Source organism: Heterocephalus glaber, unplaced genomic scaffold (genome assembly GCF_053883595.1).
Source record: "Heterocephalus glaber isolate CG9 unplaced genomic scaffold, H.glaber_assembly_v1.0 deba00001733, whole genome shotgun sequence".
NCBI lineage: Eukaryota > Metazoa > Chordata > Mammalia > Rodentia > Bathyergidae > Heterocephalus > Heterocephalus glaber.
The window spans coordinates 13,555,273-14,472,907 of NW_028258444.1; the positions used below are offsets into that span (position 1 = coordinate 13,555,273).

A 917,635-nucleotide genomic window follows, 5' to 3' on the forward strand; every position below is an offset into this window, starting at 1 on the left:
ATTTCTGTCCTGCTAGAAATTTTAGTCTCATTCCTATTAGTCTAGGAGCTACCTGGGGCAAGAGGACATATCTTTGTTACTTCATGTTCCCAGATACAAAGTTAGCTTCAGGGAGAACTGATATGGAAAAGTTTTAGATAACTTAATAGATTAAATATTAAGGTAGTTGTAGAAGCAAAATAAGTAATGTGTTCTTTTAAGATTTGCTTTTCCCATAACTCCTTGTTTAAGGTGAGGATTATTTGACTCTAACTGTAACTTCATTAACCTAACAAAGTTACCATGCCAGGGTGAATTTACAATGTATATGTGCCTATCTTGGGTCTGTGACTTGTGAATAGGAACTGGGATTGTATTTACACATGAAAGACCACTAGGGATAAGATAATGGCTAAAAAGTATATAAAAAGGGAAATGCTGATCAAAAGGCGCGAGGATACTGACCAGACTGGTTTCTGGCGTTCCCGCCTGCTCACGAGAAGAAATTTTATTATTTTATCCGAATTCTGTGTCTCTGTGTATTTGTTTCCGAGATTTCCGTAATAGAACCAAGATGTGCAATCCCCAAATATGAAGGCTGTTGGGAAGAAAGCACTGAAGAAGTAGATACAGGAAATCTCTCTGCTCTCCTTCTGTTTTCCTAAAAGCAGGACCTAGATTCATCCAGACAAAAGATATTCTCCTCTTGTCTCTACTGGGCACAGCAAAGGTTAATTACTGAAGTTTTCTTTAGATTGTCTTTATATACAGATAAAATCAGAGGAATCTACATCAACAAGATTTACTAACCAGCCTTTATCTTCTATTTATTTGCCTTCCCATAATTTGCTATCCTAGAGACTCTATCCTTTCCTCTTGTCACTTCTCTCAAAATTTACAATTCTTTATTGAAGATGACATATAAACTGGAATCCAAAGCTATTTCTTGGAGAACAAATCATTATCTGTGAAATATACATGCTAATAAACTTCCATTTGTTTTTCCCTTGTTAGTCTGTCTTTTGCTGTAGGAATGTGTTCCAAATAAGAACCTATTGTTGAAGAAAAAAATTATTATTCTTCCCACACATCTATATGTATTAAATGGATAATGAATGAGTTAGTGAATAAATGTTGTGAAAGGAAGAATGTAAATATAAAACCAGGTACCTGGGAGAACAGAAGAGATTTTTAACTAAATGCTTCAAAGTAAACTTTTTGGAAAAGGCGATGTTTTCTCTAAGCTTTGAATAAAGGGGTTGTGAATTAAATCATGTCACCTCCCCAATTTATCTGTTGACATCCTAATGGCTAGTACCTCACAATTCCACCTTACTTAGAACTAGAGCTGCTGTAGATGTAGTTAGGAGGAGATCATGACAACAGAGTTGATATACATACAATTTGGTAAGGGATCATATAATTAGCTAAAAGGAGGATGAGTCCTAATCTGTAGGACTGGTGTCTTTAGAAAAAAGGGAAATTTCAGATACAGACACACACTTAAGGTCAGGTGAAGATGAAGGTAGAGGTTGAGTAAGGGAGTCAGAGTTGAGGGACTGTCCAAGCCCACCATCAAAGCATGAGCAGCTGAGAGAAATAGACATGGAACAGATTTTTCTCCTCATAGCCCTCAGAAAAAAACCAAGCCAGCTAACATCTGATTGCATCTTCATTCCAGAGCAGTGGGGCAATGCATTTCTGTTGTTTGAGACACTTGGTTTATGGCACTTTGTATGGCAACTCTACTAAGCTAATAAAGAAGGGAACCATTTCTTCAGTTAAATGCGAGTGGCACACTACAGCTTGAATAAAGTCCAGAGCGGGAAGAAGGACGAAGGTCTCCTAGGAACAGCTGATTCTCCCCGGAGTGCAACAGACATTGTATGGGTCAGTAAGTAAATATAGTCTGTGCTCTGTATCCATGAGTTTCACATTCACAGATTCGAACGATCTCAAATCTAAAATACTAAAGAAATTATCCCCTAAACAATGTAGTCTAACAACTATTTATATAACATTTACATTGTAGTAGTGTCTTACTTTCTCATTGCTGGGGCAAAATACCCAATGCCCACAAGTTAAAGGATGAAACGTTTATTTTAGCTCACAGTTTGAACAGATTTCTGTCCTTAGTTGGCTGGGTCCAAGGCTTGGTGGCGTGGCAGAGGGGAATGGCCGAGGAGAAACAGTTCATAGCAGGGTAGGTAGGAGATAGTGAGCTGACCTTCTTTCTTTACCTTTATAGTCTATCCAAGCCTCAAGTCTATTGGTTGGTGCCACCCACACCCAGGAAGAAGCTTCCCTCTCCACTAATTCCATCATCCACATCTATGCTATCAGTTGACTAAACCACTTATTGCTTGCCCATATTTCAGTTTCACTCACCCCATGATCCAGCTACCTCCCAGAAAGCCCACCAATGAGAGTATGAGTCTTTGGTGGTGGTGGTGGTGGGGACTTCTAGATATAAGCCATAACAATTAGGTATTATAAGTAATGTAGAAATACTTTAAAGTATACAAGAGGATATGCATAGTTATATGCAAATTCTGTGCCATTTTATATAAAGGAATTGAGCATCCATGGGCGATCCTGGAACCAACACTCCCCTCCCCAATAATAACAACAAAAGACTTAAATGTCAGAAGTTAAGATAATTTTTCCTTTATTTTATGTAATGAGATGTTTAACACCTAGTTAAGCTGTAGAGATTCATCAGTTACCATCCAATCATTTATCTAATCAACAAGCACTTACTATGTGATGACTGCTTTGATCAATTGCATGAGTATTGGGTAGGGGGAGAGAGACAATAACTACATAAAACCAACAAATAAATGTCATATTGAGATAATTTTCATGGTGGGAAGAAAGGGCAATAAGTGAGGGAGGAGAAATGAACAAATAAATACATTCCAAATACTAATTATCAATTGAAGCAAAATGAGCCAGGCAGTGTAAGAACAGAAAGAGTTGGGTGGAGCAAAAGTAGGCACAGATGGGTGCATTATGTGAGGACAGTGAAGAAAAATGTTTTGTTTTGTGGTGTTTTACTTTATTTTGTTTTTCAGTAGTGGTGATTGAATCCAGGGCCTTCCCAATGAGCTGCATTCCCAGCTCAGTTTTTATTTTTTGAGACAAGGTCTCACTAAGTCACTTAAATTGTCCAGGCTCAAACTTGTCATCATTCCATCTCAGCCCATCAGAGTGTGGGATTTACAGGCCTGTGATACCAGGACCAGCCAGGGATAGGTGCCATTTGGGCTTAGCAGGAAGTAAGGAGTAAGTCCTACAGTATTTGGAGAGTTTGTTCCTGGCCTGGAGATATGACTAGAAGTCGGTGGGTGTTGCCTTACGATTTTGTAGGGAACAAGAAGGAAGCCAGTGTAGCTGTTATCCAGTGAGCAAAGGAGAGAGATTTAGCAAATGTAAGTCACAAATTTGGGGGGAGGTAAAAATGTGTGATGATGAGAAATAATGAGACTTGCTAACAGTTGGCTCTGTTCTCTGGGATTGCACATGCAAAGCAGACCACTACGAATTTAGTACCCTTCCTGACCTGCAGTTGCCAAGAACATGTGCTGCTACTTCAAATGCTCACATTCAGCTGTTAGCACACTCAAATAAATGGAAGATCTGATGATGCATCCAACCTTTCTAGTGAAGAAAAGCAATTTCAACACTCCTGGGTGCATGGTTAGTAATTCTAAGTGAAAGTGCTGGATTTTTTTTACTTTGGGAAAATGATGAATTATTAAAAATCACTCAGCTTCATTCTTCTTACCTTGTAACACATTTTTTATGCCATTTAATGCACAGGAGCCAGGAAAATTCTGCAAATATTATGTGTAGGAAATGTTGCAAACATCTTAAGAGTCAAGTCAGCAAGACAGATGATTGAAAATTTACATAATTAGAAAGCATGGTCAGAATTTAAACAAATCATTATGGGCACTGTCTCCACAAAAAACCTTAAATCTCCCACCTAGATTCAAATTAGTGCAAAGGGAAGAATGTCACCAAATTACACACAAAACTTGAACTATCATAATTACTCAGACTTTACTCAATAACTTGGCCAATTTTAAATTAAAGAGAAACTGCATTTTGCAGGTATCCTTGCCTATCATTTGATTAACATTTACAAATAAAAATTAGTTCTCACAGCTCTCTGGTGAGGCATGAAACTTTTTTTCTATTTGAAGATAGGAAAATTTACAAGAGTCACTTTAAAGATTTTTTTTTAATGATTGCAGAAAATATCAGTGATAAGGCAGGAAATTGAACTCAGTCTTGGGCTCTGATTGAGAGGAAAATATGCATTTCCAACTTCCCAGAAATTTGAATTCTAGCCATAGTGACACATCTTCCCTAAATTGCCTTTTTTCAAAAGGTTCCTGAGAATATAGGAAGGAACCTCACTGCCCTCCCTTACTCCTACTCTTACATAAATTGAGCACATTCCCATTAGAATTTATTTTAGGTTCACTGGGAAGGACTAGGTTTTTAAATTTGAAGTTTCTATCTAACTAATAATTATATGTAAAAAGAATACCTGCTGGAAAATAGAAAACATTTTTAAATATAAAGACACTACATATAGCTTTTGTCTAGGTGAAATTCAAATAATCCTTTCTCATTTTTGACTATATTCCTTTGAATAATGAAAGCAAATGATTTTAAATTCTCTATGACTATCTCTCTCTTCTATGTAGAAGGTGGGATTTGGGAGTTTGAATTAGAAAGATTGTACAGCTAGGACAGAACTTAGAGTCATCTAGTTTAACCTCTTTACTTTAACAACCAATGCCCAAGGATTTCAATATTTTGCCCTGGGTGACATGTAAAAAGCATTGCCCTGAAATTTAATATGAGTTTAAGACTGTGACTTGAAGTTTTCTATTCAAAATGAAATATTTAAACTCTTAAGGAATGAAGTAAAGCATGAACTGCTCAGTCCTGGTCTACTATGGCATTGTTTTCATGAAGTAGTTCAATAATGCCTCCAAGGAATATGTTTGGCATGGAAGTGCTTACTAAATGTTAGCTGTCATTTTTAAGAAATAGTCTTCAACTGTGTGTGGTGGCACATGCTTATAATTCCTACTACTTGGAAGCCTGAGATAGGAAGATCACAATGGAGGCCAGAATGAGCAATTTAGTAATACTCTGTCTCAAAACAAAAAACAAAAAGGCTGGGATGTACTCAGTTGTAGTGCAACCTTGGGTTCAATTCCTAGTACTGCAAAAAGAAAAGAAAAACAAAATGAATAATTTTCAGCTGTAGAGTTTCCCTGAGGAGTGAGGGAGTCTGAAAGTGGCTGAACACTTGCATGCTCAACAGGAACACTACCAGGAACCCCTCACATGCTTTTCTAGAGACTATGGTCTGCATCTGAGCTGGAGTCAAGGTAAAATCTGGCTTATCCAAACACTGACATTATAACCAATCCTTCAAATCTTGCAAAATTACACAAAATGTGTCATCTCTAGCTGTAGAACAAAGAAGAAGAAAAAAGGGAGACTATTTCTGGTTCTAGACTTTCACTCATTGTATTCTGCATGATTGTCCCCATATTTTCATAGCATATATCATGGAAGTTAGTTGATCATTTACTTAAACTGTATTCCCGTGGAAGACTTAATTCATTAAGAATAGAGATTGTATCTTTTGGTTAAGTGGTGTTTCTCAGAGCCTATCTTGGGGCATAACATCTAGCAGACACCCAGGAAATGCAGTTGAATAAATGAACACACAGGTAAATTCAGTGACCTTAAGCTGTATTGTAAACTTGATGGCTTTAGAGCCACCCAGTGAATTAGGAAAGCACTCTTCTGGGTGTGTTTGGGTGGGTTATGGAAGTGTGTCCTTAAATACTGTATCTGGTCCCTAGCCAGTTCCTCTCTGGCACTGTTCCTCTGCACTGCTTGCTGGTCACATGAACTAAGCAGCTTTTCCTACCATGACCTTCTATCATGATGTTTCTGCTTGAAGATGACCATGGACAGAAGCACCTGAAACCATGAGCCAGACTAAACCTTTCCTCCTTAAATTGTGGGTGCTACAGCAGGGTTTGAATGCTGCTTTGTTTTATGAGAACAAATATCCTCACACTTTTGCATCCTTTGTGTCTACCTCCGCACTTACTGGTGACGGCATGGGAAGCTTGATCTACCTTCTTGTTGAGTTAACTCAGACCATGTTGAGCAAGAGACTTGCACACTGTGAAGAGTTGCGAGCTCAGGTGATGGAGGTTAAAGCTCTCCCAGGAATGGGCACCACTATAGATGTCATACTGATCAATGGTCATTTGAAGGAAGGGGACATGATCATTATGCCTGGAGTAGAAGGGCCGATTGTAACTCAGATCTGAGGCCTCCTGTTACCTCCTCCAATGAAGGAATTGTGTGTGAAGAACCAGTATGAAAAACATAAAGAAGTAGAAACAGTGCAGAGAGTAAAGATTCTTGGAAAAGACCTGGAGAAAACATTGTCTGGTTTACCCCTCCTGGTGACTTATAAAGAAGATGAAATTCCTGTTCTTAAAGATAAATTGATCCATGAGTTGAAGCAAACACTAAATGATATCAAATTAGAAGAAAAAGGAGTCTATGTCCAGGCCTCTACACTGGGCTCTTTGGAAGCTCTACTTGAATTTTTGAAAACTTCAGAAGGGCCTTATGCAGTAATCAGCATCATCCCTGTACAAAGAAAGATGTCATGAAGGCCTCCATGATGCTGGAACATGACCCTCAATACACAGTAATTTTGGCCTTTCATGTGAGAATTGAACAGGATGCACAAGAAATGGCTGATGGTTTAGGAGTTAGAATTTTCAGTGCAGAAAGTATTTATCACTTCTTTGATGTCTTTATGAAATACAGACAAGACTACAAGAAACAGAAACAAGAATTTAAGCACATAGCAGTATTTCCCTGCAAGATGAAAATCCTCCCTCAGTGTATTTTCAATTCCCAAGATCCAATAGTGATAGGAGTGACTGTGGAAGCAGGTTAGGTGAAACAAGTACCCAACAAGAACTTTCTTGATGTCAGAATAGTAACAAGTATTCAAATAAACCACAAACAAGTGGATGTTGCAAAAAAAGGACAAGAAGTTTGGGTCAAAATAGAACCTATCCCTGGCAAGTCTCCCAAGATGTTTGTGAGACATTTTGAAGCCACAGACATCCCAGTCAGTAAGATCAGCCGGCAGTCCATTGCAGCCCTCAAAGACTGGTTCTGAGATGAAATGCAGAAGAGCAACTGGGGGCTTATTGTGGAGCTGAAGAAAGTGTTTGAAATCATTTAATTTTTCCACATGGAGCAGGAATTGAACTAATGCAATATTATATTCTAATACCACCAAGACAAGACAAAAAATGGAACAGATGTTTCTGAAAAGTGATGGATTTAGGTGTAAAAAATGTTTTCCATGAGAAACCAAAAAACTTACACTGGTTTGACTGTGGTCAGTTACCTGCCCCTAGTTCTTGTGAGCCGGTTCTCTCACCCTGCTCACCCCATCTTTCCTCCCTACTTGGCTGCTGTTTTAAAGTTTGCCCTTCCCCAAATTTGGATTTTTATTACAGATCTAAAGCTTTCTCAATTTTATATTGATTAAATCAGTTCTGCAGCATTTGATTAAAAAATAATAAAAAAATAAATAAATTGTGGGCGCTGAGTGTTGTGACCCAACAATAGGAAAGCTTTTGGGTGATAACCAGAGTAACCTCAGACCCTTTCTTTGCAGACTGGGACTGGGGTAGGCAAAAGGAGGAGATGGAACTATTTGTTGAGTATGGCTTTGTTCCGTATATTTTCACAAGTTGCTTCAGGAAAGAGTGGGCAGGAAAATGGACCAGCTGCTGTCTAACAACTATGTGCATTCCACTTAAGGCACTGAATTTGTTTCTTGCTTCTTTTTCCTACTGTTCATCTGGGAGTGCTCAAATTTGAAGTCATTTTAGTTAAGCACTAATTAACCAATTAGCAACTATCAATTTTTTTTTTAAGTTCTCGCAGATTCATGGCTTCTTTTCTACGTTAAATTTCTATTTAAGAACTATGTATTGGCTTATGTATATGCAAATCTTATATTTGTAAACAGACAATAAGTAGAAAATTCTTCCAATTTCCTCCTGCTTTTAAAATCATAGCCTCTGCCTATATCTCAAGGTCCTTGACCCTCTTGTAAGTAGTATCATTTTCTCCTCCTCAAAATCCTCCCCAAACTGACCAAGAAATACAGGTCGAAATAAACTGCATAAGAAGTTAGAGATGGAGAGGGAAGAGACACAATTTCTAGTTTCTCTTCTTTTTGTAATGTATTATACACTTAGACTGATGATAATACCTAGCTCAAAGATAATTGAACTAAAAGTGGCAGCAACCCTTTCCTGGGAGTAAAGCACATGTTTGAGGAAGTTTTCTCTTTCCTAACTCATTCTAGATAGGGCAGGGTTCTGGTTGCTCTGCCACTTATCATAATAGTAATAATTAGGTTAGATAATACATATAAATTGCTTTTCTCTGATATTTAGCTACATGCCAAATTAAAAAGTAGGCTGTCATAGTATTCACTCAACAACCATTTATCGCTGATGTGATGTGAAAGATTATTTTTATCCTAATAGAGAGGGATAAATGTGAGACATTTCTAGGTAAATGGATGTACCTTGACACCATACTTTTAGGTGAAATAAATTTGACGTACATGTTCAAATAGTGCATGGTTTCTCTGGTGTGAGAAACTGAAAGGGGAAATAAGGACCCTGATGTGTAATAGATATTGTGAAATAGGAAGTTAATGTTCGAATGGAAAAGAGAACTAGGGAAGGGAAAGAAGGAAGAGAAAAGAACAAAAAGAAATGAAGGGAAAATGGAAACAAAGGTTTTGTAAATAAGGAGGGAATGAGAGGTTGAAAGGAGGAGAGGAGAATGGGAAAAAAAGAAGAATCAAGATATAACATGTAGAGGTACAAATTCACAGTGATGAATGCAAGCATTATGTATGCCTAAAATGTACTAATAAAATTAATTAATTTTTAAAAGAAAGTATATTAAATTCATTCCCAGTTTTGTTTCATTTTTAACTGTTTTTACTTTTATCTTTCACTTTTAAAAATTCATAATAAAACAAGTTGTTCTCCTAAAAAAAGATTATTTTTTCCTCTAACTTTGAAGGCCTTGTAGCCCCAGAATTATTCTGATGATTGTGTTAGTCAAATTTGGTTGTTGCTGGGACAAAATACCTGACACTTGCAACTTAAAGGAGGAGATATTTAGTTTTGGCTCATGGCTTCAGAGGGTTCATTTCATGTTTGGCTGGCTCCAAGGAAGAAATTCATGGCCAAAGGGCATATCAAGAACAGTTGCTCAATCTATGGAACCTAGGAAAAAGTGGGAACAGGAAGGAACATGCTCTCCAAAGGCATCCCCAGAGACCTATCTCCTTGAACTGCACCCCAACTCCTAATAACACCTTCAGCTATGAACGCCTCCATAAATTAATCCACTGATGAGAATAGCACCCCAATGTTCTTAACATCTTTCAAAAGTCTCATCTCTGAACATATGAAACTTTTGGGAGACATTGTAGATTTGAATCATAACAAGAATAAAATATTGTATTTATTGAAACAATTTCCCATACATGTATTTCCTGCAGAAGGGGTCCCCTACATTGTAGTCAGGACTCAGACAATTCAAGCGCATCATCATTTATCCAGTTAATTTAAGTATGCAGAAATTCTGATTGTATTTATCAGGGTGATGTGAAGTTAGACTAGAATTATTCTCTAACTGAGAAGTTGTTCACTATAGTGAATTCTTTGACTAATATTTGAACACCTTTCTGTTCATGGGGACTCCTTTCTGTGTAAGAATGCATGATGTCTCACTGGAGAAGTAGAAGTCAGAGACTCTCTTCTTGCCAGCCAGCAGCAGCCATGTGATTTAGGCTTGTACAATCAGATGTTCTCGGCTTGAACTTTGAATGTTGACACAATTAGACAAACAGATAGAAGTCATTGTTACTATATATTGATGTTCCCCCAAAATTTACATTTTGGAACCTAATCCTCAATGTGATAATATTAAGGACTGGATCTTTAGATGATCAAATCTTGGAACTCTGCGCTTAGGAATTGGATTAGTGCTCAAGGAGACTTGAGAGATTCTGTTAGCCCTCCTGTCCTGTGAGGACGTAGTAACAAGGCACCACTTATGAAGCAGAGAAAGCCTTCACTAGATATTGAGCCTGATGGCACTTTGGCATCGGACTTGCCAGCTTCCAGAACCACAGGAAATAAATTTTTGTTTCTGACAAATTACCCAGTCTAGGGCTGGGGATTTAGCTCAGTGGCACTGTGCCTGCCTCGCAAAATGCAAGGTCCTGAGTTTGATCCTTGGTACCCAAAAAACAAAACAAAAACAAATTATCCAGTCTATGGATGATATCTTTGTTACAACAGCCCAAATGGACTAAGACATATGACATACTATGTCTGGGAGTAAGGTTGTGATGGCACTTGATCATGGACCTCTCAGATGCAAGAACTATGGTAACAAATTGAAAAGAAAATGTATACTAAGTTCAGTAAGTGCGTATTTGGACCTATCATGATATTTTTAGAGCTTGAGTCCAGAGCAATGATTTTATTGTCAGCTCTAACAAATTTGAAGCATAAATATGACCATTAAAAAACACCCACACACACGCCGCCTGCTGTGCAAGCTCAAGGACCTGAGTTCCATCCCCAGTACCAAAAAAAAACAAAAAACACCCACACACCAAAAAAGGCCTCTGAGAACTATTTTATTTAATTCTTGACATATTTAAACTAGAAAGTATAAGCGAATAAAGTTGGAAGCATAATTCTATAAATCAGTAGCCAGTGACAGCCATTAGAAGGCACGCAGACCCCATGTCTCACTTCTCTAGCCTCAGTCTTTAACCTGTCTATTCTATTCTGTGAAATAGAAGAATGGCAGGTTATGAGTTCTGTTTCCTCAAGGCTAACGTTAGCCCCTTTAAAAGGTAGTAGGGTAAGGAAGACGAGGGATTATTAGGTAGCCTTCTCAGTCAGTTGTTGAGAGAGATCACATCTTAAACCATATGAAACCATCAGTTTCAAACAGGGATTGTGACACTTAGGATGGAAACTGTGTTTCTGGAGCCTCGCCTCCAGCAAGACAAAGCATCTCTGGAAGGCTCAGCTACTGCCTCACCTTCTACCACATGAGAGAGTTTGCTCATCTTATCTTTAAAGTCTACTGTACTTTTGGTTTTGTTAGCTATCATTTAATAGTTTACAGGAATAAACTGGTGTTAAGAATAGGGTTCAGCTTAGAAATCAGGAAACAGAGGGGGCAATGGTAATATTAGGAAGGAGGAAACTAGCTTTAGATGTCATGTGACACAGAATAGGGGTACCTAAAGTGTTGGAAGAGCAGAACTGAGCCCAAACAGAAGATGTAGGAAAACATCCTCCATTACCACATCCAGTGTCTGCTGTGAGAACTCCTTGAACTGCGTCTCTCAGGTGGAAGCATGACCAAGCTGCAACTGCACTACTCCAGTTCTCCGTTTGGATTTCGATCTGAAATGTCCCCCAAAGGCCATGTTCTGAAGACTTAGTCACCAGCCTGTGGTGCTATTTGGAGGTGATGAAATCTTCAGGAGGCAGGGCCTAGTGGAAAGAAGTTACGTCATTGGGCACAAGCCGACCCTTCCTTTCTCCTATCTCTTTGCTTCCTGACTGTGTGAGGGGGGTGGCTTTGCTCTGTTATGTGCTCCCACTACATTATCACAGGCCCAAAGTCATAGAGCCCAAGTGACTGTGGGGGGAGAGTTGAGCCAAAATAAATCTTCCCTCCTTTTGTATATCTCAGGTATTGTGTCACAGCAAAGAAAAGCCTAATGAAACAATTTTCCTACCCCAAGGAGGCTCTAAGGGAAGCTGAATGCTTCTTGGAGTTCACCTTGATCATCTGTCATTTAATGGAAAGCAAGACTAGGAAGACCAAGATGGCTTGTTCCCAGCCCTTCTCACCAAGAAGCTGAATGAATTTGAACGTGATTCTTAAGCTCCCTGAAGCTTCAGTTTTCTTATTTATAGTAAGAGGATAATTACACTGACCTGTAAAGTTTTGAAAACTAACAATATTTTCCTTGCTTGTTGGTGCAAAGTGGTCAATCAATTATTGGCAACCAATATTATTGTAGTTGTTGCTGTTCTCGTAACCATCATCATCATATCTGTCTTGAGGAATCATGGGATGTTTAGGAAGCTTTGTGATTGTGGACTTCGGCTGTATGGAGAGATTACATGGAAAACTTTCTAACTAGTGTTCCATAATATTTGATGGAATGGAGCCATTTCCTCCAGAAGGGATGAATAAACTTCACCTTGTTCTCAGAAAGGAGTCTGTGCTTCGCTTGACCTCCAAAGACAGTTGAGTGTGATGACATAACATTACACAGGTTATTTCTCCTAACATAAACCTAGGGGAAATGGATAAATTCTGTGACAATGTGCAAGGAAGATTACATGAGATAAAATGTAGGAGGCACATGAGGGGATTCTGGAGAAATAGCTATCGAAGACAGCTTCTTCCCTCTCCTGAGCACTTCCAGGGCACTCAGCTCTTCAGAGGCAAACAAGTGTTGTGAGATCAAATAACCAATAAAGTTAAAAGCAAGAAATAAAAGTAGGTATAATTATGTAAGTGAAAGGTTTAAAGACAGAAACTGTCATTTTGTTAAAAACAAAAGATTTTTGTATTGTTTAACAGCAACCTACATGAAATAAAGTAATAATAAAACACCTTTATGAAAAAAGAGACTGATGGATAAAGAACTACTAGGCAAATGCAAACATAAAGAGACCAGGTACAGCAACATTAAAATCAGTTGAAATGGAATTTAAGGTTAAAGGAACTAACCAGGTTAAAGAACAGCATTACATTTTGGAGGGAGTCAGCAGAAAAGGAATCAGAGAATGGAGCAAAAGCATTATTTGAATAAATAGAGAACAATAATTTTCTAAAACTGATGAAAGACATGAAGTCATTTATTCAAGAATTGCTATGAACACTTGTTGTAACAATAATAAATCATATAGAGGTAAAACACAGTAAAACTTTTAAAAAACCAACAAAGATAAGAGAAAAGCATTATGACAGCCAGAAGAAATATGAGTATTTTAATACCAAAGAGAAATGACAGAAGCTGAAGGACAATGGAGTGATACCTTTCACAAAAGTGAATAGCACCCAAACAAGAGAAGGGAGAGGGGATGGAATTTAAAAGTTCTAGGGTTCTAGCATGGCTAAGGATGTAGAAAAAAGTAGTCAATTATTATACTGTAATAAGACAAGTTATCATATATGCAGTGAATATATGCCACCTACCAAAACATGGATCAAAGATAAGACTGAAAACAAAAGATAGAAAAAAGATCTATAATATAAACACTTTTTACAAAATTATAGCCTCATCCATCAGTTTGGCTTGCAGTGTAAGACTGTAGGGGAAGAAGCAACATTGGAGATCAAAAGAGACATTCCAGAATATGATCCACTAATACAGTGTAGGGAAAACAGACAACTGCATCTTCTCATAGAGAACATGGTTGAAAAACTGCCACTGACAAAGAACAGTTGTTGGAATCAGAATCAAATATGGTGTATTAGTTAGGGTTCTCTAAAGGAACAAAGTCAATATGAAATAGATCTATGATTATACAAGGGATTTGTTAGGTAGGCCTAGAGGATAGAAATCAGAAGAGTCCCATTGGCTGGCTGCCAGTTCAGAGACAGAAGAATCTAAAATGGCCACCTGTGTGCTGGAGAGCTGGAGGATTCATTAGCAGATCAAGATCAAAGGCCTGGAAGATTAGCACAAAGTCACTTATGAGAGTCTGTGCCATAAAATTGAAGTCTGGGTCAGAAGGCTGAAGAGTCTATTCTGGAAGGCTGAGGGAACTGGAGACCAATGTCAAAAAGCAATGGTGTAGACAGGAGCTCCTCCAAAAAAAAAAATGGGAAACACTTTGTTTCTTTGTCCCTTTTTATTCTGTCCAAGTTACAACCCTATTGGCTTTGGTTAGTACCACCACATTTGGGGGGGTTTTATCTCCTCAGTTTCCAGGCCCACATGTCAATTATGCACAGATAATCTGCTAGAAGGTCCTCATTCAAGTTCAAATTGACACATCACAATTAACTATAACATGTAGGATATGGCAAACTTACTGCTGGTAGTCCCTAAGCTTCTCTGTGCCTTTAATGTGAGTTGATTTTATATCTGGGCATGGTTCATGATGACTATTTTTCAGACTGTTTCTCACTAGATCCAAACGGGGTCCAGGCTAAAAAACCTTGGGTGCTAACTTATACTCAGCAGCAAGATTTTATATTATTCCTAGACTCAATATATTTTATATTATATGAAATTATATATTTTATGTTACATAAAATTATATATTTTATATTATACATAGACTGATTTCTGGTGAAGGACAGGGCTGAAGGTTATGGGACTTACACAAAAATACTTCCCTTGCCTTCACACAATTTATATAGCTTGGTCTGGGGAAGAACAGCCTATATACATTTCACTTTTGGTTGGCAGACCAATTGAAACACAAGGCAAAAGAATGGTAGAAGGAAAGGTATATAAGGCATAAGATGCTAAGTGTCCTGAAGATGGTTTAAAACTAAGGCAAAACTAAAGTATAAAAACAAAGAATTCAAGTTTCTTTTTCAAATATATGACGAGGAAAACATGACTTCATATCTAGTGTCAGAATTACCATAAGACCAAAGTCAGTAATATCAGATTTCCATGGGTCCTGCTAGTCAGGGAATCATTCATCCCCATCCTTGCATTTAAGTACAGTTTAGATATACTTTTAAAATTGTGGTTTAACAACAACAACAAAAGATATAGATGATCAAATTATAAAATATGTAGAGATTCCCATTAGGCCCTTGCTTCACGCAGCTTGCTGTAGGAACTGGATTGCCTGACATGTGCTCTAATTTTTACATTCTCTAAAGAGTCTTCATTCAGTAAGTGCTCATCTCTTTGGAGAAAACACAAACACAGGGCTCTCACTGTCTTCAAATAACTGCTATGCTGATTCAACCTAACAGCACAAAAGTTAAAACAAGCTGCAGCTTCTCTAACAGCATCCTGAAGACCCATCCTCTTTAGTTCTGCATATTGCTCCTTGTCTGGTTGCCCAGGGAGAATAAGGATTTGGAACAAGAATGTCAATATTTTTCATTCTATGTCTCTGTGTTTGTACAGAAAGGGAAGGGTTTGTTAATTAGGTTGGTTTACCAAGCAGGATATTTTTTAAACTGTGGATTATGGTGTGTGTGTGTGTGTGTGTGTGTGTGTGTGTGTGTGTGTGTGTGTTGTCTTTGACAAATATTAATTAAAGGCATCCTCTATGCCACTGGGGATATAGCAATAAACAAAAGATCTCTGACTTCAGGAAGCTTAGCTTCTAGTTGAAAACAGACAATAAACAAATGAAGAGATAATGTATGTGTTCGAGGGAGATCAGTGCTCTAAATAATGTTTTAAGATGGTAATAGAGAGTGAGAGTGTCAGAGAATGAAGGAATTACTATTTTTCTGTAGGTGGTCTGAAAAGAAGCCATTTATAAAAATTTGAGCAGATACATGAAGAAAATAAGAAAGCAAGCATTAAGATATCCGAGGAAATAGCAAAGGAAGACAAATCCAGGGGAGTGCAAAGCAAGTGAAAATGGGGAGGAGCATGCTTAGCAAGCCTAAGGAAGGAGGCCATGGTGGCTAGGCAGGGTAAACATTAGAGGCAGAAAGGTAGAGGGCAAGAGATGAAAGGAAAATTCACAAAAACCTTGTAAAATGTAGAAGTTATATCTTAATGAGGAAAATCTAAATTATCAAAATAAGTACCTACATTTAGAATCAAATTATCATTAGTTGACTTAAAATTGAGCTCCAGAACACTGGGCTAGTATTATTCCTAGCGCTCCTACCTACAGTTAAGATAGGTTTCAGAAATTTTGAAAAAGCTGATCATTGAGTTCTAGGTTCCTATTTTTGAAGTATTTTATTATAACATAGCTGCCTCCTAATTACCTATAAAATGATAAAAGGTCATTTTTGAAATAAAAATTACAAATAAAGGACAAATATGAGCCATATATTTCAAACATATCCATAATAAATACTGGCATAAAATCTCAGTTTTATAATTTAGGACATTTAAGAAAATTTTACTTAAAGTCAGTGTAGAACTCAAATGATGAACAAGGTAGCATGTAGCTTTAAGTAAACACAAAACTCTAATACATAGCATGTAAATATTTTCAATCAATAAGTATTTTTTAACATTCCTATTTGCAGCACTATCCTACTCCCAAGGAAGATGGTTGGGGAGGTTGGAAAGGATTAAAAAGCAGAAAAGGACGGGGTTTTCATATTTCAATAAAAACTCCTATCAAGAAGCAAGAAGGAAATTCCATGAACAAATAAAGTAACTTCCTTATAAATTTTTTAAGTCTTCTAAATTTTTTATTTGCTAAGATATAGTGAGAGAGAATCATTCTTTACTTCCTTCTTTCTTAAACCCCAAATCCCATTCCAAGTGTAAATATTATACCAATGTCTTAAAAATACTTCCAGAATCTGATTACTTCCTACAGCTCTACTGTTGTATAACAGCATGGCTCAATTTTTTATACATGGCTGCTCAGTTTTAAAGCCCTCTTCTTTCACTTTTGGTTCTATATCTGGGATAGTGAACAAGAAAGCAAAGGTGTCCCCCCTTTGGACAGGAGTGAGAAGTTCAAACTATGAGTGGGAACTCTTAAGCCAGCCACACTCTATGAACACCATAACACACCAAGCCAGTTTGCTTTCCCTCCTTTCCTCTAAGGGCAGATTTGGTCTTCATGAACCACATGCTTCCCAGCCTTCCCAGAAGGGGTCTGTAGTTTCAATCTAAGGTTAGTCTCTGCCTGGAGAAGTAGTGGTCAAACAATTAATGTGATCTGTGGATGTCTGGTGGGCATGTGAGGTGTGGGATACTAGTTTACAAGGGTATTTGCTGTGCAAGAATCAATCAAGGACACTCAATGATATCTTGATACAATTAATGAATTCTTCTCACAAACATTTTCCTGTACAGTATAATGATAAAATAACACATTTCTAAGGACTACAAGTAGTAATGCTGATCCAGAGCTTACTGCTCTAACATCAACATTGCTCTCAAGTTCTTTATTAGTCACAGTTCAGTTTGAGAATCAGAAACTACCCTGTGTATTTTAAGTGGAAACTGGCATGATGTAGGAAATTAGATGTTTAGTAAATTATTGGGAGTTAGTCTAAAAAGTAATTTCATACATTGTGGGTTGTCTCTTCATTGTTCTTCACACAAAGAATTTTACTATCTACAATATATAAAGAACTTTAAAAACCAGACCTCCTAAATTTAAAGACCCATTCCCAAAATGGGCATCTAAAATGAACAGACATTTCTCAGACAAAGAAGTAGAAACAGCAAATAAACATATAAAAATATGTTCACCATCACTGGTCATTTGAGAGATGCAAATGCAAACAACACTGAGATTCCACCTCACTTAAGAAAGAATGGCTGCTGACTAATGTCCCCAAGCACCAAGGAGCAGATCCCCACCCTGCAACAAGGAGGAGAGCATCAAGGGCACCAGCAGCACACACCCCCCCACCCCCATTGAAATGAGAAGACATGTAAACAAGTCTCAAAACCAGACTTCCAGATCACCTAAAGCAACCCCAAAGGGAAATGAGATGGAACAATCTGATACTCAACTACCTGGGCTCCCTGAACTGGCAGCGAAAGAGGATCAGCAAAACATGAAATCAGAAATAATTTCTCAGATAATAGCAGAGATTGTACCCATAGTGCAAGACATGATTGATAAATCTAGAGAGGACACAGAAAACAAAAAGAGAGGAGCTGAGGAGCATGATGGAATCCCAACAAATAGAATCAAAGAGAAACAAATAGAAACAAGTAGAATCCATAAAACAGATGCAAACAGATTTCCAGGAGATTAAAAACTCCATTGAAAGTTTATGCAGCAGAATGAGCCAATGTGAGGACAGAATTTCAGATATAGAAGATAAGATTGCAATTGGTGACCAGGAAAAGAAAATTTTCTTTAAAATAGTAAGGGACCAGGAGAAATCAATCCAGCAGCTGCATGATGATGCAAAGAAGAATAACATAAGACTGATCAGAGTCAAGGAAGAAACAGGAGTGCAGACAACATAAAAAAACCGCTCACAGAAGTGATGGCAGAAAACTTTCCAAGCAGGGGAAAAGAACTTGGGATAGAGATAAGTGAGGCATATAGGACTCCAAATAGCCTTCATTAAAAAAAATCTACACATAGGCATATAATTGTTAAGATTCCAGAAACCCAACAGAAGAACAAAATTCTACAAGCAGTTATAGAAAAGAAACAAATTACATACAAAAGAAAGCAAATCAGAATGCCAGCAGACTTCTCAACACAAACCATCAAGGCAAGAAGAGCTTGGAGTGACTTATTTTAAGCCCTAAAGGAAAACATCCTCCAAACCAGACTGATATACGCTGCAAAACTATCTTTCAAAGTTGATGGAGAAATAAGATACTTTCATGACAAAGAGTACCTCAGGAACTTCATGAATACCAAACCAGCACTCCAAAAAATTTTAGACAACATCCTAGGGAAAGACAATGAGGATCACAACCACAAGTAGCCCAGCAGAATGAATCCACTGGGCATGACAATGAATTAAACTCAAAGGGGGAGAATCCAACAAAAAGAAAAAGTCATGACAATGATAAGTCAATACATTTCTGTTATAACCATCAATGTTAAAAGTCTCAATTCACCAATCAAAAGTAATAGACTGGCAGGATGGGTCAAGAAACAAAATCCAACAATATGCTGCATACAAAATACACACTTAATTCAAAACGAAACTCATAGACTGAAACTTAAAGGGTGGAAAACAATACTCAATGTGACCTGAACACCCCCAAAATCAGGAGTAGCTATCCTCTTTGCAGATCAAGTGGATTTCAGACCAACACTGATTAAGAGAGACAAAGAAAGACACTACATCCTTGTAAAGGGAACAATCCAAGAGGAAGAGATGACAATCATAAATATCTATGCACCAAACACTAGTGCACCCAACTATATAAAACAAATACTAACAGACATGAAAAGTCATATGTGCACTAATACAGTAGTAGTGGGGGACCTCAATACCCCACTATCACAAATAGATAGATCATCTAGAGAAAAAATAAGAAATGAAATACTAGAACTCAATCTAATTCTTGAGCAAATGAACTTAATAGATGTTTAAAGAGTGTCCCACCCCACAAAATTGGAATATATATCTTTTCAGCTGCACACAAGTTATTCTCCAAAATAGACCACATACTTGCTCATAGAACATACTTAAGTAAGTGCAAAGGAATTGAAGTTATGCCCTGTATATATCAGACCATGGTGCAATGAAATTGGAGATCCATAGCAAAAGAAACTGTAAAAGTTTCATAAACATGTGGAAATTGAACAACACACTTCTAAATAACCAATGGGTCACAGAGGAAATTAAAGAAGAATCAGACATTTCCTTCAATTAAATGACAATGACAATAGAACATATTGGAATCCATGGGGCACAATGAAAGCAGTCTTGAGAGGGAAATTCATTAGTGAAATTGACTTGCAGCCACAAGACTACATTCAAGGTAGCCTAAGAAGGCAAAATAGAGGCCAAGTGAAGCAGTTCATGAAATCCAGCAAAGCCTTTCAACATCCAAGATGAATCCCTGACAGTGGAAAATCTTTATACCCTTACCATACCTACCAAGATTCTGGGATATGAGACAAGGTATATTAACAAGTACCTTCTCAACCTGAGTGATTCTCATGTTTAGGAACATTTGAGGAATATTGTTTCAGATGAACAGGATAAGATTTGTGATACTTGATCATATTCCACATGCATACCTAGATAATATTTTTAAAGATATGATTAAAATAATTGAAATAAGCCATACTTTTATCATTTAATTTCATGGACCTGATTCTACTCTGAATTAGAAAGCAAAATGATTTCTACCTCAGGTAATTTTTCACTCCATAATGCCAAATGAAGAAACATTTCTCTTCTCAGTTTTGCTCTCTCTAGTTCTTTGTGCAATTGGGACAATAAAAATGACAATTTGATGGCTACACTTTATTATAAGAGCTTGCATAGTACTCTCTCTGGGGATATTTCAAAGTTATGTTCCATTCAGATTTTAAAATTTATTCTTTTTTAGTTTTAAGGCAGGGAATACTTTAGCATCACTCTAAAGAGAAGAGAAATTTCTCATTTTGGAGAGGGAAAAATGCTTGTTCTCTTTTTGTCTAAAAAGACTTCCACTGAACAAATGTTTGTATGGGCTTCTGAGATGTATTAATATATATACACATACATATACATTAAAGTGTTCAATTAAAACTAAGTGTGCATTAAGAATTTGAAAGAGAAGCATCAAATTAACCTTGTATACTACCTTGCTCATAGTGCCTTGAATATTGGCTAAATTAATAGAAGAAATTACTAATACTGACTCACTTTGCAGAGGGTAAACATATCAACAGACATTTCCTGAAGTTAGTGCTTCCCTGAGATGATTCCAAGATTTCTTTAATTGTGAATTGCAATCATGCAATTATGTAAGCAACACTATAACACAAATGTTAGTGACTTAACATAATAAAATTTAATTTCTCATTCACCATCCAATTGAATGTTCAGTAATCAACTGTCCATGTAGGGATTAGGAATACAGTTGATACACTGAATGGCACCATCATCTTCTACAACAGGGGACAGAAAACATTTTATATAAGGACCAAATAGTAAATATTTTAGACTTTTGATTTTGAGGCAAAATCAAAGATATTACCCAATACATTTATAAAAAGAAAATAATTTTAACAAATATTATTTTGAAGAAATTTAAAATATAATAACCAAATACAATTCTTTGTAATGCAAATCTACTGATGAGAAAAATTAAACTATATTGTTGGTGGATATACAGTTTTGCTTAACTGAGATTCAAAATTAGGTTCTTGATCATCAGAATAATTACATATATCCCTTGGTAAATGCTGACCCATAATGAAATTTAATATATTTTGTCCTTTTAAAAATGTCTTTTGACAGAGATAAATACTGCTATCAATCTGTAAGCATACAGAATTTTTGTTTGTTTGTTTGCTTGATTTTTGAGGCAAGGTCTTACTATGTAGCCCAGGTTGACCTTTCTCACAATCGTCTTGCCTCAGCTTCCCAACTACTGGGATTACAGGTATGAGCTGCCATGACTACCTTACACTACACACCCTACATTTGTCCCTTAGAAGGTATTTGGAGGATTCTATTAGATTGTTCTCTTGAAATGTGTCATTACATTGCAGACAAATTATTTCCAATTGAGGACTAGGATAAAACTCTTCAATTTAATGATTTTGAAATACGGATTTTGAAATATGGAAAATCCCTTTGTACTTTCATTGAAGTATCAAAAACACTGATCGAGTCATGCAGAAAACACCAAATCAGCCCACTGCAGACAGGCAGGTCTGTGGACGTGGTCCCGAGGTCGCCAGTCTCACGGAAAACACCGAATCAGCCTGCGCCCTGGCAGCAATCCACTGGACGGGCCCCCACCCCCACCCCCGCCCCGCTCCTTTGGGCTCTTCTCTGTACAGCCACCTGGTTCCACACTACAAAGACGCAGAGGACACCGGACCACCAGACCACTGCGCTGGAGCTAATCAAGTTCTCAGCTTTTAAAGAATTCCTGCCCAGAGGTAGGGGCTTCTGAGCCACCATCCCACTGGTCCTGGTCCAGAGAAAGGGGCTTCTGGGCTGCCAAACATCCCGCCGCTCCCGGCCCAGAGGAAGGGGCTTTCAGGCCACCGTCTCTACCGCCGCTCCCGGGCCCTGGCCCACCTCTCCCAGCTCAGAGGAGGTGAACCATGCCGGAGCCAACAGCACCCCCCCTGCCCCCCCCCCGTCGAAATGAGAAAAGACGTAAATAAGTCTCAAAACCAGACTTTCAGATGACCTACAGCAATCCCAAAGGGAAATGAGTTGCAACACTCTGATACTCAACCACCTGGACCCACTGAACTGGCAACAAAAGGGGATCTGGAAAAAAGGAAATCAGAAATAATTTGTATAAATGCCAAATAGTTTCTCTGGTGTGAGAAACTGAAAGTGTAAATCAGGACTAAAATGTATAATAGGTAATGTGAAATAGGAAGAAAAGGGGCAAAGGGGAAGAAAGTGCGAGGGGTAGGGGAAAGGAAAGAAGGGAATGGAATTAAAATGAGAAAATGGAAAAATAGGAGCAAAATCTTTGTAAATAGGGAGGACTGGAGGGGTTGAAGGGAGGGCTGGGCAAGGGTGAAAAATAAGAACCAAGAGAGATTATGTAAAGTTGCAAATTTCCAATGATGAATGTCATTATATTGTATACCTAAAATGTACCAATGATTAGAATGAATAATCGATAATGCAAGATAGCAAGAAAAGGTCCAAAGGGGTAGGGGTAGTGGGAGGGGCAAGGGAAAAGAAAGAAGGCAAAGAAAAAATGATGAGAAATGGAAAAAATGGAAATAAAGTCTTTGTAAATAGGGAAGGGTGGAGGGGGTGAAGGGAGGGCTGGGAATGGGGAAAAAATAAGAACCAAGATGCATCATGTAAAGGTACAATTCCCAATGAGAAATGTAATTGTGTTGTATACCTACAATGTACCAAAAAAGAATTTAAAAAAAAACAAAAACACTGTTGGGATGATAGTCTGAACTAGGAAACATATCACAGCAAATATGTGCTAATATGGAGATTTTATTTCTTTTTTAACCTTTACAGCATAGAAACTGTATAAAGCCGCTTGACATTACTTGTTAGTCAAAAAGAATTAGTGTTTATGAATAATACTTCATAAAGTTTTACATATCATTTCTATTTTTGCTTTGATATTTTAGGTTGCATTCACAAAAGATTATAATTCTGTAGGTAAGACTGCTTTTCAAGTTATTTACAACCTGCTAATAATGGCTGAGTGCAGTCTTCCTTGTTCAGCAAAATTTCAATTTTGACTCTGAGTTTTAAAATGATTATAAATAATAACAAGAAATTCTTAACACTTCCAAAGCTTTGATTTTCTCTGTGGTAGGGCGTGTCAAGCTATCCAGCTTTTTCTTCTGACAACATTTAATGGAATTTACAATGGGTTCACTGCTGATGCTTCTGCTTCAAAAACACATTATAATTCAAGCATTTTCTACGAAGTCATTACTGATAACTGCACACATTAAATACCTTGCTTTTCACTATCATTGTGAATTTTTCCAACTAAACTCCTTTTTTCTGCTTCACACATATTTTTACCACCATCACCAAGAACACATCTTAGGAGATTTTACTTCAGGGTGTGCTCAACTAATATTTTCTCAATTTCTTTGAAAATATGTTTGCCTATAGTTGTTTCACATAGAGGAATCAGTAACTGCAAACTCAGGATGGAAAAAAATATAAGCAATAATAGTATACATGACAGCTACTTATCGGGACGTAACACAAATCACTCAAAACTATTTTCCATATTTGAGGTTGACTATGTTGCTCCCAATATCCTTAATTCTTTGAGCAATTTATTTTCATCAAAAGGCTAATAGTTTGAAATACATTTTCTCTGGATCCATTTCTTTGGTACTGTAGTTAAACACAATTTAATTCACTCACCATCAGTTAACAGCATTGTCTCCTCAGCAAACAAAGGAGACACTTGAAAACTCACTTAGGTTGCAACCTCATTTTCATCTTTTTACTTTTGTGAGGAAATTGTAACTTTTAAAATTTTTTCTAATTTTTTTGGACATCTCTTTCCTTTGAGTCAGGAATACAGTGATAAGTTCTTAGGTTGGAAGTATCAGTGAGTATATTTTTTCATTTTCTATTGTTACCGTAACAAATTACCACAAACAGTGACAACACAAATTTGTTGTCTTATAGTTCTAGATACAAGATATCTAAAGGAAGTATTACTAGGTTAAAATCACTATATTGGTCTGGCTGTCTCCCTTCTGAAGAATTCAAAGGATAATTTATTGTTCTGCCTTCCCCTCATTGCAGAGGATTCCCATTGCCCATGTTTCCTAGCTGGTAATTACATTACTCTAACCTTTGCTTCTCATCATCTCATTTCTTCCTCTGACTGAGTCTCCTGACACCTTCTTTTAAGAACTATTGTGATTACATTGAGACCACTGGCTTAAGATCTCCTTGCAAGATTTCTTAACTTAATCACATCAGCAAAGTCCATTTTATATGTAAAGTAACATAGTCAAAGGATACAAAGATCATGATATGGACAACTTTGGGGAGGCTCTTATTTTGCCTATCATAAATATAATGTCAGTGAATAAAAAACATACCATTTTGCCATCTAATTTGATAGGAAAAAGCCACATTTCATTGTTTCTTAGAAATGCACCATTTGAAGACTATGTATATCTTCCTGTCTTTTCTTTTTTGACCTGACAGGAACGTAGGTGGTTAAAAAGACCAGAATAAAATAAAATAAAATTTTATGATACAATGATATACATAGCTCAAATGCTGCTAAATTATCACTACATCACCACGGTGCATTGTCAGCAAAGTACAACAATGAAAATATCACATATCTTCTCTATGGCAACTATTCCACATTTTCATTATAGTATAAAGTGGCTACATATAACGTGCAATTAAATGCAAACATGGATATGTTCCAGTCAAACTTTGTGACGTTGAAATTTAAATTACATATAATTTTGTATGTCATGAGGTAGTATTCCTATTTTCTAAAAAATAATTTAAGAATGCAAGATCGCTTTAGTTTGGGGGCTAGAAAGACATAATTGAGCCAGATATGAGCAGTAGTTTTCTGTTTCTTTAAGATTTCAGAGTTCTCCACTGTAGGATATTTTGTGGGCCATGCCTATAATTATAGTATTTTACTTCTGTTCACATTCCACAAGCTAAAATATAATCAAGTGAGCATACAGAATGGCAAGGGAAGCCTAGAAATATAGTTTTTCTCTATATTCAAGAAAATGAACATGGATATTGATGAACAATGGCATTTTTACCATAGTTTGCTCAATGACATGATACTCTATATAGAAGACCCCAAGAATTCCACCAAAAGTCTTCTAGACTTAATAACCCAATCCAGTAGAGTAGCTGGATACAAGGTCAACACACAAAAATCAATAGCTTTCCTCTACACGAATGACAGACTCACATTGAGGCGATACTGTTAAGTGTAATAAATAGGACACACATGTGTAAATACCAAATAGTTCCCCCAGTGTGAGAAACTGAATGTTTAAATAAAGACTAAAAGGCATAATAGATAATGTGAAATAGGAAGAAAAAGGGCAAAGGGGAAGGGGAAGTGTGAGGGGTATGGGCAAAGAAGGGAATGGAATTAATTTGAGCAAATGGAAAACTGGAAACAAAGTCTTTTTAAACAGGGAGGGATGGAGGAGTTGAAGGGAGGGCAGGGGAATGGGGAAAAGAACCAAGAGAGATTATGTAAAGGTGCAAATTTCCAATGATTAATGTCATTTTATTGTATACCTAAAATGTACCAATAAAATTAATTAAAAAATGATTGCAATACCATAGTCTGCTCTTTCCAGTGACCAAATTTTTGTTTTCTCCTTTTTGCACATTTATGATTACAGTCACTTCCAGTTCAAAATCTAGGGCCTCAGCATGATGCATGTTCTCTCCTTCATATCAGCTATAGATCCTCACAGTGTAATGACCTGTGAATTTAGTATCTTTCCCTGATAGACATCATAACAAATATTCTCCTTTAGAAGGGATAAAAATGGAGACGCAGTGTTCAGTAGCCGAAGATAATCCAGTGAGCAAACACTGTGAAGGTTCCCAGCCTGAAGAGCTGGGGAAGGTCTGCTCCCTTACTCCAATGACTTTACTTTCTGAGAGGTTTTTTCCTAATTTGTTATCCTCCTTGGTACATCTGTAGTGGTCAATGACTTAAGGCCTCATAGCTTTGCCAGTGCACTGCCTGCCTAAAGATTATTAATGCTCATTAGTTATGGCTCCTCTAGCCCACCCTCATGGTTTTAATCTCCACATTGAAAAATTTGCAAAAATTTGCCTGGAGATAATACCATGTACCTGTAACCACACCATGAGGATTTGAGTGTGGATTGTCACTGCTAACCCTTATCTTGACGTTTGTTTCATGTATTGGGAGCTTGATTTCCACATGTAATGGTATTAAAGTTGTAGGAGCTTTAAGCAGAGGTGTAAGCCAAGTTGAAAGCAACTAGGTCCTAGGGCATCACTTTTGGAATGGATTGCTATAGTTCTCTAAGGACCAGGTTAATTTCCACATGAGAAGTCTGTTAAAAACAGTAAGCCTGGCCTTTCCCCGCCCTCCTGCTTTCTCTTTAGCCTTGTGCTCTCTGCTGCACACTCTCCACTGCCTGATGGTATCCCCCAGAGGCCCTCATGAGAGCCAAGAGGAGGCTAACACTATGCACATGCACCCTAGAGGTGTGAGCTAAGCAAACCTCTTTTCTTTATAAATCACCCAGTTTCAGGTGTTTTGCTATAACAATACAAAATGATCTAAGAAAATAACCAGTTGCTTTTCAGACATTGATCTCAAAGCAGCTTAATTTTATTCCTTAACTCTCCATCTTTTCTTAACTAAAAGTGACCAAAATTATTAAATCATTTTAAGGTGGCTAAAAATTTCTATGAATATGATTGCTGCTGCTGAATATTCACTTTGATTCAGAAAATATTGTTTACACAAAGGGTTTTCCAAGCACGTGACTTACTGTTTGGGATCTAGAAGCCATATTTACAGATAGCTGCAATACTCAGCAAACTCAAATTTATAAATTTTTCTTATTTTGTCTCATTTCCAGTTACAAAGAATCCAGCTCTTTTCTGAAGTCATCTCTTTCTTGTAGTAGTTTTGAAATTCAGACACTAGCTAGTATGAACTATTAATATTGGTTTCCAACCTGTTCCCCTAGAGCTACTGTTCAATAAGCACATTGCCTGCCTCACAAAGTATTTCTGGCACCACATTTTTGCAAATTTATTTTTCACAGCATTTTCAGCTTTTTGATCATTTTCCTACAGAAAAGCTACTCTCCAATTTCTACTAGAAAATTAGATATTGGTTAAACTAAGTTATGTAGCAAACAACATTAATTAGTAGCTTACATTTTATTATTAGTAGCTTACATTTATTTATTTGTCATCTATGCTAGCCTCTGATTCGATGTTCATAGGGCAGTTTTCTGCATGGTGATTCAGACTCTAATCTTAGGGAGGGGAGTGGTCAGAAAAGTCTAGTCAGCAGGAAGGCATATATTTGCCTCAGCTGAAGGACCCAAAGAGTGGCAGAGGAAGGACACAGGCAGATGTTGTGTTCTCCCTCACAGGGAAACCGGCATGGCGTGCGAGATGCCCAGGAACTACGGAGAACCCCTGCGTTAAAGGTGTGCAGCATCACTCTCCTTCTTCTGGTTATCACTTTCCCTAGAACTTGCAGAATTGGGTTTAAAGTTCAAGAAAAACTTTTCAATTTCTTTTGTTTTATTTTAGAACTTATAAAATTATTTATGTCATGCTTTGCTTCATGTTTTATTCTACGATTAATCTTATATTTCTTTTTTTTTTTTTGGTACCGGGGATCGAACTCGAGTCCTTGAGTGGCAGGGGGCGGAACCACTGAGTTAAATCCCCGGCTCTTGTATTTTTATTTTCTCACTTAAAGCCACTAGTGTATTACTAAATGAGATTTTAAATAAATAGAATGTAATTTCCTTGACAATTTTATATGTTAGCTACTATTATTAATGAAAACATGCTATGCATTGAGCTATATGTCCGTGTTTTAGAAAATGAGGTGTAACATGATGAAGTTAATAAGTGTCAAAGCAGGAATGTGGATGCAGATATTCAAAAAATATTTACTTTTATTTTAACAACTTTCAGGGCTTTTAAAGTACTTAGGGGAATTTTAGATAATCTCATTAAGCCTTTGCAAAAGCCCTATGAGTAAGAAATATTGTTAATTCCATTTTATAGGTGAATATACTCATTTCCAAAAGATACCTGAGTCTACTTTCTTGGGTTTCAAAAGACCCATCTTTGTCCAGACTATTGCTGAGGGAAAGTATATTCACTTGATTATGTAGTCAAATGATGAAAAAATATACTGATTGCTGGGTTTTGTCCCACAGGCCTGGAAACTCATGAGAATCAGTTTCTGGATCTCTGAGGCCTTAACATTTGCAGCTGTAAGAACTTTGTAGCTTATTGGAAAGGCACAAGACTAGATCCTCAGGGTGAACAGCAGAGAGTTTAGGAAAGATAGGCAAGATTTATTGATGGGTGCAGTATGATTATGTGCAGATTCGGGTCTAAAAATGTGGTCTCCTGCACTTTAGATTTCCTAAAATGCTGTGGGGCTCTCAGTTATAATTTGTTCTATGTATATATAGGAAATAAAAAATTTTGCTTGCAAGTAGCCAATAATTCACATATATATAACAATTTATATGGCTGGTTTAGCCCTTCCATTACGGAGTTGAGTAGTTGCAAACAGCAGCTTTGGCTTCAAACCCACTTTTGGTCAACTTCGCGGATCCCATGTGAGTGAGCAAACACTTTTTCAACCCTTTTAGGAAAGCATGCGTTAAAAGTCGCCTAAGAGGTTTCCATGGTCTTCACTGTTCCTTACTCCAGCATATCACTTGGATCAGAATAGGGTCCAAAGAATTTCTCTCTAGAGTAGTGATTTACCAAGAGATGGAGGGGCAGGGAGGGGAGAAGAAAGGGAAGAAAGAAGAATTGAGATGTGTTCTGTACATGTGCCAACTATTCATAATGAATGTAATAATTACCTTCTGCAGACGTACTAATAAAAATGAATAAAGTGATACATAAAATAGTTCATACATGGTGAAGTCAAGGTAGAAGCTGTTTTCAGGAGTTAAATAAAAAGATAAAATTCTGGAATGGTTAAAATGTGGCACATACAGAATAACAAAAACTAATATTTAGAAAATGGGTTAAATATATCAATAATTCTATATTTATTGTTAATCATCATTTGATGAAGGACTTTACTAGTATCTTGCTCTATGTAGAGTGAGAATTTAACCAAAGTGATATAATCCATTTATATTGACTTTTCTTTGCAGTTAAAATGTTTCAATTTATTAAAATAAAATCAACTGCTTTATTCACAGCAAGGCAAAGATATCTTTAGACTATCTGTTAGAGATGATGAAATGATGTACAAAGACCTGTGCTGAGAAATGTATTTACTACAGACAAAAACTCAAATTACTAGAAAAATTCAATTTGAAGCAGAAAATACATGCTATTGGATTCTTTATGGAATAGTAATATACCACTGAATCAAATGTGATTTTACATGGCATTGAATATGCTCTTAGAAAGATGATTTTATAAACCCAGTTGGGAAGACATAATTTGAATATAAATATACTCTTATTTAGCATTTTGCAGTTTTTATGAATTTCAAATATATCAGAAAAGATCACTCGGTGTATTGGGAAAAATACATTTTTCTTCTCTATAAGATGGAGATGTCCAGTAAGGGAGTTTCAATTTATAACATCAGATTCTAAACCAAATATGTTGTTGGCTAAAGATATTTCTCCTGGCATACAGTGTTTGCTTCTGGACATTAAACATACATAGGCAGGTGAACAACTAGAGACCATCTGGGAAGGTTCAACTGAACTCTTTCATGAGGACAGACTGAACGAATTGGAAAACATTTAATACTGGAAGAAGAGGGATCTAGAGTTTGTCAGTACAATCCAATGAGTAGAATCAGGACCAACATTTCATAAATTAAGTTGAAATTTAAGAAAAACAGATTTCCAGTGAATAGTCAGACAAGCTCAAATAGAGGATTCTAAAAATGCCAGGTTGTGGGGAGTTTCCCATTTCTAGAATGTACATAAGCAGTTATTTGGAGAGACAGTGATCTTAATTTTAAAGAAATAGAAGTGATCAATGGCACATATCAAAATTCTTTATAATAAAAGTTAAAGTATACAATAAAGATACATTGAGGAAGGGATTAGCAGAAATTTGTTAAAGGATTTCTAAAAATTGTGCATTAAATATCTCATTCTAATTTGTATGAATGTCAGCACACAGTATGTGAGGCTAGGATATAAGTAGACGATGATAACATCTACATGAACTGGCAGCTCACACACAATCAAATAAATAACTGGAAATTTTTAACTACAATCATTTAAAGAAATTCATTTAAAACAGAAATGTACCACTTTACATACATAAAAGAAATACGATAGAGGACTAAACTTAATATTCATTGGTAGCAAATTTATTTTAAAACTAATTCCATACATTGCTAGTGGCATTGTACATTTGTACAGCTTTTGAACAAGCAATAAAACAAGTTAAATAATATCATACAGTGTTGTTCATAACTTGCTTCATTAAATCTACTCTTGATGAAATTGTCTAAGGAAATAACTTACATGAGTTACAACAGCATTTGTAATAATGAAAGAAAATAGAAGGAAATAAACTTTATTTCCAACATATCAATGAAATATCTACCCATCATTAAAATTTCATAGAAATCTAATAATTGTACTCGCAATTGTATAAAATGCTAGCAAAGGTAGAAACAGAATAATACATACTACCACTTCAACAATATAAAATATGAAGATATTTGAATAAGCAAAATACAAAAACAAAAATAATAACAATGATTGTTAGATGAAAGTGATTTTTTTCTATACAATTTACCTTTAAAGTTGTACTGTATTTATTTAAATAAATAGCTAGGAATGACAAACTCTTGGGTATTACTATATTTTTTATGAAAGTCTTGCTTCCATAAAACTTGTAATATTCATACATGTATATGAAAAACTGCTTAGTTTATTAGTATATATTGAATAAAATTGTGTACATTTATAAATAAATCAACATATATTTATACAATGGAAAAATAAATGAACATTTACTTTGTAAATTTTTCCAAAAGCGTCAGAAATAAGCTACATTATTTTGAAAACTTGAAATACATGGAATAACATGATAACATTAGCAACAGTTATACATCTGTATATGTGGTGCCCTTCTTCCATAGTGGAAATATCCCGTTTTAATTTGATGTTTATAATTCCCATGCATTTTAAAATACTAACACACGTATACATATATTCATCCACAATACATAGGTTTTTCATGTTTTAAAATTTCACAAAATGTCTCTGTTTACTTACATTCTGCATTTTTTTTCTAAACTTTTCTGAGACTTATATGCAAATTTTTTAGTTTCATTGCTATAGAGTATTCCACAATGTAAACATACCACATTTTTGTTTGTTTTTTTGGACCGGGAATTGAAGTCGGGACCTTGCGCTTGCGAAGCAGGCGGCAGAACCACTGAGCTAAATCCCCGACCAATACCACATTTCGTTTAGTGGTAACTTATTGACATTTGAGTGGTTCCTGACATTTTGTTGATATAAATGATGGTGTTAGTAATGTCTTTTCTGTGTCTTCATGAGGATTTGTCTACATCTGGGCTGTTCAATTGAACTTTCTACAATGATAGATATGGAGACCGTTCTGTGTAGGCGACCCCGGCTACCGTGCCCCACACTGGGTCGCCACTTGTAGCTGGCTCACCCATGCAGCTGGCCTTGCTTCAGGACCCAGAGTTGCTACTTTGTTCCACCTTGAGCTGGGAGCGAATGAGGATGAATAAGAGACACGGAGTCAGCTTAACACGTAGGCAGCCAGAGGTCTGTATCTCTAGCAGGCAGAGGAGCCCCGAATCATGCGCTCACCTTGCTTTTATCCACCCAAACAGGGGCACAAGCAATCAAAGTAACACAGGATTCATGTGGTCTCCAATATTCATCAGTACATTCACTGGTAAACAACTTAACCTCAGCCGCCTTAACTTTTCCCTCATATGCAATCACCCTTGACTGCAGCCTTCTCCTTTGTGCTCACAGAGGAGCCCAGTTGGGCCTTAATTCTCCACTGGTCCTTCACATTTCTGTCCAATACATTGCAGTAGTCAGTAGGCACTAGCCACAGCGTGGCCCCTGAGCCCTTGAAATGGGGCTCATGCAACCTGGGACCTGAATTTTATTTCATTTCATTTAAGTTAACCTTAGAAGCCACGAATGGTTAATGACTAATGTATTTGTCAGGTAAGGTCTATATTCTACACTTGGGTCTATATGCTGGGGTATGAAGGTTGTGCACAGCCTCAACTTTGGACAGGAAACTGTCCTGCGAAGTGATTTTGGAGATACTGCTGATGTTACAAGTTCCTCTTCTTTCATATTTTTACCAAAAATTGATGCTATCACAGTTTCAAATTTTGTCATTTTCCCCAATTTTGTCACTGTATGTTACAGATACAAACATTTACTTGATTTCTAGTGAGCCCAAGCAAATTGTCATGTGTTGATTACTCATTTTGGGCTTTTCTTTCTTGTGAAATATCTGTGCAAATTTTCTGTTCTTTTTTGTATGGGATGCTTTATATTTTTTTTCTTTTTAAGAGTTAAAAATATATATGGAGAGATAAATACAGATATGTATAGATATAGCATATAGAGATACAGACAGGTGTATAGATGGATTCTGACTGTTTTTTTTTAAATTAATGTATATTTGCAGTTCATAACAGTGATGTTTATTTTTAGGGAGAACATATCTTGATCATTTTTGATTCTTTTGCTCTCTTTTCCCTTCCATCTCCACTCCCTGAGATCCTTTTTCCCATCTCTAAAAAATCTGCCTTTTTGTTACCATCTTATTTATTTATTTATTTATTTATTTATTTATATTTTCAGTTTCTCATGTAAGAGAAACCATATGACATCCAACTTTCTGTGTCTGACTCACTTTCCTTAACATTATGGTTTCAAGTTCCATCCATTTTCCTGCCAATGACATGATTTCATTCTTCTTTATGGCTGAATAATATTCCATCATGTGTACACAGCCCTTTTTCTTTATCTACTTGTCCATTGGTGTGTATCTAGAATGTTTCCAAAATATAACTATTTTGAGTTGTGCTTCTATGTAAAAATGGACATGCATGTATCACTGTACTATGATGTCTTTGTTTTGGGACTATACCCAGGACAGGTATAGCTGGGTCAAGTGGAATTTATATTCATAGTTTTTTGAGGAGTATCCATACTGATTTCAATTATGGCTGAATTAGTTTACATTCCCGCCAACAATGTTGAAGGATTCCTTTTCCCCATAACTTTGCCAGCATTTGTTACTTTTTGTGTTTGTAATGATAGCCATCCTGACTGGGGCTATCAATGTAGTTCTAATTTGCATATCCCTAATGGCTAAAAATAATGAAAATTTTTTCATGAACTTATTGGCAATTTGTACTTCTTTTGAGAAGTGTCTATCCAGTTTATTTGCCCATTGTTTTTATTTTGTCATTTGTTTGGGGTAATTTTTTTATTTTTTTATATAGTCTAGATGTCAGACCTCTATTGGAAGAGCAGCTGGCAATTATTTTTTCACATTTTGTAGGTTGTTTGTCCTTTGCTATGCAGGAGCTTTTAAATGTGATGTAACCCCATTTATTGATTTTTGATACTATTTCCTGTGCTATGGGTCTATCTGTTCAGAAAGTACTTACCTGTGCCTATAGCTTCAAGTGTGTACCCTATGCTATCTTCCAGCAGTATCAAAGTTTGTTTTTATATGTTTTTGATAAATCTTGATTTTATTTTAGTACAGGATGAGACATATGGATCTCGTTTCAATCTTTTGCACATTGATAACCAGTTTTCTCAGAGAAGTACCATTTGTTAAACAGGCTATCATTTTTCCAAAGTATATTTTTGGCTCCTTTGTCAAAAATCAGAAGGCTGGTTGTGTATGGGGTTGTTTTGATGTCTTTTCCCTTAGGCTATATCTTTGTGTCAGTAGCATGCTGGGTTTGTTACTACAGCTTTCAACTATAACTTGAAATCTGATGTTGTAATACCTCCTGCTTTGCTCTTTTTGCTCTCCTTTGCTTTGACTCTTCTGAGTTTTTTCTGGCTCATTTTAATTTAGGATGTTTTTTAATTCTGTGAGGAATGTTGTCAGTAATTTAATAGGGATTGCATTGAGTGTGTAGATTGCTTTTGGTAGTATGGCCATTGAAACAATATTGTCTGCCTATCCAAGAACAAAGTATGTTATTCCATTTTTGAACACTCTCTTCAATTTCTTTCTTCAGAATTCTGTAGTTTTCATTATAGAGATCTGTCACCTCCTTGGTTGGCTTGATTTAGGGTTGAATTTAAATTTTTTAAGCTATCATGAATAAAATTGCTCTGTTAATTTTTTTCTTGGTGTACAGGACACTATTAATTTTTGTGTGTTGATTTTGTTCCCTGTACCATTTTTCATAATGACATATGTCAGTATCTTTCCAAGTCTATGACTTACATTTGCATCTATTCCACATAGCACACATGAACTATGATTCCAAGATGGATGTATGATTTTTTAGTCTATTGTAAAACGTGTTGAAGACAAGAAAATTCTCCTAATATTTTTCATAAGATTATTTTACTTTTCATAAACAAATCTTTCACTTACATGCAGTCTGTTTGTATGAGAAGAATAAGCTTTTATGCTTTTGTTTTCCCATAACCAATGTGCACAGTCTCATTTATTCATTGTAGCATCAGTTATCTAAATATGCATGAGATGGTTCCTGTGGTCCTCTCTTTCTGTCTCTCTCTGTCTCTGTCTCTCTGTCTCTCTCTTTATATTTCAATGTTTAGATTCAGTGTTGACCTTATGGGGAAAATTTATTCTTGATGTGGTTTACATCTAATTTGGTTTATGACCAGAATTGTGGAAAGAATTGTTTCTGAACCGAAGTTCCTCTCCCTCCCTCCCTTCCTTGCTCCCACGTCCTTCCCTCCCTTTCTCTCATGACATTTTTATGTTATTTGCCATCTGTGTATATTCTGTGGTTACATGTGTGCAAATTTTTTTGCCATCTATCTACACATCTATCTCTTATTCAGTAAGAACTTAATTCTTATACCTTCATGCTTTTGTCATATACATAGTAGTGCAAATCATATTGTCCTCAAATATAATTCTTCTTTCAAACAGTGTTGGCTATTCTTGGCCATTTGTTTCTCCATAACAGCTTAGGGTCACCTTTAAGGAACTTTTTCCTTGTTAGAACTCCTGGGGAGAACTGACATTTTTGTGATAATCTTCTTATCCATTACTTCATTTAATTGAATCTTCTTTGATATTACATTTTTTGGCTCTCACACTGTTATTGTTACCATCATGTCTAAAATTATGTGGTATGAACATTCTTCCTACTCCCCACCTCTCTTGCCTCACTTCTCCCCTTGTCTGTTCTCCACAGGGTAACAAAAGCGATCTGTAAGATTATGGCACAATTATGCTCAGAACCATCTAATAACTTTCATGTCAGTAAGAACAAAACCTCAACCCCATAACTGTGGGCTAGGAGGACCTCACTTGGTCATCAGCTGCTTCTCTGATGGTATCTCCTTCATGCGAGCACTCAGTGGGGTCACTCCCCAAAGACACTTCTAAGCATGTTCCCTCCTGAGCCCTGTGCACAAGGTTCCCTCTGCTGGTAATTAGCAGTTCAGGTATGCAGGTGGCTCATTCTCTCGCTTCATTTAAGTATTTACTCTACTGCCCTTTACCTTAGGGAAAGTTTTTGGCCACCCTAGCTAAACTATCATCCCTGTCCATATCACCATCCCAACCCAGGCTAATTATGCATCATAGCACTGTTACTATCAGACATAGTGTCTATTTGTTAATTTTCTCTTCTCCTCTTGAGCTCTATGCTGCAAGAGTAGGCAGAAAGTGAACGTTTATGGCCTATTCACATTGCTTACTGTGCTGCCTGGACACTTCACAGTAACTCTGTGACAATAAAGTTAGCACACTTGGTAGGCTCATCACACAGGGCAGAGCAGCATGTCTAGAATATGGTGGACCCTCAAAAATGATTTGTTGAATGCAGGTTTGTATTTTCTTCATATAGTCATACATTTCTTTTGAGAAACATATTCTTAATTTTTTCCATACAATTATATCTCACATTTTTTTCTGTTTTCCCCTATTTATGGGTGTGGCTTTGTGAAAGAGATAGAAAATTGTTTAAAAGAACTCAGCATCATTTCTACCTTTCCATGTAACACACTCTTATTTTACATCAGTATTTATTTCAAAGTAGCTAACACTGAAAATAAATAGGAGAGCATGTTTTAAATGAAATATTTTGCTAGTGACAGTCATATATTGTACCATCTGTCATTCAGAATAAAAAAATTCAGAATTGGTCACAAAAACAATCTTATGAAAAGTGATTTAATCTCATAACAGCAATGTGGCCTCCTGGCAAACAGAAGGAATATAAGACACTGCAACTCAGTCTATTCTCTGCCAATTTATGTCACCACAGATCTGGAACCACTATAACCCAAGATACTCTTGCTTTTCCACCTGCATGTCTACCAAGTAAGGGCAATTATTCTGCAAGAGATGGAAATTCTTTTATGGAAGACATTGAATTCTAGGGTGGAAAACAGTGCATCAATAATGGATGTCAGTAAGAACACAATGAGCCAACTTCATTTCCATAGCTACTTCAGAGGCAGAGAGCCAGGCACCACACTGAACAGTATGTGGAGAGCTTATTGTTCCTGTATGCCTTCAGGAGTCCTTTCAGCATGAATCTCTCTGAGGTCAATTTTCTGTTGGACCATAAACACTGTACATTTGCAAAAATAAAAGACAAAAGGTCTTGCTCTAAAAACAATTGTTATCATCAATGCTTAAGCACTAGATCAGCAAAACTGGGACCATGCAGGTGTCTGTGGGATCTGCTGACTTTCTGAAGAACTCCTAACTAGTCAGCAGTGTGGAGTCTTGATAGATGAGGTAATGCTTAGTGAACGGAAGCTCATTTTTTATTCAGTACCTGTAACTCCGGCTTTGTTCAACTGAATAACTGCTGTACTTCAGCACTCAAGGGTATTAACTGCTGTTTTAGAGCTTTGATGTACTGTTCATTTTGTAAGGCAGTTGAAGGGTGTCTCAACTTTGGCTGTAGATAGCCGCATTACTGGGCAGATAAAAGGGGTTCCATGATACTGCAGTGTAACTGACCACACCCAGAACTCTCTTTACTGGCATAAAAGTAAAACAGCAACATGGCAGCCTTTTAATTAGGTACATAAATGATAGAGGTTAATCTACATTACTTACTAAAGAAACATATTTAAATGTTCTTGGTTTTTGTTGGGTTTTTTTCCCTTAGAAAAGAGGAAACAAAGAAAATATAGTAAGAACCACTTCTACCAAGACTTGAACTTAAAGGAGCTAAGCAACTTCAGATTAAATTCATGCTTCTTAGTTCTCCCTTTCCAACCCTCACATTTTTGCCAATTATCACCAGTGAGAAACAAGGTATTAACTGCCTATTTTTCAAGGGACAAAGTGTTTAATAAATAATTGATTACTACTTGTAGGAATCTGCAGATAAAACAATAAATTTTCCTGGGGGGTGGATATTCTGTTTAAAGTATCCCCCCCCCCTTGAAGGGGAAAAATTTAATGTGAACAGATTTATTGATTTAATGGCCCTGAGAAAAGCACTGTCATGTTTTCCTCCTTCCTTCTCAGCATTGTAAGAGTTTTCTTTCATTCAGTCATTTGTGAAAAGCAAGAGTCTTCAAGCTATCAATATGCTCAGAACACTACAAGGATTTAAAATGATTTAGACTATGAAATATCAGACTTGCATGTCCTTCCAGAAAGACATATCTACATAATGAATATATGTGTGAATGGATGTAGATGTATGAGTCAGTATACACAATTCTTACTCTCATAAAAACAAGTAAAAGAAGTATTTGCTTCAGGAGTAATCAACATGAAATATTAAATCTATATAAAGAAAAAAATAATGTGGAAAAAAACTTGAAATTAACAGAGATACTCTCTTGGACACTAAACTGCTACATACCATGGTAATATAGTAAATGAAAATAAACCTTATGTTTTGCCGAAAATTTACAATAAATAAAATGGCTATAAAAATTCTTTATGATAAATCCAGAATATATAGAGAAATACTTGAATTTACACATGCAGTGAATATTATACATGCCTAAGTGTTAACACATAAAATTTTCTTCATTCAGCCCATCTTAGGTTGTTTCCATAGCAATGGTGACAGGATAGCTAAAAATCACTTTACCATTTCCACAGCTTTGTAGTGGTCATCTTCTGTCTATTTCTATTTTTTTTTTCTGAAGAAAAAAATGCCTCCACACAGCTAAATATTAATTTAACAATACCTTTTCATCCTAGTCCAAAACATAAGATTAGGCCTATATTGGATTAACTTCCCTTATGGATTTATATTTATGTTTCCCTCTGAGATTCTGGTGGAAATTTAACATGGAATATAATAGTCCCCTCTAACTGTGAGAAGGATTTATATATCCACATGTGAGGGACCAATTCTTGAAAGCATTCCCAACCTTCACACATCCCCCTTCTTATGTTTATCTGTCAGAATTCTGGCAGGAAACAGATGGCACATTTAAGATGGCTGATTAAAGAGTTTAACAAAGGGATCATTTATAAGGATGAGACTGGAAATAGGAGCAAGAAATAGGGCAGGGACTTCCCAAGGACAGGGCAGTGAGAGCTGTTACCATCTGTAGGGCACAGCAAGCCAGTAGAAGTTATCTGAATCTAAAGCGGGTGGTTGGACAAAGAAGGTGTTTGTGGGAGCTGTAGCCCTTGGTAAGGTGACGCAGACAATCATGGCAGTGACCTGGTAAGAAGGGAGCCAGTGGAACAAATGTCCAGATTTTACCTTGGGTTGCTGTGCTACCAGTGTCCCCACTGCAGTGTAATTGGGGCCAGACCAGAACCCAGAGGAAAGAGAACCCATTAATACTTTTTTATATAGGTCAGCTTCTCTGATGAAGACACAAAAGCAGGGAAGAAAAAAATGAACTGAGGATTTAGAGAGATATCCATCTCATCCCCTCTTAACGCATATTTATTGAAAATCACTCTTCATCTTGGAAACAACAGAGTGGGAGTTTTTCATCAACAGAACTAAAAAGCAATTCATATTTTGAACTATATGTGGAAAAGAGACACAAAGACTCATACATGTTATAAGGTAAGAGAAATATTTATTTAATTTTGCACAAGAACGAGCTCATACTGAACGAATTCAATGAAATAATATTAAGTGCAGTAAAACAAGGAAATAGGAGTGACTTTTCTTGTTAGAAAATATTAAGTAACCATGCCTGTGCATTATTTTTATGATAACAATAACTTGTTTCAGATTTCTTTTCAGAGTGTGTACTGTACATAACATGTTATAGCTTCTTTGCTTTACTTCTGAAAATATAATTCATTCACTGCCTTACATTTTACTTTTTGCAGTGAAGAACCTACTGATTCATGAAGAGTCTAATCTAGGAGAACTTCTGCACCAGTGAAGCCTGAGGCTTTCAAAGATCTGATGGGCTCAGGCTTCCTCTCTGGACAGCAGAGTGTCGTCATTGGTGTTCCCACCCATTCTTCTATAAGGGTGATGTTAGATTCAGTAGATGCAGGTTATGATCTAGTTTTGCACAAGAATTTTCCTTTTGTGATTTTTCTTAAGCTCCACAAACATCATAATTGAAAGTTTAGTCAGCTGTTAGCAAAGCTGCACTTAGCTGCCCACAAATCATCCAATTTAAGGTTTAACTTTTGTTTTGGTCTTTTCAATGAAAGGACATTCTTGAAACAGAAATCTCCCATCAGATAGTTAATTTCACAGCTCCTGAAGGCACTGTGGATCCACTGAGCAACAAATTTGGCCATTCTGGAGAAAGAAAGGTGATGTATTAATTTTTCAGCCATCAGTAAATGTTCACATTTATTGATTAATACATACAAACCTAACTGTAGAGTTTATTTCTGCCCTATTGACAATTGATTGTATAGCTTTTCATGACTACCATTGCAAACTCTTATGCCCAGTTATATGTGGCATGTGATATAGCATAGATGTGTAATATAATTATTCTTTTATTAGTTTACAATAATATTTAGTATATTAAATACTAGGTTAATTGCTAAATAAAGCAGATTTGGTTATTAACCTCACAGGACAATGTTTACAGTTTATTAAGGGAGAAAACAAGTAAGAACCAAGCAAAAATACAATCAGAAATTTTGAAAGGTGCTGGAAAGTGTTATGGACTGAATGTGTCCTTTCAAAATCCTAATCCTCCATGTAATCCTATTAGGAGGTGAGGCCTTTGGGAGTTAATTGCGGCATGAAGGTGGAGCTTTCATGAATGAGAGTAGTGCCGTGTAAAAAGAAGTGAGAGAGCTGCTGCTTCTCTCTCTGCTATCTGCCAGGAGATGTGACTATCTATAACATCAGATCTGCCAGCCTCTTGATCTTGCACTGTGAGAAATGAATTTCTCAGCCTCCAAAACTGAGAAATGAGTTTCTGTCATTTAGGCCACTGAGTCTGAGGTACTCTGTTACAGCACCCCAAACTCAGACAAGAGAAAAACAATTAGGCGGTGTTATGAAATGAACAAAAGACTGTCTACTTAGATTGGTGGCCAGGGTAGACTTTTCTGAACAGGTGATACTGAAATCAAGATCTGAAGAGAGCTGTATGACAAGGTAGGCCGAAAGCACAGGGAATGGCATGAGGAGAGACTCTGAAGTGACAAACGTTTTTGTGGTGAAGAAACTGAAAGAAGGTCTGGATGAGAATTTTAAGTTAGTGGAGAAAATAATATAGAGATGAAATGGAGGAAAAAGACCGGCAAAGGATGGAGATATATATATATATATATACATATATATATATATATAAAATTAGTTTTTATAATACAGTATCAAAATAATATAAAGTACTATAAAGAAGGAAAAATTCTATACTGTCTTCTTTGCTTCTTTGTACTCTTACTTTTCTCAACCAGCTAATAACTAATAATGATAATGTGAATGCCATTATTATAATCACAGTGATGATAATTTCCTTATACTTCTTGAGTATATACTCTGTGTGAGACACTTTGCCAGGAATTTTAAATACATTATCTAATTTCAACCTCACATCATACCCAGTAGGATCACTATAAATAGTCACACTTTTTAGTTCAAAAATTGAAGATCAAGAAGCTTAAATATCATGTCCAAAATCACACAGTTAATAAATGATAGAGCTGTGATTAAAACTTAGGTTAGTCTGTCGCTAAAATTCATCCTCTATTCTATATTTTCTCTCAGATAATTGACTTTCAATGATTGAAAATGTATTATCTTTTAATATGATAAAATAAAAAGTATTTTTTCTATAAGATACAATTTTAAAATAGAAAATGTAATACTCTATCCTTTATTGAAGCACACCAAATGAGGGGAAAATCCAGTCTATATCCAAGAAGAATATTGTCAATTGAACCTAGTCCTCATCCTTCCTAAATGACTATTAAGCAGAATTATTATTCCGGCAGAAAGAGAGCCCCAATTATCTGTAAGATCTTTAGTGGCATTTTAAAGCTTTGGCTTCCTGCATTGAGGCATAAGTTTTCTAACCATAACCTGGTTTCATGATCTCTCTTAATCCATTGGCCCAATGAGGTGATGAGTGTGCTAGCCCCTGAAAGAATCCATTCTTTAAACAGTATGGCATTTGAATAGAAATAGAGTTAGTAATCTGTGGTGCCTTCTGACACTGAGTATGTGAAGGTAGCATCAGAGCACCATGAGGCAAAAGCCCTTGGTATTGCTCCTGTAAGTGTGTTTTATGAAGGCACTACTGGTATTTATTTTCCAAAGTCTTCCAGGGGCTTTTCTCTTATTTCACATCAATGTGTTCTGCAATTTACAGGACAAATATTCTACAAACTATATCATTGGCAGCTCCTTAATTAGGCAAACATACTTCAAAAAGGAAAGAGTAATAAAACATCCCACTGGGGTTCCTGTTTCAGTAATGGAATAATTTCTTATGTAAGCCTAAATGTTCCTCTAAATAACAACTACAAAATCTGGACTAAATATTAAAATAACAATTGAAAGCAACAGAGAGAGGCAGAGTGACACTAGAGGAGTTTCAACCCTGAAAGAAGGGTAATGTACTGTATGAGATCCAGTTTTCCTCCTCTTTGGGGCACTGCCTGGGTCTGTGCATCTTAACTCAAGCAGAAAGCCACAATCTTTTAGGCTTGACAAGTCAGAAGACAGATTGGGGGCTAGCGGAGTGGCTCAATGTTGAGGGGGAACTATCTCTAAAGAATGAATCAACATATATCTCCCCTCAGATCCTTGGCTGGTTCTCAAACTGCAGAAGAGACTCTGAAGAGACATTAGAGAGCCCCAGCTGAGAGGCTGAATGGATGATGCACAATTTTTATCTTAGCAAATAAAATTCAAGAACATTTTCAAAAAGGTGAAAGGGAAAGTCCTACCCTTTTATAACTCCTATTCCTCAGTTCTAATCTTATTGAGGAGAAACTTATTCCTCAGTAAGTAACTGGCACACATGTTGCACAGTCTCTTAAGAGGCATGGTGCATCTTTTAGAGTATCCATCACAGTTGTAATATTGTCTTTATCTGTGTCATGATGTTCATTTAATGCAGATAATAACAACCAGTACTTATGGAGTACTTACTCTGATGTGTTGAGCATTGTATGAAATTAATGTGGGTTGTCTCACTTAATTCTTATAGCAACCTTCTGAAGTAGGTACTGTTACATATCCCTAGTAGGTATTATCATGTCCATTCTTCAGGTGAGCAAACTGAGTAACAGTGAGATTAAGGAAGGCCCTCCAAAGTGATATACTTAATGTGCTTCACCACAGTTCGCCTCCAGGAAACTTGAATTCTTAGGCTGCATTCTTGGCCACTAGGCCAGTGCCATCGAGAAGAATACTCTGAGATGGCAGAAATGTTGTCTACCTGTGCTAATATGATAGCCAGTACGCACATGTGGCTGTTGAGCAATTGAAATGTGGCTAGGCGACTGAGGAACTAAATTTTAAATTTTATTTAGTTTTAATTAATTTAAATGGCTTGCATACTACTGTTTCTAAGACTTTATGTTTTTTATTTAGTTTACTGTAGATACTACAATTATTACTAGGAAGTAGAAAGACTACTAAATTTAATTTTATAGGATAAGAATCAGAATGCTTCCAAATTTGTTGCTATTTATTGACTAAAAATGAGTAACTCAGAGGAGGAGGGAGAAGTAATAAAAAAAATCAGTGCTCTGAAAACACTGAATTTTAATGAATGTTCACCTCCAATGCAATATCTAAAGCATTTTTGCATGAACTTTAGTTTTTAAAATAGCAGAAAATAAATGTAATAAAATAATTTTTTTGTAAACAGAATAAATTTCTAAAAATTGAACATATCGTTACAATCTATGTTTATAAGAATGCAAACGGCATGAAATAGTAACTTTTAGAATCAACACTTACCTGACAAAAAGAAATAACTGTAATATTAAAATACACTTTCTGGAATACATAATACATCCCTACCAAGAGTCAAAAGATTGTAGTAGTTTTATATTACCTCATTCATGCTCTGTACTCTAGAAAAAACCCTAATGTTTCCTGCTTGTTAGTAAATGCATTTTTCTAGCTAGAAGTACCTGTCTGAGCTATGTTTGGGATAATTTTCATGCCATCTCTTGGTATATATTTTTATTGTCATTGCTTAGGACTGTAATCTATCAGATTAAGGGTGTAAAAAGACTCAGTTTTTTTTGATAATTGAATATCAGAAAAAATTTCCTATTGGTCATTAGCACTCAAGTTTTGAGACATGCACTGTAAAATGTACTCCTATTAAGCATATATTGAACTAGCACTGGATGTACATTATTATTAACTTTTAGTAATAGTTACTTTCAAATTTGCTAATGTACTTTCAGAAAATAGCAGCAAATGTTCACTCAAAAAGCTTTGCTTGATTGCCAGATTACACTGATTGAAAGAACTAGAAATTTGGGTCTGAAAAAGATAAAAGAGGTGTCTCAAACCCTAAATCATTTTATATTTCTTTTTCCTGTTACACCAATCCATTGCAATAAGAATTTACACTAAGTGAATCTGAATTAAATTTCTCTATTAAAAAAATTTATAAACTAGAATGTTCACTTAAAAACCAGAGTAGATACAGACATGCAATGCTGAGAAAAATCTGACATTTTTGCTTTGTTGCTATAGTTGTTTTTAGGCCTTTACATTATTTATCTAGTTTTAGTATTGATCTTAAAATTATGAGTATGAAGTACAAAGGCCAATAAATTAAATTTTATAAAAATAATGATCAGAATGCTTTCAATTTGGTCACTCTAAACTCTATCTACTCTGGCTGCATTATCTATATTTTTGTTCTCATTGAAGTAAAAGTCATAATGCTTGGTTTTCCTATGAGGATAAAAAGAAAAATCTTTATAATGATTTTTCATCAACTGCACAAATAAAATATGGTAAACACCGATCTTAAGTTCTTCAACTAAATGTAACTGACCCCAACAAACTAAGAAATATGGCCATTTTGCCTTATTGATTTCCACTTTAGAAAATGTAATGTATCTACTTTGTCAATATATTTTACAGGCTTCATAAAAGAACTAGATAAAAATCAATAAAATAATATTGTCTTTCATCATCACAGAAGAAACATGAAGTTTAGTGCTGTGGATTTTTAAAAGATGTGTACAGTTAGAAATATTAAGGCAATTTAAGTAAGTTGTTTCTAGTAATCATTCTGGTTTCAGTCCATGCACTCTCCTTCTCTCACAATCTACAGCAGAGGGTGCACTTGACAATCATTTTTGATACTAATTAAGCTGAGTGGCATTCTTCCCACCTCTGTTTGAACAAGAAATAGAAAAAGAAAATGCTTCCCATTGTCCGGGTTAGCCACATTCGCATCTCTGAAACTGTGTGGAGCTGGCCAAGTGCTCGATACTTGCACGTAATGGGCTTTACCTTGCACTGGCAGAGAGTACACTCTGTGCCTTGTTTGATCCAAGAGGACCCAGTGAAGCGAACCACATTCATTTCATCCAGGCAAGTTTTGGTGATGTCATTGCGGATGGTGTCTGCCTGGCAGGGGTCTGTGACACAGCGCTGGCAGCATTCATTTTCTGGGAGGACACTGAATTCACACTCCACATCTGGGCAAGGCAGGGGCCAACAGTCGACTTCCCCTTGCTGTAAGGAAAATAGATGGATCAGGGCAGAAGGAGAGAAAGGGAGGGAATGGAGGAAGGCAGAGTGCGATGTGAAGAGAATAGTGTTTATGGCATATTCAGTTTATTTGAGTGATATTTATACTTAGACCTTCAAAGCCCATGAATCTTGCAGGCAATCTACGAAAGTCCTATCAGAGCCCTATCTATATTGCAGTTGGATTTTTAAACAATCTTCAAGGATTAAACAAGAACAACAATAAAACAAAAGCCACAACCATTTTTCTGAAAGCAATAAAATTTGCATCCCTCTACCTTTCCCTGACAAATTAATGTGGAAGAGGTTTCTATTTAACTTCTTGATGCCATTTTCATCTTTTTCCTTCCAATTTCTCTTTTATTCCTTTCTCAAAGAGAAAATTTTGTCTACATACAAAGAAAACTTGAAATACGAAAGGGATTTGACAGTCCCTCTTTGTTCATTTATACATTTTTCAGTACAGTGTGGTAGTTAGGGAGGAGCAGCAACTTGATTAGCTTTGGGATCTACCCAGGAAACGGGTAGAGCACACTTTTGTTGTGTCTGGGTAGGTCATGAAGGTGTGGCCTTAGGGACCCTTGGTCTCTTCCTTTCTGGCACTGCTGTCCTGCTCTACTTCCTGGCTGCTTTGAACTAAGAAGTTGCTCTGCCATACCCTTCCTTGGAGCCACCTCACTATGGGGCAAATCCTCTGACAAAGTAAGCCACCTAAATCGTTTATCCTTTAAGTTGTGAGTGTCAGCTATTGTGTCCCAGTGACAGGAAAGCTTATATTAAAAATTGGTACCAGAAAAATGGGGTCATTGCTGTGATTATTTCTGAACATGTGGTTTAGAAGCCTTTGGAACTGGTTTATGGGAGAAATTTGGAAAACTTTGGAGATGTTGGCTAGGGAAGCCTTAGAATGCTTCAAGCAGAGTCTGATTCTGGTTGTAGTACAGAAGACTAGAATACTGACAGAAATGCAGACAATAAAGGCCAGGATCAGGAGACTTCAGTTAGGAATGAGGACATTAGCAATTGGACTAGAGCCAATGTGTATTATAGTCTAGCAAATATAGTCTACATTTTGTCAATGTACTGAGACTTTATGGGAGACAGAATAAGTCTTGAATTAATTGATCTGAAAGAGGAAATTCAACGGCAGCCCAACAGTCAGGCTGTGCCCTGGATACCAATGGCTGTTTTTAGGATTTATAGAGAGAATTTCAAGCAAAACTCAGAGCAGAAATATTTAAATATTGGCCCAAAGAACCACATATGACGTTGGGGCCAAAGGAAGTGTTTTTGATGAAGAGATTAATGCAATTAAAAAGAAATGTACTTTCTGCAGGGGCAAGAAGAAAGATGTCTTGAGGGTATTTCAGGAATAGCAAGATTCCACACGTCACATGCCTAAAGGTCCAAAAGTGTAAACTTTTCACTTGAAAAGAGTCTGTGGGACCCCTTCTAAAGAAGACCTGCCTGGGGAATTGGTTTCCCAAGATTCAGTTCACTATGTTCATCCATCCAGGTACTCAAAGGCTACTGCAGCCATTGGCCAAAGGGCCCTGTTTACAGACTGGTCTAGTGGCAGACCCTAGCCTTGTCCACATGATGCTGGCTTTATAGGCATGCAGATACAAGAGTTGTGGGCTTAGTGAATCTTCCACGCAGATTTCAAGGAAAGGTTGTGGAGGCCAGGAAAGGGGCTCCTGAGAGGACAATGCATGAAGCTGTGGGAATGCAGCCAAAGGTGCAAATAGAGATTTCAGGAGGTTGGAGATGTTAGGAATGTGTAATATCTGAAAGGAAAGCTCCAGACTATGAGCAGAGACAGCCCAAGAGATAAACCATGTGGGTTGAAAACAGAAAAGCCATAGGGGTATGGCTGTAACTCGCATTTCACCACTATGTAGCCTGGATGCCATATATAGAACTACAGGACTTAACGTTTGCCTGTTGGGTTTTGGTCTTTCGTTGTATCCTTTCTACCCTCCTATTCTTCCCTTTAAGAGTAGGAAAGGTTACCCTACGCCACTGTACCTGGAGATTATAAATTTTGGTTTTTATTTTTACAGAGATTTACTGCTAAGAATTTGCCTTGAGTCTCAAAAGAGATTTTGTCTTGGACTTTCAAAAGATGCTAGGACTGTTGAGACCTTGAGGAAGGGATGGTTGCATTTCTTGTGGTACACAGGACATTAGTACTACATTATGTGCAATTATGAACTTACAAATGTCTTTATTTGGAGATTAAGGATGATTTAAGGGGATATGTTTAGGTAGAAAGTTGAGAAGTTGACTAGGGGTGAGCTGTGGCTGGGAGGAGTATCAACTTGATTGATTTGGGGGATCTTTACTGGGGAATGGTGTGGAATGTTTCTGAGTATTTCTTTTTTTAAAAATTCTTTTATTGGTACATTGTAGGTATACAACACAACTACATTTCTCATTGGGAACATGTACCTTTACATGATGCATCTTGGTTCTTATTTTTACCCCATTCCTAGCCCTCCTTTCACCCCCTCTACCCTTCCCTATTTACAAAGACTTTGTTTCCATTTTTTCCATTTCTCATCATATTTCCTTTCCCTTCTTTCCTTTCCCTTGCCCCTCCCACTACACCTACCCCTTTGGAACTTTTCTTCCTATTTTGCATTATCAATTGTTTATTCTAATCATTGGTACATTTTAGGTACACAATATAATGACATTCATTGTTAGAAATTTGCACCTTTATATAATCTCTCTTGGTTCCCATCTTTCACCCTTGCCCAGCCCTCCCTTCAACCCCTCCATTCCTCCCTATTTACAAAGATTTTGTTCCTATTTTTCCATTTTCTCATATTAATTCCATTCCCTTGTTTCCTTTCCCCTACCCCTCCCATCTCCTTCCCCTTTGCCCCTTTTCTTCCTATATCACATTACCTATTATACATTTTAGTCCCCATTTACACTTTCAGTTTCTCACACTAGAGAAACTATTTGGTATTTATACATGTGTGTCCTATTTATTTCACTTAAGAGTATAGCCTCAATGTGCATCCATTTAGCTATAAATGTCTCTAATTTCTCTTTTTTATGGCTGAGTAGTACTCCATTTTATAAAAAAAAAACCACATTGCCTTTATCCAGTCTCCAGTTGATGGGCATTTGGGCTGTTTCCAAGTTTTAGCTATTACAAACTGTGGTGCTATGAGCATGGTTGCACATACATCATTGTGGTATGATTCTTTTAATTCTTTGGGGAAGATCCCCAACAGGGAAATAGCTGGATCAAATGGGAATTCCAGTCCTAGTTCTTTGAGGTATCTCCATACTGATTTCCACAGTGGTTGCACCAGTCTACACTCCCACCAGCAGTGGAGCAGGGTTCCTCTTTCCCCACAGCCCCACCAGCATTTGTTATTGGTGGATTTCATGATAGCAGCCATTCTTTCTGGAGTGAGGTGGCATCTCAGCATTGTTTTCATTTGCATCTCTCCAATGACCAGTGATGTTGAACATTTTTTCATGTATTTATTTGATATTTCTACTTCCTTGTCTGAGAAATGTCTGTTCATTTCAGATGCCCATTTTTGGATTGGGTCTTTAAATTTGGGAGGTCTGACCTTTTTAAGTTCTTTATAGATTCAAGATAGTAGACCTTTGTCTGAGGAAAAGCAGGTGAAGATTTTTTTCCACATTGTGGGTTGTCTCTTCACACTGCTGGTAGTTTGTCTTGCTGTACAGAAGCTTTTTAATAAGTAATCCCACTTGTTGATTGTTTGTGCTAGTTCATGGGCAACTGAGGTTTTGTTCATAAAATTTTTTCCTACACTGATGTCTTCAAGAGTTCTACCTAACCTCTGTTTCAACTGGTTCAGTGTTTCTACTTTAATATTTAGATTTTTAATCCATTTTGATTTTAATTTAGTGCATGGTGAGAGATATAGATCTAGTTTTAATCTTTGGCAAGTTGAAACCCAATTTTTCCAGCACCATTTGTTAAAGAGGCTATCTTTCCTCCAGTGAGGGTGTTTGGCTCCTTTATCAAAGATAAGATGGCTGAGTGTGTCTGGTGTTGTTTCTGCATCTTGTAATGTGTTCCACTGGTCCTCAGGTCTGTTTCTTAGCCAGTACCATGCTGTTTTTATCACAGTAGCTTTGTAGTATAATTGCAGGTTGGGGATTGTGATACCCCCTGCCATGTCTCTGTTACCTAGAATTGCTTTTGCTATTCTGGGTCTTTTCTTGTTCCAAATGAATGTTTGGATTGTTTTCTCAAGGTCTGTGAAGTATGCTGGTGGGATTTCAATTGGAATTGCATTAAATCTATATAGCAGTTTTGGAAGTATGGCCATTTTCGCTATATTAATCCTTCCTCCCCAGGAGCAGGGGATGTCTGTCCATTTTCTGATAGCATCTTCAATCTCTCTTTTCAGAGTGCTATACTTTTCAAAGAAGAGGTCTTTGATTTATTTCATTAGGTTGATTCCTATGTATTTCAGTTTTTTGGATGCTATTGTGAAAGGAATTATTTGCCCTATTTCTCTCTCAGTGAGTCTGTCATTGTTGTAGAGGAAAGCTATTGATTTTTGTGTGTTGACCTTGTAAGCAGCTACTTGACTGAATTGGGTTATTAAGTCTAGAAGACTTTTGGTGGAGTTCTTGGGGTCTTCTACATACAGTGTCATGTCATCTGCAAATAATGACAATTTGACTTCTTCATTTCCTATCTTTATTCCTTTTATTTCTTTCTCTTGTGTAATTGCCATGGCTAATGTTTTCAGAACTATATTGAACAAGAGTGGTGATAGTGGACATCCTTGTCTTGTTCCTGATTTTAGTGTGAAGGATTTCAGTTTTTGACCATTTAGTATGATGTTGGCTGTTGGTTTTTCATAGATGGCTTTTATCAGTTTGAGGTAGACACCATCTGATCCAATTTTTTGTAGGGATTTTATCATAAATGCATGTTGGAATTTGTCAAATGCTTTTTCTGTGTCTATGGAGATAATCATATGGTTTTTGTCCTTGGCTCTATTGATATAGTGTATTACATTGAATGATTTACCTATGTTGAACCATCCCTGTATCCCTGGGATGAATCCCACTTGATCTTCTTGATGATCTTCTGCATTCTGTTTGCCAGTATCTTATTAAGGATTTTTGCATCTATGTTCATTAGTGAGATTGGCCTAGAGTTCTCCTTTTCAGTTGGGTCTTTCTCTGCTTTGGGGATCAAGGTGATGCTTGCTTCCAGGCATGAATTTGGGAGCATTGCTTCCCTTTCAATTTCATTGAAGAGTTTAAAGAGTAGTGGCAGTAGTTCCTCTCTAAATGTCTTGTAGAATTCAGCAGTGAAGCCATCAGGGCCTGGGCTTTTCTTAGTTGTTAAGTTTTTAATTACGTTTTCAATTTCATTGGTTGATATTGGGTTGTTTAGAATTTTTAGGTCTTCTTTGTTCAACTTTGGTAATTCATATGTATCTAGGAATCTGTCCATTTCTTCTGTGTTTTCCATCTTATTGGTGTATAGGTTCTGGAAGTAGGTATTGATGATCCTCTGGATTTCTGCTGGGTCTGTTGTAATTTCACCCTTTTCATTCCTAATTGCATGGATTTGGGCCATTTCTTTCCTTTATCTGATAAGATTGGCTAAGGGTTTGCTAATTTTGTTGATTCTTTCAAAGAACCAACTCTTGGCTTCATTGATTTTTTTGTATCATTCTCTTAGTCTCCATTCCATTGATTTCTCTTCTGGTCTTTATAATTTCCTCCCTTGTATGAGCTTTGTGGTTGTCCTGCTCTTCTTTGTCTGGAAGCTTGAGGTTCAGCATCAGGTTGTTTAATTGGGCTCCTTCTGTTTTCCTAATATGTGTATTCACTGCTATGAATTTCCCTCGTAAGACTGCTTTCATTGTGTCCCATAGATTCCAATATGTTGTATGGTCATTGTCATTTAATTGAAGGAACTGTCTAATTTCTTCTTTAATTTCCTCTGTGACTCATTGGTTATTCAGAAGTGTGTTGTTCAATTTCCACATGTTTATGAAATTTTTTGAGTTTCTTTTGCTATGGATCTCCAATTTCATCACACTATGGTCTGATAATACACAGGGGACAACTTCAATTCCTTTGCACTTACTTAAACATGTTCTATGTGTGAATATGTGGTCTATTTTGGAGAATGACCCATGTGCACCTGAGAAGAATGTGTATTCGATTTTGTGGGGTGGAAGACTCTGTAAACATCTGTTAAATTCATTTGTTCAAGAGTTCGATTGAGTTCTAGTATTTCATTACTTATTTTTTGTCTAGTTCATCTATCTATTTGCGACAGTGGGGTGTTGAGGTCCCCCAGTACAATTTTATTAGTGCATATATGACTTTTCATGTCCATTAGTATTTGTTTTATGTAGTTGGGTGCACTAGTGTTTAGTGCATAGATATTTAGGATTGTTATCTCTTCCTCTTGGATTCTTCCCTTTACAAGGATGTAGTGTCCTTTGTCTCTCTTAATCAGTGTTGGTTTGAAATCTACTTGATCTGCAAAGAAGATAGCTGTGAACCCTAACTCCTGTTTTTTTCTGGGTTCCTGTCACATGGAGTATTGTTTTCCACACTTTAACTTTCAGTGTATGAATTTCCTTTTGAATTAAGTATGTTTCTTTTATGCAGCATATTGTTGGATTTTGCTTCTTGACCCATGCTGCCAGTCTGTTTCTTTTGATTGGTGCATTGAGACCATTAACATTGATGGTTATAACTGAAATGTATTGACTTATGATTGCCATAACTTTTTCTTTTTGTTGGGTTCTCCCCCTTTACATTTAATTTCTTGTCATGCCAGATGGGTTCATTCCACTTTGCTTCCTGGGGTTGTAATCTTCAATGTCTGTTCCTAGGATATTGTGTACAATTCTTTGGAGTGCTGGTTTGGTATTCACGAAGTTCCTAAGGTGCTCTTTGTCATGAAAGTATCTTATTTCTCCATCAATTTTGAAAGATGCTCTTGCAGGGTACATCAATCCGGGTTGGAGGCTGTTTTCTTTTAGGGCTTGGAATATGTCACTCCAAGCTCTTCTTGCCTTGATGATTTGTGTTGAGAAGTCTGCTGTGATTCTGATGGGCTTTCCTTTGTATGTGATTTGTTTCTTTTCTCTGACTGCTTGGAGAACTTTGTTCTTCTTTTGAGTTTCTGAAATCTTAACAATTATATGCCTATGTGTAGATTTTTTTTGATCAAGGCTATTTGGAGTCCTATATGCCTCACTTATCTGTATGTCAAGTTCTTTTCCCCTGCTTGGGAAGTTTTATGCCATTACTTTTGTGAAGGGTTTTTTTTATGTCATCTGCACTCTCTCCTGTTTCTTCATTGACTCCAGTCAGTCTTATGTTATTCTTCTTTGCATCATCTAGCAGCTGCTGGATTGATTTCTCGTGTTCCCTTATAATTTTGAAACAATTTTTCTTTTCCTGGTTATTAATTGCAATCTTATCTTCTATATCTAAAATTCTGTCCTCACATTGGCTCATTCTGCTGTGTAGACTTTCAGTGGAGTTTTTCATGTCCTGGACATCTATTTTCATCTGTTTTATGGATTCCATTTGTTTCTTATGTTGGGATTCCATCATGTTCCTGAGCTCCTCTCTAAATTTATTAATCATGTCTTGCACTAGGGGCACAATTTCTCCTGTTATCTGAGAAATTATTTCTGATTTCCTTTTTTCCAGATCCCCTTTTGTTGCCAGTTCCATGGGTCCAGGTGGTTGAGTATCAGAGTGTTCCATCTCATTTCCCTTTGGGGTTGCTGTAGGTGATCTGGAAGTCTGGTTTTGAGACTTATTTATGTGTTTTCTCATTTCGACTGGGGGGCCGGGGAGTGCTGTTGGTGCCCGTGTGGCTCACCTCCTCTGAGCTGGGAGAGATGGGCCAGGGGCCGGGAGTGGCAGTAGGGATGGTGGCCCAAAAGCCCCTTCCTCTGGGCAGGGAGCAGCGGGATGTTTGGTGGCCTGGAAGCCCCTTTCTCTGGACCAGGAGCAGTGGGATAGTGGCTCAGAAGCCCCTACCTCTGGGCAGGAATTCTTTAAATGCTGAGAAATTGATTAGCTCCATTACAGTGGTCTGGTGGTCCAGTGTCCTCTGTGTCTTTGTGGTGTGGAACCAAGCGGCTGTACAGAGAAGAGCCCAAAGGAGCAGGGGGTATCCCCGGATTGCTGCCGGGGTGCAGTCTGATTTTTTTTTTCCTCGCGACTGGCGACCTTGGGACGGTGTCTGTGGACCTGCCTTTCTGCAGCGGGCTGATTTCATGTTTTCAGCACAACTGTCTGAGTATTTCTTGATGGGTCAGGCAGGTGTAGCCTTAGGATCTATGGCTGACCTCTTGCCCTTTCCTTTTTGGCACTATTCCCTGGCTCTGCTTCTTAGCCACCATGAACGAAGAACCCTGAACTTCTGCTGTCATATTTCTGACTTGAAACCTGTTGACACTGAGTTAAACCTCCTGAAACCATGAGCAAAATAAACCTCTCCTTTAAGTTGTGAGTATCAGATATTGTGTCCCAGTGACAGGAAAGCTGACTAATTCATATAGGGACTTTGAAATCCTCCAAAAACAAACAAACGAACAAACACATGCTTATGAACTGATTTTAGCCTTTATTATTCCACATGGGAAAACTGCAAATTTTATCTTTTTAAACATGTAGTTCCCACCCATCTCCTATTTTCTTTATAATTCTGAATCTCATAGTTTGAAAGATAAAAGAATCCTCAGGCACTGAAACTGACCTTGCTCTTTAAATTCATTTTTTGGTGGAAAGTACAAAAAAGGAAGCAACAAAAAAGCATTGCCTTTAAAATATGTTCTCACAAATAGAAGGGAATCTGGTTATCACTTCAAAGTAACCCATTCTGGGAAACTTTCCACTAAACAGTCACAGAAAGCAATTTCCCTTTTCATTCACATAATTAGAAAGGAAAAAGAAATTTATTCAACTGAAAAAATTGGTATTTTCTTTATCAAGTTTTTATTCCTCTTGTTTCCAGGAAGAGTTTCACAAATATATACAGAAATCAAACTTTAATATGTATAATAAATACATATGTAATAAATATATCCATAGAATGTGCAAAACAAAGTGCCCACCAGAATAGCACTGAACAGTTTTAGGTGGAAAATATATGGTTTTTGTTTGTTTGTTTGTTCTTTTAAGCCTGAAGAATGGATAGATATAGATAGAGTTAACAAAAATTTTACTCGGAAAAAGAATGTCCCCCCCACAAATGCCATTGTTTTACTCATAACTGTTTTTTTTTAAGTAAGTATAAATTGGATGGGATGGCGAAGAAACAGTCTTTTCTTCTCCTGAGCTATGGAAATACTCTTGAAAGAGACATCACCCTCAGAAAAAGCATATGCAAGATAGTGCACCACATCAACTCCAGAATGTTTTTCTCTGGTCCTTTATTTCATCTGAATCAGGCTCATATTTTCATAACTGCCAATACTATGGCCCAGTACTTTGTATTGGTGGGTAGGGAGGGTAAGGTTGCTTTCCTGTTTGTATTCCAAGCCCATTTCATACAGCTGAACTTACCAGGCAACGGCACTGCTGGCAGTTCTGGACCCAGGTGTCCCCACTGTCGTACAAGGTTTCCCCATTTTGATGGAGGCACTGACTGCTAAGCCTTGGGTCACATTCAGGGCAGCAAAAAAGATCAACTGTTGGGTTCTCACAGTCACAGACCATTCGTCGACACATAACAAATCCATTCTGTAGGAGAAGGGAAAAAGCAATACCTGAAACTGTCATTTCTCAGTATATTAATGTCATTTGAAGTTTGAGATAATTCATAGTTTTTACCTAACATAATAAAATTTCTTTAAAACTCCTTTTTGTAACTAACACATAGAAATTACTCAAGCTGGAGAACTGTCAATTTTCTTTCTACACAATTTTCCTCAAATGACTTGACCAGAAGGAGAGTTCTGATTGGTGTAACATAATCACTACATGGTCCGTGTGTGTGTGTGTGTGTGTGTGTGTGTGTGTGTGTGTGTGTAGGTAGTATAGTAATTTGAATATGAACCTAAATTTGTTTAGTGTGAAGGTAAGTATGTATTTGGTAGCTAGTCAGTAAGTTTTACATATTGCTAAATTTCTACAATATTTTTGACATTATGTTTTGTACAGACTATTACTGATTTCTTTCAGAATGGTATTATTCATTTAACTATAACTTAAGTCTATTATTAACTGGGTATAAATAATAGAAACTTCTCAACTGAAGTATAGACGATTTTGATATTTTTAACTCTTGGGTCATAGTTTGTCTACTCTGGCTTCATTTATGCATTTGTTCAAATATAATATTATCACTATAGAACAATTAGTATAGTTAGTAAGAAAATTTTATCCACATGTGAATGGATAAATACATTGCATTATAATGGTATAATGGAATAGATATATCATAATATGAATGAAAATTTATAACGATACTGAGAGAAAGAAGCCAAACACAAAGAGTATGTACCGTAAGATTTCAAATAGTGATACATGCAAGTAATCCCAGCACTCTAGGAGGCTGAAAGAGTATCATGAGTTCAAGCCCAGCTTAGGAAATTTAACAACATAGCGAGACCCTGACCCAAAACAGAAAAAGAGCTGGGGATGTAGTTCAGTAAGGACTCCCTGAGTTGAATCCCCAGTACAACCAACAAATAAATAAATAAATATTTCATTTATATGAAGCTTTAGGCAAAATTAATTTAATCTATAGGGACTGAAAGCAGTATTTGTCAGGTCTAGAGGTGCAGGACTAATTAGAAAAGGACAGAGGGAACATTTGGGTTAATGAAAATGTTCTACTACATTGTTAGCCTGCTTAAATCCGTGTATGCATTGGTCAAAACTCACTTAAAATATACGCAAATTACAACTCAAATAAAATTTTTTATTTAGACTAACCTGACATGAGCACACAGAACACCGGTCATTTTCTAGCACCCAAATTTGACCACTGTGTTTGACTTTCCCATCATGGATGCAGTCCCCTGTGCAGTTCTTTCCATGAGGACACCGACAATCATAGCCACCATCCAAGTTGAAGCAAATGGTATCATTGGCACAGCTGTGCCTCCCAGTCCCACATTCATCAATATCTAGGCAAGAAACATTAGCAGTGTGTTTAGAACACATTCAGCTTCAAACAACTGCAAGCAGGCAAGTTGTCTCCTGACATAAAGCATTTAACTATCAATTAATTTTCACCTTATTGGCATGCATTTCCTATTAAATGCTGACTAACGTATTGTGAAAAATCTGGGGATTTCACAGGAAAATATTACTAAAGTTTGATATTAAAAGTCAGATAACCTTGGCTAGAATTTCAACTTTATTTATCTCAGTAAATACTATTAGGCTTTATGAAACATTAATTTTTTGAAAGTAAGACTATAGCTCAATTTATCACACCAAAACAGCTTGGGTAGTAGACACTCTAAAAGAGCCCAAGCTATTTTACTGGAGGTATCAATCCTAATGTTAAATTGGTGCTTACAAGACATCCCTTCTTAGTGGGAAAGAAATGTCATGGGACCCCTGAGGCATTTTATTCAATTTCAAATTCTGGCCTCACAGCTGCTCCACCCCACATATGAACTCTTTGCAGTGTTCTACCTAGTTGCTCTTCCCATACAGTCCAGGTATTTTCACACTGTCCTTAGAACCTTATGCTCACTCATGAAGGGCAAGTGACCATCTGCAATTATCACCTCTGTCAGAAAGACTCCACTACTTCTTAACTTTCCATTTCACTTTATCATTTCATCCTCTGCCTGACTCAATTGGCAACTGCCAATTCTTCACCTGACCTCACCTATCCCATGGCAATCAAAGCCTCTAGCATTTTCATACAGATGAAAAGCAAACATATCTTGACCCACAGATCAAGTCCATAAGAGGAGATGAGATTCATTTTATTTACCCCATAATTTAAAGGTCACAAACCAAAATACATTTCAGAGAGATTGTATGAGCAGCAGTAAGCAGTTATTTCCCATTTCATCTGTTTCCTCTAAGTAAAGGTCAAGAAAGAAAGAATTAAATCACAGCAGAAGCAGGTTAGAGAGAAGCTGGAATGTATACTTTTAACTAGGAGAAGTGTACACTGATTTTTCTTGAAGATTTTAAAGATGGAGTTTATTAAATATCTTTCTTCAATGGCTTGATTTTAATATTAATTGAAGACTTGGATTACTCCAGATTATAGCTTGGCTGTATTTAACCTTAAATATTTATCTTCTGTCATAAATGTAGCCCTGAAAATAAGCCAGGTGATATACTTTCTATTTGCCTTCATTTTTAATTAGTTCCTATCTCAACAAAATCAATGAATTGGGACAATGGCTGAAAATATTATTTATACAGTGAGCCTCATTATATCTTTATTTGTCAAGGGTAACATTGTTTATAATTATGGACTATGGTCAAAAAGAAAACTGTTGGTTACCATGCACATATACTTTAAAAGATTAAGTACTATGTTAATACATATTTTTTTCAGATCATAGAAAATTTTCTTTGTGATTAAAATGCAATTTTACGGCCGGGGATTTAGCTCAGTGGTTCCGGTGCCTGCCTTGTAAGCGCAAGGTCCCAAGTTCGATCCCCAGTACCAAAAAAAAAAAAAAATGCAATTTTATGAGTCAACTCTGTATTTGGCCTACATAAATATGGTATATTTGATGAACTGATCTTTGTTTCCATTTAATATTCTTAGAATTAGGAATTATAGTAAGTAGAGAAACCATGAGCCATAATAATTTGCTTTCTTTGACCAAAAAGTGTACCGATCCCCTTAACTATAATGTTATTAGTCCACTAGTGGCAAAGGCTGGATTTTTGCAATCATTTCATTTTGCTTGATGTTTACAAATGAAAGCTCTACTATAAGATAATGCTTTTTTCCCATAAGGCAGAAAGAGTCCTCGGGCTTGCTGAAAAAGACAAACAAGGGAGGTCCAGGCACATGAAGAATATGAGTTCTTAAAGACAATACATTTATCATAAAGAAATGGAATAAAATGCCGTTCAAAACAATGACTGGCATGCAGTTGCCCCACTTGGGGAAGTGCATAGGTAGCAACTGTATGATGAACTAATTATGACTTCTTGTTCTCCAAGGGAATTTAAACTAATTTGAACTTTTTCCTTTACTTTTTCTACTTGTTATTTATACAGTGTTATTCTACAGTTTCACAATGTAGAATCTTTTCCCAATTGATTAGTGTTTCTGCATTTTAGAATGCATTTTCGCATGTCAGGAGTTTACATTCTACTTTGAAAACCCACCATGATATGTAAAAATTATAACTTTACAAACTCTTTTATAAGTGAGTACTGAAGAAATAATGTTGATAAGTCCATTGGTCAAATCTCAGTTCTCATGTAACTTGATTTTAGAAGCAGCACTTGATAATTTGAAATAGGAAAAAAAGGTTCAAAGGGGTAGAGGTAGCAGGAGGGGAAGGGGAGAGATCAGAGTTACAGACTGGAATCTGGAAAGAGTCCACATATAGATTGTGTTTAAAACTATAGGAAGAGATGTAGATAGAGACTAGGCTGGAGCTCATCAGTGGCTTGGGAAGAAAGAGTCACTGAGATCAAAGGAGAGAAAGGTGTGTTTCCAGAAGAAGCACATACAACTATCTACAGTACACAGTACTCAGTAGTGTGATAAATGACTGTTACTGTTTTAGGTACTTATCATAACATGCTGTGCTTTTCATCTTTTAGAGCATAATCGTACTTATATAAAAGTTTACTGTAAAAAAGTGTGTTGCTATGCCAGTGGTAGCCTCAAGTATCTCGTGTTTAACTGTGTATTTGGATAATATCAAGGGGCCATCACAGATGATTGACATATACCTTCTCAGTTTGCACTTAGAAGTTGACGCTCTGCATGGTACTTTGCAATACAAATGGATGAAATTGCCTAATAACATATTTCTCAGATTATATTTCCATCACGTGTCATATAACTGTATTGAAATTTTAATTTAAATCAATTTGGCCTCTGTGGAGTCTACTAGCTAATTAGAATTTTTTTTCAGATCACTATTTGTTCAATATTAGTTTTGAAAATCTTTCTAAAACAAATCATATCCTTTGATGTCTTGTTAATGCTTGAGATGTTTTTTTAAATTATATGGAAAAATGTTTAAGTATTTTTCAGTTTTGCTTTGGTTGAGTTCTATTATATTTGAATACTATTATAGTTTTTCCTCTTGCATTGCTTTTCTTTGAATAATTTTAATTTTTGTATATGTGTGCGTTTAGTGAATGATAATAAAGTTAAACATTTTTTTAAAAATCTGGTTGATTCTATACATAGAAAAAAGAGTAAGAGCTTACTAGAGAGTGGAAGAGAGGGAAAGGATGAAAGTATATGTGTTCAGTTTAAGATGCACTGAGTGTACTTTCCTCTGGGCTTCTCAGTGGAGTTGAAGAATGTAGGCTGGAACTCAGAAATAGGACTGGGCCAAAATATAGATTTGGTGTGGATATGCTTTCATCATTCCCCTTGCCACACTCATGTTCAAACTACCTATAAGGCAGTTAAAGTTAATTCCCCTTTACCATTCCAACTGCCATTAATACCAACATACTTAGCAAAAGTCCAAATACAAATACTGGGTACTCTGAGAAACCTTCTTTGATGTCATAGAAGTAATAACTGCTATCTTTCTTTCCTTAGAGTACCACATTTATTTTTTTTTCTCAAAATTATATAACTTTTGGAATCATTTTACACTTTATCTTGTGGATTTTTCATTTTTTAAGGAACTCACTACTTTATATCTTATATGACAACATAGTTTATCTCTTCTACAAGCTGAGAGAAGTGACCATTTCTACTTCATATTTGTATGTAACAGACACCTGGCAAAGTGCCTCAATATATCTGGACATATCTTCAGTAATTACTTATTGAATTCAATTTCAAGTTGTTTCATTTGTGTCTTTTTTTCTTGGTTTAGGTCAAGAATTTTCTGTATTTGGATTCAATAGAACAATTAAAAGATTATAGTAATAGTGGTGCATGCCTGTAATCCCAGCACTTGGCAGGAGTAGGCAGGAGGATCATCTCGAGTTCAAGGACAGCTAGGCTACATAGTGAGTTCAAGGCTAGTCTGAACTACATGGTGAGACCCTGTCTCAAAAAACAACAAAACAAAACAAAAAGATAATATCACGTAAATATCAGTTTTGTGGTCTTCACAAGTTTATACAAACTTCATGAAGCTTGAAGATCATCCAAAAATTGAAGAAAGAAAGGAAAATGTGGACATGAAGACAAAATGCATTCATATTTAAATGAAATACTGGGTTATGTCCTACAGGGAGACAAAATTTTAGGCACAGTAGAAATGATGATATAGACTAGGAAAGAGGCATCCTGGTATGTTCCCTAGGGATTAAGTGTCTAAACCTCTAGGATAAATAGATGAGCAAGATAACACACAATTTGTATGAATGCAGCTTATAAAAATTTATGTGGTAGATCATACAACTGTAGCCTAAAAAGTAGTGAAGCAGTACTTATTCATGTTTTCAAGTAGCAATCTTATAGTTCAGAGTAATTGTAAATTCACTGCTGTGGTTTTGTCCACTATGTATTACTTCAAAAAAAAAAGCAACAGAAAAATGGCACCTTCCCAGATATAATTGTACTCTTAGAATTGCATTCTTCGAAATACTAATATTACAATTCTCCAAATCACTGAAATTGTAGTAAATGGATAGTTATTTAGTCTTTTAGTCTTTTTAAAAATAACATAGATGGGATCTTTGAAAAGACTCCAGGGCATTTTATCTTCTGAGAGAGCAGATTTTTAAAAAAATAATCTTTATAAGTCCTGTTGGTACATGAGAATAGAATTTTCTGCAAGAATAATGGCTTTTTAAAAATAAAACTTTCTGTGTTCATGGAACTTCCTTGAAAATCCTTTTTGGGTATCTTATAGAATCCATTATTTTGCTATTTTATATTTATATTTGCCATGTATTATTTTAATGTTTAGCTTAGTTGTCATTGTTACTTTCTGGATTGAACACTCACAAGTGCACTAATTACGTTTTATCCTGAACACTATATATCTGCAAGTGTAGTAGCACCTCAGTTCATGAATGCTTCTGATTGCAAACAATTTGGTTTGCAAACAAAACATTTGGCAAAATTTTGATTCTGTTTGCAAACTCTGCATCAGGTGACAAATATGACCATGACCATCTTCCTCACACAAACACAAATGCAGCATCTTCCCCAAAGTCTTAAAACAAAATTTGTAAACTGAGGTACACTGAATTGTAAATATACTCTTTATATATTCACTATATTTCATATCCATATCTAATTCTAATTAAAAGATTATGTATCTATTTTCCATTTGGCAAATAAATTCATCATCTGTTATGTGCCAGTAATTTTTCTTCACATTGAGACACAGTAGCCGACAAGCAAATAAATAACTGTATACTATAATTTCAGGAGAACTAATCATTTCCATGAAGAATACTGAAGCAGGGTGAGTGAACAGAGTGTCAGTAGTGGGAGACTACTTCAAGTTGGGAGTTCAGGTGAAGCCATTTGTTATGGCTCATATCAACAATGAGCTCTAGAACTCTAATGCACTCAGAGGCAGGTCTTTAGGAAAGTGATTGGATCTGAGGGTGCAATAGCTGACTTGCTGTTAGAAGGGTGGGCCTGCTTTGAGGCCATTTGTTTAGGGGCATGACCTGGAAGGGTACATCTGACTCCCTAGCTCTTCTTTTTGCTTTCTGCTTCCTGGTCACCATGAAGGGAGCAGTTTCTTCTGCCTGGACCCTTCCACCATGCCCTTCTTGCCTTGCAGCCAGCCAACCATGGACTGAAAATGTAAGCCAAAGTACACCTCTCTTCCTTTAAGTTGTGGGTGTTGGGTATTGTGTCTCAGCAATGATAAAGTGACTAATTCACCATTCAAGAAGAAACCTAAACTAAATGAAAGAAGAACTATATGCAAAATCTTGGAAAAGACTACTTCATGCAAAAGGAAAAACACATGCAGAGGAATTAGTTTGATATATTTAAGAAATGCTTATTCATTGAGAGAAAGCCAAGAGAGAGTATTATTCCCAAAGCCAAGTGACGAAAGTTATGTTTTGAGAGAAAAGAATGATCAATTGGAGCAAATGGCTCAATGGTCAAACAAAGAGACAGTAATTGACCAGTGATTTTATCAAGATGGAAATTTCTAGCAATCTTGAAAGCAAAGGACCAGCTGGAGCAGTGGGAATAAAGCCTCAGTTTTAACAAAAAGGTAGAGATAACAAGTAGAGAAAATTCCTTCAAAGAGTTTTGTTATAAAAGAAGCAGAAAATGGATGTTTGGAGAGTTAAGTGATGTCAAGGGAAGTTTCTCTGTTTTTGTTTTGACTGCTACTCTAGAGTGTATGTGCATGCAAATGATGCAGTAGGAAAAGAATATATAATATTATAGAAAAGAAGGTAGAAATATTGGTTCAAAGTCTTCAAGTAGGTCAGAGGGTATGGGATCCAAGGTACAATGAGGAAGTTTTTTTTGACAGGAGAATAGCCACTTCATCCAATGAATCAAAAGGGATGGGATGCATCAAATGTGAACATAGATGACAGAAAGCTAATATGGATCATAGAAAAGTGAAGTAATTCTCTTCTGATTTCTCCTGTTTCTCAGATAAATATGCCATTGATAGAGAAAGAAAAGAAAGGAAGCAGTGCCCAAAGTTTGAGGAGGTGGAAGGAGGTATGAAGTGGTTGTATCAAGAGTTAGAGGGGGAAGAAATTAAGAAAATAATGTTAGAATTCTAGAAACTGTTGTTGGTCCTTATAATAGGCAGCTTCTGAGATTGCTCCCAGTGTTTCTTGCCACTTAAGAGTCACACATGTATGCAATTCTCTTCCTTGAATGTGGAATGCACTTACTTGCTTATAACAAATCAAATATGGGAGAAGGTGTGGGGAGACTCTAGCTGGAGGAGTGCTTGAAATGATTGTGAAAAGAAAGGGACCTTAGAGCAATAGTTCCCAGGCTTCTGGAATGCATGGTTAAAGTTTAGAGCAGATCTTCAGGACAACAGTCAGCAGAATCAACAATAAATTATTCTCAGAGATGTTTGTTTTGGCTGTTGTGTCCCCTCTGCCCCAATAAGATCGCTTAAATGAGGTCAACAAACATCACATTATAAACCATCCCATTCCTTTCCTGTTCCCTGACCAAAACTCCTATACAAACGTTGTAAATGCTTTTCTTCTACATCTTTGTTCTCATGTCCTTGAGTTACAAATAGCCTCAGAGATCTTAGCTCATTGCTGTTTCCCTGAAACTTTGGAATAGCCTCTTTAGGCCTCTCATTGATTGAACTAAGTCTCATCTCTGAGTAATCTTTCATCCTTTTGTAGTCACAGTCACATACTGTGACAAGAAGGGACACTGTATCTGACATTAGTTTATAAAATATGTCATCGCTTTTGATATAGATTATAAAAAGATTGTGCCTTCCACCTGAAGTTCTATCTTGGATTGCTTACTTGAGGGAGTAAGACATACTTACACATCTTCAGCAGCAGTGTTGAGTTGCCCTACACGAGTCACGTTAGAAATACATTATCCTAATTCCACTGCACACAAGGCTTAAAAGACCTCAGTTCTGTACAAAATTTTAACTGCAATCTCATGAGAGACTTGAAGAAGAGTCACTCAGCAAAGTTATGTAAAGACTTCTGACCCAGAGAATAGGTGAAGTACTATTTTGTTTTCAGCTGCTAATTTATGGGGGTAATTTCTTATATATCAATAGATCACTAATACATCCCACTTGAAATTTGTGGTCATATATTTAAAAGATAGTGAATGCAGTAATAAATTTAAAATAAGGCAGTTAGAAGTATGTTTTCTTTTCTATTAACACTCAAATGGATAGAAAAAAATAACATAGGTTATCCCTAGATGGTAAGTGAAAAAAGATGAGGTAAAAGGGAAAGATAAAATGAAGATGCATTTTCAGCTGTAACCTATATACTTCTGTATGATTTGCAGTGTTTACAGTCAGCTTATAATCATTCTGTGTATGATTTTTAAAATGTCAATTTTGATACAGCACCACAGAATACAGGCAAAGTAGCTTATCAGGGAAAAGCAAAATCACATTGTTTGATCTGTCTCCAAACTTCAATCTGTGGCATTCTACACAGGGCTGGAAATATTCGCTCTGGAGTATTCACAAGTGCAAGATAAAGCCCTAGGACCATAGTTAAGTGTCTGTTGGCAAACATCAGGTTTTAGGCTCTGGTAGGATAGCAATATTTCTGTTTTTCTGTGGAAATCCTGATGAACCCTATGCTCAAGTTCTATAGCTCCTTCTACTGCTACTGGTAAAGCCTCCTGGAAGCCTTGGTACCTATCACCCGAGTCTTTTTTTACTTTTCTTTGTGAAGAAAACCTTTTGAAGCCCCAGGATAAGAGACATTGTAACATTTGGGTATCGAATATCTTAGGTCAGATTCTCAAAGGCCTTCATTGATGGTGTACCCTATTGTTCTCTTTTTTCTCCCAGGCTACTACTGCTTCTTAAAGGTGTAAATACAAATGAAGAAAAAAATGAGTTCCTGAGTTTTGTTTCCCATGGCCATGCCAAGAATTCTGATGGCAAACTCTTCTGCTGATAATAATTTTCCTGACAGTTGTTCAGTGGACTCTGCCTGGTTTCTAAAAATTATGCACCATAGTTGAAGTACACAAGAGAAAAGCTGTTGTTAATTCACTGAAAATAATTAAAAATTAATCATAACTGCATACAATGTGATTTAATTTCTTATTCTTATTACATTAAAAACTTCTTGGAAGCAGGAATGATATCTTATGTATCCAGCATTCACAGCCACTAAACATTTCTTACTTTGCAGCCAAGCAATGTGTGAGGAAGAGCCCAGCATGGCATGTACATTCTCCTTGGCTACATCATAGTAATATTTCCTTTATTCTTATTTTCCTTCTATCCTGCTTTTCACATTTATTTCCTTTCTACCTGTCTTTGGTCAGATTTTTGCATGCTTCCATTTCCAAAAGTGTATATGATAATATAGGTTGCATTCTAAAACAGCTTTTCACAGTTGAACGTCTCTACAAAAAATGTTTTAGTGTCACAAATTTTATCTAAAAATAGTCTATCATAATTAATAAGCAAAAGTTTGATATTAATATGTTTTCAATCACTTTGTTGTAAACAAATATTAAAAAATCAATGACTTAAGGATTAACTGATGTCTACTATTTTTTTTTTTTTTTTGGTACCGGGGCTCAAACTCAGGACCTTGCAGTTCTGAGGCAGGTGTGGCGCCACTGAGCTAAATCCCCAGCCCAGTTAATGTCTATTATTGACATCTTGCTGTATGTTGTTCAAGTTAAGAGGCATTCTTGAACTCTAGGTCTTCTTGTACTGACCTTCACATGATTCTCCCCCTGGTGAAAACATCCCATTGTCATGGTAGCCATCTCTGCACTCACAGTGGTACCATCCTGGCAGGTTGACACAATTAGCACGGCTGTCACACTGAACAAAGCCATCAGAGCACTCATCGATATCTGTTTGACAAAGAAAACAGAAATTGGGTTTTATACAACTCTTTCAAAGAAATGAGATTATTCTCCTGCAAGGTCACTCTAGTTTTAATGTCAGTAAATCTTTGAAATTGAGACAATATGAAATCACCAAAGTCACCCGGTTGTTAAAAGCTGTGCAGAAATAATGTAGTAGTTCTAGTAACAGGAGAAATGTCTAGAAGGCTTTTCTGTTACAAAAGCCATTCAACTGTAAAAACTGGTAACCACTGGTGCCTCCCACCAAGTATAATATTTCTAGTTCTTCAGGACATGCTCTATCTAGGCCATACTTTTCCAGTTTCTTTAGGTTAGGTATGAGTACTGATAAAGCTCCAATTATGAATGGGTCCAGAATGCTGCGCTCACTTCAGCTTTATATGGTCTTTTCTTCGACCCTAAATGATGCAGAAAATTAATTGTGCCATTTCTTAGTGCTTGGACAAAAGAAAATAGGTTTGAGATTTAAACTTTAGAAGTGAGATTCATTGGAATAAGTCCATGAAGGGATACTTAGAATTTCATTTTAGAAAAATTCAGTTTTTTAAAGTGACTACTAAAAACCTAGAGATTTCTTCACTGAAGCAACATTCCAACTCTAGTTATCCTTCAATTTAATCTTTCTTTCTGCCTTAATGTAATTGTAAGGTTATCTCAGTCCTCATGAAATCAACATATATCTCAATTGTTACTTCTCAACTTATTTTATCTTTTGTTACTCCTAATCCAAGCACTACATATAATTCCACACTGCCTTACCCCACCGCCCACCATCTACATACAGTACAGCACCCTTCCTTGACTATAAATACAGTCTCTGAAGTTTAACAGAAATGCTATGTGCATTATATTACTTTACTGTTTTGAAGATTGGAGATACAAACATAATGTATTTTCATATATAGTTTAAGCATTATTTTATTATTTAACTATTATTACTAGGCAGTACCTTAGAGGGTGAGTACAAAAATATATGCTTCATTCATTAATTTAGCATTAATTGTGTATTGAATACCTGCTATGTGCCAAGAACTCAGTGCTGGGAGAGAAAAGGATGTACAAGATTATAGCAATTTGTGTCCACACTGAGTTTATAATGTATTTAAATTGTTTTATTTTTAAGAAAACTAAATATATAAAAATCTGAATTACAATCCTATAGCACAGTGTTTCCAAACATGTGATGAATCTGTTACTGGTGGCATGGTATATAGATGACAGTGGGAAAATATTTTATTTTAATGACTATATATTTATTTTTCTGGATCATTTCCTTTTATAGCAAGTGATATAGTACAATTATAAAATTAGATTTAAATTTTAAAAGTGAAAGGAATTATAGAAATAATACCAAGTAAATATTGGTATATGTGGTATAGGAATATGACAAAAATTATTAAGTTTTGAGAACATCATACAGTCTAGGGAAATTATTGACATTTCAGGAGAATTTGCTGAGTAATTTCTTATGTACTGAAATGGATTAATTCATGTCAAATATGACTAAATTTTTTAAAAAACCTATATGTCATGGCTTAAGATTACATATTTGTACTATTTAGGTTAGGGAAGAAAACTAGTTATATATGTGAAACTTCATTTTATACTTTTATATTGTCTTGTTAATTGTCTTGTTTTGAGGGATTGTTTTACTATTTTATTTCAGCCTTTTGAGATAACTGTATATTACCATGCAATTGTAAGAGATAATACAGAGAGATCCCATTTACACTTACCCAGTTCCACCCATTGGGAACATCTTGAAAACTATATAGCACAATATCATTCCCAGGATACTGACATTGACACAATCACGATATAGAACAGTACTGTCATACAAATGTTTATCCTTTTACCTTTTCCCCACCAATTCTTTAACCCTTGCTAATCGCTAACATATTCCCCACTTACACTATTAAACTTTTCAAGACTATAATATGAATGTAATCAAACAATATATAACATTTTGGGATTGCCTCTCACATAAATCTCTATGGATTCATCTAGATATTTAGGTGCATCAATAGTTTGTTGTTTATAGAGGAAGATGTACTGGCAATTGAACTCAGGGCCTAGAGAATGCTAAATAAATGCCCTGCCACTGAGCTATATCCCTAGGCCAATTTGTTCTTCTCTATTGCTGACTAGTCTTCTATGGTACAGATGTATCATAGTTTATTTTCATTATTCTCCCACTGAAGTGGATCTAGGTTGTTCCTAAAATTGGACTATTATTTTGTCACATTTATTTTATTTTTAAATGACATATAAAACTGTATGTACTTATTGTGTACAGTCTAGCATGCAGTAGGCTCTGAGTTCAATCTCCAGAAACACACACACACACACACACACACACACACACACACACACACTACTGTATACTATATGTTTAGGTGTTTATATACATTGGGTAATGATTAAACCTAGACAATTATCAAATGCATTATCTTACAGTTATAATTTTTGTGGTAAGAACATTTAATATCCACTCAGCATTTTTCAAGAATACAAAATATTGCCATTAATTATAGTCACCCTGCTAGAGAATAGATCTCTTAAATATATATGATATACATATAAATTTTCCCAACTGCTCCTCCACCATAACCACCCCAGACTTTGGCAACCACTGTTCTACACTCTGCTTCTAATAAGATCAACGTTTCTAGATTCCACATATGAGTGACGGCAAGAGTATATGTCTTTCAGAATTTAGTTTATTTTACTTCACAGAATGACCTCTAGGTTTATTCACGTTGACATGAATAACCAAAATTCATGCTTCTTTATGAGTGAATAGTTTTTTCCAGTATGCATATATGCATTTTTTACCATTCATCTACTGATAGACCTTTAGGTTGATTCCATATCTTGGGTACTGTGACTAATAGTGCAATAAACATGAGAGTGCAGATATCTCTTTGACACATTGATTTAACTTCCTTTGGCTACATACCTAGAATTTGGATTACTGGATCATATGATAGTTCTTCCTGTCTTCAGTTTTTTTGAAGGACTTCTACAGTGCATTACATAGTGTGTAAGGGTCCCCTTTCTTACACATCCTGGCCAATATTTCTGTCATTTATTATAACCATTCTAACAGGAGTGAAATGGCATGTCATTGTGGTTTTGATGTGTGTCCCTGAAAATTAGTGATACAGAACATTTTTACATCAAAAAATGTAATACACTATAAAAATAAATAAGTAAATGTAATGCACTATATCAATAGAGCCAAGGACAAAAACCATATGGTTATCTCCATAGAAGCAGAAAAAGTTGGACAAAATCCAACATGCATTTATGATAAAAACCCTACAAAAAATCCGAATAGATGGTCTCTACCTCAATCTGATAAAAGCCATGTATGAAAAACCAGCAGCCAATATCATACTAAGTGGTTAAAAACTGAAATCCTTCATATTAAAATCAGGAACAAGAAAAGGATGTCTGCCACCACCACTCCTGTTCAATATAGTTTTGGGAACATTAGCCACAGCAATTAGACAAGAAAAAGAAATAAAAGGAATAAAGATAGGAAATGAAGAAGTCAAATTGTCATTATTTGCAGATGACATGATACTCTATATAGAAGACCCCAAGAACTCCACCAAAAGGCTTCTAGACTTAAGAACCAAATTCAGTAAAGTAGTTGGATACAAGGTCAACACACAAAAATCAATAGCTTTCCTCTACACGAACAACAGACTCACTGATAGAGAAATAGCACAAACAATTCCTTTCACAATAGCATCCAAAAAACTGAAATACCTAGGAATTTGAAAAAAACTGAAATACGAAAATAGGAATACGAAAGAAATCAAAGACCTCTTCTCTGAAAACTATAGCACTTTGAAAAAAGAGATTGAAGAGGATATCAGAAAATGGAAAGATATCCCTTGCTCCTGGATAAGAAGTCTCAACATAGTGAAAATGGCCATACTTCCAAAACTGCTATATAGATTTAATGCAATCCCAATTGAAATCCCAGCAGCATATTTCACAGACCTTGAGAAAAGAATCCAAAACTTCATTTGGAACAAGAAGAGACCCAGAATGGCAAAAGCAATTCTAGGTAACAGAGACATGGCAGGGGGTATCACAATCCCCAAGCTGCAACTATACTACAAAGCTACTGTGAAAAAAACAGCATGGTACAGGCAAAGAAACAGACCTGAGGACCAGTGGAACAGATTAGAAGATGCCGAAACAACTGCAGACACACTCAGCCATCTCATCTTTGACAAAGGAGCCAAACACCCTCACTGGAGGAAAGATAGCCTCTTTAATAAATAGTGCTGGAGAAATTGGGTTTCAACTTGCCAAAGACTAAAACTAGACCTATATCTCTCACCATGCACTAAACTAAAATCAAAATGGATTAAAGATCTAAATATTAAAACAGAAACGCTGAATTGGCTGGATCAGAGATTAGGTAGAACTTTTGAAGACATTGGTGTAGGAAAAGATTTTATGAACAAAACCTCAGTTGCCCATGAACTAGCACAAACAATCAATACGTGGGATCTCTTCTCATTAAAAACCTTCTGCACAGCAAGAGAAACGACCAGCAGTGTGAAGAGACAACCCACAATGTGGGAAAAAATTTTCACCAGCAATCCCTCAGACAAAGGTCTACTATCTCAAATGAATAAAGAAGTTTTTAAAAATTTAAAAATCAGACCTCCTAAATTTAAAGACCCAGTCCGAAAATGGGCATCTGAAATGAACAGACATTTCTCAGACAAAGAAGTAGCAATGGCAAATAAATACATGAAAAAATGTTCAACATCACTGGTCATTCAAGAGATGGAAATGAAAACAATGCTGAGATTCCACCTCACCCCAGAAAGAATGGCTGCTATCATGAAATCCACCAATAACAAATGCTCCAGGGCTGTGGGGAAAGAGGAATACTGCTCCACTGCTGGTGGGATTGTAGACTGGTGCAACCACTGTGGAAATCAGTATGGAGATACCTCAAAGAATGAGGACTGGAAGTCTCATTTGACCCAGCTATTCCCCTGGTGGGTATCTTCCCCAAAGAAGTAAAAGAATCATACCACAGTGATATATGTACACCCATGTTCACAGCAGCACAGTTTGTAATAGCTAAAACTTGGAAACAGCCCAAATGCCCATCAACTGGAGACTGGATAAAGAAAATGTGGTTTTATAATAAAATGGAGTACTACTCTGCCATCAAAAATGAGAAATTAGAGGCATTTATAGCTAAATGGATGCACATTGAGGTGATACTCTTAAGTGAAATAAATAGGACCCACATGTGTAAATACAGAATAGTTTCTCTAGTGTGAGAAGCTGAAAGTGTAAATAAGGACTAAAAGATACAATAGATAATGTGTAATAGGAAGAAAAGGGGCAAAGGGGAAGTGGAAGTGGGAGGGGTAGGGGAAAGGAAAGAAGGGAATGGAATTAATATGAGAAAATGAAAAAGAGGGCAAAAAGTCTTCAAATAGGGAGTGGTGGACGGGTTGAAGGGAGGTCAGCGGAAGGGGAAAAAATAAACCAAGAGAGTATGTAAAGGTGCATATTTCCAATGATGAATGTCATTATATTGTACACCTAAAATGTACCAATAAAAGGATATACCAAAAAAACCAAAAAAAAAAGAAAAAGCTTCATCTATAAACTATTTGATAGTGTACATGTTCCTATTCAGTAAATATTTAATAATTAAATTTCATCTAAAATTATGAATTGAGTATATTTTGTCTATGTAATGTCTTGGTTAAGATATTAGCACCTGGGCTGGGGATTTAGCTCAGTGGTTTCGCTGCCTGCTGCACAAGCGCAAGGACCTGAGTTTGATCCCCGGTACCAAAAAAAAAGATATTAGCACCTGGTTTACTTCAAATATAAATACATTATTTTTACATATTGTATAATGAAGGAAAACAGTAAAAAATTCAAATAACTTATTTCTTGGGTACTTTCTTTGGTAAGTTAAAACCTAATTTTACATTACCCAGTAGAATTAGATACACAACAAATAGCAAACCTTGGGGGTAAAAATGTTATTTTATTCCATGTAAGAACTACCAAACTGAATAAAAGTATTCAAAAATATTAGTACAAGTGGTGAAACTCCTACGATTTAGTCTTACTCATAGAGACCTTAATGAGGTACTCTTTTTTATATAAAAAACTAAAAATAAATTTTATAACAAATTATATTCCATCTTAGAAAGGAATTAGTTCCTTAATTCCTTAGGGACAATTAGAACTTTTTCAGTATCCACATTTGGAATAGTCAGCTAGTGATGCTGTTATAATGCTGTGCCACGGTGTACCTGAAAGGTGTTCAGCCATCCAACGACAGTTATGAATAGCAGTCACACTTTGGGGATCAAAATCAACCTAGATAATAAAAGTGGAAGGCATTCCTGAGGATATATTCTTCCTGGTGGCATGTAAAAGGTCATTTTATTTACAAGGAAATAATTATAAATCTCCTCATGTATTTTGTTTTTTCTACTATAATAACATAACTATGAACAATAATAAATGGACAAATGTTAAATCCATACCTAAAAATAGACCTTAGTAGACCCTTAAACACTCTCCCTTTTAAAATGAGAAGCCAACAGTTACTACTCTTACATATACAAATAAAAAAGTATCCAATTGTTTCTTTTTTTTTTTTTTTTTAGTATGAGTACACTATTTTTGGAAGTAAGGTCAAATAATGAGTACACTGTCTTTCATACTATTCATTGTTAATAAAAATTTGACATCATTTCTCATATAAACATAGTACTGGTTCTATTTATATCACTATCCCATGCACTGGTAGTTAAATTATATTGATAAACAGTAGGCAATTAAAGATCCTCAAAATAATTAATCAACCCTTGATTGCTCATATAAGGGCTATTTGCTTTCTAGATTATCTGAAGCATTTTTTAAAATCACAAGGTCATTTCTCTCTTTTTTTGAGCTTCTGCATATCTGCTTTCAACATTTAGTGTAAGTGCTCAAGGAATACAAACTCATTTGATAATTATATTACTTTTAAGAGCTGTGCAAGATTTGGTATGATGTTTAAAATTTCAAGTAAGGCATATTTTCTCATATAAGCTTTTGAAAGTACAATATGAAAACATATGTAAATAGACTTTACAAGTCATAAAATCTTCAATATAAGCTGGATGATAACATTGCAGGTTTAGTGAATATTATTTTTGTCATTTTATAGTTCATATGTATGAAGTTAATGGCCTGTATTAAAAATGGAAACAAAGTCTTTGTAAATAGGGAAGGGTGGAAGGGGTGAAGGGTGCACACGGAATGGGGGAATGGGGAAAAAATAAGAACCAAGATACATCATGTACAGGTACAAGCACCCAATGATAAATGTAAACATATTGTATACCTAAAATGTACCAATACAAGAATTTAAGTGAAAAAAAAAAAAAAGGAATATTTAGATCAGGGATAGAAGTGTTTTCTGTAAAGGGGTCAACAGTAAGGATTTATTGCTTTGTTGATCAAATTTAGCTGTACTGTGGTAGTGCAAAAGAAGCCTTAATGACACATATGCAAAGAGGGGTCACTGTGGCTTCTTTTACAAACAATTCTAATACCAGAGCATATAAAAACAAACAGAGAATGATATTTTAGGCCACTCTTTCCTGCTTGCGTTCTCTGGACCTCTTGCACTAGAATCAGGTAAGTGTTCAGTTTAGATCCACAGACTGCAGTCTGCTAATTTAGATCATCTCTGTGTCCTCTTTGCAAAGTTCTGATGGTTTCAGTTTAAAAGTCTTGCACTTGTTTTGTTAAGCCCATTCTCAATTATTTTTCTTTTTAATACTACTGTAAATGGAACTATTTCCTTAAATTTATTTTCCTCATCAGTGTGTAAAAACGGTTTGCAGTTGATTTTTATGTCTTTATCTTCTTTCTGAAATGCTGCTAAACTCATTTATTAGTGCGGGTAAAATTGTTTTGTAGGCTTTTTGCTATTTTCTACATGCAAGTTTTAAATTATCCAAATAAATACAGTTTTACTTCTTCCTTTTTAAAAAAAGGATGGATATAATTTTTTCATCATATTATTTAGTTCTCACAAACACAAAATGAAAAGTATTCTCATCCCTGTATCATAGACAAAAAAGGAGGGACAGCAAGTGCATCACTGCAGGGCACACAGTCGACCAGAACTGTTTTACCTCCAAGGCCCCTATTCCCCTCAGAGCTGCCTCTCAAGGCCAGCACTTAGCCAAGCAGAAAGAGTCTGTCGGTTAGAATATCTCAGTGTGTATTTTAATCTGAGTGAACCACAGCTCTTTAGCTTGCAAGCTATGAAACTTTGAGTATGTTATTAAACACCTCTGAGTTTTCTGGTTTTTAATTAGGAATAGTATTCTTTTTTTAGTAGTCTGTTGTTAACATACAAGGGCTCACAGGAAGCCTCACCTGGTTTATAATAGGTGTTTGATAAATGCAAATCCCAACCCCAAGTCTAGATGCAGTCTCTTATCCTTGTGAGTCTGTTTTTCATTAAAAAAATTATAAATGTTTTAATTATAGGAAATAGCGGAAATGTAGAAAAAAAAGCGTATCTTAATTGCTTCAGTTAGTACACCAGTCCTTCCCCCGTGCTGACATCAGGTAGGCCAAGTTCACATTCCACATGTCCGGGGGAAAATACCAGAGAGAAGGTCAGGACACTCTGGCTTCATATTATTTTACCATTTCTATACAGTCTTTACATATCCTATCTCCATTGCTTAGAATGTTCTTCTTTCACTTTCTCATCCTTTTGCTTTATGAGCGTCTCATCTGTCTGCATCTCATATTATGATCAATTTCCTAAGGGAAGCTTTCCTTGACTCTAGAAACTGTTAGATCTCCTACTACTCACAGTTTTGTATTTTCTTTATAACACCTACCATAAGGCTTTTTTCCTGTATTCTGGGGGGCTGAAGGGAACTATGTTTGCACAAATATTATACTGATTTAATCCATATAACTTAATTCTGGAAAAAGTCCCTATGTATTCCCCCCCTTTCAAAAGTATCTTGACTTTGGGCTTTTTGTCTTTCCACTTAAACTTTAGATTCCGTTTGTAAATTTCTTGCCCACAAAACAAAATTAAATTAAATTGTATGCTTTAAAGCAGTGAAACAATGGTTTTGAACCTAGAATTCTGTACTCAGAATAGCTGTCAACTATCTATGAATGCAGGATAAATATATTTTAAAATATGTGTTTCAGATTTTTGTCATTGCAACAAAAATACCTGAGAATCATCTCAAGGGAAAGGTTTATGTTGGCTCAAGTGTTATAGGTTTCAGTCCATGGCTTTCAGGCCTGTGATGAGGCAGAAACACTATGGTAGAAGGGCATAGCAGAGGGAAGCTGCTCATCTCAGGTCAGTCAGAAAGCAGAGAGAGAAGGAATGAGCACATGCTGGCGGGCGTCCTTCTTCTTCAGTTTTAGTTCCATCTGAGACTCAACCCTATGGGAGGGTGCTGTTCACACTCAGGGAAGGCTTCCTCACTCAGCTTGCTGTCCCAAGTTCAAATGATTTCTGAAAGCACCCTCACTGACACACTCAGAAGTTCGCTTTAATAATTTTCTAGGTACTTCTCAATCCAATTGAGTTGACAATCAAGATTACCCAGTACAATACATAATTCCTTGCAAAGTTTACATCCTATGTACTATTTAAAAAAATATTTTACTGACAAGGTAGCCTAGTAAACAAAGTCTATATCAAAATATAGAAATACCTATTAGTATTTCAACACTCTCTCCTTTGTGAAATACAGGCACACTGTACTTGACTGCATTTTACTTTATTGAGTTCTGCAGATATGTATTTTTTACTAACTGAAGGTTTGTGGCAACCTGTATGGAACAAGTCTATTGGTGCCTATCTTAGTCAGTTTCTTATTGCTGGGACTCAGCATTCAACACCAACAATTAGAAGAAAAAAGGTTTATTTTGGCTCCTGTTTGTTTGCTTGTTTGGTTTTGAGTTTCAGTCCAAAGTTGGACGGCTCCAGGGAAGAAGTGGCATGAATGAAGGGCCTGCTGCAGAGAAAATCTGCTCACCTCATGGCATCTGGAAAGCAGAGAGAGAAAGGAGAAGCCTGCATACACCCTTGCAGGTCACATCCCTAGTTACCTTCCTCTTCCAAATGGGCTCCATTTCCCAACATCCAGCTAGGATTTGCAGGGACATCTAGGTATAAACTATAACATTCCCCCTGACTACCAAAAGACTCATGCACATTTTTTAATGTAAAATACATTTGCCCCATCTCTATGACTTGCCAAATTCCTAACAGTTTCATCTCTTCTGAGACTAAACACAAATTCTTGGATGTGAGTCCCTGTAAAAATTGAAAGAAATTTAAACACTGCCAACATACAATGGCATCATGTAAACATTCCTATTCCAAAAGAGAGAAAAGGGGGATTGAAAGCAGAGCAAGACTGAAACCCCACAGGCAAACATTAAGACCTGTAGTTTTGTGTCTGGCACCAAGGCAAGTTGTGGTGGGATGCAGGCTCCGTACGGCTTGGGCTATGGCCCCATCTGCCACAGCCCCTCTTGAGGTGGCTTTGCTTATTGCCTGCTACATTACTCAGCCAATATTTCATGTTCCTAACATATCCCACTTTCTGGTCCCTCCCACTGCCTTTTTTTATTTTACCCTCACTGCTTTACACACTGACTTCTCAAGAGCACAGTGCCTGGCTTCTGACACCTTCTTTTTAAATGGTCTCCCTTACCCCATAACTGTTGCATTCTGTGGGTGGCTGTAAAACTAGTACCACATGTATGACACCAAGATCTGTTGGCAGTTCAAGCAGTAGCCAGGCTCCCTTGAATCATGAGTGCAGAGATCTCTGAATGTCTGGATAGCTGAGCATTGTGAACCAAATCCTTGTGAACCAAATTCCGAATTCCTTAGGCAAACATTCTCTAGACCACTCTTCTTGATCAAGGTGCCCTGGAGCTTCCTTTTGAAAGTAAAATCTTTCACTTTTACACCACTGAGCCTCTGAATGTTGGGGTTCTACTGATTCCCAGGATGCTCTCAAGGGATCCCTCTTATTGTCTTGGATGCAAACTACTTGGCTTCATTTTAATGTTAATAATTTAATGTTAATCTTTTTTGCAACCAAGCTTTCCTTAATTTGTAGGTGATTCTTTTCTGGTGAAACTGAAATCTTTTCAAATCCGTGTTTTGCTCTCAATTTTCAGCACATATCTGGCTAAAAGCTACCAAGAGTATCCATGCCACAGTCTCAACATTAGGGTGCCATGAAGTTTTCCCTGCCAGATTAATTAGTCTTTTGCCTTTAATCTCAGTCCCCTGCAAAGTCTCACAGTATGAGTAAAATGCAGACAAGTTTTCTGCCAAAGAATAATACACATGGCCTGGAGTCCAACTGCCAACAGAATCCTTGTTCCTAGCTGAACACTCCTGAGCCTGATTTTTACCATCTCTATTTTTATCAGCATTCTGGTCTTGCCCCAACCAGAATCTCCCATCAAGCTTGGCTCACGGCATTCTAGGAGTGCTTCTCTAGTTGGCATCTCTAAACCTTTCCAAACTCCTCCTATGAACTAATTCCAAAGTCCCCTGAACCAGATGGTCAGGTATATTCACAGCAATAACCCCACTTCTCTGGTACCAAAATCTGTCTTAGTCACTTTCGTGTCAGTGACACTCAATATCCAAGCCATAAAATTAAAGGAGGAAATGGTTTTTTTTTTTAGGCTTTAGTCTAGTGTAGGTTGGCTCCAAGGCATATATGGCATGGGAGAAGGGCTTGCCTGGAAGAAAGGTGCTACTCTCATCACACTGCAAGCTGACAGAGAAAGGAGCAGCAGGGTAGCAGGGAGGCAACAAATACTTTTCCAGGTGTAGCCTCAAGTGATCTGCCTCTTTTGATTAGGCTCCCTCCTAACATCAAGCCAGCTGTAGTACCTCCATAATCCCCCATCCATAGCTACCTCCCATAAGCTGCCTTCTCTGAGGGTGTGAGGCTTTGGGAGCATATCCAGATATAAACCACAACTGTGCTATTTTTTCCAACAGCTCAGATAATTGTTAGCATTTTTAGCAATAAAGTAGTTTTAAAATTATACAATCCTTTTGCACACTTGAGAGACTATAGTACTGTGTAAGCATAACTTATATGCATAGGGAAACCAAAAAGTCATGTGACTAGTTTTAATATGATATTTATTTTACTGCAGTTGTCTAGAACCAAATCTGTAATATTTCAGGTATGCTAGTACTTTCTTCACTTTACAAGAACACATCATTCTCTTCTTACATCATTAGACTCTATATCTTGGTATTTTTGGAGACCTTATCATCTTCATCTCCAAAGGCTTTAGTTCTCCAGGGAACTATCATCAGGCCTCTTTTTAAAAAATCTATTACATTCTAAATTATTTCACCCAGTACTAGCACTTTAATATCCAAATGCCACCAATACATTGAAAATTAACTGTAGTGAGTAGAACAGTGTCCCATAAAATATCATGTCTACTAGGAACCCCAAAATGTGACCTTATTTAGACATAGTATTTAAAGATATAATTAGGTAAAAATCTCTATGAGAAATCTTGTTGTGTATAGGATAGGCCCTATATCCAATGACTGATGTCTTTATAAGAAATGAAGACACTTGAAAAAGAAAATTAAAAATTTATAGAAAATTGGGGCCAGGGATTTAGCTCAGTGGTTCTGCAGCCTGCCTCATAAGCACAAGGTCCTGAGTTCGATCTCTGGTACAAAAAAAAATTATAGAAAATGATTAAAACCCAGAATAGCCAAAGAAATCTTGAGTAAAAAGTATCAAACCGGAGCTATACTATCTCATTTCAAAATATACTACAAAGCTATAAAAACTAAAATAACATATCACTGGTATACAAACAGACTCATAGACCAATGAAACAGAATGACAAAGAGTCCCAAAATAAGTCCATGCATTTATAGCCAACTGATTTTCAGAAAAAGTGTCAATAATACACAATAGGGAAAAGATAATCTCCTCAATAAATAATATTGATAAACCTGGATGTCCACATGCAGAAAAAAATGAAAATGAACACATTTCTCCACATACAACACAGAGTGGATCAAGGTCTTAAATGTTAAGACACCAAAACTATGAAACTTCTAGAAGAAAGCATAAAAGAAAAGCTCCGTGACATTGATCAGGGTGATAATATTTTGAATATCACCTCAAAAGTACAGGAAAAAAGGAAAAAGACAAATGTGATTATATCAAAGTGAAAAGCTCATTCAGAGCAAAAAGAACAGAGTAAAATAACAACTTACAGAATAGTAGAAGACATTTTCAAACTATACATCTGATAAGGAGTTAATATCCAAAACATGTGAGAAACTCAACTCAATAGCAAGAAAACAACCTTATTATAAATTGGGCAAAAGATGCAATTAGACATTCCTCAAAATAAGACATACAAATAGCCTAGAATTATATGTAAAAAAGCTCAACCACTAATAATGTGAAAAATTCAAACCCAAACTACAAGGATATATCACCTCATTCCTTTGAAACTGACTATAATCAAAACAAAAGATGGTAAGTGCTGAGGATGTGAACAAAAGGTAACTTTACACACGGTTATTGGGAATGTGAATTACTACTGTCATTCTGCAAAACACCCTAATTTTGCTCTTCCAGCCTCCAGAACTGTGAGACAATGAATTTCTTTTCTTTTCTCTTTTTTTTTCTTTCTCCTCCTTTCTCCCTTCCTTCCCTCCTTTCTTCCTTTTCTGTTCAACTATTCAGTTTGTGATTCTTTGTTGTAACAGCTCAGAAAAATAATATAGTATGTCATTTACATTTTCATCCCAGAACTCTGTACTCTAGTCCAAACATACACATTCAATTTCTGATTCAATATTTCCATTTGGGGAGCCCCGCCTTCATCTAGAGCTTCTCTCCGAGGGTCGGCCGAGCAGCCTGAGGCTCCTCAGCTGTGTTCCGGTTCCTGTCCACGGCACTGTGAGGTCCCAAGAGCAGCTTGGAGCCCCGCCTTCATCCACTGCTCGCTTAGCCACTCCGGGGCCTGCAAGGCCCAATTCCAACCCCCGCCCCACCTCACCCCCGCCTTATGGCTCTTCTGCTACCTGGTCCCTCACTACAGAGGCACAGGGGATTATACTTCACATAGTTAAATGTGATAGATTAATAACTACCACAAATTGTCATTTTCTAAGCTGTGCTTGATGCTATGGTATTGCTGATTGTAATATCTGGCCTAACATATTGTGATTGATCTAATCAGTTTCTCTTCCTGGTTTAAGGAAAATAAAATAGCCTGAGAGTCATTAGACCCTCAAAACCTAAACACAAGCCATATATGGAAGACACCTCTGAAAAGCAATCATTCCACAAGGGTTTTAAACACAAGCAACAAAGATACCTGCATTAAGCAATTTTGAAATATCAACCCAGGAATTAAACCAAGGACAGTACCAAAAACAAAAATGAGAAGACATTTAAGCAAGGCACAAACGCAGGCTTCCATGCTACAAAAAGGAAATTCTGGGGGAAAAGAGGTGGAAAAGTCGGATAATCAACCACCTGGACACCCTGAACTGATAGCACAGGAAGTAACAAAGAAGATGCATGAGGCTCTAGAAAAATTCAAAGCAGAAATAATCTCCCAGATAACTACAGAGATGGTGAGTAGAGTGAAAGACATGATTAGAGGCTTTAGAGCAGAAACAGACAAGAAAATAGATGAGGTTAGAAACATGCTGGAAGCCATGAATACCCAGGATAAGAAAGAAATGGAAACCATGATCGCCCAACATAAGAAAGAAATGAAATCCATGAAACAGATTCAAATAGATATTCAGGAAATTAAAAACTGCACTGAAAGCATGCAGAGCAGACTAAGAATCTGAAGACAGAAAATCAGATATAGAAGACAGGATAGCAGGTAAGGACCATGAAAACAGAGATTTCTTAAAAATAGTAAGGGCACTGCCTCCTGTGCAAGCACAAGGATCCGAGTTCAATCCCCAGTACCAAAAAAAAAAAAAAATAGTAAGGGACCATGAGAAATCAATCCAACAGCTGCTAGATGATGCAAAGAAGAATAATATAAGACTCATAGGAGTCCACAAAAAAACAGGAGAAAGTACAATTGACATAAAAAAAAAACTGTTCACAGAGGTAATAGTAGAAAACTTCCCACACAGAGGTGGAGAACTGGACATACAGATAAGTGAGGCATATAGAACTCCACCCAGCCATGATCAAAAAAAATCTACACCTAGATATATAATAGACAAGATGCCAGAAACCCAACAGAAGAACAAAATCGTACAGGCAGTTAGAGAAAAGAAACAAATCACCTATAAAGGAAAGCCCATCAGAATCATGGCAGACTTCTCAACACAAACCCTCAAATCAAGGAGAGCCTGGAGTGAAGTATTTCAAGCCCTAAAAGAAAATAACTTCCAACCTAGACTGTTGTATCCAGCAAAATTATCTTTCAAAATCGATGGGGAAATTAGATACTTTCAAGACAAAGAACACCTGAGAAATTTCATGAACACCAAACCAGCACTCCAAACAATTTTATGCAGTATCCTAGAAAAAGACAATGAAGGTCACAATTCCATGAGGGCCAACAGAGAGAAGACATCATGCAAGGTAAGGCACTAAAGGAAAAGGAGGAAAAATAAGAAAAGAGCCAACAACAATAAAACATCATGGCAAGATGTCAATATCTCTCAATTATAACTATCAATGTTAATGGCCTCAATTCACCAATCAAAAGAAACAGACTGACAGAATGGATTAAGAAGCAAAACCCAGCAATATGCTGTATACAAGAAACACACCTAACTCAAAAGGAAATTCATAGACTGAAAGTAAAAGGATGGAAAACAGTTCTCCATGTGACAGGATCCCAGAAAAAAGCAGGGGTAGCAATTTTATATGCAGACAAAGTAGATTTCAAACCAAAACTAATTAAGAGAGACAAAGATGGTCACTACATCCTTGTGAAGGGAACAATCCAAGAGGAACAGATGACAATCCTAAATATTTATGCACCAAATACGAATGGCCCCAACTATACAAAACAAGTATTAATGGACATGAAAAACCAAATAAGCAGCAACACAATTGTAGTGGGGGACCTCAACACCCCTCTATCACAAATAGACAGATCATCTAGGAAAAAAATTAACAATGAAATTCTAGAACTGAACCAAGCTATTGAACAAATGGACTTAAGAGATGTTTACAGAGTGTTCCACCCCACAAAATCAGAATACACATTCTTTTTAGCTGCACACCGGTCATTCTCCAAAATAGACCACATGCTAGCTCATAGGGCAAATCTAAGTAAATGTAAAAGAATTGAAGTTATCCTCTGTATATTATCAGATCATAGTGCAAGAAAATTGGAGATCAATAACATAAGAAACCGCAGAACACCCACAAACACATGGAAATTGAATAACACTCTCCAGAACAACCAATGGGTCACAGAGGAAATTAAAGAAGAAATTAGACTGTTTCTACAAGTAAATGATAATGCCAGTACAACATACAGGAAATCTGTGGAATACAATGAAAGCAGTTCTATGCGGGAAATTCATAGCAGTGAATGCCCATATTAGGACAACAGAGAGAACTCAGTTAAATGACCTAATGCAGAAGCTCAAGCTCCTAGGAAAAAGAAGAGCATAACAAACCCAAAGCTCATACAAGAAAGGAAATTATAAAGATTCGAGCAGAAATCAATGCAGTGGAAACTAAGAGAATGATACAAAAAAATCAATGAATTGAAGAGCTGGTTTTTTGAAAGAATAAATAAAATCGATAAACCTTTAGCTAACCTTATCAAAAAAAAAGAAAGAAAAGACTCAAATCCATTCAATTAAGAATGAAAAAGATGAAGCCACAACAGATCCAGCAGAAATTCAGAGGATCATCAATACCTACTTTGAGAACCTGTACTCTAATAAAATGGAAAACACAGAAGAAATGGACAGATTCCTAGATACATTCAAATTGCCAAAGTTAAATGAAGAAGATATAGGAATTCTAAATACCCCAATAACAATGAGTGAAATTGAAGACGTAATAAAAAATTTACCAACAAAGAAAAGTCCAGGTCCTGATGACTTCACTGCTGAATTCTGCAAGAGCTTTAAAGAAGAACTATCGCCATTATTCTTTAAACTCATCAAGGAAATTGAAAGGGAAGCAAGGCTTTCAAATTCTTTCCTGGAAGCAAGTGTTACTTTGATTCCAAAACCAGGGAAAGACTCAACCCAAAAAGAGAACTACAGCCCAATCTCCCTAATGAACATAGATGCAAAAATCCTCAACAAGATACTGGCAAACAGAATACAGAGGGTCATCAAGAAGATCATACACCCTGACCAAGTTGGATTTATCCCAGGGATGCAAGGATGGTTCAACATCCGTAAATCAATAAATGTAATACAGTCTATTAACAGAGTCAAGGACAAGAACCATATGATCATCTCAATAGATGCAGAAAAGGCATTTGACAAAATCCAGCACCCATTCATGATAAAAATGCTACAGAAAATTGGAATAGAAGGTCTTTATCTCAATCTGATTAAGGCTATGTATGAAAAACCAACAGCCAGCATCATACTAAATGGTCAAAAACTGAAAACTTTCACACTAAAATCAGGAACAAGACAAGGATGCCCACTATAACCACTCTTGTTCCATATTGTTCTGGAAACATTAGCCATAGCAATTAGACAAGAGAAAGAAATAAAAGGAATAAAGATAGGAAAGCAAGAAGTGAAACTGTCATTATTTGCTGATGATATGATACTTTACATGGAAGACCCCAAAAACTCTGTCAAAAGCCTTCTAGACCTAATTGACAGATTCAGTAGAGTAGCTGGATATAAGGTCAACACTCAAAAGACAATAGCCTTCTTATATGCAAGTAGCAGACCCATTGAGAGAGAAATTCGGGGAATAATTCCTTTTACAATAGCATCTAAAAAAATGAAATATCTAGGAATCAACCTAACAAAGGAAGCAAAAAACCTCTACACTGAAAACTACAGCACTCTGAAGGAGATCGAAGAGGATATAAGAAAATGGAAAAATATCCCTTGTTCCTGGTTAGGAAGAATCAATATAGTGAAAATGACCATACTTCCAAAACTACTATATAGATATAATGCAATATCAATTGAAATTCCAGAAATATACTTCACAGAACTAGAGAAAACAATCCAAAAATTCATTTGGAAGCAGAAGAAACCTAGAATAGCAAAAGCAATTCTGGGCAACAGAGACATGGCTGGGGGTATCACAATCCCCAACTTGAAACTATACTACAAAGCTACTGTGATAAAAACAGCATGGTACTGGCAAAGAAACAGACCCAAGAATCAGTGGAATAGATTAGAAGATGCAGAAATAACTCCAGACATACTCAGCCATCTCATCTTTGACAAAGGAGCCAATCACCCTCACTGGAGAAAAGATGGCCTGTTTAATAAATGGTGGAAAAACTGGATTTCAACCTGCCAAAGATTAAAACTAGACCCATACTTATCACCGTGCACTAAACTAAGATCGAAGTGGATTAAAGAGCTAAATATCAAGATAGAAACAGTAAACTTGCTGGAAGATAAGTTAGGTAGAACTCTCAATGACATTGGCATAGGAAAAGATTTTATGAACAAAACTTCAGTAGCGCAGGAAGTAGCACAAAGAATCAACAACTGGGACTTCATCTTATTAAAAAGCTTCTGCACTGCAAGAGAAACTACCAACAGAGCTAAAGGACAGCCTACAATATGGGAAGAAATTTTTAGCAGCTGTACCTCAGAAAAAGGTCTGCTATCTAGAATATATAAAGAGTTGAAAAAAATCAGACCCCCCAAATTCAAACATCCAATTCAAAAATGGTCATCTGAAATGAACAGACACTTCTCAGACAAAGAAGTAAAAACACCAAATAAATATATGAAAAAATGTTCAACATCACTGGTCATTTGAGAGATGCAGAAGAAAACAACACTGAGATTCCACCTCACCCCACAAAGAATGGCTGCTATAAAGAAATCAACCAATAACAAATGCTGGCGGGGGTGTGGAGAGAAAGGAACCCTTCTCCCTTGTTGGTGGGAATGCAGACTAGTGCAACCACTGTGGACATCCGTTTGGAGATACCTCAAAGAACTAGGACTAAAGGTCCCATTTGACCCAGCTATTCCTGTACTGGGTATCTTCCTCAAAGAATTAAAAGAATCATACCACAGCAATATATGTGCACCTATGTTTATAGCAGCACAATTTGTAATAGCTAAGGTTTGGAAACAGCCCAAGTGTCCATCAACTGGAAACTGGATAAAGAAGATGTGGTGTTTGTTTTTTTTTTGTAAAATGGAGTACTACTCAGCCATAAAGAATGAGAAACTAGAGTCATTTATAGCTAAATGGATGCATATTGAGGCCATACTCTTAAGTGAAATAAATAGGACACACATGTGTAAATACCGAATAATATCTCTAGTGTGAGAAACTGAAAGTGTAAATAAGGATGAAAATGATTAAAATGAATAATTGATAATCTGAAATAGGAAAAGGTCCAAAGGTGGAGGGGTGGTGGGAGGGGAAGGGGAAAGGGAAGAAAGGAAAGGAAAAATTATGAGAAAGAAAAAAAAATGGAAACAAAGTCTATGTTAATAGGGAAGGGTCGTGGGGGCGAAGGGCGCATAGGTAATGGGGAAAAAAATAAGAACTAAGACACATCATGTTCAAGTACAAACACCCAATGATAAATGTAAATGTATTGTATACCTAAAATGTACCAATTAATATATATCAAAAAATATTTCCATTTGGATACAAAATTTCTCCTATTGAAGATACCCAATTCAGAAAATGGCAACACTATCCAGTTATTCAGGTAAAAATGGCTACTTTAATTCTTTATCTGTTTTACATCCCTTATCAAATTCATCAGCAAATCTTATAGGCAATGCCTTCTAAGTATGTCCAGAGTCTAATAATTACTTCCAAGTATCTTCATGTTGCCATTCTAACCCATATTACTCTCATTCCTCTGAACTACTATAGACTCCTAATTAATTTCCTGGGCTCCATTTTTAGCTCCTGCAGTGCATTCTGGATCCACAGCAGCCAGAAGATCCTTTTAAAATGTGTAACAGATTGTGGCACACCTCTGCTCGGATCCTATCTCCCATTCAAGGAGAATTCTAAGAGGGAAGTACCTTGGGAAAAAACTGTTGTTCCTAACAACTTTTTGGTTCTCAGGCAATGGACTACATTTCCCAGAAATCCTTCCCCATGTGTAGATTTGTGTAAGAGTTAACAACAGAGAAATTTCTGAGATTTACCAGAGAGAGGTAAAGCCTATGCCATTATTCCTGGGAAGCAATCAGTGTTAGAAGGTCTCTCAAACTCTGGCTTCTCCGTAAGTCCTAGCGCTTAAGTCAGGACTGATTGGCGAATGCTTTGTAGTCTGGCTGAAACCTTGAAGACCTTCACTCTCCTAGATTTTTGCAATACAAGGTCTAATTTCCCTTAGCTCCTCCCTGTGGTAAGATCTAACTTCCAGATAAAACTTCTCATTCCTATGATACTAATAGTGCTTCTATATTCCTGACTCTAGTAGGCATATAGAATAGACTAATACAGAAGATTGAATACACTGGAAGACATGATGGAGAGTTGATTTTAAATAATAAATATATAACAAAGAATAAAATAAAAATGGTTGGGGCCGGGGTTTTAGGCTCAGTGGTGCCTCCGCCTGCCTTGCAAGCACAAGGTCCTGAGTTTGATCACCAGTACCAAAAAAAAAAAAAGATTGACTTAAAATAAAAATGGTTGTTAATTAGACACTTCAGGAGCAAGAAAATATTTTAAAGGTAAAATGCTATGTGTATACTTGTCTTTCTAGTAGTTAATATTTAACTAGTCATAATGATGTGAACATTATGGATTTTTGAATTTTAGATGAAATCCATAATTAGAGCTTGGGATCTTTATTTATATATACCGAATAGAATTTAAATATCAGCCATGGCAATGTAAATAAGATGTGAGAGAAGTTGAAGATGAATGGGAAAGACTGAAGGTGGGAAAGTCAGGAGACAGAAGTTAGGGTAGGAGTAAAGAGCAGACCCAATACTTTTATCTTACATACTAGTGAATAATAAAAAAAGAAAACTCTGCAGTTGATAAAATTAGAAATGAAATCAGAAATAGCTGAAGAGTTAAAGGGTAATCAAAGAGGAATGAAACTGGTGATGCAACTATATTAGCATGAAGGGACTATGGAGGGGTGACAGTATGATTGCTATAAGTCCCCATGTATCATAGCCAACCATCTACTTACTGGTACTGTTTAAACTGACTAATTAACCAAAGCATAGCATGAACACATTAAAAGAATTAAAAGTTATTCCTCCTGCAACTTGTCAATGGGATTGAGGAGAGAATTAAGCCCTAATGCCTGAGGTGTCTTGTGTAAGTAATGAATTAACATATATCCTGAGCATCTAGTATGCGGCTAGTCATATGCCATTTTTGGAGATGAGAAAACAGTCCCTCAGGTTGCTTTCTTGTTCTGAGTTGAGGTGAGGATTTCCTTTTAACAAAGGCTACTACAAAGTGAGCAGGCTGTGAATTAGAGGATTACTGTGTTTCAGTCCAAGCGCTTCTATTAGAGAGGAGAGGGTGAAAGTACAGTTGAGCTGTCTATGATACTAAAGGGTATAATGGCCATTTCCAAGCTCTCTCTCTCTCACTTTTCTCTCTCATGGATATATGGATATATATCTATATCTATATCTATCGATCTGTATGGATATATGGATTATATGTGTGTGTGAGAAACAACATCATACATTTGAATAAATACTTCTGGTTTAACATGGAAGTAAAATTCCTGTGATATATGAGCAAAATATTGAACAAAGGGAATTCTGGAAACTTCTTAAAACTTTAAAAATCTTTGCAGCTTTATATACATTTTATAACACTTAGAGTTGTACACTTGAAATATTCTATTAATTTAACACATATATATAAAATGTCTACCATCTAAAATATGATATACACTATCAGAATACATTCTGAAGTTCATACTCTTATAAAAGGATATAGCATGAATATCAATAACTCAGATACAAGGTAAACATCATGAGATCTAGAGATGAACAATTACATGACTTTATAAAAACAGCATTACCTCACTCTGAAACTTATCAGTAAAAGTTCAATGAAAGTCAAGCCACTGGAGTAAAACATGTCTAAGCAGAAGCTTCCAGGCTTATTCACAAATGCTGGCAATCACTTAAAAAACTTACTCATTTCTTACATTTGGATCAAGTACCTACTTTTAAGGAAGGCTTTCTTTTAGTATCAGATGATGTGATCTTTAGGGCCCTAGGAGAACATGAATGTGAACCATCTGCTACTAGTTCAGTAATAATAATAATAATAAGTAGACTGCTCTTAATCAAGGTAAAAACATAAAAGCTTTAATTCCTGTGCTTCCCAGAGCCACTTTCTAATAGAAAGGATTAAATTGTCTACTTGATCTTCTTTAAGATTATTTCCAGAAGAAAGAAGCTGATTTTCTGAAGCTATCCACTAGGAATAAGAGGGCTAGAGTGTTTTTGTGTAATAATACACTGCAAGATTTCTAGTTACTAATACAGCACTACAAAAGGCTTTATACATTGGATGTGTTCACTTACTGGTTATTCAGGAAAATGGGCTTTGAATGGCACACCAGGAATAGTAAGATGACAGCCAAAATAGCTATTCTGTATTTATTTTCAAACTAACTGACAAACCTATATCACAAGAAATACTGCTTTGAGTGAAATGGGTTCACAGATGCCAATAAACAAAAAAATGCAGTATTATAGTTTCTATATTTCTGAATAAGAGTTCTTGGCTAGAGCTTTGGAGTGGGTCCTAATCATAAAATGTACTGATGAATGGCTTCTACTGGCTTTGAGCAAGTGTCATATGCCTGACAGATTGCCTGTTTTCAGACCATTTTATTACAGCAACCACTTCCATCTCTGCTCAAACACTCATTAACTTGATGCAGGATTTTAGCAAGTAAGGAAACATCCCATGTCTCCCACATAGATAATTGAATAGAAAAAAGACCTAAAAGAAAGCAATTGAGCAAACCAATAACTCCACCAAATTACAATTAGGTGAAACAGGCTGTAGGATTTTTAAGGCAGGTATGCTCTTTAATGGTGCTCTAAAACCTCCTAACCACAGAGACCAACGGTGACTGTCTTGCCTGTCAATATGAAGTCACTTAATCAAACGTTTTCCAGACTAATTATATTTTTTGTTCACTTTAACACCCTATTTCTTCATGATCAATCAGATCAGTTGTGCAATCCAATTGCATCACTAAAGCAACCCCAAATGCTAGATGAAAAGGTTTCCAATCCTGAGTGTTTGATCTTACAGGCTCAGCCTCATTCTGCAGTTAGGTAATGTGTTTAAAAAAAATCCTTTAATTCCCATTATTTTTGTGATTTTTTGATATAATAAAAGGCATGGAAGAGGGAAGCTAACATAGTTATTTGATTACTAACTCCTAGGTTATCTATTTTCTGCACCTAATTTCCTTTATATCATAATGTATATACACATGCACTTTTTTTAGGTTTTCATTGTACTAAGAGAAATGACACAGGGGGAACAAAAGGAAAACAACTTCTGTATGAACAAAGGTGCCACAAGCTCCTTGCAGTTTTCTGTGGCAGAACATGTTTCTCAGGAGCATGTCCTGCTGCTGCTTAGTGGCAGACTGTAACTGTAACTCTAACTGTAAAGAGGAGTGGTAAGAAGTTTGTCCTAGTGGCCTCAGAGAGCGATTCAACAATATTACGCACTTGGAAATCTAGTTTTATCTATACTGCCTCAGTATTCAGCAGCTAAGGTGAAGGAAATGATCTAAATGTACAAGGATGAAGGAGTGATTAAATAAATTATGACATGTATAAAAGGGAATATTATGTACTTCCTCAAAATTATGTTTTTGAAAATTCTTAATGACAGAAAATGCTTCTGATAAATATGCAAAAAGTAGAATCAAAATTATGCATAAAATATTATCATAAGTATGTAAATAAGTATCTTATTCATGAATAAGATAGCAGTTATCTCCAATCAGTAACATTACAGATGATTCGCATCTTATTTTGTATATTTTTCTACATTTTATAAATGATATAAAATTAAATATACACTGCTTTTATAATTTAAAAAGATTTACACAAAAGATATTAGAATTCATGAATAAAATCAGAATGAATTAGCAGAGCAGCTCATATGTACCCCGTAATAAATGAGTGTCTCAGTAAGGGAGGCAAGGTCCTCTTCTCTCATCTTGCACTGTGTGTGCCTCAGATGCTGTGCTCTCAGAACTGTCCTGGCTCTCCCAGTCCTCACTTCCTACACATGGGTGGACTCTTCTCCCATTACGTGTTTGCTAGCAAGCTTCCCTCTTTATAAAATACACATTCCCTTCATTAGACTCAGCAAATCATATTTTCAAGGCTTTTCACTGGTCTTATTTTTCTAGGATGCCATTCTAAATTCTCTGGGTTCTAATTCTCCTGCTGTATATACTGCTGAACTACCAGTGTGTTGATTGCCTATTCAACTTATCAAAGCAAAATGTGAGGCTTTATAGGACCTGAATTATGCATCATTTTTTTTTCTTTTCTTTTCTTTTCTTTTTTTGGTCCCTCTGTTTCTGGAATATAACCTGGTACACAGTAGGCTTCAATAAATATTTGTTGAACTCTGATGAATTCATTCTCAACAAACTGGACTGAATCATGAGTGGGATGCATCTGGATTTATAAGTGGAGTTTTCAATGCAATTGAAAGACATTAATATAAAACATATTGAAGCATTTGTATTTCTTCAGAGGAAATGTTTCTTTAGTGGGTTTAAAAATATAAAGAAAGTGTTGGTCTTCTTAATTTTGGGCGACAGTGACTAGAGCAACATGGAAGGATCTTTGGACTTTAAAATCAAAGAGAAAATTCAAATGGGCAAGCCAGAAAGATTAAGCTACTCCCCCATTTGGTGGTTGTAGGTCAGAAAATATAAAGCACATTGATAGCTGTTGTATTATTTTTACTTAATCAACACTTTTCTTTCAGAGTTACACTAACTTCTTTGAAATTTAAATCTAAGATTTTAAAGATACATTGTCAACCTTAAATTTGTCCCACTATTTAACTGAAATATCTCAAATATAATACATAAATATAGCTACAATACACAGCTATAAAATTAAGCATGCTCTATTTCTAACTTCCTAGAGAAAATGATTAAAAGTAGAAAAATCTGTTAAATCACCTCTATTTGTCTCCCAGGGACAACTATGCCCAAACCATGGAGATGGCCTCTAAATCTTTCCATTCCAATCTCTCTTGTGCCTAGAGAAGAAATTCACTAACTAGAAAAGTGAAATCTACTGGATACACAGGGAAAATTAACGATGAATTATATCTCATTGACTGTACATTTTTCTACTCACATATTTGATTTCTAGTTATATTGAAGAAAATAGAGTCATAGAACCTGCTATAAAGTACTAAATATCCAGAAAGAATAAAAACAGTAGTGACAGAGATTGCTTTCTAACAGCTCACAGAAATCTCTTTTTTCTTCGTGGAGAGTCAGCTAAACTGTGGAATATGAGTGGGCAAGGCTTCAGAAGCAGGCACACTGCCTCCACCCTCTTTATTCCCATTCTGCTGGCTGGATACAACTGACAAGGTCACAGAAAACAGAGGAAGGGGAGGGAAAGGCAAAAGCTGAGGGTTGGAGTCCCCAAATTTTGAACCAATCAGAAACACTTTGAACAGTTATGTAAGAAATAAATTTCTATTGTGTTTAAGTCGTAATGGATTTTGACTATTTGCTATGGATACTAATGCTCCTTCTGTGGTTGGAATGTGGCCCCTGAAACTCATGTGGTGGAAATGTATTCCCCAGTACAACAGTGTTGAGAGGTGGGACCTTAGGTCATGAGACTCAAATAGATGATATTACCTGGTTCTGTTACACAAAGGTGCTTATTGTAACTAATCACCAGCAAAATGCAAATCAAAAATACCATAATTAGACAATACCTTATATACTTGTTAGGACAGTTATTAATTATTAAAAATAAACAAAAATACATGTTGGGGGATGAGAATATGTACTGGTATAACCATCATGGAAAATAGTATGGTGGTCCCTCAAAAAATTAAAGATAGAGCTAACAAGACCCACCAACTCCACTTCTGGTTATACAAAGTAACAAAATTTAACATGTATGAGAGATATCTCCCCTGCATGTTCATTGTAGCATTATTCACAATAGCCACATGATTTTTTTCATGAAGTTTATTAGTACATTTTACGTGTACAATATGATGACATTCATCGTTGGGAATTTGTACCTTTACATATTTCTTGGTTCTTATTTTTTCCCTATTCCCTTGCCCTCCCTTCAATTCCTCCACTTCTCCCTATTTACAAAGACTTTGTTTCCATTTTTTCCTTTTCTCATAATTTTTCCTTTCCCTTCTTTCTTTTTCCCTACCCCTTTAAGTTCCACTTCCCCTTTAGATCTTTTCTTCCTATTTCACATTATCTGTTATATATTTTGATCCTTATTTATACTTTAAGTTTCTCACACCAGAGAAACTTCAGTATTTACACATGTGTGTCCTATTTATTTCACTTAAGAGTATGGCCTCAATGTGCATCCATTTGGCTATAAATGTCTCTAGTTTCTCATTCTTTATAATAGCCAAACTATTGAAACAACCCAAATGTCCACCAATGGATAAACTATGGTACACAATGGAGTATTATTCAGTCTTACAAATGGAAATCTTGTCATTTGTGACATCATAGATGGATTGATGAATTGGGAGGGCATTATGTTTAGTGAAATAAGCCAGATACAGAAAGGTAAATATTTTATGATCTTACATAAACTAAAGTAGATTCAGCAAAGCAGAATAGTGGTTGTCTAGGCTCAGGGGAGGGGAATAGGAAGATGATGATTAAAAGGTACAAAGTTTAAATTATACAAGATATATTATTTCCAGAGATCTAATATATAGCATAGTGCCTATAGCTAACAATACCATATTTAAAATTGCTAAGAAGGTAGATATTATTGTTATGTTTCAGATCTGACCTTCAAAGGGCACCAGCCCTGATGGGACTATTGTGCAGTGGTGGAATCTTCAGGAGGTGGGCCCTGGCTAAAGAAAGTAAGCTATTGGGGGTATTCCCTGGAAGAGTACATTCACATCCTAGCCCCTCATTATTCTTTCTTGGCTTCCTGGCTGCCAGGTGGTACACAGCCTTCTCTACAACACACTTCCAGTCTCAACATGTTCTGCTTCACCCAAGGCCCAAACATTGCTCCACCAATCATAGACTGAAACATCTGAAACTGTGAGCCAAAATGAACTTTTCCTTCTTTAAGTTGATTTATCTCAGGTGTTTTGTCACAGTGATGGAAATCTGACTAGCCCACTTATGGTAAATATTCTTACTAAAAAACAAAAACAAAAAATAATAAGAAGGGCAGGAAGAAATTTTGAGAGGTGATGAATATGTTTATGGCCTTGACGGTACTGTGATTTCATCGGTGTATACTTATCCACAGACTCATCAAGATGTATACATTAAATATGCACAGATTTTATGTATCAATATTACCTCAATTTAATGGTGAAAATATTCTCCTAGCTAACTCAATATCATATCCTATTTAAACTACTTCATACTATGTTTCACACTTACAATGCATGAGAAATCCAAGTATCATTTGTGGTGTACCCTTCTTTTTTATTTCTTTTCTCTTGAACATGGATGTTATTTTTCCAGATGCATATGCAATATATACAAGTCGTGTATGTTCACATCTACATTAAACCATTCATACACCAACTATGACTGAGAAGTTGCTGTTTATTAGATTTTGGAGATACATGAGAAAACAGGCTGTGGGTCATGATTCTGAGAATCCCGTAGGGTAGTAAGAGAAGCACAGTTGTATAGGAAGATATAACTTGATACATTAATATGTGTGCTTCTTGCTTTTTCCTTCTCTCTCTTCATTCAATGGCCTTTTTTTCTCCCAAGGGCCTTCTTTCCCCTCCTTCAGTACTCCCTCCAACTCACACAGAGAAAAACTGAATCACTCATTAAGAAAACAGCAGCAAAGACTAGACAATTTTAAAAAATAATCTCAAAATAGCAGTTGTAGTGGTGTTTGGAAAAATCAGGAAACAGATTTATGAGAGGTAATGCTAAGTCTGGAAATATATCTAGAAGACTATCTGAAGGTGGCATAGACAAGACCTAATACCCGACCTACCTTGGAGGAGCCCAAAGTGACACTGCCTTTTAATCACCAGGTAATAACTATGAAGCAAATTAAAGTAAATGTTTTGATTATTCCTAAGACAAAGCACCCTCTTACACCATTACTACCAGAATCTTTTCAGATAAAATGGAATTATCCTAGATACACAAACTGAAGGGATCCTAGGAGAAACAAGTTGCATGTGTAAACATTCATAATTATACTTTTGGAAGACTAGTCACAGAAATGACTGGTCTGGTTGTCAAAAATCAGGAGCTCAAATGAGAAACTGAAAGTGTAAATAAGGATCAAAATGTATACTAGATAATGTGAAATAGGAAGAAAAGGTCCAAAGGGGAAGGAGAATTAGGAGGGGTAGAGGAAAGGAAGGAAGGAAAAGGAATAAATATGAGAACAAGAAAAAATGGAAACAAAGTCTTTGTAAATAGGGAGAGGTGGAGAGGTAGAAGGGAGGGCAGGGGAAGGGGAAAAAAATAAGAACCAAAATATATCATGTAAAGGTACAAATTCCCAATGATGAATGTCATCACATTATATACTCAAAGTGTACCAATAAACTTAATGAATAAAAAAATCAGGAGCTCACAAGACAGAGGTTGGAAATAATACTCTAATTTGCTGTCAATGATGCAAAAGTATGTATTTATTAAAGATTATCTTTAAACCACTTGATTAATTTATACTTAATTTGAGTAATTCACTCACTACATATAATTTTATGAGATCTTTAGGCACCAAAAATACAATTTTTTTCAAAAGATTAATGTTACTAAAGGGTTAGTTAGTAAGTACTAAGTACTTTTCTATAACTGTTCATTCTTCAATATGATAAATGTTATCTCTTATAGCCTATTATTAGTAAATATGATCTTAAAGTACTATGATTATCTACTGGAAAGTTTCTAAACCCTAAAAGTACTACAAGCTTCCACATATTTTCTTCAAAATAATATTTTTTTCTGATTAATTATCTCAAACATTCTCTGCACTCACATTAACTAAACTTCTTGAATTTCACAGGTCCCATAAAATGAAGATAATTATTCAAAAACTTGCATGCAATTCTTGCTTTTTTCATGTGATCCCTGGTTTCAGGGATCCCTAGTTTTAGTCATAGTTACTATTATTACTAGCAGCTCTTTTCATATTATATAGAATTCTTCACAAAGAAGACATTTATCAAATGATTTTTGGTATATGACATTAAGAGTGTATGAAAAAAAATGAAGATAGAACAAAGAGGATTCAGTTACTTGTGTTTACATTTTGAAAAATCATCCAGCAAGTCTCCACATTCATAATACTGCTCCCCACCCCCTTAGTCTCAGTTATTGCCATGACTTTTAAATTTTATTTTGCCATAGATCAAGAATCCCAACTGTGCCATAAAATATGACCTATAATTTGGGATTCTCATCTCTGAGATTTTATTTGGTCAGCTTCTATTATCTACTCTATTTATCTTTTCATTCAGTTGGGCCAAAGAGGGTTGATCAAAGGTGAACATTTCCTATGAGTCTCTTCACCTCTATCTCCTCAGTTGATTTATGCCCTAAAATAACCCTTGACATCAAGAAGGCAGATGTCTAAGAGAATAAGTCTGCTAGTTTTAGATTGCCTTTTGATTTCATAGCCACATCCAAGAAACCCTATTAAATACATTCTAGAATTTCTACCCCAGTGAATATATAAATTGTTCTTCTTTAACCTCAAAATAAAAACCCAAAGAAGCACTAAAACAACTATTTCTGTAACTAATGAACTAAAAAGAAACATTAAAATAACTATTCTGTAATTCCATGGTGCATGAATGAAAAAAAGAATATAGTGAGCTACATACTATGAATGTTGATAAGAAGAAGCGTATTTTAGAAAGTAAAATCATAGAGTAAGACTATGAAGAGCAATGAATTGGACAGTGTGAAAACAGAGTTTAAATGTTTCAAGTTAGAGTATCGATTTTCATATATACAGTAATATACAGTATTCTACACACACACGCATGCACACACATACACAGAGGTTTTTTTTTTTTTCTTCTGGAATGTAATACCTAAGCATCTTAGCTAATCTATGCATGCTATTTCTACCCAAATATGATGCAGACAGGTGCAAAATATTTTATGCTTGACTAGTCTTTAACATGACTGAGGTACAAACAAAGCAAACGAGTTCAAATTGTAGCTAGCATGTACTATATGTAGGAAACTATGTTACGCTGTTTAGAAGAATTGCACATTTGAATTTTTGAATGGTTCCCATCTTATTCTCAAGTGGCAGGTCCACTAATGGAGCCATAATATGTTGATATCTACCCTGTACAGGGCATCTTAATCAGCCAGGATGCCTGTCAATAATAAAGATCAAAAGACCATAATGGGAATAAGTCAAATATAAAACAGGAAAAACTACACTATATACTATATGATTCTATTTAAGTAAGTTCTAGGGAATACATAGGAATGTAGTGACAGAGGGCAACCAGTGGCTTCCTGGGGACAGAAGAGGGAAAGTTAGAGTGAGAGCTTATAAAGGAACAGTCAAAAAAAATTGATTGTGATGTTTTCTCAGACACAAAACATATATCAAAATATCGAATTTTATACTTTAAATATGTGTAGTTCATTGTAGGTCAAATTTAAATTAATAAAGTTACTAAAATACATACAATAAAAAGTAGTATATATTCTCAGCTCCAGGCACATAATCAACCCATTTGTTAGAAATTTTTTTTTATTTACTGGTACATAACTGTCAGCAACTTAACAATTTCCAAGTACTCAAGTTAACCAATAGTCCCTTAAAAAGGATCCCAAATCAGCCTTTGGGTACAGAAATGGAGGGGAAATGGAGGTGGCATTGGTGTGAAGTGAGACTTCATGGGTTTAGGGACACAAGTATTAGAATGGGAAATTACTTAACAGGGACACATTACTGTAGCCACACATTAAGAAAGAGAAGTCTTACAACAATACAGGTTCAGGAACACAGGCTGTGTAGCCTCCTCTGCAAAATGGAGAGAATATGCAAAGGAGTGCCTCAACTCTGAAAGGTAACTGAACTCAGTAGGTCAGTGTTGGGGCAGTCATTGCCAGATGGTGCTAAAAGCAAAGACAACTTTATGGAGTCTGTGGCAGCCAAGTCAGAGCTGGTTGACACTCAGGAGACAAGATAGTGGGCAGCAGACTGCTCATCTTATTTGAAAATCAAGGAAGCTGGGTGTTCCCCAGGTGACACCATCGTGTACTTCAAAGACTCTCTGCTACAAATAGAATTAGCTGCTTAGTTCATGTAAGAGAAGAGTGGACATAAGAATCACACAATTGAATCACAATAAACTTTTAAACTGCAATAAATCCCAGGCTCACTTTACTAAACATTTCAGAGGACAGCGTGGCAGGAGTCTAGGAAATACAGACTCAATCCCCCAAAAAGAAAGCTCCATGGGCTGCCTGCTGTGTGATTCAACATGACTGAGTTTCTGAGCAGGCCATCTAAGCAGCGGACAAACCCAGCAGCAACTCTGCCTGGGGATGGATAACACAATATTTATCTTTCAAAGCCAGTTTCCCTTATTTTACCAGTGGGGAACTGATTAAAGAAAGGATGTCTAGGCACCAGCCACTGGGGACCTAGGGGGTTAAGCTGTTAAGTCTCTCAGGCTTTAGGTACATGCGAGGTGCCTGCTGCTTCCAGATCTGCTCTGCCAAGCACAGCAGTTAGAAAGAGCCAGTCTGTAGTATTGGTAAGTTCCCCAAAGCGCAGCAGTTAGAAAGAGCCAGTCTATAGTACTGGTAAGTTCCCCAAATAAGTTCTTGAGCTTTTTTTAATCTTCAAAATATATAAGAAGGGAGATGTACAGTTTCTCTAACTTTCTGATATTAGGCCAGCATAGCTGGCATGAAAAAAGGGCAAATAAGGTGTCTGCAGACCAACCAATAAATTCCAAACATCATATTGGGCAGTTGATGCTGTCGTTCAGCAACAGGAATGGGTACCATTTCAGGAAAACAGGTGCTTACCTGAAGGATCTGGTCTAAAATTCTGTCTGGGACTAAACTATGGGTAGAACTTGTCCTGGGGGTTAAGGAAGTACATGAGATCAAGATATATGAGCAGTGCATAGAAATGAAGCAAGTACTAAACACTGCACCTGGCAGAAAGTCTTCATAGGTCAGTAGCCCAAAGAGGCTAGGAAGAGAATAAGAAACCAGATAAAAAAAAAAAAATGACTGAAACTGAAGAAGCAGAAGAAGTGGAGGAATCCACTTGGGGAGGGGGATTCCTCTACTTTACGAAACAGACTGGTCACTTTTATTGCAACCTAGAGTCTCCTCTAATGGATGTAGGGACTGCATTAAAGATGCTAATCCAGCTGAGATACATCTCTTTAGCAGTAACTCAGTTAACAAGTCACTAAAAATAAATTTGCTAATGTCATAAGAGACATTTGACATTTGCAGATGTCATAATTATTCTGGAAAAAATGTGGAGACAAAGAAGTTTTGGGGTATAGGGTGTTCAATTGTAAGTTGTCACTTGCAGCTTGCTCAGCATGCTAAGCACTGTAAAAGCAGATAATAAGCTCCTACAGATCTTTCTAATTGTCCTGAACCCAACATTGAAACAGAGCTCCTAACCTGTACTTTGGGGAGGTTGTCACTTTACCTTTCTGCCTTGCTTCATTTTGGTTACAGGTTCTTTACTAAACTGCAATCTAGTACATCACAAAGGGAATACTACTTCCATTAACTGCCAAAACAACATGGCTAAGTAGGGGGAAAAAAACCCCCACTAATGTCTTTTGTTTGAATCTAGCCTCTGTAAAGCTGTTTAGCAGTGAAAGTTAGAAAAGGGTAGTAACATGGTTTGGAGATGGAAGTTAGCTAAATTACAGAAAGGAAGACCATGGGGACAAAATATGGAGACAGTCATGCTTGTTGCAGAGAGGATTGATGGAAAAATCCTGAGGAGGTAGGAACTACACGACTTGGTGACTAATCGCATGTTGAGAGTAAAGGAAAGAAAACAGCAGAAGATCATTTTGAACAATGTTAAGCTATGAGTGCTTATGAGATGTTTAGGTAAAGATATCTAATTGGCCACTAAAACTCAGGTCTTGGATTCAACAGAGTTTGGAATCAAAGTTCCGACTTGAATAGTCTGAAATATACTGATGTAAATGAAGCCATGGAAATAGATGAGAGGATGGAATTGCTAGATGACAGTATGCAAGAGAAGAAATAAGACTAAGAAAGCAGAATTAAAAGATGAGAGGAACTAAGCAAGAACAGTAAAAAGAAGCAGTAAAAAGAAGAAAACACTTCAAAGAAAAAAATTGTCAACAGTGTCACACTGGTCAAAATAAAAATAGAAGAGATGACATTGGATAGTTATTCATATAGGAGTAAGAAGAGTATAAATTGAAATAAATTGAGAAGTGAAGGAAGGTAAAGAAAATAAAGACAGTAAATACAAATTTACTTTCAAATATTCAACTATTAAGGAAAGGAGACAAGTACCTTGAGTGGAGAGCAAAAGCAAGAATTCAAGGGCTTTTTTAAGGTTATAAAACATGTGAATATTTATAGGCTGAGGAAATGTAACCAGTAAAAAGGGGAAGATTGATGATACAAAATGCAAAATGGATAACTGACTGAGCTTTAATTCCATTTTACCATTTCTGGCTGCATGAAAAATTCCACAAAACAAATTATTTTGTTCTCTCATGTTCAAGATAAAAATAATACAGAAAGTAAAAAAAATGAGATCTTAGAAAAAAAGATGGAAATTATAGGTGGATTTATTTCTTATGGAGCTTCTGATACCAGAACTTTAGGATTTAGGGAAATCCTAAATCCTAAATTTAAAGGAGAGATCACACCTTTAAAGGGACAACCATGTAAAAAATGTGTAAGTGTATTTATATTAATGCCAGTAAGTCATAATTCATCCATATTTTTTTAGAAAGGATGGTCCTGTATAGCTGAAGAGTGAATAAACAGATCATCACATGTACCATTCAAGTGCACACTGCTGAATAATTACAAGATAAGAAAATCTATTAGCTACTAAAACTGTTATACATAACTCAGTCTTTCTCTGCTTTTTTGGAAAAATCTTACTCTGCCCTGAAGCCATCATTATAAATATTAATTCTCATTGAAAACACAGAACTGTCAGTTCATTGATACCTTCTAGTTGAAATGGCCTTTTCTATTTTTTTGATGTGCTAAGTAATTTGACAGACAGATTAGAAAAAAGAAAAGGTTAGTGTCACAGATATTATAAAATGTAGAGAACTTCCAATTTGCTTCTGGGCCCTAAAAGGCTATGACTATTTCTGGTTTAAAACTTTCTACCCTGATTATAGTAATCTTATTTTAATAAATTTACTGGGGGTCAAGAATATAACATATATTGATATGCACGTGTGGGACAACTATCTAGCAAAGTATATAATTGAGATGATAACACATTTTCATGATTTAATGAACTATTTTGTGTTAACATAGGATGGAGCATTTTTCTTTTTATAGTCATTCAGCTGTGTCATTTTAGTAAAGAAGGGATGTGATAGTTGACTTAACAATTCAAACTAAAATCTGTCCTTAAAGTTAGTGAGCTAAAAGCAAATTCAAGTCAGTAGGAAATTGCTGTTAATACATTTAGTGAGTTGCACCTGCAGAAGAAAATAGTAGAAAGTTAAATGTGTATTTTTTGTAACAGGGCTGCACAAAATACATTCAATAAACTCTTTATGGAGGAAAACAACACAAGAGAACAACAAGAAGAAAAACAACAAGAGAAATATTGAATATGACTTACAATTATCATTATCAAAGCAAGAGCTAAATTATATACATATTTTAACAGTCTTCCAAGCTGATTGTTTCACTCACTGCTTACACAGTGTCCTCAAGAAAGTGTCGTATTTTATTAGGAAACTATGTTTGTGAAAGAACATTGTGGATATCTTCAGTATGCCAGGCACTGGACATAAATGAAGGCATAAAAGTCTGTGCCTGTTGAACTGACTGTCTAATAAAATACACACAATATGAAATGTGTGTGTATAAAATTCTGTGAGGTCTACCTGAAGAATACAGAACTTGTTAATAATCCATTTCATCTATTTTAGATACAAGTGATACTTTTAGGCTGTGATAATTTGGTTTTTCTAAATCTATGTTGCAACACATTTTCAGATTATACCCTGCTTTTTTTCATCAAATGCTACAGAAAGAAAGCCTGTAAATATCAGTCCTATGCATTTGCTGTAGAATGAGGGTATTATTGGTTTTATCCCCAATATCAATTCATATCCATTCTGAAGCACTATTTTTGTACTAAATGCTACAAACAGATTTGCAATCTTGAAGGCAGTGGGTGTAAAACTTTGGATTATCTAACTCAAAATCCTAAGGAGGAGTAATAAAAGTGAAAAATTTTTAACTCACCCCTAGCCTGATAAAGCCCAAATCCTAGGAAACAGTATCTCATAAACTACATTTTCACATCCTCCACAGGTGGTCTGGGGTACCTTAAAGTTAGCAAGCCACTTTCTAACCTTTATCACTAAGGAACCAGGAACATTTTCCCCTCAGATGTGCTCCCTCAGAATATTCTTCCTCAGGTCTGTAAGATGTCCTTTCTTTATTTATGTTTTAGCCTTGAAGAGATTTAGTATCAAAATTGATGTTCAGCTCTAACAACTGTCACATTTTAGTTAAATCATTAATTTAAATTCTAATTAATGAATTTTAATCCAATTCATTAATTTTAAGTTTCACATAATAACAACTGTATATGTTACTGTGAAGAAAATGTTGCCAATTAAACAATGACACATCATGGATTGTAAGACGCATTCTGATTTGGGTATGTTAAAATTTGAAATGTGTGTATCTTAGAATTGAAAGAAAGTCAATATACTCTTAGCCCTGAAGTTTAACTCTTATTTAAAACATTTATCAAAATAAAGAAAAGTTTTGAGAAATGAACGCATTTGCTAGCAAGTTCTGTGGAGAGGGAAAGGTACTTTTAAACAGAAGGAAGAACAAGTGCATAGACACAGGGACCGGAAACTCACAACCTGGTCCGGAGAGTTCTCAAATCAGACTGTGTGAGTTCCAATATCTGCCTTAACACCTGCCAATGGAATGACATTAGGGCAAACTATACTGAAATATCACCGGGCTTCTGTTGTCTTAATTGTAAAACAGAACTTTATGCCTGGTTCGTAGGGTTGTAAGGTTTAAATATGAGAATACAAATACAGTGTTGAACACAGTGGCAAACATATCAGACAAATTCTCTATTATAAATTACTATTATTATTATTTTTCTTCCTAAAAGGAGCAGTCTAGTGAAAGAAGGAATGGGAAGTGATGAAGGTGGAGTGGCAAGTGATGACAGGATTTAGTTTAGAATTTATCTCCTAGATGAGCTGAAGTCAACAGCAGCAGAATAGAGATGGCTTTGATCTCCATTTTTGACCAATTACTCCAGTACCAGATTGGATAACAGATTTGCCCTGAGGGACCACAGAGGCAGTGAGAGCATTCAGGAGGTCGTGCTAAGGGTTCAGGTGAGAGATGACTATGACGATCAGGATGGAGATTGGGAAAGATTCAAAAGATATCTAGGAGGTAAAATTATGTAACTTGACGGCTGATTTGATGTAGTGAGCAAGTAATTAGACGTCAAAGATATTTCTTAAATTTTTAGCACACAGAATTATTTTTAGAGAGAAGACACATATTTTAGAGGTTCACTGTAACTTTTGCCCTTGAGAAAATTAAAAATTCAAATGGAAGAACCTTAGAAATCAAGAGATAATTAGCACTCACACATACCAATAATACAGAGACAATAACATCAGGAAAAAGCAATAGCATACACTATAGGTTATCAGGAATGGATGATGTTAATTACGAAAAGAAAACAAGATGTTAACCACAAAGTTCGTAACTTTTTCTTTGACATCTACCCAAGCAGATGTTTGCCACACAAACAGACAAAAGCAAAAGCAATAGGGATTATCATAATTTGATATCTATTATAGGTATCTTTAGCTAGGGTTTGTCCTATAGCTGGAATCAGAAGTCTGTATTCAAACCTTGGCATTGGCCACTTGATAACTTTGACTTAGGGTAAATCAGCTAACTTTGCTAATCCAGCTTCATCATCTGCAACCACAAAGATAAGGATGTTTATTTTGTACTATTTTTGTTAAAAGTATTTTGAAAATTGTGAGGTACTATACTTACTATATTGTATGGATTGTTTGATGTAAAGTTTATATCTCTAGTGAGAAATGAAAACTGTATATGTTTCTGTGAGTCAGGATAAAAAGTCTTTAAAGTATTTTAGTTTTAAAATTTAATTCAACTCCAATTTACCAGCACCACTTATATTTATAAGAAATTTTAATATCTTTTTATTTGTTTTTAGATACCTCAGCTAAAGATATCTAATACTAATAGGATTCTGTTTTTATTTTTTTAAAAGAGCAAATAGAAAGGAAGTGAATATACTTTCCTTACTTTAAGATACAATTCTGATTTTATTTTAAATCAAGACTTTAAAATTGTTCCTGAAGTAGAAGTCAGAGCTGAAGATTTAGTACTGTACTGTAGTGAATACAGAATTTTTCTAAGTAATATAAGGTAATAAGAAAATGAAGAAGAGAGGAACGAATATTGGAAGAAAGACCAAAGAAGAGAATGATGAAAGGGAGTGATAACCTTTACGTGTACTTGAACACAGATTAGACATACAAAGAAGGCAAAAAGTGAATGCATTTTCATTACTGTTCATATTGCATTTGTTGTTAGTTTTTTTATCATAATTACCTGGCCTGTACCCTATTACTTTGAGCACAAAAATACCATGCCTATGTTTTTAGGTCTAAATTGGGCTGCAAAGCTGCATACTATTTCCCTGATCCAGACAGTGATCTTACAACAACATATTGTGAGATACAATTACTTCTCTTTACAGATGAAGGCTTTTCTACAATCCAAAGCCATTTAGTAAGAAAAGTTGGGAATGTTGTCAAAATGCATTTACATGTAGGCTTTTTTTAAAGTTGAAAAGGTCATCCAGGTAAACAGAAAGAACATACATATATACAAACTATAAAATCACACTAATGGAAACCATAATTAAGTTCAAATTTGAATACCAGATAATTGCAGAAATAAAAGAAAAAATATGGGTTTAGTTGCTCTTCTTGTCAAACCTAGACACATTAAAGCTTTAATGATGAAAGGAAGACTGGAAGGGAAGACTTAATTTGATATAAATTAAAAGAAATACCATGTAGACTAACTTGGTAGAAGGAAATGTAGTCTAGTTTGCATAAGGGAAAAGCTCAAACCTAGCAGATTATAATTGCATGAAAGAAAGTGTAAAAACATCACATAATGAGAGGCTAACTTTAAATAATTTATTTTCAAATTATGGATTATTTAATAACAAAAATTGTGCATTTCTTTCTGTGTAATCTTGTTATTCTCCTATTTGAGATGTAGCAGTTCTATTCAGACCAAATTTTGATTTAAGATTTAACATCATGCAAATAAAACACAATATTGAGAGCATGAAAGCATAAAATCCTTTGGATTTTATTAATCTTGATAAAGGTATTATATTTTATACTTTCACAGTTTATTATTTTTGTCACAATAATATTTAAAGGAGAATAACTGAAAAAGAAAAGTAATATGACCTGATTCTTAAAAGGTAGAATTTTAAGTCAAGTGTATTGGTGATGCCTATAATTCCAATTATTGCAGGAGGTTAAGGCAGTTAAAGGATAGCTTGGGTAACTTTACAAGACAGAAAGATTCTGCTCCCCCATCCACCAAAAGAAAAATAGTCGGGGAACATAATTTCCTGGTAGAGGTAGAGCACTTGTCTCCCTTGCCCAGTGCCCTGAGATCAATCCCCAGTATTAAAAAGAAAAACTAATTTGAAGGATTTGTACATAACAACAATTAGTAAAATTGTTTCTAACATATGAATCCTGATAGAATTTACTTTTACAAAGCTAGACTGCCACTTGGTCATTTTTGATTCTGAAACATAGTGCGTGTGTGTACACATTCATAGTGTATGTGTGTGTGTATATATATATATAGAGAGAGAGAGAGAGAGAGAGAGATTATGTATCTACTACACACAGAGAGCATGCTGTAATATAGTTAGCTTGCTAGCTAGGATTCATATCTGCAATATGTCTAGTTTGAACTACTTTCTTTACCTAATCACTATCAAAATAAATGAAAATAATTATAATTTGAATTTATAAATGGCTCTATTTCATAGTTCAGTAGATTTTTTTATATTTAGACTTCAATTTTTTAAAGCACAGACACTATGTCCAAGGGATTTTAGATTTTGGATCCCAGAAATCATATGAAGCAATTGAAATACTTACTGAGATACTAAAAGCAGTCTAAGATTAATCACATTTTGAGCTGTGAAAAATTTTATGAGACCATATTCATTCTATTCAGAGAAGACTTTGATTATCACTCTATTTGAGAACACTATTTAACTCGAAAACATTTTTCTCCTTAAAAAGAACAAGGACTGGGAAATTAGTTACAATTTCTACCCAGGGATTTAAAGGCTGATTTCAAGGCACTTCAAGAGGTTGAGTTAACACAGTAGAAAAGTTTTTCTGTATAAATTTCCTCCTGACATGTTTCATGATAGAACAAACCCCATCTAAAAAGCAGGTGAGAAGTTTTTTTATTTTAATCTGAGCAAAAGTGTGATTGCATTTTTTTAAAGCACCCTGTCTATGGAAAACCAATTTACTTCTATTAATGAAAAGGAAGCACAATGTGATTGAGAAAGTAATACGGAATTATAGTTCATTAATTCTTCAAGTATGCAATTTTCCAGGCTCCTGATCCCCCACTGATTTCTGTACACCCCCATAGGTCCCACTAAATGTAAGCATAAAGAAATTTAATTGTATTGCTATATCACGTGTGGTGATATTGGTGCTCCACAATTAGGTGAAACGTTGCAAAACGGATTTTTCCAGTGACTGCTTTACCATGAAACCCTGTTAACATTTCTTTGCTGTCAAAAATTGATCAATCACAGACCCATTGACAACTGAGATTGTGACAGTCTCCATTATGTGGCCAGTGCCATCAAAGGAGATGATACTTGTAACAATCAAAGCAGATAATTCAGTACACTTACTTGAGCATGATGAATTGGACGGTGCATGCCTCAATCTTTTTTTTTTAATGTTACATGCAATGTATTTTCTGGTTGGTATCTGCCATGAAATAGGTCAATGTCTATTAAAATTTAAAATTAAAAAATCTGTACTAATTGTTAAATACAGTTAAAAGTTTGACTGCTGGCTCAAAGACTTATATCCTGATTTCCGCCTTTTACATGTATTATTTTTTAAACATACAATGATCTTTTATTAATCTCATTGTCAATTTGTCCTTGAAGCTTAAACTACTTCGTTTTCCACATCTCAGACCTGGGCATAATTGTTACTGTGAATATAGCGTCAATTAGTGAATACAAGTACATGTGGTCTGAAGAACTGAAAATGCTTTATATCCAAACCTCATTTAGCAAAATGCTGTACTATACTACTGCTTTCTTGCCTTGTAAAGACAGCTGATATTTCAAGCCACTCATGGAAACTGCACTGACACTCCTATTTGGGTTCTTCCAGAAGGAATCAAGGTCAGAACAACCCTATTGTGCTTTATTAATAGGCTCAAAGCAAGGCAAAGACTTACATATTAAGAGAAAATGCCAGATAGAATCTTATAAAGAAGGGTTCTGAAAACAGATTTCTGAACAAAAGCCATTTTAGAAGCACAGAAAAATCTACCACGGAGGTCAGACTTTAAATAGCCCTTGCAAACATTTCCTCTCTATACATGATGGGGTAGCAAATGTGGCAATCTTTAGTTTAACCTATTCACTTCCCCCTCTTTGTGTATTTTTATGCATAGTGTTACCTTTGGGACTTAGCAGTGTGAATGGGCCTGTCTCCAGAGCACACAATTCAGGGACAACTCAGTAATTACCCTGCACTAATAAACTGTCTCAGAGCTCTGATAAGCAATGATAAAGTTGAAATAGTAAATGGTTCAAATCTGAGAATGCTTATTAAGAACCCAATTAGATAATCCATCTTGGTTCATATAGTTAAAAAAAAAAGAACCCAATTAGGTAATTGCTGATTTTTCACAGGTTTATTGTCCATCTCCTTTGATTTAAGCAAAACATGTACAGTGATTTCATCTTAATCATCAGAGTATATTCAGTATTGGAAAGAGTTCCTGCCACATGGGACACGTTCAATAAATATCTATCAGATGAATGAATTAATTTTACGCACAATGTTGATACTTCCATATTTGGTAATATCTTTACTGAAAGAGTAAAATGATACTTGAAGCACTTCAACTTCATATGCACAAGATGAAAAGTTCTCACCATTAGCCATAGGCAAATCATTTCTTGGGATCCGGTGGCTAGAAGACAAGTAAACTGCACAAAAAATTTGATTATAGAATACCACTTATCTTGATTCAGCTGTAAAACTGCTTCTAAATTTTCAACTTTAGTACGAATTTTACCTACTATTTGTGCCTCAGTATTAACCATAAGAATTTCATACTCAGGGCTGGGGATGTAGCTCAGTGGTACCACACATGCCTGGCAAGAATTTCATACTCAGTATGTAGATTATAAATGCCCACTCACAAAAACAGTAAACAAACAAACAAAATGAAGAGGACAGTGAGACCATAACAAAACGATATGACTCATTACTAGTAGACCAGCACATTGCTTAAAAAAGAAGTAATTCTGAATAGGTTATCAAGGTCATTTCTTATTTTCCTCCTCTTAAAAGAAGTTCTACTATTTACAGCCCATTATTACTTATCTAAACATAATATTCTATACCTAAATGATCAGATATTTGTTATTTTTGATAAAAATGATTTTGATTTTTTCTTAAGAAATATCAACATATAGCTTGGCAAATTAAAAATGTGGTAGGAATTGATTTTTAAAAATATAAAAGGCTTCAATATTCACCCATTTTAAGACATTTTCTGTAAAAAATATTTCAATGTTATATATGAAAAAGCTAGAGTAATATAAGGCAGATGGGAGATTTACAGTTTAGCTGATAGAATGGAAAGCACAGATTCCAGCAAAAGCATCCAAAATGACTATCAACAACTAGCTGAACATGATGCAACCAACAGCTTATGAAAGAAATTAGTTTCTACAGCCAACTGCAGACATATGACGTGGCCAAATTCCTCTTCCTACTCCATTTCCAATAGGCCATGGTGGAGAATAGACCAGATTTTGAGATTTTTCTATAGTATTCCCAGATTGGCCAAAAGAAAAATAAAAGGCTGTTCTCCACTGATTAGGGAATGGTGGAGACAGCAGCTGGAGAAAAACATGAAATAGGAGATGAGCACACCAGGCTGACACTGAAGAGTAGTGTGGGTGCACAGCCAAGGCTGACATGAAAATCCAGAGTCAACCCACAGAACGGGGACCTTCTAGCTCTCACACTGAACATGTGATGAAATCCCATATTACAAGACTCTCCCTTAGCTCTCCCCTAGGCCCAGCAGGTCCTCAAGTCAGAGGAAATTATGGATTGGAACAAAATCCTCAATACAAGAAATAATTCTCAGATGGGGCAAAAGGAAATCTAATGGGAAATCTGAACTAAACTTCCCAAGTGTGTGTAAAATATCAGGAAATGGAACGGAAGCAATGCAAAAACAAAAACAAAACTATATACAATAATCAAAAACAGCACAGAATGACATAAAATACCCAGTCTAGAAGAAAGTAGTGTAACAAACTGAAGAAAATATCCTGCATCTGCTTTATAGAAATATACTCGGAGTATTAAATAATAAAAGATTCAAATATCAGACAGTAAAAAATGAACAGAAGAAGAAAAGGAGGGGTCTAAGAGAAGGAAAATTGATGACCAAATCATCTTTCTTGAAGCAAAGTAAGAGCAATAAATAATGGAATATGTTCGTATAAAGTTCACAACTTAAAAGCAAGACTTGCAATCATCACTGAATATATAGTGGGAAGGAAGAAGGAAATAATTAGAGTGAAGTTAATAGAATGACTGGCAAACATAACTCGCCTAAAGGTAACTGGCATCTTTGAAATAGACATCTTCATGAACCAAGAGGAAATGTTTTAAAATATTGAACATGAAAACTAACCACAATGCAGAAAAATTTTAATTGTACATAGGAAGACCACACCATTTTGCAGAAATGTGATACAGAATTGCTCAACACGGGGACATTCTGAACTTAGATCTTTGCATGGCTGGCTTTTTGAGAGCACAGCTACTGCTCACTATGAGGTCTTCTTGGACCATGTAAACAAGAGCCCTTCGAGTCATTTGCTTTTACATCAAGATTTTTTTGAATTTTATTTTGCTTTGTTTTTAATCCTACATTCACCCTCCAAAAAAATCAGTGCAAATTAGGCTTACATGAAGAAGAACTTAGATTTCATAAATATTGAAAATGTATAAATTTAAAATGAACAAAAGAGGGGAAGGGGATCAGAAGATGGAAGGAGGTAGGAGGGAGGAAAGGATAAGGGATAAAAAGGAATGGGGATGTATTATACATGTACCCTCTCCAGCCAAGTAATGTAAGCATTGTGTACAGCAAACATGTACAGAAAAGGGGAGGGGATCCAGAGCTGGGGGAGGGAGGAAGGGAGGGAAGAGAAAGGGAATAAAACAGGAATTGGGATGTGTTATGTATATGTACCAATTTCCCACGAGGAAGGTAGACATTATGTACTATACACATGAACTAATAAAGTAAAATAATAATAAAAAATTCTGAAGGTACAGGTAAAATGTTCATCTTTGACATCAGGGACCTTATCAATATTGTCTTACGATGAAAAATACAACCATTTAGTATTTTTCTTCCTTTTAACCTTAGAGAAACTTTAAAAATATACCACATATCTTGTGGCAAAAACCACTAAGCACCTAGTTATGTCACCTGAAATGGAGTTTGGAGAATTAAAGCAAAAAAGCCACCTAATCTTATTGACATTGTAGCAATGTAAAATGGTATTTATGTTAAATATCATTATAAATTCAATTTTTATGTATAAATCAGCATGAAGAAAAATACTAGTTAAATCGAGAGATGCTAGTGCCTTACAGATTTTGCAATTAGTTTACTTCTTCCTCTGAGAATATACTTGCCCCAAATATTTACATAGCTTTTTGTCTTACCTCTTTGAGATACATGATAAAATTAATGAGGCTATCCTCAGATATCTAAAATTGCAATCTCCAAACACATCTATACTTGATGCTACCCCTTAGCTTTGCCTTTCTGATTAAGATAGGCAATGTATACTAATTTTTAGAAAATTTAATAATGAACGCTCAACATGGAGACACTCTGTACTCTGATCTTTTCATGGTTAGATTTTCGGAAGCCTTTATCATTCAAACTATAAATTTTGTAAAAATTATACTACACATCCGCTTTGCTATATATGTCTTATCTAACCATGCTGTGTATTACTCATATATCTCATTCATTCGTGGTCTACCTGTTCTCTCCACAATGTAATTGTCTTGTGGAGAGGAATTTTCACTATTTTCTTCATTGTCATCTCCTTAGTGCCTAGTATATTGACTTTCACAAACTAGTGATTGTTTAATGAACAAATGATTTGAGCAAAAGAAATTAGCATAGGAGAGGGGTAGAGGAGAGCGCCCCAGGCCGCGGCCGCCCCTGGCCCCCCGCTGGCCCCGCGCCTCCGCCTCTGGAGGTGCTCGGCGCTTATCGGCCCCGCGCTGCAGCGCGTCCCGGCCCTCTCGGCAGCCCCCGGCGCCCGCGGCCCCCGCCCGGCCGCTGGCCCGCTGCATGCCGGTCGCACACGTCCCTGGAGCCCGGTTTAGGGCGGGCGGTGGCGGAGCGGCCGGGCTGGGCTTGCGGCGTCGCCTTGGCTGCGCAGCTCCGCCAGAAATACCGGCTCCTGGTGTAGGCAGGGGCGGCGTGGGCAAGCCGGCGCTCACCATCCGGTTCATCCAGATGTGAGAATTCAGAGATACTTCGCACCTTTTCTTCACTTTGGAAGGTGTTCTAAAGAGACCATTTATTAGAGAATTGACAGGTCCTATTTTGTAACAGATTACGATCCAACCATTGAAGATTCCTATACAAAGGCCCGGCTGGATAGTTTGGATACAGCTGGACAAGAGTTTGGAGCCATGAGAGAACAGTGTGTGAGAACCGGTGAAGGCTTCTTGTTGGTCTTTTCAGTCACAGATAGCGGCGGTTTTGAAGAAATCTGTATGTTTCAAAGACAGATCCTCAGAGTAAAGGATCGCGATGAGTTTCCAATGATTTTAATTGGTAATAAAGCGAACCTGGATCATCAAAGGAGGTGACACAGGAGGAAGGACAACAGGAGGAAGCACGGCAACTAAAGGTAACATACATGGAGGCGTTAGCAAAGATTAGGATGAATGGAGATCAAGCTTTCCACGAACTTGTTTGGATTATAAGGAAATTTCAAGAGCAAGAATGTCCTCCTTCACCAGAACCAACACTGAAAGAGAAAGACAAGAAAGGCTGCCACTGTGTCATTTTCTGAGAATCCCTTCAGCTTCAGCTGTCAACTGCCAGGGAAAGCCCTCGTCTCCTCTCCCTGCCCTGTGGTTTACATCATGTTGGTGCCTTTCTAGCCTTAGACAAATGATCCCCGTGTTAGCCTTAGACCAAGAAGTCGACTAATTCTTTCCACGAAGCTAATACAATGGTCCTTTCCAGATCAATTTAAAGGAAACACTAAGGCTGCTTCAGAGATTACCTGATTCCTTTAAAATACTGTCTAAAATACATACATAGACACCTTTTTTTTAAGGGCTTAATTTTATTAGGGATGAATCAGTTTTGGAACTGAAGTTATTTGCCAAGCTGAAGTCATAGGTTGTGAAATACTTTTTAATGTCTGGAATCATATTGCTGACTGGTACTCTAAATAGAAACATAAGGAGGTTTTTTTTAATGTGAATTTTTGCCTATCCTTAAAAACTTTGATGTCAACTTTATCTAAACTTAAATATACTGAATGGAATCTACAAAAGTGAGACATCTCAGACCTTTCTTGATGCTACAGGTTTTATTTTCCAGTGGTCAAAAATACCAAAATGTCTTGTATTTATGGATTAAAAAATGGCTTATGAAACCTTTGTTATTACTCCTCCTCTTGAAGATGATAATATTCCATATGGCCAAATATTTGGACCCATTCTGGACTTAGGCATTGTACTGTAGTTTCTTAATATAATGCTTTTCACACTATTGCTAATGGTAAGAATGAGTAATTTCTGTCTATCTTCATTGTCAAGTATTTCTGGTTAAGGGATTCAAAAAAGCCAAAGCTTTTTGTTTGATAAAATATAAAATGTGGAATTGATCTTTCCAGAGTCAGAGAGGATTAATGTTTTTGCTATATACTTTTTTACATTATTTGCTTACCAAACTAGTTAACAAGCATTTTTATATGTTTGTAAGCATATATGCTTTCCCAGCATACCCTGTGTATATGTAAAGATAAGTATTTAATTCTCATTGTTCACTTTTAACTGACAAAGAAAAAAATGGAAACTGCAGAAACTGTGGTAGAAATTTGACTTGCCAGTCTGGTCCTGGTTGTGTCCACCTCCGGCCAGTCATGTCCCTACACCAGAAACCTTCCCAGTAGAGAGACAGAGAGAGCAGCAGGACAAAGCTGCATTGCTGTCAGGACCCCCCACTAGGTATTGACTGCTGTGTCAAGTATTGTGTGTAAAACTTTTGATTGACGATTTAGTATAATTGTGGATGGCTTCTGATTTTGTTTTTAATTCTGTGGATTGTGTTTAAACAATTCAAAGTTTATTTCTGATGATGAGATACTAAGTGGTATAGCGTAGTTGTCACTTTATTGAATGTGTACAACTGTCCCATGAAGTTTATAATGCTGACCTTGTATAGCTTCAGGTGCTAGAACTAAAATTCATCTGTTATCACAAAAAAGAAATTAGCATAATTAAGCATCATATTAGCTACTACTCTCAATCTCTTTTTAACTTACTTAGGATGTCAGAGTTTTAAGTAACTAGAGATACCATAACTGAAATTTGAGGATTCGTGTTGAATCAAGTATTTGCAGCAGGTAATTCTACTAACACTTGCATTTTTGCTTCTTCGGGGCTTAGAAGCATTTGAACTTTCTGACTTGCTATATCTTTTCTACAAGGTGCTGACATCTGCCTATATACCCTGTTAGCAGACACATATAAGTACAAGAGTAATCTAGAAGGAAATGTGGTAAGAGTAAGTCTTGGTTTATTGTCTTTACTTTTGGGTGTGCAGTTGGCTATAATATCTTGGTCTTAATGGAACTGCATTTTGCTTGTTGAATTCAGTGGGGCTGGAGGGACAGTGAAAATGCAAACTTACTCTGACAAGGCAGTAAGGATTTCCAGTCTTCTTCCCTGAAATGCATTACAACACTGAGCATAGTGTCTGCTATGCAGCTCTAGCTCAATACATCTTCATTCTTCCCATTTCATACAGTTCTCATCTCTCACCTTCAATAGGCCCCCAACACTTCTCTGTATTCTCACTTTTACTCCCTTCCAATCTCTTCTCCACACTTACACAAAATGGTGTCTGGGTAACTCAAATCCTGCCATATTTAAAACACTGAATTGGAAATAAAGATCAAAATATTAATAACACACAAGCCCTACTAGCATGGCTTCCCTCTTCCTCCAACGCCTCAGCACACACAGGCTTCCCTGACCCCAGTGGTCACCCTTCTGTCCCTGGAATACACTATGCTGTCTTTATCACTGACTCTTTGCACAAGATGTTAGCTCTGAGCTGAAAACTCTTCCCCTCCATTTCACTTACCCTTCTTTAGATCTCAGTTCAACACCACTACCCCAATGAGGGATTTTTCAGATTCATGAGTAGATCACATCCCACCTTCCCACCCTCAGGCACAATGTGAATGGCAGATTTTGTAGCTGTGCTATAAACAGCAGGCCTAACTCTTGTGTAGAACTTTTCAGAATCATACTTACTAATTATTAGTGGATTTTTTGCTAGGTCTTTTTCCTTATTAAAACATAAAGATCTTGAAGTTGAGTATTGAGTCTTTCTTGTTGTTAAATCTCATGCCTTCCCAATCCCTATACTAACAACAGGCTTCTGTTGAATAATTGAATGCATGGTTGTCATCATCACTATTCCTACCCCCATCACTTTACCGTGTAATTCCCAGGTAGATACTTTTCTTATGGTTTACCTAGAGCCTGCCACCCTAAAACCAACTCCAATTGGACTAATACACTTTTGCTTATGATATTTAAATAACATTAACCTATTCCCCTTGACTGTTAATAAATAACCTGAAGAAATCTAACATGCTTTTTAAAATTCTACCTAGATCTCACCATCTGGAGTTCATTTTTATTCTTTGAACTTTGTGAAGCCTTGTATGCTCTAGAAATATGTGTATTTCCAATCCCCTGCACTGTAACTTAAATTTCTGAGAGACAAAATCTGGATTGCACTTATCTCTGAATATCCTGCAGTACCAGATATCATCCCTTCAATAAAGGTTCAATAAACATCTATTGAAACACATTCTTACATGAATTCGGTTTCTCTCTGATTCCATTTCATACTGGTCTTAAACTTTTCCTTCTGAGCTTCTATATTACTAGTATTTTAAAAATTTTCTATTTTACTAGTATTTTCACTAACTTTTTTTAAACATTGTAATTCTTTTTTTTATTAATAAATTTTGTTTTATTCCATTGGAGCCACAGCTTGCCTTTTATAAACATTTTAAAAATATACAATTTCTAATTTTAAATATGTAGAAACAAAATATTTTTATGTTTAAAATAAACCACTCACATTTCATCACAGAATATTTCAGGTATAGGTGACAGAAAAAAATAAAAAATTTTAATTCTGTAAGAACTTTAAAGTAAATAAACTTATTAAGACAGAAAAAGGCCTGAGGATGTGAAGAGAAAGTTGAGAGCAAGGAAAATGCCCTAAAGCAATGGGAGTGCCCACCGCAGTCATAAGAAGGCTGTTCCACTTTCTTCTACACTGATTTAATGTGATTCAGATGTTACAAGTGCATATGTTTATTTAGATAAAGTTTCTATCTTGTACATTTCCCAAAAGGATTATAACTAATTTCTTTTTTAAAAAATTAACAAAAATGTTCAGGAGAGTGTAAGGTACCCTAGGTAAGAGAGCCTCCTAGAAATAAAGAGAAAAGGGAGATATGCAGAGTTTTTAACATCCAACAAAATGGTGCATATAGCTTTTCCTATAGAAAACAGATTTTTTTTTTCCTGGTTTCAATTCCAAGAGTATTTATAAGAGAAATGTCTTATGGTGGCAGTCAATGCTTTATTATTATTTTGCAAAGGAATAAAAAAAAGTCTTCAAAAGCCTACTTCTGTCCCTTCTAGGTTCAATCATAACTTAGTTTTTTCTCAGAAGCATTTCTCAGAGGCATTCTTTGGTTTATTACTTTATTCAATACAGGTTTGGAGCTCAGAGAATGCTAGAGTTATGAATTTTGATATCCTTTTGATTGTCATTCTCTAAAACATAAGAAATTTGAAGTGCTTGATCTAAGTTCTTTCCAATTTGAATTGTCTGGCTAGTCCCTGAATTGTTATTTTGTTTTGTTGATTAAGAAGAGAACATATTACAAGTGTATGGGCAGCCAAGCTGACAAGTGTTAGTTTAAAAAACCCCCAGAAGTGTGAATTAGCTCTCAGAGTTCACTTATTCTCCCAGGTGTACCATGGGGCTACTTACAGAAAAGATTAGAATTTTTTTGAAAAACTAGCTTGAATCTCAAGTGCATGGAAAAGTATGTACCTGGAACCTCAACTTGGTGCACCAAGAGACATAAAGGCAATCATTTTGTTCTGAAACAAATGCTAGCACTCAGCACCCTGGCCTTATATATGTCCATCAAGAACCTTAAAAACAGATTAGATAGACTGATTTTGAATGGAACCATATTCTGATAAATCCTATAAGATGTTAACTCAACAATTTACATTCTAACTTTGCCGATATCTTACCATATAATGTAGAATTATTTAGTACTGCCCCTTAAAGTTAAAGAATGTCTGCTAAATACAAGGTTAGTTTTAACACCATTTAGTTTAAAACACGTTTTTTCTCACTGTATTAAATCAACAGGGTCAATTGTTTTTTAAGGCCCATTTGGTATTAGAAGACAAAACTTTTCTGCCACTTTCTGGTTGTGTGAGGCAAAAAAAAAAAAATCTGTTAACACTTTCAAGCCACAAATGCCCCATCTCTGAAATGTCAAGTGCTTCCTGGGAGGGTCACATGACATAATAAATTTTGTAGTTCTATGAAATCACTAAGCCACAGTTAAAATACTTATAACATGATTTTTAGGGGTTATTTATATTTTTAAGTTATTTAGAAGACTTTTTTGGAACCAAAAAATACATTCTTTGCATGGAAAACTGGGTTTGAGAAGGGTTAAAGAAAGAAAAATAGGATAACAAAGAATTAAGACATATTATGTACACGTACAAATCCCTATAATGAATGTGATCATTAAGTATCACAAATATGTACTAATAAACGTTTAAAAAATAAAATGTTCTATAATAGTGTCTGTGGAGAAAGCAAGCCTCTTCAGAAGTGAATTTGAATGAAGTCTGTACCACTTCATATTATGATTAAATCTTTACTAGAAACCCTGTCCTGACATAACCTTGAATGCATAACATCATTCTTCTGTCATGGGTTTATCATAATATGTGCCTCGTTTCACATATCTGTGGGCTCTGAGATTAAACACCACAGAGATGTTTCTAAGTACTCTAAGGGACAGAAGCAGGAGAGATGCCCCTTGCATGGTGTGTTAGTTACTTTTCTCTCGTCTCTGATACAAAATACCTGACATCCTTAGTTAAAAAGGAAGGGATTTATTTGGCTTACATAGAGGTTTCAGTCCATAATCAGTTGGCTCCAAGGCTGGGATGGCAAACAAGCATCACAGAGGAGAAACAACATGGCACACACAAGACAGCAAAGGTAACAAGAGAGTTTAACAGCATCTTTCTACCCCGTTTATCTTATTCAGACTACCAGGATTAGGGTGCTGCCAAACCAATCACTCACATGTAATGGTTTAGTAATCATACTCCGTTAACCCCAGCATCACACATTCCCGATTCAACTAACTGAAAAAGAAAGTCCCACATTATCTGCATGAGACTTCGGGAGGACATCTAATCACAAACCATAACACACGGACTTCAGATGCTCCCTCCAACCTCCTGCTCTCACATATCAGGATCCTGTCACTCAGAATAAAGTGGCCTACCAAGTATCTTCGGATGCTGCACAGAAACTGGCTCATCCCAAGGGTGCAAGGTAGAGCAACCTCATTGATTGTCTCCCAATACAAAACATTCCATACCCAACTTTTAATAACTGTGGCAATAATCTAGGATAATTAAATCTAAAAATAACTTTAAAAATTCAGCATCAAACTATTAATACCATAATGATCCCAAGGCATGCATTTATTCTTCTGATATATTTTAGTCTTCCAAAATAACATCAAAAACAATTTACTTTTAAATCATAGCACTTCATATTCTTAAGCCAGATTTATTGTTTGAAATCGTTACCCACTTATAAAATATAAATTCTTGTCCAGATATATCCATACACTAACATAGGAAACAAAAACCAGAAGGCTTTGGGTTTGCTGATTTTCTCAAAATTGCCTCTAAATTCTAAAAATCAATATAACGAAGCCTCAGGGCGCTTTATTGTTTGTTAGCTTATATTTCAGTTCATTTTGTATAACAAATGTGTATTTCTCAAATGCTCTTAGAAGTATAAAGAACTTGAGTTTGTGCATGAAACTATTCCAATATTTTGAAGCCAGTGTAGAAGAGAATATGGATGCAGCGTGGTGAGTGAAGTAAAACCTTCACATGGTAACATCATTTGGAGACAAACTATTAAAGTGTAAATATTTGCATGGAGCAACTAATTTCAACCTCCTAATACTTTAGTCAATTATATAAATGATTCCATTTCTCTTCAGGTGATTTTCACATATACATAACTTCAAGTCTCTCAGTAAATAAAACTTTTCCTTAGTTCTAGACTAAAGCCTAAACATAAAAGCCATCAGTTTTTACTTACCAATGTGGCACTAATGGAGAGCTACTCTTGTATATGTAATTAGAGATAAAGTAGTTAAAACTCCTCCATCTTACAGAATTTAATTTAAAAGCAAAAAGGCAATTCCATTTTACAATCTATACTGCCCACTTGATAAATGGACACAGGCAGAATGAACCAGTGAAAGCTTATAATTTGAGTCATAACTGAGAAGTTATGTGTTTAATTAAGGATCTTATTGTAAGATATACTGCTAAATATCTGAAAGCTTTCTTTCTATGATTGTTTAAACACTAGCAATCAACACACCAATTAGAGAAGAAATGAATCTTAGGTTTAGGGTAACTTTTAACACTTAAAATGTTATGTGTAGAAACCATCAGGTGACTCATTTTAACTACTTTGTAAAGACTGAATTAAAGGGTGAAATATATACTCTTTAAAAATTCAAAGTTCTTTTTGAAGTGAAAGTTGGGATTGTTTAAAGCTTTGAAGCCATCTTCTCCTGGAGAGATGACAATAAGGTAATAAAAGTCTATTGAAAAATGTGATCGAAAATATTATCTTAATTTGAACATAGAGGTCTTAAAAATACATTGGAAGTTTGAATGTGGGCAAAGAAAGAAACAAGATCAAATTAAAGTTTAAAACATGTAAATATAACTGATTATGGCTTGAATTTTTTTTAATTCACAAAAAATTAAGCTCATGTTAAATAACATTATAGTGGGCACTTTTGAACAAGAGTGTGGAAAAAGTATGGAACAACTTATCCTACAATTTTTCCAAAATATTTTTAAGGCTAATTCCTTCCTCCTTTTCATTTAGGTCCCAAAGAGGTGAGAGTTAAAAGCTGGGATATAGGAAGTTTGGTAGAGATAGCTATTAGAAGGTTAATGACACAGAAATGGGCATCAAGTAATTATTTTGAAGAGTGGAAAAAAAAACATTCTAAGGAATGGTAGCTCTGTATTCCCTTTTGAGGTTTGTATGAATGAATTCAAAGAGCAGCTATTCAAAAAAGCTGTGTTTTTCTCCAGCCATGGTCAGCTTCTCAGGAGCAGAATGGAGGGGGCTAAGGACTATATTTGACAATGGCTAGTGTTTTGGTGGGCAATAAGATGTACAGAGAAAGAGCAAGAAAGTTAAAGGTATTCATAAAAGAGGCTTTAGATTGATGAAGCAGGCAAAGTGGTATTACTGATGAAATAATAGGAATCAGGTTGTGTATTAGAAATATGTTCAGGTAAAAGCATTGATAGTTCCCAAAAAGTTAAACAAGTAGTAATAGAATAAAGATACTAGAGTATATGAGATAGAAAGATGGAAAATGGTGTTCAGAGTAGAAAACTTGAAAGATTTGTGGAGTGATGTCATTATAGGTAAAGACAAGATCAAGGTTATAACCATAAGAGTATGTAGCTGAGGCAGAATGAAGGAGGTAAAATAAAAACCTGAAAAGTTAGGCTATTGGTTGGGTTATGCACATGCATACTGAAAGAGTCAAGGGGGTATGTTGGAAGAATACAGGCAATCATATGTAGAAATTTGCAATTAGCATTCTTGGAGCAATTTAGTGATTTAATGACACCCTGCTTGTCTCAAAATAGAAATTAATAAGGGCTGGGAATGTAGCTCAATATTAAGGCCCTGGATTTAATTCCTAGTACTTCAAAAAAATTTCAATTAAAGAAAGGAAGTGAACAAGGAAGACTGGAGGGTACAGGCAGTGACCTTGTAATCTGTGTCACTTCTAGTTCTTGGCATTTAGAATAGTAATGTGGACACCTTAGACACTGATAGGTGAGTAAACAAATAAGTAAATGAATTACTTATTAGGCATTCACCATGTCATGAACTATGCTAATTATTAGTGGAAAAGCAAAGATTTGGGCTATTATTACCTTTCTTCATGAAGCTTTTATTCTATAAGGAAGCTTGATTGTAGAGAAAGATGACATTAGAAAACATGAACTACTCCCTAAATGTGATTCAAAATGTTGTAAGCATTCAAAGATAAAAGTGTATAACCAGTAATCCTGACAAATCATTCTGATTGGATTAAGAAATACCTAGCAGATTGGTGGGACACACTTCTGGGTATGTCTTTCTGGTGGGTCATGGAGGTGTGACCTTGGGTACTATACCTGGTCCCTGGCAGCTTTCTCTCTTACACTGTTCTCCTTCTCTGCTTCCTGGCTACCATGAACTAAGCTTCTTTATTCTGCCATGCCCTCCTACTGTGATATTTCTGCCTTGGAGCCAGCTGACCGTAGATTGAATTCCCTGAAAATGCGAACAAAATTAAAGCTCTCCTGCCTTAAATTTTGGATATTGGTATTGTGTTTCAGCACACCATACAGAGTGATAGTGTCCCCATCTTGGATCACATATCACTTCTTAGGAAAGGTATGAGGGTACTTTCCTAATACATGAGAAGTCAGGTATCCTATTATATACTTCTGTAGTACCTTCAACTCTAATCACAAAGGTAGTTAAATAATTATACAATCAACTTTCAAATTTATATTTCTTCTCTTAAAAACATAAGCCCGATGAGGATTTGAGAAAGGCTCTGACTTTCCTCGCTCTGTAAATTCAGCACCTATTTACAGATGACTAGAAAACTGGCCTATCTGGAGGACAGATGCTCAAAAACAGAGAAATGTGCAAGAAATGTCATATAAATGTTAGAGATTTCCTTAATATTTGTTGACAAAACAATCATGAAATTTGAGATCTCTTATTACAGGACACTCCTGCATCAACAAGTCCATCATGGTTTATAACTAACCTTTTCAGTTTCTTCTGTAATAAGTAACATTCTTTTATTATATGCCTGTGCCTTATTCATACATGTGTTGTTGTTGTTGTTGCTGTTCATGTTGTTTGGGAAAATTAGAAGAAATAATTTTTTAATTCATGTTTTAGAAATTCTGTTTCTAAACAAAATATTTCATTTTTAGAATTCATTTTTTTGTGGTTCCTTTTCTAATAATTTCAAAGGGATTTATTTTCAGGTTTATTTTTCCTCTGCCTTACTGAAAAGCCAAGTCACTAAAAAATTTGTGGCTAACTGCTGTAACAGTTACCAGGGAATTAGATGAAAGCAGATGACACAGTGAATCACAAGGCACAGAATCCATTAGCTCTCTGATAACTTCTTTCACATACTGTCATCAGTGGATACACCCATATGGGGTCATTCCTCTGATCCTTATTGTCTGCTGAGCAGAGTGATTTCCATGATTATCACATTCTGTCTTCTAAAGACCATTGTCATGATTTTTTTATATAGCCTGATAGATTTTTGTGACTTTGACTGTCCAAACACTCTCCCAAATCAAATTTTATTTGCTCACAGTAAGTTCTTTTTTGTTAAAACACATTTGCAAAATTGAAAACATTCCTCTCCTTCTCATGTACAGCTGGTGAAAATATTATCATGGACATTTCCCATCTGGAGGACTTGGTAGCATCCAATGCTTATACAGTTTGACTTAATAATTTTACTCTTAGGAAATTATCTTATAGAAAATGTTATTACATTTGCACAAAAATACACATATGATGATATTCATTGCAAGCATTTGAAATAGTAAAAGATTGAAAATAATCTAAATATCCATTAATAAAGAGTTGAATTATGATACATCTACACATACATAAGAGAATGTTATGAAGTTCTTAAAAATGAGGAAAACTAAATTTATTGACTAAAAGATTTCTAATGTGTGATGAGTAAAAATATCAAGTCAAAGGATAACATGTACATTACCCCATTTGCACAGCATGTAGGTATGTATAATGCATAGATGTGTAAACACATTGAAACAGCTTGTAACAGTTACTTCTAATGCAAGGAGAGTTTTACTTTTTTCTTTTTCTTTTTCTAAACTAGAATTGAATAATTCTTTGTTGTGGTCTGGGCACTGTAGCATGATCAACAGCAACACTCATTCCTAGCCTCTCTATATTATAAGCTCTCCCTCCCTGATTATGACCACCAAAAATGTCTCCAGACATTGCCACATATTCTGTGGCAGCTAAGCCACCTGCAACTGAAAATCACTGTTCCAATGACTGTTGGGAGAAGCAATGGATTTTGAAGAGTGATGATATATTTGCAGTTGTCATATCAAATACATCTCATATATATTTTACACATACAGAAGACTTCTTAAAGCAAGCATTTCTTTGTTGCTGTTCAACTTTTCCAAATGGATTATTTTCACAGGCTCTGTTCAAACAGAGTAGTAGTATTTATCCTACCTATCTAATTCTCAAGCTTCTCCCACATTTCTGTAAAGGCATTTAAAATAATTACATACAATTCACTAAACAACTATGATAAGAAACTCCATATGATTATCTTGTTTTGAAAGTGTCTTAAGGCAGTTTCTTCTCTAACAAAATAGGGATAATAATTTTCCCCACACAGGGTTGCCAAGCTAAGCACAATAACACATATTGAAGTGCCTAATTTTTCCTTATTTGACTCTACAGCATGCTAGCATCTAAATTCACAAGTTGTAAGGGTTTTATTTTGAGGGCACAAAGGTAAAAATGCTGCTCAGTTTGTTTCCCTGCCATATTTTCAGTGCCTAGAAGAGTGTTCTGCCCAAAGTTGGTGTTCAGTACATGTGCAGGAAACAACTAAAAGCCTAACAACTTTATATGCAGTCTAAATGAGCTATGATCTCTTACACAACACCAGTTGTTGAATGAGATATTAAATATTTTAAGTATGAAGTTATATACATAGCTATCCCTAATCAGAGTGAAATAATACACAAAATAACTATGATTCTAATTATTGATGAACAAAAGCAACTTAAAAACAAATTTAATAATCATTTAAACCATTGAATATATATCATTTCACAAAACTGTTAACACATACAGCATTTTATATGTATTGGCAGAGGCAATTCTTTAAGATGTGTCTTTTCATCTGTAACAATGCTGGGTTGTTGGTATGCTTCATAGAATCAGAATTTAAAAAACTTCTTATTCACAGTCTAATTCTATTTTTCAAGTAGCATAGGGATAGATGGCAACTTTTATTTTTAAATAATTCCAATATAATAAAGGGCTAGATTTTTATGATCCATCAAGTCACCAAAAGAAATCTTGGAGAAAAAAACTCCTGCCTGGGTCTGACTGGGCTTTTGTGAAACACTTTGATGGTAACTTGGTGAAAGATTTAGATTATGAATGATAAGCAAACTTTAGATGCTATAAGAGTTGGTTTAAATTCTCAATATCTGTGTTAGAGTGCTTTACCTAAATGGAGTAGAAAGTTACATATGCGGGCTCATCTAGTTATTACTGATAAGCACCATGGTTGAGTTAGTCTTATAAATTCCAAGCCTATGCCTTCTCTCTGGGGCCTCGGGAACAGCTCCCAAGCTATGCTTCACTGCCAAGGCTGGGGGCTCTTCTGAAGGAAATGTTTCTCCCCTGATCCTGTACCTAGGTACTCCTCAGACTGCCAAAATGAGCTCTATCCACTAAGTGGACACTGTCGAATATGCTTTTCTCGGAGGATCTTCCCTTTTATACCACTCATCAATAAAAGTGGTCAGTGTGTTAGATCTGAAACAACTACATGTTTCATGGAATTAGGCAAAAATCGAAAGAGAATGTAAGACAGGTCTAAATCTTAGTGATAGCCATATTTATATGTTTTTTCTTTTTATTATAGTAAAAACATATGTAATACAAACTGCAATTTTAGCCATATTCAAGTGTATAGTTCATTGTGGCTAACAACATTCACAATGTTGTATACCCCTCATTACTATCTATTCCGAAGAGTCTCATCACCCCAAATGGAACTTGTACCCATTATACAATAATTCCGGATTCATCCCTTGGTAACGTCTAACCAAATTTCTGTCTGTACTTTCTTTAAACTAATTTTAATAATACTTTAAAAATTATTTAGCATTTGACATTTGCCAGACAGACACTGTGATAAGTAAGCACTTATATGAATTAGCTCACTTAATGCTCACATCCACTGTAAGGGTAATATTATTCGCCCTTTTCATGGAGGAGGAAATAGAGATTAAGAAAGATGGAGTCACTTGCTCAGTATCACACAGCTTGTAAGGCAGAGTTGAGAGGGTGAACTCCAGCATCCTGACTCCAAAGCTCACACTTTGACCATGATGCTGGGCTACTTACATTCTGGAAACTTTCTGAGTTCTAACCTTAATGTTTAGGCTCCCTCCACTCAATCAGTGTACCGAAAACTAGAACAAAACCACCAGAATTGCTGGGCACCAGAGTACTCCTTTTATCTCATACAATTCAAACAGAAGGATAAAAAGTTTGCTCCAGGCAATCTTTTAAGAACAAAGAGGCATTACTTTTAAGCAATGCTTGCTAAAAGTATATCCTTTAAGCTTGCTCTTAAGTAGTATTCCCGACTTTGTAATAACAAAGGAAAAAAAAATTTCTTACTGGGATGTCTTTTTTAAATTATTATTATTATTACTATTTTTTTTGTACCAGGGATTGAACTTGGGTCCTTGTGCTCAGGCGTCGAAACCACTGAGCTAAATCCCCAGCCCAGTCTTTTTAAATTCTAACAGAAACTCTATAGAGACCTAGTCTTATGCTGAAAATTGCCTTCTTGTTCCAACCCTGTATATACTATACCTTTCCCATCAAATGCTTATCCCTGTTACTTGAATGTTGATGTTTAATTTTAGTCTCCCTTTGTTCATGTACCTGTTCTATCCAAGAAATATCACCTTTACCCACTTCATACTTCCTGGACTGAATCACATTAATATCTCCTAGGTCATAGTTTATAATATACTTACCCAATATAACCTATAAGTACTAATTTATTCTTTTTTGCATATACGTGAGTAGGAAAATTTCTCAAAATCTGTTGAGAGCTGTTATTGTAAGTCATTAATTAGGCATATAGTTATTTCCTCTGTCAACTAAGAATAACTGCTTCCTTCCAACAGCAGTTTCCTGGTTGTTAGAGCCAACATCATTCATTAGAAAAAATGTCATATTGCACTTTCAAGTCCCACTAAATGCCACATGCATACATTTTCCCTAATGTGGTCCTGGTTCATCATTTAAGAGATCTAGGCCATGTAGGTTATATTCTGCTGAAGGTAATAAGTGCTTACCCTTTTCAACAGAAGTTTTTAAAGTACCTTGTTTAGGAATATCATAATAGTTATTTCCTTTAGCTAGATATAATCCTAATTTTGTTTTAGCTATAGAAGCCATTCCATAAATTACTAGATTGACTGCCATGAATCAGTGTCAAGCTTCATAAAGCCTTAAGATAATGTTCCTGTGCTTTAAAATTAATAACAACATAAGATAATTTCAGAGAAGAAAAAAATTGATGAGAAGATAGGAGTTGAGAGGAAGGAAGATTATTTCTGGTTGAATAAAATAATGAGAATTTCACAGAAGAGTATCTGATATTTGGATGGTAAAGTAGAGAGGGGTAACAAGGGCGTGTAGAAGGCCAGGCTTAACCATGAAAGTCAAGAGGCTACCATATGCCTGCTGGATGACTTTAGGCATATATTTAAACTTACTAGGCATTAGTTTTTTAAATTACCAAAAATAATTATATCCATTTAAGAAGATTTTTGTCATGATTAAAATGAGTTAATGAATGTAAAACAACTAGCACCAATTCTGGCATATGGTATTAGGCAATTTTAAAAGGGAATGAAAATAATAATGGATAATAGAAAAGTAGTATATATCATGATAGTATTTTGGCTTTGGAAAATATCTGCATGGCTTCTTTGGTATGAAAGTTGATGTTTCCTCTCATTCCTCCCAGGGCTTGGTAGATAGTTTAAAAAATGACTAGATAGAGACAAATTAGATAAATGATAGACAGACACAGACAGGAGGATTTAAAGATTTAAAATCTCCTTTTCTCTCTCTCTCTCACGTACGTATATATAATATATATACATATATGATATATGTATAATATATCCATATACATGTATATATTATATATATACATAATAGTGCTATATAAAGAATGAGCATATCAGAGCATACTTGCCTTATTTACTTTCTCATTGCTAAGGCAAAATATTCAACACCCACAAGGTAAAGTAAGAAAGGTTTATTTTAGCTCACAGCTTGTACAGGCTTCAGTCCATTTTTGGCTGGCTCCAAGGCAGAGTGACTTGGTGGAGAGGCATCACAGAGGAGAAACAGTCTGTGGCATGGCAGGCAGGAAGCAGGAAGCAGCAAGCCTACCTGCTTTCTTTCCTTTTATATTCCATGCAGGCTACAAACCTACTGGTTGGTGTTAGCCACATCCAGGCTGAGATTTCCCTCTTCAGTAAGTCCATCATCCATAACTATGCTAAACCGATCAGATCAGTGGAGTTATCCAGTTATCACACCCATAATCCAATGTCACACGCCCGTGATCTGGCCACCTCCAAAAGCCCCATCTACAAAGGCATGAGACTATGGGGGGTATCTAGCTATAACCCATAACGTTTCCTTTCACCTGCTTTCTTAAGGCTTTTGATTAAAGTACAGGTCCATATTCATTCTTATTCAGCCTTATAATTATATTTAGACATGAATACTGAGAAAATTGGCAATGGAAACTCTATCACTTGAGAGTGTACTTTCACACATTTAATCAGCTATTTGCTTGCCTCCTAGGTTTCACCAGTAGGAGTTTATCCTGAGTCTTTCCCCTCTAAATTGCAACTGCTGGTATTACAGTCCCAGAATTCATGCTTCTTGGGAATAATTTCTTCTGAGGTTGCCAAACCAGATAATATTTGGAGTTAACAGTCACTTAAAAGGTATTAGTGATGTTTTTTTGTCCCCACCTGCTCTCTCCCTGTCATTTAGATACAATGTTCCCTGTGCATTCAGTCATAAGTAGAAAGCCTCAAAGAAAAGAACTGTTTTTAATTTTCTTTATCTTCACACATGTCACATTGTGATATGTATGCACAGTAGTCTAATAAAGGTTTAATGTGGATAATTTGGTGCCTATATTCCACCAACTTTGCTGTCATTTCAAAGGCACTTTATCGTCTTATGATGGAGCAGGAAACCAAATGTCAGAGCAGAAGGAGCACATATTATTTTAATCCAATAGCTGTGGGCACAATTCCTTATTTTTTATTTGTTGGCTTTATAGCCAGGGCAAAGTGTGAAAAATTCAGCTTCTTCATCTCTTAGTAATAACTATTTTAGAAGGTATTATAAAGATTAAAGGGTAAGGTTATCAAAACAGCTAATATTCACTGAGCCACTACTGTAACAGTTTATGTACATTAATGTAATCTTGACAATCAAAAAGGCATTATTAGTATCAGTCCATTTTTCAAAAAGGAAATCATAACACATGAAAAACAAATGTTTGCCCGAGACAACAAAGGTAGTCAGTGGGAGGGCCTGATTTAGACACAGAGAACCATCCAAAACCACTCCTAACTCTTAGCCAGTATGCTACATTGCCTCTTTACTATTAGAGTAAGGGCCCTCCAACATGCAGTTTGAAGTACTTGCTATAGGAAGAAGTGAAAAAGACGAGTCTCAGACACTCTCAATAAACTAAAGTCAACTAGTAGTCCCAGTACAGACATCTTGAGTGTCCCTGTGAACGTTAATTGAGATATGTCAACTTGATTTGAGTAGATAAGTAGAATTCTGGATGTTTCTGTGGATAATTGCCATGTAGGTCAGCAAACTGATGGGGGGAGGGCAACTAGGATGTGGGTGGCATCAATCAATAGGTAGCATCATGGAAGGAATGAAAAATAATGGAAGGAATGTATAATAATGCGTTCCTATTTGAAAGAGTTACACTCTTTACTATTACCTTTAGAACTTGGTCTCCAGTTTCTTCAGCCTTCCAATGCAGACATTTATGTCATTTTACACAGATTCGTACAATTGACTATGGTGAGTTACCAAGTCTCCATCCTTGGACTTCTACTGGATCCTCTGGTTCTCCAGCACACAGCAGCCATTCTGGATTCTTTTGTCCCTGATCCTATAGATGGCCACTGTCACTTTCTCACCTCTGATTCTGTAAGCTTACCTAATAAATCCCTTTGCATAATTATATACATTTCATAATTATATGTATTTTATATATTATATATAAGTATATATTTATATTTTATATTGGTTCTCTCCCTCTGGAGAACCTTAACTAATACAGTCCCTAATATTTGATCCTCTAGACTCTGCTTAAACACATGGACTGGTCCATTCCTTTTTCATATGGTTCTTGTGATTAGTGAATTTCTTACTATGAAGCTTGCCTTCTGGCAAACTTAATAGTTTTGCTCTCCAGAGCTACATAGAATAATTGAATCCCAAATCCACACATTATTTTAGCTGTTCATGCAGTTAAGGATAGCTTTCACAATCACATTTCAATTTCCTTATTTCATTAATTTCCTGAATAAACATCAAGGATTTATTCAACTACCTTTTTATCTCTACCAGGATTTTCATGTACAGAAAAAACTTTTCCCCATTCACTCTCCCATTTGCCAACACTCTTTTAAAAGTATTGACCCAAAGTAAATATAATATACAATTATGAGAGTAAGTACTGCAGAATTCAGGTAGACTATTATATTGTTTCATATACTGTATTTCTATTCATTTAGACTATCTCAATTTTTTGAGAGGTAGCATATTATACTTTTGATTCATACTTATATTTATATCTCACTAATATTCATGGACTTCTTATTATATGAGAACTATAATATCAAAACCTATGAAAACCACAAAGTTGTAGATTCTACCTTTATTCTATAAGAAATGCACATTCTAGGGGAAAGAATGGAGAAAATGATGGTGGGGGGAACAAAGAAAAACTAAAGAAAATAAGAAAACCAAAAGGTAGGAGCAAAGGAGACAAAATGTGGACCAAAGATGGAAGAGATCAGAATTAAGAATATAAAAATCTGGGCCGGGGATTTAGCTCAGTGGTTCCGCTGCCTGCCTCAAAAGTACAAGGTCCCGAGTTTGATCCCTGGTACCCCCCCACCCCCAAAAAAGAATATAAAAATCAAACAATGGGAGAAGTAGTATGGCCTTAGGGGCTGAAAGCAGATCATCAGGAGTCACATTTAAATGTCTGTTAAGTCTCATAAGGTTATTGGAGCTCATTCTCTTGTAGTTTGAATTATGGAATCCTGATTTTTATCTCGTCACATTGGCTCTCCTTCCCAATCTTTGACTCTCAAACATTTGATTGGCTTTCTTTGACTTGACACAAAACCTACATTTGCTATGTAACTGGATTCTGCTATACCACATTTTAGTCTAAATCCAAAAATGTACTTAGAATATAATTTGTTTTCAAAAATAGTGAGTTTTAAAGGAAGAGTCACAAATCAGCTGGATAAAGCTGATATATGTATATCCCAGTGGCTTCTTCCACTTACATGATCTTACATGATCAAAAAATGTGGAAACTAATCACACATAAGAAACCTCTAAGAAGTATGATTATGTTCAGAGAATTAAAAATGTAGTAAAGAGAAAAAAGCATCCTTTCTCCAACTCTATTTCTAGTGAATTCCATGAAGCTCAGGTCACTCTGTTCCTTCCTATGTTTCACTCCATTTTCATTCTGCCACCATGACTTTCACCTCGGTCTGCACATTTATGACCACAGTTCAACACTCTTAGAAGTCACTGCATATTAACAAAATCATACCTACATCTAAAATGAGTGATTTTCTTTTAAATTCCAGCATTAGTATCTATATAACATGAAAATCTACTCACACATGACTTGAAGGTAAAATATTAAATTCATAACTAAGCTTGTTAAGATATTGAAATTTCTATGTGGCACAAGACGAAGCGGAGGCTCGGATTTGGGTTTTTTGATGCCACATGGTTGACAGCGAGAGGGCCCGGTCCTATAGAAGGTCCAAGGCTCCAACAAAGTCAGGTCCTTAAAGGGCTTACCCCTCAGTTTGGACCAACACACCAAGATGTACATACACACAGACACAGAGATGCACACACACGCTCCACCAGTACAGAACATTAGGGGACACTATTTTTGCATGAGCTTGAATGAGAAGAAAATAATGACAGTTCTAAGGTTAAAATTTATATGACCTATATGGCATGCCACTTGGCAAAGAAATTAATATAAAATATGCACAGCAATATTCCTGGTATACCTGCAGAAGCAAAGCCATATCTCTCTAGGTGGAAAAGTCTTCAGGAATCACAAATAAAGATTTAATGGAAACAATTAGGTAAGACATGAAAGTACAAAATGTACAATGAAACACTACATCATGGGCAAGAATCCATAAAAACAAAAGGCAAGTAATAGAAAAATATGATAAAGACTGTAATATAATATAAATGTTTAAAATCATTAAAGACATAACAAAAGGAACCAAAAACCATAAGAAAAAAGTAATACCTAAGGGGAAAAGAATGAAAAGTTTTTAAAAAGAAATTCCCAGAAATTAAAAATATAGTAATTAAAAATTTATAAAACTCATTAAGTTAAACAAAGAATTAGACAAAGTTAAGAAGACAACTGGAGACAAATTTGAAAAAATTACAAGAGGCACAGCATTGAGAGAGAAAGAGATGGAAAATACAAAAGAAACTGAAAATACGTAAGAAAAATAAGGTTCAGTATGTGTCCAGCAGAAAGTCCTGAAAGAAACCAGCTGTGGTAGTGCATACACTTGTAATTCTAGCAATCTGGGAAGCTGATGCAGGAGGATTATAAATTGGAGCCCAGCCTGGGCAACACAGTGACTTACTTGTTTAACAACAACCACACCAAAAGCTGAGAATGTAGCACAAGGCCCTAGGTTCAGTCCCCAGTACAAAGGGAAAGAAAATTCCCAGAAGGAAGAAATAAAAAGGAGGAGAAAGAAGCAATATTGAAGGAGACAGACATTTTCCAAAATTGGTAAAAAAAATTTTGACTCCTCAAAGTCGATCATCTAAAGGAGTCCCAACGAAAATAAGTGAAATTGAATTCATACTCAGAACAATGTTTTGAAGCCGTGTAACCCAAAGACAAAGGGATCTTAAAAGAAAAGGGGAATTTAGAGTGAAGAAAATCCAACCATTTTAAATGTATTACAATTGAATCGAATGCAGACTTTTTAATAGACAGTTCTGAACCCCAAAAAGCAATGGAATACTTTCTTCATAGTGCTTAAAGAAAACTTAAAATTCTATGCTCTACCAACCTAAGACAATAATGTCATAAAGCCCTTCCTGGACCAAGACTGAATTTGCCATTAATATATTCACTCTAAGAGACGACTGAAGCGTAACCTTCAAGAAGAAAGAAAAGAAATGTACTAGGTAGGAGGAGCAATGCAAGAAGCACAAGTAATTTAAGTGTAAATAAAATGTTGCATATGAATATATTTTGAGTTAGAGGAAAGTAAGTTCCAGATAGCTGATCATGTCTTTATCCATTTCTAATGTCTCCCTGGGATATCATTTCTATATTTTCCACCACAGATCTGATGAATAGACCTTCATCAGCTCATCTATGTAATAAATACATAATTTTAGAATTTATGAATTAAAAAATCATAGAATATTCCCAGCCAATGTCTGAGGGTAACCAAAGAAAGAGAAAAAGTGTTTCCCTAAGATTTACATTTCCATTGGCAAAACAGATTTTACAAATTAAAATTTTACTTCAAGCATGGTAGCAGGCCTTTTAAGACTTGATTTCCTATTTGAGCCACTCCAAGAAGACGTATCATAACATGATGTCCATGATACAGTGTTAAGGGGCAAAAGCAATGGTTAGGGAAGAAGTATAAAGTAAATTTACTTCTCATTGTACCCTTTTTGTCCTTTTAAATTTTATGCCATGTGCAGATACTGTTTGTTCAAAATATATTGAAACATTTGGTTATTTTACACAAAATAAAACAGAAACCTAAAAATGACTTTATTTGATTTGCTTCAAAAAAAACCGAGGGGATATTGATTCTAGGGATTCAAAGGCATAATATAAGTTAAACAAAAGGTGATCCATTAAAAAATTATCAATATTTTAGTGCAAAATTCTTTTTCAAATTCTTAAATTAATCTCCTTGGCCTATTTCCTTGGAAACATGATCTCTAACAGATTGAAAGTTATTTTTTCCCCTTACATTAAGGCCATGATGTGGCCTCATTTCCAGTGTTAATTAAGTAGACCTTAAAATAAAAAAGTTTGAAAAATGTCCCCATCATGGTTGTTATCTATTAGACATGATTGATACATGGAAAGAGTGAGCAACATTTTTTCCAGTTAGCCTGGGGGACTTGGGAGAATGACTTTGAGATTTACCACTGGGAACTTTTGACTACTTTTGAATAGTACAAAGGCTTAAGTTTCCATAATACATTATTTTTAAAGATTTGCATTAGAACTAAATATAGCAATTTTAAATAAAAGTAAAGAAGATAAATTTTGAATTAAGCATTTTAAACTATTAAGATGTAGAAAAATTATAGTTAAAGCTAGTTTATGAATGAAACAAGAAAACTAGAAACATGTAGTGCAATAACCATTACTGCAATTCTTTCATTTGTAACTTTTAGAGTATCTTCAGCTAATTCAAATATGTCTAAAAACCTTCAAAGACTTCCATATATATATATAATTTAACTTAAAATCTATATAATCATATTAAGTATCATTTACTATTTATCAAATCCTAGACATGACATTATGTGTTTTCATATAATCTCCAGAACAAATCAATAGATATTACTATGTTCTCCATTATATACAAATTGAGACATAGTAAAATAAAATAACATGAAAAAAGTCACAGCTGGTGGGCAACAGAACTTAGGATTCCGGTTGAGGTCTCTGAATTCAACTCTTATGTACTTGACCATGTTAAATGCCTCAAGGAAGACAAAAGTTTGGCATAACATTAAATAATTAAAGTCTGATCAAAAGAGGTGAAGGATAAACAACATAAACAGAAGAGATGTCTTAAGTACCCAAGTTAACTCATGTTTGGAGTATGGCCAAAAACTTTGGTGAAACTGTTTTTGTTACCTTAAAATTTTTTTAATCTTATAACAGGAAGAATATCATTAGAATCTAAACTCCTAATTCATATGAACTTAATACCTATATATTCATCAAATGTAATTTAATCACTTTATCATTAAAGCCTGAATTTCAGAATTAAATTTGTCTCAGCAAGTATGCATGAAGATACCCTCTTAGGCAGAGTAATAGATTCCTTGCATAAAGTATGTTAGAAAATCCAGCCAATGACCTGCTCTGTATTTCTTCCTTTGAGAAATCCAGATTCAGAAAAGTGACTTTTACAGATAGTGACACAACAGAAACAAGGCTTTCTTTATCCCCAATTTTCTTTATTGTAGTAAAATTAAAAATTATTCCTGTATAGGTGTTTCTTTAGCTACAGAAAAATCATTTCTGTTCCTAAAGTCATCACAAATTCTCTACTCAAATTCTCCTATTTTATCCCAAAAAGATATGTATGTTTTGGAAATGGTATTTCAGAGCCATTTTGGTGAGAAAAAGTATGCTATATCAGAAATGTTTTGAGAATTTTCTCTTGCTTCTGAATTTTTTATCTCCCAATATACAATGATATAAATTAATGTACACTTCTGAAAAATGTAACTTAAATTCTTAGTGATCATGAAATTAAGTATATACTTTTGATGTTGAGAAATGGGTTAATTCCACCATATCAGGAAACTTAATAGTTTGACAATGATAATAAATGTTAACTGTACACACTACCAGGAAAATAATATTTTTTTTGCTAAAAAGGATTTTTAACTACCTATGCTATAACATCTAATGTATATCAATACAATAGTTATATAAACTTTTTAACCAACTTCAATCCATCTGAAGTTATTTTTGAAGTAAAGCAAAGCTCGTATTTGCTTCATGCTTCATTTTGAAGCTACATATATTAAAAACCTACAAAAACACTTAGGAATGCAGCTTAAATTTATGTTCATTTAACTACTTACTAAAGATAATTAAAATCTCATCTTACGTTTTGATCTATGGCTAAGAAACCCATTATTTTACACACAGGGCAAAAAAGCAGCCATTTATCACCAAAATATTCGAGCTCTTCTTTCATACTTCAGCATATATTTTTTCAGCTTTGCCATTTGGTACCAAAATTTTCCCAGTTATAAACACTGTAATTTGATTTAAATCAGTGGTTGTTTATAGGAGACTGTAAAATCTTTTGGTGTTATGCCTTACATCATTACTGAAAGATTTACTTTTAGTATAATAAGACAGCATTGCATATTAATTAGGTCATCAGACACATGTTTCCTGAGGTTTAGCAACTGTGTAATAAATACAGAATGGCAGCCATAGACCTGTTAAGTAAACTTCAGTACATAGACTTCTAATATTTTTATTGAGCTATCCAAGAAATAATCACTCCACTAAATCCAAGTTAAACACCTGATGGGATATTAGGGTGTTTAATTAAAAATGAAATCATGCTGTACATGTGGATGGTTTTGCACAGTGACTGAAAAGTCCATAAAAATTAATTTCATTCAGTAAAGAGCATACAAATAGCTCTTTCATGAAGTTAGTACATGAATTCAACCATTTCTACTAAGACACACACAGTGCAGAAACAGACTAAATAACTGATGGAGGAACTTCTGGGGAGACCATCTCAACTAAAGTAGCAAGAGCTGCTAAAAATCATGTACATTAATACTGCCTTATCAAGAAAGAGTAACCATGTGAGGGCTCAACAGATGGTCACTGGGAGCACAAATCAGTCTCCTTAAAAGTATCAGAAAGTTTCTAATTCCAGCAGGCAAAATCCAGACCATCTTTACACTTGAAAATCCTGGCAATCCTGATGCTTTCCATACCTTGGGATGAAAAAATTGTGATTGTCTTCAGTATTTAAAACCAGGGTTATATTGCAGTTGAACGTGTGGACATAACAAAAAGCACAGACCTGGCAAAGGATGGTAGAATGACGAATTCTTGGGCAGACAGAATGGCATAGGAAAAAAGGAAGGAGGAAGAAGAGTGGCAAATAGGGAAAAGAAAAACATTATACTAGGAATGAGTGCTAGATTGCAGATATGGATCTATAATGATATATCTTATGCAAGTTAGTTTACTTTTCTGTGCCTTAATTCATAAACCTGCCATATAATAATGTATGGCTAGATGTCCCTGAAGGCATCTTTAACATTCAAAAATTTTCCAGAAAATATCGAAACTACTACATCATTTTCATAAGCATTTAAATGATAAGTCACACCTTTATTTATTCACCAAGTATTTATGGGGCACATAGTAAAGTGTGGGCATAATACTGGGTCCTGAAGATACAAAAGTGAACAAGATTCACCCTGTAGACCTAAGATGTTCATTATTGGAATGGGAATAAGGTGAGGAGATAGGAGGACAAGAGGGTAAAGCTGGGTGAATAGGGCCTTATCATGTCTAAAATTGTGGCCCTGCTGGCTCATCTGCGATCTCATCTACTTGGGAGGTCGAGGGAGGAGAATTGCAAGTTTGAGGACAGCCTAGGTAATGTAGTAAGATCCAGTTTCAAATCAAACAAACAAACAGCTGGGGATGTAACTCAGCAGTATAACACTCCTGTATTAGGTCCCTAATATGAGAAAAGTAAGTGGCTTTTATCCTGAGGGCAATGGAGGACATTGAAGTTTTGTTGTCTTGTTTTGTTTTTGTTTTTTCTATATAGAGTGAAATAATCAAAATCATGTTCTGATATTCTGTGAGGATTTTGAAGGAGACAGACAAACCTGAGACCCTGAACTACTGTGGGGTCAGCCAGAAGGAAAGAAATGGACCCCAGAAAAGAGATGCAATTAAAATGACTTCACTAGATGTGTTAGGGGGCAAGCATGAGATTATTTCCTGATAGTGCCCTCAACTTGGTGGATAAGACTGTTATTCATGCTGGGGATGTAGCTCAGTGGCACCTCACTTGCCTCACAAGCGCAAGGTCCTGAGTCTAATTCCCAGGAAAAAATAAATAAATAAATAAAAAGACTGTTTTTCATTGACATAAAGAATACTGATGAAGAATCTGGTTTTGATGGGAGGAGGGGAAGAAGAGAGGAGGCAGAAGTCATGGAGGAGATGATGGATTTGGTAATCAGACTTAAAGTCTCAAAAAAAAAAAAATAGAGTGGGAGGCATTGGATACAAAGCCTGAGTTTGGGAGTAGGAAGATCTTTGTTTTCAGCTGCCAATTCTGACTTTAGGGCAAAAATGTAATCACCATGAACTCAATATTTTTATATGTAAATGGAAGAGAGCTGTGAAGAGTAAGGTTATGGATAGAAGCCACAAGACACTGAGAACTTAAATAACTAAACAACAGAATTAGACTTCAAGTCTACATCTCTTTTCAAAACTCTATCCTTCTATTTAGGGTCAGTTTGGGATTGTCTTCATACAGACTTGAAGTTCAAGGACAATTATACAGACAAAGCGAAATATTCCAGTGGGTTATTTTATTTCAGTCTTAAATATTATATTGCTAAGATTAAGTTGCTGAAATTCCAGATTTTCATAATGTCATCATTTGATTTTTTCAAGAGGAAGAATGATATTCAGAATTGGACATGGCCAATGTTCATCCAAGGTTTTTCAAAAGAGCCTTTATTCAAAATTGCATACAATTATCTTCACATCTTCAAAAGGTCCTTAAAAAGCCAGAGTTTTACCAGATATTAAACCAGAAGTAGCATAACATACTGTATGTAAGAAACCTGGTCACCACAAGTGTTGATGTATGGCAGTCTACAGTGTACCTTGATGTGTGCACATGTATTGCAGAGGCCCCGCAATACAAATTCCAAGGACCATTATATTAAAGATGCTTGATTTTTGGTCAAGTAAATTCTATGATAATTAAACACCAAAAGCATGTATATCTAATAGGTTCACAAGTTCTATAGGTGATTCAGATGTGTGTTAAATTTGGAGAACTTTTAATTTAGGAAAGGATGCTTTTAAAAAGGTCTTATAAACTGGGCATGATGACAAATCTAATCCCAGAACTCCGAGAGGCTGAAGCAGAACGACTGCAAATTCAAGCCCAGCCTGGGTAACTTAGTGACTTAGAAAGATCCTGTCTCAAACGTGAAAAAAAGAAAAGAGTCAGAGATGAGCTCAGTGTGAAGACCCCAGGTTCAATCCTCCTACAGCAAATAAATAAATAATAAATAAGAGCCCTATGCATTAGTATTACAGGTAGTATTATTATAGATAAGCCAATTAATCACTGAAGCTTCAAAAACATTACTTAGAGGAACTTATAAAAAAGAGATGATCTAGTGATGTAAGCCCATCTGCGAGTATATTTCTTTGCACAGTCTATTCAGTAAAACTTTTACCTCCCAAATGGAGTAGAACATTTCCTGTCTCATATTCTGATCAGTGTTTTATTAAGCCGGATGACTGCAGGTGGACTAAGTGAAGCACATGCACTACATCTGTGACACTAGGATTTAAGAAAAACAGTATGGCATGATAACAATCATCACTATTGGCAGAGATGTTCTCTCAGGGAGAATAACCAGACTCTGAGGTCATCTCCTACTAGAACTACTTAAACAACAGCAATCAAAACTAACACTGATATGATTTTAATTAGGATCTAATATTCAGAACACACTTTTTGACCTTAAGGTATGTTTTTCACTTGACACAGCATGTTACTTTGGTGTTATAGCTATATTTAGGCTGTATCTTATTTTGAAAATAATTTTAAAGTTTCTAGTATTAGTACCCATCAGAAAGCCTAAGTTCAGAACGGGCTTAGATGATGAATAGAGAATAGAAGATTTTGTTTTCTAACTAAACAATAATAAATTACTGAAAATTCTCAGTATGGGTTGAGATGGTTGGTCATAAGCTTAAACTCTATATGCTTTATCATAGATTTCAGTAAAAATGAATGTCAAATGTGTACTAAGAATTACAGTCATGAAATTTGGGGCTACCCTCCACATCCTCCTGAAAAAGCTCAGTATGTGTCTAGTTAGCTGAAAGCCTCCTCAGACTGACTTTGGGGAATCACCCAGTAAATACGGATCACTGAAACTTCCCACCTCCTCCCTCCTAGCACTCCCTTATTAATAGCTCCATGCTTTGAGAGCCCACTTGAAACATTATTTTCCTCATGGATTACTTTATGCATTGGCGTAAAAATTCATTTTCTAGAAGATGAAATGATACTCTTACCCGTTTCACAGCTGGGTCCTGTGAAGCCTTGTGGGCAGGCACATAAATTAGCAGCAATACAGGCCCCTCCATTTCTACAGCCATCTTTGCAAAATGCTAAAATAATTCAGATACATGAATAAGTCAGATAAAATAAATCAGATACATGATTTTAGAACTTTAGAAGTAAACTGTTCAATAATCTCCCAGCACAACTTTTATTTATTCCTTGAAGAGAACATACTAAATTTTTAAAGCTATTACAACTTCATACTAATATAACATTTCCCATATATGTACAAAACTTCAACACAATTAGTAAAACAGTATTCTTTCCAATGTTAAAGGAATATTTCATCTGTAAAATAAAATACTTACATTTCTTTTAACAAAAAAGTAATCTTATACAATAAGAAATGCAATAAAATTCAGATTGTATCTCATTGTAGCAATCCAACTTGAAAACAAACCTAAAAATGCCAGCTAACCCAGACAGAACAAACCAGCATCTAGAGAATGAGACTGTGAAACAGGAAATGATTGATCCCATGAAGCACTGACCATTCTAGAGACTTGCCAAAGTTCAAAAATATTAGAGAAGTAACCCATCTTTCAAAAAGTTCTCAGCAAGTCCTGGTGGCTTAGAAGTACTCAATAGTCAGTCAGAAGACCTTGCTATAGTGATCTCCGGGGAAAGTCTGGCATTCTTCTGCTAAGAACAGGTCAGGGTGTAGGATCAAAGACAAAACTACTGAAAGCCTAATGCATTAAAGTGGTTTTGGAGGTGTGGATAAAAGTTTTTTTCTGTGAGTAGGAAAAGGCACTAAGATTCCAACCACTGCAAGGGTGCTTTTTCGGGATGTGGTATCTTCAAAGAAGCACACCAAAGAGAGAAAACATGACAGATGAGAAAAATCAGAGAAGGTAAAAACAACAAGATGAGTGATACTGAGCTCCTTATAAGCTTCTCTTTCCAATTCATCTTATTCTTTGGGCTATAAAATTCAGGAGCTGCTTTTCTAATGACAAGGTCTGTCATGAATACACTAAACCAGCTGTTCAAGGCACTGGAGCAAAAGTTTTCTCTAGTTGTCTTGCATGTACTTTCTCCAGTTAGCTAGATATACTTTCTTAGGGTAATAAAATGTAGAAACTTGTAATTTTGGTGCTGAATTAAAGGATGGGCCCATGGGCCATTTGGCTCTGTTGATCCTAGGTCTTAAATCTGTCTTTATCCTATATAAGAAGAATACTTGGTTCAAAGAGGATTTGCAAATGGAATTAGACTTAATATTAAATATTAAGGAATGGATCATACAAACCAAGTTTTCTTGGCATGATTTACAAGGTTGCAGCCTACTGTTACAGTGCAGAGATCTATAATGCAGTGCCTACATTTACACTACCCATTGCTCAAAGTTTTTTCTTCCATTTCCAATACAGATTCACATAGGAACTAGGCTATTCTGGCAACCTATAGTCCAAACATCCAAGAAGATGCTTAAAAGATATACAGATGCTTAAAAGTTCTTCTTTCCCCAAATATAAGAATTATCTGTCTACAGATGCTCACAATTTTAACAGTTCTTTTTTTGAATAATAAATAACATCAATAATCAACAAACAGAATCATATCAAATTAAAAACCTTCTTCACAGCAAAGGAGACAACCAATAAAGTGCAGAAACAACCTACAGAATGGGAAAATATTTGCTAGCTATTCTTTGAACAGAGAACTATTATCTAGAATTTATAAAGAACTCAAGAAAATAGATGCCCTAAATAAAAGACCTAATCAAAAGATGGGCAATTGAAATGAACAGGCACTTTTTAGAAGAAGTATAAATGACCAATAAACACATGAAAAAATGTTCAACGACTCTATCCACTAGAGAAGTGCAAACTGAAACAACACAAAGATTCCACCTTACTCAAGAAAGTATGGTGATCATTGAGAAATCAACAGTTCTTTATTTTGTAAACTTTACTTTTCGTAACAAATAGGATGCAGAGTCAAAAAGAAATATGAGTAATAAACTTTAAGGCTTCCGGATTAAATCTTAAATTCAACAAACTCTGCGACTATCCAAATGCCTTCAAAAAAGTCTTGTGGTTTTAGTTATGCTATTTGCACAGTTTTCCAAGCAAATCTTTCTGAGATTTGGACCACAAAAGGAAAAATTCTTGTTTATGTGATCTAAAATAAACAATGGTTCTACAGTTTGGGAAATCCTTTGATCCACTGAAATCTGACTTCAATGTATACCTGTAGAGCATACCTTTATGAGCTATTCCATTACTAATTGTTCCTTGGTCTTTCCTACGTCCCATATAGAAAGCATCATAGTAATTTAATTATAGTCAACTCTAAGATAAAAGGCACAATATATTTAAGGCACAGGATGATTTACAGTTTAAAATGCTTAAATTGGGTAAATCATTTGGCATAATAAGGAATATGAACATTATCCTATGGAATTTGGTAGAGTTTTCAAAATAAACCTCTATTCCTTTTACCTCATCTGATGAAGAGAAAGATAACAGTGGTGAAAATGTGACCTAATAGTTAGTGGTGAACTACAGCTGAAATATCCATTGATGGAAATGAAAATCTGTGCTTAGTAGGACATGTAAAAGAATTAGCCACTGACATTGACAAGCCAGGTAAAATGAGAAAATACATGTAGAGATTCCATATACACAGTTAATTAATCTTTTACAGTAGTACTCAACAGTTCATGACAGTGTGCAGAAGCAAAATTGTTGGACTGACCCAAAATGGACAGTAAATGATAGTAGCATAAAAATTGGTCAATTTTTCTGGCAGAAAAATAGCTATCATCATATATTCATATTTGGGCTCAAATAGAAACATGTAAAGCTAGGATATGGGTAAAGTTTCCAAAAAATGAAGATCTTGAAGAAGATCAAGAGTTGTAGAAGGAACAAAGGAGTTTAGAGAAAGGCAATAAAATGGTGAAATTTGAAATGTTAAAAGAGAGCAGTTCTGGACAAAAATGCCCAGAACATTCTCATGGATGGGGTTTTGTAAAGAGAGATATGAAAACCTCCTTGGCTGAGATAAAGAAAGAGGGGCAAAGGAGCAGAACTGTTTGGTATGAGCCAAATTTTAAAACTCTCAATTAATGTGAAAAGTGTCCCCAAGATACAGAACCATGACAAAAAGGGATAAAGAGATGGATTACATTATACATAATGGAAGAGGAGTTGGCATTTAAGCACCTTACCTTTGCATGTGGTTCCATTCCCTGTATATCCAGGCTTGCAAACACAGTTGTGTCCTCCCACAGTGTTGAAGCATAAAGCATTTTCATCACAGTTGTGCTGATTTGTGACACACTCATCATGCTCTGCAATAAAGAATATAATATTGTTACTTGAGGTTATTTTTCAAAGGCCAATATTTTTAAATGCAACTGTAGCTTAGTTATTACCTGGTAATTCTTTTAGCCACAGCCATATGCAAATTATAAACTAAAGAAGACTTCAGATTTTGAAGTACTCTATACTTCTTCAAAAGTACACACAATTTACATTTCCAGAAACACGAAATACAAAAAAATTTGGAGAAAAGACACACAGTGGTAGGATGAAATAGATGGGGATTAATTCTCAGAAGAATACTGTAAAGTCACCTGTGTATAGTCTCTGTGTTTAATACTTGGGGAGTTATTCTTCTGAAATAGATCTGCCACCTAACTCTTCCCTGTAACATGTGAAGGGTAACAGAGAAGGATGAGGAACTTTATTGTTCCATGAGTCCTGACCTGAAGGATAATGGAAATGAAATTCTGAGAGTTGGTGCCTGCATTAACACCTGCATCCATACTTCCAAATATAAATACACTTATGCAAACTGTTGGGGAATATTGGACCTCTTTAGCAAGTTCCTTACCTCTACAAAAGAAGTGTTACACATCTATTTAATAAGACAAAGATGCTTTTATAAAATGTGCAAATACAAATGTTAAAATATACAACTAATACCATACCTCTTCTACCTGCTTATAACCTGATACTTTGGAAACTACTGAATTATTTGATCCTTTCAGAACTGCATGAGAGAGCAGAACTAGTATCATTATCACTAGTTGATGAGTAAACTCAGTTTATGTTGCCAGCCCAAGTTCACAGAAATATTAGGTAACTTCAGAATTCTAGTGTTCAGCAAAAATGTAAATCTAAAATATAAATCTAGTAAGTATGAGGAAGAAAACAAAACTAACACCAAAGTCGAGATGAGTAGGAAATAAAAGGTGTAAAGAAGCACTTTACCCATCTAAAATTACTAATGTGACACTGCTTGTTACTTGTTATTTTATATAAATATTATTTGGGCCTAAAATTAAATGCACATTTTAATGATATATTGATTGAATTATTAATTCCATATGATGTAAATCATGATTTATTTTTCATTTTAGAACACTCTGTATTCATGATATTGCAATGGTAATGTATCTATAACTTTGAAAGAAACTGCTCTTGGCAACAGTAAACGTTAGACTAAAAGAATTTACTACAACTAATAAAATCGAATGTCTTGTGTTTCATTTTTAAAAAATAAAGATTAACATACCATTGTGACATTTTATGCCTCATGCTATAGGGGTAAAGGGTCATGACAATTTTAATCATATCCCTACAATAGAATTCTTAGAGATTGTTTTAATAATTCATCAGAGGAACAAGAGATTTTAAACACTAAGGCTTTAGAATTGCATGAATGGACACCTTACTATCCAATTACTGGCTGGTTTACTCAAAAATATACAATATTCCACCCTTACTCTCTAATATCAGAACATTTCAGAGGTTTTTTATTTTTTTTAAATAAATTCCTGCTTACTATTGGTACCTTAGAAATGACTAGATTACACCTGGGCCTCATAGTTGGAACTACACTTGGAGCTATAAAATGTCAGAGGGACCAGAACAGACACCCTCCTATCTTTGGATTCTGCTGCCTGGAACAAAATAAATCTACACCCAGAAGTCTGTATCTGCTGCCAATTTTCTTCCCAATGCAAGTGAAAATACTGCAGTTAATCTATAAATCTCCATATGGACAGCCATACTCCCTTTGAAGACAGTTGCTGATTGATTAGATGCTGTTTTCATCCCTGCTTTGGTTTTCTTCTTAATTAGACTGTATTCACTGGTTGGAAGAAGGGCCTAACAAGATTTAGTTTAGCATTCAGTATGATAATGTTCGATAAATGTTAAATAATTACTCAACCTAAGACCTGATTTCCTCTGTTGTCATTTACCCTGTAGTTATTGAAATGAATGAATATGCATCTAAGCAGTTCAAAAGTAGGGACAGTTTGCAGGCTTTTAAATGCACTCCTGCCTTTGTATATATTGCTCCCCATGCCTGAAATGTTTTTCCTTTCATGTTCTACTGGAAAACTCTTACCATATTTTAAAATTATACTAAAATATCACATCATTTCTGAAAATACCTTTGTTTCCTCCTCCTGCAAAGTTTTGGACTACTGTATTTTTTCCCAGAACCATACAGCAGGCTCTACAATTCTGCTATTTTGTAATTTACTACTTCTTCTTGGTCTTATATTTTCAAGTCCCAACTTGGGATAGTAAACTTTTAGAAAAGAATTTTGAGTGTTCTTTGTATTTCATTTCAGTATTCAAAAATATTTCCTAAACAAGTGATTGAATGACTGAATGGATAAGTAAACCATGATTGAAACTACTTCTGCTAACACTGAAGCCAACCCAAATTTCTTCAGTTATAGACTAGATGGCAAATAGCAAGTATTTTTGAAAATCCAAATTATTTTTACAATGATTTTACTATAATCATGTTTGATTTGACTTTGAATATTTCAAAAATTAACTAAGCAGGACATCTTTTTTACTTTAAATTTTTTCGCATTACTTAGAGTTAGTTATAGTTACCACTAAAATAAACTATGACCATTGGAAAATTCTTCAAAACCTCCTATATATAACAGAAGAATTAAGTTTAATTTGAGAGTCCTTCACAAAACAGAATGTAAATGAAGCAATGAGAAAACATTCTGTAAAGTTGTCTCAATAAATAATTATTGCTGCTTCATGTCCACTTTGTTTGTTTGTTTGTTTGTTTGTTTGAAGCAGGATCTCTCTTTGTAGTTCAGGCTGGCCCTGAACTCACTATGTAGCCCAGGCTGACCTTGAACTAATGGTGATCCTCCTGCCTCAGCCTCTCAAGTGCTGGGACTATAGGCAACCACGCCTGGCTCATTTCCACTTGTGATCAACTATTAATTTCTTACCATTTTTCTGACTCACACATACATGATTACTTCTTTAGCATTTTCAATACATAGTAAGTAAAATAAAAAAATAAAGATGAAAAATTCTTGGATAAAACTTAAATCAATATTACGTTCCAGTGTTTGAGAAGAGCATTCCAGAATGCAATAATGAATGAATTCCAACATTTGTTTAACATATATTGAAACACAGATATTCAGACCTGATGTTCAGAATCCATGAATGCTATTTTCAATAAGCACTGGAGAAAAATAAACATGGGAAGAAAATATCATTACTCAATATAGTACTAAACAGAAGAAATTTGAGTATGCCTTTATACTATATTTTATGTAGAACCCATAATCTTATAAAGACAGCTGGTAAAGATTTACTCTGTGTCATAATTTCTTTTTTCTGCATTTATACATATAACATAAAATTGATTTCATGCCAACAAGGTTTAATATGGTAAAAGTCCTCCACCGAGTGTAAAAAATAATATACACACCCGGATTTTTCCAAATGCATATGCTATCTATAACAATGATACTTCCTTTTCACTGATTAGCTCCTAAGACTGATAGGTTAATGTATCCAAACCATTTTCAGACTACATACCCAAAATGTCTTCAGTGATAATATAACGGTTGGCCTTAAGTTGAGCTTTAAATTTAGTATTGGTAATACTAAATTATTGATTTTTAAAATGTGCTGAGAGGCAAAAACAGCCCCTCTGAATTTCTCATAGTTTTCGTCACCCTGATACTAACACTGACATATAAGACAACATAGCACATGTTCTATTCAAGAATTTCAACGTGATACAAAATACACATACTGCCAAAATTAGGGATGGAAAGTTATCATTTAAATACATCTGCAGTCTGTGGCCATACCACTCTGAACACGTCCAATCTTGTCTGATCTTGGAAGCTAAGCAGAGTTGGACCTGGTTAGTACTTGGATGGAGATAAATACATCTACATTTATACTTAATTAAATACATTTTTCTTCAACATATATTGTATTTTAGGATCTTCTTGGGACAAGACGATTATAAACAAAAATAGTTACCCTTCAGAAACCTTACAGTTTAATTGGAGATATAAGACAAAAACAAATGCCTTTAGTATTCACTATGAATACTAATAAAATAAAGCAGTAACTTTTATGTACAGAAGGTTGTAAGAGATCAAGGGAGTAAGAAGTCATTTCTATTTGGGCCAGGTAGGAATCCAAGAATGATATTATGTAGCATGAAATATTTGACATGGACATTTTTCACATGTGTTAAAATAGAAGAAGGCACAGGTTAAAACTAAAACACTGGTAGTATACTTTTTATTTTTGTTTTTGGAATATTATAGCTCTTAAAAATTTGCAAGAACCTGAATGATTTACAGTAATTATAACAATGATTCAGTGCTTACTACATACCACATACTTTTAATACACATTATCTAATTCAACCTTTATATTAATTAGGAAACATTATCATTAGTTTACAGAAAATCAAACTTGGTGTGGAGAGGTTAAATAATTTGTCCAAGATTGCAGAGCTAGAAAGTGTTAAAAGCTGTGAATCACAACATGATGTCAAAAAACTAGCCTGATCACTAAGCAGTAGATTTGCCTAATGTACTTGATGCTTCTATTTTCCTCAACCCCAACCTATTTTTTATCCTAATATTCTTTGTAATTAACCATAGGTTTTAATGTTTACACAGTTGAATCGTTTTATGTTGTTTGTTCAGTCTTCTATTGCTTCACAGTTATAAAATTATAATTTCATTATGGTATTTCCCACTATTTGAACCCTGTCCAACAAGGGTCTTATTAGAGTCACAGAAATTTATATGGCAAAAGACTGAGGTAACTTTCTGTTCATACTGAAATCCTTAGTGTTTTCAAAAGATTGAGAGAAGTTTTTAAAAGAAAATGAAATAGCAAATATAATCAAGTTCCAATTTCTACAAAATAAAGTAACCAGCTCAGAGCATTAATTTTTCCAACTCAAAAATTTCTTCACAGGCCACAGATTTAGCTCAGTGGTTCTGCCACCTGCCTCACAAGCACAAGGTCCCAAGTTCGATCCCTGGTACAAAAAAAAATTTCTTCGTATAAATCTCTTGTTTGTCATAGAGTTTGTACTATAACTACACATCTCATTGATATGGTTGAAGATGGTACAGTGTTGGTATTATAGTTTGTTACTATCAGTCTTTGTTTGATACTATTATTGTTGCTGATTTTACTACTTTAGTGAGGGTGACATATTACTGATATCAATTAGTTTTTTCTGTATGCCAATATCCAGATTGTCTGAGGGGTCATAAAAATACTATACTCTGTTACCAAAGAACTGATACTGGGCCAAACAGGCTGCAACCTTCCCTCTCTAATAAACAGAGGTGGTAGGATCATGGCACAGACCTAAAGGCCAACAGCTAGCAACCCCTTGAGGACATGTCTGAAAAGTAGTCATTACCTAAAGAGGTCTTGGTATTAGCAATAAAGTTACCCACCATAAGCAATTTGCTAGCCTCTACATAGAAAACAGATAAACGAAACAAAAAATAGAAAATGAGAAAACACAATCAAAATGCTCCCCAAAGCTCCAAACTCTCCCAAAAGAAATCCAGGGGGTATCAAGGGGGATACTATCAAAAGCCACACAGTTGGAATAACTGAAATGGTAGCAATGCAGTAACAAAACAGATGAATAAGACTCCTAGAGATTTCAAGGCAGAGATAACTTGCACAGATAATTAAAGAGATAATGATGCTAGTAAAACAAATGATTAGTAAGTCCAGAGAAGATACTGATTAAAAAAAAAAGAGGAGCAAAAGAAAGACATAAAAATGATGAATACCCAATATACAAAAGAACTATAGTCCATAAACCATATCTAACAGAATTCCAGGAGGTTAAAACTTTAATGAAAGTATACTCAGCAGAACTGACCAAAGTGAGGACAGAACATCAAACCTAGAACACAGGGCTGTGTTAATGATCAACTAATGAGATATACATTAAAAATAACAAAGGATCATGAAAAATCCATCTAGCAACTGCTAGACAATCCAAAGAAGACTAACTTAAGATAAATTGGAATCCATGAAAAATCAGAAGATAGCACAAAGGCCATAAAAAATCCTGCTTACAGAAGTAATAACAGGAAATATTCCAAACATGGAAAAACAAATTGACATAGAGATAATTGAAACATATAGAGCCCCGAATAGCCATGATTAGAAAAGAACTAAATCATGGCATATAATAGTCAAGGTCCCACAAATACAACACAAGAACAGAATCTAAAAGCTGCTAGAGTAAAGGAACAAATCACCTATAAAGGAAAACATCACAATTACAGTAAACTTCTCAACACAAACCCTAAAGTCAAGGAGAGGTTGGAGTGAAGTGTCTCAAGACCTAAAAGAGAACGACTTCCAATCCAGATTGACAAATCCCACAAAATTGTCTTTCAAAATTGATGGAAAAATAAGATACTTCCAAATTAAAGAGCACTCAAAGGAATTTATGACTACCAGACTAGCACTCAAAAGAATTCTCAAGGATATCCTAGGAAGAGACAAAAGAGTAACAATGCCAAAAAGCCCAATACAATGAATCCAGAAGGCAGGGTAGGCAATTAAATAGAAGGGAAAGAAAGAGAACCAAGGGTATGAAAATAACATAATGATAAGGATAAGTCAATGCCTATCAGTTTTAAACATCAATGTGAATGGTCTCAATTCATCAATAAAAGAAAATAACAGATTGGCAGAATGGATCAAAAAACAAGATCCAATAATATGCTGCATACAAGAAAAACATTTGCAAGGCATGGTGGTGCATACCTGTAATCCTCTCACTCAGGAGGCTGAGGCAGAAAGATCTCTATGAGTTTGAGGCCAGCCTGGGCTACATAGTGAGTTCAAGAACAGCCTGAACTACAGAGTGAAATCTTATCTCAAAAAATAAAAATAAAAAAGAAACAGATTTAACTAAAAAAGAAATTCATACACCAAAAATCAAAGTGTGGAATTCAATATTCACGCAACAGGAAACTAGAAGCAAATCAAGAGTAGCTACCCTGATCACAAGCAAAGTGGATTTCAAGCTAAGAGTGATCAGAAATGAAAAAGAAGGTCACTACAAACTGGTTGAAGAAGTAATTCAACAGGAAGAGATAACAGTCATAAGTATATATGCATCAATTATTAGCAAACCCAACCTCATAAAACAAGCACTAGTGGACAAGAAAAACACTAGTGGACAAGAAAACACTAGTGAACAAAAGCAGTGGGGTCCTCAATACCCCACTGTCACAAATAGATCAATTAGAGCAAAAAAAAAATCAACAAATGAAATATCAGAGTTGAACCAAAACTCTGAACAAAAGATTTTAAAAGATATCTACAGAGTGTTCCACCCCAAAACAACAGAATACACATTCTTCTCAGCAGCACATGGGACTCTCTCCAAAACAGACCATATACTTACATCATAGAGCATGCTTAAGCAAATGCAAAAGAATTGAAATTATTCTATGCATATTATCAGACTGTGGTGCAATACAACTAGAAATCAATGGCAAAAGATACAAGAGAAACTACACAAACACATGGAAAATACATAATACTCTTTTGAGTAATCTCTGGGTCACAGATTAAATTTAAGAAGAAATTGGGTTCTATGATAAAACAATAATTTCAGTTTGACATACCAGAACCTAAGAGATGCAACAAAAGCAGCCCTAAGAAGGAAATTTATAGCAGTTAACCTCCACATCAGAAAAACACAGCAAACTCAAATAAATAAGCTAATGATAGACCTTAAGATCCTAGAAAAACAGGAATAATACAAACTCAAAGCCAGTAAAGGAAAGGAAATTATAAAGATCAGAGCAGAAATTAACATACTTGAGACTTTTAAAAAATACAAATAATCAGTGAATCAAAAGTTGGTTCTTTGAAAGATTAAACATAATTTTTTTAAAACCTTAGCCAAACTTATCAAAACAAAGAAAGAAAAGTCCCAAGTCCATGCAATTAGAAATGAAAAAGAAGTCACAATGAATTCTGGAGAAATCTAGATGACCTATAACTACTTTGAGTAACTATACCCTAATAAACTGGAAAATTTACAAGAAATTGAGATTCATAGGTACACCTGAAATGTGAAAGATGAATCAAGAAGATATAAAAATTGTATATAATCCAGTATCAGTCAATAAAATTGAGGAAGTAAAAAAAATATATCTACCAACTAAGAAAAGCCCAGGTCTTGACAATTCACTGTCCGATTCTACCAGAACCTTAGAGAAGATCTGATGCCAATATTCCTCAAACTCTTTAATGAAATTGAAAGAAAAGCAGTACTCCCAAAGTCAGTCTTGGGATCAAGCATTACCCTGATACCAAAACTAGAAAAGGATCAAACCAAAAAAGAGAACTACAGGCCAAACTCTTTAATGAACATAGATACAAAGATCCTCAATAAGATTTTGGTAAAGACAATGCAGTAAATTATCAAAAAGATTGTACAACATGACCAAGTAGAATTCATCCCAGGAATGCTGGGATGGTTCAACATATGCAAATTAATAAGTGTAATACATCACATTAATAGAAGCAAGGACAAAAACCACATAATCATTCTAATAGATGTAGAAAAAGCATTTGACAAAGTCCAAAATCCATTCATGATAAAAACCCCAAAGAAGGCCAGGGATTTAGCTCAGTGGTGCTGCCGCCTGCCTTGCAAGCACAAGGGCCTGAGTCTGATAACCGTACCAAAAAAAAAAAGAAAAGAAAAGAAAACTGGAATAAAATGTAGTTATCTTGATCATATAAAAGTCATCTATAACAAACAAATAGCCAACATCACACTAAATGAATAAAAGCTGAAAACTTTCACTCTAAAATCAGGAACAAGACAAGGTTCCCCACTATCACCATTCCTGTTCAATATAGTTCTTGAAAAATTAGCCAGAGCAACAGACAAGAGGGAAAAAAATTAAAAGAAATATGGCTAGGACAGAAAGAAGTTAAATTATCATTATTTCCAGGTGACACAATCCTCTACATAGAAGACATCAAAAACTTAACGAAAAAACACCTAGAATGTATAACCAAATTCAGTAGTGTAGCGGGATACAATCAACACTTAATAATCAATAGCATTCCTATACAGCAACAAACTCACCGAGAGAGAAAGTAGGGAAACAATATCATTTATAATAGCATCAAGAAAAATGAAACACTAACAGCATGGTACTGGCAAAGAAATAGACCTGAGGGTCGGTGGAATAGATTAGAAAATACAGAAACAACTCCAGACATACTTAGCTACCTCATCTTTGACAAAGGGGCCAACCATCATCACTGGAGGAACGACATCCTCTTTAATAAATGGTATTAGAAAAACTGAATTTCAACCTGTCAAAGGTTACAGCTAGACCCCTAATCTTGCACCATGCACTAAACTAAAATCAAAGTGAATTAAAGATCTAAATATTAAAACAGAAATACTAAACTTGCTGGAAGATAAGTTAGGTAGAAATCTTGAAGACACTGGCATAGGAAAAGACTTTATGAAGAAATCCTCAATAGCACGGGAACTAGCACAAAGAATCAACAACTGGAATCTCATTAAAAAGCTTCTTCACTGCAGGAGAAACCACCAACAGAGCTAAGAGAAAACCTACAACATGGGGAAAAAAATTTAGCAGCTGTTCCTAAAGGTCTACTATCTAGAATTTATAAAGAACTCAACAAATCAGACCCCCATACAAACATAAAGATCCAATTAAAAAATGGGCATCTGAAATGAACAGACATTTCTGAGCCAAAAAAGTAAAAGCAGCAAATAAACATATGAAAAAATGTTCAACATCACTGGTCATTCGAGAGATGCAGATAAAAACAACACTGAGATTCCACCTCACCCCAGAAAGAATGGCTGCTATCAAGAAATCGGCCAATAACAAATGCTGGTGGGGTTGTGAGGAGAAGGGAACCCTTCTCCATTGTTGGTGGGAGTGCAGACTGGTGAAACCACTGTGGAAATCACTATGGAGATACGTCAAAGAACTAGTACTAAAGGTCCCATTTGACCTACCTATTCCTCTGCTGGATATCTTCCCAAAAGAATTAAAAGAATCATACCACAGCGATATATGTGCACCCATGTTTATAGCAGCACAGTTTGTAATAGCTAAAGTTTGGAAACAGCCCAATTGTGCATCAACTGAAGACTGGATAAAGAAGACTTGGGTTTTTTATAAAATGGAGTACTAATCAGCCATGAAGAATGAGAAACTAGACACATTTATAGCTAAATGGATGCACATTGAGGCCATACTCGTAAGTGAAATAAATAGGACACACATGTATAAATACCGAATAGTTTCTCTGTTGTGAAAAACTAAAAGTGTAAATAAGGATCAAAATGTATAACTGATGATGTGAAATAGGAAGAAAAGGTCTAAAGGAGTAGGGGAAGTGGGAGGAGTAGGGTAAAGGAAAGAAGGGAGAAGAAAAAATATGAGAAAAAGAAAAAATTGGAAACAAAGTCTTTGTAAATAGGGAAGGGTGGACGGGGTGAAGGGTAAGCAGGAGAATGGGGAAAAAATAAGAACCAAGATACATCATGTAAAGGTACAAGATCCCAATGATGAATGTAACTGTATTGTATACCTAAAATATACCAATAAACTTACTGGAAAAAAATTAGACTTCATCATTAAAAACAAAGAAAAATGAAATACTTTAGAATTAAACTAACCAAGAAAGTGAAAAAACTGTACAATGAATACTATAGTACTCTGGAAAAGGAGATCAAAGAGGATATCAGATAAAGGAAATATATCCCATGTTCTTGGATAGGCAGAACCAATATACTAAGTCCCCAGCTTATGAATGAGCTCCATTCAGGGACAATGTTCAGAAGTTGGATTTGTTCATAAGTCCAACAAAGTCATTCTTATATACTTTTGAAACAAATATGCAATGTAAACCTTGTCCTCTTGCTTCCAGACATCCTGGGCTCTGATTGAGCACTGTACATCTGTACACTATCACACTCCACAGTAAGCAGACGGCAGCACAACTGTGACAGTGTCTGGCAGACAGGGGAGCTATTTCTGTGTTTTGTTCACATGTATGAATGTTCGTAATGTGAGGTCTGTTCATATGAGTGAAAGTTCACAACTCAAATGTACATAAGTTGGAGACTTACTTGTATAGTGAAAATGGCCATACTTCTGAAATTGTTAGTCATATTTAATGCAATGTCAATCAAAACACTGATAGAATTCCTCAAAGAGCTAGAGAAAACAATCTTGTAATTCATATGGAACCATAAGAGACCTAGGATAGCAAAAGCAATTCTGGGAAACAAGGACAGGACGGGGGGATCATAACCCCAGACATCAAATTATACTACAAAGCTACAGTATAAAAATAGCATCATATTATGAAAAAAAACCCAGACTTGAGGACCAAGAAGTACCAAATTAAGTACTAGAATAGAAGATGCATGGGCCAGGGATTTAGCTCAGTGATTCCGCTGCCTACCTCGCAAGTGCAAGCTCCTGAGTTTGATCTCCAGCACCAAAAAAAAAGAAGATGCAGAAATAACTACAAGCATATTCAGCTACCTTATCTTTGACAAAGGAGCCAAACACCTTCACTGAAAGAAAGATAGCCTCTTTAATAAACTGCGCTGGGAAAACTGGATTTCCATATGCTAAAGATTGAACCTAAACCCATATCTCTCAGCATGAACTGAACCAAAATTGAAATGGATAAAAAATCTAAATATTAAAACAGAAACACTCTGCTTGAAGATAAAATAGTAAAGTCTTGAAGACAGAGGTATAGGCAAAGACTTTATGAACAAAACCTACTGCACTGAAAATATTACAAAAAATAATCAAATGAGAACACATCAAACTAAAAAGCTTCTGGACAGCAAAGAAAACCATTAACAGGGTGAAAAAATAACCTACAGAATGAGGAAAACTGCCAGCTATTCTTCAGACAGAGGATTAATATCTAGAATATATGAAGAACTCAAAAGATTAGACCCCACTCCCATTTAAAGACCCAAACCAAAACTGGTCATCTGAAATAAATAGATAACTTCTTAGATGAAGAAGTACAAATGGCCAATAAATATATTTTAAAATGTTCAACATTTCTGGCCATTCAAGAAATGCAAATTCAAACAACACTGAGATTCCATCTCACTCCAGAAAGAATGGTTATCATCAAGAAGTCAACCAGTAACAAATGCTGGTGAGGCAGCATGGAAAAAAGAACCCTTCTCTATTTTTGGTGGGAGTGTAAATCTATACAATCACTATGGAAAGCAGTATAGAAATTCCTCAAAAAACCAAAACTAGACATTCCATTTGACCCTCCTAGTCTCCTTCTAGGTATCTCCCAAAAGAATGAAAGCATCATATCACAGGGATACATGCATACCCATATAGCAACACAATTTCTAATAGCTAAATCTTGGAAACAAAACATATGCCCATCAACAGATAATGAATAAAGAAATGTGGTATGTATATACAATGGAATAGTACTCTACCAGAAAGAAAGATAAATTTGAGACACTTTTAGGTAAATGAATGCACCCAAGACCATAATCCTAAGTGAAATTAATCAAACACAGAAGTTTAAATATCGCATTGTTTCTCTTCTATGAGAAATACAAAGTATAAACAATGAGTAAAATAGAACATAGATATTAGGAAGTAGGAAGAATTTGTTCAAATGGGAAGGGGAATAAGAGATGCAGAAGGGGAGACAGAAGGGAAAAGAGACTTGAAGGCAGAAAAAAAAAAGAATTGAGGGAAAAATAGAAATAAAGCTTTTGTAAATGGGGAGAGGAAGAACCATCCCTGGAGAAAGAAGGGAAAAAGGGATGAAAAAAGAATTGAGATGTGTCATGTATATGTACAAATGCCCCATGATGAATGTGTTCATCATGTACTGTAAACATGTACTGATAAAAAAATTTCTTCAAATGCAACATTCAGTTTGGCAAACAGATGCCTCCAATGTCTGGGGCCAGTGTTCTGACACCAGTGGTCAGGTTCCAGAAGTGCTCACTGTCCACTGCTCCTGGATAATTCCATTTGACATGCTCAGTAGCATCCTCAATCATTGGACTAGCATCTTTATTCTCTAGATTCTGCTTTTCTGCTAACAGTACATAACTCCATGGCTCGCCCACTATCCTCAGAGAAACTTTCTTCTCTTCTGATGGACTTCTTAGCCATTAAGATATATTTCTGTATATATTTTTCTTTTACTCTTCTGCCTAAATCTAGAAATAATAGGGAAACAGTTCCTAAAATAATATACAAAAGATGTTTCACTTTCCCTGACTTGAGTGTTTCCTGGGTTACAAACTTCACATGAGTAAATTCACTCTTAGATTGTGGCAAGGCATGCCCCTAATCATAGAGACAACCTACCTTTGGTCTTAACTATTCTCTGATTATTTGAAGCTTGAGAATTTTCTTTAGGCTTAAGGCTAAATAAGTCTTGGAGCAAGGAATTTCACAGAAGTGTACATGTCTGTTCAGAAGCTTAATAACAGCATTGAACTACATGTTTAGAGAAATAGTTTACTTCAAAAATGTATAGCTTCTTAACCATTTTCCTCTTACATTTCTGTAGACCAGATTGCTTGCCATAAGATATGAATGAATTTTGCAGAAGCCCATCTATATTCTTAATCTTATGTGTCCACACCAAAGTAAATATGTTGTTATCTGCATTGGCCTGAGAAGAGCATCAGAAATACATCCCATCGATCTGCAGTCCTGAGACTGCCTTGTGCTTTAAAAAGACTGACAACAATTTTAAGAACTCAGACAAAATATATCATCTCTATTCTCTCAAACTAAATCTTTGAACTTGCTCCTAGATCCTTAATGCCATCATAATTATCCTGCTCCATATCTCTTCAAAATAAGTACAAAGTTTAATGTTCTATATTACACCTCCACAATTCTAAATGCTTCAGAGTCTAGAAGAAGGAACTGGAAATCATTCCTTTCTTCCCCTTACTTTCTTCTTTTTCACAGATACTTAGTGGTCTGTATATGAAGACAGTGTTTGCCACCACCAGTAATACAAATCTGTGCAATCGAAACATTTGTGTCCTAATGATTATTCATTCTTGAAGGACATTTTCATAACCCATTAGATGATTTTAAATGTCCTCAATCAATGAGTCTGTATTCAGAACATATCTAATTGTAAAGGATAAAGTATAAAAATTTAGAAAATTATGTACTATTTTAATGAGCAATAGAAGGAGGCAGTGTGATACAGTACATGTTCTGCTTTTCAGGTAGGTTGATTTTAGAGTCATTTTGTCCTAGTTATTATGACCCTGAGAAAGTTCATCAATCATCATTCTACATTTAGAATGAGGAAGTCACAACCTATATTTGACAACTATCTTAATTAATATGCTTCAATGATAATTATAAAGATCCTAGCATACTTGGTTTATTTCCTTCTTGTCTTTTCACTGATATGCTTAACCTACTTTCCTAATCTTTGTTTGATCAGAATCTTAACAACCAGAGCACACTCAAATTTCCTCCCCACCCTTCAATAATTTCACAAAGTAATCCAAATTCTGATTTTATGGCAAAAATTTTTTGTTTCATTTTGTATTTCATGAAATAATCTTTGTCTGTGTACACTGTAGGAAAACAAAAGTCTTGCAGCTATCAGCCAGATAATCTAGATTTGTTCTCTCAACATATTTTTGTAGTTTCTGCCAAATGGTTGTAGTGCTCTGAAAGATGCATGATCTGAGGCTTGTGGTATCAAGAAACTTTTAAACTATCAGAGGGTTGGTGATATGAACAGGTAACTGTTATATAATGTAGAAATTGTTTAGTGCTATAAGAGAAAATAATAATCCTAATAACACTAGCTAATTCTTTAGTCCTTAATAAGTACTGTAAATCACTATGCTAAGTGTTCTATATATATTATTCCCTTTAAGCTTCACAAAAGCCTTTCAAGTTGGTACTATTACTATTTTTCATTTACAAATGGGAATAGAGAGCTTTCTTAGAGCAATTATGTATCTTGTCCAACATCATATAGGTAGGAAGGGACAAAATCACAAATACCTTCAGTGCTTTTAAAAACTGAAATCTATAAACAACAACCTGGTATGGCTTAAAGGACTCAGAGAAGAAGACTGACTGAAAGGTCATGGAAAGAATTACATGGGAAACAGGCCAAACAGGGATTGAAAGCTGGAGAGGGGCTGGTTAACATATAAGAGTGGAGACAGGAAAAACCACAGTATGTGGAGAGAATACAGGTAACTTTGAAATATAAAATTATCTAAGAGTAAACAACCATGGCACTCTGACCTAGACAGTCAGTCCAATACATTTAAAAATCATAGACAATTTTCACACTTGGATCTGATACCATACACCTTCAATCTTCCAATTATGGAAAACAGAACTGTTTCTCAGATTTTAGGTGGATGCTACTAAAGAGCAAAAGAGATCCATCAGTGTTTTCACTTGGGGATTTAATTTTAAAATAAACTTCATCATAAATTTTTTCTTTCCTAGGCCTTGAGTCTCTACCACAGCAAAATTCAAGATAGAGTACTATTTGCTCTTCCAAAGGATTACAAGTAATTGTTCTTCAATGTACTGGATGAAACATAAAAATATGTATAAAATATCTTTTGTGCACTTCTATTTCATGCATCTGTGTGTCTCGTTTGAGAGGATTTAACTATCTGAAATTTTATAGCTAATATCTTTTAATATTTTTTAATAATTCTACTTACAATGATGCTAGTGTTATAAATATATGTTAAGGTTACTCATGTGTAAGTAACAATTATACTTATTACAAGATGAATAAGCAGAATCCCATCCCCGTCTTCAAGATATTTATAGATGTTATTGCCTCATAATATGAAATAGTCTCTTTATGTGTGTGTGTATGTGAGTGTTTATATGTGTATGCATAATGCATGTATATGTATGTATATGCATCAGTTATTTGCGTATAATTTATCTGGAAAGAGGGAAGAGAGAGCAAGAAAAAGGTAATAAGTTTAGCCAGTTGGTTTTGTACTGTTGTTGAATGGCAAGATTCAATTTTGGAATATAGTAAAATCTTTTGTCTGTTATTTTGAAAGTCAGCTTCCTAATATTCAAAAAATACTTACTCTTTTGATAATGTGGCTGAAGTTCCTCTTCATATTACTTTTTTTCTAAGAATCTGAAATGGTTTTTATTCTTAACCTCATTCTGAATCATTCACTTTTGCTTGACAAGATTCCTTCAAATGCAGTAATACGTTTCTCACTGTTCCTTAAAGAGAGGGGCTCTGGCCCCAAGGAATCACTGAAAGTTTTTAGAGGAGCCTGAGTATGCCTTAACCTGCCGACTTATCATTCATTTCCCCTGAATATTGTGCACTTACCTCAACCAGCTAATTCTCGTCTCCTTAGAACTATCATTTTTCCTAAGCCCTTGGCCTCAGGGATCCCAAACAGATTGCTGCTTAGCTAGGCATAGAAATTTAACCTTAAGACTACAAAGTGTCTAGGTTACTGTAGTTTAAGGAGCATGTGAATAAAAGTAAATGAGAATGGATTCATATTCTAACTTTCTTTACTTTCCCTTTTCACTTTACTACATCTCTGCTTCTTTCATTTGCTTCCCAATAGTAACCTTCCCTTACATTCTGTCCAACTTACCTTTACTTTCTTGTATTCTTCAACAATATCAATAAAATCTTAAAAAACTGAAAACTGTAATCTTGTAACTAACTGCAAGTGAATACTTTAATCACAGTCAACAATGTTCTTCTCTGGGGAAACCAGCTGCTCTTTGTATTCGCCACTCTTATTCTCCCCTCATCTAATTACACACATCTCCCTCATCACTGCTCCCCTCCCTCCACACACCATGGACCCAGATCTACTACAACTGGGAAGTAGGAGTAAAGACTCTCTTTTTGATACTATTTAAACATGTCTCATATATTTTCCAACAAATAGTAAAATCCATTTGCTCATTCAAAATGTCTTTTTAAGGTAAAGTATTATGAAAAGAAGAAAAGAAAAAGGAAAAAAAAAATCTGCAGATACCAAAGAAAGGACTTAAATGAACCTCGGTGGCAGATCCAGTTGGACCACCAAGACATGTTAATGTTCTTGCTTCTCTGTCTGCTAGTCTGGCCTCCAGATTCTCCTCCAGTCTCAATCCATTGTTTACAAAGACAAAATGATAAACTGAATTAAAGAGATTTTTTGGAGAAATTTAATTACCATTTTAATTATGGTGTGAAGTGCAGGGTTCTGTATGAGAGTGAATTTTGTCAGTTGAGCTCTAAATCCAATTTGCCCCACCCACATTTGGCTTACCAATTGTGGATGTATTCCCCTTCCTTAGTTCCTTGAAACCACAGCTAAGGTTTCATTCCTGATTCTAGGAACATAGGTTAATTTAGTTCACTCCCTGTTTTCTTAAACCATCTTTTAGCACCACAATGTTGTCCAGGTTCAAGAAAAGAGAAGCAAATTAGGGCTAGGTCAAACCAAAGGAAGTATACCTAGAGGTTATTTCAGGAGTGAAGAAGTAGCACTTTTTAGCTTTTTTAAATATTTCATTTATTTATTTTTATAAACATTTTATTAGTAAATGTTTGCAGTACATAATGTTAACATTTCTTATATTGAGTTGGAGCACATGCATAACAAATCTTTTTTTTTGCAATAAGTTTATTGGTGCATTTTAGGTATACAGTGTAGTTACAGTCATCATTGGGATCTTGTACTTTTATGTGATGTATCTTGGTTCTTCTTTTTTCCCCATTCCCCTGCCCTTCCTTCACCCCATCCACCCTTCCCTATTTACAAAGATTTGTTCCCTTTTTTTTCCTTTTCTCATATTTTTTCTTTCCCCTTCTTTCCTTTACCCTACTCCTCCCACTTCCCCTGCTCCTTTAGAGCTTTTCTTCTTATTTCACATCATCAAATATACATTTTGGTCCTTATTTACACTTTTAGTTTTTCACACCAGAGAAACTATTCAGTATTTATATATGTGTCCTATTTATTTCACTTAAGAATATGGCCTCAATGTGCATCCATTTGGCTATAATTCATTCTTTATGGCTGATTAGTGCTCCATTTTATAAAAACCCCACATCTTCTTTATCCAGTCTCCAGTTGATGGGCAATTGGGCTGTTTCCAAGTTTTAGCTATAACAAACTGTGCTGCTATAAATATGGGTGCACATAAATCACTGTGATATGATTCTTTTAATTCTTTTGAAAAGATACCCAGCAGAGGAATAATGGGGTCAAATGAGATCTCTAATTTTAGTTGTTTGAGGTATCTCCACAGTGATTTCCACAGTGGTTTTACCAGTCTGTACTCCCACCAACAATGAAGAAGGGTTCCCTTCTCCCCACAACCCCACTAGCATTTGTTATTAGTTGATTTCTTGTTAGCAGCCATTCTTTCTGGGGTGAGGTGGAATCTCAGTGTTGTTTTCATCTGCATCTCTCGAATGACCAGTGATGTTGAACATTTTTTCATATGTTTATTTGCTGCTTTTACTTCTTTGTCTGAGAAATGTCTGTTCATTTCAGATGCCCATTTTTGAATTGGGTCTTTATGTTTCAGTTGGGGTTTGATATGTTGAGTTCTTTATATATTCTAGATAGCAGACCTTTGTCTGAGGTACAGCTGCTAAAAGTTTTTTCCAACATTGTAGGTTTTCTCTTAGCTCTGTTGGTGGTTTCTCTTGCAGGGCAAAAGCTTTTTAATAAGATGAGATCCCAGTTGATGATTCTTTGTGCTAGGTCCCGTGCTACTGAGGATTTGTTCATAAAGTTTTTTCCTATGCCAATGTCTTCAAGATTTCTACCTAACTTATCTTCCAGCAAGTTTAGTATTTCCGTTTTAATATTTAGATCTTTAATTCACTTTGATTTTAGTTTAGTGCATGGTGAAAGACAGGGGTCTAGTTTTAATCTTTGGCAGGTTGAAATCCAGTTTTTCTAACACCATTTATTAAAGAGGATATCTTTCCTCCAGTAAGGATCATTGGCCCCTTTAATCAAAGATGAGGTAGCTAAGTATGTCTGTAGTTGTTTCTGCATCTTCTAACCTATTCCACTGATCCTTGGGTCTGTTTCTTTGCCAGTACCATGCTGTTTTTATCACAGTGGCTTTGTAGTATAATTTCAAGTTGGGGATTGTGATACCCCCTGCCAAGTCTCTGTTGCCTAGAATTCCTTTTGCTATTCTAGGTCTTTTCTGGTTCCAGATGAATTTTTGGATTGTTTTCTCTAGTTCTGTGAAATATGCTTTTGGGATTTCAATCAGGATTGCATTGAATCTATATAGCAGTCTTGTAAGTATGGCCATTTTCCCTATATTGGTTCTTCCTACTCAGGAACAGGGCATGTCTTTCCATTTTCTCATATCCTCTTCAATCTGTTTTCTCATTTCATTTTCATTCTCAATGTAGAGGTCTTTTGCTTCATCTGTTAGATCGATTCCTAGATATTTCATATTTTTGGATGCTATTATGAAAGGGATTGTTTCCCTAGTTTCTCTCTTGTGTACAAGAAGGGTATTGATTTTTTAATGTTTACCTTGTATCCAGCTACTCTACTCAATCTGTTAATTAAGTCTAGCCATCTTTTGGCAGAGTTTTTTTGGGTCTTCTATATAGAGTATCATATCATCAACAAATAATGACAGTTTATCTTCTTCCTTTCCTATCTTTATTCCTTTTATCTTTTCTCTTGTCTAATTGCAGTGGCTAATGTTTCCAAAACTATATTGAACAGGGATGGTGACAGTGGACATCCTTGTCTCATTCCTGATTTTAGCATGAAGGTTTTCAATTTTTGACCATTTAGTATGATGTTGGCTGTTGGTTTTTCATAGATGGCCTTAATCAGATTGAGATAAAGACCATCTATTCCAATTTTCTGTAGGGTTTTTATCATGAATGTGTGTTGAATTATGTTGAATGCTTTTTCTGCATCTATTGAGATGATCATATGGTTTTTGTACTTGATTCTGTTAATATAATGTATTAAATTTATTGATTTATGCATGTTGAACCATCCTTACATCCCTGGGATAAATCTGACTTGGTCAAGGTGTATGATCTTCTTGATGACCCTCTGTATTCTGTTTGCCAGTGTCTTATTGAGTATTTTTGCATCTATGTTCATTAGGGAGATGATAACACATTTTAAACACTTTTTAAAATCACCTTTCCCTCCCCTGCCTCCCTTCCATCATTTGATCCCCTTCTCATTTAAGAAAGCTCTCTTCCCCTAATTCCTAATATCTATCTTCCATTTTGCTTTTCATTTACAATTTGGGTTTCACATATAAGAGAAATAATGTGACATTTAAGCTTATGTGTCTGATTTATTTCATTTAAAATTAACACTTCAGGGTAAGTCCATCTTCCTACAAATTACTCATGTTTATTTTTTTTCTCCATTAAGTTTATTGGTAAATTTTAGGTATACAACACAGTTACATTCATCATTGAGATCTTGCACCTTTATATGATGTATCTTGGTTCTTATATTTTCCCCATTCCACTCCCCTCCCTTCACCCCATCCACTCTTCCCTATTTACAAAGATTTGTTTCCATTTTTTTCCTTTTCTCATATTTTTTCTTTTCCCTTCTTTCCTTTACCCTGCCCCTCCCACTTCTCCTAGTCCTTTAGACCTTTTCTTCATCTTTCACATAATTAATTACTACTCAGCCATAAAGAATGAGAATCTAGAGACATTTATGGCTAAATAGATGCACATTGAGGTCATACTCTTAAGTGAAATAAATAGGACACACATGTGTAAATAGCAAAGTTTCTCCGGGGCGAAAAACTAAAAGTGTAAATAAGGATCAAGTGTATCTTTCTTTATGGAGGAGTAATTATAGGCCACATTTTCTTTGTCCATATTTCCTGTTGATGGACATTTTCTTTTTCTTTTTTTTCTTTTTTTTTATAGTGTCAATTTCTAGTTTTTATTTTCTTTTCCAGTTGTTGAGTATGTTGAAAAGGGATATTTTCCCTTGAAGAAACACAGATATTACTAATATGTTAAGAAGTAGTCCTCAGTCTTAAAGCAATTTCCACATTAGACTCCAGATTTACTATAGATAATATCAGATTCCTAGGCATAACTATTCTTCTAGAGGACTTCATTGAAAGCATTTTATGCTACATGGATTGTTTTTCTGTGAACATTCCCAGTGATTGGTACAAACCTTTGCCAATGAATGACAAATTTACATACACATCATGTCAGTCAGCGATATTTTGCAGCTTTAATTGCTTTAGCTTCAGGCATTGATGAACATTTTCTTTATCCATTTATCTGTTGATGAATATATAGGCTGCTTCCAAGATTCAGCTATCATGAATTGTGTTGCTATAAACATGGTATGCATCTATCATCATAATGTGATGTCTAAGTCTTTTACCCAGAAGGGGAATATCTGGGTCAAACAGAATTTCTAGTTAATAGTTTTTGAGGAATCTTCATGCTGATTTCTATAACAGTTGTACTAGTTTGCATTCCCACCAACAATGTAGAAAGGTTCCTTTTTTGTTTGTGGCCTCACCAGCATTTGTTATTATCTGGTTTCTTGAGAATGGTCATCCTTTCTGGAGTAAGATGGAATCTCAGTGTTAATTTTCTTTCTCTAATGGTCAGCAGTGTTGAGCATTTTTTCATGTATTTATTGGGCCTTTATAATGCTTCTTCTGTGAAGTGTTTATTCATTTCACTAGCTCATTTTCTGAGAGGGTCACTTATTGGGATGGTCTTATGTTTTTGAGTTCTTTATATTCTAAATATTAATCCACTGTCTGAGGCATAGATTGCAATATTTTTCCCATTCTGGAGGATTCCTATTCTCTCTGTTGGCTGTTACTTTTGCTGTTTGGAAGCTTTTTAATGTGATATGGTCTCATTTGTGGACTCTCTGTAATATTTCCTGTGCAACCTGAGTTCTGTTCAGAAAGTCTGTGCCTACACCTATAACTTCAATAGTTTTACCTAATTATCTTCCGGCAGGCTGTTTCTGTTTTTTTTTCCTTTTTTTGTTTAATTTCATTTATTGGTACATTTTAGGTATACATTACGTTTACATTTATCATTGGGTGTTTGTACCTGTACATGGTGTATTTGGTTGTTATTTTTTCCCCATTACCTGTGCACCCTCCACCCCCTCCACTCTTTCCTATTTACATAGACTTTGTTTCCATTTTTTTCTTTTCTCATAATTTTTCCTTTCCCTTCTTTTCTTTTCCTTTCCCCTCCCACTTCCCCTACCCATTTGGACCTTTTCTTCCTATTTCAAATTATCAAATATTCATTTTAATTGTTTTAATCCTTATTTACATTTTCAGTTTCTCACACTAGAGAAACTACTCGGTATTTACACATGTGTGTCCTATTTATTTCACTTAAGAGGATGGCCTCAATATGCATCCATTTAGCTATAAATGTCTCTACTTTCTCATTCTTTATGGCTGATTAGTACTCCATTTTATAAAAAATTCAAGTCTTCTTTATCCAGTTTCCCGTTGATGGGCACTTGGGCTGTTTCCAAGCTTTAGCTATTACAAACTGTGCTGCTATAAATATGGGTGCACATAAATCGCTGTGGTATGATTCTTTTAATTTTGGGGGGAAGATACCCAGCAGAGGAATAGGTAGGTCAAATGGGACCTTTAGTCCTAGTTCTTTGAGGTATCTCCATACTGATTTCCACAGTGGTTTCACCAGTCTGCACTCCCACCAACAATGAAGAAAGGTTCCCTTCTCCCCACAACTCCACCAACATTTGTTATTGGTTGATTTCTGGATAGCAGCCATTCTTTCTGGGGTGAGGTGGAATCTCAGTGTTGTTTTCATCTGCATCTCTTGAATGACCAGTGATGTTGAACATTTTTTCATATTTTTATTTGCTGCTTTTACTTCTTTGTCTAAGAAATGTCTGTTCACTTCAGATGCCAATTTTTGAATTGGGTCTTTGAATTTGGGGTGTCTGATTTTTTTCAGTTCTTTATATATTCTAGATAGTAGTCCTTTGTCTGAGGTACAGCTGCTAAAATTTTTTTCCCACATTGTAGGTTGTCTCTTAGCTCTGTTGGTGGTTTCTCTTGCAGTAAGTGTTCGTATTTTAACATTTATTTACTCAATCCATTTTGATTTTGGTTTAGTATATGTGAGAGTTATGGGTCTATAGTCAATCTTCCACATGTGGATAGCCAGTTTTCCACCGCCATTTACTAAAAGGGAAATCCTTCCTCCAGTGTGTTTATGGGCATTCAATCAAAGATCCAATAGTTGATCAAATAGTTGATAGCGGGGGTTTTTCCTGCATCCTCTGTTCTGCTCCTTTTATCCTCTTATCTGTTTTTGCACAAGTACCATGCTGTTTTTATCACTGTAGCTTTGTAATACAACTTCAAGTCTAGGATTGTGATGTCTCTCACTTTGTTCTTGTAAGGAAGGATTGCTTTCCCTGGCTTTTGTGGATTTCTTCTGGCTACAAATAAATTTTAGGACTGTTTTCTCCAGGGTTTTTTTTGAAGAATGCTTTTGGAATTTTGATTGGGATTATGTTAAATCTGTATACCAATTTTGGTAGTATGGCCATTTTGACTATATTAGTTCTGCCTATCCAGGAACTGGGGATATCTTTCCATTTTCTGATGCCCTATTTGATTTCCTTTTTCAGAGTACTGTAGTTTTCATTATAGAGATCCTTCCTTAGTTAGGTTAATTCCAAAGTGTTTAATTTGTACTGGGGCTATTGCAAAAGGCACTTTTTCTAGTTCTTTCTCAGTGGGTTCTTTACTAGTATACAAGAAAATTATTAATTGTGTGTGGTGTTTTTGTATCCTGATACATTATTAAATTGGTTATTAACTCTAAGTGTCTCTTGTGTATTTTTGGAGAGTCATTAATATAAAGGATCGAGCGATCTACAAATAATGGTGAACTGATTTCTTCCTTTCCTGTACAATTCTTGCCTAATTATTCTTGCTAGTGTTTCCAATACTATGTTGAATAGAAGTAGTGATAGTAGACATCTTTGTGTTGCTCCTGATTTTAGAAGAGAAGCTTTCAGTTTTTCCACACTTAACATGATGTTGGCTGTAGGCTTTTCACAAATGCATTTTATAAGATTGAGATAAGGTCTTTCTATATTAATTTTCTTCATTGTTTTTATTATGAAAGGACGTTGGATTTTATCAAAGACTTTCTCTGCATCTAATGAGATGATCATGTGATTTTCTTGCTTCTATTATGTAATGTATTATTGATTGCATATGTTGAACCATCCTTGCATCCCTGGGATGAAACCTACTTGCTAATAAGGTATGATCTTTTTGATGATTCATACTCTCTTGCTGAGGATTTTTGCAACTATTTTCATTAAAGAGATTGGTTGATAGTTCTCTTTTTGGTTGAATCCTATTCTGGTTTTGGACCCAGGGTAATGCTAGATCCCAGGAATGACTTTATAGTACTCCTTCCTTGTCAATTTCATTAAATAGTTTGAGGAGTATTGGTATTAGATCTTCCCTGAGATTTTGTAGAATTTAACAATGAATCCATCCAGAACTGAATTTTGCAGAGCTAATGGGTTTTTTATTGCTGCTTCAATTTTATTGCCTGCTATTGAATTATTCAGAGTTTTTAAGTGTTTTTGGTTCCATTTTGGTAATTGATATGGATCTAAAAACTATCCATTTTTTCTGAATTCTCCAATTTACTGGCATACAGGTTTGCAAAGTAGTTATTAACAATCTTTTTTTTAATTTTGACAATGTCTATTATGATTTTTCACCTTTTCATTTCTAACTGCATTAATGTGAGTATTTTCTGTTTCTTTTGGGTTAGATCATCTAAAGATTTGTCTATTCTTTTGAAGAACCAACTTGGATTCATTGAACATTTTTCTTTTGTCTCAATTTCATTAATTTTTGCTCTGATCTTTTGGTACCTTGAGTTAGAAGCTAGGATTATTCTTTTTTTTTTTTTTTTTTTTTTTATTCTTGTTTTTCTAGGACATTGAGATGCAGTTAGGCCATTTGGGCTCACTCTGTTTTTGTGATGTGGGCATGCATAGATATACACTTCTTAGATATACAGATGTCTTAGGTCTGTTTTCCTGTATCCCATAATTTCTAGCATGTTGTACTGGCATTATCATTTAGTTCTAGAAACTGACTTATTTTTTCTTTGAACAGATGTGGTAGCAGCATTAGCTCTAAGGCCATAGCTGGTGGAAGCTTAAGAACAAAACGAAAAAAGCCACCCTGTGGTTTTACCCTAGGAGCAACTTTTTCACAATGAGATAGAGTTGGAGAAGAAATCTAAAGCAGTCCTCATCATATTGCCAGACAGTTTAATCAGGCACCATTTTGTAAAGGGGTTGATTGTGTGGGACTGAGCCACAAAACACCTATACTACAGTTTCCCTCAAGGACTGAAGTGTGATCCTACCATAGAGACTAAGTAAAAGACATCCATGTGAGACAGATAGTGAGAGGATGAAGGCTAGGCATAAACCCCTTAGGATCCCCTGAGAAGTTCAAGCTCAGGCCAGAAAGAACATGGGGCCTCCATTCTGTAATGAGAGTCCTAGTTCCAGGGAGGGCTAGATCTGAACCTTCAGATCTAGCATTGAGTCCAGTGGTCTACTTGAGCCCCTACTCTGTTACCTACATCCAGTGGAGACCAGTGATCTGATTGCAACATCAGTGGGGAATCTTCTCAGCTTTGACAGTTTCCATAATCTGGAGTTTACAGACAGAGGGACCTCTTGAGCAGAGAGGTAACCTCACAAACCTAGAGGCAGATATGAATGTGATTTGCTGGATTCCAAAGACTGCAGGTCCTGGAAGGAAAACATTCATTTGGAAATCCAGAGGAATTTTGTTTTCTTTTTACACATTTTTTCAATTGGTTTTATCTTTTTTTTTTAACGGGGGTAATATTTGAAGTTTTAGCTCCTATTTTTCTTTTTTCCCTTTATTATTATTTTTTGTTGTTGTTTTCTTTACTTGTTAGATTTCTTAAATTTGGTCATCTTTTTCTCTCTTTCTTTTCTTATCTCACTCTCTTTTAATATTTCCCCTTTTTCCTTTAGCTTACTCTATTTTTTTCATATTTCTTTTTTGGCATTTTGGGTTTTTTGGGGGGGTTATTTTTATCTAATATCACTAATTTCTTTTTATTCTTTAACAGGATACTTTACTACACTTACATTACCTTCAATTGCATAATTTCTCAAAATATACATTTTTTATGAACCTATTCCCTGAAACCTATTATTACTAGTATAATCATTATACTTTATGAATCTATGGATACTTAACAATAACATGTTAAGGTTGAGCACTGTTCTACTTACTGTTATGGAGGTAAAGTTATTCTGTTGAATGGATTTTACTGTAGATCAATATCTAGTTTGTCTAACTGTTTACAATATAATCATAGATCTAATGCCAGTACTCCTCAAACTCCTTTTTATGGTTATGGGGCATACATTATTGTTTCTTAGGGTGTGTCAATAACAAGTTTGTATTTGAAGCTACTGTTGTTGTTGACATTACTAAAATAGCCAAGGAGACATAGTTGTTGCTATAAATTAGTTTTCTCTTCATGGAAATATCTAAATTGCCTAGGGGTTATAAAAATTACGATGGCCCATTCCCAAAGAACTGGGCACTGAGTCAAATAAGCTGAAACTTCCCAATCAAATAAATGGAGGTGGTTAGCTACTGGGGCAAAGGCAGAGACCAATAGTTAACTATAGCCAGAGAATATCTCTGAAAATTACAAAGTAGACAATAACTAAAGAAGTCTCAATTCTACCAACAAAGCTATCCACTATAATCTACCTGCAAATGTTGGCACAGAAAATAAACATAAAATAGAAACATGAGAAAAACATGGTCAAAACATGGCTCCAAAAACTCCCAACTCCTCAAAAGCTGATCCAGGGGGTATCAAGAGGAAAAAATCAGAAGTCACACAGCTGAAATATCTGAAAGGGTGACACTGGAGGTAACAAAACAGATCAATAAGGTGCTTGGCAAATTTAAAGAAGATATAACTAAACAAATATTGATCTTAAGAAAGAAACAAAAGATCAGCCAGTCTACAAAAGACACTAATAAACAACTAGCAAAACTAAAGAAAGATGCAAAACATGAATGCCCAGCATAGAAAAGAATTGTATCTGTAAAAAGTTCCAAACAGAAATCCAGAAACTTAACAAAGTTTTTGAAAGTATGTGTAGCAGAAGAGATCAATGTGGCCAGGTAGCAGGGAAGCCACTCCATCCAGCTCGTGCCCATGGCAGTGATCCACTTAGCTGCACCGGTGCCCACAGAACCTCCCCCCAACCCCCCCCCGCCTCTTGCCTGTACCACCACCTGGCTCCACACTACAAAGACACAGGGGACACCAGACCACCAGACCACAGTACTGGATAAGTTGGAGGGATCATCACCTCCCATCAGAACCTGGACTATCTTCAGGGGAAGGGCAGCTGGAACATGCAGTAGAGCCTTGCAGAGTTCAACCCTACAGGAGGACAGGGAGCTCAACTTGGGACTTGCAGCCAGAAATCTGCCTGAATCACACGGGTCTGCAAATGGCTTGCTGAGACTCATTGAATTATATTTGCACACTGCTGCCCATGATATCTATTGTGAGAGCAGAGACATACCTAGAAGGAGGCAATTCATTTTCATTTTTATTTTTTATTTCCAAAATTAGTATTATTGGTTTGGTTTTTTTCTTTTTTTTTTAACTTTTTTCCTACTGTTTGCAAATTTTGTTTTTCTCTTCTTTTTTTTCTTCTTTCTTTTCTCTTTCCATTCCCTATCTCTCACACTCACTCTCTTGCTGACCCACATTGCTCTTCATCTCCCTTCTGGTTCTTGTTCTGGCCTTAATTCGTATTTCTTCTTTTTCTTTTCTTCTGTCTTTCCTTCTCTTGCCCTTGTCCTCTGGCCTCACTGCTAATCTTCCCCTACCCTTCTACATATCTATCCCTCCCTCCCCAACTCCTTCTAACTCCCAATCCCGAGGGTAAAGTTGCCATATTGAAGTTTATTCACTATAAACATATGTTGGGTTGGTCCTCAATTTTGATTTAATTCACACAGTTAAAGGTAATATATTAATAACTACCATAAAATGTCATTTTCTAAGATGTACCTGATGTGATAGTGTTGCTGATTGCATCACTTGGGCTAAGGTGTTGTTATCGATCTAGTCAGTGGTCCTTCCTGCCATAATGAAAATGAGATAGTCTCAGAGTTGTTAGAGACTCAAAACCTAAAGACCAACTATATCTGGAAAATACCTCTGAGAAGCAATCATTCCATAAGGGTTCTAATTACAAGCAACAAAAAAGAAATTTTGAAGTATCAACCAAGGAATTAAACCAAGGACAGTACCAAAAACAAAAATGAGAAGACATTTCAGCAAGGCACAAACTCAGACTTCCACCACACCAAGGGTAAATTCTGGGGGAAATGAGGTGGAAAAGTCCAATAATCAACCACCTGGGCACCCTAAACTGATACCACAGGAAGTAAAAAAAACAGATGAATGAGGCTCTAGAAAAATTCAAAGCAGAAATGATCTCCCAGACAACTACAGAGATGGTGAGCAGAGTGAAAGACATGATTACAGGCTCTAGAACAGAAACAGATAAAAAGAAAGATGAGCTCAGAAACATGTTGGAAGCCATGAAAGCACAGCATTAGAAAGAAATGGAAACCATGATTGCCCAAGATAAGAAAGAAATGGAACCTGTGAATCAGATTCAAACAGATATTCAGGAGATTAAAAGCTAGACTGAAAGTATGCAGAGAAGATTAAGGGAATCTGAAGATAGAATATCAGATATAGAAGACAGGATCCTGGTTAATTGACTGTGAAAACAGAGATTTCTTAAAAATAGTAAGGGACCATGAGGAATCAATCCAGCAGCTGCTAGACGATCCAAAGAAGAATAACGTAAGATTTATAGGAGTCCTGCCAAAAACAGGAGAAAGTACAGTTGACATAAAAAATCTGTTCACAGAACTAATAGTGGAAAACCTCCCAGACAGAGGTAGAGAATTGGACATGAAGATAAGTGAGGCATATAGAACTCCAAATAGCCACATTCAAAACATATCTACACCTAGATATATAACAGTCAAGATCCCAGAATTCCAACAGAAGAACAAAATTCTACAAGCAGTTAGAGAAAAGAAACAAACCAACTATAAAGGAAAACCCATTAGAATCACAGCAGACTTCTCAACACAAACCCTTAAGTCAAGGAGAGCCTGGATTGAAGTATTTCAAGCCCTAAAAGAAAATAACTTCCAACCTAGACTCTTGTATCCTGAAAAACTATCTTTCCAAATTCATGGGGAAATTGGAAACTTCCACAACAAAGATCACCTGAGAAATTTCATGAACACCAAACCAGCACTACAAGCAATTTTGAACAATATCCTAGAAAAAAACAATGAGGGTCACAACTCCATGAGGTCAAACAGAGGGAAGCCACCAGGCAAGGTAAGCAACTAAAGGGAAAGGGGGAAAAATAAATAAAAGATCCAACAAAAGTAAAACATCATAACAAGGAAGAATCAATATCTATCAATTATAACCATCATTGTTAATGGCCTCAATTCAGCAATCAAAAGAAATAGACTGACAGAATGGATTAAGAACCAAAATCCAACAATATAGTGTATACAAGAAACACACCTAACTCAAAAATAAATTCATAGACTGAAAGTAAAGGATGGAAAACAGTTCTCCACACCACAGGAACCCAGAAAAAAGCAGGGGTAGTAATCTTATTTGCAGACAAAGTAGATTTCAAAACAAAACTAAGAGAGACAAAGATGGTCATTACATCCTTGTGAAGGGAACAATCCAAGAGGAAGAGATGACAATCCTAAATATATATGCACAAAATACAAATACCCCCAACTATACAAAACAAATATTAATGGACATGAAAAATCAAATAAGCAGTAACACAATTGTAGTGGGGGACCTCAATACCACACTATCACAAATAGACAGATCATCTAGACAAAAAATTAACAATGAAATTCTAGAACTGAACCAAACTATTGAACAAATGGACTTAAGAGATGTTTATAGAGTGTTCCACCCCTCAAAATCAGAATACATATTCTTTTCAGCTGCACAAGGGTCATTCTCCAGAATAGACCACATGCTAGCTCATAAAACATGTCTAAGTAAATGTGAAAGAATTGAAGTTACCCCCTGTATATTATCAGACCATAGTGCAATACAATTGGAGATCAATAACATAAGAAACCACAAAACCCCCACAAACACATGGAAACTGAATAACACCCTCCTGAACAACCAATGGGTCACAGAGAAATTTAAAGAAGAAATTAAATAGTTTCTACAAGTAAATGAAAATGCCAGTACAACATACAGGAATCTATGGGACACAATGAAAGCAGTTCTACCGGGGAAATTCATAGCAGTGAATGCCCATATTAGGAAAATAGAGAGAACTCAATAACCTAATGCAGAAACTCAAGTTCCTAGAAAAAAAAGAGCATAACAAATCCAAAGCGCATACAAGAGAGAAAATCATAAAGATCCAAGCAGAAATCAATACCATGGAGACTAAAAGAAGGATACAAAATATTAATGAATCAAAGAGTTGGTTTTTCAAAAGAATAAATAAAATCAATAAACCTTTAACCAACCTTACCAAAAAAAGGAAAGAAAACATGCAAATCCATGCAATTAAGAATGAAAAAGATGAAGTCACAAAAGATCCAACAGAAATCCAGAGGATTAGCAATATCTATTTCGAGAAACTGCACTCTAATAAAATAGAAAACACAGAAGAAATAGACAGAGTCCTAGATACATACAAATTGCCAAAGTTAAATGAAGAAGATATAGAAATTCTAAGCACCCCAATTACAATGAGTGAAATTGAAAATGTAATAAAAAATTTACCAACAAAGCAAAGCCCATGTCCTGATGGCTTCACTACTGAATTCTACAAGACATTTAAAGAAGAACTACAGCCATTATTCTTTAAACTCATCAAGGAAATTGAAAGGAAAGCAAGGCTTCCAAATTTGTTCTTGGAACCAAGTGTTACTTTGATTCCAACATCAGGGAAAGACCCAACCCAAAAGAGAACTACAAGCCAATCTCCCTACTGAACAAAGATGAAAAATCCTCAACAAGATACTGGCAAACAGAAGACAAAGGGTCATCAAGAAGATCATACACCCTGAGGAAGTTGGATTTATCCCAGGGATGCAAGGATAGTTCAACAACTGTAAATCAATAAATATAATACATTCTATTAATAGAGTCAAGGACAAAAACCATATGATCATCTCAATAGATGTAGAAAAGGCATTCGACAAAATCCAACACCCATTCATGATAAAAATCCTACACAAAACTGGAAGAGAAGGTCTTTTTCTCAACCTGATTAGGGCTGTCAATAAAAACCAACAGCCAACATCATACTAAATGGTCAAAAATTGAAAACTTTCATGTTAAAATCAGGAACAAGACAAGGATGCTCACTATCACCATTGCTGTTCAATAGCGTTCTGGAAACATTAGCCACAGCAATTAGAAAAGAGAAAGAAATAAAGGGAATAAAGACAGGAAAGGAAGAAGTTAAACTGTCATTATTTGCTGACTGTATGATACTTTACATACTTCTACATAAAAAACGCCACCAAAAGACTTCTAGACTTAATTGACAGATTCAGTAGAGTAGCTGGATACAAGGTCAACACTCAAAAAACAATAGCCTTCTTGTACACAAATAACAGACTCACTGAGAGAGAAATTAGGGAAACAATTCATTTTACAATTGCATCCAAAAAAATGAAATATCTAGGAATCAATCTAACAAAGGAAGCAAAAGACCTCTACACTGAAAACTACAGCACTCTGAAAAAAGAGATCGAAGAGGATATCAGAAAATGGAAAGACATCTCTTGGTCCTGGGTAGGAAGAACCAATATAGGGAAAATGGCCATACTTCCAAAACCACTATATAGATTTAATGCAATGCCAATTGAAATTCCAATAATATACTTCACAGAACTAGAGAAAATAATCCAAAAATTCATTTGGCACCAGAAGAGACCTAGAATAGCAAAAGGAATTCTAGGCAACAGAGACATGGCAGGGGTATCACAATGCCCAACTTGAAACTATAATACAAAGCTACTGTAAAGAAAACAGCATGGTACTGGCAAGGAAACAGACCAGGGGATCAGTGGAATAGATTTGAAGATGAAGAAACAACTCCAGACATACTCAGCCACCTCATCTTTGACAAAGGAGCAAACCACCATCACTGGTGGAAAGATAGCCTATTTAATAAACGGTGTTGGAAAAACTGGATTTCAACTTGCCAAAGATTAAAATGAGAGCCATACCAATCACCACGCACTAAATTAAGATAAAAGTGAATTAAAGATCTAAATATTAAAACAGAAACACTAAATTTGCTGGAAGATAAGTTAGGTAGAAATCTTGAAGACATTGGTATAGGAAAAAAAAAGACTTTATGAACAAAACCTCAGTAGCACGGGATCTAGCACAAAGAATCAACAACTGGGATCTCATCTTATTAAAAAGCTTCTGCACTGCAAGAGAAACCACCAACAGAGCTAAGAGACAACCTACAATGTGGGAAAAAAATTTTAGCAGCTATACCTCATATAAAAGACTACTGACTAGAATATATAAAGAACTGAAAAAAATCAGACACCCCAAATTCAAAGACCCAATTCAAAAATTGGCATCTGAAATGAACAGACATTTCTCAGACCAAGAAGTAAAAACAGCAAATAAAAATATGAAAAAATGTTCAACATCACTGGTCATTCAAGAGATGCAGATGAAAACAACACTGAGATTCCACCTCACCCCAGAAAGAATGGCTGCTATCCAGAAATCAACCAATAACAAATGCTGGTGGAGTTGTGGGGAGAAGGGAACCTTTCTTCATTGTTGGTGGGAGTGCAGACTGGTGAAACCACTGTGGAAATCAGTATGGAGATACCCCAAAGAATTAGAACTAGAGGTCCTATTTGACCCAGCTATTCTCCTTCTGGGTGTCTTCCCAAAAGAATTAAAAGAATCATACCACAGTGATATATGTGCACCCATGTTTATAGCTGCACAGTTTGTAATAGGTAAAGCTTTTAAAACAGCCCAAGTGCCCATCAACTAGAAACTGGATAAAGAAGATTGTTTTTTTAATAAACTGGAGTACTACTCAGCCATAAAGAATAAACTAGAGTCATTTATAGCTAAATGGATACATATTGAGGCCATACTCTTAAGTGAAATAAATAGGACACACAAGTGTAAATACCAAATTGTTTCTGTAGTGTGAGAAACTGAAAGTGTAAATAAGGGTTAAAATTATTAAAATGAACAATTGATAATTTGAAATAGGAAGAAAAGTCCAAAGGGTTAGGGGTGATGGGAGGGGAAGGGAAAAGGAAAGAAGGGAAAGGAAATACTATGAGAAAAGGAAAAAAAATGGAAATGAAGTCTATGTAAATTGGGAAGGGTGGAGGGGATGAAGGGCACACAGATAATGGGGATAAAATAAGAACCAAGATACACCATGTACAGGTACAAGCACCCAATGATAAATGTAAATGTATTGTATACCTAAAATGTACCAATAAAAGAACTTAAGAATAAAAAATTAAAAATTAAAATAAAAAAAGAAGAGATCAATGTGAGGAAAGAGTGTCAAATCTAGGAGTGAATGTTATGGTGGATTATCAATTAATGATAGACACTTTAAAATCAACATGAGAACATACAAAATGGATCCAACAGCTGCTAGATGATGCACATAAGACTAATCTAAAATTAATTTCATTTTGTGAAAAATAAAAAAAAAACACAAAGGGCATGAAAATCTGTTTCCAGAACTAATAGCAGAAAACTTTCAAAACACGCAAAAAGAATTTAACAGATAACTACGTGAAGCTTATTACTTCAAATAGTCATGATCAGAAAAGAATCACTCCATTGCATATCATAATTACAATATCAGAAATCTAACAAAAGAACAGAATCTTTGGGCCAGGGATTTAGCTCAGTGGTTCCACCACCTGCCTTGCAAGTACAATGGCTCAAGTTCGATCCCCAGTACAAAAAAAAAAACAAAGAACAGAATCATAAAAAATGTTAAAGAAAAGCAACAAATCACTAATAATGGAAAACACATCACAATCATAGCAAAATTCCCAACAAATCCTTAAAGGTAAGAAAAGCTTGGAGTGCAGTGTTTAAGGAAACAAATTTCCAACCTAGACTAGTATATTCTACAAAATTATCCTTCATGGAAAAATAAGAAATTTTCATGGTAAAGAGCACTTAAAGAAATTCATAAGCACCAAACCAGCACTCTAAAAAATTCTCAACAATGTCCTACAAAGAGATGATGAAGCTAACAATACCAAAAAGATCAACATAATGAATGAATGAGGTAGGGTGGGGAAACAATATAATGATAAGCCTAAGTCAATATCTATCAGTTATAACTATCAATGTGAATGGTCTTAATTTGCCAGTTAAAAGATACAGATTAGTAGAATGGACAAAGAAACAAAATCTAGTGCTGTGTTGCATTAAAGAAAGACATTTAACACAAAAAGAAATTCATAGACCAAAAATCAAAGGGTGGAAAACAGTATTCCATGCAACATAAACCTGAAAACAAGGAAGAATAACTATCCTCTTTCCAGGTAAAGTAGACTTTAATCCAAAAATGGATCAGAAGAGGCAAAAAGGATGCTACACTATGGCTAAAGGAACTATACAAGAGAAAGAATTAGCAATCATAAACATATATGCACCAAAAATACTGCAAACAACTTCATAAAATAAAAACTATTGGACATAAACAATTAGAGAAATATTAATACAATTACATGGCAGAACTCAATACCCTACTACTATAAATAGATGAACTCATTAAAAAAATCAATAAAAAATATTGGAGTTGAACCCAAGCTTCAAAGAAATAAATTTGATAGATATACACAGAGTATTCCATCCAGCAACAACAAAATATACATATGTTTTGACAGCACACAGAACTTTCTCCAAAATAGACCACATACTAGCCAATAAAAAAAGCTTAAATAAATGAGAAAGAATACAAATTTTAGCAAGCATATTATCAGATTACAGTACAATAAAACTAGAAACCAATGCCAAAAAAACCATAGAAAGTATGCAAATGCATGGAAATTAACAATACATTCTTGAATAAATAGTGGGTCATAGAAGAAATAAGTGTTCATAAATTAAATGATCCCAATACACCATATCAGAACTTATGGGACACAATGAAAGCAGTAGTAAGAGGGAAGTTTATAACTGTGAATGCACATATCAAAAACAAAACAAACAGGGTGAGCCCAATTTAAAGACCTAATGATTCATGTCAAGGTCTTAGACAAACAAAAACAATCCAAATCTAGAGCTAATACTAGGAAGGAAATAATAACAATCAGAGCAGAAATCAATGAAATTGAGACAAAAAACCCCCATAAAGAATGAATGAATAGAAAAGATGGTTCTTTGAAAAAACAGCCAAAATAAATAGACAAACCCTTAATCTTACCACAAAAAAGGAAAGACACAAATCAATGCAATTAGAAATAAATAAGGTTAAATCACAACAGACACACAAAAATCTAAAAATTTATTAGCAACTATTTCACAAATGTATATGCCAAAAAATTGGAGGACTCAGAAGAAATAAAGATACATATAAATTATCAAAACTAAACCAAGAAAACATAAGAATTCTGAAAAATCTAGTAAGATGCAATGAATCTGAAGCAGTAACAGAATAACACTACTAAATAAGAAAAGCCTCGTACCTGATGAAATTCACTGCCAAATTCTGGAAAAGCTTTAGGGAAGATCTAATATCAATATTCCTCAAACCCTTTAATGAAATCAAGAGGGAAGGAGTAATTCCAAAGTAATTATTGGATGCTAGTGTTACCCTGTGTCCAAAACCAAACAAGGCATAGAGATTAAGACATCACACTACACAGATACATGCATATCAATGTTTATAGCAGCACAATTCATAATAGTTAAATCCTAGAAACAGCCTGTATACCCATCAACAGATGATTGGATAAAAAAAAGTGGTATCTATATATAATGGAATATCACTCTGCTATAAAGAATGACAGATTTGAGACATTTGTAGAAAAATACATTCACCTGGAAAATAGAATATTAAGTGAAATAAACTAAAAACACAATTTAAACAGCTATGGTATCTCTCATTTGAGTGAGGCAAAGTACAAACAAAAAGGATAATAACAGATGGATACAAGGGGACAAGGAGATGGACCTCTTGCAATAGAGAAGTGGCTCAAGGAAGAAAACCACAAGTAGTGAAAAAAAGGAGGGAAAGGGAAAATAAGTAGAATAACGATATGCCATGTAAATCTTATTTAATGCCATAAACCTCAATTAATGTAGACTTTATATGCCATAAGTCATAACATGAGCTAAAATTAATAACATCAACAAGATTAAAAAATGGAATAGAGGAATTGTTGGAGGAGGGAGGGGGAAGGAGGAAGAGGATTAAAATAAAAGAAACAAGCTTTGGTATGTACACGTGACCACTCCCCAAGATGACTGTAAATTGCATGAACTGCAAACATGTACTAAACCAAACAAACAAGGATCAAACCAAAAAAAAAAAAGTACAAGAGGCCAATTATCTCTAATGAAGATAGAAGCAAAATTCATCAATGAGATACTGGCAACAGAATGCAAAAATATCATTAAAAAGATCATGACCAAGAAGGCTTCAACCCAGGGATTGGATGGTTCAGTATATGCAAATCATTAAATGTAATACATCACATAAACAGAAGCAAGGATATAAATCATGTGGTCATCTCAACAGATGGAGAAAAAAAATCCTTTGACAAAAAGCAATATCCAGGGCCAGGGATTTAGTTCAGTGGTGCCGACACTTGCTTATCAACCACAAGGTCCCAAGTTTGATCCCAGCTACCAATAAATAAATAAATAAATAAATAAATAAATAAATAGTAACATCCATTCATTCTGAAAAAAAAACACTGATGATAATATATATGGAAAGATCTTATTTCCATCTGATAAAAAAAGACATGACAGACTGATGACATCATATTAAATGGGAAAAACTGAAAGCTTTCTTCTAAGATCAGAAATAAGACAATGAATAAGACTATCATCACTCCAGTTCAAAAAGTCCTCAAAACATTAGCCTGAGCATTCAGGCAAGAGAAAGAAATAAAAGGGATAATTTTAGGAAAGGATGAGGTCAAAGTATTATTTGCAAATTATATCATCCTCTATTTATAAGACCCAATAAACTCTACCAAAAAACTCCTAGAATTAATAAGCAAATTCAGCAAAGTAGCAGGATACAAAATCAACACAGTAATTAATAGTGTTCCTATACACTAAAAATAAACTCACTGAAAAATAAATCAAGAAAACAATATCATTCACAATAGCATATCAAAAAAATAAATAATACAATACAATACAATGGCATATTAAAAAATCAACCTAACCAAGGAAGCAAAAGACTTCTACAATTAAAATTAAATGATTCTGAAAAAGAAGACTGAAGAAGACAACAGAAAATGGAAAAACATACTATGCTCCTGAATAGACAGAACACAGAGATATTCCTCATTTAACCACCTGTTTAACGACAGTTCAGACTTTCAACCGAGGTGTGCTGTTCAGACTTATAACCTCTCTTTTTCTCTTTTTTGTATAGTGCTGTATATCATAGAGCCTTTTTAAATAACTTTTTTGTGTAATACATCTTATTCATACAATACTGTAATTTTTGCTGATTGCACTGTACAATATAGTACTGTAGCTTTGTGTTCTGTTATATATTGCAGTACTGCATGTAAGAGTTATGTAAATAAAATCAAAGTCATCAAGTTGGTGTATCCTTGGGCCATTTCTTTGTTCTGAATATTTTAATATACATATAGAATTCTCATTTAGCAGCCAAATCATTTAACAACCTAGCCACAGGTATGTAATTTGGTTGCAAAACAAAGAATGCGTGTAGTCAGAAAGGCTATACTTCCAAAACTATACTTCCCCCAAAATATATATATATATATATATATATCCTTATCAAAATACCAAATACCAACAGCATTCCTCATAGATCTAGCAAGAACAACTCTAAAATTCATAAGGAACTAGAAGAAACCCAGAATAGCAAAACCGATGATCCTGGGCAGCAAAAAGAAAGAAGGAAGCACCACAATTCCAGATATGAAGTTATATTACAAGGCTACAATGACAAAAACAGCATGCTATTAGCACAAAAGTAGATATGAGGATCAATGAAAGAACAGAGGATGCAGAAAAAACCAAAGCACATTCATTAGTTGATGTTTGACAAAGGGACCAAAAACATAAAGAGGAAAGATAACCTCTTTAATAAATGGTGCTGAGATAATCAGATATCCAATGCACAAGATTGACTCTAGACCCCTGTACCTCACCATGTACCAAACTAAAATTAAAATGAATCAAAGATCTAAATGTTAAAACAGAAGCATGTAATCTGCTAGAGGGTAAAACAGGTAAAACTCTTGAGGTCATAGATATAAGCATAAACTTTCTAAACAGAACTTCAATAGCACAAGAAATAATACCAAGAATCAACAAATGGGATCATATCAAATGAATTTCTGCACAATAAAGGAAGCACCTAACAGAGTGAAGAGACAACTGATAAAACGGGAAAATAATTTGCCAGCTACACCTTAGACAAAGCACTAATATGTAGAATTTACACAGAATTCAAACATACTAAACATCCTAAACTATAAGACCCAAACAAAAAATGAGCAACCATGTGCATACATCTCAGAAGTACAAATGTCCAATAAATACATGAAAAAAGTTCAATATTGCCTGGAATTAAGGAAATGCAAATTAAAACAACACTGAGATGACATTTTACTCCGCTGTCATGTACTAATAAAAAAAACCAATAAAACAAAAAAATTAAATGTACAAAAAAAATCAAAAAATAATAAATGACAAATGCTAGCAAGCCTGTGGGGAAAAAGAAAGTCTTCTACATTGTTGATGAGAATATAAACTTGTACAACCGCTATTGAAATCAGTATGGATATTCTTCAAAAAACTAAAAACCAGAAATTTTATTTAAGCCAGATACTTCTAGGTATTTTTCTGAAATACCTTATAGGTATTTTTCTGAAAGAGTTAAAGTCATCCCATTACAGTGATTCATGCACATACAAATTTATAGCAGCACAGTTTATAATAGTTAAATCTTGGAAATAGCCTATATGTCCATCAACAGATGAACAGATAAAGAAAATGTGGTATTTATACACAACGGAGTACTACTCTGCCATAAAGAATGAAAACTTGATGCATTCACAGGTAAATGGATGCATCTTCAGACCATATTTTTAAGTGGAATAAATCAGAGACAAAAGCTTAAATATCACATGGTTTCTCTTATATGAGAAACCCAAAATATAAATAAAGAGCAAAGATAATAGGAAGTAGGGGGATCTATTTCAAATGCGAAAGGTTAACAAGAGATGGAGGAGAAGGAAAGAAGGGAAGGGAAAAAGGGTGGGATAAAAAGAATTGAAGGAGGGCCAGGGGTTTAGCTCAGTGGTGCCGTTGCCTGCCTCGCAAAGGTCCCAAGTTCGATCCCTGGTACGAAAAAAAAAAAAAAAGAATTGAAAGGAAAAAAAAATGGAAATAGAGCTTTTGCAAAAGGGGGAGCCAGAGTTGGAAGGATCAGGGAGGGATGGATGGGATAGGTGATGAAAAAAGAATTAAGATGTGTTATGTACATATACTGACTCCCCACAATAAGTGTAATCATTGTGCATCCCAAACATGTACTCATAAAAATTAATACATAAATTTTTTAAATAAAAAGGTAATTGAAAAATCAAAGGAAATAAGAACTTCAATTGTAATCATGTTTTATCTGATATTTCTATAAATTTTCTTTTCATATTTAAAATGATGTGATTTTTGCAGAGTGAATATACACATATTTTTATGTAGTCTGTTCATATGCAAACATACTCACTGTAAACTTATTTCATATAGCATGCAGTATGATATTTTAAAATATAAAGCACACTATGCCATATCTATGCTTTGAACTTCCCTGTTTTCTCACATTTTGAGTATAATCCAGTCTTTGCTATGGCTGCTGCACGCTCTCTCCCCCACGTCCATGCAATCATCTCCCACCTCTTTCCTCCCAGTCACATTGGCCTTTCTGGGTTCCTTGAAATAGACAAGGCATTTTGCTATCCCCTATTGCTGAGATACTTATTCCTCATATTTTCATAGCTCACTCATTCACTCATATCAGGAATCTGCTTGGAGGGCTCCTCCAAAGGGAAGCTCTGTCTCACATTTATTCTTTACCTGGATTTACTTTCAGTGCACTCATTGGTATCTAATGTTATTTTATATAAAATCATTTGCTTATATATTTATAATCTGTCTTCCTCGTTATAATAAAGGTCCCGGGAGGGCAGAGACCTTACATTGTCCTCTAGTTTTCTTATACCACCTAAGAGAATTTATTACTGGTAAAAAAAAAAATAGAGAAAATTTTAAAACAAATAAATTGGACCTCAGAGGTTTCATCCTTCAGGAGAGTTTTTACTGGTCATATGAAGAAACTGAGGCTCAAGCACATTCAAAGAATTATCAAGGTCACAGTAAATAAGTGGCAAAATTGGACCTTAATTATTTTTATTGCCAGTCCAACCAACAACATTTTTGGGGGGTACCAGGGATCAAACTTGGTTCCTTGTGGTTGCAAGGCAGGCGGCGGAACCACTGAGCTAAATCCCTGGCCCCAACCAACAACTTTTACACTTGATTTTAGCCAAAAGGCTGAGAAGCGATTAACAACAACTTTTGATTATAAATCAACATGAAGCAAAGGGATACTCACAGTAAATTTCAACCTTACATAAGGAAGTGGGAGGGGAAGGGGAAAGGAAAGAAGGGAAAGGAAAAATTATGAGAAAAGAAAAAAATCGAAACAAAGTCTATGCAAATAGGGAAGGGCGCATAGGGAATGGGAATAAAATAAGAACCAAGATACATCAGGTCCAGGTACAAGCACCCAATGATACATGTAAACATATTGTAAACTTAAAATGTACCATTGAAAGAATTTAAGCAAAAAAATTATAATTTTTTAGAACTCCATTGAATAAAAAAAGCCCCACATCTTCAGCCATTCATCAGTTGATGGGCATCGGGCTGTTTTCAAGATTTAGCTATTACAAACTGCTGCTATAAACATGGCTATGCATATATCCTTGTGGCATGATGCTTTTCATTTTTTCAAGAAGATACCAAAAAGGGGAATAGCTTGGTCAAATGGAATACATAGTTTTAGTTTCTTGAGAAATCTCCACACTGATTTCCACAGTGGTTGCACCAGTCTACACTCCCAGCAACAGTAAAAAAGGGATCCTTTTCTCCCACCACCTTGCCTGCATTTGTTATTGGTTGATTTCTTGATGGCAGCCATTCTTTCTGGAGTGAGATGGAACATCAGTGTTGTTTTAATTTGCATTTCTTGAATGACCAGTGACACTGAACATTTTTATATATTTATTTGCCATTTTTGTTTGCTCATTTAAGAAGTTTCTATTCAGTTCAGATGGCCATTTTTTTGTATTAAATTCTTTTATTGGTACATTGTAGGTATACAACACAATTACATTTCTCATTGGGAATTGTACCTTTACATAATGCGTCTTGGTTCTTATTTTTTCCCCATTCGTAGCCCTCCCTTCACGCCCTCCACCCTTCCCTATTTACAAAGACTTTATTTCCATTTTTTCCATTTCTCATCATTTTTCTTTTCCCTTCTTTCCTTTCCCCTGCCCCTTTGGACCTTTTCTTCCTATTTTACATTATTGATTATTCATTCTAATCATTGGTACATTTTAGGTATACAATATAATGACATTCATCATTGGAAATTTGCACCTTTACATATTCTCTCTTGGTTCTTATTTTTTCACCCTTGCCCAGCCCTCCCTTCAACCCCTCCAATCCTCCCTATTTACAAAGATTTTGTTCCTATTTTTCCATTTTCTCATATTAATCCCATTCCCTTCTATCCTTTCCCATAGCCCTCCCACTTCCTTCCCCTTTGCCCCTTTTCTTCCTACTTCATATTACCTATTATACATGTAGTCCTTATTTACACTTTCAGTTTCTCACACCAGAGAAACTATTTGGTATGTACACGTGTGTCCTGTTTATTTCACTTAAGAGTATTGCCTCAATGTGCATCCACTTAGCTATAAATGTCTCTAATTTCTCATTTTTTATGGCTGAGTAGTACTCCATTTTTTTAAAAAAACCCACATTTTCTTTATCCAGTCTCCAGTCGATAGACATTTGGGCTGTTTCCAAGTTTTAGCTATTATAAACTGTGCTGCTATGAACATGGGTGCACATATACCACTGAGGTATGATTCTTTAAATTCTTTGGGGAAGATCCCCAGCAGTGGAATAGTGGGGTCAAATGGAACTTCCAGTCCTAGTTCTTTGAGGTATCTCCATACTGATTTCCACAGTGCTTGCACCAGTCTACACTCCCACCAGCAGTGGAGCAGGGTTCCTCTTTCCCCACAGCCCTGCCAGCATTTGTTATTGGTGGATTTCATGATAGCAGCCATTCTTTCTGGAGTGAAGTGGAATCTCACCTTTGTTTTCATTTGCATCTCTTGAATGACCAGTGATGTTGAACATTTTTTCATGTATTTATTTGCTATTTCAACTTCCTTGTCTGAGAAATGTCTGTTCATTTCAGATGCCCATTTTTCAATTGAGTCTTTCAATTTGGGAGGTCTGATCTTTTAAAGTTCTTTATAGATTCAAGATAGTAGACCTTTGTCTGAGGAAGAGCAGGTGAAGATTTTTTCCCACATTGTGGGTTGTCTCTTCACACTGCTGGTGGTTTCTCTTGCTGTGCAGAAGACTTTTAATAAGAAGACATCCCATTTGTTGATTGTTTGTGCTAGTTCACGGGCAACTGAGGTTTTGTTCATAAAATCTTTTCCTACACCGATGTCTTCAAGGGTTCTACCTAACCTCTGTTCCAACTGGTTCAGAGTTTCTATTTTAATATTTAGATCTTTAATCCATTTTGATATTAGTTTAGTGCATGGTGAGAGACACAGGTCTAGTTTTAATCTTTGTCAGGTTGAAGCCCAATTTTTCCAGCACCATTTATTAAAGAGGCTATCTTTCTTCCAGTGAGGATGTTTCTCCTTTGTCGAAGATGAGATGGCTGAGTGTGTCTGGCATTGTTTCTGCATCTTCTAATCTGTTCCACTGGTGCTCAGGTCTGTTTCTTTGCCAGTACCATGCTGTTTTTTTTTAATCACAGTAGCTTTGTAGTAGAGTTGCAGGTTGGGGATTGTGATAACCCCTGCCATGTCTCTGTTACCTAGAATTGCTTTTGCTATTCTGGGTCTCTTCTTGTTCCAAATGAATTTTTGGATTGTTTTCTCGAGGTCTATGAAGTATGCTGCTGTGATCTCAATTGGAATTGCATTAAATCTATATAGCAGTTTTGGAAGTATGGCCATTTTCACTATATTAATCCTTCCTACCCAGGAGCAGGGGATGTCTGTCCATTTTCTGATATCATCTTCAATCTCTCTTTCCAGAGTGCTATAGTTTTCAGAGAAGAGGTCTTTGATTTCTTTCGTTAGGTTGATTCCTAGGTATTTCAGTTATTTGGATGCTATTGTGAAAGGAATTATTTGGTCTATTTCTCTCTCAGTGAGTCTGTCATTGGTGTAGAGGAAAGCTATTGCTTTTTGTGTGTTGACCTTGTAACCAGCTACTAGACTGAATTTGGTTATTAAGTCTAGAAGACTTTTGCTGGAGTTCTTGGGGTCTTCTCTATAGAGTATCATGTCATCTGCAAATAATGACAATTTGACTTCTTCATTTCCTATCTTTATTCCTTTTTTTTCTTTCTCTTGTCTAATTGCCGTGGCTAATGTTTCCAGCACTATGTTGAACAAGAGTGGTAATAGTGGACATCCTTGTCTTCTTCCTGATTTTAGTGTGAAGGATTTCAGTTTTTGACCATTTAGTATGATATTGGCTGTTGGTTTTTCATAGATGGCTTTTATCAGTTTGAGGTAGAGACCATCTATTCCAATTTTTTGTAGGGTTTTTATCATAAATGCATGTTGGAGTTTTTCAAATGCTTTTTCTGTGTCTATGGAGATAATCATATGGTTTTTGTCCTTGGCTCTATTGATGTAGTGTATTACATTGATTGATTTGCGTATATTGAACCATCGCTGCATCCCTGGGATGAATCCCACTTGATCAGGGTGTATGATCTTCTTGATGATCTTCTGCATTCTGTTTGCCAGTATCTTATTAAGGATTTTTGCATCTATTTTCATTAGTGAGATTGGCCTATAGTTCTCTTTTTCGGTTGGGTCTTTCTCTGCTTTGGGGATCAAGGTGATGCTTGCTTCCAGGAATGAATTTGGGAGTATTGCTTCCCTTTCAATTTCATTGAAGAGTTTAAACAGTAGTGGAAGGAGTTCCTCTCTAAATGTCTTGTAGAATTCAGCAGTGAAGCCATCAGGGCCTGGGCTTTTCTTAGTTGATAAGTTTTTAATTAAGTTTTCAATTTCATTGGTTGATATTGGGTTGTTTAGAATTTTTAGGTCTTCTTCATTCAACTTTGGTAATTCATATGTATCTAGGAATCTGTCCATTTCTTCTGTGTTGTCCATCTTATTGGCTTATAGGTTCTGGAAGTAGGTATTGATGATCCTCTGGATTTCTGCTGGGTCTGTGGTAATTTCACCCTTTTCATTCCTAATTGCATGGATTTGGGCCATTTCTTTCCTTTATCTGATAAGATTGGCTAAGGGTTTGTTAATTTTGTTGATTCTTTCAAAGAACCAACTCTTGGCTTCATTGATTTTTTTGTATCATTCTCTTAGTCTCCATTCCATTGATTTCTCTTCTGGTCTTTATAATTTCCTCCCTTGTATGAGCTTTGTGGTTGTCCTGCTCTTCTTTGTCTGGAAGCTTGAGGTTCAGCATCAGGTTGTTTAATTGGGCTCCTTCTGTTTTCCTAATATGTGTATTCACTGCTATGAATTTTCCTCATAAGACTTCTTTCATTGTTTCCCATAGATTCCAATATGTTGTATTATCATTGTCATTTAATTGTTGGAACTGTCTGATTTCTTCTTTAATTTCCTCTGTGACCCATTGGTTATTCAGAAGTGTGTTGTTCAATTTCCAAGTGTTTATAAAATTTTTTGAGTTTCTTTTGCTATGGATCTCCAATTTCATCACACTATGGTCTGATAATATACAGGGGATAACTTCGATTCCTTTGCACTTACTTAAACATGTTCTATGTGTGAGTATGTGGTCTGTTTTGGAGAATGACCCATGTGCAGCTGAGAAGAATGTGTATTCTGATTTTGAAAGGTGGAAGACTCAGTAAACATCTGTTAAGTTCATTTGTTCAAGAGTTTGATTGAGTTCTAGTATTTCATTACTTATTTTTAGTCTAGTTGATCTATCTATTTGTGACAGTGTGGTGTTGAGGTCCCCCACTACAATTGTATTAGTGCATATATGACTTTTCATGTCCATTAGTATTTGTTTTATATAGTTGGGTGCACTAGGGTTTGGTGCATAGATATTTATGATTGTCATCTCTTCCTCTTGGATTCTTCCCTTTACAAGGATGTAGTGTCCTTCTTCATCTCTCTTAATCAGTGTTGGTTTGAAATCTGCTTGATCTGTAAAGAGGATAGCTACTCCTGCTTTTTTTGGGGGTTCCTGTCACATGGAGTATTGTTTTCCACCCTTTAACTTTCAGTCTATGAGTTTCCTTTTGAATTAAGTGTGTTTCTTGTATGCAGCATATTGTTGGATCTTGCTTCTTGACCCATTCTGCCAATCTATTTCTTTTGATTGGTGAATTGAGACCATTAACATTGATGGTTATAACTGAAAAGTATTGACTTGTCATTGCCATGACTTTTTCTTTTTGTTGGGTTCTCCTCCTTTACATTTAATTTCTTGTCATGCCAGATGGGTTCATTCTGCTTTGCTTCCTGGGGCTGTGATCCTCAATGTCTGCTCCTAGGATATTGTGTACAATTCTTTGGAGTGCTGGTTTGGTATTCACGAAGTTCCTAAGGTGCTCTTTGTCCTGAAAGTATCTTATTTCTCCATCCATTTTGAAAGATAGTTTTGCAGGGTACATCAATCTGGGTTGGAGGCTGTTTTCTTTTAGGGCTTGGAATATGTCACTCCAAGCTCTTCTTGCCTTGATGGTTTGTGTTGAGAAGTCTGCTGTGATTCTGACGGGCTTTCCTTTGTATGTGATTAGTTTCTTTGCTCTGACTGCTTGGAGAACTTTGTTCTTCTGTTGGGTTTCTGGAATCCTAACAATTATATGCCTATGTGTAGATTTTTTTTGATCAAGGCTATTTGGAGTCCTATATGCCTCACTTATCTGTATGTCAAGCTCTTTTCCCCTGCTTGGGAAGTTTTCTGCCATTATTTCTGTGAAGAGAGTTTTTATGTCATCTCCACTCTCTCCTGTTTCTTCATTGAGCCCAATCAGTCTTATGTTATTCTTCTTTGCATCCTCTAGCAGCTGCTAGATTGATTTCTCATGTTCCCTTATAATTTTGCCGCAATTTTTCTTTTCCTGGTCACTAATTGCAATCTTATCTTCTATATCTGAAATTCGGTCCTCACATTGCATCATCCTGCTGTGTAGACTTTCAATGGAGTTTTTCATCTCCTGGAAATCTATTTGTATCTGTTTTATGGATTCCATTTGTTTCCTGTGTTGGGATTCCATCATGTTCCTGAGCTCCTCTCTAGATTTATTAATCATGTCTTGTACTAGGGGCACAATCTCTCCTGTTATCTGAGAAATATTTCTGATTTCATTTTTTTCAGATCCCCTTTTGTTGCCAGTTCAGTGGGTCCAGGTGGTTGAGTATCAGAGTGTTCCATCTCATTTCCCTTTGGGGTTGCTGTAGGTGATCTGGAAGTCTGGTTTTGAGACTTATTTACGTGTTTTCTCATTTCAACTGGGGCAGGGGGCTGTTAGCACCTGCACAGATTACCTCCTCTGAGCTGGGTGAGGTAACACAGGGGCCGGGAGCAGCAGTAGGGATGGTCACCCAAAAGCCCTTTCCTGTGGGCTGGGAGCAGCCAGAGGGATGGTGGCTGGGAAACCACTTCCTCTGGACCAGGAGCAATGGGATGGTGGCTCAGAAGCCCCTCCCTCTGGGCCGGGAGCAGTGGGAGGGATGGTGGCCCAAAAGCCCTTTCCTCTGGGCTGGGAGCAGCAGGAGGGATGGTGACTGGGAAGCCCCTTCCTCTGGACCAGGAGCAGTGGGACAACAGCTCAGAAGCCCCTACCTCTGGGCCGGGAACAGTGGGACTCAGTACTTTGGTCTGGTGGTCTGGTGTCCTCTGTGTCTTTGTAGTGTGGAACCAGGTGGCTGCCTGTCTGCAGTGGGGTGATTCGGTGTCTTCTGCGTGACTCAGGCCCTCAGTAGGGCGTGCACAGGCCTTCCTGTGTGCAGGGGGCTGATTCGGTGTATTCTGCGTGACTCGAGATTAAGTCTTTAAATTGGAAGGGTCTACCACATATTCCTCTGCTGGGTATCTTCCCAAAAGTATTAAAAGAATCATACCACAGCAATATATGAGCACCCATGTTTATAGCAGCACAGTTTGCAATAGCTAAAGCTTGGAAACAGCCCAAATGCCCATCAACTGGAGACTGGATAAAGAAGATGTGGGTTTTTTTATAAAATGGAATACTACTCAGCCAGAAAGAAGGAGAAACTAGAGACATTTATAGACAAATGGATGCATATGGAGGCCATCCTCTTAAGTGAAATAAATAGGACACACATGTGTAAATACCAAATAGTTTCTCTGGTGTGAGAAACTGAAAGTGTAAATAAGGATTAAAATGAATAATTGATGATGTGAAATAGGAAGAAAAGGTCTAAAAGGGTAAGAGAAGTGGGAGGGGTAGGGGAAAGGAAAAAATACAAGAAAAGGAAAAACTGGAAACAAAGTCTTTGTAAATAGGGAAGGGTAGAGGGATTGAAGGGTGCACAGGGGATTGGGGAAAAAATAAGAACCAAGATACATTATGTAAAGGTACAAGTTCCCAATGATGAATGTAAATGTATTATATACTTAAAATGTACCAATAAAAAATTTAAGAAAAAAAGAGAAAATGGAAGGGAAAAAATAAATAAATTGGAGGGGCTAGTTGTTTTTCAGTTTTTTATATATTCTAGATAGTAGTCCTTTGAGAAACAGCTGGTAAAATTTTTTCCCACACTGTAGGCTGTGTCTTCACTCTGTTGGTGGTTTCTTTAGCTGTGCAAAAGCATTTTAATAAGATGAGGTCCCAGTTGTTGATTCAATGTGATATTTCCTGTGTGATCAGGGTTTTGTTCATAAAGTCCTTGCCTACATCTATGTCTTTACGTGTTATACCTATTCTGTCTTTCAGAAGATTTAGTGTTTTTTTGTTTTAATATTTAGATCTTTGATCCATTTTGATTTTAGTTTAGTGCCTGGTGAGAGATATGGGTCTAGTTTTAAATTTTGGTTTATTTTTATTTTTCTTCCATTCACCAAGTGGGAACCCTAGTGTGATTTTGCAAATCCCAGAACGTGAAAGCTAACAGGGTGTAACAGCTGGTATGTCCCATGCTCATCACATTCACTGGTCTGAAACAGGGCAAATGACACAATTACCTGTTGTAATTACTGCTGCTGACAATGCAGTTCTTCCTGGTGAATGCTTTATGAAATTCAGAACTGCTTTACTTGTCGATCCAATCAAAGCCTCTTCCTATGTATTTTGGGAAGTATTTTGCTAAATAAACATTTAAAATTAGAGCTCAGATCTAAACAAGCATTTATTATTAGGTGTAATTGTAGTACTATGCACATAATCTATTTTAATCTAATTTTGTGCAAAGAAATGGGACTCTTTCTAACAAAGTTTTGCTTTAAATAAAAAATCTGTTCTCACTAATTATAAAGATACTAATTGTAGAATATGTCATAGATAAAGCAGATACAGTAAAACTAAAATCAAGAGAATGAAATAAATAAAGCATCCACCAAAATCTCTGACCTACAGTGGTCTGCTGTACACCAAGTGTTACTGATTTTATTTTAACTATAAAGACACTTGAGAATACATGCAGACACAAACAATTGTAATAGTTGACTGCTCTGAATTTGGCTGCCAGCCAAAATCCTTCACAAGTTATAGGTAGGCTGTCAACCTAAAAAATAAGAGGCATAGGGGCTTAGTTGCCTGCAGATATAACTTGTTTCACCATTCTTTAAAAATAGAAAAGAACAATTACTAAGTTCCTTTTCCTAATTCTTGTCTGAGATTAACAGACTAAATAATTCAACATAGTATAAAAAGCAGTCCACTTAAGAGAAAGTATTACAAGATCTTTTGAAAGTACATTCAAAGAAGACACTTCCCCCCTGTAAATAAAAGCAATATGTTAACAGAATTATATTAATAAACAGTTGATTTTTACTTTTCAAACAAATGATTTAATGATGCAATATATTCCTGAAAGCCATACCAGAGGGCCACTTATCATTAAATGGAACTAATCATGTCCTTATTGGGTTCACATGTTCTAACATAGTTTGGCATACTCAGCATAAATGAGTGAGGAGGTCAAAAGTGAAGGGCACATGTTTCATAATTAGTGCTGAATATGCATAGCAATGAATTGCAAAGATGAGAAGAGAAGCCTGATGTGTGCTTCAAATACACTGTGAACTGACACAGAGATCCTCACAGAATAGTGATACGAAATAGTTGAATCCATCTCAATCTTTTATTTTAATTTAATTTAATATTCTGGTAACAAAGATAATAAAATCAGAGCAAGTCAGTGCAATTCAAATACCAAGATGGCATGCTACATGAATAGTGGAGAGTAAAGGGAACAAATCTCCACAGATACTTTATACCTTAATGTACTAAAAAGAGGAAATTTTAAATTTTAAAATATGATGTGGAATGTTAGTTAACAGTGTAATGAATTCTATATCACTTTTGGTAGAGAATGCAATGGTTGCTGAAGAATTGTAGTATAGCCAACCTCATGGGAGACGGTGGTAAAGCATTTAGGTACTACACCACAACACAACCCAAGTCAAAATGTGGCTTCACAGAAGATCTGATAAAGGTGATTAGATCTGCTCATATCCAAACTCCAACCCCACTGGGTTCCCTTTCTTCAGATTTGCCCTTTGCCATTTGTCAGTATTTTGTTTTGGAGTCTATGAACCTGGTCATTACTGCATCCTGATGTTTTTCTCCAGGGTCTTCATCCCTCAGGACATCATGAGGCCTTCTCTCAATATATAACCCAAAAATGTCCCCTGGTATCTGGCTTTTCATAGCACCTATTTAGCTTACATAATATTCACCCACTTGCTTCTTTACTAATCTTCTACCTGCCTACCTCCCATCTCCCAGATGAAAACATCAAGAAGGGCATGAGGTGTGTGACCAGTACCATCCCAAGCCCGGAGCAGGCCCTTCACATATACAACAGTTGAATTATTCTTCAGACTGAAGGATGTTTTCCTTTATGTATTACTTTTTCCATATTTCATAACACTAAATATACATCTAGAGATGAGTGACTATACAGTCAAGGGATAAGAATAATATCCTCTCTGTTCAATGTAGAATACAGTAACTGTATAATATGAAGCTTTATTTAAATGCAACTACATTTAAGAAGATATGATATTATAAAAAGTATGTCTAAATTTTAGTACAAAAGAATCTAATAATATAATTTCATTCTACTGTATTCATATTAACTATGAGTGAGAGCTATTTCAATATAAATGGTCCAAGTAGTCACTTTAAAAGTGAATCATGAAAGGGTATAATTTCAGTTCCAGCATTTTAACAGAGTCCACTATAAAGGAAAAATAGTAGGTTTTCATAGTTTGATGTTATTTTCAAAAAAAATCATTTGGAAATCACCTCAAGAGAATTTTGGAAATTAAAGTGCTTTTAAGAATATTTTCCCATTGATAGGATCATCTAGTCAATAGAACTATCTAAAGCTACATTGATTTTTGAGGATTAAAGAAGATGCAGTTAAAGAAATACTGTATTTAGGAGCATGATGTAGAGTTGCATTGCCCCTGTAGTAATGAATCAGCAACAAGAGCAACACAAAAATGTCAGAGGCAAGTTTGTTTGGAAATGTATAGGATGTCACCTTTACAGTTGTATTTATTATCACAAGGTCTTTATGGATGACTTCCACATTTAAGAGATGGTTTTGGCACATAAAATAAAATAATGCATTCATAACACGCACATTCTTTGGTATTTCTGGGTTAATAGATTATTTCTCTTATTCATTTTTATTAATATCATGGTAATTAACTCAAAAAGAAGAATGACAATATTTATTAACAAATCACTTTCTCCTGACATGATCAACTTCAGAAGCTGGCTTGCACTCTGATATTAATTTGCTGGCAGTGTCATAATTTCAATATACTACAATTATTTCCTGACCTAGAACTACACATGAAAAGTTTTCAAATATCATTTTGCTCTAGAAATTTCTTTTCTAACCTGCCTTTGTCCTTCTAAAGAGATTCTCATAATTAACACTGATTCAACTGAGAAAGGGCATCTCTTTCAGTAACAGACCTAGTGGTTACATATCATAATAAAAAGTGCATTGCTATTACTTTGTCCTATGTTACTAATAGCATAATTAATCATGTTGAGATACTTCATTATCCCTACAGAAGTAATATCTACTTGCATATTTTGCATATTTAACATTCTACTACTTTGGAGATATACAATTTGTGCTTGTTTAATAAAGTAGAGTTGATATGAACAGGAAAATACCCCATTATTAAGCTGGCATTTATATTCAAATGTAAGTTTAGCTACTATTTGCAAATACTTACAATGTGCCAAGTATTGTAACATATGAGTTACTTTGTTCCTATGAAATTATTATGCTCATTTTATAGATGACATAAATGAGGCATGAAGAGGTTAAGTGAACCTCTTCATAGAATTTTAAGTGAAGAAACTAGGAATTTAAAGTTGACTTTGTTGAATTTAAAGTTTCCCAGATGTTTTCATAGGATACTGCTTTCATATTCAATTATCTTTCATTAAATATCTACATTTCATTAAAAAAATTGACACAGTTAGAGGTCAGTGTTTACACAAAAGACAAGCAACTCCTAGTAACCTGTTACTCATTACAAGCATAACTTACATTCTCTTCTACGGTAGTCGAGACCCAGAGTCTAGACTTACAGATGTCAAACTTGGTAACTAAAAACTCAATAAATCTTGAGACTCTCAGCTTTCATTTTTGGTCTCTATTATTACACTAAAACTTTAGGACAAATCCCTGCTCAGCTCTGCACATAGGCATCTAATCACCCAGGGACAGTCTGTATTACAAGCTTTATTACCCCTAGATTTCCCTAGCATACCTCATTGCTCTCATTACTCTTCAAGACTGAGAAGACTAAGATATGAGTAACAATTAATTTTCAGGATTTTGAAGGACATCCAGTTTTTAGCACATAACACCCCTACCCAGTCCCTCCAACTGAAGCTCTTACTTTCCTCCATTACAAGGCCAGCTTGATTTTATCAAAGTTGTGCCCCCCTTTGTTTTCTCTTACTTTATAATTAAAGATTATTCCAGTAAGTTTGTGAATGCCTCAGTTTTAATTTCCATTATCACTGAAGTAAGGACACATGCTACTTGGAGACAGAGTAAATTGAGAAGATATAACTAAACTAAATTTGTCTTCCTCATTTGAAATCTTACATCTTATAAAAAGCAAATATGTTAATTCTTAACTCTTCTACAAATCAACTCCAGCCAGAAGGCAAACACTGTGGATTGACTTACCACACAGCATTATTCAACATTCTGGATCCATAAGTGGAGCTTCTTTGGGGTTGTACTATGGAAATTACCTTTAAGAAGTTAAAAGTCTCCCAATATTGTATGAGGGCAACTTTTAGAGAAATGAGGATTAACTAACACATATCAACATAACAGTTATAGGAATAATAACTTGAGGGAGAATAAAATAATAACAAATGTTATTCCCAGAAATTAAGTGATATTTTTGACATTATTTTGAGGGCTGTTACATGGAAAAAATAGACTTACTTTTCTGTGCTCCAACAGGGGCAAAATGAGGGCTTTTAGCGAAGCAGAAGCAGTATTTATTCCATCATAACTTGATTTATATTGGCATCTTTGCCTAAAATCCCCTTTCTTTATTCAACTGACCAAAACTCTTTTCTTTCTGGAACACCTTATTCACATTACATTACTTTCAAGAAAATGTTTCTTATTGAGACACTCCCCAATACAAGTCTCATCTTAAGAATGCTAAAGCTTTTCAAAATTGCTTTTATTTGTTATCAAAACTCTCCAACATGGCTAAATACTTTAGGAATAGGGTCCATACCTTTTAGAGCTAAATGACATAGAGAATATTAGATAATACATTTGGAGAACAGAGCTTAAGTAAAGATTAGGTGGAAATTTATAGATTTAAACACATTCATTGAAAATACATGGCTTTCAAAATGAGTAGACCTAGCCATCAGTATTTATTAGCCATGTGATTTTCGGCAAGAAAATTCCTATGTTTCTTGCTTTACATTATGCAAGGTGTATAATAATACCAAACTTATGGCATTACTTTGAAGATTAAAGTTACATAATTTAAGTGTCTAGAACCATGTCTGATACATTCCAGGCACTCTAACATTAACACTCCCCTTTGAAAAGCCAAAAGAACAAAGTGAGGAAGAAATTAAGCAACATTCAATTAATTGCATTAACATACAAAAAGGAATAAGAAAGAGTCTGATGGTGAAGTTTAGAAAAGCAATATCTCAGGAAGCAGAATTTAGTAGTCTTCTTTCATTATCTGGGTACACTGACAAAATACAACAGTATCCCAGTACCCATAATTCCTTGTACATAATTCCCAGTACATAATTCCTTGCTCCAATTATAATTCAATCATCCCTATAGTTTTTGTACCAAAGAGAATACTATACTAGGCCACAGAGAGCATTAGAGCATTCTGAATTATAATAGTAAATGGGACTACTACTGAAAGCTGTTTATAGAAAAACAATTAAAATGGGAAAAATAGGAGATGAGAAAAGAAAATAGATATATGGCCTGATAAATAAATTGGAGAAAGACACACACACACACACACACACACACACACACACACACAGAATCAGAACATGCAGATAGGTTTGTAAAAAGTCAGAATAACTTAATAAATACAATGAGAAAGAGATGTTTGTTTAAAAGGCAGTGGCAAGACTTCCAGGAAGATGGTGGAATTGTGAGCAGCAGAGAAGCAACCTCACTGACATTTGGAATCCAGGCACTAGAATATAGCAACATGAGGAAGAGAAAGAGGAGGGAAGTGGTTCCCTGGGACTCAGCAAAGACTTGAAGCAAGAACTGGTGGCCACAGAGAAAGTGAACAGAGGGACTGAAACACAGAAAAGGGAGGTGGAAAGTGATGCTTTCTCCCTGAGCCCTGGCTCACAGTGTGGGGGTAGTCAAATCTGGAGACTGGTGTCCAGAGGTCTCTATGGAGAAACACACCAGTAGAATGGAGCAGTAGACAATTCAGACTGCAGCGGTTGATAAGTTATTCAGGTTCAGATATGCCCCAGGAGAGGGTGATTGGCTGGTTGCCATTTTAGAAAGGGGCCAACTGAACTCAGAACTCAAAGTAGCAGCAAATTGCCTCCATCAAGTAGTAATGGTGTCAGGGTGAGATGCAGCTGATTTCAAACCAGCAAGAGGTCAGGGACCTAAGCTCAAGCCATACAGGGCCTGAGTTCAAGCCAGAAGTGACCCAAGTTTAAGGTGGCACAAGGAGCCACTCCGGGTGTTGTGGGCTGAAAAACACAGGTCCCAGCCTCACAGCCAGAAACCAAAGGAAGCCTGAACTTCAATGGAACTAAAGGAGGAGATTTTCAGGATTATCCACCACCCTGCCATAATTCTACTGTGGGCTTGTTGGGATCAATCAAAATGGATTTGGGCTCTGTCTGCACTTTCTGCTAACAAGTGACAGTAGAGACATGCTGTGAAGTGGAGAATTTTTTTCTGCTTTTCTTTTCTGTTTTATTTTTACTTATTCATTTAATTTATATATTTTCTCCTTTTCCTGAATGTTCTTGTTTTTAGATGAATGTGAATATAATTTTTAGTTTTTTGTTGTTTCTTCTATTCATATTTCTGTTTCTTTCTTCTTTCTTTCCCTCTTGTATTCTTCACTACTTCCTGAAGCATGCATAAACTTTCTTTGTCCAGGAGCCTTGCTTCTAATAATTTTCTGTTCTATTTCTCCATTTTCCCATAACCTCTTTAAATTTTCTCCTCTGAGGGTAAAATTGCCATATTGAAGAGATATTTACTGTATACAATTTTCTGATTTGCTTTACATTTTGTTATATAACTACAAATCTTGTTCATATGGTTAAAGGTGGCAAATTAATAGTTACCACAGTTTGTAATTTTCTAGGGTGTGTATGATGCTATTGCTACCACTGATTGTACTACTTTAGCCAAGGTGAAACAATTGTTCTAATCTGTTGTTCTTCCTTGTATGCCAAGAAAGATTGGCTGAAGGGCATAAACAATACTATAAGTCTGTACCAAAGAACCAGGAGCTAGGCTAAATAAGGAGACATTTATCATCCCCAACAAATTGGAGAGGTAGGATCTTGCAAAAGATTCAAAGCTCAAAAGCCAGCTACACCTGGAAGACATTTCTGAGAAGTAGTCATTTCCTAAGGGTCCTTAATAATAGCAATGAAAATATCTACCATGAACTGTTTACAAGCATTAAAGGCAGGAATTAAGCTTAAAAAAAATAGAAAATGAGATGACATAGAAGCAAGGTACAACTGCAGACTTCCAACTTGCCAAAGGAAAACAAAGGGGCAATGAGGTGGAACAATTCGAAACCCACACACCTAGAGTCTCCAAAGTGGTAACAACAAAGTAACAAAGAAGAGAATGAGGTTCTAGAAAACATCAAATCGGAAATAATTCTTCACATAACTTCAGAGATAATCACTATTGTGAAAGGGATGATTAGTGAACCTTGAGTAGATACAGATTTTTTTTTAAAAAAGCTTAAAAAATGATGGAAACCATGAATGCCTAACATAGGGAAAAAATGGAATCCATGAAGTAGATTCAATCAGATATTCAAAAGATTAAAAATTCTATTGAAAGTATCTCAGCAGAAGAAACCAATGTGAGGACAGAATATCCAGTCTAGACAAGAGGATTGTGGTTAGTGAACATGAAAAGAAACATTTCCTAAAAATAGCAAGGGAACATGAAAAATAAATCCAACAGCTACTAGGTGATGCAAGGAAGAATAACATAAGATTGATCAGAATCAATGAAAAAGCAGGCAATAGTGCAAATACATAAAAAAACTTGTTCACAGAAGTAATGGCAGTAAAATTCCAAAGCAAGAAGAATTTGACATACAGATAAGTGAGGCATATAGAAATGCAATTAGCCATGATCAAAAAAAATTACAAGACATATAATAGTCAAGATTCCAGAAATTCAACACAAGAACATAATATTAAAAGCTATTAGAGATAAGAAAAAAATAACCTATAAAGGAAAGGCCATCAGAATTATAGGAGAGTTCTCAACACAAACCCTTAAGTCAAGAAGACCTTGGATTGAAGTATTTCAAGTTCTTAAAGAAAATCTCCAGCACAGATTGATGTACTCTGCAAAACTATCTTTGAAAATTGATGGAGAAATAAGATACTTCCGTGAAAATGAACACCTGAAGAAATTCATGACAATGAAACTGGCACTCAAAAATGTTCTGAAGGACATTCTAGAGAGAGATCATGATTACAAGTTCATAAATCGCAACAAAAGAATCCCCTAAGCAAGACAAATAACTAAACACAGGGGAAACAAAGGGGCCCAGCAATAGAAAGACAACATGATAAGAATGAGTCAGTACTTATATGTTATAACATCAATGTAAATGGTCTCAATTCACCTATCAAAAGAAAAAAGCTCACAGAATGGATCAAGAAACTAGATAGAACAATATGCATCATACACATTTAAATCAGAAAGAAATTAATAGACTAAAAGTCAAAGGATGGAAAACAATACTCAATGCAGCAGTATTACGGTTTGTGTCAAGCCTCATGTGGTCACAGTGCTTTTTCAAAGGTGGCAGAATCTACAGTGTGTGATACTGGGATTAAGGGTGTGTGGTTACTCAATCAGTCCACTGATTGGTTTGACACTGCTCTGATCTCCATGGTCTAGACAAAATAAAAGGAGCAGAAATACACTGTTAAGATATCTTGATGCTTTTCCTACCTTGTGGGTACTAGGAAATGGTGCTCTATACTGAGATGCCCCTCTACCATGTGCCATTCAGCCTTGGAGCCTGCCAACTATGGAAAGAAACCACTACAAACTCTAAGCTAAATAAACCTTTCCTCCTTTATCTTTGAGTGTGGGGTATTTTGTCTCAGCAAGGACAGAAAAGTAACTAACAGAATTTGGTGCCAGAGAAGTGAGGTTGTTGCTGTGACTATATCTGACCATGTGGTCCAGGAGGAATCTGGACTGCCTTGTGGGAAGAGTTCGGAAAGGTGTGGAGATGCCTGCTGAAAAGTAGAGTTACAACACATTAGTCTATACTGTATGTGATATTCTGTTCAAAGATCATAAAGCTGGAAAAGACCAGACTCAGAAGATTTTGACTAGAAAGAAGGACTGCATTGGTGGTTGGACTTCAGACAATGTGTGGTATGCCTTGGCAGGAAGTTTATTTGCATTTTGCTCATATCCAGATACTTCGCCTGAGACTAAGATGGAGGACGGTGAACTAAACAATTGTGCAGAAGAAATTTCAAAACAGTCTGATGTTGGGGCAGTGGCAGTGGCTACTGTTGGGGACTTTTAGCCAGACTTATGTTGAGAATCAAAGCAAACATCCCACCAGAATGACTTAAAATGCTTTGAATTTGGCTAAAAGTGAAGCTTCATATAAAGTTGCAGCCTTAAAGGATAGAGAAGAGGAGATTTTGATTGCTCAGAAGGAACAGGAAAATAGAAAGTATGGCCTGAGGGCATCACAAGACTCTACCCTTTGTAGCCTCAAAAATGGCAAAAGTGAAAGACTTTGCTTTGAAAAGAGAGCCCCAGAGCACCATGTTCTAGAAAGGCAGAAGCCTAGGGAAGTTGATTCTTGGGATTTACTTCATAGGCACTGGACCCTTACAACCAAGAGACAAGAAAGCCTGGCTACTGCTCCAGCTGGCAGTAGACATTGGGATCATCCATATGGTGCTTATTTTAGGTGCATGCAGAATCCAAGAGTTGTGTAGTCAGGAAGTCCTCTGCCCAGATTTCAGAGGAAGGCCTGGGAGGTCAGGCAGTGTGCCCATAAGAGGGGGTGTGTGAAGCTGTAAGTGTGAATCCAAAGGTGCTGTGGAGACCCCAGAAGTTTGGAGAAGCCAGACACATGGACTGTGTGAGGAAATTGCAAGGAAGAAGCAGAGCTGGCCCAAGGGAGAAGCCATGGGAGCTGCAACCACCGGCAGTGCTGGGGTGGACCCACCCAAGCCCTTTGATATTCATATTTTTCCCAAGACTGCCTTGGATGCTGGAGATGGAACTACAGGACTTAATGTTTGCCCTGCCAGATTTTTCACTTGCCTTGGTCCCATTCTTTTGTATCCCTATGTTTGTAACTTTTGGAATGTAAATGTCTATCTTGTGTCATTGAATGTTGGAAATGTTTAACTTTCTTTTCATTTGTACAGGGGCTTGAGGCTGAGAGTTTGCTTTAAATCTCAAAGGAGGCTTTGGACTTGGATTTTTCAGCAATGCTGAAACTGTTAGGAATTTGGCAAATCTTAGAGATGGACTAAATCCTTTTTTGCATAAAAGGATAATTGTGAGTCTTTGGGGGGCCTTGGGTAGACTGTTACGGTTTGTGTCTAGATGTTCCACCTAGAGCCTCATGCAGCCATAGAGCTTTTTCAAAGGTGGATGAATCTATAGTGTGTGATGCTAGGATTAAGGATGTTTGGTTACTACTTCAGTCTGTTGATTGTTTTGCAACGGCCCTACTCTTGGTAGTCTGGGTAAAATAAAAGGAGTAGCAAGAGGCTGTTAAGGTCCCTTGTTGTTTTTGCTACCGTGTAGGTGCCATGAACTGTTTCTCCTCTGCGATGTTTCTCTGCCTTATGTCACACTGCCTTGGAACCAGCTGATGATGGACTGAAACCTCTACAAGCTTGAGCTAAATAAACCCTTTCTCCTTTAACTTTGAGTGTCAGGTATTTTGTTTCAGCAATGACTGAAAAGTAACTAAGACAGACAGAAACCCAGAAAAAAGCAGGGATAGCTATTCTATTTGTAGACAAGGTGGATTTCAAGCCAAGACTGATCAAAGAGATAAAGAATGTCACTACATCCTAGATAAAGGAACACTCCAAATTGAACAAATAAAAATATTATACATATATATATACCAAATATAAGCACAAACAACTATATAAAAGAAATATTAATGGATATGAAAAATCAAATAAGCACTAATACAATTGTAGTGGGGGAATCTCAATACCCCACTGTCACAAATAGATAGATCAACTAGACAAAAAATCATAAAAGGAAATATCAGAATGGAACCAAATATTGAACAAATGGACTTAGCAGATGTCTACAGAGTATATTACCCCACAACATCAGAATACACATTCTTTTCAGCTGCACATGAGACGTTCTCCAAAATAGATCACATACTAGCTCATAGAACATGCTGAAGTAAACGCAAAGCAATTGAAATTCTCCCATGCATATTATCAGGCCACAGAGCAATCAAACTGGAAATCAATGGCATAAAAACCCACAAAAACTTCATAAACACATGGAAATTAAATAACATTCTCTTGAACAACCAATGGGTCACAGATGAAACTAAGGAAGAAATTAGACAGTTTCTACAATTATATGATAATGTCAATAAAACATACCAAAACTTATGGGATCCAAAGAAAAGAGTCTAATGAAGGAAATTTATATCAGTGAAGTCCAAAATCAGAAAAACAGAACAACCTCAAATAAATAATATAATGTTAAAGCTCAACCTTTGAGAAAAAAAAAGAGCAAGTCAAGCCCAAAGCTAACATGAGGAAAGAAATTATAAATATTAAAGCAGAAATATAAATATTAAAGCAATTGAGACTAAGAAAACAATAAAAACAATCAATGAATCAAATAATTGGTTCTTTGAAAGAATAAATAAAATTGAAAAATCATTAGCAAAGCTTATTAAAAAAAAGAAAGAGTCAAATCCATGCAATTAGGAATAAAAAGAGTGAAATCACAGCAAATACTGCAGAAATCCAGAAGATCATCAATACCTACTTTCAGAACCTGTATTTTAATAATATGGAAAACACAGAAAAAAAGGACAGACTCCTAGGTACATCTGAATTACCAAAGCATAATCAAGATGATATAAAAATTCTAAGTAGACCAATATCAGTCAATAAAATTGAAGATATAATTAAAAACCTATCAACAAAAAAGTTCAGGTTGTGAAAGATTCACTGATGAATTCTACAAGAAATTTAGAGAAGATCAAATGGCATTAATTCTCCAACTCTTTAATGCAACTGAAAGGGAACCAACACTCACAAACACATTCCTAGAACAAGCATTGTCCTGATTCCAAAACCTGAAAAGGATCCAACCAAAAAGGCGAACTACAGGTCAAACTTCCTAATGAACACAGATGTGAAAATCCACAATAAGATACTAACAAACTGAATGCAGCATGTTTTGAAGAATATTATACACCCTGACCAAGTAGAATTCCCAGGGATGCAAAGATGGTTCAACATATGAAAATCAATAAATGTAATACACCATATTGACAAAGTGAAAGATAAAAACCACAGAATCATCCTAATAGATGCAGAAAAATCATTTGAAAAAGTTCACTACCAAAAATTAGAATAGATGATTTGTCCATATGTATAAACCAACAGCTAACATCATACAAAATGGTCAAAAACTGAAATCCTTCACTCTAAAATAAGGAAGAAGATGAGGATATCCACTATCACCACTCATATTCAATATAGTTCTGAAAACATTAGCCAGAGCAATTAGACAAGAGACAGGAATAAGGATAGGAAAGGAAGAAGCTAAATTATCATTCCTTCTGGATACCATGGTCTTCTACATAGAATAACCCAAAAACTCCACTAAAAGACTTCTAGATATAATAACCAAATTCAGTAGCATAGCTAAATACAAAGTCAACACTCAAAAATCAATAGCATTCCTGTACACAAATAATAAACTCACTCACAGAGAAATTAAGAAAACCAAAATTTTAACAATAGCATTAAGGAAAGGAAAAAATATGAGAAAGAAAAAAATGAAAACAAAGTCTATGTAAATAGGGAAGGGTGGTAGGGGTGAAGGGCGCATAGGTAATGGGGGAAAAATAAGAACTAAGATACATCATGTTCAGGTACAAAGACCCAATGATAAATGTAAATGTATTGTATACCTAAAATGTACCAATTAATATATAAATTAAAAAATAGCATCAAAAATATACAGGAATCAATCTAAAAAGAAAGTAAAAGACCTTTACATTGAAAACTACAGTAATTTAAAAAAGGAGATTGAAAAGGATATTTGAAAAATGGAAGTATATCCCTTGTTCTTGGGTAGGAAGAAACAATATAGTGAATATAGCCATACTTCCAAAATTGTTATACAGATTTAATCCAATCCCAATCCAAACACCAATAGAGTGCTTCATAGAATTAGAGAAAACAATCCTAAAATTCATTTGGAACCAGAAGAGACCAAGAATAGCAAAAGCAATTCGGGGACACAAAGGCAAGGCAGGGAGCATCACAATCCCTGCTTGAAATCATACTAAAAAGCTACAGCGATAAAAGCATCACTTTACTAGGAAAAGAACAACAACAAAACAACAGACCCAGTATAAATGGAACAGATGAGAAAATGCAGAAACAACTTCAAAGACACTCAGCCACTTTATCTTTGAGAAAGGGGCCAAACACCTGGGGCTGGAAAAACTGGCATTCCACATGCTGAAGATTAAAACTATACCCATATCTTTCCCCATGCACTAAGCTAAAATCAAAATGGATCAAAGGTCTAAATATTAAAATAGAAACACTAAATCTGCTGGAAGACAGAATAGGTAGAACTCTTGAAGACATTGGTGTTAAGTAAAGACTTTATGAATAAAACCTTGATCAGACAGGAAATATCACAAAGAATCAACAGCTGGGATCTCACCTTACTAAAAAGCTTTTGCATAGCTAAAGAAACCACCAACAGAGTGAAGACACAGCCCACACTGTGGGAAAAATTTTTTGCCAGCTGTTCCTTAAAAGACTAATATCTAGAATATATAAAAAATTCAAAAAATCAGATGTCTCCAATTTAAAGACTCCAAATGGCCATCTGAACTGAATAGAAACTTCTTAAATGAACAAACAGAAATGGCAAATAAATGTATAAATATGTTCACCATCAGTGGTCATTCAAGAAATGCAAATTAAAACAACACTGAGATTCCATCTCACTCCAGAAAGAATGGCTGCTATCAAGAAATCAACCAATAACAAATGCAGCCAAGGTGGTAGGAGAAAAGGATCCCTGTTTCACTGTTGCTAGGAGTGTAGACTGGTGCAACCACTGTGGAAATCAGTGTGGAGATTTCTCAAAAAAACTAAAATTATTTATTTCATTTGACCAAGCTGTTCTCCTTGTTGGTAACTTCCTGAAAGAATAAAAGCATCATGCCACAACGATATAGGCACATCCATGTTTATAGCAGCAGTTTGTAATGGCTAAATTTTGAAAACAGCCCAAATGCTCATCAACTGAAGAATAGATAAAGAAAATATCAGGTTTTTTATACAATGGAGTACTACTCTGCCATAAAGAAGGATAAACTTGAGGTATTTCTAGGTAAATGGATACTAAAGTCACTATAGGAGGGTCAAGTCTCTGGATTCTATTTAAAAGTTATGTTTTTATAAAGCACACCAATTCTTGCCGTTTTTTTTCTTTATTTCCCAGAATTGCTTTTGCTGTTCTTGGTCTCTTCTGGTTCCAAATGAATTTTAGGATTGTTTTTTCTAATTCTATTGGTATTTGGATTGGGATTTGATTAAATCTGTATAACCATTTTGGAAATATGGCTATTTTCACTATATTGCTTCTTCCTACCCAAGAACAAGGGACATTTTTCTATTTTCAAATATCCTTTTCCATGTCCTTTTTAGAGTACTGTAGTTTTCACTGTAAAGGTCTTTTACTTTCTTTTTAGATTGATTCATATGTATTTCTTTTTTTGGATGCTATTGTTAAAATTTGGTTTTCCTAATTTCTCTGTGAGTTTATTATTTGTGTACAGGAATGCTATTGATTTTTGAGTGTTGACTTTGTATCTAGCTATGTGCAACTGGTTTCTGTGTTCTACACTGTTTAGATAACTTACACTGACATTGCAATGCTTCAGTTGCTGTTTTGGGAATGTGGTTGCATAGCAACAACCATATGAGACTGAATGATTTTCCAGATTTTATTCTGATTTTTTATAATATAGTTAACATATTATTCACATTTACCTAGCTGAGGAAGAAGACACACAAATTTGGTATTACATATTATAAAGCATCAACAAAAAAACATAACAATAAGATGGATGCTTTCCTATTCAGTAAGACTCTAGTTTCAGAATATTTCTTTCAGTTGTCAAGCATATGTGGAATCCAACATGACTGGCGTGACAACATAGAACTGAGGGTGTTCAAACTCAAGAAGTGAAATAGTATACTTGCTCACTTTCTGAAGTGTAATAGGGTTGGAGAAAACTGTGCTCAATTCATGGAGGGGGGAAGAAAAACCTGTTCCAGAGATACCAAATCCTATTCTCACTCTCACAATATTCTCTTGGAATCAGATTTAACTGAGAAGGAACATTATATTCAGCTTCACGCAAGGCTGTTACACATTTTCTCCTTAACAGGTTGCCACTGATTAATTTTTCATATAAGATGATACTATTAAAGCCAGTACCATTCAAATAAATATAGTTTTAATAGTGGTAAGTACATAATATATATTCAAACAATGAACAAGGAACAATGTAAAAGAGATCTCTCTTTGCCTGCTAAAACATATTTCATTTCCCTCAGCTTATTTGTTAAGGCATTGTATTTTTAGAAGCAATAACATTAATTATCAAATTCAATCAAATTTTAACTTATGATACAGATAGATTTAGACAAAATGATGAAATGACTGACTTTCTGCAAGGAATTTGTTATGGTTGTGTCTATATGTCCCCTCAAAGCCTCATGCAGTTTTAGATGGGGTCTTTTTAGAGATGGCTGAATGTAGAGTGTGTGATTGATTCATGGTGCAATGCTAGGCCCAAGGGCCCTAGGATTAAAGGTGTGAGTGCGACCCACCCTAAGGAGACTGAACAAGATTAAAGGGGCAGGAAGAGCTGTGGTTCTCCCTTGTTGCTTTTGCTGTCTCCCACCATGATGAACTGCTGCCCCTGTCACGTGCCACCCTGCCTGGACCCAGTTGATTGTGGACTGAAACCTCTACAAACTGTGAGCTAAATAAACCATTGCACCTTAAACTTTGGGTGTCAGGTATTTTGTCCCAGCAACAAGGAAAATAACGAAAATAGCCTCCCAGGAATGCCCAGTGTTGATGAAATTGTCTGTTAGTCCTGATGCACTACATAAAAAATAGAAAACAATTATAATGAAGAAAAGAATCTACACGTAGGGTGACAGAGCTGAAACATACCAAGTTCTGGCATCTGAAAATCTAGTCATGACCCTGGAATTTAAAAATTATAAGGCCTTATATTTTTTTTTTTAATTTTGGGAGTTATACTTTTCTTCTGTGTGAAGTAGGGATAATATTGTCTTTATTTCCTAATTCATAGATTTTTGTGAAGGTAGAGAAGAATTATCAATGAGGTATTTATTGCACTATCCCACAATACATTTATGAAATCACCAAGGAGGCCGGTAGGTAAGTTTAATGGGCTGGTAGTCTATCATGTAGGCAAGAGTTCCACTACGATTCTTAACTGGATAATGTTTCTATCCAACCTCAAAAGACTTAGAGAAAATACATAATTCATTAAAAATCAATAAGAAAAACATCAGCAGCAAAATTGATAAAAAAGATCAAAGATATGAATAAGCATTTCACAAAAGAGAAATAAAAGTCCAATACACATATGATAAAAAGATTTTCACAAATTCCACTTATGTATATACAATAATCAAACTCATGGAAACAGAGTAGAATGGTGGTTGCCAGGGGTTCAGGTAGGGGAAATGGTAAGTTACCATTCAACAGGTATAAAGTTTCAGTCAAGAAGAGTAAGTCCTAGATATCTGTTACAACATGGTGTCTACAGATCACATGTTGTATTGTGCACATAAAAATTTGTTAAGAGGATAGACCTTATGTTGCATCCTTATCACAATCTTTTGAAAAAGACATTGAAAATTGACAGATATTTCACATTACCTATTATACATTTAGTCCTTATTTACACTTTCAGTTTATCACACCAGAGAAACTATTCGGAATTTAAAGGGGCAAAGGGGAAGGAAGTGGGAGGGCTAGAGGAAAGGATAGAAGGAAATGGGATTAATATGAGAAAATGGAAAAACAGGAACAAAATCTTTGTAAATAGGGAGGAATGGAGGGGTTGAAGGGAGGGCTGGGCAAGGGTGAAAAATAAGAACCAAGAGAGATTATGTAAAGGTGCAAATTTCCAATGATGAATGTCATTATATTGTATACCTAAAATGTACCAATGATTAGAATGAATAATCGATAATGCAAAATAGGAAGAAAAGGTCCAAAGGGGTAAGGGTAGTGGGAGGGGCAGGGGAAAGGAAAGAAGGGAAAGGAAAAATGATGAGAAATGGAAAAAATGGAAATAAAGTCTTTGTAAATAGGGAAGGGTGGAGGGGGTGAAGGGAGGGCTAGGAATGGGGAAAAAATAAGAACCAAGACGCATTATGTAAAGGTACAATTCCCAATGAGAAATGTAATTGTATTGTATACCTACAATGTACCAATAAAAGAATTTAAAAAAAAGATCTATAAGGAAACCAAACAAAAAAAAAAAAAAAAGAAGAAAATTGACAGATAAAAGGAAAAGAGTTCCAGTGATTATAAGAGCTCAGAGAATCAGCCTTCTCATACCTTTCTAATGAATGTGTAAACCGGTACAAACTTTCAGGGGACAATTTGATATTATTAATTTGGAGTTTTAAAGTGTGTAGAATTTGGGCTAATAATTCTTATAGAGTTACATGCCAAGAAAATTACTACAGAAGATTAAAATCCTCTGTAATAATCCTTGTACCATTTACTATCTGTAAAAGTGAAATTTTGGAAAGAATTTAACATTTCTACCACATAAGATTGGATAAATAAATTCCAGCTTATGTTACAGAAAGTTATAATGCCATAATTAATTATGCTGTAAAATATTTATCAACGTGATAAAATATGCATACTAAATTGATCACTTTAATAAGAATAGAAAACAATATGATAATGTGATTCCAATTTAAGCAATAAAGGTACACAGGCATTGCATGCATAAATAAGACATTAAAAGTATTTCTAACATATTTACAACAGTATCTCTAGGAGATCAGATATTAGAGGATTTTAATTTCCTTCTTTAGGTTGCCTGTAGTTTTTGTACTGGTTGAAACTATTTATTTATAGGTGGGTATAGTTTCTCAATTTTACCAAAGGAGGGTGAAGTAACTGGTTAAGTTTCCCAATTAGTAAGTAATAGATGTATTTATATGCTTCACTTCCTAACTCCCAGACAATGTTTATTCAACATACCATACCTTTCAACCCTCAGTTCACATCTATCCTTTATAATTTTATGCTAGCAAATGATCATAGCACATTGCTTCTAACTCTGATAATTGTTTCATTTTGTCTTTTATTAATTTTAATTGAATGATAAATGAATATGTTTCTATCTCCCTTCATGGATTATAAATAAGAAGGCAAAACTCTTATTTATATTTGTATTATCCACAGGATCAAGCATATGTTTTCCATACAGCAGTTAATAAATATTTTTTTAAAAAATCAAGCCACAGGGCCGGCGATTTAGCTCAGTGGTTCCACCCCCTGCCTCTCAAGCGCAAGGATCCAAGTTCGATCCCCAGTACCAAAAAAAAAAAAAAAAAAATCAAGCCACACACTATTGGAAACTTCTTACATACACATTAACTCATTAATCCTTACATCAAGCATGATGCAATTATTATTTTCATTTCTTTTTTATTATTTTCATTTCTATCTTAAAGAAGAGGAAATGAAGGCACTAAGAGTTAAGCACCTTGCCAAAGTTCACACAGTTAATTAGTTACACAGACACAATTCAAAAGCAGGTGATAAATTACAAATTTGGGGTATTTTGTAAATATTTTTAGCCTCAGTTCCTTCACATATAAACTAGAAATAATAATAGTACTGATGTGAAAGATGATTAAGAAGAAGATGAATATAAAGTATCTAGCAATGCATCCCACACACGGTGAACACAAACAAACACATAAATAATTGTCAGCTTTCCTTATTAGCATAGTGCCTTATATGAAAGTGCACAATAATTCATTGTTTATATACCCTCAGAGCCTGGATTTATGAAATCATGCTGGAAGATTACACCAAAGTGCAATATCACATGTATATTATTCTAGTCACCTAGAAGGAATTTGAGGCAAAAAGAAACCAAGAGAATTGAGGGAAATATCAAGGAATGGGGATAATGGGGCCCCTAACAATTCCATCTGGGACTCACAGCGATATGTAACTTAATGGACCCGAAGCTGAAGATGGTGAGACACACTTGATCAAACTTCACAACTACAAGTTGAGTTCACATGAATTCTAGTAATAGTTTTGCTTTCCCTAAAATGATAGAAGTTCTTCTTTTTATTTGAATAAGGGTTCCTTGCATAAAAAATCTTAGAACTTCAGCAAGTTATCCAATCTTTTAGATAAATTTGTCATCTGATGAACAAGGATATTGGTTGTATAGAGAAGGAAATGACATAAACCTTGTTTTCAAATAACATGTAATTTAACGGGGAATGACAGATTTGTAAATAACTAACACATAATCATACAACTTTAATTAAGAGCTATAGAAATGCAGATAACGAAATCTATTGAAAATGTCAAACTATACTAGTATTACATCCACTTGTTTCATGTCATTGGCTGCTAAATTAGCTTTCACTTTCTAATGAGAAGAAATGAAAAAACTTTCAGGTGTGACCATCATTATTAAGTATGGAAAATGAAGAACACTTCAATAAGGAAAAAGAAAGGTAAAGAAGTCTGTCTAGCCAGTGAAAACTGCATTAGAAAAGATATTCTCTGGGAAGAGTATAATAAAAACTGCCATACTGGGATAATGGGGTCCCGATGTCCAATTGAGTGAAATAAAGAGAGTAATGTTATGAGGCTAAAGAGAAATGCTGTTTTCAGCTGGTTTTCTTGTTACTGCTTGACACACTGTGGGACTGGCAGTCAAGAGGACAGGTGGTGCTAAACTACTGCTTTAGGCAATGCAACCGTTCAGTTTTCTTCATTAAGACTGGAAGGGAGGAAAGTAGACTGCTGCAGGTTTTGAGGTGACCCCATTGTACATGAAAGAGAGGCAGAAGCAGACTGGAAGATTATGGGCCTGGATTGTAAGACTAGCACACGTTGGAAGCATGAGGCCTTCTCCCACTGTAAGCATTCCAGTTGTGCATTTACTTAAATCCTTGTAAAGTTAAAATGCCTTGAATTTAACTGCTGGAGTCTTAAATGATCAAGAGTCAGTCGCTTCCTATTTCCCCTCTTCCTCCTCCCATCTTCTCCCATGCCTTTAGCTTGCCCCAGTTTCAGAATGGGGGCTGCAGCCCGTTATAATTGCATTTGTATTACAGTGTGTGATAGTCTATCAAGTTCTATTTGAATAATTTTGCAAAGCCAAGGCTCAAGCTTATGAAAGAAAACAAAGGCTGTAGAAAGACAGAGCCAAAAGTATACACAACTTTGCTGGGTTGAATGTTATTTTGTAAACAGTTGTGGGACTGCATAACTCTGTAATCATAAAACTCCCCTAGCCCCACCTGTGATTGAATGTGAGTAAACAGATAAAGATGCTTGTTAGTTCTGGGACACTAGATAAGATCTGTATCAGCCATAAGGTCCCAAAGTAAATTACTCAACTTTTTGTTGGAAACTGATATTCAGGACACCGCTATCTACAGAACAATCTACAAACATCTGCTGACCATCAGTACTGTCAGCTGATCACTAACCTTTGCTCCTCTTCTGTAAATTTCACCTGTTAACTTCCCCTGCAACCCCCTATAAAAAGAGCCTGGGACTCTGGGCTAGTCGTCTCTCTAAACTACTTTGCTTTGGGAGTGCCTTCTGGCCAGACTAAGGTCTGTTTTACTTTCCAACTTGTCCGGTGTGTTCCTTCCCGGGTGTTCTTTGCTGCAGTCAGCTCCTGGGAGCGTTTGGTAAGGCCCTCAGTCTTACACAGTGAAAAGTCACTGAAGTTTCTAGAGAAGGAAATGACTACTCTGCATTGTAACATAAAGCTAGTGGCAAAGATGAGGTTATAGGGAGGGGAAAAACTACAGATAGCAAGACAGCAGAATAACTTAAATGTCTAGTTTCATAAAATGAAGGTTTGAACTGAGATAGTGGAAGTAAGAATAAAAACAAAGCCAGTTTACATTTCTATAATGCTTTTAACATAGATACTGAGACAGGAGATTAGGGTGTGGCAAAGCTTTTTGGAAAAGTAAGTGTAACCTGTTAATTACAAAATCCCAGGACATGTGTGCAGAACAGTTCCCAAAACCTGAACATGGACTTCTGAGAACTTGAGCAGGTTTTTGATAGGATAGCCTGAACCTGATATCAGCCTGAGGAGTGGATGATACAAAAAGGATAATCAACATTGAGTTTTTGCCACTGTGTCCTCACTTCATGGTGGCCTGCCCTCACACTGAAGGGTGCCCTTCTTTTCCTACTTTTACCTGGCACAAACTTGCTCTCCAGAGCCTGTTTCTTTTCCTACTTTTAAAAAAACTTTGCTACTATTTGTGCTTGTCTTGACTAATTCTTTGCTCAAGACAGAAAGAACCTAGAAACCACATCCGAAGTAGACTTCAGCACCATGAAACCAGGTAAGATATTTGGCTTAGGCAGCCAGGAACAAGTAAGGTCTGTGGGCATATTTTTTTCTCTCTCTCCCCTAGGCTGGGGAACCCAGGAGTCTTCTCAAGATGCTGTTTCCCAGCATGTGGGGTAGGGGAGGAATGGATGACCTCTTTGTTTTCTTCTAGCCCTTCTTTGTTTCTTCTAACAAAATACAGGTAATTTATAAGCATGCATGATGGCCTGAGCAAAACAAAAGAACAGCTAGTAAAGCTTAAAGTGTCCATAAGTGAAAATTAGAGTTGTCCTTATTCTTAGGGTTTTCAAATACATTTTTTTCTTAAAAAAACAAAGAGGTTTCTTTCTCTACTGCCTTAAACAAAGTATGAAAGCTTTTACTATTGGGGTAAATGCAAGAGATACTTTCCCAAGTGGCTCCATCCTGCTTAAGCAGAGCCACCAAGTGTCTCAGCAGTGGCTCAGGGAATCCTTGTGGGGAAGGATTTCACCCTGATCTCCGGAAGTTTCAAAGGACTAGGTAGAGTCATCAAGTGGCTCAACCCCCTCTTCCTAAGGAGTTAGTGGGCCCTAGAATGGAGACAAAAAGCTCTCAGAAGGATTTTTCTTCTATGCTTCTATGAAAGATGCTGGGACTTTAGACAGAGATATCTGTCTAGTGAATACTGTCTAGTGAATATCTGTCTAGTGAGCCCTTTGTGGGCTCAATTCTGGTCTCCTCCTTTTGCACGGAATGCTCTCTTAAGGACCTGAGACCTAGTTCTAGGTAGAGCCATCAAGTGGCTTAATACCCCTATGCTCCTATAAAAGATGTCAGCATCATCCTAACTTCAGACAGAGATGTATATCTAGTAAATATGAGTTCACAAGGGATGCTTTGGGAACCCATCAGGTCTCCTCCTTTTGCACGGACACCATTTTAAGGACCTGAGACCAAGCTGACTCTCTATATAGGTCCCAAGACGCACATGAGAAACTGCCTAACTTCACCACTTCATCAATGGGAATGGTTTGACCTTGCAATTTAAAAAGGAATAGCTTATCTACTATTGCAATATGGTTTGGGTTCAATATGAACTAGAAAATGGTGAGAGATGGATACAAGGTGGCAATTTAAATTAAAAGAGTGTTTTTCAGTTAAACTATTTCTGCTTAAAACATAGAAGGTGGAGTGAAATCCCTGATGTTTAGACTTTTGCTACCCTTTATCTCAGGAAAAGTCCAGAAACTATGGTATTTGGGGAGTCCCCCAAGGAATGATCCTTGTCCTTGGATCCCCACCTGTCTCTCAGGGATGTATGAGTCTCTTCCATCTATTTAATGCAGAAACTTCAAATGGGACTCCAGACACTTATGACCCAATTACTAAACATGGCCTTTTCTGGGTTCAACACTTGAGATCTTGAAGAGGGTCAAAAGAGAAAAATTATATTATATTATATGAAATTATAGCTGTCTCAACTGGCAATGCTTTAAACTCACCCAAATTGTCTGAGGGAAAACTCGAGGATGATCAAGTGCAAGAAGTCTGTGCATTAGGTACTGACTATAGCAAGCCACTGCCTGGGACTTGCTCTGAGTGTGAGGCAGTCAACGTAACTAACTCATAGCATTGGCTGTATGATGGTCATTGCTCCCAGAGAGGGCCTAGGCCAGGCAAAGGAATCTACAATCCCCCTATCCATGGATATTACCATCTCCTATGAGGAACCCTGGGTAATGCTGGGTGTCATGGTTGAACCAACTCAATTACTTCATTCTGTTTTGATATCCTTCTCTGGAAAACCCTCCTCTAGATCTACAGACATAGTTGGGGTTGAAAGGAGTCCCTAGTTAGAGATTATTTTCTCTTGCTCTGACATGTCACTTTGAAGACCAATTGTTTAACTATGAATTTCTAATTGTCTCACAGTGTTCTACTCCCTTGCTAGGAAGAAATTTACTAGCAAAATTGGGAGCAATTCTCAAACTCTGGAAAAGGCCAAAATGGATTTTACCTGTTGGGATTATACCAGGTCTCCCTGATCTAATTAGCCAATAAGAGGATCCTGCTATATGGTATAATAAAACCTTAAGAAAATCCTTCCTCTATATATCAGAAAAGAGAAAAATTGTTTGGGGAATATTGAACTAAAGGCTAGGACAAGAACTCTGCTCGGCAGCATACTTTTCAAAAAGTTAGATGGAGTGGGTGCTGGATGTTCACCCTGCCTGAGAGCAGTAGTAGCTACAGATATGCTACAGGGGAAGACTTTAGGACAAAAATTAAAAGTACTGACTCCCCAACAGGTCAGCACTATTCTGGAGACAAAAGGTTATTTGTGGTTAACAGGGAATGGTTTGCCAAGTATCAGGCCATGCTCTTACACACTGTGAGGTTATTATAAAAACTGGCATTACTCTTAATCCTGCCTCTTTGATGCCTACAGGCCCAGAAGTTAGCCACTCTGTGAACAAGTGATCTCCCAGACCTATGGAAGAGCTCGACCAAGAGTCTTGATCTCCTGCAAGGCAATAAGACACAAAATAAAGGAAAGATATGGAAATAAGACAAACAGAAAGCGAGGAAGTGGGAGGGGCAATGCCAAAATGTGGTGAGGATGCTGAGCATGTGGTGAGGATCCCAAGAAAGCAGGACCAATGGTATTTGTTGATTATACAAACATGAGTAAAACTGGATAGGAGGATATGCATGGCACCCAGTGATGTCAGCTGACACAGGCAAGACTTGTTACTGGATCTTCCTTTTTGGCTAAACTCAAAGCATTTTAAATCATTCTACTGGGCTCTTTGCTCTTGATTCTCAACATAAATCTGGCTGAAAGTCCCCAACAGTAGCCATGTCACTGCCCCAATATTAGACTGCCTTGAAGTTTCTTCTACCAGATTAATTAATCCACCGCTTTTCATCTTAAGTCTCAGGCAAAGTCTCTAGACATGAGCAAAATACAGACAAACTACTTGCAAGGGCATAAAACACATCATCTGGAGTCCAGCAGCCAATTCAGTCCTTCTTTTCACCAGAAACCTCCTGAGCCTGGTGTTTACCAGCTTTGTGGTCTTCTGAGCGCTAACCAGAATCTCCCATACAATACAGCATAAGGTGTTGCAGCTCTACTTTTTCAGCCAGCATCTCCAAATCTTTCCCAACTCTTCCCCTTCTCACAAGCCAGTTCCAAAGCCTTTTGAGCTGCATGGCCAGGTAATGTCAGAACAACAACTCCGCTTCTCTTCTACTAAATTTCTGTCTCGGTTATTTTTCTCATTGTTGAGACAACACCTGACACCCAAAGTTAAAGGAAGAAAAGTTTATTTGGTTTACAGTTTGTAGAGGTTTCAGTCCATAATTGCCTAGCTCCAATGCAGTGTGGCTTGGCAGAAGAGAAACAGTTTATTGTGGCCAGAAGGTAGCAAAGAAACAAGGGACCTTAACAGTGTCTTCCTGCCCCTTTTATCTTATACAGACTACTTAGGTTGGGTAGCACTCACACCCTCAATCCTAATGCCCTTTGGCCTAGGATTGCACCATGAATCAATCAATTACCCACTCTAGATTCAGCCACCTCTGAAAAAGCCCCAACCAAGACAGCATGAATGTTTGGGGGAACATCTAAACACAAGTAATAACACCCCCAGTGGCAACAATGACACAGCCTGATATTGCCCCAAAAGGCTTCAGAGATTCTCTGGTGTTTGCACATGTTCCTCAAATTTTATGTATATTCTTTGAACCACCTGTACCTTTCCAGGATATTCCTTTAAAATTGACAGCCACAATTTTTCCTATTATTTTCATTAAAAAGCTTTGGAAACATATACACATATATACAAATACATCATGTTCCTTTCTGTTAACAGGAAACAGATTCAGAAAAACTGAGAGTTGTCTGTGATTGCAAAGGCTGCTGGGAGGAGGTTGCACAGGGATATTACCACTCTTGGATGACAGTTGTTTATCACTGCACTCACCAAATTCTACCAAGAAATTTGGGAGGAATTATTGCCAAAGGAGGGTAATACCACTAGTTGTAATGTACAAAGAGAAAGTAAATAAAATAAATTAGCATCATTAATATGGCCAAACTAAAGCCTACAGCCCCAACACCATTGCCCAACTCTATTTGCAATGGATTTTATAAACAGCATCATTCTTCCTTCACCAATTAACTCACAGTGAAATCCTGCTCAGTGATATGTTCCATTGGATGGACACATTTAATTTCTTGAAATATCCTGTCACCCTCTTACAAGCCAATAACTGCTATTTTCTTTTAAAGGCTATTACTTCCATCTTAAATCTATCAGAAAACAGACTGGCTGTTATAGACTAAATGTTTGTGTTCTCCGATAATTTACATTTTGAACCGTTAGTAATATGGCTGTCTTTGGCGATGGAGCATTTGAGGAAAAAAATAAGGTAAAATGAAGCCTTAAGGGTGTGCCCTGATCCCACAGGACTAATGTCTTCATATAACAGGTGCTCCTTTAACTGAAGGATTTACAGGAAATACCCAAGAAGCACTATTTAAACTGCTGTTTCTTGACAGCTTCATCTCTGGCTGAAAGTGGAAACTGCTTCACAAGCCTAGATACCAATGAAACTGGAACAACAGAATTGCAACTCACCTGTAAGCTGACAGGGCATAGGGCCTGTCCTAGTAAACATATGCTTATCTCTTGGCTTTTGTTCTATTCTTTAAAATACTACTGTTACTGAGCTGAGTGTGGTGGCACAGGCCTGTAATCTCAGCACTATGGAGGCTGACACAGAAGAATTACCATGAGTTCAATGCTAGAGTGACTACATAGGGAGACCTTGTCTCAAAAACAACAACAATAAATTCTGCTACTTCTCTGGGTTTAAGAAGAATTTTTTTTTTTGAATCTTCCAGTTTATGGCCACACCTCCAGTAAATTCAATTTTTTTTTCTTTACCATTGTTTCTCTCTTTTGTTAACTAGACTCCCAGAGCAAGCAGATGACTGATGCCAGTTTAGTGGACATCAAGCCTCTGGCCCTAAAGTGGGAGTCAAGCCTCTGGCCCTAAAGTGGGAGTCAAGCCTCTGGCCCTAAAGCTCTGGTAACACTTAGTAAGAGATACCAGACAGCAAAAAGCTTTCTCTCCCTCCTTCCTCTCTTCTCCCCACCTCCCTTTGTGGGATTTATGAAAACACAAGGAGAGGCATCTGTCTACAAGTCAGGAAAAGAACCTTATCCAAAGTCAAATAGATCAGAACACCAATCATGGACTTCCAGCCTCCAGAAAAGTGAAAAAATAAATTTCTGTTGTTAGTATTTTGTTATGGCAGCTCAGACAGACTAATAGATGGAACATTAAAAAACAAACATCCAGCATTCAACAGTTTCACCTCGATCTTTCCTAGTTTATCAAGAAATTTTATGTGTTCCTTGGCCTAAACAATTTGACCTGCTATGAACTTTGTGATAAATTAAGTTTGTAGGAGTTTTAAAAATTAGCCAACTAATACTAATACTATTAATGGCATATAAATTATTTTTGTATCTTTACCATTTAATGTTTTATAATTTGGCAAGAAAAACTAACAGAGATGAACTGAAAATTTAGGTGGTTCTGGGGTTTATTTACATGTGACATGTGGGAGTAGGTACATGATTCATACAGAATCCAAAGCTTTCATATTGTTTTTTTATTAAAATATCTATAACAAAATAATCTTATCTATAAGCACTTAATATGAAAAATTGTGAGTTGTGAACTAAAAATGCTCCATTACATGTACCAGACAGAGTGAATGCATAAGGCTGACTGGCAACAGAATTCTGTTATTTACTTGACCTATAGCTTACTCTCTAGGAATTCTGAGTCTCAGTGACTGGAAAAGAGGGCTGTGAAAAAGGGAGAGAACCTCTTCTAAGAGGGCTATTACTATTTTAGCAGAGATGAAGCAACACAGATCCAGAACTAATAGATAACTTTCAGAAAATCTGCTGGAAATCCCATTTTCTAATGAAATCTTTTGACTGTTTAAGTGTAGAATCATTAAAATGCCCCCAAATCCAAATAAATCCTCACTGCGTGCCAACTGAGACCCACAGGCCGCTAATTTGTGGCTTAGGCACAGCCTTGCTGGCACAGAGCCTTCCTGAATTGAAAGGTCATTCTCAGCAGCCCTCATTCTGAAGGCCTGTGAAAAGACTGGTTCCCAACAACCACCTACATGTATAAATAAATTTTAATAGTATTTTCAAACTTATTATCGGCCAACTTTCTTCATGTTAATACATTCAGAATCTCTTTTAAAAGGAGGAAAATAAGAAACATACTATAATATTCAATTTTCTGCTTGGGGGATAAATGCATTTGATTTCTGTGTAACTTTATGTGCTTATATTCACTCCAAGCACACTAGGAAGATGTTTTAAAAATAATAAACATTTCTAATTTTTACAGCAAAATCAAACATGAAAAAAAAACTCGATCATTAAAGTGAGGAACTGAACATAAATATAAATTGAATCGTCCTCCGCTGAAAAGACTATCCATCTAATTCTTCCTATAAACACAAGAATTATTCCACAATTACTAGTTCTCTTCAATCAGGAAATAAATGGAAACTGGGAATTATTTTTAAATGTTGCTTCATACAGTTCAAAAGTGTTAGTGTTTTAGTTTACCACTGCTGTAATAAATTACTGTAAACTTAGTAGATTGGAAACACATACACTTATCTTAGAATTCCAGCGGTCAGAAATCTGACAGAAGTCTACAAAGCTAAAATAAAGATGTTCACTGGACTATACTCCTTTTTGGAGGATCTAGATTCTAAATCTGTTTCATTGCCTTATCCAGCTTCAAGAGGCCATCTATATTCCTACCAATGGACCACACTCAATTTTTAAAGCCACTAATCAGGTGACAACTCTTCCATAACCATATGGTCTTCTGACAACTGTAAAGAGAAGTTCTATTTTTTCTTCTTTTCTTAATTATCTTCTTATATTCATTAATTTTATTGGTACATTTTAGGTATACAGTATGATGACATTCACCGTTGGGAATTTGTACCTTTACATGATATATCTTGGTTATTTTTTCTCCATTCCCCTGCCCTTCCTTCAATCTCTCCAACCCTTCCTGCTTACAAAAACTTTGTTTTTTCCTTTTGTCATATTTATTTATGAGAAATCTTTTCCTTATCTCTATTTATTTCTCATATTTATCCCTTCTTTCTTTTCCCCTATGCCTCCTACTTCCCCTTCCCCATTAGATCTTTTCTTTGTATTACATGTTATTTATTATATATTTTGATCCTTATTTTCACTTTCAGTTTCTCACACCAGAGAAACTATTTGGTATTTACACATGTGTGTTCTATTTATTTCAGTTAAGAGTATTGCCTCAATGTGCATACATTTAGCTATCAATGTCTCTAGTTTCTCATTCTTTATGGCTGAGTAGTACTCCATTTTATAAAACACACACACACACACACACACACACACACACACACACACATTTTCCTTATCCGGTCTCCAGTTGATGAGCAATTGGGGTGTTTCCAAAAGTTTTAGCTATTAAAAACTGTGCTGCTATGAACATGAGTGCAAATATATCACTATGGTATGATTCTTTTAATTCTTTTAGGAAAATTCCCAGTAGGGAAATAGCTGGTTCAAATAGAATCTCTAATCCCAGTGTTTTAGGAATCTTCATACTGATTTCCACAGTGGTTGCACCAGTCTACACTCCCACCAACAGTGAAGCAGGGTTCCTTTTATCCCACAGCCACACCACCATTTGTTGTTTGTTGATACAATGACAGAAGTCATTCTTTCTGTGGTGAGGTGGAATATGGCATTGTTTCCATTTGCAACTCTCAAATGACCAGTGATGTTGCACATTTTTTCATATGTTTTTTTGCTATTTCTACTTCTTTGAAAAATGTCTGCTCATTTTAAATTCCCATTTTTGGATTGGGTCTTTAAATATGGGAGGCCTGATTTTTAAAAATTCTTCATAAATTCTAGATAGCAGACCTTTGTCTAAGGAACAGCTGGTAAAAATATTTTCCCACATTGTAGGTTGTCTCTTCATGCTGTTGGTGGTTTCCTTGCTGTGCAGAAGCTTTTTAATAAGATGAGATCCCAGTTGTTGATTCTTTGTGCTAGTTCACATGCAACTGAGATTTTGTTCATGAAATCTTTTCCTACACCAATGTCTTCAAGAGTTTTGCCTAAACTCTCTTCCAGATGGTTTAATGTTTCTGTTTTAATATTTAGATCTTCAATCAATTTCTATTTTAGTTTAGTGCATGGTGAGAGATACAGGTCAAGTTTTAATCATTGGAAAGTTGAAACCCAATTTTTGCAGCACCATTTATTAAAGAGGCTATCTTTCCTCCAGTGAGGGTATTTGGCTCCTTTGTCAAAGATGAGGGGGCTGAGTATGTCTAGAGTTGTTTCTGCATCTTCTAATTGGTTTCACTGATCCTCAGGCCTGTTTCTTTGAAGTACCATGCTGTTTTTGTCACAGTAGCTTTGTAGTACAGTTTCAAGCTGGGGATTGTGACATTCTCTACATTGTCTTTATTTCATAGAATTGCTTTTACTATTGTAGGTCTCTTTTTGTTCCAAATGAATTTTTGGATTGTTTTCTCAAGATCGGTGAACCATGTTGTTGGAATTTCAATCAGGATTGCATTGAATCTATATAGCAGTTTTGGAGTATGGCCATTTTCACTGTATTGGTTCTTCCTATCCAGGAGCAAGAGATATCATTCCATTTTCTAATATCCTCATTGACCTCTTTTTTCAGAATTCTGCAGTTTTCAAAGTAGAGGTCTTTTACTTCCTTCATTACATTGATTCTGAGTTATTTCATTTCTTTGGATATTATTATGAAAGAAGTTTCTCCTGTAACTCTTTCAATGAATTTGTTGTTCATGTACAGGAAGGCTGTTGATTTTTGTGTGTTGACCTTGTATCCAGCTACTCTACTGAATTTGGTTATTAAGTCCAGAAGACTTTTGGTGAACTTCTTGGGGTCTATAGAGTATTGTGTCATCTGCAAATAATGACAATTTGACTTCTTCATTTCCTATCTTTATTCCTTTTATTTCTTTCTCTTGTCTAATTGCTATGGCTAATGTTTCCAAAACTATATTAAACAGGAGAGATGATAGTGAACATCCTTGTTGTGTTCCTGATTTTAGAGTGAAGGATTTTGATTTTAGTATGACGTTGGTTGTTGGTTTTTTATAGATGGCTTTTCTCAGGTTGAGATAAAGACCATCTATTCCAATTTTCTTAGGGTTTTTGTCTGAATATGTGTTGGATTTTGTTGAATGCTTTTTCTGTGTCTATTGAGATGATCATATGGTTTTTGTTCTTGGCTCTGATAATATAGTGTATTACATTTATTGATTTTCATATGTTGAACCATCCCTGGGAAGAATCACAATTGGTCAAGGTTTATAATCTTGATGATCTTCTGCATTCTGTTTGCTAGTATCTTCTTCAGGATTTTTGCATCTATGTTCATTAGTGAGATTGGCCTATAGTTGTATTTTTCACTTGGGACTTTCTCTGCTTTGGGGATCAATGTGATGCTTGCTTCCAGGAATGAATTTGGGAGTACTGTTTCCCTTTCAATTTCATTGAAGATTTTAAGCAGTACCAGCAATAGTTCTTCTTTAAATATCTTGCAGAATTCAGCAGTGAATCCATCAGGACCTGGGCATTTCTTTGTTGGTAAATTTTTAATTACATTTTCAATTTTGTGGATTGATATTGGGTTGTTTAGAATTTTTAGATCTTTTTTGTTCAACTCTGGTAATTCATACATATCTAGGAATCTGTCCATATCTTCTGAGTTTTCCATCTTACTGGCATATAGGTTCTCCAAGTAGGTATTGATGATCCTCTGGATTTCTGCTGGGTCCACTGTAATTCCACCCTTTTCATTCCTAATTGCATGGATTTGTGCCTTTTCTTTCCTTTTTTTTGATAAGGTTGGCTAAGGGTTTATCAATTTTCTTTATTCTTTGGAAGAACCAACTTTTAGCTTCCTTGATTTTTGTATCATTCTCTTAATCTCCATTGCACTGATTTCTGCCCTAATCTTTATAATTTCCTCCCTCGTATGAGCTTTAGGTTTGTCCTGCTCTTCTTTTTCTGGAAGCTTAAGGTTCAGCATCAGGTTGTTTATTTGAGCCTGCTCTGTATTCCTAATATGAGTATTCACTGCTGTGAATTTCCCTTATAAGACTCCTTTCATTGTGTCCCATAGATTCTAATGTGTTGTATTGGCCTTGTCATTTAATTGCAGAAACTGTCTGATTTCTTCTTTAACTTCATTTGTGACCAACTGGTTGATCACAAGTGTGTTGTTCAGTTTCCATGTGCTTATGAAATTCTTGCAGTTTCTTTTGCTATTGATCTCCAATTTCATCACACTATGGTCTGATAATATACAGGGGATAACTTCAATTCCTTTGCACTTACTTCAACATGTTGTATGAGCTAGTATGTTGTCTATTTTGGAGAATGACCCATGTGCAGCCAAAAACAATGTGTACTCTTACTTTGTGGGGTGGAACACTCTATGAATCTCTGTTAAGTCCATTTGTTCAATATTTCATTGTTTATTTTTTGTCTAGTTGATCTATTTGTGACAATGGGGTATTGAGGTCCCCCACTACTACTGTATTTGTGATTATTTGATTTTTCATGTCCATTAATATTTGTTTTGTATAGTTGGGTGCACTAGTATTTGGTGCATATATATTTATGATTGTCATCTCTTCCTGTTGAATTGTTTCCTTTAAAGGATGTATTGGCCTTATATGTCTCTCTTAAGTAGTGTTGATTTGAAATCAATTTTATCTGCAAGTACAACTACTCCTGCTTTTTTCAGGTTCTTGACATGTAGAGTATTGTTTTCCCCCTTTAAATTTCAAGTCTTTTTTAATTAAGTGTGTTTCTTGTATGCAGCATAATTTTGGATCTTGCTTCTTGACCCATTCTGCTAGTCTATTTCTTTTGACTGGTGAACTGATATTATTAACATTGATGGTCATAACTGATATGTATGACTTACCCTTGTCATTATTTTTTTCTGTTGTTGGATTGTGAAGCCCTTTGCATTTAATTTCTTGTCTTGCCTGATGATTTCATTCTGCTGGGCTTTTTGGCATTGTGATCCTCATTGCCTTTTCCTAGGATATTGTTTAAAATTTTTTGGAGTGCTGGTTTGGTACTAATTAAGTTCCTCAGGTATTATTTGTCATGAAAGTATCTTATTTCCTTATCAATTATGAAAGATAATTTTGCAGGGTACATCAATCTGGGTTGTAGGTTGTTTTCTTTTAGGGCTTGCAATACATCACTCCTGGTTCTTCTTGTCTTGAGAGTTTGTGTTGGGAAGTCTGCTGTGATTCTGATGAGCTTTCCTTTGAATGACATTTGTTTCTTTTCTCTAACTGCTTATAGGATTTTGTTCTTCTGTTGTTTCTGGAATCTTGAATCTTGACTATTACATGCCTAGGTGTAGATTTTTTTTTTTAATCACAGCTATTTGGACTCCTATATGCCTCACTTATCTTTATTTCAAATTCTTTTCCCCTGCTTGGGAAGTTTTCTGCCATTACTTGTGTGAGCAGTTTTTTATGTCATTTGCACTATCTCCTGTTTCTTCATCAACTCCTGTCAGTCTTATGTTATTCTTCTTTGCATCATCTAGCAGCTGCTGGGTTGATTTTTCTCATGGTCCCTTGCTATTTTTAAAGAAATTTTTCTATTTCTCGTCACTAATTGCTATCCTGTTTTCTATATCTAATATTCTGTCCTCACATTGGTTCATTCTTCTGTGTAAACTTTCAATGGAGCTTTTAATCTCCTGGATATCTGTTTGTATCTGTTGTATGGATTCCATTTGTTTCCTATGCTAGAATTCCATCATGTTCCTCAACTCCTCTATTTTTTCTAATGTGTGTCTCCTCCAGAGTTATTAATCATGTCTTTCACTGTGGACACAATCTCTGTTTTTATCTGACAAATTAGTTCTGATTTTATTTTTTCTAGATCCTCTTTTGTTGACAGTTCAGGGAGTCCAGGTGGCTCAGTATCAGATTTTTCCATCTTGTTGCCCCTTGAAGTTGCCTTTCATGATCTGGAAATCTGGCTTTGAGTCTTGTTTTTACATCTTCTCATTTGAGCAGATGCATTCTGCTGCACCTTTGTTAGGGTGACTCTACTTGCCCAGTGGTCTTCAATTCTCAGCAAGCCTCAGAGAGGACCTCTCTCTGCTGATCACCACAGAACCAATTCCTGGGTTCAGAATGATAGCCTTCTGGATCCCTGTGGTGTGCAGGCAGGGCTCTTGCTGGGGACTGTGCAGGCTTAGTGATCATATCTGGGCAGGCCCACCTGTGTAGCTGTTGTCTGGGAGGACCTTTGGCAGGGGTCTGCCTGCCCAATCTGCTGTTGTCTCCCACTGGCTTTGGCTGGGGCCTGTGCACCTGTGCTGCTGTTGTCATGCAGGCTTCTGGCTGGGATCTGCACTCACTTACTGATGGACTCTAGACAGGTCTCTCAAGGAGTTCTTTTCTTTTAAGGACTCAGTGATTCAATGAGACCCACTTGGATAATCCAGGATAATTTCCCATTTTGAAGTCTTTAATCTTATTTAGAGTTGAAAAGTCCTTTTTGCCATGGAAGGTCATAGAATCAGATTCTGGGAATTAGAATGTGGACATCTTTGGAAGAAGCATTTTTCTGTCTAATTTAACAAAAACACAAATAACTTTTACTTATTGAGTGCTTATGTTCCCTCTCTCATGTTAATTATTTAGCATGTTTCATCTCATTTAATTTCAACACAATATAAAATGTATGTAATATTCCATTTAAAGATGAAGAAACTGATGCTTAGGTGTTAAGTAACTTGGTCAAGATCACACTTAACATGTAGTAGAACAAGGATTGAAATCTAAGAAGACCAAGTGAGCTATTACCCACAAGTTACAATGCTACAAAATCTTCAAGAAGAAAAGTGAGGCAGGGAAGTTTCTTATTTGGTGGACAAACTAATGAAAGGCTGTATATGGGCCTCTTAATCAGTTCTTCCCTTATTTTTATTATTATTGGTTTACTCTATCATATATATGTAAATCTTTTTTTAAATGCCTCATTTATGATTATGTCTTTGTTCCAGAAGATTTCAGAACTTGTTCTCATTAGTCTGCATTGAAAATTAGTTTTCATAAAAGTGTCAATAATGACAAAGTATTCTGTGCCTATCACCTTGGTTCTAGGTTAGAAGCATTGATATAGGGTGTATGATGCATGGACCTCCAAATAATATAAGGGAAATAACTCCCAACCTGCTAAATGTCCAATATGCTGAGTAAGTGTTCTCTAAAATTAAAGTATGAATTTTAGGAACAATAGAGATTAAGAGTAGGAAGAATTCATTGAGAGAAAGATAGCCGCTGTCTAAGATAAAAGGGCACTCAGAAAGTGTGTAGCCCATTAATCCTGCTTCTCAAGGGAGTTTTATAGAGGAAAAAACCATGAGTTGAAGTGAGCATAAGGTGTGACAAAACTATAGTCAACTAAAAAGATTACAAGTATAGTTGCTTAGGTAATATTGATCCAATAGAAAATCCAAGGTGAATATGAGGTGGGACAAAACTATGGTCAATCAATAAGATTACAAGTATAGTAACTTAGGTAATAGTGATTAAACAGGGATCAAATGAGGAAACAAGTCATGTAGCATCTGTACATGTAATGAACTAGGACTTTTCTGGGAAGGAATGGACTAGGAAGGTTTTGCTTCCCCACCCAAGGTGATTGATGCCTATTTAGAATATCAGTCATTGCTCTTCATCCTTAGGGAAAGTATATAGGTATAGTGAATTCTCCTTGTCTGGAAGCCTGGCCTTCAATGAATGTACCTCCAGCCATAGTTGTAAAATGTTATTTTCTATATTTACTTCTTAGAGGGCCCAGCCCTGACTGACTGCCTATAATATTTTAACTAACTTAGCTGTCTATAATAGTATCATCAACTTGTCATCAAAAAAGAAAAATAATACACAACTTAAACAAAATAAAGCATTAACACTTCAACAGACACATCTTCATTAGATATGACTGACTTGCTAGAATGGTTCAGAAAAATCTTAGAATTTTAGGCAAGACATTCTGGTTTTATTTCTCACAATTCCATCAACCCTAAAATATTCTTATACAGCAGCCTATAATTTTGTACCTACTCTTCCTGTTTTATAAAAAGTTTTCTTTCACTTCTCTTACTTCTTCCTCTACTGAAATGTTGGCTCATCCTTAAAACCTTAATTTGAATGTCATTTTGTCATTGATGTCTACCCAGGATTCAACAGATTACCCACTGTCTCCTCTAAGTTCCCCAAAGCTCTTTGTATGCTTCTTTATTATAGATTGTACCACATTGTAATGATTTTCACTACCTCTATTTATTACATAGAATAACCATATCCTAAACCCATATCAAAGCTCTAGTGTAAAGAAAACTGAAAGAAATGTGTGTTATTTTACGAGTTTTTATAGTCACACACAGTTCTTACACAAAACATTTTCACTATTCTTAACTCCCCTCTAAATCTTCAACATGGTGATATCTTTCTGTAATAGGCTGAAATAGGTTTGTTATCTATACATAATAGTCAATGTTTGTAGTAATCAGCCTCTATAATGGTCCTTAATGAACTCCAAATCTTGATATGTATGCCTTTGTGTAACCCTCTTTCCTTAAATGTGGCCAGGACCTAGTCATTTGCATTTTTTTTTTTTTTTTGGTACCGGGGATCGACCTCGGTTAATTAATAAGACTACAAAAAGATAATATAATGTTGGATTAAGAACAAACAATGATTTTCATTCTATTAGTAGCCTTTGTCTTTTTAATGAACCAAATTGCCATATTACAAAGGCTCACCTGGCAAAGAGTTAAGGTCAATCTTCTATCAACCACCAGAAAAGAACTGCTTCAGCCAACAACCACATAGGCAAATGTGGAAATAAATCCTTCCCCAGTCCTTGACCACACATTGCTTACATACAGCCCTTTGAAGGACTTTGAAGCTGAGCACCCAGCCTTGTGATGCCTTGAATCTTGACCCACAGACACTAAAAGATAATACATATTCACTGTTTTAAGCTGCTATGTTTGGGTGGGTATGTAGCAGTAGATAACTAATACAATGTGCTCCCACTGATTAAAGAACTTTAAGAAAAAGGAATCCTCTTAAATAAGATCAGAAGTTATGTAAAGAAAGTATCAGTCATTACAATAAGTAGCAACAGATAGGGAAAGGAGTCCATATCCAAGAAGTCAGTTGTGCTGTGCCTTACCCCAGCAGGAGTATATAAGAGAGATATGGCTCCTGGTTTGGGAGTATAATCTGTCATGGATGTGACACCCTGGAAGTACCTTGGATTGTGGAATAAAGGAGAAAGGCAAGACAAGGCAATGTCACCAGGAGGTTACACAGATCTAATCTTGCCTGATTAGATCAGCAGCAAAACTGAAGATGAACTCTGTCCCATGAAACACTCAAACAGTGAGAAGGCATAGGGAAGGTCACACTTTCATTCTGCCTAATTTGTTAAAGCCAACAATTAAGAAGAAATGAAATGAAAGGCATCTGTTGAGCATCATCTTTAGCAAGGCTGTCCTCTACAGGTGTCTGTTGCTAAGACACCACTATTATTATACTCCTGGAATGTATAATCTTTTTATTTCTCTGTATGAGTTTTAAGCTCTATGCTTTTTATATAAAAATCCTGAAATAAAACTCAAATAATACATTCATTTGTGTCAAAGATGAACAAAGGTTTACTGATTAACCAAGTCTAAATAGGTGAGGCTTACTAATGAAGCAGCTCCTACCATTTCAGTGCACTGGTGGGCTTGCATAGAGCCAGGCTGTTGTAAACTCATAACACTAGGTTTTCTGATGATTGCACCAAGGATGGATGGGTTGCATGTTGGACCTGGATATGACAGCTGCACTGCAATACTACACAGAAGCTCTCAAGAGCCTGAAAAGTGCTATATCCATTGGAGTTGCTGGGCTCTCCTACTCACTGGCAGATTCACAGAGCACAGACTCCTTTCCAAGCTTTTCATTTTTCAAAAGGCAATTTGCTTTCCTGAGCCTTTGAGCCTGTTCCTTTCTGAGCTGACTGCTAATTGTATGCATGCACATATGTGTTTCAGAAAGGAGTTAAGCACACTGCCTTGGCCTTCTCACTAGCTGTGCAGACATAGCTCACTTCTTTTCTCCGTGAATTTTCTAACCATGTCCAACATTCCCTAAACATTAACCCCTTTTGGTAACTATGTTATACACTCTTCTAGAAATGCTTCCTGGATTCTATTTGTTTATAAACAGCTTTTCATCTTTGAGTCCTGGAGCCTGGTATTTTATTTTTGTGATCATGTTTTTATTTCTAAATTACTCAATAATAACTACACAATGCAATAATATGTGATGAACTACAGGAGATAAATGAGGCATCTTTTAGTTTTAAGGTGCAAACTTTAAAATTTAAAAACTATAGTTGTCTTATTTTAATTTCTTATGAAAAAGCTGACATATGCCACAATTTTATTATAGTTTGCAATGCTGATTTCAACAAAACAAAATGTGGAGTGGTTGTTCACAAAAATGCAAAATCTTTTCCAATAGTCATGGTGACTAGTGGCCAGATGGTAGGATTATCTAATTGTTGATTGGGATTCTGTAGAAAAGAAATCCACATAAAAGAAGCCAGACTCATAAAAGTTGCCCCACTTGAGAACCAACCAGAGTCTGATTCTTCTAAGGTCCTCTTCTCTACTCTGGGCAGATTAGTATCTGCAATGGAGGCCCTAGAAGTAACCATTGAACCTTGCTGTCCTAGGAAGTACAACAGATCCTCAAGAGTAGGTTTCTCTAACCTCCAGAAAAAATGCTATTCAGTTCCACCAACATTTCCCTTTCTTTTCTCAAACCTCTATTCACAGGTACACAGTAAACACAGTTGAATACACAAGAACAGTTGTGTCCATCGCTCCACCAAAGCTATCTACTTTATGAAAATGAATGACTCAACTTGAAAGCAACCAAGGAAAATCCCCCAGGTAGAAGGATCCCTGAGAAATAAGACATTTCTTCAAGAGGATAGCTTATCTGATCGTAATAGTACCAATAATAATGAGAGTAATTAACATCTATTAAACACTTCTAGGATAGGTATTTTACTAGAGATAAAGTACCCAAGGCATTCCACAACTAAAATAATTTTGTTTGCTTGGGAAATTTGAGAACGCTGATATGTTTTTTCCCTTCTTGTTCTTTGTCTTTGTCATTGTTCACTGGGCTTCTTATAGTCCCCCGATCTCTATGTCATTGCCCCTAGTAATCTCAATTTCTTTACCATTTATAGACCTGTAATTATCATGGTACATGCACAATGACTTATCTATTTTGTTCTGAACTTGTGATCTTGATAAATCCATTAAGAGCTATTTTTATTTTTAAATTTTTAAATTTTTTTTTATATCCTTTTATTGGTACATTTTCGGTGTACAATATAATGACATTCATCATTGGAGATATGCACCTTTACATACTCTCTTGGTTCTTATTTTTCCCCCTTCCCCTGCCCTCCCTTCAACCCCTCCATCCCTCCCTGTTTACAAAGACTTTTTTCCATTTTATCGTTTTGTCGTATTAATTCCATTCCCCTCTTTCCTTTCCCCTACCCGACCCACTTCCTGCTCCCCTTTGCCCCTTTTCTTCCTACTTCAGATTTTGTATTATACCTCTTAGTCCTTATGTACACTTTCAGTTTCTCACGCTAGAGAAACTATTTGGTACTTACACATGTGTGTCCTATTTATTTCACTTAAGAGTATCGCCTCAATGTGCATCCATTTAGCTATAAATGTCTCTAATTTCTCATTTTTGATGGTTGAGTAGTACTCCATTTTATTTTAAAAAACCACATTTTCTTTATCCAGTCTCCAGTTGATGGGCATTTGGGCTGTTTACAAGTTTAGCTATTACAAACTGCGCTGCTATGAACATGGGTGCATATATATCGCTGTGGTATGATTCTTTTAATTCTTTGGGGAAGATACCCAGCAGGGGAACAGCTGAGTCAAATGGGACTTCCAGTCCTAGTTCTTTGAGGTATCTCCATACTGATTTCCACAGTGGTTGCACCAGTCTACACTCCCACCAGCAGTGGAGCAGGGTTCCTCTTTCCCCACAGCCCCACCAGCATTTGTTATTGGTGGATTTCATGATAGCAGCCATTCTTTCTGGAGTGAGGTGGAATCTCAGCACTGTTTTCATTTGCATCTCTCGAATAACCAGTGAGGTTGAACATTTTTTCATGTATTTATTTGCTATTTCTACTTCTTTGTCAGAGAAATCTCTGTTCATTTCAGATGCCCATTTTCAGATTGGATTTTTAAATTTGGGAAGTCTGATCTTTTTAAGTTCTTTATAGATTCTAGATAGTAGACCTTTGTCTGAGGAAGAGCAGGTGAAGATTTTTTCCCACATTGTGGATTGTCTCTTCACACTGCTGGTTGGTTTCTCTTGCTGTACAGAAGCTTTTTAATAAGAAGAGAACCCACTTGTTGATTGTTTGTGCTAGTTCATGGGCAACTGAGGTTTTGTTCATAAAATCTTTTCCTACACCAATGTCTTCAAGAGTTCTACGTAACCTCTGCTCTAGCCTGTTCAGCGTTTCTATTTTAATATTTAGATCTTTAATCCATTTTGATTTTAGTTTAGTGCATGGCAAGAGATATAGGTCTAGTTTTAATCTTTGGCAAGTTGAAACCCAATTTTTCCAGCACCATTTATTAAAGAGGCCATCTTTCCTCCAGTGAGGGTGTTTGGTTCCTTAATGGAAGATGACATGGCTGAGTGTGTCTGGTGTTGTTTCTCCATCTTCTAATCTGTTCCACTGGTCCTCGGGTCTGTTTCTTTGCCAGTACCATGCTGTTTTTATCACAGAAGATTTGTAGTATAGTTTCAAGTTGGGGGTTGTAATACTCCCTGCCATGTCTCTGTTACCTAGAATTGCTTTTGCTATTCTGAGTCTCTCCTTGTTCCAAATGAAGTTTTGGATTGTTTTCTCAAGGTCTATGAAGTATGCTGCTGGGATTTCAATTGGGATTGCATTGAATCTATATAGCAATTTTGGAAGTATAGCCACTTGTGCTATGTTGATCCTTCCTACCCATGAGCAAGGGATGTCTTTCCATTTTGTGATATCCCATTCAATATCTTTTTTCAAAGTTCTATAATTTTAAGAGAAGAGGGCTTTGATTTCTTTTTTTTAGGTTGATTCCTAGGTATTTCAGTTTTTTGGATGCAAATGTGAAAGGAATTATTTGGCCTATTTCTCTCTCAGTGACTTTGTTGTTCCAGTAGAGGAAAGCTATTGATTTTTGTGTGTTGACCTTGTAACCAGCTACTTGACTGAATTTGGTTATTAAGTCTAGAAGACTTTTGGTGGAGTTCTTGGGGTCTTCTATATAGAGTATCATGTCATCTGCAAATAATGACAATTTGACTTCTTCATTTCCAATCTTTATTTCTTTCTCTTGTCTAATTGCTGTGACTAATGTTTCCAAAATTATATTGAACAGGAGTGGTGATAGTGAGCACCGTTGTCTTGTTCCTGGTTTTAGTGTGAAGGATTTTAGGTTTTGACCATTTAATATGATACTGGCTGTTGGTTTTTCATAGATGGCTTCTATCAGTTTGAGGTAGAGACCATCTGTTCCAATTTTTTGTAGGGTTTTTATCATAAATCCATGTTGGATTTTGTCAAATGCTTTTTCTGTGTCTATGGAGAAAATCATATGGTTTTTGTCCTCGGCTCTATTGATACAGTGTATTACATTGATTTATGTATGTTGAACCATCCCTGTATCCCCGGGATGAATCTCACTTGATCCGGGTGTATGATCTTCTTGATGATCTTCTGCATTCTGTTTGCCAGTATCTTATTAAGGATTTTTGCATCTATGTTCATTAGTGAGACTGGCCTAGATTTCTCCTTTTCGGTTGGGTCTTTCACTGCTTTGGGGATCAAGGTGATGCTTGCTTCCAGGAATGATTTTGGGAGTATTGCTTCCCTTTCAATTTCATTGAAGAGTTTAAACAGTAGTGGCAGTAGTTCCTCTCTAAATGTCTTGTAGAATTCAGCAGTGAAGCCATCAGGACCTGGGCTTTTCTTGGTTGGTAAGTTTTTAATTACGTTTTCAATTTCATTGGTTGATATTGGGTTGTTTAGAATTTTTAGGTCTTCTTTATTTCACTTTGGTAATTCATACGTGTGTAAGAATCTGTCCATTTCTTCTGTGTTTTACACCTTATTGGCATATAGGTTCCGGAAGTAGGTATTGATAATCCTCTGGATTTTTGCTGGGTCTGTTGTAATTTCACCCTTTTCATTCCTAATTGCATGGATTTGGGCCTTTTCTTTCCTTTTTCTCATAAGTTTGGCTAAGGGTTTGTCAATTTTGTTGATTCTTTCAAAGAATCAACTCTTGGCTTCATTGATTTTTTGTATCATTCTTTTAGTCTCCATTGCATTGATTTCTGCCCTGATCTTTATAATTTCCTCCCTTGTATGAGCTTTGGGTTTGTCCTGCTCTTCTCCTTCTAGAAGCTTGAGGTTCCACATCAGGTTGTTCAATTGGGCATGCTCTGTTTTCCTAATATGATTATTCACTGCTATGAATTTCCCTTGTAAGAACCCTTTCATTGTGTCCTATAGATTCCATTATGTTGTATTATCATTGTCATTTATTTGAAGGAACTGTCTGATTTCTTCTTTAATTTCCTCTGTGACCCATTGGTTATTCAGAAGTATGTTGTTCAATTCACATGTGTTTATGAAGTTTTCGTAGTTTCTTTTGCCATTGATCTCCAGTTTCATCGCATTATGGTCTGATAATATACAGGGGATAACTTCAATTCCTTTGGACTTACCTAAATATGTCCTATGAGAGAGTATGTGGTCTATTTTGGAGAATGACCCATGTGGAGGTGAAAAGAATGTGTATTCCAATTTTGTGGGTGAAACACTCTGTAAACATCTGTTATTTTCGTATCTTCAACAGTTTGATTGAGTTCCAGTATTTCAGTACTTGTTTCTTGTCTAGTTGATCTATCTATTTGTGACAGTGGGGTATTGAGGTCCCCCACTACTATTGTATTAGTGCTTATATGGTTTTTCATGTCCATTAGTATTTGTTTTATATAGTTGGGTGCACTAGTATTTGGTGCATAGATATTTATGATTGTCATTTCTTCCTCTTGCATTGTTCCCTTTACAAGGATATAGTGTCCTTCTTTGTCTCTCTTAATCAGTGTGGGTTTGAAATTCACTTGGTCTGCAAAGAGGATAGCTACTCCTGCTTTTTTGCAGGTTCTCATTGAATGGAGTATTGTTTTTCACCCTTTAACTTTCAGTCTATGAGTTTCTTTTTGAATTAAGTGTGTTTCTTGTATGCAACATATTGTTGGATCTTGCTTCTTGACCCATTCTGCCAGTCTATTTCTTTTGATTGGTGAGTTGAGACCATTAACATTGATGGTTATAACTGATATGTATTGAGTTATCATTGTCATGACTTTTTCTTTTTGTTTGATCCTCCCCCCTTGCTTTTAATTTCTTGTCGTCCCCGGCAGATTCGTTCTCCTGGGCTTCCTGGGGTTGTGATCCTCATTTTCTTTTCCTAGGATTTTGTGTAACATTTTTTGGAGTGCTGGTTTGGTATTCATGAAGTTCCTAAGGTGCTCTTTGTCATGAAAGTATCTTATTTCACCAATTTTGAAAGATAGTTTTCCAGGGTACATCAATCTGGGTTGAAAGCTGTTTTCTTTTTGGGCTTGAAATATGTCACTCCAAGCTCTTCTTGCCTTGATGGTTTGTGTTGAGAAGTCTGCTGTGATTCTGATGGGCTTTCCTTTGTATGTGATTTGTTTCTTTTCTCTAACTGCTTGTAGAATTTTGTTCTTCTCTTGGGTTTCTGGAATCCTAACTATTATATGCCTATGTGTAGATTGTTTTTGCTCAAAGCTAGTTAGAGTCCTATATGCCTCGTTTATCTGTATGTCAAATTCTTTTCCCCTGCTTGGGAAGTTTTCTGCCATCACTTCTGTAAACATTTTTTTTTTATGTCATCTGCACTCTGTCCTGTTTCTTATTTGACTCCAATTAGTCTTATGTTATTTTTCTTTGCATCGTGTAGCAGCTGCTGGATTGATTTCTCATGGTCCCTTGAAATTTTAAAGAATTTTTTTCTTTTCTTGGTCACTAATTGCAATCTTGTCTTCTATATCTGAAATTCTGTCTTCACATTGGCTCGTTCTGCTGCATAGACTTTCAATGGAGTTTTTAATCTCCTGAAAATATGTTTGCATCTGTTTTATGGATTCAATTTTTTCCTATGTTGGCACTCCATCATGTTCCTCTGCTCCTCTATTTTTTTCATCTGTATCCTCTCTAGATTTATTAATCATTGTGCACTATGGGCACAATCTTTGCTGTTATGTGAGAAATTATTTCTGATTTCATTTTTTCCAGATCCTCTTTCATTGCTAGTTCAGGGAGTCCAGGTGGTTGAGTATCAGAGTGTTCCATCTCATTTCCCTTTGGGGTTGCTTTAGGTGATCTGGAGGTCTTGTTCTGTAGCTTGTTTACCTGTCTTCTCATTTTGATGTGTGTAGGGGGTAAGGTGGGTGTGTGTTCCTGGCACCCACCTGGGTCACCTCCTCTGGGCTCAGAGCTGTGGCACACCTACCCGCGAGCTTCCTCTATGCTGGACCCACAGCATGCCTACCCAGAAGCCTCCTGCTACCTAGGAGCTGTGGCACGCCAATCTGGAGGTCTCCTCTGGGCTTGGAGCCGCAGCATGCCTACCCAGAAGCCTCCTGTTGCCTAAGAGCTATTTTTAAATAGCTGATAATGAAGTTGTTGTCCATTTACAGAAGAAAATGATTATTGGTCCATATAAATTATTTTTGGAAAAAGGCAGAATAAAAGAGATTATGTTTATTGCTATCTCTCCATAATATTATCTCTTTAACCACATTAAGCAAATTACTTTCTCTGGCACTTGTTAGAAAACTTTAAAGAAACTCACATGGCAATTCATTGAGGAAGAACCATGCCTAATTTACAACAGACTTAAATTTTTGCCTCAGTTTCCCAACAGTAAATAATTTTCCATAACCTTTTGTACCTGACAGCAGCATCCAAAACTTTTAGATCCTAGATAGTCAACAGTATGAGACCAGAGTAAAGAAAGTTAATATCATAAAATTGGGTCAGGGATTTAGCTCAGTGTTGCCAATGCCTCTTCCCAAGCACAAGGTCCTGAGTTCAATCCCTGGTACAAAAAAAAAAAAACGTTCACCACTCTTCTTCTCTAATCAGCAAACTAAATAAACAAAATGGGACTGGCAACTTTTTAAAACTCAGTTATACTGATCATGTTAGAGAAAACCAAGTGACTTCAACAATAAGATCATAAAATATAAGCTCTAGGCATGTTCAAAGCTATAAAATGTTAAGTACTTTCAGATATGAAACTCCTTGGGGAATACAGAGGGAGCTTGTTCAACAAGTATCTGCAAAAACTCTTTATACTTAGACACTTTGTGGATCTCCAATATAATGTAACACAGACGAAAGGATCACAAGGCCCTGGGATAACAGAAGCAGCAAGAGTCAGTGAAAGCATATTGAGCAGGCATCCAGATACCATAATTTGAGCAGTCCTAAGCAACCCTCTGCTGCCTCTGCTGAGGCTCAACCAGACTCTGATTCCAGCTTGACCATTAGAGAATCACATCCCCAGGTTAAAGTGAAAGTGAGGTTTTGACTAGAGAAAGGAGAGAGGAGAATTTAATGGGGGAATGGGGCTTAGGAAGAAGGACTCTTTTAGGGGCCAAAGGACAATAAAAAAGTGTGAGAGACGGCATCATTCACTATGCAGGGCCTACAAAAATTTGTAGAACATGGAAATTAAAAAGAAAATGTGTACCTTACAATTTTTATTGAGGAAATCTAAAGCAGAAATTCTCAATTATGGTATTGTTGACATTTGGGGTCAAGTAATTGGGAGGGGCGTCCTTGCCAGATATCCTGTGTAGAGTGAAGATTAATGATTCATTTGAAAAGTAAACAGAGGACAGTGTCCAGGACAAATGACTTCAGCAAATTAGTTTCTTCCTCTAGAAGATATCTAGGCTATGAAAAATACTATAGTATATTTAGTAACATCCCTGAGTTCTGTCAGATGCCAGTAACAACAACCCCATCTCAGATGTGATAATCAAAAATATCTCCAGACACTGTCACATAACTTCTGGCAAGTGGGAAGGCAAAAAACCAATTTGATAACTACTCCCTTAAACCATCAATTTACTTCTCTTATAGCCATCCAGCCTTCCCATTTTCCTGCCTCCACCCTAAAGAACTGCAGAACAGTAGGAAGATGACAAGTAAATCAACAAAAAAGAAGAATTAAAATTCCTTTTCTTATTGAAATAACAGATAAAGAACAGAATCAGAACAGAGAGATATGTATCAGGAAGATTTAAAATGAATGTTTCTTCGCAGAGATGTTTATTCTCTGATGCTCCTAATATTCCTGATTCTATTTTTCTTCAGATGTTTCATTCATAGTCCATCACATAAGACCAATTCCAAGAAGATAATCCAAGTAGAACTCAAGAAGATATACCAGTTTGATTAATGCTTATGTAAGTGAACTAAGAAAGCCATTCTCCAGATAAGTAACCAAGAAACCCTTATGCATAAAGATTAAGTTACTTTATAAAGATCCTGAGGATTGGGCTTCAAATATATTGGTTCATAATCTAAAATCTTTACCCACCTCTTCTCCTTTCCTTTCCTCTCCTTTCCTTTCTTTTCCTTCTTTCTTTTCTTTTCTCTCTTTGTTCTTCCCATTCCCCTCTCTCCTATCCCTTCTTCTTTCCCCTCATCTTTTTTCCTTGTAGGTATACCTTCTCCTCTTCCTCTCTTCTTGTTGGTATACTCAGCCTTTCTTGCACAAGAACAGAAAATAATATGGGAAGGAGAGAAGTTATGAAATATTAATTGGGAAAAAAACTAGTACTTTCATTGGAAGTAAATTATATTAATGAGTTTATAAAAGTGCACACTGCTGTACCATTTGTGCAAATAGCAGAACTGAGTCATTGATATAACTCTATAATAGAGTCAGAGGCCCAGAACATGGTGATCTGTATCTCTCTTAATTTCTGATTTAGGATTATTATTACAAGATTCATACAAGAATTCCTCTTGCAGTTGAAACTAATGAAGTGAAATCTATAAGAAAGGCAATTTAATTACTGAATGATAAAAATGAATAATAATATATTTCCACATAAAATATGAAACTTTTACCTTTACATTTGCATGACTGAAAATTAGATAGTGAATATAATAAAAACTAAGGATAAGAGGGCTTATCTTCTGCATTTTGTCTCTCATTACCTGTGTAATTATGGTTAAAGCAGCAAATCTCTGAGCCTGTTTCCTCATATATAAAAATAAGGAGATAAGACTAGACTGTCTTTAAGAATTCTTCTATTCCTCAAATTCCCAGTAAGCACTAGGAAAATCTAATTCAAATTACCTGAAACAAAGTTTTTAAAATGTCCAATTCTACCAATTACAGAATGTAATTACATAATTTCAACATTAGAACTACAAGGTTATAAAAGCAAAAAGGGCTTCTTTTATCGAGCAAAGCTCTTGACTATAAAGTAATGGGTATTGCTCTTGGAATCTTCTTTAAATTAGATGACTATGATTAATTTTATGTTGCAATAAATAACCTTGAGAATCTTCTAGATATAGAGTTGAAAGTGTTAGTGACAGAGGGATCCTAAGGATGAGTGAGGGGCAGGATGCAGAAACAAACATATTTGGAATCTCAAGCTACACACACACAAAGAAAAATTCAGAATTCAGCCAAACACATCCCAGTCTGGCTCTGCGGTGTGTCGTGGAATTTATTCTGGATGGTCTTCCACTGCAAGTGTGTGAGTGTCTGCTACTGAAATTCAGAGAAATAAAATCTTTACCAGAGAAATAAAGCCCTACTCTTGTCTTATGGGAACTCTTAAAAGGAATAACTAAGGTGCCTTCAGCCACAAGGCCTTCAGCCTTCAGTTGGCCTTCAGCCAACTCTCCCAAGGAAGTCACTGCTTTCAGTTTTTTCCACAGAAGCTAACATCAAAGCACAAGGGGTAGGGATGGTGGACTGCCTCAACATAAAGAAAAGTATTGGAAATGCTCATCTGACCCTGGACTATAAAATACAGTAAAATCCACTCATACTCCCTAAAAAATCCAACTCTTGAGTACAGATGTAAATTCTCAAATTTGTAGATCTAGTCATAGTAGACATGAAATTTAAGGGCAAAAAATTTTTCCTTTTTAACTGGGAACATAGAAACAATGATGCTAGTTGGAAATACTTGTGCCTCATTCCTCATCATCTGCCAGATTCTGAAGTTCTTGGCTGGAGCACAAAACCCGTAGCCTGAACAGCCTTTCTTAAAATGACTTCAACTTTCATCTGCATTCCTATTCCTACAAAGGAATACTTTATTTCCATCATTAGGTACTTTGGAATCCTGTGGAAAATTCTAAGAGTTAAAAACCTGCAATTTGTAGGATTTTTTTTGGGGGGAAAGGAGTGTTCAATAAGAGAAGTAAAACCTAAAAACAAATATCACAAGTTATAAATGTCGGTCACTGGGGGTGCAACCTGGAAGGGTGTATCAACCTCTAAGTCAACTCCATTCTCTCCCCACTTCCTGGTCACCATGATGTGAGCAGTGGTGCCCCACAGTGGGCCCTTGCACCATGCAGTTTCAGCATTTGAGCCTGCCAGTCATAACTGAAACTTCTCAAACTGTGAGACAAAATAAACCTCCCCTCCTTTAAATTGTGGGTGTTGGGTCTTTTGTCCCAGGAACAGAAAAGTGACAAAGATATCACTCTCATAACAAACTGGGACATTTTATTTTTCATTTATATATTATGATGTTATTTTAATATCATTTTTATGTTGAAAACCATTTTTAAGACACTCTGCTACTCAATGTGATTAAATTTGTCTAAAGAAAAAGTGTAGAATTATTCCCATACTGTGAAAATGTTTAGGATGAATTTAAAAAGTAGGAACTTTTAAATTCATTGGCATCTTTATATTAAATACCTTTTCTACTTGCAAGATATCTTTGTTTATGACCCATAGGTTGGGAAGTCACTTTTCATTATTTTCTATTTCTATTATTTTGTTTTTATAAATACTGTATTTGAAACTAAAAGAAAATCATTCCTTCTATTCTGACAAAGGGACTATCAAATAATACACTGTATGGATATTAACATAAGTGCATAAAGTGACATCTTTATTACAAATGTGTACCTTTACTAGGGAATGCCATAGAGGCTCATATCCTGGAAACCTCTACTAATGTCCATCTGATAAAGAAGATAAAATTGAAAGAATGAAAAGTGAAAAGTATAACACCTTTGTTCTCAGTTTTATGATTCTACATTTTAAAATGTTATTTTTATCTCTTTTCTACTTCAAAAAGAGAAATTCAAAGGCATGTTCTACTTCACACTCATAGTTCCTCAAATCCCATAGTCATCAACTTACTCTTCTAGCACCATTTGTTTTCATATTCAATATAGAGTAGAAGTCCAGAGAATATAAGGAGAATAGGCTGTATTATCCTGGGACCAACTTCAAAGATTACTAACTCTCAGGTATTCCTGAACAGAATTCTGGATGGTACTGAAGGGAATGGTATCTCACAAAATAAAATTAAGTGCTCAACTGAACTTCCCTGAGTTATGAAGTTCAATTCTCTTTAACATTCTCATTTCCTAGAAATCCAAGAATGTATTTCTGAAAAATATATTACTTACATGACTATTCCTCTACTCAGAAACCTACTATCACAGAAAACAGGTACTGTTCAGACATTGTTTCTCAGGTTGGCTTTAGTAATTCATACAAGATTTGAGCAAGTACTTTTGTAGGATAAATTTAATGTAATATGGGATTGGCTCTTTATTTTTCTTTGTCTTCCTAACAAGGAGTCTAAAACATACCAAGAGTAAGAAGGTATTCTTTTCTTTACAACAGGTTCAAAGTTAATTACTGAATCAAGAAGACATGATTTCAATCATTTTTGTGGAGTATTTATGGCATGCATATTAGAAAATTACAGTTAAAAGAAATTTTAAAAGTAAAATTAAGGCATAGAAATATTTTATTTGATAAATAGCCAACATTTACCTGTGCATGAATAGTCGTCAATTCTGATGTATCCAGCTTTGCAGATGCACATAAAGGAACCTGGAGTGTTGACGCACATGGTATTCTCGCGACAGTAATGGCGCCCTTCAGCACACTCATCAATGTCTGTGAAGAGAAAGTACAGCAAAGAGGTCAACAGGAGTAGCTAATACTCTACAATTTCTCTATGAGTTCCTTTTGTGAGGAAAGAGGAATATTTACTAATTAAACAGCATTTTAAAAATATCTCCTTTAATAAGAATGTTTGATGTTGAGATGTTAAAAACCATATAAATTTTTTTCAACAGCTTTTGCTAGAGTTTCAAAAGGTCTGTATATTTAAATTTTCCTCATTCTGAATATCCTTTGAAATTTTTGGTGCATTCATCTATTTCAGTTTAATAAAATGAATCAGAAAGTAGATGGTGCTGCCTGAGCATCTTTGAATCTTCAATCACTAAACCTACTCTATATGCTTTCAAATTCTCTGGTTATTGGCATACTTGGGGAGACACTGAAGGAGGTAAATAGTCAGAATTTAAATGATTTCACTTACAGATACAAAGCAAATAACATGTAGTTTATTAGAAATACAGGTTGAGATATAGCTACACTAGTAAGTTTCTGAACAGAAATGAAATGATAAGGTCCTGATACAGATGAAAATTCATAAAATAGTAAAGATGTGATATTGAAGACATTACACAGTAATTGACACACCAAGTTTTCAGCATAAAAACTAACCGTTAAGCCATAAGAGGTACGAGTACAAATTGTGAAGAATGTGAATTTTGACAATAAAACTGTCCCCATTTTATAGCACCTTTCTGCATGGAACATAAAGCACTTTGAAGGTATTTTATCATTATATAATATTCTTTATTAAGAGTTTTCATGTATTTACAAGACAATGTATTTCTCCTCCAAAAGTGTACTTCATCGAATCCTTGTAATGGTTCCATAAAGCAACACTGACCTCATTTACACTATCAACAAAATTGATCAACTGTAGGAGATAACTAGGTGGTCAGCCTCCATAGGCCCATGTCATTCATATAACCCTAACTATGTGCCCAGTCTTGAGAATCTCAAAAAAGTAGTGGAAACCATCCTAGGAACCTGCATTTTAGAACTATAGAGCTCTGAGTAGTCATCTATGCTAACTAATTTTACAAATGGACAACCTCAGGCTTAGAGATATTCAGTTTTTCATTCACTCAGTCAATGTAAAAATCCCAAACTTTATCTTAGTGTGAAGAGCTCTTCTGGTTTAGTCTCTACTTTTCAGCTCCACATCCTATGACCTTTGTCTCCCTTCTCACTCTAGGTTCTGGCCACCCTGAGCTTCCAATCATTCTCTGAATGGGTCAGTTCTTTCATGTTTATGCATCTTTCCATATGCTTTTCCCTCCTCATATATCTTCTACTTATCTCCTGATATTACTCCAGAGGATGTTGTCTACCAGTGGATTTATCTTTCAAGAAAGGGGTGGGGATTTAGCTCAGTGGTGCCAACACCTGTTTTCCAAGCACAACAGTCTGAGTTCAGTCTCCGGTCCCAAAAAAGAATATCCTTCCAGTGAAAACTTCCTACGCAACTTCAAGTTTCCCCATGTAGTGTTCATTTGGGACTGCAAAAGTGTTTCCATTATTGATTTGTTAATTGTATTTTATTAATTAATTTTTGTAATCTTTCTCCCTAACAAACTACATAATATTCTGAAAGGGTAAAAGATAACTTAGTCTCTCTCTCTGTCTGTCTCTGTCTCTCTCTCTCTCTTTCTTTTTGTTATACTAAGGATTGAACATGGGCCTTAAACATAGTACACAAGTGCTCTCTAACATTGAGCTACATTTCCAACCTCTTTATTAATGTTTCTTAAATTTGTCTATTATATTAATCTGGAATGGTTCTTAACTAGAAAAAAAATTCAAAAATTTATTTTAAAAATCTCTGGGGATTCAAAGTCACCTTGTGCAAAAAGAACAATACAGTTGACATTATACAATCTGATTTTGAAACAAACTATAAGCCATAGTAATCAAAACAGCATGGTGTTGACATAAAAATATGCCCAGAAGAATGGAATAGAATAGGAAGCCTAGAAATAAGCCCTTACATCTACAACCAAAGGATTTTCAACAAAGATGCTGTCTCAAAAGTAATTAAGACAGAATTTCAGAAGACAGAATTTGGTACTAGAGAAGAGGGGTCATTGCTATGACTATACCTGATTATGTGGTTCAGAAGCCTTTGTGACTGGCTTGTGGGAAGAGTTAGGAAAGGTTCAGTGATACCTGCTGAAAAAGTAGACCTGGAAACACTGTAGGGTGTACTGTGTAGGAGATTCTGGTCAGAGATCAGAAGACTGGAAAGCTCATAAAGACCAGGTTCAGGAGGTTTCTGCTGGGAAGAAGGACTGATGTGGACTGCAGTTTATGGGTGTTATGCCCTGGCAAAAAATTTGTCTTGCATTTTGCTCATATCAGAGACTTTGCCTGAGATTGAGATTAAAAATGATGGACTAATTAATCTGTCAAAAGAAATTTCAAGGCAGTCTAATGTTGAGGCAGTGGCATGGCTACTACTGGGGGCTTTTAGCCAGATTTATGTTGAGAATCAAGAGCAAAGAGCTGAGTAGAATAATTTAAAATATTTTGAAATTGACCAGAAAGTTAGTTCCAGTAAGGTTACAGCCTGACAACATAGAGCAGAGGAGATCTTGATTGCTGAGAAGGAACAGGAGAATAGAAAAGATGGCCTGAAGGCATCACAAGAAGCAGCGGGACTCTACCCTTTGCAGCTTCAAAATGGTAAGAGTGAAAGACTCTGCTTTGAGAAGAGAGCCCCAGAGTACCATGTTTTAGAATGGCAGCAGCCTAGGGAAGTTGTTCCTCATAGGCACTAGAACCCTACAACCAAGAGAGAAGAAAGCCTGGCTACTGCTCCAGCTGGCAGTACACCTTGGTATCATTCCCATGGTGCTGATTTTGGTTGCATGCAGAATCAAAGAGTTGTGTGGTCAGGAAGTTCTTTCCCCAGATTTCAGAGGAAGGCCTGGGAGGCCAGGCAGTGTGTCCATGAGAGGGGAGAGTATGTGAAGCTCTGAGTGTAAAGTCAAAGAGGCAGTGGAGACCCCAGAAAGTTGGAGAAGGCATGAATGTGGATCATCCATGGAAAGCTGCAAGGAATGAGCAAACCCAGCCAAGGAAAGAAGCCATGGGAGCCTCAACCACAGGCAGTGCCATAGAAGCAGGGCCACCCAAGCCCTTTGAGGTTCACAACTTGCCACAGATTCTTGGGGATGCTGGAAGTGGAAATGTGGGATTTAATGTTTGACCTACTGGATTTTAGTCTTGCTTTGCTCCCATTCCTTTGTATCCCTCTGTTTATAACTTTTGGAATGGAAATATCTATCTTGTGCCATTAAATTTTGAATGCATTTAACTTTCTTTTCATTTGTACAGGGGCTTGAGGCTAAGAGTTTGCCTTAAATCTCAAAGAAGGCTTTGGACTTGGATTTTTCAGCAATGCTGAAACTGTTAGGACTTTGGCAGTTCTTGAAGATGGGCTAAATGCTTTTCTGCATAAAGGAATATTCATGAGTCTTTGGGAGGCCAGAGGTGGAATGTTATGACTTTTGTTTAGATGTCTCCCCAAAGCCTCATGTGAATGAGGTGAGGATTTTCCAGAGGTGGCTAGATGTAGAATACCTGAGACTGGAATTAATTCACAGTTCAATGCTAGGCCTGAGGGCACTAAAATTAAGGATATGAGTACTACCTGCCCTATGTAATCTGGATAAGATAAAAGGGGCAAGAAGATGCTGTTAAAGTCTGTTGTTGTTCTTGCTGCTTCCCTGGCCATAAACTGTTGCCCTCTGTATATGTCACACTGTCTTGGACCCAGCCAATTAAGGATTGAAAACTGCACAAACTATGAGTTAAACAAACCTTTTCCCCTTTAACATTGAGTGGCAGATATTTTGTCTTAGCACTGAGAAAAGCAACTAACACAGATGCTAAGAACACACACTGGAAAAAAGAATCTTTTTAATAAAAGATGATAGGAGAATTGGCTACCCACATGCAGAAGAATAAAACTACATCTCTATTCTCATCAGTTACAAAAATCAATAAAAACTTAAATATAATAAAAAACCACTAGAAGGAACCAGGGTAAATACTTAAAGATACTAGTACAGCAAGTGATTTTATAGGTAGGACTGCAAAAGCACAGGACAAAAAAATCCCTAAAACTGACCAGTGGGTTCAATTTCAACTAAAGAGCTTTCACACAACAGAGTAAATAATCAACATACTATAGAGACAACCTACAGAAAGGAAGAAAATGTTTGCAAACTATTCACCTGCTATCCAGAATACATAAGGAACTTCAAAAATTCAACCACAAAACAAAAAAACAAGTTAAAAATAAGTAATATATCTAAACACACATTTCTCAAAAGAAGGCAGATAAATGGTCAGGAAGTATATGAAAAAAATGCTCAATGAACAATGAACAATCCTCACTTCGATAAAACAAATATTATCAAAGAAACTAAAGATTTTTTAAAAGTACTGGTATGAATTTGGCAAAAAAAGGAACACTTGTATACTTTTAGCGAGAAGGTAATAGTGCAACTCATTATGGAAAACAGTATGGAAGTGCCTCAAAAAGTTAATAGAAGTATCTTATAACTATGCAATCCCACTTCAGGTATAAAGGAAATAGGCTCAGTATGTCAAAACCATCTGCATTCCTATGTTCACTGCAGCACTATTCAAGATAAACAAGAAATAGAAATCAACCTAAGTGTCCATCAACTATAGGTGGATAAAAATGTGAAAACTATGTATACTCTGTGTATGTGTGTGTGTGCGCATGCACTACTATTAAGCCAAAAAAAGAATAAAGTTCTATCATTTGTGACAATATGGAGGGAACTGGGGACCTTTATATTAAGTGAAATAAGTCAAGGATAAAAAGACAAGTACTTAATGATCTCACTCCTACAAGATCTAAAAATGTTGACCTCACAGAAGTTGAGAGTAAAATGTTGGTTATCAGAGAGTAGTAATACAGCTGGGGGCCTGGGATGGAGAAAGTTGAGAAAATAGGGCTAAGCTTCATTTAGATAGGAGTAGAAGTGCTGGTGTGCTGTTGCATATTAGGATAAATTTACATAGCATTGATGTACTATACATTTCAAACAACATAGTAAAAAGGATTTTAAAAGCTGTCAACATAAGGATCTATCAGTATTGATGATACTAAAGTCCTATGGAATGAAGTAAAGCAAAGAATTGGGATTACTACTGTTAATATGGGCTTATTTACATTCGCAAGTTGGTGTATACTTTAGCTGATAAACATAAATAGGGATAATGTGTGGAAGGCTAAAAGCTGGCCTTCTATAACTTTATCCCACAGGGATGGGAGATACTGACTTGGTCAGTTTTCTACTATAGATATTTTTCCTTTAAGCTATCTTATGGTCAGGAAAAACCTTAAAGTAGGGACATAAAACAAAGGTAATGAGCCTATTTAATATGAAGTCTTTTAGGAACTTCAATGGTTTGGATTTCACAGACACGCTGCATGTATAACCAAGAAATATGAAAAGGCAGGCCTATCACTTAGGACAGTGCTGTGAGAGAGAAGAAAGTAAAATACAAAACAAAAAATACCATCACAACACTGTACTTTCCTTATTTGATTTCCCATGCCTTATCTTCAGAGGAGGACATCCCCAAAGAGCTGCATTTATGTACTAAAATTATAAAGTTATAAATGTCATTTTCATTTACATGTACAGATACTCACAGGCACAAAAATGACATGACTAAAAAGTAATCTGGTGGAAAATCATGTTCAAACTTAGTCCAGAGTGCATTTTAGTTCTAAGCTTTAATTTGAAGACTTAAATTAGTCCAATTCTCTTAATTCAGCTGAATTCTCCACAAACTAAATGTCTCTATGAAAAAAACACTTTGTTAGAGTTTTGGTCATATACTGATGGCTCAAAAGGGTAGAATTACAACAATGATTGCATAGTATCAGAGACAGATTTTGCCTCAACAAAACATCCTACTAAACAGAAAGAACTATACAAAACTGGGATGGGCTGCAAAATGTAAATATGTAAACATGAGCTGAGCATGCTATGGACTCCAAGATTCAACTGAAGAGTCATTGCTAGACGATGTGGTCCTTAATGTTTCTTCCAAATTTTACTTCAAAGGTGTTATAGTACAAGAAAAGAATGATCACATCATTGTTACTTCATCCAGTTAAGTGCTTTCTAATTTTTAAGACAATATTTCACAAGGTACATTTTTTGAGAGAAGTAGCTCCACAAGAAGTTCCTGGTTCCTTGAAAATATAGTACTGTATGGTCAAGTAAGTTTCAGGACCACTATCTTACTGTAGTTGTTCCTTTTCCTGTCCTAAAAATTTACAAAATATATCAGAAAATTACAAGCTCTAAGATAGCCAGTTGTTTAAAAAATATTCATTCATTTATCTAATAAGTATATAATGGGCATGTAGTATCTTCCAAGTATTGCATTAGGTAACAAAGACAAATTCTAGCTGGAGAAAATAACACATAAATGCCAATTGATGAAGTCATGTGTACTATATAACAGAAACATATACAATGTGCATTGAATAGGAAACAATAAACTCCTTTTTTAAACCCAGTACTTGGTTGTTCTAAACTAAGCACGTAACTAAGATGTTTATTAATTCATAAAATATCTTATCTTGATTGTATGTCTCTTATCAACTCTTCAATCGTATTCTTTTACCAACTCCTGTGAGATGTATATGTCAGTGTCACCTCCCTAGCCTGTCCTTACAAATTCTTTAATGTCCCCAAATCACTACAAAGAAGGTATCTTCTTTACATCTGTTTTTTGTTTGTATTCCTAATGTGAAATATAAATTTGAGAATGTATACTTATAGTATGAATAATTTCATAATTCTGCTCTCTCTTCCAACTATAGGAGCTAATAAGATATATAAGAAGCCAGGACTTATTTACAAGAATAATAACATGAGGTCCTACATGCTAAATGAAAAAATTTTTTTTTATTTCAGTCAATAAATAAATCCTAGGAGGACTGGTACTCAGAGAAAGGTTGGTGACTAAGAGTGGAGGCAACCAAGGAAGGTTTAATGGTTGTGTTGGGCTTTAGGTAGATTTTAAAGAGGTAGGCTTACAATCAAAGACTTGCATAATTAAGGATGAGCTGCCATAAAAGTAAATTACCCTTCTATGATAATCAAACATGAGCTGGATACTGCACAGATTCTAGTGTAGGGAAGACAGTAGAGGCTGCAAAAGAATGAAATATTGAAGAATAGTTGAATAAACTATTTGATTAAAGTTCATACAGGAAAATAATAGAAATACAGTTACATGATAGGAGATATAATGCGGATGCACTTAAATATCTAACAAATATAAGGAGGGCACATTATTTACAGTGATATGAAGACATTAAAGCATTAAAGCATTGGAAGGAGGGGATGGGGTGTGGACAAATATATCTCATGGGAGTTGATAAAATGGTATAAATGAAGGGTTGATAAAAGAGTTACAATCAAGGTGAGAAGACCATTTATCAATTAATAAAAGCTGAGTTTTAGGTGATTACTAAATATAAAGTAATCTACCTAGCAACAGTTTCTCCATATTTCTTATCAATATCTGAAAATATCCTATTATGTGGTAATATGTCTGATATTTACCTATTTCCATTAGAACATAAGATTCAGAAGGGAACAGAGCTCGTCCAGAAAAATGACTGGCCATAGTTAAATATCTGTTGAATGAATCAGTAAATCTTTTCATAGCTTTTCTGCTGAAAGGACAAAGGGGAAGTACTGTCCTTCACACTGTCTTGATGTTAGGCTGTCTTTGGCAGGGATCCCATTGTCTTCTGCTGCCTGCACATTTACCTCGACAGGGGATTTTTGTATGAGCAGCAAACATAAGCCATCCTGGTGAAGCAGTCTTTTAACAGAAGAACACAGAGGTGGAAATAAAGAAGCCTGGATTCTGGCCCTGGTTCTATTACAAACCTGACAATCATTTCATCTCTCTGGACCTCAATTTCAGCATCAAGGAATAATTTTAAAGTCAGTACCAACCTCCAAACTTTGAAAAGCTAACAAAGAGAACACAATCTACATTGTTGTAGTAGTTTCTGATTCTTCAGGATTTTGTAAGATATGCAACATATTCCACAAAACTTAAAAAGACGTAAACTCTATTTCTTATACTTGCACAACTTCTTTTGCCCCAGGGGACTTCAAGCTTGTCTATTTTAAAAACATGAATTTATAAATTCTCTTTTATCCTATGTGAAGGCCAAGGCCAAATATGTAATTATTCAGAATCATAGATTTTTAGATCTGAGAAGAATTTTAGAAATTATCCAACCTAATCTCAATAGTTTACAATTTAAGAGTCAGAAGCACAGAGAAGAAAGAGACAAATTAAAGAGGTGGCAGGGTTCAGATCCAAAGCATTTGTGAGTCACATTAAACAATCTGGATTTTATCCTATGTGAAATAGAGAAGGTTTTAAAATGGGATTAATAGACTCACATCTGTGTTTTTGGAAGATCCCTCCAGCATAGATTTAGGCAGTTAATAAGCAGCATGCACAAGAGGAATATTTTTAGACCTAGGTCCAAAATTAGGGTTCTGTTTAGGCTATGTACTCACCTTTAGGCTAAGCTTAGAGGCAGCATGTATTCAGACATGATACCTGCAAGTCTCTCTTCTTATGAGACACTCTACCGTATTATAGCTTGGATGTCAGTGCTATTTTTTAAAGCACTGTGTATTTCTAAGGCTATAGCATTTATCTCAATTTTATCCTGTAAAAGGATTATATTAGCATGTTAATGAACACTAATGCTTTCTTGCTTAGCCAATGAAATATTGAAGTCATACAGCTCAACTGCAAGGACTCTACATATTGAAGAATAATACAGATCTATATGGGTTATTGCTAAGTCTTAACTCACCAGCTGTGAAATACTGACGGGGCATAGTTGGCAAAGAGATCAATAACTTAATTCACAAACCGGGAAATAAGCTAAGTTCTGAGAAACTTAATTCTGGAAAGAGATTTGAGAGTAACATTTGGAAAGATAAGAGAATTCATAAAAATATAAAATTTGCAAGTCTAAGTAGGCAGCTCAGTGAAAAATCAGTAAGAAATAGATTAAAATGTCATTTACAAATAAGCTATCAGTGAAAGGAATTACCAGCAATCGTATGTTTTAAAGTCAGTGGCATCAATGAGTTTGTCTACCAAAGATTAATTTTTATGTATTAAAATATCCAAGGGTGGAGGGGGTGAAGGGAGGGCTAGGAATGGGGAAAAAATAAAAGCCAAGATGCATCATGTGAAGGTACAAGTTCCCAATGAGAAATGTAAATGTGTTGTATACCTAAAATGTACCAATAAAAGAATTTTTAAAAACTAAAACTAAAAACTAAAAACTATATCCACCAGAATGTATAACTGAAAGATAACTGAAACAAATCATCTTTTCTCTGATATCTCAAAATAATGGTCTTAAATTTTCTTCTTTCATTTTTTATATTGTTATTGTAAAATGTATGTATACATTCTACAAGAAGAGTAAAAGCTCTGCATTACATCAACATTCTTGCTAATCATAATAGAATATATTATTCCTGACTTTAGGATTCTTGAATTAACAAGAGGAAAATCTGAGACAGAAATGAGAGTGAATCATAAAATAATACCTACAGGGAAGATGAGAACTTTAAATATTAAGAAGTGCAGAATAAACTAATGTATACATTATCTATGTCATAGTTCCATACGTCCAAGGTGTCAGGATCCATTCTTCAGAATTTTGGGGAAAAATCATTTCACAATTAAATTATTAGTGCTGTCTGAGGCATCAATGGTCCCGTGATGCTGTGATGGTTAAGGGCAAGACTACATCAACTGAAGACATCCTGGTTCTTTAAGAACTGAGTAGTAATACAAAAAGAGAAAGATTTCACTTGGGAAGGGGCAAATTCTTTATCAGCTTACTCATATCATCTACTGTTACCAGAATGTTTTGCTCATCTCACCATCCTAATCAACACAAGATCCTCATCGACCTAAGATCCTCATCCTCATAGGATTACCACTGCTCTCTGAGACATCTGATACTCTCTCTGATTATAAGATCTTTGTGTATTTAGGATTATTGCTGCCCTCTAGTCATTTGATACTTCCTATGAACCCAATAAATACTGGGAGGCTTGGAGTTTCTTTGTCTTTGTCCACTCTGAGGAACTGACCCCCCCCCACTTATACTTTGAAACTGCACAAGTCGCTATTGTCTTTTTTTCTTTAGCCTTCACTGTCCCCATTTTCTAGGCCATCAGAGGACTGATGGACCTCCAATACTAAGGTACTTAAACACCCTCATCATAGTCTCCAATACTACAGATGCACTATCTGACCTTGCAGTATCTGACAAGAGAGAAAAATAATACTAAATGTAATGGAAGTTGATAAGGCGCATCCCACCCCAAAAACAAAGTGAGGATCCAGGCCTAGTCTTGCAGCAAAGAGAAAGTGATATCCATGCACAGGACTAAAAGAGAAATAGAGTTATCCAGATGAGATGAGAAAGAAGAGAACATTGCAAACAGGAAAATTGTGTAGAAATGCTGGAAATTGAGAGAATTTGGCATAATTGAAGAATAGCTAAGCATTCAAGGTTGCTAGTTAAAATAATCAGGGGACTATTTTGTGTGGAGGTCCTGGAAACTACATAAAAGTGTGGTGCTGCCCCATGATCACTGGTAAAACACTAAAGTTTTATTAGTCAATTTTTAATGTATCATATGTCCACATGGTATGAAATTTAGAAGATCTGATAGACTGTACAGTGAAAGTAAATATTCACTCTCAGCCACTCAGCTTTCTCACCCACCCACTCCTAATGCCTGGGACAAGAAGTTGTATGTTCCAGATGGTCTATCCTGTACAAGCATATGGAGAGGGGTGTGGAGTGTGTGTGTGTGTGTGTACTTTTCTTCTGAAAGGTGTTTAGCAGGGAAATGAGACTATATGAACTATTAAGCAAGATCTTTTTAGCTGGAAGGTAGAGTTTGGATTAGAAATGAGTAAAACTAAGCTAGGAGGAAGTTCACTTAATAGTTTCAATTTTTGTGTCTATGACAGTTGTGTTGAGGGAGTGTAGCAGATTTTTTTACTGCATGTGAACTAAAATTGCTTGTATTCTGGAATTGACTGGGTGCTTCCTGACTAGAAAAAGAAGCTCTCAAAGATGATTTCTTCCTTTTTCACTTGAACATGTGAGTGGGTCTCTACTGGTGAAAACTAGAAGAATGCATTTGGGTTAGAGAAGCATGGTTTTTGATATGTTAAAATTGAGCTCTTCATGAGATATTGAAGTAGAAATGTTCATGAGGCAGTGAGATATGTGGGCCTAGAGCTCACTCAGGTGTCACAACTGGGCTGGAGGTCAAAGTTTGAGAGTCAGTTACAAGGACAAGGTAATTAAAGTCATGGTGTTATACAGCATCAGCCAAGGAGTAAGCACAGAATGAAGAGGAAACAATTAAATTGGAGCCCCAGGGAATTTAATTTTTAATGTAAAGTAAAAGAAACTGGGTAAGATAGCTCAGATAGGTAGCAGCAAAACTAGAAGACTGCTGGAGGAAGACAAATGTCAAAATAATGGTCAACCATCACTTTTTGAACACACTTTCTGTCTTTGGGGAAATCACTGTCTGCCCAAGATAGAAACCACAACTCAAATGTTTCATTTCTAGAAGCTGGTATCGGGGCCTGTGATATAGTACTGCTAACCACATGTAAAAATTTAATTCAGAAGATAATTTCATAAGCAAGGTTGTGAAATCTAGTGAGGATGGTGGAGAAGGCATCCAGCATTTAGGGAGGTAGCAGCAGCTCCTGAAGTCTGATCCTGGATGCCATCAGGGAAGAGTAAACAGTATGTATGTGAGTTTAGGTGTTCACATCAAGAGGCAAAGTTAGTAGGGTTTGTACCCAGAAGGCATAGCTGCTGTCTTAGTTGAATTCCACCTACACCTAGCCTTTAACATATACTATAACCTACCTAACATTCTTCAATATATTTCTTTTCTGCTTAAACTATCAGAGTAAATTCTGTTATTTGCAAATCAAAACTTTGATCCATACAGCATAGTATCATCAAGACAAGGTAAACGAAGGAGGGAATAATCAATACAATTGATTGTAACCTACAGATCAAGCAAGATACACACTGGAACTTATCTGCTCTAACAACACAGAAGTTATTAAGGATCTTTGTGGAAGTAGTTTGGAGGGGATATGGATGAAAAACCTAGACTACAGGAGATAAAGGAGAGTCTCTGATACAAAGAAATGAAAATACTGAGAACAGATAATGGCTTCAAGAAATTTAGCTATAAAGGGGAAGAGGAGAAATAATATAAAAGCTAGAAGGGTTGTGGGCTTAAAGGAGAAACTAAGCATTTAAATGCTGATGGGAATGAAAAAAATAGAAGTTAAAAGGGGAGTTTGGGGGATTAGTGGTTGGAGCAAGTTTCCACTGAGGACAGGAAGACATGATGTTCAGTGCTCAGATGGGCACATTGTTCATGAAAGTAGATGTTTCTCTTCCACTGAAACTAGGGAGAAAGAAGAGAGGTGGGAATAAACTACATGGATTTATGAAATGAAAGCAAGAGATTGAGGAAGTTATTTTTTGTTTTTATTTTGTTGATAAAGAAGTTATATGCAAAATAAAATACAGATAATAGGAAGCAGGGAGATATATCATTCTCAAAGGGAAGGAGATCAAAAGATGGAGGGAGGAGAGGGAGGGAAGGGAAAGGGAAAAGGGGTGAAAAAGGAATTAGGATATGTTATGTACATGTATGAACTCCACACAGGAATGTGAACATGTACTGCAAACATGTACAAAAATAAAAAAGGAAGAGAATCAAAACATGGGTGGAGGGAGGATGGAGAAAAGGAAAAAGGGATGAAGAAATGAACTAAATTGTATTATATAAATGTACCAACTTCCCACAAGGAATGTAAATAGTATATACTACACACATGTACTAATAAACTAAAATTTAAAAAGAAGATATGTGCTCAGAAAAAGAGCATATGTAGGGGCAACATTTTTCTGAGAATGGCTAAGGTTTAAAGTAATCATTGTAGGAAATAAGGTAATTCTGTACTGATGCCAATACTGATGCAGTAATTACCAAGTAGAAGACAGGGCCTGCCTGGATGGCTGAGTATGAAGTACAATTGCATGGATATCAATCGACTCAATTTATAACATTGTGCTTTTTACAGTGCACTTTATATGCATTACATGTTAAATCACAATAACCTGTGACCTATGAAGAACAGATAAACCCTGGGATTTAGCTCAGTGGTTCTGCCACCTGCCTTGCAAGTGCAAGGTCCTGAGTTCAATCCCTGGTACAAAAAAAAAAAATAGAACAGAACTATCTAGTTACCCCCTTTCCATAGCCAAGGAAATCTGCTAAAGCTAAAAAGTTTCTTGGATGGCATTTATAAATTACAGATTGGCAAATCTAAAGTTGAATTCCTTGTAATTACCCAAAGTTCCTCTACAACCTGCTCCCCATCTCTGCACTTTAATCTACTAACACTTCTGGACAAATGCTTCCTGTTGGAGAAAACCTCCAAAATGTCTCAATCTTTCCTTTGCTTACTCTTCTCTGCCAACCTAAATTGGATTCACACTTCAAGGCCCACATGAAGTTCCAATTCCTCCATAGTAGTTTCTCTAGTCTCTTTGGCCATGGGATTCCATCTGGTCTCTATTTCTGCACTTTTTTTTGTGCTTATTCATGCCTGGTTAGTTGCTGTCTGGGCTGAATCCAACTTACTTGAAACTAAAGAACAGACAGGCTTATTTGAATGACTGCCTTGTCATGTTGGAGTTGAATATTCAAGTTAAACAACATTCTTTCCAAGAAGGCAGATTATTATTCTTAAATATTAAAAACTAATTTAACAAATATATATTTATTTTGCCAGAAAACAAGAATTTCAGTCATAACAATATCCAAATTGGTATCCATACAGTTAGTAATCTAAAAATTACATCAGTGCTAACATGAAAGACATGTTGCCACTCCAGTTCCCTATCATTTGTCTATATATAAATCACTGACTAAATTCCATGGATAAATTTGATAATTTTAATCAATGTTAATGTCAATTAGGAACTGTGACCTCATAACAACTCAGTATGCATAAACATATGTTTCTACAATTTCAGTTCCATTTCTTCAACAACACATTTATATTTGGGGCATTATCAATTTAAAAAATCTATTTGGGGAGCACATTCTTTACATTGAAGAAAAATTACTTTAAATTAGAATTAAAGCTGGATTTGAATTTAAAGTAAAAATGAATATCTTCTTATGTATTTTATTAAAATCCAAGAGATCTATTTTTACATCATACCAATGAGTAAGAGATGCTTCTTCAGTAACACTTTCTGTTCATTAAAGGCAACACCAATTTCCTGTCTGTGTAAAACCCAGAGGGCTCTTTTTGTTATGCAATATTGCAGTTATTGGCCCAAACAAGCCACGTCATTGCCCATCAAATAACACACATCTTCTACATCAGATTCATTGAACTTATACCTACTTCCTACAATCCATTCTTATCAGTCTCCTAAAAATGTGTTCCTATATCTCTTCGGTATAATAATAGTGAAACTAACATATACTCCAGTGTCTGTTGCTTTGACCATGTTGCTTCATTGTTCTTCACACGATCATCACATATGTTTACAAGTGCTCTCAAATATAATCTTAGGATCGCTGATTTAAAGTTAGATTTGTTTCATTCTTACAATCCTAACATATTGCTAGCTAAAGCACTTTGCTTTTATTAACCAAGCCAAACCTTCCAGTTCCCACCTTAAAATGTTTTTCTAGATGTGTTTATGCACATCATAATCTTAATATATATTAGAATTGGTTCTTCTTTTTGAAAGCTGATGAATAAAGAGAGAACAAATTATAAAACGAATACTAATATTTATGTTTCATTTCAAGCAACCAATTGCTAATTAACTGTAGCACTTTTAGCAAATATAACTATAACATGTGATTTAAATTTCTTTGAAGGAAAGATAAAGCCGGCACTTATACTTTAATCTTTCTGTATACCTGACTTTACACTTAATAGAGTTGCAAAAAAAAAATCTTTTCTATTGCTTAAAATTTTAAAAATTGTTAATCATGTGATGCTTTATATGTCACTTCAAATGAATTCCTTTTAAGGGAAAGTGAGTTTTTTCCCAAATAATTTGCATTTCTCTGATGAAATAAAAATGATAATGAATGACTGTTTCATATAAGACACCTGCAGAAGACTTGTTTAGAATAAATTGCTTAATTCTAACTATTTTCTCTCTAATATTAATAAACAATTCCATGCATAGGTAATTATCAAACATTTTAACTACTTACTATTCATTTACACATATATGCACACACAAAATGAACCCTCATGGTTACATTTAAAGACTTGTCATAAAATTTTAAAAATAGAATAAATTATACATGCTTGATATCCAAGAACTAGTTAGGATATCATTCAGAGCAAAAAGGAATTTGGCTTATAAAGTAGCTTGGTTTTGGAAATTTGTGGTAACTTAGTTACTGAAGTAGATAAATGTTATGAAAGTTGCCTTCAAAATAAGACAATATCATCATATGAACTTTAAGAATGCTGTTCTTTTAAGTTTCCAATAAATTAATGTTATAATACTTCAGTTCCAAAAACAAAATCATGTTGCATAAACTGCCTGACACACTGGCAATAATAAATATATGTGAAAAAAAAACAATTTTAATGACAAACTTTTATTAAGGGCTTATTTTTCTAGAAAACATTTTTATATACTTAATCTTATTTAAAGTCACTTCCATTACAAACTCATGAGACTAAACTCTCCTTAGTAGATGAAAGGATTGAAGCTCAGAGACAATAAGTAATAGACACAATTTCCCACAGTTAGTAAATATCAAAGGTAAGAATTTCATGTGTAAAGTTCTTTCCATAACAACAGAACTGCATTCATTTACCAAAAAAGATATTTTTATTGGATCTGTATACACACTTTATGTGAAATATAAAATCTATTAAATTTTCTAACATATTTTATGAAAATAATTATGTGTTTCCACATATCAATATTCAAACTATACATCCTGGTATATACTAGAATAACTCTTTATGTACAAGGATGTGTACAAAGTAAGTTATTTGATCATATTTATTTTCAGTACAAATATAATCAACCAGAAAAAGAGTAACAATTGTACATATTTCTTTAACATTGAAAGCAGTGAGACCCCAGCCAGAAGCCTGCCCTGACAGCAGTGGCACGGGAGCATAGGCCCCAGCAAGAACTCTGCCCAGACACCAGCAGCTTGGGCATGCAGGCTTCAGCCAGAGGCCTGGCAAGATACCATCAGTAAGTGCATCCAGATCCAAGCCGGAAGTCTGCCTGGATAAAAGGCAGCATAGGGATCCAGCAGGCCATCACTCTGAACCCAGGTATTGGAGGAGTGGTGAGCAGCAGAGAGAAGACCTCTTGAGGCTTGTTGGGAATTGAACCCCACTGGGAGAGCAAAGAGTTACCTTAACAAAGGCTTAGAAAACTGCATTGAATGAAATGAGAAGACATCTAAACAAGTCTCAAAACCAGATTTCCAGATCATTAATGGCAACTTCAAGAGGCAGTGAGATGGAACAATCTGAAATTCAACCACCTGGACTCCCAAACTGGCAACAAAAGAGGGTCTGGGAGAAATAAAATCAGAAATCATTTCTAAGATAAAAACAGAGATTATGTCCATAATGCAAGACATGATTAATAAATCTAGAGCTGAAACAGAAAAAAAAAAATAGAGGAGCTGAGGAACATGATGGAATCACAGCATAGGAAACAAATGGAATCCTTAACAACAGATGCAAACAAGATAACCGGGAGATTAAAAGCTCCATTGAAAGTTTACACAACAGAATGAGCCAAAGTAAGGACAAAATATAAGATATAGAAAATAGGATAGTGATTAGTGACCAGGAATAGAAAGATTTCTTAAAAATAGCAAGGGACCATGAGAAATCAATCCAGCAGCTGCTAGATGATGCAAAGAAGAATAACATAAGACTGATCGGAGTCAACGAAGAAACAGGAGATAGTGCAGATGACATAAAAAACTGTTCACAGAAGCAATGGCAGAAAACTTCTCAACCAGGGAAAAAGAATTTGACATACGGATAATTGAGGCATATAGAAGTCCAACTAGCTGTGATTAAAAAAAAAAAACTACACCTAAGCATATAATAGACAAGATTCCAGAAACAACAGAAGAACAAAATCCTATAAGCAGTTAGAGAAAAGAAACAAATCTCATTCAAAGGAAAGCTCATCAGAATCACAGCAGACTTCCCAACACAAAGCCTCAAAGTCAAGAAAAGCCTGGAATGATGTATTTCAAGTCCTAAAAGAAAGCAATCTCCAACCCAGATTGATGTGCCCTGCAAAATTATCTTTCAAAATTGATAAGGAAATAAGATACTTTCATGACAAAGAATTCCTGAGGAACTTAATACCAAACCAGCACTCCAAAAAATTTTAAACAATATCCTAGGAAAAGACAATGAGGGTCACAATTCTACAAGCCCAGCAGAACGAAATCATCAGGCAAGACAAGAAATTAAATGCAAAGGGGGAGAATCTCACAACAGAAAAAAATCATTGCAAACATAAGTCAATACAAATCAGTTATAACTATCAATGTTAGTGGTCTCAATTCACCAATCAAAAGAAATAGACTGGCAGAATGGGTCAAGAAGCAAGATCCAACAATATGCTACATGCAAGAAACATACTAAATTTAAAAAAAGAAACTCATAGACTGAAAGTTAAAGGGTGGAAAACAACGCTACACATGACAAATCAAAAAAAAAAGAGGACGATCATACTTGCATGTAAAATATATTTCAAATCATTACTAATTAAGAGAGGAAAAGAAGGTCATTACATCCTTGTAAAGTAATCAATCCAAGAGGAAGAGATGAAAATCATAAATATATATGCAACAAATACTAGTGCACTCACCTAAATAAAACAAATATTAACAGACATGAAAAAATCAAATAAGCACCAAGAAAAGAGCAGTGGGAGACCTCAATACCCCACAGTCACAAATAGGTAGATCACCTAGACAAAAAATAAACAATGAAATACCAGAACTCAAACCCTTGAAGAAATGGGCTTAACAGATGTTTACATAGTATTCCACCCCACAAAATTAGAATATACATTCTTTTCAGCTGCAAATGGGTCATTCTCCAAAATAGACTACATACTTTCTTATAGAATATGTTTAAATAAGGGCAAAGGAATTAAAGATATCCCCTGTATGTTATCAAACATAGTATGATAAAATTGAAATTCAATAGCAAAAGAAACCACAAGAATTTCATAAACACATGGAAATTGAACACCACAGTTCCAAACAACCAATGGGTCACAGAGGAATTTAAAGCAAAAAAGTCTCCACAATAAAATGACAACAATCAGAATCTATGGGACACAATGAACACAGTCTTATGAGGGAAATTCATAGCAGTGACTATTCACATTAGGAATACAGAGTGGGCTCAAATAAACAACCTGATGCTGAACCTCAAGCTTCTAGAAAACAAAGAGCAGGACAGGCCCAACCGAGGTCCTGAATCACGCGGAAGATGCCGAATCACCCCACTGCAGACAGGCAGGTCTGCCCATGCCTTACCGAGGTCCCCAGTCCCAAGGAACACACGCCGAATCAGCCTGCTGCAGACAGGCAGGTCTGTGCCCGCCCTAATGAGGTCCTGAGTCATGCAGAAGAAGCTGAATCACCCCGCTGCAGACAGGCAGGTCTGCCCATGCCCTATCTAGGTCCTGAGTCACACAGAACACACTGAATCAGCGCACTGCAGACAGGCAGGTCTGCCCACACCCTACCGAGGTCCCCAGTGGCTCCGAACACAGGCCGAATCAGCCCACTGCAGACAGGCAGGTTTGTGCACGCCCTACAGAGGTCCTGAGTTGCACAGAAGACACCGAATCACCATGCTGCAGACAGGCAGCCACCTGATTCTACACTACAAAGACTCACAGGACACCAGACCACCAGAAGAAGGTACTGAGTCCCACTGTTCCCGGCCCAGAGGTAGGGGCTGCTGAGCCGTTGTCCCACTGCTCCTGGTTCAGAAGAAGGGGCTTCCTGGTCACCATGCCTCCTGCTGCTCCCAGCCCAGAGAAAAGGGCTTTTGGGCAACCTTCTGTCACACTGCTCCTGGTCCAGAGGAAAGGGTTCCGCACCCACCATCCCTCAGGCTGCTCCCAGCCCACAGGAAAGGGCTTTTGGGTGACCATTCCTACTGCTACTCCCGGCCCCTGTCCCACGTCACCCAGCACAGAGGAGGTGATCCGTGCAGGCGCTAACAGCTACCCGCCCCAGTGGAAATGAGAAAACACATAAATAAGTCTCAAAACCAGACTTCCAGATCACCTACAGCAACCCCAAAGGGAAATGAGATGGAATGTTCTGAACAAAACCACTTGGACCCAGTGAACTGGCAACAAAACGGGATCTGGAAAAAATGAAATCAGAAATAATTTCTCAGATAACAGGAGAAATTGTGTCCCTGTGCAAGACATGATTAATAAATCTAGAGAAGAGCTCAGGAACATGATAGAATCCCAACATAAGAAAAAAATGGAATCCATAAAACAGATGCAAATAGATTTCCAGGACATGAAAAACTCCATTGAAAGTCTACACAGCAGAATGAGCCAATGTGAGGACAGAATTTCACATATAGAAGATAAGATTGCAATTAGTGACCAGGAAAAGAAAAATTGCTTCAAACTTATAAGGGAACATGAGAAATCAATCCAGCAGCTGCTAGGTGATGCAAACAAGAATAACATAAGGCTGATGGGGATTAATGAAGAAACAGGAGAGAGTGCAGATGACATAAAAAATCTCTTCACAGAAATAATGGCAGAAAACTTCTGAAGCAGGGGAAAAGAGATTGACATACAGATAAGTCAGGCATATAGGACTCCAAATAGCCTTGATCAAAAAAAATCTACACATAGGCATATAATTGTTAAGATTCCAGAAACCCAACAGAAGAACAAAGTTCTCCAAGCAGTCAGAGAAAAGAAACAAATCACATACAAAGGAAACCCCATCAGAATCACAGCAGACTTCTCAATACAAACCATCAAGGCAAGAAGAGCTTGGACTGGCATATTCAAAGCCCTAAAAGAAAACAGCCTCCAACCCAGGTTGATATACCCCACAAAACTATCTTTCAAAATTGATGGAGAAATAAGATACTTTCATGACAAAGAGCACCTTAGGAACTTGGTGAGTACCAAACCAGCATTCCAAAGAATTTTACACAATATCCTAGGAACAGACATTGAGGATCACAACCCCAGGAAGCAAAGCAGAATGAACCCATCTGGCATGACAAGAAATTAAATGTAAAGGGGGAGAACCCAACAAAAAGAAAAAGTCATGGCAATGACAAGTCAATATGTTTCAGTTATAACCATCAATGTTAATGGTTTCAATTCACCAATCAAAAGAAATAGACTGACAGAATGGGTCAAGAAGCAAAATCCAACAATATGCAGCATACAAGAAACACACTTAATTCCAAAGGAAACACATAGCCTGAAAGTTAAAGGGTGGAAAACAATACTCCATGCCACAGGAACCCAAAAAAAAGCAGGAGTAGCTATGCTCTTGGCAGATCAAGTAGATTTCAAACCAACACTGATTAAGAGAGACAAAGAAGGACACTACATCCTTGTAAAGGGAACAATCCAAGAGGTAGAGATGACAATCATAAATGTCTATGCACCAAACACTAGTGCACCCAACTATATAAAACAAATACTAATGGACATGAAAAGTCATATATGCACTAATACAGTTGTAGTGGGGGACCTCAACACCCCACTGTCACAAATAGATAGATCAACTAGACTAAAAATAAGTAATGAAATACTAGAACTCAATCCAACTCTTGAACAAATGAACTTAACAGATGTTTACAGAGTCTTCCATTAAACAAAATCAGAATACACATTCTTCTCAGATGCGCTTGGGTCAATCTCCAAAATAGACAACATACTCACACACAGAACATGTTTAAGTAAGTGCAAAGGAATTGAAGTTATCCCCTGTATATTATCAGACCATACTGCGATGAAATTGGAGATCCATAGCTAAAGAAACTCAAAAAATTTCATAAACACATGGAAATTGAACAACACACTTCTGAATAACCAATGAGTCACAGAAGAAATTAAAGAAGAAATCAGACAGTTCCTTCAATTAAATGACAATGACAATACAACATATCGGAATCTATGGGACACAATGAAAGCAGTTGTACGAGGGAAATTCATAGCAGTGAATACATATATTAGGAAAACAGAACGAGCCCAATTAAACAACCTGATGCTGAACCTCAAGCTTCCAGAAAAAGAAGAGCAGGACAAACCCAAAGCTCATACAAGGGAGGAAATTATAAACATCAGAAGAGAAATCAATGCAATGGAGACTAAGAGAATGATACAACATATCAATGAAGCCAAGAGTTGGTTCTTGGAAAGAATCAACAAAATTGACAAACCTTTAGCCAACCTTGTCAGAAAAAGGAAAGAAAAGGCCCAAAGCCATGCAATTAGGAAAGAAAAGGGTGAAATTACCACAGACCCAGTAGAAATCCAACGGATCATCAATACCTACATCCAGAACCTACACACCAATAAGATGGACAACACAGAAGAAATGGACAGATTCCTAGATACATATGAATTACCAAAGTTGAACGAAGAAGACCTAAAAATTCTAAACAACCTAATATCAACCAATGAAATTGAAAATGTAATTAAAAGCTTATCAACTAAGAAAAGCCCGGGCCCTGATGGCTTCACTGCTGAATTCTACAAGACATTTAGAGAGGAACTACTGCCACTACTGTTTAAACTCTTCAATGAAATTGAAAGGGAAGCAATACTCCCAAATTCATTCCTGGAAGCAAGCATCACCTGGATCCCCAAAGCAGAGAAAGACCCAACCGAAAAAGAGAATTATAGACCAATCACACTAATGAACATAGATGCAAAAATCCTTAATAAGATAATGGCAAATAGAATGCAGAGGATCATGAAGAAGATCACATAACCTGATCTAGTGGGATTCATCCCAGGGATGCAGGGATGGTTCAACATATGTAAATCAATCAATGTAATACACTATATCAATAGAGCCAAGGACAAAAACCATATGATTATCTCCATAGAAGCAGAAAAAGCATGTGACAAAATCCAACATGCATTTATGATAAAAACCCTACAAAAAATTGGAATAGATGGTCTCTACCTCAAACTGATAGAAGCCATCTATGAAAAACCAACAGCCAATATCATACTAAATGATCAAAAACTGAAATCCTTCACACTAATATCAGGAACAAGACAAGGATGTTCACTATCACCACTCCTGTTCAATATAGCACTGGAAACATTAGCCACGGCAATTAGACAAAAGAAAGAAATAAAAGGAAGAAAGATAGGTAATGAAGAAGTCAAATGGTCATTATTTGCAGATGACATGATACCCTATATAGAAGACCCCAAGATCTCCACCAAAAGTCTTCTAGACTTAATAACCAAATTCAGTCTAGTAGCTGGTTACAAGGTCAACACACAAAAATCAATAGCTTTCCTCTACACGAAGGACACACTCACTGAGAGAGAAAAAGGGCAAATAATTCCTTTCACAATAGCATCCAGAAAAACTGAAATACCTAGGAATCATCCTAACAAAAGAAATCAAAGACCTCTTCTCTGAAAACTATGGCACTCTGAAAAGAGAGATCGAAGATGAGATCAGAAAATGGACAGACATCCCCTGCTCCTGGGGAGGAAGGATTAATAGAGTGAAAATGGCCATACTTCCAAAACTGCTATATAGATTTAATGCAATTCCAATTGAGATCACAGCAGCATACTTCATAGAACTCGAGAAAACAATGCAAAAATTCATTTGGAGCAAGAAGAGGCCCAGAATAGCAAAAGCCATTCTAGGTAACAGAGACATGGCAGGGGGTTTCACAATCCCCACCTGCAACTATACTACAAAGCTACTGTGATAAAAACAGCATGGTACTGGCAAAGAAACAGACTTGAGGACCAGTGGAGCAGATTAGAAGATGCAGAAACAATGCCAGGCACACTCAGCCATCTCATCTTTGACAAAGGAGCCAAACACCCTCACTGGAGGAAAGATAGCCTCTTTAATAAATGGTGCTGGAAAAATTGGGCTTCAGCTTGCCAAAGATTAAAACTAGACCTGTATCTCTCACCATGCACTAAACTAAAATCTAAATGGATTAAAGATCTAAATATTAAAATAGAAACTCTGAACCAGTTGGAACAAAGGTTAGGTAGAACTCTTGAAGACATCGGTGTAGGAAAAGATTTTATGAACAAAACCTCAGTTGCCCATGAACTAGCACAAACAATCAACAAATGGGATCTCTTCTTATTGAAAAGCTTCTGCACAGCAAGAGAAACCATCAGCAGTGTGAAGAGACAACCCACAATGTGGGAAAAAATCTTCACCTGCTCTTCCTCACACAAAGGTCTACTATCTCGAATCTATAAAGAACTTAAAAAGATCAGACTTCCCAAATTTAAAGACCCAATCCAAAAATGGGCATCTGACATGAACAGACATGTCTCAGACAAAGAAGAAGAAATAGCAAATAAATACATGAAGAAATGTTCAACATCACTGGTCATTCGAGAGATGCAAATGAAAACAACACTGAGATTCCACTTCACTCCAGAAAGAATGGCTGCTATCATGAAATCAACCAATAACAAATGCTGGCGGGCCTGTGGGGAAAGAGGAACCGTGCTCCACTGCTGGTGGGAGTGTAGACTGGTGCAAGCACTGTGGAAATCAGTATGGAGATACCTCAAAGAACTAGGACAGGAAGTCCCATTTGACCCCACTATTCCACTGCTGGGGATATTCCCCAAAGAATTAAAAGAATCATACCACAGTGATATATGTGCACCCATGTTCATAGCAGCACAGTTTGTAATAGCTAAAACTTGGAAACAGCCCAGGTGCCATCAACCGGAGACTGGATAAAGAAAATGTGGTTTTTTATAAAATGGAGTACTACTCAGCCATAAAAAATGAGAAATTAGAGACATTTATACCTAAGTGGATGCACATTGAGGCAATACTCTTAAGTGAAATAAATAGGACACACATGTATAAATACCAAATAGTTTCTCTGGTGTGAGAAACTGAAAGTGTAAATAAGGACTATATGTATAATAGGTAATGTGAAATAGGAAGAAAAGGGGCAAAGGGGAAGGAAGTGGGAGGGCTAGGGGAAAGGATAGAAGGGAATGGGATTAATATGAGAAAATGGAAAAATAGGAACAAAATCTTTGTAAATAGGGAGGAATGGAGGGGTTGAAGGGAGGACTGGGCAAGGGTGAAAAATAAGAACCAAGAGAGACTATGTAAAGGTGCAAATTTCCAATGATGAATGTCATTATATTGTATACCTAAAATGTACCAATGATTAGAATGAATAATCGATAATGTAAAATAGGAAGAAAAGGTCCAAAGTGGTAGGGGTAGTGGGAGGGGCAGGGGAAAGGAAAGAAGGGAAAAGAAAAATGATGAGAAATGGAAGAAATGGAAATAAAGTCTTTGTAAATAGGGAAGGGTGGAGGGTGTGAAGGGAGGGCTAGGAATGGGGAAAGAATGAGAACCAAGATGCATTATATAAAGGTACAATTCCCAATGAGAAATGTAATTGTGTTGTATACCTACAATGCACCAATAAAAGAATTAAAAAAAAAAAAAAAAAAAAAAAAGAGCAGGACAAACCCAAAGCTCACACAGGGTGGAAATTATATAGATCAGAGGAGAAATCAGTGCAATGGACACTAAGAAAATAATATAAAAAAATCAATGGAACTGAATAGTTTCTCTAATGTGAGAAACTGAAAGTGTAAATAAGGACTAAAAGGTATAATAGATAATGTAAAATAGGAAGAAAGGGGGCAAAGGGGAGAGGAAAGTGGGAGAGGTAGGGGAAAGGAAAGAAGGGAATGGAATTAATATGAGAAAATGAAAAAATGGAAACAAAGTCTTTGTAAATAGGGAGGGATGGAAGGGTTGAAGGGACGGCAGGGGAAGGGGGAAAAAATAAGAACCAAGAGAGTATGCAAAGGTGCATATCTCCAATGATGAATGCCATTATACTGTACACCAAAAATGTACCAATAAAAGGATATACAAATCAATGAAGCAAAGTTTGTTCTTCAAAAGAATAAACAAAATTGACAAACCCTTAGCCAACCTTTTCAAAAAAGGAGACAAAAAGGCCGAAATCCATGCAATTAGGAATTAAAAGGATGAAGTTACAATGCAACCAGCAGGAATCCAGAGGAACATCAATATCTACTTTAAGAACCTATATGCCAATAAGATGGAAAACATTGAAGAAATGAACAGATTTCTAGATAAATATGAGTTACCAAAATTGAAAGAACAAGAACTAAAAATTCAAAACAACCCAATATCAGTCAAGGAAAAAGAAAATGTAATTAAAAACTTACCAACTAAGAAAAGCCCAGGTCCTTATGACTTCACTACTGAATTCGAAAAGACATTTAAGAAGAACTATTGCCACTAGTGTTTAAACAATGAAATTGAAAGGAAAGCAATACTCCCAAATTTATTTCTAAAAGCAAGCATCACCTTGATCCCCAAAGCAGAGAAATACCCAATTGAAAGAGAACTATAGGGCAATCTCACTAAGGAACATAGATGCAAAAATCATTAATAAGATATTGGCAAACAGAATGCAGATGATCATCAAGAAGATCACACACCCTGACCAAGTGGGATTCATTTCAGGGATTCAGGGATAGTTCAACATATGCAAATTAATAAATGTAATACACTATATTATCAAAGCCAAGAACAAAAACCACATGATCAACTCAATAGACACAGAAAGAGAGTTTGACAAAATACAACACCTATTCATGATAAAAAAAAAAAAACCCTACAGAAAATTGGAATAGATGGTCCTTATCTCAACCTGATAAAAGTCACTTATAAAAAACCAACAAGCAACACCATACTAAATGGTCAAACACTAAAATCCTTCATGCTAAAATCAGGAACACAACAAGGATGTTCACTAGCACCACTCCTGTTCAATATAGTTCTGGAAACATTAGCCACAGCAATTAGACAAGACAAAGAAATAAAAGGAATAAAGATAGAAAATGAAGAAGTTAAATTGTCATTATTTGTAGATGACATGATATTCTATACAGAAGATCCCAAAAAGTCCACCAAAAGTCTTCTGGACTTAATAACCAAATTCAGTAGAGTAGGTAGATACAAGGTCAACACACAAAAATCAATAGCCTTCCTGTACACAAACAACAGACTCACTGAACAAGGAACTAGAGAAACAACTCCTTTCCCAATACCATCCAAAAAAAAGAAATAACCTAGGAATCAATCTAATGAAGGAAGTAAGAGACCTTTATTTTGAAAACTACAGCATTTTGAAAAAAGAGATGGATGGAGAGATCAGAAAATGGAAATATATACCTTGTTTTTGGATAGGAAGAACCAAAATAGTAAAAATGGCCATATTTCCAAAACTACTATATAGATTCAATGCAATCCCAATTGAAATTCCAACAACGTGCTTCATAGACCTTGAGAAAACAATCCAAAAATTCATTTGGAACAACAAGAGAAATACAATAGTAAAAGCAATTCTATGAAACAAAGGCAAGGTAGAGGGTATCACAATTCCCAACTTGAAACTGTACTACAAAGCTACTGTGATGAAAACAGCATGATACTGGCAAAGGAACAGACCCGAGGATCAGTGGAACAGATTACAAGATGCAGAAACAACTCTAGATGTACTCAGCCCCCTCATCTTTGACAAAGGAGCCAAAAATCCTCACTGAAGGAAAGATGGCCTCTTTAATAAATGGTGCTGGAAAAATTGGGTTTCAACTTGCCAAAGATTAAAACTAGACCTGTATCTCTCACCATGCACTAAACTAAAATTGAAATGGATGAAAGATCTAAATATTAAAACAGAAACGCTAAGCCAGCTGGAAGAGAGTTTAGGCAGAACTCTTGAAGACATTGGTATAGGAAAATATTTCATGAGCAAAACCTCAGTCGCACGTGAACTAGCACAAAGAATCAACAATTGGGATTTCATGTTATTAAAAAGCTTCTGCACAGCAAGAAAACCACCAACAGCATGAAGAGACAACCAACAGTGTGAGAAACTCTTAAGAAACCATGCAGGATCATCAGTCTCACAAACATATTCCATGTGATTCCAAAATGGAAAAAATATTACTGTTTAATTTTGAGGGCCTAAACCTGATCAACAGCTTTGTAAATATAATTTTTTTATTTTTCATTATTATATTACATCTCATTCACCACAGAATATGTAAACTAGCACCAAGTACCAAGAAGCATTTATATGCTCATACATAAAGACTTTTTTCACTGTTGGCATAAAACTAAAAGCCATCAAGAAAATCAAATAATATGGATATTGGAAGTGGGGATCACACATAAAACCATATTCCTTTTCTTTATGTTGTCTAAACCAAAATTCTTAACTAGGAGGAATTTTACCCTTAAGTTGAAATTTGGCAATGTTTTCAGATATTTTTAATTGTCAGAACTGAAAGTCCAGGCAGGCACACCTGTGCTACTGGCATCTAGTGGGTAGAAACCAGAGATGCTGCTAAATATCCTAAAAGGCACAGAACAGCCCATCACAACAACAAATTATCTGGTCCAAAACGCCCACAGTACAAGGTTAAGAAATCCTGGTTTAAACTAAAACCACTCTGATACACAGGAAAATACAACCACTGGTTAAATATTTCATGTTTCAAGGCAGGAATGTATTAACTAAAGACTCAAAAGTAATGACTCTTTTGCTAATCTATCCTTAGAACCACATCAATATAGAACTAGAACAATCTTTCTCAAACTTTTATGTGGACAAGAATCATCTGGGAAATGTTTAAAGCTTTGAGACCCAAACCTGACTTACTTAAAACTAACTGTTTGCATCAACGAAAGTGCATTTTTACCAAGCTTCTCAAGGGATTTTGACACAGCTGGAACCATACTCTAAAAAACAATATTAGAGAACTGAATTGTAAATTGCTGAAAATAAACTGAGAATGTGAAAAAATTCCTCTCCAGATGATCATAAGGCTGAAAAATGTTGGAGGGAAACTAGATTATTAAAATAATAAATTAATAAACTCTATGCCCTAAAGTATTGCTTTTGAAATTTTTGCATGCATAGGAATCATCTAGAGATCTTGTTAACAAGCAGATTTTGATTTAGTAAGTCTGAGATAAAGTATAAGATTTTGCATTTCTAACAGGTTCCCAGGTGGTGGCTCACATTGGTGGGCTGGTCCACACATTCTCCAAGAATATTCTTTAAAAAATATGAAAAGAGTACAAGAAAAAGGACTACTAATTTTAACAAAGCAGAAACCATCAGTCACAAGTCTTCTTTCCATCTGTATCTGGAAAATGGACAGAGATTATAAACGTTACCCACTGCTAGAAAATTAGATCATGAGAACAGGAATGTATGAAGGTTTTGTTCAAGGTTATATAACTAGCACCAATTTCTAGGCATGGCACAAAAAATATGTGCTCAAATATACTGTGAATAAATGAATGTTGCAAAAAGATGCTCTATCTGAAGTCCAATGATAGAAGCCAACAATAAATCAAATGCCCAATCAAACCCACCACAGTGAACAAAGTATTTAACAAATATTGTAGATAAATCACTAATTATGTTATTATTTCCATTCTATATATCATCCAAAGTAATCATGAACTCCAATAGACTTGAAATATGGGTATTATCAAGAGGTGTGTACATTTAGGAGGAAAAATAAGCTGGCCATGAAAGTCACACAAAAGTGGTATGTGCAGTGAAAGGACAGTATATGAATAGTATTAACCAATTAAGCAACCGCTTCTTCAACTTTTTTCTCTAAAAAAGTTCCCATCTCCAAAATATGAGAAATTTTGCATATTTTGCATGAGAAATCATGCCTACAGAGAAATCCAGAAAAGTTTCACTCTGTCAAGTTTGATTTTAAAATGTAAATGCCTTTCATATCAGAAGAGACCCTTGCTTCAATTAAAAACAAATGCTCCCTTGCCTCTGATTTGAATATTTTCACGGTGTTTAAAATTAAAAATGACTGGTCCCACTGCTCCTGGCCCAGAGGTAGGGACTTCTGAGTTGCAGTCCCACTGCTCCTGGTCCAGAGGAAGGGGATTCTGGGCCATCATCCATCCTGCCACTACCAGCCCAGAGGAAAGGGCTTTTGGGCCACCATCCATCCTGCCACTCCCAGCCCAGAGGAAAGGGCTTTTGGGCCACCTTCTGTCCCACATACCCCAGCCCAGAGGAAGGGTCTCCTGGGCCACCTTGCATCCCACCACTCCAGGTCCAGAGGTGGGGGCTTCTGAGCCACCGTCTCACTGCTCCTGGTCCAGAGAAAGGGGCTTCTGGGCCACCATCCAGCCTGCCACTTCCAGCCCAGAGAAAAGGGCTTCCAGGCCACTGTCCCACCTCTCCCAGCTCAAAGGAGTTGAGCCAAGCAGGCGCCAACAGTACCCCCTCCCCCCTGGGTTGAAATGAGAAGACACATAAATAAGTCTCAAAACCAGACTTCCAGATCACCTACAGCAACCCCAAAGGGAAATGAGATGGAACACTCTGATACTCAAATTCCTGGACCCACTGAACTGGCAACAAAAGGGGATCTGGGAAAAATGAAATCAGAAATAATTTCTCAGATAACAGCAGAGATTGTGCTCTTATTCCAAAACAAGATTAAAAATCTAGAGAGGAGCTCAGGAACATGATGGAATCCCAACATAAGAAACAAATGGAATCCATAAAACAGATGCAAATAGATTTCCAGGACATGAAAAACTCCACTGAAAGTCTACACAGCAGAATGAACCAATGTGAGGACAGAATTTCACATATAGAAGATAAGATTGCAATTAGTGACCAGGAAAATAAAAATTGCTTCAACATTATAAGGGAACATGAGAAATCAATCCAGCAGCTGCTAGATGAGGCAAAGAAGAATAACATAAGACTGATTGGGCTCAATGAAGAAACAGTAGAGAGTGCAGATGACATAAAAAAATCTCTTCACAGAAGTAATGGCAGAAAACTTCCAAAGCAGGGGAAAAGAATTTGACATACAGGTAAGTGAGGCATATAGGACTCCAAATAGCCTTGATCAAAAAATCTGCACATAGGCATGTAATTGTTAACATTCCAGAAACTCAACAGAAGAAAAAAGTTCCACAAGCAGTTAGAGAAAATAAACAAATCATATACAAAGGAAAGCCCATCAGAATCACAGCAGACTTCTCAACACAAACTATCAAGGCAAGAAGAGCTTGGAGTGACATATTCCAAGCCCTAAATGAAAACAGCCTCCAACCCAGATTGATGTACCCTGCAAAACTATCTTTCAAAATTGATGGAGAAATAAGATACTTTCATGACAAAGAGCACCTTAGGAACTTCATGAATACCAAAGCAGCACTCCAAAGAATTTTACACCATATCCTAGGAACAGATATTGAGGATCACAGCCCCAGAAAACAAAGCAGACTGAACTCATCTGGCATGACAAGAAATTAAATGTAAAGGGAGAAAACCCCCCAAAAAGAAAAAGTCATGGAAATGATAAGTCAATATGTTTCACTTATAACCATCAATGTTAATGGTCTCAATGCACCAGTCAAAAGAAATAGACTGGCAGAATGGGTCAAGAAGCAAAATCCAACAATATGCTGCATACAAGAAACACAATTAATTCAAAAGGAAATTCATAGACTGAAAGTTAAAGGGTGGAAAACAATACTCCATGCAACAGGAACCTGAAAAAAAGCAGGAATAGCTATCCTCTTTGCAGATCAAGTAGATTTCAAAGCAATACAGGTTAAGAGAGATGAAGAAAGACACCACATCCTTGTAAAGGGAAGAATCCAAGAGGAAGAGATGACAATCATAAATATCTATGCACCAAACACTAGTGCACCTAACTATATAAAACAAATACTAACGGACATGAAAAGTCATATATGCACTAATACAATTGTAGTGGGGGACCTCAACACCCCACTGTCACAAATAGATAGATCAACTAGACTAAAAATGAGTAATGAAATACTAGAACTCAATCAAACTCTTGAACAAATGAACTTAACAGATGTTTACAGAGTCTTCCACCCCACAAAATCAGAATACACATTCTTCTCAGCTAAACATGGGTCATTCTCTAAAGTAGACCACATATTCGCACATAGAACATGTTTAAGTAAGTGCAAAGGAATTGAAGTTATCCCTTTTATACTATCAGACTATAGTGCGAAGAAATTGGAGATCCATAGCAAAAGAAAGTGCAAAAATTTCATAAACGTGGAAATTGAACAACACACTTCTGAGTAACTAATGGGTCACAGAGGAAATTAAAAAAGAAATCAGACAGTTCCTACAATTAAATGACAATGACAATACAACATATCGGAATCTATGGGACACAATGAAAGCAGTTGTACGAGGGAAATTCATAGCAGTGAATACATATATTAGGAAAACAGAATGAGCCCAATTAAACAACCTGATGCTGAACCTCACCTCAAGCTTCTAGAAAAAGAAGAGCAGGACAACCCCAGAGCTCATACAAGGGTGGAAATTATAATGATCAGAGGAGAAATCAATGCAATGGAGACTAAGAGAATGATACAAAAAAATCAATGAAGCCAAGAGTTGGTTCTTTGAAAGAATCAACAAAATTGATAAACCCTTAGCCAACCTTGTCAGAAAAAGGAAAGAAAAGGCCCAAAGCCATGCAATTAGGAAAGAAAAGGGTGAAATTACCACAGACCCAGCAGAAATCCAAAGGATCATCAATACCTACATCCAGAACCTACACACCAATAAGATGGACAACACAGAAGAAATGGACAGATTCCTAGATACATATGAATTACCAAAGTTGAACGAAGAAGACCTAAAAATTCTAAACAACCTAATATCAACCAATGAAATTGAAAATGTAATTAAAAGCTTATCAACTAAGAAAAGCCCGGGCCCTGATGGCTTCACTGCTGAATTCTACAAGACATTTAGAGAGGAACTACTGCCACTACTGTTTAAACTCTTCAATGAAATTGAAAGGGAAGCAATACTCCCAAATTCATTCCTGGAAGCAAGCATCACCTGGATCCCCAAAGCAGAGAAAGACCCAACCGAAAAAGAGAATTATAGACCAATCACACTAATGAACATAGATGCAAAAATCCTTAATAAGATAATGGCAAATAGAATGCAGAGGATCATCAAGAAGATCACACGACCTGATCTAGTGGGATTCATCCCAGGGATGCAGGGATGGTTCAACATATGTAAATCAATCAATGTAATACACTATATCAATAGAGCCAAGGACAAAAATCATATGATTATCTCCATAGAAGCAGAAAAACCATTTGACAAAATCCAACATGCATTTATCATAAAATCTCTACAAAAAATTGGAATAGATGTTCTCTACCTCAAACTGATAGAAGCCATCTATGAAAAACCAACAGCCAATATCATACTAAATGATCAAAAACTGAAATCCTTCACACTAATATCAGGAACAAGCCAAGGATGTCCACTATCACCACTCCTGTTCAATATAGCTTTAGAACCATTAGCCATGGCAATTAGACAAGAGAAATAAATAAAAGAATAAAGATAGGAAATGAAGAAGTCAAATTGTCATTATTTGCAGATGACGTGATACTCTATATAGAAGACCCCAAGAACTCTACCGAAAGTCTTCTAGACTTAATAACCAAATTCAGTCAAGTAGCTGGTTACAAGGTCAACACACAAAAATCAATAGCTTTCCTCTACATGAAGGACACACTCACTGAGAGAGAAATAGGCCAAATAATTCCTTTCACAATAGCATCCAAAAATCTGAAATACCTAGGAATCCACCTAATGAAAGAAATCAAAAACCTCTTCTCTGAAAACTATAGCTCTCTGAAAAGAGAGATTGAAGATGATATCAGAAAATGGAGAGACATCCCCTGCTCCTGGGTAGGATGGATTAATAGAGTGAAAATGGCCATACTTCCACAACTGCTATATAGATTCAATGCAATTCCAATTGAGATCCCAGCAGCATACCTCACAGACCTTGAGAAAGCAATCCAAAAATTCATTTGTAACAAGAAGAGATCCAGAATAGCAAAAGCAATTCTAGGTAACAGAGACATAGCAGCGGGTATCACACTGCCCAACATGCAACTATATTATAAAGCTACTGTGATAAAAACAGCTTAGTGCAGGCAAAGAAACAGACCTGAGGACCAGTGGAACAGATTACAAGATGCAGAAACAGCGCTAGGCACACATAGCCATCTCATCTTCAATAAAGCAGCCAAACACCCTCACTGGAGGAAAGCAGGCTCTTATAAATGGTGCTGGAAAAATTGGGTGTCACCTTGCCAAGGGTTAAAACTAGACCTATATTTCTCACCATGCACTAAATGAAAATCAAAGTGGATTAAAGATCTAAATGTTAAAATAGAAACTCTGAACCAGTTGGAACAGAGTTTAGGTAGAACTCTTGAAGACATTGGTGTAGGAAAAAATTTTATGAACAAAACCTCAGTTGCCGATGCACTAGCACAAATACTCAACAAGTGGGATCTCTTCTTATTAAAAAGCTTCTGTACAGCAAGACAAACCACCAGCAGTGTAAAGAGACAACCCACAATGTGGGAAAAAATCTTCACCTGCTTTTCCTCAGACGAAGGTCTACTATCTTGAATCTATAAAGAACTTAAAAAGATCAGACCTCCCAAATTTAAAGACCCAATCCGAAAATGGTCATCTGAAATGAACAGACATTTCTCAGACAAAGAAGTAGAAATAGCAAATAAATACATGAAAAAATGTTCAACCTCACTGGTTATTCGAGAGATGCAAATGAAAACAGTGCTGAGATTCCACCTCACTCCAGAAAGAATGGCTGCTACCATGAAATCAACCAATAATAAATGCTGTTGGGGCTGTGCTGAAAGAGAAACAGGGCTCCACTGCTGGTGGGAGTGTAGGCTGGTGCAACCACTGTGGAAATCTGTGTGGAGATGCCTCAGAGGACTAGGACTGGAAGTCCCATTTGACCCAGCTATTCCCCTGCTGGATATCTTCCCCAAAGAATTAAAAGAATCATACCACAGTGATATATGTGCACCCATGTTCACAGCAGCACAGTTTGTGATGACTGAAACTTGGAAGCAGCCCAGGTGCCATCAACTGGAGACTGGATAGAGAAAATGTGGGGTTTTTTTGTAGAATGGAGTACTGTTCAGCCATAAAAAATGATAAATTAGAGACATTTATGGCTAGATGGATGTGCATTGAGGCGGTGCTCTTGAGTGAAATAAATAGGACACACATATATAAATACAAAAGAGTTTTTCTGGTGTGAGAAACTGAAAGTGTAAATAAGGACTAAATGTATAATAGGTAATGTGAAATAGGAAGAAAAGGGGCAAAGGGGAAGGTAGTGGGAGGGCTAGGGGAAAGGAAAGAAGGGAATGGAATTAATATGAGAAAATCAAAAAATAGAAATGAAGTCTTTGTAAATAGGGAGGAAGGGAGGGGTTGAAGGGAGGGCAGGGAAAGGGGGGAAAAATAAGAACCAAGAGAGATTATATAAAGGTGCAAATTTCCAATGATGAATGTCATTATATTGTATACCTAAAATGTACCAATGATTAGAATGAATAATTGATAATCCAAAATAGGAAGAAAAGGTCCAAAGGGGTAGGGGTAGTGGGAGGGGCAGGGGAAAGGAAAGAAGGGAAGGGAAAAATGATGAGAAATGGAAGAAATGGAAATAAAGTCTTTGTAAATAGGGAAGGGTGGAGGGGGTGAAGGGAGGGCTAGGAATGGGGAAAAAATAAGAACCAAGATGCATTATGTAAAGGTACAAGTTCCCAACAAGAAATGTAAATATGTTGTATACCTAAAATGTACCAATAAAGGAATTTAAGAAAAAATAAATATATAAAAAATTTATAAAATTAAAAATTATTACAAATGACTGGAAATTGCTTTCAAGTCAGAGAAAGCTGAGGGTGGGCATCACGGAGATTAAATGACAAATGAGCCCAGAAGAACTGCTGGGACAAGTTTACTTGTGTCATTTTGTAGAAATTTTTAGAACTTCCATATGAAGAGTCAATGGGAATAGGAATGATTTTCTTGGGGGAAATGTCATTATTTCCTCAGCATCGTAAGTATGATCCTGAAGGCCTAAAAATACTTTACTGTTTTCATACATTAATCTTCAAAGCTGTTTTATGTGGCAAATTTTTCACTTGGTTAGATGGATAGATGATCCCATTCAAAGGCCAATTCATATTTGGAAATATCAGATATCCATTCTCTCTCTCTCTCTCTCTCTCTCTCTCTCTCTCTCTCTGATAGTTAATTGGGCCATGGGTACAGCAATGTGGTCACACATTATCTACGAATGTCTGTGGAAGAGATGAATATTTTTACATCTTTAGATTAAGAAAATCTGTCCTTAATACAAGTGAGCCTCAACTAACCACCTGAAGGCCTGACTAGAATGAAAGACTAACAGAGAAGCTTCACCTGCCTAACTGCTTGACTTAGGACTTTGATCTTCTCCCCTCAGATTCATTTATACCATTGGTTCTTCTGGTTTTCAGGCCTTTGGACTCATACTGAAACCAGACTCCTGGATCCCCAGCCTGACAACTGCTGATCTTGGGACTTCTGGGCCTTTATTATCATGTGAGCCAATTCCTTATAATAATAAATCTTATCAGTTCTTTTTCTCTGGAGAACCATGACTGATACAGTATCCTTGAACATTTTTTAATTTAAGAAATTCTATCATAACATACCACAGAGAGTGCATCATTAACTATAGTTCTGAGAGCTACAGTGTCGGCTAGGATTCCCTAATTAATCCCATAAGGCTCAGTTCTGTTAGCAGCTCTGTTAGGAGTCCTCCCATTAGCTCCAGTGGGGACTCTGGCACTGGGTTTGCAATCAAAGAATTCAGCTCATTCTACATCTTTCTCTTAGTATCTCCTGGAGCAACTCTGTGAGACTATCCTCATTTTACTGTTAAAAGAATCCTGTCAGACTGTTTCTGTATTTCATAGTTAATGACATGCAGGTATGAGCTATGTCAGAAATTCATGACTAAATGAATTAGTTGTGAGATGGAAAGCAGCTAAAAAGAAAGGGAGAGAGATTAAGGAAGAAGAAAGAGAATGGAAGGAAAAAATGAAGGGAAGAAAAAAAGAAGAGGGGGAAGGACGATCATATGGGATTAACTCATTATAGTACATATCTCTAATGCCAATGAGCTGCTTTCTGGATGAACTACAAATTTGTCCACTTTTTAGAAACATTTGATTTTTTACACAGGTGTGTTAAAAAGTCTTTCTAAAGAAAAATATATATTATTCTCACTTTAAAAAAAGAAATAGCTGCCTAGTAAGTAAATTAAAAGCAATTAAAAAACAGGCAGGATTTAATGATAGATATCATGAGTTTGAATCCTATGTTTACTGCTTGTTGTCTGGGTAAATGATTCGGGGCAAGTCATTTGATCTTCAAGCTCTTCCGTTTTCTCCACTAGAAAATAGGAGAATATAATAATGTGTGTATCAAAAGACTGTTGGATGAAATAAGATGACACATGTGAAAGGTATTTTTAATACTTCCAATAAATTGTATATTTACTAGTAATTGATGTTGCTTTTTGTAATAGTCCTACTGGCAACCTGTAACAGTAAAGAACACATCATAGAAAATAATGTATTAATTATTTGTTTTTCAATAAGTTATGTTCATTTTATTTTTCATATAGTCTAGAATTCACTGAAATGCAGAACAAGAATGAAATAGAAGAGGTATCGTTAACCAAAACATAGCATCAAAAAGACAGAAATGGTGGAGAAAGGAGCAATATTTCTTTGATCTGAATGGGAAAATAAAAAAGAAAATAGATACTGAAAGTGGATACCTAAAAATAATTTATAGTTTATGTTCAAGAGATTGCTATATTTGGCCCATAGAAGGTGTAAAAAATAGTGTTTAAGGGCCGGGGATTTATCTCAGTGTTGCCACCACCTGCCTCGCAAGTGCAAGGTCCCGAGTATGATCCATGGTACCAAAAACAAAAACAAACAAAAACAAACAAAAAATAGTGTTTAAGATTTCAACCTCCAGGTTTAACTGGCACTTAGACATTTCAAGTTCAAGTGAGTTGGTCTGCAAATGGTAGATAAGATTTAAAGTCTTAGGTAGAAATTTAAAATGTTTGATAAAAGAAATGGTAGAGAAGGGAAAACTAGGTGTTGAGGTCCATTTAATATGCATATCACTTAGCAGCATACATATAATTTAATAATGTTAGGAATGAATAAATTTCTTTTAAATTCCAATGTATAACAACTTAAATTTTTTAAAATCTTCTTTTAGCTACAAAAATCAATATCACAATTAGACTTTCTTAGGTACAATATAAAAACAGCTCGATAAGTTCAATTATCTTGAGTCAGTCTTTAATGATGTAGTAGCCTAAAGGTACTCATCTGTTCAGCACATCTCAGCACTTCACATCATCAATAAACAAATATTTCTTAAGCCTGATAGAGCCTCTATTTTAAAAGTTTAAGAGAATTCAAAGAAAATAATCGGTCTATGACCACAAGACAGTTGCATTACAGTTACTGGAAACATATACAGACAGCCATATCTGAATCCATTAATAAATAGCACATAGTATATAATAAACAGTATATAATATATAGCACAAAGTATATAATAAATAGCATACTATGTAATAAATACCACATAGTATATAATAAAGTATACTACAGTTGAACTATTGGAAAAAAACAGGACAGAATAAGATACTAACTGTTTAATCATATAAATAAAAGAGGATTTGAGGAATTAAATATATGCATATTAAGTTCATCGGGAAATCTTCAAAGAGAAGATGACTAAATCACAGATGATTGAACCAAAAAGCAAAAGCTATTCCTCTCAGGTTGTATTTGTTTGTTAGGGTTGCCATAACAAAGTATCACAAGCTGGGTGATGTAAGCAACAAAAGTTTATTGTCTTACACTTCGGGAGGCCAGAAGTGTGAAACTGGTGTTGGGAGAGTTGAACCCTTCTGAGCTTGTGAACAACAATCTGTCCCATGGCACTCCTAGAGCTGCTAGAGCACTGCTGTTGATGGTTGGGGCTTCTTGGCTCATAAGCCAAGCCCAGAAATTCAAACACTGCCTTCTTGTTAACATGCACTTTTCTTGTGTGTCTGTGTTTAATTCAACCCACAACATAAATGAAACATCACACACAAAGCAATTATAACAATAGCTAAGCATGCTCTGCTATGGGAAATGAAAGAATTGCTATATAGGGCCAGATGACACAGGGTCTGGAAACTCTGGCAAAGGAGCTGCAGCTTTATGTGGTGAATAACAAGAAGGCATGGTAGGGCTCTGAGCAGCCGTCACACCACTCCTACCTTGGAAGAAGGGGCTTCCGGGCCACTGTCCTGTCCCGCTGATTATAGCTCAGAGGAAGGGGCTTCTGAGCCACCGTCCCATCATTCCCAGCTTAGAGGTTGTGGCTTCCAGGCCACTGTCTATCCTGCCACTCCCGGCCCAGAGGTAGGGGCTTCTGAGCCGCAGTCCCACCTCTCCCAGCTCAGAAGAGGTGAGCTGCGTGGGTGCCAACAGCACACCCCCACCCCCTGGGTCAAAATCAGAAGACATGTAAATAAGTCTCAAAACCAGACTTCCAGATCACTTGCAGAAACTCCAAAGGGAAATGAGATGGAACACTCTGATACTAAACCAGCGGGACCCACTGAACTGACAATAAAAGGGGATCAGGAAAAAAAAAATCGGAAATAATTTATCAGATATCATTAGAGATTGTGCTCCTAGTAGAAGACATGATTAATAAATCTAAAGAGGACCTGAGGAACATGATGGAATCCCAACAGAGGAAAAAAATGAAATCAACAAAACAGATGCAAATAGATTTCCAGGACATGAAAAACTCCACTGAAAGTTGACACAGCAGAATGAGCCAATGTGAGGACAGAATTTCAGATATAGAATGTAAGACTGCAATTAATGACCAGGAAAAAGAAAAATTGCTTCAAAATTATAAGGGACCATGAGAAATCAATCCAGCAGCTGCTAGACAATGCAAAGAAGAATAACATAAGACTGACTGAAGTTAAAGAAAAAACAGGAGAGAGTACAGATGACATAAAAAAAAAACTCTTCACAGAAGTAATGGTAGAAAACTTCCCAACCAGGGGAAAAGAACTTGACATACAGATAAGTGAGGCATACAGGACTCCAAATAGCCTTGATAAAAAAAAAAAAATCTACACATAGGCATATAATTGTTAAGATTCCAGAAACACAACAGAAGAACAAAGTTCTACAAGCAGTCAGAGAAAAGAAACAAATCATGTACAAAGGAAAGCCCATCAGAATCACAGCAGACTTCTCAACACAAACCATCAAGGCAAGAAGAGCCTGGAGTGACATATTCCAAACCCTTAAAGAGAACAGCCTCCAACCCAGGTTGATGTACCCTGCAAAACTATCTTTCAAAATTAATGGAGGAATAAGATACTTTCATGAAAAAGAGCACCTTAGGAACTTTATGAATACCAAACCAGCACTCCAAAGAATTTTACACAATATCCTAGGAACAGACAATGAGGATCACAACCCCAGGAAGCAAAGCAGAATGAACCCATCTGGCATGACAAAAAATTAAATGTAAAGGAAGAGAACCATACAAAAGGAAAAAGTCATAGCAATTATAAGTCAATATGTTTCAGTTATAACCATCAACGTTAATGGTCTCAATTCACCAATCAAAAGAAATAGACTGGCAGGATGGGTCAAGAAGCAAAATCCAACAATACGCTGCATACAAGAAACACACTTAATTCAAAAAGAAACTCATAGTCTGAAAGTTAAAGGCTGGAAAACAATACTCCATGCAACAGGAACCTGAAAAAAAGCAGGAATAGCTATCCTCCTTGCAGATCAAGTAGATTTCAAACCAACACTGATTAAGAGAGATGAAGAAGGACACTACATCTTTGTAAAGGGAACAATCCAAGAGGAAGAGATGACAATCATAAATATCTATGCACTAAACTATAGTGGACTCAACTATATAAAACAAATACTAATGGACACGAAAAGTCATATATGCACTAATACAATTGTAGTGGGGGACCTCAATAGTCCACTGTCACAAACAGATACATCAACTAGACAAAAAATGAGTAATGAAATATTAGAACTCAATCAAACTCTTGAACAAATGAATTTAACAGATGTTTACAGAGCTTTCCACCCCACAAAATCAGAATACATATTCTTCAAAGGAATTGAAGTTATCCCCTGCATATTATTAGACCATAGTGTGATGAAATTGGAGATCCATAGGAAAAGAAACTGCAAAAATTTCATAAACACATGGAAATTGAACAACACACTTCTGAATAACCAATGGGTCACAGAGGAAATTAAAAAAGAAATCAGACAGTTCCTACAATTAAATGACAATGACAATACAACATATCGGAATCTATGGGACACAATGAAAGCAGTCTTATGAGGGAAATTCATAGCAGTGAATTTGCATATTAGGAAAACAGAAAGAGCTCAATTAAACAACCTGATGCTGTACCTCAAGCTTCTAGAAAAAGAAGAGCAGGACAAACCCAAAGCTCATACAAGGGAGCGAATTATAAAGATCAGAAGAGAAATCAATGCAATGGAGACTAAGAGAATGATACAACCTATCAATGAAGCCAAGAGTTGGTTTTTTGAAAAAATCAACAAAATCCATAAACCCTTAGCCAGCCTTATGAGAAAAAGGAAAGGCCCAAAGCCATGCAATTAGGAAAGAAAAGGGTGAAATTACCACAGACCCACAAGAAATCCAGAGGATCATCAATACCTACATCCAGAACCTACACACCAATAAGATGGACAACACAGAAGAAATGGACAGATTCCTAGATACATATGAATTACCAAAGTTGAACGAAGAAGACCTAAAAATTCTAAACAACCCAATATCAACCAATGAAATTGAAAATGTAATTAAAAACTTATCAACTAAGAAAAGCCCAGGCCCTGATGGCTTCACTGCTGAATTCTACAAGACATTTAGAGAGGAACTACTGCCACTACTGTTTAAACTCTGCAATGAAATTGAAAGGGAAGCAATACTCCCAAATTCATTCCTGGAAGCAAGCATCACCTGGATCCCCTAAGCAGAGAAAGACCCAACTGAAAAGGAGAACTATAGGCCAATCGCACTAATGAACATAGTTGCAAAGATCCTTAATGAGATACTGGCAACTAGAATGCAGAAGATCATCAAGAAGATCATACAACCTGATCTAGTGGGATTCATCCCAGGGATACAGGGATGGTACAACATATGCAAATCAATCAACCTAATACATTATATCAATAGAGCCAAGGACAAAAACCATATGATCTTCTCCATAGATGCAGAAAAAACATTTGACAAATCCAACATGCATTTATGATAAAATCCCTAAAAAAATTGGAAACGGTGGTCTCTACTTCAAACTGATAAAAGCCATCTATGAAAATCCAATAGTCAGTATCATATTGAATGGTCAAAAACTGAAATCCTTCACACTAAAATCAGGAACAAGACAAGGATGTCCACTACCACCACTCCTGTTCAATATATTTTTGGAAATATTAGCCATGGCAATTAGACAAGAGAAAGAAATAAAAGGAATAAAGATATGAAATGAACAAGTCAAACTGTCATTATTTGCAGATGACATGATACTCTATATAGAAGACCCCAAGAACTCCACCAAAGGTCTTCTACACTTAATAACCAAATTCAGTCAAGTAGCTGGATACAAAGTCAACACACAAAAATCAATAAATTTCCTCTATACAAATAACAGACTCACTGAGAGAGAAATAGGGCAAATTATTCCTTTCACAATAGCATCCAAAAACCTGAAATACCTAGGAATCAACCTAATGAAGGAAATCAAAGACCTCTTCTCTGAAAACTATAGCACTCTGAAAAGAGAGATTGAAGATGCTATCACAAAATCGACAGACATCTCCTGCTCCTGGGTAGGAAGGATCAATGTAGTATAAATGGCCATACTTCCAAAACTGCTATATAAATTCAATGCAATTCCAATTGAGATCCCAGCAGCATACTTCACGGACCTTGAGTAAACAATCCAAAACTTCATTTGGAAGAAGAAGAGACTCAGAATAGCAAAAGCAATTCTAGGTAACAGGTACATGGCAGGGGGTATCACAATGCCCAACTTGCAACTATACTACAAAACTACTGTGATAAAAACAGCATGGTACTTGCAAAGAAACAGACCTGAGGACCAGTGGAACAGATTAGAAGATGCAGAAACAACACCAGACACACTCGGCCATCTCATCTTCCATTAAGGAGTCAAACACCCTCACTAGAGGAAAGATAGCTTCTTTAATAAATGGTGCTGGAAAAATTGGGTTTCAACTTGCCAAAGATTAAAACTAGACCTATATCTCTTGCCATGCACTAAACTAAAATCAAAATGGATTAAAGATCTAAATATTAAAATAGAAACGCTGAACCGGCTAGAACAGAGGTTAGGTAGAACTCTTGAAGACATTGGTGTAAGAAAAAATTTTATGAACAAAACCTGAGTTGCCCATGCACTAGCACAAATACTCAACAAGTGGGATCTCTTCTTATTAAAAAGCTTCTGTACAACAAGACAAACCAACCAGCAGTGTGAAGAGACAATCCACAATGTGGGAAAAAATCTTCACCTGCTTTTCCTCAGACAAAGATCTACTATCTTGAATCTATAAAGAACTTAAAAAGATCAGACCTCCCAAATTTAAAGACCCAATCTGAAAATGGGTATCTGAACTGAACGGAGATTTCTCAGACAAAGAAGTAGAAATAGCAAATAAATACATGAAAAAAATGTTCAACCTCACTGGTTATTCGAGAGATGCAAATGAAACCAGTGCTGAGATTCCACCTCACTCCAGAAAGAATGGCTGCTATCATGAAATCAACCAATAACAAGTGCTGGTAGGGCTGTGCTGAAAGAGAAACACTGCTCCACTGCTGGTGGGAGTGTAGGCTGGTGCAAGCACTGTGGAAATCAGTATGGAGATACCTCAAAGAACTAGGACTGGAAGTCCCATTTGACTCCGCTATTACACTGCTGGGGATCTTCCCCAAAGAATTAAAAGAATCATACCACAGTGATATATATGCACCCATGTTCATAGCAGCAGAAATTGTAATAGCTAAAACTTGGAAACAGCCCAAATGCCCATCAACTGGAGACTGGATATAGAAAATGAGAGGTTTTTTTATAAAATGGAGTACTACTCAACCATCAAAAATGAGAAATTAGAGACATTTATTGCTAAATGGATGCACATTGAGGCGATACTCTTAAGTGAAATAAACAGGACACACATGTTTAAATACTGAATAGTTTCTGTAGTGTGAGAAACTGAAAGTGTAAATAAGGTCTAAAACGTATAATACATAATGTGAAATAGAAAGAAAAGGAGCAAAGGGGAAGGGGAAGTGGGAGGGGTAGGAGAAACAAAGAAGGGAATAGAATTAATATGAGAAAATGGAATTAAAATCTTTGTAAATAGGGAGGGATGGAGGGGTTGAAGGGAGGGCAGGGGAAGGGGGGAAAAATAAGAACCAAGAGAGATTATGTAAAGGTGCAAATATCCAATGATGAATGTCATTACATTGTATATGTAAAATGTACCAATGGTTAGAATGAATAATCGGTAATGCAAAATAGGAAGCAAAGGTCCAAAGGGGTAGGGGTAGTGGCAGGGGCAAGGGAAAGGAAAGAAGGGAAAGGAAAAATGATGAGAAATGGAAATAAAGTCTTTGTAAATAGGGAAGGGTGGAGGGGGTGAAGGGAGGGCTAGGAATGGGGAAAAAATAAGAACCAAGACACATCATGTAAAGGTACAATTCCCAATGAGAAATGTAAATGTGTTGTATACCTAAAATGTACCAATAAAAGAATTTAAGAAAAAAGAAAAGAAGGCATGGTAGACTTTTAAATAGAACAAATGGTATTTTATCAGCATTAATCCAGTTAATCGGTATTAGCTATGTAGGAGTAGGGAGAGACAATGGGGACAGAATGCCTCAACAGAAGATGAGAGGAAGTGAATAAGACATCTGGCATCAAAAGTCAGAATGAAAGATAGTGAATGAGTTTAAGAGAAACCGTTCTCTCAATAAGGAATTACAATCTGGGTGTGGTGGTAAATTTCTGTAATCCCAGCACTCTGGCAGGCTATAGTAGGAGCATAGGAAGTTCAAGTTCAGGCGGAGCAATTTAGCAATTTAGCAAGATTTTTAAAATTTTGAGCTGGAGATGTGGCTCAGTGTGAAGGTTCTGGGTTCAGTCTCCAAGTACAACACACACACACACACACACACACACACACACACACACACGTACTCTCAGGAATTATATACTTTGGAGTGAGTATCAGACTGTACCAAACAACTTCCCATATGTTTTTAATTTGAAAAAAGGCTCATAAAGTTTATTAATTACTAGTAAGTTTTCAATTTCTGTAATTATATGTGATATGAAATTATATAAACAATTCATTTATGCAAAACACACTTTTCCTATTTTTATTGTAAAACCAAAGGTTTAGATAGGGAAAGCACTAGTGATTTTAAGGATTTCATGAATCAGAAAGAAAACCATCTGCATTATAAGGCACTTTGGGGCTGATATACCTATAATCTCCAACAACTGTTATCCACTGAAGAGAAATGTACTGAATAGACAACTCTTGAAGACACTATCTGAGACACGATGCCAAAATGAGTCTAACATAATACTGAAAAGTAGAAGGTGAAGAAAGAAGATACTGTCAACATAGAAAAAGCACCCATAATTTTCAGTTTAAAAGCATGTAGCAAAAAGCTATTCTGAAAACATGATGTCCAACCTATTTTTGACAGCTTTTATAGATTATATGTACTGATATGAAACCAAATGAAGGGTAAAGTAAATTAAAATTTAGTAAGAACTTATAGGAAATGAAAGACACAAAATGGAGATAAATATATAATTTCAAAAAGAAAAGTTATACATATATGTGTGTAACTGAAATTGGCTAATATATTTCCATATATCTTAGATGCTTTATGTCTCTGTGGCACACGTGCCATGCAGTCACAAAATCCCAACATTAAACTGTGTTTATAAAAATCAGAGAAATTATAAATCTTATTCAAGGACAAGAAGTTATCCACATGGCCAAAAATACTGGAGAGAAGGAACTAATACTGTGTAAAAGGACAAAATGGGGTGAGAAAGAAAATCCTTTCTTTAACTGGGCTTCCTCTTACACCACCGTTCTCTCACTTGCCTATCAGTGCAAACACCTAAAAGGAATTATCTTCTTCAGTTCCATTTTTTTCCTTACATAATCTTCCATGTATGCCACATTGCTTTTATTACCAACTTTGAGTCACAATTATTATTTCTAACGTCTCCAGTGCCATCTGTGAGGTTCAATGTGAGGGAAATTTTTCAGTCTTTATCTTTCTTAATCTAGTGGAAGCTGTTATGTTTTCACTATGCCACTCACAAATTCATGTGTTGGAAATTTAATCCCCAAACGCATGTGTTAATGGTTAAATGACATCGTGAGAGTGGTGCTACAGGTTCGTGGCTTTATGAGAAGAGGAATAGAAACCTGAGCTGGCATGCTTACTCTGTCTGGCCATGTGATACCCTCTGATGTGTTATGATACAGAGGGTAAGCAGATGCCAATGCCATGCTCTTGGACTGCATGGTCCCCCAAAATGTGAGGCAAATAAGCCTCTGTTATTTATGAAATGTCTTGTCTGCAGTACTTTGTTATAGCAACAGAAATTGGACAAAGACAGAATTCCACATCTTAAGACCTCTCGGTTTCTATAGCATAGACTTCTCTTCTCTTTTCTCCTACATTTCAGCCATAATTTTCCTGTCTCTATTGCCAAAGCATCTTTTCTGCAAAATGTTCAAATGTTGCTCCAAACTTTGCAGGTAATCTCTTCTATGTCCTCAAGAACCATTTATGCACATCAAAGCATCTCAGATTTTATGTCCAACTTAAACTTATCTGAGGGCCACATCCAAGTATACTAAATCAAATGTCCCAGAAATACTATAAACCCAACATGATTTTCTACCCGAACTATTCCTTAAGTGAAAAGCACCAATATCTGCCTATTTCTTAAGCTATAAACCAGGGAATCAACCTCCAAATCTCTGTCTTCATCATCTAATATCACCAGTTAATCATGAGAACTGGCTGGTTTTAGCTCTCAAATGCTTCCACATGTGCCTTTTTAAGGCAAGTTGTCACTGTCTCTCCTCCACTAGCCAATCTCCACTGACCCTGCATTCAGTCTGTTTCTCATACATCCTATATCCCAAGTGATTTATTTAAAACACACACATGATCACAACATTTCTCTACTTAAATCCTTTTTTTAGCTTTCTCTTGTTCTTAGCATGAAACCTTTCTCCTTCAGTGTGACATTCAAGGTTCTGCTTCCCATCGAGCACCTCTCCCTTGCTCTCTCTCCAGCTACTGGCTTTCCTTCTGTTTTAAAGGATGTTTCTTTCTATCCAGAGACATAATTTATGTAGCTGTTTCTTCCTCCTGAGAGATTCTTTCCCATCCTACCTTCTAAGGCTAGATGATTTTTATTTACCTTTCAGACTTCAGAATTAAACTCTTTTCTTGAAGTAAAAATTTCCCTAACACCAGCTCAACTACTTAGATTAGTTTCCCTGTTAACATATTTCTCTTTCAGAGTACTTGCCACATCTGCAGTTACTCTCTGATGTAATGATCTTCCTTGCCTAAGAGAATATCAGTCATGCATATTTCCATTTATGGCTTCACCTCTAGCTCTAGCCTTGCACAAAATAGGTACTCAATAAATACATGTCAAACAAATAAATGAACTCCAACGTTTATCAATGCTGTAGTAACCCTGATCAAGCAAACCACAGTAAAAATCAATAGTCTCATTTAGAGCCACATCATTAAAACAACTCCAGAAATTTAGCAAATAAAATTTATGCCACTTAAAAACTATTACTTGCTATTTTTATGTATAATGATAAGTCTAATTTTATAGGCTCTACAAAGCCAGAGGTTAATACATGTCATTCCACAGTACATAAACACTTTTAAAAAGTACTGATTCTAAGAAGTCAAAACACCCTCAAATTAGAAAAGGAAAACCGAATATGAGAAGAATATTGCAAAACTTATTAAAACCAAATACTATTCAATTATATGTAGCATGGAATGAACGAAAAGTATAATAATATTGAAGCCCTAATATGGAAAAACTTCAGGATCCCTACAATAAATTCGAAAGCTTTTCCATCATTCTAAGTTTTTAAGATTATATCTTTAAATGAAAAATAAATAGCATAAAATTGGAAAACATTTTTCAGTAATATATTCAAGATGGAAAACAGCTGTCAATTGATGCTACACAATTTACAGATAAAAATCAAGTGACCTAGTCTTTATGATTAAACAAATTTTAATAAATTGCATTGATAAACAATTTAAACAAAGAATATGGTGTAAATCTCTAGCTTCTTTCTTTAGATTATTTCTTGTCTCATGAGAGGGCCATCCACACATTGCTCAAGTTCTGTAACACTTTGGCTCCCCTGGTTCCTCTTTTTAATTCTCCACCACAGTTAACTATCCGCAAGCACTGCCAGTTTCTACTTTCAAAGCATACCATTAATATGCCTCCCTCCTCTTCACCTTCTCTGTCATTTTCCTAATTCTGGCCACCACCACTATTGCTTTGACTACTGCAATAATCTTCCAACTATTTACACTTCTGTTCTCCCCCACCACACCTCACCCTATCGTTCCCCTACCACAGTGCAGTTACCCTCCCTTTTCCATCCAAATGGGACTGTGCCATTCCTCTACTTGAAAGAAGTCTAAAATCCTTACACCTCTCCCTACTACCTGGCCCCAGCTTAATTTTCCAACTGAGTCTTATATTTTGCCTCCTCCACCATATTGTCCTTTTTGCTATTTCTAGAATATTTCAAACTTGCTCCCACTTTGAGCCTTTCTATTTGCTATTCCTTTTGGTTGGAATGCTCTGTCCCATAACTGTTCCCTAATCATCAAGTCTTGGGTCAATCACCACTCTCCTTGACTTTTGCCCCAAAGCCTGACCATTCCATTGAAATTAATCCACAATCAATCTGCAGCACATCATCCTGTTTCATTAGCTTCCTATTATTTTCCGCTGCAATTATTTTCTCTATTTCTACAGTTACAAATATCCTGCCACCATGCCAAACTTCAGAGCATAGGAACTTATTAGTTTTGTCCACCATTTACTGCCTAGTGCCTAGAAAAATGCTTGGTACATAACAGTTGCTCACTATGTTTATTATGTAAGTGAATATATCTTAACATCAACAGAAGAAACAGCTCAAGATAAAAAATATGATCATAAAATAAGTTTCAGAAAGACTTCTATGAATGTATCAATTCATGATACCAGTGTGGCTTTGTACATATTAGAAATTTCAAATATTATGATAAAAATACATTATTTTAGTAAGAAAGTTCACTTCTGCACTGTATGTGAATAAACTTCAGTAAGTAAAAAATATCTCTTATATAAAATCTTTTTAAATGAAGAATTTTAAATAAGTGTTCATTACAAACGGGAGAGGAAAGCCAATGTCCTGCTTTCAGCAAAAATAAAATGGTTCCTTTAGGATTGAATCAGAAGCACTGAAAGAAATGATTTAAAGGTCAATTTTTAAAAAAATGAATGTCAATTTAAGGCAGAAAAATATCTACTTAAAACTATGGGAAACAATAGAAGTTGGTTTCCTAAGGGCTAACAAATCATCCTGTATATAAACAAAGGTTACAATTTACACTTGAGGCTTTCTGTTTCTAGGGACTTATACTATGTGCTTGACATTTGGAAGAAGTAAATCTAGAATCCTCCAAATCCTCCAAACACCTGAACACTACCAAATCAATGTTCTCATCTACAAGATTCATTAGTCTCACAAGTAATGGTAATGATTTAAATCTATGTCTTGGGGAAGTGATAAATATGTCTCATGAACTTTTGAGGTCTGTAGGAACAGTCAAAGCCAAAGCTAAATGAATTTTATAGGACTGTTGACTGTGTTTGAATTGTTTCCATGAGAGAATAAACTAGGGTGGACATTAGTTAAAAATTTTAAGAGTAACTGGGAAATGATTTACTAGATTGGAACTATTTACTAAATACCACCAAGCATAAATATAACCACTGAGATTACTTATAGTAGTAGACAAAAATAGTGGTAGGCACTTTATCTTCATGTTTATTGCCTTTGTTACACAACATTGTCTGGAAAAATCTAACTACAATCCTAACTGCAAGGCACAGTAATCATGTCAATATGTGAGCTATCTGTATATCTAATTATGAAAAAAGAAGACAATTTCACAGTGGAAGTATTGTTCTAATTCAAGAAACCAGCCATATTAACTTATTAGTGTGACATATAGCAGATAGCTGAAAAACTTTAATTTGAAAGATAATTATTTTAGCTGATTAATATGCTTCAAATTAAATTCACTGCTTTTAATGGGCCCATCAACTTGACAACCTAGGAAATTAATAAATTTTGCATGCAGTAATCCTAGAAAATTTATACAGCTGAGCTACACATCATTATAAAGATTACCTTCACAGTAGGCATTGTCCTCCCGAAGAGCCCTAAAACCATCTCGGCAGCTGCAAACAGCCCTGTCGTTCAGGTTTCTGCAAACCGAATTCTCCATGCACTTATGCCTCTCAGAACAAAAGTCATAACCTATAGGGGAAAAAAAGAAATTTATTAAGGTAAATAAAACTATGACCAAAGAAATAAACTTTGCCTCTGTAACTTTTATTTTAAAGCCATTTTCCCTAAACAATTTTTTAAAAAACTAATATCTTCATCAATGTTAATAGGAGAATTACAGGCTATGAGTACCAACTCAACTCAACTCCTACTTCAACTTAATTCCATGTATTGTTTTTTAACTTTGTGAATGTGATCTAGTCCCTATATTCTATATAGCTGCAGTATATCTGAAACAATGAAAGATTCTAAGTAAAAAATGAAGTGTGACAATAAAAGATAACACTATCAGAAGATAACCTAGCTGAGGGTTTAGCTCAGTGGTGCCGGCGCCTGCCTCACAAGCACAAGGTTCTGAGTTCAATCCCTGGTACCAAAAAAAAAAAAAAAAAAAAAAAGAAGATAACCTGAACATTACCAATACCTATGAGCAAAAGTAATAAAAGTATATGAAACATGCTAATTGTACAGTTAAGAAATGAAACATAATTTAGCATCTTTTAAAATTTTTTCTCAAATGTGTTAATAAATGAAAATGATATCACTTTAATTTCATCTGGATATATGCAAGACAAAGTATGGCCATTCAAAAGAAGAACATTTTTATGAATTACAGAGAATTCACAGATCCCTGACTCTTCATAAAAGCAGAACTTTATAAACAGTGACACCAATCATGTGCAATTTCTCAGAAATTCTTACTCCTATCTGAACCTCTTGTTCAAAGATCATTTAAGAGGCTAAAATAAAAAGCCTGAACACTGGAATCCATATTTAATGGAAATTACATGATTATATATGATTCAACAAATTTTTAAATTGCCTAATGCACAAGTTATCTATCTAGTTTTACATTGTCAATGGACTGCTATTTCAGTCCATGTATAGAAAAGGATAAAAAGAGTATATTTCATGTATCTTAGATGAGTTATCTCTGAGTACGTAGAGCCAAGAAAAAAATCTTTAACTTGAGAAAATCATGAAGATGGAAGTTCTAAATTGATTCGAATTATTTTTAATCAAATTGTTTGCCATTAGGATTTCTTGGTGTTCACTGATTGGATGATGCCTAAACCAACTGTTTTGAGTATAACTCCAGAGTTAAAACGTATCTCCTGTAAAAAGTGAGGGTGAGAGCTGCAAAAACAGAACAAAACAAAACAAAAAACAAACATAAAACCATGATATACAGTAAAATATTCTCGGCACAATTTAATAAGCCTTAAGAAGGACAATGTTCCAAAAATTCGGTAATGTCACTAAAAAGGGATAGAAAAAATCAAACAGATTAGTGATTTCTATAAAAATAAAATGAAACATAGATGCATGAAGACCAGAAAAATACAGTCAGTAACAGCATTTAATATAGTCACTTGGCAACTTCTCTTGACAAGATTCTTTACAATCTAAATTCTGATGATTAAGGCTGATTAGAAGTAAAATTGTTAAGAAAAGTTAAAAATATTTTCTCTTAAGGTCCTTTTATTTCCTTCATTTTAAAGTAGCTAAGTTGAGATCACATTTCTTAAGATGTATTCCACTGTATTTTTACAATGCCTTTAGGGGGAACAATTTCAAATAAAAATGCCTCTTCATTACCTATCTCATTACCTCAGCACATCATCAGATTTAAATTTAAAAGCTTCAGAGATAATTTCATTTTTATTCTAAATTAAAATAAAGTTAACTTGAAAAATTATCCACTCATAAAAATACATAAAATTACGAGGTTAAATTATAAATAGTGCTAAATCTCTGTATAATTTTACCTGTAATGTTCAAACAACTTTTAGAGGACCATGACTAAGAAAGCTATTGTTTCTGATGTATTTTTATTATTCTCTTCAGTTTACAATTTTCAAAACTATCTTTCAACTTTTCATTTTGCTGATTTCTCTCTTCTCCCATTTCTAAGATTCTACCCAATATTTTCTATGCCATTATGTTTTGAGTCCTGCCTCAGTAATGGGGAGATCCTGCCTCAGCATCTGACGTGAGGCACACACACATCATGTGGTTAATTGCTGCAAGAATTTTCCAAGTGTAAGATAAAAATGTGATCTTGTTTTCATTGTTTTAGGTAAGAGTTAGAAAGTGTTTTACTTTTATCAGATAGGGTTTTAATTAAGCCAAAGACTTGAAAACAAAAAATTCCAATCAGATTCTAATTTACTATATGCAATGTCAGATAGCTATTTTGATTTACACTTTTAACAAAAAAGTTGATTGATTCTACAGAATATTTTACTACTTAGATATAAAATGTAAGATCAAAGAGCTAACTACTAATGGGTAAAAATTTCAGATTTAATTGAAGTAGGTTGTTTTTAATCTACAGGGAATAGCTTCAAAATACCAGAGTGCAAGTTGACAATACAGTTTATTATCTTCATAGCTGCATTTTTATTCAGAGTGCTTACCTTTTGGAGTTGGCAAACCTGAGTTTATATCCAGACTATGCCACTAACTGGCTGTGTAAATTACTAGCTGTGTAAGTAAAATAACCTTTCTAAGCCTTCAGTTTTTCTCATCTATAAAATAAACTCTACCTTATAAAAATGTGAGGTTCAAATGAGATCACCTATATAAAACAATATTATACTATTTGTTAATAACTACAGCTATTAGAGTATTACTAATAAGCTAAAATAAATATATTAAGGTCCATATCATATAAGAAAATTCGAATGTTTGTTATAGACAAGTAGATGAACTTATTATGTAACACAACCTATTTATTTCATTTCTTCCTTCAATTTTAATATCAAAGATATCAAGTACTCCATTCTTTTTGGAAACTTTACAAATGTACATAAAATTAGGTGTTTACTATAAAATTTAGACTTTTAAAATGAGATGTAAATATGCATTTCTCCTTAACTGGAAAAGTGAAGTAGACACAAAAGATGACAAGTAAGAATAGTATATACAATTCTAATGCATGCTTATCAGGAGAAAGAAAATATAATAATTTATTGTGAATATTTGTCGGTTTGGCTCTTTGGTATGTATTCCTTATTTTTGAAAGGAAAACAAAAAAAACAAGTTATACTTTGGATGAGCCACTCCCTCTTATGGTTGGTCCAGTTGCTTACCGGATGAAAATGGACTCTACCCCTCAATGGGATAAAACCACATCAACCAATACATTTCAAAAGCACAACTTACTTCAATTCCAGCTAATGAAGACCACTGAAACTCAATTCTGGAACTTTTTTTCAACTCAGGTGATTAGTAAAACATTTCTTCCTCCTACCTAAGGGGTAAGTACCAGCATAACAATAATACAAGCATTAGAGATCTACTTGAGAACACATTGACCCTGAAGATAGTCACATCAGACAAGACAAACTGAGAGAGATGCCTGTAAGTAAAGACGCAGGGTTTGTGTTTAAATCAAGGGGCACCCGAAGCCAATACATCTTCTCCTTTGAGGGCTATACACTTCTTTATTTGGAGAAGGGGGGGCAGAACTGATTGCTCTGCCATTTGCACATAACAGAATATAAGTGCTGTTTACAAGATTATCCCATTCCAAAGTACACTTTATGTAAGTGTATCACATAGAAAAATGTATTGGCAATGGATTTCTTTTAACGCATACAAGAAATAAATGAATATTGCTAGTAATTGTATTATTTTATAAATGCCATTGCTTAGGAATAAAACTAAACTTTTAAAAAATGAGTTAACACTATAAAAATGTTATTAGTAATACACAGATAACAAGAGTCATGAAGGTGATAGATAATGGGGGAATCTATGATTTATCTTGAAAGGAAAAAAGGAAAATGATCTATATCGAATCAAACTTCAGCATGTGGAGGCTCCCTTAGTTATAATTAAGAGGTGTGATGAAGTAAATAAAAAAGCGAGGCATCTAGTGAACAGTCTTGCAAACAGGGATGGGGGTGCCAAGGATGAAGAAATGGACAGGGAAGGAAGGCAAATATAAAGTCTTATAAGACATTTCTGTATGTAAGAGTCCTTTCTGTATCACTGAATCTCTGCCATGAAATTTATTATTAGCTTTCTTGAGCTGGCTCTCAAATACAACAAAAGTGAAATCTTTCCTGCTACATTTCCTCTGACTTAATACTACAAAATATAGCCAGCTGCAGGGCACCTAGAAAACAGTCTTGGTGAGATTTGATTTTGTGCCTAACAATTTGGAGCCTTATTTCAGGGCACAGCTTGGTTTCTAACCACTGGACAAGCCTCTAATAGAAAGGTCAACATTTTCATCTCATGCTTTACCCTAAGAGAATACCTACTAATCATTGTTGAACAACTTACTTTTTCAGATGTGAACACACATGTTTAGCACTAAGCAGACAGGGCGGGAAATTGGAGGCAAATTTTATTACAGTTGAATTTGTCACATCTGTGTAGGAGTTGAGTCAAAATTTAAGCCTGGGGCGCTGGTCTTGGTTCTAGTTTGGAAGTCATTGAATCCCAGAAGAACTAATTTATTCTGCATATCTGAAGTCACTTCTTTATTTTAAATAATGCTAAATACTCAGCTTCACAAAAGTTCTAAAATGTGAAGAATTTACTTGGATTGCAGTAGCCTATTCATTGTTCATGTATTTAAATAAAATGGTCTACAAACTATTTTTCAAACAAAAAAAATTTTTAAATGCTAAATGTTTCAAGAAGGATGAACTTGTCCAACTTTAGTTTGAGTATCACCTAAGCCAGTGGTTTCTGGCTGCAAACAAAAAGGACTTTATCATGTAATTTTTAAAAACAGTGATGCCAAGGTCCCTCCTCATATCAGTAATGATCAGAATCTCAAGCAGAGGGGGTCATTATATGTTTCATTATTGTTTTCTTAAGTGTGTTATGTAAGCATATTAATTTGTCAATGGTAAACAACTTATATCAAGCACAATTTCTGTAGCTAGACTTTCTATTTCTCAACTTGCTTTTTGTAATATGTTAGGTCTCTTTTAAAACAAAATGGATGTGATCTGGGCTTCTCTTGACATGTAAAAGGCACTATTTTACTTTCTTTCCTCAATATTGTCCTACCTAATCTTGACTAACTTCTGTGTTATTCATCTCTCCAATCTCTAAATAGTCCCTGGGCACCTGTAGTGAATTAAAGATGGTAACAAATTCTTAGTGCTCCTCTTATCCATGGTGTAGTTTAATTTTTCCTCCCCTTGAATCTAAGCTTCCCCATGACAGCTCTGACCAAAGAAATATAATAGAAGTGATGCTGTATGAGTTCTAGACTTCACCTTTAAAATCCTTAAGCCACCATTTAAGAAGTCCTGAGAGTACACAGAAAGGGAAGGAGTCCTGGCTGTGACCAGACTCCCAGCCACTCCTATCAATACGTCCAGTATATAGGGAGGTCATCTTGAATCTGCTAGGCCTGCCCAGCTTCCTACTGAAAATCACAAAGTAATTCCAGTAAGCACCAACAGAACCACCTAGCCAAAACCTATGTGAATTTGTAACCCACAATACTGATATCTATAACGAAGCAATTGTTTTCAGTCACCGAGTTTTGAGACAGCATTATGCAGCAATAGGTAACCACTCCCAGTATATTCCCCTTACCTGCAGCATCTGCACATCTGGAGCATATCAGAAATGTATATTCTTGAGGCCTAAAGCCAAACCTCCTGAATCAGGACCTGTATTTTTTTAATTTTTATTTTACAGTGCAAAGGCTCGAACCCACAGACTTGTTGGGCAAGTGCTATACCCCTGAGCTACACCTTCAGTGAAGGGTCTGAATTTTAATAAGATCTCTAAGTTATCTATCTATACATATAAATTCAAAAAGCACTAGTATACAATGTCTTTGGTTGTTTACGACTTTCTAGTGAACCTGAAAAGTAGGAGTCCCAAATCAAAGGACTAAAATGAGCTTTCTTGATTCATATCAAACTCCACTCATGCTTTGTGCAAAGCACTCACTCAGGCACTCTGAAGGTGAACATCCTAATAGCCCTCATTTCATGTCTACTTGATCATGGCTCTTTTTGAAGTGTTCCTTAGTTTCTAAAAGCCACCATGAAAACTCCCTGAAGGACAGAGCAAGTTTTAAGCTACTGCATAATGCCCAAAGAGTTTCACACAGAACTGAGATTTGAAACTCTTCACTAAACAAATGGAAATGGAGCTTTAGTAACACAAAACAAAACAAAACAAAAGCAAAGTGTATCATGCTGCTAGAAGTGGGGTGGGTGATTTGATGTCTGTTTTTTATAGATTAGGTTAAAAAGAAAAATGGAATAATTAAGTTTCTTATTTTTATTTTTTTCTATGTAAGGCGGACTTTGCATCAGCCTGAAGGACATAATTTACAGAAGTGCTAGAAGGTTATTTAGGGCAGCTAGTTATGCAGTTCTATCTATATTCGTCATGAACACCAAATACTCCAAAAGTCCTACTAGGTATGAATGTATAAAGACAAATAAAAACCTGATGCTCCCTCAACTTGCATAGTCTGCTGCAGAAGATGGACTTACAAATACATAACCTCAGTATAACACAGGAAGATAAATGCAATTTCATAATGAGTGTGCATCTTAATGGAGTTTCATATAACTAAGGATTTACTTTAATGCTTGAATCTACAATAAGATACAAAGTTTAGAGACTTTCAATGGAGAGAACTCATTGCCTCTTCATTTTTTAATATCTTGAGTCTTGTTGTTTTCTTATATTGAACCACAACTTTTAAGTCTCTTCTACTTATTTGTTCTAGGCCTAAAATCTTACAGTCAAAAACAACAACAAAAAAATTGCATTTCTGATAGCCTCTGTCTTCTCAGTAGTGTATAAGCGTATAAGTAAAGAAGAGTTAAAATAGTGAGAGAGGGATTTGAAACAACCATAATGGAAAGTGTCCTAGGTCAGTTACAAAAACTTAGGAGAAATTAAAAACAAACAAAAACTTCTTCCTAGTCAACAGTCACCATTAACAAGATACTTGTCTCAACAGTGTTGTATAAATTTCTTTAATAAAGTTCTGCACATTCAGAACCAGCGCTCAAAGAGAGATTTAGACAGGTACATATACCTAGAAGAAATGCCTGAGAGCATCTTGGTTTTAATTCACTTAAGCAGATACATCATGACTATCTATCAGGTACAAAATTTAAGAAGAATTTAGGAAAACACTACTAGTCTTTGGAAAAATTTGCTTATAAAAATTTCCATTTCAGTTTTTGATTATTTAGTATGATATTGACTGTTGGTTTGTCATAGATGGCTTTTATCAGATTGTGATAAAGACCATCTATTCCAATTTTCTGTAGGGTTTTTATCATGAATGGGTGTTGGATTCTGTCAAGTGCTTTTTTTGCATCTATTGAGATGATCATATGATTTTTATCTTTGGCTCTGTTGATATAGTGTATTACATTTATTGATTTGTGTGTGTTGAACCATCCCTGAATCCCTGGGAGGAAACCTATTTGGTCATGGTATATAATCTTTTTGATGATTTGCTGCATTGTTTGCCAGTATCTTATTGAGGATTTTTGCATATATGTTCAGTAGATAGGCCTGTAGTTCTCTTTTTTGGTTAGGTCTTTCTCTGGTTTTGGTAACAGGGTAATACTCGCTTCCAGAATTGATTTGGGGAGTACTGCTTTCCTTTCAATTTAATTGAAGAGTTTGAAGAGTAGTGGCATTAGGTCTTCTTTAAATTTCTTGTAGAATACAGCAGTGAAACAGTCAGGACCTGGGATTTTCTTTGTTGGCAAGTTTTTAATTACATTTTCAATTTCATTGACTGATATGGAATTATTTAGAATTTTTATATCTTTTTTTAAAAATTAATTTTACTGGCACAATTTAAATATACATAACAATCACATGCATCACAAGGAGTTTATACCTGTACATGATATATCTTGATTCCTCTTTTTCTCCCAATCACCTTCCCTCCCTTCAACCTTCCCTTCCCTCTTATTTGCAAAAGCTTTATTTCCATTTTTTGCCTTCTTTTCTCATTTTTTTTCCTTTGTCCCCACTTCCCCTATCACAGTTTCCTTTCCCTTTTGAACAATTTCTTCCTATTTCATATTAACTAGTATACATTTTGGTCTTTATTTACCCTTTCAGTTTTTCACACCAAAGAAACGATGTGATATTTACACATACATGTCTAGTTTATTTCACTTAAGAGTATATCTTCTTCATTCAGCTTTGGTAATTCCTAAGTATCTAGGAAATCTGTCCATTTCTTCTGTGTTTTCCATCTTATTGGAGTATAGGCTCTCCAAGTAAGAATTGATGAGCTTTTTGGATTTCTGCAGGATCCATTGTGATTTTACCCTTTTCATTCTTAATTGCATGACTTTGAGTCTTTTCTTTCCTAACCAACAGCTAACATCATACTAAATGGTCAAAAACTGAAAGCTTTCACTCTAAAATCAGGAACAAGACAAGGATGTCTACTGTCACCACTCATATTCAAGATAGTTCTGGAAACATTAGCCAGAGCAATCAAACAAGAAAGAAATAAAAGGGATAAAAGTAGGAAAAGGAAGAAGTTAAATTATCATTAATTGTGGGTGACAATATACTTTACATAGAAGACTCCAAAAACTCCACCAAAAGACTTCTAGATTAACAACCAAATTCAGTAGTGTAGCTGAATACAAAGTGAATACTCAAAAATCAATAGCATTCCTGTATACAAACTCATGGAGAGAAATTAATGAAACAATACCTTTCACAATAGCATTTTAAAAAACAGAAATACTAAAGAATCAATTTCACAAAAGAAGTAAAATAACTTTACATTGAAAATTATAGTACTCTGAAAAAGGAGATTGCAGAGGATATCAGAAAATGGAAAGACATCCCTTGTTCATGGATAGAAAGAACCAGTATAATGAAAATGACCGTACTCCCAAAATTGTTACACAGATTTAATGCAATCCCAATCAAAATATCATTAGCATGCCTCATAGAACTAGAGAAATAATTTCTAAAATTCATTTGGAACCAGAAGACACCTAGAATAGCAGAAAGAATTCTGAGCAACCAAGGCAAGGCTGGAGGCATCACAATCCCTGATTTGAAATTATACTACAGAGCTACTGTGATAAAAACAGCATGGTACTGGAAAAAAACCAGATGAATGGAATAGATGTTAAGATGCAGAAAGAACCCCAACACTCAGCCACCTTATCTTTGACAAAGGGGCCAAACATGTTCACTGGAAGAAAGATCACCTCTTTAATAATTGGTGCTGGAATAACTGGCTTTCTAGATGCCAAAGACTAAAACTAGACACATGTCTCTCACAATGCACTAAACTAAAATCAAAATGGATCAAATATCTAAATATTCAAACAGAAATAGTAAATTTGCTGGAAGATAGAATAGGTAGAATGCCTGAGAACATAGGAGTAGGCAAACACTTCATGAATGAAAACCCAGACTGCAAGGGAAAAACTACAAAGAATCAACAACTGGGACCTCATCTTATTAAAAAGCTTTTGCATAGAGAAAGAAATCACTAACAGAGTTAGAAGACAACCCACAGATTGGGAAAAAATTTTAACCAATGGTTCCTCAGACAAAAGATTAATATCTAGAACATATAAAGAGTTGAAAAGAAACTGCCCCCCCATTAAAAAACCCAATCCAGAAATTGGCATCTGAAATGAATACACACTTCTCAGATGAAGTAGAAATGGCAAATAAATATATGAAAAACTGTTAAACACTACTAGTCATTCAAGAAATGCAAATGAAAACAATGCTGAGATTCCATCTCACTCCAGAAAGAATGGTTGTGATCAAGAAATCAGCCAATAATAAATGCTGGTGGGGTTGTGGGGAGAAAGGAACCCTTCTCCACTATTGGTGGGAGTGCAGACTGTTGCAACCCCTGTGGAAATCAGTGTGGAGATTCCTCAAAAACCAAGGATTAGAGGTCCCATGTGACCCAGCTGAGTCACCTTCTCAGTATCTTCCCAAAAGAATAAAAAACATCATACTACAGCAATATATGCACACCCATGTTTATAGTAGCACAGTTTGTAACAGCTAAATCATGGAAGCATCTCAAATGCCCATCAACTGATGAATGGATAAAAAAGATATGTTTTTTTTAATATATATAGGAGTACTGCTGAGCCATAAAGAAGGAAAAATGAGACTTTCTAGGTAAATGGATGTACCTTGAAACCATATTCTTAAGTGAAATAAATTGAACACATATGTGTAAATATCACATTGTCTCTCTGGTGTGAGAAGCTGAAGGTGTAAATAAGGACAAAATAGATATTGTGAAATAGGAAGAAATAGTTCAAAATTATACTGAATGTGAGATACTTTAATAATTAAAATATTTTCTGCAAAATAAAATATTTGTGTATTACTAGGAAATGAGTTGAGAGCTAGATTAGCAAATGAAAATATATTCTTCTAAGATCATGATACAGCATATTTACCATTGTTATTCTCATTACTTTTGTTATGAAAAATTTTATTTTCATAGAATGGTTTTTATATTTTCTTTATTAATATCTACTTGTATTGCACTAAAATAAAAAAATTTAAAATTTTAAAGTTTCTAATAAATAAAAATCACTAATAAGTGAATTTGATAGCTACTTTTTTATCTTTTCCAATTCAACATATATTAAATATAACTGTTAATTAAACTTTATGCCATTGAAGTTATTTGATGTAAATTCATTTCACTAAAATGATCTGAGAAATAATTTTAACATAGTCAAAATGTTTGTGTAACATAGTAATTGAAAATCATTTTTACATGGCAAAGTTCTTTCCATTGTACTGCCAGTGTATGTATTTGAAAAATGAGCCTAATTTATAAATTGAGAATTGAAGTACTGATCAATAAGCAATCTAGATATGTTATGCATCAAATAATTAGTTCTTCACAATAAATTAAAAATTAATCCTTGTTTTCATCATGATCAAACATATTGGATATATTAAATCATATATATAATAAATATCTATTGAATGCCCCCAAATTTTTCTATTTCATATTATTTGTACTTGTTTACTACAATAACTCTTACATGTAAATCTTTTTAAACATATTTTTATTTTTAATTGACACATCATAATTGTGCATATTTTAGGGGTGCAGTGCAACATTTCAGTAAATGTATACAATGTGTAATGATCAGATCAGTATAACTGAGATATCTGTCACCTCAGATATACACCATTTCTTTGTGTTAGGAATCTCTCTACTAGCCATTTTGAAATATTCAATTAATTTTTGTTTACTATAGGTTTTCCACTGTGCTACAGAATATTAGAAATGATTTTACCTATCCAACTGCAATGCTGCACCCATTAACCATCCAGATTCCTCCTCTCCCTTCCCTGCCTTGCCAGGCTCTGGTAACCACTATCCTATTCTCTGCTTGTTTGAAATCAACTATTTAGCTCCCACATTTAAGTGCAGATATGGGGTATTTGTCTTTTTGTCCTTGACTTATTTCACTTAACATAATGTCCTCCAGACTCATCCATGTTCTTGCACATAAAACTTACTTTGTGGAAAAATCTTACCTTTACAAACTTTACAGCAGCTATGAGACACGGTAATCTGACGGGACTCTGGACAATCCAAGTCTGGACAGCCTGAACTCTCAACAAGCTTCATGGTCTGGTCCTGTTAGCAGAAAAGAAGTGCCTTGAATTTTGTAATTATGAGTTAATTAATAAGTTTCCAGATTCACTATCTGACAAGGATCCTCAAATATGACACAGATATTTTCATTCTGAGATATTCTGCACAGGTAAAGGGCTCACTCCAGAAAGGAGTGAACCAAAAACCCAACAGAAAAACCTTCAGAATGGAGAAGCAGGCAGCCCTGGAGGAGCACCTACCACACTGCACCCATGTCTGTAATTTGGCAAACATCTGGATAATAGGGAAAATTTTTTGTAACTTTTAGGACACATATACATATCCAATGACAACTGTTGTGAAGATATAGCTTTCATTGTATCAAAAGCTCACTTTGAAAATAACAGTAAAGAAAACTGAGCTTTCTAAACATGTTCATTTCAAAGTTCTTTTATAAAGTTTTATTATACAGTCTCATAGATGACTCCAATAAGGAAGAATACAACTATCCCATAAAACTACAAAGGAAAATAAAGGCAGGAATTATGTCTCATAAATTAACATCTAGCACATTTTCAGGCACAGAGTTGGCACTCAAAATTTCTTTGAATGAATGAGTAAATCAATAAGAAATCATTATACTTCTAGAAACTGATAAATTCTGTGGGAATCAATATAAAAGGTTTTTTAAAAAGTAAAACTAGAAATTCCATTTGTCCTAGATATCACCCTTTCAGGTATCTTAGCAAAAGAGTTAAAGACATCATGTTACTGTGATACATGTGAACATGTTGCCGCGGCACAATTCATAATAGCTAAATCTTGGAAGCAGCCTATATGTCCATCAACAGGTGAATGGGTAGAGAAAGAAAAACAAGTAGTAGCCCCCTGTGAGCCTTTTCACCAGCCCTCTCTGCACTGTGTGCAGTGTACTTGTTTTCCTATCTTTAATTGACCCACACTCACTCTGCAGAGCATACTCCTTTCCCTACCTTTAATAACTTTAATAAATGTAAAACTTTACTACCTTAAAAAAAAGAAGAGGGAGAGGGAGAGAGGCCTGGGAATGTAGCTCAGTGGTGCCACACCTACCTGGAAAGCATAAAATCCTGAGTTCCATTCCCGGGGAAAAAAATCAATTCAAAAAAAGACACAGAAAAAAAATATGGTATTTATACACAATGCAGTACTACTCTGCCATACATAATGAAGGATAAGCTTAAGTTATTTGTAGGAAAATGAATGCACCTTGAGACCATCATATTAAGTGAAATAAATCTAGTACACAAGCTTAAATATCGCATGGTTTCCTTTGTATGAGAAACCTAAGCATAAATAAAGAGCAAATTAAAAGATGGGTAAATGCTGGGGATGTAGCTCAGTGGCGTCACACCTTTCCTGGCAAGCACAAGGTACTGAGTTTGATCCTCAGTACAAAAAAACAAAAACAAAAACAAAAGATGGATAATAGAAGATAGAGAATTAGATCTTTTTCAAGAAGGAACTAAGATGAAGGGAGGGGAAAGGAATGAAAGAAGAACTAAAATGTGTTATGCACATGTCCCAATCCTCCACAAAGGTTTATGCAGCAAACATGCAGGACAATTATGTACTGCAAACACGTACTTACAAAAATTGAAAAAAAACAAGGATCATTAACAATGTTGTAACATGCCTACCAGTCCGGAAGTAATAACATAATTCTTGGAACTTGCAGCCTTTCTCTTTAGTTACTGTTCAGTAGCTTAGATTTTTAGATATAATTTCTGTAAGAATTGCCTTCATGGAAGAAGTACACATTTCAATATCTGCCTTTTCTTGGCTTACTTAACAGAGGATTTTTTCCGAATCATAACCTCTTATCAAAACAGTGGCAGAAGGCATGTATACATTGGACTTAAATGGTAGTCTTTCTTTGCTTTGGCAGTATATCTCTTCCAGTAATCTCACATTCAAAACCACAGTGCTGTTCTGTGTTACTATTAAAGTCACAGACCCCTGGGACATATTTTCAAGGCCAGAAAACTGACAATAAAAGAACAAACAGGGACTGGAACTGACAGCCCAGTAAATGGAAGCATGAGAGTCCTGTCAATTTTCTAAAGTTGTGAATATAGGAGGTAAGGGGCCTGAAGGGAAAAGAAACAATAGAAGTCCTTAATCTCCAGAATTTAGATAAGAACTACAAAACTTTGGTGATCTGATGGAGCTGTGTTGTCCAATCAATACCTACAAGCTACATGTGGCCCTACAAGTTACATGTGGCTCTCCAAGGCTGTAATTGTAAAATACAAACAAAATTTTGAAGGCAGAGTATAACAAAAGAATGTAAAAAATTCTTAGTGACTTTTATATTGCTTTTATGTTTCAAATGGTGTTTTAGATAGATAGATTAAATATAGGAAATTCAGATCAACAAAAACTGTGGTTGTACCTTGCATCATATTTGATGCACATCAGACATGTCTGATGCATATCAGACAGCACAGTGTTTTGAGAGAAGGAAATAGTGCTTTTCTTTGAACAAAGAAAAGGCAAAATGATTCTATTTATTTCATGTGCACCTGGATGTTCTCTATATATAAACCTATAACTAAAGTAATTTAATCAAATAATTGTATACAGCACATTTAAAAATCAAATAAGCACCTATCCCAGTAAATTCTGAAACCACACTTATATTCTAGAACATATTCTTGCCAAATGAAAACACACATACACACACACACACACACACACACACACTGAAGTAGAGAGACACGTAAGATGCCCTCATGATTCTTAAATCTAGAGCTGATATTTCAGACTAAGAGATTAACATTAGCAACCAGCTGACAAAAGTTTCTGGCTGTCCTCAAAGTAACTTTTTCTGTGATTCCCTTTTCTCATTTTGGAGACTAGCTCTCACTTAAGTTTTCCTATCCTTATATCTACAGAGGGACTTGCCCCACTCTACGGACAGGTTTGTAACTTGCATCATATTTCTACTTGACAGCACAGTGTTTCATAGCATTGGTGTAGTGCTGGTGATAGAGAAAATTCCATCTTGAAACACAGGTTCAGTAATTCAATTTAATGTTTCTATGCCTCAGTTCTCTTATCTTTAAGATGTAACCTACATCATAGGAAAGCCAATTTAAAACCAAAAAGAAGCAGTCTGAATATTTAATGGGCACAAAGAAACCACAGCTTTCATGTTCTAGAAATGAAATCTGTCACTATCTTTCCTCTTTATATATCCTCTTGGCTTATCCCAAAGGATTTCCAAATTAAGATGCATAAGGTAGATCTTCTCTCAGCCTTGATTTGTACTAAAAAAAGTCTGGGATTTTTCCTTTCCCCAATTCTTATCATAGGGATGTTCATTGTTTATTGGTGGTACCAGCAGAGTAACTCACTTATTTTATTTTCTATATACACTCTACACACTAAGTAACCTCCAAATCCATGTTCAGGAGGAATGTTGTTTATTTGTTTGGATTTTTGAGACAGGGTCTTAAAACTCTATGCAGTTCAGGCTGACCTTGAACTCACCATGTAGCACTGGCTGGCCTCAAACTTGAAGTGATCCTCCTGCCTCAGCCTTCCTAGTGAGGGAATTATAGGCATGCACCACCACACCCGACAGAAGGCAATTAAAAAGTACAATAAAAGATTAAATGTAACCCTAAAGCAGATTCTTTATATAGAGACATTTCCCTTCTGATATAAAATCATTTGAAATACAATAGGTTCAAGAAATATAACATAATAAAAGGCAAATATGAAAAGCATTGTGAAACATACTTAGTTTTTCAGTTTACAGGTCAGGGAGCAGAGTTCAAAAGATACCCACTGGCCTTAGAAACATACTTCAAGAGACCACAGCAAGTAAGATTTTAAAGAATTCCTATTTAAATAATTTAAAGAACTCCTATAAAGAGATTAAAATCAGTTACCCTTTATTAGGTAACTTTGTTTTGTTTTTAATTGAACTGAATGTTATTTATCTCACCTGGGTTATAATCATGAGTGGCAAGGTGATTTTAACTTTGCCTTCATTGTCCTCACAAGGGCAAACAAGTTGCTGATTTGAATTTGGAATGTATGAGACAACTTCATAAAAGTTTAATTGGACAGAAAAACATTTTTATCTATCATGAAAATTTATTTTACACCATCAATTTACATTTCTGAAAAGGTAATGTGAATTCCTTTATATCAGAACTATCACTGATACTTTGAATTTTTTCTTGCCTTAAAATTTGAAAGCTGCATTACAAGGGCGAACTTTTAAACATTTGCTACATTTGTATAACTGAAAAAAATTGTGAGAGATGCATGAAGAGACTTACCTTGCACACATAGAGAACACATACTCCAGAAGAAGAATAGACTGTATTTCGTTCTCCTTCAAAGTAAGTTCGTCCTTGAAATTGGCATATTGCTTTAGGGTAAAAAATACATATATTGATATTTTATTAGGAAAAACAGCCTAGAAGTATTCATACTATTTTAACAGTCTTTCACATGTTTTTTCTTATACCCTTTTCCATGTGTTCGAATAACTATGAACCTAAATTAAACCTACTATAATGTACACATAAACTTAAAATAGCCAATGTAAATTAAGTTAGGGTGAAATGAGGTATAAAAGGAATAATGAGTTATTATGACTTACTTTAGAAAGTCACACCAGGACTATGCAGGAGGAGTGTTCAAAAGCATATCACGGCCAATTACATGCTTGATAGATGATGTCCCACTAGGGACATATTAAGTAGGCACTTAGGATGGCAACACAATACAAGAAAGGTTCAATTTTTATAATATACCTTTACAGAATTTTGAAACAAAAATTAGAAGCTATTTTAAATTTAGTATGTACATATAAGCTTTATGTTTTATAGCTTAGAATTACTTTAAATGTATACAAGTTGGGATACCCCGTTAAGGATCTTGAGATGATTTAAGCTAGACCTGCCTTGTTTTCTTTCCAACAATATAAAAATTTAAAGTATAACTTCAGATTCAATGAAAAAAAGTTTTAATTAGTTACAATGGATAGAGTGCAAATTTTTCTGAAACTCACAAAATATTTACAATTCACACAGAAATTTAGCCAACGAGGTATTTGCTTACTTTGAAATGAATATTTCACATTATCCATGTTGGCATATCTCCTAAACGGATGGTTTTACCCTGAGGCGAATGAAGCCTAATCTTCAGGTTTCTTCTCTGGCTTGGGGCCCTTCTAAGATTCTAAACTAATATTGATCTTATAATTTCATATTATTTAATCTTTGAAAGTACACCCAATATTGTAAATGCTTCAGTTCCCCATAACATCTAGATCCATCAAGATAATTAGTTCAAAGGCTAGTAGAAGTGATCATCTGATACACTTTATACCTCATATTTATTGAATCCACCTTTTATTTTAACCACAAAGACTGTAAAAAAGGAAAGTATACACTTCCCTTTCATGCTGCTAAATGAATAGAAGAATTTCTTTTCACTCTTTAGAATCTGTAGCTCCCTACTACCTTTAAAAGCATCAACTTGTCAAAAATAACTGATAACAGAAATTATGTATATTTTATTGCATAAATATTAATATTCCAGGTATAACTCAACTTCTCATCTTCACTGAAAAATCCACTGATTATTTAAAGCCATACATTTAAATAATGGAAACCATAAACATTTTAAAAAATCCATCTTTCAACTGATCTCCTTACTCAGCTTTTATTAACAAATTTGATTGCATGATATATCTCTACCAGTGAATTGATTTTAAATTTTCTGGAGCTTGCTAGAAAAAAAATACAACCTACTTGCATAAATTATATTACTTAAAGGCTGGCAGCAACTTCCTCACTCATGAATATTCAAAATGAAACTACAAATATGTCAGTTGCATACTATCTATCATGTCATGAATTAAAAAGTATGTGCATTTACTTAATGACCTGATTGACTGCAAAAATATCTCTCCAATATACAATTAGGAGTGTGATCTTTTTCTTATGAAATTCAGTAAACCCAAAATACCAAGATCTGACACATTTCATGTTTAATTATACTTAATAAGTACTACATTTTATAAGATAATGAGAAGAAAAAAACCTTTTTTACTTCTATTCAGTACCTGCCATTCAAAGGCTTCTAAGCCTATATTATAGGACTTGATAACTGCAGCCTATTCAAGACAATGAGCATGTAGAAAAAATAAATGATGATTCAAATCTTTCTTAGAGGGGAAAGGATACACAACTATGAAAAAAAAAAAAACAAGGGTAAATTCCCCCTTTACAAAGTCTTAGGATAATTTAACATTCATGCAGAGCAGATGGACCTTCTGTTCTAAGCTCTTAATTCAGAAGACTCAAACAGGCAACCTGTGGAACAATAGGGACCAAATGGAGCTTGGCAAACAGGGAGAAAACACAAAAATGAATGAGGTCACAATTCTTCATTCCCTTTCAAGCAATAAGCACAGTAAACTTCACTTAGGGAAAACCCAACGTGAGTTTGTCTCTCTCTCTTTTTGTTTTCATCAGTTGCCATTATTCACAACAATTCCAAGGTTTATGTGGAAGACTGATGTCAGAAGGTTGTTGTTTTCCCTAGGTTCTATATGGGGAAAATGTGAAGAAACTCAGGAAAGCTATAATGATTCCTGAAAACAATGTAAGAAATAATAAAAATATCTTTAGAGTGGCTACAGCAATTTTCAAAGAGAAAAATTAAAGGAATGATAATCATATTAACCTATTTATATACTTAACAAATAGGCACTGAATTCCTACACACCATATACTCTTCCAGGTACTGGGATTCAAAAATGAATAAGATGTGATTCATGCCCTCCCTACTGAGTAGGACAGACTCACACACAGGTCATTATAACAGAAGCCAAACTGAAATGTTATAATTAATGAACTCATATGTTATAGGGAAACAAAAGAGGTTGAGTGCTGAGTTTCTGGAAGGGGACACATGAATCACTGGTAGGGAAACAAACAAGGGCTCTTCAAAGACCCAGACTCTCTTAAGAGCAGGAAGTCATCATCACCCTAGCTAGGGGTATGGAGCAAGAAGACAGTATGATTTTCTAGAGCCCAATGTGAGCCAGAGTTATGGAGGTGGGGCTGCCTAGGGAGTGATGTAATCATGATGCACAGCTACTGCCTGAGATGCAGCCTAGTGCAGAGAAGGAGCTTGGAAGAAACATGCCAATCCTCTCTCCTCCTGCCTTCCAATTTCCTGCCAGTGCTTCCCACTGGCAACCTACACAAAGCTAGCTGTCAAGGAGACCAGGGTGATGGCTCCTACAGAAGTCAGGATCTGGGATTACACTGTAAGAGAGACATGGGAACCAGGAGTATGATGTGTTCAGGAAAAGTAATCCAGTGAAAGCTATTAAGTGTTCTCATTTAGAAGGATCGGTTGTTAAGAAGGCCATAAGAGATGGGAAACAGAGCAAATAAGTTTTGAAGAGAGAAAACAGAAACACTTTTTAAATGTAGTTATACTTCAAGGAAAAGTCCAGACAACTTATCAAAATAAGACCCATAGGCAGCCAGTCTATAAAATGAGGAAACTGAGCCATAGGAAGATGGAGTTTCTAAAATGAAGTGGGAAAGCAGATCAGTTCTATGTCCTGATGTCAACTAAGACTGCCCATGTAGGTATCAGGGTCAAAGTCTCAAGTGCCATCTCTAGAATTCCCTAACAGAAAAGTATCTTCCTGCTTATTTTCCCAAGTAGAGCAGAAATAAAAGAAATCACTTATCAAAACAGTGAATGAATAATCATTTTACTGTGATTATTTCTTCAATATAATTGTATTCACATATTCATAGCCAGAGGCTTCATTTCTTTCTTAACTTCGTTGTGTGTTTATAAATGTGCATGCATCTGTCTATACAGCATTAAGTTCTTTGTGACATAACTGGATTCCTAAGCCTCAAATCATTTGCCAACTTAAATCAGAATTATATCAACTGGATTATATTTTCAAAGCTCTATGTTGAGTGATTGATGACTATATTGCATATATTTCATTAAATGAAGATCTAAAGCTTTATATATTTTTATACATGAAGCTTCTTGGGAAATATATATTAATTCATTCATATAGACATTTTAAATTGCAGACTGAGTAACCAGACCCCATGTCATCGGACAAACCCATAGACTTAAGGCTACTCTTTCGTTTTTACTACTGACCAATGTCAAATGCTCACTTTACTGTGACTGGTAGATGATGTTGTTTGTACAGCTCCAAGGGGTATCATTCACATCATGTTCTATGTGCATTATGTCCCCAGAGCTTTCCATCCTGTTCAGGCATTAAGCACAAACATTCATAATAACTTGGGGAAATTAAATAGGATGAGATAATGATAGATGTTTGTCTTATCAAAGTGATGTTAAACATTGAAAATCACATAGTTATTAGTACAATAATTATGAGAGAATCTGCAAAAGCGGTTATATCAATTATCTTCTCTCCACTTTTTCCCATTTTAACAATGTAAATACAAATTAACAGCAAATAGGAAGATGTGATAGCACAGATGCAAATCTGAAAGTCACTGGTTATTAAAAGTGAAAAATATTTCATCACATAGATTGAGAAACAAGTAAATGAAATAAACTGGTAAATTCTGAGAATTCTACATTATACATTAAAACCCTAAAATACTGGTCATTAATACAGAGCTAGCAACTGCAGTTAGCTCTAATGAGATTTCAATCAACTTCTACCAACTTTCATGCAGAAAATTATTCAAATTTATCGAAAAATATTTTAGAATATATAAGCAAAAAGACATGTCATATTTCACTTCTAAACATTTCTTTACTCATTAAAGAGTTAACTTTTCCTTCCTACTAGTATATTGAAAATATATGCAGCTACTTTAAATTTCCCAGCTGGAATCAGTATCTCCAATTTTGTGATCCAACACAAAACTGAAAGATATAGGTCTTAAAATAAAACCAGTAACATTCACTTAAGACATGAGACTTATGGTTTCTTTAGTGTTCTTTTTGAAATACCAAATATCAGTGATCTTTGGATTGATTAAGCTGTATGTTAAGAGAAGAGATTTGTAGTCTCAAGGCACATCTATTTTCCTACAAATGACTCGTTAATCCTTTTTTTTGACAGAGTAGCACTCCATTGTGTGTAAATACCACATTTTCTTTACCCATTCATCTGTTGATACACATATAGTTTGCTTCTCAGATCTAGCTATTATGAATTGTGCTGCTATAAACATGGGTATATATGTATTATTATAATGTGATGCCTTTAACATGTTTGCAGAGATACCTCAGTAGTGAATAGCTGGATCAAATCAGACACAACTAAAATACAGATGAAGATCAAAATAAAAAACAAATAGTAGGGCCGGGGATTTAGATCAGTGGTTTAGCTGCCTGCACAAGCGCAAGGACCCGAGTTCAATCTCTGGTACCAAAAAGTAAAAAAAGACAAATAGTAGGAAGTGGAGAGATAGATCTTTCTCAAATGGGAAAGTTGATCAAGAGATGGAGGGAGAAGGATGGGAAGGAGGGGAAGGAGATGAAAAGGAATTTAGATGGGTTTTGTACATGTACTAAACTCCCCACATGGAATGCAAACACTACATAGTGAAAAAATGTATTAATAAAAAAAATTTTTAAGGGAAAAGTTTTACGCGATTATTTATCAAGTCTTTACATCCTTTGATAGGATTGGTAAAAAACCCATGTATAATGGCATTTTGAGCCAATGTGATAGCTATTTGTTAGTATATACAAATGAAAGTTGTTGGAAGAGAAAATATTTAATGTAATTATGTATATTTTTATCTTTCTGATGTTTTTTAAAGAATATAAAAGTGTGCATGAGGTAGGCTGAGATACAAACAAAAAATCCAAAAGTGTTTCAATATTCTTAGAAGGTAACAGTCAACTCTGCTGCATTTATCCAGCCCAAAGTCTTTTTTTGTAATCTGGACTCATTTGGAGTCAGCTGTTAACAATATGGTTATAATAAAATCTGATCACTCACTGATACAAATTAATCTCTATCTTTCCTCAATAATGTTTAAATCTCTACCATAGCACTGAAGATAATTTCTTTTTCTCCACTTTGTTATACACTTTTTTTTATCTTTCCCACCCAAGGACAGGAACAGTGTCTTATTCATCTTTAGATCTCATTCAGCACCCAGCACTGACCCTGCATAATAAACTCTTACATTTTGTTAAAATTTTTGTAAATTTTCTCCCAGATTTCTGGCTGAGGAAAGTAAGTGCATGAATTGTCTCTTAACCTCACTTTTCCCTTTACGCTTGGTCTCATCTTTGGATTTTATTATCTTATAATAGAGCTTCTACAGGTTGAGTCTCACAGAAAGATTTTGACTTTTCTGTAAAATGACCAAGCCACCTGAAATAGAAAGTGAGAGACTAAGAAAGTGGCTGGTTAATGTCAGAGTAGTAATTTACTAACATGACTAATACAAGTTAATGTGCTCGATGAAAATCCTCTTGAACAACTGGATAACAAAACTTTTTCCTTCTCTTCCCCTCACTAACACCAATATTCTGAGAGTCAGTGCTATTTAAAATGAACACAAGTTCAGAATGCTTAAATAATTCAAATTCATTAATTATACATGTTTGCTTCCTTTAACTAAATCTCACTAATTGTTGGGGAATTCAGTTGTTTGCAAAACTAATATTAGAGTTTAGGAAATGAAATAATGAGAGTAGTTGTTACAACCCTCCCTTCCAGTTTATATATAAATAATGCCCTTGGGCTTCTAGAGGACCAAAGTGTGCTTCTCCTAGGAAGGCTTAATTTAGGTCAGTAGCCTATTCTTCAAAAAAGAGAACAGGCCCTGAAATACCATAAATCGAGCAGCAGTCAGGGCTTAAAAGGCAAAGGAAGACAAAAATAACTTCCAGAATAGATCCAGAGGAAAAATTCAAATATCCTGTCGAGTTTGGCCTTTGAGTTAGAGGTCCTACATACTGGGAAATCAAAAATTGTACATACAGAGGGTATCAGCAAAAAGGCAAAGTCTTGCTGGCAGGAGGGATTCAGTACTTTTGATTTTAACCTAATTTTACCCTTTACATTCCAACCTAAAGTATATTCTGATTCTTCTGATTTCACTACCTTTCCATCACTAGTCTTATTCTTCTTTTTTATTCATTAAGTTTATTGGTACATTTTAGGTATACAATATGATAACATTCATCATTAGGAATTTGTACTTGTACACGATATATCTTGGTTCTTATTTTTTCCCCCATTCCCCTGCCCTCCCTTCAACCCCTCCACCCCTCCCTATTTACAAAGACTTTGTTTCCATTTTTTTCCTTTTCTCATATTTATTACTTTCCCTTCTTTCCTTTCCCCTACCCCTCCCTTATTCTTGATACTGCTTCATGTACCACAGAATAAAGTCTTTAAAAAAATGCAGTCAATTAATTTAGTTCCCTCAGAAAAAGAAAAATAAATTTAATTAATGGGGTAAAGACTTGGAAGAAAATATAATATTGGTATTAATACCCAAATATTAATAAAGAGCCAAAACATAAACACTCAGGAGTTAAAAGTTTTCCTTATCACTTTTCCAAGAAAACATAATGTACATAATATTTTCAAAAGCTTACCTATCGCCAAAGTTAAAGCCAGGACTAGAATTGATGTGATCATCTTACATATCTCTTTTTAACCACTAAAACTCCAGTGAGTTCCTTCAAAACCAGGTCGAATCTTTAGTTTAACCTTGTGAAATGTTTTTTCAAAACGACTGGCATCTTTTACCCTCATGTTGTTTTGATGTTTTAGTGAAGATGTTCAACCTAAAACGCTCTGCGAGTGTAATAGAAACCACACATTAGTACTCAGTTAAGCAATGCCGTGTGCTGCTCCTGAAACAGGGACTGTTCCAAAACAGCCTGAGGTGTGCAGGTGGAGAAAGAAGAGGGAAACTGCATCAGGAGGGGAGAGCGGGCTCTATAAGGGCATTTTAAAAGTGGTTTCCTGGGATTTATATTAACAACCACATCTACTGTGCAAAGATTATGAGCCAAGGAAGAGAAGCAGAGGTTTGATTAAGGAGTAGATTCTATAGAACAAGGCAAGAGAAGGAAAACACAAGGAGGAGGGAAGTGAGAGCAGAGGAAGCAGCCAGTAACAGCAGAGTTAAAGAGTGCACTTGAGATGTGGCAGGACTGAGTAAAATAGAAAACAGCGAAATGAGAAACAGGACAAGCAAAACAATTTCATGAAGATGCAGAATGAAAGTGGCCAGGCCTGGAAATGAGAAACACTCCCTGAGAACCTTCTGTCCACCAGGGAGTGTAGTAGGAAGGAACCTGAACTGTCTTTAAGGAACATTCTGCCTAGTGTGGGTGACAATAGGGAAACCCACAAATGGATTGCACTGGACTCAGACAGGAAGAACAATGCTTTGCAACAGTGAATCAGAACTGCTTCCCAGAAAAGGAACACTGGAAAATGAGCATGATGCAGAAATGTCATAATAATAAATCAGGGAAAGACTACTCATACTAAAGAACAGAATAAAATCATAATCGTAACAATGCACTTCAATGAGGATCTTAATGAACATTCAGCTGAGAAACCTACATAAACTAGAAGTGATTTATTACAAATTGATTTTACCTATAGTCCCAACTTCTTGGGCCAATGGTTCCCAAGTATAGGTGCACGTTAGAATTGCCTAAGAACATTTAAAATTCTCTATGGCCCCAGCTGCATGGTAGGCTAACTTAAAAAGAAATCTCTGAGGGTAGGATTTGGGCCTTTTTTTAAGCTGTCCAAGGATACTTAAGTTGAAACTATCTTATTATGCAGAGAAAAAGAAACTAAGAAAAGAGATAAATAAAATTAAAATTTGAACAGAGACAATCACATGGATATTCAGTAGAAATCTTTTCATCTTACAATATCTGGTCCATTGTTTGAAGTTGAGAAATAATAAACAACAGTAAGTGTGAAATTTAAACATTTCAATTTTCTTTCTTTTTTTTTTTTTTTGGTACTGGTGATCAAACTCGGGTTCTTGCGCCTACACAGCAGGCAGCGAAACCACTGAGCTAAATCCCCAGCCCTAAACATTTCATTTTTAAACACCCTAAGATATATTCGTGCAACAACGTTTTTATGTACAACATTTTCTTTATTTTATGTTTTATTAAATTGTACTTTTCTCTCAATGAATGTGTTATAATTGTATATATTTATGGGGCATAAGGTGATATTTCATATATGTATACAATGCGTACTGATCAAATCAAGGTAGTAGGCATTTACATTTACTTATCATAAAACATACATAGTAATAGGCTATTATAACAGAACTCACCCTGCTGTATTCTTCCTGTTTGGAAACTTGTCCAACCTCCCTCTACTCCCTCCTCCTTTCTTGCCTCCAGCAGTTATTATTCTACTCTCTTCTAATTTGAGGTCAACTTTTATAGCTTCCATATATGAGGCAAAACATACAGTATTTGTCTTTCTGTGCTGACTTATTTCATTTGACATAACGTCTTTCACTTCTATTCATTCTGGTGCAAATGACAGATATGCCATATTTTCTTTACCCTCACCTCTGTCATTGGACACCTTAGTTGATCCCATATCTTGGCTATTATAAATAATGTTGTAATAAGCATGGGCTTGCAGGTATCTCTTAGCTATTCTGATTTCATTTCTTCCTGGGTATATATGCAGAAGTAGAATGGCTAGATAATACAGTAGACATTTTTCGAGGAATCTCCATGTTATTCTCCATTAGCTATACCCATTAACATTCTTGCCAATAGTGTATAAGGATCACAAGTTAGACCCCAGCCTGGACAACTTAGCAAATTAGCAAGACTTGCCTCAAAATTTTTTAGTTTTTTTCCCCTTTTTCTCCACATCATCATCAGCATTTGTTACTTTTTGTTTGCTTTTCTCACTGCATAATGATATCTCATTATGGTTTCAATTTTCATTTCTTTGATTATTAAAAACAGTAACCATTTTTTCATATGCTTGTTGGTCATCTATTTTTGAGAAATGTATATTCAGATTATTTGCATACTTTATGTTATTTATTTTATTGTTGTTGAGGTTTTTCATTTCCTTATCTAGTTTAGTATTAATACTTTGTAAGAAGAATGGTTTGCAAATATTTTCTCTCATTTTGTAAGTTGTCTCTCCACTCTGTTAGTTGGTTCCTGCACTGTGCAAAAATTCTTAGTTTGATATAATCTCACTTGTCCATTTTTGTTTTTGTTGTCCGTGCATTTGAAGTCTTATCCAAAAAATTTTTGCCTAATACAATATCTTGAAGTGTTTCCCCTATGTTTTCTTCAACTAGTTTTGTAGGTCTAGATTATTTAGGTCTTAGATCCACTTTGGGCTGATTTTTGTATAAAATGAGAGATTGGGGCCTAGTTTCATTCTTCTGCATACAAATATCCCAGCACCAGCACCATTTATTGAAGAGGCTTTTCTTTTTTCAACATGCGTTTGGTGTCATTTTTGACAATGAGTTGTCTATAGATGCATAGATTTACTCCTGAGACTTCAATTCAGTTCCATTGGTTCTTTCATCTTTATGCCAGTACCTTGCTGTTTTGATTACTATAGCCCTGCACTATGTCTTAATGTCAGGTGTGATGATTCTTCCAGCTTTATCCATTTAGTTCAAGGTTGCTTTTTATTTAAGGATTTTTGTACTTCCAAAGGAATTTTAAGATTGTTTTCTTCTATTGCTTACTGTTAAGGCTTGTATCTAGATGTCCCCTCAAACCCTCTTGCACTCATGGGTGGGGCTTTTCCCAGCTTGCTGAATCTGGAGTGTGTGATAATGGGACTAAGGATCAAAATTAGCATAGTTTTGGGTGTGGCCGAAGGGGTTTACTGAAGAGAGAAGCCCCACCCTGGGTGAGGGTGCACCACCCAAAAAGCATGTAGCCCAAATGGGATGAAAGGGAAAGGCAGGCTTCCTACTTTCTGCCCCCTATTTTCTGCCTGCACTGCCATGGACTGCCTCCAGGATCCAAAAGAGATATCTGCACTCCATATTGATTGCAGTGTTATTAATAATAGCCAAGAAATGCAACCATGCTAAGTGTCTACCATGGATGAAAAGATAAAGAAAATTTGATTATACATGGACACTCACACTCAAACAAATATATATGTACATAACTCACACAGAATGAAATACTATCCAGTCTTTAAAAAGACAGCGATCCTACTATTTGATTTAATGTGAGTGTGCCTAGAGGCCATTATGCTAAGTGAAATAAGCCAGACACAGAAAGAGAAATACAGCATGGCTTTACTCATATGAGTACAAAAGTTAAACAGAGGGTAAAAGAATAGTTGCCAGGGACTGTGGACAGGAGGGGAAGAAATGGTAGAATGTGGGTAGAAGTGTATAAAATTTTGGTTATAAGATGAATAGAATTTTGAGATTTACTCCATAGCAGTAATAACTATTAATAATGCTTACTATTTGAAATTTGCTATGAGAGTAGATATTAAAAATTAAAGATCCTACTCAGTGTATTCAACAAACTACTTTTTTATAACTTCTTTAATACTTAAAACACTAATTATTACCCATGGAAAGGAACAAAACCTAAATTAATCAACATTCTCATCTTTATCATCACTAGGGAATCATATAAAAGACCAAATGCTTAGTTTCCATGGGACAATAATTAAATAGAGCACATTTTGCTGACTGAATAAGATTAAAAAGGCCAGGCAGCTTTGGCTTCACACAAACCAAATTCTTCACACTTGAAAAGTCTGAGAGGACTGAAAAGACCTATCCATTTACCAATTAAAATAATCAGAATTTAAGATCAACTTTCCAAATTAATTATTCAAGCTATAATATCAAATGCCAAAGAGCGAATATTGAAGACTAGTAAAGAGAGGAGAAGCGAACAAAGCAACGCTTAAAGTTCCTATTACTCCACTTTATGGGAATTTTATTATGGTAAATTTCTTACACGTTCATAAATAAATTAGAGACTTATGAAAGACAAAATCTCTGACAGAAACAGAGATTTTGGCATTAAACATATCACTTAATCTTGCATAATGAAATCAGTCCATTCAACAAACAGATGATTCCAAAAGAATCAGATCTGATACTTCATTACATGGACAAGGATTTGATCAAAGACTGGCAGGTAATGGCCCCCCTTGAAGCGGCCTATTCCTTCAGTTCAGTTTCTCCCAATGGATTTAGTTAAAGGCAAACAAATTTCCTTGGGAATTCCATGCAACAGGAGCTAATGTAAAGGTGAAAAGATAATCCATTATTACACATATTCAGTATTCTTCAATGTTATCTCCATTTCTCTCTACATTTCCTTGCCTTTTTTCCAAAGTATACTTATATCCAGAAGAATGTAAGTTTTTGTCATTGCCCTATTTTTTTTTCTGATTCTATTTGAACACACTTTTGCCATTTTTTTTTCTTCTGGCTTTCATCAACCTGGACACATGTACCACAGGTCAAAAATTAGTGAATGCTTAAGCAAGTGTCAAATAACACCTATTCTCACTATACTTTTTTTTCCCAACATTTCCATCTCCTATTGAAGAAACTATTTTGTCACATCCTCAGCAGTAAGAAAAAATTTATGTCATATGGGGATTTTCATATGTACTTCCAAAATGTCACTATGATTAACTAAACCATAAAGGAGGTAGAAAGGAGAGGGGACTGGTGAGGGCATTCTTAAAGCAACTGCATTCTGTGACCTGAGAAGAGATGATGCCATCACTCCCAAAGGAAACAGAGAAAGGTAAATAATGCTCCTCCTTCCCACAAAGGAGAAAGACTGATATATAAGCACTATCTTGCATGCTATGGAAAATTTGTCATTTGGTGAGGTTACAAAGGACAGAAATGGTGCAAAATATTCTCAAACATCAAGAATATCACTACCAAAGGGAGCAAATAATAAATTATGTAAACCATGAAAAACAGGAAAATAGAAGGAACAAAATAATGGGAAATTATTGAATACATATGCCAAGACGGGGGGGGGGGGAGACATATACTAAGCTCTATGTAATGGGCAATCCAAGAAAAGTCCTCTCCTTCACAAAAAGTAATGTCATTCTTCAAAGGGAATGAAAGTCACTCAGCAGAGATTACATTTTCCTTCTGCATTTTTCAAAAATTAAATAGAATTAACATATATATTGCTAAGGATAAAATAAAAAGGGGATGTATATTCCTTTATAACCTTTACAACAGATGGTGCTTAGAGAAGCCCATAGTTACCTAGCAGATGTGGTAGACAAGAATAGAAAATTTTTAAAAATTATACAATAGGAAAAATTATTTTAAGACTTCTATAAGAAGGTAGCAATTTTAGTTATTTCTTGATACTTTAATGCTAGAGGATTCCCTGACAGGAAACAAGCAGTTTGATGCACTTTATAAGCCTGTATGTTTCCATATGAGTATATTGCATAATCCAAGCAAAATCAAAGAATTCTAAAAATCAGTTTACTCTACAAAGAGGTATGGATTACCAAGGCTAAACTACATTAAGGGAAGATAGGGTAATCACAAACTTGCACTACCAGAATACTTGCTGAATTCAGGTGACCACTGATTGTGGAAAACAAATCCTCACTCTTTTCTCAGGTGCTGCCTTCCTGGGTGCCATTGTTGTCAAAAACAATCGGCCCAATCAAAGCTTTCAGGCAAGTCTCCCTCTACTGTGTTTCTACACATACAGCCTTGAATACAGCACACACATCCACAGAGATAAGCTTGATGGAAAGTGCAGAAAGAGTTGAAATGCAAAACTGAAGATAACAGGTTATGAGTGCAGTTGTCAGATGCCTTAATTGGAATTCTGCATTACTAAAAGTGATCCAATATCAGAAAGTAATGATAACAATTATAAAATATTTGGGAAAGTATTTAGCTTCTGTCTAAAACACTACTGACAGGAGGAAAAAGTACATATTGGGATTTGACAACAGCCTTCTTGTCCAAAAGATAGAGAGCTCCAAAGAGAATCTCATAGAGAAGATTAAATTACTACAGAATTTTATAAAGAATTAATTGACTAATTAAGTAGCCTCTGTGTAGGTCAAAGAGAACCAATTGGAAAATTGGGGTCATTAAGGAATGAGAAACAGGGTAATAGGAACTAAAATATAATTACAGAGTAAGTGAAAGAAGAAAAAACTAGCAGACATATTAACAAATATTGCTTGGGTTTTTTACAAATTATTTTTTCCTTAAAGAAAACCATAGGCCAATTTTGATTTTTTTCACTCAATCACATATTATTTTTATATTTTGCGTTAGAGAGCCTGATTGCCTCAAGGGAATGCCCCAGCTGCAAGCATCAATCCCTACGAGATAGCAGTAGTTCATATACTTTTCACTGAAATTTGAGGCAAACTTCATCATCTTTTCTAATACTGTCATGAAACTCAGCTGTTTAGCTATGTAATTTGTACAAGCAATTCATTCTAACTTCATTTTCAAAAAGCAAGTCTATAAACAACAATAATTATTATAGGATTGACTTACATTATAAATTAGCAGAGTTAGCAGTAGAAAAAGACCAGGAACTCAGTTTTATCAACATAGCTAATGCCACATGCCTAGTTGTTTTCATACTCATAAAGTTATTTTATATACATCATATAAAATAACCACCTAATACTTACAATAATATTTTTTAACTTTGAGTTGGTTTATTTCCATCACATACAGTATATTTTTTCCAACAAGACTATGTACATTCAATATAGACTATTTCCAGCAATAATTACTGTCTTTCTAATTTCCTTTCACATATACTTTAGTACAAAGCACTGAGAAGGGTAAATGTTTTTCTAGCTATAGAAGCATTTTATCATGACCTTGTGTGTCTTCAACATTTTAAAATTTTATACAAAAAGTATATAGGTGGGGCAGGGGATTTAGCTCAGTGGTTCTGCCACCTGCCTCGCAAGCGCAAGGACCCAAGTTCGATCCTTGGTACCAAAGAAAAGGATATAGGTGGACAGAGTCCCTTTTAAGTACAAGTGTGAATCTATATGAAAACATGGTATATTTTCTGCTGTACATTTTAAAATTATAATTTCTCACACATTACTGAAAAATAAAATATTCCTTAAAATGTATAAAACAGATACACAAAAACCTGCCCAAAATTTCATATAGATGTACTATAATAATATTTAATAATATTAATAAGGGCTTATTTTGTTCTAGCAGTATGGTTGACAGAGATCCTCTCCTTTAAGTTCACAACAAATAAAGGAATAATGAAGTAAAATTGAATTTAAATGATTGATCCAGGTTCTCAATTTTCAAAAGTGACAGACTAGAGCCCAGTCCAGATCTCCCTGCAGCTTCTGTTTGCCAACAAATGTAATAACATTCTTAGAAGACCAGTGAAATTCAATTATAAATGTTCTGAAAAATGTCCAAGACTCAGCACTTAGTTTCCCCACTATCTCTCTAATTGTTCCTCTTCTACATTCACTAAATATGTGTCTTCTCCAACTTTCCGCCTCTAGACTTCGACTTCATCCTTTTCCCCTGAAAATCTTTTCCTCTGTACATGGCATATCATTCTGACATCTACCTCAACAGAAACTGCTGGTGACACAGACTCTTCCTTTAAACTGTATCCAGTCAGCTGCCAAGTTGTGTACTTTCACAGTAGCACCACACACACTGCCAGCTCCCAGTTTAAGTCAGCATTAATTATTTCCTAAATCACTTTAAAGATGTGGAGAATAAAATTGCATGTCCTTATCACAGCTTCTTCCGCATGTTATCTCCCACCACACCTCTCAGACTTCCTTGCTCCACAGTCCTGAACTTTTGAAGTTCATTGCACCCACAGTCAATCACATACCTGCCTTATTGTCCCCAGTGCTTATTATCCCCCTAACAGGCATATGGCTCACTCCTTCACTTATTTCAGATCTCAATTCAAATGTTAGCTCCATACCCATATTCTGATTGTTTTCATTTATGGTACTTTTAACTGCACATTATTTTAATTTATTTAGTATTTATGGCTTGGGGGTGTAAGTCTGTGGTGGAATACTTGCCTGGTATCTAGCATGCCCAGAGCTCTTGGTACAATTTCCAACACTACCACTACCACACACACACACACACACACAAAAGCACAAATCAAATCAATGTATTTAGTGTTTATTGCTCTCTCCCCTATAAACAGAAAACTTTACTGAGGCTAGAGACTTAAGCAAAAGATTTCTACCAGTTTGCTTCCCTACTTCATCTCTGCCCTACTCCTAGAACACTGTGTCATTTGTTGACTAAATGGATGGGCAACCAGCTGGATAAATTCGGTTTTCCATCAATTCTCTTTTCCTCACTGCTTTTACCATTCACAGTGATGTCCTTGGGGTTCAAATAACACCAAAAGAAAACACAGGGTTGATAAAAATACAAGGTATTTTAGGGAAGAGTGAGTAGGTGTGTGAACTATGAATAGTGACCTAGGACTTGGTTGTGGTGACCTAGGCTACTCAACTGTTTCACACTCTCTCTCCTCAAAGAATAACAGTATTTAGTCCGACAGCTGCTTTAGAGATTTAATAAAATAATACATATGGTAAGTATATACAAAATGGTTTCTGTAAGGGCTAGTAAATAGGAAGCATTCAGTGCCTATAAAAGACTTGCTTATTGCCAGTTTTCCATCCTTGGTTTAGGACTTTAAATGTTACAGTTAGAAGTTTGCATTTGATTTACTCCTAATGAATAGTTTTGCTAAATTTTCTCCTAATGAATAAATTTTGGTATCATGTTACTCCTCTCATATGAAATTTCTAGTCCACATTTTCCCTTCTCAAAAGGTTATCCATCTAGAGTTACAAAAACTAGCTCACTCTTGAGAGGGGCTGGTAGAAGCCATTTCTGTACATCACGCTGTATACAAAGACAAATCCAAATGAATTTTACTATTAAAATCATACCAAGAGAAAACTTAGACATTTGTACCTCAAGTTAGAGAAGCTAACCTTTAGAATTAATGACTTTTTATTCTTATCAATTTAATAACAAAATTTAAATGACAACATCCAGTGTTGGTGAGGAAGTATGGTAACAAATCTGGTATAACTGGATACAATTTGGTAGTCTGTGGCAAAACTATTAAAATTCCCTGGCTCACATTTTACCCTTTAAAGTATGTACTGTAAAGAAATAATACTATCCTTAAGGTGAAACAAAAGATACACCTTTCTTCTGCTTCTTTGTTGCCTAAATGGACATGTTGGAATTATTTTTACCTCTCTCTCCAGATTCTATTTTCAGACAAATGCCAAGTATTGTATTACTATAAGTCTTTCTTTTTATTCATTTTCCCTGCTACCTCCCTTTCCTTTAAGTTCCCTTCATTTTAATCTACACTACTGTACAAATTTTCTAAGAATAAAATTTACAGTGTACCATAGTTCAAACGACCCTATATGACAAGGATTTCTAGAATCACTATTATTAGAACAAATACGATTAGAGGTATAATGGAAAACAAAGTAGTTGCTACTTACAAAAGATCTGAATAACTACCTGCGAAAGGAAAATACCTAAATAATCATTTGAACCAATAATTGAGCTTTAAAATAAATGCACCAAAATCAGAAGCTTTCCTTTAAATAATAATTTATTTAAATATAAAGTAAAGTTCTGTTCCTTTAGTAACAAAACCATGTAAAATACTGTGAAAAGCACAGCAAACCTACTCTTTTTCCATAAGGATTCATTACTGACAACACAATGGGAGAGCAAACAAAACAAAATTCAAATCTCTCTTTTCTCCCTAAGTAAGCTGGGCAAGTGAATGTTATGCATCCTTTGTTCTGAATTCCAACCTTTCTGATGCACTGTGATTCTCCCTTTATCCACCCATGCCTCTCAAATCTTCCCCTCACTGTCAAACTCACTGGTGCTCTGGAATTCTAATTCCATCTCTTCCATAGCTTCAATCTCTTGGCATCTTGACTTTCACTGCTCCTCAATTTTCCGGCAATAATACCACTTGCTAATGAACCTCTTAAATGATAGCTATATATTCTGTTACTGCCATGTATACGTTATGTATATCACAAAGTAAATACTCTGTACCTCAGAGTCAGAAGACACAGTTTTCACTTTTCTATCCTCACAATAAACATCTGCTGTTTGAGGCTGTGTCACCAAATTGCCTATCACTTACCCATGCAGAGCAAAAGTAAGCAAACATCATTACACACTCCTCCTTATTCATTGCTAATTTTGAAATCTGGGTGACAGTCTCTCTCTTCATTCCTTGTCTATAACATTCTGGGAGATCCTGACATCCATGTGATTGACTTATTTAGAACCCTGGTCTCTGGGTTCCTTAACACCCCCACCCCAACACAACTTCGCCTGTATAGTCGCATTCAGTACTTCTCACCACTCAAAACTACTCCAGCTCAAAATGCTGTAAATCATACATTCTACTCTCCAACTCCATCTATTTACATTTCCAAGTGGCCTTCTCAACTACTCCAAGACATTCATTCTTCCAAGTCTTTAGCAATTCCTGTTTCATAGGAACTAACTTCTTCCCCACTGAAGATCTCTCAACTACCCTGATGCTCTTCTCTAACATAAATCTCTTAAAATCTGTAAATTGGATCAGTTTTTGCTGGTACTATAAATTCTTTATCCACAAAGAAAAATCCCAGCTATGAATGAATCAATCTACTTTCTTCATGCCTATATCTTTAACCTCAAAAAATTAGAAGAAAATTGGATAGCTAGATGGATGAAGAACACAACTCCTGGTTAGCCACTTTACTTGGATTCTAAAAATTTTAACTATGTATCTTAGAAGTTTTCAATCCATCTCTACTTTACCTCTGATTCAGCCTCTTCTCCCCAGTAATTCCTTAGGTCTTACATCACAGTGAAACCAAAACCATCAGACACAGATTCAATTCCTTCAACTTCCTTTCTAGCAAATCTATACACTTAACTCATCAGCATTTGCCAATTTCTTCTTCCATCTTGTTCACATAAAAGAGGTGTCTCTCCAACAATGGTCAAATTTTTCAGTCATGCTCTGATTCCTATCCTTTCTGCTCAATTTACATAATTAATCCTTCCCTTTTATTCTGATTATTTCTCCCCCTCTCTCACTAATGGACACATGCCATTAATATTGAAATACTGTTACTTCCTATTTCATCTGTTAAAAAATAATCCTTGAATCTTACATGTGCTTCCAGTGACTGCTCCATTGCACTTCCCATTACCTCCCAAATTTACTGCAAAAATACCACCACTTCTCCCATCACTCCTTGTAGCCCACTCTAATCTATTTCCTTTCTGGTCCACCACAGGTCCTGTCAATAAAACAACCATATCTGATAACAAATGTCAGGTAGCATCATTTCCGTCCCCACTCACCTTTTGTTACCATGTGTCACTTTCTCCTTCTCAGTCTTCCCTTAGTCTCATGATACAGCTATACTTCTGGTTTACCATATGATTTTCTGGCAACTATTTTTAGGCTATTTTACAGTCTCATCTACATCTTAAATTTTAAAAGGAGATATAGATTTAAATAATTGGTTCTTATCCTCTTTTTCCCTCATTCTAATCTCTAAGTGACTCTAATAATTCCCATGGCTGGCTTCAATTAGCATCTCTCTATAGATACCTGCCACAGTTACAACTCCTGCTCAGCCGTTTCTTCTAGATTTGACTTATATATCAAATTATAATATTTCCTAGTAGTTGTCCATAGAGATCTTAAATTCAATATGACTAAAACTAAACCAAAAATCTGATTGCCCTAAATTGCTCTCTAGTAAACAGCATAATCATTGATTCACTTTGTACAAGTCTGAAATACAAAATTCATTCATGATATTTCTCTCTCTCACCCCTAAAATCCAATCATCATAAGCAGCCTATTCTGCCTCCTATGTATACAGATCCATTTACTTCTCTGCAATTCCACAGCCTTTTCTTACTATAAGGCCTCTCAATTGAATTAGTATTAATCGCCATGTGTCCTCCTGCTTTTTTCCACCCCAATTGCTACAGAGCTACAGTACCAACCCTCCAAAACACACTACTGAATCATATCATACTAATGTTTAAAACCCTTCAAATGTTTCTTAATCTTTGAGAGTAAATACCAAGGTCCTTCCATAACCAGAAAGGCTCACTTTACCTGGCTATTCCTCTTCCCTCCACCCTCAACACAAATCCCCTACTTAGATTCAAACACCATTCATTACCCTCAGTTTGTGTTGTAAAGATACAATACAACATACATCAAATCAGAAAATATTTTCTTTTCAATGAAGATACCTCGTACTGGTGTACATGTAAAGAAACAAGCACTTTCACATGTTGCTCAAGTGTAAAGTGGTGATATCACTAAGGACAATTTAGAAATATGTATCAAAATTCTACAAATTTTGTATAACATTTAACTTATAAATTTCCCTTTTTATATTGACCATGACATAAAATTGTAGAAGTATTTTTATAACAATGAAATCTGGAAGCAAGTGAACATTAATCTTTGCTTACCTAGTAATACCGAAATATATTTTCTTTCATCTGAGAAGAAAGTCTCTTTAGATACAGAATATTTATACTAAATATCACTACAACATAAATGAAGATTCATTATTGTGTTTAGTACAGTCTAAAAAGCCTGTTCCAGTTAAACATTTTTAGTAATTCCTGATGTACTATTGCTGGATTATTTGGAAAACTTTTTATCCTGGAAGTATTCAAAACCAGGAAATTGTCTTTCACTTGCCTGAAGTGAAATTCAGCAACATTCATGACAAAAGAAAAAATTTAGAAATGACAGTTCCTTTTACTGTTTTTAGGAAGTATGGTTTTCTAAACACAATTAATCTTGTCAGATGCTGCCACACATAACACTTAGTTTTATTAAGTCCTCGCTTCAAAATGTAAGAAGAATAAACTTGATACATTGAAGAAAAGTACAACAAATTATTCTTTTTACAAAGACACATGAATAAAGTGATCTAAACTTAATGTTAGTATATACAGATGATATAAAATGGATTAAAAATTTTTGAAAAATAGGCTAAAATATGGAAGACCCTCATGCAGTAAACAATTTAACAAGCATTTGGGCATCTATTATGTGTAAGATGCTGTACCAAGTGAAATACCAAGATAAATGACAGATTCTTCCTTGTGTGGAACATAATAACCCAATTTATTCAATATAAACTCAATTCAGCTTTTACAATGAGCTAGAACTCCTTCAGAGACTTCACTCTTCAGTTGCCACTCTCTCAGAACCACTGACATACTTACCTTGAGATTGAATCTGAGGAGTTAGCTACTCTGACCACTGCATTTCTGGACTCCTGTAGTACTCTTTAAAGGCAAACATTTAAACACCACGTTTCTATTCTGTTCAAAGGAAAACACTGTCCAAAAAAGTAAAACTTCTTGCCCTTAACACAGCACATGTTGCCTCAACCATGGCTGATCTCAAACATGGTGACAGATCCTTAGTTCCTCCAAAATCTTGCTTCCTGAACATGCAACCTGCACCAAAGCTAAAATAGTACCAGAATAAGAATCAGCATCTTGAATCTGGGAAGCCCACCATCTTTCATCAATCTTTCACATCCTGTCATTCTAGGCCACAGCTACCCAAATCAAAATCAATCTTAGACACATCTCTTCAACTTTCATCCTCATATCTCTCTGGCTTTCCTTCCTACCAATCCCCAGTCATCCTTACAAAATGCAGAGGACTGTAGAAAAGCCAATAAAATCTCCCCTCTCTGTTTCTATTTCCATTTCAATGTGATTTTACAGTTCCTTATAACTTGATTTGGCTGGTTAAAATATAGTAGAAGTAACAATGTCCAAATTCCTAGACTTTGCAAAATTTAACTTTCTTAGAAGTCATCAACCATCCTATGAAAAAGCCTAAAGTCAACCTGCTAGTTGAAAAACACACTGAAAGACCAGTCATCTCAGCTTCAACAACTGAAGTGACCATAATCCAACTAGATAAACTGACCCACTGACTACAGATACAGAAGCAAACCTTGTCAAGATTAGACAAGCCAGGCCAAGACCAAAAATCAAAACAAACAAACAAAATCCCACATAATTCAGTTCAAATTTCAAATCTGCCAAACTAATTTTTCAGACTGATTTTAGGGATGTTTTTCTACACAGCAAAGCCAACTGATAAACATCATTTTCAATCCTTCATCTCAACCACTGTCCATGTACATCCTCCATAATCAAATACCTCACAAAATTCACCCTCCATATCCCTGCTCTGATTAAAGTTTGAATTTTCAGTGAAGACAACGCTCCCTTCTCTGAAGCCATTTCATGTAGATTGTTTATTTCCCACACCACCAACATGCTTGAAATAGGAAGGAGTGTCACTTTCAAAACAACACTCACTCTCAGAGAAGACTCCACCTTCCTATGATATTTATGACATCTACTCCTTACATCTGCATCTACTCTTACACCTACTACTACCTCTCCTCATCCACCTATCTATGCCAAAGTCACTGCAGAGTTTGAAACCTAAAAACAATCTTCCTCTCCATTGAAAGCTGAGATTTGTCTTGAAAAACTGAATGGAAAACATATTTTCTGGAAAACTTGTTGAATGCTCACAATCTAAGTTTGCTTGACTCCTTACCTCTTTATACACAATAAATTTCATCCCCACACCACTTCAATATTCCATTTTGACAACAAACACTTCAACTTGTCAAGACCCAAAATTACTCTACCTCTGAAATATTTTAAATCATGAGACTTCTTTTACTTATATATATAAAAGAAAAAACAAATAAGAATAACCACAAAATAGTTCATGGTAGCCATGAAATCTCTTTAAAAGGTACCAGAATCATATACATTTAACTATGATTTTAAAGCCATTTAGGGACAGATAATTCTCAAGATATTTAAAAACACTGGAAACATCAATAGAACAAAATCATCCAAAGAAATCATTAAAAGAAGTGTGACAGTACATTTGCTTTCCTAAAAAATTTATGCTACTAATCAATAATCAAAGTACTATAATAATCAGTGACATTAGATACAACAAAGTATTGTAGAATCAGAATCAGTAATAGGGAATAACAGAAATTCTTATTACATATATATATGTAAGTATTTAGTATAAGATAAAGGTGGTACATTGGTCAGAGAACAAAAGGATTATTTTACTATACAGTACTGGAATGACTGGTTAACTTGTTCAACAACAATGAAGTTAACCAGAATTATTATCCTATGTATACACAAAAAAATTCTCAGATTGTATAAATTTAAAAAGAAAAAAGAGGAACACTTGGAAGTTAGAAGTAAACCTTTTTTTCCTTCAAAGTATTTAGGAAAAAACTAAGGCTCAATTACATAAATTTTTAAATCTTTTTGTTGAAAAATACTGAATAGGAGAAGTAACATTATAAAAATATTTTCATTATACCAAAAATTAGGTTTTATTTTTTTAATTGCCCTAAAAATCAATATGCAAAATTACAAAGAACTGAATAAGACATGAAAATTAAGTTTAAAAATACAAATTTCCAACAATCACATAAAAACAAATTCAAATAACCAAATTTCTACCTCCATGTTAGACTTTTTCCACAGATCCATGTGTCCAACTACTTGCTTTATATTTCCACTTAAATGGCTAACATATGCCTCAAAAAGAACACATCTAAATTGACCTCTTGATCTTGGCCATTTTCTTAAATCCAACTCAATTAGTAACATTCCCCAACTCATGGAGTAAAAACTCTCTGTCTTTTTTAATCCAAAACTGTGGGGTCACCCTTGATGTTGTTCTCTTACTAATACCCATCTCCGACAACTGAAAGCTTTTGTTGGCTCCATCTCCAAAACATCTAGAATTTAACTGCTGTGCACTGCTTCCACCTTATGAAGCTACCATCAGCTCTTCCTGATAGTTGCAAACACAGACCCACCTTATCTCACTGAAAATATCTAATGTACATCCCGTTGCCCTTGGGTAAAAATAAACTTTTGAATCAGACAATCTGGCTCTCCTGTCTCTTCAGCTGCATCTCTTGGCAAGACTGCATGGTAGGCAGCCTAGGCTCCTTCCAAAACATGCTACCTCTTATACAGAGTCTTCACATTTTCAATTCTCATGGTCTGTAAATTTCTTCCTTCCCCTTTTTCACTAGTTTAATGACATCTGTTCATCACATCTCAACTCCATCATTTTCTCAGGGATATTTCCTATCATCTCCCCACTAGTTGAATTTCACTTATAGGCACTTATCAACACCTTAGTACTGTAATATTGTATACTTGATCATTACATAATTAATCTCTCTCATTGACTTAATTATCAGGTCCATAAGGACAAAGAAATTTCACTTTGTTCACCACTGCATCCTGAGCCTACTTCACAGACAGTGCTTAGTAACTATTTTTTTAAATGAATGGAAACTATAAAGAGACTCAAATGAAAGATGCTTGATTTCAACTTTATCATAGTACACTACTACTTGTAGGATAATTTCAGGCTGTCCAATTCCTAAATTTATTTCTACTCGTATGAAAAACTCAGCAAGACCATTAATCCAATTCTCACTTGCCCTTCACATTTACTGATTGTTTCCCTCTGCTATAACTCCCTCAGCATTTGGGAACAGTGGTCTGAAGGGACAGTAATAGATTAAATAAATCAATGAACAAGTACAATGTCCATCTTGTTCTATGCTAATCCACCCCCTCCCTTCTTCGAACTAACAAATAAAAATGACCTCTCTGAGACTCAGAGCCTGAGAAATGCTGACAGTGGACTGCAGGCATAAACACAAATAGTAAGTTCTTAATACTATTTGCTATGAGATGTCCTCATTTATGACCATTTATTAAGACTAATCTTTTATTCATTTAAAAATATGATACATACCTATGAAATAGTGTGAAAAAAATGGATTACCAGCTATATTTTTCTTCTTCTTCCAGGCATAATAAAGAATTAGTTTTCCAAATCTAACAATGACAACTCAGTCAAAAGAAAAAAAAAGAATCATGGTTCATGTTTTCTGACAAATGATTCTACAATACACTATGAAGGCCTGAATCCAGTTTAAAGAGCATGAATAGGTTGAATGAAACCCAACAGAATGTGCAGGGCCATCTGTCCACACTTGCTTTTGTGCAGACTCTAACTTCTCCTACCACATCATCTTTAAAATAACCCCAAGAATCCAAGTTCCTTGGAACACAATTCTAAGAGCATGGGAGAATTTTCTGAAGAAGGAGATTTAAGCTTGTGGAAAGTGCATTGTACTAAAGTTTTCTCATACTGGTTTGTTTTCATTAATATTATCTTACAAGGCCTAAAATAAAAAACCAAAGATGTCAGTATATACGGAGCACTAATAGTTACAAGCCAGATGAGAACAGTTTAATTTAACAATGAGATAGTACAATACATCCTAGCAGAACTTCCCAGTATAAACTAAAACTACATATTCTACGCAAAATAGCAAGTTACTAAAGATCTGGGAAATCAGATAGTTGTGAATTATTCCACAAGTATTTAGAAAACCATCTCATCTAATAAAAACGGAAATAAAAAATTTAAAGGTTTTAGAACCACAGAAGAATTTTACATGATCACTGACTTTCAACAATTTCAGTTAATAATCCAGGTAGGTCTGGGGCTTCAGCACACTTAATTTTTAATTCAGTGTGTTTTCCCTGTTTTCTTTACCAAACCAAACAAAATCCAATCCGAAGACATCTGTCCTTGAAATTTATTTTTCCTGAGCTAGCAAAATCAACAGTTTCTGTTCCTACATAAAAGGTACTATAAATTAATAAAAAGTTGTTCTTCCTGTAAGAGACATATTTCATTTTAATAATAAACACTGGATGACCTACATTCATTTTTTCTTGCTGGCAGAGTCCCTTAAGATTGTGCAGGTGAGAGGCTGGGAGCATGAGTGCACATGCTTGTTTCTGTCTGAGACTAGCTGCTTCCCTCCTTGTCCCGAGCCCTCTTCAGCATCACCCACAGTACTCTGCTTACAATGTTCTAGGTTTTTTCTAACCTGCTTCTCCAAACTCTTCCAACCTATCCCTATAACCTATTTCCAAAGCTACTTCACATTTTCAAGTATTTATTATTAGCAACAGCCACATTCTTTGCTGCCAATTTTTATAGTATTAGCCTGTTTTTTGTTGCTAGTAACACAATAGTGCAGATTGGGTAAGTTGTACAGAAACAAGATTTATTTTGGTTCAAAATTCTGTAGTCCAGGTCAAGGGGCCACATCTAGTGATGGCCTTCTTGCTGGCAGTCATGAGATGGCACAGGGCATCACACAACAAGTGACAGAAAGCAGCATGGGTATATGTTCTCCCTCTCCCTCTCCCCTTTGCTCTCATTCTCACTCTCTCTCAAACTACCAGGATTCAATCATGGAAGCTCCATTCTGATGACATTATGTAATCCTAATCACTTCCCAAAGGCTGCAACTCTAAACACCATAGTCACATTAAATTTCCATCCTCTTAATATTTCACAATGGGAATTAAACTTCAACTTGATTTTCAGAGGAGCAAATCACAGCATACTCTGAACACATGATACTTACTGTCTCCGGAACATTACAAACTTTCATTTCTCCATTCACTCTGAATTTCTTTCATTATATATTGCACATCATATGAGGAAGCATATGAAAATTATGCAGCTTTTCAAATTGTGGTGCTGCCATTTTACTATCTAGGTTATTTTGAAGTAAGCAAAATAAACTTCACTTTCTTCATCTGTAAACTGGGAGCCATTGTGAGATGCAAGAGGGATGATTCATGTTACATTCTAACTCAGAAAATACTGCTATAATTTCTGCTTAAAACATAAGCCCTAAGATATGTACCCAGAGACCTTACTGCATGCTTGAGATCAAAAAGAGGGAGGGACAAAAGCTACACTGAGATTCCAGATGGCGAGGATAGCACACCCACTGGCTAACCCTTTGCTAATCAAAGTATGCCCCATGCACATGCAATTTTGGCATCATCTGAAAGCTGCTTAGAAATACAAACTCTTGGGCCCCACCCCAGAAGCTCTAAATGAGAATTTTCATTTTAACAAGATCCCCAGGTGATTCGCATTCCCATTAAAACTTGAGAACCCTGAGCTAAGAAGTGTGCTCCTGCACACAGGCCACATAGCTCATCCAATAAAAATTGAAGTCTCAGCAAAATTACCAGTATATGTGTTATGGACCATTGAGGTCACTTGCCCACAACGAAAATCATAAGTGGTGTGTCTATATATTTTCTATTGTGCTATGTGGATTTAAAATCCTCTTTCCTGTGTTGCTGAGTATGTTGCACAGTATTTGCATGGCATCTCTTTATAAGTTTAAAGAATATTTATAAGAAAGGGACATTATGCAGGGAGCCTAGAAATTATTTTATTCCTACAATGTAACTAAAATTTTTTATACTTTATACTCGGAGTCGTTCTAACTCCAAGCTCTGAGCCTCAAATCCTAAAAACCTAGTGTGGCCCTATGTCTTTATTCAAACTTAGAGGTCATGTACCCAGGTCCCTATTAGAGACATTCCAGCAACTGAGGTGAAAAGGGTATGGACAGGACCTGCTGCATTTTAGAAGTAAAAGCTATATACAATGTGAACATAATGTGGGTAGAGTATGTAATGTGCCATGGCAGCGGACTAAAGCAGCCATCTGATGGGTAGTTTACTAATTTCATGTTCTTAAATTGGATGAAGCTCCATTCTTACCACCACCAATTCCAGGAAGAATTTTTTAAGTAATTTTGTATGTACTTTTATAGTTAAATACTTGGAGCTGGGGATAGCTGCTACATCACAAGAAATATGCCTAAATTGTAATCTTTGCAACCACCTTTAAACTAAAAAAAGAAAGATATTCTCTATCCTTTCCTTATGCTATATGCTTATATCACTATGTTTTCCTCATTTAATTCTTAATCCATACCAATTTTATACAATCTGTAAACATGTACAGAAAAACAGAAACCACATACAGGATTCAAGGCACCCTATGGAAGTTTGGTACTGCTAAGTGGTTATCTTGCACTGTTTGTTGGGGATCAGGACACTGTGGCTTTATTCTTCAATGGACAGTATGATGTCCATTCAACATTATTATGAAATTCGTCTATCTAAATTACTACTTTGCAGATAATTGCCAAAATTCTAAGATGCTTTAAATTGCATATATCTTATTTTTCTTTAATCTGATTTCAAAATGCCATTACATGGGATCTCTATTGAGAAGAAAATAAGCTCAATTTTTAAAGTTACCTACCACACTATAGATAAGAAGCTGCATTTTCTGTCTAAGTATTTTTTTTGTCTTAAATTGAATCTCATATGAATGATGTCTAGATTATTGCTCTTTAGTTTGGTACAAATCTGAAATCATCTCACTTGTTTCAAAGTATTGCACTATTAAGATTGAGAAGTAGCTTTCCAATCACCTAAAATGTCACACTTTTGGTCCTCTGAAACAGTGCTAGACAGCTTGACTTAATTATTATTACAGACAGATTTGCATAAAGCTTTCTTCTAAAGAGTTTTAGGCCATTTAAGCAATGTCATTATATGGGCAGAGAAATTCTTTTGAGAAAATGTAATGGGGCATGAAAAATAATAAAATTCACAAAATACATTTATTTGATGATTTTAATAATGAAAAAAATTTACAATTCAGAATGAAGAACCAGAGGCTGAATGTTCTCCATTAGTTTAAAATAAAACATTATTAAATAGACACAACATAATATCTCAGAATCACAGAGAAGTATCCCATGCTATGTCTTCTGGAAAACTACTTTCATTTCAAAAAACATTAATTCAATATATTTTTATGCCATCCTTGAATGTATTGAAGATGCAGAACAGCAATTAATTTTAATAATACTTCCACATAAGCTTACCAGACAATACTGTTAGTAAAACAAGTACGTTTGGGCTTTCACAGACATCTCTCCTTAAAGGATCTTCCATGTATTTTCAAGGAGGCTTGGGAAAAAAGGAAAACAATCCCCCTAATGTCCTTTCAAAAGATCCAGGGAGACAGGAAACTGTTGTTCTCCGGTTTCTCTCAGCACTGCCCCCTACTGCTTCTTACTAAAGGAAGAAAATATCCAGGACCATGTATTTACAGAGTGATTTAGCAAAAGTAGGCAACATTTAAAGTGCCATACGTTTTTCACCTAGCAACATCTGCCTTAATAACTTACCCTATAGACAAAGCTGTATATAGTGCATCAAGATCATGTATTAGTAACATCCTGCAATACTGTTTCTCATCAGAAAAGCAAAAAAAATTGCAAGAAACCAAATGACTTTTTGGAAGAAAGAAATTAACAAAAACATGCAGTGGAATAATATGTAACAATTTCGATTGATATGGAACATCAATATATTATATATTATTAATAAAAAGAAAGGCAAATGTATGACATAAATTGAAATACAAAAATAAAAAGCCTGCACAGTCATATGTGAGTGGATGTATTAAAAATCATCTGGAGAGATGGACAAGGTCTAGAAGTTTAAGGATGGGAGAAAAAAGAAAATTTTACTGTTTTATCCTGCATGGTTTGAGTATTTATTATATGCATGCGTTGTTTTTGTTTTTTAAATTTTTGTCCTTAAATTCTTTTATTGTTACATTTTAGTTATACAATACATTTACATTTATCATCGGGAACTTGTACCTTTACATGATGCATCTTGGTTCTTATTTTTTCCCCATTCCTAGCCCTCCCTTCACGCCCTCCACTCTTCCCTATTTACAAAGACTTTGTTTCCATTTTTTCCCTTTCTCATAATTTTTCCTTTCCCTTCTTTCCTTTCCCCTAACCCTCCCATTTCCCCTACCCCTTTGCACCTTTTCTTCCTATTTCACATTATCAATTATTCATTTTACTCATTTTTAATCCTTATTTACACTTTCAGTTTCTCACACCAGAGAAACTATTCGGTATTTACACGTGTGTCCTATTTATTTCACTGAAGAGTATGGCCTCAATGTGCATCCATTTAGCTATAAATGTCTGTAGTTTCTCATTCTTTATCCATGCATTATTTTTAATTAAAATGTTAAAATGACCACGGTAAGATCAGGAAGGAAGATAACAGAGTTCAGCAATTCATAGTATTCAGAACTGGCATACAAGACATAGCAGCTCAGTCCCTGCCATACCATCACCACCCTGTGATTCCACACTATCTTTTCCTGACACTCCAGCCCTGCTATAAAGCAGATAATTAACAGTAGATTTACATTTTCCTAAAGATCATTAAAATATATCATGTGGTGTCTTGTGGTAATTAATCTGAGGAACATACTGTTAATTATAATTATTCTTGTTTATTTTTTTGTATTAAATCATTTTATTGGTACATTGTAGGTATACAACACAATTACATTTCTCATTGGGAATTGTACCTTTATATAATGCTTCTTGGTTCTTATTTTTTCCCCATTCCTAGCCCTCCCTTCACCCCCTCCACCCTTCCCTATTTACAAAGACTTTATTTCCATTTTTTCTATTTCTCATCATTTTTTCCTTTCCTTTCTTTCCTTTCCCCTGCACCTCCCACTACCCCTACCCCTTTGGACCTTTTCTTCCTATTTTACATTATCGATTATTCATTCTAATAATTAGTACATTTTAGGTATACAATATAATGACATTCATCATTGGAAATTTGCACCTTTACATAGTCTCTCTTGGTTCTTATTTTTCACCCTTGCCCAGTCCTCCCTTCAACCCCTCCAGTCCTCCCTATTTACAAAGATTTTGTTCCTATTTTTCCATTTTCTCATATTAATCCCATTCCCTTCTATCCTTTCCAGTAGCCCTCCCACTTCCTTCCCCTTTGCCTCTTTTCTTCCTATTTCACATTACCTATTATACATTTAGTCCTTATTTACACTTCCAGTTTCTCACACCAGAGAAACTATTCGGTATTTATACATGTGGGTCCTATTTATTACATTTAAGAGTATTGCCTCAATGTGCATCCACTTAGCTATAAATGTCTCTAATTTCTCGTTTTTTATGGCTGAGTAGTACTCCATTTTATTTTTAAAAAACCACATTTTCTTTATCCAGTCTCCAGTTGATGGGCATTTGGGCTGTTTCCAAGTTTTAGCTATTACAAACTGTGCTGCTATGAACAAGGGCGCACATATATCACTGTGGTATGATTCTTTTAAATCTTTGGGGAAGATCCCCAGCAGTGGAATAGCAGGGTCAAACGGGACTTCCAGTCCTAGTTCTTTGAGGTATCTCCATACTGATTTCCACAGTGCTTGCACCAGTCTACGCTCCAACCAGCATTGGAGCAGGGTTCCTCTTTCCCCACAGCCCCGCCAGCATTTGTTATTGGTTGATTTCATGATAGCAGCCATTCTTTCTGGAGTGAGGTGGAATCTCGGCATTGTTTTCATTTGCGTCTCTCGAATGACCAGTGATGTTGAACGTTTTTTCCTGTATTTCTTTGCTATTTCTACTTCTTTGTCTGAGAAATGTCTGTTCATTTCAGATGCCCATTTTTGGATTGGGTCTTTAAATTTCAGAGGTCTGATCTTTTTAAGTTCTTTATAGATTTGAGATAGTAGACCTTTGTCTGAGGAAGAGCAGGTGAAGATTTTTTCCCACATTGTGGGTTTTCTCTTCACACTGATGGTGGTTTCTCTTGCTGTGCAGAAGCTTTTCAATAAGAAGACATCCCATTTGTTGATTGTTTGTGCTAGTTCACAGGCAACTGAGGTTTTGTTCATGAAATTTTTTCCTACACCGATGTCTTCAAGGGTTCTACCTAACCTCTGTTCCAACTGGTTCAGGGTTTCCATTTTAATGTTTAGATCTTTAATCCATTTAGATTTTAGTTTAGTGCATGGTGAGAGATATAGGTCTAGTTTTAATCTTTGGCAAGTTGAAACCCAATTTTTCCAGCACTATTTATTGAAGAGGCTATCTTTCCCTCAGTGAGGGTGTTTGGCTCCTTTGTCGAAGACGAGATGGCTGAGTGTGTCGGGTATTGTTTCTGCATCTTCTAATCTGTTCCACTGGTGCTCAAGTCTGTTTCTTTGCCAGTACCATGCTGTTTTTATCACAGTAGCTTTGTAGTAGAGTTGCAGGTTGTGGATTGTGATACCCCCTGCCATATCTCTGTTACCTAGAATTGCTTTTGCTATTCTGGGTCTCTTTTTCTTCCAAATGAATTTTTGGATTGTTTTCTCAAGGTCCATGAAGTATGCTGCTGGGATCTCAATTGGAATTGCATTGAATCTATAGAGCAGTTTTGGAAGTATGGCCATTTTCACTATATCAATCCTTCCTACCCAGGAGCAGGGGATGTCTGTCCATTTTCTGATATCATCTTCAATCTCTCTTTTCAGAGTGCCATAGTTCTCAAAGAAGAAGTCTTTGATTTCTTTCATTAGGATGATTCCTAGGTATTTCAGTTTTTTGGATGCTATTATGAAAGGAATTATTTGCCCTATTTCTCTCTCAGTGAGTCTGTCATTAGTGTAGAGGAAAGCTATTTTTTTGTGTGTGTTGACCTTGTAACCAACTACTCGACTGAATTTGGTTATTAAGTCTAGAAGACTTTTGGTGGAGTTCTTGGGGTCTTCTATATAGAGTATCACGTCATCTGCAAATAATGACCATTTGACTTCTTCATTTCCTATCTTTATTCCTTTTATTTATTCTCTTGTCTAATTTCCATGGCTAATGTTTCCAGAACTATATTGAACAAGAGTGGTGATAGTGGACATCCTTGTCTTGTTCCTGATTTTAGTGTGAAGGATTTCAGTTTCTGAACATTTAGTATGATACTGGCTGTTGGTTTTTCATAGATGGCTTCTATCAGTTTGAGGTAGAGACCATCTAGTCCAATTTTTTGTAGGGTTTTTTTATCATAAATGCATGTTGGATTTTGTCAAATGTTTTTTCTGCGTCGATGGAGATAATCACATGGTTTTTGTCCTTCGTTCTATTGATATAGTGGATTACATTAATTGATTTTCATATATGGAACCGTCCCTGCATCCCTGGGGTGAATCCCACTTGATCAGAGTGTATGATCTTCATGAAGATCTTCTGCATTCTGTTTGCCAGTATCTTATTAAGGATTTTTGCATCTATGTTCATTAGTGAGATTGGCCAATAGTTCTCTTTTTCAGTTGGGTCTTTCTCTGCTTTGGGGATCAAGGTGATGCATGCTTCCAGGAAAGAATTTGGGAGTATTGCTTCCCTTTCAATTTCACTGAAGAGTTTAAACAGTAGTGGCAACAGATCCTCTCTAAATGTCTTGTAGAATTCAGCAGTGAAGCCATCAGGGCCCGGGCTTTTCTTAGTTGATAAGTTTTTAATTACATTTTCAATTCCATTGGTTGATATTGGGTTGTTCAGAATTTTTAGGTCTTCTTTGTTCAACTTTGGTAATTCATATGTATCTAGGAATCTGTCCATTTCTTCTGTGCTGTCCATCTCATTGGCGTATAGGTTCTGGAAGTAGGTACTGATGATCCCCTGGATTTCTGCTGGGTCTGTGGTAATTTCACCCTTTTCATTCCTAATTGCATGAATTTGGGCCTTTTCTTTCCTTTTTCTGAAAGTTGGCTAAACGTTTGTCAATTTTGTTGATTCTTTCAAAGAACCAACTCTTGGCTTCACTGATTTTTTGTATCGTTCTCTTAGTCTCCATTGCATTGATTTCTCTTCTGATCTTTATAATTTCCTCCCTTGTATGAGCTCTGGGGTTGTCCTGCTCTTCTTTTTCTAGAAGCTTGAAGTTCAGCATCAGGTTGTTTAATTGGGCTCGTTCTGTTTTCCTAATATGTGTATTCACTGCTATGAATTTCCCTCGTACAACTGCTTTCATTGTGTCCCATAGATTCCAATATGTTGTATTGTCATTGTCATTTAATTGAAGGAACTGTCTGATTTCTTCTTTAATTTCCTCTGTGACCCATTGGTTATCCAGAAGTCTGTTGTTCAATTTCCATGTGTTTATGAAATTTTTTGAGTTTCTTTAGCTATGGATCTCCAATTTCATCTCAGTATGGTCTGATAATATACAGGGGATAACTTGAATTCCTTTGCACTTACTTAAACATGTTCTATGTGTGAGGATGTGGTCTATTTTGGAGAATGACCCATGTGCAGCTGAGAAGAATGTGTATTCTGATTTTGTGGGGTGGAAGACTCTGTAAACATCTGTTAAGTTCATTTGTTCAAGAGTTCAATTGAGTTCTAGTATTTCATTACTTATTTTTAGTCTAGGTGATCTATCTATTTGTGACAGTGTGGTATTGAGGTCCCCCACTACAATTGTATTAGTGCATATATGACTTTACATGTCCGTTAGTATTTGTTTTATATAGTTGGGTGCACTAGTGTTTGGTGCATAGATATTTATGATTGTCATCTCTTCCTCTTGGATTCTTCCCTTTACAAGGATGTGGTGTCCTTCATCTCTCTTAATCAGTATTGGTTTGAAATCTACTTGATCTGCCAAGAGGATAGCTACTCCTGCTTTTTTTCGGGTTCCTGTCACATGCAGTATTGTTTTCCACCCTTAACTTTCAGTCTATGAGTTTCCTTTTGAATTAAGTGTGTTTCTTGTATGCAGCATATTGTTGGGTTTTCCTTCTTGACCCATTCTGCCAGTCTATTTCTTTTGATTGGTGAATTGAAACCATTAATGTTGATGGTTATAACTGAAACGTATTGACTTGTCATTACCATGACTTTTTCTTTTTGTTGGGTTTTCTCCCTTTACATTTAATTTCTTGTCATGCCAGATGGGTTCATTCTGCTTTGCTTCCTGGGGTTGTGATCCTCAATGTCTGTTCCTAGGATATTGTGTACAATTCTTTGGAGTGCTGGTTTGGTATTCACGAAGTTCTTAAGGTGATCTTTGTCATGAAAGTATCTTATTTCTCCATCCATTTTGAAAGATGGTTTTGTGGGGTACATCAATCTGGGTTGGAGGCTGTGTTCTTTTAGGACTTGGAATATGTCACTCCAAGCTCTTCTTGCCTTGATGATTGTGTTGAGAAGTCTGCTGTGATTCTGATGGGCTTTCCTTTGTATGTGATTTCTTTCTTTTCTCTGACTGCTTGGACAACTTTGTTCTTCTGTTGAGTTTCTGGAATCTTAACAATTATATGCCTATGTGTAGATTTTTTTTGATCAAGGCTATTTAGAGTCCTATATGCCTCACTTATCTGTATGTCAATCTCTTTTCCCCTGCTTGGGAAGTTTTCTGCCATTATTTCTGTGAATTGATTTTTTATGTCATCTCCACTCTCTGCTGTTTCTTCATTGAGCCCAATCAGTCTTAGGTTATTCTTCTTTGCATCATCTAGCAGCTACTGGATTGATTTCTCATGTTCCCTTATAATTTTGAAGCAATTTTTCTTTTCCTGGTCACTAATTGCAATCTTATCTTCTATATCTGAAATTCGGTCCTCACATTGGCTCATTCTGCTGTGTAGACTTTCAATGGAGTTTTTCATCTCCTGGAAATCTATTTGCATCTGTTTTATGGATTATATTTGTTTCTTATGTTGGGATTCCATCATGCTCCTCAGCTCCTCTCTAGATTTATTAATCATGTCTTGCACTAGGGGCCCAATTTCTCCTGTTATCTGAGAAACTATTTCTGATTTCATTTTTTCCAGATCCCCTTTTGTTGCCAGTTCAGTGGGTCCAGGTGGTTGAGTATCAGAGTGTTCCATCTCATTTCCCTTTGGGGTTGCTGTAGGTGATCTGGAAGTCTGGTTTTGAGATTTATTTATGTGTTTTCTCATTTCTACTGGGGCGGGGGGCTGTTAGCGCCTGCACAGATTACCTCCTCTGAGCTGGGTGAGGTGGGACAGGGGCCAGGAGCAGAGGTAGGGATGGTGACCCAAAAGCCCTTTCCTGCGGGCTGGGAGCAGCCTGAGGGATGATGGCCGGGAGACCCCTTCCTCTGGACCAGGAGCAGTGGGATGGTGTCCCAGAAGCCCCTTCCTCTGGGCCAGGAGCAGTGGGACAGAAGGTGGCCCAAAAGCCCTTTCCTCTGCGCTGGGAGCAGCGGGAGTTATGGTGACCGGGAAGCCCCTTCCTCTGGACCAGGAGCAGTGGGACGCCAGCTCAGAAGCCCCTACCTCTGGGCCGGGAACAGTGGGACTCAGTACCTTGGTCTGGTGGTCTGGTGTCCTCTGTGTCTTTGTAGTGTGGAATCAGGTGGCTGCCTGTCTGCAGCGGGGTGATTCGGTGTCTTCCATGCGACTCAGGACCTCGGTAAGGCGTGCACAGACCTGCCTGTCTGCAGCGGGCTGATTCAGCGTGTGTTCCACGCCACTGGGGACCTCGGTAGGGTGTGGGTAGACCTGCCTGTCTGCAGTGGGGTGGTTTGGCATCTTCTGCGCAACTCAGGACCTCAGTAGGGCATGCACAGACCTGCCTGTCTGCAGCGGGCTGATTCGGCATGTGTTCCGTTTGACTCCTTGTTTATTAATATATTGCCAGTTCAGTATTTTTTCCACTGATTTGGCATTTATCAGTTTTTATAATATTTAAAAGGAAGCAGTATGCCAATTGCCTTTTTGAACAGATTTTTAAAATATAAGCATAAAATTCATGATAGTGTTGGGGAAACCTACAGGATTATCTTGATGAAATCTCTCTTCAATAAAACACTTAGCTATTTGTCTTTAGTGAAAATACTCCTCATCATAAATAAGCTCATTATCATAAAGTAATATACAAGTGTACTTGCCCATTTTACCATACATACACATAGAGTAAGAAAAAAGTGTGAATTCTATGATTTATCCCCTATTATTTTAAATACTGAATTAAACAACTTAATGAGAAAGACTGAATTCAGACAAGATTGTACACATGATTAACAGTAATACTATTAGCTTTCAATTCATTTCACTGTTTTTGTCAGTGTTTTTGTTTACTGTGTTAGTTACTTTTCTCTAGTTGCCGAGACAAAATACCTGAATCCAAAGTCAAAGGGGAAGGGGTTTATTTGGTGTATAGTTCATAGAGGTTTCAGTCCATAATTGGCCAACTCCAAGACAGAGATGACAAACAGGCATGACAGCAGAAACAACGTGTCATGCACAGGGCAGCAAAGGCAACAAGAGACTTTCATGATGTCTTTCTGCCTCTTTTATCCCATCCAGACTACAGGGATTAGGGCAGTGCTAAACCACTCACTCAGCTTTAGTGGTTTAGTAACCACACCTCCTTAATCCCAGCATCACACATTCCAGATTTAGCTACCTCTGACTGAATGAGGCTTTGGAGGGACACTGAGACCCAAATCATAACAGTTACATAATATTCTTTAAAGACCACTGAATTTCAAGAAACATTTTAAAAGTATTCCATCTACTACATAGAAAAATACATTTCTTTTGATTGCTTTTTCTGCCTTTTTCGTTACTGCATAATCCCCCCCTCTCTCTATTGGCATTCTGGTCATATAGCCCCTTGCGTCTCTATAATGCCCACTAATTTATGATTATGTTCATGCATGAGAGCCTTGGGCATATACTAGGTACTTTCTATGCTTCTACTATCCTTGTAGAGACAGCTATGTTTATTGGTTATTTTGCTCTAAAATTATTTTCTTTTTCAAATTAACCTAAATAAGTTATATAATTTATATTTCCCCTTTTTTTAAAGAACAGAGTTTCTTGATAAATTACATTAACTGATTTTTGTTAAAAGTCATGAAGACATGTTCAGAAGTCTCCAACTCAGTTTTATTAGTTTATCATAACTTTTGTTAAAATCCCCAAATACTTGAGTGGCTATCATTTAAACTCTGCCTTACTTCACTATTCATTTTGTCATCCATATTAATATGCAAATAAAAGAATTAAACCTCTCAAACTATCATTTCTTGTGAAAAGCAAAAAAATTGTTCATTGAAAAAACATATATATAATAATATTTGCTTTTATTTTCTGTTATTTAAAGTTAATGAACAATAGAAATCATGAGACCAAGGAGAACTAGCTGACTTAAAACATGTCCCTGTTTTTTTCCTTTCGTTATTAAAGGTAGGCTAACAACAGATCATTAGGTAAAGAAGAAATCAGATGATTACTGACTTGATTATCCTGAGATGAAAGGGTATGTGAGAAACAAATTACTAAGCAGATTTTGACTAATGGCCTGAGCAGATGTATACTCTTTTGCACAGGATGTTGTAAATCCTGTTGTTTTTGGAAGTGTTCATGGTAAGCTTTCTTAAAAATTACTAAATACTTCTGAAATCCAGCACACTTTTTTCTAAGCTTTGTCATTTCTATTGCGTTTTTCAGATGTAAATTTGATGTTGGATAGCCATTCCCTGTACTTTTTAGTACCACTCCAGAGGCAAAGAATCATGACTAAGAAGTCAGGCTGTGGATGAAATGACCAGGAATGCAGAATAAAATACACAAATCTCAGCTTCATACAAACTCTTTTAATACTGCTTTTCCAACTAAAATTGGGATTTACCTTGTCTTTGAAGGTTAATGACTGGTAACTAGGTCACTGCCTAAATCACTTTTCCCTTTGGCCCCTCAACAGTACTTTCTCTTGCATATACTGGTGTGCTACCATACAAAGGAAAAAATTAGAGATATTCTCTATTTTATATATAGGTTTATGTATTGTTGATGTTTTTACTGTGCTGTTTTGAACAAAATAAAGAATTCTGTGTTGAGGCTAAGTTCTTAAGAAAAATAAAGTTAATGAAAGCAGCCCATAAATACACCCACGTACAGCATAATAACAGTGAAATCAATGACAAACTACAAATATGATAGAGGTTGTCTCTAAACAATTCCTATCACCTAGTGATGGTGTAGTTGTCATGATGTCATAGTTCAAAATGTTACTTGCCAGTTTGTGGTGACACTGATGTAAGCAAACCTATTGCACTGTCAGTCTTATAAAATAGAAGGCATATAATTATGTATAAGTACCTAATACTTTATTATGATTAAAAACTATGTTACCAGTTTAGATATTTACTACACTATATTTTATCATCATTTTATAGTACACTACTTCTTTTTATTTAAAAAATGTTTACTGTTAAACAGTATGTTATGTTATACCAGCAGCAGGTTCACGCATTTTATGTTTAGCCCATCTCTTGACTCATTTTCTCATATTCTTGATTGAATCTTGTGTTGTTTTATTCACCTTGGCCCTAAGAGCAATAAGCCATACCATATTTAAATACAACATAGCTTAGGAAAATAGAAGGTTTATGTAAGTACACTATGATGTTCGCACCACATAGGTTTATGTAAGTACACTATGATGTTCACAAAATGATAAAATCACTTAATGATGCATGTCTCCGAACATGAGTCAGTCATTAAGCAATGCATAATTGTATGTGAAAAGATGCTCATCTTAATTAGTCATCTGGGAAATACAAATTCAAAATACAATACAATACCATGTGCCAACATCATTTATCAGAATGGCTAAAATTAAAAAGATCAAAAATGCCAAGTGTTCATGAGGGTCTGGAATAACTGAACACTACACACTGTTGGTGAGATTATAAACTAGTATAACCACTTAGGAAAACTATTTAGCAATGTGGTTTTCACACAAAATAAAAAAAGCTTTATCCTGTAATGGAACAACTCCACTCTAAGGTATATACTTACATGTACAGAAATTCATGCATACATAAGAACAAAAAATATATAAAAATGTTTTTAGAACTATTCATATGGCCAAAATCTGTAAACCATTTAAATGACCTTCAATGGGAGACTTCACTAAATTGCATAATCTCAATCCAAACAAAATATACACCTCAATAAGTGAATGATAAGCATCTAGATCAAAATGGTGTAACAGGTATAAATGACCTAAATCTACATACTTGATCTGCAACAAAATGTGTATGAATCTCACAAATGTGATTATGAGGGAAAGAAGCCTAACACACAAAAACAGTGCATAACATATGAGAAATCATTCTGAATGTCAGCCTTCATCAAGACATACCCAAATTGCTGAGGAAGAGAAAGCCTTAGGAAACTAATACTGTGTATCAGAAATCAGTATCAGTAATACTATTTGATCTTAGTAAAGTCACATTTAACTTCCCTGGTTTTATCATTCTTCCATGAAATGGGATAATGAAATACTAATTCCTCCAAAGCAAAGTCCTGTTTCAAAGATCTCATGAGGTCCTGTGTAGTTTTAATTGATATATGCATAAACATGCTTATAGCAGCACAATTCATAATAGCCAAATCTTGGAAACAGCCTATATGTCCATCAACAGATGAAACGCTAAAACAAAAAGTGTTATTTATACACAATGGAGTACTACTCTGCCATAAAAAAGAAACTTGAATCATTTGTAGGAAAATGGCTAAATCTTGATACCATAATGTTAAGTAAAATAAATTCAACACACAAGCTTTAATATTATATGGTTTCTCTTATATATGAGAAACACAAATTATAAATAATGAGCAAAATAAAAGATAGCTAATAGGGAAATAGACTTTTCTCAAATGGGAAGGGGATCAAGAGATGGAGGGATGGAAGGGAAAAGGGATGAAAAAGGAATTACACGTACTAACTCCACACATGGCATGTAAGCATTATTTACTGTAAACATGTACTAATAAAAATAAAGACCTATGACCCAATGAGATTATTTGACTATTTTATATATTATCAATAAAAACATGAATAGCCCTTTGAATGAAAACAATAATAGCTAATATTTTTCTAAGCCTTTAAATCTATTATTTATTTAATCTTCACACAAACTGCAAGTAGATATAATTATCTTGACATTATAAATGAGAAAACAGAAGCTGTGAGGGGTTAAGTGATTTGAGCAAAGATGCCCAGCTAATAAGTTGTAGAGCCAGAATTCAAACCCCAAAAACCTGACTTGTAGCCCACAGACATAACTACGTAATATCCAAACACATTATTAGAAGTCCTTTTAATATAAATAGACAGGGCTTTTAAAATTAATTTTAAAATAATATGATGTCTAATCCCCACAGAGCATATTAAAGTGTAGTCTATATTATGTGCTGAAACTGATGTTGTTCAATCAAAAGAATGGTTTTAATATATTCAAATAAATCTGGCCTCTACGAGAAAATGCCACTTAAACTATTACTACCAGGCAAGCATCAACTAATTATGATGATCATATTCACATCACATTCTCCTCTAGTAATGGAGCAGAAATTTGTCTCCTTCCTCCTCTTCCTCCTCCTTCTCTTCTTCCTTGCATAATCTTCTGTAAAAGGTATCAGTCAGATTCTCTTCAAATTCCCTGTTTTCATGAACCAGTCTTTCTGTGAAACTGAGCTCTGTGTATAAGCCTTAATCTACAATCCACTGAAAGAAAATAAAGGAAATCACTGAATGCTTTAAAATGTTTTCTAATTTCTGTTGCTTTCAATAACTTTCTATTCACAGAACGTAAGTGTTTTCTAAAATTATTCTTTTTTTAATCCGAAATTTTATATGCTGTAATTATCTTGACCTTATCCTATTTCAGAGTAGAAGTCACTCCAAACATTTATACTTTACATTTTATAAGGGAATCTTGAATTTCTGATACTGCATTTCACTGTGCTGGTTGAGAGACCAAGACTGAGATACAGGACATAGACCCAGTAGTGGTTGACTAGAGAAGACGCGTGACAAAAGCAAATTCAGTGTACATGACATTCTGCTTAGACTCATCTAGAACTGCACATGGCCTTCATGTAGAGTAATTCTAAAAGAAGTAGGCTAGAAAGCACCACAATTTCAGATGGAACTTCTGTGGGACCTCTAAGGAATTATGTGTTCCTGGACCAATCATGGAGTCCTCTTATTAGGAAGATGAAAGCAATAATCTACCTATAGAGTTACAGAGATCAAATGAGAACCAAAAAAATGTGCCTTCTCACCTGCAGAAGTGATACAACTTTGCTGTCGTTGTGATTATTATTATCTTAAAGATTTGGTATTTGCATTCTTGACTTTGAATTTTATCCTGGGTTTAACTGCATGTCAGCAGCTGAATGGTAGAAGCAGGAAAAGTGAAGCTCTTCCTCCCACTACTCCTTATGTATATTCAAATAAAGAAAAGGGAAAGGCTTCGTTCTCTCTGACTTCTTTTCCAGAACCACAAATGTCTTGCTGTTCATCAGTGTTTATATTCAGATAAAGGGTTGCAGCTGAAGTTACTGAGTGAAAATAGAAAGGAGCCTACAAAATAGGTCTGCTCATAATTGTGCAAACAACTCTGGTGAAGCAAGCCTGAAAGAACTGAATGAAGAACACTGAAAAGTGACCATGTGCACATGCTTGTTAGGTTCATTTCAGTCTGACAGAGTAACACTGAGAAGTTAGGGGATGTGTTTTACCCTCCAGGGACCTTAGAAACAAGAAATAATTAATCTCTTTAAACAGTCTTCACTGAAGGATATATTTTATAAATTCTATGTCATTAGAAAGGCAATTAATCAAAAGAGTTTCAAAGAGAGAATGAGTGCAGGAGCTAGTGTGTTCATGCGTTAAAGGGTCCAACACCTTAGAAGTTAACTTCTACTCTGATAAAATTAAACTCTCCTAAATTATGAAATGGTGCTAAGAATTAACAGAAGGAATTAGACTATCTTTCCTCAAATGGAACAGATATATACCAATAGAAGCATGGTGGATGTGTGTAACTATTGGTTTCTCCATTGTAAACATAAAGAAAATTATGCTTCCTCAGAAAGCCAGTCAGGGGATGACTGTTTAGACTTATTTTTTAAGTGCTATCTGTCTTGTACAGAACTTTTCAGCAACAAATTTACTAAAATATTGTTAGTTGCTCCTTTTTAAATTGTGCTTTGTAGAGACTCCTCAAATAATTTCTACTAAGTATTTGCTATGTGAGATATTTATTTCCTATATAAAAAATTTATAAGTGTTTACTGAAATATCTCACAGCTCTACTAAGACGTTAAATTCATTAAAACTAAAAGCAACAAACAGACATAAATCCTGTATGTCCATGATATATCATTGAATATAACCAAAAAAGACAACTACTTTATTATGTTTTAGCCACATAAAGTGATAGAACCAAATAAATTTGAGATTTTTTAAAAATCAGTGATGTTATAATCTCCTCACTCATTAATTCCAGCATTCTTAGCTCTTACTATTTTATATATGAGGCAAACATAGGCAATTTTCCATCACTAACACCAAAATTTAGCAGAAACACTCTGCATTCAATGAATCTCAAAATATTTTAACATTTCATTAAGTCTAACTGCATGCTTGTTGGAAAGATTTGAAGTATTAGTATGATTTAATAGGCAGTTTTCTGCTGTAACAGAGACAAATGGTAAAATCAGAACTGAAATTCACCACTTCTGACTATGCAGCCATCACCATGGTCCGTTATTTCAATCAGCCTTTATCTAACAAAACTGACATCACTTAATGCAAATCTGTCATATTCACTGATAACAACATAGAATTATGAGAGAAAAGAAACTAAAACAAAGGTTATGATTTCTGTTACTGTTGTGCTGTAAAATTTTATATATAGTCATTCGTCCTACCTACAAACAACTGTAAAGACAACAGCAGAACATAACCTTTAGCTTCTAATTATCAGAGAAGTTCAAATAAAAGCTTAGATTACTACTCACTAAAGAAGTTACCTATGAGATGTGTAACAAATATCCCAACCTTCCTGGTTCCTCCAAATCTACTTGGTTAGGCTAACAGAGTTTCATACAATGGGCTGGCTTCAATGTAAAGTCTAATACAATTAAATATAAATGAGCTCCCAAGGGAATTAAATCAATGTACTACAAAGCAGTATCCTGATTTTTCTCTGATAATTTGTTACTCTCACCAGCAGTAGGAAAGCATACTGTGTAAGCAAGAATAAGGTTAAAGAAAACAAACATAAAACCCTAGCAGAACCAGTTGTTAGGTCCCTCTCCCCCTTCTTGCGCCACCACATGCTACTCCTCCGCCTCCTCCTCCCTTCTCCTGTCTCTTTCTTTGTTTTTTGCTTTTTTTTTTTCATATTCCTTTGGACAAAAAAAGTAAAATATTTTAAGTGCTTTTTTAAACAATAATTTAAGTGAAGTCTTTATAAGTAACATAGATGAACTGATTTGTGTCACTGAATGATCTAGAAATTATCTGAGAATAGCTACAGATGATTCTAAGCATTTCCTGACATCAGAAGTGAACTGTATATGAAATATGACAAAAGGCAGAAGAACTCCCTCCCACAGCAGTATGAGCCTTTTATTTCTGAATATAGCTACGGTTCATGTACACATACAACAATCCCATAATAATATGGAGTTATTTTATTTGGGCTAAGAGAGCAGTGTATTATCTGCTGTTGAGGGTCACTTTTACTATGACTGTCCTTGGTTACTGTGGCTGAGTGTGAGCATTCTTTTTCTATTTAGGAGATCCTTATATTAAGTAGTATAATAGGCTAAATGCTTTTCAGTAAGTGTTTTTTACAATCCTTCCTATTAACATTTCTATATGGAATAGATTTTTCCAAGAAAAATAATTGTCCTACTAGAATATAAGAATAGCATTTTAAAGTGGAAAACAAAAATAAAAAAAGCATTCTTCCCATGTACATCATCTCTAAAAGCTATGTAGCTTCCTCAGATTAAATCAATGGGCTACATACTTATTAATACAAAGATTTAGTTTTTTCCAAAAAAAGTATGCATCATAAAAGTTATGCTCACATCTGCACTCCTTACAGCACTTGCCATCCACATATGCAGGAGCTGATTTAAGCGGGCAGTCAGGAATTGGACAGATCAGAGTTTCACACTGGATGGTTCCATTCTAAAAAGCAAACAATATTTAAAGAATTTCCAAGTATAAAATTGGTAATCTTCAATAATTTTTAAATCTCTTTTCTTTATTCTTTTTTTTTTTTTTTGTACCAGGGATCGAACTCAGAACCTTGTGCTTGCAAGGCAGGCACCAGAAACACTGAGCTAAATCCCTGGCCCTTTAAATCCCTTTTTTAAATTTCAAACTCTTCACATAAAATGTCATAACTTTCTTTAGCTACTATACAGCAATATACGTAATATAGAGACTTATGGTAATACAAATTGGGTTATAATACAGTTGGTGATTGGTTTCCATCTTCTATCCAGCAACTGATCCTAACTGATCTATAGTCCTTATCTTCTGTAGGAGAGTGGATAAAGACATAGGTAGAGAAAAGGACACCATCGAACAGGAACAGCAGGCCGAGAGCAACCAATGATCTCTAGATTAATCACAAGGTACCAAATTGACCCCAGATTAATCACAAATTGAACAGCAACAAACCAGGAAATTTCTAGAATAGCTACTGCCCACCTGGAAGTATCAGTCTGAAGATCTAGAATCTGCAGATGACATTTAAGCTTGGACAAGTTACTCACACAAGGGAAGGGAGTGCTGGCACTCAGCAAAGGAGTTCACAAACTCCACACAGGAGCTGGCCGCTCAGTCTTTCCTAGTTGTCTTACTGATTTCACTACACCACACTCTATATTTTACTCAACTGAATTTTCAGTCCTCATCTAACAATTTAAGAAGGCATTACTGCTTGTAAAGTGTTATAATTTTGGTTGAACATACTATGTTGCTAAAAAAAAACCCCACATCAATTATTTCTGAACTACTTTACTAGTTTGATTGTTTCTAACACAGAACATTCTGCTTTTGAATAACTTGGATAAACATGGGGAAATTTTTAAAAGGGAAATTCAATTCATTCCAACTTTTTTCCAGAAAAAAAAATGGATTTTTAACCAAATTAATTCACATGGATTTAAAAGTTCAAAACCAAGCTCATTTTGAACTTTTTCTTTGAAAATGAACCCACAGTTTTAGAATAATCATACACTGAAATATTCTACTTTATTAGTGAGCAATTAGACAAAAATCATTTTTATATTCTGTAATATGTATTCCACTGTAGTAGTAGTAAACTATTAAAGATTTGCTCATTCATTTAAACTCAATTATTTGTTTATATTGCTCAATCTGAATGCACTATTTAATGTTGTACATGATTTAGTTTCATTAAAATGCATTTCATAAAAACATGAAAGGAAAATCCCTAGAAACATTAAGCACTATAGGAGAGAATCCTTTGGGAATCACCTTACTAACCTAATTTAAAATGCTAACTTCATGTGTTTACTGATAAACTTAAACTTTATAGCATCTCTAAACCATAATCATCTTTACCACCCAGAATGTGTTTTTAATAATGCAACACACGATTCTTTAGATATGACCAAATTTGCTGGCACCTAGTGTTGCATCTTGAGGAAATGGGTCTTGAAATTTTCATGATTACATTGTTTTAATAAATTTTTAAAGAGTGGGGGTTATCTGAGCTCCCTTTGTCTGAACACAAACGGAAGCCATACCAAGCATGTGCAGTTCTTACAGCCGTCTGTCCAGGACTCTAATTCTCGGTAGGTGGTTCCCTTCATGGTGCAAGTTCTCTCACAATAGCACTGATCCAGTCTATTCATTCGCTGTTCAGCTCGAGACAGCTGTAGCACAAAAGAGGAGTACACATTGTTCACCAATCCAGCAACACAGAAAGGCAAAAAGCTCCAGTAGGCATCTAATTTTTAAAGTGTACAGCAGTAGTGATGGCTGTGCCCATCAACCACTTGCTATAAACATACTTAAGCCTTTAATTAAACAAAGGATTTACCTTTCTGCCTTTTGTGAAAAATTTGCTCCCTGCCTTTAAAACAAAAGGCATAATTTATAAAGCAAAAATTGGAGGCTAGTTCAAAATAGTTTCAACCACAATGCAGAGAAGCATTTTCCATTTTAAAGATATGTTTAATTTCATAAATATGTTTACTCAAGGGAAATAATAAAATTTCGAATTTGTATGGTGTAATAAATCATACATGATATGACACACCCTCCATATAATCCATAACCACAATGTAAAATTTTAAATTTGGTGAAATTGTCAGTAAACCTGACAAATGCTCAAGACATAGTGACTAAACCTACAATAGTAACAAAGTGGTAGAAAGCATTTGAGGAATCATTCCCATGATACAATTATAGTGTCCATATTTTTTAGCCTTCCTACTTCTTTGCTTGTAATGAAAATCTAACTGGGAATGAATAATAATAAAACAAAACTAAACAATAAATCTTGTAGTTAGCAGTGGATAAAACAAGTAATCTGCTTCGTTCCTGATTTACTGAATCATTTGTTGAATACATGCCTAGGGTTTAAACATTTATAAGCCTTTCCCTTGGGCAAGGATTTAGATTCAGTCATAGCAAACTGTTACAGTTTAAGGAATGCCTCAAAGATGAAAATCCATGTTTATATGAGGAACTGTTGGAAACCTCAAGGAGTTTTTACTCCTTCACTACATTTCTCAGTAGCTTTTACCTTGGCTGATGTTTTGGCTAAAATATCCTGCAGCTCCATGATTTTCTGCACAAGTCCATGGAAGTCATTGCAAGTTGGACAGGCTAGGATTACAAACCATGACATTAGTCAAGTTTTATTCATAAGGGATTCAATATGGTTAAGTCTAAACTGACAACAATTATATGTGTACTCCAATTTCAATATGACATTCTGGACAAAATTAAGCAAGAAACACACTTTTTATCATATCAGTGCAAAAACTAATAGACTTACTGCGATTAAGATCTGGGCACTGGGCAATAAATCCTTGGGGCATGACAAGTAATTGAACATCTTGCATGATACCCTGTGTGTGAAAAAAAATTTTTTAAAGACATTATTTTCGTTTACCCAAATTATGTTCAATATTCAAGTTCATGAAGAAAAACATTAAATAACAGACTTGCTAAAATCACTGAGTAAAGAGTCTTTTTAAATTTATTTCCACTTTATACCAATAGGGAAAGAAATTCATCAAGCAGAATTAATGATTGCCCATGTAGTCTCTTATTGATAATAGTTTTAAAGCCTTAAGATTAAATATCAAGGTAAAATTAAGTGCCAATAGTCATGTTGTTTGGAGAAATTATTTTTAGTTACCCACTGAAGTAGGATTTGAACATGACCTTTAAAAATTAACCTGACAATCACATCTGGCTTCAGTATCCCTGATACTGATACCAATTTTGAAATAACTATAACCACCTAAAAGAAAAAGAAAAACTGAGTTACGAAAGCAATGCTCATTTGAAAATTTCTCATTTTTCAGTGGGATCTTTTAAAAGTAATTTCTCAGTTCAAAAAAGACAATAGATTTATTAAAGGGCTGCAGTAAGACTTAGTGGTGAATCCTTAGGAATACAGAAAATTAAGCATGAAATTTGTTAAAATGTCAGCTGGAAATGGGCTGTTTTAAGTAGAAGGTTTCATCACATGTTTCAAAGGCAAAATTTACATGCATCCTTAGTTATTAAGGTATAATTAGCTTCCAGCTTGCTGGACTCTTAAAGCAAAAGCCAGTGGTAACTCAGAAATAATCTCATTAGACACAGTTAAGCTGTCTCTTTCATCCACCCCCTCCCCACTTCCTCACCAACTTTATGTATTGCCTTTAATTGATACTTCACTTTATTCTTTTGAAAGACACAAACAAAATGTCTAATGACAGCTGTGAACTAACCAACAGATTAGGAACCCAATTTTGATTGTATCTATAAAGATTTACCAGTCAAATACCAGTCTGTGTATCTTCTACATTTTTAATGTAATTAGTAGCATATGTCAATGTGAACGATAAATATTTTAGTACACTATGTGACAATCACTGGATCTGCTATTTGCTTGAGTTTGGATTGAGGAGATACACAAAACTGACTTGTATACAAACTCTTATTATGCAGAAGTAGCAACATGAAAACAAAACTGCTATATATTGTTACATAGTTTTTGCACTGTACAACTCTAGAGGTTACCATTCACAGAGTGCAATAAAGATGATAACCCCAGAGATGGACACGTATGTACTCTGAGGCCACATCTGGATTCCACAGAAAAATTATTATAATTAAATAGAGGAGAGATTTGGAACTCACAGCACACATCTGCCACCCCTTATATGGGAAAAAAGCATTGATTTTTAGAATTTGTAAGAATGGAGTCAATTCCCTACGTGTGGCACTTACTAGTTGTCTGGCTTTGGTCAAGCTACTTATCCTCTCTGAGCAAGTTTATGAATATGCATAAAAAGACAAAAGGGGCACTGCATCAAGAGCAAGGCCAGGGCTTACTTACCAGAAATAAAATATTCAAAGCACCTGGTTGAGAGCTAACAAGGTTTAAATAAGTTTTAAAAACATCTTTCTAAAATTACAAATTTTTCTTATAACACAATTTTAAATTTATTAGTACCTACTTTCTCATGAAGTTTATGAGTTGAGCATATTATCTATCAATCTTTTATTTAATAATCATTCATTAATCCATTTCTATAATGCAGGTACTGTTACAGTCCTTGAGAGAAAATGGTCACAAGACAGGCTTGAAGTCAAGCAATTCTTTGGACTTTATTTCTTTATCCTTAATACATCAAAATTAAATGGGACGCATTTTTATCCTTTCCAAAAATGAAATTCTATGGAGTGTTTCTAAATACATACTAAAGAGAAAGAAAATGGACATTCTTTCTCACTTTCTGGAGTACAAAGAGACCATGACAGAAAAACCTCAAATCCTGAATTTACATCCCCATAGAAGTCTCACAAAAGGTTACGTTTTAGTGATGGAGAGTTTATTTGTATGTTAACACTTTAGCTCTTTACTAGTTTGAATGTTTAATTTCAAGAACAAAATGTTAACTGCTCCAATAGCAGCCTTGTGATCATCTCTTTAATGGTTAAAGATCAAACTCATTGAGAAGTTTTCTTGCCAGCTAAATACATGAAAAACAGAAACAGAAAACCAATTAAAATATATACAAAGTAGGAGATTCCCCAGCTGGTGGCTGGAGCGATTCCCTGTTCTTTGGTGGTGCTGCCCCTGGATGCCCAGGGAAGACTGCCTGCTGGGGAAAGGGAGGACTCCAGGGTTGCTGGCTGCTGAGCTTCAGCCTCAGAGCCACTAGAGACTCAAAATCTAAAGACAAGCTCTATCTGGAAGACACCTCTGAGAGGCAACCATTCCATAAGTGCTCTAAATAAATCAACAAAGATACTTACAATAAAGAACTTCAAAGTATCAACCCAGGAACTAAACCAAGGACAGTAACAAAATAAGAAGAAATTTAAGTAGGGCACAAACTCAGACTGTGACCCCACAAAAGGCAAATTCTGGGAGAAACAAGGTGGAAAAGTCTAATAATCAACCACATGGACACTCTGAACTGATAAAACAGAAAGTAACAAAACAGATGAATGAGGCTCTAGAAAAATTCAGAACAGAAACAATTTCCCAGATAACTACAGAGATGGTGAGCAGAGTTAAAGACATGATTAGAGGCTCTAGAACAGAAACAGATAAAAAAAAAAAAAGATGAGATCAGAAACATGCTGGAAGCCATGAATACCCAGCATAAGAAAGAAATGGAAACCATGATCTCCCAACATAAGAAAGAAATGGAATCCATGAAACAGATTCAAAAAGATATTCAGGAGATTTAAAATTCCATTGAAAGCATGCAGAGCAGATTATGGGAATCTGAAGATAGAATATGAGATAAAGAAGACAGGATTGGAGTTAAGGACCATGGAAACAGATTTCTTAAAAATAGTAAGAGACCACAAGCAATCAATCCAGCAGCTGCTAGATGATGCAAAGAAGAATAGCATAAGACTGATAGGACTCCACAAAAAAACAGGAGAAAGTACAATTGACATTAAAAAAAAATGTTCACAGAAGTAATAAAACTTCCCAGACAGAGGTGGAAAATTGGACATACAGATAAGTGAGGCATATAGAACTCCAACTAGCCGTGATCAAAAAAAAAAAATCTACACCTAGACATACAATAGTCAAGATCCCAGAAACCCAACAGAAGAACAAAATCCTACAAGCAGTTAGAGAAAAGAAACAAATCACCTACAAAGGAAAGCTCAACAGAATCATGGCAGACTTCTCAACACAAACCCTCAAATGAAGGAGAGCCTGGAGTGAGGTATTTCAAGCCCTAAAAGAAAATAACTTCGAACCTAGACTGTTGTATCCTGCAAAATTATCTTTCAAAAATCGATGGGGAAATTAGATTCTTCCACAACAAAGAACACCTGAGAAATTTCATGAACACCAAACCAGCACTCCAAACAAGTCTAAGCAACATCCTAGAAAAAGACAATGAAGGTCACAACTCCATGATGCCCAACAGAGGGAAGCCACCAGCCAATGTAAGAAACTAAAGGGAAAGGGGGAAAAAACAAGAACTAAAAGAGCCAACAATAGTAAAACATCATGACAAGGATGAGTCAATATCTATCAATTATAACTCTCAATGGTAATGGCCTCAATTCACCAATCAAAAGAAATAGACTGACAGAATGGATTAAGAAGCAAAATCCAGGAGTACATGGCGGTCATCCGAGGCCTCAGTTCACACGTGGTGCCAGCAGAGTCACCTTGTCCCTGCTGCTCGTGTTGCGTCTACTGTTTCCACAGCCAGCATGAAGTTGCCAAGTTTGAGAACACCACTGAAAATTGAGGAAGGAGGCCAAAAAACGGGGTCACAAGAAGCCTAGGAAGGACCCGGGAATTACAATCAGTGCTCCCTTTAAGGAGGCTCTTCTTTGGGAAGCTGAGCTAAGAAAACAGCAGCTTGAAGAATTAAAACAGCAGCAGAAACTTAATTGGCAGAAGGAACAAGACCGGAAAAGAAAATTTGAAACTAATCCTGCTGATGAGCCATCTAATGTTGAATCTGTGGAGAAATTTGGACAAAGCAAACCTAAGAAAGCCAAGCTGAGCAAACAGAATCCGAAGACAATACATTGTCAGGAACTTAAAAAGGTACCATAATCTAGGTGATTGAGGCCTCAGATATTTTGCTAGAGGTATGGGATGCCAGAGATCCTCTTGGTTGTATCAGGTAGAAGAGGTGATTGTCTAGAGTGGACATAAAAAGCTGGTACTCGTATTAAATAAATCAGATCTGGTACCAAAGGAGAATTTGGAGAATTGGATCAATTATTTGATGAAAGAATTGCCAACAGTGGTTTTCAAAGTCTTTACAAATCCTAAGGATAAAGGGAAGATAATCAAGGTAAAGAAGAAAGCTGTTTCATTCAAATGTAAAGTCTGCTTTGACAAAGAGGGCCTTTTGAAACTTCTTGGAGGTTTTCAAGAGACTTTGGGCAAGCCTATCCAAAAAAAGCAGGTTGGAGTGACTGTTTTCCCAAATGTGGGGAAAAGCAGCATCATTAATAGTTTAAAACAAGAATGAACATGTAATGTTGGTATATCCATGGGGCTTACAAAGAGCATGAAGGTTGTTCCCTTGGGCGAACAGATCACAATCATAGATAGTCCATGTTTTATTGTGTCAACACTTAACTCCTCCACTGCATTTGCTCTGCAGAGTCCAGCAAGTATTGAGATAGTAAAGCCATTGGAGGATGCCAGTGCCATCCTGTCCCAGGCTGATGCTAGACAGGTAGTTCTAAAATACAACGTCCCAGACTACAAGAATTCTCTGGAATTTTTTACTAATCGTGCTCAAAGAAGAGATCTGCACCAAAAAGGTGTAAGTCCAAATGGTGAACATGCTGCCAAATTGCTGTGGTCTGAGTGGACAGGGTTACTATTGCCAACCACCTACACTCTGGACTCCTCCTCCACATTTTAATGAGAATATTGTGGCAGACATGAAAAGGGGCTTTAATCTGAAAGACCTGGAAAAGAACAAAGCACACAACATACAAGCCATCTAGGGCACTTCTTCAGCCAATAGCATACTTTTCTGGTATTCCAGGCCTGAAAAATGGAATAATGGAGGAAAAAGACATACCTGAATTGCCAAAACTGAGGCAACAGGGGAAACAGGAGGAAAGTGGGAACAGTGAAGATAAGGAAAGGATCTCAGACATGTCCCCTGTAGAAGAGACAAGTGAGGCACTGCCAGAGGAATCTATACCAGGTGAACCATCTACAAGATCTTTTATTATCTTAGAAGAAAAGACTAAAGAGGATGATGCTTATGACTTCAGCACAGATTACGTGTAACAGAACCTTATCTTTTTATAAGGATTTTCCTGACATTTCAGGTTAAGTGCCAAAGTGTTGTATGTATGTAATGTGCCAGTTTTGGTATGGCATAAGCTGTATAAATTTTGTGAGTATGTATCATGTACACATTAAAGCAATTAAAGAAAAAAAGCAAAATCCAGCAATACACTATATACAAGAAACATGCCTAACTCAAAAAGAAATTCATGGACTGAAAGTAAAAGGATGGAAACAGTTCTCCACATGACAGGAACACAGAAAAAATGCAGGGGTAACAATCTTATTGGCAGGCAAAGTACATTTCAAACCAAAACTAATTAAGAGAGACAAAGATGGTCACTACATCCTTGTGAAGGAAACAATCCAAGAGGAAGAGATGACAATTATAAATATATATGCACCAAATACAAATGCCCCCAACTATACAAAACAAATATTAATGGACATGAAAAATCAAATAAGCAGTAACACAGTTGTAGTGGGGGACCTCAATGGCCCACTATCACAAATAGACAGATCATCTAGACAAAAAATTAACAAAGAAATTCCAGAACTGAACCAAGCTACTGAACAAATGGACTTAATAAAGGTTTACAGAGTGATTCACCCCACAAAACCAGAATACACATTCTTTTCGGCTGCACATGGGGCATTCGCCAGAATAAAACACATGCTAGCTTATAGGATGTCTAAGTAAATGTAAAAGAATTGAAGTTACCCCCTGTATATTATCAGACTATAATGCAATAAAATTGGAGCTCAAAAACATAAGAAACTGCAAAACACCCACAAAACATGGACATTGAATAATACCCTTCTGAACAATCAATGGGTCACAGAGGAAATTAAAGAATTAAACACTTTCTACAAGTAAATGACAATGCCAATACAACATACAAGAATGTATGGGACACAATGAAAGCAGTTCTAGGTGGGAAATTCATAGCAGTGAATCCCCATATTAGGAAAACAGAGAGAACTCAGATAAATAACCTAATGCAGAAACTCAAGCTCCGAGAAAAAGAAGAGTATAGTAAACGCAAAGCTCTTACAAGAGAGGAAATTATACAGATCAGAGCACAAATCAATGCAATGTAGACTAACAGAATGATAGAAAAAAATAATGAATCAAAGAGTTCGTTTTTGAAAGAATAAAATTGATAAACCTTTAGCCAACCTTATCAAAAAAGGAAAGAAAAGGCTCAAATCCATGCAATTAAGAATAAAAAAGGTGAAGCCACAACAGACCCCACAGAAATCCAGAGGATCATCAATACCTACTTTGAGAACCTGTACTCTAATAAAATGGAAAACATAGAAGAAATGGACAGAGTCCTAGTTACATATGAATTACCAAAGTTAAATGAAGAAGATATAGAAATTCTAAACACCCGAATTACAGTGAGTGAAATTGAAAATGTAATAAAAAATTTACCAACAAAGAAAAGCCCAGGTCCTGATGGCTTCACTGCTGAATTCAACAAGATATTTAAAGAAGAACTATCACCATCATTCTTTAAACTCATCAAGGAAATTGAAAGGGAAGCAAGCAAGGCTTCCAAATACATTCCTGGAAGCAAGTTTTACTTTGATTACAAAACCAGGGAAAGACCAAACCCGACAAGAGAATTACAGGGCAATCTCCCCAATGAACATAGATGCAAAAATCCTCAACAAGATACTGGAAAACAGAATGCAGAGGGTCATCAAGAAGATCATACACCCTGACCAAGTCAGATTTATCCCAGGGATGCAAGGATGGTTCAACATTCGTAAATCAATAAATGTAATACACTATATTAACAGAGTCAAGGACAAAAACCATATGATCATCTCAATAGATGCAGAAAGGTCATTTGGCAAAATCCAACACCCATTCATGATAAAAACTCTACAGAAAATTGGAATAGAAGGTGTTTATCTTGAAGTGATTAAGGTTATCTATGAAAAACAAACAGCCAACATCATACTAAATAGTCAAAAACTGAAAACTTTCATGCTAAAATCAGGAACAAGACAAGGTTGCTCACTATCACCACTCCTGTTCAATAGACTTCTGCAAACATTAGCCACAGCAATTAGACAAGATAAAGAAATAAAAGGAATAAAGACAGGAAAGGAAGAAGTTAAACTGTCATTATTTGCTGATGATATGATACTTTACATAGAAGACACAAAAAACTTGGCCAAAAGACTTCTAGACTTAATTGAAACAATCAGTAGAGTAGCTGGATATAAGGGCAACACTCAAAAAACAATAGCCTTCTTGTACACAAATAACAGACTCACTGAGAGAGAAATTAGGAAAAAATTCCTTTTACAATAGCATCCAAAACAATGAAATATCTAGGAATCAACCTCACAAAGAAAGCAAAAGACTTCTACACTGAAAACTACAGGACTCTGAAAAAGGAGCTTGAGGAGGATATAAGAAAATGGAAAGATATTCCTTGTTTCTGGGTAGCAAAAACTAATATAGTGAAAATGGCCATACTTCCAAAACAACTATATTGATTTAATGCAATGTCAATTGAAATTCCAGCAATATACTTCACAGAACTAGAGAAAACAATCCAAAAATTCATTTGGAACCAGAAGAGACCTAGAATAGCAAAAGTAATTCTAGGCAACAGACATGGCAGGGGGTATCATAATCTCCAACTTGAAACTCTACTACAAAGCTACTGTGATAAAAACAGCATGGTACTGGCAAAGAAACAGACTGGAGGATCAGTGGAATAGATTCGAAGATGAAGAAACAACTCCAGACATACTCAGCCACCTCATCTTTGACAAAGGAGCCAACCACCCTCATTGGAGGAAAGTTAGCCTATTTAATAAATGGTGCTGGAAAAACTGGATTTCAACATGTCAGAGATTAAAACTAGACCCTTACCTATCACCATGCACTAAGCTAAGATCAAAGTGGATTAAAGATCTAAATATTAAGACAGAATCACTAAATCTGCTGGGAGATAATTTAGGTAGAACTCTTGAAGTCATTGGCATAGGAAAAGACTTTATGAACAAAACCCCAGTAGCACAGAAACTAGCTCAAAGAATCAACAACTGGTATCTCATCTTATTAAAAAGCTTCTGCACTGCAAGTGGAACGACCAACAGAGCTAATAGACAACCTACAACGAGGGAAAAAAATTTTAGCAGCTGTACCTCAGACAAAGGTCTACTACCTAGAATTTGTAAAGAACTGAAAAAAAATCAGACCCCCCCAAATTCAAAGATCCAATTCAAAAATGGGCATCCGAAATGAACAGACATTTCTCAAAGAAGTAAAAGCAGCAAATAAATATATGAAAAAATGCTCAAGATCACTGGTCATTCGAGAGATGCAGATGAAAACAACACTGAGATTCCACTCACCCAAGAAAGAATGGCTGATATCAAGAAATCAACCAATAACAAATGCTGGCAGGGGTGTGGGGAGAAAGGAACCCTTCTCCATTGCTGGTGACAGGGCAGGCTGGTGTAACCACTGTTGAAATCTGTATGGAGATACCTCAAAGAACTAGGACTAGAGGTCATATTTGACCCAGCTATTCCCCTGCTGGGGATCTTCCCCAAAGAATTAAAAGAATCATGCTACAGTGATATATGTGCACTCAAGTTTACAGTGGCACAGTTTGCAATAGCTAAAGCTGGGAAACAGCCCAAGTGCCCATCAACTGGAAACTGGACAAAGAAGATGTGTTCTTTTTATAAACTGGAGTACTACTCAGCCATAAAGAATGAGAAACTAGAGACATTTATAGCTAAATGGATGCATATCGAGGCCATACTCTTACGTGAAATAAATAGGACACATGTGTAAATAGTTTCTCTAGTGTGAGAAACTGAAAGTGTAAATAAGGATTAAAACAAATAATAGATGATTTGAAATAGGGAAAGGTCCAAAGGTGTAAGGGTGGTGGGAGGGAAGGGGAAAGGAAAGAAGGTAAAGCAAAAATTATGAGAAAAGAAAACAATGAAAAGGAAATCTATGTAAATAGTGAAGGGTGGAGGGGGGTGAAAGATGCACACATAATGGGGAAAGAAATAAGAACCAAGATTCATCTTGTACAGGTAGAAGCACCCAATGATAAATGTAAGCCTATTGTATACCTAAAATGTACCAACAAAAGAATTTAAATATATATATATATATATATATATAAAATTGTACAAGTCAATTTTTTTCTTTCACACCATAAAAGGTATGTTTTTCCAAACTCATTAGGAAGCATTTATATTTACACTTTACATTCAGACTGTAGCAAATAGATACCTTAAAATATCCATGTGCATTATTTCTTTGCCCCAACCAAAATGTTGTGCCCAAAGGCAAGTCTGTGGAGGGCTTTTCCATGACTCTTTCATAAATTCTGTAAAAAAGAAACATCAGACAAGGAATGTGAATAAACAGTCATTTCATAGAATCTTACATTTCCTGAAATGAGAGCATTTCACTTACTTATTGCAGTCTATGTGTAAAATCAAATGGGAGGCACTGATAGCTAAGGAGAGCCTGTGCCACTTGTCATCAGCCAAAATGTAAGGAAATACTTCTGTGTGTGGATGGTGACTGCCTGAGCGGTAATGAAGTCTGATTTCATTCCGGTGACCACTGCTTTCCAATTCCAGATACCTGCACAGAAAAGAGCCACATGGGACACATTGAAAATAGAGGTCAAAACCAAATAAAATGATCACTGTCTCCAGAAATTTGGAGTAGATATACTGTTCCCATTCCTCCCACTAAGTACAACCAGTCATTACACATAAAACAAACATGAGAGGCCCACTGGGACACCAGCAGCCCCAGCATGCAGGGCCCAACCAGAGACCTGCTGGGGCCCAAGCAGCTTGAGTGTGCAGGCCCTAGCCAGAAGCCTGACAGGATAGCAGTGCATCAGGGGATCAAGAAAGCCATCATTCTGAGCCCAGGAATTGGTGTAGCGGTGTACAGTAGAGAGAGGCTTCTCTGAGGCTTGTTGAGAATTGAAGCCCACTGAGAAAGCAGAGTCACCTCAATAAAGGTCCAGCAGACTGCAGCAGTTGGTGAGTTGTTGGGGTCAGACTTGTTGTGGGGGAAGGGTAGCTCAAACCTGCAGTAGAACTGTGCAAAGTTCAAACCCAAAGGTCAGGGAGCTTAATTCCACCCTTGCAGCCAGAAACCAGACTGAACTTGAGAGGACTACTGTTGGCTCACTGAGATCAGTCGACACAGGACACAGATCTGTATAGTATCCATGTTGTCCACCAGGGACAACACAGACATACCTTGAAGGAGACACTTTTTTCTTTTCTCCTCCTTCATTTCTTGCCTTTCTTGTTCCTGTTTTAGTCTTGTTTTTTTCTCAATTGTTCTTATTTTTATAGGAGCAAAAATACAGTTTCTGTTTTTTTCTATTGCTGTTAGTTTTGTTCTTGTTTTTGTTCCTTCCTTCTCTTTTCCTGTCTTTACCAGTTTCCCAAAGCTCGCATGATCTCTCTGTGTCCTCTAGCCTTACTTGTAACCTTTCCCTGTCCTTATATTTCTCTACCCCCCAACTCTTTTTAAATGTAGCCAGAGGGCAAATTCAGTATATTGAAGGGCTTATTTACTGAAAATATATCTCTCAGTGGTTCTAGATTTTTGTAAATAACCACAAGTCTGGTTCATGTGGCCAAAGGTGCTAGAATAATAGTTACAACTGTATGTCATTTTCAAGGCCATGTTTGATGATATTGTTGGTATTGATCATATGGTGACCTCATTTTTCTAATCGGCTGTCCTTCCTGGAACACCAAGACTGAGATTGCCTAAGGGCAATTACAGATTCAAAACCCAGAGGCCAACTAAACCTGGAAGACAATCTCCAAGAAGTAGCCATTACTAAGGGTTCTAAATACTAGCAATAAAGATACTCACAATAAGCAATTTTCAAGCAGCAACTCAGGAATTAAACCAAAAAAACAACAACAAAAAATAAAAATGAGAAGACATCTAAACAAAACTCAAAACCAGACTTGTAGTTCACCAAAGGCAACTCCAAGGAGCAAGAGATGGAACAATCTGAAACTGGAAAATCTGGACTCCCTGAACTGGCAATGAAAGAGGATCTGGAAAAAATGAAATCAGAAATGATTTCTCAAATGGTGACCAAAATGAAAGACATGATTAATAACTCTAGAGCAGACACAGAGAAAAAAATAGAGAAGCTGAGGAAAATGATAGAAACCATGAATACCCAGCATAAGAAAAAATTAGAGAGCATAAAACACATTCAAGCAGATATCCAAGAAAATAAAAATTCCATTGCAAGTTTCCACAGAAGAATAAGTGAATGTGAGGACAGAATTTCAGATATAGAAGACAGGATTGTGCTTAACAAACACAAAAATGAAGATTTCTTAAGAATAGCAAAGGACCATCAGAAATCTATCCAATAGCTACAAGATGATGCAAAAAAAGAATAACGTAAGATGGACTGGAGTCAGTGAAAGAGTAGGAGATAGTGCAAAAGACATAAACTTTTCACAAAAGTAATTGCAGAAAACTTCCCAAACAGGGAAAAATAATTTGACATAAAGATAAGAGAGGCATATAGAACTGAAACTAATTATGATCAAAAAATCTACACAAAGCCATTTAATAGTCAAGGTCCCAGAAATCCAACACAAGAAAAAATATTAAAAGCAGTTAGAGAAAAGAAACAAATCTCATTCAAAGGAAAGCTCATCAGCATCACAACAGACTTCTCAAAACAAACCATCAAGTCAAGGCGAGCTTGGAGTGAAGTATTTCAAGCTCTAAAACAAAACAACCTCCAACTCAGTTTGATGTATCCCGCAAAACTCTCTTTCAAAATCGATTGTGAAATAAGATGTTTTCACAACAAAGACAACTTAGGAACTTCATGGATACCAAAACCAGCACTCCAAAAAATTCTAAACAATATCCTAGGAAATGACAATGAGGGTCACAACTCTATGAAGCCCAACAGAATAAATCCATCAGGCAAGGCAAGAAATTAAATGCAAAGGGAGGAAAAAAAATCCAACAACAGGAAAAGATAATGACAAGGATAGGTCAATACCTATCAGTTATGACCATCAATGTTAATGGTCTGAACTCACCAATCAAAAAAATAGACTGGCAGAATGGGTCAAGAAGCAAGATCCAACAATATGCTGCATACAAGAAACACATTTAATTAAAAAAAATTAAAGACTGAAAGTCAAAGGATGGAAAGCAATACTCTATGTGACAGGAATGTGAAAGAAAGCAGGGGTAGCTATCCTATTTGCAGACAATGTGGATTTCAAACCAATACTAATTAAGAGAGAAAATAAGGTCACTACATCCTTGTAAAGGGAATAATCCAAGGGGAGAGATGACAATCATATATATATATATGCACCAAATACTAATGCACCCAATAATATAAAACAAATATTAATGACATAAATAATCAAATACACACTAATACAAGAGTAGTGGGGACCTCAAGACCTCACTGTCACAAAGAGATAGATCAACTAGACAAAAAAAATCAGCAACAAAACTAGAACCGAAGCAAACTCTTGAACAAATGGACTTAATACATGGTCTACAGAGTGTTCCACTCCACAAAATCAGAATACACATTCTTCTCTGATATACATGGGTCATCCTGCAAAATAGAACACATGTTAGCTCACAGAACATGTCTAAGTAAATGCAAAGAAAGCGAAGTTGTCCCATGTATAATATCAGTATACAGTAGTGTAATGAAATTGGAGATCAATAGCAAAAGAAACAATGAGAACTGCATAAACACATGGAAATTTAACATCACCTTCCTGAACAAGCAATGGGTCATGAAGGAAATTAAAGAAACTAGACAGTTTCTACAATTAAATGTCAATGCCAATACAGCATACTGGAATTTATGGGACACAATGAAAGAAGTCCTACAAGGGAAATTCATAGCAATGAATACCATATTAGGAAAACAGAGACAACTCATATGAACAACCTAATGCTGAACCTCAAGTTTTTAGAAAAAGAAGAGCGAGACAAACTCAAAGCTTATACAAGGGAGGAAATTATAAAGATGAGGGCAGAAATCGATGCAATTGAGACTAAGAGAATGATACAAAAACTCACCAAATCAAGAGTTTGTTCTTCAAAGGAATAAAATAAATTGACAAACCTTTAGCCAAATTTATCAAAAAAAAAAAAAAGAGAAAAGGTTCAAATCCATTCAAGTAGGAATGAAAAGGGTGAAACTGCAACAGATCCATCCAAAATCCAGAGGATCATAAATACTTTGAGAAACTGTACTTCAATAAGAAGGAAAACACAGAAGAAATGGACATATTCCTAGATACATAAGAATTACCAAGCTTGAACCAAAAGGATATAAAACTTCTAAACAACACAATATCAATCAATGAAATTGAAAACAACTAAAAATTTACCAAAAAGAAAAGCCCAGGTCTTGATGTCTTCACTGCTGGATTCTACAAGAAATTTAGAGAAGACCTGATGCCACTATGGCTCAAACTCTTTAATGAAATTGAAAGGGAAGCAATACTCCCAAATTCATTCCTAGAAGAACCCATTACCTTGATTTCAAAAGCTGAGAAAGACCCAACTGAAAAAAAGAACTATAGGCCTATCTCCCTAGTGAACATAGATGCAAAACTCCTCAATAAGATACCTGCACACAGAATGCAGATCAGCAAGAAGATCATGCATGCTGATCAAGTTGGATTAATCCCAGGGATGCAAGGATGGTTCAACATATATAAATCAATAAATGCAATACACTATATTAACAGATTGAAAGAAAAAAACATACGATCATCTCAATAGATGCAGAAAAGGCATTTGACAAAATTCAACACCCACTCATGATAAAAGCCCTGCAGAAAATTGGAATAGAAGGTCTTTATCTCAATCTGATTAAGGCTATCTATGAAAAACCAATAGCCAACATCATACTAAATGGTCAAAAACTGAAAATCTTCACACCAAAATCAGTAACAAGAAAAGAATGTCCATTGTCACCACTGCTATTCAATATAATTCTGGAAACATTAGCCACAGCAATTTGAAAAGAGAAATAGGGCCTGGGGATTTAGCTCAGTGGTTCTGCCACCTGCCTCACAAGCACAAGGTCCCAAGTTTGATCCCTGGTACCCTCCCCCCAAAAGAAAGAAAGAAAGAAAGAGAGAGAGAAAAGAAAAGAAAAGAAGGAAGGAAGGAAGGAAGGAAGGAGAAAGAAATAAAAGGAATAATGATAGGAAACAAAGAAATTAAACTGTCATTATTTATGGATGGCATGATACTCCATACAGAAGACCCCAAAAACTCACCAAAAGTCTTCTAGACTTAGTAACCAAATTCAGTAGAGTAGCTGGATACAAAGTCAACACTCAAAAATCAATAGCCTGCTTGTACACAAATAACAGAACCACTGAGAGAGAAATGGGGAAACAATTCCTTTCACAATAGCATCCAAAAAAAAGAAATATATAGGAATCAATATAATGAAGGAAGTAAAAGACCTCTACTCTGAAAAACACAGCACTCTGATAAAGGAGATCAAGCAGGATATCAGAAAATAGAAAGACATCCCTTGCTCTTGGGTAGGAAGAACCAATGTAGTGAAAATGGCCATACTACCAAAACTGCTATATAGTTTCAATGCAATCTTGATTGAAATTCCAATAGCATATTTCACAGAACTAGAGAAAACAATCCAAAAATTCATTTGGAACCAGAAAAGACCTGGAGTAGCAAAAGCAATTCTAGGTAACAAAGACAAGGCATGGGGTATCACAATCCCCAACTTGAAACTTGACTACAAAGTTACTGTGACAAAAACAGAACGGTACTGGCAAAGAAACAGACCCAAGGATCAACTCCAGACATACTCAGCTTCCTCATCTTTGACAAAGGAGCCAAACCCCCTCACTGCAGGAAAGATAGCCTCTTTTATAAATGGTGCTGGACGAACTGGGTTTCAACTTGTCAAAGATTAAAAGTAGACCCATATCTCTATTCATGCAGTAAACTAAAATCAAAATGGATCAAAGATCTGAATTTTAACAGAAATAATAAACTGGCTGGAAGAGAAGTTATGTAGAACTCTTGAAGACATTAGCATAGGAAAAGATTTCATGAACAAAACCTCAGTCACGTGTGAACTAGCACAAAGAATCAATAACTGTGATCTCATCTTATTAAAAAGCTTCTGCACAGCAAAGAAAACCAACAACAGAGTGAAGAGACAACCCACAATGCGAGAAAAAAATTTTATCATCTGTTCTTCAGACAAAGATCTACTATCTAGAATATATAAAGAACTGTAAAAAAATCCGAACTTGCAAATTTAAAGACCCAATCCAGAAATAAGTACCTAAAATGAACAGACATTTCTCAGACAAAGAAGTAGAAACAACAAATAAACATATGAAAAAATACTCAACATCATTGGTCATCTGGGAGACTCAAATGAAAACAATGCTGAGATTCCACCTTATTCCAGAAAGTATGGCTGCTATCAAGAAATCAACCAATAATAAATGCTGGCCAGGTTGTGGGGAAAAGTGAACTCTTCTGCACTCTTAGTGGGAATGTAGACTGGTGCAATCACTGTGGAAATAAGTATAGAGATTCCTCAAAATACTAAGATTACAAGTTCCATTTAACCCAGGTATTCCCCAGCTGGGTATATTCCCCCCCAAATTAAAAGCATATACCATAGCAATATATGCACACCCACGTTCATAGTGCCCCCGTTTGTAATAATTAAAGCTTGGAAACAGCCCAAAGGCCCATCTACTGGTGACTAGATAAAGAAGATACATTTTTTTAATAAAAAGAAATACTACTCAGCCATAAAAAATGAGAAACTAGAGATTTATAGCTAAATAGATGCATATTAAGACCATACTCTTAAGTGAAATAAATAGGATACACATGTATAAATACCAAATTGTCTCTATGGTATGAGAAACCGAAAGTGTAAATGGAGCCCAAGTGCATAATAGATAATGTGAAATGGGAAGCAAAGTTCAAAGGGGAAGGGGAAATGAGGGGATAGGGGAAAGGAAAGAAAACAAAAATATTAGAAAAGAATGAAAAAACGGAAACAAAGCTTTTGTAAATAGGAAGGGGTGGAGGTGTGGAAGGGAGGGAAGGGGAATGGGAAAAAAAGAACTAAGATAAATCATGTATAGACAAAAATTCTCAATGATGAATGTGATCATAATGTATGCCTAGAGCACCCAGAAGGAAGCTACCCTGCCGCCATCCAAGGCTCCTAGGGAAGAGAAAGTGAGCCAGTCTTAGCACCTGGAAGGAAGCTCCCCCACTGCCATCCCAAGCAACTAGGGCACAGAAGCTGAGCCAGTCCCAGAACCCGGAAGGAAGCTCCCCCGCTGCCATCCCAAGCTCCTAGGGCAGAGAAGGTGAGCCGCATGAGTGCCAGAAGCACTCCTCCAACCGTGGAAATGAGAAAACACATAAACAAGCCTCAAAAACAGACTTCCAGATCACCTACAGCAACAATCTGATACTCAAGCACCAGGACTCTCTGAACTGGCAACAAACGAGGATCTGGGAAAAATGAAATCAGAAATAATAGATAACAGCAAAGATTTTGCTCATGGTGCAAGGCATGATTAATAAATCTAGAGAGGACATAGACAAAACAATAGAGGATCTGAGGAACATGATGGAATCCCAACATAAGAAACAGATGGAATCCATAAAACAGATACAAACAGATTTCCAAGAGATTGAAAACTCCATCGAAAATCTGCGCAGTAGAATGAACCAATGTGAGGACAGAATTTCACATATAGAAGACAAGATTGCAATTAGTGACCAGGAAAAGAAAAATTGCTTTAAAATTGTAAGGGAACATGAGAAATCAATCCAGCAGCTGCTAGACGATGCAAAGAAGAATAACATAACACTGATTGGAGTCAATGAAGAAAGAGGAGAGAGTGCAGATGACATAAAAAAACTGTTCACAGAAGTGATGGCAGAAAACTTCCCAAAGAGGGGAAAAACACTTGACAAACAGATAAGTGAGGCATATAGGACTCCAGCTAACCTAAATCAAAAAAAATCTAAACACAGGCATATAATAGGATTCCAGAAATCCAACAGAAGAACAACATTCTACAAGCAGTGAGAGAAAAGAAACAAAGCACACACAAAAGAAAGCCCATCAGAATCACAGCAAACTTCTCAATGCAAACCCTCAAGGCAAGAAGAGCTTGGAGTGATGTATTTCAAGCCCTAAAGGAAAACAGCCTCCAACCCAGATTGATGTACCCTGCAAAACTATCTTTCAAAATTGATGGAGAAATAAGATACTTTCATGATAAACAGCACCTCAGGAACTTCATGAATACCAAACTGGCACTCCAAAAAATTTTAGACAAGACCCTAGGAAAAGACAATGAGGATCACAACCCCAGGAAACCTAGCAGAATGAATCCATTGGGCGTGACAAATTAAACACAAAGGGGGAGAATCCAACAAAAAGAAAAAGATATGACAAGGCTTTTAAAACTCTTAACTTCATCTCCCTTATGAGCATATAATTCAATCTTATTATTGTACTGATTAGTACCTTTCTGATTCTAGAGTTGCCCACCATTCCTTATGTTATACTGGCTATTTATTATCTTCTTATGTCTACTTTTTAATTGGGTTGCCTATTAATAAGCTGTAAGAGTTCTTTATATATTCTGGTCATAGGTTATATGCATTGTAAATATGGTCTGTTTAAGGACTACTTTTCATTTTAATGATGTTATTTAAGGTTCTAAGTATTGATGGAATCTCATTTATCAATTTTTTTCTTTTATACATCATGTCTTTTGTATCCTAGGTAGTTCTTGCCTACCCTGAATTTATAAATATTTTCCCTTATAATTTCTTCTTAAAGTTTCATAATTTTAGGCTTTCTTATTTAGGTTCACAGATCCCTTCAAGTTATTTTCATGTATGGAAAAAAAAGGTTGAGGTTAATTTTTTATATACAGATACCAGGTGTTCTAGTGCCATTTGCTGAAAACATTATCTCTTCCTCCGCTCTTGAATTGAGTTTATATTCTATAAAATGCTCATGTTAAATAATCTTTCAAAACTCAGTGGACCATATATGTGTGGTTCTAGTTCTAGATTCTCTCTTTTATTCCAATGATCTATACCTCTTTCCTTACACCAACACTGCCTTGATTACTGTAGCTTTAGAAGAAGTCTTAAAATTAGGTACTAAACATCTTCCATCACTGGTTTTGTTTTTGTTGTTAACTTTTCTAGGTCCTTTGTACTCCTACATAACTTTTAAATTTTAATATCCAATTCTTCATTTATAGCAAGTAAACACAGACCTGAATTTTTATATATACCTTGTGTTTTCTAATCCTGCTAAATTCAAGTACAAGTTCTAGGGGCTCCTAGAGATTCCTTAGTATTTTCTCTGTAGATGATCATTTCATCTACATATAAAGATTTTGCTTCTGCCATGCCAATCCTATCCTAATTGTGTCATTTTATTGCCAGACTATTTTGGTGGGGACTAGGTTTCAAAGTTTAATGGACAGATAAAGAGTAAGCATATCTGCCCTTGTTCCCCACCTTAAGGAGATAGCATTGTATCTTCTCCATTTGTATAAGGCATTCTCACTGGAAGTATGGAGTACATGTCTTTAATCTGTTGAGAAGTTTCTGTTCTACTTCTAGTCTCCTGATAGCTTTTATCATGAACAGCTGTAGAATTTAGTCCAATACTTTTTCTCCAACTAGTGACAGGATCATATGGCTTTTTCCTTTCCTCTGTTAAAATGATGACTTTTGGGGATGGATCTTCCAATGCTGAACCAACACTGCCATCCCTATAACAAAACCACTTTCTACATACTGCCAGATCTGACTTCTAACAGTTTGTTTTGTTAAACAAATTTCTATCTATGTTCATACTTTTTTCTTCTATTATCTTTATCCAGTTTTAGGATTAGCACAATGTTGAGTTCCTAAAATGAGGGGAGAAGTGTTCCTTCTTTTTTCTGCTTTAATTGTTTGATATAATTTATCAGTTAAAATGTATATGAGCCTACTGTTGTCATATAGGTAGGTTTTCAAGCTAGGAATATACTTTCTTTAATAGATGCTATTCAAATTTTATATTTCCTCCAGAGTTAGTTTCATTAATTTGTCTTCCAAGGTACTTCTTAGAAGTTGTCAAATTTATTTCAAAACACATTTTTGTAATATGCTTTCTATATACTTTTAAATTCTGTAAAATCTGTGGTAATGTCTCCTAGATCTTAATATTGTAATTTTAAAAATGTATAACTGATATAGTGTAACAGGAAGAAAAGGTTTAAAAGAGCAGGGTAATTGGAAGGGGTAGGGGAAGGGAAAAAAGGGAAAGGAAAAAATATGAGAAGAGGAAAAAAATGGAAACAAGGTCTTTGCAAATAGGAAGGGTGGAGTGGGTGAAGGGAGGGCAAGGGAAGGGGAAAAAATAAGAACCAAGAGACTCATATAATGGTACAAGACCCAATGATGAATGTAACTGTATTTTATACCTAAAATGTATGAATAAAGTTAATGGGGAAAAAAGGGAAAAAAATAATGTATACCTAAAATGTACCAATAAAGATAATTTAGAAAAACAAACATAAGAAGAATCTAAACATTCCAGTGAAAAAGACAAATTTTGGTGGAGAAAACAGAAAAATCAGCTAGGGAACTCAGGACCCAAGGAACAATATGGTAGTGAGTTCCCAAGAGATCTGTTTTGCCTGATATATCCTAGACTTGGAGCTGAAGAAGCCAATGATTTGGATATACCAATGAGTGCAAACCAAAAATATCCCCAAAACCCTTTCTTGCTTTAACCAAAGAAACTATAAACAATCCAAAAGTCCTTCAATGAGTGAGTGGAGAAAAAAAGGTCTGTGGTACATCCATAACAGGAATACAATCCAATAATTAAAAAGGATGAGTAAGTAGGAATTTAGAAGGAGACTGATCAGAGAAGTCACTTTGGAGCTACTGCAAAAAGTCTATAAAAACTGGTGGTACTGAATCAGGGTAGTTGTGCTAGATGTGGTGGCAAGTGCTTCTATTCTATACATATTTGGAAAGTACAGCTGACAGAATTTGCTGATGTTGAGTGCTAACAAATGAAAACATAGTGGAGTCAGGGCTTTGCATATGATCTTTTAAACTTGAGTGAGTAGAAGGTAAGTGCTGTTTATTTATCGCAATAGAGACTCTGGGAGGAGCAAGTTTAAGAAAAGAGAGCCCAGATGTGGAGAAAATGAAATATTTCCATACTGTTGGTGGCAATGTAATTAGTACAAAAATTATGGAAAACAGTATATAGTTTCCTCAAAAAGATTAAAAATAGAACTATCATAGGATCCAGCAATCCCACTCCTGGGTATATATCCAAAGGAAAAGAAATTGGTATGTTGAAGAGACATCTTTATTCCTATATTCATTGCACCACTTTTCACAATAGCCAAGAAATAGAAATAAAAGGTTCATCAACTGAGGAATGGATAAAGAAAATGTGGTACCTATACATAATAGAGTACTATTAAGAAATAAAAAGAAGGAAATCATATTTGTGACAACATGGATGGAATTGTAGATCATTAAGTGAAACAAACCAAGCACAGAAAGACCAAAATCACATGATTTTCACTCATATGTAGATTGTAAAAACATGTTGATCTTAGAGAGACTGAAAGTAGAGAATAGGGTAGAGGGGAGATGGAGAAAGATTGGTCAATGTATACTAAATTACAGATAGGAGAAAGAAGATCTGGTTTCTACTCAATGCTAGGATGACTATAGATAATAATAATGTACATTTCAAAAGGTAGAGGAAAGAATTTTGAGTTTTTTCCATAAACAACTGATAAATGTATGAGGAGACAGATATGCCTAATGAACAGATGATTACATAATGTATATATACAATATTGAAACATCACATGGCACCATATCAAATATAATCTTGCTTTTTACCTGTCAATTAAAATAAATGTAATTTAAATATTTAAAAATAAAATACAATTTGGGAAACAGAATAAACTTAGATAAGATAAACACTAAAGAGGTTATATAGAGAGAGGACAATTATTAAGTCTGAGATGAAGAGCAGTCAATAATGAATGTAGAAGCCACAGGCATATAGATCATACCAAAAGTCCTAAGACATAGAGATATCTAGGTAATTACCAGAGGTAAAAGAAGAATGCCTTGATATTCTGAAGAGGAATCAAAAGAGGAACATAACAAATTTGACCAGTGAGATTAGAGAAGAAAAAGTGAGAGGGATTTCAAAAGCCTAGTGATGAAGCAAATGAGAGAGAAACAGACAGACAGAGAGAGAGACACAGAGAGAGATATCAACTGTGTCAAATGCCACTAATAGACCAAGTAAGATAAAGACTTAACATCTGGATGAGTGTCTCATATTTGAATCTATTTTTAGTAATTTTTAGGGGAGAAAATTTGCTTTTTAGGAAAAAATCTGTAAAAACAAATGACAGATAATGAGCACAGATACTTTGGGAGGAATGGGAGGTAGATTCTGAGAGATACATATTCAAGGAAGATTCTTATTTTTATTAATGAGAGATGCTATCCATACGTGTATGCTGCTGAGGATAATTCTATAGAAAAAATATGCCATAATTAAAAGAGTGAAGAAATTGGAATTTTAAAAATCCTACAGTAAGACACACATCAACTGGATTTTAATTGTTAAAAGTAAAATTTGCTTGATGGAAAAGACAGTATAAACAAAATCAGGCAACAAATGTCATTTTATGAGACAAAAAGTAGACATCAGAAGTTGATGTCCAAGACACATGAAGCAAATCTTAAATTACTAAGAAAAAGTAACTCAATCAATTTACCATTCTTGTTAGCAAAAATCAAAGATTAATAATGTCCATTGCCAATAAGAACATAGGGCAACAGAAGCAAAAGATGGGGAACTGAAATGAATATACATTTCTCAGAAGAAGAAACACAAATGGCCAATAAGTATGTGAAAATCTGTTCAGCACTACTAACCATCAGAGATATACAATTTAAAACAACACTAAGATTTCATCTCGCTCAAGAAAAAATGGCTAGAAATCAAATAATAGCAAATGCTGGTGAGGCTTAGGGGGGAAAAAGGAACCCTTCTACATTGTTGGAGGGAATGCAAATTGGTGCAACCATTATGGAAATAAGTCTGGAGTTTCCTCAATAAACAAAATGAGAAATTCTATTTGATCCAAATATTCCCCTTCTAGGTATCTCCCCAAAAGAGTTAAAGACATCATATTAAGTGATATATACACAGCTATGTTTAGAGAGCACAATAGCTAAATCTTAGAAGTGGCCTATATATCCATCAATAAATGAATGGATAAAGAAAATATGGTATTTATATACAATGGAGTACTACTTTACCATAAAGAAGGATAAACTTCAGTCATTTGCAGAGAAGTGGATGGAACTTGAGACCATGATGTTAAGTAAAACAAATAAGACAGTAGCTTAAATATCACATGCTTTCTCTTATATGAGAAACTCAAAATATAAATAAAGAGCAAAAGGAAAGATAGATAACAGGAAGCTGGGAGATAGATTTTGTTCCATATGGGAAGGGAATGAGGACATGAGATGAGGTGGTAGGGAGGGGAGGGAAAAGGGATGAAGGAAAGAATTAAGATGAGATATATATATATATATATATATATATATATATATATATACACACACACACACACACACACACACACAACTCCCCACAATGAATGTAATCATTATGTACTGCAAGTGTGTACTAATAAAAAATAAGAACAGAATAAAAGGACATGGGGCAACTGCACTCAGACTCATGATTTGTTGGAACATAAATTGACATGAGCATTTTAAAAAGCAGTTTTGAAAAGCCATTCACATATTAAATGTGCATATTCTAAACCAGTAATTCCAGATCTAAAATCTATCATACTAAATTCATGGTAGAAATAAGCAATGATATATGTAGGAGGTGCTCACTCAAGATTTACTTAACATAGTTAAAAATTTAAAACTATCAACTACACATCCAGAGAAATTACGATACCTCAATATTCTGGAACACTGTACTGCTCTACAAAGGAATGTGGTTTTGACAGAAAACAATATCATAGTACACCAGTAAGTAAACAAAAAATTGCTGTTTATTCTCACTTTTCTGGGTAAAACTCTGTGCATACTGGTTTGGCAAAAAAAAGGGGCCAATTTGATAATATCAAAATGTTAACATTGGGGAGGAAGGGGCTTCTGGGTTGCCGTGCCACTGCTCCCAGCCCAGAGGTAGAGGCTTCTGGGCCACTGTTCCACCACTCCCAGCCCAGAGAAAGGGACATCTGGGCCAACATTCCACCACTTCCAGCCCAGAGGAGGTGAGCCATGCAGGCATCAATAGCGCCACCACCACCAACACCAACACCCCTGTCGAAATGAGAAGACACATAAACAAGTCTCAAAACCAGACTTCCAGACCACTGGCAGAAACCCCAAAGGGAAATGAGATAGAACACTCTGATACTCAACCACCTGGACCCACTGAACTGGCAACAAAAAGAGTACCTGGAAAAAATGGTCAGAAATATTTTCTCAGATAACAGCAGAGATTGTGCACATAGTGCAAGACATGATTAACAAATCTAGAGAGGACACAGATAAAAAATAGAGGAGCTGAGGAACATGATGGAATCCCAACATTGGAAACAAATGGAATCCATAAAACAGATACAAACAGATTTACAGGAGATTAAAAACTCCACTGAAAGTCTACACAGCAGAATGAGCCAATGTGAGGACAGAAATGCAGATACAGGAGATAAGATTGCAATTAGTGACCAGGAAAATAAAAATTGCTTCAAAATTGTATGGGACTATGAGACGTAAATTGAAGAGCTGCAAGATGATGCAAAGAAGAATAACATAGGACTGATTGGAGTCAATGAAGAAACAAGAGAGAGTATAGATGACCAAAATATTGTTCACAGAAGTACTATCAGAAAATTTCCCAAGCAGGGGGGAAGAAATTGATGCACACATAAGTGAGGCATATGGGACTACACCTAGCCTTGATAAAAAGAAATCTACACATAGGCATATAACTGTTTAGATTCCAGAAACTCAACAGAAGAACAAAGTTCTACAAGCAGTTAGAGAAAAGAGAAAAATAACATACAAAGGAAAGCACATAAGAATCACAGAAGACTTCTCATTGCAAACCCTCAAGGCAAGAAGAGCTTGGAGTGACATATTCTAAGCCCTAAAGGAAAACAGCCTCCAACTCAGATTAATGTACCCTGCAAACCTATCTTTCAGAACTGATGGAGGAATAACATACTTTCATGACAAAGAGCACCTTAGGAACTTCATGAATACCAAACCAGCACTCCAAAAAGTTTTAGATAATATCCTAGGTACAGACAATGAGGATCACAATACCAGGAGACATAGCAGAATAAATCCATTGGGTGTGACAAGAAATTAAATGCAAAGGGGGAGAAACCAACAAAAGAAAAAACTCATGACAATAATAAGTCAATATGTATCAGTTATAACCATCAATGTTAATGGTCTGAACTCACCAATCAAAAGAAATAGACTGGCAGAACAGGTCCAGAAGAAAATCCAACAATATGCTGCATACAAGAAACACACTTAATTCAAAAAGAAACTCATAGATTGAAACTTAAAGGGTGGAAAACAATACTCCACGTGATGGACACCCCAAAAAAAGGCAGGAGTAGCTATCCTCTTTGCAGATCAAGTGGATTTCAAACCAACATTGATTAAGAGAGACAAAGAAAGACACTACATCCTTGTAAAGGGAACAATCCAACAGGAAAAGATGACAATCCTAAATATATATGCACCAAACTGTAGTATGCCCAACTATATAAAACAAATAATAACAGACATGAAAAGTCATATATGCACTAATACAATTGTAGTGGGGGACCTCAAACCCCACTCTCAAAAACAGATAGATCAACTAGACAAAAAATAAGTAATGAAAGACTAAAACTCAATTGAACTGTTGAAGAAATGAACTTAGATGTTTACAGAGTGTTCCACCCCACAAAATAAGAATACACATTCTTTTCAGCTGCACATGGGTTGTTCTCCAAAATAGACCACATACTCGCTTATAAAAAATGTTTAAGTAAGTGCAAAGGAATTGAAGTTATCCCCTGTATATTTTCAGACCATAGGGCTATGAAATTAGAGATCCATAGCACAAGAAACTCAAAAAATTTCCTAAACACATGGAAATTGAACAACACACTTCTGAATAACCAATGGGTCACAGAGGAAATTAAAGAAGAAATCAGAAAGTTCTTTCAATTAAATGACAATGACAATACACCATATCAGAATTTATGGGACACAATGAAAGCAGTCACACAAGGGAAATTCATAACAGTGAATACACATATTAGGAAAACACAGCAAGCCCAATTAAACAACCTGATGCTGAACCTCAAGCTGCTAGAAAAAGCAGAGCAGGGTAAACCCAAAGCTCATATAAGGGAGAAAATTATAAAGATCAGAGCAGAAATCAATGCAATGGAGCCTAAGCGAACAATACAAAAAATCAATGAAGCCAAGAGTTGGTTCTTCGAAAGAATCAACAAACTTGACAAACCCTTAGCCAACCTTATAAGAAAAAAGGAAAGAAAAGGCACAAATCCATGCAATTAGGAATGAAAAGGGTGAAATTAAAACAGATGCAGAGGATCATCAATACCTACTTTGAGAACCTATACGCCAATAGGACAGAAAACACAGAAGAAATGAACAGATTCCTATATATGTATGAATTACCAAAGTTAAATGAAAACCTAAAAATTCTAAATGACCCAATATCAATCAATGAAATTGAAAACTTAATTAACAACTTACCAACTAAGAAAAGCCCAGGTCCTGATGGCTTCACTGCTGAATTCTACAAGACATTTAGAGAGGAACTACTGAATTTAAAAAGGAAGCAATACTCCCAAATTCATTCCTGGAAGCAAGCATCACCTTGATCCCCAAAGCAGACAAAGACCCAACTCAAAAAGAGAACTACAGGCCAATCTCGCTAATGAACATAGATGCAAAAATCCTCAATAAGATACTGGCAAATAGAATATAGAAGATCATCAAGAAGATCATACACCCTGATCAAGTGGGATTCATACCAGGGATGCACGGATGGTTCAACATACGTAAATCAATCAATGTAATATACTATAACAATAGAGCCAAGGACAAAAACCATATGATTATCTCCACAGAGGCAGAAAAAAGCATTTGACAACATCCAACATGCATTTATGATAAAAACACTACAAAAAATTGGAATAGATGGTCTCTACATCAATCTGATAAAAGCCATCTATGAAAAACCAACAGCCAGTATCATACTAAATGGTCAAAAAATGAAATCCTTCACACTAAAATCAGGAAAAAGACAAGGATGTCCACTACCACCACTCCTGTTTAATATATTTTTGGAAACATTAGCCATGGAAATTAGACAAGAGAAAGAAATAAAAGGAATAAAGATAGGAAATGAAGAAGTCAAGTTGTCATTATTTGCAAATGACATGATACTGTATATAGAAGACAACCAGAACACCACCAAAAGTCTTCTAGACTTAATTACCAAATTCAGTAGAGTAGCTGGATACAAGGTCTGCACACAAAAATCAATAGCTTTCCTCTACAAGGAAAACAGGCTCACTGAAAGAGAAATAGGGCAATCAATTTTTGCACAATAGCATCCAAAAAACAGAAATACCCAGGAATCAACTTGATGAAAGAAATCAAGGACCTCTTCTCTGAAAATTATAGCACTCTGAAAAGAGAGATTGAAGAGGATATCAGAAAATGGACAGACATCCCCTGCTCCTGGGTAGGAAGGATCAATATAGTGAAAATGGCCATACTTCCAAAACTACTATGTAGATTCAATGCAATTCCAATTGAGATACCAGAAGCATACTTCACGGACCTTGAGAGAAACAATCCAAAAATTCATTTGGAGCAAGAAGAGACCCAGAATAGCAAAAGCAATTCTAGGTAACAGAGATTTGGCAGGGGGTATCACAATGCCCAACTTGAAGCTAGGCTACAAAGCTACTGTGATAAAAACATCATGGTACTGGCAAGAAAACAGACCTGAGGACCAGGGACACAGATTAGAAGATGCAGAAACAACTCCAGACACACTCAGCCATCTCATCTTCAATAAAGGAGCCAAACACCCTCACTGAAGGAAAGATAGCCTCTTTAATAAATGGTGCTGGAAAAATTGGCTTTCAACTTGCCTAACATTAAAACTAGACCTATATCTCTCGCCATGCACTAAACTAAAATTGAAATGGATTAAACATCTAAATATTAAAATCGAAACACTGAACCAATTGGAACAGAGGTTAGGTAGAACTCTTGAAGACACCAGTGTAGGAAAAGATTTTATGAACAAAACCTCAGTTGCCCGTGAACTAACACAATCAACAAGTGGGATCTCTTCTTATTAAAAAGCTTCTGTACAGCAAGAGAAACCATCAGCAGTGTGAAGAGACAACCCACAATGTGCGAAAAAAATCTTCACCTGCTTTTCCTCAGACAAAGGTCTACTATCTCGAATCTATAAAGAACTTAAGAAGATCAGACCTCCCAAATTTAAAGACTCAATCTGAAAAAAGGCATCTGAAATGAACAGACATTTCTCAGACAAAGAAGTAGAAGTAGAAATAGAAAATAAATACATGAAAAAATCCTCAACATCACTGGTCATTTGAGAGATACAAATGAAAACAATGCTGAGATTCCACCTCACTCCAGAAAGAATGGCTGCTATCACGAAATCAACCAATAACAAATGCTGGCGGAGCTGTGGGGAAAGAGGGACCCTGCTCCACTGCTGGTGGGAGTGTAGACTGGTGCAACCACTGTGGAAATGAGTATGGAGGTACCTCAAAGAACTAAGATTGGAGGTTCCATTTGACCCAGTTATTCCCCTGCTGTGTATCTTCCCCAAAGAATTAAAAGAATCATACCACAGCGATATAGGTTACCTATGTTCATAGCAGCACAATTTGTAATAGCTAAAACTTGGAAATAGCCCAAATCCCCATCAACTGGAATCTGGATAAAGAAGATGTGGTTTTTTAAAATAAAGTGGAGTACTACTCAGCCATAAAAAATGAAAAATTAGAGACATTTATAGCTAAATGGATGCACATTGAGATGATACTCTTAAGTAAAATAAACAGGACACACATGTGTAAATACCAAATAGTTTCTCTAGTGTGAAAAACTCAAAGTGTAAATAACGTCTAAAAGATATAATAGATAATGTGAAATAGGAAGAAAAGGGGCAAAGGGGAAGGGGAAGTGGGAAGGGTAGGGAAAGAAGGAAAGAAGGGAATGGAATTAATATGAGAAAATGAAAAAATGGAAACAAAGTTTTTGTAAATAGGGAGGGATGGAAGGGTTGAAGGGAGGGCAGGGGAAGGGGGAAATATAAGAAACAAGAGAGATTATGTAGACGTGCAAATTTCCAGTGATGAATGTCATTATGTTGTATACCTAAAATATACCAATAAAATAATATTTTTTAAAATGTTAACATTAATTGCCTTAGGAGAGTACAACTGGGGGAAAGGATATAAGAAAACTTCATACATACATACATATGCATAATGTTTATGTATATAATAGAGTAAAAATTCATACATGTACACATGGCACAAATTCCATTTTAAGATGATAAACTCAAGTAGTTAAAAATATAAATCATGTTTAGAAATTATAAAGAATAAAACATCTTTTACTTTTATCCAAAAGCTACCAACTAAAGTGTACTTTTTAAATTTATTTTTAATTAACATGTAATAAATGTATATTTATAGAAAACTGTGATATTTTAATACATATATGTGATATGTAACTATCAAATCTCAATAACTAGCATATCCATCAACTCAAATATTTACCATTTCTTTGTAATGAGAAGATTCAAAATCCTCTCTTCTAGTGATTTTGATGTAATAAAGTACTGCTATTTACAGAAACCCTACTGTGTTATAGAACATGAGAACTTATCCTTCCCATTTTATCTCTCTATCATATCCTTCCCAGCCTCTGATAACCACTTTAATCTTCTATGAGATGAACATTTTTAGCTTTCACGTTTGAGTAAGAACATACATTCCTTGTCTTTCTGTGTCTGACTTTATTTCATGTCCTTCAGATTCATCCAAGTAGGTGAAAATATCAAGATTTCATTCGTTCTTATGGTCTAATAATATTCTATATCATATTTGTGCACTACTAACGCTTCTGTCTAGACAACCCTCCAAAGCCTCACATGAGCATAGGTAGGGCTTTTTGGAGATTGTTCTAAAGTGTGTGATGCTGAGATTAAGTTTGTGATGGTGGGATTAAGGGTATGTGATTACTAAATTAATCCACTGATTGGTTCAGCACAGTTCTAGGTATGGATAATGGGAAGACCTACCCTTGGTGGTCCAGAAAGCAGGCTGTCTGGATGGACATAAAGTGACAGAGAGAAGGCAGGCCTACTACTGCTTCTTTGCTACTTTGATGCCTTCTGCCCATTATGAATTGTTTTTCCTCTGCAATGCCCTTCTCCCATGCCACCCTGCCTTGGTGTCAGCTAACTATGAACTGAACATTCTACAATCTGTGAGCTAAATAAATTTTTCCTCTCTCAACTTCAGTTGTCAGATATTTTGTCTCAGCAACGAGAAAAACTAAGACATGTACAGTGTATAAACACTGCATTCATTTATTTATTTATTTATTTATTTATTTTTGTATTCACTCATCCATAAGCATACACTTAGGTGATTGCATATCTTGGCTATTGTGAACAGTGCTGCAATAAGCACTGGAATACAGATATTACTTTGATATACTGCATTACTTTTCTTTGCATATGTAGCCAATAGAAGAATTTCTGGCTCATGGTTAGTTTGTCTTGTTTGGGGAGCTTCCACACTATTTTCCATAGTAGCTGTACTAATTTACATTCCCACTAAGGATATATGACTTCATCTTTTTCCACATCCTTGTTAACATTTGTTATTGTCTTTCAAATAACAGCCATTCTAAATGAGCTGAGATAATACATCCTTGTGGTTTGGATTTCCATTTCCCTGATGATTAGTGGTGCTGAGCATTTTTGAGATGATAATTTTTATGAGAGAACATGTTATCTTATTGAGATCAAGGGTTTATTATTTAATCAATTTAACTAATGAGTTTTATCATGATAGAGAAGTGTTTGCTTTTTAAGAAAATTAACATTAGCAAACATACCACTCCATTGCTACCTACCTGTGAATTCTTAACATATTCAGGCAAGAACTTTATTGTTGAAATAGATGTTTTCATAATATCCCCTAGATATTATTAGAAATTATTTTATATTGAATTGCTAAACTTGATAACAATGACAACTTCACAACAATAAGGATTACTCTCTGCCCTACAAACAAAAATAACCCTTTAGAAGGTGAACATTTTAGCAAAAGTTGTATATTCATTGCTATCAACCCTCAGGTATTTTTTAATGTAGATGTAACAAAAAGTTGTGAAGAGAAAAATAAATGATATAAAACACTTAGGAGTATGGCCAGCATATGGTTAGTATTAATTAATATCTAATAGCTCTCATTAACAGATGGGAAGACAAGTTGAAAGGAGTCAATCTATAAATTGATGATGAAACTTTTGAAATAGAATTCCTTCATAACCAGTCACTATCAAGGTATGCAAAATCACATAAACACATAAGACTACATGGAAATATGATTTTTTAAAAGTATTATAGTAAATGTTGGGAATATTTTGATCAATGAAAATTTCAGGAAATCCACTCTGCCTCATTAGGCAGAGTCTCAGTAGAGACAGGTCTTGCTCTCCACCCCTTCTGCCATGCTACCAAGGTTCAGCAGAGCTGAGGGATTAAATACCAAAGCTCTAAAGCCAGGTTTCTGGGTTGACATACAGCTATCTTTCAAGATGGTGATGCAGTTACTCCATTATAAAATGGAGGTACACATAGTACTTGCCTCATAGGATTTTTGTGAAGAGTTGAATGAGTCAATTTAAGAAAGCACTCAGAATAGTACTCAGTACACAGAAAACATTCAGTAAAGATAGAAAATATTAGCTGTAATTTTCATAACAAAAAGCAAAGAGTGCAAATCCTCCCTCTTCCTTCCCTTGGTACAGCCAGGACCAGGCCCCTGACACAACCTATCGATCAGACACTCTTTCCTGAGACTCACAATATTGGTGGAGTGCAGTAAGTAAGTGTATAACAGTTTCCTTGTACTAGTGGTGGCAGCAACCTGGTCAGCTACACAAAGATCACTGTGGGTCTTGCTTCCTATTTGCTGGCCCATCACGGAGCCTTTTAGTTTTTTCACATTCCATATGCTGATGCCCCAGCCCTACATCAGTTCTTCAAATTGCCCTCCCATCCAATATCTCTGAAAATCACCTTACTACCAAGAGCCTCTACTGATACATTAAAATTATGATGGGGGAAATATACAATTGGAAAAAAAAACTATGAACAGTTTTTAAACTAATTGTCTGAGTAATGGAGCTATTTCTAACCTCTTTAGTATTTTTTTATTTTCCCTTTTATCTCTAATGAGCATCAACTTAATTGCTCATTACTAACCTTAAATAAAAAATATTATTTTAGATTCAAGGAAGGTAATTTGACACACTTGAACAGATCATGTTTCCCTGATCTGTTATTCATAATTTTGAGAGCACTGACTAGATTTAGAAATAAATTTCACCCTTTGTTTTGTAATAATTTATACCCTTGTTATTCAAATATTCTTTGCATTGGCAGAAATATAAACTAATCTTAAGATTAGGTTTCACAGAAATAGGCAACAGTGGCAGAACATCATTCATTTTAACAACCTCTTATAACAAGTCAAAGGATAAATATAAGGCCTCATCTCATCTGACAAAAAGGTTGCACACAACATAAACTGAGAGATGTTCTGCTTCCTTAAATTAACCTTAAAAAGAAAAATGATCAGATCATTGAGTACATTAAGCTCCAACATCATTGTAAATTTGTCACCTAAACAAAAGTCACATGCAGTTCTAGTCCCAAATATATATATATATATATATATATATTTTTTTTGGTACCAGGGATCGAACTCAGGTACTTGTGTTTGCAAGGCAAGCGACAGAACCACTGAGCTAAATCCCTGGCAAAGTCCAGTTTCTTAAGGCCAATTTTCTAAATAACAAGTAATTTCACTGAGCAGGTTCAAAACGTTTTAAGTGTAAGAACCCAAAAAACAGGAGACAAAAGTTATAGGCAAAAATGGGAGATTAGTCCACTTTTATAGAAACTAGTTAACAGCACGGGTAAGATAGGGTTCTAATATAGCCAACAAAGTATGAAAGCAAAGTCAGTAGAGGACCAAAACTGTGAATTAGGCAGCTTTCTTCATTTGTTATTAAAAACTGTTTCTCCTTGCTACTTCCAGTGATTACCTCAGATGTTAACAGAGATGTGAGAACAGGGAAGAAAATGCACATTTCTAGCATCCCTGATTAAAACCATATTGATCCCATTTGTGTCAGTTTCTTTATTTTTAATGATATGTGGTTATCTTTAAGGCAATATAATTCAGAAACTTTAGAGGCCACAAAGTCTCTTAATCTTGTCTCCAAAGTTTACTAACTGTGATAATGGGCAAGTAAATCTCTCAAAGCCTCAGTTTTCTTCCCTACCAATAAGGGATAAGAGTTGTAACCTTATATAATTATTTTAAGAATTAAATGAAATAGGAGATATAAGTGCCCACACTGCACAGTTCGCAGCAAAAAATAGCCATTCAGTCAGGGAACCATTCAGCCTGTGCCAGTGAGGCACATCCGCGGATGCCGCAGAGGGCTCCACGGTCACAGGGAACCCACCCCATCCAGCCCATGCCCCCAGCAGTGATCCACTTAGCCGCGCAGGCACCTGCAGGACCCGGCCGACCCGCTCCTCTGGCCTCTTGGCTGTACTGCCACCTAGTTCCACACTACAAAGACACAGGGGATACCAGAACACCAGACCATTGTACTGGGTAAGTTGGAGGAATCATCACCACCCATTGGAACTGGGACTATCTTCAGAGGAAGGGCAGCTGGCACCTGCAGTACAACCCTGCAGAGTTCAACCCTACAGGAGGACAGGGAGCTCAACTTGGGACTTGCAGCCAGAAATCTGCTTGAATCACATGGGTCTGCAACTGGCTTGCTGAGACTCATTGACTTGTATCTGCACACTGCTGCCCATGTTGTCTATTGTGACAGCAGACACACCCTGAAGGAGGCCGTTCATTTTCATTTTTATTTTTTATTTCCAAAATTAATATTATTGGTTTGTTTTTTTCTCCTCTTATCTTTAATTTTTTTCCTACTCTTTGCAAATTTTTGTTTTTCTCTCCTTTTTTTCTTCTTTCTTTTCTCTTTCCTTTCTCTCTCTCTTACACCAATTCTCTTCCTGTCCCACATTGTTCAGCTCCCTTTTTGTTCCTGTTCTGGCCCTCATTCAGATTTCTTCTTTATTTTTCTATTACTCTCTTTTTCCTTCTCTCACCTGTGTCCTCTGGCCTCAATGATGACCTTCCCCTATCCTTCTACCAATCTATCCCTCCCTCCTCAACTCCTTCTAAGTCCCCATCCTGAAGGGTAAAGTTGTTATATTGAAGAATTTATTCACTGTAAACATATGTTGGGTTGGTCCTCGATTTTGATTTAATTCACACAGTTAAAGGTGATAGACTAATAACTACAACAAAATGTCATATTCTAAGATGTACTTGATGCTATGGTGTTGCTAACTGTATCAGTTGGGCTAAGGTGTTGTTATTGGTCTAGTCAGTGGTGCTTCCTGGTATAATGAAAATGAAATAGTCTCAGAGTCATTAGAGACTCAAAACTTAAAGACCAGCTATATATGGAAAACACCTCTGAGAAGCAATCATTCTATAAGGGTTCTAATTACAAGCAACAAAGATACTTACAATAAGCAATTTTGAAGTATCAACCCAGGAGTTAAACCAAGGACAGTATGAAAAAGAAAAATGAGAAGACAATTAAGCAAGGCACAAACTCAGACTTCCACCCCACCAAGGGTAAACCCCAGGGGAAACGAGGTGGAAAAGACCAATAATCAACCACCTGGACACCCTGGACTGATAATCACACAGGAAGTAACAAAACAGATGAATGAGGCTGTAGAAAAATACAAAGCAGAATTAATCTAACAGATATCTACAGAGATAGTGAGAAGAGTGAAAGACATGATTAGGGGCTCTAGAGCAGTAACAGATTTAAAAAATAGATGACCTCAGGAACATGCTGGAAGCCATGAATACCCACCATAAGAAAGAAATGGAAACAATGATCACCCAACATAAGAAAGAAATGGAATCTATGAAACAGATTCAAACAGATATGCAGGAGACTAAAAACTCCATTGAAAGTATCCACAGCAGATTAAGGGAATCTGAAGATAGAATATCAGATATAGAAGACAGGATCGCAGTTAAGGACCAGGAAAACAGAGATTTCTTAAAAATAGTAAGGGACCACGAGAAAGCAATCCAGCAGCTGCTAGACGATACAAAGAAGAATAGCATAAGACTGATAGGAGTCCATGAAAATACAGGAGAAAGTAAAATTGACATTAAAAAAACTGTTCACAGAAGTAAGAGTGGAAAACTTCCCAGACGGAGGTGGAGAATTGGACTTACAGATAAGTGAGGCATATAGAACTCCAACTAGCCATGATCAAAAAACAAAATCTACATCCAGACATATAATAGTCAAGATCCCAGAAACCCAACAGAAGAACAAAATCCTACAAGCAGTTAGAGAAAAGAAACAAATCACCTACAAAGGAAAGCCCATCAGAATCATGGCAGACTTCTCAACACAAACCCTCAAATCAAGGAGAGCCTGGAGTGAAGTATTTCAAGCCTTAAAAGAAAATAACTTCCAACCTAGACTCTTACATCCTGCAAAATTATCTTTCAAAATCGATGGGGAAATAAGCTACTTCCACAACAAAGAACACCTGAGAAATTTCATGAACACCAAACCAGCACTAAAAGCAATTCAAAATAATATCCTAGAAAAAAACAATGAAGGTCACAACACCATGAGGCCCAACAGAGGGAATCCACCAGGCAAGGTAAGATAGTAAAGGGAAGGGGGAAAAAATAAATAAAAGAGCCAACAAAAGTAAAACATAATGACAAGGAAGAATCAATATCTATCGATTATAACCATCACTGTTAATGGCTTCAATTCAACAATCAAAAGAAATAGACTGGCTGAATGGACTAAGAAGCAAAATCCAACAATATTCTGTACACAAGAAACACACCAAACTCAAAAAGAAACTCACAGACTGAAAGAAAAAGGATGGAAAATGGTTCTCCACACAACAGGAACCAAGAAAAAAGCAAGGGTAGCAGACCAAGTAGATTTCAAATCAAAACTAATTAGGAGAGACAAACATGGTCGCTACATCCTTGTGAAAGGAATAATCCAAGAGGAAGAGATGACAATCCTAAATATATATGCACCAAATATAAATGCCCACAACTATACAAAACAAATATTAATGGACATTAAAAACCAAATAACCACTAAGACAATTGTAGTGGGAGACCTCAATACCCCACTATCACAAATAGACAGATCATCTAGACAAAACATTAACAAGGAAATACTAGAAGTCAACTAAGTTATTGAATAAATGGATTTAATAGATGTTTACAGAGTGTTCCAGCCCACAAAATCAGAATACATATTCTTTTCGGCTGCACACAGCTCATTCTCCAGAATATACCACATGCTAGCTCATAGGACATGTCTAAGTAAATGTAAAAGAACTGAAGTTACCCCCTGTATATTATCAGACCATAGTGCAATAAAATTGGAGCTCAAAAACATAAGAAACCACAAAACCCCCACAAACACATGGAAACTGAATAACACTCTCCTGAACAACCAATGGGTCACAGAGGAAATTAAAGAAGAAATTAGACAGTTTCTACAAGTAAATGAAAATGCCAGTACAACATACAGGAATCTATGGGACACAATGAAAGCAGTTCTACATGGGAAATTCGTAGCAGTAAATGCCCATATTAGGAAAACAGAGAGAACTCAGATAAATAACCTAATGCAGAAACTCAAGCTCCTAGAAAAAGAAGACCATAACGAATCCAAAGCTTGTACAAGAGAGGAAATTATAAAGATCAGAGCAGAAATCAATGCAGTGGAGACTAAGAGAACGATACAAAAAAAATCAATGAATCGAGGAGTTGGTTTTTTGAAATAATAAATAAAATTGATAAACCTTTAGCAAACCTTATCAAAATAAGGAAAGAAAAGACTCAAATCCATAAAATTAAGAATGAAAAAGGTGAAGTCACAAAAGACCCAGCAGAAACCCAGAGGATCATCAAAACCTACTTCAAAAACCTGTACTCTAATAAAATGGGAAACAGAAGAAATGGACAGATTCCTAGATATATATGAATTGCAAAATTTAAATGAAGAGGATACAAAAATTTTAAACAGCCCAGTTACAATGAGTGAAATTGAAAATGTAATAAAACATTTACCAACAAAGAAAAGCCCAGGTCCTGATGGCTTCACTGCTGAAATCTACAAGACATTTAAAAAAGAACTATTGACATTATACTTTAAACTCATCAAGGAAATTGAAAGGGAAGGGAGGCTTCCAAATTCATTCCTGGAAGCAAGTGTTACTCTGATTCCAAAACCAGGGAAAGATCCAAACCAAAAAGAGAACTACAGACCAATCTCCCTAATGAGCTTAGATAGAAAAATCCTCAACAAGATACTAGAAAACAGAATACAGTGGGTCATCAAGATGATCACACACCCTGATCAAGTTGGATTTATCCCAGGGGTGCAAGGATGGTTCAACATTTGTAAATCAATAAATGTAATACAGTCTATTAACAGAGTCAAGGACAAAAACCATATGATCATCTCAATAGATGTAGAAAAGGCATTTGACAAAATCCAACACCCATTCATGATAAAAACCCTACAGCAAATTGGAATAGAAGGTCTTTATCTCAACGTGATTAAGGTTATCTATGAAAAACAAATAGCCAAGATCATACTAAATGGTCAAAAACTGAAAACTTTCATGCTAAAATCAGGAACAAGACAAGGATGCTCTCTATCACCACTTCTGTTCAATAGACTTCTGGAAACATTAGCCACAGCAATTAGAAAAGAGAAAGGAGTGCCAGGGATTTAGCTCATTGGTTCCGGCATCTGCCTCGCAAGCACAAGGTCCTGAGTTTGATCCCCGGTACCAAAAAAAAAAAAAAGAAAAGAGAAAGGAATAAAAGGAATAAAGATAGGAAAGGAAGTTAAACTGTCATTATTTGCTGATGATATGATACTTTACATAGAAGACACAAAAAACTCTACCAAAAGACTTCTAGACTTAATTGACAGATTCAGTACAGTAGCTGGATACAAAGTCAACACTCAAAAAACAATAGCCTTCTGTACACAAATAACAGACTCATTGAGACAGAAATTAGGGAAACAATTCCTTTTAAAATAGCATCCAAAAAAAATGAAATATCTAGGAATCAAACTCACAAAGGAAGCAAATGACCTCTACATTGAAAAACTACAGCTGTCTGAAAAAAGAGGATATAGGAAAATGGAAAGGCATCCCTTGTTCCTGGGTAGGAAGAACCAATATGGTGAAAATGGCCATACTTCCAAAACTACTATATAGATTCAATGCAATGCCGATTGAAATTCCAAAAATATATGTCACAAAACCAGAGAAAACAATCCAAAAATTCATTTGGTACCAGAACCAAGAATAGCAAAAGCAATTCTAAGCAACAGAGACATGGCAGGGGGTATGACAATCCCCAACTTGCAACTATACTACAAAACTACTGTGATAAAAACAGCATGGTACTGGCAAAAGAACAGACCTGAGGATCAGTGGAAGAGATTAGAAGATGCAGAAGCAACTCCAGACATACTCAGCCACCTCATCTTTGACAAAGGAGCCAACCACCCTCACTGGAGGAAAGATAGCCTATTTTATAAATGGTTCCGGAAAAACTGGATTTCAACCTGCCAAAGATTAAAACTAGACCCATACCTATCACCATGCCCTAAACTAAGATCAAAGTGGATTAAAGATCTAAATATTAAGAAAGAAACACTAAACTTGCTGGAACATAAGTTAGGTAGAACTCTTGAAGTCATTGGCATAGGAAAAGATTTTATGAACAAAACCTGAGTAGCACAGGAATGTGCACAAAGAATCAACAACTGGTATCTCACCTTATTAAAAAGCTTCTGCACTAACCCTGCTGCAGACAGGCAGGTCTGCCCATGCCCTACCGAGGTCCTGAGTCACACAGAACACTCCGAATAAGCCCGCTGCAGACAGGCAGGTCTGTGCTGGACCTACAGAGGTCCTGAGTCACACAGAACATGCTGAATCAGCCCGCTGCAGACAGGCAGGTCTGTGCATGCCCTAGGGAGGTCCTGAGTCACATCGAAGACGCCGAATCACCCTGCTGCAGACAGGCAGGTCGGCCCATGCCCTACCAAGGTCCTGAGTCACATAGAACATGCTGAATCACACCGCTGCAGACAGGCAGGTCTGCTCATGCCCTACTGAGGTCCTGAGTTGCACAGAACAGGCTGAATTAGCCTGCTGCAGACAGGCAGGTCTGTGCACCCCTTAGTGAGGTCCTGAGTCACGTGGAAGATGCTGAATCACCCCACTGCAGACAGGCAGGTCTGCCCATGCCCTACCGAGGTCCTGAGTTGCACAGAACATGCCGAATCACCCCATTGCAGACAGGCACCCACCTGGTTCCACACTACAAAGACACAGAGGACACCAGACCACCAGACCAAGGTACTGAGTCCCGCTGTTCCTGGCCCAGATGTAGGGGCTTCTGAGTCATCGTCCCACTGCTCCTGGTCCAGAGGAAGGGGCTTCCCAGTCACCATCCCTCCCAGCGCTCCCAGCCCACAGGAAAGGGCTTTTGGGTCACCATCCCTACCTCTGCTCCTGGCCCCTGTCCCACCTCAACCAGTTCAGAGGAGGTAATCCGTGCAGGCGCTATCAGCCCCCCGCCCCATTCAAAATGAGAAAATACATAAATAAGTCTCAAAACCAGACTTCCAGATCACCTACAGCAACCCCAAAGGGAAATGAGATGGAATACTCTGATACTCAACCACCTGGACCCACTGAGCTGGCAACAAAAGGGGATCTGGAAAAAATGAAATCAGAAATAATTTCTCAGATAACAGGAGAAATTGTGCCCCTAGTGCAAGACATGATTAATACATCTAGAGAGGAGCTCAGGAACATGATGGAATCCCAACATAAGAAACAAATATAATCCATAAAACAGATGCAAATAGATTTCCAGGACATGAAAAACTCCATTGAAAGTCTACACAGCAGAATGAGCCAATGTGAGGACAGAATTTGAGATAAAGAAGATAAAATTGCAATTAGTGACCAGGAAAGGAAAAATTGCTTCAAAATTATAAGGGAACATGAGAAATCAATCCAGCAGCTGCTAGACGATGCAAAGAAGAATAACATAAGACTGATTGGGCTCAATGAAGAAACAGCAGAGAGTGGAGATGACATAAAAAATCAATTCACAGAAATAATGGCAGAAAACTTCCCAAGCAGGGGAAGAGAGCTTGACATACAGATAAGTGAGGCATATAGGACTCCAAATAGCCTTGATCAAAAAAAATCTACACATAGGCATATAATTGTTAAGATTCCAGAAACACAACAGAAGAACAAAGTTCTCCAAGCAGTCAGAGAAAAGAAACAAATCACATACAAAGGAAAGCCCATCAGAATCACAGCAGACTTCTCAACACAAACCATCAAGGCAAGAAGAGCTTGGAGTGACATATTCCAAGCCATAAAAGAAAACAGCCTCCAACCCAGATTGATATACCCCACAAAACTATCTTTCAAAATGGATGGAGAAATAAGATACTTTCACGACAAAGAGCACCTTAGGAACTTTGTGAATACCAAACCAGCACTCCAAAGAATTTTACACAATATCCTAGGAACAGATATTGAGGATCACAACCCTGGGAAGCAAAGCAGAATGAACCCATCTGGTAGGACAAGAAGTTAAATGTAAAGGGGGAGAACCCAACAAACAGAAAAGGTCATGGCAATGACAAGTCAATATGTTTCAGTTATAACCATCAATGTTAATGGTCTCAATTCACCAATCAAAAGAAATAGGCTGGCAGACTGGGTCAAGAAGCAAAATCCAACAATATGCTGCATACAAGAAACACACTTAATTCAAAACGAAACTCACAGGCTGAAAGCTAAAGGGTGGAAAACAATACTCCATGCGACAGGAACCCCCAAAAAAGCAGGAGTAGCAATCCTCTGCAGATCAAGTAGATTTCAAACCAACACTGATTAAGAGAGACAAAGAAGGACACTACATCCTTGTAAAGGGAAGAATCCAAGAGGAAGAGATGACAATCATAAATATCTATGCACCAAACACTAGTGCACCTAACTATATAAAACAAATACTAATGGACATGAAAAGTCATATATGCACTAATACAATTGTAGCGGGAGACCTCAACACCCCACTGTTACAAATAGATAGATCCACTAGACTAAAAATAAGTAAGGAAATATTAGAATTCAATCGAACTCTTGAACAAATGAACTTAACAGATATTTACAGAGTCTTCCACCCCACAAAATCAGAATACACATTCTTCTCAGCTAAACATGGGTCATTCTCCAAAATAGACCACATACTCACACATAGAACATGTTTAAGTGAGTGCAAAGGAATTGAAGTTATCCCTTGTATATTATGAGACCATACTGCGATGAAATTGGAGATCCATAGCAAAAGAAACTCAAAAAATTTCATAAACACGTGGACATTGAACAACACACTTCTGAATAACTAATGGGTCACAGAGGAAATTGAAGAAGAAATCAGACAGTTCCTTCAATTAAACGACAATGACAATACAACATATCAGAATCTATGGGACACAATGAAAGCAGTTTATGAGGGAAATTCATAGCAGTGAATACGCATATCAGGAAATCAGAACAAGCCCAGTTAAACAACCTGATGCTGAACCTCAAGCTTCTAGAAAAAGAAGAGCAGGACAACCCCAGAGCTCATACAAGGGAGGTAATTATAAAGATCAGAGGAGAAATCAATGCAATGGAGACTAAGAGAACGATACAAAAAATCAATGAAGCCAAGAGTTGGTTCTTCGAAAGAATCAACAAAATTGGCAAACCTTTAGCCAATCTTGTCGGAAAAAGGACAGAAAAGGCCCAAATCCATGCAATTAGGAATGGAAAGTGTGAAATTACAACAGACCCAGGAGAAATCCAGAGGATCATCAATACCTACTTCCAGAACCTATATGCCAATAAGATGGACAACACAGAAGAAATGGACAGATTCCTAGATACATATGAATTACCAAAGGTGAATGAAGAAGACCTAAAAATTCTGAACAACCCAATATCGACCAATGAAATTGAAAATGTAATTAAAAATTTATCAACTAAGAAAATCTCAGGCCCTGATGGCTTCACTGCTGAATTCTACAAGACATTTAGAGAGGAACTGCTGCCCTTATTGTTTAAATTCTTCAATGAAATTGAAAAGGAAGCAATACTCCCAAATTCATTCCTGGAAGCAAGCATCACCTTGATTCCCAAAGCAGAAAAAGACCCAACTGAAAAAGAGAACTATAGGCCAATCTCACTAATGAACATAGATGCAAAAATCCTTAATAAGATAATGGCAAGCAGAATGCAGAAGATAATCAAGAAGATCATACACCCTGATCAAGTGGGATTCATCCCAGGGATACAGGGATGGTTCAACATACGTAAATCAATCAATGTAATACACTATATCAATAGAGCCAAGGACAAAAACCATATGATTATCTCCATAGACCCAGAAAAATCATTTGACAAAATCCAACATGCATTTATGATAAAAACACTACAAAAAATTGGAATAGATGGTCTCTATCTCAAACTGATAGAAGCCATCTATGAAAAACCAATAGCCAATATCATACTAAATGGTCAAAAACTGAAATCCTTCACACTAAAATCAGGAACAAGACAAGGATGTCCACTATCACCACTCTTGTTCAATACAGTTCTGAAAACATTAGCCATGGCAATTAGAAAAGAGAAAGAAATAAAAGGAAGAAAGATAGGAAATGAAGAAGTCAAATTGTCATTATTTGCAGATGACATGATACTCTATATGGAAGACCCCAAGAACTCCACCAAAAGCCTTCTAGACTTAATAACCAAATTCAGTCAAGTAGCTGCTTACAAGGTCAACACACAAAAATCAATAGCTTTCCTCTACACCAATGACAGACTCACTGAGAGAGAAATAGGGTAAATAATTCCTTTCACAATAGCATCCAAAAAACTGAAATACCTAGGAGTTAATCTAATGAAAGAAATCAAAGACCTCTTCTCTGAAAACTATGGCACTCTGAAAAGAGAGATTGAAGATGATATCAGAAAATGGACAGACATCCCCTGCTCCTGGGTAGGAAGAATTAATATAGTGAAAATGGCCATACTTCCAAAACTGCTCTATAGATCTAATGCAATTCCAATTGAGATCCCAGCAGCATACTTCATAGACCTTGAGAAAACAATCCAAAAATTCATTTGGAACAAGAGGAGACCCAGAATAGCAAAAGCAATTCTAAGTAACAGAGACATGGCAGGGGGTATCACAATCCCCAACCTGCAACTCTACTACAAAGCTACTGTGATAAAAACAGCATGGTACTGGCAAAGAAACAGACTTGAGCACCAGTTGAACAGATTAGAAGATGCAGACACAACACCAGATACTCAGCCATCTCATCTTGGATAAAGGAGCCAAACACCCTCACTGGAGGAAAGATAGCCTCTTTAATAAATGGTGCTGGAAAAATTGGGCTTCAACTTGCCAAAGATTAAAACTAGACCTATATCTCTCACCATGCACTAAACTAAAATCAAAATGGATTAAAGATCTAAATATTAAAATAGAGACCCTGTACCAGTTGGAACAGAGGTTAGGTAGAACCCTTGAAGACATCGGTGTAGGAAAAGATTTTATGAACAAAACCTCAGTTGCCCGTGAACTAGCACAAACAATTGACAAATGGGATCTCTTCTTATTGAAAAGCTTCTGCACAGCAAGAGAAACCACCAGCAGTGTGAAGAGACAACCCACAATGTGGGAAAAAATCTTCACCTGCTCTTCCTCACACAAAGATCTACTATTTCGAATCTATAAAGAACTTTAAAAAATCAGACCTCCCAAATTTAAAGACCCAGTCAAAAAAGGGGCATCTGAAATGAACAGACATTTCTCAGACAAAGAAGTAGAAATAGAAAATAAATACATGAAAAAATGTTCAACATCATTGGTCATTCAAGAGATGCAAATGAAAACAACGCTGAGATTCCACTTCACTCCAGAAAGAACGGGTGCTATCATGGAATCAACCAATAACAAATGCTGGTGGGGCTGTGAGGAAAGAGGAACCCTGCTCCACTGCTGGTGGGAGTGTAGAGTGGTGCAAGCACTGTGGAAAGCAGTATGGAGATACCTCAAAGAACTAGGACTGGAAGTCCCATTTGACCCCGCTATTCCACTGCTGGGGATCTTCCCCAAAGAATTAAAAGAATCATACCTCAGTGGTATATGTGCACCCATGTTCATAGCAGCACAGTTTGTAATAGCTAAAACTTGGAAACAGCCCAAATGCCCATCAACTGGAGACTGGATAAAGAAAATGTGGGGTTTTTAATAAAATGGAGTACTACTCAGCCATAAAAAATGAGAAATTAGAGACATTTATACCTAAGTGGATGCACATTGAGGCGATACTCTTTAAGTGAAATAAATAGGACACACATGTGTAAATACCGAATAGTTTCTCTGGTGTGAGGAACTGAAAGTGTAAATGAGGACTAAATGTATAATAGGTAATGTAAAATAGGAAGAAAAGAGGCAAAGGGGAAGGAAGTGGGAGGGATAGGGGAAAGGAAAGAAAGGAACAGAATTAATATGAGAAAATGGAAAAACAGGAACAAAATCTTTGTAAATAGGGAGGACTGGAGGGGTTGAAGGGAGGGCTGGGCAAGGGTGAAAAATAAGAACCAAGAGAGATTATGTAAAGGTGCAAATTTCCAACGATGATTGTCATTATATTGTATACCTAAAATGTACCAATGATTAGAATGAATAATCAATAATGTAAAATAGGAAGAAAAGTTCCAAAGGGGTAGGTGTAGTAGGAGGGGCAGGGGAAAGGAAAGAAGGGAAAGGAAAAATGATGAGAAATGGAAGAAATGGAAATAAAGTCTTTGTAAATAATGAAGGGTGGAGGGGGTGGAAGGAGGGCTAGGAATGGGGAAAAAATAAGAACCAAGATGCATTATGTAAAGGTACAATTCCCAATGAGAAATGTAATTGTGTTGTATACCTACAATGTACCAATAAAAGAATTTAATACAAAAAAAAAAAAGCTTCTGCACTGCAAAAGAAACCACCAACTGAGCTAACAGACAACCTACAATGTGGGAAAAAAATTTTAGCACCTGTACTTCAGACAAAGGTCTACTATCTAGAATATATAAGGAACCGAAAAAAAATCGGACCTTACAAATTCAAAGACCCAATTCAAAAATGGGCATCTGAAATGAACAGACATTTCTCAGACAAAGAAGTAAAAGCAGCAAACAAATATATGAAAAAATGTTCAACATCACTGGTCATTCGAGAGACGCAGATGAAAACAACACTGAGATTCCACCTCACCCCAGAAAGAATGGCTGCTATCAAGAAATCAACCAATAACAAATGCTGGCGGGGGTGTGGGGAGAAAGGAACCCTTCTCCATTGTTGGTGACAGTGCAGGCTGGTGCAACCAGTGTGGAAATCAATATGGAGATACCTCAAAGAACTAGAACTAGAGGTGCTATTTGACCCAGCTATTCCCCTTCTGGGTATCTTCCCAAAAGAATTAAAAGAATCATACCACAGCCATATATGTGCACCCATGTTTATAGCTGCACAGTTTGTCATAGTTAAAGCTTGGAAGCAGCCCAAGTGCCCATGAACTGGAAACTGGATAAAGAAGATGTGGGGTTTTTTATAAAATGGAGTACTACTTGGCCATAAAGAGTGAGAAATTGGTCATTTATAGCTAAGTGGATGCATATCGAGGCCATACTCTTAAGTGAAATAAATAGGACACACATGTGTAAATACCAAATAGTTTCTCTAGTGTGAGAAACTGAAAGTGTAAATAAGGGCTAAAATGATTAAAATGGATAATTGATAATTTTAAAAATGGTAAAAAATGTCCAAATAGGCAGGGGTGAAGGGAGGGGAAGGGGAAAGGAAAATTATGAGAAAAGAAAAAAAATGGAAATGATGTCTATGTAAATAGGGAAGGGTAGAGGGGGTGAACGGCACACAGGTAATGGGGAAAAAATAAGAATCAAGATACATCATGTACAGGTACAAACACCCAATGATAAATGTAAACTTATTGTATATCTAAAATATACCAATAGAAGAACTTAAGAATAAAAAAATAGCCATTCAATACATGTCATTATTATGATTTATTGTTCCTATAATATAACCATGCTTCCTATTTAAACATGAGCAAATTTTCAGAGTGGAGTTTAACTTAAACAGCATAGATCTCAGTTGCATAAAGTACTTTAGTGAGAATCACAAGTCAAAATGGTATTGTCTGAATATATCCTGCTATGATTTACATCTAAATTGTCCCCACAAAGTCTCATGTGCTCAGAAGTGGGGCTTTTGGAATGTAGTTGGATCATGGGAGTCTATATTCCTCAGTGGATTCATCCATTAGTGAGTTCACAGCTGAATGAGCTGTTAGGAGGTGGAGTCTGGCTGGAGCAGATGGGTCACTGGAAGTGGGACCTGGAAGGGTTATTCTTTTCCCTGGCCTCTCCTTTGTTGCTTCTGCTTCCTGGCTGCCATGGGTTGTGCAGCTGTCCTCTGCCATCTCCTCCACCATGACCTTTCTTCCTTGGAGCTGGCTTACCAGGGACTAAATCCTCTGTGACTGTGGGCCAAATAAATCTTTCCCCCTTTACCTTGTAGATATTATGTATTTTCTCCCAGCTGCTGGAAAGTGACTAATACACATCCACTGATCAAAAGTTCATAATTTCCTGAGGCAGACCATTTCATTTTTCCTAAGAAAAAAGCCCTTCTTTATACTAAAGGATAAATGAAGGAAGTTTTTTTAAACAATCTTATAAGTTCAGTTATTCTAGGAAGTCTTTACTATATTATGGCATTAAAGCATGACATACAACACTACAGCTTAGTGATCCTAAATAATAAGCACATTAAAGAGTAAAAATTAAGTTTAACCATTTCAAAACTACTAAGAACACTATTATAAAAGTCTTGGTGCAAAAAGAATATAGCAAGATTAGTGAGAATAACAAAGCTTCTATATAGCTAGAGGCCAAAATTGTATCACCAAAGGAAAAAAGATCAGTAGTAAATTGAACTAATTCATGATTGAGGCCGGGACATTCAACATAATGACTTGAACAATAATCTCCCCATCATATTACTGCACATAACTGAGCCTGAAGTAAAAGTAAAAATAACCACTCATAAAATGGAAGTAACTTACTATTATTAATAAAACCAGTAAGATACAAAGAAATTCCAAGAAACATTACTTTGAATTATGATTCTGGAGAGAAAGGGGATTTAGAGGCATTGTTTGTATTTTAAGAATATTAATTTGAGAGAGATCTTATACAAATGTTGAGAAAGAATAAATATCATAAACCACTAATTATAATTGAGGTATTCCACAACACAGTGATAGACATGAAAATTAGGGAGTTAAAATAGGATGTTGAATAAAGGGTAGCAACTACTTCTCATTACCTCAACTCAGTTGTGACTGAGACCAAGCAGGCAGAAATTCAACAGACATAGAGAGAAAGGATTCAAAGAAGAGGCAGGCTCAAGGAAGATGAGGTATCCCTATCTTATCAAGGATGAATACAAGAGTGAGCATACTGTTGTAAAATTGAGGAAGACTCACTGGAGAATATTGGATGCTTTGATTACCTGAAAATGCCTATAGGAAGGTGCATTCGGCTTATAAATTTTGCAAGGAGTTCACAGATATCAGAAATGCATTCATAGACCCCAAGCTAAGTATGCCTATCTTATAGGACAAAAAAGCAGAAAGAGTGAAAGGCATATGGCTAATTTGGAATATACTTGAATATATGTATGTATGTCACAAAAATTGTGTATATTTATGTAAATCAATATAACAATATTGATCCATAATGAACAATATAACACTTCTGAATGTATTCTTTGCAGTCTTTTTCACGTAACCATACACTGTCCTTCTTTGTCAATGAAAGCGTGGCCACATCCTTTGTAATGTATGCATGGTATTTCATAGTACAGTTCTATCATGAAAATAAATCACTATATAAAATATAAAAACGTCCAATTCTGATTACTGTTTTAAGCTTTTCATTCTTAATAAAAATGCTTCAATACATGTTTCTTCATACAGTTGTATAATTATCTTCTAGGAATAAATTATTAGAAATAAAACTGTTAGCATGAATGCCTCTATTCTTGGTGTTGGAAATACAGAAGTAATCCAAACAGATAAACATACCAGGCCTTATTAAGTTACATTAGCATAAAATGAATAAGTAGAATTTATAAAATAAGTAGGTTAATGAAAATAAGTAGAGAACATTAAAGCAGAAAAAGATAATGAAGCATATGGGAAGGTGATATTTAATATAGGATGTTCAGGAAAAGCCTCACAGTGAAAGTGACATTGTATGAAACCCTTAAGGAGAAAAATGACCATGAGGAAGTGGCCTGCCTTGGGAGTTCAAGGACTATTAAGACTATACAGTTATAGAGGAATGAGCAAGGGCAAAGTAGGAGGAAGTAAGGGCAGGAAGGTATTGGAAGGCAGGGAGACAATTTACTTAGGGCAGTGGTAGCGAAACTATGGTATGCATACCACAGTGGGCTGTTTGTATCACTGAAAGCTCTAAAATATTTGCCATTTCAGATTTAGGGGCAACAGGATGACTTCAGTAGCCAGATATAGAAAGGCTCTTTCAGAAGATTCTTTGATTGGGTTCAATATGATCAACATGGCTGAAGTTTCAGAAATCCATAGCATGGATAGCATGGAGCGTGAAAAATTGCAGGGATGAATTTGAAGGTTATTTACTAGCAGTTGCTTAGACCAGGAATGGTGATGAGAATATCAATTAAAGAGCAATAATTTTTTCAGGATTAATGTGCAGGTGACAGAAACAGGAATCAAGAAAATCTTCAAAGATTTTTTAGCTTGAGCAACTGGAAGAAAGTTGTTGCCATTTATGAGAGGGAAAAGATTTGAGTTTGGGCAACAGTAACTTTGAGAAATAGATTACAAGTCTAGTTTCTAACATGCACAGGTTAATATTCCAAGTAAACATCCAAATGAATATGTAAGTGAGTCACTGGATATTTAATTTGGAGTCCAAGAGCAAAGATCTACACGAGTAAAATTAAGAAGTCATTGTTTTAAAGAGGTCATATTTAAAACCAATTTCCCAGATGAGATCACCTTGGAAGTAAATAGATACTATAAAGAGGCCTCAGCATCAAGCTTTGGAATAGTTCTACATTCAGACAGCAAGAGTGTGAGAGACATGAGTCAGGAGACTGAGTAGTAAAACTAGAAGAGTGTGAGCTACAAAAGCCAGGGAAAGAAAGCATTTGGAAGGAGAGAATAATCAATCTGGTGAAATAAGGATCAGAATTCTTTTGGAGGAAGACTCAGAATACAAGAACAGACTGAGTAACATGGACAGCAGTGGTGACTTTGACAAGATAGCTTTCAGTGTAGTGGAAAGAGCAAAGTATGTTTGAGTTCAATAAAGAATGAGGTTGAAAAAAAAAAAGGAATGAGGTTCAGAGCAGGTGCAGTAGCTAAATGGGAAAGTGAGATCAATCAAGACCTTAGTTTTTTGCTGTTGTTGTCTCTGAGACCATAAATATTCTAGAAGATTTATATGATGAAAAAGATGCAAGAGAGACAGGATAAAGAAATGACATCAGGAGTTAATTCCAGAGCAATGTCCTTGAGACAAGGGAATTTTCTTTTTCACACTTTGGAACAAATTATGTAAGTATCTGTTTCCTGAAGATCTGAAGAAGCATTAAAAAATAATAATAAATCAAGGGACTGATGACTTTAGGGTAAAAAAGATAAAGGGAAATAACACTCTGACAAATTGCCTGTTCCCTGTCCCACTCAATAATCAGATTTCCTGTAGTATTTTTAGCTAATATTTTAATTTGTTTTCATAGAAAATTACTTGCTATATCCAAATATTAATCTAACAGCAAAAGGTTAGATGTTGGTATTCTTTTATATTTTAATGTCTTCTTGTTCTATTATTCACTCTTGGTTAATTATATTGTTATTTGTGCATTCTCTCCTTGGCTTTTTAAACAACCCACAATAATTACAAATTTAAAAGATTCACTGTGATATTTCCATACATGCATACATTGTGCAATGATGATGTCATCTGCTTATCTTCTACCCTCTCCCCACCTCTTCACTCCCACCCCTCTACACCCTTTGAAATAACATTTCTACTTTGAGGTCAACACTTTTCTTTTTAGTTTCCACATATGAAATGGGATATGCATTACTTGTCTTTCTCTGACTGGCTTAATTTGTTCCAGTTCCACCCACTTGCTGCAAATTTAAGGATTTCATTTTTCTTTTGGCTTAATAAAACATAGATAACATAAATATCTTTTATATATAATATACACATACCACATACTATATATTATATATACACCTTTTTTTTTTTGTTTTGGTTTGGTTGTTTTGGTACTGGGGATCAAACTCAGAAACTTGTGCTTGTGAGGCAGGCAGCGGCACCACTGAGCCAAATCCCTGGCTATACAGCATATTTTTTATCCATGCATCTGTTGATGTGTACCTAGGCTGATTCCATATCTTAGCTATGGTAAATAGTCCTGCAAAATCCATAGGTAAGCACATATCTCATTTGTATGCTGATTTCATTTCCTTTGGATATGTACCTAGGAGTGGGATAGCTGAATTGTATAATAGTTTTTTCATAATTTTATAAACATGCTCTCTTTATAATGGGTGTATTAATTAACATTTCCACCAACAGAAGTTAGCTTTTTTTTCTACATCCTTGGGAGCACTTCTATTTTTTTATTTTTTCAGTAATAGCCATTCTAACTGGGGTGAAATGGTACCTCATTGAGATTTTGATTTGCATTTCCCTGATTGGTAATGCTGTTGAGCATATTTTCATATATTTATTAAACATCTGTATTTCTTCTTTTGAGAAATATCTGTTCAGATAAGTTGTCCGTGTTTAATTAGATTACTTAAGGGGGTTAAGGGTTTTTTAGTTCTTTATGTATACTCAATATTAATCCTCTGTCAGATGGATAATTAGCAAAGATTTTCTCTCATTTTCTATGCTGTCTGTTCACTGTGTTGATTGTTCCCCAGGCTATGCAGAAGCATTTTAGTTGAATAGTTTTGACTTCAAGTTCACTTTTTCTGAATATAGGATAGCTACACTTGCTTTTTCTCAGGTACTTGTTGAATGCAATATTGTTTTCCATCCTTTCATTTTTAACTTGAGGGTTTTTTGGTTTAAATGTGTTTATTTTATACAGTTTACCATTGGATTTTGTTTCTTGATGCATTCTGCCAGTCTGTGTCTTTTGACTGGGGAGTTGAGGCCATTGAACACTCAAAGTGAGCCAATTAACTTTGAGTATTATTACTGATAGATATTGACTTGTTCCTTTCCGTGCTTCATTTTCCCATTGCTGATTCCCTGTCTTTCCCTTCTAATTAACTGCTCAATCTACCTGATGTATTCATTCTCTTAGCCCTTTTGTCATACTTAGCTTCACTGCATCTTTATAGAATGTCCTTGGAGGGTTTGGAGACATTTTATTGGCTTGGCTTGTCATGGTTCCTTTTTTTCTTTTTTGGTACTGGGGATCAAACTCAGGACCTTGAGCTTACGAGGCAGGTGCTGGAAACACTGAGCTAAATCCCTAGCCCATGGTTCTATTTTTTATTTGTTTTTGTTTTAGACCTGCCGATTGATTGTAGAGGAAACATTTGTTTCTAGTATTGAGACCTCTTTAGTTAATGGATAATAGACATTATACTCATCCTTGAGTATGTTTTGGAGTGCTAATTTTGTGACCATGAATTTATTTACATATCTTTGCCATGAAAATATCTTATTTCTCCCTCATTTTTGAATGATAGTGTTGAAGCATATATCAGCCTGGGTTGGACAGTTTTCTTTAGTGCTTGAAAAACACTTTACTCTTTGCTCTCCTGGGCTTTTAGATCTGTGTTGAGAAATTTGCTTTCATTCTAATGACTTTAAATATTTAACATTTTAACATTTTATATGTTAAAATATAAACACAATTATACTGGGGTACCTCAATACAGCACTATCACAAATAGACAGATCAACTAGAAAAAATATCAGTGAAGGAATATCACAGTTGAACAAACCCTTCAAACAAATTGATCTACAGAGTGTTCTACCCAACAACAACAGAACATACATTCTTTACAGTGGAACATAGAACTTTCTTCCAAATATGCTACAAGCTTAAGGAAATGATAAAAAATGAAATTATATCATCCCTATTATCTTATCAAAGCAAAATGAAACTGGGAAACAATGAGCAAAAAAATTCAGAAATTATGCAATGCATGGAAACCAAACAACATACTTTAAAATAAATATTGGGTTACAGAAACAAAACAGTTTCAAGAACTAAATGATAATGCCTGTACAACATACAATAATATATAGGACAAAATAAAACCAGTCTTAAGGAGGAAATTCAGAGTTATGAATGCCCACATTGCAAAAACAGAGGGATCCCCAATAAATAACCTAACAATGTACCTCAAGGTGCTAGAAAAACAAGAATAATCCAAACCCAAAGCTAGTACAATGAAGGAAGTTATAAAGGTCAGAGCAAAAATCAGTAAAATTGAGAAAAAAATACGAAGAATCAGTGAGTCAGTTAGTTCTTCAAAAGAATAAACAAAAGAGCCCTTTAGCCACTCTAGCAAAAAAAGGAGAGAAAAGACACAAAACAATGCAATTAGAAACGAAAAAAGTGAAATCACAATAGACATTATTGAAATCAAAAACTTTAACAACTGCTTTGCAAATCTGTACACCAATAATCTGAAGAATTCAGAAGAACTGGATAGATTCATAGGTCCATACGAATTACAAAAACTCAGGAAGATTTAAAAACCCTGAATAATCTGAAAACAAGCAATGAAACTGAAACAGCAATTTAAAAAAAAGAAACCTAACAACTAAGAAAAGACCAGGTGTGGTTAAATTCACTCACTGCCGAATTCTACAAAAAAACTTCGGGGAAGATCTAATACCAATGCTCTTCAAGCTCTTTAATGCAACAGAAAGAAAAGGAGTAGTCCCAGAGTCATTCCTGGAATCCAGCATTACTCTGATTCCAAAACCAGACAAGGATCCAACCAAAAAATAGAACTACAGACTAATCTCTTTAATGAATGTAGGTACAAAGATCTTCAACAAGATACTGGTAAACAGAATGCAATGAATTATCAAAAAAGATCATATATTATGACCAACTGGGCTTCATCCCAGGAACATGATGATGGTTTCAACATGTACACATCAATACAGTACAGGTAATACATCACATAAACAGAAGCAAGGACAAAAATCACATGATCATTTCAATAGATGCAGAAAAGCCTCTGACAAAAATCAACATCCTTTCATGATGAAAACACTGACAAGAATAGATATAGAGAGAGTTCATTTCAATCTGATAAAAGCCATTTTTGAAAAACCTACTTCCAACATCACATTAGATGGGGAAAAATAAAAAGCTTTTTCTCTAATATCAAAAACAAAACAAAGATGTTCACTATTACCACTCCTATTCAATACAGTACTCAAAACATTAGCAAGAGCAATTAGGAAAGAAAAAGAAACAAAAGGGATATGTATAACACAGGAAGAGATCAAATTCTCCTTATTTGTAGATGCTATGATTATCTACATACAAGACCCCCAAAAAATCCACCAACAGGCTCTTAGAATTAACACATTCATGATAGGGCTCTAATTTGTATGTTTTGCTGCTGGGTGGCTTGAACCACTAGTAGTAATGCAGGACTATTCCACACATGACTATACCACTTGTGTCACCAGTGCACAAGCCACCCAATGGGACAGTCATGCATGTAACACCAGTGGTTCAAGCTGGCTTAAACGTGTTAGTAACTACATTCAAGCATGTAGCAAGATACAAAATCAACACACAAAACCCAGTAATGTTCCTGTACACTAACAGTGAACCCACTGAGAAAGAAATTAGGAAAAAGTACTATTCACAATAGCACCAAGAAAAATAAAATGTCAGGGATTAACCTAACTAAGGAAGTGAAAGATCTATACAGCAAAAACTACAGTACTCTGGAAAGAAATCAAAGTGGACATCAGAAAATGAGAAGCTATCCCATGCTTCTGGATAGGCAAAACCAATATGAGAGATGCAAATGAAAACAACGCTAAGATTTCACCTCACTCCAGAAAGAATGGCTGCTATCAAGAAATCAACCAATAACAAATGATGGCGGTGTCCACTGGTGGTGGGAGTGTAGACTGGTGCAATCACTGTGGAAATCAGTATGAAGATACCTCAAAAAACTAGGATTAGAAGTCCCATTTGAACCAGCTATTCCACGAGTGGGTATCTTTCTAAAAGAATTCAAAGAATCATACCACAGTATATATGTGCACCCATGTTTATAGTGGCCCAGTTTGTAATAGCTAAAACTTGGAAACAGCTAAATTGCCCATCAACTGGAGACTGGATAAAGATGTGGGGGTTTTTAAATAAAATGGACTACTCCACCACAAAGAATGAAAAACTAGAGACATTTATACCTAAATGGATGCATACTGAGGCCATACTCTTAAGTGAAATAAATAGGATACACATGTGTAATTACCAAATTGTCTCTTTGTTGTGAGAAACTGAAAGTATAAGTAAGGATCAAAATGTATAACAGATAATGTGAAATAGGAAGAAAAGGTCGAAAGGGGAAGGGGGAGGGGGAGTGATAGGGGAAAGGAAAGGGAAAGAAATAAATATAAGGAAAGGAAAAAATGAAAAAGTCTTTGTCAATAGGGAGGGGTAGAGGAGTAAAGGGGTTGAAGGGAGAGCAGGGAAATGGGGAAAAAAATAAGAACAAAGATATATCATGTAAAGGTACAAATTCCCAATGATGAATGTCATCATATTGTATAACTAAAATGTACCGATAAACTTAATGAATTTAAAAATATATATACATAGTTGAAATGGACATATTTCCAAAACTGATATACAAATTTAATCCAATCCCAATCAAAATATCAACAGCATTCATTACAGAATGGGAAAAACAATCTAAAATTCAAATGGAACCATAAGGGACCCAGAATATCAAAAGCAATCATGGGTAACAAGAGTAAAGCAAGAGGCATCACAATCCTGGACATGAAGTTATATTAGAAAGCTACAGTAATAAATGCAACAGGGTTCTGGCACAAAAGCAGATGCCAGCTATTTCTCAAACAGAAGATTCATATCTAGAATACATAAAGAACTCAAAAAAAATAGACTCTCCCAAAATAAGAAACCAAATCAAAAAAAGAACAAGAGAAATGAACAGTCATCTCAGAAAAAAAGAAGTACAAATGGCAAATAAATACATGAAGAAATATTCAACCTCACTAGTCATTAGAGAAATGCAAATTAAAACAATTTTTAACTGTGAGATTAAATCTTACCCCAGAAAAGATGTCCATAATCAAGAAATAAAAAATAACAAATTCTGGTGAGGATGCAGGTGGAAAAGGAACCTTTCTACATTGTTGGTGGGAATGTAAACTAGTACAACCACTATGGAAATCAGTATGAAGATTCCTCAAAAAACTAAACTGAAATTCCATTTGATCCAGGTATTCTCCATCCAGGTATCTTCCCGAAAGAGTTAAAGATATCATATTGCATGTATTCCCATGTATAATTCATAACTAAATCTTGGAAGTGACCCTATATGTCCATCAACAGATGAACAGATAAAGAAAATGTGATATTTATATACAATGGAGTACTAGTGTGTCATAAAGATAAATGTGAGTCATCTGTAGGAAAATGGATGCACCTTGAGACCACAATGTTAAGCAAAATAAATCTAAACACAGCTTAAATGTAGCATGGTTTCTCTTATATGGGAAACTTAAAATATAAATAAAGAGCAAAATAAAAGATGGATAATAGGAGGTAGAGAGAAAGATCTTTCTCAAATAGTAAGGGGATCAAGAAATGGAAGGACAGGGAATGGGGAGGGAATGGGGATGAAAAATGGAATTAAAATGTGTTATGAACAAGGACCAATCAAAGAATACAAACATTATGTACTGTAAATATGTACTACTAAAAAAACTTCATTTTTTTTAAAAGTGTATTTTTTATTCTCCACATATTTGCACAATTTCTAAAATTCTCATTTTCTAGTTTAATTCAACTGTAATCAGAAAAGATACTGTTTATAATTTCAATGTTTTAAAATTTGCTAACATTTTAACAAATTTGCTTTGTGGACTATTTTATACAGTCCATTTTAGAGAAAAAATCCATGTGCTAATGAAAGAGTGTATATTCTGCCATTGTTGGATGGAATGTTCTGTGAATGTTAAGTTTGATTGATCTGCAGCATACTTTCATTCTGATGTTTCTTTGTTATCTTTTCTTTTCTTTCCTGGTTTTGGGATCAAGCTCATTTGATGACAGGGCTTATTGGAATCTTCCACATCACTGTATTAGATCCAATATTTCATTAGAGATTTAATACTGATTTTTTAAAGAAAATTGGGAGCTCTCCTATCTTTCACCATGCACTAAACTAAAATCGAAGTGCATTAAAGATATAAACATTAAAACAGAAACACTAAACTTACTGGAAGGTAAGTTAGGTAGAACTTTCAAAGATATAGGCATAGGAAAAGATTTATGAACAAATCCTCAGTAGCACGGGAACCTGCACAAAGAATCAACAACTGAGATCTCATCTTATTAAAAAGCTTCTGCACTGCAAGAGAAACCACCAACAGAGCTAGAAGACAACCTACAATATGGGAAAAAACTTTTACCAGCTGTTCCTCAGACAAAGATCTACTATCTAGAATACATAAAGAACTGAAAACAATCAGACCCCCTAAATATAAAAACTCGATTCAAAAATGGGCATCTGAAATGAACAGTCATTTCTCAGACAAAGAAGTAAAAGCAGCAAATAAACATATGAAAGAATGTTCAACATCACTGGTCATTCAAGAGATGCAGATGAAAACAACACTGAGATCCACTCACCCCAGAAAGAATGTCTGCTATCAAGAAATCAACCAATAACAAATGTTGGCAGGGCTGTGGGGAGAAAGGAACCCTTCTTCATTGTTGGTGAGAGTGCAGACTGGTGAACCATTGTGGAAATCAATATGGAGATACCTCAAAAAACTAAGATTAGAGGTCCTATTTGACCCACCTATTCCTCTGCTGGGTATATTTCCAAAAGGATTAAAAGAATCATACCACAGTGATATGTGCTCACTCATGTTTATAGGGGCACAGTTTGTAATAGCTAAAACGTGGAAACAGACCAAATGCCCAACAACTGGAGACTGGATAAAGATGTGGTTTTTCTATAAAATGGAGTACTACTCAGCTATAAAGAATGAGAAACTAGAGACATTTATAGCTAAATGGATGCACATTGAGGCCATACTCTTAAGTGAAATACATAGGACACAAGTGTAATACTGAATAGTTTCTCTGGTGTGAAATACTAAAAGTGTAAATAAGGTTCAAATGATATAATTGATAATATGAAATAGGAAGAAAAGGTCTAAAAGAGTTGGGGAAGTAGGAAGGGTAGGGGAAAGGAAAGAAGGGAAGAGAAAAAATGGAAATAAAGTCTCTGTAAATAGGGAAGGGTGGAGGTAGCGAAGGGAGGGCAGGGAAATTAGGAAAAAATAAGAACTAAAATACAACATGTAAAGGTACAAGATCCCAATGATGAATGTAACTGTATTTTATAACTAAAATGTACCAATAAAGTTAATGGGAAAAAAAAAGAAAACTGGGAGCTCTAATATTAGGTGCATATAAATCTGTAATTTTTACATCTTCTTGATGAATTAATTCCAAGATTACATAGCAACGTTCTTGATTTCTTATTAAGGTTTTCATCTAAAAATCTATTGTGCCTTTCGTTGGATATAAGTATAGCCACCCTTGCTTACTTTTAGATTCCATTTGCTTGGAATATCATTTTCTATCCTTTTTTTTCAGTCTGTGTGTATAATTACCAATGAGGTATCTTATAGGAACCATAGCATCAGATTATGTTTTTCAATCCATTCAGTTAGTCTGTACCTTTTATTGGAAAATGAAGACCATTTACGTTCAGTAACTACTGAAGTACGGACATGTGCCTGACCTTTTTTTTTTACTTTTTCCTAGTAGTTTTAAATATTTTATTTCTTTCACATTAATCATTGTGTTCTGATAGTCTATTGTAATGATAATGTTTCTTATCTGTGTATGTACTTTCCTAGAAGGATCTGTACTTTCACATGCTATTATGATGGTAGTGATCTTTCCCCTTCTTTTGGGTGTAAGATGCCCTTAAATGCTTTTTTGTAGTGCTGGCCTAAGATAACAAATTGTCGTAGTTTTTGCCTATTTTGGAAGGTTTTATTTCTCTTTCAATTCTGAAGGATATACTTCCTGGGAATAGTAATCCTGGTTCACAGTTATTTCCTTACAGAACTTGAAATGTGTCATTCCATGGCTTTTACGGCTTGTGGTGAAAAATCTGATATTAATTTAATGGGAGTTACCCATAAATGTATCAGGTATTTTTCTCCTAAAATTCTTTGTTCCATACTTTTGGAAGTTTGACTACAGTACATCATAGTGAGGGTCTTTTCTGGTCACGTCTATTTAGAGTGTTATAGACCTATCCATAGACTAGGAAAATTTTCTGCTATTATTTCATAAAATAGGTTTTCTACATCTCTTAACTTTATTTACTCCTCCTTTCAATATTCCAGTGATGCAGATGTTTGCTCTTTTAATAATGTTTCAAATAGATCTTAAAAGCACTTTTCATTCTTTCTTTTTCTTCTTTTTTTTGTGTCTGAATGTGATATTTTGAAAGATCTCTACTCATACTGTGATGTTCTTTCTTCCCATTTACCTAATCTGTTGTTTGGACTGTCTGGTGAATTTTTTTATCTGACTTATTTTTCTCCCTCAAGAGGTTTATTTTCCAGGTACATTACAAGTTCAAGGTAATGAACCCAACAATTATGCAATATAATTACTTTATAACAACTTAACTGCACATAATGCTTTAAAGTAGGTTTAGATGAAGTTCTCAAACACTCTGGTATATGTTGTTTAGGAACTTCTATTAGAAATAGCAGGAATTGATTTTTTTTTTTGGTACTGGGAATCGAACTCAGGTCCTTGTATTTGCGAGGCAGGCGGCGGAACCACTAAGCTAAATCCCCAGCCCAGAAATTGATTTATTGAGCTCTTCATTTCCAAGATTTCTAATTCTTCTTCAAAATCTCAGTTTCTTTGCTGAACTTCTCATTCATATCTTGCATCATCTTCATAATGTCATTTACTTATTTATATTCTCTTGGATCTCACTGAGGTTTTTTAGATCATGTTTTTAAATTATTTATCAGGTATTTCATCCAATTTGATATATAGTACATATTCGGAATAAGTTACTAGGAAGGATCTTCAGGAGGTATCATATTACCTTGCTTTCTCTAATTTTCCTTATTTTTTGTGTTCCTATGTTGAGATTTACACCTACTTCTTCTTTGTATACAAATCTCATTTGTGCTTTCTAAGATGACAGCCTTTGGTTCTCTTTTCTAAATCAGAAAAGTTTGCCTTTATTCATTAATAGTATTATAGTCATCATATTTTTCTGATTCCAGTGCTTGAAATTAGAGATTATTTATCTTGCATCCTCATTATTTATTATTAAAGAGTAAATGTGGTTTAGACAACATGTTGTTGATATATGTAATATATTCACTAAGATATAAGAATTAAATAGAAGAGTGCTTTTGTTTATCACTTGGCTTTAAATTGTTTTACATTTGAATGTGTACTTTATAAAAATACTTTGGAAAAATTATTGAGGGATGTGTGTATATGTGTATGCACTGGTATATTATCACATTTTGTAAATACTACATAATCTTTCTTTAACTATGTATTTTGCATTTTAAATTTCTAAAATTTATGCACAGCTCTTAGAAAGGATGGATCAAATACTTTATCATACCCCTAGATTTATATTCATTTTTGTCTCTAAACCTGTCAAATACTAAATCTCCCACTATTATTTTAGCTATTTCTCCCTATTTCTTAACCATTTCTGATTTACATTTTTGTTCCATATTGTTTTTGTTATTTCCATAGAACAAAATTGCACTCACAGTAACTCTAATTTTAGTTTAGTGACTTTTATCTTGAATTATTTAATATTAATATTACTACTTATACTTTCCCTTTATTAGATTTCCTTTATTTATTTTCTCTCTTTCCTTTATGTGAATCTTCTTTTTAGGTGTGCTCCTTGTAGTTTAAACCTAGACCCATGTTTTCTTTTAGAAGAGTTTTGATCTTTTCACCAGAAAAATCAAACTTCAAAAGGTACTTATCCCTTGTTGTTGCTATGATTGTTTATGTTATATTTTCTCCTTATTTTGTTTCTTATCAAAAATTTAAAATTTAGAAAAAAGTGAAAATGAGAACAACTATGGATTCTAGATATTTTTTTAAAGATTTATAAAAAACTTTACGTCAATAGATTTGAAACATATTTAAATAGGTAATTCCTTGAAAACTACACAGAAATTAAATATAAACATATATAAATCATTTAGAAACACACAATTCCTTAAATATAACACATAAGAATGAACTGAATATAAATATATATTTTAAAATTTAAATGTGCAATTAAAGTCTTCTCAAAAATATTACTCCTGCATCAGATGGATTGATTGGTAAATCCTTTTAAAAATTTAAGGAAAAGGTAGAATCAATCTTTCAAAAATTCTTCCAGAGATTATCAAAAAAAGGAAAACACCTTCACACATTTATGAGGTCCAAACCTGACAAGGAGACTCCAAGAAAGGAAAATATTGAACTAATTTATTTCATGAAAACAGATATAAAAGGCCTACATAAACATTAGCAGATTTGAAAGCAGAAGGACCTGAGTTCAATCCCCGGTACCAAAAAAACAAAATAAAACAAAACATTAGCAGATACAATTCAGAATGACACATTAAAAAAAACTGATCCATATATTTCATAAAGAAGTGTGCTTAAGTCTTTAAACTTACTCATTTTCTGAGTTTTGAAAAGCAATAGCAAGAAATAGCAAGGGATATTCTTTTCCTCAAGTAGGTCTATTGGGAAAAATTTTAAGTCAATGACTCAGTTCGTGAGTACTGAGGAATAGGGCATCTCAGACAAGCAGGAATGGATGCTTCCAAAAGAGCTAACAAACTAACAGCCCAACACAGTGTTAGCCATCTACCTAAGTATTTACTATCAATTTTTTAAACATTAATTGCGTACAGAGACCTGCTCAGGAATGGGTTTTATTGTATTTTTAAATGTTTTATCATTTTGAATATTTAAAATAACATGTAAATCCTTGAAAAATGCAAAATTTCAATCCCCTAACAAATCCACCATATTTGCCATATTTCCTACTATTCTTGTTTTAAATATATGGATGTTTTATACATAATTGTACAATGTAGCTGGAATTTTATTGTCCACTTTACCTTAAAGCATTTGTGTTTCTGTATAAATGTAATATTTATCAATGTTTACTATTTATTACATTCAATTTGGTAAATAAACTATAATTTACTTATAAAAATATATATAGCCAAATGAGATTTCTACTAAAACATTAAGGTTAGTTTTTTCATTTAAAATTCATTCACCATAACTCATCAAACACTGCTAAAAGAGAAAAATTAAATGATCATTGTATTAACTATCTTTTATAAAAGTACACATTCATTCATTAGTATTAAATACCAAAGAATAAATGTGAAGTTCCCTTATATGATAAGGAAAAATTAAAACTTAGCAAAAATAATAAAAATAACTTTGACAAATATCATACTCAATGACAGAATATCAAAACCTTTTCCTGTGAGAGAATCTCACAATGTTGGCTAGCACATCTCCCTTCCATGTTGAATTAACTAGCCAGTGCAATAAGAATGGAAAAGGCATAAAACTGAAACCAAAAAGAATCACTGTCTTTAAATCTGTACTCAGATAATGTAACCAAGTACATGGGAAAATAATAATAACCTATAAATAATAATTAGAATCACTAAATAAATTTGGCAAATTATCTGGATAAAATATCAATGTGGCAGGCAAGAATTCTACCACTGAACCACCAAGCCGAGATTAAAAGATCAATGTGCAAACTTAACTTTATTGTTAACAGACAGGAAAAGAAATTTTAAATGATGCCAATTAAAAAACATCAAAGTATCACATATCCAAGAATAAATTTAACAGAAAATGTTCAGTAACTAAAAATATATGAAACATTACTGAAATTAATGAATCCCTCATATGTATATGTAAATCATGAGCCAATTTTATATACAGATTTAACGTAATCTCAATTAAAATTTAAGCTCTTTCTAAAATTACAATAAAGGTAAAAAGTACAAACATTTCCAAGATAATCGTTAAAAGAATAACAAAATTTTGACCCCCTGCCAGCACACAGGAGGTGAGCCGCTCCCATCACACAAGAGGAGGCTTCCAGGCTGCCATACCACCCCCACCAGCACACAGGAGGTGAGCCACGCAGGTGCCAGCAGCACCCCCCCGACCCGTCAAAATAAGAAGACATGTAAACAGGTCTCAAAACCAGTCATTGAGATCATCTAGAGCAACCCCAAAGAGAAATGAGATGTAACACTCTCATACTCAGCCACCTGGATTCCCTAAACTGGCAACAAAAGAGTATCTGGAACAAATGAAAGAATCAGAAATAATTTCTCAGATAACAACAGAGATTGTGCTCAGAGTGCAAGACATGATTAATAAATCTAGAGAAGAGCTCAGGAACATAATGGAATCCAAAAATAGGAAACAAATGGAATTCGTAAAACACATGCAAACAGATTTCCAGGAGATTAAAAACTCCATCAAAAGCCTACACAGCAGAATGAGCCAATGTGAGGACAGAATTTCAGATATAGAAGATAAGACTGCAATTAGTGACCAGGAAAAGAAAAATTGCTTTAAAATTGTAAGGCACCATGAGAAATCAATCCAGCAGCTGCTAGACGATCCAAAGAAGAATAACATAAGACTGATTGGAGTCCATGAAGAAACAGGAGAGAGTGCAGATGACATAAAAAAACTGTTCACAGAAGTGATGGCAGAAAACTTCCCAAGCAGGGGAAAAGAACTTGACATACAGATAAGTGAGGCCTATAGGACTCCAGCTAGCCTTGATTAAAAAAAATCTACACATAGGCATATAATAGTTAGGATTCCAGAAATCCAAGAGAAGAGCAAAATTCTACAAGCAGTGAGAGAAAAGAACCATATCACATACAAAGGAAAACCCATCAGAATCACAGCAGACTTCTCAATGCAAACCCTCAAGGCAGGAAGAGCTTGGAGTGATGTATTTCAAGCCCTAAAGGAAAACAGGCTCCAATCCAGATTGATGTACCCTGCAAAATTATCTTTCAAAATTAATGGAGAAATAAGACACTTTCATGACAAAGATCACCTTAGGAACTTCGTGAATACCAAACAAGCACTCCAAAAAATTTTAGACAATATCCTAGGGAAAGACAATAAGAATCACAACCCCAAGAAGCCCAGAAGAATGAATCCATCGTGTGCTACAACAAATTAAACCCAAAGGGGGAGAATCCAACAAAAAAAAGGTCATGACAATGATAAGTCTATACATATGAGTTATAACCATCAATGGTAGTGGTCACAATTCACCAATCAAAAGAAATAGACAGGCAGAATGGGTCAAGAAAGAAGATCCAACAACATGTGGCATACAAGAAACACATTTAATTGAAAAAGAAACTCTCAGTCTGAAAGTTAAAGGGTGGAAAACAGCCCTGCATGTGACAGGAACCCAAAAAAAGTAAGCAGGAGTAGCTTTCCTCGTTGCAGATCAAGTGGATTTCAAATGAAAATCTGAAACACTCTGGTCCCAAGAATTTCAGATAAGGGACACCAACTTGTATGTACAAATCTATTGTGAACATATGTTTGCATTCCTCTCAAGTAAAAATTTAAGGACAGGACTGTTGGCTCTTAATCATAATACAAGAAACTTCTATATTGTTTTCCAAAATGGTTTTATCATTTTGCATTCACATTACTTTCACAGTATTAGAAAGTTCTAACTGGTTCACACCTAAGGTGACATTTGTTCTTTTAAAACTTTTAGCTTCATCTCCCTAATGAGTGTATAACTCAATCTTGTTATTGTACTGATTCAATCTTGTTATTTTCTGATTCTAGTGTTGCAAACCTTTTTGCACTGTACTGGCTATCATCTTCTTGTGTCTACTTTTAATTGGGTTGTTTATTAATGAACTGTAAGAGTTCTTTATATATTCTGGTCATAGGTTATACACATTGTAAATATGGTGTGTGTAAGGACCACTTTTCATTTTATTAACGATGTCATTTAAAGTTCTAAATTTTGATGGAAACTCATTCATCAATTTTTTTCTTTATACATCATGTTTTTTATATCCTAGGAAATTCTTGCCTACCCTAAATTCACAAACATTTTCCCTTATAATTTCTTCTTAAAGTTTTATACTTTTAGGCTTTCATATTTAGTTGCATAGATCCTTTCAAGTTATTTTTATGTATGGAAATAAAGGGTTGAGGTTAACTTTTTATATACGGATACCAGCTGTTCTAGTGTCATTTGCTGAAAACACTATCTTTTCCTCAGCTCTTGAATTCAGTTTATTATCTATAAAATGTTAATATTAAATAATCTTTCAAAACTCAGTGGACCATATATGTGTGGTTCTAGTTCTAGATTCTCTGTTTTATTCCAATGATCTATATGTCTTTCCTTGTACCAACACTGCCTTGATTACTGTAGCTTTAGAGGAAGTCTTAAAATTAGGTACTAAACGTCTTCCAACACTGTTTTTTTTTCTTTTTTTTTTACTTTTCTAGATCCTTTGTACTCCTACATAACTTTTAAATCTCAATATTTAATTCATTTATAGCAAGTACACATAGACCTGAATTTTTATATATACCTTGTGTTTTCTAATCCTACTAAATTCAAATACAAGTTCTACAGGCTCCTAGAGATTTCTTAGTATTTTCTCTGTAGATGATCATTACATCTACATATAAAGATTTTGCTTCTACCTTGCCAATCCTATCCTAATTGTATAATTTTAATGCCAGACTATTTTGGTTTAGACCTATGTTTCAAAGTTTAATGGACAGATGAAGAGTAGGCATATCTGCCCTTGTTCCCCACCTTAGGAAGAAAGCATTGTATCTTCTCCATTCATATAAGGTGTTTTTGCTGGAAGCATGGAGTACATGTCTTTGATCTGAGAAGGCTGAGAAGGTTCTGTCCTACTTCTAGTCTCCTGATAGCTTTTACCATGAACAGCTGTAGAATTTAGTCCAATACTTATTCTCCAACTACTGACAGGATCATATGGCTTTTTCCTTTCCTCTTTTAAAATGATGACTTTTGGGGATGGATCTTCCAATGCTGAACCAACACTGCCATCCCTATAATAAAACCACTTCCTACATACTGCCAGATCTGACTTCTAATTGTTTGTTTCGTTAAACAAATTTCTATCTATGTTCATACTTTTTTCTTCTATTATCTTTATCCAGTTTTAGGATTAGCACAATGTTGATTTCCTAAAATGAGGGGAGAAATGTTCCTTATTTTTTCTGCTTTAAATGTTTGATATAATTTATCAGTTAAAATGTATATGAGCCTGCTGTTGTCATACAGGTAGGTTTTCAAGCTAGGAATATACTTTCTTTAATAGGTGCTATTCAAATTTTATATTTCCTCCAGAGTTAGTTTCATTAATTTGTCTTCCAAGGTACTTCTTAGAAGTTGTCAAATTTATTTCAAAAAAGACTTTTGTAATATGCTTTCTATATCCTTTTAAATTCTATAAAATCTGTGGTAATGTCTCCTAGGTCTTGATATTGTAATTTTTAAAAATGTATAATTGATATTGTGTAATAGGAAGCAAAGGTCTAAAGGAGCAGGGGAAGTGGGAGGGGTAGGGGAAAGGAAAGAAGGGAAAAGAAAAAATATGAGAAAAGGAAAAAAATGGAAACAGTCTTTGCAAATAGGGAAGGGTGGAGAGGGTGAAGGGAGGGCAAGGGAAGGGGTAAAATATAAGAACCAAGATACTCATGTAATGGTACAAGATCCCAATGATGAATGTAACTGTATTTTATACCTAAAATGTACCAATAAACTTAATGAAAAAAATAGAATAACAAAATTTGGAGAATTTATACCACCATATCTAAAATTATATAAAATCATAGTAATTGAAACTGTGAAACTGACTTATACATCTCAAATGTAGACCACTGGAACTGGATAGTTTAGAAACAGGTCCACACAAATAAGGTACCCTGCTTATAGCAAATCTGACATTTCAATATTGAGAGGGAGCCGGGGATTTAGTTCAGTGGTTCTTCTGCCTGCCTTGCAAGCACAAGTTCCCGAGTTCAATCTCTGGTACCAATATATATACATTATAAAAATTTTATTTTATATATATATAGAAAGAGAGAAAGCGAGAGAGAGGAAAATATCAGTTCTTTAAGAAAACTGTGAATGATCAATTGGATATCTATGTAAAAATGATCTTTGAAATAATTTCCATCTTATATTAATCACCCATGAGTACAAACTATGTGCAATAATACAGAAAGTTTGAATTTCTTGAAATTAAGGACATCAGTATGGAGACCGGATTCATTCCATAGCAATCTTGTTGTCAGCTCCAAAGCTATTCAGCCTCTAGTGTCTGCTCCAATTCAGGTGATGTTAGTGATATATGAAAGGAAGAAAGAAGCACAGCCCTACAGTAACTGTCCAGGTAGGTGTTCCCTGATGTGTGGCAGGTGAGAAAGGATCACTATCACTTTTTCCTATTTTCCAAAACTCTTCAATCTTTGTAATTTATTACATATTCCTAATTTTAGATGTGCCATAATGTTTCCATGATTTTCAGGTTGCTATATGAGAAGAAAATTAGAACAGCTTGATTATTTAAATATAAACATTAGTGGTTCTGTTTTAAATAACTTTGAGATGTGTGTATATAATGTAATAATGAAACACTTTTGATTGTAAGAGATTTATTAGCTGAAATATTGTTTCACTTTAGTTGGAAGATGAAACTCCTATCCAAGTGTTATTTAAAAGATTTGCATGTGATATTAATTTCTTTCTCCACTAAGTATAAATGTCATTCTATTTCTCTACAGAAAGGACTGGAGTGATCCCTTGGATATGTGATATATTTTAGCACTCAAGTAAGTTTTAAAAGATACTGTATTTAATACACTATTCAGTACCTGTCAACTTTAATAAGTAAAGATCTAGAAATATACCAGTATAGATCAATACAGTCACAGACCACAAGGAAATAACAAGCCCATTAAGCAATCATTAAGTTAGCTGCTTATACATGTAAGATATAAGATACTGTGCACTTAATTTCACTCTAAAGTATGGCTAATATGTTACTTTTTCATATCTGACTTTGGTTAGTCATGTTAAGCTTTGATTTTTGTGAAAAAAAATACAATTTATCTTTTTTGGATGCAGATTTATCTGTCAGCGGGTGTTAGATTAGCTCTGCCTGAAATGAGTGGTAAGAATTTAGTAATGTCTTAAATCCAATCTACAAATGAATTAAATATTATGTATGTTCACAAAAGACTGTACTAATACATGCTGGGTGGGGTGGCACTGCCTCTTTTCAGCACTTTGAGAAGCTGGGACAGGATTACAAATTCAAGCCCAGCCTGGACAATTTAGTGAGTCCTTGTCTCAAAAAATGAAAAATTTTAAAAGGGCTAGGGATGTAGATCAGTGTAAAGGTCCTGTGTTTAATCCTCAGTACTGCTAAACAACAAAAAAGTCCAGATATCTAAGTGGTTTTACAAATCTATTAAGAAGTATGTGGATTTGAACTTTTGTAGAACAAATAATTTGTTTAAGAAGAAAACTATATTCCCAAAATGGTAACTTTTCATCTTTTCCTTCACCTAAAAAATGATTTATGAGGCTTTTAAGGAATATATCCATCTGGAGTGACCAAGACTCTCAAGGCCCAATGATTTTAATTGGTTTCAAAGCATCTTAACAATTGGCTTTCCTAAGGTTCTAAAAATCAATAAAAATCCTGTAAGCTGATAAGGCTTGGCCTGTATAGGAATTTTCAGTGCTTTATAGGCAACATATTCTGAAACTATGCACAGGCAATAAAAGAAAAGCACTGAGGCATATAAGATAACTGAAATTCTAGGCAGACTATGTGTGAAAGAAAGGAATTAGTCACTGGGGAGAGCGAGCTGTCAACACTGCAGCATATGCTTTCTGACATGCTTCGAAGGTCTTCCCCCTCTTTCAGAATGAATAAGAGTTGAGAGAAGGTGAGGCAATCCCAGCACCCGGGAGGAGGCTCCCCCACCACCTTTCCATGCTCCTAAGGCAGAGAAGGTGAGCCAGTCCCAGCGCACAGTAGGAGGCTCCCCCGCCACCATTCCATGCTCCTAGGGCAGAGAAAGTGAGCCACACAGGCACCAGAAGCACAACCCACCCTCTCGTGGAAATGAGAAAACATGTAAACAAGCCTCAAAAACAGACTTCCAGATTACCTACAGCAACCCCAAAGGGAAACAAGATAGAACAATCTGATACACAACCACCTGGACTCCCTGAACTAGTAACAAAAGAGGATCTGGGAAAAATGAAATCAAAAATAATTTCTCAGATAACAGCGAAGATTGGGCTCATAGTGCAAGACATGATTAATAAATCTAGAGAGGACACAGATAAAAAAATAGAGGATCTGAGGAACATGATGGAATCCCAACATAGGAAACAAATGGAATCCATAAAACAGATGCAAACAGATTTCCAGGAGATTAAAAACTCCATCAAAAGTCTACGCAGCAGAATGAACCAATGTGAGGACAGAATTTCAGATATAGAAGATAAGACTGCAATTAGTGACCAGGAAAAGAAAAATTGCTTTAAAATTGTAAGGCACCATGAGAAATCAATCCAGCAGCTGCTAGACGATCCAAAGAAGAATAACATAAGACTGACTGGAGTCCATGAAGAAACAGGAGAGAGTGCAGATGACATAAAAAAGACTGTTCACAGAAGTGATGGCAGAAAACTTCCCAAGGAGGAGAAAAGAACTTGACATACAGATGAGTGAGGCCTATAGGACTCCAGCTAGCCTTTATCAAAAAAATATTTACACATAGGCATATAATAGTTAGGATTCCAGAAACCCAAGAGAAGAACAAAATTCTGCAAGCAGTGAGAGAAAAGAAACATATCACATACAAAGGAAAGCCCATCAGAATCACAGCAGACTTCTCAATACAAACCATTAAGGCAAGAAGAGCTTGGAGTGGTGTATTTCAAGCCCTAAAGGAAAACAGCCTCCAACCCAGATTGATGTACCCTGCAAAACTATCTTTCAAAATTGATGGAGACATAAGATTCTTTCATGATAAAAAGCACCTTAGAAACTTCATGAATACCAAACCATCACTCCAAAAAATTTTAGACAATATCCTAGGGAAAGACAATGAGGATCACAACCCCAGGAAACCCAGCAGAATGAATCCATCGGGCGTGACAAATTAAATGCAAAGGGGGAGAATCCAACAAAAAGAAAAAGTCATGACAAGGCTTTTGAAACTTTTAACTTCATCTCCCTAATGAGTATATAACTCAATCTTATTATTGTAATGATTAATATTTTTCTGATTCTAGTGTTGCACACCTTTCCTTGTGCTATACTGGCTATTTATCATCTTCTTGTCTACTTTTTAATTGGGTTGCCAATTAATGAGCTGTAAGAGTTCTTTATGTATTCTGGTCATAGGTTATATGCATTGTAAATATGGTCTGTTTAAGGACTACTTTTCATTTTAATGATGTCATTTAAAGTTCTAAATTTTGATGGAATCTCATTGATCAATTGTTTTCTTTTATACATCATGTTTTTTGTATCCTAGGTAGTTCTTGCCTAACCTAAATTCATACACATTTTCCCTTGTAATTTCTTCTTAAAGTTTTATGCTTTTAGGTTTTCATATTTAGGTGCATAGATCCTTTCAAGTTATATTTATGTATGGAAAAAAAGGGTTGAGGTTAATTTTTTATATACGGATACCAGCTGTTCTAGTGCCAGTTGCTGAAAACACTATCTTTTCCTCAGCTCTTGAACTGAGTTTATATTCTATAAAGTGTTAATGTTAAATAATCTTTCAAAACTCAGTGGACCATATATATGTGGTTCTATTTCTAGATCCTCTGTTTTATTTCAATGATCTATATGTCTTTCCTTACACCAACACTGCCTTGATTACTGTAGCTTTAGGAGAAGTCTTAAAATTAGGTACTAAACGTCCTCCAACACTGTTTTTGTTTTTGTTTTTGTTGTTAACTTTTCTAGGTCCTTTGTACTCTTACATAACTTTTAAATTTCAATATCCAATTCTTCATTTATAGCAAGTATACACAGACCTGAATTTTTATATATACCTTGTGTTTTCTAATCCTGCTAAATTCAAATACAAGTTCTAGGGGCTCCTAGAGATTCCTTAGTATTTTCTCTGTAGATGATCATTTCATCTACATATAAAGATTTTGCTTCTGCCATGCCAATCCTATCCTAGTTGTGTCATTTTATTGCCAGACTATTTTGGTGGGGACTAGGTTTCAAAGTTTAATGGACAGATAAAGAGTAAGCATATCTGCCCTTGTTCCCCACCTGAAGGGGAAAGCATTGTATCTTCTCCATTTGTATAAGGCGTTCTCGCTGGAAGTATGGAGTACATGTCTTCAATCTGTTGAGAAGTTTCTGTTCTACTTCTAGTCTCCTGATAGCTTTTACCATGAACAGCTGTAGAATTTAGTCCAATACTTTTTCCCCAACTAGTGACAGGATCATGTGGCTTTTCCTTTCCTCTATTGAAATGATGACTTTTGGGAGTGGATCTTCCAATGCTGAACCAACACTGCCATCCCTATAATAAAACCACTTTCTACATACTGCCAGATCTGACTTCTAACAGTTTGTTTTGTTAAACAAATTTCTATCTATGTTCATACTTTTTTCTTCTATTATCTTTATCCAGTTTTAGGATTAGCACAATGTTGATTTCCTAAAATGAGGGGAGAAATGTTCCTTATTTTTTCGGCTTTAAATGTTTGATATAATTTATCAGTTAAAATGTATATGAGCCTGCTGTTGTCATACAGGTAGGTTTTCAAGCTAGGAATATACTTTCTTTAATAGGTGCTATTCAAATTTTATATTTCCTCCAAAGTTAGTTTCATTAATTTTTCTTCCAAGGTACTTCTTAGAAGCTGTCAAATTTATTTCAAAACAGATTTTTGTAATATGCTTTCTATATCCTTTTAAATTCTGTAAAATCTGTGGTAATGTCTCCTAGGACTTGATATTGTAATTTTAAAAATGTATAATTGATATTGTGTAATAGGAAGCAAAGGTCTAAAGGAGCAGGGGAAGTGGGAAGAGTAGGGGAAAGGAAAGAAGGGAAAAGAAAAAATATGAGAAAAGGAAAAAAATGGAAACAAAACCTTTGCAAATAGGGAAGGGTGGAGGGGGTGAAGGGAGGGCAGGGGAAGGGGAAAAATATAAGAACCAAGATACTCATCCAATGGTACAAGATCCCAATGATGTATGTAAATGTATTTTATACCTAAAATGTACCAATAAACTTAATGGGGGGGAGAATGAATATGAGTCAAAGAAGAGGCAACAAGTCTTACAGGCCTCCCATGGAGATGACATTTTCCTCTTAGGAAGCAGATAACCTCAAGTGCTCCCACCTGAAATGGTCATAGGGCATCCCTAACTAGCAGAAATAGAACCTAAATTCTAGCTATTATGAAAATGTCAAAAAGCTAGGGATATTAGTTTACAGTTTTACTATAAAGTTTCTAGGAAGAGGCAATTATAAAAATTTTAAAAAGCAAAATAATTTGCCCAACTCTGCTGACCATGACGGCTTTATTTACATTGTAATAAACTCAAAAGGCCCTGGTGATGGTCTTGAAATAAAGAAGTAAATTGTGAGGGTGAAAAGTACTTGGTAAAAACTTTTAGTATAAATGAAAAAGTCCTATACAGAGAAGATATATCACTGTTTTCAGAACCAATGGAAAGCAATAAAACTAACCCTATCATTAGACGTCTTCAGTATTGAAGAAAGTAGAAAATGCCGGCTACTGTCCTAAAAAAAAAAAAAAAAAGCAGATAGAGAAATTGTCAAGACAGTGCTTAGGAGACCGACCAGGTTGTGGTGCCAGGCACCCAGGTTCGGGTGTTGATTCTTGTGCTTACTGTAACCTTCTGAGACGTGACCTCTCATAGACCCACCTCCTTATCTATAAAATAGGAATAAAAATGGTACCTTACCTCCCATATTCTGATGAGCTTTTAATGAGATTAATTCATGTCTGGTGTTTCCACCTGAGACAAAGTAGGCTCTTAATAAATGTTAACCCTTACAATGAAAACAAAACATTGTGATGCACTTCAGAAATATGCAGCTGATATCACAACACCAGATATAAGAAATTCTGCACTTCTCAGTCACTCCAGAAAATACTTATTAGCTTCAATATGGCAAGCACTATACCAGACATAGAGACTGAAAGAAAAAGTGTAGGTCCTCAAAGAACTTTCCATCTCATCATTTTCATTATTTTCCCAAATAGACACTGCTCAGGATGGTGATTTGCTGTAAATGTAGGCCTCCCTTTCTTGTATTTCTGCCAAATTCTTTTTCCCATTAAGTTTATTGGTACATTTTAGGTATAAAATACAGTTACATTCATCATGAGGATCTTGTACCATTACATGAGTATCTTGGTTCTGCCAAATTTTTAATTTTGGAACCCCAGAAATAATTTATATTGTTTTCATATTTTTAGTTCATATTACTCTACGAACTTGATTGTAAGTAGAAATGGAAAGTTTAAAAATAAGCAGTTTTTCTTAATGTGATTGAACAAAACTCTTTTTTTGTTTGTTTGTTTTTATTTGGTACCAGGGATCGAACTCAGAACCTTGCACTTGTGAGGCAAGCAATGACACCACTGAGCTAAATCCCTGACCCCTGAACAGAACTCTTTTAACAGATCTTGAATTCTATTAAGCTGGATGTTGGAAAGACTGTGTCAAATATTTATGTCAGATACTGGCTAATAGAAAACAACTTTATTTTTTAAATGAAGAAAACATGCACCTAACCTATTAATAATGCTGAAAAAATGAAATTGTTTACCAATTAAAAAATGAAATAAAAAAATTTAAACTATAAACAGAAGAGTCAGATAGGAGAAACTTAAAACTATCTCTGCAAAATTTGCATCTAATATATCTTGTATGAATTCTAATTTGCTTTTATAAAAGTCTGTGATGTTTCAGTTCAATAAAAGCAATACTGTATACGAAAACCTATCAAGATAAAGGTAGAAATGCTAAGCAAATCACCCTCATGGAAATAAGATGTTATTTTGCCTGTATTTCATTCATTACACATGAATAAATTCCAAAAACATAAGATATAGTAGTTAATTTTAAAATGTCTTATGTAGGAAATGCAGATATGCATTGAAATTAAAATATAAAAAGTTTGAATTATGATTTTATAGGAATATACTTTTACATAAATGCATATTTCTCATATGTGATACTGCTAGAAAATGAATGTGAGTATAATAATGTGTCATTTTAATTTTATCATTGTATTCACATCACTGAGAAGCAACAGTATCTACTATAGGTGGGAATGGCCAATGGATGTTAAGGTATGTAAAGGTCTGATGAAGAGGATACTGAAATAAAATTGGAATATCTTCTCCATAAAATACAATCAAAATAAAGGAAAATATAATGGATACCTGGCAGCTCAACAATGTGATCAGGTGATTAAGGTTAACAGTATCCATGGTAGGACACATTGACACTGTACCTCCAGATTGGTGTAGTGAGAAGAGTCAACATCATTTCTATGGATATCCTGACAAGAATGCATGGCCTGAGTGATGAGTAAACATCCTATAAACTGAGACTGAGGGTGATCCCACAAGATGAAAGACCTATAGTTCAAAGGCCATAAGTATACTAGAAACAGGGTCAGGCTGGAATTGCTCCTGACTGAAGGAGATGATGATAAATGACAACCAAATGCAATGTGTATTCTTAACTAGAATCAAAAAAGAAAAAGATACATTGTTCAAATAGTTGGTGAGATTTGAATGAGGTTTGTAGATTGAATGATGCTGGAGTCTAATGTTCTTTCTTGATTGGAAGGACAAAGAAAATTATATGAATACATAAGAAAGTATCCATGTTTTCATAAAATATTTTCTGGAGTACTTAAACATGATAAAGCTTCTCATTAGTAAAAGGCACATTGAAATAAGATATGGAGGGTGATGAAATAAATGAGTTAAAAATATTCCCAACAAGGGAACCTAGTAATATTAAGACTTACTTGTATTTTTATTGTAAATTTTCAGTAGGTTTACAACTATTTAAAAGAAATTTTAATTAAAAGCAAGCAATCTAGGAAAGCTGCCACATATATGCAGAATACATATGACTGACAATAAGTTGATATCCTTATAATACAAACAGGTGTTACATATAAACAAAAAAATACACTCATAAAAATGGCAAAAGATATTTGTAAATGATTTATCAATTCTGAAACACCAACAACTAACAAATATACAAACTGTTCAAATTCATTAATAGTTGTAAATTTTACAAATTAGTCATTTTTCAGATGTTATATTAGCAAAATATTATCTTAAATATAATACTCAATGCTTGAAAGTATATGTGTTTTAACTATAAGTATATGTGGCTTAAAGTTTAAGTGTGCAAATAGGTAGTTTGAAGTTTAAGTCAAGTAATTTGTTTTCTTGTAGTTCACTCAAAACACAGCTTACTCCCCTTTCGGTGCTATTCAGGGCATTTACTCGCTACATTAAATTAATACTCAGTAATTCACATATGCTGCAGGCTAGTCGATATACTCAAGAATATGCCATTCCATAATCAAATGTTTTACAGTAACTAAGTCTTAAATAACCAAAGGCCAAAATATAAAGGAAAGATGACAGCATGTCAATCATCAACTTTCAAAGTGCTCATGGATAAAATTCACTGAAAAGAGAGGGAAAAAATGAGTGGCTTTTACTCAGCTCTTATGATACAAATCAATACATGGTTTCAACCACAAAAATATAAGACTGCTCTCCAAAACCAAGGAAATTGAAGTATACACAACAAAGGAAATAAGATTTTTTTAAGTAATGGAGATAACATATAACCATCATCAATAATCACATCAAAATAATATTTTACCTGGACTCTTTAAAAAGGTTTGCTCTTAATCATAACTGAATGAAATAATAAAACAAGTTTAAAATTACCTGAATTATATTTCCTTGATAATAAATGGTAGAAAGATCATTATCATTTTAATAAGCTTTTTGTGAAATTATTTTAAGCAACTGATCAAGGACCTAAAGAGAATTTGGGAAGTTTAGTCTTCATACCAGGAGACTTAAAGGAGACGTTTAAATGCAAAAGAATTAAAGTTCAGTAGATTAAAACAATCCCTCAACATTCATCTTGGAAAAGAATATTGAAATGTCAATGTATAGCAAATTAAAAGAGTATTAAATTTGTCAGTATATTAAAAATACTATTATATTCTGTGTTGCATTTAAAGACACTTTGTCACAAAGACAAAAAATAAATAAATTTAAATACCATGGAAGAAGTTACTTTTGATACAAGACAAAATACATTTATCAAGTAATGTCATAACTTAAAAGCCTTTTAGAAATTACAAACTATAACAGAAAAATAAAGATCCTACCTTGCTAGGAGCACAACCTGTAAGATTTCTAGGAACAAATCTAGCAAAGTAGCTATATGTAGGAAGATAAAAGATGATAAAAAAATAAATATACTATATCTCTCTATAAAAAGACTAAATATCATAAAAATGTTAATACATATTAGCATATAAATGTGAGGCAATTCCAATAGGAATCCCAATGTGATTTTTATATAAATTAACAAATGAATTCTAAGCTTTATACCAAAAAATGAAGTTTCAAACAGTAAAAATGTCTTAACAGGAAGAACAAAGAGACTTGAACTTTTAGATATCAGGTTTTCTAAAACTATAGTGATCAGAATGGTACGGTTTTTCTGCAGAAGTCAACAAAAAGATTAGCAGCTATATTATGTTCATGTACCCACTCACCAATATGACTGTAAACTGCATGTACTGCAAACATACACTTAAAAAAAATTAGTAGAACAGAATCCAGGGCCCAGAAACAGAGCTGTCAGCATTGATGGAGATTTTATCACAAATCTGTGAGAAAAAACTGGGTTATTGGAAAAATGACACTAGCACCACCAGTTAAACAGCTGAATTGTAGATAATTACACCTATATCTAAGTCCAAAACATCAGTTTGTTTTATTAGGTAGTGCTAAAGGATATTTAAATAAACCATTCTTTGAATACTTAAAATGATACTTAAATGCAGGTGTATTATTATCACAATTCCAGATCCCCCAAGCAAAATATTAGTAAAAGACTATTCATCAGTATTTACTTCTATGCCTATTTTATAAAATTAATTGCAAAATTAAATACATGTGCTGCAGTATCTGCTCTTGTACTCATGACATAAATTCTTCAACAACCAAAAACAATGTTCAAACGCATTTTTCTTTTTAAAATCTATTTTATTAGTACATGTGTGCAGTACATGAAGTTTACATTCATCTTAAGGAGTAGATAAATGTTCTTAACATATCTTGATTCTTTTTATTCCCCTTCTCTGCCCCTCCACATCCCTCTTTCTGTCTCTAGATCCCTTTTCCCCATTATTATTGTTAATTATTACTGTTGTTGTTGTTGTTTTAGTTCATGTTTGTGACATACAACGATTACACTCACTGTGGGTATTTGAGACAGGTATGTGATGCATCTTAAATATTTTTATGTCCCCTTCCCCTCCCTACTTCCTCCTCACTCTTGGTCTCTTGGACCCCTTCCTATCTGCAAAAGATCTATCTCCCTGACAGAGGTTTATTGATCTTTTATTTTGCTCTTTATTCATACTTTGCATTCCTCAAATGAGAGCAACCAAAATCAATAGCATTTTTCTTACTTTGAATGGTCACCCCAAATCATGCTAAATTTGGTTTCATTTTGTGTATGTGACCACAAATTTCTCAGACAGAATTTAAATTTTTTCTTTTTTTTTTTTTTTTTTTTGGTACCGGGGATCGAACTCCGGTCCTTGTGCTTGCGAGGCAGGCGGCAGAACCACTGAGCTAAATCCCTGGCCCCAGAATTTAAATTTTTTATTGAATTTTCTAATGGATTTTTCTTTTCTTTTTGAGAGGAAAAACATTCTTCTCTCTCTAAGTTATTAACAAAATCCCAACCTTCAGAAATAGAACTTATTGATTTGGTTACATATCAATTAAGAAAATTTAGTATACAAAAAACACATAAAAACTTTAAAGTAATGAAAGATATAGACAATAAAAACTTAATATCCATATTAAATGGAGTTCATTTAAATCAATGAGAAAGGAAGAAAAATGAACCGTTTAGATAAATACACAAATTATAAAATAAAGACATGTATGAGTAGCAAATAAGAAAAGAATTTAAAACTCACCAATAAAGTATTACTTTTCAGCTACTATATAGGTATATATAGGTATGAATTTCTAAATTCATTGTTGAAGAGAGGGTAAATGGGTATTTTGCTGATGAGACTACAACATATTAAGATTTACATAAAATCTGTAATTCATATATATAAATAATATGAAATTTATAAACATGCCAAATTTCATACCTATATTTACATCTTCATCTATAAATCTATTCAATACCCTAAAACCCAGAAATAAATTCACATCCAGTACATATAGAAATAGCCATACTTGTTGATGATAGTCAAGGTCCATTCTAATTCATCACTTTCCTGTTTTGATTGTTCAGTGCCCACAGCATACTGATTACTATACATTTTAAATATCATCCATGAGTATAACATATTACATTTGAGTAGTGTGGTTCTTTGAATTTACATTTTTTAAATGTGTACTTTGAAAAACTATAATATGAAAAGAGTTGTTTATGTAAGAATATTACTGGTACAAAAATAAACCAATTTATGAAACAGAAAAGAAAACAAAGAATAAATTTTTAACATAAATGTAAATTTTCATTTCACATGACAGTGGGAAATGTTAAACATGATGCTGTAACTATTGCCTATTTGAAAAAATGTGTAAAGCCTTATTTCATACCTATATTAAAGTAAATCCTGATCTCAGGATAGGAAAAATTACTTTAAATGAAGACAGAACTATAAAAATTAATAAATTGAAATAGCAACCAAGTAATATGCATAAATGACTTACATTTAGAATACAAAAATGTTTTTTAAAGAAAAAAATGACATTTACAAGAACGTTTCAATCCTCAAGGAAATGAGAATGAGAGATAAATCCGTAAAAATCAGACATGTCAAAAATGGTAAAAGAGGAAATAATAAAGTCACAAATGGTAGGCAAAGCAAAAAAGCTAAAATAACAACTTCACATTTTCCGTTCCCAAGTAAACTACTTAGAAACTTTTAAAATCATTAGAAATATCTGTTAAAGCCAATAAACAAAAAAGCAGCAGACTGATCATTCAAAGCTACATGGACCAATTATGTCTACTGAATAAGTCTCCTTTACTATCATTTAAAAAGAAATGACATGGCAGGCCAGGGATTTAGCTCAGTGGTTCCACCACCTCTCTCACAAGCACAAGGTCCTGAGTTCAATCCTCAGTACCAAAAAAAAGAAAAAGAAAGAAATGACATGGCAACACAGAAATGAGAAGCATGAAAATATTCAAGCAAGAACAGCAAGTTGCTTTCCTCAAACACAAGAGGTTCATTCCTCAACACAGTTGTATATTCAACAACAACACACTGGCAGTGTTTCTTGGAATAAAAAGAACAGATGTGAAGGACTTATGAGAGGGCTCTAAGACACCTGAGACTTGAAAGCTGGACATGGTCAAATAGGATGGAGGCCTGGAACTATTCCTGGTCCTCTGCAACCCTTTCTAAGGAAGTAAATACCAAAAAATGTGCCATGGGAGTAAATACGGGTTAGTTAGTCTATGAGTTGCAGCAGCAGCAGCCAATTGAATCATTCTTTGTCCCTGCAGAAAGAGTGGAAATTTGACAGGAAGGAAAAGAATGGCTTGCTTCTTTCAGCATGAAAGAAAGGTCTGTACTTCATGACGTATGTCAAAACATGGACTTCTTTCCATACGTTCACCTACATACAAATTTGGTACGTATAATAAATACAACAAATCCCATTTGTTTCCTGAGTCTTAACTTTAATTCAGTTTCTTTGATGAGCACATCACATGCCTGGTTGGTGATGATGTATATGTGTGCCTAACACATTAGAATAGATGCATATATATGGCAACTTTCTTAACAATAGGGAATGGCATTAAAATATACATTAGAGATGCAATTTTGTTAGAGACAAATAATGATATAGAAACACCTTATGAGAATAAATTATAAGTATTTTTTTAATTACGTAGAACTTGGAGTTTGGAGTTTTAATTTATGAATCCTATTATCTTTAATGTTGTTTATTAAATAAAGTATAACCAAAAAGTAAAGGGTGCAATAGCTTTTATAAGAGTTTGTTAATTTCACCCACAATAAGCCAAGTCATCTTTTAGTTCAGAATCATTAAGCCAAGTAAATACTGCCAGCAAGTTTAATTTTTATTTACTAATGACAAGAAGGAAAAATGACTTAATTCATGAGAAGCACTCACAAATACAAAGATACATTTTATCAACCTCATATGTAACTACATTCTTACCCAGAATGTATAATAATTAATATTAGGATAGTAAGAAAAAAATGTCATTTATTTCACTTCAAGTTTATTAATACAGAAGATGATGGTGAACTATGACAGTTTTATATTTATTTGTAAAGTTATTACCACAAATTATTTCCATGTATACTATTTGCAAAGCATTCAAAGTTGGATGCATAATCCTCGGATATCAGGAAAATTCTAATAATAACACTGCAAGAACAAACTTACCTATCTACTTCCCAACATTATTTTAAATAAAGGAGAAATGCTATAAAATACACAACACAGTCTAGATAACGCCACCAAATATGCACCAACAGAACACTAAAAATTTTTATTTATCCTGAAGAAACTACAGTTTTGGAAAACATTAAAGAAAGAAACATGCCTTTTGAAATTGAGAGGAAATTTCTCACTTAGTTTTACTGATAAACATACTTTTGCTTTTATAATGAGCCTTTACTTTTTTCATATTTCTCTTCCTCTATTGCTTGTATAAATGGATAAGTGAATCAGTGTCTTGGAATTATTTCTCTATTTTCTATTCTTTGCCTTTAGAAACAGAGTACTGTAGTCAGAAAACTGTAATGATAAGAAAAATGTTTTGACCATTCTGAGGGTCTCAGTTCTTGCAGATAAATGCTCTATATTATTTTCTGTTGTTTTTAGGTAATGACGACAATGGCTAAATATACCTACAGCCAAGGTTTGACTTATACCTTCTTCTAATTCCTAGATAATGTGATCATCTGCCCTCCTCCTTCTGTCTTGCTCTCAGCTCACTTCAGATCCCCCAGAATCCAGAGCACATCCATTAGTTTCAGGTGTCCAAACCAACAAAGTTGTGTGATTAGGTTTCCAGTTTAACATAGTGGCTGGGATATTGCAGGAGAGCTCATTACAGGTGTCGTTATCCTCTAGGAACTTGACTTACAGCTGTTTCGAGGCAGTGGCTTCCAGTTAGTGAATGGCTCACACTACAGCTAATGACATTTCAGAATAGATTAAGCACCCTGCATCAAAATAGCAGCATGAACATTCTCCAGGTCCTATTGTCTACCCTGATGAAAACTTTGAGGTGCCTTTCATGATATCTGGTGCACTCATGAGGATATTTCTTTTGAGCTTCACTCATTTCTTCTGTCAGCAAATATTTACTTAGCATCTAACCATGTAGGACAGCACAACAGATGTAATCAAATTTACATGTTTAATGCACAAGCCTTAAAATCTTAAAGAAATTGTGATCAAATACATAAAATTTTACACAATCAAGTTTATCTAAGAATAGAATTTAAAGGCTGCATCTCAGAGTGAAAATAGTGGTTATCTTTAGATGCCAGGATTACAGGCAGTAGTGTGCTAGTAAATGTTTGATAATTGACACTGTTCACCAGAGAAATAAATCTAAGATATTGGCTAACTTATCCATTGGTATAGGGAATATAGTAGAAGGAAAACATGAAAAAAACAAAGGATTACTGAAAAAACTGTATTTTTAAAAGCTGTGCTTTGCAGCCTTTGCTGGTTTATATATTTTGCCAATTTTCATATCACAATCTATTTTCAATCTACCAAATTAATATCAACCAGTTCATAAAGTTTTAACTACTGAAAGCCAGTATGTCAGCTGGCTCCAGCACACCACTGATTAGATGAGCACTATTTTCTTTTTTACATTTCTCTTATTTTCTAAATGTCTTCAATGATAATAATGGTTTCCCCAAGGAACAGACCCTCTCTGCTGTGCCTTTTAAATTTCTAATCATGGGATCTATAACCCATGCAAAAAAATTTTAAATTTTAAAATGTCTTGCTAAATATTTGTTAGTGCTATTTCACTAAGCAATTGTGATCAAAAGATGTAAATGATGTTTTTCATGTCTTAATATGCAATTACTATGTATGTATACACATGAGACATTTAAATAATGATGTACCTTATATATTAGAATGCCAATAGGAATGACACACATTGTATAAATGCATTGGAAACTAATGAAAGTACTTTAATATAAACTGGAAAGATCAGTAACAGATTCATGGAGATAGGAGTAGAATTTTAAAATAGCAGGATTTGGACAAGCTGATAAAAAGAAGAGGTGACACAGAAACAGTGAGCAGGCTGGGCCCTGTATCCTGCATCTATACTCCTACCTTACTCCATTCCTGCCAGTGCTGCACTACTTCCTCCCTTCCCCCTATTAGGCTTGAGAGTAGACTGCATGATAGCCAAGGACTCATTGCAGTTAGTGTCAGTGGAGATAAGACTAGAGTCAAGAGCTGGTATAAGGGGGAGAGTGATGGTCTCACATCATTTCTAATAATAATATTAATGTTTACTTAGTGTTTGTTCTCTTGCAGACACTTTGTAGTCCCACAGAGTCTGAATTCACAAGTTCTTGCTCTTGAGCTTTCTACTAGACAAGTAAGAACATGAGCTCAAAAGAAGCACCCTAAGCACACCACCATGGCACTACTCAAGAAGAATTAGGAAAATGAGCCTCCATTGGCATGGCAAGCAGAAGAGATCTTATTTTGAATTAGAAAACAACACTACTGGACCTGCACTAATCACTGCCAGTCAGAGGTGAATGAGTTACATAGAGAAAAGCAAGTTATGTGGAATACCAAGGTTTCATATAGAAGAGACTACTGGCATACAGAGCAAGAAAACTTGATTGTACAGGACTGTCCCACCCATTACTACAGCAAATAAAGGTCCCTACGGGATGCACTACTGCTTCAATGACTGTTGCACCTAGATGCATGTTAAGGATCATTGTAGATTTGTTTTTGCTGAAGTACACTGTGGCATAATGCTACTAGTCAACAGAAAGCCCTCTGAACTTGTTTCCTAAGGATTCTCACTATATTTTGCATAAAAGTCCATAGGAGAAATATGTCTCAGTACCAAGAACAGCAGCATTTTCTGAATCATTTAACTAGGTTTCTATTTGTTTTCTCTTTTCTCAGATTTACTTGCTTTATTTTATCTTGTCTCATAGATTTCTCTATAAATCACTTGTTATTTTTAGATCTAAAATATCTCCTCAAAGTCTCATGTATTTAGAGGGGCTTTTGGAAAACAACTGGATTAAAGGGCACTATACTTATTAGTGAATTAACCCATTGATGAGGCCATGGAGTTGATGGTACAAGGTAGGGCATATTTGGAAGGATGGATCAGTGGGGTGGATGTATTCTTAGCCCCAGGACCTTCCTTCCCACTTTCTCTGCTTCCTGGCTGCCAAGGGTTGAGGAGCTTTCTTGCACCACAGTAAAACACCACTTCTGCCTTCTAGCCAATCAACCACAGAGTAACACCCCCAAAAAGTATGAGCCAAATTAAACCTCTCCTCTTTTAAGTTGTGAGTAGCAGATATTTTATCTCAGCAACAGGAAAGCTGGCTAATACAACACTTGAATTTTTTATGAACGAAAGTAGAGAAAAAAACAAACAAAAATGTCCTGGAAATGATGAACCTTTTAAAGAGTTGAGTGGGGATAAATAACTAAGGAAACAAAGATAACTTCAGCAACAATAACAAGAAGGAGAAAACAGTACAAAGCATAATGCATGGTCTGTTGGGTGACAGGAGATTAGGAGATATCACAGTGCACTGGTAAAGCAGGAGACTCAAAAATCAGATAAAGTGGGTTTGGCTCCTGAGTCTGTCACTAACTAGCTAGGGGTTGCTGTGAAAAAACAGGCAGAAGAGAACCTTGCCTAACGATCTCCCATAGACACGGAGATGGCACAGTACACAGGTTCAACAGGCCGGCTCCATAAACATAAACCCTGAGTTTAAGCCCCACTCTCACTTACTCTTATGGACTCTTTCATAATATAACACTTCTGAGTCATGTGTTTCACATCTGTAAAATGAGAATAAGAGTGTTGATCTTGTGTGCCTAGGGAACTTCTGTGGACTTTTTATCACTCTTAATTTCAAGTACTGTATATGGATTTATAAATGAGGAACCTGAATTATAAAAAAAGTGAAGCAAGTTGCATAAGTGGTAAAGCTTGCTCTGGAATACAGAGTCCATTTCCAGGTCTACACTCTTAACCACTACTGAATACTAATGATAAAATGAACTAATGCAGCACTATGCCTGGCACACAACAAGCCTTTAATGACTGTTAGCTTACTCTGAAAGTGAAACTAAATTATTTTTTATGTAAATAGATACTATACCTCAATTTGGCATTTGCTCAGCTAAATTTTATCAAATTTATGGAAGCTACAAAGAGGAATAAGTAAAATAAATTATAGACATATAACTAGAAAATGTGGGAGCTGAGCACAAAGATCTGTGAATTATTATATTCACCTCACTGTGGTATTATGCATTAAATTTAAAAATTGAGTTAAAAATAAGGAACTGATTAAACAATATATGGCATATCTATACACATAGACAAAAATATTGTATTAAAATATAACAGAATTCCATTGGTTCCTTTTTTATTATCAGGTTTGCGTGAGTTTTCCTATATCGTTGCACTTGTCATTTTACAAATTTTCTACAAAGAAAACATGTAGCTGTAATAATCTGGAAATTATTTTAACTAAAATAAGAGAATACAAAGCCTTACATATAACCCTAATAAATCTACATCATAGAATAAGAAAGGATCTGCCTGACAGCAAGTCATTTGATGAAGGTCACACAGTGCTTCACCTACCTATATCTTTACAACATTTAAGGTGCTAAGAAAAATTTCAAACGACATTAGCAAATGTAGTTGGAAATATATACAGAGTAAAGAGGTCTGCACTTGTCAGGCGTGTACAGTTACTATGTCCAATTCTGGGGGCCAACAGACACACCATCTGGAACTCATATAAAGGAGGGCAACAATGAAGTTGTTCTAATGAACAATGAATGAAGTCTGATCACCAAGCCTAAAGAGGAGCAGGTGGAGTTACTGATTACTACAGAAGCAAGAGGGGTAAAAAAGAAGTGGCAGTGGCCATCCCTTGTGTAAGAAATGCCTTCTGGTTGAAAGCTGAGTGGGTTCCATGTCTTTACCAACAGGACAGGGAAAGAAAACTACAGGGAAAAAAATCTAGTGTGCAAAATAAAGAGAAGATCTTCTTAGTAAGAAGAGATAATCAGCAATAAATCAGATTGGTCTGCAAAGGAAACAATCTTCATTTATTATACGTGACTCATGTTACCTAAAAACACAATTGTAGTGGGCAGAGGCCCAATGCTGCAAGCACAGCTCACAGGATCTCCACCACCTGAAGATGAGGTCCATCCCATACCCGGGATCAGGGGAAAGCCCTCGTGACCCCTTGGAAGCAGAACCTCTCTCCCTTTCTCACTCTGCCTCAAAGGTCTTGAGCCATCCACCAGGATGGCACCCTTCCTTCAAACATATGGCAGGATGTGGGAGGAACGGAAGCTAAGTGAGGGGCCTGGGAAATTCTCCTTTGGAGTTAAAGGTAGAATAAGAAGGAGGCCCCCAGGCCTAGAGAGCAAGGCAGACAGAGTGTGCCTAGCAACCTTCCTCTGTAAGTCAGACTTGCTATATTTTGCTCTTCTCATATATTTGTGTTTGCCTTTTAGTAATTAGCAAAGATTTGCACAGTCCCAGGCTACCTCACATCTTAAGAAAAAGAAAAAGGTTTCTGCCCACACTTGAACAAGATCATTAAAGCTGTTATACAGGTAAAGCATATTAGATACATAAACTCATTATGCTTCACAACATACTAAGTATTATTATTATCCCAGTTTACAGAGACACAGAGGTCATATGACCTGCCCAAGATCCAGAGAATACAACTGTGATCATTCTTTCTGGAAAGAACCATTTTAAGGTATGTAGTCTTATTTTGTAGCAATACATGTATATATCAAGCATCATGAATGAATTTCTTCTTCCTCCACCCTCCTTCTCACCCTTACACCCATCAGCTTTCTTAATTACGTTTCTACATATGAAAGAAGGTGGAAGATACTAAACAGCAATTTTATTCAACATACATCCAGGAATACAGCTCTAACTGCTGCAGTCTATGAGGTAGAAAAGAAGTTACCTGTCACTGATTAAAATTGTAAGACTATTAGGGCCAGGGACTTAGCTCAGTGGTTCCGTCTCCTGCTGCACAAGCACAAGGACCCAAGTTCAATCCCCAGTACAAAAAAAAAAAAATTGTAAGACTATTAAACTCTAAACCCAACAATTTCCCAAAGAAAGAGAATTTGGTACTTTTCTGGGCACTGCTTCAAATTAAGAAGCAGTAAGCTTAGCCTTAACACCGATGATGATACCTCTTGAGGAATTTAGGAATGAACAAATTTGTCTCAGGAAGTGTGACTTCTGTGTGCTCTTAGCAGCCTGAAAAATGATGGTTTCCTCTACTTTTATGCAGATCTCAATTACTTCTGTTTGTAATGTTGCACAGCGTAGCAAAATAACTCTGTTTAAAACTCATCATGTATATATCATAGCTTCCTTTGTTTACTTCTCTTTAATATATTCATTTAACAATACAGTGAAAACACAGGAAACCCAAGCAGTCACACTTACCTATGATCCAAGTGGTGAATAGAAAGAATAACTCCTGAATTTAAATGCATCTGTTTCAGGGTCACCAAAACAGTAAACTCATGTTTATTTCTCAGCTTCTGAAAAAACTTCTCAGCTGTAGCAGTGGATGCCTTTATGCTTCTGGGAATATCTAAAAAAAAATACATAAATATTTGTTAAGAATAGACTGCAATTTGTCTTTATAAAGTATATTTTAAATAAAACATCTTTGAAAAATCCAAAGTATAAATTAGAGACAAAATTAAAGATAGATAATAGGAAACAGGGCAATAGGTCTTTTACGAATGGGAAGGAGACCAAGAGGAAGCGGGAAAGGGGAGGAAGGGAACAATTATGATGTGTTGTGTACATATACCAACTCCACGATGAATGCAATCATTGTGTACTGCAAACATGTACTAATAAAAGTAACAGTTTTCAAAAAAATTTACCAAGTGGTAACATAAATATCAAGGTTTACACTCTTGATAAATTCAACAAGATTTTATAATATTGATATTATAAACATATTCAACAATATTTATTATATATATATCATATATCTCATAGGACATTGGAATCACAGGGACTAAAAGAGTCTTGTTTCAGGAACCTTTCTGAAAATGTCACTTTTGAGGCAAAGAATCAAAGAAACTTATTTGAAATAGTGCACTTCCAGTTTTCTCTTTACATGCTTCCTGTATGTTAGAAACCACAGCCAAATCACTATGATGAAGAGAAAGATGAACTTCCTAGAATAGGCCCTAACTGACCACACTAGAGCCATTTAGCTTTTCCACACCTCCTGACAGAAAAGTGAATTTAAATCTATGTGCCACTCTTCACATTGATGTCTTTAGCATAAGACTTGCCATAAATAAAATTTTATAAAAATTTTTTTAAAAAAAGATCAGTGAAATTAGTTACTCTCAGCCTTCTGTGTAGTGGATGAAGCAATAAGATTAAATTGCCCCACCACATTGCATAGACCTTAATTCCCATTCCCTTCTTTCCAGGCTTAGAGAAAGTCTAACCAAGGAAGGTTTGCCTGGCAAATGAGAAACTTTTACTCTGAGCTTTCATATGATTTATTCTTCCATTTCAACCTCAGAACTCAGAGGAGTAAAAGGATATGGAAGAAATAGGTAGGGATAGAAATGGATTTACTGCACAAAAAAACCTTATCACTTAAACAACCCACTAACTTTAAGCACAAGGTTTTATTTATAGTATGTGCAATGAGTTGATGGAAATCAGCAATGTAGTTTGTGTAGTGATTAAAAATTATTCTCCCTTTTTCTATACTTCAGACTAGATAAGCAGTTTTCAATAGGACAGGACAACCCTTCCTGTTCAGGACTGTCCTGTACATTACAGAGCAGTCAACATTCCTGCCCCACCCAAGGAATGCCAGTGGCACCCAACCCTCATACATTGCAAAAACCCAAAGTACTCCCACACATTTCCAAACACTCTCTAGCAAGCAGTGCAGCAAAAACCTAGCAGAGAATCACAACCTTGTTAAAATTGAAACTATAGAATTAATCCAAAGTTCCCCACCTTTCTAGGCCCACAAATGTATGAAACGAAAATGTACTTACCTTATCTCTGTTCATGACCAGGAATTACAGAGGTATAAATAAGTCTGTGAGATACCCATAAAATAGAGGGAGGAATAAATAATCCAATGCATTGAAAGAAATGCTATCATACAGGTAAGTCCAAAGTGTTACCTGATCACACGAGGAAAAGTAGCCAACAGCATCTGGAAGCAAGGCTCACAAAGTGGATGGCATTTGATCAGGACTTAACCCAGTAGAGAAAGGAAGAGAATTCTAGCCATAAGAATACCTTGTGAAAAGGAACAGAGATCTGAGCATACATGGCTTAGCTGCAAGGGGTGAAAAGAAGGTCCTGCTAGATGGGGCAGGATAGGAAAGTTGGAATGGATGCAGCAGGACTTTGTAGCCTAATATAATGGATATCTGTTGATTCCATCACCATAACAATTTACCTCCTTGGGGTAAAAAACTCAGACAGAGTTTGCCATTGAGAAATAATGCCTCTCTACTCTCAATCCTTGGCTCCTCTGTGCCAGATTTAGTCATATGACATACCCTATTCAATCAGAACATCATATATCCTTGTCCACAGTAATTAGTTCACGAACTCAGGGCAATGAACTCAGGCCCACAATTTCTGTTCAAAGTTTTGGGAAAAAAGAAACTTTCCTGTAGCCAAAAAGGAACATCCATATATCCACTCAATAGTCACCAAAATGTAACAATAATGTACAATTCCTACCATGGTTAACATAACAGTTTCTCCTCAATCTCCATGAGATATAAAATAGCTTTGGAGAAGATTCCATACAATTCCCCCTAGTTTCAAATCTTTCTACTTCTTCAAGGAAGCATACAAAATGTAATCCTCTGAGAATGATTATATCTAGTGTGAACTTTCATCCACTCTAATTTATACAGAATCTTCATCACTTCATTTTAATTTTGTCAATAAAAGCAAATTAAATTTAAATTATACATATTTATTATGTTTCTCCTCTTTTTAGGCAGGAAGAGCTTCAGCAGTATCTTTTGCCTGGCTAAGCAGGATGGTAGATGAGGTTGCAAATGAGAGAAGCAGAGAAAGGACCACACTAAACACACAAATGATGATCAGATCCACAGAGAGACCTGAGGATGTGGCACAGAGGATGTGAGCAGTTGGTCTATTTGCAAGAGAAAAGGAATTTAGAAATGTGTGCCAGCAGCCTTACAAGGTGGAACATTAGAAAAAAGATGCTTAAAAAAAGGTTTAGGTAATTTTTTTGTTTGATACTCATAGAAGAACCTCCATTAAATCTCCTTATTATTCTCCATTGCTTTTGGAGTCATATTTGTGGAAAGAGTTAATTGTTTTTGTTTTTAAATTTGATTTTCTTTTTAGATTAAATAACATGTAAAGGTTAGTCTTAAAATAAAAGGAAGAAGGGCCTACAAGGCTAGATTATAATGAGTATCACTAGTAAAAGTATAAGTCACTATGGTAGAAAACATGATGAAGGAAACTGTAGGTGAAGGAAAACCATTTTTAAAACAGAACAACCTGAATTTTGGAAAAATTTCTGTGGTCACATGGAAGATTATTTGAAGAAAGAAAAGGAAAGGAAATAGGGAAAACTCTTGAGAAGTTTGGCAATTCAAGTGATCATCTGCATTTATATTATATTTCACATATTTTAAACATCATTTTGATAGCCCTAAACTACCATTACCCAATCAAACTGCTAGTTTTAACTTTGACTGATGACAGTGTTAGAGAGCACTGGACCTTGCACTGCTTGTCAGGCATCTCCATGAGGGAAGGGCCAAGAGAACACCGAGGATCCTGAATGATCTGCCTGAAGATGCTTAGGGAACCTGCAGAACACAACTAACCTTGGGATGGTGAGTGAGGTGCTACCATGCCTCCACCCAGTTTAGACCTGAAGTGTATTCATTCAAATAGGGCCACAACTCCAAACAGCATCACTTACCCCACTCATCCTCCCTGTCCCACTCTTTGTCTTCCTGTTTTGCTCTCTGTTATGGAAACAGAATGGCGAAGAAAGAAGAAAACCTCCAGCATGAACATGGCCACTAGAACGCCCGTTTAACACCTGCTCCAGTGATAAGAAAAATACTATTCTTTCTTTCAATTCTGATTAATCGAGTCCATTGCACACATGTTTAAAAACTGGGATTTGCCTGGGCTTCCCACCTGTGTTGGAATGAGAGTAAGGGTGGCAGGCCAACAGTAGGGAGGAAACTGGACATGACTCCTCATGCTTCAGGATGGTCTCCTCACTTGGCCCTCCAGGCCAGGGACCCATGACACAGATGAAATCTCTCAGGTTCTCTAGGTCAGTGATGGCAAACCTTTCAGAGCTGTCAATGATACAATGACCTTGTGGTAGCACACATGCCATCAGCTCACCACCAATGCAGAAAGAGTACCTAAGAATGTACAAGTTATGATGACATAATTCTCAGTCCTTCATCCATAGAACATATCTGCCACCAACTTTTACTTTACCCTAATAATATTTACATGTGTCTCTCCTTACAAACATGTTTTCAACTAGTCATGTCTGAGTCCAGCGAGGACTCAATGTGGGCCTCAGAACTCTGAGAGGCACTGGAATTGATGGGAGCAGTGAGTCTCAGGAGATAATTAGAAAATAGAACTTAAAGAACCTGGGCACTGGTAAACCACATCAAAAGGTAAAAGAAAGGGAGAAAAATGAATTCAGTCGAATACAAGTTTCTAGCTTGAGGGACTGAGTGAAAGTAAATGCAGTTAGAGCATGATGGTTCCAGAAATGGTCATTTTAAATTGTTATGGAACATTCACATGGAAGTGCTCAGTCTGAGGCAGGCACTGTAAGATCAGAATCCGATCTTACAAGAAATCAAAGTTGGCAATATAGATTTAGAAGTCATCATAATGTGATATCTGAAGTCCTTTCCTGAGTAATTACAGGAATCACAGGAACAAGAGGAGGATAAAACGATGAACCATAGAAACCCTAAATTGGATCCATCCTGCCACTCCTGGCCCAGAGGAAAGGGCTTCTGGGCCACCATCCAGCCCGCTGCTCCCAGCCCAGAAAAAGGGGCTTCCCAGCCACTATTGGTCCCGCCACTCCCAGCCTAGAGGAAAGGAATTTTGGGCCGCCATCTGTCCCACTGCTCCCGGCCCAGAGCAAGGGACTTCTAAGCTGCTGTCCCACAACTCTCAGCCCAGAGGAAGGGGCTTCTGAGCCACCATCCCACTGCTCCTGGCCCAGAGGAAGGGGCTTCTGAGCCACCATCCAGCCCCCATTCCGGGCCCAGAGGAAGGTGTTTCTGAGCTGCAGTAACACTGCTCCCAGGCCAGAGGAAGGGGCTTTCAGGCCACAGTATGTCCCGCTGCTCCCGGCCCCTGTCCCACTTCTCCCAGCTCAGAGGTGAGCCACGCCAGCCCCAACAGCACTGCCACCCCACCCCCGGTCAAAATGAGAAGAAATGTAAATAAGTCTCAAAGTAAGACTTCCAGATCACCTACAGCAACCCCAAAGGGAAATGAGATGGAACACTCTGATACTCAACCACCTGGACTCCCTGAACTGGCAACAAAAGGGGATCTGGGAAAAATGAAATCAGAAATAATTTCTCAGATGATGGCAAAGATTATGCTTCTAGTGCAAGACATGATTAATAAATCTAAAGAGGAGCTGCGGAACATGATGGAATCCCAACATAGGAAACAAAGGGAATCCATAAAACAGATGCAAATAGATTTGCAGGACATGAAAAACTCCATTGAAAGTCTACACAGCAAAATGAGCCAAAGTGAGGACAGAATTTCAGATATAGAACATAAGATTGCAATTAATGGCGAGGAAAAGAAAAATTGCCTCAAATTTGTAAGGGACCACGAGAAACCAATCCAGCAGCTGCTAGATAATGCAACGAAGAATAACATAAGACTGATTGGAGTCAAAGAAGAAACAGAAGAGACTGCAGACAACATAAAAAAAACTCTTCACAGAAGTAATGGCAGAAAACTTCCCAAGCAGGGGAAAAGAACTTGACATACAGGTAAGTGAGGCATATAGGACTCCAAATAGCCTTGATCAAAAAAAATCTACACATAGGCATATAACTCTTAAGATTTCAGAAACTGAACAGAAGAACAAATTCTACAAGCAATTAGAGAAAAGAAACAAATCACATACAAAGGAAAGCCCATCAGAATCACAGCAGACTTCTCAACACAAACCATCAAGGCAAGAAGAGCTTGGAGTGACATATTCCAAGCCCTAAACGAAAACAGCCTATAACCCAGATTGATGTACCCTGAAAAACTATCTTTCAAAATGGATTGAGAAATAAGACAGTTTCATGACAAAGAGCACATTAGGAACTTCGTGAACACCAAACCAGCACTCCAAAGAATTTTACACAATATCCTAGGAACAGACATGGAGGATCACAACCCCAGGAAGCAAAGCAGAATGAACCCATCTGGCATGAAAAGAAATTAAATGTAAAGAGGGAGAACCCAACAAAAAGAAAAAGTCATGGCAATGATAAGTCAATATGTTTTCAGTTATAAGCATCAATGTTTGGGTTCGTTTGTTTGTTTGTTTGTTTTGGTGCCAGGGATCAAACACAGGTTGCCCTGCGCAGCAGGGGATGAAACCACTGAGCTAAAATCCCAGCCCAACCATCAATGTTAATGGTCTCAATTCACCAATCAAAAGAAATAGACTAGCAGAATGTGTCAAAAGCAAAATCGAACAATATGCTGCATACAAGAGACACTTAATTCAAAATGAAATTCATAGACTGAAAGTTAAAAGGTAGAAAACAATACTCCATGCAACGGGAACCTGAAAAAAAGCAGGAGTAGCTATCCTCTTGGCAGATCAAGTAGATTTCAAACCAACACTGATTAAGAGAGACAAAGAAGGACACTACATCCTTGTAAAGGGAACAATCCAACAGGAAGAGATGACGATCATAAATATCTATGCACTAAACAGTAGTGCGCTCAACTATACAAAACAAATACTAACAGACATGAAAAGTAATATAAGCACTAATACAATTGTAGTGGGGACCTCAACACACCACTGTCACATATAGATCAACTAAACAAAAAATAAGTAATGAAATACTAGAAATCAATCAAACTCTTGAACAAATGAACATAACAGATGTTTACAGAGTCTTCCACCCCACAAAATCAGAATACACATTCTTCTTAGCTGCACATGGGTCATTCTCTAAAATAGACCACATGCTCACGCATAGAACACGCATAGAACATGTTTAAGTAAGTGCAAAGGAATTGAAGTTATGCCCTGTCAAGGCATAGTGTGATGAAACTGGAGATCCTTAGCAAAAGAAACTGCAAAAATTTCATAAACACGTGGAAATTGAACAATACATTTCTGAATAACCAATGGGTCACAGAGGAAATTAAAGAAGAAATCAGACAGTTCCTTCAATTAAATGACAATGACAATACAACATATCACAATCTATGGGACACAATGAAAGCAGTCTTATGAGGGAAATTCATAGCAGTGAATATGCATATTAGGTAAACAGAATGAGCTCAATTAAACAACCTGATGCTGAACCTCAAGCTTCCAGAAAAAGAGGACCAAGACAAACCCAAAGCTCATACAAGGGAGGAAATTATAAAGATCAGAGGAGAAATCAATGCAATGGAGACTAAGAGAACGATACAAAACAATCAATGAAGCCAAGAGTTGGTTCTTTGAAAGAATCAACAAAATTGACAAATCCTTAGCCAACCTTATCAGAAAAAGGAAAGAAAAGGCCCAAATCCATGCAAGTAGGAATGAAAAGGGTGAAATCACAACAGACCAAGCAGAAATCCAGACGATCATCAATACCTACTTCCAGAAACTATACACCAATAAGATGGAAAACACAGAAGAAATGGACAGATTCCTAGATACATATGAATTACCAAAGTTGAACAAAGAAGACCTAAAAATTATAAACAACGCTATATCAACCAATAAAATTGAAAATGTAATTAAAAATTTATCAACTAAGAAAAGCCTGGGCCCTCATGGCTTCACTGCTGAATTCTACAAGACATTTAGAGAGGAACTGCTGCCACTACTGTTTAAAATCCTCAATGAAACTGAAAAGGAAGCAATACTCCCAAATTCATTCCTGGAAGTGAGCATCACCTGGATCCCCAAAGCAGAGAAAGACCCAACTGAAAAGGAGAACTATAGGCCAATCTCCTAATGAACATAGATGCAAAAATCTCTAATAAGATACTGGCAAATCGAATGCAGAAGATCATCGAGAAGATCATACAACCTGATTAAGTGGGATTCATCCCAGGGATACAGGGATGGTTCAACATATGCTAATCAATCAGTGTAATACACTATATCAATACAGCCAAGGACAAAAACCATATGATTATCTCCATAGATGCAGAAAAAGCGTTTGACAAAATCCAACATGCATTTATGATAAAATCCCTACAAAAAAGTGGAATAGATGGTCTCTACCTCAAACTGATAAAAGCCATCTATGAAAAACCAACAGCCAATATCATACTAAATGGTCAAAAACTGAAATCCTTCACACTAAAATCAGGAACAAGACAAGGATGTCCACTATCACCACTCTTGTTCGATAGAGTTCTGGAAATATTAGCCATGGAAATTAGACAAGAGAAAGAAATAAAAGGAATAAAGATAGGAAATGAAGAAGTCAAACTGTCATTATTTGCAGATGACATGATACTCTATATAGAAGACCCCATGAACTCCACCAAAAGTCTTCTAGACTTAATAACCAAATTCAGTCAAGTTGCTGCTTACAAGGTCAACACACAAAAATCAATAGTTTTCTTCTACACGAATGACACACTCACTGAGAGAGAAATAGGCCAAATAATTCCTTTCACAATAGCATCCAAAAAGCTGAAATACCTAGGAATCAACCTAACGAAAGAAATCAAAGACCTCTTCTCTGAAAACTATAGCACTCTGAAAAGAGAGATTGAAGATGATATCAGAAAATGGACAGACATCCCCTGCTCCTGGGGAGGAAGGATTAATAGAGTGAAAATGGCCATACTTCCAAAACTGCTATATAGATTCAATGCAATTCCAATTGAGATTGCAGCAGCATACTTCATAGACCTTGAGAAACAATCCAAAAATTCATTTGGAACAAAAAGAGACCCAGAATAGCAAAAGCAATTCTAGGTAACAGAGACATGGCAAGGGAATCTCAATCCCCAACTTGCAACTATACTACAAAGCTACTGTGATAAAAACAGCATGGTACTGACAAAGAAAAAGATCTGAGGACCAGTGGAACAGATTAGAAGATGCAGACACAACACCAGATACTCAGCCATCTCATCTTAGATAAAGGAGCCAAACACCCTCACTGGAGGAAAGATAGCCTCTTTAATAAATGGTGCTGCAAAAATTGGGTTTCAACTTGCCAAACATTAAAACTAGACCTGTATCTCTCACCATGCACTAAAGTAAAATCAAAATGGATTAAAGATCTAAATATTAAAATAGAGACCCTGAACCAGTTGGAACAGAGGTTAGGTAGAACCCTTGAAGACATAGGTGTAGGAAAAGATTTTATGAACAAAACCTCAGTTGCCTGTGAACTAGCACAAACAATCAGCAAGTTGGATCTCTTCTTATTAAAAAGCTTCTGCACAGCAAGAGAAACCACCAGTAGTGTGAAGAGACAACCCACAATGTGGGAAAAAATCTTCACCTGCTTTTCCTCAGACAAAGGTCTACTATCTCGAGTCTATAAAGAACCTGAAAAGAACAGACCATCCAAATTTAAAGACCCAATTCAAAAATGGGCATCTAAAATGAACAGACATTTCTCAGACAAAGAAGTAGAAATAGCAAATAAATATATGAAACAATCCTCAATATCACTGGTCATTCGAGAGATGCAAATGAAAACAATGCTGAGATTCCACCTCACTCCAGAAAGAATGGCTGCTATCATGAAATCAACCAATAACAAATACTGGCAGGGCTGTGGGGAAAGAGGAACCCTGCTCCACTGCTGGTGGGAGTGTAGACTGATGCAACCACTGTGGAAATCAGTATGGAGATACCTCAAAGAACTAGGACTGGAAGTCCCATTTGACTCCGCTATTCCAGTGCTGGAGATCTTCCCCAAAGAAGTAAAAGAATCATACCACAGTGATATATGTGTACCCATGTTCATAGCAGCACAGTTTGTGATACCTAAAACTTGGAAACAGCCCAAATGCCCATCAACTGGAGACTGGACAAAGAATATGTGGCTTTTTAAAATAAAATGGAGTACTACTCAGCCATAAAAAATGAGAAATTAGAGACATTTATTGCTAAATGGATGCATATTGAGGCAATACTCTTAAGTGAAATAAATAGGACACACATGTATAAATACAAAATAGTTTCTCTGGTGTGAGAAACTGAAAGTGTAAATAAGGACTAAAATGTATAATAGGTAATGTGAAATAGGAAGAAAAGGAGCAAAGGGGAAGGAAGTGGGACGGGTGGGGGAAAGGAAAGAAGGGAATGGAATTAATATGAGAAAATGGAAAAACAGGAACAAAATCTTTGTAAATAGGAAGGATGGAAGGGTTGAAGGGAGGGCTGGGCAAGGGTAAAAAATAAGAACCAAGAGAGGTTATATAAAGGTGCAAATTTCCAATGATGAATGTCATTATATTGTATACCTAAAAATGTACCAATGTTTAGAATGAATAATTGATAAGGCAAAATAGGAAGAAAAGGTCCAAAGGGTTAGTGGAAGTGGGAGGGGCAGGGGAAAGGAAAGAAGGGAAAGGAAAAATTATGAGAAATGGAAATAAAGTCTTTGTAAATAGTGAAGGGTGGAGGGGGTGAAGGGAGGGCTTGGAATGGGGAAAAAATAAGAACCAAGATGCATCATTTTAAGGTACAAGTTCCCACTGAGAAATGTAAATGTGTTGTATACCTAAAATGTACCAGTAAAAGAATTTAAGTAAAAAAAAAAAAAAAAAGAAACACTAGATTGGTGGCACAGCAGGAACAGAATATATAAGCTACACACACACAATGCTATAAATATATTATACAGCACTCATCATTCAAAATTGTAACATATTTTCCCCTTTGAACTCACACTGCACTTTGTTCTCACAAAGCTCTGAAAATACTACTTCATTTTTTAATGAGTTAAATAAAAACCATGAAACAATCCCATGTCCAGCCAAAGACACCCAGCAATTTCTAAGTGAAACAACATTTTCTGGTCCAGTGTTCATTACACTGTATTTCACTGCTTCCTCATCATAGCATCTTTTACCCAGGGTAAACTGCCAGTCATACGCAGATTCCAGTAAGAGACAGAAAATGGTAATTATATAAGACGACATTTTTAGTTCCTTAAGTAGCTAGCTTAGTAGTGATTTTAAGAAAGATCACTTTACCTATTTGCATTTGTGCTTCCCAGTTTGTGAAATTAGCATTCCTGCCTTCTCTTCATCTCAAGAATTACATAATGTTAAGAGAGACATCTGAGTTCCACTGACTATTAGTGCAAGATTCAATTCTGGTACTGCCCAGAAAATTAAGTAAAAAGAAACACAAAAGAATAAATTTACTTCATTTTTGTTACCATTAAAATCTTCAGATTAAATTACTTCAGATATAAAATAATTAAGCAATTATCAACAAAGTCTCCTGTTAACAATCAAATATATAAAAATAAAATATAGTGGTTAAAAGAACAAACTTTCAACCCAGAAAAACAAGGCCTCAAAAATTACATAGTTTATTAGCTGTTCTTGGTATGTAGTTCTCTATCAGGATTTTAACACTTGTCATTATTAATCTTACAATCAGTGAGACTGCAGAGCCCTAACAGCTTAATGGTGATTTTATGAGTTTATTCTCATGCTAAGTATTCCAAAATCAGCCAAAAAAAAATACCAGTTTCCAAATTCAAAAACTGACAAAGTTTTTTAGCCATCAAATTATTCTCTTTTTTTGTAGCAAATGTGACATTCATAGAGGTTATCTTTTTTAATTAACTTTATTGGTACATTTTAGATATACATTATGATCCCATTCATCATTGGGAATTTGTACCTGAAGATGATATATCTTAGTTCTTGTTTTTTTCCCATTCCCCTTCCCTCCCTTCCACACCTCCACCCCTCCCTATTTACAAAAACTTTGTTTCTGTTTTTTCCTTCTTTTCTCATATTTTTTCTTTCCCCTTCTTTCCTTTCCCCCTCAATATAGAATCCTTCCCACCACTCCCTGTTTCTAGAAGACTACAAATGGTCATTCTTTTATGGACAAAGATCAATGCAAACTGAAATTTTCTTCAAAGCATGGCAGACAAAGATCATTTGAATGATTTCTTCAGAGGAAAACAGGCTGAGAAAAGAGGCCTTGAAAAGCAACTACCAAGTTCTATAGAAAACCTTATCAACATAGCCATGCTGTATTGGATCTTTTAAATTGGAGAATACTTGAGTTTAAAACTAAAATTTATTCAATGCTTTCTGTTTTTATTATATGCAGAGCCTGAAAATCCCATTAGAAAAAATAACTAGTAGTATTTTAAAGCAGTTATTAATAAATCATGAAGCAACTCAGAAACAATAACATCAAAATACTCAGTTTTAGTCTTGGGACTACTAGGATGAAGTGATGACTTCAAGGTGGATATAATAACAATTTCTAGGGATTTGAACAATATGCTATCTATTCCCCTTATACATAGTTAACAGAGAAAAAGAGGAAGAGGAAAAGATGGGGAGAGAGAAGGGAAAGGAGAAAGGTAAAGAGAGAGACTTATTTATTTATAAAATAAACTGTAATTAAATGCAATTATGTATGTAGTAGCGATATGGGTGTTTACTGAAAATAGGGTAGGATGGCATTTTCTTTCTTTGGGCAAATGCTTCTTTGCATCAAGGTATAACTGATAATATGCACAACAATGTATATATTTAAAGAGAATAACAAGATATTTTGATATATATAGTGAAATAGATACATTTATCTAGTGTCATACATACATCCATCAATATAGTGAAATAATTACCACAATCAAGCTAACATCTCCATCATCATCTCACACAGTTGCCATTTTTAAATATGTGGTAAGAACATTTAAGATCTACCTAATTGAATCTCAAGTACAAAATACAGTAATAATAACTATACACATCACACTGTACATTTGACCTCCAGAATTCACTCATCCTGTATGAATGAAATTGTAGCTTTGATTCATATCTTCCCATTTTCTGAATTATCTAGGCAATAACTGACCATTTTACTCTCTGTTTCAATGAATTCAATTCTTTTAGATTATAAATGTAAGTGAGATCATATAGTGTTTGTCTCTATTCATGGCTTATTTCACTTAGAATTATGTCCTGCAGATCTGTCCATTTTGTCACAAATAGAATTTACTTTTCTTTTTAAGATTGAATAGTATTCAATCTTGTATATTTACACCTCAATTTCTTTATCCACTCTTCCACTGATGGACATCTACTTTTTTCTCCATAGTTTGGCTACTGTGAATAATGCGGAAATGAACACAGAAGCACAGATTTCTCTTCAAGATACTGATGTCTTTAACTCTTTCAGGGAGATATCAAGAAGGGGAGCAATTAGGTCAAACGAAATTTCTAGCCTTAGTTTTTTTAAGGTATCTCTATGCTGATTTCCATAGTCATTGTACCCATTTACAATGTCACTGACAATGTAGAAGGGTTCATTTTTTTCTGCAGCCTTGCTAGACTTCTTATTATTTGATTTTTTTAATTCTTCCTGGGGTAAGACTGAATCCCAGTGTTGTTTTAATTTGCATTTCTCTAACGGCCAGTGATGTTGGAATTTTTCAAGTACTCGATTATTTGTACTTCTTCTGCAAAATGTCTATTCACTTTGCTTGCCAATATTTTGATCAGGTCTTTTATTTGGGGGGGTGTAATTGTTTTTACTACTTTATATATTCTATATATGAGTCCTCTGTCCAAGGAATAGATGGCAAATTTTTCCTGTTCTGTAGGTTGTCTTTCCACTCGGTCTTTTTCTTTTGCTGTGCAGAAGATTTTTAATTTAATATGACCCCATTTGTTTATTCTCAAAGGTATATGCATACTCCTGTTTATAGCAGCACAATTCATAATAGTTAAATTTTGGAAACAGCCTATATATCCATCAACAGATGAAAGAATACAGAAAATGTGGTTATATACATCATAGAGTACTATCTTGCCATAAAGAAAGATAAACTTGAGTCATTATAGGAAAATGAATGCACCCTGATACTATAATGATAAATGAAATAAATCAGACACACAAGCTTGAATATCACATTGTATCTCTTATGAGAAATCCACAGTAAAAATAAAGAGCAAAATAAAAAATAGATAATAGGAAGTAGGATGAAGAGATGGAAGGAGTAGGGAGGGCAGAAATAGATAAGGGATGATAAAAAAGGAATTGGGTTGTAATATGTACATCTATCAACTCCACATAAGGAATGCAAACACTATGTACTCCGAACAGGTACAAAAAAAGAAAGAAAGAAAGGAGGTCAATAGATAGGTGGATTAAAGGATGGGCTGAGGGGGGAGAGAGGGAAGGGAAGGAAAAGGGAATGAAAAAATGAATTAAGATGTGTTATATACATGTACCAACTCCCCACAAAGAGTGTAAACATTATGTACTACATATATGTACTAATAAAATTTTTAAAAGGTGTGACTTTTTGAAGTATGCTATCATTTTTTGTTTGTTCACTAAAAGTCAATAAAAAACTTCATTAAAAAAAGAAATGTAATTACCATTGTAACAGTGGTGAGAGGTGGACCTTTAAGAGGTGATTAGGTCACGAGGCCTGTGCCATCATGAATTAATTAAGCCCAGTATCAAATGAGTACATTAATTATAAAGGGGAAGAGTTCATCCTGTGACCCTTACCTCTCCTTTCCTCTCCTCTTTTCTTTATGCTCCTCTTCTCTCTGTCTTCCTGTCTCTATGCCTGTTCCCTACCACCACCATGTGATATCTTCCACTGTGTTATGACATAGTAAGAAGGCACCACCAGATGGAGTCACTCAATCTTGGACTTATCAGCTTTCAGAAGTATGAGCCAAATAAATTTCTATTGTTCATTTTTTAAGATAGTGATTTCATTTCCTTTAGAATTAATACACATGAGTGTATTTTGTGGTAGCTATATTTTTAATTTTATGAAGAAGTGCCATACAGTTTTCCATATTGGCTATACAAATGTACATTCTCATCTACACCACAAAAGGTTTCCTTTTCTTTACCTCCTAACTGACATTAGTCATCTTTGTCTTTTTTGTAACAGACACTCTAACAAGTGTGAGCTGATATTGCTTTGTGGGTTTAATTTGCATTTTTCTCTTTATTAGCAATGGTACTGTTTTTTCACATACTTGTTCACTGCATGACTTCTGTTAAGAAATTCCTTCACTCATTTTTCTTTCTATTAAGCTTCGGGAATCTTTACATATTTTATATGCTAACTCCTTATTAAATGTATGGTTTACAAATTACTTCTACTCCATAAATTATCTCTTCTCTTTCTTGTTTCCTTTGCTATATAGAAAATCTTGTTTTTTGATGCATTCCATTTGTCTATTTTTTGCATTTGTTGCCTGTGCTTTAGGGATTGTATTCAAAAACTATTACCCATATCAATGTTAAGAACATTTTTCTATGTGTTTTCTTCTAGTAGGTTTTACATTTGTTTTTAATCCATTTGAAGTTGACTTTTTCTATATGGCATGAGATAAAGGTCAGATTCACTCTTCCATATGTGAATATCTAGTTCTCCCAACATGATTTATTGAAGAAACTATCCTGCCTTTGGAAACTTTATCAAAGATAAGTAGACTCTAAGTGAGATTTAGTTCTGTACTCTATACTGTTCTATTCCTCTATATATCTGCTATTTATTCTAGTTACATTACTGTTTACTATAGCTTTGTAGTTTATCTTGAAGTCAAGCAGTTCTTGGTTCTTTTGCTTAAGATTTTTTGGCTGCTTGGATCCTTTCATGGTTTCACGTGAATTTGTAGGACTATTTTTTCTACATCAGTGAAGAAGGCCATTGGAATTTTCATAGGGATTGCACTGAGTCTGCAGATCATTTTGGGTAGTATGGACATTTTAACAATATAAATTCTTGTAATCCATAAATGCATATATGTCTTCAATTTATTTCAGCAATGCTTCTTAGTTTTCAGCATATAAGTCTTTCACTTTCTTGGTTAAATTTACACCTAGATATTCTTTTGTGGCTATTATAAATCAGACTATTGTCTTAATTTCTCTTTCAGATACTTCATTGTGAGTGTACAGGAATCCCTAAATATTTTCAGTATGTAAAATAGTAAAAGTAAGAAAGATTTTTTCCAAATTTCAATAACAAAACAATAGCAAGCACTATTTTCTTCTTCTATATTAAAAAGTATCACTGCAAGTGCCATCATAAATCAAATGAGTCTCCTCCTACTGCAGTGTGCAGAAACATGAAATGATTTTTTCCCACATAACTGGACTGATAAAAATGCCATTTTTAAATTTAACTATAAAATCTACCTGATCCCAGACACAGAATGTTTTACTTAGAATGTTCCAAACTCACCAAGTTATCATTTTTCAGTCTTTATGATAAGTTACTGTTTTCAATTCAGATCAGAAAGACACTAAATTAGAACTATTATTAGAATCACTGTCCATTGCTTTAACTCCCCCTTCAATATATTCATGATTTCGGAGCATATAGTTTCCTTAAAGTTGTTTTATTAGTATATATTTGTAGTGCACAATATTTACATTCATTTTAGGGAGTAGTTACAAATATTTAATATATCTTAATTTTTTTTATCCTTCACTCATCTCTAAATCCCCTTGCCATCGGCAAAATAGACGGTAAACTTTCAAGGCAAAATAATAGTAACAATCTTTAAAGCCATTAAAATTTGGTTAACACTGTACATATAGATTGCAAAGTCTTTAAACACGAACAATTTATGGCAACTTTTCATACTAATTGGAATTATATGCTTCATTATAATAGAAACTGCAAATTCAGAAAAAGAGGTACAGAAAAACCAAGATAGTTGTGGTTATAATTACAAGTGGCTCAACATGAGAACTCATTTCTACCAATTTACTACACTAGAAAATATCAAAAGTAATTCTGGCTATATATACATATTAATATATATTAATATATTATTTATATATATATATATATATATCTCACTGAACCCACCAAATTCAAGTGGCAGTGCCAGGATGCTAACCCAGGCCAACATGATTCCTGTTACCACACAATGGGGTCCTACAACATCACAACGATGCTCATGTCAGGGAGTAGTTAAACCCTTATTTTACTTTAACTTTTATAAAAATGTATGGTAAAGATAAATAAAATTCTCTTGATTTTAGGGTGAATTGGTCTTTTTAGTTTACAAAATTATTCCTGCCACTCACAAAATCACTGAAAAGTGAGATTCTGACCTTCTGCCTAGTTCTAGAGCCTAGGCTTTCCCAGGGCACCTGGCTTCAGTACTTGCTCCTCTAGGGAGGATTACAGCCTGCAGGGTGCTGGACAGCACAGAAGCACTGCTGGTTACCCAGTTTCCCAAGGCCATTCATTGGCCAGCTCTCAGCAGACAGTTGTTTCTAACTGGGAAGTTCCTGAATGTGTGGATACTGTCCCCACATCTTGAGCTTCTCATGGAAATTCACCCTCCCCCCAAAAAAAAGGTTCTTAAGCCTCTTAAAGATATGATAAGCCCACTATGGACAGCATCTGCTTTTGCCCATGGCATTGGTCCCTAGCCAACTCAACACTAGTAGATTTCATGCCCTGGCCATGGCTATCTACCAACTTCAAGCCTGCTCTGTTTTGTTTCCCCTCTGGACATGCCAGTAGAGGCACCAAGCAACTGACCAACTGGAACATGGACAAGGCCAATGCCCTGGAAAAGAAGGTGTTAGGAGCACAATGCAGCAGGACACCACCTGCAGCACAACCATCCACCAACTCCAAGCTGGCTCTACATTTTGCTTCCCTTTGGCATAAGGCAAGAGAAGCACTGACTGACTCACCTGATTCTGAACCAGGACAATGCTTGGACCAGAGAAGGGAGAAATCAGAACCAGCAAGTATCCACATTAGGTCCAAAAGTCTGCTTGAACCCCAATCCCATGGCCTACATCCAGAAGAGACCAGTGGGCTGATTGCTTGTCCCAACTACCAATGTGAGTAAGGACACTCTTTGGCTTGGACAGTTACCACAGTCTGGGATGAATGAACAGAGTGGCCTCTGGTACAGGGATGGCACCTTACAAACCCACAGGCCCTACAGCTAGGGAGGGACAACTGTGACTGGCTGAATTCCAAGACTGCAGATGCTTGAAAAAAGCCACTCATTCAAAATCACAGAATTCTTTTACTCATTTTAAAAACTTTTATTAATTATTTCTGTCTTTCATTGGTTTTGGGGGGGTTGGGGTTTTTCTCTATTTTTTCACTCATCTCTTTTTATCTTTCCTCTTTCTATTTCTTCTTTCTCCCTTATCTTCTTTTATCCTATAGTTTGCTTTCTATTTTACTTTTTTTTCTCTTTCTTATTCATTTTTATCTGTGACTGTTTTCTAATACTATGAAGCATCTTTTCCTCCAATGGGACCCCCATCTCATTTTTCTCTCCTGCTTCTAATTTTCCATTGATTAATTTTTCAAATGTTACTGTTTTATTCTCCAGTTACCATCTCCTATACTTTTACTACTTTTATTAATAGTTAATAGTATAACTATTAAGATTTATGAATCTTTAGATCCCTAGTTAACTCTATGCTATCATTGCTGAAAACTATTCTATTTTTAGTGGAGGTAAAGTTGTTCCATTTAGTAGATATTTACTTTAAGTCGATATTTGGTTGTCTTAGTGTTTATACTATAATTATAGATCTCTTTTCTATGGTAAGGGTGATACATTAATGGTTCTTAGGGTTTGTCAATATCCAGTTTGCCTTTGATGCTATTATCATCGCTGACTTTATTACTATAGCCAATAACATAGTTGTTACTATTAATTGGTTTTGTTGGAATGCCAGTAATTGGACTGCTTTCATGTCATTAACAATACTGGGGCTTATTCCCAGAGAACTGGGTATGAACCAAATATGCTGTAACCTCGCCTCTCAAATTAATGAAGATGCCAGGATCCTAGGACAGAGGCAAAGGCTAATAGCCACATTCAGAAGGCATCCCTGAAAAGTAGACATTAAAGAGGTCTCCATGCTAGCAACAAAGCTTTCCACTATAATCAATCTACAAGCCTTATCTCACACAAACACACACACACACACACACACACACACACACACACAGAAACATAAGAAAACAAGGCAACAAAATGTCTCCAAAATATCCATATGGTACTGAAGGGGAGGAAATGCCACATGGTTTCTATTTTATGAGAAACCCAAAATATAAATAAATATCAAAATAAAAGATAATAGTAAGGAGATAGATATTTCTCAAATGGGAAGGGGATCATGAGATAGAGTGAGGAAAAGGACAGGCAGAGGAAGGGAATGAAAAAAGAATTAAGATGCTATGTACATGTAGCAACTCCCCACAAGGAATGTAAACATTAGGTACTACAAACATGCACTAATAAAAAATACAAAATAAAAAAGAGGTCATTATGACTAATGATGATGACAATGATGACAAAAAGACAGATGATGATATCATCCATAATACTAATAAACTGTATTCCCTTGGTGATCTTGTTTCATTACCTGGAAACAGAAGTCTCAACAACAAAATTTGAACATATGTAGAAGATTTAAGAATCAATAATTTGCTAGACTTGTATTTAAACCAACCCAAAATGTTGTATCAGATTAAACCCATATTGAATGACTAAAATTTGTAGAATCATGACTCAATATCTTAAATATATAAGGAAAACTAAATTTGCAGCTATGATAATTTATAGAATATAGTTCTGCTCTGACTAAAGCCACAAGAATCTGAAATAATTGAAATATTTGAATTTCTTTTTTAAAAACACTTGAGGTTTCACTGTTCTTACTCTTAAGGGTACATGAAAAGACTGAAGTGCATTTTCATATACTGACATCAGTTACTGGTATAAACTGATATTTAAATTAACAAATTATACCTTAATGTTAAATTTTATAATTTCAATAATTAGGTAATCTGTCTTTTCAAATTATCCTATATATACTGCCTAGCTACATCAAGAAAATATATATAATTAATATTTATATAGTGTTTCTCTATTAAGAGAGTAATTATAAATGAAAAGAGAATATACATAAAGTAATTTTTAAAGTAAAACTGAATCAAAAGTAATTCCTTTGTTTTCTTTGAGGTGTGATCAAGTGTTCACATAGTTCCTAAGAAAGAAAAAAAAATCTTTGTATAAAGCTATCCACATATATACAACTGTTTTGATTTGGCTATAGTAGGAAATTAGTGTAAAAAATGAGAAAGAAAGCAAAAGGATCTACGTGGAATTTCTATTATATATCATTAACATTTTATTGATACTAATTAATAGGAATAATAGAGAAATGTAAAATAGTTTTGCATGAATAGAATATAAAGGCTATACATAGTGTGACCTAAGACTGCACAAGCAGATTCTAGCAGAATCTTTGCTAAATAGCCAAAGAAATACTACATGGTGCTCCATCAATTATGCAAGGGAGAAATGCTGAAATGCACAATTTCATCTTTCTCCTAATAGGCCAATTTGACCTGAGACATCAATTCTTCCAGTTTGTTCTGCTTTTATCCTTCTTTAATTATAATAATCAAGTTACTTCAGAATAACAAGACACCAAAATATCAGTTATCATGATTAATTACCCTATAAAATTGAGCTCCCTTTTTATCTACTATTATTATTTTCACTATAAGAAAGTAAACAACATTATAATGTACCAAAGAACATGGAGCTCACTTCAATCAATTTCTCAATTCAGAGTTTCAGACATTAGCCCTCATGTCACTTTTTGCCCTTGTTTCCCCAGGATCTGTATCTTCTTTGGTTTCTTCACCAGTTATGATCATAAGGGCAGAAAATCAGAAGTGATATTTAGAATTAATACTTGTTGTTCAGAGATTCAGTTAAAAAGAGTGGTGGGAATTTGTGCGTACTCTAAAATAGGTCACTTCCAAGTCCCACTAGCTTGGTCCAGTCTACAAAGTTGAACTTATGCTTCAGCTTCTCAGTCTGGAACTCCACACACTGCTCTGCACACCCAGCTGCGTGGATAAGGCTATGATGTTCTGTCAAGATTTTGCCAAATCTCTTTGTTTTCCCTTAAGAATAGATGAATCCTGCTTTTAAAAAGTGCTAGAATGCCAAATATATCAAATGATGCTTCTTGAACTTTGAGCTTTGAAGAATTCTGAGCTTGACCCATGCACCAGACTGGACAACAACCCCCAATTCCCACTCATCCACATACCCTGCCCTATGCCTCATGATACCACCCTCTTGAAGTTTTTCCCACCACTATGAGTTTTTCTAAACAAAATTCATTATTTCAATGGTGATACGATCTTTGCATGAAGCACAGAAGATTCACTACAATCTAACCTGGACTTCACTTTACTAAAAACTACATACTCTCCAGTGCTGTTTATCCATTAATAGGAGCCTCCTATCTTAAGCCACCATACTGGTTTGTGTCTGTCCCATTACAAGGGACTATTTCCCACTAAGTATCTAAGGATTGTATCCAGTTTTCTGCTCACTTTAATTAATACATTTAATATGTGATCAGTATATACACTCCAAAATGATCATATAGAGGATTCTTCAATGAAGATCAGTAATACTTCAATACCACAAAATGTTTATCTCATTGTGGCAGAATGCTAATTGTCTCCCAACAGCAATAATTCCTTTCTTTGTTTAGTAATAAAACTACTTTCATGTGGACAAATGTTTGCTCACCTAAAAACTACACTGCCCAGTATGTTTTGCAGCTAAAGTGGCCAAGTGTCTTAAATCCTGGCCATTGGCCATTAGGATATAAACAAAAGTAATAGATGCCACAATCCAGCATGTATGATTTAAAAGGGAATTGATGGTCCTCCTTTCTTCCTTTCCTTTACAGATACAGTGGGATTAAAACAACTTCTGCAATAAGAACAAGGTGTCATGAAGTGGAAGACAAATGAAAACATGAGTTGTACAATAATCTCAAGTATTAGAACTGCCTGAAATTCCTGAAAGGCCTGCCTGCCTCTAGACTGTTATGTGAGAGAGAAATAAACGTCTTTTTTATTTGAGCATTGTATTTTTAGGTCTCTTTGTTACAGGCATTTGTCCTATTCCTTAAGTAATACATCTCAAGTTTCCCATGACTCATTCTGGTGTTCCTGTGGGGTATCATTCTTTAAAATATAGGTCAGCTAACCTTTTCTATATACAGTAATGTCAGATAGTAAACATTCTAGGCATTGTGAGGTGCACAAATCTCTGTTGCATAGTCTTTTTTCTTTCTTTTTTACAAAAACAGGCCCCAAAATTAGCCCTAGGTAAAATTTCTAGGAGTCCAGTAGTGTGCAGCATGTAGAGATATCCCTTCTAAAGTAACAGATAGGTTGTTGCATCTGGATCCCCCAAAAGTCAAAAAGGAGGCACAATCCCTAGTGGGCCTGTTTGGATTTGGGAGGCAACACATTCCTTCCTTAGGTGTTTTACTCTGGCCCATTTACCAAATGACTCAGAAAGCTGCTAGTTTTGAGTGGGGCCAAGTACAATAAAAGGCTCTGCAATAGGTCCAGGCTGCTGCACAGGCTGCATTGCCACTGTGAAGATATGATTTAGCAGATACAATGGGCTAGTGCCCACATGGATTCAAACCCCACTGTTGGTACCAAATTCCGTCATGGTTACTTTTCTCATTGCTGAAACAAAACACCTAAAACTCACAGTTAAAAAAGCAAAGCCTTATTTTGGCTCACAGTTTGTAGAGGTTACAGTAAATAATTGGGTGACTCCAAGGCAGGATGACATGGTAGCGGGCATCACAAAGGAGAAATAGTTCATGGTGGACAGAACCAGCAAAGTAGCAAAGAATCAGCAAGCAACAAGCAACAAGCAGTAACTTTCTGTTCCTTATATCTTATCCACACTACCACCTTTAGTGTGGGTAGCACTCACACCCAATGTGGGGCAGGTTTTCATCACAGCATGAAACATTACCAGTGTTACATCCTTGATCTCAACATCACACACATACACACACACACACACACACACACACACACACACACACACACACACTAGATCTAGCCACCTCCAAAAAGCCTCACCTATGACTGCATGAGACTTTGGGGGAATATCTAGATACGAGTCATAACATTCTGCCCCTGGACCCCCAAAGACTTATGAGGATCCCTTTATATAAAAGCCATTTAGTCCATCTCTAAGAGTTGCCAAAGTCCTAATAGTTTCACCATTGCTAAAAAGTCCAACTCCAAAATCTCCTCTGAGATTTAAGGCAAACTCTTAGCTATGAGCCCCTTAACAAATGAAAAGAAAATTAAACACTTCCAACATACAATGGCACAAGATAAACATTACCATTTCAAAAGATAAAAAATAGGAAGAGAGAAAGTAATTGAATCAAAGCAAGTCCAAATCCAACAGGGCAAACATTAAGTACTGCAGTTGTGTGTCCAATATGCAAGGCAATCTGTGGCAAGATGTGAACTCTAAAGGGCTTTAGTGGCTCCATCCCTATGGCATTACCAGTGGTTGTAGGTTGGGTGGCTTCTTTCTTTGGTTGGCTTTGCTCACTCCTTGTAGCTTTCCTTGGACTAACCACATTCCTGGCTTCTCCAACCTTCTGGAGTCTCAACTGCACCTTTAGCTTCACGCTCACAGCTTCACACATTGCCCTTTCATGGGCACACTGCCTGGTCTCTGAAGCCTTCTTCTGAAATTTGGGTGGAAGCTTTCCTGACCCCACAACCATTTACATTCTGCATGCACCTAAAACTAGCACCACATAATGGCACCAAGCTCTGCTGCCAAATGGAGCAGTAGCCAGGCTTCCTTCTCTCTTGGCTGTAGGGATTGAGTGCCTATGAACAAAACCCCAAGAAAAACCTTCCCTAGACCACCATAATCCTGGATCATAGGGCTTTGGAACTCTCTTCTCAAAGCAAATTCTTTCAACTTTGCAACCTTGAGGCTCAAAAGGCTGGAGTCTGGCTACTTCTTGTGATGTCCTCAGGCCATCTTTTTCATTGTCCTGTTCAATTCTCAGAAACCAAGTTCTCTGCTCTATCTTTGCAATCCACAGTTTTATTCGAGTCTCCTTTCCAGACAACTCAACATGTTTTAAATCATTCCCCTGGGCTCTTTGCTCTTGATTCTCAACATAGATCTGACTAAAAGCCCCAACAGTAGCCGTGCCACTGCTTCAACATTAGACTGCTTTGAATTTCTTCTGCAAGTTTAATTAGTCTGCCACTCTTAATCTCAGTCTTAGGCAAAGTCTCTGGAAATCAGAAAAAGCAGAGAAATTTTCTACCAAAGCATAGCACACATGGTCTTTAGTCCAACAGCCAATCCAGTCCTTCTTCCCAACAGAAACCTCCTGAGCCCAGTCTTTACCAGCAGCATTTCTGTCAGGATTCTAGTCTTCTCGGCTCTGACAAAAATCTCTCATCAAGTACAGCTTAAGGCATTCCAAGGCTGCTTCTTCAGTCAGAATCTCCAAATCTTTCCAAACTCTTCTCACAAGTGAATTTCAAAGTCTCTTCAACACACAGTCAGATATAGTCACAGCAATGATCCCAATTCTTTGGTACCAAATTCTGTCTTAGTTACTTTTCTCAATGCTGAGACATAATACACAACATTCAGAGTTAAAGGAGGAAAGTTTTATTCTAGCTCCAGCTTGTAGAGGTTTCACTTCATAGTCAGCTGGCTCCAAGGCAAGGTGGCATGATAGAGGGGAATCAAAGAGGAGAAACAGTTCATGGCAGGCAGAAGGCAGTGAAGCAGTAAAGTAGCAAAGAAGCAGCAAGCAATGACACCAGCTCTCTTTCTGTCCCTTACATTCTGTCAAGGCAATATGACCTTAGGATGGTTAAAACTCATACCTAGGCTTAGCCTTCCCATTATCCACACTCAAAACTATGCCAAACCAATCAGTGGACTAATTTAGTAATCACAAACCCTTAATACCAGCATCACACACTTAATCCCTGCATTACACACTCTAGATCCAACCACTTCTGAAAAGCCCCACCTATTACTGCATGTGACTTTGGAGGTACATCTAAATACAAGCCATGACAGTGCCACAGTTTACTGACAAATGGAAGCAACAAATAAAGATAAAGTGAAATTATTTTATTTCTGTGACTAGTTATTAGAGAGAAAGTCCAAAAGGTATGGAAGCAGAGTAGGAAGAAGGTAAATACTGTCTTCTCACTTGTTTCCATCACTGATTTGATATGCATATTTTGGGATATATCTTATCTTCTGTTATTCTGTGCTGTTTTCCAAATGCAGGTATCAATTTGGTTATTATCTTTTTAGTATAGTTATCTACATTCAGAAAAGAATAAGTGAGGCTGTCTTGTTCATTGATGGCTCTGCCACCTATTTCCATGCCTTTTCATAATGGGGAGTATATTGTTGTCTGCGTAAGTAACTAAGTGAAAAGTACAGATTTATTTTACCTTCAAAATTTCTTGGTGTTGCCACCTATACAATCTTATAATTTAAAAGGTGAAGTGGGTGATAATCCCAATTAGTTAACCAAAATACCATGAAATATTTTTAAACAAGACTTTATATTTTTATATATTAAAACCAACAGACTGTCTTTTCACTTGGAGAATAAGAACTGCCAAGTCTGTTTGATAATCCTAGATTATTGAACAGAACACAGTCCTTTCTAAAAGAAGCATGTTTCTAGAAAAAGAAAAGAGCACCTAACTTACGGCAGGTACAAAATTTCCCCTCTAATAATTAAATTTATACTTTGGGTGTTTTCTTAGAAACATATAAATTTTCAAAATATAAAAAAAATTCCTAATTGAATAATCTGAAACACCTTCCAGAGCCCAATGTCAGTGCTGCCAGTTATGGTGATATCAGTTCTATCACCATATTTGGGGTGTTAATGAGTTGGCCTACACAGAATGTTCAGAATGCTTATCAAAAAATGTTTTTCTTTATCTTCTGCTATGTTAGGTATAATTATACAAAACAATTCATGGAAAAGAATGGCTATTCCATAAAGCAGTTTTCAGACAATTTTTCTGTATATTTTATACCCTTAAAACAGAAGAGCATGGAGCATTAAAATAATTCTGGAATTATATTTCAATTGGGATTTAACATCTCATATTCCCTCTTACTGACAATTCTCTTTCTTTCATGGTAGTTTGTGGCTCTGAAGGTTTACTATACACTGTCATTATTTTTTCAATGTTGCACTTTGTTCTGGTTTACATCTTTCTGTTTCTTGTCTAATCAGTTTATATGCCAGCCTTACATCCTCAGAAAGACTGATTTCCATCTCCTTGAGGGCAAGAACCATATGTTGTACTTCTCTCCTACCACAATAACTACTACCAATTTTATATCTCAAGACAGAGAGAAGAGTCCAATAAATATTTGCAGAATGAAACTGAATGAATTTTCTATCCCAAGGTTTGGAAGATAAAACAATGTGCCTACTTTGGCTGTGTAAAAATAAGTCTCTCCTTTCCCCTCCTAATTCTCTGCTGAATCAAACTTAACCACCCTAGACTTTGTGCAGCTCTAGGCAATACCTGTAATCTCACAGGCAAACACAGTTTACCCTGCACAAAGGTTTGTGGAGAGGTCCTGGGAGGCATAACCCATACTAATTACGAGGTCCAACTATCTCATTAGTCCAGGCTAGGGGAGTTGTTAGAATTTAAAATTCTTTTTGAAACCATAATATCTGAGTAGAGTTTAAAATGAGCTAGTTTTTCCCATCCTAGCATTTCATATCTGAATACTATTCCAACTCATACATTTTTTCCTCTTCAGTTCATATTCCACTTGCACAAAATTGTTTTCTTTACAGAATTTGGAAGATAAAATGACAATTTCTACTTTATTACATGTAGACTGTCTCTGAATTAGATATAAATTTATGAAAGATATAATCTCCATTTCTTATTAGAAATTAGACCCAAAACTCAACATTATATTTCCTACTTAAACACTAACATCCAATGATTTATCCACACATCCCCTTTCCCTCTCTTAGCTATTCAATCTCACATTCACTCATTGGACTAGACACATGATCTGATTTTGTTTTTCCTCTGATTTTTTATTTATATAATTTATGTCATTGTCTCTTGTTTGACAAAGTGTAAAGATATAAATGCAATATATAAATATGTATTGTGTGAATATTTGCATGTATGTACACACCTTTTTACGATGATTAATCTATAATTTATAAATGTGGCTACATTCTAAAACATCTTAGGTGCATCAATTTTTAGGGCCTTGGCCGGTATTTTTACACAGAAGCAATATTGTACCTGATGGTTAGGTGCTCAGAAAATTCAATCAAGAATAGCACTTTGTAGCCAATTTAAATCCAATAAATTTTGGTTTCATGAAGCCAGTAGGTTGAACCGGGCAACATTTTGCACCTGAAGGGGCAGTGGAGAAATCTGGAAACCAAGATGATATAGAAGAATGAAATAGCTGAACAAACTATAGGTTAGTTACTGAAGAAGGAAGCCTCCAGTTCAATATCAAAGTCAAAAAAATAAAGATGAAGATGAATCCAGGCTTGTTCAAGTTGGGAAATCCACACACAGGATGCAAGGCATGAACATATGAAGTAAGACACACTCGTGGACCTACCAGTATTTTATACTGCTGAAACATAAGGTGAGTAGGAGGGAGGGAGTGGGGAAGTAGAACGAGTCTAGACAAGTGGATAGGAACAGATCATAGTTCTATGATCAGCCTTTTCAGAGACATTGTGTTACTCAAAGAACTTCTGGAACAGAAGGAAATAAGAACAGAAGCCTAGTCACATGAACTGGGCAAACAAGAATGGAACATAAGGAACAGCTCTGACTCAATCAGCATGTAGCAACACAGAGCTTTTCTTAGAAACACCAGATACCAGTCATTAGCACAGTGAATTACAATCAGTTCTATCCCCACACTAAACAGGTGAGGTCCCGATATGTTCCTTGTCCTGCTACGAACTGGTTCTGAACCTGGGAAAATGGGCATACAGGGCCTCAGTTACCCAAGCCTAGATGTGCTGATATAGTTCATTTCAGCTTGGCCTCCAGGTAAAACTACAGTCACACTTCCCATTTAGAACTCCAAGAACGTCTTCTCTCTGAACAGCACCTGCAAGGAAAAGGAGACTCTCTTTCTAGGCCACATTACATGACAGGAACCAGAAAAGTGGCCTGAGATGCTCCAGGCAGTTTTAAAGGAACAAAGGGATGAAGGTTTAGAAGACACTCAGGGACCCAAGCACTGATGAAGAAAAACTAGGATATCCACAGCTGGTGGGGATTAAAGAGAGGAAGTCCTAGGGCAAAGATGACCTCTAATGGAGAGCCACTGGCATGCAAGAGACCTCCCCAGGTTCAAAGTAGTCTTGGAGGTACTACCCAGGTCTTCACATGGATGAGGGTGAGGAATTTGGATAAGTGTGTTGTGAAAGCTGGGGCTAATATTTTTCTTCTTTTGAAATATAAATGTTTATTCCTCTAGATCTAAAAGAGATTTTTAAGGAGGTAAACACTGTACTTTAAGAGGAGGGATATGAGGTAGCAGTAACAGTGATAGACCCTGCTGTTCCTATGGAGCAGAAGTCACTTTTGCAACAACTCCAGAAGTCATAACCAGCAATCCCCTCAAGGGTATGAACTATTCCTATTTTGCTCCACTGTATATGTGGCATAGTTCCTGATGCATTAGGATAGTTCCTGATGCATTAGGATAGTTCCTGACACACGTAAGGATTCTACAAATAGTTCTTGAATAAATAACAAAGGTTACCATTCACTGAGTGTTTACCATATAAGACATTTTTCTAAGTGCTTTATTTTTATTAACTAAGTAGGTACTATTCATGTGTTTATTTTATATAGAGATTAAGTTACTTGTCTAGGTCAGAATTCCTCAGTCTTGGCACTACTCTCCTTTTGGATAAGATAATTCTTTGTTGTAGGGATCTGTCTTCCTTTTAGATGATGTTTAGCAGCATCTTGGCTTCCAGTAGAATCCTACCCATGATAGTGAAAATCTAAAATATCTACAAACACTGACAGATGTTCCCTAGGAAACTAGTTGAGGACTACTGCTTACATTTCAGCTGATAAGTGGTACACCAGGATTTCAGCCCTGGCAGTCCACTTCAAACACCGTGCTCCTAACCCCTACACTTAAGCTGCCAGATGAGCATATGACAGCTAGCATTTAGTGACTGCTTTACCATGAGCCAAGCATCATGCTGAGAGCCTCCTATATCGTTTCAAATAATTATCACCACAGCTGTGCATCTAGATAGCTACCTTTGAAACCAAACACTATAAAAGAAGAATTTAAACAGCTGTTTCCTTAACAAGTTGATTCTTATCTGTCAGACACTTCTCCACATAATTTTGCCAATATTTTTCACAAAATTTCATTTTGATTTCCTGATTCTAAAGCTCTGACTTTTCTGTCCCATTTTTGTTATCAGCAGTTTTCTTACAGAGCTAAAAATAGATTAAATTGTCTACATTAAAATCAATTATGATTTCTATGCAGTATTAAAGACTTCTATTGTCCCTGTTTTATCATAATATCCTAAAATCATCTTAGAGTGAAAGCACAAATCATTGGAGAACATTTTCCTAAAGATGCTAGATCTAAGAGTAAAATGGCCTTTGTAAGACCTGTACAAGGGGATGCTTGACTGTGCTACTGAGCAGCCTATTATTAAGAACATGACCAAACTACAATCCATACAGCTTACCTCTCTTATTTTAAACATTTATCTAGAAACCAAAGTCCAAGAGGTTCAATTTCAAACCTTCTACCTGTATTTGAGTATTTGGATGATATAGCATGAAAATATACATCATTAAAGGTAATCAAACCCATTGAGAAATAGGATACAAGAATTTGTTATTACAGTGCTCCCCAAAGCACAAAAGGAATGTCTAAAATTATGTCAGCACAGAATGTCCTGGAAAGTTCATAAGAGCATTTCTGTTGTTCACTATATCAAGAAAATCTGTAATTATTGCTCATGTGTAACAGTTGTAAAGAAGGTTTTTGTACATAAAGACAATATGAATTACTTAGGTAATATACATACTGTATCAGTCATTTACTGCATAAATGGACCAATGCTTTGAACAATCACATTCTTGTTTTTATTTTTAACTGACACAAAATTTGTACATAGTTATGGGGCACCATTATAATGCTCCATGTATACATTATATAACTTTCAAATCAGGGTAAACATATATATCTCCTCAAAAAAACGATCACTTTATGGAGAAAACATTCTAAGTCCTTTTTCCTAACTTCTTAAAAAAGAATATACAGTACATTATTGCCTTCTATAGTTATTCTACTAAGAATAAGTACTTTTAATAAATGTATACACACCAGAGTCAGTGAATACTGAAGTTCTATGAAAGTTCTATCATTTTCTAGCTTACACAGATTATTTAACCTCTCCAGGACTTAGTTACCTTTGTTACCATCTGGAAAATTGAAGTAATAGTAGTACACACGGTTGTTGTCAAGATTAACATATATAAAAAATTTAGAACATGCTTGCAACATAACAAGTACCATTTTAATATATCACACAAATACACTTATGTAAGCACACACATATTTTGATAATCTGCATTCAAATTAGTCTGTAATATAAATAAATAGCCAATCCCAAATGTCAGATAACGGGACAGCACTATTTCTTCCTCAGTTCTTCTCGCACAGCTAAAATGCTTACACATTTATTACATTTTATGGGTGACAGAAAAATCACGGGAAGAGTAGAACACTTCTCTAATAGATGTGGATATGAACAATCATTTCAACATGCACACCATCAGTTTATAATTATAAATGAACCACAATTATAAATGAGTTCATCAACTAAGTGTGAATATGTTGAACTATGAAATTTTCTTCTGCCAATATGGGAGCATAACTTCAACATATGAGAAGGAGGAGGACCTGGTGACTGCAAGATGGCAATTTACAGAGTGTGATGAGGGGATTTAATTTTGTGCAGCTCCCACACCTCCCCACGCATGCTTCAATCTGTGCCATGTAAGTGAATTTATACTACATTTCCTATGCTCATTATGATCTTTGTAAAATTTTTCTCATTCCTTTATACCATCTGTAAAGGATTATTCTCTATCATTGTACTAATTATGCTTCTGAAGAATATTTACATGTCTCTTTGGTAACCTTGGTAATCCCAAACAAAAAAATTTAAAGAATGTAATGTATTATGGTCACTATTTTAAAAACCTCTCTCTCTCTCTCTCTCTCTCTCTCTCTCTCTCTCTCTCTCTCTCTCTCTCCCCCTATCCATACACATATGTTTGTGGGTGTGTATGTGTTTTCATGTTCCTTACAATGATGGCAATTAAGAAAAATGAAATTGTAAGAATCAAAAATGATTTGGGTTTACAAATGATATACAACAGAACTCATAAAAATATATATTATTTGTAACAATGTCCCATACCAATGTTGTAAGCATCTGCATTTCTCTTCATTAATATATAAAACCAGGAAAATATTATTCTCTTCTTTCTGAAAGAGGATATTCAGTTTTCTGCAGAAATACTAATATGACATGAGTATCTGCAATAATCTAATTTTAAATTTTTTCATGTATTAGAATGTTTTCTCAAACACAAAGTCTTCACTGGAGAGCAATCATTCCCTCAAGTTTGCTGGCAAGTTTGTGATCAGGGTGAAAAGTTTACATACTGACCTTAGTGAAAAAGACCATAAAAATTCTGCTCTGCAAATCCATGATAACACTATTTGCCTGCCGTCAGGCAACATAGCTTTGGATTGCTTTTCCAACAGTTCTGTTAGGTTGCGTTGCTAAATCCAGCCTTTCTCAGTTCTTTTCATAACCAGTGGCACATATTAGCAAGACAGATGCCTGAGGTCAGGTTTCCAGGATTCAATGTTACGTAATTTGTGTTATCCTTCAACCTCAACCCGCATGCCTGCTTCATTCTATCCACACTAAGTTACTTGCAAGCCACCAAATGCACCAAGCTCTTCAACTCCCCATGTCTTTGCAAATGCTGTGTCTTCAATCTGGAATGTCCTTACTTGCGACACTGGCCCATAAAATTACCACCTGTCTAAATGCTTCCCAAGTTCCAGTTCAGTCAAACACTGCCCTTGATTGACAAGGCAGTTCTGAAGAGCCCATCAGAGTTGGTGGAACTGGAGATTTATTCCTAAGACTCAATCTATTGACAGCCATCTCCATTGCAGATGTTACCAGCACTACAGAGCATTTATTTGATTTTCTGTCAGTCTCCCTCACCACACTGAGCTTCTTGAGAATGGTACTCAGGTTTTATCAAACCCAGTCTAACTCATTTGTTGACCTAATTTAAAACTCAATGAATGTGAGTGGATTAGTAACAGTCCCCATTTACTGAGAATTCACTTGGTACCAAGATTTCATGTTTTTAAAATCTCATTCAACAATTTCATGTGAAAGTGACAAATGAGAAAACTTAGATGTCTTTTATCATCTTAGAAGGCTAAGTCACCAGTGATAAATGGCCAAAATGAAGAAATTAATAACAGAATGACAAATAAAATCTTTCTGGAATACTGGGACTAGTGACCAGCCATTGACTCTCTTTTCCATTTTCAACATTTGCAATCTTGTTTAAACCCTCAATATCCCACTTCTGGACTGTTAACATAGACTCTTTTTTATTCCATTAAGTTTATTGGTACATTTTAGGTATATGATACAGTTACATTCATCATTGGGATCTTGTACTTTTACATGATGTATCTTGGTTCTTATTTTTACCCCATTCCCCTGCCCCCCCTTCACCCCCTCCACTCTTCCCTATTTACAAAGATTTTCTTTCCATTTTTTTCCTTTTCTCATATTTTTTCTTTTCCCTTCTTTACTTTCTCCTACCCCTCCCACTTCCCCTATTCCTTTAGACCTTTTCTTCCTATTACACAATATCAATTATACACTTTGATCCTTATTTACACTTTTAGTTTTTCATACCAGAAAAACTATTCAGTATTTACACGTGTGTCCTATTTATTTCACTTAAGAGTGTGGCCTCAATGTGCATCCACTTAGCTATAAATGTCTCTAGTTTCTCATTCTTTATGGCTGAGTAGTACTCCATTCTATTTTTTTAAAAAAACCCACACACACATCTTCTTTATCCAGTCTCCAATTGGGCTGTTTACAACTTTTAGGTATTACAAACTGTGCCACTATAAACATGGGTGTGCATATATCACTGTGGTATGATTCTTTTAATTCTTTGGAAAGATACCCAGCAGAGGAATAGCTGGGTCAAATGGTACTCCTAATCCTAGTTTTTTGAGGTATCTCCATATTGATTTCCACAGTGGTGCACCAGTCTGCACTCCCACCAACAATGAAGAAGGGTTCCTTTCTCTCCACGGCCCCATCAGCATTTATTATTGGTTGATTTCTTGATAGCAGCCATTCTTTCTGGGGTGAGTGAAATCTCAGTGTTGTTTTCACCTGCATCTCTCAAATGACCAGTGATGTTGAACTTTTTTTCATATATTTATTTGCTGCTTTTACTTGTTTGTCTGAGAAATGTCTGTTCATTTCAGATGCCCATTTTTGAATTGGGCATCTGAAATATTTGGGGGTCTGATTTTTTTGAGTTCTTTATATATTCTAAATAGTAAACCTTTGTTTGAGGAACAGCTGGTAAAAATTTTTTCTCACATTGTAGGTTGACTCTTGGCTCTGTTGGCAGTTTCTCTTGCAGTGCAGAAGCTTTTTAATATGATGAGATCCTAGTTGTTGATTCTTTGTGCTAGCTCCCGTGCTACTGAGGATTTGTTCATAAAGTCTTTTCCTACGCCAATGTCTTTGAGAGTTCTACCTAACTTATCTTCCAGAAAGTTTAATATTTCTGTTTTAATATTTAGATCTTTAATCCACTTCGATTTTAGTTTAGTGCATGATGGAAGATAGGGGTCTAGTTTTAATCTCTGGCAAGTTGAAATCCAGTTTTTCCAACACCATTTATTAAAAAGGCGATCTTTCCTCCAGTAAGGGTGGTTGGCTCCTTTGTTGACACAGACTCTTGGCCTCCCTTCATTCCATCTTTGCCTCCTCAAACCCATTTTAGAATGTTGTTTATTAAACTGCATATGCATAAATGCATTCCTGAGTCTGAAGTTTACCTATAAGAATTGTATCATTATGCAGCTTGTTAGACATAGTAATTTTTTAAATACTATCATTAATAATACACTCTCAAACATTTGGAAAACCAACTTCTGAAGGACTGTCAAAACTTCAGTACCTGCCTTTGTGTTCTTGTTTATAATTTCATTGACCTTAATGGTCTTATTTTAATTACCAGACAAATGCATAAAGATACATGTAGCCAGGGCTGTAGCTCAGCAGTGCAGTGCCTGCCTGGCAAACGCAAGGCCCTGAGTTTGATTCCCAGTACCAAAAAAAAAAAGGATACGTGTAAATAACACACATAAAAGATGGTTTCAGACCAAGAGATAGGCAAATTACATTACTGACTATTATAAGGAGAAAAGTTTTTCAGTATTAACAGCAAAGTAATAGTGGAACTAAGTCACTGAATAGTACATGAAATAGGTTTACAAAAGCCTGCATGCTTTTTACCACATTCACTTTGTAAACAATAATTTAGATTTTCAGCAAAATATTATATTTTAAGCTAATAGTGTTTATTTCTATTGGCAGATTTGTTTTTAAACTTGTTTTTCTTTATACTGTTTATGTAAATTTAAGGAATAATGTAATACAAATAATTTAGGGACATAATATGAGTCAGAAAGAATTTTTTCCATTAAAATAGGTTTATACAATGCACATGGTTAAGAAATACTGACTAAACTATCCCAGGCCTTTCATATAGTGGCCATTTTGTAGAAAAATCCAAACTAGCCCAGAGTAGGTGCAACATACATATCTATTAATTTGAAGTTGGCTTGTACTTTCTTAAGTGAGGCTCTTTTCTTCTTTCTAAATGGAATAATATATACGCTGGTGATTTTTAATAAATCTAAGTAAGCAATGAAGCATTAGTATTGTTACAGTTAAATATGAAGTTTCTCCCAAGACTCATGCATTGAAGGCTTGATCCTCAATACAGCAGGCCTTTTGGAGGTGACTGCATCGTGAGGGTTCTAATGTCAGCAGTGGATTCATCGACTGATGAATTCATAATTTATAGGATTACTTGGAGAGCATGGGAACTTAGAAGGTCAGATCTAATCAGAAGAAGGAGATCACTGCGGGTGTGGGTCAGAAGACTGAATCTTGGGCTGGAGATTTAGCTCAGTGGTGCCTCGCCTGCCTCACAAGCACAAGGTCCTGATTTCAATCCCTGGTATCGGAAAAATAAAAACAACACCACAGAAGACTGAATCTTGTCCCCAATCCCTTTCTCTTTAGCCCTATCATCCTTTCTCCTTCCTTGCTGCAATTAAGTGAGCAGCTCTGCTCCCTCATGCTCTCTGCTGTGATGCTCTGCCTCACCCCAGGCTCACAACAATTGATCCAGTCAACCTTGGACTGGAACCTCTAAAACCATGAGCCAAAATAAACATTTACTCCTCTAAGTTGTTATTCTTAAGTATTTGCTACATCAACAAAAAGCTAACACAAACATTCTCTAAAAATAAAAAAAGAAAGGTCAACCATTTTTAAAAGATTTCTAGCTTAAAACAAAGTGTAACACTGGGAAGTCTAAAGTACTGTACAATATGTAGCAAGTGATTTTCTTTCCTTTTTTTTCAAAATATAAATAGACCAAATACATGAAGAAGAGATATCTTTTAAAATTCTGATGATGGTTTTCTATGTCAGTTGTTTTTATGTCCAAATATGAGGAGATACGAAGTAGTTGAACAACATGGTATGGCAAGAATTCCCCTAAACTTGATATTTTTAACATTTTAAAAATAATTTTCTTTGACGGGCTAACCATCAATTGGGCAAAAGTCATAATACTTGTATTAAAATTCACCAGTTTAAAATTCAATAGATCAATTCATACGTGTGCACTGGGCAATACCTCAGAAATCTGTTAGCTGGAAGCACAATGGATAAAAGAGAACAGAAATTGGCAGGCTACCTAGTATGACATTCAAAATTGCTACAATACTCCCTGATTACCAGAAGTAATTGAACTTCTTTAAGTGTACCCTATGGTCCTTTTCACAATCCTTACTTCTATATCATATACTTTGCCTCAATTTTCTATACATCAAATCCTTAAATATCATATGCCTTCAAGAATCCAACTGAATGGTAATACAATTTACAATTCATTCCAATAGGTTAGTCCAGCCTTTCTGTCCCAGCCTTAATACAATAATGGCTATCAAAATTACTCTCTACTACATAAAACTATAACACTGCAAATATACAAAGCAACTACTTTTAAGCATTTGATAAGAGATACCTTATGCATGTCCTCCTTAAAAGAATTTTGGTTTTCTGCCTAGGAGCACTTTACAAACTGAGACATAGGAAAGAGCATGAAGCTCAAAGGGACAACAGCAGTCTTTACTGGATGGAGATAGAAAAAAAAAAACGTGCAGAAAAGCTCCAGAAGTTTTCCCAAGGGCTCTCTCAAGAATACCATGAATTTCCTAAGTTTGGCCAATGGCTTAGCTGTATGCATTCAAGACAAGACTCTAGTCAGTTGGCAGTGAACAGCTCCTAGGTATATAAGCTGAATGGAATTCCAGGGGTGACATAGTGATTGATATGTTGGATTATAACTACACAAACTGAAGGAACCTCTCTGAACATCCAAAGAATTCAATCCCAGAAAGACCATGTCTCAGGAATGGAGCCACTCTGGCTCTTCCACCTACCTTAGCAAATTCTAAAATCAAGCATAAACAGAATAATGATAGCTAGTAAAGTAATTGCCTACCACAAAAATCTCAACACTCTTTATAAGAAGATAACAAAATTCAGTAGTGTATAAAGGACCTACAATAACCAAAACCTTGGAAAAGAAGGGAGGAAACAAGCAAGAAAGGGAGGAACTGTGGGAAGTTGGAGACCTGGAGTATTTATACCATCTGATCTCAATATTTACTGTTAAGTCCCCATTAATCAGCACAGTGTGGTATTGGAATTACTCGGAGTTTAGAAACAGTGGTATACTTATATATCAACAAATTTTGACAAGACTACCAAAGAAATGTAATGAGGAAAGGATAATGTTTCAATAGATCATGCTGGAAAAAATAGATATTCATATAAAAAATCATCCTTGAATTCCATCTCACACCATAAAAACAAAAATAAATTCAAAATGTATTATCAACCTCAACATAAAAGATAAAAATGACAAAATTTCCAGAAGAAAGCACAGCATATCTTTGAGAACCTTTGGGGGAGGCATCAGCTATAAAATAAAAATAGATACATTGCATTTCATTAAAACAGAAAGCTTCTGTCATCAAGAAAAAACAGGAAAAATTGGAATGATGCAGTCAAAAGCCAAGGAATGTCAAAGATGCCAAAAGTCAACAGAAGCTAGGAAGAAGCAAAATACTTCTTCAGAGGAAGTGTTGTCAACAACTTTATTTCAGATTTTTGGTGTGCAGACCTGTGAGAGAATAAATTTCTTTTGGTTTAAGCTGCTAAGAGTGTTGTAATCTCTTACATCAGCCCTAAGAAACTAGAACATCTGTTTATCAAAAGACTTCATTAAGAAAATAAATACAAAAACTACACAATAACAATTTTCAATAATAACAAAAAACTAATAAAAGGTGAGTAAATGAATTGAACAAAAACTTCATAAAAGAACATATATAAAATACAAGTGAGCACACAAAAACATATTTATCACCAGGGAAATTCAGGTTAAATTTAGAGATCCTACCACGCCTTCATTAGAATGGCTAAAATAAAGGCCCTATGACACCAGATGTAAGGAAAAATGTGGAACAGCTGGGTCTCTTGGATACTTCTAGTAAAAACATAAAATGTCATGACCACTTAGGAAAACAGTTAAGTAGCTTTTTCTCAAGCTACTTGTATACCTAGCCTATGAGCCAGCAATCTAACTCCTAGGTATTTACCAAGACAAATACTGTAAAACCATATATCCCAAAAAGTCATACAAGAGGGTCGGAGGCTACAGTTCAATGGTAAAGCACTTGTCTAGCATGTGCAAGACTCAAAATTTAATCCACAATACTAAAAGGAGAGAGAAATGGAGACAAATTCTGACATAAACGTCCAGATAATTCCAACTTTGTCCCTTATTGAATATTTACCTTTAATCCTTTATATTTTCCACCCAAAACTGAAAATATTGAGTCCCAAAATTCAAGTGAAGTTTCCTAATTGTAGGATAAGTCACATGTCTTTACAAACTAGAAAAATTCAAAGTCTTTAACTACTTTATAAACTTCTAAAATTGTGATTAAATAATATAGGCTTCAAATTTTATTCTAAAAAGCTACCTTTCCTAATATATTTTTGTATATATCAAACGAGACTTTTCCTATCACAAATGAGTTTATGCATAAAAGATAAAGACTATTAACTGAAGATAGTCCTGCCTAATCAAGTAGTATGATTCCTGACATAAAGTTCACTAAGTGCATGAAAAAGGATAGGAAGAGTAGACAGCATTTAGAGCTCTTCTGTTGAAGACAGTGCAGTAAAATGTAAGATACAAAATAGTATTCAGTGGTTAGATCAGTACACTAGCCACATAAGGCTAAATTTAAAAATTAAAACTCAGTTCCTTACTTACACTAGCCACATTTCAAATGCTTAACAACCACATTTGATGGTGATTACTACACAGGACTGCACATTTCCATCACATCATTCTATTGGACAGCTCTGATTTAGAGAAAGAGATGAGAGCAGCAGGCTTTTCTAAGGGAAAGCCTACATTATATGGAAACCCAGTATTCTGAAGTGAAGAAAATGGCCCAAAAGCTAAAGATTAATATTTGGAACTTTTTGATCCAGAGATTTTTTTCATAAACAAATGTGCATGCACACACATGAACATGCACACATACATGCATGGCCTTAAAGCAGAAACTAAAAAATTAATTAGACTTAATTTATCTACTCTAAAGTCACATGAGAGTTACCACTTTGAAGAAACTGGATCAGCAAAATTCAATTTGCTTTCTAGGTAAAAATCTTTGAGCCTTGGTTAGTCTCTACTTATGAAAAGGTTTTGATCTTCAAAGCTCTTAAAATTCAAGACTTTAGAAAATGACTTGAGCTCCATGTTAAAGCAGTGCTTATTATGGACTTATAAAAATGATAATAAAATGAAAATGAACTTGGAACATTTACACCTAATGACCATATGGACTAATGATTGAGGTAGATCCCTTCAAATTACTGAGTTGAGCATATATATTGTTTAAGTCCATTTAAGGGACAACTTATATGCCAGATGTCCGCAAAAATGCTCATATAGCATCTGTAGTTCATTATGCAAGTATGTATTTAGAGATTGTTGACCCCCAAAGACCACAAAAGTTCCTTTGGAGCCATTATAGTTAATGATGCATTTAAATTCACAAAAAAATTCCACCACTGCCAGCCAGACTCTGGGGTTGCCATCAACATGGACATTCTGCTTTAATGAAAATTCCAGCACAGCAGAAGGGAATAGCTTCTTTCATACCACTGTGGTCTAATCATATCAAAACTTACTAAGAGAGTCCTCAGTTTATGGATCACTAGCAATATTGATCAGCATCGCTCCTCTGGAACCATTATCATTTGTCATGTCAATATTATTGCTCTTGCAATCTACTGCATTCTAAGTTGCTGCAGCAGTGGAGTACCCTAGGTTCCAGGTGAAAAAACTGTAGTTTTTCTTCCATATTTTCCCTTTCAGTCAATATACTAGAGTATTATACCTTGCTGTAAACAATGAAACCCATTTAACATGATCAATGAAAAATAAATCACAAAACATTTTTCCAGTTTTTCTCAGGCAAGTAGCATCTGTGTGTCATTATGCAAATATATATTTATACTTGACAGTTTTATACATTTTTCCTACAATGCTCTTTCAATTTCCATTTGAGTTTTATATTTATGATACATATAAATGTTATCTGGTTGTCTTTAAGTTAAGTTATAACTTTCCAGAATTAAAAACATCCACCTGTGTATTGTGGTACTCTCATAATAAATAATGTTCTGAAGCCTGTATCAGTCACTGGTCTTTTGGGAGTATCTTGTGGAAGTGTTAGAGAGTACAGCTGATTATTGACAGAGAAAGTTTTCTTCCATACTATACAATGACTGATATAAAAAATCAGAATATTACATAACATTCTATGCTTCCAATAGCTCTAGGACTAACAGATCAAAACAGAAAAAGAACTGCAATAATGGGCTGGAAACTCAGCCTATACAGTCACCATCAGGGTTATTGGCTAGGCAGTAGCTCACCCTATGCCAAGTTTCCCAGCCCAGTAATGATGTAAAGAAGGTTAACAGTGGAATACTTGAATCCTTATTTCCATGAAATAAAAGTATTAAATTATTTTCTTACCTGTATATATGTTTCATATCTATTAATTCTATCTTCCAAACTAAGGTGTGTGCTCCTTAAGCATTGTGATATATATATATATATATATATATCTCCTATAATAATTTACTTTTTAACTCCACTGAGATTAATACACTAGATTTAACACAGTGGATTTATTTCTATTTTCTTATGTGTAACAGGGATAATATTGTATAAATTATGAATGTGCCTTTCTGAATGCATTCACCTCAGCTAGCCTAAGCATCCTGCTGCCTGGCAAGATTTTGGCTCAGTACAAAGTAAGCCTAGGTAATATTCAACTTCTATAATTTAAAAATAGGATTTTGCAGAAAGGCAATAGCCTTGCAAGCCTGCTACTATCTCTAGAGAGAATTTTATAAATTTCTCGATTTATTCCTTGAATATATAAGGGCCAGGATTGTTGAATGTGGTTCAAAGACTTTCTTAGTGGCATATTAAATGTACCCCTTCTACAAATGACAGAAAACGAAGTGGAAATATGAAGATAAAATGATAATTGTCTTTAAATTTTCTGATTCTTACGAAACTGGAAGGAGTTGTGAAGAAAATAAAAAAGAGAGGAAAGAGAAGAGATTTTCCTGTCTTGGGGATTTGGTCTAGAGATAGGGAGTTGCATTAATTAAGAAAGAGTATGAAAAAGACAAAAGAAAATTCATGCCTACTCCCTATGTAAACTTAGTAAGATGATGGCTTTTCAGGCTGTGCTATATCAACTTAGGTTATAGTCACATCAAAGTAAATTCAGACATGCAGCAGGCTAAGAAGGTATATTCTGAGACAGGTTTCCCAAGGTCTGGTTGAGAACCTTGCCAGAGAGAGCACCAGAGGAACAGTGAGGTGGCTTTATAAAGAATGACACAAAGGGACCAGCACCCAGACTAGACTCAAACAGGAGTTAGAGACAGACCACAAAAGGCTCCAGACCAGTAGCAGGAGCCAAGATAAGGTAAACAGCCAGCAGATACCAGGTTTTGACCAAGTCAGCAAAAGACCAGTACACAAGTTACAGCAGCCATAAACTGAGCCTCAAGTGCCAGCAGAACATCTATCAACAGGCAAGCAAGAAACATCACCCCAGTGAGCAGCACAGCTATACATAGGACATTGGTCATCTTCCTCTACTTCCCTGCCAAAGAGCCAGAGGACACTCCTCCCAAACATCTCATGTCTTTGTGTTAGGTATGAGGTCACTAAAGCCATACTGTTCTCCTCATGACACAGTCTCATTTTAGAAGAAAGAAGAAAGAAGGAGAAGGAGAAGGGGGAAGGGGAAGGGGAAGGGGAGGGGGAGGGGGAGGGAAGGGGGAAGGGGAAGGGGAAGGGGAGGGGGAGGGGGAGGGGGAGGGAAGGGGGAAGGGGAAGGGGAAGGGGGAGGGGAGGGGAAAGGGGAAGAGGAAGAGGAAGAAGAAGAAGAAAGGGCAGACTAGCTGATAAATCTGAGTATTGTTTTTTGTCTGTTTTTAATAAAATAGACTGATCACTACTTTTCCTTTAAAAAGAATACAAGCCTCAACCAGTGGTCACTGGACAAAAATAATTTCCTAAGAGCATATCTCAATAATCTTTTAAGGCAGAGGTCACAAGCCAGTTACCTCTTAGTGTTTCATCCTTTCCACATATGTAAACTTCAAGTTGAACAGCTATAAATCAAATCCAGACTTTGCCATTTCCCAGTGACCTAACTACTCCTTATAATTCATATCCAGTTCACTGAACTCTTGTGTGTTACCTGCCTTTCCCGTGTAAGCAATTATGTTGTGACAATACCTTAAAATATTAAAATTATTTAGATCTGTTTCTTTCTGTTGTATTTTCATGTTGAAAAAAATAACACAAATTAAAAGAGAGTTTTAAGATTAAATGAATGTAAGATTTCTTGGGAAAGACACAAAATACTTAAGCCATAAAAGAAAAAAATTGATAAACTAGACATCATCAAAATTAAATATCCCTGCTCATCAAAGGATTCTATTAAGAAAATGAACAGACACTCCATAAAATGGGAGAAAATATTCACAAGTCAAATATCTGACAAATGATTTGTATCCTGAATATATGAAGAAATCTACAAAGCAGCAATAAAAAGATCTTTACACCCACTAAATTGGATAAAATAAAAGACTTCAAATCACACATGTTTGTGAGGCTGCAGAACAATTGGAACTCTCATATTTTTCCATATGAGTCAGAACAATACAAAATGGTAAACCATTTCAGGAACTGCCAGTTTCTAAGAATATGCCTAAAGACACTTGTACAGAATATTTACAGCAGTCTTACAATAACAAAATATTTATTAACAGGAAAATGAGTTATCAAATTGTGGTATATTCATAAAACACAATAATAAGCAATAAAAAGAAATGCATTATTTCTTTTTACATGGATAAATTTCAAAGACATTATGTTAAATGAAAAAAAACACACAAAAGAATACATAATGTTTGATTTTACTTATATTATTATATTAAACAACCCATCCCATAAAAGGTGAGAGAGTAATTGTAGAGAATGGGGCAGAAATCTGACTAGAAAGGGGAACAGGAAACTTTCTAGGGGCATGGTAATGTTCAGTATCACATTTGGAGCTAGGATTATCTGATTTATACAATTATCAAAATTTGTCACATTGCACTTCCCCCATGACAGACTGCCTTGATATAGGCCCAAAGTCACTGAACCAAGTGACTATTGACTAAAACCTCTGAAATTATGAGCCACATTAAGGCTTTCCTCCTTTAACGTGATTTTTCTCGGGTATTTGGTCATAAAAGCAGAAAACTAACTAATGCATAAAATTGGTACCAAGAAGTAAGGTTGCTCCTGTAACTGTACCTAACCATGTGTTCCAGAAGCCTTGAGAACTGGGAGCAATCTGGAAAGGTTTGGAGATGCAGGTTAAATAAAACCAAGAATTTAAGCAGAGATTAATAGCTTATTTTAGTATGAGCTCATAAGACCAGAATATGACTAGGAATGTCAGACCCAACTCATTGCAGGCTTAAGGATGTAAAAGTGTAAACTAGTTTGAAATTCTTTACTTTGAAAACAGAGCTCTGGGGTACCCCGTTCCCACTGGGCCTCTAGAGAATTGTTTCCCCAAGTTTAGTCATCTGGACACTTAAGAGGCCACTGAAGCTATGGTTCAAGGGGACCCAGCTACTGCTCCTCCTGGCAGCAGACTTTGGTGTTGCTCATGTTGTGCTGGTTTTGCAGATGTGCAGAATACAAGAGTTATGGGGTCATGGAAGCTTCAACCAGAAGGTGTAAGAAGTCATATGTGGCAGGGCTAGAATCCCTGCAGGCAGCCTCTGAGATGGCAGTGCATAAAGCTGTGAGCAAATAGCCAAAAATGTAGTGGAGACCCCAGGGCATTAGAGATGCCAGGAATGTGAAATGCACAAATCTTGAGTATTTATTTTGGTTCGTTTTTTAAAATCAGACAGAATAGATTTTATTTCCAAAATTTTCAAAGATACAAGGAAGGACATTATGACAATAAAAGGGTAAATTAACAAGGAAGATATGATGATTAAAACCATAAATGTACCCAACATCAGAGAATCCAAGTATATACAAACATTAATTGAACTGAAGGGATGAGTAGAGAACTTTACAATAATAATAAAACTTGCAATATCTCACTTTCAAAAATGGAGAGATCACAGCAGAGCCAGCCCAAAAAAGTGCCCATGTGGGCTGCCAGTAATATCATATGAGTAGGACTGCCCTTTGGAGTATACAGAGCACCAACATGTTCCCCAAATGCCAGATATGGAATCACAAGATTTAACATTTTCCCTGTTGTGTTTCAGTCCTGCTTTGGTATCATAGCTCCTTTGGTATCATGCTCCTATGCCATGTATATATATTTTTTTTTTGAGTGGGAATGTTTATCCTTTGCCTATCCCACCATTATATGTTAGAAGTATGTGTATGTGACTTGTTTATTTGACTTTTAGAGGAGCCTACAAGCTAAGAGTTTGCCTTGAGTCTCAGAAAAGTCTTTGGATTTGGACTTTTTAGCAATGCTGGAACTATTAAGATTATGAGAACTATTAAGATTATGGAAATATTAAGATTATGGGGACTCTTGGAGAAAGACTGAATATATTTCGCACTATGAATAGCCATGAACCTTTAAGGAACAGGAGTGAAATATCATATCTTTGACAAAAATGTCTTCCCATAGGCTTATGTATTGAAGGCTTGGTCACTAGCTCATGTTGCTACTGGAAGATGACATTTTAGGAGGTGCAGCCTAGTTGCAGGAAACAGATCAATGGGGACAAGCCTTTTAAGGGTATATTTGGAACCTGGGTCCTTTCCATCTCTCTTTTTGCTTACTGGCACCATGGTAAGATCAGCTTTCCTATACCATATCCTTCTACCATGATCGACTGCCTCACTGTAGGCCCAAAAGCAATGGGTCTAAGCAACCATAGACAGAAACCATAAGTCAAAATAAACCTTTGTAAATTTATTTTTTCAAGTATTCTGTCACAATGATGGAAAGCTGATTAATACAGATCCATTTGGTCTATAGTGCTTTTTGATTCCTCTGATTCCTTATTGATTTTCTGTCTCGTTAATCTATCCATTATTGATAGTGGAATATTAAATTTTGTTTTGTCTACTTCTCACTTCAGTTAATGTTTGTCACAGAAGTGGGTACTCTAATGTTGGGTATATTTATAATTGTTACATCTTCCTGGTTAATTGACACTTTTATCATTATGATGTCCTGTCTTGTCTCTTTGGACAGTTTTGGAACTAATACCTATTTTGTTTGATATTTTAAAAACTTAGCAAACTACAGACTCAAGATTTTTGCACTTAATTGCATATTTCAATGATAATATAAATAAAAAAGTAAACAGAAATACTTTTATATGATAATGATAATTTTGAGAGACAAATCTACTAATTTAGTGGTTCTGAAGAAATATTTTTAATTTTTATTTTAATGATTATAAAATAATGCAGACTTACAAATAACTCTAACAATACAAAAATGAGTTAAGTATAAAGGGAAGTCTGTAAATGGAAAAGTACTAGAAATGAAGTGGCAGGGATGTCTATTCCATGCACTTGTTGCTAATTTTACAAAAAGAAGGTATCAGGAGACATTTTGCTTTGCTCCAAAACAATAGTATATTAATAGTTTTGCTAACAAATTGTTTATTTAAATATTATTTGTTATAATTTAAGTTTGAAGATTATATTCAATTAGTATTAACTTTCATTTATCAAAGAGGGGATCAATCTAAACAGTAATTTCTTCTACTATAAAAAGTTAATATCAGAACCATATACTGAAATAATCAAATACGCTCAGTTGATATGGGCTCTGAATAAAATAAGCTTCTGAAACCTAGGTTCCTCAGAGTTTCTGAAAATATTTACAAAAGTGAAAACAGGGCAAATAGCAATACAATGAAAAAAGTAATTTGAAATGATAGGCAATGTCATTAAAGCCCTGGCAATATCATTAAATAAATCCTACTCCCATAGGGACTCCAGAAATCCTTCGCAACATTGATCATAATATAGATATAAATGCTAAAGAGAACATCCAAAGTGATCAGAAAGCATAAAGCAAAACTTAGGAGAAGAGTAGTGCTTCCAGATGAAGGGAAGAAATAGGAAAATGTGATTTGGTTCCTGGGGCAATCTGAAGAATGTGAGAATCTAAGCTTATCATACATATAATATATTTTAAATATCTATATTACATGTATATGTTTATATAATGAAGATAAATTAGGCTAGGATCCTATGGATATTTTATTCATCAAGATACACACTTCCTATTGAATCCAAAGAACCAACAAGTGAAACCTAAACAGTTATTGTTTATAATAGAAATGCTAACTTTATCCAGTAAGCACACTGCTGCCCCAGAAAGCATAAAAAAGAGCTGACTGAGTTAGTGTCCCAAACTCACCCATTCATCAATACTCCTCTACCATAAATCAAGAGGAGTAATGAATTCACATCCATAAATAAATACTAAAAGCCAAGCTTTAGATAGAATTTGGTAAGAAACTTGGTAAAATCATTTCTATACATTTTCTTTCAGAATAATACTGAAGCACTAATGCACTAAAGCCACAAAAAAGCCCAAATTTGGATTCTTTATTTATTATTGTATGTCAGTAACAAGATATGCACTTGCAAAGCTATGAGTAAAGGGTTAAAGATAGAGCGTAGTAGTAAAGTGTTTGCCCAACATGTGTGAGGCCCTGGGTGTGATCCTCAGCACAAAAATAGATAGATAATCAAACATAATTGGTATATGGCACTGTTAAACTGAACGATATAGATGAAGTCAATATTACCTTTTTTCAATCTTTTTTAATATTCTGCTCATGACTTTGCTATCATTTCTACTTCTTACCAGTAATGTGTTTGTATAAAAATATATCTATAAACAAAATTAAACTATAACACCAAATATAAGCGTGTTTCAAAATCAAACTGCAAAAATGCAGGAGGGAAGAAGGGTTGACTAACATTTATAAACTCCATTACTCCTAACAAGGGACAATGGCTATTTCAGTTTCCAATGTTGGCAGCAATCTGCACCAGCAAGACTCAGTTCCAGAATCAGCAGTGACCAGGTCTATTCATGTATCACAAACTGATGACTGAATCTGTTTGATGTGTCTTATGACATAGCTTGTTCTTCCATAATACCTATAATGTTATGAGGACAGATTTTGCTCTGCAAAAACATTTGATCTTTTCTTTTTAAGCACATTTTACTCTACCTTCTCTAATTAAAAACAAGTTCCTCTGCAGAAAGAACTCAGAATATTTATTTCACATTTCCCATGGTCCTCTCATATTTTTACATGAATGACTCCTATATCCATTCAATACAGTAAAACAGACATGTATTCACTGTCAACATCAACAGAGCATTTTATTAACTCTTTATTTGGAAGAGACTTCTGGCTGAATTCTATATCTGAATTTAATGATTTGAAGAATTCCTTTCTATGAATTCATATTTTAATATTCACTTTTCAAAAATTTAACAAATTATTTTCCTTATCTAATTCTTCTACTAAGGTGGTATAGTAAATGAATCATTTGACATAAGAATCATATTAGACATAAGACTGAGACGGCAAGTTTCTACAGCCTAACTGGCACTTTCCCAAATTCACCCTCTGACTTTACTAATTTGCTGACCAAAATAACAAAAAGTAATCATCCATTAAATAGGTGGATTCTCCTCACTCATCACTTTCCTGCCTGGTCAGTGATTCACAAACTGAACACTCATTTTTTTCCCATTAGTCCCTGAAACATGTTCTAATTTGAAAGTATGTTATCAAAGAACAATTTAAATTACACTATTTTCAGTGAAAATGTAACCAAATTATTTAAAATGGAACTCATGGCAGCAAAAGCATGAAAATGCACGATAAGACGCTTTGTTGTAGAAAGGCATCTATGATAAGAATAATGAAATTTTTGTGGCAACTTTTAAAAATTTGACCTCAGTCATAGACTTCAAGGTGAGTGGCAATAAGTACACATCTATTCTGTGTCCTTTCCTTCCTCCGTATAGGCTTTATTTCTTGTGAATAAACTTCTTACTCAGCCATAAAGAATGAAAAAGTAGAGACATTTATAGCTAAATGGATCCACATTGAGGCCATACTCAAGTGAAATAAACAGGACGCGCATGGAAATACCAAATAGTTTCTCTGGTGTGAGAAACTGAAAGTGTAAATAGGAATCAAAATGTATAACAGATAATGTGAAATAGGAAGAAACAGTCTAAAGGGGAACTGGGAGGGGTAGGAGAAAGGAAAGAAGGGAAAGGAAAAAATATGAGGAAAGGAAAAAATGGAAACAAAGTCTTTGTAAATAGGGAGGGGTGGAGGGGTTGAAGGGAGGGCAGGGGAATGGGAAAAAAATAAGAACCAAGACATATCAGGTAAAAGTACAAATATCCAGTGATGAATGTCATTGTATTATATACCTAAAATGTACCAATAAACTTAATGAAAAACAAATAAATAAATAAACTTCAACTTCAAATAATTCTTAATTTTAATTCATAATATAGTAAACTTATACAATGTGTAACTTAAAACAGTGTCCTGTATCTTTAAGGTTACTCTTTACCATAGAAATTAATGACAAACTTCAGGAAAAATTTAATGAGGGTACCACAGATTTGAGTTAATAATGTTAAAAGTCCAAATAAAATGAGTTCCAATTTCTGATTCTTGAATTTAATTTTAAGGAATTTGGTAGTCTTTGGTATGCATTTTTTTCAGAATAATGGTCAATTAATAATGGGAGTTCTGGGCTGGGGATTTAGCTCAGTGGTTGTGCCACCTGCCTCGCAAGCGGAAGGACCCGAGTTCGATCCTAGGCACCAAAAAAAAAAAAGAAAGAAAGAAAGAAAGGAAGAACAAACAAACAAAAAATAATGGGAGTTCCCAGACAAGCCTTAGTCCAAATTATTTGGATTCAAATTTGGACTCAATATTCCCTTCTCTTTGAGCCACTTTAAAGCATTTCTCTCCTTTATTTGTGGTATGGTGCTTCTTCACCAGGAGTGAAAATCCCTCTGTTTTCATTTTAAAGGCAAAAGTGAAAAGCCATAGTCAGAGCTTTTTTAAGTTTCTTGAATTAAATTATCTATTAAGTATCCAATATAAATTCACTCTGAACATAAGGGAATTGAAAGTATTAACAAAAGAAATAACCCTAATACTTACATTACAACAAACTTTTAAAAGTCAGTCTCAGAAGGAAGAGCAAATATTTGAATAATAGTATCATAAAATAAGTCGCCTCTCTGGAGTACTCATATGTTTTAAATAAATCTATATTTATAGTATAATTAGCAACTTCATGAAATGCAAGCAGAATACTTCAGTGAGTGACATTTTCTCCTCAAATAAAGTTAACAGGCTCTCAGGGAACATCCCGGCTCAAAATTCAGTTTTAGGAACACAGCATCTCCTTGGTAGCCTAAACCAAACATTTTTATAGGCCTTTTAATTTTCTTTTTAACAATGTGCCAGTCTCCAGGAAGAACTCTTCTCAGTTACAAATATATCAACAAACAAACAAATATGTAAAAAAACAACCCATAGTGAGGATATTCAGCTAGCAATTACTGCTGGAAATTTAAATAAGTTCTAAAAATATAGGCTATGCTCCACTCTGAAATGCTTAATCTATTTGGCACTTTTTCTGGGATATTTAATTATCCATCAGTACAATGTGTTTGACTGTATGAACACAGAATTAGACATAGTGCTTGTCTAGGAGAGTCTCAATTTAAATAGATAAGCAAATAGATTAAACACTAAAACATCAGTGCATGGAAGAAATAAAGTGGATCACTACCATTAGGAATGGGTATTTATAAAACATGCAGTGCATAGCAGTGTAGTAAAAATCAGGATATTATTCTAGCAAACTTCAGAGTATTAGAACACTCTCACACAATTTTTAGAAGAGAATTGTTTTGACAGTTTAAAGGACTTTCAGATAAATGGGAAAATAGGATGTTCAAAAGTTACAGTAAAAAAGAAAAGTTAATTAAAGTGAAGAGAAAATAATTTACTTTCAGTTGGAGTTTGTGAACTTACAAGTCATTTATTTTAACTCCCATTCTCATTGATTTATTAAAATATTTTCTTTATTCATCTAGTTACTACTTGAATATATTACAAATATTTGATGAATGAATGGTTGGATGGATGGGTGGTTCATAACACAAAACACTTACTTTTGAAGAACTTCATGAAAAGCATTTTTTGTAAACTGACTCTGACATTACAGATCCTAGTTTCATGCTCTACACGAGTGATGGTGAAAATGAGAACCACAGAGGCAAGTCGCATAAGTAATTTTAAATTTCTAGTAGCCACATTAAATACCAAAATAAATGGGTAATCTTAATTTTAATAATATACTTCTTTGACTCACTGTATCCAAAATAGTATTTCAACACATAATCAGCATGCACTATTAGTGATTTTATGGTTTTTATGCATTTTTATACCTGTGTTGCATCTCTATTTGCACAAGGCACATTTCATGTATTAAATAGCCAATTGTGGTTAGTAGTTAACATACTAGACAATGGTTGGAAAACTTGACTGAAAATCAGAATCACAGAAAACTGTTCAAAATATAGATGCCTGGGATTTATCCTCAGAGGTTCAGATTCAAAAAGTTTAGGTTGCTAAGGAAGACTTTTTAACATGGCAGTCAATAAATAATTTTCCATCAAGCTGACACTTGGGAATCAGTGTTCTAGAACACAAAACACAAAACTCACTGTAGGTCCTCCCCATGCATGACTGTTCTTCCAATACCAAAAAGAAACTGTCACATAATTGTCTTTTATTCTCCAAGCTAAAAGTTCCATGTTCTTTCAACCCTTCCTCATCTGGCATGGTTTCCAAACCTTCCAACTTCCCAGTTGCTGTTCTCTAGATGCACTCCAGTATGTCTGACTTACTAGCAATAATGAAGAAGTATCACAGCATAAATAATCCAAATTAATCCTTATCTGCCTTTGAAATGTTTTTCAATAATTTAATAAAATGTTGAGTGTCTCTGTTAAAACTTTGAAGTCACAGTCCTTCAAACTAAAATTTTTAAACTCTCAATGACAAGAACCATTCAGGATGTGCGACTTCTTCAACATGTTGTATACTTCATTGTGTGCTAGAAAGAGATGTCTCAAAATGATTGAGAGCCCTAAGTAATACAGAACTAGTTTTTCCCAACTCTCTCAAGCCTCTCAACTTTCCTAAAAAGAGAAGACAGTATTCTGATTTAAAAGAAGGGTTTACTCAGACTTTTTTAAAGTTACATAAACATAAAATATAATATTGTCACCAGAAAAATTGGATTTTCTATGAATAAATGGGCTCAATTCAATGCCAAAAGTATTTACCCACTGATGAGTACTCATAAGAACATTATGTGTGTTATAATAGTAGGACAGGAGGCTATAAAAAGGAACAAAGCAGAGTAGCTAACAGATATTTATAAAGTTCTTACTAAATACCAGGTACTTGTGATAACAGTGAATTCAACATTCTATTTTCTTCCCCTATCCCTCTTAAATTTCCCCCTCACAGGTTAAAAATTACTCTATCAAAAGGAAACTCACTGCATATGAGGTCCTGGTTTATGTTGGATTTTGTTATAAAATTATAGATCTTGCTTCTATAGTTACCACAGTTTGTCAGTTTATAGGCTGTGCTTGATGTTATTGTTATTGCTAATTGTAGTACTTTCACCAGGATGCCATACATGTTGTAATCAGTCGTTCTCCCTTGTTATGACAACAGTGATTGTCTAGGGTCATAATCATCACCATACTCCAGTACCAAAGGATCAGGTGCTGAGTCAAATAAATAACAACTCCTCATCCCTAATAAATTGGGAAGGTATGACCTTAGTACACACACAAAGACCAAAATCCAGCTACACCTAGAAATCATCTCTGAGGAATAGACATTTCCTAGCAAAGCTTTGATACTAATGATATAGCCACCTACATAAGAAACTTACAAGCATCAACACAGAAAATAAATTAAAATTAAAAATAAAAAATAACAAGACACAGAAGCAAAATGCAACTCCAGACATCCAGCCCACCAAGGACAAATCCAGAGGACAATGAGATAAAGGAAATTAGAAGCCATCCACCTGAACTTTCTGAAATTATAGGAGTAGAAGTAAACAAACAGATACATGAGGATATAGAGAAAAATCAAATCAGAAATAATATCTCAGGTTAAAAAAAGAGATGAAATCATAATAAAGGACTTACGCAGTGAATCTAGAATAGACATAAATTTAAAAAATAGAAGAGCTTAAGAAAATGATAGAAACCATGAATGCTCAACATAGGAAAGAAATGAAATCCATGCAACAGATTCAAACAGGTATCTAGGAGAAGGAAAAATTATGAGAAAAGGGAAAAAATGGAAATGAAATCTATGTAAATAGGGAAGGGTGGAGGGGGTGAAGGGCACATAGGTAATGGGGGAAAAATAAGAACTATGATACATCATGTACAGGTACAAGAACCCAATGATAAATGTAAACGTATTGTATACCTAAAATGTACAAATGAAAGAATTTTTTAAAAATATCACTGAAACTTTACAAAGCTGAATGCATGAATGGAAGTGAGAACAGAATATTAGACCTGGAAGACAGGATTGCAGTTAGCAATCATGGAAAGAAAAATCTCTTTTAAAAATAGTGAGGGATTATGAAAAATCCATCAACAGCTGCAAGGTAATGCAAGAAGAACAACATAAGATTGACTGGATTCAATGGAAAAGCAGGAGTCAGACTAAATGACAAAAAAAACCTGTTCACAGAAGTGATTGCAGAAAACTTCCCAAACATGGAAAAAGAATTTGACCTACAAATAAGTGAGGCATATAAAACTCAAGACATATAATAATCTAAACTAAGGCATATAATAATCTACACCAAAGCATAGAACAATCAAGATTCCAGAAATTCAGCAAAAGAACAGAATATTAAAAACTATTAGAGAAAAGAAACAAATCACTTACAAAGGAAAACCCATTAGAATCATAGAAGACTTCTCAACACAAACCCTGAAGTCAGGAAGAGCTTCGAGTGAAGTATTTCAGATCTTGAAAGAAAACATCCAACCCAGATTGATGAACCTGCAAAACTATCTTTCAGAATCAATGGAGAAATAATCTACTTCCATGACAAAGAAAAATTAAAAAATTCATGACCACCAAACCAGCTCTACAAAATGTTCTGAAGGATATTTTAGAAAGAGGTAATGAAGGCCACAATTCCAAGAACACCAATAGAAAGAAGCCACCAGCCAAGACAAGCAATTAAACAAAGGGGAAAAACAGGGAACCACAACAGGAAAATAATATAACAAGGATAAGCCAATGTATATCCTTTATAACCATCAATGTATGTGGTATCAATTCACCAATCAAAAGAAACAGACTGGCAGAATGAATCAAGAAATAAGATCGAACAATTTGCTGCATACAGGAAACACATTTAACCCAAAAAGAAATCCATAGACTGAAAGTCAAAGGATGGAAAACAATACTTCATGTGACAGAAACCCAGAAAAAATAGGGGTAGCTATCCAGTTTACCGACAAGATCCACTTCAAGCCAAGACTGATCAAAAGAGACAAAGAAGGTCACTATATACTTGTTAAGGGAAAACTTCAAGAAGAAGAGATAACATCATAAACATATATCCACCAAATTCCAGCATATCCAGCTAAATAAAACAAATATTAACAGACATGAAAAATCAAATAAGCACTAACACAATTATAATGGGGGAATCTCAATACTCCACTGCCACAAATAGATCAACTAGACAAAAAATCAAAGTAGAAATATCAGAACCAAACCAAACCTGTGAAGAACTGGACTTACAGGTCTATAGTGTTCCACCACACAACATCTGAATGCATATTCTTCTCAGCTGTGCATGGGATGTTCTCAAAAATAGACCACATACAAGCTCACTGAACATGCTTAAGTAAATGCAAAGTAATTGAAATTATCCCATGCATATTATCAGACCACAGTGCAATGAAACTGGAAATCAACAGCAAAAGAAGCCACAAAAACTATATAAACACATGCAAATTAAATAACACCCCCTTGAACAACCAGTGGGTCACAGATGAAATTATAGAAGAATTTAGAGTTTCTACAATTAAATGATAATGCCAACACAACGTACCAGAGCTTATGGGACACAATGAAAACGGTGCTCCAAGGGAAAATTATAGCGGTGAATGCTCACAACAGGAAAACAGAGTAAGCTCAAATAATAAACATAAAGTTGAACCTCAAACTTCTAGAAAAAGAAGAACAATGATCTGGGGATTTATCTCAGTGGTGCTCCCACCTGCCTCACAAGTGCAAGGAGGAGGAGGAGCAAGAAGAGGAAGAGGAAGGAGAGGAAGAGGAGGAAGAAGAGGAAGAGAAGGAAGAGGAAGAAGAGGAAGAAGAAGAAGAAAGAGGAGGAGGAGGAGGAGAAGAAGTCAAACCCAAAGCTGAAATTAATGCAATGGAGACTAAGAAAATGATACAAAGAATCAATGAATCAAAGAGTTGGCTCTTTGACAGATTAAACAACATTGATAAACCTTTAGTCAACCTTATCAAAAAAGGGAAAGACTTTTGAGACCCTTTATTCTAATAAGATAGAAAACACAGAAGAAATAGACAGATTCCTAGATACATATGAATTACTAAAGCTGAATCAAGAAGATATAAAAATTCTAAATAAACCAGTATCAATCAGTCAACCAAATTGAATATGTAATTAAAAATCTACCAGCAAAGAAAAACCCAAGTCCCAATGGATTCACAGCTAAATTCTACAAGAAATTTAAAGAAGATCTAATCTTGTACTCCTCAAAATTTTTAATGAAATTGAAAGGGAAGCAATATTCCAAAAGTCATTCCTGGAAGCACGTATTACCCTGGTACCAAAACCAGAGAAGAATCCAACCAAAAAATAAAACTAGGTCTATCTCCATAATGAACATAGATGCAAAAATCCTCAATAAGACACTGACAAACAGAATGCAGCAAATCATAAAGATTATACACCATGATCAAGTATGATTGATTTTGGGGATGCAGGGATGGTTCAACACATGCAAATCAATAAATGTAATACACCATATCAACAGAGCCCAGGACAAAAATCACATAATCATTTCAGTAGATGCAGAAAAAGCATTTGACAAATTCCAACACCCATTCATGATTTTAAAATAACCTACAGAAAATTGGAATAAATGATCTTTATCTCAATCTGATAAAAGCCATCTATGACAAACCAACAGCCAATGACATACTAAATGGTCAAAAATTGAAAGCTTTCACTCTAAAATCAGGAACAAGATAAAGATGTCCACTATCACCACTCCTATTCAATATAGTTCTTGCAATATTAGCCAGAGCAATGATACAAGAGAAAAAATTGAAACAAACATGCATAGGAAAGGAAGGAGTTAAATTATCATTATTTGCAGATGACATAATCCTCTACCTAGAAGACACCAGAAACTCCACCAAAAGACTCCAAGAATTAATAACCAAATTCAGTCATGTACCTGGATACAAAGTCAACACTCAAAAACCAATAGCATTTCTGTATACAAATAACAGCCTTACTGAGAAATAAGGGAAACCACAATGCCTTTCACAATAGCATCAAAACAATAAAATATTTAGGAATCAATGTATCAAGGAATTAAAAGATCTGTACATCGAAAATTGCAATGCTCTAAAAAAAGGAAATAGAATAAGAGGATATCAGAAAATGGAAATATTCCCTTGCTCATAGGTAGGAAAAATCAACATAGTAAAAATGGTCATATTCCCCAAATTGTTATGCAGATTTAATACAACTCCAATGAAAATACCAATAGCCTACCTCACAAAACTAGACAAAATACTCCTAAAATTCATTTGAAACCAGGAGAGACCTAGATAGCAAAAATAATTCTTGGCAATAAAAAGCAAGGTAGGAGGCATCACAATTCTTGACTTAAAATTATACTACAGAGCTACTGTGATAAATACAGCATAGTAAATTCAAAAACAGACCCAAGAATCAATGGAACAGATTAGAAGATGCAGAAACAACTCCAAACACACTAGCCACCTTATCTTTGCCAAAGGGGCCAAACACCTTCACTGGAAGAAATACATCCTCTTTAATAAATGGTGCTGGAAAAACTGTCTGTCTACATGCCAAAGACTAAAACTAGACCCATGCCTCTCATCATGCACTAAACTAAAATCAAAATGGATCAAAGATCTAAATATTAAAAGAGAAACTCTAAATCTGCTGGAAGAGCAAATAGGTTGAACTCTTGAGGACAGAGGTATAAGCAAAGACTTTAGGAACAAAACCCCAGTGACATAGGAAATATTACAAAGAATCAACTGGGATCTCATCTTATTAAAAAGCTTTTGCACAGCAAAAGAAATCACCAACAGGGTGAAAAAACAACCAACAGAGTGGGTAAAAAAAAATGTTTGCTAACTGTTCCTCAGAAAAAAAAAACTAATATCTAGAACATATAAAGAACTGAAAAAATACCCCCCCAAAAAAATTTAAAGATGAAATCCAAAAATGGGCATCTGAGATGAATACATACTTCTCAGAGGAAGAAATACAAATGGCAAATAAATACATGAAAAAATGTTCAACACCACTGGTCATTCAAGAATTAAGATTCCATCTCCAGAAAGAATGGCTATTATCAAGAAATTGATCAATAATAGATGCTGGTGGGGCTGTGGAGAAAAGAAATCCTGCTCCACTTCTGGTGGGAGTATAGACAGTATAACAAGTACGGAAACCAGTGTGGAGATTCCTCAAAAAATTAGAACTAGCTATCCCCCTTCTTGGTAGCTTCCTGAAAGAATTAAAAGCATCATAGCATGGTGGTATATGCACACCCATGTTTATAGCAGCACAGTTCGTAATAGCTAAATCTTGGAATGCCATATGCCTATGAACCAATGAATGGATAAAGATGTGGTTTTTTTATACAATGGAGTACTACTCAGCCATAAAGAAGGATAAACTGGAGACATTTATAGGTAAATGGATACATCTTGAGACCATACTCTTAAGTGAAATAAATCAAGCACTCATGTGTAAATATCACAGTGTTTATCTGGTGTGAGAAACTGAAAATGTAAATAGGGACCAGAATGTATAAAAGACACTGTGAAATAGGAAGAAAATGTTCAAATGGGAAGGAACACCAAGGGGAGGGATAAAGGAAGGAAGAGAAAATTTAAAAAAACAAGAAAAGAAAGATAAAAGCAAGCAAAGCTTTTGTAAATAGGGAACGAAAGAGGGGTTGAAGGGAGGGGAGGGGAATGGGAAGATAAAAATAAGAATCAGGATATATCATGTACAAGTACAAATTCCATTTAATGAAAGCAATCGTTATGAATATCTAAATTGTACCAATAATATTATTTCATTAAAAATTTTTTAAATAAAAAAATTATGGAGCAGTGGCAGGAGTGCTCTTGCAGGATGCTGTTGGATATAAAGTCTTTGTCTTTTGAGTAAAATGGGGAACCACTGGAGGTTTGGGGCCAAGCAGTGAGAAGATCTATATTACATGTTATGGCTTAATATGGAAACAATGTTAAATGTCCCCCAAACCCAGATGTGCTCATGGTGGGGCTTTTGGGATGTGATTGCATCATGGAGGTGTGATACTCATCAGTGGATTAGTTCACCAATGAGTTTATTGCTAAATTCGAAGTTTGGAGATGGAGCCTGTCCGGAGAAGGTGGGTCACTGAGGTCATTACCTGTGAGGGTCGACCTCCCCCTCCCCCCTCAGTCACTCACTGCTTCCTGTCATCATGCCAATGAGCTGTTTCTTCTTTGCCATGTCCTTTTGCCATGTCACCCTGCCTTGGGGCCAGCCAACCATGGACTGAAACCTCTGCAAACCATGAGCCAAAATAGACCTTTCCTCCTTTAGTACTGGGTACAGTGTTGGGTATTTTGTTTCAGCAATGAGAGAAAGTATTGTAACTAATACTGTAAATATATATATATGTTCTATCATCCCTGCTAGGAAGTAAGATCCATCAGGGCAGGGATTTTTAAACATTTTAAAAGGATCACTGGAAATTATGTTAGACTGCAAGGTAATAAGAATGTACACGGGGATATCATAAAGAAAGCTATTGCAGTAATCCAGATGAGTAATGTGGTGGCATTGACCAGGCAGGTAAGAGAAAATGAAAGGGCAGTAGTCATATATTTATATTGAAAAAAAACCTTTGCTATAATATAGTTTGGTGGTTATTTTAAAAGGAGAGGCTAAGAAAGCACAGAAAAGGAACAATAATTCCACCAACATAAGAATCTGTAGCCAAATGGCAAGTTAACTGAGTCCTGCATGATATGTAAATGTTCACCAGGAAAATGAACAAGGAAGAACAATCCAGAGTTAACCAGCAGAATTGCTGTTGGCCAGGGAAAATATAGAGAATAACCCATTTTCAATGGAACTTACATTCTCATTAGGGAACAAGAGAGTAAATAACTTAAGAATGAAGTCACAGGTGCTACTGGAATCAAAATTGCCAGAGGACTTTGAACTGTAAAAATAAACAGTAATGATAGCAAGATATTCTACACATGGTAAAGAAATAGCAGGAAGTGAAAGAAAAGTGACTCCCATTTACAAAGGGACTGAAAGACCATCTTAGACCCTCTGTCAATATTACACTGAACCACCAAAGTTCCCTGAAATCTTTCCCTCCATCTCCAGGCCCCAACAACAGTCCAAATAAATACCTTTCCAAAAAGCACCACGGATGCACAGATGGAACTAGATTTTAAAAAATACTTCTTTTAGTCAGCTATTCTCTGACTCTTCTTCTGCTGGTTTTATCTATGGTTCCCCCACTTGTGAAACACTGGTACAGCAGTGTAATATACATGCTCTCCTATCCTAATATGGCATTCATTCTCACACTCCTTAACCCAAATGCAAATATCCACTTCTTCCTAGTAAGCCCAAATACAGAAAAAAAAAGAGAGATCAAAAAATTCTTCAGAGTCAGTTTCTCCCTAGCATAGTTTACCTTCACCTATCCTCCTTTCATTACATGGAAGTTTCATACCTCAAGTCCTCCACAGAAACTAGCACTTCTACCTGAAAGCCCCTAAAAAATAGGGCATATAATCTGTTGTTGAGATGATTCCAAAGTAAAAAATAATAGACAATATTTATTGACTGCTTAGTAAATGTCAGGCACAGTTTTATTCCTACAGTCTACACCTCAACTCTAAGGAGCAGTACTATTATCATGCCAATTAAAGAAAAAGTAAGTAAAGAGATGAAGTTTTCACAACTAGTAAAGAAGGAGCCAAGACTGGAGCCCAAAATTTCCAATTCTGGAGCACACACTCCTAAACACTGCAGAACAGGACTGTGAATTCATAATTACCTCTATAACTTTTTTCTTTGTCTATGGACCATTTGAATGTGACTTTTCTCATAGCAGTGACTTATTGCACTTATTGTATAAGTTCCCTTTGTAAGAGCAGACATACCATTGCCTAGGTTTCTCAGTCCTTTCCTGAATGAAGATTGTCATCAAGGGAACCATCAAGAACAACTCAAGGAATACATGACAAAGAGCTCAGTGCCTGGCAGCAAGTCAGACAGAAGAAACAGAAGATGTTTCCATTTTTTTCTTCACCCCAAACTCTGTCTCTAATCCTTTTTACTTATAGTGGTCAATAACTGAGTCTCTACAAATATGTTTTTATAATGAGGGAAAAGTTACTATAACAAAAATATCTACTAATAAACTGTTTGAGAAATATCTCCACATAACTGACAGCCAAGTCAGTTAGACACATTATAGACAGTTAGGCAAGGATGGGTCCTCCAGACAGTCAGCACAGAAGACACTGTGGCCTGAGACTCATTCACTGAAGGCCAGGCTTCAAGAAAAAGAGGAACAACTATATCCTCATACTTCCCCTAGGGATGAACAGCAGTGATTGATATTCTAAATAGGTATCAATCATGTTAGGTGGGGACCAAAACCTCTGGAGCCCATTTCTTCTCAGGAAATCCTTGTTCATTCGATGTGTGCTTGCTAGTAACTTGCTTCCCCATTCAATATCCATTGAATCAATATTACCTAAGTGACTATACTTGTTGTAATCTTATTGGCTGACCATAGCCTTGTCCCACATCATACCCACCTTGTGATTTCCCATTGGATCAACATTACCTAAGTGACTATACCATACTTTTAATCTTATTAGTTGACTATAGTTTTGTCCCACTTTGAACCTGTCTCACCTCATGGCTTTCCTCAATAAAACACCTTTGAGAAGCAAGGCCAGTGGGCTACTCACTTTCTGGACTCCCTTCTGTCTCTCTTAGAAGGAAGCTATTTTCCTCTCAGTAAATTCTTCCTACTCTTAACTTCCATTGTTCCTAGAATTCAGTCTTCAATTTAAGAGAACACAAACTTGGTGTGTTGGACATCTAGCAGGTTGGGAATTACACTATTTCCCTTATATCATTTGGAGGTCCATAGATCATACACCCTATATCATATCATTAAGACCAGCATATCTCTTTAGTGTCAAACAGAAACAGAAATCTAGCTGAAGATGAGAAACTTTATGAAGTCCATAAAAGCAATCTAGGAGAGCTTAGAGCAATCTAAGAGAGCTGTGTGTCAAATGACACACAAAGGAAATGATAAATGACAATCTGATAAGAGGAAAAATTAAAAATTTGACCAGAAAGAGAAACACTTCAAAACAGAATAATTTCACATTAAAGACTTATAAGTGAGGGCTCAGTTAATTTGTTCTTTAAAAAAGCACACAAACAAAACAACAATAGCAACAATAAAACCCACATTTGAATTTTTTTACTGCTTCTTCTTATAGTTAGCTCATAGTTACATAATGTTATGGCTTATACCTAGATGTCTCCCCAAAAGCCTAATGTGTTCATAAGGTGGGGCTTCTCCAAAGTGGCTGGATCTAGAGTGTGTGAACATGGATTAAAGGTGTATGAGGCCAGGGGTGTGGCTCAGTGGCACCACACCTGTCTGGGAATTGCAAGGTCCTGAGTTAGATTCCTGGTAACAAAAAAACAAAACAAAACCAAAAAAAAGGTTTGTATCTTTAAAAAAAAAGGTGTGTGAATGTGGATTAAGGTTGTGATAACTAAATCAGTCCACTGACTAGTTTAGCATAGTTCTGGTTGTGAATATTGGGAAGCCCCACTTGGGGTGTGGGTGGCATCAAGCAACAGGCTTATAGCCTGGAAAGAATATAAAAGGAAAAATGGAAGTCAGGCTCGCTGCCCTCTGCCTGTTATGCCATGAAATCATTCTCCTCTGCAAAACTCCTCTGCCACGCTGCCTGGTCTTGGACAAGATGACTATGGACTGAAACCTCTACAAACTGTGAGCTGAAATAAACTCTTCCTCCTATAACTCCGGGTGTGACTTATTTTGTCTTAGCAACACAAAAAGTAACTAAGACACATGATTACCTACATTTTGTCATATATAATCTAGGCCACAATAATTTTCATAGTTTCTAGTCATTCTTAAAGAAAAAGTCCCAAATTCCTTTATTTATTTATGTGCAATGAAATTCTGGTTTTGATTTTACCTTCTGTACCCTATTGTATTATGATCCCCATCCTTAAAATAGAGGAAATACAATAATCACTTGTTAAATTGACTTGAAATGAAATCAACAGAAGACACAAGATACTATAGGCTTTTACTGTCTAATACCCAAGTTACAAGTTAGCACTTTATAGGTAGTGAATTATGGGGAAATAACAAGAATGGAGAAAGGGTAGGTGTCTACAAGAACAGGGCCTGGAACTAGCATGAAGAGGTAGAAGGAAGAATAAAGGCAAAAAAAAAAACCTTTACTGCTGCTGTTTTTAGGGGTACATTTCAACCATTATATTCAAAGTCATCCATTGGCCATAGCTTGTCTAGAAAACTCCAGATCCTTCCAAATCAAATCTACTTAACGGCCCCTGGATTTCCCTGGCACTTTTCATTCAAGTTCTGCTTGCTCTTGTCAACATTTTTTTCACATCCACTGGATAAATTCAGCCCATTCTATTGACAAAATATTCATGCTTTCTAATTTTACCCCCTCTCCATCTGGATTAACCTTTTGGGGGAGGAAGGCTTTGTTTTTAGAAAAAGAATATAAGCAAGAAAACCTAATGCTTGATTTTACTCTGTGCTCAGAATTAGCTCATAGTTAAATGATAGGAAGAATTCCTTACAAACTCAAGATTTACTATGAAGACTTTGAGTTTACATGTAAGAATCTATTTTAAGTCCTGAATGACTAAGATAATTTTAACTGTCGAGATCAAGCTTCCAACACCCTGCAAAAACACCCTGATGCATAGTTGAGAGTTGGAGGGCTAAAATAAAGTTCAATTCAGTTATAAGATAAAATAATGACAATGCTCAAAAGACGTATTTGTTTCCTATTGCTGCTTTCCAGCTTCAAGATTGCATCACCCTAACACTGACTCAGTTCCTCCACTTATTACAGTTAGAAGACCCTTACGAATACACAAGATTATCCAGGATAATCTCTTTATCTTAAAGTTAGCTGACTAGCTGATTGGACTCTAAGTCCACCCCCAAACTCAATCCTCTTTTGCTACATAGCATGACATAGTCACAAGCTCTGAGGATCAGTATTTGGATAGTCGGAGGATTATCATTCAGTCCATTCAGTCTGTCCCCTGACCACCAAAGATTCACATCTAACATACAAATCCACTAATGTTGTGATGGCTAAACTTAATTCTAAACTTGTCTGGGTTAAGCAACTCCTGAAAAGATGACTGGACTGTGGGGCACTACACTCATGAGTGGATTAGTCCACTGACGTTCAGAACTAAATGCACTGTTAGGAGGCAGGGCCCAGTTGGAGGTAGGTAACTGAGAATGACTTTAGAGGGAATATTTCTCACTGGCATTCTGCTTTCCCACAGCCATGAAGTGAGCAGCTTTTCTTTGCTCTACCATACCCTTCCACTGCAATGTTCTTGCCTTAAAGGTAGCCAACCATGGACTGAAACTTCTGAAATCATAAGACAACTTAAACTTCTTCTTTAAGTTGTAGGTGTCAAGTAATTTGGTCCCTGTGATGATAAAGCTGATTAATATACATGTCATCCCAAAATACCCATAAAATCTCAACCCATTAGAATATCAACTATAATTACAAAAGTTCAACTAAATTTTAATCAATTTAAATGTCCCAGGAACAAGACATCAGCAATCAAGTGCTCATCCTTTCTGAGAAACATCAATTTGAACAGCTATCCAGACATGAAAATACCACCACAAGAGTTAAAGAAACAATGGATTACAGCACTCAGATGTAGTGCAGAAATAAGAAAAGACACATTGAAAAGAATAGGAAGGACAGTTTTATTTTCCCCATGTTACCCACAGGCAGCATAAATGAAGAGACATAATTTTTACTTGAGAGAAGGAAAAAGAAGTAAGAGCCAGACTTTATCAGAACTCCAAACTAGGCCTGCCCCAGTGAAATTCAGCATTAGGTCCCAATACCACAGACAGCCCACTCTAGTACCTACAGACAGCTTCCAAGACCACCGTGGCACAGGACCAGATTATGCAGTCCCATGCTTAGATTCAATCCTCAGGCCCACAACGTGGATTGAGGCAACAGGTCTGACCAACTACTGACACAAGTATCAGAACAGCTTCCCCAAGAACTCTAGCAATAAGTCCACCCACAGACCATATCAGATGGCCTGCTCATAAATCTCTGGACTTCCTGAATTGGTAAAAGACTTTCCCAGACAAACCTAGCATACAAAGATTAGAGTAAATCCCTACTTCTTCAAATATACAGACATCAATGTCAAGTAATAAGAAACATGAAAAACCAAGGAGATATAACACCATCAAAATACCCCCCCAAGTACCTAACCTCAAAGAAATAGATATATATGTACTGGCTGGCAAAGAATTAAAAACAATTATCTTGAAGAAGTTCAAAGTGTGAAATAAATATTGAGAAATCAATAAAATCAGGGAAAAATAAAAGGTCAATATGAGAAATGCAATGGAGAGACTGAAACTATTTTTTAAATAAAACAGAAATTCTGGAGGTGAAAATGCAGTGAAAGAAATGAAAAATGCAATGGAGAGTAACATCAGCAGAACTGATCAAGCAGAAGAAAGAATCTGTGACTTCAAAGACAAATTATGTGAAAATACACAGGCAGAGGAGAAAGTGGGAAAAAACTGAAAAGGAATAAAGAAAGTTCATAGGATTTATAGGACAACAGCATCAAAAGGAAAAATTTTAGAGTTGTAAGAGCTTGAAGAGAAGTGACAGAAAGAGGACTAGAGAGCTTATTTGCATAAATAACAGCATAAAAATTTCCAAATCTGAGGAAATATATAGATATCCAGGTAGAGAAAGATTGAAGTTTAGAAGGAAAAAAGCTTCCAACAAAGAACACTGTACCTAGCAAACCTTTCCTCCAAAAATGAAGAAGAAAGACTTTCCTAGACGGACAGAAGTTGAAAACTTTCAACACCAGACATTTCTTTTGAGAAATCCTAATAGATTTTGTTTAAGTTGAATGACAAGTATGCTAATGAGTAACATGAAAACATAAAAGTATAACTCACTAGTAAAAGTAAGTACAAAGTCAAATTCAGAATACTGTCATACTGTAATGGCATTATGCAAATCACATATCTTTAGTGCAAATGATAAAGATAAAACTACTAAATATTATTCCAGCTACAATTATTTGTTCAGGGATACATAATATTTAAAAGATATACGAGTTCGATCCCCGGTACCAAAAAAAAAAGGATATAAATTGTGACATAAAAAATATAAAATGTGGGAAAGGCTTAAATTGTAGTTTTTAATGCAAACAGATTTAACCTCTTTTAGCTTAAAATAACTTGGTATAAAAATAACTAAGATGTTACCTAGAATTGCTTTTGCTATTCACGGTCTCTTCTTCTTCCAAATGAATTTTTGGATTGTTTTCTCAGGGTCTGTGAAGTATGCTGCTGGTATCTCAATTGGAATTGTATTGAATCTACATAGCAGTTTTGGAAGTATGGCCATTTTCACTATATTAATCCTTCCTACCCAGGAGCAGGGGATGTCTGTCCATTTTCTGATATCATCTTCAATCTCTCTTTTCAGAGTGCCTTAGTTTTCAGAGAAGAGGTCTTTGATTTCTTTTGTTAGGTTGACTCCTAGGTATTTCAGGTTTTGGGATGCTATTGTGAAAGGAATTATTTGCCCTATTTCTCTCTCAGTGAGTCTGTCATTGGTGTAGAGGAAAGCTATTGATTTTTGTGTGTTGACCTTGTAACCAGCTACTTGACTGAATTTGGTTATTAAGTCTAGAAGACTTTTGGTGGAGTTCTTGGGGTCTTCTATATAGAGTATCATGTCATCTGCAAATAATGACAATTTGACTTCTTCATTTCCTATCTTTATTCCTTTTATTTCTTTCTCTTGTCTAATTGCCATGGCTAATGTTTCCAGAACTATATTGAACAAGAGTGGTGATAGTGGACATCCTTGTCTTGTTCCTGATTTTAGTGTGAAGGATTTCAGTTTTTGACCATTTAGTATAATATTGGCTATTGGTTTTTCATAGATGGCTTCTATCAGTTTGAGGTAGAGACCATCTATTCCAATTTTTTGTAGGGTTTTTATCATAAATGTATGTTGGATTTTGTCAAATGCTTTCTCTGCCTCTATAGAGATAATCATATGGTTTTTTGTCATTGGCTCTATTGATAAAGTGTATTACACTGATTGATTTTCATATATTGAACCATCCCTGCATCCCTGGGATGAATCCCACTTGATCAGGGTGTATGATCTTCTTGATGATCTTCTGCATTCTGTTTGCCAGTATCTTATTAAGGATTTTTGCATCTATGTTCGTTAGTGAGATTGGCCTATAGTTCTCTTTTTCAGTTGGGTCTTTCTCTGCTTTGGGGATCAAGGTGATGCTGGATAAAGAAAATGTGGGGTTTTTTATAAAATGGAGTACTACTCAGCCATAAAAAATGAGAAATTAGAGACATTTATACCTAAGTGGATGCACATTGAGGTGATACTCTTAAGTGAAATAAATAGGACACACATATATAAATACAAAATAGTTTCTCTGGTGTGAGAAACTGAAAGTGTAAATAAGAACTAAATGTATAATAAGTAATGTGAAATAGGAAGAAAAGGGGCAAAGGGGAAGGAAGTGGGAGGGACAGGGGAAAGGATAGAAGGGAATGGAATTAATATGAGAAAATGGAAAAATAGGAACAAAATCTTTGTAAATAGGGAGGACTGGAGGGGTTGAAGGGAGGGCTGGGCAAGAGTGAAAAATAAGAACCAAGAGAGATTATGTAAAGGTGCAAATTTTCAGTGATGAATGTCATTATATTGTATACCTAAAATGTACCAATGATTAGAATGAATAATTGATAATGCAAAATAGAAGAAAAGGTCCAAAGGGGTAGGGGTAGTGGGAGGGGCAGGGGAAAGGAAAGAAGGGAAAGGAAAAATGATGAGAAATGGAAAAAATGGAAAAACGGTCTTTGTAAATAGGGAAGGGTGGAGGGCATGAAGGGAGGGCTAGGAATGGGGAACAAGTAAGAACCAAGACGCATTATGTAAAGGTACAATTCCCAATGAGAAATGTAATTGTGTTGTATACCTACAATGTGCCAATAAAAGAATTTAATAAAAAAAAACTAAGATGTTTCATGTAAATCTCATGGTAATCAAAAGCAAAGGTCTATAATATCTATACAAAAGATAAAAAGTAAAAAATCAAAGCATATCAGTAGGAAAAAAACACCAAATCACAAAGAAAGATGCAGGTGAGAAAGGAACAGAGGAGCTACAAAAGAACCAAAACAATTAACAAAATAGCATTAGTGAATCCTTACCTGTGAATAATCACTTTGAAGGTAAATGAATTAAATTCTCTAATCTAAAGATAAGTGTGATTAAAGATTTTTTTTGATTAAAGATATTTTAAAAGATTCAACTGGATCCTACCTATAAAAGAGTCATTTTACTTTTAAGGACACAAATAGGCTACAAGTAAAGTGATGGAAAATGATATTCCATGCAAGTGAAAAATATAAAATATCAATAGCTATTTTTAACTCAGATAAAACAGATGCCAATGCAAAAACTGAAAAAGCAGAAAAAGTCACTGTGTATTATTAAAGGGGTCAATTTATCAAGAGGATATAACAATTATAAATGTAAATGCACCAAACACAAAATAACAATATAAATATAAGGGAATATATAAAAGCAAATATTAATAGATTTAACATGAGAAATAAACTGCAAAATTATAATGGTATCAGACTGCAATAATACACTTTCAGCAATGAACATATCATCCAGACCAAAAAAAAAAAAAAAACTCATTAAGGAAATGCTGGACTTGAACTATACTTAAGACTACGCAGACCTAACAGATATGTACAGAATTATCCAAAATCAGAATATACATTCTTCTCAAGCAATAAGGGAATATTTTCTGGGATAGATCATATGTTAGGCCAAAAGAATAAATTCACAAATTTTAAAAGATTGAAATCACATCAAATATATTTTCTAACCACAATGGTATTGCTATGGCTTTAGTATATGTGTCACTCCAAAATTCATACGTTGGAACGTAATACCCAAAGTGATAGATTACAGTCTTTAAGAAAGTGATGAAATTATGAGTATTCCACCCTCAGGTATGGAATTGATGTTCTTATAAAGAGATTGAAGGGAACATCCTAGGCCCATTGTCCCTTCTGCTATATGAGAATATATTAGAGGTTTCACCCAGGAGAAATGCCCCTCAGTCCATACACAATCTACTGGTGCCTTGATTTTAGATTTCCTAGCCTCTAGAAATGTGAGAAATAAATTTCTATCATTTATAAATGATTCAGTCTAACATACTTTGTTAAAGCAGCCAAAGACAGGTATAAAATGAGAAATCAGTAACAGAAAAGTTTTCAGAAAATTCAAAAATACATGTAAATTAAACAATATTTAATTCAACTAAATGAACAATCAATGAAGTTAAGATGGATTTTTTAAAATATCTAGAGATAAATGAGTATATATGCAACATGCCAAACCTTACAGGATGCAGCAAAAGCAATTCTAAAAGGGAAGTTTACAGGAAAAAATGCCTACATTAAAACAAGAAAGATCTCAAAAAATAACTTAATGTTACACCTCAAAGAACTAGGAAAATAACAACAAACTATACCCAATGTTAGTAGGAGTGAAATCATAAAGATCAAAGCAGGAAGAAATAAAATAGAGAGTAGAAAAACCAATAGAAAAGATAGATCAAACTGAGAGTTGTTCCTCTTGTGTCAAGATAACACAACTGATAAAATTTAAACTGTACTAAGAAAAAAAAAGAGAGGACTTCAGTATATAAAATAAGACATGGAAGAGAAGACATTACAATTGATCCCACAAAGGTACAAGAGATCGTAAAGAGACTACTACAAACACAATATATGAGAACAATCTGGGTAATCTAAAAAAAATGGGTAAGTTCCTAAACACAACTTATCAAGACTAAATTAAAAGAAAATCTGAACAGACCAGTACCAAGTATGGAAATTGAATTAGAAATAAAAAGTCTTGCTCAAAAAAAGCCCATAACATGATGATGGCCTCAGTTTGAGTTCTACCAAACATTTAAAGAATAACTAACACCAGTCTTGCTCAAAGACTCCCAAAAAACTGAAAAAGAGAGAATATTTCTAAACTAATTTCATGAGTCTAGCATTAGCTTATATCAAAGCAAGACAAAAATAATATAAGAAAATTATTAGTCAATACCTCTGGTGAACAGAGATGCAGAATTCCTCAACAAAATACTAGAAAATCAAATTCAACTCCACATTAAAAGGATCATTTACCATGATCAAGTGGGACTACACCAAAAACGCAAAAGTGATTCAACATACATAAATCTATAAATGTGATATATAAATTACTGTCTAAGGAAAAAATGTGTGATCATGCCAATACATGCAAAAAAGACTTTTGATACAATTCAATATATATTTATGCTAAAAAACTTCAACTAATTAGGTATAGAAGAAAGGTATCACAACACGGTTAAGGTTACATATGACCAAACTAAAGGTAACATTATACTCAATATTTAAAAGTTAAAAGCTTTTCATCTAAGAGTATAAATAAGACAAGGATATCTAATCTTGACAATTATATTTGACAGAGTATTGGGGGTTCTAGTAAAAGCAATTGAAGCAAGAGGAAAAAAACCCAAGTTGAAAAGGAAGAAGTTAAATATTTCAGTTTGTAGTGGGCATCTTATATATTTAAAAATCCTGAAAAATGTACCCCAAAACTGTCATAACTAATGAATAAATTAAATATAGTTGCAGGATACAAAATAAATATACAAAAATCTATATTTCTGACAACAAATTATCTGAAAAAGAAATCAACGAAACAATATTATTTATTATAACTGTGGTGGTATAAATTTATCCAAGGAAGTGAAAGACTGTGAAAACTATGAAATTTGATGAAAAAAATTGAAGAAAAATCAAATAGAAAGATATCCAGTCCTGTGGTTGGGATTGAAAATATCCCCCAAATGCTCATTAGTTGCCAATGGGCTTTGGAAAGTGACTAGATCACGAGAGCTCTAACTTCATCAGTGGATTAACACACTAAAGTGATTATAATCTGATACCATCACTGGGAGGTGAAAGAAATAGGAGATGGGGTCCAGTTGAAAGAAAGTCAAGGAGAGGGGACCTTGGGATCTATTCCTGGTCCCTCACCCATTCCTCTCTGGCTCTTTCCCCTTCTTTCTGCTTCTCAGCTGCTGGGAGGTTGGCAGTTTTCCTTCACCATGATATTCTACCCTGCCCCAGGATGACAGAAATAGAACCAGCCTACAACGGACTGAAATATCTGAAATTGTGAGTCAAAATAAATCTTTCCTCCGTTAAACTGTTTATTTCAGCCATTTGTCACAGCAACAGAAAGCTGCCACATCCAGTATTCATGGATTAGGACAATTAATTTTGTTAAAAATAACTATACTATGCAAAATAATCCACAGATTCAATACAATTTTTACTAATCTTCCAACAATATTTTTTCACAGATATTGGGGGGATCCTAAAATTCAAATGGTACCACACACAAAAAAAAATGCAGTAGCCAAAGAAATTTTAAGCACAAAGAACCAAGCCAGAGGCTTCATATTATCTGTCTTCAAAATACACTACAAACCATGGTATCAAAACAGCATGGTAGTGGAAGAAAAAGAGACACATAGACCAACAGAACAAAATGGAAAGCCCAGAAATAAATGCACACATTTATCATCAGTTGATTTTCAACAAAAGTGCCAAGAACATACAATGGGAAAATGATAGTCTCTTCAATAAATGGTGGTGGGGAATCTGGTATCTATAAACAGATGTGAGAAATCAGACCCTTACCTGACACTGTACACAAGAACAAACTCAAAATGGATTAAAATTTTAAATGTAAGACCTGAAACCATAAAACTAATGAAAGAAAACATAGGAAAAATCTCTGAGGCATTGGTTAGGAGGATAACTTTTTGAATATCACACCAAAGGTACCCACGACAAAAGCAAAACTACAGGGATTACCTTAGACTAATATGCTTCTGCACAGCCAAGGAAACAAGACTGAACCTACTAAATGAAAAAAGAAAATTGCAAACCATACACTTCACAGGAGTTAATATCCAAAATGTATAAGAGGCAAAAAACTTAACAGCAAACAAATTTTTATAAGACCAACCACTAAATTGATATTTCTCAGGAGAATATTTAGAAATAGCTAATAGGTATATAAAAATTGTTTATCATCACTAATTATCAGTGTAATTTAAATTAAAACCACAATGAGACATCACCTAAAACTGTTAGAATGGCTGCTATCAAAAGGACAAAGGATAATATAGTGGCTTCTATCTAGATGTGCCCTCAAACCCTCATGTGCTCCCATGTGGGACTTTTTGGAGGTGGTTAGCTCTGGGACGTGAGATTGTGGATTAAAGGTGTGTGAATATGGATTAAAGGTGTAATAGTTGGATTACCCCAGCTGATTTGTTTAGCATTATTCTGGAAGCCCCTCCCTGGGTGTGGGTGGCACCAATCAATAGGTTTGTAGCCTGGATGGAATATAAGGGGAAAAGAGGAAGGCTCACTGTTTGCTGCCTCCTGCCTGCCCTGCCATGGAATGTTTCTCCTCAGTGATGCCCCTCTGCCATGTTACCCTTCAGTAGAACCAGCCCACTATGAGTTCAAGGCTAGCCTGGACTACACATTGAGACCCCGTCTTAGAAAAAAAGAAAGAAAAAATAAAGAGCCAGGCATGGTGGCACATACCTAAATCCCAGCACTCGTGAGGCTGTGTCAGGGGACTGCTGTGAGTTTGAGGCCAGCTTGGGCTACATAGTAAATTCAAGGCCAGCCTGGATCACACAGAGAGACCCTGTTTCAAAAAAAAAACCAAAAAAACAGCCCACTACGAACTGATACCTCCAAACTCTGGGCTAAAATAAATCTTTCCTTCTTTAACTTTGGGTGCCCAATATTTTAACTCAACAATGAGAAAAGTTAACTAAGACACATAACAAACATTGGCATGGATGTGGAGGTAAAGAAATCTTTGCACATTCCTGGTGGCAATAACATTTAGCACAGCCATTATGGAAAATAGTACAGCATGTAGAGACAGGTATCCCTAGGTAGGGCTAGAATAGGAAAGCTGACCTAGAGGTGAAAGTAGGGCAGGGACTCAGGAAACCAAGCCTAAAATAGCCCTGTTGCATGACCCCACCCCAGCATTAACCCAACCAGAACACAGTTCCCTGCTCATGAATAAGTCAAGGTTGGTGGTCACAACTTCAGGTGACAAGAGGCTTCATCAAAAAATTAAAATAGAAAAGGGCCAGGGATTTAGCTCAGTGGTTGCACCTCTTGCCTTGCAAGAAAAAGGTCCCAAATTCGATCCCCTGGTACCCCCCCCCAAAAAAACAGAAATACCCTGTTATCCAGAAATCCCACTTCTGAGTATATATTCAATAGAAATGAAATTAGCATTCCAAAGAGATATACAAACTCTTACATTCACTGCACAGTTGTTCACAACAGCCAAAATATGGGATCAACCTAAATGTCTATCCACCAATAAATGAATAAAGAAAATGTAGTATATATACATAGTGGAATATTTTTCTGCCTTAAAAAGAAGGAAATCCTTTCATCTGTGATGATGGAAGGACCTAGAACACATTATGTTAAGTGAAATAAGTCAGACACAGAGACAAATATCACATGATCTCACCTATCTGTGGAATCTAAAAGTGTTAAGCTGATTAGTGACCTTAATTTCCCTTTGCCAAGTAACACAAAAGTATCAGGTTTTCAAAGACATTTCAAAATATGATCTTTTGGAGGACCACTCTTCTCCCCACCACAATTTATTTTTGTATAATAATAACATTTCAGTTCTACTAAATTAATATAGTCTAAAAAATGGAAACAAGGTCTTTGCAAATAGGGAAGGGTGGAAGGGGTGAAGGGTGGGCAAGGGAAGGGGAAAAAAATAAGAACCAAGATACTCATGAAGGTACAAGATCCCAATGATGAATGTAACTGTATTTTATACCGAAAATGTACCAATAAACTTAATGGGAAAAAAATAAAAATAAAACATAACTAAATTAATATAGTCTACCATGTAACTTGGTCCCTGCCTTACTCACTTGCTCCATTTAATATCACAACTTGTATATCTCCACCCCACTAGACTCTCTATCGTCTCAAATGCACAATGCTCATTGTAGGCTTGGGACCTTCTCTCATACTTTTTCCTTTGCTTGTGTTTCTCTTCCTCCACGAACCCTTGCAGCCTCTCTTCTCCAGACTGCTCTTATATAAGACCATTTCCCTGACCTCATGACACCCCAAACTAGAATACAGATCCCCATTACACCCTTACTTTTTCACATACTTTATCTTAATAATTAATTATTATTTGTACAGTTGTTTAATAGCAATTTTTAAGGCAGTACAAAAACAAGGTTGTGTTCTACCTTCTTCATTTGCCTTAACACCTCATAATATAGTAGTGGCACAACCATAATCTATATGAATGAATGAATGAATATAACTTGTTTAACATTTAAAACAATGTTCATTATATAATTTTTTATTACTTAAATTCTTTTATTGGTACATTTTAGGTATACAACACAATTACATTTCTCATTGGGAACTTGTACCTTTACATGAAGCATCTTGGTTCTTATTTTTTCCCCATTCCTAGCCCTCCCTTCACCCCCTCCACCCTTCCCTATTTACAAAGACCGTTTTTCCATTTTTTCCATTTCTCATCATTTTTCCTTTCCCTTCTTTCCTCTCCCCCGCCCCTCCCACTACCTCTACCCCTTTGGACCTTTTCTTCCTATTTCACATTATTAATTATTCATTCTAATCATTGGTACATTTAAGGTATACAATATAATGACATTCATCACTGAAAATGTGCACCTTTACATAATCTTTCTTGGTTCTTATTTTTCACCCTTGCCCAGCCCTCCCTTCAACCCTTCCATCCCTCCCTATTTACAAAGATTTTGTTTCCATTTTTCCATTTTCTCTTATTAATTCCATTCCCTTCTTTCCTTTCCCCTACCCCTCCAACTTCCCCTTCCCCTTTGCCCCTTTTCTTCCTATTTGTTCATTATATAATTAAGGGTACTAAAGCTCAAAGAAATTAACTACTTTCACCACTGTCACACTTCTACATAGGTCTATCTGATTTATAAGCTCTCTCTTAATCATGGTGCTATTCTACTCTTCTGGGGTACCGATGGCCATCTCCCCTAAATTCACAGATGCTTACTAACCCTCATAACAAATACAAGTACTCACTGCCATCTCACTTTCCTTAATGCAGTTACCTTTGCCTCCCAAAATCAATGGTCCACTAACCAAATGTTTTATTTCATTCCTGTTTTCGAATACTGGTATGAGTGTAGACCTAGGAACACTTTTTTCTTTAATCTTAAGTTCTTTAAAAATAATTACCCCATTTATTTTAAATTATCAACTCAGTATATGTGCTGCCAAAGCAAGCACTAAATTATCAACTCACTCAGGAAAAAAATCTTTAATTTTATTTGCTTCTCTTTGGGGGATCAATGGGATTATAAAATCTATGAACACTTCAGAGGAAATTTTTTATGCCAACAGATAAAACTATCAATTTTGGGAACCTGGCCACATGAATTGTTAAAAATCAAAGATCTAAAAGTCATGCTAACTTCGCAAGAAAGTCCTAGAACTTTGATTCTGAACACTCACATTCCTGACCTTTAATGTTTTTCCCCTGATGAAAGAATATTATGATCAGTATCTTCAGAAAGTATTTCCTAGACTTTAAAACAAGGTAGGTAAAATCCTATATAACTATACTATTCCTTAAGAGTACAGAATTCTTTATAATCTTTTGATTGTCAGTCAGCACTCACTCCTCAATTCTTTTGAAAGCATAAAAAGTATATTTTTGTGGCTATGTGTCAGATTATATTGCTAGAAATTACTAGAAAATATTGATGTGCATTCTAAACTATTACCTAGACCCTTTTTCTTTCAAATATTGTTGTAATTGGCACAGATCAAAAGCTGCATTCATTAAGGAATGATCTAATTTAGCATTAATTAAATTTCTTATTAATTAAACTTCCTATGCAACTATAAATCAAATTCAGCAATAATAAAAACATTTTACTGATTTATGGTTGCCGTTACAGTAAGAAAAAATGATAAGATTTTGAAATATATTTCCATTTGTTTATTATGCCATATAATAAAATGTCAAGTAATAGTAGATTCACATTTCATAAAAATTTACAAAATTATTGTTTCATAGATTACTAAATTGCATGCACCTCTGAAATCACTAAAGAGAAAAATGTAGACAAAAGGAGAAGCAATACTAAGTAAGTAAAAATCATTGAGAAAGTATATGTTGAGATTTCTTTAAAGCTAAGACACAGAAGAAGATGGTTTTATTATTAGAAGAAATTTCACAGCTCAAAAATCTCTTCTATTTAGAACATATTTGATGCCACAAAGAAACTTACATGATAGGCTCATGAAATCTGAGAGCATCTCACAGGTTTGGTAATTTGCTACTATTCCTGCTATGACATTTTACACACTACATAAAATATCTGCAGCGCCCTCAATTCACTATAAATGGAATCTATAAAATCTTCGGAGTCTGAATGCTTTTGTCTGTCTAAAGCACATGGAATCTAATGAAGCAGACTCAGAACTGATTTCTTGACAAAACCTTCTCTCTATCCTAATTGCATAGAAAAAGACCTTTCCAAGGTAATGCAGAACAACCACAAAGAGTCAAAGATCCGCTTGTCAATTTCACAATCCAGATCTTAGAATAAAAGAAGTCACCACAGCATAATCAACACATCAATAACCTATGAAAATACAGCAGGCAATAAATACTTAATGACTGATCGGCTAGTGAAATAAAGTTCATAATTTGGCAGAAAATGAAATTCCACATATTCAAATCTTATAAACTATATTAGAAAGGCATTTACTCTATATAAATATTGGGCTTGGTATCAATAAGGAAAAAAACACAACCAACTCATTAATGAGCATTGATATATCTAGTTACTGAAGATGATTTAAAGACGAAATAATTCATGTGCCTCATATTTTTGGAATATAATGTCTACCATGAAGAAGCTGTTAAATGATATAGAAATAAATGTTTTTAAAATATTTTTAAGTGACCAAGAAAAGACATTGGCCCATTAAAACTATTTCCTACAAAATTTTAATTGTCTAGTATCTAATTGTTCATTTGTCTCATAAAATGTAAAGTCTGGAAGGTTTCTATTTGTGACAGTTCACAGTCTTCACAGGTAGTTAGCAAATCTAATAAAATTTTAAGAATCTTTGGAAATTTTAAGATCACATCAATACCACTTATTAGAAACTTTAGATTCTGTACAGCTTTCCAGTTATTCAAATTGTCAGTCCTGGAATAACTTTGTTTCCATTTCACAGAGATAAAAACAAAATAATACACAGCAAAAACACCAAAAACTTAACTCTAATGACATTTCTATTCAAATCTGAAATCTTGCTGACAGTTGAGTCTCATATCCTTTATTAGATTTGGTCATTGTTTATAAATGATTGAATATCCAAGCCTCACCCTCAGGAAAAAAAGAAAAAAGATCTTTAGGTAAATAAAACTTCGTAATAAATATTTGTCACAATAAAAATACTAATGAAAGAGAAAATTAAAATGACAATTACAAAAAAGCAGAAAGCTACATTTCAATTTCTTATAAGGGCAAACTTGCTTTCAATAAATGCAACACATGTAGATTTCCTTCTTTCCCATCTGTGAGCTTTGGTGTTACTGTCCATGGTGACACATACTGGCTAAAACTGGCAATGGCACCACTAGAGAAATACTCAAGTCTTATTTTATTTCTATTTCTGGGTAGCAGATTTGCTGGAGTGGTTGTATTTTGCATATCCAACTCTTCAGTAATTATAAGTTGCACTCCTTTTTTAAGCCATGGCCCCAAAATGGTAAAAGAAAAACTTGGGTGGTTTGGGGGACAATGGTTTGGTTCATCAGATATGCTAGACCAATCTCCATTCTCTTTTGCCCTCACCTATACCTTACCTATGTGAATCTAGCACATATTTAGCTACCTTTAAAAAGCTCATATTACAACATTTTTTCATGAACCAAGCAATCTTCAAAAGCTTTGCAAAATCAAAGTGGGAGGCTTATTGCTTTGAAATTTGCTTCCCATGTGCAACACATTTAAATATACTGTAATTTGAAATGATAACATCTGGGCATAGCCAGTGTCCACCGACTTCAAAAAAGTTTTAAAATCCTAAGCATAAAATTAATGGTGACAAAGGTATGCTTCCAGATTAACATTTACTTGAAATATTCTCAAAATATTTTAAAAGAATATCATTCCCTTTTTCTTGTCATTGGTGCAAAAGGGAGACTGACAATCTTTCCATGCTAAGTCTTGTCACAAATTTAGTGTGTTTGTGATATACAGTACAGAAAATACTGAAAGCCATTCATTTTTTTTCAGAAAACTACCCCCCATAAAGAAAGGTCTTGCTGCAGGCCACCATTGTCCTTAAAACTTTCAGGGATAAAGTCTTAACTAAGATTAAGCTCTCTTATTTCCTACCTAAATCATTTTCGCCCAAATGAGATGTTTGTGTTATAATTCATTGTTCCCCAGACTCCAAAATCAACCATCTGCCGTCGGAGTTTCTACTCGGTAATTAAAGGATTACCCATTAGACTGGCAATAGTACAAGTGAGAAGGAGGAGGTGGAGGAGGAGGGTGCAGGAGAGGAGAAAAACCAAGCCGCTTGAAAAGAGATGCGGCTGTTAGTCTCCCTGGCACCTCGCACCATAGCTCAGACATGATCATCCATGAGGCAGCACAAAGTTAGGAGGAGCAGCCAGGCCGACTCCTCCCGGGGTTGTCGGAACTGCACCCGCACCGGGGACTCGCACCGGGTCATACCTTGAAAGAGAAAGGCTTTCGTCCCATTATGCAGCCCGGGGACTTGGCGCACTCCAGCCGTGGACTCCCCAAGTTCTAACTCTGTTAAGACGTCAATCTGTAGGGAAGGGTCCACCCCAAGGCCCCAAACTGGTGAGAATGGGGAGGAGGAAAGGGAAGGAAGAAAAAAAACACTCCGTTAAAATACAAGCCTCTTCCTCCGGGGCAGCAAAGACCCGCGTGTTCGCGACAATATTGAGAGGTGATGACGAGAGGCGACTCCCTCCTCTGCCGCGGAAGCCTTACCTGAGATCAGCAGCCAAGCTTTAAATAGCGGTGCGCCCAGTCCCATTTCCATGACCTACTTTAAGCCCCTCTCTGTGCAAAGTTCCCCCGCAGCCCCGAGACCTTGCCTAGGGACGCGATCCGCCTCGCGCTCTCCAAGGCGAGAACAGAAAAAATCCAAATACGAATCCACCTCCTACTCCAAGATTCCCACTCCAGACCTACTTGGGGTCCGGGAAAAGCAAGGCGTCCCCACCAGCCCGGAGGCGGGAGCCACCCTTTCCCCGCCCAGGCACCGAGACCACTCACCTGCTCCGAGACCGAAGATCAAACAGAATGTTCTCAGTAAGACCCGAGACTCCATGGTGTGGATGTGCTCAGTCCATCGTCTCGCTCTTGAAAAATAAAAATGAAAATCGAAGCGGTTCTTGGAATCAAGAGGGGAAATAGCGTTTGCGTCTCCTGCTGCTGTCTCAGATTTATTGATTAGGAGGATTAACACGATTGGGTTGCCTAGGAAAGAAAAGGGCGGCCCCCTCGAGCGCGTGGAGAACTTAGAGCCTGCGATGCGCTCATCGTTCCTACACCGAGCCCAGGCGGCGGCGCAGGCAGAGGGGTCCCAGGGAGGGGTCGGGCTCGCCCCGGACCTGCTCCGCCCGGGAATTGGCGCCCGAGCCGAATCTACGCAGCGGAAGAAGCGCACGCCCGGAGGAAGGGAGGCGGCCCCGCACCCCACCGTCCTCCCCGCCGCCCGAACCTGTTGTAAAGGCAGAGACAATGGAGAGAGCGCCGGGAGACGCGCGAGGAGAGACTGCTCCGAGGAGGAGGGCGGGGCGGCCGGGGGCGGGGAGAGAAGCAGGAGGGAGGAACCGCTAGGGCGAGGCCCGCGCCCCGCGTCCCTCTCCCGCACGGGCTCCTCGCTTCTCAGTCCGGTCCCGCTAGCCCCGGAGCCTCTGCAGCCTCTGTGCTCCGCTCGCCCTCCCTCGCTGACCCGGCAACGCCAATCTCCTCTCGTGATGGAAAGATCAAGATCAAGGTGCGAAGTTGATAGGCGGTCTTGCTCTCATCTCTCGATTTCGGGAGCTTGTCTTGAAAGACCTCGACCGAGGACCACCCAGCCGCCGGAGGCAAGGCTAGGACAGGCGTTCGCCCGCCCTTTAGGAAAAGGAAGGCAGGCTGCGTGCACTCGTGCACTGGGCTCTGGAGCAGCCCCGGAGCGCAGGGCACCTCCTCTGGGGTGTAGGGAGGAAGGCAGCCAAAGCACGCTAGACTCCCGAGATGGAACTGAGGCTGGCAGAGATGCGTGGCGGCCTGGGACACGGAGGGGGCGGCTACTGGAGAGGTTCTCGGCTCGGGGCGGGGCGCTGGAGAGCCTCCCGGGCTCTGGGAGCGCAGAAGAGAACTTAGCCAGTAGCTGCTGGACAGCTCCGGGACCTCGTGCGCCCCCTGCCAAAGCCGAGGCTGAGAACCCAGGGCCTTAAGACAAACACAAAGCGGCAGGAGTCGAAGGGACAGACCTAGCATAAAAAGGGTGGCTACATGATAGGTAAGTGGGTGGATGAACAGACAGAGACAAGACAATAGCAGAAGGAAAAGACTGAGTCCGGGCGCGAGAGAGGAGCCACCCCCATCACCAACCACACTCACGGCCTGAAACATTTACGGACTATAAAAGTGGAGCCATTTGTGATCTATTTCTTAGCAGACAAAAAGTATATTCAAGTCAATGGCACGTAATACTTTTCAACATAGTCCTAAAAACTTCGAGGTAAATTTTTAGTAAAGACATCCCACTTCCATCTTTGGAAAGGTTAAGAGTTTCAAAAGTGATTAAAATATTAATCTCTACAAAGACCAATTCAGTTCCTTAACCTCCAAAATAGTGTTCAAACTAGTTCCAAAGTAGTGGACTCTGACATCTCCAACTGGATTCTACAAAGCTACAGTTAGCAAAATGTTCACTGAATAGTCCCAACTGCTTAATTCTATAACTAATTTTCTAAAACTTAAGAAATATTCCAGTACAGTGGACCAGACTGACATACAAAACAACTTGGGTTACAACCGAAATTTTAGTTTTAACTTACAAACAAAGTCTTGAGTTATGACCTGAATGCTGGCTGCTTATGCTTCCAGATGGTCTCAGACACAGATTTAACCCTTAAAGAGTTCTGGAAGGAACATTACAACATCCTTTCCTCTGTGGGGGTTGAGAAATGCTGGGTCAGTGTCTCTCTAAAGACACTAAGATCTGCCTGTATATAGGAGAGATACTTTGAAGGCTGTGTAGAGGAGCCTGAGCCTTCAGCTGACCAGCTTGAGTTACAACCAGCCCTTGCAAATGAATTGAATTCATAAGTCAAGGGTCCATTTTACTTACATGTAATAAAAAATGGTTACAAAAATTTCAACGATTTTCAAAGCTACACCAAATTAGATGAATTCAAAGGAAATCATTCCTCCAGGAATTAAAGATTTGTCTACAGCAGTACATCCAAAATACTAAGCTGTAATAAATACTGTGGCTACAAAAGTTATACAAAATAATTTTTAAATAATGCTATTATTTAAAGTTTTATTGGAAGTGAAAGTGAGAAAATATAAACATGCATATACACAATACGTACATGTAGAAGTTCTTCTAACGTGGTTGCACTCAACTCATAAAATTAGAGATACTCTCAATTATCCTGACTCACCATATGCTGACACCTGGTGGATACTGGGTTTGTTGGTAGTACCACACACACAACATGCTGCCTCCAGAAGACTGGTATTTTGTACCCCAATTATTCCATTGAATGTGCTATTTTAATTACCTGACCCACTTAGATATTATGGAAATCATTAAAATATGAGTACAGAGGGGAAAGAGTTGTTTAGGTGAAACTAAAGTGTAAAGTTTGGAAAACCGTAATAAAGGTGAGTCATTATATTAATGCAAGGACTCTCAACCATAGAAATACTGACATTTAGGGTATGCATAATTCTTTGGTGGAACTTTTCTGTGCCTTGTAGGATCATTAGTAGCTTTTCTGGTCTCTGTCTACTAGATGCCTGTACATTCAGCATTCCATTGTATCTATGTGCCTTTTGACTCTTGCTCTTTTTGCTACTTTTTAAATTGATGTGCTAGGGAATACAATACATATACCTATCTTTTCATATTCTACCTGAGAGTCTCCATGTTACTACTTCAATTAGAATATAAAAACGTTACCATTCTTTTAGGTCGTGGTTTTCTTATGTATTATATAGACAAATACTGAATCTCTTTTAGACAATGTTACATTTTTCTTGCAATTATGGCGAGAGGCATAATACCCCTTCTCACTGCTCCCCATCTTCCCCATATCATTTTGCTGTTTTTCTTGTTGTTCTAATCCCTGGAACCTGTGAATGCTACCTTGCATGGGAATTTAAGGTGGATGGAATTATGACTCTTGATCCCATGAACATAAAATAAGGAGATTCTCTTGAATTATCTGGGTTTGTCTAATCACAAAGATCCTTAAGTGTAGAAGAAGGAGGCAGAAGACATCAGAGCAAAGTAATGTGTAAAGAATTTGACTTAATGTTGGTGCATATGAAGATGGAAGAACACAGGACTACAAGTCGAGGAACCTCTAGAAACTGGAAAGGATAAGACAAACGTCTCCTTGAGAACCTCCAGAAAAGAACACAGGGCTGCCACTACCTTGATTTTAGCCCACTGAGACCGATTTTAGATTTCTGAATTAAAGAAGTGTAAGATAATAAGTTTGCATTCTTTTAATGGTAATTTGTTAAAGTATCCATAGGAAGCTATGTATTAGCCACAAAATGAAAAGGTCAGTTAAAACAGTTGACTCTTCTGGCCTTGAAGGGATCCCCTCCTACCATAAACACTTATCAAAGCTAAATAAAATGTTCAGTATTTTCTATCCATAAATAGATTTAAATTAAGAAAGGAAAAATCCCCAGATACTAGAAAAAGAGAAATAGCCAGAGACTAGCAAAGAAAGCAATAGCTGATACAATGATACAGAGGTAGGATACAAGGTTTCAGGTGCTAAGAGAGTAGAGATGTTAACATCCATATCAGATCTAGAAACAATGAATTATTATGAATGTCAGAAAGGGTAAGGATGTTACTAATCTCTCTGACAAGTATGGGAAACTTGGAAGAATTATCTAATCTATGAAAAATAGCCTTAAAAACTTTGCATATTGACCCTAGAAGTGGCAAACATACTTGTCAATTGCACATGACCATAAGTGGAAAACAAAAATCATCTGTAATATATGTCAAATCTCAAGTACAAGGCCCACAATTATACTTCCCACTGGTGTAGGAATTCTAAAATTAGAATCATTATAAATTTCTCAGGGTCTTCTGAAGAAGCAAATACAAAACATCTGAGCGTGATATAGTGGCACATGCCTGTAATCTCAGCACTCCAGAAGCTGGACAGGAGGATTACCTCACATTCAAGGCCAGTCTGGGGTACATAGTGAGTTCAAAGCTAGTGTGAATTACATAAGGAAACTATCTCAAAAAAACAAAAACTAAAACTAAATTTCTCTTTTCTTTTTTTTGGTACTGGGGATAGAACTCAGGACCTTGTGCTTGCAAGGCAGATGGCAGAACCACTGAGCTAAATCCCTAGCAAAACAAAACTTCTCTTAAGTGACCTTTTCCAACCTGTGCCATTTAAGAGGAAAATTTCTGCTTAGCAATAATAATAACAACAACAATAATAAAATACCATGAAAGATACCCAGGAAACACACAGAAAAAGAGAATTAGTATCTCATGAGGTCAGAATATCACTTTTACAATGTGATAGTTTAAGTATTTTTTAAATGATTGGAGATATCTCTAAAGGCACAAAAATGAGATATTCAAAGAACACAACCGTATAAGAAAAGATCAGGCATATCACAAAATAAAACAAACAACTTCTAGAAATAAAAGCATATGTAAAGTACTACTAGCTTTTAGTAACAACTATTAGCTATAACAAGCAGAAGTAAAAATATAGCTAGCAATATTGAACAAAAAATTGAGAATGAAAAAATCATATCTCAGAGTATTATTGAGAACATGGCAAGACTGATTTTTTAAAAAAGAAAAATGTGACAGTTAGAGATCCAACACATTACCACTGAGAGATATGGAATAAGAGAATAGAGAGAATAGGAGTGGACAGTGTTATAGGAAATATTTATACAAAAGTTTTCAAACATTAAAGAACGACATGAGGTTCTACTTCTAGAATAAAGACACTTTATTTCCACTGAATGCCATCAAACCTGACAAAAATGTATGGAGTTTTTGAGGACTCTGAAAATTAGATAGTAGCAGGCAAGCCGGGAAAGAAGACCAGAGTTTGAAGGACCACTCTTCTTGCAATATTTCTAAGAAATAGACCACTACCCATGTCATAGATTGTCTTCCGGGTGATACTCATACAAGACAGATCAGAATAGAACTATAAAGTCTTTAAGCCATATCAAAAGAAGATGAGACAAAACTCTCAATCTAAACCCAGTTGGATCACCTGTATACCTAAATATTTTTAATTCAACATTTTCCATAGTACTTAACAAAATTCAGAGTCTCATGACAAAATCTTAAGATATTTAAGATATACTCTGAAATCATTTGGCATGTGAAGGACCAAGAAAAAGTCAACTTATATGAGAAAAAGATAACTAATATATGAGGACATAAATGTTCTGAAAAGGACATTAAAGAAGCTATTATAAAAATGCCACAAAAAATAAAGGCAAACGCTCTTAAAACATATGATAAGACAGAAAGTGGTGTCAAATGAACAGATGATATAACAATGAAGTAAGTGAAAATTTTGGAGCTGGAAAATACAACTGAATTTTTAAAAATCAGTAGAGTGTGCTCACCAGCAGAATGGAGATGACTAAGGAGTCATCAAAATATCAAAAGGAGAGGAGAAACAGTACAGGAAAAAGAAATATTTCAAAAAATAATGGTTTATCCTCATCTTTAACAAAGGAGCCAACCACTCTCATTGGAGGAAAGATAGCCTATTTAATAAATGGTGTTGGAAAAACAGGATTTCAACCTGCCAAAGATTAAAACTAGACCCATACTTATCACCATGCACTAAACTAAGAACAAAGTGGATTAAACATATAAATATTAAGACAGAAACACTAAACTTGCTGGAAGATAAGTTAGGTAGAACTCTTGATGACATTGGCATAGGAAAAGACTTTATGAACAAAACCTCAGTAGCACAGGAACGTGCACAAAGAATCAACAACTGGGATCTCATCTTATTAAAAAGCTTCTGCACTACAAGAGAAACCACCAACAGAGCTAAGAGACAACCTACAATGTGGGAAAAAAATTTTAGCAGCTGTACCTTAGACAAAGGACTGCTATCTAGAATATATAAAGAACTGAAAAAAAGTCAGACCCCCCAAATTCAAAGACCCAATTCAAAAATGGGCATCTGAAATGAACAGACATTTCTCAGACAAAGAAGAAAAAGCAGCAAATAAATATATGAAAAAAATGTTCAACATCACTGGTCATTTGAGAGATGCAGATGAAAACAACACTGGGATTCCACTCACCACAGAAAGAATGGCTGCTATCAAGAAATCAACCAATAACAAATGCTGGCAGGGGTGTGGGGAAAAAGGAACCCTTCTCCATTGTCGGTGTGAGTGCAGACTGGTGCAACCACTGTGGAAATCAGTATGGAGATACCTCAAAGAACTAGGAATAGAGGTCCCATTTGACCCTGCTATTCCCCTGCTGGGGATCTTCCCAAACGAATTAAAAGAATCATACCACAGCGATATATGTGCACCCATGTTTATAGTGGCACAGTTTGTAATAACTAAAGCTTGGAAACAGCCCAAGTGCCCATCAACTGGAAACTGGATAAAGAAGATGTGGATTTTTATAAAATGGAGTACTACTCAGCCATAAAGAATGAGAATCTAGAGACATTTATAGCTAAATGGATGCACACTGAGGCCATACTCATAAGTGAAATAAATAGGATACACGTGTAAATACCGAATAGTTTCTCTAGTGTGAGAAACTGAAAGTATAAATAAGAATTAAAATGATTAAAACGAATAATTGATAATTTGAAATAGGAAAAGGTCCAAAGGCGTAGGGGTGGTGGGAAGGGAAGGGTAAAGGAAAGAAGGGAAAAGAAAAATTATAAGAAAAGAAAAAAATTGGAAATGAAGTCTATATAAATAGGGAAGGGTGAAGGGGGTGAAGGGCACACAGTTAATGGGGAAAAAAATAAGAACCAAGATACATCATGTACAAGTACAAGCACCCAATGATAAATGTAAACATACTGTATACCTAAAATGTACCAATAAAGAATTTAAGGAAAAAGATTAATGGCTTAGATTTCCTCACTTTAGCCAAAGACATAAACTTACAGATTTAAAAAGCTCAGCAAACTCCAAAAAGACATGCCTAAAGAAAGCCAAGGGAATACCTCATAATAACTATCAACAAAGAAAATCTATCAACAATGAAAAATTTCAATGCATTGGGTAAAAAAGACACATTATATATAGGAAAACAATAATTGTAATGAATCATGACTTCTCATTGAAACTATGGAGAGGTAAGAGGTAAGTGGAACTTTTTTTAAATGCTCAAGGAATTCTGTTGTGTTCTGAAAATATCCTTCAGTAAAGATGAAAGAAAACTATCCTTCAGCAGTATAGATGAATAACACCTTGAAAAACTGGTTTCCAGAATAACTTCTCTAAAAGAATTGCTAAAAAAAGTTCTTCAGACAAAAAGAAAATACCAGAAAGATAACTGGCATATTAGAAATGAAGAAAAAGCAAAACTGATACATACTATAATAATAATATTAAACTATTCTTCTGTTAAGTCCTGTATAAATTATGTTTGATAGTTTCGTTAGTTTTCTATTGCTGTTGTAACAAGTTATCACAAACTTGGTGTCTTAACACAGCACAAATTTATGATCTTACCATTCCATAGGTTATATTTGACACAAGACTCCCCAAAATATTGATGTAGGCCAGTGATGGTGAACATTTTAGAGACAAGTGCCCAAACTGCCAACCAACTGTATGGCAAAGTGTGAACACTGCAATTAAACCTAAATAGTGAGGTTTTAGTTTAGAAAAAACTACTCATACATTAACATCTTTTGTCTTAAAAGGGAAACAAATAACACACATGCCATAGGTTTCCCACCACTGACTTAGGCTAAATTCCATTCTGAATGCTCCATAGGAAATCCACTTCCACACCTTTTCAACATCTAGAGGACAGAGAAAAGCCCTCAGAATGGCATTCAGTGAAGGGGATACTGCCTCCTGCCTGACCACAGGGGACCACTGAAGTTGCCAGAGAAAGGATGGGTGGAACTAGGACATAACTGCAAACAGGAGGAGTTCTGGAATCTGAATGGGATAGACAAAATAGATTCCATGGAAAAATCACAACCTGGAATTTGAGGTTGCTTCCTGTCAGGAGAAGGAGTGCCTGCAACCCATCAACATTCTGAAAACACCTGAGTCCCCAACAGTGTACTGTGTGTGGTTTTTGCCTTGGGTTGTGTGTGTGTTTCTTTGATTTTGTGAGTGGCAGGCCTTTGTATATATGTGTGCATGGTTACAGACGTGTATAAATTTTCCACTCTTGCTTATATAATGTTCCATGTAGTTAAGCCACACAGGCCAACTTCAAAAGTTGTTTCTGGGCATTATCTAACCTTGCTTGACTGTTAGTTCAGCAGTTGGATACACTCTCCCTACCTCTCCCTTCACCTCCCATCTAAAATTTGATCCTTTTCTTACCATAATTACTTTCCCCTGTACATCTCCTTCTAGCTCAAGGATTTTCCCCCTTGCATTTATTTTCTTTCTTGTTTTTATTTTTTCTCTCTCCTTTTCAATCTATTCTTCTGTTTTATACATAAACTATTAGGGTTAATTAAAATACCCCAGTATCTTAACATCTCACATTGGTCTTGCTTCATTAAGGGTTGTTTCACAGGACTTCTAAAATGAGTGTCTCTGTTAGGTCACTAGTTGGATTCACTCTCCCTTTATCCACTTTCACTGTCCACTTAAATCCCTTCCCCATTCTCTTCCCTCACTTCTGCTCTCACACACTGAAAACCACCCCTATGCTCTCTTCTTTTTTCTTGTTTAAGAGTATATGTAAAGGCTCAATGTTTATGAACAACTATATAGGACTGCTAACTATTGTTTGTGTTTCTACAGTTTGCACTGACCTAAGGGTCATTGCTTAGGTCTTTATACACTGAATACAATCTCCATAAACACTGTCCTACTTATAAACTCCTCCCTGTGGTCCTTTCCCTCCGCTCCCACACATAGCCACTCAAACACTTCTTCTCCTCCCTTCTAAGGTATAAAAATAATAACCCTTCTTCTCCTCCCTTCTAAGGGTATAAAATAATAAAGTCAAAAACTATATTCTCTCTTTCTTTTTAGTCTTATGTTTTTCTCAATTTCTCTTCTATTAGTTTTTTAATCTTTTTTTTCTTTCTTTATTCTTCTACTTTACAATACTTGCTCTACCATTACTAAATTTTTGTATTCCTGAATATTTGAAAGAGCAGAAAACTTGCTAAACAAGATCTTATGTATCAATATATGAGTGGTTCTTCAGATGTTGATAGTGCCGGTATTTGTTCTCTCCATGCAATTCAGTGCTGAGGATCTCTACTAAACTGGCAGACTGTTCTAGCTCAAATGACCTACAACATTCAACACAAAAACACATGAGTATAAGAAAACAAGGCAATAAGATGCCTCAAAAATTATATAATTCCTCAAATACGAGATAAGAAAAAAATGGAAATAAAATCTTTGCAAATAGAGAAGGGTGGAGGGGTTGAAGGGAGGGCAGGGGAATGGGGAAAAAAATAAGAACCAAGATATATCATGTAAAGGTATGAATTGCCAATGATGAATGTCATCATATTGTATACCTAAAATGTACCAATAAAATTAATTTAAAAATTATGTAATTCCCCAAAAACTCATCTCATGAGTACAAAAGTGAAGGAAGTTTCAGGCAAAGAACCCAAACACCATATGGTTAAAATGTTGTCAGAGACAGGGTTAACAAGCAATTGATAATATGTTCAATGAGCTCAAGAGGATATAAAGAAGCAGAAAATGGATATAATTAGTAAGATGTTCAATAAGCTCAAAGAAGATACAAACAACTGTCTGAATTTTAAAAGACCATTCAAGATAAGAATTGATTGCATTAGTAAATACTTTGTCTTAATTGCTCTCCTCATCACTGGGACACAATACTTGATACCCACAAGTTAAAAGAGGAGAGCTTTATTTTGGCTCATGTTTCAGAATACGACAAAGAAATAAAATTGACAGAGAAATAAAAACCTTCCACCACAAGACAATCTAAAGAAATTTATGACTAACAAACCAACACCCCAGAAAATAATTGAGGGAGAGCTAAACAGAGACAACAAGACCAACATCACCAAAGACCCCAAAGGAAATACTGAGAGAGTGGCTAAACAAAAGGAAAATGGAAAGGAATCAGCACTGAAAAATAATACAATAACAAGAATAAGTATTCATTGATAATAATACTCAATGTAAATAGTCTTAATTCCTCAAACAAAAGACAGAGATTGACAGATTAGATCAAAAAACAAAACTCAACTATATGTGACCTGTAAGAGATATACCTCATTCATAAACAAACATACAGACTGAAAGTGAAGCAATGGAAAACTATACTCCATGCAATAGGAGCCCAAAAGCAAGCAGAAGTAGACTTTTTAATTTCAGGCAAAGTGGACTTCAAACCAAACTGGTTGAGAAATACAGAATGTCACTACATACTAGTAAAGGGAAAAGTTCAATGGGAAGAAATAATAATTCTAAATATGTATGCACCCAATTTCATAAAAAAATATTAAAATAGACAGACACCAACACAATCATAGTGGGAGACTTTTAACACTTCCCTCACAACAGGTCAAACAAGGGAAAATTCAACAAAGAAATCAGAATTGAACCATACCACTGAACAAATGGACCTAACAAATATCTACAGTGTTTCATACAACAAAAGTAGAATACACATACTTAGCAGCCCATGGAACTTTCTCCAAAATTAGCCATATCATAGGCTACAATGCATGCTGAAATAAATACAAAAGAAATCATAGCATTCCTGTACAAAAGAATTGAAATAATCTTTTACATCCTATCATATCAAAATAGAATGAAACTAGAAATCAACACCAAATGAAACTATGCAAACACATTTACATTAAATAATTCATTCCTGGGGGCTGGGGATTTAGCTCAGTGGTTCTGATGCCTGTCTTGCAAGCACAAGGACCTGAGTTCAATCCCCGGTACCAAAAGAAAAAAATTTATTCCTGAATAAACAATGGGTCACAGAAGAAATCAAGGGAAAAAACAGTTCCTAGAATAAAATAAAAATGGCAGTACACAAAAACCTCTGGGACAAATGGAAGCAATTGTAAGAGGGCAGTTCACAGCTGTAACTGCTTAAGAAAAATAGACCATTATATATCAAGGTCCTAGAAAAACAAGAGCAATTTCCCTTGCAAATTTTATAGAATGGAAGAAATTATAAAGATCCAAGCAGAAATCAATGAACTTGAGACAAAAATATACAAAGGATAGGGCCGGGGATTTAGCTCAGTGGTTCCGGCGCCTGCCTCGCAAGCGCAAGGACCCAAGTTCGATCCCCAGTACCAAAAAATATATATATATACAAAGGATAAAAGAATCAAAAAGTTGGTTCTATGAAAGGGTAAATAAGATCAATAAACCATCAGCCACATGTACCAAAAGAAAGAAAGAAGAGATCACATATCAATGCAATTAGAAATGAAAACATGGAAAAAACAATAAATAACAATGAAATCCAGGGAAACTATCTTTAAAAACTCACATTTCAAAACATTGGAGAGTGTAGAAGAAGTAAATTTCTAGCCACATAGGACTCACCAAAATTGAACAGAGAAAATATAAAAATTCTGAGTAGACCCATAACAAGCAATGGAATTGAGACGGTAAAAAAAAAAACCTTCTACTAGGAAAGAAAAATCAAGCATCAAACATATTCACCAGTAAATTATACCAAAATTTTAGAGAACTAATTCCAATATTTCTCAAGTTTTTCCATGAAATTGAAAGGGAAGGAGCACTTCCAAACTCATTTACTGAAGCCAGCATTACCCTGATACAAAAACCAGACAAGGACTCAACAAGCAAAGAAAAATACAGGCCAATTCCAAATAATCCTCAAGAAGACACTGGAAAACAGAACATGGAAAGACACCTGGTGTTCCTGGATAGTCAGCATCAATATTGGCAAAATAGTCATATTATTGTACATGATATATAGATTTAATGCAATTCTAATCAAAATACCAACAGCATTCTTCACTGAACTTGATGAAACAATCCTAAACTTTATATGGAACTAGAAGACAGCCAGGATAGCCAAAGAAATCCTGAGCAAAAAGAGCAAAACAAAAGGCATTACAATACTGATTACAAGTTATATTACAAAGCTACAGTAATAAAAACAGTATGATATTGGCACAAAAATAAACAGGTAGACCAATGGAATAGAATCAAAGACAAAGAAATAGCTTCATGCACCTTTAGCCATCTGATCTTTGACAAATACAAGCTAAAAATAAATACTAGAAAAAAAGCCTCTTTAACAAAAGCTGCTGGGAAAACTGGTTATGCATGTGTAAAAGAATGAATCTAAATCCATATCTCTTACCCAGTACTAAAATCAAATCAACGCAGAGCAAAGACCTAGATATAAAAACAGAAACAGTAAATCTGCTGAAGACAGGCATAGGCAAGAACTTCCTGAACAAAACCCTAATTACACAATAAATAATTCCAAGAATCAACAAATAGCATTATATCAAATTGAAAAGCTTCTGCACAACAAAGTAAATAATCAACAGTATGAAAAGGCAATCTGCAGAATAAGAAAAAAATTTTTTCCTGCTAATCCTCTGACAGAGTATTAATATCTAGAATATATAAAGAACTCAAAAACATTATACCCCAAAAAGAAAAAGACAAAGTCAAAAAATTGGCAACAGACATTTCTCAAAAGAAGAAATAAAAATGGCCAATAAGTACATTACAAAATGTTTAGCATTTCTGCCATATGAAGATGCAAATCAAAACAATATTGAGATTCCATCTTACTCCAGTAAGAATGGGTATCATTAAGGACTCAAAAACAACAAATGCTGATGAGCATGTAGAGAAAAGGAATACACGTACACTGTTGGTGAGAATGTAAACTAGCAAAACCACTATGTAAATTAGTATAGCGATTCTCTTAAAAACTAAAAACAGAAATTCCACTAGACTCAGCTATATCTTTCTTAGCTATCTTTCTGAATAAGTGAAAGTATCATCTTACAATGATACATACAGACCCATGTTTACAGCAGCACAATTCACAATGGCTGAATTGTGGAAAAAGCCTAGATGCCCAATATATATAATATATATTATTCAGCCATGAATACAGATAAATTTGAGTCATTTTTAGGAAAATGCATCTAGACAATATTAATGTTAAGGGAAATAAATAAGACACAGAAATTTCAGTCATATGAGAAGCCCAAAATATAAATAATTTAAAGAACAAAACAAAGGAAAGACGATCGGAAACAAGGAAGTAGACTTTTCAGGGATGAGGAAGGGAAGAGGCATTAAAAATGATTGGGATAGGATATATATGGTCTAATTTCTCACAACATGTAACTATTATGTATTGCAAACATATACTAATTAAAAAAGAGAATTTGAGGTGATGGGCATGATAATTGGCTAATTTCACAATGTATACACATATTAAAGTATCACATTGTACTTCCTAAACATGTACAATTATTTGTCAATTTAAACAAAAAATTTTAAAAGAGTAAAAAGTTTTGGGCAATAAAATTATATAAGAAAAGTAGAAAGTGCCCGCAGAGCTGCGCATAGGCAGAGCCTCACAGGCGGAGCGCCCCAGGGTGACTGAGCCCAGCTCTGTCCTGCAGGCCATGGCAACTTGCGACAAGGAGCTGGTGAGGACACCCTGGGCACACCCACCAGCCACCCGCGGAGCCGATCCAGCACCTGCAACAACAGAGACCCCCTCCTCTGGCCTCATGGCTGTGCAGCTACCTGGTTCCACACTTCAGAGGCACAGGGGGACATAAAGGCCATTGTCCTGAGCTGGAGAAGTGAACAACAGAAAGAGGGCCTCTCTCAGGCTCCCTGATGAAAACTGAAGCCCACTGGAAAAGAGAAGAGAATCTCTGCAATAAAGGCTCACCAAACCACAGTACTTGGTAAGTTGGAGGGATCATCACCTCCCATCAGAACCTGGACTATCTTCAGGGGAAAGGCAGCTGGAACCTGCAATAGAACCTTGCACAGTTCAACCCTGCAGGAGGACAGGGAGCTCAGCTTGGGACTTGCAGCCAGAAATCTGTCTGAATCTCATGGGTCTGCGACTGGCTTACTGAGGCTCAATGACTTATATCTGCACACTGCTGCCAAGTTGTCTATTGTGACAGCAGAGACATACCCTGAAGGACGCGCTTCATTTTTATCTTTATTTGTTATTTTCAAAATTATTTTTTGCTCTTATATTTAATTTTTATTTTTTTCTACTCTTTTCAAGTTTTTCTTTTCTCTTCCATTTCTCTGTCTCTCTCTCTCATTCTGTCATTCTCGCACTGTCCCACATTGTTCTTCATCTCCATTTTGTTCCTGTTCTGGCTCTAATTTGGATTTCTTCTTTATTTTTCTTTTCTTCTCTTTTTCCTTCTCTCGAATGTCAGTAGTTTTAAAGGAAAAGAAATACAGTTTCTAGCCTTCCTATGGCTGTTAGGTCTGTGACTGGCTTACTGAGACTCACTGACTTATAACTGCACGCTGCTGCCCATGTTGTCTATTGTGACAGGAGAAACATACCCTGAAGGAGCCCTTCACTTTTATCATTTATTTTTTATTTTCAAAATTACCACTATTTTTTTTGCTCTTATTGTCAATTTTTTTTCTTTTTCTACTCTCTTAAAAGTTTTATTGTTCTCTTTTTTCTTTTGTTTCTCTTTTGTTTCTCTCTATCTCTCTCTCACTCCCTTGCTGTCACACATTGTTCTTCATCGCCCTTTGTGGACCTGTTCTGGCCCTCATTTGTATTTCTTCTTTATTTTTCTTTTCTTCTCTTTCCTTCTCTCACCTGTGTACTCAGGTCTCATTGCTAACCTTCCCCTATCCTTCTACCAACCTATCACTCCCTCCCCAACTCCTTCTAACTCTGCATTCTGAAGGGTAAAGTTGCTATATTGAAGGGTTTATTCTCTATAAACATATGTTGGGTTGGTCCTTCATTTTGATCTAATTCACACAGTTAAAGGTGATAGATTAATAACTACCACAAATTGTCATTTTCTAAAAGGTACTTGATGTTATTATGTTTCTGATAGTATCACTTGGGCTAAGGTGCAGTGATTGATCTAATCAGTTTTCCTTCCTAGTATAATGAAAATTAGATAGCCTCAGAGCCATTACAGACTCAAAACTTAGAGACCAGCTACATCTGGAAGACACCTCTGAGAAGCAATCATTCCATAAGGGTTGTAGATACATCAACAAAGATACTTAAAATAAGCAAATTCAGAGTAATGACCCAGGAACTAAACCAAGGACAGTACCAAAAACAAAAATGAGAAGACATTTACGCAAGGCACAAACTCAGACTTCCACCCCACAAAAGGCAAATTCTGGGGGAAACAAGGTGGAAAAGTCTGATAATCAACCACATGAACACCCTGAACTGATAGCACAGGAAGTAACAAAAGAGATGAATGAGGCTCTAGAAAAATTCAAAAGAGAAATAATCTCAGAGATAACTACAGAGATGGTGAACAGAGTGAAAGACATGATTAGGGGCTCTGGAACAGAAACAGATAAAAAGAAATAGATGAGCTCAGAAACATGCTGGAAGCCATGAATGCCCAGCATAAAAAAGAAATGGAATCCATGAAACAGATTCAAACTGATATTCAAGACATTAAAAACTCCATTGAAAGCATGCAGAGCAGATTAAGGGAATCTGAAGACAGAATATCAGATATAGAAGACAGGATTGCAGTTAAGGACCATGGAAACAGAGATTTCTTAAAAATAGTAAGGGACCATGAGAAATCAATCCAGCAGCTGCTAGATGATGATGCAAAGAAGAATAACATAACACTGATAGGAGACCACAAAAAATAGGAGAAAGAACAATTGACATGGAAAAACTGTTCACAGAAGTAAGAGTAGAAAACTTCCCAGACAGAGGTGGAGAATTGGACTTACAGATAAGTGAGGCATATAGAACTCCAACTAGCCATGATCAAAAAAATTCTACACCTACACATATAATAGGATCACAGAAACCCAACAGAAGAACAAAATCCTACAGGCAGTTAGAGAAAAGAAACAAATCACCTACAAAGGAAAGCCCATCAGGATCATGGCAGACTTCTCAACACAAACCCTCAAATCAAGGAGAGCCTGGAGTGAAGTATTTCAAACCCTAAAAGAAAATAACTTCCAACCTAGAATGTTGTGTCCTGCAAAATTATCTTTCAAAATCGATGGGAAAATTAGAGACTTCCACGACAAAGAACACCTGAGAAATTTCATGAACACTAAACCACCACTTCAAAAAATACTAAGCAATATCCTAGAAAAAGACAATGAAGGTCACAACTCCATGGGATCCTTACCAGGCAAGATAAGACACTAAAGGGAAAGGGGGAAAAATAAGAAATAAAAGAGCCAACAATAGTAAAACATCATGACAAGGATCAGTCAATATCTATCAATTATAACTTTCAATGTTAATAGCCTCAATTCACCAATCAAAAGAAACAGACTGGCAGAATGGATTAAGAAGCAAAATCCAGCAATATGCTGTATACAAGAAACACACTTGACTCAAAAGGAAATTCATAGACTGAAAGTAAAAGGATGGAAAACAGTTCTCCATGTGACAGGAACCCAGAAAAAAGCAGGAGTAGCAATTTTATATGCAGACAAAGTAGATTTCAAACCAAAACTAATTAAGAGAGACAAAGATGGTCACTACATTCTTGTGAAGGGAACAATCCAAGAGGAAGAGATGACAAACTTAAATATATATGCACCAAATATGAATGCCCCCAACTTTACAAAACAAATATTAATGGACATGAAAAACCAACTAATCACTACTACAATTGTAGTGGGAGACCTCAATACCACGCTATCACAAATAGAAAGGTCATCTAGAAAAAAAATTAACAATGAAATTCTAGAACTGAACCAAGCTATTGAACAAATGGACTTAAGAGATGTTTACAGAGTGTTTCACCCCACAAAATCAGAATACACATTCTTTTTGGCTGCACATGAGTCATTCTCCAGAATAGACCACATGCTAGCTCACAGGACATGTCTAAGTAGATGTAAAAGAATTAAAGTTATCCCCTGTATATTATCAGACCATAGTGCAATAAAATTGGAGATCAATAACATAAGAAACTACAAAACTCCCATAAACATGGAAATTGAATAACACCCTCCTGAACAACCAATGGATCACAGAGGAAAATAAGAACAAATGAGACAGTTTCTACAAGTAAATGATAATGCCAGTACAACAAACAGGAAGCTATGGGACACAATGAAAGCAGTTCTATGCAAGAAATTGATAGCAGTGAATGCACATATTAGGAAAACAAAGAGAACTCAGATAAACAACCTAACAAAGAAACACAAGCTCCTAGAAAAAGAAGAGCACAACAATCCAAAAGCTTGTACAAGAGAGGGAATTAGAAGGATCAGAGCAGAAATCAATTCAATAAAGACTAAAAAAGTGATACAGAAAACTAATGAATCAAAGAGTTGGTTTTTTGAAAGAATAAATAAAATTGATTAACCTTTAGCCAACCTTATCAAAAAAAAGAAAGAAAAGGCTCAAATCCATGCAATTAAGAATGAAAAGGGTAAGGTCACAAGAGACCCAGCAGAAATTCAGAGGATCATCAATACCTACTTTGAGAACCTGTACTCTAATAAAATGGAAAACACAGAAGAAATGGACAGATTCCTAGATACGTATGAATTGCCAAAGTCAAATGAAGAAGATATAGAAATTCTAAACACCCCAATTACAATGAGTGAAACTGAAAATGTAATAAAAAACTTACCAACAAAGAAAAGCCCAGGTCCTGATGACTTCACTGATGAATTCTGCAAGACATTTAAAGAAGAACTATCACCGCTATTCTTTAAACTCATCAAGGAAATTGAAAGGGAAGCAATACTTCCAATTTCATACCTGGAAGCAAGTGTTACTTTAATTCCAAAACCAGGGAAAGAACCAACCCAAAAAGAGAACTACAGGTCAATCTCCCTAATGAACCTAGATGCAAAAATCCTCAACAAGATACTGGCAAACAGAATACAGAGGGTCATCAAGAAGATCATACACCCTGACCAAGATGGATTTTTCCCAGGGATGCAAGGATGATTCAACATTCATAATTCAATATATGTAATACACTATATTAACAGAGCCAAGGACAAAAAACATATGATCATCTCAATAGATGTAGAAAAGGCATTTGACAAAAATACAACACCCATTCATGATAAAAACCCTACAGAAAATTGGAACAGGTCTCTATCTCAACATGATTAAGGCTATCTATGAAAAACCAACAGCCAACATCAAACTAAATGGTCAAAAACTGAAAACTTTCACATTAAAATCAGGAACAAGACAAGAATGCCCACTATCATGACTCCTGTTCAACAGACCTCTGGAAACATTAGCCATAGCAATTAGAAAAGAGAAAGGAATAAAAGAAATAAAGATAGGAAAGGTAAACTGTCATTATTTGCTTATGATATAATACTCTACATAGAAAACCCAAAAAACTCTGCCCAAAGACTTCTAGACTTAATTGAGAGATTCAGTAGAGTAGCTGGTACAAGGTCAACACTCAGAAAACAACAGCCTTCTTATACACAAATAGCAGACTCATTGAGAGAGAAATTAAGGAAACAATTCCTTTTACAACAGCATCCAAAAAATGAAATATTTAGGAATCGATCTAACAAAGGAAGCAAAAGACCTCTATGCTGAAAACTACAGCACCCTGAAAAAAGGAGATTAAGGAGGATATAAGAAAATGGAAAGACATTCCTTGTTCCTGGGTAGGAAAAACCAATATAGTGAAAATGGCCATACTTCCAAAACTACTATATAGATTTAATGCTGATTGAAATTCCAACAATATATTTCACAGAACTAAAGAAAATCCAAAATTTTATTTGGAACCAGAAGACACCTAGAATAGCAAAAGCAATTCTAGACAACAGCAGAGGGTATCATCATCCCCAACTTGAAACTACACTACAAAGCTACTGTTATAAAAACAGCATGGTACTGGCAAAGAAACAGACCCGAAGATCAGTGGAATAGATTAGAAGATACAGAAGCAACTCCAGACATACTCAGCCACCTCATCTTTGACAAAAGAGCCAATCACCCTCATTGGAGGAAAGATAGCCTATTTAATAAATGGTGTTGGAAAAACAGGATTTCAACCTGCCAAAGATTAAAACTAGACCCATACTTATCACCATGCACTAAACTAAGAACAAAGTGGATTAAACATATAAATATTAAGACAGAAACACTAAACTTGCTGGAAGATAAGTTAGGTAGAACTCTTGAAGACACTGGCATAGGAAAAGACTTTATGAACAAAACCTCAGTAGCACAGGAACGTGCACAAAGAATCAACAACTGGGATCTCATCTTATTAAAAAGCTTCTGCACTGCAAAAGAAACCACCAACAGAATAAGTGACAACCTACAATGTGGGAAAAAAAATTTACAGTTATACCTTAGACAAAGGACTGCTATCTAGAATATGTAAAGAACTGAAAAAATATCAGAACCCCCCGAATTCGAAGACTGAGTTCAAAAATGAGCATCTGAAATGAACAGATATTTCTCAGAAAAAGAAGTAAAAGCAGCAAATAAATATATGAGAAAAATGTTCAACATCACTGGTCATTTGAGAGATGCAGATGAAAACAACACTGAGATTTCACCTCACCCCAGAAAGAATGGCTGCTATCAAGAAATCAACAAATAACAAATGCTGGCAGGGGTGTGGGGAGAAAGGAACCTTTCTCCATTGTTGGTGGGAGTGTAGATTGGTGCAACCATTGTGGATATCAGTATGGAGATACCTCAAAGAATTAGGCTTAGAGGTCCCATTTGACCCAGCTATTCTCCTTCTGGGTATCTTCCCAAAAGAATTGAAAGAATCATACCACAGTGACATATGTGCACCCATGTTTATAGCAGCACAGTTTGTAATAACTGAAGCTTGGGAACAGCCCAAGTGCCCATCAACTGGAAACTGGATAAAGAAGATGTGTTTTTTTTATAAAATGGAGTACTACTCAGCCATAAAGAATGAGAATCTAGAGACATTTATAGCTAAATGGATGCATATTGAGTCCATACTCATAAGTGAAATAAATGCAAATACCGAATAGTTTCTCTAGCATGAGAAACTGAAAGTGTAAATAAGAATTAAAATGATTAAAATGAATAATTGATAATTTGAAATAGAAAGAACAGGTCCAAAGGGGTAGGGGTGGTGGGAGGGGAAGGGTAAAGGAAAGGAGGGAAAGGAAAAATTATGAGAAAAGAAAAAAATGGAAACAAAGTCTTTGTAAATAGCGAAGAGTGAAGGGGGTGAAGTGTGCACAGGTAATGGGGAAACAAAATAAGAACCCAGATATACCATGTACAGGTACAAGCACCCAATGATAAATGTAAATGTACTGTTTACCTAAAATGTACCAATAAAAGAATTTAAGGGAAAAAAAGAAAAGTAGAAAGTAATAGAAACTCATAGAAACATGAATAAACACAAGTTGGTGATTAGTTTTATTTTTATTTTGTTTTCTGTTTTTTGGTTTTGTTCCAGGGCTTGAACTAAGGACCTTGCACTTGGCAAGACAGGCAGCAGCACCACTGAGCTACATCCCCAGCCCTTAGAGTTTTATTTTGAGATGATACAGAAAAAAGAAATTGGAACATATTTGGACCTGTCTAGATTACATTTTCTTCTATAAATAAAGTTCAAGATTAAGTCCAGTTTCAGTCTCAAGCCTGTTTATAGCATCGAAAATGTATACTCTATATATAATGTGTAACTGAACATATTTAAATTTATAAAATATTTAATAAAAATGGAAAAAACAGTATAAAAACCCACTTCACATATAACAAGGTACGCTAAAGGATAGAAAAAAGATATTCTATGTGAATATAAGTCAAAAGAAAGTTGGTATGCCTATATTCTTACAAGGAAAAGTAATCTTTAGATCAAGGAAAATTATTAAGACTAAAGAGGTATATTATTAATAAAAGGGTTGCTTCATAAAGAAGACATAACGATAAAAATGATTGTACCTAAGAGAAAGGCTTCAAAATATATAGAACATTTGCCTAGAGAAATAGTGAGAGAATTAAAGGACAAAACAGACAAATCTACCCTTATATTTGGAAACTTCTAAATTCCTGTCTCTTAATCAATACCAATGTCCACTCCTATATAGGTTCAATGCCAAATTCTACCTAACATTTAAAGAAGAAATAACGCCAGTCAATACACAATTTCTCCAAATAACAGAATAGGAGGAGGGTATTTTTTATGAGACTAGCAGTTTTTTTGTTTTGTTTTATTTTTTGTACTGGGGATCAAAGTCAGGACCTTGCGCTTGCAAGGCAGTCATGGTGCTACTGAGCTAAATCCCCCACAAGCAGCATGCTTATACCAAAACCAAACAAAGACAGTATGGAGGAGGGGAGAGGAAGGAGAAAAAAGGAAACAGAAAGAAAAGAATTAAGGGAGAAGAGAGAGAGAGAGGAAGGAAGGGAGGGATAGAAGAATGAGGGGAAAAAGGAGGGAAGGAAAGAAGGAGGGAGGAAGGGAGGAAGTGGGAGGGAGGGAGGAGGGAAATAAAGTAGAAGATAGGCACAAAAATACCTTTAAACATACAAAATGTGCATAATGAAACAAATACTAAACTGCAACTACATGGGTTCATTATAGGAATGCAAGGTTGATTATTTTAAAATTAATTCAATCTACCATATTTATTATAATTTATAGAAGAAAACTCATGTGATCACATCAACTGATACAAGAAAAGCACTTGACAAAATCAACTAGTCATGATAAAATCAATATTGTTGTACTGAGTGAAAACAGGAAGGAACTTCCTGAAACTAATAAGCACAGCTAAAAATATCCTATGATGAGTCTAATAAGATAACAATGTATTGGAAGTTCCAGTCAAAGAGGTAAGAAAAATAAAGTCTTTCACAGTAGGAAGGAAGAAATAAAATTTTCCCTATATGATATGGTCACCTCATTTGAAAATTCCCACAGCATCTATGAAAAAACTATCTGAATTAGTGAGTTTAGCAAGGCTTCAGGATACAACATAAATATAAAGAAATCAGTAATACTTCTAAATATTAGTGAGGAATAATTGAAAATATAATTTTAATACCCTACACATAAGCAGTAAAAAATAAACACTTATGAAGAAATCTAACAAAACACAGGCAAAACTTTACACTGAAAATTACAGAATTTTGCAATTAAAGGAAGTGGAGTTAAACTGGACCTAAATGGATGAAAGATCTACCATGCTCATAAATAAGACAATATTATTAATCTTCATATTGATCTAAAGATTCAAGAGAATCTCTATCAAAATTCCAGTAGGATCTTCAATTGAGGAGCTAATTATAAAATTAATCTGGAAAATAAAAAGAAAGAGAAAAGAGAATTTTTTTGAAAAAGAAAACTAGAGGAATCCCAATATCTGATTTCAATACTACAATATGAAGTTATATTTACCAATATAATGTGTTATGAAGCCAGACACACAAATTAATGGAATAAAATAAAAGAGTAGAAGAATAAACACACAATTTTTACAACAGTGCCAAGATATTTTAATGGATAAAGAATAGTATTCTTTTAACAATGGTCTTTGAATAATTGGACATCTCATAGTGGAGGGAGAGAGGGAAAATAGGAATCCTGACCCTGTCATGTACTATATACAATAATTAACCTGACATGGATTATAAACTTAAGTGTAAGAGCTAACCTCCAAAACTTTTAAAAGAAAATCTTTGTGACTTGGAATAAGAACATTTTTCCTGGGCCAGAGATTTAGTTCAGTGGTGCTGCGCAAGGTCCTGAGTTTGATCTCCAGTATCAAAAAAAAAAAAAAATTCCTAAGCAGGAAACAAAATGACCATATACTGAAAAAAATAAATTGATAAATAATATTTCAAATTTTAAAACTGCTAGTTTTTTAAAGATACCATTAAGGTAATTAAATTTCAGGCTACAGAAAAAAAAATTACAAAAATATATCTAGTAAAGGACTTGTATTCTGATTATATGAAAACTCATAATTTAGAAATACCAAAAGTTTTCAACTAAAAAATAAGATGTTTAAATATGTTCTTTACCAAAAAGAATAGTACAGATGGCAAATAAATAACTGTACATGAAAAGTATGCCAACATCAGTAGTCATTAGGGAAATCCAGATTAAAACTATAGTAATACACGTCCTTACTGAAGTGGCTAAAGCATAGCCTGACAAGTCCCAGGACTGACAAGATGCAATATGTCTCAAGCTCTCATTTTTTGCTAGTGCGAATCAAATGTACAGGCCTTTTGGAAAACTTTCCAGAACTTCTTATAAAGTAAAATATTCATGCTAGGTTTTTGCCCTAAATAAATGAAAACCTTATCTCTTTACAAATACCCAGTTTTGTATGTTTATAGTAGCTTTACTCATTTTAACCAAATGTTAGAAACAGCGCAAATATCAACTGGTGTAAAGTGTACTAAATTCATACAATGAACTACTATTGAGCAGTGAACAGCAGGAAACTACTAATACGTGCAACAGCACCTTCTCTCATATTTTGCTGCCTATTACAAAATCTGTGATAACAGTTGGTGGTTCTTGAATTTTTGTTCTTCCTTTCATTTACACATTAACAATCAGAACTTCTCACTTTATATTTTAGGGCATATGGCAAAGAGCCTCAGATTTACTTAACCAAACACCCACCATGATACCTCCCTTACACTACACGTGGTTTGAAAGGACCTAAAACTTGAAGATTTTATCTGTGAAGCTTTGCCAAAACAATAGGACAACATAAATAACAATAATTCTGGAAGCAGAATTAGAGCACAAATAGATGAAAGGAGATGAATATAAATTTTTAAAACATGAAGAAAAACTATTAAAGAAACAGAACTATTAAGTATTATATAGAGAAAGAATGAAAAGTATGAAAAGATAATTTCCATAACTTTTTTTATAACTTTCTGCTTATTGACAGAAGAAAGTGAAAGATGCCTATTTGGAAGACAAGGGAGAAGATATGATTTGGTTTGTATTCACTACATATCTTGAACTATTCACACAACTCAACTGAAACACTGTAAGGAAAATATAAGTGTATCTTCAAACAGTTCTAGAGAAATCAGGGCAAAAACAGAAACAAGCTAGAGGCTGAGGCAGGAGGATCTCCATGAGTTGCAGGCCAGCCTGGGCGACATAGTGAGTTCCAGGTCAGCCTGAACATAGCAAGACACTGTCTCAAAAGAAGAAAAACAAAAGAAAAGAAAAGAAAGAAGCTAGACTCTCTGGGTCAAGTTCCCATCCCCTTTCCAGGACCATTCACAGCGTCCCTGTACCTGCTATCACAAATAGTGTAAAAACGCTTATCTCACTCAGGGCTGCTGAGGATCAAGTCTACTTTGGCATGAAATGTGAACGCGGAAGCTGGACCGGCTAGGTGAGAGGAGCAGCTTGAAGCTACGCGGTCTTCCCGGGCCCCGCCCACACCACGGTGAGGTCTGCTTAGCCGCACAGGCGCCTTTCAAGTCCCAATTCTCCCCCACCCCCACCCGTGCGCCTCCTACCTTCCGGCTTTTCTGCTACCTGGTCCCACACTACAGAGGCACAGGAGATTATAAAGACCCTTGTCCTGAGCGCCACAAGATCGAGCAGAAGATAGTAACAGAAAAAGGGCTTCTCAGGCTCCTCGATGAAAACTGAAGCTCAGCGGAAAAGTAAAGAGAATCTCTACAATAAAGGCACATCAGACCACTGTACTTGGTCTGATGACTTGCTGAGACTCACTGACTCCTATATGCACATGGATACCTACGTTGCCTACTGTGACAGCAGAGACATACCCTGAAGGAGCCCCATAAATTCTAGTGCTATTTGCAAAAAAGAAAAAAAAAATTGTTTTTTCTCCTATTTTCAATTCTTAATTTTTACTTTCTCTCTACTCTTCAAAGTTTTACTTTTCTTTCTTTTATCTTTTTTTCCCCTCTCTCACTCATTCTCTCACTGTCCCACATTGCTCCTCATCTCCCCATTTATTCCTTTCTGCACTGAGCTCGGATTTCTCACTTACTGTTTTTTTCTTCTCTTTTTCCTTCTCTTGATTATCATTAGGTTTAAAGGAAAGTAAATTTGGTATCTAGCCTCCCTGTTGCTGTTAGGCAATTCTGTTCACATCTTTGTTCTTTTATTCTGCCATTTTCTCTTGGCTTTAACAACTTCTTAGAGTTTGTGTGATCTTTCTGTGTCTTCAGGCCTCACCGCTAATATTACCTATTCTTTCTACCTGTCCCTCCCTCCCCAACTCCTTTTAACTCCCCACCCAAAGGGGGAAGATGCTATATTGAAGAGCTTATTCATTATAAACTTATGTTAGGTTGGTCCTCGGGTTTAATTTAACTCACATAGTTAAAATTGATAGATTAATAACTACCACAAATTATCATTTTCTAAGCTGTGCTTGATGCTATGGTATTGCTGACTATGTCTTTTGGGCTAACATGTTGTGATTGATCTAATTAGTTTTCCTTCCTGGTATAAGAAAAATAAAATAGCCTCAGAGTCATTTTCCAACCTAGTATAAGGAAAATAAAATAGCCAAACACAAGCTATATCTAGAAGACACCTCTGAAAAGCAATCATTCCACAAGGGTTCTAAACACAAGCAATAAAGATATCTACATTAAGCAATTTTGAACTATCAACCCAGGAATTAAACCAAGGACAGTATCAAAAACAAAAATGAGAAGACACTTAAGCAAGGGACAAACGCAGGTTCCATGCCACAAAAAGGAAATTCTGGGGGAAATGAGGTGGGAAAATCTGACAAGCAACCACTTGGACACCCTGAACTGATAGCACAGGAAGTAAAAAAGCAGATGCATGAGGCTGTAGAAAAATTCAAAGCAGAAATAATCTCCCAGATAAATAAAGACATGGTGAGCAGAATGAAAGACATGATTAGAAGCTCTAGAGCAGAAACAGATAAAAAAAATAGATGAGATCAGAAACATGCTGGAAGCCATGAATGCCCAGCATAAGAAAGAAATGGAAAATATGATCACCCAACATAAGAAAGAAATGGAATTCATGAAACACATTCAAACAGATATTCAAGACATTAAAAATTCCATTGAAAGCATGCAGAGCAGACTAAGAGAATCTGAAGACAGAATATCAGACATAGAAGGCAGGATTGCAGTTAAGGACCATGAAAACAGAGATTTCTTAAAAATAGTAAGGGACCGTGAGAAATCAATCCAACAACTGCTAGATGATGATGCAAAGAAGAATAACATAAGACTCACAGGAGTCCCCAAAAAAACAGGAGAAAGAACAATTGACATAAAAAAAATCTGTTCACAGAAGTAATAGTAGAAAACTTCCCAGACAGAGGTAGAGAATTGGACTTACAGATAAGTGAGGCATATAGAACTCTAACCAGCCATGATCAAAAACTATCTACACCTAGACATATAATAGTCAAGATCCCAGAAACCCAACAGAAGAACAAAATTCTACAGGCAGTTAGAGAAAAGAAACAAATCACCTACAAAGGAAAGCCCGTTGGAATCACAGCAGATTTCTCAACACAAACCCTCAAATCAAGGAGAGTCTGGAGTGAAGTATTTCAAGCCCTAAAAGAAAATAAATTCCAACCTAGACTGTTGTATCCGGCAAAAGTATCTTTCAAAATCAATGGGGAAATTAGATACTTTCACAACAAAGAACACCTGAGAAACTTCATGAGCACCAAACCAGCACTCCAAAAAATTTTAAGCAATATCCTAGAAAAGACAATAAAGGTCACAATTCCATGAGGCCCAGCAGAGAGAAGGCACCACACAAGATAAGACACTAAAGCGAAAGGGGGGAAAGTAAGAAATAAAAGACCCAATATCTGTCAATTATAACTATCAATATTAATGACCTCAATTCACCAATCAAAAGAAATAGACTGGCAGAATGGATTAAGAAGCAAAACCCAGCAATATACTGTATACAAGAAACACACCTAACTCAAAAGGAAATTCACAGACTGAAAGTAAAAGGATGGAAAACAGTTCAGTTCTCCACATCACAGGAATCCAGAAAAAAGCAGGAATAGCAATCTTATATGCAGACAATGTAGATTTCAAACCAAAACTAATTAAGAGAGACAAAGATGGTCAACATCCTTGTGAAAGGAACAATCTAAGAGGAAGAGATGACAATCCTAAATATATGTGCACCAAATACAAATGCCCCCAACTATACAAAACAAATATTAATGGACATGAAAAACCAAATAAACACTAATATAATTGTAGTGGGGGACCTCAACACCCCTCTATCACAAATAGACAGATCAACTAGAAAAAAAATTAACAATGAAATTCTAGAAATGAACCAAGCTATTGAACAAATGGACTTAATAGATGTTTACAGAGTGTTCCACCCCACAAAATCAGAATACACATTCTTTTCAGTTGCACAAGGGTCATTCTCCAAAATAGATCACATGCTAGCTCATAGGACATATCTAAGTAAATGTATATTATCAGACCATAGTGCAATACAATTGGAGATCAATAACATAAAAAAACACAAAACTCCCACAAATACATGGAAATTGAACAACACCCTCCTGAACAACCAATGGGTGACAGAGGAAATTAAAGAAGAAATTAGACTGTTTCTACAAGTAAATGATAATGCAAGTACAACATACAGGAAATCTGTGGAACACAATGAAAGCAGTTCTATGCGAGAAATTGATGGCAGTGAATGCCCATATTAGGACAACAGAGAGAACTCAGTTAAATAACCTAATGCAGAACATCAAGCTCCTAGAAAAGAAGAGCATAACAAACTCAAACCTTGTACAAGAAAGGAAATTATAAAGATCTGAGCAGAAATCAAAGCAATGGAGACTAAGAGAACAATACAAAAAAAAAATCAATGAATCAAAGAGTTGATTTTTTGAAAGAATAAATAAAATCAATAAACCTTTAGCCAACCTTATCAAAAAAAGGAAAGAAAAGGCTCAAATCCATGCAATTAAAAATGAAAAAGGTGAAGCCACAACAAATCCAGCAGAAATTCAGAGAATCAACAATACTTACTTTGAGAACCTGTACTCTAATAAAATGGAAAACACAAAAGAAATGGACAGATTCCTAGACACATATGAATTGCCAAAATTAAATGAAGAAGATATAGAAATTCTAAACACCCCAATAACAATGAGTGAAATTGAAAATGTAATAAAAAAACTTACCAACAAAGAAAAGCCCAGGTCCTGATGATTTCACTGTGGAAATCTACAAGACATTGAAAGAAGAACTATCACCATTATTCTTTAAATTCATCAAGGAAATTGAAAGGGAAACAAGGCTTCTGAATTCATTCCTGGTAGCAAGTGTTACTTTGATCCCAAAACGGGGGAAAGACCCAACCCAAAAAGAGAACTACAGACCAATCTCCCTAATGAACATAGATGCAAAAATCCTCAACAAGATACTGGCAAACAGAATACAGAGGGTCATCAAGAAGATCATACACCCTGACCAAGTTGGATTTATCCCAGGGATGCAAGGATGGTTCAACATTCGTAAATCAATAAATGTAATACACTATATTAACAGAGTCAAAGACAAAAACCACATGATCATCTCAATAGATGCAGAAAAGGCATTTGACAAAATCCAACACCCATTCATGATAAAAACGCTGTAGAAAATTGGAATAGAAGGGCTTTATCTCAACGTGATTAAGGCTATCTATGAAAAACCAACAGCCAACAACATAATAAATGGTCAAAAACTGAAAACTTTCACACTAAAATCAGGAACAAGACAAGGATGCCCACTATCACCACTCCTGTTCAATATTGTTATGGAAATATTAGCCATAGCAATTAGAAAAAAGAAAGAAATAAAAGGAATAAAGATAGAAAAGGAAGAAGTGAAACTGTCATTATTTGCTGATGATATGATATTTTACATAGAAGATCCAAAAATCTCAGTCAAAAGTCTGGGAGACCTAATTGACAGATTCAGTAGAGTAGCTGGATACAAGGTCAACACTTAAAAAACAATAGCCTTCTTATATGCAAATAGCAGACCTAGTGAGAGAGAAATTCGGGAAATAATTCCTTTTAAAATAGCATCTTAAAAAATGAAATATCTAGGAATCAACCTAACAAAGGAAGCAAAAGACCTCTACACTGAAAACTACAGCTCTCTGAAAAAGGGGATCGAAGAGGATATAAGAAAATAGAAAGACATCCCTTGTTCCTGGGTAGGAAGAACCAATATAGTGAAAATGGCCATACTTCCAAAACTACTATATAGGTTCAATGCAATGCCAACTGAAATTCCAACAATATACTTCACAGAACTAGAGAAAACAATCCAAAAATTCATTTGGAAGCAAATGAAAGAAACCTAGAAGAGCAAAAGTAATTCTAGGCAACAGAGACATGGCTGGGGGTATCACAATCCCCAACTTAAAACTATACTACAAAGCTACTGTGATAAAAACAGCATGGTACTGACAAAGAAACAGACCCAAAGACCAGTGGAATAGATTAGAAGATGCAGAAACAACTCTAGACATACTCAGCCACCTCATCTTTGACAAAGGAGCCAACCACCGTCATTGGAGGAAAGATAGCTTATTTAATAAATGGTGTTGGAAAAACTGGATTTCAACCTGCCAAAGAGTAAAATTAGACCCATACCTATCACCACACACTAAACTAAGATCAAAGTGGATTAAGGATCTAAATATTAAGACAGAAACACTAAACTTGCTGGAAGATAAGTTAGGTAGAACTCTTGATGACATTGGCATAGGAAAAGACTTTATGAACAAATCTTCAGTAGAACGGGAGCTAGCACAAAGAATCAACAACTGGGATCTCATCATATTAAAAAGCTTCTGCATTGCAAGAGAAACTACCAACAGAGCTAAGAGACAACCTACAATGTGAGAAGAAATATTTAGCAGCTGTACCTCAGACAAAGGTCTACTATCGAGAATAAACAAAGAACTGAAAAAAATCAGACCCCTCAAATTCAAAGACCCAATTCAAAAATGGGCATCTGAAATGAACAGACATTTCTCAGACAAAAAAGTAAAAACAGAAATTAAATATATGAAAAAATGTTCAACATCACTGGTCATTCGAGAGATGCAGATGAAAACAACACTGAGATTCCACCTCACCCCACAAAGTTTGGCTGCTATCAAGAAATCAACAAATAACAAATGCTGGCAGGGGTGTGTAGAGAAAGGAACCCTTCTCCATTGCTGGTGGGAATGTAGATTGGTGCAACCATTGTGGAAATCAGTATGGAGATACCTCAGAGAACTAGGACTACAGGTGCCATTTGACCCAGCTATTTGACCCATTTGATTCCCTACTGGGAATCTTGCTCAAAGAATTAAAAGAATCATACCACAGCGATATATGTGCACCCATATTTATAGCAGCATAGTTTGTAATAGCTAAAGCTTGGAAACAGCCCAAGTGCCCATCGACTGGAAACTGGATAAAGAAGATGTGGTTTTTCTATAAAATGGAGTACTACTCAGCCATAAAGAATGAGAAACTAGTGACATTTATAGGTAAATGGATGCATATTGAGGCCATACTCTTAAGTGAAATAAATAGGACACACATGTGTAAATACAGAATAGTTTCTCTAGTGTGGAAATTGAAAGTGTAAATAAGGGTGAAAACGATTAAAATGAATAAATGATAATTTGAAATAAGAAAAGGTCCAAGGGTTAGGGGATGTTGGGAGGGGAAGGGGAAAGGGAAAAGGGAAAGGAAAAATTTTGAGAAAAAAAAAAATGGAATCAAACTCTGTGTAAATAGGGAAGGGTGGAGGGGGTAAAGGGTGCACAGGTAATGGGAGAAAAAATAAAAACTAAGATACATCATGTTCTGGTACAAACACCCAATGATAAATGTAAATGTATTTTATACCTAAAATGTACCGATAAATATACATATAAATAAATTAATTTAAAAAAGAAATGTGAATGGTAGTTCTTCCTGTTGTCACATCAACTATTCCACATCAGGGTTGGCCTATTTCTGTCATCCCCTTTGTGACTCTGTTATCACAATGCAAAATAATGTTAATTAAAGTCAGTCCATAGAAATACCACAGATAACTGGAAATGTGCATAAGGTTAACTACATAACACTCTGTGCTAGTTCTCGCTGGTTAAAAATACGTATGTAACATTCTGAGCACAGGACTAAGTTACTGGCTTATCAAATGTATGTGTCCAAGAGCCATGAGTCATCGATTCAAAAGCTGATCCCAGCATGCAGCCCTTATTTTTAACTGCCAAGAGTCAAAGCATGGTGGGTGCTGGCTGCTTTTGCCCGTGCATTTCAGTACTTAATGTTCACCTGAATAGAATGAAGCATCCACATGGACCCAGCTGGTCTGCTGGCTTCTGGCCTTGTTTTAAGGTTTTCTATTAAAGGATAGGGCATTGCCTACCATTAGCAGATGGGTAACCCTCTGCTGAAGGGCTAAAGGCCAGAATACTCTCTTAGTGATACCCAGAAATCAGCCTTGCTTATATCGGATTTCTCCCATCATCCTGTAAACCTAACTCCACAAATAGTAAATATATGTCACTAATAATTCCATTTTCAAAGGAAGATTTTTATTTCATTCTGCCTCTGTTATCATCAAAACTAAATCTCTTTTTCTAAGGCTATATTGTAACCATCACCTCAAACAAAATTAAGTTCAGGCCTCCAGACATAGCAATTGCAAGTCATTTCTGACTCATTTTCTAGGTCTTGCTAGTGCTTAGCTATTGTCAGTAGAATCTTCATTTCAATGAACATGTAGTTGCTATAGAAAGTCCAGACCAGTTTTCCTGAATGCATGGCTTCAGAACAAGATAAGTTTATGCTTGTATCTTAAAAGTCTGGCAGGGACTCAAACTCAGCATTAGCTAAGCCAAAGTGTCTGTTCACACATATCATCCAGTCCTCTGACAGAACAAATCCCCCAAAAGTTCTGTACCCTGCCAGAGCCAGCCTCCCTCTCCAGCTTTACTGCCTTGGCCAAAGGCAGGAACTGAGCAGGCAAAGAGAAAGGCAGAGCTGCTCAGTGAGCAGGTAAATAGGCGGAGGGTGGACAAGTGGCACAGAGGGGGTTCAGGTCATCCACATCCTTCCCCTGTCTAAACTGACTCAATATCTCAGCTTACAGTACGGGACTTATTGGGAAGTCTGGCCATCTTTTAAAATTATATAAGCAAAAAATGTGAAAAGTTTTCAGTTTGCAAACCAAATCACAGACAAGTCAAGTAATTTGTTCAGAATTCCACAAGTAATTCATTCAGAGTCTTCAGTCTCATTCTCCTAATTTATTCAACAGATAATTGCAGAGGTCCAATTATGTGATGAGTACCATGCTCCATGCTTCATATCATAGAATCTCAAAAAAGAGTACAAGCACCACTTTGATTAAAGAACCCTTCTGAAGGGACACAGACTAATCCAAAAATATACCTGCTGTCTACAGATCTTCCAAAGAAACAATGCACCACCACAATGGACTTCCATGACCACCTAGACGAAGGGTATCTCAAGGTTCCACCTACCTGTCTCTGACCAAATTTCTCATTGTATTTGCCCATCCACTCTGCTGTAGCACTTTCTGGCTATTCTGTAGACCATTCACCACCTTTCTATCTCAGGAACTTAGCACATTCAATTTTCTCTGTCTGGAGTGCTCTTCTCTTACAAAGCCATGGGGCTTGTTCCTCCATCTTTTCCATATATCCCCATGTCAGCGAGGCCTTTCCAAATGACCCTATTTAAAACTGAAACTCCCTATCTGCACATCCAGTACTCCTTATCTGTAAAGATAATTTTATTTATATATTTTATTGTATATCTGCTTATTTGTTTATTGTCTATATCCCCTACCCCAAGATACATGCTCCATTTTCCACAGATTTTGTTCACTACTTTATTTTTTTCACTGCTTTATTTTTAACACCTACAGCAATGTCTGACACAATACAAATTTGTTGAATACAAGAATAATGTATAAAAATGCACCTCATATATACGTATGTAACATACAATAGGCATTCAAAGAATGGTAGCTATTATCACTTAGGATTTACAAGAGTAAAAGTGTGCAAGCTGTTTTCTAGAGGGCAGCCTCCAAGGATGCAAAATCTCTAACTTCTACAGAATACTCTAGCTAGTTGCTATGAGATGGAAAAACCATGCTTCTTTAATCTCTAAATCCCTATTATACATTCCAAATAGGTTCAACAAGTGATTTTTGATGGAGATCTAAGTTTCTGAGCAAAAGCTCATGTGTAAAACTTTCAGCAATTTTGTAACATAACTTTTTAGCAATGAATAGAAATTGACAGATTATTTTCACTTGTTATTTCAGTATTTCAGGTTCTTATTGATTGTACACACACACAAAAAAGAGCTTCAAAATACAGGATAAAGCACCAACATTCTCATTTTGTCTTGATTCCTTTCTCTTCCACAGTAAATTAAATCAATGTGACTGGCAACTATTTTGCCAACATTGCAGATATATTTTTAAATTTTTTGCTTTTCTATTCCCTTTTGCCACATATCAAATCATTTTTCCTTTGGTTTACTACAATTTTCCTTTTTCCTTCTGCAGATGATATGTTATTTTAGTTGACAAAACTCAGGTGTGTAAAAATGTAACTTTGTTTTCTACATCTCATATTCAAGACTTTTTCCTGATGAAAGAATGATTATTGTTTATGGAATGTTTACTATGTAGCAGACATTGTTCTAAGAGTATTAACTCTCTAATTCTCATAATCATTCCATCAGGTACACATTTACTACAGATTAGGAAAGTGAGACACACGAAGATTAAACATGCTCACCAGGGTGATACAGCCTATAATGGGAGAGCTGGAATTGACAATAGGTAGTATGACTGCAGAGTTGATTCTCAAAACCACTCCACTCTGTCTCTTTACAAGGTGTAAATGTGGTGAATTACAGGCTTATTCTATAACTTCTCTGTTTTTTCACGTCACTTCCAGTTTAAAATCCATGCCCCACCCCATCACCATCCCCAACCATGCATGCAGTTCACCATGACTGGTGGAGAAGTTACTTTCTCATTTTTACCCCACCAGGTTTGGATACACTACTGGTGTCCAAACTTCCCCTTACACTTCAATCATTTGCCCTCTTCTTAGGTATTCCTCTTTCAGAGCACAATATAATTGTTCCCTATGCTCTTCAATTATAGCCACAGCTTTCCAAGTTTGATGAAGCTTCCAAATATCCAAATAGCAATGTCAAATAGATTCATGTCAAGAAGAGAGGTTTGGTTAGCCCAGAGAGGAAAACTGAGACGATGGGAAGAGATCTTACTAAAATTCATCATGTCCCCCAGTTTGGCAGATTCATACACAATATTCACCACCACCAACACCAACACCCACTCTGCTGCCCAGAAAGGTAATGTCTTTGTACTTCTCCTGCAGGATGTACCCGTAAAAGGTGCCCTGCTTTCAGTTCAGCTGCTTCCACTGTTGGAGCTCAGGCTTATTGGAGCCACGTCCTTTAGGAACTAAAATTTTTTAAATTATTGTTGGTGGTGGTTTTATTGCTTTTGAGTTTTTCTTAAAGAGATTATCTGTTATTCTTTTTGAAAATTTCTTTTTATTTCCATGACTGGCTATGTTCCACTTATGGGTTGGAATTCTATACAGAAAAAGGCTTTTTTAACCATCTTCTATTTTCTATACTGAACATTCTATTAAGAAAAGGACTTGTGTCTATCTTATTCATAAGATTAAGGGCCAAACAAAGTACTATGCAAAAAGTCAGAGCTCAATGCATGTGTATTGTTTAATTGTGTTGAAATGGAATTCCCTTTCTTTCTTCTTATTCAGGTGTACAGTGGTTCCAAATGCTAGTTTGAGAGGATCTCAGAACAACATATTTTACTAATTATGTAAATACATTTATCAAATATATTAATAAAAGCACACTACAATGTAAGTACTGAAGACTTGCTTTCTAATGCATCTCAGTAATGGAATGAGCCTATTCCAAAGTATGTGCTCAATGTCTTGGTTCCCTATCTAATCCTTGGAGATTGTTCATCATTGGGTAAGATATCTGGCAAAGTTATGAGGATACCACATAGCTAAGAAAATATAGGCCTGATTAGACAGATTTACTTAAATGTTTTCTAAGTTGTGAGCATTTGAAAAAAAGAATCAGTATATGAAGACCAATCTATGAAGGTGTGTGGGTAAAACAGTTTCCTAGAATGACTATAATAGAGGTAAAAACATTAACAAAACTGACAACATCCCAAGTTTCTATTTCAAATTCTTTCATTATCCAATTGAAGAAGTCAAAGGATCTTCTCCATCACCACCATCAGGCCTCCATCATCATCATAACTATAATATCAATATATACAAAGTGGCTGTAAGTTTTCAGGCACTCTACTTAAAATCTTCATGGATTATTTCATTTAATCAATCATTACAAATAGCCCTTTAAAGTACATACATGCTGTTGTTCCAATCAAACTGTTACTGATGAAATCAAAGTCAACCCCAACACTAGGAAGAGACACAAATGATCCTTGCATTTAACAATTTGATTTCAAAACCCAAACTCTTTTTTTTTTAATTCTAGAAAGGATGTTATTTAAACTCATTTGGAACTTCATATACTAAAGAAACTTATTCATAACACACTTTCAATCTGTGCATTCCTAGGGCTGCCATAACAAATTACCACAAACTAGATGGCTTAGCCAACAGAAATATATTATCTTATAGCTCTGGAAGTTAGAAATCTAAAAGCGAGGTAATGTTAGAGTCATGCCCCTCTGAAGCTTCTACAGGAGCATCTTGGCTTGTCTCTCTCTGCTTCTGGGCCCCGAGGCATTCATTGGTTTGTGATAGCGTAACTCAAATTTCTGACTTCAAGACACAAAATCTTAATCAGTTCTTTATTAAACCCTTCTGAACATCAATTTTATCAACATTTTTTTCTAACAAACATTAAATACATCAAGTCCTTCTTGGCACCACAATTCTATTATTCTAAATAAAACATTCCCAAATTAATCTTTCACGTATTTAGTAATATACATAATCATATAATCACAATTTCGCTAAAATAATTTAGCATAAGTAGTCAGCTGTCACTTAACAACTATTAACATTATTTTAATGTTAAAATAACAATAAATAGCTAATCAAGTACTTCAGGCATCTGATTGGCATCTCTATACTGCTCAGAAAGGACAGAGAAATTGTGTATGGTTTTCCCATTCCACATCTGGGGACACTGCAGAGCAGACAGTTGCACTGTTTTAAAACAGACTGCCTACAGGATGTGAGATCAGCTGTGTGCCTGGTCCTGCACCTATACAAGCATGACAGCTGGGATCCCCAAGCCTTCTGCTGTGAATTTCCATATAGACTCAATGATAGCACAACTATCACTAAAAAGACTTCTTCATGCCCTTAGGACAGCATCCTAAATTCTAAACCTGGTCTACAGAAGTGTGTCTCACACTCTCTGTAGTGACAACGAATTATTTTTATTTATTTATTTTTTTAGTTGAGATATTTCTTTTTTTTAAATTATATTTTATTTTATCCCATTCCCCCCGCCCAAGCCCTCTCTGCTCCCTAAGAAGAAAAGCTTCGTTTCCATTTTTTTCCTTCTATGTATAATGGATGTTGGGAAATGGGAAAAAAGTGTTCAAATGTGAAGGGGAACAAGGTAGGAGGAAGGGACAAGAAAAAAACATGAAAATAGAAGGAAAAAGTAATTTCTTTTTAAATCTCTAATCCATTGTAAATCAAAAGATTATTGGACAATTTAAAATTTATGTTTTTAAAGTATAACATAAACTTTTAGAAAAATAAATTTAAAAAGACATACAAACTCAACAGACCTAAAATTGCATTTCAATAAACCTAATTACAAAAACATAACAGGAAAAAAATTAGAAAAATTATATACACTGTTCATCAAAAATGTGCATTTAGGAGAATAAAATAGAGAATTATTGATTATCCTCATAACTTTTGTCATTCACTTTTATTAAAAAAAAAGAAGTTATAAAGGATATAGCAATTCCAAGTATTAAATTGCTTTGCACACACTTTGTTGAACATCATGTTCATAACTAGTTGAGCTTGTTTCCTGCTTGTTAATACATCTAGGTTGGATGATGACAATGCTATTCTCAGGGGATAACATACATCTACTTCATTTATTAACATGGATAATATAGAAATCAGTCTCACAAAAGTAAATTGACAAGAATGGAAGAAAAGAAGTAACAGCAAGTTCAGGATATTTGATTTTAATTTTTATATAAATGATGCTGCATTTCAAAATCCTTCTCTAATCCTTTATCTGCACACAATTACAACAATGTATCCTGTAATGTCCATGATTAAATTTCTATTAACTTTCAAAAATTAAAAGGGATCCACTATTTTCTCATGCATTTTAATGAAAAGTAACATTCTAAACATTCTATCAAATCTGCAGGTTCTCAAGTGACATGTCTCACAGATGTGTAATGCCAAGATTAAGTATGTCATCAATAATTTTGGTTAAGTTATGGAACATAGCTAACAAAATATGGAAATTGTTCTTCTGCTCTCCAGATCTCAATTTTATCCTTCAGATTTACCTATCATTGAAAAGTATTGTACATTCCTTCTTTGCACCAATATATTTAGATTACTGGCAGCATCAGAGATATCCGATACTGTCTGATATAGTATATTGGGATAAACTGATCTTTTATTTTGTAGAAAGACAGACTTTCTGCTGTGGTTTAGATATGGTCTGCAAGTGTCTTCAAAAGCTTCAGGTATTTGAAGCTTGGTCCTGAATATAGCAAGGTACTGGAGGTTGTGGGACTTAAAGAGAGCAGAATAGTGCAAGGTAATCCAGTCATTGGGGGTGTTGCCTTTGGAAGGGATTAAATTAATTCTCCTGGGACCCCATTTATTTACTATTAGAGTGAGATGTTAAAAAAAGAGCAAGACTGAACCTTGAGTCTTTCTTCACTCTTATTAGCCACATTATCCTTTCCAAATATACTATTGCCCAGACACCATCTGCCATGAAAGCCTCTCCAGAAGCCAAACACATGAGGCCACTTAATCTTGGATTTCCAGCTTCCAAAACTATGAGCTAAATACACTTCTTTTCTTTAAACATTACTCAAGCTAACATATTTTATTATAGTGATAGAAAAGTAATGAATACAGGCTCTTTTGTATAATCACTGTAACTCAGCATGCAAAAATTGCTATGATCAGCTTATACATCATTCCTACCATCATATAATGAAGAGACTAGAATTTAATATATTAGTCTTTATGTAACTTAATTTTTACTATGTCATTAAGCATACTATTTAGTTCAGCTAATATTGTTCTCAGAACAAGACTTTCTCAATAAAGGAAGTAGTAGATTTAAGTTACACTCTGACATAAGCCTCTTAATCTAGGTATTATTCCAGAATGTTTTCCTATAAATGCAATTGCATGATTCTCTAATCTACCTATAAAAGTTAAGCCGGAAACCCCAATAGTTAATGATCACATGCCTAAAACTGTAGTATTGTCAAAATGCTGTAAGAATTTCCAAACATTTGCTCTTCATTTATCTCATGTGGACTCATTATACATAATTTTAAACTGGCATCATACTTTGATTGATCTTGGTCTACAAGACCCTACAGAATCCATCCCTCTCAGTTCTCCAGCTTCATTCTCACACCACTTCCCCTCTCACTCTTTATACTCTGGTTACATACAAATATACAATGTGCTCTCCCTCTTCATATCTTACATTTCTTACCTTAGAACTTGTTCTCACTATAATTGTTTGTTTAATATCTGTATTCCCTTCTAGAATGTAACCATAAGGACAAGGCCATATCTACCTTCATTTATCATCAAATCTCCAAAGCTGGGAACATTAAAGGTGTCCAATATTCCCTAACTGACCTTTTCTATCTGTTTACAGAATCATCTACAAAAATATCTTATATCTCTAATGAATGTCACCTCATCCCCTGACTAATGAGCTTTCACTTGTCACTCCCTTATACAAGTCAACACAAGCACATGGTGAAACCATGAGCTGAAAGATCCCTCTTTCTACTGTATTCTTTAAAACTAAAGCATTGAGTTTCCATCTCTGTTATTCTATCAGTTACAAAGTTGTTTTCTCATCTATCTTTCCTTTCAATATACTATCTTCCATAAGCAGAAATTCCTGTTCACCTTCGATGTTGCCAAACAGTGCCTGGTTCAGTGTCTTAGTCTGTTTAGGCTGCTGTAATAAAACACCATAGACTGGGTTACTTATAAAAAACAGAAATATATTGCTCACAGTTTTGGAGAATGGGAAGTCCAGGATCAAGGTGCCAGTAGATTTGGTGTCTGGTGAGGGCTCACTCTCTGTTTTATAAATGGCAATTTCTAGCTGTGTTTTCACATGGTGGAAAGGGTTGATCAGCTCCCTGAGTCTCTTTCATAAGGGAACTAATCACTGGGGATTTAGCTCAGTGGTTTCACTGCCTGCTGTGCAAGCACAAGGACCCGAGTTCAATCCCCAGCACCAAAAAAAAAAAAAAAAAATAAGGGAACTAATCTTATTTATGAGGGCTCTGCCTTTAGGATTTAATCACCTCCTATTGACTCCACCTCTTAATGTTATCATTTTGGGTATTTAGTTTCAATATATTACTGAAGGGGAATACATATATTCAGATCATAGCACCTAGTATACATTTCAATATATTTTTGCTAATATAATGAAATGAATGAGCTTTAAGTCTATTTCCCAGCCATACAAAGTCAGTAGTGAGAGGCAAGGGATCAGGAGGCAGGAAAATAGGAAAGGGAAAAATAAAGACGATTATATGTGAGCTGAGGGTTAAAAATTAGACAAGATAGCAGTAAAAGGAACTCTTAAGGGTAAATTATGACAGAGATATGAGAAAATGTAGGCTTAAAAGAGTCACAAAATCATTGAGTTTTCTTAATTTCAATGTTCTATGAAACCTTATCTTTTCATCTTATTTTCTTTACTTAACATGTTAATCAGCTTTCCTTTCACTGGAACACAATACCAAACACCCACAACTTAAAAGGAGAAGAGCTTTAATTGGCTCACCTTCAGGGGATACGGTCCATAGTGAGGGGGTCCCACAACAGAAATATGGTGCAAGGGCATGGAGTTACTTAGTTCATGGCAGATGGGGAGCACAGCAGGGAAACAATGCTACAGAGGAAGGGCCAGGGACCAAGTATAGCAACTAAGGTCACACCTTCACGACCCACCAGAACATCCAGAGTGCCTTCTGCTAATCTGCTAGGCATTTCTTAATCCAATCAAGTTGACATATAAGGATTAACAGTCACACTCGAGTATCTTTTTCATTTATTTATTCATTTCTTCAACTATCATGTATTCAGAAGCAAGTTTAAGGAAGGTATTCTTGGTTTGAGGAACAGGAAGATAGAGAATTGATCTGGTGAGCAAATAGGATACAGCACAATCAGATGAAAAATAAGGACTTATATGGAATACAATAAGGTACGGAAGAAATGCATCTAAAATCACTAGACTTGCATGTTTACTGATCAATCATTTTGTCCCCTGAACCAAAGCATGGCTTAATAATTTGCCAGTCTTTTCCTGAAATGAGTTCACAGATGCTAATCCTTGAAATGATAAAATATTCTGTGACTTGGAATGTTTCTTCCTATTTGTCAATATTCAAATTTAGAGTTTTGCCTTTGCTCAGTATAAATAACTGCAAAAATACCTAATATCTTCTACCATAAGACATCTTATAAATTTTACTAAATAGGTTAGTGATTTTTCACATTTTATAGATTATTTTATTTCTACTTTTCTGCAGCAGAGATTAATTCTGTTCTATTTATTATAATAAAGAAAGTAGAGTTCTGTATTTGTTAATTATACTTTGCCAACAATTTGTCTTAAGTTTTGACAAAGTTTCATAGTAGCCTAAGGGCATGTATCTATCTTAACCTGATTTATTAGGATCAATATTTGCATTACTGCCCTTTCTACAGAATTTCAATACTTGACATCTGAAATTTTCAAATGTGTAGGTGATTTTTAAAATTGGCAATGTCATTAAAATTAATATATCATTGATAAACCCGAATGCATTTAAAACCATTTAGTATTCACAAGTTAAATTAATGTTTATTTAAGTTCATCTTTATACCATAAGTTTAGCTTTTTAAAAATAGAGCTCAATTACATTCTGGTTTGTAAAACATCATTGTAACATGACATAGAAGTAGAAACTAACTGCATCACACATTGAATTTTCAATTAAATATTTATACTATTTGTTGTCTTATAAGAGTTGTTTTAAGAGAGGGGGAAATCTGAATACCTTTACCTAAGAAATAAGTTATAAACCAAGCTAGAAGCTATGATGACAAATATGAAAGCCTGATTAAACAATAGAAGGGAGCTAAAAAATATATTAAGATGTAAATGTATAGATACCAGGTATTAATCAAAAGGTAAACATTTGAGGTTTATTCTCACAGTTTGTTCTCCCATTTAATTAGTGGGGGTTGGCCAGGAAAAAAGACAAAAATGGTAAAGAATTTAGAGGGCAGCCTTATGGAGAAAGGAAGTCTTCCTCTACAGTTTATAGAACACAGGCAGGTAGAGTCTTTCTGTGGTGATAGAAAGTCTACTTTAGAGTGAGTAACTGTCAACCAAAGGGTGATATGGTAAGATTAAAATAATGTCATAAACAGCCACTAGTTCAGTTGGAAATCCTAATTTGGCTATAAGACATATATTTACTTGAGCTTTACTTGAGATACGTTTTTCACATTCTGCATTTAATTATGTAATAAATTAGCATGTATATTGATATAATAAAGTAGTATCCATACTGATAATTAAATATAAAATTCATTTTAAGGCCAATGAAAAATATCACAGGATGGTCTAAATCTCCCCTAGACACAAACCACATTGTCATAAGATCATGACCATCCCATGTAGCTGATGTAAAAGCTCTGAAGCCACATTCCCCAAACCCCTTCGATCACATGCTCCCTTTATAAACATACACCCAAGAAGATCTTATTTGTATTCATAAAACTCACTAAGATTATTGCTGAGTTTTATTTTCTTTAGTTCATATTAGGAAATTGTACACCACTACCACCAGTAATTTGATACTACCACCAACACCATTCCAAGGCAAAAAGGCTTCCACCTCAAGGCCTAAAGAAAGCTTTCAACCTTGCTTTAATGGCAATGCAACATCAGTATAAACAGGGAGGGAGTAAACAACTGGTTACTCTAACACCTATCATATCTATACCAATGAACTCTCAATTTGACAATAAACAATTATATATTATATAACATTTGTAAAGTATTTTGCTATGTTTATTTTGTAAAGTATTATGGTCGGGTTATTTTGACTAGAAAAGATAAAGCTTTTATTGCGTTATGAAGGAAGAAAAAACTGCAAAAGAGTTCAAGATTTCCATTTAGGTCAAAGTAGTTAAAATTGTGACCATTCAGTAAGATAGGAAAAGGGGTTATCAGGACACCTCTTCATTTTGATAAATTAGAAAGCAAGAAGATATCATTTACTAAAGGCTAAAAGTTGTGCCATTTCACAAAAATCATCCAATGAGGCAATTCTTGATGGTTGCTAAATATATATGCTAGTGTAAGCTAATATGAAATACATAGGAAAGTTTCTTTTTAAAAAAAGACAATGTACATTTTAGTTCAAAATATCCAGCTGAGCTAAGATTTAGAGGCTTCCTTAAATTGACAGAAAGTTTATAACATCTCCAACTCCTAGTTAAGTGATATTTTGTCAATAAATGATGAAAATTAACATGATTATGCCACCACCCCAAGCGCAGAGGAGCAGAGCTGTACCCAGTGCAGAGGAGGTGAACCTTTCAGGACACTGTACCACCACCCTAATTGCAGAAGGGCACAACTGCCCCCAGCACAGAGGAGGTGAACCTTCCGGGTCACCATACCCCTGCACCAAGTGCAGAAGAGTAGAGCTGCCCCCAGCACAGAGGAGGTGAACCTTCTGGGCGACCTTACCACTGCACCCAGTGCCAAGGAGGTGAGCTGCGCAGGCGCGAGCAGCACACAACCTCCCCCCACTTTGAAATGAGAAGACATGTAAACAAGTGTCAAAACCAGACTTCTAGATCACCTAAAGCAACCCCAAAGGGAAAAGAGGTGGAACAAACTGATACTCAATCACCTGGACTCCCTGAACTGGCAACGAAAGAGGATCTGAAAAAAGTGAAATCAGAAAAAATTTCTCAGATATCAGCAGAGATTGTGCCCATAGAGCAAGACATGATTAATAAATCTAGAGAGGACACAGATAAAAAAACAGAGAGGCTGAGGAACATGATGGAATCCCAACATAGGAAACAAATGGAATCCATAAAACAGATGCAAACAGATTTCCAGGAGATTAAAAATCTCCACTGAAAGTTTACAGAGTAGAATGAGCCTATGTGAGAACAGAATTTCAGATATAGAAGATAAGATTGCAATTAGTGACCAGGAAAAGAAAAATTTCTTTAAAATAGCAAGGGACAATGAAAAATCAATCCAGCAGCTGCTAGATGACCCAAAGAAGCATAACACAAGACTGATCATGGTCAATGAAGAAACAGGAGAGAGTGCAGATGACATAAAAAAAACTGTTTCCAGAACTGATGGCAGAAAACTTCCCAAGCAGGGGAAAAGAACTTGACATACAGATAAGTGAGGCATATAAGATGCCAACTAGCCTTCATCAAAAAAAAATCTATACATAGGCATATAATAGTTAAGATTCAAGAAACCCAACAGAAGAACAAAATTCTACAAGCAGTTAGAGAAAAGAAACAAATCACATACAAAGGAAAACCCATCAGAATCACAGCAGACTTCTCAATACAAACCCTCAAGGCAAGAAAAGCCTGGAGTGATGTATTTCAAGCCCTAAAGGAAAACAGCTTCCAACCCAGATTTATATACCCTGCAAAACCATCTTTCAAAATTGATGGAGAAATAAGATACTTTCATGACATAGAGCACCTTAGGCACTTCATAAATATAAAACCAGCACTCCAAAAACTTTTAGACAATATCCTAGGAAAACACAATGAGGACCACAACCTCAGGAAGCAAAGCAGAATGAATCCATTGAGCATGAGAAGAAATTAAATGCAAAGGGGAAGAATCCAAAAAAAGAAAAAGTCATGACAATGATAAGTCAATATGTATCAGTTATAACCATCAGTGTTAATGGTCTCAATTTACCAATCGAGAGAAATAGACTGGAAGAACGGGTCAAGAAGCAAAATCCAACAACATATTGCATACAAGAAACACACTTAATTCAAAAAGAAACTCAGACTGAAAGTTAAAGGTGGAAAACAATACTCCATGTGACAGGAACCAAAAAAATAAAAGGAGGAGTAGCTATCCTCTTTGCAGATCAAGTAGATTTCAAACCAACACTGATTAAGAGAGACAAAGAAGGTCACCACATGCTTGCAAAGGGAAAAATTCAAGAGGAAGAGATAACAGTGGTAAACATATATGCACCAAACACTAGTGCGCCCAAATATATAAAACAAATACAAAGAGACATGAAAAATCAAATAAGCACTATTACAATAGTAGTGGGGGACATCAATACCCCACTGTCAAAAATAGATAGATCACCAAATAAGCAACAAAATACTAGAACTCAATCAAACTCTTGAACAAATGAACTTAACAGATGTTTACAGAGTATTCCACCCCACAAAATCAGAATACACATTCTTTTCAGCTGCACACAAGTCATTCTCCAAAATAGAACACATACTTGCTCATAGAACACGTTTAAGTAAATGCAAAGGAATTCAAGTTATCCCCTGTATATTTTCAGACCATGATGAAATTGGAGATACATAGCAAAAGAAACCACAAGAATTTCTTAAACACCTGGAAATTGAACAATACACTTCTGAATAACCGATGGATCACAGAAGAAATTAAAGAAGAAATCAGACAGTTCCTTCAATTAAATGACAATGACAATACAACATATTGGAATCTATGGGGCACAATGAAAGCAGTCTTACGAGGGAAATTCATAGCAGTGAATACGCATATTAGGAAAACAGAGTGAGCCCAATTAAACAACCTGATGCTGAACTTCAAGCTTCTAGAAAAATAAGAGCAGGACAACCCCAAAGCTCATACAAGGGAGGAAATTATAAAGATCAGAGGAGAAATCAATGCAATGGAGACTAAGAGAACAATACAAAAAATCAACGAAGCCAAGAGTTGGTTCTTCGAAAGAATAAACAAAATTGACAAACCCTTAGCCAACCTTATCAGAAAAAGGAAAGAAAAGGCTCAAATCCAGGCAATTAGGAATGAAAATGATGAGATTACAATGGACCCAGCAGAAATCCAGAGGATCATCAATAGGTACTTTGAGAACCTATATACCAATACGATGGAAACACAGAAGAAATGGACAGACTCCTAGATACCCATGAATTACCAAAGTTGAATGAAGAAGACCTAAATATTCTAAATAACCCAATGTCAATCAATGATATCGAAAATTTAATTAAAAACTTACCAACTAAGAAAAGCCTGGGTCCTGATAGCTTCACTGTTGAATTCTACAAGACATTTAGAGAGGAACTACTGCCACTACTGTTTAAACTCTTCAATGAAATTGAAAGGGAAGCAATACTCCCAAATTCATTTCTGGAAGCAAGCATCACCTTGAACCCCAAAGCAGAGAAAGACCCAACTCAAAAAGAGAACTGTAGGCCATTCTTACTAATGAACATAAAAATGCAAAAATCCTTAATGAGATACTGGCAAACAGAATACAGAATATCATCAAGAAGATCATGCACCCAGACCAAGTGGGATTCATCCCTGGCATGCAGGGATGGTTCAACGTATGCGAAGCAATAAAGGAAATACACTATATCAATAGAGCCAAGGACAAAAACCATATGATCATCTCAATAGATGCAGAAAAAGCATTTGACAAAATCCAACATAAATTTATGATAAAAACCCTACAAAAAATTGGAATAGATGGTCTTGACCTCAATCTTATAGAAGTCATCTATGAAAAACCAATAGCCAAGATCATACTAAATGGTCAAAAACTGAAATCCTTCACACTAAAATCAGGAACAAGACAAGGATATCCACTACCACCACTTCTGTTCATATACTCTTGGAAACATTAGCCACAGCAATTAGAAAAGAGAAAGAAATAAAAAGAATAAAGATAGGAAATGAAGAAGTCAAATTGTCATTATTTGCAGATGACATGATACTCTACATAGAAGACCCCAAGAAATCCACCAAAAGACTTAATAACCAAATTCTCTAGACTTAATAACCAAATTCAGTAAAGTAGCTGGATACAAGGTCAACACACAAAAATCAATAGATTTCTTCTACATGAACAACAGACTCACTGAGATAGAAATAGGGCAAGCAATTCCCTTCACAATAGCATCCAAGAAATTGAAATACCTAGGAATCAACCTAACAAAAGAAATCAAAGACCTCTTTTCTGAAAACTACAGCACTCTGAAAAGAGAGATTGAGGTTGATATCAGAAACTGGAAAGACATCCCTTGCTCCTGGGTGGGAAGAATCAACATAGTGAAAATGGCCATACTTCCAAAACTGCTATGTAGATTCAATGCAATCCCAATTGAAATTCCAGCAGCATACTTCACGTACCTTGAGAAAACAATCCAAAAATTCATTTGGAAGAAGAAGAGACCCAGAATGGCAAAAGCAATTCTAGTTAACAGAGACATGGTAGGGGGTATCACAATGCCCAACTTGAAACTATACTACAAAGCTACTGTGATAAAAACAACATGGTACTGGCAAAGAAATAGACCTGGGGACCAATGGAACAGATTAGAAGATGCAGAAACAACTCACACTCAGCCACCTCATCTTCGACAAAGGAGCCAAACATCCTTGCTGGAGGAAAGATAGCCTCTTTAATAAATGGTGCTGCAAAAACTGGGTTTCAACATACCAAATATTAAAACTAGACCTATATCTCTCACCATACACTGAACTAAAATCAAAATGGATGAAAGATCTAAATATTAAAATAGAAACACTGATCTGGCTGGAACAGAGGTTAGGCAGAACTCTTGAAGACATTGGTGTAGGAAAAGATTTTATGAACAAAACCTCAGTTGCCCATGAACTAGTGCAAACATTCAACAAGTGGGATCTCTTCTTACTAAAAAGATTCTGCACAGCAAGAGAAACCACCAACAGAGTGAAGAGAAAACCCACAATGTGGGAAAAAATTTTCACCTGCTGTTCCTCAGACAAAGGTCTACTATCTAGAATCTATAAAGAACTTTAAAAAAATCAGACCTCCCAAATTTAAAGACCCAATCTGAAAATGGGCATCTGAAATAAACAGACATTTCTCAGACAAAGAAGTAGAAATAGCAAATAAATACATGAAAAAATGTTCAAGATCACTGGTCATTCGAGAGATGCCAATGAAAACAATGCTGAGATTCCACCTCACTCCAGAAAGAATGGCTGCTATCAAGAAATCAACCAATAACAAATGCTGGTGGGGCTGTGGGGAAAGAGGAACCCTCCTCTACAGCTGGTGGGAGTGTAGACTGGTGCAAGCACTGTGGAAATCAGTATGGAGATACCTCAAAGAACTAGGACTGGAAGTCCCATTTGACCCAGCTATTTCCCTGCTGGGTATCTTCCCCAATTAAAAGAATCATGCCACAGTGATATATGTGCACCCATGTTGATAACAGCATAGTTCATAATAGCTAAAACTTGGAAGCAGCCCAAGTGCCCATCAACTGGAGACTGGATGAAGAAAATGTGTTTTTTTATAAAATGGAGTACTACTCAGCCATAAAAAATGAGAAATTAGAGACATTTATAGCTAAATAGATGCACATTGAGGTGATACTCTTAAATAAAATAAATAGCACAGACATGTGTAAATACTGAATAGTTTCTCTAGTTTGAGAAACTGAAACTGTAAATAAGGACTAAAAGGTACAATAGATAATGTGAAATAGGAAGAAAAGGGGCAAAGGGGAAGGGGAAGTGGGAGGGGTAGGGGAAAGGAAGAAGGGAATGCAATTAATATGAGAAAATGAAAAAGTGGAAAGAAAGTCTTTGTAAATAGGGAGGGATGGAGGGGTTGAAACGAGGGCAGGGAAGGGGGAAAAATAAGAACCAAGAGAGATTATGTAAAGGTGCAAATTTCCAATGACGAATGCCATTATATTATATACCTAAAATGTACCAATATAATTAATTAATGAAAAGAAAATTAGCATAATTATAAAAATTTAAGCAGGGATGAAACTCAATAGCACAGCACCTGCCTGGCAAGTATGAGGTCCTGGGTTCGATGCCCAGTACCAAAAAATAAAAAAATAAATATTTAATCAAAATCAACTAACTTTTCTTAAAGGAGTTCTATGGCCAAGGTATATAAGAGTGATGGCAAGCTGCACTGACATATATTTCTAAGATCACCTGCCTCTAAGGAAGGTGTAGGTTAATCAAGGAGACGTGTAAGTATACACAAGAAAACTATTAGGCAAAGCAACATTGATTCTATAGGAGAAATATTACTTGATGTATTAGAGGAACACAGAGGATATAGGCAATAGATTCATTGAAAGACCAGATACATTTTCAGAGAAGGGAGGATTTGGTCTAGGTTTTAAGGAGCAGGGGAGGAATGGTCCAGATGGTGGCACACCAGAGGCAAAAGTTTTCTCCCTGTCACTAGGCAAATGAAAATCTAGTTTAGATACAGGAGGTTAAAATGTCAGATATAAGGATAGGAAGCCAAGTGAATCTCCATATTTTGAAAGCCACACTGATTCTGGACTTTATTTTTAAAGCAACAGGTAAATTGATGAAAGCCTTTAAGCACATGAGTGACTCACTTGAAAAGCAACTTTAACATGCCCTTTAATGTTTTGTGCGAATAAATACTACCTATATAACTGACATGCTTTCGTGTTTTAAAACTCTATATAAATGCTGCTGCAATCAAGATGCTGAAGAGACTTTAAATCCTCTCAATTATAACATGATGGCCCTGAATAATAATCATTTACTGAATTTGGTAGAATACCTGTCAGGGTTGCCAGACCACTGAACACAATGCAGTAGGTGATCATAACATTCCCAGAAACCACAGAAAACTAAGAAGTGTTTGTACTTACAAAAGGAGATGTAAAGAAAACTATTTTCTTATGGTTAAAACAGCACCTTCAAAATCTAGGCAAATGAATGTGTATGGCTAGGATCACTCAAAACAAATCCATCAAACGTCTACGACTCTTTCTGGATCACTAACTTACAAAAGTAGCAAATCAAAAGAATAAGTGCAAAAATATTCTTTTAAATTCTCTGAGGTCCTTGAAGATTAAAAACAAAAAACAACAAAAGCTACATGATAAAAAGAAGTGATAGTCTCTGAATGACTATACAGAGGAGGGGCCTTATTCTTACTCTTACTTCCCAATAATCATTGTTGGATTATAATAAGAGCTAGAAATAAAAATTACTGTGATTTGGGATTGCTTATTACCACACCCTGACTAATGTATGTGCCCAAAATTTTATAAAGTCAGAATACAAATTATATTCTAATCCTCTTCAAAGCACTTCACCAAAACATCATGCTATAAATACAATCAAATTTTCAGTACATTAAAAAGTAAAGCTGCAGAGAAATCACCTAAGGGATAGGGATAGAATCATTAATAATTATATTTGTAATGTTTTCTTTTCTTTGCCAAAGTAGTTTATTCCATACTTACTCTGAGAAGTTTTTATAATCAATCACTGGCCTATTTAGATATTGGTGAAAATGAGCTAACACGGGACCATTTAGGAACTTCCCTTAAGTAGGATGCTATACCGAAACATCCATCTTTACCCTAGGTAGAGAGCTATAGTTTCACAGCTCTCATTATTTTCTCCACACACTTGGTTGAAAAATTCAAGATATAAAAATATAACAGCAGGATGAAGAAATTAAGTTGACTTGTAGTTTCTGCTTTGAACTTTTCCCATTTTCAAATTTCCACAATAAATATTGTCTTAGTTTATTTCGTATTTCTCTAACAAAATACCATAGATTGGGTAATTTATTTAAAAATAAGAAATTTATTTCCTATAGTTTTGAAGGTTGCAAGTCCCAGAGCATGGCACCAGCATCTGCTGTGTGCCTCCAGTTGCATTACAATATGGTGGAAGGGCAAATGAGCTAGCGGCAAGTAACCCAAGCCACTCCTCTGAATTATTCTGCCCCCCTAGAATTCTGGATCTGTGGTGGAAGGCACAGCCCTGAAAACCTCTGAAATGCTTCCAGAGTCACTCGCCTACTGCCTGAATAAATAGAAGCTGGCTGGCTCCCTTCTATCTATGCGAATCCTTTCAGTAAACAGTTGGTAAGCCACATCCTTAGTATTCACTCCCAATAAGCTTTTTCACTCTTTATAAATCCAGTTTTTCCAAATCTTCCTGTTCTGCTTTTCTTTTAATTATAAATTTCATTTTAAAATCATTGCTTTGGTTTCTCATTTCACTAAACGCAATTAAAAATAGCCACAGAGTGACCTGAATGCTTCGCTGCTCAGAAATCTCTTCTATTAGATATTTTAGTTTGTCACCATTAAATTACGTCTTCCATAAAAGCCTAGGACAATGGTGGCAAACCTATGGCACATGTGTCTTAGCCAGATGTTTGCTATCATTGAAAGCTCTAAAAGTTTCCCTATCACTGGCCTAGGACATGGACATAATTCTGTGAACTTCTTTGTAATTGTGTGACAAGGATGGTCTTTATCTCATTGTTCAAAATCTTGCCTCTCTTTTCTGTCTGAGACCTTAGCAGAATGGCCTTAATTATCTGATTTCCACTAGAATTTCATGTGATCATGACCACATACGTAATCTCTAAAAAGTTCCAGACTTTCCCCAGTATTTTCTTCTTCTGGTTCCTCAGTAGGATCACCCTTAACACTATTTTCACAGCAAAACAGGCTTTCCCTAGCCTGCTCTTCCAAATTCTTCCAGCTTCTACCCATTCTACTTCCAAAATCTCTTTCACATTTGCAAGATTTTGTTATAGCAACAATCTTACTCTTGACATCAATTTTTTGTCGTATTTAATTTTCTGCTGCTTATAGGAAAATAAAATACCAAAAACTGGGTAAATTATATGGAACAGAGACTTGTTTCTTCTAGTTCAGAAAGCTAGGAAGTCAAAGATCAAGATATCACATCTGGTGAGGGCCTTCTTGCTATAACACAGCAAAGAGAATCACATGGCCAAAGAGTGCACTGAGAGGAAACGTTATCTCTCCTGTGGTCACCAACCCAATCCCATAATGACAGCATTGGCACATTCAAAAGAGTGAGGCCACCATGGTCTAAATACTTCCCATTAGGCCCCACCTCTTAATATTATTGAATAGACAATTAAACCTTAATATGAGTTTTGGAAGGGACAGATATTCAAACCATAGAAAGTAAGTCTTAGTTTTATATTTATTAAAAAATGTTAATTAAAAATTCAGATCTCAGACTATGGTTAAGAACAAAGATGAATACAACTACTAACTTCTCTCCTTTCCAGTCCAAAAATAATAGTTTGAAACAATTCTGAGGTAAAGGTAGTATTCAACGTTGTTTCAAATTAAAAATTGTGAATTTTTCCAAAGAAATTCCAAACATCTAAATGTACTACAAAATTTATGAACATTCATACATTCTAAAGAAAAGCAATATGATTATCATTGAAATCATAGCTATTTGAAAATAAAGGCCAATGTATCTCCTTTGCAAAATTTTAAATGATGTTTAGAGATCTTAAAATGGTAAGAAAATGTTTAAAAGTTAATATTTTGAGGATTAAAAATGAGAAATCTTCTTAGAGATATTTTAGAATAATAAAGTCTAGAGGTTTTAGTCTAGGAGGGCTCCCTCCTGTGTACTACCCCCCCCCAGGTCTTGTTAAAATAAAAACTTGCTTTGGTGCTCCTGTATGTCTGCTCATGATTTATTTCTCAGGTAGTGTGATCTCCAAAAGTCCTGAAAATCTACATAGGATATTTATCCTGAGAAGTGTTGGCAGAAAAAATAAACAGAGTTGTTAACATCAGAGTTCCAGGGACCTGCAGCCAGAAAAACCAGTGGAGGAGACAAAGCACCTGGCAGAGTTGACCTACAGTATCCAGCACAAACTGGCATCAGACGGTGATGGCCAGCAGCACATGGCTGTGTCGACAGTTGGCATTATCTATTGTCATCTGGTGACATCACGACTGCTAGCGAAGCTGCATGTTGCCAATTCATAATTTCTATCTGAATAAAGCAAAAGAACGCTAGCCTGACTGGCAACATTTTGGTGATCACAAAGAGACACCTTCTTTTTGAGGATCTTCAGGAAGAGGACCTGCAAAAAAAGATCAGTGCAGACCTTCTTCGTGGATGACAGGTGACCGCCTGAACCTTTACTTCAGCATCAGCCACAACTGGTAAGATCCTTCCCTGGCTGTGTGTTATACTGACTATTATTGCACTCTAGTCTGTTGTGATTATCTTTCTTGTGAGTCTGTCAAGTGCTGTTATTTTCTAAAAATATTGAGGGTGTGCTATATGAAAGAGCTCTGGTATTTTGGTACTTTGACATTCATTGAAAATAATCAGATCCCCCAAATTCAAAGACCCAATTCAAAAATGGGCATCTGAAATGAACAGACATTTCTCAGACAAAGAAGTAAAAGCAGCAAACAAATATATGAAAAAATGTTCAACATCACTCGTCATTCCAGAGATGCAGATGAAAACAACCCTGAGATTCCACCTCACCCCAGAAAGAATGGCTGCTATCAAGAAATCAACAAATAACAAATGCTGGTGGGGTTGTGGGGAGAAAGGAACCCTTCTCCATTGTTGGTGGGAGTGCAGACTGGTGCAACCACTGTGGAAGTCAGTATGGAGATACCTCAAAGAACTAGGACTACAGGTCCCATTTGACACAGCTATTCCCCTGCTGGGTATTTTCCCAAAAGAATCAAAAGAATCATACCACAGTGATATATGTGCACCCATGTTCATAGCGGCACAATTTGTAACAGCTAAACCTTGGAACCAACCCAAGTGCCCATCAACTGGAAACTGGATAAAGAAAATGTAGTTTTTTTATAAAATGGAGTACTACTCAGCCATAAAGAACAAAAAACTAGAGTCATTTATAGCTAAATGGATGCGTATTGAGGCCATACTCTTTAAGTGAAATAAATAGGACACACATGTGTAAATACCAAATAGTTTCTCTAGTATGAGAAACTGATAATGTACACAAGAGTTAAAATGATTAAAATGAATAATTGATCATTTGAAATAGGAAAAAAGGTCCAAAGATGAAGGAATGAAGGGAGGGGAAGGGGAAAGGAAAAGAGAGAAAGGAAAAACTATGAGAAAAGAAAAAAAATGAAATCTGTGTAAATAGGGAAGGGTGGAGGGGGTGAAGGGTGCACAGGTACTGGGGAAAAAAATAAGAACCAAGATATATCATGTACAGGTACAAACACCCGTTGATAAATGTAAATGAATTGTATACCTAAAATGTACCAATAAAATGTACCAATAAAGTGATAAAAAAACCTAACCAGAAAATAAATGCTGTTCCTTACCATGACAATGGCCAGTGTCATGCCAAAGTTTATACTTCACTACAGATATTCCTCATTTAATACCCTACCTGTTTAAAGACTATTCATAATTATGACCGAGGTCCACTGTGCAGACTTAGAAGCTACTGCTTGGATTTACAACCTGCATTCAGACTTAGGGCGCAGGAACATGAGCATCAGTGTAAGACCTCATGGTGGCTTCTTCTACTTCTGTATTCAGTTCTATATGCAAAACTCCCCAGGTTTCTCAGTGAGTATACTGCCTATATTATACTGTCTACAGTGCATTCTTAAAAATGTATGTCACTATGTTAGAACCAAATGTTTAAAGGTTCCCAAAAGTGGAATGGCAAATGAGTGAACTTCCACCATGCTATCATTAAGTTGATGAAGCAAAAAAGAAAATGACAAAACAAACGACAATAATGAGATTCTTATCAAAAGCTACACCAAGGACCTCTACTTCTAGTTTTTCTATTTTTATTTCATCATCTCCCTTACCCAGGTCTTCTCCATCTCCTAATCATAATTCCAGTGATAACATTAATGAGGACTTTGAAGGATTCAGTGACTAAGATGTTAGCTTGAATGTCTTTTTTGTACAGTTCTTGTTTATAACACCTCAGTGTCTCTTTTTTGTACAGTACACCTTGTTTGTACAGTACTATAATTTTTGCTGATTGTATTATACAGTGTATAGTACTGTAGATTTACCTTCTGTTATACATTACAGTTATGCATGTAAGAGTTATGCAAATAAAAGAAAAGTCATCAGGTTGGAGTTTCCTTTGTTCTGAATATTGCAATGTACATACATTATACATTTCCTCATTTAGGGACTAATTCATGTAATGACCCATTTGCAGAAATGGAACTCAGTCATTAAAGGAGGATTGTCTATATTCTCTTGCTCGGTGGCTACTCTCTCATGGCAGTAAGGCAAGGTGACTGATTAGGGCTGGCTCTTTTGATTTCTAGTTTTCAAGATTGATTATTTTCCAGTTAGGTCTTATTTTCAGGGCAACACAGTATTTGGAAGGATCTGATTGTAGTGTTAACTCATTGCTGCACTCCTGATGAAAAAGAACACTATCCTTAAAAAGGCTGTTGAAGAGGCCGATGGGCTGGCAGCCAACACTCAGACCATAATGTTCAGAGGTCTGGTGAGGAAGCAGTACCCTATACAGACCCCAAATGGGACCCTGAGAATTCTATCCAGAAGGGGAGAATGAAGCATTTTGTAACTTGTATTTCATTAGGAATTGGAAGGTGTCTAGTTAAACCTGTCAATTATGACAGAGTTAAAGAGGTAGCACATGAAAAGGTTTTGTGTTTTCAGATCACTTTCCAAAAGCCTTCCAAAAGTGTACTAACACTGACCCAGCATCCACAGAAAGCACAGCTTTAATGGCTATGCATTTTATAATAGTCTTCCCCAGATATTAGGAGGAAGTTACAAAAGTTTGAGGCAGGACCCCAAATTCTGTTGTCAACCTTGGTGAAAGAGGGCTTCAAGGTCTATAGTAACTGGAGCCAAGGAGAAGAGGCAAAGAAAGTGAAAGGATTAGAGAAAAGGATGCAACTAATGGCTGTTCTAATTCAGCCACCACCTCAGGGTAACTAACAAGCCCCTACTAGACTAACTTGTAAGTGTTGGGTAGAAACCAGTGTACACATTGTTGAAAGGAGGGCAAAGCTCAGGATCAAGTGAATTCTGAAAGGAGAATTGGCCCAGACTGAAGGAGTGTGAGCATCTTCCAGGCTCCACTACACTCAGAAGACATCACCATCACCGTGGAGGAGACTTGGCAACCAATGGCACGGCAGGTAAAGAAAAATAATTGATTTTCTTTTGAACACTAGGACATCTGTTACATAAACTGTGTCTAATGTTTTGTTTAGCTTATGTAATATGTAGTTCATCAAGTTCTGTAGCCCTTACATCCAATCCCCATTACCTAAGTTCTAGTAAGCATATAAATTCAAAGGGTATGCAGAGGCAGAACAAGGCTTTTGTGGGAATGATCGGCTTTTGAGGGAATGATTGGCTTTTGCTACAGCTAATAGATGCCTGGGTTCATCTAACATGGAAAAGTCTTTTTGTTACCCTTTGTCACTCTAAGACATATCAAGTAAAAATAGGAGTCCTTACTCAAAGACCAGGAGATGGCCCTTGGCTGGTACCCTATTTCTCCTGGTATTTATATGCAGTTTCAATGGGATGATCTGATTGTCTAAGAGCAGTGGCTATAATTGCCCCCTCATGAGATGTTGTCTTTGCAATGAGATATAAAGATAGCTATGAAGGGAGAATATGTTTGGATAAGAATATTGAAAGGCAAAATTTTGTTGAAGGTTTAAGTACAGAGGATTTTCAATGGTTAAAGTTTATCAGAGGAAATTTATACATGTAGTGAAGTAGGTTATGGCTTTGGCTCAAAAAAAGCAGCCCAGACAGTGGATCCAGGAAGGTTGTTGGCTATGGCAACAGATCAACTTCTGGAGCAGTGACCTCAGTGCTCTATTAAGAGAGGAGAGAGTCTCAGACTCAAGGTTATTAAGATTACCACAGGGTGTTACTCTTTGCCAGTTGTGTAGATCCACTTCTGTAGGGAGTCTGTGTCAGATAAATCTATAATCCTTTTCCACTCATATGGATGTTTGTCTCTTAGCAATGGTTTTGTGAGTTATTTCAGTAATCTGTCTATATTCCATTCTGGCATTTGGATAGTTCCTGGATGGTCATGCTGGGGTTGTCTCTAGGGAAGCATTAAGGCAATACTGTTGGATCTGTGCAGTGTGTTTCCCTCCCTAGTATTCATTTATCTCCTATACTATGTGGGGCTCCACCATGTCCTTTGGTGAGACGTTGCCAAGGAGGGCAACAGCACTTTGGAGGAGTGGAGAAATGCTTAAGCATATTGGGTGTCCCACACCAGGAAGTGCTAGGGCTTGGGAGAGTGTACCAACCAAGAGGCATGAGCAGGCTGCTCCTACTTTCTAATTGTCCAAGGGCAAAGATGATTTTCAGTCCCATGGAGTTCAATTCCTCAGCCTTTGGTTGAACAAAATGATACTGGCTGCGAGATAAAAACTGGGTGTGTGTGCATGCTGTAGGAAAGGAGAGCTCTTTCACAAGCAGTGCAAATTTCTCACTTTCCAACTGGTGAGGTTTTTGCATGGGTGAAAAGATTACTCTGGGGGTTTTTTCCCCATTAAGTTTATTGGTACATTTTCGGTATAAAATACAGTTACATTCATCATTGGGATCTTGTACCTTTACATGAGTATCTTGGTTCTTATTTTTTCCCCTTCCCTTGCCCTCTCTTCATCCCCTCCACCCTTCCCTATTTGCAAAGACCTTGTTTCCATTTTTTTTCCTCTTCTCATATTTTTTCCTTTCCCTTTTTTCCCTTCCCCTACCCCTCACAATTCCCCTGCTCTTTTAGAACTTTTCTTCCTGTTATACAATATCAGTTATACATTTTTAAAATTACAATATTAAGATCTAGGAGACATTACCACAGATTTTACAGAATTTAAAAGGATATAGAAACCATATTACAAAAATGTGTTTTGAAATAAATTTGACAACTTCTAAGAAGTACCTTGGAAGACAAATTAATGAAACTAACTCTGGAGGAAATATAAAATTTGAATACCACCTATTAAAGAAAGTATATTCCTAGCTTGAAAACCTACCTATATGACAACAGTAGGCTCATATACATTTTAACTGATAAATTATATCAAACAATTAAAGCAGAAAAAAGAAGGAACACTTCTCCCCTCATTTTAGGAAATCAACATTGTGCTAATCCTAAAACTGGATAAAGATAATAGAAGAAAAAAGTATGAACATAGATAGAAATTTGTTTAACAAAACACACTGTTAGAAGTCAGATCTGGCAGGATGTAGAAAGTGGTTTTGTTATAGGGATGGCAGTGTTGGTTCAGCATTGGAAGATCCACCCCCAAAAGTCATCATTTTAACAGAGGAAAGAAAAAAGCCATATGATCCTGTCACTAGTTGGAGAAAAAGTATTAGACTTTTCTACAGCTGTTCATGGTAAAAGCTATCAGGAGACTAGAAGTAGTCTAGTAATCTTCTCAACAGATTAAAGACATTTACTCCATACTTCCAGCGAGAATCCCTTATATAAATGGAGAAGATACAATGCTTTCTCCTTAAGGTGGGGAACAAGGGCAGATATGCTTACTCTTTATCTGTCCATTAAACTTTGAAACCTAGTCCCCACCAAAATAGTCTGGAAATAAAATGACACAACTAGGATAGGATTGGCACGGCAGAAGCAAAATCTTTATATGTAGATGTAATGATCATCTACAGAGAAAATACTAAGAAATCTCTAGGAGCCCCTAGAACTTGTACTTGAATTTAGCAGGATTAGAAAACACAAGGTATATATAAAAATTCAGGTCTGTGTATACTTGCTATAAATGAAGAATTGGATATTGAAATTTAAAAGTTATGTAAGAGTACAAAGGACCTAGAAAAGTTAACAACAAAAACAGTGTTGGAAGACGTTTAGTACCTAATTTTAAGACTTCTTTTAAAGCTACAGTCATCAAGGCAGTGTTGGTGTAAGGAAAGACATACAGATCATTGGAATAAAACAGAGAGTCTAGAAATAGAACCACACATATATGGTCCACTGAGTTTTGAAAGATTAACATGAGCATTTTATAGAATATAAACTCAATTCAAGAGCCGAGGAAGAGATAGTGTTTTCAGCAAACAGCACTAGAACACCTGGTATCTGTATATAAAAAATTAACCTCAACCCTTTTTTTCCTACATGAAAATAACTTGAAGGGATCTATGAACCTAAATAAGAAAGCCTAAAAGTATAAAACTTTAAGAAGAAATTATAAGGGAAAATATTTATAAATTCAGGGTAGGCAAGAACTACCTAGGATACAAAAAACATGATGTATAAAAGAAAAAAATTTATCAATAAGATTCCATCAAAATTTAGAACTTTAAATGACATCATTAAAATGAAAAGTAGTCCTTTAACAGACCATATTTTCAATACATATAACCTATGACCAGAATATATAAAGAATTCTTAGAGCTCATTAATAGACAACCCAATTAAAATGTAGATGTAAGAAGATGATAAATAGCCAGTATAGCACAAGGAATGGTGTGCAACTCTAGAATCAGAAAAATACTAATCAGTACAATAACAAGATTGAATTATACACTCATTAGGGAGATGAAGTTAAAAGTTTTAAAAGCCTTGTCATGACTTTTTCTTTTTGTTGGATTCTCCCCCTTTGCCTTTAATTTGTCACGCCCAATGGATTCATTCTGCTGGGCTTCCTGGGGTTGTGATCCTCATTGTCTTTTCCTAGGGTACTGTTTAAAATTTTCTGGAGTGCTGGTTTGGTATTCATGAAGTTTCTGAGGTGCTCTTTATCATGAAAGTATCTCATTTCTCCATCAATTTTGAAAGATAGTTTTGCAGGGTACATCAATCTGGGTTGGAGGCTGTTTTCCTTTAGGGCTTGAAATACTTCACTCCAAGCTCTTCTTGCCTTGAGGGTTTTTGCATTGAGAAGTCTGCTGTGATTCTGATGGCCTTTCCTTCGTGTGTGATTTGTTTCTTTTCTCTCACTGCTTGTAGAATTTTGTTCTTCTGTTGGATTTCTGGAATCCTAACTATTATATGGCTATGTGTAGATTTTTTTTGATTAAGGCTAGCTGGAATCCTATATGCCTCACTTATCTGTATGTCAAGTTCTTTTCTCCTCCTTGGGAAGTTTTCTGCCATCACTTCTGTGAAGAGATTTTTAATGTCATCTGCACTCTCTCCTGTTTCTTCATTGACTCCAATCAGTCTTATGTTATTCTTCTTTGCATCGTCTAGCAGCTGCTGGATTGATTTCTCATGTTCCCTTACAATTTTAAAGCAATTTTTCTTTTCCTGGTCACTAATTGCAATCTTATCTTCTATATCTGAAATTCTGTCCTCACACTGGTTCATTCTGCTGCGCAGACTTTCGATGGAGTTTTTAATCTCTTGGAAATCTGTTTGTATCTGTTTTATGGCTTCCATTTGTTTCCTATGTTGGGATTCCATCATGTTCCTCAGATCCTCTATTTTTTTATCTGTGTCCTCTTTAGATTTATTAATTATGTCTTGCACTAGGAGTAAAATCTTTGCTGTTATCTGAGTAATTATTTCTGATTTCATTTTTCCCAGATCCTCTTTTGTTGCCAGTTCAGAGAGTCCAGGAGGTTGAGTATCAGATTGTTCCATCTCATTTCCCTTTGGGGTTGCTGTAGGTGATCCAGAAGTCTGTTTTTGAGACTTGTTTATGTGTCTTCTCATTTCCACGGGAGGGGGTCTTCTGGTACCCATGCAGCTCACCTTCTCTGGCCTAGGAGCTTGGGATGGCAGCGGGGGAGCTTCCTTCTGGGTGCTGGGACTGGCTCAGCTTCTCTGCCCTTGGAGCCAGGGATGGAGGCAGGGAGCTTCCTTCCGGGTTCTGGGACTGGCTGAGCTTCTCTGATTACTCTGTTTTGTATGTGATCATGGAATGTAGGTTCATATACTCCAGGATTATAACTTATCATCAGAATAAGGATAAGATTCTCTCCTGCTGCAATCAATCAGGACTTGAGATAAAGGCTTCTTTCAAATTACACTTGCTGCTCTCAGTACTGGATGGTACCTAGCATGTATATTATACATTGCTGTATATTCACAGGTATCAATGTGCTAGTCACAGTCATCCACTCATGAACCCTGGAGTTGTCTCCAAAGGCCATTTCAGCTTTGACATCTATGGTCCTACAGGCCTAGAGGAGAGAGTCATATAGTCTGTCCTCCTCACATTCACCCTGTTCCCTAGTTGTCAGTTTTGATGCAGAAGAGGTCTTATAGGCAGAAAACAAATGTGGCATTGTCAGATAAGGAAGGTTTGATTTTGAAGAGCTCAGACTCTAGATATGCTAATGTACTGTTCTTCATAATCAAAGAGCTATCTAGACTAAATGTGTTTCTGAGCCTAAGTATAATTACTGTGGGCTCCATTTGCAAGAACAATAAAAATGGAAGTGACTGCCAATTTGTTAAATCTGGTCCAGGGGTTACTGGGGCTTAAAGTAGCTACCAGTAATTTTTGGATTGGGTGGGACAGTCCCCTGAGGTATGGCCATAGAGGCATCTCTAAGGTCAAGTTTCTGCTCCAACAGAATAGGGCCAGTTTTAAGAGGATGATGGTGAAAGCTCTCAAAGTACAAGAGGTATTGGAAAAAGTTTGCCCTTATGAAAAAGGCCAAATGTAGTCTTGGAAGATGCTTCTAGACCAGAAGCACCTGGAGGAGAGGGATAGTTGTTATTGCAGAGGGTCAAGTTATGATGGCACCAGCTGAAAAGAAGCTCCACTAAGTACCCTTTAGGGTACCTATATCTTTACACTGTTGGTAAAGTTCATATCTTCCAGAGCATAGAACTTCCTCATTGAGTTGATGATGATGCAGGACTTCCAACCTGTGTCTCCAGAGGAGGAGCCAGGCCATCACATATCACTGGAGACGCTCACAAGAGATTTTCATTTCTCTGGTACTCAGGGTCAACTGGACCAGATCAGTTACAGAAGGAGTTACAGAAGATGGACCTTCACACTTCAGCTCCCCTTAAGATTAAAGAGGAAGAAATCTCTTAGGGAGGACATGAGACAGAGAAGCACCTGATTCATTTTTCCTCTGCCTGCTAGAGGAGGGTGTGGCTTACCCAGCAGCTGTCTACCCCTCACTCCTTCTTCCCTTTGTTCCACCTTCCACCTCAATGGACTGGGACAGTTTGCTTCAGTGCCCTCTCTGGCCATTTGGTGGTATCCTCCCTGGCCATCAAATCACCATCTTCCACTCCAATATGAATCCAGTCAGGCAATGTGGTGCCCCAGCTCACTCCAGTCACTTTGCCATACCCAACATTAGCAAGCCTTCTAGAAGATTCCCTGGTTTAAATCCCCACTCTCACTGAAACAGGCTGGCAAGCTGATACATAAGTAGCATTTCCCAGGCACTTCTTGGGTTTTAGTCCAAGAGGGCTTCCTCTTATGTACTAGCCCTCCTGGCTACAGCATGGGCCCTGTTAAAATAGACCTGCTTTGATGTTCCTGTAAAAAAAAAATAAGTCTAAAATGTTTTTCTCTCTTCCAGATTGAATAAAAACATAATTCTGGAGGGCCAGGGATGTAGCTTATGGCGTTGCACCTGCCTGGTAAACACAAGGTTCCATCCCCAGAACAGGAAAAAAAAAAACCAGGAAAACATAATCCTAATTGCAGTAAATGCTTCAGTACTTTGCTCAGATGTCACCTTTTCAATAAGGTTTTCCCTGACCACCTCTTTTAAAATTTCAAACTACACCACTCACTTATTCCTTACTACTTTTCCAAGAATTTTTTCTATATACCATTTAACATCATCTAACTTCCACATATTTTTCTTTACTTATCCCATTTTCTCTCCTCAGCAGAAAGAAATCTTCACAAAGACAGGATTTTTCTCCTTTTTATTCACTGATGTATTCCTAGAGCCTAGAACAGTGATTGGCATGTATTAGTTACCAAGTAAATATTATGTGGATATTAAATAAAAGTGAAGGTATTGGATATACTCCTGGAGTTTGAAAAGAGGATGTGGCTGAGGACATAATTTAATTAGTCATCGGCAAAGATGGCAAGTGAATAGATTGGAAAAATGGAAGTGAATAGATTTAGTAAAAATGAAATTTTGAGGCGAACTTGTCCTCACAATATTTATTGGAAGAGCATAATGACAAAAATAATGCACTCTTCTGAGTGCTAAAAATTAGACACATCATCAAAATTTATAAAATGAAAGCATCAAAATGATACACATGTGTAACATATTTTAGGAGCCTGAATCAATAATTTTTTAATTCATTTCTAACTGCATTTTGCTTTTTTCATATTCAGAGTTATCTTGTCATCTCAGCAAATGAAGGACATGTATGCCTTCTCATCCTTCTATTTACCATCTGATCTGAAACAACAATCATGAAACACTAATAAGGAACTGAAAGTCATACTTTGTGTCCTTTTTAAAGAATTGCCATCTCTATTCTTAATCTTCTGTGACCATTTAATTGTACTGGTGAGTGGCAGGACATTTGGGAATTGAAAGTAATATATACTTGGAAGTAAATGAAGACTGCAATTCAGTATCTAATAATGTGAAATGTATTCTGAAGCTTCTACAAAAAAAATAAAATAAATGCAGAGCCCAAGGTCAGACAACACTTTACTGAGAATCAGCCATTAGAATGCAGAACAGTCTCCTCAAAGACTCTGCTGTCTGCATTTTGTAGGAACAGATGTGAAAAGCAGGAAAAGTATTGTAAAATAACCACCACCACTCCTGGGTAATTTGTCTTAATTGCACATATGAAGTTGTCCATCCATTGTACTCCTTAAATGGCACCACTCATCAATATCTAGTTTGTTTCAGTGTGATGAAAATACAGTTGCGCTATGCAATGCCTAGCTTCAGAATAATCTAAGAGCTTTTCAAGCATCTTTAATGCATAGTCAAAGCCACCACTTTCCAAAATGTAATATTTCATCACCTATTATATGTAAATTTCTAAAATCTGTATTACATATTTCAAGTATGCTTAAATCAAAGTTAAAGTACTGGAAAAGCCAACATAATTTCACAATAACATGTAATAAAGGGTGCTGACAAAGCAATGATTGGCAATCAACAGGCCAACCTGGATTGCATGAAAACTGAATAACTGCAGGTGTAAAGTGATGAAGATCAAACTGAGAAAGAACTTAACATTTTGTAAAGGAAATAGATGAGAGAAATCAAATGAAGAAAAGAAAAAGTGTAAAGGCAATAAAGTTGATAATAAACAATCAACCTGAATAATAAGTGGAATAAAAACTGAGGTAAATGAAATGGGTTCAGGATCTCAGTTAAAACAAATTACATTAATCAACCATCACACTAGCCCACATTTTTTAAAATGGAAATTATGATAACTGATGTGGGAGTAAAAGAAAGAAGAGAACTCTGGAGTATGGTGGGAAATAATATAAAAATAGCTCATTTTTATGATTTTTGCTTAGTGACTTTTCCAGTACAATATCTGGGACTTTCTTTGTTCTGTCAACCTGCCTAACACCCTTCACTGCATCCACCATTATAACCACAAATGTCTCCTTCCACATCTCAACAAAATGATTTTCCTGAAAGAGATCTGTACGGAGGATGGAATTAAGAAAATGACAAAACTTGAGATGTTTCAAGTCAAATTATAAGTCATTTAACATTCATAGAATACCAATAACATAATATCTTACATTTAAGGTCAGAAGACATTTTAAAAGTCCTGTTGTTCAACCAAGCATTCATTCTCAAAGTTCCGCTAAAGCATCCCTGCCAAGTAGCTAGACCAGTTTTACTGAAACATGTCGATTGATAGAAAAAACATTATCCTAAAAATGGCCTATTTCACTTTCAAATATCATTCCAACCTACTATTTATTCAATTCATATATCACTCAAACTAAACATTTTACCCACAATATTTATCAATAAGAAGACAGAAAAACATCAAAGTGACTAGGCATACACTACAGAGAATCTCATTTTATTGATCAGAGTAGGGTACCCCTGAGAATTACTATAATTTAAAGTTCCTTGAGTGATTCTAATCTAAGTATGCAACCAGGACTGAGAATCACTGTACAAAACCTAAGTTCAGTCCACACCATAATAGAAAATGGCAGAGAATTCTTCTAAGATGTTCATCTGACCACTCTTCATTTGATTCCTTGATAATTATATAGGAGAATATGCAACCTTGCAACATAGAAACAGTATAAGATTTGAATTTAGACAGACCTGGCCCAACCACTTCCTAGGTGAGTGACCTCATCCAGGTTGTCTAACTGTTCTGAGTCTTCATTTTCACATCTGTAAAAAGACAATAATAACTACTAGTCAAAGAAGATAACATATCCCATATGGCCAGTACAGTGCTACCATGTTCTTCTGAGCCTTCTGTGGGTAAATGTGATAGCAGAATGTAGATGGCTTCATGATTACCACTCTGTGATGTTCATACCTGACATAATACTTTCCTGTTAAGTGGGGAGGCCTCCCCTCATTAGGGCCTATGACTTGCTTCTAACCAATACAATATGGCAAAAATAATTCAAATTAATAGTTATAAAATTATCCCTGGTAGGCCTGATTTAATCAGATGAAAGTCATTAATACAGTCACGGCTCCCCCATAGCACTAGAGACTGCAAGCAGGAAGGACTCTCTTGTGGGCTTGGGAAGTCAGGGCTCATCTTACAGAATCCTCTTCGCCAAGTAACTGCGGATGGCCTCTAGGAGTTACAGGTGGCTTCTAGGGCTTGAAGACATCCACCAGCCATCAGCCAGCAAAAAGACAAGGTTCTTATGACTTCACAGAAATGAACTGAGCTAACAGCCTGAGTGAGCTGGAAGCAGAATTCTCTCTGACAAGCCTCTAGATCAGAATGCAGCCCAGCCCACACTGCAAATGAATGCAGCCTATGAGGCTCTGGGCAAAGGACCCAGTTAAGGTGTACCCAGATTCCTGAGCCACAGAAACTTTGAGATAATTAACATCATTTTAAGCCACTAAATTTGAGGTTATTTGGTTTCCAGCAATAAAAAACTAATACTGTTATCAAACATTATTTTTATTGGGATGTTTTAAGTCTTTTTCTCTTAAAAAAGATTTTAAAGGATAATTTCCTACTCTACCCCAAAATCTCTACCTGTACCAAATTTCCTTCAGAGTGTGGCTTACAAAAAAATATATGCCATCATCATGATAGAAATGTATTCAGGCAGAGAGAATTATTGGATACTAAATCTAGGGTGACGTAAGTGATAGAAATTTAATGAGAAACATAAAGTTTACAATTAAATTTGATTATTCTCTGTTTCTACACGATGTTGCAGATCTTCTCTATTGGGTTAGTCTGGCATCTAGAGGATAGAGAAGACTCCCTTTATCCACATGTAAAGTAACCCATCCAATCTGAAGTTTGATTTAATTTCAAAGCTTGCAAGATAAATTTTGGAGAGTTTTGTGAAGCCAGAAACATTTCTATTATAGTTTTTGTTAATCTATTATAGTTTGTATTCATATTTGAGTTACAAAAATGACCTCACTACCCTTATGTTAACTTGAAATATTTATATGTTCATGCATGACTGTGTTAGATTTCTCTTACCAATGAGATAAAACTGAGAACATGTTTTTCTCTTTCTACATTTGCATGGGCAAAGTACATTTAAAAGTAACACCACCCAATTCATTTCCAAATACATCATGAAGCGCCATTCTGCTCATTAATGATTTTACGTAAAACTATATACATTGTCTATCTTTAACTTCCAAAAGGAGCCTTTCCAATACTTTCTGTCACATAGAGAGGATTAAGGGAACCTCTCCTTTGACAGATGCTAATAGTCATTCATTGCTTCCCTTTCCTTTTGCATGCCATCCCTGATTCCCAGAGTAGACAGTGTTAAGACAAAATAAGTACCTGTTACCCATCCTCCCTCTACCTCTCCTGTTGCTCACTTTTCCCAGGCTCTACTGATCATCATTCAACATTCAGATAAACTTTTTTAGCAACACATAAGAAAGAGAACATTTACTATTTGTCCTCCTGTGTCTGGCTTAATTCGCTTGACATGTTCTCTGGTTCCATCCATTTTGCTGCAAATGATAGGAAATCATTCATTTTATAGCTGAGTAAGGTTTCATTATGTATGTTACTTATCCATTCACTCGGCGATGGGCATATAGGTTAATACCATTGTTAAGCTTCAGTTTTATCACCAATAACAAAGGATAAGTAAAAGTTATCTAGATCTTAAGAATGTTGCCAAAAATCATATTGATATTAATGTAAACAGTACTCAGAATGTAGTAAATATGCAAGAATTATTAATAAATTATTACTAATATTAACACAAAATGCTAATGTATAAACCTATATGTTAGATGTAACTGAATTGTTATGAGTTGAATTATGTCCCCTAATAGATACTGAAGTCTTAAGTCCCCATGTAATTATGACCTTATACAGAAATCATCTTCGCATATGATCATGTTAAGACAAAGTCATTAGAGTGAGCCCTAATTCAATGTGACTGAAAATGAGAAACTTGGACACAGAAACTAAAGCTCAGGGAGAATGCCATATGCATGTGAAGAAAGAAACCAGATGATGCATGTATAAGCCAGTGAATGCAGACTGTCGGAAAACAAGCAAAGCTAGGGGAACGGCACGGGATAGATTCTTCTTTACAGCCCTTAGAAGAAACCAAGTCTCCCAACATCTAGATCTCAGACTTCTAGACTCCAGAATTGTGAGATAATAAACTTCTATTGTTTAAGACACTTAGTTTGTGGTCCTTTGCCATGGCAACCTTCACAAGCTCAAAAACCACACTTTTTCCATAGTCATGCAATCATAAGCTGCATTGATTTTCAGGGATAGTTGATGGCAGCACAAGAAACATGACACTCAAAAAAAACCTGTTTATATGTGGATCTTAACGGTTAGAAACTGGGAAGTATTTCAAAAGACATAGGAAAGAAAAAAAGAATAATTTGAAATTTATGCAATAATATTTTAATGGAATGAGGAAAAAAGTCTAAGAAAATTTTTCAAATGTTAGAAATGAAGCAGAATAATGAAGTGGGTTAAAAGTGAAGTGTATTTTCCTAATAAAATGATGAAATTACAAACATTAAAGTTCATTAAGAAGATAATAAGAGTTGAAAAAAGAATACATTGGGACATACCTTTTCAGTTTTAATTCTTTAGAAAATATTATAAATTGTTATATTTGTATATTTCATCATTACTTTTTAAGTCTTTCAGTTCCTTAAAATTTCTTAGTAAAGAATTGTCAGTAAAAAGATGGGGAAGAAGATGGTTTTGTATTGAATTTGAATGTATTATTCATTTAATTACAACCTTCATATAACAAAGGTTTCCTAATGTAGTCTCATGTAAAATTAATAGACATATACTCAGTGAAACCAAATGTTTAATGAGCTACAAAGTTTATTAACATTTCTATTTTATTTATTTTTAGCTTTATTAAAGCTCATCTATTGCCCACAAGCTTGTGATGCACATATCACATAATAAAAAGGAAAAATTAAATATAAATTCTTATGTAGCAGAATTTCCTACAAGCATATGAATGCCAACATGCCTATTTTATTTCAGAATTGAAAGATTTTAAACTGAAGATTAAAGCTATTTGCCTTTAGTTAATCTTATGTTTATACACAGAAAGAGAGTGCAAACAAGTGCGAAAGTTGCCAACAGACTTAACAAATGACATACTTAACATAAAAATTGGTATAATCTCTGCAGCTCATGGATAGCTCTACTGCTCAAATAAATGCGTCTCACATCTATTGACTACTGGCTAAAATGATTAGGGATTAATTCTCCTGAAAATACAAACATTCTTAAAGAGGAGTAACACTTTAAGCTACTCTCAGGGAAAACATTTAAAATTCCTACCTAAGTGCAAATTTTTATAGCTACTAAGTGGGGGGCTGGGGAGTGAGGAAAGGAAAGGAGCACCCACTAGGGAAGTTGGAAACACCAAAACTGACATGTGTCAGTTTCTGGCAGTTACTTACATCTATTTAGGGTTTTTTTTCAAATAAACATCTTCACCCTGCCACCATTCCAATGCTCCTAGGGCAGAGGAGGTGAGCCAATCCCAGCGCCCAGAAGGAAGCTCCCCACTGCCATTGCACCACTCCTAGGGCAGAGGAGGTGAGCCAAGCAGGTGCCAGTAGCACCCACCCCCCACCCTGAGGAAACGAGAAGACATGTAATCAAGCCTCAAAAACAGACTTCCAGATCACCTACAGCAACCCCAAAGGGAAATAAGATGGAACAATCTGATACGCAACCACCTGGAATCCCAGAGCTGGCAACAAAAGAGTATCTGGAAAAAATGAAATCAGAAATAATTTCTCAGATAACAGCAGAGATTGTGCCCATACTGCAAGACATGATTAATAAATCTAGAGAGGACACAGTTAAAAAAAATAGAGGATCTGAGGAACATAATGGAATCCCAACACAGGAAACAAATGAAATCCATAAAACAGATGCAAACAGATTTCCAGGAGATTAAAAACTCCATCAAAAGTCTATGCAGCAGAATGAACCAATGTGAGGACAGAATTTCAGATATAGAAGATAAGATTGCAATTAGTGACCAGGTAAAGAAAAATTGCTTTAAAATTGTAAGCCACCATGAGAAATCAATCCAGCAGCTGTTAGATGATGCAAAGAAGAATAACATAAGACTGATTGGAGTCAATGAAAAAACAGGAGAGAGTGCAGATGACATTAAAAAACTCTTCACAGACGTGATGGCAGAAAACTTTCCAAGCAGGGGAAAAGAACTTGACATACAGATAAGTGAGGCATATAGGACTCTCGCTAGCCTTGATTAAAAAAAAAATCTACACATAGGCATATAATAGTTAGGATTCCAGAAATCCAACAGAAGAACAAAATTCTACAAGCAGTGAGAGAAAAGAAACAAATCACATACAAAGGAAAGCCCATCAGAATCACAGCAAACTTCTCAATGCAAAAACCCTCAAGGCAAGAAGAGCTTGGAGTGACGTATTTCAAGCCCTAAAGGAAAACAGCCTCCAACCCAGATTGATGTACCCTGCAAAACTATCTTTCAAAATTGATGGAGAAATAAGATACTTTCATGATAAAAGAGCACCTCAGGAACTTCATGAATATCAAACTGGCACTGCAAAAACTTTTAGACAATATCCTAGGAAAAGACAATGAGGATCACAACCCCAGGAAGCCCAGAAGAATGAATCCACTGGACGTGACAAATTAAAGGCAAAGGGGGAGAATCCAACAAAAAGAAAAAGTCATGACAAGGCTTTTAAAACTTTTAACTTCATCTCCCTAATGAGTGTATAATTCAATCTTGTTATTGTACTGATTAGTATTTTTCTGATCCTAGTGTTGCACACCTTTCCTTGTGTTGTGCTGGCTATTTATCATCTTCTTGTGTCTACTTTTTAATTGGGTTGTCTATTAATGAGCTGTAAGAGTTCTTTATATATTCTGGTCATAGGTTATATACATTGTAAATATGGTCTGTTTAAGGACTACTTTTCATTTTAACAATGTCATTTAAAGTTCTAAATTTTGACGGAATCTCATTTATCAATTTTTTTTCTTTATACAACATGTTTTTTATATCCTAGGTAGTTCTTGCCTACCCTAAATTCATATACATTTTCCCTTATAATTTCTTCTTAAAGTTTTATACTTTTAGGCTTTCATATTTAGGTTCATAGATCCTTTCAAGTTATTTTTATGTATGGCAATAAAGGGTTGATGTTAAATTTTTATATATGGATACCAGGTATTCTAGTGCCATTTGCTGAAAATACTATCTTTTCCTCGGCTCTGGAATTGAGTTTATATTCTATGAAATGTTAATGTTTCATAATCTTTCAAAAGTCAGTGGACCATATATGTGCGGTTCTATTTCTAGATTCTCTGTTTTATTCCAATGATCTATATGTCTTTCCTTACACCTACACTGCCTTGACTGTAGCTTTAGAGGAAGTCTTAAAATAGGTACTAAATGTTTTCCAACACTGTTTTTTTTTCTTTTTACTTTTCTAGGTCCTTTGTACTCCTACATAACTTTTAAATTTTAATATCCAATTCTTCATTTATAGTGAGTATACACAGACCTGAATTTTTATATATACCTTGTGTTTTCTAATCCTGCTAAATTCAAGTACAAGTTCTAGGGGCTCCTAGAGATTTCTTAGTATTTTCTCTGTAGATGATCATTACATCTACATATAAAGATTTTGCTTCTGCCTTGCCAATCCCATCCTAATTGTGTCATTTTATTGCCAAACTATTTTGGTTTAGGCCTATGTTTCAAAGTTTAATGGACAGATGAAAAGTAGGCACATCTGCCCTTGTTCCCCACCTTCAGGAGAAAGCATTGTATCTTCTCCATTCATATAAGGTGTTTTTGCTGGAAGCATGGAGTACATGTCTTTGATCTGAGAAGGTTGAGAAGGTTCTGTCCTACTTCTAGTCTCCTGATAGCTTTTACCATGAACAGCTGTAGAATTTAGTCCAATATTTTTCTCCAACTACTGACAGGATCGTATGGCTTTTTCCTTTCCTCTGTTAAAATGATAATTTTTAGGGGTGGATCTTCCAATGCTGAAACAACACTGTCATCCCTATAATAAAACCACTTCCTACATACTGTCAGATCTGACTTCTAATAGTTTGTTTTGTTAAACAAATTTCTATCTATGTTCATACTTTTTCTTCTATTAACTTTATCCAGTTTTAGGATTATCACAATGTTGATTTCCTAAATTGAAGGGAGAACTGTTCCTTTTTTTTCTGCTTTAAATGATTGATATAATTTATCAGTTAAAATGTATATGAGCCTGTTGTGGTCATATGGGTAGGTTTTCAAGCTAGGTATATACTTTCTTTAATAGGTGCTATTCAAATTTTATATTTCCTCCAGAGTTAGTTTCATTAATTTGTCTTCCAAGGTACTTCTTAGAAGTTGTCAAATTTATTTCAAAACACATTTTTGTAATATGGTTTCTATATCCTTTTAAATTCTGTAAAATCTGTGGTAATGTCTCCTAGATCTTGATATTGTAATTTTAAAAACGTATAATTGATATTGTGTAACAGGAAGAAAACATCTAAAGGGGTAGGTGAAGTGGGAGGGGTAGGGGAAAGGAAAGAAGGGAAAAGAAAAAAATATGAGAAAAGGAAAAAAATGGAAACAGTCTTTGCAAATAGGGAAGGGTGGAGGGGGTGAAGGGAGGGCAGGGGAAGGGGAAAAAAATAAGATCCAGATACTCATGTAATGGCACAAGATCCCAATGATGTATGTAACAGTATTTTATACCTAAAATGTACCAATAAACTTAATGGGGGAAAAATCTTCACATTTAAACTATAACACAGAAGTCAGAGATCTCAACACTGGGAGGTCTTGTGCAAATAACCACAGTCTAATGTTAATTTATACAAACATTTATTGAGAACTTACTATGTAGCAGATACTAAGCTATGTTTTATTGGAGATACGAATATAAAACAGACACAGAAGCCAAGTTTTCAGAAGGTTACAATCTGGCAGAGGTAGAAAAAAAGTTTAAAAGTCACTGACTACTTAGGCAGGCAGTATGGCCTGATGGGTAAGCATATGGACTCATGAGTTAGTCTGGTGGGTTGAAATATGGCTCCACCTTACAAGTTATGCAACCTCTACAATTCAGTCCCTTAACTGTGCAATAGGCATGGACTGTTATGGAGATTGAGTTAATACATGAAAACCACTAAGCACTGTACACACAGCAAATAAAACACAAAAATCATTTGAGAAAATTAATTTTTAAGTGCTAATGGAGTTCAGAGATAGAATTTGATGGAAAAATCAAGGACGACTTTTCAAAGATAGACAACATAAAGCAGACAGTAGTAATGACCCTCTCCACCTCCCACCATACCTATCATACACAAGAGAACTTTGCTACCTTTCCAGAGAGTGCTTCTGCCATTCTGTCACCGATAAGTTCACTTCACACATGGATAGTACTGTAACTTATTCTTTCCCTTTTGTTTGTTCATTCTTCTTGGTCACAGTGAGAACAACATGCACTAAAACTGTCATTTTATAACAAAAATATGCCAACATTCCCACACACAGTCTTTGCAAAACTGTCAGGGTGAATTTTTATGACATGAGTGTCATAAATATTCTTCCATATTCATTTACTTTTAATATATGAAGAAGTAAGCTCTTGTCTGCTAAGGGAATAAAGTACATGAGATGGATCTGGTTCATATCATAGTCTCTATTTCTTAGGATGTCATGGATATTGCTATAGTCAAGATTCAACCAAAAAAAATATTCAAATAGTTCAAAACAAATCAAAATAATTTACCATACCTATACAAAGTAAAAAGGATATTGAATTTTTTAAATATTTGTGCTTGGTATACAATTTACTTGAAAATAAGTCTTTCTTTTAATTACATAAAACAAACTTTTAAAATATTACTTTGTTAGACTTAATTTCACCCAGAGCAATAGATATAGTTGGATGAATATTTAATTGTATCCCCCAAAAGATATGTTGAAATGCTAGCCGTATGCCTCATTCATAGCCCATACCTGTGAATGTGATCTTATTTGGAAATAAGATCTTTGCAAATATAATTAAACTGAGGTCATACTGGATTAGGATGGGCTCTGATCAGATGACTAGTATCCTTATAAGAAGAGGGGTATTTGGCACAGGGACAGAGTGACCAACGCACAGGGCAGGAGGCCATGCAGTGATGACGGTGGAGGTTGCAGTCATGCAGTTGCAAGCCAAAGAATGTTCAAGGCTGCCTGGAAACACCAAAAGGTAAAACAAAATAAAGAAGCAGTCTTCTCCCAGAAACATCAGAAGGAGAATGGCCCTGCTGACACCTTGACTTCAGATCCAGAACTGTGATAGAATAAATACATATTGTTTTAAGCTACTGATTTTTTTTTTTGTATTTTGTTGTGGCAGCTCAAACTAATACAGTAGCCAAATTCATTCACTCAGCAACACCTATTCAGTCTTTGCGCTGGGCACTATACCAATGGCTAGAATGCTGTGTGAGCAACACAGCAATGTCTCAGGGCTTCCAGACCTTTCGTTTTTGCAGAAAAGACAAACACTGAACAAACAAAATATGCCATTCATTCACTTAATGGCATTTGCAAACATCTTAACTCAAGTACCTCTCATATTCTCTAACACAATAGCTTTGCTTTCTTTATCATGTTTATACTACTTGAAATTATTTTGTTTTGGCCTATGATTATTGTTACTCTCTCCTTATTCCACCCCGAGTCTTTAGAAAAGTACATAGCATATAGATACCCAATAACCACTGAATGAATAAAAGAAAAAATGTAGAGAAGAAGAGAATATGTATCAAGATGATGTGACTTTTACTAAAATATCAAAATGGGGAATGATGTTTGAGCATAGAAATGAATAGGAGTTTCTGATTATTCATTAGGGGATAATAAGAATTAATTTGATGGGCTGGTGATGTAGCTCAGTGGCACCACACCTTCCTGGCAAGTGCAAGGTCCTGAGTGTGATGCCTGGTACTGAGAAAAAAAAAAGAATTAATTTGAAGAGACGTGGAAGGATGACTTAAGTAACAGTACTATGAAATTCTATGCAGGAAAGAACAGTATACTTAAGAAATCCACAGGTCAAGTGGACCCCAAAGAGTGAAGGGAAGGGCCTGATCAAAGTCTGGTATAGAGGGCATGGACACATCATCTAAGGGATAAGACCAGGCCAAGCATTTCACTTTGTCTTGGTAACAATGGGAAAGCTTTGCAATTTTCAAAAGGAGGGTAAATGATTCTATTTCACTTTTACATTTTTTCTCTGGTCCTAGATACACATAGGGCTAATATGAAGGAATGAGTTAAGCATTACTACAAGAGTCTGGATGGATCAGGAGCCGGGGGCGGGTTACAGAAAGGAAGTAGCCAAGAGCACGTGGACAGATTCAACCATCATGGCTTTAAAACAAAAACAAGAGACCGTGATTGTGATGGATTAGAAGTAGAGGAATGAAAGCTAGGGACAAGGCTTCTAGATCATGCCATTGGGTGATGATTATTTCTGATGAGTAACTGGTCGAGAAGCAGGGAGTAGGGGATGGGAAAGAGTTTAGTTTTGACCATGTTGAATTCAAGCTCCAGTGAGATATCATCTGCAGATGCTGAGTACCAGAATGAGCCTCTACAGAGGCTCCTGAGCTGCACATGGATGTGAGGAATCATAGACCCACAGGTAGTAATTAAAGCCTTGGAGACTGATGAAAGAATTTAGGGAGGAAAGCAAAAGTTCTTGGGCTTTGTCTTGAGAAACTGAAGTATTTGGATATATCCTTAATTTCTTTACAATCTATTTGTTTTTATTTTTTTCCTGACCTTAACCTCTCCATTGCCTGTTTTTTTTATTAAACACATACTGAAAGACACTAAATATTTCTTAATTTTTTTTTTTGGTACCAGGAATCGAACTCTCGGGACCTTGCACTTACAAGGCAGGGGCCAGAACAACTAAGCTAAATCCCTGCCACTTAATTTATTATTAATCCCTAATGGAAACTGCAAAATTTAAGTTGCTTTAGATGTATCTTCCTTTTTTCCCATTTAGGTTATTGGAACATTTTAGGTATACAATACAGTTACATTCATCATTGGGTTGAATGTTCCTTTAAATGATGTATCTTGGTTCTTATTTTTTCCCCATTCTCCTGCCTACCTTTCACCCCCCCTACCCTTCCCTACTTACAAAGACTTCGTTTCCATGTTTGTCCTTTTCTCATATTTTTTCTTTTCCCTTCTTTCCTTTTCCCTTCCCCTCCCACTTCTCCTACTCCTTTAGACATTTTCTGCCTATTTCACAATATCAATTATACATTTTGATTCTTATTTACACTTTTAGTTTTTCACACCAGAGAAACTATTCGGTATTTACACGTGTGTCCTATTTATTTCACTTAACAGTATGGCCTCAATGTGCATCCACTTAGCTATAAATGTCTCTAGTTTGTCATTCTTTATGGTAAAGTAGTACTCCATTTTATTTTTTTAAAAATGACATCTTCTTTATCCAGTCTCCAGTTGATGGGCACTTGGGCTGTTTCCCAGTTTTAGCTATTACAAACTGTGCCACTATAAACATGGGTGAGCATATATCAATGTGGTATGCTTCTTTTAATTCTTTTGAGAAAATACCAAGCAGGGGAATAGCTGGGTCAAATGGGACTTCTAATCCTAGATGTTTGAGGTATCTCCATATTGATTTCCACAGTGGTCGCACCAGTCTGAACTCCCAACAACAATGAAGAAGGGTTTCTTTCTCCCCACAACCCCACCAACATTTGTTATTGGTTGATTTCATGATAGCAGCCATTCTTTCTGGGGTGAGGTGGAATCTCAGCATTGTTTTCATTTGCATCTCTCGAATGACCAGTGATGTTGAACATTTTTTCACATGTTCAACATATGTTTGCTGCTTTTACTTCTTTGTCTAAGAAATGTCTGTTTCTTTCAGGTGGCCATTTTTGAATTGGGTGTTTATATTTGGAGGGTCTGAGTTTTTTTAGTTCTTTATATATTTTAGATAATAGACCTTTGTCTGAGGAACAGCTGGTAAAAAAGTTTTCCCACATTGTAGGTTATCTCTTAGCTCTGCTGGGGGTTTCTCTTGCAGTGCAGAAGCTTTTTAATAAGATGAGATCCCAGGTGTTGATTCTTTGTGCTAGTTCCCGTGCTACTGAGGGTTTCTTCATAAAGTCCTTTCCTATGCTAATGTCTTTGAGAGTTCTACCTAACTTGTCTTCCAGCAAGTTTAACGTTTCTGTTTTAATATTTAGATCTTTAATCCACTTCAACTTTAGTTTAGTGCATGGTGACAAATAGGGGTCTAGTGTTAATCTTTGGCAAGTTGAAATCCAGTTTTTCCAACACCATTTATTAAATAGGCTATCTTTCCTCCAGTGAGGATGGTTGGTTCCTTTGTCAAAGATCAGGTAGCTGAGTGTGTCTGGAGTTGTTTCTGCATCTTCTAATCTATTCCACTGATCCTCAGGTCTGTTTCTTTGCCAGTACCATGCTGTTTTTATCACAGTGGCTTTGTAGTACAGTTTCAAGTTGGGAATTGTGATACCCCTTGCCATGTCTCCGTTGCCTAGAATTGCTTTTGCTATTCTAGGTCTCTTCTGCTTCCAGATGAACTTTTGGATTGTTTTCTCTAGTTCTGTGAAATATGCTGTTGGGATTTCAACCAGGATTGCATTGAATCTGTATAGTAGTTTTGGAAGTATGGCCATTTTCACTATATTGGTTCTTCCTACCCAGGAACAAGGAAAGTCTTTCCATTTTCTTATATCTTCAATCTCTTTTTTCAGAGTGGTGTAGTTCTCAATGTAGAGGTCTTCTGCTTCCTTCTTTAGATTGATTCCTAAATATTTCTCTTTTTTTGGATGCTATTGGGAAAAGGATTTTTTTCACTAATTTCTCTTTCAGTGAGTCTGTTACTTGTGTATGAGAAGGCTATTGATTTTTGAGTATTGACCTTGTATCCAGCTACTCTACTGAATCTGTCAATTAAGGCTAGAAGTCTTGTGGCAGAGTTTTTTGGGTCTTCTATGTAGAGTATCATATCATCAGCAAATAATGACAGTTTAACTTTTTCCTGTCCTATCTTTATTCCTTTTATTTCTTTCTCTCATCTAATTGATGTGGCTAATGTTTCCAAAACTATATTGAACAGGACTGGTAATAGTGGACATCCTTGTCATGTTCCTGATTTTAGTGTGAAGGTTTTCAGTTTTTGACCATTTAGTATGATGTTGGCTGTTGGTTTTTCATAGAGGGCCTTTTTCAAGTTGAGATAAAGACCATCTATTTCAATTTTCTGTAGGGTTTTTATCATGAATAGGTGTTGAATTTTGTCAAATGCTTTTTCTGCATCTATTGAGATGATCATATGGTTTTTGTCCTTGGCTCTGTTAATATAGTATATTGCATTTAATGATTTACGTAGGTTGAACCATCCTTGCATCACTGGGATAAATCCAACTTAGTCAGGGTGTATGATCTTCTAGATGACCCTCTGTATTCTGTTTGCCAATATCTTATTGAGGATTTCTGCATCTATGTTCATTAGGGAGATTGGCCTGTAGTTCTCTTTTTTGGTTCAGTCTTTCCCTGGTTTTGGAATCAAAGTAACACTTGCTTCCAGGAATGAATTTGGAAGTATTGCTCCTCTTTCAATTTCATTGAAAAGTTTAAAGAATAGTGGTGATAGTTCTCTAAATGTTTTGTAGAATTCAGCAGTGAAGTCATCAGGACCTGGGCTTTTCTTTGTTGGTAAATTTTTAATTATGTTTTCAATTTCACTGATTGTAATTGGGGTGTTTAGAATTTTTATATCTTCTTTGTTCAACTTTGGTAATTCATATATATCTAGAAATCTGTCCATTTCTTCTGTGTTTTCTATTTTATTAGAGTACAAGTTTTTGAAGTAGGTATTGATGATCCTCTGGATTTCTAGCTGTATCTTTCAATGATAAGCTTATAGCTACTAAATAACTTGGTATTTATTCTTTACATTTGTTAGTTCCAAGTAAGTTTTAGATAAATAGTCCCCATATAAGAAATCAACTTGCTTTGAAATATTCAAGCTTCCTATATAAATATCTACATTCAAACTCAAAAAAATTTACTGTCACAAGTTTGAGTTTACATTGACTTCTCACCTTTGAACCACCCTTTCTTTTTCTGATATGCTTTTGAATTACTGAGAACTTCATGAGAAGTAAGTAACAGCAATGACTTAATACCATGACTAATTCACACAACCAACTTCAGGTCATCAGCATGTGAAAACACATGCAGGAGGCAAAGACACATACAGAGTTTTCTTTCCAGAAACTGTTTTGAAATAGCCAATATTGGGAACTGTTCATGGAATCCAGTATCTACTTAATTCAGAGAAAGAATTGCACATTTTAAAATGCTTCCTTGTTATCTACAAAACAAAGGCTTATTTCTAACCAACTAATCTTTGAAGAGTCTTAATTTTAAAATTTGTGTATTCTGTTCCCGTGCATCATTTCTGATTCAACAATTGATCATAAACTACACTCTTTCCCATATTTTCCTTATTAGTTATAAAATTATCACTGTTAATCACATAGAATTATAGAAATTTTAGAAGTATAAGGGTCTGTAGAAGTCCCTTGGTTCAATTTTATTTCCATTAGTGAGAAAACAGAACTTCAAGTATATTAAATAACTTCTCCCTGAATACATAAATAATATGGCAACCTGCATAATTTAGTTTTATTTTTCTTTAGTTCAAACCAGTGTGCTACAATTTATAGGAAATAATACATCTTTCCATATTTTGGAGGAAAAATTGTGCCAAGCTAGACATTGTCTATCATCACACACACATTTTATCCTACTGTACGTTTGCTTCACTTTAATAGAATACATGAAACAACTTCCATTTTATCTTTCAAAGATTACTGGAACCTTATAGTATATACTATATACTATATTTATATAGTACATAAGGTCTTACCAAAGAGTATCCATGCCTTTTAACTCAAAACTTTCCTTCTATTTCTCACCCTACAATATCATATTTAGAATATTCCTTTATCCCAAGTAAAAATAAAATCTTTATTTTTCTGCTGAGTCTATCTGTATTTTTCCTTAACATATGCTATCAGCATTTTAAAGGGAAATCAAAAAAATCCCCTACTCCTTCAAAATAGACATTTGGTTCACACTGTTCAAGAAATTTCACTAAATAAAACATTTGTAAATGCCAGATATTCTAAAAATAGGTGATAAATATATTTTTCATCTCCTCTTGGAGTTTACCATATTTGCTTCTCATTTCTCAAAGAGAACTTTGGAAAAAGTGCCATCTTCAATTCATGAGCAAGGAAAAACATTCATGTTCTAATGAATGATTTTAGACAGAAGTTTCAAAGACTAACAGGATATCACTGTGAACACAAGCAAGGGAAAGGAATTTTTGGCTAAGTAGAAAGGAGACTCAAAATATACAGAGAATGTTTCAGTTTTTAAACTTTGTTTTAGTGAAAGATATATTGCCAGTAATCTCCCTCAAAGTACTCTTGCTCACTTCAAACACACTTATCATTCTTGCCACTTACTGAAGCAGTTCTGGAAGTCCTCTTCCATGAGAGTCTTTATAAGGTGTGATAAAAAAAATATGGTGAATGTTGCTGCCTAGCATCAGCCAATGGAAAGGCAGGTTGCGAAAAACATTATAATGTGTCCTCATTCATCTTATTCATTGGATCTGGCCCCATATGACTTCTGGCTCATCGTCAAAATCAAAATGACTATGAAGGTAAACATTTTGAATCAAGTAAGGGCATCAGGCAACTATGACAGTGTACCTAAAGACAATCTGAGCATATACATTTATATGACAAGAGAAATAGGTATATATTAAAGACTCTTTCATGTTCTCATTGCAAACTGAATATAACCCAAATTCCTTACTATGTCCTGGAAGCCCCAATACCATCTCAACAAGTTCCAGGTCATGATGTCCCAGACAATCTACATCCAACTGCAAGACCTTTGCTTTAGTCTTTCCTAGATCCTGGAATATTCTTATCCTGGATCTTCACCTGGCAGAGTAGCCTTCTCTGACCATCCTGTCTGTACATCCCCTACCATTTCCCTGCAGGGCATTTGCAGGGAAATTATTGCAATTTTACAAGTTTATTGGCCATCACTCCCCACTAGGTTATAAAGTAAATGAAGGAAGGAGCCTTAATCTAATTTACCACTAGATCTCCAAGCACATAAATCAGTGGCCAACACACTGTTGATGCTTGATGAATAGGCATAACGGAAGTGAAGTTGATATAGGTCTAATACTTTCTACTATATCTTTTATTCACTCAACTATGCTTATTGTCTACTTGCTTGGAATACTTAAGATTAAAATTTTAAAATAGAATTCCTCAAATTCTTAAGAATAGAAGGAAACACAAATCCTACAAACATAAAACTTTAGTGTCAAGTTTGAACTTAGAGGACATCAACTACAGGTTCTTTGTCTTACACAGGAGGTAACTAAGGGCCAAGGTAATAGTGATTTTCCCAAGAAAACACATTTTCACTGTGCTTCTAGAAAAGAAGTTGTTAAACCAGATCCTCCATGGAATATTTAAAGCACTAACATAGACGTTTGCTTCCCACAAATAAAGTGAATTCTACTACCTGTATTATAAATTATTAATATTATTACATTAACATTACTATTAGACTACTGCACGAATATAACATAGCATTTTGTTTACTCGATATGTGAATGAGTATATCTCAAACAAGCACCAAGTCCTTTTAACACCAAGCAATTAGATCAACTCAGTCACCCAAATAAACTAAATTCCACCAACTCATTATCAGCTGTTCAAGTAAGCTGACAATAAAAATAAAGACTGCAGCCTAAAATTGTTGAATCAGTATTACTGCAACATATATAATCACATAATGAGGCAATCACACTGAACTGCTTCTTTAATTCTGTGTATAAGTTAAGCTTTGTAATCCATCACACGGTGTCTGTAACAGAGTTATCAATAAATACCAAATTCAATGTGCTACGGGCACTAAGTAACCATCAAACATCACTTGGACAAATGGATGAATGATTGCAGGAAAAAATAATTCAGACATCAATTCAATTCATGAACCTTGAATCACCAGGTCTGTACTGCTCCACTTTTATTAGCTGTGTTTTGTGCAGTTTTATGCACAGCTAGATCTTTCTAACCCCATTCAGGGACTCAAAGAACCCTTACATTTGGGGTTTATATAAAGTTAGAGTAAATTCTAAAATTTTGATATTTTTATGAACACTTCACGTGACCCAAACCCACCACACCAGGCCTATCTATCCACTTTTTAAAGATATTCACAGCCATGATTCTTTTAATAATTTGTAGGTACTTAGCAGCAGAATATGTGGGAAATCTTTCCTATTAAATAACACATAAAGCCTATCAGCAGCAATTTTAGCTTATCAAGCATAAAAATACTCATTCTTTTATTTTAAGAATATAGTAGCCTTTTGGAATAGAAACATTTCATCTTTTGACTAAGTCTGTTGGAGGTAACAAATTTGGTAATTTTTAAGTATTTTTAAAATGCTTCAGATTTCACCCAGTGGAGCTTTGTTACCGTACACTTTATACATTGAAAAGTGAGAGGTTTCTGTCTTAATATTTATATCTTTAATCCACTTCGATCTTAGTTTAGTGCATGGTGATACGTATGGGTCTAGTTTCAATCTTTGGCAGGTTGAAATCCAGTTTTTCCAACACCATTTATTAAATAGGCTATCTTTCCTCCAATGATGGTGGTTGGCTCCTTTGTCAAAAATGAGGTGGCTGAGTATGTTTGGAGTTGTTTCTGGATCTTCTAATCTATTCCACTGATCCTCAGGTCTGTTCCTTTGCCAGTACCATGCTGATTTTATCACTGTAGCTTTGTAGTATAGTTTCAAGTTGGGGATTTTGATACCCCCAGCCATATCTCTATTGCTTAGAATTGCTTTAGTTATTCTAGGTCTCTTATGGTTCCAAATGAATTTTTGGATTATTTTCTCTAGTTCTGTGAAGTATATTGTTGGAATTTCAATTGGCAATGCATTAAATCTATATAGAAGTTTTGGAAGTATGGCCATTTTCACTATATTGGTTTTTCCTACTCAGGAGCAAGGGATGTCTTTCCATTTTCTTGCATCCTCTTCACTCTTAAGTGAAATAAATAGGACACACATGTGTAAATACTGAATAGTTTCACTAGTGTGAGAAACTGATAGTGTAAACAAGGGTTAAAATGATTAAGATGAATAACTGATAATTTGAAATAGGAAAAAAGGTCCAAAGATGAAGGAGTGAAGGGAGGGGAAGGGGAAAGGAAAAGAGGGAAAGGAAAAACTATAAGAAAAGAAAAAAAATGGAAATGAAATCTATGTAAATAAGGAAAGGTGGAGGGGTGAAGGGTGCACAGGTAATGGGGGAAAAAAAATAAGAACCAAGATATATCATGTACAGGTACAAACACCCAATGATAAATGTAAACGAATTGTATACCTAAAATGTACCAATAAAAGAACTAAAAAATAAAAAAGAAGAAAAAAAGAAAAGTGAGGGGGAAAAGCAGCAGAACAAGTAGAGGGTAGGAGGAGGAAACAAAACAAGAGATTCCGGCTCTCCCACCACTATAGCCCTGAGATATTCTGTCACTGCCTGAAGCATTATAACTTGACAAATTCCCTTTGCAAAAGTCCTTATTGTGCCATAAACTGCACAATTAGAAGGTCTAAGATAATCCTAACATATACAGTATTTCACATTAAATTGGTAAACCACGAAAAGCTGCATGAACAGCAGATACACAATACAGGTTCATGACTAAAAGCACAGGTTCTGGAATCACAGGAACTGACATTTGGAGCTCAGCCTCCCCTCATCAGCTGCCTGACCTTTGGCAAATAACCCAATTTCTCTAGGTCTCAGTATCTTAATTTGCAAAAGCAAAATAATGGTACCTGCTCTATTTCACTGTTATATGAAGTATATAAGTGCTTGATGGACCTGGCACACAGTAGGTCTTCAAAAGATGTAATTAGGAGTATTGGTAATAAGAATATAAATGAATTAATACATCAAACTCCAACTAAAAGTGTGAATATATCTGCTAATGTGCATTCAGAAATCTTAAACTGAACCATAGCTTTTCCACCCACTCGTGCCAGTAAGAGCCAAACAGAAACATAAAAGTGAACCACAACCTGTTTTCTCTTCTGCAAGAGTTTTCTAATTAGCACATTAACTAATTCACTCCTTACAAATGTGCAATTCATAAACACAAACTGTTGTCTCAGACATTGATAACTTAAGTGATTTTATGAATGTAAATGCATTACAAACCCATTGTAATTAGACATGATTAAGAATTACACACACTTACTTGTTTTCTCTTGATGCTTGGACTATTTTATTTAATAAATGTCTAACTTCAGTAATATTATATTAGGGGATGCATTAATTAAAATGTTCAATATTTTAGGTAAAAATGCAATTTTCATTAAATGGACCAAGTATGGTCAAAGTGAATCTCAAAAATAACTTGCTCTCAAATTTTAAACCTGAGTCTTCTAAATATATTTCATACTTCACTTTTTTATTTTTCAGATTTAGTGAGTCATAGAAAGTAGTGATGAAATTTGTTCTCTCTAATCCAATTTAAACTATGCTTTGCACCTAAAAGGGCTCAAAATCATTACTATAAACAGATTCAATTGCAAATTTATTTAGAAACTTTGGGAAGTATTAACTCCCAAACACTGATACTAAAAATACTGAGAATAAAATTAAGGATTCAATTAAACATTAAAATATTTAATTTTAAAAATCAACCTATAAAAATCAATCCTATATGTGTTTTTCTACATAAGACTAAACAAATTGAATGTTTAAAACTAGAATTAACCATTCTGAAGACACTGCCATGACAGCAGATTGATAAAGTTAATGTTGGCTTTGCTGGTCTATCATGAAGAAATTCCCTGGGAGCAGATGTGGTGCTTATTTTTAATTCCAGCTACTCAGGAGGCTGAACCAAAAGATCTCAATTTTAAGACCAGCCTGAGGCTCTCAAGTGTGAGAGGTACAGGAATTATTACAATTATTATTTTAGGCTACTAAAAATATCTAATGACTTAACCAATTTACTGATTTTGAACGCCAAAACTACGGTACTAAAGAACATTAAAATTCTATCCAAAAAGAATTCCTAAATTATTTTTCACCTAAACTATGTTTACCAATTTTTATTTTTCTTTATAAACAATTATTCAAGTAAGATAATGTAAAAAGCACCTATGTTTTCTCATTTCAGGTTATTTATTGTGTGCTAACTTCTGTTATCAGCTGTTCTATGGCTATTACGGACCCCTCTACGGTTATGTATTAAATAATGGCACATCCAAAAATGACAGTCTTACATTCTTTCTTATAAGTCACCTTTATATATATATATATATATATATATATATATATATATATATATATATATGTATGTATAGAAAGTGGAAGGGAGAGATACTTTAAAAATAAAATACATTTAACCCCGGGCTGCTAGATTACAAATCATCAGAAGAACTACAGCGCCATCTTGTGGAATACGATATCTAGTTAGTGAAACACTGATTTCATTAATTTTAAAAAGTGATTGAATTTATTAGCTATGAACTCTAGTTTCATTTAATGTTTTTCTATTTTAAAACACTTTAGTCTATCAAACATCAAATGACAATATTTTTCTAGATATGTATAATACCTAAACCAGGTGATTTATGTTAATATTCTGCGTAAAGAAAAAAAGATAAGTTTACATTTGAGGTTACCCAGGAACCAAAGAAAGAATCTGAACAAAGGTGTGAAAAAAAGTTGGAGGTCCTGGCTTTTCCATGCTTCTTTTAAAATTGAAAGTAAATAAGAAAACCATTAACGTGGCCAATACAGAATTTCTGAAAAACTTATTAAGGTAGCACATCCTTTAATAGCCACAATTACAAAGAAGGGAGGTGTGAGGAGAAACAAGACTGAGTAGATAAGATCAGAGAAGCTATATCTCTTTGCTTCTTCTTAGTTCAACTAATGGAAAGTTATTGAGAGGTTACAATGTGCCAAGCACTTGATAGCCCTGGAAGTAAAATGACTAGCTAGACGACAAATTGTAGATGATAAATAGAGTAGATGATAGATAGATAGGTGATAGATAGATAGATGATAGACTATATGTATATGACTATATATGAGATATATACATATATTATACATATACATATATATATATATACACACACACACACATATGTCTTCAAGACACTTAAAAACTGTGACTGCATAGCCTCAAGAAATGCTAAGTTGGCGAAATGCTCAGGAAGGCTAGGGGGATCCCAGGCCAGTCTGGATTTTAATGATATCTGCAGGTCATTGAACAGAGGGGAAAGAGAACGGGGACCTTTTTCATCCATTCTCCCAAAGCAGTTGGTAGAAGCAAGGTCAAATTCTACATGAACTCTATTCTTCAACAAACTTTTCAAAATATGTTCTAGATTTCTTTTCTTTCCTTAAATTATTTTATTGGTACATTTTAGGTATATAATATTATACATTTACATTTATCATTGGAAACTTGTACCTTTACATGATGTATCTTGGTTCTTATTTTTTCCCCATTCCCCTGCCCTCCATTTACCCCCTCCACCCTTCCTTATTTACAAAGACTTTGTTTCCATTTTTTCCTTTTCTCATATTTTTCCTTTCCTTTCTAGATTTCTGTGTATCCCATCCAAACTAAAGAGCATGTGTAGTATGAGATACCCCCATTGCAGAATTAAACACCACCTCCCCCTTCTGTGCCACCTCCTCATTTGAAAACCAACTATTTAAGAATCACTAATAATAATTACTGTATTTACTTGCCAGCTTCTCATAGAGAACTCTAAGTTCTTTGAAAATCAAGACTATCTTATTCATCCTTTTATACATACTTAATATCAGTAACAAGCAAATATAGCACTCAACACATGTGTGCTGAACGGAGCTACTTCTATCTTACAGTACATTTGTGACTGGCTAAACCAATAATAAGCTCCTGAGTAAGAAACATAGGGATGTTTCTTAAGGTACCCGGGCAAGCGCTAAACAATGGTGCCAATTTATTTCTAAGATTGTCATTTACAAAGCCCTGTTTGAGGGTTTTCAGTCCTAAATCTAACTAATTTTATCACTCCACCTCCTAACCAAACAATGGCAAAAATAAAAGAAATGGTATTTCTTTCATATCTATTTTTTCATTTAGGAGTGAGGACTTCAAGTAATTTTTTCTAAAGTTTTATTTCTTTAAGCAAAAAAAAAAAAAAACTAAAGAGGCAACTACTTAGATGACAGAGACTCAAAAAGAATAAACCAAAATTAATAATTTCCAAGAAGATACTTAAATCTCCTAGTATACTATACTTGCTCTCCATTCCCTCCTCTTTGTGTCTGTTTTATTGTTATCTAAAACGTTAACAACTGGTTACAGAAGACTTAGCAGCAGCCAAATAGAAGACTTTTGTTATAAGTGATCAACAAAAAGCAATTTTAATTTTATTTGACTAATCTTTACTTTCATATTTATGTTTTTGTTGGGGGGAGTTGGCCACATTTAGGCACCCATTTTGACATATTCATTATCAATACACTTAACTGCAAAAGTAAACAAAAATCATTTACCAACTTTTAACCAAAGAGAGGATGCAAATATTTCTAAAGAAACCACTGCTAAACAAAAAGTTCAGAATATCCTACACTTGTTGTGTGGCTGGATGCCAAAATAGGAAATTTATCAACATTATTTTGACATATGCATATGGATCAAGAACCTACTCTAATACTGTATTTTTTAGGTAAAAACCAGCTATTTTATAAACTGATTTGCAATGAAGAAATGCTTCAGTAGTCATTAAGATAAAAAAAAAGTCTGATGTGAAACAATTCTTTTAGTTTTCTACAGGTTCAAGGATTCAAGTCTCACATATAAAATGCATTGCTAAAAAGAGGAAGTCATAACACACTGCAGATATCCCTAATTTAAATTGCCATTCAGACTTGTACACATGCATGAAGCTCATATTGAAATCTATTTCTTAACTCCTATTTTTAATGAAACAAGATAGCTATACAAAAAGTCCAAGCATATTATCTGGTATTTCATTATTTCTTTCCCCTTTCTCTTTAAATGCAAGAGGACTGTGAATACACTTCTAATTTCTATAGCAAAATATCACTTACCTGCATCTCAGCTTCTCCTGTGAAAAATTATTAATACCATCTCAAGTTAAGACAAAATGTACAAAAGATATAAATCTCCTTTCACAATATTCATCAAACTGAAATCTAAATAAACAAACTTTGTTCAAATCTTGTTGGTGTTATATACTTGGCAGTAAAAAACTGCTAAGGTGAACAAGTAGTTTTATTGATAGCATTTTTTAACTATGAGTGTGCTCAAAGTATTGGCTTCAGGCTTTTAATAATAGATTACAATTGTCCATCCATATCCTATCTCATTCTTCATCAAAATTCAGTTTCCACCCAGGCATGGTGGCACATGCCTATAATCCCAGCTACTGGGCAGGCTGAAGCAGGAGCATCCCAAGATGGAGGCCAGATTGGCAATTTAGCAAAACTCTAACTCAAAATTTAAAAAAAATAAAAGGGTTAGAAATTATACCTCAGAAGTACAATATCCTGAGATTCTATCCCCAGTACGGAAAAATTTAAAAATCAGTTTCCTAAAAGAAAATCGTATTGTACCAAACAAAAATTCTAGTAATGGCTGGATGAGAATTCTGAGTTCTTGTTGAAAAAGGTAAGAATAGTGTCTTTAGCAGCTCTGAGATAGTTAAGTCAAAAACACCAAGGAAAGCTGTCTTTTTGTGATTGTTATTTTATTGCCCTTTCTAGCAATTTTCCACTTGAATACCTTTTACACTTGTAATTTAGTCACACTTTATTCTTTATTGCATTTCAATTGGTGAAGCAAGTAACTTAATTGAAGACCTGGAAGCACCAAGAAGTCTGGTTCTGGTTCCAGTATTGATTTAGCTCTTGATTCACCATTAATTGAATTAAGATAATAACCTGATTAATTTTAGGACCATGCCACCATAAACTCTTCTGCTTTATCTTTGAGTTTTCCCTCCTTTCCACTGCTAGTGTTCAGAAAATATTCAGGAAACTGAGTTTATCACAAGTAAAACGGTTTCCACTAAATCATCCAATATTCCATAGAATTCAGTATAAAAATCACCATAAATTTTCCTCATTTCCACAAACCATGCTTATTCCCTTCTCACCACAGTTCTAATCGCCTCTTATGAAACCTGTGAAATTAATTTCTTCTGGTTTCAGTCACTCAGTTCATTTCAGTGAGACCAAGTGAGCCAAGCACTAAGATCTGGAGGACTCTATCACTTAAAAACCAACATTTAAAGGTCAAGAAGGGAATCCAATCAAGGGGAAAGCCTGTTTCAATTTGTCTTGAGAATAGGAGCTCAGTCTGTAGAGATACTGATGGTTGTAAAGGAAGCAAAATACATTGGTAACTACACAGGCACAGAAGCAAGGGAGATTTTTCCTCTATCCTGATTAATATGATAGTACATTATAGCAGTAAGGAAAAGAAGGTGTAATGATGATGCAAGACAGAAAAAGATAATTATGTCAGCAAACTTCTTGGGAAAGTGAAAGAAGTGTGATCCAGAGCACAAATAAAGGGATTCTTTTACACAGGGACAAAGACACCTTCATTGTAATAGAAGGGTACCGATGTGAGAAGCTGGTTGGTGGAAAAATATCTGCTGACTGCATCTATTTTCTCAGCAAGATAAGAAGCAAACTCATCGAATGAGAATAAGGACTAAGGAGCAGGAGGTGTAAATTTGAGAAGAAAGGAAAAGGTGTGACATAGTAATCTCTATGAGGGAAAAATGAATTAATAAGGAAATGGGAACTGCAGTCAAATGAATTTCAGGAAGGCATTAAAGGTCCACTTGAGGAAGACAGGTCCAGAAAACTGTAAAAAAAACAGTCAATTAGAAATTTTTCTCCAATCATCAGCTGCAAGCTTGAGAAACATTTGAGTATTCACTATGTGCCAACCACTGTTCTAAACACCTCATTTTTATTAATGCCCTTGAGCCCACAGCAACCCCTGGAATAGACAAACATGAGGAAACTAAGGCATGGAGTTGTTAAGAAACTTACTCAATACCACAAAGCTAATAGTGCATGTACTCAGGATTCAAGGAGTTTGGGTCCATGGCCCACACTTTTAATCCCTAAACTATACTACATTCTGCAAATCATGGTGATGAGCCAGCATTGGTGTTCTGCCATTTGCACAAGGCATAGTGAGGCAAACAAGCTGAAAGTGTTTGCAAGTAATTGGACAGTGAGCTCTATGATAGATAAGGGGGAAGTGAAGACATAACTGGAATGGACACGAAAAATGATGACAGTCAATGGAATGGAAGCCCCAGAGTAGTCTGAAATTGTCACAGAGGCAGAAGCTAAAAAAATAGAAGTATGGTGGTTGGTGACTGGATATTAGAAACTGAGAATTTGAAAGTGGTTTGATGTTCATAACAATAAAGTCTGGTTGGATCATGAGAATTGGCAGCTAAGCTCAGGAGGGAGGACTAAAAGATGGTAATGAAAAAAGTCAGTGAAATTAAAAAAAAAGAAACAACCCAGGGCTGGGGATTTAGCTCAGTGGTTCCTCCACCTGCCTCGCAAACGCAAGGTCCCGAGTTTGATCCCCGGTACCAAAAAAAAAAAATCCCTGAGGTTGAATGGATTAGCTATATGAACCAGGGGTAATTATGGAAAGAAAGAATATTCACCAAATAAGGGACCCTGAAGAAATTGGTAGATTACTACAGGATGGAAAGATCAGGATAGTCAGGTGGCCTTGCTCCAAGTACAGGTTCCAGCTCTTCCAGTTCACCAGGAACTTTCCTGGCCACATCCTGGGCCCTTGTGAGCTAGTGATTTTGAGATAGGAGTAATGATATGATATTTTCCAGATGAATCAATGAAAAGAATGATACCTGCTACATTTCCAGGCCTACAGGTAGGTATAGTGATGTAGTTATTACATATTTTAAAGTTTAAAAACCATGAATAATAATGCTAATATATTTGTAACTTCATCTCAGAATAAAATGTTTTGCTCACATTCCCTGAGGCAAATACAGTATCTTCAAGGCATTTTCATCTCATTTTGGTCTACCTTAATTCCTTAAGGTAACAAGTATATTTCCTATCTCATTAAATCTAATATCTTCTAAAAGCTATTGCTAATTCTCTGTGATCAAGAAGAATTCTAAGTCCCTGAAAGAGCCCAGTGGGTAATATCTCTCAGATGAGAAAGCTGTATATCACAACAGTCTTAGCAATCAGGGAAGGATTGGTACTGTAGCATAACCCTCTAATAAGAAATAATCTCTTCCATAGAAATGGCCACATTTCCCACTCTATTTCCAAGACTTCTGGACCTAGAGTATGTAGAATCACAGTACTTCATAGTCAGGAGAAGACTTAAAGATACTTTAGAAGTAGTTAAATACTCATAGAAATCTTCTTCTTTGACTCATGTGAACTCTTCACTCACAGTATGCATTAAATTAATTTCTGTGTTTATAGCTTTACATGACAGCAAATACTGTAAATTTTTCTCCATTTTAAGAAACTGGATGTATACAAAATTTGTGGCACATTAGTGACTTCAAATAGCATGTGCAAAGACAAAGGCATAAAAATTATACAAAAATTAACAAAAATAATTGAGAAGCTGAAAGGAATAAACAAATGTGAGGAAGAGAAGAAGAGAAGTGGGTCCCCAGGATCCAGGAGGAGGATCTGAAAAGAGAATTGGAGCCCCTGTGGAAAGTGAAGAGAGTCTCCAACAAAGAAGAAGGAGGTAGCTCAAGACCACAGACAAACAGTGACTACTGGCAACCCTAGAGACCTCCACAGAGAAATGCGCCAGTGGAGCAGAGTTGTGGACACAGGGAACTGCAGTGGTTGGTGAACTGTTGGGGTCTGGACATCCCCCAGGAGAGAACAAACTGCTGATAGCCATCTTGGAGAAAGACCAACTGAGCTCAGAACTCAAAACAGCTGCAGGCTGGCTCCATCTAGCGGCTTCCAGTATCAGTGTCAGAGTTCAAGTCAGCAGGAGGTCAGGGAACCAAATTTGAGCCAGTGGGGGCCATGCAGACTATTGCAGGCTCCACAGGTCCAGTTCTAGCCTCATAGCCAGAAACCAGCCTGAAATTCAGTTGAACTAATGGTTCAGGCTTGCTGTGATTATCCACTACTCTGACATAAAGCTATGGGTGGCTTGCTGGAATTAATCAATTTGGATCTGTAGTCTGACCACATCATCTACCAGGGACAGCAGAGACACACCTTGAAGTAGATTTTTATTTTCTTATTTTCTTCTTCTTTTTTTCATTTCTCTCTTTTCTGGTTTTTTTGTTTTGTTTTGTTTTTCTTGATTGTTCTTATTTTTATATGAGTGTTAATATGGTTTCTAGGTTTTTTGTTTTTGTTGTTTTGTTCTGTTCTTTTTTTTACTCTGGTACTGGGGATAGAACTCAGGACCTTACACTTGTGAGGCAGGCACAGTGTCTCCGAGCTAAATCTCCAGCCCTGTTTTGTTCTGTTCTTTTTTTATTTCTTCATTCTCTCTTTCTTTCCCGTCTTCTACACCAGTTTCCCAAACTTTTCATGATCTTCCTTTATCCTCTAGCCTTGCTTTTAATCTCTTCCTTTTCTTCTTTCTCTATTATTCCCCCGGCCAACTCCTTTTAAATTTTCTCACCTGAGGATAAAAATCACTATATTGAGGGCTTCTTTCCTGCATACAATATTCTAATTCATTTTAGATTTTGCTAGATAACAACAAATAGAGTTCATACAATTGACGGTGGCAAATTAATACCACAGTTTGTCAATTTCAAGACTGTGTTTTGTTTCTATGGTTATTGTTGATTATATTACTTTAGCCAACCTGACATAATTGTGCTAATCAATTTTTCTCTCTGGTATACCTAGACTGAAATTGCCTAAGGGTCATAAAAAATACAATAGGCCAGTGCCAAAGAACCAGGGAAAGAGCCAAGTAGCCAACAACTTCTCATCCCAAAAAAATTGAAGTAGGATCTTCTAACAGAGTTAAAACCAAAAGCCAGCTACATGTGGAAGATATCTCTGAGAAGTAGTCATTTCCCAAAGATTCTAAATACTAGCAATAAAGCTACTCACCATGAGCAATCTACATGCATCAACCCAGAAATTAAACAAAAAACAAAAAAAATAGAAAATGAGAAGACAAACACTTAAACAAGATGCAACCCCAGTTTTCCAGCCAGCTGAAGGAAAACCCAGGGTAAATGAGATGAAACAATACAAAAATCACCCACCTGGACTCTCTGAAATGGTAACAGTAGAATTATCAAAGCAGGTGAACAAGGCTCTAGAAAAAAAATCTAATCAGAAATAATTTCTCTGACAACTACACAGATGGTGACCATAATGAAAAACATGCTTAGTGATTCTAGAGCAAATATAGATTTTTTAAAGTGGAGGAGCTTAGGAAAATGATGGAAAAGATGAATGCCCAGGATAGCAAAGAAATATAATGCATGTGCTCCTGTCCCGCCACTCCCGGCCCTGAGGAAGGGACTTCTGAGTCCCTGTCCCATTCCTTCTGGGCCAGAGGAAGGGGCTTCCGGCCACCATCCCTGCCACCACTCCCAGCCCAGAGGATAGGACTTCCGGGCCACCATCCCTACCACTGCTCCCGGCCACTGTCCCATCTCTCCCAGCTCAGAGGAGGTGAGCCATGTGGGTGCTAGCAGCACCCACCCTGCCCCCCAAGTCGAAATGAGAAAACATGTAAATAAGTCTCAAAACCAGACTTCCAGATCACCTACAGCAACCCCAAAGGGAAATGAGATGGAACCCTCTGATACTCAACCACCTGGACTCCCTGAACTGGCAACAAAAGGGGATCTGGAAAAAAAATGAAATCAGAAATAATTTCTCAGATAACAGGAGAAATTGTGCTCCTAGTGCAAGACATGATTAATAAATCTAGAGAGGAGCTGAGGAACATATGCCAACGTAGTAAACAAATGGAATCCATAAAACAGATGCAAACAGATTTCCATGAGATGGAAAACTCCATTGAAAGTCTACACAGCAGAATAAAACAATGTGAGGACAGAATTTCAAATATAGAAGATAAGAATACAATTAATGACCAGGAAAAGAAAAATTGCTTCAACATTATAAGGGAACATGAGAAATCAATCCAGCACCTGATAGATGATGCAAAGAAGGATAACATAAGACTGACTGGAGCCAATGAAGAAACAGGAGAGAGTGCAGATGACATAAAAAATTCTTCACAGAAGTCATGGCAGAAAACTTCCCAAGCAGGGGAAAAGAACTTGACACACAGATAAGTGAGGCATATAGGACTCCAAACAGCCTTGATAAAAATAAAAAAAAATCTACACATAGGCATATAATTGTTAACATTCCAGAAACTCAAGAGAAAAACAAAGTTCTACAAGCAGTTAGAGAAAAGAAACAAATCACATACAAAGGAAACCCCATCAGAATCTCAGCAGAATTCTCAACACAAACCATCAAGGCAAGAAGAACTTGGAGTGACATATTCCAAGCCCTAAAAGAAAACAGCCTCCAACCCAGATTGATGTACCCTGAAAAACTATCTTTCAAAATGGATGGAGAAATAAGATACTTTCATGACAAAGAGCACCTTAGGAACTTCGTGAATACCAAACCAGCACTCCAAAGAATTTTACACAATAGCCTAGGAACAGACATTGAGGATCACAACCCCAGGAAGCAAAGCAGAATGAACCCATCTGGCATGACAAGAAATTAAATGTAAAGGGGGAGAACCAAACAAAAAGAAAAAGTCATAGCAGTGACAAGTCAATATGTTTCAGTTATAACCATCAACGTTAATGGTCTCATTTCACCAATCAAAAGAAATAGACTGGCAGAATGGGTCAAGAAGCAAAATCCAACAATATGCTGCATACAAGAAACACACTTAATTCAAAACGAAACTCATAGACTGAAAGTTAAAGGGTGGAAAACAATACTCCATGCAACGGGAACCTAAAATATAGCAGGAGTAGCTATCCTCTTTGCATATCAAGTAGATTTCAAACCAACACTGATTAAGAGAGATGAAGGAAGACCACTACATCCTTGTAAAGGGAAGAATCCAAGAGGAAGAGATGACAAACATAAATATCTATGCACCAAACACTAGTGCATCCAACTATATAAAACAAATACTAACGGACATGAAAAGTCATATATGCACTAATACAATTGTAGTGGGGGGACCTCAACACAACACCATCACTAATAGATAGATCAACTAGACAAAAGATAAGTAATGAAATACTAGAACTCAATCAAACTCTTGAACAAATGAACTTAACAGCTGTTTACAGAGTCTTCCACCCCACAAAATCAGAATACACATTCTTCTCAGCTGCACATGGGTCATTCTCCAAAATAGACCATATACTCACACATAGAACATGTTTAAGTAAGTGCAAAGGAATTGAAGTTATCCCCTGTATATTAGCAGACCATAGTGCGATGAAATTGGAGATCCATAGCAAAAGAAACTGAAAAAATTTCATAAACACGTGGACATTGAACAACACACTTCTGAATAACCAATGGGTCACAGAAGAAATTAAAGAAGAAATCAGACAGTTCCTTCAATTAAATGACAATGACAATACAACATATCGGAATCTATGGGACACAATGAAAGCAGGCTTACGAGGGAAACTCATAGCAGTGAATACGCATATTAGGAAAACAGAACGAGCCCAATTAAACAACCTGATGCTAAACCTCAAGCTTCTAGAAAAAGAAGAGTGGGACAACCCCAAAGCTCATACAAGGGAGGAAATTATAAAGATCAGAGGAGAAATCAATGCAATGGAGACTAAGAGAAAGATACAAAAAAATCAATGAAGCCAAGAGTTGGTTCTTTGAAAGAATCAACAAAATTGACAAACCCTTAGCCAACCTTATCAGAAAAAGGAAAGAAAAGGCCCAAATCCATGCAATTAGGAATGAAAAAGGTGAAATTACAACAGACCCAGCAGAAATCCAGAGGATCATCAATACCTACTTCCAGAACCTATACGCCAATAAAATGGAAAACACAGAAGATATGGACAGATTCCTAGATACATATGAATTACCAAAGTTGAATGAAGAAGACCTAAAACTTCTAAGCAACCCAATATCAATCAATGAAATTGAAAATGTAATTAAAAACTTATCAACTAAGAAAAACCCAGATCCTGATGGCTTCACTGCTGAATTCTACAAGACATTTAGAGAGGAACTGCTGCCACTACTGTTTAAACTCTTTAATGAAATTGAAAAGGAAGCAATACTCCCAAATACATTCCTGGAAGCAAGCATCACCTTGATCCTCAAAACAGAGAAAGACCCACCTGAAAAGGAGAACTATAGGCCAATCTCACTAATGAACACAGATGCAAAAATCCTTAATAAGGTACTACTGGCAAATAGAATGCAGAAGATCATCAAGAAGATCATACATCCTGATCAAGAGGGATTCATCCCATGGATGCAGGGATGGTTCAATATACACAAATCAATGTAATACACTATATCAATAGAACCAAGGACAAAAACCATATGATTATCTCCATAGATGCAGAAAAAGCATTTGACAAAATCCAACATGCATTTATGATAAAAACCATACAAAAAATTAAAATAGATGATCTCTACCTCAAACTGATAAAAGCCATCTATGAAAAACCAACAGCCAATATCATACTAAATGGTCAAAAACTGAAATCCTTCACACTAAAATCAGGAACAAGACAAGGATCTCCACTATCACCACTCTTCTTCAATATAGTTCTGGAAACATTAGCCACAGCAATTAGACAAGAGGAAGAAATAAAAGGAAGAAAGACATGAAATGAAGAAGTCAAATTGTCATTATTTGCAGATGACATGATATTCTATATAGAAGACCCAAAGAACTCCACCAAAAGTCTTCTAGACTTAATAACCAAATTCAGTCAAGTAGCTGGTTACAAGGTCAACACACAAAAATCAATAGCTTTCCTCTACACCAATGACAGACTCACTGAGAGAGAAATAGGGCAAATTATTCCTTTCACAATAGTATCCAAAAAGCTGAAATACCTAGGAATCAACCTAATGAAAGAAATCAAAGACCTCTTCTCTGAAAACTATAGCACTTTGAAAAGAGAGATTGAAGATGATATCAGAAAATGGACAGACATCCCCTGCTCCTGGGTAGGAAGGATTAATATAGTAAAAATGGCCATACTTCCAAAACTGCGATATAGATTCAATGCAATTCCAATTGAGATACCAGCAGCATACTTCATAGACCTTGAGAAAACAATAAAAAAAAATTCATTTGGAAGAAGAAGAGACCCAGAATAGCAAAAGCAATTCTAGGTAACAGAGACATGGCCGGGGGTATCACAATCCCCAACCTGCAGCTATACTACAAAGCTACTGTGATAAAAACAGCACGGTACTGGCAAAGAAACAGACCTGAGGACCAGTGGAATGGATTAAAAGATGCAGATACAAAGTCAGACATACTCAGCCATCTCATCTTCGATAAAGGAGCCAAACACCTTCACTGGAGGAAAGATAGCCTCTTTAATAAATGGTGCTGGAAAACTTGGCTTTCAACTTGCCAAAGATTAAAACTAGACCTATATATTTTGCCATGCACTAAACTAAAATCGAAATGAATTAAAGGTCTAAATATTAAAATAGAAATTCTGAACCAATTGGAACAGAGGTTAGGTAGAACTCTGGAAGACATTGGTGTAGGAAAAGATTTTATGAACAAAACCTCAGTTGCCTGTGAACTAACACAAACAATCAAAAAGTGGGATCTCTTCTTATTAAAAAGCTTCTGCACAGCAAGAGAAACCACCAGCAGTGTGAAGAGACAACCCACAATGTGAGAAAAAATCTTCACCTGCTTTTCCTCAGACAAAGGTCTACTATCTCAGATCTATAAAGAACTTAAAAAGATCAGACCTCCCAAATTTAAAGACTCAATCTGAAAATAGGCATCTGAAATGAACAGATATTTCTCCGACAAAGAAGTAGAAATAGAAAATAAATACAGGAAAAAATGTTCAACATCACTGGTCATTCGAGAGATGCAAATGAAAACAACACTGAGATTCCACCTCACTCCAGAAAGAATGGCTGCTATCATGAAATCAACCAATAACAAATGCTGGCGGGGCTGTGGGGAAAGAGGAACCCTGCTCCACTGCTGGTGGGAGTGTAGACTGGTGCAACCACTGTGGAAATCAATATGGAGATACCTCAAAGAACTAGGACTGGAAGTCCCATTTGACCCCGCTATTCCACTGCTGGGGATCTTCCCCAAAGAATTAAAAGAATCATACCACAGTGATATATGTGCACCCATGTTCATAGCAGCACAGTTTGTAATAGCTAAAACTTGGAAACAGCCCAAATGCCCATCAACTGGAGACTGGATAAAGGCAACGTGGTTTTTTTTTTATAAAATGGAGTACTACTCAGCCATAAAAAATGAGAAATTAGAGACATTTATACCTAAGTGGATGCACATTGAGGCGATACTCTTAAGTGAAATAAATAGGACACACATGTATAAATACAAAATAGTTTCTCTAGTGTGAGAAACTGAAAGTGTAAATAAGGACTAAATGTATAATAGGTAATGTGAAATAGGAAGAAAAGTGGCAAAGGGGAAGGGAGTGGGAGGGATAGGGGAAAGGAAAGAAAGGAACAGAATTAATATGAGAAAATGGAAAAATAGGAACAAAATCTTTGTAAATAAGGAGGAATGGAGGGGTTGAAGGGAGGGCTGGGCAAGGGTGAAAAATAAGAACCAAGAGAGATTATGTAAAGGTGCAAATTTCCAACGATGATTGTCATTATATTGTATACCTAAAATGTACCAATGATTAGAATGAATAATTGATAATGTAAAATAGGAAGAAAAGGTCCAAAGAGGTAGGCGTAGTAGGAGGGACAGGGGAAAGGAAAGAAGGGAAAGGAAAAATGATGAGAAATGGAAAAAATGGAAATAAAGTCTTTGTAAATAATGAAGGGTGGAGGGGGTGGAGGGAGGGCTAGGAATGGGGAAAAAATAAGAACCAAGATGCATTATGTAAAGGTACAATTCCCAATGAGAAATGTAATTGTGTTGTATACCTACAATGTACCAATAAAAGAATTTAAGGGGAAAAAAAAGAAACACAATGCATGAAACAGATTCAAGCAGATATACAGGAGGTTAAAAATTCCATTGAATTGCAGCAGAATGAGCCAATGTGAGGACAGAATATCAGATGTAGAAGACAAGATTGTGTCCCCATTGAAACTCTAACAACATAGTTCACAAAACTAGAGAAAATAATTTAAAATTTTATTTGGAACCAGAGGACACCTAAAATAGCAAAAGAGATTCTAGGCAACAAAGACAAGGCAAGGGGTATCACAATCCCCAAGTTGAAACTATACTACAAAGCTACTGTGACTTTAAAAAAATAATAATAATAAAAAACAGCATGGTACTGGCAAAAAAACAGACCTGAGGATCAATGGAACAGATTAGAAGATTCAGAAACAAAACCAGACGTACTTAGCCACTTCCTTTTTGACAAAGGAGCCAACTACCCTCACTGGAGGAATGATAGCATCTTTAATAAATGGTGCTGGAAAAGTTGGGTTTCAACTTGCCAGATTAACACTAGACCCATGTATTTCACCATGCATTAAACTAAAATCAAAATGGATCAAAGACTTAAATATTAAAAGAGAAACACTAAACCTGATAGAAAAGAGGTTAGGGAGAACTCTTGAAGACATGGGCATAGCAAAAGACTTCATGAACAGAACTTCGATTGCATGTGAACTAACACAAAGAATCAACAACTGGGAGGATATCATCTTATTAAACAGCTTCTGCACAGCAAGAGAAACCACCAACAGATTGAAGAGAGAACCCACAATGTGGGGAAATAATTTTACCAGCTGTTCCTCAAAGGTCTACTATCTAGAATATATAAAGAACATTAGAAAATCAGACCTCCCAAATTTAAAGACCCAATCCAAAAACAGGCATCTGAAATGAAGAGACATTTCTCAGATGAAGAAGCAGTAACAGCAAATAAACCTATGAAAACATGTTCAACATCACTGGTCATTTGAGAGTTCCAGAAGAAAACAATGCTGAGATTCCACCTCACCCCAGAAAGAATGCCTGCTATCAAGAAATCAATCAATAACAAATTCTGGAAGAGATGTGGTGGAGAAGGAACCCTTCTCCACTGCTGGTGTGAGTGCATACTGGTGCAAGCACTATGGAAATAAGTATGGAGATTCTTCAAAAAACTAGGATTAGAAGTCCCATTTGACCCAGCTATTCCCCTAGTTAGTATCTTCCCAAAAGAATTAAAAGAATCATACCACAGCAATATATGTGCACCTATGTTTCTAGCAGCCCAGTATGTAATAGCTAAATCTTGGCAACACTCCAAATGCCATAAACTGGTGACTGGACAAAGATTTTTTTTTTTAAATAAAACGGAGTACTATTCGGCCATAAAAAATGATAAACTAGAGACATTTATTGCTAAATGGATGCACATTGAGGCGATACTCTTAAGTGAAATAAATAGGACACACATGTGTAAATACAGAATAGTTTCTCTGGTGTGAGAAACTGAAAGTGTAAATAAAGACCAAAAGGTATAATAGATAACGTAAAATAGGAAGAAAAGGGGCAAAAGGGAAGGGGAAGTAGGACGGGTAAGGGAAAGGAAAGAAGGGAATGCAATTCATATGAGAAAATGAAAAAATGGAAACTAAGTCTTTGTAAATAGGGAGGGCGGATGGATTAAAGGGAAGGTAGGGGAATAGGGAAAAATAAGAACCAAGATACATTATGTAAAGGTTCAAATTTCCAATGATGAAAGTCATTATATTGTATACCTAAAGGGTACCAATAAAATTAATTTTTTAAAACATACAAAAGGCATAAAACCCTCAAAATAAAAAGAAGTTAAATTATTATTATTTGTGGATAACATGGTACTCTACATAGAAGGCACCAAAAGCACCACCAAAAGACTTCAAGACTTAATAACTAAATTCATACCCATAGCTGGATACAAAGTCCACACTGAAAAATCAAGAGCCTTCCCATACATGAATAACAAACTAACTGAGAGAGAAATTAGGGAGACAACTCTTTTTACAATAGCATCCAAAAAAAAATGAAATACCTAGAAATCAATCTAACAAAGAAAGTAAAAGACTCTACATTGAAAACTACAGTGCTCTGAAAAAAGCAATCAAAGAGGATATCAAAAAATGGTAAGATATCCCTTGTTCTTGGGTAAGAATATAGTGACAATGGCCATCCTTCCAAAACTGATTTAATGCAATCCTGATCAAAATTCCAACAGCATATCTCACAGAATTAGAGGAAATAATCATTTGGAACCAGAAGAGACCTAGAATTGCAAAGGCAATTCTGGGCAACAAATGCAAAGCAGGGAGTATCATAATCCCTGACTTGAAATTGTACTACAATGCTATTGTGCTAAAATATTTAAAAACCCAGCATGGTATGGGCAAAAAACAGACCTGAGTGTCAATGGAACAGATCACAAGATGCAGAAACAACTCCAAACACACTCACCCATCTTTCCTTTGACAAAGGAGCCAAACAACTTCAGTGGAAAAAAGCCTTTTTAATAAATGGTGTTGGAAAAAATGGGTTTCCACTTGCCAAAGATAAAAACTAGACCCATATCTTTCACCATGAATTAAACTAAAATTGAAATGGATCAGAGATCTAATTAGACAAGAAACACTAAACCTGATAGAAGAGAAGTTAGGGAGAACTCTTGAAGACATTGGTGTAGGAAAAGACTTTATGAACAAAACATCAATTGAATAGGAATGATCACAAAGAATCAACTACTGGGATCTCACCTTATTAAAAACTTTTATATAGCAAAAGGAACCACCAAAAGAGTGAAGAGACAACCCACAATGTGGGAAAAAAATTTTACCAGCTGTTCCTCAGGCAAAGGACTAGAATATGTATAGAATTCAGAATATTCATATAGAATATGTTTAGAACTCAAAAAATTCAGACCCCTAAATTTAAAGACCCAATCCAAAGATGGACATCTGAAATAAATAGAAATATCTCAAATGAACAAGTAGAAACAGCAAATAAACATATGAAAAATGTTCAACATCACTAGTCATTTAAGCGATGCAAATTAAAATAACACTGAGATTCCATCTCACTACAGAAAGAATGCCTGTAATCAAGAAATCAACCAATAACAAATGTTTCTGGGGCTTTGGGGAAAAAGGGACCCTTTTCCACTGTTGGTGGGAATGTAGACTGGTACAACCACTGTGGAAATGAGTGTGGAGATTCCTCAAAAAACTAAAACTAGAGGTCCCATTTGACCCAGCTATTTCCCTTCTTGGTATCTTCCTGAAAGAATTAAAAGTATCATACCACAGCGATATAAGCACACCTATGTTTACAGCAGCATAGCTTGTAATAGGTAAATCTTGGAAACAGCCCAAAATGCCTGCAATAATGAATGGATAAAGAAGATGTATTTTTTAATACAATGGAGTACTACTCCACCAAAAAGAAAGATAAACTTGAGATGTTTATAGGTAAATGGATGCACCTTGAGAGCACACTCTTAAGTGAAGTAAATTGGGCACACATGTGTAAATATCGCATTGTTTCTCTGGTATGAGAAACTGAACATGTAAATGAGGATGAAAATGTATACTAGATAGTGTGAAATTGGAAGAAAATGTTCAAATGATTAGAGGAAATAGGAGGGTGGGGGAAAGAAAGGAAGGGAAAGGAAAAAAATGAGAAAGAAACAATGGAAGCAAAGCTTTTGTAAATGAGGAGGGAAAGAGGGGTTGAAGGGAGGGTAGGGGAATGGGAATAAATAAAAATCAAGATATATCATGTACAGGTACAAATTCCCTATGATAAATGTGATTATTATGTATACCTAAAATCTACCAATAAACTTATTTAAATTTTAAAAACCCAGTGTTATGACATACTTTATTCAGAAACCCTCAGCTGCCTCCTACTGTGTAGTAAAATAAAGTCAAACTATCTAATGTGGCATCCACACTCCTCCAGGATCTTAGTGTTTTCTCTGATGATACTTATAAAGAGTCAAAACCTCTTGGATTCTAAAATCAAACATGAGGAAATAATAAGTAATCAAAATTACCCCGAGAAACTCCTTTGACAGATGTTCCATTGGTTCAACACAGCCAGTTTTTCCTATAGCACTGGAACAGTTTCCTGTTTATTTTATTTATTTATTTATTTATTTATTCATTTATTTATTTTTGGTACCGGGGATCGAACTCCGGTCCTTGCACTTGCGAGGCAGGCAGCAGAACCACTGAGCTAAATCCCCGGCCCTTAGTTTCCTGTTTCTTTGGTTGAGCACCTGATGAAGTAGTTGGCTTGCTTTTAGGGTCAATTTTATATGAAAAATGTACATGTGCTCATCTTTAAAATTAGAATCACACTCTGTTCAGTGATATTCTGGTACTTATGAGGTCCCCTGAACGGTGACAAACCTAGGTCTCCCCTGTCATGCTCACTCTCAGCAATCATTGAAAGCAATGATGGACAGTGTTGTCAATATTATTTAAATTGCAATTTTACTCCTTTTTTATTATTCTGAGATTATTAGTTTGCTTCTGTTTTGCTCAAATGATGGGACTTCACTGTGGTGTCACTGATTTTTTTCTTTTTTGAGACAAGGTCTCCCTGTGTAGTTCAGGCTGGTCTTGAACTCACTATGTAGCACAGGCTGGCCTCGAACTCACAACAATACTTCCACCTCAGCCTCATGAGTGCTGGGATTATAGGCCTGTGCCACCATGCTCAGCTGTGTCACTGATTTTTTTTTAATTATTTCAATTCTTGCCTTTACTTCTTCCTTAAACTTTGAAGATAGGCATCATGCCATATTCCCATTTGTATCTTATACTGCAACTGTACTGAATTACCCTGTAAATATTTTCTCAACAAATCAAATTTGCTTTGATTTGTTAATAACAGTTAACTGGAAAATAGGTTGCTTTTTAACAGAATATACCTAATAAAAATGTTATTTCCTGTTTTATTAAAAAATATACTGTAAAGTCTTTCCCATTGCAATTATTTAAAAGCAGCAATTATTTTTTCAAAATACATCAGTTTTTAAATACAATAATAAAATGACATCAGTAAATGCCAGTAGGCACAAAGAAATAGTTATAAGGAAATATACATGTTAAAATATATGTATATTTAAATACACACACATTTACATTCAAAAATAAGAATAATTCATAGTTCTTAAAGTAATAACAAGGAAATAATTACTGTAATTTCATCATGATTGTGTGGAAGTCACAAAAATATTGATAGCATTTCTGTATTAGACTATGTAAGGTTTACCAATATTATGTAAATATACCTTATAAACAACCAAAAACACCCCAGAAACCTAGAATCGATACCAGAGTTATTTAAATATTTACCTTGGGAAAATACAAGATATCCAGAGCCGCCTCTGGGGATTAACTTTAAAAAGCTACTCAGTGCATTTTGAGGACCATACAAAAATAAATTTCAGACTTGCTGCCATATCCTGTAGATACCTGTATTTGATTCTTCCTGAAATCTAGTGACAGAATTTATGCGGTAGGATCCCAGAGCGTTCACCTGGCAGGCTGGAGAAACCATCTTCAGTTGGGGTAATGCTAGTGGACATGCTCCAGAAGCACCTAAAGGGAAGCTATGAGGGTGACCACACGTGGTGTTACACCGCCTGGCTTCCCTGGGCAACACTCTCTGGACTTTGAGAACGTTCCTGGGAACGTTGATCCACGAGGGAAGGGTGGAACTTCCTAGCGACTACTAGAGGGTTCAAGGGGATCGCTGCTTCCCGGCGCCCTCTGGGGGCTGAGAAAGGAAATGCCTCAAGCAACGATATGAAGTTCATATGCAGAAGGGCAACCAGACCCAAGTACTGAGGCAAAAAGGGATGGATCCAGGGTATTCGAAGTTAGATTGAGATGACTTTTGGGTCTCTGATGCCTAGCATGCTTAGTGGAGAATGATCTTCCTATCTGGATTTCTAACCTTTCACACACACCCAAGGAATTACGTTATCCTGAAGGAGAAAACCAGTATATCAGAATGAGAAAATGATACAATATGGACAGGCTTTAGACTAGACAAACTAGTATTCAAATTCCAACTTTGCCATTTATTAGCATGAGGTGATATGTACTGCTAATACACAATTTCCACTTGTTATCCTCAAGTCCCTCACATAAAATGGCTGTAGTGTTTGCATATAACCTGTGCACATATGCCTTGTATACTCTAAAACATCTGTAGATCACTTATATTATCTACCACAATGTAAAATCATACTTAAGAGTTCTTATACCGCATTGTGTAGAATGAGGACAAGAAAAGATCTCTACGTGTTCAATATAGATGCAATATTTTTAAAAACTATTTTCAATCCAGGAATGATTGAATCCATGCATGCGAAACCAGAAGATACAGATGACCAATTGTATTTAATCCCTTTCAGCTCCAGTTTCCTCAGCTGGAAACTCAAAGTACTTAGAATCAAGAGATGATTCACATTAGAATGAACAGAACACATTAGAATGAAGTTTCTTCAACAGAAGGAACTTACACTTGTTTTAAAGACAGGGTCTCACTACATTGCCCAGACTGACCTTGAATTCGTGATCCTCCTACCTCTGCCTCCTGAGAGGAGAGATCACTGGACAGTGCTACTATGGTCAGGCTCTGTTATTTTATCTAACCTGATGCAATTGGAATCTCTGAGACTTTTCTAATTAGTGCATTTTTGCAGTAAATAATGATTGCATTCATCACGGGGAGTTGGTATATTTACGTACACATCTGCATCCTTTTTTTTATCCCTGTCCCCATCCTTCCCTTCCCTTCCATCCATCTCTTGGTCTCAGACTCTTGAATGGTGTCGTTCAGTCCTGTTCCCAGCTACCTTTAATAAAATCTGGCATCTCTGTCAAGATCAACCTCGACTCTAGAACAATAAGAGCCAGATGTGGTGAAAAATGAGATGGCTCAGAAAAATTTATTGTTCCCAAACCTGCTATTTTGTACTTTGAGCATAGATTTTTAATTGTTCTTAGGCACATAAGTCTATGGCCTCCACAACTAATCTGCTACCAACCCTAGCAAGTATATGTAAATGGAATTTTCATCTGCATAGCTGGTTCATTCAGTTTCTGTAGGTGTCAGAATCAGCAGAATGAAGAGCAGATGTAGTTGGCAGGGCCAACCTACACATGCCTAAACCCTGCCAGCTCCTCTCCCTGGTTCTGGCCCCTGCTTATGGAATTGCCCTATGCTCCTTAGTCTCCAACATCAGCCACAATACGGGTCCCACTTTCATTATTTTAATCCCATATGACTCTAACATGTAGAAGGCTTCCCTATCTTACCATCTTTGCATTAGTCCTTTGAATATTGGCTTTGGCTATATTTAAACTATTATACCTCAGGTCAGGTTTTAAATTTTGGTTGTCATTAAAGTCTATTTTCTCCAATCATCACCCCCCAAATATCCCACCTTTGCCTCAGGTTGTTCCTCAAAAATTCATCAAAGACTAGATAGCTATGGTTACATTTTACAAGAAAGAATGAGTACTAGAATTATTGTCTGGGAACACTAAACTAGCATTCAGATTCCCAATAGGAGCAACGGCTATAAACACAGAATCAATTAACTCCACTAGCTTCTGTTAGTTAATATTCTCACTAAGAAAAGTCCCAGAGACACATAGAAATGACTATTAAGAGTTTCCCAGTCTCTAATCAAGAAATTAGTTAATAAGCAATTTTAAGCAATATTATAGCATTTAATCTCTTCATGGCACTTAGCTTGTTTTGAGGGTTTGTTTTCTTCCTGTAATAATGGATTTCTACTTATCCTTTTGCATTATCCTCTGGATCCTTTTATGAACAAAGGCATGCATTTCTAGATAGCAAGATGGGAGCAGGTAATGGAGAAACTGATTAGTGGCACTAGAACTCCAAGGGATACTAAATGGTTCACCCAGATATTACACTAGAATTTAGACTTCATGAAAAATGTGTCATAATAGCTGGACATTGGTACTAATCTTGAAGTATTACAGAGTACCTCTCCTTTCCTCTCCAGGCTCAGCACTCTACTTTTTACAGTGGTACCTTAGTCCACAAACTTAATTCATTCCACTATTCTGGTCGAGAACTGAATAAAATTTCCCCATAAGATTCAGTGTAAATAAGGTTAATCCATTCTGAACCATATGTATTTTTAACCACAAAAATATGAAACAAAGTACAGTACATGACAGTATGAAAAGAGAGACACTAGCCTTGCTTCTGGTGTGGAGGACAGGAAGGTTGGTGGGAAGAGGTTTGGAGGGAGAGTCTCCCTCTATAAAGACCTCAGGGAGCTCTCCTTCAGCAGTTTCCTCTCTTCTTTATCTCTTAGCTGCAAGGTCAATTTTGACACACACACACACAAAATCTCTAATGTCACTTGTCTTTTCCTGTACTGCATAACCCTCCAGAAATGAGACCACATTACCGCTCATCAGATTCAATACTCTGTTCTTTACACTCTGTTATGTCGGGGTGCTGCTTCTCAAAGAAATCCTCTCACTCATTCCATTTTTCTATAATTGATTTTATCACATCACTGCTAAGCTCCTCCCTGTCTTCCTCTTCCTCAGTGGAGTCACCCTCAACAAGCACCTTCTGCTGCTCACTCTGGAGTTCAGCAAGTTCTACTGTCGTCAGCTCCTCCTAGGGGTCCTCAATAAGTGCCTCCATGTCTGCACCATCAACATCCAGACCTATATATAATCTTCCTGATGGACACAATCTCCTCTGCTACCTGTGCCTCAGACCTTTTATAGTCATGTCCAGTGCCACAGTTTCCTCCAGGCTGAGTTTAGGTTCCGGTGTGTGACATCTTCCCAGGCTTTGTCACTTCCCAGGCTTTGTCAATGAGGTTGATGCAGTGGAGGATACTGAAATGTTTATTCTGGAAGTCTTTCAAAGACATCTCTTCGGTGACATTAACACACCTGGTGACAAGCGCCTTTGTGTACAGCTCCTTGAAGTTGCAGATCACTTGCTGGTCCACGGGCTGCAGAAGAGGGGTTGTGTTGTGGAGGAATTTGATCTTTATGAAGTCATACTTAATGTCCATATCATCCACCAAGGCTGAAGCATGTGCTGGGGCATTGTCCATCAGAAGAAGGCACCTTTCAAGAAGCTGGTTGTCAGAAATGTATTTCTTAACAGTGGATGTGAACATCTGTGCAGCCATTTCATGAACAATTGCCTTGTGACTCAAACTTTCACACGGGTCCTCCACACGACAGGCAGTCTGGCCTTGTTCACATTCTGCTCCTTGAATGCACAAGGAGTCTGGGAACGGTACACTAGTAGTGGCTTAATCTTGAGGTCAGCACTCCCATTCACACACAGAAAAGGGTCAATCTGTCCTTCATGGGCTTGTACCTCGGCAGTGCCTTTTTTCCTTCATGATATAGGTTCTGTTCAACATCTTCTTTCAGAAGAGCCCTGTTTTATTGCAGTTGAACACACATGTTGAGTGATGTATCTTTTTACCTTCATGAATTCTGCAAATTTTTTCTCGTAGGCTTCTGCAGTGGCCTTATCAGAACTGGAAGCCTTACCATGTCTTATCACACTGTGGATCCCACTTCTATTGTGGAATTTACCAAATCACCCTCTACTCACTTAACGTTCATCACTTGTTGCACTTGGAGAGGGGTTTTCTTGCAGTATCACAGCTTCACTAACACTATCACCTGCCAGCTCTTTCTCATTCAACCACACTAACAAAAGTTTTTCCACCTCTTCTAGCACTTATGTCCTCTGCTTGGTTATCATTGTTACTCCTTTTGTCACATCAGCTCCTTTGATAACATCTTTATTCTTCAAAATAGTTGAGATTGTCAACTTCCCCATCTTGTACTCCGAGGCCAGATCAGTCACACAAGTACCACGTACATGCTTTTCTACAATTTCCCTCTTCAGTTCAATGGTTATTTTCTTTGAAACCTTCTTACCATTCTTGCCCTGCAGTCTCATATCGCCTTCATTACCACTCTGCACTTTCTTTTTGCCACCATGCTTGCTCTGTAATTTCCTTGCAGCCATGCTGGATTGAATAATACTGTACAGTACTGTATGTGCTAAAAAGCACCAATAAAAGCTCACAGCAAGTGTGCACAGGTCTATGACCACAATCTGAACTAGAGAAAGCCACGACCATGTGTCAGAATGGAGAAGATCTTGCATTTGTGTTCATGCAAAGAAGACAGCTGCAGTCATGTTTGCAAGCTGATGGGGAGTACTTGAACAGAAGCAAAATTTTGCTGAACCCTTCCATTCACAAACTGAATAGTTCATGAACAGAAGTTTTTGTGAACTGAGGCAATGCTGTACATTCTTATTGATTTATAAATTAACAAATCAATTGAGGGGGGAATTAATTTATTTGCCTCGATGTTTGTCAATATTGCTATAAAAAAATGTCCAAGTGTTGGGGCCGGGGATTTAGCTCAGTGGTTTCTCCGCCTGCTGCTCAAGCTCAAGGACCAGAGTTTGATCCCCGGTACCAAAAGAACAACAACAAAAAAATGTCCAAGTGTTGTGCTGGTACATTCTGTCTCACAAAATCAAGCAGTGTCTCTATCCAATCTGAAATAACATAAAATTTGTCTCACCATTAAATTATGATAATTAGTCTCCAAATTACTTTGAGTTAAACATCAAAGCACTAGATTCTAGAAAGGTAACAACAAATTTTTCCCATATCTACATTATAAAATGGCAACTCTGAAAAAATATTTTTTCTGTGAGTTTACCATTTCCTAATGTCACTGTCATCAAGTTTTGACATGATGTATTTCAGGCACCCAATGTAGAAAACAAACAGTTATTAAATGTCCATAATGTCTACTTCCATCAATGTCTTAATAACAGAATAATGTTCATGTGCCTCCCTAGATTCTTCTCAGAAATCAGGCAGTTAAAGGTATGTTTATTCATTTTTACAAATATCTTTCCCTACTCTGTCAAAAAGAAGAGCATAATTCTGTCGAATGATATCAGAACTGCGCTTCCTTATGCCATATTATGTGACAAGATGTAAGTAAAATGAATTTTTTATGAATACATTATGAGTGGTTATGTTTCCAGGGTTGCATAAAAGAATATTTTAATGACATACATTTTTCTAAGTAACCAAAAGCATGTTGTTAATTTCAATAACCCCTAGATGCAATATTAAGCAAATTTAGTGTCCTAGCCCAAACTCAATAATCCAAGCACACAAAATACTGATGTACCAGCATGGTAAGCTCAGTTTAGAAAATTATTCCTTTAGGAAATTATGTCAGCCAGTACAGATTCTTTTTTCAGTGATTCAAGTATTTAATACTTTATGAATGGAATTTATATTTTAATATTGATTTTTGTGGTACTGTAGATTGAACCCACAGACTTCACCCTGAGCTAGATTCCTAGCCCTTTTACCTCTTATTCCTTTTTTTTTTTTTTTTTTTAATTTTGAGACAAGTTGCTAAGTTGCCCAGGCTGTGCTTGAACTTGTGGATGCTAGGATTACAAAAATGAGCTACCATACCTGGCTTCAAATTTCTTAAAGTGATACCAGTCACTGCACATTCTTTAGATATAAATGAGTACATCCAATTACTTTATTAAGTGATATAAAGTAACTCATTATTTCAGATGATCAACTTATTTACATAAATACTGAAACCAAAAATTTTACAATTTTACAAGGAAAATAGTAAAAATAAAATTATGTATTATATGAAAATGTTTCCCAAATAATACTATATTTAAAAACTAGGTAAAATGTTTGTGATGGTTAATTGACTAGTTGTCAACTTGAGTGGGGAACACCCAACTGAACTGAGTCAGCATGGTTTCTGGGTTTGGAAGACTCTCTTAAGGAGACCTTAAGTTGTCGGAACGGTGTAAAAGGAGAACGAAAGCAAAGGATTTCAGCTGATCTTCCTTGGAAGAGCTTCATTTCGGCTGCTTTTCTTCAGAAGAGTTTCAGCAGTTTTTATTCCATACTGATATTCAACATTTACTTTTAAATTACTGTGTGACTTGAAATATCTGTAAAATTGATTTATTCTTAGGTAAAGCAATGAACTAACATCTCTTGCCCAAAATAACTAAAGTAAATTAATTATATCAACAACTTTTTAGAGAACACATGACTACAAGTTTTCAAATGTCAAGTTTTATAAGATATAAAATAAAATGTCTCAAGTGCCTTAAGTAACAATGTTCAATGTTATTTATAATAAAAAAGACTTTAAAAAAACACATAAAATATTAGTGTTTATCTAAATGATGGGTGACTATTTTCTACTTTTCACTTTCACTTTGTAGTATTGTCCAAATTTACTAAAATGTGTGCTTCTTACTTTTATAATTAAATGAAAAACTATCAGACTTCTAGCATTTAACACTGTTGCTGGTAGCAGCCAACAAAATACACTTTCTTCACCAAAATAATAAGAAGAATGCTGAAAAACAATGAAAGGACAACACTGATAATTACGCTTAAGATTCAAGTGCAATGCACAGCTGTTTCCCACTCACCAATTTTTTAGACTAACAGAGTGGTTTAGTGACCAACATAGGTGCCTGGGAGTCACTCAGTCTTGGGTGTTTCCCAAGAATACTCTAAACTTCTAGGCAAATTATAATGGGAGGAAGTCAGTTAATCTCATACAAGACCTCCAAAGGAAAGACCCATAGGAGCTATGAACATTTTGGTAAACACAGAAATTATTAGCACTGTTTTTTAAAAAGTCAGTTTCCTCCCTGGGGGGAAGGAATCAGAAAAATGTGACAGTGTCACAGAACTAAATACTATGGAGGCTAGAACAATAGCAAGTGTGGCAATGACCTTGAATTCAATATTTTGCATAAAGAAAAAAATAAGGCAGCAAAATGCTAATGACATTTACATTCAATTAGCATTTTCATGACTTTTTGTTATTTCATAGATAACCTAAGTAATTTAAATGCTTGTTATATTAATATAATACGGCACACACTGTTAGAACTTTTTTTAATCTAATGGAATAAATCTCATTTTCTTCCTCCTTTATAGGAAACTTAATTGGCATTTAAGCTGTTTTGAATTCTTTCACTTTTCAGAAGTGTTATTGTCAAATCAGTCATGAGAGAGTTCTTTTAGAAAACAGGAAATGTATGAATACTATTATTATTTCTCATGTCATAGAATGCAAATAATTACTTATCTTTAAAACACAGATTGGATAATCTCAGAATTTGTTATTTAGAAAATGTTAATATGAAATATAAGAAAGGTATCTTACCATATCCATGTTCAGATTATCTTTCATTTAAGATTTGAGAATACACTTTGTTATTATGTTTGATAAATATGTCATATGTATAGACATATATAATTGGAGAAATATAATTAAAAACTAAATTTTCTCCCAGCCCAGAAAATCTCTCTACCAACATAGTAAAGAGAGCAAACAGCTTTATTATTGAATAAGCATTAAACTGAAGGTGATGACATCATTGGCAATTTGTTAAGATTACAAAAAACAAACAAAGTCTTACCATTTTTATACAGCCAAAGCAGACATAACCCATTCCATATGTGTTCTCAAGAACAACCAAAAGTCGTGAGGTAATAGAACTCACCAGCCTCATCGGTCCCACATAGTTCTTCCTACATTTACCTGGTAATCAAGGTGATCATTTATCTGTGTTACCCTAGTGGCTTTATCTTGATCAAAAACAAACTTCTCATAGCTCTTTGGGTGATGGTAGTTTTGCAACTTCAAGCAAGGCACCTTCCCATAAAAGAGGTAGGTGTGCTATCTTCTTGGGTAGTTACATTCAAAGAGATGACCCCTAGGTCTTGGAGAAAGACATTCACAGGTCATAAAGCTGACCTACACACTATGTAGTTTTCAAAGGCAGGAGAAAGTACTTAGAGCTACAAATTTTGTAAAGTAAATTCTCAAAGAAAAAAGAGAAAGAAGTCTCATCCCTATTTTCAACAGGAAAAATTAAGCCTCTTATTTTTTCATTTTTATTTGTCTTTATAATAACTATAAAATCATGTGTGGAAAACTATATGAAAACTATCTTTTATATACATTTATATGCATACACACATATGGACTCTACATTATGTGTTATTATTGTATCAACGTTGAAACTGTTGGTATTACATGGCTTTAAGGAAAATGTCCTAATTCTTGAGTGATAATGAGGACATACTTAGGAATGCAGGGGCACAGAGCTGCAACTTACCCTTAAATATATCTCCAAAACAAACAAACCTAAATATACATATATGAAGTGAAAGAAAAAGTAAAATTAACAACTGATGTGCTTAATTGATGTTACACAGGTGGTGCATTCTCTACTTTGAAATTTTCTACATAAAATATTTATATATAATCATCCTAGACAACCAGGGAGCTCTTTCATATTGGTATGAATAACTTTTAAAGTATAAACAAACTTACATACTAACAGAAAAATCTATTTACTAAATTATTATCAACTTGGAAAGTGTTCATAAACAGTGTAAAAATATCCAGCACCATCATCAGCTTTTATAAATCTTGAGGCAACTCTTGTTCTGTAACATTTGTGTGAACTTTCAAAGCAGAAGTAAATTTGTGTATAATTTCAAACTGAAATAATTAGGAAACTAAACAGTGAATGTTCAAAGCACTCTAATAGTTTTTTGCAGTAATGGAAGAGCTTTGAAATCCTTAACCATAATATTCCTGTGGCCTATTACAATGATTAAAGCTCTCTTTTTAAAAAAACTTCACTTTCTAGTAATCCCTATAAGAATGAAATAGGAAGAAGAAATTTGTATAAAAATCATTAAGCAGAAAATCTTTAAGAATTATACACTGCAGAAATTTGCTTCTGTTCTTTTCTCCCTTTCCCTAAGAAAGGACTGAGGTTGTGCCAAGAATTTTTTACTATAAAACATTATGATGCCAGTGTGGCTTACACACCCATACAACATCTGGTATACTCAGTAAAGAGAACTGAAATAAGGAAGGTCTGCTAAAGATGTAAAGCTTGAATGGTCAATACTTAAATCATAATTTATTTTAATGATAATGAAATCCATCTAGAGATATGAACATATAATTTCAAATCCTTATTAAATGCTTCAAACAGTGGAAAGAACAAAAAAAAACTGTATTTTCCCACCTTGAAATTTTTGTAATCATTATTAAACTTTCATTTTTTGTGCAACTCCAAAATATGCCTGAGAGATACTTTTCCTCTCTTGCTATATATGATTTTATAATAATTTCTATAGATCTTCACTTAGTAGAAACATTTTTCAAAATGTTTAAATACAAGATAGTTCTATGAATTAGCTTCTTAAACCTCAAGTGACCCAACAATTCTTCAAACTGAATGTTAGATGAATGTTAAGTGAATGTTAGATTTGTGAAAAAAGAACAAATTTAATCATATCCCTTTTGAGTTTGTGTTTCTTTCTCACATTTCTAAGATTGTGGCTACTGTACTGAAGTTTCAAACTCTAAAGATCCTTAAGCATTAACTTAAAACCTATTTTACATATCTCTGTAGTAGGAAGGCAGACCATGACCACATGGTCACTCTTCCTATACAAAGGTTTCTTGGTCCCTTTAGAATGGAATGTTATCCAAGAAGGCTTAGTCATAAATTTTCTTTCAAATGTTCTAACACAAGTACTCCTTGAAAAATAATGACTATATGACCAAAAATTCTCTAAGCCATAGTACAAATGGTCTACATTTATGAATATTCAAAATATCTTACTGCTTCAAAAGCAGAGACAGCCTATTTCATCTAGATGTCCCCTTCCTTCTCCAGTCCATATTAGTGCTGCCCACAAAATATTTCTGGTTAAAGTCCTGGGCATCTAAAAGGCCTATATGAAGTTACATATGACCATGTGACATGCTTTGCCCAATGAAATTTGAGTTTGAGTACTCTTGCATTATAGGGATTCATGTATTCTACATCTCACCTCTAACATCCCTGCAGCATCAACCTAAATGGCTTCTGTTACAATGAAAATGGGTCTTACATTACATAATTCTTGGGGAAACTCTCACCTGTGTGTTTGAGTATCATTGTAGTGTGCTCCATCTACATGTGAGAAGTATGAGCCTCCAAGTTCTGAAGAGCTAACAAGTGCCCAAGATTTTTGAACCTTGATTTGGACTCAAGCCATGGTCAGTGAGGGGTCTACACTCAAGCACACCTTGGCTGGAGTCTGTCCATTTTACTTTGCATTCCTCAGGACTCTTCATTTCCTTCCCAACTGGAAAAATCCACTGTCCTCCATGTTCATCCATCCTTCCAAGTCATCATCTAGAACCTCCTTCTCCCTCCCTCCCTTTTCCAAGCTTAATCTTTCAAAAATCAAAAAGAAATGTTCTTTGTGCAAGCCTTGGAAGCTTCAAGCTCAAATTTGGTAACCAGTTTCTTAAATCTTAGTTTCTGCCTCAAGCAGGGTTTGGGTAACTTCAAGTAAAGAAAGGCTAAAACTCAAGCAATATGTTGAGATACAACATTGCATACATACTTGCATTGAATTCCCTAAGGATAAAGATCTGAATGGGCATCCATATACCAGTAAATGTATGGGCACACTAGGCACCATGACACCCCAATGTTTGACCCCAGGTCAGACATTGATCTCTGGGTTTATCTCTTGAAACCCGAATGTCAGGGTCACATGGAACAAAAGAAAATACATTATATATAAAAGGGTGGCTACAGCCACGGTTGTTCAAAAAGGTAGCTTTCCTGAGAAGGGACCTATAGATAAGCCAGCCTGCCAGACACACTGGACTCAGTTCATTACTATTATCTGGAACCTCTTTTATAAAGGTAGCTATTTAACTTCTATATATAATTAAAACTTTTATTTCACTGGCCTGAAAATCCATTTTCTCTTGATTGGTATGGAGTCTCCCACAATGGAGTGTTCCCCAACTCTTAATGGATACTGAAGTAGTAAAAGTGAACTCTTTATACCCTACCAATGGCCACAACAGAGGGTGACAAAATATCCAAGCAAACAGAAGCAGAAAGAAAATATAAAGTAGCATAGTGTATAAGCATATGTTCACATGCCCCCCCACCCTTTTTCAGTACCAGGGATCAAACTCAGGACCTTGCGCTTCCCAGGCAGGCGCAGCACCACTGAGCTACATTCCTGGCCCACATGCCTTTCAGTTTCAAAAATGCTTCTGCATAACTTACTAACAAAAGCTATCTTATGATTACAGATTTTCCTTGTAGTCTATGAATCTTATTTTCTGGATCTACAAAGTGGAAACAATGACAGGCTCTAGGTTAAATAGTTGTGAAAGTTACATGAAATAATGTAAAATTTTTTCATGAAAATTTCTGAAAAAAATAAAATAATTATAGAACATTTCATCAATTTAACTTATCATTCAGCCCAATAATCACATAATATGCACTTTTAATATGACAGAAAACATATTAAGTGCTGGGAATACAAAGATAGATAACACATAGTCCCTACCATTAAAGAGTTGACCATAAAAATGGGTAAGACAAATACAGGAAAAATTATTTCAATAAAACATTGTAGATATGTGATAAAGATATGCATGGAGTCTGAGGGTGTATAAACTAAACCATTAGTCCAATTATTGGGTGCATGAAAACATCCTAGAGGTAGTGATATCTTAAATAATGAAGGATAATCTAGAAGAATCTACAGGTGAAAACCCTTAATTTACCATATTATGAAGATTAAATATTAGCTCAGATCATTAAAGGCTAGGTTATTTGTACCTTGCTAATTCCTTATCAGGTGAAAACATCTTTAGGAAGGGACCATCTCTCATTTATTTTGTGTGCCGTCTGAGTCTACCTGAATATCTCTTCAAGGGATTGGAATCAAGTACTCTGTACACAAATGAAGGTGCAGATAACTACATATATAATTACAAAGATTTTATTGTTACCATAATGTCACAGAATTACAAAATTTTATAACTGGAATTAGAATTGCTCTCCAAGTAAATTATAAAAGTAATACTCTAAATAGTACTTAGCTATGTAAGGGTTTCCATAAATTGGCTTGTTGACACCATAAGAGGCATCAAAATAGGATGTTAGGGGAGCTGGAAATTTACCTCAGTGGCTCCGCCGCCTGCCTCACAAGCACAAGGTCCCCAAGTTCGATCCCTGGTACCAAAACAAACAAACAAACAAAAACAAAAAAAAATAGGATGTTGGTTGATATTTACATTGGGAGAGGGTGATGGCCATGGCATTAGCTCCTAAATACCGTCATCAGCCAACCACTTTTGCTCATGAAGTCACTGGAGGAAATGCCGGCCTGAAGCACAAAATTAGGCAATGAAATACATTTTTTTTAACAAGGAATTCAGATCCACATTTCAACCTAAGACCCCAGTGTGTCTGCCTGAACTATGTGAGGATTCCCGCCACAGTAAAGAGGGCAGAGGTCTCTGAATCCAGAAGCTAAATAAAACATTTGTGTTCTTGAGGTTTGAGAGTTCTTTATATATTCTAAATACAAGTCCTTTACGAAATAACTATTTTGCAATTGTTTGTCTCCCACTTAACAGTGTTTTTGTAAGAACAGGAATTTTTTTCAGTTTTTATTTTTTAGTAGTACATGTTTGCATTATATAATAAATAGGAATTTTTGTTTGTATTTTCTAAAAAAACTTTGCCTAATACAAAGCCACCCAAACTTTCCCCTATGGTTTCCTCTAATATTTCATGGTCTTTTATATATCTTAACATATCTTATCTATATTAAGATACATGCTTTCTTCTAATGTTTCACAACTCTTTTCATATGTCTTACCAGTTTCGCCCTAAGTATATAGAAGTTATAAATATCACTGAAAATATTTAACTTCAATTTCTGATTATCCATTGATAATATAGAGAAATATAATCTATTTTGGTATATTGATTTTGTATCTTGAAAATTGCTAAACTAACTTACTTGTTCTAATAGATTTTTGCATATTCAACTGAATTTTCTTCATAGATTATTAGGTCTTCTGCAAACAAAGACTGTTTTACTTCTTCCCAATCTTTCTGAGTTTTTTCTTGCTAACACCTTAAGTACAATCAATGTTGAATAAAAGTGCTTTGGACAGACATCTTTGTTTTTCCTAATCCTATGAAAAAATCATTCTCCATTAAATATGATATTAGTAGTATTTTTTCATTGATGTTCTTTATTAGGCTGAAAAAACCTCTATTCTTATTTTGCTGAGAGTTGGGAAGTAGGAATGGATATTTGTTTTCATTAAATGCTTCTCCTACACTTATTGAGATGGTATTCTTTTGACTGTTTAATGTGGTGATTTATATTAATTGATTTGATTTTCAAATATTAAACCAAGATTACATTTCTAGGATAAGTGGTAATGATATATATTTTACATATATTGATGGATTCAATTGGCTATACATTTCTAGAATTTGTGCATCTGCATTTCTGAGAAATATGGATCTGCTGCTTTTTTTTCTTGTAATGTCTTTGTTAGTTTTAGTATCAGAATAATGCTGGCTTTCTAGAATAATATAGCAAAAAAAGTCTCATCCTCTTCAATTTTCTGGAAGTTTGTGTAGAAATTTACTAGTTCTTTAAATAGATGTTATAATTCACCAAAATGAAGCTATCTTTGCCTCCCCAAAATTCTCTTTGTAGGAAAACTTGAGTTATAAATTTAATTGCTCTCATAGGCATAGGACTACTCAGGGGTTTTTTGTTTGTTTGTTTCTTCTTGTGCAATCCTGAGTACTTTGTGTCACTAAAGACATTTGTCTATTTTTACCTAAGTATTTTATTAGGATAATTTTGCTTATATTCCCTTTTGTCCACTTTCTATCTGTACAATAAGCAATTGTGTCACTGCTTTCATCCCCAATATTGGTCATTTCTGTCATTCCTCTTTTTTCTTGATTGATCTGACTACAAATGTATTAATTTTACTGATCTTCTTAAAATTTGTAATTCTTCTAAGTTTCTCTATTTTTCATTTTCTATTTCATTTTATAAATTTCTATTTAAATTTTTTAAATTTCTATTTTTAATTTTTTTACTTCAATTTTCTATTACAATTTTTTAAAATCAGTAGCTTTCCTGTACACCAATAATGAATCCACTGAGAAAGAAATTAAGAAAAAAATACCATTCACAATAACACCAAGAAAAATTAAAATACATAGGAATTAACCTAACTAAGGAAGTGAAAGGCCTCTACAATGAAAACTACAATACTCTGAAAAGAGAAATCAAAGAGGATGTCAGAAAATGGAAAGATATCTTCTGTTCCTAGATAGGCAGAATCAATACAGTCAAAATGGTCATACTTCCAAAATTAGTATACAGATTTGATGCAATCCCAATCCAAATACCAAAAGCATTCTTCACAGAAAAGGAGAAAACAATCCTAAAATTCATATGGAACCAGAAGAGACCCAGAATAGCAAAAGCAATCCTGGGTAACAAAAAGCTGGAGGCTTCACAATCCTGGACTTGAAGTTATATAACAAAGCTGCTGTGATAAAAACAGCATGGTACTAGAAAAAAAAAAAAAACAGACATGAAGATCAAGGGGATGGAATAGAGGATACACAAACTTTAAGTACATTCAACTATTTGATCTTTGACAAAGGGCCCAAAAACATGCACTGGAAGAAGGATAGCCTCATTAATAAATGGTGCTGAATCCTAATCAAAATCCAAACAGTACATCTCATAGAATTAGAAAAAACAATCCTAAAATTCATTTGGAACCAGAAGAGACCTAGACTAGCAAAGGCAATTCTAGGCAATAAAGGCAAAGCAGGGAGTATCACAATCCCTGACTTTAAATTATACTACAAAGCTATGGTGTCAAAACAACATGGTACTGGCAAAATAACAGATCTGAGGATCAATGGTACCGACTAGAGGATGCAGAAACGACTCCAGACATACTCAACCACCTTATCTTTGACAAAGGAGCCAAATACCTTCACTGGAAGAAAGATAGACTCTTTAAAAAATGGTGCTGGAAGAACTGGCTTTCCACATGCCAAAGATTGAAACTAAACTCATATCTTTCACCATCCACTAACCTAAAATTGAAATGGATCCAAGATGTAAATATTAAAACAGAAACACTAAATCTGCTGGAAGAGAGAATAAATAGAATGTTTGAGGACATAGGAGTAGGCAAAGACTTCATGAACAAAACCCAGACTGCATGAGAAATACTACAAAGGATCAACAACTAGGACCTCATCTTATTAAAAAGCTTTTGCACAGCATGAGAAACCAACAGAATGAAGAGACAACCCACAGAGTGGAAAAAAATTTTTACCAGCTATTCAGATAAAAGACTATTATCTAGTTCCTTATATAAAGAACTCAGAAAAATCAAGTCCCCCAAATTTAAAGACCCAATGCAAAAATGAGCATCTGAAATAAAAAGACACTTCTCAGATGAAGAATTTAAAATGGCAAATAAATATATGAAAAAATGTTCAACATCACTGGTCATTTGAGAGATGAAAATTAACACAACACTAAAATTCCATCTCACTCCAGAAAAAATGGCTGTGATTAAGAAATCAACCAATAACAAATGCTGAAGGGCCTGTGGGGAAAAAGGAACCATTCTCCACTCACTGCTGGTGGGAGTGTACACTGGTGCAACCGCTGTGGAAATCAGTATGGAGATTTCTCAAAGAACTAAAACTAGAGATTCCTTTTGACCCAGCAATACCTCTTCCTGGTATCAACCTGAAAGAATTAAAAACATCATACCACAGCGATATAGGCACACCCATTTTTATAGCAGCACAGTTCATATTAGCTAAACCTTGAAAAAGCCCAAATACCCATCAATTGGATAAAGAAGATTTGGGGTTTTTATGCAATGGAGTAATACTTTACCACAAAGAAGCATAAGCTTCAGACATTTATAGCTAAGTGGATGGACTTGAGACCATAGTCTTAAGTGAAATAAATCGGACACATATGTCTAAATACTGCATTGTTTCTCTGATATGAGAAGCTGAGTGTGGAAATAAGGACTGAGATGTATAATGGATGTTGGGAAATGGGAAGAAAGTGCTCAAATGGGAAGGGGAACAAGGGAGGAGGGAGGGAGAAAGGAAGGAAGTGACAAGAAAAAAAGTGAAAATAGAAGGAAAATATGTAAACAAAGCTTTTGTACACAGGGAGGGGAGGGTGTCTGAGGGGGGAATGGGATAAAATAAAATTTATATTAAAAAAAGAAAAAATAAATAAGTGGTGCTGAGAAAACTGGCTATTCACATGTAAAAGACAATCTAGACCTATTTCTCCCACTATGCACTAAATTAAAATCAAATGGATCAAAGAACTAAACATTAAAACAGAAACACACTTCTGAAAGATAAAAATAGGTAAAATTATTTAAGACACAGGCATAAGCAAGAACTTTCTAAACATAACTGCAGTTGCACAGGAAACAGTACCATAGTACCAAGAATCAATAATTGTGATCATAACAAATTTTAAAGCTTCTGCACCAACAGAAACAGCCAACAGAGTGAAAGAAAATCTACAGAAATGCAAAAAATTTTTCTCCAGCTCTTTCTCAGACAGTGGGTTAATATTTAAAATATACAAGGAACTCAAAAAATTAGACCAACCAAAAAACAAGATCCAATCAAAAGATGGGCAAGTGGGCTGGGGATTTAGCTCAGTGGTACCGTGCCTGCCTCAAAAGCACAAGGTCCTGAGTTCGATCCCTGGGGAAAAAAAAAAAGAGGTAGGCAAGTGAAATGAATAGACACTTCAAAGTACAATGGCCAATAAATACATGAAGATATGCTCAACATCACTGGTTAGTGGAGAAATGCAAATTAAAATAACGCTGAGATTCTACCTTACTCCAGAAAGAATGGCCATCTTCAAGAAATCAAATAGTAACAAATGCCAGTGAGGCTGTAGGAAAAAAGGAACACTTCTACGTTGTTGGTGGGAACATAAACTAGTACAACCACTATGGAAGTGGGTATAGAGATTCTTCAAAAACCTAAAACTAGAAATTCCATTTGGCATAGCTATTCCTCTTCTAAGTGTTTTCCCAAAAGAGTTAGAGACATATTACAGGGACACATGCACACTCATGTTTATAGTAACACAACTCATAATAGCTAAATCTTGAAAGCAGTGTATATGTCCACCAACAGATGAATGAATAAAGAAAATGTGGTATTACACACAATGAAGTAGTATTCTGCCATAAAGAAAAACTTAAGCCATTTGTAGGAAAATGGATATACCTTGACACCATAATGTTAAATGAAATAAATCAGACACATGAGTTTAATGTCACATAGTTTCTCTTATATGAGAAATCTGAAATATAAACAAAGACCAAAATAAAAGATATATAATATAAAGTAGGGAGATAGATGTTTCTCAAACAGGAAAGGGATCAAGAGATTGAGAGAGAGGAGACAGGAGGGAAAGGGGATTTTAAAATAAGTAATTAACATGGGCTGGGGATTTAGCTCAGTGGTTCCACCACCTGCCTCACAAGTGGAAGGACCCAAGTTTGATCCCTGCTACCAAAAAAAAAAAAAAGGAATTAACATGTTATGTATACATACCAATTCCTTACAAGGACTGAAAATATTATGTACTACAAACATGTAGTACCAAAAAAATTACAAATAAATACAATAAAATTTTTGTTCTACTTTTATTATTTCCTCTGTTGAACTTACAATGGGCTTATTTCGCTTTTTCTAGTTGCCTTAAGTGGAAGCTAAATTCCTTGACTCAAAAACTTTCTTTTCTAGAACCCAGCTACTACATGGCCTTTTTTTTTAACACCACAAATCCTAATTAGAAACTTGAGATTTTATAGAAATTTAATGATAGTAATTACATATATGGATTAATTTGAGCAGAATATCTAAGCTTCCCGTGTGTCTATGTTAAATTATAATTAACTGTCTTTTACTATCAGCTTAACATTTGGCAGTTTCTAGAACTGTTAAAGCTATTTACAAAAAAGGGTGGAAACTTTTCAACTCACATTCTCTCCTTGATTGCTATATTTTAAATTAATTCTTTGCACCCAATTAAAGTATTTTATGAGTAATCTTAGTAGAATCTCTTAATTATAGTATCCCAGTAGGATAAGTTATTTATCTGTTTTCAGTTCTGAGCTTGGAAGGAAGCACAGTGTATGTAACTAAACCACACGTTCACTTTTGTTGCTTTTTTTTCCTTCCCTGTAAGCTAACTCAGAAATTTGTGGGTGTGAAAGAAATCTGTGAATCACAATGGTGCAGAGGCCAACCAGGCAGTACATTACCACTCACAGTTGTGCTTTTAGAGCTGGACTATACCAGTTGTCCTTGTGCCAATGGCAAATATTATGTTTGTACCTTTTTTTTCCTCTCCCTGATTCTCAGGTTCATACTGCTAATGCAAATGTTCGAGTAGATGTTCTTTAAAAATAGATTCAAGTGACACATTCTTTTACCAAAAAAAATAACTTTCTTTTCTAAGATTTAATGAATAAATTTCCCCTTCAGTATTGAATTTGAAGCATACCAAAAACTTTGACATGCTGTTTTCATTTCATTTAATTTAAAATGTTTTATAACTTCCCTTTGATTTCCTCTTCGACTAATGGGTTATTGAGGCATTTGTTAAGTGTTTAGAAATAAACATGGACCCACGCCCTCAGCAGAATGCTCAGACCCATGGGCTGGTCCCTAACCACAACTTCACAACTGTGGATTCCATGCCTTGGTTCAGCCACCACCAAGTTGGATCTGGATCTGCATTGTTTCTCCACTACATGGGACAGCAGAAGTCCCAGCCAACCAATGAAACTGATCTTGGACAAGGAAAACATCTAGAATAGGAGATTCAACATGGCAACTAGAGGAGGAGTCACATCACAGAAGCTGAGGAAAGATCCACTGAGAAAGAATGATCTGGAAAAAATGGAAATAAAGTCTTTGTAAATAGGGAAGGGTGGAGGGCATGAAGGGAGGGCTAGGAATGGGGAAAAAATAAGAACCAAGATGCATTATATAAAGGTACAATTCCCAATGAGAAATGTAATTGTGTTGTATACCTACAATGTACCAATAAAAGAATTTAATACAAAAAAAAAAAAGAATGATCTGGAAGATTCAATATTATTGAGTAGAGAAAGACCCATGTCGGAGAGACTCGGAGAACATCAAAAAGAAACACAAAGAGGAGGAAAATCTATAATAAAAGAAAAGAAACATAAGAGATGGATTAACCAAATACAAAATAGTGACCATGTCTAAATTCTGCTTTAAAAATTCCAACCCAAAGAAGACTATTCAGAGACAACCACAGAACATTACACAAGGAAGAGAGAACCTCAGGGGAACTGAGAGATGAGTGGCAGTTGGAACCTGCAAGGAAAATATGGGATACTGCTTCCTAGTGCATTCCACAGTACTATACACAGTTGGTGAGTGATCTCAGTCCAGCACCTGATGCTGCAATTGAGGAACAAGACCTGTCAGGGACATAACTAGAAAAGGGCTCAGCATTTGAACCTGGATCCCAGAGCAGACCCTTGGCTCCAAACCACACTCCATACTGTCAAGTTCCCAGAATGGATGAGGGAAGGACAGCCACAGGAGGCAGCTGGCAGTTGGAGAGCAGGCTGGAGGGAGTCCTGCTGAGGGGCTGGAGCTGAACATGGACTCTGCTTGTGTGGTTGGAGGCCAGGTTCTGCCTGAGTTACACAGGATTGGAAGGTCACACTGACACCCTGTCCCTGTATGTGGCACCAGCACTGTTTTGAGGGTGGACTGTCACCATAGACTTCTAGTGCGAGCAGAGTCACATCTTGGTTTAAACCCTGCTCCTTATTTATAGGAAAAGAGCAGTGTGTCCAAAACAATAGAAAACTTTATTTTTTTTTTTTTTACTGTTTTCCTCTTTCTGTTCATTTCTCCCTCGCTTTTATTTCATTATTTGGCCCCCTCCCTTTTTTTTTCTTTAAAGAGCATGTGTGTATGTTTCTCATATAGTTTATAAAAGGTAAGGGAATTTTCCCTTGTCCTTTTTTATTCCTTCCACTTTTATCCATATCTTTTCACTTGACTTCTTTTTCCTGCTTCTTATCCTTCCTTTATTTTTCTTGTTTCTTCTCTCCCTATCCTTCAAAATAGATGGAGAAATAAGGTATTTCCATGAAAAAGTCCAGCTCAGAAGACATATGAGTACTAAACCAGCTCTTGAGAAAATACTTGAGAAAATTCTTCATGAAAATCATGAAAAGGACACAGCTAAAAACAAAGTAGTGAGGTAGATGGATAAACAGCAACAAAAAATGTGAGGAAAAGAAAAAAGATTCACCAACAGGTAATGAAGGCAATGATAGTAAATAACCAAAACATCTCAGTAATATCTCCCAATGTTAATGGCCTCAACTCAGGTTAAAAAACACAGGTTGGCAGACTGGATGAGAAACTAGAATCCAACAGTCTGTTGCATTCAAGAAACTCATCTGATCCAAAAAGATATTCATAGATTAAAAATTAAAGGATGGGAAACAACATTTCATGTACCAGAATACTGAAAACAAGCAGGGGTAGCAATTCCAATATCAGACATGGTAAACTTCAAGCTAAAAGTGATTAGAAGAGACAAAGAAGGTCACTATATACCACTTAAGGGAACGACCCAACAAGAAGAGATAACATTGATAAACATATATGCACTGAACACTAGAGCACCTGACTTTATGAAACAAAAGCCACTGAAATCAAAATATTAAATAAACAATAACACAAACATAGTAAGGGATTTTAACATCCTACTTTCACAGAGAGATATATCAACTACACAAAAAGTCAATAAAGAAATACCATAGCTGAACCACACCCATAAACATATGTATTTAATGGATATATACAGCGTATACTAGCCCTCTACAACAGTATATACATTCTTTTCAGCAGTAGATGGTACTTCTTCCACAATAGATCACACACTAGTCCACAACATCAGGTTAAGTAAATATAAAAAACTTAAATTGCCCTGTGCATACTGTCAGATCATTGTGCAGTGAGAACAGAAATCAACAACAGAAGAAATTTCAGTAAAGCTTTTGCTCCTGGGAAATTAACATCATATTCCTAAACAACCAATGGGCCACAGACGGAATCAAAGAAGAAATTTTTTAAATTTCTGGAATTTAATAACAGTGACTATACAACTTAATGGAACTTCTGAAACACTGTGAAAGAAGTTCTAAGAGGAAAATTCATCATAATCAATGCTCACATTAGGAAAATAGAGCAAGCTCAAATAGACAACCTCATGAGAAATCTTAAGATACTTGAGAAACAACAACAAACCAGCTCTACACCAAATTTGAGGGAAATTATAAAGAAAAGAGTGGAAATCAATGGAATTGAAACCAAAAAAAAGAACTGTAGAAAAAAAATGAATTGAAGAGCTGTTTCTTTGAAACAGTAAGTAAAACAGGTAAGACCTTAGCCAGACTCACCAAGAGAAAGAAAGAAAAGACTCACGTCAGTGCAATTAGAAATGAAAAGTGAAACACAATAGACATTATGGAAATCCAGAAGATACTAACTACTTTGAAAACTTATATTCCAATAAATTATCAAATTTTGAAGAAATGCACAGACTCCTAGACACATACAAATTACCAAAGTAACCTAAGAAGACATAAATATGCTTAACAACCCAATAACAAACAATGAAATTGACACAGTAATAAAGATTCCACCAGCTAAATAAAGCCCAGGATCTGATGGATTCACTGCTAAATTCTACAAAACCTTTAAGGATGTTACATCACCAATATTCTGCAATATCTTCAAAGAAATTGAAGGGGATGGAGTGCTCCCAAATTCATTTATGGAAGCCAGCAGTATCACCCTGATTTCAAAACTAAAGACTCAACTTTAAAAAGAGAACTATAGGCCAATCTCCTTAATGAACATAGATGCAAAAATCCTCAACAAAATATTAGCAAATAGAATGCAGCACATTATCAAAAAGATGATACATTATGATCAAGTAGGTTTCACCCCACAGATGCAAGGATGGCTCAATATACATATATCAATAAGCATAATAGGTTACATAAACAGAACAAGGTCCTATTTAAAACTATATAGTCATATCAATAGACGCAGAAAAGATAAAATCCTTGAAGAAAACAGGTATAGAAGGACAATACCTGAATATGATAAAGGCTAGTTATGACAAGCCAATAGCCAGCATCATACTAAATGAGGAAAAACTAAAAGCATTTCCCCTAAAATCAGGAACAAGACAAGGATGTCCACTATCACCTCTTCTATTAAACACAGTACTTAAACATTAACCAGAGCAATTAGGCAAGGAAAGGAAAGAACTCAAATTATTATTTGCAGATGACATGAAATTCCACATAAAAGATCCAAACTCCACCAAAAAGAAAAAACTCTTAGAAGTAATAAACAACTTCAGCAAAGTAGCAGGATACAAGATCAACACACAAAAATCATAACCATCTGTGTACAGCAATTAATGAGATGAGAAGGAAATTATGAAAACAATATCATTCACAGTAGCTTCAAGAAAAATGAAATACTTAGTAATTAACCTAGCCAAAGAAGTGAAAGACCTCTACAAAGAAAACAACAATAGCCTGAAGTAGATGATTGAAGAGGCATTAGAAAATGGAAAGATGAACCCTACTCCTAGATAGCGATAACCAATATTGTCCAAATGGCCGTACTTCCAGTCCCAATCAAAATACCGAAAGAATACTTTACAGATCTAGAGAACACAATCCTAAAATTCATATGGAACCAAAAGAGACCCAGAATATCAAAAGCAATTTTGGGCAATAAGACCAAAGCAGGGGGCATAGCAATACCTGATTTCAAGCTATGCTACTAAGCAATAGTGATAAAAATGACATGGTATTGGAACAAAAACAAATATGTTAATCAATGGAACAGAACTGAGGATACAGAAACTTCCTCAAATATATTCAACTATTTGATCTTGACAAAGGGGCCAAAAGCATGTGTTAGAGGAAAGATAGCCTATTCAATAAGTGGTGTTGAGAAAACTGGTTATCTGTTTGCAGAAAACTAAAACTTGACCTTTATCTCTCACTGTATACTAAATTAAAATCAAAATGGATCAAAGACCTAAACATTAAAGCAGAAACATTAAACCTATTGGAAGATTAAAAAGGTAAAACACCTGAAGACATAGCTGTAGGAAAGGATTTTCTGAACAGAACTTAATCACACAAGAAGTAGCAGCAAGAATCAATAAATGGAATTATATCAGACTAAAAAGCTTCTGTACAAGAAAGAATCAATCAGTACAGTGAAGAGACAACCTACACAATGGAAAAAATTTTTGCCAGCTACTCCTCAGACAGAGGACTAATTTCTAGACTATACAAAGAACTAAAAAAAAAGACAACCTAAAATTGTTCCAGTCAAAAATGGGCAAGAGAAATGAACACACACTTGATAGAGGAAGAAATATAAATGGTCAAAAAATATATGAAAAAGTGTTCAACATGACTGGCCATTAGAGAAATGCAAATTAAAACAATGCTAAGATTCCACTTTACTCTGCAAAGAATGGCAATCATTAAGAAATCAAACAATTACTAGGCATGGTGGCACATGACTGTAGTCCCAGCACTCAGAGGCTGAGGCAGGACGATTGCCAAGAGTTTGAGGCCAGCCTGGGCTGATGAGTTCAAGAGGAACTACATAGTGAGACCCAGTCTCAAAAAAAAAAAAAAATCAAACAATAACAAGTACTGGCATGGCTGTGCTGAAAAAGGAACACTCCATCATTGTTGGTGGGAATGCAACTAGTACAACCATTACAGAAATCAGTATGGAGATTTCTCAAAGAACTGAAGTTAGAAATTTCATATGACCCAGCTATCCTTTGCTAGGTATCTTTCCCAAATAGCTTAAGTCATCATACTACAGCGATACACACATTCCAAAGTTTATTGCAGCAAAATTTGTAATCACTAAATCCTGGAGGCAGCCTGTGTACCCATCAACAGATGACTAGATAAAGAAAAAGGGTATCTACAGAAAATGGAATATTACTTGGCTATAAAAAATAGAAAAATTTTAAAAATAGAAAATAGAGAAAGTTCAGATCTTTGTAGGCAAATGGATGCACCTGGAAAATATATACACATCCATTCAAATCTGAATGCCTGAGAGCCAGAGAAACGGTTTTCCCAGTTTAATGACAAGCCTGCAAATGTGACAGGGGTAGGGAGAAGGTGTTGGTGTAAGTCCCAAATTCAGAAGGCTTGAGAATTTGGCGCTCTTATGTCTGAGGGTAGAAGACGGATATGCAAGGTGAGAGAGAAAATTTGCCCTTCTGCTTTTTGGTTCTATTCAGGCCCTCAACATATTGGAAAATGCTCACATTAGTGAAGGCACGCCTCTATTCAGTCTCCTGATTCAAATGCTAGTCTATTCCAGAAATACTCTCACATTTACACCCAGAAGTAATATTTTTTTTTAACCAGCTATCTGGGCATCTCTTAACCCAGTCAAGTTGACACATAAAATTGACTATCACAGTATATAACCACATGAATACTTGTGCACAAATACTTATAGTACCTGTTTGATAGCTGAAAACTGTAACAACCCAATGTCTATAAACAGGTGAATGAATAAGCAAACTGCAGCATATCCATGTGTATTAGTTACTTTTCTTTCATTGCTGAGACAAAATACCTGACATCCAAAGTTAAAGGGGGAAGGGTTTATTTAGCTCACAATTTGTAGAGGTTTCAGTCCATAATCAGCTGGCTCCAAGGCAGAGTGTCACGTGGCAGAGGGGAGCCACAGAGGAGAAATGACATGGAGTGCACATGGCAGCAAAAACAACAAGGACTTTAACAGCATCTTTCTTCCCCTTTTATCTTATTCAGACTACAGGGATTAGGATAGTGCCAAACCAATCACGTGTAGTGGTTTAGTGATCACATGCCCTTAATCCCAGCATCATATACACTGGATTCAGTCACCTCCAAAATAGCTCCATCTCAGTCACATGTGGCTTTGGGGGGACAACTAAACACAAGCCATAACACCATGCAATGGAATATTACTTAGAAATATAAAGCAATGAGCTACTGATTTACTATAATATAGATAAATTCCCAAATTATTATGTTTTACAAAATAATTCAGACTGGAGTTCCTGTTCTTTTATTCCATTTGTGTAAAATTCTTGGGAAAGGTTATGAGCAGAAATTTCAATCAAAGAAAAATGTAACAGTGGACTTCAACTCAACACTAAGACAATAAATCACCTAATTTTAAAATGAGCAAAGGACCTAATAAGATATTTCTCAAAAGAAGATATATAAATGGCCAATGGGTATATAAAAAATGTTCAGCATCACTGATAAACAGGGAAATGTAGTTGAAACCATATTAAGATATCACCTCATATTTGTTAGGACACATATTGCCAAAAAGATGAAAGAGGGCTAGGGAAGAAGTTCAGTGTTAAATGCTTGCCTAGAACGTGTAAGGCCCTAGGTTCAAACCCCAGCACTACCCCTTCCTTAAAAAAGGATGAAAGATAAAAGTGTTGGCAAACATGTAGAAAAGGGAAGCCTTGCACATTGTTGATGGAAATATAAATTAGTGCAGCCATTATGGAAAACAGTATTGACCTTCTTCAAAATTTTTTGGGGGTGGTTACTGGGGATTGAACTCGGGACCTTGTGCTTCCAAGGTAGGTGGCAGAACCACTGAACTAAATCTCCAGCCCCCCTTCTTCAAAATTTTAAAAAGAAAATTACCATACAATCCAACAATACCAATACCAAGTATATATTCAAAACATATTAAATCAAGTACATGGAAGGAAGTTCCCCTGCCACCATCCCACACTCCTAGGGCAGAGAGGCTGAGCCGGTCCCAGCACCCAGAAGGAAGCTCTCCCACAGCCATCCCACACTCCTAGGGAAGAGAGGCTGAGCTGGTCCCAGCACCCGGAAGGAAGCTCCCCGCCGCCATCCCATGCTCCTAGGGCAGAGAAGGTGAGCTGCACGGGCACCAAAAGCACACCCCCCCACACTCAGTGGAAATGAAAAGACACATAAACAAGCCTCAAAACCAGACTTCCGGATCACCTACAGCAACCCCAAAGGGAAATGAAATGGAACAATCTGATTCTCAACCACCTAGACTCTCTGAACTGGCAACAAAAGAGGATCTGAGAAATATGAAATCAGAAATAATAACTCAGATAACAGCAAAGATTGTGTTTATAGTGCAAGACATGATTAATAAATCTAGAGAGGACACAGATTAAAAAAATAGAGGATCTGAGGAACATGATGGAATCCCAATATAGGAAACAAATGGAATCTATAAAACAGATACAAACAGATTTCCAGAAGATTAAAAACTCCACAGAAAGTCTGCACAGCAGAATGAAACAATGTGAGGATAGAATTTCAGATATAGAAGTTAAGATTGCAATTAGTGACCAGGAAAAGAAAAATTGCTTTAAAATTGTAAGGGAACATGAGAAATCAATCCAGCAGCTGCTGGACGATGCAAAGAAGAATAACATAAAACTGATTGGAGTCAATGAAGAAACAGGAGAGAGTGCAGATGACATAAAAAACTGTTCACAGAAGTGATGGCAGAAAACTTCCCAAGGAGGGGAAAAGAACTTGACATACAGATAAGTGAGGCATATAGGACTCCAAATAGCCTTGATCAAAAAAAATCTAGACATAGGCACATAATAGTTAGGATTCCAGAAATCCAACAGAAGAACAAAATTCTGCAAGCAGTGAAAGAAAAGAAACAAATCACAGACAAAGGAAACCCCATCAGAATCACAGCAGACTTCTCAGTGCAAACCCTCAAGGCAAGAAGAGCTTGGAGTGATGTATTTCAAGCCCTAAAGGAAAACAGCCTCCAACCCAGATTGATGTACCTGCAAAACTATCTTTCAAAATTGATAGAGAAATAAGATACTTTCATGATAAAGAAAACCTCAGGAACTTCATGAGTACCAAACCAGCACTCCAAAAAATTTTAGACAATACCCTAGGAAAAGACAATGAGGATCACAACCCCAGGAAACCCAACAGAATGTATCCATTGGGCGTGACAAATTAAACACAAAGGGGGAGAATGCAACAAAAAGAAAAAGCCATGACAAGGCTTTTAAAATTTTTAACTTCATCTCCCTAATGAGGTTATAATTCAATCTTATTATTGTACTGATTAGTATTTTTCTGATTCTAGAGTTGCACATCTTTCCTTGTGCTATACTGGCTATTTATCATCTTCTTATGTCTACTTTTTAATTGGGTTGTCTATTAATGAGCTCTAAGAATTCTTTATATATTCTGGTCATAGGTTATATGCATTGTAAATATGGTCTGTTTAAGGACTACTTTTCATTTTAATGATGTCATTTAAAGTTCTAATTTTTGATGGAATCTCATTTATCAATTTGTTTCTTTTATACATCATGTCTTTTGTATCCTAGGTAGTCCTTGCCTACCCTGAATTCATAAACATTTTCCCTTATAATTTCTTCTTAAAGTTTTATGCTTTTAGGTTTTCATATTTAGGTTCAAAGATCCCTTCAAGTATTTTCATGTATGGAAATAAAGGGTTAAGGTTAATATTTTATATACGGCTATCATGTGTTCTAGTGCCGTTTGCTGAAAACACTATCTCTTCCTCGGCTCTTGAATTGAGTTTATATTCTATAAAATGCTCATGTTAAATAATCTTTCAAAACTCAGTGGACCATATATGTGTGGTTCTAGTTCTAGATTCTCTGTTTTATTCAAATGATCTATATGTCTTTCCTTACACCAACACTGCCTTGATTACTGTAGCTTTAGAAGAAGTCTTAAAATTAGGTACTAAACATCTTCCAACATTCTTTGTTTGTTTTAACTTTTCTAGGTCCTTTGTACGCCTACATAACTTTTAAATTTCAATATCCAATTCTTCATTTATAGCAAGTAAACACAGACCTGAATTTTTATATATACCTTGTGTTTTCTAATCCTGCTAAATTCAAATACAAATTCTAGGGGCTCCTAGAGATTTCTTAGTATTTTCTCTGTAGATGATCATTACATCTACATATAAAGATTTTGCTTCTACCTTGCCAATCCTATCCTAATTGTGTCATTTTATTTCCAGACTATTTTGGTGGGGACTAGGTTTCAAAGTTTAATGGACAGATAAAGAGTAAGCATATCTGCCCTTGTTCCCCACCTGAAGGAGAAAACATTGTATCTTCTTCATTCATATGAAGCATTCTCACTGAAGTATGGAGTACATGTCTTTAATCTGTTGAAAAGGTTCTGTTCTACTTCTAGTCTCCTGATAGCTTTTTTCCATGAACAGCTGTAGAATTTAGTCCAATACTTTTTCTCCAACTACTGACAGGATCATATGGTTTTTTCCTTTCCTCTGTTAAAATGATGACTTTTGGGGGTGGATCTTCCAATGCTGAACCAACACTGCCATCCCTATAACAAAACCACTTTCTACATACTGCCAGATCTGACTTCTAAAGTTTGTTTTGTTAAACAAATTTCTATCTATGTTCATACTTATTTCTTCTATGATGTTTATCCAGTTTTAGGATTAGCACAATGTTGAGTTCCTAAAATGAGGGGAGAAGCGTTCCTTGTTTTTTCTGCTTTAATTGTTTGATATAATTTATCAGTTAAAATGTATATGAGCCTGCTGTTGTCATATAGGTAGGTTTTCAAGCTAGGAATATACTTTTTTAATAGGTGCTATTCAAATTTTATATTTCCTCCAGAATTAGTTTCATTAATTTGTCTTCCAAGGTACTTCTTAGAAGTTGTCAAATTTATTTCAAAAAAGATTTCTGTAATATGCTTTCTATATCCTTTTAAATTCTGTAAAATCTGTGGTAATGTCTCCTAGATCTCAATATTGTAATTTTAAAAATGTATAATTGATATTGTGTAATAGGAAGAAAAGGTCTAAAGGAGCAGGAGAAGTGGGAGGGATAGGGGAAAGAAAAAAGGGAAAAGAAAAAATATGAGAAAAAGGAAAAAATGGAAACAAAATCTTTGTAAATAGGGAAGGGTGGAGGGGGTGAAGGGAGGCCAGGGGAAGGGGAAAAAATAAGAACAAAGACACTCATGTAATGGTACAAGATCCCAATGATGAATGTAACTGTATTTTATACCTAAAATGTACCAATAAACTTAATGGGAAAAAAAACATATTAAATCAGTATGTTGAAGAGACATCTTCATTCCCATGTTCATTTCAGTATTATTCACACCATTCTAGATGTTGAATCAAACTAAATGTCTATCAACAGATGAATGGATAAAGAAAATGGGGTATACATACACAATAGAGTACTAATGAACCTTTAAAAATAAGGAAATTGTGTCATGTTTAATAACATGGATGAAACTGGAATACACTGTGTTAAGTAAAATAAGCCAAGCACAGAAAGGCAAACACTTTATGATCTGATTTATACATGGAATTTTTTAAAGTTAGACTAACAGAAGCAGAGAGAAGAACGTGGTTATCAGAGGCTCAGAGTTGGGAGGATTTGGGAGATGTTGGTCAAAGAATACAAAATTTCAATTAGATAAAAAGAAAATAATTTTAAGAGATCTATTGTACATCATAGTGGCCATAGTTAATAGCAATATGTTGTGTACTTTAAAATTACTAAGAGAGTTGTAAGCAATTGCCTGTAATCCTAGTTTTTTGGGAGGCTGAAAGAGAAAGATTAAATTTGAGGCCAGGCTGGAAAACTTAGCAAGACTTTCTAAAAAAGGGATGGGGGGGGGGGTTGTAGCTCAGGACAAAGGCCCTGGGTTCAATAACAGTGGTGCCAAAAAAAATTATTAAGAGATTGTATGTGTTTTCATCACAAAAAAAATGGTATGTGAGGTAATGCATATGTTACTTAGCTTTATTTAGACATTCCACAATGTCTACATATTTCAAAACATCATATTGTACACCATGAATATTCAAAATTTTATGTCAAAAAAATTAAAAACTAGTGGAAAAGCAAATCAAAGGAAAGCAGAAAAGTAGCTAAAGAAGGGGGCAAGGAATAAAGAGAAGAGTCACAAAGAAACTTTTGAGAGTGATTGATATTTTCATTTCTTCAGTTGTCACTATATTTTCATGAATATATAAATATGCCAAAACTTATACAATTTAAATTTGTGTTTCATTAGATATATATGTCAATTATCTTCAATACAATTGTTAATATTAAACACAATTTTTAAACTGGGGAGTGAAGGAACTCAGATTCTGGATTATCTGGCTGGAAGTATGCATGGAATACCAGGTCTGTTATTTAACATCACCACAAGAACTACTTAACTATAGTCCAAACTTCGAAGCATTTGAAAACCCATTATAATACATGATGATATTAGATTATTGGATGGCAAAGAAGGAAAGCAAAGCGAGTGAAATGTGAAATAAATATTGTGGGAAGGCTGTTCTCAGAGAAAGGTTCCTAATAATTCTACTGGATTGAACTGGAGGTAGAGAAAGATGTTTTAAATATGTCAGGGACATGTAAGTTCTATTTGCACAACTGAAACCTCCTAGTAGAATGTTTCTACTAAGGAATAATCACACATAAATACTGTAAAGCTAAATAGAACCAGATTATGAATCCTGAGTACCTTGTCTATATTCTGTATGACTTTTGTTTATCTTGGAATCAATGGGAAGCTAACAAAAGTCTTTATGTAGAAGGTAACAAACTAAAGCCATGAACTTCGGAGTCAAACAGTCCTCATTTGAATTCAAGCTCTGCAATTGCACAGCTGTGGAATTCAGGAGAATTTTTTTAGCATGTTTCTTAGCCTTGGGTGTTTCATCTATAAAACTGTTATAATAGTATCAACCTATCAGGGGTGATGTATGGATGAGAAAACATGGAAGCCTCTAATACAGTGCCTGCAGCCAACTAAGGCTCAACATGTAAGCATATCATGATTATTTTAAGAGTAATAATATGTCATTGGCATATAAATCATTGGCATATAGCATGGTTGTAGGATGGAATAAACAAGAGGGAAACAAATTAGTACTAAGCAAATACAGTATTGCCAGCTGCTTAGCAACTGATAACAAGTAGAGTAAACTGTTACTGTTTCTTCAGGAAGATGATGACATTCTACTGGTTACTTGCTACTCCCAGTTACAAAGACAGGGTCTCTGACCTCATGGAAACATTCTTGAACTTCTTTGTAGAGACCATTCAGTCCTATGAAGATGACTGGATATTTGCTTAGTTTCTTGGACCTGTAGCAACAGTTCTCTAAATATATTTTTTAACACATAAGTATAACAGACAGGAAGCCAAACACACATATGAAAATTGGCAAATAGGTTTTCCCCCATGCTTCTTCTGCTATGCATGTCAAAAGGCAATTATTTTACACAGGCATGACTCAACTCCCAGTGCTGTGTCCATCTGTTGCTTCCTCTGAGAGTATCAGCAGTTTATTAAGTGTCCCAGTCTGATCCCTCACCAGGCTTCATGCCTGTCTTTGTAATACTCATGACCTTGAGTTCATGATTTCTGAAGTTTCTCCACAGGGTTTCTGATTCATGCAATACTATTTGCTTCTCAGTCTTGAAAGAAAATGTGTTTTGAATCAAGATCTGGATACTCTAAATTGTTTCTCAGAAATCTAAATTCTGTTGTTTACATCAAGCTTCTAATATACCTGACTTGCTGAATTTCCTTTGGAAAATTCTATTATACTGGCATCCAAAGCCCAAATGCCAGCACTCTACTTAACACCAAATTTCTACTACCATGCTCTACATCCCTTGGGAACTTGGTGAGGTAATTGAAATAAGAAATAGATAACTAAGACTATTGTCTGAGCCACATGAATATTAAGTAGTTTTACATTTTTGTCTCTGTGTTCCTAATTGCTTGAATTTGAAAATTCTTGGGCTCTACAACTTAGTATTTTGTAATCAAAGCATAGTGAATAATAGAAGTCCATTTCATGATGAATTCTATTAGTCAAGATTCTTTCAGTTAGTGACAAAATCCCTTTTTCAAACTAGCTTGCATGTAATGGAGACTTCATTAGCTTAAACAAGTTAAAACTTCTCAGGTTCCAGCTTCCAGGATAGCAGGATCCATGCCCTCATAAAGGCTCTCCCTCTCCCTTACTGGTACACCTACCTCTTCTAGGCATGATGGGTAGCTGCAGCCTCTACATCACACTATTTTGGCAACCTCTCAGATAGAAAGAGGCTTTCCTTTTAGTTCTGACAGACAATTACCAGGGACATCTCTTCCTGAACTAAACATTAGGGCCAAAGGACTGGAGTGCTCTAATTAGTCAGACCTGGGGCATATGTCCTCTTCTGCATCTGGGAGATAGGCTTATCTATGCTCAGGTCATATGGAACAGCTCTCCTCAGAAATGGATGAGAGATATGATAAGGTACTAGGCAGACAATACCACTGATTTTTTTCCTACAGATTTTCAAGAAAATGAAAATGTTCTCAGAGACATATCTGAAAGATACTATACAACAAAGTGTAAAATTAAATACACTCGAGTGTCAGTATGTAGAAGACAAACTGAATTTGTGCCATAAACAGATAACTCTGTCAAAGAAAACCATGTGGACAAGCAAGGTTCCAGCAGTTTTTGACCATTTGCTTGCCATACATACCACAAAAACACTGCCAATTTAAGCTTCTTGAAGCACTGTTAGAAAATTTTCAGTAGCTACTCAATACCTACATAATAAATCAGTCATCTTGGCCTAAAGGTAAACAGAATTATGTTTAAATTCAGTCAATAATACATATAAGAGATGATCAAAATATACAGTGAATGTTTACATTTTAAAAAGACACGTCATTAATCCCTCTAAAAATACTCCCCCTTACTTCAAGTACATTTATCCCATCCTTCTTGCCACTTTCTAAGCAGTTTTGGAAGGCTTCTTTCATGTATTTACTAGGTGTGATTAAAAAACATAGTGAATGCTGTTGCTCAGTGCTCTCCAACATAAAAACATTACTATGTGTTCTCATCCCCCTTATGCACCGGATCTGGTACCGTGCAACTTCTGACTCTTTCCTAAATTCAAAATGACCATAAAAGGTAAATGTTTATAATCCATTCAGGACATGGAGGCAGCCACAATAGCACAACTCAATACATTCATAAAAGAAGACTTCCAGAATTGCTTCAGAAAGTGGCAAGAATAATGAGATATGTGTGTTCAAAACAATAGAGAGTACTGCATTAAAATTAATTTTTAGTCAAAACATTCACCTATTATGATCATTATACGATCATACCTCGGATCGTTTATGGCCCTAAAGAATTATCTAGTCTCTGTAAGCTTCAGATCACTAACTTGTAAAAATTAAAAAGTAACACCTACTTCAGTGGGTACTGGAGAAATAAATGATCCTATCACAATATCTGGCACACAGCAGATATTTAACAAGTAAAGGGTATGCCATTAGTATTACTGTTCATGTATTTCCCATGCAGGAATAACCTCTTTCCATTATGCCCTTCTCAAATTCTCCCAATACTTTCTTCAATCAATGTGAGTTTGCTTATATTGCTCAAAGGCACAGATTCTGACTACTTTATTTTCTATTACTAGATCTCCAGGACCTAGAATTGTTACCTGTAACATAATAAGAGCTCCATAAGTACTTCTAGAATGAATGGTCTGCCTATCTCCTACCCTAAATCACTGACTCACTGAGGAGATGACCTTTGTTTTATTCATTTTATTACCCAAATTCCTACTTCACAGCCTAGAACTAATTAATATTTGTTGAATAAATGACTGAATAGGTAAAAACCAAACATTTGCCTCAGTACTCCATTTTCATTTGTCAAGCAATAATATAGTCATTAATGAACATTTTAATGGCATTTTAATGGCACTTATAATTATAATGTCTAGAATTTTAAGCTCCATATTTATAGAGAAAAAAGTACAAGTATTTTACCTTCATATTCAATCAAAACCACATGCAAACCAAAGTTAAAAGCATAAAAAGTAGCATTTATATTATTCAATGGCCTTTAAAAACGTAGATTGCTCAATGACTTGGAGTGCATTTTTCTTAAATCCATCTGCTTTTCAATCCCAGAACAATAAATAGTAAATAGCATGTATTTAATAAAACATTTCTGCAGTCAGGACACATTATTGAGTGATTAATAAAATGTGCCTTTTAGTATATATGATATCATCAGCTTTTTAATGAATTTCCAAACCACAGAAAGTTTTATAAATTCCAAATTAGTGAGATTTTCATGAAAGTTATTAGCACACTTGTCCATCTAAGAACTTACTGCACTTCCTGGGACTTTTAATTCCCTTAGTGAGGCAGCAGTTACAGTTTTGTTTTATTGGCAATTTAATAGATCAAAGATGCATTTAACTATCATTTAAGTCATTCCTAAAGTATTTGCATATTGAATAAGCATGATAAAATAAAAAAGAGATTATATGTTTTCACTAAATCCGGATAGGACCTTGTATGTGCACATGGCTTTAACCAGTGTTAATAGATTTTCTAAAGGAAAAATAGGACTTTCTACCTCTAAAATTCAAAGGACCCTTTCAAGACTTACTAAAAAGAAGGCTCACTCAACTTTGCTAACATCAAATAATCCATTAAAAACAACATCTTGATGTATTAATATATGAGTCAAAAACATCTGTTATCCTGTTTGGCTTAAAATATACATTGATTTGAAAATAAAGTAGAAAGTTGTAAAAATGTGTGCTTGTTTCAAAGAAACAAATTAAAGAAATGTGTTTAGTAAACTATTAAACACATTTTTTATAGTCTTCTAAAATTTAATGGGGTTTTTAAAATAAAGCTCAGCAAAATCTGTTTTTGTCCTAAAACAGGATGAGATAGAGACTTTCAGCAAGGAATTCTGACCTGGAATCAACTGATTTAAGTGAGTACTCAGGAAGTTCCTGAAATTGTGGAAACTAATTTCAAAGCTTTGTGAGTCATACAGACATGAGTTCATTTGGAGGAGCATTTCTTAACATTGGCACTATTGGAATTTGGGACTGGATAATTCCTTGTTGTGGAGGGTTGTCCTGGGTACTATAGAATGTTTAGCATCCTCCCTGGCCTCTGCCTACTAGACGTCAATCTAAGTCATTACCAAAAACAACTCTTCCTTGAACTAAGCACTAGGGTTTAGTTCTAGTCAGATCTGGGGCAGGTGTCCTCTTCTGCATTCTCCCAGAAGACACACATCCCAGCACAGACCCAATTGTGACTATCATAATACACCCAGGCATTACAAACGACCTTGGAGAACCACTGATCTACAAAGAGTGTCTGTAGCTTTCATCAGATTCCCACACAGGTCAAGAAGAACTGCTTTAGTGTACAGAACAAAACACTTAGTAATCTATTCATTGGGTGAAAGAGATATGTGTGCTGGTCTGGCCTTTGGGATTTCCCCAGAATTTCATCTAAAAATAAAACCCATTGCTAGTCCTCTCATGTCAGGGTTCACTCCATCTTCACCTTTCTCCTTGAGAAGTATATTATCTAAAGATCCTTTTCATTAAGAGCCTTTGTTTCAGATCTCCCAATTGGCAGATGGTTTCAGAAAGCCTAAGGATTATGTTTAAAGAAGAGTCTTATAAACCTTCTAGTTTGGTTCAAGACAAGGACCTCAGCTGGTTCATCTTGGTGTAATTCACCACCACCCAAGCCAGAGCATGACTCAACATGTGTGTGAGTGGACTGTGAAATCCATGATATTTGTAGGAGTTTGTTCTTAATTAAAAGATTGATAGGAACAAGATCATTCTGCAGTCACTGCCTCCCACAGTCCTGATTTTCTCTGCCTACTTGCTCTAAACCTATTGCATCAAAGATCCACTCCAGAGAGAACAGAGCCTAGTGAGCCTGTCCCATGCCATTAATGTGGACCCTTGGAAGTGAACTACCTTTTTGTTCCATGAAATTTTGGCCCCATTTGCTGGTCACAGTATCCCAGAAGGCATGTAGCAAGCCTTGTATCTTCATCATTTCCACTAAAACTTTTATGAAATATGGGATAATTCTGATGCTCTCCTTCCCTTTTTTCAACAAATCCATGGATTTCAACCTGCTTTCCTTTTCCCTCTAAAACTTCTACCAAAGCCCACTGTTTGATGTTCTTTTCCATATCTAATTCTGCAGTAGGAAATGCTCTCTCCAGTGCCCATCTCCTACTACCACCTCCCCTACAACTCACTTGCCTATCTCACAGCAAACTAAAGATGTTTTTCAATCTAAGTGTTCTATGAGAACACTAAAAGAGAATAACAAAAACATCTTAATGAGGGGAGATACAGTCGGGCACCTATTATGATAGTTAACTGCTGTGTCAACTTGAGCAAGAAATGTCCAACTAATAGGATTAGCATATTTCTGAGTATGCCTGAATAGATTTACTGAAGACAGAAGAGCCACTCTGAGTATGAGTTGCACTAACCAATAGGCTTATATCCTGAATGGAATAAAAGTGGAATGAAGAAGGAAGGCTCACTTCTGTTTCTTTGGAGGAGCTCCAGTCTTCATCTTCAACTTGGACATTGTCTCCCGCCTTCCAGTGTAGACTCTTCAGCCTTCTAGCACAGATTCTTTGGCCTCCTTATAAGGACACTACAGTGAGCTCCAGGACTTCAACCTTTGACTGGATCCTTCCTATCTTTAGCATCCCGTCAGGCCTTTTGCACTCTTCCACACCTGACTCTGCAGGCAGCCATTGTAAGCCCACCTTATAAAACTTTATATATTTATATATCTTATATTAAATCTGTTTCTGTAGTGAGCACTGACTGATACACTTACAAATGCCTCAAAACATTTCTAGCTAGTCTATAACTCCTCACCACTTTTTTAGATGTTAAATTTTATGTTTATATTTATATAGATAGAGCTCACCAAATTGATACCTTTTTTAAAATTCCTTCTCTTTCTAGATCTATGACTTCCAAATCCTAGGCCATACAACATGAAGACTATACCATCTGGAAAATTGCAAAAGTACAGATTCCAGTTCCCAACCCAGATCCAATGATGAAATAAATCAATCTAAACATTTTAAATTGCTTAATAGGGAAGGGGAAGGGCAGTCATTTCCACACAGGGACCCAGGCTTATAGAGATCCAAATCTTTAACATAGGGCTTCCAAGGTCACCTAGATTATCTCTATCCCCTTTGTAAGAAGAAAGAGTATGGAGGAGCATGTGTAGGTGGTGTACATAGGTCAGGCCGGGAAGTGATGTGTGTTTCATTGGCTAGAACTCAGTAACATGGACAAAAACTCCAAAGCTGACTTCCAGCTGACATTTTCCAAATGTTGCCTTCCTGTATTCCCAGAACCAAGAGGAGGGCATGGATTTCTGATGAACAGCTAGAAATCTCTATGAAAGGATTTGAGACAGCTCAGATTCTTTTAGCAGGCCTCCAGAATTGGTCTGATATGAAGAGGCCACCATCCAGCTATTAGACATTACAGCCATTCATGTATCCACTGCCATCTTGAACAGCTACATTCTCATGTTCTCATCATCACCAGTAAATGGTTCTTTCCAGTCTTTCAGAGGCTGGAGCAATAGAAATTTTACAAGGATGAATCTGATTAGAAAAGTCCAAGTCACACTGCTTCAGCTCAGAAAAAAAGGGGAGCTAGAGAAGCAAATCTTCTCATTGCATCTTGAGTGAGGCAGGACTCATAAGACTAGACATTGACCAAATACTTTCAGGATATTAAAAAAGTGCTAACCAGAAAAAAAAGATAAAATCCTTACCATAATAAGAGCTTAAAATGTGAGGCAAGTTGCCAGGAACACATAAGAAATAACCCAAAATATATCAGGGATTAGGATAAATGTAAGACAGTGATTGCCAGATTGAATTTTAAAAACTAAAATTTAGCTAGTTACTGTTTACAAGAGATATCCTAAAACATAACGACATAAAAAGATTAATAGTACAAGTATGAAATATTACTCAAAAGAAAGGTGCTGTAGCAAAGGGACTCAAAGCACAACAGTATCAGGAAAATTAAAGAGGTTTTCTGCGCAATGACAAAAGGTTAAATTCAGTGGGGATACTCAATAAATCTTAACTTATATGTAACTGTTAGCACTATCATTAGATCCCCTTTGATTTACTAGTTTTCCAACACTTAAAAAAAACTTCAAAATATATGGAACAAAATTTGACAGAACTATATGCAAAGAACTTACCAAATCCTCTATAACAATGAGATTTTATCATAATTTTCTCAGCAGCAACTAAATCAAACTTCAATAAGTGTATGAAGATTTGGCAGTACCACTAAGCTTAATCTCCTTTCTGTCCTCTCCCTTAGCTGATTTCCTTGCTACAACATGAAGAAATTTTAAGGAATTTCTCCAGACTTCCACTACCATATTTACCTATTGCCAGCATCTGCACCTATACCTTGCAGTCTCACATGCACCATACATAACTATCTGTGCTCCTATGCAAAAGGCAGTTCCTACCCTTGAACATTAGATCCTAAATGTTTGAGGCTCCTTTCTTCTAAAGGTCTCCTTTTGCTCCTATTTTATTTTGCAGGAATATTACAATTAGCACTCTCATTAGGACCTCATCTCCCCTATAAGTAATGCCCCTTTCTCTGCTACCCTCTGTTTTACTAGTTTTCCAGTAAAACTACATGCCATTTCCCAATCTCCCTCCTCTGATACTCTCAAATCTAGTCTAGTGAGACTAGTGCAGCCATCACTCCACTGAAATTGTTCTCGTCAGAGTCTCCTACGTATTGTTAGAACCAACAGTTATTTCTAGGTTCTGTCTTACTATATTATTATCAGCAATGACCCAGTTGTTCACTCCCTCCTCTTTTATTCATTTCTTCATTGGCTTCCAGGACACAACCCTTAATGTTCCTTTCACCTCAAAAGTTGACTCTTCTTAGTCTCTTTCATTGGTTCCTCATGTCCTTTTGGTCCTCACAACATTGTAGAGCCTCAGATCTCAGTCACTGGTCCTCTTCTTTTGTCTGCCCATATTCATTTTCTTGGCAACTTCAACCAGTCTCAGCGTTTAAATGCCATCCATATGTAAATGACTTCCAAAAGTCCAACTCCATCCCTAGGATCCTCTCCTGAAATCCAAGTTTGTATGTACAATTACCTTACTCCACATCTCCACCTGTGAAGCTCACTGTCATCACAAACTCAACATGTCTAAAACTTAACTACTGATGTCCCCTGCGAAAATCTAACTCACCCATAGACTTCCCTGACCCAGTTAATGTTCCATTTCTCTGGAAAAAAACCCACACCAAAACCTTCAGGTTATCACTGAATATCCATCTCATATCACCTCTGTCTCATATCACCATTATTTTGTCAGAGAATCAATTAGGCTCTATCTTTAAAATATATCCAGAACTTAACCCTTTCTCTCTGTTAATCTGTAACAACCATGGACTAAGTCACCATTATCTCCCTGTGGTTTGTCATGTTATTCTTCTAACTTGACTTTTCCCTTCCATCCTTCACATTTCAAACCATTCTATAGTATTTTTTGTACCAGAAATCGAACTCAGGACCTTGTGCTTGCGAGGCAGGTGGCAGAACCACTGAGCTAAATCCCCAACTTAAACCATTCTAAATGCAATAGCCACAGCAACCTTTTAAGAATGTAAACACACATGTCACTATCCACTCTTCCCTCTCTGAGGGAAAGCTAAAGACTTTATAATGATATAGTCCCTTTATTATCTGTTCTTATCTCTTACTCTTCTCTTTGTTGTTCACACCTCTCCAGTCACACTGCCTTCTTGCTGTCTTTTGACCTAAACATACTACATAAACTCCCACTAATCAGCATCTCTTTGTCTATATACTCTGTCTTCCCTCTTGAGTTCTTTGCACTGGCTACTCACTCTGCCTGAAATGCGCTTTCTCCAGATACCTACATGATTACTGAGATGGCATGCAATGAAGGTAGAGTTTTCTGGACAGAATGAAAAACCATCAGGAAGACCTGAAGCCAATCAAGGCAGTATGAGGAGAAAGATGCACTGAGAAACAATTGGAATGAGATGATGGTGAATGATGAAGTTGAAGAATTATTTCACACAGATCTACTTGGAAAGTCTCTCAGTTCTTCGACCTCTGCATCACCAGTGACCTTTCTCCTTACTCTATGAGCCACCCATCTGCATGGTTCCATCACACATTTCATGAACATTAGACAATGAATTACTTTTAAAATTAATTTCAAACATTACATAGTATTTTCTCATTAACAATTATCCTACCTGCATTATCTCTTCCCTTGTCTAGCCTACATCCCATGGTCCAGCATTTTGGTCACACCCTTTCTAAAGATAATCAGTTTCCTTATTCTTTATCCCTCCATATTATCTTCCCAGGAAAATTCCAACTGCTAACCTACCTTCTTCACATATGCACTGGCATCTGAACATTGGTAGGGAAAGTCATATATATAAACTTACTTTTTGTGCCTTAAATTCACATTACAGATCACAAATGGATACTCAATAAGACTCAAAAATCCTACACTACTTCTCTAATGGGCCCACTTTCCTACCTTCTTTTCATTTTATCACCTTCTTCCTCTAACCTCTCAATCCCTTCCTCAGCCTTCACCTTCATTCTTGGCTAATGACACAGCTTCATATTTCACTGAGAAGCCACAAGAGAGCCTCTACCTGTACCTGCACTGTTCTTCCCTACATGTCCATGGAGGAAGAGCTCTTTCCTCCTGAGGAAGGCCCCTTCTGCACATGTGCACTTTATCCAATCTCTCGAGCTATCCTCGAGCCTGGCTCCTTCTCTCCCTTTCCTATGTTGTCATTAAACTCTCCCAGCTAAATCATCCTACCATTATCCTGGTATTTTCTAGCAGCTTGGATCTGCTGAAGGAAAAGTACAGTTTCAGGACAAGAAAACAAAATTTGATGGTGATGAAAATGGTACAGCTGGACCAGTGAAAAGAGCAAGAGAAGAAACAGACAAAGAAGGACCTGCCAAAACAACAGAAAATGGTGCTGGAGACCAGTAGTTTAGTAAACAATTTTTTTATTCATCTTAGGTTTTAAGCTGCTTTTAGTCTTTGGAAATTTTTAAAAAGAAAACTAAATTAGGTCCACTTCAATGTTCACCTGTACAAAAGGACAATTTTTTTGTTGTTTTAACTTGTCTTTTTGTTGTTGTTTTCCACACACATTTTTTTTAAAGTATAGTTCTAAAACAAAAAATAAAAATAAAGTATAGTTCTGCTTGTGTTCAGATGATTCAAATATCAAAAGGAAGATTCTACCACTAAATTGCCTTTGTAATATGAGAATGTATGAGTATAAAATAACAAAATATATACTATATTAAAAGTAAAAAAAAACACTTGTGGGATAAAGGGAAAGCAGTTCTAAGAGGAACTTTGTGGCTGTGAATGACTAATTAGAAAAACAGAGCAATCCCAAGTAAACAACCTCATGATACATCTAAAAGTCCTAGAAAAACAAGCTCAATAAAAATCCAAAACTTGTACAAGGAAAGAAATTTTAAAAATCATAATGGAAATCATGAAATTAGACTAAAAATAAACAATAGAAAAGATCATGAATCAAAGTGTTGGTTCTTTGAAAGGATAAGAAGTAGGATTCATAAACCCTTGAGCAAACTTATCAAAAGAAGGAAAGAAAATCCCATTTCTATGTAATTAGAAATGAAAAAGGCAAAATCACAACAGGCACTGCTAAAATCTAGAGGATTATAAGAAACTCTTTTGAAAACATATTCTAATAAGGTGAAGAATCTAGAAGAAAATTACAAATTTTCAGACAGGTTTGACCTAACAAAATTGTACCAGGAAAATGTAAAATCTGTGACTAGACCAAGAACAAGCAATAAAATTGAGGCAGTAAGAACACTCTACTAACTAAGAAAAGCCTAGGACCTGATAGGCGCACCACTGAACTTCTCGAACTTCAGAGAACAAATAACACCAATACTTCTCAAACTCTGCCATGACTAAAAGGGAAAAAAACCACTGCCAAACTCATTCATTGAACCTATCATTACCCTTATATCATAACTGGACAAATACTCCACAAAAAAATACAGGCCAATATCTTTAATGAACATAGATGCACAAATTCTCAACTAGATACTTGCAAACAGAATGCAACCAATCATTAAAATGTTATACAACATGACCAAGTCAGGGATGCAGGCATTCTTCAACATACATAAATCAATAAACATAATACACCCCATTAGGGGAAGGATAAAAATCACCTGGTCATTTCAAGAGACGCAAAAAAAGCCTTTGAAAACTCTAACACCCATTAATGATAAAAGCCCTAAAGAAAATAGGTAAAGAAGGATATTACATCAAAGGACAAAAGCCATTTATGACAAACGCACAAACAACATCATATTAAGTGGGGAAGAACTGAAAGCTTTCCCTCTAAAATCAGGAACAAAAGATCCATCCTCACCACTCCTATTCAATACAGTACTTGAAACTTGCCAGAGCAATCAGAAAAAAGAAATAAATAAAAGGGATACGAATAGGAAAGGAATAGAAAAGCAACTATTTTTATTTGCAGATGATATGATTCTTTATATTGAAGACCTAAAAACTCCACCAGAAGACTCTTGGAGCTAATAAATAAATTCAGCATAGTGGTAGGATACAAAATCAACACACAAAAATCCATAGTGTTCCTGTACCCCAATAATGAACCTATCAAGAAAGAAATCATGAAAACAATCCCATTCATAGCAGCTTCAGCACCAATTAAATACCTAGGAATCAACCTAAGCAGTAGGTGAAAGAGCCCTACAATGACAACAACAGTACTCTGAAGGAGATTGAAGAGGACATTAGAAAATGGAAAGACATCTCATATCCCTGGATTGTAAGAATCAATATAACCAAAATGGCTATATTACCAAAAATAATACACAGATTTAATGCAATTCCAACCATAATACCAACAACATTCTTCACAAAACTAGAAAAACAAACCTAAAATTTATTAAGAACCCAGAGATCCAGAATAGCCAAAGCAATCCAGAGCAAAACAAAGACGGAGCCCTTACAATTCCAGATTTCAAGTTATATGACAAAGCTACAGAAATAAAAACAGCATGATACTGGCACAAAACAGACTTATAGACCAATGAAATAGAATAGAGCACAGAAATAGCCCCCATACACCACTAGCTGATCACTGACAAATGGACAAAAAAATGGACACTGGAGAAAAGACAGCCTGTTTTACAAATGGTGCTGGCAAAACTGGTCATTCACATGCATAAAAATGAATCTAGACCTACATCTCTCACCAAATGCTAAAATCAAATAAAAATAGATCAAATATCTATATATAAAAGCAGAAACACTGAATGTGTTGGATGATACAATACATAAAACACTTGAAGACACAGGCAAAGATCAGGACTTCCTGAACAGAACCTCAATTATATAAGAAAGAAAATCAAGAAACAAAAAATAGGGTTATATCAAATGTTAAAAGCTTTGGCAAAACAAAGGGAAGAATCAAGAGACTAAAGAGATAATCTACAGAAGAAGAATAAAACTGTAGTAACTACTCCTCTGATAGAGTACTAATATCTAAAATATATAAAGAATTAAAAAATAGACCCCAAAATACAAAAGACCCATCAAAAATGGGCAATTGAAATGAACAGACACTTCTCAAAAGAAAAAGTACAAATGACTAATAAGTACATAAATGTTCACTACATTTGGTATTACTGAAATGCAACTCAAAACAACACTGAGACTTCATCTTATTCCAATAAAAATGGCTATTGTCAAAGATACAAAAAACAACAAATGCTAATGAGGGTGTCAGGGGAAAAAGAAACCTTCTTTACTGTTGGTGGGAATACATACTAGCACAACCACCATAGAAATCAGTGTGAATATTTCTCAAAAATCTAAAAACTAGAAATTCCATTTGACCTAGCTATATCTTTCCTGGGTATCTTCTCAAAAGAGTTAAAGTAATAATATTACAATGATACATATAAAACTATATTTATAGCATCATACTTCATAATAGCTAAACCTTAGAAATGACTTGTAGATCCATCAAGAGATGAATGGATAATGTGAATGTGGTACCTATAAACAATGGAGTATTACTCAGCCACAAAGAAAAACAGTTTGACTCATTTGTAGGAAAATGGATGCATCTTGACAACATAAATGCTAAGTGAAGTAAATGAGATGCAGAAAGTTAAATATTGCATGATTTCTCTTAGATGAGAAGAGCAAAATAATGGAGAGATGGAGCAAACAGGTAGGTAGACTTTTTGGAGATACGGAGGGGGTCTTTGGAAAAGGGAAGAGACAGAAGAAGGGGTCAAACTGTTTAGATATCACATCTCTCTGGTATGAGAAACTGAAAGTGAAAATAAAGACCAAAAAGAGCAAAAAAATATTGTGAAATGGGAAGAAACTGTTCAAAATTATACAGAATGTGAGATACTCTGTGAATAATAATGTTTTAAGCAAAAAAAAAAAAGGTATAGTATTATTAGGAAATGAGCTGAGAGATTAGCAAATGAAAATATACTATTTTTATATCGTGAAACACAGCGTATATACCATTGTTATTCTCTTATCATTTTTGTTATGAAAAGTAATTTTTTCATAGAATTACTTTAATATTTTCTTTATTAATATCTACTTTATTATATTAAAATTAAAATTAAATAAAAAATGATCAAGATATATAGCGATTCCCCAACATGAATGTAAATATTATATACCACAATCATATACTAATAAAAATATGGTAATATTATTCTCTCATCCATCAAGTGTTTCCTATTTCACTTAAGAGTTAAGATCCAAACCCCTTACCTTACACAAATGGAACTGTCTCATCCCCTGCCCAACTCTACACACTCTTCCCCTTTGCTGACCAGTGTGTGTTCCCTCAGGTCTTTCCTCAGTTCCTCAGACTAGTACACTCCTCTGCTTTAAAGTATTTGCAATGATCTTTCTTCTACCTGAGAAGTATCTCCTACCGTATCTAATTTCTTCTCATCCTTCAGGAGGAACCTGAAATGTTACTACTCAAAGTGTGCCCCATCCTTACTTTGTTTCTCTTGCAAAGCTTATTATAATTTATATTCAGATTGTCTGTTACTGAAATAGAACATGGGTTGTGTGGGCAATAATCACATCTACCTTGTTCACCATAATATTCCTATAGTGTAGCATAAAGCCTGGCAGAACATATAGCTGTCAAATGAATTTAATAAGATGCAGAAAAGTAGAAAGGGAACGCCACAATCATCTATGTTTCAAGGTTATCAAGCTAGGGAAATTCTGCCCAATCCCCTGGGAACATTCAGCAATCTATGTGAAGTATAGACTACTGCTAGTCTCTTCTTTGATTGGCAATAAGGAGACAAGTTAGGTCATTTCAGGTGAGAAAGGATGGCTTGAAATGGAAGAAAGGGTTCATGTAATATGGAGAAGAAATGCTTGATATTTTATAGCTAACTATAGTTTGTGATAAACTATATGGGGGAAGGAGACAGAAAAAATATGAGGTCATTTCCCGGTTCTCCAGCCTACAGACAGCAGAACACTTCTCCATTCATCAGGTGAAGCAATTCCCACAAATCTCCTTATAGGTAGGTAGATACAGATACATAGATATAGATATCTGATTGATTCTTTCTCTCTGGAAAACCCTAGTACAATTAGATATGCATACTAGAAGGAGTCACTAAATCCTGGAGAAGGAATTGGAAGTCAGCTAGAAGGAATGCAAAGGAAATAGGAATTACTGGCAAGAGAGGGTGACAATCTGGAATACATTAATGGCTATGGGATGGACAGAAGGGAACAGACTGAAGAGATGTTAAGGGGAGCACAAAGACAGACTCAGTAATTAAACACAGGGAAATGAGGCAGGAAAGAATCAAGCTGATTCTCATGTTGCTGAACTCAGCCACTGCTTGTCCTATTTTGCTATTTACTGAAACAAAGAAATTATGGTAAAGATTTGAAGTAAAAAAAGAGCCTATTAAGATATCTGTGAGATTTTCAAGTCACAATGTGTGCTTTCTAATTTTAAAAATAACCATACATATGCTACAGTAAATTATTTGGGAAAGAGAGAACATGGAAAATAAAGCAAGCATCTTTAATCTCACTGTCCAAAGACGACCACAGTTAATATATGGGTATATGTATAGCCTTTTCTCTAAACCTGCACACACCTCTCAGAGCATGCACACACACCACACACACACACACACACACACACACACAGATTATGAACGTATTATCTTGTAATCTGTTTCCTAACAAATTATGGGTCATTGTAATAGATATTACTATACAATATTATTTTTGATGGCTGCACAGGCTTTCATTATATAATTTGCTAAAATTGATTTAATCAATCCCATATTGCTATCAAAAATATGAGAATATTTTTAGGACAATGAGACTTATGTGTATGTTACTATACATTTGTTGAAATGTACAAGAGTAAATCCTAATCTACACTATGGACTTTGTGCAATGATGATATGTCAAAATGGGTTTGTCACACGTAATAAATACCACTCTAGTTCAAGATATTGATTATGGGGAAAGCCATGTGTAGGGGTCAAAGGATTATGAGAAATCTCAAAACCTTCCTGTCAATTTTGTTGTGAACCTATACCTACTCTAAAAATAAATTCTGATATAGAAAGAGAAATGCGGGGGGAGGGCTTGTGTTACCAAGTTGCCTTCCAGAAAGTTTTTAAGAACATACACTTCTACTAAGAAAGAACACGAGTTGATTTTTGATTCTTTATTCAACACTACCCATATTACATTTCATTCCACATCTCCATTTACCCCATCCTCAAAGATGTAAAAACATTACTGGATGTTTCTGTCAACAACATCTACATTTTCTAACCACTATGTAGTACCAAGTTCATCTATCTTTTGATTACCAGCAAGTTGTATATCTGAATTGCCATGCTAAGTTGTATGCCATGCTACTTTGTCTTTATTTAAAATTTCAAAGAAATTCCCACATGGATCCCAGATGTTGACCATTTAATCCAAGAAGGTGTTTCCTCATTACACAAGTATGGTATGGGTCCAAAATATTGGCATTGTTTAATTTATGAATTACTTAAAATAACTACATCGCAAAAAACAACGGTTCATGTGTGAGTCATAAATTAAACAATGCCAATTTTTGATGTGTTCCACATTTGTATAATAAGGAAAACACCTTCTTGGATTAAATGGTCAACATCTGGAACCCATGTGAGAGCTTTAAAAAATTAGTGTTGGATTTTCTTAAATTTTCCCTGTGTAGAAAGAAATCCAAAATGGAGGCAAGTTTTACAAAAATGTCCTGCATCATATATTCTTGCAAGTAGTACGTTGCTTTAAATGAATTCAACCTCATTACTGAGAACACCTAGAGATTCTAAGTCTTTTGATTTTGTTTACTCTGGATATTCTTATCTTGTAGAATACAAAGGTAGCTGAATGAATAGTTGTCCTCCAAAAGGTATGCCTTACCCTAACTGCTGAAACCTGTGAATGTGACCTTAATTGAGGAAAAAAGGCCTTCCAAATACAATTAACTGTAAGAATTTTGAGGCTGGGGATTTAGCTCAGTGGTTCCACCATCTGCCTCACAAGCACAAGGTCCTGAGTTCGATCCCCGGTGCCAAAAAAAAAAAAAAACCCAAAACACCAAAGGCAAAAATCTATGAAAAAGAATAAGCTAGATTTAAGAATTCTGAGACATGGCCATCTTGAATTCAGCTCTAATCCAATGACAGGTGTCTCTATAAGAGAAAAGAACAGAGAAATTTGAGACACAGATACACAAGGGAAAACCCATTGAGGGAGACCATCTAAACACAGGAGCAGAGACTTGGAGTCATGTAGCCTAAGTCATGAAACCATAGGAGCTGTAAGAGGCAACTTTCTAGATCCAATGGAAGGAGCCTGACCCTTTTAGCACTTTGAGATTTTTGGCCTCCACACTGAGAGAATAAATTTCTGTTGCTCTGACCCACCCAGTTTGTGATAATTGTTACAGCAGCCCTAGAAAACCATAACGGTTATTCAATGTCCAATTGAAATGGAATTCATAACAATAGCATTATACATACATTATGAAATATTATATACTATATCATATTCAAATTCAACATGCCTGATTTTTTCAGCTCCCAATTAACATCAAGGATTTGATGCTTCTGCTTTGGCTTTAAGTAGCATTACAGGTTTTCCAGCTCAGCTCCCTTTTAACTTTGGAATGTTCTGATCCCAAAAGGCTTGCTCTATACTTATCATTTAAGCAACTCTAAGAGAATATCCATAGAGTTGTGAGAATGCTAAACTAAATGGACAAATCGGCCTTATTATCTCAGCCCTCAAAGTGGTAATAGATGACAGATCTCAATGACTGTGATGCCTGTTCACTTTGTAGATGATAATACACACTCAAAAAATGTGAATAAAGTGTCAACCTGACTGCAAAGCATAATTACAAAAAGTAGAACATTACCACCACATTATTATGCTTGCTGCTGGCTGTGCACTGAAATTGAAGCATGTACCTATACCCCTTTGGACTTTGAATGGATGGGGTATATTTTGATAAGCTTCATGGTGGCTTTTTTTTTTTGGTACTGGGGATCGAACTTGGGTCCTTGGGCTTGTGCAGCAGGCGGCAAAACCACTGAGCTAAATCCCCAGCCCCTCATGGTGGCTTTTTAGAAGAAATTTTTTCCTTTGGTATAGTTGATGCTCTTTGATATTCAACACCACTGAAAGTATAACTCCAAACTTCCTCAAATTTTTATTCTGCTTTATTTGGTGAGGGTTCATTTAGTTAGGAAAACATTGTAATAATCAGGTTATTTTTCTAAGTACAAGTTCCTACTATCATTTCTTTCATGATCTGTCATCTCCTGGCCTTTTCCCTGGTCCACCACAAGAAGAGAAAGAACTATAAAGGAATATTACCCAGCCATTATAAATAATTTCAAGTAATTTTTAATGACATGGGAAAATGTTCTGTGTACAGAGTAAAAGAAGCCATAAAAACTGGACATACACTATGATCCAAGTTTATTTAGGTACATGTATTTACATATACATGTATTCAAAAATGAAAATTTTTCATAGACCAAAGTTGGCTAAATTACAGATGGTGAAATTACACATAATTTTACATTGTTCACTATGTTTTCAAGTTTGCTTCTTCATAGCCAAAAGGAATTTAATTGAAAAAAAATGTTTAAATTTTTAAAAAATTTATTATAGTGAAAGATTCTTTGCCATTAATCTCCCTCAAAATATTTCCCCTCACTTTGAACACATCAATCTCATTATTGGTTTTATTGGTTGGAACTTTCTGAAGCAGTTCTGGAAGTCTTTTTTTTTGGTACCGGGGATTAAACTTGGGACCTTGTGCTTGCGAGGCAGGCACTGGAACCACTGAGCTAAATCCCTGGCTGGAAGTTTTCTTTCACGAGCATCTTTAGTTGCATTGTGGCTGCCTTGGTCTTCTGAACCATTTCAAAACCTTTCCCTTTCATGGTCATTTCACTTTAAGGAATAGCCAGAAGTCACACAGTGCTAGATCCAGATCCAGTGAGTAAGGTGGATGAGAACACAACATAGTGTTTTTATGAGCCTGCCTATTCCATTGGATGGTGGTTGGGAACAGCTTTCACTGCTTTTTTTTTTTTTTTTGCAGTACCAGGGATTGAAGTCAGGACCTTGTACCTACAAGGCAGGTGCAGTGCCACTGAGCTAAATCCCTGGCCCTGCTTTTTGTTTTTTGTTTTTTTAATCACACCTTGTAAAGAAACTCAGGAAAGAGGACATCCAGAATCTCTTCAGAAATGGCTATAATAATGGGTAAGTATATTTGAAGGAAGGGTATTCTGGGAGGCATTAATAGCAATGTGTCTTTTAATGTAACAGTTTTTAATATTTAAACATTTGCTGTATATTTGATCACCCCTTGTAATGTAATGTAACCCTAAGTAAGAGCTGGAAATTAAGAAACATTTTGCGGGACAAGTACTATGTCCATATGATAGTTGCTTACTTCAGCAATGGTTTGAAATAGATGTAAATTAATCCTGCAACCTTTTCCTTGTGCATTCAAAAACACTCATTATGCTGATTTCCCCTACTTGCATTAATTTGCTTTTTCTTCTCTCTTCCTCTGAGGCTGAGAAGATAGAAAAAAGCAGCCAGGATGCACTGTGAACAAAAGCTACCACATTCTTGCCTCCTCTTGGGAGCACTCTGGCCAGGAGGAAGGACAGCATAGAAAACAAGAAATGCTGAGTAGTTTGTACTGTCTGAATAGCACAGAATTTAAGAAATCTCCCGCTCCAAATGGAGAGCTGGAGTTTTTGGAGGATGTGAGATGTTTTGCCGCAAATTCACAGGATCCCAACAACAACAACATGGAATATTTCAAAAGTTGTTTTGTAAGAAGACTAATTTATAAGCTCCTTGAGAGCAAGGCCTATGTTCTTCTCACATTTGCTGACATACAGGTTAGAACACTGCTTCATACAGAGTGCCCAATAAGTGTTGAAATTTAGAAAGAAAAAAATATTTTGTGAGAGTTCACATAGTTACAGATGCTGTGTCTGACAAGCTTAGGAACACAGTGGTATAAGCTTCCTTATGCTAATGGCTAACATGGCTGAATGGAGTTGCAGGCCACCAAGCGATGGCTGGGTCGTGTTGCACAACAGGGAGTAGGGAGTACATAGCTTTTAAAAGGAAGCATCATAAAGGGAAGTGAAAGGGGCCAGAAAGAACAAGTATGGACAGCTAGGGATTTAGCCCAGTGGTTCCACTGCCTGCCTTGAAGCAGAAGGTCCCGAGTTCAATCCCTACTACAAAAAAAAGAAAAAAAAAGAACAAGTGTGGATTGGACAAGCATATTTATGATTTTGTATTTGAAAAGTAAAAAAGGTAAGTGTACTGATTCTCAGGGTTGGGGTGGGAGGCATGGGTGTTGAAGGAGTGTCTAAATATGTGTTCATATCCAAAATTTTCTGGAAGGCATGGCATCATCATGTGTATGGATTCTTAAAGTCTGAGAACCACTGGATCAAATAAGTGGGTTTCTCATTAAAGCCACCTTATTACGAAGAAAGTAGACCACCCTTTAGACATGAATGATCATAGTCTTCATTGTCTCCAGAGGATCATCCCTAACCTGTTTATATATTCCCAACCCTAAATATTTACAAAGACTTAAGAATTAATGCTCATCATGTATTTTCTTATCTGCTTAAGATCCATTTGACAATTTCTTTTGAAAAATTTGAAATGTTTTGACCTCCAGCATTCTATGGTCCTGGTGCTAAATTAATTAGAGCACTATTTGTCTAGAAAGGTGACAACAAACATGCTAGTATATATTTTCCTGACAGGTCATTTAAACAATTATAACAAATTAGCCCATTTCTCCAACCTGGGTAATCAGATGGCCTTGACAGGCTTCTCTCATTCAAGTTTTAAGTTATTATCAAAAAACACCTACCACAGACAAGCCCTTAACAATTTACTGCTGTTTATGGCTTCATAGCTGAAGACTTGTAATTCCTTGCTTTCCTTAAACTTCAGAAATCTCATAGAAAATATTGAAGAGGAAAAATCCCTCAATTACAAGAATGTAAAATATAACACGCTTTTTAATTTCTTTAGTAAATCTCAGTGCAATTCCCAAAGTGCATCTTATAAGGCATCTCATAGCTACCTGAGTACATTCCACAGTGCTATGCATGCCACAGGTTGGTAAGATTTCAAGATTTGAAACTTGACAAGGTCCAAATCCCATTTATTAACCTCATGACCTTGGAAAATCTGCCCAACTACACTCTCCCTCTACTATATTATCTAAGTAACAAGAATCCTGACAGTAACATATATTTTGCACATCACAGGGTTACTGCTGTGGGGACTGAGTTAATCCACTGTGCACATTTATAGAGAAAAAGAGTATTGAAAGTCATTTTAAAATGGCTTTTAAAATTTAAATTGTCAGCAGATTCCTACTCCCACTCCCCATGAGGAGCTAAAACACACTTCTAAGATGACTTTTTAAGTAAAAGGATCATGTGATTGACACCGGTTAACATACACCATTTCAAATTCCACTCATAAAAATAATTTCCTGATACTGATTAAAACAATTATCCTCTGAAATACTACTTTTTCTAAACACCAAAGCTTCAAAGTCTATGGCTGAACAGGTAAGCAAATTAGGAGCCACCCTCACCACACAGCTTGCTAACAAAATGCCATATAATGAACTTCTGGTAATGTTTCTTGTCCACAGATTAATGACATCTTAATTCAAAACCACATCATTTCCTTTTTCTGCTTCATTTCCTTCAAAGTGAAATGTAATTTTTTTTCTTGGACTTGGATTTATTTCTGGATTAACTAAGCAAATTGTTACAGAAATGTAGTTTTACTAAAATACTATTTCAGTCAAAAAACATAAACCATCTGTGAGGTGTTTGTTCATATATAAAATAACTCTATATACACCTACATGTATATAGATAGATAGATAGATGTATGCATATGCAGTGTATGTCAACTACATAGAAAACTGAGCCTGCAAGTAGAAGTACAAACAGAAGTCATCCTAGATTCCATCAGTATTGTGTTTGGAAGTTCAACTGGGAACACTTTAAGGACTGTGACATCACGGCTTTCTTTATTCTTAGCCAGAGGTCCCAAACTACTTGGCACAGATGTTGTTTGGCCAATACCATATCTGAAAAATCACTAAACTCAAACATCTATCTTTAGTGAGCCATGACCTCTATTTATCTGATAGGCCCTTAAAGGAATTTATTTAACTTTGCTAACTCTGTAGGCCTATTCCTACACAGAGATCAAAATAGGTAACACCCTCACTGATGGCCTCATTCAGTCCTGAGACTTGGAAATTAAAAATATCAGTTACATTCAGAAATTCTAATTTTCTTCTTGGGACTATTTTAAAATATACGTATTCTGTGTATGTATCTAACTGTGGCTAACTGTGTTTAGGATTCCTGAGCTGTTAAAACTCACTGAAGATGGATACCAAAAGAAACCAGAAAATGGAGAATCTTTTTAAACATATTCTTGTGGTATGAAAATATGAACTAAAGTCCAAATTTTACATTATTTAAAAAAATAACATATTATCAATGGTTTTTCTTCATAAAAAAGAAAATGAATATTCTCAATGCAATATTTAAAGAGAGACTAGTTTCTACTAACGTATTTTAATGAATATTTACATACATATACACAAAGAAAGAGACACACACACATATATACATATACTCAGAGCAGGGCCTGAGCCAAAGCTTCCTCTTATTCTTTTCAGTCCCAACGTACTGTATTTCCTGGGAGATTCTATTCCACTAACAAATTAAGCCTGAGTCTAGGGCTAAATAAGAGAACACTGAAGTAGATTTCCCAAAGCATTAGTTCATGCATCATTTCAAAGCTGTTAGGTTTTAGATATCGGTGAGGCACAGGTTAACTGGCTTTAGAGTCCAGACATTATTGGCTGTATGTTCTTTTAAATTAACTTGGAAGAATGCTTCCATTCAGACAGCTGCAGTAAGTACACCTTTGTCTCCAACTTCTTCCTCAGAGCACAAATACAAGGCACCCTGCAGTGAATTTTCTTTTGGTGGCAGTGCCTGTGAACTCTCCTGGATTAGTCTTTCTGCAGGTTTTGGAGAATTCTCCCCCCATCTTGGGCTTGAGTGCTGTTGGGAGATTTCCCATACTGAAGGGCATGGAGAAGTGAAACTCAGAGCAGATCGTGAGAGGGGATCCTCTTGAAGGCTTACTTCTGGGATACACCTGTTGGAAAGCACTTCCTTTTCTTTGGAGTTCCGCCACTTCATCCTTCTGTTCTGAAACCAAATTTTCACCTATTGATAAAATAATTGCACAAAATAATCACTTATTCCAGGTCATTTCACTTTAGCATTTTATTTTTTTTTATGGTTCTGGGGATCAAACCCAGTGCCTCACTCCATGCTTGGCAAGTGCTCTATCCTAGCTGTACCCCTCAGCAGTTTATTTTAGCATTTTAAATTTCAACTGCTTCTACTATCCTGTCTACAGAATATCTTACTTAAGTTCCAACCTGGAAAAGACCTGCAGCTCTTGACATGGATACCAGAAATATCTGAGAAAGTAATATAATATCACACACACACACACACACACTCTTCTAAAACAAAGCAACTGTGGTAAACTGGTTACATTCTTTAAGTCTGATGCCTTTCAAAACTGATTTACCTTTCTTAGGTATTTTGAAATATCATTTATTCTGTTCTAAGTCATTTATTCAAAGGACATGTATCTACTAGTAAGAGTAGCTGAGAATTTATTTTGTGCCAAGAATCAGGCAATATATTCTAGATGGATTTATAATTTGACCCTCACAGTGATTATAAGAAGTCTTCAGGCCGGGGATTTAGCTCAGTGGTGCTGCCGCTTGACTTGCAAGCGCAAGGTCCCAAGTTTGATCCCCGGTACCAAAAAAAACCTCATTTCACATGTAAAAAATCCTAGGTTTAGAAAAATTAACCAGCTCAAGGTCATATAAGCTAGTAAATGAAAGCATTTAGACTAGAATCCATGACCGTCCAACCTCTGGGCCCAGACTCTTGTAAGTGTGCAGACCTCATCAGGAACTTTTTAAAACTAAATTAAATATATATTTTATAATGGTTTGATAAGTTATAAGCTTTATACAGGTCCCAAGTTTAGATCAATCCCAGGATTTACCAAACTATGGTAATTAGGCTCAATAAATAAAAATAAATTGTATTTAGGTCAAAAATACTTATGATGGTGGTTCCTGATTTGAATCATACCTTCTCCCAAAGCACCCAGCCACTCTCTTATAATCCACTACGTACTCAATGGTCCCTGAGCAGCAAACTTCCCAGTTAACTTTCTGATCCCCTGAGAGCCAATCACATTCTTTTCTTGTATATTACAATACATCCTTAACTAATAATTTAATTTCTACTAAAAGAAACTGGAAAAATTTTTACCTAAATAATTATTACAGTATATCAACCAAGTGAAGGAAAAAGTTCAGAAATGGGCCCTCCCAGATTAATGAAACAATTTCCTCATTCTTTCAATCTAACTGTCAAATCTTCAGAATGACTGAAAAAGATATCTACCTCAGGCAAATAAGTGTGAAAGACTGCTGTCCCAGTTATGTTCCTGTGATTAAGGATTTTTATAATAAAACAGCTATAAAGTGCATTTGGTTCTATTCATGAACTCATTTATTATCTGCAATGGGCATTTAAAGCATGTCAAATATTTCTAATGGGTTTCCATCACAAGATTTCAGATAGATTAAGTAGCTAACCAGGAAAACAAAACAATAAAAGTTTTAGAAGAAAATAGAAGAGATCATCATTATATTTTGATGGAGACAACAGTTTTCTTACTCATGTCATCAAACACTGAGGCCATGAAGAAAAGGACAGAGCTGACTGTATAAAAATGAGAAATTTCTGTAGAAACATGGATAATATAAACATGAAAAAGTTACAAAATACTTAAAATAATAAAAACATGGAGGCAGAGATATTTGTTCAGCTAAAGTCGGAGCAGCATTATTTGCAAGAGCAAAACAGTGGACACAATCATATATCCATCAACAGATGAATGGTTAAACAAAATGTGGTATAGTCATACAATGGACTGTTACTCAGTCTTAGACAGGAAGTAAATCTTGACTCATGCTACTAGATAAATGAACTTTGAAGATATGCTAAGTGAAATAAGACAATCATAAAAAGATAAATGCTGTGATTTTACTCATATGAGATTTACTTAGAGAAGGAATTCACAGAAACACAAAATACAATGGTAGTTGTTAGGGGTAAAGAGGAGGGGGAAATAAATTACTGTTTTTATGATACAGACTTTTTATTTTATAAGATGAAAAAGTTCTAGAGGTGAATAGTGGTAATGGCTGCACAACAAAGTGAATGTATTTAATGTCACTGAACTGAACACTTTCAAAACAGGTTAAAAAGGTAAATGTTATGCTATATATATATATATATATATACACACACACACACACACACACATATATATATATAGGTATGTATATATATACCTACCTGTATATATATATACATATATACACCCCAAAACTTAGGATTTTTTTCAATATCTGTAACAGGAAAATTTAACTTGCCATAATATTTCAAATATTTTGATTAACATCCAAAATGCTGCTATATATCAACAGAAAGACAATATGGCAGAAAAATATTGCATCCATGAGGCCATTTTACAGACTACAAATGGCCATTAAAATGATTAAAAGCCCTTTAGTTTCCTAAAATAGCCAATACCATTGCCCAAAAAGTTGGCAATGTTTTGTTTTGTTTTATTTTCTTGAGAAGGTCTCACTATGTAGTTCAAGCTGGCCTTGAACTCACTATGTAGCTCAGGTTGGCCTCAGATTCATAGCAATCTTCCTTCCTTAGCCTCCCAAGTTCTGGGATTACAAGAAGTGTGCCACCAAACCCCACATTGGCAGCTTTTTAAAAAAATGATAAGTGGTGAAGAGTTTGCAGGAAGTTACTATTTGTTAATAAGAGTGAAAATTTTATATAACTCAGTATACAACTCAGTATTATTTTTGGAAAGAAATTTTTAATCTATCACTATTTAAAATATACATACATCTTAACATGTAAATCCCACTCCTGGTTCCCAATCTTACAAAAATATTTTAAAAGAGAACAAAGAAATTCAATAGTAGGCCAGATGTGGTGGTCCATGCCTGTAATTCCAGAACTTTGGGAGGCTGAGGCACAAGAAGCACCAAGAGTTCAAGGTCAGCCTCGGCTACACAATGAGACCCTCAAATGGAAACAAAGTCTATATAAATAGTAGAGGGGGTGAAGGGTGCACAGGTAATGGGGAAAAAATAAGAACCAAGATACATCATGTACAGGTACAAGCATCCAATGATAAATGTAAACGTACTGTATACCTAAAATGTACCAATGAAAGAATTTAAGAAAAAGAAATAAGAAAGAAATTCAGTAGTAAAAATTGGAAGTAACGCCAAGTTGAGAGTGGCTAAATTACTTATGATACAGCTATACAAGGATCTATAATGAGACACACAAAAAAAGAATGAAGTAGATTAATATGTACTGACATGGAAGAATGCATTCCATAATATTTGAATGGGGGAAACAAAGTACAAAACAATATGCACTGTCAGCAGCATTATTCATAATTGCCTGAAATGGGAACAATACATATGCCCACCATCAGTAGAATGGATTGTGTTAGACCATGTAATGGTAATATGACACAGCCATGAGTAAAAATGATCTTATTGCCACATGCAACATGAAGGATATCACAAATATAATTTAAGTAATAGAAGCCATACACAAAAGAATATATTCTGAATGATTCAACTAATAAAAGCACAAAACAGGAAACATAACCTATATAGTTAAAAGTCAGAATGATGGACTAGCTAATAGCTAGGAGGTGATCTTTAGGAAGATTCTGGCTTCTACTCTTGTATGAGTGCACTGAGTATAATTATACAGATTAATTTTAGCATTCAAGAAAAGCCAAAATATATGCACAGTATGACCCCATTATTTTAAAGTATATACATACAATTCTGAGTCTCAGCTTCTTCATTTATAAAATAGGGGTAATAAAAGTATCTCATAGGATCTTTGCATCCAACATAAGTCCACATAGTAAGCATTAAGTGTGTGCATTATTGTGGTTGTGCATATACAACCCATATATAAATGTATTTTTTAAATAATACATTATGCTTCAATAAATTCAAATGAGACACTTATAAACAACAGTAGCAAACAAGGCATTGAATTGGAAAGAGGTAACATAAGTTTTCATTTTTAATTTTACCAATTTTATTTTTGTTTCAGTTTGCCACAACAGATATCATGTACTAATCATGTAACTGATAAAATGGAAATAATAAAATGCTTACTTACTTCTGAAATGTTCCACAAAATTCAGTATAACAAAAAAGCACTCATTCTATGGCATTTGATTTTAAAGCCAATATATGTGCCTTATACACAAGAACCAAAAGTTAGCAAATAAGAAAATCACTGGATTTCTTTGAATGAGGAGATTATGATCATCTCCCCACAACTTTTATTAAAATATAGTTATGCATTTGCTTTTCAAGAGTGGCTTTATAGACACACACACACACACACTATATATATATATATATATACATAGAGAGAGAGAGAGAGAGAGAGAGATTGTTTTTCATATCTTCTTAGAGCACTGACAGATGGAACCTAGCTACTTTTCATCTTTCAACTTCTACTTCAAGTTATAAGGCTCCCCAACCTCTGAAACCTGCCCTTTTTTCCCCAACTTTGTGGCTTCTTATCCATATCTGTGGGATTCATCATCCTCACTGTGCCCCAACAGCTCTTCTAAGGATCAGGAAGTTCTACCACCAGGCTTCCTAGCAGTGTGTGGACCATTCATAATGCTATTCTCTCCAGAGATGGACTAACATAAGGATCCAGTCACCCTTACTGGACAGAGTATCAAACCTGCCAGGCAATACCCCTTATATTAGTATATGATCATATGCTGTTATCAAACTTTTAATGAGTTTCCACTGGGTGTGTAAGTTACTGGGGTGCAAAGAGTGTGAATTCCTCAACATTTATCAATATATTCTCTTACTGCCCACCTAGTATGGTGTTTTGCACACCACAGACCATCAGAAAATAACTACTGATTTATCTGTTATATACACAAAATTGCATATATAACAGGGACATAATGCCAATAATTGTTCTTGTTCTTTTAAGTGAGAAACTGAGGCACGGTGCAACCAACCAGTTAAGCACATGGGCTTATTAGTACCAGAGAGCAATGAGAGCAGACGATCTAGATCAATTACCCTCCACCACACCACACACTGCATCCTACTACCCAAAGAACTGAAGGTGGGGAGGTGGGTGGTGTAGACAGATCATTTCCCTATGGAAAGGAAGAAAGGTTAAGAAGAGATTCTCACAATAATAACTGGTTTTAATAAGGTCCAAAGTTAAAAAGCAAGGACATGGTTAAGACAGAGTCTCCGCTAGCCCTTCTGTTGTTTTATGCTAATTAGAAATTTCAGGTGAATGTAAGCTATACCAAGAAACCCAGCTTGACAAGCAGAGTACCAGCTCCCTTTTGACAACTATCATCACCTTTGGCTAGATGCCCTTCCTTGTACAGTGGGCACCCTGCACTACTGTATATGGTGGCTCTAGGTTAAGGAAGACACAAGCCCCAGAGTCAAGCTCCTGGAATGAGAATCCAGCTCTCAAACAACTTTGCTATATACGACACTGGACTTGTGTTCTTTTCTCTACAGGACTTCATCTAGAAAATGGGCCTAATTATAGTGCATGGTGACTACAAGGAGGATTAAATAGGAAAATGTTAGTGCCTTATATATTATTATTTATATTGTGAGTCATCAAAAAGCCAGAAAGTCTCATTCTCAATTATATGAAATATTCAGCAACAAGAAAGGTAAGTGTTGCAAATGTGAAATGACTTAACTATACATGGCATAAATCCACAGTGCAAAATAGTGAATCCCATTTAAAGGTACCACTTATTCATGCTTTGATTTTGGATTGAAAATGAAGAAAAGTCAGGAAAATTGGTTCCTGCATCTGAAGGAAATTATTTGGCCTGCTTCTCTGAATATGGAGAAAAAAATAAACAAACAAAACACCAAAAACCCACTATGATTTAAATTTTACATCTTTATCATTTTTCTTCATTTTGGATAACTTAATTGGCCCAAAGGCAAAAACCAAGACCTCTTAGCAAATAGATCTACTTCCAAATAGGAATTATCAGATATATTTCCACCCACTAAAAATTATAGAAAACATTGCAAGAACATCACAGGGTCCAGCACCAGGCTCAGCACAAGAAATATTTGCCAAATTAATGGATTCCATTGTATTACTTCTAAAGTAAGGAGCAGGAGACATCTTCCTAGTAATTAGTACCTGTGATTCCTTTAGTCCCAAGTTGATGGCAAGTTTCTTTCGGTCTGTTTTGCTGATGTATTTCTGCTTCTGAAACATCTTTTCCAGAGCCTTTCTCTGGTCCTCCGAAAACACAGCTCTCCTTAAAATGCCCCTCCGAGCTTTGGAATTGGAGTCCTGTGTCAGCAGAGGCAGCACATTCTCTTCTCCTGGAGACACGTAGAATACAAAAGCTCAGTCAGTGTTAGAGAGAAATCTGTCTTTCCTGGGACAGTACAGTATACTCCTCCTCTGTACCATGACCAGACTATCTTGTCTTGGAACAGTACTTCCTAATCTCTTCTTGATTATGATCTGCTTGAGGATCTGTTAAATGCTCCCTGCTCCTCAGTGGGAGGAGAGGAGTACATACACCTGCTTTCCCCACTTCCTGTGCCATGTCAGAAAGCCCACAGTCCCAGGTTACAAAGTGCCAGGGCAGAAAAAGTAGTAGGTGGTTTCAACACTTCAATTTTCAGTCTTCACACTCCTTAATTGTTTTCAACAAGTTTTTGAATATGTACTATACACCAGGCCCTCTGTCCAACACTGCACGTTGAGAAATAAAAGATATATTTTATTGCCTTTGTTACTCATAAAATTTAGTAGAGAGAATTCATTGAAATAGCATTACAAGTGTGATGACGTACAAGATGTGATCAGAAAATATGATTAATATTTAAAATTTAAAAATTTATTATAAGCTGGGTGTGGTGGCTCATGCGTGTAATCCCAGCACTCAGGAGGCTAAGGCAAGAGAATTGCCATGAGTTTGAGGACAGCCTGAGCTACATAGTGAGTTCAAGGCCAGCCTGAACTGCATAGCGAGACCCTGTCTCAAAAGAAAAATATTATTATAGTAAAAGACCATATTACCATTAATCCCCCTTAAGATACTCCCTCTTGCTTGAAGCACACTTATTCCATAGTTCTTGCCACTTTCCAAAGCAGTTTTTTAGGTCATGTGTAGTTATACTGTTGCGGCTACCTTGATGACCTCAGTCTATTCAAAACATTTACCTTTCTTGGTCATTTTGACTTTGGGGAAGAGCCAGAAGTCACAGTGCCAGATGTACTGAATAAGATGAGGACATATTGTAATGTTTTTAACAGAAAATGCCACAAACATTTATTTGATGTGATCAAAAGACACAGTGAATACTTAAAATTAAAAATTTATTATAGTAAAAATACATTGCCATTAATCCCCCTTCAAATACTCAAAATACTCCCCCTTGCTTTAAACACATTTATCCCTCACTCTTGGCAATGTGTCTTTTACTATAATAAGTTTTATTTAAACATTCTCCAAACTTTCTGTGTTGGGGGAAGATACACTGAGAGCACAAAATAAGCAATTTGATCTAAATCTGATATGGCAGAGAAAAGCTTATCTAAGAGTTAAAGGGAGAGATGGAGGACTCTCAAAAATCTCCCACAACCCTAATGCCACTGATCCTCAATTCCTTGAGGTCAGAGACATTTGTTATTCTTTTCTGCCTATTGTGGCTGGCACAATACTGGTTCCCATTTCTGACAGCTTATATGAATTCATCATTCATTCACTCATCTTGCTTGCCAAGTACTGCAAGCAAAATAATGCACTATGTCCCTAAAATGTTCATGTTTTAATCCCCAGAACCTGCCTGTCTAGGGGGAACTAAGATTGCAAATGGATTTAAGGTTGCTAATCAACCGACTTTGAGATGAAGAGAGTATCCCGGATCATCCAGGTGGGCCCAAAGTAATCACAAGTGTCTGTATAAGTGGAAAAAAACAGCCAACTAGGAGATCATAGACATTTGAAGATGCTACACGTCTGGCTTAGAACATGGAGGAAGGGACTGTAAGCCAAGAGATACAGGTAGCCTGGAGGAAGGACCACATTGCCTCTTTCTTAGCTCTGTAACTCTCCATCCCTTAGAAATACATAGCCCCTGGGAGGCAATCAAGCCCAATTTTTTACATAGGTCCACTCTCAATGATGTTCCCTTCCATTCAACCTCATACGGGACGGTGGCTATTTCCAATACTGTGGCATTAAATCTTTTGCTTGTCTTGTGCCAATATCACTATCTTGAAGTCAGGTTTTAACAACTGAATTCCTTATTCTTTATCAGAGATTTGAGAAGTTTTATGAAATACTGGTCAATAATAAAAATATTCTGAATAGCTCAATATGCTCATCTTTTTCTAAATGCTTTTTTTCTCTGAATATTCCTTAGTAAGAAGACCTTAGAATTGCCCTTTCGTATTATTTCACAGAAATGATTCACTGGCTGAGACATCTCTCCAGGAATCTTCAGGACAAAGGACTATAGAGTATTTAGGGATTTGTAACTTTATAAGAAAAAGAAATTGAGTCAGGTCCATGATGCAGGCCAGTAAAAAACTATCTGAAACAACACAGGAGCTTAGTGTATGTTGGCTGCTTTGCATGTACAATTGAAGAGTCATGCATTAAAATCTAAATCGAATATTAACCTTAGAACTTTAGGCTCTGTCTTATGATTAAGGCTTCATGAAGATCAGGAAGCCAGGGACAGCTGAAAATGATAATCAAGCTGACTGATTATTATATGTGTCATAAATTGGTGGCATACAACTGAAAGACCTTGGAACACTGATAACTTTTACTGTTAGCTTGTCAGAAAAACATGTTCATCCCTAAAAAGAAATATCATTTCATGATGTTAGAGCACTAATGTGTTATTTAAAATGACTGATTTTGCTAAATAAATTGAAGAAGTCTGTGTTGTGTAAAAATAAACAAAGACAAATCATTGCTAAGAACATAACTGGGTTTGGATCTGAGCACTTACTATATGACCTGGAGCAAGCTGAAAGTCCCTTTCAGCTGGTCTTATAAGGCTACTTCAAGAATCCAATGAAATAGCATATAGTATTTCAGTGCCTCCCCCACATTAAGGATCCCACAAATTTACTTCCCCTAGTTGGATTTCATTTAGTCCTTGCAAGAATCCTTGCCACAGCTCTCACTCACTACAGATGAAAAGGTCCCCACAGTGCTCAAAGTCCAAAGCTGCACAAAGGACTCAGAGCCCAGTTGGCACCAAGAACTTCTGAATTCAATTCTTGACTCTTTTCCCTGCATTCTGGCATTCTTAACTTCTAAATGTATTCAATCTACCATTACTACAGCCATAAGTATTAAAAGTTAGGAGAAAAACACTAAATATCCAAATGTAAACAAATGTATAAGTAAACTATCCAACCAGTAAAACTTTAAAAAGAACCATTAAAGATGAGAACTATAAAGATCAGGCAGAAACAAATAAAAAATTTACATTATATTTTTTAAAGCATGATAAATAGGATAATGCACTACACAACTAAATAAAATGCAGAAAAAAAAGATTGAAAAGGCAAAAATTAAACACTAGGACAGGCTATTATAGAATTATGGACAAATAATCATGTCCACTACCTCATTTTAAGTTTGGTTCTATTTTATAATGGAAACAAACAAATATCAATAGCAGCCCTTTGGGAATAATTTGGCAGAGTTGCTGCTGAGTGACAAGCAAAGGTGAATTCAGTCCATCCTGAAGGTAATAAGAAGCCAAAAAAAGATACCAACAGCCAACTACAGTGAGATGAGTACCACAGGCCACAGCAGAGAAGGCATATGGAGCACTGGATAAGAAGCTGGTGAGTCTGGGAGGCTGACAAAGCAGGTCCTAAGAGACAGACATTAGGAGAAGATCAATTCCTCAGTTGACAATCTTGGGTAAGACAGGCAGAAGAGTGACAACATTTGAAGACAAATGTGAAACGTGATGAGTCTAGGAATCTCACACAGCCTGCTATTTCCAGGTTGCAGGATATGACTGGGAAGAACACAAGAGATAAACTGGGAAGACAGATTAGAGCCAAAGGAGACTAAAAAAATGTAGGTTATAATTTGACAAGGGAAATCTCTCCAGATCAAGCTAGCATTTTAGAAAGGCAAATATTTTGAGTTGTTAAAACTCACATACTGAGTTGAAAACAAATTCAAAGACCTACAATGGTAGCAGAAAAAAATCTACATTTATTATTTGTAAGTCGTTTATTAGTAAGGCTCATGACTTTACTCAATTTAACCCCTTCTTCACCAACATCTCCATGTTAAAGTAAAACAATAAAGAAATGAAATTCACTTAAATGCTCCTGAAATGTCTAATAGAACCCCATAGGTTTTCCTAACAGTTTTTTTTTTTTTGTACCGGGGATCGAACTTGGGACCTTCCACTTGCAAGGTAGGCGGCAGAACCACTGAGCTAAATCCCCGACCCGCTAACAGTTATTTTGAAGTAAAGAGAAAGCAGATTCTGTCAAGGAAATCTACAAATACATTATTCTCATCAACGTCAGAAATACGTACTAACATTTTGGGGGCACACATGGAAACTAGAGCTCAATCTCTAATGGGGAGACCTGGAATAGCTGTGAAGGTTAAAATGTTAACTCATGGGTCTGGTTCTCAGATTTCAGTGCCCTAAGATGAACAAGAATACAGGAATGAATAAGCAAGAAATATGACAATGATAAGGAAGATTGCTTTCTCCCTTTGCTTTTCATTGTTGTTGTTTTGGTACTGGCAATCGAACTCTGGACCTTGTGCTTGTGAGGCAGGCAATGGAACCACTGAGCTAAATCCCTGGCCCTCTCTCTTTCTTTGTTAATTGTCTAGTTTCCATTCTCCCTGCTTTCATATACAAATTGTGCTTGTTTCCTTAAAGTGAAGTGCCCTGAGCTCCTACAAGAAGGACATTACAATGCTGCCATGATTACCATCAGTACTCCTCCTTTGTGCTCCCCATGAGTCTTCTATGGGCTGTTTCTGGATCTAAGGACCACACAGATGAATCTACACCATTTTCATACCTTCCACACCTACAAATAGGTGCCCAAATTTACACCTGCAGAACACATAGATGAACTTCAGGAACTTCCTTTCCTTCAAAAATCTCTTATGAGCTACTGAAAAACCATGAGCAACAAACACCTCCAACCATCCTTAAATTTATGACAAATGTCCCATTTGTATAGAAACTTCCCGGTGACAATAAATAATTTTTTTAAAAGTAGATATGAAATACAGGGCTAGTAGCATAGATGAGGCTTTAATAGCTGAGGCTACCAATTCAAGATGCCAAAGGCTCTATCAATTTGAGAAAATCATTATTAAAACCATTATTTTATAATACATCTTCCATACATATTTGGGACTCCATATGTGCTTGGATATGTGCCAACCTCATACATCATGCAATGTAATCTTTACAACAATCCCCAGAGGTAGATATCACCAGCCTATTTTCCATAAGAACAAAGAGAGGTTCCAGAAAGTTATAATGTACAACTGAGAGCACATACCAAAGCAGACTGAGGCCCTTTAAAATGACATCAAAGATTTTCAAAGTTGTAAGGGGACAGGCAAGTAGAAGAGAAGTAGGGAGAGTCATTAAAATTGCACAATTATCTGAGATAGAAAACTTTTCAAAGTCATGATTCTCTGGATCCTGAGATGCTCCCCCATTGCCATCCTCCAGATAGTTTCTGTGAGGCACCTAGTGGAGGACATGACGAACGGAGATGTTCTATGCATGCACAGTATTGCTGGGAGGAAAGGTGAGGAGAGACAGAGCAACCAGCACTGGAGAATCAGGGTAGCCATTACCTCTTCCTTATTGCCTCAACCTCTAGAAAGCAAGTTTGACTGCTGAAGACAGGGCAGTGCTTAGTTATAGCAGCCAGCCAGCCCTTCATAATAAAAAGAGACTTTGTCATTTCTAGAAATCAGCCCATGAGCAAATAGCTATAACTCTTTCTTGTATTTCTACCACAGCAATCCAACAGAGTCCTATCCCACAAAGGGTGCACCAGTATTCCATGCCATGTGTAGACTCACCTAGATTCATCTGAATCTCTGGTTTTCTAATTCCATTTGGGGCAGCTTCTTTTGTCCAATATATCCTTTCACCCAATGATTCAGGAAGCCCTGGGAAGGTTTCTGTACCACACATGCACCCAGTTGCCCTTAGCCGCATTATAGCTTTTAATCCCTGCAGTGGTCCTGGTCCTTCTCTCTAATCCTGTTCCATTCCAGGCTCTGCTCCCAATCTGGAATAGTCTGGTGTCACAGCAGGCCAACTGTTGCTATAGATAACCTACTCCTAATAAGTCATGTTGTCTTATGTTTGCTTTCTGCCTTTATAGGTTTTCATATTTAAAACTAATTCATAACCCAGTGCTTCTCTGGACTTGTAGGAAAGAGACAGTATTAAGTCTATGAAGCAACACTGAATCAAAGCCTTCTAGTAAAAATATTTAAGATTATTTTAGGACCAATCAAGATGGAGGCTACCAAACAGCCCTTTCACAAATAATAGCTTCTCAGAACTGGTCAGCTAAAATGCCATCAGCTTCCATTAACTGTTTCCTCAAATGTATGTTATCTCAAGCCTTCAAGTCTGTGTCTTTTCTGCCTTGGATCACTTCTCCTCCACAGTTCTTGTCTGTGGGCTCTTCTTTTCACACAGCAGCATTCCTAATAGTTATAACTTCTCATCTCCTACTTTCAGGATCTTCTTTAACATGAAGAGCTTCCTTACCCTTCTTATGTTCATGTGTGCACATGCATGTGTGTGTATTCGTGTTTGTGCATGTGTGTGTGTGTACGGTGTAATTTCAACAGATTTGAACTCGAGAGAGAGAAGTTTATCCTGCAACCTCTACTATTTGAGATGCTATGTTTATATTTATCGCATAGCCTGATTTGCTGTATTTCCCTTACATCAACCCCAAAGTTAACTTCCTCTAAACTCTATTTAATGGTTCCAATTTTATTCCTTATATGTATATTTTATACAGTGTATCTAATTTGAAGATAACTATCATGCACTCCCTATCATTTCCTATGTTCAGGCCAACTGTTCAGTTAATTTCAGAATTTCTGACTGACAGTCATAGAGAGCTTTCCTTGTTTTAGTTGACCTCTACATCTTGACTAGTTTTTCCATGAGTTTGTTGAATGTACTTTTTAAAGTGAGTCTTCAGAACTTAATAGGTATAGGCAATCTGACCATTTCAAAGTTCAGGACTGTCATCTCCCTCATCTGTATAGACTACTGTTAAAAGCACAATCTAACATCCTCACAGTCTGTCAGGACATTCCCTTTCCTGCTTTGCTCTACCCAACCTATTCTCTCTTTCCCTTATTTTGTATGTGTATACTTCTTTAATGAGAAGCCAAAATCAGCACTTTACAAGCCATTCTATTACAGTTCATGTTATTCTCAGGCAAAGGAATTAAGACAAAATCAGGGACAAGCACTTTATATTGCTAAGCAGCCCATCACCCTCTGGACTAAATAGCTGGGGGGTGGGGAGGACTCCATTCCAGGAAAGTTACTCCAACACTTTCATTGTCTCTCTAAAACTGCTGAATAGAGCCATCAACTTGGAAAAACTATTGTCTTTGAGTCTCTGACTCCTTTAAACATTCCCCTTGGTTGAGTGAATGCCATTTATCTATGCAACACCCGCCCTTCACTTTCAAGAAGTCAATACCTATATTCACCTTTTGCACAAATTCCATTATGTTTCAAACAATATAATTAGGCTTCTTCATTAGAAAAAAAGCATCCCTTTGAAGCCTTTACTGTGGTACAGTTTAAATACACACACACACACACACACACACACACACACACACACACAGATTGTGTGGGGTTTTGTGGGTTTCCATATGTCAGTTTCCTCAGCCCACTAACCACTCCAGCTGAAAGCAGTGAAACAAACAGCCAGGTCAGGTGGCAAGAATACTAACTAGAGAATTTTCCATCTTTGACAGTGAAACTCACAGAACCAACCTAAATTCACAACAATAAAAATAACTGTCACTTCCCTTCAACAAAACCCTAAAGTCAAGCATTCTCTTAAATTTAACAAGAAAGTGAAGATGGCAAAATAATCTCAAACAAAAGAAGTAAATTCATCTCCCCAGAAAAACAGAGTAGTTTGTCCCACAGGATTATTTTCCCTGCTCAGATTTTTATGATGTTGCTCCAAACTGAAGTGTTGTCTTTTAAGGTATAAAAGTCTTAAAAGGTCAAATTCAAGTTGGGTACTTGAAGACAAAATGAAATAATTATCTGATTAACTCAATTAGCTAGCCTACATAATTAAGATGCCTGTATTTTTCAAGATTGTTTTTAAAAAGTTATTATCTACATTAATCTCCACAATTTTCCCTTTATTTTAGCTGAGAAATGTGTTATTTTGAAAAGAACCTGATGGATATAATATCAAAGATTTTCCATGCACTGCTTTAGGGGAGGGGAAAACTTTTACCACTGCCTTTTAATTTTCCCCACTGTAAGAATTGAGCTTAAATAGCCTATTAAACCATTTATTGCATGTGAGAAGGGCACTGAGTGAATGACTGTTTCCACACTGCAATAAGGAGTTGATCATAAATCTAAGAAAAACAGAATCAATATTAAACAAATGAATCATGTAGAGTCAAAGGGGTATTTCAATTGCACAATTACAAGTTGATCTGATTCTATGCTTTTGGAGAGTGAAGTCAACACTGTTAAGCAATGGTGAGGGCCATCAATTTCATCAGTTATTAAAATTTTTAGAATAAACTTTAATTTTGGCTGTCTGATCTGAAACTTAATACAAGTTGACTTGGACAGTTCATTTTCCTTCTTTCGTACAATGGAAAATAATTTAAAAGCTTGGGCATAAATTTCACTCTTATTATTAAAAAAAAAAAAAGAAGAGAAAAAGAAAATCTAGTAAACACCTTTAGAAAAAAAAGGACTGTACAGATGTAAACCTCATTAACTGTTCCTTGGTAGCATGGTTATTTATACAAACTCTTTATTGAAAGCATAATTCCACTATTTCGTTAGTAGCTCCTGCCAATATGAATGAATATTATAAACAAGAAAATAAGAAATTCATTTTAGAGCTGTAACTAATAACATGAGACACAAATGTTTATTAAAAACACTTGTGGTTACCTGAGTTCAATCCCCGATACCAAAAGAAAAAAAACACTTGTGATATCTTAAACTGTTTTTAAATGCCAACTTTAGAAAGGGAGACAGACCAAGTGCAACATTTTCTATCCTTGACCTGAGCTGTGCTGACTTTCTACTTTTATGTTTATTTTAAAAAGATAAACATGGGACTTTAAACCTCTACGGAAAAACACCACAACTTACAACAGTGATGCAAAAGGCACAAAGTAGGAAGGATTAAAACATAGATGGAAGAAAGTGAGACCTATTTAAAGTAATCTTTCAAGCAGTTGAGAAGATGAAGTTATCTAGGAAATATCTTTAGCATTACTTTTATGTATTCTAGCAATTACATTGACTCAACTTTTTAAAGACTTAAAACACCACTATAAAATAATACACACACTCATACATACATAGGTGAACATTCACCTGTTGCCTGGAATTTTTTGCACATTTCCACTTACCTGAATTGTACTGCCAGAGATTTAAAAGTTAAATATTACATCAAAGTGAAATAAACAAAACTAAGTGTGAAACCTCTTTCAATCACCTCTCTTAAAATCTAACACTAAAGACTTAATTCTGCAGATATGCCATTATGATACGATGTCAAATATTCGGGTTTTAAGTCTCCACTGATGAAGTCTTTGCCTTCTACTCTAATATATGGTGATAAATAGCTCCTTAATTTGCACAACAGTTTTCAATCACCCTCACAGCAGACCACCTTGAAGGAGCGAGTAAAAGGTTTAGTCATGGTTTCTATTTTTCTATTTGAATTCAATACATTCTAGTTAAATGGACAATTAATAGGTCACTTCAAAAATAGTAGTGTATCAGTCCTGGTTAATAAACAATCCCCACAGTTGATAATGGGACCTATGTATTCAGCAAGTCCCTGTATACACTCAGCTCATCCACTAAATCCCTTTTCAGGTGGACAGGGTTATATGGGAAGATGAGCTAGAATGAGTCTATAAAAGTCAGTTTCATTCACTGCTTTATTTTTCAGTCAAGTGCTTTAAATAATGTCCAGAAATTCACTTGGAATGTGAGACAGGAGAAAAGACTGGCACACAGAGCCTCGCTTTATGACCATACAAAAGGGCAACTGACCCTTGCCCAAGCCTTTTCCATGTGAAATGGTTCCTAAAGTTCATCTGCAGAGTGAAAAATCGTGGTGGGGTCGCGTGTGGATGAGTCAAGTGAAAGTGACGATTGGTCACGGGTCTGTCACCCATTGTGGCCAGGTCCCAGCCTTGTAAAGTGCTCTGTGGGAAAGTATCAGCCCCCTAAAGAGATGCTCAGAAACTTGCAGCTCATTAAACCGCCAACATTTGCTGCCTCACTTGTCAGGAAACATTCTGTTGACTGCTCTCCTGAAACATTCATAAAACACAGACGCAGAGGCAGCAGGGATCTGAATTCAACTATGATGGAGCTCTGTGCTTCAGCCTGACTCAACACTTCGCTTGTCACCTAACAGAGCCATCGACCTCAATAAATGTTTTTTTTTCTTGGGCAGCTGAAATAAACATACCTCTCCCCACTAGATGTATCATAAACTCAAATTCTCTGCCTACAAATTCTTATTCTAACTAGACATCTCAAGACCAACATGAATTTTACCTTCAGATAAAAATGAATCTTTGTGTGTGTGTATGTGCACCTGCACCATGAGTTTTGGAAAGTTTGTCATTCTCATTCCACTTCCAGACACTATGAAAATTTTACTTTCTTGACGTCTAAAGTTCTCTTGGAAATCTTTCACACAGCTATGGTTGGTTTTTTTCAAGATGATAAACAAGAGACATTTCTCTCTTTTTATGATCTTGACAATTTATAACTATGTTCCACAGACATCTCATGACTTTCTGTGTCACTTTTTAAGCTGGCGGATGTTTTACACAACACAATTTCTTCCTTTTCATTTTTCCCCTCTTCTTTGGAGGAGCGTTGCTACATGTTTCAGAAAGAGCCAAACTGGTCCCTGTGAGATCTTTTATGTCAAATGGGAAATAAGTCGCTTTCCTTGGTGTGTCAGCTCTGGGTTTCAATGCTATTAGAAACCACTCACAATTGCTCACTGTGCTGAGGTTTGATAAATCTCTGGAAACCTCCTGAATAGGATCACTGTGATTTTTAGTGAGGAATTAGCTCATTGCCATTGCATTACCAATTAGCTTCCCTGAGCACATTAAATCCTGCTGCTTTGGTTTACAGAATAGCTGAGACATTGCTGATGAAGCATTAAAAACTTACTTGGAAAGGCAGTGGGGGATGCAGGACGCCGACAGGACCCACCACAGCACGCGGAGTAGAATGGCGGGGTACTCAGAAGAAAGGGTTTGGAAGGTGCTGTGGAGAAAGCATTGATCTTGTTGATTAGCCACTTCTTTCAGACAATACTCAAAACTCTGGTTCCTTAAATTCATGGAGTAAAAGGACTTCATTTCCTAAGACTTTACTCAGTTATAACTTGTACTGAAATCAAAGTCATTTTAAATGGCCGTCACTGGCCAAAGTGCTTACCAAATAATCGCATCAAGATTTGGAAGATATGGTAGAAAAGACTCAAACTGTCATACACCACCGCTTGCTAGTTCATTTTCTGTGGGGTCATAATCATAAATAGTAAATATTTAATATTCATGGATTTAAGGCACACTACAGCAACACTCTCTGAGAGAATAATCTGTGATGATGGAGGTGTCTGGTCTGCCTTGTCTAACATGGTATGTACTAGCCACAGGCAGTGACTGAGCTATTGAGGTGAGCCTCATGTGACAAGATAAGTGAATGTTTAATCCAAATGAAATAGACTTGTGACTAGGGATTATATTAAATAGTACAGTTCTAAATATTATACTTACCAAAAAATAATTTTAATGTTATATGTTTACAATGAATTTTAAAACATATTATATCACGTTATTATTTATGTTCAGGTCATTTGAAATATATAGTTACTTGGAATCCCAAGTTGTTAATGGTTAATTTACTGCATGGCTCTGTAACAAAGAGTGGGGTTTCTGATCTTATTACTTGCTTTAAAGTATCTGAGAAATAACATTTTATCTCAAGAAAATATAAAATTAATCCAAAAGCATTTGTCTTTGCAGTATAGTGAGTTGCCACATAATTCTGTTTGTCTCATTTTATCAAACTATGTTACTCATAAATTTTCAAGAGATATGTGTGGAATACTTATAGTTACTCTTGTAGTAAAGGTATGAAAAAAAGACTTTTTGGTGTCTAAATGTTCCACAAATTTTTTGAAGTTTCATTGTTACTATGAGTTGCTCTGATATTTTTGACACAATACCATCACAGAAATGATAAATCACTTCATTTGACTTTAACATTTAAGTGAAATTTTGACCTCCATTCTTCAGTAGATGAAAAATAGCTATAAAGAATGTCATGCATTGTGAATAATAACTCTCTCCTTTATTGAGATCTCACTATGTGCCAAGATTTGGTTAAGTGCCTTAAATACACCGTATGCTTTAACAATGGGTTTAGTACAATATAAATGCAGGTTGAGATTTCCTAAAGGTGGGCACTTGATTTCATCATTACATACCCAGCAGAGTACCTAGCACATTATAAATAGTCCAAATTTCAGTAACTGAACAAATGCTCTTATAAACTAAGAAACAGAAAAATTCTCTGGTTTTCTTAGGGATAAAATGAAAATCAAAACTTAATGCCCAGCCGCACGGTGGTGTACACCCATAATTCCAAGATTTTGAGAGACAGAGGCAGAAGGATTACAGGTTCAGGATCAACCTAGGCAACTTAGTGACTTCGCAAAATCCTGTCTAAAAATTTTAAAAATGTTTAAAAAGGCTGGGGATGTAGCTCAGCCTTGGATTCAATCCCCAGTGTAGAAAAAAACAAACAAACGACAACCACAGAAAGCCAACACACCCTAAAATATAGTATCTATGAAAACTTTAAAATCTAAAACAGGAGTTAAAATAAAATTTTTTTATTATTCTCCCTTCATATTCAAATGGCAACTTCTTAATAACATTAGAGAATACTGCTTTGATATGATTATATACCTTTTCAAAGAACACCGTAATTTCAGACTTGAATTTATTCAACTGAGAAGTATGGACTTATTTTTAACAATTTCTTTAAAGGATGTATCAAAACAAGGTAAAGGGCCAAATAAAAAATGTATAGTATTTCAAGATTCTGAAAACCTTAAAATTGCAAACTTATCATAAATGCAATTTTCTTCCTATAATACAATGGAAAGTTGACATAATTAATGTTCTTACTTTTTTAATATTTGGATTTCCAAAGAATAAAGTGTTTGTTTTAATACTATTTTGAAAATATGGCAACAAAACAAAGGTATAAAAGGAATATTTGGGAATTCAAAAGTTCAGTAAGTTTCTTAAGTTTTACTACCACAGACTGTTCTAATATTAACTGTAAAACTATCATAAAGATGATAAATCATTTCATTTGGATTTTACATTTTAAAGTACAAGAGGATGGCAATATTTAGGCAGATTTACACTTCCATTACTATAGATCTATAAAATGCTTTTAAAAATGGAAATATATTTCTGAGCATAAAAGTCGCTCACTGTAATAACTTTTCTGTTACATAACATATTTCTCCTTCAAAATAAACATTCTACAAATAATTAAGTCATAGTTATTGTACTGTTAGGGTCACTCTTTTTTTTTTTGAGGTAGAAGAAAAAAAGAAAAAGACCCACCAATATTACATTTACATATATAAAATTAAATATTAACCAAGTTAGCTGGAAATATCAAAGAAAATTTGTTTGCAAATTGGTGCTCAATGTAGAATATAGAAATTAAGATTATACGACATGCTATGATACCATCAAAATAATAATGCAAAGTATACATAAATTACAAATTTTCTTATTCTAGCCAAAATCTTTCTCAATTTACTTCTATAGCCCTAAAAATGGAAAAATAAAATATTTTTTAAAAATTTTTACTTGAAACAAGTGATCACTTAAATTCATTTTGTGATGACTGTGATTTGAAGCGGTCTGGTTTTAAAATTAAATCTAACCAGAAAACAGGTTTAACTGAACAGTCTGTTATATTGCTATATATTACCCTTTATGACAGCTGTAATCAAAATGACAGTATCATAATCTGATTACAAAAATGTAATCAAAATCTACAGTAATAATTCTAGTTTTGGCCAAAGAACGGGCTTTCATGCTTTGTGACATGACCAAGCTGGGAGTTCTATTGTGTAGGATTTTTTCAACACTTTAAATCATCTTTTGACACACATATTTACACAGATTAGTCAATTCCTGATTGCTATACATTAATACACCTTGTTTAAGCTGATTTATGTGGAAATCGCTGTGAAATTCCAATTAAGTGCTCCTTTTTTTTTTCCCATGCTCCTACTCTGACATAAGTCAAATGCTAATCCATCTGAGCATGTGATTGCAGGAGTGCTAAATGGTCAAAGGAAATAATCATTTAAAATAATGTAATGTATTTAAAATGCATGTTAAACTTTTACCATTTGTAAAGTTTGTATTTTTTTAAAGTAATAAGCAAAAGAGGAAATTCAAGCTTGATGAAAACAAAGTGACAAGTTGACAGATCTATGAAAACTTTGCTAACTCTTACAAACTACTTTGAAGAAGTTCTTAAAAAGCCAGGAGGAAAAAGGCAATTTAATTCTAGATGATAAGTATTTTAAACCCCATCAATGCAATGTAGATGTAGTTACTCAATAATTTACCATGCTAGGAATGATTCATGAACAATAGTTATAATGGTAATATTTAAAGAGTGTTCACTATACTTTAGGCTATGAATTTAATACATGCTTTCTCTTTCACACACCCATTAGTATTCAAGCTCCAAAAGGACATGTATCTATAATGTGATTATAGCTACTTTCAGCAAATATTAAAAATGAGCAAGAAAAACAAAACAGGTTTTAGTATGATTTGTTATTAGACATGAGGGGTGGGGATTTCATGGAGAGACTCCTGCCAGTTATTCAAAGCTACAGCCTGGAAAATGGACACATCTACCAAGATTTCCATGAGTTTTCTCTCAAATGACCAATCCAAAGGAAAAAACTACACATGGTGATGTTTCATAGCATGATGTCAGGTTCTATTAGTACAACATTTTAAGATACTGCATATCCCACCAACAAATACAACTCCCAGTTTCTGTGGGAAAATGTTGCAAGTTACAAACAAAATGACTTAAAATTTTTGGAACTAAATCAGACCCTCTCCGAATTCAAAGACCAAAGTCATGCATTCACAGGAAAAAAAAAAAAAAAACTCCATGAACTTTCCACAATTCTTAATCATATGTTCTGACCCATTTGAAGACAAGGATTCAAAATATCTTTCAATTATTTTGAATATTTAGTTAGGATAAGAACTTACAGCCAACATAATGGTGAACTGGCCAGCCTTTTTTCTAAATTTAAACAGATGTAAGTATCCCACCGCCAAGAATAGTTATAAGCATAGCTACAGAGAAATGACTTGCAAAGCTCTGCTGTCTAAAAAGCAAGTTTTTAAAATGTCTTTTGTGATTTTTATTCTTCTTTATTGATGGAGAAGAACAAGAAACCAACTTTTTATTAAGGCAAACTGTGCCACTGATTTGTGATGTTGCAAAGAAGAATACTAAAAATCACTAATATAACCTTGACATAAATTTTAGAGGCTCATTGCAATGATGTGCAGATTGGACAGTGTGTCATGAGGCACAACAGAAGGTTCCAAGATGTTAATGGTGAAAAATAAAACCTTTTGGGGAGATAATAACAGGGAACGAAATAATTTCAAAAGGAGAGGTTTAATAACTTCTTCGAGTGCCAAGCACAGGGTCCCTGGGAATAATGCAATCTAAAACTTTCAACTTGAAAATAATGCAACTGAACAAATTATCTGGAGTAGGTGGACCCAAATACAAAGGCTGAAAGAATGGCAAACATCTGCCTTGACTAGTTAGACCTGAGAAATAGTAAATATCTAATGAGGTTTGATTTATTTTATATACAATCTAAAAATAATTCATTTATGTGATCCAACTGCAAGCCTTGCTTGCAATCAGCAGGGAAAATAAATTAGGTAAATCCATCCATTATCCTTCTATTCATCAGAAAACACGGAAGTATTTTCTGACTCAAGAGTATTTTACAGACAGAACACATAGGTCTTAACGTTTTAGCACAGATCGATCATGAGAAAATAAATGTCTACTTGCTTAATTCTGTTCTTCTAATTAAAGGCAAACAATATGTATTGTCTATCAGGTGCCAAGTATTTCACTGTGTGCTAGAACTACGGGGATGAAACAATGGTTTTCCCTCCTATAAGAATTTGTTTTATAGTCCTTAACTTACATACCTGAATCTGCTTTTTAAAACCTCAATTTCTCAGTGCTCCATAATGAATTTTGTTCTGTCAAACCTGATATACTCCACAAGAAGATGAAATTTAAGAATTTCATTCTGTGCATTTCCCTAATCAGTAGTTCTCAGCCCTGAATACATATCAGAATTATTTGAACAACTCTTCAAAGATAAAGATTCTTGACCCCTACACAAATGGACTGAAACAAGACTGATTGTGAGTCCCCTATCACAGCAATTTTTCAAAAACTCCACAGGTGATTATAATGTCTAATCAGATTAAGATCACTGGAAAGACCATAAAACAATGACTGATACATAGCAGACACTCAATAAATGTTAGCCTTCACTCCTGCCAGTATTATATCATTTGAGATCAGCACGAAGACAATATATAAAATGAATCAATATGGTCTAGACTTCTACTAAAAGCAAGTAAAAAGAAAATAATAATTAGAAAGGCTTGGTCAAAGGAAGTTTTAAGCAGAAGCAAGATCATAATTTTCACTTTCATTTGGAAAATACTTGGGATGAAAAGGGAAAGAAGGCATTCCAGGAGGAAAAGACATGAACAAAGAAAAGGAAGCAAAGATGGTGGGCAAGAGTAGAACAGGTTAAAAGGACCAGGCTGGCTACTGGGTCAAGGTGAAAGGTCTGAACATTAAGCAGTGTGGCTAGAAGTTAAATGTGGCTGATGGAATGATGTCTTAGGGGCCAAAGTGAGTGTTTGCATTTGATCTGAGGTCAAAAAGGATAACTTAGGTTTTCCTGAATAGCATGGTGATATGAGAAGATACACTTTACAGAAAAATTCACCTGGCAGCGGTGGTTGGGGCATAGTGCAATAAGGAAGGGCTAAAGGGAAGACCTACTGTAGTAACACCATGCTGTAGTAGGTAGCCGTAAGCATTCGTTTGGACACTTCCACCAACATCACCCAGTCCATCCTCACAACATCAACCAGTGGGTAGGATCTGGCTTCTGGGTGTTCAGGGTCATCATTTCTGCTGCTTCGACCCTGAAGGAGTTTACACAGACAGCTCTGAAAAAATGAGCTAAAACTGAGTCTGTGTCCTATTCTTTATTGTTATAGTCACTGTCAGAGAAGAGATTATACTATTAAAAGAATGATAACTATAACTTTCAAAAACTCTACTTCTAAAAGCCTTTGTAAAGGTTCTCTGAGTTCCCAGGTATATACAATTCTATGTGATTAATTCCCAGCCAAAGAGACATAACATAGCAGGAACTGTGTATGCTACTGGTTGTCCTGCTTTCACATTGTAGCATATTTTAAATGCCTGCCAATTATTTGGTTCACCGGTCATTGAGAAATCAGGTCTCTTTCACTTTCTCTTGAATTTGAGATGTTGTTTTTGACCTACTCTTTGAAGTTCCAGAATGTTCAAAATGCCCACAGGTCCAAAGCTGTGTGGACTTTTTGGAACATTTGCTCTCAGAACTCTCCCTTTCAAAACCTAGCCACCATGCTATAAGACACTTGGAGAGTTCGAGTGAATGAAATGCTCCTGCTGAGCACCCAGTCAACAGCCAGCATCAACTATCCATGATGTGAGTGGCCATCATGGACTTGCAGCCCAGTCCAGCATTCAGGTAACTGTAGCCTCAGCTGACATCCAACTGCAAGCCTACAGCATTCCAAGTATGAATCACCTATGAGAGAAAATAATGATTGGGTTTTTTAGGCTACCAAATTTGGGGATGGTTTCTTACATCACAATACCCCATTTACCAAGATTGTGCTTATGGTGGGAAGAAGTCTTTCACATCTTTTCCTCTTCCTTATCAACGAGCTATTGAAGAATGTGCTTGAAAGTCAACTGCTGACTTTAATCATCTGCTCACATTGTTGGTTTGTTAGTTTTGTTTTGTTTTGTTTTGTTCTGAAACAGGGTCTCACTATGCAGTTCAGGCTGGCCTTGAACTCACTATATAGCCCAGGCTGGCCTCAAGCTTGCAGCAATCCTCCTACCTCAGCCTCCTGATGTTCACATTTTTAAATAAGGAAACAAGAGGCTCAATGAGGTTATGTGAATTGCTTAGGGTTGTACAATCAGTAATAAAAAGAGGCTAGGCTTCAATGTAGACTTTAAAAATTATAGAAATGCTGCTAAAACCATCTCAGAAAACTATATAGTACTTTAAAATTTACCCAATTTGCCATTTATGTTTTGGAGAAAGCACTGTCAAACTTTTATTACAAAGGACCAGAAAATAAATAGGCTTTCTGAGCCAGGAGGCCTCTATTGCAACTATTCAATCTGTAATGTAAAGCATCAATAGAAAATAAGTAAACAAATAGGTGTGATCCTGTTCCTGCTTTAAAGAATCAGGCTATTTGTTTCAGACCCAAAGTAACTACAGAATTGGCTCAATACACTTCTGCTTAATACAGCCGCAGATTAGTCTATTTAAAAACTGCCAGCAGTCATAGTTTTATTCTCTGTACATAAATTTTCCCAAAGAATAATTTACTGACTCCACATATTTTAATTTAGAAAGCATTAGAGATTTAAAGTTTTGAAGAACAAGAAATTTGGAGACTTCTCAAGACGACTTACAGAAATGTACCTATTATATATTCTATTTCTTATGGTCACTTAGAATTAATAAGATTAAAGTTGTATATAACACAATGCCTGAACATGTGAAAAATGAAAAACCTAGTTCATTCCTAGAATGTTTAGAAACAAGAAGACAAAATATTTAATTCAAACTTTCTTTCATTTTTCTGGTTCTGAAAGAAAAGTCTAAAAAATTTATAGAGGCTTTTTGATCTTTGACTTCAGAGAGAATTTCAGTACCTCAAATTTACTGTTCACATAACTCACAAAAATATGACCCTAAAATATTCACAACTAGTAGCTGGCTGACAAAATGAATAATGTTATTAAAAATGAAATCAGTTATGGTAACTTTATATAAAATGATGAATCACTCAGCAATGCCAAGTTAAGTATCAACTAGAAGCTAAAAAAGAATTGAAAGGGAGAGATTTCATTGAAAGTGGAAACATTACTGAAAGTAAAATAAAACATTTTGAAACATTTTATCCAAACAAAAGTCTGGTAAGCATGCTATGTGTTATGGCAAAAACCCAATTTCTTACTAAGAGTATAAAACAGAAGTATGATTTAATGAAGCATTAAATGAAGATTCTAACAAGCCTTCCTAGATAAAAGTTGTATTGTTCCATTTTACAATTTGCCTTTTCACCCTGGCAGACTCAGCTGATTTAAAAATTATACGCTTTCCTTGTAAAAAAAAAAAAAAAAAAAAATCACCGTAAGTAAAAGAAAACTTTAAGTGTGGCAAATCAAATTCCCTTAAAAGAAGTAAAATGGATTTTAAAGTTATGGACAATGTCAACAACAGAAATAAGGTGACAGAAAGTATGTTGTCTGAGGAGTAAGTGAAATATTGACCTACCCACCCTAACATAAAAACAAATTTGTTTAACTATTTTAAAGATGGTAACATTTCACTTCTGTGAAAACTTTCATAGCCAAAGAATCTCAAAGCATTTTATAAACACAGCTATTAGAAATTGTGCAAAGTCCTTCACTTTTCTATCACTGTTTAGCAGCAAATTTAACCATGAAATATCCTGATACAGCAAAACAAAATTTTTTTTCTAGTGGATAACAAGACAAAGAGAAAGAGAGACCAATGAACAGGTTAGGTTTGAGCATATGAGCCACAATAATGGGAAAAAATATATAGATAAAGGACTAAGGACACAGCTCAGTGGTATGCACTTGTCTAGCATATATAAAAAGGTGCTAGGGTCACTCCCCAGCACCACACACACACACACACACACACACACATACACATATATAAATACATACACATAGATAAAATCACCCTTGATAATCCTTTTAAATTCTTCACATACGGCATTTTCATGTAGTATAACCCTGAACCTAATCAATCTTAATGTTCAAATTCTACATATGACCAAACGTACCTCTTAATCCTCAAATCCCTAAAGTGAATAAAAAGTTCTAAAATATTTCTATTTTCCTGTTAGATTACTCCTGTTTGATTATTAAACTCAGTAACTTCCACACAAATTACCAGATTGATGTTCACTTGTTAGAGCAAAGTAGAGAAGCATGTGTTGGGTGGGACGGACAGGTACTAAAGTTGGAGGCAAACTGAATGCACCATAAATTGCTAGTCCATTGTACAGTAGTTCCAGCTCAGACATTATTATGTAAGAAGTATGGCTCAGTACCAAAGTGAAGGGCATGCTCATTAGTTCTATATTTCTATTGACTACAAGAATTTCTCCTTGAACTTCAAAGTATTAACTTTTGGATCACATAATACTTTGTTCACGAAATGAATTATGTAAAAGTTAGTGATATAAGTTAATGTGATTCAGATCTTAAATGTCCCCCTAAAGTCGCATGTCTTCAGAGGTGGGACTGTAGGTCATAACTGGATCACGAGGGTGCTCAACTCAGTAGATAAACAATCCACTGATGATGCGTTCATAGATGGTAGGGCCTGGGTGGAGGAGGCGAGTCACTGGGGCCATGACCTGGAAGGGTGTAGCTTGTCCCCAGCCCCTTCCTCTTTCTCTGCTCATCCTTTGCTCTGTTTTCCAGGTGCCATGAGATGAGCAGATTTCCCGTGCTACCATACTTCTGCCTTGTAGCCAGCCAGCCACAGACTGAGACCTTTGAAGCCATAAATCAAAATAAACCTTCCTCCTTCAGTTTTGCTGTGCTATTATTATTATTTGTTGTTGTTGTTTTGGTAATGGTGGGTTTTGTTTTTTGTTTTGATACTGGGGAATCAACCCAGGCCTTTCACACTGAGCTACATTCCCAGCCCTTTTCTATTTTGTTTTTGTTTTAATTTTGAGACAGAGTCTCACAAAGTCATTCAGACTAGGCTCAAACTTGCAATCCTCCTGCCTCAGCCTCCCATAGTGCTGGGATTACAAATGTGTGCCATCATATCCAGTTACCTTAAATTGTTTATGTCAGGTATTTCCTCTTTGCAACAGAAAGGTGACTAATACAATTACCTACAAAGACATATTCGTACAAATATATTAAGAACATGGTGTTAGGGGTATCTACAAATTCTGCTGAAGGATGGTTGGGGTGATGGCCAGAACCAAGAACTGCTGAAACAGGTCACACCATTGTCCTGATCTGAATCCCCAACTCTTACTGTTCTGATTCAGGGTCAACATGATCAACATTCAAGGTAGTGAGGTTCTAATTTGCCAAAACAAATCTACAGCATTATTTAGCAACAAAAATGGCAAATTCTAACTCCAATCAGATCAAACAGTCTTCAATTTGACTGGAAGTCCTGCTATAAACATAGATACACTTTCTTCCTTCCCCAAGAGCATAAAATGTACAAGAGGCTATTTTATTTCACACTTTCAGTGTATCTCAGTGAAGAGGAATAAACTACCATTTTGAACATAAAACACGAATGCAAGCAGTTTCAGACAGACTCAAGGATTAATAGGTGAATAGTATGTGGAACTGGGAGGTAGATAGGAAACCAGAATACATATTAAGTAGTAATGGTAGGAAACAACTCTACTTTGGTGATAGAAAAAATACTATGGATCTTCCATTTCTGTACTACACAGTTCAATGTACTTGGTAAAGTTACTGTTTTAAAAGAGCATATCAACTCCATATTAGAGCAAATCATTATCCAGAATGAATATTTACTTTCCAATCCGTTTGTGTCCAGCAAAAGAAATAGTTTTAGTAAACACATTTTAATGTTAAACATTTTCTAAGAGGTTTTAAATAACACATTATTAAAAGCAAAAACTATCTGTTCCACTTATTTTGAAGAAAACTGATGGAATAAACCACCAACTATAAAATTCACGGCCTTCTCTTAACCAAGAGACATTTAATTTTTTTAGCTTTTTACATTTCAAGAACCTCTTTTATATACAAAGACATGAATATTTTAATCTTACAGAATGTTTTCCAACTAATGATATTAGTGAACTTCTGAGAGAGGAGCTCCAATAATTAGAAGCTTACTCACAAAATCTCTTGGTTCCCACTAATAAACTATTATAGGTCTAAGACATTTTTAAAAATGGAGGTGATCTATTCATTACCCACTAGTGCACTACATATGTCCCTCTCAAGCCTTCAGCAATGCTTTGATTTTTTTTAAAGCTTTTAACATACTCTGTAGAAACAACCTGCTAGAACACAGCTTGGAATGCTCCTTTTCTTGCTCTACATACTTAGACTTATCAATTTTCAGGAATGAAGTACTGTCAACTATATCCCTCATGCAAAGATGTGTTGCCCTTTAACTGTTACCATTTTCGGATATTTCACAAGTCAGTTTGTTTGTGGATGTGCTCAGATATAAAATCACAATCTGATTTATTATGGTGATTAAAAATGTAATTAGTTATCCTATTACCCCTCATTAGTTTCAAATAGTGAAAGACTAATCTTAAGCAGAAGGCTAAAAATGTGTTACATTTTTGTTGTTGTTTTTCCAAGTCCACAGATTAAAATTTAAAGTGGTGCTTGAAACCAAAACAAACTTATCAAGTGAAATTTTTTTTTATCAAAGAACTAGAGTTCTATTAGTTATCTTGCTGGTCTATTCTTTTTTTTTTTTTTTTTTTTGGTACTGGGGATCAAACGAAGGACCTTGAGCTTTCAAGACAGGCTGCAGAACCACCGAGCTAAATCTCCCGCCCTTTGCTGGTCTATTCTTAAGTTTCAAAAAGCTAACAAATCTGAAAATAACTGGTAACCTATAAAGTGGTACCCGACATGGAATGTAAGCTCAAGGACAGAGATAATCGTGTCTTGTTCAGTGATTAAGCCAATGGTCTAGAGCACAGCCTGACATTTGTTGAGCAAATGAAACAGGTGGTGTTATAAATATTAGGTAACCAAAATGCATGCAGTGTTATAAATCCTTTAAATTTGACTTGAGGTTATATTCTACCAGTGCATTTAAAAATAACTCTGGGGTTTTCTTATGCAACATTTAGACTGGTCCACTCAACAAATTAAGGTTGAGAGAAAAGTGGGTAGTCAATACACTAAAGTTTTTTTTAATCACACTTTATGATCCCCTCCCATGTTAGTTCCTAAATGATATGGATTGGTTATTATTATTCTGAAAGAAATATTGTTATTGTTTGAAAACAGCAACTTTTCTATCTTGCTTAACACTCTCTAAAGAACATCAATCACTATTTCATCCTCATCCAATTTCCAGGTGATCCCTAAAACTGTCAACACTCATTATAACTTCCTAACTCTCCACTGCAATAAAGGAACTCCCACAACTTTTAGTAAGGCAAGAATCTATCATTAAATAAAACTGGGGTAATATTCAGAAAATTACATTCTTTGTAAAATTAGAAAAATAAACGAATGTAAATTCTTGTTTTAACAGCATATTTGTGAGCATAACCTTACAGGTGTTTTCCTTTTCCAATATTTTTCTAATTTCAAAAATCAGATACACTCTGTACAAAAATGCTTTTTGAAATAAAGGGCAGTTTGTCAAATGAAAATTAATCTAAGAGAATATCAAACCTTCAATTAGGACTGAATAAAATATTTGGTAGTCACTTTCACTGCATTAGAATATTCTGAAAGAAAATATAAAGTCCTACACTCTCTTAGTTATTCAAAAAATTATCTTTGTATTTGCTCACTTTAATAAATATACAAGAATGAATATGTTCTCAAAAATAAAAAACAATGTAACTTAAAACTTTTACCCATTAATTACAATATTTTGCAAGAAATAAGTATATGAAATGAGTTTTAGGGTTACTGAACTATCTGCATTTGATTTCCATACGTTTACTTAATCAGTAAAATATGCAGAGATTTAAATTAAGTGACCTTTCATTGCTGTGAAGCCAATATTAAGAATTTAGGAATTCTTAAAAATAACTTGCTATGAACACAATGTCAAGCCATAACGTTTGCAAATAGCAAACTTTCTTGAAAATGTTTTTATGAGACATTCTTTACTATATTCTTGTCTATATGAACCTGCTTTATACACTTTTAATTCTCCTAAAACTTAAAAAAAAAGTGGTTCACTTCTAAGGCACATAAACTTAGCTGTTTATGTTCCGAGGGTGCAAAAAGCCTTCCTACCATTTAGGGTTTACACACGTGAATGAGACCAATGTTCATATAATTATATTCGTTCCATTCTGTTAGTAACCGTTTCAAGCTGAAAGACCAGGACAGGTTCTAAACATGTTAAATTCTATAAAGCCATTAGCAATAAATTTGATCCGGCCGTTTGCTGGGACAATGGAAACTGCTGAAAAAGCGTCTATTAGTCATTCCAGACAAACCCATTGGGATTAAGAGTAAATTAAGACCGTCTAAGGACGCAACATCCCCCCAAAAATTAATCCAACTGGATCTCAGTTTGTGAGCCTCTGAGAAAACTTTTCCATTTTATCATCGCTAATTTCGACATGCTTCTATAAACTTTACCATTATAATATTTGACTCAACTGTCCTCCTCCTGCCCACCTCACGAGTTACGTTTTATACAGTAATTAGAATAAACCTACAGTGCTCATCTTTTGATAAATGTCCACGTATTGGTGAACTCCGTACTCCCGTTGCCAATCCAGCTGTTTTTATCAGCTGGACACCAAGTACAATCGCCCTTGACTTCTGTTACTTAAGGGATACGAAATGCGAAGGTAAAGAAAGCCAAAGCCTTTTTGCCACTTCCCTTCCACAGACTTCGCGCGCCTTCGGGACGACCCCCAACCGTCGCCACAGTGCGTGGCAGCCCCGAGGGACGGCGCGCGCGGTCCCTAGGCAGAGCCAGCGGGCGGCGACCGGCGCCGAAGCTGAAAACCCTCGGGACCCCAGCCCGGGCGTCTCGGACCGCGCGCCTCTTCAGCCAGGGCGCCTTCACAGTTCTCCACTAGGGCCAAGCATCAAGGTAACCCCACCACTTTTTGAAAAAAAGGTGACAGAAAAGAAACTGGAGAACGGGATGGAGCGAAAAAGAATCGCGAAAAGTAGTGGTTTCCTCGTCGCTCCCGCGCGGCAACTCCTCTAAAGCTCGACGCGCTCGCCTGGCCACCTCAGGCCCCGGCGTCGGGCGGGCTCACCTGGGGCCGACGGCTGGAAGGCACAGTCCCGGTCCCCCGGAGCGCGGCCCGGCAGCCTCGCGCCGTCCGCCGAGGGGCTGAATACTTGGAACGCCCACCGCGTGCCGTAGGACGGCCCGGCCGGGCTGACGGGGTCGGCCGCGGGGCACAGCTTGAGGGGCACCGGGCTGGCGGGCAGGGGCCGGAGCTGCGCGCCCCCGCCGGAGGCGGCGGCGGCGAGGGCGGCCGCGGGGCCTTGCGGCGGAGGCGGCGGCAGCCCGTGCGCCGGGTCGCTGCCGGCCCTCAGCAAGTTCTCGATCAGGAAACTCTTGCCCAGACTGCCGAAGCCTGGCGTGGCTGGCAGGTTGAGGAGCGCAGAGGAGGCCACCGCGTCCCAGTAGGCGCCCGCGTGGGCCGCCACCGCGCTGGGGAGCATGGTGCGCGCCGCGGACCCGCCTCTCGCTGCGCCGCGGGCCGAGCGCGCCGAGCCGCGCGGCGGAAGGAGCCTCAGACGCCGCGGGCGTGGGACGGTATTATTTATTTTGCGTTGGGCGTTCTTGCAAGCAAGGGGAGGAGTGAGGGTGGGAGGAGGGCTCTGCGCCCCGGGACTGCGTCGTTGGCTCTGGCAGCGCCGGAGTCTGGGTGCTGCCGGTCGGGGTTTTTCTAGAAGGACGGAAGGTGCGTCCAGCCCATCTACTCCAGTCACCCGGCCCGCTGTGACAGACGCGGCCCACAGTGAGGGCATCCCGAGGGGAGTCGGTGCTGTGGGGAGGGGACTTGCAGAAGGAGGTGGGCGTGGAGGCGACGTGACAGGGGCGTGCCTGTCCCGGGAAGGCGTGCGAGCCGCGGCGTCCTGCGGCCGCTTACCGCCGGGCGGGCGCGAGGTCGGGCGGCGGCGGCGGCGGCAGAGGCAGAGCGCGCCGCATACTAGACGGGCAGCCGTGGGCCTCCCGTGTTCGGGTCACCTGAGGGACCGGCAGTCACCCGGGGAACCTGAACGGAGCAGCTGAAGGGCTGCGGTCGGTCGTCAGGGAAAGTCGACCGTGTTACTGGGACTTGGGATTGTACCACAGAAAAGTTTTTTAAAGAGTGGAGTATTTGCATATTCTCTGTGGCTCCTCTATTTTAAGGGGAAAAGAAATGTGAGTTTCTTGGGAGATCTCAAGAAACTTCTCAATTTTCAGCGATTTACTTCAAGTCACTGTTAATAAGATTTGTTTTAAGGATTCTGGAAAGAGGTGCCCGGCAGCGCCTTCTCTTGGGATGAGATGACCTAATAAATTTTGATCTAGGAAGGAGATTGTAGTTAAGGGTTGGTTTTGCCCAACCATCCGGGGAAGAAAAGCCACTACCAAGTCCTCTTAGCCATTTACTGTTGAGTACTTCTCGGCAGAGAGATGAAGCATTCTTTGTAATTACAGCATATCTCTGTGTCTGTCTCCCTCTCTCCCTCCCTCTCCCTCCCTCTCCCTCCCTCTCCCTCTCTCTCCCTCTCTCTCCCACTCTCTCCCACTCTCTCCCTTTCACCCCCCATCCCTCCTGAAATATTAAGTATTTTTAATGTATTAACAATTTGCTAAGTGGAGACAGGCAGGTGAAAAGCATGTTTTTGTGTATGTGTAATTAAAGGCCTTTTAACTACAAGGCAACATCTCATTTTGGAAACTATCAATGGAGTGTTATAACTGTGACTTTTTTTGTCAGTTAACACCATTCAGTGCCACTTTCCTGCCCAAATTTAGACTTATTTATTTAGAATAAGATTTTATAAGGATATCTGCAAAGTTTAAAATCACATGTAGTTTCTCCCTTTGCTCTAAAAATAATGTCGTCCTTGGCTTCAATTTACTTAAAAGGTTGGCTGGAGTTAACAGGCTATTGATATAAATTTTCTTTTAAAAACTCACCTTTTGGTAAATTGGTTGATTGATTTTTCATTTACATTAGCAATGTCCAAAACTTTTTTAAAGGTCAACCCTTTCCAAAGATTACCATAGGTAGCTAAATTAATAAAAGTAGAAATGTTTTCTGATCTGATGGACAATTTTATCACCTCATGCTAAAAGGGAGTGAAGTGATTTTCAAGACTGATGTATACTATCAGGATTCATTCACTTACTAATTTACTAAGCAGATTTTACTAAACATTTAATGTTTACTGAGCATTTGCAGAGGCCCTGGGAATATGTGGGAAGTTGTGGTCCTTGCCTAGTAGACATTCACAGCATAGTGGCAGGAGAAAACCAAATAGTGTTTGAGGGACAACTTCAAATTTGAAAGGTAATGTATAAGAGAAAACTTTCCAGCGTCTTCAAAGTTGAATACTGTAGTAGTTGGGAATAGGATGTAAAATGGTAACATTTGAGTTGAGCAGAGAGAAGAAAGAGTACGTGAGCACTCCTCCTCCTATCACAGGCGCCATTTTGACAAAGTGTATGCAGCCAGGCACAATACTAGACACTATACACATATATGCTCATGTATTTCCACAATAATACTGAAAAGTTGATATTGCTCTGTTGTTACTGAAGGGACACGGATAATTTCAGTAACTTTTCCTAAGGCTGCACAAATGTCAGAGTGATGAGGCTGGCTTGCAACCCACAGTTTTGCTCTTAACCATTAAGTTCAACTGTTTCCCTCCTCATGAACTCGGTTGCAGTGCTGAATTGTGTCACCTGGCTATCACCTAGATACACATGAAGGTGTAAAACAAATATCCCTTATTTTAAGTGGAAGATAGCAAGGAAGATTTGAGTTAAGATTGGCTATTGGATCAGCCAGATTGCCTGCTACAGCCAGATAAGAAGGAATTAGAAAAATCTGGACACAAAATGATGTGATATTTAATGAAATGAGTGGCAAAAAAGAAGGAAGTGGAAGGGACAATCTTGTAAAGGCTGAATCTGTAAGCCTGGATGATGATATAGAGCAGTTCACAAATAGAAAGAATTGTGTACTTCCCACAGGACATTTGCCAATGTCTGGAGATTTTGTTGGTTGACAAACATGGGTAAGGAGTGTTCTACTGGCATCTAGTAAATAGAGGTTAGGGATTCTGCGTAATATTTTACAATGCACAGGACAGCTTGCACACCAAGGAATGATCTGGCTCATAATGTTGATAGTGCTGAGGTTAAGAGAGCTTGGTTATGAAGGAGGAATGCAGGGTCACTTCCAGTTTTCTAGTTTGTTAACTGGGTAGTTTCTGTCTTACAGAGACAGGGGCTAACAGGAAGAGTAGATTTTACATGGGGGAATGAACAAAAAGAGATGGAGAGAGGAGCTCTGGTGGTTTATGGAATCTTTGAGAGAGAATATGTAGTGATTACAGAAATGAATCAAGAAGAAAATGCCAGGGAATGCTAGTATTTAAGGGGATAGTAAAAGAAAAAGGAACTATGAAGGTGATTAAAAATAAACAGCCAGGATTTGAAGACAGAAACAGCTATGGTTTGGATGGTGATTAGGCCATGAGAGCTCCGCTGTCATGAATGGATGAATGCTGATTATAAAAGGGCTTGAGGCCGTAAGTTGGCTTTGTTGATGGCTCTCATATTGTCTTTGCCCTCCTCCTGTGGGATGATACAATAAGAAGGCTCTTTCCAGATGCCAACACCTTGATGTTGAACTTCCCAGTCTCAAAAAATGAGAGAATAAATTTCTTTATAAATTACTCAGTGTGTTCTTCTGTTATAGTAACACAGAATGAACTGGAAAATGCAAAGGGGAGAAGTTTCAGCAGGAGGGGATGGCAAACTTTGGTATTAAAAAAAGCTATATGTGAGATAGTTTCTTTTTGCCTTTGCACAGACCTACAAGGCTGTGTTATGGCCAATGAAATAAGGATAGAAGTGATTTATTTATCTCTCAGTCCTGTCCTCTTGTACCAATCTATATGGTTTTCCACACTCTTTATTCTTCAGTGGCCAGATGCCAAGGTCCAGCTGAGGACTATAAGTCCCTAGGAGATGGTAGAGCCACAAATGAAAGGACTCTGAATCTATCTATCACCACATAGAAGACCAATAAGCAAATATATGTGTAGAAATGACATCAGTGAAAACTAACTTGTATCAAGTAATACCATCAAGATTTAGGAGTTGGTTTCCACAGTTTATCCTGGCCTACCTTAATATACTATATAAATGTCTCAGACCAAACATAGAAACCTGATGCTTGGTGAGTTGGGCAAGAACTTCTTCATGGAGAGGAAGGGAGGAACAAACCAGTTTGTGAAGGGGTGAAGGCCAGTAGAAGATAAGAACATGACAAAGTAGAGATGGAAGAAACAGGAGAAATGCTAAAGGGTGTCAGAGTAAGAGAGACAAGTATATTTATAGGATGAGAGAAAAGAGAGTCTTTGAGGGCCAGGGGAACTTGTGATCCATAGTTCAGGAGGGATGTAGCATGTTTGGTCCTCGCATGAGCAAAAAGGGGGAAGAATAAATGGATTCCTAGAGAGTTGTTGGTAGGAAGAAGAAAATGGTTTGAGTCTTGGCCTCGTGACTTTTATTTTCTTGGTGAAGAAGCTGTGGAGAATAGAAGAAATAAAATAGCCTCAGTGTTATGAGAGATCTGGGCTCAAAATTCACCTATAGAACTTACTATGTATAAGAGGTAAGTTTCATTTGGGGTCAGTTAATGAGTTCCTTTAGGGCCACATGTTTAGGGCCTCTCATTCTAACTTTGGGCTGAATCATATGATTTGCTTTGACTATAGGATAGCAAGGAAAGGCTTGAAAAAACACTGGGGTGTTTCTTTTTCCTTTCTTGAACTCTTCCAATTTCTGTGAGAATAAACCCTGTACAAGATGAGAGAACTCATGAAACACAGAGGAATTGATCCAACTGTGGCCATCCTAGCCCAGCCAGATCCTGGCTTTGAAGTATTCTTGCAGAAAGAAGAAGAGAGAAAGGAGAGAAGGGAGGAAGGAAGGGAGGAAGGAAGGGAGGAAGGAAGGGAGGAAGGGAGGGAGGGGGGGGGGAGAGAGAGAGAGAGAGAGAGAGAGAGAGAGAGAGAGAGAGAGAGAGAACAAACTTGTATCTGATAAACCTCTACAGGAAATGCACAGAATAGCAAAACATATTAAATGACTCCTCAGGGATACAATCTCCAAAAGCCAAACTGGGACATTCTAGTCAACAAATAACTGATTCATGGATAAATAAATGACAAGAAAAAGGAACAGGGAACTGTTACAGATTGAAAGGGATCAGGGTATAGATCAATAATATGAAACAGATAGACTTGGAACCTAGTTGGAACATATATTGGGGACATTTGAACATTGATTTAATATTTAATGGTACTGAGAAATGTGTTGTATTTAGATGTGATAATGGTATTGTAGTTGGTTTTTTGAAAGTCTTTAAACCAACTAAAAGCAAAAGAACCAGATGAATCTCTTAAACTTTAATGCAGAAAAAAAAATGTGATAGTTTGACAAAGCTTACTATTAGCATTTGTTTTCCAGTAAGCTGTGTAAAAATTTCATGGACTCCAAAGCCTCATAAATAGAGTTGACTATAGATCAAATCCAGGATTAGATTTTTTTATGTAAATCCACACTATGTCAGTAGTGTCAGGTGGTACTAAACATACAGGTTCAATGAAAAATATGTGACAGATACTTGGATTTCGGCAACTTTATTTGTGTGTATGTATATGTGTTTCAGTTTAAAAATCTGATTCTGCCTAATTTGATTTAAGATATATGTTATACTTTGAAAAAAAATTTTGAAATAAAGTGTTTAGTGTATAGCAATATAAATTAAAATAATTCTAAAATAATTGCAGATAGAATGGTATAACTAGAATTTGTTTCAAAATAATTCACCAGGTTTGGGAAGTGATAAATGAAACAACACAAGCAATAGGAAGTTTGTGATTGTTTAAGCTAGGAAATGGTATATTGGTTTATTAAAGGGTTCTCTCTGCTTTTATATATTTTTTAAGCTTCCATTATAAAAATTAACCAAAAAGTGCTTTATCTCTCACCAGTTATTTCCCAAAAATAACTACTAATGATTCACTAACAGTTTCCTCTATATCTTTCCAAAATTGTCCATGAACACTCAGGCAAATCCATGTCTTATCTACTGATCAATATATATAATTTTTAAACAGTGGAATCATACTGTGGAAGACAGATAAAATTAAATGAAATAAATTAAGTCCCACTTTGTCTACATTGTACCAGACATTTGAATATTTATATAAATACATGTTTAATGGATTTGGAGGGCAGGAGTTTCAGCATCTCTAAATCTAGCCTAGAGTGTCAGATTTGACTTTTTATATTGATATTAAAAATATAAATATTTTTACACTGATAAAAATCCTCTACAGAATACATATTTTGGGGCTGGGGATTTAGCTCAGTTTTTTTACTGCCTGCCCCACAAGCTCAAAGTCCCAAGTTCAATCCCTGGTACCAAAAAAAAAAAGTGAGTCATGGATAGACAGGCCTTTTACACACTTTTCCTCTTCAGCTGACAGTTTAAGATTGTGCTTAAGAATCTTTTGAGACATTTAAACATACTTTTACCGAAAGATCCTTAAAATCCTCATTTGGTATATTCTGTGAACCTCTATATAAAATATAAACCTTACATATAGTGTTATACTTGATAACAATTTGATATATGTCATTTCAAGTTATGGCTGTTGATGAAGCTGATAGGGATAATGAAATGTAGATCCTTACTAATTTATGTGATAACTAGAAGTGCAAAATCAGCTTGATAGCATATCGTGTTCAAAATAAGCATATAATAAAATAGCATATAATGTTCAAAATAAGAGGTTTTGTGGAAACCTTAGCAAAAATTTTTTTTCTCATCAAAGCCTAGCAAGAACATTTATCTTCAAAATATCTCAAGCCAAAATTGTCTTCCAGACTCCATTGCTCAGATCTTGGTGCTGCCTGGCTACTGGTATAGCCCTTGAACAGTATCAACTGCTGCCCTAGGAAAATTTCACAACTTATAATTCATTCCTCTGTTCAGCCAAATGCATAAATAATTCTCCTAGACTTTAACTGTTAAGTATCAACACCACCAACATATTTGGTGTATAAAGCAAAGCAATCATTTTCTTGGCATACATAGGAAAATACCTGCTTGAAAATTCTGACTAATGTGTATCTTTCCAAATTCTGTTAAAAATATAGGTAAGAAAAAAATACATTTGATAGTATGTCAGAGAAATATTCATTTCTCTCTATTGTCTAAGTTCTGTTTTAATTATCTTTCAATATTATTTTAGCGCTCTGGAATGCTGTGTATCTGTAATGTGGTCTGATTTATATTAAAATACCTTAGTCTTAAACTGAATCTATACAGGTACATTATTTAGTTCTAAGTTATGCAGACCTTGGCCCCAGTTAGTTGACATTTAATCAAAAACGAATAACCCAGACGAGACTTCTACAGCACTTGATTGATTGATTGCTTTTATCTTCAATTAACATCAGAAGATTTTTTTTTTGTTACCACAATAAACATTATAAGTAACTTGACTGGATCGGTAAGTAGCATTTCAGATGCGGAGAAAAGCACCCTTGTCTTTACATGAGCCTGTGCTCTCCAAAACAGAGTCCATGGTTTAATTCTGAACCAAGTGTTCAGACACTGGCTTCAAGAACTTTGTTACTAAGCCAGCTACAATGCCAGCAGCATCCCGGAACTGGAACATTGTCGCATTTCCTCAAGTGAATCATCAAACAAGATGATATTAAAAAAGATAGAACACTAGAGAATCATTTTATAAAACATATTTATGACTATTTCTGTGTCTCGTTGCAAGCAAATATTTAAATGTGTCATAGAGGTTCACTTTGACACGTTTGCAGACCTGGTAGTCGGGTTATGAGGAAGGCTGTGTATCCTTTAATTAGCTTAATTAGTCATTAGGGGGTACTGCTATTTTTAAGGAAAAGAACTTAACAATTGAAAATCTTCAAATAGACCCGGGCCATTTTGCCACAAATTCTTGAAGAACCACTTTGGGCTGTGCTGAAATCCGACACCCAAAAAAGAACATCTTTGAAAAGTCAAATGCCACCGGGAATATAGCTCAGTGGCACCGTGCCTGCCTTGCAAGCGCAAGGTCTTGAGTTCCATCCCTGGTACTGCAAAAAAAAAGAAAAAGAAAAAGAAAAATCAGATGCCTTCAAGTCAAATGGGTAAAACCTGTGGGGTATCCTGGGGTAAAACAACAAGGAGTGTGAGTTAGTCATTAGATAAAGTAATAGAGACAGCCAAACAAAGCATCTGCCTTAGGTGCGTGTTGTCACTGGACTAGATAGAGAAAGAAACTGGGGCCAAATCATGTGGGGCCTTATATGCAGCACTCAGGATTTTGGACTTTGTGTTTAAAGCAATGAGATGTGATCATATTTGCATTTTCACAGACCACTCTTGCTGGGTCCTGAACACTACCAGGACTGACGACATTGACTGGAGACTGTTAAGGTAATCCAGATGAGACATCCTAGTAGTTTAGGCTGGGTTTCTAGCAATGATGATAGAGAGAAACGGAATTCTGAGAGTTACATAGGTGATGGAATCCATTCTTCTGTGAATTGAAAATCTGAGGAAATCTTGTCTCTCCTGAGGAATTAGTATGCTTAATTCTGTCAGACCATGAGAATTATGCAACCCATTGTGTTTCCTAATGTGTTTTGGCTGCCAAGAACTTGAGCTAACTTTAGAGCTTAGTTGCTGTAATCCTCTTGTATTTTTCTTATTTTTCTTATTTCTATCCTCTCCCTGTTTAACTTTAGATGTTTTGATTATTTTGATGCTTCTTTGGATGTGTATTTAGTGAGTTTCCTCGAATTCTATGAGTAATAAACTCAGCAGATGCATCTTTTGTGTTTGTAGCAGCACTCACAGCTGTTCCACTAAGACTTGGACTTCTGTTATGAAGTCTGAAGAGGCTCTTCCCTGTTCCCTAGACCAGCTGAATTCTTCCAATTGGACAGGAGAGATGCATCTGTGCTTGGAAGTGAGAAAGCCTCCTCATAAGCCTTGTCTGATGAACTCTGGGTAGCAGTGAATTGCTGGCCTCTCTCTGGTGGCCTCTGAGCATCTGCTTCTGCAACCAAAACTCATTGAAAAAAAAATGATATTTTAAGGAGCTAGGTTTTGTTTTCAACTGAAAGGAGATGGAAAAGAATCATTGTAGTAGCCTTTTTTGTAACCTGGTGAAAATCTAGCCAATACATGGTTACCCAGAGAGAAATATTTCCCAGTAACTGCTGTGTGGATTCTTCATTGCTCAGCACTCACAACTCAAGGCACTGGGCAGATTATCTTCTAATCCTCAAGTTCTGTTTGATTCAAAGAGGGGAAAAAACATAAAAGTAGGGCAATATGTCAAGAGGTACATTCAAGTATTTCAATAAGCATTACTAAATTCAATTTATATAATTTTATACTTTCTTATACATTCTCATTCCCTGTAGCCTCCAAATACTCTGCCGTTTTTGAAATACAGAAATTCTGAAAAGTTGCCTTACCTCTGAAAGACATTTATAAGAATGTTTTCCATTTTCATCTAGCAGAATTCATGCTCTTACTGTCCTCCTTTTCTTGCACATGTCTTTTCTGGCTGGCACTGTTTGCCTTTTTGTGCATTATTTTGCCATGCCTCCTGCATTGTTCATATCCGTGCCCTACATTCTACTTCAAGCTCTATTTTGCTGACTCTTCTGTAACTAACTGGGACACTTCCCAGTTTCTTTCCAGGCCATTCAACTTCTTTGGCATTACTTTCTCATTGATCATTTCTAACCATTCTTCTACTTCTACTGCTTTGTCCAAAGTGAAATGTGAGACTGCTGAAAGATTTTGAAGAAATTATTCTTCTGGATGCTGCTGAGTGGCAGTCTTTTCAACCATTTTTCATTAGCTCAGTGTCTTCAAAGTCTTAAATGCCTCTCATTCATATTGAAATCCTAAAAGTTTTCTAATTTGACCTGAATTACTGCTTTGAACAAAAGCAAGGATACATATTGCATTATGAAATTTGTCATACTCTCCAATATTTACACCAAAATAGTATCCTCCAAGGAACTTAATTATTTTACATTTACTGCCAAAAATACTTAATACACACAGAGAAATTAATCCCATGAAGTTCTGCTCTAAGAAAGAGCTGCTCTGAACCAAATGTAGCACTTTTATTTAAAAATATTTATCAACTTGCAATCTATAGAGAAGGCCCTGAGGATACTATGTCAGATAAGACAAAATGATCCCTGTCCTCATAATGTTTAAATTCTAACTAAGCGTACAGAAAATACACTATTACTTAAATAAATATAATGCTTGTAAATTGTGAGAAGAAAAAGGTGAAATAGATGCTGGGTTTAGGAACTAATTGAGACGTACTAAGTATATTCCAAGACACATTTTAAAAATAAAACATACAGGTCCTATTGATAGATTATATATTTAGAATGAGAAATAGGAAGACATTGAGGATCACACAATGTCTAACTAGATCAAATGGGTAGAATATGGGGATGAATTGAAGAAAATCAGGTTTTGAAGGTAGCAAGAATCCAGGAACTTCTGTTTTTGACATGTTAAGCTTAAGTTTATTAGATACAAAATACAAACATCAAATAGAGAATAATATATAATATATAATTTTTAAATACTGTGTAATGTTATATGATGTTCAAAATACATAACATGATACCTATCTCTATATCTATTGATAGAGATCTGAACCATTCCCATGTTTTGAATACTGTATGTACACACACACACACACACACACACACGCACACATTTGAAGACACTGAGGGCCTATAACAAAGTTCTAAGAAAGTATGATGTTTAGATTTCAAAAAGAGAAAATGGAGCCAGCAAACAAGGTAGAGAGAAAATAGAATACTTTCCCCTTAAGAGTCAGATATTTTAGGCTTTGCCATAAGGAACCCTCGTTGCAACTATTTTAACTCTGCAATAGTGATATAGAAGCAGCTGTAGACAATACATAAATGAATGTACATGGTTGTGTTCCAACAAAGCCTTGTTCATGGACACAATTTGAATTTTATATAATTTTTACATTTCATAAAATATTGTCCTTTTATTTATTTTCAGCTACTTAAAATGTAAAACTGGGCCAGGGATTTAGCTCAGTGGTTTTGCCGCCTGCTGCACAAGCGCAAGGACCCAAGTTCGATCCCCAGTACCAAAAAAAAAAAAAAAAAATGTAAAACTTCTTTTAGTTCACAGGCAGTACAAAAGCAGGTAGCAGAGGGTGTAGCTCAGTACAAAGCACTTGCCAAGCATGTGCATAGCCTTGGGTTCAAGCCCCAATAAAAAAAAACAAAAAAAACAGGTGTTGAGCCAGATTTAGCCCATGGTCTATAGTTTGCCAACCTTTGAGATAAAACACATGTGATAATTATGTATGACTTCATCACAGATTACTCTCAAGATTTAGCAACTTAAAACAACAAGTATTTATTTTCTGACAATTTCTGTGAATCAAGAATCTGGGTTCAGCTTGCCTGAGTCCTCTGGCCTAAGGTCCCTCACAGGCTGCAATGGAAGTATTACCTGGGGTAATAGTCATCTTGAAGCTCAGTTAGGGAGAACACACTTCCAGAGACTCAGCAAATAGCAGTTGGCAAAATGTACTTCCTTGCTTGCTGTTGACTGAATATTTCCTCTCTTTTTTTTGCATGTATCCTTTCCATAGGGAAGCTCACAGCATGGCAGCTGGCTTCTCTAACAGTGCAAAACGGAGTAAGCAATATGGAACCCAGAGTTTTATTTTGTTTGTAATCTAATCTCAGAAGTATCATCCCACCCCCTTTTTGCCTTATTGTATTCATATAGAAGCGTTTGTAGGTCCAGTCCACACTCAAGATGAGAGACTCACACACAAGGACATGTAGAAAGAGGGGGTCGTTGAAAGCCATCTTAGAAGCTGCTTCCTGTGTCTGAAGAATGTGGAGTCGCACAGAGAGGAGAGTGGTGGCTCCAGAATGCAGCAGTGGTTGACCGTATTCAATGTTGCTGAACGGCTTATAACAGTGAGAATAGAGAATGTTGATTAGGTAGAAGGACTTGAAATAAAGAATTAAATCAGGAGAGCTAAATGGAGATTTGTGAGGGCCACTTTCAAGAATTTTTGCTCTAAAACGGAGGCTAGAAATGAGGCAATTGCAAAAGAATATAGAATAAGGAAGGGTTAAAATATAAGTTGAGCATTATCATATACTAATAAGAATAATCAAATAGAAAAAGATTGTTGCCATAGAGGTATAAAAAAAAGTAGAAGTTCTGTCCTTAGGAATAGGAAACATGACAGGAGAAAGATTACTTGTGAAAGGATGAGTCTCTAATTGAAGGAAGCATGTATCCTCCCTTGTAACTTCATAGAACAGTGGAAGAGATACCAATGCAAGCACTTTGCCTCTTTAGTGGTAAAAAGGTAAAGGAATTCCTGGATAGCTTTTATATATTCAGGTACACATGAGATGGAGCAAACTGGTTGAGGATGGAGGTTTACATATGAAATAGAGTGCTAAATAGGAAGGTAAATTTACTTTGAAGACATTTTAAGACTGCTTGGCATGGTTGAGTTTTGTGTTCAAGTTTTTAATGTGAATCAGTCTTGATTTCCTGTACTAACTTTCCGCTGCTCGTGTTTGTGTGTGGATAAAATGAATAGTTTGAGATTTTGCTAACAATGAGGTGGGAGAAGGTAGAGACACTGGCTAGTCAGAAAGACTAAATAGACCAGAGAAGGTCTGTCCATAAAGAAGTGAAACCAGGCTAGTTTGATAGTGAGAGTGGTACAGTAGTAGAAAGTGGATGCTCTTTGTAGGAAATGGAGATTCATATGAGAAGCTAACTGCTTGAAAGTGTTGCCTATAACTAAAATCAAATCAGTAAAAGGATATTTTACATATGAATCCATATTTAACTTTCAGTTAGCTTGGTTTGATTTGATTGTTTTAAATTATTCAGGAAAAAAAGGGAGTGTTCTCCTTTAGGAAATATAGTTCAGACATGAAGAAATGATTCACTATGAGGAAAGAATCATGAAGCTGAAAAGGTAATTTATCATCTTTAAAAGGAAAGGAAGTTTGATAAGGAAAGGTAGGAGAGGGCTAGTGCTGAGAACCAACTGGGGCAATCAGTCTTTCTCCTCTGGTTTCCTAACTCTATAATTTTAAAGCCTGGATGTGCATAAGAACCATCTGTGTAGAGCTTCCTAAAATTCAGATGTTTGGCATCACTCAACATTTTCTGAATCAGAATCGGAATTAGAATCGGTATCTTTCATAATCATCCCAGCTGTTTTTGATGGACAGTGGGGCTCATGTAGTCTTAACTGATCTAGAAACATATGTTTCTTGCTTCTTGGAAACAAATCACCATAAAAGAAGCATGTCTAGCCCAAAATCATCATGCTAACAAATCTAATCCCAAGTTGCAGAAAGAGTTCCTAGACAATGAGATGCCACTAAGAGAGACAATACCAAAGCACATCAAGACAACAGACATGTGAAAGAGCAATGTTGGATGTTTCTGTTGAGCCTTGTGTTGGCTCCAGCCCCAGCCGCCATCTGACTATAACAGCATAAGTCCCCAAGAGAACTATTCAGCTAAGCCTAGTCAGCATACAGAAGCATCAGAAATGATAATGAGTTGTGCTTTATGCCATTACATTTTGCAACAGTTTGTTACATAGCAATGAATGACCAAAATACCACCCCTACTGTCTATCACTTTTACCAAGGCTCACGATGCATCATAAACTTTTCATGAAGCTATGCATTTTTCATGAAATCCTCTCAATAACTCTTTTGAAATAGATGCCATTTTTAAGTAAAATGAAATTTATTTAAGGTCACACAAATAGAAAGTTGTTGTGAGGAAAAAGCCAGTAGGATTTCAGACCCTGCATATGTACCATCATGTGTACCTTTAGTATGTCTCCTCTTTTGGGTCCTCCCCCTCTACATTTAAATATACTCAAGTTTCTCCCATCTAATAGAGTAAAATTCTTCTCTGATCCTAGAGATTCTCCAATAGCAATTACTTCATTTTTCTCTTTTATTTTAAAATTTTGAAACATATTTGTACATCTTTATGGGATACAGTATGATAATTTGATGCATGTATATAATGTGTAATAATCAAGTTAATGATAAACATTTCTATTTCTTCAAACAATTTTTATGTGTTGGAAAGTTGTTACTTATCTAGTAATTTTGAAACATATCATAAGTTTGACAGTATGGAAATTACTTTAAAAACCAATGATAGCCAGGATTAGAAGTTCCATACCACTCTGAGCAACTTTATGAGATCCTGTCATAAAATATAAAAAGGGCTGGGAATCTAGTTTAATGATATGGTCCAAAAAACCCCAAAACTAACAACTAAAAATAGAACTAACATATGATTCAACATTTCCACTACTGGATATATCTCAAGGAGATAAAATTGTTATACCAAAAAGAGACTTTCATCCCATGTTTATTGCAGCACTATCCACAATAGTTAAGGTAAGGAATCAACCTAGATGCCCATCAGTGGATGAATGGATAAAGAAAATGTGATGTATATGCACAATGGAATCTTGTTCAGCCATTTCTATTTTTACCTTCAAAGTTGATCTTCTAGAGAGGGTTGTCTATTTTCTATCTTCTTTCTCCCATTCACTCCTCAAGCTTCTTCTATAACCTGACATCTTCCTCTTCCATCCTACAGAAACACCTGATCTTGCCTAAATAATTAATAATCTCCCTTGCTAAATTCAATGGTCACTCTTGGTCATTGTCTTCTTTGCTTTTCTTGAGCTGATAATGCTGATACCCAAATAATACTTGTTCTTTCTAATTAAAGTATTTGGGCCGGGGATTTAGCTCAGTGGTTCCGCTGCCTGCCTCGAAAGCACAAGGTCCCGGGTTCAATCCCTGGTACCAAAAAAATAAAAACAAAAACCTCTAATTAAAATATTTAAGGTTAGGCTTAAGTACTATTTACTAGTGCCATTAATAATGGAAGATAGTGTTCCACATTTCTGGAAATGGTCCCACCATCCACACGATCTCTGGATAAAATTATCAGGGCACACTTAACATTCCCCATTAAAGTCTTATTAATTGTCATCTTTCATATATTTCTCCACTCTGTTGATTTCATCTAATTACTATGGGCTAACACTCTAATCCAACCCTTTATTATTTTTAGCTGATTCTGTTTTAATAACCATATAATTTATGTCCCACATGGGAAAAGAGTTTCTCTTTTATTCACTACTATTTCCTCAGAGATTAGAACAATTCTGGGTACATAAACATACATAATAAATACTCATTGAATAAATGACTGAAGAACATTTCTAACCAGCTTTCTCCTAACCACCTTTGTGCCAAGATTTTTTTCTCAGTAAAGAAATACTTTAGAAATTAGATAAGTGCTCTTCTATCTTACTAGCACTTCAGATTGCTCTCTAAAGTAATGTTAATCCCCCTCACTGTATAATTCTGTGTGCTCTGTATCTTTGACAAAATCTGATATTGTGAGACTTGTCTTCAAATCTCCTATATGTAAAACAGTATTTCATTGTTCTCTTTATAGTTCCCTAATTATTACCACAATCAAATATCTTGCTTTAGTGACCTCTGGAACTTTCTTTTCTGTGAAATGATTGCTTATATCCTTTGTGCATTTTATGTTTTACTTCATAGTATTTTCCAAGTTCTCAGTTCTTTTAAAATAGATTTAGTATACTGATCATAAATCAATTATATATACTTCAAATTTCTTCTAGGCAACAGTTTTTTATTTTTAAATGTATTTAAATATACAACCTTTGAATTTTTATCTGATCAAAGCACTCTTATTTTCCCTTATTTTTATGATTAAACTTTGGTTTAAAAGTCTTAGGTCATAGATATTATCTTATATTTTCTTGCAAAATTTTCAAATTTCTGCTTTTAACACATAAATATTTAATTTACCTGCAAGTGTTTTTTTGTATATGGTGTAGGATATAGATCTTACTGTGAAACAGCATGATGAAACCAGTGCTCACACAAGATATGAGGAGACAGTGCTGAATTTCTTGATGGTCAGGCACAGTCTCTCAGCAAATATTTGATCTTATTTGGGAGGGAGGTTGTCCATTTTTATTGGATCTCTTATTTTGGGAAGTCTAATTTTTGAATTCCTTATATGTTCTAGATATTAGGCATCGCTCTGAAGAATAGCTGGAAAAAATATTTTTCCCATTCTGTTGGTTGCCTTTTCACTGGGTTGTTTCCTTTGTTGCGCAGAATTTTTTTAATTTGAAATAATCCTACTTGTCAATTCTTATTATTTCTTATGCAATTGGAGATCTGTTTAGAAAGTCTTTGCCTATGCCTATGTCTTCAAGAGTTTTGGTTATTTTATCTTCAAGCAGAGTGTTTCTGTTTAAATATCTAGGTCTTTGATCCATTGTAATTTTATTTTAGTGCATGATGAGAGACGGGTCTAGATTCAGTCTTCTGCATGTGGATAACTAGTTTCCGCAACACCATTTGTTGAAGAGGCTATCTTTTCTTCAGCATATGTTTTGGCCCTTTTTGTCAATGATCAGATGTCTGAATGTTCCTGGGGTTATTTCTGCATCCTCTATTCTGTTCCATTGATTCATGTGTCTGTTTTACATCAGTTCGGTGCTGTTTTTATCACTGTAGCTTTATAGATCACTCTTGCTTTGCTCCTGTTGCCCGGGATTACTCTTGCTATTTTGAGTCTCTTCTGGTTCTATATAAATTTTGGAGCTGTTTTTTCTAGTTCTGTGAAAAAATGTTATTGGTATTTTGCTTGGGATTACATTAAATCTATTAATCAATTTTGGTAGTATGGTCATTTTGACAATATTAGTTCTGCCTATTCAGGAACATGGAATGCCTTCAAATTTCTGGTCTCCTCTTCAATCTCCTTTTTCAGAGTACTAGAGCTACTATTGTGGATGATTTTCATTTCCTTGGTTAAGTTAATACCTAGGTATTTAATTTTTTGAAGCTAATGTAAATGATATTATTTATTTGATCTATTTTTCAGTGTGCTCAATCTGGTTGAAAGTTATTTTCTTTTAGGGACTGAAGAACTTCCCTCCATGTTTTCCTGGCCTTTTAGGTTTGTGTTGAGAAATTTGCAGTATGTCTAATCTGTTACCTATATAGGTGAATTTTTGTTTTTCTTTAACAGGTTTTAAGATTCTGCCCTTGGGTTGAACTTCTAGGATTTAGACTATGAAGTGCTGTGGGGAAGTCCTTTCCTGATCAAGGCTATTTGGGGTTCTTTATGCCTCACTTACCTATATGTTGAATTCTTTCCCTGTAATTGGAAAGTTTTCTGCCATGATTTCTGTAAACAGGTTTTCTATGCCATTTGTGTCATTTTCTAATTCTAATTCCAGTTCATCTTAGATTAGTCTTCTTTGTGTTATCTAGCAGCTATTGGATCCAATTTCCACGATGTCTTACTGTTTTTAAAGGATCTCGAACATATGGTCACCTACATCAGCCCTATCTTCTAGTTCTAACACTCCTCACATTGGTCATTTTAGTTGCCCATACTTTCAAAAAAATTTATCTCCTACATTTCTGTTTGTTACCTTTATGTGGACTCTTAATTTTTTGCAAAACTGGTCATTCATGTCTTATATCATTTTGGTTAGCTCAGCTAGCTTTTTATTTGTATCTCCTTTGAACTCATTTTAAGTCCACTATCTCTGACCTTTTATATCATCTTTGACCTCACTGACCACTTTATTGATCTGAGATTTTTTTTGTTTCTTCTTTTATCACTTCATATAATTCAGCTGTTCAGCTTTTAATTTCCTCTTCACTGGTGACAATTGGATCAACTTTGGGGGAGTTAGGAATTTTTGGAGCCATTTTGTTGCTTTTTTTCCTCATGTTTCTTTTTTTTTTTTTCTGCTGGGAGGTGAGGATCAATTGGAGTGGAAAGACGTCTTGCTAGTATGGAGATCTCTTTAATTACTGTCTGCCTTGCAACAATGTGATCTTGGCTTTATTTGCATTTTGGTATTTATCTTCCACTTTGACCTACTCAGTTTAATAGGATTAGACCTGGTCACTGTGTTGCAAGGAGACAATCCCTGCCAGTTATATCAACATCTGCAGATCCAAGCATACATCAATCATGTACATTAAAACTCATTTTAACAATTTAAGCCTCTTATCGATGCCCCGTACAAACTGTACTATACTGCTACTAACATACTTGGACCTGATGGGAGGGGGAAGGAAAAAGAAACGGCGTAAACCAGCAAGAAGGAGAAAGAAGAGACGTCTTAATAGGTGAAAAGTAGACGAGATTGGGCTCTGTTGGAATTATTTGTATAGCTGGAGTAAAAGGCTAGAGCTGAGGTAGTTTGAGAAACTATTTATGGAAGTGGGAGAAGGGACAGAGGGAAGAAAGTATAATGGGAGATTGAGGGAAGTTGTGTGAGGTCCGAACCTATTAATATGTTGACAATTAACTTATGTTTGGATCCTGAATACATAGTTGTGGTTAGGATTACCCTGACTCGCCCATGAAAGGTACTATTTAGATTAAGGCACTTGTTAATTCTTATACTCCTTTGCACACATACAGACACCTCTTATACATATATGCTAGACGAAAAGGAAAAATGGAAGAGAGGTGAGGTAAAGGGGTAAGAAAGAGGAGAAGACAGAAAAGAAAAACAGAAGTAAGAAACCACAACCAAAAAATAAAAACCCAACATGGTTGCATAAACACAAAATTAAAGCATTGTTACAATACTATCTGTACTGTAATCTGAGTTCAACTAGTGAGCTTGTCCCTTCATGTTTACAAGTGGAGAAGCTTTGACCTGTAAGGGGATACAGTCAGAACCCTGGGCCTGGCTTTCTCTGGCTCCCACACTCTCCTCTAAGCATGGCTATGATCATGTTAACTCTTTTCCTTACACTTCCCAGTCCACAGCACACTGGGTTTGTTTTGTTTTGTTTTGTTTTGTTTTGTTTTGTTTTGTTTTGCAAGTCTCCGAGCTAGTCCTTTCCTATGACCTACCCAACTGCCTGCCTGTGAGAGAGGAAGCCTGTCGATCCAGATGGACCCCTGAACCTGCCTTCCCACTGCAAGCCTTGCTTTGGGTATGGTCACCCATAGGCCTTTGCCTTTGGTTTAAGGTGTGACAACACCCCACCACCACCACCAGTTAATTCGAGCAGGGAAGGGTACAGTGTGATTGGCTTAGTTCCAAGTCTTTTGCTGATTTCTGCTAGAGCCCTTTCCATCCCTTCTCCTTTTCTTACATGGCAAATTCTGTAGCTGTTTCTGTATTCTTCCTCCCCAGGCCTTTTGCTAAAAGTGCTGCCAAATGCACTCTAGCAAAGGCATCACCCTCCAGGTCTCATTCTCAGTTGTACCCCATTCACTCTCCCTAAAGTGTCATTTTCCAATCCTCAAACTTGGTGAAACTTCAGGACCTGCTGTGTTCAGCAGCCCCTGACAGAGAATAGAGGGGACTCTTGTGCAATTCCTTGATGGTGAGCAGTGGGAAGTGAGCAGATGTCCCATGGGCACAATACATGCAGTGTTGGGAGAAGACTGGGCAACTCTCTATTCCTGGTCCAGTCTGGACTCATCACCTTTGGTAGATGCTGCCTACTTTGATGTCCTCTACGCTGTGGTGTCCTCAATATTCAGGTCCTGGTCCCTAATCAGGGTTGTACACTTGCCTTCAACTTCCCCGGGGTCCCACCAGTGCCCTCTTAACACCTCTCACCAACTTTCAGTTTCTCTGGTCCCCTGGACTGCCAATATGGTTTCTCGCTCACTGTGTTCTTCCCTCCCAGTGGGGAGGGCAGAAAGGTTAGGAGCCTTTTCCGTGGCCTGGATGCCACTGAGGTGCAGACTTCCTCCCTCAGGGCACTTGATCTTCTCTTAAGATGGCCTATACACCAGACCTGAGGTGTACGCGGTGCTGCAGTCTAGGCACAGTCCAGCTTCTCTCTCTAAACCCCTCCTCCCCACCGCACAACACTGGGCTTGGATCTGGTGAATTTCTCCTTCTTTCTTTAATTTACCTTTCTTTATGTGGCTTTCTTTGCCATTGCTTTTCAACTATACCTGAATTTTTCCAACACACATATCAGAATCACCTTTTCTCACAAATACCACCTAGTTAGCCATGATGGTACCTCCACATTTGGTTTTTGACAGTGTGGAATTCAGAGATTGGCAGATTTTTAAAAATATAAGTAGATTGATTTTATCTATAGTTGGAGTTACATAACTTTTCAGGTAAGATAGTGGTTGATATGTCACATTTTTGTAGTGAATCTGTCCCTCACTAGTGGCTTTCAGAAGCAGATGGTTGATAATGTTTGGTTAAAGTACAGTGCACTGTGTTAGTTAGCTTTCCATCTATAACAGATACCTCAGGTAATCAGCTCACAAGCAGAAAACTTTATTTTGGCTCACAGTCTTGGAAGTTGCAGTCCATGATCAGTTGGATCTGTCACAGCGCATCATGGCAGGAGCACCTGGTAGAGTAAAACTACCCTCCTCATGGCCAGAAAGTAAAAAAGAGAGAGGAAGAAAGACTCGGGCCCCACAGCCCTTCAAGGTTATGCCCTTAGTGGCCCAAAGATCTCCCCTAGACTCTACCTCTTAAAGTTTCCACCACATCCCAAAAGTACCAAGCTGGGAAACTAGCCTTTAGGATACCGGTCTTTTGGGGAGACTCAAAATCTAAAGCATAATATTCACTGAAGGGAGTTATCATTTATATAGTGAAAAGGTTTCAAACCAATTCAGAGGGCTGCTTGTTACTATGGTAACCTGTTTTAGAGGAAGCATGTGGAAAGTTTTTCAATTAGCAGTTGCTTCTTTTATTTCTCATGTATCCAGAAATGTATAAAAGATTAATATATGGTCTTCTGGATTTTACCATGGTTGTTGAATCAAAGTTTGGTTTGTAGAGATCTGATTTTTACATTGAGCATTGATCAGTGTGATTTTTATTCTGTGACTGTCTGGAGTCATTTAAGGTATCTGTCAGGAAAGTAGACACACAGAAGTATTTAAGATTCTGCACAACAGATATCAAACAACTATGTGATAAATAAATAGATGTATTTAAGAAAGGCTAAGAAGATCCTCCAGAACTAGGCCTGATTAAGGAAACAATCCCCAGCTATTCTCAGTATCCATTTAAATAGCCAGACTCCTTTTTTATTTTAGCTGATATATAATCTGTTTTACTGTACCTGAAGAGTTAATTCAGTACTACATGAAGTGTTAACCGCAAGCATATTTTTCCCTGGTTGGCCAAAAGAAAATGGGGGGGGGGGCAGTTCTCTCCTATTTTTAGTTATAATATCTGTTTTTATGATATCAAACTGTTATATAAATCTTTCAGTCTTCCAAATAATTTTTCTGTTTGATTTTTCAATGACTGAGATTTAGTAAAATTTCTTATGTGTTTCCCATACTTGTTACTCTTTGTATTTCTTTCTTTCTTTCTTTTTTTTTTTTTTTGGTACCGGGGATTGAACTGGGGACATTGCGCTTGTGAGGCAGGCAGAGGAACCACTGAGCTAAATCCCCGGCCCTCTTTGTATTTTTCTTCTAATAATTTAGAATTATCTTCCTTCTAATAATGCTTCTTCTTTAGATCTATTTTGTCTAATATTAATGTAGTTTCATCGGCTTTGTATTACTTCTTTCTTGGTATATTTTTATCTTCTTTTAGTTTTAAATGCTTTGTGTCCTTATATTTTAGATGTGGATTTTAGATATAGCTAGACTTTTTAAATCTTCTCTGACAATCTCAGTCTTCTAATTAATGAATTTAGTTCATTTATATTCATTGCAACTACTGATATTTTCTGTCATTTTGTTTTGTGCTTTCTGCTTACCTTCCTCTAGTATGCTTTCCCTTCCTTTTCTTGCCTGCTATTAGATTACTATTTTATTTATTTTCTTTTCCCTCTCTACTAGACAAAAATATATGCATATATTCTATTTTCTTAATGGTTAATGTTAACATTTTAACATTAGCCTAAAGTTAATGAATGTCTCAACAGTTGTTCTGAATAATTTTAACTCTAACTGCAAACTCTACTTATATATTATTTTTCTTTCTTTCTTTCTTTCTTTCTTTCTTTCTTTCTTTTTTGTACCGGGGATCAAACTCAGGTCCTTGTACTTGCAAGGCAGGCGGCAGAACCACTGAGCTAAATCCCCAGACTTATATATTACTTTTCTACAGTATTTTAGTTTAGTTTCTCCCAGAAATGGGGATTGAGCCCATGGCTTATTGCATTGATCTATATCCCCATCCCTTTCTTAGTTTTTATTCTGAGACAGGGTCTAACCAAGCCACTAAGTTGTGTAGGTTGGGCTCAAGCTTGTGATTCCCCTTCTTCAGTCTATCACAGTGCCAGACTTATAGGCGTGTGCCATCATGCCTGGCATGATCTTATTCTTATGTCCTTCATATGATGATTATTTAAAGTACCTGGCTACAACTGTCTTAACTTACTATTCCTTTTTGCACATCATTAATGTCTTTCTGTGTTTATAATCCATCTTTATGAAGTACATTCTTTTTTTCAATAAGTGGAAATTCTTATAGAAAATGTTATCCGTATTATGTCATTCTTGAGTCTGAATAGTGATTTAGCTGTGTATGAATTTTAGATTTACAATTATTTCCTCTAGAATTTTGCAGATATTATTCCATTTCTTCTGGATCATATAGCTGGTTCAAAGAATTGTTCACTCTTTTGTAGCTATCTTTTGTTTCTTAATTATTTTATTATCTGTTTTACTGTGTTATCTAGTGATTATATTTTTTCCTCTTTAAAAATACTCCCTTCAGAACTTGCAGTGCTTCCTAACTGTGAGGGTTCACATACAGAAGTCTCTAGCTTATGATAGCTGAAATTAACAACTTTTCAACTTTACCATGGCACAAAAGCATACTCATATAATCATTCTGTTTTTCACTTTCAGTATAGTATTCAGTAAGTTGCACGAGATAGTCAACACTTTGTTTTAAAGTAAGTTTTACGTTAGGCATTTTTGCCCACCCTTAGCCTAGTGCAAGTGTTCTGGGCATATTTAAGATAGACAAGGCTCAGCAGTGATATTCAGTAAAGGTAAGTATATTAAAAGTAAATTATAATGCATTTATCAGGATTATCTGTATTTGTTCAATTCTGAAAGGTTTCTTGGCTACTATCTCCTAAATATTACTTCTTTTCCAACCATTCCCTATTCTCTCTCCACTAAAATCCTGAGACTGACTTTTTATGTCTTTTTTTGCTCCCTTTTTCATTTCTTTTAACTTTTCTTCATCTTTTCATCTGTTCAGTCTTTTAGATGATTTGTACATACTGGTATTCCAGATACTATTTCTCTCTTCAGTTGTTTACTTTGCTGTTTAGTGGAATAGTGGAATTCTTGCTTAAAGGTTTACATTTTCAATTTAATTTTAGATGTTTTATGTTATCACCTTTCAAATACTCATGAGTATTTTTATAACATGTTGATCTTTTTTTTTTTTTTTTTTTTTTTGGTACCGGGGATCAAACTTGGGACCTTGTGCTTGCGAGACAGGCAGCAGAACCACTGAGCTAAATCCCCAGCTACATGTTGATCTTTTGTATCATATTGACCTAGCCTTAACTGGCTGTAAGATCAAGGAGTTCAGGAAAGGCTTCCTGAGAAAGATTCAATCAAGCTGAGTTCAGAAATACATTTTCCAGGTGAAGCTAGGACAGAGACAAGGCTTTCAGGCAGAGAGAACAGTATGTGCAAAGGTTTTAATCATTGTGTAATGTTTTATAATAATATAAACGTACTTATTTTAAATCTTCTTTTAATAATTCAGTTACCAGAAGATCCTAAGGTTCTATGCCTGTTGTTTAATGCATTATTTGTTTTGGATAGATTATTTACTTTTATATTGCAATTTTAGATCGTAAAGTCATTTGTGATAGAGTTTTATCTTGTAGAAATCTACCCTGGATTTAACATGTATTACTGTAGAAATACTTTACAGATCTTTCTTTCAGTTTTCCCAGTCCTGCCAAGATGAGGTCTTAGGTAGATACAAACTGTGGAATTGAAACTGAAATCCAAGTTATAGATTTAAAATGAATGTCATATTTAATACTGTAATTTTTAATTTTTAATTGCTCTATGCCAGGTTTTAAATTTTATTTAGTTTTCCCACTTTACCAAAACTAGAAATGTTGTATTTTTTTTTAACCAAGAAGCAAATTAATCTTTTTACAAATTATAAACCTAATCATATAACTACCCTGCTTCACTGATTTTCTTTGTATTTTATTTAAATTATTTTATTAGCATGTAAAAAATTTAGTATGTCCTTCAGATCTTTGAATGACATGATTTCTGATAACCTTTCCAGTCTTATCTCAATCCATTTTCCCCTACATTAATGCTCTCTGCTCAGTTCCTTCTTCCCATCTCTGAGCCTTTGTACATATTGTTTCCTCTGCCATATTGTTTGTCTCTGTCCTGGCCTTGCCTGGAAATTCCCACTTATTTTTCTGGTCTCAGCTTGAATGACCCTCCTTAAGGAGCCTTCCCTGAACTTCCAAATCCCACAGCCAGCCAAGGTTAGGCCCTCTTATTCACTCTCAAAGCACCCTGAAAATTTTCTTTATGTGTAATTAAATCATCTTTACAAACCTAATGGTTGCCCTCTAAATTTGAATAGAATACATATGAATGTGTTTGGGTTAATTTTATTCATTCCTAGCAATTCATACTTTACTCCTGTTCAGGAGTAAAACAAACAATGCTTACCATTGTGTTTTATGTCTTGAAATAAACACACATTTTTATTCAATATAAACTTACTGCAAAGAACTGTACCAAGAAATCAAACTACTCTTTCAAATAGAAGAAATTTCACTGAGGTTTTTGGAATGTTGGGAAATAAAAGATCTTAATTCCAGGTAGGAAAATAATTTTTAAAATAGAAATTCATATTAAATTATTTCAGAACTAAGCAGCAATAAGAACAATTAATAAACTACTTTACAGTATTATTGCCTACACTAGCCATTGTTATATTTTTATCTAAATTGTATTTCACACATATTGACATCCATTTAAAAACCTAAGAAATACATTTCATATAAGATAGGCTCTGTAATAATTATACTATCTAACAAAAACAAAAACAGAAAAAACTCTTTCATATTGAATGTAAGGAAACCCAGGAAAGAAATATATCATGATAAAGCATAGAACACAAATTTAATCTTAAAATATGAATAGTCAGCAAATCAAGTTTAGCCTCCTTAGTATATAAATATTTTATAAAAAGGCATCTAACTTAAAAAAAGTACTCATTGGTTCAAGTAATTTTTATTATATTCTCTTAACAAATGCTGATTTGCTTCTTAAATAGAGATTCGTAATTGATTTAATATTTTTTCATTTTCAAAGAAGGAACTTATGTTATTAGTCTATCTCCACATGTGCCATGCTGCACGTAGCAATCAATACATATTAAACATAATATATAATTAACAAGCTGTGTAGAATTTCATAATAAAATTCTTTCAGTTTCAGTCTTTTTACTCCCAAGAAGACATCAAAGTGACTCTTCTGGGATTTGTTTTTTTAACTGTATCATATTTCTTGTTTTCTTCTGCAAATGATTCCCAAGGTGCTTTGGTAGCACTGGTCCTTTCTCTAACAAGTAACTCAGCTTCTTCCCATGCTTGTGGTCTCTATTTGCTCCAACCAAATCATCATGCCAATATATCAGATACACTCAAGTATACAAATATTGTAATTCTCCATCTGGGCTGTTTACTTTGAATGATAATAAGAAGATTAGAAAGCATTGCTTTTGATCTCACTCAGTTGCATGGCTTTAAATACCATATGCATAAAAATGATTTCTAGGGGCCTGGGATTTAGCTCAGTGGTTTCACTGCCTGCTGCGCAAGCGCAAGGACCCGAGTTTGATCCCCGGTACCTAAAAAAAAAAAAATGATTTCCAAGTATATCTCCAGCTCCAACTGTCCTCTGTGTACTTGTTATTATGCTAGGTTCTAAGGATCCAGGAATGAACAAACTCATGCTCACCTAGTCTTATTTTCTACAGGGAAGACAGACAGCAGAACAGATAAATATAAATTCTGTTGGCAAATAGAAATAATTGCTATAAAGAAAACAAAACAAAGAGAATAGAATTCCAAGTAATGCTATTTTATTTAGGATTTTCAAAAAGGCCTTTCTCAAGAGGTAATATTTGGACAAAAACATGAGTAGAGTGAGGGCACCAGTCATGGAAATACCTGAGAAAGATAATTAGAACCTGAAGAACCGCAGGTACAAGGTCATGAGGTGAGTGCACACTTGGCACTTGGTGGGTTTCTTTTTAGTACATGTTTATAGCACATGCAGTTTACAGTCATCTTGGGGAGTGAGTACATGTACATAATACACCATAATTCTTTTTAAATCCCCTCCTCTTTCCCTCCTAACTCCCTCCCTCCTTCTCTAAATCCTTTTCCCCATTTTTGTTCTTGTTGATATTATTAATCTTATTTCGTTAATGATATATAATGTTTACATTCACTGAGATTATTAGATTCCTGTACCTGGCATATCTTTATTCTACTTATTTCCCCTCCCTCTCCCTTCCCTTCTTACCCATGTTCTCTTGGTCCCCTTCCCACTTGCAAGAGATCTACACCCCTGTCTCTTTCTACCCATCCTTTATTATGCTCTTTGTACTTTGCCTCACTCAAATAAAAGATACTATATGGTATTTAAGTTTGTGTATTTGATTTATTTCAGTTAACATTATTTTTTCCAAGTGTATCCATTTCCCTACAAATGTCTCATATTTGTCTTTTATAGCCAGATAGTGTTCCATTATGTATAGATACCACATTTTGTTTATCCAGTCATCTGTTGATATATATACAGGGTGACAGTTACCACTTCTGTTTAGATGTCCCCCCAAAGCCTCATGTGGTCATAGGTGGGGCTTTTTCAGAGGTGGCTAGATCTAGAGTGTGTGACACTGGAATTGATTCACGGTGCAGTGCTAGGATCAAGGACACTGGGATTAAGAATGTGAATACTACCTGCCCTTAAGTAGCCTGGGTAAGACATAAGGGATAGAAAGAGCTATGGGTGTCCCTTTTTTGCTTTGCTACCTTCTGCCTACCAAGAACTGTTTCTTCTCTGTGATGCCTGTCTGCCATGCCACCCTTTCTTGGAGCCAGCCAATTATGGACTGAAAACTCTATAAACTGTGAGCTAAGTAAACCTCTCCTTTAACTTTGGGTGTCAGGTATTTTAGCTCAGCTATGAGAAAAGTACCTCAGAATTTGGTACCAAAAGTGGGGTCATTGCTGTGACTGTACTTGACCATGTGGTTTAGGAACCTTTGGAGCTGGCTTGGGGCAAGGGCAAGAGTTAGGAAACATTTGGAGATGTTGGCTGAAAAAGTAGACCTGGAACACCTGAAGCTGTATTTGATGGAAGACTCTGGTCAGAGCTCAGAAGACCAGAATGGTCTTAGAAATTCTGCCAGTAAAGACAAGGCTCAGGACGTTTCTGCTGGGAAGAAGGACTGAAGTGACTGTTGTACTCCAGATGATGTGTGTTATGCCTTGGCAGAAAGTTTATCTGCATTTTGCTTGTGTCCAGAGACTTTACCTGAGACTGAAAGTAAGTGTGGTTTACTAATTAATCTTACAGAAGGAATTTAAAGGCAGTATAATGTTGAGGCAGTGGCATGGCTACTGTTGGGGGCTTTTTTCTTCTTCTTCTTAAATTCTTTTATTGGTACATTTTAGGTATACAACACAATTACATTTCTCATTGGGAACTTATACCTTTACATGATGCATCTTGGTTCTTATTTTTTCCCCATTCCTAGCCCTCCCTTCACCCCCTCCACCCTTCCCTATTTACAAAGACTTTATTTCCATTTTTCCATTTCTCATCATTTTTCCTTTCCCTTCTTTCCTTTCCCCTGCCCCTCCCACTACCCCTACCCCTTTGGACCTTTTCTTCCTATTTTGCATTATCAATTATTTATTCTAATCATTACTACATTTTAGGTATACAATATAATGACATTCATCGTTGGAAATTTGCACCTTTACATAATCTCTCTTGGTTCTTATTTTTCACCCTTGCCCAGCCCTCCCTTCAACCCCTCCATTCCTCCCTATTTACAAAGATTTTGTTCCTATTTTTCCATTTTCTCATATTAATCCCACTCCCTTCTATCCTTTCCCCTAGCCCTCCCACTTCCTTCCCCTTTGCCCCTTTTCTTCCTATTTCACATTACCTATTATACATTTAGTCCTTATTTACACTTTCAATTTCTTACACCAGAGAAACTATTCGGTATTTATACATGTGTGACCTATTTATTTCACTTAAGAGTATCACCTCAATGTGCATCCACTTAGCTATAAATGTCTCTAGTTTCTCATTTTTTATGGCTGAATAGTACTCCATTTTATTTTTAAAAACCACATTTTCTTTATCCAGTCTCCATTTGATGGTCATTTGGGCTGTTTCCAAGTTTTAGCAATCACAAACTGTGCTGCTATGAACATGGGCGCACATATATCACTGTGGTATGATTCTTTTAATTCTTTGGGGAAGATCCCCAGCAGTGGAAAGCAGGGTCAAATGGGACTTCCAGTCCTAGTTCTTTGAGGTATCTCCATATTGATTTCCACAGTGATTGCACCAGTCTACACTCCCACCAGTAGTGGAGCAGGGTTCCTCTGTCTGTTGGGGGCTTTTAACCAGATTTATGTTGAGAATTAAGAGTAAAAGCCCAGAAGAATGACTTAAAACATTTTGAGTTTGGCCAGAAAAGAAGTTCCAGTAAAGCTGTTGCCTGCAAAGGTAGAGCAGAGGAGATCTTTATTGCCGAGAAGGAATGAGAGAATAGAAAAGTTGGCCTGAGGGCATCACAAGAAACAGCAGGACTCCAGCCTTTGCAGCTTCAAATTTGCAAAAGTGAAAGGCTTTGTTTTGAGTAGAGAGCCTCAGAGCACCATGTTCCAGAATGGTGGTGGCCTAGGGAAGTTGTTCCTTGGGATTTGGTTCATAGGCACTGGAACCCTAGGGCCAAGAGAGAAGGAAGCCTGACTACTGCTCCAGCTACCAGTAGACCTTAGTGTCATCCTTGCGGTGCTGGTTTTCGGTGCATGCAGAATGCAAAAGTTCTGAAGGCTTCCACTCAGATTTCAAAAGAAAGCCTGGGAGGCCAGGCAGTGTGCCCCTGAGAGGGAAGGCAGTGTATGAAGCTGTGAGTGTGAAGCCGAAGGTGCAGTGGAAACCCCAGAAGGACGTAGAAGCCAGGAACATGGATTGTCCAAGGAAAGCTGGAAGAATTGAGCAAAGCCAGCCAAAGAAAGAAGCCATGGGAGCTAAAAACAACCACCAGAAGAGCTGTAGGGGTGGAGCCACCCAAGCACTTTGGAGTTCACAAGTTGCCACAGATTGCTGGGAATGCTGGAAATGAAAATGAGATTTAATGTGTGCCTTATTGGATTTTGATCTTACTTTGTTCCCATTCCTCGCTATTCCCTGGTTTGTAACTTTTGGAATGGATATGTCTATCTTGAATGCCATTGAATGTCAGAAGCGTTTAACTTTTTTTTTCATTTGTACAGGGGCTTGCAGCTAAGAGTTTGCCTTAAATCTAAGAAGAGACTTGAGACTTGGACTTTTTAGCAATGCTGAAACTGTTAGGACTTTGGCAACTCTTGGAGATGGACTAAATGCCTTTTACATAAAGGGAGACCAAGGGCAGAATGTTATGGCTTGTGTTTAGATGTCCCCCCAAAGCCTCATGTGGTCATAGGTGGAGCTTTTTCAGAAGTGGCTAGATCTAGAGTGTGTGACGCTGGAATCGATTCATAGTGCAATGCTAGGATCAAAGGCACTAGGATTAAGGATGTTAATGCTACCCACTCTAAGTAGCCTGGATAAGATGTAAGGGATAGAAAGAGCTATGGGCGTCCCTTGTTACTTTGTTACCTTCTGCCTGCCATGAGCTGTTTCTCTCTTGTGATGCCTCTCTGACAAGCCAACCTTCCTTGGAGCCAGCCAATAATGGATTGAAAGCTCTGTAAACTGTGAGCTAAATAAACCATTCCTCCTTTAACTTTGGGTGTCAGGTATTTTGTCTCAGCAATGAGAAAAGTAACTTAGTGATTTTTGTAGAACAGTAAGGAGGTCACTGGTCATGGCTGATTGGGGAGAGAGAGGAAGGGAGTGTGAGAAGTAGCCTGGGACCAGATCATTTTCTAGCTTCACAGATCATCCAAGGGACTTTGAGTTTTAAGTGTGATAGACAGAACAGGTTAAGTGATGAGACTGGGCTTACATTATAAAAGAGTCATTTTGGCCTTCAAGTAGTGGAAGGGAATGGAAAACATCAGGGTGACAGCTAACAGTGGCTTAAATTAGGATGGAGATAGTAGAAGCAAATTTAAAATGGTCATATTTGGAGACTATTTTAAATTTAGCTCCTAGATTTACCAATGGTCTAGAAAAGATTACTCTTTTTTAAATTTTACCCGAATGCCAAGTGCTATGAGCTCATCAATTTTAGGTACTTCTAGGTTTGGAATGCCTCGTAAACATTCAAGTGAAGTTGTTGCATAGGGAATTACATATATCCAATTTGTTTGGAGTTCAGTGAGAGTTACAGCTGGAGATATAAACTTGGAAATAACATACATATGGTATTTAAAGCCATGCAACTAGGTGAGATCAGGACATGATTTTCAAATCATGGCCCCCATAGAAAAATATTTGAAGGGGTAAACAGACAAAGCTCTCTAAACTAAAGACAAACCTCCAGGAACTGCATTTTAGGAATATAAAATGTGTGTTCAAACTGGTTAGGACAATAATAAAAAAGCATGTCACAGAGGGCCGGGGATTTAGCTCAGTGGTTCCACCACCTGCCTCGCAAGTGCAAGGTCCCAAGTTTGATCCCCGGTACCAAAAAAAAAGGAAGAAGAAATACATTTCTTTTTTTTTTAATTGACTATTATACTTGGCATTTTTTTTCTTTGTTTGTTTTTCTGAGACAAGCTCTCTCTATATTGCCCAGGCTGACTTTGAACTCACTGTGTAGCCCAGGCCATCCTTGAATTTGTGATCCTCCTGGTTCATCATCCTGAGTGCTAGCACTTCAGGCCTGTACCACCACACCCAGCTAACAATAATTACTTTCATGTAATCATAAAGATGAAAGCCTGACTGAGGAATGGGTTCCAATGAATATAGGAGATAAAAAGGAATAGTGATGCATTTAAGGAAATAGTTGAATTTAGGGGAGCTGTGATGCTTAGGGGAGCTGAGTAATAGAGCAGTACCCAAACAAGCATGTGTAAACTTGATTATTTTGTGGCTTTATATGGTTTTAGTTTAGTTTCTAGGGCACTATTATTATAACACACTCATGGACTGACAAGAATAACTCAATAAAAAGGAAAAAACTAATATTTCAGGAGAAAGAATACATTGCAGGAGCTAAGACTCAGAGTAGGTAAGAGGATCCTTACCTGTACACCTGGGTTATTTGGGTCTGTGATCAACCAGACTATTTGACTTTATCTAGAAATATGATTAATCCATCTGTCTTAAGAGGTAGCAAAGCAAAAGCCATGAGTACAAATGTAAGTGGGTTACATTTGCTGGTGGGAAATTCTTAACCAGTTACTTTTCTATTGAGTGAAATAAATGAATATAACAATAATGGATAGAGAACAATGTTATTTTTGAAAAGAAAGAAAACAGTGTTTAAAAGAAAAATATTCTCAGAGAATGAGAAAATGAGCTGGCTAGATAAATGTTGAAGAGCCTACTTAAGATTTATAATAAAAATTTATAGAAGGAACACTGTGAATACTCATGAGTTCAGCTGTACCAGGAACAGCTGCCGAGAAGGTAGAGTTGGGTTTATGTATAGTTTGAGTTTTGTCCGTGAATTCAGTGGGGGTTAAGGAGAGCAGTCAGCTGAGTTGGATGGAAGGAACTGATCACATTGATAGACCATGGGATTGAGGCTGGGTAAAAAGAAGTGCAAGTACATAGGGTGGGTGATAAGCTGAAAGCGTTTGTCTGGTCAGTGAATTGAAAATCTCTGAGGGATGAAAGCATAGTTAATGTGCAATTGTTGGAAAAAGTGAGTTAAAAAGATAGGAGGTGGTATTCTAGAGCAGTGGTGGTGAATCTGTGGCACAGATGTTATTTGTTTTTCTTTTAAGAAAAGAGATGTTAATGTATGAGCTGTTTTTTCTAAACTAAAACCTCAGTATTAAGGTTTAATTGAAGTGTTCGCACTTTGCAATAACAAGTGGGGTTTGGATTGCAGTTTGGGCACATGTCTCTAAAAGATTCACCATCACTACTCTAGAGAGTGGGTGCTTGCTACTGAGGGTAATTTTTTGGTAATTACAATGCTGGATTTGAAGTTGCTGGATTGGAGTGAAGAACAGCATCACGGGAAGTATTGAAGTTTTGAGATGAAACAGTTGTGTGGAAACAGAAATGACAAATGCTGCTAGGTTACTGAGTCACGTGCAGTCATCTGAAAAGTGGTCATGGATATACTAAACTCTTCAGTGAATAAGAAAAACTGAATAGGATTGTGGATCCCAGCAGCACAGTAGAGTATAGGCTGCTCTAATTCAACATAATTCTTTGACAGAAGAGGAATTTTTTAAGCAAGGGGGTAAGAATAACCCTAAGAAGTAAAAAGGTACCTATTTCACCTTCATGTCAGAGGTTTTTGAAATGAGAGTAGGAAGTAACCATCACCTGAGAAGACTGATGCTATCTCTGTGAGGAAGCACCAGATTTTGGAGTCAGAAGCTGAAGGGAGCATTCAGAGGAGGAATTTGAGGATAGAGGGGAATTTGCTAATGACAGTAGTTGGAGAGGGCATAGCATTTGGGAGTCAACAATGGGTGGGATTTGGGTCAGGTTATTAAACATACAGTTACAAAACAAGTCCAATGCAAAGAAACCTTTAGGTCTCACCCTTCCTGTGATGACTTAGACGGGGAAAGTGTGCATAAGCAGAGGTTGGTGGGGATTTGGCCCTTGCCTTTCCAGTCTAACTTCCACCATACTTCCCTGAAGTCCTCTTCCCATTTGAAGTCTCCCACCCACCAGATTCACCAGTTGTCCCCAGGTTTCCTGTATGTTTTTGCTCCATCTCATCTTTCTGCTTTTAATGACTTTATCACACCCTTCTACTGCTATGTCTAGGAAATGTTCATATTCTCATCCCATTAGAATTCATCTCTCCATATACCTCAATAATTGCCTACACTATTCAGCCATTAAACTATTGATAATTATTTATCCCACTATGAAGTATGAGCTCCTAAACTGCAATTATGTGATCGCCTGCTGGGCATGGTGGCTCACGCCTATGATCCCAGCACTCAGGAGGCTGAGGCAGGAGGGTCACCATGAGTTCCAGGCCAGCCTGGGCTACATAGTGAGTTCAGGGCCAGCCTAAAGTATCAAGGGAGACCCTGCCTCAAAAACCAAAAAAAAAAAAAAAAAAAAAAAATTATGTGATGGCCCATATTCTGCATAGTATCCAAAACTGCCCAAAGGTCAAAAGAAATGTAATTAGTTAAAGTTGCCCCTTTATCTACTCCAGGGCCTCCAGAATTCAGTGCTATATCCAAAATGGTAATAAAGATCCCCTATAGAAGGCCCAAATACAGGTGATTCTACTGCTGCTACCTCATTCTCCTAAATTCCAAACTCGAATGACTAATGTCTGCAAGATACAGTGTAGGGCTATGAATAGCCATGTTTTTAACACAGGATCTCAGTAACATGCCCAGCATGGCCTTGAATTCTTGATCCTCCTGCTTCATCTCCTGTCTCTGGGACTACAGGCGTGTGCCACTGCACTTAGCTTGAATAGTCACTTTTGATGGAAGTACCCATTCAACACATGGAAATAAAATATTGTCAACTCAGGCTGGAAACCAGAAAAACCTGGCACACCCGTGTTCTTTCTTTAATATAAAAATATAATTATAAAGTATGGTGCCTAGAAGTCTCTTGATTTCATGGTAATGGCTACAGCCAAGGAGAGCTTAAGTTCACAAAGTCAGTACTACATGTACATTTATACACATATTTTGAACCCTAATTTTTGTTTTTATAATTAAAGTATTTAAAGATATTTTAATCAGTTAGCTGTATCTGCTTTTATTATAACAAGCAGTAGGTGTAATTGTTCTGCCATGATATAATTTAATAGTGTGCATTCAATTTTAAGTTCATTGTTAAGGAAAAATGTGTTGATTTTACAATTTAAAACTTTTTTCCTTTCATAAGCACATTTTACTGTTTTAACTTTGCTAAAAAGATTTATTTTAAGATGTGCTCATTTTATTTTTAAATGTCTTTATATTTTGTTTCTTTTTCTGCTTAGTAATATTTAATCTTCTTAATATAAACCTTTTATGTGATTTGTATGCATATTACTGCTTTTCAGTGTTGATGAGCTGTTCTCACATTCTTTCAAACACTCGTGGTAGAATTGAATTTTAAAGTTTTGAGTGTTATAAATAATTTTTCCTAAAAGAATTCTATGTGAAATTGAAACCTTTCTATGGAAAATGTGAATTTAAGCTTTTCAATTATTGTCAAATAACTGGTGTGAATACTCTTTTTTTGGGGTACCAGTGATCAAACTCGGGTCCTTGCATTTGCAGGGCAGGCAGCAGAACCACTGAGCTAAATCCCCGACCCTGCTGTGAATACTCAACCAAGTATTGCAGAATGTGGGGGAGGAATGTCAGTGTACATAGTCTCCCCTTATCTATAGTTTTGATTTCTGGGCTTTCATTTACCTGTGGTCAACTACAGTCACAAAGTTTTAAATGGAAAATTCCAGAAATAAACAACTCATAAATTTTAAATAACTCTTAGATAATATATTACTATAATTGCCCTATTTTATTATTAATAAATTCTTACTGTGCCTAATTTATAACTTAAACTGTGTCATAGGCATGGGGAGTGGCAATGTACATATAAAGCTTAGTATTAAGCATGGTTTCAAGCAGTCATTGGGGATCTTGAAACATTCCCTGTGGATAAGGGGGACTACTGTACCTGAATTATTCATGGGTTCTGGATAGAGAACTAAGTCACAGTTAACACACATTGCTTTCAGAGGCACTAGGCTGAGAATGTGCAGGGTGTGATGTGCTGAGTCAGGCTGCCTGGGTTCAGATATCAGCTCTAAGGCTTATTAGAAATATGCCTTTGGGTAAATTACTTAGCTGTCTATTGTTTCCTCTAGAAATAACATTCTCTATGTGTTGTTCTCTGTCTTTTCCTTATTGACAGAGCCTTCACAGCCTATTAAGGGCAAAAATACCAACTAATTCTTGGCTCCTGTGAAGTTAGGTTTAGCCTGTGATTCATTCCTGTGCAATGAGATATCTGTGAGGAAAGTCTGCCAGAGATATTCTAGGACAGGTTTTCCTCCCTATTAGAAAAAGAACAAGAATCCGGGCATGATAGGTAGTATGTGTCTGTAATCATAGCACTCAGGAGGCTGAGGCAGGAGGATCATAGTGAGTTTGAGGCCAGCTACATAGTGAGTTCAAGGCCAGCCTGAACTATATAGCAAGACCCTGTCTCAAAAAAACAAAGGACCCCTCCCCCCAAGAAAAGGAGAGAGGCAATGATATTCTCACTTTCTACCAGGGTTCCTGTCACATAAGAGAAAAACATTTTCCTACTTACTTAATCCACATTTAATTGGGTATTGTTACTTGTGTATAAAAGTATCAAATATACTCTCCAGTTCATTGTTGGACAGATACAGTAATAAAAAGCTCCTTTTCACTTGTTTTTGGAAAACATTTTTATGTTTATTTTTTAAATTGACAAATGAAAATTGTACATATAAAACTCTGTGTGTTATTTAGATAAATATGTACAGTGTAATGTTCAAGTCAGGGTAAGCATCTGTCTCCTCAAATTTGTTTTTTTTGTGGTGAAATACTCAAAATCCTTTGTTCTAGATATTTGAAATATATACTACATTATAGTTATCTATAGTCTACTATGCAGTACAAATACACAACTTACTTCTCCTGTCGTCCTTTTCTTGTTTGATTATTTCAAGAGAAAATTTTTAACATGTCATTATTCTTTTCTTTCTTTTTTTTTTTTTTTGGTACCGGAGATCAAACTCAGGACCTTGTGCTTACCAGGCAGGCACTGGAACCACTGAGCTAAAACATGTCATTATTAAGTAAGGTAATATGTAGTTTATTAAAAGGTTTTAAAATTATAAATGGAGTTTCAGATTTCTTCCTCTACTAAATCATATGACTTTCTTAATTTTCTTAATATGACAAATTATACTAATTTATTTGCAAGTTATATCCAGCCTAGAATTACTGAATATCAAACTTCCTTATGGTATAATAAATGTGTTATCTATTTGGGATAGTGCTGAGTTTGGTTTGTTATTTTCATTCTGGTTTGTAAGTAAGAGAGAACTTTAATTTTCCCTTCTTGCAATAGCCATATCAGATTTTGCATTGAAGATATGCTGGCTTAAATGAGTTCATAAAAGTCATAAAATTGTCCCTTCTTTTTCAGTTTTCTGGAAAAAAATTTCAAGAGTGGAAATACTTCTTCCTTAAATATATTTTAGAGTTTGCCTATTAAACCATATAGGCCTGGGCTTTTCTTTTCAAGAAAATTTTAAATTGTGGATTAATTTTGTTAATAACTATAAGAATATTCAGATTTTCTCTTTCTTTTTGGGTCTGTATTAGACATGTGTTTTTTCCAAGAATATATCTCTCTTTCCTCATGGTTTTTATATATTGGTATTTTCTTAATATGTTTTTAATACAATATCTGCAAAGTTTATAAAATGTGCTTTTTTCTTAACATAATACTTATGTCTTCTCTACTTTTTCTTAATCAGTTTTTACTTTCTGTTTTATTAATTTCTGCTCTGATATACATTCATTATTTCCTGCTATCTGCTTTTGTTGGGTTTGTTTTGCTAATCTTCTAAATTCATAAGCTAGACACTGAACTCATCAATTTCAGCTTTTTTAATTTTTTGTTTTCAAGTATTTACACTTAAGGCTATATAGTTCCTAGGCACTTCTTTTATTACAAGTTTTTATTTGTATTATATTATCAAAATGTTTATTCTAAATTCCAATCTAATTTCTTCTTTGACTCATAAATTATTTACAAATATATTTTTAATTGCCCAATATGTTGGAATTTTCAAATTGCTGTATATCATTGTATCATTTCTTTCTAGTTGTTTAATTAGGTTTGGTTAGAAAATGTTCTTGAAATTTGTTGAAGTCTGCTTTATGACCTAGGGCATGGTCAGTATTTGTAAATATTGTGGACATTATTGAAAATAATGTACATTGGGAAATTGTTGGGTAGAATGTTATTTCTATGTCCATTATGTCTAGATTGTTAATTATGTTGTTCAAATTTTCTATATTCTTGTGGGTTTGGGGGGGATTTAGTTCTCATCATGTTGCCCAAGCTAGGCTCAAACTCCCATACTCAAGAGATTCTCCTGCCTCAGCATCCTAAGTACATGGGACTACAAGAGCACTCCACTGTGTCAGTTTTACGTTTGATTTGCTTTTTATAACAGTTACTCACTATAACTGTGGCTTTGTACATTTTTTCCTTGTAGCATACCCATTTTTTCTTTGCATATTTTTTATATTTTAAGTTCATGTTACCATTTATGATTGTTATATTTTCCTACAGAAACGAACCTTTTTTATCTTTTTGCCTTTAGGGATCCTGGACTACTTTAACACCATTAACTCTCCTCCTAACACATATGCTATTGTTGTCATATATTTTCTTTCTACATATATTTAAACTATGCAAGTCATGATGAATATCATTTTATAACATTTGTACTAATTTATACTTGCCCAAATTTTTCCCAGTTCTATTATTCTTTCCTTCCTTAATCACTGACTTTTCTTCATTATCAGTTTCTTTCTTCCTGATAAATACATTAATGTTTCATTCATTATGGATTTGTTGCTAGTAAATTCTCTCCAATTTTGTTCATTTTTACTCTAAAAGGATATTTTGATTGAGTAAAGAATTGTAGATTGGCATATTAGAGATGCTATGCTATTATTGTCTTCTAGTGTTAATTGTTTCTGATGAAAGATCAGCTGACAAATTATATGCATTGAGACCCACTATTTCGTAAAATTAGTAGGCACTAATAACAATAGGGAAAATGATGGAAAAAGAAAGAGTAGCTCTCAGGCTATTTCTTTCATGATAATCTCCTTTTTCTCCAAGGCATATTTCTTTTTCTTTTTTCTTTTTTTTTTTTTTTTTTGCACTTTATTAAACTCTTTTATTGGTACATTGTAGGTATACAACACAATTACATTTCTCATTGGGAATTGTACCTTTACATAATGCATCTTGGTTCTTATTTTTTCCCCATTCCTAGCCCTCCCTTCAACCCCTCCACCCTTCCCTATTTATAAAGACTTTATTTCCATTTTTTCCATTTCTCATCATTTTTCCTTTCCCTTCTTTCCTTTCCCCTGCCCCTCCCACTACCCCTAGCCCTTTGGAACTTTTCTTCCTATTTTGCATTATCAATTATTCATTCTAATCATTGCTACATTTTAGGTATACAATATAATGACATTCATCATTGGAAATTTGCACCTTTAAATAATCTCTCTTGGTTCTTATTTTTCACCCTTGCCCAGCCCTCCCTTCAACCCCTCCAGTCCTCCCTATTTACAAAGATTTTGTTCCTATTTTTCCATTTTCTCATATTAATCCCACTCCCTTCTATACTTTCCTCTAGCCGTCCCACTTCCTTCCCCTTTGCCCCTTTTCTTCCTATTTCACATTACCTATTATACATTTAGTCCTTATTTACACTTTCAATTTCTCACACCAGAGAAACTATTCGGTATTTATACATGTCTGACCTATTTATTTCACTTAAGAGTATCACCTCAATGTGCATCCACTTAGCTATAAATGTCTCTAATTTCTCATTTTTGATGGCTGAATAGTACTCCATTTTATAAAATAAAACCACATTTTCTTTATCCAGTCTCCATTTGATGGTCATTTGGGCTGTTTCCAAGTTTTAGCAATCACAAACTGTGCTGCTGTGAACATGGGCGCACATATATCACTGTGGTATGATTCTTTTAATTCTTTGGGGAAGATCCCCAGCAGTGGAAAGCAGGGTCAAATGGGACTTCCAGTCCTAGTTTTTTGAGGTATCTCCATATTGATTTCCACAGTGATTGCACCAGTCTACACTCCCACCAGCAGTGGATAAGAGTTCCTCTTTCCCCACAGCCCTGCCAGCATTTGTTATTGGTTGATTTCATGACAGCAGCCATTCTTTTTGGAGTGAAGTGGAATCTCAGCGTTGTTTTCATTTGCATCTTTCGAATGACCAGTGATGTTGAACATTTTTTCATGTATTTATTTGCTATTTCTACTTCTTTGTCTGAGAAATGTCTGTTCATTTCAGATGCCCATTTTTGGATTGGGTCTTTAAATTTGGGAGGTCTGACCTTTTTAAGTTCTTTATAGATTTGAGATAGTAGACCTTTGTCTGAGGAAGAGCAGGTGAAGACTTTTGCCCACATTGTGGGTTGTCTCTTCACACTGCTGGTGGTTTCTCTTGCTGTGCAGAAGCTTTTTAATAAGAAGACATCCCACTTGTTGATTGTTTGTGCTACTTCATGGGCAACTGAGGTTTTGTTCATAAAATCTTTTCCTACACCGATGTCTTCAAGGGTTCTACCTAACCTCTGTTCCAACTGGTTCAGAGTTTCTATTGTAATATTTAGATCTTTAATCCATTTTGATTTTAGCTTAGTGCATGGTGAGAGACACAGGTCTAGTTTTAATCTTTGGCAAGTTGAAGCCCAATTTTTCCAGCACCATTTATTAAAGAGGCTATCTTTCCTCCAGTGAGGATGTTTGACTCCTTTATCGAAGATGCGATGGCTGAGTACGTCTGGCATTGTTTCTGCGTCTTCTAATTTGTTCCACTGGTCCTCAGGTCTGTTTCTTTGCCAGTACCATGCTGTTTTTATCACAGTAGCTTTGTAGTATAATTGCAGGTTGGGGATTGTGATACCCCCTGCCATGTCTCTGTTACTTAGAATTGCTTTTGCTATTCTGGGTCTCTTCTTGTTCCAAATGAATTTTTGGATTGTTTTCTCAAGGTCTATGAAGTATGCTGCTGGGATCTCAATTGGAATTGCATTAAATCTACATAGCAGTTTTGGAAGTATGGCCATTTTCACTATATTAATCCTTCCTACCCAGGAGCAGGGGATGTCTGTCTGTTTTCTGATATCATCTTCAATCTCTCTTTTCAGAGTGCCATAGTTTTCAGAGAAGAGGTATTTGATTTCTTTTGTTAGGTTGATTCCTAGGTATTTCAGTTTTTTGGATGCTATTGTGAAAGGAATTATTTGCCCTATTTCTCTCTCAGTGAGTCTGTCATTGGTGTAGAGGAAAGCTATTGATTTTTGTGTGTTGACCTTGTAACCAGCTACTTGACTGAATTTGGTTATTAAGTCTAGAAGACTTTTGGTGGAGTTCTTGGGGTCTTCTATATAGAGTATCATGTCATCTGCAAATAATGACAATTTGACTTCTTCATTTCCTATCTTTATTCCTTTTATTTCTTTCTCGTCTAATTGCCATGGCTAATGTTTCCAGAACTATATTGAACAAGAGTGGTGATAGTGGACATCTTTGTCTTGTTCCTGATTTTAATGTGAAGGATTTCAGTTTTTGACCATTTAGTATGATATTGGCTGTTGGTTTTTCATAGATGGCTTCTATCAGTTTGAGGTAGAGACCATCTATTCCAATTTTTTGTAGGGTTTTTATCATAAATGCATGTTGGATTTTGTCAAATGCTTTTTCTGTGTCTATGGAGATAATCATACGGTTTTTGTCCTTGGCTCTATTGATATAGTGTATTACATTGATTGATTTGCACATGTTGAACCATCCCTGCATCCCTGGGATGAATCCCACTTGGTCACGGTGTATGATCTTCTTGATGATCTTCTGCATTCTGTTTGCCATTATCTTATTGGGGATTTTTGCATCTGTGTTCATTAGTGAGATTGGCCTATAGTTCTCTTTTTCGGTTGGGTCTTTCTCTGCTTTGGGAATCAAGGTGATGCTTGCTTCCAGGAATGAATTTGGAAGTATTGCTTCCTTTTCAATTTCATTGAAAAGTTTAAACAGTAGTGGCAGTAGTTCCTCTCTAAATGTCTTGTAGAATTCAGCAGTGAAGCCATCAGGGCCTGGGCTTTTCTTAATTGATAAGATTTTAATTACATTTTCAATTTCATTGGTTGATATTGGGTTGTTCAGAATTTTTAGGTCTTCTTTGTTCAACTTTGGTAATTCATATGTATCTAGGAGTCTGTCCATTTCTTCTGTGTTGTCTATCTTATTGGCGTATAGGTTCTGGAAGTAGGTATTGATGATCCTCTGGATTTCTGCTGGGTCTGTTGTAGTTTCACCCTTTTCATTCCTAATTGCATGGATTTGGGCCTTTTCTTTCCTTTTTCTGACAAGGTTGGCTAAGGGTTTGTCAATTTTGTTGATTCTTTCAAAGAACCAACTCTTGGCTTCATTGATTTTTTTGTATCATTCTCTTAGTCTCCATTGCATTGATTTCTGCTCTGATCTTTATAATTACCTCCTTTGTATGAGCTCTGGGGTTGTCCTGTTGTTCTTTTTCTAGAAGCTTGAGGTTCAGCATCAGGTTGTTTAATTGGGCCCTTTCTGTTTTCCTAATATGCGTATTCACTGCTGTGAATTTCCCTCCTAAGACTGCTTTCATTGTGTCCCATAGATTCCGATATGTTGTATTGTCATTGTCATTTAACTGAAGGAACTGTCTGATTTCTTCTTTAATTTCCTCTGTGACCCATTGGTCATTCAGAAGTGTGTTGTTCAATGTCCACGTGTTTATGAAATTTTTTGAGTTTCTTTTGCTGTGGATGTCCAATTTCATCCCACTACGGTCTGATAATATACAGGGGATAACGTCAATTCCTCTGCACTTACTTAAACATGTTCTATGTGTGAGGATGTGGTCTATTTTGGAGAATGACCCATGTGCACCTGAGAAGAATGTGTATTCTGGTTTTGTGGGGTGGAACACTCAGTAAATATCTGTTAAGTTCATTTGTTCAAGAGTTCAATTGAGTTCTAGTATTTCATTACTTTTTTTGTCTATTTGATCTATCTATTTATGACAGTGGGGTGTTGAGGTCCCCCACTACAATTGCATTAGTGCATATATGACTTTTCATGTCCGTTAGTATTTGTTTTATATAGTTGGGTGCACTAGTGTTTGGTGCATAGATATTTATGTTTGTCATCTCTTCCTCTTGGATTGTTCCATTTATAAGGATGTAGTGTCCTTCTTTGTCTCTCTTAATTAGTTTTGGTTTGAAATCTACTTGAGCTGCAAAGAGGATAGCTACTCCTGCTATTTTTTGGGTTCCTGTGACATGGAGTATTGTTTTCCACCCTTTAACTTTCAGTCTATGAGTTTCCTTTTGAATTAAGTGTTTCTTGTATGCAGCATATTGTTGGATTTTGCTTCTTGACCCATTCTGCCAGTCTATTTCTTTTGATTGGTGAATTGAGACCATTAACCTTGATGGTTATAACTGAAACATATTGACTTGTCATTGCCATGACTTTTTGTTTTTGTTGGGTTCTCCCCCTTTACATTTAATTTCTTGTCATGCCAGATGGGTTCATTCTGCTTTGCTTCCTGGGGTTGTGATCTTCAATGTCTGTTCCTAGGATCTTGTGTACAGTTCTTTGGAGTGCTGCTTTGGTATTCATGAAGTTCCTAAGGTGCTCTTTGTCATGAAAGTATCTTATTTCTCCATCCATTTTGAAAGATAGTTTTGCAGGGTACATCAATCTGGGTTGGAGGCTGTTTTCGTTTAGGGCTTGGAATATGTCACTCCAAGCTCTTCTTGCCTTGATGGTTTGTGTTGAGAAGTCTGCTGTGATTCTGATGGGCTTTCCTTTGTATGTGATTTCTTTCTTTTCTCTGACTGCTTGGACAACTTTGTTCTTCTGTTGAGTTTCTGGAATCTTAACAATTATATGCCTATGTGTAGATTTTTTTTGATCAAGGCTATTTGGAGTCCTATATGCCTCACTTATCTGTATGTCAAGCTCTTTTCCCCTGCTTGGGAAGTTTTCTGCCATTATTTCTCTGAAGAGATTTTTTATGTCATCTACACTCTCTCCTGTTTCTTCATTGAGCCCAATCAGTCTTATGTTATTCTTCTTTGCATCATCTAGCAGCTGCTGGACTGATTTCTCATGTTCCCTTATAATTTTGAAGCAATTTTTCTTTTCCTGGTCACTAATTGCAATCTTATCTTCTATATCTGAAATTCTGTCCTCACATTGGATCATTCTGCTGTGTAGACTTTCAATGGAGTTTTTCATGTCCTGGAAATCTATTTGCATCTGTTTTATGGATTACATTTGTTTCTTATGTTGGGATTCCATCATCTTCCTGAGCTCCTCTCTAGATTTATTAATCATGTCTTGCACTAGGGGCCCAATTTCTCCTGTTATCTGAGAAATTATTTCTGATTTCATTCTTTCCAAATCCCCTTTTGTTGCCAGTTCAGTGGGTCCAAGTGGTTGAGTATCAGAGTTTTCCATCTCATTTCCCTTTGGGGTTGCTGTAGGTGATCTGGAAGTCTGGTTTTGAGACTTATTTATGTGTTTTCTCATTTCTACTGGGGTGGGGGGCTGTTAGCGCCTGCACAGATTACCTCCTCTGAGCTGGGAGAGATGGGACAGGGGCCAGGAGCAGCGGTAGGGATGGTGGCCCAAAAGCCCTTTCCTGTGGGCTGGGAGCAGCAGGAGGGATGGTGGCCAGGAAGCCCCTTCCTCTGGTCCAGCTGCAGTGAGGAGGCTCAGAAGCCCCTCTCTCTGGGCTGGGAGCGGTGGGAGGGATGGTGGCCCGGAAGCCCCTTCCTCTGGGCCAGGAGCAGCAGGACAGAAGGTGGCCCAAAAGCCCTTTCCTCTGGGTTGGGAGCAGCGGAAGGGATGGTGTCCGGGAAGCCCCTTGCTCTGGACCAGGAGCAGTGTGACAGTGTCTCAGAAGCCCCTACCTCTGGGCCGGGAGCAGCGGGACTCAGTACTGTGGTCTGGTGGTCTGGTGTCCTCTGCGTCTTTGTAGTTTGGAACCAGGTGGCTGTACAGAGGAGTGGGGGGTGGGGAGTCCAGTGGATTGTTGCTGGGGCACGGGCTGATTCGGCGTGTTCCGCCCGACCTTGGACCTCGGTAGGGCATGCGCAGACCTGCGTGTCTGCAGCAGGTTGGTTCGGCATGTTCCACGGGACTCGGCATTTTTCATTTTGTTATTGTTTTTCTTAGATTTTCCTTTGATATGTTCAGATGTGAATGTCATTTAACTTATCCTGAATCCATAAATCTGTAATTTGCTCTCTTCCAGTGGTTTTTGAAGAATTCAGCCATTATTTCCTCAAATATTCTTCTCATTTTCTCTATTGTCTCTTTCTGGTACTCTAATTAAATGTAAATTAGGCCTTTATACTTTACATTCCATCCTTTATGTTTATTTTTATTTTTCTCTGTTTCTTCATGTTATGTCTTATCTCATCTGATATCTAAATATTTTCTTCTGAAGTCTCAGTTCACTAATTCTCTCCTCATCTGTCTCTAATTGTTATTTGATCCTTCTATTTGTTTCTTAATTTTCCTTACTGTATTTTTTATTTACTGTATTTAGACAAGAGGTTTTTGGGGGATGGGAGGGGTCAACTGTGTTATGTCATTTTAATGGTTCCAAACTCTCAGCTGAAATTTTTCAATGTTATGCTTTATCTACTTGTACTTAAAACTAGTGACAGTACTAAAATTTAATAATTTGAGCTTCTGCGATTTATTTTTATTGCCTATTATTTCTGCTGATTCCCTCTATGCTGCTAGTCTCCTATGTGTCAGGTTATCTTTGACTGCATACCACACATAAAATTTTCCTTGTGAAATGATTTGAGACCCAGTATAATGTTACTTTTCTCTAGAGAGGGTTTTTATTTGCTTTGGTCAGGCACCTGAGGATGCTAGCAATCCAGAATCAACTTCACTCAATTTCAGTAATTAGAATCTCTAGATCTTGGAGGAGAGGCCTGGTTTACTTATGGTTCACTTTTGTTTTTAAAGTGTACCCTTTGAGAGACCTAACCGATAGTGTTAGATCCTTCCCTTGAGAGATCCTACCTAGACTCTCACCTTTATTATCCTAATCCTGAGACTCTGTTGAAAGCATTCCTCTGACCCATACTTTGCAAACTTTCAAATTCCAACATAATAAATGTTTTTCTCTTCCCATACACTCTCCCCAAAATACTGAACTCATATCTCTGTATTCTGCTGTCTCTTGAATTTGGGACATGATTATTCCAACTCAGCAGTAGTCTAACACCTTCAAGCAAACATTGTGGGGATTTTCCCCTCAGCTTTACTAGTAGTCTGTGATTTGTACAAACTGCCTTGTCTTCTATTTCATGGAACCACTAATATACTCTGTGGTCGATCTCCTTAACTATAAAGGGATATTAATGATATCTTTAGCTTATAGATGAAGGAATTAAAGTCATATAGGTAAAGTGCTTAGCTAAGTGCTTACATGTAATAAGTACTCAATAAATGCTAGTAATAACAATATTCTAATTATAATAATTGGGAAATATTTCTTAGCTGTAAGCAGTTCAAAACCAAACTATTGACTTGAGAACTTTTCAGAAAGAAAGGCTTTTATTGACCAAGCCAAGGATAAACTCTTATCTCCAAGAGTTGAGATGTTGCTCAAATGGCTCGCAATATTTCATTCAAAGTCTTATTCCAATAATTCATCAACTTTGCCAAACTAATTTGTCACAAACCATAAGGAAAAGTTGTCCAAATAATAAGCATTTATAGGTTTAGGTACTTAGCTATCAAAACACATACTCAAAAGAGAATATTGCTAAGTATAAAAATTCCACCTGGGTTAAGCTACCTATATGTTTAATACAGTAATTGTAACTTTAAAAAATAGTAAGTTTCTGGTATTCATGTTAAACCTTCCATACCTTTTTTAACTTCTTAAAAAATATTTAGTTCAGATGCATCCATTAAGATTATTTCAGTAGTACATACCAAGGAAACCTAACATAGCTCAGGATTGGAATGATAGTTCCATAAAGTTAGCAGATTGAGAATTCTCCCAGTTTACTATTTTGCCATCTGAAGGATGTGGTCTAATCCACAAGGTCTCTATTAATGTTAGACCTCCAGCATCACATCTGTATTCCAGGCAGTTGGATTTGAGGATTAACAAGAGAATTTGACAAGCACTCCTTCCTCTTTTCAGGAAGACTTTGTGGAGGATCCACACGGTACTTCTGCTTAGATTTCATTGGCCAGAACATAGCCACATTATCAAGCCTACTCAAAAAGAAAGGCTTGGAAATGTGATTTTTTTTAACCTTTCCAGAATGTACCTAGGTAAAATTAGTGTTACTTCACTGAAGAGAACAGAGAGAATCAGTATTAGGAGTTAATAGTCTATGTCAGAAAGAGCTAAGAATTAAGAAATAAGAATTATATTGAATTTACTGAAGGACAGTTCACTTTTACAAAGATTACCTTTGCTAACTTGCTTTAACTGTAATGTAACCAATAAAATGGAGGCATTCTGAGAAAAGAAATCATAGTTTGAGTGCCTGGGTTGGGGAAAAAAAATGTGAAAAAAAAAGGACTAAAAATCTGGGCAAACAGGAGTTACTAAGGATGAGTTTCTGGGCTGTTTTAAATATAGTTTGTAAACATATTATATTACATTATATATTATAAATATAGTAAATAAAATGGCAAACTCATATATTTTGGATGGAATATCTTTATACTGTACCATTTTATGTGCAAGAATTAAAATTGGAACACCTCCCAAAGGGTACCTTCTGCTTTCATGATGAATAGTTTCAGAAAGAGTCTTCAAACACTCACATCTACCTCTTAATAAAACACATGCTGATGTATTTCTCACTCATGAAGTATTTTTTCCGGATCATGTCTGAAACAGCACTTTGGCTGGCTGAGTTCATGAGGAATTATGCAAAGCATCTACTTTTGCTGAATTCCATAGAATTCCACAGGATTTTATAAAGTGATTTCCAAGAACAGTATAATATATTTTGCAAAGTAGTTTAGCATGAACATTTACAAATAATTACTTAGTTTGGATGCTGTTTAATTAAAATATTTTCCTATAATTCCTGTATCTAATAAACTATCTACCTAAGACTCAAATTATATATTTATGCTATTAATTTTCCAGTGACTCCTCTAAAATGTGCCAGTTTGATCACTGGTCCAAAGTTCTAAATACCAACCCATGTTTTAAATGCAAATCCACACTGTACAATAACCCTGGCCTTCTTTTTCCCTCAGTGCATTCTTACCTCTAGCCTGGGCTTTAAAATTATATAGCTTGGTAGTAAGCTGTCTTTGATGCTAGAAACCAAAGTTAAGAAAAATCCATTTAATATAACAACAAAAACTCTTGGAGAAAAAAAATGTACTTTTTTTCTCAGCTCAGTTAAGAGCAAATGAAAGTTTGGCTTTAAAGAGAGAAGAGAGATAGATCAAACTTTGTTTCTCCTGCCTGCCTGCCAGATGATGCTAACAAGTCATTGTCCTTTCTCACTCAGGCATAAATGCCTAAAACCTCCTATTTTTTCTCCCTACCATTGCCTTAACCAGTAATACTCTTCTCACATGGCAAGATACCTGAATGTCTAAACATTTATCTATAGTAATACAAGCTCATTTCATGTGAATCCCTGCCAAGCAGGAACTAGACTGTCAGCTTCATCCCATCAAAAAGACTTTCAGTCCCAAGGACTGATGGCAGGTTCCAATTGTTAAGTCATTCTTGCTTGGACTGAATTTTAAAGTCAGGCTCCTACTGTTAATAAATGAAGCTCAGAGGATATTTAGCCAGAAATGTTGCAATTCTAAATATAATACTCTCGGCTATAGATTTTTATTCTTGTCATATTTTAAATTTGAGAACTAAATGAAACTCCAAGGCAGCAAATAATGTGTAAGGGTAACCAATACAGCATAATAGGTCTTGTTTTGGTACATTCGCTTTGTAGTGATTTATTAAGGGAGACTGAAAAACCCTGATTAAAATGCATAAACAGTGCTGAACAGTAAACAACCATGTCTAAGGATGAAAAAATGGGACCCACATGCTGTGCATGGAAATTGCCCTTAACAACATGGCCTATTGTTGAACAGATAGGAAGCCAAAGGTTGCTTGTAATCAAATTTGAAGTTTCCCATCACTTATAAAAGCAACACTTCCTTGGGCAAATGTTTCAATTTGTTGTAGTTAAAAACTGCTTCCTGATTTAATCCTTAAAGAAACCTGGAGTTCTTTTGACTGTCAGGTGGATAGAAAAATTTAGACAGCTGCACACTAGTCTTTACAAAATGAAACCAAGTTTGTATGTTGACGGAGAAATCTGAAGAATTAGCAGAGCAAATTAAAGCAGGTATGGAGCTCAAAATAATTATTTCTTTTGTATTTCATTTCTAAAAGGGAGGAAAAGCTTGGTAGGTTGTCTAGGTGCTCAAATCTCTCTTCTCATTCTAAAATAATTTCTTAAGAAAAAATGTGAAAAAGAAAAAACAAAACAAAACATGGCTTCCTACACCCTGAATCAGGTTGATGGAAAAATATTCAAAGAGAAAAGTTCATTAATAATATGACAAGACTTATCTGATGGGCTAAATTACATGAAAAACAAATATAACATTATTATATAATGGTAATTCTTAAAATTTATGTTTTGAAGACTATTGATTGCTAACCGAGGTGACAAATAATTGTTAAACTTTTGTAGTAGAATATAAAGAAAAATAAATATATTTAAGTAACATTTAAAATACTAGCTATGTGAGTATTTGAACATTTTTTATTATCACTTTTCCAAGGAAATTTAAAGATTGAACAAAAATGTCATCACCTTCCATCCTCCTGACCAAATTAAAAACACTTCAAAAATCTCTTATTGTAAGCAGTCAAGTCTTTTTCATTTCTCAATAATAATATTGTAACAGGGGCCAGGATTTAGCTCAGTGGTGCCACCACCTGCCTCACAAGCACAAGGTCCTGAGTTCAATTCCTGGTACCAAAATAATAACAATAACAATAATAATATTGTAATGAACACACTTACACTATAATCCCTATGCACACTTGTAATTATTTCTCAGGGGCAAATTCCTCCATGTATAATTGCTAGATCACTGGGGCATAAACATTTTGCTTATCAAAAAATGTCCATCCAATAAAGTCTCACTACTTTTCATCCACTAGAAATACATGAGACTATATTGAAACTGGGTTTGATGTTATCACTTATTAGTTTAATAAGTGAAAATGGCATCTCTTAAAAATAATATGTATGAGTTCGATGTATCTTTTAATTTCAATAATTGTATGATCTTTTCATTGTTCTTATATGAAATGCCTAGTCACATATCTGATCCTTTCATAGTGTCAATGGAAAAATTAAGTGAAATAATTCACATGAACTATTTGAAATAGTGACTGGAAAATCTTTCTTAGTAATTAGTTATAATTGTGGATATTGATTTGTTTTATCCCTCTGTATTATACATATAAATAAATGAAACTCAGTTTAAATGAAGACAGCATAACCATTTCCCTGAGGTTACACTCTTAATAGTAAAATAAAATTTTCCTTTATAGAAAGAGCATGAAATCATATATCTAAAGATGGAAAAAGCTCTTGGTAATTAATTTTATTCATGCCTCCTTTGGTCCCTTGAACTAATTCTTGCCATTCCCTTTATTGTGGGAACAAAGGGATAAACCCATGTTCTCAGTCCATGGAGGAGCAGGGATATTTGCTGTCACAAGAAAAGTCCAGTGCACTTTTGAGGTAAGTAAGGAAATGCTGCAACCTGCAGTACACAGAGCTGCCAGGCACAGGGAGAGAAATGCAGTTCTGGGCCAGGTGTAACCTCAGAGGCCAGGATAAACAACAGAAGAGGTATCCATGAGGTTCTTACTCTTCTTCAAAGTCAAAAATAGAATTTTTTAGAACATTAAGGAGAGAGTAGTTAATTTTTATTAAAATCATGAGTATAATTCCTCATTTGGCAATAACTGCAGTCATTCCACTAATCATCCTACGTCTGGACTCTTGCCTCTATCTATCATTACATTGCTGCAGAGTTATTTTAAACACAGAATGGATTATGTGTTTCCTATGTTCAAATAATTTTGGTTCTTCCTATACCTTCTTTATTTATAGAATAAAATCTTAATAATTACCATGACATTCAGGATCCACCTCCGTCTAAGTCTAGCCTACCTTTTTCACATCAACTCCATCTCATTCCTCTAAAATTCTCTATTCCATATACCAGTCTCCTCACCACTTCTCAAACGTGGCCCTTGAACATTCATTCTTCCAAGCTTTCACTTGTATTTTCTGCTTTCTGATACTGGAATCCCCTTCCTTCCCTCTTTGATCACACAAATCTTACTTATTCTTAAAAGTCTGGGTCAATTCTTTCCATCAATTTTTTTTTTTCCTGTACTGGGGATTGAACTCAGGTCCATGCATTTGCAAGGCAGGCATGGTCTTTCCATCAAATTTAATTACTCCTTCCTGTGTACTCTTAATGCACAACCTATTTAGCATATTTTTCTTTTGCCTCATATTACTGATAGTTACTTACACAAATGCCTTTCCCTCTAGATTATGAGCATCTGAAAAACAGTGATATTTTAATCATGTTTGAATTTCCCACAGCCTAGCACAATACTTAACAGAAAAAGAAGTGCCTCTGTTATTGTTTCACAAATTGAATCTGCAATCCAGCTTTAGTTGTTTTTTATATAAATATGGCAAATATTCTATAAGAAAAAGATGCTACCCAGTGATTCCAAAGTAGGATTGTCAGATAAAATACATGACTCATGTCTTATATTTTTTCCTCTAAATTGAGGGATCCTACTCCAAAGGCACATCAGTTTCCCACTGTTAGGGTTAACTTCTGGGCAACTATGAAGGTAATATAATCATAAAGCTGTTTCCATCCAATTCTGCTGAAGCAGTGTGTACATAGCAATGGTGAATTCCCTTCATGAAAAGAAAAGGAAATGATTTTGGGGGGAAAAGAGCAAAAGAACAAAGGTGGCCACTTATAACATGATCTTTAAATTGTCACAGATACACATTAGATATTTGAGGAACCCAGGAGCTATAATTTCAAATATTAATACAATGTCTTCAAATAGCTAGTTGTTCAGATCAATAAGATAGCATAAAACTTTGAAGTCATCCAAACATTCTGCTTTTGTACCATTACTCAGGATATTTCTTCATACTGCCCTTGGTCCTTGTTTCTCTAACATCCAACTACAATGGGGTCATTGTGTGGGCTCTGACTGAGCCAACTTTCTGGGCCATCCCTGAGGATCCATGTCTACCTCAGGTTGTTTGATAACATCCTCTAACCTTACCCTCCACCCACACTTACCTCTTACCCTCAGCTCTTTTCTAGTTTCCTAGGCAACATTCTGCTCTTCTAATAATAAACTAATGCTGGCCAACTTAACATGCTTAAAGACCAATAGAAACCCTTCAATTCCTCTTTGCTCCTAGATAACATCTGCAATTTAATGCTGACTCTCTGGGGACAATTCCTGGTGCTTCCTTAGTTGTCTGATCAGAAAGGGTTGAAATTTCCTGTACGAGTGGGTGATGTACATTTTGAGGGAATTACTTTTTTGAAAAGATTATTTTTTTGCAGTATCCTTCAAATTAAATTTTGAGAGCAGCTGTCTGCTAATGAGTTAAGCAGAATCTCTCTTGTTTTCAGAAGTGTAACTTGTATGTTCAGACCTCACCGTTGTGACTACAAAGTAAATTCATATTTATCCAAATTCCACCCCAGTTGAACTTGCAGTCACCCATAAGAAACTTCTTGCTCCTCAGAAGAGTCCTCTGAGCATCTTTCTATAGCCCAATAGGGAATAAACCCCTATGGTTTTCAAGTCTGGTCTCTGTCAAATCTCTGTTCATTTACTTCTCCAAACAGAGACTCCCAGGAAACAATGGCTTCACCAGAAAAACAGTCCCATAGAACCACAGATGCATTTCAAGTAATTCAATTGACTAATCACAGGGAATACGTTTCTGGCTATGCAACATACTAAAAAGATAAATGTCACAGGATACAATCAGTGAATTTGGCCACATTAGCAATTGCAACTTAGTCAAACACAAACTATTAACAGATCCGTAAAGGAACCTGGAGAAAAACTGTTGACTGCTACATTACACTGAACAGAGGCAGTGCCTGGATTTTCCTACTAATAGAAGAGTGCACAGACTTAGATCTGCTGGCATATTGCTCCACACCGAAAGTTCTAAGTGTACTCATTAGGACTCTGATTGCGAGTAACTGAAACAAACTGAAGCAAGCTTAAAAAAAGAGGAATTTAGTACAAGAGAATAATGTCTCAAGATTCAAGAGAAAAAAGGCTTGTGAATACTGAAAATGGGGATCTCCAACAAAACCATCATCCTGCTGCTCAGCTCTCCTCTCTGTTGAGTTGCTCTTTTATTCTCTTTTCCCACTAGTTTCCTCTGCTCCGTCAGCTTCATGGAAGAAAGTGGCCATCACCATGTTGTAGTCAGCCCCACAAAGAGACTGAAAGCTTTTCTTGAATGCACGGTGACCCTTCAGTGTCTCAAAATTGCTGACAGGGACCCAACCTCAATGAAAAGGGAGGAAAGTAAGGGATCACTGTGGTCTATGCTGTCAGTACAAAAGATATAGACTGCAGCTATCATTTCCCTAGTTTCCCACTAAGACAAACTTGGAACAGGAAATACTGTATTAGAGATGTTGGACATCTGGTCATATGCTCAAGCTAAAATAAAATTGTGATAAAGGAAATGCAGAATAATAACGGTATACTCACCAACATTGTAGTTCACAAAAGGGAATGCATCTTAGTATGACCCCACAAACCCTAACTGTTTATTTGTCTTCTTTTACTGCTAAGCAGGAGATGTCTTAGAAATAAAATTTGGCTAAAATAATATCATTCCATTTTGGCTCATAAAGTGTTTTTTATTTTGTTTTGGTTTTTGCTCTAAAATTACTAATAGGGTTGAACCTCCTGCCTTATGTTTCCTCAGTACAATCAGATTTCACTTCAAAATCTCTCCAAAGAAGTGAAAACAATCTTACAAAAAAGTAACTCAAAAGATGCACTCAGCTTTGTGATGGAGAACAAATAATGTGAATGAAGCTATGCTGTGTGCTTCTTCTCACTTTTCCTCTATGCCCCTTTCACTGAAGTTATACTTTCTAGTCCTCTTACTGTACTCTCCAAAGCATTTCTGACTTTCCAGTTATAAAAAAAGTAATACATTCTTCTAATGTGTGTTTATTTACTGAAATATTATGTACATTATAGAGTGAATAAATAATAAAGTTTTTAAAGTGTGATTGATCCAAAGTAAATGTGAAGTAGACATTCAGATATTGTCACAGGATGTTCAGCTAATCTGGGTCAAATTTTCCTTACTATATAATTTTTATTCTCCTAAAGATCAGTCAGGAACTTTAAGGTGCTCTTGGGCAACTATATCTTAGAATGGAATTCTCCAGAGTTAAAGGTAGACTTGTATAAGTGCCTGTAAATTTGTCTGTAATGGCAGACACCACTGAATAAGTATAAAAATGACCAGCATCAACCGGAGAAAGTGAATTTTCTTTATCAATTTTTATTCTTTTATTAGTACATGTTTATATTACATAATGATATATTACTTGTGAAGAGTTGGGCATGTACATAAAACATCTTAATTCTTTTTGTAATCCCTTTTCCCTATCCTCCCTCTCCCTTCTTCCATCTCTTGGTCCCTTCCCCTTTGCAAGAGATCTATGTCCTATTTCCTATTACCTATCTTTTATTTTGCTCTTTATATATATTTTGGGTTTCTCATATAAGAAATCCATGCAATATTTAAGCTTGTGTGTCTGATTTATTTCACTTAACACTGCATCTCAAGGTGCATCCGTTTTCCTACAGATAACTCAAGTTTATCAAGTTTAGTATTCCATTGTGTATACTACACATTCTTTATCCAATCACCTGTTGATGGATATATAGGTTGCTTCCAGGATTTAGCTATTATGAATTGTATGACTATAAACGTAGGTATCCATGTATCACTGTAATATGATGTCTTTAACTCTTTCAGGAAATTACCTAGAAGAGAAATAGCTGGGTCAAGTAGAAATTCTAATTTTAATTTTTTGAGGAATCTCCATATTGATTTCTATAATGGTTATATTAGTTTACATTCCCACCAACAATGTAGAAGTGTCCTTTTTCTCCACAGCCTCTCTAGAATTTGTTATTATTTGATTTCTTGAAGAGAGCCATTCTTTCCAGAGTAAAATGGAATGTCAGCATTGTTTTAATGTGCATTTCTCTAATGGGCAGAGATGTTGAACATTTTTTCATCTATGTATTAGCCATTTATATTTGTTTTTCTAAGAAGTGTCTGTTCATTTTAGCAGCCCATTTTTGAAAGAAAGAAAGGAAAAGAAGACAAAAGAGGAAGGGAGGAAGGGAGGGAGAAAAATTTGAAAAAGCTAAACATGTTGGTCTGGCTGGGCTCTTGACAATAGGCTGCACACACTGAAGTAGGCAGCGTTCAGGCTGTGGATAACTGAGACTAAAGAAACTCTAGAAAGTAAGAAGGGAAGCCAACCTGGATAGTGATCCTCTGCAGTGACCAAATTCTCTTGCTTTTTTTGTGCCTTCAGTCCTTCTGTCTTCCCTCAGCATTCCAGGCCCTGAGGTGATATTGAGCTTGCTAGGATTTTAGACCCAAGGAAATCATGAGAGACAGTAGCAATAATCCAGCAGTGTCATCCTGTAATATTGCCCTTTCACAAAAAGTGTGACCAAAATTAAAAGACAAACTGAAAATAGTATTTTTTCAAAGAATTTCAGATGAAGGATTTGTATCTCAGATCTATAATAACTGCATACAAATTTATCTTTCACTAATAAATCAGCAAAGCCTAGTCATAAAAAGAAGAACTGATTGACTGGCAAGTACGTAATAAAATGTTCAATCTTCCTTTAAAAAATGTCATGAGTTAAAACAACAACAGTACAACAACAAAACAACAATATATTATTTTCTTCTATCAAGTTAGCAAAGATTTAAATTTTAAATAGTACTGGCCAGAATATGGTGAAAGGAGCACTTGAATTGGTCAAAGGTAAAAATGTGTGTGGTATCTTTATGTTTACCTGACTCTTTGGAAATCCATTTTGCAATAATATAGGATGCATATTTTCTACTAAATTATTTTCTGTTAACTTATCTTAGGGAAACAAAAACCAAAGATTTGGAGACCAACATGTTTTGACATATCACATAAAGCATTGAAAATTCTAATGCCAGATTGTCAGTATAAAAAAAAAGTAAATTACAGTATATGTATCTACATAATTGTTCACTTTTTACATTCATGCTTATTAGGAGAGTTTGTGTTATGGTTTAGATCTAAAATGTCCCCAGAGGCCTCCTGTGTTTAGAAGCTGATTGAACCATGGGGGCTCTGCACTCATCAAGTGGATTAGCCCATTGATGATTTCATAGCTGCCTTCTTGTTAAGAGGTAGGGCCTGGGGCCATGAAGAGTTTATCTCCCTTTCAGTCTTCTCCCTTCTGTTTCCCGGCAACCATGGGTTGCACCTTTATCTCCACCATGCCCCTATGCCATACTGCTTCTGCCTTGGAGCTAGCTGACCATAGACTAAAACTGAGCCAAAATAAAGTTCTCCACCTTTAAATTGATGGTGTTGGCTATTTTCTCCCAGTAGAAAAAAAATGACCAAGATAACTTGGTGATATTGTAATAGCCAACCTGACTCCATTTGTGTAAAAGGCCAGTAATTCCGAATGGTCCCCTTAGTTAATGCATGACAGACCACCTCATCCTATGTGAGTTTGCAACTATGTTATCTTCACTGTCTTGCAAACAGGATGCTCTGCACCTGTGTAAGTCTGCACCTATCTTTACTACCTTGTAAACAGAAGAGTCCACACCTGTGTGATATTTTGTTTTAAGTAAACTCAGCGAAATTTCCCCAACCCCCACTAGTTTAGCAAAGTTCTGCTCCTGTGAAATTCCACTTGTGCTCCCCCTCTCCCCGAGCCCTCCCCAAATAGAAGAGCTCTTAAAAGGACCCTGCAAACTGCCTTTCCTTTGTGGAGAGTTTTTCTGGCGAGAGCCACTCTCGAACAATGGCTAAGAGAGTAAAGGACTCTATTTAATTCAGTGTGGCACATCTCTATAGTTCCAACTTGCCTGGCGCTATTACAATATGATGGATGTTACCTTAAAATCACCAATAATGAAAGTATACACTTACCCTAGAGTAAAAAGAACCAAGAAAAAGATTAAAAATTAGAAATGAAAGAAGACAAATGTGGAAACAGACAAATCTTCTATGTTATTTTCCTTGCTTGCTGGATCTGTGAATGATTTTACTTTCTACAGCTTAGTTTTTATTTTCATATGTATTTATAACCATGTAACAAATATTTATTGAGGACTTAACAATGATCCGGACACTGTCCTATATGTTTGGATAAAGTAATGATAAAAACAAAATATCTGTTCTCAATAAGGTTGCCAGGTTTATTAAATAAAAATATATCATGATAAGTTGTTCATTTAAATTTGAATTTCAGACAATGAATTTTTATTATCAGTATATTTTATCTGGTAACATTAACTCTCACGGAGTTTAATGGGGGGGGATAAATGTCCTACAATGAATATTAATTAATTTTTAAAACTATTTTTATTGTGATAAAATGCTCATAACATTTACCATTACAATTATTTTAAAGTATATAATTCAGTAGCATTTAGTTCACTCACAGTGTTCTATAGCATCAGCACTATCTAGTTCAGACTTAAGCATCTCAGTGGGCAAGTCCCATACTTATTAAATAGTCACTCCCCACTCCTTGTTCTCCCAAGACCCTAGTAGCCACTAATTTGCTTTCTGTCTTTATAGATTTGCCTATTCTGGATGTTTTGTGTAAGTGAAATCATACAAGCTGTGGCTTTTGTTGTCTGACTACTTTTACTTAGAATAATGTTTTTAAGGTTTGTTCACAGGGCAGCAAGTAGCAGAATGTCATTTCCTTTCATGGCTAAGTAATATTCTGTTGTATGTATATACCACATTTTGTTCATCCCATTTATCCACTTACATTTGGGTTATTTCACCTTTCTGTCATGAAATATGTATTAATTTTATATTTTCAAAAATAAATTTTAGTTAAACTATTTTCCCAAAGGATGATGAAAATATTTTTCAGAGCTTTAACTATTTCGGTGTTAATATGTTTAATAATGCTGAGTAGTGGGCCAGGCAATATTCAATCAATACCAAATATGCACTAAGTAAAATGTTTGGTTTTGTAGCACATTAAAAAAAAGCATAAAGTTTATATCTTACTGTCAAGAAGCTTATAGCAAACTCTGGGAAATGAAAGTCAAAAGTCCAGCATTTAATCACAAGCAAGGCTGTGCCTCTCAGGCAGAAACAACTGAGTTATTATTACCAGGGCCTCTTGTAGCGATAGGGCACATCACATCTGCATGATTAAAATACTTAGAAAAAAAAGTGCCTTCTAGGAAAAAAAAGAAGTGAGACCCTTAGCCAAAGATAAGTCATATTTTCCAATTCACAGAGCTATCAAAAGTTCAGAAATATTGGAGTCCCTTCTCCAACACCGTCTCACAGCACATGTAAAATAACTTCCTGTGTGTAGGAAGTTCTTTGGTTTTAGGGCCTCTGAGGTTTTCAAATTTAAATCAGCAAACTCTTTCCAACAGCTGGGAAAAGCTGACTTAGAAAACCTTTTTCTGGCTTCTTATGAAGCAGAAAACATAGAAGCAGACATGGAGACACAGTGGCATTTCTTTCTCAGTTGTCAGAACCCCCAAAACCAAAGGAGGCAGAGACGGATGAGGTCAAGTCAAATGGGGTGATGCAGTGAAAGGCCAGAGGCTCTAGACTTCTCAGGTGCCTTCTGTGATCAAGTGGTTCATTCTCAGTCAGCTTGACAGACCTTTCCTTTCTTCACCCTTGCTCAGGTTTGCCTACATTGCCCTGCATCCTACTTGTCCACTGAGTACAATTTTGTGTATTCTTCCTTTAAGGCACAAGGCAAATCCTGCCTTCTCCAAAGAGACTTTTCTTCTCCCATGCAATGAAAATGGATGTGATTTCTCCTTTCTTTGGGCTTTATCTCACCGTATTTATTATGATTGCTGAATATTATAGCTATTGGTGTTCTTATCTTGGACATACTTGATTCTCTACATTATCTGTGTAACTGGAGAATCTTTCCTCTTTTCATGCTTAAAAGAATTTGTCTTTTAATTTGTAAAAAAGAAGAATTTAGGGCCTGGGATTTAGCTCAGTGATTCTGCCGCCTGCCTTGCAAGCACAAGGTCCTGAGTTCAATCCCTGGTACCAAAAAAAAAAAAAGAAGAAGAAGAAGAATTTAGCTTACTTTTTACATTTTTTCTAAGTAGTACCTTTCCTTCATTTTCATTTTTTTCTACACTTAAATTCTCAATTGAATTTTCTACATCAGATCATACAAAGTTTTATCCTGTTACCTCTTTCATGATTTTTCTATATTATTTACCTAAATATCCCAAATGCTCAGATACTAGAAGATTTTTCATATGTATGTGAAAAATAATAAAGTAATATGCTCTTTTGAAGAAACTACCCAAAGCATTAATTCCTTTAGCCCAAAGCACCGTGGTGATGGTGGTAGTGGTGGTGCTTATAAATCATGGTGCTGATTTTTTATGTGGCTCTAATTGCAGTATAGTTGTCAACACTGGACTTTATTAACTCATCCATTCCTTCAGTAAATATGTATTGAATATGATGCCCACAAGCACCATAGTTACCATATACTGAATCATTTCCTCCTCACTCTATTCTTACTCTCTTTTGTCACATCATCCTTTAAAGATTGGTGTTTTTCAGAGCTTTGTCCTCAAGTCTCTTCCTTCTCTTTTGGGGGACTTTAACATGTGATACTAGTGCATTCACTTCCCTCCCTAGAGTCAATGTAAACTTTCTTTATCACTCAAGGAGCTGTTTCCCAACCTGCCTGGAAGTAGCTTTAAATTCTTCGGCAACACAGCATTTCAGAAAACTTTCTATCATTTGGAGATGATGTGTAACATAAAATTTTTCAGGATCCCCTATACTTCTCTCCTTGAATGATTTCATCCTCTCTATAACTTCCACTTTCACTTCTGTGAAGATTATCAGTCTGTCTTCAGATTGACATTTCTCCTGAATTCTGAATACATTTTTCGAAAAATCTAAAGTCTTACTCCACACACTGTCTCAAACTCAGTTTTTCTGAAATTATTCTTACTATGCTTCCCAGGAAACCTGTTCTTAGGTTTACACAGAGTTTTCAGGCTGTCTCTACAATCTGTTTTCTCTGTGTCCATCTCCATATGCAGTCGATCACTAAGTTGTATTAACTCCACTTCATTTATGCCTCCTAAATATATGGTTTATTTTTCTCTTCCACTTTCCTAACTTAGGCCTTTACATATTACCTATGTGGACTTTTGCAATAGCTTCTTTACTATTCTCCTTGAATGGTTACTCTGCTTTCTAAATTCTACCTTGCCATTAATCATCTTTCTTAAAGCACTGATCGATCATGTTAATGGCTTCTTTCAATTGTTTCAATGCAACTTTTTTATTTTAAAACTTTTATTTTTTATTATAATTAACACATTAATTGTACAGATTAGCAAGGTTCACTGTGATAGTTCCATACTTGCAAATATTAAGTACTGATCATGTCCATCCACCCTACTTCTAGACTGTACTTTAAAATCCTTAAATGCCACTAGGAAAAATAACAGATTCTTTGTTAGTTAACATGGTTTCCAGTGCTCTTAAATGCCACTAGGAAAAATAACAGATCCTTTGTTAGTTAACATAGTTTCCAGTGCTCTTCACATTCTGGCTCCAGATTACTTTTCCAAACACAATTCTCACCACTTCCCCAGCTCCCGACCCTTTGCCTCAGGCACATTGTACAAGCTCCTCTCTAAATACACTCTGACCTTTCATACCTGTATCCCTCTCTTCATATTGTGCAACCTGCTCCAAACACTTACCCCCATTAACTGCTAGAGAAATTCTTCTTCAAAGCATAATGCTTCCCTTCTTCCATTTACTTCTCCTGCCTCCACCTTAGCTTGCAGTAATGGTTCATGTTGCTGTTTTAATATTAGCTGGCTGTATCCCCCCAGGCTAGCAACTTCTAGAGCAGGCATCATTTTTGGATCCGTAATATGAAGAGCAGAGATCCTAACAAATAATAAAAGACCTGTAAATGTTCATAGCATATGTCAAAAAGCAACATGTCTTATGTTCTAAGTAACTTCCCTTTAAAGAATAGCTGGTTTGTACAAAAAAAAAAGATTTCTTGGCTTCAATTTGAATCTTATCACATAGTCAGTTTCCAGTATTTTTTCCAAGCCTCGAGTGAAATTTTCTTGGATTCGGAAGTAAGGTGATTAATCCAGACTTTGTAAAGCAAAATTGTCCCTTCATTTTCTTGCTTCAGAAAAAAAAAAAAAACCATCAAATCTTGATTGACATAAAGCAGAGAAAACCCCCTTTTGTATTATGTAATCCAGTGTTTTCATTGACTAATTTACAGAATAGGAAGGAGGAAAAGAGCCTTTGTAGGTGGGTCTAGAAGCATTCTGCCCAAGAATATCTAATTAATTTAAGTAGTAGAGTTGGAATCTTCAATCATACTTCATAAAAGCCATTCCTATTAAAAAGTACTTCTTGGTAACAAGCTGCTTTTACTTCTGGATAGAAATCCCTGCCTACAGCACCTGGAAAAAATATTTTGTGATACTGTCAATCTGAAATCTATTTTTTAAAAGGAAACCTACTTATGTGTGGTTAGGCATAATAATGTGATAAAATCAAAATTTCTTTGGTCTATGTAATGATACAACTCTTTACTATAAAATATAAAAATATTGGACTATATGGCAGAAGATCAATGCACACTAGACTTTAAAATTATAGCTAAGGTGCTGGTGGCAAGTCTACCCTAAACCAATTGGACAATATTTTCCTGTGTTTTAAAACAATATGTAATAAGGCAAATGGGATTAATGAATTACAATGTGATTTATGAGAGAAAAAAGATCTCCTGTCCAGATATTGCTGTCAGCAATTTTCATTGGAATTCTTTCATGAACTGTGGAGACTGATTTAAATTATGCAATCCAAACTTAAAGGAGAAACATTAAGAAATGGACCAAGATGCAGTAAGATGGAAAAAATGCTACCAAGATAAAATAACAGTAAATGAATCTTTTCTACTAAGGAAAAAAAAATGCCAGATTACAAATGAGCACTCTCTTCAGTTAGCAGGCTAAATCAGTGTGCAGGCCTGGATAAAGGAAACAATGGCACCTTCTGACACGAGGCTGTGTGTCTGGTGAGCATCTCTCAGTGCAAATGTTAGTACTGTGTGAGTATTTATTGTGTTTCTATAAAGTCCTAATGAGCTTCTTGGGTGAGAGTGAAACCCTTTGCTTTTTCACACTGTGCTCAAGACCCCTAAACTTCATGGGGTCAAATCTAAAGAAAGGGTAATGGACCATGAGGTCCAGCTTAATAGACCTGATATTAACACAGCAGCAAGAATGTCACCAAATGCAAAGTTTAGGGCAAGCAATGAATGAAGTATTTGTTACACTTAAATAATATACAAAGGTTATAACAGAGTAGTGGCACTATATCAATGTCATCATTGCAAGACTTTGAAAATCTCCCATGTATGAAATAACCCTGTAACACATCTTTTGGTTACAATAAACAAATTTACTTTCCAGCAGAAAATAATAAATTACAAAGTTATGCAACTCCTGTGACTATCTGTAATTATGTTTAGATATTGAAAATCTCTGGCCCATATAATCAGGATGCTATCAGTTTCTAATACTCTCATAATGACAATGCATTGTGCTCTTCATATTGGTTATACAGTTTGTATGTTTAAATGCATATTTTCACTAAGTGAGGCAGAGAGATTTTTTTAATAGTGATCTGGCTTATAAAATAGGACAGATGTGTCTTGCTTTGACCCTGAGACTGAGATCATGAGGCAGAACCACTTGTGTAAATACAGAACTCTTTCACCAGACTCCTTCAGCCATGCAGTTGGCTCATCACAATAACCTTAGCCTTTTATACAGTAAAACTTGAGGTCAGATGGTGCAGTGTTAGAGACCCGGGCTCTGATGGCACTGTATTTTATGATTTTGCTTGAAAAGTAGCAGAAAGGATAGTATCAGGAGTAAAACTGGGAAGATCTAAGAGTATGAATCAGTAAAAACATTTTTGCGCTGGTTTACCTTTCATCTTTTTTCTTCTTGGTTTAGTAAATAATTTTCTTTGGAATTAACTCAAATGGGTTATAAATTGTTTGAGGACAAGGACTGTGTTTGTACTTTTGCTGTTTTATGTTTTTTTCCCAACACCAAAGGCCCAGGCGCAGCATTCTCTCTATATTCTACACATGGTAGATATACATAAATGTTACTCATTACTTAACGACTCTGTGACTTGATTGTCATAAAAGTGGAAAATTGGCATCTATCAGGAAATTCAGGCAGTATATTGTCAGATTACTAAACTAACAAATGTTATGAACTTTCAGCAGATTTTTGACTACTAACTTTCCATTTCACTTTGCATTATTGATTTTATTTCCAGGAAGTGGCCCCATCCTCTAATTTTTGGAGATTTTCACTCATCACTTAGCAACTCCATGACTTGATTAAAACTAAAAGTTAAATTATAAGTAAATAATGAATATCAAAATTACAATCATTATTTAAATAAAGCTGGTTTTATTTTTTGAAACTTTACTTAAAGTATACTGAATATTTTTATACACAGAAACTATCACAATTATAGTGTTCCCTGACCATCACAATATCATTAATATGATTCAATTAATTTGTATCTCCAAAACCACAAAACCAGAACACAAGCAGAAGGAAGTAAGCAGACACTTAGCACCACTGGGTAATAATTTTGTATTATGCAAAAATCTGTTCCTTCTGAAAGGAAGGAGTCATCAATTCAATTAATATTTGTTTCAGTTTAACACCTCTCTGTTAGTCATGTGCTCTACAACATGAACAGCAGTACAGCTCACTCACTCTCTGGCACTGGGATACTGTGACTTTTGTGATCATGTTAGAAGAGATTTGGAGGGGTTAGGGTACTGGGGATTGAATCCAATACCTTCACATTGAGCTACATCCCCAGTCTTTTTATTTTATTTTATTTTCTGTTTTGAGACAGGATCTCTCTAAGTCACTAAATTGCCAGACTGGGTGTGAACTTGCCCCATCCTCCCAGAATGCTGGGATTACAGGGATGAGCAACCACACCTAGTACAAGAGATTTTTGACAAGAGTTTCCCGGGGGCCTGGAGCAATTTTATTCATGAGCAGAGATGTTTAGGATCACTGGATGTATTGTGCCAGCATTGAGTACCACACCCTGAGTAACAGGAGGATCTATGTGTACTTCAGCAAATGTGTGTGTTTGTGGTATATGGAGCCCTCTAAACAACAGACCACAGGACAGCTGCTGTTTGCCTGAGTCTAAGGGTAGCGTTACAAAACTTGACCCTTTAATTATTTAATTTCTTGGCTCAAATTTGACTTAACTAGACCATACCCCCCACATATACACATGCACAGATAAATGCCTCATGTACACATATGTGCTTTCCAGATTCTCTAATCCCTCTTCCTATTTAATTTTCTTCAGAGCACTTATTCCTACCTGACATAGGGTTTTTTTTTTATTGTCTCACTCCCCAACTAGTAGGAAGCTCTACAAATAACAACTGTAAATAAGCACTTCTTTCTTCTTTGCACTCTAAGTTACTGCTGGCAACATGTGCATGTGTTTAGAGAGGTGAGGACAACAACAGCAGTTGGAAAGAAGGTAATCTAAGAAAATTACCCAATCTGCTCTTGCCCATGAAAAGTTCTGACAAATTCTAAAAACTATGCTATTTTCCTGATTTGTATTTTTATCACTAAAATTGATCTTTTGACAGGATTTGTTTGGAAGGTAAGAACTTAAAACTGTAATTGGAGATTGTTCTCTTCAGTTCTCTGTATGAGACCTTGATGCAGCCTTTGGAAGGCCTCTCTGCCACTCTCCCTGAGTGAGGTCCTAGGCATGATACCAAAATCAGCCCTTACCATTACAAAGATGTCTATCTACACAATGGTGTTATTTACCTAAGATTAGATATAAAGTTATAAAGACAAGGATGTTGTCCTAACTCTAAAATTGAATACAACTTGCAAGATAACCAAACTCTGAATGCAAGCAAAAATGGTTTTGAGGGGGAAAGAAGTCTTATACATATAAGACTGCTGTATTCCCTGGGTGTCTTAGTCCATTTTCTGTTGCTATAACTGAATACTACAGACCACATAATTTATAAAGAATAAAGGTTCATTCAGGTTATATTTCTGAAGCCTGGGGAGATGAAGATTGGGCAGTTGTATCTGGCGAGGTCCTTCTTGCTAGTGTGGACACTCTGCAGAGTCCCAGGCAGCACAGAGTGTCACAGAGTATCCTAGCTCAGGTCTCTCTCCTCTTATAAAGCCACAGTCCCGATGAATTAGGCCCCCAACCCTATAGCCTCATTCAACTTCTATTTCCCATAGGTATTACCTCCAAATCCCATAGTCAGACTAAGTTTCCACCCTCTTAATACCTCAAAATGGGGATTAACTTCAACATTCAAATGATAGCACTGGATTTGCTTCTTTTCTCTCCATTTCCTTTTGTTTAAAACCTTTTCATTTTCCATTCTCTTACTCTCTTTCTCTAAAACCATCTGTTATGGTTTATATCTGGATGTCCACCCAAAGCCTCATGTGCTCAAAGGCAGGGCTTTTGAGGGTAATTAAATCATGGCATTATAGATAAATGTGATGTTAGGAGGTGGGGCTGCTTGGAAAAGGCAGGTCACAGGGCTATGACGTGACTGGGTATGATATATCTCCCTCCCCAGCTCTTCTCTTCCCTCTCTGCTTTCTGGCCACCATGACATGAGCAGTTTTCCCTCCACCTTGGCCCTCTGCCAAGCCTTCTGCTATGCTGATGCTCATGCAAGACTGAAATTTCTAAAATGTGACCCAAAATAAACCTCTCCTCCTTAACTTGTAGGTGTCCAGTGAAGAAAGTGACTAAAACACTTCATTTATAGATTAGACCAATAACAAAGCACATAAAGGAAGTCATTGTAAGAAAAAATAAAGTTAATATATCATGACTGAGGCCAAAAATACATAGCTTCCTTGTAACAGCAGTGAAGGAGGAAAAATGTAGGACTCATACTATTAAAAGGGGATATTAATAAATCTTTACAAGTAACACAGGTCAGCAGATTAGCTGAAACAGTGACCACTGTCTTCAAAATCTGGTTCCTTTTATCTACTGAAATGATTCTTCATTAAATTGTTTGTGGTGTGTCTAGACCAATAGCTTCAAAGCATTTCCTATTTTTTTCTTTTAAAATTTTAAAACATATGCTTTCACTAATAAGTTTCATATGGGCCGGGGATTTAGCTCAGTGGTTCCAGCGCTGCCTGACCTGCAAGCACAAGGACCTGAGTTCGATCCCCGGTACCAAAAAAAATAATAATAATAAGTTTCATACAATCTTTTAAACTTTTGGAAATCGAATTTTTTTGTTTTGGTTTGGTTTGGTTTTGGTACCAGGAATTGAATTCGGGCTCATGCTTGCCAGGCAGGTGTAGGGCTGCTGAGCTACATCCCCGGCCCACAAATTGAATTTTTTTAATATTGTAATGTTCAATTAGTTGATATAAATATTGAGTAGCTATATAAAATATATGTATCAAAGGTTATATAAGAATATATTCCAGGGCTGGGGGTTTAGCTCAGTCGTTCTGGTGCCTGCCTCACAAGCGCAAGGTCCCGAGTTCAATCCCCGGTACCAAAAAAAAAAAAAAAAGAATATATTCCATGGTTTTCCCTAAAGACTTAGAATCCTTTATAAATAGATAACAAGAATTAATACCAGTATGTGGTTTCCTAGGAAAGCCCTGTTCCCTAGAATTTAAATATAGGAATCTGCAGTTGGAAAAATGAGATAGACCTCATAGCTGTAGAGTAAAAACAATATGCTGTACAATTTCATGTACAGTTGCCTGTGGGAAAAAGGAGAGAAAGACATCTTGCTCTATATAATAGAAATATAAAAAACACTGTGGAGTCTCAGAGTGTGATGACCTGTGCCTCAAGTAGGATGATAGCTGGAATGGCAGTGCAGAAGATAGCAGAGTGGTTTTTCAGAGACTGCAAGACACACTTTCGCTCATTTCATCAACTCTACTTAACACCATGTCACCTTTGATAAGCAAGGGTGACAAGGACTAGTTGCACAGCCCTAACCTCTGGCCTATTCCAAACTTCCTCTCTCATCTAAGTACATGTGTGCTTAGCAAATGACAAGAGCATTGACTCCCAGTGCTTACGCTTGTTGGATGTATCATTGTAATTACTTGATGTGATTAAATGTTATCTAAACCAATTCTGTTTCAGCATGAAAAAGAAGAGAATTGTTGGTCTAATGCTTTGCAAAGACTCTATGGAGTAGTCACTATGAAAAAAACTGAGTTGTGTTTTCTTTAGATATAGGTAAATGAATATTAACTTAAAGAAAATTGTAAACAACTAGAAGGATTTTTCAATCAGATTACTCTGCCAAGTACATTTAAGATTCAGTTCCTCGGTAATGAAATAAAACTAGAAATTTCAGAAAAATGCAAAAAGAAGTGAGTAAGATGAACAATAAGAAACATCCATATGCAAACTTACTTGTCAAGAAAGAGCCTTCCTCAGAGCACAGAGGAGGTAAGCCACGCAGGTGCCAGCACCCCACACACACCCCTGGCGGTGCCAAACCATTACCTGGATCCACACTGCAGAGTTGCAGGGGTCATAAAGGATATTGTTCTGAGCTCCAGAAGATAGAGCAGAAGTGAACAACAGAAAGAGGGCCTCTCTGAGGCCCCTTGATGAAAATTAAAGCCCACCAGAAAAGTGAAGGAAATCTCTACAATAAAGGCACACCAGACCACCTTAGTTGGGGGAGCAGTGGTGTAGACCAGAGCAGCACAGCTGCAAGCAGATCCCAACCAGGGCTCCACCCCAACCCCAACCCTAGAGGCTGGGGCACACCAGCCCAAGCCAAGAGCCTGTCTGGAAAAAAACTGCACAGGTGCACAAGCAACAGCCAGAGGTTCACCCCAATACCATCAGTAAGTGTGCAAGACCCTAGCCAGAAGCTTGCTCACACAACAGGAACAGGGTTACACAGCCCCCAACCAAAGACCTTCCCAGACAACAGTTATATAGGGGCCCTAGCCAGGCACACAACTAGATATCATCCCAAGTGTGCACAGGCCCCAGCCAGAAGCATCCCCCCCCCCCGACAACAAGTCAGCTCAGAGATCCAGAAGGCCACCATTTTGAACCCAGGAATTAGTGTACTGGTGAGCAGCAGAGAAAAGACTGCTCAGTGGCTTGCTGAGAATTGAAGACCACTGAGTGACCAAAAAGTTGCCTCAACAAAGGCATGGCAGGCTGCATCTGTTGAAATGTGAAGACACATAAACAAGCCTCAAAACCAGACTTCCAGATCACCTAAGGCAACCTCAATGGGAAATGAGATGGAACACTCTGACACTCAACCACCTGGACACCCAGAACTGGCAACAAAAGAGGATCTGGAAAAAATGAAATCAGAAATAATTTCTCAGATAACAGCAGAGACTGTGCCCATAATACAAGACATGATTAATAAATCTAGACGGGACACAGATAAAAAAAAATAGAGGAGCTAAAAATAAATAAGTAAAAAATAAAGGAGCTGAGGAAAATGATGGAATCCCAACATAGGAAACAAATGGAATGCATAAAACAGATGCAAACAGATTTCCAGGAGATTAAAAACTCCATTGAAAGTTTACACAGCAGAAGAGGCAATGTGAGGACAGAATTTCAGATATAGAAGATAAGATTGCAATTAGTGACTAGGAAAAGAAAAATTTCTTTAAAATAGTAAGGAACCACAAGAAAGCAATCCAGCAGCTACTAGATGATAAAAGAAGAATGACATAAGATGGATTAGAGTTAATGAAGAAACAGGAGAGAGTGCAGATGACATAAAAAAAAACTGTTCACAGAAGTAATGGCAGAAAACTTCCCAAGCAGGGGAAAAAACTTGACATACACATAAGGGAGGCATATAGGACTCGAACTAGCCTTGATCAAAAAAAAACTACACATAGGCATATAATAGTTAATATTCCAGAAACCCAACAGAAGAACAATATTCTACAAGCAGTGAGAGAAAAGAAACAAATCACATACAAAGGAAAGCCCATCAGAATCACAGCAGACTTCTCAACACAAAACCTCAAGGCAAGAAGGGCTTGGAGTGATGTATTTCAAGTCCAAAAAGAAAACAGCCTCCAACCCATATTGATGTACCCTGCAAAACTCTCTTTCAAAATTGATGGAGAAATAAGATACTTTCATGTCAAAGAGCACCTTAGGAACTTCATGAATCCCAACTGGCACTCCAAAAAATTTTAGACAATATCCTAGGAAAAGACAATGAGGATCACAACCCCATGAAGCCCAGCAGAATGAATCCATCGGGCATGACAAGAAATTAAACTCAGGGGCTGGGGATTTAGCACAGTGGTTTTGCTGCCTGCTGTGCAAGTGCAAGGACCCAAGATTGATCCCCAGTACCAAAAAAAAAAAGAAAAAGAAAAAGAAAGAAATTAAATGCAAAGGGGCAGAATCCTAGAAAAATCATGGCAATGACAAGTCAATAAGTATCAGTTATAAATATCAATGTTAATGGTCTCAATTCACCACTCAAAAGAAATATACTGGCAGAATGGGTTGAGAAGCAAGATCCAACAATATACTGCATACAAGAAACACACTTAATTCAAAAGGAAACTCATAAACTGAAAGTTAGAAGGTGGACAACAATACTCCATGCGACGGGAACCAGAAAAAAAGCAAGAATAGCTATCCTCTTTGCAGATCAAGTGGATTTCAAACCAACATTGATTAAGAGAGACAAAGAGAGACAAAGAAATACACTACATCTTTGTAAAGGGAACAATCCAAGAGGAAGAGATAACAATCATAAATATATATGCACCAAACACTAGTGCACCCAACTATATGAAACAAATACTAACAAACATGAAAAATCATATAAGCACTAATACCATAGTAATAGTAATGGGAGACCTCAATACCCAACTCACAAATAGATAGGTCAACTAGACAAAAAATAAGTTACAAAATGCTAGAACACAATCAGACTCTTGAACAAATGAAAGTAACAAATGTTTACAGAGTGAATTACTCCACAAAATCAGAATACACATTCTTTTCAGCTGCACATGGGTCATTCTCCAAAATAGACCACATACTCACTCATAGAACATGTTTAAGTAAGTGCAACGGAATTGAAGTTATCCCCTGTATATTATCAGACCACAGTGTGATGAAATTGGAGATCAATAGCAAAAGAAACCCCAAGAATTTCATAAACACATGGAAATTGAACAACACACTTCTGAATAACCAATGGGTCACAGAGGAAATTAAAGAAGAAATCAGTTCCTACAATTAAATGACAATAACAGTACAACATATCTGAATCTATGGGACATAATGAAAGCAGTCTTACAAGGGAAACTCATAACACTGAATACTCATATTACGAAAACAGAGGAAGCCCAATTAAACAACCTGATGCTGAACCTCAAGCTTCTAGAAAAAGAAGAGCAGGACAAACCCAGAGCTCATACAAGCTTGGAAATTATAAAGATCAGAGCAGAAATCAATGCAATGGAGACTAAGAGAACAATACAAAAGAAATCAATGAATCCAAGAGTTGGTTCTTTGAAAGAATAAACAAAATTGACAAACACTTAGCCAGCCTTATCAGAAAAAGGAAAGAAAAGGCCCAGATCCATGCAATTAGGAATAAAAAGGATGAAATTACAAAGGACAGCAGAAATCCAGAGGATCATCAATACATACTTCCAGAACCTATACACCAATAAGATGGAAAACACAGAAGAAATGGACAGATTCCTAGATATGTATGAATTACCAAAGTTGAACGAAGAAGACCTAAAAATTCTAAACGACCCAATATTAATCAATAAATTGAAATGTAATTAAAACCTTACCAACTAAGAAAAGCCCAGGTCCTGATGGCATCACTGATGAATTCTACAAGACATTTAGAGAGGAACTGCTGCCACTACTGTTTAAACTCTTCAATGAAATTGAAAGGGAAGCAATACTCTCAAATTCATTCCTGGAAGCAAGCATCATCTTGATCCCCAAAGCAGAGAAAGACCCAACTGAAAAAGAGAACTATAGGCCAGTCTCACTAATGAACATATATACAAAAATCCTTAATAAGATACTGGCAACTAAAATGAAGAAGATCATCAAGAAGATCATACACCCTGACCAAGTGGGATTCATCCCAGGGATGCAGGGATGGTTCAACATATGCAAATCAATCAATGTAATACACTATATCAATAGAACCAAGGACAAAAACCATATGATTATCTCCATAGATGCAGAAAAAGCATTTGACAAAATCCAACACCCATTCATGATAAAAAAAAAACCCTTCAAAAAATTGGAATAGATGGTCTCTACCTCAATCTGATAAAAGCCATCTATGAAAAACCAACAGGCAGTATCATACTAAATGGTCAAAAACTGAAATCCTTCACATTAAGATCAGGAACAAGACAAGGATGTCCACTATCACCACTCCTGTTCAATATAGTTTGGAAACATTAACCACAGCAATTAGACAAGAGAAAGAAATAAAAGGAATAAAGATAGGAAATGAAGAAGTCAAATTGTCATTATTTGCAAATAGCATGATACTCTATATAGAAGACCCCAAGAACTCCACCAAAAGTCTTCTAGACTTAATAACCAAATTCAGTCAAGTAGCTGGTTACAAGGTCAACACACAAAAATCAATAGCTTTCCTCTACACCAATGACAGACTTACTGAGAGAGAAATAGGGCAAACAATTCCTTTCACAATTGAATCCAAAAAACTGAAGTACCTAGGAATCAACCTAACAAAAGAAATCAAAGACCTCTTCTCTGAAAATTATAGCATTCTGAAAAGAGAGATTGTAGATGACATCAGAAAATGGAAAGACATCCCCTGCTCCTGGGTTGGAAGAATCAACATAGTGAAAATGGCAATACTTCCAAAACTGCTATATAGATTCAGTGCAATCCCAATTGAAATCCCAGCAGCGTACTTCACAGACCTTGAGAAACAATCAAAAAATTCATTTGGAACCGGAAGAGACCTAGAATAGCAAAAACAATTCTAGGTAACAGAGACATGGCAGGGGGTATCACAATCCACAACTTGAAATTACCCTACAAAGCTACTGTGACAAAAACAGCATGGTATTGGCAATGAAACAGACCTGAGGACCAGTGGAACAGATTGGAAGATGCCAAAACAACTCCAGACACACTCAGCCATCTCATCTTTGACAAAGGAGCCAAACACCCTCACTGGAGGAAAGATAGCCTCTTTAATAAATGGTGCTGCAAAAATTGAGTTTTAAGTTGCCACAGATTAAATCTAGACCCATATCTCTCACCATGCACTAAACTAAAATCAAAGTGGATTAAAGATCTAAATATTAAAAACGCTGAACAGTCTGGAACAGAGGTTAGGTAGAACTCTTGAAGACATTGGTATAGGAAAAGATTTTATGAACAAAACCTCAGTTGCCCGTGAACTAGCACAAACCATCAACAAGTGGGATCTCTTCTTATTAAAAAGCTTCTGCACAGCAAGAGAAACCACCAACAGTTTGAACAGACAACCCACAACATGGGAAAAACTTTTCACCTACTGTTCCTCCGACAAAGGTCTACTATCTAGAATCTATAAAGAACTTAAAAAAATCAGACCTCCCGAATTTAAAGACCCAATCCAAAACTGGGCATCTGAAATGAACAGATATTTCTCAGACAAAGTAGAAATAGCAAATAAACATATGAAAAAATGTTCAACATCATTAGTCATTCAAGAGATGCAAATGAAAACAATGCTGAGGTTCTACCTCACTCCAGAAAGAATGGCTGCTATCATGAAATCAACCAATAACAAATGCTGGTAGGGCTGTGGGGAAAGAGGAACACTGGTCCACTGCTGGTGGGAGTGTAGACTGGTTCAACCACTGTGGAAATCAGTATGGAGATACCTCAAAGAACTAGGACTGGAAGTCCAATTTGATCCAGCTCTTCCTCTGCTGGGGATCTTCCCCAAAGAATTAAAAGAATCATACCACAGTGATATATGTCCACCCATGTTCATAGCAGCACAATTTGTAATAGCTAAAACTTGAAAGCAGCCCAATTGTCCATCAACTGGAGACTAGATAAAGAAAAAGTGTTTTTTTATAAAATGGAGTACTACTCTGCCATAAAAAATGAGAAATTAGAGACATTTATAGCTAAATGGATGCATATTGAGATGATACTCTTAAGGGAAATAAATAGGACACACATGTAAATACTGAATAGTTTCTCTAGTGTAAATAAGGACTAAAAGGTACAATAGATAATGTGAAATAGGAAGAAAAGGGGCAAAGTTTAAGGGGAATTTGGAGGGGTAGGGAAAGGAAAGAAGGGAATGGAATTAATATGAGAAAATGAAAGAATGGAAACAAAGTCTTTGTAAATAGGGAAGGATGGAGGGGTTGGAGGGAGAGCAAGGGGAATGGGGAAAAATTGGAGTCAAGGTAGATTATGTAAAGGTGCAAATTTCCAATGATGAATGTCATTATATTGTATACCTAAAATGTACCAATAAAATTTGAAAAAAAAAGACCTGGCACAATAAACATTGTGCATTTGGTATTGTTAGTGCTAGCAGTAGTAGTACTACTACTAATACTACTAGTTATATTTTCCCTGAGAGAGAAAAGACAGAAAGATGGGAAGAAAAGAATGCATTTGGAAGATGGAATAAACCATGTCAAATGAAGGTGTAGTGTGTTTGGGAGAGATGAACAATGAGGTAGTCTCAGGCCCACACAGTGAAGGTGCTTTCTGCCATCCCATTCCCAATCCATCCTCTGCCTCTAATCTCTTTTCTTACTATATGTCAGATTTTGATGCTGATGAACAGAAGGTAAAGAGTGGTTTTAATCCCTCACAAATTTACAGTTTAGCAGGAGATTCTGATATATAAATAATCCATGTTGTTAAGAATTCATTATACATTCTGAATGCAAAATATATTACTGGTCCAAAGAAAAGAATGCAAGAAATTGATCTGATGGTATAATAGAAAGTGGCCATTGAGCTGGATGTTAAGAATGAATAAGAGTTAATTCATAAATGATAGAAAAAAGTAATTAGCATCCAACATATATAATTGCTATCACTAGCCTTAATAGATACAGTAACCAAAGTATGCTTCCTAAGTGTTTACAACAACAAAGAAAACTTCTCACTACACTAATAAATTTGGGAAGTATAGCATATGTATCACAAGGTCATAGTTATTTTCTATTTGATTTATTCTTGATAAAACTGAAATATGTCACTGAGCCAAGCCACCTATCTATGATTAAGTCGTATGCTTCTGAAATATCTTCTTCTGTCTGTTTTTTAGCTGTCTATCTTAGATAACTAGCAAGATAAAAATGAACATGAAATGTTGAGAACAGCCAAGAAAAGGCTATCACCATTGTTCACTGTCTTTCCCTTTGATACAGTACAATACAAGAAGATTCCTTTAAATCGTTCCAGTTTGGTATCAGGTATTATTAACAATCTCATTCTGGCATTTTTATTCTGTGCCTCATGCTGGCATTATAGACTTAGTGGGAGGGGATAATTCACTTTTTACTGAGTGCTCTAGAAAGATTTTAAATGGACAGTGACAAGATAGAACATCAGCAGGGAATTCAGCACAGAAAAGCAGCTACACCACAGAGCCTAAATCAGTCAAACCTGGAACCACTTCTACTCCACTACTATTCACTGTGTGACATTGGAAAAGTTATTGAACTGTGAGATTCAGTTTCTTCATCTGTAAACTGCAAGTAATAATTCTTGTCCTCTGTAGCATTTTTGTAAGAGTAAATAGATTAATATAGAATATCTGGCATATTGTAGATGCTTAATAATTGTTTCTTAAATGAATAAATTTACAAAAATGTGGTTCTTTTCATTACTCACCCATTTTTAAACATACTTTAATTCTTGAGTACAAGACTATCATACACAGTGTATTAACTGTTGTTATTCTCTTATACTCGTGTTATGAAATTTTGTTTTATTTCTTCATAAAATAAACAATACTTTATTGGTTTTTAATTACAACAGTAATTATATTAGTTTCCTATGGCTGCCATAATTGGATGGCTTAAAGAATAGGAATTTATGGTCTGACAATGTAGTAGGCTAGAAGCCCCAAAACCAAGTGTTGGCAGAATGAAAAAAGTAATACATATGTGTAGTGTGATTTAATTTTTATAAAAAAGAAAAAGGCTATATATATTAAATATACGATTATAAATATATGTGTTCTATGTATGTGCGTGTGTACACACAGAAATGGATAGATTTATGCAAGAACACATTTCAAACTGTTAAAATTGTTCAAAAACAAAGGAATCATGTTGTATTGGAATATAAGGAGGTCTTACTTTTTTATTTTCTATATTGCTTGAATGATTACCCAAAGCCTTCATTACTGTTACGGATTGAATTGTGTTCTATAATTCATATCTTGGAATCCTAATCCAGTCCTTCTGTGGGCTGAGAAGGAAGATGTTCCAGATCACGGCTTATACATGGTGTCCTCTTCTGTGTCTGTTCACAGCATCTTCCCTCTGTGCATGTCTATCTCTGTGTCCATGTACCCCCACCTTTTTTTTTTTTTTTGGTTTTTTGAGACAGGGTCTCACTATGTAGCCCAGGCTGGCCTCGAACTCATGGGGATCCCCTTGCTGAGACTACAGGCATGTGCCCCCATGCCCAGCATCCCCTTTCTATAAGGACACCTGTCATTAGGATATCTGCTCCAGTATGATCTCTTCATAACTGACTAAATCTGCAATGACTGTTTCTAAATAATGTCACATTCTGAAGTACTGGGGGTTAGGGCTCCCAGATATGAATTATAGAACACAATTCAATCCATAACAGTAATGAAGGCTTTGGGTAATCATTCAAGCAATATAGAAAATAAAATAGTAAGACCTCCTTATCTTCCAATCCAACATGATTCCTTTGTTTTTGAACAATTTCAACAGTCTGAAATGTGTCTTTGCATATATCTATCCACGTCTGTGTACACACACGCACACACACACAGAACACATATATTTTAGTCTTATATTTAACATATATGGCCTTTTTCTTTTTTATAAAAATTAAATCACACTACACATATGTATTACTTTTTTCATTGCTGAGACAAAATACCTGACACCCAGAGTTGAAGGAGAAAAAGTTTATTTTTGTTCACAGTTTGTAGAGATTTCAGTTCATAGTTGGCTGCCTCCAAGGCAGGGTGGCATGACAGAGGGGAATCGCAGAGGAGAAACGTGCATGGCAGGCAGAAGGCAGCAAAAATCAAGTTATTAAACCAGCAGCAGCAGCCTACCTCTCTTTTAGCCTTTCCAAGAGACCTGCCCTTTGGGTGATGCCATCCCCACCCAGAGTGGGCCTTTGCTTTACCCACTACTTTAGTAATTTAGTAATCACATACCCTTAATCTCAGCATCACACACTTAATTCCAGAATCACACACTTAATCCCAACATTACACCACTAGATCCAGCCACCTCTGAAAATCCCCCCTGTGACCTCATGAGGCTTTCGGGGAACATGTAAATACAAGGCATAACACTTGCTTCAGCTAACCTTAAGACCAAATTACTGTGATTGTTACAGGTGGCCAAAAGAAAAGGATTTTATGCAGTCAAACCTGTCTATTTTTTTAATCGTTTCTGGATTTTACTGCCTTGTCCACAAAGGCCTAAACCCTCCCCCAAGTTATTCATAGTCTCCTTCCTTCTAGTCTGATGTTTTGTTGTTATATATTTTTGTATAACAGTCATTTACCCAGATGAAATTTCTCTTTGTTGTAAGCTTTTTTTTTCTCTTCCAGGTGAACATTCCATTTCCATTATTTCAACACTGTTAATGAAGTAATTCTATTTTTGCCCACCAGATTGAAATGTCAAAATCATCATATACTAAGTTCTTATTTTAAAGAATATTTGAGTCCATTTCTGTGCTTTCTGTTCTGTATCATACATCAGGTCATTTACTTCTGAGCCAATATTTATACTATTTTGATTGTAGTTGCCACATAAGAAATTTTAATATCTAATATGGCAAATTTCCTTTCACTGATTAATTTCACAACTTCTTGACAATAGTTATTCATTTACTCTATCATACTAACTTTAGAATTATTTTTTATTTTCTACTAATTTTTTTAAAATTTTTTATTAGTACCTGTGGTATTTTTACACAATGGAGTACTATGCTGCCATAAAAGATAAACTAGGCCACCATGGAACCTCTCTGGGTTGCAGGGCTGGCGGAACCTCGGGCCAGCATCTGAAGTGAGTGAGCCGCTGAACAGCCAGTGCCGCCAGGGATACGCAGGCTGTCCTTGGAGACCCACGGCTGCCACCATGTCAGTGCTGGGCGAGATGACTCACTGGTTGTGTGGAAGGAAGTTGATTTGACCCATCTGTCTGAGAAAGAACGTCATGACGCTTTGAATGAGATTGTTATTGTGGCCCTGCTGCAACATGACAACATTATTGCCTACTACAATCACTTCATGGATAATACCACACTGCTGATTGAGCTAGAATACTGTAATGGAAGGAAACTGTATGACAAAATCCTTCATCAGAAGGACAAGTTGTTTGAGGAAGAGATGGTGGTGTGGTACCTTTTTCAGATTGTTTCAGCAGTGAGCTGCATCCATAAAGCTGGAATCTTGCATAGAGATATAAAGACATTAAATATTTTTCTGACGAAGGCAAACTTGATAAAACTTGGAGATTATGGTCTAGCAAAGAAACTTAATTCTGAGTACTCCATGGCTGAGACGCTTGTGGGAACCCCATATTATATGTCTCCAGAGCTCTGCCAAGGAGTAAAATACAATTTCAAGTCTGATATCTGGGCAGTAGGCTGTGTCATTTTTGAACTGCTTACGCTAAAGAGAACATTTGATGCTAACAATCCACTCAACCTGTGTGTGAAGATCATGCAAGGAATCCGGGCCATGGAAGTTGATTCTAGCCAGTACTCTTTGGAGTTGATCCAGATGGTTCATGAGTGCCTCAACCAGAATCCTGAGCAGAGACCCACTGCAGATGAACTCCTGGATCACCCCCTTCTCAGGAAACGCAGGAGACAGATGGAGGCAAAAGTCACTCTGCTTAATGCACCTACAAAGAGACCAAGGTCAAGCACCCATTGCTGTCACTGAAGCACCCATTGCTGTGGTAACATCACGAACCAGTGAAGTCTATGTTTGGGGTGGTGGGAAATCCACCCCCCAGAAACTGGATGTCATCAAGAGTGGCTGTAGTTCTTGGCAGGTGTGTGCAGGGATTACCCACTTTGCTGTGGTCACAGTGGAGAAGGAACTGTACACTTGAGTGAGCATGCAAAGGGGTACCAAACTACATGGTCAACTGGGCCATGGAGACAAAGCTTCCTATCGACAACCAAAGCACGTGGAAAAGTTGCAAGGCAAAGCTATCCATCAGGTGTCGTGTGGTGAAGATTTTACGGTCTGTGTAACAGATGAGGGTCAGCTCTATGCCTTTGGATCAGATTATTATGGTTGCATAGGGGTAGGCAAGATTGCTGGCTCTGAAGTGCTAGAGCCCATGCAGTTGAACTTCTTCCTCAGCAATCCAGTGGAGCAGGTCTCCTGTGGGGATAATCACGTGGTGGTCCTGACACGAAACAAGAAAGTCTATTCTTGGGGCTGTGGCGAACATGGACGACTGGGTTTGGATTCAGAAGAGGATTATTACACACCACAGAGGGTGGATGTTCCCAAGGCTTTGATTATTGTTGCAGTTCAGTGTGGCTCTGATGGGACCTTTCTGCTGACCCAGTCAGGCAAAGTGCTGGCCTGTGGACTCAATGAGTTCAACAAACTGGGTCTGAATCAGTGCATGTCAGGAATTATCAACCATGAAGCATACCACGAAGTTCCCTACACAACCTCTTTTACCTTGGCCAAACAGTTGTCCTTTTATAAAATCCGTACCATTGCCCCAGGCAAGACTCACACAGCTGCTATTGATGAGCGAGGCCCGTTGCTGACATTTGGCTGCAGTAAGTGTGGGCAGCTGGGTGTTGGGAATTATAAGAAGCGCCTGGGAATCAACCTGTTGAGAGGACCCCTGGGTGGGAAGCAAGTCATCAGGGCCTCCTGCGGTGATGAGTTCACCATTGCTGCCACTGATGATAACCACATTTTTTCCTGGGGCAGTGGTGGTAATGGCCGCCTGGCAATGACCCCCACTGAGAGACCACATGGCTCTGATACCTGTATCTCATGGCCTCGCCCTATTTTTGGATCTCTACATCATGTCCCAGATCTGTCTTGCCGTGGCTGGCACACCATTCTCATTGTTGAGAAAGTACTGAATTCTAAGACCATCCGTTCTAATAGCAGCGGCCTCTCTGTTGGAACTGTGGTTCAGAGTTCTAGCCCAGGAGGTGGTGGTGGTGGTGAGAAGGAGGACAGTCAGCAGGAATCTGAAACTCCTGATCCAAGTGGAGGCTTTCGAGGAACAGTGGAAGCAGACCGAGGAATGGAAGGTTTCATCAGTCCCACAGAACCCATGGGGAATAGTTGTGGGGCCAGCAGCTCCTGTCCTGGCTGGCTTCGAAAGGAGCTGAAAAGTGCAGAATTCACTCCCATGCCAGATAGCTCATCTCCCCTAAGTGGAGCATTTTCTGAATCCGAGAAAGATACCCTGCCCTATGAAGAGTTGCAAGGACTCAAAGTAGCCTCTAAAGTGCTTGTGGAGCCTCAGCCCCCTGCAGGAGCCTGGCCACCCCTGCTGACTCCTGAAGTACCCTGTGCTGGGAAGGGAATACCACTGACCCCTCCTGCCTGTGCATGTAGCACTCTGCAGGTGGAGGTTGAGAGATTGCAGGGTCTGGTGTTGAAGTGTCTGGCTGAACAACAGAAGCTACAGCAAGAAAATCTCCAGATTTTTACCCAACTACAGAAGCTGAACAAGAAATTAGAAGGAGGTCAGCAGGTGGGGATGCATTCCAAAGGAACTCAGACAGCAAAGGAAGAGATGGAAATGGATACAAAGCCTGACCTAGATTCAGATTCCTCCTGGTGCCTCCTGGGAACAGAGTCCTGTCGATCCAGCCTCTAGTCTCCTGAGCCTACATAGGCCCCAGGAAACCGGGATCCAAAGAGCTTCACAGCACACTTACTGAATGCAGAGAGCAACTTTCCTGGCTTTGTTCACTTGCAGACAAGGAGCATAAGGCAGAGGCTCTGAAGCAATTTCCTTGTACATTTGGAGAGTGGCAATGCCTTTTAGATAGGATCTAGAGTGATTTTCTTGTTTTGGAGAATAGAAGGGCCCTGTAGCCCTGGCTTTGTCATCAGTGACTGCCATAGCAACAGCAGCTCTGTACCTCATCTGTTGATCCCACCTTTGAAGAAGAGACACAGTGTTCACTTTAATTGCGCTGGTAGCAGCTCTTATCTCATTTATCATTTTCACCATTGATTCTAAGCTGCCTCGAGAATTCAGCACCAGGCATTGCACCTCTGGATGGGGAGGGAAAAGTGGAAAGCTGGAGTAGGCTGGGATCAGGCACGGCCTTCCCAAGGTCCTCTGGAGAATGGTAAAGTATTCTGAGCCCTCTCAGGAGCCTTGAGTCCAGGAAAATTTGGTGGAATCAATCTAGGGTGAGTTTTCAGAAAGTTCAGTTACATCATGCAGCTAAATGCTTTAGGAGGAAAAGTAGGTTTAGATTGCTTTTCCTCTGAAGGTTGATGAAATGCCTTTAATGAGAAGTAGAGAAAGGGCAGAGCCATCCTCATTGCACAGCTTGGGTTTCAGGCTGTGCCAGGTACAGGGTGGGATTTCTGAGCTCTGAAAAATGTCTCTGAAGAAGGAGAGTCTCAGAGAATTGGGTCAGGTGCCTTAGGCAAGAGCCTTAGGACAAAATGGAGAGGGGAGGAGTGCCTGCTTCAGTGGTTCTACCTGGCTGTGACACCAAGTCTTCTGCCCTGGCAAGACTTCTTGTGCCATCATGGCTCTGGGGAGTCATGGCTCTTATCTTAACGTCAATAGCCCCAGCCCCTCCGGCTCTGTATGTCTAGTCAGTATTTCTCTCCTTTTGGTGTTTTTTGAAGCCATGTTATAACCAGTGAATCTGTATCATCTTTCCTACTTGAGTGGCCCAAAGCCACCACGAAACCCTGGGGGTCCAGGAAGCCTAATAGAAAGAACAGGTAGAACCTGCCAAGTAAAAGGAATTTGGCTCCAGACTTCTGTTGTGTTCTTGTAGTCAAGAGCAAACCAGCTTTCCCAAAGGGAAACAGTAAAGAATAAAACTGCATATAGGTAGTTTTAGGCAAGTGTTTGATGGTTTCCCTTAAGGATGTGAGTGTTGTATTCCCATAAAGCCTTATGAAATGTTCCTGTACTTTGGGTCACAGGAGCTATTTTGATGAGTTCATCCTTCCTCCATCTAAAGAGCTAAGTAATTTTGTTTCATTTTCCCCAAACCAATCTGTTTAATATTGCAGGAGGACCTGTCCAGGGGAAATTTTACCATCTCCCTAAAACTGATAGTTAAAGGCTGGTGCTGGTAAAAAAACAAAACAAAAAAAACCATCTCTGGGGAAGGGCAACTCTGTCTAATGGGATCTTTGATGTCCCATTGTTTTCTCAATTCTGAGAAGCATAGTACAATAGTACTAATGTAATCACTGAATCCTTTTCCTAAAATAAGGGAAGGGCCAACCCTGAATTAAAGTTACAAGGTCTGGGGTTTTGCTGTAAACCCAAACAGTGGTTTTAGTTCATCATGTAAATGCAACTGTGGTTTTCATAAGGACTAACTGACCTTTCATGTTCCTGTATCCTCATGCTCACCATCTCAGCAGGCCTGAGCAGGAGGGTTATTTTGGGTTTTCGTCATGAGGATCACTTCTGCTCTGGAGCTGAGGGACATGGCCACATTGCTGAGACTATGTGGTGACAATGTGAGAAAGTGGGGTAAGAGCTGTGCTCTTCTTCCAGAGGGGAGTCATTCCCTGGCAGTGGAAATCTGTAGTTAGTTTTCTCTAGCATGCTCCCTTGGGAGGTCTAGGTTTGCTGTTAATCTGGCTGAGAATCTAAGTTCTGTGCCTTAGAGACAAGTTGCACTTTCCTGAATTGTGCCTGGGACAACCATATATTTTTTCCACCAAACGGCTATGCAAACAGAAACCAGTTCAAAGGTGGCAGCAGTGCGTTGGATAGAGTGAGAGGCAAGGCAGCAGAAATGCCTTTGAATGGTTTCCTGTAGCTAATTCTCCCCAAGTTTTGTCCTGGTTCTCTCCTTTATGAAGTGGTAGGTGCTTTCAGTTTTCTAGTAGTTTTGCTTTTGAGTTACAGTATAACTTGGGTTACTCCTAGTGCTGTTGCTAAAGAAGTAGCTTACTGTTAGCCAGATGCTGGAAAGACTGAGGGTGGAATGGTTTGGCATTTCTCTTTTAAATAAACATTTAAACTCTTAACAAAAAAAAAAAGAGATAAACTAGTCATTTGTAAGAAAATGGGTGCACCTTGAGACCGTAATGATAAGTGAAATAAACCAGACCCACAAGCTTGGTTTTTCTTACATGAAAAGCCCCTCAAAATAAAACCTTCAGAATTATTTACTAGTTACAGCAATAAAAATGACAATGGGATTTAGAGCCAAATTGCTATAAATTTTTATACAAATGTGGAGTATATTAAAGATACAGCCTATCCAGGAATCTCACACATCACCCACATGATGCAGATATAAAGGCTGCAGCTTAGAAAGGTTCTGTGACTTGCCCAGGGCCACACAGCCAGCCAAACACAGAAATTGCCTTTACTGTCTTGCTAGTACAAATTCCACATTAATAACTCTCCATTCATATCAGAGAAGAGAAGGAAGGTGAATATTAAATTGTTGAGATTCTCCTGACTAAACCACATGGCATCATAGGCATTTACAGGGCTGTCAGGTGCAAGCTGAACTTGGCCACACATGGCACCAGTCCATAGTCAATTGTGAGCTTTTATTCCAGTACACTTTTTCATTCATCAAAAGACCTAGATACCTGCTGTTCTGAACCAAGCTGTAGTTAGCAACTTAAGAGGCAGCACCATCCCCAAGGAGTCACAGTCATGTCTGAAACCTACATTGTTGAAGTTTTTGGTTGTAGCAACTGCCAAAATTTGATTACTTCATCAGTAAATTGAAAAAAAAAAACTCAAAGATAAATCAAATCATTCAATAGGGGTGGAATTTGGTTCAGATTTAATAAATGCTGGTAAATATGTAAAGTTACAGATGTGGGACACAGTAGAACAAAATCAATTCAGGTGGCTTTTTCTCTAACTTAATAAAAATATTTGAAAATTGAAAAAAGATCTATATAAAATAACAATGAGAGTAAATTCCACCAAAAATCTCCAACTCAAATGTGTCTTTAATAATTCTGGTATTATAGATTAATTTTTTTCATTTAAAACACATTTTCTAAAACTTAAACGCCCTTATAGAGCTTCATTCACTCCTGGCATCTTTGGCCATTAGAGAAATGCAAATCAAAACAACACTGAGATTCCATCTACTCCAGAAAGAATGGCTACCATCACAAACTCAAAAAACAACAAATACTGGTGAGGTTGTGGAGCAAAAGGAAATGCAAACCAGTACAACCATTATGGAAATCAGTACTGAGATTCCTCATAAAACTAAAAATAAAGTTTCTACTTGATCCAGCTATACCTCCTTTGGGTATCTTCCTGAATGAATGAAGGACATCATATTACAGTGATAGATGCACACCAATGTTTATAGCAGCACAACTTATAATAGCTAAATCTTGGAAGCAGCCTACATGTCTATCAACAGATGAATGGATAAAGAAAATGTAGTATATGTATGCAACGGAGTACTATTCAGCCATAAAGAAGAATAAATTTGAGTCATTCATGGGAAAACAGTTGCTCCTTGAGACCATAATTCTAAGTAAAATAAATCAGACAGAAAGTTAAATATTGCATGGCTCTCTTATATGCAAAATAAAAAATATAAGTAATTTAGGAGCAAAATAAAAGATGATATGAAACAGGAAGATTGTGTATATGGGAAGGGGGTCAGAAACTGCAGGGAGGGGAGGGGAAGGGGAAATATAAAGGATCAAGATCTGATATATGTATATACCAATTTACTATGCGTCATGTATCTATTATGTATTACAAACATGCTCATAAAAAGGGACAAAAAAGATTAGTGCATAGATTGCTTTAATTGGTACAGATTGCTTTAATTGCTCTTATAATGACTAGCTGGCACAGTACCTTTGGAAGTTAAATTCTTATTATTTCAATTGTACAAATTTATGGATTAACATATAATAATTTGATACATGTACACAATGTATAAAGATGAAATCAGAGTAATTAACATTAAATTAAAACTTGATCTTGTGGTGGGGAATGGAGAATGGTTTTAGAAAATGAGCTACCACCTCAGACTAGCCTCTGCCACATAGAAAGCTGAAGGATAGAAGGCTGGAAAACTGGCAGGAATTTACAAAGCCCATAGGACCCAACAAGGGCTGGGGGTACAGCTTAGTGTTAAGACACATGCTTTGCAAGTCTGTGGCTCTGGGTTTGATTTCCCAGAACCACAGTAAGATAAAAAGGACCCAGGAGTTTGGAGATCCAGCAGAGTAAGAGATATGAGACCACACCAGTTACTTCAACTTCCCTGAGCAAATCACTTCTGCCCAGCTCCCCTGGATGACAAATGTATCATCACTAATAATCTGATTCTGGCCTTTCTCTGCTCTGCCTTCTACTGAGGCACTGGGATCTGTGCTGTTCTCACAGCAGTCATAACAAGAACTCCAGTAACAATTCGCCAACTCTTCTGCTCATACATAATACCCTTTTCAGAACATTTCAAAAAATGAAACGGAAAACTGCAAGAAAATGATTTCAAGGGAAAAGCCTACCTAGAATCTGGAAACTGGTTGATAAGAGGTGGATTCACCAGGCAGCAAATAGAAAAATGGATAAGGAATAAACCAGTCAAATCAATGAGTTATCAAATCAGTTGACCAGCCAGCATTATTGAGCACCAGCTTTGTGCAAAATGCTGTTTAGAGTTTTTAAAATTCTTGCATGTAATGGACTGATATTAGAACCCCATCACCTGAATGCCCAATGCTTTTGCACATCTCCATCCTTTTTGTTCTTGACAGATTGAAATTAGATTCTTCCCCTTATTAAATCAAAGTGATGATGTTGAACATAAATTTTCTATTCATTCTGCTTATGTGTTATCCATATTTAAATCATTGCATCAAAGTCATGCTTATAATATTTTCTCAAAAGAAATCAATGGGCAAGACACAAACTGATGAGTGAATACTTTTCATTACAGAGAGAAGTAATGTCAAATTATTATTCCAGAATGTAGGTTGAAAAATCAGCCAAATATTCATTAACTTATTAAGACAATTGGCATCTATTCTAAATTTATCATATGTGATATAATAGATTTGCTTAAATTTTCAAATAGGTTATTTGAAAATGTGATACAAAATGTTCATTATTTTTGAATTTAAAAGATGTACTTCCAAAGCCTTCAATAAATGAAACAATATTTTCATAAGCAGTATGTCCAAAATAATTTGCAATAGCCATATGCCATTAAACTAAATAAAAACAAAGCATTGCAAAAATGATGTTTCACAAAAGTACTGCTGGCTTAGAAGTTGTCATGGCTGGGTATAGAATGTCCCCTAAAACCATTATGCATTCAGAGGGGGCCTTTTGAAGGGCAGCTGAATCACGGGGGAACGGGACTTAACAGTGGATTCATCCAAGGGTGAGTTCAGCAGCTGAGTTCACTGTTGGGAGGTAGGGCCTGGTGCAGTGAGGTGGGGCCATACATGGAAAGGTGTATCTGCCTCCCTGATTATTCCCTTCTCTCTCTGCTTTCTGGCTTCCATGACCTGAGCAGCTTTCCACTGCCCAGGTCTTCCCACTATGCAGTTTTTGCCTGGGAGCCGGCAGACCAGGGAGTGTAACCATGAGCCAAAACAAACCTCTCCTTTAAGTTGCGGGTGTTCAGTATTGTGTCTCAAAGATGAGAAAGTGACTAAGATGAAGTACAGGTCCTAGGCTTTAATGACGTGGTGACCTTCACAGGTCACTGTACCTTTCTTTTTCCCCTCTGCTGGAGATGGTACACATAGTTGGTAGAAGATGAAAATGAGATGAGACATAGTATAATGATCATTGAGAACTGCAAAAGCTATCAGATGCAAAGTAGTCTATTTACATATAAAACTAGTGCATTTTACTGTGGTCTGACTAGATTTATTCTTTGGTTTTATTGCAAATTATACTAAGACAGATAAATATCCTAAGCCTTATTGTAAATGGATTCTAACATTATCCTTGTGTATTACATTTTTTTTCTGAAGAATATTTTTTACAACAGACTGTCTCTAATTAAAAATGTTTTATTCAAAGGTTATATTATTAACATATATAATCAATTTACAACAAAGTCATAACTTTACATTATTACAAAATTATGCCACCCCATACATAGATCAGTCATATTAAAACTTATTCATTAACTCATATTTATGTACCAAACTGTGTGGTATATTGATGTAAACACAGTACATCTAGAAAAGAACATATACTTCAGGTGGGAAAAGCCTCATGTCTTTATTTCTGAAACTTGCAAGGCTTTTCAGTAATAACAAGGTGATTTGAAAGTAAATTCACTTTAAGTACTTAATTTAAGCAAAGACTAGACAGTAAAATAATCTCAGTTATCTATTACAGAGAAGCAAGCAAGCCCTTTAGCATCTCTTAAAACTGTTAACATTAGGCAGAAAACTCATTAACAGACCATGTAAATCATAGCTATTAACTGTTTATATAAAAAAGTCTTTTTCTTAAAACCAATCATTACTAGAATATTAAATAAATTGTGCTTGTACAAATTTTAACTGTAGGATATCTTAATGAACAGATACAACCCTCAGTTGCTCAACTTATTCTATGAAGCTCATTTTTAACTAGTTGACCTAGCATGACAAATCTCCATTTTCAAATATTTATTTTCCCTCTAGAATAGTTACTCTGAAACTTATCAAATAGATCAGATATCTTTTGAATATGTATTGGTATTATACAGATATATATGCAACAATCTATGAAATACATTTAATAGACTCAAATACATAAATTTTAAGAAGCAAAGAACACATAAATTTATACATAGAAAATGTCTTTACTATTTTATCTTAATTAGAAGTAACTGAGATGTTTTATTTATATATTTCTTCAGTTTTTAACAACTATCTCTTCATTGCCCACAAAATGCAAAATATCTGAGAGATACAAGTTAATGTCCCAAAACAATTTTTTTTCTCTGAGGAAAAAACTTTCAAAAGTTGTAGTCCATACCTCCAAATTGCAACTACATACACTAAAGCAAAGTGCTATTTAAAAATTACAGGGAAAAAGCCAGGTGTGGTGTCCAATGCCTGTAATCCCAGCACTCAGGAGGCTGAAGCAGGAGGATCCCTGTGAGTTCAAGGCCAGCCTGGGCTACATAGTGAGTTTGAGGCCAGTCTGAACTACATAGCAAGACACCGCCACAAGCAGGACTACAGCTGCGTGGAGGAGTGCACCATCACGACCACGCCCCACCCCTCAGTGACCAGCAAGCGGAAGGTGCCCCACCTCCCCACCCCCCACCCTCCGCTTCTGACCTCCTGGCTATTCAGGTACTTGGTTCCACACTACAGAGGCACAGGGGGTCATAAAGGCCATTGTCCTGAGCTCCAGAAGATAGAGCAGAAGTGAACAACAGAAAGAGGACCTCTCTCAAGGCTCCTTGATGAAAATTGGAGCCCACTGGAAAAGTGAAGAGAATCTCTGCAATAAAGGCACACCCAACCACCATACTTGGTAAGTTGGAGGGATCATCACCTCCCATCGGAACCTAGACTATCTTCAGGGGAAGGACAGCTAGAACCTACACTAGGACCTCTCAGAGCTCAACCCTGCAGGAGGACAGGGAGCTCAACTTGGGACTTGCAGCCAGAAATCTGCCTGAATCTCATGGGTCTGCAACTGGCTTGCTGAGACTCAATGACTTATATCTGCACACTGCTGCTCATGTTGTCTATTGTGACAGCAGAGACATACCCTGAAGGAGGCGCTTCATTTTTATATTTATTTGTTATTTTCAAAATTATTTTTTGCTCTTATTTTTAATTTTTATTTTTTTCTACTCTTTTCAAGTTTTTCTTTTCTCTTGTTTCTTTCTCTTCTCCCCCCCCACCCCCATCGTTCTCTCACTGTCCCACATTGTTCTTCTCCATTTTGTTCCTGTTCTGGCTCTAATTTGGATTTCTTCTTTATTTTTCTTTTCTTCTCTTTTTCCTTCTCTCAGATGTCATTAGTTTTAAAGGAAAGGAAATACAGTTTCTAGCCTTCCTATCGCTGTTAGGTTGTTCTCTTCTCATCTTTGTTCTTTCATTCTGTTTTCCATGCTGGAAGCCATGAATGCCCAACATAAGAAAGAAATGGAACCATGAAACAGATTCAACAGATATCCAGGAGAGTAAAAGCTCCATTGAAAGGATTCACAGCAGATTGAGGGAATGTGAAGATAGAATATCAGATATAGAAGACAGGATTGCAGGTAGTGATCATGAAAACAGAGATTTCTTAAAAATAGTAAGGGACCACAAGAAATCAATCCAGCAGCTGCTAGATGAAGCAAAGAAGAATAAGATAAGACTGATAGGAGTCCATGAAAAAGCAGGAGAAAGTACAATTGATAGAAAAAAAAACATTCACAAAAGTAATAGTAGAAAACTTCCCAGACAAAGGTAGAGAATTGACATACAGATAACTGAGGCATATAGAACTCCAACTAGCCATGATAAAAAAAATCTATACCTAGACATACAATAGTCAAGATCCTAGAAACCCAACAGAACAAAATCCTACAAGCAGTTAGAGAAAAGAAACAAATCACATACAAAGGGAAGCCCATCAGAGTCACAGCAGACTTCTCAACACAAACCCTCAAGTCAAGGAGAGCCTGGAGTGAAGTATTTCAAGCCTAAAAGAAAATAACTTCCAACCTAGACTGTTGTATCCTGCAAAATTATCTTTCAAAATTGATGGGGAAATTAGATACTTCCATGACAAAGAACACCTGAGAAATTTCATGAACACCAAACCAGCACTCCAAACAATTCTAAACAATATCCTAGAGAAAGACAATGAAGGTCACAACTCCATGAGGGCCAACAGAGTAAAGCCACTAGGCAAGGCAAGAAACTAAAGAGAAAATGGGAAAAAATACGAAATAAAAGAGCCAACAACAGCAAAACATGATGACAAGGATGAGTCAATATCTATCAATTAGAATCATCAATGTTAATGGCCTCAATTTACCAATCAAAAGAAATAGACTGGGAGAATCTATTAAGAAGCAAAATCCAGCAGTAGGCTGTATATAAGAAACACACCTAACTTGAAAAGAAATTCATAGACTGAAAGTAAAGGATGGAAAACAGTTCTCCACATGATAGGAACCTGGAAAAAAGCAAGGGTAGCAATCTTACTTACAGACAAAGTATATTTCAAACCAAAACTAATTGAGAGAGACAAAGATGGTCACCACATCCTTGTGAAGGGAACAATCCAAGAGGAAGAGATGACAATCATAAATATATATGCACCAAAAATGAATGCCCCCAATTATACAAAACAAATATTAATGGACATGAAAAACCAAATAAGCACTAATACAGTTCTAGTGGGGGAACTCAGTAGCCCACTATCAAAAATAGATCATCTAGACAAAAAATCAACAACCAAATTATAGAACTGAAGCAAGCTATTGAACAAATGGACTTAATAGATGTTTACAGAGTGTTCCACCCCACAAAATGAGAATATACATTCTTTTCAGCTGCACATGGGTCATTCTCCAAAATACATCATACGTTACCTCATAGGACATGTTCAAGTAAATGTAAAATAATTGAAGTTACCTTGTGTATATTATCAGACCATACTGCAATAAAATTGGAGATCAATAGCATAAGAAACTGCAAAACCCCCCCACACACATGGAAATTGAATAACGCTCTCCTCAACAACCAATGGGTCACAGAGGAAATTTAAAAAGAAATTAGAGGCTGCAGACAGGCAGGTTTGCGCTCGCCCTACTGAGGTCATGAGTCCCACGGAACATGCCAAATCAGCCCGCTGCAGACAGGCAGGTCTGCCCACTCCCTACCGAGGTCATGAGCTGCACTGAACATGCCGAATCAGCCCGTGCCCCGGCAACAATCCACTGGACCCCCCATCCCCGCTCCTCTGTAGAGCCACCTGGTTCCACACTACAAAGACGCAGAGGACACCAGACCACCAGACCACGGTAGTGAGTCCCGCACTCCCAGCCCAGAGGTAGGGGCTTCTGAGCCGCTGTCCCACTGCTCCTGGTCCAGAGGAAGGGGCTTCCCGACCACCATCCCTCCCACTGCTCCCAGCCCAGAGGAAAGGGCTTTTGGGCCACCTTCTGTCCCGCCGCTCCTGGCCCAGAGGAAGGGGCTTCTGGGCCACCATCCCTCTCACTGCTCCTGGCCCAGAGGTAGGGGCTTCTGAGCCTCTGTCTCACTGCTCCTGGTCCAGAGGAAGGGGCTTCCTGGCCACTATCCCTCCCACTGCTCCCAGCCCAGAGGAAAGGGCTTTGGGGCCACCATCCCTACCACTGCTCCCGGCCCCTGTCCCACCTCTCCCAGCTCAGAAGAGGTAATCCGTGCAGGTGCCAACAATCCCCGCCCCTCCCCGACTAGTTGCAATGAGAAAACACGTAAATAAGTCTCAAAACCAGACTTCCAGATCACCTACAGCAACCCCTAAGGGAAATGAGATGGAAAACTCTGATACTCAACCACCTGGACCCACTGAACTGGCAACAAAAGAGGATCTGGAAAAAAAGGAAATCAGAAATAATTTCTCGGATAACAGGAGTAATCGTGCTCGTAGTGCAAGACGTGATTAATAAATCTAGAGAAGAGCTCAGGAACATGATGGAATCCCAACATAGGAAACAAATGGAATCCATAAAACAGATGCAAATAGATTTCCAGGACATGAAAAACTCCATTGAAAGTCTACACAGCAGAATGAGCCAATGTGAGGACAGAATTTCAGATATAGAAGATAAGATTGCAATTAATGACCAGGAAAAGAAAAATTGCTTCAAAATTATAAGGGAACACAAGAAATCAATCCAGCAGCTGCTAGATGATGCAAAGAAGAATAACATAAGACTGATTGGAGTCAATGAAGAAACAGGAGAGAGTATAGATGACATAAAAAATCTCTTCAGAGAAATAATGGCAGAAAACTTCCCAAGCAGGGGAAAAGAGCTTGACATACAGATAAGTGAGGCATATAGGACTCCAAATAGCCTTGATCAAAAAAAAAAAAAATCTACACATAGGCATATAATTGTTAAGATTCCAGAAACTCAACAGAAGAACAAAGTTGTCCAAGCAGTCAGAGAAAAGAAAGAAATCACATACAAAGGAAAGCCCATCAGAATCACAGCAGACTTCTCAACACAAACCATCAAGGCAAGAAGAGCTTGGAGTGACATATTCCAAGCCGTAAATGAAAACAGCCTCCAACCCAGATTGATGTACCCTGCAAAACTATCTTTCAAAATGGATGGAGAAATAAGATACTTTCATGACAAAGAGCACCTTAGGAACTTCATGAATACCAAAGCAGCACTCCAAAGAATTGTACACAAGATCCTAGGAACAGACATTGAGGATCACAACCCCAGGAAGCAAAGCAGAATGAACCCATCTGGCATGACAAGAAATTAAATGTAAAGGGGGAGAACCCAACAAAAAGAAAAAGTCATGGCAATGACAAGTCAATATGTTTCAGTTATAACCATCAAGGTTAATGGTCTCAATTCACCAATCAAAAGAAATAGACTGGCAGAATGGGTCAAGAAGCAAAATCCAACAATATGCTGCATACAAGAAACACTTAATTCAAAAGGAAACTCACAGACTGAAAGTTAAAGGGTGGAAAACAATACTCTGAAAACCACTTTTGTTTAGGAAAGCAACCCTGAGAACATTTTAGAACAAACCAGTCCTAAAACTGATTCAGTCTTGCCATAGAGACCACCATAGGAATGGAAAATAAAATAAGCTGAACTGGGACTTTACCTACTACTTACTTTTTTAATTAATTAAGGTTTTTGGTACATTTTAAGTATACATAATGATCACATTCATCATAAGGAATTTGTACCTGTACATGATGCATCTTGATTCTTATTTTTTCCCATTCCCCTACCATCCCTTTCAATCCCTCTTCCCCACCTTATTTATAAAAGTTTTGTTTCCATTTTTTCCTTCTTTTCTCATTTTTTCTTTCCCCTCCTTCCTCTCTCCCCGCATCCCTAGTTTCCCTACCCATTTCAAAATTTTCTTACTATTTAATAATATCTATTATTCATTTTGGTCCTCATTTACTAGAATGGAAAGCCAGTTTTTCCAGCACTATTTATTAAAGAGATTATCTTTCTTCCTGTGAAGATGTTTGGCTCCTTTGTCAAAGATAAAGTAGCTGAGTATGTCTGGAGTTGTTTCTGCATCTTCTAATCAATTCCACTGATACTCAGGTCTATCTTTTTGCCAGTAGCATATTGTTTTTTATCACGGTAGCTTTGTAATATAATTTCTAGTCAGAGATCGTGATGCCCCCTTCCTTGCCTTTGTTGCCTAGAATTGCCTTTGCTATTCTAGCTCTCTTCTGGTTCCAAATGAATTTTAGGATTGTTTTCTCTAAATTTGTGAGATATGCTGTTAGAATTTTGATCAGGATTGCATTTAAATCAGTTTTGGAAGTATGACCATTTTCACTATATTGGTTCTTCTTACCAAAGAACAAGTGATATCTTACCATTTTTGATATTCTCTTTGATCTCTTTTTTCAGAATACTGTAGTTTTGAATGTAGAGGTCTTTTACTTCTTTTATTTGATTCCTGGGTATTTCATTTTTTATTTTTTGGATGCTTTTGTGAAAGGTGTTATTTCTCTAATTTCTCTCTCACTGAGTTTGTTATTCATATACAGGAAGACTATTGATTTATGAGTGTTAACTTTGTATCCAGCTACACTATTGAATTTGGTTATTAAGTCTAGAAGTCTTTTGGTGGAATTTGTGGGGTCTTCTGTGTAAAGTATCATGTTATCTGAAAATAATGATAATTTAACTTCTTCCTTTCCTATTCTTACTCCTTTTATGTCTTTCTCTTGTCTAATTTCTGTGGCTTAATGTTTCCAGAACTATATTGAACAAGAGTGGTGACGGTGGAATTCTAATCTTGCTCCTGACTTTAGAATAAAAGGTTTCAGTTTTTGACCATTTAGTGTGAGGTTGGCTATTGGTTTGTCATAGATGGGTTTTATCAGATTGAGATAAAGAACATCTATTTCAATTTTCTGCAGGGTTTTTATTATGAAAGAGAGTTGTACTTTGTCAAATGCTTTTTCTGCATCTATTGAGATGATCAGATGGTTTTTGTCATTGGATCTTTTGATATGGTGTATTACACTTATTGATTTGCATGTGTTGAACCATCCCTACATCCCTGGGATGAATCCTACTTGGTCAGAGTGTATTATCTTCTTAATGATTAGCTACATTTTCTTTGCCAGTATCTTATTGAGGATTTTTGCATCTACGTTCATTAGGAAGATAGGCCTGTAATTCTCCTATTTGGTTGGAGTCTTCTCTGGTTTTAGAATCAAGGCAAGACATGCTTTCAGGAATGAATCTGGGAGTATTTCTTCCCTTTCAATTTCATTAAACAGTTTGAAAAGTAACAGCACTAGGTCTTCTCTAAATTTCTTATAGAATTCAGCAGGGAATCTATCAGGGCCTGGACTTTTCTTTGTTGTTAAGTTTTTAATTACATCTTCAATTTCATTGACTCATACTGCTTTACTTAGAATTTTTATATCTTCTTAATCCAGGAATCTGCATTAAGGTATCTAGGAATCTGACCATTTCTTCTGTTTTCTATCTTATTAGGACACAGGTTCTTGAAGTAGTTATTGATGATCTGGATTTCTGCAGGATCCATTGTGATTTCACCCTTTTCATTCTTAATTGCATTGATTTGAGTTTGTTCATTTGTTTTTTTTTAATAAGATTGGCTAAGGGTTTTTCAATTTTATTTAATCTTTTAAAGAACCAACTTCACTTTGTTGATTCTTTGTATCATTTTCTTAGTCTTCATTGGATTACTTTCTGCTCTGATATTTTTAATTTCCTCCCTTGTACTTGCTCTTCATTTTCTAGAAGCTTGAGGTTCTATCTGAGTTTATTTATTTGAGCTCTCTCTGTTTTCCTGATACGGGTATTCACTGCTATAAATTTCCCTCATTGGACTGCTTTCATTGTGTCCCATAAATTCTGGTATGTTGTATTGGCATAGTCATTTAATTGTTGAAACTGTCTAATATTTTCTTTAATTTCATTTGTGACTCATTGATTGTTCAGAAGGATATTATTTAATTTCCATGTGTTTATGAACACAGGGATTGCCACTGATTTCCAATTTCATCACACTCTGGTCTTATCATATGCATAGGATGATTTCAGTTCCTTTGCATTTACTTAAGCATGTTCCATGACCTGCTTTGTGGTCTATTTTGGAGAATGTCCTGTGTGCAACTGAGAAGAATGTGTATTCCAATGTTGTGGGATGGAATACTCTGTAGACATCTACTAAGTCCATTTGTTCAAAAGTTTGGTTCAGTTCCAATATTTCATTGTTGATGTTTTTGTCTAGTTGATCTATTTGTGACTGTGGCGTATTGAGGTTCACCATTATAATTGTATTAGTGCTTATTTGATTTTTCATGTCTGTTAATATTTGTTTTATATAGTTGGGTGCACTAATATTTTTGTGTGTATATATTTATGATTGTTATCTCTTCCTCTTGGGTTGTTCCCTTTACAAGGATGTAGTGCCCTTCTTTGTCTCTCTTAATTAGTCTTGGCTTGAAATCCACTTTGTCTGCAAGTAGAATAGCTACCCCTGCTTTTTTCCAGATTCACATGGAGTATTGTTTTCCATCCTTTTACTTTCATTCTATGAATTTCTTTTTGAATTAAATGTGTTTCTTGTATTCATCATATTGTTGAATCTTGATCCAGTCTGCCACTGTTTCTTTTAATTGGTGAATCGAGACCATTTACATTGATGGTTATATCTAATATATATTGATTTGTCCTCATCATGTTGTTTTCCTATTGTTGGTTCTTTTTCTATTCCCTATGTTTCATTACTTGACTTGCCTGGTGGTTTCATTCTGTTGGGGTTCATGAAGTTGTACTCTTTGTTTTCTCTTTCTAGAAATCCTTCAAAATATTTTGGAGTCCTGGTTTGGTGGTCATGAATTCTTCAGGTGTACTTTGTCATGGAAGTATCGAATTTCTCCATCAAATTTGAAAGATAGTTTTGAGGGGTACATCAGTCTGAGTTGGAGGTTGTTTCTTACAGGGCTTCAAATACTTCACTCCAAGATCTACTTGACTTAAGTTTTTGTTGAGAAGTCTGCTGTGATTCTGATGGGCCTTCCTTTATATGTGATTGGTTTCTTTTCTCTAACACTTCTAATACTCTGTTCTTGAATTTCTGGAATCTTGACTGTTATATACCTCAGTGTAATTTTTTTAATCATAGCTAATTGGAATTCTATATGCCTCACTTATCTGTATGTTAAATTATTTTTCCATGCTTGGGAAGTTTTCTGCCATTATTTCTGTGAAGATTCTTTATATCATTTGTGTTAGCTCCTGGTTTTACATTGACTCTGATCAATCTTATGTTATTCTCCTTTGTATCATCAAGCAACTGTTGGATTGATTTCTCATAGTCCCTATTTTTAAGAAATTTTTCTTTTCATGATCACTAATGACAATCCTGTCTTCTATATCTGATATTCTGTCCTCATATTGGCTCATTCTGCTGCAATTCAATGCAATTTTTAACCTCCTGGATATTTACTTGAATCTGTTTCATGGATTCCATTGCATTCCTATTCTGGGCATTCACCATTTCCATCATTTTCCTAAGCTCCTCTACTTTTTGTATCTATATATCTATATTTTCTCTAGAGTCATTAAGCATATGTTTCATTATGGTCACCATCTCTGTAGTTATCTGAGAAATTACTTCTGACTTGAAGTTTTTCTAGATCCTCATTCATCTGCTTTGTTACTTCTGCTGTTACCACTGCAGACAGTCCAGGTGGGTGGCTTATGGATTGTTCTACCTCATTGCCCCTGGGTTTGCCCTTGGTGAGCTGGGGTTGCATCTTGTTTATGTCTTCTCATTTTCTTTTTTTTGTTGTTGTTGTTGTTTTTAGTTTAATTCCTGGGTTAATGTTTGTAGATTCTTGTTGTTGTTGTTTTTGTTGTTGTTGTTGTTGTTGGTACCGGGGCTCAAACTCAGGCCTTGCACTTGCAAGGTAGGTGCCGGAACCACTGAGCTAAATCCCCGGCCCTGTTTGTAGATTCTTATGGTGTGTAGCTTTATCACTAGTATTTAGAACCCTTAGGAAATTGCTACTCAGAGATATCTGCCAGGTATACCTGGCTATTGGGTTTTAAGTCTGTTGCAAGATCCTACCTCTTCAATTTATTGAGGGCAAGAAGTTGCTGTCTGCTTGGCCTACCCCCTGGTTCTTTGGCACTGGCCTATAGGGTTTTTTATGACCATTAAGCAGTCTCAGTCTTGCTATATCAGCTAGAAAAACTGATTAGAACAATTATGTCACCTTGGCTAAAGCAGTGCAATCAACAATAACAATAGCATCAAACACAGCCTAGAAAATAACAAACTGTGGTAACTATTAATTTACCACCTTTGACTATATGAACTACATTTATGGTTTTATAACAATATCTAAAATGAATCAGAAAATTGTATGCGGTAATTAAGCCCTCAATATAGTGATTTTAACAAGACAAGGATGTCCACTATCACCATTCCTGTTCAATATAGTTTTGGAAACATTAGCCACAACAATTAGACAAGGGAAAGAAAAGGAATAAAGATAGGAAATAAAGAAGTCAAATTGTCATTATTTGCAGATGACATGATACTCTATAGAGAAGACCCCAAGCACTCCACCAAAAGTCTTCTAGACTTAATAACCAAATTCAGTCAAGTAGCTGGTTACAAGGTCAACACACAAAAATCAATAGCTTTCCTCTACGTGAACAACAGACTCACTGAGAGAGAAACAGGGTAAACAATTCCTTTCACAATAGCATCCAAAAAACTGAAATACCTAGGAATCAACCTAACAAAAGAAATCAAAGACCTCTTCTCTGAAAACTATAGCACTTTGAAAAAAGAGATGGAAGGGGATATCAGAAAATGGAAAGACATCCCCTGCTCCTGGGTAGGAAGGCTCAACATAGTGAAAATGGCCATACTTCCAAAACTGCTATATAGATTCAATGCAATCCCAACTGTAATCCCAGCAGCAAACTTCATGGACCTTGAGAAAACAATCTAAAAATTCATTTGGAACAAGAAGAGACCCAGAATAGCAAAAGCAATTTTAGATAACAGAGACATGACAGGGGGTATTACAACCCCCAACTTGAAACTATACTACAAAGCTACTGTGATTAAAAAAAAAACAGCATGGTACTGGCAAAGAAAGACCTGAGGACCAGTGGAACAGACTAGAAGATGCAGAAACAGCTCCAGACACACTCAGCCACCTCATCTTTGACAAAGGAGCCAAACACCCTCACTGGAGGAAAGATAGCCTCTTTAAATAAATGGTGCTGGAGAAATTGGGTTTCAATTTGCCAAAGACTAAAGCTAGATCTATATCTCTCACCAGGCACTAAACTAAAATAGAAATGGATTAAAGATCTAAATATCAAAACAAATGCTGAATTGGCTGGAACAGAGGTTAGGTAGAACTCCTGAAGACACTGGGGTAGGAAAAGTCTTTATGAACAAAACCTCAGTTGCCCGTGAACTAGCACAAATAATCAACAAGTGGTATCTCTTCTTGCTAAAAAGCTTCTGCACAGCAAGAGAAACCACCAGCAGTGTGAAGAGACAACCCACAATGTGGGAAAAATGTTCACCAGTGGTCCCTCAGATGAAGGTCTACTATCTCAAATCTATAAAGAACTTTAAAAAATCAGACCTCCCAAATGTAAAGACCCAATCCAAAAATGGGCATCTGAAATGAACAGACATTTCTCAGACAAAGAAGTAGAAACGGCAAATAAACATATGAAAAAATGCTCAACATCACTGGTCATTTGAGAGATGCAAACAAAAACAACACTGAGATTCCACCTCACTCCAGAAAGAATACCTGCTATCATGAAATCAACCAATAACAAATGCTGGCAGGGCTGTGGGGAAAGAGGAACCCTGGTCCACTGCTGGTGGGAGTGTAGACTGGTTCAACCACTGTGGAAATCAGTATGGAGATACCTCAAAGAACTAGGACTGGAAGTCCCTTTTGACTCTGCTATTCCCCTGCTGGGTATCTGCCCCAAAGAATTAAAAGAATAAAAAAAAAAAAAATTAAAAGAATCATACCACAGTGATATATGTGCACCCATGTTCATAGCTCCACAATTTATAATAGCTAAAACTTGGAAACAGCCCAAATGCCCATCAACTGGAGACTGGATAAAGAAAATGTGGGTTTTTTTAATAAAATGGAGTACTACTCAGCCATAAAAAAATGAGAAATTAGAGACATTTATTGCTAAATGGATGCACATTGAGGCAATACTCTTAAGTGAAATAAATAGGACACACATGTGTAAATACCGAATAGTTTCTCTAATGTGAGAAACTGAAAGTGTAAATAAGGACTAAAAGGTACAATAGATAATGTGAAATAGGAAGAAAAGGGCCAAAGGGGAAGGGGAATTGGGAGGGGTAGAGGAAAGGAAAGAAGGGAATGGAATTAATATGAGAAAATCAAAAAAAGGAAACAAAGTCTTTGTAAATAGGGAGGGATGGAGTGGTTGAAGGGAGGGGAGGGGAAGGGAGAAACAATAAGAACCAAGAGAGTATGTAAAGGTGCATATCTCCAGTGATGAATGTCATTATATTGTACACCTAAAATGTACCAATAAAAGGATATATAAAAAAAAAAATATATATATATAGTGATTTTAGCCTCAGGGGAGAAAGTTTAAAAGGCGTTAGGGGGTCAAATAGAAGAAGAGGAAGAGATTAGAAGCAAGGCTAAACTACAAAGGATGATCACTCAAACTTTGAGAAACTGGTGAAGACAGGAAGAAAAGAGAAAATGAAATAAAAACAAGAACAGAACAAAACAACAAAAAACTAGAAACTGTGTTCATACTCATATAAAAATCAGAACAAATAATCAAGAAAAAAACAAAACAAAAAACTGAGAAATGAATAAAAAGGAAGAAAATAAGAAAGTAAAAAATCCACTTCAAGCATGTCTCTACTGTCACTGGTAGACAACATGGGCAGAGTACAGATCCAATTGGATTAATCCCAGCTAGCCAACTGTAACTTTATGACAAGGTAGTGAATAATCCCAGCAAGCCTGAACCTTTAGTTCTACTGAAGTTCAGGCTGGTTTGGGGCTGTGAGGCTGGAACTGGACCTGTGAAGCCTGCAACAGTCTGTGTGCCTGACTGCTCAGACTCATTTCCCTGACCTGCTGCTGACCTGAACTCTGACACTGACACTGGTGTCAATGACATGCAAGGTGGAGCCGGCCCACAACTATTCTGAGTTCTGAGCTCAGTTGGCCCCTCTCCAAGATAGATGCCAGTGGCCAGTCACTCTCTGCTGGGGGTACTTCCAAACCCCAACAATTCACCAACCACTGTAGTTTTCTGCATCCACCACTTTGCTCCACGGGTGCATTTCTCAGTGGAGGTCTTTGGGGTCTCCAGTAGTCACAGTTGATCTGCAGATTTGAGCTGCCCTTCCCACACAGTTAATCCAGGCTTAGGGACAAGGTGCCACCTTCCACCTACTTCTTTGTTGGAGATTCTTCCCTTCTCTCTCTTCATGGGCTTCAATTCTTGATTCTGATCTTTTCTGTGTCCTGGGATCCCACTTTGCTCCTTCTTCTCTTCCTCACATTGCTTTATTCCAGTGTCTGGACACCAAAAATCAGAGAGGCCCTTTCTCTGCTGCTCACCACTCTGCCATGTTCCAGTCTGACTAAGTTTAAATTATTAAATGCCAACCTCAAATTTTAAATTCAACAGAAAATCTCCCCACTTGAAGAATTTTGCCAGTTATTGTAAGTATACCATTCCTATTGGGAGGGGTAGGGGAAAGAAAAGAAGGGAAAAGAAAAAATACGAGAAAAGGAAAAAAATGGAAACAAATTCTTTGTGAATAGTGAAGGGTGAAGGGGGTGAAGGGAGGGCAGGGGAAGGGGAAAAATAAGAACCAAGATGCATCACGTAAAGGTACAACATCCCAATGATGAATGTAACTGTATTGTATACCTAAAATGTACCAATAAACTAAATGAAAAAATAAAATAAATAAAAAGCTAAAAAAAAGGAATACCATTCCTAAATCAACTTGATTTTGTGAATTTTTTTGTTTTCTTAAAATGAGGTTGCTTTACTGTACATATATGATAGTTTTGTTTTTGTCAATTAATTCAAAGATTACTCTCAAGTCCACCCCTCCTCGTAGTGAACACAGAAAACAGACATTGCTGCATCTGGCAGGAAAATGTGAACTTCCAGATTTCCACTTAAATCAAAATTCTCCATTTTCCATACTTAAACCTCTGGTTAAATACAGGCATAGTATAGGCTACTAAAAAAAATTAAAAAGAATCCCTTAGATGCATAAAACAAATTTAAAACTTAACAAAAGTGCATCCAGTGCTAGCAAAGAATAGGCATCTAGAATAACTGGCACAACGGCAAATGTTCTGGATGCAAGATGCATCATGGACATTATTATTGGTAACTGGTCTCTGTTAAATATCTCATGGTCTCCACAAAAATATTCTTCCTTGACTACAACACTCCTATAACTAAAATACAAAGAAAATGATAGTATGCATTTAATAAAAAATTTACTTGGCATAACATTTTTGTACCTCTACTCTTTATAAGAGTATAAATGCGTAATCTGCACTCTACTTGCTATATTGTTTTGCTTCTATTACAAAAGTAAAGGTTTCCTGTTATAAAAGCATCACTCAGGAAAAGTGGAATACTAACATTTATGACATCTGTAAATTTCTTACAACAAAAATAGTTTTATAATCATAAATTATTATTACATAAATTATAGTTGTGTCTTAATATTTAGACACTATAGATGGTTAGGTATATGTATCCATATAAGGCTTTTCCCACTCTTATGATGACCCTCACAAATCTTGGTCTAGATTTATCTTTGTGTGCATTACAGAAAGTTTTAAAATGCTCTTTCTATTGTCACACCCATGAGAAGACCGTGTGCCATCACTCACCCCTCATCCCATCTCTTCCTATTCATTTTTTTAATCTACTCAACTCTTCTTATTTTAGATAGTTCAATGTTACAGCACACCAAATTTCTATTTCCACACAATTCCCACTGATTTTCCTGGAAGTTGTGTAAACACCTGTGTTAGTCAGCTTTCTATTACTATAACAAAATACCTGAGATAATAAACTGATAACAAGAAACTATTTTGGCTCACAGTTTTGTAGATTGTAGCCCACAAATTGGTTGGCCCTTTTGGTATGGGCCTATGGCATGCAGCACATCACAGTGGGAGGGTACAGTAGAGCAAAACCACTTACATCACAAGCCAGGGGACAAAGATAAGAGAGAGAAAGGGACGAGGGTCCCAGACTCCCCTTGGTAAGACCCAACCCCAGGAACCTACAGACCATCTGTAGTCCTCACCTCCTGAAAGTTCTACCACCTCCCAACAGGGCCATCTTGAGGACTGCACCTTTAACACATGGGCCTTGAGGGACATTCAACATCCAAAGCAAAGCAATGTCTGAGACTGTATTTATTCCATACAAATGTGGTGTTTATTTATTTTATATCTAGTTAATATTTGATTCTAAAGAAAACAATTGGTGAAATTGGATAACTCCAATTTTCCCCAACTTACCTGTTAGGTACTCAGGGGTCAGTACTCTTATTGTGATGTTGAGTAACATGACTTTTTCCTTCCACCAAATTCCATTATTTAGACCACACCTTTCTGAGATTGTAATGCTTTCAAAATGAAGACAACATGACTTAACACCTCTTAAAATGATGGGGCGCATATTTTTTTATTGAACCCAGAGCATTTGCAGAGAACTACATTCCCAGGCTTTTTTTTTTTTTTTTTTTTTTTGACAGTCTCACCAAATCGTTAAGTTGCCCAGGCTGGGCTCGAACTTGCAATCCTTCTGCCTCAGCTTCCCAGAATGCTGGGACTATAGGCATGTGCAACTGTGCCCAGTTGTCTCTTAGAAAAATTTTAATCCGAACTTCATTGTAGGCAGATATGCCACATTGAGAATTTGAATGTAGGGAACACCAGACCACTATCTTTCCTCAGGTACATTTTCACAGAACATCCCTGTTAGAATCCTTGCCTCCAGATTCTACCACAAATGCCCAATTACTTTCCTTTTGATCAAAACCCTGGAGCATTGCCTTAAAACCACCAATATAAAACCCGCATTTGTTGGGATGACATTTGAACACCTTCATGATCTGGCCCTTCTTAGCTCCAGATAAGAAGTAGGTATACTTCTTGTAGTCCCCAAAATCTACCATGCTCTTTTTGCTTCCTGACTTGCAGTATTTTAGTCCCCTCTACCTGGAATTTATTTCTCCTCTTCTATTTCCCTATTTTAGGTAACTATTTTTGTGTGCTTCAATGTTTTGTTGAACTATTTTCTTCCCTAGAACTTTCCCTCATCTACAAAGGAGTCATATGACTGCTATAGTGTAAGTTGGTTGCCTATCAAACTTCTTCCCTAGAAATCTGTTCTCACATCCTCCTATCTTAGTGCATATCATGTTTTGTATCTGTGAATGATCATCTGTTTATCTGTTTCCTCAATTGTAAGAAGCAGGGAGTCAGCTATATTCATTCTCAAATCCTCAATCCAAGGCACACAGTAGGTGCTCAACAATAGTATAATGAATAAAAAAGAGTAAATTTGGTATCCCTAAAGTGAAGCCTATAGGTTTGTCTCCCCATATTAGGATGATGTTTTAGTCTAATAAACTGAGTGTTCGTAAGCGTGAATAACTAACAGAAAATGCTCTTACTATTAATTATGCAAATGATAATCTGTATAAGAATAATTGTTTACACAATTTCTTTTGGCCAATCATTAAAATCAACTTACATATGATTATTAATTTACTGGTCAGCAGGGCAATACAACATATTGAAGGAGGGATGGAGGGTTGAATGCAGACTGGTGGAGTCATAAGGCCTCTGTTCCAGAGGACTCCTCATTTGAAGGTTGATTACCAAGCAACAATCACTTAGTCTAATCACCTTTCAGCCCCTGTCAAACATCCAGCTGTACTCCCCAGATGACATTTTTGTCATCTGATACCACTCAACTGTAGCAAATCTCTGCACATGAGTATCCAGAACTGGATTGGTTATTCATAAACTGTAATGTCAGTCAACAGGTTGTCTAAAGACCTGGTCATGAAAGTGGCCCAGTCATAATGTATTACCATGGCTGCCAGATTTTCCTCCTCACCCAGATATGTATACTTATACTCAGCAGTTTTCTCAGCACCAACAGTCTAGGAGCCCATTCTCATTCTTACTATTTATTTATGTGCAGCAATTGCTTTCAATTATCATAACTTCTCCCACCTTAAAAAGAAGCCAAGTTTAGCCAATGTCAGAAAATATTTGGCACTGAGTAAAACAAAGATGACTGAAGAAACCATTTCTGCTGCTAACATATCTCTTCTTAACCTGTGGGGGAAAATTCTTTTAGGTAATCATTTTAGGTAAATTCTTTTAGGATTTGCATCTTAAATGTCAAAAATGAATACTGAAACCTTTTGAAGTGCTCAACATACCAATACACAAAATCTATTTTGCTGGATTTGGTCCAGCAAACCTTATTAGAAAGACGAATTAAGACATGAGAGACAAAGAATTATCTTTGTTGGGAGCCAGGGGTATTCACCAGAATGGAGTGAAGCCCAGAATTGACTCAAGCCCCCAGATTTATTGAGGAACTACAAAGGCATAGAGTTTTTCTGAGTACAGATGTTTGTTTTAAGAAGCAAGGCAGACAACCAAGACATGGTGACAGTTTGTCTGAATGATTAACTTTTATCTGATTGTTCCCTCAGGAGCTTCCTCATTTTCCCCATAAGGTTCATCTCTGCCTGAGCTGGCAAAACATCCCGTCTTCAAGACATTTTGACTCCTTGGAGATAACAGTCTTCCACCCCACAAGTCAACCCAAGCAGATATTGACCTATTGGGTGTCACAGGGAACTACACAATATTGGAGTAATGTTTACCACCAAACTAAGCAGTATAGATACCTTACTAACATCTTTTTCACTCTCATGTTTAAGTAAATTTTTTATACAAAATAACTTTACCTTATGAAATTAAATAGTATAAGGGCTGGGGATTTAGGTCAGTGGTTCTGCTGCTTGCCTCGCAAGCACAAGGATCTGAGTTTGATCCCCGGTGGCCCCCCCAAAAAAGAGAGAGATTAAATAGTATAACCTGCAAAAGCAATATATTGATGCTCACTACAAGGTACTGTCACTTTTCCAAGATTTGATTAACATTTTTTTCAGCTAGATTTCCCTTAGCCAGATGGTGATAACTGGCCAACATAAAAGTGAGTTCATGGCACTATATGGTTATGAGATTCATGTATCACCAAAGAGTAACTAGTGGTTAATCCTAGTCTAAGATTTGAGTGCATTTTATAGAATTTAACAACTGAAATAAAAATTACTGAGTTTGGCATCTCAGTACTACCTTTTCAACTCTGTTTATGATTTAGAACAAGTCAATTCATCATCCCTGCTGCCTTCATTCATTCACTTTGTCAGTGAAGATACTAAGATTATTTAGCCAAATTCTCACCAAAAAATATCTGATTCTCAGCTTTCTTATCTATGAAATGAGACTTTCTTAATGAGGATTAAATAAAGTGTGTTTGTTATGGTTTAGATTTAAGGTGTTCCCCAAAAGTCTCTTGTGTTTAGAGGTGGAGCTTTCAGGGGGTGATTTCATCATGGGAACTCTATGTGCACTATACTCATCATTGGATTCATCCATTGATGAGTTCATAGCTAAATGTGATCTTAGGACGTAGGGTCTGGTCAGAAGAGGTGGGTCACTGGAGTGGGGATGAGGGCTGGAAGGATGTATTCTTGTCCATGGCTCCTCCCTTCTCTCTCTCTTTCTGCTTCCTGTAAGCTGTGGGTTGAGAAGCTTTCCTTCACCATAACCTCTACTATGCCCTTTTTGCCTCACAGCCTGCCAACAATAGACTAAACCTTCTGAAATCATGAACTCAAATAAACCTCTCCTCCTTTAAGACGTTTCTGTCAGATATTTTTTCCTAGCCATAGGAAAGTGACCAATACAATATTAAAGTACTCCAAATAGTTAAGAGACTTGCAAATGTTAAATGTTATGACAACACCTAAAAAGAAAAAGTCTAGAATGTTTAATGAATTAAATGACCACATTAAAATACTTAATTTTTATTTTTATTTATTTATTTATTTATTTTGGTACTGGGGATCGAACTCAGGACCTTCTGCTTGCAAGGCAGGTGGCAGAACCACTGAGCTAAATCCCCAGCCCCAAAATACTTAATTTTTAAATTTTTACTTGGAAGTAAATTCAAACTTACAGAAAAGTTGCACAAATAAGAATAGCACAAAGTATAACCATATGCCTTTTGTTCAGATTCATCTCTTTACAAAATTTTACCTGATTTTCTGTCTCTCTTTGTCACTCTCTCTCTTGCTTGCTCGTTCACTCACTCTTCTCTGCCTTTCTCTCAATATTTTTCCTTCAACAATTTAAAGATAAACTACATGCATTGTGGCCCATCTCTCCTAAATATTTCAGTGTTTATTTCCTAACAATAGGAGTATTTGCTTACCTAGTCATAGTACAGTTTCCAACTTTAGTAAATCTGGCATTGATGTGGTATTTTTATCTAACTGATAAAATTTTGTCAACTTACTCAATAATGTCCTTTGTAACATTTTTTTCTTCTCCAGTGCAAGATTCAGCCTAGATAAAGAATTGCCTCTTTATCATCCTGTAATCTGGAACATTTCCACAGTCTTTGTCTTTTATACTGATGGAATTTTAAAAGAATACAGTTCTCTTTTAAGAATTGAACATTTCTTGGGCCAGGGATTTGGCTCAGTGGTTCTGCTTCCTGCCTCGCAAGCAGAAGGACCCAAGTTCAACCCCTGGTACCAAAAAAAAAAAAGAAAAAGAATTAAACATTTCTTATTCTTTAATTATTTCACTTTTTAATGATTATCTCATGTTCATCAATTAAAGTTTCTATTCCTACCATAGAGAATGCAAAAGCCATCCCTGAATATAAAAGTCTTGTCACAATGATAATGAAATATTAATTTCTGTCCCTCTCCTTTTCTGCTTTCTTTCTTCTCCTTGTTCTTCTATTTTGTTGATCCTTAGACTGTAGTATCCAACTACTCTTCCTTCCTGCTGTCTCAGTTAAATGGATCATGTGAGATCATGCCTCTTCCCGTCATTGCACTAGGGGCACAGAGGGCCCAGGAAGAGGTAATCGCTGGCAGCCCAAGAAGACCATTTTTGCTACTTGTTCTAAATCATCCTTGAATCTTCTACAGTAACCTCCAGCTTTCTATTCTTTTTAGATTCCTCCTACTAAATGACAAATTCCCATTAAAAATGCTCTTCAGCATTTTCAGCATGCAACCTTAAACTTCATTTTACTTGAACCTTATAACAATCAAATGTGTTAGATAAGGAAATAGATCAGATCTATTACTAATTTTTTCCATAATCAGATGTTTAGAGGGTGACAGATTCAGGCTGAAATCCAAGACTCCTGGTTGCACACCCAGTACATCCTGTTGTATCTTTATAGCAACTTGACACTTACTGACCCTGTGTACAGTGGGGTTCACTTTGGCTGTGGGGACCCAAAGTGTAGGGTACTGAAGACAATCCTTGCCTTTCTTTTATAGGAAATAGTAAGAGTATTTTAAAATGTCACATGTAAACCATATGGTTCTGAAACTATTATTTAAAGAAACTTTAAAGTTGGCAAAAATATAGAAATATATTTGTTGTGATATGTTTGGCAATTTTGAAATAGCCCCAAAATTTCCCATGAGTGCTCATCAAAATTAGCCCAAGGACAGATTCCTAGATATATATGAATTGCCAAAGTTAAATGAAGAAGATATAGAAATTATAAACACCCCAATTACAATGAGTGAAATTGAAAACATAATTAAAAATTTACGGACAAAGAAAAGCCCAGGTCCTGATGGCCTCACTGCTGAATTCTATAAGAACTATTGCCATTACTCTTTAAACTCATCAAGAAAATTGAAAGGGAAGCAATACTTCCAAATTCATTCTTGGAATCAAGTGTTACTTTGATTCCAAAACCAGGGAAAGACCCAACCCAAAAAGAAAACTACAGGCCAATCACCTTACTGAACATAGATGCAAAAATCCTCAACAAGATACTGGCAAACAGAATACACAGGGTCATCAAGAGGATCATACACCCTGACCAAGTTGGATTTATCCCAGGGATATAAGGATGGTTCAACATAAACAAATCAATAAATGTAATACACTATGTTAACAGAGCCAAGGACAAAAACCATATGATCATCTCAATAAATGCAGAAAAAGCATTTGACAAAATACACCAATTCATGATAAAACCCCTACAGAAAATTGGAATAGAAGATCTTTATCTCAGCCTGATTTAGGCTATCTATGAAAAACCAACAGCCAACATCATACTAAATGGTCAAAAACTGAAAACTTTCACACTAAAATCAGGAACAAGACAAGGATCTCCACTATCACCACTCCTGTTCAATATACTTCTGGAAACATTAGCCACGGCAATTAGAAAAGAGAAAGAAATAAAAGGAATAAAGATAGGAAAGGAAGAAGTTAAATTATCATTATTTGCAGATGACATGATACTCTATATAGAAGACCCCAAGAACTCCACCAAAAGTCTTCTAGACTTAATAACCAAATTCAGTAGAGTAGCTGGATACAAGGGTAACACTCAAAAATCAATAGCCTTCTTGTACACAAATAGCAGACTCATTGAGAGAGAGATTAGGGAAATAATTCCTTTTACAATAGTATCCAAAAAAATGAAATATCTAGGAATCAATCTCACAAAGGAAGCAAAAGACCTCTAGACTGAAAACTACAGCACTCTACAAAAGGAGATTGAGAAGAATGTAAGAAAATGGAAAGACATCCCTTGTTCCTGGGTAGGAAGAACCAATATACTGAAAATGGCCATACTTCCAAAACTACTATATAGATTTAATGCAATGCCTATTGAAATTCCAACAATATGCTTCACAAAACTAGAGAAAACAAACCAAAAATTCATTTGGCACCAGAAGAGACCTAGAATAGCAAAAGCAATTCGAGGCAACAGAGATATGGCTGGGATTATCACAATCCCCAACTTGAAACTATACTACAAATCTACTGTGATAAAAACAGCATGGTACTGGCAAAGAAACAGACCTGAGATCAATGGAATAGATTAGAAGATCCAGAAACAACTCCAGATATACTCAGCCACCTCATCTTTGATCAAGGAGCCAACCACCCTCATTGGTGGAAAGATACCCTATTTAATAAATGGTGTTGGAAAAACTGGATTTCAACCTGCCAAAGAGTAAAACTAGACCCATATCTATCACCATGCATTAAACTAAGATTGAAGTGGATTAAAGATCTAAATATTAAAATAGAAACACCAAACATGCTGGAAGATAAGTTAGGTAGAACTCTTGAAGACATTGGCATAGGAAAAGACTTTATGAACAAAATCACAGTAGCACGGGAACTAGCACAAAGAATCAACAACTGGGATCTCATCTTATCAAAAAGCTTCTGCACTGCAAGAGAAACCACCAACAGAGCTAAGAGACAACCTACAATGTGGGAAAAAAATTTTAGCAGCTGTACCTCAGACAAAGGGCTACTATATAGAATATATAAAGAACTGAAAAAAAATCAGACCCCCCCAAATTTAAAGACCCAATCCAAAAATGGGTATCTGAAATGAACAGACATTTCTCAGAAAAAGAAGTAAAAGCAGCAAATAAACATATGAAAAAATGTGCAACATCACTGGTCATTTGAGAGGTGCAGATGCAAGCATCACTGAGATTCCACCTCAGCCCAGAAAGAATGGCTGCTATCAAGAAATCAACCAACAACAAATGTTGGTAGGGAGAGAGGAACCCTTCTCCATTGTTGCTGGGAATGCACACTGGTGCAACCACTGTGGAATCAGAATGGTGATACCTCAAAGAACTAGGACTAGAGGTCGCATTTGACCTAGCTATTCCCCTGCTGGCTATCTTCCCAAAAGAATTAAAATAATCATACCACAGCAATATTTGTGCACCCATGTTTATAGTGACAGTTTGTAATAGCTAAAGCTTGGAAACAGCTCAAGTGCCCATCAACTGGAAACCGGATAAAGAAGATGTGGTTTTTTTATAAAATGGAGTACTACTCAGCCATAAAGAATGAGAAAGTAGAGACATTTATAGCTAAATTGGATGTATATTGAGGCCATACTCTTAAGTGAAATAAATAGGACACACGTGTAAATACCAAATAGTTTCTCTAGTGTGAGAAACTGTGAAAGTGTAAATAAGGATTAAAATGATTAAAATGAATAACTGATAATTTGAAATAGGAAGAAAAAGTCCAAAGAGGTACTGAAAGTGGGAGGGGAAGGAAAGGAAAGAAGGGGAAGGAAAAATTATGAAAAAAGGAGAAAATGGAAACAAAGTCTTTGTAAATAGTGAAGGGTGGAGGGGGGTGAAGGGAGGACAGGGAATGAGGAAAAAATAAGAACCAAGATACATCATGTACAGGTGCATGCATCCAATGATAAATGTAAATGTACTATCTACCTAAAATGTACCAATAAAAGAATTTAAGCAAAAAAAAAAAAAATTAGTACAAGGTCTCAAAAATACTGTGACAACATTTAAATGAAGAGTTCCTATTGTAAGGATACCAACTTTCTAATAATATAATCATGGAAAACGTCAAACAAGACATAAGGAAAAAAATCTAAGAAAACTTTCCCAACCTCCTTTCTAACAGGACAACACATGCTTATTAAAGAAAGTTTAGTAATGCACAAAATTTATTAAAGGGAAGGAAATTCCACTTTACAAATGTAGCAACTAAGGGAAAATTTTAAGTGTCTTGTGTGTGGCCACACTGGATGTTGGTAACAGCCCTGAGATTAGGCCTTTAATCTCCTAGCTGTTAGCCCAATGAGTATACTTGCCTATGTCTTATGAGCTAGTTTTATGATATACAAATTTTTCCAGTATTCTCATATAAAACCCAAATTTGCGCTGACTTAAGTTATATTGACAGCAAAAAATAGACTTGTAGAAAAGTTAAATATTAAAATGAGCAAAAGCTTTTCCGAAAAGAAAACTCATATGAGGCTGCTACTGAGGGAAATGCATCAAATAAGTAAGAGTAGAGCTGCCTTGTTTCTTCAACATCTTCTCAAACTGGAAAGTCAGCTGGGATTTAGTGTATTAACATTAATCATATCCTTTTCAAGTTTATTTATATTCATAGTTCAAATTAGGGGCTAACGGTCACTTTGTATATGAATGTCCAATTGTTCTGGCATGATTCTCTTGATGTTCTGAATAAGATATGAAATTAACTACACAAAACTTCAAACATCAAAACCAGATTTTTTAAAAACATGCATTTTATAAACAGACTTCCCTAAGAAATAGTATTAATCTTTTAAATGTTTACCTAGAGATAATGAGGAATGTGTTTTCTCTCAAAATACAGTAAAAGTTAAGTGCCCATGTTATCATACATCATAAATGCTTTCATTTAGAATTTTCTTAAGGAAATCACAATTCAGAGTTAAATAAAATAAATTTCAGGATGCACAAGTGAAGCAATTATTAGAATTCATCAAGCATAAAAAGTCTAAGAATGCAGAGTAAATCTGCAGCTCCTTAAATGAGCCAGCCAATAAGGCATTCCAAATTGATTTGCCAATTCACAGTGAGTTCAGTTGTTTGAAAACCGCCCACTTGGTGGCATCATGGTGCTGCCGCAGAAATGAGCCTGTTGGTGTGGGTAAAGGTTCAGTTACGGACTGACTCATGTAGAGTTTCAGGATTCTTAAACATGTAGCCAGACCACAGTATGTGCCAAGCAGACAATTGCTCTAGTCATTTGCTCAGAGGAAGAAAAAGAAAAAGGCATTTGTAGGTTGTTCAAGCAGACAAAATGGGCAGGACTTAAGAGAACTTGTAGGGCAGGTTGAGCGAGTAGATGAATGAAAGCCAACACAGCATGTCTTTTATCTAAATTCTTGGACACAAATGCCTTCCCTTCTCTCTATGACTTGATTCAGAGCAGAAAATTTGACACTAACAGCTTCAGGCCAAATAAAAGTTCAAGTTGAGCTGCATTTGCTCCTTAATAAATATTTATTGGGCACCCACTATGCCAGTATTATTGGGCACTTTCTGTTACAATCTAGAAGACTAAACACAGTTCTTACCCTCTATGTCTTGCAGTCTACCTGAGAAGGCAATATGTATGTGTGAAGCAGTAATTATTGAACTGTGGGCTGAAGAGAGAACTAACTCTTGGCATAATTAGGCAAGCCTTCACTGGGCAGGTGGGACTATCACTAGTTTTAAAGAATGGCTTTATATGGCAGGCAGCAGATTGCTGTACTGCTGAGTAGAAAAAGTGTGGACAGCTCCGGGCCAGTCATTCTGGTGGCCTGGCTGAGGAAGGGGAGGTCAAGACCTGCAGCAGTCAATTAGAAATCAGCTGGGTTCCCTTGCCTCTCCAGCTAACTGACCCATTATGCAATGGATCCATTGGCTCACTGATCTATTTTTTAAATCTAGACTATTCTAAATATTATAGAGAACATACTATATTGATTGATTTAATTAATAAGGTAGTGGAGTTAGAAATTTGGACACAAAATGCGTAAGTGTATTGCAATAATTTGATGTCATGAAAATGAATAATAAATCCCCTACTTTTTAGAAGAATGTTGATCATTCTTCTCAGTGAAGGATATAGAGGTGAAATTATATGAAGTGTGGTAGTATATGCTTTTTTAAATATTTAAACAAAGAAAACTGCTTTCATTGTGTCCCATAGATTCCGATATGTTGTATTGTCATTGTCATTTAATTGAAGGAACTGTCTGATTTCTTCTTTAATTTCCTCTGTGACCCATTGGTTATTCAGAAGTGTGTTGTTCAATTTCCATGTGTTTATGAAATTTTTTGAGTTTCTTTTGCTATGGATCTCCAATTTCATCGCACTATGGTCTGATAATATACAGGGGATAACTTCAATTCCTTTGCACTTACTTAAACATATTCTATGTGTGAGTATGTGGTCTATTTTGGAGAACGACGCATGTGCAGCTGAGAAGAATGTGTATTCTGATTTTGTGGGGTGGAAGACTCTGTAAATATCTGTTAAGTTCATTTGTTCAAGAGTTTGATTGAGTTCTAGTATTTCATTACTTATTTTTAGTCTAGTTGATCTATCTATTTGTGACAGTGGGGTGTTGAGGTCCCCCACTACAATTGTATTAGTGCATATGTGACTTTTCATGTCCGTTAGTATTTGTTTTATATAGTTGGGTGCACTAGTGTTTGGTGCATAGATATTTATGATTGTCATCTCTTCCTCTTGGATTGTTCCCTTTACAAGGATATAGTGTCCTTCTTCATCTCTCTTAATCAGTGTTAGTTTGAAATCTACTTGATCTGCCAAGAGGATAGCTACTCCTGCTTTTGTGGGGGTTCCCGTTGCATGGAGTATTGTTTTCCACCCTTTAACTTTCAGTCTATGAGTTTCCTTTTGAATTAAGTGTGTTTCTTGTATGCAGCATATTGTTGGATTTTGCTTCTTGACCCATTCTGCCAGTCTGTTTCTTTTGATTGGTCCATTGAGACCATTAACATTGATGGTTATGACTGAAACATATTGACTTGTCATTGCCATGACTTTTTCTTTTTGTTGGGTTCTCCCCCTTTACACTTAATTTCTTGTCATGCCAGATGGGTTCATTCTGCTTTGCTTCCTGGGGTTGTGATCCTCAATGTCTGTTCCTAGGATCTTGTGTACAATTCTTTGGAGTGCTGGTTTGGTATTCATGAAGTTCCTAAGGTGCTCTTCGTCATGAAAGTATCTTATTTCTCCATCCATTTTGAAAGATAGTTTTGCAGGGTACATCAATCTGGGTTGGAGGCTGTTTTCGTTTAGGGCTTGGAATATGTCACTCCAAGCTCTTCTTGCCTTGATGGTTTGTGTTGAGAAGTCTGCTGTGATTCTGATGGGCTTTCCTTTGTATGTGATTTCTTTCTTTTCTCTGACTGCTTGGACAACTTTGTTCTTCTGTTGAGTTTCTGGAATCTTAACAATTATATGCCTATGTGTAGATTTTTTTTGATCAAGACTATTTGGAGTCCTATATGCCTCACTTACCTGTATGTCAAGCTCTTTTCCCCTGCTTGGGAAGTTTTCTGCCATTATTTCTCTGAAGAGATTTTTTTATGTCATCTACACTCCCTCCTGTTTCTTCATTAAGCCCAGTCAGTCTTATATTATTCTTCTTTGCATCATCTAGCAGCTACTGGATTGATTTCTTGTGTTCCCTTATAATTTTGAAGCAATTTTTCTTTTCCTGGTCACTAATTGCAATCTTATCTTCTATGTCTGAAATTCTGTCCTCACATTGGATCATTCTGCTGTGTAGACTTTCAATGGAGTTTTTCATGTCCTGGAAATCTATTTGCATCTGTTTTATGGATTCCATTTGTTTCTTATGTTGGGATTCCATCATGTTCCTGAGCTCCTCTCTAGATTTATTAATCATGTCTTGCACTAGGGGCCCAATTTCTCCTGTTATCTGAGAAATTATTTCTGATTTCATTTTTTCCAGATCCCCTTTTTTTGCCAGTTCAGTGGGTCCAGGTGGTTGAGTATCAGAGTGTTCCATCTCATTTCCCTTTGGGGTTGCTGTAGGTGATCTGGAAGTCTGGTTTTGAGACTTATTTACATGTTTTCTCATTTCGACTGGGCCGGGGGGCTGTTAGCGCCTGCACGGATTACCTCCTCTGAGCTGGGTGAGGTGGGACAGGGGCCGGGAGCAGTGGTAGGGATGGTGACCCAAAAGCCCTTTCCTGTGGGCTGGGAGCAGTGGGAGGGATGGTGGTCGGGAAGCCCCTTCCTCTGGACCAGGAGCAGTGGGATGGTGGCTCAGAAGCCCCTCCCTCTGGGCCGGGAGTGGTGGGAGGGATGGTGGCCTGGAAGCCCCTTCCTCTGGGCCAGGAGCAGCGGGACAGAAGGTGACCCAAAAGCCCTTTCCTCTGGGCTGGGAGTAGCAGGACGATGGCTCAGAAGCCCCTACCTCTGGGCCCGGAACAGTGGGACTCAGTACCTTAGTCTGGTGGTCTGGTGTCCTCTGCGTCTTTGTAGTGTGGAATCAGGTGGCTGCCTGTCTGCAGCGGGGTGACTCGGCGTCTTCTGCATGACTCAGGACCTCGGTAGGGCGTGCACAGACCCGCCCGTCTGCAGCGGGCTGATTTGGCGCGTTCTGTGCGACTCAGGACCTAGGCAGGGCATGGGCAGACCTGCCTGTCCACAGCGGGGTGACCCAGCGTCTTCTGTGTGACTCAGGACCTAGGCAGGGCATGGGCAGACCTGCCTGTCTGCAGTGAGGTGACCCGGCATCTTCTGCGCAACCTATTATTTACTAGTTTATTCTACCCAATGCAAGATGGAAATACTATCTGCCCTCCCAGAGAGATTTACTAGTTAAAAGAAAAAAAAGAATCTGCAGGAAATGGACTGCTTCTTCTTGACTCAACCTATATGGCCACACTCAAATGTTAATTATCAGGAGTTATGCATTGGAAAGATAATTGCATCTGTTAAACAAGGTATGCACCTTGTTTAAAAGTATGTTAAAATATTTTCATACAGATTCTCTCCAGCACATAAGAAAAATTCTCATTACCCTGGTATTCTCTTTCATCTGCAGGCTAATGAGAAAGGAGCTATCAAAGTCAAGAGCATTGGGGAATTTTTTTTCCAGTACTAGTATTATAGATAGGTAAGTTAATTAGATATCTTGTTGGCAGGTAGACAGGGCCTCCCTTAAGGCACCAGCCCTCAGGAGCCAACACAGCAGGGAACCAACGTGGAGAACAATTGAGGCACATTCAGTGGTTAGCATTATAAAAAGAAGTACTACTTCCCCTAGAGATAGATAGCAGTGATTGATATTCTAAATGGGAAATCCCTTGTATATGACTTGTCTTCCCATTTGATCCCCATTTAATCAATATTACCTGGGTGACTGTACTTGTAATCTTATTGGTTGGTCATGGTTTTGCCCCACCTCATGCCCACCTTGTAAATTTCCCTTGGGTCTTATAGTTTTGTCCCGCTTTGTACCCGCCTCACTGGCTTTGCTGTATAAAACATCTTTGAATTGGGTGGGCAACCCACTTTCCAGTCCCCCTTCTGTCTCTCTTGGGCAGAAGCTTTCTTTCTCCCAATAAATTTTTCCTACTCTTAACCTCCGTTGTACCTAGAATTCATTCTTCGATTTTAGAGAACACGAACTCGCATTTTGGATATCTAGCAGGTTTGGGAGATACATCTCTTCCCCCTTTATCACTAGGAATTGAACTCAAGGCCTCATCGAACTACTTCTATAAAATTTTTATAAAATTTTAAAATTTTGAGACATGATCTCACTAAGTCATGAAGTTGCCCAGGTTGGGCTCAAATTTGACATCCTTCTGCTCCAGCCTCAGACCAGAGAGTTAGCATTACAGGTTTATACCACAGTGCCTAACTGGAAGAACATTTTTTGTTGTTTAAAGGGATATTGAAAAAATAAGCTATTGCATTATAGTGGATTGAGAATGTGACCAAAAGTGAGAAAACCAATCTTAGAATTCTGGGTCTTCCATTTTTGAGTTGTGTGATTAAGGACAAGTCACTTAAATTTCCTAATATTCAATTTCTGCAACTATAACAAGGGTGCTAAGAACTTCACAGGTGTCCTGGATGGAATAGTGTAATGAAATGATTTATGAAGTGATAACTTGTGACAATTTGTACTGCAGATCCAGTACTGTCTCCTCCAGCTTCTCTTGTATGAACTAGTCCTGAAGTCCACAGCATGTGAGGATAAATATACAAGATTATAAATTATAGGTGGAACTGAGACCCAATCTGGTGTGAGATGAAAGCCTTCTGGGAATGCTATACACCTGCCTGGCCTCCCCCAGTGCCAGTGAAAGACACACTAGAAGAGCCCACCAGAAGATTGAAGAGAAAGCAGGAGAGTGTGGGAAACAGCCTGTAAATGGGAGAATGGATGATAGAGTCTGGAAAAGCACTTCTCATTCCCAGTGGTTCCTTCCTTGGGTAGGGAACGCTTTCTAAAGAAGTACTCCTGGTGTCTTCTGTCTTAACTCCTCCACCAAAGGGGAGGAGAAACATATCTGACTGGTGAGTTTAGAATAAGACGGTACAAACATAACTTAGCCCTTCCCTCCTTTTTTCTCATGACATCTCTCTGCCAAGGCACTTTTGTCAGCTTTATGACTGATGGCACTGCTGTACATATAGCACAATTCTGGGGCAAAATGGGCTTACCAGTACTGAAAACCACAGCTAGACTTACCCACATATTCCACAGATGTTAGAAAATCACAGGCCTCCCCCACAGGGGGGCAATCCCCATTTATAGCTAAGCTCACCCCATAGCCCACTCAGTTCTCTCATGGTGCATATTCTATAACTGTCATATAATAAATGGTGCTGATTTCAGTATTCAAATCAACCTAGAGACAAAACATAAGTGATCTACTTATAGAATATGAACATAAATGCTGTAAATCTTAACAATGTAAAAATAACTGTATTTCACTCATTCGCATGTAGGAGGTAAAAATATTAATCTCATAAAAGCAGAGAGTAGAGTAGGTGCTACCAGAGGGAAGGGTAGGGAGCATGGTGGGATATAGAAGGGTTAGTTAATGTGTACAAAAAACAGGATTAGGTTCCAGGATTGCATAGCACAGCAGAGAGACTACAGTTAATAGTTTATTATATATATATTTTAAATAGCTAGAAGATAGAATTTAAATCTTTCTAATACAAAGAATGGGAAAAGTTTGAGATGATGTATGTATTAATTGCTCTGGTTTTATTATATACAAGTGCTGAAATAACCACACTGTACCCTATGAATAGGTACAATTATATATCAGTTAAAAATTTTTAAGAAAATATTTAAAAAATAAAAATAACATTTTTATTGGCCCATAGTGGGTATAGAGGAGAAAGATGGTTGTCACTCTCCTGCTTAGAACCTCCATAGCTTTCCCTTTCACGTGGATAAAATCCAACCATTTCACTATGGCCCTAAAGGAAGCCCTGTAGGACCTGTCTCTGTCATTCTCCTGTCTCATCCTATAGAAGTTGGCCTCACAACATTCTGACCATTCTGGCCCTCTGAAGACTTTAAAGATGACAACTTTCCTACTACACAGCCTCTCCCCTTGATTCTATAACTACCTGGAACACCTGACCTTCATATTCACATAGCTGCCTTCTCATCTTTGAAGCTTCAATTTCAATATCTCCTGTTCAGAAAATGCTTGCCTATTCAGCTATATTATTTTTAACTGCAGTATCCTGTATGTTCCCCAAAAGTTCTAATAAGTAGTAGTTACTTCAAAGAGCTATATATATTTGTATTGGTCAGCTTTTCCATCACTTATAACAGTATTAGATTTCTCTTCACTAAGCCATGATACCCCACACCCACAACTTAAAGGAGGAGAGGTTTAATTTGCCTTATGTTCTTAGGAAATATAGTCCATGGCTTTGAGGCAGAAATATCATAGCAGAAAGATGTGGCAGAACAAAGATGGCAGCCAAGAAGCAGAGAAGAAGAAGGGACCAGGAACCAGATATAGACCCCCTGGCCATGACCCACCCAGAAAAACCTAGATGTGTCCTCCACCAATCCCCTGAGCAGATCCCAAAGCCAATCAAGTTGACACAATCAAGTTTAACTATAACATACCTGACATGCACAACTTAAAGAAGAAGTTTATTTTGGCTCACAGTTTGAGAATTTTCAATGCAAGATTGGCTAGTTCCAAGGTAGAATCATCATAGCAGAAGAGAACGATAGGAAAAGCTGCTCACCTCAAGGCAGCCAGGAAGCAGACAGAGCAAGAAAGAGTCAGAAAGGGTCAAGAACCAAGAACGAGATATAGCCTTCAAAGGCAAGCTTCCAGTGACCTATTTCCTCCAAATGGGCTGTTGTAGTCAGGGTTTGCAAGGGAATAGATTTAATGCAGGACATAATTTATCGGATTATTTTATAGTATTCACCCCAAAAGTCAAAGACAGAGGAGTGCAAGAGATCTGTTCATGCACTAGAGACCCAAAGAATCCAGCTGAAGGTGTGGATCCCATGGCAATGTCCTGAGCAAGTCCACATGAAGGCCTAGAGCCCAGGCTAATGTCTCATGCAAGTCCATATCAAGGATCGGCACCAGGAAGGCCCAAAGGCCAGTGGTGGAAGCTAGAAAGTCTGCACCAATGGGGTGAAGGATCTGTTCCACAAGACTGAAGGATCTGCACTGGAGCCAGGAAACAATGCTCAAGGCAAAGATCAGAGCACCACCCCCCAGCCACCGGAAGAGAACAGCAGCCATACCCAGGGACAGCGAGGACTCGAGTTCTGACATTGACAAGAACAGCCAAGCTCGTATCAAGAAAACTAGTCACAAGAAAGCTTGTGGGAAATCAGCAGCACGTAATCATCCCCTCCTGTTCTCCTTTTATGCTATTGGCAACAGTCCTCAGGTAGGTCTTCCACACCCCAAACCGCCCTGACTCAGTTAAGCTGGGCATTCCATTTAAATTGACCATTAGTTAATCCACCACATGGGCCTACCTTCTAATAGCCCATTCAAGTGTGAACTCATCAATGGTTTTGTTCACTGATGAGGTTAGCATCCTCATGATCCAGTCACCTTCTGATAGCCCTACTTCTAAGCATGAGATTTTGTGGGCATATTTTAGATATTATCCAGATCAAACTGCTTAATCATTTCAATCTCTCTGGAATGAAAACTCTATGAAGACAGGAACTCTGTCTAATTTTCTTTTCTATATTGAGCACCTAGCACACTGCCTAACTTAAATATTTGTAGATGCATGAAAGGAATGAATGACTATTGAATCGTGGTTTGTCTAAGTTATCGTGGGAGTCTTGGGGTTTGAGTAGATTTGTGAAATTCTCTAAAGGCAAGCAAGCAGGGCACTCAAGATAAGTAGGATACTGGAGTTTTTGGTAACCACAGCTTGAAGAGTCCTGCCCTTCCAAGGACACTTCAGGCCTGGAGTAGTAAGGAAATATTAGAACATTTCCTTCCTTCCTTCCTTTCTTCCTTCCTTCTTCCTTTCTTCTGCTTTCCTCCTCCTCCCCCTCTTCCCTCTCTTCCTTCTGCTCTTCCTTCTCCTCTTTCTGCTTCTCTCCCTTTCTTCTCCCCCTCCCCACCACTCCCCTTCCCCTCCCCATCTCTCTCCCTCTCTTTTTTTTTTTTCTTTCTTCATGCTAGGGATTGAACTCAAAGAGTGCTGAACTACATTTCCAGCCTTTTTAATTTTGAGCCAGGATCTTGCTAAACTGCCCAGGCTGACCTTAAATTTGTAATCCTCCTCCCTCAGCCTCCTGAGTACCTGGGATTATATGTGTATGTCACCATGCCCAGCTAATTTATATACATTATAAATTTATATATTGCTACATTAGTATATGTATATAATTTTAATGATTAAATAAATATAAAAGAGGTTAAACTCAAAGGTATTTTTATAAATGGGTGGTTTCATTAAAAACAAAATGTTTGGAGACCTCTGTCAGAGAGAATAAGGGAAACACTCATGAGAACTAAGGCTGGAAAGGTGGACAAGAGTGACCATGAGTATTACATGTACTAAGGAGGTTAGGCAGTGTTTTTAGAGTATGAGAAGTTCCTAAGAATTGGAAATTTAGTTTTTTTCTTTAGAAAATACCTGTTCTTAATTACTTTGAAGACTGCCTTGTTTTTAACTCTTTTTGAGAAACTAAAAGGTTAAGATGATATAAAATAGCCATTTTCCATCCAAAGCTAATAAACACTAACATTTTGTCATATTTTAGGTTGTTTTTAAGAAAACAAAACATGAGAGATAAATGTGAAGTCTATGTGTTCCCCTCTCCAACTTTCTTGCTCAGCAACACTTACAGTAGCAGCATATGGCTCTTTTTCACTCATGTTTTCAGGAGTTGATAAATGTGAATAGATATAGAACTAGTTAATTCCACTTACCTGAATTATAGAGTCCCACTGTGCGAATAAACCTTTTTACTTAGATGCTTCCCTAGTGATGAACATTTCAGTTGTTTCTAATTGTTTGCCATTAAGGTATTCAATAAATACCTTTTATCAGGTTTAAGAAAAATCTGTTGTTTACATTCTTTCAGGACTTTTTATAATAAATGAGTCAATTTTTATCAAGTATTTTATTATGATTGTCTGCTAACTACATTCTATGTGTTTTTTGGGGTTTTTTTTCCCATACCGGGCATTAAACTTGGGACTTTGCACTTTTGAGGCAGGCAGCAGAACCAATGAGCTAAATCCCCGACCCATATGTGATTTTACTTTTTCAACCAATGTATTCATTACTTGGATAATTTTTCCAATAGTGAACTATCCTTGCATTTGTGTCATAAATTCAACATTGGTCATGATTACTATTTTAAAATACTGCTACCTGAATTTAGATTGCTAATGTTTTATTTCATAATTCCACATGTATATCCACAAGTGAATTTTGTCAATAAGTTTTTATTATTCAGTTTTAATTTACAAGAATGTGCTAAATTTATAGTGAGTTGAATGTCTTCCCCCTTCTTTTCCTGTTGTCTGAAAAAGTTTATCTACCTGGCCCTTGAAGTTTTTATGCAATTTATCTTTTGTTACCAAAAACTTTTTGAAAAAGTAGATTCATAAAAACAAATGCAATTTAATGGTTATTTATTTATATGGGTTTTTCTATCTTTTTACTAGCAAATTGTATGTTGGTAAGTACATGGTTTCAACTAAAGTAATCACTTAAACAGGAGAAAATACTCAGGTAAGAAGAATAAATGCTTGTTAATCATCAGAAAACTTAGGACCATTTGGGCTATCATACAGAAATCCAAAATCACTCAGAGCCCAAATCTTAAAGGTTCATCCTCTTATTAATTCATGTGGAATACATCCATGGTACCTGGAATCTAGTATTCTGTAGATTATCAACTTCTAACTAAACATGACCCATTGACACTTTTGAATACCATAAACATGTCTGTAAGATTTTCTTTAAAGACAATATCTGAACTTTGAATGGTAGGTTGCTTTGATGGTCCAGAATATAACACCATCATCGTATTGAGAAGCAGTGCTGTACAGCCATACTCGATAGTAGCACCAACAAGTTGAAAGGCTTTTCCAAGAATACCATATAACATAATTTTATGTACACTCTTCCACCATTGGTCATAGATCTATTCTATAACATAGTCAATTTTTACAGTAGTTGCAGGGCTTCCAGAAAAAAAAAATTTAAGCATGTCTCAAAGCATATGTAGGTAATCCATGGTTTCAGGACTCTTACATCCTGCAGGAAACCTCCTACATTTTTCTATTTCTATTTCTTCTGAGGTAAATATTTATATTTTTCAAAAAAAGTTGTCTAACTTTAAATTTTCAAATTCACTGGCAAAAAAAAATTGGTTAAACACTATGATTTACAGAATTTGTAGTTGTAACCCTATTCTTACAATTATGTTCTCATATTATATTTTTTCATCAATTTTCTTGAGGATATACTATATATATTTGTCTTCTCAAAGAACAGGTTTGAGTCTGTAAATATTACTAGAATGATTTTTCTTTGTTTTCTCTATTCATTTCTGCTCTGTTTTTAACCAACATATTTTTTTCTTAAATCACGAAATCATTTATTAAAAATAACTTTGTTGTTCATAACTAAATACCCTAAGACATAAATTTCCCCCAAATACTTTAACTATGTCCTGTGAATTTTAAACTGAAGTGTTTTGTTTTTCAGTTTAAATATTTTATCATTTTTCTTAATGGTTATTCTAACCCAAAAATTATTTGGGAGGGTTTGGGATTTTGTAGCTATAATTTTGTTACTATTTTATTGCATTATAGTTAAAGAACATAGTCTATATGATATTAATTCTTTGAAATTTGTTGAGTCACTCTGTTACCTAAGACTTTTTATAAATGTTCTGTCAGTGTTTAAGAGCGTATATCTTTTATATATTAAGCAAGAGGTTTGTGTGTGTGCATATTTGTGTATGATAAAGTCTAAATTTACCAACCCAAATATTGCTTTTATTAATTTTTATTTTTGTCTATTTTATGTTTTTGATCAAGTTTTCTTAAATTTAACCATAAGTATGAGTTTTTGTTTCTATTTGTAGTTCTCTTGGTTTTACTTTTTGCAGTTTCAATCTGTAGTGTCAACTGTCTATATATGTTCATAATTACTATGCTTTCTTTGTGACCATTCTTTTATTGTTATGTAAGTCTGCTTCAACTCTGTTAATATATTTACATTTTCTTTTATTTGATCTTACCATTGCTATTATAGTTTCTGTTTTCTATTAGGATTCTAGTATACTCTATTTTGTGGCTTTCTTTTATAAGATGTATATAAACAGTACATAGCTTGATTTTGTAAAATCTTTTCATGTTTTATTAGATGAACTTAATCTACTTATACTTATTTTGATTATCAAAACATTATTTATGTAATATTATCTTTTACATTTACCATGATTTTTGTTTGCTTTTCTGCCAATTTTTTTCTTGTATCGATCCCATAGAGTTATTTTTGTAAATCTAAAGGTATTGGCATATTTTTCATCAGAATGAAATTATAACTCTATACACAGTTAGTTCCTTCCTCTCATTTAAAGCCATTAGTTAATATACAAATGTATTTACCTATTAGGCATCATATTTCCTCACTCTAGATTTTTGTCATGGCTTTTAGAGCAAATCTTAGTAAAACAGCTCTTTAATTGAGGACCTAGGGTCAGAAAACTAATTCAGTATATCTAAACAATATCTGTATTTTAAACTCAGTCTTGAACAATAATTCAGCTGGGCCTAAAATGATATGTCTGCCAACAAAATTCCAGGAACTGTACAAACATGACCTTTTTGAAGTGCAAGCTAGATAGCACATCATAGCATCCACCACCACAACTGCTATTCTGAGATAATTTGAGGAACATCACAGATGAAGTCATCAAACAGGCAGCTCAGCCCACATTCTAATTACTCCACTGTTTCATCTTCCCTTAATTCCCCAGATAGACAACTTTTATAAATTATGAAGTCCTGATGGGCGTCATACATCTCTTTCAGCTTATCTTTATAGTTGGGGAGATCTTTATCCACATGTATACACAATAAATCTGGCACAAGTTGCATAAAATATATGGAAAAAATATTGCTAAATCTTAGTAGTTGATTTTTAAAAATTCATTCTGAAATGATCTGAATTTTCATAAGTTCAACCCGTACATATATACACTTGATTTGCACTGTGTTCGGTCAGGGATTTAGCTCAGTGGTTTCGTCGCCTGCTGTGCAAGTGCAAGGACCCGAGTTTGATCCTTGGTACCAAAAAAAAAAAGAGTTGGTTCAGTGCACTGTGTTCAAACTTGTTTAAGCTATCTCATTTTACATTTTCTATTTACTGTACTTTATTTCTGATTTTCTCTCTTCCACTGAGTAGGTAAAATTTTATTGTTCTGATGTTAAAGTTATATATTCCATTTTTATTCTTCTTATGAGTATCATGCTTTTATTTTTCTATAATTTTCTTGATATTATGACTGCTGTATTTTTCCCTAAATATTGACAAGTACTTTACAATAACTTCCCTTTGATCTCCTCCTGTCCACTCTTGTGCTGAATTGTGATCATGCATGCCCATCTAGACTTTCAGACATCTGTTGTGAAGAGTTGTTCAACTTTTTTAAAAGTTTAGTTTTGTTGGTAAAAGTGGATTTTACTAAATTGTTCAGTGACCCTTATTATTTCAATATCTGTGTTAAGTGAATGTGGAAGAACTGTGCTTTATGTGTTTGAATTTAATAGAGACTAATTTACTTACAAGTTTATGAGAACAAAAATCAAGATCTGAAGTACCAAAATCAGAAATATTCTATGAAAAATTCTGACTGGGCAAATTAAAAAGGCACACCACATTCCCAGTAAAATTAATGAAATTAAACCATCAACAGACTAGGCAAATTTCCTTAACAGTGAAAATTTTCTATATTCTTCCTGGTAGGAAATTTGGTTTCCTACAAAATAACAAAGTCCAGTCTTGCCTCAAATTTTTCTTGTGTAACAATAGTAGAAACAAGTTATGAAGGGTCAAATGTGAGACTCAAAAATGTAATAACCTGGTAAATTGCTGGTACTTTACTTAGGTAACAGATATATTGTTTCAGAAAAGTAAGTATTTAGAATATATACCATCCTGGAGAGAAAGTAACCAAAATTTAGAATAAGACACAAAAAGAGTTGGTTGAAAATATTAAAAAATCATTTAAAGACAATTTAAGTAATTGTTACAAATAGTTACAAAATCAAATATATAGAGTAAGAATAACTCAGCTTGTGTATTAATATTGTAACTTAGTAAGTATAACTTGGACTCCAGATTATAGCAACAAATTGGTTAGTTGGATGTAAAGGTAGAGAGAAATCTGAATATGGGATTTTTTTCTTTCCTCCTGAGATGAAATTTAAGGCAAGTCCCATGGTTTTCTTAGGATAAGGAGAGAAAGCGTTAAATTTCATCTCAGGAGGGAAGAAAGTTGTTTACAAATTACGTTCTCTGTGTTATTCTTGTTCAATATAATATAATGGTCTCCTAGTTATACCTCTTGTTTTGTTTCCTGGTATAAATCTAGCATCAAGAACTGTACAGCATATCACAGATACTCAGCAAATATTTGATAAATATTTGATAAATAAGAGAGTACAGGATTCAAATAAGAAATGCACTGCACCAAAATGACAAAGATTAAAATTAAAGAATGAACCAAGATGTTTTTTAGCCCAGTGAAAATTAACATAAAGGAGAGCAGAATAAATTGTATAAAATTTAAGTTTAAAGGAAATATGATAGAAGGTATCAGTCCACAGTAAAGGCATATAATTTACCCTTAAGCACTAAATAAAATTGTTTAAAAAATATACAAAGTAATAATTATTAAAAATAAAAGCAGAAACAAACACGTTTAGTTTGCAAGAATATCCAGATATTTTTAGCAGCTGACAGATCACACATGCAAAAGATGAACAAGGATATAAAGAATTTTAAAGATAGAGGGAAAGGACCCCTACAAAACATTCAGAGTTCCTTGTGTCTTTGTTATATATATATAAATCAGTAGTGCACTACATTCACTAGTTTGGCCTACCTAATAATCACTATAAACTTCATTTTCTAAGGGAGAGACTAGAAAACTGAAAGCCAACCTAGCTGTAGGCTGTCTTATAAGTGGAGATGTTCATGTGGTTTAACTTTGGCCAAGAGACACAATCATAAATCTGCTGATGCTTCATCATCTTCCCTATTCTTCCTGCCTGGATCATACCAATGCCCAAGATGCAGTACAATCTCTACATGGTGGCGGGACAGGCAAGGAGAAAGAGCCTGGTTCCTTCAAGGCAGTCTGGGCTTTATCCTGTAAACTTGATGTGGGACACACATAAGCCCCTTCCTCATTAAGCCCCTCTTGTGGGTTTTCAGGAACTCACATCTGCACACAGTGTGAACTGATACAGCCAAGAAGAAAAGGTTAGTAAATCCACAAATGCAAAATCTGAACATGACACATCCTGTAACCACAATCCAGCCAAAGTAGATATAAATAAAAGTTTTAAAATCAGTTTATAAAATTGATTAGTAAATATTGGTAAAGATGAAATAAGAATGCAAATACTATTTTTAAAAAATAAAATTAAGGTATTAAATTGCTAAATTATAAATTGTACCTTGCAGAATTATCTCTGCTTTCTGCCATATGTTTCTTACCATTTATCACATTCTCAGAATTTACATCTTTAATTTAATTTCCATCATTCCCTACTAGGATGTAAGTTCCATGAAACCAGGAATTTTGTCTGTTTTGTTGTATCCCTGGCACCTGAAATAGCATTCAATAAAACTGTTGAATGAATTAATAATTCCACTGGAAGACAAATACATAAACTTAATTTTTATTGTTAAAATTTATTAAAGAATAATCCAACTCAAGATGAAAGACATTAATGGCAATCAAGCAAATAAAATCTTAGTAAAGCAGAGAAAATTAATGAAGATAAAGAGAAATTAATGAATTTTTAAAGAACCTTTCATAATAAATGAAAAACTTCTTGCTAAAAATATAATGGATAAACCTGTAGTAAATCTAATCAATGCAAATGGGAAATCTCCCCCAAGAAAGAGAAAATGGAACTATTATACAAATTAAGAAATAATGATAGTAGACTGTTTACAATTTCATTCTCACAAATTTTAGTCTTAAAATTTTATGTGAAAATTTAAGGGCTGGGATTTAGCTCAATGGTTCTGGCACCTTCTGTGCAAGCACAAGTTTCCAAGTTCGATCCCTGATACCAAAAAAAAAATTTAAATTAATACAATTTACTATGAAAGTTAAAAAAATCAGAATAGATCAATAATCAACAATTACTAAGAATTGCAAGGTTGTGAAATCATTGTCTTAAAAAAAAAAAAAGGCTTTTAGAGGGATTTTTTAATCCATCTTTAAAAATTTTCAAGGAAAAAAATAAATCTCTGTGTTACGGAAATTATTAAGAGATAGCAAAACATGAAATGAGAGTTGAATTTTATCAAGTGCCTTTTCACTATTATTTTTCTCTGGGCCTACTGATGTGATTTATAGTGTTAAAAGTCTCAATAATAAATCATTTTTGCCTTGTGGTGAGGGGAAATCTTTCACTATACTGTTAAATTCAATTTCCTGACCCAACTACACAATAGAATATTACACAGCCAATTAAAGGGGAGGTTCCAAAGAACGTTTTATGACATGTGAAAATGCTTATGTTGTTTTCTTTATTCAATTTTATTACCTCTAGTGAGTCTACATCTTTACTCCCCCAGTACATGATTCCTCAACTTTAAATTTCACCTTTTCTGAAATGAACCCTGCAACTGTGACCTTTGCTGTTTCTTACTGTTTATTGATAACTGTCCCCAGTGGTCTACCAGTAATTTGACAATTTTAGAAGAAAAGGTGATGAAAACATTTTGTTTGTGAACATTTCTATACTTTAGGATGTAAGATTTGCCAGTTTGAATGTGTCTCCCACCAAAATTCAAATGTGGAAATTTAATAGCCAATGTGACAGTGTTAACAGTTGAGACCCTTTAGCAAGTGATGGAATTGGTGAGTTTGTAAAAGAGGTACAAGGGAGCTGTTCACGCCCTCCACTAAGTGAAAACACATGGTGTCTTATGTGAAGGTGCCTTCTATGAGGAATGGGTCCTCACCAGACATAGAATTGGCAATCCCTTGGCCTTGGACTTTCTATCCTCCAGAACAGTGAGCAATAAGTTTCTGGGGTTTTTTGTTGTGTTTTTGTTTTTGTTTTGTTTTTGTTTTTAATAAATGACCCTATCTAACATATTTTTTTATAGCAGCCCAAACAGACTAGGATTTTCAAAGAACTTCCACCACATTCTAATAACCATGTGTAATTAAAAGTTGTACAATTGGGCCAGGGATTTAGCTCAGTGGTGCCACGCCTGCTTCGCAAGTGCAAGGTCCCGAGTTTGATCCCTGGTACTGAAAAAAAAAAGTTGTACAAGTACTGAAAGGACATAAGTCAGTTCTTCTCAGCTAACACTAAATTAATGGCATGAAGTTTTCAATTAACTTATTTTCACATTGTATGTATACTTGTACATTTCTGTTAAAAAACTATATCTAAAGTGGCTGGACAAGTTGGATCCTTGTTCTTTCCTTCTTACCAACTGGCAGCCTCCAGATTAAAGTTTTGACAACTTCTATCTGTGTTCTTCCTGTGGAAATTTGGATATTTCCACATTATTTGCACATTATTCACAGTTCTACATTATTTGCACGTTACTGTTTCTATTAGCTACATTTGTATCTTGCAGTTTATATTACAGTTGAGTTCAAATGGGTCCCTGGGTGGAGTGTTCTATTGAAGAACAAACATCATAATTGGTATGTTGATTCTAAGATCTATATGGAGATGCAAAGGATCTAGAATAATCATAGCTATCTGAGTAAAGGATAGCTTTTATGGATTTAAGCAATTACTCACAGATGTACTCTGTAAAACTAAGGCAGGGGGATTGTAAATTCAAGCCCAGCCCAGCTTGAGCAATTTAGTGACTTAACAAGACATTATCTCAAAATTTAAAAAATTATAATAAAATTTTAAAAGGGCTGGGGATGTAGATCAGTGCAAAAGCCCTCTGTTCAATATCCAGTATCATACAGAAAATGAATTGTTTATAATTTGATTGACTTGTATACTACTATCTTTTTTTTTGTTTACTACTATCTTACATAGCCTGAACTTGTTGTTTTAGGACTTGGTTTGTTAGCTATTTTTCATAATAATATGGAAAATTATATTAGTCTACTCAGGCTACCAAATACCACATTTTGGGTGACAGAAAGTTACATTCTTACATTTCTAGGGGTGGAACTCTGAGATCAAGGTAACAGTATAATTAGGTTCTGGTGAGGGCTCTCTTTCTGCTTTGTAGGTGGCAACCTTTTCCATGTGTCCTCACATGATGAAGGGGGAGGGGTTTGAGGGTATCTTTTGTCTCTTCTTATAAAGGCACTGTCCTGTCAAGAGAGAACAGGACAGTGCCCTTTACCTCCCAAAGGCCCTATATCCAAATACCATTGCATTGAGGGTTAGGGTTTCAATATAATAATTGTAGGACAGGAATAACTCAGCCCATAGTATTATCTTAGACTTTTCAGGCCAATAATATTCCACGAACCTAAGTAGCTTATTTCTTGCTAAGGAAGGAAGGCAGGGTGTGGCAAAGCTGGTTGAGGGAGTAAACTAAGCATGACCAGATTCCAGGACACATGAGCCAAATAATTCCCAAGGCACTGTATATAGAGTCCTCGTGGTTCCTGCAGTGTGTGGACTAAAGAAGCAGGGTGCCACTGAAAGTGTAGTACCATGGCTTTCCTCACCCTGTGTCTTTCAGGATGTACTTTTATTATACTTTTTTTACTTGCTTTTATTCAGCTCCAAGTTTGCTCTGCAGAGCCAGTTTCTCCCTTACCCTTCACTTTTAATTTTTCCGGTATCAAATAAGTGTAAAACTTTGCATCATTTTTGCTTGTTTCATTCAGTTCATTGAGAGGAAAGAATCTGAAAACTACCTCTAAATGGAGACTCCAGCACCCCAAAACCCAGTAACATTTACTTAGTGAGCTCCCTCTAGAAAGAGACTATCTGATAACATTGCTAGTCTGGAGACTGGGAAGCCCAAGATTAGGGTGCCAGCAGATATGTCATCTGCTACATAGACAAAACTTCTCACTATATCCCCACATAGTGGAGGAGGCAGGCAGCTCTCTGAGGACTCTTTTATAAAGAAATTAATCCCATTCATAAAGTCTCTGCCCTCGTGACTCCTGTGGTCCTATGAATATTTTGGGTGATGTTTATGCTTTTCTGTCAGCATAGGGGAAGGATCTAGCAAAAAGAAGGAAATAAATAAACAAGAGAAGAAATCATTAATAAAGTAAGTTCCCTGAAGGTCTGGAAAGAACAGAATTGAGAGCCCAGAACAGGAATAGCAACATTTTTGATCATTGGAAAGAAGATGAGAGAGCAGGGAGCAGAGGCAGTCTTACATAAATTATCCCAGTGCTGGGCCTGTAGTAGGGACTCATCTACTTACTGGACTCAATAGATGTTACCTAGTGACACAAACTATGAGTTCCTATCAAGTAACAAAGAGTGTCATTGAAACACCTCATGTCTAGCAACCAATCACCTGGAAATTTAATACAGATATTTAGTACAGAACACAGGCTGGGTAAGTCCATGGCAGTGATCTAATACAGCTGTCAGTATATTCAGTAATCACTTCTTTTTTTTTTTTTTTTTTTGAGACAAGGTCTTGCTATGTAGTTCAGGCTGGTCTTGAGCTCACTATGTAGCCCAGTCTGGCGTAAAACTTGCAGTGATCCTCCTGCCTCAGCCTCCTGACTGCTGGGATTGCATGAATACTCCACCGTACCCAGCCCCACTTATTCTTGTAATGATTACCAAATGCACTTTATAGTCAACAAAGCCGGAGTAACTTGTACCCACAGCCTAAATCCTCCCTCACTTTTAAACATTTCAGAAAGATTAAAGAAGGAAACTAACAAGGATTGAGCTCTTAAGTGCCAGGCTCTTTGCCAAGTACCTTAATGCATTGTTTCACTTAATTGCTCATGGCAACACTGTTGAATAAACTGATAGAGAAATTAAGCACCTTGCCAAAATCATAGGCCCAGAAAGCAGAGAGCTGAGATCGAAACTCAGCTTTGCCTCAGTTAAAAGCCCACTTTCTACATGCCACAATGAGAAAGAAAGACAGAGAGAGAGAGAGAGAGAGAGAGAGAGAGAGAGAGAGAGAGAGAGAGAGAGAGAAAGGCTTAATCTCCAGATCAATTAATTTCATGCCAAATCTGAACCATTCAGGCCCCATACAGAGACAATGTTCAGCAGAAACCAACCCTCCCTCCCCTGACTCTCCTGTAGCTTCTATAAAGTGTCATCAATTTGTGGATATTTTCAGAAAACTGAAAAATTGTGGATCAAGCATAACTTTTGTCCAACCCTAGACTTTCCCCACTCCAATGAGAAAGCAATTTTAAAATGCCTCCTATTTCTCTCCCTCGGATTTGAGGTCCTCTATTATTTTCTGTTGTCAAAACTCAGACAAACCTTATTATTCTATTAGGTCATTGGATATGATTTATATGTCTCCTAGGAGGAGTGACTGCAGAAAGAGAGAGTGGTAGGACTTATGAGTCCCAGAGTGGACTGAGCTCACCCATTAAGTTAGCCTGTCTGCCCTGCATTTGACAGTTATTAATGCTTTCACCTCCTGTTTGTCCTTCTGGAGAGCCAATTCCAGATGTTGCTGAGGTACTGTGGCAACATCCATTGCCCAGACATGCCAGTGGCTTCCATATTTTGGGCACAGAGAGCTGTAACAATTCCCTGGCTGGCTCCCTTCCAATGTATAATCCAGGAAGCCCAAATGACCAGCATGTGCCAGATACCGCCTCTAAAACAGCCAGCAGACCCTGGCTCAGGGCACTTTCAAATTCAGACTGTTTGTAAGGAGTCAAACATTGTGTCTTACTAACTCCCCATTGACCTAACAACACTGGCTTTACCTCAGTCAGGCTTCATTGTGTTATAACCTTACATTACTGGTGAGCTCTGCAAGCTGACCATTTGCGCAGGGTAATAACTGTTTCTAGCCATAAGGTGATCAAACAAGGACAGTAGAGATATCATTTTTTTGGATCAGTCAGGGTAGTCTCAATTATACTGTGGTAACAACTGACTCCCAGATCTCAGTGTCTTACAATAATAATGATGTATTTCCCATTCATATTAAATGTCCATTGTGGATTGGCAGGTTGTCTTCACTCTAGGACTGAGGCTAATGGAGACACTTCACTTCCCAGAAGAACATTAAGTCTGTAGTCAAGACAAATGAACCCAAGTGAATCCTGAAAGCTTCTGCCCCTACTTCATCAGCAAAGCAAGTAATATGGCCACTCCTGATATCAACAGAGAAGGAACATGAAATCCTCCTTCAGGGGGCTGCCCCCTATGGAGGCATCCATTCTGAGGAATAATACAATCTGCCACACTCACTTTGATGGAAACTCATCTTGACATTCCCAAATTGCCTTAGAAGTGGTGCAAAGCATGGAAACCAGTCTCAGGGCTTTTCCCATGATTCTGCCAAGGCAGCAGAAACCTGCTTATTTCCTCAGTCATACCTGCTTTGTCTAGCTGAGCTCCTCTGACATTGACAGATGGCACTGGTTTCCTAAAGACTCCCTGAGGTGAATCAAGGTGTTGCTCCTGATCTTTGGGTATGATCCCAGTACTTAAAGAGGCAGACCTCAACCCTTGCCCAGGCCTAGGGGCAGTGAAGGTAGCACATTATTTCTGTATTGAAATGTGTAAGACTTAAGGAGATAATCCTGTCACTGGCAACATGAGACACACATGGCATAAAGATAACTTGATGATTTGAATTATGGTGATCACAGATCCCTATGCAAGAGCCTCCTCTTCTAAAACTGGTCATTCAAAATCTAGTTGAAAACCATTCCAAATGAGTTAATAATATAATAATTTAAATCCATATTTTAGGATAATATACACACATGCATACATACAAGTTCTCTCTCTCTCTATATATATATATATATATGGTATTACTAATATATTGCAAATCAGGAAGACAAAGAGAACCAACTTTAAAAGTATTTCCTGTGGTGATATACATATTGAAAGTAGCCTCACATTAAAACAACTGATATTCCTTTGTTCAAGAATTATTTATTGAGCACCAACACCGAGCCAGGTACACAGGAGAAGCAACAAAGAATAAGGCAGACAAAAATCTCAGCCCTTGTGAAATTTACATTCTATTAGGAGGAAAAGGATAGCCAAGGCGATAGTTGGGTATCTTCTGTATGCACCTCCTGATCACTCTCCAGCCTTCCTCCTCCTGGTCTATGCCCTGGCAGACCTGTCTGTATGGGCTGTATCAATAAACTCACTTGCCCTCTGGCCTCCAATTAGGGTTAGCCAATGGGAGGCACTTGTGAGAAATCAGAGATTGTGAGAATAAAGTTGAAGATTCATTCATCTGAAGATGACTACATCCTTCTCCCGAAGGTAGCCCATCCATGCTGCCATCCTCTTTATCTACCCCTCGATCTGAGTGACTGCTCTTTCCCTTTGCTCCTCTAGGTCTGGAGTGGAGATGGTTCTACCACCACCATCACCACCACCACCACCACCTCCACAATTGTTGTTTGCTCTGAGGAACTACATCAGCCCTCAGTGGTTTCTCTAAACTTTGTCCACACTTTTGTCATTTAAATTATTTTAATTATGTTTTAAATTTATTTTTAATTATTTTAAATTATTTTTATTCTTTATTTGTAATTATTTTATTATACTGTCATCAAATCATCCAGTTCAAAGATACTATTTCTTGCTATACCCCTGACCAAAACACAAAGAAACAGATACAATAAATTACATAGATTATATGAGATGTGAGTGAAATATATAGTCAATATTTAAATAAAAATTTTATTACAGTAAAGAACACATTGCCATTAATCCTCCTGGAAGATTCTTAATCCTATCATTCTTGCCACTTTCTGAAGCAGTGCTGAAAGTCCTCTTTTGTGAGTGTCTTTATGAGGTATGATCAAAGATCAATGAATGCTGCTTCCATGTGCCATCCAATGGAAAGAGAGGATCATAAAAATATTACAGTGTGTCCTCATCTACCTTATTCACAGGATCTGGCACTATGCATCTTCTGGCTCTTCCTCAAAGTCAAAATGACCATGAAAGGTAAACATTTTGAATCAATTTGGGACATTGAGGCAGCTATGAAAACAAAACTAAAGATGTTGGTAAATTCTGTTTAGAAAACAAACCAAGGAAAGCAGATAAGGAATGTTGAGTTAGGGCAGGATGGTGGTCAGGGAAGGCTTTGTCAGTAAAAGTGTGCAATAGTACAAATTTTCTATCCCCAGCACAACTTCCTTTGCAAAGGAAACCTTATAATGACCCTAAAATATGAAACCCAGAAGAGCAAAAGTCACTGGTTGAACCAGAGTAAAATTTGGAGTGAAGGCTCCCCAAGGCCTCATTCTCCTCCCAACCTCCAAGCCCCACAAACTCCCTTACCACTTTGCTCTTGACTTCTCATACACCTTAAATGATTCTAGGAATCTAAGATATATAGATCCAAGGGAGATACAAAATAGTCAGTTCTCAACCCTCTCTAAGTTTTATGCTATGCTATTCCAGAGAAACATAAAACTCTCATCTCACCCTCAGGTAATTGCTTCTGTAGAACCACGATTGAATGTCATGGCCTCATCTTCTCATCTTTATTTGTAAAATTGATGCTAAAGATCGTGCCCCTATTTTTCTTTACTTCTTCTATATAAAGACTGATATGATAAATTACCTCAGATCTGAAGGGCAAAAAAAAGTTTGTCTCTCCTGATGAACTGTGCTGTTTCCTCCTACTGAACAATAAGAAGAATGTATTCCATCAGGTTTTCCTCTTGGCATAGGCCAACATGAAACTCAGAGGTAAGTGTTATGCTAAATTGCTATGAGTATTTTCAAAGATGTTTTCTGTATGCCATTTTATTCTCTAGCTTCTCTTCTATGATTTTTATTTTGTATGTTTTGTTTTATTTTATTGTATTTAGGATGGATTTCCTTATGGAGATAGGTAAGCTGTAACTGTATAATGCAATCTAAGTGAACTGTTTTCTTTTGATTTTGGTTAACTGCTTTCCCTAGCTATAGGGACAACATCAATATAATAAAAACTTTAGCTATTTAATCATTTTTGGTCTTGATGATAAATAAATTAAGCAATTTGAATGATTTTTCTTTCTCACTCAAGAAACTATGTTTCTTCACTCATGGAAAAGAAAAGCAATACTTCTGGATAATTTATTATTGCCAGAATCTGTACTCAGTTCTGAGAGTTCAAAGATGAATGTGGTCCAGAACCTGTCCTCAAGCAATTTACTGTCTAGGATTGAAGAGTTATTTTATTTAAACTTTTCATTTAGAACTTACATTTATTTGTAGTTAAAATCTAATTTGAAAAGAATACATTTTTGAAAGCAAAATTAGTTTTCCCGCTTAGTTCTGTTCTTTCATGACAGTCAATACAGAAATAAAAGAAATAAACATTCTAAGCACTCTACAGTTATAGCATACCACAAACAAATGTAAGCTTGTTTGCAAAGTACTTTCGACAGTAAGAATTTAGGGAGGTCAGCCAAGGCTTCTAATAAGCCACTATCATCATGGTGTTTTGCTTTTGATCTATCATGCTCCATTCAACATCCAGTCCTTTTAAAACATTCAAAGACATTCACCGCCTGCTGCACAAGCGCAAGGACCCGAGTTTGATCCCCAGTACCAAAACAAACAAATAAAAAAAAATTCAAAAACAACATTTGGCTTAGAAAGTCTGAAATTTGTCATAACAGGCCAAGCTATATTTTAATACACTCAGAATTCCTAACAAGTTTTATAGCTTTCCAAGTTTGATGAGTAGTTTTAAGTCATTGGCCATGATTAAACTATCTGCCAAGGGATTTCAAGAACTCTAGGCTATAGATATAACCAGCCTCAGTGAATCTCCAATGTCTACATCATTCATTCATTTACTAACAAACACATACTAAGCACCTACAATGTGTCAAGCTCTATTCTTGGTGCTGCAGTCTGAAATGCTAAACAAGATAGATATGTGCTCTGCCCTCATGAATTGAGTCTAACAGATGATACAAACAGTAAACTCATCAAATGTGATGTGTATTGTGACAAATGGTGCATGAGGGACCACCCAGACACAGGCTTTGAAGGAGCAATGGGGCTGATTTAGTCCATTTGGGTGCAAACGGGATGAGATCAGAAAGAAGTCAGCACTTGACTGGAGAAGAAGAAAGTTTTATAGAGTTGGGGGGTGCTGTCTTAAGGAATCAGGTGGAATGTTTGTGGTTGAGGTTCCCGGGACAGTTGGTGCAGATGTGTAGATAACATCAAACTTCTTGGGGCCAGGGAGATTGCATGTCCTATCCTAAATTGTTTTTATGGTCATCTGTTCTATTTACTGAGGACATCATGGCCCTTTAGTAGTTCTTGTTTGTTTGTTGAGGACAGCATGTTTGCTGAGAGGGACCCACCCTGGTCAGGCAATACATTCCCATCTTTATGTTGTTATAGACAGAAAGGGGCAGGAAAGTGGGAAGTGTTTCATATGGCTACTTAATGCATGACAAATGATGTGGCATGGGAAGCCTAATTGGGAGAGAGATTTGGGGGAATGGGTATATACTGAGGAGTGGTCAGGATCAGCATCTTCTGGTTGGTGATCTCCTGAATGCTGTCTTATAAAAATTGTGAGAGCAGTCTGAGGAGGCATGGCCCAAAGAGAAGGAGAAGAATGATACAGATGTGGTCCAGTTAATGGAAGAAGCCATAAGGTCCAGCCACAAATATTAGTCCAAGTGTCAGACAGACACTAATTTCTGAGGCCTTTTGTGTTAGTCTCTCAGATGGGTCTTGCACTATGCCTGACTGGTTGGTATAAAAGCAACATTCTTCTCCTAGGAAGACTCATAACCTGCCTTTTTTGGCTGTGAGGAGATCTAAGACCCTACAATTTTGGAGGATTACTGCCACCAGGGAGTCTATCTGGTTCTGTAAGATAAGAGGGGAAGTCAGTTATTTCTTTGAGACTGTCAGAAAAATCTTGGGAGAGGGAGTGATAGAAGGTCAGGGAGGTACGTAGATCTGCTATGCTTGTTCCTGCAGCAGTGATGATATCCAGACCAACAAGCAGGGTTATTAGTTGCAGGGCTCTATGTTGTTGGACCTGGGCTCTAATGGCAACAGGCAGGCTGTGGTTTCCCAGGGCAATATCTATTTTTGGGCTGAGGTATGTCAGTATGCAGGTGCCAGTCAAGTTAGTTGGAAGTCCTACAAAGAAAAAAGACTCTTTGATTGAGTAATCAGAATTGGTTGTGGATGTGAAAGGTGTGTGAGTCTTTGGGGGGTTTTTTCCCCAGATGCCAAGAGTACCTGCTAGGGCACCTGTCAGGGATGCGGAGGGCCCCTGGTGGGGGATTTAACTGGCACCTATTGTTCTGTTTTCCCACTGTAGGAAGAATCTTTTGGTATGCATTATAAGAAATTCCAATGAGTGGTTAAAGGTAAGCAAGAAGAGGCAATCTGAAGCAGTGGGAGACTGGTCACAAGGGGTCCATTGGTAGAGGGTCATGCTTGAGAAATGATGACCATTGCAGAACTCTATCTACTGAGCAGTGATGTTGTTATAACCTTGGGAGGGCTGGAAAAGCAAACAGGCTGAGTGAATGGAGCATCTTGAGCCACCTGGTAATTGGTATAGTTGCCTGAGGCCAATAACAGTAGCATATAGTTACATTGATGGGGCAGTAGATGTACTAGTGGTATTACCAGAGAACAGATTGTGCTGAATGCAAATGGGGGCTTGGAAGAGTAGTATCAGTGATTATACAGCTGTGTATGAGCTTAATTAAGCTCTCATATGCCGAAATGTTAGCAATATAGAACTGAAGGGGTCAGGCCACACCTCCTGAATGGTTTTTGTCTTGTCAGTGATGAGTAAATTGGCTATAGACTTTTTGTTGAGGAGTTAGAGTGGGCCTTTTGTTTCATACTGGGGATGGTATATGAGGTTAGTAAGAACCCAGACCTGGAAAGGGACCAGAGTGACTGTACACATGGAAATACAGAGCCATCAATTTTTGACCAAGAAAGGATTGGATAGGTTTATCAGGGATTGAGTTAACTGCAGGGTCCTATAGATATAATTAAGAACTGTCAGAAGAAGCAGCAGGGGCACAACTGTGGGGCACGGCAAAAGGAGAAAGAGGGCTAGCTGGACAAAGGAGTGCAGAAAGAAGGGGAACATAATTAGGGCAAAGGCAAATGTGAGTGTGAGAAATGATTCCATCCCTGAGGTAAAAGACAATTGAATTGAAGCCATAACAAGACTATAAGTAAAATCTGCATGAAAGTGCATAGTAAAAATACATGGGTTTTAGGGTCCTCTCTACTAATATATATTGTTTTTCTTTTTAAAGAGAGCCCTGAAACCAAAGAAGACCAGGGCTCACCTAATGAGGGAAGTGTGTAAACTGTCAGGATGTGTAGGAGCAGGGCATTCAGATGTCTTCTGGAACTTGGGACAGCCTGAGGGAAGTAGAAGAGATCACTTGCAATTTCCACGAAGAGGGGTGAGGCAGATTATCAGCAGGGCACAGCTTTAGCAGAGAACAATTCATCCACTGGGGCAGGTCCCATAGACAGACAGCTATCAGGGTGCTGTAGTTGACCAGAAAAGGTCCTGCCCACTTAGGCTTCAGGGACCAGGGATTTAAATCTTTAGGACTAATTTGTTAGCTAGGGTGTCTGCATAAGGCTGGGTGTCAGAAGAAGGGAAGAGAAGGTTAATAGTGTGTCAGATCTCTCTTCAGGCTTGTTGCAGAACTGGTAGATAGTCTCTAATGGGACAAGTCTGTGAGGGCCAACTGTCTTCTGAAGTGGGAGAATGGGGTTGTTGTAAGGGGAATTGATAGGGATTAAGAGACTGTGTTGCAATAGGCAAGAAATAATAGGCTGTATTCCCTATAAGGCCAGGTCAGGGATGGGATACTGTCATTGGGCAGGGTAGGCATGGTTTGGTTTGAGAGGGATAGTAAGCAATTGTTAAAATGAACCCAGGGACAGGGAGGAGGTACCCCAGATTCTGGGGTTGAGGTAAGGGGAGATGATGGGAGCCATGGAGAGAAGCAAGGAAGGGGAAACCAGGGTGGTTATAAGGCACTGGTTGTGTTCTGGGGATGGTCAGAGTAGCTGACAACTTGGTTAAGATGTCTCACTCTAAAAGACAAACAAGGCAAGTAGGAATGACTAAGAATGAGTGTGGGAAAAGCTATTGACCCAATCAACATCATTGGGAGGAAGTTAAAGGTCTGGAGACTTTGCCATCTATGCCCACAACAGTAGTTGCGGATGGGAAGACCAGTCCTTAGAAAGATGAAAGAGTGGAATGGACTCCCCCCACATCAACCAGGAAAGGAATGGACTTACCCTCCACCAAAAGAGTTATCTGGAATTCAGTGTCCGAGATGGTCCAGGGGCCCTCCAAGGTCTCCAGGTGGCATCAGTCTTCACTGGCCAGGCCAAGGAGGTGTAGGAAGGAACTGCTTGGGGGTCTCTTGGGTCATGGCTCAAAAGTGACAGAGGTAGCTGCCAGCATTGGACAATCAAACTTCCAGTGAAGACCCCTACAGGAAAGACACAGATGGCAAGGAATCCTGGGCTGTGGGCATTCCTTATCCCAGTGACCATTTTGGCAGCATTTGAACCATGGCACTGGAGGGGAACCTCAATCAGGGATACCTTTGATCCTTTAGTAGTTGACTTGACGGCCAACTCTGGAGGGTTTCTTATGGCAGAGGCCAGCATCTGCAGCTCCAAAATGCACTACTGTAGAGCATTTTCATCTCTGTTATCAAAAACCTTAAAGTCCAGTTTGATTAGTTCCTGTTGTGGGGTTTGAGTGGCAGTCTCCAGCTTTTGTACTTTTTTATGAATGTCTGGGGCAGACTGAGTAATGAAATGTATCTTAAGGATGAATTGCCCTTTTGGCTTTTCTGGCTCTAATGCTGTGTATTGCCTAAGGGCAACAGTCAGGGAAGCCATAAATTGGGCCAGATTTTCCTCTCTACCCTGAGTGGTCTTTTTGAGTTTATCAAAATAAACTGCCTTATGAGCAACCCTGTGAAGTCCCTTCACTAGATAGGAAGCCATGTGGTCTCAGTTTACTTTGTCACTGGATCCTGCCTGATAGTTCCAGTTTGGGCTTTCCTGGGGAACAGTTGCAGTGCCTACGAGAAGGTAAGTCTGCAGGAGGTGTTGTTCATCCCCATAGGACTAGGACAGGGAGACCACTCATTCCTGCTCATCTGAAGAGAGAGTGCAGCCAAGGATTATATTTAAATCAGCCCAGGTGAGGTTATATGACTAGGTTAGGTATTGGAACGCATAGACATATTGGGTGGGATCTGAGGAGAAGAAGCCCAGACACTGGTTAATTTGGGAGAGGTCTGTCAAGGAGAAAGGAACATGAGCTCTAACTATTCCCTCTGTCCCTACCACCTCATGGAGCAGGAACTGAGGGGCAGAGGACAAGGGTTTGGAGTCAAAGCAAGGGGTGAGGGTCCAAATCATAACCCTGACCAGGTATGAGGCAGAGTATGGTCGAGCACAGCATACAGAGGAGGATTAGATTCGGAGGGTAGTGTCAGATAAACAGGAGGCCTGGTGGAGTGCTAGCTGGGGAGAATGGCAGAAGGCTCAGCAAGGGGCAGACTAAAAGTGGCAGGAGACTCTGGGGAAGGAGGAAGGAAGCAGCTGTGTCAGTCACTTCAGCAGGAGGCTCTGAGAGAAGGGGAGAAGCAGCTGCAGTGGCAGCCATTTCACTCTGGAGAAATGCCAGGGGAGAGCAAGGTTAGTTGGATCTGTCATCAGGGAGGAGTCAGCATTAGGTGGAGGGGTGCACACAAGAGGAAAAGACGGATTTGAGAGGAGTTAGAGGAGGTGCACAAAGTGGGAAGGTTATGGAGTGTAAAGAATGCCTGGACGTAGGACACCTCAGACCATTTGCTCAGCCTCCAGCAGTAGTTGTCTAAGTCCCACAGAACAGAGCAGTCAAAAGTGCCATTTTCTGGCCATTGTGAGCCATTTTCTAGTTTATACTGTGGCCATGCAGTGTTACAGAAGAATATTAGACATTTGGGCTCAGATCAAGGTAGAGGTGGAGAGGTTTCTGATTTTTTAAGAGACAGGCTAGGGGAAAGGAGGGAAAGATGGAAGAAGGAAAGTTCCCCATAGAAAGTAGAGAGAGGTAATGAGCAGCAAAGTCAACAGCAGGTGTCTCAAGTTGTGTCTCAGGATTGTAATGGATCATGGGTGAGTGGCCAAGGCAGACATCTCTTCAATTGGCCAGACACCAAGGAAAGACAGTTTCTCCCAGGGAGTGTTCTGTGACTAGTGCTGAATTTAAATGGCACAGAAGGTAGGACAAATCACTCTCTGTGTCCCAGTGAGTAGAGGATGGAAAACCAAAGCCCAGGTGGCTAAGATACAGGGAGAAAGCCTCGCCTATTCTGAAGAGGCTGAAGTGGTAGGAGCTGCCTGGAGTGTTGAAGCAAGGTCCAAGGGGCTAATGTCACCAAGTGGCCTCATTAAGACAAGAGGCTCAGGACAAGGTGGAAGACTCTCCAAGAAGGGGCATCCTATCCTGGGTTTCAGCACCAAATGTGAGAAATGGTGCACAAGAGACTACCCAGACACAGGCTTTGTGGGAACAATGAGGCTGGTTTATTCCATCCGGTGCAAATGGGCTGAGATCAAGAAAGATGTCAACACTTCGCTGAAGAAGCAAAGTTTTATAGGGTTTGGGGAGGGAGGGTTGCTGTCTTAAGGAATCAAGTGGAATGCTTGTGGTTGGAGGACAGTCAGTGCAAGTATGTAGATAACATTGGACTTCTCAGTGCTAGAGAGATTGCATGTCCTGTTCTAAATTTTCTTTATGGCCATCTGTTCTGTTTACTGAGGAGAGTATGGCCCTTTGGCAGTTTCCTGTTGTTTGTTGAGGATGGCATATTTGCTGAGAGAGTCTCACCCAGGTCAAACATGGCAAGTATAACCTGAAGGAATTCAGAACATGCTATCCCAAAATGTGCCACTCTAGTATATTGGCTATTTTGAGATAAAGGCACTTAAAAAAAAAGCCACAGGTTCAAAAAGGACATTCCAGTTCCTCCTCCTTTAAAAAAAAAATGGGAGATGAAATTCCCATGTGAAAGCTGCCCTTTCATACCAGGATAAAAGAAATGTTAACGTCAAACACAAAAAGTTGAGACCAACAGAATTCATACAAAGCTTATTAAAGTAATTTTTGTAATCTTCCTTTAGCCTCTTCACGTATTTTACTTTTGCACAATTGCCTCTTTATGTTCAATCCAGTATAAAAGTACTTAGCTTTTGCTACATGTTTGGGTTATTTCTTCATGAGGGGTCCCATATCTTTTTTTTTTTTAAATGAGGAAAGGTTTATTTGGCTCAGTTTGCAGAGGTTTCAGTCCATAGTCAGCTAGCTCCAAGGCAGGGTGGCATGGCAGAGGGGCATCGCAGAGGAGAAATAGTCCACAGCAAGCAGGCAAGTGAGAGGCAGAGGTCCCATATCTTAATTATCTAAATTATATTAGATAAATGTATACAGTATATTTTTCTCCAGTTCATCTGTTTCATTCCAATCTGTTAGACCAGGCCGGAGCCCCTTAGAAAGTAGAGGTAAATCCTTGCCTCCCCTATAGAACTCACAAGGACAGGTACACATTGCTCAAAGCACAAAACTCTATCCTCTAAAGCACAACTAAAGGCTTAGGAATGTAGGAGAATTTCAGTGAGACAAGAAGAACCTCAATTTGGATATCAGCTCTCATTCCATAGGTAAATACCCTGTTGTTAGAGTAGGAGGAGTCTTCTGTACAGATCTGCTCCAGTCCCCACCCACCTGCTATGTTGCTGGAACCAATGAGAATCTGGCTCTTACCCAACCTCTTTGCCTGTATCTAGAGCCCAAACATTACTTTTCCCTAAGCATCAACCAGTAGAGGCTAAACCACATAGCCCTATAATCTGTGGAAGTTGCCAACCTACATAGAATGACAATAGCTGTTTATGCTAGTAGTGGGAGGAGTTTCATTCCTCTTTGTTTCAGTTGTTCCCTTCCAGACTAATCTCTGGGATTTACTTAACTTTGCAAACCAAAGCCTCCTCCCACCCAATTATTTTTTTCAAAACAAAAAGTAATCTTCCTTTGAAAAACAATTCTATTAACTCCCTCTAGAACACAGATATGGGAGACGTTTTTTGAAATAACATTTTTTATTTACCCTGTAGATATACAAATATATTTGGTGGAAGAAAAGTTACCCATATACCCACAGAGTATTTCTTAAAATTTTCATCCTAATTACTTATAACAAATAAGAATTCCAGGAGGAACTAAGCTGGTTATCTGAAAGCGGCCCAGAGTACAATATTTCTTTAGTTTTGTATTTTATCTTCTAAAATTCATGTACATTTTTGCATTTAAATGCATAATATAACCATTTATTTTAATATGTAACAAGGACTGAAATACATTTAAGACTTGCAATAATGATATAGGAGATTAGGGCATGATGAAGCTGGCTGAGAAAGTAGGTGTGACCTGTTAATTACAAGATCCTGGACACATGCACAGAATAGTTTCTGCCCTGCACTTGGACTTCTTGGAAGAACTTGAGCAGGTTTTCAATAGAATGACCTAGATCTGACATCAGCCTGAGGCCTGGGATCCCAGCACAGCTTCTCAGGACCTGTATGTAGAAGTTCTCATAGGTTTCCTCAAGATTTGGGCAGTATAAAAGGACACAGGTGCCAAGAAGAGCTTGCTATCATGGCTTTCTTCATGAAAGCCTGCCCTGCTTCCTCCAGGGTGTACTTTTATCTTTTTTCTCTTTTGCTCAATCAAAACTCAGTCTGCAGAGCCAGTTTCTTCCTCACTCTTCACTTTTACTTTTCCAAATAAACTTTGCCACTGCTTTTTGTTTGTTTTGTTTAATTCTTTGTTTGAGATGAGAAGAACCTGGAATCCCAACTCCAGGAGGAGAAGCAGCAACCTAAAACCCTGTAACATTTACTTGGTGAGCCACTTTTAGAAGGAGCTACTAGATTACAATGATTTGCAGTAAGTTAGATCCACAAAATTCTATCTTGTGAAATTTCATTGTTCAAAGTTTATTGAAATGCAAGCCTGTACAACTAGGAGTCCACACCCAATCACCAATCAAGCTATGTTCTCATTTGCATTATTGTGGGCATAACTGATATCCTAATGCTTTTAGAGAACACTACAGTATGCAATTTATGTGAAAAAAAAATGTGAGGCACTAATCAAGCTCCATGTGATGTGGAATTTTGGCACTTTCCAAAGTTCAATACCTTCCCTCCTGTACACACACACACACACACACACACACACTTTTTTGGTTTTCAAATTTAGAGACTATTTGAAAAAGGGGCCAAAAACATGCTGGAGAAAAGATAGCCTCTTTTAAAAATAGTGCCGGGCAAACTGATTATCCACACACAGAAGATTAAATCTAGATTCATTTCTCACCATGCACTAAAACAAAATCAAAATGGATCAAAGACCTAAATATTAAAACAGAAACTGGAAAATAAAACTCAGGAAGACACAGGCATAGATAAAGACTTTGTGAGCAGAACCCCAATTGCACAAGAAATAATAACAAATACTATAAGGATCATATCAAATTAAAAAGCTTCTGCTAGCAAAGGACACAACCAACAGACTGAAGAGAGAACCTATGAAGGGGAGCAAAATTTTGCCAGCTATTTTTCAAAGGGAGGACTAATATTTAGAATATATAAAGAACTCAAAAAATTAGAGTCCCAAAAATTAAAGACCCAATCAAAAAATGGGCAAGTGAAATGAATAGACACTAGACACTTTTCAGAAGAAAAAGTACAAATAGCCAATAAGTACATGAAAAAAATGTTCAGCATCTTTGGCCATTAGAGAAATGCACATTAAAACAACACCAAGACTCTATCTTACTCCATAAGAATGGCTTCTATCAAGAACTCGAAAAACAGCAAATGCTGGTGAAGCTATAGAGCAAAAGGAACCCTTCTGCACTGTTGTTGAGAATGTAAACTAATGCAACCACTATGGAAATCAGTGTGGGTTCCCCCAAAATCTAAAAATAACAATTCCATTCAAGCATTTTTATTATGGTCATCTTATCAAAATAGTTGAACCTTGAAACTATAATGCTAAGTGAAATAAATTAGTGAATTTAAATTAGTGAATGCTAAATGAAATAAATATCACATGGTTTCTCTTATAATGAAAAGCCCAAAGTGTAAATGTAAAGAGCAAAATAAAAGTTAGATAATAGGAAACAGGGAGGTAGTCCTTTTTCAGGTGGGAAGGGAATCTAAAAATGGAAGAGGGAGGAGAGGGAAAGTAAAAAAGATTAAGATACAATATGTACACGTACCAACTCTTCACATGAATGTATTCATTATGTATCACATACATGTACTAATTTTAAAAATGTTTTTAAAGATTAGGAGACCAAAGTAATACAGGATAATGGCTAATAACATGTACCCTGAGAGAATTTATAAATCTCAGTTTCTTTATAACTTCATTATTTTATAAAGATACATGAAATGGTATATTAAAAATACTTTATGTTCCTGGCACATAACATTTAAAGAATGTTTACTATTGGTATGGTCATAATTACTATTTTTTTAAGTTAGTACATGTTTGCAGTACCTGATGATTACATTCATGAAGGGAAGTTGGCATATGTACACAACACGTCTTGATTCTTTTTACATCCCCCTTTCCCCCTTCCCTCCCAGCTGCATCTTTCCTTCCCCTCACCTCTCCCCTCCATCTCTTGACTTCTTCCCATTTGAGAAAGATCTATTTCTGTTCACTCTGTTGATTGTTTCTTTTGCTCTGCAGCTTTTTAATTTGATATGTTCCTATTTCTTGATTCTTGAACCTATTTAATCTTCCAACAGATTGTTTCTGTTTTAATATTTAAACCTATGATCCATTTTTATTTTGGTTTATTACATGGTGAGAGATATGGGTCTAGATTCAATCTTCTTTGATCCTTTTTGTCATAATTACTATTAATAGTCATTTAGTATACCTTATAATTAACAAAATATGAAACACACCATGGTCAGTAAAAATGTGTTTATTAATTGATCCATGCAGGCTTGGATCCCTACCCATTCATCTTACTCTGTACATATCTTTCGTAGTACCCGTAAGAATTGTAATTTGTTAACTTGGGAGAAATATTTATTTAATGTCTCTTACACTAAATAGCAAGCTCCATCATATCAAGGACAATGTCAGTCTTCTTTATTTCTCTACCTTCAGGACTACTACATGCCTGACATGATAAATATTTGAATAAACAGTGTGAGTCATTCATATTTCCTTGATTGGAGCAGACTAAAATAGTGTTCACACACTCTTTATCTTGTATCAAATTATGTCAGTAAAACTATCATATTTAAGTGCTCTTCAGTTGTGGATTATTTTTCAGATAATTTTCTTGTCTTGGAGAATCCAGTCTACTCTTCGCATCTTGTCATTGTAATATATCTAAGTATGTTACCAGTCTGAAATGACAGCTAACAATCCATATTTTCCTTGTTACATCTCTAGCTGCAATATTTGACAAATTAAATTGTGAATATGTAAACATAATGCACTGTAGATCACTATGGCCAAGCCTAATTCACTTCCTCCCGTGGAGGACTCCAGGGGAGAACAGGTGACAAGAGGGCATGGTGGAGCAAGGCCTGGCCAAGAAGAGGATTATTTTCCTCCCCAACCATTCAACAGAAAACCATCAAGCATGATGTCCTGCAGATCTTAGCTACTCTCCTGGCTCTGGTTACAGTCCAGTCCCTTTGATCTCCCCCTGCACTTCCCTTAACTCTATCAATAAAGGTGCTTCAGATGCCAGCCAGCCCCTTTTATCCCATCAGGAGAAGGGGTTTCCACCTGGCCCCAGCTTTATCAGCTTTATCATTGTCTTTGTCTGTCTTTCTTAATCTCCCATGGTCATTTCTCACTCCATGGACCCTAAAGCCATGCAGGCTGTGGCAGTCCAGAGTTGTGACAGAAGAAAGGGAGATCACAGCTAACATTTTTAAAAAATTAAATCAATTTATTATCCCACCTGTGCAAGGAAGTGTAATTGAAAGGAATTGAATCAACTTACTATCTGACATGTGCAAGGATTTGGAATTGCAAGGAAAGAAGGAAAAGGGTTTCCAGTATGTCAGCCCCACTGGTTGAAGGAGAATCAGAAGAAAAGCTTCTCTATATAAAATGTGCTTCTCTCCGCAGACCTCTAAGATAGCAGTCAAGGGTTAACAAACAGCCTGAAGGCTGGCACTGTGCCCAGGCCACTGTCAGCTAAAGCAGCTGTGTAAGCAGCAGACTCTGTAACCTTCAGAGCAACTGTTGGGTGCAGCAGTGAATGAGGGTCAGCCCAGATGGGACTAAGTCAAGTCAGCATTTTTACAGAGAAAAATTCAAGGTAAACCATCTCGTGGTATGTTCTATAGTCTCTAAACCTCTTTTTCCATCAGTAGCAACATGACCAGAAAAGCCTGCTGGTCTCAGGATTCTCTTCAAGAATAGCCCACATTAATGGATCCAAAATCACTGTTTCTATACCTGGGAAGAAAAAAACAATTTGACGGTAATCAGAGCTGAGTCTTAAGTATCCATTTTATTCCATTGCTGGATTCTCTTAAGTAATATAAGTAAGATCCTTAACATTATGTCCATGAAATTAATAGTTATGGTCTGATCCATCCAAAATATTACCTGTTCCTGAGATGTGTCACTTCTTCTATTTAGCCACATGCTGCTAAAAGAAATTGCCACTTGCTTAAGAATTCCAGCTAGTCACCAGCATGGACCACCCTAGGGATGCTTCCCAGGCAGAAGCAGGAGTTCTGAGAATAGCTCTGGTCTGGACACAATTTATGTGTCTGGGACAGAGTATCTGACTTCCATTGAGGTAATCCCAACTTTTACTTAGGCTATCGTGTTTGCTAGCTCAGGACTAGAGAGAGGTTTTGGTGCCTCCTCCAGGTGCTGGGAGAGGAATGAGAAGAAAACCTGCTGGGTCTGTTTCCTGTGTTGTAGTGGAAGTGAAAGAATGAAAGCACCATGAAGAGGAAACAATGAAAGACCAGTAGCTGTCAAGTCCATATTCTAGTTACCCCTAAACCCTAAACGCAGCTGGGGCCCTGGTTTCTACCACTTGCTAATTTAATACCCTGACACCTAGTAACAATTCAGTAAGTGATGAAAACCCTTAATGAGTTCCTTGTCCATATTTTAGAGCCCCCCTCAGTCACAATTCTTAGTCTAAAAAACACATTTGTGTTTTTATATCAAATTCTTACAAATGTGTACATGTCCAATGATACTTTATCACATATTTAAGATCTCTTTTTAAAAATGAATAAAATTATATGGTGTTAGAAATAAACCGTAGTATCCAGTAAGTATGGATGGCAGAATCTGGGATGCTGAAAAGCAGTAGACATTGTATGAAAAAGACACATAATTGTACGACATTTTCCACAAATGAAAACAATTCTGAATTGCAAAAATGAATTAAACTACAATGCCTAAAATCTACATTAAAATCATTACTATACTTGTAAGGGTGCCAGAACAAATATATATACATATTATCTGACTATTCCTGTGGAAAATTTTATATGAAGGAAGAACATACACATATACACATATTCATTATATGGTATCTATCAATAGTAAAATGCACCCAAACCCTATAAAGCTATAACAAAATAGTTTCAGCATCTAGGAGTCAAAATCCATTCCACTACCTGGGGTTCATCAAAAGTGTGAAAGGGCCAAAGCTTGTCTTCAATGTTTTTCTCATGAGCAGTAGACCTGTGCCTCTCCAAAATCTAACTGAGAACACATTTCTTAAGAAACTGTCCTGGAAAAATGAATTGCTTCCTTCCCTGGTCTCCTATAAATTGTGCAGCTTGTTAAATTTTCCATACTGTACACTATTTCTACTTTCCCTGCTAGAATATGAGATTTTCAAGGGCAGAGATTGTTTTGAAAAGCAATAAGTGTTAATCAAATAGATTGTCCTCTCCTCAGAAGAACTGACTTAAATAAATGAGTCAAAATTCAATTGATAAAAAATTACATCAACATAAGTTTCTTATATTTCTGTTCTCTGTGGATAAAAGCAGTGACTTTTTTATCCAAGACCATAGTAAGAAATACAATGTATTTTATTTTGGAACACAGTACATGTGGACATAGGTATATAAAACCAAAATAAAAATTTCAAAAAACAGTATTATTCTTAAAATATGTGGCAAGTTCCAATATCCATTTTAATCTGTTTTTCTGCCTTTTCCTCTTCTTCTAACTTTTCCTCCTCCTTCCTTATAATACTGGTTACGATCCATTAAGACAATTTCATGACCCCTAATGAATCCTGACCCACAGTTTGTAAACATTGGTCTAACTGAACCTTCATACAGACATATCAGAGAAATAAAGTGGATTGGAATCCTTAAAATGAAGAAATTATGTCTGTATGATTACTTTATAGATCACAAAATCATACATTAAAAGTCATCAGAGAAATATTAGCTCAGAAGCAAAATTTAGAGAACTCTTTCTCTCAGAATATTTCTCATCTACTGACTACAATACCTTTAAAGTAAACAGAAGTTTGAAAGATCTATTCATTCCTTTAAACAATGATTTACAGAGCACTGTGTTCTAGGAACACTGTGTTTTAGCTACAGAGATGAATGAAATATACAAAGTCCCTGTCCTCATGAGTTTACATCCTAATGAGGGTATTAGAGATGAAACAAAGATGTTTACTAACAGTAAGTCCCCGACTTACAAGCGTTTGAGTTGTGAACTTTCACAGATATGAACAGACCATTAATTACAAACATTTGTAGGTGTGAACAAATTGCGGAAGTAGCTCCCATGTCTGCTGGACATTGTCACAGTTGTGCAGCTGTGAGCTTATGTACGGTTCGATAGTGTGCAGCAGTACAGTGCTCAGTCAGAGCCCAAGATGTCTGGAAGCAAGAGGAAAAGCAGTGATGATGTGAAGGCGACTGCTAGGAAGCACAGAGCAATAACCATGGAAACAAAATGAAAATAATTGAGAGATTGGACTGAACCAATGAAATGGGAGACATCACTTGCTCTTATACTGTATAGGCCAGCTGTTGTATTGTTCCAGCATTTTAAGGTAACTGTAAAAGTAAAAATAGTTTATTTACAGTATTTTTGTGTGTGTATGGATTTTTATGCTTTACATTGTATATTTGTGTCAAAGATGTACAGTAGAATTTCGGGTAGTGATAAGTGCTATAAAAACAAAATACAGTAAGGGGTTAGAGAGAGATGAGGAGTTATTTTTGTATAGAAGGTCCTCTCTGAAGGTGAATCTGAGCAGAATCTGGATGAGCCACACAACACTGGGAGCATTTGTTGCTTCCTCTGTCAAACACATATGTGTTAAGTAAGGTGTTGTGGGCAGCTGACATGGTCAATACATTTAGCAATCACATCTGAGGTACAGAGGGGCCTAATCGTGACCCCTCCCAAGGGAAACCACTGTGAAGGCAGGTTACAACTAACTAACATGCCTCTCCCTTTTCTCCAGCACACCAGCCACAACCATTTGTACCAGGCATAGGCACTCAACCCAAGGGATCCTTGATCCAGGGTTCATTTCAATAACTAGGTAGAAGGGAGGAGCTATCTCTTGTTATGGATTGAGCTGTATCTCCCTAAAATTCACATGTTCAATTCATAACCCCCAGTAACTCAAAATGTGACCTTATCTGATAACAGAATTGTTGCCCATGTAACTAAAGTAAAACGATTATATTGGGGCAGGTTGAACCCCCAATTCAGTAGGACTACCGTCCTTACAAAAGCTGGCAGCTGTCTTTTGCTCTTCTTTTCTGTACCCTTTCCTCCTTCCTGGTGGCTGGAATGCATTTGTGATGGAACGGAAATTATAGAGGATGAGGAGCCACACTAGAAGGAGCCTGAGTAATGAAAAGCTTTGTGGAGCAGTGTCTTAGTTACTTTTCTCATTGCTGAGACAAAATATCTGACACCCAAAGTTAAAGGAGGAAAGGTGTATTTGGCTGACAAGTTCGTAGATATTTTAGTCCATAATTGGCTAGCTCCAAGGCAGGGTGGTGTGGCAGAGGGGCATCACAGAGGAGAAACAGTTCATGGCAGGCAGAAGACAACAAAAGCAAACAACAAACTACAAGGAGCTAACAGCAAGCCTCTTTCTGTTTCTTATATTGTATATATCCACCCTCAGTGCAGATAGCACTCACACCCTTAACCCTAGCACCCTTAATCCTAGCTTTGCACCATGAACCAATCACTCTAGATCCAGCCACCTCTGAAAAATCCGCACCTATGACCCAGGAGGCTTTGGAGGGACATCTAAACACAAGCCATAACAAGCAGTTATCACATCAGCACTGGGCTGTCCACATCTGGGCTTTGTCCTGGGTCTTTTATTTAAACCATTGTTTGGGGAGGTTTGTTATTACAGTACTTGCTATTGAGTCTAATCTTAAGCAACACAAGAGTTACAGAGTGAAAAGAGGAGAAAAACAGAAACCTGAGGTAGAAATTTAGCTATAGAAAGGGAAAAACAGATTGAAAAGGAATAATCAAAGAGATAGGAAATCCAGAAGAAAACTATATTTGAAAACTAGAGTATCTTAAAAAAGAAAAAAATAAAGCATTGATGTTAGTATATCAATGGATATGGGGACCAAGAAATATCTAATGGTAGGTTGAGTGGTTCTAAAGGGTTTTTCCTGAACCTGCAGCATTTGTATTATCAGGGAACTTGTCAGAAATGCACATTCTCACATCCCACCCATCTGGAGGAAGGGCCCAGCAAACCATGATCTAGAAACTCTGGGGCTGGGCCCAGCAGTCTGTGCTTTAACAAGCCTACCAGGTAATGCTAATCTACGCTGAAGTTTGACTGGTGCTATGGCTTGAATGTGTCCCGCTAAAATTCAAATGTTAAACCTTACTGGCCAGTGAGATGACATTAAAAGCAGGGGCCTTTAAGAGGTGATTAGTTCACAAGGGCTCCTGTCGTTGTGAATAGGGTTAAGGCCTTTTTAAAAGAAACTTCACAGTCTTCAACTCCCTTGTATTTCAGCCTTCTGCAGACAGAACACTGTTCCTCCCCTCCTGAGGAGGCAGCAACAAGGCGCTGTCTTAGAAATAGGGCACAAGTCTTGTGGCAGCATCGCAGGAGGCGGATGGCGGGGATGGCGTTGGCGTGGGCCTGGAAGCGGATGTCCTGGTTCTACTACCAGTACCTGCTGGTCACGGCGCTCTACATGCTGGAGCCCTGGGAGCGGACGGTGTTCGGTAGCCTCCCCGGCGGGCCAGGGGCGCGGGGCCCAGACTTTTAGCTGCTAACAAGATATGGTTTTTATCTTACAAGGAAGTGGAACCTGACACCTGCATTGAGACAAAGAAATAAACGCTGCTTCTGTGGGTTAAGAGGAGGGAGAAGAGGAGGCTGGCATGATTGTGACTGATAAATTAATAATTCCAGTCCTCCAGGCTGGCGGTTTTCAGACTTTGGGTTTGTATTCCATGTTGATTTCCGTCGTGGGCATGGCGCTATACACTGGATCCGTCTTCATGCCCCCAGAACATCGTGGCAATATTGCACTACTTTGAAACTGTACAATGACCATCACGTGACCAGGATCAAGAGGTTCCTTGGAGAAGACCCACTCTACAAAGTTGGAATGAGTCTTCCTCAGATGTCCTAAGAAACTACTGGATGTCAGCGTAACTAACCTTATAAACATGAAGACTAAAATTCATGAGTAGAACAGAAAACTCATCCTGACTCGTGTTGTGTTCTTTATTTTTGATTCTAGAAGAGGCTCTTGTGTAGTAGTTTTTGTCTATTTTAACATTGTAGTCATTTGTACTTTGATATTAGTATTTTCTTAACCTTTGTGACTGTTTCAATATTACCCCATGAAAGCTTTTTTTAATGTAACTTTTAGTATATTTTAATTGCCTTGTATTTTTAAAACTCAAAGTAATTAGCTGGGCTTTATCATTTTTGCTATTGTATGGTCTATACATCTGCCTAGATATATTTCTACTCTTGACCAAAGTTTTGTAAGAAATAATACAAGATTTGGAGCAGCAGGCTGGGGAGGGAGGATATTTTATTGAGAATTACTTACAAAAGACTTATCTGTAAACCTGAACTCAGGAGTACAATTTTAGCTATCTACTCTTAACAGTCTTTGCTTTAAAACTATTAAAATGTTTCTTGCAATGAAAAAAAGTAAAGATCTTGCTAAAATTAAGATAAGGAACATTTCACCTTTTAAATATTTAATTATGAGGACTTATTTCCAGAAAACTTTGGTGATGATTCTTAAGAGAATAAATGGTTAGTTAATAGCATTATTAATGCTTCTGTATACTGTAGAATTTTTTTTTTTTTTTTTTTTTTTGGTACTAGGGATTGGACTTGGGACTTTGCACTTTCAAGGGAGGTACCGGAACCACCGAGCTAAATCCCCAGCCCAATGTAGAGTTTTTAATAGATGGAAATCAGTTTCCACTGAGGGCCACTATTAACAGCATATGTATTTCCTTAAAGTTAGTTTCATGATTGTAATGGGTGCTGCAAGTGCATTTGCACCTTGCAATAAGATGTAATGAGATGAATTGTTAAAAACATAGCAAAAAGAAGTGTAAATTTGGCTAAAAAAAAAAAAAGAAATAGACCACAGCCCTCACCAGATCCCAAATTTGCCAATGCCTTGATCTTTGACTTCCAGCCTCCAGAACTATGAGAAAAATCAACGTTTGTTCTTTATAAATTACTCAGTTTTAGGTATTTTGTGGCAGCAGCTCGAATGGACTGTAACAACATCTTTGGTGAGAAATAATAACAATAATAATAATAAATACCAGATGTAGTGGCACATGCCTATAATTCCAGCACTCTGGGAGGTTGAGCCAAGAGGATCACAAATTTAGACCCAGAGTGGGCAACTTTAACGACTTTGGTAGACCCTGTCTCAAAAATAAAACCAAACAAAAAGAGGTTGAGTTTTAGCTTGTTGGGAGCAATGCTACATAATTCTAGGGAAAAATCATTTGGTTAGCCTAGTTCTCTTGCCTACAGCCAAGCTACAGAATAACTCCAGTTTGGCCTCCGGTCACAACTGAGACTTCAGTGATCCAGTGATGCTGTGATTCTCCAGGATAAGAAACATCCTGGGAGAACAAACATCTGCTCAGTTCCTCGTTGTTCTTGGACTGTTAACATCTTGTTTACCCGAGATGTACTGAACTCTCTGCAAGCCTTTTGTTACACCTTGTTTATCCCAATGTGAACTACTGAACTCTCTGCAAGTCATTTGTTACATTTGTTTCTCCCGATGTACTGAATTCTCTGCAAGTCATTTGTTACGAGGTACTGAATAAAAGGTGTGGTAAACTGGGGGCATTTGTCTTTGCCGCCCAAAGCCGCACTGATCAGACCCTAAGCTCAGCTTCTTCTCAGTCTCATTTTTCTACCTTTCCTGTGATTCGCCGTGTGCTGCCGTGGCTCGCAGGAGACCAGGACTAACTGCAGAGGTTCTGGTAACGTCCCCTTCCCCTGTTCCCTACATTAGCTCAGTGCAGAGTTCCTAGGTTTAAGCTCCAGTACTGAAAAATAAATAAGCAAAATAATAATAACTACTACTACAAGAGTTTATTAGTATAAGGTTAGAGTTAAGTAGAAGAAACAAGTTTCAGTGGCCTATTACACACTAGGGTGACTATAGTTAATAATAGTGTATATTTCAAAATAGCTAAAAGAGAATTTTAAATGTTCTCACAAGAAAATGATAAATATTTAAGTGATGGATATACTAGTTGGCATGATTGATTATTCCACAGTGTTCATATATATATCAAAACATCAAACTTTTAAAAACAAACAAACCATCAAATTGGATTCCATAAATATATACAATTGTTATTTGTCAATTAGAAATGCATATTTAAAAATGAGTACCACAGATGTTGGGTCACTAACTTCAGGCCAGGCTTTAAAACATTTTTCTTACATTATCTTATTTGCTTCTCACAACAAATGCATTTTATCAATGAGGAAACCAAGACTCAGAGAAGATATATACAAGGTTACACAATCAGCAAGAAGGGGAACCATGTCTTTCTGATGCCTAGGACATTCCCAAGCCCTTTGCTAATTCACCTTAAGGGTAACCAGTGATATTATCATAGACTATCTCAGTCAGATATGAAGACAGACACCAGAATGCAGGCGATTTGGAAGAGAGGAAGTGGAGAAAGTAAGTGCAAAATATTTTTTAAATGTTCACTGTAATGCTGAAAAGAGAAATAAAATGAAAACAAGAAAGAGAGAGAGAGAAGTGGGCGAGAGAATATTTGCTTGCTTGTTTTTAAGGAGAAAACAGGAGTACCAAAGGAAAAGAGTTTCAAGATACAATAATGTGTTAGAGATTTCAAAAGATTGGACTTGAGCACAATAGGGAGGATAGATAAGGAATGAAATATTGTTAAGAATGCTTTGAAGTAATGGGATATTTATCCAGGGAAGGATAGTGACTTAGGCAGAATACAATAGTGAGCTTTAAATATCTGGTGTGCTACAGTAAAGAAGAGGAATAAATTTTGTTTATATAGTTCCAGAATAGACAAAGTGTTCATTTGAATTCCAGAGTTCACTTTAAAATAAAAAAGAGATGGTGGGGGTGAAGGGCGCATAGGTAATGGGGAAAAAATAAGAACTAAGATACATCATGTTCAGGTACAAACACCCAATGATAAATGTAAATGTATTGTATACCTAAAATGTACCAATTAATATATAAATAAAAATAAAATATAAAAGAGCAATCTAATGGTGTAAGTTATTTGAAAACAGAATGACTTCCCCTTGGAGCTGGTGATTTTCATACAGAAAGCTCTTAGAGAAAAGCTCTTTAACATCCATAAGGCAAGTCCTATATATATAAGGGGTTCCTGTGACATCCTTAAGGATTTTTAACTATGCTAAAATTCTGCGATATGTCTTGTGCTGCCTGTTTCTTTGGTAAATCATTAAAGTATAGTATTGCTTGCAGTGAGAAAGATTTTCTTTCTATTGTTTATATCTTCAAGCCTTTCTGCTTTTATTTATGACTAATAGAGGTGGAAAATAGATCACTGCCTACATTTCTGGCATTATCAAAATAATTCATATATTTGAAGTAATTTAAGTCACCATTTAAACTGAAAATCAGGGATTCTAAACTCTCATATATTTATATATTCTCTTTCTAAACCTCCACTCATTTTTCTCTCCTCAGATGAGATTGACATTGTAAACAATTGACTAGATTTTACTCTCCTGCTAAATTGGAGTCCTTTTATTACATCTTTTCATCACTATTGCCTGTTGGAAGAGTTTGTTCAGAACAGTCTGCAGGTATCATTGCAACTTCACAGGCAGCATGTCTTTTCTCCCATGTCATAAATATCATTACTTCCAAAGAAGAGGAATCATACTTCAATAAATTTATGAGAGAAATACCACAAAACCTAGGACGTATCTCAACAGATTCCAGATCAGCTCTACAGAGGTTTAATCTGTTCTTCTCACAATGTAAAGACAGCACCATGACCTGATCATTTCCAGGTCTCTCTGCTGGGAACAACCAGACCATTGGAAACAGAGCTAGAACTAAAGCCCTCTGTCCTCCAAGAAGATAAACAGAATTCACCAACACAAATGTTTGCTTTTCACCCACTGGTGAGAAGGCAAACCCTAGGCCTCACGGTGAGCTCTGCAGAGTGATACCATCTGTTGCACCTGTCATGGGAACGGTTGGTCCATAGACCATGTAGATTGCAATCAAGGGTTGGCCTTTACAGAATTGCTATTTCCTCTCAGGATCAAATCCACAGCCATAGCAAGTGCTTTGTGAAACCTGATTTAAACCTGGTTTTGCAAAGTTGTAAGTGACTCAAGCTTCCATCTCTTAGGGTAAACTTAAGAAATAAAGTGTTGACCTTTTGTTCTTGGCTTGTGAATTCAGAAAGATGATTTCTAGGGTTGATTTTGGTTTTTAACTTGAATTGCAAAAAAGTACTTCCTTATTTGTGGTCTTCCTCTCTGTAGTTTCAGTTGCCCATGGTTGACAAGAAGGACGAGTGCAGTATGGTGAGATATTTTGAGAGAGAATATGTGAAACTACATAACTTTTATTGCAGGGTATTGTTACAATTTTTCAGTTTTATTATTAGTTGCTGCTAATTTCTTGCTGGGCCTAATTTATAAATTAAATTTTATCATAGTTATGTATGTTTGTGTAGGAAAAAAAGCCTAGTATATATAGTTTACTACCCATAGTTTCAGGTGTCCCATGGGTGTCTTGGAATATATCCACAGATCGGTGAGGGGTTACTGTGTGTGATCTTGCTTTGACCAGAATGTTTTTCCCTTCACATACTTTTATGAGACTTAGTAAAATGCAATAATTAATGCATAATTACATTTGTATATATGGGGGTGTATGAGTTTTTGGATGCTTGGCTCTGAAGCTTTGATTAAAGTTGCAGTTCCATTTGACATGTTATCACATGATAGTTGGTGTACACATATATAAGAACATGTCTGGGGAGAATGAAAGAATGCATGCCAAGTACAGCGTACTCCTAAGCAGTGCTTTCAAGAAAACAGTAATTTATACAGAAGAATTATGTTGCCAGTCTCTGTGTCCTTCCCAAAAACTTGAAGGTTAATAAAATTTACAAGGAATATAATCTATAAAGGAAGAATTCTAAGGTTCTATGATGTTTCTCAAAAATAATTTGCCAATGGTACCTACACCAATGTATTTCAAAAATTACTATACTAATTTTTCTCATCTTGTAGAATACTAAATAATCTTCAAATGAGGTTTTAAATTTATTTGTAATTCATATGTGACATTTTAGTTAAATTGAAAGAATTTTTTTTTCTAGCACCATGGATCCAACCCAGGGCTTCATGGCTGCTAGGCAGGCACTCTACCACTGAGCTACATCCTTAGCCTTTTGATTTTTCCTCAAAATATTTGGAAGAACTAGTTTGAAAACTAGTGTACAATATGGAAATGAGAATTTATCTCTGACTCAATTCCTGAGTGCTTTGATGAATCGGTTAATTTATTCTTCTATTTCTTTTTCTAAGGATGAGCAGATGTTGTCAAGAGATGGCTTTGGAAGTCAGGCTATCTACAGCAGACCACCAGGAGGCAGCATAGAACCAAGATTGAGTGGCTGGAGAATATGGGTTAGATATAGAGGGTGAGTCACCAATGGTTTATTTTTTTGAGAGAAGATGGAAAATCTTGGAGGCTCTTCATTCTAAGGTACAGTGGCTTGGTCCAAGTGCAGTGAGAGGATGGGAGAAAGGAGAATAGGAGGGGTGGGGTCACTCAGTTTTCCCCCTTACATCTAATGCATGGTGGTTGATTCTTGGGGTAGAGTATGTGCAGATAAATATCATTCTATTAACTCATGAGAAAACTGTGCTGTCTCAGGGATCAGAATACTTATGTCTCTGTGATCAGAGCATCCTGTCCCTTTGGGCAGACTCACATGAAAAGCAAAACCATCAGAAGGGTGCTGGAAGATGACTCTTAGTATCTGAGTATGATGTACCTGTCTCCCACAGACACAGTCTTAGTGGGAAAACCAGAACATTTGAAGTCTAATAGCTAAGAATCTTTTCCTCTGTATAGATGCTATGCACCAGTACTGTTTGCAACATTGGTTTCATCCACAAGCCTAGGAAACCCACTATTTAGGGCATGTAACTTAAAAAGAGCTGGAATAAATTATCTTTGATACCTGTTTTTGGTTTGTGTTTGTGATTCTGTGGAATCACCAAGCAGTGGCATAGTGTAGTGGCAGACTTCTGGCACTGAATTCAGACCACTTGGGTCCAGATCTTGACACTGTAATTTGCCATATAAGCATGGAAAATGATTTAATCTCTCTGTGATGCCACTTTTTTACCTCTTAAAGGGAGAAAACAATAGTATCTATTTTTCAAAGTTGTCATTTGGAGTAAATAAAATAATACACATAAAGCATCTGACAGAGTGCTTGCCACACAGTAAGCACTTACATTTTATTCCCATTTCCTTTGCAACTTCTGTGTGTATCCTTAATAAGACTAATACAACAATATGATATTACAACACAGTCAAGTATCTAATATATATGATACCAAATATTTAGCAATAGCTTTTGTTTTTATTTTGTTTTTTGTTTTTTTGTATCAGGAGTCAAACTCAGGACTTCATGCTTGGCAGGCAGGTGCTGTGCCACTGAGCTACATCCCTGGCAGCAATAGTATTATTATTACTATTATTGTGCTGAATCACAATGCTAAAATGAAACTTTTTTCAATTAATGAGCATATATTCTATAGGCTCAAAGAATATACTACTGGTTGAAGTCTTTTTCAACTAGGGCCATGACCTTCAAAGAAAGACAATATATTGATCATTTCCAAAACTGCCCTGGGAGAAAAAAAGACACCAGAAAAAGAAAGGCTTGGGACATGTTTTACATGCATTAACAAAGTCCAAGGAGTTTTCTGCATAAGTGTGTCAGGGTATGTTTGTACTGTCTTACTGTCTTATAGGGTAGAGGAATTAAAGAAAACTGAATTCTGAAGTATGGGTAAAACTTGCAAAATCAAAATGGAGCACAATTTTAAACCACATAGATGGAACTCCTTTAGCAATTCTAACTAGAAACAATTGAATTTGCTTCCTTTACAGTTGTTTTTTTTTGGTACCAGGGATAGAACTTGGGACTTTGCACTTATGAGGCAGGCGCCGGAACCACTGAGCTAAATCCCTGGCCTACAGTTGTTTTTTAATCATTCAATTCATGATACTATTCTCAAGCAATTTTTAAATCTAATCTTTTAAGGGATTAAGACTTAATAAGCTGAAAAACTGCTCTTAAATATATAAATCACTTGTACAAATATTCAATAAAAGAATTTATTAGAGAATATAATAGCCAATAAATACAACATTTAATCTTGAGTAAATGAATAATTTGTGAGGACATCATGACTTTCAAGAAATTTAAATCACATGGTAAATTTAGATCAATGCTCTGGGTAATTTCAGAATATAAAAGAAAAGAGTAGAATGAATTCATGATTTTAATTACACTTTCTGTAACTGTTGGATTATATCCACTGCCTTCTAATGCCCATGTTCCAGATTTGAAGAATCCTTATTGTACCATCTCTATTTCTAACATCTTCTCCCTGCCATTTTACCTTTCCACAGCACCAGGAATTTTAGGGGCAGTGTTATGGTTTATAGCTAGATGTCCCTCCAAAGCCTCAAATACTCCTAGGTGGGGTTTTGGAGAGGTGACTGGGTCATTGGGGTGTGACATTCATCAGTGGATTAGTCCACTGATGAATTTATAGCTAAATGAGATATTAAGAAGTGACCTGGTTGGACAAGGTGGGTCACTGAGGATGAAGCTGGAAAGGTCTATCTCCCTTCCTCTTCCCTTGATCTTTCTTTCTGCCTCCTGCCACCATGCCATGAGCTGTTTCTCCTCTGCCCTGCTGTCCTACCTTTGAGCTAGCAGACTATAGACTGAAACCTCTACAAACTGTGAGCCAAAATAAACCTTTCCTCCTTAGAATTGTGAGTGTCTGGTATTATCTCAGCAACAAGAAAGTGACTAAAAGAAGCAGGTCAAAAGATATTGTTGCTAGAAACAAAAACAGTGAATGAGAGACTCTCTGGGAGTACTAGATGCTATAGACTAAACAAAAATCAATGTTCATTTTTCATATTTTTCTCAGAGGACATCTGTGTGGCAGTATGTATAAATTTATAGAACTTTCTCCCTAGTGCTGAAATGAGTGAGAATGGACTAGACTCAGTTCCCAGAGATGACCACCAAGTACTGACAGGCAACAACAAGGGTGGTGGTGCCTTTCCTGGGTCTCCATGCATTATACTTTTGCTCTCAGGTGAGTAGGTTGAGAATCTCAATTAGACTCATCTATCTAGATAATCAAGCTCTTGGAGACTTGTGTTAATCAAGTTATTCTAAATTGATGCATAAATCTGAATCCCAATTAAGTTGCATCGAAAACTGTGTACCCTTTCCTGTTTCCATAATATGTAACCTTTGCTAAACTTCATGTGGCCAGTGACTGCACCAAGGTACCTAGCCCAGTGCTTTGCACATGGCAGTCATTCAATCAATATTAGTTAATTTAAAAAGAAGAAAAATAGACTAAGACCAAGGAAGGGATATATTTCTGAATGAAGTGCTGCCGAAGTCACAAAAGCTTATGATTCTATCTATCACGCTTTCTTTCGAGAACATACCTGTGATGATTAATACTAATTTTTCAGGTTCCATATTTTTGTCTTGAGAAGAAGAAAAATAATCGAATTCATCTAGGCTTCTTCCTTGTCAGCCTTCTTGATTCCCTTCATAACCTAGCCTTACCCTATCGGTTATACTATACTCTTTTTGAAGAAACAATTTTTCAGTTAAAAACTTTCAGAAACTTAACCCTGATTAGCTTGCTTATGCTTCCCAAATCTTCTTAGGTACATATTAATAGATTGTATCTATGTCCTTGGAGGCAGTCTTTTCCAATTTAAGGAACCCTTTCTTTACTTGTGTGTATCATCTATATGAAGACTCTGGATGAGTAGCTAATGTTTCATTTTAGTGGATAATATGCTTCAACACCCACTGAAAGGTAATAGCAATTCCATTTCAGTGGGAAAAAAGGAATAATGTCAATAAGATGGCAGAGAAGGAAATCTATACTCCTCCCCCGACAAATGCACTGATCCAGCAACAATTCGTGGACAAATTTCTTTTGTGAGAAATCAGAAACTAATTGAAAGGCTCCTACATCCCAGGAAAATGTGAAACTGGACTTAGCAAAACCAGTGGGGAGATTTAAGATATCCTGCACAGCACTGAACAAGCAAGAAAAGACTTTGTAGCCCCCATCCTCACCCAGAGTATGGTAGTATGCAATACCCGAACTTTTCTAAGGGGCCCAGAGAGGACTGACTTCTGTTTTGCCATTCTCCCAGCTCTGAACATCTTGGCATGATCTGGCCACCTCAGCACAAAACAGACAAAACACACAGCCAGCTGCCTGTTTCTCCCTGAGGAGGAACAAGTTGGTAGAGGTCCCCAGGGTCTCAGACCAGGCTGATTGGTGGGAGTCTTTTCCTATTAGAGTGCAGTCTGTCAAGATTGATTGAGGTGCCTACTTTGTCTGGTGTGTAGATACAACTCAGACTCAAGGAAAATTAAGCATCAGGCAAAGACATTCCAAACAAAGGAACAAAAAAAACCTTCAGGAAATGACCCTGGAAGAACTGTGTTACTCAGCTTTCTGTTACTGGGACAAAATACCTGACCTACATGACTTAAAGGAGGAAAGGCTTATTTTTGGCTCACACTTTCCTTCTATGGCCAGCTGGATCCCTTGCTTTAGACCTGTAGTGAGGGAGAAGCATCAAGTTGGAAGGGCATAGCAGAGGAAAATTGCTCACCTCATGGAAGCCAGGAAGCAGAGTATAAGGGAAAAAGACAGAAATAAAGGGCCAAGGAACAACATATAACCTTCAAAGCCACACCTCCAATAACCTGCTTTTCCAATTAGCCCCATCGCCTAAATTTCCCAACAATACCACCAAATTATGATCTCACCAATGGATTAATCCACTGAGGAAGTTAGTCCTTCATTATTTAATCACTTACCCAAAGTCCATCAGCAACCAAGCTTTCAAAATAATGAGCATTTGGGGGAAATATCTGAGATCTCAACCATAACAGGAATAATTTTTTATGATTTACCTGACAGAGAATTAAACATAACTCTCATGAAGATTCTCACTCAGGTCAGGAGAATGATGCAGGAACAAAGTAAGAATTCTAACAAAGAGTCAGAAAATATAAACAGTGTACCAAACAAAAACCCAAAAGAAATGGACCTGAGGAACACAGATGAAAAATTCACTTCAGGAGTTCAACAGAAGACCAGATCAAGCAGAAGAAAGGACTGCTGAACTTAAAGTCAGGACACTGGAAATAATTCTGTCAGAGTAGCAAAAAGAAGAGCAAAAAGGAGGAAAGAAATCTTAATAGAATTATGCGGTCAAGCTGGCCAAGTACATCTATGGGTAGTTCAAAAGAAAAAGTGAGAAATGAAGAATAGAAAGTTTATGTAAAGACATTGTGGCTGAAAACTCCAATATGGGCGCAATAGTTTGGATCTGGAATGTTCTCCAGTGGTTCCTGACTTAAAGGCTTAGTCTCCAGCTTGGGGTAATTGGGAGCTGATAGAAACTTTAAGAGTTTGGGCTTTGGGGTAGGCTTGAGACCATTGGGGGTGTTCTTTTAGGATTGTGGAGCCAGGAATGGTGGTACACGCCTATAATCTTAGCTACTCAGGAGGCTGGGGCATAAGTTTGATGACAGCCTGGGCAATCAGTGAGACCCTATCTCAAATTAAAAAAAAAAAATACAAATAAAAAATGCCTGAGGAAGTAGCTCAGCACTCCCTGAGTTCAATCCCCAGTTAAAAAAATAAAATTAAATTAAAATAAAAGAAAGACTGTGAGATCCTATTCTGTACCTCTCTCTCTCTTTCACTTTCTTGCCATGAAGTGAACGGGCTTCTTTTACCACACTTACGCCCTAACGTCCTGTACCCCTATATGCCCAAAGGATGGAGTCAATTGGTCATGGACTGAAAACTTCAAAACTGATAGCCAAAATAACTATTTCCTCTTTTAAAGTTGATTTGTCTTAGGTGGGTATTTTTTACAGTAACAAAAAGCTGACTAACACACCGGGAAAGGAAATGGATATACAGAACCACAAAACCAAAAAGATACCAACTATGAAAGAAGTTTTCACTGAAACCTATCAATTTTTCAAAAGTCAAAGAGAAAAAGAGAATTTTGAAAGCCCAAGAAAGAAGCAACTTGTCGTGTATAAAAGATTCTTCATTAGACTATCAGCAGATTTTTCAGCAGAAACCTTGCAAATAAGAAGGGAGTTGGATAATATATTCAATGTGCTGCAGGCAAAAACTGCCAATCAAAACTCTATACCCAAAATTCTTCCTCAAAAAAGAAGAGGTAAGACTTTCCCAAGCCAAAAAAGGCTGAGAGAGTTCACCATCAGAATTGCCTTAAGAATGGCTAAAGGGCCGGGGATTTAGCTCAGTGGTTCCACCGCCTGCCTCACAAGCACAAGGTCCCAAGTTCGATCCCCAGTACAAAAAAAAATGAATTGCTAAAGAGAGTACTTCAAGTTGAAATAAAAGGGTCCTAAACAGTAATACAATAGCAAAAGAAAATATGAAACTTGTTGGTAGGGGAATCGTAACTTGCAACCAGCTACTTAAAACCAAAACCCACACTTTTCCATCCTTTATAATTGCTGACAATATAATTCCATCCATTATATATTTCTATTGATATATATATATATATATATATATATATATATATATATATATATGGAGAGAGAGAGAGAGAGAGAGTTCTCTCTATGTCTCTATGTTGTCCAGGCTGGCCTCAAACACAGTGATCCTCCTACCTCAGGTTTCTGAGTGCTGGGATTACAGGTGTGCACCACTCAAACAGTTTATGAGCAAGAAACACCGATCATTTTACCTCTATCACCTTGAAGGTCAAACTGAAAAGAGAATGCGACTAACTAAGCATGTCAAGTAGTAGCTGACTGGAGGACATCAACCAAAACATCATAGTCAAGTTCTGGTTGTTTAAAAAGTTATTACCTAAGAAGAGCAGATTTTGCAGTATAACTAATGTAGAATACTTCAATTCTCATTCATATTTAGCTGAGAAATAAAAAGATACTAAAAGTATAATACTCTTCTATGAGTGTTTATTATATGTGCCTATGGAACTGAACTACATTTGGAGCTAGGCATGTAAACTATGAGAAATTATTCAGATTTATCCAAATTAAGGTGATGGGTTAGACCTAGTCCAAATCCAAGTTCAATGTCCAGGTCCAGATCCAAAGATCTTCAGTGCTTTTCCTAGGGTCCTTTTATAATAGTGAAACTATTAGAGTCATTCCTTCAGAGACTTTCAGCACAAAGTATTTGACTTGACTCCTTAGAGTTTCTAGAATGGCCAATTATATGAGGAATGGTCTTCTGATATTCAACCCCCTGTTCACTATTACCCCACGAAAATTCCAGAGGAAAGCATTCTGATTAAAAAAGATTATGTTTAAACTCAGTAGCGTAGCTGGATACAAAGTCAATACTCAAAAATCAATAGCATTCCTATACACAAATAACAAACTCACTGAAAAAGAAATTAGGAAAACGATACCTTTCACAATAGCATTGAAAAAGTTAAATACCTAGGAAATAATATAACAAAGAAAATAAAAGAGCAATACATAGAAAATTACAGTACTCTGAAAAAGGACATTGAAGAGGCTGTCAGAAGATGAAACGATACCCCCTGCACTTGGGTCGGAAGAACCAACATAGTGAGAATGGGCATACTCCCAAAGTTGTTACACAGATGTAATGCAATCCCAATCAAATTACCATTAGCATACCTCACAGAACTAGAGAAAACATTTCTAAAATTCATTTGGAACTGGAAGAAACCTAGAACAGCAAAAGCAATTCTGGGCAACAAAGGCAAGGCAGGGGCACCACAATGCCTGACTTGAAATTACACTGCAAAGCTACTATGATAAAAATATCATGGTACTGGCAGGGCAGGCAGAAGGCAGCCAGCAGTGAAGTAGCAAGCAGCAAGTGACCACAACAGCCCTATTTCTGTCCCTTATATTCTATCCATTCACAACCTTAATCCTAGCATCGCACCGTTAATCCAGCATCACATCCTTAACCTCAACATCACACACCCCAGAGCCAACCACCTATGAAAAGCCCTACCTATGACCACATAAAGCTTTGTGGGGGGCACCTACACATAGCCATAACATCCTATTAACCCCTTCAAATGATTTAATGTGCTATGTATTCATTTTTCAGAGATAATAATGGACTTTTTAAACATTATGCAAAAAAGAAAAATAACCTCTTACATTCAATTTGCAAGTTCCTATATTTAAACCAAATCACTACATACTATTACTTACACAGGTGTTGAAAATATAAACTTCATTCTTTCTGCCTTTCGGGGACTCAGCTTTATCCAGAAGTGTTCCATGTGAAAAACTTACAAAGACAAATCCTTCGTGCTAAATCTCGGCCCAAACCAAGATAGTTCATATCTGAAAATGAGATCTACTTAACTGACAACTCAGGGCCTCCCTGGTGCTCATTAATTAATTACCAGAACAGCTCCACTGTACCCTGCTTAGGAAATGTGCAGTAGACATAGGATCATGGTGATATCCCATGGGGGAAATGCCCAGGATTGTTGCGGGTCCAGGATTGTCTCCTGGGTCAAGCCTCAAACATGATACTGAGCTGGGAGAATGCACAGAACTCACAAGAGCATCCCTTCTTTGCTTTCTTTCCCAGCAAGTACCTAGAGAAATGTCCCCTGTTAAGGCTGTTACTATCCTCTGTATTATTAATGATAAGATGATTAAAATGTTGAGAATTATAATCATTATGAAGATTCTAATAATGTCTAATATTAATCAAATGTCAATTCCTGCCACTTCATTCCCTAATATTTTATACATATTATCACATTTACTCTTCAGAGCAACTTTATTAAGTTTTATTTTTCTCATCATATAGATGAGGAAATATAGGCCTAGAGAATTAGAAAACTTGCTTAAGCTCTTCCAGCAATTAAGTGACATAACTGGTAGTGGGCTTTTGGATCACTTGATTCTAGTGTCTAGTTTATTAATCTATACTTTCAGCCTCTCTAATCTTCAATCTCTAATTCCCAGTAGGGGAATTAGTTGAACGATGCATGCCAACAAGAGAATCTTAGACTTAGATTTCTAAAAATCTCACTAGATTGCTTTTAGATTGACCCTTTAGTCAATCCTGAATTATCTGGGGGAACAAATGTATATTAAGCCTCTTGGGTCACTTACATTTATGCTATGCTAACCTTTTTATCTCTTTAGGAGTCAGGCTAACTCTATCAGAAGAAAAGGAAAGAAACTGGAAGAGGCAGAAGATGGATCAGTCAACCCTAGTAGTTTTGAGTAGAGCTGACTGACTTTGAAACTAGTGTATAAAATTAAGCTTCAGGATTATCTACTTCTTTAGTACTTCTTTCATTTGGATATAATGAGATGAGTCAGCCAGTAGCCAAATCCCACTTAAAATTGTAATGTAAGTACCAAAGGAAAAACTTCATATATAATACTTCTATTGTTGCCCTAAGAACATTTGTTTTATATTTTCTTTGTGTGGTTGGAATTTTGCAACTGCAGTTTATGAATAGCATTTAATTGCCATGAAACCATCATTTTCCAACTTCTACTCAGTTTTTTAAAATGTTCATAAAAGCAAGCTAATAGAATTGCTGATAGAATTGCTTTCATATCTATTTTTCCAGTGTTCATATCTATTTTTCTATAGTGGTTTTCTATCATTTTCTTAAACATCAGCATTACTAATAGGGAAAAGATATGTAGAACGATGAGAGTCCATCTTATTTTTAGTGATTTCTAGAGAAGACAATTCACAATTTCCCTTGCTACTTCTTTCCTGAAGTTTTCAGCATTCATTGATGGAACTGCCCTCTAAATCCTTTTCCCGTGAATGAGTGCATTTCTTCCTGCTCCCACCCATAGGAGAAGGAAAGCAGTTGGTCCTTAGAAGGGTTAATTTATATACTATAAATGTTCTGAATTTTATACATAGAGAGACAATCCAAAAATTAAACTTAAATAGGCCTCCAGATTGGGGCAGCAATTGGAGTTTTTCTCTATAGCAACAATTACACACATCACTGATCTGAGATCAAATATTTATGTCTTAGCCTACATGCTAGAGAACTAGAATTTTTCTAGTTACTGTTATTACCAGAGCAATTCAATAGAGGGCAAAAGAGACTTAAAATGTCATTTCACAGGGCAGAATAAAAGAGAAAGCAATAACAAGCCTGGAAAAAAGTAAGTACAATTGGAAGTAAGTCTAAACCGAAATAAAATGCTGTATTTGAGTAGGTTTTTTAGGGCTATAATTTTAACTTCTACTAAAGGACTGTCATTTTGCCTATCACTGAAACATACAAAAGAAGACAAATTAGCCTGATGCTAGCAGGAAACAAAAGCTCTTCCTCACTTCCTAGAAGTACTTTCACTTCTAGAAGTATATTGTTTGAATAAGATTCATTCATTATACCTCAGGGAAAATGTAACCATTGTTTTAATGAAATATAAATTGTTCTTCCCTTTGTGAAAACTGTTTCCTTTGGTGTTGCTAACATGGAAATCAGTAACAGAATGAATTCTGTCCATGCAGGACCCTATCAAACAATACCAATGTCTCATCCCCCTTAAAAGACTAGTTTACTTCACACTGCCATTAATATCACCACCTGCATTATTACCAAATTATTCATCACCACCGTGGGATCTTTGGAGGTGTAATTTTGCAGTCAATGCCCCTACATGAGGTAATTTTCAGAAATACTTAGAGAGCCTCCTGTGAAGAATTTATGATTTATATGAACTGTCTTTTATGACCTTCTTCTCTGTTCATATTTCTAGTGATTTTATTTGATTTTGGAAAAGCTGTAACATTTTATTATTTTTACCCATTGGGTTCCAAATATACAACCCAACTGGCCTCCCTTAGGACCTCTTCAATCTCTACTGGGGCCTCTAAACTAAGAATGGCTCCAGAGTGGGTATGGTCTTTGGACAATAATCCAGATTGGCAGGCAGGGCTGAGATAAGACAAGAGTACTGAGCAGAGAAGGCAGTTCTCTATCCAAAAATGGGCATGTGAAATGAACAGACACTTCCCAGATGAAGAAGTAGAAGTGGCAAACAAATAAATGAAAAAAATGTTCAACACCACCAGTCATTCCAGAGATGCAAATTAAAACAACATTGAGAGTCCATCTCACTCCAGAAAGAATGGCTATTATCAAGCCAACCAGGCTGGGGATTTAGCTCAGTGGTTCCACTGCTTGCCTCACAAGTGCAAGGTCCTGAATTTGATCCCCCTTACCCACCCCCCAAAAAAGAAATCAACCAACAACAAATAATGGTAGGGTTGTGAGGAAAAAAGAACCCTTCTCCACTGTAGGCAGGAGTGTAGACTGGTGTGACCCCTGTGGAAATCAGTGTGAAGATTCCTCAAAAAATTAGGATTAGAGGTCCTAAAACCCAGCTATTCCCCTGCTGGGTATCTTCCCAAAAGAATTAAAAGCATCATACCACAGCCATATATGCACACCCACGTTCATAGTGACAGTTTGTAATAGCTAAATCTTGGAAACAGCCCAAATGCTCATCAACTGACAAATGGATAAAGATAATGTGGTTTTGTTATACAATGAAGTACTACTCTGCCATAAAAAAGGATAAACTTGAGACATTTCTAGATAAAATGGATGCACCTTGAGACCATACTCTTAAATAAGATAAATTGGACACAAATGTTTCAATATTTCATTGTTTCTCTGGTGTGAGAAACCAAAAATGGAAATAAGGACCTTTTGGTACAATAGATTTTGGGAAATGGGAAGAAAATATTCAAATGAGAAGGGGAACAAGGGAGGGGGAGGAGTAAAGGAAAGAAGGAACTAGAGAAAAAGAATAGAAGGAAAAAATGGAAACAAAGCTTCTGTACATAAAGAAGGGAAGAGGAGTCAAAGGGAGGGGAATGGGGAAAAAAAAGAAAAAAAGATATATCATGTACACATAAATTCCCTATAATGAATGTGATCATTATGTATATCTAAAATGTACTAATAAATGTTTTGCTTTAAAGAAGAAGCAGAAGGAGGAGGAGGAGGAGGAGAGGAAGGCAGTTCTCTGAATGTGCTCTAATGTACTCTAAATGAATGGCCTACCTGGCTAGAGTACAGAAGAGGGAACAAATTCTGGGTCTGCTTGAGTTTGAGGAGGTGTCATGGAGAAGGGCCCAAAAGCAGGATTAAGGTTCACAGGTGGCCAAGACTGGAGGACACTTGATCTCCCATTAAAGTAAATAGCTACCATGAACTTCGAGGTGGATGGAAGGAGCAAGAAATGTTCATGGAGCTGTGGTGGGTATTTATAAAGATGAGAAGCAGGATTCTACATCAAAATAAAAAATAAAAATAGGCTGTGGATATAGCTCAGTCCAAAGGCTCCGGGTTTAACCCTCAGTACAAAAAAAAAAAAAAAAAAAAAAAAAAAGCTGTAGCAAGCCTTAAATCACAAATTAAGATGTTTGAATTTTACTCTTTGTTCATGTGGGAGTTGCTGAAGATTTCTGGCAAAGGGAAGTAACAGGCTGAAAGCAGTATTCAAAGAAGGTAAATGTGGAAGCTAAGCTATTAGGGTTCATCTTCCAGTTCCATGGATGGTAGGATCTCAGTTTCCATAAATACCATTTAGCAGTGCTACATGGGTTCCATGGGGACCTGTCCTCTTCCCAGGTCTAAAACTCCTCCCTTCCTAACTCCGCTCAAGACCTTCCCTGTCCCTTCCCTCTCTATTTAAGAGACAAAAACCCCTCTATACAAAGTGTAATAGAACTCAGCTCTTTCCTCTACTGTCAGTAGTTAGAGAATAAAACTGCTTGATCACTGGAGTAGAAAAAACAGAGACTCAATCTACTCTCACAACACAAATCACTTCTGTCAGAGGTGGGGAATGAAAGATTTTCCCACACACCAAGCAAGCAATCAGTTCTGCGCTGGGTGACTTGTAGTTGAATTCCATTCTGACACCATCTACCGGGAGAGAGCCCATCCCACAGAGTGTGGGCTCAGTCTCCAAGAGCACACATTCTACTTCAGCTGCCATGGTGGTTTTGCCTGTGGTTCTGATGGACAAGCTATAAATTGAGATTAACACAGCTCCTACCTTAATTTCAATTAATTTGTTCAGTGGCCCACAGAACTCAATGTTTATTTACTGGTTTATTATAAAGAATATCATAAGGGATACAGATAAAGAGATGCACAGGAGGTGGCACATGGGAAGGGTGTGGAACTTCCATGCCCTCTCCAAGTACCACCCTCCACAAGATCAGCTATCAGGAAGTTCTCTGAACCCTGACCTTTCAGGTTTTTGGAGATTTCATTGCACAGGCATGACTGAGCCAAGTGCAACCATGTAGAAAGGGCACCAGGAAAAGGAATCTGATCTAATGTAACAGACTGGGACACCCAGCTGTTCAGATTCTTTTTGGACCCTCTCTGCAGCATTCCTTCCTTCTGAGTATGGGGTCTTATGATTGACTATCAGACAAAATTAATCAGGGAATTTCTTTATGGCCAGCTCTAAGACAGAAACATGCAGGAAGATTAATTTCTGTGATCTGTTTCGGGAAGAGAAATTCTAGTTTCTACAGCCTGCATCAGGAAGGAGTTTTGAGCCAAGAATTATGAAGGAAAACTAAAATGTATATATCATAACAACCACTTTAACTGTTTCTAGCTGTGTTTATCTTTGACAAGGTCTTAAAGTTTAAGCAATTTGAGGGACCTTATTTAAGAAAAAGAACACTAAATTTCTAATACAAAATTAAATAAGGGGCTTTGGAAGAGGCACATACAAGTAAGGACCTTGAGCATAAGATCCTTAGCTTCATAAAAAAACATCTGGATCACTAGGTAGACAATACACTGCTGGCTTGAAGTGTAAGTTCTAGAAGGAGTGGGGAGGAGAGACAAGCAATAACCCAGAACATGCATAGAATTTTTCAGAGTGCTAATTGCATTGAAGCAAGTAAAATGACATCACAGAGAGTGAGGAGGAGGAGAGGAGGACAGGGAACAAGCCTCTCCCCATGGACCTTCTGGGAAGGCTTTCGGGGCAGGTTTACTCCCTCCCAATGGCAGAAGTTAAGTCCATGGAACAGGAAGAAGCCAATATGTTGGGCTTGGAATAAGTGGAATGGAATACAAGGTAGCTAGGGCCTTGTTAATTCAGGAAGGCTTGAATTTAAATGTTTCAGTTCTATTGCTGCATAACAAACTACGTCAAAACTTAAGTGTTTTCAAATAATAGCCATTTTGTTCCCTCACAATTCTGTAAGTTGACAGAGCTTGGTTGGATAGTTCTTCCATTTAAAAAAGCCATTCACTTTGGCTGTAGAGTGGATTATAATGAGACAAGAATGGAAGGAGAGATGCCAGTTAAGAAGGAAGTAATGGTTTTGCTCCAGGCAAGAGGAGTTGGTTCCTTGAACTATAGTAGTAGCTGTGGATATGGAAAAAAAATAGATGGACTTGATGATGGGATAAGAAAGGTATGTTCATTCAGCAGTTAACAGCATGTCTAGTATCAGTTGAGTTTAAAAATACAGTATTTGGTCTTTAGTCATCAAGGAGATAATGAAGTAGTATTTTATGAAGATTCATTCATGTGATAACCAAGTGCAGAATAGATTCAGGTAGGAATAAAGTACAGGATAGAGAGAAATGTCTGAGGCAGAAGATTAGTTAGCAATTTCATCTGTCCTGTGTTCTAAATCCTAGACCACAGTGGTAGCAGATGAATGGAAAGGATAAAAAGCAACAATGGGAGAAATGTCACAAAGGCCAAATTGACAGTACTTAATGGCTACCCTGATATGGGGATTGGGAAAAAAAGAGAAATCAGTGTGGGATCCAGCAATCAAGATTAATTTATCAGGGTTCCAAGCCAGGGTTGTGAAGAATGCTGCTACCACTGACAATGACAGAGCTAGAAAGGTTAGAAGAGGGAGCTGTCTTTTTAGGAAAACGATGTGTTCACTGCCACACCTATTTCTTGGGTAGAAATGCTAAGTTGGAAATACCTTAGAAATACAAGGTCAGACCTCATGAGATGGAGGGAGCCAGAGAGCTAGATCTGTCTGAGGAGAGGTGCAAGTTGAAGCAATGGGAGTGACAAGCCCTGATGGGAATGGGCTGTTGAAACTGAGGGACAGAGGGGAGAAGACAAAGGTGTTTTAAAGTTCAAGTCCAATACAATGACAGTTTCGTAAATACATCCCTATGCTACAAAGAGCATTAGAAATGATTCAAGCATTGCTGGCTGTGGTGCCACACACCTGTAATCCCAGAACTAGGGAGGTTATGGTAGGAGACTCAACACAAGTTGGAGGGCAGCCTCAGCTACACGATGAATTCAAGGCCAGCCTGGACTACATAGTGAGACCCTGTCTCCACCTCCCTACCCAAAAAAGAAAGATACAAGTGTTTAATTTGGCCTTTGGTCTTCAGCAAACTTTCAGAAAGTATTTTGGAATGACTGCATCAAGGATCAAGAAGACAAGATTAAGGGACTAAGATAGCTAAGATAGGTGAAAAGGGAGAAAGAGTTTGTGGGTGACTGGCCCAGACCCTGTGCTTCAGGAGGGAAAGAAATGTGTATGTTTCATGATGCAGTGGCCCACTGAAAATGAGCCCAGGGTCTTAGGCCTACACACCACTCTATGTAAGAATTTATGAAGATTAAAAAACAAGCGAAGATCGCCACATTATAGAAATAGTGGTTTAAGATAGACTTTTTTTTTTTTTGCTCTGAACTAGAGAGGTTTTCCTCCTCCTTTAAAAAAATAAATTAATCACTATTTCTTTGCCAAAAATATGAAAACATGATTTGTTCCCTTTTTCAGCCTAGAATATTATTGCAAGGATCTCTATTGGTAATGTCACGGAGGGAGAGAAACTGCCTATAAGTAGACCTTTCACTGTCTTCCTGGAGGACCCCTCCTGCATCCTGGAACCTATACTTTGCTGCACTGTGCTAGCTTCAAAACATCTTCTCTTACAGATGCAGCAAGGAGATGGCAGCTTTTCTCTTTTCTGAAGTGGCTGTTTTTTCTCTTTCTTCTGCAACTTATTAAACAAGTAGCTCACATGACTCATAAGGCCAGGCTGTAGGAGGTTTGAAATGTTTCCAAGAAAATGGAATAAAAATTGGCATCTGTATGAAGAAAATTTAAAAATAAATCCCTATGTTTCTGATCACTTGACAAACAATTCCAACTGTGAATTGAACTATAACAATAAAAACATACACATTTGCTTGTTTGCTTGCTTATTATTTTGCATTGCAGACAAAAATAGAGTTACAGTGCTGTGACTCTTATGTCTAAAAGGCAATGACGTGGAACTGCATTTTTCAAATCTGAGTTTGAATTCCTCTTTTATCACGTTCTAGCTGTGCCAGAAACTACTAACTGCTCTAGTATTCATTGTCACCTTAGGTTTACTAAATAATAGAATCCCTGGAGTTTTACTGGGCATGAGGCTGCCCCACCATATGCTACATTTCCCAGCCTCCCTTGCAGGTAGATGGGGCCATGCAAGTAAGTAAGATCAGTGGCCTGTGAGTTCAAGCCCCTGTACCAGAAAAAAAAAAAAAAAAAGAATAACTACTCAGCCGCAGCCCATTCAGAGCAGAAATTGTGAGTACTCTGGAATCCTGAGCAATAATACATATAATACTTCTGTGGTGAAGACTCATTCATGGTGTATATGTGGAAGTCCCTACCAAATCCATGACATGTCCATAAGAGACACAATTACAAGTCTGCATTAGAATATAAGCCCCTTGAGTGAGGGCCAAGTCTTGGTCTTATTCACCATTGAATCCCAAGTGCATAGCATGAAAAGACTAAGTAAATATGTATTGCATGAAAACACTGGTTCAAATTGTGAGTTGTGTTTTTTTCTCCATCACTTCTCTCGCCAACAAATGAGAAAAGTGACGTGCAAGAGCGAAGCAGCTTGCGATAGTTGACTCACTTTATAACAGGGTCAAGACTTGGATTAAAGCCAAGCCTTACTGAGCTCACATTTTAAGGCCTTCTCATTTTCAACCTAGTTAGAGCCTCTCTTTTCAGAGCAGCCTTTGAGACAAGTAAGACATGAGCAGCGGATAAAGAAAAGCAACTTGAATTAAAAAAGAAAGTTGGGCACTGAACTATTTTCTGGTGTTTATGGATTTTCCTAGATTCTCTTACCCAACCCTGTAATGTGGCCATTCTTCCCCTTCCTTGCTTCTTAGAGGATGCAGACTGTTCAAAAGCACCCTCCCTTTTCTTCCCCCAATCTATGGAATAACCAGAATTTTAGTACCCTATGAAAATGATTAAACTGTTTTGAAAAAGAATCTTTGTTAAATAACCAGATTAACAAATCTTCGACTTGGGTGGGATTTACCCTATAGAAGAAAAAGAGGGAAAAACCTGGAGCTGGGATATCTGTTCTTCCTCCAGCTGATTTGCAATAACCTTTACCCTTTCGTCATGAACATCGGAAGGACGGATGAGTCATGGCCTGCAATGAGATAAGGCTCTGCTCTCCAGCAAGGGATAAGAAGAACCAGGTCCCCCTGCCTGTGGCGCCTGTGGGGTTGACTGGGCCTTGACCAGTCTGCCCAGGGCTGGCTCAGGCTGACGCTAAGGGAGAAAGGGCCTCCTCTAGTGTATCTTCCCTCACCCCTTATCTGCCCTAGCAACCACTCTGCTTTAGAGGCATATGATTCTTAGCAACTATCTGATGGTGAAGATCTTGGCTGGCTGGGGTGTCAGGTCAATACAGTGCATTTTGCAGGGATATTTGTATATTTTTAAAAGCAGATAAAGTTAGGGAGTTCCAGGTGAGAAAAAAGGACCCCTTTGTCACCTTTTTCTCTTAGATTCAGAAATGCCTGTATGGCATCTCTGGGCTGCTGGTTGACTTTTAAAAAATGCAACCTTAATTGATTACCCTTTCATAGTTCTCAGGAGCCATCCAACCTCAATGAAGGAACTCGACCACCACCGCCCTAGGCTGACAGAGACCACGGTAAGCCTCTTCCATCCTGCTCTGCTTTTACTCCTGCTAAAAGTGTATAATCCTGAGTCAGAAAGGCCCAGTGCCCGTGGCCACACCCCATAACTCCCATCTTTATTCAGCCCTGCTCCTGACAGGCAGCCACTACCCCCTGCATGTTCTCAAGCTAGGTCCCTGGTGAGCAGCCACAACTCCTTTCCACGAACTCTCCTCCTTGAGGTCCCATTATGAACTTTTCCTTCCACAACCCCCTTTCTGTTCATGACTCTATAAAATACCTTACATCCTGTACAAGAGTGGCTGGTTTGGTCTAAGTGCCAGAGCAGTCCTTCTTTTGTTTGTTCACAATAAACCTGTCATGACAGATGAACTCCTATCTGTGTTTTTTTTTTTTTCTAGCACTCAATACAACAAATTAATGTGTGTGTGTTCCCAGGCTTAGAAAGTTTCCACAAGTATTATATGTAAATATAGTACTTGGTCTGAGATACCTAAGGGGATATTAATATTTTTTTCTGTCATTTTTATTTTTTGAGACAGGGTCTCACCAACAAGTTCAGGCCGGCCTTGAACTCACTATGTAGCTGCCTCAAACTTGTGGCAAACTTCCTGCTTCAGCCTCCCAAATTCTGGGATTGCAGGTGTGTGCCACCGCACCCAGCTGTCTTCATTCTTTTTAAATTCCTTTTTCTAATACTATTTTATCCTCTTTCTCAAACCTGACACAAGAGTGGGCAGTGTTCAGTGTGGGCATTAGGAAACCATCTCAGTTCCATTCCTGCCCTCTATTCTGCCTCAAATGTAGAAAAGGAATAGGCTCTTGTGGCTTGGCATCAATAGACTACACTTATGGACACTCTTTCATGAGAAGCAGTAAGGGCAGTAGGAGAATCTGCCTTCAATCCAGTTTAACCTTCTGGAGCCATGACTGTTTCTAGACATGGTGGCTTTACACCCAAGTCAAACCTCCAACCTGGGCCGGGGGTTTGGCTCAGTGGTCAGTGGTTCCACAGCCTGCCTTGTAAGCACAAGGTCCTGTGTTTGATCCCGGGTAAAAAAACAAAACAAAAAGCTCCAACTTCACTTCTACCCTGACAGTATAAACTACATGGGCAAGGAAGACCCTTGCCTCATCAATCTTCCCTCACCTGAGTGTTTGTGTTTTCTGAGGGTTGGTTAGTTCCTTATAGAAAAAAAAACCTTTCAAATTAGAATATACAAGGCAAAATAATAAGAAAACAAAAATGCACTTAGGGAAAAGGAGAATTTGAGCTTTAAGTGATTCAGTGATTAAAGGGGAAAAATATGAATTGAGAGATATTTTTTGGAATTTCCAAATCTTTGGTAAAAATCTTAAGACTCTTTTCTGGGTTTTTTGCCACTGTGTATGTGAAGGATGTGAGTGGCTGGGTGGGTAGTTAAGAGAAGATGGATGTAACCAACACTGGGATTTTTATCCAGGTGGAGGAGTACTGATCTCACCAAAAAGATGCAGCCAGGTGTGATGGCACGTGCCTGTAATTCCAGCACTGGGGAGGCTGAGTCAGGAGGATCACTGTGCATTCAAGGCCAGAGCTATAGAGCCAGATCCTGTCTAAAAACAACAACAACAACAAAACCCACCAAAAAGTTGCAAAACCAAACCAGGCTAAGCATGGATTTAAAATAAATTTATTGCCTGTAATCCAGCTACTCACAAGGCAGAGGCAGGAGGCTCTCAAGAGACCTGATCCTGGACTGGCAATATAGTCCATTGGCAGCACACTTGTCTGGTATGTGGGAGGCTCTGGGTTCAGTCCCTAGTGCTTCAAAAAGTAAATAAACATCTTTAGAAATGATTATAATCCTCACATGGAAAGACAGTGATTACTCTCCAGTCATTTAAAAATCTAAGAATAATGCAATTAGAGTTGTTTGGAAAGATCATGCCTCACACAAAGTAATAGATTAAAAATGTATTACAGGTTACAAACCCAGCCATTGTAGTTATTTTTGTTTGCCAGCTCTGATCACTGAAACCCAGGAGATGCACGGCAGCCCCGGTGGTGCACACAGGTGTCCCTGAGAAGCCGTGGCTGCTGAGTGAGCCCGTGGCCTGCTCTCCTGCTCCTCTGGCACAGCGACCATGGACTGCTCTACTGGGAGGGGACACTGCACGCCTCCTTGTCAAAGAAAAGGCAGTTACTGTCTGCGGGAAATATGACAGGGTGTCCATGGCTTCGTTTTGGGGTCAAATGAAATAGCTTCTGACACAGAGAACTTTAAAGTTTTTCACATATGAACATTGTATTTTTTGTTTTATTTTACCTGCACCATAGGAGCATGTACTATAGAAAAATCCTAGCACCTAGCATAGTGCTTTATATTCTTTCTAACAAATGTAACTATAATAGACAGGTTTTTTAAACATTAATAAATTTTTTGCTACTACTTTGTGTAAGGTTTGGTATTTCTACACAATCTATTGAAAAGAAGATCTCGTGTTCAAATGCAGCTGAGAATTGCTTTGGTAAATACAGGTAAGCAGAACCCATTTATTATAGGAGGGTTCCACTGTGACTCTCAAAAAGGACACAGTGAGAGTCTGCCTTTCCCCAACATATTTGGCCCCCAAACTCTATTTTTGTCTTCATTTTTGCTGTTGTTGTTATTTCTTTTTTATTTTACTCAGGTCTTGTCAAAGGACTAGGAATCCAAAGAGCAGTACTTCTTACGCCCCCTTCTGTACCAGGCACTGTCCTACCTATTGGGTGTGTACTGTATATGGCTATGGAGGGACAAAATCCTCTACCCGCAATGAGCTCAGATATACTGATAGGCAACAAAAAGGTCGACAGATAGGAAAATCTACCAAGTGTGGTGAAAATAACTTAAAAGCCCAAGGTGGCTCACTTCAGTGGAAGACTGATTGTGAAGCAGGAACCTCATGGAGACTAGGAGAAACCTCTCAAGGAGGAAGGAATGGTAAACACAAAGGGCTTGATGTGGAAACCCATAGTCATGTTTGTAGAGGTGAAACGGACAAGGAAGGCTGGAGAAGTCAAACGGAATGGGAAGGAAGGGCAATAAGGAGCTCCTGAGTCGAACACAGTGGTTGGCCACAGGAGCCCTATGTTTGGGATTGGTCTTTACTTTTCTAGTTCTTGTTTTGAAGGACTTTCTTTTTTTGTAATTTAAAAATTGTTTGCAGTGCTGGAGATCAAAGCCAGTGTCTCAGGCATGCTAGGCAAATGCTCTGCTACTGAGCTATATTCCCAGCCCTCTATTTTGAAGTACTTTCAAAGTTGCAGAGATGTACAGTATACAGAGAATTCCTATATGCCCTCCGTCCACCTTCTGTCATTGTCCCCCAGGTTTTCCTAGAAACTCACACTGAAACCATTTCAACTATGGAATTGATATTGATAAAAGGCTATCATCTGGGACAGTGATGGTGAACCTTTTAGAACTTTCAATGACAGCCTCTTTTCAAGAACAGCCTCTTGCAGCACATATGCCACAGGTTAGCCACCACTGATCTAAAATATCTCATTTAATTTCTATAATTATCCTAACAATGTCATTTATCATAAGTTTTTTTTTTTGTACCGCGGATTGAACTCAGGACCTTGCACTTTTGAGGCAAGCGGCAGAACCACTGAGCTAAATCCCTGGCCCTATTGTAAGATTTTTAATCCCCTTTTGATTCAGGATTACTCTAGGTTCATTTAAGTGTCATTATCTCTTCAATCTTCAATCTGGAAAAGTTCTAGGATCTTTCCTTGTCATCTAAGATCTAGACATTTTTAAAAGACAGGCTAATTGTTTTTGTAGAATGTTCTTCAGCTCAGGTTTCTCTGACGTTTCTTCATGATTACATTTTTTTCTTCATGATTATATTTGAATTACACCTTTTCAGTAGGAGTTTGTCAGAAGTTCTGCTGTATTCTTCTCAGTTTCACATATCAGAAGGCATATGAGGTTGATTTGTGCCATTCCCAGTGATGTTAACTTTAATGAACATCAGATTTGGTGTCAGATTTCCCAACTGTGAAGTTATGATTTTTAGCTCTGAAATGAATTATTTTGTGGCAGAAAAACTTCGACATTATGTAAATATTTTATTCCTCAATGAACTTTCACCGACTGGTTTTAGAATACACTGATGCTTTGTGTCTGAATCAGTTATCATCATGATGCTTGCCAAGTAGTGACATTTATTATTTGCATTCTAATGTAATAAAGATTTTCCATCTGCTCATATTTATTCAACCACTTATATCTATGAAGACCTGTGGATTTCTATTATATTCAATGGGTTATAATTTATTACTTCATTATTTCTTATCTGTGATTTTGGCCAATGGGAGCCCCTTCATGGTGCCTGGTTGACATGTTCTCATCATTTTTAAAGGCCCTTCCTTACTTTGTGGCTCAAGAAAATGTTCCAGGCCCCTCTTGTGTTCTTCTCACTCCAGTCCTAGAATCAGCCACTTCTCCTGGGAGCCCAGGTTCCTTTTAGTGATGAATTGTATTTGAAACCAAGATCTGGCCACTACACATGGTCACAGCTACAGGGGTGTTATTGCTTGAAGACCTTCTCATTAGACTACAGTCGGAAATATCTGTGCACACACAGTATATGTACATAACCTACACATATAACACACACTCATACAGAAATATATCTACATCAGTCTCTATATCTTGTTAGATTTACACTTTACAATATCACAACCTGTATCCAATGTTCTGACACAGTGGGAAAATGCAACCTTTAACTGAAGAGGAGACCGTGTGATGTCCGAGAAGATCGCAAAATACTGCCAACGGAGAGGCTCTACGACACCTCCTGTTATAGGCTGCACAATGACCAAATGCACTGCGTGAGTGGCACGACAGTGAAGCTGGCCACCAGCATCTCCAGGGAAAGCTGGTATTGCCAGGGACCCACTTGGGAAAATTCACTGAGACCCACATTCAGGCTGCACATTATGGCCCTGAATTACCTGGCACCATAGGCCAAATATAAAGTGTGGATAAACCCTGGAGCCAAGCAGTCCTTCCTGTATGGAAACCAATGTGCTGAAATCCAGGCTGGGACGAATCTCTGAAAATACTGCTCAGTACCAGCAAATAGTGGTGTACTCCATGGCAGACATCCCTTTGGGTTTCAGGGTGGCACAAAGTCTACTCAAGACTGCAGGAAAGTAGACTCCATGGCGATTGTGGCAATACTATGCAAACACTGGGCAATACTATGGTATGAAAAGACATTGACTTAAAGTGAAGTCGCTTCAAGGACTTAAGAGCCATGTGGAAGAGCCTAAATTTGTTTCCTGTGCCTGTGAAGATGCCTCCCTCATGTTGAATTTTGTCAATACTGTGACCTCTTAGTTCAATATCCTATCACTAACAAATGCTGGCTGCTTTCCTACTATGCAAAAATGCCTCAGAAGTGGAGTTTCAGATCTTTGTATTTGTGACTAAATAGAATACTCTTAGTCTATATTTGATTCATTTTTATATTTGAACCAGAAGACTTCTTGTTCTGGATGATAGGTTCCAAATCACTGGGACTGAAGAGAAGGATAGCTGATCACTGTTATCTGTGATAACATTTTGTTTTCCAGACTCATGATATGAATGCAATGGATTTTTTATGAACATCATGAAAAATATTGGAATATAAGAACAGTAGGTCACATCTCAGATTTTACAAGTGAAATTTGGCTAAATTAGTAAGTGAAATTTATTCAGCTATTTTTCTACACAATAAGGGCTGTATGTGTGGAAGAAAAACTTACATTCAAACCTCAGTTCTTCCACCTCCCAGCTATATGGCCTTGGATGAGTCATTCAACTTAAAGAGCTTTTTTTGTTTGTTTCTATTAAAGAAAAAAAAAAGCTACCTTTAATCATTAGCCTAGCAATGGTTTTTAGACTCATAAATCATAAATGTAAAGCATCAATACAATGCCTGGCAAATGGTACGTGTTGGGAATTTTTTGTATTACATATTTCTATTACTATCCATAGGATCTTAGTGTAATATGGTTATATTGTCTTGTTTTTTACATGGTGCTTTTTATAGTCTTTGTCTTGGATGGGATGATCTGAAATGTTCTTTTCATTGCTTTGATTTTATAAAACATGACTTCTCTTATGAACCCATACTTTACATGACTAGACTGAACCAAAAGCACTAGAGACCCTGAAATTATAATTCATCTTCATCCTTCCCCATACTTTCTAAAATTATTTCTAGAATTAATAAAACATTTTAAAAGATTAAAAAAACATCATGACTTTATCCCAATGTCCTGAATTCCAATCAAAAGCTCAGTATTCATTTTGGCTTTCCCCTCCCATATTTATACCTTATGTACATATTTTCTCATTCTTCTTTTAGGAACACTTCTCATGTAGGGCTGGGGATGTAGCTTAGTGGTAGAGCATTTGCCTTGCATTCAGGAGTCCTTGGGTTCAATCCCCAGTGTATGGAGGAGTGGGGGATAGATAAGGTGCATGCATTAAATAGATCAACAGACATAACTAGGGTTGGGTTTGGCCAGGTTTAACAGATGGAATGAGACAGACGCAGTTGAGGGTATAAGTAAGGGATCGTTTGCACTGATGTATTGTGGGATCCAAAATGTAGAGCACTGATGACATGAATGCAAAAGATCAGTATTTATACATTGAGTGTCACATGTAAGAGAAACCATACAATATTTATGCTTGTGTATGATTTACTTCATTTAACATTATGGTCTCAAGATGCATCAATTTTCTTGCAAATGACTCAAGTTTATCCTTCTTTGTGGCAGAGTACTACTCCATTGTGTATAAACTGCACATTTTCTTTATCCATTCATCTCCTGATGGACATACAGGATGCTTCTAAGATTTAGCTACTATGAATTGTGCTGCTATAAACATGGTTATGCATACAGCACTGTGGTATGATCTTTAACTCTTTTGGGAAGACACCTAGAAGGGGAATAGCTGGATCAAATTAAATTTCTTTTATTTTTCTAAAAATCTCCATACTGATATTCATAGTATTTAGGGTTGGTTTTTCACAGATAGCCTTAATCAGGTTGAGATAAAGACCTTCTATTCAATTTTCTATAGAGTTTTTATGATGAATGAGTGTTGGATTTTGTCGAATGCTTTTCTGCATCTATTAAAATGATCATATGGGGCTGGGGATTTAGCTCAGTGATTTCACCGCCTGCTGCACAAGCGCAAGGACCCAAGTTTGATCCCTGGTACCAAAAAAAAACAAGTGAGGTTAAGGGGCTGGGGATTTAGCTCAGTGGTTCTGGTGCCTGCTGTGCAAGTGCAAGGTCCCGAGTTCGATCCCCAGTACCAAAAAAAAAAAAAGAAACTGCAAAATGGTCATATGGTTTTTGTCCTTGGCTCTGTTAATATAGTGTATTACATTTATTGATTTGTGTATGTTAAACCATCCTTGCAACCCTGGGATAAAGCCGAATTGCTCAGGGTGTATGTTCTTCTTGATGAGCTTCTGTATTCTGTTTTCCAGAGCCTTATTGAGGGTTTTTGCATCTGCATTCATTAAGGAGATTGGCCCGTAGTTCTCTTTTTTGGTTGGATCTTCCTCTGCTTTTGGAATCAAAGTAACACTTGCTTCCAGGAATGAATTTGGAAGCCTTGCTTCCCTTTCAATTTCCTTGATGAGTTTAAAGAGTAATGGAGATAGTTCTTCTTTAAATGTCTTGTAGAATTCAGCAGTGAAGCCATCAGGACCTGGGCATTTTTTTGTTGGTAAATTCTTAATTACATTTTCAATTTCACTCATTGTAATTGGGGTGTTTAGAATTTCTATATCTTCTTCATTTAACTTTGGCAATTTGTTTGTATCTAGGAATCTGTCCATTTCTTCTGTGTTTTCCATTTTATTAGAGTACAGATTCTCAAAGTAGATGATCCTCTGGATTTCTTCTGGGCCTTTTGTGACTTCACCTTTTTCATTCTTAATTGTGTGCATTTGAGCCTTTTCTTTCCATTTTTTAATAAGGCTGGCTAAAGGTTTATTGATTTTATTCTTTCAAAAAATCACTCTTTGATTCATTGATTTTTTTGTATCATTCTCTTAGTCTCCATTGCACTGATTTCTGCTCTGATCTTTATAATTTCCTCTGTTGTATGAGCTTTGGGTTTGTTATGCTCTTCTTTTTCTAGGAGCTTGAGGTTCTACATTAGCTTGTTTATTTGAGTTCTCTTTGTTTTCCTAATATGAGTATTCACTGCTATGAATTTCCCTCATACAACTGCTTTCATTGTGTCCCATAGATTCCTGCATGTTGTACTGGCATTATCGTTCACTTTTAGAAACTGTCCAATTTCTTTAATTTCCTCTGTGACTCATTAGTTGTTCAGGAGGGTGTTATTCAATTTCCAGGTGTTTGTGGGCATTTTGTGGTTTCTTATGTAATTGATCTCCAATTTTATTGCACTATGGTCTAATAATATACAGGAGGTAACTTCAATTCTTTTACATTTACTTAAACATGTCCTATGAGCTAGCATGTGGTCTATTTTGGAGAATGACCCATGTGTAGCTGAAAAGAATGTATATTCTGATTTTGTGGGGGTGGAACACTATATAAACATCTATTAAGTCCATTTGTTCAACGTCTTAGTTCAGTTCTACAATTTCATTGTTGATTTTTTGTCTAGATGATCTGTCTATTTGTGATAGTGGGGTATTGAGTTCCCTCATTAGAACTGTATTAGTGCTTTCTTGGTTTTTCATGTCCATTAATATTTGTTTTGTATAGTTGGGGGCATTCATTTTTGGTGCATATATATTTATGATTGTCATCTCTTCCTCTTGGATCATTCCCTTCACAAGGATGTGGTGACTATCTGTGTCTCTCTTAATTAGTTTTGGTTTGAAATCTACTTTGTCTGCAAATAAGATTGCTACCCCTGCTTTTTTCTGGGTTCCTGTCATTTGGAGTACTGTATTCCATCCTTTTACTTTCAGTCTATGAAGTTCTTTTTGAGTTAGATGTGTTTCTTGTAGGCAGTTATTGTTGGATTTTGCTTCTTAATCCATTCTGCCAGTCCATTTCTTTTGATTGGTGAATTGAGGTCATTAACATTGATGGCTATAATTTCTAGATATTGACTTATCCTTGTCATGATGTTTTACTGTTTTGGGCTCTTTCATTTTTTATTTTTCCCTCTTTCCCTTTCATTTCTTGCCTTACCTAGTGGCTTCCCTTCGTTGGGCCTCATGGAGTTGTGACCTTCATTGTCTTTTTCTACAATATTGTTTAGAATTGTTTGGAGTGCTGGTTTGGTGTTCATGAAATTTCTCAGGTGTTCTTTGTTGTGGAAGGATCTAATTTCCTCATTGATTTTGAAAGATAATTTTGCAGGATACAATAGTCTAGGTTGGAAGTTATTTTCTTCTAGGGCTTGAAATACTTCACTCCAGGCTCTCCTTGACTTGAGGGCTTGTGTTGAGAAATCTGCTATGATTCTGATGGGCTTTCCTTTGTATGTGATTTGTTTCTTTTTTCTAACTGCCTGTAGGATTTTGTTCTCCTGTTGGGTTTCTGGGATCTTGATTATTATATCTCTAGGTGTAGATTTTTTTTGCTTGTGGCTAGTTGGAGTTCTAAATGCCTCAATTATCTGTATATCCAATTCTCTACCTCTGTGTGGGAAGTTTTCTACTATTACTTCTGTGAACTGTTTTTTTAAATGTCAATTGTACTTTCTCCTGCTTTTTTGTGGACTCTTATCAGTCTTTTTTTTATCATTATATTTATTGGTACATTTTAGGTATAAAATACAGTTCCATTCATCATTGGGATCTTGTATCTTTACATGATGTATCTTGGTGCTTATTTTTTCCCCATTCCCCTGCCCTCCCTTCCCTATTTGCAAAGACTCTGTTTCCATTTTTTTCCTTTTCTCATATTTTTTCTTTTTGCTTCTTTTCTTTTCTCTACCCCTCCCACTTCCCCTACTCCTTTAGACCTTTTCTTCCTATTACACAATATCAATTCTACATTTTTAAAATTACAATATCAAGATCTAGGAGACATTACCACAGATTTTACTGAATTTAAAAGGATATAGAAAGCATATTACAAAAGTCTTTTTTTGACAACTTCTAAGAAGTACCTTGGGAGACAAATTAATGAAACTGACTCTGGAGGAAATATAAAACTTGAATACCACCTATTAAAGAAAGTATATTCCTAGCTTGAAAACTTACAACAGAATCATATACATTTTAACTGATAAATTATATCCAACATTTAATGCAGAAAAAGAAGGAACACTTCTCCCCTCATTTTAGGAAATCAACATTGTGCTAATACTAAAACTGGATAAAGATAGTCGAAGAAAAAAGTATGAACATAGATAAAAATTTGTTAAGTCTGAGTTTGTGCCTTGCTTAAATGTCTTCTAATTTTAGTTTTTGGTACTGTCCTTGGTTGAATTCCTGGGTTGATACTTCAAAATTGCTTCTTGTAAGTATCTTTTTTGCTTGTATTTAGAAGCCTTATGGAATGATTGCTTCCCAGACATGTCTTCCAGATATAGCTGGTCTTTTGGTTTTGAGTCTCTTAAAGACTCTGACGCTATCTCATTTTCATTATACTGGGAAGGACAACTGCTTAGATCACAACACCTCAGCCCAAGTGATAAAATTAGCAACACCATAGCATCAAGCACACCTTAGAAAATGACAGTTTGTGGTAGTTATTAATCTATCACCTTTAACTGTGTGAATTAAATCAAAATCAAGAACCAACCCAACATACGTTTATAGTGAATAAACTCTTCAATATAGCAACTTTATCCTTCAGAATGGGGAGTTAGAAGGAGTTTGGGATGATGGATAGATAGGTAGAAGGATAGGGGAAGGTTAGCAGTGAGGCCAGAGGACAAAGAAAGATCACACAAACTCTAAGAAACTGTTGAAGACAAGAGGAAAAGACAGAATGAAAGAACAAAGATGAGAACAGAACAACCTAACAGCAATAGGGAGGCTAGAAACTGTATTTACTTTCATTAAAAACTAATGACAATTGAGAGAAGGAAAAAGAGAGGAAAATAAAAATAAAGAAGAAATCTGAATTAGGGCCAGAACAGGAACAAAAAGGGAAATGAAGAAAAATGTGGGACAGCAAGAGAGTGTGTGAGAGAGAGAAAGAAAAGAGAAAAGAAAGAAAAAAAGAAGAAAGAAAAAAATAAAAATTTGGGGCCGGGGATTTAGCTCAGTGGTTCTGCTGCCTGCCTCACAAGCGCAAGGTCCCAAGTTTGATCCCCAGTACCAAAACACAAAATAAAACATAACAAAATAAATAAATAAATAAATAAATAAATAAATAAAATTAAAAATTAAAAATAAGAGTAAAAAAATAATAATTTTGAAAATAACAAACAAAAATGAAGAGCCTCCTTTAGGGTATGTCTCTGCTGTCACAATAGACAACGTGGGCAGCAGTGTGTAGATATAAGTCAATGAGTCTCAGCAAGCCAGTCGCAGACCCATGAGATTCAGGCAGATTTCTGACTGCAAATCCCAAGTTGAGCTCCCTGTCCTCCTGCAGGGTTGAACTGTACAAGGTTCTACTGCAGGTTCCTGCTGCCCTTCCCCTGAAGATAGCCCAAGTTCTGATGGAAGGTGATGATTCCTCCAACTTACCAAGTATGGTGGTCGGGTGTGCCTTTATTGCAGAGATTCTCTTCACTTTTCCAGTGGGCTCCAATTTTCATCAAGGAGCCTTGAGAGAGGCCCTCTTTCTGTTGTTCACTTCTGCTCTATCTTCTGGAGCTGGGGACAATGGCCTTTATGACCCCCTGTGCCTCTGTAGTGTGGAACCAGGTACTGGCACAGCAAGGAGGACAGAGGTGGGGGGAGGGGAGGCTGCAGGCACCTACACAGCTAAGCTGGTCACTGGAGGGTTGGGGGCAGTGTGAGGGCGAGATGGATTCGAGCTCCACGAGGCTGTCTGAGGTCCTCACCCTCCACAGGCTGGTCACTTGTGGGTGGGGTGCACGTTGAAGGGGGTAGGGCTCCATGAAGCCAAGGTCCTCTCCATCTGTCTGGCTAAGCTGGTCACTTGGCATCATCCATATTGCACTGGTTTAGGTGCATGCAGAATGCAAGAGTTGTGGGGTCAAGAAGGTTTCCATCCAGATTTCAGAAGGCCTGGGAGGCCAGGCAGTGCCCCTGAAAAGGCAGCGTGTGGAGCTCTGAGTGTGAAGCCAAAGGTGCAGTGGAGATCCCAGAAATTTGGAGAAGCCAGGGGCATGGATTGCCTGATGAAAACTACAAGGAAGGAGCAGAGCTGGCCCAAGAGAGAAGCCATGGCAGTGACAACCACCTGCAGTTCCATAGGGGCAGAGCCATCGAAGTCCTTTGGAGTTCACATCTTGGCACAGATTGCTGGATGGGGATGCTGGAAGTGGAACTATGAGATTTAATGTTTGCCCTGCTGGGTTTTGGATTTGCTTTGGTCCCATTCCTTTGTATCCCCATTTGTAGCTCTTGGAATGAAAATGTCCATCTTGTGCCATCGAATATTGGAAATGTGTAACTTTCTCTTCATTTGTACAGGGGCTTGCAGCTAAGAGTTTGCCTTAAATCTCAGAGGAGACTTTGGATGGACTTTTCAGCAATGCTGAAACTGTTAGGATTTTGGCAACTCTTGGAAATGGACTAAATGCTTTTTTGCATAAAAGGATATGCATGAGTCTTTAGGGGGCCAGGAGTGGAATGTTATGGCTTGTGTATAGATGTTCCCCTAAAGCCTCATGCTCTTTCAGAGGTGGTTGAATCTAGAGTGTGTGATTGATTCTTGGTGGAGCTAGGCCTGAGGGCACTAGGATTAAGGGCTTGACTGTTACCCATCCTAAATAGTCTGAATAAGATAAAAGGGGCAGAAAGACACTGGTAAGCTCTCTTGTTGCTTTTGCTGTCTTCCGGTGCCATGAACTGTTGCCCCTCTGCCATGTGCCACCTTGCCTTGGAGCCAGCTGATTATGGACTGAAACCTCTACAAACTGTGAGCCAAAATAAACCTTTCTTCTTTACCTTTAGGTGTTGAGTATTTTGTTTCAGGAACAAGAGAAAAGTAACTAACACACGTTTTTCAGCTCCCTTACCATTATGGATACTTTTCCTATGATTTTTCCACCTCGTGGAGACAGTGGACTATGTTCTGAATCTGAGTTTTAAAAAATGCTAATTGATGAAAAGTTATGATGTGAACATCATAAAAGCAATTATCAGACTCTAAAAGTGGAACACACAGGATTGGAGGATGAGTACATAAAGTCACAAAATGAACTGATGTGCCTGTGAAATGAAAAACAAACTAATCAGGAAAAATTCCAGATGCTGGTCAAAGAGCTAAGAGGGGGAAACTAAAGTAGGGAAAACTACTTTAGTAGTTTAATAGTAGGGAAAACTAAAGACTTAGAAGACATGAAACTGCAGATATTAACTCTGCAAAAATTGGAATTGTTAAGAGCCCCGGTACAACAAGAGTTAGAAACTCCAGTGTGAGAGCATTTTTGGAATCTGAATGAAGTAGAAAAGTTTAGAGATAATAAGCTTTGCTGTCAGTATATATTTCTTAAGTCTGAATTTGAACACCAGAAAGAAGAATTTACACATATTTTAGAAGAAGAAAAAATGAAATATGAATCAGAGGTTGGAAGACTGGAGAAAGATAAAAAACTATATAACCAGCTGCTTAGTGTGGGTCCCACGAGACACAACACGCAAGTGGAGCAACTTCTTCGAGGAAAAGCCCATTTGAGTCAGAAATTAAAAGGCTTAGAGGCAGAAGCAGCAGAATTAAGGGATGACAAAGAGAATTCTGGTCCTCAAGTAGAAAATTTCTGAAGAATACAGGTTCAGCAGCTGGCTGAGATGCAGGCTACAGTCAGATCCCTGGAGACTGAAAAACAGTCAGCCAAACTGCAGGCTGAATGCTTGGAAAAAGACCTACAATCAAGCAATGGAAAAAATACTTCTTTAATCAGTTAAATTGCATAAAGTTGACCGAGAAATAAATACAATGGCCAGTCAAGTAAAGAGCTTAAACACTTAAACAAACTAGAAATAACAGACATCAAACTGGAGGCAGCAAGAGCTAAGAGCAAACTAGAAAGAGAAAGAAATACAATTCAAAGTGAACTGGATGAGTTACAATCAGACAATGAAATTCTCAAATCAGCTATTCAACATCAGAAAAATGCTCTTTTTTCCCATTAAGTTTATTGGTACATTTTAGGTATACAATACAGTTACATTCATCATTGGGATCTTGTACCTTTACATGAGTATCTTGGTTCTTATTTTTTTCCCCTTCCCTTACCCTCCCTTCACCCCCTCCACCCTTCCCTATTTGCAAAGACTTTGTTTCCATTTTTTCCCTTTTCTCATATTTTTTCTTTTCCCTTTTTTCCTTTCCCCTACCCCTCCCACTTCCCCTGCTCCTTTAGACCTTTTCTTGCTGTTACACAATATCAATTATACATTTTTAAATTACAGTATCAAGATCTAGGAGACATTACTACAGATTTTACAGAATTTAAAAGGATATAGAAAATATATTACAAAACTCTGTTTTGAAATAAATTTGACAACTTCTAAGAAGTAACTTGGAAGACAAATTAATGAAACTAACTCTGGAGGAAATATAAAATTTGAATAGCACCTATTAAAGAAAGTATATTCCTAGCTTGAAAACCTACCTATATGACAACAGCAGGCTCATATACATTTTAACTGATAAATTATATCAAACAATTAAAGCAGAAAAAAGAAGGAACACTTCTCCCCTCATTTTAGGAACTCAACATTGTGCTAATCCTAAAACTGGATAAAGATAAGAGAAGAAAAAAGTATGAACATAGATAGAAATTTGTTTAACAAAACAAACTATTAGAAGTCAGATCTGGCAGTATGTAGAAAGTGGTTTTGTTATAGGGATGGCAGTGTTGGTTTAGCATTGGAAGATCCACCTCCAAAAGTCATCATTTTAACAGAGGAAAGGAAAAAGCCATATGATCCTGTCACTAGTTGGAGAAAAAGTATTGGACTAAATTCTACAGCTGTTCATGGTAAAAGCTATCAGGAGACTAGAAGTAGAACAGAACCTTCTCAACAGATTAAAGACATGTACTCCATACTTTCAGCGAGAACACCTTATATGAATGGAGAAGATACAATGCTTTCTCCTTAAGGTGGGGAACAAGGGCAGATATGCTTACTCTTTATCTGTCCATTAAACTTTGAAACCTAGGCCCCATCAAAATAGTCTGGAAATAAAATGACACAATTAGGATAGGATTGGCAAGGTAGAAGCAAAATCTTTATATGTAGATGAAATGATCATCTGCAGAGAAAATACTAAGAAATCTCTAGGAGCCCCTAGAACTTGTATTTGAATTTAGCAGGATTAGAAAACACAAGTTATATATAAAAATTCAGGTCTGTGTATACTTGCTATCAATGAAGAACTGGATATTGAAATTTAAAAGTTATGTAGGAGTACAAAGGACCTAGAAAAGTTAAAAAAAAAAACACAACAGTGTTGGAAGATGTTTAGTACCTAATTTTAAGACTTCTTCTAAAGCTACAGTAATCAAGACAGTGTTGGTGTAAGGAAAGACATATAGATCATTGGAATAAAACAGAGAATCTAGAAATAGAACCACACATATATGGTCCACTGAGTTTTGAAAGATTATTTAACATGAGCATTTTGTAGAATATAAATTCAAGAGCCGAGGAAGAGATAGTGTTTTCAGCAAATGGCACTAGAACACGTGGTATCCATATATAAAAAATTAACCTCAACCCCTTAGTTCCATACATGAAAATAACTTGAAGGGATCTATGAACCTAAATAAGAAAGCCTAAAAGTATAAAATTTTAAGAAGAAATTATAAGGGAAAATGTTTATGAATTCAGGGTAGGCAAGAACTACCTAGGATACAAAAAACATGATGTATAAAAGAAAACAATTGATCAATGAGATTCCATCAAAATTTAGAACTGTAAATGACATCATTAAAATGAAAAGTAGTCCTTAAACAGACCATATTTACAATGCATATAATCTATGACCAGAATATATAAAGAATTCTTAGAGCTCATTAATAGACAACACAATTAAAAAGTAGACATAAGAAGATGATAAATAGCCAGTATAGCACATGGAAAGGTGTGCAACTCTAGAATCAGAAAAATATTAATCAGTACAATAACAAGATTGAATTATACACTCATTAGGGAGATGAAGTTAAAAGTTTTAAAAGCCTTGTCATGACTTTTTCTTTTTGTTGGATTCTCCCCCTTTGCATTTAATTTGTCACACCCAATGGATTCATTCTGCTGGGTTTCCTGGGGTTGTGATCCTCATTGTCTTTTCCTAGGGTATTGTCTAAAATCTTTTGGAGTGCAGGTTTGATATTCATGAAGTTCCTGAGGTGCTGTTTATCATGAAAGTATCTTATTTCTCCATCAATTTTGAAAGATAGTTTTGCAGGGTACAACAATCTGGGTTGGAGGCTGTTTTCCTTTAGGGCTTGAAATACATCACTCCAAGCTCTTCTTGCCTTGAAGGTTTGCATTGAGAAGTCTGCTGTGATTCTGATGGGCTTTCCTTTGTATGTGACTTGTTTCTTTTCTCTCACTGCTTGTAGAATTTTGTTCTTCTGTTGGATTTCTGGAATCCTAACTATTATATGCCTAGGTGTAGATTTATTTTGATCAAGGCTATTTGGAGTCCTATACGCCTCACTTATCTGTATGTCAAGTTCTTTTCCCCTGCTTGGCAAGTTTTCTGCCATCACTTCTGTGAACACTTTTTTTATGCCATCTGCACTCTCCTGTTTCTTCATTGACTCCAATCAGTGTTATGTTATTCTTCTTTGCATCTTCAAGCAGCTGCTGGATTGATTTCTCGTGTTCCCTTACAATTTTAAAGCAATTTTTCTTTTCCTCCTCACTGTTTGCAATCTTATCTTCTATATGTGAAATTCTATCCTCACATTGGTTCATTCTGCTGTGCAGACTTTTGATGGAGTTTTTAATCTCCTGGAAATCTATTTGCATCTGTTTTATGGATTCCATTTGTTTCCTATGTTGGGATTCCATCATGTTCCACAGAGCCTCTATTTTTTTCTCTGTGTCCTCTCTATATTTATTAATCATGTCACGCACCATGAGCAAAATCTTTGCTGTTATCTGAGTAATTATTTCTGATTTCATTTTTCCCAGATCCTCTTTTGTTGCCAGTTCAGAAAGTTCAGGTGGTTGAATATCAGATTGTTCCATCTTGTTTCCCTTTGGGGTTGCTGTAGGTGATCCAGAAGTCTGTTTTTGAGGCTTGTTTACATGTCTTCTCATTTCCACAGTGGGTGAGTGCTTCTGGTGCCCATGCGGCTCACCTTCTCTGCCCTAGGAGCTCGGGATGGTGGCAGGGGAGCTTCCTTCCGGGTGCTGGGACTGGCTCACCTTCTCTGCCCTAGGAGCTTGGGATGGCATGGTGGCGGTGGAGCTTCCTTCTGGGTGTTGGGACCGGCTCAGCTTCTCTCCAGAAAAATGGTCTTAATGGAAAAAGATCATGAGTTGATAAGTAAAGTACATGCTGCCAAGGAAGAAGGTTATCAAAAGCTTGGGTGTTACAAGATGAAAAACTAGAACTTGAGAACAGATTAGCAGATTTAGAGAAAATGAAAGTAGAGCATGATGTTTGGAGGCATGAAAAGGATCAGCATGAAGAGAAATCGCAGGCTTCACAGATCACAGAAGAGTTGACCAGAAAGAAACTTCAGAGTATTAGGTTAAAATTTCAACAACAAATGGTGAATACTGAAAATGCAGAGAAAGAAAAAAAAATGAAAATTTTGATCTGAAACCACAAATCAGTAGTTTGCAGATCCAAGTGACCTCACTGACCCAGTCTGAGAATGAACTGCTGAATTGAAACTAAATGCTGAAGGAAATGGTGGTGCGACTAAAGGAAGAAGGCTATAATGTAAGAAGCCATGCTGAAAAAGTACAATTAGAAATTGAGAAGACACGGAAGAAAAACACATACAGTGGTCAGAAGAAAAGCACAGCTTCATGAATGTATCACAGACATAGAAGAAAAGTATTATCAAGCTAAAGAGAGAATACAATGAGCTCCAACTGCCCAGAAAAAGAGAAAATGTCTTCATGAAAACAAAGTGAAGAGACTGAAAGAAAAAGTAGAGGTAAAGAAAGCAGAATTAGAAACAGAGAATCAGGTGTTAAATAGACAAAATGGTTCATTTGAAGAATATATAAGCCTTCAGAGAAAACTAAAGGATATACAGAAAAGACATAATGAATTTTGAAGTCTAATTTTAGTTCCTAACATAGCTCCAACAGCATCTATCTATCCTACTAGCTTTCAGTCATCGGCCATGGTTCTGGGGATGGAACTATGCTTCTTTCTTCATATCCTGGAGGAACAACATGAAAGGGAGCTCTCTCTCCTTTGAAAAAGACTACAAGAACTAGAAACAACACAAAGAACACAACTAGAGGAACTTGGATCTCCTGGGGAATGATGTTCTTGGCGAAAAGGCAGATCAAAAGGGATGAGATTACACTCAGTAAAATGTGGAGCTTTAAAATAAGTGGGATTGAGATACTTCACTACTGTTCGACAAGGTACTTGAACGTGCCTCAAGAAAAAAGGCACCAGCTATGACGAGAGAAGCATTAAAAGAAACAGTTTCACAGATATTTAGGATATATAGTGATGAACTTTTGAGAATATAAAAACAAATAGATAAAAGCAACTAGTTAGAAAATCAAGTTATAAAACTGACTCTGCTTTGAATTTTTTGGCATTTTGCCGGAAATATGTCCATTTTGAAAATTCTTTTTCCTTATCTTTGAGGTGCTTGACAATAACAAAGTCAGTAAACACTCTGTGGTTTACTCTAAGAGTCATAAACTTATAGTTTTGGGGGGAAAGATGGCAATTTAAAAGATGGCCTAAAAAACTTAAAGATATCTATATAAACATTCATTGCAAAAGGCTACCTTTTCAAAAAGCTGTGTACACGTAATTTATTAAAGAGATTAATAGTTTTCTATCAAAAAGTGCAGTCCTAGGGAGCCCTCATTTTGAGGTTTATGCTAATTTTATGAAGTTTTTTATCATTTCTTCCATGATAATCTATAGGGAAAAAGTGTAATTGCTGAAAATGATGAAATGAAAATTAATTTATAAATAATTGGTTCTTTATAAATACCAATTTGTGTAGGCTAGTTACAAGCTGAAACAGTGCCCTCTCAGAAGTAGAACGTATCTTCTATAAATTAAATCAAAGGAACAGACAGCATAACTCAGGTGTCAGAAAGCTTTTTCTATAAAAGGCAAAGTAGTAAACATTTTAAAATTTGTAGATCTACAGTTACAGTAAATAAGATAAAAGGCACCAAGAGGACTTAGTTCTGTGAGTTAAATACATATATAAAAACATGCTCTTTTGGGGGCAGGGGGTGCAGCTCAGTGGTAGAAGGCATGCAAGAATGGGCCCTGGGTTTAATCCACAGTACCAAAAAACAAAAACAAAAAAAACATATTCCTTCTTCTGTTAATTATTTAAAACTCTAGCACATAGACCAATGGAATAGAATAGAGATCACAGAAATAAATCCACATTTATAGTCAATTGGTTTTTGACAAAGGTGCCAAGAACACACAATGGGGAAAGGATAGTCTCTTCAATAAATGATGTTGGAACACTGGATATTCACACACAGAAGAATGAAATTAGACCCTTATCTCCTACTATACACAAAAGTCAGCTCAAAGTGGATTAAAGACTTAAATTTAGATCCAAAACTATAGGCTGAGGATTAAGCTCAGTGGTTCTGCCGCACCCAGCATGCGCAAGGACCCAAGTTCAATCCCCGGTACCAAAAAAAAAAGATCCAAAACTATAAAACTATTAGAATAGATAAGGGAAAAGCACAATTACATTGGTCTGGGCAATAATTTTTTTGGATAAGGATACAAAAGCAGAGGCAACAAAAGCAAAAATTGTCAACAAATGGGATTACATAAAACTAAAAACCTTCTGCTCAGCCATGGGAAAACAATCAACAGAGTGTAGAGGTAATTTAAGGAATGAGAAAAAATATTTGAAAACCAATCTCAATCTGATAAGAAGCTTATCTCCATAATATATAAGAAACTCAAAAAACTCAATAAGAAAATAAGCTGATTTTAAAATAGGCAAATGGGGCAGTGGTACATCCTTTTGGAGGTACCAACCCTTGGAGGTTGACACAGGAGGATCATGAGTTTGAACCCAGCCTGAGCAATTTAGTGACTTAGCAAGACCCTGTCTCAAAAACCAAAGGGGTGGGGTGGGGGGTGAGGTGTAGCTCAGTGGTGTGAAGACCCAGGGTTGTCCCCAGTAAAACACACACGCAGACACACAAAAGGAAAGCAACAGCCAACAGGTATATGGAAAAATACTCAAAATCACTCATCATTAGAAAAAGGCAAATTGAAACTACTCGGTACCTGTTAGAATGGCTCTTATCAAAAAGACAAAAGTGAAGTGCTGGCAAAGATGTAGAAAAGGAAACATCACAAATCTGTTGATGGGAATGTAAAGCATAACCATTATGGAATGCAGTTTGAAGGTTCTGCAAAAAATTAAAAATAAAATTACCACATGATCCAGCAATCTGAATACTAAGTATCTATCCAAAAGTGATGACATCAGTATGCCAAAGAGCTACAGTGAACTCTCATTCACAACAGCAAAGGCGTGGAGTCAGTGTAAGCGTTCACCAGCAGAGAAAGCGATAAAGAAAATGTGGTATATATACATCATGAAATTTTATTCAGCTTTTAAAAAAATGGAAATCCTGTTGTTTGCAACAACATGAGTAAACCTGGAGGATATTATGTATATGTGCTGCTGAGCACTGGAGGATATTATGTAATATTGTATGTCTCCTTTTTTTTTTTGGAGGCAGGGTCTCATACACAATTGAGGTTGCTCTTGAACTCAGTATGCAGCCCAGGCTGGCCTTGAACTTGTAACACCCTCCCAAGTGCTGGGAATACAGGTGTGTGCCACCACACCTGGCTAGTATGATCTCAGTTCTATGGAGGATTGATTGATTGATTGATTGATTGAGAAGGGATCTCACTATGTTGTTGAGACTGATCATCATTTTCTGGGCTCTTGCCTCAGCCTCCCAAGTGCTTTGGCCAGAGGTATGTACCACTGTACCTGACAGTTACATGTAGAATCTCAAAAGGTCAAACTTACAGAAAGAACGAAATGATTATCAGAGGTGTTATTGTTTCTATCTGGATGTCCCTCCAAAGCCTCACACTTTCATAAGCGGGGCTTTTGGGAGGTGATTGGATGGTGGGGTGTGTGATACTCATCAGTGGATTAGTCACTCTGGGCGTGGCCTGGAAGGGCATATCTCCCTCCCTTCTGCCTTGATCTTTCTCTGCTCCCCCACCACCACACCATGAGCTGTTTCTTCACACCCCTCTCTGCCACACCACCCTGCCTGGGAGCCAGCTGACTATGGACTGAGACCTCTACAAACTGTGAGCCAAAATAAATCTTTCCTCCTTTCAGTTTTGGGTGTTGGGTGTTGTGTCTTAGTGATGAGGAAGCAATTAAGACAGATTCTGGTACCAGAGAAGAGGGTTGTTGCTTTGACTACCTGACTATGTGGTTCAGAAGCCTTTAGAACTGGTTCGTGAGAGGAGTTTGGAGAGGTTTGGAGATGCTTGCTAGAGAAATAAAACCCTGGAATGCTATCAGCTTGGCTTGATGGGAGATTCCGGTTGGCACTCAGGAGACCAGAATGCTGATAAAAAAGCAGTTGGGCTGGGCATAGTGGTGCACACCTGTAATCCCAGCACTTTGGAGGCTGAGACATGAGGATCACTGCAGGTCTGAGGCAAGCCTAGGTTACACAGTGAGTTCAAGGCCAGTCTGAACTGCATATTGAGATCCCTGTTTCAAACATAAAGTCAATCAATCAATCAATCAATCAGCGGTTTGAAAAGACCAGGCTCAGAAAGTTTTGGTTGAGAACAAGGACTCTATTGGCAGTTGGCCTCCGGGCCATTTGTTTGTTATGCTGTGGTGGAAATTTTGTCTACATTTTGCTGGTGTCCTAAGACTGTGGGAGACTGGGATTAAAGGTGGCTGACTAATCTGGAGGAAGACATTTCAAGTCAGTCCAGTGTTGAGGCATTGGCATGGCTGCTGTTGGGGGCTTTTAGCCAATTATTCCTTGAGAATCACAGACCAAAAGGCACAGCTGAATGACTTAAAAAAAGTTTTGATTTTCACCAGAAAGGAAGCTCCTGTAACATTGTGACTTGGAATCTGGGAGGAGATTGGTTGCTGAAAAGATTAGCATTAAAAAGAAGCCAAAGATGAACCAGTAGAAAAAAATGTCTTGAGGAAATATGAGGAACCAGTAAAGACCCAGCCTTCCCAGGAAGACTGCTTGAGAAGAGAGCCACAGGGCACCATGCTGCAGAATGGCAACTCCCTAGGGAATTGGTTTTTCAGGATTCAGTCCTCGGTGCTCAGCCATCCAGGCACTCAACCCCTATAGCCATGACAAAAAGGCACCTGGTTACTGGGGCCCAGCTGTTGGCAGACCTGGCGTCTTCCATGTGGTGCTAATTTTAGGGATATGCAGAGTGCAAGAGTTGTGGAGTCAGAAATGCTTCCACTCAGATTTCAGAATAAGACCTGGGAAGTCAGGCAGTGTGCTCCTGAGAGGGCAGTGTGAGAAGCTGTGAGTGTGAAGCCGAAAGTGAAATGGAAACTCCAGGATGTTGAAAAAGCTGAGAATGTGGAACATCTGAGGAAAGCCACATGGAGTGAGCAAGACCAAGAAGGCATGAAGGCTACAACTACAAGTAGTGCTGTGAGGGCAGGGCTGCCCAAGCCCTTTGGAGTTCATATCTCACTACTTGCCCCAGGTGTTGGACATGGAACTAGGGGTTTTAATGTTTGCCCTACTGATTTTGATCTCACTTTGGTCTCATTCCTTTCTATCCCCGTTTTTCCCTTTTGGAATGGAAATGTTTACCCTCTGCCTTTGTATGTCAGGAGTGTTCAACTTTGTTTCAATTTTACAGGGGCTGCTGGACATGGTGGTGCATGCCTGTGACCTCATCACTTGGGAGGCCAAGAGAGGAGGATCTCCATGAGTTCAAAGCTTCCCTGGGCTACACAGTGAGTTCAAGGCCTGCCTGAACTACAGAGCAAGACCCTGTCTCAAAAAAAAAAAAAAAAAAGAAAGAAAGAAATTTATAGGGGCTCACAGCTAAGCATTTGTTTTAAATTTCAGAGAAGATTTTGGATTTGGACTTCAAGGTTGAAACTATCGGGATTTTGGCAACTCTTGGAGATGGACTAAATGCATTTTGCATAAAGGGATGCTAATTTGTCTTGAGAGGAGCGGGGGCAGAATGTAATTGTTTATATCTAGATGTCCCCCTGAAGTCTCATGGGCTCATAAGTGGGGCTTTGGGGAGGTGATTGGGTCATGGGGGCATGATACTCCTTAGTGGATAAACTAAATGTGATGAGAGGTGAAGCCTGGTTGGAGTGGTGAGTTACAGGGGACAAGGCCTGGAAGGGTCTATCTCCCTCCTCCTTTGATCACTCTCTGCCCCCACCCCCCACTGCCATGCATGAACTGTTTCTCCTCTGCCATGCCCATCTTCTGTGCTACCTTATGAACTTAAACCTGTATAAACTATGAGCCAAAATAAAATTTTCTTTCTTTAAATTGTGGGGTTCAGGTATTGTGTCTCAGTGATGAGAAAGTAACTAAAACAAGAGGCTAGAGAATTGAAAAGAATGTTTGTTAAAGCATACAAAATTTAAGTTACAAAAAATAAGTTCAAGAGATCTATTGCCCATCATTATTGATAGAGGGTATATGATATATGCACTTCCAAGTAATATAAGGGAAATATTACTATAGACAGCTAAGATAGTTAAAATATTATAGGCAGTCAGACAGGGCTGGGCCCTTGGGAGAGTCAATACAGAAGATAACAACATATTACAACTGTGGCTAGAGGTGCATGGTCCAAAGAGAAGGAGGAGAATGATACAGACAAGAGGTTCGGTAAATGGAAAAAGCCATGGGACCCATCCTCAAATATTGGTTCATGAGTCAGACAGGTGATATCTAATTTCTGAGGCTGTTTCTGTTAGTCTCTTATCTGTTTCTCATATTATGTCTGACTGGTTGGTATAAAAGCAACATTCTTCTCCTAGGAAGATGCATAACCTGCCTTTTCCAGCTGTGAGTAGATCTAAACCTTTATGGTTTTGGGGGGATACTACCGCCAGGGAGTCTATCTGGTTTTGCAAGATGAGAAACTCTTTCTGTCCAGATTGCAGCGTGATGCTGTAGAATATTAAATGCATATTTGAAATCTATATAGATGTTAACTTGTAAGCCCTTAGCTAGTGTCACAGCATGAGTCAGAGCAATTAATTTACCCTGTTGGGAGGTGGTGGATGGAGGGAGAGCTATGGCTTCTTGTATGATAGAATCTTGGGAGACAATAGCATATCCTGCCCTGGCAGGAGAGTTGGGGATGGGTTTGTATGAACTCTCATTGATGAACCAGTTGTGGTTGGGGTGGGGAAGAGGAAAGGTGGAAATGTGAGGAAAAGGGGAGATTGCTAGCTGTATTAGAGATATGCAGTTGTGTGGTTCGGGCTTTTTAGAAAGAGGTGGTAGGTTGAAAAAGAGGCTGGATTAAAATCAGGGCCCAATGTGGTTGTAACCATGGGAGTTTCCAGGAAAAGCACATATAGTTGAATAAGGTGAGTGGTGAAGAGAAAGTGTGAGAGGTGGGATGAAGACACGAGTTCCTGAACATTGTGGGAAGAGTAAAGGGTCAGTGGAGCATATCTAATGATTTTCAGTGTTTTTAGGAGTAACAGGGCTGCTGCAGCAGCCACCCATAGGCATGGCAGTCAACCCAAAACAGTGGGGTCTGTTTGAACAGGAGCACAATTGAACAAGGGGTTGGACCCTGTCCCAGAATCCTTGCTGCACATCCCCTGTATTCTACTGTATAGAGGCTGAAAGGTTGGGTGAGGTCTGGAAGGGCCAAGAAAGTGGCTGTTTTTAGGGTTTCTTTTAAAGCCTGAAAGAATGAGTGAGGGAAAGTCTTGTAACCTAAGGGCTCAGCAGGGTCTCTGTTTTGAGTTTGTAGAGGGGTTTTGTTTGGAATGCAAGGCTGGGAACCCTGAGGCAGAAATACCCTATAATCCTGAGAAAGGAGAGGAGTTGTTGTTTAGTGGTGGGAATTGGAATCTGGAAAATGAAGTGGGCACAATCTGGAGGTAGAGCTTGGATATGTTTGTGGAGAATGAAGCCCAGATAGGTGATGGACAGGGAAAAGATTTGGGCTAAGGGAAAGACAAGAAAACCCTTGGAATCTCGATGCTGTAATAATAAAAGTGTCTTTACTAGATTACTAGTATGAGAGGTTGCAGAGGAGCTCATGTACATATTGTATCATATAAGAGGAGGAACGATGAAAGGAGAGTAAATCATATGCAAGGGCCTGACAGAAGTAGTGGAGACTGTCCCAGAAGCCCTAGGGCAAGACAGTCCAGGTCAGCTGTTGGGACTGACAGGTGTCAGGATTGGTGCAGGTAAAGGCAAAGAGAGGCTGTGAGGAGTGGTACAGGGGAACAGTGAAAAAGGCACCTTTTAGATCTAAAACAGAGTAATGAGTGGTGAATGGAAGGATGGAGGACAAAAGTGTGTAGGGGTTTGGTACCATGGAGTGTATGGGAAGAATAATCTGATTAATGGCATGAAGATCTTGTACCAGCGTATAGGACCTATTGCCTTCCATACCAGGAAAATGGGGGTGTTTTAAGGGGGAACTGACACACTTTAAGAGACCATGCTGCAATATTTGAGTGATAATAAGTTGTAGGCCCCTTAAAGCCAGGTCAGGGATAGGATACTGTCACTGGGCAGGATAGGGGCGATTAGACCTAGAGGGATGGTAAGTAGTGTTTGTAATGAGACTAGAGATGGTGTGGAAGTATCCTAAACTTGGGTTGAATTAAGGGGAAATAATGAAAGCCGGGGAGGTAGGCAGGAAAGGAGAGACCAAGGTGGCTATAAGCACTGGTCATGTCCCAGGGATGGTCAAAGTGGCTAACAGTTTGGGTAAGACATCTCGCCCTACAGGGGGAACAGGACAGGTGGAGATGACTAAGAATGAATGTGGGAAAAGGTGTTGGTCCAACTGACACCAAATTGGAGGTGCCCTAAAAGGTCCTGAGACTTTGCTGTCAATGCCCACCACAATAGTTAGGACTGGAAAGACCGGTCCTTGAAAAGAAGGAAGGGTGGAATGTGAGGCCCTTATGTCGAGTAAAAAAGGGATGGACTTACCCTCTACCACAACAGTTACCCAGAGCTCAGCATCTCACAAGGTGGGTATAAGGTGGGACAAAACTATGGTCACCAATAAGATTACAAGTATAGTCGCTTAGGTAATATTGATTCAATGAGGATCAAATTAGGAAGCACATCACGTAGCAAGGGTACATGAAATGAACAAAGACTTTCCTGGGAAGGAATGGGCTAAGGAGGTTTTGGTTCCCACTCAAGGGAACTGATGCCTGTTTAGAATATCAATCCCTGCTGTTCATCCCTAGAGGAAGTATGTGGGTGTAGTAAATTTTCTTTGTCTCAAAGTCTGGCCTTTAACAAATTCATCTCCAGCCACAGTTGTGATGTGTTCTTATCTTCTGCATTGAATTCTTCAAGTGCCCAGCCCTGTCTGACTGCCTATAATATTTTTAACTAACTTAGCTGTCTATAATAAGTATGACTAGTGTTAAGAGCAATATATTGTGTCCTCGACTAATAGAACTACGAGGATGAAGCACTGACTACAGATACATCTCTAATGGATCTCTTAATGCCTCAATTTTCTCTTTCCAGTATTATCTGGAAAGGAAAAAGTTGTATTGATTCATGCTATGCAGAACATCACATAGAAATCTCCTTCTATCATAATATTGCTATTGGGCAATTGTAATAATTTTTGCTCTTATGTAGTTTTATTCCTTTCCATTAAAATGTTCTCCTTCCATGTTATTAGGAACAATCAACTAATTTTAGTACCTTTCTAAAATGGCATATACACAGAAACTGTGTGAGATAATACTTATTTTTGTAAGCCATAAAATTTTGAGGCAATCTATTATGCCATGGCCTCTTTGGCAGTTCTTGGAATCTTTGCAATACTTTTTTCTGCTTAAATCTCAGTTCCCTCAGATAGTTACATGTGTTAATCTTCTACTTCCTTCAAGTCTTTGCTAAAATGTTATCCTATGTGGCAATAAATAACAAATACAGGATGTATTTAAGATAGCTAGGAAGTAGATACAGCAGAATTCAACAGTGGATTGGATATGGGGGGACAAGAAAGAGAAGCAGGAGTCAAAATTATTCTAGCTTATGTAACTAACTTATAGCATCCTGTGTTTAGGGAAATAATTTGGGGCAGAGTTTATAAATGCTTTTGGACCTGCTAAATTTGAAATGTCTAAAACGTATACAAGGGAAGATATCCAGCATGCAAACAAATATATGATCTGCACTGCAGAAAAGAGATCTGGCTTGCAAATAAAAATTCTGAAAACAACACCAGCTACAGGATATTAAGGGCCCAGTGCAAAAGAGAAATATGGGGTCCTTTTTTCAAAAAGTATACTAGGTCCAACAGCTGCTGAGTCCCTCTACCATCAGCTGCAGGACCAACAAACCGTGCTTTAGCTAGGGGAAGAAAGTTGAGCCAGGTATCATACACTGGCTTTCTGCTGCAACACACATTGTGAGGACAACCTCCAAGGGATTGCAACTTCTGCTGGAGACGTGGGCAAGAGGCTTCCATTAGATGTACTGTGGCACTGCTAGTCCAGGGCAGGGACAGTTGCCACTATGTCTCACCCACAATACAGTGGGTGCATGTACACGAACTTGACTATGTACCTGTGCCTGGAATTCTGCTGAGGACAGAGTGTAACACTGGTCCTGGTTATGTTGAAGAGGATGGTCATGGTGGAGGTACCAGGGAGCATAGGAGCTGGTGGCTTAGAAGCAATCCTTTTCTTTTTTTTAAGGTTGAAATAAGTGAAGATATTTAATCTAGAGGAAAAAAAAAAGACTTTGAAAACACGATAGCGTTTGTTAAATACTTAAAAGGGCAATCACAGGGAAGAATAACTAGATTTCCTATCACCCATGAGTAAAATTAATAGATATTCTGGCTGGCTGTAAAGGAAGATTTTAAAAATCTGACTGTCTAGGCTTTTTCAAGGAGGGTCAAATGACTAGTGATTGGGAATATTTCATAAGCAGGAGCAAGTAGGAGCTAAGCTACTCTTCTACGGGTAGGGTGTCAGTTAAACAAGTACTATAACCAGCTTCAGTCCAACAAATTCCCCTTGGGCCTGTGTGTTGGTTGCTGTAAAGAGGTGGTTTGGAAAGGCAGTAACATTGTACCCCGGAATAGTGACACAGGAGCCTTCATGTGGATACTCTTTGTAATTTGCCAAACACCCACTCACAAGTGGTCTCAAAAACACCCAGTACCTTTATTTAGCTTTACCCACTTCACAACTGCTCAATATGAGCCATCTGACTCCCAAGCCTAGGTCTGGCCTGAGTGCTTCTTGTGAGCCATAGTATTAGGCTGAGGAGCCTTTGTGGAGGCACAAACCGGGGCACTGTCCTATTAGACCTCATTTACAAAACAAAAATTCAAAGATAATGTTACTAAGAATTTCCAGGTGGCAACCGTGAAGCACTGAAACCCCAAACATTAGGACTTTCTGAGTATAGGTCCAGGTGTGAATGTACTGTTTGAAAGCTGGTGGGATTGGCCTTGCTTGGAATAGACAGTATTAAAGTTGTCAGACAGAATAAGTTCTGTATGGATAGATGAGAAGAAAAGAGGCTTGAAGAATGAATCCAGAGAAGTACCAGCATTTATAGGATGGGAAGAGAAACACCATCCTTGAGGCCAAGGCAGAAATTAATCAGAGAACAAGGGAATGAGAAAATACTTGGTCTGTATTCCCTGACGTGGAAAAGCTTTGCAAGTACAAATAACCTGACAACATGTTAGGAACATTTTCTTTCACAAGCTGTTCACAATATAGATGATAATTCTTTGGGACTAAGGGTGTAATTCTACATAGGCCTATTTGGATTCTTTTTGAAGATCCTATTTCTGAATTTAAAACAA

At 36.2% G+C, this 917,635-nt stretch overlaps 2 protein-coding genes, 2 long non-coding RNA genes and 7 pseudogenes across 8 annotated transcripts; 8 read left to right on the forward strand and 3 right to left on the reverse strand.

The window, feature by feature from the left end:
* Positions 1-947: 947 nt before the first annotated feature.
* Positions 948-8,251, forward strand: LOC147821498 (eukaryotic translation initiation factor 5B pseudogene; annotated as a pseudogene).
* A 30,410-nt stretch (positions 8,252-38,661) lies between these two features.
* Positions 38,662-66,044, forward strand: LOC110345514 (uncharacterized). The gene is made up of 3 exons (XR_002388900.2): positions 38,662-39,088; positions 39,224-39,442; positions 65,155-66,044. It is a non-coding gene; the product is annotated as an uncharacterized LOC110345514 (long non-coding RNA).
* On the reverse strand, positions 39,432-625,660 carry Nell2 (neural EGFL like 2). 4 transcript variants are annotated; one of them, XM_087200079.1, is made up of 21 exons: positions 625,538-625,660; positions 521,119-521,204; positions 520,546-520,674; positions 442,664-442,814; positions 365,695-365,868; positions 365,509-365,605; positions 355,755-355,827; positions 355,500-355,582; positions 354,496-354,624; positions 352,801-352,903; positions 308,190-308,281; positions 303,795-303,897; positions 292,098-292,226; positions 241,783-241,908; positions 142,527-142,649; positions 139,300-139,395; positions 66,042-66,182; positions 56,486-56,679; positions 55,112-55,288; positions 45,302-45,526; positions 39,432-40,141 (listed from the first exon to the last, which is right to left on the reverse strand). In XM_087200079.1, exons 2-21 carry the CDS (start codon positions 521,171-521,173, stop codon positions 40,091-40,093), a joined length of 2,451 nt encoding a protein of 816 aa, XP_087056205.1. In that variant the 5' UTR covers positions 521,174-521,204; positions 625,538-625,660; the 3' UTR covers positions 39,432-40,090. The 4 variants fall into 4 exon arrangements, with proteins under 4 accessions (XP_087056205.1, XP_004863214.1, XP_004863216.1 ...); XM_004863157.4 differs by lacking the exon at positions 625,538-625,660 and adding an exon at positions 521,567-521,699; XM_004863159.4 differs by lacking the exon at positions 625,538-625,660 and having other exon boundaries at positions 521,119-521,535.
* On the forward strand, positions 111,693-115,498 carry LOC110345513 (ras-related protein R-Ras2 pseudogene; annotated as a pseudogene).
* LOC106010932 (guanine nucleotide-binding protein-like 3) lies at positions 359,575-361,223 on the forward strand (annotated as a pseudogene).
* A 50,312-nt stretch (positions 625,661-675,972) lies between the features above and the next one.
* Positions 675,973-712,481, reverse strand: Dbx2 (developing brain homeobox 2). 2 transcript variants are annotated; one of them, XM_004863156.3, is made up of 4 exons: positions 712,052-712,481; positions 697,746-697,841; positions 686,422-686,609; positions 675,973-680,253 (listed from the first exon to the last, which is right to left on the reverse strand). In XM_004863156.3, the coding sequence occupies exons 1-4, from the start codon at positions 712,464-712,466 to the stop codon at positions 679,921-679,923; spliced, it is 1,032 nt and encodes a 343-aa protein (XP_004863213.1). In that variant the 5' UTR covers positions 712,467-712,481; the 3' UTR covers positions 675,973-679,920. The 2 variants fall into 2 exon arrangements, with proteins under 2 accessions (XP_004863213.1, XP_087056209.1); XM_087200083.1 differs by lacking the exon at positions 697,746-697,841.
* A 76,886-nt stretch (positions 712,482-789,367) lies between these two features.
* On the forward strand, positions 789,368-798,317 carry LOC147821499 (serine/threonine-protein kinase Nek9 pseudogene; annotated as a pseudogene).
* A 35,337-nt stretch (positions 798,318-833,654) lies between these two features.
* Positions 833,655-834,013, reverse strand: LOC110345504 (mitochondrial inner membrane protease subunit 1 pseudogene; annotated as a pseudogene).
* A 21,195-nt stretch (positions 834,014-855,208) lies between these two features.
* On the forward strand, positions 855,209-866,754 carry LOC110345542 (uncharacterized). The gene is made up of 2 exons (XR_002388939.2): positions 855,209-862,459; positions 864,422-866,754. It is a non-coding gene; the product is annotated as an uncharacterized LOC110345542 (long non-coding RNA).
* A 26,268-nt stretch (positions 866,755-893,022) lies between these two features.
* On the forward strand, positions 893,023-893,539 carry LOC101719332 (60S ribosome subunit biogenesis protein NIP7 homolog pseudogene; annotated as a pseudogene).
* Positions 893,540-901,416: 7,877 nt separating this feature from the next.
* Positions 901,417-906,872, forward strand: LOC101724269 (centrosomal protein of 83 kDa-like; annotated as a pseudogene).
* The last annotated feature ends 10,763 nt before the right edge of the window (positions 906,873-917,635 follow it).

What these genes read in the sequence shown, in the direction of transcription:
- Nell2 (XM_087200079.1), bottom strand. Translation starts at nt 521,173, where the DNA reads ATGGAGTCTCGGGTCTTACTGAGAACATTCTGTTTGATCTTCGGTCTC. An exon ending in TAGCCAAAACATCAGCCAAG is followed by an intron (nt 354,625 to 355,499) that starts GTAAAAGCTACT and finishes TTTGTGCTACAG; the next exon opens with CTGTCTCGAGCTGAACAGCG. An exon ending in GGACAATGCCTACTGTGAAG is followed by an intron (nt 241,909 to 292,097) that starts GTAATCTTTATA and finishes TTCTCTTCACAG; the next exon opens with ACATTGATGAGTGTGCTGAA.
- Dbx2 (XM_004863156.3), bottom strand. Translation starts at nt 712,466, where the DNA reads ATGCTCCCCAGCGCGGTGGCGGCCCACGCGGGCGCCTACTGGGACGCG. An exon ending in ATCCCCCACTGCCTTTCCAA is followed by an intron (nt 686,610 to 697,745) that starts GTAAGTTTTTAA and finishes ACGTGTCTCCAG; the next exon opens with GAGAAGAGAATGTGCTGCCT. An exon ending in TGGGACTAAAGGAATCACAG is followed by an intron (nt 680,254 to 686,421) that starts GTACTAATTACT and finishes TTTTATCAATAG; the next exon opens with GTGAAAATTTGGTTTCAGAA.